The sequence below is a fragment of the Balaenoptera musculus genome, chromosome 12 (genome assembly GCF_009873245.2).
Source record: "Balaenoptera musculus isolate JJ_BM4_2016_0621 chromosome 12, mBalMus1.pri.v3, whole genome shotgun sequence".
Classification (NCBI taxonomy): domain Eukaryota; kingdom Metazoa; phylum Chordata; class Mammalia; order Artiodactyla; family Balaenopteridae; genus Balaenoptera; species Balaenoptera musculus.
In genome coordinates, this window is record NC_045796.1 from 11,938,143 (window position 1) to 12,960,640 (window position 1,022,498).

The 1,022,498-nt window shown below is 40.8% G+C and overlaps 6 protein-coding genes and 4 pseudogenes across 23 annotated transcripts; 6 read left to right on the top strand and 4 right to left on the bottom strand.

Moving 5' to 3' along the window:
* Positions 1-94,594: 94,594 nt before the first annotated feature.
* LOC118905444 lies at positions 94,595-95,564 on the top strand (annotated as a pseudogene).
* Positions 95,565-98,465: 2,901 nt separating this feature from the next.
* NOX3 (NADPH oxidase 3) lies at positions 98,466-156,349 on the top strand. The gene is made up of 13 exons (XM_036871936.1): positions 98,466-98,513; positions 99,132-99,227; positions 99,345-99,455; positions 100,454-100,538; positions 108,877-109,022; positions 111,479-111,660; positions 115,188-115,317; positions 120,404-120,496; positions 122,405-122,658; positions 129,001-129,163; positions 140,381-140,527; positions 145,040-145,164; positions 156,223-156,349. Exons 1-13 carry the CDS (start codon positions 98,466-98,468, stop codon positions 156,347-156,349), a joined length of 1,707 nt encoding a protein of 568 aa, XP_036727831.1.
* Positions 156,350-209,938: 53,589 nt separating this feature from the next.
* TFB1M (transcription factor B1, mitochondrial) lies at positions 209,939-266,319 on the top strand. Its single transcript, XM_036871927.1, has 7 exons — positions 209,939-210,146; positions 212,902-213,053; positions 226,618-226,726; positions 228,479-228,630; positions 235,291-235,410; positions 262,930-263,057; positions 265,957-266,319. Exons 1-7 carry the CDS (start codon positions 210,014-210,016, stop codon positions 266,165-266,167), a joined length of 1,005 nt encoding a protein of 334 aa, XP_036727822.1. The 5' UTR covers positions 209,939-210,013; the 3' UTR covers positions 266,168-266,319.
* Positions 248,843-249,802, bottom strand: CLDN20 (claudin 20). The gene has a single exon (XM_036871928.1). The coding sequence runs from the start codon at positions 249,779-249,781 to the stop codon at positions 249,122-249,124; it is 660 nt and encodes a 219-aa protein (XP_036727823.1). The 5' UTR covers positions 249,782-249,802; the 3' UTR covers positions 248,843-249,121.
* Position 266,320: 1 nt separating the features above from the next.
* Positions 266,321-496,827, bottom strand: TIAM2 (TIAM Rac1 associated GEF 2). Of its 4 annotated transcripts, XM_036871916.1 has the most exons (28): positions 496,698-496,827; positions 403,485-403,580; positions 375,622-375,731; positions 371,092-372,252; positions 365,227-365,662; positions 359,980-360,152; positions 356,679-356,903; positions 345,004-345,189; positions 344,155-344,301; positions 341,046-341,117; positions 333,472-333,633; positions 331,965-332,069; positions 331,705-331,783; positions 328,026-328,118; positions 327,192-327,455; positions 307,031-307,134; positions 283,192-283,371; positions 280,513-280,581; positions 279,853-279,978; positions 278,876-278,984; positions 274,942-275,121; positions 273,153-273,271; positions 272,010-272,118; positions 271,355-271,413; positions 270,361-270,466; positions 269,318-269,405; positions 268,781-268,935; positions 266,321-267,432 (listed from the first exon to the last, which is right to left on the bottom strand). In XM_036871916.1, the coding sequence occupies exons 4-28, from the start codon at positions 372,244-372,246 to the stop codon at positions 266,837-266,839; spliced, it is 5,097 nt and encodes a 1,698-aa protein (XP_036727811.1). In that variant the 5' UTR covers positions 372,247-372,252; positions 375,622-375,731; positions 403,485-403,580; positions 496,698-496,827; the 3' UTR covers positions 266,321-266,836. The 4 variants fall into 4 exon arrangements, with proteins under 4 accessions (XP_036727811.1, XP_036727814.1, XP_036727813.1 ...); XM_036871919.1 differs by lacking the exon at positions 341,046-341,117; XM_036871918.1 differs by lacking the exons at positions 403,485-403,580; positions 496,698-496,827 and adding an exon at positions 391,631-391,766.
* Positions 329,809-329,989, top strand: LOC118905301 (annotated as a pseudogene).
* Positions 496,828-500,418: 3,591 nt separating the features above from the next.
* Positions 500,419-701,704, bottom strand: SCAF8 (SR-related CTD associated factor 8). 7 transcript variants are annotated; one of them, XR_005022199.1, is made up of 24 exons: positions 700,369-701,704; positions 668,467-668,550; positions 663,132-663,176; positions 658,713-658,874; positions 656,324-656,477; positions 655,117-655,247; positions 652,898-653,074; positions 651,421-651,500; positions 649,559-649,676; positions 643,300-643,431; positions 642,929-643,041; positions 641,212-641,405; positions 637,858-637,958; positions 635,213-635,326; positions 634,076-634,232; positions 632,087-632,220; positions 630,315-630,459; positions 628,487-628,555; positions 625,889-626,107; positions 623,212-624,679; positions 529,095-529,180; positions 505,635-505,847; positions 504,645-504,833; positions 500,419-501,712 (listed from the first exon to the last, which is right to left on the bottom strand). XR_005022199.1 is itself a non-coding variant. In XM_036871922.1 (21 exons), exons 1-20 carry the CDS (start codon positions 700,396-700,398, stop codon positions 623,226-623,228), a joined length of 3,813 nt encoding a protein of 1,270 aa, XP_036727817.1. In that variant the 5' UTR covers positions 700,399-701,704; the 3' UTR covers positions 564,046-565,066; positions 623,212-623,225. The 7 variants fall into 7 exon arrangements, 5 of the variants coding, with proteins under 5 accessions (XP_036727817.1, XP_036727820.1, XP_036727818.1 ...); XR_005022198.1 differs by having other exon boundaries at positions 504,641-504,833; XM_036871922.1 differs by lacking the exons at positions 500,419-501,712; positions 504,645-504,833; positions 505,635-505,847; positions 529,095-529,180 and adding an exon at positions 564,046-565,066.
* Positions 701,705-721,935: 20,231 nt separating this feature from the next.
* LOC118905492 lies at positions 721,936-722,229 on the top strand (annotated as a pseudogene).
* A 22,982-nt stretch (positions 722,230-745,211) lies between these two features.
* LOC118905445 lies at positions 745,212-749,297 on the bottom strand (annotated as a pseudogene). Its single transcript, XR_005022230.1, has 2 exons — positions 749,219-749,297; positions 745,212-746,059 (listed from the first exon to the last, which is right to left on the bottom strand). The product of XR_005022230.1 is annotated as a ferritin light chain-like (transcript).
* Positions 749,298-876,317: 127,020 nt separating this feature from the next.
* CNKSR3 (CNKSR family member 3) lies at positions 876,318-979,943 on the top strand. Of its 8 annotated transcripts, XM_036872209.1 has the most exons (17): positions 876,801-876,938; positions 882,036-882,208; positions 882,340-882,492; positions 939,280-939,443; positions 946,256-946,458; positions 946,973-947,060; positions 952,403-952,444; positions 954,983-955,102; positions 957,133-957,192; positions 961,775-961,843; positions 962,083-962,229; positions 967,263-967,387; positions 970,316-970,521; positions 971,009-971,098; positions 972,796-972,828; positions 978,296-978,454; positions 979,540-979,943. In XM_036872209.1, exons 2-17 carry the CDS (start codon positions 882,145-882,147, stop codon positions 979,554-979,556), a joined length of 1,740 nt encoding a protein of 579 aa, XP_036728104.1. In that variant the 5' UTR covers positions 876,801-876,938; positions 882,036-882,144; the 3' UTR covers positions 979,557-979,943. The 8 variants fall into 8 exon arrangements, with proteins under 8 accessions (XP_036728098.1, XP_036728106.1, XP_036728101.1 ...); XM_036872203.1 differs by lacking the exons at positions 978,296-978,454; positions 979,540-979,943 and adding an exon at positions 973,820-975,329 and having other exon boundaries at positions 876,318-876,938; XM_036872208.1 differs by lacking the exon at positions 979,540-979,943 and having other exon boundaries at positions 978,296-978,649.
* The last annotated feature ends 42,555 nt before the right edge of the window (positions 979,944-1,022,498 follow it).

Genomic DNA, 1,022,498 nt, shown 5'->3' on the forward strand with positions numbered 1-1,022,498 from the left:
ATAAGAGATACCCTACGTATTCCAAAGGAGCTGCATTTCACATGGGAAATACAGAGGAACAGAGTATTTGGTCATTTATGTCTTCAAAATTGAAGCAAATGGCCAAATTACCCTTGCTAAAGTTAAATTCAACTACCAAGTTGCATGTGCAATAATAAGATATTTTCAAAAGCAACTTTAATAATGTAGCCTATAAAAACATAGTAGTAAAAAATATTTTCAGAGTCATCAATATGATGAAAAAAATTAAGATGATTTTCTGATCATCACTTCTAAAAGAATTACTACAACACTAGGATAATTAAGGCCAACCAGGGAGATAAAAACCTTCAGATTCAAGATGTGAAGAAATGTCAGAGGGTATGAAACAATTGTTTTAATTTTTTCTCATTTGTAAATTCATTTTATGCCTCCAAGTGCAATATAAATTATTTACCAAAATTAGCTGTAATCACTTACAGGGACAAGCACAAGCGATTCACATATAAACTTGTATCGTTGCTTTATTTGCATGTAAACTATGCATATATCTAATTAGAGAGGCAACTGTAAAAGTAAACAATGCTTAATGTTGTAAAAAAATCCCCATGCCCTCCCTTCTTCTGATTTAAGGAAGAGGTAAGGAGAAAAGAGCCAGTGGCACAAGGGAAAAAAAAATTCTTATTTGAAACATCTTCAGAAACCATATTTCAAGATAGAATTCCGTATGACTTTTATCCAGTTTCTAACTCTCTGCCTCAATTGTCATTCAGGTTTATGAAATGTATTGGAAATATTATTTTTGACTTGAAATATACACTCTGTGAGAAGTCTGACCACAGGCGTGCGCACTTCATCTTATGAGGCTGAGATCTTCCCTTTCCCTCTGCCTAAGCTATGGTCCCATGTCTCTCTTTGGACATTAGTCATGCTCTCAGTCCTTATGTGATTCTCTTGGACAAGGACAACTTGCTCACTATCCGATAAGATACCATGAAAAGTCTCTTAAATTAACCAGCTGAGCACTACAGTTCATTATTTACTAATTTATCTTTCATGTTCTGCTTTCAATGGACCTTTCCCCCTTTTTGCAACCTAGGACCTGAGCCTGCATATCCCCAGGCATTCCTTATTTAACTGTCAGTGCATCTTTTACATGAATATAAATGCAGGGGACTTGGAATGATGGAGAGTTGTCCGTACAGTGTTGGGAGGCAGATCTATGATGAGATGATCCTTTCTGAAATCAAACGCATCTAATCACATTGCTTCGTGGCCACATCTATAAATGACACTTGGCAACTGTGATCAAACCTTGGAAATCAATAGCAGCTACTCCCTTGCCTGTTTCTCAGGGAGATGCCCTGCCACAAGGGAGTCAGTAAAGATGGAGTTGGAGAGATTGCTAGTGTATCCTGTGCACTTTTACAGATGAGAAACTGAAGGTGTTCAATGTGTTCCTGGCAAACCCTAATTTCCATTCTCAGATGCAAATACAGAAATTTAACACTTATTCTGCATTACATGTGCCTCCCACACACTGGAACTTGAAGATCCTGTGTTTAATGTCAATAAAAAGAATTATTATTATTCATTTTTTTGCCTTTGGACATCCATTTTCCATAGCCGTTACACCTTTTGTGTATGCATGTGAACACACACACTAAAACGCGTACTCAGAATGTGTATAAATGCGTGGTTTAGATCGGTGATTTGGGGGAAGTCTTTCTGGCTGTTAAGCTCTTCCGGGTGAATATCATTCTCAGTATAACCTCAAGTTCAAAAAGACACATACAAGGATGGTAGACACTCCATGGAGCCAGTGGTAATAGCTAACTCCATTTATAAGCATCGCCATGCCCACGTCTTTAACTGTGCCTGTAGCTGTAGGCTAGACTGCATTTCAATCGGTTCGAGTTCAGCTGTCTGTTTTATTACACCCAGGCCGGTAACACTTTGGGGATTTTTAGTCCCTTCAGTGACAAATGTATATTCAACCACTGCTGTGAGCAGCAGCCCACATTGCAGGTCACCAAAGGACAACAAACTGAGTAGGGATGTCGGAGAAATGTTCAGAAACATATCTCTATATGTGACTGCAATTGACTCTACCTTCAATCTTTTCAATCTTTGAGAAGCATGTAAAGTTGTTTTTTCAAGTCATATATATATATATATATTTAAAATCTGTGTCTCTTAAAAAGAAATAGCTAGATTGCCTAAGACACTTCTAACAAAATTTTATACAAATTTAACTCATTCAGATGACAGACAATGACAAGATTTTTACACTACCTCATGTGGAGGTTGGTTGGGTGCAATGTTTTTTAATAGAGATCATGAAGTCTATTCACAGATGCCACTCTGAGATCCTTATTGCACAAAGCTGAAATAACTGTCCTTAAATGGTATGATGCGCCAGCTATCCTTAGTGAGACCCTGGGAGAAATTCACCTTCATTGTGTTGTCACTTAGCCAACACAATTGAGAGAAAAAGAAAAATGCCTTCCTACGGGAAAAGTGTCAGCTGTGCTGATTCAGAACAGACACTGAAGTGGCCCTAATATATTTTCACCCTGATGCGTGTGCTCAGGCTACACTGATGGACTCGAATTATCACTATAAAGTTCTTTTATTCTATAAAGGAGGTAAGAAATTTTCATCCAGTCTCATCAGTCAACTGAAAACTTTCTTTCTGCTGACCCTAGATCTGGCTCCATCTGTTAGAAATGTCCAATTAATTTGTGCAACATGCAAATTTTATTTAACTGAAAGAAAGTCTGTGAAATTTTAATTGTTGGCTTTTACTTGTGGCCCTCCTACCACCGAATTCCACAACCAAAAATCTTATGCGAGAGTTGAGAACAACAGTAACTTTATTTGCTTTTCTCAGTTCTTATGCCTACCACACCAGGAGCTAATCACTTGACAATTAACATCAGAACATCAGGAGAAGAAATGTTTTTAATGACTGAAGTCTTTTTTTTATTAATTTATTTTTTTTGAAGTCTTTTTTTTTTTTTACTAGTTTGTGACATGCATACTTTTTCCTGTCCTATACTATCTCCTGAACCTAAGAAATAAAGCAGGGTATTTTCCACATTGAGGTACACCTATCAGACTACTTGGCAAAAGTATATAACCAGATTTGTCTTAACCAAACCCAGGTAAGGATCAGTCTCCTCAGAGAACAATCAAATACACTTTGATTCTCTTATATAAAATTTTCAAGGAACAGTAAGATCATATTCAAATCAATACTCATTGAATATCACATTTGTTCCCGGAAATAAACATTAAAAGGAGGCATTAAGTATTAATATGTCAGAGTCCAAAATGAGTATATATATTTGGAAGTGTTATAAATATGTATACAGTGTGTGTTATTCAGTGTTTCCCTTTCATGTCCTTTTTGCCAGAATCTGGCAACACTTCAAATAATCAGGGGAAAAAAAAAACTATCTTCAGGGAATATCCTTCAATAATATTTTGTTTGAAGGTGGCGTGTATTCAGTGGCATGGTTTCCCTTCTTAAAACCTTTGCTGGACACAGTTCACCAAGCACCTATTCCTGCGAAGGAGTCTATCTCCGTGTTCATGTAGAGTTGTATCATTTAAAATGTCTTTCTTTGTTGTGAATTTAGTTAATTAAAAAAAATTAAACTGTGGATCTACTGTCTTAAAAGCATGATTAAACCTCTGAAAACTCCTTAACATTCCATTTTAGGGTGGGATCCCCCCAAAGCCTGTGAATTCTCATGAACCAGGCATGCAGAGGTTGAGTTACATTAAACTTTCGACGTCATTGCCCTATATCCCCCCTTACTCCTATCCTAAGTCTCCCCCAAACCACCACCTTGCTCCTTAGAAATTTTCACTCTCCCTCAGCTGTCCCTTGTCATGAAAAAAAAACAATCTAATAAATTTATTTGTCCATAAATTAGTGGTTAAGATTCACAACTGTCAAGGACATTTGCTTGGTCCATGTAGTTGCTCAACAAATATTATTGCAGTACCCACTCTGCAGGGATTTTTTTCCTCATGGAAAACACAGCCTGGAGCAAGATACACGTGCCTTATCTTCTGAAGCTACGGTTACATGCCCTTCGTCATTCCTAATATTTTTGGGGTTTTTTTGCTTTGTTTCTTTATTTTCTCTTGATCATCCTTACCAGGGGGGGTTCTTTTTTTTAACTGAAGTATAGTTGATTTACAATGTTATGTTAGTTTCAGGTATACAGCAAAGTGATTCAGTTATATATATATGCACATTCTTTTTCATATTCTTTTCCATTATAGGTTATTGCAAGATATTGAATATAGTTCCCTGTGCTATACAATAGGTCCTTGTCATTTATCTATTTTATGTATAGTAGTGTGTATCCATCAATCCCAAACACCTAATTTATACCCCCCTTTTCCCGTTTGGTAACCATAAGTTTGCCTTCTTTGTCTGTGACTCCATTTCTGTTTTATAAATAAGTTCATTTATATCATTTTTTTAGATTCTACATATAAGTGATATATGATATTTGTCTTTCTTTGTCTGACTTAACTTCACTTAGCATGATAATCTCTAGGTCCATCCATGTTGTTACAAATGGCATTATTTCATTCTTTTTAATGACTAAATAATATTCCATTATATACATATACCACATCTTCTTTATCCATTTGTCTGTCTATAGGCATTTAGGTTGCTTCCATGTCTTGGCTATTGTAAATAGTGCTGCTATGAATATTGGGGTGCATGTATCTTCTCAAATTAGAGTTTTCGCCTTTTCCAGATATATGCCCAGGAGTGGGATTGCTGGATCATATGGTAACTCTATTTTTAGTTTTTTAAGGCATATTCATACTGTTCTCCGTAGTGGCTGTACCAATTTACTTTCCTACCAACATAGGAGGGTTCCCTTTTCTCCACACCCTCTCCAGCACTTATTATTTGTAGACTTTATGATGATGGCCATTCTGACTGGTGTGAGGTGATACCTCATGGTAGTTTTGATTTGCATTTCTCTAACAATTAGTGAGGTTGAGCATCTTTTTATGTGCCTGTTGGCCATTTGTATGTCTTCTTTGGAGAAATGTCTATCTAGGTCTTCTGCCCATTTTTTGATTGGTTGTTTGTTTTTTTGATATTGAGCTGTGTGAGCTGTTTATATATTTTGGAAATTAATCCCTTGTCAGTTGCATCATTTGCAAATATTTTCTCCCATTCTGTAGGTTGTCTTTTTATGTTTATGGTTTGTTATGTTTATGCTGTGCAAAAGCTTTTAAGTTTAATTAGGTCCCATTTGTTTATTTTTGCTTTTGTTTCCATTACTCAAGGAGATGGATCTAAAAAAATATTGCTGTAATTTATGTCAAAGTGTGTTGTACCTATGTTTTCCTCTAGGAGTTTTATGTATGGTCTTACATTTAGGTCTTTAATACCAGGGAGTTTTCTATGTTGTTCGTCTTTTAACAGGAACAGCTTTTACCTCCATCAATGCTATTCATTAAACTTTGTTTTCTATTTAATTAATTAATTTTTGCACTTTATTATTTTTTCCTCTGCTTTCTTTGCACATACCCTGCTGTTTCTTTTTCTAACTTCTTGAGTTGCCTGCTTGGTTCTTTAATTTTCAGTCTTTCTAAGAGACATATTTGGAGGTTGTAACTGTCCTTCTGAGAGCTGATTGACTTGTATTCCACAAGTTCTGATATGTAACATTTTCATTAATTTTTTGTTTTTTTGAATTATTTAGAAAGGCATGTTTTATAATCTTGTCATTTTAATTCTGAGTCCCAACTTTATTGGTCAGAGAATGTGGTCCCTATGATACTGACTCTTTGGTTTTGATGACACTGTCTTGTAGCCCAGTGAGTGATGTTTTCACACATGTTCCATGTATGTTTGGAAGTACATTCTGTAACTGTGGGCTACGAGTTTCCATATATGTCCATTAGATGAAACTTGCCCATTGTTTTTATTTCAACTTCTATGGCTATATTAAGTTTTTGCCTTAAATGTTAAAACATCCCAGATACTTGCATGCCAGTATGACTGTAGACATGTAAGTTTGCCCTGGAAATTCTAACAATTTTACATTATGAAATTTGAGGCTATGTAGCTAGATATGTACAATTGCTGAATTGTTATATTTTGTACAAGATTTATTCCTCTTACCATTATGTAACAGTCCTCATTATTCCTAATAAAATTTTTGCCTTAAAGTCCATGTTGTTATATTAACACAGCCACTGTGCCTTTTTTCTGGATAGTGTTTTCCCTGCATGTATTTTCTGATCTCCTTTACGCTCATCCTTTGTAATGACATTTTAGACATACTGCTTGTGAACAGCGTATCTGTGACTTTTTGAGACAATCTCTGTATTCTAACTGGCAATTTTTGTCTATTTACATTTACTGTGATCATTGATATAGTAAAGGATGTTGGTGGCTAAAGAATATAACTTTTATGTAACAATGTAGAAATAGCATAACAAAGGAGGGAAAAAAGAGAAAAAGGGGAAAGAAGGTGAGAAGGTAAAATAAGTTTGCTGACTGCCTCATATTGTCCACTCCAGTGGCCTAGAAGGATGGTCACCACAGCAGTAATGAACTTTCTTATTGCTTGGATTCTCATCTTTTATATAATTCATGACTAAAAGAAACAAGGGCCCTTGAGGATAGGGCTGAGTACAGGTCTGAGTAAAGAAGGTACAGTGTAAGCCTGGAATATCTTGTCCTGCCAAAAAGCAAGAACATTTTCAAGATTAATGAGGTGTGTCAAAAGGACACAGGAGCCAAACTAATGGAGCTCTTCTACGGCCAGAATTATGTCAATTAGAGTATAAAAAAATAATGATTGTAATTGATTGAACTGCCTGGCATTTATGGAAATCCATCTGTTTATAATGTTACTTAAAAAAGAGGAAGCCAAAAAAATCTTTTGTGGTCAATTGAGGCCACTCGTAAAGTAACTTCTTACTTTGAAAAATGTTAAATAAATGGAAGAAACTCAGTATTTACTCTGCCTTTCAAGCAAGAACTTTATTTTAGGATAACCAAATAGTCTCAATTGATAAAACAAATCAAACTGATGAAAAAAAAGTACTACTTTATAGAAAATGCCAGGTTATATATTTAGAAGAAATGATAGAATTAGAAAATCATCACCTTACAACCTTAATTGATTCAGGAAAAGATTATTCATTGTTGTTAACATTAAATAAATGGTTAGTGGGGAGCTGAACATCTCTTTGATACCAAAGGAGCACTACACCTTCGTAAGGAAAAACAACACTGGATTCTACTTAGGAAAAAATATCAGTTCTTAAGGATTTTTTTATACAAGTAAGCAAAATAAATATCAAGAGATATTAAGAAATTATTACCATATGTGATAATGTTATTTTGGACATATAAGGAAACGTTCCCACTTTTAAGAAGCAATCTAAAGTAGAAAAAATAAAATAAAATAATGGCTGTATAAACACATGAAGTATATCCCTCATGTCTTTATTTTTCTGTTATATCAATCTTCTCTATTACAGAAGTAGATCTCAATTTAGGTTAAAAAATTGTTATTTTATGCAAATATATAAATATATAATACATACATATACATTTCTTTTCTCTATCATTAGCCCTTTATATTTTAATATAGACAATGATATGTATTAAATAAACATAATAAAGTCTAAGGTTGATCAGTTTTCCCACATTCTTCATAAACAATACAAGACCCTAAGAAGTGTTTAACACTAATCCTACTCCTTTTATCTTACATGTTGTTGCTTTGCATTTTAAACTTTGTGTTTATATCCAATCAGTTGTCATCATTGTGTCATCATTGTAATCATCATCATCATCTTTAGATTTCCCACATGTTTGCATTTTGCTGGTTAATCATTGCTTCTCGTATCCTATACAAGATAAGTTCACAATTCTTCTTCCTGTACTTCATTCTTTGACAGTTCTTTCAGTATTATTCCATGATTGGTAAACTCTTCCAATATTTTTTGTCTGAAAATGTCTTTATCTAACTCCCATGCTTAAATCATAGTTGATCTGGGTATAGGAATCTAGTTGGAGATTATTTCTCAAAGCTCTTTCAAATCTTATTTGTTTGTTCACTGCTTGCTTTTGTTGTAGTTGGGAAGTATAGAGACAATCTAATTGTTATTAATTTGTGGTTATTATTTTTTGGTGTTCTGCTTTTTTCACTAGATATTTTTAGCTCTGAAATTTTCTTTATCCTGCCATGAATTCATTGTGCTCATTGAATCTAAAAATGCATGTCTTACAAAACTTCTGGAAAATCTATTACCTGGTACCTTTGAATATCACTTCTCCACCATCCTCACTAGTTTCTCTTTCTACATCTGCTATTTACTCTGTTGAAACTTGTCATTCTGTTCTTCATGTCTCTTAACTTCTCTTCATACTTTCCATCTATTTATGTCTCCATGATGAAAGTTGCACAATTCCTTCAAATACATCTTATAGTTCACTAATTCTAGGTTCAGTTGCTTAACCTATCTAATAGATTTTTCATTTTGAAGACTGTATTTTTAATTTCATGAAAATACATTAGTTCCCTTTTCTAACAGGACCAGTCTTTGTACCCATTAAACCTATTTACTTTATATGTCATATTGCAATCCTGTCAAATTTTTTATGTTTAATATTCTTGTTTATTTTATATGCTGACTTTTACCCATAGTAGACTGTTTGATCTTGAGTTTTTTGAAATATTGTATTGTGAGCTTGTTATCTGGAAGATGGGGTCTTTATTAGTGAAACCTCTTATGATCTGGATTATAAAAGTATTCCCAGTGATTTTTCTTCTGCTAGGAACCCCAGGGCCATCACTAGCCTAGGATAACTTGATGTTACTCTCAGCTTAAGGATTTCCAGACAATTCAGAAAACATATATTTAGTCCTCAAATTATGGTGAGGCTATGCCTGTGTTTCTCAATTCTCAGAGCCCAGGCTGAGACACCCAATTATTTTTGTCATCTTCTCCAGCTGATATGCAGAAATTTTCTAAGATTCCTTTTCACTTAGTATGTAGCCCTTTGAGGGTCTTGGCTTTATGAAGGTGTAAGCCGCATCAGTTCCTCCTCTCTTCCTTACTAAGCCCCAATTTCTCTTATGTCTATATGAGTGTTTCTATGATAATCAGACACTCCAGAGTTGTAGAGTTTCAGCTCACAAACTCACAACAGTGGCTTTCATTTCCCTCTTCCTTTTTGACTCCTATATCATGCTCCCTTTGTAGTTCACCTCTATATTTCAGAGAATTTTTGTTATATTTTATCCTGCATTTCTAGATGTTAGTTGCAGGTGAATTTTCAGATTACCTAGTCTGCCATATTGCCAGAAATGGACATATTAATTTTGGTTTTTTTCTTTTAAACTTATGCGACATACATTTTTCTCATTGCCTTTGACATTTCTACTTAAATTCCAGAAGAAGAAAAAATGAACGTATGCATCCTAATATTTGAGTCTTCTTTCATGAACATGTCCCAGGATAAGGTATGTTCCTCTGAAGTTCCTGGTGTATAAACCTTCAAAATCTGCTACGGTTATTTCATTGGCCTACATTTGGCCAATAAATTTATTGCTGCAAATGGAAATTAGGTAAGGGAAGTACTGTCTTCTTTCATTTAAAATGCTCCTGGTTTTCACTTGTTCATCTTTATTATTGTCAGCTTTAATAGCTCCGATAGTGCTGTCTTTTCTATTCCTTGGGAATTATACTTGATTTGTCTCTGATTTCTCAGACAGCTTCTTCTGTACCTGTATGTTCTCCTGTTTTTACCTATTCCACTGAAAGATAAGCCTTCTTTCCCTTTTTAAGTCAATGATCCAGGAAGTTCTTTTCCTGTCCTGATTCCACTGGTTCACTTAAATGACCAGCTCTCTTATTACAGCTTTAGCTACTCTTCCTAATCCAGCTGTGCTGGACATGCTGCCTCAGACTCAATATTTGTGTCTTTTGCAGCACACATTGTACTTTCTGTTCATCATGATATATTCAAAATCCTGCCATTTCCTTCTTCAGAATAGTATGTTGTCTCCCTATCCCACTTTATGGCATCAAAAAATTCTTTGTTTGGAGACAAAGGATCTTCCGATGCTTGAGGTCCTGATGCCCCATGCTTCCTACTCTCTTCTCTTCAGTCTCTGCCCTGTGTATGTACCAATGTGCATGATTACTATTTCCTCGATTAAATTTCCAGAATTCTGAATTCAAGATTTTTTCCATCCATTTCGACTTTTTTCTTTCCCTCTTTTTTCCCTTCCCTTCCAATTCAGGCTTATAAAATACCTCAATGTAATGGTCAGTTTGATATTGCCAAATAAAAAAATTTTTAAGCTAGTTTTTGGTACTTTATTTTAAAAAATGTCTCCAATACCAATCATCAGCACCATTTCAGAGCCAAATGGGAAGGAATAAAATATGTACAGTCACCTCGTCTTTCCCACACCCTATCATAATTATATATGCAGCATTATTCCTCCTCATCCCCATCATGTGTGCAGAATCATTCTCTATCAGATAAGCACTGTCTAGAACAAAAGCAATATCCATATCTTTAGATGTACCAAGGGAGTATATGTGAGAGTCTTAAGAGAAGAGGATCCAGAAGATAAATCAGTTATTAAATGTAAATTATAATTAATATTTGACCAGCACCACGTTACCAAGGGCAGAATTCCTGCCTTAAAGGGTCCTACAATTCTTTTAATGAGAGGAATATGGAATGAGAAAAAGGAAAATGAATTACTACAGGGGTATGTGTGCACGTGTGTGTGTTTGCATAAGCAAATAGACCATGGATGACAATCAGAAACATTTTTAGAACTGTAAAATAGAAACGTACATAGGAAGATATTTTTATTTCGATTCAAAAATCCTGAAAACTTCTAAATACGTGATTGTATCTCCTTTTCTGTAATATTTAAAGAAGTAAAGGAGGACACTGGTTAAATTGTAGATATGAAGCAAAATAAGAGCCAATAATTATTTTTTTCGAAAGCTCACTGTTACCGAATTCAGATAGTCGCCCGAACTCTATCAGTCATTCAAGACTAAACGATAGTTTTTCTAAAATCGATTTGTGTCATGTGGGTATTCTCTGAGGCCCTGTGACTATAATTCACACTACCACATTCAAAAGATGCAACTGAAAGGCTCCTGTGAGCACTGCCTCAACCTCATAACTCAGCTCCTGAGTGAGCACACATTCTCAAGACTCTGAACGTGTCTCAGCATCCAGAATCCACAAGATGGCGTTAGTGTTCACTTTTTTTTTTCTTTTTAAGAACGTTAATTTTACAACAGTCATTTAATTGTCTTTTTTTTTTTTTTTAAGAAAAAGATAAAGATTTTTCCTCTTCTGGGATATATTTAATATGATTAACAGTGATTAACTTTATAATTTCTGGAAATACTGCAATAAAAGAAAATCACTTGCGTACATCTTCTTTGCATTTGTGTTTTGAAAGTTGATCCCCTCATTCCTAGGGCTTCTATGTCTCTCTTCTGTGATAAAATTCTGAGACTGTGCAGTCCAGTCATCAGTAGCCAGGTATGCAATTTAAATTTTAATTAATCAAAGTTAAATAAAACTCAAAATTCAGTTCTTCAGTAGCCACCTGAGGCTAATGGCTGCCATGTTGCACGGAGCCGTACAGAGCACTCTTATCAGCACAGGAAGTTCTATTGGACAGCACTGCCTGAAGGATAGTGGCTCAAAGACCTGGATGTATTTCCCAGAACTGATATGTAGAAATCGTATCCCCCATCAGTGTCTTTCACTGTGACACATACATTCTGAAGTGGAAATAGAGGTGATAGAAAGTTGAAATGAAAATGTAAACTTTCTCACACTTTTGTGTACAGTGTGTACACAGGAACATTGCTGCATCCTGTAAAATAATCCACATGTGGACCATGTGTTTAGAGTGTATAATTTTGGACATCTTCAGAGCAGCCATTGTCATAATTATTTTTTTAACTCTACTTATATTATTGAAGCCCAGCATGGTCATGGTTTCAGAAACACAAAAACAAAATAGTAGAGCTGAAAAGAAACCTGGAGATCATCTGATCCAGCCTCCTGTGTGATTCATTAGGAGACAGGATGGAAAAATGAGGCAAGTAATGTAACAGACAGTCCCCTAGTACAGGAGACCAGAAAAAATTCTATCTTGGGTGATCTTGGTTGAACTTTTCTGTACCTAACTTTTGTTACATAGAAAAGAAAGGATTGAGAAAGGTTATATGGAAGTTTACTTTTAGCTCTAAATTTACCTCTTGTATCACATTTAGTGTTCGGAATTCAAGCGGTTTCAAAGTCACAGGATAAAAGATAGTACATCCACCTTGAGTATTAATTTTATTCAAAGATGTGAGGAGGGAAAGTTAAGTACTTTGACTAGTAAGTGATTTTAAAATTATTCTTTTATCTTTAAAAACTGCAGACGTGTTATGGAGGAGATAAAACATGAAGCTACAAAGGAATTTTATGCCTGTTGTGGGCTATTTGAGATACACTCCCAAATCCCTCCAGGAGTTCTCACTCATTCTTTCTGCCTTTAAGGACAGTTTTTACACAGTTGAGAAATGCCTCAATGGGCAACTGCACATGAGTGAAAGCCTTCCAATGACAAGTTTGGAGACTTGACCATGGTTTGAATAAGGTCCGCAAGTCCAGAAATTTCATTTGGTTAAATACATGGTAAGGTTATAGGTTATAAGGTTAGTTCACAATAAAATACAAAATAAAAATGTAATGGTTAATAAATAGTGATGATGGTGTTAATTATACCAGAAATCTGGGCTAAAAAATTACTAAATTGTATAAAAACAGATAACTCTGAGCTTACTGGAAGCTAAGTAAAAAGAAAATAGAATAAGTAATAGCATTCTCATTTTATACTAAATGAAGAATAATATTGTAAAGGAGAGTAGACAAATATATCCAAATTCAGAAAAATCAGAGAGGCCACATGCAGGTGTGTTTTTATAAGGAACATTAGGATTATATAATGAACATTGTATATAATAGCAATTTTATAAATTATGGAGAAGTACCCTTTATAAAGTCATTTCTTAGCTTGACCTTGGATAAAGGTGAAAAACATGTCACTGTATTGGAAACTTGTCAAATCACTTCTGTAGAAAGTTGAACACTAATGTGTTCCAGGCATGTAGCATTTCAGTGACCTAACTTGATACAAGGGTAGATCTTAGAGAATATGGAGAAATGAATGACCACTGCTTTTTAAATGGTAAGTACTTAATTTTTATAATTTTGCACATTAAAATGTCACCAATTCCACAAGAAATCCATGTTATACTAAAAAGAGTAAGTCCAGTTGTATCCTTAAATATTAGTTTAAAACAGAGACCATACAAGAGATATTTTGTATCCCTGAAAAGAAACAACCCACAAATATTTACCCAAGAGCCCATGGTAAATTGGGACTGGGAATACATTGTTAATTCTTGTCTTAGATTTTCAAACTGTAATGCTGATTAAATACTGATCAGTAGATGACTTTTTCCTTGATTATTTTTATCGTGGTTTAAATAAACACACATAATGTTAAATTTACCTTCTTAACTATTTAAGTGTACAGTTCAGTGGTGTTAAGTATATTCACATTTTTGTGCAACAGATCTCTAGAATTTTTTAAACTTGCAAAACTGAAAAACTCCACTGATTAAACGCTCATCCCCTTTCCTTCCCACCCTTAACCTTTGGAAACCACCTTTCAGCTTTCTGTTTCTATGATTTTGACTAGTTTAGATTCTTCATATGAGTGGAATCTTACAGTATTTGTCCTTTTGTGACTGGCTTGTTTAATTTAGCATAACATCCTCAAGGTTCATCCACGTTGTAGCATATGACAAGATTTCCTTCCTTTTCAAAACTGAATAATATTCCGTTATATGTATATACTATTATTTTCTTAATGCATTTATCCATCAAAGGACATTTGATTTGCTTCCACCTCTTGGCTATTGTGAATAATACTGCAATGAACATGAGCATGCAAATATCTCTCTAAAATCCTCCTTTGAATTCTTTTGAATATACGCCCAGAAGTGGGATTGCTGGATCATTTGGTAATTCTACATTTAATTTTTTGAGAAGCCTCCATATTGTTTTCCGTAATGGCTGTAAATTTTACATTCCCACCAATGGTGCACAAGGGTTTCAATTTCTCCATATCCTTGTCAACACCTGACATTTTCTTTTGTTAGTGGTGATCCTAACTTCTGTGTTGCCCTATCAAATATCAACCGTGCCAGCTGGTCCCTTGATAGGAATAATGTATAGCAAGCAATTCAAGATGGAGGTTGTTTGGATGCGCTGAATTATAGAATTGTAAGGGTTGCAACAATCTTAAATGTATACATTTAATTAATTTGAAATGGTTTAATAATGGTGGGCAGTCAAATAGTGGTGCCCATGCTATACAGTAGTGGTCTTTGTTGATGCAGTAGTCTTCGGTAACGTGGTATAGTGCTGTCAGAGAAGACGGCTTGAGTTTCCCAACCCTGATCCTGCCACTATCAAGTTAATAAGATGTGGGAAAATACTTAACCACTCTGAGCTCATTTCCCACATTTGTGAATTGGGAATAATGATATCTAGTGCACAGCACATTGTTGGCATGAGGATTAAATGAAAGGATGTACGTAAAGTGTCTGGCACATAAAATGCTATCAACAAATGTTACCTTCTTTTTGCTTAATCCTCAAATCCATTTCTCATGCAAGTTAATATATTGAGAGATCAAGACCTGAATTTTTAATAAAAGTCTGATAGAAAGTTTCAGGAGACATTCAACAGTCACTGTAATTTTAAGGAAGATTTTTTTATAGTAGTCTACACCAGACATTCAGCCTGAAGCTACCCTACATGAAGAAGAGTCTGCCACCCCAGATAAGATTTAAGCAATGCCTTCTGGAGAAGAGTTGCCTTATCTTTATCTTTAATATAAGATGTTAAGTCAAAAGGGCTTTCATGAGTGAGTTGTCCTAGCATCTTCAGCAACTAGGGTCTGAGAATCTATACTCATAGGCCCGGAGGAACATGGAGGAGGCCTTACACTGATGTCTTTGGTAGTTCACCAGTCCATTCTATTTAATAAATGCATTATTAATCTATTTTCAACAGATCAGCCAGAGGGATGTTCTTAAGCTATTATACCTCTTAATCCTGTCACACCTCCAACAGCTTTCTACTAGAAAGTTATTAAGCCACAGGTGGCAGGAATCTTTGTCCATTTTGATCACTGCTGTAAACTTAGTACATAGAATAGTGCCTAAAAGATAAGAGGCCCTTAATAACTACTTATTGAATAAATACATATATAAGTAAAGGAATAAACGAAATAGTCAAACTGAAAGAATTTCCATACAGTATCCTAGGTTCTGATTAAATGTCCTACTTCTTGTCAAGGCCTTCCTTGACTTCTAACCAAGGTCTCTGAAATAGAGTCAGGAAACCAGTCAATCCCTGGTGATGCAAGTGTGTGTCACTTCCTCTCTGATGTTTGAATCTACAGTCAGTACAGACATCTCTCCCTAAAGATTTCTGGGCTTGAACACTGTAAATTGTTTTTAGCTCCTCCCCCCTGGAGGAGAGACCTCACTCCAGCTCAGGCTCCAAGTCAGCATAAAAACTCAGGGCATTATTGTGGAGGGAGAAGCAAGTCTAGGACACCATTATACTTTGAATTCCAACTAAGATGTTCTTCTCACGGACAAACAAGGATATGCTAAATAGTCAATTATCAATAAATTTTTGCTCCTTCTATGTAAATGAGGTTACCGCAAGACTTATCTTTGAGTTTCACTTAACTATATTGAGTTGTAGTTGTGAGTTTGATCCAAAATTTCTCTTGCTGGATAGGATATCATTGTAAGAACAATGGCCTATTGGGAAACAATATCCTAACATTATCCTAAGCTAGGTAATCTAGCAATAGAATTTTATTAGAACCATTTCTATTCTTGACATTCCGACTCCCAAAATTACTGTGTCAAATAAAGGGTGCCTCAGACATATAATGTTTAACCAGCTCTCTACTTGGGACCAGAAATCTGGACTTGCACATGCTCACTGGCAGTGAGTGTGTGTGTGTGTGTGTGTGTGTGTGTGTGTGTGTGTGATGGAGAGACAGAGACAGGGACAGAGAGAGAGTGAGATAAAGAGAGAACATACTCAGAGCTGGCTTGCCAATTAGTCAATCAGGAATTAGAAATAGATTCTCATTGGTTTACATTCAGATAGTTTAAACATGACCTGATTGATACTGACTTTACTCAGTGTGATCAAGAAGTCCTGAACTCCACTGAACGTATGTGGTTGGGTGATATTCTCTCAAAAACACAGAAAGAAAAAAAAAACATAAGTAGAGAAGGAAGGGTACTATATTGAAGTATCAATAATTTAAATTTAGAAAACCGGACTTAAGGCCTTAGAATATTGTTTTCAGAATTGAAGGTGCACACATATCACCCAAAGATCTTGTGAAAAATGCAGGTTTTTGCTCAGTGGACCTGGATTGGGGCTGAGATGCTGCATTTCTAACAGGTCCCAGGTGATACCGATGCTGCTGGTCCACAGATCACACTTCGACTGACAATGTTTGCAAACATGCTGACCAAAGGCCTGGTCCCCCCAAATGAGGAAGAAGCCATCCAACAAGGTAGGTCAAAGCCAAAAGTGATTTTAGAAAGCCCTTGAATCATTGTTAACTCATTGAAAGACCATGATTACATTATGGGAAGAAATCATTATTTTATCATGTGTTATAGTTCAAGCTCCCTTCCTGTCACAAGCACGAATCATTGACGCTTAGTCTGGGGTTGTTGCCATGAGTTTTTATTGCTTGAATCCAAGAGCTACACAATAAGTCTCGCCTTCAGCACATTCCACATTTATAGGAAAAAGAAACAGAATCCTATGCAGTAGCACTGCATAAAACCAGTGATCAGAATGATTGACACCAAGAGGGAGCAGCTGAGACCAATTGGGAGAATAAAAGCTGTTAGAAGTTCATCTGTAGACATGATTTGTCCACTTAGCCTTGAACTTGAGGAAAAGTCTTTAAAGTGTGATGAGGCGTATTGGGCGGGAAGGCCTAGAGAAACTCTGCAGCACCTGGATGCCTGCAGCTTGCTGCTGCCTTGCCTCCTGGGGGCGCTCTGGTCCCCTGCCTCCTCCAAGCACCACGCCGGGCCACGGTGAGCATTCCTGCCCCTCCCCAGGACACATTCAGCATCAGAGGCTACGCCTGACCAACACAGAACAAAAGAAAGGAGACAATTATGTGAAAAAGCCTAGGGGGAAATACCAAATAAAAGCACTCAGAAAAGCTCTTCAACGTGCTGAAAATTCATAACTTGAATACAAGTCATTTACTTTTGAGGTTTTCCTACAGAATTCTCTGGCGTGTCCTGTTGTGCTGCACTGAGAAACAAAGCAAAGTCAGACAGTTATTTTCCTAACTCACTGAGCAGAAATATACGTTGGAGTAGATGTGAGTATATCCGGAAACAGCAAACTCATCCACCTACAGTAAAGAGAAGATGCAGAGACCTTTGAATTTGGAAGTTTCAAGGTTTGACTTCCTTGTTCAAATAACAAAACATAATTTATGGGCCTTATATTACCATAGTTCTAGACAAAATGATTTTGGCTATGACACATCCAATTGAATACTAAGGAGAAAAAATGACTTATTCTTTAACAGTTGTCAGGGTCAGTGTGACTTGCCTGAATATTGAAGCACATGTTCTGTGGGCGGATAGGACATTGTTATAGGTTGAACCCTATGGGTATTGGAGTGAAATGGGTAGGAGACATTGAGGGCCTAAGGAATGTGTTATTGAAGAAAATCTAACGAAAGACAGAGCCAAGGCCTTAACTTCAGGGAAATTTTATACTTAGGGATGGGAAGGGAGAGAAGAGCCATGAAAAGTCACTAAAAGGAGTGGTCAGAGTCAAATGTATTAGCACAGAAGCCAAAGACAAGAAATGACTTGGGAAAGGGATAGAGGTGCCCAATTGCATTAAATATTCAAGAAAACTCAAGAGGTATGAGCACTGACAAAACGTCACTGGCTTTCACAAGCAGCATTTTACCTTGAGCATGTAGCTTAATTAGAGTTAATATAAATGACATTAGAAAGGGTTAAATTTAAAAGATAATGTGTTCGCAGGGAAATGGAGAAGTTTAACCTTGTATGAAAGAAGGTTAAGAGGGAATAACAAAATTAAGAGTTTTGAGAACAGGATGGAGAAAACACATTTATGTCAACATAACATGGAGAAGATCCATGCCAGAGAGGTCAGTTTTCTAGTCATGGTAGGTGGTGCCATATCATTTCTGAGAGGGACACATGGAACAGAGCTAAAGGAATATAATGGGCTTTGTTCTGAAATAACTGGGAAATTAATATGACAAGGATACAAAGACTGCTGAGCAAAAATATAAATACACTTAAAGTTGGTATAATTTAGCACTAAAATGACCTTAAAACTCACTTTATAAAAAAACATTGCCTATTTCTTTGATTTCTTGGAGTTATTAGTTTTATCCCCTGGTAATAATACTATCCTTTGAAAATAATTTTATAGAAAAATCTTTCTAAACAAATTTATTATATTTATTTTTTCTGTGCACATCTCTGCTCAGCCAAAGTCAGAGTAGCAAACATGGAAATAAACATGGCAGAAAGAGGCCTTGGGAACCTTCTGGTCCAGTCTGAGCCCATTTTTTGCCTCACTGGATATGCAATACTGTAATTATCACTCATGGTTGTTACCCACTGCCTTCCCTACTCTCCATTCTTCAGAGCAAGGAAAACATATAAATATCCTGTCATCCTCTTGACATTATGTACCCAACTGGTGATAGATAAAAATTGCCAAACCTCTGTTTAAGACCCAGTCCTCTGTCTGTACCTCAGGCATATCCCCCTATTTAGCCAGAGCTCTTAACCTCTTAACAGAGACCTGAGTTCACTCAACATTTGATCTATTTGGTAATCAGTCATCTTAATAGTAAAATCTAAGAGGGTTCACCAAAGGAATGTGTTGTCATTTAAAAATATTTAGTATATTCAATAATAGTCCTATATAAAATAACTCAAGACATTATTCTATTGATTATTTTATTTTATTTTTTATAAATTTATTTATTTTATTTATGTTTATTTTTGGCTGCATTGGGTCTTTGTTGCTGCTTGCAGAGTGGGGGCTACTCTTCGTTGTGGTGCACGGGCTTCTCATTGCGGTGGCTTCTCTTGTTGCGGAGCACCGGCTCTAGGTGCGCGGGCTTCAGTAGTTGTGGTGCACGGGCTTAGTTGCCGTGGACGGCACGTGGGATCTTCCCAGACCAGGGCTCGAACCTGTGTCCCCTGCATTGGCAGGTGGGTTCTTCACCACTGTGCCACCAGGGAAGCCCTATTGATTATTTTATGAGACATAGTTACGCCAAACAGACTCTCCCTGATTGCCAATTCTGCGCACAGAAATTCTTGGTTTTTCTTCAAAAGTAACTTGCATGTGTTTATATTATCTTCATATAAAGATTTGTCCCTGCCCCGTAGTCACCAAAATGTGTATTTGTATGTGAAAGTCAACACTGGTATCATTGGCCCTGGGCTACCCATACTCCTTTGCTTAGAATCCTTTGTGATGGAGTGTATATTCATGCAACTTTTGACCTGCTTAAGTGTATCATCCAAATAAAACAGTCATTATTTCTTTTGTATAAATATGTGGTCTATTTGGAAACTAAGCCTAAGAATTTGGACTCATTAGCATGATGTTCAAACTGGCTTTGTTAACTCCCAGGAGGCATTATTACCCTGAAATATTTTTATTTATAAATCAGAATACAATCTCATGCTAATATATCAGTATTGTTGGAAAGGGTAGTGGTCTAGGAAGATTTCAAAAATAAAGCAAGGAAACAGGGTCAGGTACCACAATACAGGGAGAGACACTGGTACACGCCAAACATGTACAGAGGTAAACAACAAGAATCCTGGTCAAAAAAAGAGCTGAGGGTCAGAGCCAGCAGTTTATGGTGATTTGTGCTGGTTGATCACTCACAGCAAGGGAATGAGGAAATACACAGGCAGGAAGGAAAGACATATGAGTTAAGAGAAGCACACATGCTCCACAGGAAGCGAGGGGAACCCATTGTGAGGTCAAGTTCCACCAGAGCCAGGAATTTCCTCCCACATGGAGTATCATTTTTGTTGCAAACAAACCACCTTAGAAATGAGTGGTTTAAAACAATATCCACTCTTATGTAACATGGATTTATGGACCCACTGGACAGTTATTTCTGATGATGTGGGCCAGGCTCATCTGATCTTGGCTGAGCTTCCTCATGCGTCTGTGGACAGCTGGGGTGTTGGCCGGGGCTGGCTGGTCTTGGAGGGCCTCACCTCAGAAGACTCAGCTCTTCTCCAGGTTAGCCTGGGCATGTTCTCACAGTGAAGTACAAGAAAAGAGGTTATACAAGTGCCTTTTCAAGCCTTTGCTCACATCTGGTCTGCTATTGTCCCATTGGCCAAAGAAAGTCATGCAGTTAATCCTGGAACCAATATGGAAGGGCACAACCAAAGAAGACGGTATAAGTTGGAACCATTCATACAATCCATATACCACACTAAGGAGCCAGTATCAAGGCATTGGTGGTTTGGAGCTAAATGATAAGGACAGGTAAGTGCACATACCTTCTGATGAAGAAGAGCCTGGGAAATTGATGCAGGGAAGGCAAATATTTCACTTGTAAATACTTGCTCAAAAGTAATTAAAGGGGGCTTCCCTGGTGGCGCAGCGGTTGAGAATCTGCCTGCCAATGCAGGGGACACGGGTTCGAGCCCTGGTCTGGGAAGATCCCACATGCCGCGGAGCAACTAGGCCCATGAGCCACAACTACTGAGCCTGCGCGTCTGGAGCCTGTGCTCTGCAACAAGAGAGGCCGCGATAGTGAGAGGCCCGCGCACTGCGATGAAGAGTGGCCCCCGCTTGCCACAACTAAAGAAAGCCCTCGCACAGAAACAAAGACCCAACAAGCCAAAACTAAATAAATAAATTAATTAATTTAAAAAAAAAAAAAAAAAAGTAATTAAAGGAAGACAGGCCACTCAAAACCTGGCTGCACATTTCTACCTGCTAAGGTTTCAGAATGCAGCATGGGAGACTTAGGCTAGATGTAAAGAAAATCTTGCTGACAATGAAAGTTTTTAAACACTGCAATGGATTACTAAAGGAAACTGTAATTTTCTTTTCTTTTAAAGTACTTAAAATCAAACTAGCTACCTTGTTATCTGGTATGTGCTCTTGGACAGAAGCAGAAAGATGAACTAATTGACCTTTCAGAGTCCCTCCAGACCTATTATTGTCATGCTGAACCTATTCACACAGTGGAAGAAAGACTCTAACAGCCTGCCTTTTATTCCTACACTTAACACGCATTTATTACAGACCCTCTCTGTGCTTGGCACTCTGCTTGGTGCTAGAGATATAATCTCAGCCTTTAAGGAGATCACAGGCTTTGGTCAAAAGGTGAAGCAAAAATGCTCCATCTACATAAGTGTTAACACATGGGTGATAGAAGATGCTATTTAAAACAGTGAATGTCTTCAAAGGACAAAGGCTACTGTGAAGGGGAAGATCCCTTGCCCTGGGTCTCTGCCTATCTTTTGAGCTGCCCAAGAGAGCAGAAGTCTCTTTTGTTCAACTGGGCCCATTGATGGGTTTGAGATGGACAAAGGGACTTAGAGCAGAGTTACAGGTATGGGACTGGAGAGAGCAGAGTTCTCTGCAAAATTAAGTGAGAATTTGTGATTTGCTGGAAAACTTAGGTAAGAATGGGACCAGAATAGGGGTGGAATAGGGAAGGCAAGAGTCCAGGCATTACATGGGGTAACATGGCCAGTGAGAAAGCCCTTGGTCTGTGGTGGCTAAAGTATATCTATGAACCTAACAATCTCACTTTTAAAAAGCTAACAAGAGAGACTTCTGTCCAAACAAGATAACTAGTATACACTCGTCTCTCCCTACTTTTTCCTACTTAGGATAACGATAAACACTGGAAATAATGCAGGATAAAATCAAAGGAGAACTCTGAGAGGTGGTAGGTGAAAGGCAAACTGATTTAAGGAGCCCAGGACCAAAGAAACAGCATCATGTCTGGGCATCTTACAACCTCATGCCCAACAGAAGAGCACGTGGTTGGCATTTCCCAACCCCCAAAACTAACGACAGAAGGTGTCCAGCTAGTCCACAGGGGTTTGATTTGAAGCCCCAGTGAAAATAGGTTACCCAGGGAAATATTCTTCTTCCCTGACAGTCCTGGGCCTCCCCTCTCCTACTCAGAGACACCCACAAAGCAGATCCCACCACAAGCACCTACCCAGGAAGCCCTCTCTGTCCCCACAGGTCAGAGACTTCATTTTCTCACCTAGAGATTCAGGACAGGTGACACACCTGGTGACATTCCTTCCACCCCTTCAAGGAGCACCAGCGAAGACCTGTTGGAGTCCCGTGGCTGACCTTAAAGAATGGCCAAAAGAAGTTCTTCAAACAAAAATGAAATGAAAAAGAAGGTTTCCATGCCACGAAGAAGGAAGAAAAAAACAGCGAGAAAAGTAATACAATAGACTGTCATTCTTCTCATGAGTTTTCTAAAATATGTGTTATGATTGAAATTAAAATTATAACACCACCTAATACTTAAGACAATGATATTTAAAGTAGAGAGGGTGAAAGATAAATGGAAGTGGGGTTTCCACATTTAACTGGAAGTGGCAAAATGCTGATACCAGTAGTCAGTGGTAAAGCATGTATATATATTGTAATACCCAGAGCAGATACCAAGAAAACTATACTAAGCAAAATTCTCAAAAATACAAAAATTACATCAAGATGGAATCTTTAAAACATGTTCAAGTAAGCCACAGAAAGGCAAGGGGGAAAAAATAAAAGAACAAGAAACAGAGGAAATAAACAGAAAACAAATAACAAAATGTTAGATTTAAGCTCTAGCACATCAGTAATTACTTTAAAGGTAAATGGTTTAAATATGCCAACTGGAAGGCAGAAATTGGCAGACTGGATTTTTTTTAAATGATCAAATTACATGCTGTTAACAGGAAATTTACTTCAAATTCAATGGCATAGGTAGGTTGAAAGAAAAAGGATGAAAAAAGGCATACCATTTTGTTTATAAAAAGGGATTGAGATACGTGCATAAGCTTGTATATGTAAAAAATGTTACAGAAGACTACAAAAAACCATTAACAGTATTTAGTTCCAATGAGGATAATTGGGGATCTGGTATGAGAATACTTTTCACTGTCTACCCTTCCATGCACTTTAAAAAGTTTAACACATGCACTGGTAAAGTTTATGTAAGTTTATGTAAAAATAAACTGAAGAAAATAACTTTGGTTAATAAAACGTAAGGACTATCTAATAAACAATGTTATGTTACTATAGTAGTGGAATAATAGACCCCACCAAGGCCAACCACAAACCATTAGTAAAAATCCCACATTATGTGATTTATCTGCATTAATATTGCTCTAGAGTTAAAGGAGAATCATGGAAAAGGATCTATGTTCCCTCTTTGTGTCAACACCGGGACTGAGATATAGGAATAGCCACAAGCTAAAGAATGAAGAATAATAGCTCAGCAGAGGCAAGAGAGAGCCAAAGTTGCTCATAAAAATATGAGTCCCCCTTGCCCTCCCATCCCCACCCACCAGAGAGTCACAGAAATCTTGATGAAGCCATTGAATTTTACAGCCATGTGTGGTTGTTCAAGCTCATCTCCTTTTCATCTCAAAGAAGAGAGATTTTTAGCTGACCATTAGGTGACAGCAGCATGACCTATACCTTGGTCTAGGCCACTTGTGTCCACTTGTAGAAAGACAGCGTTAAAAGGTTTGACCAAAAACAATTCATCCAGAGTTCTCAAAATTTTTCGGTGGTAATGCCCATTGACAAGATTTATTATTTTAATTACTTAAGTATTATTTCTAAGTTATAACAAAAGAATCATGTTCCTTAGATACAAGCTACTTAAAGCATCTATGCCATGTTTGCAATATACCTACATCCATTTTCAAATTCAGGAAGAAAATGCCCCATGATCAGAACCCTGATGACAAATTCTGTTTCCTCTTTCATGACAGTAGCAGTGGGTGAGATAGATTACTCAGAGCTTTCATACATTAAGATTTTCCCCATTAGCTATTTATAGGGAAATCTTTTTAAAATGTATATGCTTAAAAGTTTAAAGTGTGTTTCTCAGGACATTGCATTGACAAATAGATATGCTGTAGGTTCTTTCACTCCAGACAATTTTATTGCCAAAGGAAACTGGAAATGTAGAACGGTTCAAGTTCCTAATCAAAACTCTTAAGTAGGGACTTCCATGGTGGCGCAGTGGTTAAGAATCTGCCTGCCAATGCAGGGGACATGGGTTCGAGCCCTGGTCAGGGAAGATCCCACACGCCGTGGAGCAACTAAACCAGTACGTCACAACTACTGAGTCTGCACTCTAGAGCCCACGAGACACAACTACTGAGCCTGCATGCCACAACTACTGAAGCCCACGCATCTAGAGCCCGTGCTCCACAACAAAGAGAAGCCCACACACCACAACAAAGAGTAGCCCCGCTCACCATAACTAGACAAAGCCAATGCGTAGCAACAAAGACCCAATGCAGCCAAAAATTAATTAATTAATTTTTAAAAACCTCAAGTAAAAAGAGAATTTCTTCCTAGATAAAAAATAATAGTATCCAAAAATCCTTAAATTAAAAGAAAACAGGGCTTCCCTGGTGGCACAGTGGTTGAGAGTCTGCCTGCCAATGCAGGGGACATGGGTTCGAGCCCTGGTCTGGGAAGATCCCACATGCCGCGGAGCAACTAGGTCCGTGAGCCACAACTACTGAGCCTGCGCGACTGGAGTCTGTGCTCCACAACGAGAGAGACCGCGATAGTGAGAGGCCCGTGCACCGCGATGAAGAGTGGCCCCCACTTGCCGCAACTAGAGAAAGCCCTCGCACAGAAACAAAGACCCAACACAGCCAAAAATAAATAAATAAATAAAAAAAAAAAAGAAAACAAAACAGGATTTTTTTCCCTAGAAAAAATACAACAGTACAAGACAATACACTTGTAAGCGTGATTCAGACCTAGGAAAGAAGTGGTATTTGGAGGTACAGGAAGAATATTTAGATTAAATGGAAGAAATGACAAGAAAAACCACCAAAGAGGAGTTGGTCTTAAGGACCCCATTGCCTATCCTTGTCACCTGTCTCTTCTGTCTAGTGGCCTTAGAAGTGGCACATTTCTAAGTGAAGAGATGAAGAAATTACTGTAGTGGTTGCCATATTAGAATTCTATCTACCTCACTATCAAGTGAAGTTCATTTGATTCCTGTGGATAACTAAGGTGCATTAGTCAGCACATTGAGATGGAGAGGTTTTTTATATAATCAAATGACCTATTTAATTGAAAATCATGATTTCACCTTGGACAAACTACTTTTGGCCTATGCATGCCTAACAGTAAAAAAAAAAAAACAGACCAGATCTTGCACTACCATTCACCAGTAGGCTTAAGCTTCTTGGGATCCACTCAGTTTCCTTAAAGCCAAGAATACAATCTTCCACTTGGCTCCCAACCAGAGACGCCAAAACTCATTGCCTAGTGCTGCAATTTATTTTGAGTGACAGCCCTCTTCTTATCCCATATTTAAATTCCAGTACAAAATAGATACAAGAGGCACTTGGGATTTCAACTCTTATGGATTATATTGTTTAAACCTAGAAGAACAAAATGTCCTAAAATAGTGCATGCAAAACATGTATAAGTATTTTGAAGATCCAGATTTCTTTAAATCAATATAGTATTCCCTTTCTGCTTTCACTATAGTACTAAGTGGCATATGTGAAGGACATAGGCAAATCTGTGGAACCCGAGTCTGAAAGATTTTAGGACAGCAGCCCATAGTATAATAAAATCACTTTTAATTCAACAGAGTTATTAGGATAACCTAAAGTTATATACCAGCTTTTTAAAAAAATATACAAAGCTTAATTCAGCTGACTCCCCTAAATTTTTTCCCTGTATTCAAGGAATTTATAACTGAATAGTATTACCAGTGTAACAAATTGTTCAGTGATGCAAAAGATTATAAAGAGAAGAAGAGAGGTAAAGAAGGAAACAAGAATCACCATTGGAGAAAGGAAGCAATGATTTACATGGGATATTTGGCATGGAATGCTTTACCTTGTCAAGACTTGCTGTGCACTGCAAAATCCTGTTTAGAAACTATGGCAGTATATTAAGGAGATTTAGTGTTATGAAAACAAATGGGGAACTAAAAGTAATAAAATGAAGTTTCTAATGTCAACTGACACTAAATGTGTGACCTCGAGCAAGTCACTTAACTTCGTAAGTCTTAATTTCTATGAAGACCTTAAACTAGAATTATTTCTAAGCTCTACACAATAGGAAATATGTTTTTTAAGTATTAGGAGTCAAAATTTTAAAACATATATTTTGGAAGAAGTAATACATTGACTATTGTTTCTTTTGGAAAAAAATTTTTACATTTGATATTTTGCAAAAATAATTTCTATTAAAAAAGACATCTATGATGTTTTTCTCAAGAATTTTGCATTATTAAAGGTTGGAAAGTCAGGTGAGACTTGAAATGTTTCTGAATAATAACTATGTCTAAAATTTTTTTAAATTATCCAGTCTTCAAACAAGTTGATAATAGTTTATTTTTAAAATATCTTGCGATATGATATCAGAAGACGTGATACCTGTAAATATCTTTTGTCAACTGAAAGGCAATGAAAAATATAAATATCACTGTTATTATTGTTAGTGCTAGAAAATTCTACATACGCTGCTGAGTTCTTAGGTGTATGGATTATTCCTTTACACTTTTAGTGACAATAAAATCTAGACGTTAAATTCTAAGCAAGATCCTAAGATGAACAGCTCATATGAATGTTCTTTCTCCTTAGCTTTTAGAATACTTGGTAAACCCAGATCCTATCTATGATTCTTCAACAGTTTTATTCAAATACAGTACTAGTACTGATTTTAACTTAAGAAGATATCCATTGTCACTCATGTAGCTCTGGATGAATGAATTTTAATTTGACCCTCAAGAGTCAGTCTAGCCAAATAATAACAATGAAAATGCATGAGAACAGTAATTTCAACCTGGCTATTTCACAGACAAGCTTATTTTATGCATCAATAGCAAATAAATCAAGAAATTGAATGGACTTGCTGAATGTCTTTCACTGCTCTAAGTAAATTCATCTAGCTAGCGTAACAAGCAGTTCTGAAGATTGGAATGTAAGCAGAGAAGAAATATTGATTGATTGCTTTATTTAGAGTAGAACTGTTACACCACCTATGCAAGGCATTTAGCATATCAAGCTAGGCAGTACCATCTTGTTGCTATAAACTTAACTGCAAGAGAGATTAGACACTGGTGTGTGGAGTCTGGTCCCATAACTAAGAGCCATCTCTAATAGCAAAGCAGCTCCTACTAAAGGCATTAACTTCAGGGAGATGCAAGGGACTGCTGGCTGGCACATTCGATTTCCATCCTGCAACACTACAGGGTAGCTGAGCATCTGCGGGAATGTCAAAATTCGCGTGTAGGAGTGAGTTGTCTCCAATCAACCTTGTAGGCACTTTAAAGAGGAAGAACGCCAAATTCATGCACCATTTTGGATGTTTAGACATTGTTATGGACACGTAACAACAAAGCACCCTCTAGAACAGTGGTCCCCAACCTTTTTGGCACCAAGGACTGGTCTCGTGGAAGACAATTTTTCAACGGATGGTGGCAGGGAGGGGGATGGTTCAGGCGATGGGCAGCAGCAGATGCAGCTTTGCTCGCTCACCCGCCACTCACATCCTGCTGTGTGGCTAGGTTCCTAACAGGCCACAGACCGGTACCGGTCCACGGTCCGGGGGTTGGAGACTCCAGCTCTAGAAAAACCTCTCCTTCCCTATCAGCATCTCTTATTGTTGTTGTAATTATTATTTCACAAATAGAAATAATACAAATAAGCCCTGGCCCATCATCTGAGACCTAGTAGATGTCCTACTGAGCCTGAAAGAACATAAAAGAATTAAAAGAATGGGAAATACCTGCATTAGCTATATAACTGCCTGGTAGAGATATGTTTAAGTGCTTATTCCATGATGAGCAGCATTTTAATAACGATGCCAGGCCTGAGAAAAACTGGGAAAAATATTCGCCAATCTCATAAATTTCTAGACTAATCCACAAGATTATCCAGATCACTCAAGTTTTCCAGTTGACATTTCTCTGGGATTGACACATCTATTTTGATGCCTTGCTTGAACAGCTTCCAGCCAGGGCTACATTCATGGGCATTTGAAATGCTTGCTTATCCCTGGTGCCTGAGATTTCAGGGCACCCCTCATGCTCCAAGTTCCATCTCCCACTTGTACAGTGTTGATGCAGACACTCCTTGGGGAACTTAAAATATGGGGGAAACAAACTTTACAAGGAGACAACTAGAAATTCAAACAATTGGCTACCTTATGCCAAAAAACCAAATTGTCCGAAGTAATATAGTGACTCGACATTCAGGGAGACCTAAATCCCAAGAGCTTTGTGGACTACAAATTAACACCCAACAACATAGCTTATAAATTCTTCTATAAAATAAAGCAAGTTATATCTGAAAAACAGACTTAAATGAGGTCTGCAATTGCTCCAAAGAGTTACTTTGAATATCATAACCAGTAGAGGAAAACAAAGCAGTATTCAGATTTAGGAGGGTCAGCTAGACTCACGCCCTAGCTAGAGTACCAGCCCTGTGGAGGTAAGAATGCATGGAACCCCAGTGCATGGAATTCCAACTGCTTTTTCAGAAAAATGACAAATTGCTATAGATCCCAAGCCTTGAGGAGGGTCACTTGTAAATGTAACTGCTCAACCTTAATTTATTACTGTGTAAAACCTTATAGGCATTTTTATCAGAAGAAGGATGTTTGTTCTCACAAATAACTTGATATAATCAGTTGTAATGTGATTCAGAAGTAAAATCATTGGTTATATTTGATACAAACGTCAAGGGAAAGTGTTTAAATATATTTTTAGTACAATCAAATGAACATTAGTAGTTTGTTAACTTTAAAAGAAGAACACGATTATAATTCTTTTTAAAGGCTTGGTTTACAAAATCTTCTCCAATAGCCTTCAAAGACTCTCCTGTGAAACCGATGTCTGTCTACCTTTTACTCTGCAGTTATAGTACTCCAGCGAATCCATCATGACAAGCCTTCTCTAAACACCACAGTTCCTACACTGGAAGATTACAGAAATAGGTGATACATTCTACTGAATATTATAGCTTTCACTCCGTTGCAGTGATGTCACACAATGTGAGCATTATTTGTATGAAGATTCTGGAGCGACCTGACCTGGGTTGCTCTCCTTGCCCCGTTGAGACCTCACCTCTCCTCGGTGCTCCTGCAGTTCTCTTTACCTCGATCCTGGCACATAACCCACTGTGTTGATATTAATCCAAACATCATGTGAATGAATAGACAATAAGCTCTACAAAAGTAGGAGCTTTCTATTATTCAGCTTTGTGTCCGCAGCCTCAAGCAATAACTGCATGTCACCCAAAAGTTCACATAACATGTTCTTACCGGTTGAACTGAAGAGTGACCAGGCATTTGACTATGTCAGCTTATTTTTTCTTCTTTTGTTTTCGTGGAATCTAAAAAAAAAAAATGATACAAATGAAGTTATTTACGAAACAGGCACAGATTCACAAACATAGAGAACGAACTTATGGTTATGGGGGTCGGGGTAATAGATTGGGAGTTTGGGATTGACATGTACACACTGCTATATTTAAAATAAAATGCCCTTCCATATGTCAACTTTCTATGTCAAAAGACCAATGCTTTCATCTGAGGCCCCAAGAGGCATAACCAACCAACTTCCTGGCAGCAGCTCATAGGACTTTTTGGTCCTCCAGTGACAGAAGACAAAGCCAAAGCAGGTTTTAGAAAGGAAGTACTGTAACTTTACACAGCAATGCTGAAGGGAGATCTAAGTGCCTCTCTGTGAGATGCAGAAATGGGAATAGTTTATCACCTACTATAAATAGAAAAAAATGAGCATGTTTACTCTCTTTTCTTGTAGTACAGTATGAAAAAAAAATTGAATAAATTTTCTTGATGCCAAACTTATTAGGTTTCATTCTAGAAATGATTGTGTGAAAAGGGAGAGTTTGAGAAAAGCTTTTTCAAAATAAGCCTGTTTAAGTAGGTTTTTTTCTCAATCCAAACTACAAATTTTGATTTATAAACCACAAGCAGTTTCAGAAGCACCTCTGAAAAGGCTACTTATACTCTTCCAGGCAGGAATCTGATAGTGCTGGGTGGTTATTTTTCTGGAGAAAATGCTGTCTTCCAACAGGTTGGGCTTGCATTGTTCCATAGGAAACCACATTTCTCCCATCAGTGAGATCTCCCCACTGAAAAGAGAATTCCATTTTCTTGAGCCTTCCTTCTGCCACATCAGAGAAGAAATACCTAGAAGTTTGCACAAAGCTTGCCAAGGATTGAGTTGCAACAGCATGAGAAGACTGGTAAACTCCCTACCCCTCCCTATGGGCACGGTGGCATCACGCCACGTGACTCCTGTGGCGGGTATCACATGCTCTGTCATAGAAGAGGACAGACTGTCTGTGTCTGTTCTAGACTTCTCTAGCAGTGATTTTCCTGTTCCTGTTCCTATTTGAATTGCCCCTTCTCTTTCTTCACAAAACATATCACAGCTTCATTTTCAAGGCCAAGGAGGAGAGTAAGCTGTTTCCATCCAAGGGTGATTTTCATAATTAGTCAGTTCATCCCATTTCACATTCCCAATTTATTTCATGTATCTTCCAGTCCCAATAAAGGACCATATGAGCATTTTTATTTTTTTAACGATATTTTGCAAATGGAAAAAAAACAAAACAGTTTTAAAGTGTCCTCTAAAGTTGTCAGGAACATAAAATTAAAATCCCTTTAAGATACCAAAATCAACCTAATGAAGAACAGATTAATAAGATTTCAGGAAACCTTTTTTTATTCCCTTAAGCAGCTCCAACTAAGAAAAATATAAATTCAACTCAATAGAAAATTCTTTCATGAGAAATGATTAAGGTTTGGAGAATGAAGTTTAGGAAGGGAAGAGAGAGGCCATTCTTCCACATTGAGGACTAATTTCTAAGGTTAACATCATTCACTCACTTACAAAATGGTTCTGAAAATTTATGTGGACAACTTACTATATCTACAGAGTAAGGAAATCATCATGAAAGATTTCACCCATGAAGGATTAACTGCTATGAAAATTTCCACCTGCAATAAACAACTAGAAAATGAGACAATATATATGAAACAAATGTTTTCAAACAGTGGACAACAGGCAATGTAGGTCAGTGGTTCCTAAGAGAAGGAGAAAATGAAGTCCTACAATTGCCCTTGTTTACTGCCTGGGGTCAGTTTCTAGGTCCAAAACAATGAGGCAGGAAATAAAGAGAGGCTGAAGTTCTCACGGAGTTGAAGAGATCAGGTTTGGAGTTTGATTGTCTAAGCCAGATTGTCTAAAATTTACAGAACAGAATAGGGGAGAGGAGGGAGCTACACAGAGATAGCACCAGAGATCTGCAGAAGTGTCCACTGAAATCGTTGCCTAAATACTAAACTATGCATGTGTATGGTAAAACTCCAGAATGCTGGGGAAATAACCAGAAAGCAGTAGGATGAAAAATTAATCTAAGAGAAGGCAGGAAAAACAGGAGAAAACAATGACCAAAAACCCCAGATGGGACAAATAGGTAACAACTAGCAAGATGGTAGATTTAACCCAAAACTTGTCAATAATTACATTTAATATAAATGGTCTAAAAACTAATTAAGAGACAGAAATTGTTAGATTTAATAAAAAACCAAAACCAGCTATACACTAGCTCCAAGAAACCAATTTTAAATATAAATACTCAGATAAATTAAATATAAAGGAATGGAAAAAGATATACCAAGAAAAATAATCTAAAGAAAGCCAGAGTGGCTATATTAACATCAGACAAACTAGACTTCAGAACAATAAATATTACCAGTAATTAAGAGGGATACTCCATCACAATAAAAGAGTCAGTCCATCACAATCTTAAAGGTGTACATACCTAATAACAGACCTCCAAAATATATGAACTGAATATTGATGGAACGAAACAGAGATATAGATGAATCCAAAATTACTGTTAGATATGTCAATAATGTTTTTTTCAGTAACTGAAAAAACAAGTAGAGAGAAAAATCATTAAAATATTGAAGACTTGAGGAATAATACTATCAATCAACTTTGACCTAACTGATATTTATAGAAAACTCCACTCTAAAACAGAAGAATAAATATTCTTTTCAACTGCAGATGAAACATTTACCAAGATAGACCATGTTCTGAGTTATAAGACAATACATTTATTTATCTCAATAAATTTAGATAGACTAAAATCATATAAAGTATATTCTTTGATCACAGCAGGATTAAACTAAAAATTTAAAAAGATATCTGGAAAAATCACCAACTATTTGGAAATTAAATAACACACTTCTAAATAATCCATGGGTCAAAAACAATTATAAGGAAAATGAGAAAATATTTTCAACAAACGATAATGAAAATACAACATTTGATATTTGTGGAATGTAGCAAAAGCAGTGCTTAGACGGAAACTCATAGCTTTAAATACTTATATTAAGAAAGAAAAATGGTCTAAAAATTATTATCTAAGAAATTAAACCCAAAGTAAGCAGAAGAAAGGCAATAATAAGAAAAGAGACTATGAAATAGAAACAGGACAAACAATAGAGAAAAAATCAGTGTAAACAAAAGCTGGTTATCTTAAAAAAAGAGAAAGAATATAAGTTAACAATATCAAGGCCAAAAGAAGTGACATCACTGCTGATTCTATAAAAATTAAAAGAATAATAAGAAAATACTATAAACATATTTATACTAATAAATTTGACAGCTTAGATAAAATAGAAAAATTCTTTGAAAGACAAAAAAAATTCACTCAAGAAGAAATAATGTTAAAGACCTATATCCTATTCAAGAAGTTGAATTTATAGTTTAAACACCATCCCACAAAGAAAATTCCAGGCTTAAATGACCTTATTGGTATATTGAACCAACATGAAAGGAAAGAATAACACCAAAGCTTCCAGAAAACAGAAGAGAAAGGAATATTTCCCTAAGACCAACACTATCCCGATTCCAAAACAAGACAAAAAAAATTACAAGAAAAGAAAACTACAGTTGAAGATCTTTCATAAACATAGAGGTAAAAAATTTTAACGAAATATTAGGAAATCAAATCCAGCCATATATAAAGACAATGCACCATGACCAAGTGGGATCTATTTCAGGAATGCAACATTCAAAAATCAATGTAATTCACCATATTAAGATGTTAAAAAAAAAGCAAAACTACATGATCATTTCAATAGGTACAGAAAGAACATTTGAAAAAATTCAACACATACTCATATCAAAAACTGTCAATAAACTACAAAAAGAAAAAAACTTCCTCAACTTGATAAAGGACATCTACAAAAAAAATCTTCAAAATACACTGTAAAGAAGGTAAGTCGGTCTGGGCAAGATGGCGGAAGAGTAAGACACGGAGATCACCTTCCTTCCCACAGATACAGTAGAAATACATCTACACGTGGAACTGCTCCTACAGAACACCCACTGAACGCTGGCAGAAGACGTCAGACCTCCCAAAAGGCAAGAAAATCCCCATGTACCTGGGTAGGGCAAAAGAAAAAAGAAATAACAGAGACAAAAGAATAGGGACGGGACCTGCGCCAGTGGGAGGGAGCTGTGAAGGAGGAAAGGTCTCCACACACTAGGAAGCCCCTTCGTGGGCAGAGACTGTGGGTGGCAGAGGGGGAAAGCTTCGGAGCCACGGAGGAGAGCGCAGCCACAGGGGTGCAGAGGGCAAAGCGGAGAGATTCCCGCACGGAGGAGTCGGTGCCGAGCAGCACTCACCAGCCCGAGAGGCTCCTCTGCTCCCCCGCCGGGGCGGGCGGGGCTGGGAGCTGAGGCTCGGGCTTCGGTCAGATCGCAGGGAGAGGACTGGGGTTGGCGGCGTAAACACAGCCTGAAGGGGTTAGTGCACCACGGCTAGCCGGGAGGGAGTCCGGGAAAAGGTCTGGAGCTGCCGAAGAGGCAAGAGACTTTTTCTTACCTCTTTGTTTCGCCGCGCGCGAGGAGAGGGGATTCAGAGCGCCGCCTAAATGAGCTCCAGAGACGGGCAGGAGACGCTAAGGCTGCTGCTGCCGCCACCAAGAAGCCTGTGTGCGAGCACAGGTCACTCTCCACACCGCCCCTCCCGGGAGCCTGTGCAGCCCGCCACGGCCAGGCTCCCGTGATCCGGGGACAACTTTCCCGGGAGAACGCACGGCGCGCCTCGGGCTGGTGCAACGTCACGACGCCTCTGACGCCGCAGGCTCGCCCCGCCTCCTCCGTACCGCTCCCTCCCCCCGGCCTGAGTGAGCCAGAGCCCCCGAAGCAGCTGCGCCTTTAACCCCGTCCTGTCTGGGCGGGGAACAGACGCCCTCAGGCGACCTACATGCAGAGGCAGGTCCAAATCCAAAGCTGAACCCCGGGAGCTGTATGAACAAAGAAGAGAAAGGGAAATCTCTCCCAGCAGCCTCAGAAGCAGCGGATTAAAGCTCCACAAACAACTTGATATACCTGCATCTGTTGAATACCTGAATAGACAATGAATCATCCCAAATTCAAGAGGTGGACTTTGGGAGCAGGATATATTAATTTTTCCCCTTTTCCTTTTTTTGTGAGTGTATATGTATATGCTTCTGGGTGAGATTTTGTCTGTATAGCTTTGTTTTATAATAGCTTTATTTTACTTCACTATATTATATCCTCTTTCTTTCTTTCTTTCTTTCTATTTTTTCTCCCTTTTACTCTGAGCCGTGTGGATGAAAGGCTCTTGGTGCTCCAGCCAGGCATCAGGGCTCTGCCTCTGAGGTGGGAGAGCCAACTTCAGGACACTGGTCCACAAGAGACCTCCCAGTTCCACGTAATACCAAACGGCAAAAATCTCTCAGAGATCTCCATCTCAACATCAAGACCCAGCTTCACTCAACAACCAGCAAGCTACAGTGCTGGACACCCCATGCCAAACAACTAGGAAGACAGGAACACAGCCCCATCCATTAGCAGAGAGGCTGCCTAAAATCATAATAAGGTCACAGACACCCCAAAATACACCACCAGACGTGGACGTGCCCACCAGAAAGACAAGATCCAGCCTCATCCACCAGAACTCAGGCACTAGTTCCCTCCACCAGGAAGCCTACACAACCCACTGAACCAACCTTAGCCACTGGGGACAGATACCAAAAACAACGGGAACTACGAACCTGCAGCCTGTGAAAAGGAGACCCCAAACACAGTAAGATAAGCAAAATGAGAATACAAAAAAACACACAGCAGGTGAAGGAGCAGGGTCAAAACACACCAGACCTAACAAATGAAGAGGAAATAGGCAGTCTACCTGAAAAAGAATTCAGAATAATGATAGTAAATATGATCCAAAATCTTGGAAATAGAATAGACAAAATGCAAGAAACATTTAACAAGGACGTAGAAGAACTAAAGAGGAACCAAGCAACAATGAAAAACACAATAAATGAAATTAAAAATACTCTAGATGGGATCAATAGCAGAATAACTGAGTCAGAAGAACGGATAAGTGACCTGGAAGATAAAATAGTGGAAATAACTACTGCAGAGCAGAATAAAGAGAAAAGAATGAAAAGAACTGAGGACAGTCTCAGAGACTTCTGGGACAACATTAACCACACCAACATTCGAATTATAGGGGTCCCAGAAGAAGAAGAGAAAAAGAAAGGGACTGAGAAAATATTGAAGAGATTATAGTTGAAAACTTCCCTAATATGGGAAAGGAAATAGTTAATCAAGTCCTGGAAGCACATAGAGTCCCATACAGGATAAATCCAAGGAGAAACACGCCAAGACACATATTAATCCAACCATCAAAAATTAAATATAAAGAAAACATATTAAAAGCAGCAAGGGAAAAACAACAAATAACACACAAGGGAATCCCCATAAGGTTAACATCTGATCTTTCAGCAGAAACTCTGCAAGCCAGAAGGGAGTGGCAGGATATACTTAAAGTGATGAAGGAGAAAAACCTACAACCAAGGTTACTCTACCCAGCAAGGATCTTATTCAGATTTGATGGAGAAATTAAAATCTTTACAGACAAGCAAAAGCTGAGAGAGTTCAGCACCACCAAACCAGCTTTACAACAAATGCTAAAGGAACTTCTCTAGGCAAGAAACACAAGAGAAGGAAAACACCTACAATGACAAACCCAAAATATTTAAGAAAATGGGAATAGGAACATACGTATTGATAATTACCTTAAATGTAAATGGATTAAATGCTCCCACCAAAAGACACAGACTGGCTGAATGGATACAAAAATAAGACCCATATATATGCTGTCTACAAGAAACCCACTTCAGACCTAGAGACACATACAGACTGAAAGTGAGGGGATGGAAAAAGATATTCTATGCAAATGGAAATCAAAAGAAAGCTGGAGTAGCAATTCTCATATCAGACAAAATAGACTTTAAAATAAAGACTATTACAAGAGACAAAGAAGGACACTATATAATGATCAAGGGATCGATCCAAGAGGAAGGTATAACAATTGTAAATATTTATGCACCCAACATAGGAGCACCTCAATACATAAGGCAAATACTAACAGCCATAAAAGGGGAAATCAACAGTAACACAATCATAGTAGGGGACTTTAACACCCCACTTTAACCAATGGACAGATCATCCAAAATGAAAATAAATAAGGAAACACAAGCTTTAAATGATACATTAAACAAGATGGACTTAATTGATATTTATAGGACATTCCACCCAAAAACAACAGAATACACATTTTTCTCAAGTGCTCATGGAACATTCTCCAGGATAGATCATATCTTGGGTCACAAATCAAGCCTTGGTAAATTTAAGAAAATTGAAATCATATCAAGTATCTTTTCCAACCACAAGGCTATGAGACTAGATATCAATTACAGGAAAAGATCTGTAAAAATACAAACACATGGAGGCTACACAATACACTACTTAATAACAAAGTGATCACTGAAGAAATCAAAGGGGAAATCAAAAAATACCTAGAAACAAATGACAATGGAGACACGACGACCCAAAGCCTATGGGATGCAGCAAAAGCAGTTCTAAGAGGGAAGTTTATAGCAATACAAGCCTATGTCAAGAAACAGGAAACATCTCGAATAAACAACCTAACCTTGCACCTAAAGCAATTAGAGAAAGAAGAGCAAAAAAAAACCCAAAGCTAGCAGAAAGAAAGAAATCATAAAGATCAGATCAGAAATAAATGAAAAAGAAATGAAGGAAACAATAGCAAAAATCAATGAAACTAAAAGCTGGTTCTTTAAGAAGATAAGCAAAATTGATAAACCATTAGCCAGACTCATCAAGAGAAAAAGGGAGAAGACTCAAATCAATAGAATTAGAAATGAAAAAGGAGAAGTAACCACTGACACTGCAGAAATACAAAGGATCATGAGAGATTACTACAAGCAACTCTATGCCAATAAAATGGACAACCTGGAAGAAATGGGCAGATTCTTAGAAATGCACAACCTGCCGAGACTGAACCAGGAAGAAATAGAAAATATGAACAGACCAATCACAAGCACTGAAATTGAAACTGTGATTAAAAATCTTCCAACAAACAAAAGCCCAGGATCAGATGGCTTCACAGGCGAATTCTATCAAACATTTAGAGAAGAGCTAACACCTATCCTTCTCAAACTCTTCCAAAATATTGCAGAGGGAGGAACACTCCCCAACTCACTCTACAAGGCCACCATCACCCTGATACCAAAACCAGACAAAGATGTCACAAAGAAAGAAAACTACAGGCCAATATCACTGATGAACATAGATGCAAAAATCCTCAACAAAATACTAGCAAACAGAGTCCAACAGCACATTAAAAGGATCATACACCATGATCAAGTGGGGTTTATTCCAGGAATGCAAGGATTCTTCAATATACGCAAATCAATCAACGTGATACATCAATATTAACAAATTGAAGGAGAAAAACCATATGATCATCTCAATAGATGCAGAGAAAGCTTTCAACAAAATTCAACACCCATTTATGATAAAAGCCCTGCAGAAAGTAGGCATAGAGGGAACTTTCCTCAACATAATAAAGGCCATATACGACAAACCCACAGCCAACATTGTCCTCAATGGTGAAAAACTGAAACCATTTCCACTAAGATCAGGAACAAGACAAGGTTGTCCACTCTCACCACTATTATTCAACCTAGTTTTGGAAGTGTTAGCCACAGCAATCAGAGAAGATAAAGAAATAAAAGGAATCCAAATCGGAAAAGAAGAAGTAAAGCTGTCACTGTTTGCAGATGACATGATACTATACATAGAGAATCCTAAAGATGCTACCAGAAAACTACTAGAGCTAATCAATGAAGTTGGTAAAGGAACGGGATACAAAATTAATGCACAGAAATCTCTTGCATTCCTATATACTAATGATGAAAAATCTGAAAGTGAAATTAAGAAAACACTCCCGTTTACCATTGCAACAAAAAGAATAAAATATCTAGGGATAAACCTACCTAAGGAGACAAAAGACCTGTATGCAGAAAATTATAAGACACTGATGAAAGAAATTAAAGATGATACAAATAGATGGAGAGATATACCATGTTCTTGGATTGGAAGAGTCAACATTGTGAAAATGACTCTACTACCCAAAGCAATCTACAGATTCAATGCAATCCCTATCAAACTACCACTGGCATTTTTCACAGAACTAGAACAAAAAATTTCACAATTTGTATGGAAACACAAAAGACCCCGAATAGCCAAAGCAATCTTGAGAACGAAAAATGGAGCTGGAGGAATCAGGCTCCCTGACTTCAGACTATGTTACAAAGCTACAGTAATCAAGACAGTTTGGTACTGGCACAAAAACAGAAATATAGATCAATGAAACAGGATAGAAAGCCCAGAGATAAACCCACGCACATATGGTCACCTTATCTTTGATAAAGGAGGCAAGCATATACAGTGGAGAAAAGACAGCCTCTTCAATAAGTGGTGCTGGGAAAATTGGACAGGTACATGTAAAAGTATGAAATTAGAACACTCCCTGACACCATACACAAAAATAAACTCAAAATGGATTGAAGACCTAAGTGTAAAGCCAGACACTATCAAACTCGTAGAGGAAAACATAGGCAGAACACTCTATGACATAAATCACAGCAAGATCCTTTTTGACCCACCTCCTAGAGAAATGGAAATAAAAACACAAATAAACAAATGGGACCTAATGAAACTTAAAAGCTTTTGCACAGCAAAGGAAACCATAAACAAGATGAAAAGACAACCCTCAGAATGGGAGAAAATATTTGCAAATGAAGCAACTGACAAAGGATTAATCTCCAAGATTTACAAGCAGCTCATGCAGCTCAATAACAAAAAAACAAACAACCCAATCCAAAAATGGGCAGAAGACCTAAATAGACAACAGACATTTCTCCAAAGAAGATATACAGATTGCCAACAGACATATGAAAGAGTGCTCAACATCATTAATCATTAGAGAAATGCAAATCAAAACTACAATGAGGTATCATCTCACACCAGTCAGAATGGCAATCATCAAAAAATCTAGAAACAATAAATGCTGGAGAGGGTGTGGAGAAAAGGGCATCCTCTTGCACTGTTGGTGGGAATGTAAATTGATACAGCCACTATGGAGAACAGTATGGAGGTTCCTTAAAAAACTACAAATAGAACTACCATACGACCCAGCAATCCCACTACTGGGCATATACCCTGAGAAAACCATAATTCAAAAAGAGTCATGTACCAAAATGTTCATTGCAGCTCTATTTACAATAGCCAGGACATGGAAGCAACCTAAGTGTCCATCATCGGATGAATGGATAAAGAAGATGTGGCACATATATACAATGGAATATTACTCAGCCATAAAAAGAAATGAAATGGAGGTATTTGTAATGAGGTGGATGGAGTTAGAGTCTGTCATACAGAGTGAAGTAAGTCAGAAAGAGAAAAACAAATACAGTATGCTAACACATATATATGGAATCTAAGGGAAAAAAAAAAAAAGGTCATGAAGAACCTATTGGCAAGATGGGAATAAAGACACAGACCTACTAGAGAATGGACTTGAGGATATGGGGAGGGGGAGGGGTGAGATGTGACAGGGTGAGAGAGTGTCATGGACATATATACACTACCAAATGTAAAATAGATAGCTAGTGGGAAGCAGCTGCATAGCACTGGGAGATCAGCTCAGTGCTTTGTGACCACCTAGAGGGGTGGGATAGGGAGGGTGGGAGGGAGGGAGATGCAAGAGGGAAGAGATATGGGAACATATATATATGTATAACTGATTCACTTTGTTATAAAGCAGAAACTAACACACCATTGTAAAGGAATTATACTTCAATAAAGATGTCTTAAAAAAAAAAAAAGAAGGTAAGTCACTCTTGGAGGAGATATTTTCAAAACATATATCTGATAAAGGACTTTTACCCAGAATATCAAAATAACTCATAATTTGTTAAGAGGAGAATCCAATAAAGACTGGGCAAAACATGTGAACACTTCTTAAAAGAAGATATACAAATGGCAAATAAGCACATCAATAGGTGCTCAACATCATCAGTCATTAAAGAAATTCAATTGCTACTAATGCCCACTAAATTGGCTAAAATTAAAGACTAACACTACCAAATGTTATTGAAGATATGGAGTAACTGAACTTTCTTACATTGCTTCAATGTATAAATAAAATGAAACTTGCTATAGCTACTATGTGAAATAGTTTGGCAGCTTCTTACAAATGCTGCAAGTACATTTACCATACTACCCAGAAATCCCACTCCTATATATTTACTTAAGAAAAATGAAAATATATGCCATGCAAAGATATATCTGAAGGTTCATAGCAGTTTTATTCATAATAGCTCCAAACTGGAAACAAACCAGATGTGCTTCAAATAATGAATGAATAAACAAATGGTATTACTATACAGGTGGCTACTACTCAGTCACAAAAAGAAATACTGAAAGGCTTGAAGCATAGATGATTCTCAAATGAATAACGCCAAGTGAAAGAAGCCAGACACAGAGAACCTACAGGCCAAATGACAATGACAAAACTAATGCCATGTAAAGATCAGGAGTTCCCAGGGTCCAGAGCAAAGGAGAGACTGAATGCAAAGGGTCATAAGAGGATTTTAAGGATGATAAAAATGCTCTATATTTTGATTGTGGTGATGCTTACTTAGCAGTATACATTTGTCAAAATTATACATTTAAGTTGATTAATTTTATTGCTTAATTGTTCATCAATAAAGCTTATTCTTTAAAAATATCAGAAGGAAACATAATCAAAAGAAGCCGTCATCATTTATTTAAAATTCTATGTGAAAATATATTGCTCTTTTTTTCCTATTATTGTGTGTCCTGAGGTGTGTTTTATCTTCTGTCGAATAGGGGAAAAATCAAGCTATTTTAAACTGAGATTATGTGGAAAGAGCTTTAAGTGGTATAAATACATTTATATTAAAATTAGAGTACTTTACAATAACTAATTGACGGTTTTAAAGATATATTTTAGAAGTGCAAAGAATACACATGGATGCTTATCTTTTTTAAAATTAATTTTTATTGGAGTATGGTTGATTAACAATGTTGTGTTAGTTTCTGCTGCACAGCAAAGTGAATCAGTTATACATATACATATTGGATGCTCATCTTCATTGTGATTTATTAAGTAGTTGGATGGATCTACTCAAATCTCAATATTTACTACTTTCAGTACTTCATTTGAATTACAGTTTCATTTAGAGAATTCTAACTTTTATAATCAATAAGTCATTACTTTTCACATACAATTATAATGAACATAACGTTGGGATAAAATTATGTTTACTCTTTTGCAGTTTCACTTCTAGACTATTTCGTAAAAATTTGAAAAACAAATTCACTGATGGGAATAGATTTCCTCTGCTTGGCTTTCAAATTCATTGTAATCAATCCTGTAACATTAAGCACATTTCCTCATCAGTATGAAAATTAAACTTCAGGGACTGACCTTATAAATAGATCAGAGAAAGCAGAAGGACACTGAGAATAAGTTAACAACATTTCCAGATAATCAAGCCCAATAAAAATGTAGTGTTTGAATGTGAATTTGCAGAATAAATCAAATTCAAAGGTACGTTCCCAGACTTTAAATAGCCTATGCTGAAAGAGAAAAGCGTAACCTAGTAAATCTTGATCACTTTAAATTGGCAGCACCTTGAGTGTGCTCTGCAGAAGGTTTGTGTCAGACACACACACACACACACACACACCATGAGTTCATTATCAAACCAATCACAGTAATGTAGATGTAAACAAAATAAAACCAATTTTCTCATATCAGGACGTCTCAGAACCTTTAATATGCTAATCTACATTGGGATTCTTACTGGAGAAAGTTGCATGTACCACAAATTATTTAACTATGAAATCTTTTATCCAGGATCAGCTACTGGAGTTTGTATTTGAAAAACGAACTTTGGGAAAGCCGGCCTAAAGTGGTGTTTATTTTCCCAGAGAAACTCTTACATACGTGAGCACAGTTCTCTAAACCACATCTCACTTAATCTTTTGATAGATATGTTGTTTTATTTGTTCTGTTTGGTAAATGCCCGAAATAAATAATTATTTTGTTGCTTGTTTTTTAATAATCTCTTGGAAAGTGTTTATTTGTACACATTTTCAATAAGTAAATAATTATAAAATGTATGTATATAATTTAGCTAATTATGAATAGCTCTAACATTTTCTAAACCTAGGCAAAGCTAGTCTGCTTTATAGTAGATAGGCAGACCCTCTTATCTACAAAGGGACACTTTTTAAACAAGAGCAGTTGTTAGAAGACAATTCTCCATGGGTCTCATGCATTTCTGCATGTCTTATGACCAGAGGCATTGACAGTTTTTTCAGTACTATCTTTTGAAAGACATTTGTGTAGCAAACAGCCTTGGAAGATACAGAGTCTTCCTCTGGGCCACAGTACTCCAGACAAAGGTTGGGCAGGTTTACTAGCAGTCCCCTTCAAAAGAGTAATTCCTTTAAAGTTTGGTCCCTGAACTCCCTTTAAACACTCAGGGCTTCTCAGCCATGAGACAAATGCACTGCATTGGAGTGTCCACCTGGGCTGCTCCGTATCATACCCACGGGCCTCACGGTGCAAGAGAAACATTGTGAACATGAAGTTCAAGCTTCCTGCTGTGCCATGAGTAATAACATCCTTTGTCTCTGACCCAGGAGTCTCGTATCTTCTGCAAGCATCCACGAAACTGTGACAGGCTAACATTAGCTTGCAAATAGGATAAAAGCTCAGACTTTTCATAGTTCTTGGCAGCTGTAACATTTACACTGAGGTGACACTTTCAGGTGAATAACTTCCTGTATAACAGCAAGAAAAGTTTGACGATGTCAGTGGAGGATTGAACAGCTCAAGACAGGGAAGGAGCAAGGAGGCTTAGTCTTTTATTTTATTTTATTTTTATTTTTTGGCTGTGTTGGGTCTTCATTGCTGCGCACAGGATTTCTCTAGTTGCAGCGCACGGGCTTCCTATTGCAGTGGCTTCTCTTGTTGCGGAGCATGGGCTCTAGGTGCACGGGCTTCAGTAGTTGTGGCATGCAGGCTCAGTAGTTGTGGCACATGGGCTTAGTTGCTCCGTGGCATGTGGGATCTTCCCGGACCATAGATCAAACCTGTGTCCCCTTCATTGGGGGGCAGATTCTTAACAGCTGTGCCACTAGGGAAGTCCCAAAGGAGGCTTAGTCTTATTGAAAGAACCAAATACATACCATTGGTTCCCAGGAATGGCCAATGTAAGACACAATGACAAAGTCAGAAAGAAATGACAGAGGCAGAATTTCAGAACACAGTGATTTTGTTTTCATGGTCCAGCTGTACCATCTACACAGTTTATGGGACTTACAAGTAGAAAAGAGTGACAGGAAGCTAGAATCTGGGAGAGTCAGGGCAAGTCTATTCTATAGGTCTGCAAGAAAAAATCTAAAAAGCTCAAATAGTTCTATGTGTAAACTATAGTACATCTTATTTTGGTTGCTCTGGCATGATCAGAATACATACTTCATGCTTGCAATTCTAGAATGGAAGAAAGGACTTGAAAGGTAACTTGGAATAAGGACAAACTGCAAAGGAGAACATTCCAGAAAAATAAACACTCTAGAATTAGAGAAATAAGATCCTACTGTCTACACTCATGGTTAGCACCTAACAAGTTATTCCTATACCATTTTGTTCATTTTATTCTTTTAGGACCCAAAAACCAAAAATCCCAATGTTTTGGATGATGAAACTCTGGGTCTTATTATTCAATACTGTGGTAAGCAGAATAATAACCCCATAAATATTCATGCCTTAATCCTCTGAGCCTGTAAGGAAGTTGCAGTACATGGCAAAAGAGACCTTTCAGATATAATCAAGGTTACAAACTTGAAAATGGGGAGATTATTCTGCCTTCTTTGGGTGGACCAACCTAGTCACACAAACTCCTGAAAGCAGAGAATTTTTTTCCAGCTAGAGGCAGTAAAGATGCAGCAGTGGGAAAGTCGGGGAGATTTGAAGCATGAGAGGGACTCAACTAGTTGTTGCTGGAGGGGCACCACATGGAAAGCATGAGAAGGAATGTGGGCAGCCTCTAGGAGCAAAGACCAGCTAGGGGCAAAGACCTTTGCTGACCAGCAGCAAGGAAAGGGAGACCTCAGTCCTACAGCTTCATGGAACTGAATTCAGCCAATGACCGGAATGACCTTAGAAGTGGATTCTTCCCAGAGCTTCAGAAAGGAGTGTAACGCTGCCATCACATTGAATTCTGCCTTATAATCCTTTAAGCAGAAGACCCAGCTAAGCTAAGCTATACCCGGAAATTCTGACCTATAGAACTGTGTGATAATAAATGGGTGTTGTTTTAAGTGCTAAATTTGTGGTAATTTGTTATGGCAGAAATAGAAACTAATACAACACTAAACTCCCTCTGTAACCGCTGATGGACAATTTGTCTGAAACTTTTATATTTGAGGATTCAAGCAGTGATGACCCGATAAGCAAACCTATGGAGATGGTGCCAGTTTTTAATTCCAGTGTCATTTATTTGCCTACAGACATTTGTCTAGTAAATGAAATAACTTGATGAATAATTGAAACTTTGCTATTTGATACCTTTTCAATTATTCAATAACAAAAGAGAATAACAGTATCATTCCCAGAGAGTTTAAATAAATATTTCTCTCCTGAATTTATTTAACTCTTACACTGTGACCACAGTGTCAAGGCTACCATGCTGACAGTCAAGATTGGAAAACTTCCTTTGAATTATTCTTTTAGGCATTGCATGTGAGGTCGCTGTAGGTTAGTGAAGCACATAGGTTAGTATTTGCATCAAGATGCAGTCCTTCTAAAAGGATCTTTCTCGTTCCTTTGAACTAAGGAAGCTAACTTTGAGAATAAAATTCCTTGACAATCTAAACAGTAGAATTAGAGTGTTGTAACTTTGGGGAGATGGTTATATAGTTGGTCATTAGTTAACTCACAGCAAGATTATCTTTATTAACAATACAAGAATAGTAGTAAAGAACAGAAAAGAGAGGAGTGGTCTCTCTAGGATACAGTGAGTGGTTTGGAAAGATCACGATTATTTATATGGTAACTCTGAGTCAATACTCCAGAGGAGGGAATGCTGTTCAGTATCACTAACGAGGTCTTAACTCTTCACATGGTTTCTCCCCATCCTTTCATTTAATATTAAGGTACATTAGCTAATAATAACAGATTACCAATTACCTCCTTCCAAACATAAATCTCAAAAGCAGAAGTTTCTATTTTCTGTCTTCTGACATCAACAACAAAACTAGAATAGAAAAAGATGCTGGTACCTCCCTAGAAAATATTCTGCACTGCAGAACGTGGTAGAGAGCATTAAACCCCTGCCAGGGGAACTTCCACTTTGATAATAAGAATACACCATATCTCACCTACAATGTATGGTCTCCAGTAAAGGAGTGTCAGAAAAATTGAGGGGAAATTCTCCTTATTGAGTCAACATTTATTTTTTAAATTGTACCCGGACATCTGTAAAGGACAAACTCAAAGTGGAGCTTAAGAACTAAATGCTATGTAATATGTCCTCTTTTTAAGAAGGACAATACCATCTCAAATGGATAAAATTTCCTGGTTTGAAAAAGTCCTCTAGGAAGGGGAATTTCCCAGTGTCCTATGGCAACTCATATTGATATAGCATTTTTGGAATATTTATTGTCACATATAACTCAGCTGTTGAAGTCTGCTTCTTCTTGAAAAATCTTTCAGTCAATATTTATTAAGTACCTACCATGGTCTGATTCTTCCTATCTCTTATTTAACAAAGTTACTGAGCTATAATTCACATACCAAAAATTCACCCATTTAAAGAGTTTTTAAAGTGGTTTTAGTGTATTTAGAGTTGTACAGCCATCATCCCAGTCTGTTTAGAACATTTTCATCACTCCAGAAGGAATCCCATTAAAAGTCTTTCCAGCATTCTTTCTTCCCCCAAGCCACTGGCAACCACTAATCTGCTTTCTGTATCTGTAGATTTGCTTATTTTGGATATTTGATAAATATATGGAATCATATCTTTAAGACTGTTTTTTTTTCACTTAGCACAATGTTTCAAGGTTTATCCACACTGTGGTATGTATCAGTTCATCATTTCTTTTTATGGCTAGATAATATTCCACTCTATGAATATATAACATTTTATTTATCCATTTATCAGTTGATGGACATTTGGGTTATTTCCACTTTTTGGTCATTATGAATAATGCTGCTTTAATCATTCATTTGTCACACAAGTTTTTTTGCAGATGTATGTTTTCATTTCTCTTAGATACATACTAAGAGTGGAATGCTGGATCATATGATGTGGTTAACATTTTGAGGGACCACCAAATTTTTTCCCAAAGTGGCTGCACAGTGTTGCATTCCTACACCAGCAATGTCCTACACATCCTTTCCACACTTGTGATTAACTGTCTTTTTTCTTACTGACATTCTAGTTGATCCACAATCAACTTTTCATGTGCTAATTAACCATTTATATATCTTATTTGGATAACTGTCTATTCAAATAGTTTGCCCATATGTTAATTGGGTTATTTATCTTTTCTATTATTGAGTTGTAACAGTTCTTAATATATTCTGGATACAAATATTTTATCAGATACAGGATTTTCAAATATTTTCTCCTATTCTGTGGGTTGTCTTTTCATTTTCTTGATGGTATTGTTTGCTGAAAAAACTATTTGTTTCTCTATTGAACTGTCTTGACACTCTTGTCAAAAACCATAAATGTATGGGTTTATTTCTCAACCTTGAATTCTATTTCATTGATCTATATGTTTATTTTTTTGCAAGTACCACACTACCTTGATTACTGTAGCTTTGCAGTAAGTTTCAAAATTGGGAAGCATGAGTCCTATAACTTTTTCTCTTTCAAGATAGTTTTTGCTAATCTGGGCCCCTTCAGATTCCATATGGATTTTAGAATCACTTTATCAATTCCTACCACAACCAAATAAAAAGCAGCTAGGATTTTGATAGAGATTGTGTTGAATCAGAAGATCAATTGGGGAAGTACTGCTGTTTTAACAGTACTAAGTCTTCTGTTTTGTGGTTTGCACCTCTTTTGTTAATTTGTTTCTTTTGTTAATGTGTTTTACAATCAGTCCTATGAATTAACTGTCACTGTGTCTACTGACCAGGCAATTTGACTTGTTATGTATAAAAGCTCTTTAAAGCTGCAAATTCTCTTTTCTGTTGACTTTGAATCTCCCACAGTACCCGGTTAAAGTATAAGATACTCCACAGAAAGTTAATTTGTAAGCATTGAATAAATAACTTTTACTGAAAGTTAATTTATTACATATTGTGGGAGCTGAATGATCCAATGATCACGAACGTGGAAATGAAGACAATATGCCAAAAGATATTGGAGAAAGTCACCCCAGGAGTGGTTGCTGAAGACAAAAGATGCAGTCCTTGACTTACAAATAATGTTTGGCTGTAGAGCAAATACTGTGGCTTATACATTTTTTTTCCACCTCCAGAAACCCAGACATCCATAAAGGCCAGGGGCATAGGCACAAGAAGCCGCTTCAGTCAATAGCAGTGGTCAACATTTTTATTCTAAAAAGGATCAGATAGTAAATATGTCAGACTTTTTGGGCTATCTGTCCTCTGTTACAACTACTCAATTCCACCATTGTAGCACAAAAGCAGACACAGACAATACGTAAACAAATGAATGTGCCTGTGTTCCAATAAAACTTTGTTTATAAAAATAGGTAGCAGACCAGATTTGGGCAGCGAGCAGTACATAGTCAACTCCTGGTCTATCATGGTGTACCTAGAGCACAGTGCTGTCATTATAGACCTGTTTAACTAAACAGCATGGGCAGAGGGTGCTAGTTCAAAGAGAAATCTTTTTCATTATTACAACCTAAAGTATCAGAAGCACATCTCCATCAGGCATTCAGCTGACCAAGAGGAAGATAGACTGCCGATTCTATACCTTCAGTGATGACTGCCTCCTGAGGAGGGAGCTGGGTTCATGCAGCCAGAGAATGGGGAGCTACAACTGCCCAAGGCCTCTGGATTAGTTTGCTAGGGCTGTTGCCACAGACTGGGAGGCTTAAACAACAGAAATTTATTTTCTCACAATTCTGGAGGCTAGATGTCCAAGATCAAGCACGTCAACAGGGGTTGGTTTCTTCTGAGACCTCTCTCCTTGAAATGTAGATGATTGTCTTCTCCCATGTCTTTACATGATTTTCCCTGTGTGTCTGTGTCCAAGTTTCCTCTTCTTATAAAAACACCAGTCATATTAGATTAGAGCCCACCTTAATGACCTCAGTCTAATTTAATCATTTAAAGACCCTGTCTACAAATAGTCACATTCTGAGGTACTGGGGGTTAGGACTTCAGCATATGAATTTGAATACAATTCAGCCTGTAATACCTTCTCTCAGAGAAAACCCAGAAACACTTAAGTGTAAAACCAGCCCCTGTATTTTCCTTTTCTTTGCTTCACCTGTCCCTGTACCTGTACTTCCCACTTCCCTTTCCATGGCCACCACCAGCTGTGTAGGATCTGGATTTCTTCCCATCCTAGTCTACCAAAGAACAGATAAAATCTCCCAGCTTCTTTCTTATTTCTCCAGCCTATAAAGCATGCTCATAGCCATCTGAAGATTTCCATATGCTTAAAGTAGTGTGTAGTGTAATAAATATTCTTTCCCTCTTTCAGAACTTAAACCTTGTTAGGACAGACATAGTTATACTAGAAGAGATCGTTGAATATACAATGGACAGAAGAAAGATTTGTCTGGTTTACTGTTAATAACACTAGCTCACATTAACATCGAACTTTGCCACCAAAATATACATATACATATATCATCACTTTTGATCCTTATGGTAGCCTGTGAGGAAAATAGGTCAACCCCAATTTACAAATGTAGTATCTGAGCTTTAAAGAGTTTCAGTGATTTTGCCTAAGATTATACAACTAGGTTATACAATCAGAAAAATCCCATGGCTCTGACAAAGACTTGGGGTTATTTGTTCCTGATATTACTCAGATATTCAAAGCTAGAACCTTCCTATTTTAAATGTAAATGAAAATGTGTCATTTCTGTCCATCAACAGATGAATGGATAAAGATGTGGCACATATATACAATGGAATATTACTCAGCCATAAAAAGAAATGAAACTGAGTTATTTGTAATGAGGTGGATGGACCTAGAGTCTGTCATACAGAGTGAAGTGAGTCAGAAAGAGAAAAACAAATACTGTATGCTAACGCATACATATGGAATCTTAAAAAAAAAAAATGGTACTGATGAACCTAGTTGCAAGGCAGGAATAAAGAGGTAGATATAGAGAATGAACTTGATGACATGGGGTGGGAGGGCGAAGCTGGGGCGAAGTGAGAGTAGCATCGACATATGTACACTACCGAATGTAAAATAGTTGGGTGGTGGGAACCAGCAGCATAGCACAGGGAGATCAGCTCGGTGCTTTGCGATGACCTAGAAGGGTGGGATAGGGAGGGTGGGAGGGAGGCTCAAGAGGGAGGGGATAGGGGGACATGTGTATGCATGTGGCTGATTCACTTTGTTGTGCAACAGAAACTAACACAGTATTATGAAGCAGTTATACTCCAATAAAGATCTATTTTAAAAAAAAAGTGTGCTATTTCTGATTGAGAAAAAGGAGGTAAGGATGGAGGGTAGATTTGCCCAAGGAGTAATGAGCAGATTCAGTCCTAGGAGAAAGGGAAGAAAATAAGTAAGCTGAGTAGGCTGCAATATTCAGAAAGTACAATACAAACCCCAACCAGGAGGGGAAATAGTGTGCTTCCCCTCCCCCCCACCTCTGCTAGGCTGAGGGTCCCCAGACAAAAGCCTGAAGTGCTAGCTTAGGGGAAACATGAGGGAGAAGCTAGGCAGAGCTGCCTGGGCTTCCCAAAACCATTTTCTAAAAGGAAAGATGGCAGAAGGCTATCCCAAGAGGTAGCTGCTCCCATGACCACGGGAGAACAGGTTTGCAGACCTGTTTCAGGTGTTCCAGGCCAATGTTCCTTAATATGCAGCCTATGTGTGTCAGACACAAGTAAGCCTGGATCTGCCTGCAGCCTGTTGACAGAAGAAATTGTCTGTCTTAGGTTTATCTTAGGGATAAACCTAAGAAGAAATCCTCACGTTGGAATACTCTGTGTTGAAAAGAAATTGTACAATCCTTCCCTCCCTGTCCTGCAGAAAAGGCTTTTTATTTTCTAAAGGGCATGATGCTTAAATTGTTCCCACCACGGCTGTGCAGAGCTCTTCAAAGGGGCGTCTGTGGCTGCCCTTGGGAGACAGCGCCAAAATACATTAGATTTTGAAGCTCTAATTTGAAAAAATATTTCTAATTCAGATCCTCCAGTTTCCTTTAGTAAATTTCACGGCATTATTTCTCGTTATACTTCCTCTTGGCACTATATATAATCCTACCCTTCTTCTTACCCTTCAGATAGTAGTCAAGAGTTATTGCATCTCTCCAATTCATCACTTAGTTAAGACGCATAAAGCATAGTGAGTTATTTTAGCCACCTTTTTCAGGCTTAAATACTTAACATGATCTCTTTATCATCCCTAGCACTTTTCTGGCAGAAGATCTCAAAGTTGGGAGAAATTTTAAAGATCACCTTAGTCCAGCCACCTAATTGATATCTAAATCCCATTCACCCACAAGACCAAGAAAAAGAACCCCAAATGGCGACTCAGCCCTCAGGTAACTCAGTACCTTGTGAAGCAACTCTTTCTTTGGACAGTGGATATGGTTTTCCTGTGTGTTTTTTTGTTCTAGTGGGGGAAAAAAAATCTGTGGCTTCCAACTGTTGTTCCATGCTCTTAGCACTAAACAAAAGTCTATTCTTTACACATGCAGCCAATCAAGTATTGAAAACAAGTTTCGAGCTCATTGACTATCCCGAAGACTCTAGCTAAGGTCAGATAGTAAGGGCGTGCATTAAGTTTAACTATGAAGTAAGCAAATTGTCTACCTACTTACTCATTAGCTTGACTGGAAAAAACACAAAGAAAGCATCCAAGTGCTATTTACCGAATTTCCACCCTCCCCATGCCGTCTTTTGGTCAGTGTCCTGCTTGTTCTCCCTGGAGAGCCTTTACTTTACCTTTTCCCTCATCATTTACCTATATTTTCCTTAAGTCCCTACTACGTAATTGGTTAAAAATCTAACGTGAATTTGGACTACTAAGTGACCATGACAGAATGACTTAGTCTTCTCTGACAACATCATTTTATGAGAGACCATCAATATTTAACACTAATAAATACAGGATAGTGCAAACACCAGATGACCTAATAGTTTGAAAGGGGTGAGACCTTGAGCTCTGGAAAGTAATTTTGACCCTTTTAAAAGTACATTGTTTGTCTAGCCTAGGGCTCAGTGCTGGAGAATAATAGTAATGTGTTTCAGATTCTTGAATAAACCTCCATGTCAACGTTAAAGAATTGCTTATTTTTTTGTTTTGGGAGATGACAACACTTATGGCGTAAGCTGCAAATCAGCTCAGCTGAATTGCATTTGCATCTGGGAAGTAAGAAGCTTACCATAAGCATTCTCCCTTGATTATCATATATTCAAGGGAAGAAAGGTCTTGACTAAATCTTTACCCTCATTTCTAGAAATCCCTTCATTCTATGGACAGAGAGACCCATTAGCTTAGCTGTTTCTCCACCAAGGCAGCACTCCTGCACCTTCTCTGACTGACGAGAAGTTAAAGGTTTCCCAGGAAGCAAGTGCCACTGACTCCTGTGGTTACCTTTGTCAGTGTGGCACTTAAATATGCCTGTATGTCGCCCTGACCCTCTTACCCTGATTCCAAACCCTCTGAGTCTCCCTGCCTTTTTCTATTCCCCCCATGAAGGCATTTTTCAACCTTCTGGCCCTGACAGATTAATCTTTGCTGGGTCAGCTCTGACCTCAAAGAACTCCAGACGTTCCATTTGCTTCCAGAGTAAAAGCCAAAGTTTAACCAGGCATTCCAGATTCTTCATGAGTGAGCCTCTTCCTACCTTTTTGGGCTGACCTCCCACATTCCCTTCACAAATCCTCCTAGGCAGAGCTAACCATTGGGCTCACCTTCCATAAACACATACCCTTTCACACCAGCCCTTGATGTCCTTTCTGCCTGGAACTTCCTTTGCTACTTGTTTCCAAAGGGATATGTTCTTCTGCCCTTCAGAATCTAACACTAATGCTTCCATCAAGGGTTCTTTGGTATTGCTCATATCATTTCCTTCTAAACTCTCAGGAGATTGGCTTTATTACTTTTTTTGTGGTACTTACAAATAACCTAACTTGCACTATTTTATCATCTTCCTACCTGCCTATAATAATGTCTTACACCAGCACCTAGTACTGTGTTTGAATCCATTGGCGCTCAATAAGTGCTTATCAGATGACATCAAGCTAAAGCCAGTAACCTGAGTTTATTCATAAACTCAAATTCCAATGAAAAAGAAATAAGAAAGAATAGATGTATAAATGACACATATACATGTCCATTTTAGGCCCAAGACCAGCTTTTTAGAATATTGACCTTGGGCACTTGATCCAAGGCATTTTTGTGGTTGTATCACTGAGTCCTATGTTATTTATATATTTTGCTATTAGAAGAAGATGAAAAAAGCTCATCACTCACTCCCACCAAGTTTTAGTACTGATAAACCACCCTGGAAACTCTTTTGTGTTTCATTCATTGCTGTCTCCGTCACAATGTTGTATTCCGTTGGTACTCTTACTTTCCTTTTAACATTTCTGCGTTGTTCTCTTAAAGTCCTTGGAGTTGTTGCAGAATATCATTGTGTCTTGTAATCACTGAGAAAAATATAACAATTCAATTTCCCACCAACATAACTCTGGGTAATCCTCCTTTGCTGCTAATTCTGGAAAGGACCAGAAAACACAAAGAAAACATCAAAGTGCTATTTCCTGAAGTAATTCCATTCTCCTCGATGCCTTCTCAAAAGTGACAGCAGAAGCAGAATAAACAAGGTGCAGCTTCCAGAAGCTAATGACAGTGCCGCAATCCAGGACTGCAATAACTGAGTTTTAATGTCCTGAGCTGTTGCTTGTCATAAATCCTCTATATGTAAAACTCTAGCCTCCGCTAGGCGAGATGAATGGTTAGCAGTGTATATATTATTTATTAAACCTCTTTTTATGTTGCTTGGCAATCTGTGCTACCTTCAAACAAGTTGAAATAATTGACATTTAGCACATCAACCTGCTTTTGACTGAGAAGCATGACATTCATGTAGATAGTAAACATTTGGCAATTGCTGTAAATGTCTCCAAATTTAACGTCATGACCTTTTCTCAGGTAAATGTTTTTGGATAAAATGTAAATAATGATTCACTGTATGTCAAATACCACAGTATGTCAAATACTGTGCAGTGTTAAGTTTACTGTCTTGTTACCCTCCAGAGGTTCATAGATTGGTTGACCTGTTGCATCTTTCAGTGAGTTTTATATTAAAGCTCACCATTATTTATTATAATTTATTGGCTTTCCAAACTTTTTTCCCCACAATATGTCTGATTAAGAAGAAGTGTGGTTTGGTTTCATTGTTTAATTAAATGAAACTTGGCATTTTAAAAATCCATACTGCGGCATGAAAAAATTAATTCTATTTCAGAGGTTTCTAAGCACGAGGATACACACATGCCTCGGAGTCTCTGGAAGTAGTGACTGCAAATCATCAAATAGAAAGTAAGACTAACGGATTCAAGGGGCCCATTTTTTACCCTCCAACATCTTTGGGCTCTTCTCCAATCACATAACAAATGCTAATGTTATGAAAGTATAATGTAACTGCATCTAATCGTGCTGCTTTATAAAAATTCATCCTCATTCATCACCATGAAAAGGATCACTCTAATTAATAATCCATAGGTCCTTTGTTACTGCATTTAAATCCTTTCCCTAAGAAGAGTTCTACTTTTCAGATGGCGTTCTCTTTGTACATGCTAAGTGCACATGGAATTTTTTCATGTGACTTCCATTCCTTTAGTTTAACAAAGTATTCTAGACAGAGTATTTTGCAACTGCTGAAGTGGTTCAATGAGACTATTTTAATGTAGCAATCGGAATAGATATGCATTGACATGCTAAGAATAAAATGAAATCTATTGAAATTTTTTTCTGATGTTGAAAAATAAGATAAGCAATTCAGTCAAATTTCTAGAGAGGTTCCTACAGAGGAACTCAGATAATCAGTTAAAGAAGAAATAGGTATGAATTCTGTTTTTGAATTGAAGTTTAGTTGATTTACAGTGTTTCAGGTATACAGCAAAGCGATTCAGTTTTATACATATATATAATACTTATATATGTAAGTATGTATATATATATACATTCTCAAATATATATACATATTCCAAAACAAGAATTTTAAAAAAAGAAAAAAGAAATGGCTATGAAGACCCATTGTGTGCCTGATATTTATTTTGCATTTTGATCATCCTTTATTAAACAGTTTTTTCAACAGAATTTTATTAAGCGCCTACTCTGGGCAAAAAGTCACTCTAGACCTTGTGACTTTCGCTCTGTATTGGGGTGCCTTCCTCACAGAGCTTACCTCTGGGGGAAACTTTACATTACACAGACTCACTCTCTCTTTGTTTTCACAACACCAAGGCACAGTTAAAACTGTTGAAACCTAAGAGATCACTTCTTCCAACACCTTCATTTTCTACGTGGAAAACTTTAGTCCCAGGCTTTCTCTCTGACTTGTCCAAAGTCACACACTTCAGCAGCAGAATGAAATGAGAATGGAGTTCTCCCACCTCCTGCAGGGTTTGTGATCATCCCACTGTCCACCTAATTCATCCTCTAGTGCATTTAAAACTCAATTCAAAATGGCACCTCATACAAAAGTTGGGGAAAAATTATCCTATCCTTATGCAATTGCCATTATGGGAAAACACAACCAACTTCATAGACATTTAACTATCTCTTAGGAATACTGTCAAATTGTGGTTAAAATAATAGTGATGATGATAATATTAAACTCCTTTATCATGCCTCTTAGCTTCCAGATATACTTCTAAGCCCTTTACGTATATTAACGCATTTAATCCTCAAAACACTATGGGACAGGTCCTATTATCCCCAGTTTACACAAAGACACAAAAAAGGCACAAAGAAGCAAAGAAACTAGCTCTTGAAATATTCTTCAATTTAATGAGACAGTGCAGCCGTTAAAAATAATAAGCTGACAATGTGTACATACTGTACACATTATTGATACTGTAAGATTTCCATAGTTTATTGTTAAGTGAAAAAATATGCATTTATGTATGTGTGTAAATACATATATGTATATATATGTACATATGTACCTATATATGTGTGTGTGTTGCTATTGTTTGTTTTCTTTTAATCACCAGGGAACTGTCAAAAATATACTTTCCACACTACTCAGACATAAAAAAGAATGAAATAATGCCATTTGCAGCCATATGGATGAACCTAGAGATTATCATACCAAGTGAAGTAAATCAGAAAAAGAAAGCAAATATCATATGATATCACTTATATGTGGAATCTAAAATATGACACAAATGAACTTATCTACAAAACAGAAAGAGATTCACAGATAGAGACAACAGACTTGTAATTGCCAATGAGAGTGAGGGGATGATTTGAGAGTTTGGGATTCGCAGATGCAAGTTGTTATACGTCGGACGTAGAAACAACAAGGTCCTACTGTCTAGCACAGGGAACGATATCCAATATCCTGTGATAAATCGTAACGGAAAAGAATATGAAAAGAATGTATATACATGTATAACTGAATTACTTTGCTGTACAGCAGAAATTAACACAACACTGTAAATCAACTATACTTCAATAAAATAAATTTAAAATTAAAAAATATACACATACATGTGTATATACATATACTTTCCAGTGTCTTAACTCTAACCTGTCAAATTAGAGTCTCTCTGGATGGGGTCTACACCAACTGATTCATAGATAGATGATACACCTAAGCACTCTTGGTTAAGGTTGCCTGCCCTAGTGTCGTCGAACTCAGCAGGGAAACAGCGTTCTAATTAACTGATTACAATAAGTTATACAATAAGTTATACAATTGTTCTTACAATAAGTTATATTAAGTTATGAAATCCAATAATCTTAAAATTCTCAAGACTTATTTACATATATATAAATATATCCCACATCGTGTACAAGGAAAGAACACATGAACAGGAGCAAGAGCTTTCAGCCCATTGTTAACATCGGGCATCCACGAAATCTTTCCTGTCACTAATACACCAGAAAAGCAGGGTTCAGAATTTTAATTGTTAATCCCTGATTTAGACCATTGAACTGCAATGCCCTTTAAGGCTAAACTAAATTTTAAATTCAATTCACTTGAAGGAGTTCATTGGTGACCTTTGAGAAATCAATTGTGTAGTATCCCAGGCAAAAAGATGATCTAACTTCCCTGTAAATTGATGACCTTAAAAGACATGTGCCATCCCTACCAAATATATTGGGAGCGCACTTTCACGGTTCAAGTTCGATGACAGACTCTTATGTCCTAATGGGAAACTTTGAGTCTCCACAGAAAGAGGGATGAACACTGAGAGCCAGCTCTGAGTTTGGTTCTCTGGAGAAACATTTAGCGATTTTTATAAACACTATTTTGGCCTCACCCACTCCTTGCTTTGATTACTTAAATAAAAATTAAAGTCAGTCCTTGATTAAAATCTTTATTTTAAAAGTAATAAACGTTCTGTTTTGGAAAAATAAAAGGTGAAGTGGTTTGTCTCTAGACAAACTTTAGAGGTAGTCATGGAGACACAATTTTCAGTATGTAGATACAGAAAACAGTAGCTGTCACCATGAATTGTCATAACACTCGAATAAGTCCACCTCCCACAAGTGGCCATGGCCTCACCACGTGCTTTCTCTCTGTCAGGGGCCCAGGATCCCTGAACATCCAGATTCAGGAGTTCCTATCCTATGGCTGAACCTTGTTTCTATTAAATTTCATATCAAGACCAGTGGACCTCCCTACATGACGTACGACCTGTTGCGGAGAAGCTCCCTCCCCAGAGACCCCTGACATCCAAGCAGCCCTTGTCCCATGGAAATGCAAACCAAGCTCCAGTATGTTAGCCGGGGTGGTGGCCATCCCTTGAGATGACTCTGTGATTAACTACAACCACCAGTTCCTAACTTTACTGGCACTTATTAGTTTAATAAATCCACTAATGAGGTAAACAACCGAGTACAACGTTTAGACAAAACAAGGAGATGACTCCTGTTTTGTGAGATCAGCAGAAGCTTAGAGGAAAACAGAACTGGTCCAGAAGATAACAAAAGAAGTGTTAAGATGCCCCACGTTTCATTTGTTTTCAAGGAGTGTTTGTCAGCTCCCCTCTGACTCTCAGTAAACAACAGCCCAGGTCCCCGTTCTATCTGCCCAGCCAGCAGAGTTAAACACTGCTTCTCAGGAGAGCCTTATATAAATAAGTTATGGACAATATATTGCCAACTTCCACCACCTAATAACATCATGTATTTTTCATGTATTGTTGGGATTCATAAGTTGGAGGCATATCCATTGAGATGGATAATGGCTGTGTTCTTTTACTTTATGCACTTAGCCTTCTTATTGAGAACTGCATTAATCTTGTGTTTTATAATGGTGAATGCCAAAGATGTGTCTCTCCTTCTCCGATTACAAAAAAAAAATCCTGTTTTGACTTCTAATGTACTTGCTACTGCTGTTCATCCCCCGCTTAGACATTTTTTATTAGTATAATTGTTTTTAGAGTCATAAACCAAAAGCTGAAATCTAAGGAGATCAAATTCCTATGGAGTAGATTTATGATCCAATATGAAAAATTTTTGTACTTTGAGATGCAGTCCCCAAAGTCAAGAAGGATTTGATGTCAGAATGTTTTTAAATCATTTCCTAGAGGAGATCTAATACAAGTGCCTGGAAACGCTAGGGCTCCAACAAACGGAGTTAAATTTCAGATTAATTTGCATTGATATCAAGGAGTATTAGGTGATTTAACCATCATTAGTTTCAAATTGTTATACAGATTAAGTAGCTATTTTATCCTAAATGCAAACACAATGGCAAAACACAGAACTATTATTTAATTGTTTTAAATAGGCTGTAATTTTGAATTTTTCTAGTATGACAGATTTTCTCAACCCCTCTGAAATAAACAATGCTGCAAATATGTGAACAAAAACCAGTTAGTGCAAACACACCGTTACACCGTAGAAAAGAAAGCTTACGCAGATAGGGGCTTTCTGCAACTACACATCTATGTGGACTTTCTAACAAATTTCTTAGCTTACAAGACATCAGAGACCAAAGGGACTGTGAAAGATAATCTAGTCTTGCACCCTTATTTTACACTGGACATATCTGAGTGGATAAGTGGATTATCACACAGCTGTTTGAAGGAAGAGATTATGTAAGAATACAGGACTCTGTCTTCTACGACAATATAGTTTCCACCAGACCATCTCATGTCTACATGACCATAGAAAAGCAAAGTGGTACAGTGTATGTGAAATTTTTTGCCATCCTTGAATGACAATTTGAAGGACTCCATGATTACTATAATATTTTAAAAAATAAAACTAGGCAAAAACCAAATTGTTCTTGGGTGTTACATACAATACCAGCCACTTTTTTTTCTATTTTTGTTGTTTTATTTTTACTGATGGTTCATGGAACTTATTTTTACTGTTTCTCTAACCTTGAAACTATCTTTTAGAAAGTGTTGTTTTCTGATCTTTGTTGTTTTCACTTAGGGTGCAGTAATTGTGAATACTTTGTTAAGATGTGAAAAGGAATATCTGAGGCATTGTGACAAAACTATTAAGAGCTATTACATCTATACCATCAAATTACTCTATTAGACATACACATTTTCATACTAAGCCTAAAAATGTGATTAAGACCACCAGAATGAGAACCAAGAGGACAAATCTAATTGTTGTACTTATATCAGTATTAAAGATTGCACTGTTGAACTGTTGAAATGTTGCATGTTAGTAGAAATGTAAATTGGTGCAGCCACTATGAAAAAGAGTATGGAGTTTCCTCCAAAAATTAAAAATAGAACTACCATATGATCCAGTAATTCTACTTCTGGATATTTATCTGAAGGAAATAAAATCATTATCTCAAAGAAATATCTGCACTCCCATGTTAAATGCTACATTATGTACATAGCCAAGACATGGAAACAACCTAAGAGCACTGACAGATAAATGACAAAGAAAATGCATATATATATAATATATATATATATATATATATATAATATATATACATTCAGCCATAAAAAGAAGGAAATTCTGCCATTTGTGACAATATGGATGGAACTTGAAACATTATGCTATGTGAAATAAGTCAGTCAGAGAAAGACAAATCCTTGTATGACTTCACTGATATGTGGAATCTTAAGAAAACTGAATTCAGAGATACAGAGAACAGATCAGTGATTGCCAAAGGCAGGAGTTCAGGGTTGGACAAAATGGGTGAAGGCGGTCAAAGGTACAAACTCCCAGATATATGACAAGTCCTGAGGATGTAGGGTACAGCATGGTAAGTATAGTTAACAAGTATTGCATATTTGAAAGTTGCTAAGAGAGATCTTAAAAGTTCTTATCACAAGAAAGAAAAAATTGTACTATGTCTCATGATGAATGTTAACTAAAAATTATTGTGGTAATCATTTCCCGATATATACATATATAAAATCATTAGGTTGTACACCTAAACTAATCCAATATTATATGTCAATTATATCTCAATTTTTAAAATTAAAATATATATGTGTAGCAATAGTTAAAATTTATTGAGTACCTAATGTGTGCCAAGCCTTGTGAAGGGCCTTATATATATATATTTTTCATTTAACTCTCAGCACAAAACTACAAGGTGGATAGCATTACTGCTCCAGTATGCAGTTGAAGAAAGAGAAGGTCAAGAGAACTTGATTAAGATCATATTGCTCGGGAGTTCGGGGTTTTTTGAGCTATGAGCCACCAATTCTTGCTTGGCCCTGCAATAAATCTTTCTCTGCTCAAAAAAAATAAAGAAAGAAAGAAAAAAAAGATCATACTGTGAACCAAAGACAGGTCAACGTTCAGATCCTGGCAATCTGGTTCCAGAGCCTTTGCACTGAAGGAATACAATGGAAACTTATTAAGAACTTCACTTGGAGCAGATTTAGGACCAGTCTATCTTCTACTATGCAGATAACAACTTCATGAGATTTAAAAGCTCTTTTTCCAACAGCTTCATCAATTGCTTTCAATTTCTTATGCAAATGAATTTACAGATATGTAAATGCAAGCTCAAAGCAGAAATGCAATCCTGATAAATCTGTAATGAATGCAACCTTTATTAACAGTCTATGGTTCCAATGAGAACTCTTCCTATAATTTACAGCAGTGGTGTAATTATTCTATTTCCCATAAATGGCTACCATAGTAATACCAAGTTTGTAGCTTGTCACATGGATGACAGCACAAGTCATATATAGCTGTTCATTTTTAACAAGTCGGATACATTGTGGGTATTCCCTAGCAATAACATTATGAAATATATTTATGAATGTATGGGGACATTTACTTAATGGCACAAATTAAAACATTAAATAAGAAGTAAATATGATAAACAATCAACTGCAGCATGCAAATAAAATGTTGTTATACATTTTGTCATTTTTGCCTTGCTACCTCTATACTTATCCATTTGTGCCATGTTTTTAGTTAATGTCTGAGTGACAAATGTCACCACAATTAATCCTCCTGTGAGAGAACTATTTCTATCAATGTAGTTATGAAGGGAAGAATGATATCTGGAAATACTTTGGATAGTCCTATTTCTGAAATATTGGTATTAAATACCAAAGAATGGCTTAATTATCTTATGTCATTATTTACTTCAAGTCTAAAATATTGATAATGAAGTGATTCACAGAGAGTGATGACAGTAACCTTTTACCTTTGTTATGTCTTGAAAGGTCACTTGGTTTTATGGACTTCTATGGGCACTTGTTTCAAGTAATTGTGTACTATACATCAGTGAAATCAGATGTATAATGCCAGAGAGAAAAAAATGCTCCAGCCTAATTTACCCTATGTCTTCTAGACTGAAGGTCACAATGATGTGTTTTTCACATTCACTTAGTTTGCTCAAACAATTACATCTTGGATACCTTCAAGATGACAGAAAATGGTGTAATGAATCTTAAGTTTGTGATCCTCATGTTGCCCCATAACACTGTGTTTTCTTCTGTCTTATTGCTCTGTAATTGTCTATTTACTAATTTAGGGGGCCTATCTCCCCCTAAATTATAAGTTCCTTGAGATGATGACTGTGTCTTCTTCCTCTTTGAATCTTCATGTTCCTCTTTGGATTTTCAATACAGGCACATTACCTTGAACACAGTAGGCATGTGACATCCATTTGTGGAGTGAAGAAAGGAAAAAAAGAGGGAGAGAGGGAAAGAGTGATGGAAGGGAGGGAGAGAGGGAGGGGAGGAAGGAAAGAAGGAAGGGAGGAAGGAAGGAGGGAGGGAAGGAGGAATGAATTCTGCGGCATCCTCTTCTTAAACTAACAGACTCCATCCTTGTAGTCCTAGCAATGACATACATATGAAGGAAATGTGAATTCTAGATGAAGATATCACACAGATACAATTGATACCAACAAAAGACATCAGCACAATGTTCTGCTGCTATGAAACTTAGAGAAAATTCCTCTGGTTACAGTGTACTTGGAGTTCTATTTAATTAGGTTAATCAAGCATGAGATCATACTGATCATTGTTTTTTTTTCTTTTTATACATCTTTATTGGAGTATAATTGCTTCACAATGCTGTGTTAGTTTCTGTTGTACAGCAAAGTGAATCAGCCATATGCATACACATGTCCCCATATCCCCTCCCTCTTGAGCCTCCCTCCCCCCCTCCCTATCCCACCCCTCTAGCTTGTTGCAAAGCACCAAGCTGATCTCCCTGTGCTATGCTGCTGCTTCCCACTAGCCGTCTATTTTTCATTTGGTAGTGTATATATGTTGATGTTTCTCTCACTTCCTCCTCCCCCGCCCCGCATCCTCAAGTCCATTCTCTATGTCTGCATGATTTTAAAATACTCAAGTAGTGTTTATTAAGTGTCTAGCACAAGTCTGATATTATGCTATCCACTGAAAGAAAAGCAAAAGAAGTTGTGCAATCATCCATTCATTCAGCATTTATTATTTAGTAATTTGCTAGATGTGTTGAACACTTTTCCTGCCCTTGAGATAATTACATTGTTCCTGGGAAACCAAAGCCTGCAAGTGTAAAATAGGACACTGAGAACACTGGGATAAATATAAGCATTTAATGATAAAGGTAGTATTAGCCAACATTTAGTAAGTGCTTACTATGTGTCAGTCAAGGTGTCAAGCATTATACATGCATTACTTTATTTAATGTTCACTGTACTTTATACTCATGTCATTGAAATACCCATTTTATAGCTGAGAAGTCTCAGCCCAAAGCATTTAAATAATTTGCCAAAGGCATCAGCAATTAATTTGAACCAATGGTCTTTCTGGCTCCGAAATTCATGCACTTAAACATTATGCTCTACCGTCTCTGGTCACCTGCCTAAATTTTTGGAAGTAGACAATATACTCTAAGGAATAGAGATTCTGTTTTGGCTAAAATTAATTTTTTTTAAGTTTCATGGAATAGACAAAACTTGAGATACAGGTCCTGAAGTGTGGGAATGATTTATATTATTTGAATAAATAGAAGAAAGAATTGGTAATATCAAAGTGAAAGTGTGGAATAGTAAATCCAAAGACGTCAATGAAGATTTATGTGAAATGATGAGATCTGTCTAGGAGCAGGTAATTTAATGGGATGGACGCTTTTGGACCATGAGTCTACCAAGACCAATGGATATGCTCAAGGTGGCAACCTAAAACTAATGAACCACCATCTTCCCCTCCTCCATCAGCCCTTTCTTAATGACACCAAGTTCTGTTCACTTAGCTTTTGAATCAGTTTTCTCCTTTCCATGTCCATCAACAAAACCTTAGTTCCCAACTACACAATTTCTTCCTCAGATTTGTGCTCCAACATAACTTACTTTCATGCAAAGTATTAAATCTCTCTCTAATCCTAAGTTTTCCTATTAGAGAAGCGAATAGGAGAATAAAACCTGTTTCAAGGCTAGTATGTGCATTGAATAAAACAGTACATGTAAAGTACATAGCTCAGTACTATTTGCCTGGCACATAGTATGATCTCAATAAATATTAGTTTTGCCATCTTCTTATCTCATCTTTTTATAATGTCTCCTCTGTTACCTATCTCCTAAAATACTGCTAGAGTTAATGTTTCCCAAAATGCACTTCTCATCATTTCAGTTTGCTGCTTTAAAATTTTCCAGTGAGAGGGCCTTCAAGATGGCAGAGGAGTAAGATGTGGAAATCACCTTCCTCCCCACAAATACATCAAAAATACATCTACATGTGGAACAACTCCTACAGAACACCTACTGAACGCTGGCAGAAGACCTCAGACTTCCCAAAAGGCAAGGCACTCCCCACGTACTTGGCCGTGTGGCTGACAGTGTCTTGGTGCTCCGGCTGGGTGTCAAGCCTATGCCTCTGAGGTGGGAGAGCCAAGCTTAGGACATTGGACCACCGGAGACCTCCCAGCCCCATGTAATATCACTCGATGAGAGCTCTCCCAGAGACCTCCATCTCAACACTAAGACCCAGCTCCACTCAAAGACCAGCAAGCTCCAGTGCTGGACAACACATGCCAAACTAGCAAGGAACACAACCCCATCCATTAGCAGAGAGGCTGCCTAACATCATACTAAGTTCACAGACACCCCAAAACACACCACCAGACGTGGTCCTGCCCACCAGAAAGACAAGATCCAGACTCATCCACCAGAACACAGGCACAAGTCCCCTCCACCAGGAAGCCTACACAACCTACTGAACCAACCTTAGCCACTGGGGGCAGACACCAAAAACAACGGGAACTACAAACCTGCAGCTTGTGAAAAGGAGACCCCAAACACAGTAAGATAAGCAAAATGAGAAGACAGAGAAGTATACAGCAGATGAAGAAGCAAGGTAAAAACCTACCAGACCAAACAAATGAAGAGGAAATAGGCAGTCTACCTGAAAAAGAATTCAGAGTAATGATAGTAAAGATATCCAAAATCTTGGAAATAGAATGGAGAAAGTACAAGAAACGTTTAACAAGGACCTAGAAGAACTAAACAGCAAGCAAACAATGATGAACAACACAATAAATGAAATTAAAAATTCTCTAGAAGGAATCAATAGCAGAATAACTGAGGCAGAAGAATGGATAAGTGACCTGGAAGATAAAATAGTGGAAATAACTACCGCAGAGCAGAATAAAGAAAAAAGAATGGAAAGAAATCGAGGACAGTCTCAGAGACCTCCTGGACAACATTCGAATTGTACCAACATTGTACATGTTGGTACAACATGGTAAATGTACCAACATTCGAATTATAGGGGTCCCAGAAGAAGAAGAGAAAAAGGGACTGAGAAAATATTTGAAGGGATTATAGTTGAGAACTTCCCCAATATGGGAAAGGAAATAGTTAATCAGGTCCAGGAAGCGGAGAGAACCACATAGAAGATAATCCAAGGAGAAACACACCAAGACACATATTAATCAAGCTATCAAAAATTAAATACAAAGAAAAAATATTAAAAGCAGCAAGGGAAAAGCAACAAATAACATACAAGGGAATCCCCATAAGGTTAACAGCTGACCTTTCAGCAGAAACTCTGCAAGCCAGAAGGAAGTGGCAGGAAATATTTAAAATGATGAAAGGGAAAAATCTACAACCAAGATTACTCTACCCAGCAAGGATCTCATTCAGATTCGATGGAGAAATTAAAACCTTTACAGACTAGCAAAAGCTAAGAGAATTCAGCACCACCAAACCAGCTTTACAACAAATGCTAAAGGAACTTCTCTAGGCAGGAAACACAAGAGAAGGAAAAGACCTACAATAACAAACCCAAAACAATTAAGAAAATGGTAATAAGAACATACATATCGATAATTACCTTAAATGTAAATGGATTAAATACTCCAACCAAAAGACATAGACTGGCTGAAGGGATACAAAAACAAGACCTGTATATATGCTGTCTACAAGAGACCCGCTTCAGACCTAAGGACATATACAGACTGAAAGTTAGGGAATGGAAAAAGATATTCCATGCAAATGGAAATCAAAAGAAAGCTGGAGTAGCAATTCTCATATCAGACAAAATAGACTTTAAAATAAAGACTATTATAAGAGACAAAGAAAGACACTACATAATGATCAGGGATCAATCCAAGAAGATATAACAATTGTAAATATTTATGCACCCAACATATGAGCATCTCAATACATAAGGCAAATGCTAACAGCCATAAAAGGGGAAATCGACAGTAACACAATCATAGTAAGGGACTTTAACACCCCACTTTCACCAATGGACACATCAACCAAAATGAAAATAAATAAGGAAACACAAGCTTTAAATGATACATTAAACAAGATGGACTTAATTGAAATTTATAGGACATTCCATCCAAAAACAACAGAATACATTTTCTTCTCAAGTGCTCATGGAACATTCTCTAGGACAGATCATTTCCTGGGTCAGAAATCAAGCTTTGGTAAATTTAAGAAAATTGAAATCATATCAAGTATCTTTTCCAACCACAACACTATGAGACTAGATATCAATTACAGGAAAAAAACTGTAAAGAATACAAACACATGGAGGCTAAACAATACGCTACTAAATAGCCAAGAGATCATTGAAGAAATCAAAGAGGAAATCAAAAAATACCTAGAAACAAATGACAAAACACGACAGCCCAAAACCTATGGGATGCAACAAAAACAGTCCTAAGAGGGAAGTTTATAGCAATACAATCCTACCTCAAGAAACAAGAAAAATCTCAAATAAACAACCTAACCTTACACCTAAAGCAATTAGAGAAAGAAGAACAGAATACCCCCAAAGTCAACAGAAGGAAAGAAATCATAAAGATCAGATCAGAAATAAATGAAAAAGAAATGAAGGAAACAATAGCAAAGATCCATAAAACTAAAAGCTGGTTCTTTGAGAGATAAACAAAATTGATAAACTATTAGCCAGACTCATCAGAAAAAAAGGGAGAAGACTCAGATCAACAGACTTAGAAATGAAAAAGGAGAAGTAACAACTGACTCTGCAGAAATACAAAGGATCATGAGAGATTACTACAAGCAACTATATGCCAATAAAATTGACAACCTGGAAAAAATGGACAAATTCTTAGAAAAGCACAACCTTCTGAGACTGAACCAGGAAGAAGTAGAAAATATAAACAGACCAATCACAAGCACTGAAATTGAAACTGTGATTAAAAATCTTCCAACAAACAAAAGCCCAGGACCAGATGGCTTCACAGGCGAATTCTATCAAACATTTAGAGAAGAGCTAACACTTATCCTTCTCAAACTCTTCCAAAATATAGCAGAGGGAAGAACACTCCCCAACTCATTCTATGAGGCCACCATCACCCTGATACCAAAACCAGACAAAGATGTCACAAAGAAAGAAAACTACAGACCAATATCACTGATGAACATAGATGCAAAAATCCTCAACAAAATACTAGCAAACAGAATCCAGCAGCACATTAAAAGGATCATACATCATGATCAATTGGGGTTTATAACAGGAATGCAAGGATTTTTCAATATACACAAATCAATCAATGTGATATACCATATTAACAAATTGAAGGAGAAAAACCATATGATCATCTCAATAGATGCAGAAAAAGCTTTTGACAAAATTCAACATCCATTTATAATAAAAACTCTCCAGAAAAGTAGGCATAGAGGAAACTTACCTCAACATAATAAAGGAGATATATGACAAACCCACAGCCAACATCATTCTCAATGGTGAAAAACTGAAACCGTTTCCACTAAGATCAGGAACAAGTCAAGGTTGCCCACTCTCACCACTATTATTCAACATAGTTTTGGAAGTTTTAGCCACAGCAATCAGAGACGTAAAAGAAACAAGAGGAATCCAAATCAGAAAAGAAGAAGTAAAACTGTCACTGTTTGCAGATGACATGATACTATACATAGAGAATCCTAAAGATGTTACCAGAAAACTACTAGAGCTAATCAATGAACTTGGTAAAGTAGCAAGATACAAGATTTGTACACAGAAATCTCTTGCATTCCTATACACTAATGATGAAAAATCTGAAAGAGAAATTAAGGAAACACTCCCATTTACCACTGCAACAAAAAGAATAAAATACCTAGGAATAAACCTACCTATGGAGAAAAAAGACCTGTATGCAGAAAACTATAAGACACTGATGAAAGAAATTAAAGATGATACAAACCAATGGAGATATACCATGTTCTTGGATTGGAAGAATCAACATTGTGAAAAAGACTATATTACCCAAAGCAATCTACAGATTTAATGCAATCCTTATCAAACTACCAATGGCATTTTTCACAGAACTAGAACAAAAAATTTCACAATTCGTATGGAAACACAAAAGACCCCGAATAGACAAAGCAATCTTCAGAAACAAAAATGGAGCTGGAGGAATCAGGCTCCCTGATTTCAGACTATACTACAAAGCTACAGTGCTCAAGACAGTATGGTACTGGCACAAAAACAGAAATATAGATCAATGGAACAGGATAGAAAGCCCAGAGATAAACCCACGCACATATGGTCACCTTATCTTTGATAAAAGAGGCAAGAATATACAATGGAGAAAAGACAGCCTCTTCCATAAGTGGTGCTGGGAAAACTGGACAGCCACATGTAAAAGAATGAAATTAGAACACTCCCTAACACCATACACAAAAATAAACTCAAAATGGATTAGGGCTTCCCTGGTGGCGCAGTGGTTGAGAATCTGCCTGCCAATGCAGGGGACACAGGTTCGAGCCCTGGTCTGGGAGGATCCCACATGCCACGGAGCAACTGGGCCCGTGAGCCACACCTACTGAGCCTGCGCGTCTGGAGCCTATACTCTGCAGCGGGAGGGGCTGCGACAGTGAGAGGCCCGCGCACCGCGATGAAGAGTGGCCCCCACTTGCTGCAACTAGAGAGAAAAGCCCTCGCACAGAAACGAAGACCCAACACAGCCATAAATAAATAAATAAATAAAATTTAAAAAAAAAAAAAATGGATTAAAGACCTAAGTGTAAGGCCAGACACTACAAAACTCTTAGAGGAAAGCATAGGAAGAACACTCTCTGACATAAATCACAGCAAGATCCTTTTTGACCCACCTCCTAGAGAAATGGAAATAAAAACAAAAATAAACAAATGGTACCTAATGAAACTTCAAAGCTTTTGCACATCAAAGGAAACCACAAACAAGACGAAAAGACAACCCTCAGAATGGGAGAAAATATTTGCAAACTAAGCAACTGACAAAGGATTACTCTCCAAAATATACAAGCAGCTCATGCAGTTCAATATCAAAAAAACAAACAACCCAATCCAAAAATGGGCAGAAGACCTAAATAGACATTTCTCCAAAAAAGATATACAGACTGCCAACAAACACTTGAAAGGATGATCAACATCACTAATTATTAGAGAAATGCAAATCAAAACTACAATGAGCTATCACCTCACACCGGTCAGAATGGCCATCAACAAAAAATCTACAAACAATAAATGCTGAAGAGGGTGTGGAGAAAAGGGAACCCTCTTGCACTGTTGGTGGGAGTGTAAACTGACACAGCCACTATGGAGAACAGTATGGAGGTTCCTTTAAAAACTAAAAATAGAACTGCCATATGACCCAGCAATCCCACTACTGGGCATATACCCTGAGAAAACCGTAATTCAAAAAGAGTCATGAACCACAATGTTCATTGCAGCACTATTTACAATAGCCAGGACATGGAAACAACCTAAGTGTCCATCGTTAGATGAATGAATAAAGAAGATGTGGCACATATATACAATGAAATATTACTCAGCCATAAAAAGAACTGAAATTGAGTTATTTGTAGTGAGGTGGATGGATCTAGAGTCTGTCATACAGAGTGAAGTAAGTCAGAAAGAGAAAAATAAATACCGTATGCTAACACATATATATGTAATCTAAAAAAAAAAAAAAAGGTTCTGAAGAACCTATGGGCAGGACAGTAGTAAAGATACAGACATAGAGAATGGACTTGAGGACACAGGGAGGGGGAAGGGTAAGCTGGGACGAAGTGAGAGATTGGCATTGACATATATACCCGACCAAATTAAAATAGATAGCTAGTGAGAAGCAGCCCCATAGCACAGGGAGATCAGCTCTGTGTTTTGTGACCACCTAGAGGGGTGGGATAGGAAGGGTGGGAGGGAGACGCAAGAGGGAGGGGATATGGGGATATATGTATACGTATAGCTGATTCACTTTGTTATACAGCAGCAACTAACACAACAAAGTAAAGCAATTATACTCCAATAAAGACGTTAAATACATAAATAAATAAGAGTAAAACAATTTTTTTTAATTAAAATAAAAACTTCCAGTGATTTCTCATTGCATCCAGGATGAAATTCAAACCGCTTAGTCTGGTACTAGCCTTGTAGGCCATTCATTCATTGGTAGATTAGTTTAATTTTAAAAATAAGTAAGCCCCTCCTATGTGCCAGGAACTATTCTAGATGTGCAAACAAAAACAACTACAAACTTGGTAATTCAAGGTCTAGAGCTCAAGATGAAGTTCTGGACTAGAAATAGTTTGGGGTTCATCATCATTAGGGTGAAACTATGGGTCTGGTTGAGATTGCTGATGGAGAACATGAAGCTTGAGAAGAAAAAAGGGTCAAGAATAAAACCTTTGAGATAACCAACATTTGATGTGATGTTGATCAGGATAGACGAAGAAGAGTTCATGAAGGAACTTAGAAGGAACAATTGGGAGAAATAGAATGGGAACATATGAGGCTGACATTAAAGTCAACGAGGAGGAAGAAAGGAAGAGGAGAGTAGTCAACGACATAGGTAAGTAGACCCTGCAATGCGAAAGCCATCAGTAATGTGTGCCCTGGCAAGGGTAGAAACCTACCTGCAACAGCTAGAAAAGAGAGTAGCAGGTGAAACAATGAAAGCAAGGTTATGGGCTATATTCTTAGGTGCTTCTTGGTGAAATGAAAGAGATACATCCCTCTATGCCCACCCCTGCATCTCCACACAGCCAAGAGCAGAATTTTCTTTAAAGAAAGACTTCATTTGCCAGGAGCTTTCAACCCTGACTGCTAATTAGAATCACTTCAAGATAGTTTAAGAAATAATGACACTGTGCCAAAATTCTTATCCAGTTGATTTTGAAATAGATCTGACATTAATATTGTTTTAAAGCTTCAAAAGTGATTCGAATTTGCAGCCAGGTTTAAGGACCATTGTCATAGGCAACAAGGAAGAAACGAATCACAAGCCTTCTGGCTATCTCATGAAAGAAATGGGTAGAATCCTGTTGCGTGGCAGGGACTTTGAGTAATAATAACTAATATGTTTTATGCGTTTATGCTGCACTGTGTCCAGGAGTTGATGTACACCATCTTAACGTATCCTTACCATCACCCTGTGAGTATGAGTATGATAATCATCCCCATTATATGGCTGTGGAAACTGAGGCTCAGGAAGGTTAGGACTTTAGCCAACGTTAGCCAGCTGGTAAGAGCAGAGCCAGGTTTCACAGAACCCAGTCTGTTGATTCCAGTTTCCTGTATGCCTAACCTGCTCAATCCCACCAGAAAAGCACTGTGGTTGACAACACAGAATAACCAAATAATTCATTCCTGTGACTATACAGACAAAAGCAAAAAGCCAGAAGTGAAAATTTAAGACTAACAACACAAACCAACTCTACTGTAGTTTCTACTAGAACATTCAGAAGTACTATGTCGTTAATTTCCAAAGTTATCCCTACATCATTTACTTGGCTAACTCTAGACTGCAGAAATTTAATTAGCAGGTCCAACACAATCCAGATAAACCACTAGACAGATAATTAATTTTGCTTAAACTAACACTGAACCTGAATGGCACTTCTATTCTACCTTCCTAAGTGACCCAAAACCGAACGAATGTGATGACATAAACTTAAATAATGATTTAGTAGAGCAATTACCAAAAGTTAAAAATTTTCTCCTAAATGATCTGCATGATAGAGAGTCCTAAATTTGCATGTAAGTGAAAGTTTATAAATTATTCAAGACAGGTGAGTGGAAGAGTATCACCAGCCGCCCTAAATTGTAACTCATTGTAACTAAAATTCATTGCATGGCGCACACACGTACAAATCACGCCTGTCCTCAAGGAGTAGACATAAATATGTTAGCATGTGTGTGTATGTGTGCAGTATTCACATGTTCCCTAACATGGAAGAGCTTAGGTCAATCACAGCATCTACAGCCACAGCATTTTAGGGGCTAAGTAAACAATGGATACTTTTTTAATTTGTAAGTGACAGGATGAAGAATATTGTGGATTTTCCCCACCAGACTATAACAATATTAAGGTAAATCAAATTTTGCACCTCATTTATTTAACAATGTCATTTTTCAGTTGCTATGGGGTTTTTTAGCCTCTCAGAACACAAGGCTGCACAAATTTCCCAGAACTTATTTTTGCAAAGAAAAAAAAATTGTTACCTCTTGAACACTTAATTATAATTGGTTATGCTTCTTTTCTTTTATTAAGAGATAATTTATGAAAGACTATTTCAAGATTGTCTAAAACGCTGCCTTTGGAAAGACTGAAGCAAGGGAATGTAATCACTATGTAATGTAATCAGAATATGTAATTAACATATAATCATAAAAGAAGAAAGTAGTCTCAGCATCTGTGCCTCAAAGTCAACAACAGGACTGTATTTAAAAGGCTATATATGTTTTAAAAAAATATTTTTAATGAAGATAATACGGTTTTTTATAAAATATTTTCTCAATCTTTTTTTTTTTAACTTCAAACAGAAAATTTAAAAATTTGACCTAGAACTTAGTACCGGAAGGATACTGCCTCTGGTTTTGAAATCGGTTCACACACCCCTCCATATTCCCCAGCTCCCACTGAGCTCCCAGTCATTCTCCATCCCAAATGTTTCTCCAGTCACATCCTCCTCCATCCACCCCATACATTTCTTCTTTCTCTTGTGTCTTTGTTGGCTACTGAGGGCCATCCTCCAAAACCAAGACTTTGTTATTTTTAATTTCTGCTCAATTTTTTTCCTAGTTAAGGATCCATAAGAACATAGAGAAATGCAATCACGGAAAATCACTGAGGATGGGGAGGTCACATAATTTTGTACCCCAAATCCATGACAAAATACAGAGCAAGAGACAAATTTGATTGAGTGATAAAGGTAATACTAAGAATCATAATAGCAAACTAAATTCAGAATCAAGTGCCTTTTATACATTCTCCTAGTTGTAGACATGAGGTGGTTTAAAATTTATTTCTTTAAAAAAAATGCAACAAACTTCTTGTACATATCTCCTTGGATACATGTGTGAAGCTTCTTTAAGGCAGGTACCTAGCAGAGTTGCTAGGTGGTAGGGTGTACAAATATTCCAGACAGCTATGTACTACTCAAAGCCTTTCCAGAGTGGTTTTAACAGTTAAATGGTTGGGGGAGTTCCTTTTCCTTAATCCTTGCCAACTCAATATACTCTGACATTTTAATTTTTGCCAATCGAATGTGTCAGAAAGGGTTCTTTGTTTCTTCAGTTTGTATTTCTCAAATTATTAATAAAGTTAAATTTCCTTTTATAGGTGTGTTGACCAATTTGATTTCCTCTTCTCATTGCTGTCCAGATTCGTGTGTTTAGTTTTCTAGAGAGTTTTCTGTCTCTTTCTTATGGATTTTTAGAATTTCCTTCTATCTTTATATTAAAGATATTAATTATATAGCATTAATATATGTTAAATTTTTTTCTCAGTTTTCACACTCCTTTAACTACATATTATGTTTGTTATTGTATAAATTAAAGCTTTAATTTTGATGTGGTCAAATTTATAAATCTTCTTTTTTGTACCTTGTTTAAGACATCCTTTTTTATTCCCAGGTGATAAATCTATCTCCTGTATTTTCTTCTAATAGTTTCAAATTTTTGGTTTTCATCTTTACGCATTTAATCCACACAGAATTCATTTGTATAGATAGAGTGAGAAAGGGAACTAATTCTATTTTTTCCATATTGAAAGCCATTTATCTCTTTATCATGTATTAAACAGTCCATCTTCTGCCCACTGAGTTGTAACGGCACCTCTCATGTAAGTTCCCACATAAGATAAATCCTCTACTAGACATTATATTCTGTACCATTCAGTCATTTGTTCTTATTCCAAAACCACATCATTTTATATTGTTTTATATTGTATCATATTTTTAATTAAGCTTTATATTATCTTGGAACTTGACAGAATAATTGTCCTTTCTTTGTGCCTATTACCTTTGTTTAATTTTGCTTTTAGAATTATCTTATTTTTCAATTTTTTATTTTTCCATTTTAATTTTTGAATCTCTTTCTCAAATTCCAAAAACTTAGTCATGAGATTTTAATGTAATTGCATTGAATTTAAAAATTGATTTGGTGGGGAAATGGCATCTTCATTATTGTGAGTCTTCTCATTCATGAAAATGATACATTGTTTATTACTTTAAGCTGATTTCAATGTTTACATTACAAAGTTTTGTAATGTTTTCCATAACAATATAACATATCTTTTGCTAAATTTGTTCCTGGCTACCTCATAAATTTTATTGTCATGTGAATAGGATTTTCTTATTGATTGTATTTTAGAAATAGAAAATCTATTAATTGTGTATGTTAATCTTTTATATACCAACTTTCCTAAAATCTTTTAGTCGCTATAATTTCTGATTCTCTTGGACCATATATGTAGATAATCATTTGCAGTCTGCCTTTTTCTTTATAATTCTATAAATTGTAGTTCTATTTCTTATATTATCTTCTGGTTAGGTCCTCGAGAACAAGATTGGATGATTATAATGAGCATCTTTGTTTTATAAAGTATATTAATGGAAAATGCTTTTAAGTTTTATCATTAAGTCTGAGGTTCATTATAACTTTTTGTTAGATGCCCTTGTTTAGTTTAAGAACTCTATCTCATATTCATAGTTTAATAAGAGCTTTCATCATAAATGAATATTGACTTTTATAGAATAATTTTTCTCCAACCGTTGAGACAGTTCTATTGATTTTGATCTGAATTTGTTAATACAGTGAATAATATTTAGAGATGTCTAATTTTTTTAAAAAACATTCTTGAATTCCTTAAATAAACAGTAGTTTGTCCTACAATTTTTTCTCTATACACTTATAGTCAATTTGCTAATATCTTACTTAGGAATTTTACATCAAGTTTCAAAACAAAATTTGTCTATAATTTTCTTTTCTTGTACTTTATCTAGTTTGGCTATCAAGATTATACTAGCATAGAATTGTTTTTATAAGAGAGACATCTCTTGTAAAGGTTCCATAAAACTTTCTTCTAAAATTTCCCGGGGCCTTTGTCCTGTCACTGCTTTGGGAAAGGACAGGGTAGGATTTTGACTATTAATTAATTTCTTTAATAATTACTTTTCTACTCAGGTCTTCTATTTCTCCTTGAGTACATTGCACTAATGTATATTTTTCTTGAAAGTCATGTGTTTTATCTATTTTTTCAAAATTTTGGAGAGTTATTCATAGTATACTCTGATGCTTCAAAACAACCTGTGTTGTTGCGTTCATTGCTTCAGTTTTCTCTTTACTATTTTGTTTTACTTATCTTTCATTATTTCATGCTATTATTTAATGATCATCTTCCTCTCTTAACTCTCTATTTTAAACATTTATTTTAAAGTCTCTTTCACATTTTTCTATTATTTCTTTTTCTAGAACTCTTTATTTTGTTAAATATTAGAGAGGGTAATATTATGAACTCCCACGTACTTGTCCTAGATTCAAAAATAATAAACTCTCGGCCAGTCTTTATTCATTTGTTACCCCCCATCCACTTTCTCCTACCCCTTGATTATTTTTAAACGAATCTCAGACATTATATCTTTGCATCCACACATATTTTAATATATATCTCTAAATGATAAAGACTCTTTTTAAAATGTAATCACCGTAACATTGTCATACCTAAAGATTAAATATATATATATATATTTGATATCACCAGATCCACTCAGTGTTCAATTTTCTTTACAGTCTCATAATTTTTTATAGTTTTATTTTCAGTTGTTTATTAAGGTCCATGCACTGCAACTGGTTAATGTGTCTTAAATCTATTTTGATATATAGATTTCCTCTAACTTTCATGTTGTTGTCTGAAGAAACTGAATAGGTTGTCCTATAGAGCACCTCTTAATCTGGAATTTGCTAAATGCCTCCAGGTATTATTTTAAATACTAGAGTATTTTATACTCTTCTATATCTGCTATTCCCTGAAAATTGGTGGTTAGATCTAGGAACCTGATCATATTCAATATTTTGCTTGGCAAAAATTGTCCTATAGAGCACCTCTTAATCTGGAATTGTCCTATAGAGCACCTCTTAATCCTATAGAGCACCTCTTAATTTGTTGTCCTATAGAGCACCTCTTAATCTGGAATTTGCTAAATGCCTCCGGATATTATTTTAAATACTAGAGTATTTTATACTCTTCTATACCTGCTATTTCCTGAAAATTGGTGGTTAGATCTAAGAACCTGATCATATTCAATATTTTGCTTGGCAAAAATACTTTATAATGTTATGGACCATGAAAGATTCTTAATGCCTGGTTGAATTTCTTTTTTTGATGTTATCGACTAGTGATAAAAATTGCCTAAGTCCACTCAAGTTGCATTTCCAAATGATAATTCTAAAATTTTATTATTCCTTTTGCAGTCATAAGCTTGAATTCAGCCCTCCTAGAAAGAGAATTTTTCTTCATCAATTATTTGGTTACCCTAGGGACAGTTCAAACGGAAAGGATAAAAATGTAAAAACGGTTGACTCTTTCCTTTCAACAGGTTTCGAATGAGCTGGGGTCCCAACAGCTTTGAAAGGTGACAAAGGAGGTGCTTCCTTTTAATATCTTTATGAACTCATGCCTTTAAATATATTTGATATGTGCTGTCTTTCTTGGTCCTCAAATTGTTCCATCTCTGGCCTCTGGGAACTTTCTCAGTTTGGCTCTGAAGTCTCCTTGACATGTTACTTGGAGTCTTTGATAGTTCCCTTGTTTTCTGGCATGACAAGGTAGTCCAGGCTCTTGTAAATTTCCTGCTCCAGAACTCAGCCACTTTTCCATGGATTTGTGGTTTCTTTTATTGGCAAATGGTATTTAGAAACCACAACCTGAGCCAAGAGATGTTCATTGCCCCTTGCCATTTGGTCCCCTCCCCGTCCCCACCACTGGCCTTTTTTATTAGCATAACTAGAAAATAATCTTTTAGATAAATATATCATGATGTTATACTGATATTTCTAGTTCAAATCCATAATTATAGAGTTTCCATTTAGCCTCATTAAGCTCACATCTGTATCATTTTTCCCCACATTGAAAACCTTGGTTCTCAATGACACAAAAATAAATATTCATTTTCTTTATCCTTCAATACACACAACAATCTTACAGTAATATTACCAATAAAAGTACACTTTAGTTCTTTTAGTCCTTACAGTTTATACCTCAAATGTAGTTCAATTACTTTTAAAAATAAGTTGGAATAATTCCTTTTTATGTAGTTATTGCTCTTTTATTCCTAATAATTTAGATGATAATTATCTAATTTACTGTCTATGGACCGTCTTGCTGTGTACCGAACCTTAAATGTACTAAAAATTTCTCTATGTAAGGTTATCTCTCAATCTTAAAGGAAACCCAGTAGTTGAGTGCTACCTTCCCTGGGACATTTTCCAGTGTCTCTGCCAAGACCTTAAAAGTTTTGCTGGTTATGAACCATTTTTACATTAATTCATGGCTCTATGTTTTATTGCCTTTTAGCACAAATTCAGGGTTCCAACTCGCAAGGCAATTGTCTCCTCCCACAGTAAGGTATGAACTCCTGTCTTCCAAGATTATAAGCAAAGATCTTTCAGTTCTTATTGACAGACAGGACAGTGATGTCACAGCTTCTTCCATTGGGTAGGGAGCCTGTATCACCTCTTGGGTATGCGTGGGGCATCTTTCCTGACCTGTAAGTCCTGAGGTGAGTTTCCACACTGGAACCCACCTCTCACCACTACTTCTCTGCATACTGTGCCCTCTTCATTTTGCTACCTGGAGTTTTCTCATAAACTTGGTTTCTTAATATTTAAAAATAGTTTAGGTGGCAGTTTCTGTGTATTTTAAGTAGTAGTGGAGTTCCCTGCATCTATGAACACCACAGCCTTGATCAGAAGTCTCAGAAATTAAACTTGTACAGATATGTTCACACAGTCCAGAAAACCCAGGTGAAATCTGGAACTTTTCTTCATCCAGATATTTTGATATTTGTAAACATCTGAATAATTGAATTTTTCACCTGGACACTTGAGTTCATGTAGATATATATCCAGTTTAATTTCTGGTACTCATTTTAAACAGTTTTTAACCTTTTAATCTACGTCCTGCAATAATTTGACCTTGAGCTTGATACTTACACTCTCAGTGATTCAATGGGGACTGCCTTCTAGATCGTGTGACTTTAACTGATGCACTGATGTGCTACAGGCTAATAGATCCTACAAGTTTGAAAGCTTTTTCTCTGTACACCCAGCACAGTTTAGGGGTATTATCTTTTCCAGTTCCTTATTTAGTCAATTGTTGTTCTGAAGGAGACTCCAGGGCTCCTCAAGTGTCTCATTTGCATTTGTTATTAGGTTCCTCAAACTTAGCCCTCATCTCTTCTTAAAAGTTTAATTTTTCAGAAGAGAAAGAACCACATATTTTCAGCACTTTCTCCTTCTATGTCTTAAACCTATCTTAACACGATTTTTTAAAGATATTTTAAAATTAAATTTATCCCTCGGCAATTTGATTTGTAGGGTAAGGAGAGCAAAGTTTTACAAATGGAATACTTTTAAATAAATCATAATTAATTAACTATGCAAATATATCAAATAAATGTGGATACATAGTTAGATGACTAATTACCATTCAGAAAGGTTAGAAATTGTAATACTATTTTTTAGCTTGGTTAATATAATATTATAATTGGGGTTGCTTTGATCATAGGGAATGTCACAGACAATAATTTTTCAAGCTTGGCTGATTTTGAAATCATATGGTTATGAGTATTAGCAGCTTAATATAAAATGTGGTGCTGTCCACAAAGTTAAAAGAAAATTATTTTTGTCATAATAAGCTATATTAATTTAATTAGTTGTGCATATGGTTACATTTTTCATTTGAAAACGAAAGCAGAATGGTCGTTGATAGATCCAGTTTTTTAAAAAGAGAAAAAAGAATTCTTTGATATTTTAATTCTACAAGGAAAAATTTTTTGTCTCCTTAGGTTTTATTATTTCATATGTCCTAGTTTTTTTAAATGCCTGTTAATTCCTGTATCATTCAGTAAGTGTTCACAGGGGCTCGGTGATGCATTAGGGCTGCCACTCCTTGAATTAACTGAATGTGCTCTCTCCCAGCCTAATGCAATGACCTGCTACTTTGCCTTCTGGCTTCTAGGCTCACTCCCCCAGATCCATCCTCCACCCTGACACCAAGATCATCTTCTGATGCTGCAATCTGGGGCCTGTACCCTGTGTTTCACATTTTTACAGGGTTGATCATCCCCTACAGCAACAGTTCTCAACCAAGGGTCCATGAGCCATTCCCAGTCAACAGATTCATTTCTTGGGCTCATACTGTAATATAAGCCTTGGTTTTATTTTCATCTAAATTTGTTTCCAAATTTTAAAATAAGGAGATTTTATGTAAAATTCTAGAAATCTGCCTTTTCTTCAAAAATTGAAAAGATATAATAATGCTGGCCCACGTTCCTTCAGGAGCTGAGTAGTCTGCTCCTCTCAGATGAGGTCGGTCACAGCAGGCAACTTGGGCCCCAACTCACTGACATTAACCACCTGGAAACTGAATCTGTGGTCCCTGAAAGCAGGCTCAGATCCAAACCTGTTATTTTTTTCCTACAAGGCTGTAGTGGATTAAATTGTGGCCCCCAAAAGATAGGTCCACCTGGAATGTCAGAATATGACTTCATTTAGAATAAGGGTCTTTGCAGATACAATAAAGGTAAGTATCTGAGATGAGATTATCCTGGATCAGGACAGGCCTTAAATATGATGATGGGCTGTCCTCATAGGAGACGGCAAAGGAGAAGACAGAGACACGCAGAGAGCAGAAAGCCAAGTGAAGACGGAGGCGGAGATCGGAATTACACAGTCCCGAGCCAAGGAGAGCCCAGGGTGTTGGCAGCCACCAGCAGCGTAGGACAACAACTTTCTGTTGGTTTAAGCTTCCAGCTGGTGGTAATTTGTTACAGCAGCCCTAGGAAACTAACAGCGTCCCTCTGTGATCTGGCCCTGGTCTACCTCTCCAGTCTCTGCCCCTGTACCTGCTTGCCGTTCCCTCACAGCCATGTGGTTTTGTGATTCTGTTTTTGCACCTGCTGCTCCCCCTGCCTGGGAAACTCTTACATCTCTTTCTTTCTGGTTGAATTTCAATTCACTTTAAGGCTCTTATCAGAGGGCAAACTCCTTGGAGAACCCCTCTTCCGTAGCTGGGAAAATGAGCAGACTGCTGCCCCCTAGTGGTAACAATGTTCCTTGACCTACAACACCTTTTAGCACTCGCCACACTAGCCTGAAAGTATGCCAGGGTAAGAAAGCTTCCAGAGGCGTTCATATTTGAACTAATCCTTCATGGCGGTGAGGGTTATGAGGCATGTGATGGTTAATTTTATGTGTCAACTTGACTAAGCTATGACTAAGCTGTGACAATGTTGTTTGGTCAAACACCAATCTACATGCTACTGTGAAGGTATTTTTTTAGATGTATTTAACATTTACATCAGTAGACTTCGGGACTTCCCTGGTGGCACAGTGGTTAAGAATCTGCCTGCCAATGCAGGGAACACGGGTTCGAGCCCTGGTCCAGGAAGATCCCACATGCCACAGAGCAACTAAGCCCATGAGCCACAACTACTGAGCCCATGCGCCACAACTACTGAGGCCTGCGTGCTCTAGGGCCTGTGCTCTGCAACAAGGGAAGCCACCACAATGAGGAGCCCATGCACCACAACGAAAAGTAGCCCCGCTCACTGCAACTAGAGAAAGCCCACACGCAGCAACAAAGACCCAATGCAGCAAAAAAAAAAATCCATCTATAAAAAAATATATAAATAAACCTCAAAACAAAATCAGTAGACTGTGAGTAAAGCAGATTATCCTCCACAATACAGGTGGGCCTCATCCAATCAGTTGATTTGTTCTGTGCTTTAGAAAGGTAGCTACTTTGATTGCAATATCAAGATGGAAGTAGAATAACTACAGACAGATATATCAATTATGGACTGTTGCAAATGTTGCAAAAATGCAAGTAAAATGTTGCAAAAATGCAAGTAAAATGTAATAAAGGCATGTAGCGAGGGACCTGGAATGAATGGGGGGTGGGGGAACAGATTAAGAACCAGAGGCAGAATCATGTGACACAAACTGATGGCTGGCGTGCTGCACTGTAGCTTCTTGAAGTCGGGCTTATGTCTTATTCCTCTTGGCCCCCCAGGGCCCACCCAGCACTCATGGGACACAGCATGCAATAACTTGTTAAATGAGGGATAAATGGAAGAATATACAGGAGAAGAATGAAGAAAGGTTTAAAGACAGCCTTGATGCTTCTATTGATACATCAGAATATCCATTCTTTTCCCTTTCAGTGCCTTTTTAAAGTTCTACTTCTTGCCCATCCTCAAAATCTGTATCATCTAAAAATAATCAGGAACAGTGTGGATTTAACTTTGCACAAAACTTCTTCCCCCTTGAGCCTTACATCTAACCTCTTCCTTTTTTCTGTCCTCCAGTTTTCCTTTGTATCATTTGGAGCCATGAATGTATGAGATGTGATTGATGAGTATGAGGATATGGTGATCAGTGAGATCTAGTTTAGTGGAAGTGGAATCAAGGTTGGTTAGAAAAAATATTGTGTTAGCAAACTTAGGGGAAAATGTATAGGTAGTCAAGGCCTACCTGTACAATGTGGAGAGGAAGAAAATTAAGACGATGTCAAGATACCATTGGGTATTTTGCAGTCATCTGACAAAATCACCTGAACAGAGTCAGAGTGTGACCAAGCAGTTTTGAGAAAACCCAAATTGTACTTTGCACCATATTGGTCACCTTGACAACAAATCCTCTTTCTTAGGACAATAATATACCAAGAAAAGTGCTTGCAAATTAAGAAAGTATTAATTATAGGTGGAATATATATGGCTAAGCTAGCTCCACCTGGAGAAATAAGTGGGAAGGTATCTGAAGAGTTTGTACCACTAACACAGGATGGGGTAAGGAGGGAAAATTGAAGTTATGTTACAAAAAGGATAAAGTACAAAGGACAGATGGGTTTATTCACAACCAGCGTCAATCAGTCAAATGATGTGCAGCCAGGATTTTGGATCCATTGGTCTCACCTCCTGGAAGTGAATTTGAACTGAAAAATGGAACAGTTATAGTAGGAGACTGTAGCATTGTGGCACCTGCAGCTTCAGTTGACACTTAAATCAGCTGGGATGATTGAGGCCACACAGAGAGGAGGAGAACCAGATATCAAAAGTGACAATAGACCAAAATACTGATTTTCAACATACTTATAGGAGCTCATTGTTCTTAATGAATATCCATCTTCTAGAAAGCACTCTAATATGGATTCTGAGCAATTCTGTTTCCCCTCCCCCACCCCGGCCAAAAGTATTGCTAAAAATATGGCAATGGGAAAAGTAAATGTTACTTTTAAATTATCTACAAGTAACGAAGCACTTCTTCAGGACTATTGTCCTATTAAGTTGTACTCTTCCCAGGAAAATTTAGGTTTTAAGTATCAACTTTTAAACTTTGACATAAAATCCGCAAGAGCTGTGTTGTCAGTGAGGTAGGTCAGAGGAGCACTAGATGACTGATCCCATCTTTACATGCGCCAAAAACACAGCTTAATGGCTCTAGTCATTCTGAATAATACTTTTTCTTTATTGGTTCAAGTTAATTAGCCAGACCACTGTAAAATGCATCTAGCTCTGGACACCAGTCAAACAGAAACCTCCATGGGCATAGGGGAAGTTGTCATTGGTAGTTTGGGAAGTGCATCTGTGCATCTGTCTTTAAAGTAACATGGTCAGACAGGCAGACCACAGGACCAGGGGTCAGGCACATGCAGCTCAGCTATATTTACTAACTAGGAAATCTTAGGATGACTTCTGAGCCTCTTTGCATCGCTATATCCTCCTCATCTGTAAAAAATGCCTTATGCCACCCTCATAGGTCTGCAGGATTAAGTTTCATAATATATGAAATGCCTGGCACCTGGGAGGCTCTCTGGAAATGTCCACACTCCAGGCTTCTGGAGAGTAAATACATTCTCCCTATTAGCACTTCCAGGCCCCACTGTGTAGGACCCAGCCTCCTGGAATGAGCCCTTTGATGCTTTTCGCTGATTCTTTCACCTCTGTATACTGTAGACTGCAAAGATATGAAAACAGAGGTGTAGTGAGTGATACAATGGAATAGCCGGTAGACTTGAACAGCTGGACTCTCATCCTTTTTTACTATTAACCTGCAATATTACTTTAAATTAGTCCCTTAAGCTCCCTGTCTCTGTTTTCTCCTTTGTAAAGTGAGAATGTTGATCTACATGATCCCTAGGTTTCCCTCAGTTCTTGAGTATTATGATTCTAGGCAATTTTTTTATTATATAAGTTTTGGGTGTACAGCATTATAATACGACATCTGTATACACTACAAAGTTATCACCACCACAAGTCTAGTAACCACCCATCACCACACAGCTGACTCCCGTCACCCATTACCCTGCCCCCAACACACTTCCGCTGTGGTAACCACTAGTCAGTTCTCTGTATGTATGAGTTGGTTTATGTTTTATTTTGTTTGCTCATTCATTTTTTTTTTTAGATTCCATGTATGAATGAAATCACAGTATTTGTCTTAACTCTCACTTACTTGATTTAGTCAAATACCTTTAAGGTCCATCCATGTTGTCACAAATGGCAGGATCTCATTCTTTTCTATGGCTGAGTAGTATTCCATTATATATATGTGCCACATCTTCCTTATTTATTCACCTATCAATGAACACTTAGGTTGTTTCCACATTGTGGCTATTGTACATAATGCTGCTATGAACATAGGGGTGCATATATTTTTTCTAATTAGTGTTTTCCTGTTCTTCAGATAAATACCCAGAAGTGGTATTACTGGGTCATATGGTAGTTCTATTCTTAATTTTTCGAGGAATCTGCATACTGTTTTCCAGTTTACAGTTCTACCAACAGTATAGGATTTCCTTTTCTCTACATCCTCTCCAACATCTGTTATTTTTGTCTTTTCAATAAGACTCACTCCTGTCGGCATGAGGTGGTATCTCATTGTTGTTTTGATCTACTTTCCCTAATAATCAGTAATGTTGAACATCTTTTCATGTACCTGTAAGCCATCTGTATGTCTTCTTTGGAAAAATGTCTATTCAGATCCTCTGCCCATTTTTTAATCTGGTTGTTTGTTTTATTGTTGTTCACTTGTATGTGTTCTTTATATATTTGTATATTAACCCTTTATTGGCTATATGATTTGTAAATATTTCTTCAATTCCATAAGTTGCCTCTTCATTTTGATATGTTGCAGAGGCTTTTAGTTTGATGTAGTTCCATTTGTTTACTTTTGCTTTTGTTTCCCTTGCCTTTGGATTCAGATCCATAATAATACCTCTAAGACAGACATCAATGAGGTTACTGCTTATGTTTTCTTCTAGGAATTTTATGGTTTCAGGTCTTACATACAAGTTTTAAATCCATGTTAAGTTAATTTTTGTGTAAAGTGTAAGATAGGGGTCTAGTTTCATTCTTTTGCACGTGGCTATCCAGTTTTCTCAACACCATTTATTGATGAGACTATCCTCTTTCCTTTGTATGTTCTTTGCTCCTTAGTTGTAAATTAACTGTTCATATATATGCGGATTTACTTCTGGGCTCTCAATTCTGTTCCATTGATCTGTGTCTCTTTTTATGCCAGTACAATACTGTTTTGATTACTATAGCTTTGTAACATAGTTTGAAATCAGGGAGCATGATATCTCCATCTGTTCTTTTGAATCTCTGCAGATTCTTTTGACTATTTGAGATCTTTCGTGTCACCATACAAATTTTAGAATTATTTGTTCTAGTTCTGTGAAATATGTCATTGACATTTTGATAACAACTTCATTGACTCTAGATTAGTTTGGGTATTATGGACATTTTAATATTAATTCTTCCAATCCATGAACATGGAATATCTTTCCGTTTATTTGTGTCTTCTTCAATTTCTTTCATGAGTGTCATAGTTTTCCATATACAGGTCTTTCACATCCTTGGTTAAATTTATTCCTAGGTATTTTATTCTTTTTTGATGCAATTGTAAATGGAAATATTTTCTTAATTTCTCTTTCTGATATTTCCTTATTAGTGCATAGAAATGCCACAGATTTCTGTATATTGATTTTGTATTCTGCAACATTACTGAATTTGTTTATTAGTTCTAAGTTTTTTGATGGCGTCTTTAGGGTTTTCTATATATAGTATCCTGCCATCTGCAAATAGTGACAGTTTTACTTCTTCCTATCTGATTTGGATGCTTTTCATTTTTTTCTTGCCTAATTGCTGTGGCTAGGCTTCCAATACTATGTCAAATAAAAGTGGTGAGAGTTGGCCTCCTTTTCTTTTTCCTGATCTTAGAGAAAAAGCTTTGAGCTTTTCACCCTTGAGTAGCTGTGGGTTTGTCATATATAACTTTTATTATGAGTCTTCTCTCTTTTTATTTGAGTCCTCTCTCTTTTTTATTGAGAAGCTTTATCAAAATGGATGTTGGATTTTGTCAAATGCTTTTTCTGCAGCTATTGAGGTGTTCATATACTTTTTATCCTTCATTTTGTAATGTGAGTATCACACTGATTGATTTGCAGATGTTGAACCATCCTTGTAAAACTGGAATACAACCCACTTGATCATGGTGGATGATCCCTTTACTGTATTGTTGGATCTGGTTTGCTAATATTTTGTTGAAGATTTTTGCATCTATGTTTATCAAGGATATTGGCCTGTAATTTCTTCTTTTGTGGTATCCTTGTCTGGTTTTGGTATCAGGGTAATGCTGGTTTTGTAAAATGTGTTTGGAAGGTTTCCCTCCTCTGCTATATTTTGGAAGAGTTTGATAAGGATGGGTATTAAATCCTCTTTGATTATTTTGTAGAATTTGCCAATGAAGCTGTCTGGTCCTGGGCTTTTCTTTCTTGGGAGATCTTTGATTACTGTTTCAATCTCCTTACTAGTAATTGGTCTATCCAAATTTTCTGTTTCTTCATCATACAGTCTTGGAAGATTGTATGTCTCTAGGAACTTATCCATTTCTTTTCTTATTGTTGTCCAACTTGTTGGTATATAATAGTTCTTATAGTCCCTTATGATCCTTTGTATTTCTGTGTTATCTGTCATAACGTCTCTTCTTTCATCTCTGGTTTTATTTATTTGAGTCCTCTCTCTCCTTTTTTTCTTGATTAGTCTAGCTAAAGGCTTATCAATTTCATTTATCTTTTCAAAGAACCAGCTCTTAGTTTCATTGATCTTTCTACTGTTTTTTCAGTCGATTTCATTTACTTGTGCTCTGATTTTTATTATTTCCTCCCTTCTCCTAATTTTGAGCTTCATTGGTTCTTCCTTTTCTACTTCCTTCTGGTATAAAGTTAAACTGCTTATTTGAGATTTTTCTTGTTTCTTGAGGTAGGCTGATATTGCTATGAACTGCCTTCTTAGAACCATTTTTGCTGAATCCCATAGTTTTTGGTATGCTGTATTTCTCTTTTCATATGTCTCTAGGTATTTTTTAAATTCTTCTTTGATTTCTTTGATTACCCTTTGATTTTACTGTAGCATGCTGTTTAATCTCCATATTTTTTGTGGCATTTCCCTTTTTTGTGATTGATTTCTAGTTTCATGCCACTGTGGTCAAAGAAGATGTTTGATATGATTTCAATCTTCTCGATTTATTGAGACTTGTTTTGTGACCTAACATGTTATCTGTCCTGGAGAATATTTCATGTGAATTTGAGAAGAATGTATATTCTGCTCCTTTTGGATGAATGTTCTATGTATATCTATTAAGTTCATCTGGCTTAATGTGGTGTTTAAGTCCAATATGTTCTTATTGATTTTCTGTCTGGATGATCTATCCATTGATGTAAGTGAGGTGTTAAAGTCCCCTACTATTGTTGTATTGCTTTCAATTTTCCCCTTTAAGTCTATTAATATTTGCTTACATATCTTGGTGCTCATCTGTTGGATACATATACTTTTATAAATGTTATATCTTCTTGCTGGATTGACCCCTTTGTCATTATGTAATGCCCTTCTTTGTCCTTTATTACAGTCTTTGTTTCAAAGTCTATTTTGTCTGACATGAATATAGCTACTCCACGTCTCTTTTCATTACCATTTGCTTGAAATATCTCTTTCCATTCCCTCACTTTCAGTCTGTGTGTGTCCTTTCTACTGAAGTGAATCTCTTGTAGAAAGAATATAGATAGATTTTTTTTTAAATCCATTCAGCCATTCTGTTTTTTGATTGGCAAATTTAGTTCATTTACTTTCAAAGTAATTATTGATATGTATGTATTTATTGCCATTTTTATAAACTTTTTAAAAAAATTAAATTCCAAAACTTCATCTTTTTATTCCCCCTCCCTCACATTTTATATTTTCGATGATACATAGGCAAGGCTACCCCTAGACCAGCTGCAGAGCCTGGCCATGGCTGCTATGGCATGCTGGTGGGCAAGGCTGGCCCGTGGAATGGCTACAGAACCTGACCACAGCTGCTGTGAGATGCTGGTAGTAGGGCTAGCCCCCAGATGAGTCTAGGCAATTTTGATTCTAAGTATGAAGTTCTGAAGACCATCTTTTTTTTTTTTTTTTTAATTTATTTATTTTTGGCTGTGTTGGGTCTTCGTTTCTGTGCGAGGTCTTTCTCTAGTTGCAGCAAGTGGGGGCCACTCTTCATCACAGTGCGCAGGCCTCTCACTGTCGTGGCCTCTCTTGTTGCGGAGCACAGGCTCCAGACGCGCAGGCTCAGTAGTTGTGGCTCATGGGCCTAGTTGCTCCGCGGCATGTGGGATCTTCCCAGACCAGGGCTCGAACCCGTGTCCCCTGCATTGGCAGGCAGATTCTCAAACACTGCGCCACCAGGGAAGCCCCTGAAGACCATCTTTTAAAAAATTTTACTTGGGACTTCCCTGGCCGTCCAATGGTTAAGACTCTTCACTTCCATTGAAGGGGGCATGGGTTCGATCCCTGGTGGGGATCTTGCATGCCACACAGCCTGGCCAAAAAGAAAAGTTATTACTAAGTCTTTTGTGTGTGCATGTCCTGTGTTGTTGGATGATGGTTGTGGTGATGACTGTGGACAAGTTTGTCCCTTTTTGCCAGTTTCTAGTTTACTGTTTATTGAATATTCATAGAAATTTTGTTAAGCTACCAAGCAAACATACCTCTTTTCTGTGCTTACAATTCTTTCTTCTATTTTCCATTTTTTAAATTTTTGTATTATTATGGTTCAGCTTCGTAACTGAGTCCTTTGTCAACAAAATGAATCTTTAATATTGTAATAATACAAATATTGATAGCTGAGCAGAATAATGACAAATTGCACATGAGATGACGAATGAGCAGCAAATCATTTCATCCTAGAAGAGAGATACCATTGAGCCTGTTGAGTGACATTGGCATCCTTCAGAACAAATGTACAATGCTTTCTCCAGCTAATACTTTCTTATCTGATGGCTTTATTTAAAAAAAAAAGAAATACAAAACCTTTGTTTGATCCTTCTGTCCTTTTCTGAACTCTGATCAAACAGTCCCACAGTTTGGCTTAAAAGTAAACTTTCCAGCTTGTCTAAATGGATCATGAAAACAGAATATTTCAATAGGTGTTCATTTGCTTTTTTATTTACTACCAGAAAATTCATGGCTGTTACAAAAAAATATTTATTTTTAGGAAGCTTGTTTTATGTTGTTTCACCCCTCCCCGGTCTATTAAATCAAATGGATGTAATCTACTGCTTGATTCCTCAGAAACTTTCCCTGCAGCACACAGGGGATTAGGAAGCATGCAATGTGAAAGAGCAGCAGGAGAGATGGTTTGGAAGTGCTCTCCTCATCACAAATATGTGTCTTCAATATTTAGTTGTTGTGGCAGGAAAACAGCAACAAATACATGAACTGTAAACCATCTGGCTTGAAATATGTTCAAATATGAATGTTCATCTTGAAAAATGAAATCTATGGAATTCTGGCATCCACTTTGACTTTTGAGAGATGAACAGCTTGGATATGCAAAGAAGGGATTTCTAGACTAGCCTTCTTAAACTTTAAATTTTCCTGAACTAGAAGTTAAATAATTCACTACCTAGACAGGAAAACTTTCCTCTCACTTTTAAACTTTAAGGAAAAACGTTGCTCGAAAATCCTGCAATTGTATCTGTGTAGGGATTTGTACGGAATTGTCTTATGTTTTAGGAAGAAGAGAAATGAATGTGGTTCTGTGTTTATTATTTAACCTTTATTAAGTTTCAGTGTATGCTAGGTACGATATAAAACACATAAAAAGCATGATAATTCTGACTTTCACCAGATTCCTAAATCAAAAAGTTAAAACTGGCAAAACAGGAAGCTTTGAACTGTACCACTTAGTTTGGGGGTAAGAAATGATGAGTTAGTCACTCTGCTTGCTTTTGAACTATGACCCTGAGGCTACCCAGCATCTGTGCCCTAGAAGAAGTAGCTCTCCAAATGACTCCCGGAAATATTTTAGGTGACTCAGTAAATGTAAAGATGAAATGTGCTGCAAACATATGTGAGCAGTAGGGAAGAGGAAGGCAAACAAAACACAAAGCCCTCTGGGCTTAGCAGACTGGATCAGAGGTGACCACAGAAAGAGAACTAGAAGCAGGAGTAATTTTTGCCTGCTGTTTGATGTTTTGGGAGCTTTTCAAATTGACCCTTTGAGAGACATAGAAATTCAAACTTATTTGCCTCCTTCTCTTCTTCACGTTATATAATTTTTGACAAAACCCAGATTGATCCCCATCTAGAGAGAATTCTCCCTACAGTAAATCCTTCAGCTAGATCTCTTTGTGCTTCGGTGACCCTCAGGTGGACAATCTCTACCACTCCAGGATGTACTCACCTTTAAATGATTCTTTAGTTGCTGCACATGTTCCCTGCTACATTGTAAGCTTCTAAATAGGGGACTATTCACTATTCACCAGACTCTAAGACCCTCTGTGTCTAGCATCGTGTGATGTGCGCAGCGGTTTCAGTAAGTATTCATTTGAAATTATGAAACTTGGATAAATGAAAGAATCATGCCTAGGTGGGAAAAAAAAGGCTTGAACTGGATAATGTTAACAAAGTTTGTGAAACAAGCCATTTTTACATGACATTAAGAGAGCACAATGTTTCCTAAAACAAAAATACAATACACTTAATTCAGCGAAAGGTAGGGTATTGGTGATGTATTTAATTAAATTTTATTTTAAAATCAGATATATTTCAATGCATGGCCTTTCTTTTTTCTTTTATTCTACTTTTTCTTTAAAAAGTTGAATTTATTCAACATATGATTTATCTAACAGAATTTCATAATTTTCACAACAAATGTTCTTCAAAATAACTATGTAAAGACCTGAGATATATGTGTTTGTATTTTTTAATTTCTTTTTTTTCACCTCTTTTCACTTTAATACTTAGTTGTTTATAAATGCTTTTAGGAAAAGGGGCAAAAACATGTTCAATGCTTAGAAGAGGAAATTTGGCAATGCGATTTTTATGCTCTGTGAACTCTGCTATATCTACAGGAAACTTAGATTTTAGTATGCAGCAACAAAAGCTACTAGATGATCAATCTTGCCCTTGAGGATCAAAGTGTTTCTTTGTTCGGTTAACTGTTCAACTAAGAAACTAAAAAGAACTAAAACTATAATGCAGCAAATCCAGTCCAGGAATGTACTGTGGGCAGCATGGAGTTTGTGTCATACATACAAGCAATTAACCTGCCTTTGTAAACGTATTTGTTTGGTTTCCCTCCTACTTTTTCCATTATAGAAAGTTCGTTATTGGTGATCTTTACAAGGGAAAAAACCCATATCTTTTGTGTAGTGAGCTGGAAGAACCAACCAATATATCCATTTAATTAGAAAGATTGTATCTGCCTTAGAAACACACAATGCAGATTTCACTTCATTTGTTCTGAGAAAATTCTGGAAATGAAATGGACACAACTTATTAGCAATGAAAAACAATTAGATGAGACTAGATCAAATTCTGAGCATTTATATCATTTTAGTAGTTTTCGTACAATTCCCTCTCCTTAGGCGCAACTCCATTCACTTGGCCCCAGTTCTTGGGAAATGATTCAGATAGTTCTGATTTAAATTCTGATCTGTACAGATTTCTTCACTGAAGTAAAAACTGCGGCAGACATTTTGGGGCGTGATAGGCATCCTCGAACTTCACCAGGTAAATTAAAAATAAAGAGAGCAACCACAATATCTTAGTCATCAAAACTGAGAGCTTCTGAGGAGCCCAGAGGCTGAACTGAGTTGTATTTGGGTGTGTGATATAAGGTATGATATCTTGTGTTTTATAAAATCTGATTCCAACATTGTAAACCAACCACTGATGTCAACAGATTATTCTTATGTGTGAATATAGAAAAGATGAGAAGAAAAGGTATGTCCATCAATTGAACAAGTGTTGAGTTCTGAGTGAATTGAATATAATTTGAAAGTCACATATTTTTTAATATGAGTAAACTAAATATCATGCAAGTTCTACAAAAATAAAATCTATAAAGAAAAATGCTGGGGCTTCCCTGGTGGCGCAGTGGTTGTGAATCTGCCTGCGAATGCAGGGGACACGGGTTTGAGCCCTGGTCTGGGAAGATCCCACATGCCGCGGAGCAACTAGGCCCGTGAGCCACAATTACTGAGCCTGCGCGTCTGGAGCCTGTGCTCCGCAACAGGAGAGGCCGCGACAGTGAGAGGCCCGCGCACCGCCATGAAGAGTGGCCCCCGCTTGCCGCAACTAGAGAGAGCCCTTGCACAGAAACGAAGACCCAAACACAGCCAAAAATAAATAAAGTGTATAAATAAATAAATAAAAGAAAAATGCTGAAGTTAAATCATGATTTATACTTTCATAATACAACTATGAACCATTTTTTTACGCTATAAATGAATAATAGCTTCACTTTAACACAAAGTATCTTTACATATTCAAAATGAGGAACAAACACATCACATTTTAGAAATAACAATGGAGCATGTAAAGATGTGTTTTAAAACCTAAACCTTTATATTTTTATTGTAGCACTAGAAATAGTCTAAGCAATTAACAACAAAAATGTGACCACAATTATTATTCAGCAATATATGCCTCTCATTTGTAACACCCTGTGAAGAATACAGAAGGCTAGAAAAGCCCAACTCTTCCTGACACTCACTGAATCTAAAATAGACAAGATAGTATAAAATTCTGGAGGTAGTCTCTCTGAATTAATTTTTATAACCCAACTGAATAATGCCTCTAAGACACGTAAATCCTAAACACTTCAGAAATAACAAATCATTTCATCATGGAAGATTATTGGCTTAAAGAAATGAATATGAAGACTTTACACCTTTATTTCTCACTGTTAAAAAAGCTACTGAGGATATTTCACTAGCTGCACGCTTACCTCAGGTTAATACTGCCAAAATACATGTACTTTTATCTATTTCTAGAGGGGAAAGTTCCTTACAAAAATGATATCTTTTTCTAAAGAGAAGCAAATCTGCTAATTTTTTGTGGCTACTCTAAAACTTCTCCCAAAGAAGCATTATCTCACACAAGTGTGAGTGTTTTATAACTGTGTGGGTGTACGTGCCTTGGTTAGGGGGACTGGAAGTGGAGGAGGAATGAGGTTGAACTCACGAGGTAGATATTACAATTAGTCCCGCTAAGCAAATGTATAAACTGAGGCTCAAAAGAGGTAACACAGCCAGGTCTGGGTGACAAGGAGAAGGCTCCCCATCCATCAAAATGCTTCACTTATGATACCAAAGTTCAAAGTGGTTAGAAATAGGGGTGTTTTAAAAGGTACCTGGGGTTTGTTCCAGCCAAGTATGGTAAGATGACGGACATGGACACATCTGCCTTGAAAGAAGAGTTTCTTACCTAGAGTTCCCAAGAGGAGGGGACACACACACCACACAGGGCCACATAGGGAAGCACCAGGGTCAGTCAGGAGGCAGGAGAAAGGGGATGAGCATGAGCCAGAGCCTTTATTGAGGTTTTGGTGGGAACGAATGGGTGAGACAGGGAGGGCAAACTGAGCAAGCTTAGGATTGGGTAGTTTGAATAATTCCAATAGGCTCTGGGCTGGAAAAGTGGCGCCTAGTTGTCCAGTATCTGGCCCTCAGGTGACTTAGGGAAAAAAGAACATTAGATTGGTGTGTGAGAGTTTGATCCAGGAGACGTTTGGGGAACGGGCTCTAGATGGATTGGTTTGCATATCAAAGGCTGTTCTCTGCAGGTTGCTTTCTATCGCTAGGAATTAGCCAACCCTGGAAGGTACAGTTCCTCCCCTGAGTCTGCAAGTCTCCAACATGTCAAAGACATCTTCCTATATAGAAAATTAAAAAGAAAATGGTTAATAAAATAGGAAACATATATTCATTTCTCTATAACCTATCGGCATTATGTAGAAATAGATGGCATACTTAATCACATATAACAGGATACAGTTGGTGCTCTGTACCTACAGGCTCCACATCCACGGATTCAACAACCACGGATTGAAAAAAGAATTTTTTTTCCATTTCAGAAAGTTCCAAAAGGCAAACTTGAAGTTGATGCACTCTGGCAACTATTTACTAGCATTTTCATTGTATTCGGTATTTTAAGTACTCTAGGGATGATTTAAAGTATACAGGGTGATGAGTATAGGTTATATGCAAATACTACACTATTTTATATAAGGGACTTGAGCATCCGCAGATTTTGGTACGCGAGGGGGTCTTCGAACCAATCCCCTGCATTTACTGAGGGAGGACTGTGTTTATTCACAATTAATTATTAACTACATTAAATTAATTCCTGTGACATAAATGTGTCCAATTACAAGAATGCAATTTATACTGTATGTTAAGTGTGTTTGATGCACAAATCCATTTATTAGTACTTCATAAAAGGAGATGTTCAGGGAGCTGTGGTGGGGTTTGCCGCGATTTTGGAGGAGAAGCGCTGCGAGCTACGGGGGTTGTGGTTGGCCTCGGGGCGGGGTTGGGGTTGGCCTCTGGGCGGGGTTGGGGGTTGGCCTCGGGGCGGGGTTGGGGTGGCCGGGGGAGGCCAGGGGCGGGGCTCTGCGTCGCGGCGCGTCACCCCCGGAGCGTGTCCTGCTCAACGGCCGAGGCACCTCTCGGCAGGCGTCGTGCGGGGATCCGAAGTCCTTCCTGCACCGTCTGTGCCAGGCCCACCTCGACCCGGACGCGGACAAGGATGAAACAGGTGTGTCTCTTTCATGGTCAGAGTCCGCACCTAGTTTGGGCCCGTAGTGCACACCCTGCGACACCGGTCATTCACAAAGACCTTGCAGAGGGAGCGGAATTTTACAATATCACCTCACTAATAAAACTTGCAGAGGACAGAATTAGAGGAGACAGCAAAACGTCACAGCTGCGGGTGACGCACGTGCACCGAGGGCTCCAGGGTCCAGGGGCGGAGCTCCCGCAGACCAGGTCCACCAGGCCGACGGGGGGCGGCCGAGCAGCTGGGCAGCCGCATCGGCTCTTCCTGCAACGACAGGGGAGCAGAACAGGCGGGTTCCTCTGCGGGGTCCCCCAGGAGCTGCACGACTCCCCCGCAGGCCCAAGCAGGGAGCCCGGCGAGAAGGCCACCATTTTGCGAGAACGGGGTTCAAGGAAGGATGTGAGGAAGACAGTGTCCGCAGCTTTAGAAATGTTTTACCTTTTCCCAAGATGCAACGATCCGCCATGTCGAGGAAGCCTGGCTGTGAGAAGAAATCTGCTTTGTACAATTTCTCGAGAGAGGTCTGGGTGTGACTCCTTCTGTGCCCTCGAGGTGGGCGGTGAGGGACGGGGCCAGCTGTCCGAGGCCGGGCGTCCCCACTCAGGAGGCCTGCTGCCCGAGTGGGCGTCCCCATAGGGACCTCCGCTTGGTTTTGCCAAGGGCCGCTCGGGCCTGAGGCAGGGCGCTCCTGACTGACCCTTTTAATCACCGAAGATCCCTGAAAGGACAACGTTCTTTTTTTTTTTTAATTAATTAATTTATTTATTTATTTTTATTTTTGTTTGTGTTGCGTCTTCGTTTGTGTGCGAGGGCTTTCTCTAGTTGCGGCGAGCGGGGGCCACTCTTCATCGCGGTGCGCGGGCCTCTCACCATCGCGGCCTCTCTTGTTGCGGAGCACAGGCTCCAGACGCGCAGGCTCAACAGTTGTGGCTCACGGGCCCAGTTGCTGCGCGGCATGTGGGATCTTCCCAGACCAGGGCTCGAACCCGTGTCCCCTGCATTGGCAGGCAGATTCTCAACCGCTGCGCCACCAGGGAAGCCCAGGACAGCGTTCTTGTTGCTACATAAACAGACTGTAACGGAGCCTGGGCCTCACTGGTGGGCAGTGGCAGCAGCGCCGTGGCCCCGGGCTCTGGGTGCCCGCTGGCCACCGTGGCAGCACCAGGCCCTGGTCCTCGGGGCAGGGGGTCTGCTCTGCCTCCTCGATGTGGTGGGTTGGTGGTTCCTCCTGGCCTCCGCGTGTTCACTGCTTCCCGGGCCTCCTTCCTGACCCGGCCCGGAACAATCGAGGCTTCTCCATTTGTCATTTCCAGGCGAGAGCCCTGTGCATCTTTTCTTTCCCCGTGTGGACAGACCACACAGTGTTTTTACTTCTTAGAAATGCTTGAAAGTGCTGCTGCCTTTGGGGCTGGCCTGTTAAGTCAGTTAAAAGGAGGTACAAGTTTTGCCTCGTGGGACCCACCCGGGGGCTCGGGCGAGCTGGCGCCCATCCCTGCCTTGGTCTTGCCTGGGATGGAGGTCGGGGCGGGGTGTCTGTGCAGCCAGCTTCTGGAGCCGAGACTCCGGGTCACGTTGCAAAGCGGACGTTTACAGCACGTTGCAAACATCTCTTTCCCACTGGCTCTCTAGTCCTCTTGTGTAACTATGCACGTCTCCCTGATATTTCTGGGGCGTTGGGGACACAGCCTGCACGGGCCCTGCTCCCTGACATGACGTTGGAGCTACTAGGATTCCTTTGAAACCTTCCTCAGCTGGTCGTGCGGCCTGTCAGTCCGGGGGGCCTGGCTCGGAGGGCAGCTCTGCTGCCTGACCTTGGGCTTCTAGGCAGGTCTGGCTCCAAACGCTTCCAGAGGCTTCTCGCCTGTGCCCTCTTCTCCTTTGCCAATATTGCCTGATGAACCAAGTTCTGCAGCAACTAGGACTCACCTCCTCCTTTTTGTAAGGTCTGTTGTATGTTGCTGAATGTTTGGCTTCATTGGTTTATAGCAGCCTTTCTATAGGGCACACTTAGCCCTGCTGACCCGTCCTCCCCGGAGCCCGCAGGGGTGGGCGGCCCCTTCTTGGGCCCTGGGGCCCTGCTGTGACCTTGACATAATACATAGGCTTGTGGCTTTTTTTTTTTTTTTAATTTAGAGATAGCAAGACTTAATTCACTAAAGTTTATTCTAAGTGGATATTTTTATTTTTGTACTTAATTAAGTATCCATATTTTATCAGCTTACACTTCATGCCTAAGTTTCCCCTGAAAATAGCAAATAAAATTGTGTACTTGTGGGGAAAAAAAAATGTTTAGGGTAATGGTTAAAAATGAAGATGCTAAAATCAGAGAGAACTGGATTGAGGTCCCAGCTGCCCCTACTGCAAGTTACTTCGTTAGGCCTGTTTCCACTTCTGTGTCAGGGGGCTTATCATAACCTACCTCATAGAGTGAGTCAGTGTATGATTTAATTGGACAATACTGGAAAAGTCCTTAACCTGGTGCCTGGATTATTGATTTAGGATTTAGAATTACTCTTATTATTTAGGTCAATGAATACTCATAATTATTATTCTCAACAGGTTTTTTCAAAGTTTTAGTTTTTTTAGGACAACTAAATAGATTCACCGTATGAAGATGCAGAAAGCTTAAGCAATTATTCAAATCTCCTCCTGTTTTCATCTTAATTGTCTGAAAAATTTAAATGAAATATTTGAGTCAAAACTAGCCAAAAATTTGCTTCAAGTGGGCCAAGTTTGCCTACCAGAGCAACCATAGTCACTGTTTAATAACTATAACTTACACAAAGTCAGAGAATGGACCAGGCCTATGCACAGCCACTCCTGGGATCACTAAGGTATGAAAGAATATTCTCACTGACCTCATGGGTGCACCAAGTGGGATTAGGAAGAAAATAGGGTTTATTCCATCAATCCCACAAAAATGTCTCCTTCATTCTTCATAGCCACATGTTAAATTTATGAAAATTCTTCCATCTCTGTTTTTTTAAGATCCTTTTTTTTTTTCTTCACCATCTTCTGAAAGATTGTTTAACTTATATTTATTTACCCGCTGTTCTATGTCTTCTATAAAAAGCTTTTTTCAAAGAGGGAGAAAGGAAGTAAAGAAGCTAAGTAGAGAAAACTATTAAAATGTTTTGCTGTATCCAGCCATCAGCAGCTAGGTTATTTTTCAAATTTACATAAGGATTTATTATCATCTTGACTGCAATCATGTAGAAAACGAATGGGGTACAAAGTACATGAGGCTAATTTAATAAAACAAGCTTTCTTTGCTTGTGAAATCTTTGAAGAAAGGAATCATTAGACAGAGACTTGCCTTGTTTTCACCGAGGTCAGGAGGCATGTCAACTTGGAGATGTGCCTTTGGCGAGAAGTCCTTAATTAGAAATTCCTCAGGAGCGGCTCCCAGTAGGTGCTTCCTAAGACGAAAAGACAAAATAACTTAGCAGGGAAGCCCTTACTAAGGGTAGGGTTACAACGTCCAGGTTCAGGTGAATGAAAGAAACAATTTGCTGACAGCAAAAGAGCAAAGCTGTCATGATGGGGTGCTGGATTTTGAATGAAAGTCTCTCCATCATATTAGTAGTAAGTATCATTTTTGTTATTTAACTTTAAATATATACATTGACTATCTTGATTCTTAGGATAACTTGTATAGCGATATGAAATAACTTCAAGTATTGCTCTGGTTAAAGGACTGAAACTTGTTAGAAAACATTCAATAGATATATTTAATTTACCCTTGCAGAATCATGTAAGTCATGACTTTTAAAGTCAAGTAGTTTGCTTTTGCATCATGTATGAATGTTTCTCTAAATCGAATGAAGGCTTTGAATTAGACTATGAAATTGGAATTTTTCTAGAGTACTTTCTGAGTTGTTTTTAAAGATTTCCTCCTTCTTGACATCACTGACTTAAAACGTGATAGCAATGTTGATTAGGATGGTTTTGTACTTTTCATTAATTTCCTTAAAATATACCCACATGTGTTTAAAATCTTTTTTTATAAAGTTAACAATTTCTTACCATTACGATCACTGTTAAAAAAACTAATCTATGAGAAATAAGTACTGTATATTGTGGTTGATATTGAGAAGCTCTTCATTTCACTTTAAAAGAAGAACCCCAAGAACCCCAAGTGATTTTGACTAGAAGAAAATGTTGAAGACAGTATTGATTGGTTCTTTTTTCATTCTACTCTAGCTCTCATGGCTGGGAGTAAATTTATATCTGTTTATTGACACATTCTGTTGGTATGAAGAGGAAGAGTCTTTCCTTTATACACGAGTTATTCTGGGTGTAAGTAGATTTGGGGACTACACATTAATTATCATTTCAGAAAAGAAAATGCATTCTGTTTTCCCCGGCTTCCTTGTTTTCATTGTATCTCTTTCTTGTGTGTTTATATATGGGCAGTCAACACTGGCTTGGGCTCGAGCATCTGCAGTGTGCCTGAATTTTAACTGCATGCTAATTCTATTACCAATCAGTCGAAACCTCCTTTCACTCATGAGAGGGACAAGTAGTGTGAGTACTAAATTATTTGAAATAATTTCAGTTGTTATGATCTAATATGTGTCATTGAAAATAAAGATATACTTCACTATGAAATTCCCAATAATCCTGGTTAGATTGAGGTTTGTTTCTCTGTAGTGAGAACACAGTGACTAAAACTGAACGTCTGAAATTGGTACATCTGATTTGTCTTTTGCTTTTGCCATTGACTCCCTACACGACATTGGACTCATTGCTCAACCTTCCCCTGATGCGTTTGCTTCATCGGAAAAGAAGAGCTAATAAGATTGACCTGACTCATGAAGATGGAAGTATTATAACAGCTTGAATTATTACAATTTCTGATTAAAAGGAGCTAAATAAGTAGATGAGCCAAATGCACTAAAGAAGCATCTCTCTGAGTTTTCAGCCCAGGAAAACAGTCACTGTACATAGATTTTAGTATGTAAATTTTAGCCCCTACCAGACATATTGGGGCATTTCCTAATTATGTAGATTTCACCGTGTTGGGTACTTACCTGTGTTTCCTGCCAAACAGAATAATGCACTGTACAGAAAAATAAGACCTTCAATAACCCTTCTAGACTACATAATTTATTATATAATCATCTTCATAATTTTATGAATATTTAGTTGTAGATGAATATAGAGCCTTTCTTTGTGTAGTAAGTAATAATTTATAGACTACTTAAACCATGTCACTGAGGATGATGGTTACCATCTTCATTTTCTAAATTAGCTGAGGCATGATTATTAGCAGGTTTATTCTAGAGTTTTGGCTTATAGCCAGGCAACTACTGACTCAGTCACTTTTATTGAGTTGAAATTTCAGCAAAGCCAGTAATAACCATTTGATTTTGCTTGTTTAATTAAATGGCCACTAATTTTTGTGTCATGTAGCCTCACCTTCAGTAATTTAGAGGCGGCCTGAGTCTTGCTTTCTTAACTCTTATGACACTGTTATTGCTATGATTTTCCCTGAATAAGACTTTTAATTTTTGTTATTCTAGTGCTTCAGAGGACCATGGAGGAGGCAATTAGACAAAAATCTCAAATTCCACAAACTGGTTGCCTATGGGATAGCCATGAATGCAAGTAAGTGCTTGTTATTAATTGCCTGATTAATTTTATAATACCTCCCATTCACTTTATAGTTTTATTTCCTCCCTGCCAAAGACTCGCCCTTAGGTAAAAGAAATCTTTGCCTTCCATCTGACCATCCAAACCTTACATAAATGGATTTTTAAATTTCTGATTTATACGCATGCAGTCTTCCCTACCAAGCCTTCAATTTGTCAAGGAAAAGTTTATGAAACTTCATTTTCATTTGTGAATAATTAAGCTTGTTGATAATACCATGGTAAAAACCCACTTGAAAAATGAACACTTTGTTAGTCACTATAATTCACATCAGAAATAAAATTGACCTATACTCAAAATCTCATTCAGTCGTAGGAAAATGACTATCAAATGGTATCATGGGCAATAAAAAGAAAAAAGAAAAGCAAGATCATGTGAACAAGGTTCTGAATAGTACTGAGCTAGTGGATATAAAAGGATCTTGAAAAGATATGAAGCTTTATAGGTATATAAAGTGTTATCACTATTTCTTGAATAGAAAACAAGAGAATTCAAGATAAAGGCGCTAGAAATTAGCATCAAAGGTCAAGGTTAAAGTCTGGTGAGGAAGAAAGGAACAGGCAGTAACCAACTGGCTTGTGGTTTTGTTGGGCAACAAAGACATTGAAATAAAAGGCTATCTGAACAATAAAGAGTTATGATTCAGGACTGTTTACCCCAAACGAATTTAACAATAAACTGTTTTTCTCATTTGTTTTTATCCTCTCATGCATAAAAAATAGCAGAGTAAAAAGAACACTCAAAACAAATGTGGGTTTAATTAAGCAACAAGACATGACAGACGGTGCCCCAGTGCCAATTAGCACAACTTTGGGTGTGCGCTGAGATGTGTGGGGAGAGTTCCCTACCGGCTGTCTTCAATGCCAGATTAAACCAACCCAGGAAACGTTTGCAAAAGGTCTTCGGAGTCTGTTAAGACTTAAGCGTAAAAATACATCATGTCTTAGAGAACACTAGCGAAGGGATGGAGGACAAAGAACAGGGCTAATTCATGTTTGTGTTCCAAGGCCTGCAGTAGCGCTGAGTATATGTAGGTGCCAATAATCTTTGATGAATGAGTGAATGTGGGAAGGAATGAAGACTCAGGGAAGCAGATTTCAGCTCAGAAATGGAAGTCTTCGCCAGACCTTGAAAGTTGTCTAAAATTAGAATGAGGGTCCCCTAAGAGTGCTGAGTTCCCTGTTGGGGGAGGTGTCCTAGTGGAATCCAAATTGCTCCTTGAAAAGCACTTCAGAGAAGGAATTCAAGGAATCTCTAGGCTTCCTTTAAAGTCTTAAGAATCTTTAATTCTGTATTAAAAGAGGAGATAAAACACAGTACAATGGCAGGAAGAATATGATCACTCTGCAATAGCTTTAAGGCAGAATTGGATTCTAAGAGAAAGTTACAAAGATATTACAGAGAGAAGGAACAAAAAACCCCACAGCATCAAAACAATCAGAAAAGAAATCAAAGAGTAAAGGAAAATATGTATTATGCAATAGGTTTCTCCTTAAACCTTTGGGTATGTATATTTCTTCATCTGGAATCATATATCAATAGTATACCTGCATCAGTGATGTGTACTGAATATCTCCCTCCCATGTGCAAGATACTCTGATAGGAGCTGTAACCTTCTGAAACTGGTACAGTCAGTAATGTTTTCAGAATGGAGTATAATTCATAGGGACAGCAGTTGACTAGAATCAGATACAAGTTATTTTATACCCCTGCTAGTGATGGGTTGTGTGATCTCGGATAAGTTCCTTATGTCCTCCTCTGTGGAATTAAAAGAACAATAATCCGGGCTTCCCTGGTGGCGCAGTGGTTGAGAATCTGCCTGCTAATGCAGGGGACACGGGTTCGAGCCCTGGTCTGGGAAGATCCCACATGCCACGGAACAACTAAGCCCGTGAGCCACAACTACTGAGCCTGCGCGTCTGGAGCCTGTGCTCCACAACAAGAGAGGCCACGACAGTGAGAGACCCACGCACCGCGATGAAGAGTGGCCCCCGCTCGCCACAACTAGAGAAAGCCCTCGCACAGAAACGAAGACCCAACACAGCCAAAAATAAATAAATTAATAAATTAATTTAAAAAAAAAAAAGAACAATAATCCAATCTATCCATCCTTATAAGATGCGCAGACCATTTGTCAGGAGTGGACCTCTAGGAAACCGACAGACTTCAAGGTCATTCACTGCTGCTCTTGCAAAGAGAATCAGATCCAAGTTTAACACGCCCAGCAGGTTCCGCTCATCAAGCCCCGCCCACTGGCGCTCCTCCTCACCTCTCACCGCACCCCTTTGCTTTTCCCTAGCTCCTGGTGGTCACTGAGCAGTCTGTGCCTTTGCTCTTCCTATTCCCTTTGTCCAAAATGCTTGTCCTCTCCTTCTTCATTGGGTAAGTTGTTGCTGTACCCAGGACCCGTTGCCTGGCCAGCTTTCCCCTGAGCCTCCAGGTCTGGGCTGTTGGCCCTCCTCACCTGCGGGTCCAGCCACACCTCCTGCCATATAGTACTATTTCTCAGACTCTGATCACCTTAAAATTTGCGACTGTGCCTTATGCCCCTTGGCTTTCCTGGTCCCGGTGCGTAATAGGTCCTGAACAAATTCGGTCAAACCTGAGGATGGGTAGAGAAGTCAGCTAGCAGGCAAAAGAGATCAAGAGAATTACTGGAAAAAGAGACAAGATGTGAGAGTTGCGGGAGTCGCCAGGGAACCGGGAGCAGTTTGGGGTGGACCAAAGACAGAGTGGGCAGTGAAGAGATTCAGAATGACGCCAGTCATCCAAGATCATCAGTTCGCCTTCTGCTATGACGAGACAAAGCAGGAAGCTCTTTCTCCTCACCCTTTCCCTCACAGATCCCTGGAGAGAATCAAGTATTCTCTCTGGCCCTCTTCTGCTTGAGTCCCCACTGTTTGCCGGGCTCCCAAACATCTCCCGGGGCTGTGCCAGCGGGGTCTGACTGCTTCTGAGAGCAGATCCTCCTCATCTCCCACCTCCATGGCAACCAGCAGCGCTGCGGTTGTTTCCATTCCAGGCAAAGGCAGGAGGGTGAGGAGATGGCTCTCTGCGTCTCCCAAACCCTGACAAAGCAATTATTACATTTCACATTAACTACAAAACGCGGCTGGCAACTGTGCTTTTAGAAAAAAAAAATGCTAAGCCCTGGTTTCATAGATATACCTTTGCTTTTCACATTTTGTCCTTCCGGTGTATTCACTTGGGAGCAGCTGAAAATGTCGCCGTGCTTATTTTATCAGCGTCGCCCATTATGCTGCTTTTCAAATAGCCGACTGGCTTAATAGAGGTGTGTAACCTTGGAAGAAGTGCATCCACATCGAGGTTTACGTGCCAGCCTCTAATTTCTCATCCATTCCCCTATAAGTTGAACTGCAGGCTTTAATTGGTCAAATCATTAAAGGACGTAATTAGAGCCTTGTGAAAGTAGGCTGGGGAGGAGGAGGGAAGAGGCGGACAATGGTATCCATAATCAAGGGCATCGCCGAAAATGCAGTGACAGGAACCCTTCTTCCTTTGGCTTCCTGCCCTCCTGCCTGCCTGCCTATGATAAGAGCTGCTGGAACCTTCTTCAACCACTAATAAATCATTTTCAGAGCCCTATAACCTCACTGGTATAAAAATCATAGTTTCGCAGCTTCTCCGTTATTAATGCAGATCTTTCTGGGCTCTCTGGTCCACAGTAGACCTTGAAGACACTTCCAATTGAATAGTAGTACTTTGAGCCCGAGCTTCCTTCAAGGGGTCTGTGAATAGTGACCAAGGCAGCTCTCTCTCTGGCAAATTCTGCAGCTTGCATCTGCCAGGTTCCGGGGTAGACAGTGACCCACGTGTAGCTCCCGATGAGTTGCCGATTCAACCTCAAGAAACACAACACAGACAGGTTGAGAGAAACGACCTCAGAATCGGGGTGCTAAGAAAAAGTGATTTGGAGGCCTCACCACAGAGAACAGTCCCAGAGGCCCAAACTCTTCAGGACTTGATCCCAAAGGAATGGCTACTAGTTCTGCTTGAGGCACGGGGAGCTCCAAGGAGGCTCTCTACCCCGTCCTGCCTAACATGATTTAATGTGATTTACAAACGAGTGGCATGCACAGGAAGCCAGAGAATATGTGTCTTCTTGCAGAAGTCAGACCACAAATTTGGAAGTTTGGGGCCAGATTCTGAAATGCAGAATCAAGAAACGCAGCCAGGATTTGTCCCAGCGTCCTTCTTTCTAAAAGCTGCTTAATTAGGAGGTGACTAACTCCAGAATGACTGTTATCACTGACAGGCAGGCAGAAAGGTAGCAAGAACTGACCACACTTCCAAGATTCTCCCTCAATTACACTCCCTTTGATCTCCTGAAAAAGAAAAAGAAGGAAAGAAAGAAGGGAAAGCAACTTTCTCAGGGCAACTGGCTCTAATTGTAGCCTTTATGGTTTTTTTGTTCACTCTTCAATAAAGTCTCCTTATGTGAACTCAGAAGTTCACACACCAATTAAATGTGCATCTGTAGTGTGTCTAAGATTGCGGCTCTCTTTTAACTGTAAAAGTACTTTGGTAAGAAAATAAAATTGTGGGAAGACCCAGTCACAGCATCTTTTCGTCTGGCATTAAGGTGGGATCTGGAAATGCATACCTTGGGCTCTTCCAAGGGCTTTGGCAGAAAGTCCCCAGAGGCACCAGGAAGAAGGAACCTGTGTAGCTGGTGACACTGGATTTGCCGTAAGACTTAAGAAACCCCTTTGAGACAGTGTTGATTTTGAAAACATATTAAAACATAAGTTTCATGTTTGCATTGCTCTCATATTGGACTACAGCTCCCTTTTAGATGACAAATACTCCCAGTTAACTTCAGATAGAGACACAGGAGCCAGACAGCTGGAAGGGAGCCTAGACGTCAAGGTTTAGTCCAATCCACACATTTTACAGATGAGAAAACAAGGACTGAAAGAAGTTAAGTAACTGAGAAGTATCCTCTTCAGTATTGTTTCTCCTACTTGCTCATATCAAATCTAGTAACATGATATGATTTTGATGACTAAGAAAGAGGAAAATAAAACCATATCACTATTTCATCACATACTTGAAGCAACCGTCACTGTAAATATAGCATGGCTATTCATATTAAAATAACTCAAATGTATAAAGGGAAGAATAGGAAATACAATGTCTGAAAAAGAACAAAATCAGTATCTCTCCTGGTATCTATCAAGTCCCAACAGTCCTGGATTTGGTAGCTGGGATACCTTTGGTTCCAAGCCAAGATCACAGTAAAATTAGGGTCTGATCTAAGAGGAAATAAAACATTTAGACAAACAAAATGGGCACAAGCAGTATCCTCTCTGAGAATTCCTGAGATAAGTAAAATAAGATATTCTACTTTTTATTTTCTACCTGTGAAAAGAAAACAAAATGGAGGTAGCTGGAGCAAAGGAACATTTAAGACATGAATTTTAAAGTACATAAAAAAACTGGAAAGAATGATTTTCAATATATTCCCTCAGGAGCTACCTCTTGCAAAGCATCTTGGGTTTTATTATACTACTTCATTAGTTTCTTCAGCTCTGTTATGGGAAACCTGGCAAGAAGAATAAATAAAGAGTTCAATATCTTTGCTCATTCAATAAATGTACTTAAATTTAGTTTATCAGTGTCAAATTCTCATGTGGAAATCAACCTAACAGAAAATAGATTGTGATCAACAACTCATTACATGGGAGAAAGATGTTGTAGAACGTAGACTATAAAAGACCTAGAATTTATCCTGTGTTCCATTTCTGACCATCACATGTGGATTATGTAATGGTAAATACATCGCTTAATTTTTTGCTTGAAGCTCAGTATCTATTTCTGTAAAATGGGAACAGCTGCTCTCTGGTGTGCTTTAGTCCACAAAGGGAGAATTGAAGAAAGCTAGGAGCAGAGGAGTGAGGGTAAAGGGATATAATGTAAAAGGAGTATTTACACCCACCTACAAAGAGGACTCCAAAGGTCATGGTCAGTCATCAGTCTTCGGAGCTATTTGACTCTAGATTAAAGACACCAAGTGAGCCATTCAAAGAGTCTAGCTAAGCCCTTAGGAGAAATTCATTTTCAGTAAACTGTAAGGGTAAAACAATTATTGATTAGTGAAAAGAAGCAGTATAACTTAAAGGTCAAAAGATGGGGCCCTGGAATCAAGCAAACAGGGTTTTATCCTACCTTTGCCATTAATGGACTACAGGTCTCTTAACTTGTTATATACTGGTCTGTAAAGTGGGAATAAGATTAATACCTGAGGATTACATGAGATCATATGCCTAAAGAATTTATAACAGTGTTTGCAGTATAGTAAGTATTCAATATATATTAGCTATGAAAAATATTACCTGTTTTTTTCAAAACTTTAAGATACTTACCAGAAAACAGCAATTAAAAATACTGGACAATGTTTATGTTCAATTTAGCAAATAGTTCCTATTTTATATACAGCATATTGCAAGAGACTGCTGCCGGGTAAGCTTTTCTAGCTCTGTGGACGCTAAGACCAAACAAGGCAGCCTCTTCGTAGATGTGGCTGCATATAGTAACAAATGGAACATAACGAGGAAAGACACTGCCCCTTGGGTGCTAACCTCACCAAACCCGTAGGGAGACAGTCAACAGCACAGACTCAGAAACACTATAATGTGCTTTGCCTTCTTAAGTGAGCTTCAACCAAAAGTATATTTGCATTGATTTCTAACTAAAAGGCTGTAGAAAAATGTGCTAAAACACGTATTAGCAAGGAAAACACTACTCCAACAATGTTGTACGCAGATTGACTCCCTGGACCTTTCTCCCTTTCTGTAATCTTATGGTCACTCTGCAAATCATTACTAAGTGCTAAGCATGTGCCAGGTGTTGAGGTTTCAAGATGAACAAGTCTTGAGGGGTCAAAGTCCATCAAGAAACGCAGGTATAAATAAATACTCAGAACCGTAATATCTGGGAAATGTCATCAAGGTATGACATCCGTGCTTGTGGAATCGAAGAATGCTTGAGAAGACAACTTTTGAATTGGGTCTTAAAGCGTGAGGACTACTTTGCAGGGCAGAATAGGGAATGGCTCTGCTCAAAGAAACTCAGGTAGCAGAGAGAAGAGGCTAAATAGAAGATGTCATTTCTAAATGTATCTGATACTGGGACCACAGGAATCAAATGCCACCGATATTCACAGAACTTTCTGCTGTTCCTTTTTCCCTCACTCCCCATACCTCAAGCCACAACTTACAGCCATGGAGGACCCCAGAATTCACCCACAACTGTAGAGATTTATAATAGTAGTAGCCTCTGCTGCTTTTCACTGTGGGTGCAGGAAAAAAAGAAAAACATATCAACTGGGAAATTATCTGTACTCTGGGTAATGAATTCTCATTTCACACTTGAATCTGATCCCAATGGCAAGTATCAACTGGCCACCCAGCAGGGCTTCCATTGGTAGGAAAAGACTCAGGATGTCTTTGTCTGGATGTTGTGACTGCTGGCTTCCCCACAGATTTCAGAAGACAGGGAAGAGTAGCATCGAGCACAGACTTCTTAGGCTGGATGATGCTGTGTTCTGAGCTTCTTCTCTTCATTTGGAATTTAGACATCACCAATTCCCAGATTTAGAAAGCTGAATTTTCTTCTTAAGAATATACAGAGAGGCTTAGTTCCATAAATACTGGCTTATTTCAGTCTACTAGGAATAACACATGCAAGTATATGTGTGTATGTGTACATGTAGGTATATATATACATGTACACTAAATTGTATAAAGTAAGAATAAAAAATATAAAGTCTGAAAGAGAACAAAAACACTGTCTCCTCTGGTATCTATAACGTGTGTCGTATGCATATATATTAGTGTGCATGATGCACAGTATTCTAAAAAAATGCTTTCTTATTTCTTGGGAAAGAAGGTGTGTGTGTGTGCGTGTGTGTGTGTGCGTGTGTGTGCGCGCGTGTATAGGATGGAATACATATATATATATATGAAATTAGCTTGTATATCATAATACCTATTCCAGGTCCAGAATGATTATATGTTTATAATTAAATTATGGTGAATTGAAATTTAATTTATGTGAATATAATTAAAATGAATGTTGTGAATCATACAATATCTTCAGAAGTATTTGATTCATTCCATTCAAGACACTGGGAAAGATGCACAGATTACTCTTCCTTAGATATTACAAAAACCAGAACAGAGAAACTTGACCAAATAGGCACTGAGTTTCTGAGTAACTACCAAGGAAGAAATCCACATGGTGCATGTCCCATGTCATCCCCGGCCCGTAGCCATCCACATCTTGGCGCATTTGTGTAACCTGGAACACTACCACTGGAGCCAGTCGCCGGAAGCAGAGGGACTTGCAGCCGCACTTTCCAAACTTGGCAACACCCCAGATGAGACCTACCTCAACCCCATCCGGACCTTCCACACAGTGAGTTCTCCTTGCATGCCACCTAGCTCCTCATCCCCCAAATTCTTCAGGAATACTGTATTTCAAAAGCTTTTAGTGAAACAAAAAGCTAGAGAGGTTTTTATGCCAAATGCTAACATCAGTTTCACCTTTTAAAAAAAGTTATTTTCTTCTGCCATCAGTGTTGCTGAGAAGTTATGAACAAGAAGAAAAACCGATGCCACTTAATTAGTTTATAGCAAAAAATAGTAAATACACCTAAACAAGAAATGCAATAACCTGTTAAAACCCTAACATTTAAATTTTTTCAAGTAGCTCATGATTAGATTTTTTTTTGCCTATGTTAGAATCATAAAGAATGTGAAGTGCCATCTAAATTCAGGCAGGAGGAATTGGATGTCTTCATTTTCAGTTTGCAAATTGTTTTCTGGATCCCTTCTCCTGTGTCATTTTTGGCACACAGGTGACTAGCTAGTTTGGCAAATCTGATGCTGGGCAAAGCAGCTAATTCCAGAATAAGACCCGCATGGCCAGTGACGTCATTAATGCTAATTAGCTGTGTGCCCATGTGGGAAACAAAAAGAATACCCAAAGTGTAGCCACAGAAATCCACCTGTAAAGATTAAGACATTTCTCTCCTTTAATCCACCCTCTACCTCTCTCTTCCTGATTGATTTAAACTTTTGCTATGTACTACCTACTATATTGGAATATGTATCCAGCATGTTAACGAAGCTCAAAAATCTGTATTGCCCAAGAAGAGCCCCAAGACAATACTCTCCAGGATGGAAATTTCTCCACTACCATCTGGGCCATCCCTTTAAGTGACCCTTTTGCCCACGCAGCCTTATTTGAAGAAGCAAAATTCAAAGTCTCTTTTTGGGGAAATTCTTCCATGTCATGTCCTCTAATTAGCTTAAGATGATTTTGAAAAGCAGGCCACTGATCAAGTAGAGCTACATTTTCTTAGCTGACAACAATTAGAAGCTACAGATGCCCTAAGCTTGTGGGAATGCAATGCCTTTGGTGCACTCATTTGAGCTGCAGGATTTGTCTGGGCATCTACTGGGGTTAACTCTTTTCCCCACTAAGGCTCCGGAAAATTCATTGCAATACACACCCGAGAATAAATCTCAACATTTTGAAGAGACTATGTAATAAATAGCACTTATTATAAATATTTTTAAAGCAATTTAACAAGATGATTAAGCTACTCCCTATATGGTTATTTCGTAATTTTAGAAGCAATATACTATCTAGGTACTAATTAAGTTCAGGAAACCCTCTAATTTGGGATATTTAGAGAAAGATGGGTATCAGTAACACAATGTGTACATTACAGAGTATTTCTAAAGAGACACAGTGGAATTGTTTAAGAGAATCATTGCAACTGAAACCAGTCTATAAATATGTCGTGACAAGCGAGAAGTGAGGATTTGCTTTAATAAGCAAAGATGAATGATTTGTAATTAGCACGTCATATGATGTAAAGGGATCTCTAAAATGCCTGAGTACACTTGAAAAAAGTCTTTAAAATGTTTTACACATACCCCTTTCAATTTTATTTCCACTCTTTGCTCTATGAAGAAAAAATAAACAACAGAGAAGTCCCTGTCCAAATTACCTTAAGATCTCAAAGCAGCCCAAATTAATGAGATTTTACTGACAAAAGATATAGTGTGAGTTCGCTGAGCTCATTGTTGTCTCAAAGATAGTAACACAATGTGTGAATACTAATGACTTGGCCAGAATATGGGAAACTCACAATAAAAACAAAATGCTCTGCGATTCACATTCTAAAAAGCTATTTAACCATCCTCTACACTCACAGGGCAGAATTCTGGCCTTTTGGCAGGGTCTATCTGATAAGGATAGCTGTATCTTTATTGATCACCTGGGATTTACAAAGCCTTATTCCAAGCCTCCTGAGGTAACATGAAAGAAATGCAAGTCATGGTCCTTCCAATTAAAAAGCGAGAGCAAGGAATAACTGCCAGGGGAACAGAGTGTGCAGCTGCTTTATTAGGAATGCCCCTGAGGGACCTCTCCAAAAAAGTGTTTATTAATGTTAAGATGCAATTAAGCATGGACATTCTCATTTTTATTTTAAAAATTAAAAACTTGAAACTCGGCTTTATTTTGCAGTATTGTATCTTAAAATGCATTTTCATATATTGTCCTTATTTCAATTCAACATAATAACCTTGACATGACAATTGATTTATAGAGGTGGGAAAAAAAATGTAGTTAATGGAATGGCATTGGGCAAAATTTGAGCAGAGTCAATTTCCACCCTCAGGTGGAGTAGAGGAAAGGGCAAGGAAGTTCCCTCTAGAAGTGTATGCGGATGCTTTTCAAGGCTAATATGCTTCTGATTAGAACATTTTGAATTGCTACCTGCTTGGACTCTCAAATATTGATCCTAAAATGGAAAAACAGGACTGAGACCCTAATGTCATGGTGCTTGTTTCTTTTAGAACACAATCACTGAGTTGCTAACGACAGTCGCGGGTATTACTGGCCTGTTGATCTCTCTGGCTTTGATCTTGATCATGACCTCTTCCACCGAGTTCATCCGGCAGGCGTCCTATGAGTTGTTCTGGTACACACACCATGTTTTTATCATCTTCTTTATCGGTCTGGCTATCCACGGGGCAGGGTGAGTTCTTATGGTGCTCAACGTGTAAGATTTTATCTCTGTGAACCTCAAAATAGTCTTAGAAAGTCTTCTGGATGGAAAAACATGACATGCAGGACTAATGGACACATAGAATGTATGAAAAAGCACATTCACTGTGCCAAACACCTTTTTAAATAATACTGAAAATAAGCAACATAGGTGGTGAAGGATTATACTTTTCCTAGCTAACTCTGTTGGAGAGTCTTGACATGTATATAAGAATTTTAATGAATGCTGAGTAACAATAGATCTCTGTTTCATTCAGAACCTATTTCCACAATCCAATTTATATGGGATTCGTTGGGATATATATTTTTGACACCCAGAGTTTACTTCTGCTTGGCCAAAATCATCCCAGTGTTGGGGAGGGGACAGTGTGTGAGATGGCCAATCTGACCTAGGCTCTGCCACTAGTCTTCAGAGTGACCATGTGCAAGGCTTTCAATTCCCTGAACCTCAGTTTCCCCGTCTGACCTCTAGGAATCCTTTTTCCTCAAACATCCAATAAAATGCTGTGCTGGCATTCAACACCGCCTGATACTCTTAATTCCTTCATCAGGAAGCTAGAGCAGCAGCACCTGAAGTATAGCACCTTCAAAGATAATGTTTTCAATTCTTTAATTATTACCAAAATGGATCTAGACCAATTAACCAATTGATGTCTGTAAACTAGGTTGTCCCATATTAATTATTTCATAAATTGATGCCCTTTTTTCTCATGTTAAATTTTCAAAGTACATTTATGTATATGCATGATCAATTTGACCTTGAAAACAGTCCTGCCCAATAGAGACGGTGCTGTTATCCCCATTTCATAAGGAGGAAACAGATGTTCAAAGGGTTAAGTGATTCGCTCAAGATCCCAGGACAAATAAATGGTAGAGTCAGACCCAAGACACTGGTCTTCAGACAACCAAACCTTTACTCGTAACAAGCCCTGAAGATTGGGTCTCTACTTTCGTGAATAAACCATTCCTCGACACTTGCAAGACCGTGCCTGGTGATGTTGCAAAGCCCTGTATGGCTTGCCGGAAGTTCTTCATCTGCTGCCCACACTCACAGGATCCCATGTCCTGCACCTTGTTCTGCCACCACGGCAGCTGCTGAGTGCAGGGGTGCCGAGTCTCAGAGGTGGGCTCTGTTTCTGCCCAGACCTGGAAGGGCAAACACACGGCCCAAGAGGCGGGATGGCCGAGCAAGTCACACACCACGCGGTGACTGTGGATCCCATGCGGGGCCCTCTGGGAGCTCTTATCAATCCGCACCTCCCAGCAAGTCAACTGCGTCCTCCAGTCTCCCTCCCACACTCGAAGCGCCGCTCATCTCAGCCCTCCACTTCTTGAAGGGGGTCCGAGCGGCTGCCACTGCCTCTGCCTAGTTAAGAGCTCCCCCATCATCTGTCAGCTTGTCTGACACACAGACACTGTAGGAGGAAGAATTGCCCCGGGGCTGTATTTTACCCTAAAGAACTGGCCATCCCTCTGCTAATCTTTAGAAACCTAGTCGGTCAGTGTTCATATTGACGCTGCTGCCTGGCTAAGGGCTTTCTAGCCTCTTTTAACTTTAAAATACCTGCAATTGACTCTTCTGAATGTGCCATCTCTCACCCTGACTTTCTGTATTTGGAGGGTGGGGTGGATGGTATGTAGTCCCCAAGCCTTCCACCCCAAAGACTGTCAGGCCTTCCTTTCTCTGTGGGTTCTTCTGCCGGTGCCAGGGTGTTAACCCCTGTAGTTCATTTGAGAGGCTCTTCATAATCCACATGTGTCTAGAAGAACTCTTCACAAAAATTACGCATGCATCGCCCTGATCCTTCCTCCCCGGCATTCACACCCTGGTCCATTGTAGAAGCACAAGAGGATTTCAATGGGCAGTGTTTCATCGGAGATATTTTTTAATATCCAAATAACATTTCATAAGATGAAATTTTTTTAGTCATTTTAACTTAGTTGGAAGGCTTATTTTGGGATAAGGGCCTCATTTAATCTTCTCAGCGTGAAGTATTCTACAGCTACTGTTTACAGCAAAAAGTAATTTGCAAATTCTGTACAAAAATGCCAAGTAGGATTATTGGAATGTGTTAAAGCCCACTAATCTTCTTATTTTGGGATGGCATAGATGAAGACATAAAAAGTTTTAAAATTTTTAAAAAGATACCTACTGCACTTGAGAAGTGTTCTGAGGTTCCTTTAGGTAAAATAAGAAATGTTGTCTAAGGGCTGAGAACGAAGGTGTTAAAATTTACAGATCCTTTTTTCTCTGGCTCCTATTTTTTATTCACCCTTCCTCTGTCTGGGCGTCATTTGCTCATGGGAGATTCACAGATAGTTTTGCTCATCTAACTCAGTGGGATGTTATCAAGTTTGGATGACTTCCATAAAACAGACTGGGACAAAGGCCAGGATGGCAGTTCTCCAGGCTGTTTCCAAGGGCATTGCCGTGCCCTCCTCCCAGGCCCTACGATGCAAAAGGAGACGTGTTACTCCACAGGCTACCCAGGACCTGAGCTGTGTCATGCTAAATTTTCTCTGTGAGGGTCATGTTCGTCAAAAGTTAATCCATGTATTTTACTCATAAACTGCTAGGAATTGAGCAACACCTGGATTTCATGACCTCAGCATCACATGCTTCACAGCCTGTGCACCAGTGGGTAAAGGGAGGAATTTGTACCTAAGCAAATTGTCCAGGGTCAGTGGGTACTGCATCTGTGGCAAATATAATATAGCAGGATCAGGACTTCCCTGGCAGTCCAGTGGTTAAGACTCCATGCTTCCACTATAGGGGGCATGGGTTCGATCCCTGGTCACGGAACTAAGATCCCACATGCTGCATGGCACGGCCAAAAAATGAAAAAAATTTAATAATAATATAGCAGGATCACAGGACTCTTGATCCAATGCTCCATTCACGGAGGCCAGCTTCCTTTTTCACTCTCCAATTCAACAATATCGTCTTGAAGGCACATTTCACACTGACCTATTTTTACCCTGTCAAATACTAAGCCTGTTATCGGTTACTGGGGGGAAAAATACCATTATTCAGGGCACTTCTTTTGACTTCTTCACTTGATAACTTCTAGGTGCTCAGAAACAAACCAGGAAGGGCAGAAGTTCAATAAATTTGCAAAAGACCCAAATAGTACAAAGTTAGCCAATTAGCCCAAATCAGCAATCAGGACAAGATGTAACCTAATTAAATTCAACAGTCTACAAAAGGATGTGTTCCAACAATTTTCCTTCATTATGAATTCTCTAATACAGACACTTTCAATTTAACACAAGATAGCACCGAGGGGCACTTCTTTTCTGGTATCTTCAAAGTTACTCGAAGCTTCTTAAATTCCTGTTTTTAAAGATGCTCAGGGAAATACACCCCAGCCCAGATTTCAAGACAGTGGAAATGTTATTGCAGAGTCCGTCGTAGACTATGTATCTGTGGCATCACAAGACTGCACAAAATCAATTTCAAATTTGGCGGTTTTGTTTTGTTTTGTTTTTAATGGCAAGTCGGATTGTTCGAGGGCAAACCGCTGAGAGTCTTCTGCTACACAACGTCACCTTCTGCAGAGACCACCTCGCTGAGTGGCAGACAGCTGCCCGGTGCCCCGTGCCTCAATTTTCTGGCAAGGAACCTTCGGTAAGAATGAGCCCAGGAGCTTTTAAAAATAGCTGTCGCCACAGTTAAAATAGCTAGAGCTTTTATATGCTTGAAAAAAGAACAGCCCGTGTCACCATGAGACAAAGCCAACTCTTTATTAAGTGTGCTAATGGAGAACTCGAGTTAGGGATCATTTTACGAGAGGTTGCCTGCCAAAAGCACTTTGTTCATTTTGAAATGTGTTCTTGCACTTACATTTAAATATGGATGGCTGAGAGGGTGGGAATTCAGAGCCCCGCAAGCACAGTCCTGTCTCCAGAGGAGTCAGAAAGCTGTTTGGCTCACCTCCCTCTGCACTCAGCTCCCTACCCCCTGAGCAACTGCCCTCTCCATTCTGAGAATTAATAGCATCCCTTCCCAAATGAACATTAGGCGACGACCAAATGAGAATCATGCCCTCTTTATAAGCTTGCCTTCTTTCTTTCCACAACTTTCAAGATGGAAAAAATTGAGTTTACGTGCATTTACTTCCTGTTCTAATTAAACTTTTACTACTGAAATAATGAGAATATTAGCCCCAAATAGACTTAATTAGAGTAGATGATAATGTCCACAAGATCTCAAAAGTAAGATTTCCAGGGTATGCTGTAAGCATGACACTTGGTGGCGTAGATAAATAGAAATAGTAATTCTCTTTGGTACCCTCACAGGTCTTATAGAACAATGCAAACCTTGGGGCAGCTGGGTAATGCATGAAGGAAAGGAAATGAAGCCAGCAGATTAAAACAAGGAGGAAACAAGTACCAAAAAATATGTATCATTAAACAATGGGAAGATAGTTTTCAGTATATAAATGGTGAGGATTCGGGAAATTCTGTCATCAGCATATGAAGAATATAATGATTGACTTTTTCGAAAATCCTTAACTCTATTAAATTAAGCGCTGGATTTTAAGAGTGGAAACAGCTAGGAAGAATGTTTAAAACCGAGGGAAGTAGAATAGATGTGTCCATTAGACTGTGGTTCTTTTAATGGCCGGTATAGATTGTCTCTGCCTTAAACCCAACCATCGGGAGCCACTACCCAGCCTGCATATTAATGAGGAACGTGAATGCCTCTCTAAAATGTTCAGCTACAGTGTCTCCATAAAAAAATCAATACTCTCCCACACCTCATGAATACAGACTAGAGCCTGCTCCCAGCCGTGTATGCTGACATTCACTATCATGAAAAGGGGGGAACGTACCCACCTCTCTGTTCACTCTCCCCTGCTATACTTCCTTGCACACCCAAACTCATGTTGTCACTCTTTCCCATTATTTTTAATGGATCCTGATTCAAAGCGTGTGTGGGCTCTGCAATTACCGCTTGGCTGAGCTGTACGGTGTTCTCTCTGATGTCTTAGAGACACTGAATCCAAAAGGCATCCCAAGGACAAGTGCCCTCGCTTCACTGCACCACACCTACCCCGTCTTTGCAGGAATCCATCTCTTCCTCTTTGCCTCTCTTAACTCGGTGCATTTTCGTGGTGCTTTTCTCAATAGAGTATTTATCAGTTCACCTTTAGGGGTGTACGACTCCCATGGTAGAGCTAAGGATGCTTTGTACATCACCTCATGTAAACTGAACTGATCGAAGGAAACAGTTATACTTTGCAATCCCCTTTTCCCCCACTTGACTCACTCCCCCTTTCTACCCAAACTCACAGACACATGCAAGACTCCAGACTCAATAGAATTCCTCATGCAATCCATCTCAAAAGATGCCTGGTCTTCCTTAGCCAAAGAAGCACCTTATTTCATTTAACTGCAACATTAACAAATAATAATAGTAATAAGACTGGCACTTTTTAAATTACTAGGGAACGATGTCAATGGTATAGGAAAAAGCTTTAACTGAGGTAGAGTCAATTCAGCAAACTTTTGCCAAGTGGTTATTATATTCTTGGCATCGCAGTAGACGCAGGATTCAGGGATGTGGTTTCTGCTCCTGGAAATCTTATTGTCTAGAAAAAGAGGCCATTCATAAGCACATACATAAAATAAAATCAAAGCCAGCATGTTCTTATTTCTGGTAGGAATGAAAAACCAGGAGTGAAAGTGGAGGAAAGAAGTTTCATTACTGCAGCTTTTAAATCAACATGGTTTTATTTCTATCATAAAATACTCACTGTACCATGACTTTTTGAGTATTTTTAGAGAAGAAAAAATAAAGCTAAAAATCCACAGGTCTTTTAACATTGAAGAAACTTAGATACTAAATAGACCTGGCCCTTTATTTAATAGATGGAGAAATCGAGGTCCAAGGAGTTTTTATTTCTTACCTATGGTCACAAAGGGCATTCCTAGCAAAATCACATCAAGGAGCCAGAGCTCCTAACTCTGTGGCCATGAACTTTCACCTCTCTACTCTTCGACATTCATTCTGAATCTCTGGCCTCCTTCCACTCCTCATTTTGTCAGCTCTCTGCTGCTATCTACAACTCTATGCCCCGGACATGGTGTTTATCTCTGTGAGTAGAACTAAAACATTTAAGAGCTTGGAGGGAGCCCAAATAATAATTTCCTTCAATTCTCCCATTTTATAAAACAGAAAATTTGAACATAAAAAAACCCAAGATTTTCCTAAAGGCATAGGGTGAGGGATGGTTACCCCAAGACCAGAAGCCAGGTCTTCTGGGACCCAGTCCAAGTTCTACCTTGCCCCTCCCGCTCTGGGCCGTGTCTCCTTGCTCTTGCCTATCCTGGTCATCACTGCTGGGATATATATCTTTGAGTATTCATCTCTGGCCATCCTCTCCCTCCATCCCTACACTCCAGGGGCCCCAGGAGTATCACAGTGTAACTAAACTGGGCTTTCTCCTCCTGGAGCAATTTATATACTAGATAGAGATAGAGCCAAGGATTAATAGCTTACATTCTCCTTCCTGACTAACCGTACAAAGAAAAATAATCCATTCCATTTTATCAACATGGAAAAAGCAGAGACCATGACTGACTTGACACCAACAAAATGAAGTGTATGATGTCGCAAACTTTCTAAAATGGGTGTGGAAGATTACTTGTAAAAATACATAGAAACTATGAGAGTGGTTTTGCAAATCTGTCTCTAAGCTCATATAGAAAGAATTGCATCCTTGTTATCATTTCTGTAAATATCCAAGCCAACTCTCCAAATATTTCTTGGTTCATTCGAGCATAAGAGACCTAAGGATTCACTGCTTTGGTCCAACCCCATCCTTCATGTCTACCCCTTCCTGCCTTATCCCTTCCTCTGATCATCCTCACCTCACCCACAGCATAGGTGGACAGAAGGTTTTATTCTCTCTGCTATTCTGAACACGTTGCTGAACCCCACTGAGGCAGAAAAGAATAAGTGGGTCAAATTGCTTTGTGTTGCCTACATAAATCGAGCCTTTATCAGGCAAACAAGAGGCTCCCAGGGAAAAAGCACAGAAGGTTGATGTAGGTGAGAAAAAGACCTAGAAATAAACAAAAGAGGTTTAGAAGAAACAGGAAAGATAACAAAAGCAAAAATGATGCTGAAGGGCTTGTGACCTGTCAACAGAAAAGACGGAGAAGGATAATAGATAGGGGAGTAATGAACAAGGAAGGTGATGAGTCAGTCGGTGAGGTTTCAGTGAATACCTGAGTTCAAGAGAAGGGGACACCCTTTCTGTTCCTGAGTTAGGATTCTAAGAGTGAGGTCGGTGGATCTAGAATTCCAAGGAGGGAATTCGGGGAAGTTAGGAGGAGGCTTGGGTTCAAGTCCTGGCTCTCTGTGACCTCCTTCTGTGTCCCTAGGCAACTCATACTCATTCCCAGAACGTTATGTTATTTCTTCTTTAAAAGAAGAACTAGACTAGATTTCTAAGAACCCTTATCATCCTAAAATTCAATGAATTCATGAATCTCTAATAGTTTGTAAAGTACGTACCCTTCCTAATGTCAGCATTGGACAGAAGGAAGCATGATTACATGGGAAGAGCACAGGCTGGGTGGTCAAGGCCAGTTCATGTCTTCACTGTGCACCTTGTTTATCACCTTTGTGACCCTGGACAATTTGTTTCATCTTGCTGAGCCTTAGTTTCCTTTTCTGCCAAATAAAGAGAATATCATATTCCTCAGAAGGTTGTTTGATATCAAACCTAGTATAAATCTTCAAAATTTTTAAGTTCCCATTCCTTCCCTTTTAGGGGAAGCACACACCTAATGCTGTTACCCAACCCATGGTACGAGAGTAGCCTGCTGGTAAACTGATCCTCAGTAAGGCAGATTATACTCATAAAAGGTTAACACAGAATGGAAAAGTTCCCTGTCAGAATTCTCCAGACAAGTGTTGAGGCTTTTGCTCTGATTCTGTAAACCTAGATTTAAAGTGTTGAGGAACTGGGGACTTCCCTGGTGTTCCAGTGGTTAAGACTTCGCTTTCCAATGCAGGGGGTGTGGGTTAGATCCCTGGTCGGGGAGCTGTGATCCCACATGCCTCGTGGCCAAAACAAACACCAAAACATAAAACAGAAGCAATATTGTAACAAATTCAATAAAAAAAGACAAAAAAAAAATGAAGTGCTGAGAAACTAAGTTTGTTTTATTCCATATAACATTGGCTGCACGCACGTGTGTGAGTGTGTATCAGGGTGGGTGTGTGAGTTGCTCTAGGCAGATCCCCCAAGTTGTGATGCATTGTTGACCCCAAAAATTACTATTCGAAACATTTTTTATTGAATTTTCATGTCCTATTAACTCAGTAATGTGGTTTGTAAGCCTTTGACTTTGGCTGAGTTTGGGAGCATTTATGACCCTATCATATATAAGATAAACATCAATCTGCTCTCTATTTCTTTGCAAACGCAATTATTTCTAATTACATAAAAGCATCATTGATCAAATAAGCATAAAAACCAATACAGAAGAGTGTAGTCTCTTAAATAAGCTTGTAGACTTCAAGGAATACTTGAATGTTATAGTATTTAATACAAGGAGATATCTTGGTTGTTGATAACTGGCCCAAACTTAAAGGAAAATGTCTGAACTCCATCGTGTTACGTATTGATTGGTTCAAATTGAAGATATTTGGATTCTATTTTCATTTCCTTTTCCTCTCTCTCTGCTGCTCTCTGCAGGCTTGGAAATGGGTTTTAGGCCCTGTGGTCTTGTATGCGTGTGAAAGAATAATTAGGTTCTGGCGATTTCAACAAGAAGTTGTCATTACCAAGGTACGCATGTAGGTTTACGTCTGAATAAAAACCTGAGTGTAGATGAAAATTTTTTATTAGCCCAACTTTTTAATTTGCCATTTTTATTGCAGAACCATCTGTAATTTAGAGGCTCATCTTCTGTTCTAATAATTTCTTGTGTCCTGTGCATCTTTTAGTGAGGCTAATTTTACTGAAGACAGGGGTCAGGGCTCTGACTGGTACACAGAATTCTGATAAAGGTTATGGTACAGCCCTGGAATCATCTGTATTTCTCTTTATTTCGGTGTCTCTCTAGGAGGAAAACGCAGGAGGGCTGAGTATGCTTTACATGGATCATAGTGACTTAGAGTATAATCACTTCCTCCACAGCATAAAAATACGAATGTTGCAAACACACAAATAACGTACATACATTTTCAAATACACACACTCTCACTTGGAACCACTAAACGGAAGATGCGGGAACAGTCACCCTCAGGTTCAAAGGGAGAAAGGCCACTGGGGGGTTCAAAATGGAGAGGGAGTGCCCTGCCCGAGGGAATGAAGGCATGGTGGTAATATTTTCCAATCTTGCCATCCCTCCTCACAGCTCTCCAACTTTTACCTCGTGCTGGAGGAAGACCTCAGCAGATAGATCAAGAATACATGCCTAGGAGGACTTCCCTGACTGTCCAGTGGTTAAGACTCCGTGCTTCTACGGCAGGGGTTCAATCCCTGGTTGGGGAGCCAAGATCCGGCATGCTGCGCAGTGCGGCCAAAAAATTTTTTTAAAAAAGAATAAATGCCAAGGAGACTGAAAGCTTACCCCAAACTCTCCCCCTAGTTGTTTCAATCTCTTAAAAGAAATTCTCTGCTAACCAAACCCATGCAGCTTTGCTAACACAATATTAACAGAATACTCTGTCTCTTTAACTGTCTTCATGAAAGCAGATGCACAGAAATTGCTTCATATTTCTGTTTTAAACTGCTTCTCTGTTGCTGTTTTTAAGTTAAGCACCAAAGGATATCAAGCTGTATCAAGAGCCAGACAGTAAAACTTCTGGAAAGCTACTCGAGCTGTTACTAGGGAGACCATTTAACAGCAGAATCAGAACGAGTATCAGTAGGGAGAGGAGAAACTAATGATTAAAATGCTGTGAAATTCTCTTCTGAATGGAAAAATACTGTCACAGTATCTAGACACTAGATTCTGCCCCCTTATACCTCCTGCCACAAAAGAAGACATGGGAGCCTGGAAACAAGAGGGAAGTCTAAGAAGGGAAATTAGTTCATTGTCTCTGATAAGTAGCAAGTTATAGAGCTCTTTAAAAAGCAATAGCCTTTGCATCACGCTTTCTTACATCTAAAACTCAGAGCCTAGGTAGGAGATTGGACGAGACTTGACTAAAACCACACCAAATGAATAAAACATTTCAGAGTATGAAGGCTGTTTTTTACTCAGAATGAAGAAATACGAGGGTTAGTTCACAAAAGCAGGAAAAGATGCACATCACTGAAAATAGTAACAAACTGGACCTATATTTTAAAACACGAAGTTAATTCTATGGCTATTTTGATAACTAAGCATAATTAAGTGCTATGGATGATATGCTAGTTTATATTCTCTTGGGCCTGAAATTAACTGTGCTATCGAATCGTGGCCACTTGGGACAAACAGTCATGTGCTGGACACCACTTTGCCCCTGGATGCAGCTACCAAATTTCCTACCTAGCACGCTGAAGGACGTCAATGTCATTCTTGCTGGAGTTGCCATCACTTTCATGTCCGGGTTGGAATGATTCTTGGAAACTCATAATGAATGGTCTATGTCAATTATACCTCAGAAAAGTTGACATAAAAAATTTAAAACCTTTGATGGAATGAAGGCCATTGTCTTATTATTTAACCTGAGTGAAAGAACCAACAACTCTCTTGCTGTGATTTAGGTGGTAAGCCATCCATCTGGAGTGCTAGAACTTCACATGAAAAAGCGTGACTTTAAAATGGCACCAGGGCAGTACGTCTTGATCCAGTGCCCATCCATTTCCTCGCTGGAGTGGCACCCCTTCACCCTCACCTCCGCTCCCCAGGAGGACTTCTTCAGTGTGCACATCCGGGCAGCAGGAGACTGGACAGAAGCTTTATGCAAGGCCTTTGGGGCAGAGGGACCGGCCCTGAAGGAGCCCTGGAGCCTGCCAAGGTGGGAGCCCATTTCTTTTTTATGTGTAAGTTAGAATATTATAAAAAAGAATATTATAAAAAATAAGGTCCTTTTAGTGCATCAACATTCTGCAGTATCTTATTCTGTATGGTAAATTTGAATCCATTTATAAAATTTGAGAATCTCTATGAAAAACATATAACTCAGTAGATTTCCATTAGGAGCAAGTACATTTCTTTAAAAAACAAATGTTCAACGAAGACAGGTGATGATCCAGGGAGAGGAAACATTTTGCTTTCCCAGGTCCAAAACATCACTTTGGCGAATTATAAGCAGCTTGTGATGAGTAAGGTAGCCCGGTGAACTTTTTGCTGTCACCGTCCGAGGTTTTTCAATCATATTTGTAAAATTTGGTCTTCGTAAAAAGGATGCTTTACAGTCCAAATTACTCTGGCAGCCTCCATGCACTGGAGAAAGAGCTAAACAATTAGACTAAAGCTCAGAAAATGACAAAGTAATCTGAGAATCAAGAAAGTTAGTGCTGGTGTGCATTGTCAGTCCCACATGTGTGATTGCAAAAAGCATTAATTAACCTCCACTGTGTGCCAGAAATACAAAGATGGCAAAACATTGCCTCCATTCTCTAGGACTTCTGAGACCAACACTGGTGTGCAAACAAATGATTTAACTTTGCTACAAGGAAGATGGGTAGACCTGAGAAAGTGGAAGAGCACTGATACCATCTGTAGTTTCCTAGAGTTGTCGTAACAAAGTACCATGAACCAAGGGGCTTAAAGCAACAGAAATGTATTCTCTCACAGTTCTGGAGACTGCAGGTCTGAAATCTAGGTGTCAGCAGGGCCGTGCTCCCTCTGAAAGCTGTGGGGAGGAATTCTTCCTTAGCTCCTCCCAGCTCCTGGTGGTTTGCCAGCCATCCTTGGCGTTCCGAGGCTGCGGCTGTGACAGTCCAATCTCTGCGTCTGTCATTACATGTTGTTCTCCCCTCTTGTGTCTGTGTCTCTGTGTTTCTGTGATCCCTTCTTGCAAAGACACCAGTCATACTGGATTAAGGGCCCATCTTCCTGAATGACCTCATCTTAACCTGATTACTTCTGCAACAATCCTATTTCCAAATAAGGTCACATCCTAAGATAGAATTTCAACATATCAACTGGGCTAAACAATTGAATCCAAAACAACATCCTATTCAGAAAAACCTGGACATGTGACAGAAGTCCCAGTGTCCTTGGCTCCTTTTAGTAAACAATGGCTTAGAATCGATTCCCACTCTTGCTGCAGGATTACCCAATAAGCACTCAAAGCCCATGTTTCGGGACCCAGAAAAACAGGGACACACACAAAAAAATGTTGAGAAAAACTTTGTGAAGGAATTTGGTATTTCAAAAGAAGCATCAAGACATCCCCTCTTCTGCCATCCTTGGAGAGTATCAGGAACTGCCAAGCAGTGGCCACGGCTACAAGACTTCGGGTGGTGAACCCAGTAAGAACACACTTAGAATGGAACTTCCTAAGGGCAAGAGGTTGTCCTCCTCTATACGTCCCATGCCTAGAACAGTGTTTGACACGTAGTGGATACAGAGTAAATATTTGATGAGGAATGAATACCTGGACCCAATATGGACGCTTCAACTCATTTAATTTAACAAATATTTACCGGTGGTAAACTAGGCACCAGAATAAATTTAAGGCACAGAATCTTCTCAGCTTATTGTCCCTCCTCTGTCTTCCCATGGGACACTGAACTGTGACCGTGTAGCCCTGGGCTTGCTTGTGTTGAGTGGGCGGGAAGAGCCACAGTCTTCATTTCAAACACTGGTACTAAAGAGCAGTGTGATGATAAACCAAGTACAAACATCATCTGTTCAGACTAGAGCCCCAAGTCACAAGACAACATCTGACTATTCCATCAAGACCTTATCCTTTTTATCATGGAAAGGAAGCCATGTAACAGAATTCTGAGGTTCAGAGTGTAGTGTGAATGCTTAAAATCAGGAATGAAAGTAAACACACATATGCACACGCACACGCATGCACACACACAGGTCCCAGCCCTCCCTTGGCATTGCCAAGGTGGATACCTTCATCCTATTTGCTGGCCTGGTTTCTGCTCTGAGTGTATACAGTTGTCTGGCCTATCGACCAACCTTCCTCTTCACAAACCAGCTCTCATTTCAGCCAGTCCCCCAACAAGAGCTCGGGAAGTGTTTCTCAGCAGTCGTTATGCTTTCTTTCTTTTTGTTTTATTGAAGTAGAGTTGATTTACAATGTTGTGTTAGTTTCAGGTGTACAGCAAAGTGATTCAGTTATACATATATACATATATCTTTTTTTCAGATTCTTTCCCCTTAGAGATAATTACAAAATATTGTGTACAGTTCCCTGTGCTATACAGTAGGTCCTTGTCGGTTATCTATTTTATATACAGTAGTGTGTACATGTCAATCCCAACCTCCTAATTTATCCCTCCCCCACTTTCCCCTTTGGTAACCATATGTTTGTTTTCTATGCCTGTGGGTCTATTTCTGTTTTGTATATAAGTTCATTTGTATCTTTTTCTTAGGGTTCCACCTAATATCGTATGATATTTGGCATGCTTTCGTCTCCAGGGTGCATCTTCAGCGCAAGGCCTGACATGATCTGGCCCCAGACCTCTCTGGGCACCCCTGCCCCACCTCCTGCTCCCTCGCTCACTCAGCCATTCTTCCAGCCTCTTGCTTCCCTCCCACACCCAGCACGCTCTCCTCAGTGCCTTTGCCACTGCAGCTCCTTCTCCCTGGCACCCTCTTCCCCCGGTCTCTGCTTGGCTGCCCTCTCACTGCCCCCAGGTCCCTGCTCTAATGTCTCCTATTGAGGCCTTCCCTTCCCATTTCCTGTGATCCAGCAACCCCGACAGACACTCCATACTCGTCGTGGTCACCGTGCCCCGTGCCTTACTCTCTTCCTCTCCAACTGACACACTAAATAGCTGGTTGTTTATTTGTTTACCATTTATCTCCCCACATGAGAATGGGGACTTTATCTCTTTGGTTCACTTTGTTGTCCCCAGTGCACAGAACAGGCCCTAACTCTCAGCTGGCACTCAATAAATATTTACCGAGTGAATAAAAATGAGTCGTTGTACACAGTGCAGCTTCCCTTCATTTGTTAACTTTGTTTGACCTCTGCCTTTACATATGTGTAGGCATACGAAACCCCCCAAAACCTAGAATTTGTTTAAATCTTCAACACATGACAAATCAGAATTTTATTGAACTTCCTTCGATGATTTTACCTCTCCACATTGTTTTAATTTTGGATTAAACGAAACAATTTAGGGAGAGTACCATAATTTTTCACTGCTTTGCACCCAGAAAGGATTTAATCCAGTCCCAGGAACCTGTGAGACAAGCAGTGACTGAGGACCCCAAGAGGAGATGCAAAGCTTAGTGAAGAGCTGGGAAACTCTTCCTCTGAACTCAGGGAAAAGGACAATGCAAGCTCTTTTAAAAGACTTCGCATTAACAGATACACACTACTGTATATAAAAGAGACAAACAAAAAGGACACACTGTATAGCACAGGGAACTGTATTCAATACCTTATAATAACCTATAATGGAAAAGAATCTGAAAAAGAATAGATATATATGTATGAAAAAAATAGATATATATGTGTGTATCACTGAATCACTTTGCTGTGCACCTGAAACAATGTAAATCAACTATACTTCAATAAAAATAAATAAATAAGATAAAAGACTTCACCTTCTGAAGTAAAATGGAGGAATTTCTCAGAGTCCGTGTTAGAGTTTTTAGCAGTTTAATCTACTGCCCAGAGCCAAGGGTTCCAGCGTCCGACAGCCTAGGTTCAAAGCCCAATTTTGCATGGGATCTTGGAGGATGTATGTAACATCTGCCTCAGTTTCCTCATCTGTAAGATGAAGATGAAAATAATAGTACATAAGTTCTGTTTAGGATTAAATATGACAGTCCATATGAAGCCCTTAGCATAATGCGTAGTAAAAAAAAGAAAAAAGTTAGCTACTATTGTTATTGGCAAAATAAGAAAGGTCATCTACCACAGAGGCGACAGTGAAAGTGCTGATGACACGGGAAGGACAACGTGGATGAATAAAGTTCATGGGTTCAGAGAGACAAGATGGGAGGTTGATGAGGAGGTGGGTGGGTGGTGCTGCTGACGGGAGCAGCAAGGGCCAGGTGATGTGGCTGCTGGAAAGGGGACTCACTTCTAAGCTGCTTTATTAGAAACTGTATCCACATCAGACAGGAAGTAACTGAGTGAACTTGACAAACGAGAATTTGTGCAAAGGAAGCCAATTCAACATTGTGAGAGATGGAGATATTTTGGTACAAAAAAGAACAATTGGGGTGGCATGATAGCTAGATCAACTAGTTTAAGAGTTGAGAGGCAGAAAAGGGAAAACACGTGGTTTGTTTCTCAGGAAGGCAAAAGGCATGAGTTGTCAGAAGACAGATCCCAGTGAGACACGAGGAAAAACTGTCTAATACTTAGCCCTCCCTGCCCCTGTATGGAACAAGGGGCCCTACAATTCCACGTGGGAAAGTGATGAGTGATCAGGGATGTGAAAGGAGGGAATCTGTATGAACCAGGAGGCAGGACTCAATATTTCCTCCTGCTGCTTCCAGCTTAGATTCTCAATTTTAATTACGTAGAAATTTGTTTATTATGCATTTCTATGAATTATATGACACAATTCTTCTTTGGGTTTAATTGTTATCTTTTAGAATCAGTGTCAAATAAATCCCAAATACAACTAATTATAAAAACAATTAACAATAAGATATTTTAATCGTGGACCATTTCATATTTTTTCTCTGTCTCTCAATTCCCCTTATCTAATTATTTATAAAAGAATCTACCGTGGGCTGAGATACTAACCCTTTCTGATTAATGACCTTTTATTTTTATTCTTCTATTTCCATATATCAATATGTAATAAAGCCTTATTAATTAAGATTAACTTGAGGAGAGTTAATTTGAATTGTTAGGAGGTCTGGCATATGGAATATTTTAAAATAAACCCAATTGAACTTTCATGAACACATAGTAAGCCCAAAAGGGGCAACCTCGGGTGCCTTCAACAGACGCTCCTTAGGGAATGGTTATGAATAACTTAGAAGCTTCTTAATTAGCATATCTTTGTTCATATGTAAATGTGTGCTTTTGGAATAGTTGAGGTTATTTAATACATTCCGTTGACTGAAATATTTTAAACATTCCCTTTACAGTTTATTCAATAAATTGTTATTGAACAACTCCATGTAAGGTGCTGGGATGCAGTGGTGGGCAAAGACAGACATGGTCCCTCCCTCTGCAGACCTGAGAGGCTAGTGACCAAACAGACACAAATTAAGTCATGTCATGCACACACACACACACACACACACACACACACACACACACCCCACCCAAAACAACTATAAAATTACAACTGTGATAAGGACTACAGAGGAGAGGTGCATGGTGTTATAAATTATCTAACAGGGGATTTAACCTAGTCTAAGAAATCTATGAAGACTTCCCCAGGGAAATGATAATTGGGATAAGACCTAATGGAAGGGTAACTATGAACCAAATAAGAGGATAGGAGAGAACTTAGGGCAGAGCGTTCCAAGTGATTAGTTGGATTGTCACGTGCAAAGGCCCCTTAGCCAAACAGGGTCCTGTGTACGTTAAGAAACAAAAGAAAAGCCAGTGTGGAGAACTGGCCATGAGAGATGGAGCAGAATCCGGGGTCAGTCCATTTAGGACCAAGTTAAAGACAATTGCACTTATTCAATGAATATGCATCATCCTTATAAAGAAAAATTTGCTAAGCAAAGACAAAACATCAGTGCAGCCCCCGGCCTAATTATCACAGATTTTTGAGTTCGCATAATCTAAAATAATGAGTTTTAGAAATTCCACACAACTGACAAATTATTCCAAAATTATGTTTATTCCAAATGAATGGCTTCCATTAGACTAAAATTATATAAACATACAAAGAGGTGGGAACGGGGAGAATTGTATTAGCAAAAGGACAGATAAGCCTTCTAAGCCACCTTGATGATTCTGTTTTTTCCCTCTGAGGGCAGATGGGGAAAAAAAAGGAAAAGAAAAGGCATCTTCTACCAATCTTCATGATGCTTGAAGGCAAAACAAACTCTTGAGAACTGTGCCATAAGGCCGGCCACCATATCCCTACACTATGTGTGTCCAAATAGGGCATTCTCAAGCACAGAGCCAACTTCCCTGCACACATTTGCTAACACATCCCATACAAAGCACTGGTCTAGGACGGCTTTGTTTTCAAGAGCGGAGTGTTCTGAATGTCAACGGCACACTTTGTGATTGCAGGCTGGCGGTGGACGGGCCGTTCGGAGCTGCACTGACAGATGTGTTTCACTATCCAGTGAGCATGTGCATTGCCACGGGAATAGGGGTCACTCCCTTTGCCGCTCTTCTGAAATCTATCTGGTACCAATGTTGTGAGTCACAAACCCAGTGGAAGCTGTGCAAGGTATGGAAGATATCACCAGCTTACCCTTCCATGAATTCAAAGGTTCCACATCCTTCTATCTGTCATCTGCCGATTCCTGGGGAGGGTTTTAATTAACTATGAGGGATAAACTCAAGGATCCTTAACTATACTTATGTTCTTAAAAATCTCCATTCAGTATTACATTTATGAGAAGGGTTATGTCTAATCTTGTTAAAGATGACAAGACATAAATTTTATTGCTTCATTGCCATGACAGGACATGTAATTGCTCATGTCAGTAAAATATGGACAGGCTGCAAATGGCTATGTGACCGGGCTGCAGTGAGTACTATTAACAGGCAGCCTTAGACCCGAGCTTGATACTGTGCTTGCAAGTGTACGATTCAATATCTTCATCTCGTGGACTCGGGGTCTTAATTGAGAAGCAAAAATGCCACAGTTGGGATTCATTTGTCTGCTTGCCTGGTGTTGACATCCAGCTCCAAATCTCCTTTTTGTCATTTCTTGTATGTTCTCTGACTAGCTGCCTCCATGGTTCCCTTGCTCCCTTTGTGCATCCCATGTTTGAACCCTCTTAAGATAGCAGCAGACACTAGAGCAGCAGGAGAAAGGGAGCCATGCTAACACTAAATGGTGTCAACTCAGGAGGGCCAAGGACGTCAGGCCAACTTGGTTCTGGTCCTGGTTCTGCCACTTCTCTGATTGACACTTTGGCTGCAGTTTCCTCGTCTATCCCAGGAAGATGCTTGATTAGGTCAGCATGTCTATGGGACGTTAGTCATATGAGAGGGTCCACTAAAGAGAATTGTGTAGTGAAATGATTTCAGAAGTGCTGTCACAAATCCCCCTTTAGAAGATTCACATCTTCTACTAGCCTATTAAATAAGTTCTGCAGAAAAGAACCTCATTCAGTTTCATTTCACCCACCCTTCCCAAGCATATTTAGCCATGGAAACTTTCTTCATCTATCATTCTTTAAGAAATGGCACTTTGTGAAGCACTGGAGCAAGGCCAGAAGGGAAGATCTCTACAGGTGGGGCTTTCTCAGCCAAGAAATTAGCGTAAAATTAGCTATCACTTCATGAGTTTCCAAGTGACAGGCGCTTGACATATGTTTTTTCATTTTATTTTTATAATCTTCCCAACAACCTTAGAAAGTAGATAGCACAAGCTCTGTTTTCCAAATTAGGACTCTGAAGCTTTAGAGAGACTAAAGTCACTTCCCTGAAAATACACTGTTAATGAAAGGCAAAAATCAGGGTTCAAACTCAGGTGCATCTGGCTCTCTGGTTTGACGTAACCAACACATGGTAGACATGGCTTCCACCTACTGTCTTGTAGGAAGACTGTGGGATTCCTGGTCAGAGAATCTACCTCAGCCTGATTCCACCCTCCCTAGAAGCATCACCCTGAGTGCATCAGTTCACCTCTCGGAGCTAGGTTTCCTGATATACACGATGGGGAAATAAGGGTCCATATCCATCAGGGAGTTTTAGTACCAAATAAGACAAATAAATAGTGTAGAAACATTACTGTGTAAGTGTGTATGAGATTATATTAAATGTGCACTAATATATCTGCCAAAGATATAAATAGATTACTAGTACTACTACTAATACTAATAGCCTAGATTAATCAGTCATTAACTACCTAGAAGGCAGGGAGTTAGGCATTTCACACATACTATCTCACATCATCTTTACTTACCACTTACCCATTTTACAGATGAGAAAACTGAAGCTGGATCACAAAGCTAATAGGAATGATAGAATCATATCATTGAATTGTTACAATACCTCTTTCAGATAAGTAGTATCCTCAGATTACCAGTGAGGAAACAGAAGCACAGAAAGCTAGTAAATGTCAGAATGAGAGTTTGAATCCTGGTTCTTCTTAAGCTAAATCCCATCTTCTTTTCTTTATACTACAATAAGATTAACCAAGTGTTTTAGTCTGTTCGGGCTGCTATAACAAAATACCATAGATGGGGTGGTATACCATACATACAACAGAATGTATTTCTTACAGTTCTGGAGGCTGGGAAGTCCAAAGTCAATGCACCGGCATCAGACTTGGTATCTGATGAGAGCCCACTTCCTGCTTTATGGACGGTCATCTTCTAGCTCTAACTTCCCACTGCAAAAGAGGGCAAGTTTTTTGGACACTGATGGGCACTAATCCAATTCAAGAGGGCTCACCCTTATGACCTTATCACCTCCCAAACTCCCCACCTCCAAATACCATCACACTGGGGATTAGATTTCAATATGTGAATTTGGGGCAGGGGGCACAAACATTCAGTCTAGGGCACAAAGCAAGCAAAACAGACACTGTTTCTTACATTTGGACCCCACTGCAAAGCTTTATTATGGTTTATGTTGATTTCCCCATCTCTGTAAGCTCTTTCCTCTTGCTGTCTACCAAGTCAGACCCACTTATAGCAGCAGCTCATTGCTTCATGGTTCTCACTGTACAAAAGGTCACATTATGCTTCACATGGAGATGGTGATGGAATTGTGTGTCTCACTTTCATTCACTTATTCACTCAATGAGTATTTATGCAGCACCTACTATGTGCCAAGCCCCGCTCGTACTGACTGAAAAGCCTATCACTCTCCTCTCACCAGACTCACAATACCTGACCCTTCTCTCAACATCCATTACCCCTGTGCTGTTCTCCTTTTATATCATTTATCCTTCTTTTTTGTTTTAATGTTCACAAAGTACTTTATTTCCCTTAACAGATTCTGAGCTCCTTGAGCGTGGCTTTTCTCAGTATCTCCATTATTAGAGAGATATATATTTATATATGCACACACACTATAAATTTTGAATAAATCAATGAGTGAATAAGTGTCCACTTGGCCAAAAGAATTAACAAATGGCTTCTGCACAATTTTCTGTAAAATTCTAGGTTACTAAGATTAATTTTTTTTAAATTTAAACAAAAGACTATTAGTTCAGCAACTTTATAATTAAAATAATACATTCCAATTATTTTGTCACAAATAGGAAAATTCTTCTAAGAATCCACAAAATCTTAAAGTCCATATTGGAACCCACAGAATATTAATACCACCTTCTCTCTCACCATTTCATTGTTATTCCTGGACTGTTTATGGGTTTTCTCAAAGCTGTTTCAATGGGAGGGCTACGGAGTTACCACAAAAGTATAAAACAGGGGCTTTGATCTCTAGTCCAAAGAACAGAAATCATAGAATTGGAAATAAAACACAATGTTTTCATGACTTATAAAAATTGGGGGTAATATTGAGACAACCCTCAACTGAAAATAAAGGCAAGAGTTATAGTATATGGGAGAAAAGAAGCTAAAAGCGTGGAATCACAAAATTGAAGGGGCTTGACCTCCCAGTTTTGCATAGGGCAATACTTAGTGGGAAGTGATTTGTCCAAAGTCTCTACCTGGCTAGCCACTGAGTCAGGACAGGAGCCTGTGTTTCTGGTTTCAAAGCTCTTTTATGAAAGAAGTGAGGTTTCATGCTACAGAAAGTTCAGGCTGAAAATCACACTTGACATCCACTTCCTCAGAATCTGCATGCTTGAGAAAAAGCTTAGGAAACTTCTCTGTTTTAAAGCAATTCTGTGTTTATTTGAGTACAGCTACATTAGGCTTATGTAACTAATATTTGTCAGGGCCACCCGCATGCTTTTGAGATATAAATACTACTCCTTCCACTAAACTGTCAGCATCTCTATAATTTTTTAAGTGCGGGAGAGCAAAGCAGTACATTCTTATCTAACAGCATCTTCACAATTATAGATCTGGGCTATAGTCTTCAGAGTGTTCTTTTCTGCCACAAGGAAAGGGGAAAAAACAGCATAGAGGTTCAGAGCTGGAATTTTAAGCTTAAATAGTTAACTGCAATTGGTTGGGATTTTCTCCCTCCTGTGTAAAAGTTGGCATAAAGGCAGTTGTTTTTACAAACAAGGCTTATATTGCAAGTCTAGAGTAAAAAATTTGCACCAAAGTTTTCTTAGTTGTGACCACTGCAAACTACATCTCTTTATCCTTCTCCTCTGCCACATTATTCTAGAACACTTCTAAGTAAAATGCAAAAGGATATCCAATAGGACTCCTGCATCTTCTTTGGGGTCATATGTAGCACTTTCTGTTTGAAGCTGGCGTTTTTCAAATTTTTTCTAGCTATGTGTTATTATTAAAGATAGTGGGGAGGAGGGGCAGAGGAAGAGAGAGAAGTGGTTAGGAGGAGACTTCCCAAGAAGGCAAAATAACGATAAATATAATGATGCCCTGCTGTGAAGAAAATGGGAAAAAGTTGTAATCTATTAAAGGGATATTTCCAACCCAAGAGTAAGAGCCAAACTTCACTTAGTTGGAGGCAAATGAGAACACAGCGCTCTTTTGGGATGAAGGAAGGGGGTGTGAGCGGCTGGGACATCCCTGTGATACAGTACGGAGGAAGCTGAGGGTTAAAATGCCCCTTGGGGATGAATGTCCCCCCAACTCCTGCCTAACGGGGATGATTAATTCTACATCACACTCAATTTGTGAAAAGAGCTCTTGAAAAAAGTTAGGACAGTTTGCTTGTGCAAACTGTCAAAATGATGAATGGAAATAGGTGTGTACAAACCAGGAGGGGGGTGCAGATTGCTGACATAAATGTATTGGCCTCCACATTTTAGTTCTCCTAATATCACAGCCGTGCAGTCAGAACCGAGAGAACGGCCAGCTGGATGATTCGGTTCATTTTCTTAACTGCATATGTAATCTTCAGATGATAATAAAATAGATTCTAGAAAAACTGAGATAACCTAATTTCTTCATAAATTGTCTTCCTTCATCAGCTCAATAATACATAACCGTGATAATGAGTATTTGTAGTGTGTCCCGGGCAAAATGGCCTTTGGGTTCTTAACCTAATATAATAAACAGATAATTCAAATAAAAAGACAGCATGGGCCAGTGGGAACAAGGCAAAGAGGCCAAGAAAGGCAAAAATCCATACTCTCCTTAAATATATTAATAAAACAAAGGAGGGCCTGCTCTCTTTTCTAATGAATGAAAAATGCATTTAATTTAATCTGTTTTGAGAAATTATTTACTTTCACTTTCCCTCACCCTGGCGCTCTGGCTACTCCTGGAATTGATCATCTCTGGTAACCGCTGAGAGTGTCCTGATAAATTGAACCAGGGAACATGAGGCCAGCTTGCATCTCCAGGAGACACACGTGCTTCTCACCTTTCACTGGGCAGCCTCAAAAGACTCCAGTCCCCCAGGAGGTCTCCCCATTGCCCTGTGGGGAAGTGACCAGTATTAATATTTTTAATATCTTGGTTTATTAACCACACAAGCCATACATGACTACAGGGTCCTTGTAAAAGATTCAAATAAAATACGCAGTCAAAAATCTCAATCAGAACGGACTTGTGGTTGCTGGTGTGGGAGGCGGGGGCGGTGGCGAGGGATGGACTGGGAGTTTGGGGTCGGTAGATGCAAATTATTACATTTAGAACGGATAAACAACAAGGTCCTACTGTAGAGCACAGGGAACTATATTCAATATCCTCAGATAAAGCATAATGGAAAAGAATCTGAAAAAGAATGTATATATATATGTACAACTGAGTGAGTTTGCTGTACAGCAGAAATGAACACAACATTGTAAATCAACTGTACTTCAACTAAAAAAAAAAAAGAATGTGTAAGCATGGCTTTACAGAGAGGAAAGTGCACTGTTCTGGGGACTCTTGGGATGAAAGACATCAAGACTTCATTTAGCTGTGTTTTTTTTAAACCTCATTTCTGTTTAGAAATAAATTGATTTAGCAGTTTGAAAAAAAAAACTCCCTTTATTCACCTTCCTTCCCAAATTAACCACCACCACCACTTGGCCCTCCAGGGTTCTCACCTGAAAGGGTTGAGCGCATCTTATTCCATTCCTTTCCTGCACTTTTGTGTACACATACACACCTACATACATATGCAAGGTGTTATTTTATTTTTACATAAATAAGGATGTGGGGATGGGGAAGGAGGGAGAGAAAGAAAAGTGTGCAATTTGTGTTTTTGTTTTTCATTCTAACATGGCCTGGAACTCCTTCAAGTGTCACTGCCTATTTATTGACTTTATTTTATTTAGCGCCTTCAGTGAATTCTGTAGTATGACTATCTCACAATTGATTTTATCATTCTATTATTAATGAACATTCTGGTTGTCCAACAACTATAATTTGAACAAACTGAGGCACAATAAACTTTAGGCCCCAGTCAAAGGGCAAAGCAGCAGCATAGCCATGAAATAGTTAACATTAAGGATAATGGCTTTAAAAAAAAGTCTTAAGGACTAAGAGTGATTGACAAAGGCTGGTCTTAGTCTTACAATGGATAATGGGAAAAACAGTTTTATAATTTTATTTCTTTAAAACCAGATGTGGAAGCCACGTTAGGGAAGCTTCTCAAAAGTAGTTGCTTCAAAATCTGTTTGCTATTGTCTTCACCCACAATGACCTTGGTAACAGCAACCACAAAATAAAAACCAGGACAATAATAGTTACCATTTATTGAGGAGGTATTATGTTTTCTAAATATCAGTCTCAGTCTTTATCTTTTCAAAGAGAAAAGTTCTCTTTTTGGAAAATAGTCATGATTCCCTCCATGGAAAGTCACCATCACCCTCCCTGACTGAAGCATCTATCAGTTCTGTTACATTGTATAGGGAGCGTGGAATCTTAGCTCAGGCTACTATAACAAAATACCAAGGCTGAGTGGCTTAAAACAACAAACATTTCTTATAGGTCTGGAGGCTGGAAGTCTGAAATCAGGGTGCCAGGATGATTGCGTTCTGGAGAGGACTCTTCCTGACTTGCAGATGGCTACCTTCTTGCTGTGTTCTCACATGACGAGAGAGGGAGCTCTGGTCTCTTCCTCCTCCTATAAGGGCACTAATCCCATCATGGGGGCCCACCTTCATGACCTCATCTAAATCTAACCATCTCTTAAAGGCCCCATCTCCAAGTCATCACATTGGCGGTTAAGATTTCAACACACAAATTTAGGGGGGATGCATTCATACCATAACAGTGGGGAACATAGGATGCTGCCCAGGAGGAGGCAAGGCCACAGTGCAATCCCACTGGCCTCCTAGGGGGAGCTGTTGGTCAAGGTCAAGGTCAACCCTGGCACCCAACATGGATCTTAGGGTACCTTTCACTAGTGAATGGGTTCCTCTTTCAGAACTACATCTTTATGATCAATACTGAGGTTTCGAGACCGGTGCTAGAGATTTTGGTTTCACCTCCTGTCGATAACCACCATCTCTATAATTCAGGAGTGATGGTGGACACAGACCCCCAAGTAAGGCAAGTGTCCCCCTTTGCTCTCTAATATAAACATGTGGCGTTCATTCTGTAAGCTCCTCCAGATGACAGTGAGGTACTAGCAATATCTCAGCTAACATCTCAGAGCACTTACTGCATCTTTAGACTTTGAGCTAAATGCTTCCATGAAACCTATCCTTTCATCTTCAAAATAATCTCATGGATTATTGTTCTGTGTTTTTGTTTTTGTTTTGGGTTTTTTTTTTTTTTGCCATTTCAATGTGTGATAATCTAGACTCAGATTACATAACCTGCTCCCAGTTACACAGCTTGAAGGTGGTGAAGCCAGGAGACTAGGACAGGTTGCAGGACTCCAGGCTCACAATGTTTAACTACTATGTTATATTACACCTTCAACCTGCACCCTCATGTGCAATTTCCTTCCTTAGAAAGGAAAAAGCCCCTTGGGTGCTCTGGGTGATAGATAGATAGATAGATAGATAGGTAATTTTTGTCCCCATTCCATCCTCAGGAAATTGATTTTGGGTCTAAAGAAATGCAGGTTGTATTTGAGGATGTGTCCTCCTCTGTGTTTGTGGGTACCAATCCAGGCCATGGCATGGGAACCTCTGATGGAAGAGTCTGGCGCTCTGGTAGTAAAATAGATAAGTAGCTTTTCTTATTTCATTTCCTGGGATTGTTTATCCAAAAATAGCATGGGGACATTTCCTACTGGGCCCAGATGACCTGGTCCACACTCTCTTAAAGAGAAGCCCAGGCTGTGGGAAAGGTGGGGATGAGCTGGAGCTGAGACCCAGGCCCCCCTCCAGATTGGCCATGGCCGAGTTTATCTGGTGGTTCATGGTAGCAATGATGTGACAGCGAAGGCCTGTGACAGGCCACATGCATACAGTACTCCCTAACCCCATAACAACGTCCTGGAGTGGTGCCCTACAACATCTGGGGATCCATTAGATCCACAAAAATGTGTGGGCTGAGTCCTGTAAAAGAAAACTTCATTACTACAGAAGATCAGAACTTTTTCATCATTTTACTGAGGATGACTTTCTGTGTAACAAAACCTTTTAAAGTTACCTGAGGTATTTTAGGCCTCTGTTATCCACTATAGAATTCTGAAAACCATGCTTTATACAGGTAACCGATTTTAGGGTGGTTTTATTTTTGGAGACTGAGGCGGGGTGAGAGTTGGGAAGCACAGATCACAGACGTGTAGCCTATTGTTTGGGACGTTTGTTCTACCATTGACCAGACCCTTCCTACTGGAGGAAACACAGAGGTGGGAAGCCTCTGTCCCTTCACAGTGAGCGTCCCTCACTATTAGAAAGATGAAAGGGAGTCAAAGTAAATGTGCTTTTTCCTCTCTTCAAAGTCCGTTTTCTTCTTTTTCTGCCCGAAGCACTTCACCGGAGCCCATTCAGTGCCCCTCCATTGCCTCTTGCACCAAAGCTGCCCAGTGTCACCTGTAAGTCAGTTACAGAGGGAAAAGCACACAAAGCCATTACAAGGAAGCAGAATGTATAAAAGGCTCGGCGAACCCTCAGAACACTGACACACAGCTAAGCCACAGGAAAGTAAGGACAGGAATGATTTCTGTTCGAAAGAATAAGGGTCAGTAAGTGGAGGAAGCTAAGATGTGATTGTTTTTTCAAGTAAGGGTGATTGGGACTGGATTGGAAATTGACAGGTTTTTTTAAAAACACGATTTTTTGGTTTGTTGTTTCAGATGAATGTATTTTTAGCATGTTTCTTAAAGAGTGAAAATAATAGAAAAGAAGTCAATGATGTTTGTTTTATACCAAATGCACCATTAATATTCTTAGATCAAACAAGCTACTAGGGGCAGGAAGTGGGGGGAGGAGCATAGGTGAGAAGGGCATTAAATTCAGTTAGTTGGTTTTTATTTCCACAGGGAGCAAAGCGAGTTAAAGGCAGGGCTAAGTGTTTGAAAGAGTAATTTAAATGAGGCACTATACAAGGTGGAAAGAAAGAGGATAGCAGTATTCATCACCTACATAGGATATAAAGTCAGCCTCTGGCCTCCATTCTTCCTTCCTTCCCCTACCCCTCCCCGATTCACCGCCCAGTCTATAAAAATGCTGCCAGAATGGTCGGCCCGGGATCCTTCCTCAGATGACGTCATTCCCCTGCTGGGCACCCTGCAGTGTCTCCCCACCTCACTCAGAGTAAAAGTCAGGGTGGCCTCACAGCCCCCGTCTGCACCTCCCCGCCTTCCCCTCAGACCTCACCTCTCGCTGCCGACCACCCCCGAGTCCCCTCCACCAGCTCCTGGCTCCTCTCTGACAGCTCCCACCCCGGGCCTCTCCCCTAACCATTCAACTCTCTCCACGTCTTGGATTCAATGTCCTCTTTCCTGGTCCATTTGACTCAATATTGCAGGACTTTGCAGCCTGCCTTTTTTTTTTTTTTTTTTTTTTTTTCAGAGTACCAATCACCCTCTGACATAGTCTATATTTTAGTTGTTAATTTATCATCTTTCTTCTCCCTCTAAAACGCAGACGCCATGAAGACAGGGAATTTTTGTCTCCTTTGTTTGCTCTTCTAGTTCCAGAGCTGAAAACAGTCTTGACACAGAGTGAGCATTCAGTATGTTCAGTACATTCAATTCAATTCTGTGAATCAACAAGGCTGAACACGATCATCAGGAGGGAACCACTGACTCCGTTTTACAGCTGAGAAAAAGCTCCTTTCGGGGTAGGGGAGCTAAGATACCTAGGGATTATTATTAGTCCTGAGATTAATATTCCAAGAACCCTTCCGAGCAGCAACTGTCCAACAAATATGTAGGCTCTAAGCTTTTGTTCTTCTTGAGTATTAATTTCATAAATTCCTGCACAAACCTGGAGAGAATAGGCAAGATACTTAGCCTTGAAACACGATCTGTGATTTCTTTTTCCTCATGAATATGATCTGTTAATTAAATCTCGCCTGTAAATTTCATTATATGATGATGGTGAGCTTGCAGCCTGGCTGGGGAGGAGACGGTGAGAACACTGGCTATTGGAGACGATATTTCCTGGTGGAGATCAAGGTCGGCCCCCTCCTCTATCCTGTTAACCAGCCTCTCTTTTGGGAGGGGGTGCGGGAAAGAGCAGGGGGCAGTAGGGTGTAGGAGTGTGAGAAAAACAGGAGAATTAATAGACCTATCTCCCGTGGTTTCTTCTAGATACAGTTATCTGAAACTGAAAGCACAAAACCTAAGCCTTTATTTTAGCAAACCCAAACTACTTCTCATCACATGCCATTTGCTAAACACAGAGAGTTAAAAAACAAAAGAAAAGAAAGAAAAAAGAAATGTTCCTCAATGTAATTTCATTATAGCAGTTGACACACAACCTCTGCCACCACCCACCAGCTTCCTTGGACACTGATATGTCTAGCTGATGGGAAACTTCTGGCCTGTGTGGCTTGATTCTGCAGTTACCATAATCTCCACCCTCCGGAGGTCATGGCTGGTGAAGTGGATTAGTGAACAAGCCTTTGAGTCTCTGGAGAAGGTTCAAATCCAGAGCTTAGGTCATAAGTGAAGATGAAGGGCGTTGGTCTAACAGTTTATCCCCCTTTGGGAAGAGTGAAAGGCACAGCTAGTTATGATTATTAACCTCATTCAGAAGAAGCACAGCCAGGAATGGGGTAAATTGATCCTCATCCAGAGAAACTGGCAACAGCCCACAGGCTCCTGACTCTGAATTCATTCTGGGCCTTTTCAAACACAATGTGAATTTTTTCAAAAGAAATCACAGTGTGACTATTTGTTCACTGGCAGAGAGAAGCGTGTTATTTTGCAGAAGTGCCCATTTGGGCTCAAATAATTTAATGGAGATAAAGTAGTCTGCGATTATCAGCACATTATGAAAAGAGGGACAGATCTGTTTTCTTGCCTTCTCTCTTGACAGGTGTATTTCTACTGGATTTGCCGAGATCCAGGAGCCTTTGAGTGGTTTGCCGATCTCTTACTCTCGCTGGAAACAAGGATGAGTGAGCAAGGGAAAACTCACTTCCTGAGTTATCATATATTTCTTACTGGCTGGGATGAAAATCAGGTATAGATAAGACTTTGAGAATGAGCAATATTGTCTAACTTGTCTCATGATAGAGCAAAGAGAAGAGGAATAATTTCAATAATGAGCTACACAGTTATCTAGCAGCATGAAAGTATTATTTTTATGTTCTTTAAAAGAAAAAGAGAATAAAATAAAACCAGATAAGAAAGAGCTATTCAAATGGTAGCAATAAAAGCTACAGTTAATTTGCTGAGGAATAGAAAAGAAGATTGGAAAAAAGAGGTTGGTTAAAGGAAGAAAACCCCAAGTTTGGAAATCCAAGAAAAATTATGTCATTAAAAGTTGCATTTGGGGCTTCCCTGGTGGCGCAGTGGTTGAGAATCCGCCTGCCAATGCAGGGGACACGTGTTTGAGACCCGGTCCGGGAAGATCCCACATGCCACGGAGCAACTAAGCCCGTGTGCCACAATTACTGAGCCTGTGCTCTAGAGCCTGTGAGCCACAACTACTGAGCCTGTGTGCCACAGCTACTGAGTCCGCGTGCCTAGAGCCCGTGCTCCGCAACAAGAGAAGCCACCACAATGAGAAGCCCGCACACTGCAATGAAGAGTAACCCCCGCTCACTGCAGCTGAGAAAGCCCACACCCTGCAATGAAGACCCAATGCAGCCAAAAATAAAAAATAAATAAAATAAATAAATATTTTTAAAAGCTGCATTTGAAATTTAGTAACATCAAGCAAACATTATGGATTGGCTATATTATCTCGTTGAGCTCCGAATTGGTTCTAATTCTATGTTTTGAGCTGTTCAGAGTTAAACAGAAAAAACTGACAGGTGTTGACATTCAGCATTTTGTATTGTAAACCATGTGAGTTCCTACAGAAAATAATTATTATGAATACATGATTTATCTAGAGATTTATTTTTCTTAAGGCATTCTTAGAAATTGTGTGCATGTATGTTTATTCACCTAAGATCAAAATGATCTTCTGTCGGGGCAGGTGTTCTGCTGTGTCCATTAATATGTATTAATGACATATTAAGGTTGAGTTTACCAAAAATAATGCATATCAAAATATTGCACTATAGTACTATTTCAGTGTTGATAGTATTGAATGATAACTATTACATTTCCAATCTTTTCTAACTCCTCAAATATGGAAGCTAACAATGAAGTGATTACTAGATTATGACATTTATGTCCTAATCAGCACTTCTGTGACAGCTACTATAGATATTTAAGGAAAGTGTGTTTGAGCCAGAGATTTGCATTAGTTACTAAATTTACAAATGAATGCACTCCTGAGAGCCTCTCTCTCTCTCTCTCTCTCTCTCTCTCTCACACACACACACACACACACAAATTGGCCCTATAGAACATCACTGTAATTTGACTCTGTGCTTCTGCAAATGAATAAGACTTTGCTTGAAATTCAGTAGCTAAACAATTTTTTAGGGTCTTATTTGCAGTCAGCCTTACATATTTATTCCTCTGGGATACTCTGAAATAGAGGTTTCCTGGGAATTAGGCTCGAAACATCTTCATGAATTAAATAATGTTAATTATATTTTCCAAACAAATACTTTTTTCTTATTCAAATGGGATTTTTGACTAATGATCCACTTGGTGAAGTACAAACACAGCCTTTGTCTTGTGCTTTCTGGTCCTGTGCTGGCTCTTCTGCTTCTAAAGTGAATCGATCCCAAGTGTCCACCTAGGCAACCCCAGTCACTTGGAAGTTGCAAGACCGAGGCTCTGTTTGATTTTGTGACAACACAACTCTACCCCATCCCATCCCTGCCACTTCCAAAAGTACGCTGTAAGAGATACTTTTCTTCTGGATACGAGCAAATTAAAATAGACATGTTCTTAAATTTTTGCCATGACATGTTGGAAATTCTTGAGATGCTTAAATTTCAGGACAAAATAATTGGTACATGCTGTCAGTCAGGAATCAAGAGGCTGTTTTAGAAACAGCCAATTGCTAAACTGAATTCAACAACCTCAAAGTGGCAGAATGACAAGAACAGAAGGGACAGATGGAAAAGGGCAAATTATTATTATTATGAAGGGCAAATCAACAGGGTTTGGAGATTAATTGAACACTGGGCTGAGAAATATGGAGCAAATATAATTCCAAATGTTTGAACGTCAGTGATTGGTAGCTGGAAGGTACCACGGACGGAAGTGGGAAAAACTCTTTTTTCTACTGAATAATGCCCAAACGTCTTAGCAGATATTTCCAGGCCCCTCCTGACCTGACGGCAAAACCCACTTGTTCTATAGAATTCCCATCATTTTCCCCTGGCACCAGAGCCACCGAACAACACATGTTCTCCCATCACACCAAGGACTTTCTTGCTTCCATCTCCCCTCATACTGTTTCCTTTCCCTGACATGTCACTCAATGCCGTCTGTCCCTCCTGCTGCCTGCTGCATGGAATCATCCTTTCAAGACCAGTCCCCGCTAAGGCCTTCCCCAGTTCTCTTAGTCAAAATTACTTGGGGCTTCACCAGAGTAACATGCTTACTTCTCCAGAGCACTTCGCTTCTGTCTCTGGTAAAGAAGGGTGGTGGTCTGAATCAGGGCATAGAAATTGTGCACATGGTCCGCCTCTCCCTCCAATGGCCAGTGCCTCACAGAGCAGAGACCTTCTGTCTGTCTGTCTGTCTTTGTGCCACTCCATTCGTAGCCCTCTGCCTGCCTATGGAAATCACTTAACAGTTGTACGTGGAAGTAACTTGAAGTCACAAATTATTTGGAAAGTGAGATGATTCATTTTGAGCTATGATGGTCAATTTGAAGGAACAAAAAGAATTCTACATAAAAATATGTTTGGGGAGTTTGAGATGAGGAACTCTACTCGAGCAGGAAGATGAAGGCTTGGGAGAGAAAGTTTGAATTCATCTTTGTAGATGATGCTAATTGGATTGTGAAAATGGAAGCTCTCTGGGGAGTAGTGTTCCGAAAGAGATGCAGAGAGCTGATCTAGAGACTGGGAAGGCAGCTCCATATCAAGACAGGAGAATATGATAAGAAAACAACAACTACTGTTTCTTTCTTGAATCAGAGAGAATTAGAAGAAGTAGGACTTTGTAATGCAAATAGAATCAAGAAGAAGCAATGTTCAGCCACATGGTGGAGAAGCCAAGGAAAATAAGGCCTGAGTTGGTCATTAGATTTGGCACTTAGTCAAAAGGGAGTCAACTGTCTCTGCCTTCTTATTCTGCCCACTGCTGGAACCAGCTTCCTCTAGAGCACCAGTCCCTCCTACTGTTAAGCAAAAGGCTGTGGAGATGCCACACTGCCACTCTAACCTGGAGGCCAATACAACTCTGACCCTGAGTTCCAGTTCTGATAATGGGGCTTCCGCCAGTTTTCAAGGCTCTGTCCTCAACTACCACCTCCGTTCTTATCCCTGAACTCTTGTCTCATATTTCGTGCTTTGAAAAACTTGCCTAAGAAGGGGGTCCTGCCCCACTCTTGCCAGTTTTCCCTCTCTTGCCTGGAGTCCTCTTCCCAAATTCAGTTCCTGTAGTAGCCCTGCTACCTAGGCTCAGACTTGCCTGGTGCCAACTTCGTGCAGCCTGGATATCTGAGACTCCACCAAAGTCTGCCACCGTCTGCTGCCTGTTAGGGTGCAGCCTCCCGACCCCTGGCTGCTTTCCTAGACTGATGTGGAGGCCAGCCGGGGAAGCCAGTCTTGCAGCAGGATCATGGGGTAAGAGTTGGGCCCAGCAGGGCTGTTACCCATACTGGTCAAAGGATGTGAGCAAATGAAGCACCAGAGGGTAAAAACCCACGAGCTCAAGAGCTGTGGTGGGGTCTGAGCAGAGCAGACACATATCCCAGGAGGTAAGAAGCAAGAATCCTTCTTACCTACCAGAGTTGAGCATGGGCTGAAACAAATCATAGCAACTTGAAAAATCATCACTAGTCACGGCTATTCCCCAGGCTCTTATTTATCGACCACTTGATGTCTGGGTGTTTTTGTGTAATTTGAAGGCAAGCCGTTGGCCACAGAGCTCCAGCCATGCCCCTTGCTAGTTCTGGCCACCTTTCTGCCTGCCAGACTCAACATCCTCCCAGCACTTGAACCTGGACACAGACCGTTTCACCCCAGTAGGCAGATCTCACTGTAAAATCCAGCTTCACCCTGGGCATTTTCTATCACTGTAATCTGTCAGGGCCCTTCTCAAATCCCCAGGATTTACTGTGAAGTGAATGGGGACAGCTAGAGATTACTTTTTGAGAAATTTGGCAGAAAAAAAAAAAGGAAGTAGCTTAGTGCTTGCTTTCCTTTACCCCTTTTTACTGTGTTACTCTCATCCTTTCAAGAAAAATCTTCTTTCCAGGCTCACATTTCTGCACATCAACCAAATAGAAGGCACTTTGTTTTAATAGTGCCCAAGGTAGACTACAAAGAATTTCCTATAAAAAGTTGTGTATTAAATCTACAAATGAGCATAATTACTTCATCCTTCATTTATTAGAGGTTCCTTTTCTTTTTCCTCTAAATGTCATCTGATACCACAATTTTTACTTTAGGCCTTTCACATAGCTTTACACTGGGATGAAAATACTGACGTGATTACGGGATTAAGGCAGAAAACCTTCTATGGAAGACCGAACTGGAATCACGAGTTCCGGCAGGTAGCCTACAGTCACCCCAGGTAAGGCAGCTCTCTCTCCTCTGCCTGTTGGGAGCCTCTGTGGAGAGACAAAGGCTCCATTGCTGCTGGAATGGAAAGCTCTCGCACAAACCGGTTAATCTGCAGCAGTGGGCATCTCGTTTAGAGATAAAGCATCCACCTTAGAAAAGGTGGTCATGGGATATTTCAGGAACCACAAACCTCTGCTTGAGCAGATTACAACATCTGACAATTATCAATTCCATTGAAATTTTTCACACTGAAACCCAATCGAAGATGGTATTTCTTTTTTCTGAAGTTTTATTGAAGTATAGTTGATTTACAATGTTGTGTTAATTTCTGCTGTACAGCAAAGTGTCTCAGTTATACATATATGTATTCTTTTTCATGTTCTTTTCCATTATGGTTTATTGCAGGATATTGAACATAGTTCCCTGTGCTGTACAGCAGGACCTTGTTGTTTATCCATCCTATGTATAATAGTTTGCACCTGCTAATCCCGAACTCCCGGTCCTTCCCTCCCCCACCATCCCTCGCCCTTGGCAACCACACATCTGTTCTCTATGTCTGTGAGTCTGTTTCTGTTTCACAGATATGTTCATCTGTGTCGTATTTTAGATTCCATGTATAAGTGATATCGTATGGTATTTGTCTTTCTCTTTCTGACTTACTTCGCTTAGTATGATCACCTCCAGGTCCAGAAGATGGTATTTCTTTTTTTTTTTTATTTTAATTAATTTATTTATTTATTTTTGGCTGTGTTGGGTCTTCGTTGCTGCACGTGGGCTTTCTCTAGTTGCGGGTATTGGGGGCTACTGTTCGTTGCAGTGCGTGGGCTTCTCGTTGCAGTGGCTTCTCTTGTTGTGGAGCACGGGCTCTAGGCATGCGGGCTTCAGTAGTTGTGGCTTGTGGACTCTAGAGCGCAGGCTCAGTAGTTGTGGCTCGTGGGCTCTAGAGCACAGGCTCAGTAGTTGTGGTGCATGGGCTTAGTTGCTCCACAGCATGTGAGATCTTCCCGGACCAGGGATCAAACCCGTGTCCCCTGCACTGGCAGGCAGATTCTTAACCACTCTGCCACCAGGGAAGCCCAAGATGGTATTTCTTAAACTCCCTATGCCTTCAAGAAATCTTGGGTGAACACAGTTGACCTCTAATTACTCAACTGGAGAACTCACTTATGCCAAACTGTAAACTGTATCTAGCATATCTAGCAAAGCAGACAAAACTACTCTACAACCAAGCAGGGATATGGGGTGGTAGTAAGGACCCAGGAACTGGAGTCCTGGTGCCTGGGTGTAAATCCTACCTCTGCCGTTACCACCAATTCACCTTGAACAGGTTATTTAGCCTGGCACTGACTTAGTTCCCATCTCCTTAAACTGCAAATAATAAAACTGTTTACCGCCTAGGCTTCTGTGAGGATTAAATGTGAGAATACTTATAAGGAGCCTAAAACAGTGCTTTGAGTTCAGTAAATGTTAGCTGCTATCATTAGTATTATTATTTTAATTATTACTATTATTATTATCATTATATGTAGAGGAAGAAGAGCATTTGCTCTGGGACTATAAGGCAGGAGTAAAGGCTGATTCTAGAAGATTCTAGAAGATACTGGCTATGTGACCTTAGACAAGGCCTCACTGTAAAACATGAACGATTCTATGCATCCACAGTGTTATTTTCATATTTTAAAGATGCATAGTATGTTGAAGAGCTTCATAAAGGACCATGCACTAATATAAATAGTTATTGTTGTTATTATATATCGCCTAAATCAGTCTTTGTTTTGAACCCAATCATCTACAGATCTTGAAAGTAGCCTGTCCTAATATTGTCTTTGTTTAAAGAATAGTTTCCACATTTGAGGAAAGTCCTGGAGGGAGCAAGGGAGTGTGCCACGTGGACAACTGGAAAAGAGCAAAAGGGCAGCACGTGCCAAGGCCCTGAGGCAGGATACACTGTTTCTGGCATGATCCAAGAGACCAGTGAGGTTGTGGAACACAGCGGTTGAATGAAAGAGTAGCAGGAGAAGGCATTTAGGAGAGACAACTAGGGAACAGTACAGGTCATTTTATTTGGATTTTACTCTGAGAGGGGAAGCTACTTGAAGGATTGCGCAGAAGAGTGAAATAATTCATCCATTTTATGTTTAATTGGATCCCTCTGGCTGCTATAAGAGACGAGATTGTAAGGGGCCTTGGACGGAAATGGAGAGGCCAGTGAGGAGGTGGCCTGGATTTGGGGGGCCACGGTAGAGGTACTGAGAAGCCTTTGGATTCTGGATATTTTTTGAAGGTAGAGCCAGCATGACTTGCTAATGGGTTGCATGGGAAACATGGCCCAAGCTAGAATGGAGTTCCCACCAGCCGAGGTGAGGACAGCTGTAAGGAGTGGTTGGCAGGCATGGGATGTCAGGAGTCCAGTTTCTCAACATGTTTAGCTTTAACATGCCTGTTATACATCCAGGCAGGGATGTTGAGTAGGCAGATGTATATGAGTCAGGAGTTCACGGGAGAAGTTCAGGTTGGAGATACATGCTTGGGAGGTGTGAGCATATAAATTGTGTTTGGGGCCATGAAACTAGATGAGATGGAGAAAGAAGCAAATATAGATTGATGAGAGTTCCAAGGACCACAGTATTTGGAGGAGAGGGAATTATATTGTCTATTTGCAGGTTATGGAGTTCAATATATATTACTCATCACTATTTTATTAATCATGTTGTTTAGGTCTTCTGTAGAACCCATTTTCTATCCATTTTATCAGTATTGAACCAGTAACAGTAAAAAATATATATACTAAGGTATTTCTGACTAATTTCTCATTTCCTGTGATTTCCCTGTTGTCTTCACATCTTTCCCCCCAGTTCTGGCATTGATGCTTTGTGGCCTTCCTTCACAGAGGTTATTGCTTCATTAGACTTTTTGTAGTTCCCTAGCATTTTTCTGCTCTCTGGAATACTTTTCTGGTGAATATTATTCCTCTTCTGGTCAATTTGGATGCTGTTTTATACTTTTTCTTATATTCTCTTTGTGCCAGAACTATTCTACTTTTTTCAAAAAAATTAATTGTCATTGAATCTGTTAGACTTCCCTGGACCAGCTATTTGAAGGAGGTTTGGTGAGGAGGGAGGTATGCAGGAGAGGCCAGATGGCTGCCCAAGGTTCATAACCTATCCAATTCCAGTGGCTTCCTTTGTGTGAATTCACTCTGACCTAAACTGTCATGCTCTGTGAGGCCCCCAGCCAACCCTTCTGCACCCTATGCCCAGGCAGCCTTTGGGAGAAACCCTGGACCCAAAACAATGTTCACTGCGGAGGCCCTGAACCCCTGACCACACCATGCCAGTGTCAGCCCAGGGAAGAGACAGAAGGAGTGCTTGTGGGGACTTACTCCTGATCTTCAATTGTCCTGAGAATAAAAGACTTCCAATGGGAAAGGCCAAGAAAAGCTTAATCTTTGGCTTCAGGGTTAAGGAAAGGAGCGAGTGGGCCAGCTGTACTACCTCTTCCTCACCTCAGGCTCAGCTTCAGATGCCCTATAAGAGCTGGCCAAGCCCCGTGAAATTCAGTAGCTAAACATTTCCCTATAAGAGCTGGCCAAGCCCCGTGAAATTCAGTAGCTAAACATTTCCCTATAAGAGCTGGCCAAGCCCCGTGAAATTCAGTAGCTAAACATTTCCCTGTAAGAGCTGGCCAAGCCCCGTGCAAGTGGCCCTGGGACTCTGCAGGCACCACTCCTGAAACCCAGCTGCTTCATTTCACCTCTTGCCTTGACTCTTGCTGACATTTGGTCTAGAATCCGATTCTTGCCCTCCATCTGTCCAAATGTGGTGCTTTGAACCCATCCTGGCTTCTGGAGCCTCAGATCCAGTTCCTCTGTGCTCCTCACTCAACACGCAGTCTGGGCCCCTAGACTCCCAGCCTCCTCTGAGCCCCGAAAGTCACCCTTCATCTCACACCCATCCGGTACGTCTCGTCCAGAGGCAGAGACTGGATTATTATATCTGCAGTTTCCTTTAAAAATTATAGGTCAAAAACTAACAAAATGTTACAAGCTTCTATGTTACAATCACATTGGTATTTTCTCCTTTTGGAAAAGAAAAAATCTATTCATCTGATAAATGTTTTACACTCAGTTTTCAATTATCATGGGGTGTATGTTCCCACGTTGCAGGCTTTTGGCACAGACACATATATCTTGGTTTTTAAGTTTTTATAGATGAGACTGCCCTTTGCTATGATTGTCCCTCATTGACTCCTCACACTGTATTTGTTTATTTGTGTTACACATGAAGTTTGCAGCCCAGTGGGAAGGGCTTTCAGACCAAACCATTTAACTATCTCCCTTCCCTCAGAAAGGTGTGAGCCAGAAACACAGCATCAAGAGACTGAGAGGGGAACTGAGTTTGCACACACTCTATCTCCAAAATTATATTGCAGCGTGCTGAAAAGTGAGTCTGTCTGATTTTGCAGGGAGTGAAGAGCAGAGAAGAGTTTGAAGGTGGGAAAACTATGTAGCTGTCACTTTTCTCATTGCCCTTGTGAGGAGTGTTTCCATTCCTTTTCAAAAGCCATAATCAACGTGTAGTACATAAATGTATCTGAAGCCCAGTTGAATCTTTCAGCACAGCTGAAAACTTGTGGAAACTCTCTCTTCCTAATGGATGACTTCATCTCTTCCAGAGTAGAAGAAGGCCCCAAGATTTGGATGTCACTGAATCAAGCCTCTATATCATACTCCCTAGCCCCAAATTCTAAAAATAGTGTATTTGTAATAGATTTAGACTCTAAAACACTGCAACTTGTTATATAGCTTCAACTATCAATGTAATTAATATCAGACATGTGTAGGCAAAGATCAATTATCATTTTACCCATGGAATGCCAGATTCCTGGGAAGAGACAAGTCACCAGTAAAAGGCTTAGCACTACTCTTCCAAAAGACCTTTTAAATGTCCTCCTTAAAGTTTTGTTTTCTGCTGTGTAAAGAAGATTTATGTTTAATGAAGTTTTTAATGAAGAAATCTTAGAAAGAGAATGCCAATAGAATCTAATTTTTAAAAAAGAAAATCTAATATTGAGAAGTATTTCAATATCCTGGCCTTTGTCCAGATATAAATAAAACACACAATTCAATTATTGTTCTGCACAAAGGACAAAGTCACATTAATTTTCCTCAAGATGGTTATTAAAGAGATAAACGGTATGTTTTCCCCTGATTATGTCAAGGAGATGTTTGTTCCCTCCCAAGCCTTCTTGGCTACTCTTATAAGACAGGTCTGTCCTGTCATTAGCTCAGATCTTTTGGCAAAGATGGGCCATAAAGAATTGGTGGATTTGTTCGTGGCCTCAGAAAAGGTTCTTTGTTCTTGAGGGTCTTTGAAATAGGCTCTCAACCATTTCTACTCATCAGCATGAAGCCAAGGATTCTTAGGGCTTACTCTTTTAAAAACATTTACCTGTTCACTTAAAGCTGGACCCTGTTCTTGTTATAAGAAGAAGGAGTTGAATCAAAAGAATAAAGGGAAGAGGGGCAAAAATGTTTTTTTACAGAACATGAAAAACAGCACCAAAAATAAAGCTTGAAGGGAAGCAGATCAAAGAGAACAGTGCATGCTATAAAGGAAGCAGAAAATTGCAATAATAACAGTAATAGAGAAACAAATTGATGGGCATCAAAATGAAAACAAATAAGGAAAGGGAAAGAAAAAATTAAAAAGAGATCAAAGACCGAGAGTAGAAAATAGGAAAGTATATTCTGTTGTTTGTATGTGCAATTAATTTTCATAATTGTATCAGCTGTATTACAAAAACACAAGTATATTTTTAAAAGAAGATCAATAAATAGCAAGTGGATATGTAAAAAGTAAGTCTTTTACTGATACGGCTAAACTCACACACATGTGACAATTGTTGTATATTGCTTAAGTTAGACAAGCACAGAAAATTACTCTAAACACAAAAACAATGGAAATTATTGTCTTAATTAAAATATAATAGGTTAATTAAATACATACAATACATACACTGATACCTATGTCTTATTAATCTTTAGAAATGTGTATCTTATACAAAAATAGAAGTTATATTTCATTTTTTGTAGATATTCTCAATATGTTCCCAAGCTTTTGGCAAATGTTCAGAAAATCAGGAAATCGTTTCCAAGAAGGTAGACAGAATGAAAATAAATATATCTTTATCACATCTAGCTACTTTTTTGATAAACACACATTATGCGTGTACCCAACCTTCTGGATTTGTAGATCAGTTGTTTTTAATTAATTGAATAAAATGATTCCATGACTTCAATCTTCAATCTTACATTTCACGTAATATTTATAGTTTGCCACTTTTGACTTACCTACTAATAACTTCACCATGCCTTTTAGGCATAAAACTTTATGCAACTAATTACCATAAAAACTTTGAAGGTTTGGCCATTTTTTTCGTAACTTCAGTAGAAGTGTTTCTTTTCTCTTGAAGGACAAAATAAAGAAGAATACTACCATTTGTTAGAACAGCACAACCCAGCCCAACTGTGAAGGAAGGTGCCAATTTACCATAAGATTGGGAGCTTCTAATCCATGCTGCATGAATGTATTTTAGACCACCCATTGTTTTCAGAAATGTAAAAATACCTTTATACTAAATCGAGTAAATGTGTCCATCTGGAACCACATTTGCTTGTGTGCACACCCTCCAATTCTCATTTGTACGTGCATATGTGCAAAATGTTTTCAAATGATATTTTTAAGAAATTAACATTCTGATTATAGCACACAAGTCTGCCTATCTAAAAGGATATCCTAAACATTCCTTATATGACTAAATTGTTCAGAATATTCAAAGAAATAGACTTAAGTGGAAATCCCACACAAAATAAATTATAGCTTCATAAGAAAAAGAAAACCACCATAAACTTACGACTGGATATTATTAGCATACGTAAATATACCTTTGCACCAGAGGACATCCAGCCCTCCAGTTATAATCAAGTGAAGATTCAACGAGAATTACTGGCATTATTCCATTTGTGGTAGGTGGGATTAGGGAGGTGGGTGAGGACAAGGTGGATTTAACACTATTCTGCAAATTTTCTTTGGTGATATTATCTATCAAATCATTAGATATGGCAAAAATATTTGGATATTTCTGTATGAAGTATTTCAGTGTGAAGGTGTATATTTTTTAGTGTTTTATCAGAGTAGGGGAGGGGACAAGACTGGCAGAAACATGGCTCTACCATTCCCAGGGATCCAATGCTACGAGTCAACTGCTTTCATTTCTCTCCCCTCTTTAACCATGACATCCTCAAGGGCAGCAACTTTATCTGTGCTCCTCAGAGGCAAGCACAGTAACCTGCTTCAGCAAGTGAAGGGACCCCAAGAAGGATGAGGAAGCTAGGACAAGAGTGCTGACTCGCCAAAGAAGATGGAGTCGGTGGGAAGAGCAAGAGGAGGGTCTCAGCCGTGAGCAAGCACCATTAGGGACGCCTGTAGCCCCTAAGCAACAACTGAGTAATTAGCATGCAGAGAAAAGTAGTAGAGCAGGCTGCTACAAATCAATTGGGAGATGGGTTTAAAAAAAAAAAAGGCCAACACAATTATCATCTGTGGTTATGAAAAAGAAGGTGTTGTACAAAATATAATTATGTGTTGAATCATTTGGAGGCATTTCTAATGAAAAACATTCTCTAGGAAAGATTAACCAGAAGTTGTGTCCATTGTCTGACACCGAGCTTGTAGCTCTTGTTGTCTTCTTTCTAAGCCTCCATAAATCCATGGGAAGCTTCTGTTTATCGATTTTATTTTCAGAATGCACTCAGGGCATAAAGTAATTTGATTTTTTTTAAATGGGGTTTAGGGTCTGCCCCTACAGGGTTATAATTTACCAAGCATAAAAGCCAACACAGAAAAACAAACATACAATTTAAAGAGAGCAGGGCTCAAGGCAGCAGAACCTGGGAAGCCAGCAAGATGGTGGGATTACTCCCAAGCACACCCACTCTCCCATATATCTGCTGGGCGGAAACCTCCTGGGAGGTGACATTTTGGCTGCCTTTCATGCATGGCATCGCTGAACTGTTATGAAAAATGCATCAAGCCCACAAAAAAAGAGCACAATAATTATTTAGCAAATAAGAGGGGGACAGGAGGATTTTCTTTATGGTTTATCAGAGCTAAAAATAATGCTGTTAATGTTAACCATCTTTGCAGCTTGTGTAAAATTTGTCCTTTTCCCATGAAAGTCAGCAGCCCAGACTGATCAATGCCGCTAATGTTGTCCCTAATCCAGTGCCTCCCGTGTGTGCAAACTCTGCGGCTTGCAGGCTGTAAACTGAAGAACAATGCCTTGTGTTTTTATACTTCTTTTAGAGAGAATCTTTTTTTTTTTCCATTCTGAGCAATTGTGGGTAATTAAACTTTATAGAAGAATTTTTTCTTTACCAACCCCATTAGGGTTCTGTTGCAGTTGTCCGTTGCCTCATAAAAGAAAAAAAAAATGCTGCCGCGTCTGTACCTTAACCAGTTTGTGGGGCTTCTCAGCTCCATGCTTCACAGTAAGCCTTCGTGATGAGAAAGCTCCATACTTGAAACCACAAACGCCGAGGAGGGGAAGCAAGACAAGCAAAAGAATGCCATGTGTGGGGACAGTAATGCAGAGAGAGCTAGTGAACCACTGGCCCTTCTGCCTTAGTGGAAGGTAGATAATGAATGGCCTTTGTGAGACTTTTTGGTCATTGCATAACCATGACAGTTACATAAATACAGAAACGTGTGTACTCAAGCTGTGTAGTGTAGTGGCCACAACTTCACAAGAGGCAGAGTGACTGTGAACTGCTGCGGACACCAGTGGTACACCTGGCAGCCAGCAATCAGAATCCTTTGAAATGGAGTCTTAAAGGCAGAGCATCAAAGAGCATCTTCACGATCTGCAAACAGTCACCATGGCTGCAAACGAAAGGGCAATCTTCGCCTGTTGGGAATGGGCCAGTGGGCAATCTCTTTGGTGACACCTACACTAATTGAAAAATATCACCACCCATAACAATGTCTTTGAATGTAGATGCAAGGATGCCTTAGGGCAGCAGACTCCCCACTGGGAAGCGTTTTGCCTGACCCATGTATCACTCAAAATGTTGCAGTCCAGAACTCAAAAAACCCAGCGCAAGCGTGCTGATCCAGGACGTCTGTAATCACTGCTGGGTCAACAGCCCACATCGCATCTTGCGGTCAGCCTCGTGGAGCGGGCAGACATCGTGTGGGTCATAACGTAAGACAGCGGTTCCCAAGAGCTCACCACGTGCTAAGTCTGGTCTAACCCTCACAGAGGCACTAGGAGTTTGGCATAGAACTGTCCCCATGGAGAGATAAAAAAAGGGGGGCTTTTAAGAGATGAATTAACATGCCCTAAGTTTCCCAGCAACGAACTGGTGGAACAAGTAGCACTCTGAACCGTTGCGTGATATTTCCATAAACACCTTGAAAGTGCTTCATTAAGTCATAAACATAATTTTTCCAGTGGGCAATACTTTCTGAAAAAGTATTTTCTCAAATTTAGCCATGGGAATGATGTCTTTAAAAATAATACTTATACATTTTAAACATACTGTCATTTACAAATGAATCCACTTGATAAGTTCCTTTGAAGCTAGAGTTTGAAATGTAATTGAACCATCAATTTCTACCATGGATATTATGGTCCTGGAACACATAATTAAATGTGGATTTAATTCATGGCAGGGAATCATATTAATATACAAGCTAAGAAGAATGAGACTATAGAGGCATTTCCCAACAAAAATGGTCTGAGGAGGTAAAGGTGGTGTAGTGAGCTGGTCCCGGAGTCCGAGGAATTTCTCGAAGACAGTGTTCCTCAAAGTGTAGCTCATAGTGCCATGTGCTTTAATGTCACCTGGGGGCCTTGCTAAAAATGCATTCCTTGGATTTGAGCCTGGGACTCTATGTTTTAATAATCTGCCTAGATAACTTTATGCACAGCAGAGTATGAGAACTTTTGATTCAGACTAGAGCAACTAATTAAGCTTGTGCCAGAGATTGCAAAAATACTACAAGGAATAGTACAATGCAAGATAAGGGGAAAACCTGGTCTCTACAAGTCCCTGTAGAGACCGGCCCCTCCCGATTTCCAGAGACAACCTGAATCCTGGTGCTGACTTATTGTTTATATATAACGAGAGCTGGCAGTTGTGTTTACAAGGGAGTTGAGCAGCCCTGGGATAGTCACTATATGCAAAAGTACCTCTTCAACACTGTTTTCTGAAAGGCCATAATTAGAGATGACAACTTTGGGGTGACTCCATTTTCAACAATGTGATTTTCCTTTCCAACTCTTCTTTTTGACCTTCCTTGAAAAGTAAAGTAATTCCAAAGGGAGAAATAAACTAAGTTGCTAGAACTTTTGTGTAAATGTTATCAACCATGAAAAGGCAGGGTTGAATAATAGTAATAACTAACAATTTTAAAACCTTTTGGAATGCATCATCTCATTTTGCTTTGGATAAAACATACCACATAGTCGTTATTATCTTGGCTTTAATCATGCGGAGATTGAGGTTTAGAGTCTTACTCAAGACCACGCAGATAATAATGAGCAGAGCCCTTTATTCACTCCTTCAACAAACATGTATTGAGTGTCTACTGTATGCTGGATACTATTCCGAGCGGTAGGATTACAGTGATGAGTAAAACAGACCAGGTGCCTGCTCTCAGGGAGCTTACATTCTAATCACCAGTCCAAGAGGTGGACCAAAACTCCAGGCGATATCACCTCTATATTGAAACGCCCTCGCCTGCCCTCATGGCCCCTGCCAGCCTCAGTCTTCTTGGTCTCACCTACTTGTGTGATGCAGGGCATTACAGGACTCTGGGAACCTGTGGGAGAATGTGGTACTGAAAGGAGGAGAAAAAAGTCTAAGAAAAAAGGAAGTGGGTGGAGAAAAACAAATACATAAAGTCACAACCGCAGCTACTCACTGACTGTATCATTCTGTCTCGGCTCCTGGCTGGCCTTGCCCTGTGTAACACGTTCTCCCCTTGTCTTACCTCTATTGCAGCAGTAACATTGGAGTGTTCTTCTGTGGACCCAAAGCTCTCTCAAAGATAATTCAAAGAATGTGCCGCTTATATTCATCAGCTGATCCCAGGGGCATTCATTTTCATTATAACAGAGAAAGCTTCTAGACTTTGGAGGAAAAAATCCACATGTTGTGTGAGTGGCTACAATCATATAGGTCAAGAGTCGGGAAACTTTTCCCATAAAGGGCCAAGTAATAATTATTTCAGATTCCGTGGACCATATGGTCTCAGTGGCAACTACTCAACTCTGCCATTACAAGCACCAAAGTAGCCCCAGGACCTCAACAAATGGGCATGGCTGTGTTCCAGCAAAATTTTATTTATGGACACCGAAATCAAATTTCACTGTATTTTCTTCTGTCATGAAATCTTCTTTTGATTCATTTTCAACAATTTAAAAATGTAAAAGTCATTCTTGGTTCATGGGCTGTCCAAAAAACGGTGGGCCAGATTTGGCCTGTAGGAGGTAGTTTGCTGAGCCCTGATATAGGTCATCTTTCCCAAGCTTGTTTTCGTGCTTAACAATATGTCCAAGTGGAGACCAGCATGGCTACTTGGCTCGAAGCCTCCTTTAGAAGTCATTTCAAATTTCATCTCCCTGATGGCAGAGACATCTGCCTTGTATCCAAACCTGATCTTTTCTGCTTTAAACTTAAGCTCCTTTGTGCTTTTTTCATCCTCTATAGATCTGAGAAATCACCAATGGAGGTTATCTTTCACAAAAATCCTTTCTATACTTGAAAATGATAATAAAATCATCCTTTACCTATCCCTTTTCTAGTCCAAACAATACTGAACTCTTAACTTTTCAGCCTAGGATATATACCCTAGCACTTCAATCATTCTTGTTGCCCTTCTTCAAATCCATTTTCATTTCTTCACATCCTTTTAAAATGTGTTGACTAAAATGAGACATAATGTTCTAATCGAAGCATGACTAGTAGTGGCTAGAAGTGTGATTTTTTTTTTAGAGCTTGTGTGACATATGCTTTTCAATGCGACTAAATTCTGTTTGCCTCTCTTTCTTTCCTTGATTCCACATTCTTTCTCACTCTCTTTTAACAAATCTTTTTATTACTATCACATTTTGATCTATGATCATCTTGACATTTATACCCCAACTCAACTTCTGCCCCACAAACATACTGGGATTTTTTTTTCTTATACTCACACTGAGCCAGTCTTTCCATGCCATGCAGCTGTTTTACCCCCAAAGTGTTCACAAAATAATCCTCATAGGGTATAGTTTTCTCTACTATTATCAATTATTTTTTTAGAACTTTTCTTTCTAATATTTTGAGATTGTTTTCACGTCTAGCACCAGTGACTAATACTGGTATTTAGCTTAGTGATATCTCAAACCTTTTGTTTAGATGTTCAAGCTTAGATTCTTTTGTTTGGATTCAAGTTATCAAATCCAAAGAACTCCATCATGAATTCTTGTAACTGCCTGTTAATGTGAGCACCCACTTGGGAATATGTTAATAATAACTAGCCTTTGAGAATGGCACATCACCCTATACTTTCTTAGCTTGAAAATAACATGTCATATACAATGAAACAAAAGCCTTTATTGAAATTAAAATAGACTGTGTTTTACAAATGCTTCTTATCTTTGTAGACTGCCATTTTGCCATAGAACAGAATTAAATTGGTGTGACATGATTTGTTTTTACAAAGTCAGGCAACCACTTAAGTTCTTTCAGGTATTTCTAAATTATAAATTGATCATTTCTTTTACTTTATCCTCAGATATTAATATTGATTCTATAATTTCTAGGGTATATACTTAACTATATTCTAGGAAAAAGTTGGGTATATTCCCTGATGTCTCAAAAATTATTTCTACTAATTTTGCATTGGAATTTATTAGTATCTTTAAGTATTCCTTGGTGAATATTATTCAAACTCCACTAATTTTAATATACCCAATCTTTCTGTCTATTTATTTCTCCATTTAAACTTGATTCAGGCTTTACAACTAGGAATTTCTGCAGTCAAATGTATATATCTAAATCTTTAGCAGGAAAATTAAATATATCAAAAGATTTTCTCATGATCATATTCAGTTATTACTTTTCTTTCCCTGTCTATTTGTAAATAAAATGCACTCTCTGGTCAACTAATTTTGTCTAATAAGTATACTTGTCATTAAAAATAGATTTCAATCTCTGTACATTTCTCTTAATTTTGTTATAAACCTAAAACTGTTCAAAAAATAAACTTTTTTTTTTAAAAAGATTTTCCTGCATTTTAAAAAATCTTTGCTGTTTGCATCCCTTTTTAGTTTTGAGCTTTAGGTTACTTCTCTACATACTATGTAGAATCTGACCTATCTAGATAGAAAAATTACCAAAAAAGTCAGTAGATTTCTTTAATGCAGCAATAATCAAATAGGAAATGTGGATTTTTTTAAAAAGGAAATACTATATTCAAAATAGAAACAAAAATGTAGCAAACATAAATTTATTTAATAAGAATTATGCAAGATGACTTGATAATGAGCAAACATTTACAGAGAGATTTTTAAATGGTTAGAAATAGCATGTTCCTAAATAGGAATATTAAACATACCAAAAATATTGATTTGTTCCAAATTAATTAATAGGTTAAATAAAATTACAATCGAAATTTAAATTCTCTTTAAAACTTTTTGAAATGGTAGATATGCTAAAGTTTACCTAGGAAAATATATAAGCAACAGAGAAGCAAAAACGTGTGAGAAAGAAAAGAGCAAGCAAAGGGAAGAGAAGAAAAGAGGAGAGGAGAGAAAGAAGAAAAGAACAGAACAGAAAGGAAGGGACGAGAAGGAAGAGAAAGGAAAAGGAAATTCAACATCCAGAGCATCACTGTAAAACAGAAGACTGTAAAGTAACCAGAGAGAAAACGCTGTTACTTACAAATAAACAACAATAAATTGGACAGCTGCCTTTCAGAAGCATCAGTAGAGACCAGATGATACGGAAGTAATATCTTCAAAGTGCTGAAGGAACACTATTGAGAATTTTGTGTTTAGTGAATTTACTGGTCAAAAGTGAAGGCAAGGGCTTCCCTGGTGGCGCAGTGGTTGAGGGTCTGCCTGCCAATGCAGGGGACATGGGTTCGAGCCCTGGTCTGGGAAGATCCCACATGCCATGGAGCAGCTGGGCCCGTGAGCCACAACTACTGAGCCTGCGCGTCTGGAGCCTGTGCTCCGCAACAAGAGAGGCCGCGATAGTGAGAGGCCCGCGCACCGCGATGAAGAGTGGACCCTGCTTGCCGCAACTAGAGAAAGCCCTCACACAGAAACGAAGACCCAACACAGCCAAAAATAAATAAATAAATAAATTTTTTTAAAAAAAGTGAAGGCAAGGGCTTCCCTGGTGGCGCAGTGGTTAAGAATCCGCCTGCCAATGCAGGGGACACGGGTGTGAGCCCTGGTCCGGGAAGATCCCACATGCTGTGGAGCAACTAAGCCCATGCACCACAACTATTGAGCCTGTGCTCTAGAGCCCGTGAGCCACAACTACTGAAGCCCGTGTGCCTAGAGCCCATGCTCCACAACAAGAGAAGCCACCGCAATGAGAAGCCCGCGCACCGCAACGAAGAGAAGCCCCTGCTCGCCGCAACTAGAGAAAGCCCGCGTGCAGCAACGAAGACCCAACGCAGCCAAAAATAAATTAGTTAATTTAAAAAAAAATAGTGAAGTCATAATACAGATATTTTCAAACAAAAGAAAATCCTGTAATTTATCTCCCTCACTGAAACAACTACAAAAGGATAGATTTAAGGAAGGAGGAAGTTCAGGTAGTGAGATACAAAAAGCAGTGATGAGCAAAGACAGTGAGAAATATTTTGTCAAAATCTCTAAGCATTGGCTGTAAAAGAAAGAAATGATTATTTCAGAAGGAATGCTTTTAAAAAGCAAAACTAAAATACTGGATGACGATAATATGGAAAATGGGAAGATGACACTAGAATTGAGGGATTCTAAGGTCCATATAGAATTGTTCAGGAGGAGCCAAGAAATATTGACTAAATGTAGCCTTTTATTAAGTTCTATAAATAACTTTAAAAGGGATAACCTGAAATGGATTCCCTGCTCACCACCATTCCTTGTAATATAATTTCTCTATTCTTGAGTTTTTATTCAGCCTAAATGACTAATTTGTTGAATTAATTGTCAAGCAATATGTTTCAAGAAGGACTCATGAGTGTTATATTCCCTGACTTAGTTCATATTTGAGAATGTCAGTCTGTTGCTTTTTCACTCAACTGACAGTTGGTTGCATCTAGTGCTCTTAGACCATATTCTTTTCCCCTCAGAAGTTTGCAGTATTACTGTGGTGTTTTCTGTCATCTAATATTGCTGTGGTGAAGTATGAGGCCAATTACATTCTTTTCCCTTTGAAAATAAATTCCCTTTTTTGCCTAGATGTCTAAATAATTCTTCTTTATCTTTGAAGTTCATAACTTTTTGGTATTGAATACTTCATACTGATTTTTCCTGTATTACAGTGTGCTTTTCTGAATATTTTTTCTTCATTTCAGGAGAATTTTCTTGCATTAGGTCTTTGAATACACTTCTATTTCCTTTGTCTTCTTATTTCAGAGACTTCAGTTATCCCTATACTGGATCCTTTTTCTTGTATATGAATTTTTCTAATTAATCTCATTGTCTCTTTAATTTACTTGTGGCTTCTCCTATCTTCTTACTGGTCCACAATCTCTTTCTGAAATGCTTAGAGCCATGTATGTTTTGGAATTCAAAATTATTTTGTATTGTAGAAAATAAATGTATATTTCATATATTGCATAAACTCCCAGTAGAATCAGGGGCAGCACCCAGCACTCAAAAGCTTTAATGATTTTCAATGAAAAGTATAAATATGAATATTCAAATTAAGTGGGATAAATAAAGATTTTAAGTAACTTCATATCTGTTCAGGACAGGTTATGCTGCCAAGTAGGTGACCAAGAAAAACCCTCTAAAATTCTTCATTTTTAAAATTTTGAAAGTTCAGCTTAGGGAGAGATTATGGGCTTGAAATATGCTTTCAGTAGTAAATATTACTGTTTACAATTTTTTAATTAGTTCTGTGAAGAAGCTGTTCGGAGCCCTTTGCTACTTTAGACCTGCAGTATCTCTGTTGATCTCATTTTGTTGTTTTATAATTCTGTCTTTTTTTCTCTTTCTTATTAAATTAATGTGCTCATTAAGTTCTCCATTACATGAAGGAATATTGAGGAATTACCTGAGTTATCATTTCTACTAGACTTGGTTAATTCATTCTTATGGTTGTTTTCTCTTTTTTCCTGTAGTACGTCTACAAAGTTGCTATGCTCCTTGTATTTTTTTTTTACTTTGTTCATGTTAGTTACTCTGTCCAGTTATTTTATTGATTCTTCCATATTATGAATACTTTCTTGGGGTTTTTTTTTTTTCCATGCCATCTCTAAAACCACCTTTCTCTCCCTCTCTCTCTTTCTCTCTCTCTCTCTCTCTCTCTACTGTAACACCTTTATTGAGGTGTAATTCACAACCATAAAATTAACCCACTTAAAGTGTACTATTCAGTTGTTTTGTATATTAACAGAGTTGGGCAAGCATCACCACAAACAATTTTACAGCAGTTTTACCATTACAAAAGAAAACCCATATCAATTAGCAGTCACTGTTCAGAATGTACACTATATTCACGTACAGGTTTTTGTGTGAATCATGTTTTCTCCTCCAAAGTTTGGTTTAGCCTGAGTATTTCATGTTTTATCCACTTTTCTGTCATCTGAGAGAACAGCAGCTGGGTTGGAGCAGAGTGTAAGAGAGGAGGGAAGCTCAGCTTGGGTGGTGTACATACTATCTTAGATTTCCTGGGCTCCATTTTATCTTCTAAGAGTATACTGACTGTCTTGTGTCTTGGTTTACTCCAACTAACTGGGCGAGGGAGGGTGTAGTGTATTTCCATGGGGAGATACTCCCAGGCTTCAGGCCATTTTGGGGGAGTTAAGTGTGAAGCTTGGATCTGTCTCTTCCAACAGGGAAAGTCAGCTCTATTGATTTCTTTCCCTCTCCATTCATAGCTTCGTAGTGGAAGAGGAAGAAGATAAGAATACCCTTTCTCTTCACTTCTTTCCAGAAATAAGAGTATTAGTGACTCAGGAGTGAAGCTTCAGAGGAGTAGAGTGAGGTAGAAGCCAAGTCATACTGTTGGTCTCCTTTCTGCTCCAGAATCCTCTGTGCCTTGTCTTGTGCACAAGTATTTAAAATTTATTAGATTAGATTTGCCCTTTATTTTGTCTATGGGTGAATGTGTGTGTGACTGTGGCAATATCAATCTACTCTCCGTGGTTGAATGTCCACAACGGTCTCTCTTAACGCACTCCAATTGGATTGTTTATCTCCACAGCTATAACTATTTTCAAGGGACATACCTGCAGAATGTGAAATTCAGCTCTTTTTTATTGTTAGCAGCAACTGAAACAGTTGACTACTTCTCCCTTCTTTTGACTCTGGTGATATTGTAGCCCCTTAGTTTTCTTCTCAGGGTCCTCTGTCCAACTTTAAAATGTTGGAGTCTCCTAGGACTTGATCATAGTTCTTGCCTTCTTCTGTCTCCCCTCTACCCTTGACTGATCGCATACATTGCCGTGGCTTTGAACACTGTTTGCTGATGAGTTCCCAATTTAAAACTCCATTATAGACTTCTCCTTTGGATCCCAGTCTGATATATCCAACTGCCTGCTCCACCATTGGAAGTATAACAAGCATCTCAAATTTTACATATCCAAAACCAAACTCTTTATTTTTCTCCTCATAATCCTGCTCTTCCATGTTTTTAAGTTTCAGTTAATGCCACCGTCCTCTACCAAAATGCCTATGCTAAAAATGCTAAATACATCTAAGTCATCTTTAATTCTTCTCTTTTTCTCATCATGCCCTCAAATCCCTATCCCAAACCACTGTTTCATCATCTTATTTCTCCATCTTTTCCTAAAAAAGTTTCAGGAAAGCATATGTAGTGCTTTCATGACCTCAAATATGTACAATAGAAACTTCCAGGTTAGTGCTTATCGATAGTCCAACTTCAGGCAATCTGTCCATACTTATAGGCAAAGCTGATCCACATATAGGCACAAAGAAAGGCCTGATCTTCAGGTTAACTAGTCTTTCCCTTCACTAAGAGGTGGATGACATCCTAGTTGTGCATTTCATCTACACAGGTCACCTTATTACCAAATAATCTAAAGTGTTTTCTTATACACCTATCAGCCATTATCATGCTGGATTTTTTTTCTCTCCTCTTTTTCTTTTTTCTTTTCTTGAATTCTTAAATTGTTCTCCCTATCAATTTTCATACGAATTCTGAATCTAAGTTGCTTTTTCTATTCTCTCCCTCAGACTGAACAGAAGAAAAGCTGCTTTAACAATTCTTTATCAATTCCAAACACCTTCAGTTTATTACAAAACTTCCTGATTGATCTTAAAGAAAACAGCTCAATAACGATCCAGTCTTGATTTACTGATTCAATTAAATAATCCACTAACTAAGGAAAGGACAATCACCATTACATTTTTTATGTGACAATCTTGTGCCACATCCTCCAAATCTCTAGCCAACTTAACTCAAAATTCAAATTTATTTTTTTAATGTTTGGAGTGTGTAGAAACAGCATCAACAATATATGGTGCCAATAAATAATTCTGGCAAAATGCATGAAAACTTTACAAAGAAAATTATGAAACTCTATCAACCATATCCTCATCACACTAACATGAACAGAGGTGTTACCCCTTTGCTGCCCCACCACCACCTTGAGACTGTGTGGTGGGGACCTGCCAAGTATTCTTGCCCTACACTAAACAGATACCTAGAAAAGGTTGAGAAGAAGGGCCTGGGGAGAGGGCGGGGAGGGAGGTATCCCAGAACTAAGATTGCTGAAGAAAAGGATTCTTAAATCTACATATAAAGTCCTGGGCAAATTCCCAAAAGGCCAGTGTGTAAAACCAACCAGAATCAACAGCAAATGATTTGAGACTTGTACTCTGGTGAGGAATATTATCCAGTTTTCAGATTGGCCTCTGGGCTGCACACAAGTGAAGCATACCAGAATAGCATTGCAAAGGCTTTAAAAACTAAATTGATATTGGAACCACAAACCACAAAAGTGGGCCAGGATGTGTGTTCTGAACCCAAACCTGTTAACTGCCAGCTAAAATAGAAGATCTAAATAAGAACCAGAGTGTCATAACATTATACTCAAAATGTGCAGGATACAATCCAAAATTTTTGTCATACGAAGAACTAGGAAAATCTCAACTCAAATGAGAAAAGAAAATCAACAGATGCCAACACTAAGATGACACAAATGTTGGAATTATCTAACAAGAATTTTAAAGCAGCTATCATCAAAGGTTCCAACAGGCAACTGCAATCGCTGTGAAACAAATGCAAAAATAAATAGTCTCGGCAAAGACATAGAAGATACAAAAAGAACCCAATGCAAGTTTTAGAACTTAAAAATATAATAACCAAAAGAAAAAACTCACTAGATGGCTTGTGGTAGGTAGGATAAGGCCCCGAAGACGCGCATATCCTAATCCCTAGAACTTGTGAGGTTCTTTGGCAAAGGGGAGTTAAAATTCTGGATGAAATGATGGTTGCTTTGAGATGATCCCCTTGAGATGGGAAGATCATCCTAGATTATCTGGGTGGGCCCAGTGTTATCAAAAGGGACTTTAGAAATGGAAGAGGGGGGCAGAAAAGTCAGAGTCAAGAAACAGAAGTTGGAATGATGTGATGGATGGCTTTGAAGGTGAAAGGGGCTGTAAGCCAAAGAATGTAGGCAGCCGCTAGAAGCTGAGAGAGGCAAGGATACAGATTCTCCCCATGACCCTTCAGAAGGAAGCACAGCCCTGCCAACATCCTGATTTTAATCCAGTGAGATTCATGTTGGAGTTTGACCTAAAAAAATTTAAGATAGCAAGATAGGGTTATGGAATTAAGAGATACAAACTGCTATGTATTGATATAAAATAGATAAGCAACAAGGATATATTGTATAGAACAGGGAAATATATCCATTATTTTGTAATAACTTTAAATGGAGTATAATCTATAAAAATATTGAATCACTGGGACTTCCCCAGCGGTCCAGTGGTTAAGACTCTGCGCTTCCACCACAGGGGGCGTGGGTTCGATACCTAGTTGGGGAATTAAAATCCCACATGCCTTGCAGCACAACTAAAAACAAACAAACAAACAAATTGAATCACTATGTTGTACACCTGAAACTAATATAATATTGTAAATCAACCATACTTCAATTTTTTTAATTAATTAATTAAAATATATATATGTAAGATAATAAATTTGCATTATGTTGTTGCAAGGTGCTAAATTTGAGGTAATTTGTTATAGCAGCAATGGATAACAGATACAGATAGAAAGGTGCAATGTTATCAATGTGTCAATTCTCCTCAAAACAATCCACAAATTCTAAGTAACTTCAATCAGAATTCTGAAGAGGTTTTTTATGAATCTTGATAGGCTTATTGAAAAAGAAAAATGTAGAAGAACACAGGAATAAGAATAACCCAGACGAAATTAAAGAACAAGAATCATCAAACATTTTCCCATAAAGGGCAAGAAAATAAATATTTTAGGCTTTGTCCACCTCTGTCATGTCTACTGCTTTGATTTATGATTCAATCCTTTACAGATGTAAAAACCATTCTGAGCTCAAGGGGTGTATATAAACAAACCACCAGCTAGATTTGGCCCATGGGCCATAGTTTGCTGATGCCAGAATTAGAAGGACATGAATAAGCCTCAAGATCGTATTGAGAAAAAAAAAAGGTGTAGAAGAATAGATATAGTGTGGAACTACTCAAATAAGATTATAAAACATGCGAAACAATATTACTTACTCATACACACAATCACATGCATGTAAGTGTACAGAAATGCACAGGAATTAAATTACGCACTCCGTATTCAGAACACTGTTTCTGATAAGAGGAAAAAGACGAAGGACCTCAATAGTCTCAGTAATATTTATTTCTTAAGTTAATTTTTTAATATGTATTACTTAAGCTGTAATTTTATATACACCTGATGTATTTCATAATATTAAAACATTCTTGGTAGCTTTTTGCTCTGCTAGGCAAGGGATGACTCCTCAAGTTATCAAGGGACATATGGGTTGTCCTCAGTGGATGGAGGTTGCCAAGTTCATCCTTCTTGAGGGTTTATGCACTTATCCCATATATTAAAGATAAGGGTTTGAAAACACTTGGTTTTCTGGAACCCAGGCAAGCATGTTCAATTCATCATTGTGTCTGTGTCAAGGAAGCCTGGCTTGTCTCTCAGCAATAGATGTCTAGAAATTTTCCAGAAGTCTGTGATGAAAGAGACCCAGGCTGTCTTAGCCTCTCCCACCACTGCCATCTCCCAACCCACATGATCACTTGCCCAGTCACTGTGGGATGTGGATTTTTAGGACAACACACCAAGATCCTCCAGTCCACAAAGATGTCCTTTTCTAACACTCCCTGTCTTGGCCACCATCACACAGTATTGAGTTCTAGGACCCTCCACTCTGCTTCTATTCATTTACTTTCTTCAAACCCTGGAGTAAGTGTCAGAATATGGTAAAAACACAATATGGAAAGAAAATATGAGAAGGGATCTGGCACAAACCCCCCAAACTACAGCAGTTTGGGGGCCGAGAGACAGACCCAGCCTATGTGCAAGAGCAGCTGGGCAGGAAGACAAAGTGTAGTGCCCAAAGAAGGGCTGTGGGTTGGGCAACGGTGGACATTAAGACTTCCAAGAGATAGGCATGTCCCAGGAAGGAAAGTAGACCAGGGTAGTAGAAATCCCAGATGGGTAGCACATTGGATTGAGGATGGCAAGTGTCATCAACAGGAAGCTTCACACCCAGGAATCAGAGTACCGGCTGCAGGACTGGGTATCAGAGGCAGAGGTGCCTGGACTTGACTGAGGATGGCAGGGTAGCGAGAACCAAAAGAGAGCTCAGTTCTCAGCAGTGGAGCACACAGGAGCCCAGGAACATCACAGGGCTCTGGGGTCTGGGAAGCTGGAATATTCAATTCCATGGGCTGAAGCGATGGAGCTGTTTAAATTCTGCCCATCTGTTGTCTGAATTGGTCCAGGAACCAGGGCAGAGCTCAGCCTTGCGGTGAATGGCAAGACCCAGCCTGGCTCCTGTGGCCTGGGGAGAGTCACAGGAAGAGAAAGGGGAGGGCAGCGCCTGTCCCTCTTCTTACGCTTGTCAATCTCCTCCCCCCGTCCCTCCTGTCCCCACCCAGGTATTAATTATTTGTACTAACATCTGCAGCACATTGTTCAGATCCACTGCTGGTACAAAGAAAGAGTTACAAAATAAAGTCGTGTTATTGTATTTTTTTAAATGGTGCATCTTGGTTTGAAAATTGCTTAAGTTTTGGAAATGTCTCTCCATCCAGCATGATTAATGGGATACATACAGGAGAGCAGCAGAGTGAGTGGAGAATTAGAGTCGGTGCCAATTCACCTCGAGGCGTTTATCTTTGCTTTTTTTTTCCCCTGGTGCCTGCACTGAGCCTGAGGGTAAGCTGACACTTTTTTTTTTTCTTTTTTAACAAATTAAGCTTCATTTTCCTTTTCGCGCGGGTGTTAAGAACCTTGAAAGGAATGAGCAATGTCTGCAGCCTCCAATACCAGCTGCTGTGACAGGGAAGAAAGAGGTGACGATGTCCCACAGATTCGGAAAGATTGTTTTAATGGGGCTGTGGCAGAGGTAACAAGCACAAAGATACTGTGCTGCCAGGAAAAAGCAGGTTCTCTCTTCCCCCAGCCTCGTGCTACATGATGTAACATTTAGCTTCTGGCTTAACGTGGCATCTCTTCCCGGCTTTGATTTATTCCCACTTTTGCAAATCACAGAGGTATGTTATAGGAGATGCATTTAGAGCCGTTGTTATGGTTCATTGAGGAGCCAGGTTTTATCCCTACCAGAGGAGAATCTCCTGCATAGCAGGGTGAGTGACCTAGAATAAAAAGAAAAAAGGGGGAAAAAAAGAGAGACAGAGAGAGCAGGAATGTAGATGTTACGCTGGGATGAAATTGTATTTACCTTGATTGAAAACTCTTTCATTATGAATATAATTTAGATCAGAATGGAAAATAGAACAAGTGGGCTCCTTGCCTGGACGGGAGTGTCGCTGAGTACACGGCCGCTACACTAATGTAAGGGCATATGTGATGACTGCTATTGTGTTTATATACGAAAGCACTACGCTCCGTCAAAGGAAATGAAAAATATCTCCATGGGTTTGCTCAGTCAGCTTCTTTAGCAGAAAATGCTTGGAGGTGTGGAATAGTAACAGTGGCCGACATGCAGAGTCTCAAAGAACTGTGCAGGCTTACATGAAAGTCACACGTCCACTGGAAACAGTGAAATGCTGACCAGACCCTGGCATCCCCAGAATAGTTAATCCTGTATCGTGACTTGGGCGTAAGTGCTCCTTGAGCACGGATTATACCCACAGCTGATGAGTTGGGCAAAATAATGTGTAAGGCAGCAGTACTGTCTGCAAGGAGCTTACAGTCCAATTGAGCAGGCAAAACAAATACAGATAGAGAGATAATTAGAATGGCGGGGCGGGGTGTGGATTTCAAATGAATTACTGAAATGATCCAAATTCTAAGGGGAATATTCTAGGAATTTAGCCACTCTCTCCAGAATGTCTGTGAGTATGTGTATATATCTATACATATACACCTATATATTAACATTTTATTTACATAGATGATATATGTTTTTACCTTTTTATCCTAACACACTCAATTAGGAAGTCTCTTTTTCCTTATTTCTAAGACTTTCTCCACGTCAAAGCTACACTCCAGACCACAGAACTGAGAGATAGTGGAAGACTTTGTCTTCACATCCCACTCTCCGCAGCATAAAGGAGTCTCTAGATGTTTTCCTTGTCAATTCAAGTTGTAATTGACGCCCCCCCAGCCACGCCCTCCCCCCCCCCCGCCCCCGCACGGTGTGGACTAATGCTAGTGCTGGACGCAAAGTAAGGCTCAGAGGAGGGCAAAGAAAACAATCAGCTCCGAGCTTCCCCCTGTGCTAGAACCATGGAATGATGCTAAAGGTTTCACCTGTTATCACATCTGATTCATGGAATTTCAACAAGAGCAGGGGCCTTGTCTTATAATCAACACTGTATCCCCTCTACCTAGAGCTGGTCTTGGCAGATAGAGCATGCTCAGTAAATATCTGTTGACTGAATGAATGAATGAATCTTTATAGCAAACTCTGAGAAGTGTATCATTACCTCATCTTACTGATGATGAAACTTCAACTCAAAGATTGAACCATCTGCACCTGGTCACACAACACATGGATACAATTACCCGTATTCAAGACTAATTAGGTCTGACTCCAAAGGCCAGCTTCTTTCCACATAAGCATTGTTGCTGAAAGACAGAAGGCCCAAGCCTGACCTCAAAGGGCTTACCATCAAATAGGGAAACAACACTTAGCATGTACAAGACGAGAACAAATGGCCCAAGGCAGGATGTGATTAAGAGAACGGACTGCTTGTGCAAATGCTTTTCCTGAGCCCTCCTCACGCTCACACAGCCCCAGCACCCTTTCTCTGGCAGCAGCTACTAACCTGCTCACTCCCACATCTATACCATGAGGGGGAAGGAAACTAATTACTGACACACTTGGTTTTGTCTACCATGTTTTCCCAGGGCAAAATAACTTACGAGTAAGAATGTAAACAAACATTTTAAACTTATGATACCAGTTTACACAAACTTTTTTTTCTGATTTTGCTCTCATAAATTTCTATCAGATGGGTCTGGAATACTCAGAAGAGTTCTCTGCCATTTTCCTCTCTTCTTGTACCAGCTCACTGTGGTGACATGTATTACTTACAAAAGGTCAGCCATGCCTCGGACCTGAGTTAAAGACACTGCTGACAGGAGACAGGAGGAGAGGGGTTAAGCACATAGAATCTGGGGTCCGATGCTACAGTCCAGATGCCAGTGAAATGTGTAAAATAACCACAGTTGTGAGACTCAGATGATAAATGCCACCATAGGAAGATCAGACTGTTACCACTTTAACCCAGTGATAAATTTTAGTGTCACTAATGGTGCGACAGCCAGAAATTAGGTACCTCCCAATGTAATGTAAAAGGAAATACACAGCGACGCCTGTGAAGCATTCGTGCCGGAATGTTCAACCTAAATCTAATTGGGCTTTTCAATACAGGGGATAGAGGAATAGGTTAGATGACACCACAGAAAACAATCAGACAAATACAGAAGGAGGGACATTTTAAAGATAAAAGACCTGCTCTCTTCCAGCCAAAGTCATGATTTAAAAAAAAGAGAGAGAGAGCAATGTTGTACTGTAAAAAAAAATGAAAGGGAGGATTTTCTAGATCAAGAGATATTTAAAGAGACATAATAGATGTGACAATTTAATTCTGGTTTAAACAAAAGAGCTATAAAGACATTTGTGGAGAAGAATTGGGGAAATTTGAATATACACTGAGTTTTAGATATTGGAGAATTGTCAAGGATGATAATAATGTTATGGTTATGTAGAAAATGTCCTTACATTTTGGAGGTGCATACTGAAATACTTAAGAGTGTAACGTCGTGATATCTGTAACTTAAAGTACTTCCACCAAAATAAAAAAGACACCAGTGCAGAAAAGTATGAATAACTATTAAATATAGATGATGGGGACTTCCCTGGTGGCACAGTGGGGATTTCCCTGGTGGCACAGTGGTTAAGATCCTGCGCTCCCAATGCAGGGAGCCCGGGTTCAATCCCTGGTCAGGGAACTGGATCCCACATGCCACAACTAAGGAGCTTGTGTGCCGCAACTAAGGAGCCACAATTAAGACCTAGCGCAACCAAATAAATAAATAAATAAATTTTAAAAATAAATGTAGATGATGGGCTTATGGGTAATTTTAATTCCAACTTTCTACTTTTTAGCACGTAAGTTTTCGTAAAAAAAAATTTTAAAGAATGATATGATGCATGTGAATTGTTCAACAGAATTCCTGGCACTCCGTAAATGCTTATTAATATTGGCTTTTACTACGATTATTGTTTTTATTATTTCCAGCTGTCAGTGCTGCTACCCATGCCTGCCAACATTACCATGAAGGCCGCTGCCCCCCAAAGCCCAGAGCACTGGTGTCAGTGTGGACTGCTGTCTCCAGTCCCTGCCTAAGCGCGAAAGCCAGTGTTGCTGAGGCCTGTGCTCTCAATAACCCGCATTTTGTTGTTGTGTTTTAGATTTTGGTCATTCTTAATGCATCCTGTTCCCTGGAAACTGGACCAGAGAAGAGTCTGTATGGTAGGTCCTGGGCTCTATTCAGCCAACAGCTGTGAAGATACTGATGGGCCAGCTGTGTTGGAGGCAGTGAGGGTTGGAGGAGGGAAGGGTCCCGGCCCAGGCTTCATCTTCCCCATGAAGGGACACCAGTGAATTTGGATATATTCCTCTTCCTCGCTCACTCTTCTCCAAGAAGGAGGATTGTTTTATCTTACTGGCAAATTCAGGAGCAAGCACTTAGGCATGGGAAGTTCAGCCCCTGCCTGTGCAGGACACATTATGTGTTAGGCTTTCCACATGCCAAGGCTTGCTGGCAAAGGCTCTGTGCCTACAGCAGGAGCCTGCAGTGTCACCTGTGGTTGGCTGGATGTTTGTCCAATTCTGAGATTCAAGATGGAAGTCCACGTTGCCACTCTAAAGCCATGTTCTTCGGTATTACAAAAAAACAAGCAACAACAAAACACCAAAAAAACCGCTATGTTCTCCTCCAGCTCCTTATTCCACTTTATTGTTTAGTTTCAAAGCAGATGGAAGAGAAAAGGAGTGTTATATGTCCATTTTCTCAAACCCAACATCCTGGGCCAAACACTTGAGCTTCTAATTTTCCTACTGAGGTAAGTTCTTTCCCAGATCCTAGATACACATTCTACACTCTAAGGCATGCAGATATGCCCCGGAATGCCTGAATATTAAGAAAACACAGTTGATTTGGGATTTCTGTTCTATGTGTTTTAACTAAGCTCAATATACTAGGGATTACTAGTTATCAAACTTAAAGAGCTGGGCAAATGGGTTTTATATGAATTATAAGAAATTTTCAAGTTGGAGAACATTCTGAGTGAAGCTGGGTGAAATATGAAATTGCTATTAGTTCTCCTAGATATTCTGATGTTTCAAATTAGAAAGAGGAAGAGAACAAAGATCCATATGCTACAAGTATAGAATTAATAAGTCCTTTAGTAATTACTCTTTCTATGGTCTGAGGAAAATGCTAAAGTTAATCTTTTTTTTTTTTTAATTTATTTATTTTTGGTTGCATTGGGTCTTCATTGCTGCGCGCGGGCTTTCTCTAGTTGCAGCGAGCGGGGGCTACTCTTCGTTGCAGTGCGCGGACTTCTCATTGCGGTGGCTTCTCTTGTTGGGGAGCATGGGCTCTAGGCGCGCCGGCTTCAGTAGTTGTAGCTCACGGGCTCAGTTGTTGTGGCTCGCGGGCTGTAGAGCACAGGCTCAGTAGCTGTGGCGCACCGGCTTAGTTGCTCCGCGGCATGTGGGATCTTCCCGGACCAGGGCTCAAACACGTGTCCCCTGCATTGGCAGGTGGATTCTTAACCACTGCGCCACCAGGGAAGTCCAACTAAAGTTAACCTTGAAGTTGAAATGTCTGTGACGTACTGGATGCCCTTCCAGTAACCATCTCAACTTGCTCTTCCTTGCCTAATAATATCAACTATCAGGAGATATATTTCCTAGGAGGATACGTCACCAAATTCTTAAGGTAAAACAACTGATACAATGGATTTTGATATGAGCAGAAAACACCTACATGTAAGCCAAATAAACTAAAGACAATGATTTTTAATACATTTTAAAATGTGGTAAAATATACATAAGATGTATCAACTTAGCTATTTTTTAAGGGTAGATCAGGGTTATTAAGTACATTCACATTATTGTGCAACCATCACCACCATCCGTCTCCAGAACTCTTTCATCTTGCAAAACTGAAACTCTGTACCAAGTGTATGACTTCTCATTCCCTCCCATCCCCCCAACCCCTGGCAACCACCATTCTACTTTCTGTCTTTATGAATTTGACTATTCTCGGCACCTCCTATAGGTGGAATCATACAGTATTTGTCTTTTTGTGACTAAAGACAATTATTTTTAAGTGGCTTCTTTCCTATGTTCTGCCCATCACTTATGTACACTTGGCCATGGGTATTTGCCCAATAACCCACCCAACAATTGTACCAACACATAAGCCAGGCAATTTTACATTCAGAAGACCACCTCTTTCCACTTGACTTTTGCATTTAGCAATCACCACGTCAAATCAAGCCTCTGTGCCATAGCCTGTTTTCTTTGTTCAAAGTTAAATTTGTAAGATCAAAACGCTCTCCAATTTGTCTGTACCAATCTCTGGAAGCCTCCTCAATGTGGTATCAGCCTGGGTCATGGGCAGCAGACACCAAAAAAGGGACCAAAGCCAGACTCAGAGAGTAAAAATAAGCAGTCAGGAGTCTGGAGACAAAGCCATCAACAAAAGATGAATGTCAACAGGCAACATCACAGACAAAGAAGTCTCAACTGAAGGAAGATCCACTATGCATTTTCAGTAGCTCCGCTGGAGTACAGCAAGGTGTCACATGTGTCAGAGGGTGCCCTGTACCAGCAAAATGTGTCCAGTGTATAAGGCATATTAAGAAAATATTCTATATTCTCTACTTTTATTGTTTAATATTAAAATAAACTAAATCATATTTCTTAATCATCTCATTTCTACCAACAGAAGATACCAAATCCAAAAGCTGAATGGAATCTCACTTAATTCAAGTGTTATTTATTCTACTTAAACACCTTGCTTTATATTAAAAAACAAAAACCCAGGTCTGAGGACCAAGAGGGAAGAGAGATCTTTTGTCTTGGATAGTTGTTTCTCTTATGAAAAGTGATTCTGGGAATAAGAAGTCAAAACCAATTTGACCTTTGGCCCTGAAATAGCACACACTGAATATCATGAAACCATAATTAGAAATAGTGTTCAGGAACTAATAATAATGTATTTTTCAAACTGATATTACTGTATATAAAACTTTGTAATTAATTCTGGGTCCCAGAAGAATTAATTGTTTCTCATTTTGGGAAGAGTCTGCCTTTCTGTGCCTCAGATTCTTCATATTCTTAGTCAAGGCAGTAATTTTCAAAGTTCAAGTTTCAGAGTTCAGAGTTGAAGTCCTGACAGACATAGTCATTTTCATAATCACTGAAAAAAATCTTCCATTAAAGAATTAAGCAATTAAAACTTGACTTTACTTCATATGAAAGTGTCATGGTCCTGAAAATCGCATCTCTATATGTCAATTCTTATATACCACTTGGGCACATCATTATTCCTAATATACAGTTTGTTACAGAACCTCAGAATGTTGGAGACAGAATTGGAAGCCAACTACAACAAATTCTTCATTTTTTAGTTGAGGAAACTTCAGTCCAGACTAGTTTAACTCAGTTAAGTTCATGTAACTAGAATAAAAATTCCCATCTCTTGAATCTTATTTCAAGCTATTTTCCTCACACCAAATAAAAATACCTAAAGAGTGAGGAAAGAAACTGGTCTTTAGTTAGAATCCAACTCCTAAGACATTTCCAGAGTCCTCTTGCCTGACCAAACTTTTCCAAGATGAAGGATGCTAGTTTTGGATAGGAGCTAGTTTCATTAGTTGATTAGACAACTGGCTCAAAAATAGACTGTGTTGGCCATGATCCATGTACTGAAATGCCCATCATAACACCTGTGGTGCCCTTCGTAAAACAAGCTGCAATCCCTGGGGACAATAAACAATTAACAATTATAGGGACTTAATTTGAATCATGCCTGGGTCAAATTTAAGTTACAAGGCAAACAGCTTCAGTCCAACCTCCTGAAGTAAGGTAGATTCTATGATAAATTTTCAAGAGAGCAGATTTCCAGAGTCTGAATATATAGAGAAGCTAATGGTAAAAGGAAGAGATTTATAGATTCACCAAGAACCAGGATATCTTGGAAAATTAGAGTCCATACAGAAAAGAAAAAAAAAAAAAAAAAAGTAGGCTATCATCTGAGGTAAAATCGCACCAGACTGTTAAGGTTACTTTTCAAATTTCAGAAAGTTTAAGATTAAGAAATGGGGAGAAAATGGCTAGAAACATAATATCTGAGTTAGCCAAGATTCAAATAAAGCAATCAAGGAGGAAGTGCAGAACATATCTGAGAAAAATAAGGATATTAAAATAAGGATGCTGCAACCTAAGAACTAATAGATGGGAGAAGTCGTGAAAGACCAGTTCAGTGTGCATAACTGCTTCAAATAGACATTAAAGACTTACCAGACCAAATGGCCAGATGGAAATACATGGTAACAAATGAGGGCTGTGATATAATTAGCAAGTAAGGAACCAGATAACCTCTTGCTGCCAAACAAAAACTCCGTATAGGAAGAATATGGTGTAAGCACACGGGAGGGGATATGGCTTTGTATTTTAGGGCCTCTTAAACAAAAACAAGTTGCAGAACTTTATGAGCAAAGGAAATGTGATAGAATCACTGGGGGTAGAAAGCGCCATACTTAAATATCTAGATCAGAGTTTGGCAGATAACCGCCTGTAGGCCAAATCCAGCCTACAGCTTATTTCTGTATAACCTGCAATCTAAGTGAAGTTTAAAAAGGAAATGTATTGTTTTAAAGGCATCATATTAAAAATAAATGTGCCTGAGTAGAAAAATATCAGTGATGTCATACATAGCAGAAAAGATGCAAATAAAAAAATTTTTAAGCTAAAAAAAGAATCAGGACACATATCTGAGGAACCAACCCCAGTATTAAAATACTTGTTAGAAACAGGGGAGCCAGAAAGATAGCAAGAGAATCAATGAGACCAACTGAGTGATGATCACAATATAAAAAGTCCATGCAGGTCTGAAAAGGAGATAGCAGAATGAATCATCTTATAAAGGACAGCATTAGTGACAGTCTCACTCCTAAATTAACTTTTGAAGCAGATCAGTGACAGATACAAAGTCAAATAGCAATAAATAAACTAGATGTCTTGGCTGAATCAATAATGCATTTTGTCACAATTTTCTTTCCCAAACTTGAGTAATCACTGGAAATGAATGGGCTCTACCCAAGAGTTTAGAAGACATTCAAGGGTGAAATTTGGGATCCACTGAAACTTGTGTAGACAGATCAATTTAATGGAGCTGCTAATGTGACAAGCATTCACGAGTAAGGACCAAAGGGTATGATTCCCTGTACATTTAAGAAGAAGATAATCTGCAGAGTAAGGCAAGATAGCTTCTGAAAGGGATATTACACCTCCCTAATATTCTGACGGAAGCATGCAATAAATGTCCTCCATTTAAATACTCAGTAGGCCTGGGTGGGATACGAGTCCATGAAAAATTATGCATATTTGATATTTCTAATTACAAAAGCAATATTTATTCTTTGTAGAAAATGTGGAAAACACAGAGAAGCAAAATGAATTCAATTAAAATCATCCATAATCTAGCTAACCAGAGATACCCACTGTTGATATTTTGCCATATATTATTTGGGACCAAACACAGAATTTAATTAACTGTTTTATCTTAGAAGAGAACTGACACTGGCTCCCAAAAAGGAGAGAAGGGAAAGGAAAAATATTTTTTAAATTGTGCCAACTCACAAATGGATGCTAAGATCTTAACAAGAGGCTGTTTACAATAAAATCCTCAGGTCTGCACATGACACTAAGTTCTTTTTAATAATGAAATATTATGCCACTTATGCAGAGGAAGCTGTGAAATTTTCACAAGACTTCATATGGGAGCAGAAAACTGGCAGATGAAATTCCTTATAGGCAAGTGTAAGAGAATACATTTAGGGAAGTGTAAGACCAATTATCCTAGAAAAATGATGTATTCCAAGGTTTTAGTCACCATCTAGAACATGGAGCATGCCATCATTACAGACTGTACCTTAAAGACAATGTACTGATTCAACTGAAAGGCTTCCCTGGTGGTGCAGTGGTTGGGAATCTGCCTGCTAATGCAAGGAACACGGGTTCGAGCCCTGGTCTGGGAGGATCCCACATGCCGCGGAGCAACTAGGCCCGTGAGCCACAACTACTGAGCCTGCGCGTCTGGAGCCTGTGCTCCGCAACAAGAGAGGCCGCGATAGTGAGAGGCCTGCGCACCGCGATGAAGAGTGGCCCCCGCTTGCCGCAACTAGAGAAAGCCTTAGCACAGAAACGAAGACCCAACACAGCCAAAAATAAATAATAAATAAATAAAGATTAAAAATCATGCAGAAACCAATATTATACTCTCAAAAAGAACTGTATATCCACAGCTAGAGTGCTCTGTGCATTTTCAGTCCTGCCTTAAGAAGGGCCAAAATAATTCAAAGAAATGATCAAAGCAAGATAGGGGTAGGGAATTAAGAGGTATATTCTATGAAGAATAAAATAAATAAGCTAAAATGATGTACAGCACAGGAATATAGCCACTATTTTATAATAACTATAAATGAAGTATAATCTATAAAAATTTTGAATCACTATGTTGTACACCTGAAACTAATATAGTACTATAAATCAACCATACCTCAATTTTTTAAAATGCTCAAAAAGGTCAAAGAAGTGAAGACACTTGCCTATGAGAGTCGGTGATTGTAATTGGTATTCTCCAGTCTCCAAAGTCTAATTGTGATAGCTGAAATCTAAATGAAATGAAGTCTTTAAAATAGTGATATTTCTAGATTAGGTGACGCTTCTCAACCTGGGGTGCATGGACTTTAGAATGGCATGCACATTCTTCTATACATATGTATTTACATATATCTGTATATAAATACATATAAATAAAAATTGTATATATTTATGATACATATATATTCCTCCTGTTGATCAGATGCCTAGTTACCATCAGATTCTTAACAGTGGTCATAACCCCAAAATCTCAAGAACTAGTGGTCTAGATGGTAAGGGTATGGATTCAGTCACTAATTCCTGGGAGCAGATCTTGAGGCTTGCAAGAGAAGGTTTTAGAATAAATCAAGTTGTGTTTACCCCATGAAAAATAAATGTGAGGAACTCATTTCCCTGAGAAAGGCTGTGGAAGAAGAAGACGTACACTTATGAGACTGTTTGAGGGAGATGTTTTAGGTAGATCTCTGAGTTTCTGATATTGGGGCTCCATGAGGGCAAAGACTGAGGCCTCTTTTGTTTGCTGCTCTATGCCTAGTGCTTAGAACAGGGGCCTGGCACGTAGTAAGCACTCACTAAATACTTGTTGATCACTCAGGAGCTAGTGGGATCTTGTTGGCGCCATCAGAGGTAGCACTGCCTGAAAGCAGGGTCTTTCGCTGGGTGGCATTTCTGACATTCACAAGGGTGAGGCTCTTTCCCTCCTTCTCCCTTTCCCATATCCTCATCTCCTTTTCTCACTTGATCATCTACCACCAGGAGGGCATCTAGATTGTGGAAGAGAACAGGCACCACATCAGCAAAGAACCTCATTATTTTGGCCTTCGAAGAAGACAGGAAAAAAAGACCTAGAAATGAAATATCAAAGAACTTATGAACATAAAACAGGTACCACTGTTAAATAGAACACTGTCAAGCAGATTAATTAGTTAACATTTGGAAAGTGCATTGAAGATGAAAATTGCCAAATAAGGGCTTTGCATGTTGAATCAGTTTCTCATTTGTTATAACTGGGTGGCATAAGAAACAATTTCACTGCCCAAAATGGGCTATAGAAGGCCTTTGGCCCTCAGAAGACTGAGCACAGCGTAGCCCCGCTTTAGGATTTAGGGAGAGCATCTTCCCCCAGTATCTGCGAGGTTACAGCTGTGGAGCTACCATCCCTGCTGTTCTCTGCTTTTGTTTGCCCATCCCTCTGCTACAGGCCTCTTGCAGGAGGCCTCTTAAGGCCAAGAGAAGGCTTTATAAATAGCTTTGTTAGAAGCTTCCAACCCAAATTTAGATTCTGTTAAAATGGGATTTTTAGCCAACCTTCCCTGGATGGATGGAATTCCATTCTTCTACAATATTGAGATATTGAGCTATCCAGGTATTCTTGAAACCCAGTAGGACAAGAGTCAGAGCTCAGTACCAAGAGCTAGCTCGGCCTGTGCAGTCAGAACAGATACTCTCCCTGGAAGCAGGTGTCACTGAAGAGAGAATCCCGGATCAGAAATCATCATGGGTGGCTAATAGCATGTGAAACCAAATTCTTTCAGTGTAATTTGTCTCCGAAAAAAAAAGGGTTCTAGGGCTTCCCTGGTGGCGCAGTGGTTGAGAATCTGCCTGCTAATGCAGGGGACACAGGTTCGAGCCCTGGTCTGGGAAGATCCCACATGCCGCGGAGCAACTAGGGCCATGAGCCACAACTACTGAGCCTGCGCGTCTGGAGCCTGTGCTCTGCAGCAGGAGAGGCCGCGATAGTGAGAGGCCCGCGCACCGCGATGAAGAGTGGCCCCCGCTCGCCGCAACTGGAGAAAGCCCTCGCACAGAAACGAAGACCCAACACAGACATTAATTAATTAATTAATTAATTAATTTAAAAAACAAACAAACAAAAAAACTGCAAATGAGTTTAAAAAAAAAGAAAAAGTTCTACATGTTTGATGTAGTTTTATCTATTTATACAGGATTTTTATTTTGACCAATATTTGTTTTGATTTACTTAAGTTTTAAGATTCCCTCCTACTTCCAAAAAGAACTGAGACAGCTTATAGATTAAAACAAAGTACAAAGAAACTAAAGCAGCCGGGGAGAAACTAGGACAGATAATGCATTCCTATGCTGGAATTCTTAGGACACAGTGAATATACTTTAGTAAAAAAAAAAAAAAAGTATTGGAACTGAGGTTAAAAAATCCTGGGCTCTAGTCATAACTCTGTCCCTAATGAACTGTGTGGTCTTATGCAATCATTATTCCACTGGCAAAATAAAGTCTCTCGAAGTCTTTTAATGTGATCTTTTTAAGTGTTTAAAGAATAACGTTCTGGCATTAGTATGTCAGGCAAAATGGAGTGGGTGAGGTTGTAGAGGGAACCGTTAAGAGATTGAAGTGTAATCCAGGTCCAGCAGGGATTAACAGTAGAAAGGGACAGAAAAGGAAGCAAAAAAAGCTGTTTAAGGAAAACTTGGAAATTGACTGGATATGAGAAGGAACAAGATGATTCAAAGATACTGTGAGTGTTTGTGGCTGGGAGCGTGATATCGCTGTGAGTAGGAAGAGGAAAATATTTCTAGGAAAGGAAGTGCAGCCAGGACTGTGCAGAGTGAGCTTGTCACGTGGAGTTTGTGATGACCGGAAACAGTCCAAGGGAAATATCTATCGTGGAGTCATGTCTGGTGCCAGCTGCACCCAAGGCAGGAGACACTCTCTCTGAAGTCATTAGTACTTCAGTGAAGGAGCAGATGAGCACAAACAGGAAGTGTACAGGGGAGTGGAGTGCTGAGAGCTGAGTCTTAAGTTAAACTGGTTACTTAGTACCAACCGAGCATTTGTTTCTGTCATTAAAGGGTTTTAATTTTTGCTCTTCTCAGGTATGTCCAATCCCATTCAAAGAGAGTGCCTGCTGGAGAAGACAAGCAGAGAGATGAGAAACTGAGTTTCTGATGGGTGTTCATCTGGTCTGATTGGCTGAGTTGTACTCTTCTAGCTTTCTTTCACCTTTTATTGGATGGTGCCACTTAGTCAAAGGTCCTCTTCTGAATGCACGTTGACACCGGGCAACCTGGGATTTCCTGAACTATGTAGGTAGACTCAGTGTGTTTCATCCAACTGTGTTTTATTTTCATTTTCCCAAGTCTGCCCCTGTCCATTCCAAGCTCCCGTGCTTCTAAGAGTCATCTTTTGTGCTGTGCTCACTGCCAAGCTTCTCCAGAAACCTTGGGCAAGTTAAGTCAGGAGTTTGTTAAGGTCTCTTTCCTCCCATTTATCAAGGGCAATTGCACAGATCCTGTATTCAACCCCCGTGATCTCTTCCCCTAGAACAGTACCCAACTTTGTTAATCCTCAGAGGCAGGTAGATAGTTCTGGGGTTTTCCATTGCAGGATATATACTACCACCCACATAATAAATTATAGAACAATGTACTAAACTACCAAAATACTCATCATCAAAAAAGAAAAGCATTTTTTATTTTCCTTTTAGTCTTTCCCCTTCTAATCTCGGCATCAAACATACCATAGTAAAAAAGAGGCAAATGTGTTTTATGTTAGAATAATAAACTTCTGTGAATATAAACTGGATATGTTTTTAGTATGACAGACATTTATATAACATATATACTAATATATTATTATCAATATATTATAATGGAGTATTTTCCTGCAGGGTAGGCTGTAATGTATATGTCTTAGTAATTGTAAAACTTGATGTCACGGAAATCTAAAACATTTTTTCAATAACAGAGTATAAATGATATTTTTGAAAATTTATTTATTTATTTATTTATGGCTGCACTGGGTCTTTGTTGCTGTGTGCGGGCTTTCTCTAGCTGCGGCGAGAGGGGGCTGCTCTTTGTTACGGTGCACGGGCTTCTCATTGCTGTGGCTTCTCTTGTTGCGGAGCTTGGGCTCTAGGTGCGTGGGCTCAGTGGTTGTGGCTCGCGGGCTTAGTTGCTCCACGGCATGTGGGATCTTCCCGGACCAGGGCCCGAACATGTGTCCCCTGCATTGGAAGGCGGATTCTTAACCACTGCGCCACCAGGGAAGCCCCTATAAATGATACTATCAATGTAGTTGATGCTAACATTTGCTAAACCAGCTTTTCTAATGATATTCATTTATGACACAAATACAACAATAAGACCAGACGTGGGAAGAAATAATGTGTGTAATAGAAAAGAAAGGAACACCTAAGGATATAAATTCGACATGATTTTAGCTCTCTTGGAGAGTTGTCAATGGTAGAACATTACTCCTGGTAGCTCTGGTGATCTAGGAAGAATTCTCCCATCCATGGTTCTCAGCTACTCGTGAACTGAAGTCAGTCAGAAACAAGTGAATGCTCAGGACGGTTGGAGAACAGAGCAGCCACAGCAAAATGGTTCTTCTCTCTGCACACTCAGAGGGCAAACTCAGATGAACCAGTCTAAGGGCAGAAGACAGGGGAACTCCACCCATGAGATAAAAGTAAAAGAGAGAACGTGTGTGTTTGAGACAAAAAAAGGACAGAGTTGTAGGAGTCTCCAACGGAGAAGTATTAACCTTCGGAAGAATGAGATCCCCGTATTTCTCACTTCTAAGAATTATTTGCACCATCTCTGCCCTGACATATCATCAAATATTTATTTTGAATGTAAGTGGAAAGTTCTGAAAGTATAAGAGGAAAATTGCTAGAATTAGAACCAGTCGGTTATGTTGTCTCTATGCTACTTCCTAGCCGTGTGGCATGAAGCAAGTTATTTAACCTCTCTGCCTGTTTTTTTATTTGTTTTTTTTTCTTTTTCTTTTTTTATCTTTCTGAGCCTGTTTTTTTTTTAATCAGTAAAATGGGAATAGTAATTATAATGTGTCCCTTATAAAGTTGTTATAGAGACTCATGAGATAGTGTAGCTAGAAAGAATTTTGTAAATTTTGAGTGCTATGCCAATGGCAGTTATTAGCAATTCTCTAAGACCAGTGGCATGTATTTATCTGTTTATGATTGATATTGAGCTCAGTTCACTTGGGGATGAGCAAGCTCACTCAGGCAGTTGTGGGGGTGATTTGGGAAGAGTTCCACCCAGCGTTTGGGGAGACAGGGTCTGTGGAAGGTGGCAATGAGACTGCAGGAGGCTGCACGAAGGGGATTGGCTCCGTAGAGGCTGTCTCTGTCTGACCCTGGATTCCAATGGCCTTCCAGAAGTTACAGTGGTAGGGGTTTGGTGCCTATAACAAATGTACCTCTGGGTGGCTTCCTTGCTGGAGAAAAGGGGGTGAGAACCTCACTGATCAAGCACTAATTCCCACCTCAGCCTGACCCCAGCTGCCACTGGGTGTCATTGTGAAGAATGACTGCTGGAGTCATCCCACCCAGACCCTCTGGTGTCCCTGAAGGTCTGTGCACAGGGGTCCTTGGTCATCACTAGTTCAAAGGGCTGTAGACAAGAAAAATGGGAACAGTGACCAACAGGGTCTTATGTTTAGTTAGCTTATTTCATTCTGCTGACTCAGCCCGCCTCTTTTTTTTTAAATCTTTCTTTCCTTGCTCCAGGCCTTTCTTCTCCATGTTTCTCCTTTTTGTAAACTCTCTTCCTTCCTTTGGACTTCCCTCCTTTTCTCATGCTTTTAAATCATTCTTCTCCCTTTCCCTTTCCCTTTAAATGGTCATTGTATTAAATCAAAACATTTCAATATGTTGAATTATTTTCATATAAACATATTTTTGTTTATATGCTCTTTAGACTCTCTGTTCTTAAAACATATAAACAAAAATAATTTACAAAAAAATGAAATTAGGTTCATTTATTTAATGTAATGATCATTTTTTTTTTATGTCAGAGGCCCTTGATAGGAATTTGAACTTGAAGCAGTTTTAAGTGTTAAAAAGTCCACAACTGTCACCACAAAAAATTCCTGAAAAACTCCATCATAAAACATATCACGGTAAAGCAGATTGTATCGTCCCATAGAAACCAGTTTGTAATTAGGGGTTGTGTTCTTGATCAAGGACTTAAATTCAATAAATCATAGATATGACCAACAATAAGTCATAAAGGAAAAGACACAACAGTAAAATTTTATAGGCATTTGAAATAGTAAAATTAGGCCCCAGGTCTTATAAAATGAGCAAAAGTAGAGCAAGCACCATGACTACGACAGGACCCTAACCTGCTATTAACTACATTGATCACATGAAAATACAACTCGACCTTGTCATAAATTCGACTAAAAGTTAATATATATAATGGATATTAAACATTTAATTAGCAATAACTTTGTGTGCTGTCCTTGACTTGAGAAAAACTTTCTAGGGAGCCTTTGGGTGAGTTGAGCCTCCTTACAGAGCCAGCTGGTGAGCAGGGACTAGGGCAGAGCGTGGTGTTGGCCTTGGATGGGGTTCTGTTTTACACTCTTATTAGTCACTGAGACAAGTGAACATCCTGATTAAATTTGTAGGGGAGGGACTTCCCTGGTGGTACAGTGGTTAAGAATCTGCCTGCCAATGCAGAGGACATGGGCTCGAGCTCTGGTCTGGGAATATCCCACATGCCACGGAGCAACTAAGCCTGTGCGTCACAACTACTGAGCCTGTGCTCCAGAGCCCGTGAGCCACAACTACGGAGCCCACATGCCACAACTACTGAAGCCTGCGCGCCTTGAGCCCCTGCTCCGCGACAAGAGAAGCCACCGCAATGAGAAGCCGGCGTACCACAACGAAGAGTAGCCCCCTCTCGCCGCAACTAGAGAAAGCCCACGTGCAGCAACAAAGACCCAACACGGCCAAAAATAAATTAATTTATTTATTAAAAGAAAAATTTGTAGGGGATGTTCCACAACTTTAAGATCTTGGTTAAAGTTAATAAGCATCAGAAGCTGGAAAAGTGGACGGACCTTAACAGAATGAGATTCAATAGGGATTTATGATGAGATTGTCATCTCAGTAGAAGAACAAACCGTGTATCATTATTATCAAAGAAACATTTCCTGAGGTCTCATCAAGCTAGGGGAAATACAACTGTTGTGTAAGAGGTTTAAAAGTAGTAAAAGGGCTGATCATAAAGTTAATACCCTAAGTTAAAAGACATAAATAAACATAAAATAGGCACATTTTGTAAGTATAACACATAGACATTAAATAGTCAATAAAAGCAGTAACTTAAGATTTGGGGGTTCCACTAACCCCTCTGCCTACTGTAGCAGAGCACACAGCACCTGTGATGTCACCCAGTGTGACAATAGAGAGTGACATGGCTGTCTTCCTGCTCTGTGTGTTCCTTGTGTCTTCCCGTTTTCTACCAAGCTGACCAATAACAAGCCCTCAGTCAATGTTTGTTGAATGAAAGGACAAACAAACACTCTGTTTTTCAGTGAGAAGCACTTGAGTAGGAGTCAAAAGCCTGGAGTTCTAAACCCCCCTCAACCGCTCACTGCAATTGGATCTGGAATAAGTTCCAGTGAGGAGGTCCCTCACCTTTTGAACGCAAAGGACCATATTTATTACTCCTTCCAATGTTGGGCTCATGCCACAAAAATATTGGACTGCCAAATCCCTTTCATTAGGCAATCCTTTATAGTTTTCTCTTGAGACAACCAGCGTTAGCACACTAAGTCTATATGATTATTGCCAAGGGCTGAAAAATTACATTTTTATAGTCTATACAGTTTATCATTGGTAAATATTCCCCTTTTTAAAGGTGAAAACAGATCATTGCTACCCTTACATTACTCTATTCAGAGTCTCCAAGGTGAAAGCAGTCTTGATGCTATCTGTGGGGCCTTCTCATCCTAACTTTGAAATCTGGATCATTTGGGGTGAGGACCTAGAGAGGAAAAAGCTGGGTGTGATTAACAGTCTACATCCAAACATATGTAATCATGGATAATTATTTGTGAGATATAGGAAAAGTGAAAACAGGGAAAGAAAATATGAAAGGACTTATCTATTTAAATAGAAGTAAGAGTGATGTACATTTTTTAAAATGTCTCAGCAGCAAGCATTTCCATGCACAACACAGAATTACCCAAAGAGACATCAGTGAATCACATGGTCCTCTAGAAGGGACTTGAAAAACACATGGTCCTCTAGAAGGGACTTGAAAAACACATGGTCCTCCCTCACCAGCCAAAGGGTCAGGAATCCATTCCATGGCATTTCTGACTGGAGGACGCCAGCCTGGAATTTGATGAGTGAGACCCCAGGGCAATGCCTCCCAATCCAAATGCAGATGGAAAATACCTTAATCATTAGCTATATTCTCAGACAATGAAGAGTAGAGGGGAAGAGGAGCATAAGAGAAGGGGGAGAAGCAAAGCCACAAACACTGCCTTGCTGGGAGACGCAGGAGGAAGTACTGAAAATGCCCCCCTGGAATCTAGAGGGAAAGGCCTAGGACCACAGCACCCTCTAGGTCGTCCCCAGGTGAGACGCAGCTGCTGCAGGACTGGGAGAGCTCAGGAAACACCCTCTTCCTTGCTCTGCCTGAGCTGCCCCATTCATCCAATGGAGACAGCCATCTTGCCTCATTCAACTGGGGTGAAAGGAGGCATAGGTACTTTGAAAAGTTGAAAAAGTTGCTAAGCTATGGCTTTTAAGAAAGGAATAAACAGCTCTGTATATCTGGGGTGAAAGAGCTCTTTTGCATAAAGGCTGGGGTGTGGGCTGCTGGCCGCCTCTTCAGCCCTACGATGCTCTGATCCCGGGGCTGGGGACGGCGGGTTCGCAAACCCATCACCTCCGGTGTTGTTGCTGTGCTTAGGAAAGCAGGCCCAGAAAGGGTAGCCTTTCCTGACAAGAGCTTTAAAAAAAAGAAAAAGAAGAAAAAAAAAGTTTCCAAATTGTTCTTCCCTTTAAAGTACTAAGAAAGAATAAAAGAACTGAAAAAAAGGAAGACAGAAATCACAGAAGAAAATAAAAAGATGAGGGTAGATTGGAAAATTTGAAAAATGAGGGAAGAGAATAAGAAGGGGAGAGAGGAAAAGATCAGAGAGATAAAAGAGATTTGTGGAGAAGAAAAAAAAAAGAGAAACTGAGAGCAGATACAGGCCAACTTGAAAAGAAATGGAAGAACGTGTAAAAAAACTGACTTCACTGAGCACAGGAATAAAAAGCAATGCCAAATAAAAGGCAAAAGAAAAAAGCACTAAAATGAAAGAGCTATCAGAAAGGGAAAATGTCACGTAGAGATAAAAGAGATTTTTTAAAATGGGGGTAAAAAAATCCTCCAGACATTTTTATTTAGTTAGCCAAGGAAGAATACGAATTCAAGAGGATAGGGAGATAAGAAAAGGAATGACAAACAGTCATATAAGAAATTAAATAATATTAAAGAAAAGAACAAGGAAGAAAGGAGACAAATGATTTTGGCAAAAGAGAAACTCTTATATAAGAAATTTCAGCAGCTAAATTAGGTTAAAAGCCCTTTGTAAACATCGTCCTCAATCAAAAGCATGTATTGAACTCACTTTGAACCTGGCAAACACAGGTAGGGAGAACACAGAGGCCCTTTAAAGAGGAGCCAAGACAAATCAGAAAACAAAAGTAGTTAACCTGGAATAAAAGCTCCAGGGCACACAAATCAGTCTTTTACCCTGTCACCTGACACAGAGAAGGCATTCTAAAAGTATCTGTGGAATGAATAAATGAATGAGTGGATGGATGGGTGGATGGATGGGTGGATGGATGGATGGATGGATGGATGATGGATGAATGGATTGACAAATCTATGGAGCTTCAGGAGCCTCCTGTGTGTCTATAACTGTGTGTGATGACACAGAAACATTCTCTGCTCCCCCAATGTTATTCCCATCCCAATGTGGAAACTCCTCTTCCTCCTTTGTTCTGCCAGCAAAAATGACAAAATCTCTGTGATCCATGGTCTACTCACCAGGGAGTCATCCCAGCCCTATTTCCCATTAGCAGGGGAGAAGGGAAATGGTAAAAGTTTTTAACTTTTCAAAGCATTTCTAGAATAGCTCATTTTATCCCTGGCAAGTTGAGTGAGGCAACATAATTATCTTTCATTAAAATCAACTTTGAGAAGTCTAGTGGTCATTTTAATGACCCCAGAAAAAGAAAACAATACCGGTCATGGGATAAGAAGGGCTAAATTGTAAGATTCCCCCAACACCTGAATAAGAGAGATTTCAGCACTACTGTGATTGAAGAAAATTTAGCTTCACTCAGGATTCTTTGAAAAAGTGAGAGGTTAGCTGGGTTTTAAAATTTGAAAAAAACAGGGCTTGAGGATATTAGACTAGGAAATGGAAAACACACAAGCATGAGTACCCACAATTATTGTACACTTAAAGCAGTGAAAATCAACACTGAGAATTCTAGTGCCATTTAAGTGGCCTTGAATGAGGACCCAAAAACTCCCTCCACTCACTTCAACTGTTTTCAGAATAGAATCTACTTCCTACCTGCCAAAGCCTAACACTAAATTTAGAGCATTTTTTTTTCCTTTAAGCGTTACCCTTTATAAGGCAAATACTGTGATAAACCTAGGGAGACACTAAGCAATAATTGAAAATGATTAAATGTGTATCAATCTCAAACTTGAAGTTATATAACTGCAAAGGATAGTTACAAAATAGAGTTTGTATTGCAGGGAGTGGTCCTAAGACCTGGCGAATTTTTCATCATTTCCTTGAGAGCCAGAAAAGCAATACCAACAAGTATGGCCAAGCTTCAGAAGAGCAAATCAGAGCTAGACAAATATGTTTTTATGTCATCCCAGAGACTTTCAAGTTGCATATTAAGTATGGCATATTTAAATAAATGCATTTAAATTCACGGCATGGTAAGCCATGTTCATTTCAAATTGTCAAGAAATGCATTAAAAAAAAAAAAAAGAAATGCATTAGATAAATAGCATAGACTTGTCCTTCTAAAAAATATAATATTAAATTGGGAAATATTTTAAATAGGATTTTAAAGAGTTGCTCATATTAATGGAATTAATTACTGAAGGTTGTCATGTATACTATCAAGTTTCTTCTCTGTTTGAGAATAAATGGATTTCCTTTCATGTCTGCTTTCTTCAGATCAGAAATAATCCAGGTGTTGAGAGAGCCAGTGGTATGTTGTTACTACCCTAACTTAAAAAAATCAAAATATTAATATCAGTTTCTAAAGTGAGTACAATTATTTAATTTATGTAATATGACTCATTTTCTAAGCTTGTGCTACTGGAAATGGATATTATTGTTCTCTTCAATTGAGCAGAGTTTAAACTCAGACTCACATATAAATCAGGGTGACAGAATCAGAAATTAAGATGGTTATACAAGAAGAGAATAATAGAATGTTCTTGGAATTGGAAGGAACCTTGGCAATCATCATAGGTGCTTAATAAATATGTCAATTGGAAAATGTTACCAATAATGAAAAAAACTGGATTTTGAAAAACAGTGCCAGTTATATGTGAATCCATCCTAATCACTGGCTATTTTCAGCAATTCCTGTTTAAGTGGTCAAACTTTTTTTTGCAGTATAAGGCAAAGAGGAACTGCACAATAACATACCCATGAGTCTGAATGAATTTTTGCTGTTGAATTTGTTGCTGGAAATCACTTTTTTAGTGGCCACAGTCTCCTTCAGGAGCCTCTTAATGAGACCTAGGAGGAAAAAAAAGATCAGAAGATGATGATAAAAAAATGATACTGCAAATGGTATGCAGTTAGGCTGAAATGGACCAGAAACATTGATCCACTGACCTACCTAAAAGGTAAAACATTCCCTGCTACAAAATGGACCTTTTCTCATCAACTTTTTAAGAGCTCCTTAGGGCACTCTTTAACGCCACATAAAAAGTGTTTGCCAAAGGAACCCTGGGGTACTAGAAGGTTGTAAGTGACGAGCTAATTCTCAGAAGAGTTTTGCCTATATTGGATCACCATAGTATCAAGTGAAGAGTGCCACAGGACCTCAGAGCCCTTTTCCTGCTGAAATTTACTCAGTCATGATCATCCTATCATTTTTTTTTTTAATGAAACAGAAATAAGTAAGTTGGAACATTCATCCCATACTGGGAAGCCAAACTATATTCATTTATATTATTTTATTATTTTTTGCCTAGTTGGCCATGTCTGCTTCCTGTTTGGGTAGTGAATGGAACATACTGACAGATGTGGAAGCATGATTCAAAACTCAACCAGGGCAGTTTTTCCAAAAAATAATTGAAGACTGCATTCAAGCCCGGCATTTACATAGACACCTGCTGTATTTGCATAGCCCAAGCTTACCGGAAGTTTTAATCAATCATTTTCTGTGTGTAGAATTATCCAACCAGAAAACCATTACTTATTTCGCCAGAAAAAATAGTTTTGTTTTTCTTTGCTGCCGGATTAGTTGCATCCCATCTCCCACTCACCTCCCTCCCTCCACCAGCAAAAAAAAAAAAAAAAAGTTTATATCAAAATATATGGACCAATGTCCCAGTTTATAAACAATCTTGGCTTATTTTTAGATCTTCAAAAAAAGTAGATTCTGTCACTTCTTTTGCCAATATGCATAAAGATTCTATCTTCTGTCACATACCCCTTCATTTATATTTATTGAGTGTTCCTCACTATGCCAGGTGCTAGGAAACTAGTAAACAAAAGAGAGAGACAAATGTTGATTAAATAATCATAAAAAGTATGAATTACAAAAGTATGACTGAAGAAGGTGCTATATAAAAGGATAAAACAGGGGAACCTGATATAACTGTAGGTCTGGAGTGGTGATGGGTCAAGAAAGAAGCAATATTTGAGCTGAGATTTTAATAAATAGACATTAACCCAACAGAATTTGGGAGGGAGAGACAAGAGAGGGAGGAGAAAGTTGCAGGCAAGACAAAAACAACACGTGCAAAGGCCCTGGGGCAAGAGGGAGAATGCACATTGAAGAACAGAAAGGCTTAAGAGAATGTAATACAGAAAAAGAGTGAGAGGGTTGAATTAGCTGAGGCTGGAGTATGTGAGTTTTTGCAGACTTCCTAAGGAGTTTGATCTTCAAAAGCAACTGGAAGTCATTCAAAGGTTTCCAGATTCACATTTTTAATAGCTCATTCTGGGTACAGTATATTAGAGTGAGGAGGTCTTTCAGTTGACTTAAAACAGGTGACAGTAGTACCTGCTGTAAGGATACCAGTGAGTTAGAGGGGAGTGTATGCATTCCGGAGATATTTAGGCAGTAAAACCCACAGGACTTGGCCTTGTTAAATGAATACATGAAAGTATTAGTGAATCAGTCCTCAAAACAGTTCACATTCATTTACTCTTCCCACTTACCACATTGACTGAATTTTAGAAAAATTCTCTATACAAATGGTAATTTTTAAAAAGAGAAAGTATAAAGTACATCCAACATTAGTGTTTTATGAAAAAAAAGGCATGAGTCCTTATATCTTATGGACCTTATTTCAGGTTATAGACAAACCATCTTTAATTCAGTTATTTTTCCCCTTTGAATATTTTTGCAAGAAACTTTCCCAGGTTTCTAATTCATTCCCTACATTTATTAACATGTAAATGTTAACAGCCTTCAATTTAGAGCCAAGCTACAGATCACTCTTAAAGTGTGTTCACCAGAACCAGCCTTTGTGGAAGTAATAGCTATTACTTTAAAAATATATTTTTTAGAAAGGAAACAATGGTTAAGCAATATTCAACAAGTTTCTTTACTGATAAGGCTTTTCAGAGCCTTTAATGTGCTAATATGCATTATGAATTTCCAAGAGAGAAACAGGTAGCACATCCCAACTCGCGTGTCCATGGAATGCCTTCCACTGAGTATCTCAGGGATTCCGTAAGAGCCTTTGGGTAAAGAGCTATATACATATTGACTCAGTTCCTTGAACAGGGTTTTGCATGAAACAGGTCTTTATAATTTGTTAAATGAATGAAGATGTAGATTACGACTTGCAAACTCTAAGTCTCAGACGAGAGGGGGTTGGCAAATGTCCCAGGTATCCACTGGGAGCAGCATTAGAAGGACAGCCTCTTATTACTCAGTTTCCAGCCAACTTGTTGACATGAAATATTCCTTTTTTTTTTTTTTCTTGAGAAGCCAGAATTCTATATTTCTGTATGAAATTTCGTATTTAAAAAAATGTTTAATGCTATAGGTCAAACAGAACATATAGGTGACCAGTTTTCAACTTCAGAGGGCAGTATTTCTCCACTTTAAAGCAAAATTACAATGAAGAGTCAGGACAAGCAACTCTAATGGAGCAACCAAGAATCCTTCTGTGAAATCCACAAATGCTTTCCACCCTTTTAAGGAACCCACAGTGTCCATTTGAGGAACATTAACTCCTTCATTGCCTGGAGGTATCATCAGAAGCCCGAAAATAGATAACTCACCAAATGATACTGTCAGACCCTGAAAGAAAGAATTATTTCATTTAAATCAGCACATTTTCTCCCTATTGAGGAAAGATCAGGTCATTCAGGAATAAATAGCAACGGAAGAGCAATCGCATTTGAGAAAGAGCGTTATTATACCAGAGACCACACTTAGAGCAGCACAATCAGACCAGAGTTTAATTACAGGTGGGATTGTCAGATTGTTTGTCTGTTTTGCCTAAAGGAAGTAATGTCACTATTTAAAAGACAGTCAACTCTCAGGTATTTAGGATCTGATTCATCATTTTATTGGTGACCCAACCCCAAATTTTGTCCTTTCTTGCTTAGAATACTTGTCCATTTCAATGCTAATAGGTGCAGACAAACGCAGACTTATCAAGTTTATATGCCTTAAATTGAACCAAAGATACACACACATACACCGTACACACAGCATTAAGTATTCTATCGGGGTTTTTTTTTCTTATTTGTGTTATTGCAGTAATGGTGCTTTATGGCTTATCCTTTGCTTAAAATTCTATTTGTATACCTTTTTTATCAGAAGTCCAACATGAATAGTGGGGGGAAAACATTATAGCACTGGCATGTTTCTATTTTGTAAAAATCAATTGTATTTTTAAATGAAGTGTAAAGTTGAAAAAGTGAGATTTTTTTTTTTACTGCTAATGGAACCATATATATAACAAAACCTCTCTAACTAGAGATAACTTGTTTCATGACCTCAACAATCTAAAGCATATCCAAGAAATTGAAATTGAACTAATAAGTCTATGAGAGCCAAAACAGATGATAACAAAAAATAATACCACGACCTCATGTTGCCACAGCGGGTTTTCTTTAAATCATTTTGAAACACCTTCATAAATATAATCTCATTTGGTTATTCTTAACAACATTGTAAGAAGGAAAGAGTTGGCAATATTATCCCCATTTTTCAGATGAGAAATGGAGGGTTACCATACAAGATTTCATCCAAATCAGGACATTGATTGAGGCCCTATTAATAATGACGCCAGAACAACAAACATAAACTGGGACGATCCCAGGCAAACTGGAACATACAGTCACCCTAGAAATATGGTGGCTCAAAGCCATGTCCTTCTCTCAGAGCTTATTTGCTCCTGTAATAGCTGACATGCCTCCCCTGTGAGGCAAGATGCTACCTGTAGCTGACAGGTGAGGGGTACAGAGTCAGCCTAGAAGGACAGGGTTGGACCAGGAGTCTAACATAGATGAATTAGGCCAATGGTCCAAATCATGGTCACCAGGGCACTTAATGAACTTGTGGCTAATGTCTGATTCAAATGTCAAATCAGTCCTCAGATCAAACACAGTGCCCAGACTCTGAGGCAATGGAAGAGTCCTCATGTCAGGGCTTTGTTCCCCAGTATTTCCAGTGAGTAACTACTCTGTGTTTGGGCTATGGGGATTGGTCAGGAGGGATAAGAAATGATGGAGAAAAAGACAGCAAAAGTCAAGAAGGTAAGTCTGAGACAATAGAGGTAAAATTCAAAAGCAGTCCCCAATCCCAACACAGAGGAACAGAGCTTAACATTTAGGGATATGGACCGGGCATGTAAGCCGGAGCTTATAGGGAAGCAGCAGCTCCTGGGGCATTCACCAGGGCTAGGGACCTGAGGACCAAATATCAGATTTAGAGCACTGATACTAAACCCAGGAGTGAGGCTTCTAATTTCTGCTAGGCTGGCAGCTAGGGGAAATCTTCACAAAAAAGAAAGGAAGAACAGAGAGTCTCATAGGAGCCCCAGTTCTGACCAGTTCGTCATCTGATCATCTTGGTTATCGACAGCAAGTGGCGAATGGGATGCTGCTGGACCCAGGCGTTCTCACAGTCAGAGACGTGCTGACCAACTGACATCTGGGAAGAGGCAGATGCCCTTGAATGAGTGAACAGATACCTGCATGGGTTAAGCAGGATTCTGAGTCCCAGTAGTTCCTGAGGGCCCTTGGTTAGATGGTACCTAATGGGCTTCTTGGCTCTAAAATTGGTTTTAAATGGTGAACCTTAACCTTCTTTTTCACAAAGGTTAAATTATATGCTGTTTAAAAAGGTGTGGCCATATGTAATAGATCTTAGATGATCTGTCCAAAATAATTAACATGGAAAGACTTTTTGCTTTAAGAGTAAGCCCCCTGGGCTACTCAGAAGCTTCAATTATCCAGACTGAAGCATTCAAACATGTCTGAGAGCCCGAATTCCAGTGCAACCGAGGACTGTTTTGCTTAAAAAGATTAGGATCCCTCCAAAATTAGCATATATCTAAACACTTCTTAGTCTCCATTTGAACTTCCCACTACTGAGTTGTGATGCTTGGGGTAGCTTCCTGAAATGCTCTGGATCTCCTACTTTCATCTGGAAATGAGGGGATTAGACTCCTGAGATCAGGGGCTGACACACTATAACCCACCAGCTAAATCCAGTCCGATATCTGTTTTTGTTAATAAAGTTTTATTGGAACAGAGACACCCTCAGCCATTGACATATTGTCCTTGGCTGCTTTAAATCTACCATGGTGGAGTTGAGTAGTTACAACACACACTGGATGGCTCACAAAGCCTAAAATATTTATTACATGACAGAATATTTACTACTTTGCAGGAAAATGTTTGCCCTTACCTGACCTAATTATTCTTGATTTTATAAGTATAGACAGATATACAAGTATGGAAATCCATATATATATAATTTTAAAAATGTTCCTATTATTGGTGATTTCACTACCTCAGAGGTTAGGCTTCTCATTTATTCCCCGTCTCTCTCTGCTTCTCTCTAGCATTTTCTTACTTACCACAGCAATCACCTCTCACGTTGCTTGAAAGATTCTTCCTATCGCTTCATTTTGTGTCTGCTGTTCTCTCCCTGTCTCTCTCTCTCTCCCCCTCTCATTAAAGAGAGGGATAACCCCATATAACTAACAACCCCATATAACTAACAATGCTTCAAATTATTTTAAAAAGACAAAGGCCTTTGAAAATACTGTGACATGGTCTTTAAAACAAAGTAACTTTTTAAAAATAAAGCAAACAATACCAAAATGGAGGAACTCTCTCCCTTCAACTAGCTCTCTTTCCTTTCAACGTCCTGCAGAAGGTCCCGAATGCACGCCCACCCACCTCAGTGTGTGGAAATGTCATGCTTGGTTTCGACAACTTGTTTCTCTGCTTTCACCTCATTCTTACGCCTTCAACTTTAAATTTCAGCTTTCAGTTTTCACGTTTATCTGCTGCACTGCTTCCCAAACCAGTGTCCCTGACCTTTCCCACATCACTTCCTGCTGCTTATTTTTCATGTTTTCATAGTCTCCTGATCATAATGGAAGTACTTTGGCTAAATCTTCTCTATCTGAAAATCTCTCCTATACCTTTGACTCCTTTTTTCTCCTAAATCATTTTAAATCACATCACAAAGTTCTATTTTTACCTTTTCTTTAAATATAGTTACCTCTGAGCATTAAAGGGCTCCCACTTCTTTCCCTTGAATATCCCTGTATAGAATACCCACTTGGGCTACTAGTTATTTATACTTTAGCAGTCAGCACTGGGGCTCCTTTCCCAGTCTGCTGCCATTGGGAGAACTAAAGCAGAACATTGAAACAAACCACAATGTGAATTTTTCTCTGTAGTGAATCTGAGAATGAGCAATCAACTTCCACTGATAACAGAGCACCGTTCATCCCATAATTATAGTCATGCCTGCTGTAATGCGGTGCTGGTGAAGGGAGGAGATGGAGGCAACTGAGAAGGTCTTTGTGCAATTTAGTTGAGCATCACTCTTTAAACTGCATTATCCACACTGACGATGTATATTCAGTACTAATCAAAAAGGGAACTAAGACTTGGGCAAGAGCATTTTAATCCTGCAGCACCTCAAATAATATGTAGGTTCAATAACTAAAGATAAAAAACTAACCTTGACCACTCAGTGTATGATAGTTCCCATGAATGCTAAGTACTTTCTAGAATTATCTCTTGTAATCCTGCCCCAAACCACTGCCTATGTGCTTTAGGTTTTACACTGCACAAAAGTAGCAAATCTAAGGAGACTGTCACATCATAGCCATCTTATGATTCTGTAATTTTTTTGTATTTTTATCATAACTTTGTTAACTTCAGAGATGAGTGAGCTATGTATTTATTAAGGCAGTCTTGTGGCAGATGACTATAAAATGTCTTTTTTCAATAGGATTGGAATATTATCACAGTCTGATTGGACTTACGAAAGAAGAATACGTTTCATTATTAAAATATCTTGATGATCTAACAAAATTCAAAATAACCTATGTTTCTAAATAAGAAATTGCTTTTCTTACTGAAGTACTGCTTTGTATCTTAACATTTTATAAAAATCTCTATCAGCGTCAATACACTGCAGTTCACATACTCTGCCATGTGTTTTTTTTTTTTTTAAGATTGATTGATTGATTGATTGATTGCTATGTTGGGTCTTCGTTTCTGTGCTAGGGCTTTCTCTAGTTGCGGCAAGTGGGGGCCACTCTTCATCGCGGTGCGCAGGCCTCTCACTATCGCGGCCTCTCTTGTTGCGGAGCACAGGCTCCAGACGCGCAGGCTCAGTAGTTGTGGCTCACGGGCTTAGTTGCTCCATTGCATGTGGGATCTTCCCAGACCAGGGCTTGAACCCGTGTCCCCTGCATCAGCAGGCAGATTCTCAACCACTGCGCCACCAGGGAAGCCCATGCCATGTGTTTTTTGTGCCAAGTGGGATTGTAGAGTTCCTATTTTAAACATATAGGCACTTTCATTATGATACAAATAACTAGGTAGTAACTAATATTAATTTAGCATTAATAATATACAAAGTGAGTATTAAATTGATATAAATTAGAGATTACTATGTAATGATCTGCTAATTATATTAGAGCACTTGTTTATTTGTTGCTATGGAAATTTCATAATTAACTGCTATTAAACTTTTGGGCTTGTTACATATCTTGTATTTTTAAATTTAATTTTTTAATTATTGTGATTAAAAATTCAAATCATGTATTATATTGTTGAATAATTTGATTTCTATTATTTATTCAGAATTATTTTATGTTTCTGTCACTGTAATTAATGAGAAATATATACTATACTAACTTCAAAAAGACGTTTTACTTGAGAGTGGGAACCTTTCTCTAATTTAGGCCAAGATGTCCTGTGAGCTAGCAGCAGCCCTGATTCCTCCACCAATCCTATGATGGAGAAGATATTATTTTTCTCTCTTTACACATGAGGAAAGAGAGGCTTAGAAATGTTAAATAATTTGCTCAGTGTCAGAGATAGCAAGTTATGAGCACAAGAATAAGCTAAAATAGGGAGTGACCATGTCTGTTTTGCTCACCACTTGGATCTCTATGCTTAGCACAAAGCATAGGTCATTAAATTCCTTTTAAATGGCTGAAAGAACCATGTCGCTTTGAGCAAATTACTTAAACTTTCTTAGTCTCTCTTTCCTCAACTGTTAACAAAAAAAAGGGTAATAACAATACCTGCCTCAAAGGTCATGGTGAGGCTTAACTAAGAGCAGCGTTGTAAAGAACTAAGCACTCCATATGCGGTAGCTATTCATGCCATTATTTCCTGCAATGTCCAGGGGCTACAAGAATTAGTCTCTATTTTCAAATTGGTTGGAGTTCTATTAAAAACAAGAAGACATTCACACAAATAATTAAAGCGCTGCAGAATATGAGTTTATCAGATTAGCCAATAGAAGGCCAAGCCTAAGGCAAAAAATGTGAAATAACCAACATTCAGGTCACCTTATGTACATTTTCTCTCCCCTGGGGTCCCTCAGGAGCCCTACTGCTTGAATAGCTGGCGATGTGGAGTAGGTTGGCTCGAGAATCACTTCCTCAGTGTTGTCCTTCCTCCCTCCACAAGGGGGACTCTACTCCCTCCTCCAGTGTCCTCCAGGATGGGGATGTGTGTGTGTGTCCCTGCAGGACATTTGGTCCTGTGCAAAATGTCTGTAGGACATTTGGTCCTGTGCAAAATGTCTGTAAGACATTTGGTCCATAAGACATTTAGTCCATACCAAAGGTCCTTGAAATTTTTTCCTATCCAAAACATCCTTGAACGTGTTTGGTCCATGCCCAAAGGTTTTAGACAGGATCAAATTTCAAGGACCTTTTGTCTCCATGGCCATTTGGGGCAGAACCAAATGTCTGCTAAATGTGTGTGCAGGAAGGCAGGAACCATTTGAAGAGTCAGTTGTTCATTTCCGTTCTTCCTGCCCATCTCAACTACATTAAGTACCCAATTAAGGTTCATGAATGAATGAAAGAAAGGGGAAGGAAATTACATACAAAACAGCAGAGATGTAGAAAAGACAAGTACGCAAGAGGAACCATGGGGAGGCAGTTCGCAAGTCCAGAACATAAATCTGTTCAGAGGGTTTTCAAAAGATAGATCAAAGGAAGTAAAACCTCCACCAGGGGCAGCTCTGGTCTGTTTAGCTATCAGCCACTTCATAACTTACTTGCAGCCCCTACCCTTGGATCTGCTTTGACAGGAGATCTTTAAATGTTGGGGGGAAATCACTTAACTGCTATCTGATTCTTCATCTGTAAAATAGAGCTAATGACACTGACCTTCCTCCTAGAGCTATTGTGTGGGATAATTAATTAATAATTGCAGACTCTTTTGAGAGTATAAAGTGCGACGTAAATGCTAAGCATTATTTCCATACAGTCTCTGCTGGCTCTTCGAAAGTGCATTCTGGTCCCGTGCCTTTGATCTGCTGTTATCACCTGAAATACAGCAAACAAAGCCTTTGTGTCATTAAGCAAATGCATAATGAATGCTATTCATTGTTAAAGGTTACTTAGCGCTCTAACTTTTTTTTTTCTTTTGAATAGGGACATCCTCCTGTGAGAGGATTATGTAAGCTAATAGCTAATGTATCAAAGGAAAGGGGAGAAAAGAAGCAGCCTTGGCAACCAGAGCCACGAGGCCCACGCTTCGGCCTTCAGAGGAAACCTGTGTCCACCTCAGAAGGAGGATAAGAAAGAAAACCAGAGGGGAAGATAAGCAGAGGAGTCAGTGGTGGCAAATGGCAGGCCAGGGCCTGTGTCTCCTCCTCCCACCGTCTCTCAGCTTATCGCATTGAATACAAGATGCCATGTGCAATATTTGGGAGGGTGAAGGATTCATGCAAGACTCAAGTTTCTCCATCGTTGCCCTTTTCCACAGGCCCCTCCATCTTCACTGGTGCTTTACTGGGGAGATTGTTTTGCTTTTGAATATAACCTTTTCTAGAGATAGAGGTGGGCAGTGCTGTGATCAGAAAGCCTTTATCCACCCCTGCGTTCCTACTGATGCTCGTTTATCTCCACAGAAACGGACCTCGACTCGAAGCCCTGCAGATACCAGTGCAGTTCATTTACTCCAGAAGCAATCGTCCCAAGGTTTTAAAGGTAAGCTAGGTGGCCTGATAGAGACACACTCTCCTCTAAAATGGGGAAAAGCTCAAAACTTGTAGATTGGTTCCTTTTATTGGATATTAAAATATTGGAACAGAATTACAATTCCCTTATGTGTTTCCTTTAGATTTAGACCGAAGAAATATCGCGTTCATTGATTTGGTTTAGATTTTGCAGGTTTAGACTTTTATGCTCCAACGCAGTTTTAAGGTATTCGGTTATTTTACAAGTTAAATCTTTAAATGTTAGGGTTAACTTTTAAACCATGTTTTTCAAAAACTATAGAAATTTACAGTGCACTCCTCTCCCTCTATTCCTTAAAATAATACCCAAAACACAACCCTTACGTCCCCCTCTATGTTTTACTGCCTTGACTATAGAGATTTTATGTCTCTTATTTGGCATTGCTGTTTATTGTCATTCCTCCGTAATTCTGGGAGGTTTTGCCGACCTGATTTTATTTCAGTATCCTTTGGAAAATCTATCTTCACTATGGTTAGTTAACTCAAACTTCAGCACTATTGGAAAAAGCTAGAAAATCTTTCTTAATGTGGAACAAGATCGCCACCAAGTGGCCAGGCTGGGCATCCCTCCGTGCATCCTTCCAGATTCCGCCCCTCCACACACATTTTTATTTCACTGGATTATATAGAGCAGAAGTGTCCCTAAAGATAGCTAACCCAGCCCCTTCATTCTTCAGATGAAAAAATTGAAGGTCAGAAAGGTGAATTTCTTTGATCAAGCCCACAATGCCTCATGACATGCTACACTCTTCATTTTTTCAACAACAGTGCCTCACACCTGGGATTGAACTTCAGGGTCAACCAATCCAACCCTCTATCATACAGATGGGGAAACTGAGGCACAGAGTACGGAAATGGCTTCTCAAGGATCACAGAGCTGATCAAATTTGGACAAGAACCCAGCTTTATTAACACTTAGCCTGGCATTCATTCTCCTACTAGACCAGCCCCATGTAAAAATGTTTTCTTTCGACGCCTTGATTTATCATAACTCTAGTCTTAATAGGTGACAGCAGTATCTGAGAATGAAGTGGTCAAGTTTTCCCTTCTTCAAAATAAGTCCACACCAGGGGAGCCCTTTGAAAGGCAAACTTCATTCTCATGAAGGAACTGATCCTTGTGGACAGGTATAAAAATATTTCACCACTTTTGTTTATATGATATTTAGGAGGTGATGAATTTCAGTGAAGGGAATTAGAAATTCCAAGTGTATTCTTTTGGCTTAAGGAAAATACTTATCTCTAGCTCAAAACATCTTGATTCTATGGTTTGATTGCAGGCATTAGAGAACTTTCTTTGGCAAGTTGGGAGGAGTCCTCACTGTCTTTGAACTCCCTTCCCTCTAACTTCAAAGTCATTGTAATAAAATAAGAAAGGTCCACAGCACTGAGGATTCCTTATCACTCTGAAAAACTCTGCGTTGCTAAGTTCTCAGGGGAACTAGGGTTTGCACAGGGCAGCAGGTGCTGTACGTCCCTGCCCCACCCCGTGTCCCTGTGTCCTCCTAAGTTTCCCTGCAGCTGTGATTCCAGGCGGACTGACAGCTTCCCCCCGCCACTGCTGTCCTCCATTTTGAGGGCTTGGGGGAGCTCCCCCAGCTTCTAGTGGGAAAACTATGAGCTGGGCTTCACAAAGTTTTTCAGCGTGTCCTCAGCGAGATTGAGGCTTAGTTGTCCTAGAGCCCTAGCATTAAACTACTCTTTAACCACATTTAATTAACTTTTCTCCCTTTCCCGTCACAGATTTCCCATTTCCTCCTCTGTGCTTCCTGGAATTACCTCCCATATAAACTACCTGCATCCACACCCTTGCCTCAGGATCTGATTTTGAGGTGCTACAAGCTACGATATTCATACTGTAAAGAAGCCCTGGTTCTGCCTTGGTGGCGGGACTGGTCCTCTAGTAACAGTGTCTCCCAGAGGTCCTTCAGCCTGGCCCTTGTTCCTGCTCATGGGCAGATGAACCGTGAAGCTCGGGAAGTTTAAGCGACAGGCCTCGATTTGAGCAAACCTCTTGCAAGGCCCTGGGAGGGTCCCTGGAAATATACTCACGTGGTTGTGCGTTTTTGTAAAATTTGCAAAAGTAGGCATTTTAACCACAGTTAAGACCATTGTCTCTGTCCAGGTGATATTCTGGTGGCCAAGACCACTTTGGGAGTCTGGCGAAAGTGGAAAGTGAGTTAGGAATACATATTTTAATTGAACTTTGGAAAGATGTTTTAGAACATTTCAGTAAAACAAATGCAAAATTATAGACTCCTGATTTGTGTGAATATGGAGTAGGCTTTCTGTTATCTTTAAATGTGTGTATTTAAAGAACTGAAAGAAAATTTAGATTAAAAAATAGTGGGTAAGAAACAAAAGCAATAGAGTGATAAATAGAGCAATAAAGTCAATAGAAATTATTCTTATATCAAGAAGTGAATTGCAACCCAAAAATTCATCATATCAAATGCAGTAATTTATTAAGAGGAATAAATAAATTGAGTAGAAGTAATGAATAGGCTTATGGATTGTTTGATAACCCAATTAATAAAGAGAAGTGAATCATATGAATACATTGGAAAAAATTAAATATCTTGATTATTTGACACCAAATACTGACATCAGTGACTCTAATACAAACTCATAATACGTCATTACAATGAGGATGCCTATGACAAATTGGTTAACGAGTGTCATCAATTCAAAGTATTTAAAATTAGACACGGCACAAAAAAACTTGAAATGCCCTAAAAATATACAGATCATATATGCAAAAAGCTTAAAAGAGATTTTCCAAATTTGACAACAATCCTAACTATTTATATGACATTGCCAATAATGAGTTTGAAGCTGCAAGAAATGTTTCTAAACTATGAGAAATAAAAACCAAGTTTTAATCAATCAGAGTGGATCTCAAAACCTCCTCATATGAAAAAACCACTGAAGAGTTTGCTTCCAAAAATGTCGGGGAAAAATTATGAAAGCAGTTTGAAAGGAGTTAATTCGTAAAAGCATTACATTACTTTTCAGATGTTGTGATGTTTGTGCTATTTGTCACGCTTGTAATTTCTTTCATTATTCCAAATAAATAATGACTCTATCTAATTTTGTATTCATAATTTTGTATTCTTTTTCTTAAAGAAAGCCTCCCAAGTTGTATTAGCTTCCATATCTTCCCAAGGCTCCCTCTAACAGTGAACATGATATACGAGACCTTAATCCTGCAACAGAAAAGAAGCAAAGTGCTCTGTCTTCCACTTAATATACCAAGAACGGATATGTATCATGAGACTTCCCAAAATCAATTCATTTAAGAGAGTGAGAAAACAGTATATGATCTTTCTGTTATGACATGAATCATTATATTTTACGATAAATTAAGTTGGGACTATATACATTTATTCAAGAAAAGAATTACCCACCTACTATATTTGATAGTGACCTACCCTGCTGGCATTTCCAAGACTTAGAAAGAAAGAAGAATGTCACATGAGTTAGTCATCACAGGGGAATGAAGGAAAACTGACAGAGACCTTGGAAGAGTAGACCCCGATACACTTCTTAGGCTTAGGGGCCAATAAGAAAATAAGACAGTGTGTTACAAACTGCAGGTCAGAATCCATTATTGAGCAGTAAAAACTAATATATTGTAACAATCATTTTTTTAGAAAAAAAAAAGAATAGACTAGTTTAGGAAATAGATTGGATCACACATAGTTAGGTTAAGTGTTCTATTAAACGTCTGCGTGTGACAGTATGTGTGTACAGGGTTACAATGTAAAAGGCATTTTTTACTGTGGATTACAGTCTAAAAAGTTTGAAAAGTATATAAAAGGGATATGGAGTGGCTGCAGATTTCAGCATAAGAGAATAAGAATGACAGAAACGGTTACCAGAGTTCAGGTTGATTATTTGTGGCAGATTATTTGTAAATTCACTGGAATTTGGGAGGCATTTTTAATAGAAATAATAGTTAAAGTCATGATTGGATTCCTGAGTGAAACCACAGAAGCTTATTAACTCAAAATATAATATATAAATTATAGTATGATATGGTACAATGTGATAAAATATGATATGGTTAATATAATGACACTATGTAATATAATGAACACAATACAATATAAATTAATGATTACAGTTATTACAGCCCTAAGCCAGCACTCTCATTTCCCTCCCCATTGTCTCTCCCATGTGCAAGTCTCATGAGCAAACTGTTTTTTATATAGTCTACAATTACAGGATTTCAGTCACAATACTATGTGCATACATTTCAAAACACGATTTAACATTTTGTAATGATAATTTAATACTTTGTTTTGCACTGCCACTTGATTTGGTTTAATATAACTGTTACCTAAACCTTTCTGCCTAATTAGAACCACTCACCCTTGCTTGCCCTCACAAAAGAACAAAAGAAGTATTGAATAGGCTAAAAGGAATAAGGTTTTTAAACTGGGTATGAGTAAGACCAAATGACACATTTGTTTTAAAGTGTAACATTTGTAATTCCAGCCTTAAGATAATCCTCTGATGTTAAAATTGTCAACGTCTCTAAATAATGAAGTAAAAGAATAAAAAGTCAATATGCAACAGCCAAGCTCAATAAAAAGCTGCAGAAGAGAAAGTCATCTTTCATGACAGCCACAGAATAATAAATAGGCAGGTAATCCTCTGAGCTTACTTTGTCATATGTTACAACAACAATATGGGAACTACATTCTAACGGTTATTTGACTTCAGTACCGTAAGAGTATCAACAATTCATATGTTGATTATATGTAACTTGATATAGATCTGCTAGATATGTGTGTTCAGACGGGAAGAGAAAAGGGAAAGAGTATTAACATTTATGAAGTATCTTCAATGTGTTGGGACTATATTTGGTCCATTATATGCATTATCTTACGAGGTAGAATGATACATAATATTTTATAATATCTTAATATTGCAAAAATTTTTGTAATGCTATAAGTTATCTGTTACTATACTCATGTTATAAAGATACTGTATTAGTGTTCTGTTGCTACTGTAACAACTTACCATAAATTTGTTGGCTCAGAGCATAAATTTGTCTTCCAGTTCTGTAGTTCAGAAGGGTGAAATGGGTCTCACTGGACTAAAATCAAGATGTCACCAGGGCTGTGTTCCTTTCTGGAGGCTCTAGGGAAGGACCCTGTTCCTTGCCTTTCCATCTTCTAGAGTGTCCCCACACCTTGAAGGTTTTACCCGCTCGCCTCTTGGCCTTCTTCCTCCATCTTCAAAGTCAACAATATTCGACCACGTCCTTCTCACGCTGCTTTGTCTCTGGTTTTCTTTCAATTCCCTCTTCCACTATTAAAGGCCCTTGGGGTTACATTGGGCTCACCCAGATAATCCACGATTGGACAGTTTAGGAGAGGGGAAGTATAGTATGACAGAGGAATATGGTAACTTCAACAGCAGTCTGAAGGCACTGGGCTCCAGGTGAGCCGCAAGGGAAAGGATAGGGTGCCAACAGACCTGCTCTGGCCCTCCTCCTCTGACCAAGCCTCTCCATCCTTCTTCCTTCTGTTTTCACCAATCCCTTCTCAACCGGAGGAATAGGCAGCCAGCTGCTGTGAATAAATTACAACTCACTAACTTGTACCGACAAGAATGAGGATTCCAGGCCAGGTGTGTGCCCACCGGCACTGCCATCCTCCTATGGCCTCGGCCTACACTCTTTGGTCTTTGGGGCTTGAGCTAGAGATGCGCAAGGAGAGGGAACCTAGAACAGAGAAAGAAGGAATAGATGTGGCCTGACTGAGTGTCTAGTCTACCCCATAGTCCCTTCGCTGGGGAGGCACAGGGAGCTGTCACCAAGAGGCCCAGGGAGACCCATTTACTTGCTGTACACACAGGCTCCTCTTTCACAGAGCAGTTTGTTCCCACGTAAACTTTTTAATGCATGGAAAAGCCTCAAATGCAAATGTATTCATATTCACAGTTTTATTTATTCTTAACCTTTTTTTCTCCCAATTAAATGTTGAGGCTTAAACCAATAAACAATTTATATAATACAAGCTAATTATTTTCGCAATGCCTTTAGCATATGTTGACTTTTTTCTTCATCCACAAAAAGATTTGCTTTATTCTGTAGGAAAAATCCCTACCCCCAGCTCTGAGTCATCCTGAGCGGTAAGGGTTGCCTGCTCTCACCACCTCATTAGGATACTTGACAACAGTTCGCAGATCTTTGGGGATAATCAGCAGGCTTTCAAATACTGCCTGGAACAGTGATAAACACTATATTTTTAAAAAATAGTGTAACTCTTACATGGTTCCCTCAGGCAATTAGCCTGTGTTGCTTGCCATCATTGCCCTGCTTCCATCCGCAAAGAATAAGCATTTGGTAATTCCTGGCCACATTTAATTTTCTCTGAAAATTCCCACATGACAGAAAGATACTGCTTTTTGTGGCTTTCAAGTCTCTTTCAGGGAACTGTAAAATGACAATCTTTTAGAATTAGCACTTTTTCTGTAAATAGACACTAAATTACTTATACCAAACAAAGTCACCTATGCATTTTCATTAAAATAATACTAAAATGATACGTAATTTTCCTATATAACCATTCTGGGATTTATGAGGATTAGAATTCTGTACTATAGTTTCGTAGAAATCACTTGTAGTTCTTCATCTGCACTGATAGGTGGGGCTAGGAATTTCTGTATTAATTATAATATTTTAGCATATTAAAATTTATATCTAGATGAAGCAGATACTTCAAAGCTTCAAAACTCATGAAACTGCATACGTCTCTTTTAAGGTATAAAACTGTTTGCATTAATATGTGAAATACACTACTAAAACACCCCCTGCTGATTTCACAGGCTTTGCAGGGAGTTATGCAGAATTTTCTGAAAACTAAAAGACTGAGGATGAGATATTTATGATGATAAAAATTAGATCTCAAGAACTATTAGAAACTTGGAAGATTCTCTTAAGGTGGAATTTCTAAATTCAGTTCAGCAACTATTTAATACACACCAGAGGTAAAAGAGCCTAGCAGAGTCAGAAGATTGGAGTTTGAGCTGTGCCCTTGCTAGCAGCATAGCAGGGCACACTGAATATCTTTATAAACCTCCACCACGGAACTGAAATGAGAATTAACTGAAGTAACTGTTTTGGGAATAAAAGGTCATCACCTCTCAAATATTGATTATTAAGACGGCATGGCATCAGACAATAATTCTCGTATTTAGATGTGGAAACAAATTCTTAGGAATCCACCAATTCTCCATGTAAATGTGTTTTTGCCCTTTAAATTTTTGTTTTGTTTTTATGTTAATGTTAATCTTTTAAAAAGTTCATGTGAGCACATTCTGGATCATCTGAACACCCTCCTTGTAACTGCCATGCAACATGTGTACTCACGATAGCATCAGTGCCAAGTAATTTGACTTGTTTCGAAGCTAATGAAAACAGACACAAGCTGACTTAACATGTAGCTTTCATGTTCCTCCAAGAGAAAGGCAAGCGACAATGGCAAAACTTCTGAACGAAGATTTGGTGGTAGTTTGGATCCAGAAAATTGATGAGAAAATTCAGTCATTGCGTGGTACACTATAGCATTTGGCAAGCTGAACTTAAAAAAAAAAGAATCCGCCAGTCTGCAACAAGAGCAGTGATTCAACATCATGCATCATTTGTATTGCTTTTGTAGCTTTAAATATGTATTTACTGTAATTGTGCTTTAGTCATATGAAAACTATAAACTTAAGTTTATATTCATATTCAGATTCTATATATATATATTTTAAATTAGAGCTTTTTTTTTTTTTTAAACTTTGGGTTTATTTATTTATTTATTTATTTATTTATTTATGGCTGTGTTGGGTCTTCGTTTCTGTGCGAGGGCTTTCTCTAGTTGCGGCAAGCGGGGGTCACTCTTCATCGCAGTGTGCGCGGGCCTCTCACTATCGCGGCCTCTCTTGTTGCAGAGCACAGGCTCCAGACGCGCAGGCTCAGTAACTGTGGCTCACGGGCCTAGTTGCTCCGCGGCATGTGGGATCTTCCCAGACCAGGGCTCGAACCCGTGTCCCCTGCATTGGCAGGCAGATTCTCAACGACTGCGCCACCAGGGAAGCCCCAGATTCTATATATTTAAAATAAGATTATAAAAATTAAAATTAACATACATTAATTAAATAATTAACTTTAAAATAATTTAATACTTGAGGGGTGTGGCCAAGGTCAGAACTCAGAAAAGAAAGAACTCAGGTTGTCTTCTCTCTAAGTCAAATGACCTCATCTCCCTCTATTTCTTCACATAAATAAGGATAATAATCTCATCCACATAGGACTGTTGTGAGGAATAAATGAAACAATGAATATAACTGTGAATGAATACCTTCCCAGCCCTTACTGTGGAAAGTAAGGGCTCTGAATCAAGAGTCTAGACTTTCAGCCTACATTTCTATGCCACCTTGGGCAAATCACCTTACCTTTATGGGAGTCACTTCCCAATATTCTAAAGCTAGGAGGTAGATCAGATCAGATTATCTTACAGTTCCTTTTAATATAGCTATAACAGCAGGTGGTTGGGTTTTCCATTGGGATTTCAATGGACTCCTCATTTCCAAATCATACCCACAGTTAATTGGCTTTCCATTAGATTTATTTTAAACTTACTACTCTGAGAAATATAAAATTTTATGATTCACTTGTGACCAATGAGCAATTCACAAAAAAACAGGGTTAGAAAAGCTAAATTCTCCCATCTATCAGAGAGATTTTTAATATCTTTCTTTGCTTTGTTGTTTTCCATCCTAGGCAAGTCATATGACCTCTCCACTGCACTGCTTAAAAAGCAGGCTCTGGACACAGAATTGTGAATTTAAATCCTGACTCTACCACTTTTTATCTGGGCAGCCTAGGGCAAATTGCTGAACCTCTCTAAGCCTTTATCTTTTGTAACAATTAAGGAGATGATGGTCCTAAAGCACTCAGCTGTGAAGCCTGATACTTTGGAAAAGCTCAGTGAATGTTAGCTATTATCAGTATTATCATGTTTAATTTTCCTTCCCTTTCATCCTTCGTTTTCCAGTTGCTACAAAGAGAGGCTTGCAGGATGAAGGGGCAATAAGAAAACTCTGGGGAGCTATGCAAGAGGCGACAAACAATACTCAATTCGTAGGCAGATTAGCAGAAAGAGCAGCCACCACACGCGTCAGGAAACTTAGATTGGATCTGGGTTCTACAGTTTTCTAGCTTTGTGAGTTTCATTAAGGTATCTCACCTCTCTAAAGTTTTTGTTTCCTCCGCTCTAAACGGAGGCTAGTAACATTTACCCTATTTATTTCACAACACTGTTAGTGAAAGGTTCAAAAACAAGTATTTGATATATACACGAAAACACTTCCTAAAGCCTAAAGTACTGAACAAAGCGGTTTTTCTAATTGATGACATTTTTAAGGGACAGGAGTTGGGTTCTACTCTGGCTCTCTCACGAACCACCTGTGCTGATGTTGTTTAACTCCTCTGGGCCGCATTCACCTGCCAGATAATTATAGCTGTAACCGCCATCTTTGACTGCGGCTTTACCACACAGCATGCACTGCTCTACGTTCTGGATCTACACACCAGGAGACCTCTCTCAGCGCCACAATTTTAAAGCAGACATTAGGTTCACTTAACAGATTAAAAAAAAAAAAAAGTAACAATAAGGCCAAGACAAGTTAGAAACCTGCTATCCCGCACCTGCAGTGCTGAGGTTCTAAAAACACCTAACCATAAGAGAGTTATTAGCAATCAACAGTTTTGCCTCTAATCACCTGCGACCCCTCACAGAGGGGCTCTAGGTACGCCCATCCACCAGGAGAACTTCATCCACCAATCCCTGGATCCGCCCCTCCCCGTTCCTGCCCAGGCCCCGCCTCGCCCCGCCCCCCCGGGCCGCTCCGGCCACCGCCCAACCACTAGAGCCGTAGACGCCTCCCCCGCCCTCACGTGCGGAAACCAGCGTGTACCCAGACCGCACCGCGCTTAACCGGACGGGGAGCATGCGCCATGTGTGCGCCCGGACTTCCTGTTCGCGTCCCATCGCTTCCGGCGGGGTACGTCTGACCAATAAGGTAGGCTCGGAGGCGGGCTATAGTTCTGCCCGGCTCTTCGCCCGCCTTCAATTAAGGAACCGCGGGGGAGGACCTGCGTGAGACCTGTGCGGCCGGGCCGGGGCTCATGGCCGCTTCCAGGACGCTCGGCACTTTTCGTCTCCCGCCGTTGCCCACGATTCGAGAAATCATTAAGTTGTTTAGACTGCGAGCCGTGAAGCAGCTATCCCAGAATTTTCTCTTGGACTTGAGGCTGACAGGTGGATGGCTTATCAGTGCTCCCCGGATGTCTTCCCCCCGCGTCCCTGGGGCGTGGGTCGGGGGGGGGGGTGTCGCGCGGACCCTGCGGGCGGGTGACGGGGGTCAGGCACAGGCGTGCAGTGGACTTAAGTCAGGCCCTTCTGCCGCTTTGAACTGAAAGAACTCCGGAGTCCCGCCGCCCGGGGGACCTGTGGAATGCGTTGTTTGCTCAGGGGTGTTTGCCGTGGGCTTTTGGAGGCAGGTTGTACGGACGCCGAGCAAACACTAGGCGTAGAAGGGTTCGCGTTTACTGAAAGGCGGTTTTGGAATTCGAGTCTCGGTGTGTTTACAATACGAAATACACTGCACGTGCTGACTAGATTGGCTTTTTATGCAGTTAAATTAGAGCAGGGATTTTATGAGTAACAACGTCGGAAGAGTGTCAGTTTCATGGGCTTCGTTATTTAAACGTTTACCTGTTGAGTCTAAAATCCTCGAGGGTGCAAATACTCATTTCGTAAATACATATTAAACCAGCCCCTATGTGCTAGAGCTGAAGATGGGATATGGGAGTGAGCAAGGCGAAGTCTGTCCCCAAGGAGCTTACATTTTAGTCAGTTTACATTCCCACTCCTGAAGTCACGTTTTATGAAGTAACATTTAAAGTACAATAAAATTCACCTGTTTGAAGCGCACAGTGTGATACATTTTGACAAACGTGTATATTCGTTTAAGCTCTACCACCGTTTCTGAGTGCTGGTCGTTCTAAAAGATGAGACTTCCAAGAATACGATGTATATCAAATATGGCCACTAGTTCACGGTTGGAATACTTAACGTTTCTGAGGTTTTGATATTTCAGTCTGTTTGGCCCCTCTTCAGAAACTGAAAGGATCAGTAAATCACACCCCGAAAGTTCATTTTCTGTTAAATGAAGTACAGTCCACAAAGCATGGATAGGATGTTTTATTTTTTGGACATAGAATAGCAGTGTGGACAGATCGGTAGCAGTATAACTGGGTAAAAATAGCTTAACTTGGTTTCAGTTTTCTCATCTTTTAATTCGAGGAGAGCTCTACTATAAGAGCTTTAATAGGTTACCCACCTCTCAAATTCTTTGCTCCTGGTAGTAACCAGAACCAACCTTTTCTACTAGTCATCAGCCACATTCTAGGTATAGAGCCCCATTTTCAGGACTGAAAATACAGGTCTTTATATTTCCAAAAAAAATCCTTCATATACATTTTTTCATGTGAGTCTTTATTCACCTTTAGGAATAAATTCTGGAATCTAGGTACTATTATTCCCTCTTCTATAGGAACCAAAGTGAAGGGAAATTAAGGTACTTGTGTGAGGTGAGAAGCTCAGGTGTGAGCAGGGCAAGATGGAAACCCAAGCGTAGTGAATTGACAGTGCCTCTTTGATAGTCATTTGTACTTGAATGTTTCTGAAAAGTTTAAGGTGGAACGACTGTCCTACCTACTGTGATAGTTCTCCATTAAAAAAAAAATGAGAATATTAAATTCACTCCACGATACCTGTGCTTAATGCAGAATCTCTGTTCCCTCCGAGAGGCATTGGTCTCTAGTGGAGGAAGGATTGGCTTTAGGATTTACACCTGAGCTGGGGTCCCTTCTCTTCCATTTGCTTTCTAGTTGACCTCACCCAAATAAAATAATAAACAAGGAAACCGGGAAGTGTAGAGAAGTTAAACTGGGATAGTAGTTCTTAGTTAATGTGCTGTAAGGATTTGCTGTGAGAAAGCATGTAAAGCACCTATAACAAATAGATGGTCAGTGGGTACAAGTTTTCTCCTGGCACCCATTAAAGAGAAAACTATTTTTGGATGGTTGAGAGACTTTTTTTTTACTCTAAGCCTACAAGGGTGGGTTATCAATAATGGAAGCAAAAATGAGACTGTACGGTATTAGTGAACAATGCAGTGAAGTGCTGGTATGTTTTCAGTGGCCAAATTTCCACTATCCCAAGAAGCCCAGTTGCTTGGATTTTAATATCTCAGTCAGTAAAACCAGTCTGTTGTTTGTTTTTCCTGAAGTGATGGTTGATTGCAGTGAATCCTCAGTACTCTGCTTTTCCATGGTTTCTTAAGGTCTGCTAACTTAGAGAGATCGATTAATTAAAAAATTAATTTTCTCGTATCAACTTGCACGTTTGCAAAGCTTAAAAAACCTCCACTGCTAAGTGTCACTTTTTCCTGAAAATAACCAAGAATTCAAGTTTCTGCAAGTCTTACGAGCTAGGAACTTGCTGCCATTGCCATATTGACCACCAACTAGATACCTGCTGGTAAAAATAGAGACTGCCAGCACTTTTTGCTTCTGGATTTTTAACTAGCAGCACTGTGGATTCTGAGCGTGAAACTCGTCTTGCTTATTCAGATATTCAGTGTTCAACAACTGTAGAGAAGTGGTGCGTGCTTTTCCAGGCAGTTCTTCTTAGGAATTGATTGGTTTGGCAGAGGAACAAGTAGAAAAGACCATGTCGGCTAAATTTACGTTAAGGAAATTTGTTATGGTAATCTTGTTTTTATTAAGGGTTTGGTACAATTCACCAGTTATATGGTAGAATATTGAATGGCCACTATATGTTGGTTTAGGTTGAGCGTTAAATAATCGGATAAATATTCTATATATTATATATAAAAGATTAGTTGATTGAGTAATTGCTGATAAGAATTTGTGTAGATTATTTTTCTTTTTAAATTCCATATGTTGAAATTTGCCAAGGTAATCGACTGAAACTTTCTTTTCTCTAGATAAAATTGTAAGGAAAGCTGGCAATCTGACAAATGCTTATGTTTATGAAGTGGGCCCTGGGCCTGGGGGAATCACAAGATCCATTCTCAATGCCGGTGTGGCTGAACTTCTGGTGGTTGAAAAGGATAGTCGATTTATTCCTGGATTACAGGTGAGATACTTGGTGTCTTTTTTAGGAGGCAAAAACTCAGTATAAATCTTCAAACAATGATCCTTAAACCCCAGGGTATCCAAGGATTCTATAGTTTGCTCCTCCAACTGCAGCTCTCCAGGCTTCGTTCCATAGATGCTGATTCCATAGTCTGGAGTGGTATAGGAATCTGCATTTCCAGCCAGCATGCCCACATGAACTGTTGGCCACAGCTTGAATAAACCTGCTTTATGCATTGATACCAAATAAACTAATTGCCTTGTGTGATCTTTTTTTATCTACTAATAGCTGTGCATGTCATGGCCCATTCTTTCAAAAATAAGTAAAACTAAGTAATGCCAATAGTGACTTCTGAGAACCTCATTTAAATTCAGAAAATCATTTCTACAAGCAAAAGATGAAGACATATGCCTCATTGAGAGAGACTAATTGTTAAGCTTAGGCATTTGTATAAGGATTTTTTGAGTGAAGAAATTAAGTTGTGCCATTGTACACGTAGAGTTAAGATGAGGTTTAAATGAAATGATACCTGCATCTAAAACAGTAGGTGATGTCATATGGGAAATATTTGAAGGAATTGGGTGTGTTTCAACAGAAGAGAAGCCTTGAGGGAGGGGATTGACAGCTGCCTATCAAAGGTTGTGGTGGGGAGGATCAGCTTGTTTTGGTCTTCTCTAGAAGAGAACTAAAACAAATAGGTAAGAATTGAGGGAGGCACATGTGGATTTAAAATGAGGAGGGACTTATATTTTTAAAATAGTGGCAAACAGAGGAACAGATTATATCAGGGATCTTGTAAAGGGAATTCTTCATGGGAGGCACTTAATGCCCTTAAAAGGGCCTTTGTTTGATTCCTCTGCAATTCTGAAACTTTAAAAGAGCCCTTAGCCTTTAGTTCATATGAGTAGTAATTTATTAGGCGAGTCCAGCAGAATAATAAAATTATCTACATTGTTACTTTCATACAAGAGGACAGATTGGTTTAAAATTAGGACATTCTGATGCTTTTGTATGTATTAATGGATGAATGTTTAATTTCTGCTAGAACAGTTAGAAAAAATTTGTTTGAAAATCTAGGGCTTTGTGTTCATGCCTCTGAATTTTTTTTAGAAACCTAGTGATTTTTTCTCATTATTTTGCTATTTCTAGTTTTTATGCTTTAAACAATTATGTATTTAGTTTCATCTAATTTTGCCAGCCTTTATTGATAGAATTGGTTTCAGATTTATAACTTTATTTGAGGAAAGAGCAGTGTATCAGTGGGAGGTGGAAGTGATAATATTGTTATTTTTGGTGAGAGCATAAGATGATAAAAATAAACTGAATAACACTGCGTAATTCCCTGCAGGTTTATTTATCTAACCCTTTTGTGGGCATAGAGAAGAAGACTCATCTGACTTTTTTCCCCTTAAAGGGACATCTTAACCCTAAATCTCACCGTCTCTTACGTGTAATTCTTTCTCATTAGGCAGGGAGGTGAATCACATTTCTCATCGCCAGCTTAATTTATATATTCTCCTCTCTGGTCTCAACTAAAGATCTTTGAAGACAGACTAAAAGACAACTGTACTCGTCTCTTCTCACCTGCCCCCACTCCCCGCCTACGCAGGTTCCCGCACTCCTAACCTCTGCCTTGTTTTATTTGTCTCATGAGATTTATTATCATCTGACACACTATATGTTCTTATTTGTTGTCAGTCTCACCCCGTGGAATGTAAGCGCCATGAGGGTAGAGATTTTTGTTTGGTTTGTTCCCTGACATGTAAGAGTGCCTGGCACATAGCAGGTGTTCAGTAATGTCTCACATGGGAGATAAAAAGGTTGTCTCTCTGTCTTTGTAGGGATCTATCTAATTAGCTGATTAAATGTGTTATTTAATGATGAAAGTGAATAATTGTGTAGCATTGATTATCAAGAGTTCTGTACTTTTTTTCCTAACAATGAAGGTTGATTTCAAGGTAAATTACTGTGCAAGAAATGTGTATTTGACTTCTTTTTTGTTTCTGTAGAAGAGGCAAAATTAATTTTTAGTGTCTTATATGCAGGAAAGGAATTTATGTTAAAAAGAAATGTTGGGTACTAAAATATCAAATAGACTTCTTTTTCCTGTAAAGAATGTTTCAATATGTAAAACCACTCTCTTTTAGAGGTACTAAATTAATCATAAAACTCAGTGAAGGCAGAAGGAGAGTGATCTATTTTAAGGATTCCATTTTAGTGATATCTAAGCTAATAGAATTACTTTTTAAAGAAATTGTAATAATTTATAAAATGTCTGCTAGCTGAAAGTATGTCATTTGTAGCTTAATTCAATTCTTAAAACATTATCACGAGGCAGCCTAAGGGAAAGAACATAGTGATAACATAGGTTTCACTATCAGCATGTTGTAATGTAAGAAAACATGTCTAATCCGTGGAAGCATTATAGTATGAGTTTGTAGCGAAGAACAGACTGTTAGCATCAAATGGCCTGTGTTTGACTTCAGGCTCTACTGTTTACTATTTATATGACTTTGGGCAGGTAACTATCTCTGTGTGCCTTGGTTTGCTCATAGGATTGTTATGGATTAAATGAATGCCTTATCTTAGTGGGCACTCAGTACAATTTTTGATATAAGTAATCAATTAAATTATCATCCCCATGCCTTGGGCACTTTTGTAATTAAGGATTGTTCATGAGACTGCTAATCTGGAAAGAGGTGTAGGAGAACAGTAATGTTATTCCTTTGGAGCACTAGAAAATCCCCAGGGCTGTGGAAACATTGGGACTTTCTCCAACTCATCAAACTAGTATTGGACATGTGGAGTTTCTTTCTCTTATTGTGGTTGCATTTTCTTGTGATTGTGCATAAAACTTAGTTTTTATCATGTACAGTTTATCAAATTTTTTTTAATTTGATGCTTTTTACACCTTAGTTTTAAAATAATTGGCCAAAACTAAGAATTTCTCCTACATTTTCTTCTGGATGTTTTATCTGGATGTGGAATCTAAAAAAACAACAACAACAAAACAAAAGTGAACTTGTAGATGCAGAGAACAGATTGGTGACTGCCAGAGGCTGGGGGTTGGGCTTGGGTGAACTGGGTGAAGTTAGTCAAAAGGTACAAACTTCCAGTTATAAAATAAGTCCTGGGGATGTAATGTAGAGCACGCTGACTACAGTTAATACGGTACTGTATATTTTAAAGTTGCTAAGAGAGTGAATCTTAAAAGTGCTCATCACAGGAAGAAAAATTTGTAAGTGTGTGGTGATAGTTTCACAGTGTACACATATATCTAAACATTATGTTGTGCCCCGGAAACTAACATACTGTTATATGTTAATTGTATCTCAGTTTTTTAAAAAGTTGAATGCTAATTGAGTTGAAAGCGTATTTCCTGAATAATGTACAAATTCTTAGAATCATAAGCAACATAAGATCCAGTGGTTTTCAAAGTTCACTTGACCCTAGAACAACACGGATTTGAACTGCAGTGGTCCACTTATACACAGATTTTTTTTCAGTAAATACATGCAGTACTATACGATCCGAGGTTAGTTGAATCTGAGGTTGAACAGGTACAGAGGGCTGATTATGGGACTTGAGTATCTGTGAATTTAGGTATTCTCGGCAGGTCTTAGAACCAATCCCCTGCAGATACCAAGGGATGATTGTAAATGGGAAGGAGGAAAATAAAATCCCTCTCCAATTTTCCAAGTGTTGATTAAGTAGAGACCTTAATTTAGTAGTTAGAGTGCCTCCTGGTTGGTTTGCTCCAGGTGAGCCAAATTATAAACTCTGCCAGAACTTGCTCTCCTCTTGTTCTAAACATTCCATGACAAAGCAAAAATAACAGTGAAAGGCAGAAGTCTCACTTTGATCTTCTTTTGGCACAATGAGAGGAACATGAACCTTGAATATCTACAAATCTACAGTTTGGAGTAAAATATTACAATAAATCCCTATGAATCACTAAGTAATACTAGTTCCTTACAATGAGCAGAAAAATTATGAAGGTATCTCTAAAATATTTTCAGTAAGGAAACTTGTTTAGACACTAATCTTAGCGAGATCATTCTAACTCTAAATTCTCAAAATGGAGTCAATATAATTTGCTTCCACCTTGCCCCATCTAAGTGCATGAAATTTTAGCACTTAAATTTAATGCATGTTTCAGAGTCACAGTACTTTGAGAAATTAAAAAAAAAAAAATGCCAAAACCCAAACTAAGAATTTCTCCTGTCTTCTAGAAGTTTCATAGTTTTAACTTTTACATATAGGTCTATGACACATTTTGAGTTAACTTTTGTGTATATTGTGATGTAAGGGTAAAGATTTTTTTTTTTTTTTGCACCATTTGTTGAGAATATTATCTTTTCCTCATTGAGTTGCTTTGTTACTATTGGCAAAAATCAATTAGCTTTGTGTGTGTTGGTCCATATCTGGACTTCCAATTCTGTTTTATTGATCTATAGGTCTGTCTTTTCACCAGTACCAATCTGTGTTGATTACCGTAGCTTTATAGTAAGACTTGAGAGCAGGTAATGTAAGTCTTCCAACCTTGTTCTTCTTTTTCGAAATTGTTTTTGCTATTCTAGATCCTTTGCATTTCCATATAGTTTTAAAATCATATTGGCAATTTCCACTTAAAAAAAAAAAAGCCTCACGTGATTGCGATTGGATTAAAACTGTAGATCACTTTGGGGAGAACTGGCATCTTAATAGTATAGTCTCCTGATCCATGACTGTGATATATTGCTCCATTTATTAGGTTTTCTCTAATTTCTCATGGCCATGTTTTATAGTTCTTAGTAGACAAGTCTTGCACATCTTTTGTCAGATTTACCCTTAACTATTTCATATTCTTTGATACTATCGTACATGGTATTGGTTTTTAATTTTAACTCCAAGTTGTTTGTTGTTACTATGTAGAAATACCTTTTTTTTTTTAGATAATGACTTTGTATCCTGCAACCTTGCTATACTCACTTATTAGTAGCTGTTTTGTAGATTCCTTAGTATTGTCTGCATATATTAATATTTCATGTGCAAATAAAGACAGTTTCACCACCTCCATTCCAATCTATTTGTCACTATTTATCTTCATCTTGCACTAAGACCTCCAGTACAGTGTTTAACAGAAGTGGTAGGAATAAACATCCTTGTCTTTCTCGGGTCTTAGGGGAAAAACATTCAGACTCTTAACCATTGAGTACGATGTTAGTTGTAGGTTTCCTGGATCTCCTTTTTCAGACTGAAGAAGGTCCCTTCTGTTCCTGGTTTGCTGAGAAGTTTTTTGTTTGTTTTAAATAATGAATGGATATTGGATTTGCAAGAATACTTTTTCTGAGTTTTTGAGATAATCGTATGGTTTTCTTTTTTAATTTGTTAATATAGCGAATTATATTGATTTTTCTAATGGTAAATAAACCATCTGTAGAATCTGTAATGATGTCACCTCTCATTCCTGATGTTGGTAATTGGCATATCTCTCTTTACTGATCAGTCTGGCTACAGAGTAGTCAACTTTATTGATCTTAAACAAACAAAAACAGCTTTGGAATTGCTGATTTTTCTCTATTGTTTTATTTCATGGATTTCTGCTCTGAAATTTTTGTTCCTCTTGCTTTGGGTTTAATTTGTTCTTTCTATAGTTTAAGGTGGAAACTGAAGTCATTGATTTGAAGCCTTTCTTATTTTCTTATAGGTGTTAGTACAATAAATTTCCCTCTCAGTACACCTTAAGGAGAATCCCACAAATTTTGATATGTTGTTTTCATTTTCATTGCATTCAGAATACTTTCTAATTTCCTTTTTCTTGTTAATATTTTTTGAGATATTAAAGAAAGACTTTAGCCCCAATTTCCCTTATAGTTTCTTATTTGACTTGTGGATTATTTAGAAGTGTATCATTTAGTTTGCAAATTTGGGGGCTTTTCAGATCTCTTTCTGTTATTAATTTCTAATTCCACTGTAATCAGAGAACATACTTTGTATGAGTTGAATCATTTTTTATTAATTCAGACTTGTTTATGGCATATGGAATATGATCTGTCTTGGTAAATGTTTCTTAAAAAGAATATGCATTCTGCTGCTGTTGGATGCAGCATAAATTTCAGTTACGTCAGTTGGCATTACTCAAGTCTTCTGTCTCCTTAGTGATTTTCTGTCCACTTGTTCAATCATTTATTGAGAGAAAGGTATTGAAATCTTGTACTCTAATTGCAGATTTGTCTGTCTCTCCTTGCAGTCCTATGAGTTTTTGTTTCACCTATTTTTAAACACCGTTTTTAGGTGCATAAACATTTAGGATTGTTATATCTTTGTTATGGATTGGCTTCTTTATCATTTTGAAATGATCTTCATGATCCCTGGTGATATTCTTTCTTCTGAAATCTACGTTGTCTGATATTAATATAGCCATTCCATCTTTCTTTTGATTAGTGTTAGAAATGTATATCTTTTCCATCCTTTTTACCTATTTCTGTTTTTATATTTTAAGTGTGTTTCTCATAGGCAAGTGTGTAGTGGATCTTGCATTTTTCCCACCACTCTGGCCATCTCTGTCTTATGTATTAGTTTTCTCTTGCTGCTGTAACAAATTACCACAAATTCAGTAGCTTAAAATGACAAATTTTTCTCTTACAGTTCTGGGGGTCAGAAGTCTAAAAGCAAGGTCAGCAGGGCTGTATTCTGCTGGAGGCTTCAGGGGAGAATGTTTCCTTGCCTTTTTCAGCTTCTAGAGGCCACCTGCCATCATTAGCTCATGTGCCTCTCGCGTCTACATCTCTACTATCGCCTCTGATCCTCCTGCCTCTCATCACCTTTGTGATTACCTTGGGTCCACTTGGATAATTTAGGCTTATTTCCCCATCTCAAGATCTTAATCACATGAGCCAAGTTCCTGTTACCATGTAACATAACGTAGTCACAGGTTCCAGGGATTAGGGTGTGGGTCTTTGCTGGGCCAGTAGTCAGTCTACTGCAGTTTATTATCTGTAACTGTATTTTATTATTTGAGTGGTTTATTGAAGGTGTACAGTATACATCTGTCTTTAACATATTCCAGTCTATCTTCAAGTAATTACGTATACCACTTCACGTATAGCATACAGATCTTACAATAGTGTACTTGCATCTCTTCCTGCCAGGCCTTTGTGCTGTTGTTGCCGTATTTCTCCATAGGTTATAAAGTTCACAATACAATGTTATTTTTTGTTTTAAAAGTCAATTCTATATTAAAGAGACTTAAATAATAAGCCAAAATTCTTACATATTTACCCATGTGGTTACTATTTTGAGTGCTCTTCTTCCATACTTCTGTTTAGTATCATTTTCTTTCTACCGGAAAAACTTTCTTTAGCATTTCTTGTAGTGTGGATCTCCTGGTAATAAATCTTTTTTAGTATGACTGAAAAAGTGTTTTATTTTGCCTTTGTGTTTAACAAACATAGTGTCAGGTTTTTGGGTTTTTTCAGTGCTCTTAAGATGTTGCTCTGCTATTACTTGTGTTGTTTCTGACAAGAAATCTGCTGTCATTCTTATCTTTGCTTCTGTCTTTTTTCTCTGGCTGCTTTTAAGATTTTTTTCTTTATCACTGGTTTTGAGCATTTTCATCATGATGTGCCTTGGTGTCATTTTCTTCATGTTTCTTGCCCGTGGGGCAGTGAGAGCTTCTTGGATCTGCAGGTTTTCCTGCACTTCCTGTTATCCAGTGTCTGAATATTATTGCCTCAACTATTTTGTCCGTTTCTCGTTTAAGGCAAAAGAATGTATCTGGTCTCCTATATTTCATCTTGACCAGAGTAAGAAGCTCTAGGATTCTTCCTAACCGTTAAGTTATGTGTTTTATTTCATGGAATTTTGGAGATAGTAAGGCATTGATTATTGTTAGTATTACCTCTGGGATTTTATAATAGGTAAACAGAGTGATTATTTCTTACTTGATAGGCAAAGTAGAGAGTTCATGGCATTGAGAATCAAATAGGCTAATGTTCAGATATCATATATGTCACTTACTAGCTTTGTGACCCTGAGCTTGCCTTTGAATCTTTTTAAGCTTCAGCTTTCTCATCCGCAGCATGGGAATGATAGTCATCTTTTGTGGTTATTACAAAGATAGATAGAAATTTATGTAAAGAGCTTGGCCTATTGCCAGTAGTCAGTAAATGGTTGCTATTATAATTATTCTCCTTCCCTGTCGTCTTGTAAAGGGACATATAATCTAGTCATCCTGACAAAAGGAGCTGTTTTTAATCAGAGGTAGTAGAATTTTGAAATTCTTTCATTGCTAGCAAATTTTACATAAGGAGGACTTTCTGTTGTGATAATTACATACTTTACACATATAAGTTACTTGATATAGATATAACCGTAGTCAATCATAACATAGACAACACTCAACCAATTAGCAAAAGGTGACTTACAGCCAAAGTGATTTCCTAGTCCACTGTAAGTTGTAAGTACAGAGATCAATGCTAGAAGCAGACCCACTGACAAGAGCAAGAAGTAACAATTATTACTGTGGCAGAAAAGCTATAAAAAGCAAATATAAAACTGAAAAAAAGCACAGCACTAAGGCATCATAACCATTGAGGCCATTGCTTTACAGGCAACAGTGACCCAAGTCATCAAGAAAAGGGTGAAATTGGGTGCATTGTTCTTGGGTTAGGAAGAGAATTGTGCAGTACAGTTTAGAAAGATTTCCATCTGTATGTTTCTGTTTAAGAGATGTTAACACTTAAAGGAGTTACATTGGTTGAATAGGAAATTATTAAACATCTAATTCCTTGATGAGTCTGAGTAAGTGAGTTTCTACTGTACATGTTCTGGTCCTGTTTAAAAAGCAAAGCAGGCTGACTTTTTGAAATCATGTTGTAATCTTCACCCTTAGAAAAGTCATTTGTAACATTATCTTAAATTCCTTTTGAATAATAGCATTAGTCTTTTCTGTGTGTTCTATATAATAAAAAAACTGTTTTTCACCTATTGTGTTTCATACTGTAGATTCATTATCGTATAGTTTGCCTAACAGTTTTGTCCAGCCCTTATTTCAACAGTGTTTGGGTTCCTACTTTGTGGCAATTTAGAAAGAAGGTAGTATCACTGGGCTGGGTAATTAATCCTTAGCCCACTGTACAGTGTCGGCTGCCAGGAGCCCCTCACCATGAGAAGGTGGCATAAAACATACAAAATGGCTATTTGATACAGTTTTTGTTCTCAAGGAATTGGTAATTGGGCATAAGTACCTTATAATCGGGTATAAGTTCTTTCCTCATCAAATTAGATCACCAGCAAACTATCTAGTTAGACCATAGCTCCTTGCCCCCCACAGAAAGCATTCACTAAGACCTTGACTTGTCAGAGGAGAGAGATTTTTAGGTGACCATGTGAAGAATACGTCTGCATTTGTTTTCTCACTTTTGTTAAAGGCATTCTCTATTTGTTCCTTGTACCCTTTGCAAAACTTAATACCAGAAAAACACATGATCTCTTGGAAACTGGATATAATTACTGCCAATACTGAGTGAAAATGATATAATTCAGTAGGTCAGCTGTGAGATCTAACATCTCCAGGATTGTTACGATGTAAAGCGCTCACAATTTACATACATGTTTCTCCTATCATGGTTTGGCTTGCTTTCTTCTTTTACAGCCTTATTTAATGAATATTTTTTACTCAAAGCTTACTCATGCCTCATTTTGGAAGAATATAGGATTGGAAACTAAAATAAAAATGATAGAACAATTTGAGTGTCTGTATAAATACCCATTTGGCTGTAATCAAGTGTGTGCATTCATAGTCAGCTGTGCCTTTGAGCACATTATGAGGCAACACCTCCAGTGTTTTGAAGTGTTATTCTTGAAGGGTTGTAATAGTGATCTTTCCCACCCCTTCGTCATTCCCCAAATTATGATAATGAAAACATTTTCCTCTATTACTGGTTAGTTAGAAGGTCTTTCTGTGTCATTGCTGAATATCATCAGGTGTTGAAATGGCTGCTGTCTGTAATTATACTGTCATTTCAGTTTGTATAACATTTTTTTTTTTTGCCTCCATAATTGCTTCAGGGCCTTCCCATAAAACTGAACACCAGCATTCATTCCTTCTGCAGTGGGGAGTGGGAAGGGGGAAGATTAAGCTACAGAGTGGTCCTGGAAAAGGTAGACCTTTTAAAGAACAGGACGACTTGCTGTTTCACTGACACTTAAGCCTGAAGGGGAATCCAAAAAAAAAAAAGCAACTTTAAACTTAGGAAAGGAAGGTGAATGTGTATTACATCAGGTTTCTGGTATGCAGCTGTGTGTGTCAGTGTGGAAAAAATTAACATTTCAAACTTGGTTGAGTTATCAGAGCATGTAAATTAATGCCAAAAAGCCAAATTTACATTGACATTGTGAAACAAGCTTTTAGTTCTGCCTCTTCGTTTTTGGTATGCTTATTTGTTTTAATTATGTGAAGCATAATTATAGAAAAAAATTTAATGTTCTTCATTGATGGTAAATGCTATCATTAAATACACAGTTTTTATACAGTAAGAACCTGTCCCATAGAGAGCTATCTCCTTTTTTATTTTTATGGTATATTGAGGTTATTATATTTTCTAAGATTAATTGTCTGGAACTCATCAGATTAAGTTTTAGCAAATCATGGTAACTTAAAATAATCCATAAGTACATTAATATTAGAGGTACGCAATTATTTTTGCTAAACTACCATGGCTAAATGTATCAAAGTAGATGATTCCCAGACTTAAAATGTTTAGCCTCTAATTAGTAAATGCTTTTCAGGTATGCATTTCTCAAATTGTAATTGATTTATCAGTGAAATAAATCTTTGCAAGTTTCTGGACCCTACAAATTTTGGGAGCCCCAAATCTCACAGGCTAGGAGAGGAGTTTTCCAGCTTCACAGAAAACTGAATGCCATTTGAGCATTCACTTATTCATTCACTTATCAAATATATATGGAGCACCTACTATGTACTATTGCAGCTGCAGGGGATATTAAGGTAGATAAGAGACAGGTGCCCTTAAGGGGCCTATGTTGTTGCAGGGAAAAGAAACTTAAATATACATAATTGTAATACACAGTGCTCTAAAGAAGCATGTGCAAGGCACATTGTTGACCCAAAGGTGTGAGTGATCTACAACTGGGTGCCCTGGTCCATGTCTCCCCTCTGGCTTCTGTGATGGTGCTTTCGTCCTTCCTCAGTTGCCTGAGTTAGTGAAGAGGAGAGTTAGGAGAATTAGTTAGCTTTAATTGAGCTAGAGAAGAAGGTCCAACGGATGCTCGGGGCAAAAGTTCCTTGAATTGGAGCCAAGGTTCTCTGAGCTCCCTGAGCTGAGATTTAATGTGGGAAGAGGGTTACCTCTTCCTTTGTAACCTACTTTAGATGTGTTTGTTTTCATTGATTTTAGTCACTCCTGCATGTTGAGCTTTATAAGCTCAGGGATTGCATCTGTTTTTTTTGTTGTTGTTTGCTTTTTAAGTAAGGACTTCAAGAATCAAGTTTTGTGTTGGGTCCAGGGCACTTAACACAATGCAAATTTATAGATGGCTTAGCTGTAAGGCTCTTTTTAGTTAGGTGCCAGCGCTTCAGTATTGTAAGAGCATTTCTTAAGATGTGATGCGAAGGTGGATGAGATGGAGGAAAAAGAAAAAAGAAGATAAAGGAAAGAGTACTTTTTTCTTTTATTTATTTTTCTTTTTTACTCGGAAAAACTGAAGGAAGAGGAAGGAAAGCAAATAGTGGAAGGTAGAAATAGGCTGGGAGGTAGCTTTTGTTAAAACGTGCGGGTAATTCATTAGGTTGAAAGTGCCTGTGGATCAGAAGTACTTTAGGGGTGCTCTGGTCAGGGGAGTGATTCAGAGTGCCGTGAACATACAGCTTGGCGGTGACACATGACTTTCTGCTTGTTTGACGCTAGTTGTCGATTAAGTTAAAGATCTTGGTAACATGTAGAATCCTTTGTATATACTTAGGCTACAAAGATTTAGTTGAATTAAGTCCATCTTTCCTATGATTTGCTCCTAATTAATTCTCAGTATTTCATTATAATGTCCTTAGTCTCTAATTTATTTTTTATCAATAATTTTTAATTGAAGTATAGTTGGCTTACAATGTTGTGTTAATTTCTGCTGTATGGCAAGCTGATTCGGTTATACATATATATATACATTCTTTTTTTTATATTCTTTTCCTTTATGGTTTATCATAGGATATTGAATATAGTTCTCTGTGCTACACAGTAGGACCTTGTTGTTTATCCATCCTGTATATAATAGTTTACGTCTGCTAACCCCAAACTCCCAATCCTTCCATTCCCCACTCCCCCTTCCTCCCTTGGCAACCACCAGTCTGTGTTCTCTGTGTCCGTGATTCTGTTTGTTTCAAGATAAGTTCATTTGTGTCATATTTTAGATTCTACATGTGTTATCATATGGTATTTGTCTTTCTCTTTCTGACTTCACTTTGTATGATAATCTCTAGTTGCATCAGTGTTGCTGCAAATGGCATTATTTCGTTCTTTTTTGTGGCTGAGTATAGTATTCCATTGTATACATGTACCACGTCTCCTTTATCCATTCATCTGTCGGTGGACATTTAGGTTGTTTCCATGTCTTGGCTATTGTGAATAGTGCCACTATGAACATTAGGGTGCATGTATCTTTTTGAATTATAGTTTTGTCTGAATATATGCTCAGGAGTGGGATTGCTGGATCATATGGTAATTCTGTTTTTAGTTTTTTAAGGAACCTCCATACTGTTTTCCACAGTGACTGCACCAACTTACATTCCCACCAACAGTGTAGGAGGGTTCCCTTTTCTCTACACCCTCTCCAGCATGTTATTTGTAGACTTTTTAATGATGGCCATTCTGACCGGTGTGAGGTGGCACCTCATTGCAGTTTTGATTTGCATTTCTCTAATAATTAGCAGTGTTGAACATCTTTTCATGTGTCTATTGGCCATCTGTATGTGTTCTTTGGAGAAATGTCTATTTAGGTTTTCTACCCATTTTTTGGTTGGGTTTTTTTGTTGCTGTTGAGTTGTATGAGCTGTTTGTATATTTTGGAAATTAAGCCCTTGTGGGTCACATCGTTTGCAAATATTTTCTCCCATTCTGTAGGTTGTATTTTTGTTTTGTTTACGGTTTCCTCTGCTGTGCAAAAGCTTGTAAGTTTGATTAGGTCCCATTTGTTTATTTTTGTTTTTATTTCTGTTGCCTTGGGAGACTGCTTAGTCTGTAATTTAAAAAAGACAGGTAAGAGTTGAGTTTTTGCTAAATCTGTACAGAAATACAAGTCATTCTGAGGGTCAGAATTAAGATAATGTATTATTTGTGATGTTATAAGCTATTGTTATACTGTTATCTGCCACTATCCCCAGTCACGTGTTGAAAGTCAGACACCACAGTTGCCTGTTGCAGTGGACACAACACGCTATTAGTTCATTAATGATCATTCTTAGTCTGGCTTTTCAGATTTATTTAACGATGCACAGACTTGAAGAAAAAAAATTAGTTCTACTCTTCTCCAAAGTGTATAAGCTCATTTTATTGACCTTTTTGTAAACTAGATGCTTTCTGATGCAGCACCTGGAAAACTGAGAATTGTCCATGGAGATGTCTTGACATTTAAGATAGAAAGGGCTTTTCCAGAAAGTCTCAAAAGACAGTGGGAGGATGGTAAGTGACTTTGGGTTGGTTTTCTTATCTTCTTTTGTAATTATTTAGATCACAAATATTTATGTTACTTATACATTATTAATGTTTATTATATATTTATATTAAAAATTAAATGAATAGAATTAAATAGGTAATGTGCATTGCAATGTTTTTCTGCTTTTCCACTTTGTTCCAAAGTAAGATAAAGTAATTTGATTTTATAATTCTAATTTATTTACCCGATATTTTTCAAATATTTTGGGTTCTGTTCAAATAAACTTTACATTTTTATTACACCATATAAGGATGGAATGAACTATAAAGTGTTACTTTTTCTAAATGGTGAAAAAAGAAGTGTTTTAGGGAACCAAGCTGTACGCACACCCTTCTAACTTTATTTCCATTGTCTTTCACATTCAATGACTAACCAAGGCGCTCTTCATTCACAGACAGTGTTTACTGGGTACCTGCTATGTGCCGGCTCCTTGGAATACGTAGATAAATGGGGTGTGTTTCTTGCCCCTTAAAGCCCTCAGGACACCCGGAGGAGCGATTCCGGCGTGCCCCCCCCCACGGCTGCCCCCCCCCACGGCTGCCCCCCCACGGCTGCCCCCCCCACGGCTGCCCCCCCCCACGGCTGCCCCCCCCACGGCTGCCCCCCCACGGCTGCCCCCCCCACGGCTGCCCCCCCCACGGCTGCCCCCCCCCGGCTGCCCCCCCCACGGCTGCCCCCCACGGCCCCCCACGGCTGCCCCCCCCACGGCTGCCCCCCCACGGCTGCCCCCCCACGGCTGCCCCCCCACGGCTGCCCCCCCACGGCTGCCTCCCCCACGGCTGCCCCCCCACGGCTGCCCCCCCACGGCTGCCCCCCCCACGGCTGCCCCCCCACGGCTGCCCCCCCCACGGCTGCCCCCCCCCCACGGCTGCCCCCCCCACGGCTGCCCCCCTTGTCTCTGGCCGCTGCCCGCCAGGCTCCTTCAGAGACGCCAGCGCTGCCCGTCTCCCCCTTTCAACCCACTGTCCTCTTCTCGGCACCAGCCTTCAGGTTTCTGCCTGCCCAGCCCGTCACAGACACAGTGACAACTGACCTAACTGCCTGCTTCAAACCATCTCAAGTTCCCTGGCATTAATCTGACTGTTACTCTCTTCTAGACGATTTCTCTGCTCCTGTCTTCCCTGATACCAGGCCCTCCTGTTCCTCCTTTCACATTGTTGGGAGCTTTCTCTAACTGTTCTTTGCTGGTGGTTATTTTTCCACCCACATCTTACATGTTGTTTCTGCGATGGGGGAGAAGGGGTGGAATCTGCTGTTCTCATGCAGCAGGTTTGCCTGGATTTCTCCTCCCCTGTGGTCTCACTTACCACGTATATGCTGCGCACACTTAATCTTCATGTCCAGCCTGTATCCCCTGCCTGGGTATCTGACAGCTTCATCTGGGTGCCCCGTAGGAACTTTGACCTCATCATGTCCAACGCAAATGATCTTTTCCCTCAAACCAGTTCTTTTTCATATTTTTCCTAAGCCAAAACCTGAAGACTTTGACTGACTGAATAGTAATTAGGTAGGATTTTTTTTCCTTGATAATTCAAAGCGGATTGTGAGAAAACATTGCTTCTGAAGAATAAATGGACTGGAAAATACTCAGCCATATCTTTTTGTATATTTTTGTTTGATGCTGTTCATATCCAGTTTGATTTTACTCTTAGCTAAAATTGTATTCAGAATATATTGATGAAATAATCATTCCAAGTTATTTTTCTTATGCCAACCAGATCCTCCAAATGTACATATTATTGGAAATCTGCCTTTTAGTGTATCAACTCCACTGATTATCAAATGGCTTGAAAACGTTTCTCATAGAAATGGACCTTTTGCTTATGGCAGAACCCAGATGACTTTGACTTTTCAAAAGGAAGTGGCAGAGGTAAGTTTTAACATTTTCTGGCTATTTTATCATGTGATCAAATTACCAAACAAAACAAAAAGAATGTGATAATTTGGAGTTGAGAAAGGGAAGGGAGCTGCATGTCTTATTATTCAATAGATAGACTTTGATTCAGCTAAGCCTGCTAGGCATTCCCATGGCTGGAGTGTTCCAAGTTTGTCTCTCTAGAAAATAAACCCTCAGGGCAGACGAGAGCAGTTTTTGAAGTGCAGAGGTTTAAGGAGGGAATCTGTAGACTATAAGCATTTTTTTAAAAATTTCATTATGACATATAAATACAAAAGAGTATATAATGTATATGCATGGCTTTGTGTATGTATGGCTTAATAAAAAGAACGTATGAATCTCTGCCACCCAAGTCAAGTTAATAATTAAATGACAGACATCTTTGACACCCTCTTGTGTACCTCATTCTGATTACATCTCCTGTCCCCCACCTGCTACCAGGATAATCTGTACCATGAGTTTGCGAATTATTATTCCCTGCATAGCTTATCGCGTAGATTCTTATCTGTATAATTAATATACTTTAGTTTTGTCCATTTTTTAACTTTATACAAGTGGGTTCATACAACGTGTATTCTTTGTATTCTTTTTATCCTGATCTGCTCATGTTCATAGCTATAGTTTATTTGTACAGCTGTTTACTACCCACTCTTTGACTATTTATCTGTCAGATTTATCTGTCCATTTTCCTGTTTTGGGACCCTGCATTAGTTTCAGTGTTTCATTATCACAAACAAAACTGTCATGAATGTTCCTATTTTGATGTCAGCTGGTGCACATAGGCAAGATTTCTTTAGGGTATAAACCTGAAAGTGGCAATGCTGGATCATTCTGCAGCTTTAAATTTACCACTCTTTTTTGCAGTGTCTAATCCGTTGTTAATTTTACTCAGTTTATTTTTCATTTCAGATATTGTATTTTTATCTCTAAAAGTTTCATTTGAGTCTTATTATATCTTCCCTTTCTCTCATTATGTTCATGCTTTCCTTGGCATCCTTATGCATATGTATAATATTTGTAATGGCTATTTTAAGATCTTTACCTACTAATTTCATTACCTCTGTCATTTCTGTACTGTTTTACCAGTTGACTTTGCCCACCCTCTTTGCTATGGGTGCCATTTTTCCACTTCTTTGCAAGCCTGATAATTTTTGACAAGATACTGGATATTCTGAGGTTTTTGTTTTTTTAATGTTGGGGATGCTTCTGGCATCTAGTGGGTAGAGGTTAGGGATGCTGATAAACATCCTTCAGTGCACAGGACAGTCCCCCACAGCAAAGAATTACTCAGCACTAACCAGCCCAAAATGTCAATAATGCCACAGTTGGAAAAACTTTGTTTTAGAGTATTTGGCTATAAAATCCATCACAAAAATGTAGGACCCTTTTGTGTTTGTTAGAAACTCTAAGATGACATCCTCTTTTTCCTGAGGTCCTAGTCATCTCCTCCTCGTGACTCTGTTAATTCTCTTCTGTTGGTTTGAATTGAGGCCATGCTAATAGTTCTCCTTGTTTTCTCAACTTTTGGATTTGTCCTTGGTTTCTTTTTTCTCAGCTGACATGATTATTATGGTATTTCTGTTCTTCAGTAACACAATAGAAATGCAAAATACTATGTACTCTGATTCTTTGGGGGTAAAGAACAAAGGAACAGGCTGAAGAGGTGGGGTAACATTTTCAATGACTCAGTGTCAGTTGTGCTTATTAATAACAGTGTTGCTTCCACTTAACCGTATGCAATTATTTTTCTTTAACAAAAAGTTGATTTTAGTTAAATGTTAATATTAATATTGAGAAGAGTTTATATTGAGTCTGCAATTTACGGAATGCTTTTGAAGTGTAGAAAACACTGCTCCTCTGACGATTTTCACATTTTTGCAAGTGAAAGTTTCAATGGAAGACTAAGCAGCATTCTCTTATATAACCTCTGTTTGTTCTTGACACTGTCATATTTGTAATTTTGTATTTAGCCACAGAAAGCACTTTTAAACATTTGCTTGGCTTGGCTTTGTGAGTTACAGAACAGAAATGAGCGTGTTCCTCCTAAGACTACAGGGTGTAAATTTAAGAATTCAGCTCACACATTACGAGGCGTGTAGACAGTTTAAAGTTACAGCTCATAAAATAGAGTCAGACTGTGTAGCAATAAATGAGGCCTTAACAAATCTCATCTAACCTCATAGATGATGAAACTGAGGTTCCAAATAGTTTAATGTCTTCCAAAGGTTGTGGAGCTAGTTACAGGGAAAGCTGAACTTGAACACAGGTCATATGTTTTCTGCTGAAGTCACGATGCTCACGTTCTTTCTGTGACCGGACCTATGGTCTTTTCTTTCTGGGTCCAGCATCAGCCTCTTCATCTCCTGCCATCTCCAGGGGACCCTGGCTGGTTAATGGTCACATCCCTGGCAGGGAGGGAATCACCTCTCCATTAATTATCTCGTTCTCATCGTCCCTGGTGTTTGGCTGTGCAGCTTCTCAAGTGTAAGCCTAATTTTTCTATTTGTACTTAAAATTATTTTAGATGAATAGGAAAATAAATAACACTGTCCTTGTGAATTCTTTGACCCGTTGTTTTTCTTATATTCAATCAGAATTTTTTAAAAGCTCAAGGGTTAAGAGTTTTTCTTTTTACTGAAAAATTACCTGGTTTGATTCCCTGGGCTTTTGCTTTTCAAATCTATCCTGTGATGGAGTTTGAATTGTCATAGCTTTATCTGTAATACATCTATCAAAGAAACATCAATTCATGTTTGAATGGTTGATCGACCGTTTAACTCATGCTAGCGTTTAATGAAATCTCTTTGCAGAGCTTTCTGGTTTGTGGCTTGAATTTTTCCTTAATAAATTAGGGACAGGTATGTGTGCTGCTTTCTTCTAAGTTATAAGATAGGATTCACATACTTTCATCTCCACAGCCTGTGTGTATTTGCTACAAAGATTGGATGGGTTACATTGGATGGGTGTCCATGAGGACACCCCTTCCCCTGGCAGAACTGGATACGTAGCACTCTAGGTGAAATATATTATACTTAAATGTGTCTTTATAGCAAATTAGCTTACCATCCATGCCTCCCTGGTTTGCTTTTTGGTTAAAGTGATTTTTAAATTCTCTTCAGTGGGAACACACCTTTCAGATGTAAAGTAAAATACTGGAAGAAAATCCAGGATGAGATAATTTTTTAAGTCTGGGCATTTCTTTTGGTTTATTTTCTAATTTTGTGATTATGTTCATGCTGCATTTTAGTTTTACACAACTGCTTTGAATTGTGCCAGTTTGCACAATGCATTTTAAAAATTTTGAATCTTATGCCAGTGGTAAAGTTCCTTTTTTCTTTATAAAGAACTAGAAATATTTTTGACCATTTGATCCATAAGCTTATTCTTTAACTTAAATCTGTACTTCCATTATTTGTCTTTGTTTTTGGTATTTGCATGAGAATATGTACAGTTCTTGGCTCTACATATTAGTAAGGAAGAATTTATTTTGTTATATATACTGTAGCAACTCATCACTTGTCTTGAACTTGACTTCCCGGTAATTTTAACTGTCCAAGTACAGACAAGAGCCAGGTAATCTTTACTTTAGTAAAAAGGGTTGAGATGAGAGATGGCTTCTAAGTAACAAAATATGCTACAAAATCTACGGTTAACTTTGCCCATAGGAAATTTTCTCAGCATCTCAGATTAAAGCCTATTTTTAAATCTTACCTAAGGCAAAGCTTTTACAAGCCAAATTATGTGGTGTTCATGCCCACAGCTGGTTAGAAGCAGCAAAGTATAAGGGACTATTAGAGTTTGACACGTGACAGTGAAGCAGGAAAGAGAAACACCCAGCACAGTAAATATATTGGGTTGGCCAAAAGATTCCTTCGGTTTTTAAGTAAAAATAAAAGACACATTTTTCATTTTTACCAAGAACTTTATTGCACAATGTACTCCACTACCTTCTGCCATTTTTCAGGCAACTTCACAATTCCATCTTCCCAAAACTTTTTATCTTTTTGAGCAAAGAACTGTTCCAGGTGCCTTTTACAGTCTTCCAGGGAATTGAAAGTTTTTCCATTAAGAGAATTTTGTAAAGACCGAAATAATCGGAAATCCAAAGGGTGCAATGCCTGGTGAATATGGCGGAGGAATCAGAACTTCCCAGCCAAGCTGTAACAGTTTTTGCCTGGTCATTAAAGAAACGTGGTCTTGCATTGTCCTGATGGAAGATTATGCGTTTTCTGTTGACTAATTCCAGACACTTCATTGAGTGCTGCTTTCAGTTGGTCTAATTGGGAGCAGTACATGTTGGAATTAATAGTCTAGTTTTCTGGAAGGAGCTCACAATAGAGGACTCCCTTCCATTCCCACCATATACACAACATCACCTTCTTTGGATGAAGACCAGCCTTTGGAGTGGTGGTGGTTCATTTTGCTTGCCCCACAATCTCTTCCATTCCACATTATTGTGCAGTATCTACGTTTCATCACCCACCACAATTTGTTTTAAGAACGGAGCGTTTTCATTACATTTAAATAGAGAATTGCATGCGGAAATACAGTCAAGGTTTTTTTCACGTAACTTATGTGGTACCCAAACAACAAAGCGTTGAATATAACCAAGCTGGTGCAAATGATTTTCAGCACTTGATTTGTATATGTTGAGTATGTTGGCTATCTCCTGGGTGGTATAACGTTGAGTTCTCAATTAATTTCTCGATTTGATCGCTATCAACTTCAACTGGTCTACCTCACCGTGGAGCATCGTCCAGCGAGAAATCTCCAGCACGAAACTTCACAGACCACTTTTGACACATTCGATCAGTCACAGCACCTTCTCCATACACTGCACAAATCTTTTTTTTGAGTTTCAGTTCCGTTTTTACCTTTCTTGAAATAATAAAGCATAATATGCCAAAAATGTTGCTTTTTTTCTTCCATCTTCAGTATTAAAATGGCTACACAAAAATTTTGATAAGTTTTTTTCAATGCACGCTGATATGACAGCTGTCACAATCTAACAAATCTGTTTTGAATGTAGTTAAAGACAGCTGAGTGCTACTAGAGCCATCTTGCGGTGTGGGGGGTAACAAATGAACTTTTGGGCCAACTCAGTAACTCAAAAAGTGCTCCGTCTTTGACTGTTTAGTAGTACGGCACAGCCCAGGCATACCTGGCCCCAGGATTATTCCAGTAATTGTTGGTATTTGTAATGTTGACTCTATCATTCAGAAGAGATTTAGAATGTCCAGGGAGTTCTAAGAACATAGAGAAGCAGGATACATTTTAGAAAAATAAGTATGCCTAATTTTTTTATCCACCACTCAGCTTTGTCCAATCTTAATATATTGCCATATTTTTCATATCTTTTTTAAGAAATAAAATAGAGATGTTTGGAGCCCTCTTCTATCCCCCTTTTCCCTCCTATGAATTGAACTGTCTTAAAATTGATATTATGCCCATGAACATGTTTTGCTTGCTCTACAGATATAGATAGATAGATATACACATGCACATAGAGAGTAAACAATAAGAAATAATCTTTTGAAGTTTTTATGTGAGTGGAGTCATACTGTACATATTTTCTGTCAATTATTGTTTACTCTATTTGGGATTTATGTTGGTGTCTCTTGTTATTCATTGTAACTATTATTTAGCATTCCATTGTCAAAATTACCACAGTTTAATTATCCACCTATTGATGGACCTTTATGTTTTTCCACTTTTTTTTGGATACTACATATAATGTTGCAGTGACTATCCCTGTACATATCTCCTTGTGAAGCAGGTCTCTAGGATATATTCATAAAGGTAGACCTAAAGGATCATAAGGGTTTACCCAACTTTAGCTTTAATATATATATTGCCAGATTATAGACCACAGTGCTTGTACCAATTTCCCCTCTCACTAGCGGCATATGAGAATTCCTGTTGCTCCGTATTGTTGCCAGTATTAGGTTCTGTCAGGTTCTTTTTCTGTTGTTTAAATTTTGTTCATTTCGAGATAGCCTCAACCACCAGAGGGCAGACAGCAGAAGCAAGAAAAACTACAATCCTGCAGCCTGTGGAACAAAAACCACATTTACAGAAAGATAGACAAGATGAAAAGGCAGAGGGCTATATACCAGATGAAGGAACAAGAAAAAACCCCAGAAAAACAACTAAATGAAGTGGAGATAGGCAACCTTCCAGAAAAAGAATTCAGAGTAATGATAGTGAAGATGATCCAGGACCTCGGAATAAGAATGGAGGCAAAGATTGAGAAGATGCAAGAAATGATTAACAAAGACCTAGAAGAATTAAAGAACAAACAAACACAGATGACCAATACAATAACTGAAATGAAAACTACACTAGAAGGAATCAATAGCAGAATAACTGAGGCAGAAGAACGGATAAGTGACCTGGAAGACAGAATGGTGTGGTAGGGAAGTTTTCTTATATGATTTTTTTGAGTGCACTGTATATGATGTAATTCACGCTTCTTAGATGTACCTCAGTTAGTACTGGAGGAAAATATTTTCCATGTTGGCTTTGTATCATGTCAGATAGCCTATGCTTTTAAAATTTATCTCAAAAAATCTACCTAGTGTTCGTAGATAATGAATGAATTACTTGCTAAAATTCCTTTGTGTCCTTGTGCAGAGACTTACAGCCAGTACAGGAAGCAAGCAGCGTAGTCGCCTTTCCATCATGGCTCAGTACCTCTGCGATGTTCAGCACATCTTTACAATTCCAGGTCAGGCTTTCATCCCCAAACCAGAGGTGAGTTTCTTTTTGTTTGTTTTAGTATACCAGAATTAGGATGTTAATTGTAATCTTTGCTCCTGTGGGGATATGTCATAGGAAATTATCTCTAGAATCTGATCTTATATGCAAACCATACCATACCTTTTTCTTTACCTCTCCTAAATGAGAACCATAAACATCACAGTATGAATAGTTCTTATTCTAATTTTTCTTCTCCTTCTATAGTATGACCAAATGTCTAGGTTTATCCATGTTGCCCTGGTGGTGCTATTATCATTATTATTATTATCCCCTTTTACCCTTAAATGTATCCCAGTATTTAAGATGAGTTATATGGTCACCCAATACTCAAAAAAAGAAATCAGTATTTCTTTGTGATTTCTGTTGGAGACTTCTAACTAAAGTTACATCAAACATTATCTGTTTATTTTTATTGAAATATATTTGATATTTAACATTGTATAATTAAAGGTATACAACATGTTAACTTGGTACATTTATATATTGTAATATAGTTGCCATTGTAGCAATAATTGGCACCTCTATCTTATTACATAATTATCCTTTCTTTTTCGTAGTTGAAGTAATTAAGTTCTAGTCTCTTAGCAAGTTTGATTATAATACAATATTGTTTATATTAACTGTACTGTGCATTATATCTCTAGGGTTTATTTACGACTCATTGTAAGTTTGTACCTTTAAACAGCTTCCTGTCCCCCCCTCCCCTGGTAACCACCATTTCACAAGTCTGGCTTTTTAAAATTCCACATGCAAGTGATAACATACAGTACTTGTCTTTCTGTCTGACTTATCTCACTTAGCATAATGTGCTCAAGGTCCATCTGTGTTGTCACAGATTGTTGTGTTGTCAGGGTGTCCTCCTTTCTTATGACTGAACAATATTCCATAATATATGTATATAAAATATACACCACATTTTCTTTATCCATTCATCTATTGATGGACATTTAGGTTAGTTTCCATATCTGGCTATTGTAAATAATGCTGCAGTGAATACAGAGGTACATGTATCTTTTTGAGTTAGTGTTTTCATTTTCTTCAGATAAATACCCAGAAGTTGAATTGCTGGATCATATGGTAGATCTGTTTTTAATTTTGCGGGGAAACTCCATACCATTTTCCGTAGTGGCTGCACCAACTTACATTCCCACCAGCAGTGCACAAGGGTTCCCTTTTCTCTACATCCTCACCAGCACTTACCTCTTATCTTCTTGATAGCCATTCTAACAGGTGTGAGGTGATATCTCCTTGTGGTTTTCATTAGTATTTCCCTGATGATTAGTGATGTCCAGCATTTTTTCATGTACCTGTTGGCCATTGGGTTATATCTTCTTTGGAAAAAAGTCTATTTAGTTTTTCTGCCCATCTTTTAATCAGATTATTTGGGGTTTTGTTGTTGTTATTGAGTAGTAGGAGTTCTTTTTATATTTTGGGTATTAACTCCTTATCCAATATATGATTTGTAAAAGTTTTTTCTCATTCTGTAGTTTGTCTTTTCATTTTGTGAATTGTTACTTTTTCTATGCAGAAGCTCTTAAGTTTGTGGTCCCTTTTGTTGACTTTTGCTTTTGTTCTTTGTGCTTTTGTTGTTATATCCAAAAAAAATAATTGCCAGGACCAAGTGGAGGAGTTTATTTCCTACTTTTTTTTTCTGGGAGTTGTGTAGTGTCAGGTCATGTGTTTAAGTGTTTGATCCTAGAAAGGAGTCCAATTTCACTGCATGTGTTTATCCGGTTTTCCCAACACCATTCATTGAAGAAACTATCCTTTCCCCATTGGGTGCTCTTGGCTCCATTGTCAAATATTAGCAGATCATATAAGCAAGGGTTTAATTCTGGGCTCTCTGTCCTGTTCATTGGTCTATGTGTCTGTTTTTGTGCCAATAACATACTGGTTTTTGTTTTGTTCTGTTTTGTTTTTACTGTAGCTTTGTCGTATAGTTTGTAATCGGGAAGTATGATATCTCAGAAAGTGTGATACCTCCAGCTTTGTTTTTTTCCTCAGTATTGCTTTGGCTATTCAGGGACATCTGTGGTTCCATACAAATTTTAGAATTCTTTTTTCTATTTCTGTAAAGAATGCCATTGGTATTTTCATGGGGATTGCATTGAATCTATAGATGGCTTTGGGTAGGATGGACATTGTAATAATATTAATTCTTCAAATCCATGAATATAAGATGTCTTTCCATTTGTGTTTTCTTTGATATCTTTCAGCAAAGTCTTGTAGTTTTCACTGTACAGATCTTTCACTTCCTTGGTTAAATTTATTCCTAAGTATTTTATTGTTTTTGATGCTATTGTGAATGGATAGTTTTATTTCTTTTCAGATGTTTCATCCTTAGTATATAGAAATGCAGTTGATTTCTGTATGTTGATTTTTTGTGTCTTGCAACTTTACTGAAATTGTGATTACTTCCAAGAGTTTTTTGGTTGAGTCTTTGGGATTTTCTATGTACAAAATCATATCATCTGCAAATAGTGACAGTTTTACTCCCTCTTTCCCGATTTGGATACCTTTTCTTTGTCTTGTCTAATCACTCTAGCTAGGACTTCCAATACTCTGTTAAATAAATAAGAGTGGTGATAGTGGGCATCCTTGTCTTGTTCCTAATCTTAGAGGAAAAGCTTTCAGGTTTTCTCCACTGAGTATAATGTTAGCTGTGCTAATGTTGAGTGTATATATATTGACAACAAATGTTATTTGTTGTTTGTGGTCTTTATTATGTGGAACTATGTTCCTTCTATACCCAATCTACTGAATGTTTTCATCAGGAAAGGATGTTGTAATTGTCAAATGCTTTTTCTGCATCTAGTAAGGTGATCATGTGATTTTTATCTTTCATTTTATTAGTGTGATGTATTACATTTATTGATTTGTGTATGTTGAACCATCCTTACATCTCAGGGATAAATCCTACTTGGTCATGGTGCGTGATCCTTTTTATGTGTTCTTGAATTTGGCTTACTAATATTTTGTTGAGAATTTTTGCATCAGTATTCATTAGGGATATTGGTCTATAGTTTCCTTGTGGTAGCCTTATCTGGCTTTGGTTTCAAAGTAATGCTGGCCTCATAGAATGAGTTTGGAAGTATTCCCTCCTCCTCTGTTTTTGGAAGAGTTTGAGAAGGATTGGTGTTAATTCTTCTTTGAATGGTAGAATTTTCAAGTGAAGCCATCTGGTCCTGGGGTTTTCTGTTTTGGGAGGGTTTTGATTACTGATTCAACCTCTTTGCTCACTATTGGTCTGTTCAGATTTTCTGTTTCTTCCTGATTCAGTCTTGATAGATTGTGTGTTTCTAAGAACTTATCCATTTCCTCTAGGTTGTCTAATTTGTTGGCATGTAGTTTTTCATAATAGTCTTGTATGGTTCTATGTATTTCTGTAGTCTCAGTTGTAATGTCTCCTTTTTCGTTTCTAATTTTATTTATTTGAGTCTTCTCTTTTTATCTTAGTCTGGCTAAAGGTTGTGTCAATTTTTAATCTTTTCCAAAGAACCAGCTTTTGGTTTTGTTGATTCTTTCTATTGTTTTTCTGGGCTTCATTTCATTTATTTCCACTCTGATCTTTATTATTTCCTTTCTTCTGCTAACTTTGTTCTTTTTCTAATTCCTCGAGGTATAAAGTTAGGTTATTTGAGATCTTTCTAATTTCTTAATATATGCATTTATTGCTGTAAACTTCTCAGAACTGCTTTTGCTGCATTCCATAGGTTTTAATATGTTGTATTTTCATTTGTTATTTGAGATAATTTTTTATTTCTCTTTTGATTTCTTCTTTGACCCATTGGTTGTTCAGAAGTGTGTTTAGTTTCCACATATTTTTAGATTTTCCAGCTTTCTGCTTGCTGATTTCTAGTTTTATACCATTGTGGTCAGAAAAGATAGTTGGGGTGATTTTCATCTTCTTTAATTTTCTGAGATTTGTTTCATGCCCTATCATATGATCTATACTTGAAAATGTTCCATGTGCACGCCAGAAGAATGTGTATTTTGCTACTGTTGTGTGGAATGTTCTTCATATGTTTAAGTCCATTTGTTCTACAGTATGGTTTCCAACATTTCCTTGTTGATTTTCTGTCTGGATGATCTGTCCATTGCTGACAGTGGCATATTATTGCATTGTTGTCTATTTCTCCCTTTGGATATGTTAGTACAGTAAGTCCCCTACATACGAATGAGTTCCATTCTGAGAGTGTGTTCGTAAGTCCAATTTTTCCTAAGTCCAACAAAGCCTAGGTACCCAACTAACACAATCAGCTCTATAGTACTGTACTGTAATAGGTTTATAATACTTTTCACACAAATAATACATTAAAAAAAACCCACAAAAAATTTTAAAAAATACTTTTAATCTTACAGTACAGTGCCTTGAAAAGTACAGTAGTACAACACAACAGCTGGCATACAGGGGCACGTTCGCATCTTTGAAAGTTCGCAACTTGAAGGTTTGTATGTAGGGGACTTACTGTATTTGCTTAATATATTTCAGTGCTCCAATGTTGAGTGTATATATATTTACAATTATTATATCAATATCTTCAAGATGTATTGACCCTTTTGTCATTACATAACAACCTTGTTTGTCTCTTGTTGTCATTTTTTGGCTTGAAGTCTATTTTGTCTGATACAAGTGTGGCTCTACCCACTTTCTTTTGGTTTCCACTTCCATTCCTTCACTTTGAGCGTATGTGTGTCTTTAGAGCCGAAATGAGCTTCCTGTAGGCAGCATACAGTTGGGTTTTGTTTTTTTTAATCATGCAGGCATTGTGTACCTTTTGATTGGTGAATCAGTCCATTTATATTTAGAGTGATTATTGACATACAAGGATTTACTGCTGCCATCTTACCATTGCCTTCTGGTTGTTTTGTATCACCATTGTTCCTTTTGCCTCTCTGTTCTGTCTACCTTTCTAATGTGGTGGGTTTCCATGGTCATTTGCTCAGTCTTCCCTTTTTTATCTTTCATGACTCTACTCTAGAGTTTGGTTTTGTTATTGCCATGTGGCTTACGTAAAACATCTCAGAAACAAAACACTTCTTTTTATGCTGATAGCACCTTATCTTTGTCTATAAAGTTTCCACCCTTTCACTCTTCCTCTTTTCTATCTTTGATATCTCACTTCTTATGCTGTGAATTCACTGAGAAATTGTAATAGCTATATTTATCCTTTATATTCTTTTCCTTAAGCCTTTATGCTATAATTGTGGTTAACACACCATTCTAATATAAAGTTTCTAATTCTGACTGTTTTCACCTTTGCAAGAGTATTGTGTACTTTCAGTTGCTTTTATGTCATTATTAGTGTCCTTTTATTTTAGCTTGAAGAATTCCTTTCAGCATTTCTTGCAAGGCAGGTCTAGTGGTGAACTCCCTCAGTTTTTGTTTGTCTGGGAAAGCCTTTATTTGTTCATTATACTTGAAGGATAACTTTGCTGGATAAAGTATTCTTGGCTGGCAGTTTTTATCTTTCAGCACTTTGAGTATGTCATTCCATTCTCTCCTGGCCTGTAGTGTTTCTGCTGAGAAATCTGATAGCCTAGTGGTGGTTCCTTTGTAGGTTACTTTCTTTTTTTTTCTCCCCTGACCACCTTTAAAATTCTTTCTCTATCATTGATTTTTGACAGTTTCATTATAATGTATCTTGGGTAAGGTCTTTTTGCATTGAGGTGATAGCTTCTTAGACATGTATGCTTAATTCTTTCCCCAGGTTTGAGAAGTTCTCAGCAATTATTTCTCTAAATACATTCTCTGCTCTCTTCTCCTTTAGGAAGACCGATTATTCTTATATTTGTTTTTCTCATCATATCTGATAGCTCTCCTAGGCTTTCTTCACTTTTTAAAAATCTTAGTTCTCACTCCTGAGTCATTTCTAAATTCCTGTCTTCCAAGTTGCTAATTCTTTCTTCAGTCTGATCTGCCCTATTTCTTAAGCTCTCTAATGTATTTTTCATATCATTCATTGAATCCTTCAGCTCCAGAATTTGGTTCTTTTTTAAAATTTCAATCTCTCTGGTAAAGAACTCCTTCTGTTTACTCATTTTATTCCTGAGTTCATCGAATTGCCTTTCTGAGTTTACTTGTAGCTCATTGAATTTCATCATAACAGCTATTTTGAATTCTTTGTAAGTTAGATTACAATATCCTGTGCCTTTGAGTTTAGTTACTGGAGAATTATCATTTTCTTTTTGTGAATACCGTATTACCAGTTTTTCATTGTGTTTGATGAATTGTGCCTCTGCCATCTCATTTGAAGTAGCACACTTAGTTTTACTTTCATTAAAAAAGACTGGCAAATTAGAAACCCTTTTTTGTTTTCCAGGAGGTGGCGCTATAGCTCAAGTTTTTGGTTTCTCTTGACCTATCTGGCTTTGGGTCGCACTCTGAAGGGGATGTAAAAAAAAGTTCGGTAGAAAAAAGTCGGTTGCAGAGCGGTGGAAGGTTTGGGCTTAGCACCTGAGGCTCTTGAGTGCTCATAGCCCAGGTCCTCGAGTGGGGGTCCTACCCCTTGCTGAAATCCCAATGCAGACAGCAGAGGGCAGCACCTTCCATGCACTCTGTTATTCCTGTCTGCCTCTTTCCCTTTCTCTCCCTCGTCCCAGTCATGGAGGTCCCTCCTTAGAATCCAGATGCTGCCGGAGAGAAGCAGGTCCATCTAGTTGCAATCTGTGCAGCCGGGAGGTCGTTACTCACCCCTTTCTCTTTCCCCTCCTCTGTGAGGGAAGTCACCACTGTCCTGGTGAAAGCCCAGCACGTTGCTGTGTTGCTCTAGGAGGGAGGGGGACTCACTCCTGAGTTCCTCCTTCTCACCTCCAAGCTTGTCTTTATCCTGCTCCGGTGGCGTGCTGGCTCTCCCTGTGTCTGGCTGGACCTCCGCAAGCTCTCTGTCTCCCTGAGCGTCTGCTGCGGTTTTCAGTCGCCAGTTTCACTTCCCCCGCCCACCCCCATCAAGGTGCTGAGTGTGGGGCAGGCTCACTGCCTTCCTGGGGTCCACAGCCCCCCTTCCCGGTCCTGTCTGTCTACTTCCTGAAGCACAAGTGGGTGGAAATCTCCTGGTTGGTCCAGTGTAATGTGCAGAGGCACCTTTTCTGTTCGGTTATGAATGATGAATTGTTTATAAAAGGGAGAGAAAAAGAGACAACTCGTGCTGCCAGGATGTTGATGGTCACTTAAAGATCCGAACATTTTATATTTATCATGATTTTTTCCCCCACTTTTTGAGAGACCTTGTTTTGACAGTATTACTTGTGATCAGTCATCTGTGGAAAAATAGTTGGGATATTAAACTAGACTCTGACTATTATATGCTAATCACAGAAGAGTAAGTGCTAATTACAGAAACCAAGCTTCTCTGACAAAAGTACAAATCAGTAAGCCAGTGTCTAGTTTAGCAGAAGCACTGCTGGATGAGTTACTACAGGACGCGTGCTATAAAACTTACTTATGTTCTTCATTGAAGATATACTGAGCCCCAGCCGCATGAAAAGCCCTAGCTAGGCAGAGAGGGGGTGGTGACCGGAGTGGGAGCCCAGTCCGACATCTGCCTTCAGGAGTGCACAGCCTAGTGAGGAACAGATTTCTTCTTGCTGAAACTCTCAACTCTAAAGTCTTGCAAAGTTCCCTACATTATTTGACATTTGCTAATATAAGTAGATACCGTGAAAAAATTATGTGGTTTTTAGACTTAGGTTATAGACGTAAGTTATAGATTTAGATGGAGCCCCTGACCAATAGTGTTTGACCTGTTTGTACAAATTGAACCGTGATCTGAGGCAATCTCCATGCCTTTGCTGCCACCTTCCACGTCCTCTGCCATGTTGTCGACCACAGTTAGCCACGCTTCGGGTGACTTTAGGAATTCAGTCCATCCTCCACTTTTATAACAGACTTAATTTTCAGCTTTTTCTAAATCAAGGTCAGTATTACCTCCCTTCAGCATCTCAAGCTTTCAGATATTATAAATGACTTCTTCCAAAATAATAGATCCTGTTAGATCCTAGACAGAACTTAATGACTGGAGACACAGATCATGATCAGATTTCACACAGTGGTGCTCTCAGGGACTTTCTATCCTCGAGTAGGTGGCCATTGTAATGAAGAAAACCAAGTCACCGTGTAGCCTTCTCTCTTCTCGTAGTGCATGTATACGTGTATATAACGTTTTCAACAGTATAGGAGCCAGTTATATCAGAAACCACTGTCTTGACTTTTAGGCTTTTAAAGTTATGGTGATTGCTGTAACCCAGAATCTTTAGACATCTGAATTTTACCAAGGGTTTCTCAGGGTAGATATTAGAATATTTTTAGTGGAAAGTTTCTAACTCTTTGTTTTAGTTACCTAGTTGAGAGTAATTGATGGTGTTTAGAGGTTGTTGTCAACTTTATCTTTGATTTAAGGATAAGATCCACATATAGTTAAAGTACTTTTCCTCCAGGATTAAGGTCTTATGAAACTATTATTTGTTAAAAAGCTAGCTATGTCTTTGATTCTCTTTTTGTTGAGGATGTTTGCTTTTTGGCAAATTAAACACACTCATAGCAATTTTCTGTATGTGCTTTTCATCATATTGTAAATACTACATGCAGAGGATTTATTTTTAATCTAGGAAAGCAGTTTTCAAAGAGGAGAAAGAATGTATTATGATAAAGGAAAACAATAAATCAAATGATTAAATTTTAGTTGTAAAAGAATATGCTGCTGCTCTGAAGTAGTTTTACCATATTAGGGCAAATCAGGAATGCTCTGAGGAAAGCCAGAAAATATTTGACTGATAGTTACATTGAGCAAATTTTTAAAAATTCATTTTCTTAAGTAAGAAAGGGGAAGAGTTCGTACAGAGATGATAAAAATAACAGTACAAGCGTGTCCCTCTGGCTAAACTCTTTTAAACGCAAGAAGAGAAAGTCATAACACAGGTAAAATATGCTCAGAAAAAATTTACTAAAATTCAATGCTTATTCTCAACGAAAACTCTAAGAATAGATATGGAGAATTTCCTGTGTGATATAACAAGAAGGGCTTAGTTATAACCATCTTAAGATTTTTCCTGTGAGAATCGGTTAACCCTTCTAATTATCAGTCTTTAACTAACTTAATCAAGCTTTAATGGCAGAACTCTCACTGCTGTGGAGCTATTACAACTACACCCTGCTCTAAGTAGTTGAGCTCAATTCTTGCCAAATTCTTCCCTCTCATTAACTTCTCTAGCCCAGTCCCCAAAGTTTGAACCCCAAATTCTTTTCTATTTACAGAAAACACAGCCTCTTCGGTTCTTAAAATTAGACTAACTGGTCTACTCTAATGTTTCTTAAACTACTAGAGTTTGTAGTATATGGATTTTTAAGTTAGAATTTTTAAAATTTTGTATTTTAATTTCACTGTTGAGATCATAAATTATTTTACCAATTAGAAAACAAAATGTCTCTTTTGCAGTGCAAATTCACAGTTGAAAATGCTTCCATGAGAACGTAAGACTTGTTTCTGAAGTTTCTCAAGCTGGCATCTGAGACCCCTGAGAACTCATATATTTCTGGGGTTCCACAGTAATTTTTATTTCAACTAGTTGCACATTACAGTCGGCCCTCCGTATCCACGGGTTCCACATTGGTGGATTCAGCCCAACACCCAGATTAAAAATAGTCAAGAAAAATAAATTCCAAGATGTTCCAAAAAGCAAAACTTGAATTTGCCAAATATAGGACAACTATTTATTTACATACCATTTACATTGTATTAGGTATTGTAAGTAATCTAGAGATGATTGAAAAGTATACGGGAGGATGTGTGTAGGTTCTGTGCAAATGCTATGCCACATTATATAAGGGACTGAGTGTCCTCTGATTTTGTTATCTGGGGGTTCCTGGAACCAGTCCCCCACGGATGCTGAGGGACAACCGTACTCAAGTGGTGAGAAATCCTGAGCCATTAGCTAGTCCCTCAAATTCTATGTCATCTTTTTTCTTTTATAAATTGTGGTCATGGGTCTGGTGATTTAACATCCTTCCCACACCACTGTCCTGTACCCCAATCTAGTAGAAAAGTCACTTAGATACAATCTGAGAATTGCATCAGGCTCTTCTGATTGATAACAACAGAGGCAGTACACAGTAGTGGAAGAACTAGAAGTACTTTGAAGTCAGCTGGACCTCCTGGAATTCCAGTGCTCCTAGTTATGAGAACTTGGTCATGTTAATAAGCTGAGTTTTAATACATCAAGTTGGGGCAATAATGCCACCCTTGAAGGATTGTTGGTGAGGAATAGAAATAGTCAATATACAGTGCCTAACAGGAGTATCTCACACAGGGAGGCAGTCAGTGAAAGGTATATCTTACTGTTATGATTATAAACAAATATTTATGGACTAAGTTGTTATCCTGATATAATAATGTGGATTATAACTTTTAAGACATACATATAATTTATATATAGTTTTGTCTATTTAGAAGTATGGCACATGAGCAAAGTAACTCCCAAACATGGTACTATTTAAAGATAAGTTGTGTCAATACAATCTTCGATGAATTAATGATGCTACACACCTGTGACATAAGAAAAGGTCAGCACTTTGGGGCAATCCACGCATGACCTTTGAGAACAGCATTTTAGAAGCTTTCAGCTACGCTTGCCCCAGCTATGAGGCCTCGACCTCTGGTGAAATAAGCTTACTAAATGGATGGGTCCACATAAGAACAGCCATTTTTCATGCTTTTTGTGTCTTTTGAATCTGATATTGAGGCTGTTACTTCTGCTGTCTGTTCACCCTGTATTTGAAAATCCTTTGACGTAAGGTCAGAAGACTAATATTTTTCCTGCTTAACTAATATTCTTTGTATTTGGTCTGGCTTCTTAGAAGCAGAGATTGGGGTAAGGATTTTTGGGTAAGTGATGTATTGAGGAGACTCTGAAGAGAAGGAGTGAGGGGAAGCAGGCCAGAGGCAGGGGGGAAAAATGCTAAGCGAGGAAATTGTTTCACTTGGAGACTTAGCTTCAGCCTGGTCCCCCAGGGGTCCCAGCATAAGGTCTGAAGGGGAGCTCTGGAGCACAAATTGCCCCACAGGTTTTGTACTCCCTTGAGGCAAGGGGTGGCTGTTGTACCATTGTCAGTCGGTCTGGCTCCTGGCCACCTCTTAGGGACAGTTGGTGCCCTCACCTTGCAGTAGAGGCGGCTCCACATCTGTGAGCCATTAGCACCCAGCGCTCAGAACAGCTGGGGAATGGGGGGGTGGGGCACTATGTCACCAACAGTGGCCTCTGTTGGTTTCCTCCAGGAGACAAAGCTATCAGATTCCTTATGTGGCCTTCTCCGACTTGGTTGTGTGGGAAGTTCTATACTACATTTCATGTTTAATTGCTTTAGCAACCTTCAACCAGGATTATTTAATAGCATTCTTTCTCTCTTCCTTTTCTTTGTAATTTTAACCTTTCTTCTTTATCTTTTGGTTTTTCTATTTATTGGGCCAGCAGTTTTATTGTAAGCTGACTCAAATGCTTTTTGAAAGTGGATGAGTGTAAAAGAAAAATAAATATGTAAACTAAAAACCAGTTTTATAATTGGAAAAAATACCTGAGTTGTCCTCCTTAAAAATCAGATAAAATAAGTGTTGAATAGAAATAAGCGTATTTACTGTTACAATCTAATTTAACATTAGTTATGCTTTCATATGTATTCAAGAATAAAATAAGCAATAAGTATTATAAATCCAAGGAAGGAAGAAACAAAATTGCATTTTTGCAGATGACACTTTTTTTATATGTATAAAGCACAATGAAATGAACAAAATTATTGGAGGTAACAGAGAGATATGCAGCAGGGTTCTACAAAATTATAGGCTATGATGGAAATCCTCAAATGTCAATAAAGTTAGTATATTCTCAAGTCATATAGCTAAAAATATAGATGGCATTTGTTTAGAAAGTATTTTGACCGCTCAAAAGGAATATATACTTTCTAATTTTTTTTTTAATTTTTAAAAAATTTTTGGCTGCGTTGGGTCTTCGTTGCTGCACGCGGGCTTTCTCTAGTTGAGGCAAGCAGGGTCTGCTCTTCATTGCAGTGTGCGGGCTTCTCATTGCGGTGGCTTCTTGTTGCAGAGCACGGGCTCTAGGGCTTCAGTAGTTGTGGCGCATGGGCTCAGTAGTTGTAGCACACGGGCTCAGTAGTTGTGGCTTGCGGGCTCTAGAGCGCAGGCTCAGTAGTTGTGGTGCACGGGCTTAGTTGCTCCGTGGCATGTGGGATCTTCCTGGACCAGGGCTCAAACCTGTGTCCCCTGCATTGGCAGATGGATTCTTAACCACTGCGCCAGGAGTATATACTTTCAATGCCTTCCTAATTCCCATGTGAAATCGTACCTTTATTTTAGCTATTCTGTTAATATGTAATGATGATGATACAGAAGAGAATGATCTACCAAATAAAATAGGTATAAAATATTTTAGTCTGTATGTCTGTATGCACAATTCAAAATTATTTACTCACATAAAAGATAACTTCCCACTTCATGAGTTATTAATGTACAATGAAGTAGCCTTTTTCCCCTTTACCACTGTATTATGAACAATACCTAAGCATAAATGAACTAATAAATGTTTAGAAACAACAGTGTGTGCAGTGTTACCTTTGCACATTAGAAAATTCAATTTTTATTTTCTTATAAAGTGTTTGAATTACATATCATAATTTAACATCTTTTAAAGCATCCTTTATTCTTTAAGAATTCTTTTCACATCCATTAACCAATTGAAGCAACTCATTTATAAAACATTTTGTTAACATGAGTCAAACCTAAAAGGAAAAAAAAAATGACAACTTGAAAGTAACCTTTATCATCTAGATACTAATCAGTGTGATATTAAATGATAGGGGTAAATCAAAAATGATAGAGGTAAATGACTTAATCTGGAGAATCCTCTTATTAGCAGCCAGAATAGGGCAGTTCTTAAGCATTTTAAAATTTTAAAACAAGCTCTTCTTGTTTTCACTCAGCTTGTATTTGATGCTTTAAAAGTCCTGGAGGTTTCAGTTTGGGTTTGGTTTGGTTTGGTTTTGCTTTGCTGCAGTAGCATTTACCGATTTGTAGCATTTACCAATTTCTTTTCTTTGTTTCTGCCTAATCTTTGAATGCCATATTATATGGAGATATTTTTCCTAAAATGTCAACGGAGCCGGGAGATCACAGTAGGTGGGGACTTGGGGTGGCTGGTTTGGGCATCCTGTGAAAGAGGCGGACAGCTCTTCTGTGCGTCATAAGGCGCGGGCACAGAGGGGCTTGAAAACACAAGCAGGTTACCGTGGGGTTGCCGAGGAGAGGGAGCCAAAGCAGATGGTGTCCTGGGTTAACACCAGGACAAGGTGCTTTTTATACTTGGCAATGGAGTTCTTTTATAAAATCCAGTGAAGTACCAGTTAGGAAGATGTATCAACAATTTATCTTAAAAAGGAAAAAAAAAAAGCCATCAATTAATTGCCATATTAATATAATCAGAACCTCTTTCCATTATAAACCTTTAGATAAAACATGACAATAATGGAAAAATCATCTAAAACAGATATAATTGTACACGAAGTTTGTTGGCATTTTGAACAACTTCATTTTTAAGTATTTTACATTCTTTGTAGAGAAAGGTAAGCACAATTCTTGTATTTAATCTAAAATAAAGACAAAAATCACAGCAGGCACCTAAGTCATGTGCATCACACGGTTATTCACACATAATCCTTCAGGCTGTATGCTGAATGGTCCTCTGGCTGTGTGATGGAGACGTGCTGCTGCTTGGATGGGTGGAGCCAAGCTTCCGAATTCTCTTTTATACAGGATGTGCAGAAAATCATGCCAGAGATAAACAGCAGCATGGCCGAAATGAATCCAATGTAGACAGCTCCTCCGGGTTCATGTTTGTTGCTTTCTGGAACCGTCACATCCACAAAGTTTGCTATGATCTCCTTCGTGTACCACACCGTCGGTATTAAACCAGAGACCCCCGCAGACAGGAAACAGACTCCCCCAGCAAAGCGGGCGTAACCCTTGGTTTCCCTGTCCCCTCCTAAGCGAGTGCATTTCATCCCGATTGTGGAAGTGCAGATCCCCACAGCAGACAGGACACAGGCCAGGACCATGGCGGCCCGGGCGGCCTGCACGTGGGTGGGGAGGGCCAGGACGGAGTACTTCAAGGTGCAGCTGAACATCCCGGTGCTGTACCACGTGCAGTCCATCCACAGCCCTTGCAACTGCACGATGGCTGTGATGATGCTGGAGCCCGCGTCCACGTGCACCTTCCAGTTGGGCAGCAGGGTGGCCATGAGCACTCCAGAGACCCCAGATAAGGCCAGGGCAAAAGCAAGGAGCTGGAGACCCGCCGAGGTCATGACGTCACCGTTACCTTTGTCCTCCTAGAAAATCCTGATGGCTCTCGGTCAGAATTGTAGCTATTTCTGTGTAGTGGAGAACCAAGTAACAAAAGGCTGGGGAAAGAAGACAAAATCAGGGTTGAAAGAAAAAAAAAAAACAAAAAGACTTCTGTGTACAGTGGGAGCTGAGAACCCATCTGAACAGGTCCCAGCAGTGGATGAGGGCACTGCTTCCCAGGAGCAAAGCGCACACCAGGCCCCCAGAGGCCGCCCTTGTCCTGAGTGACTTTGCTTGGGTGCTGCTTGGTACATGGCATAAAGGAGCGGGCTGTCCACTTTGTTCTTTTATGTAAAATTTAAACTCTGCTGAAGTTGTCTATGTGCCTTGTTAGGAGATTTAGACATGGAACGCCAGCTGTAGGATATCTGATACAGAATTTTAATAGTATTACAGGTTTTAAAAACTTATTTCTAGTTAAAATACTCTATAGGTAATAAGGAAGAATAGTTTAAACCCACCTGTTAAAAATGATTTATAAATATATATTAGAAAAGTTTGAAGCATTCAAAAAATGATTTTATTTTTTAAAATGTATCACTCTCCGTGTGTTATTCACATGGCCCAGGTGAATTGTTTAAGAAGGAGAAGAAAGTAGTAAAAGAAATCAAAGTCACTGGCATGATTATCTCTAATTTCCAGCTTGCAAAATCCTTACTTAGGTGAGCAGTTGTTTCCCTTCAGGTACAGGTTACTCAAAACTGAAACAATTAAGCCACTGTCTTTTGCTTAGGAGAATGTGAGATCCTTTCTGTTGGTACCAGAATCGTTCCCTGACCCAAATGAAGTAGTCTGCTGCAAAACCGGTTATTCAAAACGATTCAGAAGTAGTGACAATGAATCTTGCAAATACATACCAGAAGTAACCACATCATCATTTGTATGAGAGAGATTCAAAAATAATTTATACTTTTTTCCTTCCTCCCTTCCTTCCCTCCCTCCCTTCCTCCCTCCCTCCCTCCCTCCCTCCCTTCCTTCCTTCCTTCCTTCCTTCCTTCCTTCCTTCCTTCCGTTTAATAAGAGGGAAAAGATAGCACTTCCTTTGTGACGTGCTGTGTTTTAATCAGGCAGTACTTACTGCTTTCTTTGAGGAAAATATAATGGTTTCTGAAATACAGCAATATTGACCTTTTTGTGTTTCTGAATTAACATTTGAGTGATGTATTAGAATGGCTCTATCATGATTCATATATTTGTCACAAAAGGCAGTATGAGCTCTGAATCTAAAGCACTTGGGTCACATCTTGGCTTTCCAGAGCCTCTCTGTGCCTCAGTACTCTCTTCTGGAAAGCAGGGAGGATTATAGTCTCTATATCATGGAGTTAAATACATGAAAGAATTTTAAAGGGTGTAGAACAATGTCTAACCCATAGAAAGTACTCAGTAAATTACAATTGATGTTGTTATTAGTATTTCTAAAATTTATATTATGTCACGTGACAATTGATATTTAATGACATCTGGATTTTGTTTTTCTCTTCCTTCCTTAGGCCGATTTCATTTGTATTCTTAGGAACTTAGAGCTGAAAGAAACCATAGATGTAATCTTGGCCATCAGCGTTGTTTCAGATTAGGACACTTAGGTAGTAGATCACCCCACGCCACACAGACCCCAGCAGCAAGATCGGCAGTGCCCACTTCCCCGCCTCTTCCCACCTCACTGCACCCTGCACCCTTGTCCCCCTTTACCACAGTAATTCTGGGTGAAATCCTCCTGTGTACTTCCTGTGGGAAGCAGGGAGAATACTACATCTAGAGACAAAGCACCGTTAACCATCCCCTCACTCACTCCCTTTCTCACACAGAAAAAAAGACTCCAGAGGGAATTAATAGAGCAAGTGTGAGCAAATGGCGTAGCTTCAGAGACTCACCAGGGAGGTTGATGCCTGGCTTTTGTGAAATATCTGCAGTAATGTGAATCCATGCCTGTGTTACTTTTAATACAGTCGTATAGTTTAATGTAGTTATAACATTGGTTCCCTAAGAGGTTAAATCCTGGGCTATCTGAATTCCATTGTTCTATTTTTGTTCATAATCTTAAAATGTAAATTCTATAGTTTCAGGAGATTTCCCTGAGATTTTGAATTCTTAGAGTTAGTTTCACTATAAGAAGCATCAGAGTGCCTTGGCTTTGCCTGCCATCCTACAGTTCCTTCTTTTTCTGTTTTCCAAATTTCTTTTCATATCTGAGACCAAAATAGAACAAAAGTTAAAGTTTCTAGAAAAAAAACATGAAGCACATGTTTATAGTTTCATAATAGCTGTTTTCAGGTTTGGGTTTTAACATTTTCAGACTCCAGCCAGCTCGCTCAATTACTGCCTTCCCGGACCATTTTCGGCTTAAGGGGTTCTTCAAGAGCGAGGCTGCTGTTAGCATTCCCTACGACCATCTCCTTTCTTTCTTTCTTTTTACTTTGGTTGAGTAACCTTTATGTGCTGATCAGTCTCTGCTCAGCTCAGCTTCCCAATTATAACTCTTTTCTTCCCATTAACCAATACATTTTATAAATTCCAGTGTAATTCAGACTTGGAGACAGCTTGTTCATCTTAATTAACAAGTGCTGGCAGTGATAGATTACAGATGGCCAAAATCCGCGTAAACAACGTGACATTGCATTCACTTAGCGTAGTGCTCACTTACTACTGAGTGTTGGACTTCAAGTGCTTTCTTCTGCATGGAGAACTTATGCAGAAAGGATTTGTTCTCCAAAATGAAGGTCACTCTTTCCCCTTTATAAAAATACACTGGCATCTTAGCTATATTGCTGTGAAATCTTTTTTTTTTTTTTTTCTCCTCCAGCCACAAGCATGGTACAGTTTGTGGCCTGTTCTCTCAGATTTCTGTCTCGTAGAGAATAAAGGCATACTTTGTTTCAGCGGTGGTGGTGGTGGTGATGGTGGTGAAATACTGTGAAAGTAAGCATGGAAAACAGTTCTAAATGAGAACTCTCTCGTGGTTCCAAAATCTGTTGCTTATAGAACAGGACCTATAATGTTAAATTTATGAGCTATTTCCCAAAAAAATTCTGACCTGGATTTTGTTAAAATGTAAAGTCAGTTTTCCAGACAAGATTTATTTATATCAAATCTAGTATTTAAAAACAGATTTACAACGTACAGTTCAAACCAAGTTATACTTGAAGATCTATATTTAGGTCCCAAAGCGTTGTGGAAGCTTCTCGTTTTCCATACCTTTTGTCAGTAGCCTTCAGTGACTTAACTCTCTTCTGTCAGTTGTCTTCAAATGAACCCCAATAAGATATGATGAAGAGGAGCCACATACCTGAGGCTCAGTTCACAGCTTCTGAATATTAGTGATGAAGCTCCAACAGGTTAACTTGCAAGTAGCAAATAAAGAGCAACGTAGAAATCCGAGCGGGGAAACTGCTGGTGGTGCCAGGAGATAAATACCAGGTCCCCCATCTCATTTTTTGAGCTGGGGGAGAATTAAGAAAAGAGAGGCGGGGGAGGGAGGGAGTTGTTGTTACAACAGACTTTGTCGAAACCTGAAAGCTGAAAATGCTTCTGTGTCACTATATACGGAGGAGGAATTATCTGGGTGCTCACAAAAAGACTTTCTTTTCTTTTAATATTTTAGTCCATAGTTATAATTTATTTTTGAATTTTTATCTATGTTGGAGGATACCGTTTATTATTTTATGTCCCCAATTAAAGAATATGGTCTGAAATATTTTTCACTAGACTGTGCTTTGCAAATGATAGTTAATTGAGACTATCTGTTTATTCTGGTGCTTCTGACTTGTCTGAAATCAAGATTTACAAAATTGGTAACTTTCAAACTAAACATTCAAAAGACAGTTTTATATATATCTTGATAAAAGTTGAAAAGAAAACCCAGCAACAGCTGTTGACTAGAATCTGAGCAGTAAACCTACAAGTATTTTTTTTTTGGGCGGGGGCAGGGGATGTATCCTGAATTTTCTATCAATCTTTCCACTGAGAAAGATTTCTAAAGTATAATAGATAGCTAGTGGGAAGCAGCCACGTAGCACAGGGAGATCAGCTCGGTGCTTTGCGACCACCTGGAGGGGTGGGACAGGGAGGGTCGGAGGGAGACACAGGAGGGAGGGGATATGGGGATATACGTATGCATATAGCTGATTCACTTTGTTATATAGCAGAAACAAACACAACACTGTAAAGCAATTATACTCCGATAAAGATATTTAAAAAAATGCATATTTCGGTTATCTGGATTTTTCTGGATTTTTTGTTGTTTTTAGTTGGTTTGTTTTCATCTTTTCTAAGTCTGGCATTTAGCAAGATACGTATTGTTTTCTCCTCTTAGAAATCTAATGCCTGTGGATTTGTTTTTTTAGCCATAGTGTTGTAATTTTGCTTTATAAACTTACTTTCTTATTTAATTTCATTGAGATATATAAACAGTTCTTTGTCTAAGTACTGAGTGAAGTAGAGTTGAATTTCAGGCACTAACACTAACAGCATTGTTATTACTGCTGTATCAAGAAATCCACCAGATCCCTTCAGTGTCTTGGCTTGTTTTGCTCCTTGCCGCGGTTGTCGTGCAGACTCACCTGTGCTGGGGCTGACTGGTGGCCGGTGGAGGGGCCCGTCTGCTCCCAGCTCTGACCTCCAGCATAATGCAGCTTGCTGAGGGTAAATGGTTTAAGCATGCTTTAATGTACATGGTTATTTTCAAACCCTTTTTGATTATTTTTCTGCCTTGATGAGAACACTTAACCTTCTAATACATTAGCTGCCTGTTTTAAAAAGGCAAACTTCTGAAATGCAAAGAACTTCCATTAACTACAGGCCTTTAACCCAAGGCAGAATTTCTTGTAAAAGAAAGGAGCTAGAAAGTAGAGGTGTATAGAGAAATATAATTCATTGACATTATTATCTACTTCCAATGTGGATATTAAAGAGAATTAAATCTTTTAAGTCCTGAGGCTTCCCTAGATAACTCTTTGTTTATCTTTACCTTAGTTTAATGTCTCTTCTCCAGCCCTCCCCGCTAAACACCCAAGTTTTGTATTGGGTTGGCCAAAAAGTTCGTTCGGGCTTTTCCGTAGCATCTTAACAGTTGTAAAATTTTAAACATCCAACCGAATATGTCCAGCTGCCGATGTGACATCACTGGTAGACATCTCAGACCTAATCAGGGACAGAATTGAGCTCTTGACTTTCCCCACACCAATTCTCCCCAGTTTCCCAGTGTCCATTAACGGCAAACTCATCCTGCCATTTGGTAGACCCTGGATCTTAAAAACATCCTTGATTCCATACCCAAGAGCCATTCAATCAACAAATCCTTTTGTTTCTCAACTTCAGAGTAAATCAAGTATCCTACCATCCGAGCCCCTCTACTGCTTACTCTGGCTGAAGACCTCTAGAATGTAAACGGCACAAGGGCAAGGATTTCTGTCTTGTTAATTACCAATTCTCCTGTGCCAGGAATGGTGCCTGGCTTATTGTAGAAGCATGATAAATATTTGTTGAATGAATTCAGAAGCTGATTTTGAGTATATAAAATAACAATAATACATTACCTTTACATGATTAAAAGTATAATTTTGTCCTTTTTTAAGAGACTGTCATTTTAAGTAATTTTGCAACTCTTTAGTTTTATAATCTTGATGTAATAATAATATCTACCATTTATAAACTGCTTCCTATATGCTAAGTACTGTTGAGGTATTTAATTCTTAAAACAAGCCTATGAGATAACAGAAATCCTAATTGACTAAGGTCCATAATATGAGTAAGTAGCAGGAATGTGGGATTCAGGCCCAGAATATTGTGATTTTTGAAACCCTTATACATTCATAGCCCTGCCCTGCCCCCATCTAGAACAGAATGTGTTTTTAAGTCTCATTATAATGAGTCGTTCCTTTCAGTGGTAGTCTGGATTAAGCTGTGGAAACAAATGAACTCTGACATCTGTAGCTTTACATATAAACATTTGCTTCTCACTCATGCCAAGTCCATGAATGACTGCAGAGTAGCTGGCCGGTGACGCAGCAGTCCCATCTGTCTTCTTTAAATGTTTGTATTTATCTGTTTTTAAGAAGAAATTACATGTGATTCCCTTAGTGTGTTTTTCTTAGTGATGATACTCTGGATAGTCAAGACAAGCTTTTCTTTTTCTTCTCAAAGAATCGGTAGTTTGACTGAATGTTTGAGAAGTGGTAACAGTACCAAACCTTTGTGGGAAAGTAGTTCTCCAGACCTGCGTCGCTCACCCCTGCCCACACATGAGCATCCGTGAGCATCGTCTAGCTTTAGAAAAGCCCTGAGGCCCCGGCCCCGCCCAGTGGCTCTTAATTCAGTTGTCAGGGGTGATGCCCAGTCACTGTGTGTTTAAAATGCCGCCCCCTTAATTCCCATGAAAAGTTAAGGTTCTGATTTTTAAAAAAACAGCAGCGTCTTTTCTCATTTGCTTTCTCTTCAACCTTGAAAATAATTAAAGTTCAGAGTAAGATTAAGATAGTTACCTGTTCCAGTCCCACAAATTTAAAGTGATTGACTTAATCTTAAAATAATGTTTTTCTTCTGACTCAGTCGTGGGAAATTAACAGTATCGGCTGTGAGCACAATCAGTGCATGATTTCCTCCGTCTTTATGGTGATTTTAGTTTTAAAATAATGCTTCAGGCTGCCCGAAGGCTTTATCTTTTAGAATCGGTAGTTTGTAGACTAGTTGATTATAGTGAGGACCATGTTACAAATGAAGATGACTGTTCTCTGGTTGCTGTGTGTTCCCAAATGTCTCAAGAGGCCATCCTGGCTCCATGGCTCTGTGCAAGTCGTGTGTGTTTCTGCTTGTTGGTTGCACTGCCATTTCCTCTATTGTTTATTTGTTTTGACAACATTTTGTTGCTCCTTTTTATGTCTTCATGTGAAAGGATCTTGAGAATTTGTTTTCTATGTCTTTATCACATTATTTTAGACTATTAAGGCTGTCTTGGATTTTGTGGTGACACTTGCAGATCAGCCTAGTTTTTTCAACCTCATAAATAATGCAAGTATGTATTTGCTGTGGCCTCCCCATTGCATTCTTTTTGCACATTATTTTGAAGAGCAGGACTTCTTTTAAAAACGTCCTCACTTATTGGTAGCGTCTCAGATTGCGGGCTGAACACCCCTCGTCCAGGCCTGGCTCTCAGCTCACCACCCTCTCCTCCTCCTCCCTTCTTCCTCTTTGTCTTCCTTCCCTGTGACTCTCTCCCTCTGCCCACTGGGTCTCCTACATTTCAGTCCCTGCCCACACTCTAGGGTCCTGGGTGGGTTCATGTGGACTTTGTGATGTTGCCAAATCAGAGAGCTTGCATCAGTTTTAATCATTTCTCTTACTTACTTACTTATTTATTTAAATTTATTTATTTATTTATAGCTGCGTTGGGTCTTCGTTGCTGTGCGCGGGTTCTCATTGTGGTGGCTTCTGTTGTTGCGGAGCACGGGCTCTAGGCGTGTGGGCTTCAGTAGCTATGGCTCGAAGGCTCTAGGGCACAGGCTCAGTAGTTGCGGCACACAGGCTTAGTTGCTCCGCGGCATGTGGGATCTTCCCGGACCAGGGATCGAACCCGTGTCTCCTGCATTGGCACGTGGATTCTTTTTTTTTTTTTAAGTATTTGTTTATTTATTTATTTATAGCTGTGTTGGGTCTTCGTTTCTGTGCGAGGGCTTTCTCTAATTGTGGCAAGCGGGGGCCAGTCTTCATCGCGGTGCGCGGGCCTCTCACTATCGCGGGCCTCTCACTATCGCAGCCTCTCTTGTTGCGGAGCACAGGCTCCAGACGCGCAGGCTCAGTAATTGTGGCTCTCGGGCCCAGCTGCTCCGCGGCACGTGGGATCTTCCCAGACCAGGGCTCGAACCCATGTCCCCTGCATTGGCAGGCAGACTCTCAACCACTGCGCCACCAGGGAAGCCCAGCAGGCGGATTCTTAACCACTGCGCCACCAGGGAAGCCCTCTTATTTATTTTTGTATCTCCGGTTACATACATAGGAGGTCCCCCAAACCTCCATGAGTTAAACTAGTAAAATCAGCATGTAAAGGAGGAGATCCAGTAGCTATGGAATTCATCTTTAAAAAGACACAGTGTCTTTCAAGTCAGAAACAGGAAGAGCAGGACAACATGGACACATTTAAAGAATAGCTCTGCAGATGGAGAGCTGGCCTGGGTCCTGAGGGCACAGGGACTAGGAGCATCTGGTACCCTGTACCTTGTGCCAGTGAGGGGCCGGTGGCCACTGCAGCAGCATCTGTGTGAGTTGGTTCCCATTCCGTGCCTCTGCACAACCCTCTCAGCATAACAGAGCTTGTTAGGTGGTTGTTATAGGAAGGGGATGTACTGACTAGTCAACTAGAGTGTCTCTTTGGCAGTTACGACTCATTATGAATGAATATATTTGCATCCATATTTGTTTATCAATCTTTTCATAATAGTAATATTTATACGGCAGCAATTGAGTACCTTGTGAGTTTGCTTAGATTGAAACCGCCCCCGAGGAGTTCCCCTGTACTGTGGACGTGAAACCAGAGGTCGGGCCCTCGCTCTCGCCCCCTGGGCTGCTACAGCAGGGCTCCTCCCCTGGCAGGGACCTCCCCACCCGCACAGAGGGGGGCACAGTCCTGGCACAGTTAACACAGGCGCCTCCAGGTGCCGCCCTGTCACAGACACCGAAGTCATGGTTTGTGGGAAGGTCCTGGTTTCAGAAGGGTGTTTTCCCTGTGCTCATTCGGGAACTGCAGGCTACGAAGGACAGAAAATCCTAACCCAGCGTTTGTGAGTTCTCGTCCCTCTTGTACTTTGTTTAGAATTAAGTGTTCACATCCCTGAAAGTGTTTCCTTTCTTGGGACCAAGAGACCCTCATTCATCTTGTTGTTGTTGCTAGTAGGCATAATTTACATACATACCTATATTTACATATACAACATACACAGTAAAAAGCTCTCTCCATCCCCTCCCCTCACCCTGGGCACCACTTAGGCTTATTTCTCATCGTGCTGTCAGCTCACCCTGTCATTCTCTTACATGCTTGTGCTCTGAGAGGAAACACTGACAGTCTAAAATCTGTTCTTTTTGTATGATTCCAAGGAGGAAAAGAGACAAACCATTCAGACATCTATGGGAGACGAAAGGTGTGGTGGAACATCTGCAGAAATGAATATTGTTTCAATAACAAACACAAATTGTAAACTTTAAAGAAAGAACTATAGGTCCTAACAGTCTTCATGGAATGCCTTGGTTTGGAATACGTGGAATGTTGTTGGAGTGTTTGAGTTGTAAGATTTTATGGCGGAAATTCTGTCCTTAAATTGGGCTTGGGATGAGAATTATGGGCAGAATAAAACAGTTCTAGGAAATGTGATCTACATGTTTGTAAACAGTTTGTTTTTCTACAAGATGCATAATTATAATAGCATAGGCAGCAGTGACTTGCGACTGCTCCCCTTATTGTGGGGAAGTTGTAACTGCAGGGCCCATGACATTCTCATGGAGACTGTCCTTAGCTCGGCATAGGACCCTGAGGAATAACTAGACACTGGTGGGTGGAGGAACCAAGCATCCCCCAGCGTGCTCACCTTACTCTCATCTCACCTGACACTGAGTGTGACTCTCCCAAACTCCTGACCCCGTGTTCCATCAAGTGGTGCTGACCTCCTCAGAATCGCTGGACCCTTCCCATTCCCGTCTGCACGAGTCTGTCTGAGACAATACCACCTTGAACTGTGGATCCCTCTTGTATTGTTCTTGAAGTCTTTCTGATTATTCCCTGTAGTCATTCTTTGTTCTCATCATTCCTTCTACCGTCTCCCAGTTATGGTTATATCTTGGCTAAGTAGACTGTAACTTCCTAATCGTTTTTCCTCTCCACTGGCTTATCCTTTAATGGTCTCGAACACCATGGGAGCTGTTGAAGACCCTTTCTTAGATAATGGCCAGTATTGTTTCTGTACCTTTTCATACGGTAGTTACTGAGCTCTTTGGCATATTATGATCATCTCAAAGTCAGAAACTGGGCTGTACAGTCTTCGGTGTTCCCTGCACCACGTTGATTCAAGGTCTGACTTAGCAATCTCTCATATTTAAGATTTAATAGCTTCTTACCCCAGTTCTCTTATGAGTCCACAGTGCTGCTGAGCTCATAACCAGTCACGTCCTAGACATCCTGGCCTGGGAAATGGGACATCCGCCTCCAGCCTGCCTGTAGCCAAGGCTGCTCATGTTGAGAAGCATAATCTTAGCTTTGTGCAGCATTGACTTTATAGTGGATTGGAGAGGCAAATACTTAAAGTCGTTATAAATCCTCTAATTTGAAATTTTAGTAGGTCATTTTGGTATACTGATAGGCCGAGTTTGGAGAGGAGCTGGCAACATTTAAACTAGAATTTTTAAGTGCATCTAGTGCCTATGTACTGATCTCTTTTTTGTAATCAAACCCTTTAATGGACTTAAAACTCAAGGAAAAATAATGGTTGTAATTTTAAATAAGCATTCATTTATGAGTAAAAAGCATTTTTGTATGTTACCATAGTTACCAAGCAGCTTTCCTGTGGTTCTAGAGAAAATGGGCTCTGTCATACAGAGGAACTCTGAGAAGTGCGTTTGGAGGCAGGAGTAGAAGAGAGGGTGGTACAGGTTTCCCAGAGAAGCAGGACATGTTACAGGAAGAGCCTTTTTGACGCCGAGTTTTATGTGGTCCTCCACTAAATAGTAACTATTTGATTGTGAGTGGAAATTTTCTTTTATCCGAAAGACACTATTAGCCAACTTAACTGGGTGTCAAAATTATAATCAAACTTGAGAAGTCTACCGCTACAATGTATACGGGGTGCTGCTGTATTTATACGGGGTTTTAAAACTTTATTTAAATAAAAACATTAGACGTTGCCTGTATTTGCAAACATCAACTGTATCTCAAAGGAATAAAATCAGGCAAATAAAGATGAGGCCAAAATTTTAAATCCAAAGAATCTGGAAGTGGCAGTTTCTGTACTGGAAGGAGAATGCATCTATCCCTGTTTTTGTGCCTTTGGTCTTAATAGTATTTGAACATTAGAGTTTTGATAACATTTCATGGGTTTAGGGTTGGGTAGGGTTTAATTTTATCTCATAATTTACTAAAAGATTATTTTCTCTGGAGACTGGCAGGCCGCTCACTGTGGAAGAATCCTGTCAGAACTGACTAACTGGGAAGGATTGGACTGAAAGGGTTGAAGGACCTGAGTCATAGAGGGCTGGCAGAACGAGAGGTGGGGACAGGAATGCCAGGGAGCGCAGATGGTGGGAAGGGGTGGGGCGAAGTCAAGAGAATGGTCTAGAACAGTTGAGGTCACTTCTGTCCGTTTTTCCTTCCACAGAAGCGCTCTCACGTGAAGCATCTTTCATCCCTCCCTGGAGAGGTGCCCCTGTCCACTTAATCCCCGAGTCACCTCCCCGGTCCCGGGTGCTCTCCAGGGACTCTCTTCTCTGTACCGACCGCAGACCTCTCTGGGACTCCTGGACCCTGTTCCATGGCACTTTTGTGATGGTCTAAGGAAAGTCCCGGCCTTTTAACCAAAACACTTACTTTCCCACAGGAATTATTTGTTAGTGAACTTGGAGGAACACATAGAACACAATTTGAAAAACTATTAAAATTTAATAAGAACGTTGAGATGGTCACTGTCTGCAGTGGAATCACAGCTCTTGCACCAAAGGTGTATAATCGTCACTAAAATAGTCTGAAGGCTGAGGGACATTTCGGGGAGCATTTTCAGGCGGAAAGTCCTCTCCATTGGCAGTTTTCACTCGACTGCTTAGAACGTTCTCAGCGTTTGCCAGCCTCAGTGACTGACAATGGGAAGGAGGTCTGGTGGGATGGCTCAGACCCCGCAGGAGAAACGCCACTCACACCTCTGAAAGCCCATCCCGTTGGCCATCTTTGGTCCGTCTCGTCCACACAGTCTCACGTCATACGCCAGTATTTTCCCTCCAACCTAAAAACAAAAACAAAACAAAAACTTCCCCATCCTCATATATTACAGGCCCATTTTAAGGAGTTTTGTAGCCACAAGGATCTTTAGGAGCGAGTCCTCCCAAGAGAACATGATAACCCCTATGGAATTTGAAAATACAGAATTCCTTCTGAAAAGCAGTGGTACAACCCACACCACACTTCATAAATTGCTGTACTTTCTTAGCCTTTGTAGACTCTGTGTGATGTTCTGAGTAGCAAGTTTAGCAATAATCCCTTAGCGACCAAAGCTTTTGTAAGTTATGAATAGACTTCCCATTTCCTAGACCGTGGTCTCTGCCAGGCTTTTGTGTGGGCGATAACTGCTTTGACTCCATTTCTCCGTTAGTCTTTACTTTCAGTATTTTTCTATTGTTATTTTGAATATATCCTTGTGAATCACCATGAGTCCATTTTTAGAATAGGGCAGGGTATATAAATCTCTTATCAGATATGCCTGAAAAGTTTTATTTTCTGATAAAGAATTTCAGCCACCGGATAGCAGCTTGACACTTAAACAGTAATATTTTTGGTGGTTTCCATTCTATTTGGATCCTGCCTGTGCCTCTTGGGGCATTTAAATTAAAGTCGCTACCAGAAAGTTATGTGGCCGTGCAGACAATGAGTATGAATTCAGTCCAGCTGACTAATCAGTGTCTCTGACACTCTGGGGAGTTGAGCGCTAAGTGGTCCCTGGGGGCCCATCTGCCCTGTCTCTCTGGTTTGAAGTCCAGCCTTATAGTCAGAACAGCGGCTGCAGCTTATCTTCTACTCATTCAAAAGCTAAATAAAATATTCTAATGCTGTTATCTGCCTACTGACTTTAATGATTATTTGGATGGATCTTAAAAGGCCACTGTAAAACTGCATTCTAAAATTAAGTGACCATCAAGCACAGGCCTAGTGGATGTCATTATAGAACAGATGCAGCCAACTGTGAGTTCTCTGCGGCAGCTCAGATGCAGGCGTAGCATCTCACGCCTGGAGAAAATGAAACTGAAGTCCACGTAAAGGGGTTGTTCGTGAAAACCATGCTCTTGATGAGCTGTCCTCCTGTGTTCTGCAAAGATAAACCGTTCACTGTATTACACCAGGCAGTAAAATGTTTGCTTTCTGACCATGAAGGTGGACTCGGGCGTGGTGCACTTCACCCCCCTGACCCGGCCCAGGATAGAGCAACCATTCAGGCTGGTGGAGAAAGTCGCTCAGAACGCCTTTCAGTTCCGACGGAAATACTGCCATCGAGGGCTCGGGTAAGAACGCTGCTCTTCCTTTCCAGGGGCACCCTTCACAGACTCCTCAGTCACCTTCGAGGGTTAAGGGCTTTGTGTTTATGATTGTTCAGCCTGCCTGTAAATAGTACTCTTAGCTCAGATCCTGCGACGAACAAACCTTGACGGCCACTGAGGAGAAAGCAGAATGTTGATTTGACCTCAGGCGCCACCGAGAGGTTCTGTTGGGTTTGGTCGTACGTACAAACTAAAACTGACATCACACAGTTTATAGTGAGCCTGTACTGGGGAGGTCATGACCCCTCACTCAGGACTCAGACCGTCTGAACTGTTTTCAGTCTCGACACTTCTGGCACTAAAACGTGTGGTGTTTTCCCCAACACCGACAAATTCCCTAACTCTCCAGACAGCACCTGGGCGTCCTACAACTTAATTCTAGTCCGGTCACGCACTACCTGGCATTAGCACAGCCCCTCAGCTTACGGGCCCAGTGCCGCAAGGCTGTCCCCACTTCAGTCGCCAGTCGCGGGTCCCAGGTCGCAGAACTCACTGTCATGTATCAGTTTTAAAGGCTGTAACCCAGGAACTACCAAATGGGAGAGAGGCACAGGGCACCATACGGGGAGCAGGGTGCACAGAGCTTCCGTGCCCGCTCAAGGTTTCCCACCCTCCCAGCACCTCAGTGTGTTCACCCACCCCGAAGCTCTCCGAACCCCATCATTTGGGGGTTTTATGGAAGCTCCATTACCTAAGCAGGATTGATTAAATCATTGGCCTTTGGCGATGGAGCTCAGTTTTCCAGGAGTGGAGCTGAGAGGTCCATCCTTCAGCCACGTGGTTGGTTCCTCTTGCCACTGTTCCCCGTCCTGAAGCTTTCCAGGGGCCACCAGGAGTCGCCGCATGAGCACAGAGCTCAGGTGTGGTTGAAAGGGGCTTGTTACGAGTAACAAAAGGTGCTCCTGTCACCCCTGTCACTCAGGAAATTCCAGAGATTTTAGAAGCTCTGTCTCAGGAACCTGGGACAAAGACCAAATATACATTTCCTACCATCACACGAGCTAGTGGGTTTTAAATGCTTTCTTTCCATCCAGTTGTTATATCTCTTGAAGCTTTTAAAGACGTACTTAGAAGAAGGAAGCAAATGTAACCTCTGAGTAGCCAAGACAGTGCCTCGAAGTATCCACGTGAGCACGTTTCCATTCAGCGGCGGCTCCTGTGTCTGCTGTGGGCGCCGCTCTGGCCAGGCCCTGAGGCGCGTCCGGAAGCCCAGAGAGAGAAGGCGGCCTAAGAGTCTGCGGCCTGATGGCCCTGAAGTCACCGCAGCAACGTGTTACGTCCGGTGACAGCCTAGAAAGTGGGTAATTAGGCCCAACTGTAGTCTGTGTACGAAGGCAGGAAAATGTATGTGTACTTTTAAAAGATTTTCATCTAATACATTCAACTTTAGCTGTTTAAGGGGGTTCAGCTTTAGTGGCCCGTATTTCTTATTTTCTAAGAATAGCTCCATTTTAGTTCTCTCATTCGTGAAGGGTCCCTTTAGCACATGAAACTACTGTAGGCACAGCTAGACGGCTGCATCCTGAATCCATTGGAATCCACAAAGCACGCTCTTGAGGATGTGAGAGGGCTGATGGAAGAAACCTCACCCTGCCGTTTGTTGGCTCTAGTTAGTCCCGTGTTCATACTTCAGCAGAGTTCCTGCTTCTCTAGTTGGGGACAGGGACGCCACTGGTGATCCTCGTGCTGGTTAGAATGAGGGCACCCCCTGATACGCTGCAGCACCCCACCCAGCCCCCACCAGGATGCACGACTTGGCAAGTCAAACACAAGCTGGATTTCACACACGGTGTGACCCCTACAGTTGTACATGATAGCCCTGATTCATGGAGGGAAAAAATTACAGAAAGTACATCCTACCTGTAGAAGTCCTGGAATTGGCCTGAGCCTGGAGTTGGCCCTAGTGTTTCCAAGACAACCCCCCAGCTAAGTGACGGGCCCCGTTTACTTCACATGCACGGTCCCCTGTGCAGATACGGACCAAATCTTGTGACCCACTTTGACCTTTTGGTGTCCTTCAGTCACACCACACCACAGATCAGTCCCAGATCACAGAGACTGTGGTCAGACCCCTGCTTGCCATGAAACTGAACTCGGCGATCTCAGTCAGCTCCCCTGAGAACGTAGGGACACGCGGCTCCTGGTTGCGAGGACCATCGGCCTGTAAGAAAAAGTCAGTCTCCTCTCGCCACAGTGTCTTCCGAGCCCTCTGAGACTTGAGAGAAGAAAATAAAATCCAGGTGTAGCTTTGCAACATTTCAGTCAGTGACTTGTACTATTCATTTTAAAACAATGATCTGATTTAGACGAAATTTAAAATGTATACTTTGAATCAATTTTAAAGATGCTTCAGATATCTTAAAGAGGAAAATAACTTTCTATTTTCACATGAACTGTTTTCTAACTTTGCAAAGAAAGGTCATTCTTTTGGGATGAAGAGGTCCAAAGGCTGGTAAGTTCAAGTTACAGAGAATCAAAAGTGTACCAGAAATAATACGCAATTTTTATATTAAAATGTGAGGCACAGCAAACTGATGTTTCTTTAAGACTGCAACTGAGCATATGATAAATTTACCTTCAAGGTACGTGTATCGCTTGAGCTTTAGAAACTCTCTTCTCACGTGCACTCACCTTGCAGGTCCGATCAGCTCTGCCGCCAGTGGCGGTTCGTACCTGCTGCCTCGGGGTGCAAGCAGAATCCTCCTCCGCTGGCTTGGGGTCCCGCGGGGCTCTAGGGGGTGGAAGAAGAGCCTCTGCAGAGTTGTCAGTTGTCAGAACCATGCCGGTTTCAAATGAGGGTAGAAGGAAGCATGATGACTGGCAGAATTTAAGTAAAATTCTGATTTTTTTCTCTTCCTTTCAGAATGTTATTCCCTGAAGCTTGGCGATTAGAAAGCACTGGGAAACTGTTAGAGTTGGCAGATGTGGACCCTACTCTTCGACCCACCCAGCTCTCTGTCTCACATTTTAAGAGCCTCTGTGACGTATACCGAAAAATGTGTGATGAAGACCCACACCTCTTTGCTTACAATTTCAGAGAAGAACTCAAGCAAAAATCAGAAAAAAGGGGGTGACAAGGAGAGTTACAGACTGTAGCTGCTACTTCAGGGGCTGGCAGCCGACTGGATGTTGATTTTCACAGTGTTGAACTTCTCATGTGTGCTCCCCAGGTGTGACTTACTCCCCTTTTACAGCTTGGTAAAGAGAATAAATATCATCAAATAAGGTACAGTACAAGCTTTCTTTTAATATATATACTGCATAGATATGACATGTTTAGTATAAACAGCATCTATTACAACCTTACAAAAATGAAATATCTGCACATTGTACCCCTAACCCACATTAGAATAATTTAAATATGCTTTAAATAAAGCAGAACCTAATAGCTCAAAGAAAATGCCCAGAGGATTGGAAAAAAATGACCTTTCAAAAGCTATTAATCACAACTTCCCCACCCTTTTCCACATAAATTAATTAGAACGCAGTTTCATTTTAAGGATTCTAAGTCATTTTGATACCTGCTCAAAAGGGATAATAAACTAAGTAATTTACAAATTCTGACCAGTTTAATCTAGTTTTCTGATCCACAATAAATTAAAATAACTTAAATCTTTACAACTATTTGTGGGAAAATGTATACTGCACAAAACCCAATAATGAATAGTTTTTCTGCAATTTCCATTTTACCCCCAGTTTAAAAGTGAAACCAGCAACTTAACCCATATCTGGATTGACCTGTATTATGCCTTTCCATGGCTCTCTGTTTCATAAAAACACTCCTCGTTGACAACCGACGTTAAGCTCTGGACGCTGAATTCTCGCTCGAGAACAGAGCTGAGATCAAGGCTGGCGTTTTCCGATTGGCTGTCCAGGGACTGGTGACGCATCTGCGCCTGCAGCACAGTTCCCCTGTCCCTCTTGGTGCTGTTGGCTTTTCGTTTGATGGCGCAGAAGTGCCCGCGGACCAGCTTGGGCTGCCCGTCCTTGCCGGGCGGCTGTTCAGCTGGCCGAGCGTCCGGGTCCTCCGAGATCCTCAGTCTCTGGAACTGGATCTCGATGTCTTTGGTAGGGCTGCCCTGCTTCCCAGTCTGGGGGTAGTCCTCCTCGTCGTCGCTCAGAATGTCGCTCTCTTTGATGAGGCTGTCGGAGAAGTCGGCCAGGCCCTCGTGGGGGTGTTTCCGGGCGTCCTCTGTGCTCCCGGCCGGGGGGCAGCCGCTGCTCTGGGTGCCACTGCTCAGGCTGCCCTCGTCCGAGTCCAGCGAGCTGCCCTTGCCCGGCTCCCCGGGCCACTCGCTGCTGGAGGAATTCTTAAGGACTTTTAAGGACCTGGATGAAGCTGCAGTGAGAAAAGCACAGTTTCCCTTATGACAGAGGAACCGATTCCACAATGTGTTAATTTTTGCCTTGTAGGTTATCAGATTTAACATCTTAATTAACATTTTATCACCTCACTTCAATCCTGGGACTTGGGCAAAAAGAAATGTAGATACTGCAAATATGGACATTTTTTTATTTATGTTTATTTGAAATTTTAAGTTGGAATTTGGCATTTTTAGAGAACCAATTACCAGAGCTTAATGACTGAGATAGACCAATAAGCTATAAACTATCATAAGGGCTAAGATTCTTATTACTAATGAATAAATTTAAAAGTTAGTTTTACAGCTAATTAATGAATAAATTAGCTCTTGCTAATGAATAAATTTAAAAGTTAGTTGCTAAGTTCCTTTCTTTCACTAAAGTACTTTGTAGTTTGAGAACTAAGATTACACTGTATTTCTCTGCCCACCTTCTCACCTGTTTATTTATTTCCCTTGCTGCTCAATTAAAAGTACAAAAATGCTTTTTCTCTCTCATGAGAACTGTCTCTGCTGGAATTTCTAGCCAACTTTGAGATTTAATATGAATATTGAATCGTGTGTGTGTGTGTGTATAATTCCTTTCTCTTGGGTTGAAGGGAAAGGGGGAGCTCAGTTGTGTTTCTGCAGACAACAGTGTATTTTTGATGGCTGTAGCTTATTTTGCCAATAGGGAAAAAATAGAAAATATATGGTAAATCTGAGGAGGTCAAACTGTGACCAAAAAGAAGAGATACATTTTGTAAGACTAAAAACTAGATGGATGATATTAACAAAATAGTTAACATAGAAAGTTCTAAAAACTTAAGCTGAAATTTTAAAAACAGGCAGAAAGTTGAAGAACAGCATGATTTGGAATGTTTACCTGTGGACTTATTAAGAATGAGCATTAGCGAGCATTAGGTTTCTTGACCTTAATTCACTGAGTATTGACCTTCTAGAAGCCTTGCACTGTTCTGAGCACTGGGAATGCGGCAACGAGCAGAACAAAGTCCCTCGACTCCTGTACATCCCAGTGGAAGACAGGCGGAAGATGGTAAGTGCAGACTGTGTCAGCAGGTGAAAGACAAAGGATTTGGATTGGGGGTGTTTAGGTTTTATAAAAGGAGGTCTGGGACCGAGCATGTTTAGGTTTCTTAAGAGGAAATAAAATTGCCGCTACATTCTCATGTCACCCTATGTATTGGGTGTCTGGTTTAGAGCTTACAAAGCTACCGCTGATAATTTACAAAGTGATGACTTGCTGCTATATTCTGAAAGCATACATCCTTGCAGAGGAGCTCGTCATGTTTTCCTGAATAAACCCAAGGCTAACAGAGTTCTCACCTAATTTCGCTGAGACAGGAACGCGGTTCTTGAGGGGTACCAGGCGATCTTTACATGTTTTCTCCAGAGGTAATTCACACTTTATGTGGCGCCTGAAGTTTTCCCTCAGAATAGATCGAATCACCTTGACAATGTTGGTTTTGCTTTCGTTGTCACTGGCGGGGAGAGAGAAAACATTTTGTAGTGTCTGCTGTCTCATCCTGCTTCCGTTCCACGTCTCCTGGTCCTCCCGTGGCATGTGACTGCTCTCAGGACAGACTGACAGCAAGTCACCCAGCCTCTGTGTGCCTCAGTCTCTCGTCATTTACAAAAGGAGCGAGAATTGATCGTTTTTGAACTTCCTTCAAGCACAAAGATTTGGATGTATATTTAATCAATGTATATTATTCTCCTAGAGCCGCAGTTGCCAGTTTGGAGAGGGTGGGTGTGATCCTGAAGTCATCAAAATTTAGGAGGGCACTAAAAATAAACCCACTTTTAAGAGACCATAATTCTGTCTTATGCCCATTGGCTTTAATTTTTGGAAGTCAGTAATACCTGCAGCACAACTGAAAGATGGTTTCTGGCCGTCCTTCTATTTCTGACTTTGTGTGGATCAGCTCCCATAAGGAATTATTTTCTGTCCCTGTGTAAAAAGAAACAAGGGGCTGCAGCTTTGCCAAAGATGCTGTGGTAAAGGACACCTGTGAAGCTTAAAAGCCACAATTTAGTAACTTTTTAAAGAGTTAAATACCCCCCACCCTGACGCTCATCATTTCTTCTCTGGCTCCTTCTATGCACGACGTTCACAAATAGTTACAAGAAGTTACATACCGTTTAGTTAACTTTGTACACTCCCTGCTGAGGTTTCCCATCCATCTTAGTGCTTTCACCCGACCCTGGATTCCATCTCTCTGCCAAAGAGGTTAAATGGATCCCATTTTTCAACCCCATTCCTTAGAAGGAACAGTAGGATGTGCTCAGGCCCTTGAGGTAAAGGAGGCCAGCCCCAAACTCAGTTATGGTCCAGGAAACATGAGCACTTCCAACAAACACTGAACAGGGACCCAGAACGTCACCGCGGGCCTCAGCCTGTTGGTCCGTTGCTGAACCAGAGGCACTGCCACCAGAACAGGGTTATTCTAAAAGGATCTCTCAACATTTTCCACAGTGGAAGATGTTTTTTCTTTTTTTTATATCACCTGTAATAAAGCTTAATCTTAAGAAATTTTCTGGTGTATCAAAATGTGTGGACCTTTGTTTCTTTTAACAAATTTTAGAGATAGATATTATCCCTAAAATTATTAAAATAATTAGAAATATTAGATATTAGGATATTAGAAAAATGTTGAAAACCATCGACAGTGAAAATAAGGAAACAATAGAGAGAGAGATTTGGCAAAGAAAAGCCATCCGCTAGCATTCACTTTCTCCAAAATCTGTAAAGAAACATCACAACAATCTCTCTTGTCCTCATTTTCCTTGCCTATAAAATAAAATACCAAAAATTATCCCCAGGTTCTTTCCTACTTTTTTATTCCACAGTTTAAAAAGTCCCTTAAAATGCTTTTTCTGGCACTTGTACAACACACAACGATTACCTGCTGTATTCCCCAGTCTGACTTGAAGCGCGGATATGGGGATCAACCAGCGAAACTTAAACGTATCCAGGTCAGCAGAGTTGTGTGCCGGCCGGGAGTTCGACGGCTGCAACGTGAAAGCCCACCGAGAACAGTGTTAAAGCAAGCTCGCTCCCGCGGGCACGTGCGCACACGACAGCAGCTGTGAGCTCACCCTGGTGCAGACCTGCTGCCGTGTGGGGCTCAGGGTGCAAAAGGGAATCAGGTCGGGTGTGTTCCCAGCTCTCAGGGAGCTAGCTCCCAGACCGGGGACAGGGCAGAGTCACGTTTTGGGAAGCAGAAAGTTCTAGATCTTTAAGCAAAAATGACAAGCCGGGCTTCCCTGGTGGCGCAGTGGTTGAGCGTCAGCTTGCCAATGCAGGGCACGTGGGTTCGAGCCCTGCTCTGGGAAGATCCCACATGCCGCGAAGCAGCTAGATCCGGGAGCCACAACTACTGAGCTCTGCGCGTCTGGAGCCTGTGCTACGCAGTGATAGAGGCCCGCGCAGCGCGATGGAGAGCGGCCCCCGTTTGCTGCAACTAGAGAAAGCCCTTGCATAGAAACGAAGACCCAACACAGCTAAAAATAAATAAATAATAAAAATAAAGGAATTCCTTTCAAAAAAAAAAAAAAAAAAAAAATGACAAGCCTTCCACGACCCCATGTTACCTCTAAAAAAAAAACCCAAAATTACACAGACTCAGGTGTATTGAGAAAACATGGACCATATTTAGGGATAGAAAAGCTGGTTTTCTCTGTAGGGCCCAGCATGGGTATTTGTCTACATCTTCTTTGAAAACAGACGTCTTTGGTGGGGAGGATAAGAAACACCTTGGGTGTCTGATGTAGTTAGTTACCTCCGGAGTAAGTCGCATCACTCAGTGAGGCCTTGATCCTTAGCAGGCTTCCCAGTTCAACAACAGGAAGATACAGGCATGAAAAGATAGCTTTAATTAAAATTAATTCATGTCTTACCAATTTCTTTTTCAGTTTGCAGTTTTCTTTATAAACCAGTATGACGGCTCTCTTAAAAACTAAAGAAAGGAAAAGAGAAAGAAAAGTCTTTCATTATTTAATACAAACTCTCCCAAGGTTGAACTGTAGCTGCATATTTTAATAGAACAAAGCTCTACAAGATCCCACGATGCTGACATGAGTGATTCCGTTCATATTTGAATTATGCACAAGTACCTGCTAATTTAAAAGCCATTATCTGAAGGAGATCCTGGCATTTTGTTTTCTGAATTCCTGTTTTGTTTTATTGAAAGCTGAGGACATGGTGTTCGTCTCAGTGAGAATACACAGTCTATACCCACTCTCCCGGCTGTCCGGGAGAATTAGGACATTTTGAAGTGCAGCAAACTACTAAGACAGCAGGTTTCAAAATAGCCTCGGGAAGATCTGTTCCTGTAACACGTGGTGAGATCCACTAAGCCAAGCAGCAGAAGGGAGGAGATCATGAGTATGTAGGGCAAGAGTTCCAAAGAGTTGGAAGCTGTCCACGTTAAGTCAAAGGCATTAGAGCAATGATTCTAAGTCCTTCTGGAAATCAGGAGTTAGCTGGGTTTAGCAGGTTCTTCATTCTTGACAGCCTCTTTTAAGTTTACATTCTTTTGAATGGAGTACTAACCGAATACTGTGAGCTCGAGGTCCTTTCTGGCTTTTCCTAGAGACAGAAATGGATTCAACCAGGACACTGTAGAGTGCATCAGAAGTTCCCCCATTGAAAGTTCTGTGACCTACATGGCAAAAACAGGAGATCAAGAAGACGTGGAAACCCTGGGGTGAGGCTGTCTCATATGAGAGAGGGATCACACATATATGGTCATTGCTAAAACACAAGTAACGTTCACTTTGATTTTTATGGTTCCTGTAAACATGGGGCCTTAAGTAGTAGCGGTTTTGAAAATATGAGCTAAGCATCAAACTGTTTGAAAAATAAACGCAAAGGCGTTTTGCTCCGATGCACACATTGTGGGTGAGACATGCCTCCTGCCCTGTGGGATGGCATTCCTTCCACCCCAGTGTCAAGGTTCATCCCAAGTGCCTTTGTTAACATTTCATCCAAGACCTAGTATGCTCACCGCCTCTAATCCCAAAAGCACATTAGGCCTGCTAATAAAAGAGGTACCAAAGTTGAAACTGATTGTAATAATTAAAAAAAACTAAACTCCAGCTGTTTTCTGTTCTTGCCTTTTTCTATTTAAATTATATTGCTTCTTATATGTAGGCTTTTTAAAGCTCAAAATTCTAAATTTAGTAATCCGGCCAGAGAAGAAAAATAGAGAAATTGTCAAGTTCCACTTAAACTACTTTTATAAGTAAGGAGGTAGCCACCAATATTTGAGGTTAGAAAAGAAAAAAACACAAAGGAAAAGCCCTTAATTCTCTCCACATGCTGACTGCCGCTGCCTTTATCCATCCTAGCCCCGCCAGCCAGCTCTCCATTTATGTTCCGGCCTCTGGGATCTGTCCTAACCTCACACTCCACGGGAAAGCAGGAAGAGGTACAGATACGAGCTCAGAGATACTTCTTCTTTTTTTAATACGATATTAACCGGACATAAGGTTATATTTTTAAACCAATGTAATCAATTTTATGTTACATTTATACCTAAGTTGTGAGGCTTGTTATAAGCATTAAGATCAAAAAGAAAATTTTAGGCATTTTCTCCTGCAGGAAATCCCTAACAGCATGACCTGGTCTGGAGGTCACCTCCAGATCCAGTGGTCACCGGCATTCAGCCTCTCGGAATCCGGAAGTCCTACTGACCTCCTTCTCTGTTCCGCTCTGCTCTGCTACCAGCTGGTCAAACACCGTCCCGTAATCCTCATATATCTTCTGCATCTCGTTGATGTGGCTTGCTACTTTTTCCATTGCCTTTAGTGCTTCTGCAAAATATGCAATCATATTTATTTTATAATTTTGGTCTGTTTGAAATCCTACCCAACAGCAATAATGAAAAAGCTCAAGATTCAGGGCAGAATCCGAGACCAGTTCTTACTAAGAGCAGCATCATTCAGGTATGATGCAAAGAGCCCATGGCAATCTAGTTATAATCATGAAGAACAGTAGAATTATCTTCCACCTCAAATTCTCTTTGAAATGAGGCAGAGTACAAGTAAAAAGTATCACTAATAATAACAGCTATTTATTGAGCACTTCCTATTTGGCATGTTCTATTAGGCGATTTATGTGAAGCATCTCATTTAATCCCCACAGTAACTCGATGACTGTAGGACCTGTTATCAATCCCATTTTACAGATGAGAAAACTCAGGTGCAGAGGGGTTCAGTTTTTTGCCAGACTTCCAAAGACAGACGTAAGGAGTGGAGCCAGAATTAAAATCCGAGGCTGACTGGCCACAGGATACCTGCTTTTTTAAACTTTGCCTCTCCTGGACCATTTAGTGGAATAGTGATCAATGACAATTTTCTTAACAAGAACTTGCAAGAGCCTCTGTAAATGCCCAGTTCCCAGAGCAATTGTTTGTATTTATGCGTGGGACAAAATGATTTTATCAAAGGCAAAAAGAAAATTTCAAGTCACCTCCAAATTCACTATTTTTCATACTTTGTTCTTCTGATCTGGTATTTTATTTCAGTCTGGAGGGACGATGGGAAGGCAGTTTTTTAACCCCTTTTAAAGATCATCTTAATGCAAAGTGAACTATTCACACAGTATTTGAATGCTAATCATAATTTGTGTCATTTATGTATAAGCTTTAACTTTCATACAAAAAAATTATCCTCATTACTTATGATACAAAAGTATGCTTGTCACAGAAAAACAGCTAGTTTCATTTACACTCTTCTTGGTGTTTGCTATTCAGTAATACTAATATTTATTAATAAGTTTGTTTCCCTCTCCATGTGCTTTACTACAGGTACCGTAACTGGACCTCCTAGCTTTGACATGTGGAGAACAAATCACTCTTTCTCTGCAATCCAAACAGCAGCTCTTTAACGGATACTCTATTTACTATCAAAGTGAGGGGCTTTGTGTATCTGACAAATTTGTATCTTAGGCCAATAATTTCTGAGGTTACAAAAGAAGACCCCTCCGCGTCAGCCGTAAAGCTTCACGGGTCCTCGGGAGTTGGTTTCAGAGTCAGGCTCTGCTCAGAGCCGTCCACAAGGTGGCGCCTCACACAACATATTTGATCAGCGGCACTTGGGCAGCAAACAACACAAAACTTCACAAAGTTGTAGGAAAACAGGCCGGGGTTTTGGTCCTGGCAGCACTGGTTGTTTGTTAACCACGTGACCTGAAGTAATTTATTTCAACTCACTGAGCTTAAATTATCTCCTTTGAAAAATGAAAATGGACACATCCCTCCAGAGGCTATTCCAGTGAGAGAATTTTTGCCAAAATATTTTGCCCACCTACAGGGATGGCCATGCTACCTGGCTATTTTCACGTACTAAACTGATACCTAAGGTTAACAGTCACAGTACTGACGACAAATGTTCCAGAACGTGAAAGCAAGCCGGGGAGGAGGGGAGCGCGCGGCCTGGCGGGTGGCGGCGGCCCCGTCACGACCTGGGCCCCCGCTTCTCACCTGTCAGGTGATGGTGCTCTTCGCTCTCGTGGTCTGTCAGGGACACGAGCTCCTTGAGCAGCAGCGGGTACTTGAGCACCCGCTGGACGGGCTTGATGAGGTAAGACTCCAGCGTGGAGGAGTGCTGCTTGGTGGGGTTCCGGGCGTCCAGGAAAGCCTTGAAGGCTTTATCAGTTTTAGCTACAAGCAGATGCATTAAAAGACCCTTAGAAGAGCACAGGAGGATGAAGTAAACTCTACTTCATGTAGGTTTTAATGGAATTACAGACGATCCACCTCGACAGTCCTCCGAGTGACATCCTTCAAGAAAAACCCGGATGCACCCGTGGGTCGGCTGTCAAGGTGGATTCAGCACCGCCGCTCTGTGATGAATCCCATGAGAGCTTAAGGGAGCTTATAGGCTGCCAGAAGAGTTCCAGCCACACGCCAAAGAGGAACATCGAGTCAAAATGCAGGAGGGTCTGACGTTAAAGGCGCATTCACATGCATACCCATGAGAGAGACTGGTATAGGTGCCGAAAAAGTGAGTTTCAGACAATTCATAAAGCCACAAAACAGTGTATCCAAACCCTATGCCATAGCCCCCAAAAGATTCATACAGCAAAACAAACCAGTATTTCTTTTTCACTGACCTAGCACAGATTGTTTCTTATTCTATACACTTGAGGGCTATCTGTAAAGCAAGCTTTTTTTTCCTTTAAAAATAAGTTGATAAGCACTGCAGCCTCCATCTCTACAGTTCCAAGCAATCTAAACCTTCCACCAGGTTCAGACCCCTCTGGGTAGTGAAAACCACCTCTCTGTTCCGTGTCACGAAGGTACACATATGAACCCAAGTGCTTTCAGTTTTGAGGGTGCCAGTGGACACCCCAGCTGTTGCTTTGGATTCCACCTGCTGGCACTGGTTGACCAGCTGTCGGAATTCAGTCAATTTGGATGAAAACAAATCTTTACTTGGGGTTTTGTACAGAGGCAAAATATAACTTGTAGGAGATGCAGTACCATTTTGAATGTGGCTACTAGACAAAGTGGACGGTGAGATGATCCTTCATCCTTGTGGCAAAGAAGGAATTGAGCAAACCACTGGTATGCTTTTAATTTACTACACTGTCGATAAGAAGGTGTCCATGGGAGGAAACTAGTTCTTTCTGGTTTAAAGAACTAGAGAAGACAGATTGGGCTCTGTCTTGTTGACCTGAAGCACTCCAAGACTTCCCTTTTTCAACTCGAGCCTGTCCTAGGATTTAAACCAAATGGCAGAGCTGCATCAGTGGACCTGGCTAAACACCATCAGTGTCTGGATGAACCCTACGCTCCCTCCACGACAGTACAGAGAGGCCATTCCCCAGTTCTGAAAAAGAAACACGGAAGAGCAAACTCCGGATTCGTTCTGGCAATGCCATTAAGGAGCATTTGATGACAGAAAGGGCTTGGAATGTAGCTTGGCTCCTACTTCCCTGTTGACACAACTAAAAAAGTTCCAGTACAGAATCCCCTCAAACACTCGCCATCGTCATGCAAGACAGCCCTGATTCACTGGGCAAATCATAACGGGAGTGAACTACACGAGGCCAATCTTAACTCTGAAGAAGGCATTCAAGTCCTGGGGAAGTCACTTTTTATCCTGGGAATTTATAACAGTTTAAGCTTCAGTAGGTTCAGATCCTATTTCCCGGTACACCTGAGAAAATGGAGGTAGCCTGGTGACCTTCCCTGGAGACAGTTCAGGTGACCTTAAATAGGATTACATATATTTTCGTAAGACGCCTTCCACTGTAGGACCCATGCAGAACAGGAACAACCCCTGGGGACCTGTATTTGTTTGATGCTCTCCGTGCAGACTGAATTACTGCTGCTCATGACCTTGAGCTTAAAGGCCTCCTCTCATCTCTGCCCCAGAAATGAGAATTCCAAAGAATGGGATAGAAAAATATCTTCTGCAAGAGACGAATCCGAGAATTCTAATCTCATACCTAAAGAGGTGTGTGATGACTGAAAGAAGCCTTTGGTAATAACAAAACCTCAGTTGAGCATTGCTAGTTTAGGGTGTGATAAAAGAAATGTTCACATATTGAGGTCTGGGGAAGTCGTTCTGGCTTATACATGAGTTAACTTGAATTTAATGTAACTAAAACAGCCTGTTTGTGGCCTAGCAAACATACACTGTACATCTGCTTTAATTATTAGAGAAAAGGGTGCACTGACCAGAAGTAAAGAATGTCCATGTTAAAATTAAAGATTAAATGCCTCCCTTCCTGGGATGCCAGTGCTGGTCCTCCTTCCATGATAAGACTTCCTTCCCAGGTGCCAAGGCCATACCGACTGGCTGTGTACGTGCTGATCTGGTTTTCCTGAAATCTTGAAGGAATGTATCCCTGACTTGTTTGATGCTCTTTGTTCTGACAAGACATGAAACTGTGCTGACAGCCCTGCTTCTCCGGAGCAGATCCTCAGCGTAATCAGAGAAGCTGTCTGCTGGGCTGTACTCCTCAGTCTGGCTCAAATAAAACTCTTTTCTATTCCTACTATAGATTGCTGATTGATTATTTTTGTCAACAGGTTATTACAGGAATAGCTCAAACACCGGGTTGATGACAACAGTGATGGTGACTGCGGCACAAAAACTCCCCCCAGCACTCCTACACCTGGAGAAGGTCACTGCTGCCATCAGATCTCTGAATGCGCTCCCCAGGATGGGCTGACTGGCCGGCCCGTCACTGAAAGCCCAGGCAGATCAATGTGTTGGCCACCTGCCCCCAAGCTGACCCCCTGCAAGTCGGCGGCCAAAGCTCAGGCATCTCGCTAGCTCCACAGAGCAATGTTTGCTCTTGACATGAAGGGGAACAGCAATGCAGGTTGGTCACCCAGGTCCACTTGGACTTCAAAAAAATAAAAATCTTCAATTAAAGTCAATAAAATAAGATGATAACAATGTGAAGAGACGAAAGGTACTTCAGTGACAGAATATGGCCTGTGATACGCACCCGTTTTACCAAAGAGGCTTTAATTTTAGTTAACACACTTCTTGTGAGTTTGGTGGTTGTTGTTTGGTGGTGGTTTGTTGCAGTGGATCCTCGGGCTTAAGAAGAAGGTTAACGAGAAGGAAAGAAGGGACTTCCCTGGTGGTGCAATGGTTAAGAATCCGCCTGCCAATACAGGGTACACGGGTTTGAGCCCTGGTCTGGGAAGATCCCACATGCCGCGGAGCAACTAAGCCCGTGCTCTACAACGACTGAGCCTGCGCTCTAGAGCTCACGAGCCATAACTATTGAGCCTGTGCTCTAGAGCCTGCGAGCCACAACTACTGAAGCCCACAGGCCAAGAGCCCGTGCTCCACAACAAGAGAAGCCACCGCAATGAGAAGCCCGCGCACCACAAAAAAGAGTAGCCCCCACTCGCCGCAACTAGACAGCCCGCGCGTAGCAATGAAGACCCAACACAGCCAAAAATAAAAATAAATTAATTAATTATTAATTTTTTTAAAAAAGAAAGAAAGATAATGGCATACATTGCTTTCTACCCCCTCCAGCGGCTTATATGGTTGGTTAAAAGTTTTTAGAGCAAGGCATTTGGTGAAAAAAGAATCCAGATGCAATTTAACAGCAAAGTGACACATGGCAAAGCAACATCTCTGCTGTTTGGTACACACATTCACTGTCACCAGGACACTGAAATAAACTGAAAACTTAATGTTTGTCAATTTCAAGGCCAACAATGGAGCATAATCCATTAAAATTACACTTATCCCTACTTGATGAATACAAATTTACTTTTTTAAAAAGTATATATTTATTTATTTATTTATTTATTTATTTATTTATTTGGCTGCGCTGGGTCTTTAGTTGCAGCATGTGGGAACTTCGTTGCTGCGTGTGGGATTTTATTAACAATTACAATTTCAACAGTATAGCTATAAAAGGTATGAGCAACTTACCCCTCTCTAGAACCTTCTGTACTTTAATATGATTAGCACAGAATCCGCTATACAGTTTAAAGTGGTCCGCGTAATAAAGGAAAGAGCCTCCAAGGGAAAACAGTAGTTTCTAGAAGGAAAGAGGAAAAGTTACATCAGGCGTGGTTTAATCAATGTCTGTCTGCTGGCTCGGGCATGGTTCCTGACCGCTTTGCTGTCTCCACGGCATTTGTCTTTCGGACACCAGAGCACTAATGCCTCGGGGAAGGCACTGACTAAAAGCAGCCCAGGGCGGCCCCATTTGCCCAGTAGACGGAGAACAGCCCGGGCGTCTGAATCAAAGAGCTTCAGTTTGGTTGAGAAGTTTCTGGCAGCAGAGCCTATTGACACAGTGCTCAATCAAGGACAAGAAAGAAAGTTCTATAAAAAATACATCTGACACGGTGGGATATAAATAATCTGAGAGGCTAATTAATAAAGCTGACTCTGCATTACTTGGGACGAATGATGCTTGCTATGTACTTCCTTGGTCCCTTTCTACCGCCTTCCGCCTGTCCTTCCCTGGAGGGACCTCTTGCCAGTCACCGATGGCCGCACTGGAGACAGGGCTGCATAGAAGAGGAGGCTCTCTCAGACCCAGTGAGAACCTAGGCTCTCCTCCCAGGGTCACATGACCAGAGATGCAGAATCGGATGCAGTAGGTGCTCCTGCCTCAGAAGCAATCGCCCTACAGATCCTCCTGTAGAGCTGAGTAAGGAGCGTGCATGTCCACAGCAGGCAGACCCCATAAAAGCTGCGCTGCCCAGACGTCTGAGTCGCAGAGCGTTTACTCTAGGGAGGAATGGAGCCTTCTTTTACCACCTGCCAGAGGAAAGCCATGCAATGAGAGCGCTAAACTTATCTTTTCAATAGTCAAGGGACAACACTTTCTCTTCAAAGGGAGAATTTTGCACTGTTCCCACCTATTTTTGCTTTAAACCTAAGTCTAAAATACTTACTCTAAACTGCGAGGGGGTTTCAAGTATGTTAAAGTCAGATGATGCTGAAATCCCATCCTCCAGAGTCTCCAGAAATACCTTTTGAAATTCAAGCATCTCTGGCAAACTTCCAAAAAGTGACTCCATCTACATGAAGATCAGAATTTGAAAAGAGGGTATTAGCGATGAAGACCTAGACACCACTCTAAGTCCCAGATGCACAAATGAATCACAAGTCATTCACCAAGAAGGAGACAGAAGTGAAGCCTTTAAAGAAGACGGCATATTCAGTAGGGGATATAGCTCATACACAGAGACTTTTACTGCCCCGGTCTCTGTAATACTAAAATAATTTGAAGTGGATGTCAAGTTTTCAGAATTCAAACTGGGGGGAAAATGGAAAGAACTAATTACTGTGATTTAACATTAAAAAGTCATGTATTAAAAAGTAATTTGGAGGACACCTTCTACTACAAAAGGGGCACGGTCATTTAGAACTCTTGCCACTGTGTTTCACGGGATGGAGGCCACATAAATGGCTTTGAAGGAGGCCACGCTTGGGTCTCTCTGAAGATCCTGAAGTCTCAAATGTTCTTTGGGGATCAGTAGATAAAATCTAGGTCTGCTAAAAGGCAAACTGAGACTAACCTATGGTTCAATGGACTAAGGGAAGGTATTTACCTCATCTTGGGTAAGAAAGGTCTCACTTTGAAGTGGCTCCAAGTATAAGTCAAAGAGGCAGCTCAGATCCTGAAATACAGAAGAAGAAAGTCTTTAACCCTTAAGTCTCCAAAATACCCAAGCGTTTCCAGCAGCCCGGGCTGCAGCTCAGACTCGCATTAGTAACGATGAAGTTTATGTCTGGTTGAAACGCTTGGCCCTGAAAGTGGTGGCTCCTGCTCACCTAATGCAGAGAGGTTAACAACACAATGCGACCAGCAGCTGGACTCCACATTTTTCTTTATAGCTTGATCACCTACTCTGTGTATTTGAATATCTTATTGGCAGAACCAGGATCTTTCTTTCGGCTGCTGCAGCAGGAACACTCATTTCCCTTCAGAGAAGTGAGTTCTGGCCAGGTGTGGCCACATCCGCTGGCCGACCTGGCTTCCTTCTCTGCCTCAAAGAGCAAGGTGACAGCTCCAGCATGGACACCTGAGCTGACACGGACAGGGCAAGATCTGGAGAGCTCTTCAGCTTTGGGGCTGACGCATGAGCAGAATTTCAAACTCCCATGCTCAAATGCAAGAAAAAATTTCTGAAGATGAGCAGTCATAATGTTTACAGTCTAGGCCATCTTTGAATCTCCAGTAAACTGGGCTCCAACAGTACACAAGAGTGGGAGTTGACTGTATTTACAAAACTCTTTAGATAAAGGTTTTTTTTAAATAATTTGAAGCCAAGATCAGGATATAATTTAGTGATAGAAAAGATTTCTTTTTCTTGTTTCATTTATTCTGAAGAATTTTGAGTCCCAAACTATGAGAAGTAGGTGACTATGTCTGCCTCATTTTACAATGGAGAAATCCAGTTCTGGAGAGCTTGGTAAAGCCAGAAGCCTCCAGAACCTTGTGGTGTAGGTCCTGAGAGCAAGTGGACAGGCCTGTGACACTGAGTGCTTCACAGTCAAATCCGCCCTGGCCTTCCCGACCTCCCCAGACCCCACGGCGGCTGCTGCAGAGCAGGGAGAGGTGAGAAGTCACCGAATCTTATCTCAGGGAACACGTGAATGCTGAAGACGCCAAGTCATGGGCAGAGGTCCAGGTTACAGAACAAGTAAAAGTCCATGTGGAATGTCAGCAACAAAAAGAAATTAAAAAATGAAAAAGGTGTGTGTGTGTGTGAATCACCATAGGCACCAGGCGCTGGTTATTTTGTCAGAGGCAGAGGTGGCCTGTGGTCCCTCCCTGCGCTGGTCACTGCCACCCAGGAGCAGTGACACACCGAGGGAGGCCTCGCTGAGCCGCGGAGCCAGAGCCGCAACATGGGGGCCCCAAGGAGACAAAGGGCAGGACTCTCGCAGAGAGAAGGGAGAGCCATCCTTTGTATGCACTTCGCCCAGAGCATCCATCTCAGTCCTAGACCAGCGTCACGATGCAGTGGCCCTCCCGTTCAAAGTGTCTAACAGTAAAGTATAACGACAGCAGTGACAAAAATAAAAAGGGACTTGGATTCCGCTCTCAACTATGCCCTCGACCCTGCAGGTGAGGACACCACGGCCATCATCAAGCTGCCACAGCGCACACAGCTGCTGGGCAAGGTCACTGTCGGAAGCCCCTGGATGTTCACTTCATCTCCCCACATTCGATGCAGGAAAAGACACAGTGGGAAATGAAATGAAACTGCCGTCTCTGCAGTTTTCCTTTCTCCCCTACGGGACCAAAAGAAGAGGCTATGGGTAATTCTCCTGGGCTGCCTGTGAATGAGGCTTTTGGCAAAGTTCAGATAAAATGACAGTGATGTTAATGAAAGGGGAAGCTCAGATAAGTCTCGTGGAGAAAGGAGGTGAGGTGTGTGTGTGTGTGTGCGTGTGTGCGTGTGTGTGTGTGTGTGTGTGTGTGCACGCGCGCGCGCCAAGGCCTAATTCACGGACACAGTGTGTTAGAGCTAGAACAAGAACACCCCTGTCTCAGACCCCAGACGAGGGGCTTGGAAGGAGCCGCCCAAGGCCACTGCAGCAGGTGAAGGCAAGGCCAGGCCTGGATTCTCAGCTCCCACGCTGCTGCCAGCAATTGGCCCATGAAATGAGTTTAAAACCATTCCAAACCGTCAGCAAGTACTTAAAGCAAAAGAACTCTGTCTTCCCAGGCACCTGCATTTTTTGTAAAATGTTTCTCCGACTACTAACTGAAGCCTCTGAGATGAATAAATGAACTCCCCGGGCAGCGAAAGGTTCGGCCGCTGCTCCGTGTGATGGCTGGGGACGCCTGCGAGATGCCCGGCACCTCCACCGCGGGGCTCTGTCCCGCGCGGTGGCCGCCTGCGCTCCGGAGCCCGTACCAGCAGCTGCTTGCAGACAAGCTGTTCCCTGGCTCCTCATCACCCAAAGTGATCTCCGTTCTCCCTTTCCCTAAACCGGTACAGGCCCCTTCTCACAGATTGCAAATGACAAACCAGAACATCTGTTTCCATAGTGAAAGCTACCTTGGTAACAAAACGACCGGGGAATCTCATTTTTGCAAGCCCTCTCAGCTCTTCCGTCCTCTCGCCCTTGCCTTCAGCAACTCGCCACTTCAAGGAGCAGGCATCTCCCTCGTGAGTGGCAGGGTCCCCGGCAGATACCTCGAGACCCCTGCCAACATACATACAACTAGCTGTCACACGAGGGGAGCAGGAAATTGTGACAGCATCTTCTGTTACCTTCACATAGGACTTCTCTGTGTCCATGAGCTCCTGGATGACTTTTCGGAGGCGATCTGCATCTGAGAGGTGGCGAGCCAGCGGCCTCGGAGGCGGGTCCTGACTCTCCCTTGGTCCTTCCATGCCGTTGGTCTGGGTGTCGTTATAACTCCTACAGAGCGCGGCGATCTGCTCAGCACTCTGGGAGGGAACAAGAGGCACAGGACATTCTCCATCATTATCAACAGCCCACCAAAGACACAGGGGCTCTCTCTTCGCCCAGCGCCCTCTCAGGAGTCTCACAGGGCACTTATCTAAGGCATCCGGCTTCATTCATCTCAAACCACGCTGGCTACCATTCAAGGTTCTGGTCGTGAAGATATGAACTTACACTTGTTCAGAACTTACCCATGATGCTTTTTCGCTTTCATAGTAGCTGTTTGACAGATGCTTCTTTAGTGCTGAGACTAGAGAATAAGGCACAGAGCTAACCCTCTGCAATACAGTTGAGGTTGCTCTAAAATCAAGGTCATGGCTCTGTGAGAGCACAATGAGAGACAGACTCATTTGGGCCACTCTGTCCCCTCAATGGCTGGCCTAACAGAGTTCAGTTCCCCCACTAAACGGCCCTGAGAGACTCAGGGACGGGGCAGCAGTTTTAGGATGGCCTGACCACAAGGGGCTTAGATCTGCCCCCCAGTCCAGCCCTGGAGCTCTGCAGCCTCGGGCCAAGTAGCAGCATTAGGAGTGAGAGTTTGAGCTGCTGCATCAGCCAGGAATGGTGGTAGAGGGCAGGATGTGTAGGAAGGATAAGGTCCCCACGCTGAAGGGGTGCAGAGCCCAGTGGAGGGCACAGATGGGGAGCAGATGACACGGGAAGCCTGGTGAGGCTCCGTGGGAACCCTCACGGAGGAGGGAGACCTGAGCAGCCTCTTAGCAGGAAGCAGACGTGTCAGACCCAGGACGTGGGGGAAGGGAGGGTCCTCATTGCAGGTAGTGGGAATAGAATCACACAGGCTGAAGAACGAGAAGGAGCGGGAATGTCTGCGGGGATGAACAGCCTCCTGTGCAAGTTCCTGCTCAGATTTAAGCGCAGCATGAAAAGCCCTCTCCGGGAGAACCCATCTGTACACTCCTGCCTCAGCCTGGTGGTTTAAGGTCTCAAATGTGTCTCCTCCTATATGCCTCTTCCTGCCTGGAGCATTGTCAGATTACATTCAAAGTATCTTTTTTATTTCTCTTTCTTCCCATTCCTCCCACACACAAGTTCCAGCCCATCAGTCTGTAAGCCAGTCAAGGGCAGGGTCCTGCCTTTCTTTGTCATCGCCCCCAAGTGCTCAGTGTTGAGTCCACCTCTGTTGCACTGACGTTATTATTGAATAACAGAGCAGCTTAGTCCCAACACGAATGACCGATATCCATCCATCTTTGGCAACTTTCTGACCCTCAACTAAAACTCTCCTTTCTTCAGCTAGATGTCTCCATGCCTGATCTCCATCACGCTGTCTCGGGTAGAAAGCTGCACCAGTCAGAAGCACCTCTTCATTCTCATTGAATTCATTTTCTTTGCCTGGATAGTTCAGAACACTAACAAGTCACACAGCACATTGGTCAACCTCAGTGGCCAATTTGTTACAAAAGCTGTCACCTGACACACTGAAGTGCCTCACAGTAAAAGTAGGACACCTGCCCTCCCTTCTTCTCTCCTTCCCTGTTCTACACCCCACCCGCCTTTCCGCAACACAGTGTCTTCATATGATGGAAACAGACAACATTGACACTTAGCAGTGATCTTCTGGCTAGACTTTCAATTCAACCTGGTGGGAACCAATTGAGGACCTGCTCTGTCTCCAAAGAAATAGAAACCAGCCCCTGCACAAGGAGATAAGACTTGCCAAGAAACACCAAAGCGCAGCCTACGGCAGACTGGAAACCAACACGAGCTTGTGTGGAACAAACGAGAAACGTGACACACGTTAGACGAAGGGGAGCGTCATGTTGGAACAGGCTGTCTGGAAGGCTTCAGTGAAGAGCGGATTGTAACTGGTCCTGGAAGGAGCGTGTACCAAGGCAGAAGCACGGAACGAGCCAAAGGCGGTGGCTGGAGGGGGATGGTGGCGGTGGAGGGATAAGCCCAGTAACATAAAGAGCCCAACTCAAGGCGCGGGGTGAGAGCGGGGCCCCCGCAGATGTCTACAATGAGAACTCCCAGACTGCTGGCCTGTTTCATATAATTGCTTCTCCTGTATTTTGACATTAATCTTGGTGCAAAAGTTAAATCAACCATGTAACAGATACTAAACCTCCAACTAGACACACAGAGACATCTGAAGTAATTTACTTCTAAAACAGTTAAAGCATGTGTAAGCACTAATGATCCTCCTTAAGTACACATATTATCCCCTTGTTTTTATCCTTAACTGTAACACTAGCATATTGCTGGTAATGCCTATCAGAAGATGTTCATTCAGAGTAAACTTTCAAAGAACAAGAAAACAGACGTGGGGCTTCCCTGGTGGCAGAGTGGTTAAGAATCTGCCTGCCAATGCAGGGGACACGGGTTCGAGCCCTGGACCAGGAAGATCCCACGTGCCGCGGAGCAACTAAGCCCGTGAGCCACAACTACTGAGCCTGTGCTCTAGAGCCCATGCTCTGCAACAAGAGAAGCCACTGCAGTGAGAAGCCCGCAATGAAGAGTAGCCCCCGCTCGCCGCAACTAGAGAAAGCCTGCGCGCAGCAACAAAGACCCAATGCAGCCAAAAATAAATAAATTTAATAAATTTTAAAAAAAAAGAAAACAGACATGGATCTTAAAGCACCACTTAGAATGCAACTTGACCTATCAAAATGTCTCATAACATGTTTGAAACAACCAAATCTCATGATTCATTATTGAAAAAACTCCAAACTGTTCGGTCATGCCCTAGAAGCCTAACGACACAGCAAAAGCCAAACAGAGCAGTGCAGCCAAAAGGTGGCTTTCCTTCTCTTCTAGGACATGAGCCTCACGATGAAGCACGAGGGAATATAACCAAACCACCCCCAATCCTCTCCTCCTCCTCCTTCTCCGCACTAGACTTCAACCCAGGTCACACGTTTGCTCTTTGGGAGGAGCTATTAAAAAACACCCATGGCAAAAAAAAAAAAAAAAAAAAAAACACCCATGGCTGGACCAACTGAATCAGAATCTTTGGGGCCCCAGGTATGCTGCTGTGTGACTCACATGAGAACTACTGGTCTACCCATCAGTAGAGCGAGCATTCTGCTTGCAGTTTCTGGGAGGATCATGTTGTCCCCAGGGTCTGCACCACAGGATGGCCACGTAAAAGTTATGTGGACTGAGCTCACAAGAGGAAATAGACAGAATCACACCTGTGCGCCTGGCGTTCTGGGTTTGGCTCCACTAACAGTCAAACAGCCCAAGATAATAATACTGAGAGTCTCAAACTTACTTATGTGAAATCTCTATACCGGTATTTGCACCACAAGCTCAGACAATGCAATTTTGCAATCCTGAAAAATAACAGTTTCCAGGGCTGTAGAATCCAAATTAATAGCTCACATATACTGTATAAAATAAGATCTGACAAAATGCACCATAAGTGAAATGGCAGCTGGTGAGATTGCAGCTTTGCTTTGCTGGGATGTCAAAAATCACACCTAACAATGCAGTGTTAAAATAACGAGATTTTAAAAATAAAGTATCTTGCCATTTTAGAAAATCAGAATTCATGTTGAGAACGCTTCTGGTAAGATTAAGTTGGAAAAGTAAATGTTAGCTGAGAGTTTCATGGCAAATGTACTTTCAAAGGTACCATAATGAAGTGCTCAAGTGCTACAAAGTCACCTTAGCTGCTGTCTAGGGAAGGTTGTGAGGATTACCTGGCATCAAACAAGGCAGAGCCACTAAAAGGAGAAGAGTAATTGTAACTATGTTTTTAGATTGTATCTGAAAGAGTCACTTGGTTGGTTACATTTCATTTCCTCCGTTCTTAGCGATGGTTATAAAATTGAACTGCTTAAGGTAGAATTCTGGGTGTATCTGATAAGCAATTTCTAGGAAGAGAGACTATTTTGGTTGGGATATTTTCACACGTACGCGTGGTGATGGAGGTGAAAAGCACAGACAAGATTGAGGGGAACCGAGTTCTAGCCCTGGCTCTGCCCCCAGTCCTCCACGCGTGCTGGGCAAGACTCATTTCTGAACCTTCAATTTCCTTATTGATGAGAAAGAGGAAGCATTACCTAGCCCATCAAGTAACCCCTCAAATTGCCATTTGGACCACGGAGAAGGGAACTTGGATTTGTTGAGCACTTGCTGTATACAAGACAAACCCAGGGGGCGGTGTTCTCCTAGAACTATCAGGCATTCGGTCCTTACGATGCGACCGGCTGAGACTACAGGTGCCGAGCGCGAAGGCAGCACCTGACGGCACTGGATCCTCCTACTCTCTAGCTGTCTGCACGGTGCCGACCACTCCCTGGTACCTGGCAGAGCACGGGCAAAACAGGCTTGCTGCTCCGGCTGCCTCTGCCCACAGTGCCGTCAGGGCTCTCCCGGCCCCAGGAGAATCCAGACACACCCCAGGCGTGCCCGGGATGCAGCCACTGGCCTCCGGAGGCCATCTCTGCTCAGGGAAGCAAATGCAGCTCCCCGCATGTGCACACAACTGTGACTTCTGTTAGGCTGATCCCCGCTCCCCTCCATCCCCAGGGATGCTGCTTTTAAAGCAAGAGACAGATGTTCACAAATCAGGGCTGGGCATGCATGCGGATTCAGCAGCCAGACAGTGGGTGCCTGGGCAGAACAAAAAACACACTGGAACTTGAAACTCAGACTGGTATTTCCCAGTTCGTAGTGATCAATGCTGAGAACCTTGGGTTCATCGGGGGCCTTGCCTTTTATAAGAGAGCATCAAACAGATCTTTTCTTCATGAATTCATTTTTAAAATTTAATGAAAACAGATTTCCCTAAAACTATGCTATATGAAAAAGTAGTGATATTGACCCACAAAAATTTTTTTCAGGCTTTTAAGTTTTCACTAAGGCCGATCCCTGCTTGAAAGTGATTTGATCTCATTTATAGATGAGGAACATCTCACTCAGGACCTCTGAGTTAAGTCGCCCTTCCGTGTTCTCACCAAAACCAAACAAACAAAAAGTAACTATGTGCAGTGATGGGTGTGTTGATAAACGACCGTGATGATCATCACAACGTACACGTATATCAAACCAAGTTGTACACCTTAAATAGATATAATTTTTAATTGTCAACTATACCTTGATGAAGTTGGCAGGGAAAGACATCTAAAACAGAGTTATCTTTGTTTCTGTGTCTTAAACGTGTGAATACAGACACCTGCTTCCCTGTATTAGGGCTGCAATGTGTCTCTTTTTCAGGAGCCCCATTTCTTGGGGGTGGCAATGAAACTGCTCAGGATGACCAAGCACCCTGCCCCAGATTCTCTCTGGAGGAAGGAGGGGGCTGAGCCTTTTTCTCAAACAAGCTTGGAATCCCGTAGGTGACCCTTTTAACCTTGATTTGGCTCAATACCTTTCATCCGCAGTATCAAAGCTCCTCCTGGCCTGGATTAGTTAAGATCTGCTCCCCTGAGCATAACTATTCTGATGTTTGCTTTGCTCTCCTTTGAAGGCATTGCTACCTGAGGCTTTTCAATTTCCCTGTGGGTTTTGAAACCCAAGTTGGGATAAGTACATCACATTATCCAGAACTATTCCCGGACGACGACTGAGGTTTCGTAGCTACTCCGTGAAATATCAGTGCCCATCAGGAGTCCTGCACCTCGTCAGCAGCTGAGCTCTGCCCCATCTTTCCGGGCTCAGTTTGCAATCCTGTCCTCACTTAGGGGCCTCGGGTACTGCAAACTCTTCTGTCAAAGGCATCTGTTGTCTGACTTGGACTCCAAAAACACTTTCAGCTGAAGAAAAAAGGTTTAAAAGTGCTGCATAATTTGGGGGTAACAGTTTGCAGGGAAATGCTGAAAGGTAAATGACAGCATTTGCAGTGTGCTCGACTTTTGAATCCCTGGTTTAGAGGAAAAGGAGGTTAACTTAGAGGGCAAGTCAGTAATGGACTCAGCCAAGACACGGACCTAGAAGGGAGGGTACCCCATACTGCTTGGTTAACTGGTCATACACGGTATGTGACCCCAGCTGCCACCCATGTCCTCCTCTCCCTCCCTCACACAGACCAGCTCTCCGCTGGGCCACCGATGGGGATGGAAGCCCAGGCTGGGTCACGTCTGCAGAGGCTCATCCTACCAGGATACCAATCAGAGGAACCAGATTCTACTATTTCTACCATCCCTAGAAAGAATGCCGGAAAAAAAAATGAAAAGCTGTAGGCCCTGGGCAAACAGTCAGTTGTCCTCAGGGACAGTCTAGGCCCGGAGAGGTGTGATTGCATAGTGTGTGCTCGGCTGTGCTCATACAGAGCCCCCAGTCCGCTGTCCGGAGCATGAGAAGTCACATCAGTAAGTCACCGCAGAGTGCGGCTGTGGAGTCAGCCGTCCCATCCTAGCAAATTAAGTCAGAGACGCTCCCTTTGGTGAAAAAAAAAAAAAAAATCTAAAAATTGTACAAAGGACTTTTTCTCCATTGACTCTGTAATCCATTAAAGTCTCTAACTTACAGAAAGATCTGACATTATCCCCAAATGTTCCCGGCAGAGGGAATCCAGAAGGATCACCAAGGGTTAATGGCTTCCCCGGAAAGGCTCATGGGCAGAGAGACAGACGATGGGCTGGATTCCAGGTAAGCTGGATCGCCCACGTACAGGTCCCGCCACAGACACACCGTGCTGCCCCACCTCTGCCGGGTCAGGATTCCTGGCCTACACTCTGCTCCGCGCTCAGAGGCGGCTGGCAGGGCCCGCGGGCTAGGTGAAGAGGGTCTGGTCTATCCTAGGGGGTCGCAGCAGAGGGGGGAGGGAAGAGGCGGGGAAGAGGGTCATATTCACCACCTCGGCAGGGTGAAGGGGAGGTTACAAACAGACCCAAGATGATTATTTTTATATTTGGGGACATTCACTTCATAGTGATACAATCCTTGGATTAAAAACTCTAGAGAAATGGCCCGAGATTTTCTTACACTTATCAAAATGGCACAAGAAAAATGAGAAAATGCTCATAATCTTTTCTAGACCAGACAGTTCTACTTCCAAAGGCAGAATGGAAATTTAAAAATGTAAATGTATCAGATGAGAGTTCTTATTTTATGTTGAAAGGCAAAGATTAACCTAAATTATGGTACAAAAATGCAATGAAATCTATGCAGCAATTACCAATGATGGGAGAAATCGGCATCTGTTGACCAAAAAAGGACATGATTTATTGGAAAGGGAAGAAGGTAGGTCTGAATTTTGGAAAGTAACTTTTATGTATATCTACTGCATATAAACATACGTGCATAGATTTTTCTAACGGAATAATATATATCATAAATGCGGTGGTTAACACTGCATTTCAAGTTATTTTCATTTTAATCTTTGGCTTATCTATAACTTCTCATTTTTTATAGTGGTTTAATTTTTAAAAGAAATTTCTTAATGGAATCCTTTCCTGACGCTTTACAAAAATGATTTAAGGCAGAGGCAGCCTATTTCTAGGAGGACACAGTGATGGACGAGACTGACACAGTCCTTGGGCTCACAGCTCCCAGAGTTCGGCTGGGAAGACAAGCTGGCAGCGAGTCAGTCAAGGTCGATCGGTGCCCAAAGCAGCGCGGGGTCCTGGGAACAGAACAGAGTGACTTTCTGTGGTCGGAGCACGGTCAGGGAAAGCAAGGTGGAAGCTAGGATGGCCTCAAGGGAAACAAAGTTACCTACCCTAAGTTCTGTTGTTTTTACAAGTGTAGAAGGAGAAATTTCCTCTGAGTTCCCTGAAGGAAGGGCCAGAAAAATCAAATTCCATTTATTTACTAACTTTTCGTTGAGCACCTCCTCCATGCCAGGTTCTGTTCTAGGTGCTGGAGATGAAGCTTGAATACAAAAGAGGAAAACTCTGACCTTCACGCAAGAGTATCAGGTGGAGCGAGAGGAAGGGCAGAGAGAGGCAACAAGGACATGGACGGATGACAAAAAGTGGAACCCACAGTATCTGGACAGAGGCACAGGGCTCTGGGGAAAACCGAAACGAGAGGAGGCTACGGAGGGCCGGTGGGACGGGCTGCAGCTTCACCAGGTGGGCAGAGAAGGAGATGAACTTCACCTTTGGAGAGCGGCCGTCCAGAGAGCGCGCAGCGTTTGAGAAGCAGAGGGCATCTGTGGGTACCAGGCAGGAAGCGCCCGTCCTCAGGAGACACACCCCCGGGAAGGCGGGTCCGAGCTGTGTGCCCGGAGGTGGGGAAGCACCACGTGTGTGGTTCCAGTGGCTCCCAGGCCAGAGTCACCGCCTCGGGGAGGGAGCCACCGACCCGGAGCCCGTGCGGAACAGGCGTGCTGTCTGCCTCCGCTCAGTTTCCTTATTTAACTGGAGTTTGGTCTGAATTCAGGGATGAATAAGACACGCTCTCTCAGCCAAGGATGTTTCAAGGGCTAGGGCAGCATTTCTACACGAGCAGGCGCTTCTTTCACATAAAATACCGGGTGTTTCAATATCACTCTTAACGTAATTCACAAAAATCGGCTCATCCTATCTAACAGATCCTGTGCCAGGTACTGCGTTCTCTCTTTTCACCCAGAAAGAAAGGTATGGCTTACTTCTGACGTAGAGTCAAACCTGCGCGTCAAGGAAGATGCGTGTGGGCCAGAATTTTTCCTTGACTTCTGAGTGCAAAAACGGTATAAAAGAGACTCTTGTGACCCCACTCTGAAACAAGCAGGTGAGCTAAGGGCGGACCATCAGAGCAGGAGTCAGCAAACTATAGCTTTCAGGCCAAACCCAGCCTGCCTGCTGTCATTGCGGATAAAGTTTTATTAGAACTCGGCCACGCTCGCCCATCTGCCCACGGTCCGTGGCTGCTTCCACATTGACACGCAGAGGTAAGTGGTTGCCAGAGCCTAAAACATTTACTACCTGGCCCGTCGCAGGAAAAGTCTGCCAGTCCCTGATAAAGAGCTGAGCCCAACCTAAAAAGATTTCTCTTTTGAAATTCAGTCTGAATTAAAACTTGAAATAACCTATAAAACTTTTTTCTAAATTTTTCAGTGAGTAAAGTGCATATTTAAAAAATGACTTCTACATGTCAATTGTCTACAGACTCCGGATGACATCTTAATTCCCATAAGATATAAACCATTTTATGTAATATGCTTTCAACTGTGTCAAAAACCAAACAAAACTACACCTGTGTGCTCACCTGCCTCAGATCCAGGGCTCAGAGAAATGACTCAAATTCTCTTTAACAGTTTTTGCTTTCTTTTGTGTGGCTTTTTGATGGATGGGAGAATTCAGTTTACTTTTCCTGTGACTTGGGGCATTAAGGTCTATTGTGGTTATACCATTTAACATTTATTCTAAATATGTTTATCTAGGTCAAGAAGTCTCTAAACCAGTATCTTTCAACTCACGGTTTGGAAAACATATACTTGCCTATCTATGACTTCTCTATCTTATCCTCACTCACTTTCCCATCCATAGGTATTTATCTCAGGTCTTAGCTCCCTCTTACTTCTCTTCCTTTGGTTTTCTCTCACAGCCTACTTTTGTTCTGATAATCACATAAATTAGTTTAACCTTGTGTATTTACAGTAACTCTCCCTTCAGTGGTTTATGTTTTCATTGAACCCTATTATTCTAGTTGGTTTTGTTTACTGCCGATTTTTCCAAACACAACATTTCTATTCAAGAGTTGTGCCTCTAAAAAAAAAAAAAAAGAGTTGTGCCTCTAACTTTATTCTTGGCGACTGATAACATATTATTGAGCAGTTTTCGCAGCAAAGGTCTTTACGTGCTACATATTCTGAGAATTTACTGAGCTGAGAATTTTTTCTATCTTCGTCACTGTATTTGAAGAGAAAATGTGTCAATAACAACACCAATTGTAATTAAATTCTGGAGAGACTAGAGCTTTGAAAAATCTTTGTTAGCCTCCAATTTCCTGGGCAGGTAGAGTCTCTACTATAACCAGAAGACGGAGGACGACACAGCTGAATCCTGGAAGGGGGCCCCACACACTGAGGTTCAACAGCTCAGGCTGTGTATGACTCTGCCTACAACAGCTCTGCCCACCTACCTAAGCCCGGACTGTCCCCCAGCTGAGTCCTCTCTCTTTGCCCTGGTACCTTGAGAAGTATATTTTCTTTCTAGTTGTAATCTACAAGGGTTCCTGGTTGCTTTACCTAGAAAACCAAAAAGCAGGGCAACACCTGCTTCCCAGCTGCAGACCAAGCCCTCAGCCCTGGGAGCAGTTCTAAGATTCTCAGAAAACTACAATTCAGTTGCCCCTATCCCAGTTCTCTGATGATACTCCTTGGGCACCTTAGATCAGCTTCCAGACTGTCGTAGCGTTACAGCTCAGCTAGCTCTAAATAGTTGGCCTGGTCTACCTTCTTGTGGAACATAAGCCTGGGGCCTCCACACCCTCAAAGACTCCCCTGACCCGTAGGGAATTGGGGATGGTGGGGGCTTCACGGCAGCACAGACTAATACCGTCATCTTGTTATCTGCCCTTCGTTGCTCTTAACGCACGTAACCCTACCAGTGTCCCAAGTAGTCTTCTTATTAAATATCATTATTGTTGCCATATAATAATTTTATCTTAGGAAATATTTTTGTAGGAATCCACAAGATAGACACTACTAGGACACGTTTACTGTTGTTAAAAGGTGCCCTTTTTTTCCTGCAATGTTTCTCCCAATACCAAAGAAAGAGAGCAGGAAAAACAGCAAATAAAGCAGAAGCAAGCAAGTGTACAAAAGTTTATTTACAAATCAAGTGTTTTCTATTTTTAAACCCTTTGGGGATGGGATTTTTTAGGGGGGAGGTCTACATAAATCCTACAAGGAGTGAGCTCCCATGGAAAACCCAACATTAAAAGGTACGTTCAGATCAGGAAATTTATAAATTTATGGAGAAATGTTCTCTAGGCATTACTGACAAAAATTATAATTCAATATTACTAGACCCTCTGCGCTATGCAGATATACCCAGGGTGGGACTCTCAGCTACCAATGCACTGGAGATCCAGGAAGAAGACACCCAACCAGCTGTGGGAGAGAAGAGCAATTCTGTTCAGATATAAGTGGTCTTCTCCAGTATCGCTGTACTTTCGTGTACCCCCAACATACAGTTTTAAATGTTTTTTTTAAAAGACCAGTATCTACTAGTTATACTGTATTATTTTAATGTTAAGGTTATTATATAGTGACATATTTTAAAACACGAATTTTATCTATTGAAAAACAAGTTGGAGGTGAAAATATTCACATATGGCCTGCACCTAGTACAAAACTACACTCCAAATTATCAAACTAATCACTAGTCAGATGCAAATATCAGATATTAGTACTTGGTAGGCTGGGACTTGAGAACTTTTCTGCAACAGATTTCAAATTTGTTGATAATAACAACTCCGCAAATCTCATTATAGCTCTATGAAATAGATTCTTTAAAGGCCAAAACAAAACAAACAAAAACAAAACAACACATGCACATTGCTTAACCACGTTTGTAAATTAAGCTAAAGAATCAAAAAGTTGTGTCCGGATTTCTAACATCATACCCGCAATTGAACAAATAGAGTTGCTCTGCCTTTAAGTCAAGTACATGTCTCTGGTACTTAAATGCACCGTTGTTCGTCTGGTCTCTCCCTTTCCTCTATAATCAGCACCACGTTCTCCTTACTGGTCAGATGGGTGGAGTGGAAAGAATGGACTTTAGCATCGAGCAGAGCTGGCTGTGAACGCCGCCCCACCACTGACTGGACCAGCAGTTAGCTCTTCCCATCTCAGTTCTCTGACACTAAAAGGGGCTCGTGATATCTACTCAACAGGGCTGCTGTGGAGAAAATGGGGTTTTAATGAGATGCTGTATATAAAATTCACAGTGCACGCTAAGGGCTGAGTATCACATGCTAAGGGCAGCTTGCAAAGCCCTTTCACTTCCATGGAACTGTCATGGCAATATAATCCCATTCTTTTTTAGTGAGTAAGGATATAAGGGCCTCAGAAGGTGAGATGATTTTCCTAAAGTCCACTAACCAGTGAGAGTGAGCGAGGCTCCGGCACCCAGGGCCACCTCCTGCCTGGTCCAGCAAGTTAAGCGATAAATCTCTACTCTTCAAACTAGTACAGCAGGGGATGAAATCCTTCTAGTGAACCCTCTTATTTTTCTTATGTATCTCACCCTCCTAATGCGAACGGCAAATGTGCGGTTTGGAATAGCCTTGGCCGTGGGGATGATCAGAGCCAACCGAAGGGGACAGCAATGCTCAACCCCTGGGGAAGGAGGCACAAAACAGGCGGCACGCTTGCCTCTACCCCGTAACCACTCTCCAGAAGAAGCCAAGCCGTGGCTGCCCCCACTGGGACAGGTAGACGGGCACACGCTCTGATTTGGGGGAACGCAGGGAGCCATTTCCCCGCCTGAATTTGGTGCAAATTACAAATTCTTAAAGAACTTCCCTGGGCATTTCGACTTTACCATTTACAATCTCTTGCTGCCTCTTAGAAGCAGAGCTGTCATGGATGCCCAGCAAACCGAGGTGGCCACCTAGACGGACCGGCACATGGGGCCCCCGCTGCAGCTTCAGGAAGACGGCAGCCCACCCTCCTCCCCATGCCCTCTCGAGGCTGGTACCTTCGTGACAGCTTAACAGTTACACTGACTTCCAATGAGTGCTGCTGCACGAGGTTTCGTGGACCAGGACGCCCCACAGTCACTTATGAAGACTGTCACGGCGTTAGGGACAAAGGGTCCAGGCGCTATGATTTGTCTGAAACACACCACACCCACTTCGTGCATAAAAAGGCCTGGATTTTCAGTTCTAATATTCAGCTGAAAATAACGTTTGGAATTTGGTTTCCAAAAAAATTGCAGCTTTGGGGAGAAAAAAATCATAACAATATAAAAAAAAATCAAATTATTTGTTAAAATCCCGACAGCCTTACTTGGGTGTGGGTATTGCCAAGCACTATCTATCTGCCTTGAGTGCGCACAGGTACAACCTGTGTGGCCCCTGACTTGTGGTTTTAGTTAAATTTTTTTTGCTGGATTTCAGCAATGTGACAGTCCAGTCTGTTACATTACTCTGGACTGCTTCTTACTGATGGGGGTCTCAAAATAATCACCTCATACGGAACAATGCCCACATCATACACATTTATCTGAGACTTTACCACCAACCCATCTCTAAAATTTAACATTAACTAAATAACAGAAAGGAAGTAAAAACATTTAAACTAGGACAAAAACCGTGTTCAATAAATGGTTTGGCAATTCTGATCAAGCTTCTAGAAAACAACAAACCAATAAATACAAAGTAACCACAGCCATGCTTCCCCGGGATGAGGAGAACAGGTGATGACCTAGGGAAGGGGCGCACAGACAGACATACCCTCAAGTAAAACTGAATTACATCAGAGACAATGTGGCCGTGACACAATGTAAATTTAAAACTTTTTTGCATAACGGAATCACTTCGCTGTACACCTGAAACTAACACAGCATTGTAAGTCAACTATCCCTCAATAAAAAAACAAACAAAAACACCTCAGACATAGAAAATTGTTTTTAAATCTCACCTGAGGTTACTGATTGGATAATCAGCCTTTCCATGTTGGAAACTCATCTATAAAAGCACAACATTCAAGATCTCGCGAGGCTACTGAGGGGAGAGCAGTGCATGCCCGGCCCCATCCTGACGCCTGGAACCCCCAGGCCATGGGGCCGGGCCAGGCTTCTCATCTGACTATCCTTTACCTTGTGACTGTATGAACCGAGAAGGGAATGGATTCTAGAAAATTCCAAAGCCAGCTCAAAGCAGCTTGAGAGGTGGAAGACGGCAGGACTCCTCAAGCTATGTGACACCTGTGGCTTCTAAGCAGTTAGAACGAAACCCCCAGCCTGTGCCAGTGCCAGGCCGGGACTTCCTAAGCAGTTGCACATGGAAGAGCTTCCTCACCTGACATCTGTTTTCTGAAAACACAAGAGAACTTAGGTGGCAGCCAAGGATCTGAGAGCGTGAGGGAAGGTGAGCCACGGGGACGAGGGGGGCACTGGAGGCTGAACCAACAAAATAAGGGAGAAGGAGGTGGCGACGAGCGAAAGAATGAAGAGAAGAGAATTGGGGGGCACCTGTAAAACACACCTCCCATTTTCTCCGGTCTCCCATGTTAGTGACAAATACATTTTTCTTGGCCGTTTAAAAACATTTTTTATTTTGAACAATATGAGACTTACAGAAGAGCTGTAAAGGACAGAGAGTTCCCGTATTATCTTTCCATCAGTTTCCCCTAATGTTAACATCTTATAGGTCAAATACAGTTTTTGTTGCCCTGTTCTTCATGCTATTGTCAAGAACAGCAGGAGATTGATTAACAAAACTAATAATCCCTTCTTTACTCTCAGCAGTTGGAAGCCGGGATCTGGGTGAAAACACTAACGCCTGCTTGTGTGAAGGGCTCCCAGGCAGAGTCCCCCGGCTCCCCACCTCCCCTCCGCCAGCCACCCAGCCCCAAGGAGGGTGGCATGGAAATCTACTCAAAGAGGAGAGCACGGGGGAAATTGCCAAATGACCTGGAACAATTTCTCAGAATTTTTTTTTTCTTTTTAAAAGTGAAAGCGGCTACCGCATGGGGCTGGGACATTATCAAAAGGTGAGAATCTGCTATGAGTAATGAAAGGCACAAAAAAGCGCTCAGACTCAAATACACCTTCGCTGACCCAGCACAATCAGAGGGTTCATTCGACTACCATCTGTACGTACACAGAACATTTAAAGGACTATCTCAGAGCTCTCAACAACGGCTCACAGCTGACAGCACCTTTGTGAAGGAGATTTTAGTGAAGGAATGAACAAGCAGTGTGATGCTACCCCCATTCCTGGCAGATATTACAGATAAGACGGATACAGACTCCTGGTGCCCAAGCGGCTGCCAGCCAGAATTAGATTGTAACCATGGCTGTAAATCCTTCCAAAGAAAGGGAAGGAGCGAGCAGCAGCTAAGACCCAGCTCACCTGCTGATGTGGAAGCGGCCGGGGTGATGCTCTCAGAGGAGAAACACAGGGGCTGCCTGATCACGCCCCAGACAGAGCACGCAGACCGCCCCTCCTGGTCCTCAGACAGCGGCTCACTTTACAAAAATGAGTTTTCCACAATTTTGCTTTGGAATCAAAATTTAAATTCGTGTCCCCCCCCAAATCACTTTTTTTCCCACTAATTACAGAAAATAAAACGTTTTGAAATGCTCTGACAGCAGCACACAGTGTTACAGTTGGTGTCAACAATCTAGGGATGTCTGCCCACCACCATCAATATGGCCTCCTTGTCTCAACCTAGCAGTGTTTTGCCATCTAGGGAGGGGTTGTTACGTATCTGATGGTCCTCGATCTCCTAGCACATTAAAAGAATCAAGCACTGATAGCCAAACCCACCCAACCAATTAGACTTGAAGATGAAAACAAAGTTCAAATGTCACTCGACTACACAAACGCAGTGCTTTACTTATTGTAGGTACTTGATAATTGATTCTGTCATGTCCATAATATTAAGTCAAGACAGAAGCTAGATGATTCAGATGTTCACTCCAAGTCAGAATTCTGAACCCAGAGTTCATCGATTCCTAAGGGGGAATCCACGGATAAACATCATAAGATCAATGAGCTCCCTGGAATCGTGGGTGACTTTTTTTTTTTTTTAATTTTATTTATTTATTTATTTTTGGCTGTGTTGGGTCTTCGTTTCTGTGCGAGGGCTTCCTCCAGTTGCGGCAAGCGGGGGCCACTCTTCATCGCGGTGCGCGGGCCTCTTACTATCGCGGCCTCTCTTGTTGCGGAGCACAGGCTCCAGACGCGCAGGCTCAGCAATTGTGGCTCACGGGCCCAGTTGCTCAGCGGCATGTGGGATCTTCCCAGACCAGGGCTCGAACCCGTGTCCCCTGCATTGGCAGGCAGATTCTCAACCACTGCGCCACCAAGGAAGCCCCCGTGGGTGACTTTTTACGTATGCATCTGAGCAATTTTCCGAGCGTCCACAGACGCTCGGAGCCAGGATGGGCCGCCAGGACGGACAGACCCAGCCCCCAGCTGCACAGACACAGATGTGTGATGACTTATCCAAGGACAAAGGGACTTCCTTGTGAGACCTGGGGCAAAATCCCATGTGTCCTTCCTCTGAGACCACCTTACGTCCAGGAGGCTTCCCCTGGGCATACACAAGAGCCTGCAGACGGCGTTTGCTGAGGTTAGAGTTTGGCCTGAGAAACTCAGACTCCCTGCTTTCTTCTCCAAAAAGCAAAAAGCTATACTCAAGTCTCTATAACTCTCTATGTCCAATCCAGGAGGCCCAGAAAGAAAGATGGAGAAATAGAAGGCCGAACGCCGAAGAGGATGAGGATGGGGGACTGATGGAGGCTACGACCTCCGCACCACGACCGTATCCAAAAGCACGCGGTCCACTCCTCGGCCAGCACGGAGCACAGGGAGCTTGCCGCCCAGCCCCCTGCTTGGCTAGTCCGGGCGCCAGGACCGAAGGAGAGACCTCAAGGAGCAGGGTGAGGCCCCTGCCCAGCCCCGAGGTGCGGGGGCCCGGCGGGCTACTCTGTCTGCCTTGGAAAGGACCAACACACCCCTCTGCGGTCGCATCCCAGGGAGGACAGGAGCGAAACCGCAGCCCCCGCTGTTCCGAAGGGGAGGAAGAGGAGGGAGGGGCCCGCACCAGAAGTAAGTGTGGCGAGCGGTCATCGGGTTAAGACCCGGCCTGGCCCCGCAGCCTCTCTGCCGTCGGGGTCCACCCTGGGGGGCCTTGGCTCCGGGGAGCCTCCAGGTGGCTCTCCGGCGAGTCAGCGCCCGCAGCGTGCGGAGGGGCTGCGCTCACCCCGTCAGCAGGTGCAGCCAGAGCGCGTCTACCTGCCGGGCCCCGACGGCACGGCCGCCCGCGGGCGACTCCCGCCGCTGCCGCTCGGGGCCTCCGCCTCCTCCGTCCCCACCGTGTGACTCCGCAGATGCCTCGCCGTGACAACTTCTTCCTTTGCCCAGAAAAACAGGATGGAAAGGGAGAGCCTGGAGGAGAGCGAGAAAGCAGGGGACGGAGGCTGGGGAAGCAGAGGGCTGGGGACGACGGAGGACAGAGTGAAGGAAGAGGCCAGAGGGACACGGAGCCAGCGAGGTCACAGGAAAGCCCCGCCGCCGGGGCACAAAGGGAAGGCGGCTGAGGGAGCTCCCGAGTCCTTCCAGCCCCGCGGAGCAGGGGCGCGGCGGCCCCAGGCCTCCCCGAGCCGAGACCTGCGCCGTCGGGCTCCCCGCGCCCTGCTGCCTGCGCACGGGCACAGCCCACGTGAGCGCAGGGCCCCGGCCCCCCGGGCGAGCCAGCCCCGCGTCGGAGCTCTAGGAGCCCCCAAGGCAGAGGCTCAGGCCTTTGGGCCCTCATCAGGCATCACCCAGCTGGGGGCAGTTTCTGGGTCTCCGGCCCCAGGTGGCCCACAGCTCAGCCAGCAGTGACAGCCCCCTTCCACTGGCCGGTGTGTCCCTGGACAGACCCCTAACACAGACCCCTTTAGGACCACAGCCACGTCGATGGGGGTAGAGGCCGTGAGAGGAAGTGGAGAGAGAGGCCAGCACCACTGAGATTTCTTCCCCCTGCCACCACGTCCCCTCTTCCACTGGGCACGCCCTCCTGTTCCAGACTGCGGCCAGGAAGCCACCCACGCGGCGTTTTCCCGCTGCAGGGCGTGATGCCACCCCACGCCTCTGCTCGCAACGGGCCCTCCCACGCCCGGCGCTGAGATTTGGTTTTCTTTCTTTCTTTCTTTCCTTCCCCCATTTGACACTGTGAGTGGCATCGAACCCTGTGGGACAGAGTGTATAAATGACCCTTGGCCACAAAGAAGACAGGGATGTCCCTTCCTGCCACTCCAGCAAAGACGTGGCACCTCCCCGGCACATCAGCCCGAACGATCGAGGACGGACCAACAAGAGCAGGGGGCTAATACCCTGAAGCTAGGAAAATGGGGAATTAAAAAACAAATCCAGCAAACTACAAAGAAATCAAATGGCCTTTCAGACGCCAATGAAAATGAATCCCAGTCATTTCAAACAAGTTCACCAACTTGCCCCCAAGTCCCTGCCAAAAGGAAGTAGGGTGCTAGAAATGTAGAACAGTGCATTGGAGAGCTAATGGGGAACTCAGCTCTACTGTGATCCCTCCCAGCCTGTGTCCTTCTGTGCCCTTGGTGACTCTCTCTGCCCTGAAGTGATGCCTCTCTTCCAAAAGGCGAAGAGTCTGCAAGACCTCCTAAGCATCTGTCATTCACAGCTCACTCCTGCTAAGGATAAAGGCAAACCTAACATACACTGCTTTTATTCAGTCATTTGAACAGCCCTTTAGAACAGGTCATCAATTCACAACAGTCTACCTGAGAAAAATAAGCTAAAAGATGGGCAGGCTTTGTCTCCATGCAGATGACAAAGAGCTAAGAGGACTCCATGGCCAAGGCCCTCGGTTTCCAATTCTTTTTTATCTCAGGGGACAGCGCAGCAGGATTTGACCACAGACACTAACTTCAAGAAGACCGGGTAGGCAGCCTTGTGGCTAAGTCATGCATTAGGTGAGCAGAGTGGGAAAGCATTCAAAACATGCAAATGTATGAGCCACGTCGGGAAGGGGGTTTGCTGCTCACCTAATAATCTCTCCTGTCTGGGCTTCTAGTCATCCACGATCCTCTCCACTACACAGGCTTGGAGCTATTGTTATTTTTACTTACAGATGAGGACACAGAGGCTTAGAGAGACCAGGTACCTTGCCCCAGGGCACGCAGTGGTAAAGCCTGGTGGCCCAGGATACAGATTCAGGTTTCCAACTGCTGAGATCAAGAGTTCTTTCTATTATACCACTACCTACAAGAAAAGGCTACCCGGAATTGAATCACTGTGAAAGATTACTGTCTCACTACTGGGGAACATCAGCCCCAAATCGTTTTTCAGGGACAATGGGTTTGCCTTGAGGATGCAACCTCCCTGTTCATTCCTATAGGAATTATGTCAGATAGCATGCATTTAGAAATAGGCATGTTTAGTTTTTGAAAAAGGATCATGATTATATTAATCTATTCAACAGCAGCCATGGAGGAAGACTACTATTTACATATAAATTCTATTTTCGCTGGACTTTTTAACAAAAGCATCTCACAACCAAGAGATCCTGAAAAAATGCAGGACACTCAAAGAAAGGTAAGAAAGATATGTAGTTAAAAATGCTGAAAACTAAATCACACGATCCACGAATCTTTTTCTTTTCCTGTAGCTTCTTAGAGATGCAAGCTCTTAAAAGCAATTCATGCAAAAAACTCAAAAGGTTAAGCTAAGTGGGTGAGCAGGCATTAAACATTAAACGCAAGTGATGTTCACGCTGGTACCGAAACCTGATCATCAGTGCGTGTCCCTTTTTTTCTACCTTGAACGAATAAACAGGACAAAATATATTCTAAACATGATTAAATTGCTAAGAGCACAACACACAGTTGTCAAGGCTATATGTCTCCAGATCCTCAGTGCTCTCTGTTCTATCAACACAACGCCTACAAACTGCAAAAATAATCACTGCCAAAGCTACCCTAGGTGATTACATAAAGTTTTTCTAAAAAGCTGAAAAAAAATATTTAATCAGGAATCACTAAAGTAAAACACTGCTTACCTTACAGAAAACGGGTTTCACGCTTGTGGATTTTCTTTTACAGCATTAAGCCCAATACAAGTATGTACAACACTCCAAGAAAATTTGACAAAGCATAAAATTATTTACTGTCTTCAAATTATCCTTCTCTCTTTTCAAACATATTTTACAGAGTAAATCTTTGAAATTTCCTTAGGACTTTCTGATATCTTTCTATTTCAAAAGGACAAACCATTTCAGAGATCCATTTAGAGACCTATGCATCCTTGGAATGAGAAAGGAAAAGTTGACAGTGCCACCGAACAACTAGTATCCAAAAGAAATTCTCTTAATCCTGAGCTGTAAAGAGTGCTTGAAGATTACTGCCAGGATCCCTTCCGGAAAGAAAGGCTTATCTTGTCTGCATAACAGTCTTTAGACATTTTAGAGTAAAATCAACTTTCAAGACAGAGAAAAGAAAACCATGCAAGCATGCCTACATTTGGATCAGAATGCACATCCCTGAGAATCAAAGCCCTTGTTTACTTACATGCTGTACATAGAAAGGAAAAGTTCAAAGAAACCTGCATCCTCTGGGAGAAATGATTCCATCTAAGTCGGCTGCTGGGAAATGAGTAAGACACACGTTCTCTCTCACTCTCACCCCAGGCAGTGAAAAAAATCCCAAACTGTTCTTTCAAGTCACATTCACAAGGGCTTCCTAGCGCCACCAAGCTCTTCCTCCAAGGCAGCCTGGGGGTTGGGGAAGGCTCACCCCCTTGCTCTGGATTTCCACCCCATGCCCTGAACCCGCCTGCTCTGGGAAGGTGCCAGGTTAGGGCACACAGGGAGATGGCAGAACCACGAAGTGCCACATCTTCAGAGCCAGCTCAGAGGGTGGCAAACAAAGCAAGCGGCACTTCTGTGGTGACTGCTTTACACACCTCAAGTTCCCAGAACAAACCAGAAACTCCTTCAACCCCCTCACCTCCAAAGGAACTGTTTATTCCTTTCAAACCCCAAACTATTACAGTAGTGCGAGCTGATTGCTAACAATACTGAAAAAAAAATTCCCCACACCGGGAGAGGTTGACAGGGGCACACAAAGAGCTGTGACAGTAATAGGCACCCTTGAGGAGAAAGAAGGCAATCAATTATGAACCATTTGCAGAAATTGCGGGGCTGTCAAAAGCCCTACTTACAGCTGTGCTTCATCAAGCCAGGCTGCATTTGATTTTCAAGGGAAATTATTCCTGTTTCTCAAGTGTAGAATATTGTTAGTAAAAATATCCCAAACAGCCCAGGTTCAACCAGGGTCTTATCTGAAAAGAAGTTAATGACCCCTGAGAAGGCTGACGGGCCAGCATGAGAAGCCCAGGAACCAGAGGCAGGTCTCCCCTCTGGGGCGTGACCACCTCCTGTGGGCACCATGGGACAGCGCCAGGGCCATCCCGAAAGACCCAGGACCAGCACCCGCTGGACAGGCATCCTAAAACTCCCAAATCACAGTTTGGAAAATAGAAAAGCATTGCTTTTAGATATAACCTGCTGTTTCTAGGAGGCTAAACATAATAACAGAAGAGAAATTTTATTTTTTAATTCTTCAATTCAAAACTTCCTTTTCACTACTATCCATCACAATGATCACTTTTGATGATCACAGATTCTTTTTTCCCCAAGGAACAAAGAATATGTAAACCGAGTAGCTGCTAGGCATCTGCTAGGATTTTTTAAAAATATACTGAAATCCATTATTATAGACAGATATCTTCAAATTTGAAAAAGGTGAGCTGGTAACTGCTCTAGACTTGAGAGGAATCTGGCAGCAAATGCTTAACGTGCTAATATTCTTTAATATTTTTTTCTTCTGTGTTCCTTGGTATCCTTTGCTTTCTCCTTTAATCATCTTAGCAATGAAAATTAGAGCTCAGAGAGCTCCAATTTCAAGCTGAACTGCAGCTTTCACTCCTCTTCTAAATTTCTAACTGATGCTCCAATGTTCATCTTATAAACCTTTGTTTAGTTATGATAGGCATTAAGAAATAGAAATGGAAATAGCCTCAACATGGTAACTTTCTGCAGATTTATTTGATTGAATCTTCACATAAAATAAAACCTGGAAAAGAATTTAATTTCCTCCTTAAGAATTTTAATGGGGAACTCAAGCATCGTACCAGAGAGGAAACCATTATCCCTAATGGCGTTAACGATCTCCCCAAAGCTGCCACCTGCGCCAGCGCCTCACAGCCACGCTGACCTTAAATAGAGAGCCTAGCTTCTTGAGTGTTGCCTTAGCATTTGCCTTTTTTAAAAAAGTCAAGACAAAGCAATCCAAACACATCTATTCGATGCTCTAGGATCCACTGCTTCCAAAAAAATGATGAATTTGAGCTACAATATTGGGTTCCCACAAGTAAATAACCCACCAGAGACAGAACAGAAAGACTAAAAATGCTGATGACTGCAGTTTAGTAAAAGAAATTGCTTCCTGGGGGCATAACCAGGCCAGTGCAAGTAGCTGAGTATTTGGTTTGTATGAGGAATTGAGAAGAAAGAAAAGGGAGATTTTGGAGGAGGTGGATAGGGAATGGGGGGGAGGAATTCAGGGGGTAAGAAAGGGAAACAGAGAAGAGAGGTGAGGCCAGGTGCCAGTGGCCGCTTGAACCCGCTCTGAAGCTGGCAGGCTCTATCTCACCCAATCCACCCATCCCACACTGATCACCACCAGTCACCTGGGGCTGGGCCAGTGGCCAGTCACCCAAGGACCGGCTCCTAGGAGTATTAGTTGAAACCCAACTGGGGTGTGGTCCTGCTGTAAATTGTTTAAAATACCCATCATTGTTTATATTTCCTCCATTCTTGTTTTGTATTTAAGACAAAAGGAAGAAATATAAAACAGAGTTATAATCTCAAAGTCAGTTAAAACTGGACTGTGTACTTACGAAGATCATGTCAGACAGACAACTTCTGAAAGGAGAGCTAACTAAGATCAGTTAAAAATGTAGGAGAGGAATCGAATGTGACAAGGGTTGGTGAGGATGTGGAGGAACTGGAACCCTCGTACGCTGCTGGTGGGAACATAAAATGGTGCAGGGCTGTCTGTGCAAGCCAGTGGGGCTGTTCCTCAAAAAAGCTAAACATAGAATTACCACATGACCCAGCAATTCCACTCTGAGTGGCATACCCAAAAGAAGTGAAAACAAGGTCTTAAACAGATATTTGTATGCCAATGTCACTGCAGCGTTACTCACAACAGCCAAACGGTGGAAACAACCCACGTGTCCATCAATAGATGAATGGATAAACAAAATGTAGTGTGTATGTATATATATATATATATATACAATGGAATATCATTCAGCCATAAAAGGAGTAAAGTTTTGATACATGCTACCACATGGATGAACCTTGAAAACATTATGCAGAAACAAAAGGACAAATATTATACGATCACACTCACATGAGGTAACCAGAATAGGCAAATGAGACAGAAAGTATAACAGAGGTTTCCAGGCGACTAGGGGGTGGGATGAATGGGTGGTTATTGTCTAATGGGTACTGAGTTTCTATTTGGCAGGATGAAAAAGTTCTGGAAATGGATAGTGGTAATGGTTTGCACAATATTGTGAATGTTAATGCCACGAAGTGTACACTTAAAAATGGTGAAAATGGCAAATTTTATGTTTTATATATTTTATAACAAAATGACAACATTCCAAAAATAATTTATCTTCAGCCAAAAATAAATGTAGTAAATGAATACAATAGTAATTTTTATGTGACCCTCAGAACACCTGAGCTTAGATTTTCCTCGTCAAACCATCCTAGTATACGAATGGCCACGTTTGCACTACTCTTTGGTGGCATGCCAAAAGTCATGCAGGAGGTTGGGCCAAGGTCAAGGATTCCTACTAGTACTTCACTTCAAATAAAGAAGGAAACTATTTTCTTTAAATTAAAAAAAAAATGTTTGTATTGACTGTTGTACCTAGGGATAGGGTAACTCCATCTTTTTCTCCCCGCCTCAGGTGCAGGTGGGAATTAACACTCGCCTGCCAGGTCCTTGTTTGAGATTTGGGACAGCATCTTACCCTGAACGTCTGCTCCTTCTTCTCCCTGTGGGAAACCTGATCCAGCGTGCCATCAGTCTGACTCCTTTTCAGGCCAGTTGTGATGTCAGGGACGTTGCTGAAATCTGCATGAAAAGTGACAAAAACATAGGCGAGTTTGGCCATCTGCAAAGAATAGTAGTGACTGACTTAGAGGCTCAGATAGAGAAAGAGAGGGAAAAAAAAAAATTAACTAACAACCTAGAAGGCAGGACATCATTGTCCTTAGTGGTACTGATGTTAACATATGCATAGCTGGTCTTCTGAAACAGATCTGGGCTCTGGCTAATTGAAGAAGCAGCATCTGCCTGTTTTGGTCAAAGGAGGCCAATGACCAACCAAAACAATGACTTAAATGCCTGGCCACTCTTGTCACTGCCGTGCAAACTTCACTAAGTACACTATTATACAGTGTTGGTACTTCCCTTCCTTTATTTTTGGCTAAGTGAGGGCAAAATCACCAAGGACACCTGGGAAAACCAATGATGTAACACCATAGATTCTTATTACTATCCACAAATTGCTCATTTGCAAGCATAATTCTTCTTTTTCTGGCATCGACCACAATTGCATCCTAAATTGAAAGTCCCAAGAGGAACAGTAAACCTTTGTTAACTTCCAGAGTAAGGGTTAAGAAACAATATAGAAGGTGAGTAGAGCATGTGGCTTTCCAACCTACACTTATACACATATGCCATCCTCAACAGTTCTTTCCAGTGGTTCTCAAATTAACAAATTCAAGAAAGATGGAAAGACCAGCCTCTATCAAAATATTACACAGATTTTCATTCTAATTTTTTTATTTGGTAGACTATATCCTCTCAACTAGGTGAAACCAGATGGCTTCTGATCTCAGTCAGCTACAAAAAGAAGTCATCAATCTCATACCTGTCTGAGTCGATCTAGGCAGAAAAGGCATGGATAGACATTGGCAAACCATCCAGCATGATGGAGGCGAGGACAGTGGTCTCCAGGAGACCTTTAGAAGCTATGGGAGGAGGCTGATGGAACTCATGGACAGAAACGCTGGTCCATGATCCAGGCTGATGTCACCAATCACTACACAAGAGGAGACCTAAAGAAAATGTCGTAACGGTCTACAGAATTCTGGAGCTCCAATTTCTTCTTCCTTTTACTTCTTCTAACACCTTAACCCTGCCCAGAAAAGGACCACGCCGTCTATTTCACATAAGGAGATACAGACAAGGGAGGTAGGAAGGCTTTTATGTCTTAGGTGACTGGGTAGATGGGAAGAGTACGGGCTGGGAGTGGGAGTCACAAGCTCAGCTTTGGGCAAAGCTGATTTGGAGATGCATGTGGGTCACCCAGTGCAACATACCCAGGAGTCCAGTAGCACAAGAAAGGTCTGCACAGGCACGTGGCTTTGGAGCCATCATCATACACTTGGCAGTGAAGCCACGGGGATGGATGGTGTCTCCAGGGAGAATGTGCAGAATGGGACATGAAGAGGCCCAGGGAGAGAACCCTGGAACCGCTAAGGCACAGTGTGCCGGACAGGAGGTACCTCTCTCTTTAGAGAGAAGCAACAGCCAGAGAAGCACAAGGAAATCAAGAAAGAGCAATGCCACAGGCGCCACACAATGTAAAAATACATTACCTAGGCAACAGAGTCAGATTTGCATTATTGCTGCCTTTACCTTATAAATAAAAAGCTCCAATATTTCCAAAGAGTTGTATTAAGTACAGGAAATACAACACACAATCAATGCATTTATTCGTGATGATGATTTCTACAGCGCCTGCTCTGTGTCAGGTATGTACTACGTTCTAGGGATACAAAGAGGAAAGCGACCTCAAGTCCCCTGAAGAGCTCAGAGACGGCGCGGCCACAAGGAGCCTTGGAGCCCGGAGGCGCCAGATGGATATGCTGGAGAAAATAACATGGTTGATGTCAAAAGCGGAAGCGAATTCTGAGTCATCTCTTCAATATATTCACACAACTTTGGAACTTCCTTAAACGCTGAAAATTCCCAGAACCACCTTTTACCTCTTACAAAGGCAAAGTGTTTTCCTGCTAGCAGAACATGCCATGCCCTTCCTCTCAAAATCCTGCTCACCCCAGGACCAGAGGCTTTACTATGAATCGGTGAGGCTCTGCAGGCACCTTTGCAGCCCCTTAACTGCAGGGAGGCCCCTGGTGTGGCCTGGGTCCTCTCTGAGGCAGGGCTTGGGCAGGAAGGATCACGGGACCCAGCTCCCACCGAGGCTGGCCCCGGGGACTCCTGAGAACGCAGCTCTGCAAGATAGGACGTCTCGAGCTGCTCCGCCACCCAAATTTCAAGAGGTTGACTGGCAGCTGGGCATCGACAGAGCCTCGGGGGTGACTGATTCCCCTTCCAACCCCACCAGCAGGGCGCCCGCGCTGTCCTGGAGGTGGCAAAGCACGAGGAAGCCTAGCTTGACAGTGTCCACGGCTGCGGACCTGGGTCCAGGAGCCTCAGGTTTCAACTGGACCTGCATCCCTGTCTGTAAAAAGCAGTGTGCCCTTCACGTTCTTTCTAGAGGAGAAATGAGAACAAAGTAGGTTCTGGAGGAATAGCAGACTGGCTGAAAAAAAAGTGTAGGCCGGTGAAATTCGAATCTTTACAAAGTTCTTTTAAACAGGCACCGCGCTGACATCCTGTCCTGGGTGCCAAATGCCTATGCATAGCCCCACTTACACTCTGCCCACATCCTGAGCGCCAGCTGCTAGAGTGAAAAAATATATCCTTCCCCTCCCAGCCAAAAACTGGCTTCCCACCTTGGGAGAGCCTCCGTGCGGCCCTGTTCACTAGACACATGTTGGGGCACTGGATCCCTACCAGGGAACACGGGGCATGTGTTACCAGGGCCGTGACACCGCCCACCCTGGGCTCAGCTGCTGCAGGACAGATGTTCAGACACGCTCCGGAAGAGTCTTTAGCCAATGTGATTGTAAATAATGAAAAATAACAAAATTACAAATCCAAGTCAAGACATCTATTTATAACCGGTGAATACACCCTGTCTTTCTCATCTTATTCCTTGTGGAAATTAACAATTTGGGGTGAGGTCTAGCAATGTGAAACATCTAGCATCTAACTCAGCTGACATGAGCTTCTACTCAGCAGGTGAGTGAGCAGAGCTGTGACTTTCCAAGTCACAGGCTCTGTTCCTCCATGTGGACCACTCGGTCCATTTATTTATCCCCTGGTCGGATGGGGGCTGAGTACTGCACACCCACAGAGTACCAGGTGCTGTGTCAGATGCCGTACACGAGACCAGCCTCAGACATCTTTCTCCTTTAAAACAAACATTTTTGGAGAGTGACGACACACTGGGCAGGCTATCCTGGAAGGTGACTGACCCCCGCTCCCCTGCACACCCTATAGTTCCCCACAGACAACAAGGGAAACACTGGGCTTCAGGTGCGACACGCCCTAGTCACTCAGTGTCTTCCTGTTCTGAACATCAGTACAGACCCCACAGGTATCACAGTCGGCCAAGTAACTGGCAACCCCAAACCCTTTATAATTAAAGGTCAAAACATGTGTTCAAGTAACAGCCTGGGTATCAACTTAAAAATGGAAACGTTAGGATAAATGCTAAAGTTAAGGTCGCTTCACCCATACAGCTCACAACGTGAATTCAAAGTTTGCATTTACGTCACTTCCAAATCCAGTTTAGCACAGTTAATATGCAGGAGAGTGGGCTTTGCCATTTATTTCCCCCAGGCCTGTAAGGAGCAGCAGGCTCTCTGGGTGCTAAGTCTGATGTGTGCAAAGGGGACTTCCAGGAAATAGGTGTCACTGGGGGTCGGGAAGAGGGTTTGGTGGCGTCCCTGCCGATCTCCCACCTGCTGCTTACTCTTCAGGAACCTCTCTGCTCAGCAGGCAGCTAGGATGTTGGGCTCGTCCGGCTGATGCCATCCCATCACCCCGTCCTGCTGGGTGCTTCCTCCTTACTCAACCAGGCAGCACGGGCAGAGGCAACAAATTCTTCCCAGTCCCCGACACCCGCCCAGGTGGCCGCCAGCAGCGCCCAGAGACACCAGGCAGCTTCTAGATGTAGGAGGCGGGCGAGGTGCTCTTCCCGGGCGGCAGCCAGACAGCTGGTTCCCAGAAAAGAGAGAAAGTCTGAGCGTGCCTCTGTGTTCTCAGGAACAAAACTGTAAGAGGAATTGAGTTAAAATCTCGAGATGACATCAATCCCGAGGCCAAAAACAAGAAACTAACATGAGAGGAGAGCATTTGTTTCCCCCTATTTAATACAGTAAGACTTTTTTGAGAAATAAATGATGGTAGTCACAGCATCAGGAAAAGCTCTGCTTCAATTTGTGGGTTGAGGAGTCATTTGAAGGAGACTGAAAGGATAGGCAATGAGAACAGGAATTATTTTGAAACTACACTTTTTGTGCTTCAAAGCATATTGTACACTGATTCTCAGTACTATACGCTCCAAAGCCCCCCTTTTGCTAATATATACTTTTACTAGCCTGAAATAAAATTCCTTCTTAATGTAATCTACCTCCACACATAATTTCACAAAAAAATAATATATGCCTTAATAGTAACACGAGGAGAAAAATAAATGGAAAGTAACAATTTTTTAAAAATTAGGTATTTCAGTATGTAAATGCGTGGGTACAACCACTCTAGAAACCGTGACGAAGTTGTGCAAAGCCTGCCCCACAGAGAATCACGGGGACTGTCTCAGCTTCATCACACACCCAGGCCGGGGTGTCTTGGTGGAGATTTAAATGCCTACGGGGCGCTGCCATCACACCTACGGGGTGACACGATTTTCCAAACGGGCAAAGACATCTGACAAAGTTCTGAACAAAACAAAGGTCAAACTCCCGTTGATTTATTGGGTTGATGCACTCCTATAAAATTCAAAGTACCCTACAGCTGAGGGGAAAAAATAATTTGTGTTCACTTGTAAAATGGAGCTGGTTCTTGGCTCAAGTAATTCCACCATGGTTTTCACCTACATGAATGTCCGGGAGAACAGCTCTGCAGTGTGAGGGACTGACTTAAACATGCAGGACCGCCAGCACCACGGCCCCAAACACTAAATGCCACCTTCCCCCAATTCATTATGAAAACCAAAAACAGACCCATAAACTTCCAAAATGTCACTGGTGGGCAGTACCTCGGCTGCTGAGAACTGTCTCTGCCCCTCTCCACGGCCAGGACTTCAACTTCACCTCTGGGAGGGTCAGTGACATCAGAGCACACCGAATGCACCGAAAAGCACACAGCCCAGAGCAGGTGCAAAGGGAATATTAGCGCCCTCACTCCCTGAAAAAAGGAGATACACTCACCAGAGCAATTTAAAAGATAGCATTTCAATAAATAATGTAGCATATTTAACCGGGACTCTCATCTTGGGATCAAAAATGTTTTATTTGATTAATCATCAGCCCTCAGACTCCCTCTGAGGTAAAAACTACAGAACGATAATCTTCTATGAATGAAGATGACTGAAAAAAAAAATCTAAAAAATAATATCAAAGAAGTTACAAGTAAATAATAAATGATTTAAGTTTTCAACCACATAATGCCCTGTGGCATCGAAGTTGTACATCCTTGACACTTAACAGTTTTATATCTGCAGCCATCCCTCAGTATCCGAGGGGGACTGGTTCTAGGACCCGCAGGGAACCCAAATCTGAGGATGCTCAAGTCCTTTACAGCACAGAATAGTATTTTCCATCCACTGTTGATCAACTCCGAGGATGCAGAACCTGCACATACAGAGGGCCAGCTGTACTTATATTCACAGTTTGATCTACAGCCATACCACCCAGAATGTGCCCGATCTCATCACATACACAGTTTGTGTGAATTATGTTCTTAATCTACTTGATTTATCCAATTTCTCTATTCAATTTCTCAGAATCTCTACTATGTAATTCCATAAATGAACAGCTTGTAAAGAATCAATGAATTTTACATCTGAAAAGAATCTTAGAAAGTATCCAATTCAATTCCTTCATCTGATGTACCTTGTGTTACTTAAAAAAGTGTGAGTGTAATTTTAAGAAAAGGTAAAGATTTTGGTAAATCAAGGCTGCCAGTAGAAGGATATAGCATTTTGTAAATACAAAATTACAATTTTTTTTCAGTTCTCCAAGCTTCACACACTATATACAATTCTGTATTAATGCTTTTGACATAGTTTATCTTGGTGTCAAGAGCACATTGGGCATTGAGTTCATTTGCACAGAAAAGCTTAAAAATCTCTCAATTTTTAAATATCAATTTGCAAACTTTGTATAGCATTGGTTATTCTTAATTAACTCAGATTTCCCTAAATTTTACTCATGCTTTTACTTAAAAATGCAATGGTGTGTGACATCTTTCATTAGTGACATTTGCTGTGCTCTGTCATCCAAGCAAATATCAATCATCATCGGTCAGTGAAAGAGAATGAAAATCAAACCATTTAAATGAAATAACAGAAGGACTACTCAATGAGAGAAAAAAATAACCATATTTGTTGACCACATTCAAAGGCTAGTCAAGTCTAACCTGCACCATGAACAAACAGATCACCATTACTTTATGTTCTTCTGATGTAGATAGAAACTGATCTACTTTTCAGAAGATATCTGGGACTCTACAATTCTTTATTGTTATTATTCTTTTGTCAAGGAAATTCAAGGCAGCAGTATGAATGTCATTGTTAAGCTTGCAAAGAAATAAATTCTATCATAACATAAATGTCATGCCAGAAAAAAATGTAATTTCATAAATCTTCCAAGTGCACTTGACCTGAGGTCACATTCCAACTGGTAATGTTCTTGACAATGCAAGGTCTCTGGCGATAAAAGAGAGAAGTAAATACTGGTAGTAAATGTTTCTTAATAGCAGGCTGCCATGATTTGATTCAATTACCTTGTGATAAATATTCTCAGCATCTGAAAGAACATTTAGAGGAACAGGACCATGGCGGGTGTTTTCATGGTGGGAATGTGCTGCAGGCCACCTCCACGTTCATTATAACATGGCGGAGGGAAAGGCCTTCCTGGAAGAGGGGGGGGAATGCAGGTGCACCCATGCTCTCGGGCTCCAGGAGGCTATGGCAGTGCAGGGGGCCTCCCATGGTACCTTATCCGGGTCCCTGATGGAAGGTACAAAGTCAAAGGCAACAGGATCTTCAGCCAGAGTTTCGTTTCCACCAGAAACTGGTCCCTGCAGAGCTGGGAGGACCACCCAGATGTCACAGTCAGGGGCATGTAACAGACACCACTGTATTTCTGACACTTAAAGAACTTTGATAAAGAAGAATTTAAGTTCAAAACCCTTACAAACTACCTAGTTGGAATTCTACTTAAAGACCCTGAGGGACTTCCCTGGTGGTCCAGTGGTTAAGACTCTGCGCTTCCATTGCAGGGGGCACGGCTGGCTTCGATCCCTGGTTGCGGAACTAAGATCCCACATGCTGCACGGTGCGGCAAAAAAGGAAAAAATAATAAGAATAAAATAAAAACATTAAAAAAAAAATAAAGACCCTGAGAAGAACCCTAAAAACTCATTACTCGCAAGTTTCTACTGGGGGATGTGCTGTAAGAAAAAGGAAACCTGAGGACCACCTCCTTTCAGGAAGTGCTACTGTTCTGTGGGATTAAAAGAGGGTAAAAAAAAGAACAGTATTCAGCCATGAAAAGGATGAATGAATGAAGTACTGAGTCACGCAGCAACATGGATAAAGCTAGAAAACATCACGCTAAACAAAAGGAGGCAGAAACACAGGCTACATATTGTATGATTCCATTTCTATGAAATAGAATAGGCGAATCCACAGAAACAGAAAGCAGACGCATGGCTGTCGGGGGCCGAGGGGAGTGGAGGAGGAGGAGTGACGGCTGAGGGCACGAGGGCTTCTTTTCTTTTCTTTTTTTTTTGCAGTGATGAAAATGTTCTGGAATTAGACAGTGGTGATGGTTGTACCACTTTGCGAATATACTAAAAACCACTGATTTGTACACTTTTAGGGGTGACTTTTATGGTATGTGAATTACACTTAACTTTTTAAAAAGAAGGTAAAGATGTCAGTGCAGATTTTACAGGAGAGAAATTAGAGTTACAATAAAACTCCACCATAAGTGGGTTCCAAAGAACCAAATCACACGAAACACACAGCTGCATTACTGCAAGGTTAATGAAAATCAGTGTGAATTATCTAAATAAATAAATAAAAAAGGCGCAAGAATAAAGATAGCAAAACTATTACTAAACAATCGACCTCTCCCTGCACTGAGCAAGCCCCAAATGATCACAAGGCAGTTAGTTCCTAATCGCCACCCCCAGTCCCCAGATAAAAACCCAGATAAGAAGACAAGGGCCGTTATCAATGCAGTTACATCTAAATTTGCTGTACTGCAGGACACATTATTATTAGGTTTTACTCTATGTATGTTAATAGAGGAATATTTAAAAGGAAAAAAAAAGTGGTTAAAATCCAGTTCCCCTACATGGAGGGAAAAACAAGAAAATACAGTTCTCTCCCTATCTACCATTGACCATGACCTTGTCCAAGTTACTAGCAACTTAATGTGTCTCTGTGCCTTGATTTACCCAGCTGTGAAAGTAAAATGATAATAACACATCTTTGCTCCATAGGGTGATGTAATGGATAATTAATGCTTTTAAGGTTCTTGGTGATCTTTATATTTGAGACAGCCTGTTATTATGACGAAGCCTTAACAAACATCTTCTCTCCAGCAGTCAAGACCTGATTCTATTTAAAGAGGTAATGAGATTTGCTGCAAAACCAAATGGAATGCTTGATCCATTACTTTGCTTTTTTCACTTCATAAACTTGTGTAAAATAAATGCACATTCCTGTAGTTGTTTAACTTGGTGCTTTAATCATATTGAATAACTGAATTTTAGAAAAAGAAAAAATGCTAAACTCTTTTATCCGATCCTTCATTCTAAGAGGATTTAGAAAAGGAGGAGTTAGAATAACCTGCCCAAGGTCAAGCATGAGGCCTGCAGCTAGAATCCAGGTCCCAGACCCACTGTCTTTTATAAACATTAGTACCCCCAAATTAAACTTAAAACATATCTATCAGCATTGACTTTTACCGGGGATACAGATGTTACTATTCTTTTTTAGCTGTGGTTTTGGTTTATCTGTCAAAACAAACTCATGGGCACCAATCAACACATTAAAGTCGCAGAGCAGTGCAGACCTAGGACTTGATCTGCAGTCACGCCCTTTGGAGCCGGGGTGTATGTCATGGGCCATCCCAGAGTCCCTTAGGCAGGTGGGCAAGTGAGCAGAGCCTTTAGCTCTGAGGAAGTCTCAGCACAATTCCCTTGCAACCAGATTTATAAAAAGAAATCTGGGAAGCTTCAAGGTACACTCCAAGGTTGCTTTTTATCCCCCAGGACCCACACTTGGGACGCTGCCTTTCCTTGCTAGACACGCCTATCAACCTGCCTTTCACTTAATAGACAGTTGAGTGAAAGACCTGCTATTCACCAAGGAGTGTGCTCGCTGCTGTTCCGAAACATCTTTGTGTTCTTAAAAGTCCCTGTTTTTCAAGGGACTTTCAGTCTCTTGAAAACAGTACGTAAATTATGACAAGCACACAGAGTGACACTGCAAGGCAATAAATCTTAACTTCCACATCAGGTATACAGACAAAATGCTTTCAGAGCTCAGAAGAGGAAGAGCCCACGATCCCTCCAAGGTGACATGCAGGCAGCCCCCCTACTTCTTACAGAATACAACCCTAAAAGTAAGAAAACTGAGTTTATAGGTTCTATGAAGACTTCTATTCCCAGGGGTCTAAACAAATTAGAATATTCCTATTTATACCTCCGCTTTTAAACACACCTGATACATGTCTTAATCTCCTCCTCCTCCTTCCCCAGGGAAGGCACATGACCTGCTGAAGATCAAATAACATCCCCAAGGGGGCTACAGGCTCACCAGCCCAAACACACCTGACACTGGCATTTTGGGGTCATAGGTATTAAGCTATGAAACCAAGGCTTCTTATCAACATTTTTCAGGTCCCTTTTCCCCTCATTTTTATAAAATAATAATGACAAAATTCAATAAACATTCAAATAATCTTGCGGATACTACTAAACAAAGATGCCTAAACCTCGCAGAAAGGTGATGTGGTCCTTCATCAACTGAAACATGGAAGTCAGAATTAGATTCACAAATAGCAATTTAGGAGTAAATAATTAGTGTTGGAAAGGTAAAGGCAGAAAAGCTGACAATAGCATGCCCTTCTGTTTAGAAGCTTCGAAGTGCTTCACTGGAAATTCCGGATTCCCTCAGAAGCCCGTTGGGAAACTTTGGGGAGGAAGGGACATTCTAGAAACTGTTCCACGTGGCACAGCATCTGCCCCCGTCCTGGGGCAGCTGGTCAGGGCTCCTCACAGAAGACACAAAATAATTTTGCTGACAATTGCATATGTCTGTTAGCGAATAAATTTTCCCAGAGCTAAAGGGATTTGCATGGGATTGGACAATTTATAAAAAGAGAATCAGAGCTGAGTCCTGTAGGATCAGAAATAAATTTATAAGCTGCAAAAATCATAACTGAATTGTTTGAAATGAAAGGAATTAATTTGCAGCACTTGAATTTCAAACTTGATTGTTTTCTCCTATAAACAAACATGTGTTTGCCTTACACGATGAGTGAAAATCTTTAAAGTCGGCAAGTTGTCATTCAGATCTCCTGTTTTTCCCTTTATGTGGTTACCTTTGATGAGTTGTGGGATTTTATGGATGGCTTTCAGTATAAGCCATTAAAACCATTTGGAAACAGGTGGGATATTCACTATAAATACAGAGGCTTAACACAAGGTGTTCCAAAATGAACTCTTGGTCATCTGCCAAAACCGCTTCACAGACAGCTTCCCCATCTTAATTGCTGACAATTTCATCCTTTCCGTTGCTCAGGCAAAACCCGGGAGTCCTCCTTGGCCTCCTTTCCTTCCCTCACACCACACAGCCATCTCTGAGCAAGTTCTGTTGGCTCCACCTCCACCGCGACCACTGAGAACAAAGCCACCATCACCTCTCGCCTGGTCACTGCAAAAGCCTCTGTCCCACCCTGGCCTCCTACAGTCCATTCATTCTCAACAGTCACTGATTCTTTTAAAACACTGGTCAGATCATGTCACTTCTCTGCTCAGATACATGGGATGGTCCCGCGTGTTCCCCAGAGTCAACGTCAGACCTTGGGAACACACTTAGGAAGTATCCAAACAGCTCTTCTGCAATGGTTATTTCAAGAAAAAACACTTATATGGTGTTGCAAGCTGAAGCAACTGCTTTTTTTCCACAAAACACAATTTTTACTCAAGAAAACGATAGAAACTATTTTTTTTTAATGAGCAAAACGAGCCTGTCATTTCCAAGGGGAAAAAAATGACAGTATTTGTAGATATAATTCAAACTTTCCAGCAAAAATTAGAATTTTGGAAAACTTGTGTTCACCACCATGAGCTTGATAGCTTCCCAATACTTTCCAATGAGATTGGAGGTGATATTAATGAATGTGATTTTTAATGTTATATAATAAAATGTCCATATTTGAAAGGTCTGCATAACCAAGTGACCTAATATTTTGGAAATAACCATTGCATGTTATATAATAATACATGAGTAAAAGATCCATTCAAAGTGCAGGATAGGCCAATGGACTTTAATGTGACAAAGTAAGGAAAGTCCACCAATAAGGTTTCAGATTCCACATTGCAACTAACATTGAAGGAACTACCTCTTGTTGAGCTTTGGTGTAATATTAAATAAGAATATCCACAACTATCTGAAAGGATTATTAAAATACTCCTCCCTTTTCCGACTACAAATCTATGTGAGGTTGAGTTTTCTTCAAATCACTTCCACCAAAACAACACAGTACAACAGACTAAATGCAGAAGCTGATGTAAAAATCCAGCTGTCTTCTATTAAGACATACATTAAAGAAATTTGCACAGAAGTAAAACAATACCACTCTTCTCACTGATATATACATGATTTTGGTTTGGAGAACTAGTTCATTTTTAGAAATATGCTTACTGTGTTAACATGAAGTGTATTCATTGTTGTTACGTTAAAATAGACTTTAATAGATTTTTTTAAATTTCTCAGTTTAAATTTCTAATATACTAAATACGGATAGATAGTAATACAGCTAAGCTCTTTGGAGTCCCAGATAACTAAGCTCTCTGGGGTCCCTGATAACTTTTTACAGCAAAGGATCTGGAGACCAGCAAGTTTAGCAACTGCAGAATCAGAGCCATTATCATGGTGGACTGATTATTGTCTATTCACACATCTACCCCTCAAAGTCTGCCCACCCCGAAAGTGGGGACTGTGGTTCTTTATTTTGTATCTCTGCCATCAAACACAGTGCTTGACGCATAAACACAAATACATTATCTTACTGGTTCTGGAAGTCAGAAGACTAAACTTGGTCTGCAGGGCTGTACTTCACGTGGAGGCTCAGGGGGAGAATGTTTCCAGGCCTTTCCCAGCTTCCGGAAGCTGCCTGCGTTCACAGGCCTGCATCCCTTCAATCTCTGCTTATGTCATCACGTCTTCTCTGACTCTCCAGCCTCTCTCTTATAAAGACCCTGTGATTAGGCCCGTCCAGATAATTCAAGATAATCTCCCCATCTCAAGGTCCTTAACTTAATCACATCTTTGAAGTCCTTTCTGCCATGTGAGCTCCTTTTGCCATATTCACAGGCTCCGGGATTAGGACGTAGACACTCCTGGGGGAGCCATGATCCTGCCTACCACAAGCCATGTATGAAGATGACGCAGTTAAAGCCAAGGAGAAAATTACCCCACCATTTCCCCCAACATTTAAGAGTCTCCAGGCCAGGATCAGAAAGAAACTAAGCACAAAGATTACCTCTGGGAGAGAAACTGGGTGGCCAAGGACAGGGTGGGAGAAATTTATCTCTTTTATTTGTTTAACTAACACTTACATGGCCTTTACTCTGTGCCAGGCACAGTCTAGTTCTTTCCAGGTATTAGTTCATTGATCCCATGATCCAAAATCCTAAACTACTTTACAGCTGCAAAAACTCAGCACAGAGAGTGTAAGTGACTTGCCCAACCAAGGCCACACAGCTAGTAAGCGGGCGAGCCTGGAGCCAAGGCTCGCACCCAGGGTGTCTGGCTAGCGTCCGTGCTCTTAACCACGTGACGACATAGCTTAGGCGGACTTATCTATCACAGTTTAACCTTTTATACTGCTGGAATTTCATATCATGCCCATGTATTACCAATCCAAAAAAATTAAAGATACAGCCACATATAGCTGTCTCTAGAAGTGAGAGCTAAAAGGGAGATGTCTATACTTGGTCCTTCCTGAGTCTCAATTCTTTCATAGGGAGGAATAAAGTCAGGAACATAATTCATTTACAAAAGAAGGGGAAGAAAAAATGGAAATGCAGACAAGCATCATTTGGCAATCAGTACTGGTAACATCCACAGGAAGAGTCAGACCTTTTTTCCTCCTTTTATGTAACAGGCTATGTAATATTTCCCCTTTCCAACAAACAAGCATCATTTGGCAATCAGTACTTGTAATATCCACAGGAAGAGTCAGACCTTTTTTTTTCCTTTTATGTAACAGGCTATATAACATTTCCTCTTTCCAACAATAGGTAACAGTTTTATACAACTACTACCTCATAGAGACCTGGCTCACTTTGCATGAACAGGAGACTGTATTTGATCCAATCATCCCAACTTTCAAATGGCTATTAAAAGTGATACAGCCAACAGAAATTGCACGCTGTGTTCTTCAGAGAATTCTGTAGATTTTAACCTGAAAGATGAATTTGCATGTTACGTTAGGACAGAGAACACAGGACTGGTTTTACTCAAAATGCCAGCAAGTTTTATTCACCAGCTTCTCCCTCGGTTCGGACACTGTCTCATCCTCGGTGCTACGGGTATCTGCTCACCACCAGCCGGCCTGGCCTGAGGCCAGCCACGTCCCTAAAGGGGACCTGCAAGGACCACGCCGCTAGTGGACACAGCGTCACGATGTTGAGGAGCACTTTGTTTTTCTGGGCACTGATAGTAATTCACTGATTCACTCTTTCCCCAAAAAACATTTATTTGAGTCTTTATTTTACAAGGGACTTTGGATCATTAAAAATAACAATACTGTAAGAGCCAAAGGAATGAAGCTCTAGCAGTGGAATAATAAAGCCAATATGCGGAAGGTGGAGTATCTACCCTGGGAGGATTTCGAGCCACACTTTAGTGTTCCTTAAATGACCAGACAAATTCTCTGGTTTTTTTTTTTTTAAGGCAGGGGAAAGTAAGGCAATACTCGCTAGTTTCTTCAGCTACCTGCCATGATATATTTGTTAAAAACCCCAGGAATTCAGGGTTTTAATACAATCTGGCCCCAACAGACTTTCCAATGTTATTTCCCACTCGCACAGAGCCAGGTGACCTCTGCTTTGGGCCTGTGTCGCAGGTCACATGCTCTCCATGAAATGCTCTCCCGCTTCCACCACACACCTTCCAATCCACAACCTGCCCACCTAACACGCTCAGATCAAATGCTAACCTTTCTCCAATTCTCACACGTCTCTTTGCGGACCCCTTGGCTCCCAGCAGAAACAAACAGAAAAATCAGTGGGAATTCTACCTCTGAGGTGGACCTCTAATTCTCTTCATTGAAAAGTTTTTTTTTCAAACGTGAATTATTATTTGCAAGTGTTTCACTTTTCCTACTCAACTATAAGCTCCTTGAAGGTAAAAAAAAATAACAACTAACTCATTTTTATATACCTGCAACATTTAGCAAAAAGTTGTTTATTTGTTAAACAAGTGAATAAATGAATGAATATGGGAAAGAGGAAAACAAATTCCCCAATAACAACACTAAGCTTCACAAGGGAATTAGCACCCAAGGACCATAGTTACCGCTAACAGAAAGCCACATTGCTCACTTCTGCTGATGAAATTGAAAACTACCTTCGGCACCATCATAAGAAACTATGAACTCTGAGAGCAAAGTTCTCTGTGTCGTGGTAAAATCAGTATTTCCCGCCCAGCTTTAAAAAAATTTTTTTACATACGCCAACCATCTTTAAGAACTTGAATATGTTTTGACATCTGGGGATCTGGGGTGTCAGCCAAAGAGACTCAGTAACAGCAGTTTCACACACAAGCAGGGCATTTTCTGAGCTCATTGCTCTTAGTCATCCCAAACCAGGCTATGGGAGCTGAAATGCCCTCACTCTCATAAACAGGAAAAAGTGGGTTCGCCACATCAGAGCTGGCTCTATAATTCTTCCCCTGGTGAAAGCTGTATAATGGACACATACATTCCCAGGAGCAATTCATTCCGAAGAGCAAATTTGCATCTAAGTGGCTTCTGGTAGACTAAGACTCTACACTACTCATACAGCAATTTAAAAAGAGTGATTCAAAGTCGGGTGGGGAATTAAAAAAAGAACCTCAGGCTGCAATTACCTTCATCATCCAGTAAGAAGCATTTGCTGGGCTAACATTATCTAAATGGAAGCAGGAACATAGGTCTTTTCTATTTTTGTCTCCTGTTAAATATACCCCAATCCTAACAAGGCCACATGAACAGCTGTTTATAGATGGAGAATACATTAATGCCACATCAAGTTCAATGTTTACATAAAGGCTTTGCTCAGGAAGTCTATGCCCGATAAGACTCTCTTAAAAGCTTTTGAAATTTTTCAAAAGATGGCATACACTGGAAAAGGGATTTTCAATATAAATCAAAAACAGCATTAACAGGAACCCAATATCAACAAGGCTGGCACGTCTGATGCCTTCAATAGTGGCCTTGTTGGCTCAAAAATAACATCGGCTTCTCTGGGGAATTCCAGCGGTAAAACTAATTCTCTCTATAAAAAGCCTTTACAGACGATATTTCCTCTCAAGTCAAATACAGCCGCTAGACATTTCTTCTCTCTCTCTCCTATAGAGAACTAGAACAGAAATTCAAACGCTTACAGGCAGGAATCAAATGGTCATTCATTTCTAAGGATACAAAGGAACTTAGTACTGAACACCCATCACTTCTCTGCCCATTCCACTCCCCACAGCGTCAGGGGAATATCACAGCAAAGCCGTTGACTGTTGGAAGTTCTTTGCTTCTCAGTGTATCAATCCACCGAATGGGACTGTCTCCTGAGGGTGGGCTGAGAACCAGTGAGGGGAACTGCTCATTTGAGAATCCTGTGTGCTGCCTCCTGATTGCACTGAGGACAGTGGTGGGCCTAGGGGCATGGGGTTCCCTGATTGAGAGACTATCAGCACACGGGCATAATCGCTGTCATTTGCTGAGAACTTTATACACATTATCTTGTTTAATTCTCAAGCGCTGGGCACAGAGGCGTTCAGGGAAGGGTAGGTCCTACTGCTGAGGATCAGACCACCTCCTTCAGACTACTGGCCTTGACAATGTGAGCGAGCCCGGGTCCACGACAGAGCTGGCACTACCCCAGACCACCTGAAGGGGGCTTTCTGATTGCAGGACCCAGGAATTTGCATTTTCACAAGCTCATCTGGTGAGTTTTAAGCACTATGAAGTCTGAGAACCATTTCCTTAAACACTATTCACATCCATGAGTCTCAAACACCACTAGGATGCTTCTTTTCTAGAAAAGCATGGAACCTGAACAGCAACTCAATCCCTGCCCGAGTTCCATGGGACTTGTCACCACTACTACCATTTCTTTCACTCACTTATAGAGGGGTTTTGTTTTTGTTTTCCCCAGCTCAAGCCTGATCAAGAGACTAAAGCTAACAAACATGAATTTCTGGATACCTGACTAAAACCAAAGGAGACCAAAAGTCCTAAACTCACGTCGCTTACCCTCCGGTCTTGCATATTTTAAACACCCGATAGGGCTCAGTGAATATTCAGCCCAGACAGTTAAGATATACCCGAAACAGCTGCTGAGGGCTTCTTCTTTCTCCACCTTCTGACGTTCTTACAGTTTCTATTCAAAACAAACAAACAAACAAAAACACCAGGCCTTCCCTTCCAGAGAGCCAGCTGTGTGGTTTTTATCAACAGGCAAAGGATTGGCTTCTCGGGAAAATAAAACAGGGAAAGCTTCCTTCTTTTCAAGTACCAGGCTGCCTTTGATAATGCTGAGAGCACATGAAATTTAGGGAAAGGCAGACTCTGAAATGACCACTCCTAAGTATCATTCCAAGTTGTATGAAAAATTGTTTTTCAAAAATCACTTAAATTCTTTTATTTGCGTAATTTTAAAACCTTTTTTTTAGCATGAAAGTGGGACTACTGTTTCCTAATTCATCACCAAAGCAAGTCAAGGTGACCTTCAATGAGGCAGTGAGCTCACGGGATGGGGGGAGGGGAGGGGAGACTCCCATATTCAGGTCTCCTGCCCCATAGGAGCTGGGCTGGACCTGAGCAGACACCGACTAGCTCAAGCTCACGGCAGCCCGTTGCGCAGGGACGGAAGCCTCGTCTTCCAGATGAGGAATCAAGGCTCGGTGTCCTCATTCGGGCTCCCCCAGACGCAGAGTCTGAGCCAAGGTCGTGGGTACAGAAGTTTATCTAGAAGGTGATCTCAAGAAGCCCAAGCAAGGGAGTGAGGCCAGTGAGACCAGAGGGCAGAAAGCCCATAAAAGGTGTGAAATGAGGTTCCACGTGCAGGAGGAATCAACTCCACAGGGGCCTCTGAAGAACTGGGGGGGTGCACCCCAGAACTGTCTTGGCAGGGGATAGCGCAGCTGGGGTGTCACCCACCGATGCCCACTCCCCCCCTGCCTGAGCGCTGCCCCCAAGGTCACACAAGCTGTGAAGGGCACGCCCGGACTCAAGCCCAGGTGGGACTCAAAGCCTGCCTGCCTGTCACCACGCCATCCACCTCCCCACTTCCACGAACACGGGCTTCTCGTGCCATCACGATGGTAGGCTCAGCTGAGAGCTTCCCTCTTTTCTCTCTCCTCTCCCTTATCTTCTTCCCTCCATCCCCCCGACACGCCCCCGACCTTAAAAACAGACACGCTTCCTTCTCAGATGTTCACTCACAGGCATTTAACTTCCTTCACAAGCTACACAACTACTTCAAAAAAGAAAACAAAGGGGGAGGGGGGTGGGGGAGGGAAGGACTGGGAGTTTGGGGTTAGCAGATGCAAACTATTCTATACAGAATGGATAAACAACAAGGCCTTGCTGTAGAGCACAGGGAACTAAATGCAACATCCTGTAATAAACCATAATGGAAAAGAACATGAAAAAGAATGTATACATATGTATAACTGCATCATTTTGTTGTAGAGCAGAACTTAACACGACACTGTAAATCAACTACAGTTTTAAGAAAAAAACAACAAATTGATAGAGAAAGAAAAAAGAAAAGAAATAAATTCCATATTTGCCAAGCATTTGGAAAAGCAGTCCATCGTGGCTGTTTTGTTTCCAACACAAGCACATTACTCTGGAGCAGTGGAGGGGACAGACAGTAAATCCCTGGGGAGAAGATGCTTCATGCCCACAGAGCACGGTCTCACCAGGAAGACAGGGTGGTGATAACCCATCCAGGGAAGGATGAGCAGAGGTATGCACGGCATATCCCTGCGGGTACCTGTGGCATACACAGTTCAGACCAGGGTGGAAAAGCCCTGCCACAGGCTAAGCTAAGCCACCTGCACACACTGACACAGGTATCCCTAGGTAAGTTACAAAACCGTAACCCATAAGAATGGGTCCCTAGGACAAGAACTCTAGCAGCCATCTAACATATCCAGGCCCTCCTCTTATGCTGTTTCCTTGCCAAAAAAAAAAAAAAAAAAAGTGAAAAACAAGATTAACTGACCTGCTTGATCCTTAACTGTTTGGGAAAAAAAAAAAAAAAGGTAAATTTGCCTCTTTTGCTACCTTCTATAGAAATTCATTCCTCTAAGTACCAAAAGTGTTATTGATTCTGCAGTGATTTCTTATTATGATAAAATACATAGAGATATAACAGGCAGTGAATGTATCCCTCAAGAATAATGAGTCCAACGAGTGGACACACGATGTCTTATGTAGAATACTCAGACCTGTAAGAGCAGCCCAGGGTGGCTGAATGATGGCCCTAATATAACCAAGTAATTAATTAGTTCCATCATAATTTTGGTTTTATGACACTCGCTTTTATATGTCAACAGTCAATGTAATGGCATTTTAAATTGGAGGGAAACCTCTAGAGAGGAGGAAAAGGCAGTATATACCTTACTGAATCACAAATCTTACAATCTGATTTTTTAATTCCAAAAATGACCTAATAAACTTGTTTTATAATTACATTGATCTTAACAGCTTCTCTTTTTGTTTTTCATTCATTTTTGGTAATCATGCAGAGATTTCCATTGGAAATCTATTATCATTATAATTAAGTACAAAAATTACTTTGTGTGCTTGTAACATAAGACCTCACGCTTGGTCTCCTATGGGGGCTTGGCCAGCTCCCTCCAGGGGTACAGAAGGAAACCACAGGTTTTCAGTGTGAGCTGGAGCCCCTAATTTACTTGACTACAAAATATGAAATATGCACGAATAATAAACTCAGAAATCCAAACCTTCAAATGACTGCCTTACATGGAAATCTCACCTTCAGAAAAATAAGCTGGCATACAATTTTTCATTTTTAGGCCTTTACAAAATTTTAGAATTCATGACCTACGTGAAAAGTTCGCAGTTTATTGAGGAAGCAGTACTCAACAAGAGTTAAAGAACTGAATTGCATCAACCCTTCTTAGAACCCAATAAATTACTGCAAAATGCCTTTGCCTTACACTCAATTGAATAGAAAAATCAACTTTGGCATTTATGCTGGCTTTCATCTCCTTCAGTAACAAAGTAATTACAATACTAAATATCATGGGTGATGTTTTTTTTAAGACTGCAATTTTCAAGAAAGTTATTTTGTGCAAAAACCATTATTTTCTATTTTCACTAAAAGAGATAATTACTAAAATGCATGGAATTTTATATCAAATCTACTTGGTTGGCATCTGTGTTCTTCTAAGAAATGAGAAAACATTCTTTGAATAGCTTAAATAATCTCAGCTTGCAAGCAAAATCACAGCCTAAAAATATTAGCTGGTGATACCAGCAGTGAAGGAAGAAAGAACAAAACCTTACCATTTGCCGTATCCTTTTTAAAGTTATCCAGGAATTCCTCCAGGAGTTGGGACTGGTTAGGAGGGGGCAGCAGACCCTTCTGGTCCCTTGAGAACAGGTCACTGTCTGACCAGGAAGAACACAGAGTTGCTTTTGTGTCCGGCGGCCTGGCAATCAGAGTGAGCTCGACACTCTTCTCAGAAAACAGGGCCTCCATCTGCTTGAGGTCAAGATCAGACACGGCTTCCCCATTTAAGGTCATGATTTCATTGCCCTTTCTCAGCCCTGAGGAGAAAGGGGACACAGAGGAAGAAGAGAGAGAGATATTACTGAGAGAAACATTTTAAGATGAAAGACGGCTGCAAACTCAAACCGTCTAGCGTTCTCAGGGACTGTTCTGTTGCCACTTTAAAAGAAAGCGCCAAAATGTGTAGTATTCGGATTCCACTGATAACAAATTTCAGCTCTCTCAGACGAGTATTAGCAGAAATAGCTTGAGAGTCACTCAAATTAATTATTCCTCTATGTGATGTTCAGTGCCCTGGGAAATAACATTTGCCTGCGTCTGTCCGCCTGGCCGGCTCCATCTGTCCGTACGTATGCACGTGTACTGTGTGTGTGTATACTCTCTCTCTCTCTCTTTCAAAACCACACACACAAATTCTCTATATATACATATATGTGTGTATGTATGTGTATGTGCATATGCATTTTCAATTCAACCATTAAGTTTACTTTCTTTAAAATTCTAGGAGAAATTATTTTCTGACAAAATCATAAGAAAATTTCACTAGCCAGACTGCACTGCACTGCACAGAATTAAGAGAGAACAGAGACACCGTGAGCCACACGGACCTTCCCCATACGCCAGGCCATCCGGGAGGACATCACTTATAAAAATGCGGCAGAGATGCTGACGTTCGTCCACCTGCGCGGTCACTGCAAACCCTAGGAATGAAAATAAAAGGAGAAAACAAGTCTAAATTCATCACACTAAATCAATGGGCAGTACTTCCTTGACCATCAGTTCTCAGAAGTATGGTATGTTTAGAAAGTCTAAATTACAACTATTTTGATATCTAGCAGGGGCAGAAAAAGGGGAATGTGTCAGATCTAAAGGTGTAAGAAAAATGAGTGCACAGCCTTATTCAAAAGTTGAGACAATATATGCATGTTCAGAGCAGCATTATTCACAACAGCCAGAAGGTGGAAGCAACCCAGCTGTCCATGGACAGAGGAATGTAAAAACAGAACGTGGTAGAGACATACAATGCAATACCTTCACTCAGAAAAAGGAAGAAAATTCTGACACACGCTTCAACACAAACCTTGAGGACATTATGCTACATGAAATAAGCCAGCCACAAAAGAACAAATACTGTATGATTCCACTTATATGAGGGGCTAGAGCAGTCAAATTTATAGAGACAAAAAATAGAAGGTTGGTTGCCAGGTGCTGAGGGAAGAAGGAACGGGAAGTTATTGTTTAACAGAGTCCCGGTTTTGCAAGACAAAAACAGTTTTGGAAATAGATGCTGTTACTGGTGACACAACAATACGAATGTATTTAATGCCGCTGAATTGTCATTTTAACCATTCTTAACAATTGTTATGAATGGTAAACTTTATGTTATGTGTAGTTTACCACCATTTAAATTTTTTTAAATTTTTTTAAAAAGTTGAGACAAAAAATAGTCTTATTAAAATAAAGTAAGTTCACTTCAATACAAAATATTTGTTCAGGAACAACTCTATATGGGGCTAGGCAATTTAAGTAGGTGGAAAAATACTTGAATGGATACAGTGCTCGCCCGAAATAGGACCACATGAGACAACCAGGAGAGACGGCCCTTCTCTGAATGCATCGCCCTCTGTACTCCATGCCCTTGTCTGTGATTCCATGGTGGGAACACACGTTTCCATGTCTTGGTCCCATAATACCGGGAGTTCCTTGACAATAAGAAGAAAGGCATGTCGCCTGTTTCTTCTGTGCTCAGGCAGAGCCCAGAAGATTGTGGTCACCAAAAAGTTATCTTTTCAAGTATCTTCCTTCAGTCATTCAAATTTAAAGAAGATTCACCAATGGAGACTGTGAAGAGTAGAGTAAAGGCCGATAGAAACATAGACAAAATGCTCAGTGGGCTTCAGAGGAAAAACCAACATAACACTTGGGGCCAAACAGATGACGTAAAATTAAGAAACAAAGAACATGTCAATTTTATCAAGTAAAAAAAAGAACAAATCATAAAAAGAAAATCTTAACATATTACAATGACTAGGATTTAATCAGCCTTAGACATTTTAAGGAGAATAATTATGTCAATATATCTAACACGAAATAATCTTTCTATGGAGATATTTACTGACCATTATATAATTATCAAGTTCCTATGGTAAAAGGCAAAAGATAGGAAGGAACTTTAAGACACGAGCACAGTCTATAAAGAGCTCAAAGCCAAGTTTAAACACAGACAGAAATGCAAGAATTAAACGCTACGCAGTGAATGGCTGCTTCCTTCAAGGCGCTGTCACGTGGAATCTCTTAGCCTCAGCGTCCTGAACTGATAGAATTAAACAAATACCACTTGCTTTGAAACCTTCAGCCTTCAAGAACCAGTCACCTCAAGATCTCAACATCATGACCTCAGTTTCAACGCAACTGTTCCTAGTCCTCTTTTCATTGCTTTTGGTGTCGCCTGTTGCAGCACCAAAAGCAGAAGCCGGAGATGCAATCGCTCTCGTTACGTGTGGTTCTCAGCATTATAGGCATTTGTGCTTGTTTGGGGGTGTGTGCATGAAAGAGGAATGGACAGATGTGACTTTGAAGGGCCTCCTGAATCAAACCTTGCCCTGAAAACCTTTGTGCTATTGAGGTTCAGAACTGAGCTTTGGTGTCTGAAAGTTCCCAAGAAACAGTAAATAGGGTAGTTTCATGGTCTTGGTTATTTCCCTATAAATAGGAACAAATTGATATACTATGTTAAATGGAAAACAAAACGTTTTCTTCACAACAAATAATGCACTGAAAAATGCCGTCTGTAATTTGCATTTGCTAGTTAGAAAGAAGGTCAAAGAGGTGAGATGGCTGAACTTTGCATAAGTAATATTTCATAGTTTCAGAATTCTCAATAGGAAGAAGAAAACTCTTGCCCAGAATCCTAGGAAACTGCCACTGTTCAGTTATAATCACGGCCTCCTGCATCACTGAGGAGTCTTTTCTCCGTATTTTTAATGGATTTTTGTTTTGTTATCTCCCAAGTTAATACTGTACCTAGATATTAAGTACAGTTGGTCAAAAAATAAAACTTACCTCTTTGTGGGGGAAAAAGTTTAGAAAAACGTATTCAATGTATCTAATGTTGAAATGGAGAAAAGGTTTAATGTAAAAAAAATACTTTATATTGACATCGAGATGAAGAAGAGGGACTTCCATGGTGGCGCAGTGGTTAAGAATCCGCCTGCCAATGCAGGGGACACGGGTTCGAGCCCTGGTCCGGGAAGATCCCACATGCCACGGAGCAACTGAGCCCGTGCACCACAACTACTGAGCCTGCGCTCTAGAGCCTGCGAGCCACACCTATTGAGCCTGCGTGCCACAACTACTGAAGCCTATGCGCCACAACTACTGAGCTTGCGCTCCGGAGCCCGCAAGCCACAACTACTGAGCCTGCGAGCCACAGCTACTGAAGCCCGTACGCCTAGAGCCCGTGCTCCACAACAAGAGAAGCCACCACGATGAGAAGCCCGTGCAACGCAACACAGAGCAGCCCCTGCTCACCGCAACTAGAGAAAGCCTGGGTGCAGCAACAAAGACCCAATGCAGCCAAAAATAAATAAATAAATAAAGTTATTTAAAAAAACAAGAAAAGAAATGGAGAAGAGATTTAATGTTTAACAAAAACAATCTTTGTATTAACTGAGTAACATCTCCATGGTGAGAAGTACTATATTAAATATAAACCCATTATGTAAGTTAAATAAATAAATGCTATGAAGTGATTTGGGTAACACTGACCCTTAATTGGTAAACTGAAGGCAAAGCAATCAGATAAGGCTTCTTCAAGAAAGTTAGACTTTTAGTTAGTTCTTGAAGGACAGGTCGGATTTACACACTCAGAGAGGAGAGATTGGGGGAGGGAGAAATGAGGGGAGCCGTCCAGGTGGGTGAAAAGCTAAGAGCAAAGACACTGAGACAAAAAGAACTGTTACATGAATCAGAAGTTAATCAGCTCAGAACCGCCTCCAGCACACTATAAACCCACTGTGTTGTTATTATCACCATCATTTCAAATTTCTCTTCAATTTTTACATTCATTCCTTTTAATTACTTTGGCATTTTTCCCTAATAGTAATGCATACCTTTTTAGCCCACTAATATAAATCAATAGAAATGAAGAAAGAGAAAGGAAGCTCAGAAACTATTGTCATAGTTTCTGAAAATGTAAAGAAAAAATATTAGGTCCAAAGATACTGGGGCAAAGCTAGGCAAGGACGGACCAGACGGTTCTCTGGTGAGGGAGCTCCTTATCCTTACCGAAGTCAGACACACCCCCGGTCTTTGTGAGCTGCACGTCATAAACACTTAGTGGAAAGACTTCTATTTCATCATAAACCTACAAAAGGTAAAAACCAAAATCAGAGGATTTGATGTCATAATACCTGGAAATTTATTTTGATTGTTTCCAAACTAGATGCCAATTTAAACAGAATTTTCCTCCCAGGTTACATATTTTTAAAATTAAGGGGCCACGGACGGGGTTCAGATATCCCTTTCTGAAGCCAAAGCCCACTCACCTGCTCTTGCATATATTCATACGGTGCAGGAATACTGTACTCAACGTTCTCGTCCACTAATTTTCGAAGTTGTAGGCCATAGTGGCTGGGTTCCAACTGCCTCATCTACGAAGAAAAAGACAATTATTCAGGTGTTAAATGTTCTTTCTAAATGCATCACTGTTCATTAAAAATCAAAGTGGAAATTTCTAAAAGAAATATATAATTTGCTGAGTTTAAATCTACATAAGAGTTCAAATTTAAGTATGCAAAAAAGAAAAAAAAGGGACAAATAATTATTTTTAAGGTTTTCTCTAAATGATACCGCTTATCACTAAAAGCAAGAGAGGTAATTTGAAGAAGTATGGTCATAGATACCTGATAGTAGAATATATCTCATCATCAGCAAGTGCTCTCTTTTTATAGATTGACTGCACCTAACTTTAAGTTGTTTCCTGTTACTGAAGTAGGGAAATTTGTGAAATGTCAACCATCTCATATTCTACAGACTTCAGAATTAGGAATTTCCTATTCCAACCACTTTTCACAAGGAAAGGTGTATACACGCACACATTCTCTCTCAGACACGTTTTCAACAATGACAAATTATCTCAGGCCTCTGTTCTAATTGGGTCTAATTCACCCACTACTTCTGACCTCCTCTATCCGAATACTTACCAACTTAATAAGTAATATCATTGCTATCGAACAATACTGTTTGCTGTCTGAATAAACACCTGACATAATGTAGTGAAAGGAAATTAAATTCATGATTATAACCTGTGTGTATAAATGTCTGGAATCCTAAGGCGTAAGTCAAAGTGACAAAGGAGGACTGAAATGAACGATGATCTAGTAAGTCAGTGTTCGTGGTAAAGAGTTACCAAACTCTACATGACTTTTTTACCATTTCATGTATTTGCATTTTCTCTGCAAACTTAAAAATATTTCAGCTCTACTGCGCCATCTGGTGGCCTGAAAGCATCTGATTTGATGTTGCTGAGTCCGCTTCATGGATCTCAGAGGGCTCTCTTGAAAATGTATCATAAATTTCCTTTTCAAAATAAAACCCAGTTTGAATAATGAATAAAACACCATCTCATAACAATCTCCATGAAGCAACTGTGGATGGTACCAAGTAACTCATTTAATCTGGAGAAACTTGATAAAACTATTTAGGATCCAATCAAAATAATTCAAAGTTTACACCACTTTCTCATAGAGCACCATCTCTAAGTACCCTAAGTAACAACAGCCTTCATAATTATCTCAGATATAGAGGTATATATAGAATTCCAGTAAGATAGCTCAGGTTCTTCATGAAGGCAAGGGGTCATGACTTATCTATCCTTCTAAGACATGAAGGAAGAGAATGCTAATAATTAATGTGTTAATTAACAAATATGTTCACTGGTTCCTTCGTGTAGAAAGTGAGGTCTTAAACACCACGCAAATTTAGAAGGCACAGGAGGGCAATGTTAACGATTATTTCCATTCAGAAGTATATTTCTACCGCAAAATCCACTACCTTGCACGCCAAAGTCAGAATATCTTCTACTCTGTGTTCCGGCTTGATCATCACGGTCACAGCTTGATGATCCTGAAAGTGAACGTCAGTCTGGCTCTCCCATGAGCCGTCTCGGGGAACACGATCTACTGCTGACCCGTATATGTGCAGCAGGTCCTCCACCTGTTTTTAGATCCCAAAGGAAAAGGTGGACAGACTTGATAAGCAAATGAGGGAAACTATTGGGAAAATGCCCCCTTAATTTATAGTTAGCCATTTCACACTCCTCGCACCCTGGCTTCTCATGACCCTCTGGGGCAGACAAGCCTGGGATTTCCTCATTTGTTTAACCCACGTGCAACTGAAGCCCTGGGAGGCTGAGCGAAGTCAATCAACTCCTCCTCCCGAGCTCTAGCCACTATGCCTTAGCCCAAGTTAGAACACTGCAGTCACTGACTGCTCTAGAAATTGCCGGCTGACTGGGGCACAGTGAAATCTGCGTCTAAGCCATGATCCCAGTGAATTTCAGATACACTCTCGTCCACGGCCTCTGACACCCGCCTGCATTCTAACCATGAACTGTGTTTAACTTAATCCAAGCACGTTTCTCTTCTCTCTTATTTCTACTTGTTTTTTTAAATTAACCCTTAATCCTGGGCTAAATGGTTTTCCATCCTTCAGCTATTTCACATCTAGACACACTTTTAGAAATCATCCCCAACCACACCACCCTTCACAAACTTTTCCCAGGGAAGTTTTGTTTCCTAAACGTCACCATCACAGTAACTCCATGACCTCATGCTAATATGTACTTCTATAATTTATAAACAAAAATAAATAACATTTATTAAGCAACTCAGAAATGTTTCCCTCTGCTTAGGTTCTCACATTAGTCTGATGGTAAAGACAAGACTTGGGGATTTAAATCAAAAGACTGATGTTCAAGTCACAAACTCTACCACTTCACCAGCAGTAGGACAGGACATTTCCCTTGCTGAGCCTTGACTTCTATTTTGTAAGAGGGGATACTATTAATATAATACAATTGCTTAAGTTTATTAATTAATAATACAAATTTTGTGAGCAAAGGAGATCATAGAAGTCAAAACACCTTACACACCAGAAAACGTTACATTCAGATCCAACACTATCACATTATTATATCCCACGTATCATACACTAAAGTTGTCATTGATGCTTGACTTTACTTTGAATTCTATGCATTTTTTAAAAACCACAAAGCAAAAGATCCTCCTGTATAGGATCAAAATACTAGAATACATACAGTAAAGAAATTAAAAAAACAAAACAAAACAAAACAGGTTTAGGCAAAGAAAAGGAAGAATCAATCTTCCTGTGTTGTCTTTTTAAATGTGGTGTTCATCTTTAAAGTGGCATTTCTGGGGACTTCCTGGTGGCTCAGTGGTTGGGAGTCCGCCTGCCAGTGCAGGGGACACGGGGTCGTGCCCCGGTCTGGGAAGATCCCACATGCCGCGGAGCAACTAAAGCCCGTGCGCCACAACTACTGAGTCTGTGCTCTAGAGCCCGTGAGCCACAACTACTGACCCCACATGCCACAACTACTGAAGCCCACGTGCCTGGAGCCTGTGCTCCGCAACGAGAAGCCACCGCAATGGGAAGCCCGCGCGCCGCAACGAAGAGTGGCCTCCGCTCGCCGCAACTGGGGAAAGCCAATGCGCAGCAACAAAGACCCAATGCAGCCAACAATAAATAAATTTATTAAAAAAAAAAGTGGCATTTCTGGATCTGTCACTTTCTGCACATTTTCCTGGAAAGATGATCACAGCCTAGAATGAAAATGAACCTCACGTGCCAAAGCAAAAGGAAAATAAAGAGAGAGAGAGAGAGACAGAGGAGCAGAAGCCCGGAGCCAAGGACACAGGGAACCAGCATGGACGCCAGTTTCCCCTGTAGGGTCCCATCTCACATGGGTCACGTTTTCTTCTCTGGTTAAATAAACCTCCAGGCACTTCTGCTCATTTGAGCAGTGACTTCAACCACGTGCATCAGCAACAAGCTGGTACTGCCTTAAAAGCCCAGCAGAGGTCACTGTGGAGTAAGAAACCACAAAGAGCCAGTCCAAGAGGAAGTCACATCGTCCTGACCGCCACTGCCAAGCCATTCAGGTCTGCACTTCTAGAGCAGAACAGGAAAGGCGTGATCTAGGATGGACCGCTGGGGTTGGGACGGGGAAATACAAATTCACAACTGCCCTCCCCTGCCCTCCTATTCCCATCCCAGAGAGACCGTACTACACACTGCCAGTTCACTCACCATTCACAACCCTCTGAGGCTGGCACTGTCCCGACCCTCCATTTAACAAGTGAGAATCATGAGGCTCGGAAAATTCTAGAAACCTGCCCAAGCTCCCACAGTAGGCTGTGACTGTTGTACTGTGGGGATCTGAACCCTGGAACCCGGGCGTGAGCCTCTGCTCCCCGCCACTGCACTACAGAAACACCAGTCCGGCAGTCAGCTAGCTCTCGCAAAATGGACACAAGCCAACCTTCTGGACTCTTCGGCGTTATTCTGGAGGCACACCATGTTCTGGCTCCCCTGACACCCCCACAAAGCAGCAGCACTCCCCTGCCTCCAGACCCCTGGTCGCCTCCACTTCCTTCACCTGCTTTACCCTCCTCACGGCTTCTGTGCTGAAACCACATATACCTTTCAACCTTATTTCAAACACTACCCTCCCCTCTTGTGAAGTGTCTCCTGCTCTCTTCGCCCCCTAACCCTAATTCCACTCAGACGCATCTACACCCCAATGTCCCGGTACAGCACTCAGCGAAGCCCAGCCCACTTGACAGTCATTTCTAGGCTGCTCCCACGCCCCCAGGTGCTGAGATGAATGACAACAGAGGCTCCGTCTTTCTCATTCTCAGTCTCTTTCAGCCCTCCACACAGTACGTCCTGCACCCAGAACACACCCAAGCCATGGATGCTGAATTGGATGCAACGAGAAATTCACAGTCACACGGAGGCTTGGAAGGTAAAGGCTGTCCATTTTCAGTATCCTATTCGAATCTATTTACACAGTGTCAAGTTCTTAATCCTCCCTAAAGTTTCAAGAAAAAGAACTAAGAGGGGATTACTGAAGGGGAAGAAGTTCTAGGCTAGGGAAAAGTGTGCAGGCAAACTAAGAGATGCAAAGGACAAAAGAGATGTTCATATTCTATTCGATTAAACAAGGTTTTGTGCCTACACGTGCTCTGAGGAATCATTTCCTGAGTCTACACTGTTGACCTAAGATCAACTGAATGACAAATGAGAAGATGCCTCTCAAAGCCAAGGCCATGGAAGGTTCAGATCCTCTCAAGAGATCCTACAGTGAACATTTATGTGTAACTTTTCTCCTGTGCATCTCACACACTCTCACACACACACCCCCTAGAAGTGTACGCAATTAAAGAAAGGTAAAATCTGGCTATTCAAAGGAAGCAATGAGGATGTAGAATTGATTCGTTAATTAGAACTAGAAAAAGAAAAGGCTACTTGGTGCTTACAGATCTCCTAGGCTGTTGGAAGATGTACCCACTTGGAGAAAAAAACTGGATTGATTCCCTCAAGGGTCAATGTTATCCATGCTGAAATCACATGCTTTATTTTCAATAAGCCAGATAAGATATTCTCCTACATTGTTTTTCATAAAAGGAACAGGGAATCGTGAAAATAAGCCGAGCAAGTTGATGTATCTGGAAAACTCCTTTCTCCGCTTAGCCTTAAAGGTGCTACATTAAATTAGTCTTCTAACCACCCACCCAGAAGTCCCCGGTTGGTTACCACTGCACACTCCCCCCACCCACTCCATCTCTCCCTCCCCACAGAATCAGTTTCCAATCAGCCTGTTCAAGTTTTCCAGTTCCTGGAGAAGACAAGCGAAACAGCAAAAAATATAATAAACAGACAATGTGGGTCAAATCCCAGCCTTGTCAGGGCTGGTTATCTCACGTCTCCGGGCTTCTTTCTATTTCTTCACCTTTACAAGGGGCTAAAGCGCGCCAGCCTCATGGAGGAATCAGGAGACTGGTGTGAGGAATGGCATTTGAACGAACTACATAAACTGTAAAGAGCCATAAACAATGTAAAAGGTCTTTTTTGAAGTTCAGTGTGGACTGTGGAATTACACTATAGTAGACTTGACCACCGTAATTCAACAATGGCCACTATAAAGAACTGCATGAGAATCACCCCTTGTTTCAAAACCCCGGGGAATCATGGTGACCACGGGCGCCCAGACCACCGCGTGGTCCAGCGCTGAGTGGCCACGCACGAAATGCAACATCACTGAACTGCAGCCAAGGCCACTGCGCCCACTACAGTTAAGGTTTGCAAATCACTTCCGCCCTCAGGGTAGGGCAACTTCTACAGAAGCATTTCTTATTACTATCATATTAATGGTCCTGAAAGCACATGTCAAATTACTTCTGTCCCGTGTGCCTCAAGGAGAGAAAATTGAAACTCCGTGGGTTCTCACAGCAGATGCTTTTGGATCAAATGGCTCATAATTACTGCTTGGATCACTGAAGGGAAGTGAGCAGCAAAATCACAATCTGGCTGTCACAAACGGGCCCACACCACGGTTGCTGATAAAAGGAAGGTCTATTAGCAAGTGAGATGAGAAGAGAACACAAAAGAAGTTATGCGCTCTTGGCTGTCTTAACAACAGCAAAATGTCACAGAGGAGGTGGTGTTTATTTCCTTCTTGGGCCGAGGCCCAAACATCAGTTGATATGAAAGGGAAACAAAGACCTATCTATGTACTATCCATCTGTGCACGTACGGATGTTATGTACGGTTCCAGACTAAATGTTCTATTTAAACAGACCAGAGTTATGGTCAAGAGTAAGCGGTTTCATTCATAGCTTCCATTTAAAAAAAACAACATTAGCGGGTTTTTTTTTCCAGTTTGGAGCTAACGACTGATGTGACAATACTTCATTCACTCACTGCCGCAGAAAGTTGGGACACCCCAAGCCAATTTTCCAGGAGAGAGAGCCAAGGCCTGGGGCTCCACAGCAACTGCAATGAAGCCCCTGGGGTAGCTGCCGTCCAGAGCCTCCGTCAGGGATTTGTTGTCACAATCTCCATAACAAACATCTCCCTTCAAACGCTGATTGAGACTCATTATTACTCACAAAGAAGTACCCTAGGAAAAGCTTTCGTTTTTGGCTGGCCAAAGTGTCCTTTAAAAAATGCTCAAATAAGACTGGCCTTATTCCAACCTTAACAGATTTCAAATTAGGGTGACTCACTGTTGGACTGTTATATGATGCACCGATTAGAATAGAATATTTTTAAATACCCGTGACCCCTCCTCCCTCCCAACACTCAGGAATGACTGCCTTTCTGTGTGACGCTAATGGACACAATACACTGTTTACAAACAGACGTTTTGTGCAAGTTATAAATATTCTCCAAGAACGATTAGCAAAAGAAAACAAGTGGAATGAAATATTAATTATTCAACCAGCTACAGGCAGAATTTTAAGTCCCAGAGACATAAAAAAACCAAATACCCTTCATTCTATCTGCAACTCACTTAAACCTAGTTATCTGAGCACTACAGTACAGAAATGATAAACACACCATTAAAATAGCCCTATATGTCAAAGGAATTTCTGCACTGTTGCTACAGCAGAAGCAATGTTTAGTTAAAACAAATAGGGATAAATGTTTAAATACATACGCCTAAAAAAAAAAAAAGATGCAATAATTCTCTCCTCTCACTCGTTCCAGCGCCAGTGGGACTTGTCAATTAAATCACAAGAAGATCATCTGGTAATTTAAGCCCAATTTAAATAAATACTAAGCTTAATTCTGACCATTAATGGCTATTTTAGCAAAAATTTATTTTCAAAGTCCAACATAAGCTCTGTTAAGAGACAGCGCTTTGATGATACAATTTCTAAACTCTCAAAGTAGGAATTTTAAATTGTTATTTAATGCTGGAAGACATACGAAAATTATGGGTTTTCATTGCAGATCAAACAGCTCTTCTCAACCATTAAAGGGCCACATCTAATATAGACAATTAACAGGCAAATTTATTACGCAATATTATATCCTTAGCAGTGAGCCATGGACTGAGAAAACACACACACAATCAAGGGTCCTAGTTACAAGTTTGCTTGGGAGACACGACATACACACTTGGTGGGATGACTAACCATGACTAACCATAAAAGACTGTAAGAACCAAGCAAACAACAGTGATGTAATTTCTTTTAATCAAGTAAAATCCCTGGTGGACAGCGTATTTTGATCTGATTTTGAAATAAGCTCTGCATGTATATAGAAATAAAGGGGCAGGGAATGGAAATTATTCGTTATGAAAAGTCCACCATTTTGACGGCGTGTTTTATAAAGAAGGAAGGTATGGGTCTGACTTCCTCAGGGCCCCGTTTGGTCAAAGCTGGCCAAAGGAGGGCACAGAGACCAGCCAGAACCAGCCAGAAGCAGTGTCCACGACACAGCCTCCGGGCACAGGCACCCCATCTCATGACCTGCCCTCTGGCAGCCCCTGACCTCTGTGAGTGGGAGGTCAGGGTAGGGCTCTGAGCAGAGGTTCTCTACCCCATTTCAGGACACCTCGGGCAGAGCTGCCCCCCGGAGTGGTCTCTATAATAACCATGGAACTGAGCCCATGCTAAGCACCCACGGTTGGGCCAACCTCCCATGGAGGCAGAATAGGTGGTTGTCTGTGGTGTATATTTTAGGATCACCAGAAAGTTCCTCACTCACCTCCCCCCAGACCCATCACTGGGTCTAACACTCCACCATTCCTCAGATTTTTCAAACTACGGCCAATTCACTGAACTATCCCAATTAATTTGTTAAGTGATACTGCCTACTTCTGCAACAGCACATTGTTTGTCCAAGCCGTTAAAATCATGTTTCAACCTCAACAAAGAGTTTAGAGGTTTATTGGATATAAAACCTAAGAGAAAATGATTTGGTAAAGCAGATGATAAGAGAAATAGATCATAACATGAAACACAGCTTTAAGGGGAGACACAGCTTTGTGTCTTTGAAAAAGACACAAAGAAGAGGCATGAGCTCACCCAGACCACCTTCACCCTACTCCAGAATTCCATTCAGAAATGGTTCTGAGGATCTACTCGGTCAGAAGCTGTCCTGGGGACTAGACGGGGCCCCTGTATTCAGCTCCACTAAGGGCACCAAAGGCTACTGATTCGCAGCATGATGTAATATGTGTGTGAAGCCCCCGGACACCCGGAGAGGAAAATGCAAGTTTGGATTCACCAAACTCTCAAATGACGGTAAGAACTGCTGAGGAATAGGGACGAATAAAGGAAAGTTGCTATTTTGAACTAAAGTTGCTTTAGCCTAGCTATACCGCTTTGAAGATGGAGTTATCATGAGTTTAGATACCTTCAAAAATACTTGGCATTCTGAAAACATCTTTTACCTACTTGGGACCATTTGAGTTCTAACTTTACAGTATTTTCAACAGATTCAGGTAAAGATTCAGAACCAGCATCCCCTCATTAACTTAGCATTTGTGTCATCCAAGTAAAAATAAGATGGCTGCCATCTACGGCAACGTTTACCTCACTGGAGTTATTGGAGCTTTGAGGTAGCTGAGTTCCAGAAAATCCATGGCTGTCACTTGAATCAAATATCTGATAGGCAGGAGGGAAAAAAAGACTAATGAAATGGCTCTGCAATGTTCGTGTGGCAGCTACCCTTTCTCAGTATTGAAAAATTTAAGGCCTATGACATTTGATAAGATCTTCATATTGCAATGTGTACTATTTACTACTCTACTACATTTAAAGTTTTAACTTTAAAGTTGCTTTTTTTTCTTCCCATATGGTTACATATTTTACTTTTCTATGATATATATTATTCAAGTCATCCTGGATATTCTTTGGTTTTTTTCCAATGGGGTTTTTTATTTATTTATTTATTTATTTATTTATTTATTTATTGTTGGCTGTGTTGGGTCTTCCTTTCTGTGCGAGGGCTTTCTATAGTTGCAGCAAGCGGGGGCCACTCTTCATCGCGGCGTGTGGGCCTCTCACTATCGCGGCCTCTCTTGTTGCGGAGCACAGGCTCCAGACGCGCAGGCTCAGTAGTCGTGGCTCACGGGCCCAGTTGCTCCGCAGCATGTGGGATCCTCCCATACCAGGGCTCGAACCCGTGTCCCCTGCATTGGCAGGCGGATTCTCAACCACTGCGCCACCGGGGAAGCCCCCATCCTGGATATTCCTGATGCTGCTTTTCCAAGAAGTACACGTTTCTGAAGATGTAGAAATCAAAGTTGGCAAAGCCACCAAAATCAAGCTTATAACTTTTTAAAATGTGCATAGAAGAAATATTGGGAAGAAATAAAGCTAAATATTAAAAGTGGCTGTGTTTGGGTAGAGGGACTAGGAATAATTTCCTTTACTATTTCCAATTTTTATCTTCTAGATTTTGTAGTAGAACATTAACAAACAGGCCATTTACACATTTACGGATACCTACTACCTCAACTTCATTGTTATATAAATACCAGTGTCACATCTTTTTAAAACAAAAATGTTCAACCAAATGCTTTTGTTTCTCAAGAAATCTTACATTAAGGACATTTACTACATATGATGGGGTAAAGACCATATTAGGGTCATATCTAATTGCTAAATGTCAACATTTTATAAGCAAATTATCAAGATATTTATCGTTGTCATTTAATTATACAGAATTGGCTACCTTGATTAAAATCAGAATTTGCCTCAAAGACATTATTTAAACTTCATAGAAGTTGAATTCAAAAACATAAGCCCAGCATTAGCCAACGGTTTATAGTTAACTATAGTCTATAAGGAAGAAATATGCTTCCATTTATAACAAACAAATGATTACTTTCACAACTAAAGTACAAATAGAACCACAATTTTTTTTTTAATAAATGTATTTATTTTTTTGGCTGCGTTGGGTCTTTGTTGCTGCGTGCGGGCTTTCTCTAGTTGTGGCGAGCGGGGACTACTCTTCGTTGCGGTACGCGGGCTTCTCATTGCGGTGGCTTCTCTTGTTGCGGAGCATGGGCTCTAGGCGCGCGGGCTTCAGTAGTTGTGGCACGTGGGCTCAGCAGTCGTGGCTCGCGGGCTTAGTTGCTCCGCGGCATGTGGGATCTTCCTGGACCAGGGCTCGAAGCCATGTCCCCTGCATTGGCAGGCAGATTCTTAACCACTGCGCCACCAGGGAAGTCCAGAACCACAATTTTTAAACGTGATATTCTTTCCAGTTGTGAGTATACAAAAACAGTGGCCAAATAAAAGGGATTCCACGTGAGTTTGCCCTCTTTCAATCAATCAACCCATGTCCCACCACCTCCAGCTTTATTGTTTTAGGATTACAGACGGGTCAATGAAGTTGATTCTATCCCTGTTACTCACCTATTTCACAAAACTGTTATGCACAATCAAATGTGTATATCCATATAAAATTAGAAAATAAAGTTCATAAAATGTGACCCTCTCTGCCAGCATATTCAGAATAACAGCAACCCGTGAGAAGTAAAACCAAGAACTTCCTTGGGCTTCATCACAACTCACTTCCCAACTCACTTAAACGGTCAGATCATTTTGTGATAGCTCATCTTTTCAACAGTCTTTCAAAAAATAATAATCCTAAAACATATCGCTCAGCAACATAAAGATCATTATCATATACTGTATTAACAGCATTAGGAAATACTTCAGATATGAGTGTTCAAAATGTTCTGAAAACAATTCACTGTCCTTGGGCCACACTTCAACAATAAGCACTCAGGCTATTTTTAACTTGACAAAATGTTGAAAGAGCCGCCTTTCCTCCAGAAAACTAAGCAGCAGCGAAGGCCCAGGGCTGCAGCATGCAGGTAGACCCAGTCCCAGCCCCACCCCTCGGCTGCTGCGTGAACAGGGGAAAGGAAGCGACTCAAACTCTCCCGGTCCCAGGCTCCTCCTCTGTCAAATGTGATGACGAAACGCCTACTTTGTGTCATAAAGATGAAGTCAGCAAAGCGTCTGGCACCATCAATAGAATTTAGTTGCTGCTACTCTATTATTAATTTTACATGTTGGTTTTGGGGGCTTTTTTTTTTTTTTTAGTATATTTACAAAGTTGTACAATCATCACCACCATCTAATTCCAGAATATTTTTTTAGCACTCCCCAAAGAAACTCCATATCCACTGGCAGTCATTCCCTATGCGCCCCTCCCCCCAGCCCTTGGCAATCACTAGTTACCTTCTGTCTCTATGGGTGTGCCTATCCTGGACTTTTAATGTAAATGGAATTATAGAACCTGTGGCCTTTTGTGTTTAGCTTCTTTCACTTAGCATCATGTTTTCAAGGTTCATCCACGTGGGAGCAGGTATCAGCACTTTCTTCCTTTTTTTTTTCTTTAATATAAAATCTATGACAATTACTTCTAAAGGCTTCTTTTCTGATGATTCTTACTTTTGTGTTCCCGTGCGCTGCAGATGTGAGCAAGGTGTGAATACCTCTTTGGGAGTGCCAAAAAGAGATTGAGCAACTTGTGTGTTTCCATTTGGGGAAAAAATTCATGCTAAGACTGCATCCCTTTGAAGGAACTTTTATCTCATTCTGAAGGGTGATGAACACTTATGATTTATGGCATACCAAGGATTTCCCGCTAGGTCTGCTGTCCCTACCACGCTGACAAACTCACCTGAGTCATAGACGGTCTTTTCTCCTTCCCTTTTCTTGCGAGCGTGTCCAGCCCTTTTAATGAAGAAAATAAGCCCTTCTTGTGTCTTCCTCGCTGGGTCAGTGAGAGTGCTCTCTTCCGGAGAGCAGAGTCACCTCTAGAACATACCTAATTCAAAACAATTTAGAAAAATCTTAAGGCGCCATTATTTGGATGACAGAGAGAATTAACCATTGCCCTAGAACAGGGGTAAAGCCCTGCTCGCTATCAATGTGTTCTGAACAGCCCCCAAAGCTGCTGCAGGTCTGACATACCAGGACCGCGTCCACCACAGAGATGTCCCTTATCTGGATAAACACGTCTAGTTACAAGATTCACATCTCTTCGGGGTGGGGAGCAGGGTCAGCACAACCACCCTCGGACCACCCGCCACCCCCCCGCTGAGCTAGTACTATCCACAGAAGCCACCTGCACAGGAGCAATTTCAGAAAACCCAGTGGGGCTCTCGGGAGAACAGATCAAACAACCCTCCGCCAGCCCTTTAATTCTTCACACCATTGTTGCTACTCCTCGGGGATTCCACCTTCCTGACTGTACGAGGTGGAACAGACAGAAGGGCAGACGCAGATGTGAATATTTCATAACTGTGTATTAGTAGTTGGATTCCGAGAACGAGCAGCAAAGAAGCTGGGATGCTGGGACTTTACAGCAGGATGCCAATCATCCCTCCCCCGGCGCCCGGCCCCTGGGTGGCCCTGGTCAGTTACTGGCTTAAGTCACAGCAGAGCTGAATGTCAACAAGCTGGAGAAAGGTGAGCATCCGCAGTGCTCCCCCTTCACGCCGCCGAACAGCCTTCCTTGGAAACTCACCAGAGCGTGGAAGGAGGAAACTGACAAGACGCCCAACCGGCCCAGGGCCAGCTTGGAGGGGCGGCTGGCAGCAGCAAGGAGGCTCTTGGGGTTCGGCAACTCCCCGCCTTGCAGGCTGGCCAGATAGCAGCGCATCCTGAACAGATCCATGTGAAATTTCTCCAGGTTCTGCTCCCACTGCTGGATCTGTTTAAGCAAGAATAGGACTAATTTAAATAAAAATGAGAAGTGCTCATGGGTCAAATTGAAAACGTGACCCCTTTCACAAACTTTAAGGAAAAAGTCATTTCAGCTGCTGTTGCACGGTTGAAATGAGCCGTCCCTGCTCACCTCATCTCAAGCCCTCCCGCCCAAATACACGGGGCCGGACCGCACTGTACTTCATCAGGACGGCCAAAGACAAAACAAAGCTGGTGGTCCCAATACAGTACCATGCCACGACCTTTGGAGAACTCTAGCACTGAAAACCAGGCTGACTTCAGGCAGGATGCACAATTGCAAGTCAGTTACTTCACTTTGTTTCATTTACATTCACAGCCTCTGATCTTAATCAGATTAACTGGTCTGCACACAAACAGACGCTAGCTGAATGTAGGCAAGTGGCTGCACGTTTCTGTACATTCTGAGAATGACTTAAAATAACAAGCAGATGAACTTAGGCATAAGGACAAACAGAGCTTTTACTCCTATTTTGAGTATATTAGAGAAGAATCACCATCTACACATCTTTATTATTTCTACGTATTCTTCAAAACTTAAGCCATGAGTTGGTAAAGAAGTACAAACTCTGGGGGCCACTCTCCCTTCTTCCAAGAATGTCAAAGTATGTTGCGTGTAAGTATTACCTTCATTTAAACATAAACGAATAGGTGAAGAAAGGCTCTAGTAAGTTGCCAACGTAGGGATTCAGAAGAGAACAGAAAGCAGGGCTTCAAATGGTATTCAGAGCAATCTCGCAATTCAAGAGAAGGTCTGTAGTGAAGGCTTACAGTGATTCGGTACGAGAATTGTGTCATTTCAGTTGCAACAACTGCATCTCTAGTTTTGCCAAGTTTAGCACCCAAACAGATCCTAAACTTTCACAGTACACTTTCCAGGCCAACCCGTGATCCTGGATAAATGATATTTTGAAGGATCTCTGACATTTAACACTACGGTCCCCTCAGTCTCTGCCCAGGGAAAAGCAGGACAAATTCTGGGTGCTCCTTAGACCCCCTCCAAGTTCTCTGTATCCATTTCTTAGGAAGGTCACTGCACAACTTTTCCACATAAAAGAAATACGATGGCTACAAGGTCTAAACAAATAATTTGTTGATCCGTCATAGTTTGTCCGCAAAACAACAAAAGTCCCAGAGTGCACTGAAGAATCTCAATCTCCAGTTTAACTTCCTTTAAGACGCTGTATAACCTTGCCAGTGATGTAACAGCCCACTCATGTCAGCCTTGAATCAATACCAGAAGGACCTGTTGGCTTTTACAAGTGAAAAATGCCCAGCTCCACTGCCTGAAGAGTCTACTGATTAGGCATGAGGCCCAGAAAAGCTGACACTTCAAAAGCACCTGCAACAACTCTGGTACCCGGCCTGAGTGAGGACCACTGTTCTAGACTAACACGGCAGTTCAAATTGAACTGCAAATCTCTTCGTGGTCTTGCCATGTTAGAGAATTCTAGATTCCAGAAGTAATGGATGGTATTCTGTAACCATAAACTACATATACCAGGAGCGATAAGTCCCAGCAAAACTATACTCCCAGTTCTGTCTCACAAATATCTTCACTAGCTGACACCTGAACATCCACAACTTAGACGCATTCTTTTGTCTTCTAATAATATGCAGATATTCCTAGGTTGGGTAGTGTATTAAAGTTTATCCCTCATCTATAACTCCATGTGAAACAGCTTATGAGATGCTTTCTAGGGGTTCTGGAGAGGGGGAGGTGGGGTATGAAAGGAAAGAAAAACAGTGAGTCATTGGATACCAGACAATAAAGGAGCCCATGCCATCCACAGAGGAATAAAAAGACAAAATACCAAATAAAATAAAACCCAGGTCTATGCCAATCGCTACAGATCAGGGAAGATGACAATCTCTCATATTTTCACTGACTTCTGCAGTTTACAAAGATTTTTAAAGGCATCATTGAATGTATTTAAATGACTACACAACAAAGCACCACTGGAAGGAAAAGACAGTTCCATCCTAAACAATACACAGGGACTCTTCAAATTGTGCCAGAAACACTTTATAATCTTCAGCACACCTAGACCTCTCTACCCAAAACCTGGGACAAAATGCAGGTAAGTTCATAGGAAGAAAATGAATTCAGATGCTTAGGTTTGTTGAAAGAAAGAAGGGGCTGGGAGACCCCAAAAGCCCAAAGCAGACCTTACAAAGATCAAGAAGTTTGTTAATATATGTGATTATGTTTCAAGAGAACTAGTATCTCAATCAGTACTGCACACTGTAGAGAAATTTTTTAATCTGAACTTAGTAGAAAATGCAAATGAGAATGGACATTATGACTTCTCCATTTCACTGATGTTTCCTGTCTTTATCTTGACTGAGCCATGGGGTGCCCAGATGTGTGGTCAAACACCAATCTGACTGTTTCTATGAGTGTTTGGGATGGGATTAAATGGGTAGACAGAATAAAGAAGACCGCCCTCCCTCTTGTGGGTGGGCCTCATCCAATGAGTTGAAGGCCTGGCTAGAACAAAAAGTCTGACCCTCCCTAAGCAAGGAAGAATTCTCCTCTTGCCTGATGGTCCTTCAAACTGGGATATGGGCCTTTTTCCTGCCTTTTGACTGGAACTGAAATGCTGGCCCATCCTGGGTCTCCAGCCTGCCAGTCTTCAGATGCAAACCACACCATCCGCTGTCCTGGGTCTGTAGCTGACTGACTCACTGCAGATCTTGGGGCCTGCCCATCTCCGTAATCACATGAGCCAACTCCTTATAATAAATCTCTTTACAAATATATTTTTCACACGTCCTATTGGTTCTGTTTCTCTGGAGAACCCTGACTAATACATCCTTCATTCCACAGAGCTCTGTGGCAGAGTAAGCCATGATTAGTCACACAGCTAGTCCATATTTAAAGACAATATCTTATTTTTAAGGTCATGGTTCTTTATGGAGAGAATCGGAGAGAGTGTTCACATGAGGATCTGTGATTGGATAAGAAACAATGAAATATTTGATTTTTCTATCCACGGACTCACCAAAGTTGTAGAGAAGGATGTGGGAGAATATGCAGGTAAAAGTCCAGTGAGGACATGGATTCAGGTGCTTGGGTTACTTAGAGGGAAGAGAGAAGTACAAAGGCCAGACCCACAAGCTCAGTACAGACCTTGCAATACTGGGGAAGTCTGTGGACACAGGCAATGAGCTTGCAAGGGAGTTAGGGTCGCCACACCCTCATTTCTCAGCAGAGAATACTGAGGCCCAGGGAGGGAAGTGACTTGACCAGGGCCACACAATAAGCCGGCCCCTCCAGGTCGGCCAAGGCCCAAAGCTGATCCTGATGGGAACAACATGTGTGAACAAGCTTCAATCGAGCACTTAGAATGCAGCCCCTGAGCCCCTGGTCCTCTCGCTCACAAGGTGGGTATCGTGCACTATCCAGTAATTACTTAGCAACTTTCAGTTCAATTTTCATCTAACCGTCAACTGTATTTCTCCCCACAAATCCCCAGGTGTTCTACAGAGAAGATGTAAGACTATCCACACTCTCATTTGGGTGAAATCTTGCCTCTCAATTTCCTACCAGCCTTGATCTTCAAGTTCAGCCCAAATTTAATGTTAACTAAAAGGAAAAACATTTTATTTTTATCCCTTTATCCCTCAAAAGATGAGATAAGGATACATTTTTCTTAAATGAAAGGGAGAAATAGAAGACGGTTTTGTATCTATGATACATACTACTGCAGTAAATTTCAACCATCGTCACCAAAACAGCAATATTATCCAGCCTCACACTTATCAGGGAATTTCTGGAGATTTTTTCCTAATATGATCAAAAATGAAAATGCCCCAAATCAATTCCTTTAACCCAAGACTGTTTTTTTCCCCCTTTTTCCTACATTCCACAAGTACTGATAATTGCCCCAGACATTTATTTCATCAGCACATGAAAATCAAAACTCAGCTTCTATGGAGCTTGAGCTTTCATTTCTTTAATACCTGTGCACAAAACACAAAAATAACATGAATGAAGAAAACCCACACAAAGGAAGTTTTCACTATCTTTCATTTGTAAAAGAAAATTATCAACAAAACTTAAGGAGGAAAACTCCCATTTTTAAGCACTGACACAAATACAATGCAAAAGTTTCCTCTTTATTGCTAATATAGCTATATTTATTTAATGAGCTCAGAAAGGCTATGGTCTGCTCTAGAAAGTGGGAGGGGAAGGAGATGAAGGTTCATGCTAAAAATAACAGATGAATAAGTGATACATAAAAAAGATGACGAGTACATTCCTACCACACCCAAAACTCCTAGAAAAATATTTTCTGCCGTTTAGTCATTCGATCACAGTATTTGGTCATTTGTCCATTTCTAGGTTGGTCCTAAAAGATAATTAGTTTTTCCTTTCTGGCAGAGTAAGTTGAAAAACTCCCATGCAATATTTTCCAAGCGCTAAAACCCACCTCCGCAGAAGAACCCAGCTAGTGACACAGAAGACACTGAAGTTAACTGGTAGTTAGAATAACCAGCCACAGGTTTAGAAAATCCGTTTTGTTTTGTTCTTCCCTTTGAGATATAATTCACATGTTAGAAAATCCACTCACCGAGTGCATTCATAATAAATACATTTCCCATCAAATCAAGCTGAAAAATCCAAGTTATGAAAAGAAGTAAATTAAGGATTAATTTCTACTTTACACAAAACCATTCATCACATGGTTCCTTAGTAAGTGAAGCACAGTCTGATTCACTAAAGTCTTACTGAGAGGCCTGATTTGGTTAGGGGCACAGATTTGTGTTCAAGCTCTGCCACTTGACAGCTGCGTGACATTGGACCATTTCCCTCACCTCTCCCAGCGTCCAACCGCTCATCCATCAGGTGGGTGATACAGTCAACTTGACCGCACGGCGTTACTGTAGAATCATACAGGATCCTGGCCTGAGATAGGAGTCTTGAGAAGTAGACTCGGAAACCATGAGGATGGAGAGCGAGGCAGAAGAGAGGATGTTCCTTGGGAAATGAGGAGTGAAGCCTGAAGGAAAGTAGCCAGGAGCTGGTGAGGGGCTGGGGTGGGGACCAGCCCAGGGAAGAGGAAAGGAGACATGGATGTGTCCACTCACTACCTGGAACCAAGTACCAGAGAAGCAGATGGGGAGAAAGTTACCCACCCTTTGGGAGCTCTTATTTCATACTAGGAGCAACCTTATATACAAAGGGTAATTACAAAACAATGTGTGAGATAAAGAGAGACCCTGAGAATTATGGGAGTATAGAAAGGTGCCTGATGGCGAGGTGGGAAAGGGGGTCAAGGGCAGCTCCTTGGAAGAGCTAAACCCTTCATCACAGACAAGCAGGGGTGAGCCTGATGACAGGGGCAGGTGGGATGGGGCAGTCTGCATGTGTGGTCTACGTGGGTCCTCTCTGCCTGAGGGAAAACCCAAAGAAAGAAGTGGAACCTACAGGAAGTTTGGTGTTGTAGCTAAAGGTCGAGGTGGGGAGAGGTTGTCAGGGACTTCATCTTGTAAGCAATGGGGGGCCACTGGGGGATTTTTAATCCTGGTAATCCCATGGTCAGATTTGCTTTTTAGATGCAAACCTCTCTGACCTCGTGCAGAAGAGGCATCTGAGGAAGGGCAACACCGGCAGCCTCTGCAGCCTTACAGGGAAGAGAGAAGACAGTCCTCCTTACACCCCTCATCTCTCACCACCTGCATATCGTGTGCTGAAAATTCAAACTGCCAGGGTGACCGCAGCATTTCAGAGTGCTCTGCCTTGGCTCATGCTGACCCCTGGCCTGGAACTTCCTTCTCCATTCCTCTCCTGATTAACTCCTCATTCTTTAAGAAGCAATGCAGGCATCCCTCCTCCAGGAAGTCCTCCATGACCACACAGGAGGCTAAACTTCACGTGTGTCTTCCACAACACTCTGGAATATCATCTGCTCTGAATTCATTCTATTATGCTGAAATTATATGCTCAGCTGTCTGTCACTCTGCTAGACTGCGAGCACCCTGAGGGCAAAGACAGCATCTTCGAATTCCCAGTCTGCACCCTCGCCTGGCCCAGAGTCTGCACTTAGTAAACGTTCGCTGAACTAGACTGAATGTTAATCTCCTGCCCTCGGCCCGTCCACCACGTCCCTGCGGCCTGCTGAAGGAAGGCTTGTCCTGGCCCAGCTCCTCCGTAATCTGGCCTTGTCTCCCTCAAACCCGCTTCTCGAAAACCCTCCAATGCTTTATTGCCCAAATGGCTTCCCCCCGCGCCTCTCAGATCACATTTTCCCCGAGGCTTTGTTCATTTTTTTTCCCTTCACCGCAGTCTCCGATTGTCTAAGTTCAATCCCTCCTCTTTATGATTTTCAAACTTGAATATTGAAAATGAAGCCTGCGGTGGTTCACAGAACTCAGCGCAGTCCCAAACCCACCCCTCCCAAACCCACCCGCCGACAGTTTGCTCCTCCCAAGATACCACCTCCCTGCTCCCCACATCCTCCCTCTCAGCCTCACTAACCCCGGGAAGTGAGAAAGACCCAGAGAGTCGGGATGGGGAGGGGGAGACGTCTGGGAAGAGGCCAAGACCCGCTTAAGGGCGGGGAGGTTTTGTCCTTGTTCACTTGTTTAAAATAACAAACGGAAAGGAAAGGAAAGTACTAACTGGACTTAATTTACAGCTCTTTCTCCCTCAGGACGTCAAAAGGAGTCCAACACGTGGACAGTCTGCTCCACGCTGGATATGCCCAAATGCAAGTTGCATCATCCTGCCCCACAGAGTCGCCCAAAGGCCCAGGGACAAGCCCGCACGATGGCCGCTTTTAGGGGCCATTAGGCAAAGCATGTCCCTAACACAGCGGTATGAAACTCAGCCGTTACTACTGTGATAGTGTCTTTTTATCTGGAAAGGGCATTGACAATGAACTCCTCTGCCGCAGCACTTCAAAGAAAACCTGTTCCAGAGACTTTCCTCTCACATGATGTAATATGCACTCAGTTCAGCTGTTACAAGGCTGTAAGTGACTATATCTGAGCTTCTTGGGATCTCTGGGGGAAAGCGCTATGTAAATAAGTATTTTCTATTATGTAAAATAAAATATAGTGAAGCTGAGATTTTTAAATGGTAACTGGATAAAGCACAGCTCAGTACTTTAGAGAAAACTATATACTTATGGGATATGTAGGAGATCAGGTTCTTACTGATCTTGATCTGTAAATACCTTTGCCTTTGTAGCATCACAGAACATTCTCTAGTCCAAAACCATCTCATAAAAGCAATTCTAAGCATGTGCTTGTTTCCCCCCTTAATGCTTCATACTCTCTGTGTCTGCAAGTAAAGAGCAAACAGCTCTCTTCACAACCATCTGGCAAAAGAGTTAAGGAGAGTGGGTATAGCAAATATAACTCATGTTACCCACCGCAAGCCTTCTGGGAAAACACAGATAAATTACAACCTTAACAATTGCCAATATGGTAAGGAGAATATTTTCAGGTGGAATGTCTAAAGATCAACCCAAATTGTTTCTTACCAGACATTCAGAAGTGTAATATGAGAAGGTGAATGTGTGCAGGGGAGGGGAGTATGGGAAGGGGTGAGAGCAAGGGGGATGGGGGAGGGGAGAAGTGAAATGAAAAATCAGCAGTATTAGGACAGTGTGCTTAAAATAACTGATGTAATGATTCTGTCGAAGAATGCATAATGGGCCACAAGTAATAATTACCCTTTCTTTAAAAAAGCTTCTCTTGGGACTTCCCTGGTGGCACAGTGCTTGAGAATCTGCCTGCCAGTTCAGGGGACACGGGTTTGAGCCCTGGCCTGGGAAGATCCCACATGCTGCAGAGCAACTAGGCCCGTGAGCCACAATTACTGAGCCTGCGCTCTAGAGCCCGTGAGCCACAACTACTGAGCCCATGAGCCACAACTACTGAAGCCCGCGCCTACAGCCCATGCTCCACAATAACAGAAGCCACCACAATGAGAAGCCCGCGCACCGCAACAAAGAGTAGCCTCCGCTCGCTGCAACTAGAGAAAGCCCACACGCAGCAACAAAGACCCAACGCAGTCAAAAAATTAAAATAATTAATTAATTTAATTTAATTTTAAAAAAGCTTCTCTTCAGGCCAACCGACCACCCTAGACCCTTGGATCTGTGTAGGGATTTATGTGAAAGTAATTCCCCCCTCCCAAGAGAGAACAGCACCACTTTTGACATCATAAATTAAGCATTTACCAACTATGAAAAAAGAAATAAAATTACATTTAATGAAAATTTAAACTTTTAAAAAACGTTTGCTTGGACTTCTTGTGGCCATAAAGAGAGAAAGAAAAAGGAGGGGGTGGAAAAAAAGGCCAGGAGCATCTCAGTGTTGCCCAATTTCCCTTTTCTCTCCCTGGACCTAAACATCTGACAACACACAAGGACCTGAAAACTCCAAGTTGGGCATCCCCTCCATTGGACTAAAGTATGACTTTGAATTTAAATTGTAGAGAGCCAGTAAAAGTTAAAACCATACCTTTTTCCACTACAACCAATATGAAATTTTTAATTGGGGCACTTGAATCCATGAGTTGCATCTCTGATGACAGACTTTCGGATCCTGGAAATTCAGGACCCCAGGGGAGACGTAGTACAGAGAAAATGCAGGAAAAGCTATTTCTCCTTCTCCTCAAGCTTTTTGATTTGTCGTGTAGATGTGACAGAGCATCACATCACTTCATGCCCCAGACAGAAAGCTGCGTGGTCAGGACCTGTCTCAAGACTGGCCCTCTTCCCAGACATGAACAGGGTGAGGCTTCTGGGCAGAAGCAGACCAAAGGCAGAGATGTGTCTGTCCCCAGAAGCTGCGTCCTTGTCAAAACCCCCCAAACCCTTCCACCCCCTCTATTCTCCTTGGCAGTTTCAACTTCCCTTTCAGTTCCTTGGAAACACTATTTTGTAGTTTGTTAGGTGGCACTCCTGAAATAAACAGTATATTCTGTTTCAATTCAGGAGCATAGGAAACTCTCTTTAATATTCTATAAAATTATAGAAAATCATGTACTCTGAAAAACATTTTCCATATAAATTGTTAAACTTCTGCTGTGTTACTCTGGGCGAGGCCTTCATAACTGCACATCCAGATCAGGGCCCTTCCACCACCCCACACTTTTCCCTACTTCAATCTGCCTCTCACCAGCGTCACCACCGCCAAGCCACTGCCAGATTAATCTTCCAAAGATAGTGCATTCATCACGATTTTCGTCCCAACTTAAAAACCTATATTCCTCCCTTAGATCTAGAGGCTATAATAAACCTTATATCCCAGGGTTATTTTTAAGACCCTGAAAAAGCTGCACCAGTACCTGTCCCACCAAACCACCAGCTATTCATCACTTCCTAGCCCACACCTCTACTCCCATGTGTTCAGGAGCCTCAAGCAACCACTGTTACTCCTACGGTTGACCCTTGAACAGTAAGGATTTGAACTGCACGGGTCCGCTTATATGCAGATTTTTTTTAAGTAAATACTACATACTACAGTACCACACGATCGTGGTTGGCTGAATACAGAGGGCCAACTATTATAAGTTATACACTGGAGGGTTGGAGCCCCTAATCCTTGTGTTATTCAAGGGTCAACTATACCTCCAAATTGTCCCACCATGCGCCCCACTCTCCTCCCAGCCTGGATCAGCTTTCATACCAACACACGTCTTACCAATTTTTTAAGGCCATATTCTTCCAGGAAGTCTCCTCCATCTCCTCTAGATCATAGCACAGCTCAACCCCTGACGCCTCATAGCATTTGATGACTATGCTAGTTGGTACTAACTTATACCATTCTAGAATATTCTTTAGTTTCATGTTTATGAGGCCTGCTTTCTAACTAAATAATACATTTTTTAGAAACAGGGTCCATATTTTATAATTATTTTTATATTTTGAAGCTATAGGCATCTGTTAGGCATGTCGATATCTGAAGATGGACAAATAAGCGAGAGGGAAGAATTGGGAAGGGAGAAAGACGACACAGGATATCAGAAAAGGAGAAGCAAAGATGGATCCAGGTATCAGCAGAAGACCTGTCTCAACTGTGCCATCATTTAGAAACACTTGATGAAGGGGCAAGAGATGGGAATTACTTGGTTATTTTACTATTGCCAACTGATAAATCCCAAATTCTTAGTGTAACACAAATATATCATTTGAATGCATGCCTTTCATCAGTTTCTTATTTACAGCCAGAAATTTCTTTCTACACATTCTAAGTTCTTCATATATATGCAGGCAGAAAAAAAATTCTAAGCAAGGTTAAATATTCAAACACAAATAGAAGATTGATAATGTACTGTTTGATTTGTGATTTAAGTCAAACGCTATAGGGAAAATTCTTTTCTGATGGGGTGTCCAAATTGTTGTATTGCCATGGAATTTTTTTAAAGAACCTGGTCTCTGTATAATAATTCACAAAGTAAAAAGAATGAAAAATTCAGGAACACGCCAACCCATCTTCGCCCTATGCCTCTTCAGGTTCCCAAATCATCTGACACTGATTTTGAAGGGACTGTAGTGGATACTGTTGTGCACCACCAGACCTCCCTTTCAAGACAGAGGCATTCTTTCCCTTAGCTGCTCATGGCGCAAGAATGGGAACCCACTTCCTCTGAAGGCAGCTGCTTTGACCAGTAGACATGGCATGACACGGCATGCCTCACTGGAAGCAAGCAATTCTGAACGGCCACCCCAGCTCCCAAGCCCCCTGTAGGATCAGCTCAACACAATTCAACGAGTCCCTCCTTAATCCTGCTCCCTCACTCCCTTAACTCCTGAGAACGGTCCTAATAAAACTCCTCACATGCAAATCTCTACCTCAGTGTGTTTCCCAGGGAAACTGAATGAAGAGAGGGGTGCTAGAAATTTCACGGACACTTGTGTAAGTGCTCAGGCTGTCTGAGTAAAGGAAAATAGAAACTAAGCTTCTCCCTCTCCTCTAAAATGCAAACAGCATAGGAAGTAGCTGTTTAATTATTATGTGAATGTGGAGACAGGCCAAAGAAAGCATCTTCCTTAGCACCTTATCTGTTATACACAGAAAAAACAAACCAAAAAATCAGTGGTTTTTTTTCTAATCCACAGACACAGGAACAGCTGTATTATACCAAACTACTCTTTCACAGCCATCTTCTGTATTAGAATCGCACGTGTCTAATCTTCCAATAGTTTTATCATATAAATTTTGTTCCGAAAGTGCCCATATATGAGAGGATCATCCAAGCAAGGAGCTACTCAACACGAGGGAACAAGATTTGGTCACAAAATGTTCCAGTGTACACATACAGCCACCAAAGGTTGCAAAGCGCATCCCCTCCCTCATACGACAGAAGTCCAGCCATTAAGTACGTGAACCAAAAAGCCACAGAAGCCACTCCCCGCAGAGGTGTGGGAACCAGCTCTCCCGTCTGAGTTTGCCCGGAGTGACGTAAGCAATGGGACGAAACCCCTGTAGATGTACCTGGTTTTCTATGGCTTTCCTGTTCTTCGGGTCGCTCACCACGGACAGTTGTAACTCTGCCATCTTCTTCATCTTGCTATCCATATCTATCTTCTGAACGAGGTTCCTCGTCTGGTTCTTCAGCAGCCGAACCGTGTCCTCCTTGCCGTGCTTCTTGGCGAAAAGGGACGCGCAGGCCGAGTGGATGGCAGTGACCCAGTTCTCCAGATCCGTCTGGCTGGTGGCCTAAACACGGGGGGAAAAAAGCAACTTGGAATTGTTTCACCACGAAAGTGTTCTCCAAAGCGGCAGGCTGGGCTTGAATATGTAAAACCCCAAAGTACCTTCACTTCATAAAAACTGTGTAATTTTAAAAACACACACTCAACACAGGTCCACAGGCTTCCTTTACTCCACAGGGCCCGTGAGAACATCGAGGGTGTCACATGGCCCCAGATAGAACGGGAAGACAGACTGCTGATAGGATCAAGCTGTACACCAGCAACAGGGGAGTGATAAGAAAACCAGGGTATATCCATGCAGTGTACATCATGCCGCTCTCTAAAAAGCGGTTTATCGTCATAATTTTAACAGGATGAGAAGATATTAGGGCTAAAATGTTACATTTTGAAGCCTGGCTATGAAATTTCATCTATGGTATGGACTCGATTATGAAAAATAACAATAAAAGAACATTTCGGGGAGGACACAATAATATTAAAATAGTCGTCTGTGAATATTGGGAATATGGATAGCAGTTTTCTTTTTCTGCCCTTCAGTACCTTCAGACACAATGACCATATAGTATTTTCATATAAGAATATTTTATTTTTAAAAAAGTAAAGAAAGTCTGAACAAAGCAGAATGGGCAAAGATGTATGATTCTCAGCAGGATGAAATGCATGTTCAGTTTCCCCTGATGCCCAGAAATAACCACACACGTTCACACCACGAGGTTAATCCTCCAATGACCTGTGGGATCGTACAATGGGAACTACTGGGAAAATTTCTTAAAAACTAAGGATATGTTTCCTGAATCACAAAAGAAAATATTCATTTCATACTTGCCCCTAAATCCATGCAGATTTAATCCAATGTATTTACCTTTCCTACAATTCATATGAACACCAGTTTGTTACTTTGCTTTAAAGCACCACAGAAAGTTCAAGTAAACCTTTCTGTTAAAAGAAGGAAAATCAAATCTTAGGCCCTGACTCTTTTCAGTCAGGTCAGGTTGAGGACAGCAATAGGCTAGGGGCCCAGGGCGTTTACCAGGTTAGTGCTGGGAACTCCTATTGCCCAAAACACTTCAGAGAATTCTAGATTCCAAAGAATCTAGAATCAAAGGGGCCCAAAACAACTATATTGTTCTACAGGGGCCCTGGGGGCAGCCAGGACCAAGTTCATCAGAGACCTGAATCCAGGACCTAGGAGGTTTTCCATGAAGCTTCCAGCCAGGTAGAATCGATAGCTCATGCTGTGTCTACACCCAGTACTGGGTTTGGATTCGGAGGCATTTCAGAAGCACACTTCACTTCCTGGCTCTCACCCCCACTTCTCTGGAGTTAATTAATAATAACAACAGTCATAATAGTTAGAATTTCTTTAGCACTTAACACATGCATATCATATTGTTTACCCTTAAAACAATCCTAGAAGCTATTATTATCCTATGGGTTGAAGGGTCTGAAGCTCAGAGAAGTTCAGTAAGTGTTGCAAGATGATGTGCAGACTCAACGAGAGAACCAGGACCCACACCTCAGCCTGACCCCTCCTTTGCTAGAAAGATTCTAAGAATCATAGCAGTAGATAACCTGAATCTTAACGTCCTAAGACCACTTCCACAGGGTAATGAGACCCTATAGTATTTGTCAATGAGGGTTTTCCTGAAAAGCTTCTTCACTTCCACTGGGATTTGGGAAGAACTTAAGCCTCTACTGTCCATTTTCTCTGGGTTTTCACTTAAAAACTTCCACTCTGGGAACTTCGGATCTTGTACTCACTAGATCACGGACTACTCCAGAACAGGATCGTAATTTTTCTCTCTTTGTATCCTGAAGAGCAGCCCAGGGGCTACAGCCTGGCATTTCATGGGCGGGCACCCAAGAAGTGCTTGCTGGATGAATGACTGCATTTGCAATGACCCTGCGGCACCTGGCAGTCAGCAGAGGCCAATTCTCTTGCTTAAACCTTAATCCAAAGTCTGACAGCTTTTAGTCTATTTCAAATTGCTAAGCTGTGCCTCCTAATTCTGGTCCTTCTCATCCTAGCAGGACACAAGCCATCGCCTCCACCCTCCATTTAGAAAGTTCAGCAGATGGGCATCATAGAAAATCTACAAACAACAAATGCTGGGGAGGGTGTGGAGAAAAGGGAACCCTCTTGCACTGTTGGTGGGAATGTAAATTGATACAGCCACTATGGAGAACAGTATGGAGTTTCCTTAAGAAACTAAAAATAGAACTACCATATGATCCAGCAATCCCACTATTGGGCATATACCCAGAGAAAACCATAATTCAAAAAGACACATGCACCCCAATGTTCACTGCAGCACTATTTACAATAGTCAGGTCATGGAAGCAACCTAAATGCCCATTGACAGACAAATGGATAAAGAAGATGTGGTACATATATACAATGGACTATTACTCAGCCATAAAAAGGAACAAAATTGGGTCATTTGTAGAGACGTGGTTGGATCTACAGACTGTCATACAGAGTGAAGTAAGTCAGAAAGAGAAAAACAGGACTTCCCTGGTGGCACAGTGGTTAAGAATCCGCCTGCCAATACAGGGGACACGGGTTTGAGCCCTGGTCCAGGAAGATCCCACATGCCGCGAAGCAACTAAACTAAGCCCGTGCGCCACAACTACTGAGCCTGTGCTCTAGAGCCTGCGAGCCACAAATACCAAAGCCCATGCGCCTAGAGCTCATGCTCTGCAACAAGAGAAGCCACCGCAATGAGAAGCCCGAGCACCACAACGAAGAGTAGCCCCCGCTCACCACAACTAGAGAAAGCCCACGCGCAGCAACGAAGACCCCACGCAGCCAAAAATAAATAAATTTATTTTTTTTAAAAAAGAGAAAAACAAATATGTATATTAACGTATATATGTGGAACCTAGAAAAATGGTACAGATGAACCGGTTTGCAGGGTGGAAACTGAGACACAGATGTAGAGAACAAATGTACGGACACCAAGGGGGGAAAGCGGGGGGAGGGGTGGGGAATGAACTGGGAGATTGGGATTGACATGTGTACACTGATATGTATAAAATAGATAACTAATAAAAAGTAAAAATAGAAAGCTCGGCAGTACCTGGAAAAGGTAGACATCTCCAAAGGAGTTGCTGAGGCAGAAGACATTTTCCTTCTTGGGATGCTCTGGGACGGCCTGCACTACGCTGTCTTCTGCAAACAGGGCACACCGAGGGGCACTCCTCGGATCTGTGGCATTCTTCCCGTAGGTCTCATAAAACAGCAGGGCGCATCCTGTGGAAGAGACAAGTACTGTCCTCATCACATGTCCCGAGGATCTACCGAGGAAAGGATGAGAAGTAAAGGATGCGGACAGACAGAAGGAAGGAGGGAAGGAAGGGGAAGGGAAGGAGGGAGGAAAAGAAAGAGAGACAGAAAGAAAAGAAGAGAAGAGAAAAGAAAAGAAAAGAAAAGAAAAGAAAAGAAAAGAAAAAAGAGAAGAAAATGACTGAATGAGACTATTTATCACAAAAGGAAATTTTGGTATCCAAATTATGCCTAGTTGTGTTAGCATCAACCCAGATGAAAATGAGATGTTTCTTGTAGAGGTGATAATGGTAATAACAATACCAAGCATTTATTGTTGCTTACTCTGTGTCAGAAATTCTTCTAAGTATTTCACATGCTCTGGTTTATTTGGTGCCCAAAGCAGCCTTAGAAGGCAGGCACAGTTATTAGTCCCATTTTACAGATGGAAAGCCTGAGAGTTGACACCACTTTGCAGGTCCCATAGCTGGACTGCAGTGGAGCAGGATCTGAACCCAGGCACCCTGGCCGCAGAGCCCTCCTTCATAACCACACTTCTTAGGAGACCTAAATGCAGGAGACAGAAGAAAACCCCATATTCATTGAGCGAACTTCTACACTTACAGTGTGGGGTCACAAGAAACTGAGTTCACCTGGGCCACACTTTGCCATTTGTGAGAAAGTACCCAGTTTATTCTCCAAATGCCACAAAGAATAACTTAATTTTAATATATTCTCTTATCTCACAGTGATAGGAAATATTACTACAATCTTGCTAATTTAGATTGAGAGGAAAATGAAACTACATGTCCCTGTATTTTAAAATATTACCCTAAAGTGCCACTACATATGCTTTCAGGTACATAGCTTTCCTCTAATAAGCTAATAAGATATTGTAGGCAGAAGTTACTAGGGGTCTGTTTTGATAATTCGATAGGAATGCTTTCTAATGAGACGTAATTTTTAAGCAAATTCTAAAATGCTCACAAGTATGTTTACTTGTTGAATATCCCTTAAAACCTTCAACCAATCAACATTTTTGAGCACTTCTCATGTGCTGATGAATGATATGGTACCATCATGATACGAGCACCATCCCTTGCTTTGAAAATATTGGGCTGGCCGAAAAGTTCATTCCGGTTTTCCCATAAGATGTTACGGAAAAACCCAAATGAACCTTTTGGCCAACCCGATACTTTTCACACCGACAGTTAATGAAGCAGTAGCCTGCTTTCTCCTGCACTGTAAATGGATGGGGTCCACTTCATGGCTGCTTTACCCTACTACGTTATGAGTCTTCATTCATAAAAGTCTACATGTGTTGAAAACTATCTCATTCTTACCAGTTTCACTTCTTCCCTTGAAAACAGATCTTAATTTGGATGAACAAGTTTATATAATGGAGCCGAGCGGAGCACAGAAGCCAGGAGAAAGAAAATGCAGGACCCTAGCTCAAGACAGCACTTTCTCCCTCCATGGTACTTTCTGATCTCGAGAAGCACTGAGCAATCTCTCCTCCCACAATCAAAACTCACCCAAACACAGAAGCTGTGAGAGCCTCTTAGAACAAGGCAAAGGAGCAAGAGGTTTATGGCCAGAGCTACTGCGGCAGGTCTGAGCCTGTCTTTTCTTCCAGCCACTAACGGACTTAGAAACAATCCCCAAATCTATCCATCAGGAAAAGCCTGTGCGACATCCCATGACCATGGGACCCGAGGACAACAGAGCAACACCAGCTCCACCCAACTCCAAATTCTTTCCAAAGGGTTAATGTTCACCTCCCAGCGCCCCTAACACTGAGCTCCCAGGGGCGGTGGTTTGAATCGCGGCATCGAGAGGAAATGAACGCAATCTTGGGCAGATGCCAGAACACTGCCAACCCTAACAGCCCCCAACGCCCCACCCTGACAGAATGCAGCTCTCCCGTGAAAGCGTGAAACCAAAACAGGACATTTCGCTTTAGAACCAGGCCAGTATGTCAAACAATTTGCAGAATTTTGTTGCTATCGAATTTAAGGAACAGGAAATCAGTCGTAAGTCTATTACATCGAGTTTAACTTAATCTGCACCTCTGACGTGGGGGCAATGAGGCTGATGGAAAGGGGCTGCACGTCTATGTCAGCAGAGCCTCCTGCGCCCACCCCAACCCCAATGCTGTGGCCGTCAGCCCTGCCCAGCCCACCCTCCCCCGCCAGGAGCTGGTGTCAGCCTGGGCAGTTGTCAGTGGAAGCAAAAAGAGAAAACAGATCAGAACAGCCCTGGAAGCACAAGAAGAGAAGAGGCTGTACTACTAGAAATATCACCAGTGAAAGGAGAGAAATTAGTCTCGGTCTCCCTTCAAATCCACCTTCTCAACCCACACTCATCCGTCCTTCCCTGTCATGGGCAGAATGACCAGCATCTTAAACTTCCTTTATGAACACCCCTCCTGACCTTGGTTATGTATTGTGTGTTTTGAGGGACAGCTTTAACCCCCTTGCCAACTATTCTGCCCAGGAAGTTCCCTGTGAACCGCACGAAAATCCACTCATTGGAAAATACAGATGGAAAGCAGAATTACCCTTGTTAAAAATTTATTACATCCTCCGAACCCTAAAAAACATTTGCGCCCTTAGCATACCTATACATTCAGTGTAGGTGGCCAACCAGATGGTTGGCTGACAGCCGCTGTCTCTGGAAAACAATGTTTCTACTTTAGTTACATAGAAACTCCAAGGATAATTTAAAAATTCTGCTTAAATGTACGTGTGTGTATATATATACACATATATGTTTTTAACTACGATTAAACCAAATAGTTAAGTCCAAATATTACAACTTGGATTCTAAGCCAAGAAAGTTGAATTCAACATATTGAATTCCCAGAGGAAAGAGGTGTAGAAAACCACATGGAAAAGGTTATGCTGGGAAAAAAACACCTCTATCCCATGCCTTTCCTTGGCTGCAAAGGAAACAAAGGGATGTGTGTTTTACCCCGACAAAGCACCCTTTCTCCACGGGTCTTCAAGTGTTTAACCAGCAAGGGCCCAGGAAGGACTGTGGATCTTACAATCGTCAGAGACAAGTCAGGACCATCCCTGCCCCCGAAGTCAGCAACCAGAAGTTCCCCCGCTAGCTGCCAGGATGGAAGACAGGGTCTTGGAGACGCCCTCTTCCAAACTTAAGTGATCCCTGCCTGAACTTCCCCCAGGAAGCCTGCAACACTCTGGCGTTGCACAAATGTCTCCAGTAGCAGGGAACTCAGGAAGGCAGTGGGTTTGGTTTTTTTTTTTCTGTTGTATTTTTTACATTAATTCACAATCAGCTTGTCTTCAGTTATTAGTCCTATCCCAGCCTCAGATGAACCAGAATAAATTCAGTGTCTCTTCTACAAGACTGACACATCCTATGCATGACACATTCTAGAATACAGTGCACCCATTCTAAATACCGCCCGAATGGGATGCAGCTTCAGGCTTTGAGTCACAAACAATTCCAGACGCTCATTCCCCTGAGGGGACATTTTTCACTCCCCTCTTCAGCTGGAACTTTTACAAGACCCACTGGCTCGTCTATGAACAAGTCTCCTGCAGTATCCTGCCCCTGAGGAGAGAAACGGCCAACTCTGACCAGGGCAGAGGCAGGGGGGAATGATGGAGCTGCAGACGACATGACTGACACCTCTAATGATGTAGCCAACAACCATGTGTGCTCTTTAAATCATATTTACTTTCATTTTAGCCTCATCACAGCGGAAACCCATTCTGAATGGCCTGCCAATCAAACCCTCAAATCTTTTTCACTTGTAATACTTTGCGGCTATACCTCCCTATCCTGTACTTGGGTAGCTCTTTGATTATTAAACCTTAAAGCATCACTTATCCCTTCAAAATGTTATCTTGCTGGATTTGACCCATAATTCCAACCTTCCAAATCTCTTCCGTCATCCAGTAGAAAACCCCGCCTCCCCAGTACACCCAAACTGGGTAAGCGCTTTGCCTTCCTCAGCCACAAGGTATCATAAGGATCCAAATCCAGAAGCTGGAAAAGAGGACTGCATCCGTGTGGGATGCTGGGTCTTGGGTTTTATAAACCCTCCAGTTTGCTAGGGAAAGGAGATGAGATGCCTTCATGGGTGCACCTTTCCCAGAGGGGCTTCTGGGTAATTATCAATTGATGCCAGCTCCCCAAGGCTCACAATTTCTAAATATGGGGAGCGCCGCAGACAGCTCCGGGCCTTTCACACTCGCTGTGTGCAGATGTGATTTCTGTTTCTGCCTTCTCCCATGACAAGGAAGGGTCGTGGCTGCTAATGAGGTTTGACTTCGCGCACCACACCAGGTTCCGCTGACAATGAGTCACAGGACAGCTGTGAAGAAATGCCAGAGGCTGTGGGGCTGCTCTGTGCTCACATCTGTATAAATCAACATGATGCTGACTCAGAGCCTTAGATCACTTCAAATAATCTATCCATGCACAATGAGCGAGGCGATTATAATTTTTAAATGGCAATGCTTGTGAGAAAACTTGATCGATTTAACAAAGCAAATGCTTTCTCCTATTTCCTCTGCATCAAAAAAAGAAAAAGAAAAAGCATTTGTTGGTGACGACAATTAAGACTCTCAGTTCATAAAGGCGAGGTGACACAAATCAAATAATGCAGATGAAATTCTTAGTTGTACAAGCTGGGAAGGATACCTCTTTGGAGTTTTGAACATGCACAGAAATTCATGATCTATATTCCAAATAACTAAACTACGTTTGGTAACTTATTTGGGGCTCCCCTCCCACCCCCCCAGATGCAGGAAAAGTATTAAAGAATGGTACAGAAATACCTATAAAATAATGAGCAATAGTTATTAAATTCAATCATTACTTATGAGAATGAATAATGTATACGAATGTTAAGTGAGCCATATTATACAGGTTTGAGAAGGTATTTGTAGGAAAGCAGGCTGGTAGATTCTGGATCAGATGCCTTCACATGAACTCAGGTCAACACTGCACTCACTGACACTTTCTAGGAAAGAGGACAGCGGAGGAAAGGACCCCAGGGGCTCTCTGGGTGGTGACGATCACTTACCTTTAAGTGTCACCCAGTACTGTTTCCATTTCCTCCGAGCCACCAGCTCCAGCTTCCTTTCCTTCTGCAGAGTGACGAGGGGTTTGAAGAAGAGCCAGCCGGCTTTGCGCACCACCCCCTGTTCCTTCTCAAAGAGCAGGTCCAGTTGTTCCAAAGAGCTGAGCGAATCGCTGCTGGATTCGGCGGTCTCTGAGGACGTTTCGAGGTTCTCCGTGTTGGTCCTGCTCATTTCCAGCTCTCGCATGAAATTCTCGTAAATGTTCTGTTGGAGCGGATCGCTGCCGATTGCGTGAGCGGATTCGCTTCTGTGGGACAGGATCTGAGCCGAGCCCCCTGACCACAGGGATGCAGATGCCTGGGAGGGCCCCTGCATGTCCACATTCAGCCCATCCGAGCGACTGTCAAAGTAGTCACTGCCCTCCTTGGATCTCGGCTCCTGTGAGCAACATAGATAACCACCCATCAGAGGTTACATATGACCAGAGCACCCCTTCCCCAATACGGCATACGTGTTAAGAGTGTCGTTTGCTAATACTACTGCTGCAAAGCAAGATTCTTTTTTTTTTTTTAATGCATCTTTAATCATCAAGTCTGCAAATCAGAAAGAATTATAGAAACAGTATTGCTCAACCCAACGTATAGCCTGTGGAATCAATGCTTAAAAAATGTAAACCAAATAACCCTGACTATCCTAAATCTAACCTACAGTTACCATCAAAAAATGAACTAGTATATTCAAAACACACTAGCGAAGATTTCTGGACTGATACTTCTTTGCTAATTGTGAATCAGTATCTTCCGGGAAAGAGTTCATGTTCTTGCAGTCTTGTTTTTCTTCTGGATCATTTTTAAGCTAAATTAGAAAAGCACTAGTTCCAGGATCAAGGAGGGTGTGGTTTCATACAAACTTTTCTTCCTCTCCCCACAGTGAACAGTGTCTCAGCTTCTCACCCCCTTCCAAGGTCTAGAGATTGAGATCTCTAGCATCGTAGTTTCCTTCTTTTGGATAGTGAAAACCACGCACCTGGGGTTCCTTATCCACAAAGGGTAGTGGTTAGCAACTGTAGCTTTTACTTCGTAACAAATATTTTTTACTTTGGGAATTCTTTCATGAAAGGAATGTACTATTGATTCATTCACATTGTTTTATTTGAACACCTATTTTATTTTAAGCACTGGGAATACCAAAGCATGATTCTTTAATATTTATTCTGCCACAAAATCAGACACAGGCAGTTCTAAATAAAATTAATATTTATTCTAATAACCGCTGCCCCCCTGAGGACAACATGCACCGAACAGTGAATTGGCCGTGTACAGAGATGAAAACACAAAGGTTTCCTCTCACGTCTAGATTACAAGTCTAGACATTCAAGAAGAATAACTTGCATAGAGGCCATTCATTGGTCAATAGCAGTAAGGAAATTTTTCAGCAGAAAGTGAGCTAATTTATGACTTAAAAGACACTGACATTGCAAACTTACAGCTTAGATTAAGGCAACTCTGCAGAGAGACGCTACTCATCTACTCAGAGGCTAGCGGGTTTTCCTTCTCCATTAAAATAAAAAGGAGGGAAAACAGGATCAAGGACCATTGACTAAAGACCTTATTTTGAATATTCCCCTGTGTGGAGGGGTTTTCTTTTCAGAAACTTCATCCAGAAATCAAGTCGCAATTAGTTGCTATCTTTTGCAGGAAAATCATCAATAGAAAAGTGCTTCTAAATACCCAAGGGCTACAAGCAATGGAGCCCCAAACATAGCTATTACTAATGAAAATATTACCTTCCGCTCTGTTTGTACTATGCCCCATAGTCAGATTTATTTATACACTGATGCTTATGCAAGAACAGAGCAAATAAGCCAGCTGCAGTGAGTCACTTGGACAGGAAACTTTCAAAATAGTTTAAGATTTTTTTTTCCTTTTCAATTGTCACTTTGTTGCTCTTCAAAAGTTCTTAGGAGATGAAGGAATACTTCTCACTTAGCTAGTATTGACATTATTTCAGCTATAAATAGGACTCTCTGACTCACAGCCCCAAAACACTGGGATTGCCTCTGGTACCCAGCTAGAGCTATAATGGGGTGTTTCAAACCAAGCGGAGCCCTGCCAGAGAAAGGCACCAAGTGGCAAACTTAAGTGTAACCTGTTAGCACTCCTGACATTGTTTCTCATAAGAGGGAGACTTAAGTCACAGCGCTAACTTTTAAATGTTCAACTGGAGCAAAGCAAGACAAAATTTCCTCCTTGACAAATGGAGAGAGATCGCATTTTAGCATCCATAACTGATTCTTATACACAGACATGAACTTTCCTGGTCTCTAATAAATTTGTAAAGCATCCTATCTAGAATCCTAATAGCTAGTGACTCATTTTCAGGCTAATAGGAAGGAAGGAAGGAAGGAAGGAAGGAAGGGAGGGAGGGAGGGAGGGAGGGAGGGAGGGAGGGAGGGAGGACAGTTCCTAAATAGTCTCAGCTGGATTTTCTGATCACTGCGTTATGGGTGTAAAACTAAGGTGCTATGCTAGACATGTACATAAAGAAGTCTGATTTCCATTTCCACCCCTACTGGATAATTGTAAACAATGGATAACATAACGATGACAAGAGCATTATAGCAAAGAGTAGAGAGGAATTCAAGAGATGTCACTAAACTCCTTTGGAGCTAAAGAAAAACTCTTATCACTATTCCTCACTCTCTAGGAAAAAGTACCAAACTTACCACGTCATTCTTCATATGCTATTGTCCTTTTCACAGTAACGGCCACTGGTCCTCTGCAGGAATTCCCTGTGACTATGTAGCCCTCAAAGGGCAGTGACAGCCTAAAATTAAGATGGTCAGAAAGCCGGAGTCTCTGTGTCCTGAATCTCCTCTGTAAGAAACTCTGCAGTAGTAGTCACTGCTACCCCTCAAATATATCTGGTCCTCCCCTAGGGTACACGGCAGGACCATTCCCTACTCCCCACCCCCCTCCCTTGGAGTTAGGCAAGGCCATGTGACTTGCTTTGGCCAATAAATGCAAACAGAAGTGAAATGTGTCACCCGAGTGGGCGCTTCAAAAGCCAACACACGGTTCTTTCTCCCTCTGCCACAGAGGCTTGCGGTGTGCCAGATGGTAACTGCTCTGTGGACCTGGGGTCCCAGAGAGGAACAATGCAGACCAGAGAACAATGCAGCTTCAATGAGACATAGACTTTGCTTATGCTAAACCTCAGAGAATTGAGGGCTTTTTGTTACCTCCGCATAACCTAGCCCACCCTGACTGAAAGAATGGAAAGTTTACCCAGGACAGGAGCAAGGCCTCACAGGTCTCAGCAAAGCTGCATTAATATGAATAGTTTACCAGCATCAAACACATGCTCTTCTCCAGCACATGTGTGTTCCCGCCCCCCTCTAGCTTTGAATAGTGTGATATTCTTTCTCAGCTATGTAAGTTTTTCCACTGATTAATCTGCTTTCAGGCTCTAACTCCCCGAGTGGTTGAAAGCCCTATAAAAAAAGGACTGCTCTTTTTACATCACTTTTTTCTGAAAAGTCAAAACAAATATGTCTACCCATCATAGGAAGATTTTCCAAGGCTAAGCCCTGCTGGCATACAGAAGTCTGTGTGTGTAAGAGGATAAGCATTTGGTCCTTACTCTAGTATACTGTCACAAACTTTGCTGCTATGCACTGACTACATTTTTTAAGGATCCAAGCTTTGTCTTCACGTTCAATTGTAAAAGAAAAACAAAGGCCAGAGTTCCCTGGTGGCCCGGTGACTCGGGTTCAATCCCTGGTCAGGGAACTGAGATCCCGGAAGCTGCGTGGTGCAGCCAAACAAAACAAAAAAACAAAAAACAAAACAGCAAAGGCATAGCCAGTGTTAGTGGCATTCTTACCAAAAAAGTACATTTTGCTCACCTTTATAAATTATCAAAATCTGACACGAGCAAAACTCAAAAGCTGCCTTCATAGGCCACTTTTCAAAACTACAAGATAGTTTATTATCTTCATATTCAGTAACCCCCAAGTAATTACTAGTGGCTATCAACAGTACCTTGGCCATGTGGCTAGGTGGAAAAGGCACACCTTTGAGCTTTAGCAGAAGTGGCTTTGGCCCTGGCTTCTCCCCTAACGAGCCACGTGTCTTCAAACTCCTTGAACATTAGTTTCTTCAATTTAAAATGAGGGGGAGTCCTTTCTAGCTTTCAAATTCAGATTCTTTGATTGTAACCAGTCTGTTCTTAACTTCACAGGCTTACAGATCATCCAGTTAAATCTTTGGATGATACAGACTTGAAGGAGGTTCACTTCCCAGGGTGGCTGGGCAGCAAGGTCCTGCATGGGGCAGCATGTGGTCAATTCACAGTGGCAAAGGGTCTGCTTTGGACCTGAATGGAAACGGAATGAGACACAGCAGAGCCGGGCGTAAGCCAGGCCACAAGCACAGATGAGAAACATGCAAATAAGAGATGTGGAGGAACAGGCTTAAGGGCCGCAGCAGATGAGAGCTGAACACTAGTTGACAACACAACACTTGCATCAAACAGACGGGAAAGCTGTCTGTGTGGGACTGCAGCTCCCCAGAAAGTAGGAGTTCTCTCTCCAATTATGCTTGACTGCTGTCAGTTGTTTGGGAAATGGCAGCTGAGAAAAAAAGGTCAATGAAATCTCTACTACAGCACTTAGCAGTTTAGCATGAAGAAGTAACAAGTAAGGAGGGAGCAAATGACTACATTCAGGGGTATGAAGAGTTCTGTAATAGGACAACAATCATCTATTCTTCGTCTCTGTGTAGAGGAGGAGAAGAAAAGGGCACAAAGTACAATTTGGGGGCAGGGGGGCATGGACCTTATACATAAGGAGTAAATAACTAATGGTAAATTTTATAGATCTGAAACAATCTGCTCAGGGAAGTTATTTTCTATCCCTAAAGCTCTATGTAATTTTATAAGTATATATCTATCTAGGATGGTTTAAACGCAATTCTACTAGAGACAAACTGGTCATTCAAATTTCCTTTAACAATCTGACTTATATTGAGTTTAAAAAAAAAAAAAAAACACTTTCTCCCTTCTATAAATAATTAAAAGTAAAAACAAACAAAGAGCAAGCAACTGAAAACCTAGAAATCTCGTTACCTAAGAAGGCAAACTATTACTTTTCTTCCTGATGTCAAAGTCATTTTGTTTCCCCGTTCAAACTTGATATGCCATTACAAGGATTACTGTCATCATGATTCTTATTTTCTCAACATCATCATACTTTTGCTATTCCATGTACTTAGGTCAAGATGTTTTCAAAACTGTTAGCTGCCCCCGTGAGGAGGTGGTGAGATTATACATATAGATAGATCACCCACATTTTTTCTCCCGATGTACCAACTGAACAACAGGAATTTTAATTTCTCCAAAGTAATATCGAGCTCAGCAAGGCTACTCACCCAAAAATGACAACGATCTCTCTCTCTTCCTTTCTATTTAGGCTTTAAGAATGAGCTCTAGCAAAATACTCAGATAACCAATTCATTGGGGAAGTCTCTCCAACACTGTCCTTTCTAAGAACCGTTTGGCCAGGTCTTGGGATGCGGCCTGTGGGGTTCATACCAGAGTCCAGGAGACGAGACTGGACAGAATCCGGGAGACTGAAGTCGAGGGTTAAGAGTGAAAATGCACATCTGAAGCAAAAGGAAAACAAGAAAACACACACACACACACACACACCCCTGCAAACAAGATGTGCCATGTCTTAGGCTAAACTCTTCCCTCTCACGAGCTCATTTAAGCCTCAGGACACGCTCTGCAGTAGCTACTGCTAACTTCCCCATTTTGCACATAGAAAACCGAAGAGCACCTTTCCTGGCGCTCCAAGCCTGACTCACCTGGAGTCTTCTTTTCTTTCTGGAGAGGCTTCCCGTCCAGTCGCTGATGCGGCGCATCCTGGCTTTCAGGGTGTCCTTCTTGGACGGCTCCTCGCCCAGGGCCCTGGACTTGCGGCAGGGCAGGGTGAAGGATGCGAACTGCCCGGGCTCCCCGCGCTCCACGCGGGCCGGCACGTCCATGTCGGAGGCGAAGGAGACGCGGGCGCTGAGGCTGGCGCGCGGGCCCATGTAGTCGTCGGAGAGCCGCAGGGCCGCGGGGCCCAGGCTCCCCAGGGTGGCGTCCGGGTAGGGTTCCCGGAGGGACGAGAGGGAGGCGCTTTGGCTGAAAGGCTTTGGAGCGTCCCTGGGCGGGAAGCCGGCGTGGAGGCCGGGCTCGGGCTCGGGCTCCGGTGTGCCGGGCGCCGCGAAGGAGCCCTCGGCCTCGCTGACCTCGCCGGCCGGGCCCCAGGGCGAGTCGTACCAGGAGGACTCGGAGCTGAGCGAGCTGCCCTTGCTGGAGCGCGGGCGCGCGGCGGCGGCGGGGGAGGCGCGCGGGCTGGGCGGGGAGCCGGCCGAGTAGCGCAGCAGCTGCACGGGGCCGCCCGAGGCCCCCGGGGCCGCCGCGCTGTGCGGGCCGCCGCTGTGGAATTCCACCCGCAGGCAGCCGTCCAGCTTGCCCAGCGTCTTGATAAGCACCCTGGGGCTCTTGCGGTCCTCGCCGGGAGGGGTGGACGCGACGCTCTCGTCCCTGCCGTAGCAGTTGAGAAGGTGCCCATTGCAGTCCCTCGAGGCCGTGTGGTTATCCGCCGGTGGGTGCCCGACGTAGTGGAAGCCGTTCTCGGGGGAGAAAGCAGCATCGTTGCCCTGGAAATCCGATCCCGAGGCATTTGTCCTGTGCTTGGAGTAGGCACTGCCTTTGGAGACTTTGCATGAGGGGCCACCCGGTCGGGATGCGTAAGGCTGATTGCTCTTGAAGTGAGAAAGGCAGCTTCGGGCCAGCGACCTGGACTTGTACCCGGCTCCGCTGCTGCCGTGACCCCATCCGTGCAATGACTTGTCATCCTTTGCATGAAGGCCACGGATTTTCAGGGAGCAAGGCTTTTGCTTAGCACCAGTAATAGTATTGCTATGATTTTTAGATCCTTGAAGGGTGTACTGACTCTCGGAGTTCCCCATTTTAACCTAAATTAAGAACAGTAGCAGCAGTAAGAGTCACGACCTAAATTACCTTCCCCTATGACAGAACTTTCTAAAAATACGTTCTTCACATGACAAAGGAACCAAGCAACTTCTTTCTGAACCTGACACAACTCAGAGACGTAGGGACAAGAGTGACTTACGGAATTGGTTCTCCTCCTAAAATGCAGGTCATCAGCGAGATAAACAGTACTGCCCGCTCCTGTGCTAGTGATTTGAAGCACACAATCTGTTGTCTGATGTTAATTCAGAAACTGAACAGGCATAGGAATCAGCTTAAGGCAGAGACCTCCTATAGGCTTGGTATTGGGAGGTTTTGAACCAATGATTCTTGAAGAGAAAAATGAGGGGAAAATATCTTTACTCTGTCACTCCAATGTAATGATTTTTCAGTGAACACACAGATATATTTTCATTATATATAAGCTACTGGAAGAGCTTATACCATACCCCAGTATAAGTGATTACTGCTGAAAAATGATCACATTTGTAATAACATGACTCTGGGTACCATACTATGTTGGAGCTTTCGTGTACCACACAGAGTAGGATATCGAAAAGGATAAGGAGTAGAAGTTCTCAACAACTAAACTGAGATGGAAAAAAGGGGAGGAAAATACAAGCTCTCATTTGGGACAGAAAAACATTTTAATGAAACATCTCTAGAGCTTTTCTAAAGACTTTAAGGGTTCTCACTTTAGAACCTGATAATAGAAAAAAGTCTGAAGCTGACTTGTTAGAATGTGAGTATTAAAAGAAAAACACCCCACTCTCACCACTATGATTCAACGTAGTTTTGGAAATTTTAGCCACAGCAATCAGAGAAGAAAAAGAAACAAAAGGAATCCAAATCAGAAAGAAGTAAAACTGTAACTGTTTGCAGATGACATGATGCTGTACATAAAGAATCCTAAAGATGCTACCAGAAAACTACTAGAGCTAATCAATGAATCTGGTAAAGTTGCAGGATACAAAATTAATGCACAGAAATCTCTTGCATTCCTATACACTAATGGTGAAAAATCTGAAAGAGAAATTAAGGGAACACTCCCATTTACCATTGCAACAAAAAAGAATAAAATACCTAGGAATAAACCTACCTAAGAAGACAAAAGACCTGTATACAGAAAACTATAAGAGACTGATTAAAGAAATTAAAGATGATACAAACAGATGGAGAGATATACCATGTTCTTGGATTGGAAGAATCAACATTGTGAAAATGACCATACTACCCAAAGCAATCTACAGATTCAATGCAATCCCTATCAAGCAACCAATGGCATTTTTCACAGAACTAGAAGAAAAAATTTCACAATTTGTATGGAAACACAAAAGACCCTGAATAGCCAAAGCAATCTTGAGAACAAAAAATGGAGTTGGAGGAATCAGACTCCCTGACTTCAGACTATACTACAAAGCTACAGTAATCAAGACAGTCTGGTACTGGCACAGAAACAGAAATATATAGATCAATGGAACAGGATAGAAAGCCCAGAAATAAACCCATGCACCTATGGTCACTTTATCTTTGATAAAGGAGGCAAGAATAGACATTGGAGAAAAGACAGCCTCTTCAATAAGTGGTACTGGGAAAACTGGACAGCTACATGTAAAAGAATGAAATTAGAAAACTCCCTAGCACCATACACAAAAATAAATTCAAAATGGATTAAAGACCTAAATGTAAGGCCAGACACTATAAAACTCTTAGAGGAAAACATAGGCAGAACACTCTTTGACATAAATCACAGCAAGATCCTTTTTGACCCACTTCCTAGAGAAATGCAAATAAAAACAAAAATAAACAAATGGGACCTAATAAAACTTAAAACTTTTGCACAGCAAAAGAAACTATAAACAAGACGAAAAGACAACCCTTAGAATGGGAGAAACTATTTGCCAACGAAGCAACTGAGTAAGGATTAATCTCCAAAATATACAAGCAGCTCATGCAGCTCAATATCAAAAAAAACAAACAACCCAATCCAAAAATGGGCAGAGGACCTAAGCAGACATTTCTCCAAAGAAGATATACAGATTGCCAACAAACACATGAAAGGATGCTCAACATCACTAATCATTAGAGAAATGCAAATCAAAACTACAGTGAGGTATCACCTCACACCAGTCAGAATGACCATCATCAAAAAGTCTACAAACAATAAATGCTGGAGAGGGTGTGGAGAAAAGGGAACCCTCTTGCACTGTTGGTGGGAATGTAAATTAATACAACCACTATGGAGAACAGTATGGAGGTTCCTTAAAAAACTAAAAATAGAGCTACCATACGACCCAGCAATCCCACTACTGGGCATATACCCTGAGAAATCCATAATTCAAAAAGAGTCATGTACCACAATGTTCACTGCAGCTCTATTTACAATAGCCAGGACATGGAAGCAACCTAAGTGTTCATCAACAGATGAATGGATAAAGAAGATGTGGCACATATATACAATGGAATATTACTCAGCCATAAAAAGAAATGATATTGAGTTATTTGTAGTGAGGTGGATGGACCGAGAGTCTGTCATACAGAGTGAAGTAAGTCAGAAAGAGAAAAACAAATACTGTATGCTAACACATATATATGGACTCTAAAAAAAAAAAAAATGTTCTGAAGAACCTACGGGCAGGACAGGAATAAAGACGCAGACGTAGAGATTGGACTTGAGGACCGGAGAGGGGGAAGGGTAAGCTGGGACGAAGTGAGAGAGTTGCATGGACATATATACACTACCAAATGTAAAATAGATAGCTAGCGGGAAGCAGCCGCATAGCACAGGGAGATCATGTGACCACCTAGAGGGGTGGGATAGGGAGGGTGGGAGGGAGACGCAAGAGGGAGGGGATATGGGGATATATGTATATGTATAGCTGATTCACTTTGTTAATAAAGCAGAAACTAACATACCATTGTAAAGCAATTTTAAAAAAATTAAAAAAATAAAAGAAAAAAAACTGTTAGATTCTTTCAATTCCCTTTAAAACCCCAATTTGCTTAAGGAGTCTATTAGTTAAGCCAAATTCAAGGTGAAACTTGATCCAAACCTCCCCCCGCACCCCACCCTCAGTTTTTTATTCTAACCAGTATACCACTGTTTGAGGCAAGTTGGAGGTGATGCTTCCAGTCATGTTTCCACATATATGTAGTAGGTTTTTCATTTTAACTCTTTTGTTCCTAAGAATGTACAGCCACAAAATTCAAAAGGGCTGACGTTTCTTTGGTGGCAATTATCAAACACAGTTTAAAACGCAAATAATGGGAACAAATAATTAAACCTTTACTAATCCCCTAAATCACAGTCTTGCAACTAGACATGAACCGCAGCTCCCAGGAGCAGGACTTACTGCAGTCTGGTTTGTGCGTTGAGGGAGATTAATGGTCAGTCGACTTGACAGGGTCCTGGGAATGAGGCAGCATGGTTAGCAAGTGAGAGGAGTGAGTCCATGAAATGATCCTGAAAAACAGAAATAGGAGTAAACTCTGTCAAGCGTTTTACACCCATTAAACGAAGGTTTCATGTAAATTACCTGAAGAAACAACAGGTGCCCAGAATCCCTGTCAAAATAATAAATAGCCAGGACCAACCCCTCCCCCACCCCGCCCCCACCCCTCCCCACCCCTCCCCTCCCCCACCCCTCCCCTCCCCCATCCCTCCCCCACCTTGCAAAGGCCTTTCACTCCACACAGTCTGCATTCAAATGTACGCCTTTGTTTCAGGGGAGAGCAGGTGAAAGTGCTGCCCTGAGTCATGGCTCATCTGTCACCACCGCTAGGAAAACAACTCGTAGAAGCATCGTCCTGGTGTGGCGAGAACGGGTCCCTGTTCCCCATTTGACGAAGCAGCAAAAACACAACCCAAAATGTAGAGTCACAGGGAAACAGCCCTTGGCTAAAATAATGCGTGTCAGAGAGGCGGACCCGGTCGATGAGATGAAAAGGTTTTCCCCAGCACCTTTTTGGGTCTCACTGCGCAAGGCTACAGGCAGGAAGCCCACCTTTGAGGGAAAGAGGGGGGGCTTGGGGTGCTGCCATCTGGCTGTGCTCACTGCCGGACACAAAGCCTTTATTTCTGCCACAGACAGAGCGAGCAGAGCAGTGAAGGGCCACTAGTGACTTTTTTCCTCTTAAAAAAAATTTTATTTGTAATTGTGGTACAACACATGTAACATTTACCATCTGAACCAATTTCAAGTGTACAGGCAGTAATGTGAAACACGTTCACATCATTATGCAATCCATCTCCAGAATGCTTTTCATCTTGCAAAACTAAATCTCCGTACATTAAACAACTCCCCACCTCACCCTCTCCCCCATCTCCCCAGCCCCTTGTAACAACCATTCTGTTTTCTGTCTCTATGAATTTGATAGCTCTAGGTACATTATGTACGCGGAATCACACAGGATTTGTTGTTTGTGACTGGCTTATTTCATTTAGCATAACGTCTTCGAGGCTCATCTGTGTTGCAGCATGCATCAGAATTTCCTTCCTTTTTAAGGCTGAATAATATTCCATTGTATGTGTACACAATTTGTTTATCCATTCATCTGTAAATGGATACCTAGAGACCGCTTTCTACCTCTTGGCCGTTGTGAATAATGCTGCTATGAACATAGGTATACAAATATCTCTTCAATACTCTGCTTTTACTTCCTTTGGGTATATACCCAGAAATGGAATTGCTGGATCATATGGTAATCCTATTTTTCATTTTTCAAGGCGCCACCATACTGTTTTCCATAGCAGCGGCACCATTTTACATTCCCACCAACAGTTCACAGACTTCTAATTTCTTTACATCTTCACCAATACTTGTGATTTTCTATTTGTTTGTTTTATATAGTGGCCATCCTACAGTATGAGATGATATCTTACTGTGGTTTTGATTTGCATTTCCCTAATGATTAGTGATGTTGAGCATTTTTTCATGGTTTATTAGCCACTTGTATAGCTTCTTTGGAGGGTTCGATGGTGACTTTTAAAGTTCGTGAAGCATTGGCACGGGACCTAAGTATGTCCAATGAGGCCAAAGACACAAGCCTATCTGGGACAATCCACACACAGACATTTTAAATTGACAAAAAAATTTTTAAATGTCAAAGATTTCCCACTTAGGCATCAGCAGGAGATCTAACAGTCTTTATAAAGACTGAGGCCAGCATCTAACTAACTAGGTCTGAAATGGTACCTACTACATTACTGACCACACCTTCCCGTGAGCAGCTCTCCCAAACATCTAAAAGGCAGGAGAGCCACTGGTTGAGCTGCCACTAAAAAGTGGCCCCCGTGATACCTCTGACACGGGAGCTAGAACACAAGAACCCCACCTTTTGAAACTTCAAAACCTGAGTTGTCTGTCTTTTCTCAGCTACACTCTTTTAACATAGGAACTAAAAGTGGCCAGAGAAGCTCCCAGCTGCCAGGTCTGAGACCTCACACAATAAGCTGATGGGCGTGAGCCTTTGTGCTTGTGTACTTTCATCAAGACCAAGGTCTGGTGATGACCCACAGGTGAAAGTCTCCTGGGCGGCTCTTTGTCAGGCCCTTCTGATCCCAGGATCACGTGCCCAAAGACGAGCTCACACAGCACTGGCTCGAGGCCCCCAACCCAGCGGCATAAAGCTGCCACTGAGAGAGGGTCCCTCTGGGTCAGCCGCTCAAGGACACACAAAGACAGGGGTTCAAAGGCGCAGAATGGCTCAGGGTTGGAAGTTTATGCCCCAGCAGCAGATTGTAACCTCAACTTGTCTTACTCCTTTTGAAGTTAAATAGCTTAATTTTAAATTTCATGTCCTATTTTAAAACACATAGCCCTGAACCCTGTCCTTTCTGAGGCGCTGTCCATAAGGCCTGCAACTTCGGGGCTCACAGAAGCATTTAATAAACACCTGTTGAACTGAATGAAAGCAACTTCACCTGTTAGAAGGTTGCTCTGGGCACAAACCAAGAGCAGGAATCATCCCAACAGGATCTGGCTGGAAGACTGATGTTATTAATCCATGAGGCGATGTCTCAATAATTAACACAGTACTGCCTGGAGAAAAGCCGAGAGGCGGATACAACGTGCAATGTGACATGTGCACGGTGCTGACCAGCTGTTCAACATCCCTAGTCAATCAATCCCACAAAAGGAAAACAGCCTTAAACTGCAGCAAGAAGAATTTATCTAATATTTATGAGGAATTTATTGACAGAGAAGGGTAATCTCTGAGGGAAACTTTAGATCTGTCCCTGAGGAGTTTGGCAAATTGAACTGCTATTTATCTGTCATGCTTCAGCTGTGATTTTTTGTCTGAAAGCAAGAGAATAAACAGGTCAGGTTTTCTGCAACCCTGACTCTCTGAACTCTTTTACTAAGGGAATTTTATGGTAGTCAAGTTAAAAAAAAATTTTATTGATAGAAAGCAGGCTGATAATATCAAAATGACAGATTTCCTGTGAAATTTTTTAAAAAGAAAAGAAATAGCTAAAAGCCCCCAATAGAAAAAAGCATGCACATTGGGTACACTAACCTGCAGTAATTAATACATATCAGGTACACTAATGTACAACAAGGCCCACAGTTGACCCAGAGAAAATTTAAGTGACGTTACTCAAGAATAAATGAAAGGGTGCTAAGACTGTGTGTACTTCACAAATATTCTATGCTGTGTATACACTTTTTTTACAATTATTTTTTATTTATTGAATAATAATAATAAAATATTGGAATTTTAAAAAATTGATCACAATCTCCTGAACCTAAAAACAACCCTTGTCTTTTGTTTTTTACATTCCCTTCCAATCCCCAATCTTATGAATATGCTATGTAGCTTTTTAAGCTAAAATCACAAACAAGAATGGATGTTTTTTCCTTTTTTTTTTTTTAAATTGAAGTATAGTTGATTTACAATGTTGTGTTAGTTTCAGGTGTACAGCAAAGTGATTCATACACATATGATTCAGTTATATATATATGTATTTATATGTATATATATATCTCACATATACATATGATTCAGTTATATATATATGTATTTATATGTATATATATATCTCACATACATGATTCAGTTATATATATGTATTTATATGTATATATATATCTCACATATACATATGATTCAGTTACATATATATGTATTTATATGTATATATATATCTCACATATACATGATTCAGTTACATATATATGTATTTATATGTATATATATATCTCACATATACATATGATTCAGTTACATATATATGTATTTATATGTATATATATATCTCACATATACATGATTCAGTTATATATATATGTATTTATATGTATATATATCTCACATATACATATGATTCAGTTACATATATATGTATTTATATGTATATATATATCTCACATATACATATGATTCAGTTACATATATATGTATTTATATGTATATATATATCTCACATATACATATGATTCAGTTATATATATATGTATTTATATGTATATATATATCTCACATATACATATGATTCAGTTATATATATATGTATTTATATGTATATATATATCTCACATATACATATGATTCAGTTACATATATATGTATTTATATGTATATATATATCTCACATATACATATGATTCAGTTACATATATATGTATTTATATGTATATATATATCTCACATATACATATGATTCAGTTACATATATATGTATTTATATGTATATATATCTCACATATACATATGATTCAGTTACATATATATGTATTTATATGTATATATATATCTCACATATACATATGATTCAGTTACATATATATGTATTTATATGTATATATATATCTCACATGTACATTCTTTTTCAGATTCTTTTCCCTTATACTTTATTACAAAATATTGAGTATAGTTCCCTGTGCTGTACAGTAGATCCTTGTTATCTATTTTATATATAGTACTGTGCATATGTTAATCCCAAACTCTTAATTTAAACTTTTTAAAATTGCAATCAATTACCACCCCAGAAATGTCCAGCAATGTGGAGGAATTCCACAAATAACGTCATCAGAATCCCAGCAGCCACTGTGACCTACTGAATCTCACAGCAGGAATCTTTTAGGAGGAAATTCAAGATTTACCTTTTCTTCACTTGCCTTGAGCTTGGGCTTGAACTGATGTGTCAGATTGCCAAATTCTCTGCTTCCACGTAGTATAGAGTTCAGAGCAAAGGAAACTAAAATCCTCCAACTCTGCTTGGTCTCCCTCCGCCTGTGCCGGCTGCCCAGATGGAGCAACTACAGGGAAATCAGAGACGAACCGAGTAGGGCAGATGGGGCTGTGAGGAGGGCTGGGGGCTGACCGGTGATGGCAAGCAGAACGGAGGCGTGGGGACACGGAACAAAAGCCAGACTTACGGCTTGGCGAGGCAGTTAAGGGGAGCTCAACAAGATATCAACAAGGCTTCTCACGCAATTTTAGAAAGATTTTTATACTGAAAGAGGAGCCTCATCATTGGACAAGACAAACATTTCAGATAGTGATAAGAGCTGGAAAAAAAGATAAGAAAAGGACTAACCATTAATCATAACAATATCTACTTGGTCCCCTTTACTTAGGGGTGGGAGGCTGAGGGGAGCTTCACTCATTAAGGAGACAAATCTCAGAATCCTTGTCTGGTTTGTGTCACAGAACTTGGGTTTAAGACCTGCTTCCAGCTCTTAAATAGCATGTGAGTTTCAGGTCGAACTACTTATGCTTTCTGAATCTCTTTTTCCCCATTTGCAACTTGAGGATAAAAGTATCTGTCCTACCTACCTCATGGATAGAGAATCGAGTGTGGAAATATATGTGAAACCACCTAAAAAACTGTGAAACATAAATATACAGTACTATTATTAATTTCTAGTGATAAATTTAACTTGGTGTACTATGATATCAGATCTTATAACAGTCTGCTGTTTCATTTTATTAACTATTAATCAGTACATTAATTATTACATATGTTTATATATATAAATTTGGAACTTTCCAAGTTCCATTGTTAGCACTGATTTTGATTTTGATCAATTCCCCAATAATTACAGCATATAAAACTATCTAATTTGCCACACGTGTCAAATGTCAACAGAAACAATGACACAAATCATGTACTTGTATTATTACATGCTAGAAAGTGTAGAAATGTAACCTAAGTGTTCACTGAACAACTGGCGAATCTCAGCCACGGCGATCTTGGTCCCCAGGGGACATTTGGCAATATCTAGAAACATTTTTGGTTGTCATGCTGGGGCACTGGCACCGAGCAGGTAGAGTTCAGAGATACTGCTAATCATCTTACAACGCACAGGACAGTCCCCACAAAAAATAATTACTTGACTCCATACGTCATTAGTGTTGAGGCTGAGAAACCCTGCCTTAAAATGTTACTGCCTGTCTCATTACAAACACTAAAATACAAGAACAAATATGCCGAAAAATCTAAAACCAAAGCATTCAAACTCTGTCAAGGACCCAAACTTACTAACAAACTCTGTAAATGCAGCCAGAACCTGCTTCTCCCATCTTGCCTCAAGGAAGCGCACTCCAAATGCACGGATACCCGGACTCGAAGGAGCTCATTTCTAATCATAAGAAAACTTGAACCCAATTTGTATGAAGAGGCAGGAGAAAGGAGCATATGGTCTCCATAGGAATAGTGCTGAGGGAGAGAAACCCTTATAAATAAAGTGGGCAGAACGTGGGCTGCTGCTAAGGGCCTCGAAAGCTAAGCGTCCATTGTGGAGCCCCACTGGGTCTATTTCAATTCAGCAGGATTCCTTCCAAATGCATATTAACAGATGAAAAGACAAACCAATCTGCAGCAAGGGATGCCTAACAGGACCTCAGTCGACAAGCATGGCTGGTATTCAGCAGGGGAAAAGCAATAAATTCCACAGAGACAATAGCCCAGCTTTTTGCATAGTTCATCACCTTAGTAAGCCAATTTCTCGCAAGCAGGGTCTCAGCACTCACACCTGTTTTCATAAAAAAAAAACTTTAACATCTGCAGCATTGCTTACAGAAGTGTTTGTCCAAGGGTTCATGATGTACTGTTGGCTCATGAAATTCATTTAATGATTTAATACCAGTATTTTCAAAGGAATAGAATAGAATAGAATAGAATAGGAATGGAGCAGAGACTGTAATAAAATAGAAAATAGAGAATTGTATCCCAATAATGGTAAAAATTGTTCTATGACATTAAATTTTTTTGTGTGCTTGTATGTTTGCCTGTATACTGGGTGGTGAAGTAAAATTATATCTCCTTGAGTAATGGTCTGAAAAAAGAACTTGAAAACAATGATTTATAAAACCGCAAGTAGCAGTTTCATCAGAATGGCACATCCATTCTAATAAAACCCAAGGACAACCCAAGTCTAGAGAGTCTTGAAACATCCAAAAAATTATCACCCAAGGCAAACACTTCAGGTAGAGAGAAGAAAAGCAAGAGAGAAAAGGACTCTCCGCTATTGATGTGCAGTTCTGGGCACCACATGTGATGTCCTCACCCTCCTGCAGGCTACAGATTAAGAGAAACTTTCATTGGACATTCAGACCCTTCCTATGAAGTAAAAAAGAAGTCAGCCAAAGAACTGAGTCTTGAGGATGTGTGAGATTCTGCTAGATGAAGAAAGAAAAGGACATTCCAAGGAATAGAAAATGGCACATCCAAAGACACGGGCGCTCCAGGACCACTTGCTGAATCCGTTAGTGACTAAATCAACAAGTGAACTAAGCAGAGGAAGCCCCCAGCTTGTTCAGGAAAGGTGACAAGGGCAGCAGGGGCTGAGCCCAAGTGTCAGGGATAACGTTGAGAGAGATGAGGAGGAAGAGGTAAGAGGGGAAGGAGGGATGAGGGAGAGGAGGCTGGGGGAGACCTTGCCTGTCCCTGCCCATCACCTTCACGCCCTCCCCACTGTCCCCAGGAGCACCACACATGAGCCATCTCCTAGGTTCCTAGGGACACTCTGGGACACCATCTGGGAACGAGTCCACAGTAATCAGTAGCTTGAAGCCCAATGTGGGAGACAGTGTTGGCAAAAGAAGAAAATGTCCTTCGTGTTCGCAGAAACTTGGGAACTGATGTGAAATAGGAGTTCCACTCACCAACTCAACTTGAATTTCCGCAGACCCGCCTATACATCCACCCGTGTGCTGGGCACGGGAGAGAAACAAGAGTGATATATGATCTGATCCCTTCCCCAGAGGGGCTTATCAGCTTGTGTAGGAAGGGGGAGCAATGATTAACAGGAAACATTTGTAGAATCAATAAGCGAGTTTACAACAACTTTAACAGCACTGAGTTTATGAGAGACGTGGTGAGACCAACAGTCCCACAAATATTACTGGTATGTTTCTGGAATGTCAGTGAGTTGAGAGCCCAGCTACCTCTGAGCCATCACAGAAACTGAAAATATTTCAGGGGTTTTTAAAAAATCAACTTTTCAATAAAAATTACAGAACTAACATAGTCTAAGATAAAACCATCCGTGTAAAGATAAAACTTTTTTATTTTTCTTTCAAAAATTATCAAAATGCATCTCATACATTTTCATCCCTGCTCTTTCTAGCATAGTAGCATGGATTTTTTTTTTTTTTTTTTTTTTTTTTTAGTATCAAATGTTGGGACTTCCCTGGTGGCACAGTGGTTAAGAATCCACCTGCCAATGCAGGGGACACAGGTTCGAGCCCTGGTCCGGGAAGATCCTACATGCCGCAGAGCAACTAAACCCATGCGCCACAACTACTGAGCCTGCGCTCAAGAGCCACAACTACCGAGCCCACGTGCCACAACTACTGAAGCTCGTGTGCCTAGAGCCCATGCTCCGCAACAAGAGAACCCACCACAATGAGAAGACTGTGCACCGCAACGAAGAGTAGCCCCGGCTCGCTGCAACTAGAGAAAGCCCACGCGCAGCAACGAGACCCAACACAGCCAAAACTAAATAAATTAAATAAATAAAAATTTATTAAAAAAAAAAAATCGCTGACCTTAAAAAATATATATATCAAATGTTGAGTCCCACTCTGCATTTTCTCCCAAGTGTACTTCAAGTCTCATCCACAATTTGGCCAACAGCCTGGTCTCTACAGACCTTATACTGCTTTGGTGACGGCTGGAACCAAAGATGCACAAGATTCAAAATGGTTAGCATGACTTTTAAATAACCCTCTTTTGTAACTTGGGATTCAAAATGGTTTGCATGACTTTTAAATAACCTCTCTTTTTTAACTTTTAGGAACATGAGCCATTCCACAACAAGCGAGTTCAGACATGGGTAGGCACCTCCCAAGCACCACCAAGATGAAAACAGCAGACCATGCATCGGAATCCCAGGCTATAACCACATGGATTCTCACTGACTCGGAGACATGTCTGTAAGGCACGTGCTTCAGTAAATCAGAAGCAGGCATCGCACTCCTAAACCTCAGTCATGTTCTGTGAACAAAATATACCGTGGTCATTGTACCAGGTTATTCTTAGCAAAGTATTTCTTCATTATATACTGTTCCATTTAAGTTAAAAAATGAACAGGCTTAAACCACACATTTCTCCCTTCATTTAAACAGGGGCTTTCCTCACCCTCATAAATGTGTAACTATTTTTCTTCCATTCGGCTTGTAGCCTGATTGAAGCCTTCATTTCTATAAGTCTATGTCTTAAAGCCACAATATAAGTTGTTCTTGGGCCTGAAGGTAAAATTAAACCAATCACTGCTGAACTTTTCCATAAATCATACATTATTCAAAATAAACCTGATAAGATTTTAGCTAGTAACTTTACAGAAACTTTCAGGAAAAAAAAAAGAATAGCATTAGTACGTATAGTTTAAATTTCATAATTTACAGGAATTGAAAAGTTTTGATACCTCAAGTAGATGCGCATGCAGAGAGACAGGGAAGGATTTAATATATCCTGAGATGCTATGTGCCAGGGCTACCCAGGGCACAAGAACCCCAAGAGCTTAGCTAATCATCCCTGTTTTATAGGAAAGGGAATGTTAGCCTCCAGGGATTAAATAATTTGACCAAGATCCCGAAGGGGCAAAGGCAGAAATCCAACCTGGATTTCTTTAATTTTTAAAAAAATATATGTATTTACATCAATACAATTTTAAATGTTTCTGTACTTTTTAAACCTCAAAACATCCCATATCTTTTTTTAAAAAGTACAATCTAACTTTCAGTTTCCTCCTTTAGAAGAATGATTATGATCCATGCCCCTTTCATAAATACCTTTCCCTAGCGGTATCCGTTCTCCAAGCAGCAAAGGCTTCCACAGCTGGGGATGGGAACATGATAAAATGAAAAACTACAATTTTAAGTTAACTAAGGAGCTGGAAGTTTAAAATGTAGTTATTCTATTCTGCTGCTTTGCAACAACATTGCACAAACGAGAGTTTTGTTTTCTTGATAGTTTAAGCTACATGGTCATTATTCTAAGTATCAAGACCATAGAATAACCAAGGGGAATCTTCCTGAAGTTTCCATTTCATCTAATGCTAAGTAATTTAAACATTGTTGCCATAATAAAGAAACATAGATCATGAAGTAAAATATAAAATTTACGTTTTGAGATAAAACATAGGAAGTCAATGATATTTAGCATTTACATTAGGTTGCTTTAGCTACCTCATCGGGTATCCTAAGTAGGATATATTTCCATTGAATAATGTGATAAATGTTTCCTGAGCAACTAGTCTGTGCTAGAACTGTTCTGGGCCCTGGGATATAGCAATAAATACACCTCCCCCCCCCAAAAAAAAATCCCTTTCATGGAGCTTATATTATAGTGGGGAGACTGAACGATAAACCAAGAAGGTAAGTAAATTATATATTAGAAGGTGATTAAGTACTTTAGCAAAAAACTAAAGGGTGAAGGGGGAAATAGGCAATGTGGGGAGAGGGGAGCTATAGGTTTAGAAAGGGGAGCAGAGAAGTCCTCATGACTGGTGACATTTAAGCAAGGACTTGCTGGAGGGGAGAACATGCGGATTCTGGGGAAAGAAAGAGCCTCTGAAGCAGAGGACAGAAGGTGCAAATGCCCAGACTGATGGACACGCAGGAGGTCAGCTCGCAGGAGGTCAGCTCGCTAGAGCAGGAGCTGTCAGAGGGGACGAGGAGCCAGAGGGCGCAGCCGAAGGGACATCGTAAGGACTCTGGCTTTCACGCTGAGATGGCAAGTCATGATTAGAGGGCTGTGAATAGAGATGGCTCATCATGGGGCATGTTTCAAGAGGACCCCTGCAGCTGCCCTGGGGATCTGGACCGCTGGCAGCAAGGGGGAAGCCAGGGCCTGTTGGGCTGGGAGGGTAATTCACACGAGAGGTGATGTGGGTTGCACTCAGGTGGGAGGGTTGGGAGTCTGGAGACAGGTGAAGGGAGAGCCAACAGGAGTCTCAGGTGGTTGGGAGTGAGCGGTGACAGGTCAAGGACGACATCGCAATCTTCACACTAAGCCACCGGGAGAATGGGGAAGGCAGAGCAGAGCGGGCTTGGGAGGAAGACAAGGAGGTGGCGTCTGCTTTTGTCAGGTGGGAGATGCCCATTGGACATCAAAGTGGCAACGCTGAGTAGACACTGGCATTTAGGAGCCTACAGTTCCAGGGAGAGATGGGCCTGAGGTACAAATTTTCTATCACCCACGTGAAGATGGTACTTAAAACATACACTGGGGCTTCCCTGGTGGTGCAGTGGTTAAGAATCTGCCTGCCAATGCAAGCGACACGGGTTCGAGCCCTGGCCCGGGAAGATCCCACATGCCGCAGAGCAACTAAGCCCGTGAGCCACAACTACTGAGCCCACGTGCCACAACTACTGAAGCCCTTGTGCCCAGATCCCGTGCTCCACAACAAGGGAAGCCACCGCATTGAGAAGCCCGTGCACCGCAACAAAGAGTAGCCCTCGCTCTCTGCACCTAGAGAAAGCCGGCGCACAGCAACGAAGACCCAACACAGCCAAAAATAAATAAATAAAAAATAAGTAAATTTATTTAAAAAAAAAAAAAATACACTGGATGAGCTCCCTGAGGGAATAAGTAAACAAAGGGAAGAGAAGAGGCCCAAGGAGGCCCAGTAGTGCTCCAACACCAAGAGGCCAAGAAATAAGGAGAAACAGGAAGAGCGGTCAGTGGATCCAATTAAGAGGAAACCAAGAAAATATGTTGCTGACAAAGCCCACTGAAAAGAGGCTTTTCAGGGAGGAGATCACGAGCAAGTACCAAATGCTTCTGATAGTTCACGTAACAAGGACTGAGAACAGAGCCCTGGGCTCAGCAACGTGGAGGCTATCGGTGAACTTGACCGGAGCAGAGTCCAGGTGGAGAAAGCTGGGTTGGAGTGAGTCTGAGGATGAGGTCCATGAAACTGAAGATGGTGAATAGAGACAACTCGTCAAGGAGTTTTACTGTAAAGAAGAGAGAATCAGGCGGTAGGAATCTAAAAAAAGTGTGTGGGGGGGAGGGGGTGTGTGGGGGTGTGGGTGTGTGTGTCTTCAGAAGAAATCTGAGAATTTGATGTGGCAGGAGAGAGAGGGGAAATTCTGGTGTTGTCCTTTATTAGCCAAAGGGGAAGGAGGCTTCTCCCCAAGCCTGTTCATGCCCCAGAGGGGGAACTGGCCCTAGAGCCATGACGCTCTACTATTAGAGAAACTTCAGAAAAACATCTGAGAACTAATAATAAACACACGAGGTAAGGCACCAGGACAAAAGGGTATCAACTCTAGTAAGGAACTTTTTGGCAAATTATTTCTCACTGTGTCTTCTTATAATTTCCAGTTTTTTTTCTCTCTAGGTCACATGTAGGGTAGAAAAAGTAAGTCAAGGTTTTTGCTATGTTCCGGTTACTTCTGGGTTTGGGGGTTGTTTTGTATTTAACTTTTGATTAATTTGTGATCATGCTATCAATTGTCAATGGAATATATATGTATATACATATATGTGACTGTGTGTGTGTGTCTGTGTTCCATGAATGTGGGTACACTTTTCATGAAGCTCTTTACTCTCTATTACCTTTTGATATCTTGGGTTTTCTTGGCTTATGTCTGTCTGTGAACAATGCTGCCTTTCACTTGTCACTCTACCTTCCAGGAGTGGCTACAGATGACTTGAAAACAAATCTATTTTCATTCTCTCCACTCAGAGTTTCTTTTCATTGGCTTTAATGGTATGGACTTTTAGCTTTTGTCTTTCCCAGCCCATACACTCTGCATCTCTTTAGCCCTTCACATCTCAGCAATCCTACTCAATTCTGCAACTAGAGATGTGTCAAGGTCAAGTACAAAAACAGGATGGGGATTATTATTGCTTTCCAGTGTTGTCCTAAAGATACCCAGGATTTCTAAACCTTTATTTAAGTTTTAGGAACACCCTGGACCAACTCCATCCCAACACTATCTGCAGCACTTACCACATCCCTTTCCTAGAACAAAATGATTACTTAGTCTATCACTTTATATGTAAAGTTTATTTTTCCAAAAGGGCCTTACATTACCTTGGCACCAAAGTTGAAGTCCATCTGCTGTCTTCTGTTCCCTTCCAGAGCCTCTCTTGTCAGGCACAGAACTAATGAAAACGTCAGTCTTCTATTAGAGTGGGATCATGGGGAAAAAACCTCTCAATATAAGGCCACAAAGAGGGACAGATTGACAGATGAAGTCTAGCCAAAGCTGCCTTGTCATATAGGTTAACACATGGGCACCTAACTCTCTCTCTGGCAATAGTCAACGGGAATGATGACCATCAACTGAGTGTACAGCTTTGAACTTCATTAGGATCCAAGAAAAACAAAAGTCTTTGTCTTGTCTCTGACTAGAGCTTTAAGCCTGTCTGGTTTGGAAAGTAATTAAGTATGTAAGTCAATGAAAGAAAGGAAGGAAGGAAGGAAGGAAGGGAGGGAGGGAGGGAGGGAGAGAGAGAGAGAGGGAGGGAGGGAGGAACAGAGGAAAACGGGTACGTATGTGTCAATTTATAAAGATATATCAGAATGAGCCAAAGTACTCCCAATTAAAGAAACAGGTAGTGTAGGGAAAGACCAACAAGATAACTGGTATCACATCCCAGCTCGGCAACCAACCATCTCAGTAACTTTGGACATGCCATTTCATTTCTGTAGGTTTTCAGTTGTCCCATCTGAAAAATTGCCTAAGGTCCCTTTTCAACTCTACAATACTACAGACTATAAATAGCTGACAATAGAGTGTATGATGTATTCCTGGCATACTGACATTAACACCTCCTAGCATTTGGGAGTCCATCTGAGATAGAACTGAATAATCAAAAGACACTCAACCCACCATTACTAAAATTCAAACTGTTATAAACACAATGTTTAGAACCTTTCTGTGTCAACAGTCAGAAATTCAGGTTTATCAACTACTAATATTATTTCTTTTCCCTGTCTCTAATATTATCGCTATTTCTTTTGAGTCCATACCTTTATCTAATTTTTTTTTTTTTTTTAGTTTTTCTAGTAAAACCATTTTATCTTGTTCCTTATTTAAGGAACACAATTTCAGATGACAAATGCAAATTATTACTTATTTATTTATACTTATTATTACTCCCCTTTTAAGGGATCTCACTAATGGGGTTTATTATCTTTATGTAAATGAGTCTTACAAAGTGGGCTAAACCTGAAGCCACAGACAGACACAGAAAGGGGCCCCATCAGATACTTAAGGAGTGTGAGCTTTTCCCTCCAGGCTTCTCTCTGTGTTGTTTCCACATTCATTCGATAGCTGTTGAACAGGAAGAGGTTGTAGGGACCCTACACTAACTTTATACTTCTGAAAAAGGGAATATGGCTCTTCTCAAACACAGTCTTGGACCACCAAGACACAATCATCTGCCCTACTTAGTGGTTAAGTGAAGGACCACTTCAGAAGGATAATCTCTTGGCAAGGAGCCCAGCCCTTATCTCGCACTTCCAGGCATCCTAGATCAGGCCTGGGGTAAGGAGAAGGCTTTGCAAGTCACTCCCTCTGCACTAAAGTATTGAAAGAAAGGTGTTATCTACTTGCATTCAAAACACCATGTCAGTATGGAGTGGAGTCAGAAGGTTCTTCAACAGACTTCAGTTTCTGTCTACAACCTCTGGTGAAAATCAAAGTGGTTGACATGTGTTAATGTGACTACACAAGAAGACAGGTGGGGTTTGCTCTGTCCCTGCTCTACGTGGCTGCCGGCTCTGTCACAGCAGCAATTTCTACATTCAAAGGAAGAGCAAGAAATAAAACACTACCAGCATTTCTATTAGTTCTAACCTACCTGGACAGCACTCACATTCCTCCATCCCTAAAAGACATTTCTGTAAAGGAAGACACACATTGAAGAGGCACACACATCACCCACCCTAAAATAACTCATAACCTCATTCAACTGAAAGTAAGTACAAAACTAGAATCCCTAAGTATGACGGAGGGCCACAGTGAAACGCTGAGACGTGTTAGGGAAAACTCTAGCAGCTGTTCTGCAGTACACTGACTTTCCAGAAATTCTATAAATAATCTTCCAAGTTACAATGACTTCAAGAAAGCTTCCTATTTCTGTCTCTCCACCTACCAATTTTCCGAGAATTACATGCTTGGCCAAATTAACATAAAGCTGAGGGAAATACTCTGCCGAGCGGGGTTGCTCAATCCTTGCTGATAAACTCAGCGCTCAGACAAACGCCTAATGAATGAGCCGCCCCTGAGGGATTATGACATGAATCAATCATCCTACTTAAATAAAGCACTGCCCCCCTCCACACACACACAGCTGACGAAGGATTCCCTTTCTTTCTCAGAAAGTTGGAGACAAAAGTTAAGGATAAACATGAATAAAGAGTGAACATCAAATTACAAGTCTAAAAAGAAACTCTTAAACCAAGGAGCTCACTCAAGCTCAAAAGTAAGGCCTGAGGAAGTTACATAATGAGCAGGAAACTATAAGATATAATCTCTGCGCACATTTTCATTTCCCTTTGTGCCCTGAAAGAATTAACTGGTAAAGATAAGGTCATAGTCATTAGTGCTTTCACATGGTCAGACTGAGGAATGGCACTTTCTTGAGATAGCAGGAAAAATAAATCCATACAACGTATACCATCAGCTTTGGGAGAGAGTTAATTAGTAAAACGGGATGGGCAGCTGTGATAAATCACCAATAGGTGTGTGAAAGCATATAGACACTCAACTTGAAAGGGACTGTTCCCTCATGCACACCAACGTGGGCAGCCCAAGTACAAAATAATGTAAAACAAAATTCAGCACATGATGACATGTTACCAAAAGGAACATTTCAAGAAACACTGATATTTCACATATAACATGAAGTCTCAACTGCAAAAGGGGGAAAATAAACATTTATACCCTTACCTTTGCCAGAACTTTGGATGCAGCCAGTTCTTCTCAGGCTCTTTTAATTAGTCCACCAAGTTTCCCAGAGTCAAGGTCTATATACACATCCGTGGACTCCCTCTTCTTCCTGCTCACAGTAAGGCAGGAAACAACGTCTAACACTTCAAGTGCTCGGCCGTTAAGAGCTAAAAAGAGATCCTGTGCAGTGCTGGATATATTTTTGTCTGCTAGCTACACACCCTCATCATGTTCAATTTTTTCCATTGGTGGAGAAGTATGATGCAGACTTAACCAGAAAGTGGTTTTCCATGGGCTGCCGGCAGCGATTAGGCAGGACAGCCTGCCATCAGGGCCTCGGAGCCGGGCTCGCCCATGACTGCGCTGCTGTTGGCCTCGCATTCCAGAATTACCACCAAAGTTCCATAGGAACGCGGCTCCAGAGTTTGCTGAATAAAGGTTTACTCACTTGAAGGGAGCCTCAGCTGCTTTTTTAAGCCTTCTCAGCAGGAAGAATACACACCTACCATCCTTGTGTTTAGAGCGGTAGTAAACATTCTATCTCCAAAACCACAGCTGGAATGTGACGGTCATAAAAACACTGCCTCAAGAGCAGCCCTTCAAAATAATTTTGTGATTTGCAAAATAGCGGGTGTATACTTACTCTGTGTGCCTTGCTGGAGTTGCTTCGTTTCTCAGTGAAGTAGCAGTGCCCTACAGAGCCCTACATCGGAAGTCCCTGTTATCTCAAAGGGTCGCTATTTTCTCAAAAATTAACATTGAATTGTTAAAAAAACAAAAAAAGGGATAGACCAGAGGTTCAAGGGTTAAGTCTTGCTGTACCTTTTGATGAAAGACCTTCCATTTAAAGTATGCCCAAAAGATAAAGCAACATTTTCAGATCATTTTATATTAGTTACTGGGGATGGAGGGGTTGCCAAATGGGAAAACAAGGTTACATCTGTGGAGCAGATTTTCAATTTTAATTTCAGTTTCAATTTTTGAAATTATAGTCCATAGAAGAAAACAGTTTAAGCAGAAGTTTCCAAGTTATCCTGGACAAACACATGGCAAGAGTTTTTTAAGAAAATACTTTTCATAAAAAAATGTGAATGGCTCTATATGTGCAACAGACAAGATTCTTACATAATATTAAAGACAAGATTCTAGTTTAGACATATAAGCTTTTAATTCCTTATCTTGCATGAAAAATGAATATATATGTACACATGCATGATCTACACATACAGGTGCACACATGTGCAAACAGAATGCTGTTTCCATATAGTTTCCATGTAGTTAATACATGCTTGAAAATACACTTTCTAATCTTAGTTGACAAATAATAAGGGCCATTACATAAGATCATCAGCCCAATAGTTATAAAAAGTATTCTAACCTCCACAAAAACTTAAATTAGTGAACATAGAACCAAGGAATTTTTAGTGCTGGTGGAGAAAAACTGAAAAATTCCTTGCTCCAAGCCCCTCAGTTAGCAAATCAGAAACGAGGCTTTAAGTGACTTGCTCAAGGTCAGCAGCAGGCAGCAGAGCCAGGTCCTGCCACCCAAGTAACCACAAGTCACAAGGTTGCCAGGGAAGCCAAGCCACCTAACAGAAAACATGGGAATTCCCAAAATATTAATTTGACGTGTGTCTGTATTTAAAAATTCTCTGGGTAAATACAGAAGAAGCAAGTATGCTGTTTAAGTCACTTAGCTCCTATTCCTTTAGATCCAGCACCATCATTTCTATTACCAAAAAAATTAAGTAAAATAAAATATCAGCCAGCATTAAACAAGCATATGTTTTCCAAACAACCTTAAGACAGAAGAACTGCTCCTTGATGTGAAGGAGAGGAGGGGAGTTATGTCAGAAAGAAGAAGGAAGTTTTAAAGAGATATGTTTCGGAGGGTGGAAAAAGCATCAGAAGAACAATTAATTGTGTGGAAACAGTTGCACATCCCTATTATTCTTAAGACAATTCTGACCTTTTGATACATTTTACAGGTAGATTGCTCTAAGCCAGAACTACCCAAAAGACTGACTTACTTCTAACATTCCTCAGACACTTCCAAAGGGTTTGCATTGCCTAGTTCCATTTTTTTTTTCACTGAGGTCACCCAAATAACTTTAGTTCTATGAATTTATAGAGTCACTTGGGGTTTCAAACTATGTCAGATTTTTCAAGTTCTTTAGACTTTGTCCAGCTACAGCAAAATACTCTCAGTTTAGTACTCAATCCAAAAATTACAAAACCCAGCATATTTCCACATCATAAAACCTAGACTTTATCTTTCTAATGCCTCATTCTGACATAATAATATAACTGGACATATGCATTAACAGGCATCTAAAACTGAATTCCTTGGCAAAGATCTCTGAGCATTATGTAAATTACTACTTAAGAAGTATTCTATCCTCAAACACACCATGCAAAATGACACATGTAAAAGCAAATATAGCAAAATGTTAACAATTATAGAATTCAAGTGGTGGGTTTATTGTTCACTATACAATTCTTTGGACTTTTCTGTATTTTTGCAAATTTTCTTAATAAAAGGTTGGGGGGAGATTGGGATTGACATATATACACTAACATGTATAAAATAGATAACTAATAAGAACCTGCTGTATAAAAAAAGTTTTGCAGGGCAGAAATTGAGACACAGATGTAGAGAACAAACATATGGACACCAAGGGGGGAAAGTGGCGGGGGGGGGGGGGGGTGGTGAGATGAATTGGGAGATTGGGATTGACATGTATACACTGATGTGTATAAAATGGATGACTAATAAGAACCTGCTGTATAAAAAAGTAAATAAAAGAAAAAAAAAAAAGATACATGCACCCTAGTGTTCACTGCAGCACTATTTACAATAGCCAAGCCATGGAAACAACCTAATGTCCATCAACAGAGGAATGGATAAAGAAGATGTGGTCCATGTATACAAGGGAATATTAGCCATAAAAAAGAATGAAATAACACCATTTTCAGCAACATGGATGGACCTAGAGATTACCATACTAGGTGAAGTAAGTCAGACAGACAAAGACAAATATCATATGATATCCCTCCTATGTGGAATCTAATTTTTAAAAATGATACAAATGTACTTATTTACAAAACAGAAACAGACTTGCAGATATCAAAAACAAACTTATGGTTACCAAAGGGGAAACATGGGGCAGGGGGAGGGATAAATCAGGACCTTGGAATGAACATACACACACTACTATATATAAGATAGATAACCAACAAGGACCTACATAGCACAGGGAACTCTACTCAATATTCTGTGATAACCTATATGACAAAAGAATCTAAAAAAGACTGAATATATGTATATGTATAACTGAACAACTATACTCCAATAAAATTTAAAAAAAAAAAAGAGTGAAGCCATATATAGCTGAGACCACTCCTTTTTTGTTTATTTATTTGTTTGTTTATTTATTTTTGGCTGCATTGGGTCTTCTTTGCTGCGCGCGGGCTTTCTCTAGTTGTGGAGAGCAGGGGCTACTCTTCGTGGTGGTGTGCAGGCCTCTCACTGCAGTGTCTTCTCTTGTTGCGGAGCATGGGCTCTAGGCACGTGGGCTTCAGTAGTTGTGGCACGCGGGCTCAGTAGTTGTGGTGCACGGGCTTAGTTGTTCCACAGCATGTGGGATCTTCCTAGACCAGGGCTCGAACCCATGTCCCCTGCATTGGCAGGCGGATTCTTAACCACTGCGCCACCAGTGAAGTCCCAAGCATCATTCTTTATTGATAATCTATAGTCAATTCTAAGGGCTTCATCTGGATATATATAGATATAGATATATACACACACACACATATATATGTAAAATATAATAGTAATAATAAATAAAGGCTAAAAACATAAATTACTTTTACCCAAACAGGATTCCAAAAGATCAAATAATCTCTCACAAATATAAACATCCACCTTTGAGGAAATTACACAAATGAGCAAAAAACTCCACAACACGCTCATGTGCTGAAAGAGCTTTTAGTCTGCTGCTGATGGAAAAGCAATACTTCAAATAACGTGGGTTGAAAAAACATGGAACTTGAGTAATGTCATTGCAAAAATGTCCTAGGATGAAGGCAATACCAGAAGAAAATGAAATCTGCAAAATATTCATGTGAAAACCCTAAAATCCGAAGAAATATTACTTGGGGAGGTGACTTTTCTCCCCCATTTCATCAAAAGGCACAAATCGAACAAGTCTGTTTCTAAAACCAAATGCTTCTGAATTAGACCAGAGACAAGTGAAAGCATGCATGGTTGGCCTTCATATCCAAACTGCCGTGAAGGTTTTACCGCCCATGTGTGACACTGAAAACCCACACAAGTGTACAACTGACACATACAATTCATTTGCTACCAGTCATTGTTCCCTGGGGGCCGGCAGAACAGCTCAGGGCCCAGCCATTAGCGCCCCTCTGCCCTGACCTCAGACCCCGCTGTGTGATATCAGACACATCACCTAACTTAGCTTCTCCATCTACAAAATGGGGATGATATTACCTACCTCACAGAGCTGCTGTAAGGATTAAGTAAAATAATACATGCTGATTGTTTAACACAGTGCCTGCCTGAGAATGCAAACTCCATAAAGCAGAGATCTTGTTAAAAGTGTCTACTGTTGGGCTTCCCTGGTGGCGCAGTGGTTGAGAATCTGCCTGCTAATGCGGGGGACACGGGTTCGAGCCCTGGTCTGGGAGGATCCCACATGCCGCGGAGCAACTGGGCCCGTGAGCCAAAATTACTGAGCCTGCGCGTCTGGAGCCCGTGCTCTGCAACAAGAGAGGCCGCGACAGTGAGAGGCCCGCGCACCGCGATGAAGAGTGGCCCCCGCTTGCCGCAACTGGAGAAAGCCCTCGCAGAGAAATGAAGACCCAACACAGCCAAAAATAAATAAATAAATAAATAAATTTTTTTAAAAAAAGGTTAAGATGGTAAATTTAAAAAAAAAAAAAAAGTGTCTACTGTTAAGTCTAGTACTTTAAAATGTAACTGGCACATGATGAATAATACCCAATAAATATCCACTGAGTCAGTGAATGAATGAATGAATGAATGAATGGGAGATGACAGTGATGATGGCAGTGGGGGTGAACATGCAAAGAAAAGAGCATCTGGGAATTCCCTGGCGGTCCAGTGATTAGGACACTGTGCTTTCACTGCCGAGGGCCCGGGTTCAATCCCTGGTCGGGGAACTAAGATCCCGCAAGCCCCACAGTGCGGCCAAATAAATAAATAAATAATTTAAATAAAATTATTAAAAAGAAAAGAGCATCTGGTGCAGTCTATGTCTTTGTGTCAGAAGCCTCTAAAACCCCTTTATTTAAAATAAGCCACCCACAAGTTCTCAATGCCCACTGAGCCCAACTTTCAGAGTTTCCACTTGAAATTCCCCAGTGGTTCTCCTGTAGCGTTTCCCATTCCAGGATGCTTCGGCCTCAAGAAGATGCCTGAGCAGCCCACGGCCATGCATCTTTAAAACCAGTCAACTTTAAGATAATTCAAAATGTAATGCTAGCATGGTACACATTGCTTTTAAACCACAGCTTCACAAATGTTGATTAAGAAGAAAATAGAGGGCTTCCCTGGTGGCGCAGTGGTTGAGAATCTGCCTGCCAACACAGGGGACACGGGTTCGAGCCCTGGTCTGGGAGGATCCCACATGCCGCGGAGCAACTAGGCCCGTGAGCCACAACTACTGAGCCTGCGCGTCTGGAGCCTGTGCTCCGCAACAAGAGAGGCTGCGATAGTGAGAGGCCCGCGCACCGCGATGAAGAGTCGCCCCCACTTGCGGCAACTAGAGAAAGCCCTTGCACAGAAACGAAGACCCAACACAGCCATAAATAAATAAATAAATAAATAAATAAACCCAAAGTTTAAAAAAAAGAAGAAAATAGAGTGCCCCCATAGAATCAATGAAAAACTTAGTATTTATTAAATGAGAACAAAATAAAGAGCAAAATGAATTTTTAACTTTTTAAAAGCGAACTGGAGGTGCCTACAAAATTAATAGTCAATTTTAAGATGCTTCAAAATGCAATACTGGGGCGGTGGGAGGGAGGTCCAAGAGGGAGGGGATATAGGTATAAAAAAAAAAATCCAATACTAGCATGGTATGTATTGCTTTAAAACCACAACGAATCTAAATTTCATAATACAATCTTTTTCTAAGCATTTTAAAGGCATCAAATGTGCAAAAGAAATTTTTTAATGGAGACAGTTATGAAAATGAGAGATTTTATGGTGTAAATGTTTATAAAGTCCAAGTGGTACCTTATATTCCATAACAAGCTAGCTCTAATAATTTAACCAAATGACCAGTTAATTACTTTTGTAAGAATGAGCAAATATTAAGTGATGTAAAAATTAAGATTTAAAACAAATTCTTAAAAAACGTTTTCCTTTAAAGGGCTTTTTCTGTAAGTCCTTATACCCAAATTAAATACACTTTGACAACTAACAGTTACTGACAATGTATAAAATGCTAAATTTTGAAATTAAATAGAATGCTTTATAACAAGGAACAGGTAAAATTTTTATATAAATGACAAAATCTGTATTAATAATCATGCTACCAAAAATAAAACTACAAAATGAGTTTCAGCTAAGGTAAAATAAAAAAATTTAGTAGAAAATAATCATTTAGGAATGATGCTTGCAAAATCCTGGCTTATAAATATTAACCACTAGACACATCTGTTTACATTTTTGAAGGGTTGTATCAGAATATTTAAGAAAAGTACAAGTAATCTGCCCAGAACTAAATGTAATTAAGAAGCGTTATATTCTGCCTCTCACTCCACTCACAATATTTTCTTTTTAGGGACTGAAGTGAAACTGTTTTAGCTGAAAGGTTCCTAATCAGTTTAATTCAGAGAATAACTGAATCTGAGTTTTTGAAGAGACCGTGCAGGTCATCTATCGAGCCTGGTCCTGCTTCTAATTTGAGAACCGCCTCCAGTATCCTGACAGATGGGCCCATCTCTTCTCCCTAAATACGTGGAGTGATGGAAAGTTCACAGCTCTATTAGGGAGCACATTCCACTGTGAAGTAACCAACTGATAGACGAGAACTCCTTCCCCGGCCTTTAGATCAGCCACCCTAAAAATTCCACTAATTAAGTTCAGTCTTTCTGTCATTATCCACACACATCCTACCCCCCTCTTCCACCCAATCACCCTCCAGAACAACCGAAGTCAATGTTCACGGTTCTTCCCTGCTCTCTCCATCCCTTTTAGTTTATCTTCACCATGAAGCCAGAATCACCTTGTAAAACAGAACAAACAGACAACACCAGATTATGTTTTTCACTAAAAATTAAATGCACATGTTAGAGAGTCCTAAGGCTTCAGTCTTGTGCCTGAGGGAGCCCAGAGCACAGCTCTCTTGGTCACCCCACTCAGGATAAACGAGGCCACAGGCCCTCTTTGGTGCCACAAAGTCTAGGGAACATTGGGGCTCCAGTGGAGAAGGCAGAAAGGAACCTAGTTCCAGAGTCCCCATGAGTGTGCAAATTACAGACTGTTGCCAGCCCACCGGGCAGGAGACCCAACAATTGATCTTAAGGAAGGCAAGGGAGTTTGCTGCTGAAAGAGAAGAAATGGCCTAAAATAAAAGCAAAAGAGTGGTCTCTGAACACAGAAGGAAAATTTTACTATCCAGAGGAGGGATCAGTCTCATACCTCCTGGGCTGTTTAAAATGTATGAATCAAGCAGGCCTGGGTGCTGCGTGCTTAAGAAACGGAAACCATTTGTTTGTAAATGAAACGCGTGCACGTATTCTTCAGCACACACCAAAATGCTCTGTTCTGGTTTTTTTTTTTAAATATGAAACTCTACAGAAATATCTTTCGTTTTTCCACTACTGATACAGAAGTAGACTGAACCTTTTCACTTTTCTCCTAATTCTACCAGAAGTAAAACAACTTAAGTAAATGAAAAAATCATTTCATTTTCAGTGTCAATCATGGCAACTGACACTCAGCGTCGGGGAGACTGCGTGCGCGGTGAGGACTGTGGCAAAGCGGCCCACGACGACCCGGCCCAAAGGGCTGCCCGCCGCCCCCCACCCCCCCAGGAATGCAGAACCCTGGGGATGCTGCCAGCTGAACCACCTTCTTAAAAAACACTGAAACTGCTACTTTTAGGTAAACTTTTCCATTTTTAAAGGTAGGCAACTTATTTAAATATCCTGAAAACACTTGTCAGGGACATATTTTGCAAACCCATCAAAGCTTATCCACAGCCCAGAACCAGCCAGAAGCCAACCAGTTTGCAACCTCGGATGTAAATGATACACCGCAAACAGGAAAATTTCAAATCCTGAAAAACATTTTCAAAGGAAACAACCATCAGTCCCAGCTCCCTGTCTGGGGGAGGCTAAATCCTGGGTCCCCATCCATCTCTGCACAACCAACTTGGCCAAGACACCCAGATGGGCAGGACTGATTTTGCAGAGGGGGCCACATCTACAGAAGGGGCATCATAAACGACCATACAGGCCACGGCACCCACCTTCCTGGTGAGTGGAGGAATCCTTTCTACGGAACTCTTGATCTGCAGCCAATGCGCCTCGGGACACCACATCTGCCCGGAAGTTCATTACCACGCAGGGTCACCCCTCTCACTTTCCCACAGCTCCTGAGAAAGTCCCTCCTTACATGAAACCCGAAGTGGCTTCCCCCCGCTGCTACTCACTGGTCCTAGTGGTTCCTCAGAAGCTGATCAAGTGCGCCCCACTGGCCCTGCTCCCCTTACGAGTGAAGGGTGGGTAGCACATTCCCTACTAAGCGTACTACCTTCGACACTGAGTATTCTATTCTCTTCATCATGAGCAGTAGGACACTATTTCCAAACATTTCTAACCCTGATCGCTCTCCTCTGGTTATCAGTAGCCTTAAACCTAAGGTCTGGAAGGCAAGGAAGAAGGAAACCAAGGATTAGACAGCACTGTGCCAGGAGCATTACCTGTATTTTAGTATTTTATATTTGATTCTCACAGCAATCCTCTTTGATTTGTATTATTATCACTACTTGGCAGGTGAAGAAACTAAGTCAAGTAATTTGCTGAAGGCCACAAAACTATTGGGTTGGCCAAAAAGTTCGTTCATAACATCCTTTCCATAAGATGTTACAGAAAAACCCGAACGAACTGTTTGGCCAACCTAATAGTACAACCAAAAAACTCAAAAAGTCTGTCTGATACCAAAGAGACAACAGCATTGCTATACTTATGGAAAACCTACAATGCTTTCTCGTTATAACTTATTAAAACGATAAATAATTATAAGCTAGTCTATTCTTTCTGGTGATCTCAGGAATGGACTGCTGTTTTCATCCACATTAACGCAAAAACAAATTCTCAAAGTGGGTCACCACTTGATAAACAGTATCCAAATACATTATTTTAAAAACCTAGTTAATGTATTTCATATATAAAAATCCAAGTATATACTAAATAAAATAGAAATTCATATAACATGTGTATGAACATACTTAATCACACTCAATGAGAAAAATGCTTTTCTTACTCCTGTTTTACAGAAGAAGAAACTGAGCCAGGAAATGTCAGAGACAGGAGTCAAAGAACACAGGCAGTCCGACTCCCCAAAAATCTAGACTTTAGATGTTTCAAACAGGTGTCTTTCAGTCATGGTTTTTGAACTTCATGGAAACATAAATGAAACACCTCTCCAAGGCTAATTGGATATTCCTTCTGAATATTCTAATGTAAATGATATAAAGGGCAGTCAACACAAAGGTTACCAAAGACCATCAAGATGTGTAACTTTAATGTGTGCTATATTTACAAATAAACCCAGAAATGTTAGAAAACATCCTGCTTATAGGGAACATCATGTTAAACATGATAATTCTATGAGGGAACAATTCACATTTTTAAAACAGTTAACTAGGCAAATTGAGTCTTCAAAATCTCCTCCAGAACGAACAAATTTCTCACCACATGACACTGACAACTTACACAGTGAGCTTCACTTAGCTGCTGAACTCATTATATGTTTAGTCAAACAATATCTGTGGTGCAACAGACACCGTTCTGGCTGTGCAGCCACGTGAGGAACAAGACAGACACGTGTCCTGAGCTCTTGGAACTTCTGCTCCAGTGACAGTGGTCTAGACAACAAGCCAATAAATAAGTACAGGAAGGAGAAAACTGTCAGGTAGGGACAAGCACTTTTCAGAGAATTAAAATAGAGTGATGTCTGTTGGTGGGAATGTAAATTGGTGCAGCTACTATGGAGAACAGTATGGAGGCTCATTAAAAAACTAAAAATAGAGCTATCATATGATCCAGCAACCCCACCCCAGGCATATATCCAGAAAAGATGAAAACTCTAATTTGAATAGATACATGCACCCTAATGTTCATAGCAGTACTATTTATTTACAATAGCCGTGACATGGAAATGACCTAAGTATCCATCGACAGATGAATGGATAAAGAAGACATGGGGTGTGTGTGTGTGTGTATATACACACACACACACAGACACACACACAAAATGGAATATTACTCAGCCATAAAAAAGAATAAAATAATGCCATTTGCAGCAACATGAATGGACCTAGAGATGATCATATTAAGTGATGTCACACAGAGAAAGATAAATCCCATATGATATCACTTATTTGTGGAATCTAAAAAACGACATCAATGAACTTATTTGCAAAATAGAAACAGACTCACAGACATAGAGAACAATCTTATGGTTTCCAAAGGGCAAAGGGGCTGGGGAGTGGGTGGTGGGGGGGTGGTGGGGCAGGTGGTAAACTAGGAGTTTGGGAGTGAGAGGTACACACTCTACTACATATAAAATAGATAACCGACAAGGGCCTACTGCACAGCACAGGGAACGTATTCAACATCTTAGAATAACCCATAATGAAAAAGAATCTTAAAAAGTATATATATGTACCTAAAAAACTGAATCACTGCTGTACACCTGAAACTAACACAACATTGTAAATCAACTCTACTTCAATTAAAAAAAATTTTTTTAATAAAAATAAAAGTAAAATAAAATAGAGTGATAGTGTAGCAGGTGGCTGGGTGGCCACCTCAGATTGGGTGCTCGAGAGGCAGCTCCCTGAGTTGAGATCCAAAGGGCGCAAAGCGGCCCAGGAAAGATGAGATGCATTGCAGCCTGGAGAGCTTCTGCCCGTGTCTGTGTGCTTCACCAAAGCAAGCATGGACTGCAGACACGGCAAACGCTTCCAGGGAATTACTTGCAACCATTCCAAACACTGCTTTGGGAACTGCTCAGCTTTCCTGCTGTAGCACTTACCCTGCAATGACCAACACATCTACTAGTAAGACGCCCCAGTCAGAATGAAACAGCCTTCACGTCGGAGTTGGAGCCTTACCTTTCCTCGGTGGTTTCCTAGTGTCTGAGTCTCCTGAGCTGTCCTGATCTTACCACTGCAACTAGAAATGACAGACTCTAGTCTGTTCTTCAGCAGGAGGTCCTAGTTGGCTTGGAGTTCAGGTACATGCTTATCAGTATTTGACATCTACAGAAAAGGAAATGAACACTTCCCAGGCTGCAACTTCTCCACCTAAGCTCCCAGAGAAGATGGACATATGCTCTCCCACATAGAGAGGGTTAGCCGGCGTATCAAATTACAGGGCATTTGTAATAAGCCCCTCAGATTGGGCGCCTGCTGCCTGCAGGACCCTCAGACCAGCACCTGAGGAACCCTCGCCACCTTTCCCCACTCAGGTCCGCATACAAAGAGCAATTAACAGAGCTATGTGAGAAACAGACACATAAATACAAACTGCCAGACATTATCGCCTTTGAGATGTACAAGTGCCTCGAACTTACCCCCAGAGGAAGTGTGGACCACACTTGGTGTAATCATTCATTCATTCATCCGGAATGAGCTGGCTGAAGAGGTGTCTGTAATTCAAGCACAAAGCCCTGGCAAGAGAAAACAAAAACACAGAGGTGGTGAGAAACAATTTTTCAAAAATCAGAATTTTATAACTAAAGCTCAGTTTCTCAGCATTCTGCCCTATCTTGGGCTTGATACAAAAAGGGAGCATCTAAGAGAAAAATCCAGCGCTAAGTGATTAACTATAAAGGAAATGTGAGGGTCTTCCCACATCCTAATTGGAGAAGCAGATTTACTGCTTCACACTATAACTTTATACGGCCAAGCCATTTTATCGATAGATACATGGAGGGAGGGAAGGAAAAAGGGAGGGGAGGGAAGGAAAAAGGGAGGGGAGGGAAGGAAAGACAAACGATGGAGGGGGGAAGAGGAAGGGAAGTGGGGGAGATGGATAGATGGATGGTTAAATAGAACAAGCCTACTGTTATCAAGCCACTATTCCACCCTCTGAGGATACAGCAATAAATAAGAGCGAAAGCCTCTGCTCTCACTGAGCTTTATTCAAATGGGAGGAAGCAGTCAAACAAACAGGTAAATAAACAAATAAGAAAAATATCCTAGAGTAATACTTGCAATGCAGAGACATACAACAGGTTGATGAGCTAGTGAGTGACAAGCATCTAATTTAAATTGGAAGGTCAAGAAATGGCCCCTGAGACGGCAACCAGGCTGAGATCTGAATGCTATTTCGAAATTATGGAAATGATCCCCCAGACAGACGGACCAGCCAAGACCCTTATAAGAACCAGCGTGTCGAGAGCAATTATCACAGGGTGTGGGGCAGAACCCACATGCAAGGGAGCGGAGTCAAAGGACCAGAGTTTCGTTACTAATTAAGCAGGTGGCTTCTGGGTCCTCTCATATTATGGAGAATATTATGGAGAATAATACTTTCCTCCTATGTCTGAAACGCTGCCCAGGGACATATTAAAACTCATGGCCCTGTTGGTCAACATACCAAAAAGTACCTCTGTTTTCTTTCACTGTTTAAAATGTTACAGGGATTGGGACTTCCCTGGTGGCACAGTGGTTAAGAATCTGCCTGCCAATGCAGGGGACACGGGTTCGAGCCCTGGTCTGGGAAGATACCACATGCCGTGGAGCAAATAAGCCCGCAACTACTGAAGCCCATGCGCCTACAGCCCGTGCTCCGCAACAAGAGAAGCCACTGCAATGAGAAGCCCGCGCACCGCAACAAAGAGTAGCTCCCACTCGCCGCAACTAGAGAAGAGCCCAGGTGCAGCAATGAAGACCCAATGCATCCAAAAATAAATTTTAAAAAAATTGAAAACAAAAAGTTACAGGGATTGCTTTCAGAGAATGAGACTTTCTCTCTTTTTTTAAGTGAACTATATAGTTGATTTACAACACTGTGTTAGTTCCAGGTGGAGACTTGTCTTTTTACAAAGCATCATCTCAACTCTGCTGTGTACACAAGACGCTACGCTGTGGGAATAACTGCGTATGCGGCTCACAGCTCACAATCCTTGATGAAGAACGCGGACTTTGGAGCCAAAGGATCAGAGTTCAACCCCCAGCTCCCCCACTACCACCTGAGTGACATTATTTAAATTGTCTGAGCCTCTGGTTTCTTCAACTATAAAATGGAAATGATATCTATTTTGCGGAGTTATTCTACCTACTTAATAGGATAGTGCACATAAAATACTTAATAAAGGGGTTGAAAAATGTGAAATACTCAAAGTGGCGATAAAGTACTTTCATTGTAAACCGTAGCTATTGGGAAAGGTGTGGTTATCAATGATTCATGCTACAGAAATACACCTATATAACCAGGAACAGTGGCGATAACAATTTTCATTTAGAGATCATAGAATAGCCTATGGGTGGACCTTTAAAAACCAGCCCAACTCCCTCTCTCTAAAAGGGAGAATTTAAAGCTTAAAGAGGTAGACTGATTTGCCCAAGGTGACATAACTGGTTCAGAGAAAATTTTTAGAAAGCTAAATAATAGATATGTTTGGTCTAGAATGCCTGCCTTATAAGATAAATCCTAAAGAGACATAAATTTTGAATTCTCTTTGTAATTAACCCAGTATGGACAAGAAAATATTTCTGAACAGAATGGAAAATTAAACAAGCTTTGATGAACTCTATCTAAATACATTATACTGACAATTTTTAAAGGCCAAAAATTACCGTATCTTACTGATGGCCTGACAGATGGTTATTTCCTAACCAAGAAACTATAAAATATAACACCTGCCACACTTCAATTTTTTCAATGATAACAGCAGATATTGAGTCTCAAGCACCTACTATGTGACAGAAGTTTCCAAACATTCATCCTGAATACTTTGCCATTTCATGCGTGTAAGTCTTTTATTCTCCACACCCTTTGTACAATATTACTGTGTCCTGCTGGAGAACTCCTAATTACCCCTCCAGATCAAGCTTATCTCCTCTTCCATGAAGCCGTCCCTTATCTCCTACTTTCCTCCCGCCAAGACATGAAGTGTTATACTCCCCTCCTTCACCTCACTATGCTAAGAAAGGCAGCCATGTTGCAATCATTTCTTTTTCACTTGTCTACTTCTAGAGTAGATGTTGATTACTTTGAATGTAAAGGGCTTATCTTATCTTTGTATTCCTGATGTGAAGCACAGTGCCTTACACATGGGTGCTTAATAATCGTATGCCAAATGGATCGATGGAAGAATTGATGCCTTAAACTGCTAAGACAGCATGATTTAATTTTAGACTAGCCTTCTTTTCCGTCCCATCACCATGACTTAAATTCCAAATAAAGAGTTTACAGCTTAACTACTGTGAGAGTTAATGTTATGTGTCAACTCAACTAGGCTATGGTGCCCAGATGTTTGGTCAAACACCAGTCTAGATGTTGCTGTAAAGGCCCTTTTTAGGTGGAATTAACATTGAAATCAGTAGACTTTGGGTGAAGCAGATTATCCTCCATAATGTAGGTGGGCCTCAGAAAGTCGGCTGAAGACATTAAAGCAAAGATGGAAGTTTTCCGAAGAAGGAATTCTGCCTCCAGATGGCAATGTAAAAACCCTGCCTGGGTTCCCAGCTGCCCGTCATGCAGAACTTGGACTCAAGGCTGCAACATCAACTTTTGCCTGAATTTCCAGACTGCTGGCCTGCCCTATGGATTTCGGACTTGTTAGCTGCCCCACACCCCAATCATGTGAAACAGTTCCTCAAAATCTCTTGATAGATAGAAGAAGGAAGGAAAGAAGGAAGGAAGGAAGGAAGGAAGGAAGGAAGGAAGGAAGGAAGGAAGGAAGGAAGGAAGGAAGGAAGGAAAGAAGGAAGGAAAGAAGGAAGGAAGGAAGGAAGGAAGGAAGGAAGAGGCAGGCTCCAGTTGGTTCTGATTCTCTGGATATCCTGATTAATATAATTACTAACCATTTTGGACTAAAATGATTTTAGGCAGGATTACAGAAGTTTATAGTACATCAGCTTAAACCCTGTTCATTTTGCAGATGAAGAAAGGGAAGCCTAGAAAGGATAAATCAGATCTGCCACATAGAGTGGGAAAGAACTCAGACTGGAACTCAGATCACCAAACAACGACCTTGGCTCTGGTCCCAGAACAGATGACAATGGTTTTGTCACAGTGACAAATGAGCGGTTGCCCAAGTGCTCTTCCTTGGATCCCAGTGTTCCCTTCCTGACCTTTTCCACTCTCTGTATGTATTCTGGAGCCACATGAACAATTAACTTCATCTAGTTGGATGGACTACCTTCAATAAGCAGATATTCTCTCAACAGTGTAGACTGGACTTAGCTGCCATCTAGAGCCATGTTTTAAGGTAATTCAACAATGGGACAGATAACTGCAATCTCCTGCAACTCCAGAAAGGTCTAAGAGGGCCCTGTGTGTAACGTCTACGTGATTCAAGGCAATGCTGGGTAAACTACATCTACCGTAAACCTCTAGTGATTCTACATTATTAGTTACACAAAGAGTATGCTTATATCTATGACAGCACGTAGGTAGCCTGTGTAGACAAAATCATCCATCAACAGATTTCACTCATGCGCTTTTCAGCATGGAAACCTGCCATCCTAAAGCCCCTGAGCTGCCTGCTTGTCACCGTGATATCATTTTAATTCATGAACACAGCTTACATTTTTCTCTTGAGTTTTGTGATGAAAAGCAGCCCCCATGCCTTCCCTAAAGGCTGAATGTAGTTGAACCTTCAGCTACATAACAGTTAAAAAAAAAAAAAAAGGGCCACACCTAAAGAAAGGCTACAACATTCATCAATCTAGAAGCCTGTGGTCAAGCCCCGGCCTAAGTTCCCAGCGCCCAGTGTTTATAAAACTTTCACTGCTGGGCCAACCAGGTCAAGGAGAAGGTGCTGGGGAAGAGAAAGATAAATTACTACTTCACCATGCCTTGAAAATAGGCTGCTCGCTACCCAACTAGGTAAGAAGAATGCATTTCCTGCTGAGAAATCTCTCTTTAAAATCCACGCCTTCTTCAGATTAAATCCCCTTTGTAACTACCATCTCTCTGACTAAAAACATGTCTTCAAGTTTCTGGGTTTCCTTTAGCCTCGCCCTATCAGTGAGGCAGCTTATCAATTCAGAGACTCAACCCAGTGTTTGTAGTAAAACAATACAGCAAGTGGGAGGTGTTCCAGGAGCCAGAAAGGGGCTAGGAGTAAACAGAACTCCTGTCTCCATGAACCCCTCGTGTGACCCAGGTCTGCGCCACCTGACGGAGCCCGCCAGCATCTCCATCCACAGGTGGATTATTTCATACCTCTGTCTCTCGGGCCCGTAGTGATTTCAGAGACATAATGAACAAACCCCTCTGAGACTCCTACTCCAAGGTGGGAGGAGGCATGTGCTGGATGCCTTCATTAAATGACAATTTTCACCAGCTTCTCACACCGACACTAACACACTGTTCCTGCACAAAGAACTCATGGAATCAGATGCCGCCCTTAACAAAAGACGACGGTACAGCCGCCGAGGAGACTATAGCATGTTAGAGAATCTGCCCTCCTGACAAAGGGGTGATTGATTACAATGAAAATAGGCAGTTTCGGTCTACCCTCCCCCAATAGCAGACTTCTGGACCCATGGAGCACAGCATTCACGGCTTACTCTGAACCAAGTCACAGCAAGGCCCTTGTTATTTATAAAACAGCTCATATGAAACACCAAAACAGAAACAAAAACAAAACAACAGCTGGAAGCAGGACGGGGCGTATCCATTTGGGCCACTGTATCCCCTGGGCTGGTGAACCTGTCAGCCAATCTGGCCTCTGTTTAGAGTAAGTGTTCCCTGGGATTCCCACAAAGTTCATTTATCCAGAGAGAAAATTCGAGGATGCAAAAATAGGCGCATTATACCTTGAATGCCTACGTGCAGGTCATTTATTCAGTTAATTCAATTCAATTCAAGAAGTATCTGTTGAGGGACTTCCCTGGTGGTCCAGTGGTAAAGAATCTGCCTTCCAGTGCAGGGGATGAGGGTTCGATCCCTGGTCGAGGAACTAAGATCCCACATGCCGCGCGGCAACTAAGCCCTCGCGCCACAACTACTGAGCTCACGCACCTCAACGAGACAGAAGTCCACATGCTGCAACGAAAAGATCCCATGTGCTGCAACTAAGACCTGACGCAGCCAAAAAATAAAAATAAAAAGTAAATAAGTATTAAAAAAAAAAGAAGTATCTGTTGAACGTCTACTGTGTTCAAGGTACTACGCTAAGTGTTGGGAACACGATGGTGATCAGAAGCCTGCGGACAGTCTGGTCCAGCCTGTAAATAAATAAGCCATCAGTCACAACACGGCGCGGAGACGATTACCGTCCAGAGGGGCAGATGCTATGGAAGCACACAGGGGCGGCAGCAAGAGAAGACACTGCTAAGCATCCTAGCCCATCCCTGGCCAAGACAAAAGAAACTGATTTAGCATTGATGTCTTAAAGCCACCACTGAATTTTGGCTTCTAGACGAAGAGATGAGCCTCATCCAGTTGACTGACACTCAGCGAGTGACTTTCTTCATGAGATAATGGCAATGTAATAGTTCCTAATCACTTCCAAAACCACAGCATCTATGCACCACAAATCACACACATGCAGCATCAGGGCAGGCTCGCAAACCATTTATGACACAGCCTCGGGCCTGCGGAAAACAGAAATGAGTCAGGCAACCACCTTGGACATAAGAAACTCAAAACTATGTGGGGCAGAGACCACCTGGATGATCATGGCAGGAGATACCTGCTTCCCTCTTGCTCTCTCCTGAGAAATAATTGTCCCGCCCACCTCTACTTCTTCCAGCCCTATCAACACTCAGAACCATCCTATCATCATTCCTAGCAGCTCTTGAAGAAGAGAGGAGAGAGAAGAAAGGCAGAGGATGACTCGTAAACAAACAAAACAGAATGTTTGTATGTGGAGGTTGGGGCGTGGGGCGTGTGTTAAAAAAAAAAGCAGCAGGGGCTCAGTTAACCGTCTTTTTACATCCCTAGCCATCCATCATGTTCTCCCTCCTACTTGGTTACCAACACAAGCTAAGCATGATAAGGCCCCACCTTTATATGGATAACAGGCAAAATATCCCATTTAATAGCTAAAGGAATGACGGAAGGAAATGACATCTATTCATTTCTTACAAGAACAGCTTACATTTGTACAATATCATCCTTTCCTTTATCCCATCCTTAGAATGAGTTCCTTTACAGTAACTGAAGAAGCATAGGGATGAAAGAAGGAAATAAATGAGATCAAATGAGGTACCGTTGAATAACTATTAAATTAACAAATCAGCACAACACAATAGCTTAAAAAAGGTGGCATGATCACAGATATAGGGAACAAACTAGTGGTTACCACTCGGGGGAGGCAATACAGGGGAGGAGGAATGGGACATACAAACTACTGGGTATAAGACAAGCTACAAGGTCGCATTGTACAATGTGGGGAATATAGCCAATATTTTGTAATAACTAAATGGAGTGCAACCTCTAAAAATTATATTTCAAAAACAGGTGGCATGAGCAACAGAACAAAACACATGTAGACGTTACCCTACAATATGGATTTAAATGCTCCTTTATTGAAAGGGAGAAAAAAAGTGAAAGGGTCTACTGACCTTAAAATAGGAAATAAATTAGAAAGGGCATGCACCTGAAAATGGCACACAGTGGCAAGGTGATTCAAGAATCCCTGAATTTAAGTAGACTATGGAACGATCTGTCCTTGAATGCTTTAATATCACAGGCTGCCACCAAATGATGACTAAAATAGTTCGGCCTCCTGAACTTTTACAAATCTGCCACACTTTTCCTTCCTGGAAACAGAGCACAAGCTAATGCTTCAATGGACAAAGGAATATTTTCTGACTGGCCCCGTCCCTGTGGACCTCCAGGAAACAATGATCTCAGAGTCATGAGCTTAGCTGAGAAAGTTCATGCCATAGAACCTGCCAGAAAAGCACCAAATTCATCCCAAGCAAGACTTGTTTCAAGACTGCTTTAGCCATTCTCCTGCCCTCAGGTGACATCTCACAGGTTCATCCTGAAGGCTGAGGATGTTGTACAGGGCGTAAAACATTATCTCAGATGATACTTGATAGCAACACACTACATAGCATGTTAATGTCACTATAACCTAAAAGATGCCACACCTGACACTTGAAGAAGTCATGTTGTTTTTACCTAAACTTCTGTTTAAACTCAAATTTTTTTAAATGGTTTTCTTTTTCATGTTACTGAGCGTGAGAGGTTTTTAAAAAATATTTATTTATTATTATTATTATTTTTGGCTGCATCGGGTCTTAGTTGCGGCACGTGGGGACCTTTCATTGCGGAGTGTGGGTTCTTTGTTGCGGTGCCCAGGCTTCTCTCTAGTTGTGGCACACAGGGTCCAGAGCACAGGGTCTCTGTAGTTGCGGCACTCAGACTCCCTAGTTGTGGCACACGGGCTTAGTTGCCCTGCAGCAAGTGGGATCTTAGTTCCCCGACCAGGGATCAAACCGGCATCCCCTGCATTGCTAGACGGATTCTTAACCACTGGACCACCAGGGAAGTCCCTAAAGTCAAATATTTAGGAAAAAGAAAACATGGGCTATATACACCTTGCCCACAAAGATGTATACTTTTACTTCCAGAAATAAAGAATGTGTAGGTTTTACAGTAAATTCTCTTTTGAACACCTTTCATAAATGTCTTAATGTCCTCCCACTGACAAACAGTACACGTGAAATAAAGAGGTACCAGCTCACAGAGAAGGCTCTAGTGATTCTGTGTCACTGGTATGGAAATCGGAGATAAGGTTTCGCACAATGCAAACAAATACAAAAAAAATGACAGCCACGGTATAGGTGATGAAGCCTTTCTGAAAGGTGAGAGAAACACTTGACAGAAGGCTGCTTTAGTTTTTGATTCATCAATTAATTTTGCAAAACGAAGCACATGTGAGAGTCCCCAGTGGTCAAACAGCTGTGGCTGTTTCATTCCATTATTACAGGAATGAAATGTAATGACCCAAGAAGTAAACCAACATCAGAAACTTTTTGAACAAAGCAAATAGTAGGATCCATAAAATGCAGCCTATGGTTTCACACTACGTATATCTGAATCTCCGGCTGTACTGACTGTAGCCGACAAAGAACTCATTTTAACTTAGTAACATTTAAGTCCCAGTTAACAGCAAAGTGTGATGCTGGGCACCATGAATGAACCAAAGGTGAATCAGACCCGGCACCGCTTATCAAAGGGCCTAGAGTTAGCAAGGGAGAAAAGACAGCAAAGACATTATACGTTATATAAAGAGGCAGGAAAAACTGGACATGTGGGATGGGAGCAAGATGGCACTGTGAAGAATGCCAGAAACTTCCCTTGGTTTTAGAAAAAAAAAAGAAAAACCACCAAAACAAAATAAAATCCATTAAATCTATCCAAAACAGGCATTCTCGGTAGCAACACCACTCAGATCATCAAGCCAAACTAGAGCAAGAGGATTTGAGTCCAGCCTGAAAGGAGAAGAAAACACACCTAAGAAAACAAAAACAAAACCAAAAAAACCAAAACAAAAAAAATTAACCTCTACAACGAAACAAACTACAGAACTTTTTTAAAAAAAGTGTGGAGGTTGCAGGGCATCTGTTTCCAAAGATAAAGGCAGACCCTGCATCCACAGATGAGACAGGCTGGGATCAAGAAAGACGGCCCAGGGGTGATGCCCACCAGAGCATCGCTGGGCGCAGCTGGGGAGCAGCTCGGACAAGAAGGATGTGACGCAGGGCTGGGCAGAGCAGGACAGGCTTGCCTGTGGACCTGGCCTTGAAGAACTGTCCAACTCGGACGTGGAACCGGGGAGGCCCTGCATTGTCATAAGGAGGACAGCATGGATGAAGGACAGAGAGACCAGGAAGCCCAAGACCCACATAAGACAGAGAGAAGCATCAAGTGTGATGAAGCACAGCATGGAGTGAAGGCAGAGAGAGAAGCAGATGAGGACGGAGCCCCTCCAGCCCAGGCTGCCACCTGCGCTTAGTCATGAGACGGTGACCGCAAAAGCAGACGTGCCCGCCAGCAATCCATGAGCCCCTCCCACTGGCACTAGCCCGGCACCATTCATCAATATGGAGCGAAAAGTAACTGTAGTTCATAATGATGAAAATTAACAAGGAAATCCTAAAGTGTTTGCAAAATAGAAGAGAGCTCATTCACAAGAAGGCCGGAGCATGCGGTAAGGAGTTAGGAGAAAACCCCTTGACAATTGCTGACTTTGGATCGTTTATCCACCTCTCTAAACCTGATTACCATCCATGCAAAATGGAAATGATGATGACACCCACCTCCCGGGACTGTTGTGAAAGCAAAATGAGAAAATATCTTTAAATTACCTAACATGGGGCTTAGTCCGAGTCAATAAATGTTAAATAATAGATGTTAATTCTCTCTTCTTGTCCTGGTTTCTGGGATGTAGAAAGAAATGCAGGCTTTCTTCCACAGGGAGCAGCACGAATAAAAACTTTGCATTATTTTTAATAAGCACAAGGCTAGCAAGATGACTCAGTAATACCAAGTAATACCTCAAAGTCCGTTACTAACAAATACTGTAAAACATTTTTTTTTCAATATTTCTCTAGGAACTGAGTAAGTGGGTAAATTAAATGTTAAAAGGAAAATGTCAATTGGGAAATTGGCACAATTTGACTTGGAGATTACTGTGTTTCAATATCTATAGTAATATTCTGAAACTATTTTCATAATATTCCAAAATCAAGAGTTATTAATTGGGGCACTGAAGCCTCCTCCAACCCCAGACCAGCAAGGGAGCCTTCTGAACGGGCAGGTAACTGTACATCTGTTTCTGAGTTTAGCATCAGGCTGAGCCCTATAGCACCACTGTTCTTTAGAAAGAATTACCCATCACTATGAAAGGTGCTCAACACACATTAGGAGGTTGTAGAATAAACAGCTTCTGGTCCTTTGGGCCCAAAGTAAAATAAACTAGGGGAATTGTTGAGAAATGAGCATAAATCATGGCAAATTTATTAAATGTGAACTCTGTGTATGCAAAATAAAAAGGATTTGGGGGCAAGGATATGAATTTCAAATTCTCAGTAGGTTGATGTGACTGAGGGCTTTGCTATGCTATTTTCCTAATTTTGCTCTTCCTACGGCCAACCATTCAGCAATCAATCTCCACCTTCTCTCCTGAGACCAAACCAGAGCGTCCAATTAGCATCAAATTACAGTTACTGTACCTAAACGATTTGTACATCTCTAAACAACTATAATCACAGAATTTCCTTAGACTGAAAGTACTTCAGACATTTAATTTTAATTACTTCAGCATGGAATCAGCAACATATTTCCCACAGGTATTTTATTACCTGTTTTTCATGAGGATGACTAACTTGAAGATGTCAATTAGAAAATGGCTGTAAATGGAGAGGGGGTGGGGGCAGGACAGTGACCTAGGCACTTTTTGATTCTTACAATGTGAAATACACTTACAGGGACAGTCTAGGAATATAACTTGAGTCAAAATTTCAGGGCCCATACCAATGTTCCATTCCCTTTCTACCTCTTAGACCACCCACAGGAACTCTACCACCCATGCCTCAGACCTTAACCCAACTGCTATTAATAACTCCTTCCGGCTCAAACCTAAACTGCTGGGTGCCTCCCAGCCTTGTCTACCACCTCACTCCTAATGCCTAAGGCGTCCTGTCTGCCCTGTCCCCGCTAACTCTATCACCCAGATTCTCTCCTTTGCCATTATTTTTTTTTTCCTACAGTTATCATGGTTTATTTTATTTTATTTATTTATTTTGGCTGCATTGGGTCTTCACTGCTGCGCACGGACTTTCTCTAGTTGCAGCAAGCAGGGGCTACTCTTCCTTGTGGTGCGCGGGTTTCTCATTGTGGTGGCTTCTCTTGTTGCGGAGCACGGGCTCTAGGCATGTGGGCTCCAGTAGTTATGGCAGGCGGGCTCAGTAGTTGTGGCTCGCGGGCTCTAGAATGCAGGTTCAGTAGTTGTGGCACATGGGCTTAGTTGCTCCGTGGCATGTGGGATCTTCCTGGACCAGGGCTTGAACCCACGTCCCCTGCATTGGCAGGCGGATTCTTAACCACTGCGCCACCAGGGAAGCCCCATTTTGCCATTATTTTATACTGATTCCTTTGTCAAGTATTGTTCTCACTTCATTCAAAAACTTAGGGACTCCCAAGTGATATTAGGCAAGGAAAGAAGAGGTAGAGTCATTAATATCCTCAACTCCCAAGGAAATGAAAATAAAAAGACAAAGATGAAGTTTTTCTTCAACAGTTGGTTGCTGGATTTTTTTTTTTTTTTTAGTTCCAATGTAGTGACACAAAAAAGCCAATATTCTATTTAGCTTACCTTTCATCTTTTTGCTGTAACAGAACTTGACTTCATTAAAAAAATATTTCTATGGCATTAAGCATACTCTTGAAAATCTTCTGTATGAATTAGCCAGAGGGTTTTTTAACTTTATACACAACTTGAATATTTAATCCAACCCAGTCTCCCCTACTACCTTACACTCATTCCCATCCCACAGTAGGAGCAGAGAGCAATCTGGAGGAGCTGGAATCACATTCCCAATCCGGTGTGTTCTGGCTCCGTATCCCCCCGACACCCCACTATCCTTGCCCAGAACCGCACCTGCTCTAGCATCCTTATCTAGAGCTGCTCTGAGAGCCAGTCCTTCTCTACCATTTTACCAGCCACGCACTCCATCCTCCAAGTCCCCCAGGCCCTGGTCGTGAGATCAACATTGGTGGTCCATCTCCAGCTCTACTGACAATTCTCTGAGATTCTAATAACATTTTAAATAGCACTGGGATCAGTTCTCAAGACAGAAAGTACCTCAATGACAGTTTAAGAACTAACAGCCTCTTAGTCCCTTAGGAAGAACTTAATAAACATACAAGAAAAGGCGTATTGGTACCAACAAGGACCTACTGTATAGCACAGGGAACTATATTCAATATCTTGTAATAACCTATAATGGATAAAAATCTAAGAAAGAATAGATACGTATATGTGTACAACTGAATCACTTTGCTGTACACCTGAAACTAACACAACATTGTAAATCACTATACTTCAATAAAGATTTAAAAAATTGTTAAAGGCGTATTGATAATAATAATTTGAAAAACATGTTAAAGAAACTTATCAATACACTCAACTTATTAGTTAAGATTAATATGCTTAAACCTTATCCAGATATTTTAAAGTCATGGTACATTAACTATTTTACAAAAGACTAACTTTGGAAGTAAATTAACTCTGATACAGAGAGGCGCTCATGACTAAGTTTATCATTAGGCATCGTGCTTTGGTTAGAACCCTTGTAGCCACATTGGCAAATCAATAATATCAGCTGTTGATCAGGCGTGAATTAATAGGATCTATGTAGGACCTGGTATCATAATGGCACTGTCAATACAGGACTGCACCTGCCGTGGGTCTTCTTTCAGATGATAAAATCAGTATTTTGGTTCTAGGTGGACCTAACTAACAAGTCACTTTGGGAAAAGCACCCTTAAGGTCTCTTACTCTGTCCAGACTCACTTGGCATTTTCCACCTACCAGCCTCAAAGGATTTTACGGGGATTACTAATGTCTGAAAATCTTTCATGTCTGGGGATGAAAGGTGCTAATGAGTATTTGTTGGGAAGCACTCCCACACTGCCCTGTAGGAAGATTCAGAATTCTTCTAAGGGTGTTTACTGCAGGTAGGAAAATGTTACCTTTGAGGTGGAAATTACAGTGGACTTTTAATCACGGGGAGGTGGGGTTGCTCACTGCTGAGCAGAGACCCGGCACCATTCAATTCTCATTTTTCCTCAGCTGCTACACCGGGTGTAACCTTGAGCCTCACCCTCTTGCTCTGGGAATCCAGGTTCAGTACACAGAGTCCCAGTAGAAGCCAAACTGAAGTGGAAACATTTGTATAATATCACGATTATACAAAGTGGGACTTGGCTATAGTCTCAGGCCCTTCTATAAAAGGACTTAGTCAATCTGAAACAGGAAAAGTACCAGGTACAACTAAAACTGGATAATAATACAGTCTAATACAGGGTCTTTCTAAAGTCTTTTAACTTCTAAACTTTAATAACAGATTTTAAGCATAACAAATATCAACTTATGAGTGGCATCTAAAAGACTTAGTTCCTAATAGGGAATATGGATTTGAATTTTGCTAACTATAGACCATTTCCCCTCAGTGAACACTGTTCATTTATCACGGAATCTATAAGAAATACTCTGTACGCAACTTCTCGACCCTCCGTCCTCCGCTGGATTCCTTGACTCCCCTCCCCCCACCAATTCTCTGCCTCCTTCTTGAGCTCCTCCACCTCCACCCACCTCCTTGGATGTTCCTCAGTCCCAGCCTTGGTCCTCATCTTGTCACCTTCGATATTCTCTTTCTGGTGACTTCATGGCTTCCACTCTCATTGATGGCAAGTGAGTCTCCTTCTCCAGCTCTAAATGGAGGAGATGGCTCTTCTCAGCTCCAGATGCATTTAGAGAGCTACTAGTTGTGCCACCTCGAAATCAGGATGACCCAAACTAAACTTATACATTATTCCAACCCTACCCTGCACCCAAGTAACCCGGTTCTGGGTACCCAAGCCAGGGTAACGGTCCCTCCAGTGGGCTACTCTCACAAGATGCAACCCCATCAGTTACACTAGTCTTGCCTGGCCTTTCCCTCAGTTTGCACATCCAGGTGTCAGTATACCTCCTGCTCCCTCAGTGTCTCTTTCACATGCCTCCCGTTCCTCTGCTGCACTGCGTTCATGCATACCCCAGATGACCCTCTTGTTTCCTACAGGAATACCCCCAGGTCTTCCTCCATCCACAAATCTCTTCTCCAGTAGCCAGAAGAAAATTCACAAATCGGATCCTGTGATGCTCCATCCCTTACAACTAAAAATCCCAAACTTCTTTTCAGGGCACACAAAACTCAACTGACCCTTCCAGCTCCTGCCCGGCCAGCCTCCAATGCAAACTCCTTACAGCCCATGGCATCCTGTGTTCTCCAGTGCCTACATGGCTTTTGCGCAGCTAGAATGCTCCCCTCTGCTTTGACTGCTCAGCAAATTTCTCCTCATTCTCAAAACCAATTTATGTGGTTCTTCTGAGATGACCTCGCTAACATCCTAATAAATCTTTACTTCCAGATATATCACTGCACCTTCTACAAATCTCTGTTCGAACACTTACTACACTACACAAATCCTTTGCTCATATGCCCATCTGTTTTACTAGGGCACAAACTCTGCTGTAAGTCTGTTCTTACTTCAGCATTGCCTAACACAGGGCATGATAAAGACTATATGAGCACAGAGTGTTTGCTGAATGAACAAACTAATCAACACAGACAAGTCCCAGAAGATAGTTGTCCTAAGGTAATAAATCCACGCTGAAATGCTGCTTCCACTTTCTTCCTAACATCCATAAATCCAGTTATTTCCGGCTCAAGTGTCTCCTTATCTTGATGAAGATTCCATACAGACATGTCCCAAAGTTGTCTACAAAGCCAGGGCATCCCTATTCATCTCTATAATACGTAAGCACACGTTCAGAAAATATTTCTTATACGTTCAAAGCCCAAGCTGAACCACAAGGCTCCGCAGTGAAGACACATAAACAAAGGCGCTTTCCTGGGAACTAAGTCTCCAGCCACACCTCAGGGCATCATCATACCAACATAAATTGCCCTTTAAAAGAGTAGGACGATCAATTTGCCCTAATATTTTTAAGGCCTTTTGCCCTTAGCTATTTATCATTTCCCTGTTTAACCCATCATAAAGAAATTCCTGCGGAACTGCCTTCGAGTCAGGAAGGATATGCTTACCAGATATATATTTCAATGAATACTGACTGCATGGTAAAGGATTTTTTTTAAAAGAGCCAAAGTAAGCCAAATTTCATTTTACAAAGGAAGTAACTGTCCAGATAGCAAACTGCAGACAACACATACGATGGCAAAACTCATAATACAGGTAAAAAACAGCAAGACAATTTATTTCTTCAATATCTCTATTGTCATTTGGAAGGTCATCCAAGAGGAAGGAACAAGAGAGAGTAGAGAGGGTGAAACAGGGAAGAAGGATGAAGCAAATGCTTCGTCCTTCAAAGAACTTTTCACAGTTGAGATAGTTTACTTTTACTTATGTAATTAATCAATGTGTATCTCTTCTACTTCACCCTAAACTCAAAGGAGGGTAGGGAACTAACAAGTTTTACCACTATCTTAGTTTAGGTGTTCCTGAAACAGAGCCTAAGAGAAGGACTTGTGTACAGATGGGTCATTTGGAAGGTCATCCAAGAGGAAGGAACAAGAGAGAGTAGAGAGGGTGAAACAGGGAAGAAGGATGAGTTACCAAGGCCAACACTGTGGACAACAGGGTATCAATCCCAGGGTATCCTGGGAGCCATGCATATGTCAGCTGGGATTGTCCCCCTGCAGAAAGGAGGCAGAAGCATCTGTCTACTGGCTTCCATACCCTCCGGGTTTCAGGTTGTGGCCAGGGGTGTTAACTCTCCCATCTCCGGTCTGCGCTTCCACACCAAGTGGGCACCCACAGCATCGGAACCAGGGCAGAGAACAGGTACAGGGTGGTCACCACAAAGGGTATCTCAGACACACTGACCACCCCTCAAAGCTGTGTCTGAAAATGAAGATGGGTCATGAGGCTGTGGCTCAGAGAGCTGGTGTCCCCATGCCCAGCACAGAGCCTGGTTCCCCAGAATCTCATCAACAGTGGTGGTGGTGGTGGGTCTCCAAATCATAATCGTTTTTCAGATAAATAGAACTTCTTTCCAACAGCACTGGTAGAGTATAAAAAACAAGTTTGGGAAAGAAGAGAAAGTTAATTCTGCTATGATGTCTTAGAAGGTCTCTCCACAAGGGGGTACTCAGGATTGGGGGAGAGGGGTTCCTATCATAACAAAAAGAGTGTGAAGTTTTACACTGTTGCAATGAGAAGAGTGATTATGTGTTTCATAGTGTATGTAGCTACATTTCATAACTTGGGCATACTTCCCAAACATTATGTTTGTCTCTAGGACATTTAAGAAATTATGTTTGACAGGGGACTTCTTTGTTTTTCCATAATTTTAAAAAATCATTTTTCAAAATTTATTTTTAACGTCTTTATTGGGGTATAATTGCTTTACAATGGTGTGTTAGTTTCTGCTTTATAACAAAGTGAACCAGCTATACTCATACATATATCCCCATATCTCCTCCCTCTTGCGTCTCCCTCCCACCCTCCATATCTCACCGAGCTGATCTCCCTGTGCTATGCGGCTGCTTCCCACTAGCTATCTATTTTACATTTGGTAGTGTATATATGCCCATGCCACTCTCTTTGTCCCAGCTTACCCTTCCCCCTCCCCATGTCTTCAAGTCCATTCTCTACATCTGCGTCTTTATTCCTGTCCTGCCCCTAGGTTCTTCAGTATCATTTTTTTTTATAAGATTCCATATATATGTGTTAGCATACGGTATTTGTTTTCCTCTTTCTGACTTACTTCACTCTGTATGATAGACTCTAGGTCCATCCACCTCACTACAAATAACTCAATTTCGTTTCTTTTTATGGCTGAGTAATATTCCACTGAATATGTGTGCCACATCTCCTTTATCCATTCATCTGTCAATGGACACTTAGGTTGCTTCCATGTCCTGGCTATTGTAAACAGAGCTGCAATGAACATTGTGGTACATGACTCTTTTGGAATTATGGTTTTCTCAGGGTATATGCCCAGTAGTGGGACTGCTGGGTCGTATGGTAGTTCTATTTTTAGTTTTTTAAGGAACCTCCATACAGTTCTCCATAGTGGCTGTATCAACTGACATTCCCACCAACAGTGCAAGAGGGTTCCCTTTTCTCCACACCCTCTCCAGCATTTATTGTTTCTAGATTTTTTGATGATGGCCATTCTGACTGGTGTGAGGTGATACCTTTATTCAATATCTTATAATAACCTATAATGGAAAATAATCTGAAAAAAAATATATATATATATATGTAACTGAATCACTGCTGTACACCTGAAACTAACACGATATTATAAATCAACTATACTTCAATTTAAAAAAAAAGGGAGCTATGTTCGGACAGTAGAAAGCAAATATTATATTTATGTTTAACATAATGGGAGACTCTGAGGTGAAAATGGCCTTAAGACATTGACTAGGTTATACAGCTGTATAATCCTCTTCTTAATCCTAAAGCTTCTGTAAATTCCTTAAGATTCCTTAATATCTTCATGGATGACTGTTAGCAACCAGTAAAATGTTGCAAAATGGGGCACTTACACATACAGATCATTTCGGTCAAATCCTTTAAACTTAAGGACTTTACCTGCTTAAAATTCACAGATTAAACTAAGATTTAGAGAGTGTTTATTACACACATGGACCTCACTGAGGTTGTGTGGAGACGAAAGAAGAATAGATTCAGTTCCTGGCATAAAAGGATGATCTAGAACAACCTAGGCCAGGAAGTGGACCTAGATTCAAATGATAATGGCAGGGTGAAAAGCAAAATGTTATTTAAAACCAAAACTAACTGCCACCACTTCTGTCTCCTGAAGAAGTAGCACAGTTCATATCTGTGGAGACATCAGTCTTTCAATTTCTCCTTTCCATTGAGCAGATTCATGAAGGAAGGAGAAAGAAAAAGCAGAAACTTCAAATCCTTTCTCAGGTCTTCCATGCATATGAAAGGTGAGTAGAGAGCCCTTTGTCTTTTTTTTTTTTTTAATTGAAGTATAGTTGATTTACAAAGTTGTATTCGTTTCAGATTATTTTCCATTACAGGTTATTACGAGACACTGAATATAGTTCCCTGTGCTATATAATAGGTCCTTGTTGATTATCTATTTTAGAGAGTCTTTGTCTTTAGCAGTTAATGGAAAGGGGCTCCAGAAAGGGAGAAAGCCAGGAGATCCACGCCAACAGTTAAGGAAGAGAGAGACCAAGCAAAATGCCAAGAGCCTGGGAGCTTCAGGCAACTGTGGTTGTGAAATCCCAGTGGTGGGATGGCCAGAGGTCTCCTCGAAGAACTGACAGCGTGACCTTCGGCTTCAAGATGTTACACTGCTGCCTGTGAACGAGGTAGAAACTAACGTCCTCTGTGCCAACTCTAGAGTGAGTTCCCAGAGCGCAGCTGGATCTTCCATTGGCCCTGCTGACTGAGGTAGTGTGATGTGGTGGCGGCACTGTAAGACACCGTGGGGGTCCTTTTCCGAGAACCCTGCAGCTCCAGCAGGTTGGGAAGATCGTAATGGAAATACTGGTAAAGAATTCATCAAAAAAAGTTTTACTTCACCATAACCGTTAGACCTCAGGAAGGTATGCAAAGAAGAATTTCACCAAATATTGTTTTTAAAGTTTACTGTTAAAATCCAGGCTCGCGGGACTTCCCTGGTGGCGCAGTGGTTAAGAATCCGCCTGTCAATGCAGGGGACACGGGTTCGAGCCCTGGTCCGGGAAGATCCCACATGCCGCGGAACAACTAAGCCCGTGCGCCACAACTACTGAGCCTGCGCTCTAGAGCCCGCGAGCCACAACTACTGAAGCCCGTGTGCCTAGAGCCCATGCTCTGCAACAAGAAAAGCCAATGCAATGAGAACCCCATGCAGCGCAACGAAGAATAGTTCCTGCTCGTTCCAACTAGAGAAAGCCCGCACGCAGCAACAAAATTCCAACACAGCCCCCCAAAAAAAAAATCCGGGCTTGCTTCCCATTTCTGAAATCAAAGTCTATTACAAAGGATAAAAACTAAAGGAAAACCAGGGCCAAACAGGAAAGACACACTAGAAATACGATGCAGAAGTCCCATAAAATATTGAAGCCTATCCACTGAAAGCATCCCTGGTGGGTCCCCTCTGAAAGTCTGCACACACACACCTACCCCTCCTCACCTGGGAGAAAACTCTTCCAGGCCATGGCAGGAGAACCGCACAGATTTAATTTCTGCCCATGCTCCGGGCCTTCACAGTCTCATGTGTGATGTGATGTTATCAATGAATAACAAATATCAACAAAACATGATGTAAATGAGAATCTGACTGAGAGGCTCAAAATTAGAAACAGTGAGACATCTTCATGGTGAGGCTAAAAGTGGTGGCGGGGGTGGAGGTTAGGAAGAGGGGGCGGGGAGGGGAGGGCACAGTCCCAAGTGGGCCCAGAACTACTATGGATGGCATGAGAGAGACCATTATTCTGGAACCACTTCAGAGATCAGCTGGACTTTCCAAAGTTCAATGCTATCCAGTCTAAAGGACAGGAGCAGGACTTTCAGACACATATCCAATACCTTGTCTCCAAATTACCAATACTGGGTTGGCCTTAGAGGCCAGGTTATGAACACAAATTAGCAGCATGACCGGTTGCCAAATCCGCTTAGCGCCTGTTCCTGCCCAGATTTCAAGCCAGAGTCACCACGCCAAAAAATAAGCTGTTCCTCCTTTTCACTAGATCATTGTTAGAATTCATAATAAATTTGCACTTACGGAAGTTATCCTTTTGTATTACAAAAAAAAAAAAGGTTATTTTCACTTGAAAATAAGAAGGTCATATAAGGGCAAGAGAAAGGAAATGCACAATTATTTGTGCATAGTAGAATATGCATTGTTAGAATATAAGAAAAACTAGAAGGAAATGGTTTAATAGTGTGTACATATGAACAAAATTAATTTTGCCAGTATCCTACTCTGGAGACAGGAGGGGAGGAGGAAGCGGGGAGAAAAGGGGGAAAGGAATGAGGGGGAGAGGAGAAAAATGAAATGAGATGCTTATCTTCACCACAGTAGGAACTAGAACTGGGGACAAATATGTAACCTAAAAGAAACATGCCTTGTTTACTTTCAGTATGTTCGCACACAAGTTATTAATTACACTGGCCATGAAGTATAATTATGTAACCCAGTTTTTAATGTTCAAACCCAGTTTTTTTTTTTAATAAATCTTTATTGGAGTATAATTGCTTCACAATACTGTGTTAGTGTCTGTTGTACAACAAAGTGAATCAGTCATATGCATACATATATCCCCATATCCCCTCCCTCTTAAGCCTCTCTCCCACCCTCCCTATCCCACCCCTCTAGGTCATCGCAAAGCACCGAGCTGACCTCCCTGTGCTATGCTGCTGCTTCCCACAAGCTAACTATTTTACGTTCAATAGTGTATACATGTCGATGCTACTCTCACTTTGCCCCAGCTTCTCCCTCCCCACCAACCCCGTGTCTTCAAGTTCATTCTCTACGTCTATGTCTCTCCTTCCCTGCCACTAGGTTCATCAGTACCACTTTTTATTTTTTTTAGATTCCATATATATGTGTTAGCATACGGTATTTGTTTTTCTCTTTCTGACTTACTTCACTCTGTATATCAGACTCTAGGTCCATCCACCTCACTATAAATAACTCAATTTCATTTCTTTTTATGGCTGAGTAATATTCCATTGTATATATATGCCACTTCTTTATCCATTCATCTGTCAATGGACGTTTAGGTTGCTTCCATATCCTGGTTATTGTAAATAGTGCTGCAATGAACATTGTGGTACATGTCTCTTTTTGAATTATGGTTTTCTCAGGGTATATGCCAGTAGTGGGATTGCTGGGTCATATGGTAATTCTATTTTTAGTTTTTGCAAGGAACCTCCGTACTGTTCTCCATAGTAGTTGTATCAATTTACATTTCCACCAACAGTGCAGGAGGGTTCCTTTTTCACCACAACATTCCCAGAATTTACTGTTTCTAGATTTTTTGATAATGGCCATTCTGGCCGGTGTGAGGTGATACCTCGTTGCAGTTTTGATTTGCATTTCTCTAATGATTAATGATGTTGAGCATTCTTTCATGTGTTTGTTGGCTATCTGTATATCTTCTTTGGAGAAATGTCTATTTAGGTCTTCTGCCCATTTTTGGATTGGGTTGTTTGTTTTTTTTGATATTGAGCTGCATGAGCTGCTTGTATATTTTGGAGATTAATCCTTTGTCAGTTGCTTCGTTTGCAAATATTTTCTCCCATTCTGAGGGTTGTCTTTTCGTCTTGTTTATGGTTTCCTTTGCTGTGCAAAAGCTTTGAAGTTTCATTAGGTCCCATTTGTTTATTTTTGTTTTTATTTCCATTTCTCTAGGAAGTGGGTCAAAAAGGATCTTGCTGTGATTTATGTCAAAGAGTGTTCTTCCTATGTTTTCCTCTAAGAGTTTTATAGTGTTGGCCTTACATTTAGGTCTTTAATCCATTTTGAGTTTATTTTTGTGTATGGTGTTAGGAAGTGTTCTAATTACATTCTTTTACATGTAACTGTCCAGTTTTCCCAGCACCACTTATTGAAGAGGCTGTCTTTTCTCCACTGCATATTCTTGCCTCCTTTGTCAAAGATAAGGTGACCATATGTGCGTGGGTTTATCTCTGGGATTTCTATGCTGTTCCATTGATCTATATTTCTGTTTTTGTGCCAGTGCGCTACTGACACTGTGCCAGTGTCCTGATTACTGTAGCTTTGTAGTATAGTTTGAAGTTGGGGAGCCTGACTCCTCCAGCTCCGTTTCTCTTTCTCAAGATTGCTTTGGCTATTCGGGGTCTTTTGTGTTTCCATTCAAACTGTAAAATTTTTTGTTCTAATTCTGTGAAGAATGCCACTGGTAGTTTGATAGGGATTGCATTGAATCTGTAGGTTGCTTTCGGTAGTACAGTCATACTCACAATACTGATTCTTCCAATCCAAGAACATGGTATATTTCTTCATCTTTTTATGTCATCTTTGATTTCTTTCATCAGTGTTTTACAGTTTTCTGAGTACAAGTCTTTTGCCTCCTTAGGTAGGTTTATTCCTAGGTATTTTATTCTTTTTGTTACGATGGTAAATGGGGTTGTTTCCTTAATTTCTCTTTCTGATTTTTCATTGTTAGTGTATAGGAATGCCAGAGATTTCTGCCCATTAATTTTGTATCCTGCAACCTTACCAAATTCATTGATTAGCTCTAGTAGTTTTCTGGTGGCACATTAGGATTTTCTATGTATAGTATCATGTCATCTGCTAACAGTGACACTTTTACTTCTTTTCCAATTTGGATTCCTTTTATTTCTTTTTCTTCTCTGATTGCCGTGGCTAGGATTTCCAAAACTATGTTGAGTAAGAGTAGCGAGAGTGGACATCCTTGTCGTGTTCCTGATCTTAGTGGAAATGCTTTCAGTTTTTCACCACTGAGTATGATGCTTGCTGTGGGTTTGTCATATATGGCCTTTATTATGTTGACGTAGGTTCCCTCTATGCCCATTTTCTGGAGAGTTTTTATCATAAATGGGTGTTGAATTTTGTAAAAAGCTTTTTCTGCCTCTATTGAGATCATCATATGGTTTTTATTCCTTAATTTGTTGATATGTTATATCACATTGATTGATTTGCGTATATGGAAGAATCCTTGCATCCCTGGGATAAATCCCACTTGATCATGGTGTATGATCCTTTTAATATGTTGTTGGATTCTGTTTGCTAGTATTTTGTCAAGGATTTTTGTATCTATGTTCATCAGAGATATTGGTCTATAATTTTCTTTTTTTGTGGTATCTTTTTCTGGTTTTGGTATCAGGGTGATGGTGGCTTCATAGAATGAATTTGGGAGTGTTCCTCCTCCCTTATTTTGCAAGAGTGTGAGAAGGATAAGTGTTAGTTCTTCTCTAAATGTTTGATAGAATTCACCTGTGAAGCCATCTGGTCCTGGACTTTTGTTTGTTGGAAGATTTTTAATTACAGTTTCAATTTCACTACGTGTGATAGGTCTGTTTATATTTTCTAATTCTTCCTGGTTCAGTCTTGGAAAATTGTACCTTTCCAAGAATTTGTCCATTTCTTCGTGGTTATCCATTTTAATGGCATATAGTTGTTTGTAGTAGTCTCTTATAATGTTTGTATTTCTGTGGTGTCAGTTATGATTTCTCCTTTTTCATTTCTAATGTTATTATTTGCACCCTTTCCCTTTTTTCTTCATGAGTCTGGCCAAAGGTTTATCAATTTTGTTTATCTTCTCAAAGAACAAGCTTTTAGTTTTATTGATCTTTGCTATTGTTTTCTTCATTTCAATTTTCTTTATTTCTGCTTTGATCTTTATTTCTTTCCTTCTACTGACTTTGAGTTTTCTTTGTTCTTCTTTTAGACTTTAAAATAAAGACTGTTACAAGAGATAAGGAAGGACACTACATAATGATCAAGGGATCAAACCAAGAAGAAGATAATAACAATCATAAATGTTTATGCACCCAGCATAGGAGCACCTCAATACATAAGGCACATGCTAACAATAATGAAAGGGGAAATCGACAGTAACACAATAATAGTAGGGGACTCGAACCCAGTTTTAATGTTCAAACCCTGTCAAGCCTCCACCTGGAGTTACTCAAAAGAATTTTTCCCCCATTGAGTAACAAAGAAACAAAGTCTCCCAACACAGTAATGAAATTACAGAACCAGAGCTTCCTTACGGTGTCTGCCAGCTCTTATACTACGTTTGGTTCTGGGCCAAACCGAAAGTTCTGAGGAGGTCAACTCTTCAAATCCCAGCCCAAAATATAGTCACAATTCACAATTAAAGCACAGGCAAGCCAGATACATCAACTTATCAGGGTTTTATGTTTTAGCAATGTTCATGCGACAATATACTTTTCTATGAGTTATGCGATTTTCATGTCCTAAGGCTGTAAAAGCTAGACGACAAGTTTCAGGTTTAGTTCTTAAAATAAGGCACTTGTATCTCACATTATTTGATTCTACTCACCAACAACATTGACATTCCCACACTGGCAAAGGAAGTCTTTTGGGAATTACCAAATCAACACAGCGTCAAAGAAGCTTTAAAAAATGTACAGATAAATTTGTAGATTGTTATTAAAACCCTACAACCAAGACACTAGGCTACTTACTCATTCATAGTTATCAAGAGAAAATGATCTATATTCCGAGCTGTAGGATATCTAGCCTTTATGCATGAGGTGTACACTGGTCTATTATTTTCCTTCTAAGCTTCTCTGTATCTTCCACAGGACAATCGTGTGGAATTCCAGATAAATATTTTTTCCATATGTATTCATCCATCATTTCTACATGATTTCAACTTTCTTCTATTTATTACTTTTATCCAAGGCTTCACCACCTTATAGCCACATATACATTGTTTATTTTTTATAGTTATAACATGCATGCAATAAAAAGCACAAATCTTAACTGCACCTTTCCATAACTTTTACATATGTATATACTCATGTAACTATCAACCAGATCAAGATATACTGCAGGAAATGTACAAACAATTGTTCATGTCCATACACACATGCACACACCCACCTGCACACACACAAACACACACTCCATCCCTAGGATCACATTAAAGCTGTGGTATAAACAAACAGGAACGAGGTCAACCACAATATGATCAACTGTTAAAACAATTCTTTTTAGTCGACTGTGGAAAAATAAAGTATTTAAAGTATCATTTACAATTTGATACAGAGATCTTGTTACTGCATTTCTAAGTCTTGAATCATTACCCCTTTTATTAAATTATGTTGCCTTGCCACTAAATCTGAACCAGTTATTTTCGTAAAAAAAAAAAAGTTACAAGTCTCAGAATGAGAGGAAATATTTGCAAATCACATAGCCAATAAAGGACCTGTCTCCAAAATATATATAAAAAATTGGCAAAACCCAACAATAAGAAAACAAACAACTCAGTTTTTTAAATAAGCAAAAGATCTGAACAGACACTTCACCAAAGAAGATATATATGGATGGCAAACAAGCACATGAAAAGAAGCTCAACATTATTAGTTATTCAGGGAACGCAAATTAAAACCACAAGGAGATGTCACTATACACTATGAGAATGGCTAAAATTTTTAAAAAGTAAAACAAACTGATAACACCAAAAGCTGGTGAGGATACGGAGCCACAGGAGGTAGGGATGCAAAACGACAGCCACTTTGGAAAACAGTTTCAGTTTCTTATAAAGCTAAACACACATCCACCATATAACCCAGCAATCCCACTCCAAGGAATTTACCCACTGAATTAAAAACTTATACTCGCACAAAAATCTGTATACAAATGCTTATTCATAATCGCCAAATATTACAAACAACCAAAATGTCCTTCAACAATCAAATGATTAACAGTGGTACATCCATACAATGGAATACTATGCAGCAATAAAAAAGAACAATTTACTGATTCACCCAATAAACTGGATGAATCTCACATGCATTTTCCTAACTTAAAGAAGCCAGACCCCCCCGCTTCAAAAAAAGGCTGCATGTGTTATAACCCAATTTATATGACATTCAGGAAAAAAACAAAATTCTAGGGAGAGAATCAGTGGTTGCCAGGGAGCAGGGGACCACACAGAGAATTTTAGGATGATGGAAATGTTCATTATGACACTGGGATGGTGGATACATGACCCTATGCCTTCGTCAAAACCCATATAACTATACACCACAAAGAGCAAGTTAAACTCTTATGCAATATTTTTAAAAACTCAACCAGGGTGTCAGAGGATCTCAGGATGGGATGCAGGCTATAGGAAAGGAATGTAACAAATGGATGACATAACTTCACTACAGTTGGTGGGGGAAAGGAGCTGATCTAAATATCTTTGGAGCCCAGTATTTTAGCGGACACTATAAGCTAATGACAAGACCAAAAAAAAAAAAAAATGTGTAAACACTGAACACTGTACTGTGATTGGTAAATGTGTCGCTCTCAAGAGTACCAGTTCGGCAATTCTGAAACTACTTTACATATAAACCAGGATTAAACAAATTCACGAATAAATTGGAGATAACGGAAGCCAAGATTTTCACTGTCAGAAACAGAAGCTATGAAGAAGAAAAAGGGGAAGAATAAAATGAGCCTTGTGTTTCTGGATAATAAATATAAACAGGGAAATAGATATAAAAATACATATAGATGTGTGTAGGTTCTGTGATATCAGTATGAACTCATGTTTATTTTAATATATATATATAGACAGATACAGAAATACAGATATAAATGTAAAGTCAGAGATACCAGTGTGAACTCATGTTTATTTTAAGGCAGAGAAAGAAATACAGGTATGTGTATACTTGGATTAGTATATATACAAATATTTCCTCTTTCTGTTCATTGAGAGTGCCTAAGAGAAGCAGCAACACTCCAGTAGCAATGAGCACACCCAGTACCCAGGTCCTGGTTTCTAAATACCATTTTCAACTAAAGGCTAATTCTAGAGCTGGAGTAGGTAAACACTGAAGATGAACCTGGCACATCCTATAGTGCCAGAACACCAAAAGGAAAAAGGAGCCAACCTGAAAGAGTTTTCAATCACCATATTTGGAACAATTTGAGCAACATAATAATGATAGCATTGGGTTATAATCCAAAGGATAAAATAAATTACCACAAGCCCATACTGATACACAATAAATAAATAACTGAATAAAGAAATAAATAGAGGAGAAGGAACAAATCTTCATGACATAAGACTTGCAAGAATGAGAGATACAGAAAATCATCATTAGAACAGCACAGTCATGGGACTTCCCTGGTGGTCCAGGGGTTAAGACTCCACACTTCCACTGCAGGGGGCACAGGTTTGATCCCTGATCGGGGAATTATAATCCCGCATGCCACGCTTGGCCATGGAAAAAAAAAAAAAAGAACAGCACAGTCATATTGCTCAGGCTGGATAAATACTAAAGGCAGTGGGCAGTGGGTGAAGCTATAGAGAAAAAGGATTTTTGCAATGCCTCGAAGTACATCACCCCAAATTTATTAAACACTGTGCTAGTTTTCAGATACGACCACAAATTATTTGATACTCCTCCCTCTAGAAGGTGGAGCTAAATCCCCTCCCCTTGATAGGGGCTGGACTTGGTGACTTCCTTCTAACAGAATATAGAAAGTAAAAAATAGTTACTACACTATGGAGAAAGCTGGCTGACAACACTTTAACCAAGTGACCAAAGTATAAATCATGTTGACATCACGTGTCCCTAATATCATGCAAAGAAAAGGGCACATTGCCTTTATGATATTCTGCTCAAAATCCATAACCTCAGTCTAATATGAAAAAAATAAGAGGTCAACACAAATAGGCGGACATTCCATGAGATTCCTGACTCACCCAAAATGTCAAGGTCATAAAAAACAAGGAAAAACCAAGACATAGTCACAGATTGGGGAATACCAAGAGATATGACAACTAAATGGAATGTACAATCATGAACTGGATCTTGGAACAGAAAACATATATTAGTGGAAAACCTGGGGAAGATCTGTCGTTTAGTTAATAGTACTGTATCAATGTTAATCTCCTAGCACGACTGCCTGAAATATCTTCTTCCTCTCCACACTGCATAGTCAGCTCCTAATAATCTTTCAAAACACAGGTCAGATGTCCTCTCTTCCAAAAAGTCTTCCATGATCACATACACTCTCTCTCTAGGTTGTTAGATACCATTTCTCTGTGCTTCTATCATAACCCTTTATCTCTCAGTATTGTACTGTTTTTTCCTGATTAACATCCTACAGGGACTTATAGTATAAAATGTATCCCCTTCTAATATAATTATCTATTTGTTCCTCCACTCAAACTTGGAATCCCTGAGGAAGACAGGATAGTGGGTGGCTATGATGAGCTTTGGAGACCAACCAGATCTCAGTTCAAACCCCAGCTCCACAACTTTCCATGTGATCGTAGGTAAGTCATTTAAATCTTTCAGAGCCTCAATTTGGCACATTGGTAAATAGACCTAAGACAAAGAGTAGTTTGAACACTTAATGAAATAATGTACATAAGGTGATTAGCTTAGTGCTTGTATATAGTATGTTTTCAATATCAACTGTTTCCAATCATTTTTATCAGTGTCAAGGACTAAGGCTTTCATTCCAGTGATTTGTAGAGTGCCTGGCAGGTGTTATGGACTCAGTAATTTTTTTTCTAAGTAAATAATTAATTATTAACATTAACACTAATAAACATTCATCCAGTATCTACTTCACATATTAGCAGTCTTTATCTTCAAGGGTTTTACAGGCTAGAATTGCTTCTCTGGCTGCACATTAAAATCACCTGGGGAATTTTTTTTTTCGAATTTTATTTTATTTTTTATACAGCAGGTTCTTATTCGTTATCTATTTTATACATAGTAGTGTATATATGTCAGTCCTAATCTCCCAATTCATCCCACCACCACCACCCCCTGCCACTTTCCTCACCTGGGGAATTTTAACAACATACTAATACCCAAGCCCCAGGCTCAGAAATTCTGTCTTAACTGGTCTGAAATGGGGCAGGTTGAGAAACTCATCTAGTTGGAGGAACAGGAAATATACATTAAAATACATGTAAAGAAGTAACAGCACCCCAGCAGGTACACCTAGCACCCACATCTTGGTTCCTAATACCAAGAAACAAGGGCTCCTTGGAGAAATGACTGATTCCAGGACTGGAGCAGGAAAAACCCACCACGATGAGTGTATGTCGAAGGGACACAAAAGCCAACTAAAAGAGTTTCCGATGGCCAGAGCTGGAACAATTTAAGCAACAAAATAAAGTAGTACTAGATTATAATCTAAAGTATAAAATAAATATCCATGAATCCATACTGATATAAATAAATGATTGAATAAATAAGTAAATGTGGGAAAACAGACAACTCTCCTGTGAAGAATTAAAAGAATTTATGTAGATCCTTTGACCTCAAGGGGTGGAGCCTGACTCCCACTTTTTTTTTTTTAATTAATTAATTTTTTATTTTTGGCTGTGTTGGGTCTTCGTTTCTGTGCGAGGGCTTTCTCTAGTTGCGGCGAGCGGGGGCCACTCTTCATCGCGGTGCGCGGGCCTCTCACTATCGCGGCCTCTCTTGTTGCGGAGCACAGGCTCCAGACACGCAGGCTCAGTAGTTGTGGCTCACGGGCCCAGTTGCTCCGCGGCATGTGGGATCTTCCCAGACCAGGGCTCGAACCCGTGTCCCCTGCATTGGCAGGCGGACTCTCAACCACTGCGCCACCAGGGAAGCCCCTAACTCCCACTCTTTAAGTGAGGGCTGTGTAAAATGACTTTCTTCCAAAGAGTACACTATGGTAAGAGAGAGAGCAAAGAGTAACTTAACAGTCGAGAAACCTGCCAAATACTACTTCAAGCCAGATGGTCAAAGTTAACATAAACTGTGAAAAGTAATACTGATAATATGTACCCTTGATATCATGTGATAATTATGGCTTTTATATTTGTAATCTTCTTCCCCAAAACACATTAGCCCGGCCTAATCAGAAAATTAAGAAACATTTTACAGGGACTTCCCTGGTGGTCCAGTAGTAAAGAATCCGCCTTCCAATGAAGGGGATGGAGGTTCGATCCCTGGTAGGGGAACTAAGAACCCAGATGCTGTGGGGCAACTAAGCCCGTGCACCACAACTACTGAGCCCACACGCCCCACAGCCTGCGCGCCACAACTAGAGAGAAGCCCGTGTGCCACAACTAAGACCTGACACGGCCAAAAAAAAAAAAAAAAGAAAGAAAGAAACATTTTACAAAACATCTGACCAGTACACCTCAACTCCTCAAACTGTCAAGGCCATCCAAAACAAGAGAAGTCAGAAAAACTGTCACAGTTCAGAGGAGGTTAATGAAACGTGATGACAAAAATATAACATAACGGGGTATCCTGGATGGGATCCTGAAATAGAAAAAGGACATTAGGGCAAAACAGAAATTCCGAATAGAGGAAGGAGGAGTTTTACTTAATAACAATGTATCAATATTGTTTCATTAGTTATAAAAAATGCACCACAGTAATGAAAGATGTTAAATATAGGGGAAACTGGGTGTGGGGAACTCGCTATACTATCTTTGTGATAATTCTGTAAAACTAAAACTGTTTTACAACAAAAAGTTTATTAAAAGAAAGTTGACCAAGAGATAAATGGATGGTATCTTGACACTGTGGTTGGTCACAGTGCAAAGAAACTGCTGAAGAGTCATGAAAATTGTCAGAAAAGAGGTGGGCTGAGATTTGGGGAAAAGGCAGGTGTTAATAAAATCTCTGAAGTCCCAGGACCCAAGAAAGCAATAGCAAGGAGACATCAGAACCAGTTCGGGAGGAGCACAGAGCATACAGGAAAAAACTAAAAGACTGTTTGAACAAACAACTTGTGAAATAAAAAGACACTGAAAGAATGTAGTTAATTTTGACTGATTTTTAAGGCCATAGAGGCTCAATTCTCTACCATTCTCTCTCTAACATGTTCATTCATTAACAACCCAAAATGTTCTCTCTCCTTATACAATAAAAGGTTGTTTCAAATTAAATATGTGTATTAAGAGAGTGGGCAAGAATATCTCATGTATGGAATCCAAAGCTGTTTTCACATTTCAGAAGATGGACCCCCAAACTTGAATTGAAAAGTATTTTACGGATTTTGTTTTCATCACTGAAGATATAACACGATACTAAAACATATTAATTCAGTCTTATTTAACCTTGCTTCCTACAGTTGATCCCTTGGGGATTTTGCAGATAATCAGCATGTCCTTATTAGTTTTCTTTGGAAAACTTGTGCACAGAAATATGATAATACTTCTGACACATGAGAGGAATTTGGACTCTTTAAGCTGCTGTTAAAGTCCAGGACTTTGTCACAAAGGGAGTAGTCAAAGCTTGTAAAATATACACAGACCAGAAAGTTACACTTTCTTATTCTAATGAAATACGTTCTGGAATGGTCAGTGAGCCAGACAAATCTCTTCTAACACAAAACACACCCAAACAGTGACTCCCCGGGTGGAGGGAATGGCTTCACAGGGTAATTCCACAGCCAACAATACTGTTCCACTGCTTCCTGCAAGCGCAGAACGTTCTCCTCCACCTCACACACAAACTACAAAAAATAACATTCTAAATTATTTCCTCAGTGTGTACACAGACCACAGCAATTAAACCAATGTCTCTAACTAAATTCTAGGCTTGAAGATGTACATCCCTGCCTTCTCTTCCACAAATGTCATGAATGCTAACATGAAACGGCACTTTACAACAGATATACACAATCTTAATACCACAGCAGACCTTTTGTATCACAATTCCAATATTATATTTTCTAAACTTTTTTTTTTATATAGAACAGAAATCACTTTTATGCCTATGAATACTTATGGTATACCACTACCAAATGATTTCTCAAGTTCCTTTTTGCCCCTCACCTAACTTCTATTTCTGAGATTGTCTCTAAGCACTATTTAGCACCAAGTGACAATAATAGCTTTTTTAAAAATGCAAAACATAGGGACTTCCCTGGGTTGCTCAGTGGTTAAGAATCCGCCTGCCAATGCAGGGGACATGGGTTCGAGCCCTGGTCCAGGAAGATCCCACATGCCGGGGAGCAACTAAGCCCGTGCGCCACAACTACTGAGCCTGCGCTCTAGAGCCTGTGAGCCACAACTACTGAGCCCGCGTGCCACAACTACTGAAGCCTGCGCACCTAGAGCCCGTGCTCCGCAACAAAAGAAGCCACCGCAATGAGAAGCCCACGCACCGCAATGAAGAGTAGCCCCCGCTCGCTGCAACTAGAGAAAGCTCGTGTGCAGCAATGAAGACCCAACACAGCCAAAAATAAATAAAGAAAAAAATAAATTTATTTTTTTTTAAATGCAAAACATAAGAACGATTTGTAGACTGTTAGAGCTGAAAGGGGCTCTGCAGACCTTCCAGTCCAGGATTGGCAGGTAAGAAGTATCCCTATATTATCCCCAGGTAGACATCAATAATCAGTTATGATTCTTTCCCACTTTATAGTATTCTAAAATACTAATTGCCAATGTACAGAAATCTGATGTAAATATCCACATCCAAACATAAGCTAAATTAGGGTGATTATTCACATTACAGCTGAATGTATATAGTACTTTAAAACAACAAATTTTCATTGGGTGATATATTTTAAATGATACTTCCTTTTAATACTGATTTACAAAAACTACCTTAAGGCCACATATAACAAATTCACTTAGTATAACGGTTAGACTTACTATTCAGCAGAAAAAGAACTTGGAAAGGCAGTATTTTCAAAGTTTTCACACATTTATTTTATTTAATGTCTGAAAACAATCAGTAGGTTTATCCTCCTCTAAACCATACACAGATTTTAAAACACTTTAGCTCCAATACCTTCATTCCCATCTTCCATGTTGTCATCTGGTATTTTACATCAACCTGTTTTAATCACCCCAAGATTAGTAAATTTTTTTTTTTTTAACAGTCTGATGCTTATAAAAATGTATACATGTTTCCCGAAGTCTTTGCTCATCATGGCTTCTGACATTCCATTTCTTCCTTTCTTTCAATTTCAATTTTTCCCTTTAGGTCTGTGGGTGGTAATCTCCTCCTCTGTGAGTCTGAAAATGTTTTGCCCTCAACTCTTAAGTGACAATCTAAATGGGTATAGATATCCACGTGATCTTCTGCCCTCTCTTATTGCTAATGAGGAATCTGTAGTCAGTAGAACGGCCTTGTCTTTGTAGATAATCTATCTTTTCTACCTGATTCTCTTAAGATGTTTCTCTTCAACTCTGGAGTTCTAAAGTTTCATGTAACTTACACATAAATTCGATTTTGTATTTCCTGCCCATGATTCAGTGTGATTCTCCCAATATAACAATGTCTCCTTTGTTGGTTCTGAAAAGATTATCTGCTACTATCTTTTTGAATACTGGCTCTTTCCAATTTTATTCTCTTCTTCTAGACTCCTGTTAGCCGCATTGGACCTTATCCTATCCTGCATGTCTCTCAATATCTTGCATGTTTTCAATCTCCTTATTGCTCTGTGCTACATTTGGGGTAATCAGCTCCAATCTCTCTTTACATTTCCTAGTTCTCTCTTCAGCTTTGCCTACTCTGCTATTAACTGTCTACTGAGTTTTTAATTGCAGTAAGTTCATTGTATTTCTACAAGTTCTATTTGGTTGCTTTTCAAATAAATCCATGCTCATTTCAGAGTGTACTACTATTACTTTTATTCTCAACCTTAATTAATTTTCATGTACTTATTTCATAATTCCTTTCAGACTTTTTTAGTATCCTAAGTTCTTCCTATACAAATACTATTAATGGTTGTTTCTTCTGCCTCTTCAGAGTGGATTCTCTCTTCACATTGTTTGTAATTTATGACCATGAGCTACTCTTCAGAGAAAATTGTTTTTCTGTGAATCTCATGTTGTCTGTCCCTGTGATTTCACCTGTCAAAGGCCAGTTTTTAAGTTAATTTACTAGCTTCCTACTATCCACAGACAGCACGGTAGCTGATGAAAAGAGAGAAACTGGTGTATCTGAATACTATCTCCCTTCATTACTCAGCTTCTCATTCTTTTTTTTTCCCCTTGAATGTTAAGTCTTGGTTGTGTAAGTCTAAAGGAATAGACATGCAATAATATCAGAATATCATCAGGAGAGGTCAACTGGCTTTCACCCAGAGGCCTCCCTGGACCCCATCACCTTAGTGAATTCCCCACAGACCAGAGGATGGCTGTAGCTTAGAAGAAGAGAAGGACCAGAGGACAAATCGCAGCAGTACATGGAGAGTGGGAGTGCAGCCCAGGGGAGGAACCTCGTAGCCAAGCTCACAGAGACAGTCAGCCTTCTAACTCAGGGGTCCCCAACCGCTGGGCCAGGGACCGGTAGCAGTCCGCAGCCTGTTAGGAACCGGGCCGCACAGCAGGAGGTGGAGGTGGGCAGTGGGCTAGCGAGCAAAGCTTCATCTGCCGCTCCCCGTCGCTCACTTTACGACCTGAAGCATCCATCCCCCTGCCCCATCCGTGGAAAAACTCTCTTCCACAAAACCGGTCCCGGGTGCCAAAAAGGTTGGGGACCGCTCTTCTAACTGATGATGGAAAACGTAACCCTCCAGCACGCCAGGGCATCTGCACCAGTGGGACTCACCCAGCAGATAAACACAGGATGGCAAATCACCATCAGGAGGGTTTGTTGAACTTGGACACAAAAGAAGTGGGGTTAGCTGGATAAAATGAAAACATAATGCCATCAGGCTAAAAGAGTTGATATAGTCAACCTCCCCAATAATTCCTGGCCAAGGAAACAGAAACGTTCCAAGTTCGTTAGACGTATGAACAGTGTTAGGTTATATACCCAGATCTTGCAGGCCTCTCTATCAGGTGACTCTGCACATCTCTGCTCTGATGTGTCATGAACTGTTTTCTAGTTCAACTCTCAAAGGAATTCCCCTTGTTTCTAAATCACTGAGAAAAGGGATAATCATTTTTTATCCGTAAACACTGTCAAACTTGTGTTTCACTAATGACAAAATATATAATAATATGTTTTTGTAGTATTTATTTTGAAATAGTTTCAAGCCTACATAAAAGTTGTAAAAAGAGTTTAAGAACTCCCACACGCCCCTCATCTGGATATCCACTTTCTCCAAGTATCACCATTTTACCATATTTGTGCTCTCTCTCCCTCTTTGTGTGCAAGCTTCAGAGTAATATCTTGATAAATATATCGTATTCTTATCACCTGAACTAAATATTTCCTTTCTAAATGTAAATAATATTTCCTTAATGTTTCAATGCTTTGGATGCCCAATGTCATGGTAACAACACATTTTTATTCTATTATACCATAAAAGGTACAGAAGATTGAGATGAATTTGCAGTAACATCAGGATATACTCTGCTATATTCTGTTAGATGCTAAATTTACAGCAGTCAACAAAACAAACGTAATCCCGCATTTATGGAATTAACAGAATATTTCCTAAGATTTACTTTTATCAGAGAATTTATGGTTAGGCAGATTGTGGAGAATGAAGATATTCCTGTGCTGTATATCACACCATCGATTCCATAATCCTTCGAAAATTTACTGTTTCTTAAGCAGAGTCAGAGTATTTAGGGCTTCCCTGGTGGCGCAGTGGTTAAGAATCCACCTGCCAACGCAAGGGACACGGGTTCAAGCCCTGGCCTGGGAAGATCTCACATGCCACGGAGCAACTAAGCCTGTGTGCCACAACTACTGAGCCTGAGCTCTAGAGCCCGCGAGCCACAACTACTGAAGCCCGCGCGCCTAGAGCCCATGCTCCGCAACGAGAAGCCACCGCAATGAGAAGCCTGCACACCACAACGAAGAGCAGCCCCCGCTCGCCGCAACTAGAGAAAGCCCACGCGCAGCAACAAAAACCCAACGCAGCCATAAATAAATAAACAAATGAATATTGCTTTAAAAAAAAAAAAAGACCCATAGCTGAAAAGAGGGCATTTTAGGCCAAGAATACCTTGCCAGTAGACATCCAGGAAACACAGTGGTTTAGTAGAAAGAACGCGTGCTTTGGAACCAGGTGGACTAAGGTCTCCATCCTGGCTTGGTTATTTTTTTGGTTTTTATTTTTTGGGGGGTTTTTTTGGCTTACTTGTTATTAATAGTGCATTTTTGCCCTTGGGCAAGTTACTAAGATTCTTTCCTTCTCTAAGTAAAATAAATGTGGAGAATAAAACCAAACTTTAATTGGTAAGAGGATTAAAAATAACAAACCAGCACATAACATGTGCTCCATCACCAGCACCAATGGAGAAGTCCAAATGGGATCTTACTCCCCGGGGTGCAGGGCCTCTGGAAAGCTCTCCCTTTCCACCGTGGACCTGTACCCTCACTGGGGTCTTTCCTCCAGACTCGTGTCTTTGGCATCCAGAAGCGCCAGTCTTCTTATTCTCCACCGGAGACCATTTGCTTCAGTTACAGAGAGTGAAGCAGTGCATTGAGAAAGTGTGATTGCTAAAACTACCAAAAACTAGTCAGCTTTTACCTAAATAAAACACTCATCGTAGTGTTATTTCTCTTATCGTGACATATATTTAAAACATGTATTTTCCTACAACTACCACATAATTTTCTGACAAACCAGATTATTTTTGTAAGTTAAAAAGACAATTTGAAATGAAAGTATCTTGTTTGCCCTGAAGTCAATCATCCAAATTTCCTTTCCAAACAAATGTTTATACCAAATTTTTTTAAGTTCTTGCTCTCTTTTTAAGGACTGCTATTACTTCAAATTAGAACTATTCTGATCAGTGAACCAGTTATAAAACTGGGGGTTACAATAGGTGGTTAAAACGTACTCTCAGAACAAGGTTAGCTGCTGCTAATGCAACAGACATGCCAAGACTTTGCTGCAAGTAAAGTCAGACGAACTTCCCAGACACAGCCAAATCTAACAATAATTACAGCACTAATGACGCATCGCTAATGAGCAAGCTTGGCAACTAAGTGGGCACAAATTAGGAAAACACGGAGACCAAACAAAGTGATATTCCATTATCTAACTTTTTTTTTAAGATTTCAACAAAGTCTAGGTATGAAATGAACTATTTGTAGAAGCAGCCTTTTGTGAAAACACACTGCCTCCCAGGCTCCACCCTGGAAACCATCTCCGGGTTCCCTCGCCCAGGACAATGACGGCAGAAGTGCAGTCCTGGACTCCACGGCCAGGATCTGCAAGCTCAAGGTGATGGAAGGCCTTGCTCCGAGTTCGCAGGTGCATTTGGCACCATGTCAGCATGATCACTCAGCCTCTGGTTCTGAGCTCAGACAAGGTGCCATGGGCTCTTTCAACGAGTGGATGGAGGATTTCAAGAGCGGTTTCTGCTCAAGCACACACTGAGCTTGTTTGTTTGTTGTGCCATTTACCACGCTATAAAAATATTCTAGAGCAATTCAGCCAAAACTCTCCCACAGTCCTTATGCTACCTTCCCAGAGACATCAGGGCCTTCCGAGCCTGCCTTGCCAGTGTCAACCCCTGCATCCTCCGGCCTCCAACCCTGCCACGCTGGGCTGCTTTCTGAGTCCGTCATCCCAAACACACCTGCCCTCGCATCCTCCCTTCTCTTACTTCTTCCTCTTCCTTCCGGGCCGTGCTTTTCTCCTTGCAGCCTTGTCCATTCCTTTGCTGTCTTCTTCTCCGTGTACGGTCTGCTCCAAATATTCTCTCTCATTACAAAGGACAGCAGCAGATCGCAAAATCAGAACTTTTGAATCATGCCGGCTTAGCCAGCCTAATGCCAGTGTTTGCCATTCAGTTCTACGGGACTCGGTCATTAGCACTGAGATTGTATTGACTTGCAATGTTCACCTGTGTGTCGCTTTTATTTTCCTTGCTGACCGAATGGAGAGAAAGCACCGGGGGAGAATCTGTGTCCTTACACAGCTCTCCTACTCTGCCTTGGAAGGGGAAGCACCTTCCTTCACTAACCACTCTCTTTATACCATGTGTTTCCCATCTCATGGGCTTCTCCGGGGGTTGTGAGAAGACAGAAGAAGAGGAGGAGGTGCACGAGGTGGTGTGGCGTTAGGATTTTTTTTCCTCATTAAGCTCAGGTTGGGGGGGAGGGGGCAGAAAGATCTTCGGGGGCTGGACAACCAGAGCCTGCTGCCTCCGGGGCGAATCTGGGACAAGGAATTGCTGAGAGGAACAAACGGCACGGGGACGAGGCGGATGGATTAAAAAAGGAGAGAAGATACTGTGTACCCCAACCCCAGACCAAATCGGAACTCAGCATCACCACCACTCTTTCCGTCTCCCTTCCTTACCCCAAACACACGTCTTCACAGATCTGACTAAAAAGAGCTCTTTCGAGATGCATTTCACAGACCCCTACAAGTCTACTGCCATCGCTAGCTCACCATGAGTTTCCAACAAGAATAAGCCACAGTAACAAATCCAAATCCTGGTGGCAGTGGCAATGGGGGGTGGAGGGGGGGTGACTGCCACACAGAAGAGGGGACTGTCCCTGCCGAGAGGCACAGGGGTATCCAGGGGAAGCTCCCAGAGAAGCAGAAACACTTGAGAACTGTGTGTGAGCAGACCCCGTGCACTCACATCCTCCGGGTCTGTCCACCTGGCAGCTCTAGACTGCAGACAGGGCATAGAGGCTGCTACCCTCCCAGGCTAGCGCTAGAACCACAGGGGGGAAAATTCAAGACTAGAAACAGCAAAGCTGGAAACAGGAAAAGAAGCCAGCTGTGCTTCTGGAGGTGAGAGCTTTCCTCCGCGGGAGTCAGTGGGGTGGAGAGGGAGGGGGGACGGGGCGGAGGAGTCAAAGATAAGGGGCAGGAGTGGAGTGGGCATGGGGCGTCCCAGGGGAGATGAGTAAAGAACAAAGTGCAGAAGCCCCGAACCCTCCAGGCCCTTCCCCAGCCATCTCCCTCCCCTCTTCTCTCCCACAAAAACAGAACTTTTAAGGCTGGGAGTCACAGCAGAGGGTTGGACCCATTGGCTAAAACCAAGAAACTGGGCACTAAACCTGGGAAAAATCCCAGTGTGCACGTTGAAGAGGAGTTCACGGTAGTTTGGCATCTCCACACCTGAAAAGGCAGCTCCCCAAAGGGGTCAGATGCACTTAGAGGCACCACCCCCCCCTTCTCTGACAATTATGTAGAGAAGGAGGGGGTCGCAGGCTACTTACAGAAGGCTTATTTTGAAAGCTGTCTCTACCACTGCAGAGAAGATCAAAGCCAACCCTCCCAGCTTATCAATGGAGGTCTTCATTCCTTAAAGCAAACCAACAAGTGAGGATCACAAGGAATTTGAAGAAAACTCCGCATGTGAAAGAAAAGGGTCATAATGAACACACACAACAACTGGCCCCAGAGAAAACATAATTTGTGGGACAGAAGAAAACTTAAAAAAAAAAATTCTAATCAGTATCTTAGGACAGGTTTGAAATAATATTGTGTCCTAAAGCAAGACCAGCTGCTATGAAAAAGCAGCAATCTGAGAAAAAGAACTCTCCAGAAGAGAAAGAGAGAAAAATAAATTTTAAATGATTGGTATAAAGAAACTTCAATGGATTTGAGAAATAAAACCAATCACACTAATACCAAAGCTGTGAGCTGGAAGATAATATCGAAAAACATCACAGAGCAAAACAAAAAGTTAAGAGACAGGGATAATACATCCTGAGGTCCGACACCCATTCGAGATGAGTTTCGGAAGCAGCTAAACAAGACAATAAGGCAGGGGGGAAATGAGAGTGTGAAGAAAGTCTCCCCCAGATGATCAAAGACATGAGCCACCACGCCGAAAGAGCCCCCGAGCATTCCCAGTGGATGAATGAACAACAGCCCAGTTATGTGAATGCAACATCACCCACGAGCCTCTTCGCACCCAAGGGGCTGGGCCACATGGCCATACCACGCACTTTAGAAGTCAAAGATGACCGTGCGGTTCAACTGCAAGAGAACCAAACCATGAATGAGAACACCTCGCTTCTGGTCTTGGCTCTAGGAACAATCTGTGTGATTGTACAGGACTTGTAACTCTTATATGGCTTCTCCAGAAAACGGAGATGGTCACAGACCCACCTTCTCGCAACTCCCCCTGGTTACGTGGCTGATACTATAAATGCAAACAATTCAGCAAGCAGGAAGAGTCATACAAACCTAAACTGTTCCTGGCAACATCATACTTACGTGCATGTATAGGGATTGCTATGGACTGAATGTTTGTGCCCCCCTCCCCCCAAAAAAATCATGTTGAACCCCTACTCCCCCTCCAATGTGACGGTATTAGAAGGTGGAACCTCTGGGAGATGCTTAGGTTTAGATAAGGTCATGAGAGTGGAGCCCCTATGACGGGTACAGTGCCCTTATAAGAAAAGACCAGAGACCTTGTTCTCCCTCTTTTCTACCAAGTGAAGACACAGAAAGAAGGCAGCCACCTGTGAACCAGGAAGTGGGCTCTCACCAGACACCAGATCTGCTGGCACCTTGTTCTTGGACTTCCAGCCTTCAGAGCTGTGAGAAAATAAATGGCATTAAACCACCCAGTCTATGGTATTCTGTTATAGCAGGTGGAACTAAGAGACATAATTTAAGGCCTGCTTCCCATTTATTGTTACCTATTAGCATTTCAACTGATATTCACAAGATGCTATTACAGCCATCTGATTTTCTGTAATCCTTCAAAAGCAAGCCATGCCCCTCAAGTACACAGTGGCATGCACCCTCTAGGCCAAGAAGCCTCTCACATGATGTTTCCTGTATGCAAAGTCTATCCAGGATTTGGAATGAGAACAGTAAGAAGAGACCAAGGAGGTCAGAAGATCTAGGCTCAAGTCCTGGCTTGGAACTAACTAGCTGACTGGCCTGGAAGAAACTGCTGGGCTTCAGATTCCTCTGAAAGCTGAGGGAGTCGGACTAGACCAGCGAGAGCCTGCTGGCTGCACAGGGAGTCACCCCGGGAGCTCCTGAGACCCACCCCCGAGACTCCAGGGATGAGACCAATGGTGTCTCCGTTTTAAATTCTCCAGGTGACCCTGATGTGCAGCCAGTGCTGAGATCACTAGACAAGAAGGTCTCTGAAAGCCCCTCTAGCTCTGCGGAAGGCAGCAGAGGGCGCGCGGAGAGCAGTCAGCAAAAGCTGGTGTTAAATCCCCTTTCTGCCCCTGGCCGTCCACGTGACTCTGAGTAGGTCTCTCTCTCCTCCTGGAGTCGCGCCTTCCTCACTTGTACAATGTAGATAACAATGCTTCCCCCGTAACATTATGAGGCGGAAGTAAAATCACGCAGGTGAAGAACCCTGATACAGCCACTGGTACTTAGCAGGGGATCACAAAATGTAATTATTACTATTACAACTCTCTAATTAAAGAAACTACGGGATGAGTGACCTAAAAAGTTCACTGACATCCTCAGGTTCCCTGCTAACATAGGATGACCGATGGGATCCTGCCTGCAGTTTAACCCTGCTAAGGAGGCAGCTGCTAAGGGATGAGCTGGGAGTCCCACCTGCCACGTGGACCAAGCCCTGGACAGGCAGGAGGTGGGGGCAGGGCAGCTGCCTGCAACAGGATGGGTGCAGGGAGCCCACACCCACAGGGAAGCCGCAGGAAAAGACTTTCCTCTCCCTAAAGGAACAAACACTGTAGATAAAAAGTCTATGAAAAAGCAGAATAAAGCTGTAACACTGGCTTCTGGCCAATCTGCCAGGGTGAGGGAACAAATTCCCATACAAAACTGTTTTAACTGAGACTATTTGTTAATTTATTTGAAAGCAACCTGGGGCCAGCACACCACTTATTTCCCTCTCATGCTAAAAATAAAAGTTTCTAAAAAAAATAAAAAATAAAAAAAAAATAAAAGTTTCTAAGCTGCCCTAATTGGGACTACCATCACACAGGCAATACAGATATCTCAGATGAAGAAGGGAAAATTGTGAAGAAGTTAATTTTAAAACAAACCTTATTGTTCATATTTTCACCGAAGTGTTATAAGAATTTAGACGAGAGAATGTCTATATACCAAGTATTTGCTGGTAATGAAGTTCATGCATTTTAGACACTCCTATGAAAACAGTCATGACCAAATCCAAGCTGTGAAATGAACATGCAGACTATTTTTTAGCCTGATTATTCCTTTTTAAAATTCTTCTTCCACTGATCACACTAAAACTCGGAACAACACAAAACCCTCCCTGTTTTACGAATTCTCAACATCATTTTTTCAGCCGCACCCTTTTCTTTGGAAAACAGGATCAAGCCAAATATCGCCTGGCTACATTCAGACCCATGGAAAGGACTGCCATTCTTCACAGATTTTGAACTCCTTTTCATTTCATTTTTCCGGAGACTAAAATAAGCAAAGCAGCCTTCAATTCACCACAAACATGAACAAGTTTTAGAAAGTTTCCCCCAAGTCTGGGGATGGGCGGAGGGACAATTTTTTTGAACCATTTTCCATCATTCAAATGGCCAGAAACAGGATAAAAGCCCCACTTGAATGATAATGGGGTTTAATTGGCTTAGACCAATTTGGTTTTCACCTTTAATTTTGGATTCAAATTCCAGCTTTGTCCAAGAAGTGAAAATGAATTTGGCAAATATACCCCAGCGCCCAATTGGCATTTGAACAATGGGCAATCTGGACACTGAAATCTACATCTTAAAAAGGAGGGATCAAAAAAAAAAAAAAAAAAAGGAGGGATCTGGCCGAGTTGAGAAGCCTGAATGACGGCTGGCCTCACCCTGTCCCGCATTACAAGGCCTGTGCTCCCTCAGGATAATGAATTCTGCCACAAAAAAGAGCGTGGGGCATGCTTTGATATTTTGCCTTCATTTTCATTTTCATGATATGAAATAAACACATATTGTTTTACTTCTGAAAGTTCCATTTCTCTTATTTAAAAAAAGAAGAAATTATGCTATTACTGAAGGTAACACAACGCAACAAGAAGAAACCCAGGACCCCCCTCTCGCTTCCTCCGCACGCGTTAAGCCTCATTAAATGTCTTCTTGCCTGATGTTTGTGCAAGTTGCCTCCAGTGAGCCCATCTGGTCACTAAGACAAGTTTTCAATGACAAAGGCTCCCTAACAGCTCCATTAAAGGCCTGAGTGGCAGTGAGGAATTCCCAGAGGTAATGAGATTATTCTAATCTCTGATTGATGAAGTATTTATCTAAGTATGGAACAGATATGAAGACTAATCAGAGGGGGGTGGGGGGAAAGATGGGAAAGTAATTACCAGACAGAGAAGAGTATGCATCTTCTTTGACACAAGAATACCTCAAGGTCATAATTATCATGGAAATTTTATACAATTCCTCAGAAAGTGCCTCTAAAATTTTATCAGGCAACAGTCTAGGCAAGAAATTCAAAGTTAATTGGTTTTGGTCAAAGGTTACTTTGCGATACTAAATTACAGTACAAATGGTCGTCAAATTGAAGTTTGGGGAAATGGTTAAATTAAACGTGGACCGGGGTGAGTTTAAACTGCGTAAAACGTTTTCCATCCCCAGGGGCTTCCTAGTTACTTGTCCGTCTTCTGGATGTAACACATCTTTCCAAATCTTTTTGCTTCCGGGAATAAAGCTCAGAGGAGGTAAACCGTTTTCTCGGGGCACTCCCTACTGTATTCCGGAACAAAGACAAGTTACATTAAACTAATGAAGCTTAAGCTTCAGGGCTCCTTCTAAAACCCTGGGAAGGGCCCCAAAATATGTTCACAAGTATTCTTGTAGAAGTTACAGAAGAAAGATCTCTTTTGTATTCTTTTTCTTAAGGAGAACCTCAAATTGTATGAGCTTGAGGTCCAACAAAACGTGGATTTCCCTGGACCTACACCCCTCTCCTCACAGCCCTCACTTCGTTATCCAGCAGCTTCTGCAAATGAGACACGGGAGGGAGACTATTACAACTCTCTAATTAAAGAAACTTCGGGATGAGTCAACTAAAAAGGTCACTGACATCCTCAGGTTCCCTGCTAACATAGGATGACCGATGGGACCCTGCCTGCAGTTTAACCCTGCTAAGGAGGCAGCTGCTCCCTTTTCTCAAGGGAGACAAAAAAAGTAGCACACTCTTCAGGACACTACCATGGCCATCAGGATTCGTCTTCCAGACATGGCCCAGGTAAGACTTCAAGGACTATCTTACTTCTCAGGTTGGGAGGGAGGGCAGAGAAAAGAGAGGAGCTTGATTATTGCTAAAGAGGATGAAAACACAATTCTGGTGATTGCAGCTTTCTCATAGGACTGACCAGAACATTATTCTTAAATTGAAACCTCAGCGTATGTCAATTGAACTCCGCATGGTAAACAGTGCACAGGAGGACATGGCTTCTTTTTTATGATTTTTTTTAAATTGTGGGAAATTATACAGAACATAAAACTTGCCATTTTAACCATGATTAAGCACACAGCTCAGTGGCATTAAGCACACGCACCCTACTGTGCAATCATCACCAGCAACCATCTCCAGAACTCATTTCATCTAAACGTTCTGCCCGCTAGACTGTAACTTCCACTCCTCCCAGCACCAACCAACCATCCTTCTACTTTCCGTCTCTACGAATTTGACTATTCTAGGTACCTCGTATGAGTGAACTCAAACAGTGTTCGTCTTCTTGTGACTGGCTTATTTCACTGAGCATAATGTCTTCAAGGTTCATACATCTTACAGCAAATGTCAGAATTTCCTTCTTTTTTAAGGCTGAATAAAATTCCATTGTATGTATATACCACATTTTGTTTATCCATTTATCTGTCCATGGACAGTTGGTTTGCTTCTACCTTTTGGCTGTTGTGAACAACACTGCTATGAATGTGGGCACACAGATACCTGTTTGACTCCCTGCTTGCAATTCTTTGGGGTGTATACCCAGAAGTGGAGTTGCTGGATTACACAGTAATGCTACTCCACAGTAATGCTACTCCATAGCAACTGCACCATTTTACATTCCCAACGACAGTGTACAAGGTTTCCAAATTCTCCACATCTTTGCCAACACTTGCTATTTTCTGGTGTTCTGTTTTGGGTTTGGGGGGAATTTTTTGGTAATAGCTATCCTGATGAGTGTGAAATGGTATCTCATTGTGGTTTTGATTTGCATTTCCCTAATGACTAGTGATGTTGAGCATCTTTTTATGCTCTTGTTGGCCATTTGTACATCTTCAAGTCCTTTGTCCAGGGGGACAGTTTTTTGCTCAATATTTTGGACCTCCCTCTCCCACCCCCCAAGACCAAGACAGAAAGCTTCTGTCTTCTGACAGACTACTTAAATCATCACAAACAGAATGTTGATAGAAATATGAACAGTAAAAGTCATTCTGATGTGGTCTCAGATGGAAGTGAGCAAAGGCAATCCTTATTATAAAATGACAAAGAAAATGGCTGAATTATGTTTGTGTTCCAGTGTTTTGTGGAAGGTTGAACTTGCGAGCAACAAAATTGGACATTTAGCTGAAGCAATTTCTAAGCAAAGTGTTGAAGATGCATCTTGGCTCCTTCTGACAGCTTCCAGTAAAAGGCAAGAAGAGAGAAATGACTTAAATATGTAATCATTAAGCAGAAAGGAAGAAGAACTTAGAGATTTGGGAAATTCTCAGCCTATCCACATTGTAAAAAGTGAGAATATTGAGGGAGTGGCCAAGTTGCCCTCTGATAAGGAGATTCTAGGATCAATCCTTTCAAGATAGTGGGAGAACTTTCTCAAAGGCAAATCAGAGGTCATCAGAGCTTCCACTCCCAGCACAGGCCCTAAGAGCAGGGGTCCAGGGTGAAAGAGGAAAACATGGCCTCCTCCACCTACATACCAAAGGACAGGGCTGGCTGGAGCCGGGGGACCACTATCTCAGCCCAGGAGAGCTGTGGGCATGAGACCCCAGCCTGGAGAGCCTTAGGGCCCCAACAGAGAGCCACTGCAAAGCCATCTTGCCAAGCCATTGTGGTGACGTTACCACCCCAGTGACCTGGAAGGCAGAGCATCAAGTCAAAGAGGATTATTCTCCAGCCTTAAGGTTGAATGTTGTTTGCCCTGTTGGAAGACATGGGACTTGTTACCCTTTCACCTTTCCTATTTCTCCCTTTGGAATGGGAATGTCTACCTTTGCCTGTCCCACCATTATGTTTGGGAAGCAGAAAACTTGTTTGGTTTCACAGGCTCACAGCTGAAGAGGAATTTGCCTCAGCGTGAATGGTACCTTGAGTCTCACTCATATCTGACTTACATGCTATTTAGATGAGATTTGGACTTAGATTTTAAAGTTGATGCTGGAATGAGATAAAACTTTTGGAACTATTGAGATGAATGAATGTATTATGCAGGTGAGAAGGACATGAATTTTGGGGAGCCAGTGCAAATTCATGAATGAATGAACATCTGTGGGCCCCCCCAATTCATATGTTGAAATCCCAGGCCCCAATGTGATGGAATTAGGAGGCTGGGCCTTTGGCAGGTGGATAGGTCATGAGGATGGAGCCCTCACGAATGGAATTAGCACTCTTATAAAAGAGGTTCCAGAGAACTCTCAGCCTCATGTGAGGACACAGTGAGAAGATGGCTGTCTACGGACCAGGAAGCAGGCTCTCACCAGACTCAGAATCTGCTGGTGCTTTGATCTTGGACTGCCCAGCCTTCAGAACTGCGTAAAATAAATGTTCTGTAAGCCACCCAGTTATGGTATTTCGGTTACAGCCCAAACTAAGACATCACTTACTATGGCTCCCTATAGCTGTTCGCCTCATTCTTTCCAAACGCTTCTCTAATGAACTAGACTGTCCTGAGTTCCACGCCCAGCCTGGATGATTTCCTCCTGGGCTCACAGACCACTGGAAGAGCCCAAGAATCACCATTAGACCCATTTAGAAGCAGCATCATGAAGGGTTTTCCAGAAAACAGAAGGGAAACTTCAAAATAATAAAGCAAGACAGCTCAGTCACCCAAACCAAGGTTTTTTCATAAAGGGAAAAAACTACACAAACAGAGACAACAGAAACACCAGAAACGGTGCTCCGTTCCAATCTCATTACAGTCCGTGGAAAGAGGCACCTCTAAGTGAAGTGAAGGGCACCGTACAGAGCCCAGCAGGAGGTCCTCACCTCCAGAAGCAGCCCCCAGGAGGGAACTGCAGCTGGAGGTGACAACACAGAAGAGAACGTTCTTGTCACCTTACGTAGCATGCCCACTTTATGCACTCTAATCCTTCTGTGTAGGGTCGAGGGGGGTGCAGGAGGAGCAAACGTGAGCAGTGCCCCCAGAGGTGTGCCACGTGGAGGCCCTGAATCTGTAGATGTGGGAACTCAGGGTACATGGTGGCCTGACTGCTCCTGAGCATTTCTAAGCCCAGGAGAGCCTGCATCCAATTTCCCCCAGTTACCTACAGCTCAGAAATACAATGTTCATCCCCCAGATCAACGGCAATCAAATTTCTAAGTGTTTGCTGAGAAATAACCACGAACCTTAACTTACTGTTCAGAGTGGTACAGGGTATGAAAGTGATTTATGACATCTGCTTCTCATGAGCTTATATTTCAGATTGGAAGATTATACATATGTTATATATAATAGAAGATTATAAACGTCATACATAAATAGAAGATTATATACAATATTTTATATTCTATATAACAGATTACATATATATAGGAGAAATAGACAATATGATACATTATATATTATATAATGGAAGATTATATATTATATATAATTGAAGAAAGTAATATACGTAATATATAATAGAGGGTTATGTATAGTCAATACATATTTAAGATTGTATAGATTATAGATTATAGATTATATATATTACATATATAATAGAAGATTTTATATATATCTTTGTAAATGAAACCTGTAAATGTGTAATATGATAGTATGTGAAACTGGGTCTTGTATACTGAGTGCGTGAGAAAAGGGGGGAGAAACAGCCTTACCCGCATGATCGACACCATCTTTCCAGAGAAGAGCAGTTTGAGAATCCACACTCTAAATTCTATCTTTCAAAATGAGTCAACTTTGGGGGACTTCCCTGGCGGTCCAGTGGTTAAGACTCCACATGCCTAATGAAGGGGGCACGGGTTCAATCCCTGGTTGGGGAACTAAGATCCTGCACGCTGCACTGCACAGCCAAAAAAAAAAAAAAAACGACAATTGTTTCAAATATTTAACGTGACAAATATAAAATGCTGAGGGGGGAATTCCCTGGCAGTCCAGTGGTTAGGACTCTGCACTTTCACTGCTGAGGGCCCGGGTTCAAGGCCTGTTTGGGAACTATGATCCCACAAGCTGGGAGGTTCAGCCAAAAAAAAAAAACAAAGCTTAGGAATCAAGATATCTTAATTTATTCAGTTTAAAAATGCTATGGTGCAATGAAGGCTATAACTACATGAGAGTAAGTAGTCGGGAACATAGATTTTCCTTCTCATTGGCTTCAGTAAGATCAGAATTAAAATCATATCTTTTTTTTTAAGTATACCCATATACCTCAATAAAGTTTTTTTTAAGTATAGCCATCTTTGAGCAAATCCCAACATCAAACTGCAGATTTATATAAAATTATAAATGAGTACCCACTTTACATCAGAATTTCTAAATAGAGACAAATTTCCTACATCATTTAAAATATGATTATAATTGCCAGCAACCATGTGAGTGAACTTGGAAGCGGGTCCTACCCCAATTGAGATCTGAGATGACAGCATCTCTGGCCAACAGACTTGAACCAGAGGCTCCCAGTAATGCTGGCCACGTTCCAGACCCACAGAAACTGTGAGAGAATAACTGGTAATTGGTTACACAGCAATAGATAACTAATATAGTTACCCTTTCACAAATTATCTTATCAAGATACAATGCTTATATTTCTTTCCGTTTTTAAATTTCCATTTCAGACTTTGAAGTACTCTATTATGCAGAACTGAATAGTTAATTATGTTGTATGACTGTTGTAGACAATGAACTGAATTTAGTAAAATGTGATTCAAAGAAAAAAAAAAAGAAAAGAAAGAAGAGCTCAGGACACACAGAGAGACACCAGGCTGCACCTGTATGGAGGGATGACCATGTGAGGAGGGGGCAAGAGGGCGGCCGTCTGCAAGCCAAGGAGAGAGCCTCAGATGAAACCAGCCCCACCAGCACCTTGATCTTGGACTTCCAGCCTCCAGAACAGAGAGAAAATACATTTATGTTGTTAAGGCCAACAACCAAAACAAAATAGGACTCTATTATAGGCCATACTTTAAGATTCAAAACGAGATAAGATCACTGAAAACAAATCTGATAATCTATCCAAGGCAGAAGCAACTTGTTTTGGCATCAAGACAAAGATTACAACCTATGCCGCCCAGGGACAAACTGCTGAAGGAGGCCCAACAGCACCAGGGTCAGGCCTCCTGAAGATGGGGCCAAGGTGGGAATGGAGATGCACACCACCGCTCCTGACTCACAGCAGGAAGTGAGTCAGGGTCACGGGAGCTGGAGTTGGCCGTCCCGTTCCTGAAGTCATCACCCTCACAGCGGGGACAAGGATGCTGCTGGCCCTAAGACAGGCCCTGGCCGTGCAGACACCGAGAGGCTAGCAGCCTCTCTTACCTTTGGTAAGGGAACCAGGGTGTTGTTTGATGCAGAAGTGGTGTGGCACTCAGCCTGACCCACTGCCCTGCCCCAGGGCGGTTTGAGAATCCACGATTTTTTTTTTTTAATGCAACATACAAACTTTATTTAACAGAAGTAACAGGTCAAGTCAAACAGGCACTTATATTAAGAGAAAAACTAACCAGAGGAAATTTTATCTTAAACACCTTCCAGGAACCTATTGGCAGCTGCATTTCCCCACGCTCTGCTGCTGTGAAGAATACAGCTCACACCCAGGTATGGATGAAGCATTTGTACGTTTTTCAAGTAGAAACACAACAGAACACAACTTTATAAACACATATCCATTAAATCTGAAAAAGATTTATTGAGGCACTCCACACCTACATGATCCTGCAGCCTGTTTATGTTTCCCAGATTTGTTTTTCACCTCTAGCCTCCTTTTCTAAATCTACAGTTTCTCAAAAACTTCCTTACTCTCCAATAATGTAAAACCTGCCTACCTCTCAGAGCTCCCCCTTCACCTCAACCAGCATTATCTTCCAGGGCACAGCACTGAAAACTAGAACAAACAGCAGGACACTACTAAGATCTTTCTACCCCAGTGCCCCAAGCAGCACTAGAGACAAGGAGGTCTGGAAGCCAAAGAGAAGGTAGAAAAGATGTGAGGTCAACACACAAGTGGAAATTCTACTGGAAGTCTAACAGCTCACTCTAGTTCCAACACTATGCAATTTATAAAGTCCTTCATATACATTATCTCCTAAGTCTTCCCAACAATCCTTTTTCACGATCGGTCCTGCAACTACTAAGTAGTGAAGCTGGGATGTAAACTCATGCCTGTAGTCTGACAATACTTAGCACATCACTTCTGAAAAATCTCCAATTCATACCAGAATGCCTGAATACTCCATTTCTTCTCATTAAATGAATGGCAGTGAAAAGTACTGGTATCTTTGATCGTATCTAGGAAACTACATAGTAATGAAAGAATGAGAATGAGGGAAGGTCAACTGCAACCCTCGACAGTGGCTGCCGTAAACACACCCCCATCTACCCAGGAGACAACGAAACACACACCTCACAGAGCCCCTCCCACAGGAAGTTCTTCATCACGTAACCTAAATCCCTCTGCCTTGATTTAAGTCCATTTCCTCCTGACCTCTGCTCTATAGACCATATAACCCTCCTCTAACCATTCATCGCGCTCCCGTTTACTCTTCACTTTCCAAAGTCTAAGTCTAGGTTTTTTAATCTATTAAGATTATTTATGATTACATAAACACCGTGGTTTTTTTCACACTAGTTTCTTACTTTAGCACTGCTGTGTCATTCATTATCTGCAATACTATGTTGAATAGAGAAGAAAGCAAAGGAAACGCAGTCAGCCTGGGTTTCACTCAGCACTGTCTCTGCCTTCGCATCCCATCCCCAGCTGGCCACAGGGGACGACTGCTGAAGGCAAAGTGGACGTCTCTCCCTTTTTGCCATCTACTCAAATGCAGGTGGCATTAAGAACAAAGAGCCTGTCCCTTTAACCCCAAACTTCCCATCTCAGGGATAAGAGAGGGAGGGCAGGGCAGGCAAAACCCGGTCCACACAGAACCAGCTGGCAGATGGTGGGTCAGAGGGCACCAGGGGCTGAAATGCTTCTCTCAACAGGTGGGTAATCTGAAGGATGACGGGGGAAGAAGGCTTAACAAAGCCTGGAGCAGTTAGACTTTTCCTAAATTTACTGTGATCCATATTGCATGGGCATGTTCACTTTGGAAAAATTCACCAAGCTCTCCACTATGATTTGTGCCCTATATATTTTAAGGAAAAGGTTTTTTAAGTGCTCTTCAGTTAGTAATTCAGCAAGAGAGAAAATTCTCCAAATCAAGCTCTTTTCTCCTATGACTGGAGAAAAAGATTGCCTCTTTTTTTCCTAAAAGTAAAAATGAAGAAACAAAGAATCCCTTAGGACCAGCTAGGTATTGTAAAAACGGGATAGAGAACAAAGACCCAGCCAACCATAGCTTCAGATAAAGATGCAGAACAGTAATGGATACAGAAGAAGTAAGGACTCAGAAACAAACCCTGAAGAACACAGAGAAAACTATTCATGCTGACCTACAACATTAGGGGAAAAGAATATTTAGTTGTGGGTAACAGAAGTGGGCTGGAAATTTTTTTTTTTTTTTTTTTCAGGACAATAGAAACCCAGAGAAATTTTAAAGTCTTACTCATTGGAAAAAGATAATTGCTGAGTTTTATGACCACGGGGAAAGGAAAGACGGCAATATTCAGTTTACTTAGGACCCAATACATGCCAGGTATGGTGCCAAGCTCTTCCTATCATTTAAGGCTCATGATTAAATTTGAATTATGTATTTTATTGTTCCCATTCTACAGAAAATTGAGACTCTCATATGCTCTGAAGCAGAAGCTCCATGAAAAAAGGAACTCTGAGGCAAAGCAGCTTTTTTCATTTTTCTGATGCACCGAGTTGTAGGAGTGTAGCAAACAGCCAAATGAAGATAAAATCTGGAAGCTAAAATCACTGGACCCCGAAGAGAGGTCCCAACTAGAGGCGTATTAACTGGGCAGTAATGGACATGTATAAATGGTAGTTGAAGTTGGGCAAAAATATGGTTATCCACAGAAGAGGATCCGGGATGGCTCCCTAGGGAGAACATCAATTTGACAGTGAGAAGAGGAAGGAGAATCTGAAGGAAGCAGGAAAGGAATGATGAGCAAGGAAAGAAAAAAGCCAAGAGAAAGGGGCTGGCCCAGAAGTCAATTGCAGAAGATGCTTCAAGAAGGGGCAAGAGACAAGAGTGTTCAAGGAAGCAGACAGAGCTGCTCTGAGAAAGATGCAAAAGAACATCTCCTGTACAAAATTTCTTCTTCTGAGTATAACTCATATCTGGCACAGTTCTTTTTTTTTTTTTTTTTTAATATAAATTTATTTATTTATTTATTGGAGGCGTTGGGTTTTTGTTGAGGTGCACGGGCTTCTCATTGCAGTGGCCTCTCCCGTTGCGGAGCGTGGGCTCTAGGTGCGCGGGCTTCAGTAGTTGTGGCACACAGGCTCAGTAGTTGTGGCTCACGGGCTCTAGAGTGCAGGCTCAGTAGTTGTGGTGCATGGGCCCAGCCGCTCTGCAGTATGTGGGATCTTCCCAGACCAGGGCTCGAACCCAAGTCCCCTGCATTGGCAGGCGGATTCTCAACCACTGTGCCACCAGGGAAGTCCCACAGTTCTTTTTTTTAAATAAGAAGCTAAGGCTTTCTACTCTCTTTTAATTTTTATTTATTTATTTACTTTTAAATTTTTAAATTTTATTTTATTTATTTTTTTTGGCTATGCTGGGTCTTCATTGTGGTGCACGGGCTTCTCATTGCAGTGGCTTCTCTTGGTGCGGAGCATGGTTTCTAGGCGCGCGGGCTTCAGTAGTTGCAGCACGCAGGCCCTAGAGCATGCAGGATCCAGTAGTTGTGGCACGCGGGTCCCAGAGCACGCAGGCTTCAGCAGTTGTGGAACACAGACCCTAGAGCGCACAGGATCCAGTAGTTGTGGCATGAGGCTGCTGGAGCGTGTGGGCTTCAGTAGTTGTGGCACACAGGCTCAGTAGTTGTGGCTCGCGGGCTCTAGAGCTCAGGCTCAGTAGTTGTGGCGCACAGGCTTAGTTGCTCTGCGGCATGTGGGAATCTTCCCGGACCAGGGATCGAACCCGTGTCCCCTGCGTTGGCAGGCGGATTCTTAACCACTGCGCCACCAGGGAAGTCTAGTCTTTAACTTCTTTGTTATCTTTAAACTTGACACACTTGCTGGGCTTCTATTCTGGATTTCAGAACCAAGGGGCTACACCAATTACAAGATTAGGGAATATCATAAAATATAATGGATATTTTAAGCCACATATTATGTTGCTCAAAAGCATAAGGCTATATTTTATCTTTTTAACTATTGCCTTGGAGGCAGAAGCCAGTTGCCCTGAGGGAATTAGGTAGTATAAAACTTAGCCACAGTTCCTGAAAGACCAACGAAGTGGTACGGGGTAACAACACGATACTTGGTCTTTTGGGGCTTCATTCAAGTAGGGCTTAGGCAGTGCCGCAGACATCCTGAGGCCACCGTTGCGGCAGTGAATACACGTGTACTCAAAAATGTGACCCATGGGACTTCCCTGGTGGCGCAGTGGTTAAGAATCCACCTGCCAATGTAGGGGACACGGGTTCGAGCCCTGGTCTGGGAAGATCCCACATGCCACGGAGCAACTAAGCCCGTGAGCCACAACTACTGAGCCTGTGCTCTAGAACCTGTGAGCTGCAACTACTGAGCCCACGTGCCACAACTACTGAAGCCCACGCGCCTAGAGCCCGTGCTCCACAAAAAGAGAAGCCACCGCAATGAGAAGCCTGCACACCGCCATGAAGAGTAGCCCCCGCTCACCACAACTAGAGAAAGTCTGCGCGTAGCAACGAAAACCCAACACAGCCAAAAATAAATAAATACATAAATAAATTTATTAAAAAAAAAAAAAAAATAGGACCCAGCCATATTATCCTATTCCCAATGTCCAGTAAGGGAGCTGAAAGACCTGGAAAGAAGGAAAATCAAAACCGGTTTAAATAAATGTGTGTTTAAGATACAATGTAACACTCACACATTGACAAGAGTGCCAACACAGAGAGGAAATGCAAATGAACTACGGTCCTGGAATTTCAAACTACAATAACTTAACATATAGCTTTCTTTAAATGTAAAGACAGAAAATATTAGGGAAAATGATTCTTTTATGTGCCAAAAATTCCTTTAGTCTATACACAACACAAATATTAAAAATAAAATCTCCTGCGTCCCAAGAAGATGAAGAAATGAACAGATGAAGAAAAAAATCTCATTCTCAAAGGATTCTCCCTAAATTATTTCGGCAGATGCCTCAATTCTCCATTTAATCTCGTTTGTGTGTAAACAGAGATTTAACGATTAATGCCACACGTGACATAGATTACTGTCAGCATCTGCATTTTTCAAATGGAAACTCACTGAGTAGTCCATTTCATGGACCACATGGTGAGTGGGTGGTGGAGAAAGGATCACAACATAATCTTTCCAAGCTTTAATTCCTGTCCACAGAAAAGCAGGTTCACACAGGCTTAAGACACATTGTGTACAAGGAGAAAACACACAGAGGCAGTTAGGAAAACATGTTGGCAAAAATGGCTTAAATTGTTCTCCCTAAACATAATTTCCTTTCTCACATTAGCGAAACCTCACTGAATCACAGGTATTTCCCCCACAGATCTTCTATTCTATAGGCTATAAAGTATATTCTATATTTTTAGAGACTCTTCTGTCCTCTGCAGTATTTACAAGAGCAGTGAATTTTCTACCTCGATTAATATAGCCCCTGGTCTCCCCTTACACACCTTCAAAATACAAATTAAAATAACTTTTCATAGATCCTTCAAATTAAATATATAATATGATATTTGTTCCTAGGAATTTTCTTTCTCTCAACTCCACCCAGAAGTAAGAAAAGTGAATAAGATAATTCAAATTAACAAAACTGTGTTTTAATTTTTAAGTCTATGACACAGAAATCTGATATTTAGTTCTTTTTATTTAAATATACGCTCTGCAGTTTCTTAATTTTAAGAGGCCAGAAAGCTACGATAATATCCAGATGAACGATCTCTTCATTTTCGAAAACAAAAACTCTTCTGTAATTTGAGACAGCTAATTAAAAAAAAAAAACCAACTGGAGACAAACTATAAGATAGAAAAAAATTATTTAAAATATCAGCAACAGTGACTGAATTATTTACAAAGATACAGTTGGATTTGACTTGACTAATTCTAATATATACCTAACACATGCAGATGCACATATATATTTAGTCTTTTTAAAACGACGAGGGCTTCCCTGGTGGCGCGGTGGTTAAGAATCTGCCTGCCAATGCAAGGGACACGGGTTCAAGCCCTGGCCCAGGAAGATCCCACATGCCGCAGAGCAACTAAGCCTGTGCGCCACAACTACTGAGCCTGAGCTCTAGAGCCCGCGAGCCACAACTACTGAAGCCCACGTGCCACAACTACTGAAGCCTGGGTGCCTAGAGCCCGTGCTCCACAACAAGAGAAGCCACCACAATGAGAAGCCCGCGCACCGCAACGGAAGAGTAGCCCCCGCTCGCCGCAACTAGAGCCTGTGCGCAGCAACGAAGACCCAACGCAGCCAAAAATAAATTAAATAAATAAATAAATTTATAATAAATAAATAAATAAATAAATAAAATAAAATGACGAAATAAAACAGAACAATTAAGTAACACCTTTAATCAGCTAACTTAGTTAACAACGGGAAGAATTTATAAATGTGCATTTTCACACTGGAATTTCCAGCACACTGTCAAAGGGTTAAATGTGTTAGAAGGTGTCCTGTGAATACCAACTGCTTGGCATTTCATGAAAACTCTTAGCCATGTATGACAAAGGGAAATAACAATAGTCGGGGAGGACAAAGACCCTCAGGGGAACTCACTTTCCTAAAACCATGAATGCATTCTCAAATTTTAAAACTTATGGCAGTCTATTAGACATCATTACCATGCCAGAGACGTCTTTACTTATTATTTCCCAGGTCTTCTAACAAGAGACAGCACAGATCTTGATCTAAACACAGTAAACTCACTGAAATGAGAGGTTTGATCTCATTATTTGGAACCATGGAATCTCCCTGGTTGAGACATAAGCCCAGGGCTGCACTTATCCAAAACATTCATAGTAAACAGCGGAATCCAAAATCTAATGTCCACGCTTATAGAAAAATAGCTTTCTTCCAAGACTTATAAATGAGTGTTATTCCACAGAAGTGAGGGCAAATTAGCTAAAACACTCATCCACCATCACGTGATGAATCGGATGAAATCATGGCTTGGCGAGCATTCCCAGTAGTATCCACTGCATCCAACTGAGCAGTGGATGGACAGTACAGGAGACCTGGGACTCGGACGCAGGATAAAAGCAGAGATCATCAACTAAATCCTTCTTACAGCTGGCCACCTTAATCTCTTCAGGGAATCAGAAGGTGATTAGTACCAAAATGTGAGCAGCCATCACAACAGTTCTGAAAATCAAGTTCTTACCAACAGAAGGAGGCTCCATTGTAACACCCTAATCTGCTTCCTTGTTTTCTAGGAAAAAGACCCTAAGGTTCATCGCAAGTAGGCTGTAGCTGAGGGATAAAGCGGATGTTGTGGATTTTCTCTACATGAAATACTGACATTCAAAGAAGTTCTAGCACCAGATGGGGTGCGGGGGGGGGGGGGGGGGGCGGGAAGGGGGAGTGAGGAGTGGGAGATGGGAGGGGAGAGGTAAGAGGGGGTCCTCTTACCCCTGGACCATCTCTCTACTTGTGTATTACAGCCAATCTCCCAAAGGCTCCTTAGAAACATGATTTTATCAGCTAATCTCTTTCCAAATTGCTCAACTTCTCCCTCTTGATCAGGACCTGCCTCATGTCCCATCCCCGATCTTTCATCATCCCTCTCCAGCTGCACCCCCCATTGCTCTCCCTCCTTTCTCAAGCTGTGTAACTTTTAGAAAGTTATTGTAGAGTAATATAAAAATCACTTCACCCCCACTTGCTTGTATGGGTGGTAACTATGAGACTTCCAAAGAGCAGCAAATCCATATGTTACATGCAGTTCCTGAGTGTAGAAAAAGATGGAAAGGCTATCAATTCCTTTCATGAACCCTAATGCAATAGCTGAGAAATGAGGAACAATTACTATTCCTACTTTAATGGATGATATGATGTCAGCCTAGAAAATCAAAGATAGTCAGCTGAAAATGTGTTGGAATTATTAAGCAAGTTCAGTAAGGGGACCATACAGTGAATAGACAAGATGAGTAGGCTTCTGATACATATGAGTAATAACCACTTAAAAAGTGAGGGGAAAAATCCTTGTTCCATCACCCGCAAAAATTACTAAATAACTAGAAATTAGTGAGAATGCATAATATCTATAATAAAAACCTATTAAAATTTTACTAAAGGACATAAAAAAGATTTAAAAAATTCTGAGACAATCTATGTCCCTTGGTAGGAAGATTCAAATCATAGGAGGTCAATTCTCTTAAATTACTATACATTCAGTGCAGTAGCAAATAGATTTTTAAAATGATGTGACTGATTCTAAAGTTCATCTGGATGGCTAACTTTGTAGAAAATACCAAGAAAAATATTTTGAAGGGAAAAAAAACAAGAATAACATGAGAGCATTTGCCCTATCAGATAGCAAAATATTCTATAAATTTACAATAATTTTAATAGCTTACTACCAAACAGAAACATTCGAAGTCCAGAAATAGATACAAAGTTATATGGAGATTTAGAAAATGATAGAGGTGGCATTTCAAGTATATAAAGAAAAGATGGGGACCTCCCTGGCGGTCCAGCGGTTAAGACTCTGTGCTTCCAATGCAGGGGGCATGGATTCGATCCCTGGCTGGGGAACTAAGATCCCACATGGTGTGGCCAAAAAAAAAAAAAAAAAAGAAAAAGAAAAAGAAAAAAGAAAAGATGGGTGCTAAAACAACCAAAGTTAGAACAACTAAGTTTTTTCTTCCCAATCCTTTGCTCTGTCGTACAGTTTCACCCGTGTGTAAAACCAGCAGCACACCTGTCTCTGCCAAATCACATATGGTACCAAAGCCCAAAGGTGTGTGGGAGCTTATTATAGCCTCTCACCAAGTCCCTAACCAGGGGTGAGTCCACGCTTGAACCAAGCCAGAATCAAAGCCGTACATTTTAACCTTTAGGTTCTCGTGGGAGCAGCCAAGGAACCACCTCTCCACTTTCAGAGACTGGCACCCGGGCCAAGGGGCCACACAGGCTGCCACCTGAGTCACGGCTGGGTCCGCCCCGCCACGCCTGCCAGCCCCTGCCCCTGCTTGGATGTCCCCACCTCCAGCGTGCAACCTCTTTGTTACAAAAACACTTCCGGTCCTCCTTCAGCGGTGCTCTGTTCCCTTCGGAATGGGACAGTTAACCACAGTGAAGTCTGCAAAGAAAAGTAACATCCTACTCCTGAAGTGAGAGAAAAAAAAAAAAAAAAGAGAAACAATTCCCATTGCAAAAGGATGATTCTTAATGGGAAACTTGGGAAGAACTTGGGGAAAGCAGGTCAGAAATGATTCCAAGATCATCTGTATTTGCTGAGGAATAAATAAAAGTTTTTTATCATCTGAAATTCTGAACATGTCCCTGAGGGGAAGACTGTGTAGCATTTTGTGATGTGACAGCTTACCCAGGTCTTAAATATTCCTCTCAATAGAGGCTCTTTTTTATCTAGTACCTGGTAGCCAAATCCACGCAGCACTGTCAGAGGACAAAGTAAAATGCCTGCTATGAGCTATTTTATGTTTCCACATGGAAATCCAACCTATTGTTATCAGAGCTCCAGCAGGGCTGCAAGGCGCCTCTGAGCAGGAAAGTACTATAAAAGAAGCCGATTATATTTCCGAGATGGGATCACTGAGAACGTATAGACCAGTTAATGCTCAATGTTCTTCATCCTCAGAACTGCCAAAGAGGCTTCCTTCCAGCCACTCAATAGCAAAAGTTCCAAGTACTTTTCAGAAGGCTCCTAAGGTTTTTCTTCTTCCTTTTTTTTCTTTGGGGGTGGGAAAGGGGGAGTGGAGGGCGTCACATGCATTTGTGTACGTGCAATGAAAATAGATTTTTAAATGTGCTTGGCAAAGCTGGCAGGTACTAGTCTAGCTTCAGTGGTCAAGATGCATATACTTTCGAGGAAATTAATTTTAACTTTGATGAAAAAATGTACAATGTGTATGAGCACACATTAAATAAAAAATGACCTTAAAAAAAAAAAAAGGTTCTATGGGATGCTCAATAACTAAAATAACATTTAACAAAGTACAAGCTGAGTCTGTGAGCACTTCACTGTTCCAGCTCCATCTCCTAATCCACAGGACAAGTGCCAACAAGGAAGCTCTCCAAAGTTCAGTCACCTATAAATGTCTAAGATCCTAATTTTCAAACATTTGTATTCCCCACTCTGCCCTTGCAGGACCCAAAAGGGAAAAGAAAGTCAGGGCCATTGGCTTAGTAAAATGAAATCCTGTCTTGGCTCTCCTATGATTTCACTTACTTTTTATAGCTTGGCTTTCAAACGTAGTAATTGCTTTCTTTTTTTAAAGACATGGATTTATACCACATTTAATTTGAGTGTCGCTATATATAGATTTTGGTCTACTATAATAGCAAATTCATAAGATCCCACCCCTGAAGACCTAACTATAACAGCAATTTAGGGATAGGATTGTCTTTTCCTATAAAGCAAAATTATTAAAGTGATCAAACATAATGTGTCCATCTGCTACCTAAAGACAATTCCTAAACCCAGCTTTTATGACACTCTCAAAATAAAAAATGCACAATCTCTTCCAGGAAATCTGTGGTCTGAAAATTCTATGAGATTAAAAAAATTATATCATGTTGTCTCATGTCTGTGAGCTCTTATATTCTCTGGTTCAGATACTGGTACTTAAATCTTACAGTTAGAAAAGCTGTAGACTTTTCTAGACTGCTCTCAATTCTCAGAAAACAGATATAGAATCCACTTTTGTTCTTCAATTACTTACCTCTTAGCAGAGAAAAGTGGTAATAATTCCTTTTCCCAGAATCATGAAGCTGTAGGTAACAAGAGCATGGCACAGTCCAAAGAACACGTGCTCTGGAATCAGCCTGGGTCAAAACCCAGCCCCACTGCTGAATCCCTCACCCCCTCCAAGCCCATGTCCTCCTCCGCGGGCTGGGAGGGAATGCACTCTGGGGAACTGCGGAGTTAAATGAGATGATGGCATCGTGGACTGCTACAAAGTCAACGAGATGAGGATGTTGCTGATGATGAAGCAGAGTCTTGGAAATACTTTCTCCAATCCCTTCACTTTTCAGATGAAGGTAAGTGAGGACCAGAGAAATTACCACACAAACCAACAATCTACATCTCAGTCAGTGGCTTATGAAGCAGGACAGTCTAAGGCTTCCGTTAGGACTTCTAGATGTGATGAACAAAAGGACAAAACTGCTCACGAGGGCCTCTGCCTCCAAGGAAGGCGGGCCAAAAACTCTCTATTGCTGAGCGTGTACGGAAGTAAGAACTTTCCCCACAAGAGAAGGCCCCCAAAGCCTGATGGGTAACATCTGCCTTTATTCGACTTCAAATATCTCTTCATCTTTGCTTGGCCACTTAAGACCATTCACTTCCAGTTGGTTTCAGGCCAGTAAGCTGCCCAACGCATCACGGCTGCAAAAGCAGAAGACACACAGACATGGTACGATTCCCACCTGCACTTGATCCCATGCACAGACCAGGCAGACCTGTATGGAAGTAGCTGAAAAGGACAGAGGTTCATGATGGAGAGGCAAACTCCCGGCTGCTCAACTGAAAATTTTCAGAAGAACTCTTAAACTTCCAATCATAAAGGCCCCTCACACTGACACCTCAACGATCTGCATCTTAGCCAAATGTGGCACCTCCGATCTCACTCCAGGCTGAGACCTGGCTTAAAGAGAGCCAGGTGCCAGGTACAGATAGCATCTATAGCTGAGATCCCTCAATCCCCAGCTCAGATTCTCCTCCAAAGTCCATTTCCTGAAGTAGCTGCTAGTAAATCCAAGTCAAATTCAGACATCTTGAACAAAGAGGAAAGGAATGCAGATCACAAAATAAAATCATATGCCAGGAAAAAATAGAGCAAAAACTGGGCTCCTCCTTCTCTTTCAATGCCCTTGTTTGAAAAACCACTTCTTCAAAACAGAAGCCAGAAATGAGGAAACCTAAGATGGATATGAAAATGAATTCACTTTATACACATCCACAGAGACAAAGCCAAAGCCAAAGCCAAACCCAGAACATGACACAAGTAAGCCCAGTAATGCCTTACTAAAAACCATCATCAGTTCCACCGGTCACTAAGGGGAGCTTATACTTAAGCAGTACTCTACCATCAGAGTAAGCTTTTACTTCTCAAAACTCCAGAAATTTGACAACAAAAGACATTGTATTGCTTCTGCAAGACAGCCCCCGGTGGTTTTCCCTGCGAGGTGAGAGCTGCACTAACACAGCTCAGGCTTAGTGGTTGTTTATATCTCTCCTCAGCATTAAACATATCAGAGATGAGGTCAATGAGCTCTTCAAGAACCGGCCAGGCACACGCGTCCACACAGCACACCCAATGCTGTTGAGTCACCTTTAAACACGGTAAGTTTTCTACAACTCTTAGTAGACAGCTCACCACATCGTACCTTTCCTTTTTATCTCATTTATATTTCCTTCTCAAATGATTTTGTGGCAAATTATCAAGTTTTGAGAGCTACATCGAGACTAGCGAGCTCCTTTTCATAAGCTCCTTTGGACCGATAATACAATAGGGGAGGGAAGTAAAAGCAAGAGTTATCACTCGTGATTCTGCAGATTCTATTAGCTGGTCCTTAAACTGACAGCGAGGCCATGCTGAGCAGCTTTGGGTGCTGCAGGAGTAGCAGAGAGGGATGGGAGGTCAGGGACTGGTCTTTATCTGAACCATCTGTGTCAACTCCTGCACCTCACACAGCACTGATGTGTGTCATGTGTGCTGTGTGTTGAATAAGGGAATACGTGAATGACCAGACTGCACTGTACATGCAACAACGAGAGTGGGGAGACTTGAATTTTAGTCCTGTCTTTGACTATGAAAAGATGTACGACAAAAGATGTGGTCAAGTCATTTAACCTCTCAGGAATTGTTTCCTTATCTATTTCAATGAAGCAATTGGACGGATGATATCAAAAGATCCTTATAGTTCTTAGATCCTATAAACTTTTATTATTTAAAGTCTGGTTACATAACCACCTCACATCTATTAGGATAGCTACTATTAAAAAAAAGAAAGAAAGAAAATAATAAGTGCTGTAAAGAAATTGGAACCCTTGTGCACTGCTGGTGGGAATGTCAACTGGTGCAGCCATTGTGGAAAACAATATGGTGACTCTTTAAAAAATTAAAAATAGAATTACCATATGATTCAACAATTCTAGTTCTGAAAGCAGTGTCTCGAAGAGATATGTACACCCATGTTCACAGCAACATTATTCACAATAGCCAAAGGATGGATAAATAGACATTTCTCCAAAGAAGACATACAGATGGCCAACAAACACATGAAAAGATACTCAACATCACCAATTATTAGAGAAATGCAAATCAAAACTACAATGAGGTATCACCTCACACTGGTCAGAATGGCCATCATCAAAAAATCCACAAACAATAAATGTGGAGAAAAGGGAACCCTCATGCACTGTTGGTGGGAATGTAAATGGATACAGCCACTATGGAAAACAGTATGGAGGTTCCTTAAAAAACTAACAATAGAACTACCATATGACCCAGCAATCCCACTACTGGGCATATACCCAGAGAAAACTGTAATTCAAAAAGACACATGCACCCCAATGTTCACAGCAGCTCTATTTACAAGAGCCAGGACATGGAAGCAACCTAAATGTCCATCAACAGAGGAACAGATAAAGAAGATGTGGTACATATATACAATGGAATATTACTCAGTCATAAAAAGGAATGAAATTGGGTCATGTGTAGAGGTGTGGATGGACCTAGAGAGTGTCATACAGAGTAAAGTAAGTCAGAAAGAGAAAAACAAATATCATATATTAACGCATATATGTGGAATCTAGATAAATGGTATAGATGATCTTATTTGCAAAGCAGAAATAGACACAAAGACGTAGAGAACAAATGTATGGATACCAAGGGGGAAAGGAAGGGGGAAGCGGGAGGAATTGGGAGATTGGGATTGACACGTGTACACTGTTGACACTATGTATAAAATAGATAACTAATGAGAACATACTGTATAGCATAGGGAACTCTACTTAATGCACTGTGTTGACCTAAATGGGAAGGAAATCCAAAAAAGAGGGGATATATGTATATGTATAGCTGATTCATTTTGCTGTACGGTAGAAACACAACATTGTAAAGCAACTATACTCCAATAAAAGTTAATTTTAAAAAATATACATCGGGACTTCCCTGGTGGCGCAGTGGTTAAGAGTCCGCCTGCCAATGCAGGGGACATGGATTCGACCCCTGGTCCAGGAAGATCCCACATGCCGTGGAGCAACTAAGCCCGTGTGTCACAGCTGCTGAGCCTGTGCTCTAGAGCCCGCAAGCCACAACTACTGAGCCCGCGTGCCACAACTGCTGAGGCCTGCATGCCTAGAGCCCATGCTCTGCAACAGGAGAAGCCACCGCAATGAGAAGCCCGCGCACCGCAATGAAGAATAGCCCCCGCTTGCCACAACTAGAGAAAGCCTGCGTGCAGCAACGAAGACCCAATGCAGCCAAAAATAAATAATTAATTTAAAATATATATATACACATATATATGTAGATAGATAGATAGATAGATACCATATATTTGTAGGGCCCAAGTGGCCCAGGTATTTGAAGTGGGCATGAAGAGATTCCAACTTCTGCTCTAAACAAATTGTGAGAGTGGAATATGTTATCTGAATATGTATTCCAGCCTTTTATGAATGAAAAGTTTCAAAGTTTTATCTAGCAGATCATCACTTAATTATTCTGAAGCAAAACAGGAAATACAGTAGAATGTATACATCTTCATCTGATGATATTAAAATTATTCTTTGACATACAAAAAACAAAAAAACAAACAAAAAGAAAAACAAAGGATGGAAAAATCCAAGTGTCCACGAATGGATGAATGGATGAACAAGATGCGGTATATACACACAATGGAATATTATCCAGCCTTAAAAAGGAAGGAAGGTGGCGCAGTGGTTGAGAATCTGCCTGCCAATGCAGGGGACACGGGTTCGAGCCCTGGTCTGGGAAGATCCCACATGTCGCGGAGCAACTAGGTCCGTGAGCCACAACTACTGAGCCTGCGCGTCTGGAGGCTGTGCTCCGCAACAAGAGAGGCCGCAATAGTGAGAGGCCCGCGCACCGCGATGAAGAGTGGCCCCCGCTTGCCACAACTAGAGAAAGCCCTCGCACAGAAACAAAGACCCAACACAGCCAAAAAAAAAAAGGAAGGAAATTCCGACACACGCTACAACAGGGATGAACCTTGAGGACATTACACTGAGTGAAATGAGCCAGTCACAAAAGGGCAAATACTGTGTGACTCCACTTCTATGAGGGACCTAGAGGAGTCAAATTCATAGAGACAGAAAACAGATCGATGGTTGCCAAAGTTGGAGGGGAGGAGGAATGAGCAGTTACTGTCTAATGGGTACATAGTTTCAATTTGTAAAATGAAATGAGTTCTGGAGATGGTTGGTGGGGATGGTTGCACAACAATGTGCTTAAGGCCACTGAGCTGTGCACCTAATAATGGTTAACATGGGAAACTTTATGTGATAGAGACTTTATCAAAATTAAATTTTTTAAGTTAAAAAAAGGATGATGTGGGGCTTCCCTGGTGGTGCGGTGTTGAGAATCCGCCTGCCAATGCAGGGGACACGGGTTTGAGCCCTGGTCCAGGAAGATCCCACATGCCGCGGAGCAACTAAGCCCGTGCGCCACAACTACTGAGCCTGCACTCTAGAGCCTGCAAGCCACACCTACTGAGCCCACGTGCCACAACTACTGAAGCCCACGCGCCTAGAGCCCGTGCTCCGCAACAAGAGAAGCCACCGCAATGAGAAGCCCGCGCACCACAATGAAGAGTAGCCCCTGCTCGCCACAACTAGAGAAAGCCTGCGTGCAGCAATGAAGACCCAACGCAGCCAAAAATAAATAAATAAAATAAATAAATTTATAAAAAAGGATGACATTTATGGCACATAAATTATACCTAAATAAGCCTGATTTTAAAATAAAAATACATTTTAAAGTTCCCCTGACAGTTACACTTTCATTCTTCAAGTCAACAAATGTTTACCAATCACCCACTGATCTGCAGCTGGTATGCATGGGCTTCTTCAGAGGCTCTTCTGGCAGGAACAGGGAACGCCCTTTCACTCCCACTCTATGGAAAGTGTGGAAGGAGATAAGGAAGCGGGGCAAGGCTGCTCAGCTGGGAACTAGTACAGCCAGCACGGAAGACCCAGGCTGACTCCTGGCCACATCCTACCCTCACCTTGCTACCTTTTCTAATCTGCCTGCCCTGCTCTGCAAACGAGGAAGCAGAGGCTCTGAAAGGTCAAGTCACTTCCCCAAGATTCCACACCTAGCCAGGAGGCTCAAGGCAAGAAGTCAGGTCAACCAGTTATCAGTCTACTGTTCTTTCCAACATACCAGAGAAGACCACATTTGGGGAGAAAAAGCACCTCTGGGGTCCCACGGCCATTTCCAAGGCAGTCCACCTCCACCATTTTCAACCTTCTCCCCATGAAGGACTTTCATTTAATCATCTGCCATTTAATTTTGTTTACTTAAATTTTAATTTCATTTAAGTCACTTCCTTTCTTGTTCTCTCATTCATTCAACAAATCATTTATAAGAACCTAGTTTTTCTTTAAAAAAATATCATCTGGACACACATTCTCCCTTATAGCTACCCATTCATTACTCAATCAGTAGATATTTATTTAGTCACCTACTAATTTGGATGCTATCGACGTGTGTTTCTTCAAGGACTTTTCCGGCAGAGACAGAAGGATCCTCAACATTACCACTATTCAGAACTGTCACAAAGCAGTCAAACAAAAATACTATCAGAACACAGCCAAGAGCCAAAATGCATGGCACCAACGATAAAGTTTCCCAGCTCAGGAGGAGAAAGTCCATGTAAATTCAGCAGCAGCTTTCACTCACAATCTCAACATTCCAGACAAACTTTCCCAGTAACTGGGACCCCGGAACCATTGAACATTTACACAGCATGCGGGCTTTTCTCAAAGCAAGTCTGTGAGATAAGTGTCAGTATCTCAATTAAAAAGGATGCGAAGGTGCAAAGAATTCAATAACTTGCCGAGGTCACAGAGCAAACAATCATTCTAGACTCAATCTCAGGTCTATAGGTCACATACAACTGACTTATCAGGATTTAAAAAGTGCATTTTGTTAAGACTAGTGGAATCACAAATATATCATCTATTTACTCATCCAAACAAACTACAGGGACAAAGCCCAAAATAGAGACATAGCAGAAGCCAAGAAAAAGCTACTACGCATATTTTATCAGTCCTACTTGCAAGGAGATAACCATCTAGGAAAAGCAATGCCAATCTTATCTTCTAGGAAGAGAGATAAGAAATGCTTGCAAGCAGATTTCAAATAAAGATACAACAAGAAACCTGGGACATTCCCAACCTGAGCTAGGAGTAAGTGATAAGAGGCCAGACAGTAAGTGTCACAGACTGGAGGAGAGAGACTGAAGTTGCCCTTGAGACACGGAAATACGGAGAAGTGGGTGGTAACTGGGAAGGCACCCAGCAGAGGGAAAACACACCCACCCAGGTCTAGAGCTGGGCGACCCAACAGAGGTGAAATGTTAGCTGAGCATGTGACTACATTTTCTAGTAACTATTTTGAAAAAAGCAAAAAGACGCAGGTGAGATTGATTTAAATAATCGCTTTGAATCCAATGTATCCAAATTATTATCATGTTAACATGAAAACAACATAAAAATTATTAACAAGGTAGTCCATTTTTTTTCCCCACGAAGTTCTCAAAACCCGGCGGGTGTGGACTTTGCACTTAAGAGCACACCTTAGCTGCACTGGCCACACGTGACTAGTGGCTACTGATGAAGACACACAAGTCTAGAGGCAAGTCAGCCAGGAGCGGGTTTGGGGTTTTTTTTGTTCCTTGTTTTTTTGTTTTGGGAGGGTAGTGACTAAACCAATTAGGTCAAAGCAAGGACTTCAAGAGAAATCCTAAAGAGAGGGCTTAAAAAGTCCGGCTGGGTTTGGACTTTATCTGTTCAGGAATGAAAGGAAGTCGGTGATGTTCTAGAACAGACGACATAAAGTAAGGTCTTTGTACCAAACACTGAAGCTACTGCCCCAGCCCCGAGATCTCAGGCTCTCAGGGGCGGCCGCTCCCTGGATTCCCCTCCAAGCGCCCCTCCACCTCCCTCACTGGGTCCCTCCTCCTTCAGCCCCTTTCTGAGGGGCCCTGCTGACCCATCTCGTCTCCCTCTCTCACCTGGGCACCATTCATTCCCAGTCATTTCCATGATGACATCATCACCAACTGGAAGCCCCTTGGCCCCTTAATTTTCTTGGATAAGCTTTATTAGTCCGCCCCCCCCCCCGGAAGTAAATTCCAAAGCCCATCTCCCACCCCTGCTCCTGGCCTGGCCGGTGCCCCTGGAGACTGCCTTTAGGCGTTACTGCCTTTGGGGTGGAGGTGTCTAGGAAGTCCAGTTCTCTAACTTTCCTACAGCCCCTCTGCCGCTTCCCACTCTGATTACTGACGTGATACGAATTTTCTAGCATCTCCTACAGAGGCTGTCCCAAACTTCTGCATCTACCAAAGTATCCAAAGCCACCCTAAAAGCCCCTAATGCTCAGCCATAACTCTGCCTCCTGTATTATTTTAAAAACACTTTTCCTCAACTTCCTTTCTCCAAAGCTCTGTCTGTTCACCTGGCCTGCCTGCGGCCAGCCCCAAAAGCCATGCCCGCACTGCCCAGGCCATCCTCCCGTGCTCCTGACCCAGATGAACCACTGGCCACTCCCCGTGGGCATCTTCACTCCAGCCCCTCCATTTCCAAGGCGGCTGCTTCCAAACTCGCCCGGATTTCCCCTGCCCTGGACAAGCCTCTCTCAGCCCTGTCACCCTCTCAAGCCACCATTTTTCTTTTTTGTCGCCAAAGATCTTTCCCTCAAAATTTCTTTTGAAAAAAACCACGCCTTCACTATCTCTACTTTGTCACTACTCCTCACATCAAGAAATGGGGCTTCAGGGCTTCCCTGGTGGCGCAGTGGTTGAGAGTCTGCCTGCCAATGCAGGGTACACGGGTTCGAGCCCTGGTCTGGGAGGATCCCGCATGCCGCGGAGCGACTGGGCCCGTGAGCCACAACTACTGAGCCTGCGCGTCTGGAGTCTGTGCTCCGCAGCAGGAGAGGCCACGATAGTGAGAGGCCCGCGCACTGCGATGAAGAGTGGCCCCCGCTCGCCGCAACTAGAGAGAGCCCTCGCACAGAAACGAAGACCCAACACAACCATAAAATAAATAAATTAAAAAAAAAAAAAAAGATCAAGTCCTTTTAAAAAAAAAAAAAAAAAAAGAAATGGGGCTTCCATTCCCAACTGCTCTTGGAAAAGTTTCCAGTGATTTCTAAACTCTAAATTCAATGCCCTTTTCTCATTGATTTGCAACCAATGCAGAGAACTCATAAGGAAGAAAGTAAAAAAAAAACCATCTCCACACTCTGAGATACTCACCTGTAACATTCTGGTGACCATCCTTCTCCCATCTGTCTATACGTACACAGACAAGTGATTTTTCACAATGTTTTTTCTTAGACATTTTGTAAGCGGTCTTGTTTTTTATTTACCTCCCACCCACCTTCACCCATGGTACCAACTTCTCTCTTTCCAAGCAGCATTAACATATATACAAGATTTTTTAAAATCATTTTATATCCTCCACAATCAGGATCCTATTATATATACATGGTTCCTTGCCTCTCCTTTTCTCGTGGGAATCCTTCCAAGTCAAGTGGTACTGAAACCCAAGGCATGGATGTGCCACATTTTACCCAACCACTCCCCTGCTGAAAGCATCCACTTAGTTTCCAGTTCTTTGCCGCTACAAACAATGCTGTAATAAATATTCTTGTACAAACAAATTACATACAGCTGCTTTTATTTCTATGGGATAGAGTCCCAGGGAGGGCACTGGTGGGTCAAAGGCTATGTGCGTTTTAAATTTTAATAGACTCCGCCAGAACTCTTTCCACAGTGGCTATTCCCACCAGCAACGCTGGAAGACTGCCTTTCCCCAGCATTCCTGCCAGCAGGAGATAGTGTCACTTTAAAACTGTTTGCCAGTCTGATGATCTGCTATACACAAAGCTGAAAAACTCTCCCTCACCGCCCACCCTGCTCCATGGCACTCAGGAAATTAACTCCCTTCTCTGGCAGCCCTTTCTGAGCCATCTCCTCTGACTCCTGTCCTATTTTACCTCCAAAACTTAAACACAAAATAAGGCTGCCTCTCTGTCCTTTCCTCTCCTCTTCACATGCTCGTCTTTGACAATCTCATTCTTGCACAGGGTTTAGCCATCATTTCTAGGAGCTGAATCCAGATCTACAAAGCCAGCCAAGACGTCTCTCTCGAGCTCCGGATTTCTAACTCTTCAGGGGACATTGCTAACTGTTCATGGAACACAGCGCCTACGGACACCTCAAAAATCAGGAGGACCATCTCCAAACTCTCCTTGACTTGCTCCAAACCTATCCCTCCCCACTGTGCTCTCAGCAGCGCCATCTTTATCACAGGTACCCAGACCTGAACATCATACTTTACTCTTCCCAACACTTTGCCCCCATATCCAGCCAGTTGCCCAGTCTTGGCAGTTCTCTGTTCTCTTATCCAGTGGCTGCAGACTCTCCTCACAGATCACCAGGATGCCTGCGACAGTCTGGCTCACACCCTCCAGCACACACCCCCGACCCTGTCAATCCAACCCTCCAACGCCTCCCCAGCTGCTTGCCAAGTTGAGCCCAACCTAACCACACTGTCACGACCTTCTAAGCTCTGTTCCAATCTACTGCCCAGCCTTTCCACTGACAACCCCTTATACTCCAAACTCAACAGGAGCAAGTCTGGTAGCCTTGAGGGAGATCCCTTTCAGATAAGGAGAAGAATTCGTGGAGAAGGAACAGAAAAAGTAAACAGATGCAGACTGGAATTCCCTCTGCCTCCCTGGCACTGCCAAGGAAATGTCTTTCTCTCTCTTAGCTTTAAATAGAAAAAATATTAGGTAAAAGAAACTGGATAAGTAAATGAAACATACTATATAAAATGACAGAAACTACAATAAGACGTATGTGTACACTCCAAAATGCCCAAAAACTAAAGACAGAAGAACAGGAAAATCATCCGCCATAGTCCAGAGCATTCTACATTTATACAAATACCAGAGAATCATTTTACAATCACATCTGTCTCAATAGAGTTTCATGAATCAGATATTCATAAATGACTGTCAATAAAACTCAGCAAGAGAGCGGAGTTCTATTATATTACACTATAGTAGGAAAAAAAAAAAGTCCACTAGTGTGAACTAAACAAAACTTACTAAATGAAACCTGAAGGGACAAAACTCAAAAACTATTTGTCATAATAATTCACGTTTCAATTAGTCATTTGAAAATGAAACAATGAAAATGACTACTTAATAAACCTTCAGTTGATGCCTATGAGTTAAACTTTGTCCTGAATGATTGAGGAAATATAATAAAAAATTAAGAGACAAGCTCAGTGACCTCAGAGAGTACAAATACTAACTAGGGAGACGAAACATACACCTAGGAAATGAAATAAAGGATGAAGACATGTATTGTCAAGGGCAAAAAATGGATAGAAATGGAATAAGAAGAGCATGAGATTAGTTACAATAGATTTTCTGAACTCTGGTACGTGGAAAAGGTCCCCACATTATTTGTGTCAAAGCAAACAGAATAATGATCTGCTCCACCTAAGTTGTTTTAAAAAAAAAACAAAGCGTGCCTAACAGTATCTTCAATGTTTTCTAGCCTAGCAAGAACGATTAGAATCCAAGTTTCAATCATACTTAGCACTTTGGAAAGACTCTGTGAGCGCTGCTCCAGCGCCCGGGACTCCAGCCCCTTCTGATGGGAAATGTCAACAATCAATCACACATGCTAATGTTGGATGCAGTGTCACAGATCATTTAAACAGCTGTCAGAGCCAAGCGGCGCTTCAGAATTCCATATGGCTTGTAAAATGCACATGTGCTTTCCACCCTGCCCCCTCTCAAGAAAGAACCAGGAGAAAAGGTATGAAGTCAGCCAGACTGGGACCCAATCCCAGCTCTGTGCCTCTGTATCCTCATCTACAATATGGGTTTCCAGTATCCTTTTCACATACTTGTGGGCAGCGTGAATTTTGAAAGCCCTAGCACAGTGCCTGACACAAGAGATGTAGCACGTGTTAGTAACCAGGCCTTTCTTCTCTTCCCTTAGTTCCTCAGCCTCTCAGAGCATGCCATTTGCAAAATACAGAGCTCTTAGGAATTCCCTGGCAGTCCAGTGGTTAGGACTCCGTGCTTCCACTGCAGGCGGCACAGGTTCTATCCCTGGCCAGGGAACTAAGAACTTGCCAGCCGTGCAGCATGGCAAAAACAAACAAAAAACCTAAAAACAAAACAAACAAAAAAAAAGAGCTCTCTCAGGCACACATTTTAAAGCAAGAGAGAGAAAACTCTTTGCCAAACTCTGAATAGGGGGAATTTGTAGGTATTTTATGACCTGCTTTGTGGACTACCTATGGCACACACCCCCTTAGTGGCACAGACCAACTCAACTGGCTGCGGACCCCAAACCCCAGCTGCACTCGGGGGGTGTGAGGGGCGTCTTATGCACAGAGAAAGCCTGGGGCCTCGAGCCCGAGGCGGGGCCGGCACCAAGGTGTCAGGAGGGAGAGAAGAGATGAGCAGAAACTCAGATGCCCTCGCAGCTGTGCACGCTCACCAGGTGGGAGAAGCTGGGCAAGTAGCTTAACCTCTCTCCCCTCTGTGCTCTTAAGTGAGTCAGGACTCACTCGAAGGTCTCTCCTGGTATTTTCAGATTCAAATAGATCAGGGACTCCAATGCAGTGTGAGATTTTAATGTGGGGATGTGTGTACTATTTCTATGACAGCGTCACAAGCTGTCCTGTGGTGACTTCTGTGAAATACCATTATATATATTATAGAATCATGACTTGGAGGGCTTCGGTTGTGACTCTGTTTTTGTTTTTAACATCCCACCCACTCCACACAGAGGTAGAAAAAAATACTTTTTTTTTTAAAGTCTATATTCAATCTAAAGCTCAAAGGGAGGAAAAAAAATCAAAATATGTAAGGATTATCTTTCTCTTCCTGCTCTGTGATCTTCCTCTTCCTCAGTGAAATCTCACAGTAAAGAACAGGATGAGAACTGTGGCCCTCAGGTGAAGATCTGTGCAGTAGAAAGTGAACAGGATGATATAGGGGGTGGGTTGGTGGGGGGCAGGGGGAAGGACGAACATAAAACATTTGTAATAAACTGGCCAGAAGAAAAGATGATCTCTTTGAATTTGCAGGCTCTACTCAAACACTATATGTTATTTATTAACCACTCCTTTTTTTTTCTTTCTGTAAAGAAATTCAGTACAGTATCAGCTTTGATATATTTACAATACTCCACTTGGAGCAAGTCCAGAGTCTACATTTGGTTTTAAAAGAAGTTTCTTCCTGCATAGAAGCTATCTCAAAAAGCCAAAACACACATTCAGAAAAGCTGAGCCTCTTGTTAACATTTTCCAAGCACACAGTAGCTATGCACCATTTGCTACCCACCAAAACCCCTCCAAAAGTATCACAAGGCTGCCAATTTCCCCATGCATATATAAGAATAATCCTGAAAAAGTGTCTGTTTGCAGAAGAATTCCATTTTTACTGGTATGCCAATCAAAAATTTACTGTCTCCCCAGGGAGAGTTCACTGGTTTTAGTGACTTGGCCGAATATCAAAACAGTTGTAATTAAATGGATTTCAGAGAGACAGATAAGGTATAAAAACTGAGGGTGATCCCAAAGGAACTAAAATTATGCTTAGCACATGTTTAAATTATGTACTAGTCATAAGGCAAACCACTGTCAGACACACCTCTGAGAAGAAGGATCAACTGACCCAAGGAAGGACGCTCTGAAGATAGGCCATTTCAGTCCAGCGCTGGGAGTGACTGACGACTACCTACATTTTTCAAAATAAATATTTCATACCCAATCATTTTAATATAAGAAAATCTGAAAAGCCACACAGTCTCAATTCAGTTCATTTGAATCTTAAGTTGAGATATTCAGAATGCAGCAGGTCTATGGTCAGGTCCGAGAGAGTGCTTTTAATTCAACAGATGAGGCACAGACTAAATGATCACCTGTCCAAAGGTTTTCTAACTAATGTCAGTTCCACAATGCCACTCCCACCCCTTCATGACAACTACATCTTACAAATTGAGTGGCTACCTGCAATATCTAAGGAGGTCATGAAGTGCTCACCCAACACAAATATGGCCTGAAAATAACTGCTTCCAAATTTAATTAATTTCTTTAACCTCCTTCCCAGGCTTAAGAAAATGAAAAACCTGTTGATTTATGTATATAACAGTATAACAGTATCTCCCAGATCCTCCAGGCCCCATCTCTAGGGAAACTCCACCCAGAACAAAGCTGGTCACCTGTGATTCAAAGGGTATGTTTATAACATTTCCAAAGATTTTATTTATTTATTTATTTATCTATCTATTTATCTATTTATTTATTTATGGCTGCGTTGGGTCTTCGTTGTTGCGCGTGGGCTTTCTCTAGTTGCGGCGAGCGGGGGCTGCTCTTCATTGCGGTGCGTGGGCTTCTCATTGCGGTGGCTTCTCTTGTGGCGGAGCATGGGCTCTAGGTGCGCAGGCTTCAGTAGTTGTGGTGCGTGGGCTCAGTAGTTCTGGCTCGCAGGCTTAGTTGCTCTGCGGCATGTGGGATCTTCCCAGACCAGAGATTGAACCCGTGTCCCCTGCATCGGCGGGCAGATTCTTTACCACTGCACCACCAGGGAAGCCCACAAGAGATTTATTATAATAACACAATTGTAAAATTTTAAAGATGGTCTTGGGTATCCCAGAAGTAGAGGGCACAGGCTGAGAGAAACCGTAGGTATGATCATCACATACACATTTGACCCTTGAACAAGCCAAGGGGTAGGGGCGCCAACCCCAAGCAGTCAAAACTCCCTGTATAACTTTACCATTAGCCCTCCATCTGTGGTCCCACATCCACGGATTCAACCAACCGCGGAGAGTGCAGTACTGCAGTGCACATTGATTGAAAAAAAAATCTGCATAGAAATGGACCTGCGCAGTTCAAACCCATGTTATTCAAGGGTCAACTGTATTTTCAGTCACTTAGCAGGAACACTAACATCTAGGTAACGTGTGGAGGGCTGGTAAAGTGGCACTTGTTTCTACATGGTTAAGAGCGAAGCAAATATCAGTGTCTGTCAACTTCCAGAAGCATCAGGTACCATGCCTGGCTATCCAAGCTCCTGAGGTCTCAGGGACCTCAGCCCAGAGCCTCCAAGAGCACATCACCTCCCACCTGCGGGTTAACACCTAAAAGTCCGCTCTCAGAGCGCCAGTCTTGTCTTCACTTCAGTCCGTCAAACTTTTTCAAAAAACAGTTTGCTACTTCCTATCTCCCCTCCCCCTCAGCCCTTTTTAAGATTCATTCTTAAAGGAGAAACAAAAAAGGGCTGCAGCACATACATACACATTTTAGAAAAACTCCCCAGGTGATTAAGAAGACCCTTCTCCCCAGACTGAAAACCTCTGCTTTAGCTAAATGTTTCTGCTTCAGAAATATTCTAGAGGTATCTAGCTAATTAGCCATCCATCCATCCATATCTATCCATCTAATCTATCTACCGACCTTTCTAGAGATATCGAGAGAGACAGAAAGAGAGAGACACACAGAGAGAGATCCCTAGAATGGATATACATGTGTGTATGCACACAGGTGCACGCACACACCTGTGTGAGTGTGCAGAGATCCCTATATACTGAGGGATATTTATCCCTATATATATAGATGGATGTGTGTATTTAACTTTGACAGGTGAGACATATTTTGCCTTGTGGCTTAGTATACCTATATGTGATGATGCATTTTATTTGTTAACTTGGACAGTGTTTGCGAATGAGATTAACATTTAAATCGGTGCACTGTCAATAAAACAAATGGCTCTCCATAATGTGGGTGGGCCGCATCCCATCAGCTGAAGGCCTGACTAAGAACAAAAAGACCAGCCCCAGCAAGAGGGAGTTCTCCAGCAGACTGCCTGCAAACTTCATGTGAACCAGGCTGAGTCTCCAGGCTGTCTGCCCACACTGAGATTTTGGACTTGCTGGCCTCCATAATCACATGCAGCCAATTCCTTATTACAAAATTATTTCTGTATATAGGCACATCCTATTGATTCTGTTTTTCTGAAGAACTTTAACTAATACTATATATATATATCTCCCTATCTATCTACCTACCTATCTATAGCATATATATACATCCCTATATACATCCATATGTTTGTGTATGTATATATGTATGTGTGTGTATATATATATATATATATATAGACACAAATATATATTAAACTAAAACAAAAGTTTCAAGAAACAATACTCTTGCTACATGCAATATATTTAGATACTTTTTTTTTTTAACTTTTCTTTCTCTTATTTACAAGATATATTATAAAATCCATGTTTGGTACCTTGTCAAGGATTATCCCAGGCCTTCTGATCAAATGTAAACTACAACACTTTACATTTAAAGAAGAAATTTTAATAGTGCACCCTCCATAAATTCACAGTAAGCACATATTATGTTGAAGGCACAGAAATAATCCAGAAAGCACATGATGCATTTCTGAAGCTAAATCCTACAGTTAGCGGGGTGGTAATTACATTCCTAAAATATATTTAGATACTTTCTATTCAATATTATGCTATGTCATTCCATCTCATGTGTGTCTTAATATGAGTCTTAGTCAAATAAAAAATGTCAGAAAGTTATTGGAATTTTTTAAAAAGTCTATCACTAGAATTAAAAACAAAACTAACCACTAAACTGATGTCACTACCTGTGACTTGTTTGAAAAACACTGTTTTATTCAAAAGGCTGAGCACTTCTACAGTGTCTGCTCCTGGATTTCCCACTTAATCAATGGCAGAGATTGTTCCATTCTTATGGATATTTAGTTTCTTTCTATTTAGATCTTTTCTTCTAAGGAGAATGAGCCAAGGAAGAAGAGTGAAAATAAAGGTTTCAAGAAACCCAGAACAGAGACTCACTGAGTACCAAAGTCTAGTTAAAATTAATTCACAGTTTCCCTTAAAGCTGGTTTTAGGGTTTCCATAAAGTGGTTGACAAAAGGAATGAAGAGCAAATAGGCAGACATCTCTGGACAGTTGTGACGTCTGAGATCTTTCATTCTTTTCATTAAAACGTTGGTACTGCTGTTCTCCTTCTTATCTATTTTCCAGTAAAGATTCTGAAATCCAATTTTAGGCATGACCATCAGACTTACAAGAACACTTTCAATTCAATTACACACACCTGCTGAATCCAAAGGCAGTAAGGCACATCCCTGTTACCCACGTCGTCCCCCTACCCTCCACCCATTTCCTTTCTTACTAGAATTTCCCCATTTCTCACCTGAAATGAGCTGTAAAACTTTTATATTACCGTGAAAGTCTCAGACTCACTTCCTGCCTATTTATATAGCCTAAACACAGTTTCCTATATTAAAAAAAAGCACAACCTTACAGTTAAGTCTCTTGGTTAGACTTGTTCAACTCCTGAAGTAATAGTCTACAGTTTCAAGAGTATGCAGAATCAACGGGAAATGACAAATGCCAGGAGTCTTAGAAATCATCTCTTCCATTGGATTTATCACTGTTTTAGGGTCTTCAGAGAGACCCCAGGATGTCTTCCATCTCCACTCCAGGGGAACAAGACAAAAAGATACACAAGAGGGACTTCCCTGGTGGTGCAGTGGTAAAGAACTGCCTGCCAATGCAGGGGACACGGGTTCGAGCCCTGGTCCAGGAAGATCCCACATGCCGCGGAGCAACTAAGCTCGTGCGCCACAACTACTGGAGCCCATGCGCTCTACTGCCTGCGTGCCACAACGACTGAGCCTGCATGCTGCGTGCCTAGAGCCCGTGCTGCACAACAAGAGAAGACACCACAAAGAGAAGCCTGCACACTGCAACGAAGAGTAGCCCCGGCTCGCCGCAACTAGAGAAAGCCCGCGCACAGCAATGAAGACCCAACGCAGCCAAAAATAAATAAATATATTTATTTTAAAAAAAAAGATACACAAGAGACACAAATCCTTTTATCCTCTACCTCTGCTGTCGTTAACATAATTCCAGTTTCTCTCTTTTGTATTTTGGAGTTTCACACAATATGTAGTTTGGAACAAAAGAGTCCTGTGATTTCAAACATTTGAAAACCACTAGTATTGTACCATTTCACAGATAGGAAAACAGAGCCCCTGAGAAGCGGACTGGTATACACGGAGCTACATCTCCATTCACTGAACCTCTAGGGCAGCAGTTCTACAAGTGTGGTCCAGGATCAACAAAAGCATCATCCCCTGGAAACTTCTCAGAAATGAAAATTCTCAGGCTGATCCCAGACTTACTGAACCAGAACCTGTGAGAGGGGTGCCCAGCAATTTGTGTTTAAACAAGCCCTCCAGGTGAATTTGATGCCCTAAAGTTTGAGAACTTCTGTTCTGGAGCAATCCCAATGTTTTCCATTATTCTCTTCCTCTTCTTATTCCAGTTAGTCCCACATCTCTACTGCAGTACACATTCAGCAACTGCCCCAGAAATACTGAACTTAACTGGAAAGTCACCCATTGAAAAAGTCAAGATATCACAAGAAGGTATTTAGTCACTGCTAGTGCAGTCAATATATTTCTTTCTTTTCTCACCATAAGAAGACTCACATCCAAAGAGTCAAAGTTTCAATGTTTTCTAGAAAATCCTAAAGATGCCACCAGAAAACCACTAGAACTAATCAATGAATTTGGTAAGGTTGCAGGATACAAAATTAATGCACAGAAATCTCTGGCATTCCTATACACTAACAATGAAAGATCAGAAAGAGAAATTAAGGAAACAATCTCATTTACCAACACAACAAAAAGAATAAAATACCTAGGAATAAACCTACCTAAGGAGGCAAAAGACCTGTACTCAGAAAACTATAAAACACTGATGAAAGAAATCAAAGATAAGGGCTTCCCTGGTGGCACAGTGGTTAAGAATCCGCCTGCCAATGCAGGGGACACGGGTTCGAGCCCTGGTCCGGGAAGACCCCACATGCCATGAGCAACTAAGCCCGTGCGCCACAACTACTGAGCCTGTGCTCTAGAGCCCGTGCGCCACAACTACTGAAGCCCGCATGCCTAGACCCCATACTGTGCAACAAGAGGACCCACCACAATGAGAAGCCCACGCACCACAACGAAGAGTAGCCCCCGCTCACCACAACTAGAGAAAGCCTGCACTCAGCAACAAAGGCCCAATGCAGCCAAAAATAAATAAATTAAATAAATAAAATTTTTTAAAAAAAGAAATCAAAGATAATATAAACAGATGGAGAGATATACCATGCTCCTGGATCGGAAGAATCAATACTGTGAAAATGACTATACCACCCAAAGCAATCTACAGATTCAATGCAATCCCTATCAAATTACCAATGGCATTTTTCACAGAACTAGAACAAGAAATTTTACAATTTGTACGGAAACACAAAAGACCCCGAATAGCCAAAGCAATCTTAAGAAAGAAAAACAGAGCTGGAGGAATCAGGCTCCCTGACTTCAGACTATACTACAAAGTTACAGTAATCAAGATAGTATTGTACTGGCACAAAAACAGAAATATAGATCAATGGAACAGAACAGAAAGCCCAGAGAGAAACCCACGCACATATGGTCACCTTATCTTTGACAAAGGAGGCAAGAATATACAATGCAGAAAAGACAGCCTCTTCAATAAGTGGTGCTGGGAAAACTGGACAGCTACATGTAAAAGAATGAAATTAGAACACACCCTAACACCATACAGAAAAATAAACTCAAAATGGATTAAAGACCTAAATTTAAGGCCAGACACTATAAAACTCTTAGAGGAAAACATAGGCAGAACACTCTATGACATAAATCACAGCAAGATCCTTTTTGACCCACCTCCTAGAGTAAGCAAAATAAAAACAAAACTAAACAAATGGGACCTAATGAAACTTAAAAGCTTTTGCACAGCAAGGGAAACCATAAACAAGACGAAAAGACAACCCTCAGAATGGGAGAAAATATTTGCAAACGAAGCAACTGACAGAGGATTAATCTCCAAAATATACAAGCAGCTCATGCAGCTCAATATCACACACACAAAAAAACAACCCAATCCAAAACTGGGCAGAAGACCTAAATAGACATTTCTCCAAAGAAGACATACAGATGGCCAACAAATACATGAAAAGATGCTCAACATCATTAATTATTAGAGAAATGCAAATCAAAACCACAATGAGGTATCACCTCACACCAGTCAGAATGGCCATCATCAAAAAATCTACAAACAATAAATGCTGGAGAGGGTGTGGAGAAATGGGAACCCTCCTGCACTGTTGGTGGGAATGTAGATTGATACAGCCACTATGGAGAACAGTACGGAGGTTCCTTGCAAAAACTAAAAGTAGAACTACCATATGACCCAATAATCCCATTACTGGGCATATACCCTGAGAAGACCATAATTCAAAAAGAGACATGTACCACAATGTTCACTGCAGCACTATTTACAATAGCCAGGACATGAAAGCAACCTAAATGTCTATCAGCAGATGAATGGATAAAGAAGATGTGGCACATATATACAATGCAATATTACTCAGCCATAAAAAGGAACAAAACTGAGTTATTTGTAGTGAGGTGGATGGACCTAGAGTCTGTCATACAGAGTGAAGTAAGTCAGAAACAGAAAAACAAATACTGTATGCTAACACATATATATGGCATTTAAAAAAGTGGTACTGATGAACCTAGCGGCAGGGCAGGAATAAAAACGCAGACATAGAGAATGGACTTGAGGGCATGGGGCGGGGGGAAGGGGAAGCTGGGATGAAGTGATAGAGTAGCACTGACTCTACTACCAAATGTAAAATGGATGGCTAGTGGGAAGCTGCTGCATAGAACAGCGAGATCAGCTCGGTGCTTCGTGACGACCTAGAGGGATGCTCAAGAGGGAGGGGGTACGGGGATATATACACATATAGCTGATTCACTTTGTTGTACAGTAGAAACTAACACAACATTGTAAAGCATTTATGCTCCAATAAAGATGTGAAAAAAAAAAGTTTCCATGTTTTCAAAGAATAATTCAAGAGAGCAGAATTTACTAGTATTTTAGAGCTTAAACCTCAAAAGTGCTGAGCAATGCTAAGAAACTTGTTTCCAGAAAACCAGGATCGTGGTACCCTGGACCGTCAGTGACCAATACCCACTGAAAAGAGGACCAAAGAGACAAAGTGATGAAACACGGGAGGATTATTAAACCATGAGACAGCTCTTTCCAGGAAAACCTGGTTCGGATACCTCAGAATAAGTAGGAACATGACTACTGCTCACCCCAGCCTTTGATCATTGATTTCGCTGCACCTCGAACTCTGTGCGGTTCGCGGCATAGGTCAGCCATCTACACAGGTGAACTTGCTGACCTTCTGCAAAATAACCATGGAAGAGGCACCATGCAGGCTAGCTATCAGTGATAAGCCACATCTCAATTTCATGCGATTTTAACAATTCTTGAGAATGCCAAATGAGAAATTACATGAAGCTTCAACATCAAAAACTATGAGGCATTACTGTTAAAATCAACCTATTTGAACCCGTTACTCACTTTTCCTTTATGAAGTAAAATCTTTTCAACTAGTCTTTATTAAGCACTCACGAGATGAACCTTCATCTTGAAAAGTAAGGATACACTAAAGTGGAGAGGCTTGCAGAATGGGGGCAGGGCAAGGGGTACATGAGGAAGAAGCAGCCTTTTAGCTAATTTCCCGAATTGAGTAATATGAGTAGTGTGATTGGCTAACAAAGAACATAAACATTGCCACAGGCTTTGCTCATTTACTTGGGATAACGGAATACCTTGCAATAATAATGCTTTGATAGGTAGAGCTTTCTTCATCTCTAAGGAGCATCTCCCTACACCCACCCCACCCAAGCTCCTACCTGTTTGCCTGTACTTGCAGAAACCCACACACTAATCCAGCGAAGACACAGACTTGAGAACCAGACTTCAGACCACAATTTAAGCATGATTTCTATCTGACTAAACAGTAAGTTTTCTTTTCTTGGATGCTGTCATTGCAAGGCTGCAGGTACCTGCCCTTATAATCGAGGGTGCATTTGGAAGCATGGCCCATTGTCTTCCAATAGAAAGTCAATCGTAGGCCCCAAACTACCATCTTTGTAGACACATGACTAACTTCTTCCACTGTTTGGATATAATCAAGCCCAAAATATATTTTGAATTTCATGGACATCTGTTTTATAATTATTTTGTTTATAATACAAGTTGATACACTTTAAAGATGTCAGTTTTTTTGTTTTAAAACAATTATTATCAAAAACATCACAGTTATTTATAACAGAAAGGCAGGACAAAGCTATGTTTCCTCTTACACAAAATAAAGGCGTGAACTAGATTGCTTCTAAGATTCCTTTCAGCTCAAATAACGTATACAGTACCCTCTAATCCCCCACTCACACCTAATTAGGAAAAGGTCTATTTATCTTTGCACAGATGACACAATCTGTTGTAACCCACATAATAAGTTCCAGTTGTAGGCCATTCTCTCCATGTAAAGTTGTACATTCCTCTGGGCAGGCTCTAAAGTACACAAGCTAAGAAGTTGTTATTGCCTTTGCTAATTCCAAAATTTCATAGGTTTAGTTTCCTTTCCCATAGAAAATCTAAAACATTTCATGGTTTTTGTTTTTTTTTAAATGAATTGACATGTTTTTATTTATTTATTTATTTATTTTTGGCTGTGTTGGGTCTTCGTTTCTGTGTGAGGGCTTTCTCTAGTTGCGGCAAGTGGGGGCCACTCTTCATCGCGGCGCGCGGGCCTCTCACTATCGTGGCCTCTCTTGTTGCAGAGCACAGGCTCCAGACACGCAGGCTCAGCAGTTGTGGCTCACGGGCTTAGTTGCTCCACGGCATGTGGGATCTTCCCAGACCAGGGCTCGAACCCGTGTACGCTGCACTGGCAGGCAGATTCTCAACCACTGCGCCACCAGGGAAGCCCAACATTTCATGGTTTTTTAATGCAGTCCTCCTAACAGGTCCTCCTAATTTTTTTTTTTTTTATGGCTGTGTTGGGTCTTTGTTTCTGTGCGAGGGCTTTCTCTAGTTACGGCAAGTGGGGGCCACTCTTCATCGCGGTGCTCGGGCCTCTCACCATCGCGGCCTCTCCTATTGCGGAGCACAGGCTCCAGACGCGCAGGCTCAGTGGTTGTAGCTCACGGGCCTAGTTGCTCCGTGGCATGTGGGATCTTCCCAGACCAGGGCTCGAACCCGTGTACGCTGCACTGGCAGGCAGATTCTCAACCACTGTGCCACCAGGGAAGCCCCCAGGTCCTCCTAATTTTTAAGCACAGAGAAAAAGTCTAGAGTAAAGAATTCTGGGATGTAGGCCTCACTCTGCTTACCATTAACTTCTTCCAATGGGGAATTAAAGCAGGTCATTTAACTTTCCCAAAACATCAAGCTTCTCTTCTGAAAAATGGGTTGAATTAGATGATTTCTAAAGGTTATTCTGTTCTAGAATGCTTACTGATATGTAACTATTAAAGGAATATAGCACAGTTTATGATTTGGGACCACATTTTGAATATGCATATGACTATAAACCCTCATGTCTGTATCACCACTATTTACAATTTTTTTTAAAGTTTGTCATCTCTTCTACTGCTCACAAATATAAATGTACTTTTACACTTTGAAATTATTCAAGAATTTTTAATGCACTCTACAAATGTTTAAAGGTTCTCCTTTAGACAACAGGACAATTATATGAGGTGTTATTTAATGTTGACAACAAAATGTGGATGTGCCCATCCACTTTCAGAACTACCCACTGACTGATTTGCTGAAAATTCCAAATGCTGGCTGCCAACTCTGTATATGCCATTCAAGTTTTAGTGAATTTTCTAACTAGTGAGACTTATCAAGCCATCAAAATTTAGCTTCTGTGACAGATAGGTTTTCAGAAAATGCCATACTACAATGACATTCTCCTCTCAACACACACCAAGACCCCAGCAATGCCAACCACCCTTCTGGACTCAATTTCCTCACACATTTACACTAATGACTGAGGTGGAACTTATTACAGTTGAATTTAGTGACATCTGTAAATTTCTAAAGACAAGTCATTTTAAAACTCCAATTACATGGAAAGCTGAAATACAACTAAGCAAAACACTGCCTGTTAGTATTTCTTAGGAAATGACTTACCAAAGAGATAGAAATGCCTCCTCATTCACAGTCATTGCAAAGTAGATGTTTCTATGTAGATTGAAATTTTCCCTACTGCTTTTCACTATTAATATGCTTATAATTAATATACTTAACAATTTTTTTCTTTAGGGACCTGATGTTTCTTTTTAAAAACAGTGCCTGTCGGGCTTCCCTGGTGGCGCAGTGGTTGAGAATCTGCCTGCCAATGCAGGGGACACGGGTTCGAGCCCTGGTCTGGGAAGATCCCACGTGCCGCGGAGCAACTAGGCCCGTGAGCCACAGTTACTGAGCCTGTGCTCCGCAACAAGAGAGGCCGCGGTGGTGAGAGGCCCGCGCACCGCGATGAGGAGTGGCCCCCGCTTGCCGCAACTGGAGAGGGCCCTCGCACAGAAACGAAGACCCAACACAGCCATAAATAAATAAATTAATTTAAAAAAAAAAACAAAAAAACAGTGCCTGTCAAACCACAAATCATGGATCAGTCTGAAATAAGGAAAACTGTGCTGCATTTCTCTGTAGCTAACCTCCAAACCTCTTGCCCATCCCCGGCAAAAATTAACATGGTTACGTTCTCACAGTCCTATAGGAGCCATTTCAGACGGGGATCCTGCGGCAGAAAGACGTGGGAAAGAAGATCTGGGTTCGGCTCTGCACGCTTCCTCTCCAAGCTGAGTGTCCTAAGAGGGCAAGTCTCACCTGAAGGGCAGAGTTTTTCAATGTACAATCAAAGAGCCACCAGCCACACCTGGTGTGCCTGAATAACTGCACCCTAGACCTCCAGAATCATCTCAGGGTGACTTTCAGAAACCTTCATTTCAACAGGCTCCCAAAGTGATATTTATACAAATTCAAGGTTGAGAACTCCCATCACTGGCTTCATTCTCTCCATCTATAAGTGAAGGTAACAAGACTTGACCATTATCTCTAAATTCTCTTCTGGATCCTCTTCACAGTCTGTCATATTAAGACTCAGCAGTGCCATCATTTTACCAACATTCTCATACAGCTTTACCTTGGGCCCAGTGTGGCCCCTTTCTTCTATATAGTCTACATGGCTACTTTGTTCTACATATATTCTATGTGGCTACTGTTTATATCTATTCTATGTAGTTACTTTGCTCTACATATATTCTATTTCATGGCTACTTTGTTTATATATATTCTATGTGGCTTTGCTTATATATATATTCTATGTGGCTACTTTGTTCAACATATATTCTACCTAGCTACTTTGTTCTATATTCTACATGGCTACTCCGTTTACCTATAGTCTACATGGCTATTTTGTTCTACATCTATTCTACACGGCTACTCTGTTTATATATATTCTACATGGCTACTTTGTGCTACATATATTCTATGCCTGCCCTGCTCTCCCTTCACCACCTCCAATACAGCACTGATCTTCCTTCAGTTTCTTCCCCAGGCATTCTTCTATTTCAACACTGAATTCCCCTCCACCCAGTTCCAGAGGCCTTGAAATCCATACTGTCCACAGCCCCCAAGATCACAGATAGTTACCTCCTAGCAATGTCTCATTACACATTCTGGATTTACCAAGACCCTACACGTTCACCAGCACTGCCCGCCTTACTAGTGTTGGGCGGTGGTTATCTGTCATCTAGTAAGGCTCAAATGCCAGTGAGCTAATAGCATATTGTAAAAACACTACTTTTAAATTTTTATAAATTTTTCTTCTGCTTTCTTATATCCTATTGCTGCACAGAATCATTGAGTTTTGTAACTGAAAGGATCCCTAAAAGTCATTTAGTCCAATATGACTCCCCTGACCACCAAAGTTCAAATCAAGAAATGGAAACCCAGAGAGAATGTCACGTTTTGTTCAAGATCACAGCTATTTTTGGCAAAACTACCCAAAATGCAGAGCTCTTAAATCTACCCAAAACCCAGAACTCCAATTTTGTTTTGTTTTGTTTCTTTCCAAAACAGTATCCTGACTACTTGGATTATTACCTCTGACTGGACAAATACCAAGAACAATCCAATCAAACACATACAAACATCTTTCAAATAGTTAACTCCTTGTTGCCTATCAGAATGGAAAAACGTGAAGGCACTGATAAAAGTCATATGTGTCCCCAAACACCACGAACAGCAAACCTTATGGAATGATCACTTTTATATAGTTAATAAGGAATCCAACTGGGGGCAGGGGGAGGATGCAGACACATACACAACCACTGTGTGGGCAATGCAGCCATTCAGAAGATGAACCCCAAGAATGGTGAGGACAGAGCGGTACATTTCAAGAAAAAAATGAGGGGTTAGGAGAAGATCAGGGAGAGCTTCAGAAGGATGACATTTAAGATGAGCCTAGCAGGCTGAGGAAACCAGTGCTCTCCAGTTATAATAATAAAATTCTGATTTTTTTTAAAAGTGACCTGCTAGCAGGGGTTGATGTATACATAATGAATGGATCCAGTCCATGGTATTTCTCATTTTCTTTTACATCTTATGTAAAATGAAGTTATTTGCCCACATGATATGCAGTGCACTTCCCAATGAGAAGTTCAACAGACAGTTGTGAAGGGAGAGTTATTACAGATGACTGTTTCATAGAATGATTAGGATCTTCCAGAGGGAAAGTTCAAAATGGACCCGTTCAATGGGTAAATATTTTGGTTTCTGATTTGGCTAACATTCATCGAGGCTTCATGTTTTCATACGGTAGGTACCGATCCCACAAGTTTCAAATGCCACCAGCACACAGGATAACTTAATTCATTTCAGTGTATTCCGGATGTGTTCTTCCTTGGTTTCTGTTCATATGTATAAATGCTCTCTTATGAAAGTATGATAAAATCCATTTTAAACCAGCCTCATGGTTATCCAGAGTGGTAAGGGTAAATGTGACTGTTATTCTATCAACCAAGCCCAGGCATGAGGCCTGAAGAGGAAGGTTAATGAGAAGAATTTGATGCCTCAGCTGCCAGAAGACATTGGCACTCATTAGAGAATAATTTTATTTTCTCCCTGAAGAATCTAAGGCCCTCAAATGCTTAGCCAAGTTGCCAAATGAGTAAAAGGTATATTCCGGACCAGAGTCTAGATTAATACACAGTATAATGATATTGCTACTACTCCACACTTCAGATGGGGAAACCTTTATTTTTTAGCACTTTATTATTGATAAAGAGTCAAATATTTGGCAAAGGGTCACTCAACTTCATAATCACGAAACAATTTCAAACACATAGAAATTTAAAAACAATTTCCATGAGCACTTCCTGCATTCTATTGACCACCATTTAAGAACAGCCACTAAGGCACCATGCTGGCCCTGGAAGAGGTACAAAAAGAAAATAAGCAAAGCACTCCCTGTGTGATGGAGAAATTGCCCACAACTAAATATCCCACGATGAATGCCACAACTGATACAGACCACATAGGACAAAGTGCCTGGAAGCACAAGAAAGAATGCTTCACACTCAGAGGAAAGGCTTCACTGAGTCTCAATAAAAAATGATGAATAGTTGACCAAACAGGGAAGAACCATCAAAGGGAAGGACAGAGAGAACAGGGCAAAGCAATGGAAAAGGAATGGAGTATGGCCTCTACTTTGCCAGCCCAACTCCCAGCGCCATCCTGCTCACCATCCTTATTTTACATAATTTGACACAGCCAGCTCCGATCTACAGGGAGGGAGGAACTAACACTTCCTGAACTCTCATCCTGGCCGGTAGGGTTCTAAGCACGTTATGTTAATTAGTTCATTAATTTCTCAATTCTCCAAATAATCTTCTATGAGGAAAGCACTGCTGTCACCCTCCTTTTAGATGTAAATCCTGAGGCACAGAACACTCTTTACAAGACAAAAAGCTATTTTGAATTTTTAAAATGATAACAGGGACTTCCCTGGTGGCGCAGTGGTTAAGAATCCGCCTGCCAATGCAGGGGACACGGGTCGAGCCCTGGTCCGGGAAGATCCCACATGCCGCGGAGCAACTAAGCCCGCGAGCCGCAACTACTGAGAGCCCGCGTGCCACAACTACCCGCGCACCTAGAGCCCGTGCTCCTCAACAAGAGAAGCCACCGCAAGGAGAAGCCTGCCCCCACTCGACGCAACCAGAGAAAGCCTGCGTGCGGCAACGAACACCCAATGTAGCCAAAAACAAATAATAAAATTGTTAAAAAATGATAACAAAATACTGCACAAAAATTCATCACTATATTTTAAAGGCACTTTAAAGGATCTGGGGAATCCTTAACTTTTACCAGTTTGAGAAGATTTCCAAGCTTATTTTCTATATGCCATTTCCCAAACTACCGATGACAAAATTCTAGTTTTCCATCCGATTCCCAATGCAAAGGAATCACTTAGTAATGGGAACTCTTAAAGAACCATGTCCAAGAGACACATTCAGAAATCTAACCGTGAACTTAAAAGAAACCTTGTAATCCAACACCACGAAAACACAATGAAAGCTGCAGTCCAGAGTCTGTTACTCAATCTGCAAACCTCCTAAATGGAAACGAAGCAGACCCGTTTCCAGCTGGATGGAATGCCTGGAGAGGGGTGCGCTGGATCCCAGGCCAGACGGAATCCAAGATAGGAAATACATTACACGCTCCTGGCAGGGAAACTTCTTGAGCACCAGCCTATGTCTCCTGACCTCAGTCTGTGGGAGGGCTTCGGATCGGGCACTTTTTGTTCTTTCTTAGAATTCTGAACTAACTCATAAAAGCTTTCAAATTCTACATTGTTTTTTTTATTAAAATCCTCGATTCATTTACGATTAGAGACATGCTAACAGTTGAGACAGAATGGGAGAGAGGAAGGAACACGCAGTCAGACAGACCTGGGTGAATCTCAGCTGTGCAACTTCCTAACTGTGTGAACTTGGGTGAGGGGCCCCCGCAGGTCCCCAGCCTTCTCCTTCTGCACTGCTGAGGTCTGTGAACATCCTTAACTGGATCCACTGCCCCTCGCCCACCACACTCTTCCTCGCCAAGTCCATCCCACCTCCTTCAGATCTCAGGACTCCGTCCCCTTGTGTTTTCCCACTGCCCAGTCCAGCTGCCTTTGACCATCCGCACGATTACAACTGACCATCTTTCTGCCGGTCTTGTTTTCTTAAATCCACTCACCACACTCTAAAGAGGGACTGGTCGAAAATGCAAATCGTTCCTCTGCCTAAAGCCAAAGTGACTTGCTTTTATGTCACTTGTCTTTCTTCTCCACTTGAAGAAAGTCCTCTTACTCGAGTCCAGAGACTCAAGATACTTAATACACTTTAGGGGTCACCAAATACCTGTTCCATGTGGAGGGACAGTTGTTTAGGCTTCGGTTTCCTCCTCTTCCTCCTCATTCCACGAGAGCCTTGCTGCTCTACTCAGAGGAATAAATGGGGTGGTGCATACAGAAAGCCAGCACAGTGCCTGGAGGCACTTCCCACCACACTGTCTAACTCTTGTTACCCTTCAGTGTTCTAAAGTTCGCAAAGTGCTTTCACACACGTGAGCTCATTCGATCCTTCTAACAACTCTGCGACTCAGGAGGTTACAGGAAGAAATTCAGGCTGGTGATGTTCAAGGCTTGCAGAATCAAGGCTAGTCTGTGGACAAACCTACTGATTCCATATCCTGAGTTTTTCTACTGATGCCTCTCTGTCAGGAGTTCTGGCTTCTTTTACAGAAAACATTTCTTTTTTTTTTTTTTTTTTTATAAATTTTTTTTTTTTTTTTATTTATTTTTTTTTGCGTTGGGTCTTCGTTGCAGCGAGTGGGCTTCTCATTGTGGTGTCTTCTCTTGTTGCAGAGCACGGTCTCTAGGCATGTGGGCTTCAGTAGTTGTGTCATGCGGGCTCAACAGTTGTGGCTCGCAGGCTCAGTAGTTGTGGCTCGCGGGCTCTAGAGCACAGGCTCAGTAATTGCGGCACAGGGGCTCAGTTGCTCCGCAGCATGTGGGATCTTCCCGGACCAGGGATCGAACCCATGTCCCCTGCATTGGCAGGCGGATTCTCAACCACTGCGCCACCAGGGAAGCACAGAAAACATTTCTTACCCAACTCTTCCATCAAGTTTATCTAACACTTTTATTGCATTTAAGGAATACAAACACATAGGCCAAATTCCACTATAATGGACTCCAAGGACTTTGGTTTGTGCTATATCAAATAATTACTTTAAGTAAGTAAGCTTTCAACTGGCTCGTTCGTTCATTCCTTCATTCAGCAAATATTTATCACCTGCCTACTTCACACAAGGCATTGTGTTTGGTGCTGGGAATCTTCCCTTTCCCTGAGATATAATTAGTCTATACCTTCAAGATTTCCCAACTGAAGCCAACAATGGAACATATAGAAGCTTGAATACATAGAAGCACTTGAATAAATAAAGCAATGAACTAAGAGCCAGGGAATCTGAGTGCTCATCTTGGCTGAGCTCCTACCTAAGCTCTGTGACCTTGGACAGGTCCCTGGTACTACCCTTCCTTACCTATAAAATGGGAAAATTGGTTCATATTATCTTTAAAGTTATTCTATGCTATGAATTCTAGAGAGTCCAGGATTCCATACAATTGTCAAGTTCTTTTGACGTTTAATGGTATACGATTTTATACAACCATTTTATAAATTTTGGTGAGATGATCCACATATAGACTTTAGCTTGACAAATATCTCTAGATTGCCCACAAATTGTTAGAAGTTTTAAACTATATACAAGTTTGGAGCATTTTTAAGAACCTTACAGCCAACTGAGCTTGCAAACTGCCTCCACATAAAAACTGCATTTTCTGTAATGTGTAAACTGCAATCTTAAATGCCGATCTCATTTGAAGAATCTAAATAAATTAGATTCAACGCCTTCTTTTCTGACATTCTTTTTTTAATTCTGTGATATGTCACTTTAGGATGACTGGTGCTTGTGTACAAAATGGCACTTCAACCAATGTAGTAACACATGTTCATGTGAGCAAAGCTCTTTATGGCCTTACTTTTAAGAGTCTTATACCCTTATCTCTCACATCAAATCATGATTAGATGCATAAACCTTAGAGCCTTGAAAGGCAGTCAGCTGAGGAGGCCCACCACGTGCTGGCACACATCTCGGACGCCCACCTATGAACTTACATCCCCAGATTCTTCCCTGTAATCAAGGAGAAGACACCTCTTACGTCTGGCTGTTCAAGAATCACTTGAACAGCCAGACGTAAGAGCAAACCAAAGCACATTCCTATATCCTGACTTACGCGAGGAATCTGCCCCTAAACTCCAGCTTCTTTCTAGACGTCTGTAGAGATGGTGCTTTCTCTTCTCTCATTCAAGGAATCTTAACTGAGCTCCTGCTCCGTCAGTCTCTGTGATGGGTGCTGAGTTGGGTAAATTAGAAAAGGCGGCCCCTTCCAGCGGAGAGGAGGGCACCAGGGGCTTGGTGAGTGGAGTGTAAATTGGATTTCAGCCTCCACTTGCCCACTGGACAGGATGACCTTGTGCAGTGAACAACTCACAGTTTTACAAGGTGGCATGGCCAGGGGTGTTGAACAAAAAAAAAAATCACGTTCTAGTAGAGACGATGACTACTAGAGAAGAAAGAGCTCAACTGCCGAGTGATAATGAGGAAGGAGAGCTTGCTAGAGAATGTATCTGACTGACACGTGAAGGACGTGTGGGTAATCAACAGATGGGCAAGTGGAGCTAGAACAGTATAAACAGAATGATGCTCATTCATTCCAGACAGGGGTCTGGAAATGACAACTTGGAAGGAGTCTGATGAGGCTGTGTGTGTGTGTGTGTGTGTGTGTGTGTGTGTGTGTGTGTGTGTGTGTGTGTGTGTGTGTGTGTGTGTGTGTGTGTGTGTGTGTGTGTGTGTGTGGTGTGTGTGCGCGTGTGTAAGGGGGAGGGGGGAGGCGAGACCTGGGGCAGAATCAGGAGAGGAGGCTGGAAAGGCAGGCAGGGGCCAGGTGATGAAGCATTTTATGGCAAAGTAAGGTGTCAAAACCGGATTCGGAGATCATTAGGGGCTCGTTTTGCCGCTGTAAGTAATAAACTCTTCTTCGATTATACCTTGCCCTGTTTTTTCACATTTACCAATCACAAGGTAATTAGGGGCTCTGATTCCCTAAAGCAACAAGTCTTACCCTCTAAGCTGAGCAGGTAAAATCCAATGGAAAAGAAGTCTGCTTTCAACACAGCACCAATCTTGATACTACATTTTTAGAACATAAAAACCTTAAAGAATACCAGAAAAGGTTTTTAAGTGTGTACGTACACACGTTCTATTGGTTATGCTCAAATGATAAGACCAGAAATTGACACTTTTTATTGAGCTTAGGCCTGAAATATTTATAGCATATGGTCTGCACCTGTAAGAAACTTGGAAGACTTTAAAAACTTTTATTAGTAGACCCTCCAGCTTAAATCGACTGGAGAGGGACTGGAGATTACCAGGTGCCGTCCGTTAAAATAATTATGTCAGCGGCATTTGCGGGACGCGAGGTAGAACGGGTGAATAAGCGTGAGAAGAGAACCCCAAGACCTTGGCCACATAGTGAATAAAGGTCTTATCGCGACGCAAGGCTGCCTAGATTACAACTGTCACCAGGCGGTCTCTCACAGGGTCCCCGCAGAGGCGACGCGAAGGGAATTATCGTCAGGACCAAGCAGCCTCCCCTCCCCCCAATTAAGTAAAGTTACCCTATTTTGCTATTTTAAAAAGTATGAAGACGCATGGAAGCTCATCATGTTAAGTTTCACCGTTTCTTAAAGAGAAACGACGCCGTGCAATCGTACCCCCCACCCCGTACCTTTACGCCGGCTGCCGGCCGTCAATTGTTGGAAGAATGGCCTCTTTTCTTTCTAAACTTTTTGGTAAATATGATCCGTTTGCGACACGACGTGTCGGCTTTCCCAGAAACTTGGCACCTGGGCCCCTCGGAGCAGAGCCGGGCGGGGGCAGCGGCGAGACTCCTGCCCTTCCCGCCCCGTGGCCCCGGGCTTGGGGGACCCCTGGGCTCGGCGACCTGAGCCGCGGGCGCAGGATCCGCTCCCCCAGGACCTTGCAGGGCGCTGGGCCACCGCACCCACGAGACCGGGCTCGGGGCGCGGAAGCCCGAACGCGGGGGTCGGGCGGGCCCAGGGGCACCGCGAGGGCCGGCGATCTGGAAAGCGTTTCCTCCGCCCGGCCAGGCTGCGCGGGGGTCCGGGACGCGCCAGGGAGCTGCCACCCGGCGCCGGGTTGTGCCGGCTCGGCGACCGCAGCCGCAACCCTCGGCTCACCGCCCGGGGCAGGCGCCGGAGGGCGCGGCGAACAAAGCCGAGGAGGTGGGCCGCCCGCCCCGAGCCGGGGTCCGGCCTCGGCCCCCGCCTGCCCCCTTACCTGGGTGGAGCGCCCGGCACCCGCCCGGGCCCCGGCCGGCGACACGGCCGTTCCCGCGGGGTCCCGGGGTCACGCGGGGCGGCGCCGGCCGACTTGGAGAAGTTGCCAGGGTCACTCTGTCCCCCGCGGGCGCTGAGCCTCCGGCCGCCGCCGCTACCCCTCGCCTCGCGCGCAGCGCCTGTGGCGGCGAGAGCGGCCGCACCTTCCTCCCCGGCCGCTGGGCCCGCCTCCTCCCCGCCCCCGCCGCCCAGCCCAGCCCAGCCCAGCCCAGCCCACCCCCGCCATCCCCCATCCTCCCATCCCCCCCAGCAGTACCCCCCCGCCCCCCCGGCCCCGCGCCGGCCCGCGCCCATCCCCCGCGGCACCCACCGCGCCAGGCCCCCGACCCCGCAGCCGGCTCCCGGGGCGGCCCGCGCTCCCGCCCGCGTCCCCCGCCCACGTCCCCCGCCCACGTCCCCCGCCGTAGCCTCCTGCGCTTTCTTTCCAGGACTTCCCAACTAACCGACACCGAGAACTCCACGAGCTTCGAGTAAGCGCCTGCCATGAGCTCGGCGCTCTGCCTGCCATCGTGGATGCGGTGCGTAAGGCCCAGTTCCTTCCCCGAAGAGCTGAGGGTGGGGAGACGCTTGCTCGGGCACCGCTAAGACAGAGGCAGGCGGAATCTGAAGCGTCGTGCAGGCAGGAGAGACTGCTCGCCTCCTAACCTTCCTGAGAAGAGAGAGATGGAGGAGCCGGAGGGTCCAGGAGAGTTCGGACTTCCCAGGTGGAAGCTGCAGGGTTTATTGGAGAAACCTGGGGAATCCGGAGGGCCCGGATGATGGGGAGGGGGAGGGCGCTCGGGAGAAGCGGGAGTGAAGGCTGTGTTCCCACCACCGCGGTGCCTGCCTTTACAAAGGCTCTCCCGTAGAGAGGAGCGGGAAGGGGGAAGAGTTCGTGTGCTAGTGTGGGTCCCCCAAGGAGCAGGCGCCAAGACAGGACTAGATACGGAAGAATTTTCTTAGGGGAAATGGCTGTGGGATTAAACGCCAGGGGATTCCAGAGGGCCAGGCTTCGTGCGAGTCTGATCCCACTGAAGGAGAGAGGGAAGCAACACCCCAGCCTCCCTGCAGCCTCAAAAAGATCATGCGTGAGTCCTACCCCCAAAGTTACCCATCACAGGGGGCCCAATTCTCCTTGGTACCCACCTGCCTGAGCATCCGTGTCTCTACCAGTCCTTAGCTGGGAGCAGCCACACGGGAAGTGTGGCCTTGGACACAAACCCAGAGGTGAATTTCAGAGCACAACAGCCAGGGCCCTTCCTCAGTTAAACTCCCAGAAAGCTGGAGATGGTTGGAGACCTTCCAGGAAGATTCCCACAGCTGGCGATTCCACAGTCTACAAGACACATGGAATCAACTTTCCCACACACACCTACAATTTTTAAATGAAGCCTCAAGGGTTTGCTGTGTTCAGACAGACCTGGCTCTCCACTTTCTACCGCCACAGGCTCTGTCCACACTGACCCCTCTCCACTACATAGGCTCTCCCTGGTCCTGTCTCCACTCGGGCACACGTGGCGGTGCCTCGGGGAATGCCTCCCACTCCAGTCACCCTCCAGTTCCCAATTCAAGCGTCACCTCCTCTAAGGAGCTTTTTCCCCTTAGCACAGAGCTACCACCCTAGGATCTTCTTTATATGTTTTTCACCCTTGCTTCTTGTATCATGTTTTTTCATGCTGTTTCACAATGTTATTTTTTTTTTGTTTTTTCTGATTATACAAGTAACATGTTCATTGCACAAACTTGGGACATATAATCCAAATGTCTCCAATTCCCCCAGTCTTCAAGGGACACCTTCCCTTGATAGATAAGTAATCAGAGTCTGAGCCCCATTCCATGTGTATCAGTCTGGATCCAATCAGAAGAGAGAAACCACACAGCAATTAAGCAGTAAAAGTTTAATAGAAAGAATTATTAACTATGACAGGATTTGGAGCAATGAGGGATTGACTGGTTAGAAGTAAAGACAATGCAAAAGAAAACAGGAACAGCAGATACAAAGATTTTTAAAGCAGCCACTACCCCTGGGGCCGAGATAGAGCACCCAAGGATAAGCCTTCCCCTACCCCAGGCTGAGACCCAGACCTTGCTGGGGAGAGCACGGCTATGGTTCACTAAGTGCCAGGGAAGTCACTGTGGTATCACGCCAGTGGAACTTGCTGGAAATCTACCCTCTAGGGTGTGGGGAAAGTTGTACAGAGGGAGGTGTCTCATGGAAGCAGTTCGCTGCAAAACCACCCAGAAAGAGAGGTGCCAGAAGAAGCCGGTGGCCCCTGGGTGCTGCCCTGCACTGCAGGATCCTGGTGCTGGAGAAACCCCTCAAAGTGCAGGAGCCAGCCAAGCAAGGCAGCTGGCAGGCAGGATTCTGCCCTCCTGCAAGTTCTGCCCCACACCCTGTCCTGACAAAGCTAACGACTGACGAGGCAGCTGGCAAGGGAAATTACATAAAAGGCCCAGATCCCTTTTTACAGAGACGGCAAAAAGGATGAATTTGGAGCTGACAGGCAATGAGTCAGTGACGGGGCAACCTCAGAAAGTCCAGGCGTTGTCCAGCTTCCCCTCCCCAGATATGCCTGCATGGTCTCTCCAAATCTCGCCCTGCTGGCCCTTCTTCCCTCCGCTGGCCTTTTCGTTCCTGATTCCTGCTCCCTCTGCTGCAAGTTGCCTCTTAGCATTTTCTCCCCCAGTTTTGCCCTAAGGGGGAGGCGTGGCCTCTTCCTCGCCTAGCTTCTCGCCTAGCTTCTCACGGCACGGCTGTGACCAAGTTGTGAGGTCACAGTTCACATCAGATTGAACAGACGTCCTGGGGAAACGGAAGGGAATTACAGAAGGGGAAAAGAAAAGAGCGAAAACCAAATAATGGTCCCAAAGAGGCGAAACCATCCAGAGGCTCTCTCTCCTTAGTCCAAGCCCCATACAGGGCGCCAGTGTGCACCCCCGACAGGGGTCCAGGCCGCAATGCCATCAGGGCCTAGCGAGGGAGAGAAAAAGTGTCTCCACACCCTCAGTCTTAGTGCCACTCCAGTAAATAAAAATAACCTGCAGAGATGAAGCTCTGTCTGCAGTCAAGACGAACATTCGCATGGTTAGGAAGTGAAATTAGCCCCCAACACCGAAGCTCGTTCAGTTATTAATCCATTTACGGAGCCTTTACTCAGCACCTGGCACCGTACCGGGCAGTAGGGATATAAGCTGTGTCATCGTTACAATCTGAGGGAGACAGATAGTAAACAAATCATTTTACAAATAGTTCTGTTTGTGTCTCTGCTAAAGATGCAGAGCATATAATGAGAGTTAACCTAGCTCTAAGGGATTAGAGGGGGCCCAGCTGAGCTCTGAAGGATGATTGAGTTGGATCGATCATTCCAAGTAAAGGGAATGGTGACTTTGAAGCTCTGAGGTGCGACAGAGCTGGGCCCACTGGAAAGGAAGGGAGTAAGGACAGAGCAGCCAGAGATGAGGCCAAAGAAGCAAAGAAGAGCCAGTCACGCATGCTTTTGTTGGCATGTTAAGAATTTTGGATCTTATCCTTTGAACAATAAGAACCTTCTGAAAGGTTTTAAGCACCAGTGTAGCTGGGGGGCAGGGGGCTGGAGAAGAGACTGGAGGGTATACTTGGGAAGGGTATGCAGAGAATATATACAAGACTAGTGTTCAGAACAGAGTTTGAACCTGGAGATGAAGACAGAGAAATAACCAGCCCGGAGTAATCCTGTCTCACCCAGGGCCTGGCTGAGATGCCTGCGGGAAAGACTGGGAAAGAGACAGAACTCTTGCGAGATGGGGTCGGATCAGCAAAGAAAGCTGAGGGGGAGGAGCCAGGGGGCTGGGGGACCATCAGGAAGTTATGCTGGGTCATCTTCATTATAAAGCAGGGTCGCTTCCCTGTAGAATAACCAAGGGCCCAATTAAAGCAAACCTACTCTCAAAGATAAATCTCCACCCCTGGCAGAGACCAGAACAGCCTGTTTTTAAAAGAGGCGGCCCCAGTGTCATCACCGTCCACTCACTTCATAGCCACCAAAACTCTTTAGCTACAGTATCCTAGTATTTACCAAAAAGTTAAATATTAGCTGTAACCCCCCTCCCTAGAAATAACCATTCTGTCATATTCTCTTGCAGACTCTTCATACTTAAATTACCCAAATCTAAATTCCTTGAAGTCAGGGATCAGCCCAATTCATCTTTTTATCCCCAGTAACTTCGTACATTTTCTGGCACCTAGAGGGTATCTAGCAATGTTAGCAGAATTGAAATTCATTTGCACAATCTTTCCAGTACTGGGCAGTATTTTGTTGGACTTTCTGGTAGTAGGACACTTCAAAAAACAAGACATCCTTCCTCTGTACTATGCCAGAAAGAGTTTTCTTAAAACACCTTTCTAGTTTTTGGAAGTTTCCCGTTTGTTTTGGAAGTTGTGGGGGGTTTTGTTCTCTTTTCTCTTTCCCACAACCTGAGGAAAGAGAATCTTCTTGCCAAGTAAACTCTCTGCCTCAGCCCGGGCCCCGCCAGAAATGACATTACACACACACACACACACACACACACACACACACACACACACACACACACACACACACACTGGAGTACCAGTCAAGAATGACTGCGTTTAATACCTATCTCCACGGAGCTCAAATTCACTTTTACAGCTTGTTTGGGCGAGAAGGAGGGTCCCAGCGACGGCTGCTTCCACCAAGTGCTCTTCTGTTACTTCATGCCCCAAACTAACAGGCTCAATGCAGCCTCGCGCCCAGTGCCCCAGGATCCAATAAACAGACAAAGACCACGCTGACTCCAGCCCAGCGTAGGCAGGCATCTCTGCCAGTGGGTCAGGCTAACTGTGGAGAAGTCAGAGGATAGCCTTTTCAAGGCAGGCTGCACCTCTCCTTTCTGAAGATCATTGGCGGAATACAAACGGTTCTTTCAGCGGCTGTTTCAGGAGCTTGCACGATCTACTTCACGGCACTTTTCAAACTCCTGAAAGAAAGGAGGCAGTGGGCCTGATTACAATTCCAAAAAGCTGCGTTTAACCCAACAGTCTGGATCCACCCTGCACTGCCTGCAAACCATTTGCACACGTGTACGATGTACAGTGGGAGGCGAGGCGGTGCACCTGCTCACAGGGGTGATGGATCTTTCTTTCTCTTGGATTCCTTTGACCCATTTTTCCTTTCTGCTGACAAGTTACTAGAGGCTGACTGATATATTCTTGAAAGAAAAATGAAAAACCAAATGTCGCCTGATAGGATTACTACCCCATGATAAAAGGTCTATGTTTGTTTAGAAGATTGCTCAAGATTCCAGGTCTAAAAATCTCATTTAATCCCACAGAGACTCTCTCTTGGCCAGGGCTAATCCTGTCTCTATTCCATCCCTGAGCTAAAAGGCATCTCCCCACATCTCCAAAGAGGAAACAGAGGTCCTCAGTGCTCCCTGGGAAGTATGCTGCTCATATTTGTGAGTGAGCTTTAAGTGGATCAGCCCAAGTTACCAATGCACTGGTCTGGCTCCTGTGTAACCCATATGCAGACACCCTCCAACACCCAGTGAAAGACTTTTAACCTTGGGCTTCACTCTCAAAAGGCATATCCTTGAAAAAAAAAAATGCCTGTGACATTAATTGTTCTAAGTTGATAAAACTCATGTTATTTTAAGTTTGTTTCATTTTTTGTAATTTATAAATAAACTAAGTCTCATAAACATATCTGAAAATATAAAAGTTAATATTTTCTGAATCAAAATAAAGTACCAGTTATAATGCTTATAATACCTTAAAGATGTCCAGTCAATTCTTGCTTGCCAGCTGGTTACATAGCCAGCCTTTATTTTCACTGGAGCCCTCAGCCTAGGAAATGTGTTTGCTGAACCCATAAACTTTCCATGAAATGCAAAACGTACACAATATGAGCAAGCCTTTTCTCTCAAGTTTCCCTTTATGGCCCTGAGTTCCACTTTTTCAGTTCCCTTGTGCCATTAAACTCGTCCTTGGACTTTGTTGCAGGTTCTCTGGTTGGAGTCTTCCTGAATTCCTTGTACTTCCTCCCAGCCCTGTTCACTCTGTTGGGTCATTTCCCCTCACCCCTCAACATCACAGTCTTCCTAACTTTCTGTTATATAACTAATAATAATAAGCTGCTGCTTATTATTATTATTATTATTGAAAGTATTGGGGTTTGGGATTTGGGTGTCACAGTTCTAAGTGGGTCGGAAAGGAGGAAAAACAGATCAACTTCTGCTCGTGGACAAAGGTAATTTAAACCACGTCTGAAGCTGAGGGTTGTTGGCGTGGAGCCATCTGATGTATGGACAAGATCTTCACAGTGGAAGTGAGTTTTGAACTTAAACCACCTAGAGAATGGACTTCCGCCAGGATATTAGAACTAGCAGCTTTCTCCTCGTAAGTAAAGCTATGAAATCCGTTTAGGCATACCAGTGTGTAGTGAGAATAAATCACATTAACTGTTATGTACGTCCTCTAAAAGTTATAATTTGGTAATGATATGTAATTTGTGGGTTTCAGTTTCAAAGCTGGGGTATTAAATGAGCTAAAACCTGACCTTGAGCTCAGATTTACATGCTTGCCAATTTCTCCTTGGTCCAATACATCTCAAAAGAAAGGAAAAGAAAGTCTTAGGATATCCTATAACAATTACAGTAAATATTCATCAAATACATCCTATACATCACAAACTTACATATATATGAAATAAACATATTTGCATGTCAGTACCTATAGACTTACTTGATTCTTTTAACAACTTCATTCTATTGCATTTTTAAAAAGCAATTTACGAACTTTGGTGATAGAATGGGGAAATCCTGTCATGCAGAAAAAAACATCTGCTTTTTAAACTCTGTATCTTCCACATTATATAAATACTTATTGAATTAACAGATACATAAATTAATAAATCTTTATTGTCTGAAGTTAGAGTAATAATACCTTGACCTCGTGGCTACTGTTTGCTTTTTCACCCTCACTTTCTCATTAGAAGCTTTAAATAAGCCACAAGCTTTAAAATCCACACTCCAGGCTTTTAAATTAGATACAGTTTTCGATAGGACTATATATAACCTTTCTATAAGAGGTTAGGTTTGTATCTTTACACTGTAAAGGGCAAGTTTCCATAAAAAAATTTTTTAAATCGCTTTGGCTTTGAAATGTTCTCTTCTAGATTTTAAAACTACCATCAACATCTGTAGTGGTTCCCCAAAGTTACAGGATTAATGAAATCTTTCTGCCCACAATTTTTCCCTGCTATTGTGTCAAGAGTTTTGAAAATATTTCTATTTTACCATTTTTTAAAGGAAAAGAAAGAAAAAAAAGAAACATAGTTGTTGTGTACTCTTTATGCCTCTGGAATAATCTGCGTTCTTCCTCACCTCCACCTTCCATCCTCTTCTCCCAGGAAGGGATGGGGAACTCTGTTTGCATATTTTATTATTATTCCAGGTCATTGTAATGAGAGTCTCAGCAAGCACACTTTCCCTTGTGGAATTCGCTAATAAAAACAGACAGCCAGTTTTAAACAAGCAGCCCCGAGAATAGGAGACAAGCAGAAGCTGGGTGCAGGGAGCTGCTTTACTTTTTAACTCTGGCCTCACAGATTGCCTTTTTCATCTGCGAATATATGCTCTTAGCCCGCGGGGCCATAAGAGAATTTATAAAGCAATTTTGGATCCTTTGAAATAGAGGGACCCAATTTGTCACACGCTTTTGACAATTTCTTTGTTCAAGTATTGATACAATTTCCTACAGCAAGAGGATATTATCAATTTGTGCAGAGTCCTACCTGGACCTGAAATTCAACTGAGAAAGGCACCCACCCCTGATGACTCTCATTAACCAGCAGTGCTCCCGTTGCTACCTGCCTGCACAGAAACCCGAAGGCACTCCAGGTTTACCTACTGCAGGAGGAAGTGGTTGAGAAATCCATCTTCTTTTCACTGTGATGAGGTCATGAGAAACAAGCCATCCTGAGGAAGTGCTAGAGGTACTTTTGTGTCTCTCCAGCATCATCCCAGGGGCAAGCTGAACAGAGGGGCGATTGACGGGCAGTGGCGGAGACCTGCTGTTAGCGCATCTGTCTACCAGCTCCTGTGAAAATAAGCCAAGGAACAAGCAGAAAGTCTAAGAGTCACCCAAGTGCTTCACAGCCTCACGCCCACCACCCTCAGCCCCTTCCCTGCCTGCTACCCCCAAAGAAAGTTACATTTTGTCCCTATTTCATTTCCAATCCAACATAATTCCATCAAAAAAAAAAAAAAAAACTTACTAGTGGGGCAACACCCCTCCACCCCCCAAAAAAAGAATCCAGAGAATGATTCCACGCTACCCTGACTCCCGGCCCTGGAGGTGTGGCCTTTATCCACCCACCTCGCCATTGTGATGCCTCCCCAGACGTCCTCCTCCTCTACCCCGCCTCCTGCCTCAGTCGGTAGTATCCCTATTTCCCAAGCTGCTGGGAGCCGCCTTTGACCTCTCCTGACCTTCATTCCCACCACCATTTGGTCTCCAGCCTTTGCCTTGTTGCCTCCTAGACAGTTTCCAATCCTCTTTTCCTGTCCACCGCCACACCCAGCAGCGCTGCCCAGACAGTTGCAGCCAACTCCCCGTAACGCTCTCACGCTTCGGGACCCGGCAGAAATGGCATCTGTCTGAGCATCTTCCAGGAGCCGTCTGGGTGGAACCAATGCTTCCCAAGCATTAGGCCTCTGGTTCCCTCACCATTGCCCCCTCCCCAATGGGACAGTGGACCTTGGTTGGGGAGGGCCGGTCGGAGGTGTCCTGGTAACTGGCCGGGGACTTGGAACATCCCAGGCGCTCCGGGCCCTCGCTCCATGGGGGGATATCTGTTTCCTCAGTTGGAGCTGTGTTCAACTCTTGCTGTGCACACACCTTTTGCAAAGCCCCGTTCAGTGCTGTGGCAACTGAACGCTTTGCCCTCGGGGGCAAGAATCTCCTCCTTTTTTTTCTTCTGTCATGTTAGATTCCTCTGTTAATATGTCTAACATAACTGGGCTCTGAAAATCTCCTTTCTCCTCTCCTCTGTCATCCAGGAGCTGGCGACTGATAACTGCCTCACTGTCTCAGGCTGCTCGGCTTCTTCCCCTGAGGGTGGAGATAAAGAAGGCTGTCAGAACTCTGCAGGGATGCCAGCTCTTGCCCTCACCCTCTGCCTGCCAGAAGATGGTACATGGTCCACAGAGGTCCGTCTTTCCTAAAAATTCAATCCACTTCCTTTTTTGGCCAGATCAACCTCCATCATCCCAGGTGTGGTCACACTGAAAATGTCCATAAAGCTCTGACTGGCACACATTTTCAAGGAAAGTGGATAGAGACATAATGGAAGGGGAAGCGTCCCCTTCTTACACTAGCCTTGCGACCCCAGGAAATGACTTGCCCCTCCGTGTCGCCGTCGCCTCCTGTGTAAAATGAGGATAATCATAGGTTTTACCTGACGGAATCGTACGGGGATTAAACGAGTTTGTGTTTGTAAAGCACAAGCACTATCTAAGTGTTTTACAAGCTAAACACAGCCATGGGATTTCTCTCATCCTGATGCTTTCTTCTACTTCAGCATCTTTTCAAACAGGAAAAATACACAACAAGCGGCACAGTGCGGGTGCTGCCCAGCGTTGGGGGTCTTGACCGCTCTTTGATGACTGATGTCTGAATTCATGTTAATACAGCCCTGGACACTCTGTGGAACAACACAGATGATTTTAGCACAAAACCAGCACTGCATGAAGAAACCCAACCACGCACTAGCCTGACGGGGGAAAAGTCACAGATGGATGATATACTAACATTTCTTGAGCGCTTACTCTGTGCCAAGCAATAGCATCAGGACTTTAGATAATTTATTTCACTTGCATCTTGTAACCACCTAATGAGGTAGGTAACACTATTAGCCCATTTCACAGATGAGCCACAACTTGGGGTTTAAAAAGGATAAGCAGCCTGCCATGGTCACAGAGCTAGCGGTCAGCTGACCCAGAGTAGATGGGCCTCACCACCAATCATATGGGGAAGACAGGACTCTTCGTTTTATTAATGAACTCCGTTCTATTTTGAAAATACAGTTCATGCTTTCTAAGTTAATTGTCATCATAATGACTTGGACGCTCATCGAATATTGCCTGTTGATGATTATGATGACCCCGCGCTCAGCCATACTGGGAAGCTGGCCACGGCCTTCCTTGCTCCATCCTCACCTCTCCCCTAGTCCCAGGACAGAAATCACACAACAAACATCTGTCAGCTGTTGCTAAGAGCTTAAGCTGTGAACTGAACTTTCTTGGGAGATATTTGTGCTTTAATTGTAAAACGGATGACGCCTTCAAGAAGCAAAGGAATGATGCCACATGATGGATCTCAGACACCTGTACAAGCGATCTGACCGAGGAGGCCTCCCCGGAGCCCTTCAGTCACCCCAACAGATTGACCCTGATGGTACACGTTTGTATGAGAAAACACTGTAACTGTCACTAATTCCCTTCCTGGTGAGACCTTGACCTGTTTGTTGTGGTTGTTGCTTTTGTTCGTTTGTTTGTTTGTTTTACTGCAAAGTATACTTGGTTGTAAACTGTATCTATTTCCTCAGTTGGTGTGAATTCTGACTTGAGCCAGTTCAGGCTAGCTTAATGAAACAAGAAGCAGGAAAGCATATAAACTCGGGGAATTGCTACATGGAGAGAAGCAGATCAGGGTCGCCCAGATGCAAAGGTGACATGAAAGGTTACCGTTGTAAGGAATAGAATACGAGCTCAATGCCTGAGTTAATATAAAATGTGGGGACAGGTATAGAAATCTAATTGTCTTTCCTTTTCCATAATTGGTCTCAACTTAGTTCATCAGTCCCCATTTCCAGTTTGTAGTTGTACTTGTTTGCTAAGGCTGCCGTAAAAAATGTCCACAAACTGGGTAGCTTTAAACAACAGAAACTTATTGTCTCGTAGTCCTGGAGGCCAGAAGTCTGAAATCAGAGTGTCTGCAGGACCATGGTCTCTGCGAAGGCTCGAGGGGAGACTCTGTTCCATGCCTCTCTCGTAGCTTCTGGGGGTTGCCTGTAATCCTCGGAGCTCCTGGGCTTGTAGGAACATCACTCCCATCCCTGCCTCTGTCGTCATGTGGCATCTCCCATTGGGTCTCTGTCTCTCTTCTTTTTCTTCTTTTTTTTTTAATGATCTGTTTTTTTTGTTTGTGTTTTGGTTTTCTTTTTTTTTTTTGGTCGCACCACACAGCTTGTGGGATCTTAGTTCCCGGATCAGGGATTGAACCTGGGCCCTTGGCAATGAGAGCACAGAGTGCTAACAACTGGATCACCAGGGAATTCCCTCTTCTCCTCTTTTTTTTTTTTTAATTAATTTATTTATTTTTGGCTGCATTGGGTCGTCGCTGCGCACGGGCTTTCTCTAGTTGCAATGAGCGGGGACTACTCTTTGTTGCGGTGCGTGGGCTTCTCGTTGCGGTGGCTTCTCTTATTGCAGAGCACAGGCTCTAGGTGCGTGGACTTCAGTAGTTGTGGCACGCGGGTTCAGTAGTTGTGGCTCGCGGGCTCTAGAGCGCAGGCTCAGTAGTTGTGGCGCATGGGCTTAGTTGCTCCGCGGTGTGTGGGATCTTCCCAGACCAGGGCTCGAACCCGTGTCCCCTGCACTGGCAGGCGGATTCTTAACCACTGCACCACCAGGGAAGCCCTCTTCTCCTCTTCTTAAAGGGACACCGGTCATATTGGATTAGGGCCTACCCTAATGACCTCATCTCAGCTTGATTACCTCTGCAAAGACCATCTTTCCAATAAGGTCACATTTACAGGGACCAGGCCTTCAACATATCTTTTGAGGAGACATGATTCAATCCAGAACAGTTGTGGAAAAAGAAATCTCACCCCCAAAGAAATTCAGTCCCTTCCGGCTTAAAAATCTAATTTCTTTCTGATATTTAGTTTGTCAATTCTGGGTTTTCCTCAGTTCCTCATCTCTTTTCTTCTTCTCTCTAGACGCAAGTAAGTTCCAGGAGGAGGCTGGGTGTGGGTCAGGCCAGGTGCTCTCGAGAAGCAGGGCCAAGCCGGCCTGGGTGAGGGATGCACTTGGCAGACTTGCCCCAGTCCTCCCCGAGTCCATCTTGCCTGGACCTGGGCATCGACCTTGGTCTTTGTAGCAAACACTGCCATCACCCGGCCCACCATGGACTTCCATGAATAGGACTCCACAGGCTGTGTCCTCCTTCTCTCAACTGGGAGGCCTCCCCCCGTCTGCCGGGCTATTTTCAGCCCAGCTCTGTGCTTTGCTTTCAGGAATAGACAGGCTTTGGAAGTCCCCTCCCACCGCACTTGGGGCCCTTGGGCACACAGGACTTGAGAGCTGTCCTCTGGCTCTCAGTCTAGCTTTTTATTTTTCTTTTTCAGTCCACTGCTCTGCTAGATGGGGGCTTCCCAAAGTTTCTGTGGGCTAAACCGGAGGAACACGCTTGGGGATCCCCAAGCTTTTCTCTGGTTTATTTTATGCCCATCCCCAGGGACAAGGCCCAAGGGTCAGAGGGCAGAACCCCACACAGCATTTCTCATTCTGCCTTTATCCCAGCTCCACACCACCTCAGCCCCAGCCCAAGAAAGGTGTTTCTCTGCTCTGTGTGTGCAGATGGCCCTTAGGATATCAGACATGCTTCTCTATTCTACAGTTTTCCTTGGAAATGCCCCAAACCAACGGTCTCTTTTTTTTTTTTTAATTTCTTGACTACGCCCTGCGGCATGTGGGATCTTACTTCCCTGACCAAGGATCGAACCCATACCCCCTGCAGTGGAAGCGTGGAGTCTTAACCACTGGACCGCCAGGGAGGTACCCCCCCGACCTTTTTTTTTTTTTTTTTTTTTTTTTTAAACCAACAGTCTCATTCTTGACGTTTTGCTTCTGAAGATAACGAAACAGCTTATATTAGACCAACCATTCTGATGCAAACAGCTAGCAGGAAATCCAGATGAGCGCACGCTCACATGCTTGCAAATCATCAAAGAGCTGCCCAGACACTGAAGTCTTAGACCAAAATCCCTGAGAAAAGGGAATTTTGGAGACAGGAGCACAATGTTTGGATTCCTTTTCCCCTTGAGGCGTTTTCCAATCACTAAGCTGCCAAGACAGCCAGAGAGAAGGTATCTCTGACAATGGACCCCATAAAGGTCTGGTATCCAGAATACATATAAACGTTGATGAATCAATTAATTTAAAAAAAAAAAAAGTCGGACTTCCCTGGTGGCGCAGTGGTTAAAAATCCGCCTGCCAATCCGTAGGGAACACGGGTTTGATTCCTGGTCTGGGAAGATCCCACATGCCGCGGAGCAACTAAGCCCGTGCGCCACGACTACTGAGCCTGCGCTCTAGAGCCCGCGAGCCACAACTACTGAAGCCCCCGCGCCTAGAGCCCGTGCTCTGCAACAAGAGAAGCCACGGCAATGAGAAGCCCGCACCCCACAACGAAGAGTAGTGCCTATTCGCTGCAACTAGAGAAAGCCCGCAGGCAGCAACGAAGACCCAACGTAGCTCAAAATAAATAAATGAATAAATAAATTTATATAAAAAAGTCATTGCAATTAAAAAATAGGCAAAAGATTGGACATTTACTATACAGTAGAAGACATTCAAATAGCTGATAAACACTTGAAAAGATGCTCCACCTCAGGCATAAGGCCACAAAGAGACCCCATTACGTACCCTCCAAATGGCTAAAATTAAAAAGACGATAATATCAAGTGTCAGCAAGGACATGCGTGAGTCTCATAAATTGCCGGTGGGAGTGTAAATTCATACAAACACTTTGGAAAAACTTTCTGACAATAACCACAAAAACAATAGGTGCAATGACCCAGCAAGTTTTCCCCAGTCTATACACTAACAGAAATGCACTTAGAGTGTGCACAGCGTGGGTATAAGAATGTAGCATCATTACTTGTATGAAATAGACCAAATGAGAAACAATTCAAATGTCCCTCAACAGTAGAATGGATAAATCAAGTGTGGTATATTTATATTATGAATACTGTACAGCATAGTAAATTAAGCAACTCATGTATGAATCTTACAAACGTGATGTTGAGAGAAAGAAGGCAGGCATAAATTAATAGGTACTAGGTGGTTCCAATTATATAAAGTTCAAAAATAGGTGAAACTAATTTAACGTGTAGGAGTCAGGAGAGTGGTTACCTTTGGTGACTGTGAGGGGCAGGGAGAAGGGAGGAGTTCTGGTAATGTTCTATTTCTTGAACTGGATTGTGGTTACACAGGTGTGTTTATTTGAGTAAATCCACAAAACTGTAACTTATGTCCAGTGCATTTTCTGTATTTATGAAACTGTAATAAAAATATTGTTTAAACAAACATTTCTCACATAGACTCTTAACATTGAAATTTAGAGCTATCGCTCCTAGTACATCTCGTCTTCGTGTAAAATAGGATATAAGCATCATTAAGACTGAAACTGTGGGGCTTCCCTGGTGGCGCAGTGGTTAAGAATCCGCCTGCCAATGCAAGAGACACGGGTTCGAGCCCTGGTCCGGGAAGATCCCACATGCCGCGAAGCAACTAAGCCCACGCGTCACAACTACTGAGTCTGTGCTCTAGAGCCCGCGAGCCACAACTACTGAGCCCGTGTGCCACAACTACTGAAGCCCGCATGCCTAGAGCCCGCACACTGCAACGAAGAGTAGCCCCCGCTTGCTGCAACTAGAGAAAGCCGTGCACAGCAACAAAGACCCAGCACAGCCAAAAATAAAAAAATAAATAATAATTTTAAAAAAGACTGATACTGCTTTTTAGCTCTAATAATTAGATTGGGTAATATTTGCCTTCAGGCAAGTCCTGCTCAAGTTGATCACCTTCAAGTTGAAGGTCTTGAGGTGAGATTCATAAATCACCCCACCTTCTTGAGCTCACCTCCAGCCTTTACTTGTTTTAATTAGGTATGAATGTTCTTTAATTCCTCTAGAGTCAATCAACAAAGGAATCATTCTTCCGTGAGAAACAGACTTGCCCTCGCAGTGTTTTTTGTTTCTGTTTTTCAGTTTGGAGAATACAAAGACAGCACATTTTTATTCAGGGTCTTGCTCGAGGCCGAGGATCATCGCTCCCAGACCCAGCTCCTCCAGACACCTAGGTCTTCCTCGTCTCGTAACCTTACTTTCCTTTGTACCACTCCTTTGCCACTTAGAACCCTCCTGGCATTGCCAGCTGCCTTTTAATACTGTATCCCATCTTGGCCACAGGGACTGTAGCACCCTGAAAGGCAGAGCGCACCTCACACTACTTTTTTTATAATATATAAATTTATTTATTTATCTTTTTATTTTTGGCTGCGTTGGATCTTCATTGCCGTGCACGGGCTTTCTCTAGTTGTGGCGAGCGGGGGCTACTCTTTGTTGCAGTGTGTGGGCTTCTCATTGCAGTGGCTTCTCTTGTTGCGGAGCACGGGCTCTAGGCGCGCGGGCTCAGTAGTTGTGGCTTCCGGGCTCTAGAGCGCAGGCTCAGTAGTTGTGGCACACGGGCTTAGTTGCTCTGTGGCATGTGGGATCTTCCCAGACCAGGGCTTGAACCCGTGTCCCCTGCATTGGAAGGCGGATTCCTAACCACTGCGCCACCAGGGAAGTCCACCTCACACTACTTTTTAAATGCCACCAGCCTTGGGGTGGTATCTTGTGCAGTCACTGCCTAGAATTATTAGCTGTCAGATGGATAACAACCCATTTTTCCTTCCTGATCTCTGGAGGGGTGAGGAAGGGAGCACAGGAACAGCCTTAGGTTAGTTGAATATTTTTAATATAAGAACTTGTCACACTCCATGGAAGTAACCTAAGTGCCCATCAACAGGTGAATGGATAAAGAAGATGTGGTATATATATATACACACACACAATAAAATATTACTCAGCTATAAAAAAGAATGATACAATGCCATTTGCAACAACATGGATGGACCTAGAGATGATCACACTAAGTGAAGTAAATCAGACAGAGAAAGACAAATATCATATGATATCACTCATATGTGGAACCTAACTAAAAAATGATATAAATGAACTTATTTACAAAACAGAAACAGACTCACAGATTTTGAAAACAAACTTATGGTTATCAAAGGGGAAACGGGGGGGAGGGATAAATTAGGAGCTTGGGATGAACATACACACACTACTATATACAAAATAGAGAACCAACAAGGACCTACTGTATAGCACAGGGAGCTCTACTTAATATTCTGCAATAACCTATATGAGAAAAGAATATAAAAAAGAATGAATAGATGTATACGTATAACCGAATCACTTTGCTGGACACCTGAAACTAACACAATATTGTAAATCAACTATACTTCAATTAAATAAACAGACAAACAAATAAATAAATAGGGACTTCCCTGGCGGTCCAGTGGTTAAGACTCCATGCTTCCACTGCAGGGGGCACAGGTTCAATCCCTGGTCAGGGAACTAAGATCCTACACGCCATGCCGAGCGGAGCACGGCCAAAATAAATAAATAAATAAATAAAGTTATAAAGAAAAAAAAAAGAACTTGTCATACTCAAGTGACTCCAGGTTTCATGACACAAACCTGATGCACCGACTCCCTGACAAGGAAAAGTGGCAGAGCGGGGTGACACCGCTGCAGGGCAGCAGTCCCAAAGCAGGTGCGGTGCTGGGAGAAGGATGCCAGGCACGAGCAGCACCGGCAGAGATGGGCTGAGCGCAGACACCCAGAGTTCCTCCCGGATGAGCAAAGCTCCCGGACCAAGGCTTGGTTCTACTCCAGAATATCATTACGAATGACAGATGATAGTTATTGGTTGTTACAGTGTGCCAGGCATCAACAGAAGCATTTCACAAGTGCTATCTAATCTTCAAAGCAACTCACAGAGGTAGAAACTTCATTCTCCCTATTTTGCAGAAGAGACAACTAAAGCTAAGGGAGGGAAAATAGCTTGTCCAAGTTTTCATGGCAGTAGAAATAATAAAGCCAGCATTCAAATCCAAGTCTCCTGACCTCCGAAGCAGGTTCTAAGGAAAACAGGTACATAAAGAACTGATAGATAGTTAAAGGAGTCGAAGATGTAATAAGACGTGCACATAAATATCTATCTTACCAGACAGACTGTGGTAAGTGCCAGGGGAAGAGAACGAGCAAAGGGTAATGATCGTTTCTGGCTGCAGGAGATTCCACCAGTAGTTAAGGTGAGTGAGGAAATTTCATCTCCATGTTACAATATTATGAAAGTCAGATTGAATCGTCTACCGTAATGACACGGTAGAGCCAGGCTGAGAGCAGACACTTTCAGAATTCCTCCTTGGAGAGGAAAGATCTTGGATCTAGATATCAATGGGATAAAATCTAAAAGTCGGAGCTGGCTCTAGGAAGCCCCCTCATGGACACGCCTCGGCCTGACCCCTCCAGGCGCCGTGGGCAAGATCTGGAAAAGACCACCAGGGCCCCTGGTAGGCACAGTGCTGTTGGTGCCCTGAAAATACCCCAAGGACCACGGTGTTTTCATGAATGTTTATCACAATATAGACAGTGTCCAACGTGTAAAGATCCATCACGCCACTTACCTGTTTGAAAGAAAAGCAACATGGGAAAAACTACTTTGATAAATGATTATGGGGTGTGTTATCATCTATAGAAAATAGTCATTTTATTTCTAAACAAAAAATGGTTTCAATGTCATTACCCTATGTGTACTGTCATACACCCTTTGCTGAAGCTGCTACAAGTTGTCCTAATAAACTTTGATATTTACATTCAGGCGTTTATATTTATATTTAGGCACAGTGGTTTACTTAATTTGGCATATACCCCAGCATGGCTTTTGCTTGGGGCTCTAAATTCTAGAGTACGGGCTATAGACTTAGGGCCAGCTTAAAGTACCAAGAATTTGGTAATGGGGGAAACACAAGGAAGACTCTTATTCAAGCAACACTGTCAATTTATCTGTGCAGAGAAATCTTTCTTGGAAATCTTCTTAACTTCCAATCCTTTTATTGAATTCTTTCATTGTTTGAAAGTCTGGCCCATGAGTTTCCAACATACAGACTGAAACCTTCTTCTATGGGAACATCTTCACAAACATAGGGTGACATTGAGAGCCAGAAGCCACTGGATCTTCCCTGTGCTCAAACAGCCCCACTCGTTTAGCTACGCCTTCATCCATCGGCTGCTCCAGGCGCAGTGCACGTCCTTGGGGATGTAACGACGTGGCTCTGCCTTAGAGGAAGTTCCAGTCCGGAGCATGATGGCTGTGAGGCTGATCCTGTTCCGGACCATTCTGGGGGCCGGGGGAGAGGGGCAGCTAAACCCAATACTTAGCATCCTATTATCCTCCAGGAGGAAAGCAAACAAGCCCAGCCTGGGGGTTCGGAGTCATTCCTTCTCCATCAGGCTGGTGGCTTTCAGACAGCTAAGCCTCTGCTTGATGCCCAAGTGGCACGTCTCTACCTGAAGGTGTGTCTGAGTTGCCACTAAAAAGGACTTTGTAAAACATCCCCTTAGGGCTTCCCTGGTGGTGCTGTGGTTGGGAATCTGCCTGCCAATGCAGAGGACACAGGTTCGAGCCCTGGTCCGGGAAGATCCCACATGCCACCGAGAAACTAAGCCCGTGCGCCACAACTACTGAGCCCACGTGCCACAACTACTGAAGCCCGTGCACCTACAGCCCGTGCTCCACAACAAGAGAAGCCACCGCAGTGAGAAGCCTGAGCACCGCAACGAAAGAGTGGCCCCCGCTCGCCGCAACTAGAGAAAGCCCGTGCACAGCAACAAAGACCCAACGCAGCCAAAAATAAATAAATCAAGTAAAAAAAGAAAAAAAATCCCCTTACATCAGAGCCTCAATCAACGGGGAAACTGGAAATTATGTCACATTTCCAAGCTTGATTCTGCAATACAATCTCCACCAGAAAACATTCTTCGTGTTTTCTTTATGTAGCTTTGTTTTCTGGTTACTCCAAAACACATACACTATTTAAAGGACAGGGACAAACGTGGCTGTTGATTCAGTGGTCATGAAAAGACAGGGACAAGAAAATTAGACATTCGGAGTAGAGGATATTCCAGATAATAAGAGGACAAGCAAACCGTCTGCACTTAGCTTCTCTGCTCCCATCCTTGCTGAGGAAATGCAGACGCATTTGGATATGGTACCATAAACTCTCGTCAGAATAAATACACGCAAGCTGTCCTCACTTGCATAAGTCAATCATTAACTAGAGCAGCTGTTTGTATCACTTACACTGAGGCAATACAGCATAAACTCACTGAGATCATGAGCTCTGGAGTCAAATGGAGTTGATGGCAATCCTGCTTCCGCTGCTTCTTAGCTGTTTGGCTTTGGGTTAATGACTGCCTCTTCCTCTGGCCTCAGTTTTGTTTTTTTTTTTTTTGGCCTCAGTTTCCTCATGGGTAAAGTGGGGCTATTCCTACTTTGTGAGGTTGTTGTGAAGAGTCGTGTGGGTGATGTTTGGCACGTTCCCTGCCTGTGACATGTACACGTTTTTTTTTTAAATATTAACATCATTAGTGTTTAAATATCAAATTTTCCAAAAGGAGAACTGGTGTTGTATGTAATTCATGATATAGATATGGAAGTTTGAGAACTCCCAAGGGTTTTGAAGGAGGTGATTCTTCAACGCAGAAGGAAACTGGCCTGCTGCAGCTTTTGAAAGTCGCCCTGCGCAGGGCTGCGTGCTGGGGCTCCGAGTTCCTCTGCGGCGTGTGAAGCGTTCAGTCACCCAGTGCAGCTGGGCCTGAGTGCTGACCTGTCTCCCACGCGTGTGTTTTTATACTTTCTCCAGCAGCCCGGTTTCAGTCCCTTTGGGAAAAGCTTCCTCAATGATATGAAATTAGCTCTCTACCATGTAGCAAGAATGCACCAGAAAAGACCAGTCAGGATTTCCATTTCACAGGAAATTTTCTGAAAGGCCTGAAATCAGAAACAGGAAGTCTGTATAATAGTGGGCGCCTTGAGCACCGTGGGCCCGTGTGCTGCCTGCCCAGCATCTTGAGGCTCAGGGAGGCTGAATGCCGCACTCTTCCTTCCTCACAGACACAGCAGCTTGTCTTCTGAAGGAATTACTGGTTCACATTTCTGCCGACCTTCCGGGGAAAATGCTCCAGGAGACCTCCCGTCCCTCTCACAGTCACGTGTGTGGTTTACCCACCCTTAAACTCTCCCTGCAAGTTCTTGGGGTTGTTAGTTTATGCAGACAATAAAGTAAAAACAATTCTTCAAGTTGCTTTAATTTAGTCATCATGATAGTTGAGTGTCTTGGTGATGGGGAAGTCCAGAGGATCTTTTTTTTTTTTTTTAATATTTATTTATTTATTTATTTATTTATTTATTTATTTATTTATTTATTTTTGGCTGCATTGGGTCTTCGTTGCTGCGCACGGGCTTTCTCTAGTTGTAGTGAGTGGGGGCTACTCTTCATTGCAGTGCACAGGCTTCTCATTGCGGTGGCTTCTCTTCTTGTGGAGCATGGGCTCTAGGCACGTGGGCTTCAGTAGTTGTTGCTCTCAGGCTCTAGAGCACAAGCTCAGTAGTTGTGGTGCACGGGCTCAGTAGCTGTGGTGCACGGGCTTAGTTGCTCCGCAGCATGTGGGGTCTTCCCGGACCAGGGCTCGAACCTGTGTCCCCTGCATTGGCAGTCGGATTCTTAACCACTGCGCCACCAGGGAAGCCCCAGAAGGATCTTTTTAAACTGAGGAGGAGAAACAGCAGGCAATGCCCCTCTCAGATGTGGGGTGAGGGGAGGGGACATTCCGACACTCACTCACGGCCTCTTCACACAAAACAAGGGCAGGGTCCACCGATGGCTTCACCGTAGGGGGGAGAAGAGTTTGCATCATTTTTATGGTGACTCACCTGTAAACCTTAATTAAAAATCTGTTCATAGGGCTTCCCTGGTGGCGCAGTGGTTGAGAATCTGCCTGCTAATGCAGGGGACATGGGTTCGAGCCCTGGTCTGGGAAGATCCCACATGCCACGGAGCAACTGGGCCCGTGAGCCACAACTACTGAGCCTGCGCATCTGGAGCTTGTGCTCCGCAACAAGAGAGGCCGCGAAAGTGAGAGGCCCGCGCACCGCGATGAAGAGTGGCCCCCGCTTGCGGCAACTAGAGAAAGCCCTTGCACAGAAACGAAGACCCAACACAGCCAAAAATAAATAAAAAAAAAAAAAAAAAAAAAATCTGTTCATAATGCAACATGGTCAATCAACTCTACTTGAACAAAATAGTTTAAAAAAATCTGTTCATGGGAATTCCCTAGCGGTCCAGTGGTTAGGGCACCGCGCTTCCACTGCAGGGGGCAGAGTTTAGATCCCTGGTTGGGGAACTAAGGTCCTGCATGCCACGCAGCTTGGCCAAAAAAATTTTTTTAATTTAAATTTTTTAAAAATTTAAAAATAAATTAAAAATCTGCTCAAATTGTGTGAAATGAACAATAGTTGAGGAAAGCAACATCACAACAGAGTTCTCTCTTGAATATAAAATCGGTCATGAAGATAAATCCAAACACCTTTTTTTTCCCCCTTTAAATCCAAGACGTAGGTGGAAGCTCATAAATCCAGATACCCTCTTAGTTTAAAACGTTTAAGTCATATCAACAGAGCAAGGAGAAGTTTTGAAGTCCAATGACCGTTTCATGAACTTTGTCATTAAAAACCTTCCAATATAATTAGGGGAAAATTAGTTTGAAATATTGTTTTTAAAGGGAGGTCCTTCATCTATCATCCTCTGAAGATATACTGCCATTCTCTGAAAGTTATTTACCAAAACAGAAAATTAATCAGTATACACTTATTATCTGGTATACAGTAGGTGTTGTAAAATGACCATAAGCATCTCTGTCACTAGAGATTCAAAAAACTTTAAAAATTCCACCTGTCTTACTTCTTCCCAGGGAACATTATTACGGACGACAGGAAAGGCACGTATGACGACGCAACTATGAGTTTTATTTGTTTACGCGTGTGGACAAGAGTAATGGATGACTGTGTAGGGTCTGTCTTTCAAAAATTTAGGTTTGAAATGTAAGCAATTAGATATAGCTCAAAGAAGAAAAAAAGACTAGTATTTTTTTTGGTCATTATGTTTGCAAAATATTTTCCACACTAGCCTTTCAGGAGGAGGAGCCTAGAATTGAAAAGTGTGTCAACGGACTATTTTGGGTAAAATGTACTGATTTTAGTAGAGGGAAAACCATATGAGGTCAAACTGTTCATGTCCACATCCTCAACACACAGTCCTGTCCTGGAATATACTGGACACTCTGAAGTGTTCCACAAATGAATGAATGACTTAAAGATGATGAACTCAATCACTACATAACAGAAGAAAGAAGAACAGGATTTAGTAGAAGAAGGAAGACAAGAGAAAATAATTAGAATTCGAGTCAGAAGGCATAATTTACTTGACATGTTTCTGCTGTGCTTATCCTATTTCTTCCTTCTCTCTGCCTTTAATCTCCTGGTGGCCAATGTTTGTGTCGTATGTGGGAGGGTGGCGTGGACAGGAAAGTGTAAAAGCACTGGCCACCACTGCAGGTACCTGCTTAGTGTGTTGATAGTAATAAAAAAGGTGCCTAAAAAAAGACCATTAAGCCCAAACCCTCACTTCACAGATAAGGAAAGTAAGAAATCAAATGACTTGACTAAGGTCACTGACACAGCCAGCTGTGTGTAAGGAGTATTGTATCATTATTTATTGCTCTGGGGAGTAGGGGCTATGATGATGAATAAAACTTCTCATAGACCTGCCTGATATTAGCCCCTAACCCCCAACACAGGATCGAGTTTGTTTGGTTTGACCAATTGATTGATTGCTTGTACATTGATTTTGACAAGAATGCCCGGAAAATAATGTTCTTAAAAATCTTACTTTGCAGGCTTCCCTGGTGGCACAGTGGTTAAGAATCCGCCTGCCAATGCAGGGGACACGGGTTCGAGCCCTGGTCCGGGAAGATCCCACGTGCCGCTGAGCAGCTAAGCCCGTGCACCACAACTACTGAGCCTGCGCTCTAGAGCCTTCAAGCCACAACTACTGAGTCCGCACACCACAACTACTGAGCCTGAGCTCTAGAAGTCATGCTCCACAACAAGAGAAGCCACTGCAATGAGAAGCCCATGCACCACAACGAAGAGTAGCCCCTGCTCACCGCAACTAGAGAAAGCCCGCGCACAGCAATGAAGACCCAATGCAGCTAAAATAAATAAATTTAAAAAAAAAAAAAAAAAGCTCCATGAGGAAGGGGGCCAGGCCAGTCTAGTTTTGCTCACAATTGTACCCCTTGCACCCTTCATTTGCTTTGCACATGGGAGGTGTATGATAAATATATGTTTATAAATTAACCTAATAGAAGGGAATATGAAATAGTATGAACATTTGGATAATGCCTCTGTATAAGTAAATACCAAATACTTGTGATTATGAAATTGATTAATCCTTTATTAGAAAAATAATTCACGTGTTTAAGAAGGTGTCAACTACAAGTCTGGGAGGAAATGGAAGGCAAGAAATCCAGAGGCTTGAGGAGAAAATCAGACCTTTCTTCCTCAGATCTGTCTCTGTTTCTGATTCCCTAAATTTTCCATTACTCTAAACCACAAGCTTCTGCAAGGCTCAGTGTGTTTTAATTAAACCCCAACGATGAACGCAGACTTTCCGAACTCCGTCCTGGTTTGCGCCCTTATGCTTCCAAGCAGGCTTTCAAGAAAACAGTGAGGAGGCCTGATACTCACCAAGGCTGTAGGAGTTTGCGTTACCCTCGTCCAGAACAGAACAGTGCAGAGAATTACCCTGAGGGCCTGTAGTGGCACTTAATGATCATTCCCTCGCCTTCTGGGATTGGCATTTTGGTCTTTATTTGCCTGCTTTGTGTTCACAGAGTTAAAGCTCTGTCTGTGTGACTCAGGCCCTGAAAATGCTTGACTTGGCAACCCACGTGGCTATTCCCCACACGGGCCTCAGCCGAGGGCCCGGAGAAGCAAGAAGGCCGGCCCCGCAGCCCTCTCTGGTGGCGTCTGTAATGTCCCTGCGGCCCCTGCCAACAGCCACGGTGGAGGGAGGCTGCGAGGAGAAGCTGTGTCCTGAGTTAAACTCTCCTCCAAGAGGTGGCCTCACAAAACCGCATGGGATCCACGGGGAGACTTTCTTTCTTTCTTTCTCTTCTTCCTCCCTTCCTTTCCTTTCATTCTTTTTCTTCTGTGTCTCCTTTTCTTGATCCTTCCCTCCCTCTCTCCTCTCCCCCACCCTCCTTCTTTCCTTCTTTCTCTGTGGGTCTATCTTTTTTTTTTTTTTTTAATTTTTTTTTGGCCTCACTGTGTGGCTTGTGGGATCTTAGTTCCCCAACCAGGGATCAAACCTGGGCCCTCAGCCGTGGAAGCACGGAGTCCTAACCACTGGACCGCCAGGGAATTCCCTCTCTGTGGGTCTCTTGTGAAAATGAGAAGAACAAAAATCTCAAAGAAATATTCAACTAGCAGACATTTCTATGTGTCCCGCGGCCTTTCCCAGGTCCGTCCCTCTCTCCACCTCAGCCCTTTGCTTTCCATGTAAGACATACAGGTAGCTCTTATGCAAAAGTATGAAGAAACCAAGAGAAAATCGACAACTAACCGTTCCAGGATTGTTGCAGTTATACTTTAATCTGACAAACATGGCCTGAGTGTTACCCGCATGGTCTCTGCAGATTACGTGGGTGTCACCCACAGGGCCAGTTAGTATCCTTGGCTACTGTGTAATACTCAAAGAGGGGAGCGAGATAATCTTGGTTCAGGACACTGAACCACATTATACTTGAAACATATACTATGAAATGACTTTTGGACTCTGGGCACAATTATAACATTCGCTGAGTCTGCCAAGTTTACCACGTAGATAAGGAAAAATTACAGAGTTTAAATATTAAACAATTCAATGTGAGGGGCAATCCCCTCCTAAAGGTGGACCAAGAAACTAATTTGCAGCCTGCACACATTCATTTCACAGAGAAGAGTGGGTTTCAGCTAACAGGTCTCCAAGGCCTTCATCCCAGTAATGGCATGGTCCCCGTGCATACCTCTGGGAACTGGATGGCTGGATTGCAGCCACAGGGCCATAAAGATAAAATTGAGGAAGTGAGTTGGTATCTTCATTTTAGTCCACTGGTTTGAAATTCTCAGGCCAGCATTAGCTGGTGAGTTTTAAAGGAGAATTCATGGTTTGGAAACAGCTCCAGGCTTGCTGCCTCTTCAGTGTGCAAAGTCGTTCGTTTCCTGAGTGTTCATCATCTCACATCATCCTCAGGACCCCAGCTCTGCTCTCTGGGAATAGGTGCACCTTGTGGTAGGTGAATGCCAAGTGCTCAATCCAGGAAATTGTTATCGGAATGATTTACGTGCATGTCCTGAGCCCCACTGGGCACTAAAGAGATGGCTGCTTTGCTAATAAATCTTGCATTCGTCAACATTAATTAAGGTAATCTGAGTCTGCAGTCAAGCGTACACTTTTCAATGAGCAGCCAACTTTCCTTCTATTAAATTTTTAGGAGAATATATTACCAAATTCTGGGAAATAGCATCAGCAAGAAGCTGAGCTGGAGTAGGTTTAGGAAGTCAGCCGTGTTAAGCTGCCTGCTCTGAACACAACCAGGCCGTGCGTGCACAGCAAGTCAGATGGTGTCACTGCTTCCAGTGCCCCCGTGGTGGTCTCGATCCAGCCACAACCACTGGAAGGAGGACAGAGGAGCACTGCAGTGACAGAGGACAGGCTCGGAGTCTGTGCTCAGAGGAGGATGTAAAATGAAGAAGAAACCTGGACCATGAGCTTTTGGAGACCGTAATCCAGTTGAGGGGGGAAAGATGGCACCCATGAAAGTGCAAGTAACACTGCTGAACGGCAGGTGAGCCTGAACCAAAGGACGGGACAGAGCTTCAAGGAGGGAGGGACAAACGTGTGGGAGTGAAGAGGGAAGGTGGTGAGGATGCGAACTACAGGCTCCGGACCCGCAGAGGAGGAGGAAGGGGGCACAGCGGGAGGCGGCGGGAGGAACAACGGCTTGAAGCAGCGGTCACGCTGGGACATGGAGGGCCCTGCAGGTCAAGCTGGCAGTTGCCCTGGCCTCTCCTGGGCAACCCAGAGCACCAATGTTTTCTGAGGAAGGGGGAAGAAGAAACCACCGTTCTACAAAGGCTAATACAGAGGCTGAGCTGGATGGGAAGACGACGTGAAAGCTCGGCAGTGGTCAGATCTGTCAGGACACTGCAGTCGTTGCTCAGGTCCGTGGTTCTGAGTGCTGCGTGTGTGTCCCGGGTACACCGAGGTGATGCCCTGGGGCGTGGGGAGAAAATATCAGAATTCTTACTCGTACTCACTTTTAAAATTCTCATCTTTTTTTTTTTTTAAACATCTTTATTGAAGTATAATTGCCTTACAATAGTGTGTTAGCTTCTGCTTTATTAAAATTCTCATCTTTTTTTTTTTTTTTTTAAACATCTTTATTGAAGTATAATTGCCTTACAATAGTGTGTTAGCTTCTGCTTTATTAAAATTCTCATCTTTTTTGAGTCTATTTTATGTATTTTAAATGAACATACCCATTTAATAGAAAATATGTATATTATAGACTGACTTGTGCCCAAATTCACATGTTGAAGCCCTAACCCCCAATGAGACAGTATTTAGAGATGGGGCCTTAAGGAGGTATTAAAGGTTAAATAGGGTCATACGTGTGCAGCCTTATTTTGATAGGACCCTTATGAAAAGAGGAAGAGACACCAGGCCTCTCTCTCTTTCTCTCTCTCTCTCTTTCTGCACACACACAGAGAAGAGGCCATGTGAGGATACAAGGAGGTGGCCGGCTACAAGCAAGAAGAGTCTCGTCAGAAACCAGCCCTGGGCTTCCCTGGTGGCGCAGTGGTTAAGAATCCGCCTGCCAATGCAGGGGACACGGGTTCGAGCCCTGGTCCGGGAAGATCCCACATGCCGTGGAGCAGCTAAGCCCGTGTGCCACTACTACTGAAGCCGACACGCCTAGAGTCCATGCTCCGCAACAAGAGAAGCCACGGCAATGAGAAGCCCGCACACCGCAACGAAGAGTAGCCCCCGTTTGCAAAAGCCCGCCCGCAGCAATGAAGATCCAGTGCAGCCAAGAATAAATAAATTAATTAATTAAATTTAAAAAAAAAAACAATTAAAACAAAAAAAAAAGAAACCAGCCCTGATGGCAACTTGATCTTGGACTTCTGGCCTCCAGAACTGTGAGAAAATAAAATTCTGTTCTTTAAGCCGCCCAGACCGTGGCAGCCCTAGCAGACTAATACAGCACATAATACGTAAACAGTCAAAAATTGGAAGAGTGAATTGTACAGATTTTGTTAATGCGCATGATCGAAAGAGTTTGGGGGACAGTGCTCTGGGTGCTAGGGTTCCGAGTTGAGGAGGCAGGAAGTGCTAAGAGCTTCTTCAGGGGAAAAATAGGAACTCCGTGAGCCACTGGATATAGAAAATGAGAGGAAGGGAAGTATGAACGTGATCTCTGGGATTTTCAGTCTGGGAGACGGGGAGAGCTATCTCTATCCCGTGGGAGATAAGGATGGCAAGAGTTGATCCCACGGGAGGATCCGAGAAGCTCAAGGACCACAGCACTGGATGTCCTCCGAATGAGAAAGAGATATGGCCAGAGAGGGGAAAGGAAAACGGGGATTTCAGGGCCACAGAGGTCAAGGGAAAAGAGACTTTGGAGGAGGGCAGGGTGGGCAACAGTATCAAGGAGGTCAAGTGGAACGACCCCAAGAAATGTCTTGTGGAATTCCACAAGGAGGTCATTGAAGACGTTTAAAAAGTGACTCTGGTAGAGGGGAGAGGATGCAAGCTGGACTGTAGGGGGTTAAGAAGGGACAGATGGGGAGGAAATGAAGGCATCAGGTTATGTTTAGATTTTAACTATTAAAATGTGTCAAAGTCAGAACCGCAGGGGGTGGGAGGTAAGCTTTCCCTTCATCTCTGACCCCTGAGGAATTCCCTGTTACTAGTTAAACAGTGTTAAGTGGTAACGGGGGCTGGAAAGGTGGAACATGGGGGTGAGGGGGGATGGTGAGGCAACAATAAAGTGGTCAGTCCTGTCCCAGAGCCTTCCAGACAGCTCTGGCTTTGTGTGTGAGTTTGTGTGTGGGACAGAATACAAGACAAAGCCAGACGGAATACACAATTCTCAAACCCATACGCTGATTAGAAGTCTGGGAAATTCTCCCAAATTTCATACCTTCTTTGATAGTTGAATGTCAGAAGATCTGACATAAAGGGTGGGACTAAATGGCAGGAAGAGGCTGGAGTTCATTTGGGCATCTTGGCCACCAGCAATCGGACACCCAGAAGACACCATCTCAGTATTCTGCCTTTGCCTGGGTGTAAAATTGTTTACTATCCATTTCACAAGTGTGCAGACAAATTCAAAGTCACATGTGAGAACTAATGAATCCTTATAAAATTCTTTGAGATTCACAGATGAAAGGGACTGTTTAAGTACAGAGTATTATCAGCTAACGGTGGAGCACACTGAACGAATAGGATTCTCCCAGAGAATAAACTATGTCCTGGGAATAAATTCAGTAATTGTGGAAAATGCATTAAACATTTTAGGTGAAAAGCCATAATTACCGATAACTCTTCAGCAGGCAATCTTTCCAATTCTAGAATTATCTTACTAGTTCACATCCTGGGATGTCTGTGGACCTCATACAGAATTTCAATGTCTGTTTCTTAGAATCATTGACTCTCAGGTCTGGAGGGGACACCTGATCTTGATACCCCTTTGCTCATTAAATGCCCTCCGTGATATCTATAAAAAAATGGCAGCCCACCCCATGCTCAATTTCTCCAGCTGGGCACTGATTAGCCCCATTCTCACTTTCTTCTGTCTAAAGATAGTTTTCAAAGTCCTTTTTACCATCTTTTGCATTTTTGCAAACCAAGGTTCATTTAAGGCTTCTGCTGTCCTAAATTCCTTCTCATGTTCATCCCTGGTTATTCACTCTTCTCTATGTGTTTTTGCACATCTTTCAAAATTCTGATCCCACTGGTGAGGCCCCAAATTTTCTGCAATAATGACTTAAAATTTTTTTGTGCCAATGTGCACACACTCACCCAGTGGTTTTTTGTGCACAGTGACTTGCCTAAACTCAAAAAATAAAACCTGACATGACTGAGGGGTCAATATGATTCGTATAAATTCTCAGAGAGTGGTTCAACAGGTCACTTTGCGTTAGGCTGAAGAGGTCTTCTTGAGATCAGTGGAACTGATGTTACAGGATCAGTCCCTGGCTCAAGCCGACAATGAACTGTTTGTACCAGAGAGCATAACTGGTTTGAATAAAGTAATGATGGGACTCGGGACTGGCTTCCCATCCAGACCCAAGGTCTGCTGCCAGTGGCCTCAGTCGTGACAGGGTGAGGCAGAGCGTGAGTGGCTCAGAACAATCACTGCGTGGGCCTCTGGAAAAACAGATCACAGTAGCATCCACACAGGGAGACCTCAGGCTGGCGCTCTGCCAGGGAGAAAAGACAATGACAGAAAGAAAGACAGGAGCCAGGAGATATATGGCCTCATGGAAATACGTCTTGGCTAAGGGAGGGGAGGAGGGGTGATATACAAAGAAAAACGGGAGGAATATTCAGAAATTACTCAAGGTGTGCCTTTGTGCAGTCTCATCCCATATTTGGACCCCCAGGTGGACATCCAGTGTGTGTTTTTTTTTTTTAATATTTATTCATTTATTTGGTTGCTCTGGGTCTTAGTTGCAGCACGTGGGACCTTCGTTGCCACATGCGGGATCTTCGTTGTGGCATGTGGGATCTTTAGTTGTGGCATGCGGACTCTTAGGTGCGCCATGTGGGATCTAGTTCCCTGACCAGGGATCGAATCTGGGCCCCCTGCATTAGGAGCGTGAAGTCTTAACCACTGGAGCACCAGGGAAGTCCCCATCCAGTGCGTGTTTAAGGAGAGCCTTAAACCTTTAGGTATGTGTATTATATCTGGGGGCGGGGAGATTGCAGGCAAGAATGTGCACGTGTGCACATGCATGTCTGTCTGGAAGGTAGGGCTGCCTGTAGGCCAGGGTGGGGCTGGCATGTGCTGGTTTATTCCCCCTTGGCTCAGAGGTTCAGGTAGGGGGACAAGTACAGGCGGGGTGGAGTAGGGTATGTACCCACTGCAAAGATAGGGATCTAGCCCTGAGGTGCACACTCCTGAAATCTCATTCAGAGTTCAAAGAGGTAACAAAAGGGGGGTGTGTGCCCACAGTGTGAGTCTGCCACACATGAACATAGATGTCCAAGTGTTTACACTCTAGAATTTTACGGTGCAAACCAGGAGGCAGCTCCTAATAATGTGGCAACAAAACAGTAAATGTTGAAGCTGCGGTCCCTCAGCAGACATGAAGAAATGGTTGATCTTGGATCCACGGGCAGCCATGAATACAACGAGGAAGTCATAGAGGAGGAATCCTCCAAAACGGAAGTTTCAAGGTCACAGAGAATTTTTCTTCTTATCCAAACGCAACAGTCTCAGGAATGCCATTCCGTGAGCACAGGCTGTGAAATTCCACAAAAATGGAATTCTCTCCACCTGGGATCCTCAGTTCACCGAGGTTTTCACCCCACATTTATTTGTGGAGGGAGCGGCTGAGGGGAGCTCTTGACATTCAAGCTCTGCCCGGAAAGAGCGCAGAACTGACCAGGCATCTCAGCTCATCTGAACCCAGGCCTTTTTCATGTATTTGACAAAAAGAGCTAACTCTCTAAGAAGACCATTTTCACATTAGCCACGTATTTAACTTTAATGTTCATATAACAGTTCAATGGGATATTTACCAATAACAAGAAATTTTAAAAGAGCGCTTTCAAAAATAGGAATTCAGGGACTTCCTGGTGGCGCAGTGGTTAAGAATCCACCTGCCAGCGCAGGGGACACGGGTTCGATCCCCGGTCCGGGAAGATCCCACATGCCGTAGAGCAACTAAGCCTGTGCGCCACGACTACTGAGCCTGTGTTCTAGAGCCTGCAAGCCACAACTACTGAAGCCCACGCACCGCAACGAAGAGTGGCCCCCGCTCACCGCAACTAGAGAAAGCCTGCGCGCAGCAATGAAGACCCAACGCAGCCAAAAATAAATAATAAATAAAATAAATAAATTTAAAAAAAAAAAGGAATTCAGGCAAAATGCTACTCCCCACAGGGGTGAAAAGGAGGCACATTCTTCTCAATCAACCTCAGAGATCATCCTGTTTGGGGGGAAGGAGTTATATTTTTTCTACTCAAAAAAATTATTCAAAATAATCTGATGTGGTTTCACAAAATTGGTTGGATCCATTGCTAACAAATGGCTCAAGAAACGCTGTCATGTTTCAAGAGAAAAGTAAAACTGTTATATGGACATGATGTCGTGGGTGTAGGAATGAAGGTGTGCGTGCAGGGACAATGGAGGAGGCTGCCGCCCAGTGCCGGGGACCCCAGAAAGGCTGCCCAGATGGGCTGACACGTGAGTGAGTCTTGCAACGCAGGCGGGGAGGAGGGGGATCGAGATCGTGCCAGACAGAGAACAGCGAGAGCAAAGGCACAGAGGGACCCAGCAGACGATGGGCCCGGGAGTGAGGAAGGGGCATCACGAGATGAGGCTGAGGATGGGGGGTAGGGATGGGCCCCAAAGCCCTTGGAAGCCAGACTGGGAGGCTGGATTTAATCCTGGGGGAGACAGGGGCCTTCCCGGGGAGTGATGTGGTTGGACATGCATCTAATTTTAGGTGGAAGGTGGTAAAACTACAGCAGGGCAGGGAGATTGACCAGAAGGTTAACATAATCAGCCAAACACGAGCAACAGAGAGCAAATGAGTCAGCAGAAGACCATTTTTGACACCAACTTCTTTGTCTCTCTATGCAAGAACCAATGTGACACCACCCTCTGTGCCCCATGGAAGCTGGCTCTATGTTCATTTTGAAAACAACAAAGGGAAGGGAGTCCTGTTTGACATTTTTGGCGGGGAGCTTAACCTTTCGAGCTGAACCACTTATTATCCGATTTTCTTTTCCATCAGAATCTTTGTGGGGGGGAGGGGCAGTGCCGAGAAGGAGCGAATGAGAAGCTTCTGTATGAGGGAGCTGGGGGCACAGAACTGCGCTGCTAACCTCTCCACACCAAGCATTTTACTTCTAGACATCTGAAAAAATCTTGACTTTCATACCAGTGCAGGCGAGGCATTTCTAACCGCTCTGCTAACTTCAGGACGGCCTGCTCGTTAGGAGCTGGGGAAGAGGGCAGGGACCAGCTGGTAGCAAATGGAATTCACTACTGACCTTAAATTTAAACGAGGTCCACGAAGAGGAAGGACTTCATATTCTGCTAGACTTCGAAGCTCCATTATCTTCCGAGTCATTCTGTCCTGGAAGAAAACAGCAAGTGGGCTCGTTAAATTACTCATATGTGAATGATCGATTCACACTGCATTAAACGAAGAGCTGACATTTCATGGACAAGACGAAGTACAGTTCAGAACAAATTACTACTGCGACGATGCATGCAAAAGCCTGATTTTTGAAGTTTCATTTATGCAGATGACAGATAACCTGACCCTTCATTTTGGTGATCAGGTCAGCTAAAGCGTCATTTAGTATTGCTGCGCGAAAGTAGCAAGAAATGGTTATAAAGAGAAAAGGTTGCAGGTCCTGTATTTGATTCAGACTCTGCAGCTGAGATACGTTTTCAGTGAAATGTTATCTCCTTGCTGATTAATACGATCCAGCGAATGTAAAATGAAGGGCTTTAAAGTTCATATTTGTGATCACAAAGTCTTGGGAATGGGTAGGATTCTCCTTCACAGATGAAGAAATAAGATCCAGAGAAGCTGTCCTACCCACAATCTAGTGGCCAGTTACTGATCGAACCACAAGTTCTTCGACCAGTGTGCTCTTCCTGCTACATCAGACTTCATTTAGGTATCGGCGTTCTGAAACAATACCTCTTATGAAGACTTCTGAGTCACAAAACACTTTAAATTTCACGCTGATTTTAAACTTATTTTGTAGTCTTTTAAACTGCGGAAGTCATTTTCATTTTTGCAAAGAAATTCTAATAATGAGCTCGTCTCCGCTTTTCATGGAGAAATGAGTCCCGCTAGGGTGTGACAAAACCAACTCGCCCCCATGACCTTCCCCTATTTTCAGCCAGAGCCTGGCCTGGGCTAAACCCTAGAAGAAATTGCTCTCCCTGAAGGGCTATCTGTCCCTGGATCCATGGCACTTGGAAAATCTCAGAGTGCTGAGTGGCTGGAGGCCTCAGACTGATGGACTTCAAACCTCTCATTACACTTAAAGAAAGTGCAGTGCAGTTCAGATCATCAATTAAAGGGTGAGCCAGTTGGAGAAAACCAGAAAGAAACATGTTATGAATGTTAATTGAACATCTGTTGGTACTAGGCCCTGTGTTCTCTGCTTTAAATACATGATCTCATTCTGTTCTCACAACTGTCCCACAGGTATGCCTGAGCACCTCTCCATTTCACAAATTTTACAAATGAGGCTGGATTCTTTGGTTCAACTAGTATTTCCCTGAGCATCTGCTACCTGCCAGGCGCCAAGGTGGGTGGTCAGTCTACAAAGGAGAAATGGATAAGCTCCGCCTCCTGCCCACAGCGAGGTCACAGTCTAGCAGGGATGGGGCAGGGGGGGAGTCAAGCACGCTAATCAGAACTATGTTGTTCCAACAGCAGCTTGTAGCCCAATTAGATAGAAGATCATGAAACCAGTTTAGTGGGTCTTGAACAGCACTCAAAATAAATAAATGAACAAAGTAGAACAGAATAGCACAGAATGGAAAATATCAGAGAGCATGGAGTAAAGGTAAGGCAACTCACATGAATATATGTCTATATCTCTGTATCAATCATATATATATACATCTGTGTGCATTGATTTGCAATGGAAAATATATTTTCTTTTGTAGGTGATGGTGGAAAAAATTGTGAAAGCTGTCAAGTTATAGAGCAAAGTGACAAGCGCTCTGTTAGGAGGTCATGCAAAATGGTAAGCGCAAACAGGAGGGAGCGTCTGCCTGCAGATTAATTTGCACTTAGCTCCAGAGTAAGCTGGGGACAATTTTGGTTCCTCACCAAAGACAAGTCTCTTGAGGATGGGATGCCCACATCTAATGCTCAAAGCTAGGAAGAGCTTGAGAAGGGCTGGGGTGAAGTTTCCAGGACTAGAGAGGAAAACAGAGTAGGGGCCCTTCTCCCACAGTCTGGGAAAGAAGGTGGCACCCATGAAGCCACAAAAGGCACAATGACACCAATGGAGCCAGACTCAATCAAGAAGAGGGGGTTAAACCTCAAGGAGATGGAACCCAAATCTAGCCCGAATTGCTAGAACTGTGGAAGCTGCTGGAAGGTCTCTCAATTCCCAGCATCCCACTGTGAAGAGAGTGTAGGAGAGCCTCCGGAGTGTGGAAGGTGGGCCAGGGAGCCAGATGTGGGTTCCTTTAAATGACCTTAATCTCAAGAACAGAGCCTCCTTTGGGATGACAGGTTACTGCGACCTTCCTTAGCAGGATAAAACAGTTACTCAATTTTCTTTTCTTTTAACACAACTTCCTTCGGACATATTCTAGATACCATGCTTACAGGTTGAGGATTTGTGGCAGTCCACTGGATGGCCACGCGGAGATACTTTCTCAGGTGTCTGAGTATGGACTCAGGTGAGAGAAAAAAGATCTTCCTGTAGAGTAACCTGAGTTACTCATGTTGTAAGCCTCTCTGATGTGGGTTTAGGTGACTATGCAGTAAGACCTAGCTCAGGGCGGCAGCAAAATTCACTGTGTCATTTTGGTGACTTGGTTATTGCATATTTATTTTTTAACAAGCAATGACATGAAATAATGTCAAGATTAATGATCTTATCCGTTATTTAACCCATATTTTTTTGTGGTACAGACTTATGTGACGATGACAAGCACCGGGTACTGTACAAAATAAACAGCCCCAGAAATGTATAGAAAAGTGTTAACGTTACTACATGTTTATGTTTTATGTTTCTTCACCCATCACCTGCGTCTTTAATAAGTTCCTCTTCACTATCGGCTGAGGAGAGGATACTAGCACATGTTGAAAGCAGGAGAAATAATTAGGGTAGGATTTTTTATTCTATTAAAACAGAGATAGTTCATATGAAAGCATTTCATGAACTAAATGTTATTCTGCGAGTATTCGCCATTTTAGTTATTATTATCATTATTATTATCAATGCTAATAAGCTATTATCAGGTAAAAAATGTAAAGTATTAGTACCCACAAGTAAATGAAATTATATTTGATGGCTCCTGAGTATGCTGTTTTTCACACCTTTTTATTTTTACACCAAGGACTCAGATTTAACATTTTCAAGAATCAAGATTAATAATAAGGCAGAGAGTTTAATAAGTAATTATTCTTCATAACAGAAGTATGGATGGACATTTTAAGTTTTATTTATTTATTTTTCTTTATATTTTTGGCTGTGTCGGGTCTTAGTTGTGGCGTGCGGGCTTCTCTCTAGTTGTGGCATGCATTTTTTTTTTTTCTCTCTCTAGTTGTGGCGTGCGGGCTCCAGGGTGTGTGGGCTCTGTAGTTTGTGACACGCGGGCTCTCTAGTTGAGGCGCGCAAGCTCAGTAGTTGTGGCACGCAGGCTTAGTTGCCCTGCGGCATGTGGGATCTTACTTCCCCGACCAGGGATCGAACCCGCGTCCCCTGCACTGGAAGGCGGATTCTTTACCACTGGACCACCAGGGAAGGCCCTGGATGGACTTTGGTTAATAAATATGATCTTCACCGTACAGACGGAGAAGCTGATGCCTTGCCCAGCATCACGTGGTGGCAGAACCAGAATAGAAAGGCAGACCCCTGTCACACCAGAGCCCTTGCACTTCAACTTCTAAGCTTGTTCGTGATTTTGGTTTTGGGTTTGCTTTTTCTTACAGAGCCATAGCTGATTTCTGTTCTTTGTCCAGAAGAGAGATGATCATAGGTAATTAATGATTATATATAAGCACACACGTCACAAAACGGTATCAGAGAATGAAAAGCTCTCCTTGATCGTCAGCCAGACAACTTCAACCTTTCCATTGCTAGTCGACATTCAAAAGAAGTTTTTTGGCTTCTTAGCCTTTTAAATTATTTCTATCTTTAGGTTTTACCAAGTTTCAATTAAAATTAGGTGTTATCACTATGCTTGCAAAAAAAAAAGTCTCAAAATTATAGCTAACACAAGGTAACTTGTGAGCGAGTGTGTGGCTGGTAGAATTTAACTTAAATACTTTAAGTCCTACTTAAAGGTCATTCAATAGATAAATTATAAGGAGTTAGAGGAAGTATCTACAGTTTTTAAAAGTATTAAAAGGTATATTAAATATTTTTAAACAGGCAAATTAAATTTTTGAATCTAGAGATGAAGCACGATTGAGTGATAAAACTATTACAAGTTAAACACAGGAAAGTGGTCACCACAGAAGGGGCTGGGGGGATGCAGTAGTACAGTTCTATTTCTTGGCTTTGGTAATTCATTAAGCCATACACTCGATTTGTGTGGTTTTCTGTATCTGTGGAGGTTTTTTTGGGGGGGGGGTGGGGGGCAGGAAGAGGACTCTGATGGTACCAGCCCCATCCGTGGGGAGAAAGTCTTTTTATTTGGTGGGGGGCACGGCTTATGGGATCTCAGTTCCCCGCCCAGGGATTGAACCCAGGCCCCTGGAGTGAAAGCATCAAGTCCTAACCACTGCAGAGCCAGAGAATTTCCTTTTTTCTCTTTTAAACTAAAGGGGGATTTACATAAAGAAATCATTTGCTTGAAATAGGGAACTAACAATATAATAATCAACTGTTATTTCCAGGTCTTGTTGTAGGACAAAAGGAATGACAATTTAAGCCTACGTTCCCTTCATTTGTCATACAAATGCCGCGTTTTGAGGGGCTCTGGTGCAGTGTACCTGTGTCAGTCACTGAGTAGTCTTAGGTAGTATCGGGCTCCTTCTAAGAATGTGTTCAAAATGATTTCGATGGCAAGTAAGTCTAATCCATTGTACCAACAGCTGGAGGTTTTATTAGCTTTGGAACGAAAGTTTTAAATAGATGGTGTCCAAAAGGTACAAGTTCTTCAGCTTTATTTCTTGCTTTCAGGTTTTAATCAAGTTCAGAGCAGCTCCAGATTTCCTCCCCCACCAGGAGTAGTCAAGATAATCCCCAGGTAAATTCTAGCAAACACCAATCCAGGGCCGGCAGTCCCGTTCACTGCCGAACGCCTGGGTCCGGGCTCCCAGCCGGCGCTGGCGAAGGCCTGCTCTGTGCCTCTTGGCCTGGCTCTGCGGGCGAGGGCAAAGTACCAGCAGAGGGCACAAGCCATGCTGACCCCTCCCAGGTCTCCAGGCTCTCACTTCGCTGCTTTTTCTGCAGCTGGATAAAACAGTTCTCCCTTTTCTGTTTATTTGCACAGAGGGCTGTTTAACCTAGGAGCACAACGAGTGGGGTGAGAGCTACAACCACGTGGCCGAGAAGGACTTCCAATCACAATAAACACGCCCAAAGAGGGAGGAAGATGGTAAGCGATATATTTCCTTTCTAACATTCTTTAAAATAAATGCAGGGCCCTGGAGGAGCCAGCCTGACATGTTTCCACGAGATGAATAAGTGTGAGGAAGCACAGATCCTTGTACACTTGTACACACTACCTGCGCTGTGCCCAGGCCCCAGTCCAGGCCACAGTTGGGCAACTGGGTCCCCAGTGCCTGAGTATCTGGAAATTGTCTACAATGCAGTCGTCTGGGCTGCTTTCCCTTCCATGAGCCCTTGGCAGTCTGACATGGAAGAAGATGCTCTTCTCTGACACGTTCTGAAGAGCCTCCTGCATCCCCTGCACTGAGTCTCCGGCTGCTGGAAAGCTCTGTGATGGTTTACCCCAGCCACGGCAGGCCATGCCACAGCGGAGGGCAAGCCTAAGCTACACTGTGGTCCGTTGCCTTTGGAAGCTATTTCCCCAGAAGCATGTGAGCAAAATCCACACCAATTTTAAAGCAACATGTGATTGTTGTGAAAGAATATATGGAACTATATTCTCTTCATCTGCTTCCGTGAGTCTGTTCCTTCTAAAGGCTGAATCTACGTGGCTTTCTGCATTACTCACCCTGAACAAGATGCAGAAACGCCCAGCACCATGGCGAGGGACACATTACACACTAGGAGGCCTTAAAACATCACCACTAACAAAACGCTGGATTCTCCCATTGCTGTCAGAAGGCAGGATAAGAGATAATCTAAGTCCTTTAAAGGGAGAAAAACTGCTCTCATTTTTAACATGAAAAGACACCCCCTACCCAACATACACCTAACACGAATGACCTGGCTATAGGAGGGCTCCCGTCAGATGATTTAACCTTGCAAGTCTATCAAGTTCCCATCCAAAATACCTTCCTTTGTGGCTAAAAGCAACAGTCTGTGAATGCATTGAGCTGAAGGCCAAGAGGGACATACAATAGCTTTACAGGGTGACCTGTTGCTATTACTAGTGCTGCTTCTTAGATTTGTGCAGTGCACAACCTGTGAGGCCACGTGTGGCAGCCCTGATTATACTTATGGTGTCAGAACACACTCTTTCCTTGTGTATTTGCATATTATTTATATTACAAAATGAATATGTATATTACATATTCTGTATAAATCAGTTCCTTCTATCCTATGTCCACATAAATCTTATTGGTTAGTCAATTCTTAGTTTCATTGTTCTAAACCAACATCAATAAGTTAATTATGCTTAGTGCCCAAGTGTTAGGAACTCCTTTCCTTTTCATCTCTGAATATAAATCTACTTGAAAGTCAGACTTAGTTTCACTTGAGTCAAAAGTGATCTTTGATTTCCCCCTCCCATTCCATTGGTCACCAAAAATTGGGCTAGATGTTAACGCTGCCTTATAAATATTTCTCAAGTCTCCACACTCTCAGGCCTTCTAATATTTCCTCCAGATCATTACAGTAGTCTTCTAACTGGCCTTCCAACTTCCAGTCTCTCTCAATGAATCTGTCACATTACAGCCAGAGTTACCTCCTCAAACACAGATAGCTTTAGATCATTCTTGTTTAATGGCTCTATATTCCCCAAGAGGTAAAGTCCAAACAAATTGCTGTGATGTAGGACCAGTTTATAGTCCCATCAGCTCATCAGTCTGGGCTAAAATAACTTCCAATACCACCCAACATCCATTCAGGCATCCATTCAATGAAAATTCATTGGGCCCTCTTAAAAACACAGTGGGATTCAGGAAGACTGAAGAAAGTCAGTAAAACCCATTCCCTGACCTCGGGGCGCAGACACCTGGGCAGGAGATACAGACGTATAAATAAATAATTATAATCGACCATCATAACTGCAATTTGGCCCCGATCCGGTGCACCAGTCTCATATTCAGTGAATTCCCACTCACCCATTTTTCCTGTTTTCCAACCATGTTGAATTTTTTGCTATTTAGAAATGTGCCAGGTTCTTTCATACCTGCATATCTTTACTTCATCTCCAGTGTTTGCAATGCCCTCCCTGAGCCTCTGCCCAGTGAATCCCTATTCATCCTTCAAGACTCTGCCCCGGAAAAAAAAAAAAAAAAAAAAAAAAAGACTCTGCCCCGTATCCCCACCTCTGTAAGGCCTTCCCTGATACTCCCAGGCATAACTATTAGCTTCTTTTTTAGGGCTGCCTCTTCTTGGTTTATACCTCTACTCTAGCAAATTCTTACATTGTGCTGCAATCGTTGTTTAAATGTCTATGCTTTCTGCTACTTTGAGGGCAGCCCCTATGTTTTAAGGACTTGTGGCTTTTCTAGCTCCTCACCTACCACTTGGCACACAAGTGGGTTAGGAACTAAATGCAGAGCAGCAAAGGCCAGCCAGGGAAAACTGGCCCCCAGAGTGAAGGGCCTGAGGCAAACCCCACCCAAATCAGTCACCCCTTGTGTGCTGTCCAAGCCCCGGCCTCACTCCTGTCTGCTTCCTAGTGTGTGGGAGGATGGTTTCTTTGTGTCTGAGCTCATCCTAGGCCACAAAGGGCTGCAGTCTCAACAGGGGACGGAGTGGGGTAGCAACGGGGAAAGGACTGCATCACTCTGAACAAGGTTGATTCTTTGGGCTGCAGTGGATCTTTGCTGTGCACAGCAGCCAACTCCAGTATCTTTTGCTTCTTTTGATTTTGGTAACCAAGAATCTGGGCTCCATGGAAGTGGCTTCTAGAAGTGGTAAAGTTTGCCTGGAACCAATATATTAAGGCTACTGGAGTAAATATGAAAGAAGAAATGAGGAATCCATATTTGAAATTAAGTACAAATGACCTTCCTTCTTCCCTCTTTCCCTCCCTCTCTCCCTCCTTTCGTTCCTTCCTAAAAGTGGAAAACCTAACTATATGACTGGTAGATGTCATTTTTATATATCTGAACACATTATTAAAGAGTCCATTAAAAAATCCATTTCCACCAAGTGAAATTAATTAATTTTAGAGTCATTCATTTGGTCTTCATTTATCCCACAAAAGAGGGTAAGATGTGAAAGTTGCCCTCAAGAAATTCACAGTCTGGAGGCCACATTTAGTTCATTGACAGCCCTGCCTTTTCCCCCAGAGTGAGACATTTCACTCCATAGATAGTTCTTATGGAGGAACTTTAATTAGTTGATTAATTAATTAGCCCACAACTCCCTCTAGGCTAAAATTGGTGACTTTTCCAAGAAAAGTTACTGAACCGAAGCCCAAACAATAGAAAACTAGACTAGAGTGTGTATGTCTGCAGCTTAGCGTCTGTATACAAATATTCATAAATACAAAGACAGGGGGCTGAACATGACACAGACATTTCCCACTGCCGTGGCTGCCGTCCAGATCAGCCAAGGGGCCGGGGGGCAGGTGGAAATCGCTGCCGCTCACCTGGCCAAAGGCAGTGGTGGGGAGCATGGTTTCCTCCCCAACAACTGGGGTCCTGCAGCCCATCCTCCCCATGACCTGGGGATTGCCTTCACTCTGCCTCCTTCTCCATGGATACTGGGGGAGAAGAACCTTCCATGCAGGATCCAGACCTCAACCTGCTCCTTTAATAGGTTCGTTAGGGAACCACTGACCGAAACCACCCTCCTTGGCCAGGCACCATGATAACCACTTGCGTGAGCTGTCTCACAACAGGAGGTCCCGATAAGGAACATGGTGCTGCAGCCGAATACCAACCGGCAGAAATCGGGAGGGGCCCAAAGGAGGGAGGAGACGCCAGCCCATAATACTGTCCTGCCAACAGCCCAGAATCCTTCACGCTGGACTCCATCTTGGCTGAGAATTGCATGTGCCACCAGGAAGGACCCTGAGTCAGACCAAATATGGGCCAAGCAAGATGACTGGCCAGAGACAACCTGGAAACTAACACCATTACCATACAACCTGAGACTGCGAGCCACGTGGCAGAGCAGTTCTCCTGGGTTCCCTATCCTGCTGCCCTCCACACGGGCGCCCCTTCCCAATAAAGTCTTTTGCTTGGTCAGTACTTGTGTCTTCTTGGACAATTCATTTCCGAATGTTAGACAGGAGCCCACTCTCGGGCCCTGGAAGGGTGTCCCCCTTCCTGCAACAGGTTCAATTCCTGGTCCTCCCATCTCACCAGCAAAGGCACAGAATACAGGCTTGCCCCCTTCTTGAAATGGTTTGATGTGATCCTAAGAGGCTCCAAAAAACCGGGTGTTATTTCTACTCCTTATTATACTAACTCCATCTTTTCTCCTCTGGAGGTCACAGCAGCCCTGTGTGCAGGGTCTGTGATGGGCCAGCTTTTGGGTCCTGAAGCCTCAGTAAATTGGCTTTGTGGGGTGTATCTTCATTTCACAAAAGAGAAGCTGGAATTCAGAGTGGCTTACCCAAAAGATATTCAGTAAGTCAAAGCCTTCTGGTAAGTTATGAGGAAAACCAAAGCTATGTTGCTAAAGTTTGAGAAAAGCACATTCCAGAGCCGTGGTTTTCTCCTCTGCACGGCCAAGGGCCAGATAAAGCACAATTTGCCTCCATTTCTTTTCTTGAATGAAGTAAACAGCACCACTTTTGAATTCATTATGTCAAATTAACTTCAGAGAAAAGAGGAACACAGCCCAAGAAAGTACCATTAGGGAAAAAAAGTTTCAAAACTACCGATCTGCCTATGCAACCCCACAGTCTTTCAAACTGAAGGCGGCGTTTGCCCAGAGAGCGATTTCATCTTGCAGAAGACAACCCTGTCCTGGGGCAGGAAGGATTTGAGTAAAAAGGCGCAAGCATCAGCATAAGTCCCAACTTCAAAAGAAGTATAATCAGCATTTCCGGAAACTCTCTCCTTCCAGATCAACAGGGTCCCCAGGTTGAAGATGAGTCACTTCCCATCCCCAGAGTTTCCCCAAAACCACACATTCCTCTCACTGTCCTCGGCGGTCATTTGCATACGTTCTAACCTAAACTGGGGCCATTTATAAAAGGGCTTGTGTTTAACTTTATTCAATTCCAGTGCTTTCTTCCAGCTACCCAATCTGTACGTAATTAAAATCATATTGAGGCAAACATTGAATGGTATGAAAAGTTTTACCATATGTATACAACTGACTAGCTGTAGAATTTGGCATGTCTGCAGTTATCCCATTAAGAGGGGCGAGCCTGGCTTACTTTGGAGTATACGTTATATGTTTTGGATCGGTCCTGTTTTTTTACTTCTATTAAGGCTGTCTGTGATGCTTAACCCTTTGTCAACGGTTGCCACAATGTGCTCCTGCATTGCAACAATGAGGACCACTGGACGCTGACTCAAAAATTATTTGGCTCCTTTGAAAATTTTCCACTTTCTGAACCCAAATTAGCTTTCTCGGTCTTGACAACAAAGGCTGAGCAGATACTATCAAAGCCTCTGGGATAGGGTGGAACTGAAGGGAGAAAACGCAGATGGAATCATCGCTTCCAAATCCTAAAGGCAGAGGGCACTCCTTAAAGCTTGAAAGAGGTAATTTTAGGACAAAAAGAGGAAGTACTGTGCTACTGTAGATAATAAAAATATGAAACTTATGTCCCGTGAGAGAGCAGATAAAATACAAAGGGATTCAAGACGGAGTTAGCAAAGGTCATGCTGACAGATCCACCTTTGAAGAACATTCCAGACATTCTGAGACTGAGACCAGAGAAGGAAAACCTATCTTTCCACCTTATCACATGCCCCATTCCACCCACCCTCCTGCACAACCATAAAAAACTTGAGGCCTTTGTCGAGGAAGAATTCTAGCTGGATGGGCCTCTGGTCTGATTCTCCAGGTCACTGTACTTCCTACTCGATGTAATTTGTAGTTAGTATAGCTGCAAAGTTGCAATTTTGCTTTAAGATATTCTTCAGTATAGATTTCAGAATGAATTAAAGTCTCTCTTAACATGTGACGTGAAGAAACACATGTTCTTAATCTGTGGGTTTAAAATTGTTTTCGAATTACATCAATGAGACAGAGCCTCAAAAGAAGAATCAGGCCACCAACCCTCAAACACTAGAGTATTAGAGCAGTGTAGGATAATACTACTTTCCAGAATGTCTTACAACAAATCAAGCATTAACATTCTTTGAAAAGGGACTTTCATCTGAAGCTAAGAACAAAACAAAACAAAAAGCAACAGAAAAAGTTGCATTTGGGGCTTCCCTGGTGGCGCAGTGGTTAAGAATCCGCCTGCCAATGCAGGGGACATGGGTTTGAGCCCTGGTCTGGGAAGATCCCACATGCCGTGGAGCAACTAAGCCTGTGTGTCACAACTACTGAGCCTGTGCTCTAGAGCCCGCGAGCCACAACTACTGAAGCCCACGTGCCACAACTACTGACGCCAGCACGCCTAGAGCCCGTGCTTCGCAACAAGAGAAGCCACCGCAATGAGAAGCCCGCACACCACAACAAAGAGTAGCCCCTGCTCACTGCAACTAGAGAAAGCCCGCACACAGCAATGAAGACCCAATGCAGCCAAAAATAAATAAATAAAATAAATTTATTTTTTTAAAAAAAGGTGCTTTGGAACCCAGTGGGTGCTAGTCGCTTGCTGAAGACAGAAGTCTTGCTAAGCAGCTCTGAGGATGGAGTGAGGCCAGAAGTAGCCAACACCCCCAGGAAAGGGAGTGGGGAAAGAAATGTTCTCAAGTCATGAGTCAGTCAAGTCCCCAACCAGAGAGCAAATCCTGGGTACTCAGTACCAGATGCAAACCTACAGAATGTTAAGATTAGAAAACTGTAGAATAAATGCGGAGAATTCATCCTTTTTTTTTTTCCTTTGGCCACACCGTGAGGCTTACAGGACCTTAGTTCCCCCACCAGGGATTGAACACAGGTCCCCTGCAGTGGAAGCACGGAGTCCTAACCACTGGACCATCAAGAAATTCCCAAAAATTCATCCCTTAAAACAGGAGGCGGATAGGAAGGTTATTGTGAAATGTTTAAAGATAGTTTTGGAGACAAAAATTTTGTATTTAAAGCTTAGTTACACTAAAACACTAATTTAAAACATATATGCATCCCAATGTTCATAGCAGCATTATTTACAATGGCCAAGATATGGAAGCAACCTAAGTGTCCATCAATAGATGGATGGATAAAGAAGATGCGAGATACACACACACACACACACACAATGGAATACTACTCAGCCTTAAAAAAGAATGACATTTTGCCATTTGCAACAACATGGATGGATTTGGGGGGCATTATGCTAAGTGAAATAAGTCAGACAGAGAAAGACAAATATGGTATGATATCACTTATATGTGGGATCTAAAAAGCAAAACAAACTAGTGAATATAACAAAAAAGAAACGGACTAACAGATGTAAAGAACAATCTAGTGGTTACCAGTGGGGATAGGGAAAGGGGAGGAGTAGGATAGGGGTAAGGGATTACGAGGTACAAACTACAAGGGAGAGGACGCAAATCAATAAAATTAGAAATGAAAAAGGAGAAATCACAACTGACACTGCAGAAATACAAAGGATAAGAGACTACTACAAACAACTATATGCCAATAAAATGGACAACCACGAAGAAATGGACAAATTCTTGGAAAGGTACAATTTTCCAAGACTGAACCAGGAAGAATTAGAAAATATAAACACACCTATCACAAGTAATGAAATTGAAACCATAATTAAAAATCTTCCAACAAACAAAAGTCCAGGACGACATGGCTTCACAGGCAAATTCTACCAAACATTTAGACAAGAGCTAACACCAATCCTTCTCAAACTCTTCCAAAAAATTGCAGAGGGAGAAACACTCCCAAATTCATTCTACGAAGCCACCATCACCCTGATACCAAAAACAGAAAAATATCACAAAAAAAGAAAATTATAGACCAATATCACTGATGAACATAGATGCAAAAATCCTGAACAAAATTCTAGCAAACAGAATCCAACAGCACATTAAAAGGATCATACACCATGATCAAGTGGGATTTATCCCATGGATGCAAGGATTCTTCAATATACACAAACCAATCAATGTGATACACCACATTAACAAATTAAGGAATAAAAACCATATGATCATCTCAATAGATGTAGAAAAAGCTTTTGACATAATTCAACACCCATTTATCATAAAAACTCACCAGAAAATGGACAGAGAGGGAACCTCCGACAACCTAATACAGACCATATATGACAAACCCACAGCAAGCATAATATTCAATGGTGAAAAACTGAAAGCATTTCTGCTAAGATCAGGAAAAAGACAAGGATGTCCACTCTCGCCACTCTTATTCAACATAGTTTTGGAAGTTCTAGCCACAGCAATCAGAGAAGAAAAAGAAATAAAAAGAATACAAATTGGAAAAGAAGAAGTAAAACAGTCACTCTTTGCAGATGACATGATACTATACATGGAAAATCCTAAAGATGCCACCAGAAAACTACTAGAACTAATCAATGAATTTGGTAAGGGTGCAGGATACAAAATTAAGGCACAGAAATCTCTGGCATTCCTATACACCAACAACGAAAAATCAGAAAGAGAGATTAAGGAAACACTCCCATTTACCATTGCAACAAAAAGAATAAAATACCTAGGAATAAACCTGCCTAAGGAGGCGAAAGACTTGTACTCAGAAAACTATAAAACACTGATGAAAGAAATCAAAGATGACATAAACAGATGGAGAAATATACCATGTTCTTGGATTGGAAGAATCAATATTGTGAAAATGACTGTACTACCCAAAGCAATCTACAGATTCAATATAATCCCTATCAAATTACTAATGGCATTCTTCACAGAATTAGAGAAAAAAATTTTACAATTCATATGGAAACACAAAAGACCCCGAATAGCCAAAGCAATCTTGAGAAAGAAAAACGGAGTTGGAGGAATCAGGCTCCCCGACTTCAAACTATACCACAAAGCTACAGTAATCAAGACAGTATGGTACTGGCACAAAAACAGAAATATAGATCAATGGTACAGGATAGAATGCCCAGAGATAAACCCACGCACATATGGTCACCTTATCTTTGATAAAGGAGGCAAGAATATACAATGGAGAAAAGACAGCCTCTTCAATAAGTGGTGCTGGGAAAACTGGACAGCTACATGTAAAAGAATGAAATTAGAACACTACCTAACACCATACAGAAAAATAAACTCAAAATGGATTAAAGACTTAAGACCAGACACTATAAAACTCTTAGAGGAAAACATAGGAAAAATACTCTTTGACATAAACCACAGCAAGATCTTTTTTGACCTACCTCCTAGAGTAACGGAAATAAAAACAAAAATAAACAAATGGGACCTAGTGAAACTTAAAAGCTTTTGCACAGCAAAGGAAACCATCAAAAAGACAACCCTCAGAATGGGAGAAAATATTTGCAAATGAAACAACAGACAAAGGATTAACCTCCAAAATTGTATATTTTGGACCTCAATATCAAAAAAACAAACAATCCAATTAAAAAATGGGCGGCAGACCTAAATAGACATTTCACTAAGGAAGACATACCTATGGCCACGAGGCACATGAAAAGATGCTCAACATCACTAATTATTAGAGAAATACAAATCAAAACTACAATGAGGTATCACCTTACACTGGTCAGAATGGCCATTATCAAAAAATCTAGAAACAATAAATGCTGGAAAGGGTGTGGTGAAAAGGGAACCCTCCTGCACTGTTGGTGGGAATGTAAATTGATACAACCACTATGGAAAACAGTATGGAGGTTCCTTAAAAAACGAATAATAGAATTACCATATGACCCAGCAATCCCACTACTGGTCATATACCCTGAGAAAACCATAATTCAAAAAGAGACATGTACCACAATGTTCACTGCAGCACTATTTACAATAGCCAAGACATGGAAGCAACCTAAATGTCCATCGACAGATGAATGGATAAAGATGTGGCACATATACAGTGGAATACTACTCAGCCATAAAAAGAAACGAAATTGAGTTATTTGTAGTGAGGTGGATGGGCCTAGAGTCTGTCATACAGTGTGAAGTAAGTCAGAAAGAGAAAAACAAATACCATATGCTAACGCATATATATATGGACTCTAAAAAAAAAAAAAAAAGGGTACTGATGAACCTAGTTGCAGGGCAGGAATAAAGAGGTAGACGTAGAAAATGGACTTGAGGACACAGGGTGGGACGGCGAAGCTAGGGCAAAGTGAGAGTGGCATGGACATATATACACTACCGAACGTAACATAGTTGGCTAGTGGGAAGCAGCAGCATAGCATAGGGAGATCAGCTCAGTGCTTTGCGATGACCTAGAGGGGTGGGATAGGGAGGGTGGGAGGGGAGCTCAAGAGGGAGGGGATATGGGGACACGTACATGCGTATGGCTGACTCACTTTGTTGTGCAACAGAAACTAACACGGTATCGTGAAGCAATTATATGCCAATAAATATCTATTTAAAAATAAAATAAATAAGCTACAAGGATATATTGTACAGCACAGGGAATATGGCCAATATTTTATAATAACTATAACTGGAGTATAACCTTTAAAAAATGTAAAAATGTTTTACACCTGAAACTTATATAATATTGTAAATCCACTATACTTCCATTTAAAAAAATAATAATAGAAAATGAAGCTTGGTTACATGGTAAATAAGGATGAAACACGATAGCTGATCTGCCAAGTGAATGAGCAAATAGAAAAAAGGAAAGTAAGAAGATGCCATAGTAAGAATAACGGCCTTAGATTAGGGCACAGACAAACTAGCAATGAGAAGGGATAATTAAGTGAAAAGAAAAGTTCCAAATTATAATGAAAACTTGTAAATAAGGATCGTCCATGAGGCCTCTCACTGTATTAGCCTCTCCCCTGCAGTGTGTTCTCACACTGCTTCATGAGGCAAACAGGGAAGAACAGAACCCCCCAGTCTATAGACAAGGGGACAGGCTCAGAAGAGATTTGCATGCCCAAGGGCACAAAATTAATAACTGGTGACCTACTTGACTTGAGTCCTATGCTCTTTTTCGATTAAAGTGCTCAAAGTATGTCACCTTTTCCCCCTTTCCTACATCAATTACATGAAAATAAATGGGCTCCAAATGTCTTTCTTCCCTTTGGAAGATGTAATTAAACCATTAGAAGAAAAGTAACTAATTTAGATGATTTATCAGAATATTTCTGAAACAATACCATTAACACCCCCTTCCCCCTTATTATCTAAATAGTAATAAAAGTTAGGGTAAAATGGTAGGGCCTTTTAGGAGGCTGGAGCAAAAAGTCTTTCATGTTCTGTTACTTTCACTAAAGACAAAATGGAAAAATGCCATATTCCATTTGGGGACCCACCAATGGGACCAGCAAGGATTGAAGGGGCACACAAAGGCTTTCTTTGGCATCAGGCAGAGTTACTCACCTATCTGAGGAAACCAGATGGAAAGAACAATAGATGCAAAATGTACTGTACAAAAGAAACAAATATTGCATTTATCACAATCTTGATTCTAAAAATAAAAGAATTGACTTGGGAACCTGAGTGTCTCAGGGCAGAGGGGATTGAATGATTCACAGACTAGCCCGAATACTCAGTCTCATCTCTTTTCCATGGATTAGTCCCTCATGTTTTTCTGACTTTCTCCTGCTCTGGGTAGGATTTTATGTAATGCATGTTATTGGTCTATAGATGAAAACCCATTGGAAACCAGCTCCCTATTTATTAAATACACTTTAGGGCTACTTCCCTTTGCCTGACAAAATTTTGATCTAGGATATTCTCTCCCTACCACCAAACATGTGCAATTTCTTTAATTTGGCTTCTTGGTTCAACCTGAGGTTGAATGCACTTATTGCCACCACAGAGTTGGATAAGAGCAGATCTTCTATTTTCTAACTGCCCTTAATTTAGAAAATAAAGCTTAAATTGAACTCAAAAAAAATTAAATTCAAAATAAGAATTACTTTCAGACCAGGCCAGGGAGTCGAGGCTCTACAACCACACGTATCTTCAGTGATTCAGGAGCATCAGATGCTTTAACCTAAATAACTGCTCTGTATTATCCTGATTGCATGTCCACAATTTTCAATCCATTCTTTCTGCAGGCTGGGAAAACCGTTAGTCCCGATCACTGCAGGAGATTGAAAAATTCTCTTCTTAGGAGACGGTTAGGCTGAGAATTGGTAAGTGGCAGGATGACAGGGGGACCTGACTGGAGCCCAGAGAGTGAGATTGCTCCTTGTCCTGCAATAATCCTATTAAGTGGTTCCCGGCACAACACAATCTGGGCTTGAAGTGGCTGTAAGATAATGAATGAGTCTTTAAGTGTCACTTAGCTGTAGAGGTAAAACTCCAACCCCAAACTCCAGGGCTCATCAGCATAATCAAACATTGAACATGAGGACCCTTGAAGGAGCCCACTTCCCTGAGAGGCTGGTGTTGTAGCAGTTACAAAACGCTCCTTGGAGAAAGGGGCCTCACCTTATTTGGGCAGAAGCAGTTTACTCTGTTCACTAGAAACTCATCCTGTCTAGACTACAGGGTTGATCTCAAGTGTACCTACAAGTGATGAGGAAACCCTCTCCAGCTCACTTGCCAAGGTAAAGACCTCAGCTTCACTCTCACAGCAATTATAATCAATCTCAAGACATCCTTGGGGCAACAGAGGATGCAGAGACAGCTGCTTCTTCATTAGCCAAGGAAATTAAATAAAAGCCTATCGTGAGCAGAGCACCCATTGGCTGATACCAGCTCGGTCCCTGGTGGATGGCCGATCTAGATGAATGGAAATGCTTTTTTCTCTAGTTGTTCTATCAATTACTGACAGAGGGATATTAAAACCTCTAACTGTGATTGTAGATTTGTCTATTACTCCCTTAAATTCTGTCACTATTTGCTTCGCATATTTTAAGCTCTGTTACTAGACATTTACAGATTTATGGTTGTTATGTGTTCCTGGAGAATTGACCCTTTTATCTCAGATAATATTCATCATCCTGAAATCTATTCTATCTTGCATTAATTTGGCTATTCCAGCTTTCTAAAGCATACTGTTTGTAAGACATATTTACTCCATCTTTTTACTTTTGATCTACCTGTATTTATATTTAAAGGCAGCACGTCTTTGGGTCTTTCTTTTTCTCCAGTTTAATAATAATCTCTGCCTTTAAATTAGAGCGTTTACTCCGTTTATATCCATTTACTGTTAGTTACTGATGTGGTTGGATTTAAGCTCTTCTACTCTGATTTGTTTTCTGTTGGTCCCATCTGGATTTTTAAAAATTCCGCTGCCCCTCCTTTCTTACTTCTTTCTGGGTTAAATAGATTTCCATTCTCATTTCCTTTCTGTCTTTTAACTGTGCCTCACTGTATTTTCATCAGAAGAGCTAATACAACTTTATAGAGAACAAAAACAAATGCCCTGGTGCCCTCTGCTTCAGGATACTGTATCAGTACAGAAAACTACGTAACCAGTTACTGAGCAGAGCTGAGAATCCCGCACCTCCACCTCTCCGCCCCAAAGTCCTTATCAATAGGGAAAGACAATTCTTCTTCTTCCTTTTTTTGGCCATGCAGCAAGTGGGATCTTAGCTTCCTGACCAGGGATTGAACCCACACCTCCTGCAGTGGAAGCACAGAGTCTTAACCGCTGGACCGCCAGGGAAGTCCCGACAATTCTCCCTATCTTCTTAAGAGCCCTTCTAGTGCTATGATTCCACACACTAAAAGACTGTAGAAGTTCTTCTTTAAGTTCTCTTGATAGTAATTTTTATAAAATTTAAATCCCTGGATCTTCATGGCCACCCACCTAAGGATTCAAATTCCTAAACTTCTGTTTTGTTTCCTTGAGCCTCTTCTGTGAACTTCGTCTCTACTCATACAGGATTGCAATCCATTCTCTGAAAATACGGTTTATAATCAAGCTTCAGGCCTGAGAGAACTGAATAAATCTAAGGCTTGCAAGGAGCTCCCTCTTGAGGTAGGCTTTATAAAGATGCTGAAAACTTTGCGTTTGTATGAATTGGTTGTTACAGTTCCAGCTTCAGGAGCTAATAAAATTAATCCAAAAGCTATGTTGGCTAAATTATGGAAGTAAATATCTTCTTATTATAAGTAATTCTAACTCCCAAAAGACCATATAACCTCTGGCAGAAAAATAAACACAGTGCCTCACTAAATGCATGCCCTAAATATAAAATACACTAACAACCAGAAAGATAAATGTGGTTCTAGAGTTCTGGTTTTACATATTGTTCCTTATCTTGCAGAAAGGCAAGTTTTCTCCAGAGAGAGAGATGGCGGGTGTAGGTTTGGGTGCGTCTCCTGAGTCGGAGGGACCAGGGTATGGAGACTGACTTTGCCACTCTGCAGCTGTGTGAGTCTGGGGGAGTCTTTAAATCCCCTTAAGCCATCTGAGAATGAGGGTGACAAGAGAGTCCACCTCAGGGGGTGTGAAGGGAATGAAGCGTCAGGCTGCAGGGGGACCGTTAGCAAAGGACCCAAGGCACGGGAAGTGCTTGGGTGCTAAGTGCCCCATTACCTCCATTTATAAGACTCTTAGATGAAGGGCAGGACACCACTTAAAAGAGAAATCACCAGGATGCTTCTTGCATTCCTGATTATTGCACACTTCCTACTCTAGCTAAGAAAACTAATTTTTTCCCTGGGTTTTTCATCTTCCTTTGGGGCATCATCTGCTAAATTCACACAGCAATGAATGAAGTTCTTTAAGGCAGTGTACAGAGGATACTTGGACAAGCACAGTCAGTTCAGTGGAAGAGTCAGTTAAGTCACCTGCCTGATTTTCACGGTTCAACTAAACTTACTGACAAGGTTATTACGCTGGGTCTCCTCCCGAAGCTCTTACGAGCTTTCTGACGTGATGCTTGGGAAGTAGAAGGAACAGACTCTGTCTGGAATTTCTGCTGCTGTTCCTTTAACTCCCTCCACCTCCCAGCCTTGTATTAGAACAGAGGTGACACACACTCTTTTGCAGATGCAACTTGCCAATGGGACATTGTTGGGAACTTCTTCGTCAGTCTCCTATTTATTTTTGTTTGTTTGTCTGTTTTTGGTCTCCACCTCTGCCCATATACTCAAACAGCAAACAAAGCTGGGAAACTGGCAGGGAAGTCTGCAAGATTTGAACAGTCTTGGGAAAACAAGAAGGAACAAGAGCCAGGAAGATAATGATCTCGGTTTCCAACAGATTAAATTTAAAGACGAAGGGGAGGTGTGGTCGGAGAGTTAGGTAGTTAGACATAGTACAACCCAAGACTCGTGTACTAAATCAAACCTACTTGCTGGAATAAAGTGCAAAGTTTGCACATGTTTTTATGATCACACAGGAGTTTTGTGATAAAACAAGCTATTTCAACATGTGTGATGACCACAGCTGTGCCCTTGGCCCCCAGAGGATGGGGATTTACTTTTTCCCCTTTGCCATTAAGTAGATGGGAAAAAAGTGTGACGTGCTGCCCTAAGAACATCAGGAAAATGCCGCCATCCTGGGTAGGGTTTTGTAAAGCCTCTTTTCAGCTTCACCCTGCTGGCCTTTCAAAGTGCCTTCAACATGGAAGTCTTCACTTGGGGAGCGGGCGTGCAAGGAGGATGGTCAGAACCTTCCTGGGGCACGAGATGTTGCCCATATGGGGCACCCTGACTCCCCCGACGTCCCTCCCTTCAGAGCAGGTACCACACCCCCGGGCCCACCTGGTTCCCCAGGCTTTAAAGGTGAGAGACTTCCAGTTGTGTCAGGGAAGCAGGGACCCAGGGGCAGGCTGGGCTTCCTGTCCTGTGAAGGATGGGCTGTGACAGGGGCAGGCTGTGTCCTTTCCCACCTGCCTCTTGGGACCCAGGAAGGCCTGGGAATGTCCCCACAGTGAAAACAGAAGCCACACATCACATTTCCCAACTGCCCCACCATGACATCTTTTCAAATCTTGACTTGTCCTCGATGGAAAACTTAGAAAGGAAGGTCATAAGCAGGCAGCTTTTAAAATCAGGAACACACTACTTAAAGCCTGCGGCTCTGGCCTTTGTTTCTGCAAGGTCACGGCCACCGTGAGCTGTTTTCATTAGGATGGTCAGTGAACCTTGTGGAGATGTGCGTGGTCTGAAAAGAAGGAATGAGAGTGTGTGTGTGTGTGGACATGTGTGTCTGTGTTAGAACAGCCTGAGTTTAAAAGCATCCCCTGGGAAATCTCAAGTTCCGGTTTTTAAAAGCATTAGCTTTCAATAATTACAGCTCACATCCTATGAAATAGGTAAACAGAATTCCCCCCATTTTCTGATAAGAAGACGGGCACTATGGATTCCTAATATATCAGTGTTCTTCCCTATGAGGTCTGACTCCACGGAGCTTATTCAGGTCAGACACCTGCTTCAAGTCAGTGGGAATTTAGTTTGAGAGTGCAGACTTGACATCGAGGTCCCCTTTCCATTTATAGTCTGAAACAGGGAACATTTAAAACTTGAGTGTATTTTTTGGGCACAGAAAGAATCGGGATGGCAGGAAAACATTTGGTCCCGGGCTCTCACCTGTTCATCACGTCACTGAGTTGTGTTCTCAGCACGTCGTGACTGAGTGGATGGGCCAGACCGGACCGCGTGGGGAGGTGAAGGGGGAACCAGATGGAAAGGGGAACAGCAGAAACCATGGGGGCTGGAGGGGACCTTCTCCACGGGAAGGAGGATAAGCACGAGGGAGGGGATTTGCTGTTGCCGAGGGCCACGTACCCAAGGGCATCAGGAGCCGGGCCAGGCTCTGCGGTCAGAAGTCAGACAGCAGAGGCTTTGCCCACCCCTTGACCTTGAGGACCCACGACCCTCCCAGGGCTGACTGATGGCTGTGCCCGTCCCGCCTGCGGGTTTTCAGGGCTGGAAACCCACTCCCTTCTGACACCACTCTCTGGGTTTCCCTTGGTGACCCCAAGAAGACATACGGCGTTTATAGGTTGTCTCCAGCCTTGCCCTGCAGGTCTCACTCCTGTCCTTTCCTATTCTGCCCATCCTGTCCTGGCTCCTACAAGGGATCTGGACCGTTCCTAGTGAAATGACAGCTCCCGTTTACTGAGTCATCACGATGCTCCCAGCGCCGTGCTGATGGCTTTATCGAACGTTCCGCATTTGATTAATCCTCACACCAATTTCCATCTCTGCTGTTCACCGACGTCACCCCTGACCAGTGGACCCACAGTGCTCCCCGCCCTCTCATCCCCCCAGCTCTCCAAGACCCCATACGGCCACCCCAGGGCCCCTTTGCTTAGACAGCTACTTTCTCCACCTAGAAAAATGGCGCCATGTCTATGCGGACGGAAATCTTTTGACCACGCCCCCCCACACACATACACACCTTTATTCCCAGCCCACCCGGAAGTCCTACTGAGGCTGCCTCCAAAAACATGCACCCTCTTCTCTCACTTCTCCTTCTCTCACCTTTGTGTAGCCCCCCTGACCTCAGGGAGAGCCCTGGGGCTGCTCTCCCACTGGGCTCTCTTCCATCTTTTCCTGCAGGGCAGCAGAAGTGATGTGATTAGAATGATAACATTCTCCCACTTAACACTCCTCAGGGCCTGCCCGGTGCACCTAGAAACGAATCTGAACTATAGTCACAGGTGGAATGTCACCTCTTAAAAGAGTTTTCCTTGGCAGTACTTTTTATCTCCTCTCACCCCTCCCCCCAATTCTCTCCCTCAGACTCTGACTTTCATCATTGCACTTATTACAACTGAAATCATTTTAGCCACATCTTTGTGGCTTTCTGTCTTAGAACATACAGACCACGCACGTAGCTCATACATCAGAACCTACGTCCTATGTAGGAAGGGTGCTTGTTTGTTCACGACTGTATCCCAGGGCCCTGATAAATATTTGTTAAAGGTTGAATAAACGACCCATTGGGTACTTGGATTTTGTCCTACCCCTTCCCTCCACCCCACCTACCTCATTCAACTCTCCACTTTTCAGCTCTCGTGGTTTTAGTGAAACGCTCTCCCCCATAGCCTGCCTTCCTGCCAGAGGAAGGAGATCAGACATCCCACTGGAGACCTTTGGTTCCTGGTTCCCACCTCCCTGAGCATCTCCCTCAAGAACTGCTGCGCCTAAAGTCACAGGTGGAATTCCTGGGCTACATTTCTGTCTGGCCAAGGCAGCTTCGAGATGCCAGACATATTACAAGCAATCCTGAAATAGGAGGCCCCAGAATGATAAGGGGCTTCCGATGATTCACTGGGTTTGAACATTTTTTTCTTTTACCAGCAACACATTCTTCATTTTCTTTACCAGTCTGCTGAAATATAAGGCCAAAACATCTCAAGAGAGGAAGCAGGTTAATCCTGGCTGGGAACTCGCCCGAGGGCATGAAAGCCCTGCTCCCCTTCACCAGGCTCCTGGCCTACTCGGGCTCTGCGTGGGGAACCAAACACCTCCACAGCTTTGCCATCCTTCTCTCAGTCTCTGTCTGGGTGATCCTGATGGTTGGCTGGGTAGGTCGACAGCTAGGGAGACAGACACGGGGTTCAGCTGCAGCCCCACCAGCCGTGACATTAAGCGAGTTACCCTACCTTTCTAAATGCCATCACACACAGAATACTTGCTAGATGTGCTATGAGAATTAAGGGAGAAAATGTGTCTAAAGGGCCCGGTGGGGAGCCTGGCACATAGGAAGTATTCCACAAACGAGTTGTTCCTTGTGTGTGTGTCACTAGCCGGGTGTGTGTGAGGGGCAGAGGGGTGTGGGCGCATCCTTTCACAGGACGGCCCCAACACTGGTGCCCTCCATCCCTGAGCGCATGTCGTAGGAGGCTAGTCTCTATCGGGGTCAGTCACCCCAGGGGGTCCCACAACCCCCTCTGGCCGGCCACCCGCCTGTCCTCGTCCTTTGGGGGGAGGGGAAGGGGAACGGTTTCAGCGGGGCCAACCACCTGGCATTAATCCCAAGGAATTTCATGCTGGTGTTATGGGGACATTTTATAAACTAGTTGAGGTCATTTGGATTTTTACTGAGGCATTCTGAAGGATCTCACTGAGTCAGGGCCCCCGTGAATTTGATCTGTGTGCCTTACGCGCTGTCCCCAGACCATTGGGAAATATATGGAAGAGGACGGGGAGCAGGGCGTTGGAACAGGTTTTGCTTGCGTGACCTCTCGAGCAGTCTGGTTCCATGAAAATACTAACATTGAATTGCCATGGGTCTTTATTTACATTCTGTTACTGGAAACTGCACCAATCTTCCCCACACCAGCATGTTGATTCTGTAAAGATGGTGGGACTTCTTAAAGTTGCCAGGAGGCAAATGCATGACAGCCCAGTGAATGTGAAAAGAAAATGCCACTCAGCTTGGCTGCTGCTTACACGGCCAACTCTGATTATTCCGAGACTGTGAGGAAGGGCCGCTTACATCCACATGAAAGCGGCACTTATAGTCTGCCTGGTGCTAGAAAGCAACCCTGAAGAGCAGGTCACACAGATGGTCCTGAAATGAAAGTCTGAGGACGTGCTCTGCAGGAAAGTGACTCAGCGCTATGAGATGACGAGACAGGAGGCACTGACCCCGAAGGAGGGTCAGGAAGGCTCCCCAGGGGGAGTTTACATTTGAGGCAAGATCTGAGGATGGAGCAGAAGTTCGCCAGGCAAGGTGGGGAGAGGTGGGGGGACGTTAGAGAAAGGTGTGAGGCCTGAAAACAACATTGTCCCCCGAATATGAAAGGAAAACTACAAAGTTGACATTACTGTTTAGTAAAATGCAAATAAAACAGAACACGCTATCAACCGTCTTAGGGCCTAGTGGTCATAAATCTTTCACTGTGTTTGGGGAAAATGTGCAGCTTTAGACACCCTCACTTGGTCAGACTCCTCAAGCATGTGGAAGATGGCTGAGAAATCACAGGCATTCAAATTAAAGGAGTCACTCATAGTCCAATCATCTCCAAATTATTTGAAATACGGAAACCTTTAAAATATTATTTGCACCAAAAAATATTTAATGTGACATGTGGGTGCATTTGAGTGTTTGACATATGAGCTGGGAGCCTTCAAAATAAGGCCTTGACACAGCCCTCAGGGCACGGCATCTCGGCAGGATAGAGGACACCGGTGCAGCTCAAGCTCGGGGCGGGGGTCGGCTGGGAGGTAGGCAGGGTCGGGGCAGGTCACCGCAGGCCAGTGCAGGACACATTAGGGATCCGGGTTTTATTCTTAAGAGCAATGGGAACGGGTGTGTGTCGGGGGGTGTCTCCGTGTGTGATGTGTGTGTGTTTGTACGACAGCTATGGCCGTTCGCAGCCAAGGTCACAATCCTAGCGGCCAGGGAAGGGAGTGAGGGGCCTTAGAATAAGGCGGGGAGCAGAGCCTGGCCGCGGGAAGAATGTGAGAGGGCAGCCGGTGGGGGGGACAGAGGCTGCGAATGTCCACAAAGCCATGGAGAAGCTTGATGGAGATGCTCTCCAGATTCTGAAAAGGAAGATCCTTAACCTCTCCATCTCCCCAGCACCGTCTCCACCATCCACATCCCTCCAAAACCTGGGTCTAAGTGAGCAGGAGCCTGTGCCTCAGTACTACCTTCGTTCTTCCTGGCTGGGGGGGGATGACTGAGCTCCTGCATCTGTCACCAAGCTGCTGAGCACAGTTGCACACGTTGCATACTGCACAAGAGCATCTGTGAAGGGGTGTGCAAGGGCTGAAATCCAGCTCTGTTCCTCTCTCTGTGCTGTGTACCCTCGGGGCAAAGGGGGCCCCTTCTGCAATCTGCACAAGGCACAGGCCATGCTGGCAGCAGCCCTGCCCTCTCTGGGGCCAGCCTGGTCTTAGACCCCAGCACCATAGCATCAGTGGGCACCTACTGGTCTCCAGCAACACAGTACCAAATTCTCTGCCTCCGTGAGGACTCTCTGTCCCCCAGAAGAGTCTGCATCTCTCCTCTCCTTCCTTCCACGTCCCCACATGGGACGTGGGTCTTCCTTTCCCACCAAACTCCGCCTCCTGTGCTCAACACCACTAGAGCAGCTATGAAACTTTCTAAAGCAGGAAATAATCCTGTCAAAATACTATTTCCTGGGGGCTTCCCTGGTGGCGCAGTGGTTGAGAATCGGCCTGCTAATGCAGAGGACACGGGTTCGAGCCCTGGTCTGGGAAGATCCCACATGCCACGGAGCAACTGGGCCCGTGAGCCACGATTACTGAACCTGCGCGTCTGGAGCCTGTGCTCCGTAACAAGCGAGGCTGCGATAGTGAGAGGCCCGTGCACCGCGATGAAGAGTGGCCCCCGCTTGCCACAACTAGAGAAAAGCCCTCGCACAGAAACGAAGACCCAACACTGCCAAAAGTAAATAAATAAATAAATTTTTAAAAAAAATACTATTTCCTGGAGTGCAAAACTCCTCAAACGTTTGTCACAAGAAAACCAGGATGAGGCTAGGTCAGTAGGCGTGTGTAAAAATAATGCACATCAAAGGCATTTTCTAGGCTTTTCCACATGGAGGGCTCAGCCAGACCAATCTACCTAGAAAGTTTATTAGCAGCTGTTTTAGAAAAATATGGACTAGTCATCTTTGACTCTATAAATTTCTATGCTTGTGAGAATCACTTATAACAAGAATGTACCCTTTTCTGACTTGGAAATATAAAAAACAAATCAGGAAAAGTTTGAGGTCGGTCATATGACACAGCAGCTGAAATAAAAGGTGAACAGGAGGTGGTCATTCAAAAGTCCCTTATTTTCATCATCAACTTAAAACTTGAACAATCAGGACTGATTCCTTCCCAGTGCAGTTAAAGCATTCACTTTTTAAATAATATGAAAGTGACAATATAATTTCACAATGCAGAATACATTCCACAGAGTAAACAGATGGGATCTGTCAGACCCAGAATCCACTTTCAATCATTTTCCCATTTGTCCTCGAAACAGTCCCGTTAAGCAGGCACAGTTGCCTCCATGTGACAGACGGGAAGCGAAGGCTTAGAGGAAGATGAGGTTAAGCGCTAACGCGTGTTGGAGCCGGGGTTTTCCAATCCGGGCCAAATCGACTCCAGAGCCTGAATTGCTAACCACTAGATCGCACTCTCTCCTGGGGGGCGCACAGGGGTGCCACCAAAGCCTTTTCTACATGGGGCTCTCCGTGGATCCCACGAAATCCTTCCACCTACAGCTCAGACCACAACCAGGGAGCCCTGTGTGCTACCATTTTCTCTCTAATTATAGTTTTACAATAATTAGATGGTCCTGTTGGTGTCGGGGTCTAACAGAGTCCCGCAGACCGTTGTCAGATCCCTTCATCCTGCCAAACCTGTTTGGCTAAGGACCCCTCCCTCGTGAAAACAAAACTATGCTAAAGAAAGAAAAAGGAAATACAAAGCATCCTTTCTCTTAGAGGCCTTTGCCTACTGCTATTTACCATGTGTTTGTGTCCCCCCAAAATTCATAAATTAAAAACCTAATCCCAATGTGATGGAGGCCTTTGGGAGGTGATTAAGTTGTGAGAGCGGAGCCCTTACGAATGAGATTATACGAGAGACCCCAGGGAGCTGCCTCCCCCCCTTCCTCCACATGAGGGCTCAGAGAGAAGATGGCCCTCACCAGACACCAAATCTGCCAGCGCCTTGATCTTGGGCTTCCCAGCCTCCTGAACGGCGAGAAATAAGTGTCTCTTGTTTAGAAGCCCCCCAGTCAAAGTCAGTGTTACAGCAGCCTGACGGACTAAGACACCTACTTTCCCCAATTTACGGCCCGATTCCTGCTAAAACTCTGAGCCAGACTGAATCTTCACTGCAGGTTAAAATAAGGAGGATTTTTGGCAGCTACAACAGCCCTGCCTTCTTCCTAGTGCCTTTGGGACGAAACGTCCCTGCTTAGAGGAAAGTGGAAACCTCATTCTGTATCACATTAGCGCTGACTCGGGCTGTGATAAATGGGGAATTAGCAGAACCTGTGGCTTAAGCGCCCCCCACCCACCGATGATGCTTCAAACTTGCTGTGAAACCTGGGGAGCGGAGCTGGGAGAAAAACACGGCCACCTGAGTTCTGTCCCCACTGTGACTGCCTATGTGCTTATGAACAGGTTCCTTTGTTTCAGTTCCTTTAGTAGTAAAATCGGTTCGTACTGGAGGGTTACCAAGCTCTTTGCAAATCTGCTGAAATGGCCATGGCCTCCATCAAAGAAACATTTCCACCTGCCTAAGATGTTGCATACACTTTCAGAGTGTTTCCAGTTAGGAACCCCTGGGGTTCAAGTGATTGTTCAGGTTCCTTTGGGCTCTGACACTCGATCTTCCTCTGATTCTATCAGGAGGGAATGTACACCACTCACCTCCCCTCTTCACTCCACAAAAGACCACCTCCCCAGGGCTACACTGGGCAAAATGAGATAGAAAGTCTATCCCCACCCAACCCGGGTCCCTGAGTCTGCATGCAGGAACCACACTCATCCCAATAGACACTGTGTTTATAGTTCTTCCTTTCTTTCTCAATGAAGTTAATTTTTGTTTGTTTGAGATGAACGCAAAACAAGAAATAACGATTGGGGAGTGGAAGAGAGATTACTTAGATTAAAAAATACAATCAGGTGTCAGATTCTAATGCGACCAGGACCTAAGAGGTGACAGGCACGGTGTGGGGAGACAATGACAGCCCCACCCCGTTACTTCCCGTCACATCTGTGGCCAGGGACATCCCTGGGGACAGATGTGACGGGAAGTCCCCAGGGATGTCCCTGGCCGGGGCCAGCTGTGATCAGCGAACGTGCCCACCAAACCCATGGAGTCAAACTGGCCTTTTCAAAAGCATCCACTTCCCAGTTTTTCTCAGATTGATCTGCCATCCAGATCCTGTTCACAAAGAACTGGGTAGATTCCCCCCACCCTGGGAAAACAGATAAACACAACAGCCTTATCTCTGAGTATAACGTTGTATCATTCTCTCCAACAAGCTAGCAATAGATGAACAATTCAATTGTCAGGGGGTAAAAAAAGGCATCCCATGTGGCAGCAAGCCTGGTTGTCACCCTACCTATTTTCACTTTTCATTAAGCCCATCACGTAATCACCCACAGTGCATTTCCTTGTCTTTGGAACGGAGTAAACATTATTTTACCCTCGGGATAAATGACCGCAGCCACCACTTCCTGTGCCCAACACATCACGCGCGCTGTCACTGATCATGTAATGTACATGATATTTTCACTATACAGTTGAGAAAATTGCCAGCATGATTATCTCTACTCTACAGACAGGAAATCAGGGCTCGGAGAGGGAAAATAACTTACCCCAAATCACACAACAAACAGGAGGCAGAGCTAGGATTCAGGCTCAGGCTCACCAACCCTTTCCTTTCTTCCCTCTAGCCCAGCAGTTCCCAAACTTCTGCATAGGAGGATACCCTGGAGAGCTTTCAAAACTCCCAGCACCCAGGGCACACCCTAGAAATCACAATCTCTTGGGAAAGATGCAGGCATAGGTATTTTTTGAAGCTGCCCAGGTGATTTTAATGTGCAGACAAGGTTGGGAACGACCGTGTTAGCGCCTGGAAGCATCTTCAGCTGCAAGTATTTGCCAAACAAGCCAAGTGCAACTCAAGCAAAGAATAAAATGTAGCAAACTGAAGACTGAGCTGAGAGTAGCTGAGGAGACACACCAGAATAAGGGAATCTGGTTTCTTTAAAGGCAATGGAACAAATTTGATAAGAGAAGAAACTTACTTAATGCAAGCACCAAGGATTGCAATAGGATGCTGGTTTTTAGTGACTCCATGGTTAAGGGCTGAATAAAAATGCACTATGTAAATCTCTTCTTTTAATTGGGGTTCCTTTTTGCTTCGTTCTTGGGAGGAAAGTGATTCTTTAGTTCATGTTTATTCATGTTAGAAGCTAGTCCTTAGTACAGCAGGCTCTGTGGCTGGCACTGCCATGGCCTCCAGAGTGGTAAGGAGCCTTCTGATGGCCTTTGGCAACGGCAAAGACAGTAGGGTTACAGCCAGTAGGGCATTTGCGTTAGTGCATATAAGAAATATATTCAAATTCCTTAAAAATAGGAGTTCATTGGAAAAGCCTCAATCCCCTACTATGCTAGGAAATAAGAGTTTATTTTGATGTCATCTTGCAGAACCTGTTTGAAAAATTTGATGGTCCAGTTAAGCATCCTGAGGAATTACTGCTTTTAGTTTGACTGTAAATAGAATTTTAGTTGAATGAAACTTTACTGCTTATGTCTTGGCTGAAGTCCAAGAAAGGATAATTAGCAAATGATTTGGTGGTGGTCATGCTTATACTTATCAGAGTTAATACTTTGTTTTAAGAAACATGTATTGCCTGCATGGGTCTATAGTGTTCGTCACTGAATGGAAATCCTTGGATTTCCAAAGCAAACCTACACATCACAAATCTTATAATCCAGTTAGGTAAATTCTTGTACTTAGATCTGATGCATCCTTCTACCTCAGATAAAGATAGGAGCTAATGATAATGAAATCCACAATTCACTGGTTTTCTATTGTTTTTATTTTCCTCTTTTGTATTTAATAGTAGTATCTTCCTAAGCATGCTATAACTAGACTGAAAACATTGAGTCAACCTACTTCTATGCATCTGTTTACTGTGACAAGGATCTGGGAAGACCAGCCTTGTTGTTTGTGTACTGCTGAGATGGCTCAAGGAGACATGAGGGCGAAGAATAACTTTCCACGTATTCCATCCACCCTCTCATTTTAGTCTGTCCTTCTTCCATTAAGTATACATATATTTTGGAAATGAGAGATCTCTCAAGAAACTCTGAATTCGAATGGTTTAATAGTAGAAATAGCTTCTCCTGTTCTATTTATAGTTTTTCAAAGTCATTCTGTAAAGCCAAAGTCACTGTGCCTGAGAGCAGTTTGAGTTTTTCCCTCCATCCACTTACAGCTGAAACCTGTCACTTCTTGTGTCAAATGTAATGACCACATTCATGGACGGTGGTACTTGTTTCTTTGCTAAAGTTTAGGGATTTCAAAAAAGAGGGGTCCTGTTTAGGATCTGTTGCGAGGAATGTCCAATCAGAGAACCTATTTGCAAAATCTCTCCCCAGGGAACTTTGCTGCCAGGCCACGGAAATCAGATAAGTTCTTAGAAATATTATCCTTTTGACTAGGGATGGTTCACTGTTGTAAGTAAATATAATGCCAAGATTCTTAAAACCAAATAAACGATAAACTGATCACTGGCTAGAAAACAGCAAAAAGATAAACTGTAAGAACTGTTTTCTTTTTTCTGCAGTGGAAACGAGCTAATAAAAAACTAGTCATTTTTAGGGAAACTTGGTTAATACCTGCCCATGTGAGCCTCTTTTGCATTCAGCTTCTGTTTAATACACAATGCACACCCGTCTTCCTTTCTAACATGCAGATCTGAGTGATGTGCACAAGCCTCATTTTCATTCATTGCTTTACCTCTGATCTCAAACCAGTCCTGCGCATTTAGTAAGCACTAAATAAATATGCGCTGGACGCACAAAGGAGTATTGGTATTTGGAGACAAATGTATAACATTCTAGTAAAAAGCCAAACTTTGGGGTTGGAGTCAGATAGTGTGAAGGAGTCAGGGCCTCAGCTGGGGTCAGGCCTAGGCACACAGGTGAGGGCCTCCATCTCTAGTGCTGGTGGCCACGTTCTGGGGAGGCATCTCCCCACCAGCTCTAGTGGCAGGACCCCAGCATGTCCTCTCCTTGCCCGGGGTCTCCTGGTAGTCCCCGGCCAGGCCTCGTCTTGGGAAGTTTTGCTTCTCTGTGACCTCAGTGGATCCGGGTCGCTCTGCCATGGCCTCCAGGCCCGCCAAGTGTGTACATGTGCTTACGTCTACACAGGCAAAGTAAAACTCTTGATAACATGGACATTTCTGGCAAAAATGACTTTCTTTCCTCCTTAGCTTTTTTCTTTTTCTTGTCAGTAATGAAAGGACAGGAGTGATGCCGTGAGAAGGAGGGAGGTGCCCACTGAGTGTGTTTGTTGTGGCTCTTTGTTTGCTTGACATTGTACGGGGGACTTTTAAATATTAATGCAACTCTTTCAGGAGGATCCTTTAAGATGATATAAAATGAGAATTTGGCTCAGTCTTCATCTAGTTTTTTTTTTAATCTTTGGAATAGCAATTGCTTCTACTCGAGAATAGTTTTCTCACCCATGATCATTCAGGCAAAATTATAAAAGGTGTATTAGGTTCTTTCCTAGCCATGCAAGCTGTTAGTCTCAGCCAGCTGAAAGCCACATTTATTTCTAGGCTGCAGATCCTTTGGTGGATTTTAAAATTTGTATTAATATTATGAATGTTATGGTAGTGAAACTCCTTGCCTTGTTAGTGAGAATGACTCTAGTGTTTCCTTACTTTTTATCAAATACCTTTAATAGATTTTTTACTTTATCATTTTCCTTTGGTCATCTTATAATTTAGTCTTTATTGTAAAATAATTTTTTATTCAATTTCTTTTGAGTTCATTTGTCTTATTTCATATATTTTACCATAAAAATTTATTCTTATAAAAAATTATGAATGTTATATCTTTTTAGAAAAATATAACTGAGTATTGTACTTGGGCCTGTATATAAAGAGTTTAGATAATAACATATATTTTTTCTACTTTACAATTTTCTTTCCTAAACTGTCTATATTTGATTTGTTTGTATATTTTTGGATTAAAAAATAATTTATTTTTGCAATAACAAAAGAATGTGAAAATGAGCTTCATTTTATTTCCTTTTTTTTTTTTTTTTTTTGGCTGCAGCGCATGGCTTGTGGGATCTTAGCTCCCTGACCAGGCATCGAACCTGAACCCTCAGCAGTGAAAGCCCAGAGTCCTAACCACTGGACTGCCAGGGAATTCCATCTCATTTCCTGATAGCCCATGGGTAGAGTCTTTTTCTCTGATATTTTAAAAAATGTTTTGAAAGAGATGTATACCTCAGAAGAAATAAGAGAAGTAAACATAACATTTCTCACAGATGCTAAAGGGTGAAGTAAGTATCTATAAAACAGTAAATATGCCCCAGTCTAAACACTGTGCCAGAATCCTTTCCTGGTAATCTTGAAGCAGTCCCCTGAAGGAAAGCCCAGCCATAAAAAGGATGTGATTTGATGCCATCCACAGAAGTGTGGAATATTCCCCAATTTTAACAAATGGATGCAGAAATAGCAAATTTAGGAAAATTACTAAAATAAACGTAAAGAGACTTTCTTCTAAACAATCAAACTCAACCATTTTAACTACTTATGTTCTTTAATCATTTAAAACACAAATTGCTTTGAATATAAGTAATCATCTATGTGTAATTCCTACGCGGGGACCATTATGAAACAGATGTTTAGGTTGTTTTCTTTTTCCTCTCTGAAGAATTCATTAACCACAAAGACGTTGCTTAAGACCACCCATCTCATTTAAATGAGATCTCAGTATTAGAATTCAAGTATAAAACCAAACAACCCACATCAAGGATTCTTTCTAATTGTGTAAATACCAAATAGCTTCAGTTTGTCAAAGTCACCTAATACTGTCTTTAAATCCAGCTAAGAATGTTTTAAGTCCCTAGAGAATGGTGACTTTTGAAAGCTTTCCTTTGCCACAGGCTGAAGGCAGGGATGGAGTGTGGACTGTTAAATATTCATGCTGCTTCACAAAGAGAGCTTGTCCAGATGCTCAGGCAGAGAGAAGGTAGCAGAGGCTTTGGAAAAGGGAATTCATCCAGGGAACAAAAGCATCAACCTCTGCCCTTATTATGGTGCCTTGGGATTTTAAAAAGACTACTCTTCTAACAGATGGGCCCTGGATGTACACCTGATCACAGAAACGCACCTCCGGCTAAGTGCTAACACTGTACACAACTCAGTCTAAAGGACTGATCCTATTGTTAAGTTTGTTCACTATTCTATTCTTTCTCCTGCCACCCACCCACTGAAAAGAACCCAGAACCTCCTATTAGGTTTTCTTTCCCCTAACTGAAGAGTTCCAAAGTCATTTGCTCATAGATGTACTAGAATGTCTATGTTGACCCCAAAATCCGTGCTGTTCCTTTTTTTGGGGATGCCAGTGGGGTGGGAGCTGGGAGCTGGATGAGTGGTGTATCCGCCAATTGCAGGTTTAGTTACAAAAGAATGGAGGGAAAGGGCTCTTATTTCCATTTCAAATGCAGTAAAAGTGTCAAGCAAGGTCTACGTTTTCTACACAGGCTCACGTGTTGGGTTTCTTTGGAGTTTTTTAATTTCTTAGGACAATATTGTGGAATACATAAAAATATACTCCAACACACAACACACGGGGCGGAATCAAACAAGAAAGATGTGATTGAAAAGCCCACAGCTGGAGCCAGATTGCCCACAGCCTCCTCCAATTTTCTACTTATTTAATAGAAAATATCAAAATATATTATAATGATACTATAACGAATCTAATAGAAAATATGGTATGATCAGAAACTGAAGAAAGCCAAGGCAGAATCCTCAAGAATTATTTTTAATCCGTGTTGTAGAATGCATAATCGAAATGCATTCAACAAATAAAGAGTAGTTGTTAAAATATAGAAAACGACAGTGATTCGATGAGAGACTGTGAAAGGCCTTAACTATGTATATATCTCTATGTCTAGATATATGGCCATACAAATCGCTTGGCTGATAGGCACAGGTGAACCATGAAAGATGCGCTAAGCTACAAAGCAAAATAAATGACTATCAACCAAAATTCGTTTCATTTTTTATTATGAATGTCCCAAGTGGCAGCATACTGTGCAAGTGTTAGGTTCTCATTGATTAAACGTCAAGAGACCACAGACTACAGCATTCCAAGCACTTTAATTTGTGACAGAGCCAAAACAAATAAAAGAATGATAAAAATATTCTTTTAAGTGTAAAGAGTGCTCATATTTGAGTTTGGTTTTTTTTCCCTGCAGGTATTGTGAACACTGATAATTTCTGAAACACAAATCCTGGTCTGGATACTTGCAACAAACTTTTATAATCTCTGCCTGAATAAGAAGCGAATAAGAAACGTACTTATAAAGTATGTTGACGATACAATGTGATATACCCACTCATTGTCCCTTCCTTCCTCTCCCACTAGGCTTCTCATCTGCCACCAGGTACCCGCTGTTTGTAAGACCAGGACACAAAGGCTGAAGTGAGATACTTGGAAGACTACATTGAACCTGGATTTTCTCAAAGCTGCATTCCTTTTTTTTTAATGAAAGGTGAAGGCTTTCAACATTTGAGATTGTCCAGGAGATGACTAATAATGACGGATTAAAGCCACCAGTCAAGAACTACACTTTATGCATGTCATGTTCAAGGAAAAAAGCCTCGATTTGCTAAAGCTATGGTTCTAGTAATCTGTAGTTGCAACACAACATGACATTTCCCCCCGAACGGTTTCCTTGCAATCTGTCCTTTTCATCACTGGTACAGGATGATGCTACAGCTGGAGTTTGTTGCCATTTATATTCCAAAAAAAATTCTGGTCCTGTGGAAGTGTGTATCTCTTACAGATGCAGTACTGTTCGTCTGAGTGGATCCTCAAAAAGAACAATTATGGACTAGAAACTCATAGAGTTTGTGTTTAAAATTTATAAAATTAAACCTGCTCCAACAGGTAATACAGGGAGGCATGCTTGCAACCTCTGGATTCAATCAGAAACAATGCCTGAGAGCACAGAGCCTTCAATAGGTAACGGCGGGTTCCTTTTAACGCTTCCTTAAACAAGATCCGATGTGATGCACATTGGAACTTTGAAGCACGTCTCATTTATGTCTACAAGGCCTGGGACACAGGAAGCTGCCCGAACTTCATTCATCATCTTGCCTGTTGACAAAAGGAACAATAACTGGTCATCACTGGTCAATGGAATAACTTTTCCTAGTTTTTTTTTCCCAAGATAATTCCTAAAGAAGAGACGGTGTGAATACAACAGCAAATGTTTCAATGTTTGATGAATTTCTGTGCTCTAAAATGCCATGTCTTCCTCCAGCGGAACAGGAAGAACCGGAGCGTTCATCGCTCTCCTCGTGGGGGGATGGGTCAGAAGAGACCCCTGTCTTGGAGGTCAGCATGGCTAGGCTCCAGGCGAGATTCTGCCAGTAACTCACAACATCACCTAACCTTGCTGGGCCGTGGTTCCTTCACGTATACACTGAGGACTTCAGTGGATGAGGTCTAAAAAGAAAGCCACCGACTAACTTTTAATGGGTCCATGTGGTCCTGCCTTCGTGGCTCCTTAGAGAACACACCCAGGTAGAACCATTTCCGACTGTGGCAATGGTTAGGCTTACAAAACCCCTGCGTCTGGGGTGCCTACCATCCTAGTTTAGACTGGTGACGAGAACCAGCTGAACTACCAGAGAAGTCGCGACACATCTATTAGCATCTGAAGTCAATAAAGATCTTCTTAAATGATGATGTCATTAAGCTCTATGGGGGTAAAATTCTGAAAATACATATTTCCACATCTTTTAGTGTCTTAAGATCTAAGAATTGTCTCTTTATTTGGGGTAGCTACTGGTTTCCTTAAATTAAGAAATAATTATGTAAAAGTTGAAAGATCCATTAATAAGTATAACAACATGGACGCAATCTGTAAGAGCACAGTACCTAGCCCTAAGATCCAACTAGTTGGACTAGTTTAAGTAATTACTTCAAATAACTTTACAAAGACGTACAAACTGGTAAGCAGAGATGGGACCTAGACACGGGAAGTGTGACCCTAAAACTGAAGCGTTTAACCACTATGCAAACTACCTCACCATGCCTTGATAAAATGATAATGAATTGGGACTGTAAAGTTTACTGTGACTTTCACAGCTGTCATAGGTACAATGAGGAATTAGGTTCAATATTTGGAAATTTCGGGCCATTAGTTCCCATTAGTAACAAAATGATAAGCTTCAACAATTGAAAAACTTTAGCAATTTTGATTTGATCTTTATGCTTTGGAGGCTGGTAAAACTTAGATGATGCTGAAACAACCGTTCATATCATATCATACTACTATATTGTGTCATTATTATATTATATATGTATATAAATATATTAAGGCATGATGGCTGTCATGTGTGGCAACAAAAAGCTTAATAATTTTTTTCATCTTTCTACTGTGGCTTTGGCATAAGGGGAGACACAACTTTGTGAAATGTGTGAATGATTCACACAAAACGAAACTGGCACCAAGATATCATCTATTACTTGGATTATTCTAAGTGCTTTGCTAATGAGTTTATCCTTCAAATGCTGGCATAAAAGCTACTCAAGAAAGAAAACGACAATGAAAATAAGCTACAGTGCTAAAGGGACAGAGCCATTTTCTTAAATCTGGATAAGATTTGCTGTAATACAATAGGGTTGCTGTCCAGAGTAAACCAGCATTCGTGGGATAAAAGGCATAGAGACCACAGTGGGGAACAAAAGGGAAGAGACACAAGTTTACTCAAATCGTGTGGTGGGGAATGAGAATCATCCACGAGAATGATCTAGTAACACATGCACGTATATCAACACAGACTAAATTTCTGGGTTTCTTTGTTGCCAAGTAAGAGAAATAAAGATTGCTGTCTTGACAAATGAACTCGAAATAAACAAACAGTAAGTAAAATTTATTATGGAATTCTGGCAAGTATTTTTACGACCGTGGCTTTCTGGGCTGTGATAGCGTATATCCTAAGTGCCTGATGCAATCGCTACAGGAGTGTGTACAGTAAACCACTCCGTCACTGGAGAAGGGGGACATTAAGACGGAAACATCAAGTTCTCGTGCAAGTAACAGTACAGAGGGCCGGAGATGACGGTCGCACAGCTCACGTTTGGACAGCGCTTTAGTTTTCAAAGCCCCTTCACATGTATGAACTCTCTGGCGTGAACGTATAATGGGTACCCTGCTGACATGAGAGGCGGCTAAGGTTTGAGGGTCAGGGGACCTACCTGGCATTACATGGGTATGCGGGTCACTGAGTCACTGGGCAGAAGGAGGACCAGCTCCTTCTCCTCTAGGTGCCACCTCTGGCTGGTAACATTGAATAGCGATGAATCCACTACTTACTATAATGCATCTCTTCTGCATTGTTTTGTTCCTACTCTTACCCCTCATATATTGAGTGTCTTATAAAGAACACCCTGCAAGCGAGACCTAACCGCCTCCACAAAGAAGCTGGGTTGGGGGAAACGCCTTGCCCCGTGTTACAAGGCACCCAGCAAAGAGCAGAGAGAGCCAGGACTCAAAGCCACGGTGGCTGCGGTCCCCCAGCTCCAGCTCATTTCGCGGCTACGCCGCTGCGGTGCGCACTGGACCACAGGGCAGAAGCGTCTACGCGTGCTGTGGAGTCCCATCTTTACATGGCGAATCCAACACGAGCTTCTGCGTCTACAGCCTAGTCACAAAGACAGACACCGCCGCTCCCCCCGAGACTTGCCACTGAGTGGTACCGTGGGCAGGACGGCTTATTCCAAACTCCTTAACTAGAGAGGTTTTGTGAAGAGCGTTCTCGCTTCTTCAGGGATCACTCTTTGTTAGCAGTGATCAGTGCGCTGCATAACTGCCCATGATATGGGCTCTCATTTCATAGCAAATGACGAGTAGGAGGCCAAACACGGCATTTTTCAATGAGAACGTGGTACGAAAAAAGTTTTTTTAAGTAAACTGAGAGGTAGCCGTGCCTGGAGGTAGAAGTAATACCTGGAAGGTAATTGTAAAAGTTCTAGAACCAGTTTTCTGCAGCTCAAGTTGCCATAAATGAAGTATTTGCTGCAACTGTCCTTAATTTTGAAATGCAGTTATTCGTTTATAAAATGGGCACAATGAAGGCAAATTGACTTGGGGGGCCCCTCATCCAGCTGTAACTCACTGGGGGGTCCCACAGGTTCCAGGTCACTGACGTACACGTCCCACTTAACCTACGCAAACAGCCCTGCCAAGCAGACAGATTCATTAACTTCACGTTGCTTATGAGAAAATGAGGCTCAAAGAGGTTAAATAACCTGGGAAAGACGACGCAGCTAGAAAGCGGCTGAGACTGGCTTTCAGGTTAAGTGTGCCTCACGCCCAAATTATCTGCCTTTCCTTGCACATCCCTGAGCTACACACACAAGAATGGTCACCCCATACAGGGACCCGTGGGCCACACGGCTGCTGAGGGGCCGGCAGGGACCAGCACTGCAGGGGAGGTCCAGCTGCTTCCAAAGCAGCCACACCCTTTCTTACCCGTGGAAACCTGGCTCTAGAACCAGTGGCCAGGCTTCTGTGAACGCAGGGCCGCAGAAGGAGGAGGGAATCAGGATAGGCAGGAATGACCACAGGTGAACCAACAGCAGGGAGAAACAGGTATTAGGTTAACGTCAGTCACAGCATAGAGGCTTCTGTGGTCTCTTTCCCATTCTTCCTCCTTCAGTAAATGTGATCTGATTTCCAAATAACCTATTAGCGACTGAAAATTACCTACAGCTTAAAGAATCACTTCTAAATTACTGTTGAGAAAGAGACAAAATCTACAGAGAGGCTCTGAGCCCTTTATCATTAACCTTCATTTCTTGCCCCAGGAAAAGTCTCATCAGAGTAGCCAGCGATCGGCCAAGCTGACGGACCGGAATGCACCACCCTGTCTCCTGTCCTCCACAAAAGGAGGAGGCGTGTGAAGCCAGGGGAAAGAAAACCTACCCTGGGTATGATCTGTGCCGGCACTGATGCTATTGGATTCACCACCAGTGGGCTAAATAGGGAGGAGATAGAGCAATACCAAGAAAAACCAGGTCCTTTCAAAAGACTTTCAGATCCAAGCCTCAGCCAGCCTGCCTTGCCACGCTGAAGGGAAGGTGCCAGAGTTATTCATGGATGCCAGGCCCCCATCTGCCTCGGCCAGCTGATCCGCTTGGTCAGCCCATATGGGAGCAGGACGGCTGGCACAGATCTAAAAGTAGCAGTGTGTGCAGACATGTTCTAACAGAATTTGCTAAATGTTTTATTGTTCTACAAAAACCTACTTCAAATGTGTGGAGCCATGTCCCACTAGATGAGAACAGTATGAAGTCAGGTCTTCCCAAGAATCAGGTGTAAGAGTAATTAAAACAAAAGAAAGGGAACGATTTCCTATTACGGAAGTTCCTTTCTACGATGGGGGATACCCAGGGCTCCTCTGTTAAATGGAGATCACGTTTTGTTTCCTGCGTCCCGCCTACACATGTACGGTGCATACCCATTTTTGGATTCCCCAAAGAAGCTATGTAATTCCAACATAATAGAAAGCAGGGTCATATACATTAGTGCTAAAACAGACCTTGGGAATTGCAGGGCACAAAATTCTCCTCTTAAACGTTAGAAATCTGAAGCTCAGAGGTTTCCCACTTGCCCATGGGCACACAAAGGCTGGGAATCTAGCTAACGCTCAGATTTCTTGTCCTACCATACACTGTATGCCCTACAGCGTCCTTTATTCATTTAACTCAAATCTCTCAGATACTAAATCCTGGAAAATTACGCCACTTGGCATGAATGATCCAAATATAATACAGACTTTTGAACGATCCAAATATAACAGAGACTTCGGGTCCATGATGGACTGAGCTGTCGCCAGAGGTGCTGAGATCCAGCCTCATGTGCGCTGGTGGGCAGGAGGCACAGGGTCTCAGGGTCCGGCAGAACCCTCCAGCGAGCTCATTTATGGCAAGGCAGTTCAGCATTCTGGCTGAAAGTGTGCCCTTTGGAATCGGACCCATCGGTGGCCTTGCAGCTCTGAAGTTGCTCCTTACTGGATATGCAATCCCTGGGCAAGTTCCTTAGCTACTGTGAGTTTCCTCAACCGTAAAATAGAGATGACTACCCACCACCAAGGCCAACTGTGGGGAGGATGTGAGGGGCTGCGTGGGAAATGCCCATCACAGAGGAGGCAGGAGGTATGGAGACTCCCCTTTGCCAGCCGTCTTCTCAGGAGCCCTGGCGACGCAAGGGGAGAGCAGAGATGCTGGCTGATACTTGGGTTTTAGGAGCGAGGCTGACGTTTGCCATTCCCTCTGCGTGGAACGCTCCCTTCTCTACCTGACAGTGTTCAGTCAGCCACTGAAAACACGCTACTTGACGGCTGCCTCCTTGCAAGGCCTTCTGCATCAGTTGAGGCCCCGCCCCCAGGCCCCCCTTGGTCCACACCCCCGGGAGGGCCTTGCTCTCATCCTCGTCTTCTCCCTCCTTTCCTGCACTATGAGCGCCGCCATGGCGGATTGAAAAAGCGAGTGAAAGAGGCCCACAGCCCCTCGCCTTGCTCCTGGAGGCGCCAGTGGTTCTACGGCCCACACGCTCCACGCCACTCTGGCCGTTACAGAGTCAGGGCCCTTCCTTTCTCCACTCTGCTCCCAGCAGCCAAACTGGCCTCCCCCTTCTTCCTCCACCTCCCAACACTTCTCTCTCTCTCTCTCTCTCTCTGGGCCACTCCCATTCGGAGGAGAGAATCGCCACGAGCAACAAGGAATCGGTACTTATACACATATTTTTTAAAGTCAAAGCTTATGCCCTTGTTGAGGTACAAGAAAAACAAAAACAGTTTCTGTTAACAATTCACATGTGGCCTGACAAGTCTGTACGTTGACACCCTGACACCCTGAACTTTGGGGCAGGGGGCAGGAGAGGTGACAAGCAGCAGAATGAGAAAGAGGGAAAGAACAGGTTATCAAAGGTGCCGTTCTGGGACCTTAAAGCGGGCTGCCAGCTGCGAGGGCCGGGAGGACCAGCCTGCGCTCCAGAAGAGCAACGCCAAGGCCTGTCTTTGCCGCTTGGCATGGGGCTTCTCAACGGACATTCAATGCTGAACAAAGGTCTACATGAACGGAACTGGAATAACCCCACACAGCCATCCTGGTAATATAAAGTCTACCCAGCTAAACCCTTAACCCTCCTAGACAACTTGTATAAAACAGCCTATGACATTCATCCTGCGGGCAGTGGAATAACCTCGACTCTTGGAGGCCCTTAGGCTGGGGGCTGAGGCTAAGAGCTCATGAATTTTACGTGAGAGCTTGCTCGAGACAGCTCTCCTTCTAGCTTAAAGGTTAAAAGGTTTGACTTTGGGTTTCCAAGAACAGATACTGTAAGATTAATGAGTGGCCGGTCACATGACGCGCTGCCCTCAGTTTTAAAATTGTTATGTTCAAACTATCCATAGTAGGATGTATTCTTCCCCTCCCCCAATCTGGAGCACAAACTATTAACATGTATGTATTCAGTAAAATTAAACCCATCAGATAAAAATTTTTAGTAATTTAAAAAGTTAATTTTAAAAGACTTTCAGTATTTTTTACTGGCACACCACCTTTATGCATAAAGTATGCTCTAGAAACACAGGACCTTAATTACATCTTATTTTTAGAGTATTGGAAGAAGTTGGTGTTTAAAGAAATCCTCCTGTTCATCTTTTTTGTAGGGTAAAGGAACTTTTGAAAAGTGAACAATCATCCACTTTTTCAATTTTCAATTTTCATATATCCAGTTTGCTTAAAGCAAATTCAATCTGGTGTCCTCAGCTGTCTTCACAATTGGAGAGACTAGATGGCCACCCAGTTGAGCAGATGCTTTCCTTTTTTTTTTTTTTTCAATTTGCAAACTGGATTAGTGGCAGAGAATTGACATGACTTAGTCAAGGAAATGACGAGGCACTCACTTCTCTTGGATGCCAGAACATACGACCCCAGGAAAGATGACCATGGGAATTCTCAGAACAGGTACACCCTCTCCCAGCTCCGAGGGACAGCAAGCCCTGGAGGAGCAAAGGCCCTGGGGTTGGAGGGGACAGGCAGCCAGGAAGAACACACCCGGGACCACGCCCGGCCTTCTGCACACGCTGCCCCTCTGAGTGGGCTCAGCAGTGCCTCTGTCAGATCTTTACTTTGTATGCATACACTTTAACTCCTTACCCAGAACAAGCGTTTAAAATCGGGAATTGGCTGTTTCAAAGACTCACCAGGAAGGGAAGTGAATGAAATTAAAGAAAGAAAAAAAAGACAGACTATTACTCCTCAAGTGCATTCGATGGGGCATAGCTGGAAAATGCTTTCATGCCTGTTCTGATAAGTTATCTAAGTTATGTCCATCTGTCTTCATTTTAGTCTCTCTCTCATGAGCTCTTAAAATGACTAAGACAGGAAGAGCGGCTCCGCATCCATCGGGGAGGCAAGGTGCGGGATCAGCAAACGCAACAACTGGGGTCATGTTTACGCTTAAAGCCACAGAGCAGAGAGGACACACTACGACTCCTGCCAGCTACTCCATACCTAATCGACGTCAGCTTGCGCTGGAGGTCCCCTCAGAGCCTCAAGTAGTAACTCTGATATGAGAGAGAAACACTACACTTGAATTGCATTTTTTTTTCAACAGAATAGCTGTTTTCAGGAAGGCACAGTGTCTTCTTTTAACAAGCAAGCTCACAGAGATTTCCAAACATGATCCAAGTTAATGAACCACTAATAGACATTCTTCTACAAACACAACACAGTCTCAGGAACATCTGTCTTGGCTTGGGCACAGAATAGAAAGGGAGGTGAGTTTTCTTAATGGGTGGCTTTCCATAGTCATAATCCTCGCAAGTCCAGGTTGTGGGATAAGGAAGTCCCTTCATGTGCAGTGTTTCAGAGCTGAGATGCACCGCATCTGCACCCCACACGCGCTCAGGAGGGGCTGTGACATGGACCCTCCCAGGACCCGTCTCATAATCCCTGGCCCACGGCACCCCCATTCATCCAGCTGTCCAGCGTCCTGGGCCTTTACACAGAAGACCTTAGACATTTGTGAGGGCACCTCTCAGATATCCGCAAGTCCCCAAAGTACAAATCCCATTATAGTCTGTAATTTCCCCCTAAAGCAGGTATGCAGTGATGAGTAGAAAAAGGCCGAGTGGAGACACAGATGACCGCAGTGACCAGGGTCCACTCACCACTTGAGACACACTGCCCTGCACGCGGCCTGCAGTCAAGGCTGTTCACATCTGTGCCTTAGTAAAACTACAGATTATTACACGCTATGAGTCGGCTTGGAACAGCCAAAACCAGACACGTTAGAGCCACAAATGCCAAGGAACCCCAGTATTAGCTCGTAACCCGTCTCCTGTTTTTCAAGCTGTGCGAGTCTATCGTGTGAGACACGGGAATGCCGAGTAGAAGCCGGCTTTTCCCCATCCCTGAGGGGACCCTGCAGGCCCCTGCCCCACAGACAGAGTCTGAAAAGCCACAGATCTAACGCTTACAACTTTGGTTTGGAAAGATTTGTTCTGAAACGATTTTAGGCGCTACCAATGAATCAGGTCAAATTAGGGGCGCTCCAAATACCACCTGCCCCTGATCCACACGAGAACTCCTGAGGACTCCCTAGGATGGACCTCTCTTCCTGTCAACTCAGGGGCCATCGTCTTGATTGACATCTTCTAAGGCGCTTTGAGATTTCTTTAGGCCTTTTAGGAGCCAGATCCTTGTCAACGTCAAGCATCACATTTTGGGAAACTGAAATGTTTCCCTGGGAATGAATTCCTCCCTAAAATTACAATGGGTATTGAAGGAAAGCTCGATCCACTTTACAAATAATAATTCAAGATGAAATAACCTCTTTCATTTAGGTAGTCGTTATACAAACATCAGAAATACAAGCTGATCCTAAATAATCTCTTTCTCTTTAAGTCTCTCCCTCCTTTCCCCCAATCACATATACACTGAAAAACAGGCCACAGAAAACTTCCAAGTTGTAGGTACTTTTATCATTTGTATACAATTGGTAAGGAAACTATTAAAGTAAATGAACTCCCTGTGGCCCCCGAAGAAGAACGGCACTTACCCAGCACCGTTTACAATGACGGGTACAAAGCAGGGTAAATCTGATCGAAAGTTACGACAGGGCTAGGTGTTCTTGGCATAAGTGGCTTGGCCGGGAGTCAGGAGAACTAAAAACAAAATTCTAACAGGTCCCAGGACAACCTGAGCAGAGCCCCAACTATCAACTATTTACAGGAAAGTATTACACAACAAGAAAATGATGTCCATTTTGAGACAGCCAATTTTACGAGTTTGCAACTCAGTTGTCTCTTTACATCTTCAAAAGAAACTGCTACTTACTTTTCAAGCCACCTGCCACTAAACACATCCAAAAGTCTGTGTCCTCCCTGGCAATTTCTGAGAAAATACTCCAGCCTCTTCGGACAACCTTGCCCTTAACTAGTTATCCTTTTCCTTCAATGACTGCTTGAACTCAGCGAACCTTTGTAAACCCTGGCAAGGGAGCCCAAATGGGCTTGTAAACCCGTCTCATTGCAGCGGGGAGAAGGGGGAAATGAGGGTTTGTGTCACCTGTGCTAGGTGCCAGGTGTGAGGCGGGCCTGGACCTTGGTCCTTCTCCCCACCTTCAAGCAGCTGTCGCCTCCTCAGCTCGTGCAGCTACGGCAAGGTGGAGCCCACACTTGAAACCAAAGTCCATCCTCTTCCCTGTGATGTTGCCTCCACAGAGCACTGCATTTCAACCCAACAGGGGTCTCCAGCTGTGTGGTGATTGATGCTTTAGGTGCAGGTCAAGTGCCAGGAAACTTCTGCCAGGCTGTAAGCCGAACCCAGCCCGACAAAGTGCTTCTCTGCATCAATGACCCACAGCTGAGTTTGTGATGCCAGCGAAGCACATGTGAGCAAATCATCTTGAGAAGATCTATTCGCCAATAATTTTGTTAAAATTTCTGGCTTTCTATCTCTCTGGAATTATGACAAACTACAATTTTTTTGTTTTTAAACTTGCTATAGCTCACACTTTGGAACACCTCCCAGGATGCTTAATAGAGTGTCACTCTCGAGACGTGGTCCAAGGTTTACACAGTAGTAGCTGGACTTACACCAACCCAGCGGAACAGAGCACAGAGTCATGACACAGGGGAGAAGGCAGCCCATGACTAGTGGTTTTAATAACATAAATCTAGAAGGTCCCAGGCAACAGGAAGATGGGCATTCACATGCTACTCTTTTGTTTGCATTATACTCAAAATAACCATGCTTCAGGGATCTCAACAGTGCTGACCATAGATAGACAGATACTTGACTGCAACCAAAAGACCCAAACAAATATGTCTATTCACCTATTTCTTATTTAAGAAAAAGAAATGAAACTCAAGTTATAATTTGGTAGTTTTTGGTAGTGTATTAGGGTTTGTCTTTAAAACAATTTCTACCAATACTTCAATTACATTTCAAAGTAATAATTTAAAAATTATCTCGGTGGGTACTATGGTATATTCTTTATTTTTGGTTTATTCCAACTGTGCCTCAGGCCTCTGATATGATGTTTCTTAAACTGCCTAAGCAATTTTTACAGTTAAGTAACAAGTAAACATTTGGTGGTGACTAGAAACTGAAAAAGATATTCTCATTTCTCATTTATGTGATCCTCTGTGCTGTCAAAAAGCTTTTCATTCATCTATTTCAATGGTCCTGCCAGTGGAGTTAGATGGATTCCCATTCTGTCTTGTTACATGTAAAAATGAAACTGTCAACTCACTATCAACGACATCTGTCCTAGCAGTTAGGTGAGCTTTTACTGAGCCATCCCTAGCTCCTCAGAAAGGTCCTCTTTGAGTCCAAGGTATTTTTTCTCTTTCAAAGAAGTAAAATAAAATCCACAACCCTCCTTTTTTAACACTACATCTAGCCCACCCATCCTCAACCTCAAAGTAAATCTGCAGTCAGCTAAGAGAGGTGTCTCAAGTCATGTCTTAGGTTTAGTTACAATAATGAAGTCCAAATCTGCAAATTACCTGTTTTAAATAATCAATCAGAAAGGATTCAAGGTTATCCATGTAACAGTCCTTATCACTCATATTCAATATGTTTTGTCGAGCAGGAGAAAAAGAGCAGAAGTTGGTGGGTGTGCGTTGCATACATCAGTATCACTCTTCATATGTATTTCACTCAAAGGAAGGTTCTGAATGAACCATGGCTCCATCAGTGGTGCTATACACTGGGGGCAAGGCTGACATAGAGCTGATTTCTTTTAGGAGAACTGTAAAGAACACGTAAACATCCTAACTTATGGCAAATCAATATATATCAGGGACCTAGGGGGTAGGGTTGTCAAACTTAGCAGATGAAAATACACAAGAAGTAATTTTTAGTATGAGTACTTCCTAAATTCTGCGCAGGACATATTCATACTAAAATTCCTTGTGTACCTGAAATTCAGTTTAATTGGACATCCTGTACCTTACCTAGCACCCTACCAGGGAGTGGAGTGGGTGGGTGCCTCAGAGACACCGAGCTGGCATAAGAGGTTGTGTTCACGTCCACACGCCAGATGGGCAGTCTAGACCTGAAGATGTCTGTCAGGACTGTGAGAATACTCCCGTTACAAGTTCTCTCCTTTGTCTCCCTCAGATAATTACTACGAGCTTCCCAACATGCTGTTCTAGGAGCGGGAAGACAAGGCGCTGAATAAAGCACCGTCTCTGTCTCAGGCTGCCTGCATGCCCAGAGAGAGAGAATTAAACAGACAAGTGAACAGAAGTGTGCTGTTAAGAAAACCGGGTGGGAAAAAGAGAGTCACAGGGACTGGGGATGGGCACTGTTTCCTACTGCGGATCTTTAGGCTTTCTCTAAATTAGGACAGAGAAAATGTGAGAGAGAGGGTGAGGAGTGTGGAAAAATGAGAGAGAGGGTGTGTGGTGGGGGCGGAGAAGGGGAAGAAGACGGAGAAGTGGTCACCTGACATTCCCAGAGCAAAGCACTCTGCAGTGGCTTAGTGTAGAAAAGCAAGAGCCTTCAGGCCAATCCTACAGCACCTGAAACCAGCATCCTAAGTGATGGAGAAAGCGCCTGCATTTAAGAACACCCGACCATCTACAAGGGGGGAAGTCGACAGCTCACACTGTTTACAAATTGCAATAAGAAGGTACATCCGTGACCAGGAAAAGAGCTCCCTCATTTCCTAAGGGCATGTCCATTTTGGGTCAGGAGGAATGTGTGACCAGGAAGAAAGTGTGGATGCTAAGGGGACCAACACTCCCCATCAGAGCAACTGGTGGATCGTTGTCTCCACCTGGGAACGTGTTGGAAACAAAGTTCCCATGGCTTCTGAAGCCCTTCCCCTGTTCAAAAGGACAAGGACAAACATCTGATCTTAGGTCACTGCAGCACGGACCAGAACCAGGAACCTAGCCATCATTTATCAGTTACAGTTAATGACACTGGGCTTTTGGCTTGCACCCAAAGTTCTAAGGAAGGACTTCCTTTTACATTTACAATAAATAAACTAATTTTTTTAAAAAATTCAAAATATATTAAAATGTCTCTCCTTAACAACTTGCCTATATGATTTTTTTTTTTCAAGAATTAAGGAAAAACCGCAGCTCACTTTAACCTGTAAGAATTGCTCTGCTCTTTGGCACCGAGAAGCATAGATATGCAGATTAGGTCCTGCAGTTTCATTGTATCTCCCTCTATCTTTCAGTCAAATTCCTCCCTGAAGGATAATAATGGGTCTCATGAAATGAACCAGGTTGAAATTGATGCCCTTTTCAAACAAGATTACCCAAACTTGTCAGTTTTGAGTCATACAACTAACACGAAGGAGACAATCTCAAATAGCACATATTTCACAGCAACAATTCGGAACTGGCACGTGATACACTGGGTAACCACAACTACAGGCAAGTACAAAAGAACCAGAAGCACAGAATCTCAAGCCCATAGGGGCTTACATGTCATCAGACGGATGCCTACTTGGATCTCTGAGTTGTCTGACTTCCCTGAAAGTGGCCCGTGTCCAGCAGCCTCTCCAGTGGCTGGGCCTCTCTCCTGAGGCTTCCACTTCTACTTGGACATCTCCAAGGGTAGGAAGCCCAGATCTGTGCCCTCTGGTGTTACAAGGGACAGGTCAATCCTTCAAACTGTGCTTCCCTTAAGCCAGTGGCCATAAAACCGCTCAAATGTTCTCCAAGATGATCACCTTAGCCCTCACTCAAAATGTGTCCCTCAGTGTACGGAAACTGGAACTGAATTTAAAACTTCAGATGTGATGAGATTTGTCTGGGACAGGATGACGCTGTCCAGGGTGACCACGCGTCTCAGCCTGAACAGCATCCTTCTGCTGCAGAGGCCGGAGCTCCCCTCCACCACTGATGGTCCCGCGGGCCTGTGCTGACGCGCCCACTCTGAGCTGACTGGCACACGTGTCCAGAAGTGAAGTCTAACTCCCAAAGACCCTCTGTTTCCTTGCCCCACCCTCTTCAACTTCTACATGGGAGCAAATATGACTAACGTAAATGGGCATAGAGTGGACCTGAGCCCCAGTGCCCTAGTAACCTCATTAACTAACTAACGCGAATACTACTTGGGGAGTTTTCCCAAGTATAGTCTAACAACAGATATTGATTATATGTGCATGATACTAACCTTAAGTGCACAAACTGGAGACACGGACTTAAAGGAATCTGGAAATTTCTCAGGCATGCTAAGAAACCTATCCAAGGTTACACAGTTACTGACAGAGTCAAGGACCACAACCTAAATTCTAATTTTTAAAAACTGAATTTAATCTAAGTTGTTTTTAGATAAACTCTTGAGTTAATTTAAATAGCTTAATTCTAGTGAGGCAAGGCTGTTTGGAAATCAGATGTTTACAGTATATAGTATAAAAAGGAACACTTTTTCTCAGTTGAACAGTTATGGAGATTTATATGCATATTTTATAGTTTAAGAAAGTTATATAGATCAATGGTTTGGCAGCTGGCTGAAATAATTCCATATTTTAAAAATCTGGAGGGTGCATCTGTTAGCAGTTTTGAGTTTCTACCGCAGACTAACAATTTGGTGATAGCAAGCTGTCTTCCAATTAATGTTCCAGAAAACATTTTATTTCAAGATTTTTGGAACCAGAGCCAAGATTTTCTGGGACGTGGCTATATGAAGCATCATTGTAGTTTCTGCCTTTTATAAATCTTTCACATCTAAGCTTAATAAGCAGAATGTCTTGAAAAATGTTTTGTTTGCCTTTCTAAAAAAGCTTAACTGAGACTCTTTAATAGGCGACCTGCCTTTAATCTTTCCCAACCTATTGGATAAAGTCATAAAAACACTTAAAACCACATCACATTATATTTACATCATTCCCTTTCTCGGCATTATGCAATTTCCCTTGTGTTCTGCCCTTAGCAAACTTGGAATCAGACTTTACAAACATTCACCCTCCCAAAGAGGTTCATTTGGTTCTCTTAGGCTGGCTTCCCTGTCCCCCAGCCATCCATCTGTCTGTAAAATCACAGCCGCTACCACCTTCAGAACTCACGAGACGAACTGTCCTTGCAGGTAAATCCCTCTTAGCACCAGACCTGGACTCCCATGGAGTCACGTGTCTACACACGGGGTACATATTTGGCTTCTCTCCTTTCCTGCCTTCGGCTACTACTATACTCAAGAGCTTCTAAATAGACGACAGTGCCTAAAGTAAACAAAGCCTAAAGCCAACTAATGACCAATAATACTCATTCTTTACAGTTAACAACGTTTCCTTTTTCTATACTATATCTCGAACAATGACATAGAACATCTGAAAATCTACACTAAGGCACTTTTTTTCATTTGAAAACTGAAAATATGGGAGAAGAAGCCTCACACTCTGGCACTGACATTCTACCTGGTCCCATAGCTTTCGGTTTAGAAGCCGTTAGCTCTATGAGACTGTGAGTTTTGCGGATATGGGACTAACGTCTCATTCAACCTCGTATCAACTATAAAGCCAGTACAGGGTCGTGCCCCAGGTCCCAATAATTATTTGGGGGAATGCCTAGAAGGCTGGGCAGGATGTTCTTTGCTTTCCTTGGATGGGAAAGAGAGAACAAAGAAGCAGATAAAGAGAGTATGTGTATACACAAGAGACTATTACTAGAACCAGCACAAGTACAAGCAGTGAAATACAGAGGAAACGGGACGCGTGGTGTGTGTATTAATCTCTTGGAAAGGAAAAGCAGGAAGTGAAGTGTCTTTTTCACATGCTGATCCAGCCCACACAGGCCACCATGGACAGCACAGTAGCTTTAGAGAGCAGTGGGCAGGGGAGACGTTTTAGGTGACTCGTCCTCTGGTCTTTGGGACAATCGATGGTCAGATGCCTACAGCTCTCAGAGTATTTAACTGCCAAATATACACAGGCGGTAAAAAACTATAATCATTTTTGTCAATTTTGCTGCTGAAGTTGTTTTCTAACACTATGCACAGCAGCACAGAACAGGCATGAGGGCACATTCACTTTTTTTGAACTCCAAGTTGGGATGTGCATTTTTACCATTAGAGGAGACCAGAACCTGTGTCCACTGAAAAGCCTGCAACAGGCGATGGGTACTGAGTGTCTCTGTGCTCAGTGAATGGTTTCGTACTAAGTCCTTAACGCTGCGGATGCTCTAGGGCTACTGCAGGTGGCCATGGTGGAAGTCTTCCTACACTCTGCGGCCACAGATGCTCTGTGCTTGTAACACTGATTATACAAAGCACGGGTTTAATGCTGACATGCTGGCTGCATGGAAAAACCTGAGTGACGATGGTCTCATCAGAGGTGACGTCACTGACAGAACGCTTGCAGAGCATGTGCTAGGCCTGTCTCCAGAGCAAGGCCTCCTGTTAGCCTCACATGTTTACAAGACAGGTGTTAAGGCTGCCTCGTGGATGAGCACGGTCTCAGGTGTGATGATTGCGTAAGGAAGGTGTCAGAGCCAGGATTCGAGCCCCAACTTCCAACGCTCTTTTCACTCTATCCCAGCTACCTGTGAAAGCCCACCTCTCCACCTTCGATCGGTAGGAAACTATTGATTAAAATTACATACTATCTCCTTGCTCCAAACTAGAGGGATCGTGGCTAAAGCACTATCATTTGAAAAGCAGGCAGAGGAATAAGAATTCCCACAGTCAGTTCACCACCTCCCCGCCGCTGAGTGGCTCCTTCCCTCTAGAAGAACAGGAAGATAATACTGCTACACATAAATCTGTTGGCTGACATTAAACACATTTATAGCTTGTGCCCCCCTCATTCTTCAAGCCCTTTCTCTCAAGGCTTACTGTACTGTGTGCTCCCAATGACCTCCTGATGGACACAGCCACCCACTTGCGGTCAGCCCTCACACCACTGTTCTCGCCTTTCCCCAGTGGGGCTGGGAGCCACTGGGCTGTGTCTTCCAGCGGCAGCTCTCCCTGGACGCGCTCCCGGCGCCGCCTACATCACCTGCCCGGGGTTCCCTCGCTCTCATCACCTCCAGCTGCACCCTGCTCCCCGCTCCTCCGGGCCCTACGTGCATTCCACAAGGGAGGCCCAACACCATGTAGGAGAGAGAGAATTCCCACCCCAAACACAAACGTGCACGATCTGACCAGTGCTGCTCTGCCACAGTCGAGTGGAAGGAAGGAGTAGGTTTACTTAGTGCCCCTTACACTTCACAAACATGGTCAAGGCTAAGTTTTAAAGTGTATAAATAGTCAACCTAATTGAGCACTTATGACGACATGGGAGGAACATTTTCAGCTGAGCATAATGAAGAGTGGTCATTTTAAATACAACTTCCTTGGAGAATATAAGGAATGTTCAGGGCTTTCCAAAAAAAGTGTCTTTTATAAACTGCTTTCCACCAAGAGCTTTCCCCACTAAGGGGAAGCGGCTCAGCTGCACGGCAGGGCAGTGCTATCACCAGGAGCCTGCTTGGGCGACCAGAGATGTTCGGACTTCGGAAACAAGTCAGCATGCAACCCACACCCATTTCCCATTTAGATTCTCGAAGAACCATCAAATCCAATAAATACAAGATACCTTCTGTTCGCTCCTCAGACAGAAATACATACAACGTACACATACACACTATAAGGCTGACATAAAATGAAAAATGAAACATCCACCCAAGTCATTGTTCGTCAATAGCTATATAAGACCTAAGGCGGCGGGGGGGGGGGGGCGGGCGGGGGGTTACGATTGCTCCCAGACAGGGTTACCGAAGGTCAAAAGTGATTTTTTACGGAAAATGAAAGCTTGCTATGGTGTTTATTATCCTTCAGAGTAAACACCAAGCTCTTTTCCTTTAGTAGGTAATGTCGAACGTACATTTTCCCTATCAGTCACCCACTCATCTCTCCCGAATATTCCTTTCCCTGTGGGCCACACCCCCCATGTCCCAGGGCATCACAGTGATTCTCTGCCTCCTGTCCACCCTCAAGTCAGGGCCAGCTGTGGCACGGCAACACCCACTGCCTGCTATTGGAAGGGATCTTCAAGTCTCCTATAAGTGTATAGGAGCCTTCAAAAGAAACATGTAAATAGAATAATAATAGTCATGAGTACTCAAGTACATGCCAGGCACTGACCTATGTTATCTCCGTGCAGTCCCCAAAGAGCTCTCTGCGGAACGGCCCCCGTGACTAGCACGCCTGTTCACTGGCACACGAGGAACTGAGGCTTGGACAATTAAAGTGTCTTCCCCGCCGTCTCAGTGCTGTTCCGTATGGGAGATACTGGATTTGAACTCGGGTCAACCTCAGAGGCCCATGCTTTTAACATGACATAGCACTGCAAGTTTTACATGGAACACTCTTTGCCCTTAGTTTACTCAGCAAGTAAAACAGACTTGCTACTGTTTTTATTCAACAAAATTAAACTTTCTTCATTACACTGGAAGAACTTCAAAGTGTTTTCAAATGAAAAAGACAATTAAGCAGCGTACATTCAGAAAGTCATTTGGTGTTGAGAGGAAAAAGAAGGGTCCTTAATGTTCTACATATGCAAGAAAAAGTCAGAGCCTTAGCCGCATCCCTCATAGGCCTAAAATTAAAAAACAAAAGTTGGTCCCTTGAAAATCAACCAGCAAAAATAAAACAATCAACAACAACAACAACAACAAAACAAACCCAAAACCCCCCAGACTTCAGAGTTAAATGTGAATTTCTGGTTGTATTTAGACATAAGAACTAACTTGGAGAGAAAACAGATGACTTGTCTACAATAAACGCTTAATCTCAGTTATCTACAAATGTTGAAAAATGAGATATTCCACACATTTTTCCAGAACCACAACTGCACGTGGAACGTGAATTCAACTCGGTCTGCAGTGGCATCTTTGGACACAGTGCATGGCCTTTGGCTGGTTTTCGCTCTTTATTAAGCGCTTTCTGTCTTATCTCACAATGTAAAGCTACTAGCTGTCACTGTTGGCTGCTGTCAGCTCCACACTAGAGGCTAATCTCGTTGCTGGACTATGGTGGAATTTCTTGATCTATCAGGACACCTGTCAGCCCCATCTCTGTAATGACTGTGGCGCAGAAAACCAGATGATCAAGATTCTTAGAGCCATTTATGAGATATGAACCTGAATTCGTTCTCTGATGCCACACATGGGCTTCACAGGAAACCTGTCTGCACTCAAGCAGGCCAGGGGTGGTCTGGACACACAGGCCCTGCCCTTCAACCTGCCTACAAACACATACACACCCCACCAACTTGCGGGTGGCCTGATGCCCCCTGACAGTAAGACTTGCTGACCACATCCACCTTGACCGACTGCCTGGCCACGCTCTAGCCTTCCCAAGCCGCATGTAGTCGCCTAGCCCTTCCAGTTCTACGGAATCCTCCAAAACAGACCTCATCACGATGGCCTGGGCTGCTCGGGAGCCCCTGGTCCTTACTTCCTGGTTTTTAAGCAGCTGTGTTTAGGAACGATGGAAGGTCCTGCATAAGTAACTTTAGAGAAGTCAGGATTTTTTAGAAGTACTTGATTTGAATGGTTTTGGAAGTAAATCATCAGTTTGTTTTGTTCTCAAGCGTTTATCACAATGGACATTCTGACAGTCTTGCTGAAGGAATTGCTATGATACTAGTACAATGGGCATCAGGCACTGCAGGTGCATAACTGATGCAGAGAATCCCAAGTTCTTACAGGGGTTTCTTCACACGGAAACACCACATTGAATTTGTGATCCAATAAAGGAGCATATTAAGGCCATGAAGTTGGAATATCACTTAGTCTGCAGACTATAAACATACAGCCTACGTCTTTGGTTTACAAAATGAAAGAGAAGTTCTGCAGTGACCTGTTTATGTCACTGGGCTGGACAGGGCCTGATTGGGCAATTCGGGGCAGCATCCTGAGGATAAGGCCAGGTCTCTGTTGTCCCCCGTGGCTCCCCGTGGCACCGGGCACACAGCAGGGATGCAACAAATGTTTGTTGAGATAAATGTCTAACTCAAGATTAGAAGCCATTCTGAGGCCTTGGCTGTCTAGCACCAGTCCTCCTCAAATATATCAGAAAGTTGCTATTTCTTTCACTTCAGAGTCAGTAGATTAACCTGCCAAATTCTGACAAGTCCCACTCGCCTTTCTAAATCATTCAGATTTCACGTGTGGCTGTGTGACTTGTGACGACCGTATTGTATTCATCTGAAATCACAGTTAAAAGTATGATGAACTTATAACTTATTGTCCATGGAAAAGTGAAAAGAAGCACTATTAATAATTATACTGGGACAACAGGCATAAACTTGAGGTTCTCTGCAGCAAACCTGGACATACGGTCACGCTAATTTTAAGTAAGGTGACAAAGAATCTCAACCTGGCCAAAATGAATCCCAACTACATATCTTGGACCTAAAACAAATAAGACTGGAGCAATTTTGAGGAAAAGTTAAATGCGACAAGGGTACAGTGGTGGCCCTGTTCTATCTCAGGTTACACCATCAGAGGCAAAAATGCTACAAGGTAGGAAGACTGGAAAATTGTAAGGGAACTACTACAAGATTGCTTAAAAATAAAACAATTTGCATTGACTGGAAGTATAAAATATTTTTTAGAGAATTAAATTACAAGATTTTTTCCCCCTATAACTTTATCCTTTTCTCAGTAACCAGGCAAGATTCCTGGGCCAGAACCTTTTAGCCCCAAATTTCCCTATACTGTCCCTCACTGAAGTTAAATTATTAGGAAGATAAAAAATCAGGCGAACTGGACTCAACATTGTTAGTTACTATATAAAAGTTTTGAGTAGAAACACATTTTCTGAAATGCTTTTCTATTTATACTCAGTGGGCCTCTTCTTTTAGTCAGTTACTTTGCTTTATAGGCATAACTCTTACTTAGGAGAATAAATTCTAGCAAAAGCCATTAGGCCTCAAATTTTTACTTATTTTTTTACGCACTTATTTCAATTATAAAAGTGGGATTTCTCCTACTGGAAAAATATAGTGAAACAACTGGAATACAGTGGACACCTCTACAAGATGACTTTTAGCTAATATTTGGATGAACAAAGTTATACTGTTACTGTCACGAAGTTTTACTGTTATGTCACTGGGCACGGGGTGCAACTTATGTGCCCCAGAATAGAGATGTTAACTGTCACGGTATCCAAAAATAACACCTGAAGGAGAGTTTGAATACAAAGCCAATACTATTCTATGATTCTTGCTTTTAAGAGCAAATTTTTTAAAACTGAGATACAGTTGATACACAAGAGCAAACTTTTAATGACAGGAAGTTCTGGCTTCTGGGCAGAATGTTTATCATTATACTATAAAAAACTACCTAGAGAATTCTATCATACTTGTTTTGGGAAACCAGAAAAAAATGGGTAAACAATGCAAAAGATGCTGATAAAAACAAACGTGTATAAATATATATGACATCTTCATAAATGTCTATTTTATCAATGTCCCTTGTATCATTTTCTCACTTTTATAGGTGTATATGTATGAAGAGGTGAGTATATTTCTACGGTTTTTGAGAAAAAACCTCTTTACTTACAAATAATTTTATTGATATGTCTAAAAACGTTACCTGTCTTGGTTGTTCACTGAAATATTTTAGAACCTCAAATTTTCTGTTCCCATATTCCTTAACAATAAGAGGAACACGTAAAGTGAAATGAACAAAGGACAAAGGATCTTTTTATTTCCCTGTTAAAAATAATAAATATCGGGACTTCCCTGGCAGTCCGGTGGTTGAGACTTTGCCCTTCAATATGAGGGTCAGGGGGTGCAGGTTCAATCCCTGGTCGGGGAGCTAAGATCCCACATGGCTCATGGCCCAAAAACCAAAACACAGAATAGAAGCAATACTGTAACAAATTCAATAAAGACTGAAAAAAGGAAAAGAATAGTCCACATTAAAAAAAAAAAAAAATCTTAAAAATAAATAAATAAATAAATAAATATGAATACCCCAACTAGGCCATTTGATTTTAATTCAACAAATATTTACTGAGAGCTAGGCATGGTCTGGCATTTTGCTAAGCAGCAGAGATAAAAAGCTGCATACCAGTAATATCTTATGTTTAAATAAAATCAGCTCATGGATATCAATAACCAAACTGGAAAAAAGTTGGTTCCATAGTTTCCCAGATTGATAATACAGTAAGCCGTGGAAATTACCTGTCAAATAATCAGTGGATAGAATTTCCTAGCAAAATAATTACGAGCAAACACCTCTGACTATGACAAACACGATGACTAAAAATTATCAACATATTCATGTGGTGGAATTTCTACACTTGCTCTACTGGCAGTTTTTGCAAAATCTCTCTCCTGATCATTTCTGTCGTGAATGATTATTACTTAACATAATTCTGCTTAAGAACCCACATATAAATGGGTTCTGCAAAACTGACATCAAATATATATTTTGACTTTAATTTCTTAACTAGATTTCAATATTGAGTGAATTCAAATCTACAGCTATTAATGGTTATAGTTTGAGGTTTTTTTGTTTTTGTTTTTTGGTCGTGCCACTTGTCTTGCGGGATCTTAGTTCCCTGACCAGGAATCGAACCCGGGCCCCCAGCAGTAGAAGCACGGAGTCCTAACTACTGGACCGCCAGGGAATTCCCTATAGTTTGAGTTTATGCTGGAGTACTGTACTGAATTGCATTTGAGTATTTTCCATGCCCCTTAGCCCAAAATGTTATCGAAAGACACTTAGCAAACTTGGACCCTTTTTATCATTGTTCATTCACTTAATTCCTTATTTAAAAGATATTGAATGTAAATGCTTTCAACTTAAAAATTTTTAAAGATGTGGTTTTCTTATACATTTCAATAAGCTAATAACACCCAAATGCAATTAGGAAAGCAATTTCCCAAATGTCACATGCAGCTGTTAAAAACAGCTTTAAAAAAATAAGATGACAAAGACAAGGCCTTACAGGACACAGCACACACATAAGCCCTCAGGAGCTTTTAACTGGGCCAAAGAGAAAAAATATCCAGCAAAAAGTGGGCCCACGTGGTGAAAGTTGGTCAGGGCGCATGTGAGTTTTATTTTTAACTAAAATCTCCTTACAGATTTACTTAAGCCAAAACTTAATCTTTTATCACTAGAAAAATGGGAACATATTCTAGACCAGAATAACTCACTGGGCAGGTACTAATCGTATAAATGAATAGAACATGACGTTCCTTTAGTCTGTCAAACTTAAATCAGTGATCTTGGATAAGAACAGATTCTACATTTCATAGTCAACTGTCATCTTTCTAAAATCTCTGTAGCTAAGAACATGGCAGAAGTGAAATCAGATGGAGAAGAGAGCTGTGTGTAAGAGCTGAAAGAAAATAAAAATAACTTTAAACATAATTTGATTGATAAAATATTTTTTCGACAATGGATTTCCATTCTTTAACTGGATGTAACTCATTTAAAAGCTGTGTACAGTGAATAGATAAATGCTGACCACAGACCCACATGATTCTACAGACCCCTGCATGCCTTTCTCCAGATTGTCACATGCAATGCCTGGCATGAATTCATTTCTCTCATGCCGATCTCTACAAATGTAAGGAGAGAACCTAAATATTTCTGTAGGGATCAAAGTGTACTATTTTAATTAACAAGATAAAATATTATTTTAGGCAAAGTGAACAAAGTCAAAATCTGAAAAGAAGAATGACAGAGCATGAAATTTGAACACACAGGACACGGTTCTGAAGAGAAATTCACATAACAGACAGTGAAGGAAAAGACGAAAAGCTCTCAGTAATTTTCTGTCATAGATTTGGCTGCAAATCATCCTGACCCAAAACACGCAGAGTGGATATTAAGAACACAGGATTTATATCATCAGACGCTCCTGGGTTAGAACCCACCTTTTTTGCCCAAACTAGCTGTATAATTTGAGCTAAACTGCTTGTTTGATCTGTGAAGTGAAATAATATTCTCACAGAAAAAATAACTTGTTAAAGGCCTAGAATAGCAGGTTTTTACTATAGAATCATCATTACTATTATTCTGCAATAACACCGACAACCACACATGGCTCAATAATGAGGTCAAAGTGCTGATTCCAACACTCTCCAGTTCTGGGGATGAGGAGGAAGGAGGAAGAAGAAAGGGAGTGAGACATTGTTTCTAGGTATCTAGAAAAGTCCAAGGAGACCAAGGCCACTGGTGAAATCCCTACACATTCCAGGACATCAAGCCTTCAGCCAATGTCTTGGCTCTACTGTGATTCTAGGTTTCTAATTAATTAGGGGTGCAAGATAAAATACAGGATGCCCAGTTAAGTTTGAGTTTCAGACATCCTGTACCTGTACTTAAAAAATCATTCATTGTTTATCTGAAACTCAAATTCAGCTGGGTTTCCTGTATTTTTATTTGTGAAACCTGGCAACTCTATTTCTACTGCCTCTTTTCTCTTCACTTAATTCACTTAAAGGGAGCCTCAGGGAATTCCACTTTATCTTCAATTCTGAGAGACTGATAAGGTGGTGTCTACCAGTGCAACAAACAGCATCATTCATTTATACAAGGTTTTCTAACTTTCCCGAAACTTCCAAGGAATTTTTACTGGGATGTCATTTGATGCTCATTCTAAACAGCTGGTACCTGCACTCCTGCTTTACAGATGAGGAAACCACGGCAGAGAGTTGGCTGTCATCCTTGCACAGCTGCTGCTAACTCAAGCCCACTGCAATCCTTTGCATGTGACCAGATTCCACACATCTTCCCTCAACCCAGGGGATCTGAAAACGTTTTATTTCGCATTATGAAACAAAGCGTGTTAAACATGCTTTTCAAACTCCCTCCTATTCTCCCCGATTTGACATACCCAAATTCTTATTCACGGACTAGATAATCTCTCAAGTGCCTTCGGGCTCTAATTTTCTCTGAACTATGACCCACGAAGTTGCTAAGTCTCAAGGCCCATTTGTTCAGCAACCTCAAACAGAACTTGTACCTCCAGATGCTGCAGCCTTGCAGCCTGCTATTTCTTGCACTTCACCCCTGCAAGACAAACTCTACTCTACACTAAAGGAACGCGGGTCCTATGGAGCTTGTCAAAGTCTGTCACTACAACTACGCAGCTTGTCACCTGTGATACCTCACTGCAGTCAGCGTCAGACTCCAGGTTACCTGTGCGGGCAGGTGGAGCGCTGGCCCATCACTTCCTTCCCCATCACCTGCCTCACTAGAGCCAGTTCTTTGAAGGTCATTTGGCTTTTCCTCTGCACAAAGCACCCTTCCTTTCCTCTGCAGACGCTTGTCTCTACCTCTGCCTTTTCAGGTGGAATAAAAAGAGTGCACAAACTGCGAGGGTAATACTCTCAGGGAATAGTCTTTACTGCTCTGTCCCTCTAGTTCTGGTTGCTATTTCTTGAATGGCTGCCTTTTATCTCTCTACGTTCCTACATGTTTATGAACAATAATGCTATCTATTTTTGAATAAATAGGACAAGATGGCAGAGGCTGTAGCTTTTATTGGCTTTATCCCACATCCAGCACATTATCACACACATGTCTTGTAAAATGTATGCTTTCTGAAAGCCAAGCACTGCTAAAAAAGAGAGGGAGACTTTGAAGATACCCCCATTCCATTTCCATACATTTTACAGGAAAATTTCTCTTAAGAATGAAAATTAACAGAGGGCCTGGTACTCCTAATGTCTGCAGTCTTAAAATCTTTTTCCCTAGAATCTAGATTACAATGAACATAATAATAACTGCTATGAATTAAGTGCTCACCATGTGCCAGTCCTATTCTAAATGCCATATGCACTGTTAAGTGCCATGATAAACCCTCTGACACAGATGAAGAAACAGAGCAACAAAGTAACTTGCCCAATGTCATATGACTCCGGAGAGACAGAGAAGTTTGCTCCAAAGTTATGTTCTTTACCCATACATTGTCCTGATGCCCTAATTTAAAATCCTTTAGCTACAATTTTACTTAGAGAATAGGTCTGGGTAGAAGGAAGAGGGTATGGTGAGAAAAAAAAATACTGGAAAGTGACCTAAATAGTATTCTTGGCTATTTCCTGAGTTTCCACAAAAGAACTACAGCGTATTCACAAAACATATCTTGACACAATGTCATTCTGGAAAACTAAAATAAGTTAGGAAACTGAAATTTTAACTATAATAATTAAACTTATAATAAATAAGTTTAACTTATTTATTAAACTTCATAAAATGCATGGAAAACATTGAAAAGTAACAACTACTTTTACTTAAAAAAAAAAAAAGGCTTGTAACTTAGACTTATGAAATAGATCTAAGTATCTTCCAGTAAAAGTTCCCTCTGTCTCCCAGCCATTACGCTTTCTGGATAAATTAAATTAATTCAACATGCTGAATTCAAGACATAACAGATGCTAATATCACTGGGAGAAATGTAGAGAAAAGGCTGCCTCCTTCTCTGATGGCTGACTTACAGAACAGTTAAAATACAGTTGCATGTAAGAAATAGCTGGTATCAGACTGTCTTATGTAATGTTCTATACCAGGATGTTTCACACGTGGGGGGATGTCTGCACAGGGAAGCGGTATCCACATACGTGACTAGTTTAAAACTCTGAGCACAGATACCTGAGTGTTAATGAGGTGCGTTCTTTCAGGGAATATCTCAGTCAACATGATTTTTAACATCCTTTACCTAAGAAATGCATGGCTCTTAGGTTAATGGAGAGGACAGTCTAGTTATGGCCTTCCATTTATTCTGGGGAATTCCTTCCACTCCTCCCCTACAGAAATGCCAGATGTTTACTTAAAAATGGAAAGTATTTACTGGTCTCACCTTTCAAGACCAAAAATCCACACCTATAAAAATGTGTCTATATATTTATGTGCCAGGTATTGGTTTCCTCACTTGGAACTGATTACGTGGGTGTTACATTTTTATTGTATAGAATTTGAAAGTTAATAGAGACCTTTTCGATAAATGGTCAGGTCACTGTTCTAAATTTTTTACTGAGCTGACTAAACAAAATACTTTATAAATGACATAATGGATTTCGATTAAAAAAACATTCTGTAGGGCTTCCCTGGTGGCGCAGTGGTTGAGAATCTGCCTGCCAATGCAGGGGACACGGGTTCGAGTCCTGGTCTGGGAAGATCCCACATGCCGCAGAGTGGCTGGGCCCGTGAGCCACAATTACTGAGCCTGCGCGTCTGGAGCCTGTGCTCCGCAACAAGAGAGGCCGCGACAGTGAGGGGCCCGCGCACCGCCATGAAGAGTGACCCCCGCTTGCCTCAACTAGAGAAAGCCCTCGCACAGAAACGAAGACCCAAGACAGCCATAAATAAATAAATAAATAAATAAATAAAATTAAAAAAAAAAAAAACATTCTGTAAAAATTTGAATGTCACAGAGAAATCCTGTTAAAAAAACTTGTCTTGTGATTTTCACGAACCTAGGACATTTAAACATTAAAAAAGCGTCGATATGAATCATTAAAACAGCAACTGAAATGTGATTATATACTCCACAAGAAAAATTCCAGAGCAAAATATTGGATCAAAAGAAGGAAACTCATTGAATTAATGTGAGAACAACTTTAAAGAAAAAAAAGGAGAAAGCTTAAATCATTAAAAATTATATACACATCTGGTTCCTTGATACAGATGTCATTAATTGAGGGTTAATTAAAGAAAACACAGAATAAACTCTATTTTGATCCTTAGGGAGCAGTCAAGAACAGAATAAGGTCCAAGAATTCAGCTATCATATCACAGCATGGGTTCTACTAGGAAAAAATGAGGGTCTGTAATAATAGCACTTGAATGTTTACTATGTTCTGGGTACATACTATTCTAAGTACTTTACATCTATTAATACTACTGCAGGTGTTATTATCAACCCCACTTTACAGATGAGGAAACTGAGGTACAGGGAGGGTAAGCACAAGATAACCTGAGAACTAGCAAGTGGCAGGGCCAGGATTCAAATCCAGGTAAGGTAATCGCCTTCCAGGATCCGTGCTGTTAGCCCCTGCAGTATACACTGACCACGGACAACCAGAATGTTAGCGCTAAAGGGACCTGTAAAAGCATCTAGAACAATGTTCTCACATCCTATAAACTGAGGCCCAATCACACTGGCCTACAGAAGTCGTCCTTGATTCCCAACTGCCTCTTTTCACAGCATTCCTTATCACCTTTCACAACCACCTTAAAAGGGGCTTGGATCACTATACAGGCTACAGATTTTGACTATCTGGTAACCAGCATTTGTTTAATTCTTGAATACTCCTCTGTTATTATGAGCAGACACATCTGTGGAGATTACTTCAAAAACAATACTCTCCTATGAAATAATCTGTTTACATACTCAGAGAATGAAACACTATGTAATACGAACACACCATAACGGTATAAAGACACAAGCAGTTTTAATAAGTAAAATTACATACTACTAATTAGCAGATGACTGTACTGAAAAGAATTACTTTGAGACTATTTTCAGCTAGCAAATTAAATGTTAAAATAGATGCTGAGTCTGATGAATATTAAAGTTCCTTCAAATTCGGAGATTCTATGATTTTGTGAAATCATAACTGCTGGTGCTTTAGTGAACACACCTAAGCATCGGATGGGAAGGTGTGTCATGACTCCACTAAACAGCATCAGGACATGCTCCCTTTATGGGGAAAAAAGAATGACTATCTCTTAAAATAACAGGCAAGTGACTTTAAGGGGAGAGCAGGAACGTGCTTATTAGGTTCCCAGAAACACCGATGATGAGTCTTAGTTCTAGGATACCCAGCTCATCACGAGACGACAGCACTGGGTTTCCTTTCCTAGGTGCAGTGCACAGTGACCTCTACTGGTGTAAATATGGAACCCTGAAATGCAACTTTCTCCATACGTGAATTTTCAGAGGCACAATTAAGAATATTTATTCAGGGGCTTCCCCGGTGGTGCAGTGGTTAAGAATCAGCCTGCCAATGCAGGGGACACGGGTTCGAGCCCTGGCCCGGGAAGAACCCACATGCCGCGGAGTAACTAAGCCCATGTGCCACAACTACTGAGCCTGCATTCTAGAGCCCGCGAGCCACAACTACTGAGCCCGCGTGCCACAACTACTGAAGCCCACGCGCCTAGAGCCCGTGCTCTGCAACAAGAGAAGCCACCGCAATGAGAAGCCTGCGCACTGCAACGAAGAGTAGCCCCCGCTCGCCGCAACTAGAGAAAGCCCACGCACAGCAATGAAGACCCAACGCAGCCAAAAATAAATAAATAAATAAATAAATAAATAAATAAGAATATTTATTCTTTGGGAACCTTTTACATTTTTTGATTAAAAAATAAATTTCCTCCTCTACTAGTATTAAACATTCCAATTAAAACAGACCACATAAATAACATCACAGAATGGAAAGAACTAAACAGCATTTTCATTAAAAAATTAATCCTGCTGGTGATAGCAATAATACAGTTAAGTGTCATGGTATCAAAGCTGTTATTAAAAAAATAACCTTTTTGGAAATACCTCTAATACACCCTAAAAGTTATCAAAGGCACCAACTACAGAACAAGAATTCGAAACTTTCAGCTGTCAAATATTATGTGGCCCACATTCTCATGAATATTTTGCTTTCTTGTTTCCAAAATAATACTTAGAGCTTTGGTTTTTTTCTTTTAAATCTCAAAGGTTATCAGAAATAAAATAATTATAGATAGGTTTATTAAGTTTCTAAAACTTGCAATGAGCAAATTTTACTATTCAATACATGTGAAAAAAATGTCAAATAATACAGTTGACCCTTGAACAACACAGGTTTGAACTGTGCAGGTCCACTTATTCACAGAATTTTCACAGATTATCTTCAGGAGTAAATACTACAGTACTACACGATCTAAGGTAGGTTGAGTCCCTGGATATGGAACCGCAGCTACCGAGGAACCTAGTATATGGAGGCCAACTAGAAACAACTGTGCGTTACATGTGGGGAGGGTAGGCACTCCTGACCCCAACGCTGTTCAAGGGTCAACTGTACTTGACCTTAAAGACAGCCTTAATGTGCTTTGTTACATAATAGTCACACACATGCAACTATGATGGAAATACTGTACACAATTTCACAGGAAAGTATGAGTTTAAAAAAACCAACAGGACTATTTTTAATTCTTGCAGGCTGAAATAATTTCCTTGAAACTTCATTTCCATAAATTTCCATTGCAGAAAACGAGTATGAAAAAACTCAAAATGATACTTTTCAGTGATGAATACTCAAACCAGATTTTGTTCCAACAGTGGGGAAATATAGCTTCTCTAATCTTGCTCTTTTTTTTTAACCAAGCATAATAAAAATAGTTGAGGATTGGTGAGTTAGTTGGGTTTTGCACAGAATATATACACAGATTAAATGCAGAGTTATTTTTCCAGAAATGTTATTTATTGCTTAAATAAGAGTAATGGGTTAGGAAAAATGAAGACATTTCTATTTAACTTTGATAATTAGGATTTAAGTATTTCTATACTATATTTCCTTTTCATTATTTCCACTTATTAATTTATCAGTCAGTATTTGTTGTACTACATGTGAGGCACAATCAGGAAAAAAAGGGTGAATAAGGCACTATTCTTGCTCTTGAGGAAGTAGCAGCTAGTAGGGAAAATAGGATTGCTATACAAATAACTACAAGGACATATTTTAAATAACTTAGCCTTAAAATATGAAGTTTTCCCTAAAAAGCTATCTAAGAGTTTGTGCAACTCCTTACCCCACCACATACATATCTGTAGCCGCGTGAAAGGCCTGCTTCTGCAGACCAGACAGTATCTTCTCTCTCCTCTCTTTTATCGGGGATTGGGTGGGGAAATTATGCTTCCGGCACAAGATCTATCCATATACACAGTTGTTAAAGCAATTACCACCACATAAATCTCCTCCTATTCAACCAATCATATCCATAAAATATGCCCTGGAATCAACTACCGAATGGACGCCTGGAATCACAGACTGAATGGACATGTAGTTTTTAGGAGAGAAAGCCTAAATGAGAAGTGTGAGGCCATCAGAGTCTCTACTGTCAGCCTAGGATAACATATGACATGACAACAGCAATTTCCTAAAAGTTATCTCTAATTCACTGAAAGAATTAATGGTTTTCAAAATTATAAACAGTTAAGTCACAAAATTCTATGTAAACACTGAAGTCTTGACAGTACTCTAAAATAGCATGTCCAAAAAAGCAATAACACCATTTAAAACTCTACCAAGACTGGGTGTAACAGAGAAAAACAGGAAACAACTGAAATATTCCTCAGTAGAGGACTGAATCATCATTGAAAACTCTGCTGAGACTAAGTATAAATAGAAAAACAGAAGACGGCTGCAACGTCCCTCAGAAGACTGGTTAACTGAATTACGAGTAACTAAACTGGAATATTATGGATGTATTAAAAAGAATGATATGCTTTTATGCACTGACGTGTCTGGAAGGATAAATACATGGGGAACTGATGACAGTGGTTGCCTCTGCGGGAGCACTGGCGGGCTGGTTAATTTTGAATTTTTTATTTCATATTCTTTAGTACTTGTTGAATTTTTCATGATAAACGTAGTATTTAAAAAACAAAACAGAAAAATAATCATAAAATAAATACTATTTTGAATGACAAAAACCCAACCACTGTTCTGTGGAGAGTGGAATGAAAACAGGAGTGTGAGAGATTTTCACAAGAAAAAAATAAACGACATACAGTACATCAATTTTTTTTTGTCAAATGAATACTCTGATAAATTCATTTGTCAAAATAAACTAATGTCAATTTGAAAAAAAATAAACAATGACCGAATTGGGTAAAATGCCAGTATTCTTAAAAGGAAATAAACCTTTCCATGAGAGTTACTCAATGTGGGAGTGTTATCATCTTTCATAAAATATTTTCTATTTCCACTGTTACCCTCGCAAGTTTTCTTATTTGTTTGCTTTATTCAATGCTTTGCTCCAAATGTTAATACTCCAAGAATTAGCTGTGGGCAACACTCCATTCTCCTTCCAGTGGGAGCTGTCGCTGCACACACCTCAGAAGCATAAGCGATGCAGTAACACAGCGTGCAGGACGTGTACAAATCCTCGCCATAGTCGGATGACAAGTTCTGTGCCTAGGACAGAATTCTCTGTGGGGACTATAGGCAGGAAAAGTGGTCTTGAAAACAACCACAATTCAGAAACACGTAACACTGCTTTTAAATGTAGATCAGATTTTAAGGCACCGAAATGCTGTAATTGAGAGATCCTTTTCTCCTTCATTTTTTGAAAATAATGTAGGGAAAAAACCCCAAACAACAACAAAAGCAACTATGCTATCTAGTACGAAATTCCACATTATAAATTTTCAATGTACTAACTAGTATAGGTAGAGATTAACTGGAAAAAGCAATCAGGAGGAAGAAAACGAAACCAGGGTGGAGTTGGGGCCTGAGTGGGGAGGGAGAACGAAGCAGGTCTGTCACGGAACATCAGGAATGTAGTCTGGACCTGTGAACTGCCGATCATTCACTGGCTTTTCATTTCAGTTAAGGGGAGATTTGCTCTATATAAAAATGTGTGTTGTGACAGGGACAGTTCACTGGGGGTTGGGGTGGGGTGTGAAGAATAACTTTTTTTTAATTCCTGAAATGTTCAGGGCTAGATTAAAGATCGACAGAGGAAAGCAAAAAAAGAAAGCTAGGAAAAGGCAAACTTCACTTATTTTACAATATCACCTATAAAATACTATGTATTTTACAGATTAAATTCCCAAAGTGTGTGTGTGTGTATGTGTGTATGCACCTTACAAGTTGTATGAAAATAATGCACGTAAAGAAAGCAAAAGCAAACCTCTCACTGAGTCCTGACTGACCTTAAAAAAATAATCAATTTTATCAGCCATGAGAATGATTTTATAATGCAGATGTTTTTGTGGCTATAATTTTTAGAGTCAATTCACTTGTCCACTTTCAGATTTATTATCTTGGGAGACTAAAACAGTAACGTTCTTCATCTTCTGGCAAAGCTGATCATCAAATGATTTTAAAAATCTGCCCCGGGCTTCCCTGGTGGCGCAGTGGTTGAGAATCTGCCTGCCAATGCAGGGGACACGGGTTCGAGCCCTGGTCTGGGAAGATCCCACATGCCGCGGAGCAACTGGGCCCGTGTGCCACAATCACTGAGCCTGCGCGTCTGGAGCCTGTGCTCCGCAACAAGAGAGGCCGCGATAGTGAGAGGCCCGCGCACCGCGATGAAGAGTGGCCCCCGCTTGCCACAACTAGAGAAAGCCCTCGCACAGAAATGAAGACCCAACACAGCCATAAATAAATAAATTAAGAAAGAAAGAATCCTGGTCAAAAAAGGTGATGTTTAAAAAAAAAAGAAATTGTAAGAGGCTATAAATACTTGTTGATTTAAAAAATAATAATAAATAAATAATAAATAAATTTATTTAAAAAAAAAATCTGCCACTTATGAGTATTTATTAGAGTCAAAATCCTACACCAGTTAAATCATCCGGCAATGGCAAAATTCTGTTGGAGCTTACAAAATGAAAGGAATGTTAATAACTCTCTAAACTAAGTCCTTTAAAATTAAAAAAAAAACAACAAACAGACTTTAAATTAAAAACTACAGCATACTCCAAAGGGGGTACACCCAGCACCACATGAATGGTAAAATGAAGTGACAATCTTGAAGAAATGAAGATTTATCCTTTAAAAGAATTTAAAATATTTTATATTCAGCTAAAAGCTTTCATGCTTCTAAGACCAAATTGAACTAGAAACACCTTCATTTCTGAGTTTCATAGCAGAGACTCCAGGTCCTCTATTTTAATAACTAACAGCACAATGTAACCTTACAGCAGATAAAAAAATAAAAAGATCTTTGGAAAAACTGAAAATTAATTTTTGTTATGGTTAAATGACTTCTACTGTATAGTAATGCTGTGTCATGAGCACTTTATTTTTTTGACCACTAACTGGAATTTCAAAATCCTACTTTTCTGGTTGGAAACCGACTGATCAGGCCTTTAATGGATAGGCTCTCACACTCACCTCGATGAATCTAGTTAGCTACTTATTCCTCGTTTAAATACGCAACTAAGCTGCAAACCAAAATGCTGTACAGTCTACATCAAACTAACTATACTATACATTTTGATGTACAATGAATCTACACTATGATGGACTCCTGAAATACTGTTAACTACAAAAATCCTTTTTCTTGCCTTAAAAAAACATTTTTAGCCTAGCAGAAAACACTCCAAATTAAAAATTAACACAGGAGATATATAGAAAAAAAAAGGAGGGGGGAGGCCAGGGACAAATCTGTCTTGTTAAAATGTTTTTCTTAGGAAAAAAGGAAAGCACACTTGCATCTTAGATGGTAACTTATTCACCCAAAATGCAAAGTGCATTATTGCTATTTATATGTATCTTCTTAAATACTGCTCTTCCGCTTTACAGACTAATTAGAATATAGATCAATAAACTGCTTCCTTCCTGCTGTGGCTCTTCTCACACTACACGTAAGAGGTTCTAGTAGTATAAGGATGACTATCAGCCTGGACACATTAGAAAGAAATATTTTAGTTTCAATGTTACCGGGAAACAACTAGATTAAAAAGCAGCATGCTGTATGTTACAGTCATGGGGAACAAACATTTCTGGTTCCATACCTAACCTCACCTAAAATGAATATAAAGAAATCCATTTATCTTAGTAGTATTTCTTAAGTATTTAATTTGCTTCTCAGTCAAGTAAGTAACAAAATGGTAACAGTTTAAATTTACTCCTGTTTATACGGAACAAGGGTCAATAAAGGTAAAGGGGAGCCAGGTGCAACAAAAAGGCAGCTATAAGGTCAATTGTTTGAATTTTTACCCAGCAAACTCCCTCTGTCCACCTCCCCAAACAGGCTAACTTCAGTTACTTCTCTAACTTCTGAGACAGTGTTTTGGAACTCCTGTTTTAACATTGTTGTTGTTGTTGTTTTTTTAACTCTGGCAAGTTAAGTTACTAGAATTTAAAAATACATGTTCAGGGGCTTCCCTGGTGGCGCAGTGGTTGAGAATCTGTCTGCCAATACAGGGGACACGGGTTCGAGCCCTGGTCTGGGAAGATCCCACATGCCGTGGAGCAAATGGGCCCGTGAGCCACAACTACTGAGCCTGCGCGTCTGGAGCCTGTGCTCCGCAACAAGAGAGGCCGCGACAGTGAGAGGCCCGCGCACCGCGATGAAGAGTGGCCCCCGCTTGCCGCAACTAGAGAGAAAGCTCTCGCACAGAAACGAAGACCCAACACACCCAAAAATAAATAAATAAATAAATTTATTTAAAAAAAAAAAACATGTTCAATGATTAATATAACACTCTAAGTCAGAGCCTAATAATTATAAGGGATTTGAAGTAAACAGTCCAACAGGTAGAACAGGAATCATTCAACTCCAGACACTGGTAACATTGACATTATTATAGAAAAGGAATTTGATTTAATGAGATTTGACAAACCAAACCAAACCAAACACCGGATGGGCTACTTATGCTGATAGTAGTCAACCCTTCCAAGGGGGAAACTGTTTGCTTTACTATGCAACAAGAGATTGCCTGCACTCTAGGAAAAACTGCAAAACTAGGCCCGAAACACCAGTAGATTATTTAATGTTCTTTTAGATTCCACCTGAGAATAAGATGCTACATATAACTTGGTCTACTGAGAAATGTTCCACTAAGAAAGAAACTAATATGAAGGAAATGAAATCTAAGAAGACTACCTGCTAGAATAATTCCATAGAAAATTACAGTTCCTTTATCAGTGGTTCTCAAAATTTAGTTATACCTTTAGTATACTTGGATTGCTGGTTGAAGAGGCAGGTTTCCCCCACTTATTCCCAAAGCTTTTGGCTCCATTAGGTCTTGGGAGGGGCTCAGTCTGCATTTTAAACAAACCCTTTGAGTATTCTAATTCAGGTCCACACTTTGAGAAACACTGATCTTAAAAAGTGAGATATCCTTACAGGCGGTCCCTTCTATACTGTGATTCTACTGGGCAGTGTGCCCTGTCCAAAAGTATGAATTCTCTACCATTTTATCATTAACCTCCAATGAAAATTTGACAAGGAAAGCTCTGTTTACAAAATTCACTTATTAAAGTGAGTTTTTTTAAAAAATCACTGACTTAATGAATAACATCTAACTGCCATGAAAGGAAAAAGTGAAAAAAAGAAAGGTTAACAACCTACTTAAAATTCTGCCTAGGACCAGACTTACACATCACATAAAAGCGTACACTACCCCAATGGTCTCTCCACAACCATTCACCTATGCTACATAAAACTACCAAATTAACCTCTCCTAAAACACCAATTCACCAAACCATTTTTCAGTTTGAGAACCTATTCTAAGTGGTTCCTCACAACCTAAGTGATGAAATATGACCCTCTCAGCTCCTGATGCTTAAGATTCTGTGTAACCCAGTCTCACTTAACCAACCAAACCATATGTCACCTTACTCCTAGAGTGACCTTGCCAGCTCTGGTCAGATGGGTCTTACATCTTATCAACCTCTAAAGGGTCGACTACTGTGAACTGCAGTCTCCACTGCACCCCTTTTCTCATTAGCTGCAGCATTTCACACCTTCACCAAATACGGAAGCACCTGAGTATATTCAGCCTCATGTTATCACAACTGTTCTGTAGTATTCCACACCCTTCCTTTTTCTGATTAGCTGCAGCATGTCACACCTTCACCAAATATGGAAGCACTTGAGTATATTCAGCCTCGTGTTTTATCACAACTGTTCTGTAGTATTCCACACCCTTCCCTCACCTATTAACCTTCCAAGATCCTTGAAGGCAGTAACATTGAAAGAATTTCTCGCTATCTCCATGCCAACCCCATCAACTCCCACTCAAAACACATCATATAGAATCAGCTTGATAACAGCTGCCACAATTTCTGTATTTATTTATTTATCAAATTATATCGAATACCTGCAAATTAATTTATTAGACAAATGTCTGGGTAATCATTATACATCAAGCACTATTCCTAGGCACCAGGGCTTCACTTAGTAAACTGTCTTTGTCTTCAATTCTCTCTCATGTGAGTCCTCAAAACAAAAACAACTGATTTTTTTTCCCCTTGCTACCAGCATTATAGCATTACATGAAGCCCTATAATACCTCTTTATTATAGACTCTGAGAGTTCTCTACTTTTATAAGTTACTGACATTGGTATTACAACTAAGATGAGAAGCTGAGGCATCATTTTCCCTCCTCCCCCACCCAAGACCAAAAGCACTGAATTTTTTATTTGATCATAGTAACACCCTGAAATAAATTTAAGGTATGGAGTCTATTTCCTGTACGCCCTATTCAGTACCTGGTATATATGACCATGAGATGTTAGCTGCTAATAATTTTGATTTTAAAAGTTCCAAACTGAGGATACATATCATCTGTCATCATTAAAGATTTCTATCTCTATGATTATCTTTTTCTGAATTAGTAAAAAAAGAATAGGTCTATAAACACGGCAAGTAGAGACTACCTATGGATGAACAACTCTCATTAGACTTGGTATTTATTTATCATCTTTCAAATGGTGGTAAAATATACACAACATAAAATTTTACCACTTTAATGGTATTTATTTTTATATTAAGAAAATTGTTGAAATAATACTGTAATATTGACTAAAACATGGGATTCTTTCCTGCAAAAGAAAACTGCTATAGTTAACACCTGAATTTGGAAACTAATGTTACCAAATACCTTTTGCACATTATACATACTGCTACTGCTGACAAAAAAATTAAAATATGCTATTAATGGTTAAGTCACCTATATTTCAGGTAGTAAAATAAAATACTAAATATTATACTTCCTAGATTTCCTGCATTTTCTTCAAATTCACAAATGGTTTCTAATAACGGTAGCAGATAATCTTTATTGAGAGTTTATTATGTTTCAGGTACCTGCTAGTAAGTGCTTTATATGCATCACAGGTTTTTGTTTTCTTACTGAGGCATAATTCACATACCATAAAATTCACCCTCTTCAAGTGTACAATTCAGTAGTCAAGCGTATTCACAAAGTTGTGCAACCATCACTACTATCTAATCTGAGAACATCTTCCTCATCCCAAAAAGAAACTGTGTACCTGTTGGCACCCTCCATTCCCCCTTCCCTCTCAGCCACTGGCAACCACTAATCTACTTTGTTTCCACTGATTTGCCTATTCTGGTCACTTCATATAAATAAATCATACAATATGTGGTCTTTTGTGTCTGGCTTCTTTTACTTAAGCATAATATTCTCCAGGTTCAACAGCGTTGTAGCCTGTATTGGTACCATGCATTACTTTTTAAGACCTCAAAGTAAACACGTGAGCTAGACACAATAATTGGCTCTACATAAAAATCCTAAGATTGAGAGATGAAGTAACTTGCCCTCTTTGAGTCTCTTTGAACTCAAATTAGTTCACTGCACTTCCATGGAGATGTAGAAAGTATAAACACTATATGAATTACATACAAACTTATTATATAGAATAAACAAGAGCTGACCCTTGCACTGCACGGGTCTACTTATACTCGAATTTTTTTTGCAATAGTAGATACTACAGTACTAAGTGATCCGAGGTTCGCTGAATCCACAGATGTGGGACTTTGGATATGGAGGGCCGACTATAAGTTACACGCAAATTTTTGACTCTACGGAACCCCCCTGTTGTTCAAGGGTCAACTGCACATATTTTTTTAAAAACTGCCACCTACGTCGGTTACCATGAGTAAAAGTCATGTTCTCTCTAAATTTTGTCTGTTTAAAAATACAGACAATGATCTCTGTGATGCTTTCAAACTCTAAATTCAAGTTGTTCTCAAAAACATTAAGGGTTTATTTACTTTCTCTTCAACTCTTTATCTGATTTGTAATCTTTCAAAATAATTCCTACAATTACACTTACTAACTATAATAGACATCTCTCTATATTGTAGAGAATACTGCTTCATGTAATAAAGTATACAGTAAAAGGAACGGGGCAACAATATTATATTTCATATTATAAAAATAAACTCAGCATTTACTTACATATCTGTAAATCCAATCTGTTTTTATTGCAACAAATCAGAAAATAAGGAACATCAGTTTTGGGGACTATAGAATTTTTTTAAAAAAGGTCACTCTGGAAAGACCCTGATAGGCACACATGTCGATTTTTATGGGGTGAATTATAGGTGGGTTCTTGGCAAACCAGTATGGAACGTTTGTAAAACTGAACACTTCCACTCACTGTAAATTTGCCAGGAGCAATCAGTAGAGAAACTTTTTAGCCTTTTTTGGTTTTTTGCTGATTTATTCAATATTATCTGTCAGCATATTTGTTGGTGTGTCTGCCACAGTAATAATGTAGATGTAAATGGCAGTTGCAGTATGAAAACCCTAAATGAACACTGTCTATATTTGGAAGATACACGCTGAGTTGCTCAGAAAAAACAAATGGCAAATACAAGTTATAAAAGATTGAAGAAAGGGATTAAAGCAGTGTTGAATATATTTAATCTAATCAAATATTATCTTTGGTCAGAAACAGCATTTTAAAGCTGTCTAAAAATGTTGTTTTAAAACTTTAAAATTGTGCAAGCATTATAACTCTTTAATGGAAAATAACCAAAGGTGATAGGTGTTTTTTGCTTTAACATAGTGGGGGAGAAAGGATTTTGAGTCATAAAATTGCTCAGGTAAACAGCCCACTTTCTGGGTCCTATGAGACCAGCAATTGCTGTTCTAGAACAGCGCTACAAAACAGAGCTTTTAGGAAGTGTTCTGCATCTGTGCTGTCCAACTGGGGAGCCACAAGCACACGTGGCTACTGAGCATTTTTAAGTGTGGGTGGTGTGGCTGACGAACAGAATCTTGAATTTTTAACAATTTAAATGGCCACATGTGACTAAGCATTTCCTTACTGAACAGTGCAGATGCTGAATGAGAGGCAACATGCCGTAAAAGAGCCACACCACTCATGCTCTGGAAACTTTAAAAAGTGAGAGAGACTGGGGTTATTCATATTGAAGAAGGAGAAGGACAATGAGGGAAAATAAACTTCCAAAGAAATCTAAATTTGACTTCCAAGATTTTAGAGAGCCTCCTTCAAATCCATGCACGAGGGCTCTGAATATAAAAAGAAAGGAAGAAGGGAAGCAGAACCCACAAAGCCAGAAGGAAAGATTCTCTATGGTTACACAGGAACTGCCACTTAGTCGTAATAGCTAACGTTTATTAAGCAATCAGTCCATTTTAGATATTGTACTAAGCACTGTACATGTATTTTCATTTAATCCTCAAGTCTTCCAGATATATTTATTATCTTCATTTTATGGATAAGGATATTGAGACTTAGGGAGTTAAGTTGCTGACCTAAAAATGCATCTTCTAACTGAAATCTAGCAACAAGTGCCCTTCCTCTATGATTCAGCTGCACCCTGTACATCCTTCTGTTACTGCAATTCACACATCATACTGAAATGTAGTTTACTGGCTGTTTCCCACTTAAAAGGTAAACTCCTTGAAGGCAGGGACCGTGTTCTGTCAACTCCTTACTATCACTCTCAACCACCTGCTACCACCAACTTTTATGTATCAAAGCACTTGAAATATATATACTCTTCAATAAGTATTTGCTGAATTTACTATGAATTTGTTTCTCTATTCCAATGATAAACCCATGTGGTAACACGCTTTTTCCAACTCTTACACCTCAAGTATTGTTATTTGAGTTTTAGAGTCAAATTTAAATCTTAGCATTTAAAATAAAGGTTTGTAAATAGTTTCAAAGAATCTGGCAAGGAACTTGGAAGTTTAAATGTCTGATCAAAACATGTAACTTTGAGCTGTCTTGTTTTTTCAGACTCAATCAAAAAAATCAGATTTCCCATGCTTCTGGAAATTATGTTATAAAAATTTTAGTACTACAACTGAAATCCTACATTACACAAAAGTTGTATCATATAATACCATTCACCCTTATATGTTCATCTTAAAGCAGAGCTGGGTCATACTGCTTGAAGTAACTTTAAAGCCTTGAGAGTTCCCAATCTTTTCATCTCATTTATCAATGACTTGTTTTTAGCCTTTCATACTTTATTAAATTATATTGACTCTTTATGGGCACATTGCTAGTATCTACAGGGTAAAGTGAGGCCAAGATAACCTTTGGGACCTCCCCCTCCTCAATCAGAAACGGCCAAAAGAAATCTAGGAATTCATGCCCTCGATCCAAATCCATAGCCCCACCCCCATCCCAAGAATTAATGAGATCAACTTATAGACAAAATAGGAATAGTCACATGAGAAATGTACTCAAGGCTCTAGTTTACAAACATTATCAGAGATAGTATCAAATAAAACTCTTAAATACACCAAGCCCTTCTAGTTAAAAAATGATCTCTTTCTTTTCAGAAACGAGTATCACACAGGGCCTCTGCTGTTGTCTTATGAGAAATATAATTTTAAAGAATATGTAACACATCATCACATTTACCCTTGCCTTAAATTTCCATTTTACTTTTTTTTCTTACCATTAAGCCTATTTATAAAAGTAGCTATCCTAGTCCTTAAAAACTATATATGTGTGTGTGTGTATATAGATATACGTGTGTATAAACATATATACATATATATTCCATTTGAACATACGAAAACCCACATTTGTTGGGGAAGAAATGAAGTAGAATCCTATTTCTCAAATTTTATCATTCCTACAAATCATCTGAGGATCTTTTTAGAATGCAGATACTGACTCAGCAGGTCTGGGATGGAGCCTGGGATTCTGAGTTTCTATCAAGCTGCCAGGTGTGATGCTGAAATTGCTGGTCTAAGGCTTTGTGTAGCTAAGAACTAATTTCTCCAAATCTGTGATTTTTTTTGGACTCTTCTAATTTCTTTTTAATGTTCACTTATTCTTTCCACAAATTTTTACTGAAGGTATATTATGAGGCAGGCATTTCACTAGGAGCATAAATAAGATCTGATCTCAGCCCTCAAGGAGGAGAATGGCCACTTTCCTAGGGGGAGCAGAAAAGGCTAAAGATGTGGCTCTCGCACTGAGTCTTGGAGATAAAGAGGAGTCCACAGAGTGACGAAGAGGAGGATCCCATCTCAGGCAGAGGAAACAGCAAGACAGGCAGTAAAGCACTCTGGAGGAACTGCAGATTACATCAAAATGCCGGAACACATGGTGTTTGTGGTAGAGAACAGATAGGTGACTGGGGAAAGGTAAACAGTTACTAGATCATGGAGTCCAACATGCCACTGGTGACTTTAGAAAAAGCAGCTTTAGTGGACTGGTGAGGTCAAAAGCAGACAGTGCACTGAGAATAAAAGGAAGAAGAAATCGAGACAAATGAAAACTCTTTCCAAAGATCCTGCTATAAAGTAAATAAAGAGACCAGTAACTGGAAAAGGACAAAAAGTCAAGGGCAAGTTTTCATTTTTTTAATAAATGTGAGACACCTGAGCACATTAAACAGGAAAACTTGGGGTCAATGAAGAGAGAAAGTTTAAAAACACAGGAAAGAGATATTTGACGAAGTGGTGTCCTAAGTAAAACAGGATGAAGAGAATACCAAGAAATTCGCTTTGGACCTAAGGAGTGACACTTCTTCCTAAGACTAGAGAGTAAGGTTTCTAGTCCCAGCATCTCTGAATTTGGAGGGAGAATTCTTTGTCTCCAGAGGGGGTCGGGGTGCTGCCCTATGCACTGCGGGACTTTCAGCAGCACCCCTGCCCCTCATACTCACTGAATACCAGTAGTAATACCAACCGCAGCCCTGCTGTGACAACCAAAAATGTCTCCAGACATCGCTAAATGTCCCCTGGGGGAAGGAGGGAGCAAAACCTTCCTGATTCAGAACTACTGGTCTAGAGGCACGGACTAGATCATTTTGACAAAGCTTAGAGGGAGATTGAAACAAAGTGGTTCCCATCTACCAGTTGTACCGTGAGAAAGGAGGAGGGTCCTCTGCTCAAAGGGGGGGAAAAGTATGTATTGCTGTGGGTGAGAAAAAACTTGCAATGATTTTGTGGGGAATGGGAGAGGCACATAAGCAGGGAAACAAAATCACCTGGGTATTAGAAATATTTTCTGTTCTCCTAGGCCTAAAAAGCAAGTACACTTCCCTTTATGGGCTCTCCAGAAAACAGTACACAAAAGGACATGAGCTTGAATAATGCACTGAAAGATCTTTATCAAAATGTTCTTAAAAATTTAAGGAAGTGAATCATTCTGAAAAGTGTGTTGACTCTTAGAAGGACCATCTTCTTGTTCACCAGAATAGAGATTTCGGGGTAAAAATTGAATTGATCTTTTTTTCAGAATATACAATCTTATCAAAATTTTGTAAAGTCTTCAATAGGAAATCTTCTGTTTTATCTTCGCACTCCTATCCATTACAACCAATACTTTGATTTTTATTTTAAGACACAAAAGTAAAAAACAATCTAATATTTTAAATGCTGCATCACCTTTGAAAAACTGTCACATTAACTCCCAGATGCTGGGTACAGTCCACACTAATATGTGTGCTCAGTGTAGAGAAAAATTTAATATTTATATCTAGGTCCCCAAATCTTAATTACTGCATACTTACAAAGTGACTGGTCAGAAGATGTTGTAACTAGCTACCTCACTTAAACTTATCTTCTAACAACAGTCTTTATGACTTGAAAATCTGGTTTATGCTTTAACAACCTAATTTTCTGAAAATGTTGAAAGTATACTTTTCACGGTATACATTAGGCAGTTGCCCTTATACAAGTGAAAACAGGCCAGATGTATGATAATATCTCGTGTTTGTCAACATTATTTCCAAGGAAAGCAATCTGCAAAGAAATTTATCTCACTTAAAAATCTCCCCAAAATATGTATTTAAAAGATATGGAACTTTGCCCCAGAAATTTTTCTCTTTTCCTTTTCCTGGATCCATAAACTTATTGTAGCACTTTCATGCGCAGCTAAGAGAACTGCAAATCTCCCTCAAGAGACTGAATGCAGGGCTCCCCTGGTGGCGCAGTGGTTGAGAGTCTGCCTGCCAATGCAGGGGACACGGGTTCGAGTCCTGGTCTGGGAAGATCCCACATGCCACGGAGCAACTAGGCCCGTGAGCCACAACTACTGAGCCTGCGCGTCTGGAGCCTGTGCTCCGCACCAAGAGAGGTCGCGATGGTGAGAGGCCCGTGCACCGTGATGAAGAGTGGCCCCCACTTGCCACAACTGGAGAAAGCCCTCGCACAGAAACGAAGACCCAGCACAGCCATAAATAAATAAGTAAAAAGCGGTTATATTAAAAAAAAAAAAAAAAAGAGACTGAATGCAGTTCAACACAAATATCTAGCACATTAAAATATGCTCAAACAATAATTCCAAATGTAACAAGCAAAGATTCTCATCTGCTAAAATAAACCTCAGCATAAGCCTATGTTCAGAAGTATGACTTTTCAGCTAGAGAGAAGCCACAGTGGTGGTTATAATCTCACTATGGTTAGTCTCACTGCCTAAACAGAACTCCTCTCAGCTCCACAATCATCTGAAGTTGGTCTCAATACTGAATGATAAGCACTTTGGGTATGTTACCACTTCTCTTTCAAAGAAAGTAAATTCAAGTTGGGCTCATTTTCCGATCTGCTACATGTACTGATCAAAGGACAAAAAATTAAGCTGAAATTCCATACTCTAAAGACCAATGTGAACAACATCATTCAACTGCATTTCTAATTTGCAACATGATCTGCACACTTGAAGCCTCTATATAAGATGAGCTCTGATAACGGGCATTATATCATCAGGAAAAGCCCATGCACTTCACTCAAAACTGACTACAAAATGGTGCGTAGGCCATTTTTCTCTCTCACCAAGTGAGAAAGAATTTACTGAAGGCAAACATATTCGTACAGCAATCAGGGTTATTTCTAAAGCTGTTAGGTTATGTCTTTATTCCTCCCAAAGGAAATGAAAAGTGCACATGATTTGGAAACATGTTAAAAGGTGTAAGAATTGAGAAAGGGAATGTAAGTGTAGTTAAAGAACCACCTAGATATAAATAATTCAATTATGCTTAACAAATCTAAGGATTTCAATACCTGGCCCACATTTTAAGCTACTGATTAAAAAACACAACTCTGGTTGTCTATTTACTGTTGCAAGTTACTAAATCAAATTACTTCAAAACCAACATTAAGCAAATAAAATTTCACTAGACACTTCAATCAACAAAGTACTGAGTTCAGTCAAGTTCCAAAGTGGACAAACTTCTGAGACTTATTTTTCTTAATATAAATTGGATCCAACCTCTGAAGGTGCTCAATACTAAAAAGTCAAAAAGGCCATAAAAGCACTGATTTCCATGATGACTCATAATCTTAAAATATTTTATTCTAACATATTTGGATTACATAAACATGAAACCTTGACATAAAGGTTAACTTTCTCATTTCAAAAAGGAATCTGGGTATATTTAGGTGCTAAATAACAATGCTCGTTCTTTTCTTAAACAATCTGTGTTGGCCTCTCACGGGCTTTATTTTCTGTGGGAAATAATGCAAGTATGCTAGTCCTAATTCTATTCTCTGAGTTCTTTTCAATTTTCCTCCTCCAATGTAATTTAATTTAAGAAACTGTCCCCTTAATATTTAAAAGAAAAGTTTTAATATTGGAAACAAAAACTAACTGGTTTCAAAGGTCATGCCTTAGCATGTTTCTAATAATTACTTATAACAATTTTATTGACAAGGTTAAAGTAAACCTAAAACAAATGGCAAAGGATGTAATTATTCCATTTAACATCTTCATTAAGGATTCTTTTCCCTAAAAAGTTGAAAATAAGGCCAAAACACAATTGGGGCATTGTGACTTCTATAAAATTAAGAGTCAATAAATAATCTTAACTATATTACTATTTTTGTTTTACAATACTCCAAAGAATTCAGGAACAGAACCCTTAATTGACTAAATTATGCAAGATGTGACTGCATCTCAAGTGAGGCACAGACAAAACAATCTTAACTGTGAATGGTGTTAATCAATGGAAAGTAACATCATGTAATGTCACCTTAAGAACTAAAAAAGTATACACTGCACACTGAGAGGATGCTGGGATAACTGTTTAAGAAAGGTGTACAACTTTAAATGGTAAAATGCTTCAGGGCCAGAATGAAGAGGTTTCAGTTCTAATGCTAAGAACTGTGATTAGCACTGGCCACTGAGCGGAATGGGGCGAATTCGTGGCTTAGCAAGAAAGAGCTCCTGGATACGTTAATGGCACCTGTCATAGCTGGACCTGTAAAGTATATACATCTTCTGAGGGAAGAAGGAAAACGCTGGTACACCTTCCATATTTTTGAACCTCGCTCTAGGTAAAAATTAGAGTGCTAGCACAGGGCAACAAGTTCCGTTACTGATGGGTATCACAAAGCTAACTTCCCCCAGACTCACGGTTCTTTATACTGTGCAGGTTATAGGAAAAACGGCATCCTAAAATATGTGAGTCCCTCTCCTGGGGCTTCACAGATTTTTAATTAAAGATGAAAGCTATAAGATCAGAAGAATAAGAGAAAGCCAGAAGCAAGAACGGTGCTAGGGCCTCAGCAGTCCTGTTAACAGAAGTGAATTCCAGATCGTAAAACGCTTAGAGAGAAGGGTGTAGGAACAGCCATGTTGGCGCAAAGGCATTGAGAACGTTATTAGTTCTCATTTACTACGATAGGCTGTAATACTAAAGAGGGCCCAAGGGTGTACATCAGACTATCTGTGCAGGACCACCCATGAAGTGTTCTTTCCTGGGTTAAATTCCAAAACCATATAAATGTCTGGGTTTTTTGCTTGTTTATCATCATCCCAAGAGGTCTACTGCTTGGGTTTCAAATATGTACTCTAAATACATGATGAGCCAAACATACTGCTTTTATTCCTATCAATCCATTCTAGGCACAATGGCTCAATGAAATCATGTACTTCACTTTGAATTAATCAGTTTGATAAAAAGGAGCTTAGAATGGTGGTTCATCAATTAGAACATCCAAGAGGATGCCCATAAAACAGCCTTCAAAAAATTTACAAAAAAGAAAAATAAAAGAAGAAAGGTTTCTTTTTGGTAGAACACTGAATATGAAACAAGTCAAAAGGCCAAAAAGGGGCACATGCCTGCCCGCTGCTGTATCCCTCTCACTCATCTCACATCTCTGTCTTCTCTCTGAAGTCTTTCTTATTCAGTCTCAATTAACTTTTGGCGTCTTTGGAACCAGCTGGTGCAAAGAAAGAAGCTGAAGAAAATCCACAAAGTGAACCATAGTACTGATGCTATTGAGAGCACTGGACAGTAATTTTAGAGAGTGCTATTAGGCTATAATAAATCAGAAGATGAATCATAACTCAAAAATCATTTAAAGCTACTTTTTTAGCCAGCTATCAGAAATATCACTGCTTTAAAAATTAAAGGCAGCTCTCTTGCTCTCTCTCATTCTCTGAGAATACATTTAGTACTGAGTACAAATTAATTTCTAGTTATTGGGGCATTTAAAAAGAGTCATTTTTCTAATAAAGACTGAGTTGGCCATGATGAGACTATATCAGCCTTTAAAGATCTAATTCCTAGGAACTACAAGTTTGCTAAGCATGTGTGAGACTCAAAGGAGAGAAAGAAAAGATATTGCTTTTAAGTTGTCTGATTCCTGAGAGAATATTCAAGTACAATCATAAAAAGATCAAAAGAAAATCTACAAAGCTTGCTAAAGGTTGAGAAGGTGCTTGATATATACACATATGCATGTATATATATGTGTCTGTGTATAAATTGTATTATAAATTGTATTAGATTATCAGAAACCATTTTGAAATGTTAAATTAAAAATGTAAACAGTCAAGAGAGAAACAAAAGCAAAGACTACTCACTGAGCAACAGAAAAAATATATACCATTAAAAATCAACCTGGCTCAACCACTTCCAGCCAGAAGAGATGCTTTGTTTAAGATGCCAAAGTAGATATCTGACAACAAAACGCAACAAAAGGCATAAGTAGTCAATAGCGACTTTCTTTTTCCACCAGACCATCAACCGCTGGAGTTAACGACAATGGATAGAGAGCTGTCTAAACTGCTAAGAACAAAGGGAAAAAGTAGCAAAGTATTCCTCTGGAGAAACTGAGAAAATCACACCTTGAAAGGACTCAATGACAAATCACAAAATGTCAGCCTTACTCAACTCTCTGGACTTAGATGTCATCCTGATTTCAAGACCTGGTTATACTATTCCTATATGCTCTGAAAATCATTTCCATCTGATGTTTAGTGCTTTAGAAAAGAATCAAGGCCATATCCTCATCTACAACCCTTGGATAGTTATAATAATCACATAGCTGGAGGCTCATAAGATCCCAAGGCTACTCAGTGCCTTTATTCTCATAGTTTCTCAGGTGAATCCTCCATTAGAATTTTTCCTTCATCCATAAACATTCTCACATTCCCTACTTTTACTAACAGTTAAATGAAAATGCTGCTGGTGTAAGGGAAATCCTTTTTTGGCCCTTTGAAAACTGATACTAATTTAAGAAGTCACTCTTTGTGTGCCATTAATTAAAATGTACACTACTGAGTTTATCTGCTCAGAGTATAGAAGTCATGTTAGGAAGAAAACTTCCAACACAGAGCTCAAATTAAAGCAAAGGCTTTGAACTGTGGATCTGGAGACAGGTACAGTTTGTACTTACACCTCCCCATTTAAAGTACTGCATCTACAGCGTGTGGCAAAGAAAAAGTACAGCTGTAACACAGTTGAAGGGATTGCCAAATTCCAAATTTAGCTTTCTATATCAAGGTAACAATTAAATTTTACATTATCCCCTAGAGAGTCTAGCTACTATTTTTTTTAAAGCTCTGATGAGAAATTAAATTACTGCTTTCCATTTGGAAGTACAGGTAACTACAGTTATTGTGGCATTTCATGATTTCCAATGGAACCAAGATCCCTACTATGTCTTCCTAAACTAGTTTCTATGAATGACCAGATAGTCCAGAATGGACAGTAATTAAATAACTTCACTTCTCTCTCTCAAGTAGATAATATCTTTTGAGACCTCAAATTTTATTCGACAGACTTAATTTGGGATAAAATAACTCTAAATATGCTTTTCAAATTCTCAGTGTCATATAGGGAGGTCTAACAAAAAATTTTTAAAGCATTTTTCTAAATGATTTGAGTAAGACAATTCTTCCCATACAATGGACTGAGTCAGACACAATTTTTAAAACATAATTTGTTTATTTCAGTGATTAACAACTTTTCTTTTCTCCCCCACATGGCTGCATAGCGCGGCTTGTGGGATCCTAGTTGCCCGACCAGGGATCGAACCCTCGCCCTCAACAGTGAAAGCGTGGGGTCCTAACTACTGGACCGCCAGGGAAGTCCCAACAACTTTCTTTTTAGTATAAGTGTATTTATGAGAAAAGTATAAATCTTTTTTTTTCATTTTAATCGAATCAGCGTTTTTCAAGTCCCATGGAAAAATCTCTACTCTTAAAACTTGAGTTCCTGCTTTGCTGAATAAGAAAATGAGGAATACTATGTTTTCACCATTAAATTGTTACTATCTGGACATATTTAGACAATTAACAAAAGGAAGGAAGCCGTCTAATTGTTCTTCCTGAAATTAGATCACAGCCATCTCTTTATTACCAGCAAGCCAGGTGCACCAGCAGGCTTGCCACCAGCCTAACAAATCAAACTCCCTATGTTTTCAGACTGGTACTGAGGACCAGAAACACAAATATAGCTCGAATAACTAGGTAAGCTGTAGAGGCAGAAGAAAAAACTTCAGAGCTTTAAGGTTCCAAGAACACATAACTCCATCCCATCCCCTCGCCCTACCCCCTGATGTGAGGTTGTTAATATTCAAATCTGCATAAATTATCCCTTAATTATTTGCAATTAATATACAACAGTGATTTGCATGCCCCCAAAGTCTCTATTAGCCATTTTGGACAATTATAACAATAGTGAACACCCAGGGATACTACATGCCAGGCAGTGTTCTAAGTACTTTGGTGCTCTTCAAATGAAAATCAGAATTCTCCATTCAAATTTCTACAAAAGTTATAGGGGACCTTGTTAAAACACCTATTTAGTAAAGACCTATATATTTATACAACTTGGAGTCAGTCAGCTACAAAGCCATGTATGAAGAAACAGAGAAATATATTAAGGTTATGCTACTAGATAAATAAAAATAGTGAACAAATTGTTAATTTATTTGGTAAATGAAAAACCTATTTCTAACAAACCACTGAAACAGCAAAATGATAGTTATATCACTTGCTTAACAGGAAATTTTAATGAGCAGACAAAACAAATGCTAATATACTATAAAAAAGAAACAACAGAAATGAAATGGAAAGACACACTGCATATTTTCAGTGTAGCTGTATTTAATGAAGTCTAAAAAACCTTCACTTTTAAAAGTCAGCATGAATTTTTTTAAGTGCAAGAATAATTTGCAGTAAATAGATTCTTTGCTACATAATGCCAATACTTTTGGATTTTCTTTGCCGATTTGTTAGTTGAAGTATTACTAAAAGAACATAAAAGTATGGGCATTACAAATCCATCTTAAAAGCTAGGCAGTGGCTATCGTATTTAACAATTTATACAACAATACTTGTATGAAAGTTTTAAATTTGTTTATAACACCCAAAGTAATTTAAAAATGGAGTTCTATAAAGATGTTTCATCACTTTAAAATGTGACTATCTTTCCCCCCTGTATGTGTGTTTTAAACTGTTCCAGGTATATTTACTTAGATCTTAAATAGTTACAGAATTCAGTCATAGGTTGTTATGAAATGTGTCCTCCAAAAACGTATGTTTAAGTTCCAACTTCCAGTACCACAGAATGTGACCTTATTTGGAAATAGGGTCATTATAAATATAATTAGTCAAGATGAGGTCATGCTGGAGTAGGGTGGGCCCCTAATCCAATATAACTGGTGTGCTTTTAAGAAGAAAATTTAGATACAGACAAGCATAGAAGGAAGATGATGTGAAGACACATGATGGAAAACAGCCAGGTGACGACACAGGCAGAGATTGAAGTGACATATCTACAAGCCAAGAACAACAAGGATTGCTGAGAACTTCCAGAAGTTGGGAAGAGGCAAGGAAGGATTCTCCTCTAGAGCCTTCAGAGAGAGAATGGCCCTGCCAACACCTTGATTTCAGACTTCTAGCCTCTAGAACTATGAGAAATTAAGTTTCTGTTGTTCTAAGCCACCCACTTTTTGGTATGTTGTTACAGCAGCTCTATGAAATTAATTATACAGACCATATATTATAATTAGAATCTACCTGTCCAAAAGAGCATTTTTTAAAGTAAGGCATAGCTTTGAAGTCAGCAAACCCAGGGTTCAAACATCTATGCAAATCAAAGGCTGTGTGACCATGGATTTGAGTTTGCTTATTTGTAAAGAAGGGAAAATGAATCCTACCAAACAGTGTATTTCTGAAGATAAATTATACAGAATGTCAATGACACAGAGGTTAAAAATTTTCTCTGTCCACTCTCAAAGCCCTCTCCCTGTAATGAGAATGTATTTTAACATATGGTCAGACACTATTTGGCTAACAATTCAGACAGTAATATGATAAAAAGAGGACTGTAATTAATTGAATAAATTTTATAAAAAACACTGTCCTAAATGAAGCCCTGATAGCATTACTACTTAGAAATCTCTAAATCTTTACCCTGCATATGACCACAGTGCTATGTGATACGATGTTTTTCAGAACCTTCTAAGAAGGTAAATGCTACCCTTGCCTATCTAAAAAGGCTCAAAGTAGTTTCAATAACCAGAGAAGGAAAGATCAATTCTTAAACAAGTTATCTTTTATACTTTCAAAGATTATTTATTTAATACAAGTCTTCTGATTTTACTAATATTCTTACTAATGTGTAAACTGACCCAAGTTCAGTAATAAACACAAGACTCATGTCATTAAAAAGCGACTGTTCAAATGCAAGAACTTTTTATTTCATGTAATAATCATAACATAAGCAAATAAGAATTAACTTTGGCAAGATTAGTAGAAATAGAAGTATAACTCACAAATATGATAAGCATGTTCCCCTGATGTGTGGATTAGGCAGTAATAATGGCCACAATGTTTAGAATCATCTGTCCAAAGACTTTGGAAAAGGTGATCAAAGGCCAGCACCATGACATGCTGTGGATTAAACCTCATATGAATCTAAGTTTAGTGACGTGAAGAAAGCCTAGAATCAGGTTATACATTCTAATAAAGTAAAATAACTGTAAATTATTCACTACTACCAAAGACAACAGCTAACCTCCAGACTGCTTGAATTCAAGTGGTGAATAACGACTAACATTGAATGCTTACTATGTGTAAAGATAACTTCACATATTTCATTTATTTCAAGCCACGGAATATTCCTAATATATGAGTTTTATACACAAGAAAACTGAGTACTAAGTTTTGGCTAAATATACAGTGTATAACCGCCACATTTTAGAAAGAAGCTGCCAAAGCCACAAAAATATAAATTTGGAAGCTATCACTGGCTCTGCTTTACAAGTACTGAAACATTTTAAAGAATAAAAAAGTTTTGAAATTTTATTTAATTTGTGGGAAAAGGTGTTTTCAAAAAGAAATCTTAGTTAATATCAATGCAACACAAACCTGCCTCCAAAGTAGCAAGTTATTTAGAAAGTTAACAATATTATGCTATGGTATCACTTTAAGAAAAAAAACATATCCTGAAAGTAGAATCTAAGAAAACGAAGCTGAAGTGAATGTTCAGACACTGGAAAAGAAGACAGCCCCAAGTTCAACTGTAACAGTGAAAACACAAGTTCAGTGTTTCACTGCAGCCTTACCCTGTAAGGATAAGCCTGGTACGCATGTTACGTTTTTCCGCACAAATTTATTTGCCTTTTCTAAAGAGAAGAGGAACTAATAGTTGGTGAACCTCTGCCACATGTGTCTGGCACTTTATTAAGTGGTACATGATAATTTTTTAATCTGACAGGCCTGGGTTTCAATCTTTGCTCAAATATTTACAAGTGGTGAGATCTCAGGATATTAAATCCGTGACTCAGGTTTCTCTTAATAAGAGATATTAAAGCAACAACTACCTCACAGGACTGTCAATGAGAATTCTATTATGCAGGTAATAAAATCATCCCAGTTCTTGTCACACAGTATATGTCTATTAAATATTAGCTAATATTATCATCAATTAAAAAACAAAAACAAAAAGCAGCCCTGCAGGCCAGCTTTTAAGAAATGACGCTTCGAGGTGCAGTAACTTGTCTGAAGACATATATTTAGAAATGTTAGTTTTGAAAACCCAAAGGCAATAAAACCTATGTATGCTCTCTTAAGAAGTGTTCCAACATTGTTAGCCTTTCCCTCTGTTCCTCCTGCTTCCTCAGCTGGTCTTTTACAGAAGAGAAAACTTACTTCATTGACTCAAGGTATTTAAATGCTGGCAACGACCTTAGAAAATCACTAAGCAAAGGAAGTAGCAAATTGCTTTCAACAGACAAATCCAACTGATAGCCTCTGCCTGGAATGACAGGTCAAAAAGGAGGCTGGGAGGTGCTGTGATGAGAATTCTGAGAAAGGCAGAAAAATAAGAGACAACAGTGACAGCCGCCCATGGGCTGAGTGATAGTGGTGGGAGGTGGGAGGACAAACAACGCAGGTCAATCAAGTGCTACGTTCTGCTGCTGCTGCGCGCGCTTAATACGCTCATTAAACTAACTCATCTAATTCTCACTAAACTCAGGGCTCAAGGTCACAAGTTCCAAGCGCACTCTCTACCACCTACTGGGCTCTGCATAAGCATGCCCTCAGCTTCCTTCACTACAGGTCACCCTACTATCCCAAAGCATCCCACATTTCTCATACAATATAAAGTTAGCCCATTAGCACCATTCTACCCCTAGATATACTACACATATTTTAGAGATTACTTAGAATATTTGTTCTATATCTTGACTAGAACAAGGCAGAGTAATTCTAAGTACATATGAGGTGAAGAGCTCCCTGGGGGAAAAAAAAAAAAAAAGATCTAAGTAGAGGGGAAGAAAAATGTCTGAGCAAAGCTCATGCCAAAATAAACCACTGACTTGCATTAGTCTCTGATGTGCAACCCACATCTAAGTAGTCCTACTAGTAACATTACTCCTAATCCCTGATAAGCTTTAATGCTTGCGGTTTTGGTCCCAAAGGGACCCTTTTTATAATCAAAGCATTTAATTACACGATACATCTAGTAAATTTTTCTTTGAGGTATCCGATAACAAAGTTTCACCTGGGTCAAAAATACTTCCAACAAAACCATCTCACATGCGTCATCCTTCCACCCCTTTCTTGCTATAATAATTCATTTTTAGATTAACACTTGAATTTAAAACATCTGTGATGGACTTCTCTATTTTTTATTCACCCTCCAATACCAATCACCACAATTAACTGTATACTTTACTGAAACACTAAAAATAATTTTGTATCACTATTTAAAAAAAAACATTAAAAAATCTCAAGTGTATGGTACATTAAACATTTGCATATTTTAACATATCTAAAGTGGTGATATGTGGAAGGTATGTGTGTTGGTGTATGAACATGAATATGTATCTCCCCAGGAGATTCTGTATTAGTAAGTCTGTGGTGACCATCCCCTCCCTATATATTCAAAAAGCTCCACAGGTGATTCTTCTGTCACACATTTCCTGGCTGAGAACAACAGAGAAAGTGTATTTCCTATAGCTTTCAATACACATGCCCTCATTTAAAGTATGCCCCCAAAGGAAACAATTTGTGCCACTGATTTAAAATTCTAGTTCTAGAAAGTTTTGCTGGATCAAGGTATCTTGTTTTTAATCTCCCATTAAAAAGTGTAGCAACCTGACTTTTTCAGAAGTAGAAAATAAAGTTTTTGGAGCCTACAACTTAAGTGAGCCTAAAAGACGTTTCCTATAAAACCAGAGCATCACCAATTAAGGAAGCATTTATAATTCTCTGCCACACTGTAATATTTATGATTTCTCACATAATTTTAATTTATTTTGCCTATCTTAAAAATGAATATACACTTGCTCTCCTCTTCTTCATTATGTAAAATATTTAAAGAGTAAAATGTTAATGCTTTTTTTCTTTGAAAGAGTTAAAAGCCCTTAAAACATTTTATTAATATAGCACCCAATAATAACGATGAAGGCACATAAGGTATAACAATTATTTTTAATCAAATGTTAAATTTTTTTTCATTAAATGTTGTGCCCATCTAAAATATATACAATGACAAAAAAAATCAGAATTTTTCTAAATCACTTACTAAGGGAATATATATATATATGGAGTATGTATATATATATATATATATATACACACCAAAGAAATACCATATTTCTTTGATCCTAAGACACATTTTACATTCTGACATTTCTGAATTACAAACGTGTCTTATAATCGCTGGCATGTCATACCGGAAGCATTTAAAAATTTCTGAATGGTGCTTCTTACAATCAATGACACCTTAGATCTGATGAACTAGTGTTTATAAAAAAAATACTTTTTCAAATTAAAAGAGGTAACTTTCTTTTTAAATGTAACGAAACTGTCCCATTCACAAAACAACCCCAAATTTGTGAAAAATGGCCAATAAATTTGGTGAAGCGACTAAATTATCAGAACAAAAGCAACTGCTCTGGTAAGAATGTAATAGTTTAAATAATAAACAAATTGTATTAATTAAATATTATATGAAGTCATTTCCAGAGTTTTAAACAAATAATTTTATACTATTCTATCTTCCAATGCTTTCTAAGTATTCTGTACACCCTACACATTGAAATAAAATTAAAATAAAGGAACATTCCACCTATGATATGCTGTAGATAAAGACTACCTTGCTTTAAAATAAGTTTCTATCTACAATATAAAATGATCAAAGTACAGTATATGCATTCATGCTAAGAACAGAAGTCAATGTTTAATGAAATGTTTAAACACATAAAAAAAATTTAGAAATTAATGTCTATTAATGATGCAATCTACTAATACCACACTAAGTCCTATCATTCTCTCTCTCTAACATATCACAAATCAAAACACTATGCGATCTCCTGTCTAATGTAATTATTGCCTGCAGCACTTCAACTGTTTTATTAAAGTATTTAGGTACTCCTTGCATATTTCTAATTGCTAGCATTCTAGTGACAGCAGTACTGTGATCAAAAGCGTCAAAAATGTGATAGGTCTTATGTCAAACTTAGCAAAGTAAGACAATTAACTTTTCTCTCCATCGTTTAAAAAAAAAAACAGCGAACGTAAATATCAATTTTGGAAATTCAGTATGAGGATGAATAATATCCTTTCACTCAAACATTACACAACAATACAAGGCTAAAGTGAGCCTAACTACACAGAATTATTTTTCAGCTGTTTTAAGAGTGTCACACATTTCCAGGATGGGTTTCTAGGAGACAGTACTGACAGCTGATTAGGTAACTTCCACCATCAGAATCGTCAAACCAGTGCAATACTTGTACACATTTTGTTTTCAGGTTTGCACATGAAGGCCCAAGGGTGATAAAAAGCTTGGGATCAAAAGTCACTGCAAAGTCTCACTTTCTTTTTTATTGCTACTTAATCCAAGTGAATGTCACTTAATTTTGATAATGATAAATGTAACTAAAGTAGTTTGAGAGAAATCCCAGTTAATATAATTTCCTTAAGGACAAGGCTAAATCTTTCCAGAATATTAAAACTTTGTACCAATGTCACAGTTCTTTCCCATTACCCCCAAGGAAATGATCTGAAACCAACTCGAATTATTGGACTGAATTCAATTACCCTAGAAATAAACACCGAACTCCCCCTCTCATCCACTTCTCCAAAAAAAACAAAATAAATAACGTACTATTTCTATTTCAGAACCTACAAGAAGAAAAGACTTTATTTTTGGCGAGAATCCTTAAAGATCTATAGATCATCAGAGGGAAGCAAAAACCACCCAATGTTCAATGGCTGGTGTACTCCATCATTTCTTTTGGTGCGGGGTGGGGTGGGGGGGCTTGACAAATGTAACTTAAGAATTTTAGGTAAATAGAACAAATGAGGAATTACTGGAATAGGAGACAAAGCAACTATTCATGGGACCAAATGAAAGCCATCATTAGAAACGAAAAAACACCAATGGTTTTATATATATGTGTATATATGTAAAACCCAAAGAAGAAACAAACAGCAAATAAATGAAAAGCAAAAGCAAAAAGCATAGTAATAATAAATAAAACAGGAAACTTATCCCAAATTTTTCTGCTACTCAGTTTACCTTGGAGGCTAATCTGAACAGCGTTATGCAGAGCCTACAAAACACATGACAGACACATTGTTTCTGGTATACAAGTTAATGTTTTAAAATCCACCAACACTACTCTACATTTTGTGCAACTGAGAAATTCACTTCAGGCAAGTGACCAGTAAGTACTTTAGTATAAGCACTATCTATGCAGAATCGCAAATAGTGTGAAACAAAGCAATGCAAGCATTTACGTGGAATTCAGCTTGATGCTAAATCTGGCTTCATGCTTAACTGTATTAAAAGAGAATTGCCAAACTGCCAATGTACTTCTTTACAATATTTCTTATTTTACCATCATAAAGGCTAAGAGCTGTAACTATGAGCAATGTCAATTAGCCAAATCTCTCTTATTTTCTATCCAGTTTTAAAGAATATTTTATTATCTAAACTACCAACTTTCTATTTTTCTCTGTATGTGCATGAAAATAGACGTACAGAGAAAGAAAACTCTACATATGACTTAGGCAATAAATATACACAGATATTACACACATACTAACGAGACTGCATGATTTTTATATCGAAGTACATGCTCTTTCCAACCACATGGTTCTTTGCTGTTGTTTTACGAGTAACAGAAAAAGTCTGCACCAACTAAGCACATGCTGCTAATGATCCATGGTTTTAAGAATCTGTAGGTTAAAAAAATACAATTCCTAGAACACTGTTATCAAACAAATAAGTTTTATTGGCATCTAAAAACAAAATTCACCCAACATTGAAACGTACTTTAATATTTATGTTGTTTTCTTTTTTCTTTTTTCTTTTTACTCACTGCAGTATGAGGAACAAATCACAAACACTTACTTTGGAGAAACAGAGACCATAGTGTAGATTTTACAAAATCACTTTTTAAAATCTCTGTATTGTGCTCCTCAAATATCTAGAGCCAGTCTTTGCATAAAATATCACAGCTTTGTCTATTACCTTAAAATTCTGCAGCAGCCTAAAGATATGGATAAGATATACCACCGCTTGCTATTTTGAAATATATCTATTACCATATCCAACCTAATGGTAGTATCTAAAAAATTCTTTCTTCCATAGGAAGTCTCTGACAAGCTGTTATTCATTTCCTTGAAGTTAAAAGAATCTGGGGGCAACATTTATATTTTATCAGAAAAATAAAAAAATGTTTACCTACCATGTTCATATTAAGAACAATGTCTATACAAGTCAGTTGTACAATTATTTTAAGAGAAAGGTGAACATGAACATCAGATTAACTTAATTCTGGCAGACGAAAGTGAACAACTATGGTCCAGTCAGCCATTAATCTATTACAGAGAGATGACAACTTTACAAAATGTATCTTTTACCTACTGAGTGATGATTATGTCCCCTCAGTTTCTGTGCTTTCTACCACTGGTTCACTCTCTATATCAGCAACTGTGTCACTCTTCTCCTTGTTTATTTCACTTGAAGATGTCAGTTTTTCATAAAGTTCAGGATCACTCTGCGCTGGTAAAGGTGGTGGATGAGCATGTCTCTCGGTGTTTTCACCATTAACCTGAGGCACATTATCACCTTTTCGCTGAGAAGTGGCCCCTTCAAAAAAATCAAAAACCCGAGCATGAGGAGGGGGGACCCAGGTGTTTTGAATTCTCTCTCGTCCAAAACGATTTCCGTTAATTTCTCTGCAGAAATCAAAATCTCTGTCATCCCTATCCCTTTGCCTCTCCCAGGGTCTTCTGCGGTCATCAAAATCTCTGTGAACTTCTTGTCCAAATCCTCTGTTCCAAGGACCACTTCTAGGATCGAACCGGTAGTTTCCAGACCGAAATCTACCTCTTTCTTCATGTAAGCCTTTTGGACCACCATAGACAGGCAGAACCCGATGCTCTCTCTCGTCAAAATCTCTATGCCCCCAGGGCTTCTCTGGAGTAAAGCCAAAGTGGTCTCTTCGACCAAGATGATCTATGCCTGGCCTCACCAGATTCTCTCTAATATCTACAGGAGGTCTTCCAAAATGATCTCTACCATCTAATGGAGGCCTTCCAGGACCTTCTCTTGGGTCTACAGGCCGTCCAACCACATCCCTAACATCCACCGGGGGAGGTCTACTAATGGTTTCCCTGGTTTCTACGGGAGGAAACCGGTAATCTCTATCTCCTTCCTGTTGAACGCTATCACTCCCAAGTGGTACCCTTTTCTCTGGATTAGCAACATTGTCTACACTTTGTCTTCCAGGAACTAGAAAAGGTCTTTCAGGTGGACTAAAAATATCTCCTGGAGCAAAAGGACCACGGGGTGGTGGATGAAGAGCTGCATCAAGTACCGCTGGGGGAGGGAGTCCCCGCTGAGGTGGAATTCCAGGCTGCATTAAAGGGAATCTTGGTCCAGGTGTCTGTGGTATTAGTCCTGGACGAATGTCTAACATTGGCATTGCAGGCATCCTTTGATTAGAAAGATTTAAAGGGGGTAAATTTTGAGGCCCAGCTGGTGGCTGTGTTCCCAAAAGTCCAGGAGTATTTGGAACACCGGGTGGCTGTACTCCTATAAGTCCGGAATTGTTAGGTATATTCGGGGGAAGCATGCCCAGAAGTCCAGAACTACTCGACACACTTGGTGGCTGTATTCCCAAAATGCCAGAGTTATTTAGAATATTTGGTGGCTGGGCTCCAATAATCCCAGAACTATTGGAAACATTAGATGGCCGGACTCCAAGAATTTCATTATTACTTGATACATTTGGTCTTTGGACTCCCAGAATTCCAGAATTGTTCGTCACATTTGGCGGCTGTCCTCCTAAAATCGCAGAGCCACCTGAAACATCATTTGGAATCACTAAAATGGAAAGAAAAATAACACAATCATTCTGGTGTGAAAAGGAAACTATGTTTATAATTATTAATGCTATAATTTCCAGTAGTTAGTTTAATCAGCTACTTGTATACCCCCAAGAATCCAGATATACTAGATATTAAAAAATTAAAGCTAAAATTATTAATACCATACATAGTGAAATTTAAATATTAAAACATAAGCGGGGCTGCTACCTAAAATCTTTACATGAAATCTTTTTAAGTTAAACAAAAATATCAGGTTTTATACTGATTCTCCACCTTTAACAAAAGTCTTTCTAAAGTACAAACAATTCTTAATATACTAACAGTGGTGCCATAAAAAAAGGACTTTGGTTCTGAAGATCCTAGGGGCAGGACAGGAATAAAGACACAGACGTAGAGAATGGACTTGAGGACACTGGGAAGGGGAAGGGTTAGCTGGGACGAAGTGAGAGAGTAGCACTGACATATATACACTACCAAATGTAAAATAGATAGCTAGCGGGAAGCAGCCGCATAGCACAGGGAGATCATGTGACCACCTAGAGGGGTGGGATAGGGAGGGTGGGAGGGAGACGCAAGAGGGAGGAGATATGGGGATTTATGTATATGTATAGCTGATTCACTTTGTTATAAAGCAGAAACTAACACACAATTGTAAAGCAATCATACTCCAAGATTAAAAAAAAAAAAAGATGTATAGTGTAGCCAAAAGAACACTGAGCTTGCAGGTTTCAAAAAACTAAGAGAGTTTAATTCCTGGCTCTGCTACTTAAAGCCTGTGTTGTGTGTGGCATCATGCAAGTAAATAAACTGCTTTACAGTTACAGGAAGAAAAAAAAAAAAAAGGACTTGCTGCTTTCAAAACTATATTATATCTTCTAGACCTAGCTGAATATCTTGTAGTAGTTACTTATAACTAATACTTGTTTGTTTTAATCTTTCTGTAAGTATACATATTTTGTGCAATCTTATTTTGATAACACATTAGAACAGTTCCAATAGGCCAAAAAAAGGAGGAGAAGGAGTCTTAATGGAAAGGTGTCAAAATCTATACTATCCTGAAGGGAATGCCAAATTTGTTTTTCACAGGAACTTTAGGAGATAAATGTTTTACACATTCATGGCACCTAAGAATTAAACACCAATATAGAGAAGTAGTGATTATGATTTAGCTATGTATTTCTGGGGATTTCTTTTTTCTTTTTACCTGATCTGGTGTTTTCACCAGAAGAAATCTGGTGGTCTATAAGATGAGGTACTTTTTCTTCAGGCTCTGCTTGTTTAGTTGGAGGATTAAAAACACTTCCAGCTGGCAGAGTGGAAGTAGCAAGACTGCTGGCAACAGAACCACCTGGCAAAACAAGGCTACCAAATCCAACATCTTTCACAGTTTCTGGAGTCATAGATAATGGCGGCTGCACTAAAGCTGTTTAAAGAAGGAGAATATATATTTCAGATTTAATTAGCTAATCAATTCATGTGCTAGGTTAAAATATTAAGTATGACCAACACTGGTCTTGCCAAAGTTTTAAATGACTTCCTATCCTCTTTCCCCAGTTATTTGGTAAGACTGCTCAGTTAACATGACATATGTGAATTCTCTTCTGGTCCCTGTATTTCGTTTATAATGAAAACTAACTTCTGGCAGCTTGAGTGTTTCATTTAATGGCATCTCTGTATTACCTAGCACATTACATAATAACTGATGCTCAAAATGACAAATGAGTCATCCTGAAGAAGCTAAACCATATTTAGAAAGCTTCATTTTTTAAAAATAGGGAAAAACAACAATTTTTAGAAATATTTTCAAGAGAAATGTTTAGTAAAATAAGGATCCATACTTAAGAACAAAATCCCAGCAATTAAAAAAAAAATTGTAATTTTTTTTCAAGGATGCCAGTATGGGAATATCTAAATATACAGAAATGATTGGTGAAGACCAACAAATATGAGAGTGAAAATCTGCCCAATCCCGTTGAAACTGTAAGTACTAGGGTCTTTACATTCACTACTTTTTGTCAAATGAGGTTGGAAACTCATCAGACGAGAACTACAAATAAAAAGGTAAAAACATTTCCTTTTTATAAAGATATAAAAAAAAGGCATAAAGAATGGGTAGAAAAACTCTTCTGTATATGTCACCTATATGTTAAAAAACTAAGCTAGTGGAATATAAAAATCACAAACAGAATTTCTAATCAAACTTATTTCACAACACTACTAAATCATGTATTTTGGGATTTTAGAAACTTTTATCCTCACATTTAACTCTGGACTACCTAGACTAACTCTTAGCACAGAACAGAGCTGTAAACTAGGGATAAAAGCCAACCGGGATCACGTACGGGGATTATGAGAACGAGGTAAGACGGTGTGAGCAATTAGGGGGGCAGCCGGCACACGGGGGGGCTTCTCATTCTCCTTTAACTGATCCCAGGTTTTCCAAAATGAACAGCGTAAGGAGAAACAACTGGGAGGGAGGCTCTAAGTAAGGTGAGTCTCTGTGAATGGTGAATTCAGAAACGGCTTCTGAGCACTTCTCTAATTTTCAGAAAGAACAAACAATTCTTCCTAATTAACCAACAGTAACACAAAAAGGATCCTAATGTTGTCTAAACACTGAAGGAGAGAAAAGAGTTTAAAAATGTAAGAAAAATGGGTTATAACACCAAAACGTAAAGCTCTGTATCATATACACTCTCTTTACAATAAAGTCCTTTGGTCTAGTATTAGGCCAAAAAGCTCTCAAAAACTGATGCAGTCATCTCAGAGGAATAGAGAAGTAACATGAAAGGCTCTTACTGTCCAAAAATGAACAAACTGAACTTCAAAAAGAAAGGTGAATGCAACCACTTGGAAGTAAAAATCCATTAATCCATAAACACTACTAAAAGTGAAGGAGAAAAAAGTAGAGGGAAGGGAGTGGAGAAGGAGAAATAAGGGAAATCCTCCCCCACCTTCAGTCACTGGGTATCACAGATAATATCCATAGAACTCATTACTCTGAAAAATTGCACTTACAGGAAAGAATTTAGCATCTCCTGTACAACTGTACTTCAAGGTAACTAAATACTACTAGTTGATAAGAGAAAGTTTTTCTTTACAGAAAAAATTCTTGCTAAGAAATGTGGAAGGAATTACAAAATTCGGAAGGTCACCACTTTGCAACTAATGAAAAGCAGATTCAGCAATAATAATCAAAGGATGAAACCATCTGATGAAAATCTGAAGGGCGACTTTTTAAAATGACCAGGTCCCACTATCTGAATGCTCTGATCCATTATGACATCATTAAAAGTGGGACAAGAAGGCACTGCCCGGCTCCTGATGTGGTATAATGGCAAGTCCACAGCACCCCACTTGTTAAGTATTCTTACCAAAAAAGGTGAAGCATATTCTAAACAAGCCTATGGTGCTAAAAACTTTCTATCTGCAGGAGATTCAAGGAAGATACCACAAAGAAGCAAAAAAACCAAACCCATTATTTGGGATCTTGCATACAGAAGTGAACTGCTTTTCAACAAGTCAAAGACATGAAGCATTCTTAAAAAGGGGGGTGTGGGTGGGGCTGCTCTAGATTAAGACATTTTATACATAAAACAAAAAACACAAATTTGATACAACAGAGCAAATCTGAATATGGACCGTCATATGATACTGTTAATTTGTTAGAAATCATTTAACCAAAAAAATGCATTTGTCTGAAAACTTCCATGATAAAAAAATTAACAATAATTCACAAAAATGAGAACCAACACATTACCACTATCATAAAGAAAGAAAATTCTTAAAGTAGAAAACTCACATGTTGGTACTACTGGTGGAATAGTAGGTGGTGGTACAACAGGTGGTGGAACTGGAGGTGGCATGAAACCTACATGGAAAAAAAAAAGACCAAAAATAAAATAACAAAAAAAGTCACTTTCTTTTAAATCAAAGATTCCAACAGCTATAAATGAAATTCTACATTCTTAAAACAGTCATTACTACCTCATATTTATGAATATATTTTCCATTTAAAAAATTACTTTTATATACTCTACCTTATTTGATCCTTAGTAAGCTAAGTAAAGCATAGAGATCCCTATCATGAGCATATCCTATTTATTTACTTGGCACGCTCTATGATGCTGTAAAATCAATGATTAAGTCAAGCCAGGCAACCTGTTTATGTGTTAGCATGGTGACTGCATGGGAAGTTAAACATTGTATTTCAAGCTGCTGACACCATTATATGCAATAATGTCATCTGTAAAATGTGCTGTTGTACTTCTTTGATGTATATGCTGTTTACCCACTATATCAGAATACTTTAATTAACCTTGGATGTTACTATATTTTATTTTGAGCACTGAAACAAATCTTAATAAAAAATAAGTAAGAAATAAATAAAATAAATTTAATATTGGCTGTTTTATGATTTTAAATATCAGATGATCAAACTATAAACCTGCTTCCCTGCATTTTTAAAATACAGAGCTACCATTAAGTTCCATGAGAAAATAGTGGCTAAAAATAATGGGAAAAAAAGATACGTGATTTTCAACAAATGAATGCTAGATAAAGACTCTATAAAACCCATGTGGTATGGTTTTTGAAAAAATCATTTAAAAATATCTTCTGAGAAAAAATTTTAATTTTCAATCACAAATACAGATCTGTGATTGAAGATATTTGATGAGTAGTTTTCCTATATTTAAAATATAAAAAGATAAAGTTCTTATTAAAATCTGCATCAATTTCAAATTACGTATTAAACTGTAATTTAAAAATTTACACTACATGACAAATTACAACCATTTTCAGACAATGAATTTACTTTTTGGCCTTGTTGACAGTTTTTAGGAACTCTATTCAATGACTAAGAACTTAAATTACAGAAGTCAATTCAGTAATTCTTTTCTATAGTACACAAATAATTCATGAAGTTCAAAAAAAAATAGAAATAGTTTTGAAAAACAACATATATCGTTTGATCCCTTGTATTATCTCTCTCCTTTGTCTAAACCTCCCATGATCTAATACGAAAAGCTCTATCTTTAACCTATGTAAGCAATTATTTATATTTAATTGATGTGTTAAGTAACCTATAGTTTTTACCGAGAAACAATGATTCAAGGAACTTCTCTTTATCTATAATTTATTAGGTCAAAAAAAGTATTATGAATTCAATTAGCATTTTAAGATATACTATAACTTCTAATGTCAAAATGGAAATCTAATGATTTTTAGGAGGACTAATCTATATAATTTAATGCATACTTTCTGATGATGGGTGATAACTATAGAGAACTTCTATATAAAAACTTCAACATAAATTTTAAATTATTTTAAGGCATTTCAATGATTTTAAAGGATTCCATTTCTTTTCTGTCAGTGCTTCTTAAAGTGTGGTCCACCAACAATAAGCATCAGCTGGGAACTTGTTCGAAATGCAACTGTCCCGCCCCACCTCAGCTCCACTGACTCAAAAGGAGGCTGGGCCAGCAATCTGTGCTTTAACACGCCCTCCAAGTGATTCGGATGTAAGCTATGGTTTGAGAATCACTGCTCTACAGCACTTAAACCTGGAAAAAGAACATTTTAAATGGTATTCTAAACAGAGTTCAAACGATAAGATGAAAATTTCTTACCAGGAGGTGGTTGTGAAGGGTTAAAACTCGCGCGGAGAAAAGGCGGTGGAGGAATTGGACTGAATCCAGGAGGAGGAACTTGCATTGACACAGGAAAGGCTGGTGGGACTAAACTAACTGTAGGCACTGCTGGAGCTACTGGAATCTTTTGTGGATAGAAAATAAAAAGTCCAGGTATCATTTTATCCATCTGCAACGATTACATCTTAGGACAACCAAAGGTAAATTATTTCTGTTTCTTTTATAGGAAGGTAACAAATATCATTATATTAAGTTGTTTTGGTTTTTTTTTTCTTCCTTTTCGTGTTCTTATAAGTGAACTTACTTGAGGTAAAAGCAACACAGTATTTTTCAACAAACAGTATATGTAGAGATTGTGAAATCTACCTTATATTCAAGTGATGTAAAGATGTGGGCACCTATTTCAACAGTGAATACCATGCTCAATTTTACACTGCCATCTCCCACTAAGTTTATACCTAGCTATGTTATGCGATCTAATCACCATTAGGAAGCATGTCACTAACAGCTTTAAAATGGCTTGAATTTCTCATTAATTTGTTTTCTACCCCTAACCATAAATTCTTTAACTCATCCTAGGTACAACAAATCCCAAATATTTATCTGTATTATGGCATGGCTGTACCTCTCTTCTAAAGTTCGCATTGTATCAATGGTCTATTCAACATCTCAACTTTGCTGTCTAGAAAGACACTTCAAACTTCACACACATAAAACTGAACTCCCAACTGTCCTTCCCAAACCACACTTCCACAGTCCTTCTCATTCTCAGATAATGGTAACTCCATCTTTCCAATTTCTCAGACCAAAAACCTTGCCTCTGCTCTTTCTCACAACTCAAATCTGACCACGCGCGCCGGCCATACCATGACAATAGACCTCGTATCTGACGACTTCTCGTTGCCTTCACTGCCGTCAGTCCAGTCTGAGCCACCATCGTCTCTCACCTGGATTGCTGCAACTGTCTTTTAACTGGTCTCTTTGCTTTTATCAATGCCCACTATTCTATTCTCAAAATAGTTGCCAGTGCAATCCTTTAAAACTCTAAGCCAGACTGAGTCACTCCCTCCTTCAAAGTCCTCTAATGGCTCCCCATCTCAGAGTGAAAACCAAAGTCCCCCTAGAGGTCTCACTTACACTAAGTTGCCTCTCACTCACTTTACTCTTGCCCGCTTGTCATTCCAGGAACACACAAACCATGCTCCTGGCTGCAGGCCTTTGCACTGCTTGTTCCCTCTGCCTCTGGCGCTTTCTTCAGATAGCTGCATGATTAACCGCCTCAGCAACTTTAAGCTGTGGCTCAAATGTCTTGTTCTCAATTAAGTCCACCTCACCATTTTATTTAAAAGTTTAAACACCTACCTAGGCACTCCTGATGATCCTTACACTACCTTCTCCCCTCCACAGTATCTTATAAACTTATTAATTTTATATTTTCTGTCACCCCTATGAGAACAAACTCTCCATAAGGGAAGGGACTTTTGTTTGGTTTTTCCCCCCACTGATGTATCCCTTATTCCAGGTGCCTAGAACAGTGCATGTCACAGAGCAGGCAATCAATAAATATTTGTTCAATAAATTAACATTTAAGTATGAATTATACTTTTTCTAAAAGGAAAATTTCAAAAATGCTTATATTTAATATTAATCTATTTTGGACAATTTCTTCCAAGTTTTATAAAGTAAAGATGTGAGTAAAAACAAAACTGTAAAACAACACATTAAACAATAAAAAAACACCCAGCACTGACCTGTAACATAGCAACAGGCGGCGGGAAGACCTCTGCCTGGGTTGTGGCCACTGTCTCCTTTTCAACTGGAGGTGGGCTCTGAGTTGTCTGGACCGTCTCTTTAACGGGTTCTGAGCTTTTCACACTTTCCCACTCTAAACAAAATATTTGAAATTGATTTCCTCTGGATAGGTGCAATTTTTCATTTTATATGTACACATTTATTTCATGTCTGAATAGTCCTTCATCTACCTTGGCACATCTTTAAGATGTGTCCACAGCTGTAGGTGCCAACCTATTGGGTTCTGCTGAGATAAATCTGATTAGGATACTAAGGAGCTCAAAACAGCACGACATGAGGCACAAATCAAAGACACTAAAATATTTAGTCTAGAGAAAACACTTAAAAGGGATATAAACAGATACGTATCTCAAAGGCTGTCTGATTTAAGACAAACCAACCTTATTCTATATTTTGTCACAAGGTATAAGGGGGAAACAACAAGTATTAACCCAATACAGAAAAATGCGAAAATAGAACAAAGAAGCTCCAATGGTTCCTCCAAAGGTTCACCTCCCTTAAAGATCAAAGTCATTAGAATGACTAGTAAGACTACACGACTTCGCCCCTCTGTACCTCTCTGACTTCATCTCCTACTACTCACTCCTCACTGTGCTCAAGCCATACTCGTCTCACGACTTTCTAATAGACTTGGCACTTGCTGTTCTCTCTGTATGAAACACTCTTTCCCAGATAGCTGCATGTCTCATGCCTCTGAATACCACCTTCTCCATTAGACCCTCTTCAACCACTTAAAACAAAACTCCAATAGCTCCACACCCATACTGCCTATCCCCTTTCCCTGTTTTTTCTTCTTAGAACTTAACCAACACTGAAATACTACCTAGTTTATCTATCTTATTATCCATTTTTTTCCCACTAGAACATGGGTTGGCAAACTCTTCCTACTGTAAGTATTTTAGACTGTGCGGGCCATGTGTTCTCTGTTACAATGACTCAACTGTTGTTGAATTTTAAAAAGTCATATACAATAGGTAAACACAACTGAGCATGGCTGTGTTTCAATAAAACTTTATTTACTGAACAGGCTGCCAGTAAGATTTGGCCCATGGGCTGTTGTCAACCCCTGTACTACAATGTGCACTCCAAGAGAGGAAGGATTTTTGTGTCGGTCTCACTGCTATAATCCCAGCTCCTAAAATTATGCCTGGCACACAGTAGGAACTGAAATATTTTTTGAATGAATAAATGTTCTGGAGGAACATCCACCCAAAAAGGAGAAGGACAGCGAGAGAGAGAGAATGACAAGAAGAAAACAACTGAAAACGTGTTTGAAAATATGCACATTGGCCTGAGAACAAAAATACCATCCTGAAAATTAGCTAATTTTGGTAGAAGAGCTAAGATGTCAAGAAATAAGTATAACATATTTCAATTCTTTCCCAAGCATCCATTATTCTGTGAATTGATAACTAAAAAATTTTAAAACAAAAAGACAAATTTTTCAAAAGAACGCCAGCTTATCACTTGGTTATAAGCTTTCTAGAGCAGCATGAATCTGAACTACAGCTCTCTGAGATTCTATTCCTGGCATTCTCAACATAGAAACTAATCAAAATAATCTAGGAAATTTTTAAAAGAAATTTCCTAAATCCCCAGTTCTCATTTAAACTCAAGTAACTGAAAAAATTAGTCTTTAGCAGCCTCCATATATACAACGCTCTCAAAGACGGAAACTTTTTAAAAGACATATATAAAAAAATGCTACATTTAGAGTTTCAGAACACTATCTATACTCTGACATTTATGAAATAGATCCCATTAAGCATACACATTGAACAGGGTCATGTTTCACGTTTTCCCCTCTTTTGCACGATGGGGAAGAATCCAGGAAATAAAATAAACACAATTCACCCCAACATGCAAAACTCTTATTACAACCCTTTAAGCATATTTTTAAACAATAAAACTACCCATAGGGTTCTTACCAGTATTTACAGTTTCCTGATCAATCATGCCTCCTTCTGCAAAACCTTCCAAGTCATCCACTTTAACTTTTTCCCATGGTATGTATGTTACTCCAAGATCCACATCCCAGAATTGTTTGTATTCTGTTTTCACGCCTTTGTTTAAAGCCCAAGCAATCTATCAGGAATGAGGAGAGGAAAAAAGAAAGCTCATGTTTACTGTAAGAACAAGGTAAAACATACAAAATTATACGCTAACAATGTAAATATGAATAAAATGAGTTTTAAAAATCAGCAGGACAGGCAAAGCATCACTGCTGGAATAACAGTAGCCAATGAAATTTTTTCCATGTATTTTCTGATTCTGTTTGTAAAATAAAACCTGCATTAGACAGCAGTGGTGTTTATAATATGGGATTTATTTCCACTTCTTACTATGACCTTAAAACAACACATTTCCAGAAATAAACCAAATCTACTTTTCACCATAAAAATGTCAACCTACATTAGCGATAATTAGAATAGTTAAACAAAATCTTGGTACTCCAAGAGACCAGTGACACTTCTGCTTACATAGAGAAACTCTCTGCCATAAAATGACAAAGCACGGGCATATTAACTCCCTTGAAAGTAATTTTAAATTTTTTAATTCAGTTGCTGAAACTATGGAATAAATTAACTCCAAATAGCAGAAATAAAATGTAAATTAGTTATAAGAAGTAAAAATGGAAAAATACACAATAAATACTCAGTTTAAAGACTAAGAGGAAACAAATATACATAAATAAACCCTTCACAAGGGTCTGAGTTGTAGAAGACAAGATGTTAAAAAGGAGACATTAATAATATAATTAAGGGGTAGGATTAGGAAGCATTGGGAAGGAGTGAATGAAAGACAAACTTGTAAAAATGAAAAAGTTCTGCTCATAAAATGGTGCCCTGGTTGACTAAGAGTACTGTGCATGTGTGATTTTGAAGAACTGCTTGAATAAAGTTTTGGTTATTGTTTTACCTATAGCCAAATTCTATAATTCAACAATACTAAAATAATAAATTTCTGTCAAGGTTTGCCTATAACATTAAAGAAGAAGATGAATTTAAATACAGGAAACATTCTAACAATCCAATAAAATAAGAGCATGTGCCCCCCAGTCTCACCTTAATGACCTTGGACCCAATTTTATATGACCCGGAACTAAGTTTCTGAAGAGCCCGAAATGCATCTTGTCGATGAACCATGCAGACATAAGCACAGCCCCTGGGAGGAATCATCTATTAAAAAAATTATTTTCTTTAGAAAGGGTGTATGAGGAGGGCAAGTCATTTCTGGCATTTTATGGTTTTTAATGGAACAGAACATTGATTATTAATACTGAATTGTTTCCCCTTTTCTTCCTCCAGCTATCTGTTTATTGGTATAATTCATGCACAATCAGTTGAAAAAAAAAATTCAGAAGCTAGTTGGGTCTCATTCTAAGCCATGATATATGTGAAATCTTGAATATCACGTGTCAACTAAAGTTTTAACACACAATGAAGAACTATTAAAACAAGGCAATGTATAAAGATGCGTATATAATACCACCAGGTATTATATACCAGGAAAACAATACTGTATGGCCAACATATTTGAAGGCATACAATTTATTTACTATAGTATTTAAATTTTGCCAAATGTTATGTTGAGTAATGTGAGAAGGATTTTTGTTTTGGGGAAGTATCTTATCCTTAATATAAAGTCCAAAATCTACAACAAATAATAAAACTAAAGCTTTTCAATTTTATAAAACTTAACTTTGTCCAAGTACTTCTGGACAAAGATTTTAATATGAATAAGAAGATAGCCTCAGTGTAAGGATCTCAAGAGGTTTATTTACAAAGCATTTAACTACTCTATAAACTACCAGATCATAAAATTATCTTTAATGTATTAACTCAGAAAAATACACAGAGCATTTCAGTTTCTTTATGAAGAACTCAAAAGGTATTCTATCACTTTGTTAGTACTTAATACCTAATAAGCTCTAGCTGTCAAAATAACATTTCCCTCAGTCTTGCTTACAGCTGTCACTTTAATACCAAATTTCTCAAAAGAGAAGTCTATCTAACCCCTTACATAATTCATCTCTTGCAACGCAGATCCAACCCCTTACCAACCCACCGAAAATATTTTATTCGAGCTAATGACCTACTAAATGCTAAATCTAATGGACTTTTCTCAGTCTTCAAACTCCCCCAAAACGAAGTGAAAGGTTTATAAATCTTCCATTAATTTTTCAAATCCTGGATTTTATCACTAGCCATTCAGTACACTTCAGTTCACAAAATAACTCAGTGCCTATTACTTTTATGTACCACACTCTTAAAAGGTAATACAGAAGAAGAGGGAGACAAGACAAACTAATGCCCAAATGACTGTGGTATAAGAAAGACTACAAATGTCATAAGCAACGTGAAAATACAAAATGCTACTTGGATTCGGGATCTGTTCAGAGCAGTGATTCCTGGCTGTGCATCAAAATCACCTGTGTAATTATGGCACTTCGATAAGAATCTAAAGGTAGTGATCATGGGCATCCCTATAAGGCATCCCTATTTTTTCAAATGTCAACCCATTTCTGATATGCAGCTAGAGCTGAGAACCACTAGTTTAAAGGCAGGGGAAAATCAGAAAAAATTTCAGAGGTTATATGATCACAGACTCAGAGATTACTTATGTTCTGACAGGTGAAATTTAAAAAGACAAAAAAAGAAGCCTACAACACTTTCATGGTGTAAAAAGAGGAATCTGAAATACCTAAGTTGAAACACTCAACCAATTACCTATTAATTAACCAATCAATCAGCTATTTATTATCTGTGTAACTTCGACAAATCATTTAGATTCCTCACTGGTAAAATAACAATATTTGAATTACTTAACCAGCTTCTTGTGAGGCTCCAATGAGATCATACATAGTTGAAAGTAAAATACAAAATGGTCAAATTCAATTTAAATAAAGACTGCTGTTATTAATACCAAAAAGTCAAGTTTGGCCATATAAGGAATGTTGAGAATATAAGGACTCTAAGACTAGAAAGGAAAACCAGCCAATTTCCTGGTAAATAATGATAAAAAGGTCCAATAGACATAAAAGTATAATAACAGTGAATAAAATCAGAGAGTTAAGGAATAAGTCTCCTCAAACAAATGACTATTCCATTACTTATTTTAGCCTCAAGGAAGAACAATAGCCCTGCAGGAGGAAGAAAATACTCAAAGGTGGAGACTGGGTACACTGAAAGAATCAATCAAGAGGAGTGATAGAGCTATGCTGTGGCCACACAGGTTTTCTTGCCTCAGGTTTGCTCTGAGAGGAAGAGAAGGGGAAGGGGTGGGAAGAGGCTGGCAAAAGACTGGGACCTCAAGTCCAGTTGTGTCTCCACCATTATCTATGTGCTCATGTGCAGGTGATTACAATTCTAACTCAGTTTCTCCACTTTCATTAAAAAAAAACAGGAATTAAACCAGACCACACATACAGTTCCTGCTAACTCAAACATTCGATGTTTTTAGGAATCAAGTGCTATTACATGGCTATAAAACTCCTAAGAATATTTCGTTAGACTTCCATTTAAAAAAGAAAAATTAATTAAGCAAAGAGATAAACAACAGCAGAGTAAACATAAAAACGATTAGAGTCAAACAATCCTTTTAAAATTTGATTAAAGGCAGATATTACTGGGCTAATTAGGAACCAAAGTGACTCTGAAAACTCCCTATTTTTTTTTTAACTTTAAATTATTTAAGAACTGATACTTACATTAATGGATTCAATCTGTCCAAACTCTTCAAACAGGTTGGTTAAATCTTGCTGGGTCGCCTTCTTGTCTACCTGACCAACCCACAGAGTAGTACTACATACTGTCAAGACATAAGAGACAAATAACCCAAGTCACATAGACAGTTACTTTTTTCAAGTAGGTGAGGAAAAAACACTAACGACAATAAATTAAAATTTAAGACAGTATATTTTAAATACTTGTTAACGGACATTTTTATGTTAAAAATGTTTAAATGTTTAAACATTTAGTTTAGTTTAAAATCAACTAAAATACCAGGTACCCATTTACATCTATGCCAAGTCAATTTCTTGCATTATCACCTGTTCTCAAGCGTGGCAGCACACATCAATCACCTGTGGATATCTGGAACCCACTCTAAAAGATGATGGAAGGTATGGGGTATGACAGATCAGGAACTGGGAGTTTTAAAATTCTGTAGGTGATTCTAATGTGCAACAAAGTTTCAAAACCACTTCTCACTGCAATCCTATCTGTGTACCTTTTAAGTATCTTTCTGTGCTGGAATGATTAAATGGATGTTTCTCCTTAATCAACAGCTAAATCTGAAAACAGTATCTTATCCTTAAGGAAAGAATAATTATATACAAAAAATATATATACAAAAAGGAAAAGGCTGATTTAGAACTCTTTATCATGAAAGACTTAGGGATACTTAAGGGCTGGAAGCCACTTCCCTTTAAGAAATAAATGCTACACATGAGACATCTTGCCTACTTTGAGCTGCACTGTTCATGTCTCCATGAACATCTCCTTTCCTGAAAACACTGACTTTAAAAATATTTACAGCTGATATATTTGCAGAGTTTTAACATATTTGGATTTATGTCAATGTCATTAAAAAAAAAAAAAAAAAAGAAGTCTCCAGCTTTTGGGTTATCTTTCATCTACAACACAGCCTAGAGCAGGTTTTACTCTAGAGCTAATTCAGCCCCACACTAAGAGGTGACCATTGCAATGTGGGTTTCACATTACATTCTACTGAATGTGGGTTTCACATTACATTCTACTGTATGTGGGTTTCAGTCAGGTCTCTACCTCTCTACTCTGGCTGGTCAGAACTTGAACGTCTTCCAGGCCTGTGTGAGCTTTAGGAATCCTTCAGCTAACAGATACCTGGAAGCTGTTCTTTCCCTGCTCTTTGTTCTTTGCCTCATGCAGTCTTACCCTGTGCATAAATAACTTAATATTCAACCAAAGTCTCAAAGGGCAACATATTAGTTTTCTTTTGCTGCTGTAACAAAACACCACAAACTAAGCACCTTAAAACACAACAAGGCGTTCGCTTACAGCTCTGGTGGTCTGAAGCGAGCCAACCAGGCTGCACCCTCTGGAGGCCCCAGGAGAGAATTTGTTTCTCTGCCTTTGCTGGCTCCTACAAGCTGTCTGCAGTCCTCAGCTCATGATCCCAACCCGCAATCTTCAAAGCCAACAGTGCAGCATTTACCAATCTCTTTCTCCTTTCCACATTCACATCACCTTTTCTCTCTGACCCTCCTGTTTCCCTCTTATTAGGACCCTTGGATTACACGGGGCCCTTCTGGATAATCCAAGTTAATCCCCCCATCTGAAGCTCCTTATTAATCAGATCTACAAATGTAAGGTAACATATTTACAAGCTCCAGTGATTTGGACATGGACATCTCTGGGTGACCACTACTCAACCTACCACAAACCCTCAGCAAATTTCTGGACCTCTTTCACTGAATAGTTCCCACCTCTTCATTACTCTGTTCTACATATTACAGCTGCCTTAATCTCCCCAAAATCTGTTCCATGCTTCCCCTACTCTTTTGATATTGTCTCTCTACAAATTTTTCCCATGGACAACTCCATTTCCGCCCCCAGAAAGTAATAATGAGTCTCCTCCACCCCATGAGAAGGGGACACTTGATGCCTAGAACGTTACTGTTTGTTGATGTTTCACAGCCCCTGGACTATTCATGAAAACTCACGTTCTAAGAACCAATGGGCAGAGAAACACTACCATATGTGTTTAAAATGTGTTGGGACCACATCAAATTGTTATTGCTTCTCAGTAAAGAGAGTTTTGAGGTAAAAGACAAGATATACTTTTCACTGTATTTTCTTATGTCCTTACTAAATTTTTTAATTGTGTGTTTTACCCATGAAAATAAAACAGCAACAGAAAATAAATTCCACAGTCAATAACTATGTAAACGGTGGCAACAAAACATGACAAGTTAGGTGAGGAACTAAATGAGAGACTCCACATAAAAGCCCATCATAAAACTGGTTATTTTGAATGTCCTAATGGTAATCATGGGAGGAGGCGTAGTTCAGATTTTACAATCAGACCTTTGACATTATTTTATCAGACAGCAGTAAAATGTTTGAATTTTGTCCCTCACCCTAAGGGATAAATAGAAACTTTCAGAGTTAGGAATGTCAACATTATTAAATTAGCACTGGCTCTCATAATTAGGTAAGATTCTGGAAAGATAGCCAAGGCTTGTTCAAATGGTTAGACTTTAGTAAGATGGCCGTCACCTTTAATCCTAAGCCTATATTTCTAGGATGCTTCAGCATTATAAGTTATACCAGTTATTCATCTATCTCCGTGGCAGAAGGAGTTTATTTGGATACATTCAGAAATTAGATAACCTGACCAGTGTTTCGCTCTTGGCGAAGAATGACAATTTGCTTTGTTTTATGTACTTTAACCATCTGCAGTCTGTTGGTTCACCTTAAAAGCCATAAGCCGCTAAGAATTGTTTAGGCAGAATTTGGCACTAATTACAACTTATTTTCCTATACCTCACATGCTTACCAAGTCAACTCTCCTGCAGCACTCTCCCAAAACAAACTCCCACTACTACCAAATTTGTTCTAATCATATATTATAGATTAACATATAAAGGAGGGAAAGTTTTTACAAGAGAAATCTCTCCTTCAGTACTGATCCAGTAAGTTTATAATTAGCTTTAAAATTTGCATGCTTCCTATTATAATTACTCCTACAGACCTAGTGTTCATAATTGGTTAGGACACTGTGCATAGAAGTCACGGTGTCCATGAAACAGACCCGAGGCCTAGTCTACTTTATAAATCATTAGTCAAGTCATATTTTCTAACTAGCATTAAAAAAAAAAAACTCTCAATGACTTTAGTACTTGAGTAGAACCTGCTATTCCTTTTTCTTTTCTCCTCTATCACATTACAAAACCCAAAAATATAATTACTCATATACCAAACCAGTTACTAACCTCTTAGTCTGAAAATAAGGTTGGGAGACTTTGTAGCAGATACTATTTTCTCAATGTTATTGAAACCAAAGCTTGTACATCACTTACCACTTAATGTTTTAGATCTAATTGGAGGCAATCCTTTCTTCTGTCGTTCTTTCTCCCTTTCTCTAGCTCTTCTTTCACTTGAGTATGAACGTGATGATTTCCTTTTTCTTTCTCTAGAGCGAGAGCGTGATCGCTTTCTGTGTTTACGCTTTCGAGAACCAGATCGTGACCTAGACCTTCGTTTTCTTGGTGATCTACAAAAAAAATCTTATTTTACTTCTAATGACAAAGTTATTTTTCTATCAAATTTCTCCCTTGTAGGTGGGGTGGGGGCAAGACTGTCTTGTATTTAGCTACCCTTTAAAAAACATTCAAGCATAATCAAGTATCAAACATGTACTTTCTCAAATCTCTATACTGCTTAGGTCCACACTAGTCACAGATGTTTGTTTGCAATGATTCTTACTGAGTCTGGGTGATCATTCACAACCACAAAGAAGAATAAGAGAAAGAGATTCCAGTAAGGTCTCACTTTCTCTTAGTGTCTTCCAACTCATTTTTCAAACAAGAGTCAAGAACAGGGATGAAAGATGGAAGAAAACAAAAAGATTCTTTAGGTGACAAAGATGTTACATTCTTAAAATTAAGAAACAAAGAATGTTTTCAACAGAACGTTAGGCCACCATACAATTCTGTTTACAAGTTTTCAATTTCTAGAATCTCGGTGCTTGTGATACTGAAATACTGTTTCTTTTTTCCTGTCAGTCATATGCCATTGAACTCTCTTCAAAATACTTAGTAAGGAGGTGTTGCTAAGACAAATAAAGAAGTTGTTAGGACAAAGAAGTTTCAGCACTAACACTGTAACTCACTGAAGAGAGATCAGCTTAGAGAAAGATGAACTGACAGGCTCTCATTTGCAAGAGGTAAATACAAGTGAGTTCTTGAAACACACAAGAAATGACTGAAAAAGTCATCAAGGATAATGCCTCTCTTCCAGCATTCGCTGTTCAGATTTTCTGGGTATTTGTGTGTAGAAAATAGGGCGTTAAAATGTTAAAGATGAATGACTTTAAGTTTTAAGACAATTTATAGCAAAAACAACATATACATGCTACAAGAAAATCTACCAGGTTAAGAATAAGGCACCTTCAACTCAAATTTGAATGAACAGGCACATTAATGAGCCTCAGCGATGCTGAACAGCCCACAAAGAAAACCATTTCTAGGATATGTTTTGTAAAGTCTGATATGCTTAATGTTTATAAAAATAATTTTTGTAGTTTTATTTTTATAATCATTTTTGGTATTATGAGATGAAATGGAATGTGAGAAATACAATGGAGTTTCTAATACTGTTCCTCTATAGCTTGATTTAACTGTTGCTCAGAGGCAATAATACCCTAAGCTGACTATCATGACGTTATTAACTAAAACCAGATATAACCCCAAATCCAAGTCTCATGATACTGCCGTGACTCATGCAAATTATTCAAATAAATGGCCACAGCCACACCCAATTAAAAACAGAACACATATTTTCTGTTTTTGAAGTTCTGAATTACTTCTTCCTGAGAGAATAAGATGTCACTCTCAAAAAACATTTTCTTTAATCTTGATGCAAAGAAATAAAGGATGCAAAAAAGTAAAGCCAACAATTTAAATGTTCACACACAGCTAATCTTTTTTTTTTTGATTTTTAAAATATGTATCATACATTTTCAAATATATTTATATATACTTATTACATATATATTCTTAAATAGTATTGTAGAACCTTGAACGAGATCGTGAATGCGTTCTTGATCTTGAGCGAACAGCCACTTTCTTTGCTTCCTGTTCAAAGATCTCCTCTTCCACTCCATCTTGCCCTTCATCTATATCCATATCCTTGAAAGTCAAAAGAACAGCAAACAAAATGCCTGGTTGAGATTCAGTGTGTATTGGTAATTCTGCCTTACAAAATATTCACCACAGTAGCATTAATGACTAATAGTAAAATGGTTAGAATGTGGAGCTTAATGAGGAGGAAAAAACCATTCAGGTTTACATTCTTTTACATACAATAAAAATTATTACTATATTTTAAGATTTTTTTCTGTAATTAATTTTAGAAATTTATGCCCCAGAAAAACATTTACTTTTTACCTGCTGCTGAATATCTATGGAATCATCCAAATTTGCTTCAGGTTCAAGGAAATGCTGTTGACTGCTCCCTTGTGATGGTGACACGGAATGCTCTGACCCAAATGTTCCTTCTTGACTATCCTGAGGAGTTGCCTGTTGAGAATGTACACAAACACACAAACATTGGGAAATAATGAATATTATTACAAATGAAACATCACAATTACAATTTTAAAAAGGAGCCCAATACCTAAAGAAATCCCATTACATCTTTTATGATCAATCTAAAATGGCACTTTTGTATAAATCCAAGTTTACTTAAAATCACAGAACACCTCCATAAAAGGGAGATATTGTAACACTAGAAAAGAATGGTAAGATAAAGTAGGTCTCCAAACAAATTTTATATTGTGGAAAATATAAACTATCAAGAATAAAGGGGGACTTCCCTGGTGGATCAGTGGTTAGGACTCCACGCTCCCAATGCAGGGGGCCCGGGTTCGATCCCTGGTTAGGTAAATAGATCCCACATGCTGCAACTAAAGATCCCACGTGCCACAACTAAGACCCAGTGCAGCCAAATAAATAAATATTAAAAAAAAAAAAAAGAATAAAGGGACTGTATCATGAATGATATATAAAGAACTAAGTCACCCACTGCACGTGTAGAAGCAAAACGAAGCTCAAACACCACTATCAAAATCACTGATCTTGCAAAATCAGTTCTCAACTTGGGTCTTTTTCAACCTCCACCTCTAGGAATTCACAAAAGAGTATTAGGAAGTACTCAAATATGTAAAATATTTCAGAAAGACTAATAAAAGTTAGGCAATGAAGCCTAATTATAGGAAAAACTAAAATTTAAACCTTTTTGCCCCCCTAGGACTAGAATTACAGCAACTTGCTATAGGGATACTGCTTACACGGTGCTAATTAGTATGAACTTGACTAGCAATTACATATACTATGGTGTTAACTAAAATTGAGAAACTGATTATTATGAAGAAATGACTCCCTAGTTCAACATTCCTAAAACATGATCTCACAGGTGTTGAGGATTAGTAAGAAGAGTTCCTGGTGGTACACAAGTTGGGAACTATTATAATAATTAACAGAAAAGAGCAACTCAAAACTACTGTTCCCTTGCTACAAACTCTGTGATTGTGAACCAAGTTACTCCAACTCTGAATTTGTCTCCCTATGTGTAAAAGGAATACAAGCACAGTGATTATAAAGAACAATATTGTATTATAAATTTCAAAGTTGCTAAGAAACTAAATCTTAATTGTTTCCACCACAAAAAATAAATGATAATTATTTGACACGATAGAGGTGTTAGCTAACACTACAGAGGTAATCATATCCCAATATATAATCATATCAAATCAATATGTTGTACACCTTAAACTTACACAATGTTATATGTCAATTATATCTCAATAAAATTTTTTTTAAAAATTACTCTTACTCTAATGACATTTAAACTGAAAGAAAAGAAAGCAGCATAAAAATTAAGAGCCAAAAAAGAGCAGTAAAGAACTGTTCCAAGTGTCTTAATTTATGAACAGGCTCCCCAAAGACAAGTAACATTTTCAAGGTTTAGAAATAAATTAAGGCTAAAATTAGAATTAAAGTGCTATTAGTCTTTATTCCACAAAACTGACCAAAAAGTTGGTAAATAAGTATATGTTTGAGAACAAATCAAAATGTTTTTAAAGCACAGTCCTGGCTTATGCCTTTAAAATGGTACAATAAAAATAAAATTCTTAACAACACAGCAAGATAATTTTCAACTTTATCTTCAGCCGTATTGTCTGGTCCTAATTCAGTACTCATACATCCTTCACATTGTTTACTTCTTACCTCACCATTCACCTTGAGCATCCTACCTACCATCCACCCACTTGTTTTTCACCTTTGATTTTCTATTTAATGGTCAACCCTTGGTAGAACCAGCAGAATCCACTGCAACCAATGCTAGTTTTTGAGGTTCTTTTTTGAGCAGTTTTACCTATTTGAAAAGGTTGTGATTCATGACTTTTATTCTTTCTTAACAATCTTATGAAGAACAAAGAGAAAATCTACTTTTAATATTCTACCAAATTTTATCTTATGATCTTGCAATTAGCATTAGGTCCACTGGACCCTTAGCTATATCTAAGATACGTTATGGGATCGTAGAAGTCTTATTTTCCTATATACTGAAACATTTTGTCATTTCATCATCCTAAGAATTATTCCATTATTACTCATCAATTACTCCCAACTGTAGCCAAAAAGACTAAAATAATAACAACAAAAAAAATGGAATTGTTGAGAAGGGTGATTCAACAGTGAAACCATCATCATTCAGTTTTACTGCATCACCAAAAACACTGCATTATATTTCAAGAAGGTATAAATAAGACTGGCGACATATCTGTAGTCTGCTTTTAGCCTTCCTTGGACAATGGATATTTAGATGTTTCATTTTCTGTCCATAATGACAAAGAGAAGAAAACTGAAAGAAACATATTTCACAAAAAAATTTTTTTTTTTGGGCACAAAGCTTGCGGGATCTTACCTCGACCAGGGATTGAACCCGCGCCCTTGCCAGTGTAAGCACAGAGTCCAAACCACTGGACCACCATGAATTCCCAATATTTCACAATACTTAGACAAAGCAGATGATGAATGCAAAAAAAAAAAAGACAGCAGCATTCTAGACTCTAATGGTAACGGTGAAATTTAATGTTTAAGTGAAATATCAGATGGTGAGTTTTCAAATGACTGCATCCCAAACGTATTTCTCAAACTCAAGAACTGATGAGCGAAAAATGTATCTCTAAGGACAAAAATCTCTAAGGGTATTTTCATTCAATTAGTCATTCAACAGGAAGGACTTCATCTTATAGTATTTTGGAACAAGAACCTGGACTGTTCTGTTTTGTTAAAAGAACATGTGACATTTGAACTTAGTTGACATAAAAAGGTTTGCTATATATTTCAACTATATTAAAATTCCTAATTATGTTTATTTTCCCCTATCCCTTTAGTCTTGCTTTTAAATTATTTGTAAGATGACTAAAAAATATTTTTAAAAAACCAAAAAGACTCAGGTGGCAAACGACTTTTTATCCTGATATACTGATATACGTCCTTAGTATACATCCTGGTATATTCATCTCTAGTTTCTTCAACAATGTCTTCAGGCAAAGCATCAGTGATAATACTGAGGGACTTCCCTGGTGGTCCAGTGGTTAAGAATCCGCCTTCCAATGCAGGGGGCCCGGGTTCAATCCCTGGTCAGGGAACTAAGATCCCACATGCTGCGGGGCAACTAAGCCCACACCGCAACTACTGAGCCCGCGTGTCACAACGAAAGATCCTGCATGTCGCAACGAAGATCCCACATGCTGCAACTGAGACCCAACGCAGCCAAATAAATACATAAATAAATAAAGATAATATCGAAAAAAATAGAAGACAAGGATAACAGCAGCTTGCAGAGACTTTTTTCAAAGCTGGATTAACATTCACTAAGTATCACATTTTTATCACTTATAAATCTACTTTCCTCTATTTTTTCCTGTATAAGTGGCAGGAAAGACTTTGTCAAAAACCTTACTGAAATCCACACATGCTACACCTACAGCATTTTCCTAATTTATGAGTCTAATAACCTTACAACATCAACCTCAGTACCTTGAAATGCAACTCAAGTCTCTTAATGTATCACCCATCTTAGTTATCATGTTCAATTCTCCTCTTTCCATTATATTCTCCCCTATAAAAAACTACTGAAGCAAAATAAGTTACGTATTTCTGATATCCCACTGACAGCTCTTTATTAAGTGGCTGAATCTTCTATAATCTTTTTATTCCTAACATTCTTTTTAAAGCCCTTTTATTAGTCTTATCATTTTCATCATCAGCATTTCATTCTGAGTTATGACTGTGACATCTTTTGGATATCCTGATAAAACAATTATCAAAATCACAACTCCAACTTACTCAAGACAATAGAAATCATTCCTCTTATGATTGTTAGTCCCTTCACAATTCAACCATTCTCAGAAAGGGCTCCCATTTTCCACTGGTTTTCCATCATTAGATAAAAGACCTCAACCCACACCCAAGCGTGGTCAAGGCTGCAAGGAACAGAGTGGCACTAGCGAACCTATTCTTTTCTCTGAGGCGCTCTAGTAAATTTTAGGCAGCCACACGGAGCTTACTGGTAAACAAAAGTGCTTAATTTTTCTGCATGTTTCACCCCATCTTAAATACACTAAAGGCAACTGGTTTGATAGAGCCAACTACACAACTTATTAAATTTGTTACTCTGTTGATATTTACTTTTCAACTTCAAATTTGTGATAGGTTTTAAACACTATTCACCTTACGCATTAGAAAAGTTGCTTTTTTTCTTCACTACCCCCTTTTCTTCACTGCTTATTTTTGAATAAGGAGGCTTTTAAGAACATCTACTCCTTTCAAAGAGATCTTATTACTATATCTTCTAAAATTTTGGAGATGGTATAGAGTAATCAACTAAGACCAGAGTTCTTTTTTCTGTTTTTGGTTGGTGAGATTCTTAAAACAAAATCACTCTCAAGTTTTTAGTAACTTTCACTTCAGTGACTTGGTGTTAATTACAAGCTCAAGATCAAGATCAAGGTCAAGAGTACTACACCTTTACTGTCTCTGCTAAACCTTCATTCTACTGCTTCTGCTAAAACTTCTGAAATGAAACTGGAACTAAGGCAATTCAAAAGTGTCACATCTATAGCTGAAGAAATCTGTTTAGATAAACTCTTCCATTACTACTACCTCTTGCCTCTGCAACAGCTCTGACAACCTGTTTCTCTTCCTTGAGTCACAACTTGTGTTTTTCTTTAAATAACATCCAGGTTTTTTGTTGTTTTTTTTTGGGCCACACTGTGTGGCATGTGGGATCTTAGTTCCCTGACCAGGGATTGAACCCGGTCCCCTGCATTGGGAGTGTGGAGTCTTAACCACTGGACTGTCAGGGGAGCCCCCAAATGTTCTTTATTGTGCTTTGTCTTCAAGTTTCTGAATTCTCAGGCAGATATATTTTATTTTCTTGACATAAAATAATGCACCTACCCAACTACTTCTATCAGAATTATTTCTACAAAACAAGGTATGGAATTCCATTCTCATAATTCCAGGTACAAGTTCCAACATACAAATATCATCAAAATCCATTTTACATTTACTCTTTACATTAAAAGGACAAGTTCAGGGACCATCCCTTCTAAAGTAATCCTTCCCTCTTCCATAGTCCCATAGTCCTTCACATATACCTCTATTACAGAAACCAGGATTCTGCCTTGTGTTCATATAGATATATGCACTCCATTAGAGAAGAGCTTACTTGAGGCCAGACACTTCTTTGTTCATCTCTGTATGTATTACCTAACAATGCTCATACTTTAAAAATATTTGTGGTATTGTATTAAATTCATTAGAGTCAAAAAGGTTTGATTAGGAAGAAGTGTTGAGTGGGGGGAATTCCCAGAAACTCATATCCAAACAGTTTAACATCTGTAAGTATTTCTCATATAGAGCAAAAATAGGCTTTGTAATGGATTTAACCCTAGTTTCACAACAATTTGACATATTTTATCAATTCTAAGGTATGATTTTTCTTTACATTTTATCATCCCTGAAATTTAGAAGATTCTTAAAACTCCAAGGGATGTTATATATACAAGTATCTAAAAATTCTTAGCTATACATAAAATAATGGTGGGTCTTAAGACTGATGATATATGATACTAACTGCGTACTTTAACAGTGGATGTTTTGATTTCACTAAGCTTCAATTTCCTACAATGTAAATGAGATTCAAAATACCTATCGCATAAGCATTAATTGTAATCATGCCTAATAAAGCTCTTGTCACATACTAACAGTCTAATTAAAGACAGCAATCTATTTTGTCACCATCACCACCAACAACAGCAAAATCATCACTATCTTGGCTTGACAGGGAATTGAGAGGAAAGGAAAGTTTTCAGCTGTAATACTGAAACACCATCTCTGTCTTCTGTTCTCTAATTCCAGTATACTGAAATTAATGTTCTCAATGGATACATAAGTTGCCAGAAAACATTTTAATTACCAAAAAACAAAATGAAACAAAAAAACAAACAAAAACTGTAAAGGTCCTGAAAAGACTGATCTTCCTAGTAATAAACAGCTGAAGAAAAAAAATCACCAAATGACAGACCGTACACAGCAGTAACTCTAAAGACCACAAGATGGGGTTATAAACCTTTTGAGGCTGTTGCTGTTCCAGGAGTTGCTGTCTGAGATGTTCAAGATTTTGCTGCTGTAGCTGTTCTGCTATCTGATGAAAGATGGAATTGTTCACAGATTCTGAAACATGAGAACTAAAAGGAAAAACAAGTGGAAATGTATATTAAAATCCAATAAAGATAATATGATAATAACTGAATATTCGAAAAAAATATTGCAATTAAATGGAACACACTCTACTATTATGTCTACTTTTAAAATATTAACACAGAAAATAGAATACCTCAGAACATTAATACGTTAAAATAGAAATATACTCTTCAATAGTGTTTCAATAGATGGATCACATGTTAGAGATACTCTGATGAAAATCTGATATTACTGCCTCACACTATTAAAATACATATAAATTAGTACTTTTTACATTACAGCATTTTAAGAAAATCTCAATAAAACACTTATAAAAAGGGTTAAAAGTACTTAAGCACTGTCACTCTAACTCCTTCTTTAAACTATGAGACAGTGGGAAAAATGTTCCATCAATCAGTGTGTGTGAAATCTACCATCGTAATTGATTATACACTTCATAAAACGAATCTGCTTTCTTTAGAAAAGCATTCACATTATTAGGTATGTTAACAGAAACAGTGTTTAGGTAAGAGGAATTAATAATTTAACTATACTCTGGGAAATTCACACCTGGAATACACCTGGAATTCTGGGTGCCACAAGGCAAGACATGAACAAAAAAGAGGGCATCCCAAAAGGGGCAATCAGGATGGTGAGAAGTCTTGAAACAGTTCGAAAAAAGTGTACTTCATCTGGAGCAAATAAACCTAAGGGGAAGAATGATACCTATCTTCAAATACTGGAATGGCTATGTCTCAAAAGAAAATGGAGCAAATTTGTTTCCTTGCTTCAGAATGCAAAATGGATCAGTGTATAGAAAGCAAATCAAATAAGATTCAGTAACAAAAGATCATACAGTATTAACAATTACCTTCTTGTCACAGAAGGCATTAAAACAATGGATAAATAACCTATCCGGACGGTTAAAGGAGATTATTACATTGCTCAGGACACTAACCTACATGATCTCAAATGCTTCTTATAACTTTAGAATTCATAATCTAAAACATTAGTTTTTAATTTTTTCAACTAGAATCTCTATCATAAGCATATAACTGCAATTTTATATATTATATAAGTATATTTTAAATATATTATCACAATATAGAAAACTAAATAACCGCTGAAATAAGGTATCTAGAGGCTCTCCCCACTCATCATCCCTTTCCAATCCTCCCACCTTCCACCCCTACTCTCCAACATCCTCCTTCCCACTGGTCCTCTCATGAACTCTCACCGAACCTAAGGCTCTGCAGAACTGTATCACTGATTTAAAGAAAAACATACAATCCATTTCTTTAACAAACAAAATCCCTACAACCCTATTCCTTACTTCTGATTAGTCTGATCTACTCCCAGAATTTAGTATACTTCCTAGTAGTGCCCATTGGCACTAGAAGCAAACGTCTTTCCTATTATTTTAAATATTCTTACAACTGAGTTAAATAACTTAAAGCCTAATATAGACAACAGAAAATAACACAACTAGATTTATCAACACATCAATTTTCCAGTAAAGAATTTTGATATATCCCAATTATCTGCAAAGTTCTTAGGAAGAGTCAAAATAACACAGGGAAGCAACAAGCAGCAATTCCACCATCTTTCTGTAATGTGAGAGCTCAAGAGCCTGAAATAATAACTCAACTCAAAGTACACTTAGTAGCTCCATGGCAATGTCCCATACAATGTTTATAAAGATAAGAGAAAAAATTTATGGTTTATAAGGAAAAACATAATGACTCTTACAGTTGAGAAGCTGGAATTTCCTTTTTGGGTTCTTCACTATGCTCAGAATCTTCCCCAAAATCAAACCTATCCATCAACTTCTAAGTGGGTAAAAAAAAAAAAGAGAAAGAGACAAATTTAAAAGTGCTTTGCACAAATAAAAGTTGTAAATGCTATTCTGAAGGTCAATGACATCCCATTAATTTATCTCTATCATTTAAAATGTAAATGTTTCATACCATTTTATTGTTATACTCCAATAAAACATTTTATTTGAGTGGATCTTTACTTTTCTTCAAAGCATTTTGACAGACATTGCCTTATGAAGCAAAACAATCATGACACGCAGGATAAATACCAATACTCTTAACTTTATAGAAGAGAGGATTAGGATTAAAATAATTAAGTGGCTTGTCAATAGTAACATAGCTTGATTAAAAAAAAATCTAGAACTATAATCAACAGATCTGTTACTAGTGCAGTTCTCTCAGAATGCTCCACTATCTTCTAAATGATCAATTTAAAGACTTTTTGGAAGCTGCAGGCTAAAAAAGTCTAAGTCATAAGCTAATAAATCAATATTTATATTTCTATGAAAATAACAGTAGCAGAAATAAAAATAATACGGATAACACTTCCCAAGTATTATAATATTCCCATAATTAGCAAGAATATTGAGCATATCACACAAGTTAAACATAAAAGATTTTCAACTTTAAAAACACTATTCTTTAGTTAGACCTCAATTTATCACAGCATAGTAACAACTTGTAAAGAAGCTTTCCTTTGAACTTTCATATACTTTACAATTTTAATTCTAGCAGGTTAAAATTATAGGACAGACACCATAATTAATATATTTGTAACATCCATAAAATAAATCAGGAAGTATAAAAAACAATCATCTGCCTCAATAGTGAATACAGGGGGCTTCCCTGGTGGCGCAGGGGTTGAGAATCCACCTGCCAATGCAGGGGACACGGGTTCGAGCCCTGGTCCAGGAAGATCCCACATGCCGGGGAGCAACTAAGCCCGTGCGCCACGACTACTGAGCCTGCCGCTCTAGAGCCCGCGAGCCACAACTACTGAAGCCCGTGGGCCTAGAGCCCGTGCTCCGCAACAAGAGAAGCCACCGCAGTGAGAAGCCCATGCACCGCAACTAGAGAGAGCCCGCACGCAGCAACGAAGACCCAACGCAGCCAAAAATAAAACAAACAAAATAAAATTATTAAAAAAAAAATAGTGAATACACAATTTTGCTGACCAGTTATCATTAGTCAAAAGAAAATATTCTAAATGTTTCGAGTGGAATTATAAAATTACTTAATTTCTTTCAGAAATTTGAACCTTTTCTAAAATTTATATCTTATAGAGTACGATGGATGTTAAAATATAAAACAGTGCTACGGTAAAATGTAATTTACAGAATTGGAATATATATGATAGTACAGAAAATTCAGTTCCTCATACAGAACAGATCTCTTATCTTAATTTTTACCTTGTTCAAAGACACGCCCTGTTCTAGGGGATTAAGGGTGCTGGCCGCTGCGGCCGCTGCCGTGAGCTGCGCCGTAAGAGCCTGCAGCTGGACCACAAGGCCGGCGTCCAGGGCTTGCAAGATGGAAGGCTGAGGCTTCTGCTGCTGTATCTGTAAAGTCTGTATTAACTGCTGAAGCTGAGGGGAGGGCGGGCGGGAAAAAAGAAAATTACTACAAACAGGTGTTGGGTTTGTAATAAGAATACTCATCTAAAACTTTTGGTCAATAAAATTTACCATTCTACAGTCTAAAGACCAAGAAAAAATATACACTAACTTAAAACAATTTTTTTTTAAAAAGACTTTTTGTGTGTGCCATATATAACACAGTCCTTAATAAGTTTGTCTTGCTTCTGGAAAGTCAGGGAAGTTTAAACAAAATAAAATGATCATACCATGACCAACAGATAAAAAAACTCATCACAAGCAGACTTTTTTTCACTAAGCTTTTTCATCCCTTCTTCAATTAACTCAATCTCTGTAAAAGGACAAGCACTTGCAACAACTGCTTTTGCTCTCATTCAGATTTACCATCTGATAACACATTCCTGAAAGCAGCTAAGAAAATAAGAAATCTGTCCCTTGGTGCAGTCTGAAACTAAGGAAATTAAAGGTGAATAGTGTCAACAAGAGTTGAAAGCAACCCCTGTCCCCCCATTCACCCTCCCTCTTAAAAAATAGAAACAGTAGTAAGATTCTGAAGATATTTCAGTTCAGTAAACCCTATATATAACCTAGTAGTAATTAATACTTTCCTACTCAAGATCTAAACCCAAGTTAAACCTGAAAATTATCAGTTTAGAATAGAAAAACAAAAATAGAAAAGCTATTGCTAAATAAGACATTTGCACTCTTTAAGTAAAGTTCAGTTTACAGTGGGAGAAGGTAAAAATATGCACGATGACAGTAAGTAAAATAATTTCATCTGAAATAGCAACATTAAGAAACAAACTAGAGTCTTTACCTATCAAATCAACATTTACTACAAACTACTAATGTGATAGGAAAGAAACTACAAAAATACATGATAGTTGAGCTACTGCACTGAGGAAGCTCCAAAACAGACAGGATGGATGAATAAGAGGGAGGGAGAGAGGGAGGAAGGAAGAAAGGAAGGCAATATCACATTTCTCCTTTACACATTTTAAATGTTCCTTCTGACATCTCCATTTGCCCCCATAGCGCTGTTATTCTTTCAGTCACCCAGGTTCAAACACTGCAGCACCCTACTTTTTCCTCTGCTCTGACTTCATATCTTATAGATTACTGTGTCTTCTTGACTCCCTGTACTATTCTTCCAGAAAATCCACACTCTTGCCACAAATATTTTTTAAATAGATGTCTTTTAAAATGACATTTGTTTTACGAATTACTTTCAAAATATCATTATCACAAAAGGTTAGTAATTCTATAATTTAATCTAATATCCAATTCAGTTTCCCAACTGTCCCAAAAATGTAGAAACTGGATCCAATCTAAGATGATAATTGAATTGTTTTTTTACATTTGTAAATCACTAAAATGGTTCCATATTTTTTTTTTGAGATTGTCTTTTTAAAGAGTCCACAACTGTACCATTTTTCACTTATTCAGATCACAATTAATCTGGTTTTTAGAGGATAAGTTAAAAAAAAAAAAACAACAGATGCTAAAGAAAGACTATCCTCATATCTTGCCATGACTAGTTCCATTTAAAGTCTCAATTCAAATGCCACTCTGTCAAAGATGCCTTCTCCTGGCTACCCTAATTCTGACCCCTTCCCCCAAACTTAGTCACTGTAAAGACTTACCCTGTTTTAAGTCATATATCACTATCTAAATAATGTTTTATACTTCTTTATTGTTTGTCTCCCCTAAGATAGATAGGTATCTTCTCCAAGGTAGAAGACTTCCCTGCCTTGTTACTGGAATAACAATAGCACCTAGTAACGTTTGGCACAAACTGTGCGCTGAATCAATTATTTTGGTGTAGAATGAATTATCTGTAAAATAATCTTTAATGACATAGAAGTGTTCATGATGCATTACTAAATTAAAAAAAAAGCAAGTTACACAGTACTATATGTAGTGTGGTCATTTTTAAAAAATAAAACACATACTCTTTAGGTGGTACATAATGAAACAATGTGTTAGGAAAATAATGAGTTCTAAATCATTGACATAATAAAAAAGCTGCTCACCTGTTGGCCTTGAGGACTTTGTAAGATCTGAGCTACAGCTGCAAGTGTATCTGTATTTGTTATCTGAGACACCCACGGATCAGGTAAACCTTGGACCACATTGGCTGGAGTAACAGGTGTCACAGGAGTTCCTTTTAGAAAAGACATCAAACCCAACCCCAATAAATATGTAAGTACATAAATAAGACTTGGCAAGTAGAGAGATTTGTTCTGTCACTTTTATAAAATATGTACAGATTTATATAAATGTAATTTTATTGTCTCCATTTTGAAAAACCATTACAGAATTAGGTATGTTAAAACAACAACAACAATTAAAAAAAAACCGACCTAAAAGAGCTATCCATACTTGTTCTCAATTAACTAAGTTACTACTTTAAAGGAACTTACAGGGATTTCCCTGGTGGTGCAGTGGTTAAGACTACACGCTCCTAATGCAGGGGGCACAGGTTCAACCTCTGGTCACGGAACTAAGATCCCACATGCCCCACAGCATGGCCAAAAATAAAAAATAACTTAAAAAAATAAACAAAATAAAGGAGCCTATAATACTTGCAAGTCATTAAAAAATTTTACTAAAGAAGAAGATTCAATGACATAAGGAAATATTCAAAATGCAATCTTTCATGAAAAAAATTATTATAAAACAGTGTGCATAACATAAAACTATTTTTGTTCCAAAATATGTGTGTGTGTATATGTATACACACATATCAAAAACTAAATATATACCAAAATGCTAACAAATATAATTCTTGGACTATGATGAAAAATTTCAAATGTCATTTAAATACCTTAAAAAAAAAACAAAACATGATTTTGAGATTATTACTAAACATTCTTTTCTCCATTAAATAAATTTTTTCAGGTTCTCTTTATATTAGTAGTCTTAGTTCACTGGGAATATCAAGATGATATATATGCAAGTTTAAAAGATTACAGTCTAAATCAGGAAAAACTTAACTGACACACCAATTTCCAAAGCTGATTATGTTTCTAGGGATTTTAAAAACTAAGCTTTTTAATTTTTGGAGAAGGATTACACACAAATATAACTTCTGATTTTATTTTTCACATAAATTGCATTTCCTTTCATTTACCTAATGCTAGACAAATTCTCCTGCACTGTCAAATTATTATTTCATATATGAATAATCACCTGAAAAGCATGAGTAGAATATTCAGAAAATCTATCAAAGCAACATACCTGGGGTATTGCTCATAGCAGCAGTAGTACTGGCCAAAACAGGTGTGACAACTGGAGGAGGAATCCCCGCTGCCATATCCAAAAGAGGTTGAATAATCTCACTTTTAAATACATTATTCTTCTGCCATAAGTTTAATACTCTCACTATTTTACTCTAGAGGAAAAAAGAAAAATGATATTTTGTTTTTTTTGCTTTCAAAACCTTAGCACAGTCATATCATAGAGGCTACTTGGGCAGTAGATAGGAAAGATGGATTAAAATACTGCTATGATACTTTCCAGCCCTGAAATTATGTTTCCATAATTTTGCATTTATTAACTTTAACTCACTTGCAAAAATATTCATTCTGATGAATATACAAGTTAATGAAAGCAATATTTAGCAGAAAGAAGGAAGGAACAGTAACTAGGTTTCTCCTTGTACATGAACACTAATGAGATGGTTACAGTTAGCTGGAGAACTGTGTTACGGATTCTGAGGCTTAGCACTAAAGTTATATTTACTGTTGATTTTAATTTTATCTTTTAAAAAAGTAACTTCAAGAGAAAAGCCCTATCTTATGTGACTTTAAAAAAATTTTTTCATTTTAAAACTATCTAAGAACAAGAAAGGGTATTTCCTCACATAAGAATTTAACCAAATTTACTTTCTGCCACCACTGTTCAGCATATAAAAGTTCTGTAAACAGCAGTAAGTATTAGTTACTGACTACTGTAATGCTACTTAACTCCAGTAGAATAATTTAAATGACAGAGGCTGAAATTAAGTATTAAAAAGAGCCTTTTGTTAAATAATCTATTTTGTAATAGTAAAATAAGGAATTTTTAAGAATATCTGGTTCACCTTTAAATCACTCACAATATTATATCGACATATTTTCAAACTATGTCCAAGCTAAATTAACATGCAAATTTTTGTATTTCAAATGAAGCATAAAAAAGTTACACAAAGAATGCTTCATATCTTCTATTTTTCCAAAGATGTGGGCACTAAGAAAGTGCCTTATATTTTTTTGCTTTACATAAAAAAATCTCCCAGTTCCCAAGATACTCATCAAGCACTAAAAGTAGTCCCCGTCTGGTAAGTATCATTCTATGTATCTACCTACACACAAACAAATAATGCCTCTCCTTCATGGAGTTTATGCACTGAGATTACAGTAGCAATGTAATCTTTCCTACTATGGTTATTAAAAAAAATTCCTATATACTAAACTTTATTATAAATGAGAAACATTATTATTATGAAATCTACAAATTCAAGACTGACTTGTTCATTGTAATTGATAGAAATCCAAGTCCAAACTAGTGAAATTCCTAAATCAAAGTGTTTAAGTTACTTCAAAAAATGTTTATATAAAATTTCAAATGAGTTATTTTAGGTGGGATTCTAAGGCATCTGCTTTAAGTCTCAACTGTGATGGGTTACTTAAAAACTAGAAGCATTCTTTCTGCCTGCATAGAATTATCAACGTACCAAAGTTAATTAAAAGAAACAAATCTGCTTCAAGAAGCATATCCAAGAACAGTTTACAAAGAATGATACAATGATAAATTTATCTCCATATCTATCTATTATAACAAGACTTTTTTTGTTTCAAAACTGTACAATAGTTATTAAAAATAAAAACTACCTAATCTTGTACTTGAGGGAAGGTAAAAGATTTGTGGTGAGCTTTTAAGTTTTGTGGCTCTTCCTCAGAGTAACAGTTAGTCTTCACCTGTTTGTTCCTTTTCCTACAAAATCAATACTGCAATCAACTCTGTCAGAAAAAGGACACTAAATTTCCAAATCAACATCCAAGATACATAACCTTCTACTATCTTTGAGCACCTATGAGGATAAACAGCGCCTTTTTATTCTCCCTCAGGTTCCAAAGCTTTTGTTTCATGTGGGATAGAATATTTATTCATTCAGATAGAGCAGACCCACTAGTGTGGTTTCTAGCACTAAGAAAACTCTACCATGACAAAGGAATTTTGATATGCAGTTATTTTCTATTAATTATTTGGTAAATCCATTTTTCACAGACACTAAATAGGTAAATATCAGCTCATGTCAAATAATCAAAATTCTGAATTGGTTGTGCGTGTAAATAAATAAGATTTTAGGATAATTCCAAATGCTTATTAGAGCCAGTTTCTTTAACACCAACTGCTTCAATAAATTAAAAAGTAGCAAAATCAACTATATCTTTCCACTCTGTTTAAGAAAAGTCTAATAACAAAAAGGAACATGGAGAGTGCGATAACTAAATATTCAAATTCGGAATAACAAAGAGTAAACAATAACATAAAATGATAAAATTAAGATAATGTAAAGAGTCTCATTAAGACCAAAAAGGTAATTACTGTAGTGACTTAAAAAAAAAGAAAAAAGGCAGCATACCTTGTCGTCTCCAGGGCAACGATATAAATTCTGGAAAGTGCTAATGATGTTATTACTAAATCTGGGTGCAAACACATCCTTTTCTTGACCAAACTGATGTCGAGATTGTCGTACAATAGAGTCAATAACATAAAGTCCAGGTACCTTGTATTCTGGTTTACACTGGAGAAAAAAAGAGTGGGAAGGGAAGCAAATGAGAAGGTTAAAATTCTTGATATACAAATGTCACCATAAATCCTATACAAACACAAAAACACTGCTCATGCTGAGGTGATGAACATTCGAGGTTGACTATTCCACACCGTCTGTCTCTGGAATGGCATTTGAAAGAATCTACTTTGGCTACTCTACATATGTAGTTCAACTGCCAATCACCTAAGTTCTGAAATAGCACTGAGTAACTGGCTTGAACAATAAAAAACAAAAGGTAAGGTACTGTTATAATAAAAAAAAATTTGTTTAATGATTTTGAAAAGCCAAATAAAAGGAAGTAGCAAGTTCAGGAAAGAAAAGCACTGGTAAAAGCATTGCCAACATGCCTTAGACTTCGTCTGAAACATATAGGGAAAGGATTTCTGCACTAATGAAGGAACAAATCAAATGACAAATTATAACATTCCAAACACAATGAACCCAAAGTTTCAAAACTTTTCTCAAATACCACACCTATACAAAAGACAAGACACTACCATTATGATTCTAGGAATCTATCCTATGAAAACATTTTTTAGCTACTCCACTGATCAATGTTTCTCAGCCTTATCCATTACCCAATCTGAAGAATATGAAAGTCTCCTACTTTCCTGAGCACAAGGAAGAATCCTTTCACTATCAAGCTCACTGCTTCGATTTCTTCCATATCCAGAAGCATAAGAACACCTGCCTCCCAAACATATACTGATTAAAATGAAATTATGGCTGCAAAAAGCAGGTTCAAATTCTGGGTGTAACTAGGTAAGTATTTCACCCAAAGTAATTTCATAGAAATCATATATGGACTAAATCAAAATTGCATTCTTGAAAAACTTCCTGGAAACCCAAGGACCAGTGGGTAAAGGATTCTCAATCCATGTCCAACACACACATACATGTTTCTAAACAGGATTTTCAGTCAAGACAATGAGTGATTTCATTCTGCAAAAAGACTAGATGACTCTTCATTTGTTCCTTCAAATCCCTTTTAAGAACCTTCTCTTTAAGGTCATTATTAAGAAAATGAAGAAACCTTTAGCACCAATTCACAAGTATCTACTGCAAGGTTCTGGCTGTTTAGTACTTGAAACATTTAATAAAAGGGCAGTAATGCTGGTGACTGGACATTAAAGTTTTAGGTTTAACCGACCAAAAAGGTTCAAAACTGTCTGCTCTGTTGAAAGTTATTGTTTTAAAAGTCTGAAATAGTTTCTTCCCTCATGTTCCCCCCAAATCTAGCATATCTGTCCCTCAGTTCATATATTTGGCCAAGGCTATTTTCCTTTGACTACCATACATTCAAAGAAATATTTACCTAGCCAGGCAAATAATACAACCAGTAAAGAAAATAAAATTTTTTAAATTTAATGAAAAGCAAGACATCTCTGTTAAAAATCATCTATTTCCCAATGCCGAAAACACAGATAAAATAATCTGATATATAATCTGTTACTTTATAGAAATGATTATCTTGAGACTAAGGCTAAATAAAATTTATAAGTTGCTGGTAAGAGTTATTAAAATTAATACTGAATGGTAAGTAATAAAAGCGATTAATGCAGTGAGTTTTGTTTAAACAAATACACCTTTTTCTTTGATTTATAATAAAAACTCGATTATAAACTCACAATGCATAAGAATCATGAGTACATAACACAATAAATGGGCCTTCCTCGCCTACTGTGAAGATTCCAAAGCTTCAAAAATGTTAGCAGTTTTAGTATTAAGCTATAAAGGTAATTCTTCTTCCAGCGTATCTTTAGAAGCACTATATTAACATGTTATGGTACAGAATTTCCTTCACTGATAGACTAGGCACTTTTATGTGTCTGCCACATAAAATGGCAAAAAAAAATTATGTATGATTTAAACGTTGTAGAAGTTTTAAAATTACAATATTTGGTAAACTTAGCTAAGTCACCAACTAGAAACTTGAGAGAAGAATTAAGACCAAAAAATCTGAAATGTTTTCAATCTCTTTTTCAAGTTCTAGCAGTACTGAAAACACAAGAATTCCTAAGACTCCGATGTCACGAGGTATTTGTCACACTCTGAATAACAACTGTGGCCGTACTAACAGAGCACGAAATGATGTTGACAGCAGCACGTAAGAAAAGAGGGCCGTCGCAGGAAACAGTTACACCTAATACCAAACGCATTCCCACAGTGAACAGTGCATACTTCCAACAGAAGGAGAGGAAAAGGAACCATTCTGAGACAGCCCGAGCATTCAGTTCTTAACAAGGTCTTCTCTCAGGAGAAACTTTTTAACCAGAGCCTAACTTGCCGAGGTTTTATCAGAGCCTAACTAACCCACACTTAGGGAAACAGAACCTGCATTTCAACAAGATCTCTAGGTAATTCCTGTGCACAAAAATAGTTTAAGAAGCACTGTTTAGACACTGAACCTTTTTAAAAAGATTTTTAAAAGCTTTAGAACAATGAAATTTTCCAATCACCAACATTTGTATTTTCTAGTTGGATTTACCTAAAACACAGCATACGTGTTATTTTACCCCATGCCTTAAGCTTCAATTCACGAGTTGTTCACCTCAAAATATGTTTTACCAATACTTTAAGTTTTGAGAGAACAAGACTTTAAGAGGAAAAAAGCTGAATCACATAAAGGTTAACTGATCTATTCAAGATTATCTAGCTGGTTTAGTGACACAGTAATATCACTTTGATTCACGCTCCAGTCAACTATTTTCGTTCAAGAAGCACACTGCAACCTTGCCAAGTCCTTAATGCCATTTACCTCTGACCCTCAAACTGGTTCTGCTTACATCTAGGCATGAACAATGGGCAGAATACAAAACCTAAATTCAATTACAGATTTCCTACAGTATAATTTTACAAGTTATAAAAGTTACGTACTCCTGCCAAAAAAACATGGCACAAATAGGGCACTGATCACAAGGAAGGGGCAAAGAAATATAATCTAGTCACCTCGGGCCCTGGTTACAAAAAAATTACTAAGTGTATGCCAAACAGCTGTTTTCAACTTCATCTCCCTCTGCTTACCCTGGAAAATGGAACTTCAGGTCTATATAATAAGATGTAGGATGTGTAATGCCCTAATGGATGAGACAAAATGAATCAGCAGAAGGAAAGTGGCTGGTATTTTTACTACATTTTACTACATCTTATCTAAAAGAAAGACTGCTCTCTAAGCATTCAGCTTCAAATAACAAGGGAGAATTTCTTTAAAGGCTATAAAAAATAATGAATCTATAATTTCATTAAAAATCAGTCATGGGGCTTCCCTGGTGGCGCAGTGGTTGAGAATCTGCCTGCTAATGCAGGGGACACGGGTTCGAGCCCTGGTCTGGGAAGATCCCACATGCTACAGAGCAACTGGGCCTGTGAGCCACAACTACTGAGCCTGTGCATCTGGAGCCTGTGCTCCGCAACAGGAGAGGCCACGATAGTGAGGCCCGCGCACCGCAATGAAGAGTGGCCCCCGCTTGCCGCAACTAGAGAAAGCCCTCACGCAGAAATGAAGACCCAACACAGCCATAAATAAATAAATTAATTAATTAATTTAAAAAAAAAAACCGCAAATGAGTTAAAAAAAAAAAATCAATCATATTGGGGGGCTTCCCTGGTGGCACAGTGGTTAAGAATCCACCTGCCAATGCAGGGGACACGGGTTCGAGCCCTGGCTGGGAAGATCCCACATGCCGCGGAGCAACTAAGCCCGTGCGCCACAACTACTGAGCCCGCGGTCTACAGTCCATGAGCCACAACTACTGAGCCCGCGTGCTGCAACTACTGAAGCCCGCGTGCCTAGAGCCCGTGCGCTGCAACAAGAGAAGCCACCGCAATGAGAAGCCTACGCACCGCAACGAAGAGTAGCCCCCACTCGCCGCAACTAGAGAAAGCCCGCGCGCAGCAACAAAAACCCAACACGGCCAAAAAAATTAGTTAATTAATTAATTAATTAATTATTTAAAAAATCAATCATATTGAAACATTTTCTTCAAGGGATGGATGCTCACTATGGCAACGGAAATTAACAAAAACATCTATCTGAAAGCTTTTTAGAATTATCCAAAAGGCACTTTCATTTTATTTCTTAATCAGATATTAAAACAAATGGAATCACTTTTGAACAGTCCATCAAAACAATTTAAACTTGGGTATTTGATTTAAAAGAGAAGAGCGCAGGCCATTAATCTATAGTTACAGAACATTTAGCATATACATAGAAAATTATATACTTACTTTCTGAATGAATTTCTCAACACTCTGTACCACATGTTTATAGAACTAAAAGAAAAAAAAAGAAATGTGGTTTTAAATGTTTGATTACAACTTTCCTGCTAAACATACGGTTTAACATAGCTTCAAAGGTCTATCAGAGCAATGAATTTTAATCATGAATTTTGATTAACTTCATGATTAAACTAGCTATGATTAGTAAAGGGTTCTTCAAGTAGGTATATGATCAGTAAATCCAAAGTGTGTTACGTTAACACAGATACAAAAGAATTCTATTACAGTCTTTAAGAAAGCAAACTTTCACAAATAGGTTGACAGCAAAATACTGGTGGTAAGACACTGGTAGATGTACATTCTTCCTTCCTTGAAAAAAAGTAAAGATCTCCTTTAGTATCGTTTTATTGGCTAAATTAGGTTAGTACTAGAAAAATCAAGTAACTGAAAATAAAGAGCATTAATAAATGTGTGCAAGGGAGATGTTTTCAACTTCATTATCTTCTTCTGCTTCTCCTGGAAAATGGAACTGCAAGTATATATAACAAACCTAGTGGCAAGACGGGAATAAAGACACAGACCTACTAGAGAATGGACTTGAGGATATGGGGAGGGGGTGGGGTGAGATGTGACAGGGTAAGAGAGTGTCATGGACATATATACACTACCAAATGTAAAATAGATAGCTAGTGGGAAGCAGCCGCATAGCACAGGGAGATCAGCTCGGTGCTTTGTGACCACCTAGAGGGGTGGGATGGGGAGGGTGGGAGGGAGGGAGATGCAAGAGGGAAGAGAAATGGGAACATATTGTATATGTATAACTGATTCACTTTGTTATAAAGCAGAAGCTAACACACCATTGTAAGGCAATTATACTTCAATAAAGATGTTTAAAAAAAAAAAAAAAACACAGAGATGCATAATGTTTTAATGGATCAGCCAAAATGAATCAGCAGGAAGAGAAGTGAGCACACACATTAAAAATTAGAAATGGGCTTCTATCAATTATGTGAAAGCTTAGATTTAAGTTTTATGAAACAATGCTATGAATAAACCTGAAAATAAGTAAGATGAAATTTACAGGTTAAACAAAAATTATTTGGAATTTGTACCTAATTTAATTTTAATAGCTCAATGGCAACTGCACAATCAGCACATTTCTGTTTAAAAAACTATCCTGGGGCTTCCCTGGTGGTGCAGTGGTTGAGAATCTGCCTGCCAATGCAGGGGACACGGGTTCGAGCCCTGGTCTGGGAAGATCCCACATGCCACGGAGCAACTGGGCCCGTGAGCCACAATTACTGAGCCTGCGCGTCTGGAGCCTGTGCTCCGCAACAAGAGAGGCCGCGATGGTGAGAGGCCCGCGCACCGCGATGAAGAGTGGTCCCCACTTGCCGCAACTAGAGAAAGCCCTCACACAGAAACGAAGACTCAACACAGTCATAAATAAATAAATAAAAGAACGTGAATTTCTAAAAAAAAAAAAAAAAAAAAAAACCTATCCTGAATTATACTTCTATTTATATTTCTGATCCCATGAATTATGCTCCTAAGGGACATCCCCTTAGACTGAAGAGACACAAGAACTTTCAACTGAACTGAAGCAAGAAATCCAACAATTATAAAGTCAAAAACAAAGGAAAACCGGGACTTCCTTGGTGGTGCAGTGGTTAAGACTCCATGCTTCCAATGCAGGGGGCCCAGGTCTGATGCCTGGTCAGGGAACTAGATCCCACGTGCATGCTGCAACTATGAGTTCGCATGCTGCAACTAAGACCTGGCATGCATGCATAAATAAATAAATAAATAAATGTATATAAAAAGGCGTATTTTAAAAAAAAGGAAAATCTCATTATTCATATTCACCAAATCAAAATCTACAATAAAAGTTTCCTTACTACAAAGTAACAGTTTATGCTACAGTTTAAGTTACTTAAGTAAAAAAAAGCCAAACACACACCAGTCAGAATGGCCATCATCAAAAAATCTAGAAACAATAAATGCTGGAGAGGGTGTGGAGGAAAGGGAACACTCTTGCACTGTTGGTGGGAATGTAAATTGATACAGCCACTATGGAGAACAGTATGGAGGTTCCTTAAAAAACTAAAAATAGAACTACCATACGACCCAGCAATCCCACTACTGGGCATATACCCTGAGAAAACCATAGTTCAAAAAGAGTCATGTACCAAAATGTTCACTGCAGCTCTATTTACAATAGCCAGGACATGGAAGCAACCTAAATGTCCATCGACAGATGAATGGATAAAGAAGATGTGGCACATATATACAATGGAATATTACTCAGCCATAAAAAGAAATGAAATGGAGGTATTTGTAATGAGGTGGATGGAGTTAGAGTCTGTCATACAGAGTGAAGTAAGTCAGAAAGAGAAAAACAAATACAGTATGCTAACACGTATATACGGAATTTAAGGAAAAAAAAAAAAAAAAAGGCCACGAAGAACCTAGTGGCAAGACGGGAATAAAGACACAGACCTACTAGAGAATGGACTTGAAGATATGGGGAGGGGGTGGGGTGAGATGTGACAGGGTGAGAGAGTGGCATGGACATATATACACTACCAAATGTAAAATAGATAGCTAGTGGGAAGCAGCCGCATAGCACAGGGAGATCAGCTCGGTGCTTTGTGACCACCTACAGGGGTGGAATGGGGAGGGTGGGAGGGAGGGAGATGCAAGAGGGAAGAGATATGGGAACATATTGTATATGTATAACTGATTTACTTTGTTATAAAGCAGAAGCTAACACACCATTGTAAGGCAATTATACTTCAATAAAGATGTTTAAAAAAAAAAAAAAAAAAAAAAGCCGAACAACTACTTAGAAGTTATTAGGCACTTTATAAGTAACTAAACATTTAAAATCAATATATAAAATAGTAATTACACATTGAGTGGTTCTGAATAAATAATAATTTTTCTGGAAGACATCTTGGCAGTGCTTCTTGCTTCTAGTTACTTAATGTACTATATGTAATTCAGAGTAAAACAACTTACTGTTAATTCAAAGATTCTCAACTCACATAGGCCTTCTTCCACAATAGGTTATCAGAGGTTTTGTTGACAGTGTGCAGTGTTAACGAGCACCCAGAAAAATAATCATGTCTCTAAACATTGACGGAAAGCCAATGACTTACCTTAATATGAAACACAGTATCATCTAAATCTGATTTAAAAGACAGTTCAAATATCAACTTACATATGTATCAAATGCAGTTTAAATTAATACAGTACTGCAAAACAGTTGGTCTGAACTCTTCAAAAATGTCAATGTAATGAAAAAGAAAACAAAAACAAAACAAAGCAAAAAGGCTGGGTGACAGGATAAATAAATGACAGGATCTCGACTGGATCCTGAAAATGCACAGGTGCAGGTGCTAAAGTTAATACTGAGACAACTGGTAAATGAAAGTGTAGATTATATATTAGATAATAATATTATGTCAAAGTGAAATTTCTTGCACATGATGTGTATTTGGTTACCTAGGAAATCTCTTTGCTTTAGGACATTCAAATTCAAGTATTTAGGGACTACGTGCTATTCTCAATGAACACTGAAACGAACTCTCAAATGATTCAGCCAAAAAACCGTGAAACTGCATGTGTACGTGCTTCAGTGTGTGTGTGTGGGTGTACGTGCACGCGCGTGTGTAGAAATAAACCAAATGTAGCAAGATATTAACACCTGGCGAATCTAAGAGGCTATGTGTTGCTCATTATATTTTGCAACATATTTGTGTTTTTTCAAAATTAAAAACATTAAGACAGTACCAATAAATCAAAATAGTACAGTATAACATGTTTGGACTCTTGAGAGAAAATCAAAATCTAACTGTTTTTATTCTGACTGTTGCAAATTACTTCTCTTAGACCTTTCCAACATCTGAAAAATGGAAATAATGTTAATACCTATTCCTTAGTCTTCTAATTAAAAAGTATTCTGTTCAACAAAAGGTTATATTAAATGCATCAATTATTAATTTTCACCGAATAAAAATGATAATAATATACACGTTCACATACTCTCAGGATCATGACCATAAAAATCAGATCACAATGAAGAAGCGTATAAAGCAAGCAGAAGAGACTGACATTCTATATTGAGTGTATCAGGTAAACTGAAAAACCACTTCTTTGAAGAATTCTACCTTAAATGTGTCTACTGGTCACTGTCCTTATCCCCTCTTTGATATTCTGCACATAAATACAGGGATTTGAACAATAATACTGTCAGATATTAATTATAAGTTTGAAAACTAAGTTTGGGGCATTAGAACACTGCAAAATCAACTACCTAAATTTTCTCTTAGTAGTGATTCTCTGTAAAGAAGAATTCGTTAACTCTAACAAATAATGCTATTAGTGAAAGACAATTTATTCAGGGAATTGCCTGGTGGTCCAGTGGTTAGGACTAGGCGCTGTCACTGCCGGGACCTGGGTTTGATCCCTGATCGAGGAACTAAAATCCCGTAAGCAGCGAAGTGTGGCCAAAAACAAACAAACAAAAAAGACGACTTACTTAAATAATGGTGCTTTTGGTTATGAGCTAATGCTCAGAGTAGGAAAACATATCACCAAATATCTATAGGTTAATACCTACTTAATTAAAAATAAGCACTCACTCATTCTCAATTTTAACAACCCTACTAGAGCAGGGAGTCTTAGCTTTGGGGACAAGAACATTTTGGAGAGATGTCTATGGTCGAGCTTCATAAGGTCCCTAAAACCAAGAAATTTTATGCAAAATTCTGTACATATGTGTATTTCTCTAGAGATGACCCAACCTTTTCCTGAGATTTTCAGAAGTATCCATAAGTCAAAACCACTGTTATCAGAACAATGGCTAAATACCTGTGGCCTCTTCCCACAGTTTAAATGTCCTATGTACAATGAAGCCCAATTATTTTCCATAATGGCCCATTTTTAAATCTATAATACAATCAGTAAGAAAAAGAATACATTAATTTTTTTAAAGAAACCTCTTCTTAACTTGTATTTCAAGATTCTGTAAAGTCAGTGTGACAAATAACAATGTTAAACACATTCTCCACAAAGTGGCTACATCTAAAATCTTACCTAAGAAAAATAAGGGAAAATGATTGCTTCCAAGTTTATGGAAGAATATTTATCAAGATATTAAGTGTTTATCTCTAGGTGAGAGTTTGCAGGTGACAGATTTTCATTTTTGTGTTTTTTCCCTTGAACATGTACTAACTCTGAAAAGAGGAAGAAAACATATAATCTATAAAAATCATCCCTCCTCCAAAATATTAGTGTAGTATTTCCTTTGAAAAACACAAGAGTAAAATGTGTTACTCACCTTAATAGCTTTGATGGCTGCTTTAGTAATTTGGGTCATTTTCGCTTTAGAAATGGGTGGCTTGTAGTCATTCAGGGAATACAACTGATGAAAAAGAAGAACAAATTTTAAACACAGCAAAACTAATGGTCTCTACGCAATTACATGAAATTACCAACCATTTCTATTTTTATATCCTCAATGAAATTAAAGTGCTGCTTTTCTTTTAAAAATCAAGTTCAACATTACTAGCCAACAAGCAAATACAAATCAAAACCACAATGAGATTATCACTTTACACTTACTTGCTTATAATCAAAAAGACAAGTGTTAGCAAGGATGTAGAGAAATGAACCCTTATCCGTAAAATGGTGCAGCAGCTTTGGAAGACATTTCGGCAGTTTTTCGAAAAATGAAAAATAATATGTAATATGACTCAGCAATTCCACTCCCAGGTATATACCCAACAGAGGTGAAAATATACGTTCCCATAAAAACTTGTACACAAACGGTCACTGCAGCATTATTCATAAAAAATTCATTTAAAAAGTGGAAACCACCTAAATGTCCATCAACTGAGGAATGGACAAACAAAATTTCTTCTACCCATTCAATGAAATATTAGCCATGAAAATGCAATGAAGTGCAATGAATACATGCTACAACATGGATGAACCTTGAAAACATGCTCAGTTTAAAAAGCCTTATTTAAAACATGTTACAGAATTGCATTTATACGAAATGTCCAGAAAAGGCAAATCTATTGGTGACTGTCTACAGCTGGGGGAGCTGGGGAGAAATGAGGAGTGATAACTAATGAGTAAAGCATGTTTTTTAGGTGACGAAAATATTCTAAAATGGACTGTGGTGATGACTGCACAACCATACTAAAAACCACTGAATTATACACTTTCAATTGGTTAATTGTGTGGTATGTGAATTATATCTCAATATAATTGTTCTTAGAAGTCAAGGGATCTAATGTTTAGCAATAATCCCACCCCCCCGCCCCAAATTTTTGTTTCAAGATTTCTCATATACACAAAGGATAATAATACTGCTTAGAGAGAAAATGGATGAAGACAAGGTGGGGAAATCAGGCAAAAGACAAATAACTAAGCTTAAATAAATACTGACGAAAACTGGTACTAAACGATGCTGGGAATTTAACTACAATGCTATAAGATATTAACTAGAAGCCTGGACACTAAGCTTTGGCCCTCAGAATGTCGCAAAAACAACTTGAACAGACTTTCAAAGCAACTCAAAACAACACTGGTTGGTTAAACAACTAGGGAGCCCTCTATGGCAGGGGTCCCCCACCCCCGGGGCGGGACTGCAGTGGTCCGCGGCCTGTTAGGAACCGGGCCGCGCAGCAGGAGGCGAGCGGCGGGCGAGTGGGCAGAGCTCCATCCGCTGCTCCCCGTCACTCCCGTTCCCGCCTGAACCATCCATCCCGGCCCCCCGACCCCGTCCACGGAAAAACCGTCTTCCACGAAACCAGTCCCTGGTGCCAAAAAGGCTGGGGACCACTGCTCTATAGCCTTTGCTCCAGCAGCCCTTATAACCTATTCATCATTGAATTCTATTGATTTTTACCCAGTTTCTTCCATGTGTGTCTCCTCTTCTCCCTCCAACCACCACCAGGACCACAGTCCAAATTACCTTCATCGCGCACACTGAGATGGCATGCCTATCTTTTCAAAAACTAATCTGATCAGGTGACTGATGCTCACCTACTTCCTCTACCACCCTAAAAAGTTCAATGACTTCCCACTCTTTGGAGATACACAAAAATCTACACATACAAGGCCCTTGCCTGATCTAATTCCTGTCTACCTTTCCAGTCTCATCTCACACCATGCTCCTCTCCCCAGCTCTCTGCCCTAGGCACGATGGTCTTTTTTCAGTTCCCTGACACAGAGCCTTTAAAAATGGGCTTGTTTCCTCTATTTGGAATAGAACTAGGGCCTCCCTACTAGTTTATGCATACTCGTTCATCTGAGTTAAAGCATCACCTAATGAGGAAAGCCTTACCTACATCTCCCCAACCAGAGCTATACCACCTTTTATACCCTCATTGTACTGTCACTCACCATTGAAGCATTCATCACAGAATTTGACACTTACTTGCATGATTATTTAACTAATACTTGATTTTTAAACGGACTGTCCCAAAGGGTGACAAAGACTGACATCCTTGAGACAAAGGATATAAGTTCCTTTAATGCAGTTTAAGCAATAAGACGTTAACTGAACACCAAGAGCTGTCCAAACTGAAATCAACCTTGGGAGAAGTATAAACGTAAGTTCCCACAGAGGTGTCCACTTGTTGATGATATTGCCCAACCGGGGTTAGGATCCCATCAGATCCTTTAAGAAGCTACCTCTGTCAAACTCACAGGGAATTTTAATATACTCATGGCCTCAATTCCTACCTGTCTGTTTTAGAAAATCTAACTGTATGCCATCACCTCACTAGGTGCAAAATAACATGAACACAGTGTTTTCAGCAAGCTGTGTAAAGCAAAGGTCAATTTCCCAGAAGTTCTTAGCAGGTCCAGACTGCAGTCCATCTGAGATCCAGATCTGCCCTCTCCTACTAAAGAATAAGCTCTAAGAAGAGAAACTGCCTTTTTTGTTTAGATTTTTTTTTTTTTCCCCTTTGTCCAAACTGTATCCTCAGTGTCTGGCAGAGAATAAGAATTTGTTAAAAATAAATTAAAATGAACAAATACATACAAGACACAGCATTATACAAGCTTTGCACAGAAAGACCTGGATTTTAATTCCAACTATGTTACCTTATTACAAAGTTGCTAAACCTCTGAATCTTAGTTTTCCCATTTAGAAAACAGAAGCAATACTCATTTCACAGAAACATTGCATATAAAGCTTTTAGAACACACTTAAGTCACTCAACAGGGTTAGTCATTATTAAATTAAAATCCTTCTCTTTGGAGGCATTCTCCATTTAAATGAATAATATTAAAGTATGCATCAAACATTTATTCATTCAGGTACCTGAAGGTACATTCCATAGTAATTTATATGACTGGGGCAAGGAAGAGGCACCAGGGTCTTCCTATAGTTGACAATACATTACTTCTTTCATTTTGTGTGGTAAAGCCCTAAAGTTTCAATCAAGCACTAGTCCATATTCTAGCAGATCAAAACCTTTGCTCTCTTTCTTCCTTCCTTTTTTTGGGGGGGGGGGGGTTGGGAGAATGAGGTAGGGGAAATATAACTTAGACTTGTAAAACATTTCAACAGCATGAAACGTCAGCTCTTATCAGAGACCCTCTTTATTTTTTTAAATTTATTTATTTACTTTTATTTATTTGGCTGGGTCAGGTCTTAGCTGCGGCACTTGGGGTCTTCGCCGCAGCACGCGGGGTCTGTCGTTATGGCGTGCAGGCTCTAGATCGCGGGGGCTCAGTAGCTGCAGTGCACAGATTTAGCTGCCCCTCGGCACGTGGGATCTTAGTTCCCCGATCAGGGCTCGAACCCGTGTCCCCTGCGTCGGAAGGTGGATTCTTATCCACTGCACTAACAGGGAAGTCTGAGAGACCCTCTTTTTAATATGCAGAAACTTAAGGTATTACTTAGAAAAATACTAAGCAATTAAGTACTTTTCAAAGGCCCACTGAATACATGTGCTTCCAACTAACCATTTATCTAGATTCTCTAAAATCTCATTTCTTTATTAAATCTGACAGCCAGAAAAGAGGCACAGATCACTTCATCTAATTCTTCACAGAATGCCTTTACTAAAATTAAAAAAAAAAAAAAAAAAAAAAATTTAATGAAGTCCCAGTCCTGACGTGTCTTTCCTTTGGCTACTCAAGACTTATGGATTCAAAGGAAAGATACTAAACAACAGCCTGGGTTTTCAGTCTAACTCGTTCATTCTTTTTTTTTTTTTTTTTTTATAACCAATTGGAATATTGGTCTAGTTTTACAATATAACTCTTTTTTTTAAAATTAATTAATTAATTTATTTATTTATTTTTGGCTGTGTTGGGTCTTCGTTTCTGTGCGAGGGCTTTCTCTAGTTGCGGCGAGCGGGGGCCACTCTTCATCGCGGTGCGCAGGCCTCTCACCATCGCGGCCTCTCTTGTTGCAGACCACGGGACCCAGACGCGCAGGCTCAGTAGTTGTGGCTCACAGGCCCAGTTGCTCCGCGGCATGTGGGATCTTCCCAGACCAGGGCTCGAACCCGTGTCCCCTGCATTGGCAGGCAGATTCTCAACCACTGCGCCACCAGGGAAGCCCTCGTTCATTCTTTTGTTTTTCAACTCCTTTCAGTTACACTGAAGAGTGCTCTTTCCATCAGTAACATTTAAATTTTCTATTCTATCACTTGTAGGTACCACATGAAATGCACACTTCTAGATCTGAAAACAACTTCAAATCAAACCAGTTTCTAATGACTTCAATCAAGGTTTGAGAAATCTTTAACCTAAACGGAGATTTCTCAGTGGCTGCTGGCTACTCCCCCAAAAAACTCACTTCTAATAAAGAGTTTTTAAGTCGTCCATCATTGATTACGCCAGGGGTCAGCACAGTAAATATTTTAGGCTTTGGAGGCTACATGGTTGCTACCGCACAACAGGCATATTTCATTTCACCGTGCTGTGCAGACGGCGTATTTTTAGCATACTGAAGGTTGTGGCAAGCCTGTGTCAGTGAAGGGTGCAGGGTGATAGACCTCTTGCACCGAACAGTCAAGTTGTGAATACAAAGGAAAAGGTCTTGAAGGAAATTAAAAGTGCTATTCCAGTGAATACGTGAATGATGAGCCAGCAAAGCAGCCTTACTGCTGACATGGAGAAAGTTTTAGTGGTCTGGATAGAAGATTAAACCAGACACCACATTCCCTTAAGCCAAAGCCAAATCCAGGGCCAGTCCCTAACTCTCTTCAATTCTCTGAAGGCCGAGAGAGGAGAGGAAACTGCAGAAGAAAAGTGTGAACCTGGCAGAGGTGTTCCATGACATTGAAGGAAAGATGCCATCTTCTCCACAACATAAAAGTGCAAGGAGAAGCAGCAAGTTATCCAGAAGAGATCTAGCTCAGATAATTAATGAAAGTGGCTACACTAAACAACAGATTTTCAACGTAGACAAAATAGCCTTATGTTGGAAGAAGATGCCATGTAGGACTTTCTGGCTAGAGAGGAGAAGTCAATGCCTGGTTTCAAAGTTTCAAAGGACAGGCTGACTCTCCTGTTAGGGGCTAATGCAGCTGGCGACTAGCTGACGCCAATGCTCACTTACCATCGTGGAAATCCTACCACCTTGAAGAACATGCTCAATCTGCTCTGCCTGTGCTCTCCAAATGGAACAAGAAAACCTGGATGACAGCGCATCTATTTACAAGACGGCATACTGAGTATTTTAAGCTCACTGTTGAGACCTCCTGCTCAGAAAAAGAAAATTCCTTTCAAAATATTGCTGCTCACTGACAATGCCCCTGGTCACCCCAGCGCTCTGCTGGAGATGTACAATGAGATTAATGTTTTCATGCCTGCTAACACAACATCCATTCTGCAGCCCATGGATCAAGGTGTCATTTCAACTTTCAAGTCTTATTAAGAAATATATTTCGTAAGGTTATAGCTGCAACAGAGAGTGATTCTTCTGATGGATCTAGGCAAAGTAAATTGAAAACCTTCTGGAAAGGATTCACCATTCTTGATGCCATTGAGAATATTCATGATTCATGGGAAAGGGTCAAAATATCAGCGTTAACAGGAGTTTGGAAGAAGCTGATTCCAACCCTCATGGTTGACTCTGAGCGGTTCAAGACTTCACTGAGCAAGTAACTGCAGACGTGGTAGAAATAGCAAGAGAAGTAGAAATTAGAAGTGGAGCCTGAAGATGTGACTGAATTGCTGCAATCTCACGATAAAATTTTAAAGGATGAGGAGTTGCTTCTTATGGATGAGCAAAGAAAGTGGTTTCTTGAGACAGAATTCTATCCTGGTGAAGATGCTGTGAAGACTGCTGAATGACCACAAAGGATACAGAATACGACATAAACGTGGTTAACAAGGCAGGATCTCGGAGGACTGACTCCAATGTGAAAGTTCTACTACGGAAAAATGCTTTTAAACAGCACTGCATTCTACAGAGAAATTGTTTGTAAAAGGAAGAATCAATCCATGCAGCAAAAACTTCCCTGTTGTCTTAAGGAATTACCACGGCCATCCCAACCTTCAGCACCACCACCCTGATCAGTCAGCAGCCGTCAACAGTGAGGCAAGACCCTCCACCAGCAAAAAGATTACAAGTCGCCAAAGGCTCAGATGATGGTATTTTTTAGCAGTAAGTTTTAAAAACAAAGGTATGTACATTTTTTAGACTGAATACTACTGCACACTAGTATAGTGTAAACATAACTTTTATATGTACTGGGAAAGCAAAAATTCATGTGACTTGCTTTATTGCAAAATTTGCTTTATTTTGGTGGCCTGGAACCAAACCCGAAACCTCTGAGGTATGCCTGTACTCGGCACTACCCCCGCGTAAAGAAGCAGCCACAAGCAATTCGTATGTGAATGGGCAGGGTGTGTTCCAACACAACTTTTTTACAAAACCAGGTCAATTTTGGGGCAATTTTATTTCTCAATCCTACAAACATGCAACTTTGTTTACTTGTTTGTTTTTGGATAAACACGACACTCTCAAGTCCTGCAAAGTGTATTCAGGCCTTTCCTCATCTATGCACTGAGTAAGGCTCATTACCCCAAATTTAACAAAATGTTGTACTTCATGCTTGTTATTTCGAGCAAACTCTTCACTTCAAAAATGTTAGTGCCTTTCCCAATTTGAGCAATATTAAATGAATTCTACCATGACCCTGGAAGAGTGCAACAAAAAAACCTGTGACCTGACAAACCCATGAGAACCATTAAACTGGGGTAAAATCTTGCTCATTTACAGATTAATCTTATGCCTTCAAGGTTGATTCTACGTCCAATACGAATTAACCTTAAGTGTGAACCTAAAATATTAATCAATCCAATTCATTTTTCTCTACAATGGTCCTTCAGGGCCTTGAGAGTACCAGAGTTAGGATCCTTCAAATCTCCTAAGAAATCAGACAATCACAAAGGTTCCTGGATCCAACACAATCTTGGTACTTTCAATTCAAGATAGCATGCTGACCACCTTTTCCTTTTCTTCTTCTTATTGGCAGGACAAAAAAGGAATAATTTTTTAAAGGTATTTAAAACTCACAATAAAAAGTAGAGTGGGAATGGGAACAGAATAAGCAGACAAGAAAATTTCCAGAAAATGGAAATGTGATAAGAGAACTGGTTAACTGATGAAACAAAGAGAAAACCACAAGCCCCCAAACACACAGATACGGCCAAAGAGGGAAATAATCTGCCCTGCAAAAATCCAGTCTCACCATTCAAAATCAAGGTATTCAGAGGGCAAGAGCGGCACAAGTGAACTAATGCCTCACCTACTGTTGCAAAATGTCACTGTCTCAAATTGACCATTAAAGAAACACATATAAAATTACTGTTTAGTGATATGAAGGTTATCATCAGAAGAAGTGTTATGAATTAAAACACTGTTCTTTTTGGAGATCCAGCATAGGGTGAGAAGAAAGAGCTTCCAATAAAATCTCTTTTGTGCTTAAAAAGAAACTACATGCATACGTTATTTTGAAAAATGTAACATTATATTTTAATACAATCTTGTTTTAACTCCACTTGCCAACCCTGGCCTTCTACAGTATATCTCTCCCCCAAAATTCATATGTTGAAGTCCCAATCCCTAACGTGACTGTGCAGTGACCACTGAACAATGCAAGAGTTAGGGGTGATGACCCTCCACATAGTCAAAAACCCACATATACCTTATAGCCAGCCCTCCATATCTACGGTTCTGCATCCGCGGATTCAACCAACCACGGGTTGTTTAGTACTGCAGCATTTACCATTGAAAAAATTCCACATATAAGTGAACCCTCACAGTTCAAACCCGTGTTGTTCAAGGGTCAACTGTATCTGAAAATAGGGCCTTTATGGAGGTATTGTATTTAAGGTTAAATGAGGTCATAAGAGTGAAGGCCTTATCCAATAAAATTACTGCCCTTCTAAGAAGAGACACCAGAGAACTAGCCCCCTCTCGCAGCCACGTGAAGACACACACATGAGAAGGCTACAAGGCAACTAGGACCTGAGAGGGTGGCTGCTAGGAACTCCGAGAGACACCCAGCCCGTAGCCAGCACATAAAATGGAGACCTCAGTCCTACAATGGCAGGGAACTGTATTAAGCCAACAATTTGAATGAGCTGGGCGGAGGATCACAAATTTCAAATGCGAGCACAGCCTGCCTGGCTGACGCCTTGATTTCAGCCTAGTGAGCCCATCGGCAGAGGACCCAGCTAACCAGTGCCTGATCCTGACCCACAGAAATTGTGAAATAAGTACATGGTGCTTAAGCCGCAAGCTAAGTTTGTGGCAATGTGTTACACAGCAACAGAAAGTGAATAAAGTAGAAAAAAGCTGTGAACGATTTATCTTAATTTTCTAACTTGACTGTATAGATTTTTCTACTTTTCATAAATATTTTTGCAAAAACCATTTTTATAATTCAAAGTATTCAACAGAAATTAAAATTTCAAAATAAAAGTTATCTGTCTTTTCCTAACTTTCAAAATAGAAATTCAGTATTTTGCATATAGGAATAAAAAGTAAATAAGAGGGCTTCCCTGGTGGTGCCGTGGTTAAGAATCCGCCTGCCAATGCAGGGGACACGGGTTCGAGCCCTGGTCCGGGAAGATCCCACATGCCGCGGAGCAACTAAGTCCGTGCGCCACAACTGCTGAGCCTGTGCTCTAGAACCCGTGAGCCACAGCAGCTGAGCCCACGTGCCGCAACAAGAGAAGCCACCGCAATGAGGAGCCCATGCACCGCAACAAAGAGTAGCCCCCACTGGCTGCAACTAGAGAGAGCCCTCGTGCAACAACGAAAACCCAACGCAGCCAAAAATAAAAATAAATAAATTTATAAAAAAAAAAAAAGTAAATAAGAGACTTGCTTCACTGATAGTCATTTTCAAGAGCATAGTATTCACCAACTTTAATACCTGAGAACCAATACACCTCATTACAAATTTTACCTCAACAGGTCAAAAACTAGGCATTCTCCACATCCAACACTTCCCACTCCCTGACATATGAGTTCTCCTTTCTTTACATAGCACAATCTTCCATATTACTTCTGGTTTGGAATACAATATAAACTATCTGATAATACAAGCATGTAAAAAAGTGACATATAAAATCAGACTCACAGGACATGACAAAATGTGACCAGAGAACATTAACATTAGACTAACAGTAGTCTGTCCAACATTAAGAAAAACAGTAGTAGATCCAACATTAAGAAAAGCACATTCTAAAAGAATAATGTGACCAATATCGACATTTTCCTAAGGTTTTAAAAGTAAATTTCTTTGTAAAAAGTATTTGAAACGAAGCTCTTTATAAACTTGGGTTAACTTCTACTGAAGTAGCAATATTCTTGAGCAATCAGAATGTTTTAAAGAGCAAAGGCTAAATAAAAGATACATCACAGATATACTGTGAGGACCACCAGATCAGGCTTTTAACAAAGGCAGAACTCCCAATTTTACACTAAATATTGTGCCAGCATGAAAACTTCAGAACAAAGTTTCAAATGCATCTCTGGGCGGGGCGGAGGGGGGAAGGCCATAATTGCAAACACCAAAGCACAAAACCTGAAATGTTACATAATACCTAAAAACCAGTAGATGAATAGAACATAAAAAATAATCACCTTTAAAAAAAAAATCTTATAACTTTTTTCTGGTTATAAAAATATTTTCCTATGGGACTTCCCTGGTGGCACAGTGGTTAAGAATCCGCCTGCCAATGCAGGGGACACGGGTTCGAGCCCTGGTCTGGGAAGATCCCGCATACTGCGGAGCAACTAAGTCCGTGTGCCACAACTACTGAGCCTGCGCTCTAGAGCCCGCGAGCCACAACTACTGAGCCCAGGAGCCACAACTACTGAAGCCCGCGTGCCTAGAGCCTGTGCTCCACAACAAGAGAAGCCACGACAATGAGAAGCCCACGCACTGCATAGCCCCCGCTCGCTGCAACTAGAGACAGCCCACGCGCAGCAACGAAGACCCAACACAGCCAAAAATAAATAAATAAATAAATTCATTTAAAAAAAAATTACTATGGAAAAACTGGAAAATGCAAAAAAAGCATGAAGACGGCAGAAAACGCAAATCATCTATGATCCAACAATTCATCACTCATTCCAAATATACTCAATTAGCACCAGGCACTATGGATCCAATAGAACAGGTAGACAGTCTCTGTTCTCATGGAACTAATGGGCTGCTTTTGGCAATGGACAACATTCTAATAAACAAATAGACACACTTTGCAGAGTACAGTTAAGTACATAATGAAGGTAATAATGTGATATGGTGAAGAGTATGCAAAATTGTACATCTTTTTCAGAATCTCAAATCTAGAATCCCTTTTTTGTTTTTTTTAAAAGGATGGCAGCTTCTCTAATTTTTCTGTTTTTAATTTATTCATTTTATTTATTTTATTTTTGGCTGTGTTGGGTCTTTGTTGCTGCCCATGGGCTTTCTCTAGTTGCGCCAAGCGGGGGCTACTGTCCTTGTGGTGCGTGGGCTTCTCATTGCGGTGGCTTCTCCTGTTGCAGAGCACGGGCTCCAGGCGCGCGGGCTTCAGCAGTTGTGGCACGTGGGCTCAGTAGTTGTGGCTCCTGGGCTTAGTTACTGTGCGGCATGTGGGATCTTCCCAGGCCAAGGCTCAAACCCGTGTCCCCTGCATTGGCAGGCAGATTCTTAACCACTGCGCCACCAGAGAAGCCCCAGAATCCCTTTTTTTAAAAATGTAAGATATTATAAAAGGAAATGATGCCTATTTTTTTTTTAATTATAAATCTGAATTATGCAAACATCTGTCCAGTAAGATCAAATCTATACACCAAGCTTTGGCGGGGGCGGTTAGAGATCCTCTAATTTAAAAAAAAGCAGAAAATGAAAAACAAAAAGCCAGAATTTGATATATGAAGGTGCTAACACGATTATTATGACAAATACAAATGTTTATATCCTTCATAAATAATTATCTTTTGCTATCGGCTACAAGCAGTTTCACATAAATAATTAACCTGTTATATTATTAAGCAGAATATCCCATTTCTCAAGCATGGCAGACATCTAAGGTTAATATTATGATTTTAAATACTGTCAAAAAGGAACCTATTTTAGAATCTAAATTATAGCTTAAAACTGTGTTAGTAACAAAGAAAAACTATCATCTCTCCCCCCAAAATATTACCATTTAAAGAACTAAATTTAGGCCGCAAGAACTTATTTGCATGGTCCTTTAATCCAACATCCAAATTTATACAACCTTCCCAAGTCCCTGGAAAAGGGGTGTTAAAAAATACTCTTAAAAAAAGTACACAGGAGTTACAGTCAGCCAAGATGGAGTAAGCAACTGTAGCCTTTCTCTCTCTCACTGATTACAAGTAAACCCTACTGACTACATATAAAAAACAACTACCTGAGGACTCTGTAAAAGGGAACACCAAGCCCACTGGAGTCAAACTTGAATAATGACCAGTTACAGCGGGGCGGGGAGCTGTGTGTGGATGTTAAGGTAAAAAATTTCGCAGTGTTTTGTGTTCCTCTGTTATTTCCGGGCTGTTATCCCAGAGCCGGCATTATTAAATGGTGCAGCCAATACCAGAATTAAAAACACAATACTAGGGGAAACCCCCTTCATCTAGCCAGAAGACTAGGTAAAAGGAATCGTCCACACTACTGGGGAAGCAGGGGTGAGGGAAGAAACTCCTCCTCCCCCTTTTCTTCCCAGGCCCTGCTAAAGGTTAAAGGACAGCCACTGTTGCCACCCCAGCACCAAAAACGCCAAGAGAAAAGCCATCTCCAGACAGGAAAAGGGCCCCTACTATCCAAAAATACCATTTTCTTCTCTCTCTTGCCACTTCACTCTGAAGGCTAAACCTGGAGAGAAACCGGACTTTTTGGCCAGAGAACAAGGAAAAGGATGCCCTGGGATCTGGAGAGAGTATGGGAACCCCAGAGAGAGATAGAGAGGAGCCCAATGTAAGTCCTGGGCTTGTCCTAAAATTGTGCCTGTGTGAAACAGACCCAAAGAAGCCCAGCAGAGGCTTTGAGAACTAATATCTATGTAAACCATTACCCAATTCCTAGACAACTGAGTGGCACATATGCTGGGCACACCTAAACAGCAAAAGAAATGCTTTGAAAACTGAACTGACATTGGAACCACCCAAAAAGGCAAGACAGAACTTGCAACCTGAAGCAAACCAAGTTGAATACCTGCTAAACAAAAATCAACATTCTTCAGAGGATTTTAATAAAATACTACAATACAATATTGAAAATGTCTAGTATACAAGCCAAACTTACTTGACATACCAAAACACACACACACACACACACACACACACACTCTCTCCCTCTCTCTCTCTCTCTCACTGCCCTGGAAAATCTGTCCACACTGATCAAGGGAAAAAATAATCAACAGATGCCAACACCAAAATGACGGTGATGTTGGAATTATCAGTCAAGGACTTTAAAGAAGTTATAATCATTCTAAATAAGGTAAAGGAGAAAACTCTTGAAATAAATGCAAAGATAGAAGTTTTCAGCACAGAATGAGAAACTACAAAAAAGAACCAAATGGAAATTTTAGAACTGAAAACTACAGTATCTGGAAGAAAAAGACAGTATGGCAGTATATATAAGAGCTATAAAATTTCACCAGTGACTTTACACATTTTAAGAAGCAAAAGGCCATAATCATGATTATTTTTACATCAACATTTTATATGGCAGTTAAAAAAAAAAATGTCCAGGAAGAGAGATTTAGTAAGGTATACTAAGAGAGAAAGTTAACCTGATATACACATTATTAATGCAGAAATATGGAGATGTCTAATGTTACATGACAAATAGAAAATATCTGCAATAACTGCAACTTCATAAATATAAGAATTAAACGCAAAAACTTCCTTGCACATATTAGTTATTCAAATATAAGCTGATTTAACTTTGATAAATTAGCTTACTAGGTTCCAAAGATAATCAGGTAACCAAATACAGCTAGAAAAATAAATCTATCCAGCTTCTTCATATCTAAATTCACCTGAATGCAACAGATCTATTGTGCTCAAAGGAGCGGAATGCCAAAGCCAGAGTTATGACATACATTTCTTTACTCCCATCCCCCCAAACTTTACTTTTAATGATCTCTGCAACCCTGTATCTATAATCCTATGCCAATATTCATGGAAATAAAGAACTATTTCAAAGGAGTGGAATGTCTCACTCTGAAATAATCTCAATATAACTTGTAATTGACGTACAACAATCCCCATTGTGTACTCACTTTCAAATTTACTTTGAGAGTTAATCATAAGCACTCATGCAATAATCTTACTCAGATCAATCAAGCTTTATTTTCAAGGTAAAACCAACTAAAAACAAAACAAAACCAACTAAAAACAAATAGAACAAAAAGAACTGGGAAATACAAAGCCAAACTGAACTGATTAACAGGTCAAAGCTAATCGGTGACTTAAATCAAACCAACATCCACTGATTAGCTACTGTAGATATGCACAATATATTAAGCCCTTCAGGGGATAAAAGATAACATAAAGACCTTCACCTCAACTATCTAACAATTTACTGAAGTGGAAGGGGAGGGTCACAGACATACCATTACTCTAATATAGCAGATTCTTCATATTCTGAGATTTACCACTGTCAGCTTTGACAATTCACTAACGATCCCAAAGGTCTCTAAAATGTAATCACAGGTAATTTTTTGGAATACTAATCCGAAGTGTGTACATTAAAAAGCTGGTGTATGGGGAAACAATTTACTTAACCATTAGTGACTGAGCATCTTTTTCTTCCCACACGTTCCCATACTCATTTAACAAAGGAATAACATACCAAACTAGTATTTAAAAATGGGGGATCCAGGGCTTCCCTGGTGGCGCAGCGGTTGAGAGTCTGCCTGCCAATGCGGGGGACGCGGGTTCGAGCCTTGGTCTGGGAGGATCCCACATGCCACGGAGCAACTAAGCCCGTGAGCCACAGCTACTGAGCCTGCGCGTCTGGAGCCTGTGCTCCGCTACAAGAGAGGCCGCAGTAGTGAGAGGCCCGCGCACCGCGATGAAGAGTGGCCCCCGCTCGCCTCAACTAGAGAAAGCCCTCGCACAGAAACGAAGACCCAACACAGCCAAAAATAAATAAATAAATAAATTTAAAATTAAAAAAAAAAGGGGGGGGGGATCCATGAGGACCTTAAGACTTTGCCTCATGAAAACAAGAACACGGGGCATAATTTAGTGCCAAAATAAAAAATGCTACTGGGGAAGGTATTCAGACAAATGAAATGTAGTTAGAAACAACAAATAAAAGGTTTAATAAAGAAAATGGAAGTGAAATGGACTGATTGGAAAAAGAGAGCATTCCTGTTACAGCTGTGATTCTGCTTCTACACTATTTACACATATAGCATACTCATCAATAAATCTCTTGACAAGCAGTAATTTTCACAAAGGATTGGAGAAGTGGCTATTTCCTAATGGGAATGCATTAAAATCTCAACAGACTGCTGTGCTTTCCTACTGGAGTATCACTAAGTACCAAAAACAAGACACAAAGATGGGAATACACAGTGTATAGCATAGCTTTGCATATAGTAAATCTTCCTATTTCTCAGCATTTCCAAATATGCAATGCCTATGATAAACATATTGATAATATTTACTTATAAATATTTATAAATAATTTATTTATAAAATAGTCTTATAAAAAGCATTAAATCCACAGTTAAGAAATCTGCACAGTTGAAGGCAAAGGAATCTTAATGGTTTTTCAAAATACAAAGTGATTCAAACAGAACAGTTGTTCAAAGAGATTAACCTAGTAAAAATTAACCTAGTAATCTTAAAAAATGTAGTTGTACTGTATGAACAAGAGAGAACAGAGAATAATAAATTAAAAGCCAATTAAAAACTGACTATAACAAACCAAGTGCGGAGTTATGAAGACATGGACCAAAGTATTTGAACAGAATAAAAGGGAAGGGAAGGATGCAAAACATATTTTTAAAAATAATTCATTGGATTTCATGACTGAAAAGATACAAATAAAAGAGAGGCACTTATGAAAATTCCAAGTTTTCAGGTCTGAGTGTTCGGGAACACATTTTTACTACTGACATAAAGAGGAAGTCTAAAAGTAAGTTTGTAGAAGAAAGACAAATTTAGATTGGGGTGATAACAATGCCATTTTATGAACACATAATACCTAGAAGATATGGGACTGAACCCCAGAAGAGAAAAGCAAAATTACAGTCTTTCCTGAAGAGCTAAGAGTTGAAGAAGAATAAAATACTGAACACTAAATATCAGAGAGAGAATAAGTAGACCAAAAGCCTAGCAGGCCTTACAGTAAAATCATTTCAGAAATATAAGCAACAAATGCAGAGACTAAAAAAAAGAGATAGGCAGTAGCATAATAAAGAAGATAAAAATAAATATTATGGGCTTCCCTGGTGGCGCAGTGGTTAAGAATCCAACCGCCAATGCAGGGGACACGGATTCCAGCCCTGGTCCAAGATCCCACACACCACAGAGCAACTAAGCCCGTGCACCACAACTACTGAGTCTGCACTCTAGAGCCCACTCGCCACAACTACTGAAGCCTGCATGCCTAGAGCCCGTGCTCTGCAGGAAGAGAAGCCACCGCAATGAGAAGCCTGCGCACCACAACGAAGAGTAGCCCCCGCTCACCACAACTAGAGAAAGCCCGTGTGCAGCAATGAAGACCCAATGCAGCCAAAAATAAATAAATAAATTTATATATATAAAAAAAAAATCTTTAAAGTAAATATTACTTTTCATCTCTATGGCACTCTGTCAACTATTAAGCACTATCATGTTATACATGCTATATCACTTTTACCTTCAGAATGGCCCAGTAAGATTAGTATTTATTATTCTCATTTTACAGATATATACACTTAGGGTAAATGACCTAACTAAATTCAAACTGGTATTAAGCTACAGAGCCACGTCTCAAACCCAGTTCTTCTGGCTACCCCAACACTCAGTTTCCAAAAACAAAGCAAAGTCCTTCAAGTAGCATCCAACTAAACATACACAACTGAGTCGCTGAGTGAGATGGTAGATGACCGTGGAGACAACCATGTAATAGCATCAACCTAACTAATAATAATAACCAAGAAAATTTAAGGACAACAGATTATGAAGCTTATATGCCTACTGATCAAGTTTTAAGAGTCTTCCAACCCTTAACAAGGAAGCTCACTTTCTCTAAAGGATTTAATTCAAATAACATTAAAACAGACCAACTCCATCTTTCTCCCCAAAGCTAAGACACATAATATTTTGGGTTTGAGGGAAATATTACAAAACTGGTATGGTAACAGATGCTGAATGAAAAATTCCAAACACTGAAAACTCTCATTCGCTGCACCCTATCGACCTACTTCTCTCTTAAGAAACAACCACTGCTAAAAGGCTGGTAGGCTACTTTTCAGAATGTTCTATACGCATCTATATGTGTGTTTGTGTGTGTATATATAAATGTAAACGTGTACATGTATATATGTGACATACATACTTTAAATACAATCTGGTGCAAAATTATACTCCTAGTAACTATTTAAAATTGATCATCTTAAAAGCCTTGCTGGATTTAGCAGAACATTGAAATTCTTATAAATGATGACCAAAAATAATACTGGTCCAAAATACATCATGGTCTGTATTTTGTTACTGTCTGATATTCAAAAGTTTTGTTCAACTTATAAATATTTCTCCAACCTGGAAAATATGTTGACTATAATACAGCACTTTATAGCTCATACTCTCCAAAACTTTTATCTATTATTAAAATGTTACAATATGAAAATACTTTCCAGGGCAAAAGAGACATCCACAATGACAGTAAATGTTCCCAGTAGCAGCTTTAAAAAAAAAAAAAAAAAAACAACTACTTTTCTTAGTACTCTTTAGTTTTCTCTAGAAACTAAGAATATTAGAACTAGTATTCTTTAGCTTTCCAAGTACTTTATAAAATTATTTTACAATTTTATATATTAAAACCAACTTCTCTGAATATTTAAAATTTTATATACACCAACTTTTTTGAATATTTCAAACCAGCCAATATTTTAAATATTTAAACCAATTCTGAGAGGTAGTCAGGGAAGGTATCACTATCCCTATTTTTAAAATGAGTAAACTGAAGCTAAGAAAAATTAATTAGAAAACTTATTCATTAGGGGTAATATTTAAGAGATCCTAAAAGTTATCTTGTCTAATCACATTTTATAAATGGCAAAACAACTACCTCCTTCCTTGCCAACTGTAATCTATCACATCTTACTTTGAAAGCAACCACATTAATTTTGTAGCATTGTTGTGCCTTAAAATACCTGTACAAGGAGCTTTCTAAACAGTAGTCTATGAAAATTTAAAGAAAGCAGTTACAGAGTAGCCACCATTATTAAAATGAAAATCAGAAACATGCTAATGATACAGGCTTATAGAGTAACTGTATCCCTCTCCTACGAAGAAGGTATAAGATAAGTAAAAAAGGCTTTTTTTACTTTTCTGCAGAGGGCTGGGTTGCTAGAAAACTGCTGGCTAGGTGGGTGTCATTGTACAATACCTCTCTGCCAAGGAGTGCGTGTTTTCCTCTGGCGCCCTATTTTATGAGCAGGAAAGCAGCAGCCTAGTAGTTTGTTCCTCATTCTGGTCCAGGGTTAGCATAAAGGGATAATAATTTACTAAGAATCACCAATTCCCACTCCTCCTCCACCTACAACATACATGAACACTACCGAAATCTCACTCAAAAAATTATACTGAAAAAGTGAAAACAATGAACCGAGACGCAGAGAACAGAAATTTCTTCTTATTTGGCAGCTAACTATACACCTCTCATAAACTGTGATTCTTAACAAGTTTCATCACCTTTGGGTCTTGATTCTTCATCTGTCTATTAAATGATATACTATCACAAGTGTTTCAGGTCTAAAATTTGTAATTTCTGGAAATCAAGTTTAAGCATTAACAAGGAAGTAAACAAGAAACCCAATCAAAGAACCTATAACTACAAATGCTTAACATGAGTGTAATGGTCTTTAGCTACCCCATTCTAAAATCAAAGAGAACAGAAATGATTCTCCACGAGAGAAAACAAAATGTATAAATATAAACAAACATGTACATATACAAAAATAAGTCTTCAGTTTAAAGTTCCCCAGGAATCCAAAACAACCACCTTCCTTTAATTTCAGTTCTTTCCTATGTTTTTTGTAACATTAAAATAAAAAGATGTGAATTTTACCTCCTCTTAATTTTAGAGGTACTAAATAACTGATAAGTAATCTATTAACCGTGAAATGGCCAAAATGAGAACAAGAGAAAGAATAATTCATTTGTCAATCCTCTTCATTACAAACCATATTAGCTGGAATTTCTCAAATAAATATGGGTTCTATTTCTAATAATACAGTATTTAAATTCACCACAATTCCATGTTCACAATAAATTGGTTATTGCAGACAGAGTTATGATAAAAAACGTGACCAAGAGGAGCTAAGAAAACACTCAATGATACAAGTAGGCTCAATGTTAAGGAATTCTAATAAAGTTTCATTAAACAAAATTTAAATCTTTAATTTTATTCATAGACCATGCAATTTACTACTTAACTTCTAATTGCATATCAGAACATCTGGTTGTATAAACAGAATTTAAAATCAGGCAAATTCCAAGCAGAGTTGCTTTAAAATGTCCTTACATTCACAAATACAATATGATAGAGAGGGTCAATCCTTATCTAAAACAACAAAGAAAAAAAAAAAAAACTGAGTAAGATAAAAGATACTAAAAGATTTTGCCCCAAGCCTTTTTCTCTTCTTTTTCTACATCATCTCCTCCTAATCTCCATCTCTAGCCTATTCTCTAAGTGCTTGATCTATATCCAGCTGGTTATCTCCACCTTGATGTCCCAAAGACACCAAATCTTCAAGATGCTCAAAACTACAACTGTATTCAACAAACTAGTTACACTGTCTTTGGGTGGTTGAGATATGGGTGATTTCAATCCTCCTTCCATACTCTTTTATTCTAGGTGGAAAAAATGATCCCTCATCCAACCCACCAAATTATCTTTCTCCTCTAGTGTTTTGCTCCTCCTGATTTGCCCTATTAATGATTGGTACCATATCATTTTATCTACATTGTCACTCAGCCAAAGCCCTGTGGCACCACCCTCTTCCTTATATCCAGCTCCCTATTATTACTAAATTTATTTTGCGTTCATCTAGTCATCTCTTCCCCATTATTACTGTAGTTGAGCTCATCTTCTCTATACTAATTTAACCTTCCTTCCCTCAATCTCACCCCTCCATTGACCTGCCCTGTTCCGCAAAGATATTAATCATCATTCTAAAATACAAATTTAAAACTTGTGCTTTTATTAAAAACCCTTCAGAATCTCCATTCCCTTCTGATTAAAAATGAGGTCTTGTGCATAGTATACAAAGACCCTTCATCAGAAGACCCTTGCCTACCCCTCCAGCAGTCCTCCCAACCACCTCCCCTACCCAAAGCTGCCATTTCCTTGAATATGATCTTTAGCCTTTGCCTTACACAATGTCTCCTCCATCATACTGTGTACAACATGATATACACAGAAGAGTATACACATACTGTTTATAAACTGTCTACACCACTACTCTTTGTATCATAGTATTCATACCACGTTAGCTTCTTACCCCTTGTGGTGGTCCATTCCCAACCCCACCCCTATTAAAATATAAGCTGTCTGAGAAAAAGGACATAGGTATCTGATTAACCTGGTAACCACTCTGCAGAATACAATGCCTGATAGATGGCAAATACGCATAAATAACAAGGCTCAAAGGACCAGCCACTACTTTCCAGCATTCCTTCCAACCACTAGTTGCTATTACATTAGAACCTTCGTGGGTTATTACTGCATTCTAGCAATTTGAAAACTGTATTATAGTTAAAATAGAATGAAAAAATTGTCTGACAATCTTGAGGGACTAGCAAAATAAAGGAAGCACTCACAGAATTATTTGGAACCACTCTCTGTTAACAGCTCTAAGATGCCTGAGATATCTAATCCTTTGATTTTGCAAATGAATCCAAGTACTGACTGGGAAATTTTGTACTAGGAATGATGGGGCAGCCTCTGGCCTACTCCTTTGGGATATCAATCCTCTTCAGCTAAGTTGGTCACAACTCTTGTTCTTGTAATTGCCACCAAAGCAGAGAGAGGCCTCTAAAAGAGGTTCTCAGTTCTCTGACAGAATGGGAACAAGAATTTGGAAAATTCTGCCCAATAAGAGGAATTGCTATAAAAATAAAAACCACTTTTCTTGGTGTAAAAAAACAAAGCCAAACATGTTAATAATCCTTAAAAAAGCAGTCACTCGTATTTCAATAAAGCATTAAAAGGGGGGTGCACTAACTGGTTTACTAAATGCTTATAGAAAAACTACTCAAAGCTAGAAGTCATTTCAGCAACTAACATACAACATGGTAAAAACTCATTTTGATGATTTTTATTCAAAGGTGTTGGTATTTAGCCAGGCACAAGATAGATAACCTGCACATAGTTTTAAAGCTTTTATTAGCTTTTATTAGTTTTAAAGCTTTTATTAGGTAAATGCATATTAGCAGGAGACTTTCTCCCTATTTCAAGAAAACTACACAGGCAACTACTTTCACAGTGGTCCTTAACTTTGGGCAATACTTTAAAAAACATTCTCGGACTTCCCTGGTAGCGCAGTGGTTAAGAATCCCCCTGCCAATGCAGGGGACACAGGTTCGATCCCTGGTCCAGGAAGATCCCACATGCCGCATAGCAACTAAGCCCGTGCAACAGAACTACTGAAGCCCGCACGCCTACAGCCCGTGCTCCGCAACAAGAGAAGCCACCGCAAATGAGAAGCCACCGCAAATGAGAAGCCTGCGCATCGCAATCAACAAAGAATAGCCCCCGCTCGCCGCAACTAGAGAAAGCCCAAGCACAGCAAGAACCAATGCAGCCAAAAATAATTTATAAATAAACTAATTAATTAAAAAAAATTCTCATTCATTCATTAAAGCAGTAAAGGAAGATTAGCTGATTTACTGTTATGTACATTGTTGAACAGTTTTTTAAGAATCTGTAACACGTGTGTACTCGTCACTAAATTAGGTCTGGGTTGTGTGCCCAATTAATGAGGTTTCTCTTCTCTTCCTTTAGTGAGTTAGTGTAGCTACACAATGAAAGTATCATGACTGGGAGACAGGAAGAAATGAACAAAGCTTTTAAAAGTCTGCTCCCTAAAAAAAAAAAAAAAAAAAGTCTGCTCCCTTTGCTGCATTTTTTATCAAGTTTTCAAGAAAGAATGCTCACTCTGCAATTAATACGAAAAAAACTTTTAGTCGATCAGAAGTCACTAAATGTGGAAAAACAAGAAACGTTCATTTCCAGTACACACCCACACAAAAAACTGAACGTAAACTCCAGAGGACAGAGGTTTTTGTGTGTGTGTGTGTTCTGTACACTTACATCTCTAGAGCCTAGAATAGTGTCTGCAAATCTGCACATGGTGGTAGGTGCTCAAAAAACATGTTGAATAAATATTTTCACTAAGGCAGCTTTTTAAGTTATTTTGTTTCTGTTTTTGATGTCAAAAAGGCTTATAAAGCCTATAAAAGAATATATCTTCCTGCTCAATTATAATTCTGATTTGCAAGTAGCATGCTATTAACCAAGTTCTTAGGTTTCAGAGTGCAGTAAGGCCATAAGTGTATGGCCCATGGCCTATTTTTGTAGGCCCTCAAGCCAAGAATGGTCTTACATTTTAAAAGAACTGTGAGAAACCAGCAAGACTATGCAAAAGAGACCATAAGCGGCCCACAAAACCTAATATTTACCATCTGGCCCTCTACAGAAACCGTGAATGGAGATTCCATTCAAAAGAGAATGAAAGTTTTTTGAATACGTACTTTCACCTATGAATTGAATCTCTGTTACTAGAAACATATTTTTCACCTAAGACCTTCTCCATATCTAAACCTCTAAATTTTGGTTTATTTGATTTGATGAATACTAAGGAAATGGTTTTTTGTTTCATTTCTTTTTTTTTTTTCACCAGAGCATAAGTGGTTATAACGCTGAGACTAATAAGAAGTAAAGGAGGATTAAAGTTAATCTATGTTTAATATTTTACATACTAAAACATCACAAAAACGGAGGGAGGAAAAAACAAAGGAATACAAACAGAAAAAAAACCCAAAAAATGCCAAATTGTATTTCAAAAGAATAGCAAGACTACATTAAGGGAGAAAAAACTAACAAAGCAATTTTTGAACACTGCATTTTGACTATATATCCTCAGGCTTAAAAAGATGAACTATAAACAAATACTAAATTCTAGTTAATAGGTTTGTTTTCAGACCTATGGTTTAGAATTCTGAAACTACTTTCTGCGTATTTTAGGACTGATAAAACAATAAGTAATTTTAGGATTGATAAAACAGTAAGTAAATATATTGTGGATAATGGGAACTCGTTTTCTCACTGTCAGAGAAAGGAACTACAGATTTGCAAAAGGGAAAGGCCAGAATGAACCCTACAGTGTTGGACTGTTATTGGAGATAGGAAGAACTCATGGCTTTTTAGATAGGCAGATGGATAAACAACAAAAATTTGTGTGTGTGTGTGTGTATATATATGTATATATATATATACACATATATGCATATTCAGACATATACACAATTTCTAGCTCAATCTGTTAACAGATAACCACCAGAAGAAACTAGGGTTCCTCAGAGAAATGGCTGATTCCAGAGCTGGGGTGGGAATATCTTATTATACAAGAAAGTGAGTACTCAAAAAATGATAAGCACATGTCGAAATGACACAGGCGCCAGCTTGAAGGAGCTCTGACATCAAAACACCCCAATGAATAAAAAAGGAATCTTTGAGTTCATACCGATATGCATAAATACATAAATGGGGAGAAGGAAAAGCTCTTATGGACTGCCAATAATAAATAAACAATAGACTTAGAAAATCTGACAACCATCTTAGTCCCGATTCAGGCAAGAAAGAGTGAAGTTTGATGTTAGGACTCCGTGCTTCCACTGCAGGGGGCACAGGTTCGATCCCTGGTTGGGGAATTAAGACTGCAAGCCGCATGGCGTGGCCATAAATAAATTAATTAATTTTAAAAAAAGGTATCTGCCACAAGGGAAAAACAGTAATTTTACAATGGAGAAACCTTGAAGAAAAAAGTCAACATCCCTACTAATGGGATAAATAGACATCATGTGCTTCCTGAGGACAAAATATTACTTCTGGATTATTCCTGCTAAAGAAGCATAACCTTAAACTAATCATGAAGCAACAGCAGACAAATCCATATTGAGGGAATTCTAAAAATAACTGGCCTATTCTCATCAATCATCAAAGGTCACAAAAGACAAAGTAATAACCAACTGCTCCAGATTAAAGGACACTAGACAGACATGACAAGTGAATGCAAGGTGTGATGTAGGATTTAGATTTACTCTCTTTATTCAGGACGTTACTGGTACAGACAGTGAAATCTGAAGGTCTGCAGACAACTGCATTATATCAATATTAATTTCCTGATTTTGGTAACTGTACTATGGTTACATAAGAGAAGGTCCTTGTTTTCAGAAAATACAGTTATATTTAGAAGTAAAAGGCATTAATTGCAGTTTACCCTCCAAATGTTCAGAAAAAAAGTTTACATGTGTCGTTCATGTGTATGTAAAGAGAGAAAGAGAATAAGAAAGCAAATATGATTAAATTAACTAGATAGAGGAATCAGGATGAAGTGTACATAAAAATTCTTTATCACTCTTGCAACTTTTCTGTAGATCTGAAGTCGTAAAAATAAAGTTTAAAAAGTGGGAAAAAATAGTTAATTTATATTTGGACATTATATCAGCAAAAAGAATTGTGAAAAATCAAGTGATGGTTCTCCTTTACACAGATGGTTCTCCTTTACATCTCAACCAGGAGTTGAGACCCGGCCCTTCTAGTCTCAGCTCTAACACAAAGCTGCTTTTCCTCGGTAAAATCACAATGGTAGGCCTCAGTTCCCTGGTTTGTAAAACGAAGATAGCACCTATCCTACTTTTCTCACAAATTAATCCTAAAGATCCACAGAAACATAATAATGGTTGGGGAAAAGAGGTGCATAAAACACTATATATTATAAAGTGGCTCACTTTTAACAATGTTTGGTATATAAAAAATACTTCAAAATTACACAAGCCAGATATTTTTTTCACCATAGCAAGTGGCTGTTTTAGAAACTAGACATTTGCTATGTGTTTTGGTTTGCAAAAAATTTAACTTATTCAACATTCTTTTTACCATTTCAATAAATTCAAATACCTGTATCATTTTTTTTAACCATAAAACTTTACAGTATCAAAAACATTACTAAACTAAAGAAAGTCATTAACCAGGACTCTGTCAACCTTTTTAAAAATATTAAGATACAGCTGACATACAACTTGTATCAGTTTCAGGGGTACTGGTCAATCTTTTAGATACTGTGACCCAGATTAAAAAGATTATATCATTTCCCAAGTTCCCAAGATCATAAAATACATGATCCAAACTTTTCATCCTTCACTCACAAGCCCCAAGGAATTAAATCAAATTCAGAAAATTAGTCTTTATAGAAGACAGTAAAAGAGAGACACCAAATTTTTTTCATGCACTCATGCACTCAAATCAAGGAAAAGTTTGTTTCAAAAATAAAAATATTCATTAATTTATCCTTCCAAATTCATAAGGGTTTGGTCACCACTCAAAAGTATTTTTTAATTGTTTACATGTGGAGACTAATTAATATCTCACTCACAAAAGAAAACATCCTTAAAACTGTGTTCTCTAAAAAGTTATGATTCCAAAATGCCAAATGGAGATTTAATACGACAGACAATTTAGTTTAAAACAGGGTAGCTTGTCTTATTTCCCCATTGTTGAAAATATAAGATCACATTCTTATTTAAGAAGTCTACTTTGCTCAATCTCACCCAGTTCCTAGCAAAGAAGCAAGCCCAGAGTCAGTAATGCCTGCCCAGCCTCACTAGCTCTGCAGCAAGGTCATTGCACACAAAGCTGATGAGGTGAAAGAAAAAGGATTACAGGAACATAAGCTCAAAGAGGGTATGCTTTTTGCTTGTCTTGTTTACAACTGTATCCCAGCAGACAGAAAAATGGCTGGTGTATGGTAAGCATTCATTAAGTACTGGTTAAATGAATAAACAAATGAATGAAATCCTAAGTCTTTATAAAGTATACTAGTCAGCCTTTATAAAGTATACTAAGTTGCAGAATTATTTTAAAAACAAATTCGGCATACATTAAATTAATAGCCACAAACTGTCTTTTAAAAACATGAATAATCTATATTCCCCGTTCTGACTAAATAGTGTCAAAGTTCCTAACGTATTTCCTGACCTACAGTAGATACTGTAACATATTTACATATTTACATACCCTTCCTTGACTTTAAAATATGGTGTATCAGAAACCGGCAAAGTAGACTTACAAAGACGAAATAAACGCATAAACTCAGAATCAGAAAGATCAAATGCATTGTGTTTACCATCAAACTTAAGATAGAACTAACTCAGACAAGGAATCAGAAGCTATAGAAACATTTCTCACCAGCATTTATTTCTCATAATAGTACCGCTAACAAAATCTGCTCCTTTATAATTCGAAAATCAGAAATTTGATTTAGTCTTGTTTTTCCATTACTACACATCATCTGTCAATGATCTGTTGTCATCTTATAGTTTGAAGAACTTCCTCAAAATATAAGATGTATTTTACTTCCTACTACCAAATTCAGAGATTTGCAATTTACTCATATTATATACATACGTAATATTTCTTATACAAAAAGCTACATGGAGCAGAATGCAAGTACACGCACAAGAGTTCAGGTATGATTTATACTCACTACTGAGCACAGTAACTTTTTTTTCACTTAACCTATTTTCTGTGAAAAATTCAACTTATTCCCTACATGTTCTCTTTAAGATTACCAACATATTCTAAGTGACAAACTTTATTCTGCTTCCCAAGTACTTCCCACATAATCAAGACATCATTTCACTACCAATTTAACCCTAAGTATTTTCCACAGGGCCTGCCTTACGCGGGTTATAATCATCTTACTATGCTTCTTGTGTCCACGCTGCTGGAAAAGCAGTCTGCACAAGCAGGAGTAGAGAGGCGCAACCCTGAGAGAGAGGGGTAGAGAAAGATGTTGAGAAAACGAAACCACATAAAATGAGCTCATGTAAGAGTTCAGGAGCTCAGCCAGTGTTCAAGGTCAAGATTGATTACATTCTCTCAAACCATTATGAGTTAGTTGTTGTCCAATAACAGGAAAACTGGCCCAGAAGAAATACCTAAAATTCCACGTACAAGCAGCAATATCAGCACTAATTCTAAGCCAACTATACTTCTAAAAAAAAGGAGCAAGTGATCATAAAATATGACTGTTTAGAAGACGGGGGAATACAGATGTCCCCTAAATGCCAATCAAAATTACTGTAACAAACTCAATGCTAGCCTAAAGTAAAACGGCTGAACTATATATATCTCATGAATTTCAATGTTGCCAAAAAATTTTTATATTTAATCCTGAATGACTGAAACACTCTCAAATCAGAGTCCCCAAAATCATTATTATCAATCTCAATTATCCTTGTATTCTAAATTTTTAAAATTAGTTAAAAACACAACTTTTACCATATGTTGTTTTAAAGTGAAAAACAAAGCAAAAAGGATTTGAAAATAGCATAATTACACAATACAAAACTTAGGATGGATTTAATCTAACTGGAATTTTCAATGGAATAGTCCCCTTCCCACTATCCCCTCTTAGTAAGAAGTGAAAACCATAAACAAATCAGAATTTTGATTTTAAATTTCCCATCTAAACTCCTATACGCCTACAATGCCATAAAATGACCTTCAAAATAATGCTTATACATACTAAGTCCTCCAATACATTAATTTCATATTAGTCAAAGAATCTTCCAACTAATAGGGAACCTAAAAACCTCAAATCAGTCATTTATTTCACAGAGGAGAAAACCAAATGTCCAGAAATGTTACCTGCCTTGGTCCAGGCCATTCAGCTACCTACTATATCATCAATCTATCCATTCAAGAAATCTTTATTTAGCATATACTATGTACTAAGGCACTATGCTATGTACCAAGGATATGAAGCAATAAAGGTATGTGGTGACTGTCCTCATGGAATTTACAATCTCGTGGGAAAGATTACAGCTAACTACTTAAAATTGTAGTTTTCACTAGAAGGAAAAGCACAGAGTGTTTTAAGACAGTTTAACAGGGGACCTAAATCCGTGATTCTCAACCATGGTCGATTTTGCCCCCCAAGGGGCATTTGGTCGTATCTGGAGACATTGCTGGTTGTCCCAGTAGGGCGAGCTAGTGGGCAGAGGCCAGGGTTGCTGCTAAACATCCTGTAATGCACAGGACAGCTCCTCATAACACGTAATTATCCAGCCCAAAATATCAATAGGGTCCAGGCTGAGAAACCTTGATCTAAACCACTGGGGGCAGGGAGGGGTTAGTGAAGGCTTCCTTCCTTTATAACACTAAGACTGCTACGTCTTTAAGGGATTTTCACAAGGTAGAAACAAAAAAGATAGACTAATTGTTACAATTGAAACTCCCACTGGAAAATCAAAACAGGAGAGAAAAAGGAGAGATTTCCCCCATACATGAAAAAGAAAGAAAAAGGCAATGTTTTATAGCTACTTCACATAAATTCCCTTTCCTGAACCACAAAGGGAAAATATAAAAACAAATTTCACATGCTTTTATTATTCCCATTACCTTTCCCACTGTTCTCTACCAACCCATGCCTACTACTAGATATTGGTAGAAAGATTATATTAAAAGTTCTGTAGTTAACCAAATGAACACTCTGGATACAAACTTGGCAATGGAATAAAATGAAGATGGGATTTCACTATTGATGTGAAAGACAAGGCACAGAAGAGGAAAATGTACTGGGTGTTAAAGTGACTCTGGAAAGGGCTACATCCTGAAACAAAAAGTAAGCTATCGGACTAACCAAAGGATCCTAAGAACAAAAGACACTAAGAATTTAGATATCCTAAAGATGAGTAAAGAATTTAAGAACCAAGGTAAATTCAAAAATTAAACTGCAATAATTTTCCTGATACATGCATATCAAATTCTTATAATGCATAAGAAATTCTTATATTTTCCACATATTATTTTAAGAGTTCCTATATTACTAAAATGCCCTCTCCAGTTAAGTTATAATTTTCTAAGGAAAGGGTCCTGTATTGCTATTCTCTTTTCCCTCTTTTCAAAAACAAAAACCCTACCACAATAACCTCCATACAGTAGGAGTCTTAAGGACAGAGTACAAATATGCAGCTCACATAAAACTGCTGCATTCCAGTAATCAACTGTGGTCCTAACGTAATCCACAGATTTAAACAGATAAAGATGAGACCCTTTCCACTGCAGTGAGAACTCTAAACCATCATAACAAGTAAATGCCACCATCTTTGAGCAGCAGCAACTACAACACCTTGTAATGGTAATAATTCTTCTGGAATTAACTGCTCAGGTCAAGCACTGACCGTTAGGGAATCTCATATTCCATCCTGGACAAATTTTCTTTCATCATTTCAGAACTGACGTTAGTGGTCATGGGATAAACTTTTATCACAAGGATGATGCTTAACTGTAAATTAAAGTTTTCCCACAAAACTAGCACAATGGGCACTTAAATATCAGTTCTTGAGCTTCAATCTCATTTAACTTATGATAAGTACGAGGGATTTACCACGTAAAGGATCTTCTGACAGTGCATTTGAAAATGGGGTAGGGAGGCACAAAGCCCCTTTGAGAAAAGGGTTGGGGGGTGGAGGTGGGCGGAGGTGGGAGTGGTGGGTGGAGGCAGGCAGGCGGACACGCCAATCATGAGTCGGACACATCCTGCAGAAGACCACACACTTTCAGACTGAGACTTAGCCACAATTTGCAGATTAAAAACCTATATTCTTAACTTTTAAAATCTCTGGCACGTTCCTGTTTTCAAGCCAAGATCTGCTTGCTTGTCTTTTTTTTTAATTTTGAAAAACCTGATAATTAGCAAGTTATAAAAGCTAAGCATTTCTTATTTTAAACATTACACTTAGAGCTAAATTGTGGTGCCTTATAAAGCAAATGGCACTTCTTGACAATTCAATGCTTCAAAGATACCTTTAAACTTGCCAGAGAAAGTTCTGTTGGGCTCAGCCCAAGGATACCTTTAAAAGCCAAATTCACTGCAAGTAAACATTCTAAAACATCCTTTTCTCCTACTCCTGTAACTCAGATTCCTTTTTTATTTTTGCACTTTGCAACACGTGATTTAATGGAAAAACATCATTACTGAACTATTTCCCACTATATACTTCCTTGCAACAACAAAATTTTTACTACATCAGCAAGTACTATAGATATTCACAGAAACTATATTCAGAAATCAGAAAAAGCAGGATTATGTACTTTGAGTTTAAAGCAAAAAAAAGTATATTCTTCTGAATCTTCTTCAAAATCTATTGCCCTTCCTCAATTCTATGACTCTTACCGCTACAATTTTTAAGCCAACCCCATTTTCAAATATGGTGAAGTGTGAGCGTATTAGTAAATAGGAAGTTAAAAGATGTTTTAAGTTCTCTGAAATACGTAAGGGGAAAAGAGAGAGTGCTACATAAACTAAAATGGGAATACTACTACAAATCTCAAGTTCTTGTAAAGATTAGATGAGAAAAGAGTTGAAACATCAAGCTAGCCATTTACATGTTAGGCTCCTTATCCTTAATGTCAATACTAAAATGAAAAACCAATTGTTAACACTTGTAATCCACCATGCTTTACTGTGACCAACCACAGTGTACTAACCACTTGTTTATATCTACCACATGGCAGGGAGGGCTGGGAATGGAGGAGGGTGCATATTAGGAACCCCCAAGATAAACAGGAGAAGCACTCATCAAAAAGGCATAGGGTAAATCAAATAATTGCAAGGAAATAAGAGAAAGGATTTTTTTTTATAATTAAAAAAAAAACTTTAACATTCTGTTAGTGCTATAGCACCACATGTAGCAAATAAAAAGGCTACAGACCCGTTGTTTTTCCCCCCTGCAGAGCCATGAAACTATTAGCAATAAATTGGAACATACAGTATCCTTACTTTTTATTCCAGATTTAAAGGACAAGAGTATTGTGGGGTGGAACCAAATTTTATAATTTGACTCAAATTATCAGCTATAAATTCATAAATAAAATGGAAAAGATTCCCAAGTCTACTGGTCTAATTTGTATCAAGAAGAGATAAAAAAGAAAAGAAAATCCAGTATTCAAAAAGAAAATCCTTTCCAAAAAAAATGTTTGCTTTCATATAACTGTGTCACTGCTATCTAGTCTAATATGGAGAGTTTAATTCACATATTATCTAACTTTTAGCCTCTTAGCAGCTAAGTTTCCAAAACGTCAATTCTAGGGAGAGAGGGAGGGAGGGAGAAAAGAGGGACGGTGGGAGGGAGGAGGGAACGAGTTTTCTCCTTTTGGAAAACAAATAAAATTGTAAAACAGCTTTTTAAAGCATTGCCTTGTTCAGAATATCACTACTATACTACTGAATAGAGTATTAGCACTTCCACATGAAAAGTTCATAAAATTTACGTAAGTTTAGTTAACATCACATTAAAATATTTTTAAATAAGGCATACAGGTAAGGATAACTCTGGTTGTGTAGATATGTACTTGTTAAATGCTTGTTTAATGTTAGCATTAAGGTCTATTCCTACCGGAGTTTTAAAAGATTTTAATATATTTTATCAAAACTTGTGTCCCTTCAAACTAGTGAACTCAACTAAATAGTGAAAACTGGACACCTGCTTGTTAAAAATCTAGCCTTATATATGACACGTGAAGGAGCCTGTGGGAAATGCATCTCCAGCATCTTCCCTCTGCATGCACAACTCTCCCTGCCTGTCTTTATGTCGGATGATGAGAAGAGGGGGGGGAGTAAGAATAGGAGAAATTGCAGAATAATCTCGCCTCCAGATCAACCATGCCCTTAGCTTAAGTCCCTAGTTGTCAGGTTCGCTAGCCAACAATATCTCAATTATAAACAAACACTACTTGCAATGTGACCACAGGTTATCACCCCTGTAGGTGCTCTTCCTGCACTACCCCCGATCAGGGCCTGCCTCATTAAGGACCCGGGAAAGGTCTGGGCGGTGAAGCCCGGCCTCCAGTTAAAATCCCGCAGGCCCAGGAAAGAGGTGGGAGGGCCAGGAATCGGCGGAACTGACCCGGAGAGACCTGCCGTAAGCCTCCGGGGGAGGGCCCAAGCGGGCCTTCCCTCCAGCCCCGCAGCCACTCAGTACTCTGCTGGAGACACCGGAACCTCCCTCCGCCCCGGGGCGGCCCTCTTCCAGCCCTCCCCACCGGAATCGGGGGAGGGGCGCCGGGGCTGAGAAACACCCCTCCCCCACGGACACAGCTAGGCCGCCACTCGCCCCACCCTGAAAAGCCCTGCGGGCCAGTGCCCACCCTCCCGCGGTGGCCTCGTCCCGGGTTGGGGGGAGCGTGGGTAGGAGGGGAGGTTAAAGTACAATACCAACCTCGCTATTGAAGGTTTTCACAGCCTCCATGTTGTCGGTGCGGAGGCCCAGAGCCCGGCGGCGGAAGAGGCGGCGGCCACTGCACTGGGTGGGGAGAACTAGACGGGGGCGGCGACGCGGCTGCGAGGAGGGGGCGCCGGCGGGAGGCCGGGCCGCTGCGACCCCGGGCAGGAGGGGAAGGGCAAGCACCGGCGGGGCAGGGTTCCCTTAGGGGCAGCGAGGCCCCGGCATGGCCGATAGGGCGGGCGGAGCGCCGGTCCGGGGAACAGAGGCGCTGCCGGGGCTGGCTGGCAGCGGGCGGGGGAGGGGCTGGGCGCCTTCTCTTCTCCGCCCCGCTCGGTCTCGGGCTTCCACCCCCTAGCCCGGTCCCCTACACTCTCCACCCCCTTCTTCCTCTTCCTCCGACAGGCTCCTGTTTCACCTCCCCGCCGCTCGGGCCGTAGGAACGAGCAGCGCACGGCGAAGACGGAGGAGGAAGCGCTGGCAGCAGCGGCTGCGGCATCCAATATGGCGGACACGAGTCGGGCCGCGCAGCTCGGAGATCCGCGGCGCCCGCCAGCGCGCCCCCTGGCGACGGGACCGCGCAGGCCCGGGCTGCCGCGCGGAACCATCGAGCGCGCGCGGGCCAGAGCGTCGCCGCCAGGAGGCCCCGGTCATCTCGGCTCCCGGGGGGTCCCCTGCCCCTCACCCGCACCCCACCTCCTCGCCGCTGCGGGAGCGAGTGCTGCTGCCTCTTGCAGCGCCCTTGGGGCCACTGCAAAGCATTGCTCTAAGAAAAACCCAAATGTCCCCCCGGCAAGTTTAGGCAATAATATACACGTTTCCGTTGTTTCCATGTGGCTTGGCCCCTTTACACGAGGTTTAGTTGCTTTTCAGAACTTTACTGGACGTTGGCCTAAAGGTTAACAGCCGGAAAAGTTCCTAGTCAGTCACTTATTTGGTAACGATGTTCCCAAGCATTTTAATAGCGTCGAGAGAAAACGTTAGAAACAAAAGCTTTGGATCCGGGCGGGGGCAGGGGGACGAGGGAAGCACGCCTGCAGCGAGCAAGCAGCTCAGTGCAGGAAATGCACGCTGCATAAAATCCAGGGGGACCGGCGTGGTCTAGACAATGAGTGCATTTGTCTGTACAGCGGGAAGCCGTGCCCAGAACGCACAAGATTTCCATAGGCGAAAGGGAACGCATCTTTTATGAAAGATGAATTATTCTAAAGGAATTTTGACCTAGGTTTAGAGGCAGAGGGTGAATACCGTATTCCTAGATGAAATAGATGCTGCTAGCAAAATGCCTTCTCTCTCACTTCGTGCAATGTAAGGTAACCGATACCAAATTCAAAGCGAGCATTTAAATTAAAAGTTAGGGGTGTATCACTGAACCCCAAACACCACTGTGGTCTTACTGGGAGTTATTTTTCAGCAATCACTTCTCCGAAGTTCACTCAAAGGAAAGGGGGGAATGATGACGGCAGAATTTTTCTCTAGAGGATTGTTGGAATCAAGGTACTAATGTAAGAGCTGAGCCCAGAGCCGTGTGAAACTGAGGAAGGCAGGCGCTTCTTGACATTTTAGGGTCTGCTTTTTAGAGCCTACTTCATTGACAGCTTTAATACGGTGGCTGGCTACTTAGAAGGTAAAATGGATAACTTTTTCGTAAGAGCTTATATTTCCACTTTCAAAATCTCAAATGTGTCACAAAGTTCATAGGCCAAGCCATTATGATCTCTTGCCAACAATTGCAGTAGCCTCCTAACTAACTGGTCCCTATCATTCATCCTCCAGACTCTAGCCAGAGGGGAATTTTTTAAGACACAAATCAGATCAGGTCACTCCCTTGTTTAAATCTTTTTAAGACTTTCCCATTGCACTTCAGATATTATCTTAACCTCTTATTATGGCCCGAAGGTCCTGCCTATCTCAGCTCACACTACTTTCCCCGTCCTCTTTACTCTGGCCACAGTGGTCTCCTTTGTTCCTTGACAACACTGAGTGCTTTCCTACCTAGGACACTTGTGTGCCTCTGCCTTCTGGGGTGCTGTTGCTCTCGTTCTTTCCTAGCTGACTCCTCATCCTCTTTCCTCCTGCCAGAGGTTTCCCCTAATCAGTTCATCTACAGTAGCATGCTGTGACTTGCGGAAGTACCCACTCAGTTCTGGTCATGCCAGATTTTAACATTCAACATTTGCTGCTCTGGCCTATGAGGGATTATTTATTCAGTCATTCATGAATGAATGTTGACCGAATTACTTAGGCCTGAGAGATTAAGATGCAATACAAGCTAAAGAATTATATTTTTAAAAAAGAATTAAATCCGTTGTTAACATACAGCACTTGATTTCATAAAGCTTCCATAGCCAGAAGGATTGCAGAAGGCATATTTTGACCAAGGGGCGGAAAAGAAAAAAAAAGAAAAAAAAAAGCAGAGGACAACCTAAGCACACTCTTTTAGTGAGAAGGAAGTAAAGCAAGAGGAAAAGTAGAGAAAAGTTAGAGGAGGGTAAAGGGGAGTCTGGAGGCCCAGTGCAAAGAGTAAATGCAAAGTTTGTGCACAACTACACACACCTCTACATTGTGAACATGTCAATGCCCATGTCTGTAGTTTATGTATGTGTGTATATTAGGATTCTGATTCCCGGGTAACAAACCAATTTGAGCTAGCTTAAGCATTAAAGAATTCACCATTAACATGCAGATTTTTCTCCTGTAACCCAAAGTCAGGAATGCAGATGGGCCTAAGGAAGGCACCCAAACCAGAATTTAGAAAGCCTAAAGCAGCCTTATCTGCTTACCTGCTTGAGTTTTCCTTCTGTTGCTTTATCCAACTCTCTGGTTTGCATAGTGGGATATGACTGTTGTTCCTGGTTTTATAGTTCTAAACACCTAGAGGAACTGACTGATAGCCTCTCCTTCCCAGTTCTAAATTCCTTAAGAGGAAAGTAAGCAACTGGATTGACCCAGCTTGGATTAGGTGATCATCACCGAGAAACTTAAGACCAATAATTCATTTTCTGAAGAAGATTAATATGGGAAATAGCGGGCAGGAGTAGCCCAGCCACTGGAAGCGATATTCCCAATTGTGAATTATGAAACTCACATTCCAGAGTTTATGGCATTCTCTTCCAAGTGCGGTTATCATTGGCCTCTCCCCTAGGACTTAATCATTTTGGGGGGTAACTCATCGGCTCTAATTCAGCCGTAAGCAAGTGGTCAGAGTCAAAAACAGTCTGGAGCAGCACTCGCCACAGAGCTTTCTGAGATGGTGGACATGTTCTATATCTGTGATGCCCAATTCAGTGGCTCTAGCTCCGTGTGACTATCGTGCATGTGAAATATGGCATGCGCAACTGAGAAAATGACGGTTTTTTTAAATTAATTAATTAATTAATTTTTGGCTGAGTTGGGTCTTTGTTGCTGTGCACAGGCTTTCTCTAGTTGCATCCAGCAGGGGCTACTCTTCGTTGTGGTGCGCGGGTTTCTCATTGCGGTGGCTTCTCTTGTTGCGGAGCACCGGCTCTAGGTTTGCGGGCTTCAGTAGTTGAGGCTCACGGGCTCTAGAGCGCAGGCTCGGTAGTTGTGGCACACGGGCTTAGTTGCTCCGCAGCATGTGGGATCTTCCCGGACCAGGGATTGAACCCGTGTCCCCTGCATTGGCAGGCGGATTCTTAACCACTGCACCACCAGGGAAGCCCAGAAAATGAGTTTTTAATTTTATTTCACTCTAATTGACTCAAGTTTAAATATATGCTAGTGGCCACCACATTGGAAAGCAGAGGTCTAGCTAGAGAGGACATAGTCCCATCGATAGGGCACGTCCTGGATAAGGGGAATCATTGTGAGGTGGCAGTAAGCAAAAAACAATGATCAGCTATCAGAAGTAGCTATATATGTATATGAGTTATTTTTAAACAAGGGCAAAAAACCTGGAGCACTATCTAAACCAGAACTAATTTCCATCTAATGAAAAAAAAGAAAACTTGAGATTCCTCAGGAAACACTTCAGGAATGGTTTAGTAAATCAGGGCACAGAAACAAAATGGAATATTATATAACCAATTAAAATGATTAGACTGTGGGAAACAATACGATGGTTCTTCAGAAATCAAATAGAATTAGCATAAGATCCAGCTATTCCACTTCTGGATTCACCCAAAAGAAATGAAAACAGGGACTTGAGCAGATATCTGTGTCCCCATGTTCATAGTGGCACTTTCACAGTAACTAAAAAGTGGCAGCAACCCAAGTGTCCACTGACAGATAAATGGACAAACAAAACAGAATGGGGTATATGCATACAATGGAATATTATTCAGCCTTAAAATGGAAGGAAATTCTGACATATGCTACAACATGGATGAAACTTGAAGATATTATACTAAGTGAAATAAGCCAGTCACACAAAGAAAAATATTGTATGATTCCACTTATATGGGGTACCTAGAATAGTCAAATTCATAAAGACAGAAAGTAGAATGGTGGTTGCCAGGGGAGAGTGGGAATGGGGAGTTAGTGTTTAATGGGCATAGAGTTCATTTTGGGAAGATGAAAAAGTTCTGGAAATGAATGGGGATGATTACACAAGAGTATGAAAGTACTTAGTGTCACAGAACTGTACACTTAAAAATAGTTAAAATGGTAAATATTATGTTATGTTTGCTTAATCACAATTTTAAAAATATTTTTAATGGTTAGAATAAGACTAGAAATACAGGAAAGGGAAAATGAATACGTTAGCCTATTAAATACAAAAAAATACAAAACAAACTGTTAATGTATTGATATTTTAGTTTTTAAGAGTATATATGCAAAGATTGAAAAATGATATAAAAAATAAAGATAATTCTATTAGGGTGCTGGGATTGCGAGGGTTTTTTTAAAAATATTTTTGCCCCATTTCAATAATTTGGTAATTTTGTATCTTATTATTTTATTTTATTTTATTCTTTTTGACCCCACCATGTGGCTTGTGGGATCTTAGTTCCCTGACCAGGGATCGAACCCAGGCCCATGGCAGTGAAAGCACCAAGTCCTAACCACTGGACTGCCAGGGAGTTCCCAATCTTATTATTTTAAATGAGCACAATATAACTTACCAAACTTGATAGTGAAACCAGGTATATTTCCTGAGAGAATCATAAGATGTTAAAGGTACAAAGTAAATATTTTACTTCTACCAGCTTCACTTAAATTAAGTAGGAATTTTGAGTTTGGCAGATGTGTTTTGTTTTCTGTTAAAGAAGTGGTTCTTCACATAGCTAAAAGTAAAACAGCACATGTTATCAGTAGTAGTGGTCAAAGATTTAAAAAAAAAAATCTCTAAATTTCCAGGCTTTGTAGTTTGAGTATTGATTTAAGCTTAACCTTTGCCACTCAATGAGTAAACCAACAGATTCGTGTCTTTCTCCTTCACAATGAATCTTTCCTTACTACTTACACACACACACACGCCTGACCCAAAGTATATGCCCAACCCACAGACACAACCTTCAGTTGTTCCCCAGACTTTCCAAATGGACATGACTTCAAGTTGCTGGTGAGAAGGAGCTGTTTTGCCTGCCTTAAAGTTTTATGCAGCTCTTGTGAAATGACAGAGGAACTTTCTGACTATAGGAATTTTCATTCATTTCAGATCATTGAAAAGGAGACCAAATTATTTTGTTGCAATACAATGAGAGAAGACTCAGGGTATGATGAAAGAGGTCATATCACCCAAAAGGCATTTTCTTATATTCCTAAACTCTGTCTACCTTTCTGCTACAAACAGCTGTTATAAATTGAGGGCACTGTGCTAAGTGGCATCAACCTGGCTGTCCAAATAAGGCCTCACATGTTGACAATGCATTGTGACCACTGTATTCCTCATATGTTGATGGATTAGTAACTCAATTTAATTCATCCAGAGTAGATCAGAGCCTCATGGACAAACCAATAATAACCAAACACAAGAGACTGACATATGCCCCCCAGAATGCAAGTTTATTAATTTACTATACGATATATCTCATTCAAGTGACTGGAATTCTCATGTCTACTATTCAAGGCAAAGTCTTCTACACCAAGGTAGATGGGAAACTAATAATCTGACAGTTGCTTTGAATTATTAAATTGTAAAAAGAAACTTTTAGTGACTAGAACTTTTATATCCTTCCCCCTGACGTATACCCAAGCTTCAGTGTTCCTTTTTCCTACACCATATTGAATAAACACTGCAAACATCTTTCTGATACCTATTTTGTTTTTATGCTAATATCTTTTGGCTCAATTTGAAGCCTATAATAAGACTAGCAAAATCATGGCTTTCTGAAGATTTGAGTTTATTCTTTATATGTTAATTTGTATAGATTTTAATCTAAATCAGAAGGTTTCAAGGCACTATTTAAAAATCAGTTTTGGGTGGTATTATAGTCTGAATTGTGTCTCCCAAAATTCATATGTTGAAGTCCTAACCCTCAGTACTTCAGAATGTGACTGTATTTGGCGATAGGGTCTTCCCTGCACCCCAGCTTGAGATATGATTGACAAATAAAAATTATATACATTTAAGGTGTACAAGGTGATGTTTAGATGTATATTGTGAAATGCATACCACAATCAAGCTAATTAATATATCCATCGCTTCCCTTAGGTACCACTTTTTTTTAGGAAATGAAAACACTTGAGATCTACTCTCTTAGCAAATTTCAAGTATACATTACATTATTATTAACCATAGCCATCATGCTGTCTCCAGAACTTATTCATCTTATAACTAAAAGTTTGTACCCTTTGATCAATATCTCCCCTCTCCCCACACCCCCAGCTTCTGGTAACAAAGATTCTACTCTCTGTTACTATGAGTTTAACCTTTTTCAGAAAAAAATTCCACAGATAAGTAAGATTATGCAATATTTGTCTTTCTGTGTCTGGCTTATTTCACTTATCATAGTGTCCCCCAAGTTCATCCATGTTGTTGCAAATGGCAGGATTTCCCTTTTTTTATTTTATTTTATTTTTTGAGCATTCTTTGTTTATATATTTTTAAAATTGAGGTATAGTTGATGTACAATATTATATAAGTTTCAGGCATACAACATAGTGACCCATTGGTTGTTCAGTAGCGTGTTGTTTAATCTCCACATACTTGTGAATTTTCCAGTTTTCTTTGTATAATCAATTTCTGGTTTCACGCCACTGTGGTTGGAAAAGTGCTTGAGATGATTTCAATCCTCGTAAATTTATTAAGACTTGTCTTGTGGCCTAACATATGATCTATCCTGGAAAATGTCCCATGTGCACTCCAGAAGAACGTGTATTCTGTTGCTTTTGGAGGGGATATTCTGTATATATCTGTTAAGTCCATCCGGTACAACATGTCATTTAAGGCTGACATTTCCTTATTGATTTTCTTTCTGGATGATCTATCCACTGATGTAAGTGAAGTATTAAAATCCCCTACTATTATTGTACTGCTGTCTATTTCTCCCTTAAGTCTGTTAATTTTTGCCTTATATATTTAGCTGCTCCTATGTTGGGTGCATAAATATTTACAAATGTTATATTCTTTTGTTGGATTGACCCTTTTATTACTATGTAATGCCCATCTTTGTCTGAGAAGCCCTGGGTTAAGATTTTGTTTTATTGTTTTGTTCTGCTTCTAATAAGAAGAGATAAGAGAGCTATGCAAAGTTCAAAAAGTTCTTAACGATCATATGCCTGTCATGTTATTTTGACTTATTTCACATAAACTGTAGAGAGGAATGGGTTAGTAATCAAGAAGAGTTATAAAAGAGAATTGAGTATGAAGGCAGAAAGAATTCGCATTCAAGGCATAAAATGGTGGTGAAATGGAATCTAATCTTATCCTCCAGGTCAGGGAGGACTTCTGGAGGTCAGGACACCGTGGTGCCTACTTTAGGAACTATAGCCTTAGTCCCTTAAATTCCAGCAGACTGTTGACACTTTAAAATGATGAATTTCTGACAGAATGATAGAGCAGATTCCTAAACACCTCCATTGCATAGCAACTACCAATACTCATTAAAATATTTAAATTTTCTTTTTAAATGTATTGCTGTGTTGATAAAGAGTAAAAGCAGTCTTAGAAGCCAAAAAAAGTAGAAGCAGAAATCTAGAGAAATAAGGAAGCACTGTAATGGCAGAACCCTGCCAATCCCTGGTGTCACTAAGCTTTGATTTTGATATGTACGTAGGACATGAGATGGCCAAGTTATGGAGTCTTTTTAATTTAAGTAATTAAACAAATAATACTGTATTAGTTTTAGGTATACAAGATGATTCGATATTTGTATATATTGCAAAATGAGCACCATCATAAGTCTAGTTAACACCTATCACCATACATAGTTACAAAATTTTGTTTTTTCTTGTGATGAGAACTTTTTTTTTTTTAATAAATTTATTTATTTATTTATTTTTATTTTTGGCTGTGTTGGGTCTTCATTTCTGTGTGAGGGCTTTCTCTAGTTGCGGCGAGCGGGGGCCACTCTTCACTGCGGTGTGTGGGCCTCTCACTGTCGTGGCCTCTCTTGTTGCGGAGCACAGGCTCCAGATGCGCAGACTCAGTAGTTGTGGCTCACGGGCCCAGTTGCTCCGCGGCATGTGGGATCTTCCCAGACCAGGGCTCGAACCCGTGTCCCCTGCATTGGCAGGCAGATTCTCAACCACTGCGCCACCAGCGAAGCCCATGATGAGAACTTTTAAGGTCTACTCTCTTAGTCTTATAAAAGAACCTTGTACAAAACTAAATATCAGAAGGGAGCCATCAGCAAAGTGGTCAAAGTGTAAAGGGAAGAATAAAACAAAAACAAAAGGTGTTGGCAGATGTGGGAGGAGGGAGCGGCACAGAAATTCCTGTATCAACATCAGAACTGAGTAAAGAAAGGGAAGAAATTCCCACAAGAATGTATAACCACGAGTCAGACCTCATGCATGTTTGTGGTCCACTTCATAATACCTGGGTGATGTAAAAAACCTCAAGCAAAGGAATTATTTTTGATTGGTACTGGGTTGGCATGCCTCCAGGCAACTGAAAATACAACTGGGGGAAAGTGACTTCAACCTAACCTTCAAAGAAGTTTGACAAATAAAGGTCTATTGAAAATGAGATTATAATTAAACAAACAAATAAATGCACAGGAAAACAAAGCATCGTGAGTGGGAGCCAACAGACACACAAGACAGCAAAATCAGATCATCCAAAAGTTTAGATGGTAGAATTGACAGATTCAGAAGACAAAATTTTTAATAGGTGCCTGGGAATATGTTGGACTAGGTTATTCAGATCAGTCCCATTACTGAAAACCACAACAAATGCTGGCTAAAAGAAAGAAAAATATGAAAAGCATTGAAGGCACTGAAAACAGGGCAAAACTTAAAGAAAGTGAGAACCAGAGAGACCCTGAAATTGCTTTTGCCTTGGGTGCATTTTCCATTCCAGACAAACTTGAACTTTGGGTTTTGACAGCCTTCTGGGGTAAAAGGGGCAGAAATCAAAGCCTGGGAGCCCCCAAGTTGGAAAGTCTAACAGGAGGGTCTCTTTACACTGAGCTAGACCTGCAAAGGGTTACAACCCAGGATTAGGGTGAAACAGAAGTAAACTCACATCTCTCTCCACCCAGGGGACTCTGAGAAAAGTTTCCTTGTCTAACAGAACAAGAAGAGAGGGGAATAGTGAAGAGTACAACACAGCCTAGACTTTACACGGAGCTGCAGCTCAAAATCATGTTACCTTTAGCCCTTAATGTAGTTCAAAGTGTTCCCGGGCTAGTAGTGCCCCTAGATCAGCGGTCCCCAAACTTTTGGCATCAGGGACTGGTTTTGTGAGAGACAATTTTCCACAGATGGAGCGGGGCTTGTGGGGGCGGGGGGACGGGTGCAGGGCTGGTTCAGGCAGTGATTCCAGTGACGGGGAGAGGCAGATGGAGCTTCGCTCGCTTGCCCCACCGCTGCTCCCCTCCTGCTGCGCGGCCGGGTCCCTAACAGCCCTCGGACAGCTACTGGTCCGTGGCCCCGGGGTTAGGGACCCCTGCCCTAGACAACTAGGAGAAGGAAATACACGTCCTCTCTGAAAGACTGGTCCTTCCTTTAAGGCCTTAAGGAAATCCTGCAAATGAATTCTTAAGGAAAATGAGTGTATTTGTTTCCCATTGCTGCTGTGACAAGTTACCACAAACTTGGCGGCTTAAAACAACACAGAGGGCTTCCCTGGTGGCGCAGTGGTTGAGAATCTGCCTGCCAATGCAGGGGACACGGGTTCGAGCCCTGGTCTGGGAAGATCCCACATGCCGCGGAGCGGCTGGGCCCGTGAGCTACAACTACTGAGCCTGCGCATCTGGAGCCTGTGCTCCGCAACAAGAGAGGCCGCGATAATGAGAGGCCCGTGCACCGCGATGAAGAGTGGCCCCCCTTGCCGCAACTAGAGAAAGCCCTCGCACAGAAACGAAGACCCATGCAGCCATAAATAAGTAAATAAATAAAATTAAAAAAAACAAAAACAGAAACAAAAAAAAACACAGATTTATTGTCTTACAGTTCTGGAGGTCAGGAGTTCACAGTGGGTCTCACTGTGCTAAAATCAAGGTGTCAGCAGGGCTGCATTTCTTCCAGCTGGAGGCTCTAGAGGCAACATTTGAAGATTATATACTATAAATGAGAATCAGCAGAGAAGACAGATGAAACATACATTCATACACACATACATCATAAACCAGTTAGGTTTATCACAGGAATATAGGGTTGGTTTAACATTAGAAAAATTCATTAATGTAATTCACATTTTAAGAGATTAAAAGAGGGACTTCCCTGGCGGTGCAGTGGTTAAGAATCCGCCTGCCAATGCAGGGGGCACGGGTTCCATCCCTGGTCCAGGAAGATCCCACATGCCACAAAGCAACTAAGCCCATGTGCCACAACTACTGAGCCCACACGCTGCAACTACTGAAGCCCGCGCTCCTAGAGCGTGTGCTCCGCAGCAAGAGAAGCCACCGCAATGAGAAGCCTGTGCACTGCGACGAAGAGTAAAAAAAAAAAAAGATTAAAAGAGAAAAACTATATGACTGTTTCAGTGGATGCAAAAAAAATGCATTTGATGTGATTCAGTATCACAGCTAAATAAAAACAATATTAGATTCCAATGGCTGCCATAACAGATTACCATGAATTTGGTGGCTTAAAGCAATAATTCTCTCACAGTTCTGAAGGCTAGAAATAAAATATCTAAATGTGAGCAGGGTCAGGCTCCCCTCAGAGGCTCTAGGGGAGAGTCAGTTCTTGCCTCTCACAGCTTCTCCTAATTTTTTTTTTTTTAACATCTTTATTGGAGTATAATTGCTTTACAATGGTGTGTTAGTTTCTGCTTTATAACAAAGTGAATCAGTTATACATATACATATGTTCCCATATCTCTTCCCTCTTGTGTCTCCCTCCCTCCCACCCTCCCTATCCCATACCTCTAGGTGGTCACAAAGCACGGAGCTGATCTCCCTGTGCTATGCGGCTGCTTCCCACTAGCTATCTATTTTACGTTTGGTAGTGCATATATGTCCATGCCACTCTCTCACTTTGTCCCAGCTTACCCTTCCCCCTCCCCGTGTCCTCAAGTCCATTCTCTAGTAGGTCTACTTCTTTAGTCCCATCCTGCCCCTAAGTACTTCATGACCATTTTTTTTTTTTAGATTCCATATATATGTGTTAGCATACAGTATTTGTTTTTCTCTTTCTGACTTACTTCACTCTGTATGACAGACCTCTTGATGTTTTTTGACTGATGGTGACATCACTCTGATCTCTACCTCTGTCCACACCTGGACCTCTCCTCTGTGTCTGTCTGTATAAAATCTCTCTCTGCCTCTCTCTTCTAAGGGTACATATGATTGCATTTAGGGCCAACCCTGATACTTCAAGATAAATTCCTCTCAAGATCCTTAACTTAATCACATCATTTGCCATATAAATTAATTTTCACTCTTGCTGTGTAATGTGATATTCACAGGTTCCAGAGATTAGGAAGTAAATATAACTTGTGGGGAGGGGACATTCTTCCAGCATACCGCAAAACAAATCACAAAGGAATTGTAAAAGACAGATTCCTTAGCTTGTATTTTAATCAGGATCTTAAAAAAATAGCTACAGCTAATATCAAACATGCCTTTTAAAACCAGGAATAAGAATGGATGTCCATTATTACCAGTTCTATTCTGCATTATCCCAGAAACCCAAACCAATGCAGCAAGACAAAGAAATAAAAATTCTAAGAACTGAAAAGAAAAAGACACAAAATATTATTTTAACGCAACTATCTGAATATAAAACTTTAAAAACATCTACAGATAAGTTATAGAATTATTAATAGTTTAAGAAAATTGCATTTCTTTTTTTTTTTTTTGGCCTCCCCGCACAGCTAGTGGGATTTTCGTTCCCCGACCAGGGATTGAACCCAGGCCTTCAGCAGTGAGAGTGCAGAGTTCTAACCACTGGACCGCCAGGGAATTCCTGACAATTGCATTTCTATATGCCCATACATGGAAATTATATTAGTAACTGTAATCAATTACAGAAATATTTACCAAGTAAAATAGCAACCAAAATATTGGGCTGGCCAAAAATTTCGTTTGGGTTTTCTGTACCATCTTATGGACAAACCTGAGCGAACTTTTTGGCCAACCCTAGTAGAGGGTGTTGTACTTCCCCCTGTGATGGAATACTGGTACTGCACTTGGTCTTTTATAGTAACAACTAGAGAAGGTACAAAATATAAGCAACAATTGTTTTCAGACATTGGGCACTAGACAGAGAAGGATAATAAAAATGGTATCCCGGCAATACCTCTACTTTCTTCCTGGTGGCTCTTTCTGGACCACAAGGTGGAGAGGAGGAACCCAAACAGAGCATGAGAGTCTTACTGAGTTCAGGAGACAGAGATCAGATTTTGGAAAGGTGGTTGGAATTTGGAGGACAAGATGCTAGAGCGGAGAGAGCTATGTGGAGAATGGGCTCCATGGACTTCCCTGGTGGTCCAGTGACTAAGACCCCAAGCTCCCAGTGCAGGGGGCATGGGTTCGATCCCTGGTCAGGTAACTAGATCCTGCATGCTGCAATGAAGATCCTGCACATGGCAACTAAGACCCAGCGCAGCTAAATAAATAAATAAATATTTTTAAAAAATGTCTATCCTAAAGAAAGGGCTCCAGAAATCGTCATAGAGGTCACCTTGAGCTTTGGCTGACTACAAAGCAGCACATGCCTAGAGAAAATTCTACAAGGTCAGGCAAAGAAAAGCACTTGGGAGCCCAAAGCTGAACAATTCTCAGAACTAGGAGATATTGAGTTCTCATCAGCCAGAGTGGAGAAATCGTCACTGAACACCTGGGAAGAACTATAGGCACACACACACACACACACACACACAATGATGGTGTGTATCAAAACAACACAAGAACCAACTGAAAGAGCTCCCAGTGCCAAAGCAGAAACAATTTGAACAAAATAAAATATTACTGAATTACAATCCAAGCAAGAATGATAACCTCATTCATGGAGTGAAGGCAATATTGTTAAGATGTCAGTTTTTCTCAAAATGTTTTAAATCTTCAGTGCAATTTTTTAAAAAGCAGGGTTTTCCCCCCCCCCCTTAGAAATAGACAAGCTGATTCCAAATACATGAGGATGAAAAGGATTTAGAATACCTAAGACAATTTTAAGGAAAATTGGAAGGACTTCTACTATGTGATCTAAAATACTATTATAAAGCTACAGCTTCAAGACAATGTGGTGTGGTAGTGGAGTATGAATAAACCTATGTATCAATAGAGAAGACTAGAAAATCCAGATATATACACATATATGTATATATTCCCACACATATATAGTTTATTCATTTTCAAAAAGGTACCAAGGTAATTCATAGTCTTTCTAATAAATGGCAATGGAAAAAAGGGGATCCATGTGGGAAAAAAAGGTGTGTCAACATTTGCATCACAACATAGATGAAGATTAGGAGGCGAAGGAGCAGTACATGGAGGGAAGATGGGGTTGGGGGGAACTGAGAAGACTTCTTCATGGAGGTCACAACCACGGCTACTTCTGATTACTTCTCCAGTTTTATCATTTCCTCTGATTCCTCTGTTCATAATTTCAGTTCCTTGAATGAGATATTCTGTGGTTTGATTCTAGACATTGCCATGCTATTTCATTTTACTGGAACGCTTTCTACACAATTACATCTCATCTTTATTTGGGTAACTCCTATTCATTTCACCTTTTATTTTCCTTTTGATTAATTGGTAAATACATGCAATATTTATAATATATGAAAGATATAAAAAATTTTGAAAGAACACCTGTATAGCCCTCACTGAAAGGGATTTCTAAAACCAACACTAGCTTTGATATTAGCTAGGAGGACTCATAGTCTCAGAATATGGTCATATTCACAGTATGATTTATTACAGTGAATGGATACAAAACAAAATAGCGTAGGGAAAAGGCACAAGGAAATCAGGTGCAAGCTTCTAAGAGTCCTCTCCCAGGGGAGTCAAGTAGGATGTGTTTTAACTCTTCCAGCAATGAGTCGTGACAACATGTGTGAAGTGTTGCCTATCAGAGAAGCTCATTAGGGACTCAGTGCCAAGGGTTTTTGCTGGGAACTGGACATGCAGCTCCCTCTGCCTGGCATGTACCGAAATTCAAGACTTCCAGATGGAAAGCAGGTGTTTGGCATAAACCATATTGTTTAGGCACTGTGAGCCACTCTTATCAGGCAATGGTGGGAACCCTCCCAGGATGAAATCTAAGCTCCCAGACACTAGCCAAGGTCTAAACTTACAAGCAGGTCTTCCTAAGGATAGCATCTCAGGCCTGCTACTTATTCTGGTACCCACTTCCTGTTTATGCCCATCCCAAATCCCAAACACTTCCACTCCACCCATCAAGTAACCACCATATTAATGAATATTTACTGTGACCTTGCTTTTTTTCCTACAGATTTATTTTATATGTATGTATGCCTATACAATTTATTTTTGGTTTTGCAATGTTTTGAACTTCATCTAAGTAGAATAATGTACATTTCAATTTTTCATTTATATAATGCTTGTGATGTTCATCCATGTTAATATCTGCATTTCCTAGTGTGTGTGTATGTGTATGTATACACACATACTTTACTGTTTAAACTGAATTATATGTATGTATGTGTTGTGAGTGTACATATACATATACACATTTGTTGGAGATAAAATATAATCTTCAACTCAATAAAGCATTATCTTTAAATTTGCTCATTGATACATTATTTATTTTAATAACTTTACTGATTTCTTCTTTTTAAATTTTAATTTATTTATTTATTTATTTTTGGCTGCGTTGGGTCTTTGTTGCTGCACGCGGCCTTTCTCTGGTTGTGGCGAGCGGAGCTACTCCTCGATGCAGTGTGTGGGCTTCTCATTGCAGTGGCTCATCTTTGTTTTGGAGCATGGGCTCTAGCACGTGTGCTTCAGTAGTTGTGGCTCACAGGCTCTAGAGGGCAGGCTCAGTAGTTTTGGCGCACGGGCTTAGTTGCTCCATGGCATGTGGGATCTTCCCAGACCAGGACTCGAATCTGTGTCCCCTGCATTGGCAGGCGGATTCTTAACCACTGCGCCACCAGGGAAGTCCTGACACATTATTTATATTAGTGAAAACAACTCAAATATCAATAGAATAATGAATAATTAAGTTATATGGCAGGAGATAATTTAAAGATAATACCGTACTGAATTGAGCATTATATTCTATCTTCAACAAACTTGTATGGAGAATCCATTATGTTCTAGGAAGGCATGAGCACGGATGTAGATGTATATGTCTGTTCATGTGTCAAGTCCATAGTTTTTTATTACCATAGGTTTATATTGTTTTAATATCTGATAATATCAGTTTTCTTAATTGTCTTATTTTTCCAAATTTCTTGACAATTCCAATTCATCTAATGTCTTATTTGGAATTTAGAAGCATAGTACATAGTACTAAAACCAACAAAATTGTCTTCTGGGATTCTCATTAAATTTACATTTTGCTCTGGATTTGACTCTTATTTTTTCCCAAATGGTTACTGAATTTTTTCCAACTCACTTATTGAAAAGTTTATATTTTTCTCAAAGGTTTGCGATACAACCTTTCTTGTATGTTAAATTCCCACATGTTGTTCTGCTCTATCGGTTTGTCTATTAATATTTCTCTATAACACTATTCTAATATTTTAGACTTTTATGATATATTTTATTATATGGTATGGTTGGTTCCATCTTATTGCTCTTCTGTTTAAAAGATTTCCTATCTTATTTCTTGCTTCTTTTTCTATATGAAACTAAAATCCATTCGCCTATTCTCATACATAGCCTTAGATATTTTTTACTGGAATCCTACTAAATTTACGAATAAATTAGAAAGAACTGACATCTTTTTGAAACTGAGTCTTCTGTGGAGAGATAGACAATAATTAAAATAAGCAAGCTAAATATATGATATATTTTTTGATGATAAGTGCTAAATAAAGCAGGGAAGGAGACTGGAAGGTGGGGCTGGAGGTTGCTATTTTAAATAGGAGAGACTCACCAATATTTTAGTATAGACTTTAATGAAGTGAGGGAGGCAGTTCATGTTCTAGACCTAGGGAATGGCAAGTTCAAAGGCCCTCAAGAATTGGCTTTGGCTAAGAGCACAAATAGCTCACCCATAGTAACGGGAGACCAGGCTGAGTGTCCCATCTAGATGCAGTTCAATGTGTAGATGCGGTGGTAGGCTGGGGTAGACAGTCTCTTGTTTTCTTAGTGAAATAGGAAGTTGCACAGAGTGAGGATCTGGAAGGCAGTGTTAAGAGGAGAAGGGGACGGTGGTGTTAATAGCAGGCAGCACTAAGGGCCTATTCAAGAATAGTGACTGTGAATTCACAGTGAGGACTGTCAACATGGCTGTGCACGGTTCTCTAGCCACAGTCAGCCATGTGGGTAAAGGCTCGGAGGAGGCAAGAGCTGGACTTACTCAGGGATGTGATTTAACCAAGCAGGAATCACAAGGCAAGAGAAGGGCAAGGAAACTGAGGATGAAGTGTTTGAGGTTAATAACAGTGACTGTGGAATTTCCGCTGGATAAGGGGAGAAGTGAGGGCAGGAGGGGACAAGGGACTCTGACCTTTCTTGGGTCTTTTAAACTAGCACATCAAAATTACTTTGTAAAATTTATTGTAAAACTAGCTTTTTAGAGATTATTCTTCAAACTATAAATCTGTGAAGAGATCACCTCATTATTTTAATTAATTAAAGAACGTAATTATTAGTATTCTTACGAACCTGAACATTTTTCTATCCCCAGAAGTTATCATATAACCAAGAGTGTAACAGTGGTTAAAGACTCTGTTATTAAACTTCAACATCAATCATAAAAGAAATTTCACCCTTGCAGCATTCAAATAATTATCCATAATCTATGGTATTAAATACAGGCATGGAATGAAAAATTAAAATTCACAGAAAATGGGAAAGTTTTGGATAACGGTTAAGTGTTCCATTGGATGCTTAAGCCTTTTCAATTTTTGATACACCAGAATAGCAAATCTGATTAATCACCATTTTATATTTTCTTTCTTCCCTTGCAAGGGATCTGAGAATTAAAATGGTAGGCTATAGGACAAATCCTAGGCCTTGCTGAAAACAAGGTCATGGTTTGTAAAGTACTGATTAACTGTCCAGAAATAGCTAAGTTGACTTTTTTCATTTCTAACTCAATAAAGCATCAAACCTATATTTCCTTCCCCTTCACTCATTTTTCGTAAAATCTCAGAGTTGGAAAGAATGCAAGCATACACCAGTGCTTAGCTCCTATGTGGATTTTTGACAAGGGGTCATACAGTTTCTGCTTTTGTGGTGCCAGTGATGGGGAAGTCCAATTTATTATCCAATTGACTTCAGCTCTGTTTGCTATAAAGTTCTATCTCAAACTGAGCCTAAATATGTTGCCATAGTACTTTCAACCCACTTGTCTCGGGCCTGTACCCAAAGTCACCTATGTAGATTTGATTCCTCTCCCACAATATAATTTTTCAAAGAACATTTTTAAAAACTGTCATGTTTTTTACTCGACATAAACAGCTATACTTTTTTCCCACTTCTTTTAGTCATTCTTCATATGATCTTCTACCAGCCAAACCCTTGTCTTCAGATCAGCTCCAGAGTATTGTTTTACAATTCAAATACTACAAATAAGGACAGCCCAACTCAGAGAGGATCTGACCTATGAAGACCTCTATTATACTTCTATTTGGATAACTTAAAATTCCATTTGCTATTTTTAGTATCTATATCACATCGCATTTGTTGCTCTTAAGCTGTACTCCTGTGTGGTTGGTTTCCTGGGCCAAGTTCCAGCCATTACATTTGTCTATATTAAACTTTATTCTCCTAGATTAAGCCCATCATTTCAACCTACTACCTTTTTTAAAAAAAATATATTTATTTATTTATTTATTTATTTTTGGATTTGTTGGGTCTTTGTTGCTGTGCACAAGCTTTATTTAGTTGTGGTGAGTGGGGGCTACTCTTCGTTGTGGTGCGCGGGCTTCTCATTGCAGTGGCTTCTCGTTGTGGAGCACGGGCTCTAGGTGCACAGGCTTCAGTAGTTGTGGCACGTGGGCTCAGTAGTTGTGGCTTGCGGGCTCTAGAGCTCAGGCTCAGTAGTTGTAGCGCACGGGCTTAGTTGCTCCGCGGCATGTGGGATCTTCCCAGGCCAGGGCTCGAACCCATGTCCCTTGCATTGGCAGGCAGATTCTTAACCACTGCGCCACCAGGGAAGCCCCCTACTACCTTTTTGATTGTGATTCTGTCAAATCTAGTAGCCTTCTAGTTTTTACCTCATCTAAAGATTTAAGCAGTATACTCTCAACTTCATTATATCTATAGCTATAAAAAAAAGTCTGATTACTAAGGAGTCTGTTCTTCAGTTTTAAAGCACTTTCCCAGCTTGACATCAAACAGCACTGTTTCAGTCTTTTCTGATTACTTCATTGAGTACAAATCCACCCACGTTACGTCATCTTGTCTACAAAAGCATCGTGCAATGCTCGACATTCCCTCTAAATGCTGTAGTATTCGTTTCATAAATCATCTTTAAGTACAACTCCATAGTGGGTATCATAGCTTTAAGCCTACAGTTAAAGACCACACTCTTATGATTTAAATACAGCATCACAAAAATGTTTTAGAGGTCTCTGGCTCAAGATAATGGACTGAACACATATATTTGTCTTGTGTTCCTTCTGAAACTCCACTAATACTATGCTCTGGAATTATAGAAACTTATGTAAACACTGGAAGAGGGAAGATAATGAGGGGATTTATCCGCAGATAAGAAATTTCAAACAAATCTGGAAGACAAAGTGGGACAGAAGTGTGTTAATGGGTGAGATGGAGCTCAAACTGCAGTTCAGTGAGATAGCAGCGTAGTTAGGAGACCAGCCAGAATCTGGAGATCAGAGAGTAGGAATGCAGAGTCGGGCTGAATATATGGAAGAGCTGTGCTAATCTAATCCCAGCTTTCCTGTCTCACCCACCAGAGGCTGCATCACAGAGGAGAAAAAGTTCTGATTTCTAAGGGAATTAAACAGTTTGAAGGCCTATGTTTTCCAAGGCGAGTACTGGGTTTGATTCCCTAATGATGAAATACTGCATCTGCACTAAATGTCCCTCCAACATATAACAACTTCCCATCTAGGGAAAGAGGCTTATAAGGAGGCAGTAAAAGGAGAAACCCACGCCAACTACATGAAATAATCCATCACATCTTTTATTCTTAAATATAAAAGAACTAACAAGTTTCAACAGATGTATCAGGGAAAGAAAACAATGTGAAAGAGCTAGACCAAGATACACAAGAAAAAAATAATCCCAGAAGAAACAGATAATTCAAGAAACAAAAAAGGGCTTGAAATAAAATAATTAGCCTCAAGAAAATATTTTATACATAAAATAAAATAAAATCCTTTGAAAAAGTAACAGTATAAAAAAGGGCTAAGGGGCTTCCCTGGTGGCGCAGTGGTTGAGAATCTGCCTGCTAATGCAGGGGACACGGGTTCGAGCCCTGGTCTGGGAAGATCCCACATGCCACGGAGCAGCTGGGCCCGTGAGCCACAACTACTGAGCCTGCGCGTCTGGAGCCTGTGCCCCGCAACGGGAGGGGCCGCGATAGTGAAAGGCCCGCGCACCGCGATGAAGAGCGGTCCCCGCACCGCGATGAAGAGTGGCCCCCACTTGCCGTTAACTAGAGAAAGCCCTCGCACGAACCGAAGACCCAACACAGCCAAAAATAAATAAATAAATAAATAAAGTAGCTAAAAAAAAAAAAGGGCTAAAATAATAATACAAATGTGACAATAAAAATATTTCAATAGAACTAGAAGATAAAGTTGAAAAATATCCCATATTACCTTTCAAGGTTTAATGTGCATAAGAATCACCTGGGGATCTTATTAGTGAAGAGTCTAGTTCAGTAGTTTTGAGGTGAGGCCTGAAGTTCTATATTTCTAACAAGCTCCCAGGTGAAGCCAGCACTGCTGGGCCATGTACACGCTATGAGTAAAAAGCCCATAGTTATAGAAGTTAAAAACAAGAGAGTTCAAAATTATAAAACAAGAAAGAGGAGTGAAAGACAATCTAGGAGAGCCAACACATGCAACTAATTAGAGTCGCAAGAAGAGAAAATGGAGAAAATATGTCAAAGAAACCACAGAAGAAAACTTCTGGAACTGTAAAGTGATTCAAGTCTTCAGATTAAAGGGGCTCATTGAGTAGGGTTGAGTAGGATGAATTTTAAAAAGATCCACTTCTAGACACATTCATATGCAATTTCAGAACACATGAAAATAAATAAATATAAATATCCTAAGAACTTCCAGAGAGTAAAAAGTTAGGACAACTACAAAGGAGTTTGGAAGAGACAGATATAAAACTTCTCTTAGATGGATTGGATGCTGGCAGGCAATGCCTTCGCAATTCTGAGTGTAAAAACTTGGGACGTGAATTTTTAGTTCCTGTTGCTCTTGATCACTTAAGTTAGAGCAAAACAGTAACGTAACCAAGATGTGATAGACACCAAAGGTTGGCTGACCCGTTTCCATTCCCAACATCCTTCTCCCCTGCCTGCCTCTCCAACAGAGGCTGGTAAATCCCAGTGCTTGTTTATAAACTTTGCACAACTAGAAGTGGCCATTAGGCACCAGTCTGGTCAGTGAGATGTAGGCAAAAGTATGCTGAAGGTGTTTCTGGGGAATTTTGGTCCAAGTTTCACATGTGCCCCAAAAGAACTTTTGTTTGTTGGTTGGTTATACAGCTATTAATGTGAATTTATTAATCATGTTACTTAAAGAATCTATATTTTCAGTTACTTTTAGTATGCTTTATCATTAAATTTCTGAGAGGGTCTGTTAAAATCTCCAGCTACATTTATCAACTTATCAATCTCCCCCTGTAATTCTAACAGTTATTGCTATAAATCTTTTAAGGCATTAGAAATTGTTTCTTGGGCCCTTTTGGCTCCCTGAGTAGCACCATGGCAGTCGGCAAGAACAAGCACCTTATGAAAGGTGACAAAAGGAAGCCAAGAAGAAAGTGGTTGACCCATATTCTAAGAAAGATTGGTATGATGTGAAAGCACCAGTTATGTTCAATGTAAGAAATATTGGGAAAACACTAGTCACGAGAACTCAAGGAACCAAAATCGCATCTGATGGCCTCAAGGTCATGTTTTTGAAGTGAGCCTTGCTGATCTGCAGAATGATGAAGGTGCATTTAGAAAATTCAAGCTAATTACTGAGGATGTTCAGGGGAAAAAACTGCCTGACTAATTTCCATGGCAAGTTTGAATGGGAAAACTCATGGATCTACATGGTGAAGGTAGTAGTTCTGGAAAAGCTACTGGGGATGAGACAGGTGCTAAAGTTGAACAGGCTGATGGATATGAGCCACCAGTCCAAGGATCTGTTTAAAATTCAGGCTTTTAATGGTGACAGATAAAAGATCTTACTTGTGATAAAAAAAAAAAAAAAGAAATTGTTTCTTGGAAATTCCCTTAGGAATTCCCAGAGGTTAGGACTCAGCGCTTTCACTGCTTGAGGGCCAGGTTTGATCCTTGGTGGGGGAACTAAGATCCCGCAAGCCGTGGGGCGCTGCCAAAAAGAAAAGAATTGTATCTTGATTATATTGTTAGTCTTAATGCACCATTTTCCTTTAGAGCTGAGCTTGCAGCCTGAGTTGTTTGCTATCACTTCCGGAACTGGGAGGTTGGCCTATACCATGAGAGTCTCTTTATGGCCTAAGAGAGAACATTTTATAAATATTCCAAAGATACTTAAAATTTGCTGATGTAGGGTGCTTGCTCTTTTAAATTCATCTATAATACTTTTTTCAGGTCTCTGACCATTGATCACTAATTTTTTTCAAAAGCAGTCGTTAATCAATACTTCTGTAATGGTCAATGTCAATAGTGAGACAAAATCTTTTGAAACCTTTTTATTTTTGGCAAGCAGTTTTAGAGTAAGTTGTTCAATCTTCACCCGCCTCTTCCTCCTTTTCTTCTTGTTCTAATATAATCTTAAATTAATTCATATAGATTTAATAATAAAATAATAAAAATAATAAAATAAAAAAGTACTTTTAATATCCGCTAATCTCATTTTGAGAGTAATCTTTAATATTTGTTTTGTTTTATAATAAACTTAAGGTCTCTATTTTTGCATATTTTAACTTGTTTCAGTTCTCACCACTCATTATTCCACCCTGAGGTCTGCTTTGTCTGGGCACGAAGCAAAAAAGAACTTTAAATCTTACTAAAATACGAGGAAAGGTAGTGACTACAGGCTAAGATCAAAGGGATTTGGCATAGCTTTGTGTGTTTCATATGTATTCTGCTTTGACCCCAATTAACGAAGAACAAAATTAGGAGCTTCCCCTCACCAACCCTTGGGTATTTTTATACCCTTACCACTGAAGATGAGAGTTCACTGGCTACAGTGATAATTTGATTTGTGATCTCTGGCAAAGTACTCCAAGTGATTTTAACTGTAGAGGCTATAATTTCTGATTCAACATAGCTGAAAATCTCGGGGAGAGGAAAGTTCTTGAATCCCAAATTAGGGTCCATGTCATGATTTTTATTGTCTTGGTGCTGAAAAACCATTGACGTGCCCCCTTTCCATTTAATTAAAAATTTAAAAATCCTCAACTGTAAAATAGATATTGGAAAACCCAGTACAATCCTAGAATTTCTCATGCAGACTTCAGTGTTTTAACAACATAAAGATTTCAAAAACAATTCTCAAGTAATGGGGTCCTGTTTTCAGAGCACCTTAAACACAAACATAGTGGGCTTATTGGGTTAATGAGCTCAGGTTACATTTCCCCCCAGAAACTCACTGGGCCAGAGTGGCAAAAGTCAAATGCCTGTAGGGGCCAAGAGGTAAAACAAAATGACTGAAGCGTTGTACGTAAACTCATAAAGAAGATTGGGTTTATGGCAATTACGAGAAAATACCCCTTCTAAGAGGGATGGGGCTTTCCAACTCCAGGCAGCTGTGGCCAAGAATTGTTGCCAAATATTGCCAGATCTTCCCAAATACAAATTTTACAACAATACTTCCTGTATTAATTCTGGTGACTACTTAGAAACTTTTTAGTAGTTACACATTTTATTTATTTATAATATATATACTTTGTAGGCCAATAGAACACACCAACGAGCTAAATTCAGGGCAGTTTGTGGGCACCAGTTTGTGACCTCAGGTACATGACTTTAATACCTTCTGACACTGACCAGGGAAGATAATTCAGATTAAATTTCCCATCATTTGGTGGGATGAGGTTTTCAGGAAGAGATTTAAATTGATTGAAAGAAAATGGAGAAATTTGCTAGTCCTGACAGGTTGGAATGTGCGATACTCACAGTAACTCATAACACAAATAATACTTTGGTATCTGATGGTGTCTCTTCTTACTAAGAGTTCAAAAGTTCTGCAGTGATAGATATGACATTTACCAAGCTGCATCCCAGAGACAAGGCCTCCAGTCAGAATGTGATTAACCAAACTTCTAAACTGAAATCTTTTTCAGTAATCATTATTATGTATACTGATTTATTCCTCTCTGTTCTGATAGGTGCAATAACATTAAGCCGGTTTCCTTAACTGTTCTTTGTATTTCAAGATCTGGCTACCCATCAATAGGCCTTTAATTTTTTTTTTCTCAGAGTCTTTTAAGTATATTTTGGATGGAACAAAATTGTTTTTCATCTCACTTACAGAGTAGTTTTCTAACAACCACACAGAACATTTTAATTGCAAATGCAGCCACTCCAAATAGCTAGGCAAATTAGCATACATACAGAACTGAAAGCTGTTAGGATGGTCCTAAATTAAGTCGGGCTACAAGAAGAAATTTTAGTGAACAAAAAAGATTAAACATAGAGAACTCACTGAATTGGTGTTGTAGTTCTGGCCGTTGGTGCTTACGGCTGTGCATTCTTCCCACTTAGCACAGGGCATTTCACATAATTTGGTTGTTCAATATGTACTTGCTACATGAATGAACGAGTAGGCTGGGTCTCCTGCTTTCACCATGCATTTATCCTAAATGCCTCTGTTGCATTAATATTGCTAAAAAGCTGACTGCATCATGTCATTCCTCAGCTCAAATACCCTTGCATTCTCTACAAAGTAAAAATGTTCTTGGCCTGAATAAAATCCTTTTTTTACTTTTAATGCTTGCTACTTCTAAAATGAGTCCTCTTGCACCAGCCAACCACATCATTTAGCACACTTCTTCTTAAAATACACACACACACACACACACACACACACACAACCTTGTTCCACCTCTCAAAACTAATTAAATCCTCTCCATCCTGTTAGCTTCGGTTGGGTGCTTATTTTCTTAATGAGATACTCCTTGGGCACACCAGCTTACTTTGCTTTTGTTTTTATCTTAATAATAATCAACATCTGGCTCTTGTAAATTCAGATTCCCTGGCTCTTCCCCAGACCTAATCAATAAGTTCTCTAGAGGAGGAGTCCCGAAATTTCCTCCAGGAGATAATACTTTTGATAGGAAAGTATAGGAAACTAACATATCATGCTTTCTTTTGTCATAGAATGATTGATAGCCTTTTATTGTTACCTGTTTCCTCTGTCTTTCTCCTCAGTAAGATAATGCGCTCTTGACATACAGGGATTATATTTATATTTATTCTGTTTGCTTCTCCATGCCTAACAGTATGCTGATAATAGATACTTTACCAATTCCTGCTACATGAATGGATCATCTAGTAAAAATTTTGCCTAGGCAAACCTTTTCAAAAAATGTGATTTGCAACATTGGTCCCTAATAGAAGTATTTGTGAAGAGCAAACACTTTCTAGCTTAAAATGTTCCTTTTTATTTGGTTAGGAAAGGAATAGAAAAATATATTACCCAGCTTCAATGTTAAAAATGAATAAGGGCATATGGGATTGTTTAGGAGTAAACTGTGGTGAAATGCTTACTCATCAGAGATTCTATATTTAAGCACTGATGTTGGAACAAATTCAAGAATAAAAAAATATCCTCCATGAATATTTAAGTAAGACAGAAATGTGAAATGAAAAGGTGAGGCCTTTGAAACTGGAGCCAAACATCTTAAATTCCATTATCACTTTTCTTTTTTTTAAAAAAGTTTAGTGGATGGGACATTGGTTTAATACTAAAGTGTCTTCTTCAATATGAGTTGTACCAGTATGTCATTTTATTTTGAAATCTTTGCTATGGGGTGGCTTTTCGTGAATTTGTTACTCTTCAGAATCCACATGTGTAAGATGAGAAAATAGAAGGTACCTCTGGTTTTTTAAGGTGTGAAAGGCGCGAATAACTCCTATTTTCCAACTTGAAATAGAATAAATGAAGTGTTCTGTTCAACTCTTCTATACGCCATCGATCTGATTGAAATGATACAGTAAATGGCTGTTTATAGAGTTTTATAGGAACACATCCATGACTGTCTGATAAAGGATGGGTGTATGAGAAGTTAGTTTTAGCTTCAACATATTTCTTAAGGGAAGGAGAAAACTCCATTTCTAGAGGAAAAAAAAATCTGACCAAAATGATTTTTTAGAAGAAGCTAAGAGATACTCTAATGAGATTTTAAAGAAGCTGAAACATGAGTTTGGTCAGAAGGAAATGCCAGAGTTTCTGTGGTATTTTCAAAGTATTTTTACACATTTGATAACAATCTTCTTTATAAATACTTTTGTGACAGTAGTGGTCTGTATCACACTACTTTGCATTTGCTATATGTGATGCCAAATAGAATTCTTCTCTTGTTACACTTCATGCTCCAGAAATACCAAACCACTTGTAGGTCTCCAAGTGTACCATGCTCGCTGAGCATTTCGTGTTTCTCCACTGCTGTTTGGAAAGTCCTTCCCAGCTTACATGTAACAGACTCCTGCTCTTCTAAGTCTAGGTTGAAACATCACTGCTTCTACAATTATTTCCTTGTTTCAAGATATACTTAAGAGCTCCTCCTCCATGGTCCCATGGTGCCTCTTGAGGTAAATGTATCTATTTATTTCTCCATTTCATCAAGAGACTATAAACAATTTCAGGTCCAGAATGTGAGGGTTTTTTCTTGTTTTTTGCTGGTCTTGCTTTTTTCAGGACCTAGAGCAGTTGTACTTGCCATACAGTAAGAAGTCATCAATAAATAGATTATGAATGATGGGAAATTAGACAACCAACAGTGATCAATAAATCCTCTAGTAATGGAGAGCCTCTATAATATTTTCCATATTAAAAAAAGAAACTTCCCAAATCATGTAAAACTGTTTTTTCCTAGGTGTGGCATCATTATAGGATTGAAAATCAGTGAGGCCAAATCTAAACGAGGTTGTTTGACAGTTTATCTGTCTTCTTTCCAACCTTGATTTTCTGAGCAGTTCCCCTCCTTAAGGCACTACTCTCCTTTCATTTTCTAATATTCTTCTCCACATAAAATCAGAAAAAGTTTAGATGCTATTTGTTTGTGCTCATTTCATGATGGATCATAAATTAGGAAGTTCCAATATATTACCTTAGTTATGTGTAAATAATGTAGTCTAGTTCACTAGTTTGGGGTACAAAGTTCCTTTTAATATTCCAATTAACTTTGAGATTTCTGGTTCAAATGGCTGAACTGAGCTCATGCTTTTTTTACTTTTCCTTCTCGCACCCCTATGAAAACTTATAATAATGAAAAATATAAAATCATCACAACAAAAGGAAGGAAAGATGGACAAGGATTTTAACTTGTTGGGTAAGATGGAAAATAGATGAAACAGTAACTAATATTGCAGCATACGTGACCTATAACCTAGAAACAATGTACAGAGGGGTGCTGCCGAAAGAGAGCCAATCTGCCATGCATCACCTTGCAGACACTCAAAATTTGCGGGTACCACGCACAGTGCGTGATGCTAAAGGCAGAAAAAGCAATGTGAGGAATAATGTATGGCTTTTTTCCCCTGAAGACATTAAGTAAAGTGGACACAATCTGGAGAGTTAAGATGAAGTGTCTGGGCAAAATCCGGGCTGCTTCGGCATTCTGGAATATGGGGGTTCCGCCCTGTCCATACTTTCTAAAGCAACACCTGCCTGTTGACAAACTCACCCATAGATTCAGAACTGCCCATAAGCGTTTCCAATTCTCCAGTCTTCAATAGGATGACCAAAGATCATGGAAATGAATGAGGAAGAACAAGACAGCAAGCAGGAAAATTGACCTGAGAGGAAACAGATGACTTAGGAAACCTAAGAGAACATGTTGTTTTTCTCTAATGAATAGCTCCTTTAAGATTCTAGATTTGTAACACAAGGGAAGTTTACCCTGAAAAAGGCACAATCAGATAAGAAGAAGATTTTCTTAACAAAAATATTATGGAATACCTGGGGGTGGGGGGGGGTGGGGAAGCTGAAGAGAAATCTCAGGAATTTGAGTAAAAACACATGGAAAAAATAACGTAAGGATCAGAGATGATCATTGCAGTGGCTCCAACAAGAGGTGAGTTGTTTGTCATTGTGCAGGTTGTGCAGTCCACAAAATGAACGCAAAAGCCAGCACTTAAACTGAGCATTGTAAACTTTCAGAATATTGAGGCTAAAGAGAGTATTTTTATTTCTATTAGTCAGACAATGTATTTTGTATCCCAAATATAAAAGTCTAAAGATACAAGTGAGGGTGTGAGGAAATGAGAACTATGATACACTGTTGATGGAAGTGTTAACTGGAACAGTTACTTTGAGGAGCATTTGGTCAATATCTAGTGAAGCTGAAGATGCACACATGTAATGGAGCAGGACCCTATGGGACCTTCCTGGAACAGACCCTCCCCAGGCCCCCGCCATGTCCTCTGCCTGTCTCTTGTTTGTAGAAAAACTTTGGCCAAAGAATAAATTTAATCAGAGAAGTGAGAATGCAGAAGCAAAGAAAAGCAGTCAAACAGAACAAAATAATAATAGTTTAGTTATTTAAGTCAAGGACCTTAATTCCTCCTCGAGGGCTATAAATAATATCCTGAACCATACCCTTTGAGCTGTTTTACAGATACTGAAACCCCCTCCAGGTGGAAGAAGTTAACTACATGATGACCAGACTGTAGCCATGACACAAGCTGTTCCATCTCACGCAATTCCAAGAACTGGCCTCAAGGAAATGGGAACAAACCAACCGTGGGACTGAAGATTAACTGTACTTAAAACAATCAAAATGTTGCTGATCAGACCATCACATGACCAATTTCTTTTTTTAAAAAATAAATTTATTTATTTATTTATTTGTTTATTTATTTATTTTGGCTGCATTGAGTCCTTGTTGCTGTGCAGGGGCTTTCTCTCTAGTTGTGGCGAGAGGGGGCTACTCTTCGTTGCCATGCACGGGTTTCTCATTGCAGTGGCTTCTCTTGTTGCAGAGCACGGGCTCTAGGTGCGCAGGCTCAGTAGTTGTGACTCACAGGCTCTAGAGCACAGGCTCAGTAGTTGCGACGCACGGGCTTAGTTGCGTCCCACATCCCACGGCATGTGGGATCTTCCTGGACCAGGGCTCGAACCCGTGTCCCCTGCATTGGCAGGCGGATTCTAACTACTGCGCCATCAGGGAAGCCCCCACGTGACCAATTTCAAGATGACTGTCAGAGCTAACTGTATTGTTCTGCATGTAGTACCCAACCCCACCTCCCACCTGTGTACCCCTTTAAAAACTCTTGCTCCCGATCGGCAATGAGAAGTCAGTTCTTTGGGACATGAGTCAACCTCCTCCCCAGGATTGCTGGCTCCCTCAATAAAGCTATCTTTCCTTTTACCCAATATTTGTGCCTCAGTATTGGATTCTTGAGTGACAAGCAGCAGAACCTGAGTTAGGTAACACACGACTATGACTCAATACTTCCGCTTAAAGATATATTCCCTGGAGAAAATGCTACCTTTCCTTAAGGAAACAGAAACAAAAATGTTCTTTGCAACATTGTTTATAATAGAAAAACAGCTTGTGTAATAGTTAGAATTACTATGTATCAGCATAGATGACTCTCAAAAACATAATGTTGAGGAAAAAAGCAGTTTGCAAAGTAGTATTCTGATGTATATTTACAATCATATATTGTATTTAAAAATAAAAAAATAGTTCTATACATTAAAAAAAATTTTTTTTAATTATGTATTGGCTGTATTGGGTCTTCATTGCGATGTGTGGGCTTTCTCTAGTTGTGGCGAGTGGGGACTACTCTTCGGTACACGGGCTTCTCTCGTTGTGGAGCATGGGCTCTAGGCACACAGGCTTCAGTAGTTGTGGCACGTGGGCTCAGTAGTTATGGCTCGTGGGCTCTAGAGCGCAGACTCAGTAGTTGTGGCACACGGGCCTAGTTGCTCCGCGGCACGTGGGATCTTCCCAGACCAGGGCTTAAACCCATGTCCCCTGCATTGGCAGGCAGATTCTTAACTGCTGTGCCACCAGGGAAGTCCCCTATATATTTTTTAATACTGAAAGTTGATTAAAAATTTTCCAGAGATTAAAAAAGCATAAAAACAATCCAGGTCATCTAGAAAGAACATGAATCAGACTGGCATAGGCTTCTCATAGCAATACTGAATGTTATAAAATATGGGCTGATACATTAAAAATCCTGAAGCTAGTACTTCCCTGGTGGCGCAGTGGTTTAGAATCCGCCTGCCAACGAAGGGGACTTGGGTTCGATCCCTGGTCCTGAAAGATCCCACATGCTGTGGAGCAACTAAGCCCACGAGCCACAACTACTGAGCCCATGTGCCACAACTACTGAGCCCGCGTGCCTAGAGCCCGTGCTCCGCAACAAGAGAAGCCACCAAAAATGAGAAGCCTGTGCACCGCAATGGAGAGTAGCCCCCTTTCGCCACAACTAGAGGAAGCCCGCACGCAGCAACGAAGACCCAACACAGCCAAAAATAAATAAATAAAATAAATTTATTAAAAAAAAAAAAAGAATATGCAGACTTACTGTTGCTATATCTATTTTCAGTGGAAACGGGAAATCTGGATTTTTATGTGATATTTTCCAAATTCTAAATATGATCAACAAATTCAAGTACAAAACACTGTGGAACCAGCGCCTTCTGAGCCAAAGTAAACATCTCTGAAGGTGGAATTTGGCCAGTATATAATCTTGGCGCTGACTTTAACTGGCCCTCCTCCTAAACATTGTAAACATTTCATCATTGTCAATTCAATTCTACAAAGGCCATCAGGGACGAAGCCGCCATTATACTGAAGCACAAAGAGAGGGCTGATTTGGCTAAAGTCACAGAGCTAGTTAGTGGAGAGCCTGGTCTAGAAAACAGGTGTTCTGTCTGCTGGGACACTGCTCTTCCCTACATATTCTATCATTTTCCAAAAGTCCAGTTGACTTTTGACAAATCGATCTACAGCTGCTCCCTAATTTTTTCCTTTTCCCTTAATCACTCAATTTGTATCAGCATCTCCTCTTTTTATGAGTTTAAGTGCTTCTGTGGTCCAATGGGCAGCGACATATGGTCCTGAGATGGAAACTCCTTGATTTTTCAACTTGATAAATCACAGAGATTTCATGAAACTTTCAGCCTCTTCAACAACTTCACTGTCATTGATAACCTGTGGGAAAAATACAGTGATTGCTCAAGAGTTGGTTACTCAAAATGTTATTGTATGAATAAGCTATTAAAATGTGATTATTTAAAAAGAGAATTTCTTGACTGAAATCTAGTTAAAAAATAAAGTCACATAGGGCTTTCCTGGTGGTGCAGTGGTTGAGAATCTGCCTGCCAATGCAGGGGACACGGGTTCAAGCCCTGGTCTGGGAGGATCCCACATGCCGCGGAGCAACTGGGCCCGTGAGCCACAACTACTGAGCCTGCGCGTCTGGAGCCTGTGCTCCGCAACAAGAGAGGCCGCGACAGTGAGAGGCCCGTGCACCGCGATGAAGAGTGGCCCCCGCTCGCCGCAACTAGAGAAAGCCCTCGCACAGAAACGAAGACCCAACACAGCCAAAAATACAAATAATAAATAAATAAATAAATTAAAAAAAAAAAAAATAAAGTCACATAAACGAGTTAGATTTCCTTTCTGAAACATGAAATATCTTGTTTAAGTAAGACTTTAGCTCCTTCCGTGAGAAGAAAATAAAGCTATTTAAGATGACACCTGGAAATTTATAGATTGCTGTGAATCTACAACTAACATTTATCAAGTGCTCAGCATTATATAATTCTTTAAAACTATTATTCTTCTGTAAAAGGACTCGGTAAAATAGAATTCGGCTTCACTTAAATGCAAAACATTAAATTATAGCCATTCAAATTATTTTCAGTGAGCCATGCTCCATGAATATATTTGGCCAACTTCTTTTGGAAGGTTGCTTTTGAAGTCTTATTTATAATATCAAGCCTATCAGGGTAATTTTTAGTCAATGTAAGCATATACTCTGGCCTCTATAGCCCTCATTTTGCCACAGCGGTAACTATTGAACTTTCTCCACCAGCTCATATCACTATCTTTAGGACCAATCCTGTCTTTAAGTAGGATACATTAAAGCATATTCGGCAATCTGTCTAGAATTCAGTAGAACCTTCCTCACTAATGCTAATGATCCAGCTTTGACCCTATCTTCACTTCTAATATTTAGAAATTATCTTTTCTCTGAAAACTTTTTTTTTCCCATAACACACACAGTATGACATGCATAAAGGAAAGTGCACAAATCATAAGTGCTCAGTTGATTATCTTGATGTGCACACACTTATTACCAACACCTGGTTAAGAAATAGAACATTATCAGGACCCCGGAAGTCCTCTTGGTGTTCCCTGCCAATCATTATCTGCTCCTTTCTGCCCAAAGTTTACACTAGTCTGTCTCCTAGGGCCTGCTGCTGAACTTTATGTACAGAAAGTTGTACAGTGTATATTCTCTCATGACTGGCTTCTTACACTCCACATTGTGTTTGTGATATCCAACCAGGTTGTTACATATAGAAGTGGTTCATTCTTCTTCACTGTTGTGTAGAATTCCATTGTACAAATAAACTGTAATTTATTTACCTAATCTACCCCCAGATTTTGGCTCTTGTGAGTAACACTGTTCCGGACATTCTTGTGCATTTCTTTTGGGGTACATGAGCATTCATTTCTGTTGGGTATATATGAATATATATGTGTGTTCAACTTTAGTAGATGATGCCAACATTTTCCAGCATAGTTGTACCAGTTGATACTTAACTTACAGTGTAAGAGATTTCTCATTAGTTCTTAGCCTCACCAAAAATCTGTCTTTTAAATTTTATTTCTTGGGGCAGCTTATGTTATCTCATTGCCATTATAATTTGCACTGCCCTGGTGACTAATGAATTTAGGCCCCTTTTCAAATGTTCATTGGTCATTAAATTATCCTCTTATATGGTATCTGTTCAAGACTCTTGTCCACTTCTCTATTAGGTTGTCTGTTTTCACTAATATGTAAGAGCTTATATATTATGCACACAAGTCTTTAGTCAATTATATCAATTGCAAATATCCTCTCCTACTCTGGTTTGCATTTTCATGACTTTAATGGTGTTTCATTGAAAAGCAGAAACTTAATAAAGTATAATTTTTCTATCACTTTTTTTTCAGTTGAAAGTGCTTTCTGTATCCTGTTTAAGAAAGATTTTCCTATCCCAAGGTAATGAATCTTTTCCTCTACTATCTTCTAGTAACTTTACTGTTTTATATTTCATAGTTAGAGCAATAATCCACCTGGAATTAATTTTTGTGAATGACGTGAGGTATGGAAAAAGTATTATTGTTCTGCATAGTTGCCTAACTGACCTGGTACCATTTATTAAAAAGACTGAGGTTTCCCCACTGCTGCCTCTGTGTGTGTGTGTGTGTGTGTGTGTGTGTGTGTGTGTGTGTGTGTAGGTGTGTGTGTTTAAAGACTACTATTGTAAGTAAACATGTTTTCTTTTGAGACATTCTGTGACTTGATTATTATAAGTAGTCACAAGTAGATGCAAATGCATTTAAAGTTTTGCTTGTAAATTACAACTGAGTCATATAAGAAAATCAGAGGAAAAAGGAGAGGCAGATAGGGTTAAGGAAGTTAGAAATGGGAGAAGGCAGAAACACATCTATAAGGGATTCCAACAATGAGGAGGTGGGTCAGAGACCCCTAGATATGCTCTCAGATAATTAAAATGAGACTATATGGTCTACATTAAAGCCTAGGTCATGGCCATAGGAAGGATCAGCTGCATTGGAATGCACCCAGATCTCAAGATTGACGAGGTGAGTGGCAGTGATTTGTTACAATTTAAACCTGAGACTGAGCGAAGAACCCATGGGTCACTAGAAGAGACTAGGTGAAGCCTTCCCACAAGCTGTAAGTTTCTGAAGGAAGTGAGGACAGCAGTGCCTAATGAAGATGCTTTAGGTTTGAACAAAATGATTCATTGCCGAGTAATTGTATTGTGCGCTCTCTATTCCTTACTCTGAAATTCTTCTCCCTAATAACGTGCCATCAGAGATTCCCAGATTCCAGTAGCTAACACTTAAGAGAAAAACAGAAAGCCGCTAAAGTGTGAGAGTATCAAGAATTTCACTTGATACTTCTCACTTTCAAAAGGGGAAGTCTCGGTTTCTGCCTCTGGCTGGTGATCGTGTAGAGAGAATGAAGAAGTTTGGAAGAAGGCACACATCGGAGGGGACAGGGGGGTGGTACAGGGCTCAGGGTTAAGAGTGAAAGAGCTTGGACCTTTATTTCATTGCAGACAATAATGTGACAGCTCTACGTCAGTTTATTAGGAATAATCTTTCACTTCGTTCATCGATAGTCATCTGATTTACTCACAAAGATCACTTGGTCGGCATATACATGACCAGCTATTAATAGAGCTTTCAGGTGAAGGGAAAAAACCTTTTGGCCTTTGGTGTTCCTACTGAAATGTGTTTCTAGGCTTGTAATAAATGGTATTTGTTTTGAGACACTCTGAAATTCCCTCAGTGTTAAGCCAAAGAAATTGCATTGTAAGCACAAAGTACTAAATATATTATCTCAGTCTGTTCAAGCTCTGAGTTACTAGTTGAACCATTTTGTTGTTGAGTTATTGGAATTAGGAACCACTTGAGAGCTTGTATCATGTACGTAACCCAATCTCTGAAGTATCTAGTACAGTGCTCTGAGTATATGGGTACTTAATAAATGCTTTTTGATTGATTACAAGAAAATCTTTAGCAAAATTCTATAACACTCGCTAAAACTGAGCTCTATTGAATTGGGGATAGTCAGGTGAAAGAACACTCCAATATAACAAAGGGCTTCAAAATGCTGTCTTCATTGCAGTTACAATAATCATTGCAAATCAGATACACAAAAAGAAGAGGACACAGAAAGAAGAGGACCTAATGAAAGCTTCTAATTTCAACAATCCAAGCCCTTACATTTTCAGTTTGCACAATTCCCAGCACCTAGCCTTTTTGAAGTAGTATAAAAATTCCCCTATGATTCCCTCATAATTCTAACAGCCTCTAAATTCTTGAGGGAAATCTCTGGGCTGTTTTGTTTTCAACTCCTAAAATCCATGTCCTTTATCTTTCCTTAATCTTTGGGGGTTCAGCATTTTCCCGTCGAGCTAGTTAGTTTTATTAGCCATTGTGCTTCTTGGTGTAGTACATTCTGCTTGTTCAGAGCACGGCCAATTCTGTTGGAAGAACCAGAAAATGACTAGAAAATAGTTTTGGAGACTGGACAGTAGTCTAATATGCTGAAGCCCTCCAAATGAGGGTTTAACTTAACCTTACAATTGTTGACATTCTATCAGTATGAATTCTGGGTTCAGTATGAATTTTTGGTATGAAAAACATTTCACCTGATCAATGTTTTTCCTCCACTCCTTATTCCCCTAAACGTTAATATACTCTGGTAAGTCTTCCACTCCTGGGTACGTGGGTGGAATCTTGGGAAATAGTTACACCTAAAATCATCTCTAGGTCTTAGGAGGTGCTTTGAGGATACACTTTAATTTGATGTCCTTCCGGATCTTCTCACATCAGTTCAATTCAACAAACATTATTGAATTCTCCCATGTGTGCAACATTAACCCAAGTGATGGGGATACAAAGAAGAGAAGTTCCTGCTGTCAGTGGTAGCAATCGAATGCAATGATACCCAACCCTGGAGCATGCAGCTCACCTGGGGGGCCTGAAACATACCAATACCTGAGCAGCCACAACCAGAATCTTTTAAAATAGGTCTTGGGTGGAGTCTGGGCATCAGTATCTTTTTAAAAGCTCCCCAGGAGATTCTAATATACAATGGAGACCAACCAACATAATAGGTGAGCTAATACAAGTTAACATATATTGAGGACTGCTTTATGCCAGGCACTAGTCTTTTCTTATGTTTTATATCATTTTATCCCTCCAATAACCCAACAGGATAAATATATTGCAACTTCCATTTATGGATGAGCAAACGAGTCAGGGCAAAGTTTAACAACATACCCAAGGCCACAGAGTTAGTCTGTGGGAGAACCAAACACCAATGCTGGAGTCTACTCTGGAGTCCATGTTTCTCACCACTACACACACTGCCTCATGTTACCTGCCTGGCAGTGATTTAATTTGATAAGCTCTTTCATGATGGCAGTTTGTAAAATGTACTGAGGGAAGAGAGGTCAGAGCTGCTGATTTTGACCATAGATAGAGGAGGTTGGAGAATAGTTTACAGTGGAAGAACTATTTGAACTTAAACTTAATGATGAATAGGATTTATAGGTAGAGAGGAGAGTTCAAACAGAAGAGACATCCTCTGAAAAGGCACTCAGAAGATGGGCATGGAATATTCCAGAAACGTGTGCTGTATTTTGGGTGAGTTCTCCAGTCTCTTTAAACCCTTTACCTGTGAATGATCTATTCTCAGTATCCCAGCCTGCCTAAAAAGTACACTTTTCCTCAGTGCTTTTCCTCTCTCACTTTATATTTCAAGATATATAGATATATATTTTAATATACTTAACATTTTCAAAACTATAAAATGAGTAGAAGTACAAGTGGAAGCCTTTGTTGGTGTCTTGGTCAGGTCTTTCTCAGCACTGGGTTCTTCTAAGCAACAGTGTTGATAAAGTGGGGTAGGTTTTACCTCAAGTAAAATAGTCTTCATAAATGGAACCATTAGTTTTAACTACTTCAGCTGTCATAATAATAACAAAAAGGTGTTAATGATTATCTCCATACCCATCCTCACCAGATAACCTTTTGCTCTTGGAATGTCATCTTTATGAAATAGGCAGTAAGTAGAATAGGATGAGATACACCAGACTCTGAGGGTTGTTGACAAGAGACCTCCATGAATGTCTCATATAGGCTGCATCTGCATATGAAATGATAAATTGAGATAGCTTTCTAGATAAATCAAGTAAAGTCCAAAGGTAAGGTGTGGGTAGGGCTGCTGTAGGTAGGCTGATGGCATAAGAACTAGAACTCTGAAGTAAGCAATTGGTGTAGCAATACATTCCTTATAAGGTCATAGGGTTGATCCTTCCAGGCTGACACGGCCTCCTTTATACATGGTATAAAAGACCAGGAACCTGTGTTCTGGGTTCCTCTGGCACAGCCAAGTCCTCACTTAACCTGCACTTCATTGACCACCTCTGTTGACCACTAAACTTGGTGCTATGGACTTAATTGTGTCCCCTCCAAACTGATATATTGAAGCCCTAACCTCCAACGTGATGGTATTTGTAGATGGCACTTTTGGGAGATAATTAGGTTTAGTTGAGGTCATAAGGTTGGGGCCCTCAGGATGGGATTAGTGCCCTAGTAAGAGGAGATACCAGAGAGTTTGCTTCCTCTCTCTATCTCTCCTGTGTGAGAACACATCAAGAAGGCGGCTGTCTGCAAGCCAGGAATATTCCTCACCAGGGAGCTAAATTGGCCAGCACCTTGATCTTGGACTTCCTAGATTCCAGAACTCTGAGAAATAAATTCCTGTTGTTTAAGCCCCCCAGTCTATGGTATTTTGTTACGGCAGACCAAGCTGACACTTGGGAGCACACTGATGAGGGGACAATGGAAACACTCATTTGTATCCGTGATCTTAGGTGTAGTATGGTTTTTGGTGAAAGCCGTTGAGAAAACAACCTTGAACCCAGTCTGAGCTGTCATTCCTGTCAATTAACCCTCTTATCTTTCCCTCTGTTACCTTGTTATTTCAAGCAAGGTATTTTATTTTGCGTTCTCAGAAGATAAGTGAGTTGTGTTTGAGTTTTGGGTAGACTATCTTGACAACCAAGTAGTGTTATAAATATTTTAAGTTTTATGAAAAGAATAAATTTAGCATAACCTGCCTTGACAGAAGTGAGATGCTTATGTCTGTGAAGTGTAGTTGGTGAAAAAACATCAACCTCAGGATCTGTGGGATTCTAGTGACACCTGCTGGACTCATCAAATGGTAGCCATCGTTGGTTGGTTAACTCTGTCTCTTCCGCTGTGACAAAAGACAACCCGGCCTCACAGTTAGGAGAGTGACCTCTAGCGAAAGATCCTTGGAAATTTTCTTTCTAATTGAATTTATAAAGGCTCAGAATACCATTTAGACAATATATAATTAGGGAGAAGAAAGGTAAGAGTGCAAGTACTGAGCATATTCAAACTCATCAGTGATGTTCAATTCTTTGCCCTGTGAAGAGAAGTCTCCTAGATGTACCAGAATAAAATTTGATGATTATAGCCTGTTTTATTGATTTATCATTTTGTGTTGACATGTTGTTTTATACCAAAAGGCTATGTAATTTAGTCATTTAGAGCAAAGGCTCTGGAGTCAGAGCCAAGGTTAAAACACAGGATTTGTCACTTACTGAATTTTTGCCCTGAGCAGTTTATTTAACTTTCCTGTGCCTCAGTTTCCTTGGCTTAAAATGGGGACAATTGTACCTACATCATAGAGATGAGAACATTGCCTGACACGAAGTAAAACACTCAACAACTGTTAGCTATTTTTATTACAAGAAAATTAACGAAATCCCTGCAGTTTCTCTCATTCTGTGATAAAATTACTCTCTTAGCTATCTCTTTGTCGGGAGTAAGCTGAGGACAAAAGACTCATCCCGAGGATGGGGGAGAGATTCGACAAAAGGGAGGGTTCACATTTGTGCTTGTCGCTTCATATAATCTAGATGGAGAATCCACGGAGACTAAGATATTCTAGCTGTGTGAAGGGGGTTGGTTGTGGCTGTCACAGAGAGTCCAGTTTTCATGAGCAGACATGCAGTCACAAGGATGGCATTGCGTTAACAACCTATGGCGAGGGCGGCGGGTGTCGGAAGCTCGGTGATACAATGCCATGAAGTCTTTGGACATTGGAGAAGGCTGGTCAACTTGGTTCTAGGATTGGACGTAGATCCTCAGATATTGTCATTGTCTTCCCTGAACAGCCAGCCAGAATTACATATGGAGTATGTACGAAGAACAAGACCTCGGGCAAAACAGTGCAGGAGTGGAGGGCATAGAGGCAGCAGCTAGACACAGAGCTTTAGGAACCCTGGCATGATGAGCATTTCTGCAAAGCTGGTGGAGGTGCTCTTGTTGCCTTGGGGTACCAAGTAGTCAGCTGCTTCTGTTCTCTGATGGTAACACATGTTCCAGCAAGGGAGCTCAAATCAGAGTTGGGATTCTGTGAAGGGATTTTTTGGGTTAATTTCTATTTTAAATTTGTTATCAAAGTAATACAGATAAGCATTAAAAAACTAAAATAGTATATAGACTAATACAAACTATAGTTCTTCTAATGCTGTCCTTAAAGACAACCACTTTTAACTCTTTTAGCTTTTTTATTCCCTTAGTTACCTTCACAGGTCTAAATAATGTACCACAGTCACTGTTTGTAAATGTATCAATGTAAGAAAATATTTACTTACTTTCTGCTCTGACACACGAGGTTTTGGTTCACTATTTTAGCATCTCTCTTGTAGTGGGTGTAGACTGGCTGAGTTATTTGGCCTGCACACTGTTTGAAAAAACAAGTTTCATAAAGGATCAAGGTAGATTTTCCTGCTTTGCTTGAAAAATCATCAAATATTCAAAACTGGATTTGCATTACTTTATAGAAACAGTTGGCTCAAGCTGGGTAGTAACTGTCAGTCATTCGGATTTCCAGTTTTCCCCAGACCTCACCACTCCTTACTGCTCTTCAGTACTGAGGCCGAGTATAAATTGCCATTTATCATCATCTGTCTCTTTTTCTTATAGCAACAAAACATTTCACCATACCCAAGTGGGAAAATTAAAAATGGACAAAGCAGCTCCAATAACCTTTCTTGCCTCAGGCCTGTTTTACTCAGTTGCTTTAGCTGTCTGCCCTTGTATGCATTTGCATTTGTGATCATTGATTGCTCTATTTGCTGTCCTTATTACTGTAAGCAATATCCTAGTAATAGAATGTGAAAATAGGATGATTCTTGTCTTCATTTTGACTGAAGTGCTAATAGGATGTATACCACAATGGATGTGAAATAAACTCCCATAAGCAGAATTATAAAGAAAACAGTCGAGAACCGGTTTATTGACACTTGAGCTCGTCTTTACCCACTACTTTTTTTTTTTTTTGGCCATGCCGAGGGCCTTGCAGGACCTCAGTTACCCAACTAAGGATTGAACCTGGGCCACGGTAGTGAAATCCTGGAATCCTAACTACTAAGGCCACCAGGGAACTCCCCTCTTTACCCACTATTACTTGGAGAATATAAAAATGTTGAAGTGGAGAGGAAGAGAGCATTTTGTGAGGAAGATTTCCCTCGAGAAGGTTCTGTTGTGAGCACCATCCACATTTCCCACCAAGGGGTTGAACAGAGATTACCTGTCTCATCACCTCAAACTGAATATGGGGGGCTTTACCTGGACCAAAAGGGGTGTCCAATACGTACCCCTAGAATTTGGGATACAGAGTGGTCTTGTGTCTAATTCCCATCCTAGGAAATCTGTAGGACAAAAAGTTTAGACCATTGGCCAGTGAGCAGCTTAAATGATGGAGTACAAGGGGATTGCTCTCGTGACCGTGAAATACTGCACTTTTGGCCAGTCAAAAGGGGCATGAATATTTCCAATGGACCAGAGAGTGTGGAATGCTCCGGAGCCACTTAAAGCCCTGCCTAAGAAGACAAACTGGGAGGGGTCATGTGATGCACGTGGCCAGCAGCCTTGTTAAGTGGATTGCTAGAGAACCAAGGGCTGAGCGGGGAGACGCCAAGTGAAAGTGAAGCATCATCTGTGTCACAGGTACTTCAGCCAGAGGGACCCAGCAGGTAAGCCTCTGCAAGTGCCCACGAAAGACAGACAGTTTTAGACATCTGCCAGGCCAGAGAGTGTGCAGCTAACATAATATTATCAGTTCAAGTAGCAATCTCCCTGCCCCCTTTCCCCTCCTCCCTGTGCTCCAACCCTGGAGAGGCAAGAAGCCGCGGCTTCTGGAGGAAGAGAAGCCAGAGAAAGACCACACATCTCTTTCCTTCTGCAACACTCAGCCCACAGTGGGTCTGGAAAGTGCAGAGAAGAACTGATGTGAAATCGATCCAAAATTTTGATTTGTTGAGGACTGGATGTTAATTTCTGATTTCAGACTATGCAATTTAAAGTAACAGAGGTATGTCTATTACCTGTTAGTGAGCAGAAATGTCATGGGATCGGTCCAAGGTTTCATCCAGGGGCAGGGGAAGGTGAACATCACTGAATACATTTGCAAGAAGCCATGGAAAACTAAAGTTGTGTTTTGATCACACCCCATGCGTTGTGCTGATTTAGCATATTGGTAAATTTCTTATACCTTTATTTCTAGAACCATCACAGACCACATCAAAAGATAAAGCTATTAACCCCTTTATCCTTTCCTTCGATACTCTGCTCTTCCTCCTGGCTGCTGCAGTCTCCACCTAACTCGTGAAATGCCAATGTTAAAAACATAACTTCTATAACCATTATTATATCTTTAATATGTTATGCTTTAATGAACAGATTTCTGATTTCAGTGAGAAGGGTATAGCTTGTCGTAGACAAGTGCTCCCATCAGGAAAATCTAGAAAAGCCCAATACCAAAAATATGTTTGAAGACATCTGAGGTAACACGGACGTGAGAGACCAACACACTGGAGAGAAGGGCATGGCACGGAGGTAAGTCCTATTTTCTGCATGCAGTTTGGTCCCTGGACCACCTGCCAGTCCTTGACATGGGGACAAGGCTGTGAAGTTGGTAGAAGGTGAATGCTAAGAAGTATCAAACCAGCGGAACCTTCAGCAATCTCACAAAGCTGAGGAGACAAACTTTGGAGTTTGAGGACTGCCAAGACAGCCAAGACTTGAGGGGACAAAATCCTGGAAAGAGAAAGGGAGCGCAGAGAAGGAAGCCCAATGCCTGACACCAGTTTTCTCCTTGGGACATTTATTGATTCTCAAGCTGAGCAAGGTGAGGGGTGAAAGAATTGAGTTGAAAATGGTTGAAAAGCAGAGTGGGAGTTTCTGGCAGCCTTGAAGTCCCAGAGAAGGAGATAAAAATCAGAGCCATGAAGCAGGTGCTCTAGTAAACACCCCAGCTTTGTTTGGAGGGCAAGAACCTGAGAAAGGGTGCAATTTAGAGGAAGGTTAGACATTAAAAAGACTCAAAGGCAACCTCAAATCTAAATGCACTAAGTGTGTTGAGGTGATCTACAGCCATGTCTGCTGACTGCCAGATAATAAGGTAAATCCTCTCTGATGGAGGATAAAATCACCCAGAATAGAATCAACATTGTGAAAATGACTATACTACCCAGAGCAATCTACAGATTCAATGCAATCCCTATCAAACTACCAATGGTATTTTTCACAGAACTAGAACAAAAAATTTCACAATTTGTATGTAAACACAAAAGACCCCAAATAGCCAAAGCAGTCTTGAGAAAGAAAAATGGAACTGGAGGAATCAGGCTCCCTGACTTCAGACTATACTACAAAACTACAGCAATCAAGACAGTATGGTACTGGCACAAAAACAGAAGTATAGATCAGTGGTACAAAATAGAATGCCCAGAGATAAACCCACGCAAATATGGTCACGTTATCTTTGATAAAGGAGGCAAGAATATACAATGGAGAAAAGACAGCCTCTTCAATAAGTGGTGCTGGGAAAACTGGACAGCTAGATGTAAAAGAATGAAATTAGAACACTACCTAACACCATACACAAAAATAAACTCAAAATGGATTAAAGACCTAAATGCAAGACCAGACACTATAAAACTCTTAGAGGAAAACATAGGCAGAACACTCCATGACATAAATCACAGCAAGATCCTTTTTGACCCACCTCCTAGAGTAAGGGAAATAAAAACAAAAATAAACAAATGGGACCTAATTAAACTTAAAAGCTTTTGCACAGCAAAGGAAACCATAAACAAGATGAAAAGACCACCCTCAGAGTGGGAGAAAATATTTGCAAATGAAGCCACTGACAAAGGATTCATCTCCAAAATATACAAACAGCTCAGGCAGCTCAATATCAAAAATACAACAACCCAATCCAAAAATGGGCAGAAGACTTAAATAGACATTTCTCCAAAGAAGATATACAGATTGCCAACAAACACATGAAAGGATGCTCAACATCATTAATCATTAGAGAAATGCAAATTAAAATGGCAATGATGTATCACCTCACACCAGTCAGAATGGCCATCATCAAAAAACCTACAAACAATAAATGCTGGAGAGGGTGTGGAGAAAAGGGAGCCTTCCTGCACTGTTGGTGGAAATGTAAATGGATACAGCCACTATGGAGAACAGTATGGAGGCTCCTTAAAAAACTAAAAATAGAATTACCATGTGACCCAGCAATCCCACTACTTGGCATATACCCTGAGAAAACCATAATTCAAAAAGAGTCATGTATCACAATGTTCACTGCAGCACTATTTACAATAGCCAGGACATGGAAGCAACCTAAGTGTCCATCGACAGATGAGTGGATCAAGAGGATGTGGCACATATATACAACGGGATATTACTCAGCCATAAAAAAATAACGCAATTGAGTTATTTGTAGTGAGGTGGATGGACCTAGAGACTGTCATACAGAGTGAAGTAAGTCAGAAAGAGAAAAACAAATACCATATGTTAAAACATACATATGGAATCTAAAAAAAAAAAAAAGGTTCTGAAGAACCTAGGGGCAGGACAGGAATAAAGATGCAGACATAGAGAATGGACTTGAGGACACGGGGATGGGGAAGGGTAAGCTGGGACGAAGTGAGAGCATGGTATGGACATATATACGCTACCAAATGTAAAATAGATAGCTAGTAGGAAGCAGCCGCATAGCACAGGGAGATTACCTCAGTGTTTTGTGTCCAACTAGAGGAGTGGGATAGGGAGGGTGGGAGGGAGAGGCAAGAGGGAGGCGATAAGGGGATATATGCATACGTATAGCTGATTCACTCTCTTATACAGCACAAACTAACACATCATTGTAAAGCAATTATATTCCAATAAAGATGTTAAAAAAAAAAAAGATCACTCAGAGTTTCTGTGGTTTTTCATATACGATGTCCAGCATTCAATAAAAAGTTACTACTTATTTGAGCACAAGATTTAGAGAAAGAAAAGATCTGCAAGTGACTCAAATGTTAGAGTTATCAGACACAGACTTTAAACTGATTATTCAAATTTTCTGATATTCATAAACTAATTTTGGTAAGGTTTATTTTGCTGGAATTTTGTCCATTTTACCTAAATTTTCAACTTCATTGGCATAGTTATTCACAAAGTTCTCTTATGTTTTTAATGTTGGTAGAACCTATAGTTATGGCTTCCTTTCATTCTTTGCATTGGTCATTTATGCCTTCTTTCTTTTTCCCTTAATCACTTTCACCAACTGTTTTATTAATTTTCTTAATCTTTTCAAAAAACAACGTTTTGATTATCTTGATCCTTTTCATTATATGTTATTTATTTGGCTTTTGTTTTTATTGTTAACTTTCTTTTAACTTTTCTTTGTGTTTATTTCCTGTTCTTTTCCACCTCCGTGAGATGGTTACTCAGCTCATTGCTTTTTAACTTAATTCCTTTCTAATACAAAAGGATCATAAGTGTGCTTTAAATACTACAAGATTTTGATATACATTTTGCTATGTTTTTATTGTTACACAGTTACAAATATTTTCTAATTTCCTTTATAATTTTTTCTTTGAGTCATTGGTTGTTTTTTTTTTTTTTTTTTGCTGCAAAAAGCTTTATTGTTTCCATTTGGTCCAAGACTTGGGAGCGGGCTCCAGGGTGGTTAAAAAGCTGCCTAGTGGCTGCAGAGAGGGGCTTCAGGCAGAAGCCCTGACACCACAGGGGCTCCTCAAAGGCCACTGGGCTCTGGAGGCTCCTAGTCGTGCTTGAGGGTGAGCCTTTCGAAGAGATACTCGCCCAGCCCAGCCTGGGGACCAGCCAGCCTGCGGAGGTTGGTCAGGTGGTCACCCATCTTCTTGATGAGTTTCACCTCCTCATCTAGGAAGTGGCTCTCCAGGAAGTCGCAGAGGTGGGGGTCTGCGCGGGCAGAACCCAGGGCATGCAGATCCAGAAGGGCCTGGTTCAGGTTCTTCTCCATGTTAATGGCGGCTCCCACAGCGTCCTGAGTTTCACCCCACTCATCTTGAGACGCTTCTGCACGTCCTGGAAGAGGGCGCGGCCGCCGCGTTGGTTTTGCATTTTCAAGAGACGCTCGGGGCTCTCGTGCTTCTCTTCGGCCAATTCGCGGAAAAAGTGGCCCACGCCCTCCAGAGCCACATCGTCGCGGTCGAAATAGAAGCCCAGAGAGAGGTAGGTGTAGGAGGCCCGCAGATGCATGTTGACCAGGCGGTTGACGGCGGCCTCCACCTCGGTGGAATAATTCTGACGAATCTGGGAGCTCGTGGTTGATCGGTAATAAGGAGTTCGGCTCAAAAAATGGTGTTGGCTGGTCCCGGTGACCGAGGATAGCTGAGTGGCTGACTCCGAAGGTTGGAGGGTGGTCGGAGGCTGGAGGAAAGGGCGACCCTGGGTCTGTTCCGTCCAAACACTTTTGAAGCAAGAGACAGATCCGGGGAACCGCCGAGCACAATGGAATCGAGTTATTGGTTTTTTGAAGCATATTTCTTAATTTTTAAATAGATGGTAATCTACATATGGCTTGTTATTAATTTTCATCTGAATTTCATTTTGGTCAGAGAATATAGTCTGTGTGATTTCAGTCCTTTGAAATATGTTGAGACTTGCTTTAGGGCCAGAAATATAACCCTTCTTTTGTTGATAAATATTTTATATATGCTGGCTGATTTGTTGATTAGATCCACATATGAATACAGCACTAGCACTTGTAGTAAGTTTCACTGACGTAGTGAGTTTCATTGCTAGGCTTTGCTATGAAGAACCTGGAAGTTCTTCAAGTCTTGGAAGTATCGCGTAATCCCTCTGTGACTTTGCTTCCTTGTTGGCAGCCTGACTCCATTATCTCCAAGCACATTTTCAGTCTCTATAATCTACGGACTATGTGGTTCTAATTTTTCATAACCTTATATGTACCCAGCAGGCAAAAGTGAATAAATCCACCAATGTTCATAGCAGCACTATTCACAACAGCCAAAAGGTGGAAACAGTCCATCTGTGCATTGATGAATGAATGGGTAAATAAAGTGTGGCTCATGCATGCAATGAAATAATTATTCACCCTCAGAAAGGAAGGGAATTCTGACACATGGTGCAGCATGGATGAACCTTGAGGGCATTATTAAGTGATATAAGCCAGTCACAAGAGGACAAATACAGTGTAATTCTGCTTACATGAGGTACTGAGAGTAGCCAAAATTATAGTGACAGAAAGTAGAAGGGTGGTTGCCAGGGGCTATAGGAGGGGGAATGGGGAGTTAGTGGTCAATGGGTATGGAGTTTCAGTTGGGGAAGGTGAAAAAGGTCTGGAGACGGATGGTGGTAGTGGTTGGACAACAGTGTGAGTGTCCTTAATACTACTGAACTGCGCTAAAAGTAATTAAAATGGTAAATTTTATGTTATGTGTATTTTACCACAATAAAATAGAGAAGGAATATTTGAGTGAAGGACTGCATAATAATCAGGAGTGGAAAAAAATAAAAAATGAGTAGTAAGGCTTCTAATAGAGAGTCAATGAATATGATAAGATCTTACCATATTATAACATTCATATTTTCAACATACTTCCATGATCTAGGCATTGGTCACAGAGAAAGTTTTGGGGGCAGGAAAGTTTCCTCAAATCACCCCGCTACGTTGGGGAGGGAGGGTAACATTTAAGGGAACCCTATCCCCTTCCCCAGGAACTCCACCTTTGAGAGGAGGTTATTAACAATCCCCATTCATGGATGAGGCCAGCAGAGGTTTGGTATTGCTCCAGGGCACATGGCGTGTAATTAAGCTCTCAAAGGGAAAGACATGCTCTACTTTATTTTTTACTTTTAGTGTTTGGCATGTGGCAGGTGCTTGGTGAATAATTATTAAGTGAATAACTAAGATAGGATATGAACCCAGATTAATCTAACTTCAAAGTCCACTCTCCTCCAAGAACCTATACAGTTACTATTAGGTCCCATATAACTGAATTTGGGGCTGGACGGCCTTGACACTGAGTAGGAATTCTTTATGCCCTGTCCTGGTTAAAGCTTCACAAAGGTGGACTCTGGGAGGACCAGAGTGCCATCAAGATCCCAGGACTTCTAATTTGCTGTATCTCCCACTCCATTTCCTCTTATTTTACCCCTTCCTTCTTTGATGAGAATTTTGTTGTAATCCCAGACTTTTGGGAGCAAAAATCATTTAATCTGGGAAATGTCACATCTTTTGGGAATAGCTGGTAGATTTATGCTGCCTTGCCTCTCCATCTCCTGCCCCCCATGCAGGAAATAACTGAAGATGTAGGAGTTTGGGAGCAAGTTTAGGCCACAAATACGTGGTTCCAGAAATTTAGGGTTCATGCGTCTCTTATTTTGGATTATTTACACAACTGATATGAAGGGCACACTGTTTCTTCAAGTCTTCAATCCTACTGAAGTTTAATAAAATGATCACTTTAATATTCTTGTCAACAATGCCTTTATTTTTTAAAAAAAATTAATTTAATTTAATTTAATTTATTTATTTATGGGTGTGTTAGGTCTTCGTTTCTGTGCGAGGGCTTTCTCTAATTGCGGCAAGTGGGGGCCACTCTTCATCACGGTGCCCGGGCCTCTCACTATCGTGGTCTCTCTTGTTGCGGAGCACAGGCTCCAGACGTACAGGCTCAGTAATTGTGGCTCACGGGCCTAGTTGCTCCGCGGCATGTGGGATCTTCCCAGACCAGGGCTCGAACCCGTGTCCCCTACATTGGCAGGCAGATTCTCAACCACTGCACCACCAGGGAAGCCCAACAATGCCCTTATTTTAAAAAAACCTTGGATTTTATACCACATGCAGCGTTTTTCCAAAATTTCATTTTCTTTTTTTGGCAAGTTTATTGCATATTCTCACTCTCATTTTTTCTATTAACCTTTGCCAAATCTCTACTTTCACTCCCACCTCTTACAAAAGTTCATTTGAATGTAATCTGAATGAACTACAAATATATCTGTGAAGGAGAAAAACTAATTTTCAGAGAAGTTTAAATCATAATACAATTACATTGTATTCAAGTATTCAATTCATATATATTTTATGTATGTACATATGTATGTCCCATAAATAATTATTAACATTAGTTACAGGTCAGAAGCCTGAGTGACGTGAACAAAACCATTCATATATTATACTGTGTCTGTTCAGGGTCATCCTTTTCTTTTAAACAAGAACCCCAGCTCCTTTTCTTCAAATTACTACCAATGCAGGACTTCCCTGGTGGTCCAGTGGTTAAGACTCCGCACTCCCAATGCAGGGGGCCCGGGTTCGATCCCTGGTCAGGGAACTAGATCCCACATGCCGCAACTAACAGCCTGCGTGTCGCAACTAAAGATCCTGCATGCCGCAACAAAGATCCTGTGTGCTGCAACTAAGACCCGGCGCAGCCAAATAAATAAATAAATGAATAAATAAATATTTAAAAAATTACTACCAATGCTGGAGCATGTACAGTATCATTCCCAGGGCCACCTCACTCGGCTGCCCAGGTTGTGCACTGAACAACCCTGGAAGACATCTTTTACATAAAATATAAGTGAATGGTTCCCTCTTGCAATTGAGCAGGTACAGTGTGTATAAGTGTGTGCCGTAGTCCTATTTTTCTGTTCACTTCTCCTCCTTTCCTAAAATGTACCTTTTCCATGCTCCGTCCTTTTGGTTTTCCTCCAGACTCTGGAATCCTTTTTCCATTCAATTTCTTCATTAAATTCCATTTAGTTTCTTCAGAATTCTCAGTCAATGGATTTCATATAACTTCTCCCCACCATTGTATCTCGTGGGACACTTAAGAGACTGTAGTTACAGCCAAGTGGAGCAGTCCGGAGGCAGCACATAACTTAGGGGGAGAGAATGGGCTTGGGAATCAGATAGACCAGCTCTGTCTCTTATCAGCAGGATGGAATCGAGCAAGTTAGTTAACCTTTCTATCTGAGGTATGGAGATAATACTAGTAACTACCTCACATTCCACTGAAAAGGTTAAATGAAATAATGTTTAGGATAGTGACTGACAGAAATTTCTCAATAAATGGTAGTTTATAAAAAGATGGAAACGTTGGGGGTGTACAGAAAGAGCCATATGGATAATTATGGATCATTAAGCCATCTGGTATACCAACAAAAAGGAACCACAAGGAAACTAAGGCCATATGCATCCCCCTACTTCTCCTCACCTATCCTCCTCCAAGCCACCCATTAAGCTAAAGCTAAGGAGGTGAGATTGAACTGTTCTCTATTGGCTTCATGTCTGCTCCTAATTTTTATTTTAACCTGTCTTCATCTCTATGAATTCAGATGGGGATGGGGATATGAGGGTGTGAGGGGAAAGCATCCTTTACAGTGAGATTTTTTTTTTTTCTGGACCCCAACACTCTTAGGAACATCTGGACTCCAGAGTTTCATTCTTGTAGCATTCAGGGCAGAAGAGTTCCTTGGGAAATTTGAGGCAACAATTCATACCCAGGCCATTCCTTCAATGACACATGGAAGGAAGCCCAAAGATGAGAGTCTGAAGACCCTTATCAAGATGTTTGAAGCCAGAGTTGTGTAGTTGTGTAGTGGCTACAGATTGGGCCCCAGGGCAGTGTCCGGACCTCTGGGTGGCGAGTCAAGTTGTTACTGAGCATCACCACTGGACGTGTCTTCACTTGGTGGACGTGTCCTCACTTGGTGGACGTGTCCTCACTTGGTGGACGTGTCTTCACTTGGCGGACGTGTCTTCACTTGGTCTCTCTCAAATGTTCAACAGAGTGAAAAGGAACTCGAAAGAGGGTTGCCCCAACATTTGACAACCCCCCACCCAACAAAGAAGGTGTAGGCTTATTGGGGAGCTGAGAGACATGATTACACCAATGTCACCAAAATTTTAAGTTTTCTCAGGTGCAATTAGAGATTTTAGGACACAGGACTCAGTGGTTGTAGAAAACTGTTAAATACTGTGCAAAGAGCCTTTCTTACAAGATATTTTAGACAAAGTTTTTTTTTTTTTTACTAGTTACAGCAAAATTAATACATGCTTCCTACTAAATATTTGAGAAGTATAGAAATCCATAAAAACACATGAACTTTTGTGTTCTTATTTTTACTTATTCTGGGGGCTGGCTGTGGGGTGGTGGGAGTCATCTAGATTATTTGGAATTGTAGCCCCGCGGCCATGGAGGCAAAACATGCCTGGAAAGGAAGCTGTACTGAGAACTGGCCTGCAAGGTGTTCTTGTCAGAGGTACGTGAGTTCTGGAGGGTCCGGGGCAGAAAGAGGCCTCATTCTGCTCTGTTTGCTGTTACATCTGCCGCAACATCTCTTTCTGCACTTACAGTGACTATATTTGTTTCTTAGGGTTGCTGTAACAAAGTACCATACATGCTTGACTTGAAACAACAGAAGTTTAATGTCTCACAGTTCTGGAGGCTGAAAGTCTGAAATCAAGGGGTCAGCAGGGCTGTGTGAACTGTGAAATCAGTAGGCGAGGATCCTTCCTTGCCTCTTCCTAGTTTCTGGTGACTCCCAGCAATCCTTGGTGTCCTTGGCTTGTAGCGGCATCACTCCAACCTCTGCCTTCCTCTTCACATGGTCTTCTCCCTCTGTGTGTCTCTGTCTCTGAATTTCCCTCTTCTTATGAGACACCAGTCATAATGGGTTAAGGCTCACCCGAATCCAGCATGACCTCATCTTAACTTGGTTAGATCTTCCAAGACCCTATTTCTAAGTAAGGTCTAGTTCACGGGTACTGGGGGTTGAGACTTCAACATATCTTTTTTGGGGACACAATTCAATCCATAACAGAGACGTTGTATTCTGAGTCCACACAGGCGAGTCCAAACAAATAGGCAAAATTCTCTCCAAAATGCAGAACAAGCAGCAATTGCCACCACAGCCACTCAAACACATGACCTTGTGGGTTTTTAAAAATTAATTAATTAATTAATTAATTTTTGGCTGTGTTGGGTCTTCATTGCTGTGCACGGGCTTTCTCTAGTTGTGGCGAGTGGGGGCTACTCTTCGTTGCAGTGTGTGGGCTTCTCATTGCGGTGGCTTCTCTTGTGGAGCACAGGCTCTAGGCATGTGGGCTGCAGTAGCTGTGGCACGTGGACTCAGTAGTTGTGGCTCATGGGCTCTAGAGCGCAGGCCCATTAGTTGTGGTGCACGGGCTCAGTAGTTGTGGCTCGTGGGCTCTAGAGCACAAGCTCAGTAGTTGTGGAGCACAGGCTTAGTTGCTCCGTGGCATGTGGGATCTTCCTGGACCAGGGCTCGAACCTGTGTCCCCTGCATTGGCAGGCGGATTCTTAACCACTGCGCCACCAGGAAAGTCCCTGACCTTGTGTTTTAAAGTCCATCCTTGAACTCTCATCCAGGCCTAACAATGATCAAGTTATTTTTATTTAACCTTTTCTTCCTTAATACATATTTTGGACCTCTTCTGTCTCCCTTTCACACAAATGGACAGTCAGTAGCTACTTACCTTCCTCAAGATTGCCTTTCAATTTTCACATAGCCATGTCTTTCATTCTCTCTTCAGCATCTTTGTTAATTTGGCTTTTCATATGGCTTATAGAAGGCCATCAATAAAGCAATAAATTAAAATTGTTACTTAAGCCCTAACATTTTTCTTTAAAATGTTATAAGCAAAAATAATCTTTGGTGGGTGGTATCATTTTGCAGTACTGAGAAGACACCTTTCTGTCCATGATTATTTCCTCTATTTTCTCCCATTTCCTTGATATCTAAAATTGATTTGAGGTAGTAAATCTTATTTTGCAATTAGAGGAAAAGCAAATACCCCTGTCAGGGGTTGTACACTGGTTTAAGTTTATTCTGAGTATAAATGATGAGTATGAGGTGCTCTCCCAAGAACAGGGTTGATGGTGTGAGGAGCGAACACCACAGCACTGCAATTCTGAAGTAAGACAAAAGGTCATGGAAAGGACAGAACTGTAATATGCAATATAAACTCTCCCTATTGGAAAACTTGCCCTGGAGCATTATTATTTATTCACTTACTTAAAATTATCCACAGAGTGAAAGGAATTGAAGTCTGCATATAAAGATGCACACAATTTAGCAAGATCAACTAAAAATAAGTAAGAAAAAATAGGTAAATAGAAAACGTGAGGAGGAAAGAAGGTGGGCCCAGGAGTGATGTTGGCGGACAATGCACACGTGTTGCTGGCACGTGACGGAGGTGAACCCCAGACCCGGCCCAAGTGTTCTGATAGCCCCTGTGGCAAAAAAAGTGTGCCCACTCATAATATTTGTAGTGAACTAGAACCTCAGACGGTGAGCCCCAGACATACATTTTAAATAGCTCTTCCTGTTATTCTGATGTGCCAAGTCCCCAGAGGCTTACACTTTCCCTTACTCTCATCTGGTCCCTCTTGTCAATGTCTTGCCTGCGGTCATTCCCATATTGGTGTTGAGGCAACATCACGATATATTTTCCAGATAAAGTACAGGAAAATCATTTTGCAGTAAAATGAAACGTTACAGGAAATTGCTTTCTTTGATAGCAATCAGTTGACGAAAGTAACATAAAGGAAGAAAAAAAGCTTTGAGAGTGCAGGATAGACTAATATCTCCCTTTATTTCTAAAAGTTAAAAAATTTAAACTTAAAAAGTTTCAAATACATATAAAGGAGAAGTCCATGAATTTTAAAAGTCAATTAATGAAATGATTCTTTAATATTGCAAAGTTCTTGGCTCTTAAGGAAAAAGTGTTTGACTTGTTAATTATTTAGGACAAATCTCCGTGAAGTCATTCCCATACGATTTAAGAATGCTAACTTGTTGACTTGCATTTCCTAATTGCTTAATGAAGTCTGCTGTTTCCTTCCCTAGGCTATGTGTACTTGCTGGGGCTCCCTGAGTGTAACATTTTTAAAGAAAATGAGATCAGGGCATAGACATTCTTTTTCCCTGTGTATGTGCCTGTGCATAGCATTTCTGAACATGTCTGAGTATGAAATATGCATTGATTTTCATACATTGATTCACATTAATAGGAAAGCTTTTTTTTTTTTTTTTTTTTTTTGGCTGCGTTGGGTCTTCATTGCTGCACGCAGACTTTAGTTGCAGCCAGCGGGGGCTACTCTTTGTTACGGTGCGCGGGCTTCTCATTGCGGTGGCTTCTCTTGTTGCAGAGCACCGGCTCTAGGCGCGTGGGCTTCAGTAGTTGTGGCGCATGGGTTTAGTTGCTCCACAGCATGTGGGATCTTCCAGGACTAAGGCTCGAACCCGTGTCCCCTGCATTGGAAGGCGGATTCTTAACCACTGCACTACCAGGGAAGTCCCAAAGCGTTTGAATTTATAGTAAATGCTTTGGCCACTGTCTCTGATGTTACTGTAACTGAAGTAGCTCAGAAGCACAAAAGGTCATGTCAGGCATTTATGTAAAATTTATTAGAGCTCTCTGTAAAGGCACCTTGTGTATTATTGCTTTGTTCGTGCACTTTACAGGAAATCCTGTCATTCTATCATTTCCTTCCATATTTCAACTGTTTCTCATTATAAATAAAAGCCTTTATTGCTAATGGTCACTGAACCACACGAGTTGGGGCATGGACCTCTGTGAAGTCTCACTCACTCTCAGAATCACAGGCTCACTCAAGCTTGAGTACGGAAAGTGGGGTCTGAATTTCACATTCACTGTGTTGCTGGGTCCAAACTGCAAGGTGTCATCAATAGACAACCTTCCAAAGGACAGAATTTACACACTGAGTCACAAACGTATTACCTCACCCATTGTTAGTTTGCCTTCTCCCTGGTTACCAAATCTAATTCTACCCCTGAGACAACGGCCATTTTTACAGGAATTTTTTACAAAGACTATTAATAAAGGTCCCTTATAAATATTACCCAGATATATCTGGTTTCCATCCTCTTCTTCCTCCCTGTTGCCCCCTTCCCCTCCTGGAAAATGCAGAATTGTTTGTAGAAGCATCAATAGGAGACACGTTGAAACTACCCATTTGTATAGAATACATATGTTCCGGACTCACCCCTTGGAAGAGAGCCATGTGACCGGCATCAGAGTATGTCGTGAGTGAGAAATAAACTTCTGGTGTTCTAAAGTGCCCAGACTTCATGGTTTATCTGATTCCACTGCATAGTCTACTCAATCCTGCCTCCCAGCTCTTGAGTTTGAAAGTGAAGTGGTGAGGGGAGAGATGGGGGGTCAGAGATGGGGGTCAGGGTTCCAGTTCCTGCATGTAGAGCACATCCATGAGATGGCTATGTTTAAAATACATCTACCTGTTCTTGCATGTAGAGCATATCCATGAGATGGCCATGTTTAAAATACGACATCTACCTATTCCTGCATGTAGAGCACTTCCATGAGATGGCTATGTTTAAAATACGACATCTACCTGTTCCTGCATGTAGAGCATATCCATGAGATGGCCATGTTTGAAATATGACATCTACCTGTTCCTGATATAAAGCAGAGATAAAGATCACTCTGATGACAGGTGGGAAGCTTTCGTTTCGTTTTGTTTTGGGATGTGATGTCTGACTGTGGGAGTTACCCTTACAAACAAAATGAGGCTTTGGCACTCAGCGTAGGGCACAACTCAGCCTGCATTGATGCACTGGTACCTGCGGGTACCCCAGGGGCAGCGGGAAAGCTCCTGAAGCCTGAGAAATAAATACCCTGCATGCCCCCTTCGGGAGCTCTTCCCATCCCCAGTGAGGCCAGATTTGTATTAAAATAAGTCACACCTGTTCTGTACTTAGTGTAGTCAAGATATTGAAAACAGCTGTGGCTCAGAAAGCAGATATGGCTTGAAATCCTTCAGAAAATCAGCAGCAGGGACTTCCTTGGTGGTGCAGTGGTTAAGAATCCGCCTGCCAAAACAGCGGACATGGGTTCAGATCCCTGGTCCAGGAAGATCCCACATGCCGCAGAGCAACTAAGCCCGCGAGCCACAACTACTGAGCCCACGTGCCACAACTACTGAAGCCCGAGTGCCTAGAGCCCGTGCTCCACAACAAGAGAAGCCACTGCAATGAGAAGCCCGCGCACTGCAACAAAGAGTAGCCCCTACTCGCTGCAACTAGAGAAAGCCCGCGCGCAGCAGCAAAGACCCAAGGCAGCCAAAAATAAATAAATACATTAATTAATCAAAAAAAAATTTTAAACATCAGCAGCAAAATAGTTGCAAAAATTGCCAAGGTCATTTTAAGAAAAGGTGGTTTCCTAATCCTGTTCCACGGTATCGTCATCACCATTCACAGCAGCAGAAGCAGCACCTGTAACCCTGCAGGTGGCTGTGGCAGGGAGGGGAGTTGGAGGGGTACCGTACTCTCTAAAGCAGCAGCAGCAGTTCTGATTGTGGGTAAAATGATAAATTAGGCAAAAAATTGTTTTGCCTTCTCATCTTCCTCTTCTTAGTCCTGGGGTACTTTCTCCTTTAACTAACGTTGTCTCTCTTTTACTCTTTTCCCTAGAAATTATTTTCATACATTTATTTATTCATCCAGCAGACATTTATTGAATACCTTCTATGCCATGTGCCAGGAATACAAAAATGAATAAGATATAGCCCTTCGTTTCCAGGATGGTCTAGTGAAGTGAGAAGATTATGAGAATAAGGGGGGAAAAAATCACAAGAGAGAAATCTTTGCCAAAGGTATTACATCCTTGAGTGGTTAGAGAACTAATATTCTGGATAACAGCTGAAGGTGGTAATTAACTTCCCTACAGAGACATCCAGTTTGCCAGAACATAAGAGCTTAGGGTGTTGCTCAGCTCTGGAGTATTTATGCCACTAGACTCGGAAAAGAAAGGAAGGAAAATAGTCTGTGCCAAGTTCCTATGTCTCACCATTTTCACATACATTATCCCCAGGTAACAGATGTGGAAATAAGTGTTCACAGAAGAAGCGACCTGCTAAAAGTCTATAGTGTGCAGAAGAGCTGAGATTTGAGCTCGGGTCTGACTGAAATTGAAGTCCAAGCTCCCTCTACTTTATCACACTGCCTATACAGGAAGAACTCTCTAATTATAGAACCTCAGATGCTGTAATAGATTAGGGACCAATATTTTAGGGTCACGGAGCCCTCCCAGCTTCCATTTTGTCATCCAGGCAGGCAAGTGCACGTGAGACTGGCCCTTCATGGTGACACCTGAACTCTCCTGCCCTTCTCTGCTGAGAAAGCAAACCAGAGGACCATCAGGCAGAGTGCATGCGCTCAGAGGGTCTGGCTCTGGATAGACTGATCATTCAATGGGAGCTACAGAAAGCAAGCTGGGTCCAGTGCCTTTCACTGCGGTTCTCTGCCCCATCCTCACATTGCAGTTCTCAGATCCCACACCTCCCAGAAGGGCCTCCGAAAGCTCTTTCAGGGCAGGGGACGTGCCTTGAATTAATTTTGTACCCCCTTCTGTGCCCAACAATAAGATTCAAAACTTCTTCAGAAATCTTTTTGGCAAACTCTGGACACGATATTCTTACAGAATATTGCTTGGTTCTATTAAAGAGTTGAAAATTGGTATTTCATGACTAAGGTTTTCTCATGAACTCCACCCTGAAAGCACTGTTGACTCAGACAGGAAGCGCTGTTGTGATCACAAAGACATACACGATTCACGGGAAAGCCTGCCTTGATTCCTCAGTTGCCGCTGCCTCTGCGGTCACGTGGTTTGAGATGCTTGAGCATTCGGGGAGTTCCCAGTCTTGTTTTGATTCCTTTTCCATGAACCTCCCTCCTATCCAGGCCCTCCTCCCTGAAAGTGGCACGTTTTCCACGTCGTTAAAAACAAAACACAACAGGACAACACATCACAAACCCAGAAATTCCTAACCAGCCCCCAGTGATCATTTAAAAATCAAACACACACGCACACACCCCTCACAACATTCCCTTCATTTCCTTCCACACTTTGCAGCTCAAGGCCAGCAACACAAACTCCAGAGGTTTTCTTTGGTAGGCAGACACCAAACATATATTTTCCATCCCTTATAGCAAAGAGACAAGAAACACTCTTTTCCTTTGCTTTCTCAGCGTCGCTGGGATTATTCTTTTTGTTTCCACTGGTGACCGGTGCAGAACTTGACCCCTGCCTGGTTCCTGGTTCTGGCCCAGTCTTCCAGCTCATGTCTCACACTGGCTTGGCCAGTGTCCCCTGTTTATGGGCTGTGAACATGGTGGTTTGCAGAATGTGATTCAAGTTCCCCTTTCTCAAAATACTGTTCTCCCTTTCTATCTGTTCCCAAGGCTGAACCACATAATTTCTTTTCTGGTTAGTGAGGCAGGTGGGGCGAGGGCAGAAGGCCACCCCAGAGGCAGGAGAGGCTTCCTTAGCGCACATGATTCTGTCAGGTCAGCTGACCGGCAAGTGGGTAAATACGGGAAGCCACATCCTGAAGTGTAAAGACAATGGACAGGCAGAAAAAACGACAAACTTCAGGGGACTGTACACACCTGAAATCGAATCAAAGCAAAGGCAGGCACCCAGAGGAAGAGGGAGATGGCCCAGGTTGAGAGCTTGAAGCTTCCCATTTGGCCTTGAACTGGCCTCTATCCAGTTCGCGGGATAAACTAGCGCATCTGGTTCTGTAAATGGAGGTGAGAAAAAATAAGAAAGGAGAAATAAAAAATTAAAAATCGTAGAAAAGTGTCAGACTATTTGATTAAAAATGTTATAAGAGAGTAAATCTGTGTTGATGCATCGTAAATACCCACAAACAGATGAGCCTTCCAATAATGTAATTCAACTGTTTGATTGTTTTCAGATATAAAGTCTCTTTAGAAACGGACAAGCCTCAAAGTGAGGCAAGGACACTCTTATGAGTTGCCTTTTCGGGTGACGAAACGGGCTGACAGAAGTTAAGAAGCCTGCGAGATCACACAGCTGGTTAGTGACAGAGCTGTGACCCGAGTCACACGTGTCCCGAGTTCAGTCCTCACCCACTGAGCCATGCTGCCTCCTGTGTTTAAGTGAGGCTCTGGGGAAAAGCCTAGCACAGATCTCTTCCTTCCTATTCTGCTGGGGTGAAAAAAATATAGTGACTTAGGATGAAAGTAAAATGGTATGAGAATATATTTGGAGACTAATCCCCTGTGAAATATAGATGGACTTTTGGGGGAGGAATTGGTTACATCAGATTAAGTCTCTTTTCACTTAAAGTGACATTAAGGAAAAATGGGAAGAATAAGCGGTTCTGCAAATCTTACCTGCTCTTACCTCGAGATATGAGGTCTTGAGGTTGAAAATTCCAAGTCGGGATCAAACAGGACAGTCTCCTGCTTTTTTGCTCTCAGAGCAGACCAACCTGGCACCTGATACCAAAGACTCCCCTTTGAAATTTCAAAGGGAGAAATTCCCCTTTCAAAACTATAGGAATATGTAGGACCAACTTGTCTCTTTGGGGATTTATTAATAGAGAACTTCCTGTAGTTTTTAAATGAAGGCTGGATCTCTTGCAGTATACAATAGCTTATTAACCAAAACTTTGAGTTATGACTTGTTGGGTTTTGAGTGGAATTTCAGTTATCTCTCAAGCTGTCATGGGGGCAGACCAGGTCATGCTCTGGTAACAACCCCCAAATCTCAGTGGCTGAAAACAACAAAGGTTCCTTTCTCACTCATGCTACATATTCTAGTGGGTTGGCAGAGGGGCTTTGCTTACAGTGGTCCTTCAGATCTTCAGGCTGATGGAGAAGGTCGCCATGATAGAGGGAGAAAAGAGAGAACCCAGGAAATCTCACACTGAAAATCAAATCCTCCAGAACAGAAGTGACATTGCTCGTATTCCACTGGCCAGTTCAGTCATATGGCCCCACCCCTAATGGGACCAGGACGTCCAGTCCTACTGTGTGCCCAGAAGGCAGAAAACTGGAAATACTGGAAACTAGCACCAATGGCTCTCACACTCCATACATAAATAGATGAGACCGTGGTAAATAAAATCCTGTAAATCAAATCTTTTTTCCTAATGATGTTGATGATACAATTATCTACAAAATGGACTATTCTAAGATGCTTGTTCATAGCTAGAGTCACTAAATGAGAAGTGTGGTTCAAGGTTAGCAGAAAAATGGGATTTTAATGTAGTCATTATTAAATATTGGTCATGAGCTTAGGGGGAAGGAAGCTCTTCTTTTATCAGGAAGTAAAGTAGTAAGTCAAGTTTTTTGTTTGTTTTTTGTGCAGAAGATGCTGCAGTATGTTACAGAGATTCTAGAGTAGGGATGGCAATTCGATTTTATCTTCTATAAAAATTCCAATTGATTGGTTATGGCACCTTAAAATAGCAAACTCCAAACTTCTTTGATTTCTCATTCCTATTGGTAAAGCATACAACTTATTCACTTTCACCTCCCCTCATATATATATTTATTTAATTATAAATTACTACTACTTATTGCATATACTGAAAAACATTGACAAAAATAGAAGTTAAAACTAGAAATAGGCAGTTTCTTCCTACCTCACAAAGAACTGTCTTATCTGTCCACTTTGGAAACAACAGTTCTTTAGCACTTGTTGAACTGGATTTTCAGGCTAGATTAAGGCTCAGTTCTCCTCCTTTTTTTTTTTTTTAATTGATTTTTATTGGAGCATAGATGATTTACAATGTTGTGTTAGTTTCTGCTGTACAGCAAAGTGAATCAGTTATACATATACATATATCCACTCTTTTTTAGATTCTTTTCCCATATAGGTCATTACAGAGTATTGAGTAGAGTTCCCTGTGCTATACAGTAGGTTCTTGTTAGTTATCTATTTTGTATATAGTAGACTTTATATGTCTACTATGTCATATGTCAATCCCAATCTCCCAATTTATCCCTCCCCCACTTTCCCCCTTGGTAACCATAAGTTTATGCTCTACATCTGTGACTCTATTTCTGTTTTGTAAATAAGTTCATTTGTACCATTTTTTTAGATTCCACATATAAGCGATATCATAAGATATTTGTCATTCTCTGTCTGACTTACTTCATTCCATATGATAATCTCTAGGTCCATCCATGTCACTGCAAATGGCATTATTTCATTCTCTTTTATGGCTGAGTAATATTCCTTTGTATTTATGTACCACATCTTCTTTATCCATTCCTCTGTTTATGGACATTTAAGTTGCCTCCATGCCCTGGCTATTGTAAATAGTGCTGCAATGAACACTGGGGTGCATGTATCTTTTCAAATTATGTTTGTCTCCAGATATATGCTCAGGAGTGGTATTGCTGGATCATATGGTAGCTCTATTTTAAGGAACCTCCATACTGTTCTCCATAGTGGCTGTACCAATTTACATTCCCATCAACAGGGTAGGAGGTTTCCCTTTTCTCCACACCCTCTTCAGCATTTATAGATTTTTTGATGATGGCCATTCTGACTGGTGTGACGTGATACCTCATTGTAGTTTTGATTTGCGTTTCTCTAATAATTAGTGATGTTGAGCATATTTTTGTATGCTTTTTGGCCATCTGTATGTCTTCTTTGGAGAAATGTCTATTTAGATCTTCTGCCCATTTTTTGATTGGGTTGTTTGGTGTTTTGATATTGAGCTGCATGAGCTGTTTGTATATTTAGGAGATTGATCCCTTGTCGGTTGCTTAGGAAACCATAAACAACCCACAGAATGGGAGAAGGCTCAGTCCTTACTGAGTAGCAATGTCTGTCAAGCAAAGGGAGAAGGATGCTGTATGCTCCAGATGGTTGACATCTCTGATCGGAGTTAGGATTTTCTCACGTGGGTTGGCTACTCTACGTTCGTTTTTGCGTCTTTCCTATCGTCACAAGACATCCCACCCCAGGTCTCCATTTTTAGATCATGGTAAATTACACCCCTTGACAACTCTTCCTTGACTCTTTCAAGTGGGTTCTTCCTAAGCTGGATCAAGTGGAAATTGTACAGAAGAATCAACAAGCATCTGAAAGTTTACAACTGCAAGCAATTAAACAATGGTTAGCAAGTTGGATCCAGAAACTGTAAATTGCATGTATAAGATTTCATGTGATATGTTTCTATAATATGAATGATGCCTGAGCTTTTTTGTAGTAAATATACTTTGACTCATCTATAACATTTTATATCAAAACTAATAACAAATTTAGGAATCATAAATTTGAAGCACAGGAACTACTATGTGCTAGACAGATTTTTAAAAATATATTTTTTGCATAATAGCTGATATCTTCCAGAAAAGGATTAAAGAACTTTCTGTGCTCATGGTTGGAACTACCTATGTTTTATTTATTTTTATCACAGAAAGTGATTTTATTTTATTTATTTTTTTAAAATAAATTTATTTATTTAAAAAAAATAAATTTATTTATTTATTTTTTAAAAATAAATTTATTTATTTATTTTTGGCTGTGTCAGGTCTTCGTTGCTGCAGGCGGGCTTTCTCTAGTTGTGGCGAGCAGGGGCTACTCTTTGTTGAGGTGCGTGGGCTTCTCTTTGTGGTGGCTTCTCTTGCTGCGGAGCACGGGCTCTAGGCAGGCAGGCTTCAGTAGTTGTGGCACACGGGCTCAGGTTGTTGTGGCTCGCGGGCTGTAGAGCACAGGCTCAGTAGTTGTGGCGCACGGGCTTAGTTGCTCCGCGGCATGTGGGATCTTCCCGGACCAGGGCTCGAACCCGTGTCCCCTGCATTGGCAGGTGGATTCTTAACCACTGCGTCACCAGGGAAGCCCACAGAAAGCGATTTTAGAAGCACTGAGTTTTTAGGAAGCTTGAAAGGTTGAGGAAAGAATTTGGATCTAAAAGATTGGCTTCTAGGTCATTGTGATTAGTGATAATACATTTTCTTCCCTTCTTGTACTTACTGAACTCAAGTAGGAAGACCAGGTGCTCTGGTGTTTAGATGTTTATGAATTGTAATAGGCCAGGAATTTTGTTCAAAATATGAAATAAACATATCATCTTTCTCAAGGATTGGTATTGCAATGAGAATGTCTATTTATTTAAGTTTTAATTTATTTGTTTTGGAAAGAGGGTTTTAATATACTGTGCAAAATTTATTGACAATCACTTCAAATCTGGCAGTGGTTTATAGGAGTATAATATGTAACTATCAAAATCAGAAACTTCCAAAAATTCAGAGGGACAGATTCTGTGTGACAAGTGTAGTTGTTTCAGAGTTTAAAGAAGTGGAAGAAGTAAAGGTGGTGACATTTCAAAGATATCTACAGGCTGCAAAAATTAATAAAGATTTTTATATTTATATATAAATGATATATCAATTATATATTATATATAAAATAATTTAGACTTTGTGTGTGTTTAACAGCCCAACCTACACAAATAGACTACTACACAAATGGGAAATGTGATATATAAACACAATTTGCTACTTGTTCCACTGAACTGTGGCTTCTAATCCTAATATGGTTCTTTATCAAGCACTTTAGAAAGGCAAACTTTTTTTTCATATATCAAAAATGTTTAACTGGTGATTGACATTGCTTCTTTCCAACAGATGGTGCTATCTTACTGCCAGCTATTCCAGGGCAAACCCTCCAGACAAATAAAAAAAATCCCGCTCTCCACTTATCAACCACTGGTTCAGGTACATCTGCCCCATGAGCCAATCGAGTATCATAATAGCTTAAGAACAAAGTCTCTTAAAAACTTTCCAATAATACATTTGTTGAATTCCTCAGTAATTTTCTTTCATTAGCCTCTTCTATTTATTGAAAGCCAGACATATAATGGATGCATAACTTCTTTCTATTGACTTGGCTGTCAATAGATTAAAGCAAGCTATTTATTAACACAGCTGGATTGTGTTGACCTAAAATACCAAAGGGTTTTGAATAACTCTTCTATGCACATCTCTAAATATTTAAAAAGAAAAAGATAGTTTTATTGTGTGAGACATTTTCAGAAGCAAAGGTCATCTGGTGACTTCTCTAAGTCTCTTTAAGCTTTATGATTTCTTGACATCATGATTTTTGAGTTGTATTAAGCCAATTAAGGTTGTTGGATGCAACATGTAAATACAGATATAGCTAACGTGTCAGTCATTTGCATCTCCTCGGTCAGGTTTCTGTTGAATATTCCCACATTTAGTGGAATGCCTTGAAAAGTAAAGGTAAGTATAACAATTGAGTTATATTGAATACTTAATAGAGTATGTCTTTATAAAGCAATTTAAATTTAATCTCTCGTTACCTTTTTTTAAAGTTTTTACCGAGAAAAATTTCAAACATACATAAAAGTAGAAGGAATAGCATAATGAAATACCATTACCCATCATCCAGCTTCAATAATCATTAATATATTGCCAAACTTGTTTTATCTGTGTGTCCCTACATCTGATTCCTTGTTGGTTATTTTTTTTAACAGTTTTATTGAGGTATAAGTTTACATACCATAAAAGTCACCCATTTTAAGCAAATGTGCACTTATATTGAATTGTAATACAATGTTTTTTTAATTGAGGTATAACTGATGTACAATATTATATGTTTCAGGTATATGATAATACTGATTCACAATTTTTAAAGGTTATACTTCATTTATAGTTATTATAAAATATTGGCTATATTCCCTGTGCTGTACAATATATCCTTGTAGCTTATTTATTTTATACATAGTAGTTTGTACCTCTTAATCCCCTACCCCTTTATTGTCCCTCTCCCTTTCTCTTGCCCCACTGGTAACCACTGGTTTGTTTTCTATACCTGTGAGTCTGTTTCTTTTTTGTTATATTCACTAGTTTGTTTTATTTCTTAGATTCCACATATAACCGATATCACACAGTGTTTGTCTTCCTCTGTCTGACTAAGCATAATACCCTCCAAATGCATCCATGTTGTAAATGGCAAAATTTCATTCTTTTTTTATGACTGAGTAGTATTCCATTGTATATATATATATATATATATATATATATATACCACATCTTCTTTATCCATTCATCTGTTGATGAACACTTAGGTTGCTTCCGTATCTTGGCTATTGTGAACAGTGTTGCTATGCACATTGTGGTGCATGTATCTTTTAGAATTAATGTTTTCACTTTCTTTAGATATATAACCAGGAGTGGAATCGCTGGATCATATGGTATTCTATTTTTAGTTTTTTGAGGAACCACTATACTGTTTTCCACAGTGACTACAGCAATTTACATTTACACCAACAGTGTAGGAGGGTTCCCTTTTCTCCACACCCTTTCCAACATTTGTTGTTTGTAGTCTTTTTGATGATAGTCATTCTGACAGGTGTGAGGTGATAACTCATTTGATTTTTATTTCTCTGATTTTTGTGCTCTGATGTGAAGCATGTTTTCATGTGCCTGTTGGAAATGTAATGTATCTATATAATGAAATACAATTCAGCAATAAAAAAAAAGAGCTACTGTTACATGCTATAGCATTGATGAACATTATATCAAAAACATTATGCTAAATTTAAAAAGTAAGATGCAAAAGACCATGTATTGTATAATTCCATTTATATAAAATGTTTAGAAAAAGGAAATCTATAGATATGGTGATTAGTGGTTACCTGAGGCTGAGTGTGGGAGTGGGGATTAACTGTAAACAGGCACCAGGAAACTTGCTGGGGTGATGGAAATTGTGGTGATTGTTTCACAACTCAATAAATTCACTTAAAATCATTGGATTACAGTACAATGTAAGTGCACATTTGCTTACAGTGGGTGAATTATATGGAGGTTAGAAGTCTAAGATCAAGGTGTTGGCAGGGTTGGTTTCCCTTCTTGGCTTGTAGACAGCTCTCCTCTCTCTGTGTCTTCACATGATCTTCCATCTGTACAAGTGTCCTAAGCTCTTCTAATAAGCAGTCATATTGGATTAGGGTCCACCCTAAGGACCTCATTTCGACTTAATTATCTCTTTAAAGGCCCTAGCTCCAAATATGGTCACATTCTGAGGTATTGGTGGTTAAGACCTCAGTATATGAATTTTGGAAAGACATAAGTCAGTCCATAACAATGATTAAAAAGGAAGAAACACAGCTCCTGTTACCCATGGATGACATGATTATTTACATAGCATATCAAAAGGCTCTATGGCTAAACTATTAGAATTAATAAATGAATTTATTAAGTTGCTGGATATACGGTCAATATATAAAAATTATTCATGTTTCTATAAAACAGCAAAAAAAAGAAAATAGAAATGCAAAATATGATTTATGTTAGCATCAAAACCACCACATTCCTAATAACAAATCTGATAAATGCTACACAAGACCTTTTTACCAAAAGAAAAAAAACCCCTACAAAATGTTGTTTAGAAAATTGGAAGAAATGAAAGAAGACCTAACTATAGTTTTGGAAGACTCCATATAGCAGAAATATCAATTCTCCCCAGGGAATTCCCTGGCAGTCCAGTGGTTAGGACTCCGCACTTTCACTGTCGTGGGCCCGGGTTCAATCCCTGGTCAGGGAATTGAGATCCCACAAGCCGCAGGGTGCAGCCAAAAAAAGAAAAAAAAATTCTCCCCAGTAGATTTGTAGATCAAATAAAATCCCAATAAAAATCACTGCAAGTATAATTTTGTGGACATTGAGTTGATCTTTAGATTTATGTAAAAATTCAAGGGGTAAAAAATAGCCAGGACTATCTGAAGGAAGAACAAATTGGATGAACTTCTATTACCAGATATCATGACTCTAAAGTTATAGTAACTAGTGCTGCATCAGGGGTCCCCAGGACCATCTTGAGGTTCGATGAGTCTTTAGGGTCACTCACAGAGGACTCAGCATATAGTCATACTCAGGGATATGATTTATTACAGTGAAAGGATACAAAGCAAAATCAGACATGGGAAAAGGCACAGGAGGTGAAGTCTGGAGGACACCAGGAGCAAGCTTCCAAAAGTCTTCTCCTGGTGGAGTCACATTTAATTACCCCAGCAAGTGATGACAACATATATGAAATGTCTCGCAGAGAAGCTCTCACTCACTGCCCGGGACTTTTACCGGGGGCTTGTCATGTGTGCGCATTCTACCTAGCATACGCCCAAGTTCCAAACTCCTAGAAGGAAAACAAGGATTCAGCATAAACCATATTGTTTGCATAAACAGTTTAGACACAGTGAGACACTCTTATTAGGTCTGGGAGTAATAGGAACTCTCCCCAAATCTAAGTTCCCACACTCAAGCCAAGGACCAACCCTATATGCAGGCCTCTCAAAGGATAGCATCCTCAGGCCTGCTTTGTTAAATCTTTTCTGAACAGGTGCAAAGATGGATAAATAGAGCAATAGAACAGGAGAAAATTCTGGAAGTGAATCTACACATATACCTGATATATGACAAAGATGTCACTGCAATACAGTGAGGAAAAGAAGGAATTTTTAATAAATGATGCTGGATCATTTGGTTATCTAAATGGAAAAAAATGTAGATCTTGACACCTACTTTACATGATATCCAAATATCAATTCCAGATGGGTCAAAATAATAAAGCTTAGAGAAGATAACTTGGTCAAGACGTCACCATGAACTTGTAGGCAAGGTGTTCTTAAAAGTTGCCAAAAAGCAGTAATCATAAAGGAAAAGACAGATACATTGGACATGATTAAAATTGGGAACTTTGTTTTTCAAAAGATTGCATTGAGTAAAAGAAATAAGCCATGGAAGAAAGCATGATAAATATTGTAATTTACAAAGGTCTTGAATGCAGAATATATAAGGAATTCCCACAAATCAAAACAAACAAAAAAACAATTTAAAAAAGTGGACAAAAGACTTAACCAGACAGCCACTTAACAAAAAAGGGTATCCATACAGCCAATAGATGTATGAAAAGGTTACTATATGAGTTTCTAACTGCTGCTCTAACAAGTTACCACAAGCTTAGTGATCTATGAATGACTCCTTGGATTAAACCCAACAGAAATGTGTACCAATACTTATCAAGATACGTATGCTAGAATCCACACAGTAGTACTATTCATAATAGCTCCAAACTGGAAACTATCCAAATCTCCAGCAACTGTAAAATGAATAAATAAATTGAGGCATATTCATGCAATGGAATACTAGACAGCAATGAGAATGAAGGAACTACTACTATTACTACGTGTAAGTCACGGATGACTCTCCCAGATGTAACACAGAGCAAAAGCATCCAGACACACAGAGTACATACTGTCTGATTCCACTTACATAAAGCTCAAAGTTAGGCAAAATTATTGTACGGCATTAGAAGCCAGAACAGCAGTCCCTTTGGGGATGGTAATGTAGAGGAAGAGGCAATGGCAAGTTTTGGCAGTGCTGGTGATGCTCTAGATCTTGATTTGGGGCTGGTTACACAGATGTGTTCATTCTAAAACATTCAACAAGCTCTCACGGCTTGTGCGCTTTCCTACTTGTATGTTATATTTCAATAAAATGAACTTAACTTACAAAATAAGTAAATACATATGCATGGAGTCTTTCTGAGGAATCTTTGAAGGGGAGGCAAGTCATTATCTTGTAAACTTTTCCCTTTCCCGCCCCACCTTGAAATTTTTTACTTGAGGAAAAAGTTGTTTCCTTTTCAGGATCCTCACAGTCTCCAGCTGAAGGCTGGGTCCAATTTTAAGTTAGCAGAGTAGCTGGAAAGTTGAGAATATCCTTTCAGGAAATGGGTCTTGAATAGTCTGGATGTGTTTCACAGGTTACAAAAACCAGCTTGGTGGGAATTTCAGTTTCAGTATTTAATCTACTGCCAACTGCACTTGACATAGATACTCCAGTGACTCATCATCTCAGGTTGTGACAATGAGATTAAGATGAGTTTGGAAGTTCAGGCACAGAGAGGATCAGTTACTAGCAAGCCAGTTTCACTTTGTTTTGTCTTTTCAATAATGTAGATATTCTCAGCGGCTTTCAACCCTCTGTATGACTGATGATGTCCTTTAAGTATCAGACTCCATACAGTTCTTTAAAGTTTCTTTTTATTTCACTGAAATTGTTTGCTTGTTTACTTATTTACAAACTTGCTTTAAGAAACCCTGCAGTGAAAGATAGAAAAGGAAGACTGCATTTCTTTCCTTTGGAATCACAGAATCTCGATTTATGGAGCCCTTAAGGATCATTCAGTCAACCACGTATCCAGAGACTTGAGGAGACCATATTTCTGAATCTTCATGTTTTCATAAAAGAGAATGTCCACTCTAGTTCCTTAGAGGGAACCTTAGGAGGATAACTTCTGCTTTTCTGTCATCTACCTCCACTTGGTGGCTTACCTGCTTGATGAGATTGGAGAGAACCCTGAGCCCTCAGTGGCTTGGTTCCCTGTCTCTCAGAGTGGTGTGTCCTGAAGCTGTTGGCTTTATCTCTCATCCAGTGGAGCACTTCCTGGAGAGGGTGATGTCTCTGCAGTGGATGGGCTTGTGGGTATTTAAGCAGAACTCATGGCCATAGATACTAGGAGGTTGATTGCAGCTACAGGTCCAAGCTGCCTCATCAGCAATAAAGCTTATAATTTGATCTCTTTTCTCTCTGACACTGTGTCTCTTTCTTAATTGGGCTCATTCCACTTTGATTTCAGATGGTCACAGTTCTTAGTCTGTTTAGGCTGCTATAATAAAACACCAAACTCGGTGGCTTATAAACAACAGAAGTTTATTTTTCACAGTTCTGGAGCCTGAGAAGTCCAAGGTCAAGTGTCCAGCAGATTTGGTGTCTGGTAAGGGCTGTTCTTTCACATGGTGGAAAGGGCAAGGTAACTTTCTGGGGGTCTCTGCTCTAAGGGCACTAATCCCATTCATGAGGGCTCAGCCCTCATGACCTAATCACCTGCCGAAGTTCCCACTTCCCAAAACCATCACATTGGGAGCTAGAATTTAACAAATGAATTTTGAAAAACACAAACATTCAGTCTATAGCACCACACAATGTCCAGGAGTGTGCTGTTCTTCCTGCAAGGCTCAGAAAGCATGGCCATATCACCCTGCACAGTTGAACAGATTAGCTTGTTAGGAAGAAAAGAAAGCTTTGCTAAGTTTTAAGGAGAGATCAAAAAAGGAAAGCAAGAAATACACAAAGAAATACTGTATGGTATCACTTATATGTAGAATCTAAAATACAACAAACTAGTGAATATTAAAAAAAAAAAGAAGCAGACTCACAGATAGAGAGAACAAACTAGTAGTTATCAGTGGGGAGGGGGCAATAAAGCAGTTGGGGGGGTGGAAGGTACAAACTATTGGGTGTAAGGCTACAAGGATGTATTATACAACGTAGGGGATATAGCTAATATTTTGTAATAACTGTAAATGAAGTGTAACCTTTAAAAATTGTATAAAAAATAAAAAAGAAATATACCAAGAAAAACAAGAATAATAAAATCGTTAAATACTGAAAGCTATGTAAATGCTGGAATCAGGAATTTGGATGCCTCAAGTCTCTTTCCTTGAGATTGGTTCATTTGTAGTTCTGCTGCTCCAAAAGTCAACAAGGAAAATGATGTTATTATTCTTCTGATTATATAGGTAATACTAATGCAGAAAACTCTAGCAACAGAACAGCATAAAGAAGAAAGCTGAAAAATCACTTAAAATTCCTCTCGTAGGGTACACACTCAATGTTTTTGGAAACATTCTTCAGAGAAGGGGCCTGAGGGAGCCTTTTGGAGTCCTGGAAATGTCTTATATTTTTATGTGGGTGGTAGTCACATGGGTGTATACAAAATAAAAATTCATCAAGCTGTAAAAGATTTGTGCATTTAACTGTATATGTTTTATATATCAATTAAAAAATCTTCCAGATACTTCTCTCTGTCTGTACAATTTTACAGAAACAGACTTTTATTATCCATGCTGTTTTTATAACTCACTCCTCAAGAAGTCACTCCTTATCTTTCCATAACAATATACTTTCTTATACATCTTTGTCTCAGACAACGAATGTTTGGTGGCAAGGTTTAGAGTCTTATGAAAGTTGGTTTAAGAAAACAGAAGTTTTAGGGAAAGAAAATAATAGGTATTCTGACAGCATCCCAGACCAATTACATGTTTTATTTTAAAATTTCTTGATTACCTTTAAGCCAATCTTCTGAGCCTTCTCTAATTTTCCTACTTGCTATTAATTTGGGAATCTTAGAATTTCATCGTAATCTCAGAGAGTAGTGTCATGATTTCCATCAGACAGTTTGCTTGCTGAAAGTTCATTTAATGAGATCTAGATGAATCCATGGAATCCATTGTGTTCATATTCTGTGCTACCCAATGTAGCTATGCTCACAAAGCAGAAAAATAAATAACAGGGATGGTAACCTGCATCTTGCCAACAAATCAAAACCATTGGTTTAACTATGTGGGCAAATGGCAGAAATATCTTTTGTTATTATGTTAGAAATTCATTCAGTGGACATTTTTTGGTTGAGAATCTAATGGGTGCAACACTGTGTTGGATGCTGAGGATACAATAATGAACATGATGTTTATACTGGACCCCAATGAACAGATTCCAGTATAAAGATGAGTATAGATTGCTCCTTTCAAAACACGTTCCTAAGATGGATATTTCCTGATTCCCTGATTGCCCAAGGGTGAGAGCTGCATGATGAATGCCAAAAATGAAGGAAATGTGTAGTTAGAAAGAGTAAAGCTAAGCAGAGATCTAAAAACACGGAGAGGCATTTGGAGGTTGGTAAAAAAGTGAAGCAGGTCAGTAGAAGATAAGCAGGCCAGGTTTCGAAGCCAGAAATTTGAGACAGGGGCAACAAAAAGAAATGAATCCACAGTAGAAGAGAATGGGGAAATTAATGTCTTAAAAGAGAGTGAAGAAGGGTAAAATGAAGCACAGGTAACTGCTGGCGTTGGAGGTTTGATATTAAGGGTAAGTACATTGGGCTAGGTGGCCAGGGGAACAAAAGAAAACAGATGAAAAAAATATATGTGCAGGAAATGTGATATAACTCTGGAACTCACAAGAACCTGTGGTTAGGTCTGCTTTGTCTTAACTGCAAACCTAGATAAACTGCACTTGATTCCGTTTTAAGTATCATCTTTATTAAAAAGAAGATAAAAGTTTTAATTGCCTGGTAAAGGATGCGTAAACATTGTTGGTCGTACTGTCCCCCCCCAAGAACATATTACATCTTCTGGTATTTTCTTAGATTCCTACTCCTGTCCACTTAGGTTACATGTTGAATAGAAACAACAACAGGAAACTTGAGTCTTTTCATTAACAGAGTATAAATTCTACTGAAGATGGATTAAAAACACAACATAAAATACAACAAAATATTATCAGTTGGCAGTTGGTGGGTGGTCTGGTTTGTTAATTGTTCTAGAAAAAGCCTCTTACTGTCAAACTGGAAAAATGTAAGAACCAAACAAAAATTATGGCCCAAGATAGGATACTTAATTCTGATCATTAAGAATGAGAAAGGGCATTTGAAGAAGTAAAACACAGGTTAATTGAATGTGAATAAATGTCCATGTTTAATATAATGGCTAATGGGCTCACCTCTACTAACCCCTAACCTGACATCTAAGCCAAATACTTAGCATGAAAGAAATGCTAATCAGCTCTGTGGAGTTTGATCCCAGTGGAAATTTCATTTCTATTGTTTCTCAGAATAAGTAGATTTATCTTGGCTTCCATTGTTTAAGGAAATGCTTTGATTCCTGCGTTCTTTCCAGCCAAGGGCACAGGGAAGACTTCCAGAGTAGGAAGCAAGCTGTGTGTGTGTGTCTCTGTTGCAGACTTGGACAGTTATTAGGAATTTTCAATTCAGAATTGATGTGGGAAGATGGAAAAAATCTTGTGATGAAAAAAGCAACTACAACCCAGAGGTTTGGTCCCTCTAACCTGCTGAATCAGGGCCAGTGATACTGAAGTTTTAACTTTGTTGCTTTCACTCTTCCATATACAAAATACATGCATTTTAATTAAATTTCTCATTCACAATAGCTTATCAGAGGGAGAGAGAGATACAGAGAGCTAGAGCGGGAGAGAGAGAAGCTTCTATTGTACTTCTACTGCTGTGGATGTAAATTTGGTATTATTAAATATGGACACTTCCTAGTATTTGCTTTCTAATCAATTTGTTTATATATATATATCAATTGGCCATATCCAATGCTTTAGGTACATAAGAATGATCTCATGACCATTGGATTAGTATGTACTTACCCAAAACACAGGAAACATAGAGACCTCATTCTATGCCCAGGAAAGTACTGGCAAGATCACTGGAGGTTGGTGTTTACTTGCTTATCATCAAAGTGCTTGAAAGACCCGTAGTCATGAAATATGAATGCTAAGGACCCCACTTTCAGGAAGAAAGAAGAAAAAGGAGGTGGAGGAGGACGAAGAAGAAGAGGAGGAGGAGGAGAAAGCAGCAGGAGCAGACCAGGAAAGGAAGGAAGGAAGGAAGGAAAGGAAGGAAGGAAGGAAGGAAGGAAGGAAAGAAGGAAGGAAGGAAGGAAAAAGATACCATTAGCTCCCACTAGTTTAAGTATTCCTAGTTACTACCAAATTCTAGACACAGGCAGGCTGACCCACACATTTTTGTGCTAGTGCCATGGCCTGGAAGATTGACTCTTCCATGACAGCACAGATGTTTTCCACGAGTCTTTCTGTCTCTAGCTCCTCTGCATGTCAGTTGCATTTACAAGTAAGGCCAGGAGGGAATTCCGTGGTGGTCCAGTGGTTAGGACTCCACACTCTCACTGCTGAGGGCCTGGGTTCAATCCCTGGTCTGGTAACTAAGATCCCACAATCCATGCGGCGTGGCAAAAAAAAAAAAAAAAAAAAAAAAAAGACAAGTAAGGCCAAGTAGTTTAATACATAATGGTTTTCTAATATATCATATTTGCTAGCTTTCTCTTTCTAATACACTGTATCTTCATAAGAAATCCTCCCTGTGTGTCACAGTGCCTGGTGGTACTGAAACAGGAGAGAAGCGGGCAGGGTACAACCTTTAAAAGAATTACATAGCCCTTGAGGACATAAACTGGTTAGAACTATCTAGGTCCAAGATGATGGAAGATTCAACTTCCAGTGAAGTTGAGCCTCATTATATGCTCATTGTAATGCATTAGCTAAATGACCCACCAGCACCTTGACAGTCCCAAGGCTGTCCCAACCATAAAAGGCCAAAAAGTGGGCAGTGGCTGAATTCCTGGAAATCTCCGCCCTTTCCTCAAATAGTTGGAATAATCCTCCCAACTCATTAGCCTATGAAATTACCCAGCCCATAAAAACTAACCACCCCATATCTCAGGCCTCTCGCCTTCTGAGATGGCCCACACTCTGCCTGTGGAGTGTGTGTTTCCCTTGGCCGCTCTTACTTTCTGAGATGACCCCATGCCCTGGGGCTGCTCTCGCCTTCTGAGACAAATTGCATTCTTTCTATGAATGAGTATCTCTCTAAATAAATCCACTTCTTACCTATCACTTTTTCTCTCACTGAATTCTTTCTGGGACGAGACATCAAGAACCTGAACTTCATTAAGTCCTGAGACCAGGTGTGTGATCTCAATTAGAAGACAGTGGGTTCAAGTCCCAATCTGGGTTCTGGCTGGGCTCAAGTCCCTGCCCATGGGTTCAAGTCCCGTCTGAGTTGTGCGGTTTCAGTACTACATAAGTAATAAGTACTCACTGATCCACGACTTTTGAAAAGTTACACTTTGCGTTGTTCCCTGCCCACCCAGTTACCCTCTTCAGAGGGGAACGTTACCAGTTTCTTGGATGTCCTTCCAGTGACAATCTCTGCATATTCCAATAGTTACATGTCTGGTTCCCCCAGCCCCATTTTTATCCAAATGATATTCTGCATCTTGCTTTTTTTCATCTGAAGATATATCTTGATTTTTCTTACACATCAGAATATAAGGAGCGGACTTCCCTGGTGGTGCAGTGGTTAAGAATCCGCCTGCCAATGCAGGGGACACGGGTTCGAGCCCTGGTCCGGGAAGATCCCACATGCCGCGGAGCAACTGAGCCCATGTGCCACAACTACTGAGCCCACGGTCCACAAGAGAAGCCACCGCAATGAGAAGCCCGTGCACCACAATGAAGAGTAGCCCCCGCTTGCTGTAACTAGAGAAAGCCCGCATGCAGCAACAAAGACCCAACACAGCCAAAAATAAATAAATAAATAAATAAATAAATTTATTAAAAAAAAAAAGAATATAAGGAGCTTCCTCATCCTATCTTTAAATAGCTCTTTAGCATTCTGTTCCAACATAGGAAGTGTCATGATTTTTCAAATCAGCCAACTCTTGATTGACTTTTATGGTACTCTTGCTATTTTGCTACTTAATATTCTACTATAATTAATGAATAGCCTTAAAATATATCATCTTATAGAGGTGTGAGTATATATGTAGGGTGTGTGTGTGTGTGTGTGTGTAATTGGCTACGTTAAAACGTATGCATATTTTATTTTATTTATTTTTTTAAATTAGTTTTTATTGGAGTATAGTTGATTTACAACGTTGTGTTAGTTTCTGCTGTACGGCAAAGTGAATCAGTTATACATATACATATATCCACTCTTTTTTAGATTCTATTCCCATACAGGTCATTATGAAGTATTGAGTAGAGTTTCCTGTGCTATACAGTAGGTACGCATATTTTAAATATTAGTAGTTTTTACCAAATTCCCTCCATGGAGGCATCAAGTACAACTCAGTCAGTAATATCCAACGATGCACTAACACACTGCATCATTAAATTTTTCATCTTTACAGATCTGATCATTGGAAAAAAATACCTCAGTAAAATTTGAATTAGCATTTCCTTGATTTCAAGTGAGGTAGACTATCTTTTCATATGTTAAAAAGCTATTTGTATTTCCCTTTCTGTGATCTGTCTGGTAATATCTTTTATCTATTTTTCTGGTTTGTTGTTGTTGTTTTTAATATTTATTCATTTTGGCTGCACCGGCTCTTAGTTGTGGCATGCAGACTCTTAGTTGTGGCATGTGGGCTTCTTAGTTGCAGCATCCAGACTCTTAGTTGCGGCATGCAGACTTCTTAGTTGTGGCATGCATATGGAATCTAGTTCCACGACCAGGGATTGAACCTGGGCTCCCTGCATTGGGAGCACGGAGTCTTAACTGCTGGACCACCGGGGAAGTGTCTGATTTTTTCCTTAATTCTGGGATATCTGTACATATTAGGGAAATGAGCTCTTTGTCAGTGATAAGAATTGCAAGTATTTTCCAGTTTAATATTACTTTTATGTAGCCAAGATTAGCAACTCTTTATTTAATGGTTTCTATATTTTGAGTCATATTTAAAAAGGCCTTCACCATGAGTTTTGTAAGGCTTTCTCTCTTTTTTTCTCTCCATTTACATTTAATTCTTTGATCCACCTGAAATTTATGTTGGTATGATTTGTGAGATCCTTTAAATTTGTTACATTATCAGATGATTGCTTTGTCATTGATATGCCCACTCTCATAAAGTTAGTTACCATATCAGTGTGGTTTATAGAACCAACAATGGCTCTTAGAAGGAATGAAACTTGAATCTAATAAGAAATAAATTAGTGTGCCCATGAAGGTTATGAAACATTTAAAGCACTACCGAGTAGATTGTTAACTGTATAAACATTGTTTTCTGTAGTACAAGATCTCCATTATATCATTAAAAAATATCTTAATATTACGGATTGAAAAATGTATTTTGCGTAATTTGAGGCTGAACTTAATTGCACCTCTCAAAAATAAACACTTCCTGCAAAAGAATCAGTGTTTAACATATTGGGTAAAGTAAGTCTTATTGATGTATTTTAGGATGTTTTTCCATGTGAAAGAGGTCATTTTGTAAGCCCAGACCATACAGAAGCCTTTTGTAACTTTTAACTTCTCCAGCATGGGGGCATTGAAAGGATACCACAGCGGAAAGATAGGAAATGTCAATAAACAGATTTCAGGGCCAAAGGCAGAAGAAAAATTGTTAACTTTCTCTATCATTTGGCTAACTTTTACTGAACCTAATTAAGGAATTTAAAGTAAAAACAGATAATTCAACTAAGTAAAACATTTTGGATTTATGTCTACTTAAGAGTGACCTTGGTTGTTATTTACTCTGTTTTTGTTAAAGTGTAGTGCCTGCTAAAGAAGGGGGCTTGCTGCCACCCAGTTCTACAAGAATTAAGTCATTAGCCACAGCAGTCGCTGACCTTCAACACACCCTGAAAGGAATTCAGGGCAGAGATCAGGAATGAGGCACTCCATGCTCTGGGAAAACTGGCAGAACAGGCCTTCAGATAATTAGATATTTTCAGGAGAAATTTTTTATGAAACTGGATTCTTGCATCTTCCCATACTTAGAAAAGCACTAAAACCATTAACTAAGATGTCTGTTCCTTGGGACTAACAGAACCTTCTACCAAGATGTGTGCTTGGTTGCACGTACCCTTTGCCAAAATCACGTATATCCTGACCTCCCCCCTTACCTCTTCGTAACAGTTTCTTAGAGCTCTCTGAGAGGCAGTCTCCTGGGCAATAGTCCTCCTTAAAACACTGAATAAACTCAACTCACAGCTCTTACATTGTGCGTTTTTTTTTCCAAGTCAATAGTAGTGTAGGGCTGAAATAGAATGCATATTGTGAATAAGTTTAAGCTTTCCTTGAAAGTTCAGTTGAATCACAGAAAGTTACTCTGGAAATAATCTTTAGCTAATCTTCTCCTTTTGCTGATTAAGAAATAAAGGATCAATAAGATCAGATAACATGTCTACAGACTTCATATTACTAGCAAATAGGTTTAAAACAAAGTATTTATGGATTTATAGAAATGCATAAAAATACAGAAAGTAGGGAGAGAAAATAAAAACTCTTTTAATTCATCAGTCTTCCTAAGAGAAGGTAAAATGTGTTGCCTTATAAAGAAAATATTTGAAATAAGTTTTCAAATATCAGAAAGAGGTTTAGGGGCAGCTTGGAAAGCTCAACTAAATCATTTTAGGACAAACAAGAATGATTTTTCTATGTGAAGAGAAAGTTCATGGAACTTATTTCCTCAGAAAATGCTCCCCATTAAACTACAAAGAGGTTAAGTTTATGGATGATTATATTATTAAGAAAAACTAGAATTTTTCTGAGTACATTTTTGACCTTTTGAGTTTAACTTCATGGAAGGCAACCATGGCTTTTCAGAATCCATCCCTGTCAGGAATAGGATAATAGGCTGGTTTAACTCAGTAGGAAATTTTCTTAATGAAAGTCAGTTTAAATAGAAATAACATTATGTCTCTTCCAGTCACCAAAAAGTTCCTTTCAGAATATTTATCCTTACAAATGAAAAACAAATATTAGGAACAGTATTTGTTCCTAATATTTGTTCCTAACAAATGAATGAGATTCCTTTTCCCTAACTGCCCATGTTATTAGAAAAACAATAAAGTCAATTGCCCATTCTGACTATTGGAAAGCTGTCAAGAGGTACATTCAGGGAAATTCATATTTGTGGAATTATAAAAGAAATGAAGTTTTGAAAGCCAGAGTCCTGTGGCGAGAATTAAAATCTGTAGAAATATTTAAATGCAAAAGACTTTATGTTTAGAATTTGCCACAAATTCTTATCTTTCATGCTGGCTGTTTTCTTCTAAAAAGAAAACAGGAAACTTCTCAAAAAGTCATTGGCTCTAGTCTTAAAATCAAAATGACCTTTAGAACTAACTGTAGGGTTTTAAAAAAATTAAATGAAGACTATTGTGTCACTGATTTCAAGACTTGATCTTTCTTTATCAGTTGTTTATTAAGCGGAGAGTGATGACATTTCAGGAAATTGAGGATAGATTGTCTGCAAACTATGAAAAAGGAAATAGAACAGAATTCTTTTCTGAGATGTGTTCCTAGTTTTTTTCTCTTTGTTCCTAACTTAGCTAAGCCAGCTCCTGTGGCATGTGTCCTTTGAAGTTCACATTTTGGATTTTACCAAGCCAGACTTTCTTCTGTAAGAAAAATACTGAGCACTTATATACTTTAGATATTTATGTATATAATTTTATCAAAAGACATTAGCATTTTCTTCAAAAATTTGTTCTTATAATTTATTCTTTTTTTAAAAAAATTTATTTATTAATGGCTGTGTTGGGTCTTCATTGCTGCACGCGGGCTTTCTCTAGTTGCGGCGAGCGGGGGCTACTCTTTGTTGCGGTGCGCGGGCTTCTCACTGCGGTGGCTTCTCTTGTTGCGGAGCATGGGCTCTGGGCCCGCGGGCTTCAGTAGTTGTGGCACGTGGGCTCAGTAGTTGTGGCTCGCGGGCTCTGGAGCGCAGACTCAGTAGTTGTGGCGCACGGGCTTAGTTGCTCCGCGGCATGTGGGATCTTCCTGGACCAGGACTCGAACCCGTGTCCCTTGCACTGGCTGACGGATTCTTAACCACTGTGCCACCAGGGAAGTCCCTTATAATTTATTCTTATGATTTGGAATAAGGCTTCGTTTCTAAAGAGTTTAAAATTTCCCTTGATCTCTCTTGCATTCCCTATCTCTGCTATGAAAATACATCAATATTATATATGTTGTAACGTATATTGGATACATAAATCCAATAAGTAATTTGGGAATAGCACTGTTTCTTTTTCTCTATATTTGGGAACAAATAGGGTTGATCTATGTGAACATTGGCAATTTGTGTCTTTTCTGTGCTACTATTAGAATATAAACTGAAATAGTCTGTAGATTCAGGGCAAAATGCTAAGGGGAGAGACAAAGGCAAGTTCTGGTCACAATTATTTAACTATATCCCTTAGAAAGAAAAGATGGCCTCAAGTTGGCTGGCTTAACTTGGCATCCATAAAATGGTCATTCTTTCCTTCTACTCCATAGCCAAAGATATATGGGAGAATAAAAATATAAGGTTCTTTTGTTTTGGTTGGTTTTCCTTCTTTTGTGTTCAATAAAACCATGCTTGAGTATGTGATTTCTTGAAAATCATTTAGATATTTGAGAAGTAGGATGGCATAAGGACATTTTTATCTTCATTGATTTGAACACTCAAACTAGATAGCTATCTTTTGCCAGAATTGTCTTTGCACAATTTAAAGAGAGAGAAAAGGGAAAATGTATTACATGACTTTAATTTGTCTTCCCATAGACAACAACAAAATATTGAGGTATTCCTAAGCTGAAACAAACATTCAGAATATAGCTGAATGTAGAAAATTACACTCTGAGAATAATTAGGATATTTCTTCCCAAGTTTGGATCTCTCACATATTTTACTTCTTACACATCTCTCTCTGTAGTCTTTGGAGTGATATTTGTAAATTTGTCCTTGCCAGCATTTGACCTCCCTTCCTGCGTTGGAGAATCAGCCATGTGTAAGTTTTGGAAGCCAAAGGGTCACTCATGTGCTTCTTCTGACTCCTGGCAGTTAGGATACCAGCCATTGGCTCAGGAATTCAGAGGCTGCTCCTTAGACGCTGAGAGGCAGATAAAGTGGTGGAGCTGGCCTGCCTGGGTTTGAGGGCCTTAGGCAAGCTGCTCAGTTTTTGTGAGCCTCAGTAGCCTCACCTGTAAAATGTGACAATTACTTTCCTCCGGGTGTCAGTGAGAATGAAATGAGATGGTGTTAACTTGCTTAGAACAGACTCCACGGAGTATAAACTCATAGTAGATGTGAATTCTTACTGTGAAGGGGCCAACAAGGCAACCAAACAAAGACAATTTAGAATCCATCTGGCAGTGGCCGTGGCTTGTACCTGGAGTCTGGTGGCGGCTTAGCAACTAAGCAGTTCCTTTTACATGATCCCGGTTGTGGATTCCTTTGGTTTTGTCCTGTTTTCCAAATGTAGTCCTCCAGCCTTCCAATCAATTTTGTGAGCCACTCAATAACCTTCCAGAAAATTCTTTTTCGGCTTTAAGTTTGCCAGAACCCATATCCAGATGGATACTGTCTGTGACAATCAAATGAATGTCTGACTACTGTGTCAGACTGTTTGACTTTGGTTTCATTTATATGCGCCTTTTCCTGATAAAGAGGGAGTTCACTTCTGAACTACAAAACCCTACCTTGCTTTTTGTTTGTATCAGCCTCAGAGTCCTGCATGGTACTGGGTCCAGGACCAGCAGATGCCACCTTCTCCTGGCACATGAGCTGGCACAGAGGAGGCCAAGGGAATATGTAAAGGGGCATGTTGGATGAAAGAATGAATGAATTCAATAGATGTTGTCGACTCAGGGCTCTGACATGGTTGAGCTGTGCTATCAATCCTTTAACAAGCTTCTGGTTAAATGAAACAGAAATTCTTATATTGTTTGTTATTTTTGACTGGGTATTCTGTAATTGTAGTCAAATAGATCCTGACATTAAGATTAAAAGTGTTTTGGGACTCCCCTGGTCGTCCAGTCGTTAAGAATCTGTCTTGCAATGCAGAGGACGCCCGTTCAATCCCTAGTCGGGGAACTAAGATCCCACGTGCCACGGGGCAACTGAGCCCGTGTGCCACAACTAGACAGCCGGTGCGCCACAACTACTGAGCCCACTCACCTGGAACCCACGCGCCTGCTGCAATTAACAAGCCCTCGCTACCGCTAGAGAGAAGCCCACACACTGCAACAAAGAGCCCGCGTGCTGCAACTAAGACCCGATGCAGCCAAAAAATAAATAAATAAATATTTTAAAAAAAGATTGAAAGTTTTTTCCCCTAGACTCTAACCACCCCCCCCCCCCTTTTTTTGTTATCTGTCTACTGCCAAAGAAGTACTTCTTGCCATTTTTCTGAGAAGTGATTTACAAGTGTGCTCTACAAAATTCTGTTGGAAACAAATATTACTTTGGACAGATTTTGTATGGTTCATTGAAACCAGCACCGTTTCACTCTTTAATTGAGGAGAATCTCTTTCTGTGTGGTTGGTAGAACATCAGAACCGATGGAATAAGAGTAGATGAAATAAAAGATTGAGGCAAATGCTTTTATTTCAGAATGAGCTTTTTGTAAAGTTTTTGCATGGTTTGGCATATTTTGCATTAATTTGTCATTAAGGGATAATAAAGTTATTTGGATTATACATGTTCCAAAATTTTTTTAAAAGATGAAAAAAATTTTCTATTTAATTCTGAACTGCCTCCATGACCTGTTTTTACAAAGGTATGATATAAAACAGCTAGAGTCAACATAGAACAAGGAATCTGAGTGGGCACAACAAATCCTTGGAAAGAATTCTAACAGAACTTTCATCTGACCACCAACCTGAAATGCTGATCACAAGCCAGAAAATCTCTCCACGTCATCTCTCTTCAAGGGGTGTTAAATTGCAGTGCAGTCAGGATGAAAAAACAAGTAAGATTTTAATAATATCCAGTCTTAGATGCCATCAGTAAGATGGCATTTCCTGGAAAGAACTATGTGATTACAGTATTATTATTTGTAATGATTTGCTTGACATGATCAACAAAGGAAAAGTAAATGATCCAAATGCGACTTCTGGCAGGGAACTGCATTCTCATTAAAAGAGGTATTAGTGGGCCAAACACATTTGAGTAAACACAGAATATGAACTCGATGTTAGAAAAGAGAGGTGTTCATGGAGACCACAGGAATTTATAAGGCCAAGGAATTCTGGTTTCACCCACTTCGAGTAAAACCAGGCTGACCTTTGTCAGACCTCTTGGCAGCCTGAGCCAGGATTTATATTTAAGGAAAACTTAAAAGTCAAAATTACATAGTTTACATGATGTCATGTGCTTTATCATTTCCATCTTTTAGATACACAGACATAATGGCATAAACCCTAGCGCTCAGGCATGTCAGAAAAATACCAGGAAGAATGGGGGTAGTGGAAAAGACTTCAAGTTCTTTGCCACGAGGTCAGTAAGCTTGAAAGATAATAAAAAAATTAGAGCTGACAGGCTATGAATATGTTACTGACTCAGTTTGCCAATGAGAAAAACGTGATACAAAACTTTAACAATGACATCTATGGGTTAGTTATACAAAAGACTAGAGACAATTTATTTATTTATATGTTTTGTACAGTTGTCTTTTAAAAATACGTAAGATGAAAAATGAAAAACAAGGAAAATTTGTTAGGTAAATGATGATCTGAGACAGTCTCCTGATAGACGCCTGCCAGATCCTGCTATAATAAATGCCAATCTTATTTTCTAAAAATGCCGATCTTATTTTCTAAAAATCCCTGTATAAATATAAGATCTCCAAGTCCCAGATGTTCAGTGATCTAATTCAAGTAACATTAGATCCAAATCATAAATGGAAGACATTAAACCATTTAGAATTACTTGTAATAGAGTAAGAGCAATACTATTATTAAATAACTATGAAAGTACAGAAACATAACTGTTAATTGTTCTACAAAGAAGATATTTTTCAGTGGATAAAAATAAGATATACGTTTTCTACCCTAATTTTAAAAAGGATGATAAATTATGCTGCTGATCATTTTCCAGGTTTTATAGTAAGAAATGAATCAGTCTTTTTTTTTTTTGGCTGCGCGGCATGTGGGATCTCATCTCCCCAACCAGGGATCGACCCTGCCTCTCATACCCTGCATTGGAAACACAGAGTCTTAACCACTGGACCACCAGGGAAGTTCCAAAATGAATCAGTCTTGAATGATACTCCATTCGTCTGCAAAACAGCAGTAGGTTCATTCAGAGGTTTGCTCAAAAGATTAAACTTTATGCAAAAATGCCTCCAAACCAGCTGGGGAGATGGATCCAAAAGTCACATTCTTATATAGGGAATGTGCTACGCATTTACAAATGAGACAGTCATAGGCTGGTGAGGGTAGGGGGAGAGTGAGATGCAGAGAAATTGGGATTACTTTGTCAGTTTCTTACAAATTTCTGATTGATGGATTACAAAGGATTACCAGAAGGCAGGCTTTCCTACACTTCCGTGTAAAGTTCTTTTTAGGGCCATCTAAGACACTAGGAAAATTGGACTGTTTACAGATGTAAACCTCCCTCTCCTTGCCTCTCCTCCTCCCCCTCTCCCTAGCCCCCCTCCCCATTAATATTCCCTTCATTCCCGGCACGGAATGAAGTTCCAGGTGGATGCCAAATTTGAGTCACTTTCTCATCCCTTAGGACCAAATATTCTGCACCTGGTCCCATTTCTAAAACAATACTCTGCATGTAGTCCAGAGTCTTTGATTAACATTTGTTGAATTGGAATATAGAAAGAATTGGTTACAAAGGGGATCTGGCTTTGGGGCCTCCTGACCCATTTGCATTCATTAATGCTATTTGCAAGGTCTCTGGGCTCTGGTACCAGTAGATGAAGACCAGCCGGCCCAGGTGACGGTAATTATGGTTGAGGGCCAAACCTGGAGCTACCGGAAACCCAAAGGACAACTTGGAAAGAGAAGCTTGAGAGTTCTTCCCTCTTGGGTGGCTATTTTGCTTTTAACTGGAACAATGTACTCTTTCCATAGATGGAAAAACAGTTCTGAATTTCAGAATTTACTTGGGTAGTTTTGAACACCCGCAGTAGGAGCCATTTATGCTCACTCAAAATCTTCCACGTTCCTCTGCGTTTTCTTCACCTCATGTAAAACACAGCCTTCCCTTGGGGGCTTTCCCCTCCTCACTGCTGAAGTCAAAGCTCAGCTGTTACCTTTGCGACTGCATCTTGGGAAGGTTTCCCTTTCCCGGGTTGGGGCTCTACTTAGAATGTATCAATAAGAGAATCTAGATGCCCTTTTCTAAACCTCTGTTAGTACTTCATTGATTCTGAGGCACAGTTTTTCACATTAGTATTTCTGGAACAGAGATGCTCGTTTTGGCATCTCAAAAACATTTTTATAAACACTCAGTTGTCAGTTACTTTCATTCTTGAATTGGGCATAATTTCCAATCAAGTAAATTTGGGCAAAAAATTTCTCCAGTTGTTAAATGTATATGAAACAGCCACCATGTGTGCCAGGCATCAGAATTGCATTTTGTCCTGATTTCTCAGCTTTGGAGCATTGGCTCTTGCTGTTAATCTAAAAAACATTTTGGATTTTGTCATACCTGCATATTTGGGTTAGTGAATTGACTGTTTCTTTGTAATAGTTTGTAAATTTAAAAAACACTTAGGTTTCAATCAACTATAAATTATATAAAATTTATATGAAATTGTATAACTATATGAATTATATAAATTTATATATCAATTATAAATGCATGCAAAATTATATAAATGCCTCTCATTAGGCTCTCCAAAGGCACAGTCTTGGGCCTGAAGGGAGAGTGGTTTTCTTTTTTTTTTTTTTTTAAACATCTTTATTGAAGTATAATTGCCTTACAATGGTGTGTTAGATTCTGCTTTATAACAAAGTGAATCAGTTATACATATACAATATGTTCCCATATCTCTTCCCTCTTGCATCTCCCTCCCTCCCACCCTCCCCATCCCACCCCTCTAGGTGGTGACAAAGCACCGAGCTGATCTCCCTGTGCTATGCGGGCTGCTTCCCACTAGCTATCTATTTTACATTTGGTAGTGTATATATGTCCATGACACTCTCTCACCCTGTCACATCTCACCCCACCCCCTCCCCATATCCTCAAGTCCATTCTCTAGTAGGTCTGTGTCTTTATTCCCGTCTTGCCACTAGGTTCTTCATGGCTTTTTTTTTTTTTTTCCTTAGATTCCATATATATGTGTTAGCATACTGTATTTGTTTTTCTCTTTCTGACTTACTTCACTATGTATGACAGACTCTAACTCCATCCACCTCATTACAAATACCTCCATTTCATTTCTTTTTATGGCTGAGTAATATTCCATTGTATATATGTGCCACATCTTCTTTATCCATTCATCTGTCGATGGACATTTAGGTTGCTTCCATGTCCTGGCTATTGTAAATAGTGCTGCAGTGAACACTGGAGTACATGACTCTTTTTGAACTATGGTTTTCTCAGGGTATATACCCAGTAGTGGGATTGCTGGGTCGTATGGTAGTTCTATTTGTAGTTTTTTAAGGAACCTCCATACTGTTCTCCATAGTGGCTGTATCAATTTACATTCCCACCAACAGTGCAAGAGTGTTCCCTTTCCTCCACACCCTCTCCAGCATTTATTGTTTCTAGATTTTTTGATGATGGCCATTCTGATTGGTGTGAGATGATATCTCATTGTAGTTTTGATTTGCATTTCTCTAATGATTAATGATGTTGAGCATTCTTTCATGTGTCTGTAGGCCATCTGTATATCTTCTTTGGAGAAATGTCTATTTAGGTGTTCCACCCATTTTTGGATTGGGTTGTTCGTTTTTTTGTTATTGAGCTGCATGAGCTGCTTGTAAATCTTGGAGATTAATCCTTTGTCAGTTGCTTCATTTGCAAATATTTTCTCCCATTCTGATGGTTGTCTTTTGGTCTTGTTTATGGTTTCCTTTGCTGTGCAAAAGCTTTTAAGTTTCATTAGGTCCCATTTGTTTATTTGTGTTCTTATTTCCATTTCTCTGGGAGCTGGGTCAAAAAGAATCTTGCTGTGATGTATGTCATAGAGTGTTCTGCCTATGTTTTCCTCTAAGAGTTTGATAGTGTCTGGCCTTACACTTAGGTCTTTAATCCATTTTGAGTTTATTTTTGTGCATGGTGTCAGGGAGTGTTCTAATTTCATACTTTTACATGTACCTGTCCAATTTTCCCAGCACCACTTATTGAAGAGGCTGTCTTTTCTCCACTGTATATGCTTGCCTCCTTTATCAAAGATAAGGTGACCATATGTGTGTGGGTTTATCTCTGGGCTTTCTATCCTGTTCCATTGATCTATATTTCTGTTTTTGTGCCAGTACCAAACTGTCTTGATTACTGAAGCTTTGTAATATAGTCTGAAGTCAGGGAGCCTGATTCCCCCAGCTCCATTTTTTGTTCTCAAGATTGCTTTGGCTATTCGGGGTCTTTTGTGTTTCCATACAAATTGTGAAATTTTTTGTTCTAGTTCTGTGAAAAATGCCAGTGGTAGTTTGATAGGGATTGCATTGAATCTGTAGATTGCTTTGGGTAGTAGAGTCATTTTCACAATGTTGATTCTTCCAATCCAGGAACATGGTATATCTCTCCATCTATTTGTATCATCTTTAATTTCTTTCATCAGTGTCTTATAATTTTCTGCATACAGGTCTTTTGTCTCCTTAGGTAGGTTTATTCCTAGATATTTTATTCTTTTTGTTGCAATGGTAAACGGGAGTGTTTTCTTAATTTCACTTTCAGATTTTTCATCATTAGTGTATAGAAATGCAAGAGATTTCTGTGCATTAATTTTGTATCCTGCTACTTTACCAAATTCATTGATTAGCTCTAGGAGTTTTCTGGTAGCATCTTTAGGATTCTCTATGTATAGTATCATGTCATCTGCAAATAGTGACAGCTTTACTTCTTCTTTTCCGATTTGGATTCCTTTTATTTCTTTGTCTTCTCTGATTGCTGTGGCTAACAATTCCAAAACTATGTTGAATAATAGTGGTGAGAGTGGGCAACCTTGTCTTGTTCCTGATCTTAGTGGAAATGGTTTCAGTTTTTCACCATTGAGGACAATGTTGGCTGTGGGTTTGTCATATATGGCCTTTATTATGTTGAGGAAAGTTCCCTCTATGCCTACTTTCTGCAGGGCTTTTATCATAAATGGGTGTTGAATTTTGTCGAAAGCTTTCTCTGCATCTATTGAGATGATCATATGGTTTTTCTCCTTCAGTTTGTTAATATGGTGTATCACATTGATTGATTTGCGTATATTGAAGAATCCTTGCATTCCTGGGATAAACCCCACTTGATCATGGTGTATGATCCTTTTAATGTGCTGTTGGATTCTGTTTGCTAGTATTTTGTTGAGGATTTTTGCATCTATGTTCATCGGTCATATTGGCCTGTAGTTTTCTTTCTTTGTGACATCTTTGTCTGGTTTTGGTATCAGGGTGATGGTGGCCTCGTAGAATGAGTTTGGGAGTGTTCCTCCCTCTGCAATATTTTGGAAGAGTTTGAGAAGGATAGGTGTTAGCTCTTCTCTAAATGTTTGATAGAATTCACCTGTTAAGCCATCTGGTCCTGGGCTTTTGTTTGTTGGAATGTTTTTAATCACAGTTTCAATTTCAGTGCTTGTGATTGGTCTGTTCATATTTTCTATTTCTTCCTGGTTCAGTCTCGGCAGTTTGTGTATTTCTAAGAATCTGTCCATTTCTTCCAGGTTGTCCATTTTATTGGCATAGAGTTGCTTGTAGTAATCTCTCATGATCTTTTGTATTTCTGCAGTGTCAGTGGTTACTTCTCCTTTTTCATTTCTAATTCTATTGATTTGAGTCTTCTCCCTTTTTCTCTTGATGCGTCTGGCTAATGGTTTATCAATTTTGTTTATCTTCTCAAAGAACCAGCTTTTAGTTTCATTGATTTTTGCTATTGTTTCCTTCATTTCTTTTTCATTTATTTCTGACCTGATCTTTATAATTTCTATCCTTCTGCTAGCTTTGGGGTTTTTTTGTTCTTTCTCTAATGGCTTTAGGTGCAAGGTTAGGTTGTTTATTCGAGATGTTTCCTGTTTCTTGATGTAGGCTTGTATTGCTATAAACTTCCCTCTTAGCACTGCTTTCGCTGCATCCCATAGGTTTTGGGTCGTCGTATCTCCATTGTCATTTGTTTCTAGGTATTTTTTGATTTCCTCTTTGATTTCTTCAGTGATCACTTCGTTATTAAGTAGTGTATTGTGTAGCCTCCATGTGTTTGTATTTTTTACAGATCTTTTCCTGTAATTGATATCTAGTCTCATAGCGTTGTGGTCGGAAAAGATACTTGATACGATTTCAATTTTCTTAAATTTACCAAGGCTTGATTTGTGACCCAAGATATGATCTATCCTGGAGAATGTTCCATGAGCACTTGAGAAAAATGTGTATTCTGTTGTTTTTGGGTGGGATGTCCTATAAATATCAATTAAGTCCATCTTGTTTAATGTATCATTTAAAGCTTGTGTTTCCTTATTTATTTTCATTTTGGATGATCTGTCCATTGGTGAAAGTGGGGTGTTAAAGTCCCCTACTATGATTGTGTTGCTGTTGATTTCCCCTTTTATGGCTGTTAGCATTTGCCTTATGTATTGAGGTGCTCCTATGTTGGGTGCATAAATATTTACAATTGTTATACCTTCCTCTTGGATCGATCCCTTGATCATTATATAGTGTCCTTCTTTGTCTCTTGTAATAGTCTTTATTTTAAAGTCTATTTTGTCTGATATGAGAATTGCTACTCCAGCTTTCTTTTGATTTCCATTTGCATGGAATATCTTTTTCCATCCCCTCACTTTCAGTCTGTATGTGTCTCTAGGTCTGAAGTGGGTCTCTTGTAGACAGCATATATATGGGTCTTATTTTTGTATCCATTCAGCCAGCCTGTGTCTTTTGGTGGGAGCATTTAATCCATTTACATTCAAGGTAATTATCGATATGTATGTTCCTATTCCCATTTTCTTAAATGTTTTGGGTTTGTTATTGTAGGTGTTTTCCTTCTCTTGTGTTTCTTGCCTAGAGAAGTTCCTTTAGCATTTGTTGTAAAGCTGGTTTGGTGGTGCTGAACTCTCTCAGCTTTTGCTTGTCTGTAAAGGTTTTAATTTGTCCATCAAATCTGAATGAGATCCTTGCTGGGCAGAGTAATCTTGGTTGTAGGTTTTTCTCCTTCATCACTTTAAGTATATCCTGCCACTCCCTTCTGGCTTGCAGAGTTTCTGCTGAAAGATCAGATGTTAACCTTATGGGGATCCCCTTGTGTGTTATTTGTTGTTTTTCCCTTGCTGCTTTTAATATGTTTTCCTTATATTTAATTTTTGACAGTTTGATTAATATGTGTCTTGGCGTGTTTCTCCTTGGGTTTATCCTTTATGGGACTCTCTGTGCTTCCTGGACTTGATTGACTATTTCCTTTCCCATATTAGGGAAGTTTTCAACTATAATCTCTTCAAATATTTTCTCAGTCCCTTTCTTTTTCTTTTCTTCTTCTGGGACCCCTATAATTCGAATGTTGGTGCGTTTAATGTTGTCCCAGAGGTCTCTGAGACTGTCCTCAGTTCTTTTCATTCTTTTTTCTTTATCCTGCTCTGCAGTAGTTATTTCCACCATTTTATCTTCCAGGTCACTTATCCTTTCTTCTGCCTCAGTTATTCTGCTATTGATCCCATCTAGAGTATTTTTAATTTCATTTATTGTGTTTTTCATCGTTGCTTGGTTCCTCTTTAGTTCTTCTACGTCCTTGTTAAATGTTTCTTGCATTTTGTCTATTCTATTTCCAAGATTTTGGATCATCCTTATGATCATTATTCTGAATTCTTTTTCAGGTAGACTACCTATTTCCTCTTCATTTGTTAGGTCTGGTGTGTTTTGACCCTGCTCCTTCATCTGCTGTGTGTTTTTCTGTCATCTCATTTTGCTTATCTTACTGTGTTTGGGGTCTCCTTTTCACAGGCTGCAGGTTCGTAGTTCCTGTTGTTTTTGGTATCTGTCCCCAGTGGCTAAGGTTGGTTCAGTGGGTTGTGTAGGCTTCCTGGTGGAGGGAACTAGTGCCTGAGTTTTGGTGGATGAGGCTGGATCTTGTCTTTCTGGTGTGCAGGTCCACGTCTGGTGGTGTATTTTGGGGTGTCTGTGGCCTTATTATGATTTTAGGCAGCCTCTCTGCTAATGGATGGGGCTGTGTTCCTGTCTTGCTAGTTGTTTGGCATAGGGTGTCCAGCACTGTAGCTTGCTGGTCATTGAGTGAAGCTGGGTCTTGATGTTGAGATGGAGATCTCTAAGAGATTTTTGCCGTTTGGTATTACATGGAGCTGGGAGGTCTCTTGTGGACCAGTGTCCTGAAGTTGGCTCTCCCACCTCAGAGGCACGGCCCTGATGCCTGGCTGGAGCACCAAGAGCCTTTTGTCCACACGGCTCAGAGTAAAAGGGAGAAAAAATAGAAAGAAAGAAAGAAAGAGGCTATAATATAGTGAAGTAAAATAAAGCTATTATAAAGCAAAGCTATACAGACAAAATCTCACCCAGAAGCATACACATATACACTCACAAAAAAGGAAAAGGGGAAAAATTAATATATCCTGCTCCCAAAGTCCACCTCCTGAATTTGGGATGATTCGTTGTCTATTCAGGTATTCAACAGATGCTGGCACATCAAGTTGTTTGTGGAGCTTTAATCCGCTGCTTCTGAGGCTGCTGGGAGAAATCTCCCTTTCTCTTCTTTGTTCGCACAGCTCCCGGGGTTCAGCTTTGGATTTGGACTCGCCTCTGCGTGTAGGTCGCCTGAGGGCGTCTGTTCCCGCCCAGACAGGACGGGGTTAAAGGAGCAGCTGCTTCGGGGGCTCTGGCTCACTCAGGCCAGGGGGAGGGAGGGGTACAGAGGAGGCGGGGCGAGCCTGCGGCGTCAGAGGCGTCGTGACATTGCACCAGCCTGAGGTGCGCCGTGCGTTCTCCCGGGGAAGTTGTCCCTGGATCACGGGACCCTGGCAGTGGCGGCTGCACCGGCTCCCGGGAGGGGCGGTGTGGAGAGTGACCTGTGCTCGCACACAGGCTTCTTGGTGGCGGCAGCAGCAGCCTTAGCGTCTCCTGCCCGCCTCTGGGTTCCGCGCTGATAGCTGCGGCTCGCGCCTGTCTCTGGAGCTCGTTTAGGCGGCGCTCTGAATCCCCTCTCCTCGCGCACCAGGAAACAAAGAGGCAAGAAAAAGTCTCTTGCCTCTTCGGCAGCTGCAGACTTTTTCCCGGACTCCCTCCCGGCTAGCCGTGTCGCACTAGCCCCTTCAGGCTGTGTTCATGCCGCCAACCCCAGTCCTCTCCCTGCGATCCGACCGAAGCCTGAGCCTCAGCTCCCAGCCCCGCCCGCCCCGGCGGGGGAGCAGACGAGCCTCTCGGGCTGGTGAGTGCTGCTCGGCACCGAGCCTCCGTGCGGGAGTCTCTCCGCTTTGCCCTCCGCACCCCTGTGGCTGCGCTCTCCTCCGTGGCTCCGAAGCTTCCCCCCTCTGCCACCCGCAGTCTCCGCCCGCGAAGGGGCTTCCTAGTGTGTGGAAACCTTTCCTCCTTCACAGCTCCCTCCCACTGGTGCAGGTCCCGTCCCTATTCTTTTGTCTCTGTTGTTTCTTTTTTCTTTTGCCCTACCCAAGTACGTGGGGATTTTCTTGCCTTTTGGGAGGTCTGACGTCTTCTGCCAGCGTTCAGTGGGTGTTCTGTAGGAGCAGTTCCACGTGTAGATGTATTTCTACTGTATCTGTGGGAAGGAAGGTGATCTCCGCGTCTTACTCTTCCGCCATCTTCTCTCCTCCCCCGAGAGTGATTTTCTTATCTAGTGCAAGTGATTGATTGATTAATTGATTTTATTTATTTTTATTTATTTATTTATTTAGGCCATGCAGCATGTGGGATCTCAGTTCCCCGACCAGGGATCGAACCCGTGTCGCCAGTATTGGGAGCGTGGAGTCTTAACCACTGAACAGCCAGGGAAGTTCCAAGTGCAAGTGATTTAGTATTGAGGGAAAAACCTATAGGTAAGTGAGAAAATGACAAGAAAATAAGCAAAGGCTTGGCTTTAGATGAATCCCAAGGGTAGCTCTGGAGCATGGAGAGAAGGGATTGTGCTTTTTAGCTCAGCCAGTGGCGTGCCCTGCCCTGGCAGGGATGGGTAGGAGGCCCATAAACTTCTGGGTGGTTCTTGGTGAGGACAGTTCTGCTGGGAAGGGGGTAGCTGTGAACCACCAGCAGCCGGCACTCATTGAAGCTGGCCAGGGGGGTGGGGGTGGCAACTCTCCTGGTAAAGGGACAGGGCAAGGCACCAACAGTGTCCACCACACTCCCCAGGGAAGCGGGATAGGGCGAAATTAACAGTAATCTCACAGAAATGGGAAACCTGGATTTGGCTGCCCTTTGACATTTGGAATTATTTTCCATCTTAATCAGTTATTAAGTGACTTTTGATCAGGGAAAGTGAACCTGCACATAGTTATGTCTATAACTCAAAAGAAAAGGGAGAACTGAATTGTCGTCTTATCTTCAGACCTTTGAGAACTTAAAGTTTATTGCTAATTTAGTAAACCTGAGATCAAATTGTCCACTTTCTCTTAAACTGCTTTTGTAGCTCTTTAGGGAAGTGAAGGCCAGTTGGGGATAAAAACCAAAAACACCAACACCTATTTGATTAAAAACTAAAAGGGGTGCCATTAAAAAAAGTAATTATTTTATTTATTTTATTAAATGCCAAAACTACTAATCGCTCATTGGTACAATTTGGAGCATGCAAGGTATTTAAAGAAAGAGGCAGTCATTTTGTCTCTTTCCGTTTCTGAACACATAAAACGTGAAGCACTTAAAGCTTCCTTTTCTATTTTTTAACAAAAGGGATCACCTTTTTAAAAAAGTAGACATATGATGACATACTGTGGCCCTGGGTTCAGTGAGCACCATTTATGCTTCGCTCTGCTTTATTAAAATGATAAAAAGTCTAAATTCCACGCATAGGGACCCAGAGGTGAGGGTTACAGGATGTCATATCTGGTCAAGAAGGAAACGTGGCCCTTGGTCAGGGTAAGAGAACCAGAATAGCTGCACTGGGAGGTTGATGCCCTTGACCATAAAGTCAGGCTTTAGAGTTTGAACTCTTTAAGAACATTTTGGAGTCACTTTGGCAGAGAGCTAAAGTTTTCAATGTTTATGTTCTAGACTATCTCCTTGGAAGGTTACCTGTTGCTTTTCCTTATGACTGTATGCAGAGACAGCATAAACATTTCCCTTCTTGATAACAAGCTGCTGTTTTACATTAGTAGGCATTACCCCGGGTCCCAGAGTTAAGGAACTGTTTAGAACTGAAAGGGGGCCACACAGTTATGGCCTATACCTCCTAGGACATTCAGCATAAGGGACTTAACCCTCATCTACACTGTAGGTTCTGGTAGGTGTCTATCTTCTAATGGCTGGTCCAGTCTCCTGGCACACACTGGGCCCCACTCATGTTTAGTCCTATTTTACTGATGGGGAAACTGAGACTCAGAGAGTTACATCACTTGCCCAGGGTCACACGGCCCAAGGTCACATACTTAGAGTCTGATAGAGCCTCCCTTTGAGTCTAGGTTTGTTTAACTCCCAATGCCATGTATTCTCCATTGCATCGCACTGACATTCACAGTCCTGTGCCAGAATTTTACCAGTTGGTGGGAATTGCAAGTGTCTCTCCCACATGAAAAAAAACTCTACCAAATGTAGCAGCTGAGAGCAGAACAAGGTGCAAAAAGATTGAGATGGGAATGGTGGAGAGGATTACAAATCCAGAGACTTGGACTCCAGGGCAGCTGGTTAGTTTTAGGTGAGTCACTTAACCTAACCAGGCTCAGTCTCCCATTTGTCAATCAAGAGTGTGATCAATAGAATTAGAAGCTCCAGTGCTAACATTTTCTGGTTCTGATCAAGGAAGTTTGGAAGGAACAACTCTACGAACTTTGTCTTGAAGGGAGAAGTGAAGGAATGATGGAAGGACAGTTCAGATTTGGAGAGTAATTTAAGCTCTGAGATGAGTTCAGACAAGCTGTATTCTTGGGGTCAGTAACAGACCTCATAAGTTCATTCACAAAGCAAAGTACAGTACAGTTTAGACAGAGGGTGAGAGCAATGCCAATGTAGAAAGGATTTGGAGGTCCATGCTTAACCCACTCGTTGTGGATCTCATCTCATCTATTTTCCCTCTAGTTAAAAGTTTCTTACTCTTCACTCTGAGATGGTGAATTGGAAATTTAATAATTCTTAAAATATAATGACATGGGAATTCGCTGGTGGTCCAGTGGTTAAGACTCCATGCTTCAACTGCAGGGGGCAAGAATTTGATCCCTGGTTGGGGAACTAAGATCCTGCATGCCACACAGCCAAAAAACAAAAGAAAACAAAACAAACAAACAAAAATATATATGGGACTACCTCCTAAATGCTACAGAGAAGATTTTTCTTACTGACAAGGAAAGAGATCAAATGGGGACTAGGGATTTGAGGAAACTCCCATATATGTATTGAGTAATGAGGTTGCATTTATCTTCTCTTATCCTTGCTGGGTGTTCAATGCCATCCAAGCAACAACTATGAAGAGCTGATTATACCATGGCGTTATGGATAAAAGCAGCTCACAGTCAAATGAGTCATGGGGTAAAGGACGGTGAAACTGCTAGAGAAGAGCTATGGGGCTATGGGAATTGAGCGATTAAACCAGGCCAGAGGGATTGGAAAAGGCTTCCTAGAGAAAGGGAAAATTGAACTGTAGAAGAAGGAAAGGAAGAATAGGGAGGGAAAAACAAACCAGATGAAGGGAACAGCATGAGGAAAGACACAGAAGCATGGCATGCCCAAGCTGATCAGAGAATGACAAGACCCCCAGGACATGGCAGGGGTGGTCCATGGAGAGTTGGAGAAGGACATAGATGAATGTGAGCTAAGGTCTCATAATGGCTCTGCACGTTCTGAGCAAAAATTTTCTGAATTTTAAAAACATGTTAATTACTATACCACATCACAAGACATAGTATGGGATTCTGGGAGTGTATCTGGGTTTGTTGGAACATTACTGTTGCAGGACAGAAAAAAATGGAATAAAGTGGCTGATTGAAATCAAATGCCAAACCAAATATACTTATTGAGGTTAACAGGCTAAAAAACAGAAGGGTGGGGAACTGAATATGGGGAAGATTAACTGAATATGGGCTGAATAAAGACTCTGGTGTAAAATTATATTTTAAATTTACTGTAGAGCATGGGGAACTGTATTCACTATCTTCTTATAAATGATAATGGAAAAGAATAGAAAAAAAAGAATATAGATATATACATATATATGTATAACCAAATCACTTTGCTGTACCCTTGAAACTAACACAATATTGTAAATCAACTATACTTCAATTAAAAACATTATATTTAAAAAAATGAGTTCAGGTTCAGTCAGAATCATCAGAGATTGATTCAGTAGTTCAGGAAATAAAAAGTTGACTTTTATCTTGTGCTATGTTGAAACTTTGTTAATTGGACTTTAACTTAAAACTAATTAAATGAACATGCCCTACTTAAAGAAAAGCACAGTTAAGTGATGGGTGTTTCTTAGAGTAAGGTTGGTTTATTACTATTGTTCTTGGACCAGCACTGTTGAAGTCTGTCCCTCTATGAAAATAATTTCAATAAATATTTAAAAGGTGACTCATTGCTCAAGATTGGACATTTGCACTTTTATTTTTTTCATCTGAGGGCTCAGAAAGTTATTTAATAGACTCAATTTGTTTAGTCAATGCCCATGCATTCATCAAACATTTATACTTTTTAGTTTTTACTATACTTGGTACTAAGTCAGTAGGAGGAAGAAATTCATAGACTCTCCATAGGTAGAATATCATGAGTTTGCTTAAGAATCTCAATAGGAAAATGAAAAAAAATTAAGGGACAAGTTTGAAGTATTTTGTAAGCATATACACATTTTTAAAGTTAATTTTATTATTGTATTTTACCTATCAATAATTAAATGTGAAGGGGATGGGGAGACTCACCCTCGAAGCAGTATGCCAAGGTAAAAATCTGAGTTATTCTTAGTTATTTTTCCTCTCCTTAATTTGCTCCCAGCCACCCCACTCAACCCCACCACTAATTTAGTCTATTATCAAGTCCCACTGAGTCTACCTCTGAAGCGTAATCTTTCTGTGCTTTTTTCTTCCCTGCTCTCTGTACCTTGGGCCTATCACCTACTCAGTGGTTCTCAAAGTATGTTCTCAAGATCCCTGGGATCCCTGAAACTCTTTCAGGGGAGCTGTGAGATCAAAATATTTTCATAACAATAGTGAAACATTAATTTCTTCTTTCACTCTCATGCTTTAGGGAGTAGAAAGTGGAGCTTTTCAGAAGCTGCAGAAACTATGATGCTATCACGTCTCTGATGGTTAACAGAATGTGTGCTTGCATTCTTGTATTTCAGAATTCTCTTAAGTCAAATTTATAACACAGTAGTATATAGATAGATATAACTCACATAAATGAAAGTTCTTTGGGGTCCCCAATAAGTTTTAAGAGGGTAAAGAGGTCTTGAGACCACTAGTGTGAGAACTGCTGACCTCGATGGATGTCTTCACTTCTCACACTTCTCCAGACTTGTCCCTACCCTGGTCACCCTCCACACACAACAGAGTCTTCTTTCTGAGACGTAGTTCTGGTAGTTGCCTTGAGCTTAGATGTTTACAATGGTTTCACATTTTTGTACAGAATGACACCCTAGTCGAGCATTGAAAGGTTGTCAGAGTCTGGCCTAAATCTTCCTTTCTAGTTCCATCTCCTACCATATACCACATCACCTAAACCCTAGGCATCCAGAGCTAAAGATGGCTGAAGATGACAATTCACTGAGTACGTTTCCTTAATAACCTCCCAATCAAAATGAACTACTCGCATGTTCATTGCAGCACTATTCACAATAGCCAAGATGTGGAAACAACCTAAATGTCCATTGATAGATGAATGGATAAAGAAAATGTGGTATAAATACAATGGAATCTTACTCAGCCTTAAAAAAGAGGGAAATTCTGTAATATGTGACAATGTGAATAAATCTTGAGAACATTTGTTAAATGAAATAAGCCAGTCACAGAAAGACAAACACTGTGTGATTCCACTTATATGAGTTATCTAAAATTGTCAGATTTATAGAATCAAACAATGGGATGGTGGTTGCCAGGCGCTGGTGAGAGAGGAGGAAATGGGGAGTTACTAATCAATAGCCAGAACTTTTCAGTTAAGCAAGATGAGCAACTTCTAGAGAACATTGTACCTCTAGTCAACAATACTGTATTGTACGCATAAAAATTTGTTAAGAGGGTAGATTGTATGTTAAATGTTCTCCTCAATAAAAAATCACATCAAGTCAAATCTTAAATTATTGCCAAATTAAAAAAAAAAGACCTACTCCAGACTCTGTGTTCCCAAAGTATAGTGTTTACACCGTTATTTGTTATTGCTCACAGCCTGACTTGTGTGATAACCAGGTAGATGTCTTGATTCACCTACCCTTGAATGTGAGTTCCTTAGGCACAGAGACCAGGTATTACCCATTCTTGCTGTACGTCAGACCTAGACAGTGCTATGCTTATTGAATTTTTTAAAAAGTACTTTGTTGAATGAATGAATGAATAAATCCTTGCAATAACTAGATTCTATTATCTACATATGTAAGCATTTTGTAGTAGATACAGATTTAGTTATAAAATATTAAGACTGATTTTTGCACCAAGTTACCTTATGAGACATATAAAGACATTAATCTCATTATTTGTAGACATTTCTGGGTTTGTATAAAATAGCATTGCTCAGCCCAATTACCCACTTTGTTCATCAAACTAGGTACTAATCTGCTTTGATCTTTTTCTCATCATATATTTATCCTCAGAGCATTAAGATTTGCCACCACTGGGGTTTTTAAAAAGAATATGTCATCTGATGCTGGGCTTAATTACAGTTCAGTTCCATTCCAGTCCTTTCCATTCAACAGGCACTTAGTGGGTTAGCAGCTTTGCAGGAGGCTGCAGAGATGGAGGTGGAGATGGAGGTGGAGATGAAGGTGGAGGTGGATGTGGAGATGGAGGTGGAGATGAAGGTGGAGGTGGAGGTGGAGGTGGAGGTGGAGGTGGAGGTGAAGGTGGAGGTGGATGTGGAGGTGGAGGTGGAGATGAAGGTGGAGGTGGAGGTGGAGGTGAAGGTGGAGGTGGATGTGGAGATGGAGGTGGAGGTGGAGGTGAAGGTGGAGGTGGATGTGGAGATGGAGGTGGAGATGAAGGTGGAGGTGGAGATGGAGGTGGAGGTGAAGGTGGAGGTGGAGGTGGAGGTGGAGGTGGAGATGAAGGTGGAGGTGGAGATGGAGGTGGAGATGAAGGTGGAGGTGAAGGTGGAGGTGGAGGTGAAGGTGGAGGTGGAGGTGGATGTGGAGATGGAGGTGGAGGTGAAGGTGGAGGTGGAGGTGGAGATGAAGGTGGAGGTGGATGTGGAGATGGAGGTGGAGATGAAGGTGGAGGTGGATGTGGAGATGGAGGTGGAGATGAAGGTGGAGGTGGCGATGGAGATGGAAATGGAGATGAAGGTGGTGGTGGAGGTGTTGGTGGAGGTGGAACACTCCCAAACTCATTCTGCGAGGCCACCATCACCCTGATACTAAAACCAGACAAAGATGTCACAAAAAAGAAAATTACAGGCCAATATCCCTGATGAACATAGATGCAAAAATCCTGAACGAAATACTAGCAAACAGAATCCAACAGCACATTAAAAGGATCATACACCATGATCAATCCAAGAGCATGGTTTATCTTCCATCTGTTTGTATCATCTTTAATTTCTTTCATCAGTGTCATATATCAGTGTCTTATAGTTTTATAACTATATAAACTTATATATATATCACATATATATGTATAATATATCACTTATATATATATCACTTATCACTTATATCACTTATAAACTTATATATATATCAGTGTCTTATAGTTTTCTGCATACAGGTCTTTTGTCTCCCTAGGTAGGTTTATTCCTAGGTATTTTATTCTTTTTGTTGCAATGGTAAATGGGAGTGTTTCCTTAATTTCTCTTTCAGATTTTTCATCATTAGTGTATAGGAATGCAAGAGATTTGTGTGCATTAATTTTGTATCCTGCTACTTTACCAAATTCATTCATTAGCTCTAGTAGTTTTCTGGTGGCATCTTTAGGATTCTCTATGTATAGTATCATGTCATCGGCAAACAGTGACAGTTTTACTTCTTCTTTTCAAATTTGTATTCCTTTTACTCCTTTTTCTTCTCTGATTGCCATGGCTAGGACTTCCAAAACTATGTTGAATAATAATGGTGAGAGTGGACGTCCTTGTCTTGTTCCTGATCTTAGAGGAAATGCTTTCAGTTTTTCACCATTGAGAATGATGTTTGCTGTGGGTTTGTTGTATATGGTCTTTATCATGTTGAGGTAGGTTCCCTCTATGCCCACTTTCTGGAGAGTTTTTGTCATAAATGGGTGTTGAACTTTGTCAAAAGCTTTTTCTGCATCTATTGAGATGATCATATGGTTTTTTTTCTTCAACTTGTTAATATGGTGTATCACATTGATTGATTTGCATATATTGAAGAATCCTTGCATCCCTGGGTTAAATCCCACTTGTTCATGGTGTATGATCCTTTTAATGTGTTGTTGGATTCTGTTTGCTGGTATTTTGTTGAGGATTTTTGCATCTATATTCATCAGTGATATTGGTCTGTAATTTCTTTTTTTTTGTAGTATCTTTGTCTAGTTTTGGTATCCAGGTGATTGTGGCCTTATAGAATGAGTTTGGGAGTGTTCCTTCCTCTGCAATTTTTTGGAGGAGTTTGAGAAGGATGGGTGTTAGCTCTTCTCTAAATGTTTGATAGAATTCACCTGTGAAGCCATCTGGTCCTGGACGTTTGTTTGTTGGAAGATTTTTAATCACAGTTTCAATTTCATTGCTTGTGATTGGTCTGTTCATATTTTCTGTTTCTTCCTGGTTCTGTCTTGGAAGGTTATACCTTTCTAAGAATTTGTCCGTTTCTTCCAGGTTGTCCATTTTATTGGTATAAAGTTGCTTGTAGTAGTCTCTTAGGATGCTTTGTATTTCTGTGGCAGACACTATAAAACTCTTAGAGGAAAACATGGGAAGAACTCTCTTTGACATAAGTTATAGCAAGAATCTTTTTGACCCACCTCCTAGAGAAATGGAAATAAAAACAAAAATAAACAAATGGGACCTAATAAAACTTAAAAGCTTTTGCACAGCAAAGGAAACCATAAACAAGACGAAAAGACAACCCTCAGAATGGGAGAAAATATTTGCAAATGAAGCAACTGACAAGGGATTTATCTCCAAAATATGCAAGCAGCTCATGCAGCTCAATATCAAAAAAACAAACAAACAAACATCCCAATCCAAAAATGGGCAGAAGACCTAAATAGACATTTCTCCAAAGAAGATATACAGATTGCCAACAAACACATGAAAGGATGCTCAACATCACTAATCATTAGAGAAATGTGAATCAAAACTACAATGAGGTATCACCTCACACCTGTCAGAATCGCCATCATCAAAAAATCTACAAACAATAAATGCTGGAGAGGGTGTGGAGAAAAGGGAACCCTCTTGCACTGTTGGTGGGAATGTAAATTGATACAGCCACTATGGAGAACAGTATGGAGGTTCCTTAAAAAACTAAAAATAGAACTACCATATGACCTAGCAATCCCACTATTGGGTATATACCCTGAGAAAACCATAATTCAAAAAGAGTCATGTACTCCAGTGTTCACTGCAGCACTATTTACAATAGCCAGGACATGGAAGCAACTTAAGTGTCCATTGACAGATGAATGGATAAAGATGTGGCACATATGTACAATGGAATATCACTCAGCCATAAAGAGAAATGAAATTGAGTTGTTTGTAATGAGGTGGATACACATAGATTCTGTCATACAGAGTGAAGTAAGTCAGAAAGAGAAAAAGAAATACCCTATGCTAACACATATATATGGAATCTAAGAAGAAAAAAAAGGTTCTGAAGAACCTAGGGGCAGGACAGGAATAAAGATGCAGACATAGAGAATGGACTTGAGGACACAGGGAGGGGGAAGGGTAAGCTGGGACGAAGTGAGAGAGTGGCATGGACATATATACACTACCAAATGTAAAATAGATAGCTAGTGGGAAGCAGCTGCATAGCACAGGGAGATCAGCTCAGTGCTTTGTGACCGCCTAGAGGTTTGGGATAGGGAGGGTGGGAGGGAGACACAAGAGGGGGTGGTATGGGGATATATGTATACATGTGGCTGATTCACTTTGTTGTACGGTGGAAACTAGCACAACATTGTAGGCAATTATACTCCAATAAAGATGTTAAAAGAATAAAAAAATAAAATATAGATAGTTATAATGAAATTTGTTAGAGTCATTATTATTTATCTTCTTACTCAGGAAGTCCAGGAAGTCAAAGGAAATGTTTACTGTTTGAAAAAACAGGGCGGTATCTGTAACCACAGCCCAAATGAGAAGCAATTATAGAAATTCTGTGCTCATGAAATAAAAACATTCCACAACGACATTGTTTCCTCCTCCACGCTGAGAAATTAAGTTTCAAAACTGACGTAAATATTTGTAATGCTGCTTTGATGAGCCTGAATTCCTCACAGTGAGGTTAATGAGTTAGAGGCAGTGATGAAAAATAAACATCTCTAAGCTGACAGCGAAGGGAGGGTGACAGAATTCCTTTGGCTGGCCATGCACATGGGTTCAAAAACTCAGATTCATCATGGCGGATGCGATGGTATATCTGGTCCAGAATAACTTCCACAAGGAACCAGGAAGTGTAGGGAAGTGATCCAGATGAAATGCCATCTTTCACCCTATCCTTTGTTCAGCTACACTGGTCTATCAGTACTTGCTGTCCCTTAACTAATACTCCTCCTCAGAGCCCCCAAATATGCAGTTCCTACCGCCCCACCCCAGAGTGTCCTCTTACCCAATCACAAGTCCTTCCTGGTATAAGACTTTCATCTTTCAATATTTAATTAAAGTTTCATCTCCTCAGGGAAGCCATGCCCTAATATTCCAGGCATCAGATTTATGAGTCAAATACAACTAGATTAAAATCCTGGTTGTGCTACTTGCTGGCTCTATGACTTTGAACAAATACTCCTCAGTTTCTTTTTTGAAACTTGGAAAACGAATATAATAATACGTATCAATATTTCATTAGGCTGTTATAAGAATGAATGAAATACCCTTGGAAAACACCTCGCACAGGGCAGGCCCTCAGTGAAAGTGGGTTCCTGTCTTCTGTGTAATCACAGTAGTTTCTTGGAATCCCTGTTTTAGCATAGATCCCACTCTACAGTGATTTTTTTGTTGTCTCTTTCCCCCAATTGATTGCAGTCTCCTTGAAGATAAGAAATGTTTCTTAATTTTATCTTAGAATCTTCCAAACTATCTAGAAACATACTTGGCAGGAGAATGGACTTGATAATTGTTTAATGAATGAAGAAAGAATACATGAAAAAATTAATAAATGAGTAATTAACTGATATCCCCTAATTCAGTAGTCTTTAAGCTCTTGTTTTTTTCAGAGAAGTATTAAATGATTATCTTCAGGAACTACATTGGTGTGTGTGTATGTGTGTGTGTGTGTGTGTGTACGCATGTGTGTATGTGTGCTGAAGACTGACCCTGTAGAACATGAGGTCAATGGCTATTTTCTACGTCAAGTTATAAATTGGGTTGAAATTTAACTTTCACCAATGATACAGATTTAAGGAGAGGTGCATGTGTTTTTTTGATTTTTGGTTTTTTTTAAATTATTTAATTATTTTTGGCTGTGTTGGGTCTTCGTTTCTGTGCGAGGGCTTTCCCCAGTTGCGGCAAGCGGGGGCCACTCTTCATCATGGTGAGCGGGCCTCTCACTATCGCGGCCTCTCTTGTTGCGGAGCACAGGCTCCAGACGCGCAGGCTCAGTAGTTGTGGCTCACGGGCCTAGTCGCTCCGCGGCATGCGGGATCCTCCCAGACCAGGGCCCGAACCCGCGTCCCCTGCACTGGCAGGCAGACTCCCAACCACTGCGCCACCAGGGAAGCCCAGTGCATGTGTCTTTATGGTTGGGCTGGGGGCCCTTGGGGATGGTGGTTATCAATCTGATTTTTATGGCATGTGTTTGTTATAGAGAGGTGTTTGGTTCTCACAAATACTGTGGGAGTGAGTTATTATGATTAGCCCAGCCGTTCAATGACTAAAGTTTGATTGCCTTATATATTAAGTAGTAATGCCTTTGACTGTTAATGTCTGCCTTGAGTTAATGACTGGATAGCTTTTTATTTAATTGTTTATAGCACTAGACCTAGATCATCTAGGGGCATTTGGTCTTAGATGACTCAATGGTTATTTCACATTCACCTCTATTTAATGATGTACCCATCTCTCCCATACTCATTGCCTGGAGAACTTGATAGTGAATAAAATATATAACAATAATTTAATTCCTTTAACCTGCTAGAGAGAAAGCTCATGTTTCCCAACCTAGAGAGGGTCTGACACATGGGCAAGCATTCATTCACCACTTCATTCATTCCCATTCATTCAAGGAATATTTATTGAGTCTACTATGTGTCAGGCACCGTTTTAGGTACTGAGAATACAACAGTGAACAAGGCAGCTAAGTTTAGAGTTTAGAGTTAAATATATTGTTACTGAGGACCTCCTAGGTTCCAGGCACTATGGTGCACTCTGGAGATACACCAAGAAAAAATGAGTTCTGGCTGCACAGGAAATACACGAATGATGGAACATATTCACAGATGGGGAGAATGTGAGTAACTATAAAGATGGTTTTCTGCTTCCTTGAGTGTTAACACTTAAGAATAGCTGCCCAGCCTTGTATGGTTACTCTAAGTCTCCACTTTTATCCCTAAATCATGCCCCAGGCACCACAATAAAGAGTTTCAGCAGAATTTTCCAGCTGTTGAACAGCTTTATTTTTAAAATTTTTATTTATTTATGTATTTTTGGCTGCATTGGGTCTTCACTGCTGCGCGAGGGCTTTTCTCTAGTTGTGGCGAGCGGGGGCTACTCTTCATTGCAGTGCACGGGCTTCTCACTGCAGTGGCTTCTCTTGTTGCGGAGCACAGGCCCTAGGAGCGTGGGCTTCAGTAGTTGTGGCAGGAGGGCTCACTAGTTGTGGCTCATGGGCTCTAGAGCGCAGCCTCAGTAGTTGTGGTGCACGGGCTTAGCTGCTCTGCAGCATGTGGGATCTTCCTGGACCGGGGCTCGAACCCGTGTCCCCTGCACTGGCAGGCAGATTCTTAACCACTGCGCCACCAAGGAAGCCCTGTTGAACAGTTTTAATTTTGAAACAGTTGCCCTATTCCAAACATGACATTTTTTCCTCCTTTTAGTTTTCCATTTTCTAGATTAACCTTGAATCTTGAACTTGGTCTTCATACCCTGGGTTCTCCTGGACCACAGTCAGAGCTTTCCCTCCATCTACACTTGCTCAGACTGCTTTGGCTTAACTCCTGTCCCAGTGCAGCCAGACCCAGGATTGCGGATGTTCCAGCTGACCAACATTTTATGAGGCCATCCCAAATCCAAGAGTAGGATTTGAACAAACTGAGTTTATTTCAAATCTTGTTTCTCAAAATCTTTCTCAAATGTCTGTATCCATTTCTGCCTTATGTCTATACAATACATTGACTTGAATCTTTCTTTGATACTTGAGGTTCTTGTATTGCTTTGCAGTTGATCAGCTTAAACCCTTATCCTTAAACATTACAGTAACCCTTATAAAAAGATTGTTATGTTTAGAAACCAGCCTACACTTCATTAATACTTAGCCAATAAATCAAAATGAATTAAAAAAAATTGAAGTATAGTTGTTTACAATGTTGTATTAATTTCTGCTGTACAGCAAAGTGATTCAGTTATACATATATATATTCTTTTTCATATTCTTTTCCATTATGGTTTATTACAGGATATTGAATATAGTTCCTTATGCTATACAGTAGGACCTTGTTCTTTATCCATCCTATACATAATAGTTTGCATCTGCTAATCCCAAACTCCCAATCCATCCCTCCCACATCTGCCCTCCCCTTTGGCAACCACAAGTCTGTTCTCTATGTCTGTGAGTCTGTTTCTGTTTCATAGATAAGTTCATTTGTGTCATATTTTAAATTCCACTTATAAGTGATATCTTATGGTAAAATGAATTTATTAAGTACTAATTATGTTTATGTCACTGAACTAAGAGGGCTAAATGCTAAGAGACATCAGAGTTCTAAAGGAATGAGATAGAGTGAGAAAGTTGACTTCATTGAAAGTCAGCAACATAATACAATCCACGATAGATACCAAATTAGCGGCATGGGTAGCGAGCGCTATCAGAATTCAGAGCTGTGAGAAAATCACTTCCGAATGGGGTGGAATCTGAGCTTGGCCTTGAAGAAGAGCTAGGATTTCAATAGGAGGAGAGGAGGGGTGAAACCACAGGCAGGGTTGGTGGCGTGAACAAAGACAGAGGGGTGAGGAGGTATCCACCTCTGATAACATCAAAGAACTTCAGTTTTATTGACTGGCCAAAGCCTCCACGGCTTTCAGGTGGTCATTGTGTTACGGGAAAATTTGAGTTCCCAGATAAGAATGACCGGCAGCTTTCTGAAGACTTCAGTTGAAATGCAGAAAGAGAAATGATGGTCCTGCGAGGCAGTTTGTTTAATTCTATAAACCTTGAATCTCTTTTGATACTGCTCAGGAGACCCATTCCCTTCATCAGTGATTGGACTTTTAAGGTTTAGCTTCTCTACTAGGAAAAAAAAAAAAAATCTCTGGTTGCTTAACTCAGGTCATTAGAGGCCTTCTCTGGAGAATTACTCTTTGTGGATAATTTCACTCACCGCCCAGTAAGATTAAGACCTTCAGCTGCAGATAATGACATTTTCCCTGGACTGTTGTTTCCGTGAACTCCGTTGTGACAGCTTATATTTAAAAGGTGAATTTGTGTAAACAATGTGTCTGATGGGATTTTTAAGTTTGGTATGAAAAGTGTTCAGTACAGCTGTGACTCAGAGAGTTTTGATTCTCTACAATTTTGCAGGAATGAATTTCCTGTATTAGCCAAATGATTTCCGGTTTTGTGCCTAGGGAAGAGTGAAGTCTGGTGGTTGGTACCTGCCGGCGGGTCTGGGTCACTTTGGAGGAATACACTTCCTTTGGGGAGGGATGGGAACGGATTGCTATTGATCAGGGGGGTCTGTAGAGGGTGTTCAGAGGAGAGTAACTGGTGTGAACCCCAACTGTAGATATTGAGATGCCAAGGATGCATCCAGAAGGATAGCACTTGGTGTTAAATCTAAGGGTGGAAATAAGATGCGTTTGAAAAGTTAGAAGTTTGCGGATTGTGGGAATTCCTTAGGGGTCCAGTGGTTAAGACTCCGGGCTCTCACTGCCGAGGGTGCAGTTTCGATCCCCGGTTGGGGAACTAAGATCCCACAAGCCGCGCAGTGCGGCCGGAAAGAAAAAAAAAAAAGCGAAGAAGTTTGAGGACTGAAAGCAGGACACAATGCGATGTGAGGAACGGTTGTTATAGGCAGTTCTTCGAGAAGGGGCTGATGCCACGATGCCTGGTGTGTGATGCAACTGGGCCCAGGGGAACCATACGGAGACTGGACTCCATTCTTTCCTGGGTGGGGGGCAGGGGGGTGTTGGTGTCCTGTATGGGTGAGCGAGGGAGCTCTATGTCAGGACCTCAGTGTAGAGGAACAGATGGTGTTTCAGGGAAAGTCAGAGTTGGAAGGTGGGTGACCCAGTCATCCTATGAGCAAAGGTCATGGGGCCAAGTGTCCTCAGAGCGACGTGGTTCATGCATTCCACATAGAATGGACGTGGAACCCGAGTGGCAGACACTGGGCATGTTGCTTTGTATGAATGGGATCTTGAAGAGCAACTTTGAACCGCAGAGACTCCCAGTTAAGTTTCTTTGGGCTTCAAGCTGGACATAGTCAAGTATGCTCAGGTGAAATCACATGTTTTTGTTTATTTCGCCCTGTGTGTGAGTGTGTGTGTGTGAGTGCATGCGCACATGCGCGTGTACATGTGTAATGTTATAGAAATCCCACTGACTCCAAGCACAGGAAGGAAATTTTAATTTCAGTGAAACTGCAGTTATTTCACTCAGACTGAAAGCTGGAAAGCCTGCTGGAACCTGAAACCGCTCCCCCAGTTTCTCATGGGAAACGTGGTTTCTTGCCTCTCTTGCTCTCTGTGCATTGACTGCAGTGTCCCCAACAGCAGACTTTCTCTGCTTTTTCATCTCACACGTGGGCCAGCTTGGTTGCCAGCCCTAATGCTATATCTCACCGTCGCTGGCTGGGGCTATCTATTAGTTCACGTTTTCTCCAAGGGGGAAATCGCTTGGATGCTGGGAAGTCCATGGATTGCTGGCCTGGGGTCACGTGTGCAGCTCCAATCCAGTCACCTGTGGCTGTAGTGACAAAGAGGTAGCACTGTCCCTTCAAAGGCTGGAGTAAACTGTGGCTGGAAGAAGAGTGTAGTCCTGAGTCCCTCCATCTGCTGTGCTGCAGTGGGTTAGGCTGTAGTCTGACCATCCCTCTCGGAAGCAGAGTGACAGAGGCTGGTGCCAGCATGGCTGGTCCGACGAAGAAGAGAAGACTGTGGTGGCCGTGGGATGAGGAAGGGGCTCGTGCCAGAGTCTGTGGTTGTAGGATCCCAGGCAGGAGCAGACCTGCTGCCCCTGACAGCGTCCCAGTCTGTCTTGGGTCCTGGCTGTGGCCTTCCCATTTTTTGCACATCTAGGTACAGTACAACACTGGGGACGGCCCTTCCACAGCAGTGCTCCCCGGGTCTGCCGGGAGATGCAGCTGGTGTCAGTGACATGGGAAGGCTTGAACCCTATCCCTGTTAACTGAGGCATGGAGGTGGCTCAGTCTCCGTACGGTTTTTCAGTTCTGAAAGGGGCTAACGAACTCCAGGTTCTGGAGGAAGTAAGTGCCGAAAGGCCATGCTTTGAGGGCTTGGCGATGGCCTGGCAGACTTGACTTTTGAGTAGGTGTGGTAGATGCAACGTCTGGGACAAGAACATAGCTGGAGGCCCTCCACCTGCCGTCCAGTGCCCTTCACTCTCAGCCCTCCCCCGCCCCCGGCTTTGTCCTTCACTTCAAGGACCTCACTCAGGAGTACAGACCCTCCAGCCCATGCGTCCCAGTGATGCGTACTCTCCCCACACACAGTCACCCACGGGCCGTCCTGAGGGCGTGCGTCCCAGCTGTGCAATGTTGGCTCCCTTAGGAAGAGGCCTGTGTTGGCCCTACATGAAGTGAGCTCAGGGTCACGTGGGCAGGAAATTCTGGGTCTTGGATGACCAGAGCAGAGTCTAGATGTGGTGAGTGGTGTGCACTCAGAGTGGGGACATCAGGTGAAGCTCAGAGTTGTCCCCTGGTCACTTCATCTGAACAGGAGGGGTGTGGCCAGAGAAGGGCCAGAACAGGACCCTCTAAAACAGGGGCTCCAGAACCTGGGGGCCATTCCGTTTATAGTTTTCAGCTTGGAATTATAACTTTGAAAGAATGGGCTCACAGAATCCAGTGTGGCTATTTTGATTAGCTCCAGAGAGGCAGACAGATCTCATGATCATGGGGTATTAGGCCTCTTGAAATCAAGTCTCTAAGCCCAAGTAGGATGCCTCCTGTCATACGGTACCATTGGCCTTGGCAAGGTCTGTTGAAATAGGTATGTGTACATGACAGGTCTTTGGCAACACTTTCCAGCCCCTCTTTTCCCCTCCACTGCCTGCATTTGTTTGAGGAATTCTTCAGTTTGTGGGAAGCTGCCCCTTGTTATAGAAATAAAAGATGAAAATTGATACTTGCTTTCCCATCCTCCTTTGCAGCTAGGGAGTATGACCTGGGCTCAACGAAATAGACACACCTACCTAGGGCAGAGCTTCTCAACCAGTGTGCTGTGGCAAAGCGGTAGACCATGAATAGATCATAGGAAGGCTGAGATAGGGAATTCTTCAGTCCTTGGAAATGTCTGGTAGGGCCTGGGGTGGTCAAAGCTCCTGGACATGTCACCTCTGACTGCAGCATCCTCATGTACCCCAGTGTATTGTAAAAATACAATTTTCTGTAGTGCTGTGGCATGAAAAAGCTGGTAGGCACTGGAATAGGAAACTGAACTGAGAACTTGGAAGGTTCTCTCCATTGTTGCTGCAAGATGTCACGTCGTGGGCTGCGCTGGGCTAAGTGTTCTCTCCTGGGACCACTTCTGTGACATGGTTCTCCATTCCTTCAGTTAATATTTAAAAATTTTAATAGATTCATTTTGTCTCAATCAGTCAGCGTTCTGTAATAGCTATACAATAATAGCTACTGCAACAGTTACAACACAGAAACTCTAAGGGAGGGGAAACTGGTTAGGAGAGCAAATACTTTTCTTCCCATTCCAGGGTAAATCTGAGCAATCTGAGCCTTTTGTTGGACAAAGATATTCCTGAAAAGTCACACACTATAAAATATAGAGCTTGAAGGGGCTTTGAATGTTCTTCTAGTTCAGTCCTCTCATTATATAGCAATACTACTATGAAGCCAAAGTGAAAGGGCTTGCAGGCTCACATAGTTAATGGAAGAATCTCTAGAAATTCAGAAGCATGCCTTCCCCAAAGTTTTCCATCATTAAAAAGGGTTTTGTTGTTGTTGCTTAGTTCCCGCCCCTTCCCCAGAGCAAATGCAATCCAAACCAAGAATAAACTTTGAGCACTTTTTTTTTTCAAAGTTAAAGTTTCCAGTTAGTTTGTTCCATAAAGTATTGATGAAGAAGTTGCTCAATAATCGACACTTCCATGGAAACAGAAGGCATTCCACTCAGGTGAAATCTGGTTTATTTCTATGATCTGAGCGGGTATTTCCTTTAGCAATGCCCTCTCTCGATTTTTTTTTTTTTAATAAAAACTTGGACCATTTCAGTGTCTAGCTGTTCCTGGCATTCCCTTTTCCATAGGAAAGAATGCTTTTAATGGCCTTAAGCTAAAGCAAATACTTCTTTTCCTGATGCTTGCTAAACAAGCCAAATACGTTCTTTGCTCCCTTCGAATTTTCTTGTATTTTACTTATTTATTTTTTAACTTGAAAAGTGTGCCAGAAGACTAGACTAGGCAGATTGCCATGTAAATTTCACATGGATTAGCAAGAAGCCTTAGAGCTTCAGAAGGTTTAAATTAAGCAATTAAAAGCGTATTTGCAAAGAATCACTTTTTAAAAGTGTTTTGTTTGTTTCTTTTGTTTTGCTTTTAAGCCGAATGAAAGATGCCTGGGGATGGGAGTTGGGGAGTGGGAGGGGCTGATGGAAGGAATTACCCAGGAGTGGGAGGAAACGGGGATGTTCATCATCTTGATAACAGCAAACACACCTCCAAACTAATTAAACTGTTCCCTTTAAGCACATGCAGTCTGTTCTATGTCAATTATAGCTCAACAAGGTTGTTTATAAAAAATGAAACAGTTCAAAAAAAGACTGTGTAAAAAGTTAGGGAAGGAGAGAGAGCCAAAGGATCAGAAAGTCTGCTGACCATGCTGTTCCAAATGGCCAAAGAGGATGTGGAAAGCATTATTTTGAAAAAGCTGCCAACTCAGCTCACAGATGATGGCCAGATCGGAAGACCCACACCACGACCAAAGACCCACACCATGATCAAAAGCCATTTCTTCATGAACGGCACTTCCAATGGCCTCCTCCCAGGTCTGCTTTCTCTAAATGCTTTACCTAGGTTTTGTGAGTCCCTTGATCATCTCTGCTTAACGTGGGAGATGGGCCGTCTTTGTGTTTGAAAAAATAACCCATTTATTTTTCAGGGGAGTGCAGCAAGGATTTATGTTTATTAAATGTAATTCTATAATTGATTTGAAGGTTCCTGGAATGTGTAAATTATAGATCAAACTCTTTAAGCCATAAGGCACTGCTCAAATTATTATGCTTCATAGGAATTCACTGGAATTTCATCCTATCAGCTGCTGTGTGGAATAAATGGGAGAGAGGCTCAGAAGCAGAGTCTGAGCTCCTCCTGAAATTGGTTAGAAACAGCGTGACCATGTAATTTATTATCCAAACAGAGACACTTTTGAGAGTGAAAAAAATCTACTGTTGATTTGTATTTATGTTGGCAGCACAGACATAAACTAGGACTGTACCTGATAAAGGAGGACATCTGGTCACCCTCGTTAGAAGACTCTTTGATTTTATAAAAGTAGAAATTGATGAGCCCAGGTCACCCATTCTGTGTGCTAGGGAGCAAAGCAATGTTCACACAGACAAAGGGAGCTAGATCTGAGTATCCAGTGGACCTGCTTTACTTGGAGCTGGAGAGAGAACGAGGTGGGGAGGGAAAGAAAGCAGGGATTACTCACAGGGGTTTCAAGGACCCAAGTCAGCCACTGGTGACAAGGACCGATTTTTCCTTACGAGGGCTTTGGGTGACTCTGTCTTTATTTCTTTGACCTGAGGAACATCAGAGCTATATATAAGGAAATCTTTGCATGATGGCAACATATTCAGCCTCTCATATTTGAAGAAAATGTTGGTTAAGACAAATATGACTTTTCTTCAATTCAGTTTCCTGAATCTGTCATGATATTTGAAGCTCAGAAAGCAGAATTTAAGCTTAAGACTCTTTTGGTTATTTGTTTTGTTTTTTAAAAAAAAGTATAATTTTTTTTTTATAGTTTGTACTTCCTTTTCCTACAGTCTTAAAGAATTGCCATTAAGCCTAAGTAGCTAGAATTTGAAAATGGAAGAGTAGATGGCAACATCACAGAGATGAGAGTTACAAAGGTTTTCAAAGATATGAAACTATCTTTAATATCCTGCCTGGGGATTAAAGGGACAGGATGTGTCTTGGATAAGCTTTCATGAGTCCACAGTAATTAGTTTTTATTTCATTGTGTTGAATAGCTTTTCCTAACATGTACCTTTTGCCAAACACAGTGGTGTGCAAGGCTTTATATGATTTTATTCTTGCTTATCTTGCTAGCCTCATCTCTCAATCCTTGCTTGACTCACACTTTAAATTCTAGCAATATTAAACTTCTTGTAGTACCCCCCGTGCCCCACACAGAAGACTTTAGAGACTTTGAACAGCTCTTTATCTCTCAGTCCTGTTCATTGCTATGTTCTTTGTAGAGAATGTATTTCCTTCTACTTCACTCCTCCTCTTCTTTAAACATTCAGTGGTCACTGCTTCCAGGAAGCCCTCCCTAACTCCTTTCCTCACTTCTCCCCTAGTTGCTTTAGGATTCCTTTTCTTCACCTCCTTAATATGTATGCAACTCTCTGTTACTATGTGTTATGTTATATTTATGTAATAGGGAAGAATAAATCTGACTCCGTATGGGATCTGTTTCTTTTACTCTAACCTTTGTATTCTACTGCTTTTCCTACAAGTTAAGAATGTTGCCTATAGCCTGAAATATACAGGATAGCCCATTCTCAAAGTTCTGACCTTTAAAGGTATAACATTTTCCCATTCATACAAGATTAAAAAGTTGCAGAACAGAGAATAACCTCTGTCTTGTTGGAAGTTTATAGGAACATTGTGACCAGACCAACATGGGCAGCTGCAAGAAAAAAGTATTCTAGCACCAAGAGGTTTGCAGCAACCAAATACACCCCCTCCCCTTTTAGTAAAAAAGAAACCTTCTAACTCAGGGAAGATGGTTCTTTGGGACACTAGTCCACCATCTTCTCTCTCTTTTGAATAAAGTCGCTATTCTTTGCCCCAACAACTCATCTCTTGATTTATTGGCCTGTCGGTCGTGTGGGGAGCAGTATGAGCTTGGACTCAGTAACAGTTATAAGTTTTTATATTTGTGTCTGACGTACATTGAACAAGCATCTAGAAAACTAAATCTAGTATAGAATGTTCTCTCTCTCTCTGTGTCTCTCTAATGGCCAGCACAGTTGACCCAGAGTAGGGGTTTCCAAAGCCTATGAAAATGTACATGAACCTGAGAAAACAACCAGTTGAAACATTTCCAAGAAAGACAGGTGTGCAAATGATTCCAGCTGAGAGTAGGTGCAGTGCTGTTTACTTTACTGCTCTTGAGCCAGCTTTGCTTTTTCATTTCCTCAGAGTATATATGTGTACATATTAGATAGAAGCAGATGTATAGAATTTAAGTGTAGTTGTGCTATCATCAGATCAGAATAACACAGGCTTTGTTGACCCCACAATACTGGATTCATTTTTTGTTATTAGTTTATTTCATGTCAGTTTCCATTTTTTCTTGGAACTGAGAAATACCACATATTTAACTGCACATTTTTAAGGAAAATGATGGTAATAAAACAACTAGGAAGTGTTACTTCCAAACTACTATTAATGTGCTTGCAAGGTTTCTTTTTCCAATGTCCTTTTTGACTGAACAAACACTGAATATTCTTGGATAGCATCTTTATTTTTGAAGAAGTATGTTACCGCAATTAGCAGGGGTATGAAAAGACTGGGGGAGAAAATGATTAGAAAAGTTCAAATATATTTAGTTTTTAACTTTCTGAAATCTTAGTGATTATTATATGTTTAAATGGTAAACTTAAAAAAAATTATTAGTCCAAAAGCTGGGAATCAGGACTTGAAGTTTGTATAATATGTTTCCCAAATCAATGTCACTAGAAAGCTAGCAAAAAGCAGGGTAATCTAAGCTTTGATTTCTGAATGCAGAAGAGAAGGTTAAGCAGTCTGATTGTTACCAAACCTAAGTTCATGTGCCTGACACACAGTGAGGCCAAACAAACGGAAACATCGGGATTTGGAGCAGAGAAAGGTTTATTGCAGGGCCAAGCAAGGAGAATGGGTGGTTCATGCTCAAAAAACCCTGAACTCCCTAATGGTTTCTGGGGAGAAGTTTTTAACAGGCAAAATTTGGGGTGAGGGCTGCAGGGTGTGTGACTTTCTTCTGATTGGTTGATAGTGTGGTAACAGGGTGGTGCTCCAGGAATCTTGTGCTCAGCCTGAAGTTACCATCCTCCACTTGGGTGGGGGCCTTAGTTCTTGCAGAAGAACTCAGAGACATTGTTAGGTTTATTCCTTGAGGAGGAACCAGGACCTTGGCCCAAGGCTACACTATAGTTTCTTGACTTCTCCACCTTTGTTTCTGCCTTTCCTCCCTTCCCTTATTAGCAACTGTTTGAATCTGCCCTTGGAACTCAGTGAAGGTCAAGGAGGCTGAATGAAGCCTATTTTCTACAAACAAGAAACAGGGGACACAGAAAGGCTTTTGTGCCCAGGAGGGCCTCACAGGGTCCTGCTTGGTTTCGTGATCTATTTATTAAGTGCACATAAGTATAATTATTTTTAACTATACAGATAAACCAATGGAATTTGGGATGGCTAGAGTATTCAGACCAAAATTCCCGGTCTATTATTCAAAACACAAATGGGTAACTGGACAAAGGAAGGTGGCTCTGGATACATCACTAAAAGTACAACAGGGTTGAGTTTTGTTAAAGCTTTCCTCTGCAGAAGCCCAAAGCTTAGGAATTACCAGTTCAATGTGCAACAGGAGGAGGCATTGAGCTTCTGCAAGGTCCTTTCTTAATTAACCAAGGCTGAGGCACCTTTGCCTTCTGATTTTACATGTACTAGGCAGGTTAATTACATGCCTACTGCCATGAGTATTTTGTTTTTGTTTTGTTGTTGTTGCTGTTTTTAAATAGCAGAACCTCCTGGCCACAACCTCTTGCTTAGCGATGCGATATCTGATGATAGTTGTGCAGGGGTCGCCTCTGATATGGGATCAGCATTGAGCACCCAAACCAAGGATAGATGTGAAAGCCTTTGTTCTATGGGAGAGTAGTAATTAGCTAAGCCAACCAGACTAGTTCCCTCCAAAATTGTTTTTGGGGAATGCAGAATAGATTCACAGAAATGTGGAGTAGATACATAGATCAGAGCAACGGCACTTTGAAGGAAAGAATACATGGGCTGTTGTTAGGGGAACCACTGACCGAAACTGCCTACCCTGGTCAGGCACTGTAGTAACCACTTGCATGAGTTATCTTACAACAGGAGGTCCTGATAAGGAATACAGAACTAACAAGCTACCACCAGCTAGAAGAGTTCGGGAAAGGTCAAAAGGAGAGAGGAGATGTCAGTCCATGTGTCCTACCAACCTCCCAGAATCCTTCTCGTTGGAATCCATCTTGGCTGAGTGATGCGTGCACCACCAGGAAGGACCCTGAGTCAGAGTGGTTGGCTAGAGACAACCTGGAAACTATCCTCATCACCATAAACCCTGAGACTGCGAGCCACGTGGCAGGCAGAGCAGTTCTCCTGGGTTCCCTTACCCCACTGCTCTCCACTTGGATGCCCCTTCCCAATAAAGTCTCTTGTTTTGACAGCACATGTGTCTCCTTGGACATTCAGTTCCGAGTGTTAGATAAGAGCCCACTCTTGGGCCCTGGAAGGGGTTCCCCTTCCTGCAACACTATGAGAGAGGTGAACCAGAGAGTTGTCTCAAGACCTGCCTAGTATTCTCATGGCTGAGTTCTGACACTCACATACTTTTATATGTCCTCACTTTTCTTAAGGTGGCCTGAGAGAATCTCTGTTCCTGATAATCAAGGGTCTAATGACCACACCCAAGGGACAAAGGATGACTGCATAAAACCCTACAGCCAACAAAGAGAGAGTTGCTAATCAGAGACTTAACAGAAGGAGAAGTGGAGAAAAAAAGACGCAAGGTGCAAAGTGCCAACTCCTTTAAAGCTCCAAACAAATGCCAGAGATTCCTCCCTATGCCAATCCTAGATGGCCCCATGCAAAAATGACCATACTAAGATCAACTGAAATCATTGAAGAGGGTGTGGCTAAGATAAAAAAAATAGAAGTTCTAGTAATTATTTAATCCTCTTACATTGTTAGGAAGTCAACTTTTGGCCAGAAGACAGAAAGTCCCTTCCCCATGATGTACAGATGGTCAAAAAGCTTTTGGTTTCCTGGAACTGCTATTTAAAATTCCAAGTATCTGAGTATAAATTAGAGGTATTAAAGGTTTGGCTAGGGGGCTTCCCTGGTGGCGCAGTGGTTAAGAATCCACCTGCCAGTGCAGGGGACAAGGGTTTGGGCCCTGGTACGGGAAGATCCCACATGCTGGTGAGCAACTAAGTCGGGGAGCCACAACTACTGAGCCTGCGCTCTAGAGCCCATGAGCCACAACTACCAAGCCTGCGCACCACAACTACTGAAGCCCGCGCGTCTAGAGCCCGTGCTCCGCAACAAGAGAAGCCATCGCAATGAGAAGCCCGCACACCACAACGAAGAGTGGCCCCCACTCGGTGCAACTAGAGAAAGCCCGCACGCATCAATGAAGACCCAACACAGGCAAAAATAAATAAAAATTAAAAAAAAAAAAGATGCAATACGAGCTTAGTTTTTCAAAACTGACTTCCTACAAACCTCTTTGCTTAACATGTTTTTTATTAGCTCTTCTAATTTATGACTATGGCAAAAACATACAAATGAGTGTAAGTATCCAGACATGGCATATAATATACAAAATCTCATATTTTTAATTAAAGAAATTTTTGTTTTCTTATATATAACTCGGGTTCCTTTTGGCCAGGTTTGAAGTTAGAATCTCTTTAGATCTGGGACCTGCTACATCTGTGATCCCATGAACCTCCATCATCACAGACTCTATTCTAGGTGGGTTCACTACTCACCAGCTTTTTGGCCTTGGACAGCTGTATCTCTTGGCCTCTGTATCTCTTTAGTTCTTAGTTCCTTACCTGTAAATTGAGGGGTTGAGTAGATCAATGGTTTTCTAACTGTGTTCTATAAAGCCTTGATGTGACTGTGGATACCCTTAGGGACCTCTGGGTGGATGGGAGCAAGGGGCACAAGCTGCTGGGGCTCTGGGATCCCATAGTACCTGCTCAAATGGAGCAGTTTTACTTACGTCTACTGGATTTATTGGAGTTCTATGTGAGCTTTCACTTGATGAAAGAGTTGTAAGGCCAAAAAAAAAAAAAAAAGGAAAAGATTTGCAAACCACTAGACTAGATAAAAATTGTTACTGTTTTGTTCTAGAATTAAATTATTCTACTCTAAGCACCTTAATTGGTTCTGGCATGAAATGGCTCTCAAGAAATATCTGTTAATGGGACTTCCCTGGCAGTCCAGTGGTTAAGACTTTGCCTGTCCTTCCCCTGCAAGGCGCACAGGTTCAATCCATGGTTGGGGAACTAAGATCCCACATGCCGTGTGGCATGGCCAAAAAAAAAAAAAAAAAAAAAAATCTGTTGGATGAATGGCGTCCCTGCCCTTAGGGAATTTATAACCAGATGAAAAATCTTCCTCATCTTAGAAAATACTATAGTTAAAATAATGCTTCTTTTATCCTATTGCCATTGTACTTTCAATTGTTTCTTAATTTTTGAATTTTGTAAGAAGCAAAAGAGAATGTCTATTCTTCATCTTCAGATGGCCCACACTAAAATCATCCCTTTCAGATGAATATCAGGTGACAAATTGCAGGCTATGATTGTTAGAAGTTTTATCCTTAATTTGTGTAGTATCTATAAGAGAGATAGGCTAGAAACTTTGATCTTACTGTACAAACATGGGACTTTTTGGTAGGATTAATGGAAATCTTTCTTTATAGAGAGAAAGCTCTTGCAATGGCATGTGCATGAGTACAGATGAATATATCTTAGTATGTTTTCTGAAGAATTTATCAGGAAATCTTTCAGTGAGTCCACATCAGAACAAGTGTAGAAAACCATGGAGTTGAAACAGTGTTGCCGTCCATGAAAATCCGGAGATCTTTAATATGTGATTGTCTTTTTGTTAACTCTTTGCACATCTGTGAACTCTAGCCTTTCAGAATGTAACATTCTCAAAGTTATCCTGGAATTTCACATCTACATCTATTGCAATTACTTAGAACGTCCTTCTCACTTTTTCCACCTATGTCTGTCTTATTTAACCTTCAAAATGTCATACAAGCATCGCCTACTCCAGGTTCACTCCTGGAGTGAATTATTTTTACTGAGATATTCCTCCTTCATACCCTAAATCCTACCCATATGTCTAATTTAACCTATATCCAATGACTGTAACCATGTGTTTACCTTTCTTTCTCCCTGGCCATAATGAAATCTCTTTTAGGATAGGGATCATATCTTATTTATTTAACTTTGTGTTTCCAGTGCCTAAAAAAGTGCCTGGCATGTTGTAATTGCCCAATGAATTATTATGATTTTTTAATGAAAAACTGGTGGCTTTGAGAATGTTGTTCTATAGTCACTATATTAATCAGAGTCCAAACAGAAAAGGAGAGACCACTCTGAGTATTTCAGATAGAGCCAACTTACTATGGGGGGTTGGTTTCAAGTGCATCAGGGGAGCCTGAAGAGCAACAAAGAATAAGGGTGATCCCCAAAGACCAGAAGCCACAGATGCCCCTGCGCTGAAAGAAGCCCAGGATCCTGAGCCTTCACTGCTGTTGCACTGTTGCTTCTGGATCTACTGAAGAGGGAGGTACCGCTAAGGAAGTGGACACTTCCTGGACTGATGAGGTAGCTTCCCATCCTACCGCCATCTTACCAACCGCTGAAAACTGCCAGCAGCTACCACCAAACCAAAGGCTTCTCTCTGCCTCAGATTACTGCTTCTTCCTGACAGAACCTAACAGTTAGAGAGCTGACAAGAATGTAGAGGATGTGGCATGCAGACCCGCAGCCTTGGTGGGTCAGAGAGCTGGGAGACAACAGTCACTAAGAGACTTCTGCTTCCAGGAAGCCCCCATTTTAGAATCCATGGTGCTAAATATCAATATATTGGAGTTTTTCAGCAGAACAATTACTGATTGATTAAAAAGCATGAATGTGAATATGTCAGACATTTCATCTCCTGCCTAAAGACATGCTAATCAAACTTATCTATGACACAAAAATGGGGAATAGGAGGCACCTCTATGAAATCCATCAGAATTAATGTTCAAAATTATCACAGTAGACTAGAAATATGATTCTCAAGTCAATGAAAGAAAATCTAACAGAAAAGAAGGAAGTTCTGACATATGCTACAGCATGGATGAACCTGGAGAACATTATGCTAAATGAAATAAGCCAGTCACAAATACTGAATAATTCCACCTATATGAGGTACCTAGAATAGTCCAATTCATAAAGAAATTCCAATTTTTCCATCCTTTTGCTTTTAATTCATCTTTTTCTTTACATTTAAAGTTCTTTTCTCATAGACAGCACTGTAGTTAGGTCTTGCTATTTTTTATCTGACAATCTCTGTCTTTTAATTGGATTGTTTAATGTAAATATTGATATGGTTGGGATTAAATCTACCATCTTGCTATTTGTTTTCTAGTTATCCAATTTAGATTTTTTTCCTCTTTTTTCTTGCCTCCTGCTTCCTTTTGAATTAATCAGGTTTTTTTGTTTTGTTTTTGTTTTTGTTTTCCAAATGATTTCATTCTTTCCTCACTATTGGCTGATACATTTTGTTTTATTATTTAGTGGCTGCTCCAAGGTTTACAATATACATCTTTAAATGATCACAATCCGTCCCCAAATAACATTATATGACTACACATATAAAGTAAGGCCCTTACAACAGTGTACCTTTGTTTTTTTCCTTCTGGCCCTTTGCACTGTTGCTTCTTACATGTGTTATCATACATTGGCACAGTTTTTGTCATACATGCCCCACAGTACATGCTATTATTGTGGCTTTAAATAATCATTTTTCTTTTAAAGAGATTTAAAATGAGAGTCTTTTTATATGTTTCCACATATCTATCATTTCCATGCTCTTCATTATTTAATTTTTCTGTTCCTCCCACCTATTCTAGTTGGTACTCCATTTATACATGTTTTAGATGTTTTTTGATGTGTCACTGATCCTCTATTTTTTTTTTCTTCAATCTTTCTTCTCTTTGTGCTTCATTTTGGAGAGATACTCTTGCTTCAAGTTTACTGATCATTTTTGCTGCAGTGTTTAATCTGCTATTAATCCCATCTAGTGTTTTTTCCTATCAGGTATCACATATATATTATATATATATAAATATATATTTATATAATATATATATACTTCATATATATAAATATATATATTTTTGGTCGCACTGCACGGCTTGCAGGATCTCAGTTCTGGGACCAGGGATTGAACCCGGGCCATGGCAGTAAAAGCCTGAATCCTAACCACTAGGCCACCAGGGAACTCCTTCAGGTATCATATTTATCATCAGTATTTAGTGAAAAATTTGAGAGAATCATTTTGCAGATCTCAGGAGTTTTCTCTCTCTGTGTGCAGCTCCCTTCTTGCCAATACTCTGTCTCACAAATTCTAGCCACTCTGGCCTTTTTAACTCTAATCTCTGTCTCCTCAACTCAGTGAGATTCCTGGGCTGTGTGCCGTGGTTTGGAAACTGCTTCTAGGCGGAAAGCTGGAGCAACGATAGCACTCACTTCATTAGATCTCTCCTTTCAGGGATCACAGTGTGGCTGGTGCTGCCAGTTGCCCAACATCTGAAAACAGATGTTTCATGTAGTTTGTCCAGTTTTCAATTTGTGCATGGCAGGAAGATAATTACTATAGCCATGCATACTTTATGAGCAGTCGGTGCAAGTCTAAATGAGTAAATTTGAATGTTACTTTAGTATCACTGTGACTGCAACAGTTACAAGACAAACTGACATAGGTGCTCTCTTATTGGTGCCTCCCCTATCAGGAGCAATTGTTGATGGTGATTTTCTTCAATGGTTAATTACTTTTGGTAAATTTCCAAACAAAATAGGTCTCAATTTTCCCTCGTTACATGACAGTTGCATTCTTAGAGAATTTCGTAAATATTAAAATGAAAATACTTTGTGTTTAGATGTAAAATGGAGTTAGGTTCTGGGCTCAGATAATATACCTGTAAATGGGTTTTCCTTTTACAGAAAAGTCACATAGGATATGGGACCACAATCCCTTGTGTAGGACTGTGGTGTGGCATCCTTGGCCCTTGTTGGAAACCACTGTCTGCATAATGAGTGCCTTTCATACTTCATGTATTTTATCTGTTGAATGCATAACCATGTGGTAATTTTGAAGCCTACATGTTGTGGGAAAGGCAATAAATAAGTTATATCTTAGCTGCGGTTCCTGTTATAAGGGAAAAGAAGAGATACTTAACATTGTTTTACCAAGATAATCTTGGTAAATAATCATTCCTTTATAATGAAGGAATCTATTTTTAGTTCACCTTCCAAACAAGAGACTCTTTCTGCAGAAAGTCATTGTAAAATGTTCCCACATCATCATAATTCATTCATTCAACAAATTTTTATTGAGCTTCCATATGTGCCAGGTATTGAGGATATATGAGTGATCCAAACAGACAAGAATCTCTGTCCTCATGGAGCTTACGTGTTTATTAAGGTTCAGGGCAGAGAAACTGGCCACCAAAGGAAACATCCACACATCCTTCAAATTTAAAGACAGAGTTTCCACATCACACATTTCCGTTAAGTAATAAAACAGGTTACGAGAACTTTATTTATTTATTTATTTCTTAAGATATTTTTTGATGTGGACCATTTTTAAAGTCTTTATTGAATTTGTTACAATATTGCTTCTGGGAACTTCCCTGGTAGCCCAGCGGGTAAGACTCCATGCTCCCAATGCAGGGGGCTGGGGTTCAATCCCTGGGTGGGGAACTAGATCCCACATGCATGCCACAACTAAGAGCCCACATGCTGCAGTTAAGACCTGGTGCGGTTGAAATAAATAAATAAATAAATAAATAAATAAATAAATAAATAAAATTAAAAACAAAACCAAAAAAACATTGCTCTGAAGAAGTGCATAACCAAAGTTGAAGACCAGGGCATCCAATCAAATTTGGATGATTTGCTTCAATTATATTGATAGGTTCAAAGGGATCATCAAATAATCCTGCTCAAGCCACACTTCGTGCTTTCCCGAAAGAGCAGAAGAAGCCCCCTTTCTCACAGAACTCAGTTGGCCTAGATCACCTTGGCTGTTGAAGAATTATTGGTTTGGCTGGGATCCCACTTTCAGAACATACTTCCTTAGATCCGGCAACTTGAATTCTGGATTGATGACCACTTGGCTTGTTTGAACGGATTCTCTGGTTCACTCTCTGATGTGGCCGCGAGTAAAATGCACATTGTCCCCCTCCCCCCAGACAGCTGCAATACCACCACGGGGCTGCAATGGGAAATTTGGGATCTGCAGCTCTATGGAATGTGTAGCCACAAAAATAAAACTTGGTGTTAGGAGTCCTAGGTTCAAATCCCTGACACAAGATCTACTTCATGTGGATCCTGGGGGGAACCAATGAATTTTTTTCTGAGGCTCAGTGACTCCAACTCTAAAACAAGGACAATGGTAACTTTGTTGAAGAGTTGTTATAAGGATTACAATGAAACCATGTATGTCAGAATGAGCTGCAAGCCACACAGCGCCATATACATACGGGCATACATACACCATACATGTACGCATTGCTGTTGTGGTCAGTGATGATGAGTAGGGTAGGGGGCCTGTTGAAAGATTCCGAGGTCTGAAAGCGCTGTAGCCTTCTGGCCTGTACTTCTGAATGTACTGTATTATTTTGCTGCTTTTCCTGATGAGACAACAGTAAGCTTTTGCTCTCAGTATTCTTTCCAGTTTTCACTTCCCTGTTGGATTTGTAGTCATTGCTTGTGGTCCAGTCTAAATGTGATTAAGTTTGATGCCCAAGAAACAGTGAAGTAGGTGCACGTGGTACCCAGCTTCCCTTCCCTTAGTGTGGGAGATTCTGCCCAGGGCTGACCGCCTTCTCTGGGTTGGGGGAGGTCCCAGTGTAGCTGCCTCAAACTGGCTGACCTGAAGTGGATCCAGACACACCTGTGAATTCCTTACCTTGCTGCGTGGTGCCAATCCTGGGGCAGGCTTACTCCTGTGATCTCTGTGGCCCAGTAAAAGATGATTATGGCTGCACTTGCTGGGTGGGAGTCAGTGAGGTGATGACAGCCTCCCCTGACAGATGGCAGGCATGTATTCTTGTACTAACAAGAATTTCTTGCTGGATCATCAAGACATTTCCCTTGTGGGGACTGGACCTTGTAGAATCTTACTCCTAGGTCTGACGCTTCAGCATCTGTGTTTTATCGTCAGTCTGACCTGTCCTCAAACAAAAGATCTGGAAAGAAACGCTTTTCCAGAAATCATCCACGTGCTGTTGACTTTTACTTTCTACTGTATCCCTTTCTCCCTACCCCCAGCAATTTCCCATGAATACTAAATAAGTGTCTTGGGCTAATTGAACCGAACTGGTTTGTCAGATCTATTTACAAGCTCCTTTTAGTTTGTTTACTTAGCTTCCATTCTGGGTGTGCTATTTTACTGTTTTTTTGGTTTAGATAAAAAAACATACAAATCGCAGTGTTTCCATTGTGTGATCAATATGATAATAATAATAATCCATTTCCATACTCTATTATGAATCAGATGTTTTATACACCTGATCTGATTTAATCCCCATAATGTTCCAGAGTAGACATTATTATCTCCCTTTTACCCATGAAGCTTAGAGGGTACAATAATTTGTTTAAAACTACAAAGTTAGTAATTATTAGACCTGGAATTGAAATCTAGGTAGGTTTAAATCCAAGTCTACATTCTTTTCACTATAGCATACTGGATCTTGAATCTTTAGTTACTATTTAGCATGGCATTGGAAATCAGTACTATCTTTGAGTTTAAGCTCAGATTCCCTTTAGCTTTTCTGTGCAGGGCTGGAGGACAGGATACAGGTGGTTCCAAATTTTACAAACCAACATGTTCCTAGAAAGCATACTATGAAGCAGATTGTCATGAATTACATTAAACACCCAGAGCTGCGTCCAGATTATTGATAGTCAGAAGGAAAGCCTAACACCATGAACAGTGTCAAATGGTAGATGGACCCCAAGTTTGGACTCCCTTCAAACCTCCGTTCAGTAGCCAGACTAATCATTTGAAAACACAAATCTGATTATGCCTTTACCACAATGTATAAATGTGCTTTCATCTGTGTGATCGTTCTTAAGTTAATGACAGTCTTCCCCAATAGACTCTAAGCTCTACACGGGCAAGGAGCATCCTTCTTTCATTTGGCCCTGGATCCCACGCTTAATGCACACCTGTCCCTAGTTCTTTAACACACCAGGGTTGGTCCTGGTTCCAGACAGTCGTGCTGACTGCTCGCTCTGCCTGGAAAGCCACCTCCCCTTCCCCTGACACCTGCATGCCCCTCTCTCATCTCATGCAAGATTCTGCTCAAATGGTCCCTCATCCGTGAGCCCTGCCTGACCACCCTTTCTGAAGTGACACTCCCTGCCCCTACCCCGTGTCCATCACCTCTGAATCTTTTGATTTTTATATTAAAAAAATTTTTTTCCTAGCACAAATCACTGACTGACTTTACATTATTACTTATTAAAAAATCTGTCTTCCTCCACTAGATTCTAAGCTTATCGAGGGCAGGGACTTACTTTATTTACTACTGCAACCTTGGCCCTTAAAACAGTGCCTGGAGATAGTACGTGCTGAGTAAATATTTGATGATCTAATCAATTAATAAATAATTTAGTAAAGATTTATTGAATTCATGAACAATTCCCAAAACATGTCCCGCAATCTTGACTGCAGCAGATACCACTGGTGCCCTGTGCCACATCCCTCTGCCCAGCTCTGCCTGCAGCTGTGCTGGGGCAGTGGGGCGGGGGTGGTCAGGAGGTGGACTTTCTGTGCACGTCAAATGCTGGTTCACCTCACCTGCAGGCTGAGTCCCCTGCTTCTCTGCATCAGGCTTTCTCAGAAGCTGTCTGGGAAGTTGCCTCATAGCCTGGAAGTGCTGGGGAGTTATATCCCCAGGGGCAGCCCTCTACCAGTAGAGGAAGGGAGTCAGGGGCAAGTGCCAGGATGCCCTCCTTCAGAGGGACAGTTGGGTACCTTCTACAGCAGTGGTTCCCAACCTTTTTGGCACCAGGGACCAGTTTCATGGAAGACAATTTTTCCATGGACTGGGGGGGTGGGGGGATGGTTTCGGGATGATTCAAGTGCATTATATTTATTGTGCACTTTGTTTCTATTATTATTACATTGTAATATATCATGAAATAATTATACAACTCACCATAATGCAGAATCAGTGGGATCCCTGAGCTTGTTTTCCTGCAACTAGATGGTCCCATCCGGGGGTGACGGGAGACAGTGACACTCAAAGTGTGTTGCTTATGTCCAGTCTACTCAGCTTAATTGTCACTTGCCACTCACTGATAGGGTTTTGATATGAGTCTGCAAGCAATTGATAGATTACGGTCTCTGTGCAGTGAAACCTCTCTGCTAACGATAATCTGTATTTGCAACTGCTCCCCAGCGCTAGCGTCACCACCTCACCTCCACCTCAGATCATTAGGTATTAGATTCTCATAAGGAGCGCGCAACCTAGATCCCTCGCGTGCACAGTTCACAGTACGATTTGCGTCCCTATGAGGATCTAATGCCACCACTGATCTGACAGGAGGCGGAGCTTAGGCGGTAATGCGAGCGATGGGGAGTGGCTGTAAATAGATGAAGCCTCACTCATTCACCCACTGCTCACCTCCTGCTGTGCGGCCTGGTTCCTAATAGGCCATGGACCCGTATTGGTCTGTGGCCCCGGGGTTGGGGACCCCTGTTCTACAGAGTTGCTGCGAGTCTCCAGCAGGGCTGCGTCCACAGCTTAGGAAGCCCTCTTCATGACGCTCCCTCCTCCCCCCTCACTCTGCCCCTTGCTCTGGCTTCCTTGGGTCACCTCTTAAAGTATCTGCCTCCAAGTCTTTGCATTGGGAAAACCCAAACCAAGGCACTGTCCTTTACGACACTATTATCAGTGATTCGGATGTGAACATTTGTCAAATTTGCATGAATATATTAGTAATACTTCATGTTTACATCGGGTTTTATAGTTGCCAAATGCTTTCACTCAGGTTGATTAACAAATTGCCTAACAGAATCATGATCCAAATAAAATATTGAAGTATCCTGAAAAATGAGTTCAAGACATGAAATCAAATAAGAAAAATTATAAAAGACAAGACTTAGGCTTAAAAGAAAACCTCCACATGCACACACACATATATAGAATGGAAAGAAATAACCCAACCCTCACTCTGGTGGTTTTTCTTCAGTAGGCAGGTTTGATATTCCAACTCTAAGATGGTGACTCCCCTGTCCTAAGTGGCCCTTGACTCCTTACACACCACTTTGTTGCAGCTGTCTTGACAGCCTTACTGTGGTCAGCATGCTTCCCATGGCATCAGCTTTATAGAGGAAGTCTAGAACCAGCGACGTGCCTGTAATTGTTCAACAGCCAGCTCTCTGGAGGAAGATAAAGCCCTGATTTGTAGCATATGCCTATTTCCATGGTGTAACTACTTCTGCTGTGATTGACTCCAGGCTCCCAGTGTGATGCACTGAGTGTGGCACTGGGAAGAGCCAGTGGTGGGGTCCAACTCTGGCACAGCATTTTAGAAGTGGAGAAGCTCATTTTATTTTCTTATCAAGTGCTGCTCCAGAGTATCAGGGAGCTGGGCAATCACACTGGGAAATTTTAATCAGTTAATTCAATTAAAAACTAACAACATCTATAGATGTAAAAAATATCTAATTGAGTATTGGTCTCTATTTGGGAAAGTTTGCCTTCTGACTATAGGAACAGTAGTCTTTGTACTTTTCCTTTTCTCTAAAATCATTGGCCTCTGTAAGATAGTGTAGATCTTAAAAAATAGTGGATTTCAAGAAGACCTTCAAGATGGTGGAGGAGTAAGACATGGAGATCACCTTCCTCCCCACACCTACGTCAGAAATGCATCTACATGTGGAACAACTCCTACAGAACACCTACTGAACGCTGACAGAAGACCTCAGACTTCCCAAAAGGCAAGAAACTCCCCACATACCTGGGTAGGGCAAAAGAAAAAAGAAAAAACAGAGACAAAAGAATAGGGATGGGATCTGCACCTCTGGGAGGGAGCTGTGAAGGAGGAGAAGTTTCCACACACTAGGAAGCCCCTTCACTGGTGGAGACGGAGGGTGGTGGGGGAGAAGCTTCAGAGCCACGGAGGAGAGCACAGCAACACGGGTGCAGAGGGCAAAGTGGAGAGATTCCCACACAGAGGATCGGTGCCGACCAGCACTCACCAGCCCAAGAGGCTTGTCTGCTCACCCGCCAGGGTGGGTTGGGGCTGGGAGCTGAGGCTCGGGCTTTGGAGGTCAGATCCCAGGGAGAGGACTGGGGTTGGCTGCGTGAACACAGCCTGAAAGGGGCTAGTGCGCCACAGCTAGCTGGGAGTGAGTCTGGGAAAAAGTCTGGACCTGCCTAAGAGGCAAGAGACCATTGCTTCAGGGTGTGCAAGGAGAGGGGATTCAGAGCACCGCCTAAGCAAGCTCCAGAGATGGGCGCGAGCCATGGCTATCAGCGCGGACACCAGAGATGGGCATGAGATTCTAAGGCTGCTGCTGCTGCCACCATAAGCCTGTGTGCGAGCACAGGTCACTCTCCACACCACCCCTCCCGGGAGGCTGTGCAGCCCGCCACTGCCAGGCTCCCGTGATCCAGGGACAACTTCGCCGGGAGAACACACAGCATGCCTCAGGCTGGTGCAACGTCATGTCAGCCTCTGCAGCCGCAGGCTCGCCCTGCATTCCGTACCCCTCCCTCCCCCCGGCCTGAGTGAGCCAGAGCCCCGTAATCAGTTGCTACTTTAACCCCGTCCTGTTTGAGCGAAGAACAGATGCCCTCAGGCGACCTACACGCAGAGGCGGGGCCAATCCAAAGCTGAACCCCAGGAGCTGTGCAAACAAAGAAGAGAAAGGGAAATTTCTCCCAGCAGCCTCAGGAGCAGTGGATTAAATCTCCATAATCAACTTGATGTACCCTGCCACTCTGGAATACTTGAATAGGCAATGAATCATCCCAAAATTAAGGTGGTGGACTTTGGGAGCAACTGTAGACTTAGGGTTTGCTTTCTGCATCTAATTTGTTTCTGGTTCTATGTTTATCTTAGTTTGGTATTTAGAGTTCATTATTATTGGTAGATTTATTTATTGATTTGGTTGCTCTCTTCCTTTTTTTTAATATATAGATATATATATATATTTTTCCTTTTTCTCTTTTTGTGAGTGTGTATGTGTATGCTTCTTTGTGTGATTTTGTCTGTATAGCTTTGCTTTTACCATTTGTCCTAGGGTTCTGTCTGTCCATTTTTTTTTTCTTTAGTATAGTTTTTAGCACTTGTTATCATTGGTGGATCTGTTTATTGGTTGGGTTGCTCTCTTCTTTCTTTTTTTTATGACTTTTTAATTTTTAATAATATATATTTTTATAACTTTATTTTATTTTATTATTTTTTTCTTTCTTTCTTTTTTTTTCTCCCTTTTCTTCTGAGCCATGTGGCTGACAGGGTCTTGGTGCTCCGGCAGAATGTCAGGCCTGTACCTCTGAGGTGGGAGTGCTGAGTTCAGGACATTGGTCCACCAGAGACCTCCCTGCTCCACGTAATATCAAATGGCAAAAGCTCTCCAAGAGATCTCCATCTCAATGCTAAGACCCAGCTCCACTCCATGAGCAGCAAGCTACAGTGCTGAACACCAGAAGCCAAACAACTAGCAAGACAGGAACACAACCCCAACCATTAGCAGAAAGGCTGCCTAAAATCATAATAAGGTCACAGACACCCCAAAACACATCACCAGATGTGGTCCTGCCAACCAGAAAGACAAGATCTAGCGTCATCCACCAGAACACAGGAACCAGTCCCCTCCACCAGGAAGCCTACACAACCCACTGAACCAACCTTAGCCACTGGGGGTAGACACCAAAAACAATGGGAACTACGAACCTGCAGTCTGTGAAAAGGAGACCCCAAACACAGTAAGATAAGCAAAATGAGAAGACAGAGAAACACACAGCAGATGAAGGAACAAGGTAAAAACCCACCAGACCAAACAAATGAAGAGGAAATAGGCAGTCTACCTGAAAAAGAACTCAGAGTAATCATAGTAAAGATGATCCAAAATCTTGGAAATAGAATGGAGAAAATACCAGAAACTTTTAACAAGGAACTAGAAGAACTAAAGAGGAAACAAACAATGATGAACAACACAACAAATGAAATTAAAAATTCTCTAGAAGGAATCCATAGCAGAATAACTGAGGCAGAAGAATGGATAAGTGACCTGGAGATAAAATAGTGGAAATAACTACTGCAGAGCAGAATACAGAAAAAAGAATGAAAAGAATTGAGGACAGTCTCAGACACATCTGGGACAACACTAAATGCACCAACATTCGAATTATAGCGGTCCCAGAAGAAGAAGAGAAAACAAAAGGGACTGAGAAAATATTTGAAGAGATTGTAGTTGAAAACTTCCCTAATATGGGAAAGGAAATAGTCAAACAAGTCCAGGAAATGCAGAGAGTCCCATACAGGATAAATCCAAGGAGAAACATGCCAAGACACATATTAATCAAACTATCAAAAAGTAAATACAAAGAAAAAATATTAAAAGCAGCAAGGGAAAAACAACAAATAACATACAAGGGAATCCCCATAAGGTTAACAGCTGATCTTTCAGCAGAAACTCTGCAAGCCAGTAGGGAGTGGCAGGCCATATTTACAGTGATGAAAGGGAAAAAACTACAACCAAGATTACTCTACCCAGCAAGGATCTCATTCAGATTTGACGGAGAAATTAAAACCTTTACAGACAAGCAAAAGCTAAAAGAATTCAGCACCACCAAACCAGCTTTACAACAAATGCTAAAGGAACTTCTCTAGGCAGGAAACACAAGAGAAGGAAAAGACCTACAATAACAAACCCAAAACAATTAAGAAAATGGTAATAGGAACATACGTATCGATAAGTACCTTAAGTGTAAATGGATTAAATGCTCCAACCAAAAGACACAGGCTGGCTGAATGGATAGAAAAACAAGACCGGTACATATGCTGTCTACAAGAGACCCACTTCAGACCTAGGGACACATACAGACTGAAAGTGAGGGGATGGAAAAAGATATTCCATGCAAATGGAAATCAAAAGAAAGCTGGAGTAGCAATTCTCATATCAGACAAAAAAATAGACTTTAAAATAAAGATTATTACAAGAGACAAAGAAGGACACTACATAATGATCAAGGGATCAATCCAAGAAGAAGATATAACAATTGTAAATATTTATGCACCCAAAATAGGAGCACCTCAATACATAAGGCAAATGCTAAGAGCCATAAAAGGGGAAATCGACAGTAACACAATCATAGTAGGGGACTTTAACACCCCAATTTCACCAAAGGACAGATCATCCAAAATGAAAATACGTAAGGAAACACTAGCTTTAAATGATACATTAAACAACATGGACTTAATTGATATTTATAGGACATTCCATTCAAAAACAGCAGATACACTTTCTTCTCAAGTGCACATGGAGCATTCTCCAGGATAGATCATATCTTGGGTCACAAATCAAGCCTTGATAAATTTAAGAAAATTGAAATCGTATCAAGTATCTTTTCTGACCACAATGCTATGAGACTAGATATCAATTACAGGAAAAAGTCTATAAAAATACAAACACATGGCGGCTAAACAATACACTACTAAATAACCAAGAGATCACTGAAGAAATCAAAGAGGAGATCAAAAAATACCTAGAAACAAATGACAATGAAAACACGATGACCCAAAACTTATGGGATGCAGCAAAAGCAGTTCTAAGAGGGAAGTTTATAGCAACAACCCTACCTCAAGAAACAAGAAACATCTCAAACAAACAACCTAACCCTACGCCTAAAACAATTAGAGAAAGAAGAAAAACAAGAAAAAAAATCCCAAAGTTAGCAGAAGGAAAGATTTCCTAAAGATCAGATCAGAAAGAAATGAAGGAAACAATAGCAAAGATCAATAAAACTAAAATCTGGTTCTTTGAGAAGATAAACAAAATTGATAAACCATTAGTCAGACTCGTCAAGAAAAAAAAGGGAGAAGACTCAAATCAATAGAATTAGAAATGAAAAAGAAGTAACAACTGACACTGCAGAAATACAAAGGATCATGAGAGATTACTACAAGCAACTATATGCCAATAAAATGGACAACCTGGAAGAAATGGTCACATTCTTAGAAAAGCACAACTTTCCGAGACTGAACTAGGAAGAAAGAAAATATAAACAGACCAATCACAAGCACTGAAATTGAAACTGTGATTAAAAATCTTCCAACAAACAAAAGCTCAGGACCAGATGGCTTCACAGGCGAATTCTATCAACCATTTAGAGAAGAGCTAACACCTATCCTTCTCAAACTCTTCCAAAATATAGCAGAGGGAGGAACACTCCCAAACTCACTCTATGAGGCCACCGTCACCCTGATACCAAAACCAGACAAAGATGTCATAAAGAAAGAAAACTACAGGCAATATCACTGATGAACATGGATGCAAAAATCCTCAACAAAACACTAGCAAACAGAATCCAACAGCACATTAAAAGGATCATACACCATGATCAAGTGGACTTTATCCCAGGATTGCAAGGATTCTTCAATATGTGCAAATCAATCAATGTGATACACCATATTAACAAATTGAAGGAGAAAACCATATGATCATCTCAATAGATGCAGAAAAATCTTTTGACAAAATTCAACACCCATTTATTTTAAAAACCCTCCAGAAAGTAGGCATAAAGGGAACTTACCTCAACATAATAAAGGCCATATATGACAAACCCACAGCCAACATTCTCAGTGGTGAAAAACTGAAAGCATTTCCTCTAAGATCAGGAACAAGACAAGGTTGTTCACTCTCACCACTATTATTCAACATAGTTTTGGAAGTTTTAGCCACAGCAAGCAGAGAAGAAAAAGAAATAAAAGGAATCTAAATCGGAAAAGAAGTAAAGCTGTCACTGTTTGCAGATGACATGATACTATACATAGAGAATCCTAAAGATGCTACCAGAAAACTACTAGAGCTAATCAATGAATTTGGTAAAGTAGCAGGATACAGAATTAATGCACAGAAATCCCTTGCATTCCTATACACTAATGATGAAATATCTGAAAGAGAAATTCAGGAAACATTCCCATTTACCATTGCAACAAAAAGAATAAAATACCTAGGAATAAACCTACCTAAGGAGACAAAAGAACTGTATGCAGAAAACTATAAGACACTGATGAAAGGAATTAAAGATGATACAAACAGATGGAGAGATATATTATGTTCTTGGATTGGAAGAATCAACATTGTGAAAATGACTATACTACCCAAAGCAATCTACAGATTCAATGCAATCCCTATCAAACTACCAATGGCATTTTTCACAGTACTAGAACAAAAAATTTCACAATTTGTATGGAAACACAAAAGGCCCCGAATAGCTAAAGCAATCTTGAGAAAGAAAAACGGAGCTGGAGTATCCGGCTCCCTGACTTCAGACTATATTACAAAGCTACAGTAATCAAGACAGTTTGGTACTGGCACAAAAACAGAAATATAGATCAATGGAACAGGATAGAAAGCCCAGAGATAAACCCACACACATATGGTCACCTTATCTTTGATAAAGGAGGTAAGAATATACAATGGAGAAAAGACAGCCTCTTCAATAAGTGGTGCTGGGAAAACTGGAAAGCTACATGTAAAAGAATGAAATTAGAACACTCCCTAACACCATACACAAAAATAAACTCAAAATGGATTAAAGACCTAAATGTAAGGCCAGACACTATAAAACTCTTAGAGGAAAACATAGGCAGAACACTCTATGACATAAATCACAGCAAGGTCCTTTTTGACCCACCTCCTAGAGAAATGGAAATAAAAACAAAAATAAACAAAGTGGACCTAATGAAACTTCAAAGCTTTTGCACAGCAAAGGAAACCATAAACAAGATGTAAAGACACCCCTCAGAATGGGAGAAAATATTTACAGATGAAGCAAATGACAAGGATTAATCTCCAAAATTTACAAGCAGCTCATGCAGCTCAGTATCAAAAAAACAAACAACCCAATCCAACAATGGGCAAAAGACCTAAACAGACATTTCTCCAAAGAAGATATACAGATTGCCAAGAAACACATGAAAGAATGCTCAACATCACTAATCATTAGAGAAATGCAAATCAAAACTACAGTGAGGTATCACCTCACACTAGTCAGAATGGGCATCATCAAAAAATCTACAAACAATAAATGCTGGAGAGGGTGTGGAGAAAGGGGAACCCTCTTGCACTGTTGGTGGGAATGTAAATTGATACAGCCACTATGGAGAACAGTATGGAGGTTCTTTAAAAAATTAAAAATAGAACTACCATGCGACCCAGTAATCCCACTACTGGGCATATACCCTGAGAAAACCATAATTCAAAAAGAGTCATGTACCACAATGTTCATTGCAACACTATTTACAATTGCCAGGACATGGAAGCAACCTAAGTGTCCATCAACAGATGAATGGATAAAGAAGATGTGGCACATATATACAATGGAATATTACTCAGCCATAAAAAGAAACAAAATTGAGTTATTTGTAGTGAGGTGGATGGACCGAGAGTCTGTCATACAGAGTGAAGTAAGTCAGAAAGAGAAAAACAAATACCGTATGCTAAAACATATATATGGAATCAAAAAAAAAAAAAAAGGTTCTGAAGAACCTAGGGGCAGGACAGGAATAAAGACACAGACATAGAAAATGGACTTGAGGACACAGGGAGGGGGAAGGGTAAGCTGGGACGAAGTGAGAGAGTGGCATGGACATATATACACTACCAAATGTAAAATAGATAGCTAGTGGGAAGCAGCCGCATAGCACAGGGAGATCAGCCTGGTGCTTTGTGACCACGTAGAGGTGTGGGAGGGAGACGCTAGAGGGAGGAGATATGGGGATATATGTATACATATAGCTGATTCACTTTGTTATAAAGCAGAAACTAACACACCATTGTAAAGCAATTATACTCCAATAAAGATGTTAAAAAAAAAAATAGCAGATTTCACTTGTTAGTCCAAAATATAAAGGCCAGGTCTAGGCAAACAAAGCCCAGAACAAGAAAAGACTATCATCATACTTCTCACCTAGGAGTTCCACAGAAATGAGACATCTCAATGGAAAGTTAGTACTCTGATTAGTTAAAATTTTCTGAAATGCACATCCCTCAAAGGACCTGAGCTCGTTTTAAGAAGAGCATCCAGCGTTACAACATCGCTAAAGCACTGAGGACTCTCTCCTAACAACGGGCTAGCCTCTTATCACTAACAGACACTTTTTTGGGAAACTCTGGGGGCATTTTCCCTTGGACCACACCACGGTGTGTTCTCTGCTCATTAGCGTGAATGTCCCCCTGAGGATACGGTTGTGGATGTCCGTGGACACGTGTGCCGGCAGATCCCTGCTGGGGAGGTATCTGCTTGCACCCAGGCCTGCCATGCCCTGTAGTAAACTGTCTCTCAGTGATGAAAACCCCAAAGACAGATGTTTCCTACCAAACACAGCATGCTGCAGAAAGTTCCACGAGAAATGTAAATAAGCAGATTTTGAAACAATATTCAGTTTCTGAAAGGTTTCTCCAGATTAATAGCCTCTCGTTATTGAAACCAGAGTAGGAAAGAAGAACAAGTGTTGTAGCAAATGTTCTGATTTAGAAATTTCCCCCACTTATTCCAGATTGAGAACGAGAGATGACATAAAACAACAAAAGCAGCCAATTGAAAGACTACCCAAATATTGAGGCAGTGATTACAAGGCGCTTTAGGAAGAAGCCTGTGAATATTCTTAATTATTATCGGGTCTCTAAGACTTTGTGTACTTTTACTGAACTTGACAGTGAACAAGAAGCTGACTGTTTGAGATATAGAACTCTCTTGACAAAGTTAACGTTGACTTTTTTTCCCTCTTTAATAGGATACTTTTCTCCAAATTTGAAAACCATAACTCTCCCTCCCTCAACCCTCTGTTTGATTTTTTTTTCCTGAAAAAATAATCCCCTAATACAAAGCCCATTAGTAAAGGCAAGAACAATAATAACTCTTTTAACATGTACTGAGTACCTGCCTTATGGGTTATTATGTCATTTAATGTACACACACACACACACACACACACACACACCACTCTAAGATGAATATTATTACATGCAGACTCCGGTTTGTACATGAGGAAAGTGAAGCCTGGAGGAGTTAAGTGACTTGCTCATGATCATCTGAATAATAAGTGGAAACGAGGAAGGTGGGATTCGAATCCTTGCAGACTTTTTCTAAACGACTCTACAACGTCTTCTGAAGGAGGAACCCCCAAATAACACTGCATAAGAAATCCCTTGTCCCTGTTTCTGACTTTTTTATCCTGTTGAAGTCTTGTTCAAATCAAAGGTAGCAATAGTGGGGAAGGTGGCAGGGAGAAGGCAATGGGAGGCTGAGTTGGGACCGTGGAGGAGCTAGAGTTAGTATTCAGACAACTCTATTTGTTATTAATATTTTATGATAGTTATTCTGTCACCTTCTTCTGATCTCCATCCCCCGCCCCGCCCCTCCGCCGTCCCAGTTGAACTTGGGCTGCTGGATTCTCCCAGGAAGGCAGGGTCCTTTAAATCAAGGGGCCTCTGGGGGTCTGCCTCACTGCCTGTATCCCACTAACCATCTATAGTTTGCTTGACTATGATTGTAATTGATAGAGCAAATCTTTTCTGTGTCTCTGCAAAATTCAGGATCGGTTATCTAGTTCCTAATCCAGAACTGGGTAGCTCTGTGTCTTAGGTCTGGGCAACCCCTCCCTTGATATCCTGCCCACCACGCCCGCTGTTGACTTAACCAGTCTTTCCTCACATGGCTGTTCCTCAGAGGGTATACGGTGTAGGTAATGCCAGGCCATTCAGAACTGGGTAAATAAAATCACATTCGACAGCATTCTCTGTAAGTTGACTTGCTTGTTGCAGCTGTGGTTGAAATATCTCTGAAGATTAGTGTTTTTTGGTGTGGACTCTGAGGAAACCTACGCTTGGGGCTTAGTGTGTGTTCTGCAACAGGATGAGAGAATCAGTGTCAACAGACCTTTAATAGAAAGCAGCCATCAATACTGTCCAAGTGTCCCTTTTACCTTAAAATTGTTAGAATTAGAGGTGAGAATTTTTTTACTGAGCAGGTCCCACTTATTTCTCCCCCCCTTTCTTTCCTCTTACATATCATATCCTTGTCCACTTAAAATGATAATTCACACTTCTAATACTGTGTCGTTGATCGATCACATTCACAGACATTATCTTACGGCTCCTTGACCTCACCCTGTGAGCCAGGCTGGCTGGATTATACCCATTTAACAAGGGAGGAAACTCAAGGTCAGAGATCTTATGCTCACATTAAGCTCACATCTGTGGCGAATTGCCTCTGGCAGGAAGCCAGGTCATGTGAGTCTCTCTCAGTTCATTTCCACTAGACTCGGGGGCCAGCTGGCCTGTTTAGTGCTGGGTTTGGGGGATTCTGTTTTGTTTCTTGGGGCATGAGGTTTTGGCCCACAAAGTAAGAACACAAACCAAAAAATAAATATCACTTTCCAGGATGTTAGGAGAGCAAATGTTCCATGCCACACAGAATAATAGTGTGTCCAACCCTATTTGGCACTTTGACGGAAACGTATTTTACAATGATACCATCATCCGTCTCGTGACATTCAAACTGACCAGTGATGCATTCACACCACTCCAGATGTTATTCTTCTAGTGGGCCATTTCCCCTCATTGTATGCACAAAATGGTTACTAAAACACAAAGCTATCCCTGTAGATTTCTGGTACCTGATTGAAATTTTCCTGGATGCTCTTCTACTTCCTGGCAGCAATTTAATTGATGCAGAAATAGGAACTGAACTTGCCTTCTGGTTTTGACGTGTCCTCAAATTACAAGATGTTTCCCCCCAAAACCTAACAGCTGGCATATACAGAAAGATCTGAAAAAAAATCATTCAATAAAGTTTATTGGAAAAACTGCCCACCCCAAAATGCTATTTTGACGGCTGTTTAAAACACAGGCAGCTAAAGTGAACCCACTCAAGCACCCTCAATTTTATATCTTTAAATTGATGTATTGAATTGCCTCGCCTGATTTCATTTATTGTTTGAGTTCATATTTTGGAACCTAAGTATTTGTCTTCGTATGTGTCTATTACAAACACAAAAGTCTATAGAAATGCTAACTTGTGCTTTTCTTAGGAGTTAACGATAGATTTTTTAAAAGATTTTGAATTATGATTTCTTTTCTCGAACATTCATTAATCCACCCGCTCATCCATGATCCATGTTTGAACTTGGTGTATACACTTTGCTTCTTGGTATTGCTCAGGACTTCAGGTGCGTGGGAAGTCTTTTATTTTTATTTTTTATTTTTTGTTTTGGTCACACCACGCAGCACGTGGGATCTTAGTTCCCTGACCAGGGATTGAACCCATGTCCCCTGCAGTGGAAACGTGGAGTCTTAACCACTGGACCACCACGGAATTCTCTATTTTTGTTTTTTAAATATAACAGCTTTATAGATATATAATTTAAATACCATACAATTCACTTGTTTACAGTATAAAATTCAATGGTTTTTAGTATGTTTACAGAGTTGTGTGACCATAACCACAATAAATTTTAGAATATTTCATCACCCCCAAAAGAAACCTCACACTCATTAGTAGTGCATGGACAATCTTTTGTATATGATTACAGCCCTGTAAATTCTGCTTAAACCCGGAAGATTAATACATGTGTTTATCTCTGCTTTTTCTCAAAGCCCCACTAAAATAATAATAAAGAATAAATTTCTTTTAAAAGCTTAAAACCACAGATAGAAAGAAGAGAGGAGGTAACAGCAAGTGATTCTAAGTGATTTTGGAAACTGAACTGTGAATGGACAAGTTGTAACTGACTCAGACTAAAAGAGAGAACACTGAAAGCTAAGCACCTGCCAGGGGTGGCAGGTGGCAGCCAATCAGCAACAAGCTAATTCTCACTGCAGGACCCCAGAAAGGCTCAGAAATTTGAGGCATCTGCAACCTGAAAGCAGAGGTGCTAAATGGGGCTGCAGTTAGACTCTGATTATTGGGAAGCTGGTTGAAACACTTCTAAAGGAAGAGGTAATGTTTCAGTTTGAGGCTGAAGACACCATGAAGGAAAAAAAAAACAGTGTCCCCCCTCGAAAGCAGTCAGGCAGGAGAAATGCCCTCTTATTCGAGGGAAGGTCAGCTTTTTTGTTCTATGCAGGCCTTCAACTGATTGGGTGATACCCACCCACATTAAGGAGGGCAATCTGCTTTACTCAGTCTACCCATTTAAATGTCAATCACATCCCAACACACCCTCAAGAAATACCCAGAATAATGTTTGACCAAATATCTGGGCTCCCCATGGCCCAGCCAAGTTGACATATAAAATTAACCATCACAGTCACCCTATCTGGAAGTCCAGCAACACTCAGAACTTTCGAGCAGCATTTGAGTGTTTTATGCCCAAATATGAACAGAGAGCCCGGGATGGCCAGGCATCTGAGGACAGCCTCTAAGATGCAGGAGCGATCCCAAATAAAGGCAACTTGGAAGAAAACAGAAGGAAACATCAAAAACAAACAAACCACTCACTATTAGTTAATATACTCAGAGAGGACGAGAGACAAAGTTCTTATAAAAAAAATGAGAAAGCTTAAAAAAGTAACAGTCAGAGAACAAGAAAGAGCCTAATGGATATTAAAATGAAGATGGCAAAACTAAAAAATTAAATAGAAGGTAAGAAAAATGAAGTTGAGCAAACTCTTCCCAAAAATAGAGGAAAAAAAGACACTGGGATAGAAAACAGGAGAAAAAAATAAAAAGAAAGAAAGAAAAGTAAATAAGAGGATCAATCAATAGTTGTACTGACTATTGAGAGAATAGCAAACACAAGGGATGGGTTGGGAATGGAAGGAGGAGTGGGAATTATTTAGAAAACCAAGAGGACTGTCAAGGGCTCAGAAGTAAATGCAGGGAAACATGTGACGCAAGCCAGAAGAGAGTATCTCCAGGATACAAATTAGGACCAAGAGAAGAAGATGGCTTTCCCTGCGAAGTCGGCAGGATGTGAGTTCAGTGTTTCTGGTTGTTGTTGGTGGTGGTTGTTTCTGTTTCTCTTAACATTTGGAGAAAGCCACCTGCTTCATCCAGGGCAGAGATAAGAGATGGGGAGAGAGACAGAGAGAGAGAGAGAGAGAGAGAGAGAGGGAGGGGGGAGAGAGAAAGAGAGAGAATCCAGTGTTAGAACCTCTTGTTTTAGCCATTTGTGAGACCAGACTCACCCTCCAGTCTTTCTCCTCGAGGATGATGGGAAACAATCAATTCTTTTCCCAGTAAGGTTTTGAGAATTTTGTTTCCACCACTTTCAGCACGGCGGGCATAGGTGGTCTTGACCCACAGGCTCCCGGTGCTCATCGCCTTTCTAGCCACCCTCACACCCACTCATGCATGCACGTGCACGTGCCGTGCACACATCATCTGCAAATTGCAGTTCACAAGAAAGAACTTCCTCTCATCACTCATGAAAGCAAATATTCTTATATGCTTATCCCATTGCAGGCTCTGTGCTGAGCACCATAGGTACAGCGAATGAGAGTCAGTCCCTGTTATTTAAGGAGCTTTCTGCCAAAAGGCAGAAAGACATGCAATTTCATGTGGTCGATCCCTGAAGCACAGAGCGCTAAAGGAAGACGTAGGAGGAACGTCCAGCCCGGCTTGGGGGCAGAGACAGTTCTCAGGAGGATGTTATATCAGAGTTGAGTCTTACTGAATAAATATAAGGATGCCTGGGGGACAGGAAGAGGAGGGGGAGGGTCTTTGGGAATTCGCAAGCAGTTCAGTGTGCCCAGAGCGAGAGGCGAACTTGGGGAGGTCAGCAGGAGCTAGGTCATGAACTAAACAACTACAAACATCAGTGCAGGGAAGCTAGTAAATAAGGGAATCGGAAAAGGACAAAACCACTCTCCTTACCTGTTTCCCTAGTACCTGGCTGCAGTTTGTTGTGGTGAATATGTGAACTGGATATGACTTTTGGCTTTAAACTTGTCCCAATATTTCAAAATGCCTTTTCTCCACATCTGACAGTTTGAGTTCTTGGGTCAGTTCCACGATTGCTGTTTGCCGGGTTGCAGCTAGACCCTGAGCGCAGGAGAATGCAGGGAGTTTGGGTGAATTGAGGGAGACTCTGGGTGAATTGAGGGAGACTCTGGGTGAATTGAGGGAGACTCCTGCCCTCCCCTGATTCCCTCTGAAGGATCCGGATGGTGGTGCCACTTTCCAGGATACCCCATTTGGCTATGCCAGGTGTGGTCAAGGTGCTGTCTTCCAAGGAGCAATAGAGTGATGGGGGCAAGCTCATGAAAGCCGGTCAGCCCCTGGAACACACTCACGGCCGGCCACCCAGGGGCCCGTCCATTGCTAACCTACCAGCCTATAGACACTTTCTTCCACAGGGTCCTGAAAGTTCTCATGGGGCACGAAGATGTAAATTTCCAGACAGTTATTTAGATGGCTGATAATCTGCTTTACATATTGGTAATTGTTTTCTCCCTCACATTAAAACCTGCTTTTAAATGCGGGGAATGTGTTTTATTTACCCGTCCTCTATAGAACCATTACATGGTAGTAAAACAGAAAGCACTTCAATCAGAGAAATACACCCAAGACTTTACTCTGATTTGCTAACGCTATACATGGTCAGAATATTTGTAGAGCTTTTTTTGCCCACATGAGAGAAAGACAAATAGAAAAACACCTTTCTCTTCACCAGAAAATAAGTAGTGAGAGTTACAAGGACAGTTGCCAATTTACACCCTAGAAGAAATATCATAAGGATACTTGCCCCCTCTCTTGTGTCAGAAAAACCCTTTCGGTGTTGAGCCTGGCCTAGGATGGAATGGGTTTCCCAGGGCATTCCGACTGTAGCTGAAGAATTCAGGAGTGTTAGATGTCCTGTTACCAAAACGCTAACTCCTCATTTCAGCCTGTTCAGATGGGCGACCTCTGACCCCTCTGACTTCTCACCCTCACGGTAACAAAACGGAGTTCATGCTTGCTTGCCGTGGGTGTTACTGGGCTCCAGGATTACACATTAATCCAGACTATGTAATTACCTTGAAACTTAGTTCTCTTAATTGTGCTGAGGTATCTAAGGAATTCGACAGTGCTGGTGCTAAGGTTGGCATTTGTTTATACCAACAACATACATCATTAAGCAGCTTATGGTGGCATAAATTTAAGGCATTAGAAATGTCATAGTTTAAAAGTGAAACCATATCACCGAGCGTATCTTAACACAGGTGCAAAACTGTGACTTTTTATAATGAGTAAAAGGACTCATTCCCCTGGGCTAGGTCATGGTTAAGTTGAACACAGAAATGACATCATCCTGACTTGGGGTGCTTGGCCACATGTGTAGTGTACGTTGCATCCTTAATAAAGGGGGGAGTTATCTTGTGTCTTTCACTACGAGAAGAAAAGACATCAGGTTTAAAGCAAATTAAGTGCAAATCATTTTCAAAGTCTTAAAACTGGGCTTCTGGGGCTTCCCTGGTGGCGCAGTGGTTGAGAATCTGCCTGCCAATGCAGGGGACACGGGTTCGAGCCCTGGTCTGGGAAGATTCCACATGCCGCAGAGCGACTAGGCCCGTGAGCCACAACTACTGAGCCTGCGCGTCTGGAGCCTGTGCTCTGCAACAAGAGAGGCCGCGATAGTGAGAGGCCCGCGCACCGGGATGAAGAGTGGCCCCCACTTGCCACAACTACAGAAAGCCCTTGCACACAAACGAAGACCCAACACAGCCATAAATAAATAAATAAATAAATAAATAAATAAATAAATAAATAAATAAATAAAATTAAAAAAAAAAAAAGCATTGGCCTCATCAAATACTAATTCTTTAAAAAAAAAACAAAACAAAACTGGGCTTCCTACCCTTGGACTCAAAGAAGCAGTATGTGAAGTGGTTCAGGGAAAATCTGAAGTTGCCCACCTTTCCCCATTCTTTACCTGCCAATGATACTCTAGACGCCACTAAATGGGAGATTCTATGACCAAGAGGCGTGCTGAGCCGAGGACCCTAACGTCTCTGCAGAGAGAGTCGGCATGGCAATACGATACCAGTGGGGAGGGTCTAGAGATACGTGTGTGGCTGTAGGTTCAACGTTGAGCCTTCGTGGATCACAAACAAAACAGTCTCATTTTTTCCAATGTGCGTTTTGCTCAGGAAGGAAAAGGCACGGGGCCGGGACAGAAACTTGAAGGGCAGGTGGAACCCTGGGCCTTATCCTGGTTCACTTTTAACTGTCTCTATGACTTTACACATAAAATGGAAGCATTTTGGAAGTGGCAAAATATACATAGATTTGCAACTTTTAAAAATAAATTGTCTGGGATAGGGGAACAATGAGTGGTTTGGGCAGCAGAGAGGTCAGGTCTGAATCTTGGCTCTGGGACTGAATTTCTGAATTGTCCAGGCAAGTTACCCTTGGAATCTCTCAGGGATTCCACTCCCTCCCTCTTAAGTAAAAATAGCTACCTCATAGAGTTTCCTGTGAATTAATGCCATCATATCTGTTGTGCAACCAGGTCATTGCCTAAAAAAGAGGAGGTATGCAGTAAACAGTAAGAATTCTTATTATCTGTAAAATGGGCAGGTTGGGTAACATGATCTCTAGGGTCTTTGTTATCAGCAAGTCCTTTGTCCCATAGTAACACCTTCCTTACTTCAGACTTTGCAAGAACAACATCTTCCCCACTGCTTTGGAAACTCCTTCCAATCTCCATGAATTGGTACCATTTTTTATTCAACTGTTCAGTCAAACAGAAGGTCCTTCTTCCATCTAATTAGTATCCCTCAGATCCATTCATTTTTCCCCATATCCACTGCCACAGAGAACTACTGTTTAGATAATTATCTCTCTCTCTCTCTTTTTTTTTTTTTTTGCTTTCCTCATCATCTCCATTAATCCTGTCCCTTGCTACCTAATATCCTAGCATCACATACTGTTAGAAGCCATCTTGGTGTATGAGCTGTGAAATTTCATTTAGAAATCTAAGTTTCTCTTCTGACTTTTCATCCACTTATGAGAGTATTAAATTTCCTGTTTGTTTTACTTTGAGAACTGTCCTAAAACTTAGACAATTATCTCTTGCATGAATTGTTGCAATTGCCTTTTTTTAAAAAATTGAAGTATGTATATATAATATATACATGTATTCTTTTTCAGATTCTTTTGCATTACAGTTTATTACAAGATATTGAATGTAGCTCTCTGTAATTTACAGTAGCACCTTGTTGTTTATCTAATATTTTATATATAGTAGTTTGTATCTGCTAATCCCAAACTCCTAATTTATCCCTCCCCGGCTTTCCTTTTTGGTAACCGTAAGTTTGTTTTCCATGTCTGTGAGTCTGTTTCCGTTTTATTAATGAGTTCATTTGTATCACTTTTTTAGATTCCACATATTTGATGTCATATGGTATTTGTCTTTCTGTCTGACTTCCTTCACTTAGTATGGTAATCTCTAGGTCCATCCATGTTGCTGCAAATGGCACTATTTCATTCTTTTTTATGGCTGAGTAATATTCCCTTGTATATGTGTACCACATCTTCTTTATCCATTCATCTGTCTGTTGATGGACACTTAGGTTGCTTCCACGTCTTGGCTATTGTAAACAGTGCTGCTATGAACATAGAGGTGCGCGTATCTTTTCGAACTAGAGTTTTCTCAGGATATATGCCCAGGAGTGGGATTGCTAGATCATATGGCAGTTGCCTTTTAACTGGCTTCCTGCCTTCCAAACTTGTACTTCCTACTTTATCAATGCGTAACCATGAATGCACTCCAGGTGTGTTCATCCCCTCAGCCCTCGTGGAAGGGCCTGGGGCCACCTCTTTCTGTTCCCTCACGGTGTCTTACAATATTACCATTTTCCATGAGTGTCATGGGTGCAAAATCAGGGAAGACCTAGCATCTAATCCACTCTCTACACTGCAGCCAAAGGGACCATTTGAAAGAAAATACAATCATGTTTATAAGTCAGTGGCTCTTCATGTTACCTTTAGGATCAATCAAAATTCCTTTAGCCTGCTTGATTAAGTTCACTTCATCAGCTTTAATTTATAACAGACTTGCCAGGCTATCTTGAGAAAATATTTTCCAAATTATTCTAATTCCTTTTTTAGCATACCCACAACTAAGCTTGGAGAGGAGAGCTTACAGAATTTTCCCGCAGTGTAGAGGAGAGACTCCTGCCCTCAACCGTAGATGAAGTCAGAAAGAGAAGGACAGGATTGTGGCGAAGTGCAAGAAAAGTCCACATGTTCGTTTTCTGGCCCTGGGGAGGGTGGGGAGGCGAAGGGAGACTGAGAGTGTTTGTACGAAGGGTAAGGAGAGCCAGACATCAGTCCTGAGGCTCTGAGAGGGTGGGGACCCGTTAAACCAGTGGGTTACATGGAGGGCAAGTTGGGGAGGTATCGCCACAGCCACCCTAGGGTGCGGCCTTGGAAAAATACAGCAGCGTGGATACTTTCTGAGGTTCAGCCTCAGTTTCTGTGTGAGCACGAAGCGAAGTCAGCCTGGGGCCTGTTGAGGCATGGCGAGGCGACCTGCGTCAGGGCTCGGAGCCCAGGGCACTTGGGTCAGGGAAGAGAGCCGGCCGGAGCCCAGGTGAGGTGGGGGGCAGCCACGGGGCCCTTCTGGTCCTGACCAAGCCCAGAGGACCCGATTGTAGGTCCCACAAACACCTAGGATGCCGAGGAACGCTGGATGACTCTGTGTGGTCTGAGAGCCGTAGCATCTCCCCCAAACCTCAGACACATCCACCCCCATACTTCTGTTCCTGTACACCCATAAACACTTCAAGAAAGACACAGAAGATGAGCAAGCTTCTTAAGCATTTTTCCAGAGAGACTTGGCATTCCCTACGTGTGCTATTTCAACTACTAGACTGAGCTACGCTTTTAACAGATGTGAACTTACCTTCGTTTGTTTTTCTATTAAGTAGACTTATGAAGAAGACCAACCTAAAGCAATCACACTGTCCTGCGCGTCTCCATTGGAATGTGTGAAACATCCCACTCACTGCTGTTATTTGTAAACTCGAAGAAGTGTGGAATAAAGTAGAATATAAAATGCTCACTTCCCTTTCCCGTTTCCCCCCTTTCTCCTGCTTCAAGTGTTTTGCAAAGTCAGTAGAGAACAGGGGGCAATGTTTTGAGGCTCCAGTTTTGGGCGACTGATTGCACGAAGCTACTGCAAACACATGAGACTGGAGTGGATTGGGAACGGGGAATGTGATTACGACGGCATTTCAGACAAGTTTAACTTGATGTAATTAGGCAAGATCAACAGCAAGATGTATTTTGGAAGTTGGGGGTATCTACTTGGAGCTTAAGCAAGAGATTGGGTCAGGAGGTACAGATTGGAGAGTCTTCAATAGATGAGTGATATGTGAAGCTATGGGGCTGGATAAGGTCTCCTTTGGTGAATATTAAGAAGGACATGTATGGATGGCAGAGGAAAAGGCCAGTAAAAAAGACTGAGAAAGAAGAATATTGTTCGTAAAGTGGCCAACTGGGAAAAAGCTAGACAATGTCGTGGAAGGCAAAGGAGAAAGAGTTTCAGGAAAGCGTCTGTGATAATATGGGTCAAATTAGTGAATTAATTATTAATTCATTCAGCAGCAATTAAGCACTCATCCTGGGCCCGGTGTGGAATTAGGCTCTGGAGATACAAAGATGAAAAGACAAAAGCTGCCAAGTCATTGGCAGCATGTGAATTTGGAAGAGGCCACTGGATTTTGCCACCAGGAAGGCACAGTGTATGTAGTTTTAATAAAGTGATGGGATTAGAGGTAAAGCTGCAGCAGCTGAGGTGGGGCTGAAGAGGCGGAGACTCTTTCAAGGCAATTTGGGATGAAATGCAGGAAGGCAATGGGGCTCCCTGGACTGCATATTGGGAAGAAGAGTGTTTTAGGGAGAGTAACAAGACAATGTGTGTAAACTGAGAGGAATAAGCCAATGGATTCAATACGTTCTTTCAGCAAATATTTACGGAATAGCTCGTCTGTGTCAGACACTGTTATTGCAGGAGGGCGTGCGAAACAGTGACTAAAACGCTGTCCTCAGGGGCCCCAATCTAGTCGGGGAGACAGACATAAATCTGAACGTACATAAACATTTTCAGACGGTGGCAAATGTTATAAACAACTTACAAGGCGGGTGAAGCGAGGGAGGGGCCCTTGTGCAGAGGCCGGGACCCCTGGCGGGGACGCTGAGACCTGAGTGAGCGGAGGGGCAGCGCCCGGTCACCCAGGTGAGCCGTCGGGGGCGGGGAGGGGGTGGGGATGAGCGGGGGGGTGGCGGGGGGCGCGGGGGGAGGGAACGCCCAGGGCTGCGCGGCTGCAGGAGGGGAGGCTGGAATCCCCAGCAGCGTCAGCTCGCGCAGGGCGAAGCGTTCGGCTTCTCTGTTTTAATGGCGCTGGGAAACTACTGGAGGTTTTAAACGGGGGCTTGATGTTTTCTCTTGAGGCACCTTGGCTATTAACGGAGAGAGTCTGTTGGGACAAGAGACACGGCAGGGAGGACCGTCAGGAGGCCTGGGTGGTGGGTGAGGCCGGAGTGCTGGGCCTGGACCAGGCCTAGGCGTTTGGCACCGAGGATGTTGCCAAGTGGTGGCACGTAGGACATTTTTGGAACGTAATGCCATCCGGAGACCCAGGAAAGTCGGTGGTGTGGTTCAGTCCCAACCCACAGGCCTGAGAACCAGGGGCCTGCTGGTTTAAGGCCGGGAGTCCGAAGGCTGGAGAACCAGCAGTGCCGATGTGCCAGGGCAGCGGAGGATGGACGTCCCGCTCCAGAAGAAAAGAGTGAGGACTGACCCTTGCTTCCGCTTTCCCGTTCCAGGCGGGCCCCCAAGAGACTGATGGTGCCGCCCTCACGGGGCATGTGGAGCTCTTGACTCGTCACTCAGGTTCAAACGCTGATGGAGAAACAGCCTCACAGACGGGCCCAGAAATACCAGCTATCTGGGCATCCCTCAGTCCAGTCAAGCTGGCACATAAAGTTGATCATCCCAGGGGTTAACGGAAAGACTGGATTAGAAAAAAGGGAAGTCTTAGGAGGATGGAGCAATTGATAAGTTCCCCAGAAGAGGTGAGAGGCACGGGTGTGTGTGCACGGGTGTGTGTGCACGGGCGTGTGTGCACAGTTGTGTGTGTGCGTGTGTGTGTAAGATTTGATAGGGATGCTTCGTTTTATCTTTTATTTTTTTAATATTTATTTATTTGGCTGCGTCGGGTCTTAATTGCGGCACATGGGATCTTTGTTGCGGCATGCGGGGTCCTTCGTTGTGGCGCACGGCTCTTTGTTGAGGCACTCAGGCTCCCGAGCACGCGGGCGCAGTACTTGGGGTGCAAGGGCTCTCTAGTTGTGGCTCACGGGCTCTAGAGCGCTCGGGCTCCGTAGTTGCCGCGCACGGGCTTAGTTTCCCCAGGGCATGTGGGATCTTAGTTCCCTGACCAGGGATTGAACCAGCGTCCGGCGGATTCTTAACCACTGGACAACCAGGGAAGTCCCCGTTTTATTTTATCTTATTTTTTTAAATGTTTTCCCAGTTTTTTGAGGCATAATTGACAAATACAATTGTAAGGTACGTAAAGTGCACAACGTGCTGATTTGATATATGTATACATCATGAAGATTCTCCCCCATCCCCTCCAGGGACTTACATCCATCACCTCACATATTTACTTTTTTTTTTTCTTTCTGGTGAGAACATTTAGTTCTACTCTCAGCAAATTTCAATTATGCAACACAGTGTTATCAACTCTGGGTTGCTTCTTTTTAGACACAGAGGAGGAACACATAAATGAAGAAACTCTGATGAATTCCTGAACCTCTCTGAGCCTTTTCTGTAAAGCAGAGCATTATCCTTGGGATTAAATTGGCTCACACGTGCTAAGGGCCTGGCGTAATGCCTGGCACCGTAGCAGGTAGGTAGCCAGTAGGCTGTACACATGGGGAGAGAGAAAGACTTTGAAATAGAGGCCGAGGGAGCTGAAGGGATTCTTACCTTATGAGCTGTATTGTCTTGGAGAACTACTTGAGGAGCTTCTCTGAGAGCAAGGGCCTGGGGGTAGGAGCAGGATGGGGCCAGGAGGAGAGTGATAACATTTAGAAAGCTGCCTGGGGGGAGGTTGAGGGGGGTTGGGAACTCCTAAGACTTCTAAGGTTTTTGTTACTCTGTAGTTCAGTGATATTCCCCCCCACCCCCGAAGTATTTTTTTAAGCAAACGGTTTTATCCAAAACTGAAGTCTCTTTGTACTGTGCCCAAGAACAACATAAGTCATATTACAATGATAAGACTTGACAGGAAAACAGTACCCAAGAGAGCTGTCCTGGTATATGCTTGGGAGGGGGGCTCCCTACCCATCGCCCACCTTGACCTGAGTCTGGTCCAGCCTGAAGACTCTTACCTTGAAAAGGGACCTTACCTTGGAAAGGATGGCATTGGTGATGGTGATGGTGGCTATGTCAGTTTACTTCTAGGTCCAATCCGTATGTGGGGTTCCTTTACTCAGAGCTATGGGATTTGGTTACATCCAGTAAGAGATTGAGGAATAGGCATTGATGTACAATGTTTTGATACACAATTTATATGGCACAACATCCAATGAGGGTATATTTTGATGGATTTAAATACCCAGCTCATTCTCTTTTTTCCATTTAAAAACATATATACGTATATATTATTTTTGGCTGCACCATGCGGCTTGCGGGATCCTAGTTCCCCGACCAGGGATCGAACCTGGGCCCTTGGCAGTGAAAGCGCCAAGTCCTAACCACCGGACCGCCAGAAAATTCCCTAAAAACATATTTTGAAAGCATATAATATGCATATAATCCTCCTATCCTAAAAAATTACTTAAAATTTGTGCTATTTTTCTTTGCAAGTAGTTTTCCTTGCTCAACAAATACAAGTAATATTGCCATTAAAATATTGTGCTTTTATTTTTTTAACATCCACTATCTTTGAAGTCATTAGATGAATTAAACTTCTTTTGTATGTCTTGTTTTCTTTATATAATAAATAAAATGTACAAGTATTTTCATGTAGCTATTAATAAAAGAAGTTAATTTAATCCTTTGTGATACTGATTTCACAATGTTTTTTTTTCTATAAATTGCCGTTGCTTGTTTTAATGAAACAACCTGTGAAATTTCCTGAAGTACTGTTATTTTTCCTTCTCTTCCTTTTTCTCACATACTTTCAAATTTAATTTGGAAGTTTGCAACATCTTTATTTTGGTATCTAACTGTTAAGGGTCTTATCCTTAGAAAAGCTTTCTTACAGAGAAATTAAAAATCCAGAATAAATTTATGGCTTTAGACTTGTGTTTAAGTTAGGAAGCAGTATCTGTTGCTGATGGGTAAGAAAAAGATCTTCACCCATGCAGCTCTCTTTGACTTTTCTTGGAAAGTGACCTTTTCCTGTTAAATGGCAATTATTAGGAGAGTCATGAGAAGAGATGGAAAGACACTGCATGGGGTTTATTAATGATGTTATCTCCTTGATATTAAGTCTAAGAAATACATCAACACTTCTGATGTGGGTATCCTGTACAGATGCTTGGCTTGAAAATATGATCAGAAGTCAATGTAAGTGCAGTCCTTGGACCATCTAGCCCCCTCCACTGGTGCTGTGACTCTTTTTGGCAGTCCAGGTGGTTCCACTTTCTGGACTATTCCTCTTTAGTTTAACTGAAGTTGTAAGTTGTTTTGCGTAGCCGTATAGTGGCATCTATGTATTGAATACAATGTCTGTAAACAGACGTCACCACGTGAGCAAACTGAAAAGCTGTTGACTTTGCTAATTACCAATGATTTAACCTATATTATAACACTATTTGCTTTAAGTATTTTTAACATTTTCTTGCTGTTTTGGACTGTGATCAAATCCACGAAGGAAATGATGCAAATATTAATTCAGACTGAACTATGCATGTTAAATTTCCACTCTTGGAAAAGTTAAAACATCCAGTGCTTTTGGTCAGTCTTTTTTTCTTGATTGTTTTATGATTCATGCTTTAAATTCTGCTTTAACGATCACAACGCGATATAGTTTGACATTTGAACAATGACAGCACATTAGCTTTTGGCTGCACAGCACAGCTTGTGGGAGTTCCCCCACCAGGGATTGAACCCCAGGCCCCTGACAGTGAAAGCGCGGAGTCCTTACCGCTGGACCGCCAGGGAATTCCCTAGCTCGCTAGCTATTTTTTAAAGAATGTAGACTTAGGATGGAGGGAAAGTGTGAAATAAAAGCATTGGGAATATAGATTTTCTGGTCACCAGGGAATGGATTTTTTTCCACCTGGCATGGTGAAAATGAGAAAATTTGTTTAGAAGTCAGGGTCAGAGAATCATGAAATTTCTGAGGTATGGAGAATCTTTAATTCTGATATAATCGAATACAACTCTCTTATTTTTATACAGATGAAGGCAGAAGAGAAAGGAGGTGATTTGTCTGAAGGTATTTAGCTGTTAGTGGTAGAGACGGAGCTGGGGCTGAACTCTAGTGTCCAAATTCAATGCTCTGCTTACTTTCCAACAAATCATGTAAGTGGAGGTAGGGGGAATAAGGGGGATTGGGACAGGATTTTGAAAACAATTATCACCGAGTTCTCTTTGCTGAGTCCAGCCTTTTTGGAACCCACAACTCTGAACCAAATGGAACTAACCAAGCAGGGTCAAGGGGAAAAAGCAGGTGAAATTTGCCTTGATGTGTTTCACACCTTGAAGCTGCAAGAGATTTTGAATCCAATCCCAATTTTGACATTTACGATTTTAGGCTTAGGTGCCTCAATTGTTAAAAAAAAAAAAAATGTGTTGGCGTAAAATGAGTGATTCTCCAACTTTACCATGCATCGCCTGGAGGGCTTATTCAAAACTAGTTATCTAGGCCCAGCCCCCAAGTTTCTGGTTCAGTGCCTCTAGGTGGGGCCTGAGAATTTGCATTTGTAACAAGTTTGTAGGTTGTCTGAGGACCATATTTTGAGAACTAGTGGCTTAGAGATCATTTTAAAGGTCTTTTCCTGCACAAAAGAATTCTTTAAGACAAAAACAACTTTATTGAGGTGTAATTTACATGCAGTGAAATGCATGAATCTTAAGGAAATAGTGAGGTGGGACAAATGTATTCATGCTTGTAACCACCACCACAGGCAAGATGTGAAGACTTTTCCATCAAGGCAAAGAGCTCCCCAATGCCCTGCTGAAGTCAGTGTCATTTTCTTTTTTCTCTTTTTTTAACCATTTTTAAAATTGAAGTATAGTTAATTTACAATGTTGTGTTAGTTTCAAGTGTACAGCAAAGTGATTGTTACACATATACATATATATATATGTTGTTTTTCAGATTCTTTTCCATTATAGGTCCTGCACGAAAAATTCTTAACCTTCTCAACAAACAGAAGTTTATACATTCATGGCACTTGGAAAGCATGGGCAGGGAGATGTTTTATTTTATGAGAAACCAAGTTTTGAGAGGTCTTCAAATGAAAGATACAAGTTACTTTAAGTATGATTTTAATATAGTATTCTGTCGAAAGTCACAAATGTTGTTGGAAAAGGAATGAGAGATAGTCAAGGTAACTGGCAAAGGAAAATTGTGGAAGGACTGTGCTATATATACTAGGTACAGCAAAGGCTTCTCATTAGTGCCTTCCTATGGAAGTGGATCTCAAAACAAACCTTATTTATTTAAATTGGAGTCAGTGGGAGTTCCCGACAAGGAAAATAGTTATAAGATCAAAGCACTAAGTGAAAAACCAGGAAACAAGAATTTTATGTAACTACCATCTAAAGAATTCTTAAGGTAAGAATTTTCAGTTACATTTTATTGATGTTCTTTCATAGTTGAAAGAGCATGAAGCTGTGGTTTGAAACCCACTTCACTCCTTTCTTAACCTTTAGTACAAATATGCTTGGTTGTTTTATTGAGTTTGGCAGTTCTTTAATCATAACAAAGAGAAATGGGAAAGTCCAAATGTATAGTCAGTTCTTGTTCTTATTACAAATCCAGTTTTATGTAACATTTTCTTGCAGGAATATAGTTGGCTGAGATTGCTGTGCTGGGGTTTTAGATATTACGGTTACATTTTGTACAATGTGTAATGTAATTGCTAAATGGATGCACTGTTTACACACTGTTTTAGGCCAGGTTTTAAAATATTCCCAAGAGTTGGAACATATCTTTTAAAAGGTAAAAATTACACTATAGATGTAAAAATATACCCCCAGTATATAAGAATTTATTTTGTATTTCTTTAATTTAAAAATAACCCCAAGTCTGATATAAGCCACTTATAAAGAAGTGACTTTCTTTTTTCTGGTAAAGATCTAATGCACTGGTGATCTACTTTTGTCTTAATGAGATATGACCCTTGTAAAATGCAAATGTATAGGAAAGAAAATTGAACCCATACTTCTCAGTTGGCTTTCTGTTGCCTGTATAACAGAGTTAGTGGTTCACCTGTTTTTTCACCGACACAGCAGGGAGGAAGATGTGTGAGAAAGGATCTTGTGATGAAAAGTAGCCTGATTGATCATTTAAAGACCATCTGGGAAACTTGCCTCCAAATAGCTGGTGGGCGTCCCAGACACTGAGTGCTGGGCACCATTGTCCCACACAGCACGGAGAAGCTCTGCGGCCTGTGTTTGGACTTAATTAGGGCTCGGAAATTTAAGACTTTCTGTTTTCCTTAATCTGAGTGATTTGTGACATTATCTGTGGTTTTATTTTAGAAGTAATTACATCAGATTAAAAATGAAGTTCATTATGGCTATTTTTTTAAAAAGTCGGGTAATAATAAATGTTGGCAAAGATGTAGAGAAATTGGAACCCACGTACTTCATTGATGGGATGCAAAATGGTGCAGCTGATTTGGAAAACAGTCTGGCACTTCCTTAAATGGTTAAACATAGAGTTCCTGTATGATTGGGCAATTCCACTCCTCTTTCTCTCTCTCCCTACCCCTTCTCCCTATATTTTTTACGACTCTCCACCCTAGAGTGTAAGCTCCAGGAGAGTGCAGGCCTGGTCTGTCTGGTTGCTGCTCTGTCTCTGACATTTGGAACAGAGTTTGGCACATGGCAGGTACTCAATGGATTTTTAATTGAGCAAACCAGTAGGAAATAGGCATACAGTAAAGTTATTAAGAGCAAAGCCTCTGGAGTTACCCTGCCTCACTGTGAATGCTGGCCCAACTCTTCCTTTGGGACCTTGATTTTATTACTCAGTCTCTTTGAGCCTCAGTTTCCTCATCTGTGAAATGGGATAGTAACAGCACATAAAATTTTTGAGTGACAAGCCCTCAAAAAAATTTATTAAGAACAAAGAAAATTCATTTAAAAAACATATTAGATATAAAGAAAATTCATTTAATAAAAAGTTATTAAGAATTGATTGCATAACACTTTGTACCATGTAATATGGGCATCATCTCTGTAGATGAATAAGATGTGGTCCCTGGCCTCAAGATAATAAGGAAGTGTCACCCTGGTAGGAAAGAGATCCCTAAAAGCCAAGAAAGAGGCCTAGGTCTGTGGAGAATACACTAAAGTTAATGCACCACCTTAGCCAAACGCATTAGGAATCATGGATCAGCCAAACTTTGTTCCCAGTTTTTAGCATTAAGGAGTCAGTCATTTTGAAGTGAATTTATTTCTCCAATATATTATATATGAAAATATTAATTCGTATGTATTTCAAGTGGACACAATTTAGCCATCATGAGAAAATTTAATTTTATGCCCGACCAATTTACTTCATTTAAAAACAACGAAGGGAATTCCCTGGCAGTCCAGTGGCTGGGACTTCATGAGTTCACTGCCAAGGTCCTGGGCTCCATCCCTGGTCAGGGAACTAAGATCCCACATGCTTCGTGGCGTGGCCAAAAATAAAAACAACAAAAATAAGTACATTGAGCACAGGATATATTCCAAAATATAGCTTTGTTTTGTCTTCTTTAAAATGTATGCAGTGAGAATATTTTTCCCCTGCCCCTGATCATAACTTGGGCAGGTGCCTCGACTCTGGGGCTCACTTGTAGATCAATTTATTTCTGTTAGTTGTGATCATAGTAGCAGATTGTGCCTTTCTTGACTTAAAGTTCCCCCTAGACCTGAGTTCCAGAAAATATGAAAGAATTCACAGTTCAGAAACATAATGCCTTATGGGAAAACAAAACAGAGATGGGAGACTGGGCCATGATTCAATAGATTCTATCCTTAGATTTACCAACTCTAGCTAATGACAATCAAATTTGGAACATTAATCAGCACAAAAGCAGCCCAAACTTCTGCAGGTGTTGTAAGATCACTTACAGTTGGAGAACGATAGTTAGGACATTTTTCAAAGTTTCTCAGAACATGCTATACAGATGTTTTCGAACATGGTGGCAAATGGAATCATTGCAAGGTGTGCTAGTTTGGGTGCTCCCAAGCTGGCTGTTTAAACCCCAGAAGACGTGTCTTGCTGACATCCTTAAAGGAGAGGAGACTCCCTGGGAGGAAAGGGTGGCAGCTGGGAGGCGGCACATTCTAATTCTTAGGAGACTGACATTAGGAACTTTTGTAAGGAAATCATGGCTGGGTTTTTACCAACATATATTTTTTTTAAATGCATTGTAGGAAATAGCTGAAGTAAAAGTTGTTTATTGTTAAGAAAATTACTATAACCATAGGATGTCTAACTAATGGTTTACTGTTGTCACTATCATACCTAAAAAAGTATTATATATATATGGGATGTGAGTATCTTTTTTAGAGTCCTAATACTTGGCGAAGAGCCAAGTATCAACATTCTGCTTTCAGCTTAAATAGTGGAGACATTTTCACCACTATTCTCTTAATACTGGAATGTCAGTGCTTGCCATCTCTATAGGAGAGGCCCAGAGTGGCTTTTCTGTATAAAGCAAAACTAATTCTGTACAGAGCAGATGAAGATGCAATTAAGTAACAATATTTGTGTGATGACAATTTACGTAGTCTTTACCAAGTCCCTTGTTCGTATTTTTACATTTAATAGAAGAAAAGAGTACACTAAATTAACATGCTTTTGGTGGCATCTTATACACGTTACACTAATAGTAAGGGACCATTTCTTGTCATATACTGTAGCTAGAAGCTTTCTTTCTCTCCTCCTTTTCTAACATCTTAAATAAATTAATTTTACTCGGTAACAAAATAGATCCTAAGAGTAGTTTTTCCCCTTTCTGGTCCTCCATCCACACGTTCAGAGCCTCTTCTGGCTTCACCCTCCAGAGCTGTTAATGCTGGTCTCTGGGGTCCCAGTATGATCCCAGGAGGTGCAGACCTGAATAGTTGGGATGGGAAAAGTTTGGAGAAAACTCTACTTAAGCTATCTGATATAGTTAAACATCTCTCAATTTCCCAAACCCCCATCCTCACTTTTCCCGGGACACAGGTTATACAGTCTTAGCTCTGCCCATGATCACTTCTTGCCAATGTGCCTGAATCTCTCTAGCCCGTCTAGCTCTTCTGAGTCTCAGGTTTGCATTTCCATAAACTCCCACGTTACGTTCCTGGTCTGTACTGGACTTGATCACAAAAACCTTAGCTTCTGCTTTACCTAATTTTTTCTGTTCTTAACTCAGAGTATCTGCTTTTCTAATTATTTCCAAAAAAGTTTTATAATGCATGTGTACTGCATCAATCTTTGCTGTGATCTAAATACCACATAAAAGTGAATCCACTGTACCTGAAAATGGTATCAGGGAATGTGTGGTTGGGGAAGGAATTTAGTATTTAAAAACTAAAAGCCGGACTCCCCTGGTGGCACAGTGGTTAAGAATCCGCCTGCCAATGCAGAGGACATGGGTTCGAGCCCTGGTCCAGGAAGATCCCACATGCCACAGAGCAACTAAGCCCATAAGCCACAACTACTGAGCCTGTGCTCCAAAACCTCCGAGCCACAACTACTGAGCCCGCGCACTGCAATGAAGAGTAGCCCCCGCTCACCGCAACTAAAGAAAGCCCGCGCGCAGCAATGAAGACCCAACACAGCCAAAAATAAAATAAAATAAATAAATAAATTAAAAAAAAACTAAAAGCAAATTGACAAACAGACACAACAAAACAAAAAAAATTTCATTTCACTGACTAACATCTTAATACAGATTGTGCTGCTTAAAAAATTATCATTGATTATTGCTAAATCTGTTCAGAAGATTTTGATAACGTACTGTAATATAGGCATTTTTTGCCCTCCTTTTCTTTTTTTTAACCTTAAACTTTAATGAAAATATAAAACTTTTTGTTCTGCAGTTTCCTAGTGCATTGCTAAATGGGAAAAGGCCATAACATCTCCTTATATCACAGTTACAGTATCCACGACTGTCTGACCCTTGTACTATGTTGCAATGCCTCTGAAATCAGGGCTGGATTTTATTTATTTTTGCATTTTCCCCTGGCTCTTAACTTGTCAAATAAATTATGAGGGGAAAAATCCTTCTCATCACTGCTTTTTCTCTTCCTGGAAGATGATTTACAAAAAGTAATATGGTCACTTGTCAGCAAATACCCTCCAAAAAGAAATAAAATTTAATTTGTGCCAATTAGTCATTTATTTCAATGGGAAAGAATAAAGGATGAAAAATCAGGACAGTGTCTCCAGATTCTTTTCTAGCTAAAAAAATCACACAAGGATCTTTTTTGTTTGAATGTTTTAGTTTGCTGCTGCTATTAAAATAACTCTTAAGTCACTACTCCAGACGCAGTTATTGTGGGCAAGTCTTCAAGATTCACCAACCTTTTCTCTTCAAACTAAAGCAGATCAATAAAAGGGAGAGATGGAAGACACAGAGAAGGAGGAACACACACACACACACACACACACACACACACACACACGTGCACACTAACAAATGGCTGCCTCTGTGACGGCCCTGCAGACTCATCTGGTGTTTTATGGCCTTTATTGTCTTGCTCAGGACAGGGAACTGATGACCATACCACATGGTGACCTGTGAACACCCAGATGCAGCTGTGTGCCATTGTTGTCAAAGAAAACAATACAGGTAAGCTCACACATGCCTAGTAATAAACATAATTGTCACAGAGATGCATGGTAATTAAGCAGAAGTGTTCAACATTTTATATAAATTGCTATAATAATCATTATATTTTTACAGAAAACACAGGTTTTTAATTTTTTGCTTGGGTGTATTTGTAATCAGTCCAGAATATTCCCTGTAAAACCTACCATTCCTTTCTGTCATCCTCATCGCCAAATCCAACTGCATTTACTCACAGAGTACCTGGGACCCCTTGCCTCTGTGGCATCCCTCCCGTATCCCCAAGCCAGTGTCCTGCCTGCGCACTCGGACCCTCGCCCAGCCTCCTCCATCCTCCCACACTACTCACACCAACGGGGTCCGTACACCGTGCTCCCTGCCCCCAGAACCAGGGGGGTGAGCGCGAGGTCAAAGGGCTGTGGACTCCACGGTGGCTGAGAAAGAAGATAATAATCCAGTGTAAAAGGGTGAGTAAGAAGGTAACAGTCCGACATAAAAGGGATGGGAGGCTGAAGTTCAGGGACAGTCATATAGGAATAAAAGGATCCATTGAGATTAAGGGCTGACTCCCCAGAATCCTTGAATTGTGATCACATGTGCTGAAGGAGACGCGGCAGGAAGGAAGGAAGACGAGGGCCTGTCGCAAGCACCGTGTTGACCCTCCACTCAGCTTCACCTCCCACCCTGACCCGAAGCCACAGACTTCTAACCTGGCTCCCCTTCAGGACTCACAGCGGGTCTCTAGCACCCCCACCTAGTATGGGGCATGCCTAGTGCGCATAGTCTACATGGATGTGAATTTTAGTAGGTTAATAATTATACCATGCCTATTGTGTTCGGAGCTATATAATTTTAAAGGACTGTTCTCATTTTACTCCAGTAACCCTGTGTGGTAGGCATTATTATCCTTCCCATTTAAAAAATAATTTTTAAATTTTAGCTTCATTGAGTTATAATTGACGTATAAAATTGTAAGATACTTAAAGTGTATATCACGGTAATCTGATACGTGTATATATTGTGAAAGGATTCCTCCTATTTGGTTAATGAACATGTCCATCAGCTCACATATTTATCTTTGTTTTTTCCCCTTGGTGAGAACACTTAAGTTCTACTCTCTTAGCAAATTTCAATTATACCCATTTTTAAACAAGTCAGTTGAGGCTCGGAGATGAGCCACTCCATAGTTAGCCGGTGGTCAAGCCAGAACCCTGACTCATGAAGCAGGGAACTCAGAGGAGATGCTGTGAAGGTGAAGGGAAAGAAAACGGAAGATGGGGTCCCAAGAAGAGAGATTCGTGTCTCCCACTCCCCATTTTTTTGGGCTGGCCTCAGTTTACCTTCATCTTTGTGCAGTCAGTTAAGAACTGTCACAAGGGACTTCCCTGGTGGTGCAGTGGCTAAGACTCTACGCTCCCAATGCAGGGGGCCCAGGTTTGATCCCTAGTTGGGGAACTAGGTCCCACATGCATGCTGCAACTAAGAGTTCTCATGCCACAACTAAGGATCCGGTGAGCCACAACTAAGGAGCCAGAGAGCTGCAACTAAGACCCGGCACAACCAAATAAATACATAAATTAATTAATTATAAAAAAAAGAGAGAACTGTCATAAAGGGGAATTGGGCCCTTGGAGGGTCTACTTTTTTTATCTCAGCAAGAATTATTAGCTGCAATTTTGAAAAACTGAAAATAAAACTATCCTATCTTTGGAAATTGCTTCCTACAGTCTTCATTCTAGTCATATTATCACATTCCGTTTATAATGAATTTGAAGGGACCATAAAAATCCTTCAACTGTGCTGACATCTGGCATCAAATATTGCTTCTATGAGACATCTTAGGAAGCTTTCTTTCTCTTGGAATAGCTGAGTTCTGTTGTTTTAATGCCACCTATAAAATATTCTACCATAGAGTATTAAATATTGAACTGCTTCCCTGCTAATCCTACTCTTTTCTACTTTTAAAATAAGAAAAGAGGTTCATTTAATTTTTAAATGAGATTAAAAAAATCTGTTGTTTTTATATGGCAAGATATTCTTGGCCCAATCTTAGCAGCTGGGGAAGTTGCTCTTATGGACTTTTGCTTTTTACTCTTGCCTTTTGAATTCCATGTTCAGATCATTTTTCTATGAGCAGAGACAGGTTTATGTTACTTTATAACGTACCAGCAGGTCTGTAAATGGACCAGATCAGTGGTTCTCAAACTTTTTAGTCTTAGGATCTTTACACTCTTAAAAATTATCAAAGAACCCCAGAGAATTCTTATGTGGGTTTTTCTGGGGTATATCTACCAATGTTTACCCATAATAGAAATTAAAACTAAGAAAATTGCAAAATATTTATTTATAATTCATTTAAAATAGCAATAATAATCTTAACAGAAGTAACATTTTTTTAATAAAAAAATGCCAAACCAAAAGAATTTTATGAGAATGGCATTGTTTTACATTTTTGCAAATGTCTTCAATATCTGCTTTAATAGAAGACAGCTGAATTCTCATATCTGTTTCTGCTTCAGTCCGTTGCAATATCACACATCATGTAGTTTCTGGAAAACTCTGCTGCAAAAAAGGCAAATAACTTTGTTTTATTATGAAAATAATTTTTTTTTAGAATAACATCTTTTTTTAAATTATTTTTGGCTGCATTGGGTCTTCGTTGCTGCAGGTGGGCTTTCTGTAGTTGAGGCGAGCGAGGGCTACTCTTCATTGTGGTGTGCAGGCTTCATTGAGGTGGCTTCTCTTGTTGCGGAGCATGGGCTCTAGGTACGCAGCCTTCAGTAGTTGTGGCACGCAGGCTCAGTAGTTGTGGCGCACGGGCTTAGTTGCTCCGTGGCATGTGGGATCTTCCCAGACCAGGGCTCTAACCCCTGTCCCCTGCATTGGCAGGCGGATTCTTAACCACTGCGCCACCGGGGAAGTCCCTTGACCAGTTTCTTACCCAGTTTTTTTAACCTGTAAATTGAAGTTATTGCTAGTATCTACCTCATAAGATTACTGTAAGTATTAAATGAGAAAGTAAAATAATATCTTGTTCTTGGCCCATAGAAGTGTGTGTTTTACTTATTATTGGTAATCATAATTATCATCACTTTATGAATCAAAGGCTTATTTTGAAAGTCACTAATCATTCTTTAATTTTCCTGTTATTGGATGATTTGAAGTTTCATTAGACAACTATGGCAATGAAATTGCAATCATGATCTGCTCATTGAGAGGTTGTTAAAAAGTCCAGATTAGTCTATCAATTTTTGACTGCATCTTTTCATCTCTCTGCCGAATATTGTTTGTGCATAATCATACATCTTATGCCTCACACATGTCCTTGGTCAAACGTAACCTGGGCCTGGCTCATAGGTCCGTGTTTCCTTTACTCCACGGCAGAAGCCCATAATCTAGGCCAGCCAGTCTGAACTGGCTTTTTGCCCTTTTTATGCTTGAACGTGCTTCATTCTGCCCTGTCATTCTTATATTAGATTTGGAATCATCTATTTTTAGTAAACTTCTTATTTCTTGATTATTCTCTTAGCTAGGATAAATTTTTAAGTTCCGGCTCCTCTGGTTTTGATTCTGTGTATGTTCCTGTCCTGAACGCATTACTCACTTCCTACTTAACTTAATATCCATATGATTACTTACTGCACGCATCCCATCCCATCATTCGGGTTTGATCCTTGATGGTCACTTCACAAGTATCTGAGCTTCATCTGCTAATTCTTGGTGCATAACAAATCTAAACACTCCTATCTCAGTAATGTAAAGGTTTGTATGAGAAGCGGATTACGTGGCTTGATGAGCAGTGGAGGACGTAGAAATATCATTCTCTGATACATGTGAAATACATGGTGTACTCTAGCAGAGATGGGTCTGGTTGAGACAGCATTCTGTAAAGGGTGCTGTTTATTAGATTTTGCCAGAATCTTGGTAGCAATTGTTGTGAGTTCACCCAGCCCAGATATCTGTATAAAATAATAGCTATGAAATTATTAGGAAGACAGAAAGATTTATTGAGTAAGAAATGAGAAATACATGCATTTTTTCTATAGACCTATCCTAAATAAATTCCTATGGATTTATAGTAGGTTCAGATATCAATCTTTAAGTCCTTTTCAGTAAGGAGATGGTGGTAAACTTAAGGAGTATAGCTAAGAAAATAGCCTCTATTTCAGTCTAGTTCAGTTTCTCAGCCTGGACACCATTGACATTTTGAGTGGATAATTCTATGTTGTCAGGGGCTGTCCTGGGCATTGTCAAATGTTTAGCAGCTTCCCTGGCCCAACCTGCTAGATGCCAGTAGCACCCCCTTAGCCACGACGATCACAAATATCTCCAGACTTTGCGAAATGTCCTCTGGGGTTAAAAATCATCTCCTGTTGAGAACTGCTGGTCTAGTCTTTGTAAATTTATGACAGTATAGTCTAACTTGATTTTTCAGCAAAATGGGTACAAGAATATTGAACTTAATTTCTGCCTTTAATTTTTTCATTTTGTGAAAATATTTTATTATTGTAGCTTTTTGTTTTCATTCTTTTATTTTTTTGTTTCCCTTACCAGAATATTAAATTATTATATTGCACATATTCTTGTGAAATTGTTATTATGATTACAATTATTATTAATCATTATCTGTTTTCCCCAGTAGCTTCTAAGCACCGCATGAAAAAAACTTTTTCTAGACCAGTGTATGTCCTTGTTTATATTAATGGCTATCAGTTGGTAGGTGCTTAATAAATATTTGTGAAGTGAGTGAATGAATGAATTCCTATGCTTGAATTGGGAGGCAGGATGTTCACGCAGGACTAGAAAAAGAGTCAGAAGGTCTGAGTGCACTGTGGGATCTTTGGCAAATCTTTTCATTTCACTGGCTTTCCATTTCCTCATAGGTAAAATGATGACCCGTGAAAGATCTTGTGTTAGTTTCCTAGGGCTCCTGTAACAAAGTACCAAGTACTGGGTGGCTTAAAACAGAAATTTATCTTTGCTCTTAGGCTGGAAGTCTGAAATCAAAGTGTCCGCAGGGCCATGATCTCTCTCTGAAACCTGTAGGGGAGAATCCTTCCTTGCCTCTTCTCGCTTATGATGTTTGTCAGTAATCCTTGGAGTTCCTTAGCATCTCGATGCATTGCTCCAATCTCTACCTCCATTGTTACACAATGTTCTTCCTGGCATATGTCTCTGTCTCTGTGGCTCTTCTTACCTTATAAGGATTACCTTGTAAGGACACTACTTGTATTGAATTAGAACCCACCCTAATGACCTCATCTTAACTTCATTACATCTGCAAAGACCCTATTCCCAAATAAGGTCACATTCACAGGAAGCAGGGGTTAAGACTTCAACATATTTTTTTTGGAGGGGTGGGCACATTTCAACCCATAACAGATCCTATTTTGTCTGAATGCTGCTATTATGGTCTTTGCCTTTGTCCATTGCTCTTAAATTATAGATCATAATTAATATTGAGAAGAGAATTAGAATCTGAATCCAGTTTCCTGGTTAGGTCCCTTGGAAAGAAATGGCTGAAATCTAACAGTGCTAGAGGAATCTCTCAGGGTTGACTTTGTTTCACCGTCACCTACACTCTGATGTTGCTATCATGCGGACACCCACACTTCATCTCCACCCCCTACACATAACCACACCTTAGAACTTGGGAGGGCACACTGGCAGCCTGTCCACACTTGGGAAGAGGGACTTGAGGAAGAGATTTGCACGGGCACTGACAGCAGACTTGGGTATATTGGGGCAGTATTATTTTCCTAAACTAAGGGCTGTTATAACAAAGTACCACAAATGGGTGGTTTCAACAACAGAAACTTATTGCCTCACAGTTCTGGAGGCCGAAGTCTGAATCAAGATGTTGGCAAAATTGGTTCCTTCTGAGGGCTGGGAGGCCTCTCTTCTTGGCTTGTAGATGGCCGTCTCCTCCCTGAGTGTCTTCACATCATCTTCCGTTTACCCATGTTTGCCCCTGTGCTCAAATTTCCTTTTTTTTTTTTTTTTTTTTAAGTAAGGGCACCAGTCATACTAGAGTAGGGTCCACTCTAATGACATCATTTTGGTACTTCCCTGGCGGTCCAGTGGTTAAGACTCCATGCTTCCATTGCAGGGGGCATGGGTTTGACCCCTGGTTGGGGAACTAAGATCCTGCATGCCACACGGCACAGCCAAACAAACAAACAAAACAAACATACAAATATCTAATGACATCATTTTAACTTATCTTTATAAAGACCCAATCTCCAAATGAGATCCCATTCTGAGGTACTGGTGGTTAGGACTCCAACATATTTTTTATTTGGAGGATACAATTTACCCTTACCAGGCAGGAATTCTGGGATCCCGTGGAGTGTGGTCCAGAAGGGGTTCCATGGATTCCATGTGGCCATGTCCTCTTAGCTCCATGTCCTCTATACAGAGGAAGACCACAGGGGCTCAGTCAGTAGTGTGCCTGTGAGCAATGTACTCTATAATGTAGCATATATAATTATAAACTGTACCAAATTCTGCCCTACCCTTTCCCCCAGGCTTTGCCATTTCAGAGCAAGCTGGGTCTATGACCTACTGCCAGCATCTACATCCCTCGGCTAAAGGAGTGTGCTCTGTGCCAGGGAATTAACATTCCCCTGGGAGCAACCCTCAACCCATGACTGAGGACGACTGGGACACAGATGCCTCAGTTCCCTAGCTCCTTGGGAAGGATAATTCTGTGGAAAGGGTAAGTATGTGGGTCAATATCAAAGACTTTCCCCACTTTGTTTTACAATTTCGTTGCAAGATATGTGTCTAATGTGAAAAAAATTAACACTGAATTGCCATATATAGACGTATTTTTTTCCTTCTGTATTTTATTTATTGTCTGTTTCCTCCACATTAAAGAGAAAGCCCCAAGAATACAGGGATTTTTGCCTGTTTAGTTGGCTGCTGGATGCCCAAGCCAACACAGGGCCTGGCACGTGAGAAGGTGAGCAGTGCCTCCTGGGGATGTGGACGATGAGAGGGTGAGAATGACAGCACTCATGGGATGGGGGAGGAAAGCAAGGAGGCCAAGTTCAGATTACTTTTTAAAACACCATTTTTATCGGAGTATAGTTGGTTTACAATGTTGTGTTAGTTTCTGCTGTGTAGCAAAGTGAATCGGTTATATATATACATATATCCACTTTTTTTTAGATTCTATTCCCATATAGGTCATTACAGAGTATTGAGTAGAGTTCCCTGTGCTATACAGTAGGTCCTTATTAGTTATCTACTTTATATATAGTAGAGTGAATATGTCAGATTACTTATGATGTTGTGTTTAATCATCTTATTTTGTTTTTACCATGATTTTCCTTCCCTCTAATATTATGATTATTTGAGAGCTGTTTCTACTTGGCTTATGATGTTTATTGGTATTTACATTTCCAAAATAATCTGACCAAGGAAGAGATGTGGTTTTGCCTGACTGGACCCATCCTAGGAACCATTCCGGTTACATACACACCCCTCAACCTACCCCCTGCTCTCTCTCCTTCCACACAAAAAATCATACAACAATTTAAATTCTTTCCCCTGGCACCAATAATTCGTAAAGAATCAATTGTCATTTTTCTATTAAAGGAGGACCCCATTATTTAGTCAGTTTTTATGTAACTAATTGACTTGTGCACTATTATTTTTCTCTGTTCATTCTCTTTTTCTTTTTTTATTTCCTAAGATTGTTTTCTTCAAGACGTGTAAGCCAATCTGGTTTTAGCTCAGACAACCCATACAAGACCTGGCATTAAAGTTTTCTCCTTCTGAAATGTTGATCTATTTCTGATTTCACTGAACTTCCACAGTTTCCATTTCTGTGACATAATTCAGCTAGGAAATTGAATTAATTAATATACAACTTCCCCAGTTGCCTAACATAAGACTAGTGTGATGATCTTTTCTATTACAGTAACATTTTGGGGGTGGGTTATATTTCCTTTTAGAAAAGATTATCTAATTAAAAAAATCTTGTTTCATTTACATCACCTAGAACAGTAGGGGCTGGTGGTAGATATCAACTCCTTGTTGAATTGATAGCAAGATAAGCGCAGACTTTTTAAAGCTGTCTTAGACCTGAATGCTAAAATATAGCATAGTCAATTACTAAGCATTTCTTTTATGTCCAGTGGGTACAAAGAAAATAAAATGACACAATGACTGCCATGGAAGAGTACAGAGGAATTGTACGACTTTAAAAAAGAGGTAATGTAATAGAGAAAGATTTAGCTGGACATGGGTAGAAAATAATTAGATTGACTAGATGGGTCTTTAGATGCAAATAGGAAAGCTACTGAAATGGAGAAAACCAATGGACATATCTGAGTCTGTAGTAAACACAGGAAAGCAACAGCTTTGTAAGTGTTGAAAATGAACACTGTACTATTTATTTTGGCGCTGAGAAGACTTACCACATTGTACTCATGTTATGGTCCCTCAGCATTTTCAAGTTATGGATAGAGTTAATCACACGATTTAGAGAAGTTTAGTCCATTCTCCCACACTGGATTCTGGGGTGGGGTGTGTGTGTGTTTGTGTGTGTTATTATCTTGATTTTTGTTTGTTCTTTTTTAATTGGATTCTCTTCTCGTACTTATTTGTTTGTTAACACTACGTGGAGAGATTATAGAATTTATCTCCAGTTGAGCCTGTTCCTTTTGTCAACAAATTTCACAGATATTATATCTATCTAATGAAATTTATCTTAACATTAGAAAGGCTATTCCACCCTTACTATAAATATTATTACCACTTAGCCCCCTTGCTGAACTTTATTTCGTTTACTACTGATGAAACAGTAGTTGAAAATGTTTTTTTTAACCTGCAGTCTTCATCTGATAGAGATTATGACAAATTCGTCAAATGAATCATACACTTAAGAAATATTTATTGAGCACCCACTCTGTGCCATGCACTGTTTTCCACTGTAAATGCACAGCACAAAACAGGAATTTTCTGCTTTCAGGCAGCTTACATTCTATTGAGATGGGTTTGACAATGGAAAAGTTAATAATGTTTGAGATAGTGACGTATTGTATATTTATGTGAAAGAAATCTTAATGTAAAAATGGTTCAAATATTCTCTATTAGTTACCTAGTGCTGCAGAGCTTAACCCCAAATTTAGCTACTAAATAAATGCCTATTATCTCACCCACTTTCCATGAGTCAGGGATCCAGGATCGGCCTAGCTAATGGTTCAGCCCAGGGTCTCTCATGAGGTTGGAGTCAAGATGCTGGCCAAGGCTGGAGTTATCTGAGGGTGGACTGGGGTTGAAGGAGTCCTTCCAAGGAAGCTGACTCCCAGGGCTGGTAAGTTGGTGCTGGTCTTTGGCAGGAGGCCTCAGTTCCTCCCCACCTGGACCTCTCTGCAGGGCTGCTTGGGATGCCCACGACATGGAGGCTGGCTTCCCCCACAGAGGGTGATCCAAGAGCAAGAGGCAGAAGCCACATGTCCTGTAAGCCTTGGTCTCAAAATCACTTATCTTCACCTCTGCCATATTCTGTTAGAAGAGAGTCACTCACTCAAGGAGAGGAGAATTTAGAGTCTACCTTTTGAAGGGGTGGTCTCAAAAGAATTTGCACATTCTAAAAAAACCACCATAATTACTTAGATACATTTAAGAGCAAATTAAGCAAATTAAATGGTATGTTGCAGAGATATTTCACAATGAATTATACCTTGTTTTATACTTATTGTTTGTTAGTATATAATGCCTTGTTATGCCTTATTTTGCAGCTGTTTTTTTTTTAATTGCTTTTTAGTGTTACTTTTGGACCCAGAATCATTGAAAATGTAGGTTTCTTCTTACTCTTTTCTTCCTGCTTTGGTTGTTTTGCTACAATGCTGTCAACATTGTTTAGGGTTCCATAGATGAAAATATTTGAGATTTTTTTTTTCATTTCTGGGATTAGTTGATGAATTCAAGATTATTTATATTACTTCATGTTTGTATTGAACATGATTTGTCTAAGTGACTGGGAGAATGGAATTTCATGGCCCAGGGGTAAAATAAAATCCCCTTTGGTTCTCAAATAAGTTACTTTTGGTGGGGCATCTAAAGTCTACAGAAACATAGCTCCTGTGTGGAATCCACTTAAGCCTGTCTGCACATAAATGCTGTACAGTGGGATGACCATTTAAAATTGCGGTCAGCTCCACTTTAGCTTCGAAAGCTGGTGAGAGATTGTGTATGGCTGTTCAGAGGATAGAAATAACATATAGAGAAATGTGGGTGAAGGATAATTCTTTGGCTACTTGGCTATAATATTTGTATATTTGACTAGAATAGATGAGAGGCTCCCCTTTGTGGCCCATGTATGATGACAGTTCCAGGGCTTATCTCTTAATGACTGAAATGATAAATTTGGAATTCATCAAACTTAACTTTTCTCCACGACTGTACTTCCCCTTTGGGCAGTCTTCCATGGGAAGCCTTTAGTGAGTCTTTAAAAGTACGGCAGCTCTACTGGAGATTGACAATGATTTAACCTTTGGACCTTTAAAGATAAAGGACTCTTGTCAACTGTATAAGGCCTCCTTTTCTCAGAAGGGAAGAATGCTTTTAAGTTTCTTAGTGGATTAATTAGTAACTGAAAATAGCACCATTCTTTGAATTGTTCCCACTTTTACAACAAATAACAATGGAAACGAGTGCTGTCAGAAGGAGAAATAAGAAAAGAACATATAAAAGATGATCAAATTTCAGACCTTGTCATTTATGTGGAGATTTTATTCCTACTCCTAGATCCTGCCCTAAATAGAAGAAGCTGTTGATGGAGTCAGGTGTTAAAGAGGAAAGGGGGAGCAGGAGAGGTATTTTTCTTCCCCTGCATTGGTGGGAGTTTAGCGTCTTGAATATCTGAGACATTTCTAGTTGTACAGACAAGGATGGAAGCTTGTTGTCTCGGAAAGACATACTATTTTACACAGTGAGAGTGAAATGAAGACTAAAAAAGAAATCAAGTTCTGATTAAAGCCATGCTTGGATCTGGGAATTCTTTTGGGTAGGAGGAGGCAATCCTCAAAAGTATTTATGTTGATCTTTAAACAATGTTAGGCAGCGTTGCAATGGTTAAATTTAGGATGACACAGAGCTGGGAGAGACTTTGTAGATGGTTTGGTTCTGACCCCAGAGAGATGAAATGATTTGGTGAATCATTACTTGGTGAAGGGATGTGGTCAGAGCTAGTTCTAGAAACTTCCAGTACATTTTTTTCTGGAAAAACCGAACCACTGATTTTGGATTTTTACATTTGGTAAAATAGTAATTTAACTAGAGGCTATTTTGTGGATATGTTTTCATCTGAGGGGTAGGAAAAAAAAAAAAAAAGACCAAGAGCCACAGAATTAAATAGAATAGGAATTGTAAAAAAAAAAAAAAAAAAAAAAATACATTGAAATTATAATTCAAATAGTGTTTGCCTATGAGACCTCTTGGGCTGGGAAGAAGGCAGGGCGAAGGGGACAGGAAGTGAGAAAGTGGTGTGGGCCCTAAATGAAATTGGGGCACCTCCCTTCACACCAGGTGACATTTCTTTCTTGGGGAGCCAGACCCTCAAGAGGAGTCAGAGTTGGCATCTGATGACTAGCAATAGTAATAAGTACTTCTCTGTGCATTTAATATGTTTGTTTATTTTGTTTTGATACTGACAGGAGTGAGACCCTTGGTTTGACAACCGAAGTATGATTTGCTATCGTTACATTATTGATAGCTTCTCACAAATGGCACAACTTCATTCTGACAAATTGCATATCTCCACTCTGTGTTAAAATCTATAAACAATATACAGAATACTGAATCTCTGTTTTCTCCTCTTATTATTATTCCACATCCTACTTTCAAAGCCAATATCAGCAAGTCAGTTTACACAACTATAGTGAGTCCTGCAGATTTACAGTAGACAGAAAGGAAGGGCTCAGGTCCCTCATGCAAAACAACCTCCCCCCCTGGTCTGCCCTCAACAACTGATATTGCAGCATTAGAAAAGGGAATTTTAAAAAAAAATAAATTTATTTATTTTATTTATTTATTTTTGACTGCGTTGGGTCTTCATTGCTGCACATGGGCTTCCTCTAGTTGGGCGAACGGGGGCTACTTTTCGTTGCGGTGCGCAGGCTTCTCATTGCAGTGGCTTCTCTTGTTGCAGAGCACGGGCTCTAGGCACGCAGGCTTCAGTAGTTGTGGCTTGTGGGCTCTAGAGTGCAGACTCAGTAGTTGTGGAGCACGGGCTTAGTTGCTCCGCAGCATGTGGAATCTTCCCGGACCAGGGATCGAACCCGTGTCCCCTGCATTGGCAGGCAGATTCTTAACCATTGTGCCACTAGGGAAGTCCCAGAAGAGGGAATTTTGAAGCTAGATGGATCCTCAGAGTTCCTTTAGATCTAAATCCTCAATATATAGGCCCAAAGAAGCTGGTTTTCTCAAGGTTACAGGGCTGGTTATAGACCGCTTCAGGATTGGGGTCATAAAGTCAGCTGGGATCTCAAAGAGTTTTCCTTCAAGATGAATTCTCTGAGAAAAGGACTATCTTAGGCCAGAATCTTAGTAGAGATGAAGTTATCTAACCACAAGACATGGACACAAAGGGGGAGGAGGTGGCCCTGGGAGCAGAGGTGATACAGGAGGCAGACTTGGCCTCCTTGACCATGTTGCCTGGGTCATCGCAGGTGAGGCCAGCATCGTATTTCTCCTCTTCTTATCTCCTGCTCCGCCTGGCTGGTGACCGTGTGGCATGCACAGGGGACATTATTTGGAGCAGGACAGAGGTGAGGCTTGCTGGTTTGCCTCCCTGGTGTTATGCAGGTCCCCCCTTTGTTTCATTCCTCCCAGCACCAAGGATTTCCTAGGACCCAGGTAGCAGGAGCTCAACCACCGAAGAGCTTTCTGTTGACCCCTGAACTGAGGTTCCTCCAGCTCCTACAATCCCCCACACCCTCACCCCACAGTTGTTTTACTGGGGCTAAGCCCAGGAGAAGGAAAACAACGTGGAAAAGGAACGAATACAACCCCATTCCTCTGTAACTCAAAGCAAAACTTATATGGAACGCAAATGGAAAAAGAGATTTGATCTGGGAGTTTTTGTTCCAGAGTGGAATGCATACCGTAAAATGATTACTGTAAAACAATTACTGTTGCTAGCATTTGTGAGTTAGTTGGTTGTGGGTTTTAACAACCATTTTGCTGACTTTTAGGCAGCAAGTGTGAGTTTTCCTGTTCAATTAGACCTTTGGGAGCGCTCTTAAAATCCTGTGGAATCATGTGACTTCCTCCGGGAAAACACCGATTGGTATTAACTTTCAGCCTTTCCCTTTTGATGCCGAAGTAGACTGAAATACTTCCTGCTTTTCTAATATGTTCTTTTTCTTTCCACCGTTCCCCCATCCCCAATGATTACAGTATTTCCAAATACAAGGGACTAGTTGTGGGAAATTAAGGAATAGGCTCCTGTTACAGGCTCACATGTCTAAGGATCCCAAATGGGAGGCGTAAACGTGCTTTTAGTGAAAATGTGGGCGTGTTGAATAGCAGGAGCTGCAGAATTTAAATACCTTTGATAGGTTACAACTAGAAGAAAGTTTCCTCTTCTGTGTGCAATTATAACTGTGTAATGAAAGAGCAAGCACCCTTTAGACTGAACTCAAAGTTCACTAAAGCTGCTTAATTACAGTCTGGAGCACTTGAATTTATATTTCTTTTTCTTTTTTAAATATTTATTTATTTATTTGGCTGTGCCAGGTCTTTAGTTGTGGCATGTGGGATCTTTGTTGTGACATGCAGAATCTTTAGTTGTGGCATGCGAACTCTTAGTTGCAGCATGTGGGATCTAGTTCCCCGATCAGGAATTGAACTTGGGCTCCCCTGAATTGGGAGCGTGGAGTCTTAGCCACTGGACCACTAGGGAAGTCAAATATTTCTATTTGATCTTAAGTGGCATTATAAAATATCTCTGTTATGCCAAAGTCAAATTAGGAAAGTACAAAATAGTAAACAAATTATTTTTACATTCTTCTTGTTAACACTTTAGAGAATTTTGTAAAATTGTGGCTTAGTGTGTTTATGACCCTCAAATCTGTATTTTATTTCTAATGTTAAAAGTGTACTTTGTTTACTATGGAGAACAATATGGAGGTTCCTTAAGAAACTGAAAATAGTGTCACCAGATGATCCAGCAATCCCACTCCTGGACATATACCCAGAAAAGACCAAAGCTCTAATTAGAAAAGATACATGCACCCCAAAGTTCTAAGCAGCACTATTTACAATAGCCAAGACACGGAAACAACCTAAATGTCCATCAACAGATGAATGGATAAGGAAGATGTGGTACATATGTACAATGGAATATTGCACAGCCATAAAAAAGAATGAAATAATGCCATTTGTAGCAACATGGACGGACCTAGAGATTATCATACTAAGTGAAGTAAACCAGACACAGAAAGAAAAATACCATGTGATATCACTTATATGTGGAATCTAAAAAATGATACAAATGAACTTATTTACAAAACAGAAAGAGACTCAGACATAGAAAACAAACTTACTGTTACCAAAGGGGAAAGCAGGGTTGGGGGGAGGCATAAATTAGGAATTTGGGATTAATAGATACACACTACTATATATAAAATGGATACAAAATAAGGACCTACTGTATAGCACAGGGAACTATACTCAAAATCTTGTAATAGCCTAGAATGGAAAAGAATCTGAAAAAGAAAAAATATATATATATACATATATATATACACACACATATATACATATATATGTGTGTATGTATAACTAAATCACTTTGCTGTACACCTGAAACATTGTAAATCAACTATACTTCAATTAAAAAAATGTAAAAAGTATTTTTACTTGGCCTAATTTATAGTTTTATTTTTAGGTTTAGCATGACAAACATTAATCTTTTTTCACCCTGAGCTTTTGTGTGTCATTATCAACATGGAACTTATGTTTGAAACAGAAGTCGTTGGGTCTGAAACTCTTGGCATTAGATTTACTGGTTGAGAGGTGCTGAGCCCCACAGTGTTAAACTGAAACTGTAAGAGCCACTGGTGCAAATGGAATTTGGTTCTTTCTGGACACTTGGCAACTTGATAGCTGGAAGGAAAGGTAGCATAAATCTGTGGGGGAATGTGTAGGATTGATTGTTTCTTTTTGGTCTATAGCATGCTCCCCCTGTTAGCTACTTTAACAGTTGCACATAAAGAAGCTCAACTTCTTTTCTGGGTATGGCCTCATATAACAACTCTTCAAAAATACAGCTATAAATCCTGGAAAAGAGGATTTAACGGTGTCAAATGCTTCTCTTTTGTGCTGGAAAAGTGTCATCAACTTCTCCAAGTCTGATTTAAAATAGGTGAAGTTTTTGAACATTTATCCAATCAACATTGATCTCTGAGTTACAAATAGGGCTCAGTTAAAGAGAGCCAAATATCAGCTTTCCTACTGTTAGGAGGACTTAATTAATGTAACTGATCAGAAGAATTTGAATAAGTAGGGCAGCCCCTGTGAGACTTAAAAAAACAAAAAAAAAATGTTGGAGGACTTTCCTACCTGAATTATCTGGTAGGGAACCCAGCATATTTAGGGAGATAACTACATGACTATGGGGTGAGGAATTCAGACCAAATGGAATTGAATGAAAGACAAGATCATCAACAGCCTGGATAATTTACTTAACTGATGATTTTGCAGTGAGGTAATGTCACAGATAAGAATGCTTAATGCAAACCAAGTAGGATATTTCCCAGGCAGCATTTTGAAGAATTGTTTGGGATCTCTCAAGATAAAAGATGGCATAAGAGACATACATGAGACAATATGTGCAGAGAATATTAAGTAATTTTGAATGTTCTGAAAAGAGTCAAAAAGCAATGTGATGGGAAAAAAGTGATAATCAAGGGAAAGATCATAGATGGTGAGATAAAGCAGATTATTTGGAGCAGCTCCCTTTTTTCATTTTTTCTCTCATTCTGGAAAACATTGTTTTGAATTGGGGAAGGAGCCTGGGTCTTTACAGATTAATTTGTTTAAAAGTTTGCTTATTTTGCTCCTTTTGTGTTTATCAAACAAAGTATGGTAATAACTACTAATTCAAAATGCTCCATTCCTAGTTCTCAAAAAATTAATAAAATATGGACTGGCTCAAAATGTTGATATCACATATATCCTTAGAACTCTCTGTCTGGGTCTAGCAGGGTACTTTCCTCTGATTAAAGACCAGAGAAGAAAATCCACCCTCTGAAAATCACATGATATCTTTGATCTACAAAGGCTACTTGGCATTTGTTTCTGAACCCTCCCTGTGCCTAGTTTAGTGCCTTACAAGTACAGAATAAATAAATGACCTAAATGTGCGACCCCAAGTCAGAAAAATAAAGGTGCTGAAAAGAGAAATCTAGGGAACCTGGGCTCTAGTATCAGTTCTACAAATTCAATTCAATTAAAAAAAAAAGGATTTATTCAGCTCTTTGTTCTGTGTCAGGGATTGTGGTAAACATCAAGCTGCCCATGAGGAATTCTGCTTCTCAAGAAGATGGCCTGGCTTCGTTTGGTAATGTGCATGCATATACAATGTAATAGGATGGCAAAGATTATAGCTAGCAGAGAAGAAAAATTAGCACATTCATAAATGATCATTTTGTATCCACTTTAATTTCCAAAGCTATTTACCTAAGATTCTGCCTTTATTATCTGCCATTAGTGACACTGGATGTCTTCAAGTTTGCATTTCAGACAAGAAGGCCTCCCTCAAACTTTCACGTGCTAACAACTGTAATTAAGGTAGAAGGCCTTATTTAGGCAGTAATTAGCCTTCAGGACTTGAAGTGTAAACAGACTGCTAACTCGTTTAGATAGTTAATTGGTCTTCTGGGTTGGAGATCCTAGCATGGCCTTTCTCTTCAGCAATGATGCATTTATCATCAACATACAGATAGTGTGTTGACTTAGTGCAATGAAATTTTGCAAACTCTTGTTTGACTCTCAGAATTTTAGCTTTTAACTCTCTGGTAATGATGAATGCAAATGAATTTGAAAACATCATGAAAATATCAAGTAAAATTCTGTGGCAAAATCATTAACAGTTGACTTTTTCTTCATAATTACAGGGACCATATGGCTCAATCTATTCATGTGATTCCAATGTAAGTATTGATAAATCCCCTTTCAGATTCAGGAATATCTTGGTTTGGAGATAAATTATGTGGTCACACTAATCATCATTAAAGATGATACAAAATACAGTGATTGCTGTAACTAAAGGTGTGGGTAAGATTGGTTACATTTTCCAGTGAATCCAATGACAGATGTTAAGATGCTCCCTTCTTGCTTCCATAAAGAAAAGATGGTGAACAATTGATGTTATTAAGTTTTAAAAGTCATTTCTTTTCTGAAGGACAACTACGCCATCTGGAATTTTGTCACTGCCTTTACCAAGTTTCCTGGTCAACCAGCAACTCTTGCTCAAAAAACTACAACAAAAAATTATTGTATTTGATAACTGCATGTCTTTGTGTTGTTGTGGCACCTCTGCTGTAGATGAGTTGCATGGAAGGTGAGTCCGATGTTTCACTTTTTAAAGTAGATTTCTTCTTCTTGGGTACTCCAGCTCATCACACTATGCAACAGACGCTTAGGCCTTCTGCTAGCCATCCTTCCAACATGTGCATCCAAGTTGACCTGTATAAATAGTCCATATCATACTAATTCAACAGATATTTCATGAATGAAGTGGCTGGCACACAGGAGGCATCCAGATATATATTAAATGAATGAATAAATACCAACCGCACCTTTGACTCCCTGCTAGGTGGTACCAGCTAGGTGGTAGGAAGAGGGAGAGGAGAAAAAGCTCTATATAATATCAGGTAAGTTCTGCCTCCCAGGGCTTAACAGTCTCCAAGGGGAAGATGTAAATAAATAACGCAATGGAAGGTAAGAATCACTAAGTGCCAGAGCATCTGTGAGTGGGAGCTAGAGCTCACTGGGGCTGGAGAGGAGGGGGTGAAGTGAGGCTTGAAGGAGGAGAGGTGGGTATTCAAATTTAGGATTTTCCCCCAGTTCGGGGTTAACTCTGGCCCCAGATTGAGCCCCTGAAAGTAAAAGGGCCCTTCTGTCAGTCGCTGCAACTGCACACAGTATCTTTTTTTTTTGGAGCTGGCTAACAACTTTCCCTTCACGATTGATGACTAATTCAAATGAGCATTAGCTCACTTTGCAAATATGAATATTACAGTATGGCAATATAGAACGCTAAAAGCTACCAGTTTAGTATGATTCATTTTAGTTGCGAAGTTGAAATATTGCAGTAGCATTAAAAGAGAAGTGAGTTACAGACAGAGAGAACGGGTTGCCAAGGGGGAGGGGAGGTGGGAGAGGGATGGATTGGGAGTTTGGGATTAGCAGATGCAAACTGTTATATAGAGAATGGATAAACAAGGTCCTACTGTATAGCACAGGGAATTGTATTCAGTGTCCTGTGATAAACCGTAATGGGAAAGGATATGAAAAGGAATGTATATGTATATGTATAACTGAATCACTTTGTTGTAGAACAGAAGTTAACACATGGTAAATCAACTATACTTCAATAAAATAAATTTAAAAAGAATTGAATTAGATTGTCACAATGTCATCCAAAATATAAATGAAATAAAATAATTTTCCCTTAAGAAATGTAAAAGGAGGAGGGCTTAATCGCATAGCAGTATTGACCCACAGCACTTAAAACGAACAGAACGTGCAGGTCTCACTTTAGTTTTGATTTTATTATTACTTTTTTTAGTGCACTGTTGCTCACAGCCAGACGGCCTGTACTGCTACCAACAGGACCCGGGCCTCACCAAAGCCGACGGGCTCTGCAGGATGCACGCGTATCTACAACCCGCCCCCTGAGAAAGAAAGTCCGGCCCGGGCCACTCCGAATGTGCGGAGACCCGCTGAGAGAGGGAAAGTAACCGGAGTCGGCTGGCTGGGCGGCCCCGCCCCCTCCCACGAGTTTCGCTGGGTGTCCGGCCCCGCCCCTTCTTTTATTCCGAGCGCGCAGGCTGGAGCTGGAACTTTGTAACCCGAGCGCGCTCGCTCTGCGCTCCTCCCCGCCCCGGTGCAGCCAGCCAGGGAGGCGCAGGAGGTGGGACCTGCGGGCGGGAAGACTCCGGACGCCGGCGCGCGAGGAGCGGGGACCTGGGAGAGCTCGCAGCCCAGAGGAGGAGCTGGAGGGGGAGCGGAGCGCGCGGCCCGAGAACCCGAGGCAGCGGTCCCGGCCGGAGGCGCAGAGGGGCGGCGGGGAGCAGCAAGGCCGGGAGAGTCCCGCTCGGAGCCGAGGCCGGGGGATCTGGGCTCACAGCCCCGAGTCTCAGCAGCTGCCGTCGCCCAGGAGCAGCAGCTGTGCCCGGGGTCCCGGCCGCGGCGGCCGCGGGAGGAGGAGGAGGAGCCGCGCCGCTGTCCCGTGCGCCGGGGAGAGGGCCGCGCCGCCCGGGCTGAGCCGCGCTGGGATGTCCCGCTGACCGCGGCAGCCATGCAGCCTTGACGGGGCGCTCGGGCGCGGGGACCAGCCGCGGGGCGCGCCCTCCCGGGAAGGGGCAACGGGCGCGGGCAGCAGGACTTCACCGCCGACTCCAGCCCCGCTGGGTGCCCAGCCATCCACCATGGAGCCCGTGACCAAGTGGAGCCCCAAACAAGTGGTGGACTGGACTAGAGGTGAGCGAGCCTGGGGGGGTGGCCCGGCGTCTCCGACCCCGGGCATCGGCTGGCGGGGAGCTGGGGTAGGGGGTGCTCAGCCCTTCCTGCAGGCGAGGAGCGTTGAGAGCGCAGCGCGGTGACAATGCAAACTTCTTCCCACTGGCTTGTGCGCCCCTAGCTCTTGTGCCTGCTTGCGGGGGTGCGAGTGGTGACAAGCCGAGGAGAGGCCCATCTTGAAACCGGGGGCGGGGTAGGGGTGGCCTCTGAGTGGAGGGAGGGGGCCGGGCGTGCGGATCTCGGACGCGGGGGCGCCCTCCCTGCCCTTCCCGGCGCCCCGGCTGCCTGTCCCGGGGCGCAGAGGCACAAGGCGCCTTTGTGTGGGTGACTCTCCTCGGACGTCGTCAGCGCCGCCTGCCCAGAGCAGTTCGCAGGCGTGACGAGGCGGTTGGACAGGTAAAGGGAGACCCCGGCGGCTCGGCGAGCCTCCCTGTTTTTGTCGGAGAGGGAGGGAGGGCAGCGCAAGAACCAACACTGAGGCATTTGCGCCGGCGACGAGCCTTGAGCCAGACTCCCCGGGACTCGGCGACTTTCGCTCCGGGAAGGCGCCAGTACCCCCGGTGGCGCCGCATTTTTAGGCCATATTTAAACCCTGGGAAGAAGTCGTCTGACTGCTTGGAACCTTTTCCCTGAGTTATGCCGTCACTGAGATGAGGAAAAGCAGCGGGTTGGTTGGACAGGCGGCCGGTGGTAGAGCAGGGGTGGCTGGAAGCTTGGACTCCGAGCTGTCACGGTTACTTTTAAGTACCTGCCAAGACTTCGAGGGAAAAGTGACGGAGGTTCCTCAAGCCTCTCTGAACCCTTTCAAGAGAACAAGCCCTCCAAGAACAACCAGTGTTTTGGTGGGCTCTTCACCCCCCTCCCAACTCAGCATCTCTCTGTTTCAAGTTACTGTTTTTTTTTTGTTTTGTTTTACTTTCTTCTATCTGCTCTTCCAGGTGAGGGGAATGGTGTCCTTTCTCAATAATAATAACTAGAATTGTATAGCGCGTTACGGTTTGCTAAGAGCTCTCTCTCTGTTATTAACCTTGGTCTTCAGTAAGCCTGAGAGGTAGGTAAACACTGGTAAGATCAGGTCATCTTTCTAACTGTCTCACCCATGGCTGCGGCATCACAAACACTGGTCATCTCTGCATCTCATTTCTCATGCCTGCGTAGTACACACAGACCACGTGGAATGGGATGTCCCCGATGTATGGGAGGTATGGCACGTGCCAGCGGGGTATGTCTGACCATTTCCTGCTCCTTTGGGAGAAGGAACAGGGTACATCGCTCCTGAGAAGAGGTTTGCCCAGGGACCAAAATTTCCTGGGCTCTTATTTAAAACAAACATGAAAACACAAAGTACTTGTACATTGAGTAACGTGTAAACAGCAATGTCACTGCTTGATACGAAACATAAACTTAAAAGCTATGAAGACCCAGATCCTATTTTGAAATGGGGTGTGTTCCCCCATTCAAAATACTACTAGGTCCCCTGTCTAGCGACTTGCCCAGTCTGAGTTGGTTGATCTATTTTACCAGTGTATCCATCATAGAAGCAAACTAAGAAACTGATGACTTCAGCAGTTTTTGACCTCAAGAGCTGCTCTGTCCAAAATGGTAGCCAGACCACAAGTGGCTTTTGGGCCCTTGAAATACGGCTGGTCCACATTGCCATGTGCTGTAAGTGTAAAATACACACTCGTGTGAAAAACAGCATATAAACTATCTCATTGCTAGTTTTTTATACTTATTACATGTTGAAATAATATTTTGATATATTGGGGTAAATAAAGTTTATTCCTAAAATTAACTTCACCTATTTATTTTTACCTTCTGAAAGGTGGCTCCTAAAAAATTTAAAATTACACAGGCGGCTGACTTTTGCAGCTCACATTATATTTGTACTGGACAGTACTGCTCCTGAGTAAAAGAAAGGGTTACAATTTATCACTCTGGCTTTTCTGAGCCACTGCCAGCCTACTTGATAAGGTACAACCAGAAAACCAGTAACAGGCAAACAGGGAGATTATGGAGTGAGATCTTCACACCCTCAAGATTTGTGTCCTTTTTTTTTTTTTGGTCTCTCTTGGGATTGGGAGAGGAGAAGCATAAATTCACATCCTGTTATGTTTGTTTAGCATTTAAGTCAGAGCAGATTAAACTGTTTTTGGTATCCTGTTGCCTTGACATTGTGACTTAGTTGAGATCGCTTTCACTCAGGGAAAGTATTCTACTGACCTGAAAGAGGAATTATGGGTGGTTCAGTATCTTGGTGTCTGGAGCGTTGGATACTGATTAGGTTACATACCTGTGGCTAGTACGTGGCAACTTTATATAAAATGCTTGTGTCCTTTTGGACCCTTAAGTACAGCCTAATCGAATGACCTGGATACTTTTTGTGTTAGAATCTAGAGAAGAGAAAAGGAGGAAGTGTGTGGCGAACTCTTAGATGAGAGGCTACATTCTCCCAAATTGGGTGACACATTACTTGAATATTTCTCATAGTCATGATGTGAAAATATCGACTTTTTAATGAACTATTGGCTTATGCAAACTTGTTTGCTTATAGGACTGTTTTTAGCTGTCTTTGCTAACCTCCCTGCCCAACCCCCATTTTATAAATACATCCTACTGATAAGCAGCTCTTCTTGTAGATTGCCACTCTTGGCATTGCATGAGTGTGGCAGTGGTGATCGTGAGCACTGTAGAAAGCCTTAGATTTAAAACTGTCTAAATCCGGCCACAACCTCTAGCTTGCTCTCATGTTGATGTTATTAGGCAGATGCATAGATTAGGAAAAAGGTTGCTGTCTACAGAATGAAGTAATTCATCTGGCTTTTATTATTATTACTATTTTATTATAATTTTTATTTGTATTAATCCCTAGCTCTAGCAACACCAGTGTTATGATATTAGTAGATCCTCAGTGCATGTTAGCGCAGGTCTAAGCATTGTACAAGTGTTAGCTCATTTAAATGCGTAAACACCCTTTAAGGTAGGAACTATCATTTCCATTTTGCAGTTGAGGACACCGAGGCATAGGAAGGTTAAGTACTTTGACCAGTGTCACACAGCCACGAAGTGACAGAGCGGCGTTTGACCCCAGACAGTTTGGCTTCATTTCCTTCCATCTTCTTGGGAAGTTCTTCCCAGGGTCACCCCCAGAGGATGCTCTCATCTTCACCACATGGATGAATAGACCATCAGGATCCCTGTGATGAGTTATAGATCATGTGTTACTGGAGGAGAGTCATTCGCTATATGTGTGTCTTATTCTACCTATTCCGTATATGTCAGGAAGGTTATTTGTTAATCAAATTAATTCATAGTTTCATGGCACCTTGCCTTCTAGATGATTTGGTGAAGGCTTTTGCAAAGCAGATGAACTTTTACAATGTGTATCAGGCAAGAATAGGGTCAGCTGCATATAACAGAAAACCCAGTTTTTGGTGGACTCTCCAAATGAGACTTTTGATTTTTCCTTGGAAAAGAAGTCTGGAAATAGGGAATTCAGGATTGTGTGGGGTTTCCGTGGTGCCATCAGGACTCCACGCTTCTTCTGCCATCCTGTTCAGCCATTCTGAGCAGGGGGCTGAACCCTTTATACCAAACACCTCCGTGCAGGGTGGCTGCTCCGCCACCAGGATCACGTTCTTGTTCCAGGCTGGAGAAAGGAGACCCAGAGGAGACAAAACACTGGTGGTAGCCAAGTCCTCCCCTTCAAAGAGCTCTCCTAGAGGTTCCATCAAATGACTTGGCTTACATCGTAGTTGCTACAGCTGTCACGTGACTACCTCATGCTACAGGGGAAGCTGGTCACTGTAGTTTTTTTTAAAGTTTCGTACACTGTGGCCTTGAAAAAAATTTGGAGTTTATTCAGTAAGGAAGAGGGGGAGAATAGATATTGGTAGGCAGCCAGTAGTGTCTGACATACAGTAATTTACATGTCCTGATATTCATAGATCAGCTCTCAAAGTAGGACACATGTCACAATTTCCCACTTCCCTCAAGCCCATGGGTCCGCCTTGTTTTAGAAATAGTGTTGTATTTTCATCCCTGTTAAGTTTTCTCAGGTCAGCACCCTAAGCTGATTATGAGGTCTTTGTCTCTAAGCCTGATTTTTTTTACTTGTTATATTTAATATGCTCATTTCATTTACAAAGATGTTTCATTGAAAACAGTTAATTGCAACTTTATGGTAAAGAATTAAATTAAAAAATTCACATCTGGAGTTCCTTGTAACAATGGGAAAAGTTGGAAAGAGTCTGACTTAAAGCCAAATCATTCTAAGCTTGATTTAAATGTTAGAAGTTGCGTTGTAAAATGCCGCGTCCCAAGTTGTGTTCCTGCTTTCAGGCCATTGGAGTGTCTTCAGCAAGGAGGAAGGGTTACTGGTTTGTCCCTGCAGCCCCGTCCGTCCAGCCCTTGGTCATTGATCGGTCTGCGACGGACAGTCTCGAAATAAGTGTGTTTGTTGTTGAGAGAGCACATCTATAAAATCAGCTTTAGTCCCAGAACAGAAGTCTCTCTGGCCACCTTCTGGTGCTGACGGTGTGGTTAATGTTTCCCCATCACCAACCACGAGGAAAGGGAGCTTTCTTGTTTGAGGTCTGAGCATGTGCTCAGGACATCTGCTCATTTTCTATATCTGGCCGTGGGCACTGCTTTTTTCCTGATGTGTCTGTAACATGTGGCAGGTCAGCAGTTTTAAAGTGCCTCACTATCTGGTCACAGAGGAGCTGGAGTTCCCTTGTTAACGGTAGAGATCTTGTTCGTGGCTGGTCGAAGGCCAGTTCTTTTTGTCGTTCTGATTCCAGTTAGGTTGTCCTTCTTCCTTTAGCCTCTAGGGTCGCTGGAAAAGGGAGATCGTTTCTTTTGGCAGTTGTAGGTCCACCATTTGGCTATAGGTCAAGAACTCTTTTCTTTAGTCCAATTTCTTGCCAGTTCTATCTCCTGGACTCCCGCCACAGAGTTTTCTTAATCATAATAATAGAAAAACATTCATTGAAGTATTTATTATGTATCAGACACTGGGCTAAGTGCTTTATTTAGACTCCCTCGTTTACTCCTCAGAAAACCCGGTGAGGTGTGCGAACAATTATTAGCCCGTATTAAAGGCGAAGAAACTAAAGCAGAGACGGGGAGTCTCTGGTCTCGTGCTGATAGGCGGTGGCGCTCTTAAATGCTGTCCTCTCCTCCATCACTTCGTCGCTTCTGTGGCTTGTACCAGGCATTGGAACTTAGAGGTGAGAGTGTGGGCTCTGGAATCAGTCTCTGGCTTTGTATCCCGGTACCACCTCTGCCTGTGTGATCTTATGTAAGCTCTCAATAAATTACTGCTTGTTTTTATTGCTTCCTCTCCTCTTTTATCCTACAGCTCCAGGACATAAATTACTCTCTCTGAGCCGCGTGGTCTGTCATAAGGTTGATTCTTACCATCCAGGGACACCAGTCAGTGCCGTGGAGATTTCCCTGCCATTTGTCAACCACTCAGAGGACCCCGGGGTGGGACTTGCAGCTGGTCAGGAAGGTTCTTGTTTTTGTTTTTTGCTTTCTCTATGTTGATGTTTTACTAAATTCTTTACGTTTTATACTCACAACAATACTATTGCATCCTCCATGCAAAGTAAATTCTAGGTGTATCTAAAGCTTAATTATGAAGAGCAAACTTAAAAATATTAGAACAAGTATACGAAGGACTCTATTAATTCCTCTTAGGCAAATTTCTTTTAAAAATACTAAGAAGCAGAAATAATAAAAAGTGACGAGACAGACAGATGCCCAACAAGTATATAAAAGGATGCTCAACATCACTAATCAGGGGAAGGTTCTTGGTGAGCTGAGTGGTAGATGCCTCTTGCCAGTATCCTGAGCCCTCTTGGGGTAAATAAGTTCAAACTGTATTTTCTCAACTTTTTTCTTATAGTCACTGGACTTCCAGTGAGCATGGCGTTAGGACTGGCTCTTGCTTTGGACCGTTGACCCCTCTGTGGCACCTGGTCCATGACTAGTGGTACCCGCACCTCCCGGGAGCTTGCTGGAGATGCAGAAGCACAAGCCTGCTAAGTCTGCATTCTAACAAGATCCCCTGGTGATCCATGGGCACATTGCAGCTTGAGAAGCTCTGCTCCAGCAGCCGCTGCAAACGCGTTTTCCCACTTCGCTGGTAGGTCCTGCTGTCTGATCTGACATGGGCTCCACCTATTTTATTTAAGTTCCCTGGTGACGACACTTGGCTTGGCCACTAATTAAAACAGAAAAGCAATCTTAGGGAGTGTGCTTATATTTATATATTTATAAGCACCACCTAGCAACAACATCAGGTGATTCTCTGTAAACTAAATGAGACATTTCCCTTGAGCTGTCTTCCATATTTCTTGGGATTTGAAGAGTTCTCATAACAATCCTTTTTTTTTTTTTTTTAAAGCCAAGTAGGAAGAAGGGAGTCATGGGGTGGTCAGTGGGCTTGTGTGGTTGAAGTGTGTTCTCAGGATCCTTAGGTGGACTTTGGAGGATGAGCTGGGCTTTTGGCCAGTCACATGGTCCTGTAGTCTGGGACTGCACCGGGTTTACCAAACTTAGATGATTTTGGGGGGGAGATTTCATTGTTGCTGGAAAGTGACACTGAATGTCATTCAGGGCGGTTCTCAAAATTTGGAAGTACGTGCTGTGCCGAGGCCGGGTGTCTTGAGTTCTGTGTCGGTGGAGATTGGGAGGTGACCTCTCCTTGTTCAGACCTCACCTGCATGCTTCCCTTTTGCGTTCACATCATTGCAGAGAGCTGCGGGTACCTCAGTTTTCTGTCTTGCTGTTTCTGTGTTACCGCCTCGATGTTTGTTCATTCCAAGCCTGTTGTGTTCTAGCTCTGGGACATCTATGTTCTCACCTCCTTTTCCTCTTTGCTTTCATTTTGTGAGGTTTCTGGTGTTTTCACCACTGGCATAGCCATTAGCTAGGCTTTAAAGCAAATTTTATTTACACAAGCTCTTCCATGTTTGTTCTCATTTGATATTTTCACAAGCCCGAGAGGAGCACAGTGAAGGCCCAGTGAGGATAGAGGTTTTCGGACATGAAGTGAGTTGTCCAAGGTCAGAAGGCCAGGAGTTGGGACCAGACTCCACAGGCTTCTGTTCTCTTGTTCTGTGCAGCCCCTGGTTCCTCCTCTGGTCAAGGTGGTGCTTTTCGTTCTCTCTTCATCAAGTGTCGGGAGGGGCAACTTCAAAGAACTTTTGACTTTTGTGTTCCCTGATTATCCCTTCAGGGTTTACACTCATGGGATACATTCCTTTTCTTTCTGTTTCTTTTTTTTTTTCTTTCTTCTTTTTTTCAATTACACAGCTTAAACAGGGCCCTACGTATTCTGAACCTGACCTTTTAGCATTTGAGACACTTATTGCCAGTTATTTATTTTTATTGTAGTTTGTTGACTGTGTTGTATTGTTTCAGAATGCTACTCAGTAATGAATCATTCTCTTTTTGACTCTCTTAATCTAATTTTTATTTTATCTTGAGTGTCATATGGCAGATTTTTTGTCTGGTACAATTAACATTTCTATTTGGTGGAATCACATCCATCCATCCATCCATTTAACTTTCTTAAACGATTTTTATGGCTTCATTTCCTGCTTGCCTTTGATTCTTCACAGCATTTTCATTTTAACTGCTGAGGGAGAGATTGGGCATGGTGAATAACACACAGGCTTTGGAATAAAATAGAGCTGGATTCAGATTCTGTATTTTTTTAAAAAAATTTTTATTGAAGTGTAGTTGCTCACAACAGATTCTGTATTGATACTACCGATTTGAAAACTTAGTAAAGTATCTTAACTTCCCCAGGCCTGCCTTAGGCTTCTCATATGTGAAATGTGACTGGTAATTAACTCACAGTGTTTTTGTTAGAATTAAAAGAGGTAACGTAGGGAAAGCATTTTGCATAATGTATGGCATATAAATGTTCACAAACTCATTATTGATGAATTCATATAACTCCAAGGTTAATATGTAGTATAATTGGATTATTGTTGCTTAAATATTTAATGCTGTTGTGGCTGATAGTCACCTTTCACGTGTTTTACTAATAATTTACGACAATTCCATCTTCTCTGTATTGGTGGATAGATGTGAGTTAAATTAACTCTGTTTTTTTGTCTTCTCCTCGTTGTTTCCTGGACACTTTTCCCTCACTTTCCTTTGAGGACCTCGTATGTCCTGGAGGAAGTGGCGCCATGGAAAAGGTTTAGTAGTAGTTTCTCTTGGAGACAGCTTCGGAGGAACACTTTCCTCGATGACAAATTCCACCTGTAGTAATAGAGAGTTTCATTCATTCAACAGGTTGATTACTAGGAACCTACTAAGTTCAGGTATTGTTCCAGGTGCTGGAAATCCAGCGTGTTCTAGGTGCAGGGTTCCAGCTTGGTCCCTCCTTTAACATGGTAGATGTGGGATGACAACAACAATATACCAAAACCACCACCACAACAAAACAGATGAACAAGAAAATATTCGCTAGTGATAATTGCTAAGAAGAAAGTAAAGCAGAGAGGTGAGGGAGGAGAGTGACCGGGTGGGAGACTTCTTGGGATGGTGTTTTTGGGAAGCTCTCTGAGAAGATGACACTTGGGATGAATGACAAGAAGGAACCAGCCATTTGGAAATTAGGGGAAGAGCATTGTAGGCAGAAGGCACAGCCAGTGCAAAGGCCCTGAGGTGCAAATGAGCTTGGAGTGTTTGAGGAAAGGAAGCGCAGTGGCGTCATGAGGAGCAAGGACGGTGGGGTTGTGGTGGGTGGGGTGAGAGACACAGCTGTCAGATCATGGAGGGTCTCATAAGTCTTGGACAGGCATTTGCAACATTTTCTCATCATGAAAAGCAGGGGAGTGACATGATCTGATTTGGGTTCTTGGGGCAGAAATGAGTTTAGGGAGCCCAGATGGAAGGCATTGCAGTATTCTGGAGATGATGGTGTCTTGCACGAAGGTATTGGTGGTTCTAGCATTTGTGAAGCCAAGTTCTAGGTAGAGTTGGTTCACTGATAGCTTCACATCCAGATAATTTAAAAATTATATTTGAACTTGGGGTGTAGATTCATTTTTTTCTTTCTCTGCCAGGGTTAAGAGCTCTCCCTGCCCTTCCCTCATCCTGATTACTCTCTTGTCGTTTAAGAGGGAGAGCACAATCTGTCTTTCTGCGTTCGCATGCTTTGTTTACGTCATTGTTCTCTTCTGGCACATTTTGCAGGGAGCTCCAGTTTCTGAAGCTGTTTATTCATCTATGAATAGGGTTTTTGTGAAAGTGGACTTAGCCTAGTTTGTTTTCTTTGACATCAGATGGCTGATGGAACAGTTTTTAACCTGGGATCAGAAGGGCAGATGCAGTTGTGTTTACTAGAGCAAAACAGTTCCTTAGAATGCAGATCAGTAGTTGTCAAAATTAGAAAGTCTTTTTATGAAAACGAAAAATAGTTGAGTCAAAGGAACTGGTCAATAGATCTAATTTAAAATACTTTGCTCTGCTGATAGACTGTCCTAATTTTACTTTGGAAAATAGAGTCACCATTTTTTGCTTGCATAGATGGTATTTTGAGAAATTTCAACAGGTAGGAGTTGAACACATTTTTTTTTTTTTTTTTAACACTCGATGCGTCGCTTATCAACAGGGTAGGAGTGAGTGGGAGAGAATCGAAGGTTGGTAGGTTTATATTAGAATAACCTAGAAACTTTACAAACACACACCTCATGTCCCCCCCCTATAGGGAGAGTATCTTTCAGACTTTTAGAGGAAAAACCCCTATGTGTCATCAATCAGAAAAGGCCGTGATTATGATCATCTGAATCATGCTTTCCTGAGGAAAACCTTTCAGTGAAAGAAAACACTCTATTTCCTATTTCAGAGATTTGCAGCAGAAGGGAAATTCAGTGCTTTTGGGTTTAGGAGTGGATGTGTGTACATGAGTGTGTGTGTCTGTGTGTGTTTATGTGTTTCTAACTTTAACCTGTGTTAACTGAACAGATTTTCATGTTCTCAGGGTAATTTTATATTACCGTGTCTTAGGGAGAATCAAGTCAAAAGTCTACCTGGAATATGACCTTTGAAACAGGAAAACTAGCTTAATGTGTAGAGTGGAACGGATTTCACGAGGCACCATCTTATCATGGATTCCAACTGGAGTCTTAAACTAACCATGAGCCGATGGCAGAGCTGTGAGTAGCGTTTATGAAAATGGCTGTCTACACTAAAGCCTGAAATTGTTGGTAATAAGTGTTAAATAAAAAACACAAATACTGCTTGTGAGTAAGACATCTAAAGACAGATGGTATGAAGTGGTTTGGTTACCAGCACCCCTAGGCCAAGTTGAAGAATCTCATTTAAAACTGATCTGTAAAGAAAGACTCTTGGGCTTCCCTGGTGGCGTAGTGGTTGAGAATCCGCCTGCCAATGCAGGGGACACGGGTTCGAGCCCTGGTCTGGGAAGATCCCACATGCCGCGGAGCAACTGGGCCCGTGAGCCACAACTACTGAGCCTGTGTGTCTGGAGCCTGTGCTCCGCAACAAGAGAGGCCACAATAGTGAGAGGCCCGCGCACCACGATGAAGAGTGGCCCCCGCTCGCCGCAACTAGAGAAAGCCCTCGCACAGAAATGAAGACCCAACACAGCCAAATAAATAAATAAATAAAAATAAAAAAAAATAAAAAAAAAAAAGAAAGACTCTTTTTGGAGGTGGAGAAACTCTTTGTTCTTATTTGGCGCCATCTAAACGGGATACTTAATGAGCACCTGTAAATCTATGACAATTGTCCCTGACTCCTGATGTTTTTAAACTGAGATTTTCAAGAAACCCTTTCCCAGCCACATATATGTGGCTCAACATCTTGTCACTGTTGTTCTTGAACTTCCTCTTTTTTTTTTTTTTTAGTGTTTGCAAAGTGTAATCTACTTTGTTTTAAACAAATATACACATTTAAAACCTAGATCCTGTTTTAATTGTCAGTTTTGTAAAAAATTTTATTGACGTATAGTTGATTTACAATGTCGTGTTTAATTTCTGCTGTACAACAGAGTGACTCAGTTACACATATACATTGATATATTCTTTTTCATATTCTTTTCCATTATAGTTTATCACAGGATATTGAATATAGTTCCTTGTGCTATACAGTAGGACCTTGTTGTTTATCCATGGACCTTCCTTTTTCAACATTAGAGCTTAGACATGTAAATTCTCAGGCCCCATCCCAGACTCACAGAATCAGAAACTCTGGGGGTGGGATGCAGGAAGCTGTGGTCCCTCAGTGATTCTAGTGCTGGCTAAAATTTGAGGACCACCAGTCTATACCACTCATGTGGAGCCTAGAAAAATAAATAATGTATGTCAGACCATCCCTCATAATTCTTGTCTGCAGTTGGTTTTCAGCTAATACATAGTGATTGAGTAGAAAGGAGAACTTTTCTAGTAGGGACAGTTGTTGCATATTTCCGTAGGTGCATTAATGCACTGAGGTCTGTAAGTGTCCTTCCCACAGAGTGGGCAGGGAAGAGTTAAAGCCTTTGTCCCCATGGGCTCCTAGACAGCTGCGCCACCCCAGGCCCAGGGGACCCTTTTGCTGTGTACCTCTGTGAGTGTTCAGCCCCAGGAAGACAGAATGAGGGGAATGTTTCACGGTCTGAAGGGACCTGTTTAGGTTTTGTGTGGAATTTCCAGGCCTCGCTCTCACAGAAGAGTAGAATGTGACACCCCGTCCCCCATCCCATCTGAGGGAGAGTGGATAGTTGTTCTCTTTCACGTAGCACTCAGGTTTTGGCTTTGAACAATGCATGCAGATGCAAAGGGAAATGAGAGGAAGAAAAAGCAGAAGACAGAAATACTCAGAGTGGCAAATATGCTGCAGGCCAAGGTGAAAAGCTCTTTTGTTTTAGTTCATGGACATCGAATCAGTGCAGATGGAGTTTGAGAGTTCCCCATTCCCCCCCCCCCCCCCCCCCCGCCGCCTCCCCATCCCCCGCCCCCTACACAGTCGACAAAGGCCAAGAGAGTCCAAAATAAAAAAGCTGCTACAGAAGTGAACACTGAGGACCGGGAATGGCCCTGAGACTTGCAACAAGAGTTGCAAACTTAGATGCCTACAGGGACCAGGAGGCAATGTCAGAAATTGAAATGTAGGGGCAACTGAGACAGTAGGGAGTGGTGGAGACTGTGGCAGACCCAAAGATACATGGGCTGCTCAGTTTCTGCTGACTGTGGACCTACAGTTTCTAGAATCTTATGCTTCTTTGTTGTTGTTCTTGTTGTTTTCAAATGAAGTTGGGTGTCTGTATTTCTTTGTGACATTTTCCAGTTTTTAGAAATCTGTCAACAGTTTTTTTTTGGTATAGGCCAAGCATAACATATCTGTGGGCTAGTGTGTTGATTCCCTCTGTGGACAGCTGTGGTCAGGTTTGTCTTAGTGAGAAACAGACGTATCATATGTGAATACAAGTAGCCGTAGAGCAACTCATTAATTATTTAGTAAATCTGTTTGTTAACCTATAATTTCATTTTGCTACTTAACTAATTACCTTATTTCTAAAATTGTAACATGTAACTCCCTACAGGTATTGTTAAGCCAGAAATACCGATGCCTTGATGAACCCAGCAGGCCATTGAGTAGTTACTCTTCAGTGTAAAAGCAAGAATTTGGCTTCTTCTGAGTGCGTTTACTTTGCCACTCACTGGCTGTGTGGTACTGGTCCCTGACAGGAACTGTTTCTGTTTGTACAGAAAGATTCTATGTATAAGATAAAGCATATACCTTGGAAATAAGGTATGTGCTCCTAACTTCCATGCTGGCTTGTGGGGTCCTGTTTGAAATAGTAAGTTATCAGTTTACTCAAGGTCTTTCTGTCTTCCTGGTGCTCTGAATTGGGAGACAAAACAAACAGGAAAAGCACTAGTTTTAGTACTTAAACTGGAGTGGTACTGAACCCAGGATACAATCTGCAAAACTTCTCAATAAAAATCTCAGAATGTTGGGCTTCCCTGGTGGCGCAGTGGTTAAGAATCCGCCTGCCAATGCAGGAGACACGGGTTTGAGCCCTGGCCCTGGAAGATCCCACATGCCGCAGAGCAACTAAGCCCGCAAGCCACAACTACTGAGCCCACATGCCACAACTACTGAAGCCCGTGCGCCTAGAGCCCATGCTCTGCAACAAGAGAAGCCATCGCAGTGAGAAGCCCGCGCACCACAATGAAGAGTGGCCCCCGCTCACGCAACTAGAGAAAGCCCGCACGCAGCAATGAAGACCCAACGCAGCCAAAAATAAATAAATAAATAGATAAATAAATAAATAAACAAATAACTTAAAAAAAATTTCAGAATGTTTTAACTTTTCAGCTTGTTTTGTAAGTGAACAGTCCATATGTGTGTCTATATACACATACACACATATAAGTATATAGACTATATTTACATATATATACACACACGTATTTTCATTATGAATAATATTTTGTTAAACCTTCATGAGGTGTTTCTTTCAACCATTTATTCCCTTTAAAAACTAAAATGAAAAAATATATAGATTTCCTTTTTAGTACCAGTTCCTCCGCTTCATGCTAGAAGCAAAAAGATGAATTAGATGTAAACAAAGCCTGTCATGAAGAAGCACACGCCTTGGTGAGGGAGGCAGCATTTAGCAGGTGACATTTACTGAGATTTCTTACGTGCTCAGCCCTTGCTATGGCTTTTTGTGAATTATCTCGTTTAGTCCTCACAATACTTGTTTGACGGCAGCACTTTTATCGTCTTCATTTCAGAGTTAAGGAGGCCAGGCCCTGACCCTTCTGAGGTTGTGTACACAGTAGATGGGGTTTGAGTCAAGAAACGTTTGATTCTAGAACCTGACCTTACCTGGCTGCTCTTGGGTAGGCACCGACGTAAGTTCGTCCTGATAGTAAGTTTTGAGGGCAAGAGGAGAGCACTGATGTTATTAACAGTATGGTCTGAATTGCTCTACTTGAATTTAACCTGTAATTTTACCACTTGATAAAAATAATTGTAGGGAATACTGTATCTATATTTTTTCTCTTTTTAATATTTGATAGGGTGACTGGAAATGGAAGAAGAGGGATTTAAAAATATATTTAATAGGGATTATGCACTTTTGGATAGTCAATGTTTTCAAGTTCTAGTTTTGCCTAAGTTAAATTTCCGAGATTGTATGAATATATATGTACAAAGACTAGAAGGAAATATATTACAATACCAGCATTGGTTCTCTATGGATGATGGAATTAGAGACGGTTTTTGTTCTCTTGTTTGTACATTCTAGGGTAATCAGATGATTTTCCTACTATATTCAGAGCCAGGGCTCCTTTCTGCTTGGCCTCATCCTTAGGCTGCTGGGGACTCAGAAAGGCCATGAAGGGCCACATGGGAGAGAATGTGGGACTCACTTTCCTGTCTTTCTCTCCAGGATCTTGAACCCTTAAGTTTGGCAGCCTTAGCGGTTCTCTCTTACCTTCCAACTGCTAGCCCATCTTTTAAAAAATTTCGTTTTTAGTCTTATGGGTTGGTTTGATATGTGTTAATCCAGCACAGCCAGATGTGTCCAGCCATGTTGCTTGAATGCAAGACGTAGGGTGTTGGCACTTAGATTTTAGTGGGCCTGAGAGTCACTCACTAATAAGGGTCAAATGATTCCGGGCCCTAACTCCCCAGAGCCTACTGCCGTAGGTGTGGGCGTAGGTGACGCCCTGGTTGCTGGGTGCTTAGCAGGCAGCCCGTGAATCTTTTTCAGGTGTTCTGTGGACCGCAGTTTGAGAGCCACTGACTTTTAGGAAGTTTGTACTTAATTCAGTGGATAATGGAGAAATGATAGAGGGGTTTGAAAGCAGGCATGTTGCTGGCAGAACTGTGGGATGTAGGGAGGGCTTTGCAGGCAGGAGCGATTGGAATCTGAGAGACCAGCTCTGGGAGGCGTTTGGGGTGGTCTCTTGGAGAGAGTTGAAGAGGCCTGAGTAAGAGCAGGGGCCTTGAGAGAGAGAGAGACGGGGGAAGGGCTGCCGAGAGAAGCACCGCCCACGAGTGTTCCAGAAGCCTTGGCAGGGTCTGCATGTGAGAGTGGAGAGAAGGGGACTTTCATGTCCACGCTTTGTGCCTCAGTGCCTTAGCATGGCAGTACCATTGAAGTGTGCTGAATTCCGGGAAGAGCTGCTTTGCAGGTTCGAGAGTGAGCACACCTTACGCGTAGCAACCTCAAAAGCCGTTCTAGTTTGTAGAGGAGACATCTTGCATGCTACCAGCATCTTGCATGATTCAAATACTTCAGAAAACTCACTGCCCTCTCTCACTGCAGCACTCTGATTGTCTCATGTTTTAATGAGGTGGAAATATCATGCAGCTTGGCACATGGAATGTGTTAAAATAGGAGAGTGTTAGCTGAAATTTAGGTCCTCCAACTTGAGTGTGAAATGATGCAATATACATGAATATGGCACCCTGAATTATTTCTGTACATCGCCGTCTAAGGCATAGAACACCTAGTGAAGTAGAGAAGATTAGGGTCCTGCAGGAAGCTTGTCAATGGAGATATAAAATCAGTGCTGATAAATGCTAAATGCATCGTAGAGTAATCCCTGCAGTCTTGTCCAGTGCTTAGTGAGATCAGCAGTTCTGGCTGCACTTGCTGTGTGGGACGGGGAGCCGGTTCCCTGAGATCAGTGCCTCCTTTGGGTCGTACCGGCTGGGAGAGAGCCAAGGGTGTGGAGGGCTCTTCAGGGCGTACCGCTCAAGGGGGTGGCAGGTCCGTCCTTCATAGGCATGATGGGGCCCGTTTTCTTGTTCGTCATTGGCCCATCCAACCCTTAGAAGTAGATGTGATTTCTTCTGTGAGTTTCAGGTAAAATGAACAGATTCTTTACTTAATAGGATCAGCTATAAAACAGTAGATGATTTTTCTTATAACATCTCCCCGGTATTCTGCACAGCTGACGTTTCCATTAAAATTGGCTCATTTCTGGGACTTCCTTGGCGGTCCAGTGGGTAAGACTCCTCGCTTCCGCGGCAGGGGGGCACGGGTTCAGTCCCTGGTTGGGGAACTAAAATCTTGCATAACGCACGGTGCGGCCAAAAAAAGAAAATTTTTTTTTGCTCGTTTCTCGTCTATGATTTTTAAAGTAATACTAACTGCACAACCTGGTATTCTGAAATGATGCGCTTGTCTTTCACGTTAATTCGGGAAACGAAGTTTTGGATGAAGTAGTGCGCCAGGTCACATTAGGAGAAGTAGAACTAACTCTTTGCATTTAACGTTTCGTCTGCTAACTAGAGTGCCCTGTTAACTGACACTTCCACTAAGTCTGATGAAAGTAGCTAGTCACCATGCATTCATTCAGCAGTGCTTATTGAGTGCTGACCCTGTACCAGGAGCTGTTCCGAGACAGCTGAGGATACAGCAGTGAATAGAAGAGACGGTAAGTAGTTCCTGTCTTCCCGGATCTGACATGCTAGTGGGGGTTGACACACAGTAAGTAAAACTCGTAGCGCATGGGTGTGGTACATGTTGTAGGCAAGGGCCATAGGTGGATGCAGGAAGGAAGCGGGGATGCAGTGTTAACCGGGACGGCTGGGGGAAAGCTTTCAGTGGGCACTCGGCTAACAGGCGGAGGGATGTCCTTGGCAGAGGGAACAGTAAGTGCAAATGGCCTGAGACAGGCCAGAGCCTGACACGTGGAGGGAGCAGGGAGGCCAGCGTGGCTGGAACAGAGGGAGCCAAGGGCAGAGCAGCAGGAGATGAGATCAGGGGAGGGGGAGGCCAGATGGTGCAGAGCCTTAGAGACCGTTATGTATGTTTTGGCTTTAATTTGGTGTTTGGGGAGAAATTGGAGGCTTTGGAGCTAAGGAGTGATACCAGATTTACATTTTAAGATTACAGTGGTTGCTGTGTTGAGTAGACAGAAGTTAGCAAGGGTGGAATCAGGGAGCCAGTTAAGATACTGGGGCAATAACCATCTGAAGGATGACGCTTGGACCAGGTGGCAGCTGTGGTCACCATCACGAGAGGCGGCCATGTTCTGGGTGTTCCGAAAGGCCAGTGGGATTTACCAAGAGATCGGGTGGTGGTGTGAGAGGATACCCGTGGCGTCTTTGGTCTGGGGAATTGGAAGGTTAGAGTTGCCGTCCGCAGAGAGCTGGAAGAGTGTGGGAGGAGACGGTGAAGGGAATATTTGGGTTCGAAACATCCGTGCTTGTTAGTTCGCCAAGTAAAGTAGAGATGTGTGTCTGCATTAATGGGGGAGTTTGGGACTAGATAGAAATTTGGTGGCCATTGGGGTATATACATGGTATTAAATCTCTGAGACTGGATGATATCACCCAATGAGTGGGCAGAGGGAGACAAGGGGAGAGAAGAGATATAGGGCGTTCCCACCCTTACAAGTCTGGGGGTTGAGCAACCAGCAAGTTGCTGCCAGTAAGTACAAGAAATCTCGGGAAGGGTGGTGTCCTGGGGCCAGTGAGGAAAGTCCTCCCAGAAGGAAAGAGTGGTCAACTGGGCCCAGTACTGCTGGTGGGCTAATAAGGGGAGACTGAGAATTGACCAGTGTATTTAGTGTGTGGAGGACATTGAACTTGAAAGTTAGTTTTGGTGGGTTGATGGGTGCAAGAGACTGAGAATTGACCAGTGTATTTAGTGTGTGGAGGACATTGAACTTGAAAGTTAGTTTTGGTGGGTTGATGGGTGCAAGAGACTGAGAATTGACCAGTGTATTTAGTGTGTGGAGGACATTGAACTTGAAAGTTAGTTTTGGTGGGTTGATGGGTGCAAACGTCTGAGTAAATTCAAGAGCAAATGGGAGAAGAGGCATCGACGTCCCGAGAGATCACGCTGTGTTAAAGCATCTTCCTGAATGAACACAGCACAGTCTCAGTATGACTTAAGCACGGAATGCATTTTATTTGAAGTCTTTAAAATCTGTAACCATGTTTTGGAATAGATGACTGTTTGGTAAAGTAGATGTTTGATGAATTGGGACATGTTCCGCCCTCCCTGAACTGGGTAACAGAACACCATAGATTATGCAGTCTCTTACTTTAATACTAACAGAGCTATTCATTCATTGAATGACTATGTACTAGTGGCTTCTATAGAGAAGAGTTATTCCACAGAAACTCACTCTCTACTCCAAGTTTTCCCACAATTTTTTTTTTTTTGGAAATGAGAGTAAATGCCTCTCTACCTGGGTTCTCTATTATTCCATAATTTAACCATTTAGGTAGAAAAGATTTGTTATGGACGGACCCAAAACCTTGGAAGAATACCTTGTTGCTTTTGATTTACCTTCATATATTGTAGGATTTATCTGAAATATTCTGAATGCCTTGAAATTTTGTATAAATAATGTCTAGTACAGCCCAGAGGTGGAAGCCATTTGTTAGCAGGAAAACTGGTGCAAATAGAGATTAACTAACTTTAAATATAAGTCATCAAACATATATAGAGCACCTATCATGTGTAATGTCTCTACTAGGTACAGTGAAGTGGACAGGGTCCCTGTCTTTGGCACCTTCCGTTGAGTGGAGAACACAGACAAGCCCACAGGTATGTCAGCAGAAAAGTAATTCACTCAGAGTTTGAACAGGCACAGCACGGAGGGCTTCTTGGAGGAAGCCACATCCAAATCCAGACCTGTAGGATGAGCAGGGGTAGTCAGGCCTAGAGGAGGGGAAAGAAAATATTTGGGAGAAAACTGGGAGGCAAGAGAAATAAGGCATTTACTCACAACTGAAAGAACTTGATTGTGCTGGCTCTGTCCTGAGGTGGGGTGGAGAGAGGTGAACCTGGAGGGGTGGTGTGTGGGGAGGTGGGCTATATCACCAAGGCCCTGTTTATGCCTCTTAGTAGGTGGAGGCCAGTGGAGGACTTCATGTCTTTGGCCTTTCTTTGTGGAGGAAGTGCGCGCGTGTGTGTGTGTGTGTGTGTGTGTGTTTATACATATGTAATACATATATAAATATCTATATCTATTTATCTATCTATCCTCACACACATATATAGAACTATACACATATGTGTATGAATATTTTCGGGCTCCTAAATGTTATTTGATTCAGGATTCTATTAGGGAGGCACTTGCCTTTCTCTTAAGGAACATGGCAGTCTACTAGGTTTTAGACCTGGGGTGAACTGGTCCTTCTACTCTAGGGGAAGCCCCTGAATCTCAAGGAGAAAAACCAGTTAAAGGCTCTGTGCAAAACTTAACTTGATTTCCTGGGTATTTATTTCCTTTGATCTGTGAAGTGTGAAATTGACTGGACTTTTATAGCATAAGGAAACATAAAACCTCTTCATTGAAAAAAGGAGGAACTACTAAAACATTGACTAGAGTGAAAAAAGAGATAGGAGTTTGGGCTGCCAGGCAGTGCGGGTGGGAGAGGGAGAAGGCGGTGAGGACCGGAGAGGAAAGGAGTCTGCAGAGGAGGCTGCTGTGGGAGGTGAGGGCTGAGGGGGTGTGGCCTGCAGGTCACACCTGGAGCTGTGGGTGTCCTGTGTGTTAGCACCTGCAGTCTGCTGCCCGTGACTGATCAGTGATTAACCATCGCTCCTAGCTCCGCATATAATGTAGCCTTTATATGTTCAGATCCTTCACTCTAGTGGTTGAGCCAAAGCAATAGCAGAGCATTTGTAGGAATGTATGCTCTAGAAGTGGTCAGAAATAGCATGCAAGCATTTGTTTGTTTTTTTGGCCACACCTGCGTGTGGGCTCTTAGCTCCCCCATCAGGGGTCGAACCTGTGCCCCACCCCCTGCAGTGGATGCCCAGAATTTTAATCACTGGACCACCAGGGAAGTCCCAATCCAAGTGTTTGGAAGTCTCCCCACTCTTGCCACCCCAGAAGGATGCTGGAGCATGTAAGAAACACTGCCCCCTACTCCCATTTCCACTTTTAGCTTGGTGCATGGTGTACCGAAGTCTTAAAAATATATACTCTGAGCATTTCAGACCCAGGCCCAGAGGAATCATACTGGCTCTACCAGATCCAGAAGCAGCCGCATGGGTATTCATTTCTGAGGTCTTGAACTCTGGAAGAACACACAGATTATACTTAACACTAATGGGGCTAGATTATGATAGGATGAAAAAAAAAAATGAGGACCCACCTCTGCAGGGTGTGGCTGCGCTTTCTCTTGCTCTGCATTGTTTCCCAGATTGTTGTGGGCGGTTGCCATTGCCACATCATTCCCAGGGTTAAACATATACTCAGTTCTGGGAAAGCTTCCATCTTCAGCCGTCCACAGTGACAGTTCAGGGGAATGTGGTTTTAAAAATAATTTAACAAGGTAAATTTTTACTTTTTAGTAGTTACCACTTAAAAAAACCAACCACTTTTTCTGCTTCTATTTCTGCCTCGCTCCTTCCCCATGATTTCTGAGTATGTGATCCCTTGGAGGATATTTATAGCTATTACTTTAATCAATTTAACACCTTTCTCTGTATATTTTAGCAATTTGAAATTCTGTTTGGTAACTTCTTCTTGCATCACTGAGGGTGTTTCTGTTTCTCCCTCATCTTTTTTTAAAAAGCCCTAGAATGGACATTGCAGAAGTATTTTATTAACTACTGTATAGCATAGGAACTCTGCTCAACATTCTGTAATAACCTAAATGGGAAAAGAATTTGAAAAAGAATAGATACTTGCATATGTATAATTGAATCCACTTTGCTGTACACCTAAAACTAACACAACATTGTTAATCAACTCTACTCCAATACAAAATAAAAATTAAAAAAATATCTTATGAAGGTAGCATGTATATTGGTACCTTTTTCCTATTTTCTGATTTGAAAACTAACTTAATGTTAGATAATATGTAATGTTCCAGCTCAGCTGTAGAAATTGCATCTCCTAAAATCATGTTCTAATGAATCAGGGAGAAAAGAAACATTTAAGACTAACTAATAACAACAAAAAAAGAAAAGTATAAATGCCTAGAAGCAACCGTAGGAATTCAGGGAGACCGTTGAGGAGGGAAGAGGAAGCGATCTTATTAAATGTGGTTGTGGTAGACTTTCTGGAAGTGATACGTGTAGCGAAATCAGTCGCTTATAATGACTAAATTGTCACCAGAAGATCTAAAAACAGTTTTGTGGGTTAAGGTAGGTAATTTTCATCCTTGGTGGTAACTATAATGACTATAATGTTCTAAAAACATTATAAGATTTTTTCTTATAGAAGCAGACTTCATATTATAGATCTTTTTATTATAATTGTTGGTTTTGCTTTTTATAGATCCAAAGGTACAATATAATGAAAGTAACATATTGTTGCAGTGAGATGTAAGGAGTAGAGTTGTTTTGTTTTGTTTTTTTTTTGTTCCATGCAGTTAACATTCTTTTCCTCTTTAAAAAAAAACCAAACAAACATTTTCATTCCAAAGCCCAGTGACAGGATTAACATTTGCACTTGAGATGGTCAGGGATGGTGTCTGTTTATCTGCCCAAATCAGGGCTCGTGCAATAAAGGCCTTTGGTCAACACTTGATGGGGGAGAAGGTAAAACCTGGGAGTCTCCCTAACAAAGTTGGAATTAGTTTTTAAAAATCATGGCTCTCAATGGAATGTGTCTACTTTGGATGCCTGTAGTTAATTGCCTGCAATAGAGGAATAACTGTTTTACTCTTAAGGATTTTGCCTGGAGAGAAAAGGTATTCATGTATCCATTCATAGTCTCTCTGTTTTCTGTCTGTTACGGTTGTCTAAATTTGTCTGTTTGTGTTTGGGCCATTCCTCATTCTAAAAACATCTGTGGCTGCTACAGTAGTACATGGTGGTTAAGACCAGGGCTGGCTGCTTACGTTTGGATCCTTTACCAATCACTTACTAGATGTGTGATATTGGCCAATTTCTATGCATTGCTTAGTCAACTAGCTTATTTTTAAATTTGGGGTCATGCCGTTACTAAACTTTGAGGGTTTATGTTGAGGATTCAGTGAGATAATGCAGGTGAAGCATTTACCACAATAAATGGTAAAATAAACTGTATAGCATATAGTAAGTGCTGAAAAAAACTCTAGCTGTTGTTTTGTTGCATACATTACAGGGATATCCCGGGGAAGATTTTTCACAATTCTGACAGAATAGTTTCGAAGTGAACACATACGCTGCCTTTTACAGATGGTAAGTTACGACTCAGTGAGAAGAATGGTGAAGAGAAAGATTGGATCACATACCCTTTGCGGAGTGTGTCGACATCACATGGCATTAAAAAGGGGAGGTGCCAATTATACCTCTTAAATTGCAAGATATGGATGATTTCTTAAATTTCTCTCCCTGGTTATTCCGCTAATGTAGTGTTCTGAGGCTTGACAGCTGCTAATAGTAATCTGTAGAATACAGTCACTGAAAGTCAGAGGGAAGGCTGTCGCCAAAGTCAGGCCCTTCGAGTCTGTATTTCCTGTTTTATCACAATTGATGTCCCCGGCTTATTCCATTTCCTGCCTTGCTGTGGCATTTGATAACCGGTGGGTGTGACGGTGATCTCTGGGTGTGTCCCTGGTGTAGCGTATGTTCCTCTGAGTAATCGTCTTCTGTGATCAACTGGCCCGTTAGCCCCCGATGGAAGGCAGTCTGTCTCACCAAGTCCAATTAAGGAAACCAGCCCGATTTCTTCTTGGGAGCCAAGAAGTTATTTCGTAAGATGTGCTCCTGTAAGCACCGTGGGAATAGCTGTCAGAATGGTGGTTACTTCTGTTCTTTAGTCACCAGAGTTGATGCCCTCAGTTTCAAAACCGCAGAAAGTTGCAGACTTCTCAAAGGACTTTTATTTAGGGTTACACGTGCAAAGGGAGACAGAATGGTCCCCACAGGTCTCAAAGAGGCACCTTTGCAGGTAGGCACCTGGAGTGATGTGGAGCTTGCTGTTAGTGCTAGAGCAGACCCGGGCTTATGGGCAAGACTCATCCCTGATGAGTTTCTCTGGGAGGCATAGGGAGTGAAAGAAAGAGCTTCAGAGTTTACCTGACTTGCTTATCTATAGATGGAGTACTTTTTGTAAGACGTCCTTGAGCTGAGGGTATAAGTATTTTTATATTTTAGTCCATGTGTACCTGCTTCCGGAACAGGATTTCAGCAGTGCTGAATGTAGACAAATTGTCTTAAAACTAGATTAATCTCTATTAGTCAGAGAAGGCCCTTTTCCCCCTTGAGAAACTGTCACATGATTTCTTCTAGATCAGTTTCCAACTTAATATATTTGCTTAATTAGTTTGTATTTATTATTGCTTTCAAAATATGTGTTTGTAAGCTACCTATACTACTCCCCCCTCCCTCCCCCATTACAGCTTCAGAACTCTGTGTAGGGAGATGCAATCCGTTGTTAATGAATTAATGCGCAGCATATTTTAGACGCTATCCATTTTTAGCTTATACACTGAATTTTTAAAAAAGATGATTTATTTTTAAAATTGAAGTATAGTTGATTTACAGTGTTGTGTTAGTTTCAGGTGTACAGCAAAGAGATTCAGTTTTATATATATATATATGCTTTTTCAGATTCTTTTCCCTTATAGGTTATTACAGAATAATGAGTATAGTTTCCTGTGCTATACAGTGTACACTGAGTTCAAAAGTTGAAAAAAAATCCACCGAAAATCCCATAAAGAGAGAGTGAAAATCTGTGTTAATCGGCTGCACTGTCTTCAGGGGACCTGCAGTTTTGCTCTCGAGGAAAGCAGGGGTGACGACTCAAGCTACAAATCCCCCCGTGCAGGGGCCTGAAGCACTGAGGCCGGGAGCAGCCCCCAGGCCTGGGTGGCTACGTTACCATCCGTTTACAAGCCTTGAAGACCCAGGGTTCACGGTCAGTGTCCTTTGCTGCTTAAAATTGCAACAGAGGACTTTGCCGCAATTAAGATATTAGCGATTTATTTTTATTTTCATATTTTTTTCTTCATTTTGTTTGGAGGAAGGTGTAGGGGGAAATCATATTAGGTTTGAGATAAGGGAGACCAGGAGGATCTTTCTAGTGAAGGACTATTATTACGTGTTTGGAAATGCTAAGATGTTCATCTTGTTTCGGTCTGTGAACTGGAAGACGGCCTGTGTATTGGGAAAATTGGGGTGTTTCTTGACTTCTATTGGGAAAGGAAAGGGCATTTTTCTTAGGGCTGTGGTTCCAACACTCTGATTTCCACATTTTTTTCCCATCGCTAACTATCTAATCTTGAGGGTTGGTGATAGCCGTAGGTCACGCAGTCCAAATATGTGTTCTTTGGAGTGAATAAATTGTTTCAGTTTAACGCTAAAGAAACTGTGGCCCAGAGAGTTCCATGGCTAAGATGTAATGGCAGGACCCAGACTAGAATGGAATTCTCCAGACTCGCAGTTCTGGATGTTTCTGATTATACTATTTTCCCAACCTTACCCGAATTGCCCTCTACCCCCAAATCCTATAAAACTTATGGCCTTGTAGGTCCCGCCCACCAGCAGTAGCGTGGGGCATCGCTTGCCCGTCTGTACTGCCATCCAGGGCAGTGAGCCTGGTTAACCGTCTGTGATGCAGACTCCGTGTTGGCTTATGGGGGTCCAGTGGGGAGGCGCTTTCCGTCTAGCAGGGAGGTAGGTGGCAACACTGATTATGATACCATACTGTGTGGTGCATTCGATGATGGACATGTTTACAGGTCTAGGAGCCGTTCAGAGGAGCATAGAATGCATTATGTGTGTGTGTGTGTGCATGTAGTTTAGGGGGAAGTTTGCAGAGGGTTTTAAAGGATAAAGGGGAATTTGCCAGCCAGATTGGGGTTGAAGATGGATTCCTCTAGGTGAAGAGATTTGGGAAACTAAAAACCAGTCCATTGACAGTGCTGGAGGGTGAACTTGGTGGTAGGATCATGGCCCCCTGCAGATGCCTACAGGTTGTACTCACATCGTTCACCTGCTCCAACCTGTTTCAGAATGGAGAGAGGTGTTGAAAGTTCATCAGTGATCCTCTGTTTTCTTTCGGGCTAAAGAACATGAAATGTCTTTGAATAGGTATGACGTGGAGAGGCGGTGACGAGTGTGGACTGCCAGGTGCCTGGAGGCTCTGTGACTCAGGTGTGATCAGGGAAGAAAGTTTAGGAATAGTGCTTTGCTTTGGACTCAGAAATATAAAGGCAACAGGTTCTGTCCGGAGCCTTTCTGCCCGTCCTCCATGGTGCCATTGGGGTGAAGGGGTGGATGCAGGTTTACATGTTCAGCTTCTGGAACCAGACACAACTGCCTTTCAGTTTTCACGGCCTTGGAGGAAACAGATAATGAATGATAGGAAACAGCTGCTCCTAACGTGGCAGCCAGAAATGCAGCCTCATGGAGCAACGTGGTAATCACGAGAATATTAATGGAAAGTCCTCTCTGATTAAACACTGGGAGCTGTGGAATGTGGTTTGTTTTCATATATTTACCTCTCCCCCCCATTGTCTTTCTGTTGCCTGCAGATTTTATTTTTATTTGTCCAATCATACAGAAATACTTTCTTGTAAAGTATTACAAGAAAGTTATCTAGAGTAGATAATTAAAAAAAAATAGATAATTAAAAAAAACCCCCGAATTTCCTGCTAAACCCTTCACTTTTTTCAGAGTTGAGTGTGAGCACCTTCCAGAATCCTTCCTGGACATTTGCATACATGTTTATACAGATTAATGTATACTTATTTTCATTTACATAAATGGATTCACATGTAGCTTGAATCCGATCCAAAGTTTCTTTTTACGTTTCATACTGTCTTAAGGGTCTTCCCACATCACTCTATTTAGATAATCCTCAACCATTGCAGAAGTAATTTTTTATACAATCAAACTTAATTAACTTTGTCAGTAATGTAGGAATGGCTGTATGGAAATATGGGTGCCTCTTAGGAACAGGAGGGTGTGATGGTTTACCCACATGGGTGCCGAACAAGGATTCAGGATGTTTTACGGCAGACTGGCTGGCACCTGGCAAAATATCTTGGATCAGCCTGACAAGAGAGAACTGATCTCTTGCTCTGAGAGTTTATTACTGTGACACCGGCTCTGCTTCAAGCACACCTTTAGTCTTTTCTTGCCAGAATCATATTAAAGTGAGAGGTGGCCTGATATATAATCTTTGAGATCTCCGACTGAGGCATCAGGAGAATGTAGGACTTGAATCTTTCTCCGAAGCTTGCTTCATAAACCTGCAAAGCTTGTTTAAGAGAAGTTGACCCAAAGGACAAGCGGACTTTGAATTTTAACCCAGAGAAGTGGGACCCAGAATTGATGAGGGGGAACAACACCCTTTGGAAGGGGAAATGGGACAGGTCGTTGTTTTGATACATTCATGGGCTGCTGACACGGGAAGCGGTTGGTGACATCTTGCTAAAATTGTACATTTGAGCTTGCCAGCCCCAAACAGACCACGGGCAGCTCCCCAGAGCGCAACAGCAGTTGTCCCAGGAGCTGTTGGAATGCCGTCGTTACGACCTCGGTACACGTTGTTTAGACAAAAGGGGAAGACGCCTTCTTGGCTTGACAATTTGCCAACCACCTGCTGTCATTCTTTTTCTCCAGTGCTTTGAAAGTGGCCAGAATCTGGTCATCAGGCCTCTTTTAAAAATAACAACGCAGGCATGTATAAAATCACAAAATCCAAAAAGCTGATGTAATTATAGAGGACACATGGCAATGGGTGCCTATTTTCCTCATCTCTTCTCTTGAAGGCATCGGGTCTCTTATATTTCACGTGGCCAGTTGCTGCCTTAAAGAGGGAAATTCTAGAGGAGAGATAGACTTTCATGGGAAAGTTCCTCAGATCTTTTACCGGAACGAACTGTTATCAAATAAGCATCAAAATGACCTTCAAATTTCTCGACGATGTGTGGCCATGTCGTGGCTTTATAAAGAAATCGTAATCTCTAGATAAAATGGCACACGCGCAGTGAACTATTTTGATCTGGTTTTCAAGGAAGTTGGGGTTTGTGGGAGATTAAGAGGTTGGGAACGTGGTATTTCTTCTGTTGGCTGTGAAATTGCTCTTTCCAGGTCCGTGGTGTCATGTCACCGTGGCTAATAGGGACAGGCTCACACATTTGTTTTTTTTTTTCACCCACTGCCTTCCTTCACTTAAGCATCACTTAAACATCAGCCAGTTTGATTACATAGAGGACCAGTCAGGTAAACAGCTCTGTTTCCCTGTATCCATCTTGCTCTTGAGACCCTCCCACACTCGAGAGCATTACTTGCCTGGGGAGGTCATACTGCAGGAAGGGAGCTTCACAGGCTGTCACCTGCTGTAGGGAGAAGGTGGAGCCAGCCTGGGGCGGAGCAGAGAAGCTTGTGCGGAGTTTTCACTCCAGTGCTTTCTCTGGTGGGATAACCTTGCACCTTTAGCCCTTCAGAGCTTGCTTCCTCATCTGCCAAGCGGGGATCATAATCCATCATGTGGTCCTTCTGAGAATTAATCAGATCCTGGGAGTTAGTGCCCAGCCCATGTTAGAGACTACAGAAAGGCCTAGGAAATGGTACTTGGGTGATTTCTTTCTTTTTCTTTTGTATTCCCTGTCCCGAAATTCTGGTGCTTGGTTCTCATTCACCAGGGATAACTTTCTTTTGTTGACAGTCAACAAAAAGAAAGTTGACTTCTCCAAAAATTACCCTTCTGGAGTTGCAGCCATTCTGCCATCGGTTTGCCTCCGTCCCTCCCACACCCTGACCTCTGCAGTGCAGTAAACCCCAGATCGGTTCAAGGGCAGAACTAGTTTTAACCACAGTGTGAAGGAGTCTGGGGGCTGGGGGAACCAACAATATAGAGTTACAGTGAGTTGCATGTACAAAATCTCAAATTACTTTGGCACAAGTTTTACATTTGAAAGTCTCTTCCAGGTGCTTGCTCTAGACTGAAGAAGTTAGAATTCCACAGAAAAGGACACTTCAATTTTTGAAAAGCCATTTTGGATTACGTAAACACAAACTTTTCACAATAGGGATGGTCACTGCTGTAGCTGTGGGTTGTACATCTCCGTATTAATCTTTAGCAGGGGGCTCAATTTGTGTGGTGATCGCTGTCAGCCCTGGTTTGACTCATGCATTCCTCACCGCCACAGTAAGATCTGTGTTTATGTGAAATATGGAAACGATTTCTTCCCCCTCTTTCTTTTGTGCTTGAGTTGGGATGGAGCCGCTGAGTTGTTTTCCTTTGTTATTTTTAAAGGGTCTTCAGTTGCAGAGCTCCACTCGGGGCTTGAGCGGTACAGCTGGCCGTGTGGCTTAGGCTGGTCCTCGTGAGATCTGGCTCTGAATCCAGCATCCTTACCCTGAAGCAGGAGGCTCTCCTTTCTACAACTTTGATTTGCCCAACCCTAAAAACCAAATGGAAACTAAAATAGGGTAGAGGAATTTTCACTGAACGAAGAGTTTTTTACCCTGAATTTGTCTTCTTTATCAAGACCCGTAGGTCTTGTGTCCTGCTCTCTTTCTTTTTTTTTTTCCTTCTCCTCAACTGCTTGGGTACCGTGAGGATGGGGAAGGTGTAGGCCGAGTCGTTAAAGGTCCGGAGTTTAATTGTACAAAAAGAAGAACCAAAAAAAAAAAAAAAAAAGAGTGTGTGTTCCTCCCCATTTTTGAACAATTTATCCTCCTAAAAAAGAAAGTTTTGTGAGAAGGATCCCAGGCTATAAAAGAGAGGATTAGCTGCTTTCATTGGGTCCAACACCACATTCTCACTGCATCGTTGGCAATCCTTGTAAAGTGTCTTGGCAGATAGGGGCTCTTCCTTCACAGTGTAATGTTTTTCCAACTGCAGAGTTAGAGCTGCTTCATGTGCCATGACGCATGGCTAGGTGTCAAGATCATTTTATGGGACGAAAAACCCAAAAAGACTTTTAAAACGTGCAGCTTTCGGGAAAAAAAACAAGTCAGTTTTACAAAGAGAGTTTTAAATAAAAGGGTATTCGTGGGTTTATGCTTTCCTCATGGGCAGATCTTTTCAAAGATGGAATTGTGAAAAGAGGACATACATTTCTTTCATTCATTACCTGAGTCCTAAGGTACAGCTGTCTTGAAGGACCAGGTGCTGGGGATATAGGGATGAGCGTCACCCTCTGGCCTTTAAGTAGCTCCCTTTGACTCAGGAGCCAGAGGCATGAGTCAAAATACCTGGTCCAGACGGCAGGAAGGAGGGGGTGATGAACTTTGCTGGGGTGGGAGGAGCTGGGTGGCTGGTGTCCAGAGACGGCCTCATAAAGGAAGGGAAGCTTCAAGTGAATCTCGAAAGATCAGGAGGAATTTGCCGGATCAGATAGGAGTGTGGTAGGCATTGCAGGCAGAAGAAGAGCAAATGCAGAGGCTCAAATCTATGAAGCAGCAGGGTGTTAGGAGAAGGAATCCCAGCCCAAGGAGGCCCCAGTAGTCGCATGCAGGAGGGAGAAAGCAGGGGAGGAGCGTGGCCAGGAAGCCCAGGGCCAACTTCCAGAGGCCTCTGCAGGTCGTAGGGTCATGCTGTCGCCTTCAGGACTTTGCTCCCCTCATGTGAGAGGCCTTCTCTGACTAGTGTCATTCTTATTTCCTTTCCCTGCTTTAGCCTTCTTCCTAGCACTTAGCCTGACCTGTTTTAGGCTTGTGAGTTTATTGCCGGTGCCCCATTGTTAGAATGAAGACCCCAGGAGAGCAGGGACTTTCTTCTGGGTGGATGGCTATGTCCCCGGTGCCTGGCATCAGTGATGTTATAGAGTTTGGCTTCATCCTCTGAGTGCTGGAGAACCATTGACGATGCTAAATACGGGTGGGAGTGGAGGTGGGGTCACATGAGTACATTGGGGTGTTAGGAAGAGCAATGTGAGTGTCACACAGAGCCGATGACAGGTCTTTAGGAAGGGAGCTCTTTGGTGCATACAGAGGGCAAGAGAAGGAAGGAGGTTACTGATCTTACTCCTTGGCTACCTTGGATGGTGCCCAGCTTTGCCGACCTGGTTAATTATCAATAGCCAGTATCAATCTCATTTTATGGCAGATGTTTGGAAACTTTGCTAAACATTACAGAGAAGCTCCGAGAATTTTTTTTCCCTATTCTACAAACCCAGTAGCTGCCCAGGCATTCAAATAGATGTCACGATGTCATACGTGATAATCATTTTCTTCATTTATTGATACTTCCATGATAGATTTGAGAGATCTTAATGAATTATCTTTCTTTGCAATACATTGAATGCTTTGATATAAAATGGATTCTTTATGTAAAAATAAGTTTAATAGTTTCAAGATGGCTGACCTCATAGCTGTTTGGGTCGTGCAGTTAGGTTGTCTGGAAAGTTAAAAATAAAAAAGATAAGAAAGTGGACATTCTGCAGTTCTTTTGAGAGAATTGATATGATGTATCATCCTGTTGACTGGGCTTGATGAGGGAATGAACTGTTCCCCATATAGAACTTTTCCTGGTAACTGAACTTCATCACTTTAAGACCTGGATATTTAAAATTTTTCTCTTCAATTTTGGATGGAAATCTTTCTAAAATTATTTACTTTCTTGTGCTCATAAGCAGAGTGAATTCAACATTCCTTTCTTGGGAAAGAAAGAATTTTGCACAATGATTGAAGTATGTGATCATGTATTGGCACTTGTGAGTGTCTTGCCAAGTGACCCCAGAATGCCATGTTTTCAACATTACTGCCCTTGGTTTTTAGGGAGTGGGTGCTTCTAGCAGCATACCCACGTGTGCCTGTCTTGAATTTACTCAACTTGTCTCTTGAAGCCTGGGAAACAAGATAGCTTACTCGCTTTGTAAAATGAGAGGAAATAGGCCTTGGGGGAGGCTGAGAAGGCCTGTGTAAGTCAAGTGAATGGATTTTATTGCACAGGCTTTATTATATCTTTAACATTTCAAAGAAAGAGGACTCATTTTATATTTTTCAAGTCTTCCTAACATTAAACTATCCGTATCTGAAAAAAAAAAAGATTATAATATCACCCCTTCTGCTGTCAACGATGCTGGGTTTGCGAAGCGAAAGAAAAATCCCCAAGCCTCTTATAGTGTGTGCCCAGAGGCCTCCTCTCTTCCCTTTGGGTCCAAGGTGTATGAGGTGGGGTCACTGGAGGTGTTCCTGTACTAAAGGTTGTTTGTTATCATCTTTGATTACTTACTGGGCATCTATCATATGTAAGGCGCTGTGAACAACACAGGGAGTGCCTTCTTCCTAGAAATTTAAACCCTAGTTTAAATTTAAACTAAATTAAAGAGGAAGTAGTGGAAGAGAAACAACTACAGTACTTGGATTTTGTCAGGGGATGCAGCAGCGTAGTACACCCCTAGAAAGTCCAGGGCTGAACAAGAGTCCTTTCTCCAGAAGGCTGACCTTTGACTGAGAATACAGGCAACCCAGATGGAGCCGAGGGGAAGGGAGCAGCCCCGGGGAAGGCCCAGTAGCAGAATCAGCCGCGTCCATCCGTGGGGTGGCACATCGTGGCCAGATGAGCATAGACAAGTTAAAGCTTGTCCTCACATGCCAGGAGAGCGGGGTGGACAGCAAGGGCTACAGGAGTTGGGGTAGGTGATCACGTCCACGTGGGGAGGAGGGTGGTTCGTGAAAACCGCCTGGAGTGTGGGAGGGTTACTGTTGGATCTTGATGAATGAGTACAATTGCTGAATTACAGAAGGGGAGAGAAGGCTGGCCAAGAGGAGAAGACTGCCTGGGATGGGGGGAAGGTGGTGCCGAAAGGCCAGGTGTGTGTTATAACTCTGTTCTGCTCTCTTCCCAAAAAGAAGACTTCTCTCTCTGAGCCTCCCAGTGGGAAGACAATGGGTTCTGGAGTTGGATGAACTGGTCTCAAGACCAGTTCCACCACTTTCTAGTTGTGTCATCCTCAGCAGCTTTCTTAGTCCCTGTTACATCAACTTCCTCCTAAAAGGAAGGGAGATGATAAGACCGATCTGTGGACTCCTCGGAAGAATACATGAGAGTTATATCTGACCATGCACTATATAAACATAGCGTGTGCTCGGTCATTGGTAGTTTCCTTGGGCCAGCCCTTCCTCAGGGCCTTGAGCTGTGGCCTCCTGATGCCCACAGGCTGTGTCCACTTACTGACTCAATTAGAGGTACAGTTCAACTCAGCAGGTGCAGGAGGAAATGCGTTACCTCATCTTCTTCCTACGCTTCTCCTCTCCCTTTTCGGATCTTAATTGTTTGCCCTTCCCTGTTGCTGTTTCTATCTGGTCAGAGTTTGAATTCTTACAGTTAACCCAGCTCAAACCCTTGGTGTCGTCTTTGGTTAATCTTTGCCTTTCATGTGACATTTCTAGTCTGTCATCTGATCCTGTCCGTTTCTTTCTCTTGCGATGTTATCGTCTCCGTCTCCGGGGGGCTCACATCATGTCATCAATGGATTGCTCAGCAGCTTTCTGACTTTGGTCGGCCCTGTCCAGCTTGCACATTCTTTAGATACCACTGAACACCTCTGTCCTTCCATAATCTTTTGATTTGGCCGTACCTTTTCCATCTAACCTTGCTTTTCATTAGTTCTTAGAGTAATAACAGACACATTTATTTATGCTGCTTGTGTGCCAGGTATGTGTTAAGGACTTTATTTATATTAGACCATTTTCTTTATTTCAGCCCCCGACGTTGCACAGTTAATCAGTGTTTGAACCCAGGCAGTCTGGGATCACTCTTTTATTTTTGTTTTTTTGCACCAGGTGGCATGCGGGATCTTAGTTCCCCGACTGGGGATCGAACCTGCGCCCCCTGCAGTGGAAGCTCGGAGTCCTAACCCGTGGTCCACCAGGGAAGTCCTCAGAGCCTACACTCTTAAGACCTGTGTGTCTTCATTGTCTTCCATCCATATAAACTCCTAGAGAGCAGGGGCCGCGTGGTTTATCACTGCTCACCACGTTCCGTGTCTTGTCCTGACATACAGTAGACACCACTGAATGTGTTCTCTGCATAATTTCCTCATTCCTTCTCTGGGCCCTAGTTCACGCCGTTCTCTCCCAGCATCATGGCGGGAGGTTCAGGAAGGGGTCGGTGGTCTGATATGAACTCATACAACCTGGGTTCATATCTCAGACGTTTACCCACTATTTCACCTTGGTTGGGTCACTTCTCTGAAGCCACAGTTTTCCTCTACAAAATGGGGATAATAGTAACGCCACCTCATAAAGTTTATACGAAGAATCAATGAAGTAATGTGTGTCAAATGCTTTAGTCCTGTGCCCGGCACATGAAAAAGGGTCCATAAACATCAGCTCTTGTAAGCAGTTGAATTATGCCCTCCCCTGCCTCTTTCAGCTCACTTTTGTCTGTTCTTTTAGGCCTATCTCAACTCACATCATCTGTCTGGCACTTGTGTAACTTCTTCAGCTCACAAAGAACCAGACACTTGCTTCTTTTTGACCATTTAATAACTGTGTGACTTTGAGCATGTTACTACATTTTACAAGTCGCCGTTGTATTATGGTGATAAAAAAGGGTTTTCTTTGTGTGGAGTAAAGAAGGAGTATGTGACACATTGTGAGCACTCAGTTAATTTTAGTTTTCTTGCCTTTTTTCCCCTCCCTCGTCACCAACTCCTCCTCCACCGACAGACCAGCAGGCCCCCATAAAGGCTCATTGACAGACTCAAGTCCTAACTTCGTTGTTTGGAAGTTACATGGAAGAAAGGGAGGCTTCTACTGTACGGAAAGGACTGGATTGAGGTCCAGTAGCAGGAAACTCTTAAGTTGAAGAACCCTTGCCCTGTGCCCTTTGGTCTTGTTGAAATGTACTCTTGGTGGTCCTTATAAACATAGCCAAGTTTTACACTGTGTAACAAAATTTTGACATCCTTTGGACTCATTAGTTCAACAAATGATTCTTGAATACCTACTTTGTGCCAAGAACCGTCCTAGCTGTCGAGGGTATGACGATGGACAAAACCAACCTGGTTTTCGTCTTCACAGAGCTTGTCTTGCTGGGGAGACAGACACCAGCCATGCAAATATTACATTATAAAGCAGGATGTGTTATGAGGGGAAAGCAAAGGTACTAGGAGATACATGCTAAGGGGGTTTAGTGTTGAAGGCCAGGGAAATATTCCCAGTGAAAGGGATGTTTGAGCTGAGATCTGAGGGCTGAGTACGAGTGCCCAAGGAAGGAGGCAAGGGAAACCTTCAGATTTAATACTCACTCTTTTTCTCTTAATGTAAGATTTAGTGTTCTGTAAAGCTTGGATGATGACAGATGGTAATTAGTTTTCAAACCTGGAGGTGCCTAAATATGCTGTCACTGACTGTTTTTATCTCACTTGTGCGTAAATAGTGTGTGTGTCGGGCTGGGAGAGGGCGGCTGAATGTACTTGAGCACAATAAGGTGTTGTGTTTTTATTACACTCGGGGCCAATGCTGTCAGCCAGGCTCATCCAGGCACTTCGTCACGTTACGGGTCGTGTTGTCTGGGCTTGTCTGCTCAAGGGCAGGTGCTCTTTATTTTAATTTGTATTATGTATATTTGCTCTGTAAGTTGTTTTTTGTTGGAACTTGGAGAGCCAGGTGCTTGCAGCTAGAGTATGGGCCAACTTTTTGGAAATTTGAATGCAGTTTGTTAACACAAAGAAGGGACACCCTTTAGCCAAGTGTAACGGGCTACCAAAACGTGACAGCTGTTAAGGAACAGTCCTTTAAACCCCTCCCTGCCGCCTCCCCTAGTATAATCGTCTCAGTGGAACCCATTTTCTGACCTCTTTCAGGAAAGGTATTTCCTGAAACATGACAGCAGAGTTTTCCAAAGTGAGGAGCCCATGATAGTATTAGAGATGATTTTAGACTGCCTGACTAGGTCAAGGGAAGACTGTGTTTGTAGCTAGCCTTTCTTCAACACCTGTCACTTGTGATTTCCCTTTTGACATCAAGAAGCAGGCCCTAGGACATTAATAACTTCGCTTTGTTTTCATTATACTTATGTTTATGATACTTTCTGTTTATGGCAAGTGATACTAATTTATAGCAGTGATTTACAGACTTTTTCAAAAATGATGTTAAAAATGAATTGATTTTTAAAAAAATAAAGTACATAATAGTAGAAATGGCACTCAGAGTTGACAAAATCATTAAGGTGGTTCTTGAATGACTGAAGTTTGGGAACACTGCCTTGGTGTAATCTGGACTTTTTTCCTGCTATCTGGCATTTGTATTCTGGTTCTGAGGGCCTATAAAAATTTGGATGTTAAAATCTGATAATACAATAAAATATTATGTTACCCTCACTGTGGCTCTAATCAAAAAGATGGATAATAGTAAGTGTTAGTGAGGATATGGAGAAGTTGGAACCCTCATAAATTGAGAGTAGGAATGAAAAATGGTGCAGTTTCTTTGGGAAACAGTTTGACAGTTCCTCACAAAGTTAAAACATAGAGTTACCTTATGACCCAACAATTCCACTCCTAGGTATGTACTCAAGAGAATTGAAAACCTATGTTCAGGTAAACACTTGTACCCGCACGCCTATTGCAGCGTTCTTCATAATGGCCAAAAAGTAGAAACAACCCATACGTCCATCAACTGATGAATGGATTAAAATGTAGAGTGTATCCATCCATATCTGTATCCATCCATACAGATATTATTCAGCCATAAAAAGGAATGAAGTATTGATGCATGCTGCAACATGGATAAACCTTGGAAACATTATGCTAAGTGAAATAAGCCAGACACAAAAGGTTACATCTTGTAGCGTTCCATTTATAGGAAATGTCCAGAACAGGCATATCAATAGAGGTAGAATGTAGATTAGTGGCTGCAAGGTTTGGGTGGAGAGGGAAGGGAGAGTGGTTGCCAGTGGGTATGGGGTTTCTTTTTTGGGTGATGGAAATGTTCTCAAATTAGATGATGGTCACACAACCTTTTTTTTTTTTTTTTTAATAAACAGCTGAAATTTATTTCTCACAGTTCTGGAGGCCATACGTCCAAGTTCAAGGTGCTGGCATGGTTGGGTGAGGGTCCTCTTCTGAGTTGCAGACTTTTCTTTGTATCCTCACAAGGTTGAGGGACAAGCTATTAAATATACTAAAAATCACTGAATTGTACACTTTTTAAATTAGGATATAATTCCTAATACCATAGAATTTATGGTACGTGAATTGTATCTTAATAATAAAATTGGGCAGCATAAAAAAGTGTAGCTGTCCATATGAAGGCTTTATGTGGCGGTGTTGACTACTACTGCTGCCAGTAGAATGACATTGCCCCTCTGTTATTAGGATTATGCTTTTCCCAGTGGTGCCCACGTGGCCTTTGGAGCCAGAGTCCTAATATAGACCAACATGGGTAAGTTCTAACATGCTGTGCAAAGTGTAACATTACATTTCCATCTTCACAGTAGTACTCTGAGATCTGTGGGCTATTCATATGTATGTGTATATACATATATATACCTAACTGAATATATATATGGATGTATGAATACATATATTACTCATATGTAATACGGGGAGATGAGACTAAAGAAGTTGGGTGGTAGAACAGGGCCTTGAACCAGTTCTTTGTGCTATACTTTCTGCTATAATTTGTAAACAACTTGTCACACACTTGAGAGGTAGCAGGCCAAGGTCACAGTTGCAAAATGGGGTTGAAGATGAGAAAGTTCACTCTTGCCAGATTAACTCACTTATTTAAGGATGTATTCTCATGAACCTTTTCGTTGATGCCACTATAAATATTGACTCAAGATGTCTTAAACAGCAATAATAGAATACTTCATAATTTACAAAGCACTCATAAACACAATACTTCATGTTATCTTAGTTTAAATCTAAGGAAACTAAAGTCTGAAAGTTAAGTAACTGGCCCTAGACACATAGGAAAGTCAGAAGTCAAGCTGGACTTTAAGCCGGGTTGCCTGACTCCGTGCTTGCTGTGTTTTCGTTCTTTCCTCACGCCCTCCCGTTGTTTTGTCTGGAACGTTTGGATCCATTCATTCTTCATTCATTTGACGGTTACTTACCGAGTGCCTCGTAGGGGTAAGAATCTGTTCTCGGAGCTGGAGCCAGGCTAGACGAGGACCCTAAATCTTATGGTGCAGATGGTTTAGGGGAGGAGCCCAGCTGGAGACCATTAGCCTAATAAAGCAAGGTACTTTCAAAGGGTGATGTCTTAAGAAGAAAATAAGAAGGTGGTATGGCAGAAGTGACTGGGGTATGTCGAAGGACTTTTTTAGATTGGATGGTCAGGGAGCACCTCTCTGAAAGGTGACATTTGAGTTGAGACCAGAAGGACCAGAGAAAAGTCAGCCAGGCAAAGATCCGGCAGAGGATTCTTCTAGAAAGATGAACATCTAGTGTTCTGCATAGCCCCAGCGTTTCTAATGCTCCTTCTAGGAATCGAATTCTGAGACCTGAATTTAAACCATTGTTCTGGTCTTCTTCTGTATACACATCTGTCATTTTCTACTTTTTGGCAGTGTGTATGTATGTGTGTGTGTATGTGTATATACATATATATATATATATAAAATATAGCATGTGTGTGTATGTATCTATAGATGTACACACATGTTGTATTATACATAGTATAAATAAATAAACACTTATAAAAATAAATTTCAAATTAAGTACTTCTTTTTCAGTAGAAAAATATCATTCTAAAGGCGTGGTTTTCCTATCAGGCATAAGCCTTTTGTGAAATCACTTTGAGTGATTCCCTCTTAGGAATCTGATCTGGGGTTTTTGCTTGGGTGACTAAACAGTTGCTGGGGTGACCATGAGAAGAAGATGGCATCTCCAGTTGTTCGCCCTCCTCAGGACCACCTGTTGACCATATATTTCATGAGACTCCCTGAGGCATTTGCAAACCCTACACACACAAGTGCTGTCGGGCAGTGTCTATTTGATGCTAAATAAATAGACCTGAGTTGGCTCCGATGGAATGAATTCTTTGTTCTGGGGAAAATGTCATTCTTTCAGAACTTCCAAGCAGAAAGCTTTTGTTTTGTTGGTAGTGCCATGCTTTCTAAAATAAGAAACAGGCCGATGAAAGGATAGAGGTGATTTGAGTCAAATACAGTGAGTTTCGGGGTGGGAGGTGGGCGGTGGTGACTGCGGTGGCATTTGGGGAGGATGAGGTAGGAGGTTCCGTGCAAAGGATTTCAGTAGCTGTCATCTCCCTTAAGACCTGGTCTCGGTGATGATGGTCAAGGCTCTCTGGGGCTCTCAGTGGAAACAGAGCCGCTGTCGAATCTGCAATTCCTCTTCCTCAAAGCTTCGCCTCCCTCCTTGCTTTCCCGTACCTCCCTATACTGTTTGTTCTCTCTGCAGTTAACTCTTTTCATAGAGCAACCCTTCCACATTTTCTTCCCCTTGTAAAAAAATACAAGTGGCGGACAACAGCTCAGGGCATCTCTGCCCCCCTCCCCCAGTCCCATCCCTCCCCAACAAAGGTTTCTCCCAGGGAGTTCTCCATTCTTTCCCTGAGAGAGGAGCCTGGGTCCCAGACTGTGGTAGAACCTTCCAGTTTTACGGTATTTCCCAGTTTTTGCGGCATCCTTGCTCATGCTTGCGTGTGCTTCTGGAGGGCAGGTGCTTCTTTTTGTTTTTGTGTGTATCGTGGATGCAAATCAGTACAGGAGCCCAGTGAACTGAGCTGTTCTCTGCCTAGAAAGCAAACCACACACAGGGGTTTTTTTCTTTTCTTTTTTTTTTTTTTTCTCCTGTGGTTTACTTGGATGATTTTTTTTTTTTTTAAATTGAAGTATAGTTGATTTACAACGTTGTGTTAGTTTCAGGTGTGCAGCAAAGTGATTCAATTATACATATATATATCTCCCTCTGTTCTTTTTCAGATTCTTTTCCATTGTAGGTTATTACAAGATACTGAATGAAGTTCCCTGTGCTATACAGTAGATCCTTATTATCTATCTTATATATGGTAGTGTTTATCTGCCAATCCCACACTCCTAATTTATCCCGCCCGCCCGCCTCTCCCCTTTGGTAACCATAGGTTTGTTTTCTGTGTCTGTGAGTCTATTTCTGTTTTGTAAATAAGTTCATTTGTATCACTTTTTTAGATTCCACATGTAAGTGAAATCATATGATATTTGTCTTCCTCTATCTGACTTACTTCACTTAGTATGATAATCTCTTGGTCCGTCCATGTTGCTGCAGATGGCATTTTTTCATTCTTTTCTATGGCTGAGTACTATTCCATTGTATATATGTACCACATCTTCTTTATCCATTCATCTGTTGATGGACGCTTAGGTTGCTTCCATGTCCTGACTATTGTAAATAGTGCTGCTATGAACGCTGGGGTGCGTGTCTTTTTTTTTTTTTTCTGTAGCCCTCAGGATATACAGGTTGGTGTTGACCTGCACTGACAGCTACTTCTCATTTTCTCTTTCTCTTTTTTTTTTTGTAGTATTCTGTCTCTCTGCCTTTGTCTTTTCCTGGGATGCTAATGGCATACGGAAAACTTGAGTATACCCTGTAATCTTCCCTATTTTTATTTGATCCTGGAAAGAGATAGCTTGCCTTTTTCTAAATTCAAGTTTTTGAAAAATTACTCTGGGAAATATAGGTATGTAGAGAATTTTATGAATTCTGCAGATATTTAATCCCTTAAAGGCAGTCATTTTTATTGGTGTATCACCACCCTCTTATGGTCACTGCTGGCCTAAAAGGCCAGTTTCTAGAGTCACCTTCAAAAGTGAAAGAACTAGAAAAGAATTCAATTCAGATTTCCTAGAAAAAAAATAGAATCCATCTCACCTGTATTTTAGAGTGTTGTTAAGAAACTTAGGACAGCAACTCAAGATGTTATCAACAACAAGCCTGTAGGCATTGGTGTCCCAAGTTCCTTAATTTTCTCATCCACCCATCTAGGTGGGAGAGCCATTTATATTTACATTACCATTAAAATTTCTGATGGTAGTCACAGACAGTAAACTAAGTCAGCTTAAATGACTTGAATAATTTCCTGGTATATAACACTGTACTTTCTTTAGATCATTTAAAAGGGTGTCTGTGAATCTTCTGCATTGGAGGATGGAGAGGCACTAGATGGCGGTGAAGAGCAGAGACCCTGGCGCCAGCTCCCTGGCTCTCAGCCTGGCTCTGTGTGGCTTTGGGCAAGTCGCCTACCCTCTCTGTGCCTCAGTTCTTCAGCTCCGAAGTGGGACACTTATCATACCCAATCATGGGGACACAGGGAGGATTAAATGGTTTATATATATTAAATTTTGGCAAGGTGCCTGCCATGTGGTAAGTGACATTTAACTGTGTGTAATTTTATATATTTATTTTTCCCAATTCTAAGAACTTTCTTCTTCTTAATTTTATATCACAGAAAACTTGATATCTTCTCAGCCATAGTATTTGGTGAGATAAATCAACCCTATTTTATTTTGCATTAAAGGCTTTAGAATTTGTTTGAAGCCATCAATTTTGCAGGTCTTAAGATCGAAACGCCTCTGTTTATTCACCAAATACAGACCTCTTGTAGGGTTTTCACCTACATTTCCTCCCGTATCCTGACGCCACACCTGAGAGGATCCTGGGAGCTTAGGCTTTATGGCTCATTCTGGACCTTGACTTTCTTTTTTTTCTTTTAATAAATTTATTTATTTATTTATTTATTTAGGCTGCGTTGGGTCTTTGTCGCTGCGCGCCGGCTTTCTCTGCTTGAGGCGAGCAGGGGCTACTCTTCTTTGCGGCGCGCGGGCTTCTCATTGCGGTGGCTTCTCTTGTTGCGGAGCACGGGCTCTAGGCACGCGGGCTTCAGTAGCTGTGGCTCGTGGGCTCTAGAGCGCAGGCTCAGTAGTTGTGGCACGTGGGCTCAGTAGCTGTGGCTCGTGGGCTCTAGAGCGGAGGCTCAGTCGTTGTGGCTCACGGGCTTAGCTGCTCCGTGGCATGTGGGATCTTCCCAGACCAGGGCTCGAACCCGTGTCCCCTGAGTTGGCAGGTGGATTCTTAACCACTGCACCGCCAGGGGAGCCCTGGCCCTTGACTTTCTTTAATGTTCTCTTAAAATCTATAATTTGTACTGTGTGTCAGTGTGAATGTTTCCACGTGTAGATTTTTTTCTTTTGTGTATCTCACAAAGCTCTGTAGCCATCGCCTGGTCCCTCGTTGGAGGGAGGCAGAGCGGGCGCTGCCTGCCCTGCTTCGTGAGGAGGGAGTGGATCCAGGGAGGCTAGTTGCACCGCATCCTTAGTCAGTGCTTGCTGAGTCAGCAAGAGGGCCAGTCTTTAAATTATGTACAATTCAAAAACAAGAAGTATACTCTTGAATTCTGCCCTCATTCTGGGCCTGCATGATCTTATAAGGTATTAACCTCAAAAGTACTATTTTTTCCTCGTGTCCGTTACTGTGTACAAATAATGCCAACTACCTGCCCTGTGGATGGGAGCTGGCTTTGGTATTTGAATCCTTGCCCTTTCTGTTAATAGGGGGTTGGATGATGGTGGTATCCTATTAATTTGAAGACGGGAAGAAGAAGGCAGTGACCGAAGATTATAGAACCGTATGGGAATTCCCTGGAGGTCCAATGGTTAGGGCTTGGCACTTTTACTGCCGTGGGCCTGGGTTTGATCCCTGGTTGGGGAACTAAGATCCTGCAAGCTGTGCGGTGTGGCCAAAAACTAAAAACAAAAAAGATTACGGAGTTGTAGAAATGCAGTGCTGGTTGGCCATGGGGTCAACTTTCCAGCCCCTGCCTTTACACATTGGAGAACAGGGGACATGGTCTGCTCGAGGTCACATAGCTCCTAAGAGTTAGAGCCACAGGCCTACATGGTCTTCCCCTTGCACAGCATAAAGGCGACTTTGCAAGATGAGGACCTATGAGATCAATGTCACTCAGTAGCATAGGACATGAGGCATTTCGTGTTTCTCCAGAGTGCAGTAAAAATGGGATTTTCTGGAGAACGAGGAGAAAGCTTCACTTCAATCACTCAGGAAACCAGACTGGACATCCTCTCAAGCCACAATTATGGTAAACTTGTGGGGAATTTGTGTTGAAGAACCTAGAAGATTCTTCCCCTGCCACACCATAAGCTGCGAGGGCTAGGACCTTCTCTATCGATTTTCCCATCAGGAATATCTGCAGCTCTGGTCTCAGGGGGTTCATGAAAGAAAGATAAGAAGGTGAGAGCCGGACAGGGTCATTAAGAGGAATGTGACAGGTGAGGGGGTCCTACAACCTCAACAATTCACCCCTGTCGGAGTTGGGATCTTCAGCCTCAACCAGGATTTCTTTTCTTTTCTCTCTTTTATCCAGCCAGTATCTGAGCGTCTCATTGTGCCAGGCAATGCATGAGGCATAAGGCTGAGTCATCAACACAGGCATGGCCCCAGCCCCATATTTTAAAGAGGGAGAGAGGCAAATGTAGGATAATGAACAAATAAATACTCACAGGCTTGCTAAGTCCTGTGAAGGAAGCAAACGGGACACACAGGGAAGAACAGCGATTTTGGGGCTCCTTTGCATACTGGGCTCCACTGGAGGCGTCCCTGCGATGTGATATTTGAGTTGAGACTGAGGGGTGAGAAGGCACGAACGTTCTAGGTTAAAGGAGCATCACAGTGACAGGCCTTGAGGTAGAAAGGGCCAGATATCCTCAGTGTCCAACGTGGTGGTCTGGGGAGAATGTGGCAGGAGGCAAAGTTGGAGAGGTGGGCAGGACCCGGACAGACTAGCCTGGACTTTGCTGGCTGTGGATTTTTATCCTACAGGGCTTGGAGCAAGGGAGTAACATTTAAACTGTGTGTGGAGAAGGTTTTAATGAGTCTTCAGAACGTTAATCTACGTGAAAGATGCCTATCACCCAAGACCGTATATTGTATGACTCGATTTATGTGCAATGTGCAGAATCCATTATGTGAAATAGCCAGGCAAACCCAAAGAGACAGAAAATAGATTAGTGATGGCCCAGTGGTAGGCGGTGGGGTGGGTGACATGGGCAGTGACTGATTTATGGGCCCAGGGGTTTTTTTTGGAGGGGGGGGTGTTGAAAATAAAATCGGTTGTGGTTATGGTTGCGTGAATATACCAGAACTCATTGAATTGTACACTCTATATAGGTGACTTGTAGGGTATGTACATTATATTTCAATAAAGCTGTTATTAAAAAATAAAAAAAGTCTACTGCTGCCTGACAAACCTGCTTCATTGTTCTAGGCAGCTGTCCCCAGTATAGCAGCTGTGAGGGCCTTTCTCTACCCTCCTGGTATGTGAGCATCTCCTTCTGCCCCTTCTCCTGTGACCTCACCAAGTAAAAGGCATCAGCTGCTGGATAATGTCAGCTTCTTGCATCAAACCTACATGTCTCCCGATCCCGTACAGGCTTCTGTGCTGTCCTTTCACAATGCTCAGAAATGGTTTTAAATCCTGACTCTGCGTCTTGTTGGTTGTGTGACTTAGGCCAGTTATTCGACAGGTCCGTGAGCCCCAGTTTCATTTCTTTTTTTTTAATTTAAAAATTTGTATTTTCACAAACACTTAACTAGCACTTACTATGTACCTATCACTAATATCTGTAAGTGCTTTAAGAATATTAACTTATTTACAAATTGTAACACATTTACTCATCTAGATAACCCCATGAGGTGTAGGTACTCTTAGCTTCTCCATTTTGTGGGTGAAAAAACTGAGGCACAGAGAGGTTAAGTTACTTGTATGAGGTCACACAGCCGGGAAGTAGCAGAACTGAATCCAGGCAGTCTGGCTCCAGAGGCCTTGCTCCCAAACGCTCTACCTCCATGGTCACAGGTACTCTCCTGGCCTGTAAAATGGGCTTAATATAAGCTCCTTCCCTTGTTTTGTTCATGATCCTTTGATCTTCAATTACTATATCTTATACCATTTCTGCAGTACTCAGCATGGTGCCTGAAGCATAGTCTGTAAATTCATGTACTTAATTAAGTCACTTTCCATCCATTTCTTCATTGACGACCTCAGACCCCACAAGGATTTGGGTGCCCTGTTGATGTTTGGGCTCTGCCTTAGCTCTGCCTTTTAGGGCCATGATGTCCCAGGGAAGGCACGCTCTGCCTTGGGTTTCCTCATCAGTAAAGTAGAGATAGTAATGACCTGGCCAGCATCCTCCCCTGGCTCCTCGCAGGGATTAATGAGACATCATCGCACAGGCAGGTGCCCTGTAAACCCTGCAGCCCCCTAGCAACGCAGGAGTTCAGTTTCCTATGCAGCCCAGCTGTTTGGACTGTGCAGTGTTGGTAGATGGTTGAATAGACTGCAGTTTTCCCATGGAAATGTTGATGGACCCCGGTGAATTGGAGGTGATGGATGCATTGTACGTTCATCTCAAGATGGAACTAGCCCCTGGGCAGTAATGACACCCAAGCAATGGGCGAAGCTTCCAGGTTTGTTGCCATGGCCACCGCCTGGTCCACGCTCTGAGTTGATCGTCTGCAGTTCTATGAACTTAAACTTGCTGCGTGTCCAGGGAACTAGTTAATTCTTCCTTCGGTTCAGGGTAGGCATGCCAGTGACAATACTTGTAGCCAATGTTTGGTTTTTGGACCAAATCTAATTTATAGTTTTGGGAAAATAAACTGTGCTGGGGGTGGTGGAGAGTACAATTTACTGGGTGAAGGACATTCTTTTCTCCTCTTTCACATGTTGCCCCCCTCCCCCCTTGGTCCAGGTGTTCCAGAATTGCATACAATGGTTTGGTTACTGAATTACAACAACCAACCTTGGAAAGTACACATTTCTTTTACCAGAGTATTGTGGCATGCTTTGTGTTCATCTTCACAATTTTGTTTTTGTTTTTTAGAATCCGAAAACTTGGTTTGCAGTTTTTGTTGAATAACAACTATGATATGTACGTATATGGACGTCTACGCAAACACACGCATACACACACATACAACCTCAGACATCTACGTCACTGTTCAATTTCTTCCCTGCCCTTGGTGTTATCTTTCAAGTTCATGATACTTTTTGGGGATGGGGGTAAGGGAAGAGGAGCTCAATGCTGAGCATTCAGGGCTGTCATTATAGTCTGAATTCTGGTCTTTAGACCATCAGTTCTTCGGTTGATTGTGATTTGCATGTCAGTTTTTTTCCCCCAGTGATTTAGAGCAGTGTCTAAAGATCATCCAAAAGATGATTTCAGACAACACTAACTTCTGTCCTGTCCCCTGTTCCCTCTCTGGGCACTTCTCCCCTTCGTGGCTGGACTCAGGATGCTGGGGGCACGGCAGGCTGGGTCCCTTTCACAGCATCAGAAGTTGTGCAGAGTCTGGGTGGGTGGAGGGCTGGGGGGGGGGTGGCGGGTGGGTTTGCCAGACCTTCAACTTGGAAGCCAGGCTTTCCTGGTTAAAATCTTCAGCTGGGATGCATTCCTTCCCAGTTCAGAAACCTCAAATGAGAGCAGTCCGTCTGACTTGTTTTCTGGGTAGCTTGAATCCTTGAACTCCTATTTTCACTTCCTTAAATTGTCCTGGCATGGACATATTTGCTATTTCCAAGTTCTGTTTCAGTAATAAATCCTCTACTTATGTAGTAAAACCCAAAGGGTAGCTGTTTTTTGGTTACACCTTCTGATGTCTTCTGAGTGAGGTAAGTCTTAGAAGACACTGGTAACTAGCGAGAAAGTTGAGTTTGCTTTAGAAACAAAGTACTGTTTTTTTGTTGCTTCTTGTAAGAACTTGAAGCCATGGATTTGTTGCTGCATTCTTTTGCAGCTCTTGCATGATGCGTGGACCATCTTTGCCCAAATGTTTAAAAGCACAGACTTTTATTTTGTCTTCAGCATTTCAGTTCTTTCAGCTTGGTACCTTCCTCCCCACCCCAAATGGGCAGCCGCGTGTTCCTCCTCCTTAAAATCAGTTGCTCCATTCCATAAACATAGTGAAGAGGCTTTGTTGGTTCTTAATTGGGCTTCCAGGGTCCTCGCGGCTGGATCTGTGGTTGTGTTTGGATTTCACGCAGCTTCTTTGAAGGCAGCGGGAGGCCTCAGCAACGACTTCACATGCTCACAGCTCTAATCAGGGCAGAAGACCTGACAGAGTTTTTCTCAGGACCAAGTTCATTCATTTGCTAATTGTTTTTGTCTCTGAGGAGGTTTGGGATTTAAGTTTCTGGGCAGTTTATTTCCTTCTTCATACTCTGCCACTGTAAGTACAGGTAACATACTAAGTGGAGAAGTGTAGACTTTTAGATCTGAAAGGTACTGAGAGTTCTTTTAACCTGCTTTTCAGGCAATGAATTTAGTTGTTGGCCCCTTTGTTCAAATTATATTTAACCAGAAGCCTGGCAGGATGACTGAGAAAATCAGAGCAGCGAGCAGTAGTGTATGTGGGTGTCAGTTTTAAAGGAAGCCTGTTCACACGAGGGGCCCAAGAACCGGAAGTAAGTGGTTTAGCCAGTGTTGTGCATGGCAGGACATGGACTAAAGCCAGACTAAGAAATCAGGTTCCCTTCATTAGAAAGCAGGTTATTGGCTGCCAAGGGCCGTAGGGAAAGAACTGACACAGCAAGAGGGCACAAGGGAACTGTTAGGGGTGACAGCAATGTTCACATCATGATTGTGGTGTGGTTACATGGCTGTATGTATTAGTCAAAACTCATCGACTGGTACACTGAAAACTGGTGAGTTTTATTATATATAAAGTGGATAAAAAGTTGTAAGCGGTCTCCTAAAACATGTTCAGGATTTTTTTGGGGAGGGAGGGAAGGAGATAACATTTTCTCTGCTTTTTAATTCAGTGTAATTATATTAAATGATTCTTTCAAAAATATCAAAAGAAAAGAAACAATCAGATTCACTTCATTCCCAGTGTAGTCTGTTTTTCCAGTTGGCAGATGTACCATCGCTCTGTACTCCTTGCTGCTGTTAGTTATACCAAGGCTTTGCACGCCTTTTCTCTAGAAGGCCAGATAGTAAGTATTTTAGGCCTTGTGGGCATTTGGTCTCTGTCTCAGTTACTGATTTCTGTTATTGTATCTCGAAAGCAGCCAGAGACAATATGTAAACAAAAGAGCGTGGCTGTGTTCCCATAAAACTTTACCTCCAAAACCGGGCGGTGGGCCAGATTTCACCCATGCGCTGTATTTGCCGATCTGTGAGTTACACCTTTGTTCCTTTTGGAGAAACTCAGCGAAATGGGCGTTTTTTTACATCCTCACCAGAAAGATGAATGTTATAGAAAAGTGGAATTGTAGAGGCGTTTGGCAGACAACAGGTCCTCAAGGGCTTGGAATGTCCAGCTAAGCTCACAGATTTCGCTCTGTCAAGGAGGGGATGGTTTTGCTCAGGTAGGATTATGGAGGTTGAACTAAGAGGAAGAAGGGACTGAGCATGGTAACCAGTTTCTGGATGATTGTAGAAACCTGAGCAGCTGTGACAGTAAGACAAGATGGAGGAGATCTAGTGGAGAGATACTCAACATTAAGATGGAGAGAACTCAAAAACCTGAAGACTTGAAGTCCTGGGGATGAAGAATCTGGAGGAGGAGGCGGATGGCTTCCACTTTCTGGCTGGATAACTCTGTACGCCTTGGGGTCATTGACCAGAATAAGGAAAATGGGGGAGAGGCAGGCTTGATGAGAAAGATGAGTTTAGGCTTGAGTTGTGTTGAGTTTTAGATTAGAGAGCAGAATTTGGAACGTGTCACCGTATAGCTCTGTAGCCTTCAGATTTTTGATCGTGCTTTTCCATAAGTGAATAATTTGCAGGCACACACTGACAGTACACAGACATTTATCTCTAAATAATACACACATTCTACTGGACTATAGTGCATATTATAAAACCTAACATAAGAATTTCTTCCAAAGGGTAAGAAATATTTTTTAAAAATCACAAGGCAAATATATGTGTAATGTGTGATTCTTCATTAACATTAGAATGTTACATCATTAGATGTGACACCATATTTCTAGTAGTTCTCTTAGATCTGGTCATCATTTGACTAGAAACATCAATTCACCATGCTTGATAGTTAGCTTGGGCTTGTGTTACCTTCAGTGTGCAGTTCATGTTGCTTTTCTTGCTGTTCCTCGCCCTTTTGAGATCGGTGGCGGATCCCTGAGCCAAAGAAGGGAGGTCAGGGCTGCAGTTTCCTCCCCTCAGAGCGCACACAGGATATTCTGACAGGGGAGAAAGAGGATGGCTTGGGAGGAAATTGGGTCCTTCCACATCCAGAGGGAGGAACTGTGCTTCCATCAGGGGTCTCAGCAGGTGCAAAGGCAGCGGCACAGCTGGCTGTGTCCTTTTGTCTCAGGCTGCCGCTGGGGCTGAGACAGGCTGGGACCTGGGACCCTTTGCTTCAGTGCCTGCACCTGGACACACGTCTCGTCGGGCAACAGAATACAAAGAAGCTACAAGGGACTAAAAATAACTGCGTGCATGCACAGCTGGGGCAAATTCTGGACAAGATACAAAAAGACCAAAAACCCAACAGCTGCTTCTGAAGAGCCGGGAGCAAAAGCAGGGTACAGCGCATGCCCCCTGCACTCAACCCCCGCCAAAGGGGTGGGCAGACCACCTAAGGCCCCCCTCCAGCCCATCCCTCTGGACCCGCCCCTACCCTCACCCTATATAAGGAACCAGCTCGCCCCACCTCCGGGAGTGAGCAAGGGAACCTGTTACTTGTTTTTGCTCCCCTTGCTGCAGCAGGGGCCCCAATAAAGCCTTGCCTGAATTTTTTGTCTGGCCTCTGATCAATTTCTATTGATTAAGGAGGCCAAGAACCCTGGTCGGTAACAGACTCTCCCCTTCACCGTTCTTCCTAGAGACACTGATTGTAGTTTTGACTCATTAGGAAAGGCCAGTGGGTCAGGGGCCCGTCTGAACAGGCAAAAAGAATTCCTCAATCCTTTAACATTATGGAGCTAAAACTCAGTACACCCTGTGTTTCAAACATGGTGTTATTGCCTGAATTCATACTGCTATACTTAAACCAGTTTTATCAGATAGTTTTTTGTTTTTGTTTTTTTAAAAAATATTTATTTATTTATTTGGCTGCGCCGGGTCTTAGTTGCAGTACACGGGATCTTCGTTTCTGCACGCAGGATCTTTTCATTGCGGCATGTGAACTCTTAGTTGTGGCATGTGGGATCTAGTTCCCTGACCAGGGATCGAACCTGGGTCCCCTACATTGGGAAGGCAGAGTCTTAGCCACTGGATCACCAGGGAAGTCCCCTATCAGCTAGTTTTAAAATTAAGGCCTACAGACTTCAACAAAACGAGGTGACAAAGAAAGTCATTCTACGATAGAGTTGGGTGTCTCACTTCACAAAAAGGTAGTTGGAGGTCCGAACAGTAGACCACCCTTCTGAATTTTAGGGAGACGTTATAATACATTGAATCAGGAGTGTCAGTAAGTTGAGAAGGCGGAGGAGTTTTGATGTCAGGTCCTTACCATTTATTGTTTTTAGAAGTGTTGGGAATTCCGAGAATATTGTAATTAGATGTAAATGTTCCACCCAAGCCTTGCTTCCTTCCCTTTGGTTCAGATCATCAAGAACTGACCTCCTCCTAAGTCTTCATCTCCTCTGCATTGGAGGTTCCTCCCCAGTACAGTGACTTGTACGTGGTCATTGCTCCATACTGTTGTTGAATTAAATTGAATTGTGTGACCTGTGATTGATTCTCCTAGTCGAAGAATACAGTATACCCAAACCCTGTTTGCATCATCTGTCACTTGGTGGCCCTTTTAGGGGACCTACGTGTGTTGATTTCCGAATCAACACATTTACTTTATTTTTTTTGAATTTTATTTTATTTATTTTTTTATACAGCAGGTTCGTATTAGTCATCCATTTCATCCACATCAGTATATACATGTCAATCCCAATCTCCCAATTCATCACACCACCACCCCCACCCCCCACCGCTTTCCCCCTTGGTGTCCATACGTTTTTTCTCTACATCTGTGTCTCAATTTCTGCCCTGCAAACAGGTTCATCGGTACCATTTTTCTAGGTTCCACATATATGCGTTAATATACGGTATTTGTTTTTCTCTTTCTGACTTACTTCACTCTGTATGACAGTCTCTAGATTCATCCATGTCTCTACAAATGACCCAATTTTGTTCCTTTTTATGGCTGAGTAATATTCCATTGTATATATGTACCACATCTTCTTTATCCATTCATCTGTCGATGGGCATTTAGGTTGCTTCCATGACCTGGCTATTGTAAATAGTGCTGCAATGAACATTGGGGTGCATGTGTCTTTTTGAATTATGGTTTTCTCAGGGTATATGCCCAGTAGTGGGATTGCTGGGGTCATATGGTAATTCTATTTTTAGTTTTTTAAGGAACCTCCATACTGTCCTCCATAGTGGCTGTATCAATTTACATTCCCACCAACAGTGCAAGAGGGTTCCGTTTTCTGCACACCCTCTCCAGCATTTATTGTTTGTAAATTTTCTGATGATGCCCATTCTAACTGGTGTGAGGTGATACCTCATTGCAGTTTTGATTTGCATTTCTCTAATAATTAGTGATGTTGAGCAGCTTTTCATGTGCTTGTTGGCCACCTGTATGTCTTCTTTGGAGAAATGTCTATTTAGGTCTTCTGCCCATTTTTGGACTGGATTGTTTGTTTTTTTAATATTGAGCTGCATGAGCTGTTTATATATTTTGGAGATTAATCCTTTGTCCGTTGATTCGTTTGCAAATATTTTCTCCCATTCTGAGGGTTGTCTTTTGGTCTTGTTTATGATTTCCTTTGTTGTGCAAAAGCTTTTAAGTTTCATTAGGTCCCATTTGTTTATTTGTGTTTTTATTTCCATTTCTCTAGGAGGTGGGTCAAAAAGGATCTTGCTGTGATCTATGTCATAGAGTGTTCTGCCTATGTTTTCCTCTAAGAGTTTTATAGTGTCTGGCCTTACACTTAGGTCTTTAATCCATTTTGAGTTTATTTTTGTGTATGGTGTCAGGGAGTGTTCTAATTTCATACTTTTACATGTACCTGTCCAGTTTTCCCAGCACCACTTATTGAAGAGGCTGTCTGTTCTCCACTGTATATGCTTGCCTCCTTTATCAAAGATAAGGTGACCATATGTGCGTGGGTTTATCTCTGGGCTTCCTATCCTGTTCCATTGATCTATGTTTCTGTTTTTGTGCCAGTACCAAACTGTCTTGATTACTGTAGCTTTGTAATATAGTCTGAAGTTAGGGAGCCTGATTCCTCCAGCTCCATTTTTCTTTCTCAAGATTGCTTTGGCTATTCGGGGTCTTTTGTGTTTCCATACAAATTGTGAAATTTTTTGTTCTAGTTCTGTGAAAAATGCCATTGGTAGTTTGATAGGGATTGCATTGAATCTGTAGATTGCTTTGGGTAGTAGAGTCATTTTCACAATGTTGATTCTTCCAATCCAAGAACATGGTATATCTCTCCATCTATTTGTATCATCTTTAATTTCTTTCATCAGTGTCTTATAATTTTCTGCATACAGGTCTTTTGTCTCCTTAGGTAGGTTTATTCCTAGATATTTTGTTCTTTTTGTTGCAATGGTAAACGGGAGTGTTTTCTTAATTTCACTTTCAGATTTTTCATCATTAGTGTATAGGAAGTGTATAAGAGATTTCTGTGCATTAATTTTGTATCCTGCTACTTTACCAAATTCATTGATTAGCTCTAGTAGTTTTCTGGTGGCATCTTTAGGATTCTCTATTGTATAGTATCATGTCATCTGCAAACAGTGACAGCTTTACTTCTTTTCCGATTTGGATTCCTTTTATTTCTTTTATTTCTCTGATTGCTGTGGCTAACACTTCCAAAACTATGTTGAATAATAGTGGTGAGAGTGGGCAACCTTGTCTTGTTCCTGATCTTAGTGGAAATGGTTTCAGTTTTTCACCATTGAGGACAATGTTGGCTGTGGGTTTGTCATATATGGCCTTTATTATGTTGAGGAAAGTTCCCTCTATGCCTACTCTCTGCAGGGCTTTTATCATAAATGGGTGTTGAATTTTGTCAAAAGCTTTCTCTGCATCTATTGAGATGATCATATGGTTTTTCTCCTTCAATTTGTTAATATGATGTATCACGTTGATTGATTTGCGTATATTGAAGAATCCTTGCATTCCTGGAATAAACCCCACTTGATCATGGTGTATGATCTTCTTAATGTGTTGTTGGATTCTGTTTGCTAGTATTTTGTTGAGGATTTTTGCATCTATGTTCATCAGTGATATTGGCCTGTAGTTTTCTTTCTTTGTGACATCTTTGTCTGGTTTTGGTATCAGGGTGATGGTGGCCTCGTAGAATGAGTTGGGGAGTGTTCCTCCCTCTGCAATATTTTGGAAGAGTTTGAGAAGGATAGGTGTTAGCTCTTCTCTAAATGTTTGATAGAATTTGCCTGTGAAGCCATCTGGTCCTGAGCTTTTGTTTGTTGGAAGATTTTTAATCACAGTTTCAATTTCAGTGCTTGTGATTGGTCTGTTCAGTATCATCTTTAATTTCTTTCATCAGTGTCTTACAGTTTTCTGCATACAGGTCTTTTGTCTCCCTAGGTAGGTTTATTCCTAGGTATTTTATTCTTTTTGTTGCAGTGGTAAATGGGAGTGTTTCCTTAATTTCTCTTTCAGATTTTTCATCATTAGTATATAGGAATGCAAAAGATTTCTGTGCATTAATTTTGTATCCTGCAACTTTACCAGATTCATTGATTAGCTCTAGTAGTTTTCTGGTGGCATCTTAAGGGTTCTCTATTGTATAGTATCATGTCATCTGCAAACAGTGACAGTTTTACTTCTTCTTTTCCAATTTGTGTTCCTTTTATTCCTTTTTCTTCTCCGATTGCCATGGCTAGGACTTCCAAAACTATGTTGAATAATAGTGGTGAGAGTGGACACCCTTGTCTTGTTCCTGATCTTACAAGAAATGCTTTCAGTTTTTCACCATTGAGAATGATGTTTGCTGTGGGTTTGTCGTATATGGCCTTTATTATGTTGAGGTAGGTTCCCTTTATGCCCACTTTCTGCAGAGTTTTGATCATAAATGGGTGTTGAATTTTGTCAAAAGCTTTTTCTGCATCTATTGAGATGATCGTATGGTTTTTATTCTTCAATTTCTTAATATGGTGTATCACATTGATTGATTTGTGTATATTGAAGAATCCTTGCATCCCTGGGATAAATACCACTTGATCATGGCGTATGATCCTTTTAATGTGTTGTTGGATTCTGTTTGCTAGTATATTGTTGAGGATTTTTGCATCTATATTCATCAGTGATATTGGTCTGTAATTTTCTTTCTTTGTGACATCTTTGTCTGGTTTTGGTATCATGGTGACGGTGGCCGTATAGAATGTATTTGGGAGTGTTCCTTCCTCTGCAATTTTTTGGAAGAGTTTGAGAAGGATAGGTGTTAGCTCTTCTCTAAATGTTTGATAAAATTCACCTGTGAAGCCCTCTGGTCCTGGACTTTTGTTTGTTGGAAGATTTTTAATCACAGTTTCAATTTCATTACTTGTGATTGGTCTGTTCATATTTTCCATTTATTCCTGGTTCTGTCTTGGAAGGTTATACCTTTCTAAGAATTTGTCCATTTCTTCCAGGTTGTCCATTTTATTGGCATAGAGTTGCTTGTAGTAGTCTCTTAGGATGCTTTGTATTTCTGCAGTGTCTGTTGTAACTTCTCCTTTTTCTAATTTTATTGATTTGAGTCCTCTCCGTCTTTCTCTTGATGGGTCTGGCTAATGGTTTATCAATTTTGTTTATCTTCTCAAGGAACCAGCTTTTAGTTTTATTGATCTTTGCTATTGTTTTCTTTGTTTCTATTTCATTTATTTCCACTCTGATCTTTATGATTTCTTTCCTTCTGCTAACTTTGGGTTTTGTTTGTTCTTCTTTCTCTAGTTTCTTTAGGTGTAAGGTTAGATTGTTTCCTTGAGATTTTTCTTGTTTCTTTAGGTAGGCTTGTATAACTATAAACTTCCCTTTTAGAACAGCTTTTGCTGCATCCCATAGGTTTTGGATTGTCGTGTTTTCATTGTCATTTGTCTTTAGGTATTTTTTGATTTCCTCTTTGATTTCTTCAGTGATCTCTTGGTTATTTAGTAACGTATTGTTTAACCTCCATGTGTATGTGTTCTTTACGTTTTTTTCCCTGTAATTGATTTCTAATCTCATAGTGTTGTGGTCAGAAAAGATGCTTGATATGATTTCAATTTTCTTAAATTTACTGAGGCTTGATTTGTGACCCAAGATGTGATCTATCCTGGAGCATGTTCTGTGCACATTTGAGAAGAAAGTGTACTCTGTGTTTGGATGGAATGTCCTATAAATATCATTTAAATCTATCTGGTCTGTTGTGTCATATAAAGCTTGTGTTTCCTTATTAATTTTCTGTTTGGATGATCTGTCCATTGGTGTAAGTGAGGTGTTAAAGTCCCCCACTATTATTGTGTTACTCTTTTATAGCTGTTAACAGTTGCCTTATGTATTGAAGTGCTCCTATGTTGGGTGCATAAATATTTATTATTGTTATATCTTCTTGGATTGATCCCTTGATCATTATGTAGTGTCCTTCCTTGTCTCTTGTAACATTCTTTATTTTAAAGTCTATTTTATCTGCTATGAGTATTGCTACTCCAGCTTTCTTTTGATTTCCATTTGCATGGAATATCTTTTTCCATCCCCTCACTTTCAGTCTGTATGTGTTCCTAGGTCTGAAGTGGGTCTCTTGTACACAGCATATATATGGGTCTTGTTTTTGTATCCATTCAGCAAGCCTGTGTCTTTTTGTTGGAGCATTTAATCCATTCACGCTTAAGGTAATTATCGATATGTATGTTCCTATGACGATTTTCTTAATTGTTTCGGGTTTGTTTTTGTGGGTCCTTTTCTTCTCTTGTGTGTCCCACTTAGAGAAGTTCCTTTAGCATTTGTTGTAGAGCTGGTTTGGTGGTGCTGAATTCTCTTAGCTTTTGCTTGTCTGTAAAGCTTTTGATTTCTCCATCGAATCTGAATGAGGTCCTTGCCGGGTAGAGTAATCTTGGTTGTAGGTTCTTCCCTTTCATCACTTTAAATATATCATGCCACTCCCTCTGGCTTGTATAATTTCTGCTGAGCAATCAGCTGTTAATCTTATGGGAGTTCCCTTGTATGTTATTTGTCATTTTTCCCTTGTTGCTTTTAATAATTTTTCTTTGTCTTTGATTTTGTCAATTTGATTATTATGTGTCTCGGCGTGTTTCTCCTTGGGTTTATCCTGCCTGGGACTCTCTGCGCTTCCTGGACTTGGGTGGCTATTTCCTTTCCCATGTTAGGGAAGTTTTCGACTGTAATATCTTCAAGTATTTTCTTGGGTCCTTTCTCTCTCTCTTCTCCTTCTGGGACTGCTATAATGTGAATGTTGGTGCATTTAATGTTGTCCCAGAGGTCTCTTAGGCTGTCTTCATTTCTTTTCATTCTTTTTTCTTTATTCTGTTCCATGGCAGTGAATTCCACCATTCTGTCTTCCAGGTCACTTATCCGTTCTTCTGCCTCAGTTATTCTGCTATTGATTCCTTCTAGTGTATTTTTCATTTCAGTTACTGTGTTGTTTACCTCTGTTTGTTTGTTCTTTAATTCTTCTAGGTGTTTGTTCTTTAATTCTTCTAGGCCTTTGTTAAACATTTCTTGCATCTTCTCGGTCTTTGCCTCCATTCTTTTTCTGAGGTCCTGGATCATCTTCACTATCATTATTCTGAATTCTTTTTACCGGAAGGTTGCCTATCTCCACTTCCTTTAATTGTTTTTCTGGGGTTTTATCTTGTTCCTTCTTCTGGTCCATAGCCCTCTGCCTTTTCATTTTGTCTATCTTTCTGTGAATGTGGTTTTCGTTCCACAGGCTGCAGGATTGTAGTTCTTCTTGCTTCTGCTGTCTGCCCTCTAGAGGATGAGGCTATCTAAGAGTCTTGTGCAAGCTTCCTGATGGGAGGGACTGGTGGTGGGTAGAGCTGGGTGTTGCTCTGGTGGGCAGAGCTCAGTAAAACTTTAATCCACTTGTCTGCTGATGGGTGGGGCTGGGTTCCCTCCCTGTTGGTTGTTTGGCCTGAGGCGACCCAGCACTGGAGTCTACCTGGCTCTTTGGTGGGGATAATGGTGGACTCTGGGAGGGCCCATGCCAAGGAGTACTTCCCAGAACTTCTGCTGCCAGTGTCCTTGTCCCCATGGTGAGCCACAGCCACCCCCTGCCTCTGCAGGAGACCCTCCAACACTAGCAGGTATGTCTGGTTCAGTCTCCTATGGGGTCACTGCTCTTTCCCCCGGGTCCTGATGAGTACATTACTTTGTGTGTGCCCTCCAAGAGTGGAGTCTGTTTTTCTCCAAGTCCTGTTGAAGTCCTGCAATCAAATCCCACTAGCCTCCAAAGTCTGATTCTCTGGGAATTCCTCCTCCTGTTGCCGGACCCCCAGGTTGGGAAGCCTGCTGTGGGGCTCAGAGCCTTCACTGCAGTGGGTGGACCTCTGTGGTATAATTGTTCTCCAGTTTGTGATTCACCCACCCAGCGGTTATGGGATTTGATTTTATTGTGATTGCGCCCCTCCTACTGTTTCTTTGCAGCTTCTCCTTTGTCTTTGGATGTGGGGTATCTTTTTTGGTGAGTTCCAGTGTCTTCCTGTCAATGGTTGTTCAGCAGTTAGTTGTGATTCTGGTGCTCTTGCAAGAGGGAGTGAGAGCACATCCTTCTACTCCGCCATCTTGAACCGGGACACCAACACATTTTCTTTAAAACATAGCAAAACAAAACAAAATCCTGTGGTTAAAAATACTTTAATGATCAAAGTACTTGATGTGAAGGGCTGTCAGAACAACTCTGGGCTCACTGTCATTGTGGAATTAGAGGTTTTGCTGACTTGAAACTATAGGCTGAGAGCATAGCTTTAGGACATCTTTCTAATGGGCCGCACCTGCCAGGACAGAGGCTGATCTAGTCAACAATCTGATTTCAGTCTTGTACAGAAAATTAGAAGGGAATAGCTCTAGAGTTTTTGCACTGGGGTATTTACTCTCATGTCTTAATGTTCATGTACACAATCCTTTCCACATTTTGGAGAGATTAATTAGTTAATAAAAACTAATCCTTAGTACAGGGCAAGTATCTTGTCAAAGATTGGAGTTTTGCTTTGGGGTTTCATTTTGTTTATAATATTTCCCAGCGTAGAAATGACCTCCTTTAATCTTGAAACATTGAAACTTGCAACAAATACCCTGATATCACAATCAGTAGTTCTGTTATTTTTAGTTACTCACTTGCGTGGGAAAATAAAATCAGGTGACTTGTGCGTTGGTATGACATTAATACTTACATGTTGTTCTTTGTCTTTCTTATGCATTCAGTTATTTATTTCACAAACATTGTGCACCAGCAATGTTCTAGATGCTGGGGAATAGCAATGAATAAAAATGAAGACTCCACTTTCATGGTGCTTGTATTCCAATATAAATTCTAAAACATTTTTAGGTGGGATCAATGATAACGGTAAGCTACCAAATTTGGAAATATATTCTGGGGAAGCTAATAACAAGGGCTGTTGAGATTTTATTTTATCTCCAATTTATGCTGTTCCAGAGGGGACTACCTAAGCATTTGCGAGTTTGTGTGTCTCTCTAGCAACTTTTGTTCTGAACACCGAGGGGACTGACGACCTGAATAAATCACTTTTTTAATCGAATGAAATATGTAATTATTTGCTTCATAGTGTTCTAAGCTCTTTATAACTATTAACACTTAATTTTCATCACAGATCTGTGTAGTAGGTAGTGTTATTATCTCTGTTTTACAAATGAGCCAACTGGGTAACTTGCCCCAGGTACCCAGTTAGCAAGAAGTAGGATTGAGATTGGAACTCAGGCTCTTAACCACTGCCCTGTTGCTTTCTGATATAAATTATAAAATAGTATTTTTAAAAATCGTAAGATATTTCTATTTTTTCTCCTTTTAGCCTTTGGGATTTCTCTGAAATTTTAGGGTTATTTACAGGTTTGGGAAGAGGGGAGGAAGTCTGGCTGTCTCTCCCTGCTGCTTCCATTCTGTGGGAACTCCCTCTCCTTTGCCTTCCTGATTCTTTTCACGTTGAATTATGTGTTTAATTTGTGTAAATGGAATGTGTTTAATCTAATTTTATTTAATTCTGTGTTTCTCTCAGCGCTGCTAGACTTTCTATAAGTTCCTTGAAGCGAAGAACTGGTAAACAGATACATTTGACAAATAGGTTAAAGTGTACTGTGTATTACAAATTCTAAAACCAGTTTATTTGAAATTGGCGATTTTCCCCTCCTTCGTGGGACTGCGTAATAGTTTGATTTGGCTGTTCATAAATGTGTAATTGTATTCTAAACAATAGGATAACTGAACAATATGCCATCTTGTATTGGAATAATAAAACTGGAGACAATACTATTTAAAACTTAGCATATTCAATAGACATGTCCCTTGAGGGGAAATTCTTTTTATTTTTAAAATTTTTTATTGAAGTATAGTTGATTTACAGTGTTGTGTTTCAGGTGTTTAGCAAAGTAATTCAGTTATATATACATATATATATATGTATTTCTATTCCTCTCCAGAGTCTTTTCCATTATAGGTTATTACAAGATATTGAATATAGTTCCCTGTACTATACAGTAGGCCTTTGTTGCTTATCTATTTTATATATAGTAGTGTTTATCTGCTAATCTCAGGCTCCTAATTTATCTCTCCCCACCCGTTCCCCTTTGGTAACCAGAAATTTGTTTTCTTTGTCTGTGAGTTTGTTTCAAAGTTCATTTGTCTCATTTTTTAAGATTCCATATATAAGTGATATCATATGATATTTGTCTTTGTCTGACTTACTTTGCTTAGTATGATAATCTCAAGGTCCATCCATGTTGCCGCAAATGGCATTAGTTCATTCTTTTTTATGGCTGAGTAATATGCCATTGTATATGTGTATCACATCTTCTTTATCCATTCATCTGTTGACGGGCATTTAGGCTGCTTCCATAGGGGAAAGTCTTTAAGCCACTCTAGATTCTGTATTTGGGTAGGTAGCAACATGGTGTTTCTACTTGGTAATTCTCCTATATCTCAGGGATCTTCCAATTAGTTGAGGTCAGACCATTTATATTCCTCAGAATCCTCAAGGAGAGTCTTGCCCTTTCTCAGGCAAATGTTCTGCTGTTTTGTTCAGTTCCCTCTTGTCCTATCCAGAAACTTCATCACACCTCTCATCTCAACCTTATTCTCTGTGTCTGAAATATTTCCTTAATGCACTGAAGCTATTTCTGAAATCCTGTTTCTTCAGTGAAACTTTTCATAGTTAAAAGAGAAATCTGGCCTCATCTTTGTTTCTACTTATTATTCAGGGGTGAAATTGTATGAACATCCATAGTGCATGGTTCCTTCACTTTACACTTAATGGACTGGTTTATTCTGCATATGATAGCTAATATGAGTCGGTTTTGTTCTCGTATTTTGAGCAAAGAACTTGCTTGGCACAGTAAACATGAATTGCAATTCTTTTGGTCATTGGGCCCTGTTTATTTTAGGAAAGAGTTTATCACATGTGGATGAACATGAAATAAAGTGTTATTAGGTTTGTGTTGGTTTGTTAGGGCTGTCATAACAAAGTACCACAGACTGGGTGGCTGAAACAACAGGAATTTATTTTCTTGAAATTCTGGAGGCTAGAAGTCTGAGATCACAGTGTTAGCAGAGATGGTTTCTCCTGAGGCCTCTCTCCTTGGCTTGTAGATACCTTCTTCTCCCTGTGTCTTTACATGTTCTTCTCTGTATATGTGTGTCTCCTCTTCTTATAAGGACTCAGTCATATTGGGTTTGGGCTCATCCATATGACCTCATTTAACTTAATCACCTCTTTAAAGACACTACCTCCAAATACAGTGGTGTTCTGAGGTATTATATTGTTGATTAGAACTTCAACATGTGAATCTTAGGAAGATCAATTCAGCCATGACAGGGTGGAAATGTACAATATAGTTGTCTTAAATGTTTATGACAAGTTAAAACAAAAATTCCTTTTAAAGCTTAAAAGTAGGCAAAGGAAGAGAACCTTCTGAAGGAGGGGAGATTGTAGGATATTGGTTTGATCTGGCTTAAAACTGGCTAAGTCATTTAGGGCAAAATTCATAGTAATTAGTCTTTTGTCCATACTTTCCTAATTTTTTGGATTCAGTAAAATGTGAAGTATCTTTTAAGTACCTCTAGGTTTCCATGATTCTATCTTAATAATAACTGTTTTGTAATTAGACCTTACTGCTGATTTAGGAAGGTGTTTGGAGAGGAATTTTTATAATCTCATGTTTGCAGGGTAGAAGGCAAAAGGATCAGGGCTTGTGTCAACAAACCTTGATTTGAATTTGAGCTCTTTTCTTCTGTATTGAGCTGAAGAAAAATGGCTGACAAAATCCTTCTCTTGGCATCTTACCAGCTATGTGACTGTGGACAAGTTATGCAACTTACACGAGCCCTAATTTAGTCATCTATGAAATGGGAATAAAGTTGTAAGGAGGCTCTCCTCGGCTTTTGGCCCTTGTCACTGTTGACTACTGCAGCTGGATTCTGTGCAGCTGCCCCTGGCCGCCCCAGTGGCATGACACTCCATACCTGCTGACTTGTGTGGCCTCCACTGCCTGCTCAACTCACATGCCATGGAGGCCACTTGTGGCTCGAGGCCATCAAAGTAGAGCTGGGTTTATATCAGTGTCCCCAACCTTGCTGCTGTGTGACAGATCCCCTCTGCTAGACAGATGTCACTTCAGGGAGGATGGGTTGGTTCTGACTAGTTTTCATAAAATTAATTTTTTCTTAACCTCCTCTTCCTGTATTTATTTGATAGTCCCAGATGGTTATCAGGACATTGTTCCTCTTTCTACATCTTATCAGGAGGTGAAAGCTTTTGCCACTTTCAAAACTTTCAAAAAAGTGGGGCAGAGATATCATTTAGCCTAGGATATCAGATTTTGAGATGCGTGGACTTTAGTATTGCCAAAAGTAAGTGCCGGACCTACGTCTACTTTTCCTGGTTCAGAGTACCCACATAGAGAGCTTTCGTGAGAGTTAAATGAAGTGTGTGTGTGTGCTTGTGTGTTTGGGTGGGAAGGGGACAGCAACATGCCTTCCACATACTTTATTCTAGTTAAATTGAGTTTTCATCCTTTGTGTTGGGATTGAATTTATATAAATCTACCTTTTAAAACACTAAGGTGGCTTTTATTTTTAGGTTTAAATAGATCAACTAATTTAGTATAAGATTTTCCAGTAAAACCATTAACGTGTTGACCAGAGTTCTCTATACAGGAGTAAAGAATCCCAAGTTCTTTTAGGGTTACCTATTTTAATCATTATATAAGAACATTAAAATACAACACTGTTGGCAATAGTATTTGACCTGGAAAAATTCCCATGAACTAACCCATTTAACATTGTCTTTCTCTCGTACCACTGCTGGTACCTACTCCTCTAGATCTTGTATTCATTAGAACTTTTTCAGTTTTAAGGGACAGAAACTCAACACAGATAAGCTTAAGCTAACAAGGGAATTTATTTTGATTTAAGTAAAAAATGCTGGGGTTAGAAATCTTTAAGTAGGGTTAGATCCAGGGACATGTTGGATATTACTGGGACATCTTCTTTGTCTTGAATAGATTTATTTTGTAAAACTGATCAGAAAAATGACTGCCAACATCCCCAAGTTTGTACCTTTATGACTTCTAATTGGAAAGGAAGAAGGGGACTTTGTCTTCCTATGTTCATATATCAAATATCAGGGAAGATTTTGATTGGTTCTGCTTGAGTCACATGGTCATCCCTGAACCTATAACTGGCTGATGGATAGAATAGTGTGGCCAATCACTGTGGCAAAGCATCTTGATTGGCAAGTCCACTGGGATCACATGGGCTGGGAGAGGGATGGTGTTCCAGAGGAAGACTGCTTAGCAAACAGACAAACATATGTCTAGCACAGATAACTAGCATTTCAAGTCAGCAGGGGTTAGTGTTTATTCTTTTAGCTGAAAGGGAATGGGACGGTAACTGTCAAAATTGTGTAGGATCCATTTGAAATTTCTTTTTTTGCATTTTTAAAAATAAAACATTTTTAATTATTTATTTTTTTAAGGTGGTAAAAGATACAGCACATAAAATTGACCATTTTAACCTTTTTTTTGTTGCAGTATAATTGCTTTACAATGTTGTGTTACTTTCTGCTGTACAAATAAGCTGTGCATTAGATTTAAAATCTGCTTAAGAAGATGAGGACACACTTGAAAGATGTCCTTCAGGTGGGATACACATTGTATAGACAATCAAATAGTGGAGCATAATTGGCAATTCCTGAGGTTGATTTAAATGTGGGCATTTTTTTGAGTAAAGGAACAAAAATGACAATAATGGACCCTTTTGCTTTTTTTTTGGTAGGGTTAGATGATTGCCTGCAGCAGTATGTCCACAAGTTTGAACGGGAGAAGATAAATGGAGAGCAGCTGCTGCAGATTTCCCATCAGGATCTTGAGGAGCTGGGTGTCACACGAATTGGACACCAGGAACTTGTGTTGGAGGCTGTCGACCTTCTCTGTGCACTGGTTAGTTCAGGAAAAGGTGATCTGTACCGCCATGATGTTTTTAAGAATTTCATCTTCTAAATCTCCACAGTTTTGCGCTTTAGCTTATCATCATTTTCTTAATGATCCATGGAAGTAGAGCATGAGCTGAAGATAATATCAGAAAGGAAGAAAAGAAATCATTTGCTAGGTAGAGTTGGCAAGCGATGGCCTACAAGTTAAATCTGGCCCGCTATTTTTGTAAATAAAGTTTTATTGGAACGCAACCATGCCCGTTCATTTAAGTGTTATCTGTGGCTGCTTTTGTGCTACCGTGGCAGAGTTGGGTAGTGGTTAACAGGGACCGTGTGGCCCCTCAAATCCTAAAATATTTGCTCTCTTGGCCTGTACAGAAAAAGTTGGCCTTTTACGGAAAAAATTTCTGTATTCATCTTATTTTCTTATCTTTTAAAAAGAATAAAAAGATGAAGATGGTCCTGAATGAACATGTCGTCTTCTATATTGAGATGACAAATGGGTTCTGATTTTCGTGTCTGTTTTTGTTACTATAAAAAGCATTTTTATGTTTCACAGATATTTGTGATATTTCAATAACTGATACTGGTGCTTGGAATAATCAACCTGTGAAATGGCAGCTAGATGGGAAAAAATGTGAACTTAGTTACATTTTGCAGCTGACTGATTTTTGTCTTGAACGTGAGTGAGTTAAATCTTGCCAGGTTCCGACTCTTCATTGCATCTGTGGCCGTGTGGGTCGTAGCTCTTTTAGGTGTGGGTTGAAACCACCTCCAAGGGTACTGTGTTTATAAATTGGTTGGCATAGGGTGGGATCCTTGTCAGGCTGCTGTGATGCCATGCGAAGGATGCTGTTTCCTTAACTGTCAGGATTTGGGCAAACTCGGCAGCATTCAGGCTGGTTTAGCTATGCTGTGAACCTGAGCAAGGGGTCTATACAATTATATCGCTGAGAATGGTGGGAAAAAATGTGCTCCCGATGATTTTGCCATTGCTGGTCCGCGTTCCATTGATTCTTTAACACTTGCTGCATTGGGCGTGTTCTTCTTCTTAAAGTGGATAGAGCCTTGTCTTCTGCTCTGAGAGGTGCTACTCTTGTTTAGGAAAGTAATGGGGAAATTACTTGTGGTTGATAAATGAGCTGCCACCAGGAAGGTGCTGTGGCCAAGTGATGGGAGAGCTGGTCTGGGAAGCAGGCTTTTGCATTTTTTTTTTTTTAAACGGTTTTTTAAAATTAATTAATTAATTAATTAATTTATGGCTGTGTTGGGTCTTCGTTTCTGTGCGAGGGCTTTCTCTAGTTGTGGCAAGCGGGGGCCACTCTTCATGGCGGTGCGCGGGCCTCTCACTATCGCGGCCCCTCCCGTTGCGGGGCACAGGCTCTAGATGCGCAGGCTCAGTAATTGTGGCTCATGGGCCCAGTTGCTCCGCGGCATGTGGGATCTTCCCAGACCAGGGCTCGAACCCGTGTCCCCTGCATTGGCAGGGAGACTCTCAACCACTGCGCCACCAGGGAAGCCCCAAGGCTTTTGCATTTTAATGCAGGCTTTGCTGCACACTCCTGGCTCTGTGACCTCCAGGGAGATGGTGGTGTGTGTTTTCCCCGTTTGTACGGTGATGCTCCCCTAGATGTGGCTGTGTACCAACCTGTAAGTGTTTCGCACCGCCCGGAAGATACCTGAGTCCTGTTTATTATTAAAGCTGTATGTTTTTCATACAGTAAGACATGTTTGAGTTTAGTCTTGTCCTTTCTGGGAACGCTACTTTTTGGACCTTTCTGCTCTTTCAGATCGTCTCTTTCACTTTGTGGTAGGACTTGGAGGGCAGGTCAATAACTTTGAAATCCACAGCATGGGAGGAGAGCAGGCAGGATGGACTGGGGGCACGTTGTGGGCCTCAAGTGGGATAATTAACATAACAGCTGCCTCCCCGCTTTCCCCCCTTCCCTACCTCTTAAAATATTAGACTAAAGTGAACAGAGCTGGACAGGTGCCAGAACCTAAAGCTGTGTTTTATCTCTTACAATTTCCTTCTAATTTCCTTTGTAGACAAAGTTTTGACCTCAGACTCATTCTGGACATGTTTCATGTAGCAGCGTGCCAGTGAATGCATTTGACGCGAGGGTCACGGAGGGTTCTTAAATGAATGTGCCTTTTCTGGGTTGGGGAGGGTTTCAGAGCATTTCACTAAAATATCTTTAGCCTTGCTATAATCTCCTTTTAAAATATTCTTATGGTAATGCATCTATTGATTATACTGTGTTTAACCCATTCACACCATATAGATCTTTGTGTATATAAATAGGTGGTACTTTTTTGCCTTGAACAGTCCATCCCCTGGACAGTTAATGTGTGTTTGCTGTTGTCCCTGGTATTATGGAAGACATTTTTATGTAAACAGTTTAGTGGATGTTGATTTTATGATGGACAGGAAATGAGTAGAATTTAGAAGTAAGAGAGGGGGAGGAAAAAACAAAAACCACTGCAAAGTTTTGGAAAGAAAAGTGCCGATAGGATCTTTAGGAACCTAAAATAGGGAATAGCTATTGATTAAGGTTCCAAAACCGATGAGCAGATGGGCCACAAAGAGCTGGTTCTGGATAGGGAGCAAGGAGAAAAACTCCCTTTTGTGAACATTGACCTTGGCTGGCTGGAGTGGCTTAGGAGAGTGACTTGTTTTCTGAGGCAAACCAGGACCACTTCCCAGGATTGAGTTCAGAGTCAGAGCCCAATTTTTCTCCCTGTATCTGGGGCAGAGGGTGACTGGGACGGGCTGTTGAGCTGCTTTTTCCAGTAGCTATTAGCCACATGTGACTATTTAAATTAAAATTAATTAAAGTGAAGTAATAAAATTCAGTTCCTTAGTCACAGAGCTACATTTCAAGTGCTCAGTAGCTACTTGTGGCCAGTGGCTACCATATTTGGATAGTACAGATAGAGAACATTTTCATCATTGCAGAAAGTTCTGTTGGACAGTATTTGTCTCTAGGGTGGGATTGAGAGTAAAAATGTATAATTGTAAAACCCATTTTCGTTGCCAGATCAACCAAACCCTAGTTTTCTAAAGACCAAGGCAGGGGCAGATTTGTTTTTAAGGTTGAGGTAGGCTGGGAAAGTGAACAAAGTTGGAATCCATGCACGTATGAAGTGATACCACCTACCTGTGTGCTTAAGTGAAATACCTGTAATGTATCTACCTGCCCTGGGCGCTTCTGTGCAGTCGTGTACCCCTGAGATGACTCACTGTTTATCGTTTACCCAGCCTGGCAACAGTTAAAAACTGTTATCCTTTTTGTTATGGGAAGAGATAGTGCAGGAAGAGGAGTCTATGCTAGCAATTTGTATTTAACTTGATCTTGCTTATGAACTTATTAAACTGTGAAGTATACTTCTTAGGTTGAAACTTAATTGACCCAAGTCAGTAAAATGGATTTGACTGTGTGACTGTGAAACTCCTTAATCACCATGTATGTTAGATCACAGACAGAGCTAGTAGGAATGGGGAAAGAAAAGTGGCGGAGAAGTTGTGTAAGGTTTGTCCTTAGCTAAAATGTGTACAATTTATGACACCAGAAGAGCGAGAATCTGCGTCTTTCCTTTTCTCCTGTCTCATGGGTCGTTTCTCTAGCCAGACCAGGAAATGACCCCTGATGGCTAACTTCTAATGAAGTGAGATCTCAGTGGAAGGTTTGTAGTACGTGTCTAGATTTTTGGAGATTTGTTTCATTTCTTAGTTTGTACTGTCTTGATACCTTATCTTAAATTAGCAATTTCTGAAGGAGACAGATACTAGGGAAAAGATTAGTGAAAATAATCAAATCTGGTCTGAGAAATTATTCATTTACTGTCTTTCATTGAGGGACACTTAAGTCAATAATCCTTTCCTGATTATATTTCTATAGTAGAGGTTCTTTGGAGCTAATATAATCAGTTTCTTGTTCTCTTCTTATTGTGGAATGGGGTGGAAGGGGATGGAATTTTCCTTCCTTTCTTTGTTCCTTCTTTACTGCTTTTTAAAATTATAATCTATGTAGAAAAAGCAAAACTACAGTGACAGAAAGAAGATCAGAGGTTGCCAGGGCCTGGGGGTTGGGGAAAGTGACTATGCAGGGGTATGAGGGATGTTTTGGGGGTGATGCAAATGTTCTGTATTGTGATGGTGCTTATGTGACTGTGTACATTTGTTAAAATTGATTATGTCGTGCACTTAAAATTAGTGAGTTTTATGCATCATAAAGTATACCTTAATAAAGCTGATTAAAATCTCTGAAGTACCTGAAAACATAAAATAAAATTATAATCTATTATAGCTACATCTGTCTATCCTTGTAGTCCCGTGATTTGTTTTTTGGGGAAAAAAAAAAAAGAATCAGAGAAACTGAATAGAAATGAAAAGAACCAGTTAACAAGCTACACTCCTCCTTTATTTTAATATTAAAAGTGGTAGGTTTGTAGAAGATTGAGGTCTAAAATTTCCTGTAACACTAAAATGAATTTAATCCTCTTTGAGTTCAAGAAATAAATGTTGTCTACAGTAATAAAAGTTCCGAGTAATTCATGGTGTCATTGGCTATAGAAAGCTGAGTTTCCTGCTTTTTGTTCAGAACTCTTGCTATGAGTCGGCAGGCTGACTAATTAACTGAATAAGGGGACACTTCCCTTTAATCATAGTCACAAGTGCTTCAAAACAAGCTGTGTCATGTGGCTCTTTATCCACTCAGTTTTGAGTCTTTGATTCTCTGATTTAAAAAGCCATGGTGAAAATCCATCTTTTTATTTTTGTCTTCTCTACTGAAGGACAATGCCATATTTTGGTCTCCAGAAAATGACAGTGGAAAAAAAAAAAAGAATAAATATCAAATTTAGATGGAACATCACTGTTAATACAGAAGACTCATTTTTGTTCTGAAATTTACATTTTTTTTTAAAGCTGGCAAGGACAATTTCAGTTAATGCATCTGAAGAGTTTTTTTTTTTCTTTATAATTGTTCTTAACTCTTTTCCATATAAATTTTTTTAAAAATATTTTTTATTTTCTAAGAAGCAACATGCCACATAGATTTAAACTTCACATAAAATCTAATTAAAGTTTGAAATGTTTTCATTCAGGGTATTGTCTTTTGTTGTTACTGTTGCTACTTACCATTGTTCAACTTGCCAAAAGAAAAAAGTTCTCACAGACTCCCTGGTTTATTTATGCTTTATGTATCTTGATCTGGGGACATTTCTCACCCCTCCCTGAGGCATTAGAGATGGGGCTGTAACAGAGGAGGGACCAAGGGACAGGCTAGATGCAGTGGGGACAAGAGCGAGGTCCAGGTTGGCTGAAGCTGGCTGAAAGAAGCTTCTAACACATCAGAGGGGATGGAGCAGGTCAGGATAGAATTTAGGAGGGTTAAACAGTTTGCTAGTTTGTGCTAGATCCAGGATGACCGGCCACTTCTCTTTTCTCTTGTTCAGTGCCCATCCTGGTTTCTGTCTCATCGCTTTGCCCGTTCTTGGACAGGCAGTGTGGAAGGGGGCATATACAGCATCGTGATCCAAAGCTTGTACCCTCGATGCAGATTGCCTTGGTTAGAATCCCCCCCGACTCCCACCGATTAGCTGTGTGACTTTGGAGAATTTATTGAATGTCTCTGTGCCTCAGTTTTCTCACCTGCAGAATAGAGATAATATCACTTCCACCCTCATACGCTGTTATACCTGAGATAATATTTGCCGAGCACTAAGCCCGGTTTCTGGCATAAAGTGTTCAATAGTGTTGGCCATGTATTATAACCAATTTTTAAATGATACCACATTCTTGCTTTGGGATGCTATTGACACAGTTTAATATACCCCAAAAATATTTTCACTTTTTTCTTAAAAAATGATGAAACACCAATTTAAGATGTGTACATGCAATTGAACACTGAAATTCATCCTCCCCCCAAAGTCATGTTGTTCTTGTTGTTACTTGGGATTTGTTCTTTATCTGGAAGAGAGTAGTCTAGGACAATATTGTCATGTGAAACGGAGTTTTTAAAAGCACCCAGGTAAGTCAAACGTTGTTCGGAAAGAACGGAGGTTAGAAACTCACAAGATGGAAATGACCTTCCAGGTGAACTGATGTTTAGTCAGTGCTGTTCTGTTTCTGTGTGACTTTTATCTGATGGAAGTTCCTCCATTCAATGACTGCTTTACGTCTGCTGTCCTGGAAATGCAGTCATGAGTAATACACACAGAGCCCAGCTCTCGCAGACCTTGCATCCGACTTAGAAAGACAGCAGTGACCAAGGTGGTTCAGAGATGACAGAGGTGATGGCTAGAGAGTGACCTCAGGAGGTACTTGGCAATGTCTGGAGACATTTTTGTTTGTCACAACTGGGGACCGGATGCTACTGATATCTAACGAGTAGAGGCCAGCTAAACATTCTACCATCTACAGGAATCCCACCCCCCAACCCAAACGAACAATTATTAGGCTTTAAATGTCACTAGGGCCCAGGTTGAGAAACTGCTCCAGATGGTCCTGGAAGCCTTGAAGAGGAGGGGACATTTGGGCTAATTAGGATGTGATAGGAAAGAGCTGTCCATGCCAACCTTTGTGGGAGGAGAATTTCGGGAAGAGAAACTAGCGAGAACAAAGTCCCTGAGGCAAGACGAACAGAGGGAAGGCTGGTGTGGCCCACGTGGGTGAGATCAGCACTGTGAGCAAATCATGTAGGGTTTTGTGGCTGACGTAGGAGTTATTCAGGTAACCCAGTGGGTTTTTGGTTATTACGAGAGTTTGGACATTGTTGATTGTTTTGAATTTTTCCCTTTGATTTTGTTTTCCAGAATTATGGCCTTGAAACCGACAATATGAAGAACTTGGTTCTGAAACTGCGAGCATCTTCCCACAATTTACAGAATTACATAAGCAGCCGGAGAAAAAGTCCAGCCTATGATGGGAACACCTCCCACAAGCCCCCCAATGAGTTCCTGACTTCTGTGGTAGAGCTCATAGGCGCTGCCAAGGCCTTGTTAGCTTGGCTGGACCGGTAAGTGATGGGTATACTTTACTGTCCGGTAAAAGGAGGGTCTGAGATGCATAGAAGTCGGTATTTTGCCTGAGGAAGAGGAACCTTTATCCCTTTCTTGCCCTTGCCATTGGACCTGTCCAGGAGTTTGGGGTCAGTGGTCCATTTTAGGGTCCCTTTGGAAGTTCCTGAGGTGAATAGCAGGAACAAATTAACCTCAGCTTAGAGAAGAGTTAAAGTTGAGTTTTACTGAGGTTAAACATTACTGATTATTTGTTTGTATGAAGGCTGTCAGTTGACTTTTGAAGGGATGTTCATTCTCTTGGCTCGTTTTCGGATGTGTTTTTATCTAGAACTTCTCTGTCTCTGTTCTATTCAGATTCCTATTTTATGTGTTACTTGAGAGGCAACAGTTACATAACAACTTAAACCAGCTTGTTGTGTAGCTGTGCTTGTTAACGCACAGTGTGGGATCCCAGTGGGTTCATCCTCTCCACTTTTTTTTTTTTTAAAGAGAATTTCCGTTGCTTTCTAGGGCTCCATTTACAGGGATCGCTGATTTCTCAGTAACGAAGAACAAAATCATTCAGCTTTGCTTGGATCTGACCACTACGGTCCAGAAGGTCAGTACATCACTGGTGTTTTCTAAAAGTTTTTTTTCCCTTTTTCTTTTCTTCAAAGGGTTTACATGCAGGTATGAAGTGCCATTCTTTCTTTCTCCCCCTTTATCCCCCCATCAGAGCTGGGGAGAGATGAAGGGCTTTAAGTTAGATGAATTTACAGATAGTTTCTGTGAAAAATGACCAGTGACCTTTACATCAGAGATTACCTTCTTTTGCTTTAAAATAATTGAGCTAATAGCCCTGTACTTTCTCTAAAATGTTAGAGCACTTAATTTTTTTTTAAATAGAAATTCTGGAGTAACTACATTTCACCATAATCTTTGTTCTGAGTATGTTACTGTATCTGCTTGTTAATTTTCTTTTCATTTTGACCTCTGGTGGTTAGGTTTACCAGTCAGGAGGAGCTTGGTGGTGATTCAGTAACAAACAGCCCCCAAACCTCAGCAATTTATTCCTGGATTATCTACATCCAAATGGGTCAGCTGAGGGATCTGCTTCAGCTCGCCTCACTTCAGGTTGTAGGCTGACAGAACAACCAGTATCTTATGTTGTTTGTCTCTGGGACAGAGGGACAGAGAACCTCGGTGATTCTCACACTGACAGATGTTCTGGTTTGGAAGTGACACGTCAGTTTCACACACAACTCATTTGCCAGACCTTCGCATCTTAGTGAAGACCAGGAAGATATTAACTGGCATGTAGCAGACTGTTGTAAAATTATTTTTGAATTGAGTTAAGGCCATAAAATATAAGGAAGAACTTGTTCTTTTTTCACATCTCACTAGGTTTGAAAATTCTGTGATTGCACATTTGTTTCCCCTGCTGATTTGGCAAAAAGTAAAGAACATCCTTTCCTCAGTTCTAACCATGCCATAAAATAGATGCAGTTCTGAAAAGCCATGTGCTTTCTGTCTGTTCCCGGAACATGAAGAGTGAAGTTTGGCTGTCGTTTAAGGTCCAGTCCTGAGCAGCCCTTGAACTTGAGGCACGTGGGACTTCATTGTTATGGTTTTGAGGCCATGTTCTTCGGAAAATACTCAGAGCAGTAAAGTGGCTCTGAGCTTCAGCTCGTTTTTATGGCGCATAAAATAATTTTGACAGAAAGAGTCTGACACCAATCACGGTGCGTTCATCGTGTAGCCACCAAGTCCCGGCATTTGCGGTAGAGGCTGCCCAGGGGTACAGATCCCGCTCAGAAGGGTGCCCACTGGGCATCCTCATCACACTTACCCCTGTTTACTGGGGCCGCATGATGCCTGGCCCATGATTCATGGTACTTTTTAAATGTGTGTTTAAACGAATGAGATAATGCTTTAGACAAATAAGCTGTTGAGAATTTGTTGCTTATCAGGAAAAATTTAACCCAAACTTAAGGGACACAACAGGTATTGTTTCTGTTTGTGTTTATTTTTTGTTTTTGTTTTCCCTTTGGTGCTCATTGAGCATATGCTTCAGAGACAGACAGCTATGGGTTTGAATCCTACCTCTACCATTACTTAGCCCTGGGACATTGGACAAGTCACTTCAAACTTATGAGTCTCAATTTTCTTATCTGTAAAATGGGAATACTAACAATTACCTTACCAGATAATTTGCTGGAATTTCTACAAGTTATTGTGGAGTAAGAAAAAAGGGAAAAAAAGTGTAAGAGGAAGACAAATGGTGACCAAAAAATTTAAAAATATATGTATCTATGTATTTGTAATACGCAATACATCTGAAAACCTATATACAAAGGAATATATAAATACAGTGGGCAATTTGGAAGAAAAGTTGGGTTTACTTTGGCTGGAAGAAAAGTTGGGTTTACTTTGGCTGGGAGAAAAGTGGGGAGAGAATGTAGGAGGCAAGCCAAAGAACAGAAAACACTTATTCACTTACAAAAAGCGTATATGTGACCGCATTTACTTATTCATGCAAAATTAGACCTAGAGAAGTAGTATAGAATATTTAAAAAATAGTAATACCTACCTCAAAAGATTATGAAGATTAAATAAGATATATGTATAGCACAGTGCCTACTTAAGAAATAATAGCCTATAGTAGGAAATATAAAAATCTTTTCTGGTACTGCTTTTCTGGAGCCGAACTTGATGGCTTAAGAAGAAGACAAAGTTAACAAATATGTTGGGATTTCTGGTACTTTTTAGTTTATTTAAATTTGAACAATTTTTAAGGATTAAGACTGGCAATGTGTAAATATATATGGGAATGTCATTTTATGAACTTAGATTGAAAAACATGTTTAGCTCTTGACGGATGTGTGTTTTCTGTAGTAATTGGAGAACGTAGTTGCTTTGGCAAGTAGTAAAATTTGTGTGCACAGTTGGAGGATGAGTGGAATGTCTTTTTCCACGTGTGGTGTCGTGGCAGCAGCAAGGCTGAATTTGCCACGGGTTTCACACCCTCTCACAACTGCGGGAAGTGCAGTTTTTCTCCAAACTTCTTGGCAAAAGATCTTTTGACTCTTTAGGACGAAACCTGCCTTTTCCATTTATTGCTTTTTTTTCCCTGGGGAATTGAAGGAATAAAAGCTGTGTCTCTTTATTTCTGGTGACAAGGAACGTGTTCTCCTAGAGTCTGTATTCTCCGTGTCCCTGTGTGTGAAGACAGGCATTTGTTTGTCCCTTTTCTTCTTTCTCTGTTCCACATATTGCCACTCTGCCCTCCTCTTTCTTGTTACTTTCTCTGCATCCTTCCCTCTGATGACAGTGTGTACCTCTCCAGATTGGAAGGATAAACAGTTGTTGTTTTCTTCCCCCGTTAAGAAAATGGCACTCTTCTTCTTCTTTATGCTAATTAACTTTTTTCTTTACTTTCTTTAGTTGAAGTACAGTTAATTCACCATGTTGTGTTAGTTTCAGGTGTATAGCAAAGCGATTCATTTACGTCCCACGCCGAGTCCATGGATAGACCTTCCATCCAGTTTTCAGGCTATAATTTCAGGTGAAGTCTCCTGGTGGGAAGGGATTCTGATCTCTTTCCTTCATCTGTCCTCCTGAAGTTGTGAGGGCATGAAAACTGGCAGGAGACAACATGGCAGTGGCAGTTGCTGGGTTCCAGTGTAGGAAGAAATGCTGAGCAGTAGAGAGCCCAGAAAAACTGAGTGGAAAGACAGCATACCACCCAGCAGAGGAGGGCAGGTCAGGAGACCATTTATTGGGAGCTGGTTGGGTCTCAGGTATGGAGTATCTGCCTGACGTGTGTCATCATGTTTAATTCTCAGCAGTTCTCTGAGACAGGTTTTATCATCCTCACTTTACAGAGAAGGAAACTGAGCTATGGAGAGGTTAAACCCATCTCCCAGGGCTCCTCAGTTAGCAAGAGAGTAGAATAAGGAAGAGCGGCAGAGAAGGGGCAGCTGCTAGCTGCCCTGGCTGGGTCTCTGCCAGGTTGATTGGCCTGAGTCTGCTGGCCCAGGTGACCAAAGAATGTGACACAGCTCAGGCCTGCTGTCGGGGATCATGAAGGGCTGACTTGGTTCCAGTACTTCTTTTTTCCATTCTGTTGCCTTCATGCCAAATAGCATGAAGTCAGGCCTGCAGCTGCTTCCTCCCGGTAGGAATGGGTGTGGGAACCCACGTTCACGGGGGCGGAAGGTAAAAAGCGGCGCTTTCACACGCTGCCTTGGACAGTTCGTGGAGACAGGCGTGCTCCTCGCCCACTGCCTGTGTCACCACAGGAGTCCATTTTCTTGGTGGCTCCTCGGATCCGTCAGGGAATCAAGTTGGAGGGACCATGAGGTCACACGTGCACCTTGATGCTTGGGCCCTGGTGTTTGGCCAGGAGCTCTCTGCCTGTGGGTGATTACCTCCTGAGGATGACAGCCCTCGTATCATTTGGGATGTGTAGTGAAAAATCATAAACACAAATCATTAGTTTTATTTCTAGTACGAGACTGTGTAAGTATTCTGTTTTGCTAAAGTTGACATTTATTTGAGAATTCCGTCCTTCAGATGGTGTGAGTAGGGGAGGGGCCATCACCGTAGTTGATGGTTTAGTTCCATGCAAAAGATGGAGGCCGAAAAGCACATTTTTGAACTGTAATCATTCATATTTTACAGCAGTTGCTCCTGGAGTTTGAATTTATATCAGATTCACACATGCAAAACTACATTCCTAAATTTCCTCTTTTTAAGTGTTTTCTCACTAGGCTGCTCTTTTCCTGAGAGTCTGTGTAAATTTTGGGAACAGTAGAGTGACTATTATTTCCCACATTTTTACCTAGTAGAGAAAATTTAAAAACCTTTTAAGAAGAAGGCACCTAAAATCTGATTATAAAATCACATAGGGTAGAATATCATACATTTTTACCCCTACCCCCAGTGGCAGTAAAAAATGACCTAAAATGACATTTTGATTGAAGTGAACATCTTTGTCTGATAAATCCAACAGAGTTGATCAGTATCCTTCCTGTACATAGCATAATTCGCATTTTCCTTAGGGTGCCCCAGTTTGGGATTTACTGAATGGTGCCAGATAAACTGTCAAGAATCTCGTTGATCTCCCTCTTCTTCTGCATGCACTCTGCCATGTTGATTGAAATCTGCTGTAGGTACGCTTTAGAAGGTTAACTGAGAGTTGCACGTTGGCAGTTTCACTTTGGCTGCTTTTCCACAGGACAATGGTTATTCCTATAATCAGCTAACTGGGTTCATAAGGTTCTGAGTCTTTTGTTCTTAAGCTGAGTAAACAGTGCTTTGCATTCCAGCCCATTCTTTGATGTCATCAATAGCATACCTCAAGACCACTTTTCTGGCAGTGTGTTAATGAACGTTTTGTTGAACGCTTTTCATCTATTAAGGACCGAAATATCTGATTTAATCTCACTGGTGCTTAAAATAAACTCTGTGGCTAAGTTTACTCAAGCCCTTATTTGAAAGCTATTCTTATGGGCAGGCCCAGAGCTAAAGACTCCAGGCTTGTTGGCCCAGTGCTAGCTCAGCCTGGGGTCACATTTGAGAGTCATTGTCAACTTTCTTCGACTCTGACTTCTGGCTTCCTACTCTCTGTACAGTCTGGATAGTAGGTGGATTTTCAGTTCTGGTGATTTTTGTAGGCTTTCTGATCAAATAATTGGTCAGATGGGTTCCTTGGATGATTAGCATCCTGGGTCAGGAGAGATTGAAATCTTAGGAGGAGTCAAATGTCAGCTCCTTTCCTGCTCTGCCCTCTTCTCTCATCCAGGTCTCTCCTCCAGATGGTCCAGGACTGCTCAGGCTGCAGGGTGGGAAGTGTGTCAGGGACCTCCTTGGACCCCAGGAAATATCTAGTGAGCTAAGCCAACGGTTTCTGAAAGTTTTTAGCTCTTATAGTTTTCATTTTCTTCTTTCTTCCTTTAGGATTCCCTTGTAGCAGAAATGGAAGATAAAGTTTTGGCTGTAGTAAGTATACCTTCTAAAAGTTACAGTAAAATTCCTTTTCCCAAAACAGTGGGAATCACGTGAATTAAAGTAAATGTACTGTGGCTAATTATTTCAGGATATGCTTCGAAATATCTGCTTTTGGGATATGAGTCTATTAATTTAGGTGGAAAAGGAAGAATAAAAGTTATTTAACAATAAGACCAACTCCTGTGAAAATTCCTGTGCTTAAATTGGGTATATTGGGGTCTCTGCTTTACTTTGTTTTTCCCTGCTCTGAACCCTTCATCAGGGTACAATTATACTTAAATTACTAACTAGCCTGTTAATCAGGGTTAAACTGTTGTGCAGATTTCACTTTAGGACCATTTTGTTTAAAAAAAAAATCTTGGCAAAAACCTCATGATAGAAGGGAGATGTACTGTGACTGTTTAAAGAGCATTCTGTAACTATTCATCATCACTTCCTCCTTTTGACATAAGCCAGCCTGTGCTCTTTTGATAAGGCCTTCCTCCTACTGATGTTGAGGAATTTAGCAATGAAACTGCTATAAATATATTTTCCATAAATAGGGAGGCTAAACACATTGGAGGAATGTAAAAAGGGTCACTTCTTGGATTCTCCCCCTTGGGGAAAAAAAAAATCACTCTTCGGAATCTCCTGATTTCTTTAGTTGTTTAATTTTCAAAGGTTAGATGAATCTGATCGGGAGAAGTAACCACACGTAGCCACTGTGATTTCTACACGGGGACCGCTTAATAGAGATCCTCACGTCTCTACAGTTGTACCCGGTCAGTGTTTGGCGTTCAGAGAATGTGAGCCATTACTAAAAAGATCATACACCTAAATGTAAAACGCAAAACTATAAAATGCCTAGAAATAACAGGAGAAAATCTTGGTGACCTCGGGTTTGGCGATGAGTTTTTAGATACAACACAAAAAGCGTGATCCATGAGAGAAAAATGGATAAGGTAGACTGCATTAAAATGAAAAACACTGCTCCATCAGTGCACTGAGAATGAAAAGACAAGCCACGGGCTGGGAGAAACTGTTTTCTGAAACACATATCAGATAAAGGACTTGTAGCCAAAATACACAGAGAATTCTTAAAACTCAATAATAAGAAAACAAACAACCTAATTAAAAAGTGGACAAAAGATCCGAACAGACACCTCATGGAAAAAGATATACAGCTGGCAGATAAGTATATGAAAAGATGTTCAACACTGTGTTTCATTAAGGAATTGCAAATTAAAGTAACAACAAGGTACCACTATACACCTATTAGGGTAACTATAATCCAACACATGACGGCACCAAATGTGGAGCAATAGGAACTCTCGTTCGTTGCTGATAGGAATGCAAAATGGTACAGCCACACTGGAAGACCCTGTGGCAGTTTTTTACAAAACTAAACATACTCTTACCCTATGATCCAGCAGTTGTACACCTAGGTATTTACCCAAATGAAAGAAGCTTATATCACAAGAACCTTCACAGAATGTTAGAGCAGCTTTAATCCTAACTGCCAAAACTTGGAAGTAGCCAAGATGTCCTGTAGGTGACTGGTAAACAAACTGGTACATCCAGACAATGGAATGTTATTCAGCAATAAAAAGAAATGAGCTATCATGCCATGAAAAGATATGGAGGAATCTTAAATGCATATGACTAAGTGAAAGAAGCCAATCTGAAAAGGCTACATACTGTATGATTCCAACTATGTAGGATTCTGGAAAAGACAAAGCTATAGACACAGTGAGAAGATGGGTGATTGCCAGGGCTTCATAGTGGGGGAGCGGGGACAGACAAGTAGGTGGAGCAGAGGGGATTTTTAGGGTAGTGAAACTCTTCTCTGTGATACTGTGATGGTGAATATATGACATTACGCATTTGTGAAAACCCATAGAACTGTACACCACAAAGGGTGAACCCTGATGTAAACTACAGACCTTAGTTAACAATAATGTAACACTATTGGTTCATCAGTTGTAATGCATGTACCACACTAATGCAAGATGTTAATAAAATCTTGTTATTATTAACTGCTCTAATAATGTAACTGTGTTGGAAACTGTGTTGGGGTAGGGAAGGAAGTATATAGAACTCTAATATCTGCTCAGTTTTTCTCTAAAATTAAAACAGTTTAAAATATAAAATCTATTAAAAAAAAGGTGCAGGCAAAAGTATATATTTTTTTACCTTGTCCGTATTTGATATGCGGAGAATGTGAGCAATCCCTAAAAAACCACACAGATGACTGGGGAATACAGGACTCTTTAACTGCTGAAAGGGGGTTTCTGCCCAGCCTGTGCGCTTCAGTGGTTGTAAACGAGTTAATATAAAAGGTGCACTTTTTAAGCAAAGCTGAAATAGTGGCACTATTCCCACACATTGCAAATATGGAACCCAAGTGTCGTGTGTTCACTGAGCAGTATTATCACAGTACTATCACAACCGAGCTAAAGATGATAGGTGAAGTGCATTTAAAAAAAAAATTCAGCCGGAGATAAATTTGGTTAATGATTGAACCTTCCCTGTTTGCCTCTCCAACTCTAGGTCAAGGTTTTAAATGGCATCTGTGATAAAACAATCCGATCTACCACGGATCCTGTTATGAGCCAGTGTGCATGTCTGGAAGAAGTTCACTTACCAAACGTTAAACCTGGCGAAGGCTTGGTAAGAATTCTGACAACACTTGTTTATTTTCAAATAACATCATCATTTATTAAAGTTGGTGTGTATGTGTGTGTGTGTGTTTCTTAAATTCCTTATTGCTTTCACTAGAATTCTGAATAGTAGAATTCAATTAGACTGTCTTCCATTATGTAGTTAGGAATTTGCCATCTTGAAGTGTTGATAAGTTTTATGTCTTCAAAGTATAAAAATAAATAGTGTTTTAAAACTATATACTCATATCTCTAAGGAATTGTCTTAACAGTTTTATTTTTAGGTCTTAGCAATGCAAGGAGATAGAAAACATTTCCACAAAGGAAAGATGGTCTCTGGGTACAAAACAACATCTGCTTTGAAGTCTCTGTTACCACTTAGGCTGAGAAGAGACTGGCTGAAAGAAATGATTCTTAAAAAAAAGTTCAGAAATGCCTTAGAAGTAATGTATGAGCTCTGTAATAAAAGGCCCTGAGAAGACATACAGGTAGATTCCTAGATCAGCACCTAGGTACCTACATCTCCAAATACCTAGCGTGCAGCCAATATGGTTAATCTGCTGAAATTTAAGTGAGGAAACTGTGAGGCCCATTGATGAGCTTAGAGGCTTTGAGTCAGAGAGTGTGGTTTAAATCCCAGCGGTCAAGTGACTTTACCTCTTTATGTGTCAATTTCCTCATCTGTCAAAAGTGAATAATAATAATGATAATAACCCTCAGAGGGTTGCTGAATGTATTAAATTAGATGATGCATGCTGAGTGCCAGATGCTGGACAAATAGTATGTGTGCAGTAATTGGTGGCTGCAGATACCGTGGCTGGTATTGATGAAGAGGAGGAGGAGGAGGGGGAGGGGGAGGGGGAAGGGGAGTGCCTAGTGTGTAGGTAGCTGTGGGAAGATATCAGGGCAGTCTCTGCTCTCAGACAGGAAAACAAAAATCAACCAAATGTTGACAAGCCCACATTCTTAGTAAGGAGAAATGTACATACCGAGACTGCTTGGCTTCAGAGTAAATGATGGCTTATAATGGAGTACACACAGAAGAGTTCCTGGAGGTGGGTTTATTCACATATTGAAGCGGAGAACTGCCTCGCGTGGGCAGAAATGGAGTTGCCATTTCAGAAGGTAAAGTTATACAAGCAAAGCTCTGGGAAGAGGAGTACTGTGTGGAGGGGGAAGCCAGTTACTCCGCCGATGAAAGTGATGGGAAAGGAGAGGACAGGCAGAGCGGTTCAGGTGTTAGCATTGGATGAGATGCTCATTGTAGAGTGCAGTAGGTTGCTGAGCAGGGCAAGTTCACAGTCAAAATGACTTCTGAGGGGAATCTGTGTTATTATCAATACAATATTGGTACCAGGGTGAGCAACTACTCTTGCTCTGTTTGCTTTTGCTCTTTCCCCATCTTATCAAAGTTTAATAAACCTTCTTTTTTATACATGCTGTGTCAAACTACAGAGGTGTTTCCTCCATGCTAGGCATTCACCTCTGAGTTTGCCTATCGGGCCTTTGAGGAAGGAGCGTATTAATCTTTACGCCCCCCCTTAAAATGCAGGAGTGCCTGTTTCTAATTTATTTCCTATGTTGTGTTACTTAACAGTCTTTGCTCATACATCCTGGTCTGGTTGTTAGTGGCTTGAATAAGTTACTGTGCAGGGACTGCTGAGACCAAATTAACTGAATATATTGTGTCAGTACACAGAGAAGTGGTCAGGAGAGGACCGGCCTTGTTTGAACTGCCTCATTCATTCAACAGGTCTGAGAACATTCTTTCTGAGTCCCCAGAGTTAGACCAAAATTCTGTGCGCCTGGTACACAAATTATAATATCAAAGAGATCTTGTTTCTGATTTCTTTCACCAGTATTTCGCCTTGGTGAGTTCCCCTTCCTGCTCTGTGGGTCTTGTCTTGCAGTGTTTCAGGAGACTGAAAAATGAGTGGTGTTCTGAAGGGACTGCCTTTAATGTTTTATAAGTTTACGTCTCACTTGCGGCTCCATTTCTAAATGTTGGAGTAATGAGTTAATATGTCTGACTCACTCTAGGGTATGTACATCAAATCAACCTATGATGGACTGCACGTGATTACTGGAACCACAGAAAATGTAAGTGCTTATCCATTAAATGTAAAACCATTGTATGGTCAAACAGATTTGACAGAGTCCCTATACTTTTCATTTAAATGTGTGCGTGCTGTGTGCTGTTGTATTATCTGTAGTGGGAGCGACGGTGCCTGTCTTGTTTATTTCTGTGGCTAGCATGCAGCTTATCCGACTGTCGTCAGTGTATTATTTAAGTTGTCCTTTATTGCTCTCGTTCACACACCTTGCCCAGTTTTCACCGCCACCCTTGCGTTTATTATTATTATTATTATTTTTGCACCCTGAAAACGTTAACCCATAAATACAAAAAACAACGATCTCTTTGTTGTTGAGAATCCCTCTTATAAGAGCTGGAATTGGTGACCATATGTGTAAAATATAGTTTTTTTAAAATGGAATTTATATGTGTCACCAGAGTGGCTATTTTGGGATTTTTGCATGACAAAGATTCTTTTTATAGAGCTGTATTTCATAATATTTGCATGATATTGAAATTTAGTTTTTCTCCCCCCTAATCCTTTGAATAGAAAAAGCAGGGCTGCTTCTACTGAAAGGGACTTTGTACCCTGTTATCTTCCTTTTGAAAATTCTGCTACATGAAAGGTTTTTCTTTAGCCTCTCAAACATTTTGAATTTGTGAAAAGTAGAGCTAATTGAATACTTTCTTTATGCAACCTACAGTATGGCTAGCTTTTGAACGACATTGATATGAAGTTAGAAATGTCTGAAAAGCTTCCCTGCATCTGTGGAAAAGAAGCATGTGTCTATGGAATTAGTTACTATTTAATCAATTAAGACAAGAGGAAGTAATTCAAGAAACAAGAGACTTGGCAACTACTTTTCTAATCTGGTGGAAATATGTATTGGAGTTTGAGCTTCAGCTGCTAGGTCTGTTGATAAAATAAAATAGCACGATCTTTGATGAGGGTTTGTGACACGCACTTGATTTTTGTAATTAGAAAAAAATGGCATTGCTTAAGGCAGTCAATGAGTTATAAATTAATTGTGCAGTTCTGGGAGATGAATGAATAGAAGATGGTAGTGTCTTTAAGCATTCTTTGTTGAGCTCCACTGAGAATACACTGAGACCACTGGGAATTTTTATACCACATCACCTAATAGGCAATAATGGCACAGGATGTTCTTATAGGCTGGGGATGGTGCAAAAGAAAAAAAAAAAATCACAACAAATGCTCCTCCCTTATCCTTATCAGAGACTTTATATATTTTAGCTGAACCACAATGAGAACATACTCATGTACCACTCAGTACATTTGGGGGGGGGGTTGGATAGATTCAGAAGAATGGTGAATGTCGTTTCAGTTTTTAAGAGAGTTAAAGTTTTGTGTCTAGCAATTTGGTGATTGCATTAACAACCAGACCTGTGCAGTTCCAGACTCAGTCGGGTCTTTGAATCAATTTCAATCTCGGAAAAACATGTAAAACACTATAATATTATTACCAGAAGGCGCACAGATTTCTTCCTTTCACTGTCTACCCCTCTCCCTCACCGCCCCCCTCTGCCCTCCGCTGCCACCTTTAAGGATGAGATAACTAAACAAAACTGCCTTTGAATCAAATGAAATGTCAAATGATACATTCTGTAGAATTCCTACCAGATCATGGGACTGGGTGAGAGATTCAGGGTTTCCCTGATGTGGTCGATCCTAGAGCTTCCGTACAGGATGGTAAACAAGTCGTCCTAGAGAGAGGTGGTTTCCATCTTGTTAAAGATCAAAAAAGGGAAAACTTGTCTTTTTCCATCTGGTAATCCACTTGAAAATGTCCCTCATTCTTTCAGTCAATCACCTTGTGTTCATTGTGTGTCTGGAATATGCCAGATACTTTCTAATTCTTGTCGATGAAAGTGGGAAGTTAGGTAAGAGTCCACTTCTCAAGGGCTTGAGCTGGATATTTTACACTTAATGCTGGACATTTTACGCTTAAATGACAGTAGAAAAATGCCAGCTCCAGGACAGCTTTCTGGCTATCACTTAAGGTCGCTATGACTTAAGCAACCCTAAGTCAGAATGTTTTAATGCAAGTCTAGTGTTGGGGGGTGATAGTGGACAGAATTCCCAAACTGCATTCCCTCTATCTTGGACTCCAGGCTGAAGCAATGCCAGAAGGTCATCTCAGGCCTCCTGTCCACTTTTTTGGGTTTTTTTGGGAGGTTACCTGAGCAGCCAGGATCATTCCAAGGTGAGACTAACAGGATCTAGTGATTCTCTATCTCCTTTTTTGATGTTGTTCAAGACCTTGGCAGAAGTCTTGATAGGACCTCGTCCGTACTCCTATTCCCCACCCCCAACATGAGTTGGGAAGTAGGTGAGCCTCTGAAGAATGGATGCACTCTTCTCCAGGTCATCACTCTTCTGCAGCAAACCAGAACAAGCATCATTTTTCAATAGTTCGGCACATGGTGAAGATAGGCAAGAGCTACTGCCCTAGGGAGAATTTTGGTTATCAGGCTCTCTCTTTACCAGTGTTCTGCCAAGCACAACTCTTAATCACTTGGTAGGATATTTGAGAAATGAATGGGAGAGGATCCGTAAGAAGGGAAGTCAGTTCAGGACACCGGGGCTTGTTTTTTAGATTGCATATCTATAAACAGGGACTTCCTGGCCTCAGGGCCACCTTTTAGAAAGTGAAGCGTACCTTAGATGAATCCCCAGCCCAGGAAGATTAATTGGACTGGACTGATGACCATCAGACTTACTAAAGTTGATCTGTAACCATGGGTTAGGCATCTGACACCAGGGGCAAAAAGGAGCTTTGATACATTCGTTTGTTTAAGAAGTGCTTCAATAGAAAGAGATTTGAGACAAGCCATCTCCCTGTGGTACCCACGATGCTAGTCTCTCAGGTGAGACATTGCTGGTTGTTATGGTAGCAGGTTAAATGCTTTCAAAAATAACTGTAATAGTTACCTATGCTTTACGTTGGCCCTAGGTAAATCAAAGAGACTGTTTCTACAGTTTAACACTACTTGCTCATTTTCTTTCTTTTTTTCTCTCTCTCTTTTTTTTTTTTTTAACTTGCTCATTTCTTTGTTGAGCCTATCACAACAGCTGAGTGAGAAAATTCAGCAAGGGTGTCTTGAGTTTAGTTGCTGTACCCATCACTGTGTTCAAAGGTGCTATTTTTAAAGGATGGTTGTAAATTGAAGATTCAGTCAGCTATATAAGTCACAAAATAAAACACTCTGGCTTAGATAACATTTGATTATAATTTGAAATCAAAGTTTGATCCTTTCTTTCTCTTTTGATCATATGAAATATCTTTTTTTTTTACATAGTTCTGCTTTATTTTATTCCATGCATTTGTTGTTTTTGCAATTAAATAATAATAATAATAATAAGCTTATACTTCTAGGAAGGATTAGACATTACTCTTATTCTAAAATATTTTTCAAATTTCATGTACAACTAAATGCCAAAATGTTTAAGTCTGAAAAATATATTAGTGAGAGAAAAAAATTTGAGATGAAATTATGGCACAGATTCCTTTTAAGATGAAATAATCACTTCAACATATAATTATAACTTGTCAGGGGAAAAATTTTAAGGTACTACTTTAATTTTAAAAACCACATAATAAGCATAAAATTATATTCTGCATCTTTCACTTACTATGTGTCCATAACACTGGACACATAGTAAGTTATTTAACACTGAATCTCAGTGTTCTCAAAACGCCATAAAATAAACCTAATGATATCTTAGGCTTAGGGAAAGGTTGTTGGCAGAATTTTTTTTAACCATTTTTAAAAATCTTCTGAAATATCTTAAACATAAAGAGTTTAGTTTGACTCAGTGAACCAGAAACTATGGGAAAATATTTGACAAATAGGTTACATCCGTTTATCTGTCTGTACACACATATGTGGATGTATATATATTTGTATCAATATTTGCAAATTTGTAGCAAACCATTATTTGAGGGCAACAAAGCCTGGACTTTGTTTTGATACTGTGACAACACATTCACTTAGAATTCCACCTGAAAATGCAAAAAAATTTAAATTTTCTCTAAAGAAATATTTTCTATTGTCACTATCTTTCTATGTTAATAACATTATGATAACATGTAAAACAAGTTTAAGTAAAAGTAAGATTTAGTTTTAATAATTGCTTAAAAGGAAACGGTATGACAGAGGTACACTGATGATCTTTACACATTAAGCAGTTGGTCCACGTTAAGCAGTTGGTCGGCTTTTACAAGATTAATTTTGATAGGGATAGAGGTAAGTTTCATTTTAGTTGAACCAATGGCTTTGATCAGCCCATTATGTGGACAGTGCGTCCCACTCTTCACGATAGGTTAGATGAACCTTGGCTGTTCCAACTGACAGATTATCTGTTATAACAAACTGCTGATAAAAGAGAGAACACCAGTACCCACATGCCAAGTTCTACAGGCTGTGTACTTTGAGGGAACTCAAGTACACCGTGTAACGTTTCCTGAGAAGATTATATTTCCATTGCTCGTTTTCTGTAGAAAGAAGAAGGGAGACAAAATAGAAGCAGAAAGAAGTAGAAGGTTTAAAAAATATGACAGGTCTCTCTCTGTTTGTTTCTAATAGTCTCCTGCAGACAGATCTCAGAAGATTCATGCCGGTGATGAAGTCATTCAGGTTAATCAGCAAACTGTGGTGAGTTTGTTCATTGAGACTTCCGACTTCATATTCCCCTCTAGAACTTTTAAACTGTTTTGCATGCATTTAAAAAATTTGCAATTTATGTCCAATTTTCCATAATTTTAAGCAGTGCTAGGATGAACAGATTTGTGTCTACCTATTTGCTCATAGCTGATTTCCTTGAGATAAATTCATAGGTTTGAGTTTTCGTTATTCATGAGCAAGTGCCCTCTCCTCATTTTCTTTCTTTGAAGGTGGGATGGCAGCTAAAAAATCTGGTGAGAAAGTTGAGAGAGAATCCTACAGGAGTTGTGTTACTGCTTAAGAAGCGGCCCACGAGTTCCTTCAACTTCACTCCCGCCCCCCTGAAAAACCTACGATGGAAGCCGCCTCTGGTCCAGGTACTGTCACTGGTTGAAATCTTTCCTCTGGCATCGGCGCAAGAACAACGTCCAATATCTGATTTGTCTCCAAAAAGAAAGACTACGCTTTGATTGGTTTCAGGAGTTTGTGTATGGATAATTATCCTGTAATCTTACTTATATGAAAATAGCCATGCTGGAGCTGCCTTGAACAGTATGGCAGCCACCAGTGTCTGTTTCAACAATTAGAATGAAAGCTTCAGTTCCTCGGTCTCAGCGGCTACATTTCAGTGCTTGGTAGCCACTTGGTGGCGAGTGGCTGCCAGCACTACAGAAAGTTCCTTCTGGTCCTTTTCCTCTCTTGTTTCAGACACGTGCTCACATAAAGGAATCCAGTTTGACCACTGATCTCAGAGAGACCGCATGGGGTTGAGTCCTCAGCAATGGTTTGAAAAGGCAGGGGTGTGGGCTGTGAGATCAACCCGCCCAGCTGGGAGCTGTATCACTCCGTTGTTTAGATTTGGCAGTCTTGGGTGATAATAAAAAGCAGACCGGTCTTTAGTGAGTTTTATTATTGAAATTCTCTACAAACAGTGCACTCCTTACTGCCTACACCTGGCTGGACCATGCTCCCTGCCCAACCTCTTCCTTATGTCATCGGTTCTTAGTGTTTAATTCCTAAATCATGAATGAAAAGCAATCACCTTTTAGTGCCCTTTTATAAGATTGAGATTTGCCATTTATATGTAACTGTCTGTGATTTTATTGTACATCTTCAAGTGGAAGGAACAGCAGTGGTGTCAAGCCATTAATTTGGACACTTCGTGATGCATAGAGCACGGGAAATATGCCTGTGTGTGTACCTTAGGGGTGTGGAGACACATACAAATAAAGACCAGGATGTGGAGGGTGGAGCCAGGAAGGGGCACATAATTAAGTTCGCTTTTTAAATAATAATGGAACATACCAATCACACCCCAGCTGCTTCTGTTTGCATCGCTCAGTATAAGGGGTACCAGCTTTCAATAGTTTTGGAATTCTCAGAGTGTGTTACGTAACGTCGAAGAGGTCTTCACTGATAGTTGCTGGAGTGCTTGCCACACGGCAACTCTGTCAGCTCCTTGGTGCAGGGGCGTGAGTGTTAGGTTGTGAAGAAGGGGCGGCGGCTGTGGGCAGGTAGGTGAAGAGGCCTCCTCCTGAGGAGGTGGGAGCCCTTTGGAGCCTGGAAAACTAGGTGGGATTTGGGAGGCAGGTGCGAGGCTGTTTGGTGGAGGAGAGGAATGCTGTTCTTTAGACACATGCCCGCCAACCGAGCATGTGCTGCCATCAGGGAAGGGCGGTGCCCAGACAAGGTTTCCTAGAAGCAGAGTGCGTGGCAGACGTTCTTGTGAAAGTGATTCAGTGCCTGTGCTTCAGGTAAAACTTGTCTGGGAGGGAGGGAGGCAGAATAAGGAGGGGAAGCCAGTGGATGCTGTCTCAGGTAGAGTCCAGTCTTGGCCTGTTACCCAGGTGTAACCACACAGCATGGGCCCTGGTAGCTGTACTCAGGGCTGGCAGCTGTCCGCTGAGGGCAGTTTTCCAGAGAAGGGGGCAGCCGTGAGCTTTTAGCAACAGACACTCACAGCAGCTGGGTTCACTGCCTGACCAAGGGCTCTGGGTAGACACCACAGCGCTCCTGCAAGAATAAGTAGAGCAGACTCTTTGGGGCAGAGGGTGGGAGAGAAAGCTGGACCAGTGGGCTGAGCTGCGTGGGTAGGTATAGAGTCCCAGGCTAAGGAGCATGGACTGCATCTCACAGGTAATTTTTGTCAACAGGTTGACAGTTGATTTTTACACTAATATTTGCATCAGTTTGCTAGGACCACTGTAACAAAGTACCAACGACGGGGTGACCGAAACAAAAGTTTATTCCTTCAAAAGTCTGGAGGCTAGAAGTCTCAGATCAGGGTTGGCTTCTTCCAAGGTCTCTTTCCTTGGCTTGCAGATGACTGTCTTCTCCCTGTGTCTTCACGTGGTCTTTCCTCTGTGTGTCTGTGTCCTGATCTCCTCTTCTTATAGGGACACCAGTCATACTGGATTAAGGCCCACCCATATGACCTCGTGTTATTTTTTTTATTTTTAATTTTTATTTATTTAATTTTTTTGGTGGGGATGCGTGCTATGCGGCACATGGGATCTTAGTTGCCTGACCCAGGGATCAAACCTGCGCCTCCTGCAGTGAAAGTGCGGAGTCTTAACCACTGGACCACCAGGGAATTCCCACATGACCTCATTTTAAATTAAACATGTCTTTAAAAATCCTATCTCCAAAGTACAGTCACATTCTGAACCACTGGGGGCTTGGGGGACACAGTTTAGCCCATGATACTACTTAAACACAAGAAACACCAGTTGGGAGGTGTTACATGTCTAGGTGATGGGTGATGTGGTTCTGGGCGAGGCTGGGATGGGGCAATTCTAGTGAAAGACTAATGCAGGAGGCCATTTGGAAGAAGCATCAGGAGGACTCACAAAGCAGCACAGCATAGTGGACGGGAAGGGGCCCCGGAGTTGAACTCCTTGAGTTCAAATCCCACCTCTGCCACATCTTAGCTGTGGGACCTCAGATAAGTATTTAGTATTTCTAAATCTCACTCCTCTAATTATTCATGTTGCCAGCAAAGGTTTTGGGGTAGGGGTGAGGAAGGTAGGCAAGGCAAGGAAGAAGCAGATGTGAAATGTGGCAGTGAACCTGGGTGGTAACACCAGCGACAAAAACTAGAAAGTCAGGAAAGAGCCACCTGGGAGATGATAGGTCTTCTGGGCATCACTGAGTTTGAAGTGACAGGAAAATTCAGGTGGATGTGTTCAGAAGGGAAGTGAAAATTATATCTAACTATAGGCTAGAGTTAGTTCCTTGGCCTATGGAAATTCCCTTAAGAAGGGGCATGCTTCCTTTTTCTCTGGTTTTGTCTAACTTCCTGCCCAGTTCCACTAACTGTGCAATTTGGGGGAAGAGGTGAAGGTGAGGCGTGAGACACCTAGCTTTGCTTCCGACCCAGGGAGGGAAAACCATCAAAATGCAGAGGCCGTTGTACAGCTTAGCTATTAAGCATCCTGGTGATGTGTCCAGGATATTTTCAGAACATGAACTCTGGTAGACCAGTACTCCATACAGTTTCTCAGCCCCCGCCCTGGCTGTTGCCCTGTGTGTCATTCTTCAGGGATCTGTATGCCTGGGTGCCCACCTCTGCTGGGAGGGAGCATCTTTAGTTCTTGTCAACATCATTCGTGTTGTCACTGAAAAGCTGTTCATCACTCTGTTTTTAGGCCACAATCCTGGTGAACAAGGGTTATTGATTTAGAAGTAACCATCAGTGTTGGAGTTTTTGGAAAATGCCTGTTCTATGGAAATGCTCCAATTTTCTTCTGGTTCTATTTGTTGAGGGCCTGGGTCCTGGCCCCATGTTTTCAGACATTGTCCAAGATTGTCAGAATGAGTTGTGGATCAATTACATAGTTCGGAGAGTTGACAGACTGTGGTGTATGCTCTGGGAGACTGTTTCCCTGTGTCTCAGCATCTCTCCCCAAAATGGGGCTGTCTCTCTGTGAGCACCGGCTACTCCCGACCTCCCAACCCTCAGACTCCCATTCCCACTGTCACTTCCAGGAGATACGGGGTCTTCCATCCATCACCACCTGGGCTAGATAGGGCATAGGTGTCCTTTTATTACTCCCCGGGGTCTAGCACGGTCCTCACGTGCTGCCTCCCACTGGCCTTCACCCAACATCTTCGTGCCTTGACTCATTTTCTTGCTGTTCCTTTACCAACCAGAAAAGGCCAATCATTGCTGTTAGACTGTAGAAGAGATAGGATTGAAGGTCTCACACAAGATTTAAAAATATTTTTTAAAAGCTGTGTGGATTTTAAATTTAAAAAATTAACTTATGTGTCTATGTGTATAATGCTAAATTAGACAGCATAAGGTTGTGTACTTACTATGCGACGAGCCCTGTGCTAAGCCCGTTACACGTATTACGTTACCTAATTCTCACGGCTGCCCTGTGTTGCTGCTATCTTTGTCCCTGTTTATTCCCATTCTATAGAAGAGGCACAGAGAAGTTGAGTGATTTGCCTGGAAGATACACACCTAATCAGAGGTATAACCAAGATTGCACCCAGGCAGTCCGAATTCCGAGCCCATACTCCTAGTGAGTGGCAACATTGTTAGTGATTAGTGTGAACGAACTCATTCTGTCCTCACTGCAGCCCTACGTCAGAGGCACTGTCAGTATGGCTGTTTTTCAGAGGAGGAAACTGAGGCTTGGGAGTTTAAGTGATTTGCTCAGAGCTGGAATTCCAACCTGCCTGGCACCTGTCTCCTGGGCCTCTGCCTTTCTTTCACTATGCACCTAGGCTTTCAGAACTCTTGGTAAATGGTTTATATATACAATGGAAAACCACTCAGCCATAAAAAAGAGTGAAATAATGCCATTTGCAGCAACATGGATGTACCTAGAGATTATCATACTAAGTGAAGTAAGTCAGACAGAGACAAATACCGTATGGTATCACTCATACGTGGAATCTAAAAAAATGATACAAATGGACTTATTTACAAAACTGAAACAAACTCACAGACAGAAAGCAAACTTATGGTTACCAAAGTGGGGAGGGAGGGAGAGATACATTAGGAGTTTGGGATTAACAGATACACACTACTATATATAAAATAAAAAGGTCCTACCGTATAGCCCAGGGAACTATTTTCAATACCTTATAATAACCTTCAATAGAAAAGCATCTGAAAAAGAATATATATATATATATATATACACACACACACACACACACGTACAACTGTATCACTTTGCTGTACACCTGAAACTAACACAACATTGTAAATCAACCATACTTTAAAAAAAAAACAAAAAAACTCTCGGTACATTTTGAGTGTCTCAAAGCAGAGTACGCATTGGATGTTGCAGACACGCAAATGACCTGGGCTGCTGTTTACCCAGGGGCTGGGGCTGGTTTTGGGGAGAACGATCTCCGAGGTAACGTCCACGCTTTTACACTTCCTCCCTTTCAGACCTCGCCTCCGCCCACGACCACTCAGTCCCCGGACAGCACGATGGACGCGTCACTGAAGAAGGAGAAGCCAGCCATCATGGATCTTTATATTCCTCCTCCGCCGACCGTCCCCTACTCCCCCCGGTATGTCGGTGCCCATTTCTGTGGTGTGCACACACCTCCTTGCGTGGAGGTGCTAGCGGTGGTGGGAAGACCATGAGTATCTCGAGAGGAGACGCGGCTGACACTCCAGCGTGTTGGGGATGAGTCTTGAATCCACCGTCAAAAAGTATCGCCCTGGGTGTGGGCATTGGGGAATGGGTGAAAGGGGTCGAAAAGGACAGACTTCCAGTTACAGGCGAAGTCCTGGGGGTGTAATGTACAGCGTGGTGACTGTTGTTAACAATGTCGTGTATTTTTCAAAGTTGCGGAGAGAGTAGATCTTAAAAGTGCTCATCACAGGAAAGAATTAGTAACCACGTGTGATGATTGTTTTGCGGTACATACGTAAATCATTACGTTGTACCTGTGAAATGAATACAGTGTTATATGTCGATTATATCTCAATAAGACCAGGGGTAGGGGAAGTGTGATCCTTTAGGGGGAAGTGTAGGAACAGATCTAGTTTTATGGGCCTTGAAGCCAGCCAGTATGATGGGGAGGGGGCTGATTAAAGCATGTGCTCTCGGGGACTGCATTGTTTTAATTCTTCACTGGGCATCGGAACGAGCTGTTTGGGGGTCCCTGAAGCTGAAGTTTCATTACCTACACGGTAAATTCGTCTCTGGGGCGGAAGATAATAAATATTTCTGTGAGGTTGATTAAAGTTACAGTTTTATTTTGCTGAGAGGGATGTGTTTTTCATAGGACTTAAAAAATGTGAAAATAGGTGTGGATGGGCTGTATTTGCACGGCCATGTGTGCTTATGTGTGTGTGTCTATTATGAATTCTTCAGGATCGTTACTTTCTCAATGGCTATCTTAAATGTTTACGGTAAAATGAGGACGGTCATGCTAGATGTTATATAGGGGATGATGAAGGTATGAAAATATAGGCTTATTTATGTCATCTTACATATTTACATATGCTGGTAAAAGTAGAGAATCTGGCTCATTTATTAAACATACATTTACTGAGAGTTGGGCCTGATGTACCATCTTATGCAAAACAGATGTAGCTCTTGCCCCCAGAGAACTGCCAATATCTTAGTCAACTGTTCAAGAATAAATTGAGAGATACGTAATCATGCTGTAATATTTCATAAGACACAGTTTGGACTGAACTTACAGTGATGTTTCACTTCAGGGTGGAGTTTTTCATTTGTTTGTTTTTGTTTTAAGCTGAGCTCTTTGCTTCTGGTGTGTTTCTTTCCTGGGCACAAAGAAAAATTAATGTCGTTTTCCTCTTCCTTGAGTCTTGGTTTGCCCAGAAGTTATTATGGCATGTAGAGCAGTGGCTGCAGCAATCAGGGGCTTTCTGGTTGGTAGACCAGGCTCTCCCCTGTATTCACAGACCAGAGTCCTGTGGTCGCGAGATCTAAATTGTGTTTGAAACTACAAGGAGTTGTTGCTTTTGCACATAGAGAACAGAGGGTTTCACTGATAGAACAGACCAGTGTGTGGACTGTTCTAGCAGAAGCTGTAGGGAGGATGGCCTCGACTCCCCTAATCCAGAATATTCTTGTCTGGGTCTCAGTGAGGGGCCACAGGGGCTATGGTAAGAAGAAGGGTATGTACATAGTAAAGGTGAAAGGGAGCTGGCGCTTTGATTCTATCAGGGGAGACACGTGGGCACATGCACACCATTAATGAAGGATATTTTATTTTATTTTTTTAAAATTTATTATTTACTTATTTATTTTTTGGCTGTGTCGGGTCTTAGTGGATCTTGTGGCACGCGGGATCTTCGTTGAAGCATGCGGGGTCTTTCGTTACAACGCGGGCTTCTCTCTAGTTGTGGCGTGCGGGTTTTCTCTCTCTAGTTGTGGCACACAGGCTGCAGAGCATGTGGGCTCTGTAGTTTGCAGCCCGCAGCCTCTCTAGTCAAGGCGCACGAGCTCAGTAGTTGCGGCGCGAGGGCTTAGTTGCCCCGCGGCATGTGAGATCTTAGTTCCCCGACCAGGGGTTGAACCCGCATCCCCTGCATTGGAAGGTGGGTTCTTCACCACTGGACCACCAGGGAAGTCACTGAAGGATATTTTATTAGGAATGAAATGTGCAAATGGTCACAGAGAACAAGTGGTGAGTCATGAAAGCTTTGTGAATGGGGAAGTTATATGCCAGGTTTAAAAGTATAGAAGAAGATAGATTCATGGTGGGGAAGGGTATGCACACAGCAGGCTCACTGGGAATACCAATAGGCAAGGCTGAGCCTTAGACTGTTATTGAACTCAGTGGATTCTGGGTTTATCTAGTAGTTTTGCAATGAGCCCCTAATGGAATTTACTCAGTGCCAAAAATTTAACTAGCTGGTAATCTGGGCTCAACTAAAATTAATTTTAAGTTTTTTTATAAGCTGACATTTAGAAAGAATGAAGTTGCAAGCAGTGGTCCAATTTTTGCTGGTTTCTGTACTTTGTTCAGAAAATAGACACTTTCCATTGTCCACTCTAAAGGCCCCTTTGTAATTTTTGACATCATTTTCAAATCTAACAACTGCCATCACACATCAAGTGTCTTCTTTGCTGGATCTTGGCAAAGATACTACTCTTGGCATGAGAAAAAAGGTTCAATACATCATACCTTCACTTGTGGTGTCTGTAGTAAGGAGGAGATTCAACTCTAGGACAGATGTACAGGAAAACCAGAGCTAGCTTTTCAAGATATATGTGTATCCCTTAAACATATATGAAAAAAAAATCTCATTTTCTCTTATTTAGTAGGTATTTACTCTTATTTAATAGGATCTCTATGTATTCGAGAAGCAACTGTGATTGAAAAAGTGTTGCTTTTTCCTCCAGAGGAAAAGGAGGATTTGTTTTCTTCTGTGTGCTAGAAGGAGAATGTATCCTATAATTCTTTAGTGTGAGAGGATCTTCGTAAGCAACTTAATTATTGCCCTCTATCTTGCAGGGAAGAGAATGGGAGTTCCGTTTACGGATTCAGTAAATGTAAACAGCCGCAGCCTGGTCCGAAGGGTTCTGAGTCCCCCAATTCCTTCCTGGACCAGGAAAGCCGGAGACGGAGATTTACCATCGCTGATTCTGATCAGTTGCCTGGGTATTCCGTGGAAACCAATATTCTGCCCACAAAAATGAGAGAGAAAACACCATCCTATGGTACGTTGCTGAGTGTTTGTTTTGTTTCTCTTCCCCTCCCCCTTCCTTATTTGGAACTGTTGGATGAATTCGGCAGACTTGAAGGGTAATCCAAGGAAAACATAAACCTCAATGAAATTCTAAGTATGAGACCTTTGTTCATCTTTCTAAAGCGAAGGCTTGTTGAGTCATTACACTGCCTGGCATCCAAGCCCAGCGGGGTGAGATCATGTTACAGTTTCAACTTTCAGTGCCTGCATTTTAACTTGGAGCTGCTTTGCTCCGTGGACCCACAGACGCAAGCTCAGCATGCCTCTGTCCTAATGGTTTGCTGTGGAAATACAGTGCTTTAAAATACTTTTCTTATTTTTAAACTATGTTATTTTGCTTATGCTGAAGTGAGTGTGATGTCAGGGTTGGGGAGGGTCTAGTTCTAAATAAAGGGAAGGATTCTCTAAAGTCCAAAAACTCTGTCAACTTTTCCGTTTTCATTCCCCTCCCTCTGAAGGCAAGCCCCGGCCTTTGTCCATGCCTGCGGACGCGAGCTGGATGGGGATTGTGGACCCTTTTGCTAGACCTCGAAGTCATGGGAGGAAAAGTAAGTTTAATCTAAGCAAACTGAAAAGCACCAAACCTGGAGTCCAAAGCCCAGGCCCTCGTTTCAGCCCTTTTGTGCTCTAATGACGATAAAATCATCTTCTCATCTGCAAAATCACGGGGTGCTGAAGGCCTCTAAGGTCCTATCTATGTGTAGAATGGCAGAATTATATATTCCTAGGTAGTGATTGTAAATCTCCTAAATAGTACTGTGTGCTTTAAAAAGGCTGTAGACACTGATGGTCCAATTTCTAAACACATAGAAATACACTATTCGTTAAACAATCTCATCGTCAATTTTATGACTATTATTATTGGAATCTGTTTGATTTTTGACCAACAGACATGGGTGTTTTTCTCCCCAGTCCTTCTTGTGTTAGAGAGTAACTACTATTGGAAAAGAAACTTGTGTTTAATTTACCCTGTAATCAAAGTTACAGGTGAAAACACTTGTCTTTTGAGGAAAATGTTTATAAATAGTCTTATTTTTGGCCAGATTACATTTGATTGTCAGGGCATCGTAACATTGCTTTTGCGGTGCTGAAACAAAGAGCTGGTGAAAAGTTAGAGAACAGTAGGCCTTAGATTGTAAAAGGAAGAAGAGAAAAGTTCTGGAGGCCTAACTTCCAAAGTGATCAACCCCTGACATTTCCCTGCGACTTGGTAAAGTTTGTCACCTAAGTACCCGAATCACCTGGATTACACTAAATTGGAAAAGGGAGAAGTTGCCTTCTAAGGTCCAAGATACCCTTAGTTGACACGAAAATCTGTGGAGCAGACAGCAGGGGGCAGGGCAGTTCTTTGTTTAGATTTAGAAATGTCCACATCTTCTTTGCCATACTTTTTAGCATTTGAAGTCCCCGATTTAGACTTTTATTTCCTTTAAGGTTGAGATATGGGGTGTATGGGTGGGGAGTGTGAGGTCGGGAAAATGGAAAGATACTTGACCTCCATCCCACCTTCCACATTTTTTTGGTGTTATCATTTTAGAAAGACAGGTACCTGCATAATGGGCAATTAAAAAAAATAATAGCTTTTTTGAGAGACAACTCGCATACCATAAAGCTTACCCTGTTAAAATGTACGATTCAGTGGTTTTTAGTATATTCATAGAGTTGTGCTAATTCCAGAATATTCTGTCACTTCAACAAGAAACCCCTGTAAGCAGTCATTCCTCATTCCCTCCTCCATCAGCTCCTGGCAACCAAAAATCTACTTTCTTTTTTTTTTTTTTTTAAATAAATAAATTTATTTATTTATTTTTGGCTGCGTTGGGTCTTCGTTGCTGCGCGCAGGCTTTCTCTAGTTGTGGCGAGCAGGGGCTACTCTTGGTTGCGGTGCGCGGGCTTCTCATTTTGGTGGCTTCTCTTGTGGAGAGCAGGCTGTAGGCACGCGGTAGTTGTGGCACGTGGGCTCAGTAGTTGTGGCTCGTGGGCTCTAGAGCGCAGGCTCAGTCGTTGTGGCACACGGGCTTACTTGCTCCGCGGCATGTGGGATCTTCCTGGACCAGGGCTCGAACCCACCTCCCCTGCATTGGCAGGTGGATTCTTAACCACTGCGCCACCAGGGAAGCCCTGAAAATCTACGTTCTGTCTCTGGATTTACTTTTTCAAGGCATTTCATATAAATAGACTCCTACAAAATGTGGCTTTTTGACAATGGGCACTTTTTAACGTAACTTTTCCCCTTTGATTACAGAAACAAAACAAATTGTTGGAAAACCTCTAGAAGGTACGAGAAAACTAATCTGTAATCTGCTTCCCCAACCTAGAAATAATCACTGAATGTTTCATGTATCTTCTAGTTGTTCCTATATTTATGTATTATACGCTTAGAAAAATGTGCAAAATGGAATAGATAGATATTCAGTAATACTATGAAAGGGGAACGTTAACAGGTGTATTTTTGGTAATAGCCGCATTAGTAATCCATCTTATGGCAATAGCACCTCTTTATTCAGTCCACTATGGTTGAGCATTTAGGTTATCTGTGTTTTCCCCCCCAATTGTTAATATTGCTTCGATAAGCATCTTGTACGTAGTTCTTCGTACGTTTTTAAAAGTGGAATTTCTGGGTCAAAAGAATGCTACATGTTGCCAGGGTGCCCTGCATTTTATGTTTCTATTCAGTTTCTTACTCCCCTGCTCCCCATCCCAGGGGGTCTACTGACTTTTAGGGTGGGGTCATTCTTCCTTCTCCAGAAATGTCCCAAGCCTTGCAGAGCATTAAAATCTTTGAACCCCATCCATTAAAGGTGAAGAGTGCCTGCCCTGCATTCAGAGTGATAACCAAAGGCATCCCACCTCCTAAATGCTCCTTAGGGATGTTCGGGAATATGAACCACCGTTCCAGGGGCACGTGCTCTGGGCTGCAGGCATTGAGCAAGGACAGATGTGGAAGGAGTGATAGAATTATAAGATTTTCTCTCTTTGGTTTTTTGATTCCAAGTGAAACTATGAAAATTCTACACTGATTAAAAAGTGGGGGCTCTCTGATTCTGCTCTGCCCCCATGTTACCTCTCAGATGGAAAAGCAGCCTGAAGTGTGCGCCTACATCTTCCGTTTCTGCTTTCTCAACACCCAGTGGTGTGGGCCTGGCCGCCTGGGGGGCCTGGTAGCCCATCCCTGGGAGGAGGGCAGGGTGTGCTGCCACCTTCAGAGGCAGCGCCGTGCAGAGGATGGGTATTTTAACGGACTACTTGTGGGCTTTGTCTGAAAACAGGTGAGGACGGCCTTTGCCGGTATTTCAGTAATGAGCGGATCTCTCCGATCATCGAGGAAAGGTCGTCCCCCACATACCGTTTCTCAAGGCCCACGACCGAGAGGCAGCTGGTCCGAGGTGCAGACTACATCCGAGGCAGCAGGTGCTACATCAGTTCAGATCTCCACAGCAGCGCCACGATTCCGTTCTCGGAGGAAGGGACCAAAAAGAAAGCCAGCTCCTCGGCAGCCAAGTCCTCTTCTCCAGAACCGTCCCTGCTGGTCAGCTGGTTTACTCGCCTGAAACTGTTGACTCACTGAGCCCTGCATTCCCGGGACCCTCCCTGTCTCCTGCTACCAAGTGCCTTGCTTCCTCAGTCAGCAACTTGTTCTGATTTTCATCCACAGTATTATGCAGCAACCTTATGCGATTTCGTGGGTTTTCTTTTTTCTTTTTTTGGAAAGTTGTATACTGCACTTGGAATTTTGAAGTCATTGGATGGGAACAAATCCAGAGAATCTTAGATGCTGGCTTATGGAGGCCAAAGGAGAGAAATGGGGACAGTCCGCTTTCTTTTTGCTTCCTTAAGAGTCAGGACACGGAGACACACTCTCTAAACCAGAGCCTTGGCCAGGAATGTTATGGTCGTTATGAGGAACTGGGCCATTGTTCTTTTCAGGGGGGTGGGACTACAGTTGGTGGCCACTGTCACACAGATGTGTTGGTTTTTGGTCCAACTTCACCTGAAAAAGCCAGTGGAGAAAACAGTTTTGTTTTTATTTTTCAAGCTACATACCACATGTGTTAAGTGTAGCAGCTTTGACTTTGAAATAACACGTGGGAAGCATCTGCTCTTTCAGAGCAGAGGTTTGAGTGTAGGCCAGTTGCACTTAGTTAATGCCCTTTTCATAACAGTCTCAGTGTAAGTCAATTAATACAGAAACACGTGAAAATGTTTAGATAGAGCTTACTACACACAAAGAAGTGTATGGTTATTTGTGAAGGGTATTGTATATTATTGTCTTTAAGGGAAAAGAAGCTATAAGATTTGCTGACAGCCAAAGTATCATTGAGAAAAATGAAGCAACCATACTTAGGTTTATGAGAGAGACATCAGTTTGCATTTTGACCTGTTCAATGACTATCTTCTAGAAAAGAATGGACAGTTTTTCAAAATTGTACACATTTTGCTAATTAGAAATCTCTTGGAAAATCTCACGGTCACTCATTTTCAACTAGCATCAGGTATTTTGGAAAAGTGTGTCTGGATATTAACTCTTGTTTAAACTGAATGTATGATATTTTGCTAGAATGGAAAAGTACTATCTTGTTAATTTAAGTGTTTTAAATATAGTTGTATATTTTTCTTACTCTTAGTCACATGTAATTGATATATTTCTGTTTTGTGTCCTACATGAAGCTAACGAAAAAAGTGTTCAAGGTGTTTTCAGGTTTACCAGTGACCACCTTGGCTGTTGCCACTGTGGGCACTATTGTTAAAAAAACAAAATAAACCCTCCCAACCATTTTAGGATTTTATGGATTAGAAATGGGGGCGTTGAGGGAGCGTGTGTAAAGTAAAATTACATTCGGGGAATTTTCTGAACTATATCCCTGGGCAAAGCTGGTATCTCCTATTCAAAAATATTTTCCCCTCACCCCTTGAATTGTCTACTTTGCTGAACTGCCTGAAATTGGAGATTCCTTGGAGTTAAACATCTTCGTTTTAAAATGCCTCTGGTGGGACTTCCCTGGCGGTCCAGTGGTTAAGACTCCACGCTTCCAGTGCAGGGGGTGCAAGTTCAATCCCTGGTCGGGGAACAAAGATCCCACATGCTGCGCAGTGTGGCCAAAAAATTTAAAAAAAAAACAAAACGCCTCTAGTGGGGTTAAGGGAGCCGGCAACCACTCGCATATTAGTGTGAATGAATTCAGTCAGGCTGTTTTCCTGTCAACCAACCCCCAAGGGAACTGCAGTGAAGATATAGTGGTTTCATGGGGGATGAAAAGGGGTTTGGCCAGCGGAGGAAAGAAGAGGCTTGGAATGCGTGATTCATTGGGTGCTTGACAATACAGTATAAGGGCAGAGCAGGGGCGCGGAAGTCTGGTAACAGGGCACTGATGACTAGGAGGGACTTTGGAAAAGGGGGAGAGCCAGCCCTCGCCCTTTGACTGTTAGCGTGGCCCAGAAAATGGAGTGGCACCTCTTCCTTTCACTCTCCAGATCACTCTCAGATCCCCTGAGTAATGAGTTTAGTGGTTTTGGAGGTCTTAGCTGGAGGTCAGCCCCTTTTCTGTGGAGTAAATGTCCTTTGTGATCAAATGACCATCCTCAAATGAATTTTCAGTGCCCAGCTCAAGTACAATACCCGTGCCCAATCAGCGTTTTTCAGACTGTTCCCTGAAGTCCGAAGGGGAGGCCACAGAAGTTTCTGGGTTTTCTACCTTCAGTCTGCCGCCACATCTTCATTTTTATTTTTATTTGGGATTTTCTCCTGAAATGTGTTTGAGAAATAGATTGCTGCTTAAAGAAGTTTCTATGTATCTTTACTGTTGACATATATAATTAATAGTTTAATACTAATTTCTTAGAAATTAATGGAAACTGCTTGCCTCAGTAATAATCCAGGTTTAATGGTAGACATGTGTGAACATATGAAGATGTAGAATGACACTTTTTGACATGATCCTTTAAAACAGTTATTTTTGATTACTACCAGACCCAACTCAACACTAACCCTTTTTTTATAGTAAATATTTTATAATATCACTACAATCATCAAATGAAATTCATGGATGATAAAACCTTCTTTCATACATAAAAGCATCATCCCCAGTTGCTGTTCCAAAATGAAATTTTGGAAGTTATAGGTAGTATAACTGACCTCTATACATCCCCATCAATATAATGTCCTAACTGAATGTAAACAAATATACATATATAAATATTTTGTAATGAAATCATTATTTTAATATGTAAATGCTCTAGCATGGTTATATTACAAGATGTATGAAATAATGTAACAAAGCACATACTTGTATCTGTATATGAAATCACCATGCCTGTGGCAGCTACACAGGCCTGCTGTGCTGGCAACTCAACACCAGAAATGGGATTGACGTCAGCAATGCAATTTTCTAAAATGTGGCCAATTCTTTTTTTTTTTTTTTAATTGAACGAACAATTCTTTAAATTCTGTAGTGCTTTACAATTTTTAAAAGTTTCACACACATGATTTCATATAATCCCATAATCTTTTTTCCCCCTACCCCTATCCAGTCCCTTCTCCTTTCCCTCTCCCCACTGATAACTACTAGTTTCTTCTCTATATCTGTGAGTCTGCTTCTTTTTTGTTTTATTCACTGGTTTGTTGTATTCTTTTAGATTCCACATATACATGATATCATATAGTATTTGTCTTTCTCTGTCTGACTTATTTCACTTAGCATAAAGCCCTCCAAGTCCATCCATGTGGCCACAAATAGCAAAATGTCATTCCTTTTTATGGCTGAATAGTATTCCGTTATATATGTATATGTATTACACATCTTCTTTGTCCATTCATCTGTTGATGGACGCTTAGGTTGCTTCTATACCTTGACAATTGTAAATAATGCTGCTATGAACATTGGGGTGCTTGTATCTTTTTGAATTAGTGTTCATGGTTTTTTTGGATGTATATGCAGGAGTGGAATTGCTGGGCCATATGGTAGCTCTAATTCTTAGTTTTTTGAGAAACCTCCATACTGTTTTCCACAGTGGCTGCACCAATTTATATTCCCATCAACATTGTACGAGAGTTCCCTTTCCTTAAAATGTGGCCAATTCTTGATACGGTTCTAGACAAAACAGAATTCTATAACAGTTACATCCATATAGTGTTTACTGGGTGCCTGGCATTGTTCTAAATATTTACCTAACAACTTTATGAGGTGGGTGCCACTGTTATTCCCATTTTACATATGAGGGTACAGGGCTGATAAGGGCAGAGCTGGGATTAAAATCAAAGCAGTCTAGCTCTGGCAACCTTGTTCATCATCACTTTGCTGTACACTTTCCCTCAGTTTATAGAATAATTGCATTCCTGAGAAATCCAATGCATATTAAAACTGGGCTAGAGATTCCCTGTATGTTTATAAAACAAAATTAGATTATAATTTTAAACTAAACTCAGATAGTTCTAAACTGGCTTTCCATCTACATGAATATTTGGTCGGGCAATTGATAGTTGTGCTGATGGGGGACAGTTTCTTGCTGGGAGGGGTCTAACCTGTAGAACTTGTGTAGCATCCGTGTTCCATCTGTTGAATGCAGGTAATGGCCCTCCTATCATTAGCACCTCAAAAGCCCTTACAGTTCCAAAACCACATCTAGGGGGCAGTACCATCCCTTTGAGAACAAGTGATTTAAAAGAAATCCTGTTTCATCTTTGAGTAGAGTTCCAGTCTTCATGTTATATATTTGTCCATTTTCTATCTCTACTTTTGTCTCCTCAGTTCTCTCCCCACCACACCGGAAGTTTAGAATCTGTTTTGTGAGGGTTGTTTTCATTTTTGTTTTTCCACCTGAAAGTCAAGCAGTCGTTGCCTCCTCTGGCCCAAAGACCATCAGTATTCCCAAGTTTCAGTTTATTAGCCCTCAGAAAACTCTAAGAGGTATTTACTCTTTAACTTTTCATCCCCCAAAGAGCTGGTGTAAGTAAATGTCTTTGACCCAAGTATTTTGCTTTTATGCCACCAGAGGCATAAATGGGATGGCCATGCAGGCCTAATTTGGATGTTTCCACCTATTGAATCTGTGGTTACTCCTTACAGAGAAGTGGGTTACATTTTGCTCCCACTCTTTTTTTTTACTTTTTGTCCTTTATGTACCAATTTTTTTTTTAACATCTTCATTGGAGTATAATTGCTCTACAATGGTGTGTTAGTTTTTGCTTTATAACAAAGTGAATCAGCTATACATATACATATATCCCCCCATATCCCCTCCCTCTTGACTCTCCCTCCCACCCTCCCTATCCCACCCCTCTAGGTGGTCACAAAGCACAGAGCTGATCTCCCTGTGCTATGTGGCTGCTTTATGTACCAATTTATCTCTTTCAAGGTAGAATGGATTCATCAAATCTGTCTTAAAAGATTAAATTATTTGATTACGTTACAAGGGGTGACACCTGGCTTCTCATGACAATGGCACCCAGTCAAGTAGAACCTTCCGAGTGTGCCTGCTCCCCCAACACCCCGCCGCCGCCCCAGGTGCCATCCGTGCGATTGAACCTTGTAGCGTTGTAGACAAACGCAGAGCTCGAGTTGATTTAGAAAACACATGCATAACCTGCCCATTCTTTTCCTAACCCCAAACATCCAAGACTCACACAAGCCATGAACATGTTATTTCAGCTGTCAGAGTAATGAAACCAATAGCCAGGAGGTGCAGGTAATTCAAGATTATTGAAGACACAGCATCTTAGCAGGGCATTTGAGTAGGTGTGTGTGTTTTTTCAAGCTCATATTTTAAAACTGAGCATCATTCAAATGAATTGTTTAAAATGACTTTTTGTAATATATTATGAATATACTGGAAAGTCAAAATAGAATGCCCAGTGAGAGCATAATTGTCAATGCAACAGACAAGGTTATAGAAAGTGTACCTGTCATATCCTTCTTAGGGTCTATATCTATACTCATGTTATTTTCCCAGTGACTGGCTTTAATCAAATTCTCCCATCTCCTTCTGACCTCAGTGCAACTGTCTTCATAACCGTGTTTGCTCCCACTCTTATGAAGAGAATCACTGCATCATTTCCTTTGGGATGAGACTTCTGCCTGCTACTTCCTTGGAGATTATATGGAAGGTGGGCACCTTGAAAATGAAAAAACTCCTTTTGGTAGGGCCACTTTTTGAGTTGGCCAATGACATTTGATTTTATTCACCTTTGGAGTTACCCTGCTTGTGTATTTTTTTGATATATTCTTGCTAATCACCTGGAAGGTGAGTATTTAAAAATCTATTGATTAAAAACTGGATTAAAGAGAACACAAAGCTGACCTTTCCAATGTTTCTCCTGGATCTGACGGCCCTGGAGTCACTGCGCAGAGGAAGACAGTTCCCAGCCCGGGCCTTCGTGTTATGCTTGCAGCTGAATATTACACATGCTCTCCTTTCCCAAGCTTCCTGTTTCTCTGAAAAGTTGTGAAACTGAAGCTGTAGGAGAAAATTAAGAAATAAACCTCAAAGGTATTTTAAAAAGAAGAAGGGCTACATCACCCTTCAAGTCCAGGGATGTTGATATTCTCATCATTTTCTCTCTCCTCGCCTGGAGCATTGTACACACTCAAATGTCTGTGAAGGAATGATTTAAAAGGAGAGAACATTAGGGAAAAAACCCATTTCTTCCTTGTTCTTCCATTGACTAGACCCATTAAAAAAGATTTCCCATTTAACTTTGTTCTTAGGGTGACAAATACTGGATTTTAAGATAATCCTTCAGCATTTTGACATATCTTAGTCTGAACATTTTGATTTATCTTAAAAGACTTTAAAAATGAAGTTCAATATGAAGTAATATTGTGCCTGAAGTAAGAAATTGTCCTTTTAATTTCGTGGGTGTGGGGTTCTCTTTTCTTTCTCATCTATACCTCTCTGTCATTCCAGCTGAGGCCGTGTCAGGATAAGAATGGAGGGATTTCAGGGATTAGTACTAATTTAGAAGTCTTTGCCTTTTGGAAATGCATCCAGTAGTTAGAAGCAGTCGAGGGCTCAGCTTTTGAAGTTAGATAATCCAGGTCTCTCACAAGCTCTGTGACTTGAAACAAGTTACTTATCTCTCTGCTCCCCGGTTATCTATGAAATGGGGATAATAACAGAATCTCATTCATAGGCTTATGGGGATTAAATGAGACAATGTTTGTAAGGCCTTTAGGATAGTCCAGCACCCAGCACTTAGGAGATGTTGACTCTTGCTGGAACACTCTAGTAGCAGTGTTTGCTCCATCTTAAACTTTAGTAAATAAGACATTCAGAGGTGGCCAATAGGCTTTCGTCCATAACCAGCAAGATAATGCCACGGCCACACTGTCAGAAGGCGGCTGTGTAGTCCATAGCCTGGAAATGTGGCTTGTACTGGTACAAATCTCAGTTACTCAGAAGTTTTGGCCGAGTCAGAACCCAAAAAATGATAAAAGTCTATGATTGGACACACTCAGAATGATAAGAGTATTATTTTAATATTGGCTTGATTTATCAGCAGCATATTTTCCCTCTTTAATCCCCCCAACTTTCAACAGAATAATGTATGAAAACAAAGGAAATCTGAGCACTTCTCCATCTCCTAGTTGGCTGAATGACTTTTGCCTCCCATCCCTGGTTTGAAGTGGTACCCCCAAATTTATTTCTGTGTTTCATATGGAAACCGTGCACCTCAGATTGGGACTTGAACCCACGTGGCCGGGACTCAAACCTGGCCAAAACCCATGGTCTTCCAACTGAGATCACACACCTGGTTTCAGGGCTTAATGAAGCTCAGGTTCTTGATGTCTCACTGCAGAAAGAATTCAGTGAGACACAAAGTGATAGGCAAGAAGTGGATTTATCTAGAGAGAAACACACTCCACAGACAGAGTGTGGGCCATCCCAGAAGGTGAGAAAGGCACCAAGGTATGGGGTTGTCAGTTTTTATAGGGGTGGGTAATTTCATAGGCTAATGAGTGGGAGGAGTATTCCAGCTATTTCAGGAAGGGGCGGGGATTTCCAGGAATGGGGCCACCGCCCACTTTTTGATCCTTACAGTTGCCTTAGAACTGTCACTGCGCCTGTGGGTGTGTCATTTAGCTTGCTGATGTGTTGCAATGAGTGTATACTGAGGCTCAAGGTCTAGTGGAAGTTGACTTGTCCACCATCTTGGACCCATTTGGTTCTAATCCGTTTATGTCATGTCCTCAGGCTATGTCATTCTTTCAGAGGTTGTGCCCTGCCCCCTTCCCTCCTGTTTCAATATGATTAGAAAAAAAAGGAATCATGTAGAATGGTTTCTGTGTTGGAAATTCTCATGAAAAGGAACTCTTTCATACATATAAAACGAATAGATTGTGTTGCCTTTGCAGAAGCTGAAAAGGATTGTCCTCTGATGCCGCTCCCAACTAATGCTTTGGTAGGTCCAGGGAGAAAAAGGGAAAGAGATTCTATGAGACGGACAAAGGGAACTAGAAGATGGTGGTTAGGCTCGGCTTTCATTTGGTTTACTGAGTTTTGCTGACTTTCAACCATCTGGACACATGCCGTGTATCAGCCAGACTGTGAGCACACAGACCAAGAGATGCTTAGCTAATACAGACGCAGCAGCGGCCTTCCCTGCTTGAGCTTTTGTGTTTGTCTTTCTCCTCTGTTTAGCAGAACCGTATGAATTTGTGAATATTTGGCCGTATTAAAATAAAAACCTACATAGTCAGCAGTCAGTGTGATTCAACCTAGTAGATTACAAATGCCCCAAGGACAGAGATCATATTTGTTTCTTCTTTTTACTTTCTAGCAAAACTCAATTCTCTTCTGTGCCATGTGTCACAGTTATATTTTGTAATAACTGTTTGCCTCTGTGGAGCTCCCTCCCCAACTCCACTGAACACCCAAAGAAGACCCTCAAATTTGATCCTACTAATCTGTTTATTTCCTAGGAAATAATCTGTTTAATTCCTAGGAAAAAGGGAAGACAATCACGGGTGAATGACTAGAGTGGCATTTTTACATTTTAATGCTCATGGCAATGCCAAGGATAAATAAGGGTTGGCCATGGGTATTTAGCTCAGATGAGCAATTAAAAAAACAAAAGAAAAAAGCCCACAAAACAAAAAAAAAACCAGAACAAAAACCCTAGAACCTGATTTTTGGAGAAGAAAAGAAATTAACCTAGACCTTTCAATATTTGCTTCTCCTTTTAGCTCTTATGACAATTTAATAAGTGGAAAAATATTTAAGCCAATCTTGTTTAGAATACTGTATTTTACTTGGAAGTGCTACTGCTTTTTTTCAGATTTCTCCTCAAGGAAGGACTGTCATTGAACCCCCCCTTAGAGGGTATTCAAGGAAGTTAATTGAATTATACTCTTGAGACAACATAAAATACAAATTATCAAGGTGTAAGATTTGGTTTGTGTGTTAGTTTTAATTAACTAAATTAACTAACAACTAGTTAATTTTAGCTAATGCTCTTCCTTAGGCCCCTGACTTAGCCCTGAGTTCTGGGCTAACCAGAACCAGAGGATGGACTCATCCTTCTAGATCCAGTCACCAATGGGACTTCCAAGGTCGTCCCTATGAGACCCTCCTTGACCTTCCTCTGGACAGAATTCATTAGTCTCTACTGTTTTTCTATAGCACTGACTCATCTTGTTAGATGTTTGGCTCTCCAGCTTGGATTATGAACCTTTCTAAAGCAGGGTCTGTATAACTCACATGGTAGGGAGAGTCAATATTATTGAAGTAACTAGATGGTAAAATTAATGACCTTGCAGTCAGAAAAAAATTGAAAAAAATTATTAAAGTTTTATGTGAGAAAAAAAGATTTTATATTAAGGGTTTTTTTGCAGACAACTACATATAGAATTTCATTGCATTGGCTCACATGCTAAAGAAAAACATTATACCAGGTGTCAGAACTCAATCATATTTATAGGAAGAATAAACCTTGGCTGTCAACCATAGCTTCTTTGGTTACAGGATTACAGTAACTGCTGAGAATGTAAGCACTTTCCAAAGTCTACAGAGGACTCATTTAAGAATCATACAGGCAGTTTTAAATTAGCCATAGGAAAATTAATAGTGGGGAGTACTGGCAAAAGGACGTTCCTATAAAGTTAAGCTAGGTGGAGGACAATTCCAGTTGTATGACGTTTGGCTGAAGGAGAAGTAGTTTGGACCTGAGAAAACCAAGTGTATAAATACTAAAGCTGTTGACTAGACAGTGAAATATTATTAAGAACCTTCATCCAAGTGAAGGAACTACCGAGAATATTGTTGCTGTGTTTTAGAGACAACAAGCAACGCTGCTGATACTGTGTGAGATATAAAAGTCTAGTTTTAAAATAATGTCCTTTGCTTGAGGCTACATTGGGCTCACCTGAGTCTGTGGAATTCTACTTTGTTGATGTATGAAAACAAGCAGAAACTCTGCTCCCCCAGGAATCCGACTCTCCAAAAAGATGACAAGTAGCAGGAGACATTCAACTAGGATGTAGTTCAACAACCAATAAAAAGATTAAAAGGAAGAAATATCAGATGATAAAGTAAACTGCAAATTGAAGTTAATGATGTTGATTACTGGGTCTCTGTGGGGCTGCATTTCCCAATAAATACAGCTCTGTATTGTACTTTTATCAAAAGCGCTCTTGTAGAATTAGCTGAAAATGTGGGAAATAGGATTGAATCCTCTTCTTGGCAATGGAAAATACTTGGTGCACTCAAATGACAATACCTATTCTGTTTGTGTCTTTTCTCATTGCAGGGGAGCCCTTGCCCTGAGCGCTCCAGGAAACCCTGCTTCCTGCTCTGCTTGTTTTTCTTCCTCTTGCCCTTTTTCACCTTCAGTCTCTGACTTTTGGCCTCTTGCTCTGCTCTCTTGCCTTTGTGTTTTCCTGATGCCGCTCAAACCCCAGTCACCCCTGTTCCCCAGATTTGCTCTCCATGCTCAGTCCATCTCCAATCTTTTTGCTTCCTGTGTTGAGAAAATACAGCACATTTATTTGGCAATCGGAAGAATAAGAAACAAATAATCCAGCCTATTCAGCTTTATATATGTAGGCTCTCAATGTGTTCTTTGGAACAGTGTGGAGAGATGAAAACACATTTGACAAGGAGACGAAGACCAGAGTTGGGCAGTTACCTGATGGCTTTTCTAAGGCTCAGGAAAGAACAGCTGTTCCTCTGTTCAGTCTGCTGCTTCTTTGTTTTCCATTTCGTTGATCTTTGCTCTTTCATTTTCTCCTTCCTTTATTTCCTTTGGGGTTATTCTTTTTTTTTTTTTTTTAACTTCTTGTTTTAGGCTCATGCTGTAACAACCCCAGTATCTCAGCGACTTAACACACTAAGAGTTTACATTTTCCACATGCAAAGTCCACTGTGGGTGTTCCAGGATGGACAACACTCTACGATGGCCCTGCTCCAACCAGTGACTCAGGGACACAGGCCACACTCCTATTTCTGGTTTCTCCCACTTGGGGCTTCAAGCTTACCCTGGCATTATCCATCTGGTAGATTGGGGTGTGAGATATGAGAAAGTGAAACTGAGTAGTTAACCAACTTGGCCTAGAAATGATGATCATGGCCACCTTAACTGCAAGGGAGGTTGGGAAAGGGATATTGGTGAGGGCTAATGGTCTCTGCCATGTTCTCTAAGTCGGATACTTAGTTCATTAATATATAATTTTTCTTGTCTAATATTGACACTTAAGGCTATAAATTTCCCCCAAAACATTACTTTTGCTATATTTCACAAGGTTTGGTATGTAGTGTTTTCATTATCGTTCAATTCCAACTAATTTTTAATTTCCATTATGACTTATTCTTGGTTCATGCTTCATTTTGAGGTTTATATATTTTTATGATATTGGAATAGGGAAGAATTTCTTAACCAAGACAATAAAAAGGCCAACTAAAAAGATGATTGATAAATTCAATTACATTAAAGCTAAGAACCGTTCATCAGAACACACTGTAAAGAAAATAAAAGGAAGGCTACAAATTGAGGGAGGATAACACATCTTAAAGATAATCATCAAGGATATATAAATAATCCTTACAAATTGGTTAGAGAAAGATAAATCAGTACAAAAATGAGCAAAAAGCATTTCACACAAAAAACCACAAATGGTCATTATGCACATGAAAAGCTACTCATTAGTCATCAGGCAAATAGAAATCAAAACCACAGGGAGGTATTCTTCCATACCTAATTGATCACCAGAAATGAAGTAACTGAAAAATACTAGGAGGATGTACTCAGAGGATCAGTGGGACCTCACATGCATTGTCTGGTGTGAGATTAAATTAGCACTGAATATTCATACCATATGACCCAGCAGTTTCACTCCTGGGAATATATTCTGGAGAATAAAATGGTAACTACCTGAGATGTAAATGCTAACATGTCAAAGACTGATACCCTATAAGCTGTTATCCCAGTAAAGGAGTTGGGCTTCTGCAGAGCTCCATGGAAACTGGCTATGACCCATCATTTAGGGCAATAAAATCTGATCAAATGCAAGGCTTAGAACCTACTTTCCTGGTGCTACCAGGGTAGGAAGGGGCTGGTTGTTCCCGACCATGGGTGCTAAAGAAGCAAATCCTGCTGCTGGTTGGCAGTGTCACTCAGCTGCAATCACGACCCCTCATCATGCCAGGGGAGGGCCTGCTGCTTCCTTAATGATGCAGCTTGAAATCCCCACAGGTCTAGTGACTCTGTCCCAGAGTCTGAGATTGGGCTCTGTCGACCTTCCATCTACTGCCCTCGATGAAACGGACAACAGGACCCTCACTTCTTCTGCTGCCCTTTCGGAGGGTCCCCAGCACATGGTCTCTAAAAGCCTTGTTTGTGCTGCTTGGCCATCTGCCTTTGTTTGCACAACACAACCTAATGTCCATCAGCAAAATAATGTTTATACTATGGTTTATTCTTAAAATGGAATAATCTGCAGCCAGTGAAAAATGAATGAATTATAGCTGTTCACATCAAAGAGATGGGTTTTATTAATGTAATGTTGAGCAGAAAAAGTAAGTGCCAGAATGCAGCATATAGTGTAACACTCTTTATAACATTCTAAAACAGGTAAAACTGAAGAAAATATTATTTAGTCACAACATATAAGTGAAAAGAGAAAAGAAAGGGGATGAAAACACCCAGTTCAGGATGTTGATTACCGGTGGAGTGGCAAGAGCGTAAGAAAGGGAGGAATCCACAGGTGGATGTACGTAATGGATTCTTGTATTAGTCCAATTCTCACCGGAGTCAAGGGTAAAAGTATTGATACTTTATCTGCAAGTTAGAACTCAGGGCAACTAGAATGAGAAAAAAAGGGACGTGAAGCAAAAGAAGATGTGCAGTGGTACATGGTGTTACGGGCTGAATTGTGTCCCCCACAAATTCATGTGTTGAAGTCCTAACCCCAGTATCTCAGAATGTAACCATATTTGGAGATAAGATCTTCAAAGAAGTAATGAGGTCTTTAGGATGGGCCTTAATTCAGTATGGTGTCCTTATAAGAGGGAATTTGGACACAGACATGTGTGTGCACAGAGGAAGGACCATGTGAAGACACAGGGAGAAGACGGCCATCTGCAAGCCAAGGAGAGAGACCTCAGTAAAAAACAACCCTGCTGACACCCTGATCTCAGACTTTTAGTTTCCAGAACTGTGAGACAATAAATTTCTGCTGTTTAAGCCACCCAGTCTGTGGGACTTTGTTACAGCATCCTGAGAAGGCTAAGACACAAAGAGATGCATGGTCTCATCCACTGTCACTTCTGAGATGAGCCAGGAAGACACAGAGTGGGTCTCTGGGCAATGGTGTTCCACTCAGTGGGGGTCCTCTGGGAGCTCTAAGGAGGGAGCTGAAGGGGGAGATTTATCTTCCAGGTCAGGGCAGCCCATGAGAAGTTAAAGTCCCTGTACTTTTTCATGTCACCTAGCGTCTCTGATGGCTGCTCAAAATGCCAGCGCCCATGCTGTGCAGTGTAGCTTTTCACCTGAGTCCACAAAAGGCAGGAGGAGCTGGATATGCAGGAGGTTGGCCCGGCTGCATGCTCGGTGGTCAAGGAGATGCCCTGCGCTGATCTGCCCTGGACAGTGGACCCGGGAAGCCAGGTGAGTTGGATTTGTGACTAATCGGGAATATTCCAGTCCTTGGTTAGGATAGTGGGTCTGTAGGTATTCATTTATTATTTTTTAAATGAAATTTAAAAAGTAAAAGAAGGGCAAGCATGGACCAATGATGGTAATGATGATGTATAAAGAATCAAAGACTAAATTATGATTAATTCAATTCTGTGTTCCTGAGTGTTTGTTTTTCTGTACAAAAGAGAATAGAGGCTGCTTTTCAATTCTGAGAACCCCTTGCTCTTCCTTACATCCAGGAAATTAGCTGGTTATTTTGAAAAGCTAATTTAAACCTATTTTGAAGACAGAAGGAATCAAATCTCCAGTAAAAGTTCAACTATTAAGTCTTTGACCAATTTTATTCATAAGCTATTATTTCAAATGTTAAAAAATAAAGTACAATACATTTGATTATAGAAAACCTTTCTTATTAAAGCCTAACAAAATAATTAAATACATATGTTTCTAACTTCTAAGGCTTGCCAGTTTCTTATGCTTCACTAAGAGTGGAAACATCGTTGCATGTGCATGTTCACGTCCATTGTGAATTACTCATGTGACTGCAACAGGCAGCAATCTGTGGTGTCAGGGACCCTGAACTTGACAAACATTCCTGCTTTTCTTAACATTCCTTTCCTATTGCCTCGATTAAATAATGCACACAGTGAAACAGCTTTCTTTCATTTTCTTTGCAGCAATGCCTAAATTATTTTGTTAGTTATGTAAAGTTGTGCACCCTGTGGTTGGCTTATTCTTTTCTAATTTGCTTTCATTTGGAAAAGAGTGGAATACTTGATATACTGATACGAAGGCTAAAAAAGCCAGTCACGCACAGTACTGGTCATGGTCATTGAAGGAAACAGATGGCACCCTCATTGGGGACCCTAATGAGAGTCTCATGAACGGGTTGTTTACAGAAGTGTCAGCAGAGGCAGAGATTCCACAAGGGGTGGTGAAGCACCCCAGGATCAGCAAGAAGGAGGGATGGTTAGGGGAGGGAAAGGTCCAGGGAACCCAGGGAGAATGTGGCAGTTGGAGAGGGGAGGGGATACCCATCAGGAGCCATGATCTTTGGTAGAAGATCACTGGTAATGCAGAGGAGGTGGGTGGGAAGGGAGAGGGAGGAAGAGAGAGAGAGAGAGAGAGGAGGGAATATACGTTCTGACCTTTCTCTCCTTCTGTGAGTACCCGCCAATTGGCAGGACCCAACCAGAAGCCAGAGGGCTGAAGAGCCCCGTTGATGGGGTAGTCCATGGAGGGCAGTGTCCTTGGCCCAAAACAAGGGAGGTTTGAGGGCATGAAGGGTAGCTCTGACGGGACAAACAGAAAGCATTTGGTACACTCACAGGGCAATTCTACAGGGGTAAATACATTTTTAATAATTCAATCGGACTTAGTCTGATTTCAGAAGTGAAGCACTCTACAGGGGGAACTTGCCTTTGGATTTCGGGGGATGGCTGTTACCGTTTTTGATCCTGGGAATGGACAGGTGGAAGGATGGTGTCAGAAACACGTGCTCTTTGTTAGGGAGGAGGGACACAGGAGGGCAGAATGCTAATAATTTCGTATGAATCTTTGCATTTATGTAATCCATACGTGCTTTAAAATTACTTTTAAATGGAAGGTTTTAGGATTGCTAATCTGTAATGTAGAAAGATGTCTTTGGCAAATACTGCATGATCTCACTTATATGTGGAATCTTCAAAAAACAAAAACAAAACTCAAGCTCATAAATGCAAAGAACTGATTGGTGGTTGCTAGAGGTGGAAGGTAGGGGGTGAGCAAAAGGGGTGAAGGGAGTCAAAAGGCACAAATTTCCAATTACAAGATAAGTAAGTCCTGGGATGTAATATACATCATGGCGGCTGCAGTTAATAATACCATGTTGCATATTTAAAAGTTGCTAAGAAAGTAGATCTTAAAAGTCCTTGAGACAAAAAAAAGTTCTTGAGAAAAAAAAATGTTGTATCTATGTGTGGTGATGTGTGTTAACTAGACTTACTGTGGTGATGATTTCAAAATACATACAAATACCGACTCATTACGTTGTACGCCTGAAACTAATATAAGGGTATATGTGTATTATGTCTCCAAAAAGGAAGATGTTGTCTTTAAGAAATTTAGATATTTCAAGATAGAATAGACTCAGGGCTCTACTCCATAAACCTAGCTGCTTTTGCATTGTGCCTTTTTCTTTTCAAAGGATTGTGATAGATAAGAAAACGGAAGTTGATGCATATAAATAGGATTATGCGTTTGAGTGAGTCTTTAGTTTGGATGGGGTAGGATTACTTTTTCTTCCTCTAGAAAAGAAGAAAGTTCTTAGGATGTATGTAAGCTCTAAAGAGTCTATTTGAAAAATCCATTGCTTTTGGCACTCTTACTCTCCTTTCCTTGGAAGGTTGTCATTCTCTGTCACTTGGGCAGTGTTCCTTGCAGTCAAGGCTTTGGGGGAGCCCTGGACCCACCCCTCCTGTGTACATCACCAGGGGCTGAGATTTGCTTCTGGATGCTATTATATCATAAAACCACGACGCTGACAGGATGAAAAGTCTAAAATCTGAACGTCATGCCTGGGCAGACTCACAATCCATGTTGAGTAGATTTGGGGAAGATTTAAACAGAAGGAGATTCCAAACATCTAAAATTTGGAGGGAAGATCATTCCTAGAGCCAGATGGCTGCCCTCTCCCGGTGTGCTGTTCCCAGGAAAACTGAGGGGAGTGGGGGGGGATGAAGAAGGAAAAGAGTAAGACAGAGGCTTCCTCCTTGAACTCCTGTATCACCGGATTCTGTGTCTTCCTGCAAGTTGATAATGGGGAGAGGACATGAAGAAAACCCACCACGAGGTCAGAGAAGTTTCCCGCACTGAGCAGGGATGCACTAATTGCCGAAGGGCAGGATCTTAGCTTTCTTATTGCCTCCTGGAAGTCTAGAAAAATGTCTGGCACATTCTGGTGGTTGATTCTCTCATAAACATCTCTTGAATTTGATTATTCAGGAGGAAGAGGGGGCTTAGAAGATATTACTTTGTGATGTTGATGTGCCTTGTGGAAAGATCCACCAGTTCTTCAGAGGTTTGGCAATTAAAGTTATATATAAATATTTTATAACCACTGCTTTGTTGAACTGTCAGCTTTCTGGCTTGCTAACCTAGCAGTGACAAGGCTACCATGGTTTTATAATTAGACTTATAACTTCCCACCTCCTTAGAAGATTGTAAGGAATTTCCAGAAACTCTGCAGGTGCTACCATATCAAGCATTCCTGAAAGCAAAGCAAAACAAAAAAATGGAGTCTGCCATTATTCTGCCAAAACAAAAAAAATGGAGTCTGCCATTATTCATTAAGATGACACTTACTGTCCGGAGTAGAAGGGCAAGATGTTTTTCCATTAAATGGAGCTTATTATTCTGTGGAAAAATAACTAATCCAAAAAACTCTCGAGAGGCATACTTAGGAACCTTCCAATAACAACTTTCTGCCATACCCCATTGTTTCTATCAGCTTGGCTGCTTCTTGATCTTTAGTCATGAAATGTAATTTCATTTTTGGAATCTCAAGAAAGATGTAGGTGATAAGCCCCAAAGACAGGAGATTTCTTGCAAAAATGTGAAATCATCTTCTGCACAGGAAATGTAAAAGTTCACTGTCTGCTCTTTATTCAGCATATTGGAGTAGCTTACAAACTATCAAGCTTCAGGCTTTGGGGATCTTTGGCTTTATATCCCTTTCAAAGGAAAAATATTTGCCAGGCTTAGTAGACAGCCTAAGGAAGACCTCCAATGATCTCCATTACCAAGTGTTCAACCCCCTGTGTAATCCCCTCCCACACTGAATAGAGAGGACTTGTGATACGAATTGTGATATTGTGGAAAGGACAGCATGTGACTTTTGAGGTAGGTCATGGGACATGTGGAGACTTCCACCTTGTTCTCTCTTGGATCACTCATCCTGAGGGAAGCCAGCTGCCATGTTGTGAGGACACTCAGCCATGTTGTGAGGACACTCAAGCAGTCCTTTTATGGAGAGGACCACGTGCTGAGAAAGTGAGTTTCCCTGCAGCACTTAGCACTGACTCGCCCGCATGTGAGTGAGCCAGCTTGGAGGTGGATCCTCTGATCAGTCAAGTCTTCAGATGACGGCAGCCCCAGCCGACACCCTGACAGTAACCCCATATGAAATCTGGAGTCCCTCAGCTGACCATCCCCCAATTTCTGACTAACATAAACGGGGTCAGAAAATAAATGTTTATTGCTTTTCCAAACTGTTCAATTTTACAGGATTTGTTACACAGCAATAGATAACAGATACCAAGTGATGATTATTAACTAGGAATTAGAATTAGTCATGAAGAATGATCAGAATGGGACCCGAGATGAGGCACAAGTTCAGATAAAAGTGTTTTTTGGTTGCGTACTTTTTACCAGGATTTTAAAAATCAAGGCAATGCAAGGACTTTGAGTCTGAGGAGGCCACTTTGTAAGCAGTACATGAGTTACAGCACTCACTTGAATGAGTGAAGGATGAGATAAGAAATGGGGTAGGGAGAGAAGATGTTTGTTTTTTAAATTCCTACAGTCTTATTAATGAGCAGGGCTCTGAAGGTAGATCTAGGTAATCAAGGACTAATCCTTGAAGAGTGAAATACCAAGAAATATACATTCATCTGAAAAATGCAGAGGTTGGAACTTGGGCTGTCAAGGCTAAGTTCTTGTTAGGCTGTCACTCATCACATGCCTACTCACAGTAGAAATTGAGCATGCATTCCTGAAGAGTTTAGAAAAAAAATCTCAAGTCCTTCAAGACAGAATTTCAGGTAGCCACTACCAACTATTTGAAACTGTTGTAGGTAATAAAACTCTTCAGGGGTAGTAGCATTTGAAATAGGATTTGTTGTAATCCTTCCTTATAGTATAGCAAGGAAGGGTGATACTATCGCAAGACCAGAGGCTAGAATTATGAAACCACAGACTTCTACTCATAGTAGTTTGGCCTACTAGCTACTATGAAGAACCCTCCTGCTACACTACAAATAAATCTTGCATTCATCACCGTGAAGATATTTTATAAGGCATTGCTGGATTTGTAAGAATGCACGGGACCTCTACCAGTGAGCTCAGAATGACGAGGAGAGACACGAAAGTGTTCCTGAGGGCAAACTCTTACATCAGTCCTGAGAGGTGGAGCCTAAGCCTTGTCCAAATAATACAAAGTCTCACCAATAGGACTCATAGGAGGCAAAGGTGGCCCAGTAGTCACCCAACTCTCAGCAAATGCAAACACACATCCTCTTTGGCAGAGGCAAGAAGGAAAGAAAGGAGACAGATAGGATCAAGCAAGAACACACAGGTAACTTCAAGGATATTGTGATAGTCTAGTTCTTAAATTGCAGCATGGGTTGTGTTTGTATTTGCATCATTAGTTACATAGAGTTTGCATATATATATGTAGCATTTTAATTTAAACCAAATATAGGAAAATGAATAAATAAAACAACACAGTCTCCCTTCCTTACCTGTCCCCACAAACCAAGAACCCAGAAGATAGATTTAGGAGTTCAGTAGAGTGAGATCAGGTATAGGAGTCCAGCCATGCAGTTCAAATTGCCAAGCTTTAGAGTGCTGCTGCCCTCACTACGTCCCTTCCAAGGAAAATGAGGACTCCAGGGTCTGGGAGGAGAGGGGATGAGGATGAGAGGGCTCCCTCATCGAGGGTGAAGACCTTGAAAACTTCTGGGACAGAAAACGTTTGTAGTTGTGAGATTTACTTGATAGAAAAATGGCGTTGGGGAACAGAGGAACGTTGGATTAATAATAATGGGTAATGTCTATTAATTCCTTCCACTAGCTCTCACTTGATAGCTAGGTTTTCACTTCCGCATGGTTTTCAGGGCAGGCTGGGTATGTGTTTTGTTCTGTTTCAAGACGAAGGGTAGTCAGAGCCTTGTGTTTTCTTTTGCACCTTGTTGTCCATTTAAATAAACCTTCTGATTTTATGACTCAGCCTCCACAGCTCTGACTTCCCAGTGCTTCGCAGTTTTCGACTCTGCTCTTTCCCATGGAGGCTGCTAGAGTACAGTTCTGAGACCAGAATTTTTACATCACCTTTAAAAAAATCTTTCTATGAATAGCCTTTTGGTCTCATACGTTGCTAATGAGAATGCAACATGACACAACCCCCATGGGCTTATTTGGCAATATTGAGCATAATTACACCTGCATTCACCCTTTGGTCCAGCAATCTCACTTCTTTTTTTTTTTTAAACTTATTTATTTATTTATTTATTTATTTATTTATGGCTGTGTTGGGTCTTCGTTGCTGCGTGCGGGCTTTCTCTAGTTGCGGCGAGCGGGGACTACTCTTTGTTGCGGTGCGCGGGCCTCTCATTGCGGTGGCTTCTCTTGTTGCGGAGCACGGGCTCTAGGCTCACGGGTTTCAGTAGTCGTGGCTCGAAGGCTCAGTAGTTGTGGTGCACGGGCTTAGTTGCTCTGCGGCATGTGGGATCTTCCCGGACCAGGGCTTGAACCCGTGTCTCCTGCATTGGCAGGCGGATTCTTAACCACTGAGCCACCAGGGAAGCCCAGCAATCGCACTTCTAAGAATTGATTCCAAAGTTACAACGGGTAAAAACACGAAAAGCAGCAAATAGACACCGCACCATTCATTGCAGCATTACTTATGATAGCAGATAACAGAAGTAGAAATGTCATTAATGCCCATCAGCAGAGGGCTGGTTGAACAAGCTACAGTGCATCCACATGATGGAGTGCTCCCAAGCGAAGCGATGAGGTGCTCTCTCTGCTGCTCGGGTGTCATCTCCTGGTGTATTAAGTATCCTGATATATTAAGTTTATGAAAACAAAGTATGCCTCGCCCCCTTTCCTCTTCACCTTTCTTTGGTGGGTGGATTCTTTCACATCCTTAAGACAGTACAAGTAATTGCCTTCTCAGGAAAAAACCTTTCTTTCCCATTCATTCTCAAGATGGATTAGGTGCCCCTCCCCTCTGCTTTTAAAATACCCTGTGCACATCTCTGCCACCGCACTCCCTGCCTTGTGCCGTAATGATCTGTTTGTGTATCTGTCAGCTAGTGCAAACAGCTGACTCTGAGAAGAGTGCCCTTAATCTGTTCGTAACACACCCAACGATTAATATATCCTTGTTGAGTGAAAGAATGGAATAACCGAAGAACTGTCAGCGAAGGAGTTTGAACTTTATCTGAGATACTGAGGACACAGGAGAGGTTTGTTTTCTTTAAAGAAGGGCAATGATTGCAACTTACTTTCAAAAGAACAAAGATAGGGAAGTATGAGCTGCAGAGGTGAGGGGCCTGGTCCAAGGTCCACATGGTGGAGGAGGGGAAGGCTTCTTAAAGGAGGTGTTGTCTGAGGTGAGACTTGAGGATTCAGTCCTTCATTCATTTATTCAAAACTGATTTTACTGAGCACCTACTATTTGATAAGCTGTGGGAGAGACTAAGGCTATAAACATAAACAGACAGGTCACTGAGTTAGGCAGTCAGACAATGGGGGGCGGGGCAGGCATTCTAGAGGGGAAATGACTCTGTGAATATCAGGGCTGCCAGAGAAGGAGGCTTTCTAGTGCGTAGCTCGTAATTCAGGGTAGAAGTAGAATATGTGCAAAATGTAATATGTGAGACTAGACTGAGGGGAGAAACTCCTGCATCTCCCTTATTTTGAGGCTGAAAACTGGCATGAAGATGACAACTACACTCCAGGTACACTCAGCTTTTTATGGGGAAAGATGCTTGCGTGGGGAGCACCCAAGGTTTTAGAAATCTGTCTTTGAATTGCAGATAATCACCAAGGGGGTGGTTACTGAAATAGTTTTCTTTATATGTGAAATAAGAATGATGATCCCTGAAAAAGAGCACTGATTTTCAGTTTAATAGTGTGTATGTTAACCTGGAGGAAGGGTGATGACCATTTATTTTCTCTTTTCGGGCGGGACACATGGCAATGCAAGGTAGGCAGGAGGTGATGTCGCCTTGGGAATTCTCATCAAGAGCGTACATATCAGTGTCTTGAGCAAAAAGCGGAACTTATGTTCCCGTTTAAAATAGAGTAGACAGTTCTTGCTTTGCACAGTAGTGCAGGACCATGAGTACGATCATGCAAACCGACACCTTGCAAAGTGATCTTAATAATCAACGGGCAAAGTTACAATTCTTCTGTGACTTTTAAACTTTTTTGTCAAAACCTCAAACGCTCCCTTTCTGTCAGTTATAAATGTATAGGGAAATGAAACAATAGTAAAACTGATATATATATTTAGTACCTGGTAATTTCAAATGTTAGAAAGATTGAGACTGAAAGCATTTTATTTCTTTGTAAAAGACTTTATCAAGAATAGTTGCTTGCCTTCTTTGGCCCTAACCCATTTACATTTGGTTGGAAATTGACTTCCAGCGTTATTACTTTTTATTTCTTTGCTGCACTTTTTGCTATTACATGTTTGTCCATTTTTGTACACTGATCTTGATGTGCACCTGCTATTTACGTAGTGATTAGGGGACTGAAAGGCTAGCAGCAAAGTTTATACTTTATGCAATTGCTCACAGTTAATAAACGTCGGTAACTGCCATTTGCACCACGTTATTGGATGTCTGGTGTTGTTTAAACCATAGTAACTGAAATTCATGCATATTGGAACTATGCAAAGTGTGGACTATCTGTATATAAGATTGCAATATTTGGATGTGTTTCTTAATTTTTGATAAGGACAATCATACAATAAAGCCACCTATATTATATAAAATTTTAAGTTTATTTGCAAAATGCTGTCACTGCTAATAAGTTAATTAATCTCTGACACCATTTCTCCCCAGGCTTCTTCTTTCTCTTTCTCTGGGTCAAAATGATCCCAATAGCATTTCCCGCCCCCCATACTCTTAATTTCAAAAACTGAGGTGAAGCTGACGGATGTGATCTCGAATTCCACATTCAACTTCATGTTAACTTATCCCTAAATGCATTTTGCTGCCAGTCACGGCCTTTCAGTTATAATCTTAGTTTGGACTCAGTCTTTCAAACAGAGCCAGGGTTTTCAGGCTTTGTTTTCCTTCTCCCAGTGCCTGCAAGGGCTCTTTGTAAACTCCCGTCAGGAGCGAGACATGAGGATTCCAGTGAGAGATGCTTGGACCACCCTGCAGGCGGGCCGTTTGCTGTTGGCCTCACAGATCTGGGGAGCTCGCACAGCCTTTGGTGGGAGCAGTTCAGTCTCTTGCTCAGTGGTGATGCTTGGGGTGTGTCTTATGAGCTTAACCATGCGTCTGGTTTCTTCTGCCTCCCTTTTTGCTCTCTGGAAGGATGTCAGAGCAGCACAGCCCAGGGGTCATGCAAGGCTAAGAGCAGTGAGCCTTCAGGAAGGTGCTCTGGAATTCTTTTCTCCTTGAAATGCAGAGCTTAGAGCCACAGGCAGCTCTGTAGGAAAACAGGGTTAGATCCGTCCCATAGCAAGGACGTTGATGATACACGGAGGAACTTTTCTACGGGAGATTTCATTATAGAAATTGCTGACAATTAACTTGAGAGTTGAATGACGTTAGGTCCTGGGTGTTCTTTTGCTCAACTTGTAGGGGAAAATAGTCTTTCCAGAGTCCAGTCTCTTTGGGATTTCTCCTGCTTCTCTGCTCTCTTGCTGGTGCAGCCTTGGCCCTAAATCTTACTGGTTTGGCTCTGACGTTCAATTTTTTCCCCCGATTATTATCAACATGTGAAAATCTTCTCCACTTTACTTGGGTCTGCAAAAATTTAAATCCGAAATGCCACGTCAAAAAAAAAAAAAGGCAAACTCAGCTATATTTTAACTCGTTTCAAGTTTTGCGGCTACCTAGATTTCCTGGCTGCTTGGGCACCCATTTAGGACATATTTGAGGCAGTAACAGCATAATCATTGAGAGGTCATAGGTGAATAATTTGGGCTTCAGAAATGTCCTGAGTTACTAGCTCTGTCTCAAACAAAACTGAGGGCTGGCATTTTACCAAGAATTATAATCTAAATATACCACAATATTATTATAAATATTTTTAAAATCTCTAAATAGACCCAAACAAGAGAAAGGCAAAAGGCAAAAGATAATGGACAGTGTCTGCATAAAAGGGAAAATGAACCATGTTGTGATTCTGATACTAGGGCCCTTTAGTACACTATTAGCAGCCCTTGCATCAGATACTTCCAAGTAGCTTAGAGAGGCTATTCCAGAACTATTTTTTTCAAGAATCACATTTTCCATCCTGTAATTTTAAATGTCAGAAGTATTTGATGTAAACTAGGAGTTAGAATATGGAATCAGAATTATTTAAAGTTTTCTGAACAGGATCCCTAAACATATCCTAAGAAACATTTGGCATACCAATTTTATGGGTGAAAACATAATAAGACCAATTAGTTTATATTCATCATAATTAGAGATAATTTAGCTCCAAAGACTGTTGTTTAGATTTGATGCCAGTGACTACAACCAATGAAAAACAGAAAAGAGATAGTCAGAAATCCACACATCAAATACAGATCTTATTTTTTAGTTCCTCATTACTGCCTCGTTAATTAATGACTGCAAATCTCAGCTCATATATTCAGAGCACAGGAATAGATTCTAGGAGACCTGGCTACTAGTTTGGCTCTGCCACTAATTCTGTGAATTTAGTTGAGATGCTTCTTCTTCTTCTTCTTCTTTCTTTGGCCACGCAGCTTGTGGAATCTCTGTTCCCGGACCAGGGATTGAAACACAGCCACGGCAGTTGAAGCCCAGAATCCTAACCATTAGGCCACCAGGAAACTCCCGAGATGCTTCTTCTTTATTTGCATTTTCCCATCTGTTAATAATGCACCGTCTTTATCAACTCCTTGGTTGCACCAGTCACATTTCAATAGTCATGGTGTATCTAGTGGCTGCCATATTGGACAGTGCAAATCATGAAACATTTCTATCTTTGCAGGAAATTCTGTTGGACAGTGCTGGGCCTAGAGGTATACTTTTCAAGTATAGCTGAATTTGGGTGTTTGAACAAAGCCTTCGGGACTCTTGCTTCCTTCTATCTTTCAACTATTTTTTCTATTGTGTTGGCTCCACTCTCAGTCCAGTAAGATGGCCATAGCAGCTGTAATCTCACCTCTTGACAAGTTTAAGTTCAACGTGAAAGAGATTCTCTGCCCAAGAGATCCTGTACAAATGCTGGAATCGGGCTGATTGGACCAGCTCAGATCACAAGGAAGTCTCTGATTGGCTTAGGCTTAGTCATGTGCTCTAGCCCTGGACCCTGCAGCATCAGTGAAACACAAATGAGCAGAAAGCATAAAACAAGCTGACAGAGGAGCAGATATAGCAGTTTGGAGAAACACAAGCAGATACAAAGTCTTAAAATATGTTTCTACAAAGTATCAAACAATATACTACAAACAACAAAAAACACCAAAAATGAAATTACTTAGAGGTGTAAGAAGAAAAAAGATGGGCAAAGATTAGTCATGCAGACAAAAGAAAACAGGTAGTGGCAATATTAATTTCAGATAAGATAAATTTCAAGGCAGAAGCATTAGATAAGAGAGAGTGTCATTTTAGATAAAAGATACAATCTACAAGGAAGATGTAGCAGTCAAAAACCTGTATAAGCCCAAGTACATGAATGTAAAACATATAAAACAATTCCCACTGGAAACATAAGGAGAAATTGACAAATACCCAAATATCATAGACGTTAACAAACCTCCCTCAGTCTTTGACAGATCAAGTAGACAAAGTAAATAAGGATTTAAGGAGCAGGGATAGGGACTTCCCTGGTGGCGCAGTGGTTAACAATCCGCCTGCCAATGCAGGGGACACGGGTTCAAGCCCTGGTCCGCGAAGATCCCACATGCCGCAGAGCAACTAAGCCCGTGCGCCACAACTACTGAGCCTGCGCTCTAGATCCTGCGAGCCACAACTACTGAAGCCCATGCGCCTAGAGCCTGTGCTCTGCAGCAAGAGAAGCCACCGCGATGTGAAGCCCACACACTGCAATGAAGAGTAGCTCCCGCTCGCCGCAACTAGAGAAAGCCCATGTGCAGCAACAAAGACCCAACGCAGCAATAATAAAATATAAAATGAATAAATAAATCTTTAAAAAAATAAATAAATAAAGAGCAGGGATATCATTTGAAAGTTGAATTAATAGATGTAAATTATTTACAATACAGAGAACTGACATTTTTTTTAAAAGGTGTTCATTGAACAAATACAGTAATCAATCATATACTTGGATAATAAGAATATGCAAATCTATTTTACAAAGCATAAATTATACACCTTACGTTCTCTTATTATATTTTGTAACAGAAATAGAAATGAATAGCAAAACTTTAAACAATGATAAAAAACAATCAAATGCTCCAAACTCAAAAACAAACAAAAAAGCAAATCAAAACGTCATCCTTAATGACTTTCGGGTTTAATAGTATTTTTAGCTCATTCTTTTGTTCTCAAGGAACAGAGAGTCATGTAATTTATCTCAGGAAAAGGGGAGCATGTTGCTAAGCTACAGGAGCTAGAATAGGAGCAGAAATGCCATCGGAACCCAGCTCCCTGCTTCTCTCTCTTAGGGGGCATCTATGTCTCCCCCACCTCTTTCCTCCTGCCCTTGACTCCAACTCCTGTTATAGGTACTGAAGAGAGTAATCAGGTTAATGTCAAAATATAATGTGCTGCATTTGTTATCTCAAATGCATACATAAATCTGCTTTCAGGTTTTTGTGTGTGACTAGGTAAGGGTAAATTAGCATCCTTGTGTCCAGGAAACCCCAAGGCAGGGACAAAGTGGAGTTTCTGTGCCCTCAAGAATGGGCCCGACCCTGGACAGCAGTGAATTTACAATGTGACACAGCAGGAGCCAACCCTCTAGGCAACGACTGGCCTTTCACGGCTGCACCAAGAGAAACAGGCACACGATGCAGTTCTAACTTCTATCACAGGGAAGTTTAATTATAGATGGTTAAATTGTAAAAATAAGTTCTAATCCTTAAAGACATAAGCTTGAGTTACCTTGAAAATAACCTTCCAGATTGTCATATTCCCTTTAATGTCAAGTAAATGATGTATTATTGTGTTTTGCAAGGTTGAATGTGGAAAGTAGAAGGAAAAAATAACTGATTTCTATGGTGACGCTCACAAGAATTTTTACCTCTTCTTTCCTGTTGTGATATAAAAATCCCACAAATTGCTATTCTAAGTCTCAGCTCATCACTGGACCAGTGAAGGTCTGAGATATATTTCATGGCCTTCCTTACACGTCTAAGGCTTAATGGGAAGAATGAGAGGGTGCTGTCTGGGTTCCCTCATTCCAATGACAGCATTTGCCACTGGGTGGGAGTGATCAGTGTAGACCTGCCGAAGGAATCAATCACAAACTCCTGTGATTTATCTTCTGAATCATGGAAATCTAATGCTATAAACATGCGGTATCCACTCGTGTGAGTTACACATGAACTAATGGACCAGTAATGGGCTTCCTTACAAAACTGAAATATGTGAAATCTAATCAAAATAATAAGGAAGCAGCAGATCCTAGATTATAGGATCTGCTTTTCAAAGAATTTTTTTTTTCAAATCAATATCAATTATCACCAGTTATGTTTCAGCAAATATTTCTTGAGGGGTTATGTGCAGCTCCTGAGGAGTGACAGATCTGTGTGTTTGAGGGATTACTCGGAATCACGGAGGATGATTGGTGAGATCTTTTGGAGGTGAGGGGATTGGCCGGAAAAGTATTGCAGTTCTGCTGAGGATGAGACCTGCAGGTGGAGTAAGGTTGCAGGTAGGGTTGGAAGAAGTTAAAGTGATAAAATTTGGTGATTTACTCATGAGGGTAGATAGGGATCTGGAAAAAACCTAATGTCTCTCCTGCTTTGGCTTAGTTAGTTTCATTAACTGAGCTAGGGCTTGGAAGGAAATTATAATAGCTCACATTCTAAGTGAGATCTAGCCACTTACAGAATACACAAGCAGTGTGTATTATAAATGATTAGAATTAAGTGAAGGAAAAAGTCTACCCCAGTAGACTGTTGGTAGGCTGAATAATGGTCCCCCAATTATGTCCATGTGCTAATCCCCAGAATCTGTCATTTCACATGGCAAAGGGACATTGCAGATGTGATTAAAGATCTTGAGACTGAGAGATTATTTTGGATTATCCTAGTGGGTCCGGTGCAATCACAGGGTCCTTATAAGAGGGAGGTAAGAAGGTCAGAGTAAGAGAAGGTGATGTGACAACAGAAGCAGAGATTGGAGTGATGTGGGGCAATGGGCCAAGCAATTCAGGTAGCCTTTAGAGGTTGGAAAAGCAAAGAAGTCGTTCTCCCTTAGATTCTCTGAAGGAATACAGTCCTGACAGCTCATTTTGAAATTTTGAACTTCAAAACCGTAAGATAATAGATCTGTGATGCTTTAAGTCACCAGATTTGTGGTGATTTGTTACAAGAGCAGTGGAAAACCGGCACATCCACTTACATTGTTTCTCTACTTCTTCCATCTTTCCTTCACTTTCTCAACAAATATTCATGGAGTGCCTACTATGTGCTGACCTCTGTGAGGTTCATCAGTGAACAAGATACTGGCCCTGACTTATAGGAATTTATAGTGTAGAGGGAATTATGATCATAGGAGTACTTCAATTTATAGTACCATGAATTTCTGGACCTGTAGATGTCGAAGAAACTATCAGTCCTTACTTGTAGATGAATCCTTGTTCTACAACACTTCTGTCTTCATTCTTTACTGACTCTAGTTGCTAGTAACATCTTGAAAATTCAACAAATATAGTAAGTCCCCTACATACAAATGAGTTCTGTTCTAAGATTGTGTTTGTAAGTCCAATTAAGTTAGCCTAGGTACCCAACTAACACAAACGGCTATATACTGCTATACTGTAATAGGTTTATAATATTTTTCACACAAATAATACATAAAAAACAAACACAAAAAATAAAGAAAACACTTTAAATCTTACAGTACAGTGCCTTGAAAAGTACAGTAGTACAGTACAACAGCTGGCATACAGGGGCTGGCATCGAGTGAACAGGCAAGAAGAGTTACTGACTGGAGGGGGGAGAGGAGGTGGGAGATGGTAGAACTGAAGGATAGCCAGCAATAGGAGACGGACGGCAAGCTGCAATTTCACTCACGCCTGACATTGATGGAATACACGTTCGCATCTTTGAAAGTTCGCAACTTGAATGTTCGTATGTAGGGGACTTACTGTGATGTATACTAGAAATCTTACTGCAGATATATATTTAAAAATATTTCCAGCAACTACCCCATTACTTGTGTGTCCAATTCTTTGATCATCTATTCTGTGAGAGTCTCTTATTTTGCCTCCACCATGATCCATCTTTTCAAGCTCCATAGTGTCTACTGATGGACGATGCCCATAGATGGCAGGCATGGAAGATCCAGTGGAGCTGAGCCTCTGCCTGGGCCAGGGCCATGGATACAGGCATGGCTAGAAATGTAGGAGATGGGGAAAGAGTGCTCAAGAGTGCTAGGAGGAGTACTTTGGGAGAAGCCTTTGTGGCTGAGAGATGAGACCTTCACTTGCCAAAGGCCTGCTTCGTTAACCAGCTACAGTCTGGCTGGGGGCTCACCTGCCTTGGGTGGGCCCTGGCCTTACCTACAGAATGTTGGTTTAGTCCTGTCCTCAAGACAGAGTGAGGTAAGTACGGCTGAGATGTTGTGTCCCACCTGGGCGTGGTCTTCCTAATATTATTGATTAAGGCTTGATTCAGAGATGGTAAAACAAGGTTCTCAACCAACAGCATTGCAGACTCCATGGGATTTGTCAGCAGGTTGCTATTAAGAAACAATCCAGGCTAAAATTGCCCCAGTCACTAACTCATTTACTGAAACAGGGAATGGTTATTTTAAACTTCGTAATTCTTAGGCATAGGGGTTTCTTAAACTGACAAAATAACCCATTGGTGAGACTAATATGGGGATCTTTGCTTGTTAAGAGGAAGACCCAAAGGTATCAGGTTGGAGCTATTGATTTTCCTAATTAAGCAAGTGACTGAAGGGTGGAGAGGAAAGAGAGAGAGAGAGAGAAAGAGAGAGAGAGAGACAGAGAGAAGCCAAGCACCAAGCTTTTACATTCTAGTCTTTAATACTGGAAAATTTAATTAATTCAACAAACATTACTTGACCATCATGTGCCAGACATTGTACCTTGGGGTTTACAGTTTTTAAAAAAATCCCTGTCTTTGGAAATCTTGCTTCTTTTAACAAGGAGAAGATTTCTGCAAAGAAAAATGGTAGAATGTTAGGAAGCTACATTATATCCAGGATGCTTTTTATTCAAGGGGTCTGGGATCCTTCTATACAACTCATTCCACACTCCTTGGCTTGGCAGGTGAGATGTGCCTTAGTCCCAGCCTCAGACATCCTTTCACCTTTATTTCTTGTTACTCCTCCCCCCCATCAGCTTCATTTCTCAGCTATGCCAACGATTCTCATCCTTATCCACTCCATGCTTCCCTTTTCTTGATAAAATATATATTGAAATGCCCTCTTTACTATCTCGAAATGAGATTCACAAATAATATAACCTACTTATAAACTTTAAAAACCCTACTTACATTTAAACTTAAAGAAAAAAACCTCAATATAATGCAGTACAGTAATTTGGCTAAGGGCATGAGGCCTGGAGCCAGCTTGCCCAGGTTTGAAACCGGGCTCTGCCATGGTACCTTGGGCAAGTTACTTGACCTCTCTGTGCCTTAGTTTCTCATCTCTGAGATGGGGGTAAGAATACCTGTCTCAAGGAGTTATTGTGAGGATCGAGAGAGTCATCTGTACAGCTCATAGGATATGTCTGGCACACAATAAGCTCTTATTAATTCTTCATGTCCTAAATGAGATATGAGGAAGAGATAAAAGTGGTTTACAATAAAATAATATGTATTTTAATATATAAATGCTCAGACATGATCATACTAGGAAAACAAAAGAAATAGTCAGACCCTTGCTCCAATTTATAAGGAATAAGTTTTGATTTAGTTAAGTAAGGTGATACTCAACTAAATACTGTTGATACTTTAAAAGGATATTTAGCTTTTGAAGAATACCTAACTAACCATATTCACATACATATGTCAAAACACTGTGAATGTCGCAGCTACTAATACAGGTGGATATGAGACTGATTCCATAAGCAGGCCTTCCAGTGCTATTTTGGTTTTTTGAAATGGTGAATGGTTCTTCATAAAGTTCCAAACAAAACAAATTTACAAGATAAATTTGGAAGTAATGATATTTTAATGTATATTAAAGCCATGCAAAAAATTCTTTGCTTCCAGACTCAGGAAGGTAAAACTTGTATACTACTCATATTTATGACTATCTGGCAGGACACGAAGTTGGGTGGGACATAGGATAATTCTTTGTTATGAGGCTTCGCTTTGGTTTTGAGCAGCATCAAACTCTTGCCATGAAACCCACCCCCAGCCCAACTCAATTCCAGAAACAACTCTCAATCCCTGTAACAAACAAAAGCCCTTATAAATCTCCAAAATGTCCCTTAGGGGGCTGTGCCAGCTCAGTGAGAACCACCAAGCTGGTCGTCAACTTGCCAATCTCCTGAACCTTCTCTCTCTGCATAGATGGTCATCCCCTGCCCCATCTCCCCTGTTGATACTTCATCTGTGCCTCAAGGATCAGAGAATATGCTGTGTCCTGTGCAAAGTTGGCTCAGGGAGATCCAACCAGATTCTTTTCCTCCATCTCTGACCTTCCATAGTCCTTCTATCTGGCCCCAGTGCTATTCTGTCTCCTGTCCTCCTTTTCCTCCTAAGTCTCTGAGCTCTCCTCCTGCCCAAGCTTCAGAACCTTCAGGTTCTAGCACTCAAGAAACATATTCCATAAATACATTGAATAGTATTTAATATTAATAATAGTAATAAATAGTAAGTAAGGTGAAGGTTATTATACTGATTAGTGGAAAATATTGAAAAGATGCTTCAGGTCAGGCAAAAATTAGAGAGGATGTCGTATGTTTTGGACATACGTATATTCTTTTTTTAAAAAAAATCTTGAGTATTGATGTACTTTCATGTATAACTAACATTTTCACTTCACTGATTTGCAATGGCTGAGGCTCAGGAAGCTGAGTTGTTTGTGTGTATGTTTTACCAGTACCGTCCCAAATCAGTAACGCAGCTGTGTGTTGTGTTCGAAGCGTGAGCTTGAAATGATTCGCCTGCTTCTGGGATGGGGTCGATTCTGTCTGAACTGAAGGGATCTGACAAGCTCACATTGAATATGGTTCACTAGTGAAACTTAAAGGCTGCCTCCCCCAGAGGGATTGACATTGCAAGAGAAGGAAACGGCTTAAAAAGAAAGGAATAAAACTGTAATTATGGCATTTCAGGCATCAGAAAAAGAGTCAGAGATGCTTTATGGATGGTGTTAGGGTGACTCCAGGCATAGCACAAATCATAGTTTTCCTGAAAGATGGATTATGTTTTTGGATCTTAGAGTGTAAAATGATAGCCCTCACAAGTAAAATGTATGTAAGTATCAGTTAGGCAAACGGTGATTTACCGAGGGCCCTATACTAGTTTATGGGGATACAAATTTAAAAAACAATCCATCCCTGCTTTCAAAGAGCTGACCATCCAGCTAGGAGCGAAACTTCCAAGCAGGACAGCTGCATAATTTGCAGGTCCCGGTTCAAAATGAAAATAGGGGAACCCTTGTCCATGGATTATTAGGAATTTTGAAAGGGTGATATTAGAGCATTAAACCAAGTTCAGGGCCTTTCTAAGGACAGGGACTTGAGAAGGCACATGTCACATAACATAATCATAATAAAATAGAATTCGAGATTTTTGTAGATAATACTGTGAGAGCAAAGAGGAGGAAATAGCTCAGTCTGAAGGATGGGGAACGCTTTCCAGAGGAAGTGACTCATGGGCTGCACCTTGAAGGACAGACAGCTGGGGCAGCTTGGGTGATCCAGGAAAGGGGAGCTAAGGGAAAAGCATCTTCGCGCTGCTGCAACCTTCTTCCCTTCAACCTGATCACAGGCTTTCCACTTAGCTCTTCTGTTTTGAATCCTTCTTGTGATTTCTTTACACTGTATTCATGGTCTTCTTGTTTTGTCAATTTCAGACATTATCTACTGACCTCAGAGAACAAGCAACGAGAGTTTGGCTCACTTGAGAACAAATAGCCTCATTATCTCTTTCCTCCTCCCATTATAATTAAATTTCTATTTTTAGTGCTTCTGTTGGTTACTTGGGTGACTTTCTGAACAATATGCTTACACTTCGTTTCTTGCCTATACAACATCTCCTGACTGCTCATGTTGTCAGTTAGCACCTCAAACTGTGCACCCCCCCAGCACCATCCACTTCCCCACTTCTCCAGTGCTCTCCAATGGAAATTTCTGCATTAGTAGAGATGTTCCATGTCCAATATGGTAGCCACTGGACACAAGTGGTCTTGAGCACTTGAAATGCAGCTAGTGTGACCGAGGAACTGAAGTTTTAAATTTCATTTCACCTTAATTAACTAACATTTAAATTTCAATTGTTAGTGGCTATCGTGTTTTACAGCCCAGCATATTTTAAAAAAATTTAATTAAATTAATTAATTTATTTTACAGCAGGTTCTTATTAGTCATCCATTTTATACATATTAGTGTATACACGTCAATCCCAATCTCCCAATTCATCCCACCACCACCACCCCACCCCCACTTTCCCCCGTTGGTGTCCATACGTTTGTTCTCTACATCTGTGTCTCTATTTCTGCCTTGCAAACCGGTTCATCTGTACCATTTTTCTAGATTCCACATATATGCGTTAATATATGATATTTGTTTTTCTCTTTCTGACTTACTTCACTCTGTATGACAGTCTCTAGGTCCATCCACGTCTCAATTTCATTCCTTTTTATGGCTGAGTAATATTCCATTGTATGTATGTATCACATCTTCTTCATCCATTCGTCTGTCGATGGATAGCGCAGCATATTTTAACTTTTATATTGTCAAGGCTTATTCACAATCTTTTCTAATTTTATATTTTCTCTATACCTTGATTCTTACAGTTGGAAATCAGTTGTGAGTATTGCATTGTCATGCCTATATAAGTATTACTTACTTTACCACCAAGTAATATAGAGTAATTGAGTTTTAGTTCTTTTACTGTTTTTTTTTTTTTTTATTTTGGGATAGTCTAACTACTTTTTCAATTTGTTTATTTTTTTAAGATTTTTTTTTTTTTGACGTGGACCATTTTCAAAGTCTTTATTGAATTTGTTACAATATTGCTTCTGTTTTATGTTGCAGTTTTTTTGGCCACAAGGCATGTGGGATCTTAGCTCCTTGACCAGGGATTGAACCCACACCCCCTGCAGTGGAAGGCGAAGTCTTAACCACTGGACTGCCAGGAAGTCCCTCAATTTACTTTTTTAATTCTCTACTGACCCTTAGCTTACTCCATATTTTCAAGGTTAGTACCACACTCTGTGATCCCATGTTTCTCCCCCAAACTTTGCTTTTGGAGACATTTCCCCTCATGCTTCAGTCTGCTGCATTGCTGTCTATGCCAGCAGCTTTATTGCACCTTTTCACTCCATTCGTAAGCTGGGTCTTCTCTTTCCTGGATTCTACCTCCTCCATTATCTGATTTACCCCCTTTTTTGCAACTAAATTCCTAAGACAGCGTGTGTGGGAGGTCATCTTTCTGCGTCAGCTCTTTTGTGTCTGAAAATAGGCATGTTCTGTCTTCATACTTCATTGATAGCTTAGTTCAGGATCAACGAGCTACTGCCCACGGGCCAAATCTAGCTGCTGACTGTTTTCTGTACAGCTCATAAGTTAAGATAGTTTTGACATTTTTAAATGGATGAAAAAAATCAGAAGAAGAAGAATAGTTTGTGACGCACAAAAGTCATACACAATTCAAATTCTGGTGACCATAAATAAAGTTTTATTGGAACACAGTCTTGTTCATTCACTGACTTATTGTCTATGGCTGTTTTCAGATTGCAACCGCAGAGGTGAATAGATGATCTGTGACTACTTATTATTCAAATATTTACTATCTAACCCTTTACAGAAAAAGCTTGGCAACTCCTGGTTTAGGTGGTCAGAGCCAAAACCCAGGTTTCATGACCCCATGTGACCCAACCATAACTCTGTATGGCTTCCCTTTACCTTCCTGAATGCTTCTCCTCTGCTCTGGCCAGACCGGCCTCCTTGCTGTTTTTCTACCCTACCAGTCAGGCTCTGGATCCTCCGGACTTTTGCATTTGCTGATCCGTCTCCTGGTCACGCTCTTTCCTCTGATGTCTGCTGGCTTACTCCACTTCTTTCAGATATTTTCTCTGGGGTCACCTTCTTTATGAGTCCTTCCCTGGATACCTCATCTGATTTTTAGCCTAATTGTCTCCCTATACTCTGTGTATTTCTTACCCTACTTTATTTTTTTTCCTCCTTAGCACTTATTACTACCTAACACATTAGCTGTGGCTTATTTTGTATAGAGAGCACACCATCCTGACTGCAGCAAGAACAGAAGTCTCCTGAGGGCAGGGTTTGCCTTATTGTTCACTCTCTGCTGTATCCCCAGGGCCTGGAATGGTGCTCCAAGATGTTTGCTGAATGAATGAATGTTGTACTCTAGTGTGAAATCAAGGTCCTGCAGAACTGGGGAGGTTTTGCTCACTTGCCTTCTAACCCTCAATTCTACTTCCAGAGAAATCTGGAAACTTTCAGTTTCTTGCTTCTGTGGAAGTGACTTGTTTTCTCTGTCTGGGGGATTTTAGGATATTCTCTTTGTCTTTGGTGTTTGGGAATTTGACCATAACTTGAAATTCTTTCTCCTGGGTACTCAGTGAGACTTTTTAATCCAAATACTCTTGAACCTCACTTAACGGAAATCTGTCATGTTATTTCCTTGATGAGGTAACTGAGTAACATTTCCTGAAAGATTTACTTGAATTTATCATCCAAGCTTCCATCAAAATCTTTATTTGACCATCATATTTATAATATCCAAGGGGTCTTTCTTGTTCTCAGATTATTTATCTTTCTTAGCACCCTGTTCTTTTTTTTATGGATACAATATCTTCGTAAATATCTGTAAGGACACTGATTAGAAAGTTGTTTTCCCCCCTTTTCTACATTTCGTGGTTACCCAAAAAGGAGATGATGTCATGCCCCAGCACGTGCTGAGTGACACCGTCATACCAGAATGTGGAGTTCTCACTCTGAAGTACCCGTATGCACATACATTGCCTGTATTCCCTGTATAATTTCAAACTTTTTAGAGAAGAATCCTCCATAATATTGCTCAGGGTGGGGTGAAACGGCTGCCTGCAGGATTGTGGGTGTTTGCTGTGTAAAGGCTGGGCTGGTAGAGATGTTTGACAGAGGGGTATGGGAGGAAGGCTAGGTTCTTACAGACTTTCAGTGAATCTTCCAATTTTCAGCCCCCTCACTTATTTAGATTTTCAGGCTTCTCTTGGCTTTTTGAGTCCTGATTTGCTCAGGGATTCCTCATCACAGGCGGTCCATTTCTCCCATAGTGTCCTTCTTATGGGTGGGATGCTGTGATTCCCCTGACCTCCTTCATCTCTTACCCCTCCTCTGTCATCCCATCTTCCAGAAATCTGTTGAGATCTCTCAAGCTCTAATGCTCTTCCTCCATTTTTACTTTTGCTATTGTCAGTTTATATACTTTTTATACTTTTCCTATCATTTTAATGAAGTCTTGGGAGGGAGGGAAAGGGGAAAAAAAATCTGTGATCAGCCCATCTTGAAGTGGAGGGACTTGAAGAGGATTCCACTTCTATAAATCAGGTGACTATGCTCAGAGAATTTAAGTGGCTCCAATTCTAGCCCTACAATTGTAAATTATGTGCCCTTTGAGGATGTCTTTGAAGATGGCATCTAAAAGCCTGATGAGAAACGAGGCCCTGCTACTGATGTCACTAAATACTTTTCATATCATCTATTACTTTTGGGGGCTACCTAACGCAAACCACTAGAGGACAACTCCACACAGGGATGAGATGAGGCAGAACTGCCCAGAAAGAGAAGTTTCTACAAACAAGAAGCCACTGGGAGAACTTTCATTTTATCCCTGGTCAAAATGTATAGCATTTTATAATCCTGTCACTCCTCCACAGATTTGATTTAATTTTTATCTTCTCATGAAACTAACATAAATAAATCAGAGATGTCTGAGACCAGAGACTGAGCTAGTTTTCAAACTATTATTTAATCCCCAAAGGCAAAGCTTTGACAAGATAGCAACTTTGTCATACATTCTCTTTCTTTGCTCCCTCAACAGTTAGTTATTTTTAACACAGTTTTTATTGACATTTGGATTGTGAGGTATGGGGGATGTCATGTTTAATCTATAAATTCAAAAACTTCTGAAAAAGCAGAGACGTAAACCATGCCTTACAGAGGGTTTCCACTTTGCTTTTGAAAATGTTGCCCTTAATCTATTGCCAGTTAAACTGCAAGTCAAGTGCCACTGGTTTCTGACACCTGTTATCAGTACCTCTTCAAATTAGGAAGATCTAAAGTCAATTTAGATCTTAGAATTATTTACTTCTCCACCCAGAATGACCCTTTTCTCCTTATCCCCAGTGGTTGTGGGCCAGGAAACAGACCTTCTATTTGCCCTGGTCTATGCAGCTCCTGCTTAGAAAGGAAGACGGAAGGAGTGATCTGCTTTTGTACTTGGTAGGGTTGGGGGAGCGCCAAGCAATAAAGCTCTGCCTTGTCATCCTTAGGAAGGAGCAGATTCATTGACCATTAAGAGGAGAAAGGCCAGGTCACGGGAAGTTCTGATCCTCATAGGGTAAATGATTAAGGTGACTATATAAACCTATATAAGCGTATAGAAGAGTCCAGCTCTGGGCTTTCTTTGAGGTTTTTCTCATTCCTGTGGTTAGGTGAAAAGGTATTCTTTTTACTGAAATTGCTTCAGCCACCTTCCAGAGTCTAGGCTAGTTTTATAGTGTCATTTAGGTTTTTGCTTGTGTGTCACTTTGTTTCTTAGAGATGGAATGACGAAGATCATTAGGCTTTCAGGTCTGAGCAGTGTGATCTTGGTCATGACTAGAGTGGGCTGCAGGCCAGTTTACCGCTTGGATGAAAGGCTCAGATTTCCCCTTAGTGCTATGACTATATTGATGATTTTATCCTTAGCTGAGTCTTCCCTCTTGTTCATATTTGAATGGACAGGGACAGCTTCAGTTTGGATAAAATTTTATATACCTTATTTAAATAAACCTATAGGATAACCCGCTGTGATCCCCACCTCCTGGAATGCACACTTTCTAGAGTCCTCTCCTCCGGAGTGTAGACTGGACCAAGTAACTCACTTCTAACAAACAGAATGTGGCAAAAGTGTTAAGATATCACTTCTGAGAGTAGGTTACAAAAGACCGTGACTTCTCTCTTGCTTACCCTCTCTTTCTGTCAGGAGGTCAACTGAGCTGGGCAAGGGAGAGCTGAGCTGTCAGGTGGTGGAGTAGCCGATTAAAGCCATAAGGCGACAATGAAAGATCACTGACTGTGAGGGCACAGGCAAGTCTGTAGCTGGAGGAAGGGCCGACCCACCCCATCCCATTTTCCCCAGGGAAAGGTGCATTGTCGGGGGTCAGGACTGAGGTGGGGATCATCTCACTGGTGAAGGAACCCCAGATAAAAGGCTCCAGCGGTGTGATGGCCCCTGAGGTGTGTGTACGTGTGTGAGAGGGGGCCGGGAATACACTAGTCTTGGCTGAGTAACGGGGGTTCCCACACCTCCCTTTATAAGGAGGCCTCAGCAGAGACACCAGAAGAGGACCTTGGTCCAAGGTCTCAGATAAAAATGACTCTGGAATATAAATATGCAAAAGAGCAAGACCGACCAGGGAGGGCCGAGACCTTGACCACAGCTCCCCTCAGATGCTGCCGTGCCCTGCTGTCACCAAGTCAGCTGCGGGGAGGGCAGTGTCCCTGTGAGACCTGCCAGGGAAAGCCTTCGCGATCACCTATGATCAGGCCTGAAAGATGACACGTGGGAGTTTAACCAGGAGCCGGACTCCTCGCTCTCATGCTCTTTCACTCTCGCTTATTTGCTGTGATGAGGCCAGACGCCAGGTTGTGAGCTGCCCGAGGGGAGACCCACGGGGTGAGGGACAGAGAGTGGCTTCCAGGCACCAGCTAGCGTTGCACTGAGGCCCTCGGTCCCGTAGCCCTTGAGAAACTGAATCCTGCCGATGACTACGTGGGTGAGCTTGGAGGAATTTCCTTTCCCAGCCGGGCCTTGAGATGATTACAGTCTCCGCTGGCACCTCGGCTGTAACCTCGGGGGAGACCTTAGCTGGAGAACCCAGCTAAGCTGGGCCCAGATTCCTGACACTCAGCGACTAAGAGGTAATAGGTGTTTGCTGTTTTCAGCCTCTGAGTCCTGGGGTCTTCTGTTACGTAGTGATAGATAGCTAACACACGTGCTAACGATCTAGCGACCACATCTTGGGAAACTGCATGGTCAGGAGCCTATTTCTAATGATATGATTCCTTTTCTTTGAAAGTGGAGTATAAATATAATAAGATTGTGTTCTTTCCCCAGCAAGGTATAAAGGAAACTGCTTCCCCGCAAAACAAAACCCTGAATGGACCAATACAGCAATGTTGCATTAAGCTTCACCCACTAGTAACAAAGAATAAATTCCAAAATGCCCTTTCAGAAATACCACATGGTATATACCTTTTAAAATTAGGACCTCAAATATTACTAGTAACCAGGTATTTTTACTTCATGTACATGATCTTAACATGATCTTGAGAAAGCGTGTTCTTTGTGGAGAATCCCCCTTTGTATGCAGGCAGCTGGAGGGGATCTTACTTTTAGATAAAATCACAGGCTTGACAAGATATCTCTGTATGAAAATGAGAACTTAGGTGATGTTGGTTCAGAGGTTTTCACCCAGGGCGTCTGAAGCTTTTGGTTTTCTCTGCTTGTGTATGTGTGAAGTAAATTTAATTGTAAGAGACAGGGTTATAACCCACCAAGGCATCTTTGACTATGGTAGTGGAATTTATTAGTCTGTAGGGGCCTGTGTGTTCTTAGTACTGTCCTAGGCATTGTATAGTCTTGCCTAGGAAAAGGAGAAGTGAGAGGACTGGAATTTATGGGTGATGCATTCAAATCTATAACTTTTCCCTGTCATTTTCCTTTTCTAGTGTGTGAAGGAAAAGTTTTGAAGTTAGTCTATTCAGTATGCTACAAAAGAATGGCAGGCTAAGACTTGTTCTTATCCTAAGATACTTTTTTACAAATTTATCTGTACCCTCTATTTGTAAGTAATATGAACCATTAAGAGAGGAGAAAGAAGGGAAATGTGAAAGAACATTGAGCCAAAAAAGACTGATGATAGAAAAAGCAGCACTTCAACTAAACACACCGGGAACAGTTCTGCAGGTGACCTTGCCTGCAGATGACCCCACCCTCCATGCCTGCAGATGACCTCGCCCTCCATGCCTGCAGATGACCTCACCCTCCATGCCTGCAGATGACCTTGCCCTCCATGCCTGCAGATGACCCCACCCTCCATGCCTGCAGATGACCTCGCCCTCCATGCCTGCAGATGACCCCACCCTCCATGCCTGCAGATGACCTCGCCCTCCATGCCTGCAGATGACCCCACCCTCCATGCCTGCAGATGACCCCGCCCTCCATGCCTGCAGATGACCCCACCCTCCATGCCTGCAGATGACCCCGCCCTCCATGCCTGCAGATGACCCCACCCTCCATGCCTGCAGATGACCCCACCCTCCATGCCTGCAGATGACCCCACCCTCCATGCCTGCAGATGACCCCACCCTCCATGCCTGCAGATGACCCCGCCCTCCATGCCTGCAGATGACCCCGCCCTCCATGCCTGCAGATGACCTCGCCCTCCATGCCTGCAGATGACCCCGCCCTCCATGCCTGCAGATGACCCCGCCCTCCATGCCTGCAGATGACCCCGCCCTCCATGCCTGCAGATGACCTCGCCCTCCATGCCTGCAGATGACCCCGCCCTCCATGCCTGCAGATGACCCCACCCTCCATGCCTGCAGATGACCCCACCCTCCATGCCTGCAGATGACCCCATCCTCCATGCCTGCAGATGACCCCGCCCTCCATGCCTGCAGATGACCCCGCCCTCCATGCCTGCAGATGACCTCGCCCTCCATGCCTGCAGATGACCTCGCCCTCCATGCCTGCAGATGACCTCGCCCTCCATGCCTGCAGATGACCCCGCCCTCCATGCCTGCAGATGACCCCGCCCTCCATGCCTGCAGATGACCTCGCCCTCCATGCCTGCAGATGACCTCGCCCTCCATGCCTGCAGATGACCCCGCCCTCCATGCCTGCAGATGACCTCGCCCTCCATGCCTGCAGATGACCCCGCCCTCCATGCCTGCAGATGACCCCACCCTCCATGCCTGCAGATGACCCCACCCTCCATGCCTGCAGATGACCTCGCCCTCCATGCCTGCAGATGACCTCGCCCTCCATGCCTGCAAATAAACGTCTTTGCCTCCGAAACAGCAAAGCCAAACCGTGCAATGTTTCACACATGTGTCCTGGAAATGAACACACCGAGTAGTGTTTAATGATCAGTGGAGCCAGACAGATGAGACATGACTGATTTGCATGAACCGTGTCCTGGGTTTCAGAATTGAGGAAGGGTTCATTAAATGACAAGAGGGAAGAACAATGAAATTGGGGAAGTAGAGATGACACTTCCTCTTCTTTCGAAAGAGCCTTACCCGCTGGTCAGCTTCTAATGGTCGTCCTGTGTAGCCAGAGCCGCCCGAGCTGTGGCCGCTTTCAGTGGAATCCTCAACCTTGGCCTCAGACTATTATGAATTTTCTGAATTCAGGGATAAAGAGCCAGTGCTTGGATTTACTCTCTTTTTATTGCATGTAAGTAAAACCACTCCTTGGCTGATGTATGAAGTCATTGCTTGGCATCTCAAGATGGTAAAGCAATGGATACCCTAGTACTCTCTTTAAAATAGTGAGTTGTAACTAAGATGTGACCCTTGGGATGTACTGTTTGCTGAACTCTTCATAAACTTGCTGCTGTGAAGTCCAGGGCTAAAGACACTCTTTAGCCTTGAAGGAGAGAGCTGTGTACTCACTCTGCTTTCCTCTGGCTGGTTCTTAAATGGATGTTATATTGATAGCTGCTGGGACCTCAGACCATGGCTTTGATTTAGAAAAGCACAATTCAGCATGTGTGTGGGTCCTGAGGACTTCATTTGGGGAAACACTCTGTGGCCACCCTCTTTTGAGAAGGCGTGTTCTTTGTGGAGAATCCCCCTTTGTATGCGGGCAGCTGGAGGGGATCTTACTTTTAGATAAAATCATAGGCTTGACAAGATATCTCTGTATGAAAATGAGAACTTAGGTGATGTTGGTTCAGAGGTTTTTACCCAGGGCGTCTGAAGCTTTTGGTTTTCTTTGCTTGTGTATGTGTGAAGGAAATTTAATTGTAAGAGACAGGGTTATAACCCACCAAGGCATCTTTGACTATGGTAGTGGAATTTATTAGTCTGTAGGGGCCTGTGTGTTCTTAGTACTGTCCTAGGCATTGTATAGTCATACACAGAGTCTGATTCCTCGCCAGCTAATTGAAATTTTACGTGGAAATAGAAACAGAAAGAACACAGGTTTCTTTCTGATCACATCATGCAAGTGAGAAGAAAAAGGACTTCAGTTTGTGTATTTCTTGGTGTTCTCATTCTTTAATATTTTTTAAACGTCCCTTTCCTCCCTTTATGTATCAAGTGTCTTTTCTGGAGAAGGTCCATGTGTTAACTCTTGCAGGTAAGCTGCATTAAGCAAATACACATCATCTGAGTACGGAAATAGGAAGTTCTTTCCGGCAGTAGCTTGCTGTGTGGCAATAAGAGATAAGAAATTACTTCATGACTATTGCCTGAGACTTTCCTTTTTACTCTCATATCCTTCTTAAACAGGTCACTTCTGCTTTCCATCCGGCATGGAGGCCAGGCAATGTGAGCTGGGAACCCAAGCACAGGTTGATAACTTGCAAGCAGGTTTAATAGGGTAAATGGTGTGCAAGAGTGCAGAAAATCCTTAAAAATAAGCTCTTTGGTATTGAAGAAAATCCTACAAATGGGAGAATTACTGGGCTCTTCAGTGCTCTGAACAGTGCATGACCCATAAAATTCTCTCAGTCAATGTTTGTTGAATGACTGAATGACTGATTGGGATTGTTCATAAAATGAGTGTGGTAGGGTAGCCTTTGCCCTGTCTCCATTACCCAGGCACAAAAGGAACTGCAGGTTGGAAAAGGTCAGAGTGAAGCAGGAGAGGAGAATATGAAGGTGGGAAGAGAAGAAAGGATATGTAGAAAGGAGATGATAAGAAGCCTTAAAGGTGGCAATATGGTGGTGAAGGTGGAAGTGGAGGAGTGGTAGAGTGGTGGTGATGGAGGTGGTGGTGGAGATACTGGGGGTGGGGCTGGAGGTGGTGGTGGAGGAGGTGGTAGAGGTAGTGATAGAATGGGATTGGAAGTGGTGGTGATAGAAGTGGTGGTGGAAGAAGTGGTGAAGTGGAGGTGATGAAGGGCGGGCAGTGTGACATAGTCGGGAGAAATAGTTTTGGGATTAGACACAGCTGTTCAAAATCCGTGTGCCCCACTCACTAGCTCTATGACCTCTGAACCTGCAAAATGGTGACTATAATAAACTGACCTTTTTGTGTTGTTCGATAAGGATTAGAAATACGATTGCACGGTGCCTGCCACCTCATGGATCTTCACCAAATGGCAGTTACCAATATATTTTCTTCAGTTTTTAAATCACTATAGCCACACTTAACAGATTTAACTACCAATTTATCTTTTCTTCATGTTTTTTGCTGTTTTCTAAACTTCATAAAATGAGCATGATTCTTTTAAAGAATTATTTATTAAAAATAAATGTTATATACCTAGTTATCAAGATGGTTAAGCACATGGTGGTATATCTATATAAAAAATACTGTCAATAAAATGATGTTTATGGAAATATTGTTATATATTAAGGCTAAGTTAAAAAAGAGGAGAAACATAACTCTCAGCTATGTAAAAACACTGCAGAGAAGCAAGATTGAGGTAAATATGTTAAAGCGTGAACATACAATTAAGTTGGTTTATAGCTGATAGTTATATTTGTCTTCGTGCTTTTCTATTTTTTTTCAAAATTTTCATTAGTGGAGCATATTGAGACGACCTTAAAAATCTGAAAACAAAATAAATGTTGAATTAAAATAAATCAACAAAATTTTAACTCTCTTAACCTTCCACCAAAAGTGAAACAAAGGTAGTTTTTTAGTTACAGCGTGCTGAAGTTTGTGGTTCATTGCAATTGATGAAATAACACAGCGTATGTTATTTAATTTTCATAGGGGGTTCCCCTTTGAGATTAAGACTGGTGCAGAATCATGTGACAGTTCTAAAGTGAGAACAGTGGAAAAGGTCCCCTCTGGGGCTGACTGGTCTACTTAGTTCCTAGAATCGCATGAAAAAGGGCAATTTTGTCTATATGATTTACAACTGCCTCTAAACCTGTATTGGGTGATTTTCTAGCAAGTTCAACAGTCAATTTGATAGTTCTAAATTAAGTTTAGATTTGCCACCATAAGAGTAATTAGTTTTTAAAGGAATGTTGACTTGCCTTTTTCATCTTGGTATACCTGGGGAGAGATCAGAAAAATATTTTTGTGCAGTAAGAAATATTTCTTGTTAGGATCTTGGCCATCCCATCTCACAGTGCTGGCCTGTCACTGTGGAGGAGGCCCTTATCAGAGACTTAACCGAAATCAAGTATTTTGGCTTATAGGTATTGGAATAAATCTCCTGTCTTTGCCTTAGAAATGATCAAGTGAGAGATAATTGGCAGACAAAGAGGCAAAAAAGTGAACAAATGTGAGCAAAAGATAGATTTCCTAAACTGACACGAGTGTTGAAATAGAAGGACTTGAAAGGTGAACAGTTAGCCAGTTTAAACTCACCCCAAAATTACTAGAGTGTGAGGGCTTCCCTGGTGGCGCAGTGGTTGAGAATCTGCCTGCCAATGCAGGGGACACGGGTTCGAGCCCTGGTCTGGGAAGATCCCACATACCGCGGAGCAACTGGGCCCGTGAGCCACAATTACTGAGCCTGCGCGTCTGGAGCCTGTGCTCCGCAACAAGAGAGGCCGCAATAGTGAGAGGCCCGCGCACCGCAATGAAGAGTGGCCCCCGCTTGCTGCAACTAGAGAAAGCCCTCGCACAGAAACGAAGACCCAACATAGCCATAAATAAATACATAAATAAATAAAAAAAATTAAAAAAAAAAAAAAAAAAAAGTCTTAAAAATTACTAGAGTGTGGATGAACTCTTAAAAAAATTCTGCATAAAAAAATGACCAGATCTTCAGTGAAAACTGAAATTTAGATTAGAGATGAAAGAATTAATCAAACAGACAATGGACCTTATGACCAGTTGTAAAAGCCAGAAAGCCCAGTATGGAATATGAATTGAACTAGATGCGGCAGCATGGTAGACTTCGGAACAGTTGGTCCATAGCATTTGCTGAATATTTCATGTGTGGAGCATTGAATACAAACCAATGATATTACTGAACACTTGCCACGTTCAGGGCACTGTAATCAACACTTTCATTTTTACACGATTGTCAAAGCAATCACTTTTCAAAACAATTGTCAAAGCAATTGTCAATTGTCAAAGCAATCACTTTTCAAAACAATCCTGGGAAATAGCACTACTGTTATCTCCACGAAGCTGAAGTTTCGAGAGGTAAAGTACCCTAACTTGTGTGTCTTTGAGCCTGTGGCCTAACTACCATCGTACATGACACTACATTGATTTCATTTGCATTAAAGGTTTTCTTATACAGGATAGTTATCTGAGGCCAAGAACTGGGAGACCAAGGGGGAGTATGGGCAGATTCATGCTCTACTTTGAAATCTCCTTAAGTGACATTCCTTTCCATTTCTTGGTTGAAGAGGTAGTGGAAAGGAATTTTTCTTTTCTTTCTTTTCTTTTCTTTTCAGGGAACTACCTATGCCCTGACATGACTGCACATATGTGGTTGGCAATGTAGCTGCTTCTTAGGCAGCCCTAAAGTATTATGTAAGGAGTGCTTCTCAACCAGCAGGAACCAAAGGGGTCTGGAGAGCCAGGGGGGGTTCCATGGCTTTTAGAACCATCCCTGGTTAGTCCACAACCTTAGTCAAGATATATAACATTCTCCCTTCACAAGGGTCCCTCCTGTTGCCCTTTTATAGCAACATCCTATTTAATTTGAAAACATCCAGTTCCTTTCTTGAGTGTCACTGCACCCTTAGTGATAATGCTACACATTAGGCTCTATTTATTAGTGGGAGCAGCACAGATGGAGAGGTTAGGAGGCCTAAGTGCTCTGCCTGTGGCATATAAAGGTTGTGTGCTATCAAGCAAGGCCTTCAACTTCTCCGTGCTTCAGTTTTCTCATCCATAAAAGCTGAGATAAAAATACCTAACCAGTCTGTTTTATTGTGTGGACCAAATGCAATTAAGTGGAAATGCTTTGAAGAAAGTAAAAACGTTATAAACCAATGGGGTCTTCTGTCTTGGCTCGGATTTTATTTTCTTACCATGTAGAGACTCAGTTGACATACAAGAGCTTTACTGGCATAAGAGAATTAGGTGAAAGATAGTAGGGGGTGTTATGGGTTAAATTGTGCCTCCTCCCCCAAGAAAAATTATGCTGAAGTCCTAACCCCCAGTACTTCAGAGTGTGACCATATTTGGAAATGGAAGTGTTGTGGATGTGATTAAATTAAGGTCAACGATCCAATGAGACTGATGTCCTTATAAGAAGAAAGCCCTGTGAAGACAGAGATACCAGGGAGAAGACCATGTGATGTGGAGAACAGAGACTGGAGTGACGCAGCTGTAAACCAATGGATACCAAGGAATTGCCGGCCCTCCAGACGCCTAGGAAAAGGCAAGGAGGGATTCTTCCCCATGGGTTTCAGAGGGAGCATGGCCCTGACAACACCTTGATTTCAGATTTCTGGTCTCCAGAGCTATGAGACAGTACATTTCTGTTGTTTTAAGCCACTCAACTTGTGGTCTTTTATTACTATAGCCCTAGGAAACCAATACAAGGACTAAAGAATAAAAGCCATTTTAAATGCTAGTAATAAACTCATCTAATTGCTGGCAAGCACTTCTAGGGACCAAATCCAATATGACTCATTTCTCTGACTTTAACCTGTGGCATTGGGCCTCAGACAGTAGATTTACTACATCATTGAATGGGAATGAACACAGACACTAAACAATGGAACACATTTACAAAATGGAAATCAGGCTATTGTGAAATCTATAAAAGGGCATTCTTTCATAAGTTGAGTCTAGCTGGGGATTTCGGACTATTATACTGATGTGGTCATTTACTAGATATGGAACATTAGTGTCTGTTTGGGAGGATATTTACTTCTCCAAGTTGTATAGTGAAAGAAAAGTTCAAATATTTGGAATTGGAAAATGATGTAATGTGATAGCACTTTGGTCCAAACATAAAACCTAAGGCTCCAATCTAAACCTATAGCAAATGGAAACTCCCCAATTAATGGATGTTGGGTCATTTTAGTGGTTTCATCTATAATTGTTGATCCCTTTGATACATAAAGTTAGTTTGGTACCTGCATGGCTATTTTAATGACAGCATAAATAGCCAGGATTTCAAGCGTATTCTTGGGTTTCTCTGCAACATAAGAATCCCTTACTTTCTCTTTTCAGGCGAGTTTAAATTACTCTAATTACTATTACCATAATTATCCCTAGCAGAGCAACGTTCTTTTAGTAGGAAAACATTATTGTAAGAGGCTAATTCATTTAATCTACTCAAAACTAAAAATATCTTTTTGCTCCTCCCCTTAATTGACTTATATTCAATTTTCTTTAGACTTGTTATTAATTTTATATAATTTCTTTCAAAATGCTCAATGGAAAGTTGTGACTGGTTAGATTCTTTCACATTTGAACAAGGTAGAATTTCTTTTTTTTCCTGACTTTCACCAAAGGAAATACTTCCTTAGGAGTCTTGTGTACTAACCTCTAATATCACATAGGTCGAGAACATTTAACCATTTATAGACAAATTTATATATTGATACCAAACACTGGTCTAAAATAGGAAAATACAAGACCTCTCAGAAAAAAGGAAAGAAATGGAGCTGACTCAAAATTCTTTCCAGGAGTCTCAATTTAACATTATCCACTCCTACAGGATATAATTTGTCATAAGGTGTCAGGACTCTCAGCCAGAAGACACTTGGCTGCACTTACACTAAGTCACATTTTAAGGAAGAAACCTTTAATTCTTGTCAAAAACTGAGAAAATGGCTGCAGACATGAAAACCATACTTTTTAGGCTGCTTGTTTATGATTATTCTGTTTGGATAGCTCAGAGTATAACACAATATGGGGGAAGTCTGCACTATTTTTCTGGTCTGATGACCATGTGTTGTCTCATTAATTTCTTGAACATGTTGAAGATTCTGCTAGTTTAGCAAACCAATGGTCGCCACAGGAGCATTTTATTAATTCACTTGAAGTACGGGTCAGTTATAACAACTTTGTTCTTTCCACCTGTTAAAAGCCTGAAGCAAATTATGTTAAAGGCCTTATTTGCTGGTTCCTTATTGAACCATAAATCCCAACCTCTCTTATGATCCTGACAAAATAGGCAAAGAATTGTTCTCACTCGTGAGTATGAATACTA

Coding starts and splice junctions, on each gene's coding strand:
- NOX3 (XM_036871936.1), top strand. CDS start 98,466: ATGATGGGGTGCTGGATTTTGAATGAAAGTCTCTCCATCATATTAGTA. Junction 98,514..99,131: donor GTCTCTCCATCATATTAGTA/GTAAGTATCATT, acceptor ATTCTACTCTAG/CTCTCATGGCTGGGAGTAAA. Junction 122,659..129,000: donor GAGCCCTGGAGCCTGCCAAG/GTGGGAGCCCAT, acceptor TTGTGATTGCAG/GCTGGCGGTGGACGGGCCGT.
- TFB1M (XM_036871927.1), top strand. CDS start 210,014: ATGGCCGCTTCCAGGACGCTCGGCACTTTTCGTCTCCCGCCGTTGCCC. Junction 210,147..212,901: donor CTTGGACTTGAGGCTGACAG/GTGGATGGCTTA, acceptor TCTTTTCTCTAG/ATAAAATTGTAAGGAAAGCT. Junction 226,727..228,478: donor CAAAAGACAGTGGGAGGATG/GTAAGTGACTTT, acceptor TATGCCAACCAG/ATCCTCCAAATGTACATATT.
- CLDN20 (XM_036871928.1), bottom strand. CDS start 249,781: ATGACCTCGGCGGGTCTCCAGCTCCTTGCTTTTGCCCTGGCCTTATCT.
- TIAM2 (XM_036871916.1), bottom strand. CDS start 372,246: ATGGGGAACTCCGAGAGTCAGTACACCCTTCAAGGATCTAAAAATCAT. Junction 345,190..356,678: donor GGAAAGCCATAGAAAACCAG/GTACATCTACAG, acceptor TTGCTTAAACAG/ATCCAGCAGTGGGAGCAGAA. Junction 279,979..280,512: donor CCTTTCTTACCCAAGATGAG/GTAAATACCTTC, acceptor ATCTTCATGTAG/ATGGAGTCACTTTTTGGAAG.
- SCAF8 (XM_036871925.1), bottom strand. CDS start 700,870: ATGCCGCAGCCGCTGCTGCCAGCGCTTCCTCCTCCGTCTTCGCCGTGC. Junction 700,505..700,742: donor GGAAGAAGGGGGTGGAGAGT/GTAGGGGACCGG, acceptor GCCTCCCGCCGG/CGCCCCCTCCTCGCAGCCGC. Junction 643,432..649,558: donor AACAGCAACAGCCTCAAAAG/GTTTATAACCCC, acceptor CATTCTCAACAG/GCAACTCCTCAGGATAGTCA.
- CNKSR3 (XM_036872203.1), top strand. CDS start 882,145: ATGCTGTCCTCTCCTCCATCACTTCGTCGCTTCTGTGGCTTGTACCAG. Junction 952,445..954,982: donor AAGATAAAGTTTTGGCTGTA/GTAAGTATACCT, acceptor CTCCAACTCTAG/GTCAAGGTTTTAAATGGCAT. Junction 972,829..973,819: donor TGTTGGAAAACCTCTAGAAG/GTACGAGAAAAC, acceptor GTCTGAAAACAG/GTGAGGACGGCCTTTGCCGG.